General features: G+C 38.9%; 10 protein-coding genes, 1 non-coding gene and 1 pseudogene across 39 annotated transcripts; 1 reads left to right on the plus strand and 11 right to left on the minus strand.

Annotated features, from left to right (window-relative positions):
• Window positions 1-25,245: 25,245 nt before the first annotated feature.
• On the minus strand, window positions 25,246-597,337 carry ATP2B2 (ATPase plasma membrane Ca2+ transporting 2). 20 transcript variants are annotated; one of them, XM_067463577.1, is made up of 26 exons: window positions 597,059-597,337; window positions 436,336-436,381; window positions 432,876-432,928; window positions 363,601-363,675; window positions 225,004-225,486; window positions 147,288-147,485; window positions 135,671-135,928; window positions 133,441-133,566; window positions 117,745-117,867; window positions 115,575-115,607; window positions 112,749-112,844; window positions 103,316-103,357; window positions 100,945-101,109; window positions 99,862-100,076; window positions 95,842-96,084; window positions 82,882-83,123; window positions 81,568-81,802; window positions 72,234-72,413; window positions 69,931-70,018; window positions 65,106-65,212; window positions 63,985-64,176; window positions 55,418-55,631; window positions 49,018-49,229; window positions 48,042-48,149; window positions 45,354-45,536; window positions 25,246-28,544 (listed from the first exon to the last, which is right to left on the minus strand). In XM_067463577.1, the coding sequence occupies exons 5-26, from the start codon at window positions 225,200-225,202 to the stop codon at window positions 28,233-28,235; spliced, it is 3,771 nt and encodes a 1,256-aa protein (XP_067319678.1). In that variant the 5' UTR covers window positions 225,203-225,486; window positions 363,601-363,675; window positions 432,876-432,928; window positions 436,336-436,381; window positions 597,059-597,337; the 3' UTR covers window positions 25,246-28,232. The 20 variants fall into 20 exon arrangements, with proteins under 20 accessions (XP_067319678.1, XP_067319677.1, XP_067319681.1 ...); XM_067463576.1 differs by lacking the exon at window positions 436,336-436,381; XM_067463580.1 differs by lacking the exon at window positions 363,601-363,675.
• On the minus strand, window positions 432,908-434,760 carry LOC132765609 (protein C-mannosyl-transferase DPY19L1 pseudogene; annotated as a pseudogene).
• A 40,915-nt stretch (window positions 597,338-638,252) lies between the features above and the next one.
• IARS1 (isoleucyl-tRNA synthetase 1) lies at window positions 638,253-751,749 on the minus strand. Of its 3 annotated transcripts, XM_067463589.1 has the most exons (36): window positions 751,605-751,749; window positions 749,033-749,111; window positions 747,129-747,263; window positions 745,869-745,994; window positions 745,374-745,530; window positions 744,633-744,752; window positions 743,271-743,353; window positions 735,782-735,899; window positions 728,835-728,982; window positions 726,866-726,953; window positions 725,666-725,726; window positions 723,928-724,023; window positions 722,729-722,851; window positions 721,280-721,371; window positions 712,658-712,756; window positions 691,785-691,911; window positions 688,404-688,477; window positions 687,225-687,419; window positions 685,242-685,328; window positions 684,755-684,838; window positions 681,507-681,654; window positions 677,656-677,776; window positions 675,531-675,622; window positions 675,260-675,337; window positions 672,863-672,984; window positions 666,324-666,426; window positions 666,057-666,140; window positions 663,039-663,213; window positions 662,359-662,474; window positions 661,543-661,638; window positions 659,156-659,332; window positions 655,636-655,747; window positions 651,694-651,819; window positions 646,375-646,515; window positions 645,189-645,341; window positions 638,253-638,832 (listed from the first exon to the last, which is right to left on the minus strand). In XM_067463589.1, exons 4-36 carry the CDS (start codon window positions 745,985-745,987, stop codon window positions 638,750-638,752), a joined length of 3,798 nt encoding a protein of 1,265 aa, XP_067319690.1. In that variant the 5' UTR covers window positions 745,988-745,994; window positions 747,129-747,263; window positions 749,033-749,111; window positions 751,605-751,749; the 3' UTR covers window positions 638,253-638,749. The 3 variants fall into 3 exon arrangements, with proteins under 3 accessions (XP_067319690.1, XP_060621902.2, XP_067319689.1); XM_060765919.2 differs by lacking the exon at window positions 747,129-747,263; XM_067463588.1 differs by lacking the exons at window positions 747,129-747,263; window positions 751,605-751,749 and adding an exon at window positions 751,435-751,517.
• LOC132769578 (small nucleolar RNA SNORA84) lies at window positions 747,348-747,480 on the minus strand. The gene has a single exon (XR_009630902.1). It is a non-coding gene; the product is annotated as a small nucleolar RNA SNORA84 (small nucleolar RNA).
• A 74,480-nt stretch (window positions 751,750-826,229) lies between the features above and the next one.
• On the minus strand, window positions 826,230-847,857 carry NOL8 (nucleolar protein 8). Of its 2 annotated transcripts, XM_067463591.1 has the most exons (18): window positions 847,708-847,857; window positions 845,870-846,065; window positions 845,534-845,596; window positions 844,387-844,465; window positions 843,562-843,709; window positions 843,334-843,405; window positions 841,690-842,359; window positions 840,608-841,656; window positions 839,029-839,139; window positions 838,405-838,527; window positions 837,299-837,383; window positions 836,640-836,784; window positions 835,406-835,489; window positions 833,747-834,033; window positions 832,379-832,502; window positions 831,268-831,335; window positions 830,214-830,296; window positions 826,230-827,333 (listed from the first exon to the last, which is right to left on the minus strand). In XM_067463591.1, exons 2-18 carry the CDS (start codon window positions 846,030-846,032, stop codon window positions 827,280-827,282), a joined length of 3,408 nt encoding a protein of 1,135 aa, XP_067319692.1. In that variant the 5' UTR covers window positions 846,033-846,065; window positions 847,708-847,857; the 3' UTR covers window positions 826,230-827,279. The 2 variants fall into 2 exon arrangements, with proteins under 2 accessions (XP_067319692.1, XP_067319691.1); XM_067463590.1 differs by having other exon boundaries at window positions 840,608-842,359.
• Window positions 847,858-848,538: 681 nt separating this feature from the next.
• CENPP (centromere protein P) lies at window positions 848,539-1,027,064 on the plus strand. 2 transcript variants are annotated; one of them, XM_060765916.2, is made up of 9 exons: window positions 848,539-848,639; window positions 850,422-850,577; window positions 854,211-854,368; window positions 855,824-855,915; window positions 860,160-860,248; window positions 869,316-869,412; window positions 1,024,183-1,024,262; window positions 1,025,126-1,025,217; window positions 1,026,568-1,027,064. In XM_060765916.2, exons 2-9 carry the CDS (start codon window positions 850,441-850,443, stop codon window positions 1,026,684-1,026,686), a joined length of 864 nt encoding a protein of 287 aa, XP_060621899.2. In that variant the 5' UTR covers window positions 848,539-848,639; window positions 850,422-850,440; the 3' UTR covers window positions 1,026,687-1,027,064. The 2 variants fall into 2 exon arrangements, with proteins under 2 accessions (XP_060621899.2, XP_067319694.1); XM_067463593.1 differs by lacking the exon at window positions 848,539-848,639 and adding an exon at window positions 848,818-848,840.
• On the minus strand, window positions 871,173-883,914 carry OGN (osteoglycin). 3 transcript variants are annotated; one of them, XM_060765915.2, is made up of 7 exons: window positions 883,416-883,914; window positions 882,655-882,865; window positions 880,555-880,645; window positions 877,603-877,761; window positions 874,797-874,999; window positions 873,943-874,038; window positions 871,173-872,868 (listed from the first exon to the last, which is right to left on the minus strand). In XM_060765915.2, exons 2-7 carry the CDS (start codon window positions 882,838-882,840, stop codon window positions 872,695-872,697), a joined length of 909 nt encoding a protein of 302 aa, XP_060621898.2. In that variant the 5' UTR covers window positions 882,841-882,865; window positions 883,416-883,914; the 3' UTR covers window positions 871,173-872,694. The 3 variants fall into 3 exon arrangements, with proteins under 3 accessions (XP_060621898.2, XP_060621896.2, XP_060621897.2); XM_060765913.2 differs by having other exon boundaries at window positions 882,655-882,874; window positions 883,416-883,913; XM_060765914.2 differs by having other exon boundaries at window positions 882,655-882,898; window positions 883,416-883,913.
• On the minus strand, window positions 891,199-905,750 carry OMD (osteomodulin). 2 transcript variants are annotated; one of them, XM_060765909.2, is made up of 3 exons: window positions 905,633-905,750; window positions 893,093-894,054; window positions 891,199-891,913 (listed from the first exon to the last, which is right to left on the minus strand). In XM_060765909.2, exons 2-3 carry the CDS (start codon window positions 894,051-894,053, stop codon window positions 891,594-891,596), a joined length of 1,281 nt encoding a protein of 426 aa, XP_060621892.2. In that variant the 5' UTR covers window position 894,054; window positions 905,633-905,750; the 3' UTR covers window positions 891,199-891,593. The 2 variants fall into 2 exon arrangements, with proteins under 2 accessions (XP_060621892.2, XP_060621891.2); XM_060765908.2 differs by lacking the exon at window positions 905,633-905,750 and adding an exon at window positions 904,760-904,858.
• Window positions 926,028-946,576, minus strand: ASPN (asporin). Its single transcript, XM_060765906.2, has 8 exons — window positions 946,251-946,576; window positions 939,157-939,446; window positions 937,828-937,940; window positions 936,719-936,932; window positions 933,841-933,951; window positions 930,373-930,466; window positions 928,077-928,215; window positions 926,028-927,364 (listed from the first exon to the last, which is right to left on the minus strand). The coding sequence occupies exons 2-8, from the start codon at window positions 939,425-939,427 to the stop codon at window positions 927,167-927,169; spliced, it is 1,140 nt and encodes a 379-aa protein (XP_060621889.2). The 5' UTR covers window positions 939,428-939,446; window positions 946,251-946,576; the 3' UTR covers window positions 926,028-927,166.
• Window positions 961,874-983,129, minus strand: ECM2 (extracellular matrix protein 2). 3 transcript variants are annotated; one of them, XM_060765904.2, is made up of 11 exons: window positions 982,969-983,129; window positions 982,207-982,258; window positions 979,555-979,871; window positions 978,270-978,458; window positions 975,627-976,202; window positions 974,838-974,953; window positions 970,596-970,731; window positions 967,550-967,707; window positions 967,136-967,275; window positions 963,854-964,180; window positions 961,874-962,154 (listed from the first exon to the last, which is right to left on the minus strand). In XM_060765904.2, exons 3-11 carry the CDS (start codon window positions 979,847-979,849, stop codon window positions 961,938-961,940), a joined length of 2,154 nt encoding a protein of 717 aa, XP_060621887.2. In that variant the 5' UTR covers window positions 979,850-979,871; window positions 982,207-982,258; window positions 982,969-983,129; the 3' UTR covers window positions 961,874-961,937. The 3 variants fall into 3 exon arrangements, with proteins under 3 accessions (XP_060621887.2, XP_060621888.2, XP_067319693.1); XM_060765905.2 differs by lacking the exon at window positions 982,969-983,129 and adding an exon at window positions 982,651-982,870; XM_067463592.1 differs by lacking the exon at window positions 982,969-983,129 and having other exon boundaries at window positions 975,627-976,181; window positions 982,207-982,457.
• IPPK (inositol-pentakisphosphate 2-kinase) lies at window positions 1,026,698-1,064,736 on the minus strand. Its single transcript, XM_060765912.2, has 13 exons — window positions 1,064,525-1,064,736; window positions 1,051,010-1,051,057; window positions 1,046,157-1,046,252; window positions 1,044,448-1,044,514; window positions 1,040,654-1,040,766; window positions 1,038,542-1,038,631; window positions 1,037,960-1,038,018; window positions 1,037,476-1,037,548; window positions 1,036,134-1,036,413; window positions 1,034,828-1,034,978; window positions 1,033,285-1,033,387; window positions 1,031,283-1,031,362; window positions 1,026,698-1,030,017 (listed from the first exon to the last, which is right to left on the minus strand). Exons 1-13 carry the CDS (start codon window positions 1,064,603-1,064,605, stop codon window positions 1,029,792-1,029,794), a joined length of 1,467 nt encoding a protein of 488 aa, XP_060621895.2. The 5' UTR covers window positions 1,064,606-1,064,736; the 3' UTR covers window positions 1,026,698-1,029,791.
• A 26,127-nt stretch (window positions 1,064,737-1,090,863) lies between these two features.
• Window positions 1,090,864-1,094,754, minus strand: LOC132769206 (protein BTG1-like). The gene is made up of 2 exons (XM_060765903.2): window positions 1,094,347-1,094,754; window positions 1,090,864-1,091,531 (listed from the first exon to the last, which is right to left on the minus strand). The coding sequence occupies exons 1-2, from the start codon at window positions 1,094,462-1,094,464 to the stop codon at window positions 1,091,173-1,091,175; spliced, it is 477 nt and encodes a 158-aa protein (XP_060621886.1). The 5' UTR covers window positions 1,094,465-1,094,754; the 3' UTR covers window positions 1,090,864-1,091,172.
• Window positions 1,094,755-1,098,765: the final 4,011 nt, after the last annotated feature.

Here is a 1,098,765-nt window from a genome sequence, read left to right on the forward strand (position 1 = left end):
TGATCCACACTGTCAAGGGCTGTAGAATAGTCAATAAAACAGAAATAGATGTTTTTCTATTGACCCATAGATAAGTCAATCTAGATTTTTTTTGGGTTGATTTTTGTGCTGAAATTTCTATACTTATACATGAATATATAGGGCAATTACTCCTGAGTTATTGGGTAAGGAAACTAATCACAAAAACTATTTGTAACTAATTACTTCTCACACCTGTGCTGGACACAATGTACTATTGGTGGATGAGAACTGAGATTGCATGCAGTGTTCTCAAATAAAGCTAGTGTAATAATAGAAATGTACTGACATATATTCCCATACTACCAAGCACTGTCAACACTGATTTTTCTTGCATGGCTGATGATATCTGTAAAAAGCGAATGAGAAAAAAAGGAATTATTCTGCAAGGAAAAGATTTATGTAAAAAGGAAGTTACCTTTGCCTTGAAGAAAATTTACTTGAAGATTATACAATAGTTAGATTGTTTTTATATTTTGGTAGAAATATACTATTTTTATACTACCTCATTAGTATGGGTGCCACAATGGCAAATATTCTTCTCCTGGCATTGCAGTAATTGACAAATCATGAGACAAAGGGTAGAGTTGAGGGGTCCAGGTTGTGTCTGCCCATCACTTTGTTAATGAGATGTTTGGACAGTTCTGGGGGCATGGGTTTCAAATCCAATAAATGTGTACATCTTCCATATCTACAGAAGACCCCAAAGTCAGGGCCCTCAGTTATTTCAGCATGAAACTGCTGTAGCTACTGCTCCACATAGATTTTGTTTGAGAATAAAAATAAAAATAAAAATTTCTTTAAAAATAATTAAAGTTATTGGCTTGGAGAAGTAGCAGTCAGCCTCCCCACATAGGACTGCTCTGAATTTTTTTATTTTATTTTAGGAGTATGCTTAATGTTTAATGCTTGGGTTAGTTAAATTACTTTGAAAATACAGAGGAGAAACACAACTGTACTAAGCAACTAAAACATAACTTTCATGGTGCAGCTTCCACCTCCTTTTATAATCATTAGATTAATACAGAAATGTGCAAGGTAACTTAAAAGATAAGTATTCCAGGAGCAAGTTCAGAGCCAATCCATTTGGAGTTGTTGCAAAACATTCTACTTCCCCTACTATTCTAATTTGTTCTTCCCCTGTATTTGTTGACATTTTTAATAGAGACCATTCTTTCCAGTTGAATTAAAAACCAGAAAAAGTCTTTGTGGGGAGTGATTTCTAAGAGCTTGAAAGAACAAAATGCCTTAACAATACACTTTCAAAGGGAGAGGAACTGGCTAGTTTCTTTAGAAGAGAGGGGAAAGAGGAAAAACATAGAAGTTCATTCTGCTGCCAGTAAAGTTCAGAGACTTAAGACTACCCGGAAAATGGTGAATCCTGCCAAAATGTTAAAACTATAGAACACTACATGAATTAGTAGCTTCAGTATAGGATCAATAGGATCTTATGTGGCTCATAAGTTCACAACCAAGGGTGCCTTTCCACTGACATGGGGACCTGGCCCCTGAAACAAGACTGTGGTAACCATCAACACTGCCAATGATGTTCTGTGCCAGATGCCTTCCCCTGACTGTTCCATGGCACAGCTAACAACAGGCACTTCTGCAGCATTCAGCAAGCTGTTTGTTTACTCTCAACATAGGCAAAGGCTGTCTTACTTTTTCTTTCTGAGCGGTTCTTTGTGACAGCAATTCATGCAATGGTCTGTCCTCTTGATCAATTATAGGACGGTGTGTAAAATGTTGTTTTAGTTTTTTAAATGCACAATATTGGACAGAATTGTATTGTTCATGGCACACATAATCTAGGGGTACACAGGTGTATAATCTTTGCTGTCATCCTGCTATTGACATCCATCATAACATCACAACAACAGCATATGCCTCTTTAGAAGCATTATAGAGAGAAAAAAATCAACACCTCTAAACTATGTCCCAAATATGGCTGTTTCATGACAGCAGGGGGTAGCACTGGAGCATCCATGTAGCTGGATGAACAATTAAAACATTGTTCCAGGATTTTCAGAGGACTCATGCCCTTCTATTGTCCCCCACTCTCCACTGTCCATCAAGTGGACATACTCAGATGAGTCCTACAGAAGGTGAAATGTGTAGTTCTGTCTCATTGGAACTTTATGACCCATCTCACCATGCAATGTCTTTAGAGAATATTATAGAAACAAATATGCAGTATATTTTTGCACAATGCTCACACTAATCTCCAGTTTATTCCAAGCCTTTTAAATGCACTGGATGCCGTTTCTCTTCTAGTGGCAGCTCTTCTCCTATTTTGCCTCTTCCCAACATGCTCCAAGCACAAGGAAGCAGCTGCCTAAGAACAGGAGGGATTAGGATTGCATAAACCAATACTTATGCTCCATCTGTATGATATAGAATACTAGTTTCCGTTTCCAACATGACAGCAAAAACCACAACTGTGAAGACAGATGTCCCATTGGAAAAGTCCTGACAACACATTTGGTTATCATTGGTATGATTGAATACAGGGGGGCTTTTGTGCAGCCACCCTCTTCTTGGATTGAAATGGAGCACACAAATATTGCAACACATCTTATAATTGTGAATGAATCCCTGGGTTGCTACTCAAACTGATATTTTTATTATTATTCTAAGGACCTTATCACACAGCCTAGACAAATCTGTCACCAGTACCTTTTGTAAAATGGGAAATAATCAACTTCATTAATAATTTATTTCTCTGAGTGTGTGACTGTACATCCATCTGCAGGTTGTTCTCTGTGGCAGTGATGTGTCATTCAGGGCATGTTTTGAAGGTCTTTTCATCCCATACAATTCTTCTTTGTCGAAACTACCAGCAATGCACTTTCAGTGGTAGTCAGACAAAGACCCTGAGTAAATTCATAAATGTTTTCCACTTTTTCAATATTTTTTCCTTATATATTTATTTATTTTAAAATTCAAATGTATACTTGAGTAAGAGTGGAGAACACCACACCTTTCATAACCTTTTAGGGTTTCTTGGAAAACTATACATTTTCTTCCATGATATCAAACTTGATGAGGATATATGGCTGTGTGCCATATTTGGTTCAATTCCATCATTGGTGGAGTTCAGAATGCTCTTTGATTGTAGGTGAACTATACATCCCAGTAACTACAACTCACATATGCCAAGGTCTATTTTCCCCCAAGAGCGCCTCAAGAGCACCCCTGGGCAAAATCAACTATACTGCAAATGCTTACTTTGCATAATGGGTTGAGCCGCCACTGACCCTACCCCAACACCACTCTTTGCCATATACTCAGCAGCAGAGTTTTTTTGACAAGATTTCTTCAGTGGGGTTTTGCATTGCCTTCCTCTAAGGATGGGAGAGTATATGTTGTCCAAGGTTATCTAATGGATTTCTGTGACTGAATTTACACTCCAGTCTTCTGGAGGTTTAATTCAACATACGACACACTATACCATGCTAGCTCTAAAGATACGTACTACATGACCTTCATATTCACGGGACCAATACCTGCATTTTCATTTATCTGCATCTTATAAAATATGCACTTTCTAGATATTTGCCAGCATGATTCTATGATATGCTTCCACTAAAAGTTGACCATGAAGGTGCATTGGAGGACCTAAAAATACATCGAAAGACATCCTTCCTGGACATGTCCCAGGTCCTGCAGCATGATTCTATGGTGTGCTTCCATCAGAAGCCATTTGTTTGATATGGTTTACTATTTTCCATGATTCTTGCTAACTGTGGAAAGTCCAGAAACACATCCCCGAGGCATACAGGAATCATAACGAATATTATTTTGTCCCATGCTTAAAAGCATGTATTTAAGTGTGTATTTATAAAGAGTACAGTATGTACTTTTATATATACTACAAGATATTAATGACATTTAAGACTGACGATACAGGAAAGAGGCGCAAATTAAAACAGAGTGAAATGTGCATCCTCTTTTACAGTCCAATACAAGAATTAATGTACTAATGTGCAAGATGAATATACATATGAAAGTGCTAAGCAGTGGAAAGCTTACATTCTCCTGTTTCTTATTCAAGAAACTCGAATGCATTTCCTAAACACTTTGACTTCACTATAGAAGACTCCTAAAATAAAAAGACTTCATTCTACTAGGCACCTTATCTTAACATTCCTCTAATTCTTTCTGTCTTGACAAAAATGCTATTTTATTAGTACACTTGTTAAACATTCTAGTTTGCAGAGCTGGCTCTTCAGAGAGACTCGGGGGCAATATCACTGTGAAAAACAGCTCTTTTCAGGACAAGAAAAATTTCCAGCATTGACTGTTTATGTAGGATGGCCTCAATTTAACACGGGAAAAGGCTCTTTATTCAAGTCACTTCCAACAGAGATTTTGTGCCCCAGGGAAATCAGCGTGGATCTGGAGGACCGGAATATGCTCAGTTTCAAGCTCTGCAAAGTTACAAGTGTCTCTTTTGGAATTCTAGGCACACATTTCCATGCAAATGAGCACGAGAGTCTTGAGCAAAAGAATTAGCTCAGCCTTTAAAGAGAGGGTGATGAGGTGGGACTGGAGGAAAAAAGAAAGGAGAAGGGTTTTTATAAAACAAACCTGGCAATATAATTTTTGATAGACTTTTTTAACCTCTAAGAGACCTTTGTTGAAACAAATTGGATGATGTGTGTGTGTGGTACAACTATAAAAAGCCAAAGAATTTGTGTTTATGTTTTGATAGATAGGCACAACTGCTGGCATGTATAGCTGTGAAATGTTCCCCAACTTGCGCTTGTGTGCATGCGCACGCACATGCACACACACTTTAAAAGAAGAATTTCCCAGTGTGGAGATTTTGGAAAGTCTCCTTGCTGAGAGTCTGAACCTTCCCACGGCCGTGCCAATGGTTTTGTTTTACATTAATCTAGGTTTAAGCGACCACAAATCCCAACTTCAGCAGAGTTGTGTCATTCTTCTTGATACAATGCAAATCAAGCATTCCACACAACTGTATTTTTCAGCAGGAAATCTCAGAGAGAGTTTAAAACAAAGGAAGAAAAATTGGCCTTATTTATTCATTCACTGAGCATGCTCCCTTACCAGGGTGTACCATGTGATTTCTCATTCCCAAGGCAACAGTAAGGATGCTAAGTACACACTGTCCCCTACACCAAAGCAAGAGACATGCAGGAAGTGAGTGAAGTTTTTGTTAAAATAAAGCTACAGACCTTACATAATACCATCTTGTGTTTGTGATGACTGTTGTTTTCACAGCATTCTTATTTATAGTCTAATACAAAACACATCGTTGTTGATACATCAAAGCCCTTGAAATTGTCACAGCAAGATGTTTTTAAGTTGTATGAGCAAAGTGTTTTTTAGAATAGATAGATAGATGTATATATAAATAATATATGAATAGTATGAACTACTTCTTTATTTCTAATACTTGCATTACAATAAACACAATTTCTTAATAGAATCTCATTCTTGCAGCCTGTAAAAATCTGAGTTGTCCCCTGTCGCAAGGACAGTCTGGATTGCTGCCCAGAGGAATCACACAAAGTCCTCCCTTACCCTTTTCCCACAGTCTTACTTGACTGGGGCAGGAGGCAACGTGAAAACTGGCATCTTCTGGACTGATGAATGCAATGAAAACTAGTGTTCCCTTGTGTTGGTTCAACTGAGCCACCTTCCTTTTTGTTAAAAAAAGTTTTGTTGTTCTTCCCTGAGAGACAAACCAACAAGTGTGGTGCTGAATGATTACATCCCTACATCTTCCCTTTCCCTTTGATTCCCTTCTTTCAAAAATGCCCACAAGAGGAGATAATGCAAAGCAAACATCCATCCCTTGTTTTGACTTATCATCCAATAATGGAATTTAGTTTTAGCAGGAGCACGAAATGTAACGAGTTATGCTACTGATTAGTCCCAGCTGCAGTAAACCTATTAAATCAGTTTTTAAATGGTGAACCAACACAGAAATAACTCAACTTGATTCATTATCTCTGTTCGATTTGTGACTAAACATGGTGTTTATGCTAGTATGTGGATGGAAACCAGAATATCCTTATAAAACCACCAGGGATGCAGAAAGACATCTATAGCTACCAAGTATTCTAAATAGCTTTAGTGGAGTAAGTGCACGAACACTTTTACGAAGAACAAAAAAGCCCTGTTGTTGTCTAAGTGCAACACGTATCTACTGAATTCAGGGCTGTGTGTCCAGTCCATCCTTGATTATCCATTCTGATCTCAACAGATGTAAACATAAGAGCAAGGCTCAGGCAGGAATGGTGATGGCAGCATGAGTAGAACTCAGTCTTTTCGCAGCTCTGATCAGTGCAGCGGAAGAGTGATTACAACAGCGTGCATACAGACTGGACAATGGATTGGCCTGACTGGATTATTCCCCAATTTTGCTTAATGTGGAGAAAGATTGAGTAGGGGTTAAACATCTGGGTTCTTGCTGGAAGTTATTATGCATCATGAAGACTGCCAGTGCTGGGTTTGTGGCAAGTACAGGTTTATTAATTAATTAATTTATTTACTTTATTTGTATACCGTTCTTCTCAGCCATTAGAGCGGTTAACAACAAGCAGCGGCAAAAATTCAATGCAAACATCATACAGCCATTTAAAAAAACAATTAACACAATAATACACTAAGCAATTAACATCAATAACCATCAATAAACATCAATAAACAACTCACTAGCATCTCATAATTAAAATCATAATCCCAGCTCATCATCCATTGTTCCGGTTTCCTATAATTCGTTGTAATTCATTGCACTGCCTATTCAAACGCCTGTTCAAATAACCAGGTTTTCACTTTTTTCTGAAATGCCATTAATGAGGGAGCTGAACTGATGCCTGTGGGTAGGGCATTCCACAGCCGAGGGGCCACCACCGAGAAGGCCCTGTCCCTCGTCCCCGCCAACCGGCCAACTTGTGTAGACATGGCCTTAAATGTTAGGAAGGCCTCATCAACATAATGTCTCTATAGCTCATTCTACAAGGCTCAATGTTCATGTCTTGGTCAAAGTCAAACAATTTTGTGTACTTGTGTTATGTGTTTGAGTGAGATGATTAGTAGTTCTGCTGATTACACTGGGATGAGTTTGTTCCTGCCATTCCATGTACGCAAGTCCTCTTTTGTATTAGATGTGGTTATATGGTGGTAACTAGGTTGCAGTTAATGAAAACACACCAGAGTTCAGTGAATGTCACATGTTCACCTTGCAAAAGGTAAGGAACATAGAGCACTGAGGATGCATTTTTCAAATAGAAAATGAAACAAGAGTGCTTAAAGAGACAACTGAGAAGATTTAGCTGTCACAAAAATTACGTGGATGGCTGTTACTTTAAAGGTGGCTTAGCCCCTGGAGTCATTTTTGGTTTTGGAAAAGAACAGAAAATGGGTCACCTTCAGCTATACAGCAAAAGTCGGTGATGTTGAGATTCAGAGCTACCCCTATCTTCAAAAGAATGCTGCTACTCTAAAATAATTACAAAATATTAACCAGAGGGGGCAGAAGAAAAGCAATGATATTTTATCCTGAGCTCTACATTACTATTTGTATCTCATTTTCTATGTGAAGGGCTAACTTGTAATGTCTTGTGTAACATAAGGCCTTTTGAAAGATCTGGCACAGCTTCCTATTGGAAGGAGAGGATACAACTTCTCAATTTAATATCCCTCATCATAAGAACTGTCCTACAAGTGATTTTTAAAATTCAGATTCTATTTAACTAAGCAGACTACACTGGCAACCACTATTCCTGCACTGTTGCTCCTCAGTCACCTGACACAAAGAGAGTTTGTTCTTCTTCAAACTGGAAATTTAGAAAACTTTGGCTAAAATCTTTTTTTATTGAGAGCCGCACACTTTTGCCAGTCATCTTCTGAGGAGCAGGCACTGGCATTAGATCAGCCTGTCTTCTTTTTGTCTCTTTCTCTCTTAAGATCATCAACATTCCTTCTTTTGCCTTAAGAAAGAGGAAGATAGAGATGGTGAAAGAGAAAGGTAGAGTATGGATTTTTCAGAGAGAAAAATTAAGTGGTTCTGGTTGTTGGTGGTTCCTATGTCAGTAGAATAGTGACTCCATCTTGCACTTTACTCCAAACTTTAAAGGGATGGTGGAGAGGCCGAGCACCCTTACTAGGTCCTTTAAATTTTATATGCATAAACACCTAATTGGAATCATCACACCTTCTGATGTCTAATTCTTCAGCTGCCACTGGGCCTTGCCAGGAGGTGACCCTGCAAAGGAATGTAGTTCTTAATGAAAAAGTTAATCTATTTGTGTTTCATATAGACCTTCTGATAGCTTTCTCTTTCTGTCCTGTCCATACACACATACGCATATTACACCATTCCACTCAGTTTTCCATAAACCAATACTGCTGCCATGTCATATGTGTGGACACACACACACATACACCTTTTTCCTTTCTAATTTCTTGTGGGTTTTTTTCGGGCTATATGGCCATGTTCTAGAGGCATTTCTCCTGACGTTTCGCCTGCATCTATGGCAAGCATCCTCAGAGGTGAACCTCTGAGGATGCTTGCCATAGATGCAGGCGAAACGTCAGGAGAAATGCCTCTAGAACATGGCCATATAGCCCGAAAAAACCCACAAGAACTTAGTGATTCCAGCCATGAAAGCCTTCGACAATACATTTTTCCTTTCTGTTTCCCTCCCTTACTCCAAAATGTGAACCCAAGATGATCATTGCTATCAATATCTTTTCTTTCCCTGCTCAGATGAGACTGTTCTTTACCTTTTAAAAAGTGTACTTCTGGAGTGATCTGTACTTTCTAAGCACTAATATATATATTGGGGGCAGGGGTTGTGAACCTGTCGAAAACTGCCACAGGCCATATTAATCTTATGAGCCACAGGTTGCTCTTCTACTTTAGGAAAAGATAGATTACTGTTATCCAGACTGGCAGAAAGAAATATGTTTTTAAAAAACCTGATTAAAGACAAATGAAACAGTGAGTACTTCTAAACCCAATTATTCAAGCCATAGAGCAGCTATATTTCCAAGAAAAAGAAACTATTGAGATTTCTGGGTTGTTGTAGGTTTTTCGGGCTATATGACCATGTTCTAGAAGCATTCTCTCCTAACGTTTCACCCACATCTATGGCAAGCATTCTCAGAGGTTGTAAGGTCACAACCTCACAACCTCTGAGCAGGGGCGGCTCGTCCATTACGCGAAGTAAGCGGTCGCAGAACACTTTTTTTTGCCAGGCGCGCAGAGGCGCCTCTGTAAATGCCCCTCAACTGCCACTTGAGGAGCGCCAAGAGAGAGAGAGAGAGAGAGAGAGAGAGAGAGCCCCTCTGGCTGGAGGTATCTCTCACCTCCGCTCCCTCCTTTGTTTTTGCGCCTACCTTCAGGAAAGGTGGTCATCTCCACCTCTCTCTCTCTCTCTCTCTCTCTCTCTCGGTCCCAATGGCTGAGGAGAAAGTCAGGAGAAGAGGTGACTTTTGGTGCACACGCCGGGGTCTTCAGGCATGCCTCCGGACCCAAAGCGGGCCAGGCAAGGGAGCAAGTGCGGCAAGTGTAGTTACTGGGATGTATAGTTCACCTACAATCAAAGAGCATTCTGAACTCCACCAATGATGGAATTGAACCAAATATGGCACACAGAACTCCCACTACAAACAGAAAATATATATCAATGATTGGTTGTGGGGGGCACCAAAATACTGTTTGCTTACCGTTGAAAATTACCTAGGGCCGCCTCTGCCTCTGAGGATACTTGCCATAGATAAAGGCAAAATGTCAGGAGAGAATGCTTCTAGATCATGGCCATATAGCCTGAAAAACCTACATTAACCCAGTGATTCCAGCCATGAAAGCCTTCGACAATATGTTGAGATTTCTGTTTTCAAGAGTTGCTTTCACTGCAGACAAAAACGAACCTGTAAAGAGATCAAGTGCATCAATCCCTCCTCTTTCCAATACGAAACACATGGTTTATTTTTCTCCCTACTTCCCAGGAAATCAGAAGACTTCTATCAAGTAGATGCCTCTCTACAATCTGCCCAGCAGAGCCTGTTATTTTTAATGACCATGTACAAGACCACAGAGTAGTCCCATGAAGCAGGGGAAATTGAGGATTTTCTGTCTCTAGTTTATGTAGGAGGCTCTTCTATACCACTAGTGCTGGGAACATCTGTAGAGGGATAATACCTCTGGCTGCTTCTGCATATGAGACTGACAGAAATGTCCTGACTTCCCCTGCATCAAGTGTGTCAGGCTACAGCATAACTACATTTTGCATGGCACAGCCACACAAAGTAATGTACAGTGCCGGATTCAGTGTGGAAAATATTCTCCATTCAGATGCTTGCATAAAAAATGGAAAATGGTAGAAATTATTAATTTCTCAAAATACACAATTTTCTGCAAAGAAGTGTTATTTTCTGGAACCTTTCTTTCTGTGCAGAAAATGGATTTTTGTTTTGTCCAGAAGTAGGCTCATTAAATCAATAGGATGTAGCTACATGTTAATTCATTATTGATTCAATGGTTCTACTCTGGTTGAAACTAACTAACTAATGATTCAAGCCATTTTTGACTGCAACTTTGGAGGTCTCTACATTGTAGAATACATGCATTTGACACCACTTTAACTACCTTTACTGTTGCTCCTGCTATGGAATTATGGGAGATGTAGTTTGGTGAGGCACCAATACTCTTTGGCAGAAAAGGTTAAAAATCTCATGAAACTACATCTCCCAGGATTCCATAGCATTTAGCCATGACAGTTATAGTGGTGCTGAACTGCATTAACTCTATAGTATAGATGCACTCTAAGTGAGATATAATTTCACACCATTTGCTGTGTTACAATATTATATAATTGTATAAACTGTACAAGAGGCAGAATATCTGAAAGTTTACACCATCCAAAAGGAAGGATGGAAATCAAAGTGTAGAGAGTGCACATTCCCCGATTCCACTTTTGTCCCAAAATCTCATATTAGGAATTATATCACCTTCCCTAAATTCAAGTATAGATGAAAATTATCTTGAGTGACCAAATCTCAAACCTTAGAAAATGGGATAACGCACTTTATCTCTTGAATGTTGAGGCTGAAGACTATATGAGCAGAAGATCACTAAGTGAGCATAACATTATTTGAAGGAAGGATTTCTTCATAGTTTACTAGCTCCCAACTTGTGCAAATCAATTTGGAATCACTCAGAATAAAGCCTAGACATCTCAGTAGTTCAATTGTCATATTTCATTATGTCTTTTGCCAGAAACATGTTTTAGTCATGAAACGTAAAAGCTTTCTCGGACAGCTACAAAACTACAGAGCCTATAAAAGATTTGATTTTGATGGTCTAGGGTGACACTATGTGGTTAAGTCAAGCACTGAAATAGCAACTGCACATGCAAGTTGTAAAGGAGAAACATTTTCTTTTTGGTTAGATTATAATACCTGTTTTAAATTAATGTTCTTTTCAAATATCACAAAATCTGTTTTCTGTCTATTCATTTCATATAGTTACCACTCTCATTCACATTTGTTATCAATTTAATCATGTTGGTTCCCTGTTCATTTCAATAACGGAGATCTTAATAATATTAATAATTGTTCCCTGAATAAGAAGCATGTATGAACAACAAGGTACAGGCAGAATATTCTTGATTCAAAATGCTTGGTACCAGAAGGATTTTGTATGTTGGAGTTTTTCATATTTTGGAATACATATATTTGAATATACACATGACAAGATATCTTGGAGATGGGACCCAAGGCCAAAAATTGATTAACATTTCAGATACACCGTAGCCACATAGCCTGAAGGCAATTTAATGCACAATGTTGTTAATAGGTTTGTCAGTTAAACCAAGTTTGTGTCCATTGAACTATTAGAAAGCGAAAGTGCCACTATTTCCAAAATCCAAAATGAGGACAGTTCTGGGTTTTGAATAATTTCAGATTTTGAAATTTGGGTTAAGAGAGGCTGAATCTGTACTTTAAAATGCTAAATTAAATGAAGACTGACAAAACATCTGCACTTAATAATAACTGAAAAGGTCTTGAATTTCATAAATAGTTTTTTCTTCTTCTTTTAACCACCTTTCTGATCCACTTAAAATTTTAAGATGAAGATAATATGCAGAAGAATGTGTTTGGCCAATGGCATATTAAGATGACACTGATAATTCACGGAGGCTATGATGTTCCAAGCACATCTTCCTAACATGGCTTTGACATGATCTATGAAATCACACACTATCCCTGGTGGTTTCTCTGATATAAAGACTGATAGTCAGCATGTTTGTCATATACTAATGCTATCCTTGACTCTTTGTCCTATCACCATATAAAGACACTCAAAGCCAGCACCTGGCCAGCAGGAAGAAGATTAATTTCCCCACAGATTACATTTATGTTCCTTTCCTTCCCTCTAGACCAGGTATGGCCACTGAATCGTTGATCAGATACTGTTGCATGACAACTCCCAGCAATCCTATTAAGCATAATCAATGCTGAGGGTTGCTGGGAGCTGTCATTCAACACCACCTCTAGATCCCAACTCTATCTTGTAATGCTCCATAAACACCAGAGTTGAGATAAATCCACATATTCTTCCTCATACATCTAAATTTTAGTTATATACACTAATTTAGTCCCCTAATTAAACTGTAAATAGTATCTGTCTTATTATGGCAAAGTGCCACTGATTTAAAATGGACTTGGTGTAGTTGTTTTTACAAATCTTACAAAAACTTACAGGGCCATAAGGTCACTGGACATGTTTGCAAGGCAACCCAAATTCCCCTCGCTAGGGTAAGGACCAGAAGAAGAAGACTGTTCTTTGGTGGCAAACCTCCCTTTACTTCAGCTAGGGAATTGGATTCCCCTGTTCAATGTCCAGCTTCATAGCTCTTTCTGTCCTATTTCTGACAGTCTGAAAAACAAGACATGAATTATCATTTTAAAACAATAAAACCTCTCAACAAAAGTTTGCCCCAGGCACAGTCAGGCCATTGTATGCTAATCAAGGTGGTCAGTTGAAACATTCACACCTAGCTCCAGCAGAGAAGAGTCCTTTGTCTCATCCTGGTCATTCCACAGATATATAAACCCTTTTGCCTAGTTCCGACAGACCTCACTATCTCTGAGGATGCTTGCCATAGATGCAGGCGAAACGTCAGGAGAGAATGCCTCTAGACCATGGCCATATAGCCTGAAAAAACCTACAACAACCCAATAAAACCAGATCTTGCAACTCCATTAACCGTAAACTACAGCATCAATATTCTATAAAAGCTATAAAAAAACTCCTAAAAATATAGGAATACTAAGTGCTGAGCAGAGCAATCATTGTACAAAGATTTATTTATTTATGTATTTTATTTATTTATTATATACCCTATTTATACCCCACCTTTCTCTACCTTGAAGGAGACTTAAGGTGGCTTACATATAGGCAATTATTCAATGCCTTAGAACACATACAATTCCAACAACATTACAATTAAAATTAAATTAAAATAAATACATATGAAACATTTAAAAACATTGCATTCAATATTAAAACCATGCCATCCATAATCATAGTCCAAGTCCATTCCATAGACATTGAAGATATTCTATATCTGTTATTGCACTGCATTATTCTCTGAAGCCATGTTTTCACTTTCCTTCTGAAGACCAGGAGGGAGAGGGCTGATCTAATATCACTGGGGAGGGAGTTCCAAAGCCGAGGGGCCACCACTGAGAAGTCCCTTTCTCTTATTTCCACCGGTCGCGCCTGCAGAGAAAGCAGTACTGAAAGCAGGACCTCCCCAGATGATCTTAATCTCCAAGGTGGTTCTTAGGGGGAGCTATGTTAGGAAAGGTAAGCTGGGCTGGAGCCGTTTAGGGTTTTATAGGCTAATGCCAGCATTTTGAATTGTACTCGGTAGCAGACTGGCAGCCAGTGGAGCTGGCACAACAGGAGAGATGTCCTGTATTGCAATATGCAGCAATGTTGTGCATCATGCCCACTGTTTAATGGCCATGCTGTTTTGTTTATTTGTGCAATGGTTCCAAGGCAATCTTTTTCCTTATTGAAATGCTTTTCTCCTGGGTATACATCCAAATTCCCAACAGGGTGCTAACTGAATATATTAGACATCATCTTGTCTTATGTGAAGAACATCAGAATCACCTTTTCCTGCATGATTCTACCCAGTTCTAGGATCAAATCTGGAGACTTTCTCTGTGGCCAGTGATAACCAAAATCTGAGTCTCCCTCAGTTTCCTCAGTTACAGTTGAGTCCAAATTTCAGAATTCTTTCCTCAAGAAGCTTCTGAGCTAGTTTCTTTTAGATATTAGGTGAAAATTATTTTCCTGGACTTTTTTGATTTCTTGGTTGTCATTTTATTATAGCACTAGGATAATTCTCTTCATTAATTATTTTTATGTCCTATTATTGTTTTCACTTTTTTATTTGGATATAAAATATGGATATTAAATTATCCACTTAAGATAAGTTTCCATATGAAGTTGGGCTTAATTATAGCTTGCACAGACCATTCTTTCCTTCTGTGCATTGATAATGAACCATTACTGCAAAATATTCAGCTAAATTACCTACATTTATAGTTATGAATCCCCATGGTCCAATAGAAAAACACAATATGGGGTGGTATGGACTTATTTCTGACTCCTTCCTGTGAATCGCAATTATCCTATCTTAAGCAGCCATATGAGAGGGCCCATATTTATAATAATGGACCACAGCTTTGGCTTTCTGGGTCTGCTAGTACTGATCTTCATCATTCTGTACACCATGCGCTATGCTTTACTTTCTGGAGAATGCTGGGCTTTGATGTGTTGTTCAAAACATCTATTGTAAACCCCAGGTTAGTGAAAAGGTCTTAAATTATAAGTTTGGTTCATAATCAGTGCTCTTGTGTGAAGAATTTAAGAATGGACTTGAATTATTCATTCTTTTGCAAGAATCCTAGCAACTAATAAACAGTCTCTCATCAGCAGTGCCCTATGGACCACTAATGAATGATCTGCAGTACACAGACTTAGGAAGATTGGTTGACTATTGTGTGATTTTCTGAGAGGGAAGCTGTATGTGATCAACAAAAGTGATATAAAATGTTCAGAGTGTTTCACCAGCATTTCAATATGTAGGACAAGTGATGCTATCCTATGCAAAATGTATGACATGACTCAGCTTTCAGCTGTTAGAAAAAAGAGAATAATTAAATGCCACCTGTTACAACTACAAGTTTATCCTGAGAGGAAAAGCAATACAGAAAAGCAATACAGAGAGGGATATTGGTTCTGTAGCTTGAATTCATACATCGGTGAAAATGCTGGCAGATGTCCAGAAATCCAAAAAGATGTTGAAAGTGAAATCTGTTTAGTTTATAACGTGGTGTCAAACTGTTTCCTAAAGCACATTGTGATGATTCATTCTTCCTGTCAAATTAACAATTTGGTGCACTTGATAAGATACTTTTAAAAATGAGCAATTTATTTGGCAAATATCCATATAAAAGTATTCTCTTAAAGCAACTTAAGTTAAGCATTTCCCTCTCACAATTACATCAGTTTTCTGTCTCTTATTCTTACACTGACAAACAATGGAGACAAAACAGAGTTGGTAGCAGACCTTTAGTAACATCTTATCCTATGGATGAATTCCCTGACAGTTGTTCCCTTCCATGTGTCAAGTGAGCACAGACCTTTCAGGGCATAGAAGAGGACTGTAAGCTCAATGTGTCCCATGTAGACTTCAGAGACACTGAGCGCATCTCCACTGTGGAATTAATGCAGTTTGACAGCACTCCAATTTCAATAACTCAAAGCTATGCTATTATGGGAGTTGTAGTTGTCTGCTAAAGGGTGCTAGTGTCCCAGCAAACTACTAAAGAAATAATGCAGTTTTAGGATGCAGATTAACTGCAATCAAACTGCATTATATGGCAGTGAAAAACCAGCCTGAGCAAGCGCACATGAAAAAGAGTGGAAAGAAGATATTTCCAGAAAAGATTTTATTCTAAGCAAAGAGCTATCAGTTTGGTAAGATATCATATTCTTTTGACCTTACACATTGTTTCCAATTTTTCTTCCATGGGATTGTTTGTGACTGTGTTTTTGTGTGAGTGTCTTTGTTCTTTAGCATGTCTATCTAAATCAAGGGTCTGTGTCTGACTATACTTTGCCCTGTCCATCAATTGTGACTTCAGGCATTGCATGGTCATTTCCCCTTAAAGTGCCAATAATTTTTATTCTGGTGACCAATTACTCCCTATTGGTTAGGATCGAGTCCAGGATTATTAATTCCTTTGTTCTTTCCTCTAGCTTTTTAAATAGGAAATTATCTGCAAGGCACATCAGGAATTTGTTGTTATTTTTTACTTTGAAGATTTAGGGCACTTCCAGACTTGACAAAAATGTTCGCCAAACCAGGTTTTAAAAATCCGCTGTGGCACACATTTCTGCCCCCCCCCCCAAGAAAACTAGGCTTTCCTGGTGGGGTAACTATCAGGAGGGCACCCAGGCAGACACCCCCCCCCCCCCGACCAGCCTTAAAAATGTAATAACTTACCAGGCCACCATTCCTCAGCAATCCTCCTGGTGTGTACAAATGAGCAGCAGAATGGTGGCCAGATAGGTTGTGCTTAATTTTAAGGGTGATTGGGAGGTTGGGGGTGCCCTCTTGCTTCTCCAGGCTCATGGAGCCTGAAAAACCCAGGACTACCCAGTAGCTAGTTCACACAGGCCTGATACCCCTTTAGATCCTGGCTTTTAAGGAAGACCTGGGTCTAATGGGGTATCAAATTAATTCAGGACAAAGCAGCGTTTACGTGCTTTCTCCCAAATTAATTTGCTTTTACTGGAGGCATTGTTTGGATGCCTCCGGTAAAAGCCTGATATGCTCCACATTTTGGGGTCTGTCTGGATGGGCCCTAAGTCTCCCATCAGATATCAAGGGAAGTTTGCATTTCTGGGATTTGTTTCTCCATCAGATCTTCTTGGCCTGAGAGCAGTAAGTGGAGATCCTTTAAGGAAAGCTTTTGTCCTAAGCAACTAAATCTTATATAAGGAAGGCATCATATTCATGAGAACAACTTCTGTAGTAGTCATGAGGTTATAGAAACAGTCTCAAACAATAATCAAATATTGTTAGAAGAAAGTATCCACTGCAACTAGGTATACATACTTGAAAATCACACTCAAGGGTACCAAAACACAAGGAAACAATTGGAGCAAAAACTAGTCCACGTTACCTTATGATTAACCTTTGAGCTTAGGAAGAAAGTAGGGTTTGATTCTAACTCAGTAACGCCATGAGTGGATACAGGGCTAGAAATTGTGTAACTGGACTACAGTTTGAGTGGATTTATTCCAAAAGACTCGATTCACATTTCAGCAAACAGAAGATAAACAAAAGCTGACTCTCCACCCTCCTCCACATCTCACTGCTCCCCATTACTCACTGAAAATAGTCTCTCACAGGTCAGAGGATCCTGTGAAATGAAGTGGGCTGTGGGATACTGAGGTTGTGGGATATACCTTTCTTTGTTCTCAGCTACCAAAGGTGCTTCTACACCAGTGGTTCTCACCCTGTGGGTCCCCACATATTTTGGTCTACAACTGCCAGAAATCCCAGCCAGTTTACCAGCTATTAAGATTTCTGGGAGTTGAAGGCCAAAACATCTAGGGATCCACAGGTTGAGAACCCCTATTCTACACATTTTCCATAATGTTGATCACCTTTGTCCTCTTTCCCTGCTTAATATCACATTGCCTTTCAGCAGACCCTCAGTCTGCTAATGGAGTGTTTTCGGGGGTTTCCAAGATTAGACAGTTGAGATGAGAAGCTGAGAGGTCATCCTCCACTTTCCAGGGATATAAACTAGACATTGTTGCCTAGTTGGTGAAGATAATTATTGTTCTGGTCCTTCCTTAGATTCTTGTATGTTCAATCCAACTTTCCAGCAGAAGGGGACATGGCATAAACCATTTGGTGCAGAGAGGGACCACACTATGTATATCTGAATATAGGTGTTTATTACACTAAGTGGGACTGCTGCACTTACAAAGGACAAAGAAATTACCATATGTGCCATGGCAACTAATTGCATATAGTTATACAGGAATGAAACTGTATATGCAAACATTAATGTGCAACATCAGGAAACAGAATGGAGACTTTCAGGCATGTGGAATTCTCAGCCAAAGAGTTCAAGTACCTTGCTAAGATGCAAAACCCAGGATTCTATAACTTAGGTAGAATCACAACAATGTAATTGTGTATTGTATAAGGGCCCTGTGAGCCTGTGTGCATACTGCTTGTGTATACCAATTGTGTGCCCCATCCTATTTTGCATTCTTATTTTCAAATGGTGGTTATGTCTCCTGGAGGCAATCAGGAAAACTCTCAACCAAAAAGAAAATGGACAGATTTTAAAATTTTCTAAACAGCATCCTGTGAGCTCTCATTCTTCCAGAAAGCTTTCATAGTGATACTTCCCTGATGATCACATTTCAAATATTGCATCAGAAATCCTAATTACCTGGATTTTAAGGTCAGTGTCTAAATACCAAGATCCAGTACTAGACATCTGCCCAAGATGTACAAAAGACAAAGTAATAATATGCTTCATTAATGTAATTTTTCATGCATGACATTGATCAGAGAGTGAGCAAGAGTCTAGAAGAGCAGATAAACCTTACAATATTCAGTGGTAGAGGAGAAAACAACTTCCAACTTGAAATGAATCATCAACTGGTTTATCTGCTCTTTCAGTGAATGGATGACCAGATGTCTTCCCACTCTTCAATGATAAAACATACCTTTTGAAGATCCAAGAAGGAGCTATGATCAATAACTTCAGATTATTTTCCAGCACATGATATCATTATATTAAATCTGTCATCTTGCTTGGTAAGCAACTTCCAGGATCTAGTTGGTGTAGAACAGAAATCACACTACCCTTCCCAAACTGATGTTCAATCATGTTGTATTGTGAAACTTCATAAAACTCGAGACATAGTTTAAGTGTCATGTACAGTCAGAGACTAAAAGCCCACATGGATGTTTGTAGCATGTGAATCCTACTGAAGCTTTGCTATTACCATCCCCAGGACTTAATATGCTATTTTGATAGCTTCAGTCAACAACCATTCTATTGATGGTAGAGAGTAGGGAAAGGATCAGAGAAGCACCTGGCTATATTTGCCCATTGTCAGAAACAAACCAGGGACATTTTCTTCAAAGATCTGGTCCTTCATAAGTCTCAGCAGATTATGTAATCAATGTGCATCTAGCTATGGGAACATAGGCATTTTGTTCAGCCGTTTGCCCTAACTCCACCAACAATGGAATGGTTATTGGGGTGCTATCAGACTGACATAGTGAAAGGGGTTCTTGTCAAGGGAGAAAGGGAATACCCATTCCTGCAGTGTCCAAAAGCATTCATACACAAGTGTAAAATGGAATTATACTTGTGATGTCACTAATATGGTGCCAACCATTATCTGGAAAAATTACTTTTCGAATCACAATTTCAAGAATTCTCAAGCCTTGTCTACAGGATTCTGGACATTGCAGATTTAAAAGTAACATTTCTAGACTTGTTAACTGTGGTTCTCAACCTGTGGGTCCCCAGGTATTTTGGTCTACAACTCCCAGAAAGCCCAGCCAGTTTACCAGCTGTTAGTATTTCTGAGAGTTGAAGGCCAAAACATCTGGGGACCCACAGGTTGAGAACCACTGCTCTATAAGCTATAAATTGGAGGGACTTCAGTTGAGGGGTAAGTAAATACATTAGATCCAGTGGCATTGATGTGTTTTGTAAATATTAGAGTCAATTCAGAAGATAATTGAATAGTCATACAATGCTATTTGAGAAGATTGTCCAATAATGTACACTCTGCAAGCATATTTTGTATTTTATTTTGTTGCAAATTGCTCTTTTAATTTGATATTTCACATTGTGATTTGAATAACACAGAATAAATAAAAAATAGCATTCAATCTTCAAGCAAAAACAATTGAAAATGAGTCACACGCATCTTAGTGCATAATGAATAATAAATTAAATTCACATTTAATTGAATCAAGTTCTAAAAGCTAGTGGGAGATTGTTTCATTCTAGTGTAACTTGATTGTTCTTGCAAAGTGACAAAACAAGTTGCAAGGAAAGTGGAAAACATAAGTGTATTCGTTTAAATGCACTTGTTCTTTATACAGCTGTTTGTATGTAAAATCTTAATATGTGCTTATCCTTTCCTAGTAAAACACAATTTTCTTGTCAAGCTTACTGTACTCTTCATGAAGAAATATAGAATAACCTCACATTTGGTTTAAATTACTATATATCATACTTTGGTTCCATAGTTTCATTTTTGCTTTGATCTCCAACCTAGGCTAATGTCCTTCTGAAATTAGCCTTCCTCATTATCTCTATAGTGTTTGTCAGTAATTACCTCAAACATGAGAGCCAGTATGGTGTTATGGTTTGAGTACTCTACAATGGCTCTGAAAAAACAGAGTTCAAATCCCCATCCAGCCATGGAAATTCACTGGGCAGGGAAGTCACAACCCCAAAGGAAGGCAACGGGGAAATTCTCTTCTGAACAAAGAATGCCCTCTGATGAAGTCATTGTAAATCAACTGCATACAAATATATTATTAATAATAAATTGTAAAAGGAATGTGACTTGGTAGATAAATCAGTGACTTGACATGCAACTCTGAGAGCTAGAGATAATAAAGAACAACCCCTAAACTTTTGTGCTCTTCCACCAGGGAAAAAAGTGAAAACTGACCTGTCACCAAATTGAACAGCTCCACTTACATTAGCAAACAGATTAATGTATTAATCCATTGTTCTGGAGCAATGTAAGGAAATTCTACATGGGCAAGAAACCTTATGGCTTCAGAGATATACGGATAGCGGGGTCAGGTCATATTGAAGAACCAGCAAAGCTTGTTTTCTGCTGTGCCAGAGACTACGATTGCAGCAAAACTGCACAATAATGCAGTTTGAGACCAATTTAATTGTTATGCCTCAGTGCTATCAAAGGATGGAAGTGATAGCTTTACAAGATCTTTGGCCTGCTCTGCCAAAGAATGCTGGTGCCTCATCAAACTATAGCTCTCATGATTCCATAACATTGAGCCGTGACACAAAAACATGGTATCAAACTGCATTAATTCTAGAGTGTAGACGCAACCTAGGACAAGGCGCAATGGATTCAAACTATAGGAAAAGAGTTTCCACCTAAACATTAGGGAAAACATCCTGATAGTAAGAGCTATTCAACAGTGGGATTTGCTGCCTTGGAGTGAGGTGGAACCTCAGTCTCTGGAGATGTTTAAACATGGGCTGGATAGTCATCTGTCAGGAGTGCTTTGCATTTCCCTGCATGGCAGAGAGTTGGACTAGATGGTCCTTGTGGTCTCTTCCAACTGTATGATTCTATAATTAAGATGAGGCACTAGCACCATCAATCTTACACTGTATTCATTAGCACAGGGAATGAGGATGAATCATGCCTATGCCACCCCTCCTTCTTCCTGGTCATGTGGGTGTCACTGCTGATGTCAGAGTGAGATGCCCACAATGGCCAGCAGCTCAGAGCTCTGTGTTTATCTGGAAGCAGCAACAATGACCCAAAGGATGAGGTGACAATCAAGTGGGGCCAAAGTGGTCTCAGCCTGGCTATACTGTCAGAATGCCAATTTAATACTGTGACAGGTTTGGCCAGGTCTGGCTTGCTGCCTTTAGGGCCAATCTGAAATATTTCTGTTTTGAACTAGACCAAGATGTAGAGTGCAGTGTTGACTCACTCCAAGTCAACCCTGTCAATGATCAGCCAAGCAGAAACCTTGGTTTCGTAACGCTTTCACCAGTCAACTGTAGCAGGAAATCTTTAATTTGCTGCTTCTAAGCTATTGTCAGTGCTACTATGGCATCATAAATTAATTGATATTTCATGGTTTTCCAAGTTAATTTAAAATTATGAAAATATTATATAGTGAAATATCATCACTAATGTATATGTATTAATTTTAATCATAAGGGGATTGTAATTAATATAATAATTTAATGTATTAAAACCAAGGTTTTAAAATAAACATGGGTTCTTAATTCTAACTATGGCATTTTACAATTAGTGTATGATATATATTTATATTAACCTAACATTATACCTGATTTACATTCCATTTTGTCATTATAATTATTACAACATTCTAATAACCTTCACTTTCCCTTAGGCTCCATCTCCCTTGAGCATTCAAATGAGATAAGCAAAAGTGGTTGTTCCTGCCATAGTTTATGTCGCAATAAGTCACTTTAAATCACATGGATGCCCAGGAAAAAATAAGAGCACCATAACCTCCATTGTATAATCTACATCAGTTGGATTTTCATATGCAATGCCCAGGTACATATGTGAGCATATTTGCTTTTATGTTTGTTTTGTAAGGAGGTATCCAGTACCCCTATGTGCAACACTCCCTCTAGCCTTGCAAGGGAATTTCACAGTATAGCAAGCTTTCATATTCATGCATTCTTCATTCACAGATTCAACCATTCTTGGATTCAACTAATACTTCAAAACAGATTCCTAAAAAAGGAAATCTTATATAAAGGCACCATTTTACTACACCACTGTATACAATAGGACCTGAGTATCCTAGGATTTTGGTATCCATAGAAGGTCCTGCAACCAACCCCAATGGATACTGAGGACCTACTGTACTAATATATGACTCTGTGGCCATTTTGTGGATGCAGGAGGGACAGGGAAGTCATTTAATAGCTGGTGGAGTTGAACGTATAGTAGCCAGTAGAAAGTGAGTATAATCAAATAGCAGTTCTGGCAGAATGGGGAAACTGTCATCATCTTGGATGTTTAAGGGACGATGACTGCTCCTTTCTCCCAGCTACAGAATTGCAACTGGACATATTCAGGAATTCCCACCTACTATCTGTCTACTAAATGGCTACACTGCTGAGAAGGTGCTTTCTATGTAGAGGAGGGAGGATGAAGTATCCAGCAAAAGTACACTGAGTGATATGGAGGGGCTTTCCACACTATAATATCATTGCATTATGGTTTCATTTAAACATCCATGGCTATATACCATGGAATCCTGGGATTTACAGTTTAGGGAAGAACACTTAGAGCTTTCATCAAGAGAGAGCACTACTAGGGGTAATCCACAGGATGCAACCAAGGCAATTAAAGTCAAATCATAATACAGCAGCTATGTAGCATGAAGAGGCCTAGGATTTTATCCTCAAAATATCTTTCACTTAGGCCAAACAGTAAAGACCATAAGTACATTTAATATTTAACCTGCATCTCAAATAGTTGCCTAATATTCTCACGATTCTCTGAAATATTTGTCCACACTAAAAACTGTAAAATGGAGCAATTAAAATGAACGAATTAAAATGGGGGAGATGGCTGCATACAGCATCAATGTTCTACCACTGGCTGCATTATCCTGTTTATAAGATGGCATGGCATGCACTGTTTAGCTGACAATCTGTTAGTGTAGTTTTGTTTGTTGCAGAATTTAATTCCATACTTTACTGTCCCTAGACCTACCACTGGGCCACTGAGCTCCATTCCCACAATCCTTCTGTGCCTGGAAGAGAGTGGGACATATTAGAGTGACATCTTGTAATGCTTTCTTAGCCAGATGTGAAATGATTACATCATCTGCTGAGACCACTAGATCTCAGTGGATGATGTGCTCATTTTGCACCTAGCTACAGGGACATAGCCAAATGCTTCTGCAATTGACACTTCTGCCTGGTGGGGGGCTTCAGCAACTCTCAATTCATTCTGGAAGTAGTGTAATCTGGGGGGGGGGGGGAGTATTGCAGCCCTAAAGTAATCACTTACTGAAAAAACAGCAAATCAGCATTGGTCTCACTTACCCAAAAAGTGGTGGGAGTTTTATCCCTACCCTGCTTCAGTCAAATTTTTTAATTATAGTCTTTCTCTTTCCTATAATGGGAAAATGCAGGATAAAATTTCAATACATGGAACTGTGCTATGTCTCTTCTTGCATTCTTTTAAACCCACCTCTTAGCTGCAGAGGCCCCATGGCCATTCCCTAGCCCCTGTTCATTCAATTTTCTGCACTTTCCATTGCTCCTTTTAAGGATTATTTGCACTCATTGAGCCTGATCTCAACTATGAGCTTCATGTCAGCCATATTGTTTTTATGATGCTGTTTTTGATTGTGTTATGTTTTACTAATTTTTAATTGATTTCAACTGTGTCTCTGTTTTAATCTGTAATTCTGGGCTTGTCCCTGTATAAGCTGCCCTGAATCCCCTAGGGGAGATGGTGGTGGGGTATAAAAATAAAGATTATTATTATTACTACTATTATTATTACTACTATATATTATTATATAGTGATCTATAGAGGAAGGGGGCATTGTCGGGCTATGTTCATAGAGCCAGGTGCAGAACAGTAACATTACTTGGAACATTTTGTGCCTCGTCAGTACACTTTTAACCCCTGCAATGACTGAAAAAGTGACCTATGATGGTGTAAGCCACAAACAGGATGCTAACTAGTAGCCACAGTAAACTTCTTCCCTTGGCATAGCAAAATCATGAAGATAATTTACTTCATAGCTGGATTTGATCAGTGGGGAAATCCTCCTCACCAGTTATGTTTCAGTAAAATCCACCTAGTATACTCATCTAGATGAGAGCAGGTCATGGCTTACCAACCAGATACTCAAATACTGTTCAATGAAAAGTCCTCTCTATTAACCCACAACCACAGGCCCCTTCCTTCATAAGGAGGCCAGCTGTATCCCTTGTATCCATAACTTATCAGGAATTCTGATTCAACATATTCTTTTCTCCTATCCAAAAAATATCTGACATTTCAGGGACTGCATGATCCAGTGATTTTTAAATGTTGTGTGTTGTATCCACTGAAAGTTGAAATAAAGAAGGATGTTATATCCAGACCTTTATTGTTCATGCTGCTTTGTGAATTTATTATATTTTTCCTTTTAGTTTCCACTTGTGCTCCTGCTAGGAGATATCTATTAGACAGTAAGCAGCAAGAGTAAAACATTATCATTTTGTTTCAAACTATAAAATAATTTACATCACATATTTTACTTTTGTGTTTGTTTGTTTTTGAAACCACAAACATTCCAGCATCACACTGTAGGAATAACAATAGAAAGCATAACCTTTTGCATAGTATTAAATGAACAGAGACAGTAAGTTCTTTATTTACAATTATTGTCTAGATTTAAAAAATTCATAAAAACAGATGAATAAACATATAGGAATAATAGCCCCTAGTGGGATGGATTGCCAAATGTACTGCTGTAATTTTCCACAAATCTCATGCTTTTAGGTACAGTACATCCAGAGCAAGCATTTTATGTATTGCAGTGAATTTCAACATATAGATCATTTTGGTTTTTTGATCCATTCTTCCTGTCACAAAGAGGGCAAGCAATATAGAAAGGGAACATATACACAGCTCATAACTGAAAAGTTGTTTTAGCTCATCTTCCTTCATTTTTTTAAAAAAAGTCTTTTTATCATATACATAAAGCACGGTTTCTGTTTACAGAATCCAAAGTTTCCTATGCATCACAAATAATATATGCTCTATTTTCTTTCTCCTTCTTTTAACTATATATGTACAGAATGGAGTGTTTGTGTTTTTAAACAGTATTTTCAAGTCTGCAACTGGTACCCTAATGGTTATTTCAAAAGCAGTATTACAATGCACACACACACACAAAATGATTTTTTAAAAAGAATGTGATGAAAAACTTAAAATAAAAGGCAAATCATCCATATTAAGATGATGAAATAAGATAAAATCCAGTACCCATGGTTTTGGAGATGCTTGAGTCCGAAGCCACATGCTTTCCCCTGTATATAGACTTTATTTTCTCAATTATGCTATCCCAAGGAGAACACGGAACCACAGTGTTACACAAAAGGTAGCCAGTGTTATTTGTAGTCCAAGGCTGAACCCTCACTAACTTTCCATTAGTTTGATTCTAATCATAAGCTGCTGTGTTTGGCTCTTAGGCCAGCTCTGAGAGTTAAGAAATGGTCTGTTGAGAAGAGGGTTGTTTAAGCCTGGGAAGATGAGGTCTTCTGCCAGACGTCTGGATGAGTGTGAGTTTTGCAGAGCCAAGAGACATTAAAAGCTTCTCCCGAAAGTCCAGAAGCTGGCAATTCAAGCTGGTCAGCACTTTACCTGGCTGAATAGTCACTGTACAACCTCAGAGCGTTAGCCACTCCAAACTGTGGTTTAACCAGGAATCTCATCTTGTTGGAAGGGTTTCTGGCGTGCAATAGTTCTTCTGACTACAGAGTTGTTCTGCTTTATTAGCCAACTTTAAAACAGCAGGCAATGTGATAACAACATTTTCAAGCTCATTAAAGGGGCCTTTCGCCCAACCTTTCTAGCATAATTGATTGTATATTAATCAAAATGTCTTTTTGCACTGTACAGTTTTATGGAAAAGATCATATGCTGAAAAGTCTTGAATCAAACTTTGTATTAAATACAAAAGTCATTTTATGAAAAATCTATGATCCACAAAGTGCTTTGTGTTCAAGTAGTTGACATAATAATTATATCAACTTCTAAATTACCAGGGCTGTTACCATCTTGAAAACAAAAGTCTCCCACAATATTGCAGATGTTCTCAGTGGTCTTCCTTGTGGAAAGCAGAATAATATGGGGGAAAAACATTCTTGGATTATAGTTATGTGACTATAGGAAGACAAACTTGGTTTTAAAATAATCACACAAAGCACATTTTAGTATACACTTCATAAGTTTCATTCAGGTCTACATAGTGCATAAAATGATTTTTTTTCTTTTTCAGTGAAAGCAATAAACCATAGTGGCTCTCATCCAAAATGCCAACAGCCCATATTTGACAAGAAATAAAAGCCTAAATTCCTAATGGAACAGAATCAGCACACAATATTTCAACGCTAGCTTGATCCCTATACAAAGCCAAATAAAGCTTAGTTTTGAACTGATATTCAGAAACTCCACTGAGCTGCATTATAATCTTTTAAAAAAATGTTGAAGAAGCCACTTAAATAAGGAAATGGCCTCGTTGTTATGTATTGCATCAAAACAAAGTCAAACAATTCATTAAAAAAGAGAGAGAGCAAAAAACCTGATCATGTAAATTTGTATTTAAAACAAAGGAAGCCGTTCTGTTTCATCACTCCCTGTACAGGATCACAATGCTACATCCAGTGTGTTATAGTTTGGCTTCTTTTGTTATTTGCTAGCAATATCTACATTATTAAACTGAAAACAAAACAAAAAGAACTCTTATCAGGCAAAATCAGATCACAGTTGTAATAAAACATCCAGGGTGCCATATTGCAGAAATTTCATTCAATTGAGCAATTTGTATATTATCTCGGCAGGAAGTGCTGTCTTAATCCTAAATAGTTAAGGATATTTATTATCTACAACTCTGTAAACAAATTACATTCTTTATTTTTAGGACATAAATAAGTTAAAATAGAGCAATTTGAGCACAAAAAGGCAACATGCCAACAAAGAAATGCATATATATGTGTATATCTATAGCTATATATATGGATATATATGGATATATATATATGAATATCTATATATCTATATATAGATATGGATATATACACATATATCATTATAATATATTATTTATATATCTCTATATATAGTCTCATAAATGCTTATTTTAGGTTCCTCTGTCCAACTGGTGCAAATCTACTGTGCAAGTTAAGCTTTGCAACTTTGAAAAGGTTATTTAAATTAATCTATACAATTGAGTCCATGCCACACAAGCATTTAAAAAATTCATACAACAGTGAATTGGATAAATTGCCTCAGACAAATTCTCTGCATTTCCTGCGTATGGAATAAAAAGAAGGGAAGTTTGGAAATGGGAGTACATTCATGCAGGAGGGCATTTGTATTGTTTTTGTTTGTTTCTGCAGGAGGAAGAGGGGATTAAGAGGGGAAGATGTAAATCAGCCATTCATTCCCCCCCCCCCCCAAACCATTGCAATCGGTGAGTCACTCCCCCCCTTGTCCATTGCAAACAGCAGTTCAAACAGCTTCTCAGCCAGCATTGTTTATACGTATCTGTTTATGTATATATATATTTTTATTATTTATATCATTATTTTTGCAGTGACCTTTTCAGCTAAAGGGATGTCTCCAGGCTATGGATAGGGCTTCCTGGACTAGAAGAGGTAGCTGATTTACTTGTGTCAGTCGTAAGGTTTATTCCACTGTCAATAGCACTATTGTTCTTGTTCAGTGAGGATGGTGGACTTGGGTTTTGCTTGAGTGCAGGGTCTTCTTCTAGTTCTGCGTCATCAATGAGAGGGATATGGGGCTGGGAATCTTCTATCCTAAATTCAGGATGAGTCATAAAGTTGTGAATGGAGGTTCTAGATTCTGGTTTTTCTAAACCTTCATAGAGAGAGCTACGGAATGCCTTCACGACGCGGATCTGAGAGGAGGGAAAAGATAAGAGATGTCAGTGGTAACTGTCTTTTTTCACCAAATCACTGCCTTGTGATTTATATAATTTTTTTTGAAGAGGGGTGAAAAATGTGGTGCATGGTTACGGCAGAGCAGGCAGCTGTAGTCCATAGTCTCTGGATGCCAAATGCATAAACGGGTGGCTCAGTTTTGTGCATTTTGAATGTCTGAATCAGCTGCAATGTTAAAACCATATGAGTTTAAAGCCATCAGAACTGTGTCCAGAACTGATGGAGCGCACGGGTTAAAGAAAGCGAACATCCACTCATGTGGCACATCCCTAGTAAAAGACAAGCCATGTTAATTCCAATGCAAATGTAGAATCATGCATGTTGATAGTTTTGCAGTGAGTAAGTAAGAAAGCATTTTTGTTGTTGTTTTAAACGTCTCAAGTATATATAGAAAAAGGAACACAAAACAAATTGAACATCTCAAACGAGAAAGCACAAAACACAGACACAGTTGGATGGATAGGTATGAAAGACAAACACAGGAGCCAAATGTAAGGGGAAACAATACATACTTAAAAAAAAACTAAATGTAGCAGCCAGGAGCACAACAAAAAAGCCAAGCAGACAAAACTACTTAGGCAAAAGCATGCGATACAGGAAAAAATCACAGTTATCACATAAACACAGCTAATCAGCACACAACAACTACACTTGGAAGCCTGGATAATGTGAACATGTAATCGTTGATCCAACTTTTTATTTTTACTTCATGCATATGTGAGGTAAACACTCGAGTATAGACCCACTGTTCTAGCCATTTGCTTTAAAAGAACTTTTTAATAAACAAGTCACGCTAAAGAAATTATATAGTGGTTGCTGAGTTTCATAGAATTTAATCACAAAGCATTGGATTTCTTCATTTTAATGTCCCCCTTGTGAGAGCAATTGATAAAGTAAATTTGAAGGTGGTAAAGTTTTATGCCTCATCTGCAGTATTTGTTCAATGTCCATTTAGTTAAGTCAAGACATTTTTTTTGCCTTTTTTCACTAAACCATATGGACATGGGAGAAATCAGTCACACAACTTGATAAATACAGTGTCATGACAGCACAGCACACCAATCCACTGTGCCTGCAGTGAACTGCAAGAGCCAAAGAGCGTGTTGTTTGGGTCAGGAAAAGGACATGTGGTCCTCCATCACAGACATGGAAACGCATTTTAGATTTCTTCTCTTGCCAATGCCGAGGTTTCTATTGACTGTTACTGGTAAGAAAAGACAGCATTTCTTGACGGGAAAAAACAGAATGGCAAGGTTGTGAACTACTGAAAAATGTATTATGACTTTAAATGAATTCTAGGATTGTTGGACTTTCCATTTAACTCCTAATTACAAAGAGGCGTCTATTGATGCTAACCTGAATGTGACATCATTGACACATGCTTTAGGCAGAAATGTGACGGGCATGCCACGGGCTCTCATTTGAACTGATTGGGTTCTTCAATGGATGGAAATGGTCATGGTCTGAAACATTTATTTTAAAAACTCTGTTGCCTATTAATCCAAAGTTGCATGCATCCTTCAAAAATAATTTGAAACTGCTAGAATATACTGGTCCAAATGAAATTAGAGAAATGCTGCAGCAGAATGCTTAGATTTTGGAAATCTAAACAGAGGGTTAAATCCCAAGAGACCATGAATGGGACAGAGATAAGGCAGAAGTCATTAGTTCAATTTTGTTTTTAAAGATGGCACAAGGCAGGAGCCACAAGCAGAAATTGTCTTTTAGTAACTGGTAATTACTTTGTGGCTGATTCAATTCTTAGTAGGAGTAATATAAAGAGGAAACAGCTGTTGTCATCTCTCATCATGTAATTAATGTTACAATGGCCAGCATCTTGAGTCAAATGGTTGAAGGTGCTATGACAATGGGACAAGGCAAAGAAAGCCATTATTATTAGGAGAGAAAGTTGTTAGATGTAATCAAGTCAGGTTCCTTCCCAACAGTGCCAGCTTTCTGTGCATTTTCCTTTCTGTGCCTTTCCCTATGTCCTCCTCCAAACAGTTCACTACATCAGTGTAAAGCACCAACAGGAATCTGGTTCCAGTCTCCCAGTTTTTGATATTCCATCATCTGCCTAGGGATAGGTGATGGTTGCCTCCTGATATCACTCTGGGGTTTAGAGGGAAAACAGAGTTAAGCACAACTCCGGGCCTTTTTTTATTGCAAAGAGGAGTCTAGGCAATTGATGGATTGCCCTTGATTTGGAAAGTAAATGGGCCAATGAGGACATTTTCAAGTTATACTGCTCTTTATGACAGACTGGGGATTTCTTTGGGAAAACATTTCATGTAGCCTAAAAGAAGTACTCATACAGTGATTTTTTGGTAAAAGTTTATGATAAGAGCACTGGCGTATTCATCAAACTATTTCTCAATTTGGCCAGCAATCCCTGCCATACATTAGTAGACCATGCCTTGGAATGAAAGGGAATATCGGAAAAAGGGGAAGGGGGATGTTAGGAAAGTAAGTGTGCAGGATCACATAGACTGATTTTCACTCAATGTCTTTCTTTCATATGTAAATAAGTATTGTGATAAAGTAAACTCTAAAGAACAGGCTTCCTGTATCTCATAAAAATATAAACCATCTGTGTGAAAAAATCAGAACCTAATTATATATAGCACTATATACATAATGTAAGTATTGTATATATGCAGCATTATGCATAATTAAAGCCTACAGCACCTGGCATTTGTTGGCAGTCTCCCACCTAGGTATTAACCAGGACCAACCCTGCTTAGCCTCCAGGATCAGTGGTGATCTCATGCCTTTAGGATATTTAGACAGAAGTTGATGATAAGGTAAGGAAAGTAAATGTGTAAAATCTTATGCATCCTTTAATTTTACAATAATACCATGAGGCTGGCAATTATTAAAGTTTTAGGACTTGGAAGTTATTAATAACTTAAAAGCCCAACTGTTATCATAATGACATTCCCTTATTGGCTAAAGATGTTTAACAGCAACAGTCCACTGCATTATGTCAGCTATTTGTCCCCAGCATATAAAACAGCCCTGAATATATAGCTTCATATATTTTATTTTCCCAGTGATATTATCTCTTGTTGGGAACAGTCAAGTGAAACTAACAATAAAAAGATCATGCCCTGTTTTTCTTTTCTTTTTTTACAATTTCCCAATAAAATGTTGGAGCCCCCGGTGGCGCAGGGGTTAAACCCCTGTGCTGGCAGGACTGAAGACCGACAGGTTGCAGGATCAAATCCGGGGAGAGGCCGATGAGGTCCCTCTATCAACTCCAGCTCCTCATGTGGGGACATGAGAGAAGCCTCTCACAAGGATGATAAAAGCATCAAATCATCCAGGCGTCCCTTGGGCAACATCCTTGCAGACGGACAATTCTTTCACACCAGAAGCGACTTGCAGTTTCTCAAGTCGCTCCTGACATGACAATAAATAAATAAATAAAATAAAATGTTAAAGAATTTTCCTATCAAGGTGTAGAGACATGAGTGTTGGGGATTCCTCATCTTCGGAAGAGGAAGGGGAGCAAGAAAGTGCTCAGGATTTGGAGGGAGAAGAAGAATCATACAATGAGGGTTTGAAAGTGCCCACATTTCTAGAGAGATGAAAAGAGACAGAGCACAGATGCTGTACAGCCAGAATAGCTGCTAAAAATGCAGAACTAATTAGGAGACACCCTACCTCCTCCTGCGTAGGGAATTCAGGGCTATAAATCGGAGGCAGGATTATCAGCTTTACCTGGTAACAACCCTGATACTGCTGTTTTCACTCCTATGGAATTCTGCTTTGTGTCTGCTGCTAAGAACTTAGTTCATCATCTGTTGTCTGATGGAAGACTGGTGTTTCTTTTGAGGACCTTGTAAGAAATTTGAATTTGTGTCTGGATTAAGACTTCCTTGTTTTCTTTTGCATTTTCAATTGCATTTGCTTATTCTTTGTGTTTGCTGGAGTAAAGCATTTTTCTTTTACTTTCAATATTAAAGGCTCTTTTTGAAGGGCAATTTAGGACAATGAGTGAAATTAGGCTGGGAGAAACACACTGCATGCTTCCCAACAGGTTACAGATGTGTGGCATATGTAGTAAGGATGATGAGCATATTTGAAAATATTTTTCAAATGATTAAAAATGTGTTTCTCAAGTGTTGGAAAACTCTTAGACTGTGAAAGATAATCTTATGAACAAACTTGGCATGTTTTTCCCTATAGGAACCAACATTTTCTCCTGCAGAGAAAATGCAATCCTCTCCAAAACAAAACAAAACCAAAACAAAACTGAAAGAATGCTAAAGCCTCAAAAGCTTCACAGCTATTGAAGGCTTTTTTTTTTTTTTTGCAGTGGGAAGAAAATTAGTAAGATTACTTGTTCCTTCCCTCAAAAATGAAATGTAAAAAAGAATTGCACTCCTAATGTTTAGATACGTGTACTACTACATAGGTTCACCTTCTGGAAGCAATCTCTACATGCCAGAAGATGCTGAACAGCAAAAGAAAACTTGCATGTGAGCAGAGAGGAGGGGAAAGACGGGAAGGAAAGGGAGGTTCCACTGATATATAATCATATTTAACATATTTGCATTTATTTTTATCTTTCTGATTTTCATAACTAGTTTCTACTGAAGTTAAATTTAAAGATACATTTATCTATCAGTATTTAACTAGATCAGTGAACTGAGACTTGAAGACTGAAGTGGCAGCCTATGAGATTATTTATTTAAGTAGTCAAGATTTAATGGCTTTCTAAAGAACTGTTTCTATGCTTGCTTACTACAAGCATATGTGGGGACAATACCAAAACAGAAACAGATATCAACTACATGGTGTTAATGTAATGAACATATTTTATGAAACGGACAATGCGAAGGAATGACGAACAATGAGTTACACAGCTCCCTTTTCTTACAAGAATGAAGACAACAGGAAAAAAAAGAAACTGCTCTTAACAAAGGTTCTTGGATGGATTTGGGTACAACACATCAGGACATTTTGACATGGCTTTTGTGTTTCCACTTCTTTCTTCTCTGCTGCTGCAATGAAGAATGTTTCAGTTTTGTCCCACCCTGAAAGTGAGACTAGTTGCATCTGGCAAAGAAAGGATATAAATATAATTTTTAGATACTGCAGATTTTACCATCTTTGGAAAAAGAAGAAAAACCCCATCCTGCTAAAGTATATAGAATATCACTCCTGACACAATAATGCCATGTAAACACACAGGGCCACTTTTCAGTTGGACTACAGCAGGTAGCATATGGGCTTATACTCGAATGTTTACCTGGCTTCATATAAGCCAAGTATTTGGAGTTTGGTTCACATTCATTGTCAGGCTCAAGGTTAAAGACTCACAACCTCTTTTTATTTCACTCTCTCCTGCTGAACCCTTTTGTCCAGTGATCTCTAGCCCTCTGGGAAAACAAACACATTTAATATTCAGAAAGTAGAGAGTAGGGCACTGAGAAAGCAAATAATTCAATTCTTTTGAAAGGACAGTAAGGAGATTAGTTTATACTGTAAACACAAAGTCAATTTGCCAAGAGATGCCAACTCAGGATTAACAGTTGCTATTTTTGGTTAGAGGTATGGCGATGCAAAGGCAAGACTACAAGGGCTGAGTAAACTGATGCAGATTTCCTCTCCATTTGAAATATGCTCTGAATATTTAAAACATGGAACAGCATTTCTCTCGGACAATACACTCTCACAGTACACCCATGCGCTTATGTTGGTTATATAGACTGGCATCACCACATAAGTGCTGTTTGTACAAGTGGGGCAAATCTTGTGACTACTCTGCCAGTTTTCCAAGCCAATTCACCAAACCACAGCTAAAGCATGTGCAGTCTCCACATGGTGAATAAATTACTTTGTTTTTAACATTCTGAACATATTTCAAAAGGAGTAAAAATAAAAATGGGCCTCTCTATGTCTTTCTATGTAATAGACATTTGGAAGAATTCTGCTGCCTATAGCAGATGTGTCTGGTGTCCTATTTATAAAAGTTGCAAGCATGTCCAAATTCTACCAAATTGGGCCTCAAAAAAAAAAAAAAAGGAAAAACGAAAGAAGTAATTGCTGCCTCTCCCCCCTCCCCATATACACACATACACACACCCTGAGCTATTTGTGATAGTTGATGCAAAGTGGCCCACTAAATGGAAGATCACTAGGTGGGCAACTTTAACTAAATTTCCTTTAGTTAAAGTGCGAGAAGAGAACTACCATATATACTAAGCTGAATGAAGGTTTAGAGGCCAAAATTTTACTGTGGCCTATGGATAATTTGAGGGTCATTCCACATAGAGGGAAAAGCACCAATGTCACTTCAGGCCAGAAAGAGTACCATGGCGGAGAGGGAAGTCAGTGGTGTTTTAGATTCTCCTGGAACCCACTAAGCTCTTGCCTTTTGCCATGCTACTTGGGAAAAGAAGTGGCTTCTTTTTTTAAAAAAAGAAAGAGTTGAGGTACAGTATTCCCATTGACCCATCGATAAGTACACCCACATTTTTGTGTTGACTTTTTGACTAATATTTCTAAACTTACACATTTGCATATAGAGTATATTTAATGGAAACTAAAGGCAACCACATTGCATAGTTCCTTGTTTTTCATCAAGATTGAAAATTATTTCAGGAATGTTTATTTTAACAGGTAAGCTAGGCAGCATTCAGGTTTAGTAATAAAGGAAATATGTATCACTTAACAGTTCAGCTTCTTTGTCTTTGTATGCCAAACCATATAACCATAATGTTTTACAGAAAGTGCCATATATGATTCAAAATGTTATTTTGAAAATGTGTTATTATAATATAAACTACAGTTTTAAAATTAAAACAAAAATATCATGATTTTCAATCCACCAGAATAGGGTGATAAAGAAAATTAAATGACAGAGGAAGGAGAAATGCACAGACTTTTTTGCAATCATCTCTGGGCCCTCAAGTAAAGTTAGCCTCTCATGCCAGCTGCAGCCTAAATTTTCATCAGAGTGATATTAGTTTGGAAAGACAGAGCATGCAATTCTCTAGGTCTCGTGTCTGTTATGCTGTCTTTTACTCTGTTTTTTTAAAGTCAACTTTAAAGGACCCCTGACCAGACAGCGCCATACAAAAGATACTGCATTTTTGTCTCATAAATTTAAAGTTGCTGTCTGTATATATCAAAGAAAGCAAAATTCTCTGATAGGAACAGACTTTCACTTATGCAGGGGGACTCCTCTATCTGTCCTCCTCACTAGGGTGCCTAAAACTTTTTCTTACTCTGTTTTGAAGGGTCCCACAACCCTCTGGATCACATATTGAGACTCCATAGGGAAATATAGGCTCACAGAAAACTGTCCAGCTCCTCATTCTGCTGAGGGAAATGGCTGATCTATTAGTCAGAAAAACCGAATGTAAACCATCCATGTCAATTGTAAAATCATGTTTATATGAGATTCCTGCAACTTTTGTGTAACTATGAATAAAATTCTGTTGTTTAGCCCCATTGAGAGTAGATCCATTGAATCAATGTCTCAAAGGTAAATCCCATTGATTCAATGTTTCAGCTCTAACCAGGTTTACCAAAAGAATTCAGGACTATAAGTGAAACAGTTTTTGTCGCTCAGCTAATATAAATAACACTAAAGCACTATCTGGCAAAGCTTATCTTGCTTCAGTCCTACTCTCAATGGGATAGAATGATATACTATTTAATTATGTCACATGTAAAATGCTAAATATTATCATTTCATTGATCTTGATAGCAATTAAAATATTGCAACAGCAATATCTGATTACAGGCCTTAATGGTTTTTTGTTTTTTGGGTTTTTTTTTTGGCAGGACAATTGTATTCCTAGGTCGGAGGAACTCAGTGTTCAACCATGTGGAAAAAAGGAGTGACATCTGCTGAGGTTTTTCTTTAATTTTGGTTTTAAGAAAATTATTTCCTTTGTGAATGGTGCTGCTAGGTTTTACAATGGCTGACAGATGATACTCAGGCAAAGTACTACTCATCGGCTGCAAAAGCCACAGACACTATAGTAGTAGAGGTACTCCAGGAGAACTCTTTTCCAGTGAACCTCAGTATAAAAAACTGGCATCCACAGTTTCCTCCAGTCTGCCAACACTCTCAGTTTACTTGTTTTTTAACCTCTTCTGGTTTGGTGCCTTAGCACCACCAGTACAAGATCTGTAGACCTTTTAGTAGGAACAGAAGGTAACAGATGCAAAATTGGACCTCAGCTTCAGAGGTTGAATTTGGCTTTGGAAGTGGAGGTCTGATATAATATGTAAGATTAGATAAGCCTTCTGGAAGAACACATTCCTGATATAGACAAAGGGAATAGGCTTAAAAGATATAAAAGCCTGTAAAAACCAAAAGTTTTATCTTCTATATATAATCCAGATTGGGTGCAGAGAGGAAGAAGATCAGAACTCCTTCTCCCTTTACTGCTTTTTCTTAAAGATAACTATTAGAAATTAATGGGAGATATACTTATCTTTTTAAAGATTAGAATACAAAGCAATTTTAAAGACTCTTAATTAATTAGTATCCAGAAATGACATTAATTCTACAGCAATGTAAAACTATACCTTGCCATTCCAGAAACAGAAACTGTGCATGGAGGACCAAGATACCTTGCACTAAAATATGCCAATTCAAGTCTGAATACAAGAGACTGATCTTAACCATCAGCTCACAGGACAGAATGGGGAACAAAACTGAATAGTTTGCCAGCTAACCCACAGTGGAGAAGAGCTGAGCAAAGAGAACAAAAAGAAAATATTATCTCTGTGTATTTATTTTAATCTCTCTCTCTCTCTCTTTCTTCTCTCCAAAAATGTTTTTAAGTTTAAGATGCAGATAAGGAATGTCAGTGTTAATAACCCTGTTTGTGAAATTTGGTGATGAGCCTCACAAAGAGAGCTTCTTTTATTCCTAATTTAATATTTTAGTATTGGTATAAATACATTATGGAACTTTTCTTGTTTATTAAATAAATATATTCTTTAAATTATTTAACTATATTTGTACTTAAATGCATTAGTTCAATAGTAAATTTGGGAACTATTTAGTAACTTAGAGCATGCATGAGTTTATATATTTTTCTAAGGTTTTATTGCCGGATAGTACTAGAGACTGAATTATTATAAGAGAAGTCATCCTCAGAAAAACTATGCGACAGTTAAAACAGAGTGTGCAGATTGAGAGAAGAACTGTGAGCAGATGAACTCTTCAGAAATGTCATACAGAGGCATTACATTCTGAGAGAAATTAGTGTTCATTTCATGACTGAAGAATAGCAAGACCCTATAGACAGACTCTGCTAGTGATCATGAGGCTCTTTAAAGAAGAGTGCAGCAAAATGTTCCTATGTTGTGTCAGCATACACAGTTCACCTATGTGATTTATCTCAGGATAGCAAAAGATAGGGAAAGACTTAGTCAGTGGCTCAGTCTTGAATGACTGCTAGGTAAGTTGGCATCTCTGAACCCAGATGCATTAAGAATTCACACTCACGCCCAGCCGCCGCAGCAGGTGTGCTGGTAGGAGAGGAAAGAGCATTGGATAACGAAACGTGGCTAGGGCTAGAAATATTGGTTACATCCTGGTTCTGGCTTGTGACGGAGGATTGTCTCCTGAGAGCCCCCTGAAAGGAAGTGCCACTCTTGAAAGTATTGACTACTTCGATCTGCAATGGAGGAAAGAACGAGACAAGTTGCTTGAGGAATGGACACAGCTATGCAACTGACAGCAGGAATAATATTTACCCCCACAGCTTGCACAAATCTCCAGTTGATTTCCAAAATCAAAGGCATAAAAGCACCTTTAAAAAATTTGAACGATGGGCAGTTTTTGTACAAAGCAACTTTATGCAATCCTAGTGCTGTTGCAGCAATGTATGGCTACAAATTTCTGGTAGATAGAAAAGAACAGTCTAAACCTATCGGAATTTCCAACTACAATAGATGCATTGAGCTATTGACTCATCCGATTAATTCAATGGCAGCCTATTTTCATTACAGTATTATAGCATTATTATTTGACTTTAACTGTCATGGCTGCAGACTATGGAAACCTGGAGTTAAAACTCTGCTGAGACACTGGAGGAGCATCTAGCGTATAATTTTCCATGCCCCTTTCAAAACAGCCACTCCTATGATTAAATAGGACAGAACCATGGTAGTTACAATGGAATAGTAGCATTATAATTCTGTAGTGTGACTGGGCCAAAGATTCAGTCCTAAATAATACTATGTGCATTTTTGCCAACCTTGGATTTCAATAGATTGTCTTATTATAGCAAAAAAAATCACATACATTTCAGCTGACTACATATGAAAGTATTATCATAATATTTCTCTGCATGTGGTTCCCAACAAATGAGGGGAAAAATCAGTCCTTCCCAATCTTGCGTAATATATGGTAATACCTTAAAATAGCAATTCTATGCAAGTCTACTCTAAGGTAAGCACCACTGAATTCAATTGAATTTACTCCCAGATTAGTGTGTAAAAGATTGCATAAAATAACAGCATACTTGTTGCTTAATATATGCCATACAAATCAGTCACTGTGACAGTAATCAGTTTTCTTTTTAATGGGTTCATTTGTAAAATTAGTATACAGTTTAATCCCAAGGAAAAAAAGTCATTTTAAACATTTACCAGAAATGAAACTAATTATGAAAGCTGCATTCTTAAAATGTTTTCCAGCTATAAATACTGTAATTTAAATATGTATTTCTCTTATCAAATACATCAACATATTGTGGTGCCTAAGGTCAAAATGGCAGGCAACAAGTTAAAAATTTCAATTGAAAAAGATGACACCTCACAGGATTTCCTTATTGGCTAGGCTATGCATCAGGAAGTTTATAAATCTTCCATAAACTCACTAACATAAACTCTCTCATTCTCAGTTACCCCATCTGTGATGTGGGGGATAACAACACTGACTTACCGTACATTGCTATCAGAATTACAGTTAGATAACACATGTGACAGGTGTGGAATATGTGGTAGTTCTATCTATATGATGTGTAAGATGTGTTATAATATGGTTACATGACATTTTGCTAGAGCTTGGAAAAGTAATTCTTTTTTTGAAAAGCGCGCGGGAGGGGGGGGGGGGTGTCCCAGAATCCTTCAGCCATTATGGTCACTGACCATACTGCCTGGGATCTCATGTAAGTTGTAGTCCAACAAAGTTCCTCTTCCAAGCCCTCCACATTAGTAGGAAAGAAAATATGAGAAAAGAACATCAGAGAACTATTGCAAATTTCCAGTATATTCCTCAGATAAATTCACTACAGAAACCATTATACACTGTGCATTGTGTGAAGAGGGTTTAAAAAAAAAAGAAAAGAGGATGCATGATAAAAATGATGATAGAGGGAAGGAAGAACCATCTACTGGAGAGGATTCTTGGCTTGCAAGTGGGCTCTCCCTTTTTGCCCTTGGAAAGTATTAAATAGAAACACTATTCAAAAACACTAATAATAAAACATTATCATGGTGTGGTGAGAATCTTCACATTTTGATATTTATTTTACACAAATCTGCATGTAGTTTTGTAGCTACATGCACACACAGACACCCACAAAATGGTTCCTTATGGGTGAGAAAATTTCTGTACAGGAATCAGTATGTCTACACAGAACCAAACTCAATTTTGAAGGGAATCTCCAAAATACTGTGGAGTGTGAGAATGGTGACTGGAACCAATGGGAAGATACACAGGAATTACAGAATAACAGCATCTTGTATATACAGTGCCCGAGTTACGAACATGCAACTTACAAACAACTCCTAGTTAAGAATGGGGATGAAACAACAGGACGTGATAGAAATCTACCCATAAGAAGGGGAATTCACTCCTGAAAGGGTTGTCATGGGAGGAAATGTGTCTCCACTGAAGCTTTATCACTAATTATCACCAGTTATCACAGGGACAGAAAGAGAGGTGAAATTTTCTCAACAGGAGCACAGACAGCAAAGCAAACACCTTCCCTATGCTATCCAAAGCACTCTCTCTCTCTCTCTGTGTGTGTGTGTTTGTGCATGTATACACATATATGGCAGGAATTATATTTAAATTTTAACTGTTCCAAATTACATACAAATTCAACTTAAGAACAATTCTACAGAACCTTGTTTGCAACTTGGGGACTGCCTGTACTCATATTTAAAGAAGAGGCTGTCTTGAAAGCCTTGCTACATACATGAGACCAGATAATAATTAGCTGTCAATCTCAATTGTGGTTATCTATATTTTGCTCTATATATGTATGCTTAATTCAGGATTCCTACTCTTCAGTGCCTTGACAGACCATGCAATTCAAAAAGTACAATACTGTACCAAGGAATACATACTGGGAGATAATAGTAACTGGGAACCAAGTTTGGCTCATGGAGATTGCATTTCTAATATTATGGAAGCTTTAATTACCAGAAGAAGAAAAAATCCTAGTGCACCATTTAATACAGATTTAAACCATTCTATTGCAGAATTGTAACGCAATTTCCAATAGAGCTAGTTCAGTTTTCTGGATCTACATTGCCATATAACCAAGTTTCTGAATCCAGGTTATCTGCTTTTGAACTAGATTACACTAATCTACACTGCCAGTTCAAAACAGATAACCCAGATGCAGAAACTGGACTATATGGCAATGTAGATGGGCCCGGAGAGTCTCTATAAGCAATGACTACACATATTACAGAATGAATATTCTAAAATCAATTTAACAATTCTACTTTCTTTTAAAAAATGATACCTTCACAGTGTGCCTACATGATAAAAAAGACATTCAGATCAAAGAAAGGATAAAATTTAAGACAGATCAACATTCATTACTGATATCACAAAGATGTGACTGGCTGTTTCTTCAGAGGAGAGTAGCTAAATATATTTTTCACTTTATTGAATCATTACTGGAAAGTAGCACTGGGTTTCTTTTACACTACACAATTATGTTACTTTCACATCACTTTATCTGTCATGACCATTCTATGGAATCCTTTGATTTGTAGTTATGTGAAGTATTCATCTTTTCTTCTACAAAGTATCTCTCAAAACTGCAAATCCCAAGATTTGATAGGATGTTGGCAGCTAAAGTGGCATCAAACAGATGGAATTTCAAACAGCGAGAAAAAAAAACAATGGCAATTCTGGTGGCAGATCCTATTGAAAGTTTACCCTTTGTATAAAGCCAATGAAGACAATACTTTAAAAGGTATAATTTTGTCTTTGCTTTTAAAAGAAAAAGATGTAATGTTTTGTTTTGCTTTTTAGGTAACTGATTATTACCTATATTTCAATACTAACCCCCCATTACTCTGTATGGAAACATCTTTGAGTGACTGGAAATTTACTGAAAGTTGTTTGTGTTTGCAAGAGATGTATTTAAAAAAAATCCAACAACTGCATGAAATTCTCAGAAGACTGTCCTAATTTTCCTATGACTAGGAAGTCTTCTTTCTTTCTTTTCTTTCTTTTCTTTCTCAAAATAGGAAATAACCCTGAGGAACCTGAAGAATCTCCCAACCTCTGAGAGTCATATACTCCCCAAAACGTACACATGTTTAAGACAGTGTTTTTAAAAAACTGTTCAGGCTTGAACTGGGACCATAAAATGCAGCACACTCATCAGAACACTGCTAGCACTGAAGCACTTTTTAAAAATGCCAAAACACAGCTGACTGGAAGGTAATCAATTATTTTCCCAGGAGTAGAAACCACATAATAATTCCCATGGAACTCCTGCTTTCCAACCATTTTCATTGTTCCCATAGCACTGATTCCAAATGGATGTGGTGATGCACATCTTAGCAGACTGGGCAAGAAAAAATAATATTCCTGGGTTCATTTCCAATCTGCAATCAGCAGATACTGTGGCCACAATGCTAGCTTCGAACCAGTTCCGAGGGTGATTAGGTGCTCTACAGCAGAACCGTTTTGGTTTAATCCACTTCCTAACTTGATTTTAGTGTCTGAGTAGAACTACCCTTACTTACAAAAATAAATGAAAAGGAAAGTCTGTTAGAAAAATTAAATTAAAATAAATTAAGAGCATTCATGGAACTAGACTTGCACTTGAGAGAACATCTATATCAGTGGTTCTCAACCTGTGGGTCTCCAGATGTTTTGGCCTTCAACTCCCAGAAATCCCAAAAGCTGGTAAAGTGGTTGGGATTTCTGGAATTTGTAGGCCAAAACATCTGGGGACCAACAAGTTGAGAACCACTGATCTATATTATATTTTTATTGTGTGAGTTATATCCTGCCTTTCTCCCCACAATGGAACCTGAAGCCAACAAATTTAGGAACAAAGCAACAGATATTTACTAACAAGGGGGTGGGGGTAGAATCCAATCATTAGGCTGAACCAAAGTAGATCCAATGACTGGATATAAAAGTTCACACATAACATGGGTCTACTTCAGTTGGGATTAATTGGATTTACCCAGAGATTGTAATCATGGAGCTCTCCAGATGTTGCTGCCCTGAAAGTTCCAGCAACCCTAACCCTTTTGGTTCCAGCAATAGCTTTTATATTTATTTTACCAACTTAAAGAGGCTTCCCCAGGATCCACTGAAACATCACACAAAACCCTTTCCAGACTCATTGCAGACTGATGTCCAATGAACACAAAACACATAGGACACAAAAGGGATGGGAGTAAGTAATTACAAAAACCTACTGGTAGGGAACAGATCAATGGCTCCTATCACATTAGGGCTATATCTAAGTAGAAAGGAAACTGAAGAATTATGGTTAGCAAGAAAACATTATTATAGTTTATTTTTGTTTAATTGTTGAACAGTAACAAGAATTTTCCATGGATTATGAGGTTAAAGATATATAGAAGAACTAAAGGTTATTTCTCAATCTACAAGGGAATCTGAGAGCAGAATTTGCTCTTTGTTGTTTACACTCACCACAACCAGAAAGACATCCTGATAGAAATGTCAAGAGACAAAACTCCTCCTACAGCCACCAGGAAGAAAATAATTCACATTTAGAAGGTAGGTCAGGGCTGATAATAGCCCCCAACTGGCAAATAGTTAAAGAACCTTGTCTGTTGGAGAGTGCTCCTAGATCCAACCCTACAGAACTTCATTTAATTACTTACCCAGAGGATACTGCAAATTTACTCAGTCGTAAGCACAAACCTAAAGAGTATTTACCATACCATTTCCCTCTCCTTTCTTGCATTTGATAATATATATATATAAATTAATGATTTAAAAAACCACCAACAAAGGCCATGTAGGTTTTTTTGTGCATCAAGTACCTTTCTCGCACAAACAAAAACAAAAGGTAACAAAAAGCAAATCTTTTCCTTTTGAAAACTCCTTTGCATTTATCAGCAAAAGTATTATAGCTGGGACCCTACGCCGGTTGTGCACTATGAGTCAGAATTCATGAAGGGAACATGTGTGTGAGACAGTGCAGCAAGTGAGAGATGCAGCTGCGAAGGAGGGGGTCTACAGCTTACGTGTTCTGCCCTCCCAGAGCCCCGGCTCCTCCACTGTCAGAAAGCAGGCAGGGGAAAGCACAAGAAGAGGGGAAGGAAGGAATCTGATTCCTGCCGCTCTGTTTGCACTAGGGCATTTTAAAAACCTTCCCCAGCTGCCAGCACACTTTCCGCCCTTCGAAGAAAGCAGCCCCAGCAGCTGGGAGCAGTCCAAGTGGACTTCCCTTCATTAATTCTGACATGCGTTGTGCAATCAGTGTACAGGTTCCAGCTATGCGTAGGGTCCCACTTATCATACTTTTGCCCATTTATCTTAATAAGGTCAGTTTGCTTGTTTTTTAAAGTTAAGGCTTCTGGGACAGGTAACTGAACCTAAAAGCTTCTCTGAAAATGCAAAGCAGAGTTTTTACTATAGTCTATTTCTCTACTAATTGAACGCCCACCTTATCAAAACTCTGAACAAAACCATTCTCACCAGAAAGCATTTCACATGATAACTTCATATTTACATTAATGACAAACATCCTCAATCAGAAAGCGGGATAAATGATTATTGAAATTTACATGTCTGAATAACAATCTTGTTTGTAAAGTATATTTTGCTGTAAAATAAATTCATTCATTTTCATATTTTTCTTTCACTCACAAACATAGAGGTTGCACATTTGTATCTCTTATTTTGGTTTTAAAAAGTGAGATATTCGTAATGAATGGGAAAATTTAACATTCTGGTATTAAAATAAAGGCAACAAAGCAGCAATATCTGGAAAATATTTAATATATTCAAATAATTTCCTGAAAAGATGAAGAAAGGTGAAAGCCATTCAAGGTTGACCACTAACATTTATCTGCCTTCTACCCCACAAAATCCATTTCTTGTATTCTGAAGATATGATTTCTTATTTGATAAGATTTTTTTTCATGAAAAATGCTTTTTATTTTTTATTTTATTTATTTACAGTATTTATATACCGCCGTTTTCACTCCTGGAGGGACTCCATTCACCATTCTTTCGAGAAATAAGAATAGAACATTATTTATACGTCTGTATACATTAGAATATTGTCAATGTTGTTTCTGGGTGAATAAAACAAATCAGAAAACTAAGTATATATTTGCATATATTTCAATTTGTATATTCAATTTGCCTCACTTTTTACAATTCCACCGATTTGCTTTTGTATGATTTGGATGCTAGGTTTTCATTCTTTTTCTTTTTTAAAAAACCTTGTACTCTCAGCTCCCCACGCAAACCCAATGACCTTTGTGCATTTTTTTTCCTTTACAAAGACACACAGAAGGATTATTTTAGCACAACTTACCTGGGTTTGGATTCTATTTAGCCCTCTGAACCAGAGGATTTGTCCCCGCCGTAGTTCTCTCTCTGCATGATCAATCTCTTCTACGTCTTCATTCATCTCTTCCTCGTGCACTTCTTCTTTTAGTGTAAGCCCTCCTGCTTCCTTTAAAAATTTTAACCTACTTGTTGGGATGGTTGCAATGACCTGAAAAGATATTTCGAGCCATCATAATGACAGAACATAAAAATCTTACATATATTATGCAAAGCAAAACACAGGCCGACTGAAGACCAAGGACAACACTGACATCTGTAATCATTTGATATGGAATTCCCATAATCAAAAGTCCTTTAGCCTTGAGATGGTGAAGGCCTCTTGAGTGTATAGACTGTTATAAAAAAATCACCAAATTTTTAGAAATCAGAGTCTTCGTTAACTGACATAAAAGGCCAGAAAGATGAAAGGCTATGCCTCTCCTGATTATTGCCTTCAAAAAGCCATGAACCTCAGAGAAATATGACTCCAGGGGGTAGCCTTCTGGAAATGTTTTTCATATCATTCTTTCTTGCTGCCCCACTTGTCTGATCACAAAAGCAGTGTACTTCATTAAACAACATGAAGCCAACACGAGACAATTAAACTGTAAAAGCCACAATAAAAAGTCCTATCTTGCAGCTGTAAGGTAACATGCATTTCCCAGGTTAGCTGACAAGAGAAATTAGAAAGAAACTCCAGTTTCTGAAGCACTCCTCCTAGTCTGTTTCTAACTGAAGTCAAGCTCTCCTCCGTAACGATAACCACTTGGGCATTGCTACAGTCTTGCAGAGTATATAGATTTTGAAAATAGAAAGTGGATCTTTCAGGGCAGAAGAGCAAGTTTTATTCTTAGTTTCAAATGGAATGGGGAAAGCTTCAACAGAACTTCAATAATAAAAATATAAAAAATGTAAGCGCCTTAGAAGTTTCCTTTTAAGTGAGACTTTCAGAAGCATCAGTTTCACACTGCTTTTGAACTTGGGTTCATTTGCTTTAGTGCCATGTCTTTCTTATACATGTTCTAATTACAGGATTAATTCATCTCCTTCTTTTGGAACTTCTGTCCCTGTCAATCTTCTCTGGATGGCATTTAAGGATGAAGTTTGAATATATTAGTTGATAATACTTGAAACTGATCTTCAGAAATATTAGCTTCCCCTGCATTGCTGTAAGTTGCAATTAGTACTTTAGATATAAAGGTAATAATCTGATATTAGATCTAGTTACATATCAATATGCTTTGGGGCCTTTGGACCCAAATAAATATAAATATTTACAGCTGGCATTCAGTAAATTCTAATTCAATCAGGGACTCCTTACTGTAAGCATTAAGTGTCAGAGTTTTGTAACATTATCATTTCTGAAGTGACAATAAGTGATTATAAGAATCAGCACCATTCAAGAAACAAGCATTAAGGACTCAACCATCTGGTTATTATTGAGTAGTTTGCAAGCCAGAATGGAGTAGCTGAAGAGTAATAAAAGAAACACAAGCTTCTCTGTAGTTAGAGCATTTAAAGAGACCAGAGAGTGAATTGCAGTGTTTGGAGAGAGAGTTGTTGAGTAGGAGCATTGAAGATGTTGGTATTGCTGCCAGTTCAAGAAACAGACAGACTCAAGGATTAGCAAATAAAGAGCTACATACTATGGTGAAGGTATGAACTCACTGGGAGTCTAAAGTGTTATAAAGAAGAGCTGGAAGAAACAACTTTACCTGCAAAGTACTGGACAAATTGTCTAACATGAATTATCTTCTCCCATATTGTGAAAGACCACTGAACACTTCCAGTGGATGGCTCTTTGCAGTTGCAGTGGTGGCACAGATGAAAAAGGGATTTATGCTGCTTAGTGCCCTGGGGTAGGTCTACAAAGAGCCTCTAGCCTCATCCTATGCTCCATAGTTTCCACCAGTGCTGCTCTATTCGCTGCCTCACTTGTTTCAAACCAAAGGTTGGTGTGTCTCCATTCTGTGAAAGGGGATGCTCACAAGTATTTGTTTGTAGCATCCTATCTATTTCATTATTCTGGAGATCAGTCAGTTCTCTGACTGAATCTCTTGCTGAAATGACACCCCCTCCTGCCCCCCCCCCCCAAAAAAAAACCATTAGGAAACCAACCAGATACTTAGGGTTGACTATCTATATTGGTCTCCACCCATGTAAAGGCATAAAATAAGATTTAAGGCAGTCATCTGTCCATGGCTATAGAAAGTTCATCCACTGCTCAATCACCATTAACTCACTCCAGAGGAAACAAAGTCCACAATAATTCCAGCAACATCCATATTCAGCCCCATGTTTGTCATGATGAATACAAATTCCTGAGCCATTCTTGACAGGGCATTCTCAGCATAGATACCAAAATCACCCATTAAAACAAACTGAGGATACACCAATACTAGCCTAGTGATGAGTTAAGCAAGGGAAACAGCTGATAGACCACAAGAATTCCACAAATATGTGGGATGGGGCACCAAATGAGGGCAATAGAATCATGTAGATTATTGCAACACTATCTTCCTGGAGAAGCCCTATAGCTGCATAGAGATATTTTAGTATATGGATTTCCATGCACATTTTGAGCTAGAAAATTTTCAGGCTGATTTGACTGATTTAGGGCATATGAACAGAAATGAAATATATATATAATCAATATAAAATAAATTATGCTTACCTGACCCCATACAAGTTCACCTAATCCAATAAATACACACCACATCCACTGGTCAAGTTCCAAAGGAGAACAGCTAAAAGGTTTCCCACCAAACTGTACAATTACTATCTGCAAAGGAGCAAGAAAAGTAAAACAGTTTTAAAAAGCTATAAGATGTACTTATTAAGCAGAGATGGAAAACAAGTCTAAGAAGTCTAGTATAAACCAGGTCTAGTATAAACTAGACCAAACCAGACCAACACTACAGACTTATTATTTCATGTGATCTATGACAGGCCATTTTGGCAGTATTGCTTTTGCTATCATCAAAGCCTCCAAAATTGGGCGTTACATTGAATGTTTAAGATCTTTTTAAAAGATGGCCAAGAAATAAGAAACATTTTATTTACCAAATAAAGTCTATCCTCTTGAGATTTATTTTAACCAAGGTGACTTATTAATATCCTTTTGAATAGCACTATTTGAATATTAACAAGATATGCTTTAAATCATTAACCAATGAGAAGAATTTGATTGGGCTTGTAAACCCATGTAAGCGGCCTTGAGTCCCTTTGGGGAGATGGAGGTGGGATACAAAAATAAAATTATTATTATTATTATTATTATTATTATTATTATTATTATTAAGGGATATATTATAGCATCTCTGCTTCTTTTCATTTTCTTTCACATAAGCTAACTCTTGTAGAAGGGCAAAACTAGCAAATGAAGCTATTAAGAAACACCTAACAGAAATATCAAATGAATTGAACAGAAAGAAAGAAATTGGAGGATAATGGTAAAGGAAAGATTAAACTGAAACAATCAGAAAACAGAAAGAAATAAAGGAAAAATCAGAATGTCTCCTTAACTCATCAACAAATGAGCAATTTATTCATATGTAATATTACAAAACTTTTGGTTTTTCAAAGATTATCATTTGGAGAGGTGTGGAAAAAACTTATATTTTGCTGCGCTAACACTGTATAATGATTACCTGAACAGCAAATGTGCCCAGTACAATAGTGCAAAATATAGGATTTCTAAAGATGCCGTCAAAAACATTCCTTTCACCATGGATTTTGCGTGCGTTGATTTCATTAAACAGCTGCATCATGACAAAGGTATTGAAGATTATGGTGTAGTGTTCAGAAGGCGGAGAGTGGAGTGGAGCATTCCTGCCACTGTCAATTTCAAACATTTTTTCCCCTGATTAAACGGAGGAAACAAAAAATATAATATAAAAACAATTAGTGCACATTATGTTTTAATGCAAAGGTTTATAATGTAATTTAGATTGCTTGTCAATTTAGACTGCTGTTGGATTTGTCATTTTTAACTTATAGTAACTATGAGGTGCATCTAATAGTGTTTTCTTGGCAAGATCTCTTCAGATATGGTTTGCCATTGCCTTCCTTTCAAACTGAGAGAATTAGACTTTTGCAAGATCACTGGGACTGCCATATAATAGCATTTGAAACTGCCTTATATGGATCCTAAACTGACGATGTAATGCAGTTTCAAATGGCATTATATCACAGTGAAGATGGGTCCGAGTATGTTTCAATGGCAAAGAGGAGCTTCAAACTCTGGTCTTTCAGTGTCCTAGTCCAACATGCAAAACAGTATTCAATGAGGTCATAGTCATAATCACAACCACCACAGCAAGAAAAACTATCAATCATTAGCAGCCTAGCAGAATTCATTTATTAACACAAATATTTACATTTTCACAAGGTTTTAAAATGAATTCTAGGAAAAATGAAAAGGAACTGGGAAAGATCTACTTCAGGAAGATTCATACCCTAGCTATTCATCTAAGGAGAGAAAGAGTAGAACTTGACAGGTATGTAAAGGGGTCATAAAAGAAACATGCACAGGAGAGCATTTGGAAAAGAAAAAACAGCATTTATATATAGCAATGTTATAAATTTCTAAGCAGAAAAAGCTGCAATGGCTCATGCTAAGCAGTAAAACAGATATGGTGACCACATTTGAATCTTTGTGACATGGAAATAAGCAGGAGAATAACATTATGACAATGCAGATAGTATAGAAAAACAGAATAAGGTGATATTGTGGTCAGTGTAACAAGCAGTATAAAAATAATTTCAGTGAACAGATATCTAACAAGGCATGAAAATTAATAAACTAGAATTCCTACAAGGAATACATTTCTCTAAAGAATCATTCTGGAATGAACATTATTAAGAACACAAGTTATTTACTACTGGAGATATGTTAGCATGAACTACAGCCAATCAAGCATTTGAGGATAATTTTGAGCTAGAAAAAGAAATCACAGAAATGTAGTTAAAAGGGGAAAAGGCTGCAATATGAATGACTTCAACCACCTTCACATTTACTAGGTAAATGCATGTTCAAGTTCTGGCAACGAGGCAGACATCCCTACTCCAAGAAATGAATGTCTTGAAGAACCTGGCAGTAGAAGAAGTTGGAAAGAGGCAACTAGAGTTAAACTTGAGTGACATTCAAAATCTGATCACAGTTTAAGCTGAGAACAGTGTTAAATGCAACATTTATGAATAGACAGAAGTTATCCATAATGTGCATCTAATCTGAAAGGAGATATTTTTAGAAATGGTAGCAGTAGGAGAGGAGACAACAGGAAATGGAAGGAAAATAAGAAAAAGGTCAATTTTCTCCATAGGGTGCTTAAATGTTTTCTGAAACCATAACAATAAAAACTGAGAATTTGTGCCACAGATAAGGACTTTATAAACAAGTTCAAGATGTCACTGTGGCCAATGGGAAGAATAAAACTATAAAAATACAGACAATATTTCTTTTTAAAATAATATAGAAGTCTCATCTAAATGAGGATGAAAAAAGCAAAAAAAGCCTAGCAAAACCAATGCAATAATAAGCAAAATCAATAAATAAAAATAAAATTAGGAACACACAGAGTGGTGGACACCAAATATTTTTTTCAAACTCATCAGAAGTATTGCTATCTAACCTGAGGAATAAAGACACCAAACCCAAAAGAGGGGATAAAATAAGGGTAACTTTATTCAGAGTTACCCAGTTAATTATTTTTGGTGTTAAGCAAATCTAAATGGGAAGAATTCCCAACGAACATCTGAAAGTGAGTAGGTGGTAACAATATGGTGTTAGTGCAGGGAGCTGTAGTTATGGAGGCAGAGAGATGAAGTTCATGACTTGCAGCTTCAGCCATTAGAAAAGATTACAGTTCTGTTGGACAGAGAATAATATTCTGAATTGGGACTGAGGCACAGCAACACATTTACCCTGCCCATTTTCAGCTAAACATTCACAACCCTTCCACAAACTGATATTTCTATCATAGCAGTAAGTTGTTTTATTCTTTGTTACTGTTAGCAGCCATGATATGATAACAGCTTCAGTTTCAGGACAAAATAATTTCAAGCTTCTGCTGGATGCTTCTTTACAAATCTATATTGTCCCTGACCAACTACTACTATTTAAAGAAAATCAGAATCAGAATCATGGTGTTCAAAGATATATTTAGCATCCTCACATAAGTTCATACTAAAAACAGGAGATGTGAAACAAAATTGCAAAAGATTTATGGAATCCAAGAGCAAGTACTTCATGTAGTCACATATTTTATGGAATTTTCTACTATAGGATGTGGGCATGGTGACTGCATGGTTTGAATCCAGGTTAACTCAGGATTGCCTTCTCCCATACAATCTGCCCCGAACACTGAGGTCCTCTGGGGGATGGCTACTCCTATCAGCTGGAACCCGACTTGCGACCGTCACCCAGAGGACCTTTTCACTGGCTGTCCCAAGACTGTGGAACGACCTGCCAGAAGAGCTCTGACAGCTAAATCAGCTGTCAGAATTGAAGACACACCTTAAAACCTACCTCTTCTGGCAAGCCTATCCAGTCAGTTTTAACTTGTGAATTTACAGCTGCATTTTACCTGTATTTGTTATATGTATTTAAATAATACTTTGTTTTACTTTGCTGTTTTAACTATGTTGCACCTTGCCTTGAACTGCAAGGAGAGGCAGATAATAAATTTATATATATATATATATATATATATATATATATATATATAATTATTACGCTGTAATGGAAAATTCCATAAAATACATGACTGCATGATGAAGTACTTTCTCTTGGCTTCCATAAATCTTTTGCAACTTTGCTTCACATCTCCCGAGCAGAAACAATAGCAGTAAGCTATTGACTTCAGACTCTCTGATAAAGCCTTGACTATGACCAAACAGAAACAATATTCAACCTAATCAACATGTGATTATGTGCAAAGACTTTATAATGCAATGGTAAGAACTTCAGCTCTCAACATTATTTTCCATTGGCTAAACTGGTCAGGGCCTGCTGGGAGCTGCAGTTGAACATCTGGAGGGTATTATGTTTTCTACCTAGTATTTAGGTATTCATTGCCAAATGGACAAGATAGATTTTTTCCCTCTCATTCAGAATGGATATTCTTATATCATTTGACTCAAATGGCTTATTTCAGTGTTTTCCAGAGAAGTTTTCAAAAACCAAAGGAGCATTTAAGCACATTTGATAATCAGCCTTACAACTCAGTTTACAACTTGTGAGGTCAATTATTTTTCTTCCTAGGTACTCAGGTAACTGATGACCTAATTATAAATAGAACAGCAGAAATTTCATCCAACACTCATTTCTAGTTATCTAAATAATAGCCTCTCAGATGTCATCATGAAACCACAGCTTTTATAGCACAGACAGATACTAAAAGTCCCCAATTTACAAACAAGATAGGGTATGTAGGTTTGTTCTTATGTTGAATGTATTTGTAAATCGGAACCGGTACATTTTTAAGTGTAACTCCAGCCATATCTATCTATCTAGCTATCTTTGAATAGCATAGGGAAGGGTTTAAAATCCTGTGGGGTTTGTTTTACTGCCAGTTCCCTTGTTAAGAAGATTTCACTGCACTTTCTATCTGTGTAACAATTGGATTTTGAAAAAAAGACTTATTGTGGAAACAAGAATTGGTGATAAAGCTTCAGTGGAGACACCTTTTCTCCATGATAACTCTTCAGGAGTGAATTTCCCTTCTGAGGGGTAGATTACTTTCACCCCTCTTCTTAACTATATGTTGTTTATAAGTCAGATGTTTGCAACTCAGGAACTGTGATGTGTGTTTTCTGGACCCACCCCCCACCCCCCACCCCCCCCCCACACACAATTCTCTAAATAATGTTATCTAGTACCACATTTTTTGGTTTTAATGTTATATTCAAACACATTCAAATCTGTGGAAATTATTTTATTGGAATGTTTCAATAATGTAAAGAAAATAACATAGCATTTACTTCCTTTAGACTTAGCAAAATAGTTAAGATGAAAGAACACTACTTTAAGGGCACATACAAAAATCTAAATGACATATCTTATATAACTTTCTTTCATTGAGGCATGACTGTTGTTGCAATTTCATTCAATCAGTCTCTGGACTACATATCATTTCCATTTCAAGTGAGAAAGATCTGATTCAGTACTAGGTGGAGCATTCTATTTGACTAAAATGGACATGAGTAAATGAACACAGGTGATTTGTCTTATTTTGCCTTGACGGAATCACTTGTGGCTGATTCAGAAGCAACAGATTTTGTGAAATAGAAGCAATCTTAGCAAAGCACTCAATTGTTAGCCCATTCCACTAAACATCAGGGCTGTCAGTGCCTTTGAAGAATAACTAGATCACATCCTATATTTAGCCCATCTAACATGATTGATTGCAGTATACCAGTATGGATAAAAGTAGATGAAATTTGTATTATCTCAAATATGAGATAAGATACAGGCATGAGATGAAGATGACATAAACCTTTGGGGAAAAGGGCTTTAAATGGCTTTTCAAAGATTATGAGATACATGATACAATTATATGGTTAACATTTCCACACCATATGTGCATATTTATGTGCTTGTGTGCATGTGGATGTTGTGGAAACTTTTCCCTGGAAATTATTCTGTGATGAGAACCTTTGAGATAAATAATCAATTGGGAATAATAAATGCTTCCTCTTTCCACTTGCTATCAAAGTGGAAAGAGGAAGGAGCTTTAGGACCCTTTCTACACTGCTATATAATCCAGATTTTCACTGGGTTATGAGAGTCTACACTGCCATATAATCCAGTTCAAAGCAGATAATCTGGATTTTATATGGCAATGTAGATGGGGCTAGGTTAGGACCAACTGGTATTTCCAGTATGTGTGATTCTTTATTATTTTCAGCAGTGTTTAATTTATACGGCTCACTTCTACTTTGCTGAAAAATATATAGAAAGAATGCCATGTGGGTCCTCAATCATGATTGAGAAATGGCATGCCATGAGCATCTGAAATGCTTTGTAGTGGGAATACAGTTGTATGACAGCATATTATTAGATCATACAAGCATGGAATAGATTGGGTTGTTGTAGGTTTTTTTTGGGGCTATATGGCATTTTCTCCTGACATTTCGCCTGCATCTATGGCAAGCATCCTCAGAGGTAGTGAGGTCTGTTGGAACTAGGCAAAAGGGTTTATATATCTGTGGAATGACCAGGGTGAGACAAAGGACTATTGTCTGCTGGAGCTAGGTGTGAATGTTTCAACTGACCACCTTGATTAGCATACAATGGCCTGACTGTGCCTGGAGCAAACTTTTGTTGAGAGGTAATTAGATGTCCCTGCCTGCTTCCTCTCTGTTGTTGTGCTGTTGCAATTTTAGAGTTTTTTAATACTGGTAGCCAGATTTTGTTCATTTTCATGGTTTCCTCCTTTCTGTTGAAATTGTACACATGCTTGTGTATTTCAATGGCTTCTCTGTGTAGTCTGACATGGTGGTTGTGAGAGTGGTCCAGCATTTCTGTGTTCTCAAATAAAATGCTGTGTCCAGGTTGGTTCATCAGGTGCTCTGCTATGGCTGATTTCTCTGGTTGAAGTAGTCTGCAGTGCCTTTCATGTTCCTTGATTTGTGTTTGGGTGCTGCGTTTGGTGGTCCCTATGTAGACTTGTCCACAGCCTCATGGTACACAGTAGACTCCTGCAGAAGTGAAAGGATCCATCTTGTCCTTTGCTGAACGTAGCATTTGTTGGATTTTCTTGGTGGGTCAGTTGAAACATTCACACCTAGCTCCAGCAGACAATAGTCCTTTGTCTCACCCTGGTCATTCCACAGATATATAAACGCTTTTGCCTAGTTCCAACAGACCTCACTACCTCTGAGGATGCTTGCCATAGATGCAGGCGAAACATCAGGAAAGAATGCCTCTAGACCATATAGCCCGAAAAAACCTACAACAACCCAGTTATTCCGGCCATGAAAGCCTTCAACAGTACATGCAATAGATTGTTTTAAGTGCTGAAAAGAAAGAAAATTAATTGAGCTTACCAACGAAGAGAAGAGTAAAAATAAGAGTGAGCTGGTAGACAGCATGGCCCAGAATGTTTTTCATCATGGTGCGTGAGATAAGAGGTTTGTTTCTACCATACGGCTTCCTTAGTAAGAGGGATTCTGTGGGAGGTTCCGTAGCCAATGCAAGAGAGGCAAAGGTGTCCATAATCAGGTTGACCCATAGCATCTGTACAGCTTTTAAAGGAGAGTCCTAAAGAGAGAAATTAAACAAAAGGAAATATATCTTCATACAAGATTCATTTGTTGATTGTTCTGAAACATTCATATAAAGTATTTCCTTGTACAAGTGCTTTTCAATTCTAATTTATTTTATAAAGCCTCTGGACATCTTTTTGAGACAGATTAGAGAGAGAACAAGTCAAACTTCAATAACTAGCAGGTATCTAAATCTGCACCTCAAGCAACAAAAGCCAATTTCCCAGTAGAGACATAAACCTTATCACACTACTGCAAAAGAATGAGGGACGATTAAATGTTTCATCTGATAATATATACGAACACAATAGACCCACCACCTGCAACTATAATAATGACAGAAGTTGGAAAATCTTAAAGTAACTATCAAATCAAAGAGATAGGAGTGTTTCTGCAAATAGAAGACTGGTTTAATTTGAGAAATGAATGGAATTTCAAGACATCCATTCTGCTTTCTAAATTGTCAAGGCTTCCATGGGGTTTTTAGGTATTCATTTTCAATACTATACAAAGAACCACTAGAAGGAGCTGTTTGCTCACTGAATCAAGAACAGGTAAAGTTAGGGAGTCAAACAGTGCCTCAGTACAGATCAGTTAAAGCAAACTAATTAACATCTCAAGCGAGAAAATACATTACTATTAAATGTATTTTATTAATTTATGGTGTGGATAATGGTCATTTCTTATATCATTCCTCATTGAGAGCTATAACAACTTATGGTATTCTGATATAACAAATAGAAATCAATTTATATTTTATTTTTGTAAATAACTGGAACAACAAATTCAGTTTTCTATAATCATATAACCAGAATCATGCTACTGTTTGAAGGAAAGTTTCTTACAATGAGCTACTATTATAAATAAAATACCTTACATTGCATATTTACAAAGGAGTCAATATTCAGTTGGATGCCTGTGTGCATAGGCCTCTGAAAAACAATGATATTCACTATTCATAGAGCGCCGAAGACCAAGGACAATCTTCCTGTGGCAATGCAGAGTTTGATGTCTCAGTAATATGGCAATCACTCCAACTATGGAATTGGGCTTGTAAAAGTAGTATCTGAGCAGGGCAGGGCAAAGTGGCATGACCTGTACCCGGTCACAAGTGAGTGATGGTCCAAGGAGCAAGTGCAAGGTTTACTGTGGAGACCTGTTGCAATTTGTTGTTTGACTGTCAGTTGCAGCTGGGAGGAGGGCTGGACACATCATCCTGAAGTACCCCACTTACCAATGTTGCAGAATTCTTTCATTTGTGGCAGCTGCATGGTTTCTAAATTGGGTTTTGAAATCAGATCAGGCAATGCAGTTATGATGTTATGGCTACGCCTCTGATGCAGAGTCTCAGCCAAACATTTAAAATAGGAGCTAAAATCTAAGATAAGACTGTAGATCACTTGGAGATGTGGATATAGTCTGAAAATCCTTAATCAGTGTTTATCTAGTCACTTTACCAAGGGATTAAATAATGCATGTTGGTCTATCAAAGACACCACATGGGTGCTCCCGGGATGGTGAAAAGAAAAAGAATTCGCATTTCAAGTTATCAAATTAGGGGTTTAGCCAAATAGAATGAAATGATTCCCTAAAGTGTTTGTTCCTGAGGTCTGCTTTCCTTTCCATCTAAATCAATATTTGGAGCTTTTAAAAAATGCTCTGCTGTGTCAGTAAACCCCCCCTCCAAAAAAAAAAAAAACCAAGGGGATTATGGTTCATAATGAAAAGCAAATCTCTCTCTTTCATCCATCCTTTAAATTGCACAGGTAAAATTGGAAACCATCACTTTTGGCAGCTGCATGTTCTCACTACTTCACAGTGCCAATCACTCTATGTTGCTAAGGTGCCTCTAATAATTATCTATCATCTACTGCACTGCACGATTCAGTCAAGTGTAAAAGCTCATTCTAAACCCCAGCTTAAGCATTAAACACACATTACGTTTGGCACTTGATGGAGTGAAATTTCCACTGAGGCTCTTTCTCATTCCTGATTATTCTTTGGAATCTAACAAAAATGCACATTAGACTTGTAAAAAGAGAGAAGTCAGTTGTACTTACTTACTTACTTAGGCGATCCCTCGTAGTCTGAGGATGATGGTCCTCCAAGAGTGGTAACCTGGGGGTGGATTCGTAGGTGGCTGTGGAGCCCTATTCTTGATCTGCATCTTCTCCCACAGTGAGGGCATCGGTTTCCAGGTGGGAGCCGGTCCTGGTCGGGGTTGGCTTGACACACCTTCCTCTTGGCACGTTTCTCTTTTTCGCCCTCCATTCATGCCTCTTCAAATTCTGTAGCACTGCTGGTCACAGCTGACTGCCAACTGGAGCACTCAAGGGCCAGGACTTCCCAGTTCTCAGTGTCTATGCTAGAGTTTTTAAGGTTGACTTTGAGCCCATCTTTAAATCTCTTTTCCTGTCCTCCAACATTCCGTTTTCCATTCTTGAGTTTGGAGTAGAGCAACTGCTTTGGGAGATGGTGGTCAGGCATCCAGCCAACATGGCCAGTCCAGCGGAGTTGATGGCGGAGGACCATCGCTTCAATGCTGGTGGTCTTTGCTTCTTCCAGCACACTGACATTTGTCCGCTTGTCTTCCCAGTAGATTTGCAGGATTTTCTGAAGGCAGCGCTGATGGAATTGTTCCAGGAGCTGCATGTGACGTCTGTAGATTGCGATGAAGATGAAAAATAAGGTTGGGGCAATAACACATCCCTGTTTGACACCTGATTCCACCTTAAATGGGTCACTTTGGGAGCCACTGCTGTCCAAGACTGTTGCCATCATGTCATCATGGAGGAGACACAGGATGTTCACAAATTTGTTTGGGCACCCAGTTTTTTGGAGGGTGGTCCAGAGAGCGCTGAGATTGACTGTGTCGAATGCCTTTGCAAGGTCCATGAATGCCATGTACAGAGGTTGATTTTGTTCCCTGCATTTTTCTTGGAGCTGTCGTGCAGTGAAGATCATGTCCATGGTTCCTCTGGAGGGGCGGAAGCCATTCTGGGATTCTGGGAGGGTGTCTTCTGAGAGGGGTAGAAAGCGGCTTGCAAGGATTCTTGCAAGGATTTTCCCAGCTGAGGTTAGAAGGGAGATACCTCGATAATTTCTGCAGTCTGTTCTTTCCCCTTTTTTGAAGAGGGTGATGATGGTGACCATCCTTGAAATCTGCTGCGATTTTCTCGGTCACCCACACTTTTTCTATGAGCTGGTGGAGTTGGCGTGTCAGCTTAGGTCCACCTTCTTTAAAGATTTCAGCAGGGATTCCATCAGGTCTGCTGACTTTGTTATTTTTTGTTGGCTGATGGCATTGCTGACTTCTTCCAAACTAGGCAGTGTTGCAAGCTCATCCCTGGTTTGTTGTTGCGGGATTTGTGAGAAAACCTCTTTGGCCACATTGGAGCTGCGATTCAGGAGGCTTTGGTAGTGTTCTTTCCAACGTAGTGCAATTGATTTTTTTTGTCCTTCAAAAGTTTGGTTCCATCTGATGAGCGTAGAGGCCATGGTTTCTTGGTCCATAGATGACCTTTGTGACTTTGTGGCCACAAAGGAAAGTCAATTGTCCACTTTACACAAGAGCAGGAGCAGGGACTTTAAATATTTCCTTCATCCCTTATTAGATGGCATAATTTGGGGGGAGGGTAGCAATTGCATACACATTCACAATAAATTTATGTGGATCCTAAGGAAGTTTGGAAATAATGTCAATGCTCAAAGGCAACACTTATTATCTGCATACTAATTATGAAAGATAGTAACAAGGAGTTCAATTCTAGATTGTGTAAAAATATTGGAGGCCTTTCATATTTTATGAAGGACAGTCAAGAGCAGGTTTGGACCAAAATCATTTTTTCTTGCTCCACCGCTTCTCAGCTAGGATTGGCAGCCATCACAAGACTAGCTGGTACATGTGAGGCAGGTCTCTATAAAACCTTTTATTGATGTTCTAAGCTCTTACAAGATCTCGTACCACATCACGAATAGTAAGCAACAACCACACATGTAATCCAAGTCCTTTCCTCTATCTACCAAATGTTCAAGGGACAGTCTGTTTTGAGTGTACTTCCTACATTCTGCCTGAGACACAAAATATGTACAAAGACTGGATATGAAATGATTTGTACCAGCTTCCCCCTCCCAGAGAGTAGCTAACACCAAAATTGCAAAGGCACCAATTCAAGCATAAAATGTTGTGAAGATTTTCCTAGAGAATCAATGTTAAGTATATTGTGTAAGCACGTAACTACTAGACTGTCACTTAGCACATGGGTAGTTGCTGGATCCATTGCTGCAGAGGAGGTAAACCCACTCTAAGTTTACAGCTGATCCCTTCACAACTGTTCTGAGTTGTCTGGGAGCTTTCTTGTTGTCAAATTTCTATTAGATTATAATCTAGTCCTGGGAGAGTTCCCATATAAGAGCACAGCTGCTGCAGAAGTATCCATAAAATCTAAAGATGATTTGCTCCCCTATGGTCATGCATATATTGTCACATCTGGTACAGGAAAATGTTTATAATCACAATAGTTCTGCCATCTTTATAATTTATGAATTTCTCAATTATACATTATGCAGTTTTGGAAAAAAAACCTACATTTATCTTGGATATTGGGTGAACACCAGAATACCATAGTAATTTTGTATCATTCTGTTGTTAGAAAGTAACCTTTAGTTTTTAAGTAGTCAATGAATGAATGACATAAAATAAATGTGTGCAATATTATTTAGCAATTATTTATCAAGATCCTTCAAGAAAGTACATTTGTACTCTTAATAGTTCATCCAATTCTTTTCTGTAATGATAATGCCTCCCTGGTTTCAGAAGCACAATTTATGCATGCACACTGCTCAGTCATACACACAGAGAACACCTGAACACAGAGGAAGAGACAAGAAAGCTTCAGCATGGAACTCAGCACTTGCTAGTTTTTCACATGGGGTCTTGCAGGGGAATCTTGCTCCTTTCAGGATTCAAAAATCAACCAAAGACAACACTTTATTTAACAACACACTGGACTAGATTTCAGTATTTGAAATTAGCAATCTGGCATGAAAACAAACTTACACTGTACCAATTACAATATAGCGGTTTTAGAAAACCTACCCAGCAACTGCACACAACAGCACCTAGCACGTCACAAGAGCGCACTAGATATATTTTAGTCCAGTATTAAACCATAGCTATTAAGATCGAATGAAAAATTCCCAAGAAAACATTGTTCATGTTGAACTGTTCCTTCATATTTCAAGTTGTTGTGTAAGGGGAAAATTGCCAATATTCCCAAATCCCCAAATCTTACCAACCAGGTCCTTGGCTGAACCACTTTGGATGAAGCAAAGTCCAAACAAGTTAGGGCAAAACGGGGTTTATTCGTATTGCGCAATAGGAAGATGGACAAGCAGCATAACACACAGTATGCCGGTACAAAATTGTCCACCCCGACTTGGGACGAACATTGGACTTATATACCTTACTTGTTGACAACTTTCAAGGTTCCCTTTTTCCCTTATTTAGATATAACATTAAGCAAACATTTCTTTTAACATAAACATGCCCCTTGTGGTCAACCCTGTGGTCAGTTACCAGTGAATTTGTACCCTGTGGTCAGTTGTTGTTTTCCAGAGGCCCATGGGGTAACCGTTACCTTGTGGTCAGCCAGTTCCCAGCAACTATGGGTTAATATATACCTTTGTGATCAAGTAGTTAGCTATGCTGGAGGAAGCCTGTCTTGGTCAACCATCCTGTTTACCAAGCTCCAGGCCCCTTGCAATGTTCCTTAAGCAGCCTACATTCCTAAAGCATCCTAGAAACCCCTAAATATGGCTTATGTCCCCCTCAGTTGTTGTTGTTGTTATTTGAAACACAACAAAATGAGTCCACAGCAAACAAGATCACTCTGCTGGCTGTTGTATTGGATCATACGTCGGACACTTCCCAAGTGTCTAGGACTGTGTGATGTATCGGTAAATAATGCATGCTGATCCCAGTAAGGTGGCCTTTTGCAGCTGGCAGATGGTAGTTTTGTCTGCGCCAATTGTGTTTAAGTGCAGGCCAAGGTCTTTAGGGTGATCACCACTGGGACCACCTTGACTGGCTTGTGGCAGTCTTTGCAGTTTGATCTTTAAATCCTCATATCATGTCAGTTTTTCCAGTTGTTTCTCTTCAATCCTGCTGTCACCTGGGATTGCAACATCAACGATCCATACTTTGTTTTTTAAACACGATCATGAAGTCAGGAGTATTGTGCTCCAAAACTCTGTGTGTCTGAATTCGGAAGTCCCAGAATAGTTTGACATGTTCATTTTCTGTAACTTTTTCAGGCTTGTGATCCCACCAGTTCTTTGTCACTGGCAGATGGTATTTGTGGCAGAAGTTCCAATTAATCATCTGATCAACGGTGTTATGCCTCTGCTTGTAGTCTGTCTGTGCGATCTTCTTGCAGCAGCTGAGGATATGATCTTTTTTATTTATTTATTTATTATTATTATTATTATTATTATTATTATTATTATTATTTGAAACACAAGAAGATGAGTCCACAGCAGACACTCTGCTGGCTGTTGAATTGGATCACACGTCAGACACTTCCCAAGTGTCTAGGACTGTGTGATGTATCGGCAAATAATGCTTGCAGATCCCAGTAAGGTGGCCTTCTGCAGCTGGCAGATGGTAATTTTGTCAGTGCCAATTGTGTTTAAGTGCAGGCCAAGGTCTTTAGGCACTGCACCCAGTGTGCCGATCACCAATACTACCTTTACTGGCTTGTGCCAGAGTCTGTGCAGTTCAGTCTTTAAATCCTCATATTGTGTCAGCTTTTCCAGTTGTTTCTCTTCTTCTTCTTCTTCTTCTTCTTCTTCTTCTTCTTCTTCTTCTTATTATTATTATTATTATTATTATTATTATTACAGTAAGGTCAGAGTGTTTTCCCTGAGATTTCTAATAGTTTAATAATTTTGCACCTTTGAAATTATTCCATGATTGAGCCTACTTTTTTTCTCCAGTATTGCTTTGCATGATCTGAGGTTCCACATTAATCCTAAAGGAGAAAAATAAATGCCTAGATGACTGGACTTCCTTCCTCCTTGAGGTAGGGGAAAAAGAGCTATCTGCTAAGCTACACCCATTGGGGTATGTGTGGCTCATTTCTAAACTTAAATGATTAAGTAAAACAACATTTCAGCATGCTTTGAAACTTTTGTTCCATTTATGCTTCTGTTTGATCTTTCTATATCAGGGGCTACTTAAAATTATTGGTCCAAGAGGAATTTTACAGTGTACTATATGCCACTGTGCTTCCAGGAATTTCGTAAAACTATCTGCCAGATCTCTCTACAGATTGGAAAATTGATGTAAACTAGCCTTGGGAACAGATTTTTCCCCATCTCCAATTTTATTTTCGCATCTCTGCTTATATTTAGCTGCAGTATCAACAGCAATATCTTGGGTTTTCAGTGCTCAGAGGAATGAAGGCCCTTGAAGAACAAAATAGTTATAACCTTTGGACACCTTGAAAAATTTAGAGGAGTAATTTGGGAGGAGTTTCACCTTTGTGGCGTCTAACAGAGACAGCTTCAGGTTTCACTTGGCCATATCATGATGACAAGGTAAACTTATTCTTTACAGTATACCTAATGACTTATTCATGAGTTTGCTCAAAGAGGCTGAATTTACCTAGTGCGCGAGAGTGAAAAGGGTCCACTGTGTTCATGCTTCTATACTTAAAACATTACTTTTTGAAATCTATGATATCATTTTTGTACAGTAATTGAACAGTAATGAAAATTAGTAAATGAAAATAAATAATACATTTAAGGAAGAAGTGTTTTGAGGGATGGAGGATATTTTTAACACATTTATCCATCATGGTCCCATTAGACTTTTGATATGTTTGATATGTTTTAATCATTTGAAAGACTATTTTAATTGATATTTATATGATGTTTACAGTTTTATAATATTGTGGTTTGCTAATATTGATATTGTCTAAATCTGGCACTGAATTATTGCCATAGTTTGTAAGCCGTCCTGAGTCCCTCTTCAGGGGTGAGAAGGGCAGGGTATAAGTACAGTAAATAAATAAATAAATAAATACATACATACATACATACATACATACATACGTAAGTTAATAAATGATATGGTGAATCACAAATTGACTTACCCCAGTTGTCATGCTCATAATTTTTGTTTAGGTTAGGTTCAGATGTAAAGTCTGAATGAGACCCATATATTAGGATCTATATGAGCTTTGCCATTGCAGAAAAAAATGTATAATGATTTGCTATACCTGCTGGTAATGGAATTGTGATGACATTTATCCATTTTGTTCACACATTTATTTATTTAGCCTTACCTGGGTAATGCAAGCCCCTGTGAAAGCGACAATCACAGCCACCACATTCACTGTGAGCTGGAATTGCAGAAACTTGGAGATACTGTCATAGACATTACGCCCCCACATTACAGCTTTCACAATACTACTGAAATTGTCATCTGTCAGGATAATATCTGAGGCTTCCTTTGCCACATCAGTTCCTGCAATACCCTAAAAATGTGGAAGAAATGACAGGAATAATTTAATAGAATGAGCAGTAATGATTTGGTGAAGAAAAACACGTCCAAAATAATTTGAGATAGCTGTCAATAAATAAAAGTTTTTGAGGATCATGGTACTCACTTATGGGCTTTTTGACTTCTTTTCCTTAGCAACAGTTCACTAAGGTGGTTTGAAAACTGAATTAGAAAATGTTAATAATCTGTAATATCTAAAGTTTGTCAAGATATCAAACCATGAGTTTGATATCAAACTTCTTACATTAGTGGTATTACTCTGAAATGTATGTATAGAAATTGGATGAAGCATTTATGACCTAATTCCATTCTAATGATACAGATTGAGTATACCTTATATGAAAAGCCCAGGACCAAGAGTTTTGGATTTTTTTGGAATGCCTGTGTTTGCCTAATGAGATATTGGGACCCAAGTCTAAACAGAAAATGTATTTATATTTCATATACAGCTGAAAGTAATTTTATACACCATATTTTAATAGTTTGGTGTATGAAGCAGTTTGTGTGTATTGAACCACCCGAAAGCCAAATGCTACTATGTCAGGCAACTATGCGGGCAATTTTAGAATATTTTGGATTTCCAGATAATGATTGTTCAACCTGTAGAGCTCATACGTTTATTTCACTATCTAGAGAAGTGGAACTGATCAGTGGGTTTACTGGCTGGGGGATTCTGACAGTTGTGCTCCACAAAAGTAACTTTTCATATCTTTGTTTTCCACAAAGAAAATGACATCTTAAAAGTAAAGCTTGCATCACACCAGTAGAAGGTTGGAGAAATAATATTAACTGCATATCTGGAGTTTGGGGAATATTTCACCCCACTCTAAAATGACCTATTTTCACACCACAATACCCCTATTACAACAAATGCAATGATAAGAGAAAAGGTGCAAGATATACCATTGCAAAGCCAACATCAGCTTTCTTAAGTGCTGGTCCATCATTCGTTCCATCGCCAGTCACTGCTACCACCTGCCTCTGTTCTACCTGAGTGCTGTCAATAATACCTGAAACATACAGCAAGATATTTTAAGAAATTACATTAAACGCGTTAAAGAAAAATGAGAATTTGATGCTGTTACCTGATGATTGGATGCTATTCCTTGATTATTCACATAGACAAAAACCTCTTCATAGATAGCCATTTTTAAAGTCCTTATAATTATATACATCTGTGGTCTACTTTCAGGCTACTTCAGAGATTTGTTTAATGTAGCCTGCTTTCTGGTAATTTACAGTACCTGTTTCACAGACAAATTAACGTCACAATGCAGTTCCCTATATCAGTTTGCTACTCCTTTATCAAGCTTTCTCTCCTTCCTTCCTGTTTATCATCTCTCTCATGCATAGGTTGTAAACCACAGGGGCATAAACTACATCCCTTACAGTATATAAGAAGATACAGCAAAAGCTAAATATTCTAGAAGCCATACTTTGCTTTTGAAAGCTGCCTTTGAAGTTAATATTTGGATTTGCTATGTGCAGCACTTATATTGCTTCTATAGTGATATCTGTTCTCTTGTATGAAATCTTTCATTCTCTCTTTCCCAAAGACATTTTCATGCAAATATCTCAGTATAGTCAGTATACTGAGAAAAAGCCAGCAGAGGGCATCAAAGTGTAAGTGAGGTTAGAGTAGGAGACCTTAGTGGAGTTAGGGGGAAAAAGCAGAAGCACAATTTCTTTAAAAGGCACATATAAATACCTAAACATTGGCTGAAATCAGTTAAATTTTAATGCTTCTCAAGACCAATGTTTACATACATGACAAATTGTTAAATGACAAATCAGCTTTTGGTGCTTTCTTTGGAAAAACAAAGCTCTGTCCTTTTAGATTTTCTATGCCAGAATTAACAGATTCCGGAGGACACATCCCAATGTAATTGCATAACATGTAATACTATACACTTGTTAGGATAATGAGTCAACAGTAGCAGGCACATTAGAGCATCACTTAAGGCTATGCACAGATTAGAGACAACACAAGCATGTGAGAAAAGCTGTTCACATGCAAGGTCCTTGAGGCTAGACCATGAGGTGGTAGCTTATTGAAAGAAACAACTGAATATCCAAATAATTCAAATAAAAATATTATTTAGTTAATAAGAAGTTCCACTAAATCTAACTGCTGTTTATGTTACAATATTTATATCAAAGCTAATTTTAGGGCAGAACCAGATTGCTTGGTATCCTGATATCATTCAGGCAAATTGTAATTAATGTAAACTCAATAGCAAATATAAAATACTACTTTAAACAAATGTTTGGGACTAGGTGCCATTTTATTTAAATTTATGAATTTGCTAACTATTTGCTGGCTTTGCCAGCCCTTTCCAAGATGAAATGAGACGGAAAATCTTTCCACCTAAGGAGTCCTTGTCATGCAAAAAAGAAATGGTGTGCTAAATTTGAAAAGCTCCCTCCCCATGGCAAACTGTATTATGACTAAACATTCAATATATATAGAAGGATTCCTTTGAATACGTATGCATGTGGTTCTTTTATTTATCCAACAGCACTTCTTACGCATCAGAGATGACAACCTGATTTGCCCTTCAATCAGTTAGGATACACACACTTAGTCCAGAGAAGTTAATGTTTCAAGTAATTTTGTGCAACTTTAAAAGGACTTCAGAAATACAAAAGCTAAAATATGTTCCCAAGCAAAGTACAAAAAGAAATCTTCTTCCACTAGACTGGCTAATTGACTCTCTGCTCTGTGTCCTCACAGCAGCTCTAACTATAGTTATATAAGACATTTCAGCTGTTCTCCTGGAGTTTGTTATATAGTAGAAAAGAGAAACCAAGCATTGTCAGACACGCATTCTAGATTTTAAGAAATCTGATTTTCAGTAAACAGTGAAATGTTGAATGTTATTCAGTGATACTAAAAAAAGGATAGAATTTAATAATAATAATAATAATAATAATAATAATAATAATAATCTTTATTTCTAACCCACTCTATCAGCCCGAAGGGACTCAGGCTGGCTTTCAAAAAAGGCAGACATTCAATGTTCCATACAATATAAAATAGCATCTTAAATTAACATTTAAATAAAATTTAAAAACAGATAAAAACAACTCTCAACAAGCAAATAAACTATGGCTTCATCAAATGCATTAAGCAGTTAAATTCTGTTTAAAAATAACAGCATAAAAATCTAAAAAATATAAAATGAAAGGTGATGCTACAAGTAGGTGGATACTAGTAGGGTAATCATTCAGGTAGGGGCCATGAAATATTACGCAACTTCCTCTGAGAATAATGGATGAGGTTTTCTTAAAAGTGAGATATTGAAAGCACAATTTCAGATGGTTCCAATCAGGAGGAATATGGGTGATGTCTAAAGAAATAAGATAGAAGTCTAAATAAGTGTCATGGGAGCTAACACTTAAAAGAGGCATGTAAAAGAAATCAAAAGTGGGGGAACCATCAAATGAATAGCAAGTGTGTATGGGAAAAAATCAGGAAAAATCAGAACATTCTCAAGCTTGTTAAAAAGGTTAAAAACAATAAAAGGGCTCTTTAAAGATATGTCTGTAACAAAATGAAGAGAAAGAAATGGAGAAGGTAGCAAGATGTTTACAGGGGACAGAAAAAAGGCAGAACTACTCAACACCTTTGTCTCAGTCCTCTTGCAAAAGGAAAATAGTGGAAAAAATCTGGGGAAAATAGAGCAGATGATGCAGAAGTGGAGATGAAGAATGGAATAGGTAAAGAGGCAGTACATGGTTCCTGGCTATTCTCAATTAATTCAAGTTTTCAGAGACAAATGAATTACATTCAGTTATAACTGGAAGACTTAATCTCAGTACCATAGGCAACAGTCTTTGAGTGAATTTCTGGAGAACAGGGGAAGTCCTGGCAGACTGATGAAGGACAAATATTGTCCTCATTTTTAAAAAGAGGAAAACATTATTGCTTGGTTGACATCAATATCAGGAAAGATCATAACATAGGCAGGAATGCCATGAACACTAAATACTAACTCGTTGTTTTAAAAAATAATAAAATAAATCACTACAGATTATTTTTTATCTTTTTATGATAGTAATACAGTTCTGGTATATGAAAGGAACTCTGTAGATGTAGCATATCATGATTTCAGTAACGTCTTCTACATGTTTCTCCATCATATTCTTATATACATGTGGATCAGATGATGCTATTGTGAGGTGGATTGGAAATTGGTTAACTGGGCAAACTCAAAGGTTGATGCCCAATGCCCCCCCCCTTCTCCCAGGAAAGAAGTGACTAGTGGGGTGCCACAGGGTGTCCTATAACCAGTGCTATTCAACATCTTTGTCAATGACTTGGATGACGGAATAGAAGGCATGTTTATCAAGTCTGCAGATGACACCAAATTGGGAATGATCTCTAACACCCCAGAGGATAGCATCAGAACCCAAAATGACCTTAACAGAGAGTTGGGCCCAAACTAACAAAATGAATTTCAACAGGAAGAAATGTAGAATATTACACTAGGCTGGTTGGGAGGATGACACCTGGCTTGACAACAGTATATGAGAAGGGGGTCTAGGAGTCTAAGTATAATAAGATGAACATGTGTCAATAGTGTGATGTGGGATCTATAATAGCAATACTCCTATGTATACATCTTTGGTTAGACCTCACCTGGAATACTGTGTCCTGGGCACAATAATTCACTATAATTTTTAATCTTTCCATGGATTTTAATATGTGTATTTCACATAAAATTATAATGATGATGTTGATGATGATAATAATGATTATTATAGAAGGATACTTTCAAGCTAGAATGTGTTCAGAGGAGGGCAACCAAAATGATAAAAAGTCTAGGTATCATGTCCTATGAGGGGAAGCTTAGGAGGTGAGTATGTTTAGCCTGGAGAATAGAAGGTTAAGGGGTGAAACGACAGATATTGAAAGATGTCATATGGAGAAAGGGGTAAACTTGTTTTGTTCTGCACTAGAGACTAGGACCAAAACATTAGGAAAAACTTCCTCTCGTAGTAAGAGCTGCTACACGGTGGAATATACTACTTTGATTGTGTGTTCCTGCATGGCAGAATAGCATTGGACTGGAAAGCCTTTATGTGATTTCCAACTGTACGATTCTATGATTTCTGCCAAAATCATATACTAAAGGCACAGTAGTTATAAGACACCAAGTAGCTTAACTAGAAGAATGAATGTTCAGAGCTGATTAGAAGATTTTCTATTCCAATTATTAATAATCCTGCTAGTTGACATTCTTTAAATAGAAATGCTAGAATTAGAATAACATAATGTTAGGTTTTTTACAAACATGCATCTGTGTAGCTTTCAATAGATTGTTTTCCAGTCGGCAGCTTACTCCTCAACTTCATAAAGAAACAAGAAGCCCACACATTACACCTGTTACTGATCATGCTGAAACTATTATTATCATTAATTTATGGTGCAACATCAATGTAGGGTGCACATTACAAAGCAACATAAGCAATAAAACCGGTCATTGGTAGGGAAGGCAACAAAAGGAAAGGAGAGAGTAATACAATAAGCCTCCTTTACCTTCATAATGGATGGAGATTGGAACTAAAAGATAGAGGTTAAACCCAAGCCTTCTTGGAAAAGCTAATCTGCACTTCTTTCTAATAAAAGACACATTTTCCCAAGCAGTCATAATGACAAAAGAGATACTTAAATGAGCATACAAGAAGGGCAAGTAATGTACACATGCAGGTAAACTACATTTACCTTTGACCAAAGTGTGTTTGTCAGTGGGAGACGAACGAGCAAGAACCCGAAGTTTTGGCCAGATCTTGTCAATGCGTTCCTGTTCAATCTGAAAATAACAATGATGACAACCTTTCAGAAGCTTTTCAGTATTCCAGTATCCTGCTGAAAATGGATGGCATTAAGGTCAATGCATTTCCCTACACTATATCTTGCCTATTTTCCTGCAAGAGCTCCCCAAGATTTTCTGCTATTCTTCATTTATAGCTAAACTTTACTCCCATTGTCAGGAATTATCATCCAAGCAAGCTTGATTTTGTCATTTTCATCTGGGCAACACCATCATATTGCTTTGTCTATCTCAGGCTTTTCCATTGTTTTGGCAAATATGCTTCTGTTCTGATATATACCATCAGCACCAACCTTTCTAAGTGTCATAAACATACAGTAAGCTAACTAAATACAAATGATGGAATACAGAGTAGACAACTGCTGGCATGTTTATATGAACGCACTAAGGCTGCAATTTGGTCCATACTTACTTAACTCTATGAGACTTGCTTCCAAGTGTATTTTGAGTCTATACAACATTTAATTTGAACCTCAGATCTATCTATCTTAATTGTGCACAACAGAATTTGAATCATCATCAGATCTAAAAATAAAGACTAGAAAAACGACGGCATTAGCTTTGGTAGTTCATGAACCATAGCCATATCATTTATGGCATGACTTCAAAAGAGTCATGACAGTATGCGGCAACTAGATTTTTTAAATCTATTAATGTACTAGGGAGTCATTTTTTTTTAAAGCATTGATATTCATAGAACAAAGACAGAGTATTATTTAGGGGATTGAGCTACAGTAGACTCTCAGATTCGCACTCATAGGAATTGGTAGATGCAGGATAAATGCAGTTTCTGGTTGCTTGAGAATTACTATTAAAATAGGCCTAACTAATACTATACCACATGCTACACCATATCTCAAACTCTGTATTGACTTGCTATTAATATTGAGATATAGTCATTAATTATGGAGCCCCCGGTGGTGCAGTGGGTTAAACTGCTGAGCTGCTGAACTTGCTGATCGAAAGGCCACAGGTTCAAATCCAGGGAGCAACTTGAGCTCCCGCTATTAGCCCCAGCTTCTGCCAACCTAGCAGTTCAAAAACATGCAAATGTGAATAGATCAATAGGTACTGTTCTGACAGGAAGGTAACGGCGCTCAATTTAGTCATGCCAGCCATATGACCTTGGAGGTGTCTACAGGCAATGCCAGCTCTTTGGCTTAGAAATGGAAATAAGCACCACCCCGCAGAGTCAGACACAAATGGACTTAATGTCTGGGGAAAACCTTTACCCTACCCTTTACTATAGTCATTAAAGGCAAATAAAGACAAATATAAACTTAATGTAACCCAGCTTTTCCGTATTATAAAAACAGCTTCCTAAAAGGCAACCCGAACTCAAGAAGTACACTAATTCTAAAAACTAAATTACTATGTCACGGGGAGGACTAGTAATTAATGATAAAGATATTCCTTGTTTTGCTTGAATAAAACGGTAAGGAAGAATGATATTAATTTAAGTTTCTATATTTATCTAACCTTGAATTCATGCAGTTAAGGTTACTTTTATTTCTGTGCTTTCCCTACTGAAATACAAAATTGTTCTCCTGGATCAACGTTGTAGATAAATTTTTTACAAGACGTTTTCTGGATTTGCTTCAATTTCATCTTAAAAATCTGGTAGAATTTCTGTAAGAAATTCTACTAGAATATTTAAAAAGTCTTGTGCCCAACACAGTATTGTTATAGAATGAAATGTAACATATTTATACAAGTATGATAGTCAGATCTGTCAGTTTCTTAATTGTGGTTTGTCCATATTTTGTCAATACAGGTACTGTTGGCACATACTTCCTTCATCTCCAATATTGTGTTTAAATCATTTACTCCCACCTTTCCAGTTTCTCTGATCTGGTAAACTCTGATTGAATTCTCACTCTAAGGACTGCAAATTATAATTTGGTAATCGAAACACAAGAATAACCTGTGATTTCTATAAAACTGGATATATCTCATTAAACCAGAATGGAAATGGAGGAGAAAACAGACAAAGATAATACTTATTCATATAAAATCAAACCATAATTTGGCATTACATGTATACCAATCTAGTAAGGCAAGTGAAATGTTCAGACACAATGCCATCTCTTCCATACAGAAAACAGTGATAATGTGACACAACAGATTTCACTATCCTCATAAAATATAAATAATTATATAGATTCATTTGTGTTCTATTTTGTACATGACCTACCTCTCCCTTTTCATTTCTGATTCTCCGGTTAAACTCTTTCCCCTCAATGCAGAGGAAGTCTTCTCCGGGGTGAATGATTCCACACTTTATGGCAATGGCACGTGCTGTATTGATGTTATCCCCAGTGACCATGCGGACTGTAATTCCAGCTCGCTGGCACTTCCTTATGGCTTCTGGGACCTAAAAAAACACATTGAGATTGAATGGAAATGCAAGATGCTACAAGAAACAATCTGATTAGATTAAAATAATAGAATATCACAGTTAAAAGGGCCATCTAGTCCAAATTCTGCCATGCAAGAACATACTATCAAAGCACTTCTGACAGATGGTCATCTGAAAACCTCAAGAGAAAGAGACTCCAGCACACACTGAGGCATCCCTTCTCATTTTCAAACAGCTCTTATCATCAGGGAGTTCTTCCTAATGCTTAGCTGGAATCTTTTCCCCCCTGTAGATTCATATTAATTAATTATATATATATATATATATATATATATATATATATATATATATCAAATGCTAAAATGAATAACATGAAACCAAACATGAAGTTTCCATCTTCTTTAAGTTTATTTTGGTGCTTAATGTTACACAGGAAAGAATATACATCCGATAAAAATCTTGTTTAAATAATATTTGTACAATTCAGCATGTTACAAAGTTTCTCATGGAATACCCAGCATTCTGTTATCAGATTAATTATGTATGTGTGTATGCCTGTCATGACTTAGGCAAGAAATGCAGATTTTGTTTGCCATTGGTTTACTTTGAAATACAGACTACTGCCCTTGGTATTCCTTGGTAGTCCCTTTGCCAAGTATTCACCCAGACCTAAACCTGTTGCTTAGCTTCCCAGATCAAACTGCATTTGGTGCCTTCAGGGTACTTATGCATAAGCATCAGTCTAATTAGTCTTACTTATTTTCATGCCCATTAGAAATAATGAAATGCATAACGAATAATGTGTTTAGTTTTTAAAAGTGATTAACATCCCACTGTGATTAATTCACAATAGAACAAAATAGAATCATTGAGTACCTGATCAATAAATGTAAATGTCACAAAGTATCAAATCACCAGTTAAGCTATACTAAGTAACCAATTACTAAATCATATGAGATCAACAATTCCAATAATAATAACATTAAAAGGAAGCATCAATTGATATTTTCAATATATATTATTACTGTTTTACTATCGGTAGTTTAATCCCTTATTTCATTGGTTGGAAAAAGTGCAGCCCTCAGACCTATGTGGTCCTCGGGGTCCAAAGTATTTTGTTTTGAAAGTTTTTAATAATAATAATAAAACTTTATTTATACCCCACCACCATCTCCCCAAGGGGACTCGGAGTGGCTTACATGAGGCCTCACCCATCAATACAATATACACAATATAACACAAAAACACAATAGAAAATCAGAAAAAATAACCTAAAATACAAAACCAATGTGTATGAGCAACATAACAATATAAAATCAAGACATTACAACATTAAAAATTAAACAAATTAATATTTCTCCAAATTTACCCAAATGCATTATAAGGAGTGTAGAAGAGATTTCAACCATGTTTGGGGCTCCCTGGGTCCTCCATAGTAAAAAACCATTTTTGAAAAAAAGTTAAAGTTTTTTTTTGTCTCCAGATGCATCTATTGACTGTCTTGATGTTTTTCAAAGATGAAAAACCTCATAGACTGTTGAATTATAGTACATGTATCTTTTCCATTTATGTCTAGAACCATAAAACAGGTGATCACCCAACTTATAACACAGAACCACTATCAAGTAATGAAGTGCAATTTAGAACACACCTAATTTGTCATATTCATATTCCATTTTATCTCCATAGAGCTAAAGGTGGGTTACATTTTGTGTTCTCCGCTCTCCTCCCTTTCATAAACTACTGTGATATAGGTTAGGTAATAAGTGATGGATTGTCCCACCATGATCACTGTTTAAAGATAAGCAAGGAACTGCACTGCACCACTCCATTGCTAATACAGTACTCTGTCCCGTACAGCACAGCAAATGCACTCCTAAGTCCTTACACTTAAAAACACAATTTGATGCTGAGTTTAGTAAAGCTTATGAAGAGATCTTATGGACTACAGCTCCTAGAGAATATCCTATGGTAATGGTTGTTGGGAAAAATTGGGAGCTGCAGTCCAGGTGTGCATCTACACCATACTTGAACAAAATACAGCTCCTGGACTGCTCATAGCCTGTCAAAGGATATAAGGTGGCTTATGATGGCTGCCAGACAGAGCACACCCTGGGCAAAAATGCAGTTTACATCAATACTGCCTTTCCCGCTGGGAACCCAATGGCTGCCACCCAAATTATCTCTAATGGCCATCAGTACGGTGATCAGCAGGAATGAAACATCAAAAATGAGGTAGTAGACAGATTATCTCCTACCTGGGGCAAGACAACCAGACCGTGGCCTGGATACTGACCCTCTATCCTCAGACTGGGACCCAAAGCTGGGCCCAGACCCCATCACCTCTTCCATGGTTGTAAACAGGCACCCCCACTATTGCGCTTTGTCCAATGCTGTACTCAAAGGCTCCGAGATGCCACTGGGTAGATAGGAGATGCCATAGAGTCAAGTCGGCTAGCCGACCAGCTGTCCCTCTTCTGCCTGGCAGCTTGGGCTCCTTTGGTAAGCACATGGAGTTAACGTGTGCTGGGGAATGGACATACCGGGGCATAAGCAGCAGAGGCTCAATACTATGAAATCATGGGAATTGTAGTTTTACAAGGGTTTTAGCCTTCTCTGCCAAAGAATGCTGGTGTCTCACAAAACTACAACTCTCAGGATTCAATAACATGGCAGTTACAGTGGTGTCGAACTGCATTAATTTTATTATGCTGATACATCCTTAAAAAAGATAACTTTTCTGATGTCTGATTTAAACTCATATAATTTTCCCCCGTATGAATATAGTCAAATGGTTGGATAAAGTGGTAAACTTGAAGATTATTTTCCTAGGATAATAACTCATGGAGAATACGAAAGTTCTCAACACAACCTTTACAAATATTTCAAGACTATATGTATATTGAAGTCAAGTTCTTTCTGTAAGTAATATGTCTTCAAGCTATATGAAAATAAAAAAGAATTCTTAAGAAATTCTCTTCAATATGTAAGAATAACAGGGCTATTGAGGAACATTTAATTTCATGTAATTTATTGCAATAAACCTGTTTTCAATACAGATGACAAATTTATTGCTAGTACTATACAGTAATAACCACATTATTGGAGCACTTTTCTCTATAAATTTAGTTGCTCTTTCAGATCAATTATATGTGTAATAATCCATGTATGTAATTGAAAAGCAGCTATTAATAAAATATATCCCATGCATTAAATATATATTTCAAATTAAATATGTATTAAGGATTTCTTTGTTTTTATAGTGTGTGTGAGAGGGGGGCATTTGGAAAGATCTTTACATATACAAGTTGACATTCTATTGGTCAGCTGCAATGAAAATTGACTTGTACCTCTAACCCAGGGGTCCTCAAACTTTTTAAACAGAGGGCCAGGTCATTATCCCTCAAACTGTTGGAGGGCCGGATTATAATTTGAAAAATACATGAATGAATTCCTATGCACACTGCACATATCTTATTTGTAGTGCAAAAAACACTATAAAGTAATACAATAATTAAAATGAAAAACAATTTTAACAAATATAAACTTATTAGTATTTCAATGGGAAGTGTAGGCCTGCTTTTGGCTGATGAGATAGGATTGCTGTTGTTTTTGTGTACATTCAAGTTGTTTCAAACTTAGGTTGTCTCTGAGTGAGGGATGGTTAAATGACCTTGGAGGGCCACATCCAGCCCCCGGATCTTAGTTTGAGGACCCCTGCTCTAACCCATATAAAAGATGGGGATAACTGTAATTTTTAATTCCACTTCAATACTTAATAGCTTTTTTGCAAGGCACTAATCTACCTAGATTTCTAGTCAAAACAATCTTTGAAATGCCAGTCAGCAATTCTGGACCTGCTCCTGTGACTGCAGGTTTGCCTGACCTATATGTATTTCAAGAGGCATTCCAGGAACATGACAGAATACAAACATATAGGATGTCATTTTCAGTATGCAGTAAAAACAACTGCGGACCTGTCTACGCACTACAGGACTCACAAGTCTGCAATCCTGACTACAAAGTATGGGCAACCAGTTATTAGACATTTTAACTGAAAACGTCACAGCCCCTCTGTTTTGTCTTTCTTTGCAATGGTGATGCCATTTCTTTCAATTACTTTGAATATGAGAGAGAATTTTTGGATCTGCAGACTTAAGACCTTTGCATTGCATGATCTCAATCCAGTAGGTAAAGCAAAATACCATCATCCACTTAAGAATATTGGTAACGGATTATTCTAAAGTACAACCTCAAATTCATAGTATGTTTGTTTTTAGCACACAAAGAAGATGAAAGCTGAAATGTTTTGCTAATTTATTAAGTTATATTTGTTAATCATTGATTTATATGTATACACTAGGCCTGGCCGGTTTCGTTTCGTTAATTCGTAATTCGTTAATAATTCGTTAATTTTTCCAATTACAAAACGATAACGAACCATTCTGGAGCAATCATTAAAAAAAACGAATTTTTAAACACGTTTTGTAAATGCTTCGTATTTCGTTATTGTATTCATTTTGTTATTGTTCTGAGGTCGTTTCGTTATTATTTCCACATGTCTGGGCCAGTTTTATGGTTTAATTAGTGAAAAAAAATTATAATATCACACCAACAGTCAAGAACAGAGGGAGAGGGAAGCTTCAGAAGTTTTTGGAGGTTTTTTAGCGTATTTCGCGGTCGCGTCCGCCATTAACGAATCGATTCGTTATTGTTTCGGAAATCGATTCGTTAATTTTTTACCATTTACGAAATTTCGTAAATATTGAACTTTTTAAAAGGAAAATTTTGTAATTATTTTAAATATCGAAACAAAAAAACCCCCCAAATACCAATCGATTTTAGAAACAAATTTTTGCGTTGTTACCCAGGCCTAATATACACATGTATATATGTTTGTGCAAGTGTATTGATACATACAACTCTAAAATTAAAATGATGTATTTTGAATGGCTCTTGAAAAAACTACAACTCTCAACATTTCTTAGCCATTTTGCTATCCAGACAACTTGGGTGAAAGACAAAGATCATGCTAGACCAGGCATGGGCAAACCCAGGCCAACGGGCCAGATGCGCCCTTTGGGATCGTTATTCTGACCTCAGCTCCTGGAGCCAGCCACATATCACACCCTCTTCTTGGCAGGAAGATGAGGTAGCCTGACAAGGCTGGGCCAAGGCTGGAGGAGTGACTCCAAGGGTCCACATCTCCCAGTGGCAAGGCAGGCAGGTAGGGAAGGCAGGCTGCAGAGGAGCCAATGAAGGAGAAGGGAGTGAGAAGGAGGAGGAGACTAGGGAGGGAGGAAATGCTGCTGCCAGGCATGCCTTCACTCTCCTCCCTACACTCCTGCCTCGCATTCTCTTTCTTCCCCCCTTCTCTTCCACCTCACACACACTCTCTCACCCCCTCCTTTCTGCCTCACTCTCTCTGCTTTCTGCCTTGTGCTCTCTCTCTTCCTCCCTTCTCTTCCGCCTTGCACCTTCTTGCCTCCTTCCTGCCCACATGCCAACCACCCTCTGGCCTCCCCTCACGTCAACCACCCTCACTCCCAATACACCAACTCTTGGCCTCCCCGCCTCCAGCCCAGCCCGGCCTGCGGCCCCCTCTCTAAAAAGTTTGTTCATGCCTGTGGTAGACAGTATTTAACAGGCATCTTCACCAATTAGAAGTATGTATGAGATTTTAGAGTTAAAGGATTTCTCATAATTATTAGACTGAACTACATAAGGTTTTATCAGAATATGGCATTGTTATTGCATGGACAGATAGGGACTTACAACGGAAAATTTAATTAAATACACTGGTTATCTTTTCTGTTGGAAAAAGGTAGCATTTTATGCAACAAATGTGTCATTCCAGGACACATACCTTTATCCTCAAGTTTCATAACACTTATATAAAGAAATACTTAGTGACAATTACCCATGACATCTTTTTTTTAAAAAAAATCTTTTAATTTGTGGAGTGGAAGTAATATATTACAATAGCAAGAGAAATATCTTCTGATCTTTCCTTCAATTCAAACTGTAGTTAGTTTCTTTTAATGGAGTATATTTCATTAAAAGAAATATACTCCACTGGCAGCCTCAATGCTGCTCTTAAAAAGCAACGCTGTACATGCCCACCTAGAAGCCAGTCCCACTGCATTCAGTAGGCTGTCCTCTGAATCTTGGTAAGATGTTACAAGATTCCAGTCTCAATAGCTCCTATAGAAAATAACACTTGTGTTGCTAAAATAATGTTTTATCAAAAGGTCTTTTGTGAATTTGTAATCCAATGTAATTTTAATAAACAGTTCATAGAATATTCAATATAAACTCTGTGGGGCTTTTCTTTAAAAAAAAAGTCTTCAGTATAAATTTACACAGATTACACAGCTGTCCTTGTCCTCACAATATATTAGGGCATTTTATTTCAACACGAGACACATATTTTTGTGTCTCCTACAACATTCCTTGTTAGTGAGTTCTCTTTTTAGCATTATGTAGAATCCCAACACACACACACACACACACACACACATATAAGTTTATATAGATATAAAAGCTTCTAAACCTATGTGCCTAACAGACAACTTTTAAATTCACTTCAAACAAGAGCACAAAACATACACAAGCAGGTTGCACAAATTCTAGCAATAGGAAAAGCAGCTGTGTTAGAATGAAATATTTTACCAGTGGGTTTTGCCAAGTGATGTCAGTTATTAAAAAGAATCCCCCACCCTCATCTACCTGGAAGTGAGCTGCTCCATTCATTTTGTGACTACCACAAGATTGTTGAGAATAACAAAACTCTCAGATGGGATATAATGCAGTTTGGTATTAGTCCGTAAAGCATTACTGGTGTCAACATACAGAGCAATTCTAAAAAGTTTCATACCATTGTTATGTTTGATTGGTTCAAGAGCTTTCTGACATGCTGTAAATGTCTGCATGAATCTATATACGGGAGTCCAATATCTTTCTTTCTTTTGCAGAAGTAGAAACTGCCAGCGAGTAAAAATGTGTAGTGAATTTCACTGCAGATACTGTATCATAGAATCATAGAATCAAAGAGTTGGAAGAGACCTCTTGGGCCATCCAGTCCAACCCCCTGCCAAGAAGCAGGAATATTACATTCAAATCACCCCTGACAGATGGCCATCCAGCCTCTGTTTAAAAGTTTCCAAAGAAGGAGCCTCCACCACACTCCCGGGCAGAGAGTTCCACTGCTGAATGGCTCTCACAGTCAGGAAGTTCTTCCCTCGTGTTCAGATGGAATCTCCTCTCTTGTAGTTTGAAGCCATTGTTCCGCGTCCTAGTCTCCAAGGAAGCAGAAAACAAGCTTGCTCCCTCTTCCCTGTGGCTTCCTCTCACATATTTATACATGGCTATAGGACTGTTACTCATTCTCATGTGAAAAATTACTAAAATTCATCCAGAAACTGAGGCATAAAAATAGCAATGTATTTTGCCCCTCAAAGAAAGTTTCTATGCAATTAATTTTGTTATGAAAAAAGATGTAAAAAAACTAATTGCGATTGTTCTCAATTTGTGTAAGCTTGGAAAGCAGGGAGAAAACTTTCAGAATTACTCATTTTGGAGTGCAAGAACAAAATAAGCAAAGATTTCACTCGTTTCCTCCATCCTATCAATGTACTAAAGAAGGAGTTTTTGTCTGTGGGAAAATTTCAGTAGGTCTGTGAGCGTGAATTGGAAAAAAAAATCAAATTATGATCTTTATTTTCTCTTACCTCTAATTGAAATCTAGCATTTTCTTCATTTACGAATATATGCAATAAATTACAGTAGTATCTATTTCATATCACATAACAGTTGTTGCATATCTCAAAAATTGATTATGCACATCCATACTTTGAAATTATGGTAGTTGTTGAACCTAATGCAAGATCACACATGATAACAATCCTATAACAATGGTATGTGTACATACCATGTTAAAAATGAAATTGTGAGAAAGTTGTAAAACCTGTACTAACCAGACAGGAAGATTAAGAATCCCTGTACTAAAGGGACAAGAAACACACTGTCTAAAATATCATGGAAACTTGATAAGTAGATAAAACATTTTCTATTTTATGCCTTCACTTAGGTGCTGAGTATGGACATAGCTGTTTATTAAAGCCTCCAGGCCTAACCAATTTCACTCGAAATGCTTTGCACCTGGTTTTAATTTGATACTTGTTTTAAGATTTTAATACTTAAATATGTCTAAAGTAAATTTAAATTATTTTGTTACATTTTAATGTTATATTGATTTTAATTGTACACCCTTCCCCAAGATCTCATGATATTTAGATGAATAGAAATGTTTCAAAAAATAAATCACATGTTGTAAAAACATCTAAGAGATTTCCTTCTTAAGAGTATACTATGGTTAAAGAAAAGTAAGAAAAATAACAGCGTTTCTACTTATGGGACATTTCAAAGTACTACTTCACCTAAAGATTGAGTTCTCACAGGCAAGTGAGGCTTTCCCTTTCAATTACTAATATAAGAATTCCTTCTACTAAACTTCTTAACTTTTTCCAAAAACAAACCAACAAACCAGAAATTCTTCTAAGCCAGGCTCAGATAAGAATGTTGAACACTTGTAACACAGATCCCTGACTCATTCATCTATGAATCTCTTTCCAACATGGTCTCCTAAGTGGCCAAGAAAAACCTTACCTCCCTCATTGTTCAACATAAGAAATACCTGTATTTGCAGCTTATGGCCACTTGTGACTACTTTGGAGTTTTTGTTGATTTTTTGGGTATACTATAAAAAAGGCCTCCAAAATGTCTCATGGTTAAAAAGGAGTTGACAAATGATTAAATTTGTGGTCTTTTTCAGCTTTCTTCCTCTGTGTCTTATCTTTGAGGAAATCACTGCGGTCTATCTATTAATTCATAGTGTTAAAGGAGGAAATGGCTGCAGTATCAGATTGCAGTTTTATGGCGCATTGAGAAGGATTAAAAACACTAAAAAGTCCCCACTAAAAAGGCAAGGAAGATGCCTTTTAAGATGCGAAAACTATATCAAAATAAAATAAGCCATAGGAAGCACATTTTTGTCAAATAAAGAACATCTGAACATTTTTAGCTGATCTTTTATTTGGATATGACTTTTATTACTTGATGAACAAAGTTAAGATATGTTTTCTTTGAATCAGAGTTAAGTCTAGTATACCTCTGGTCTTACAGGATCTTCTATGCCAACCACACAGATGCAGGTCAGGTCAGATAAGATGTCATTTTCACTTTCCCAATCTGGTTCAGGTTCACTAGGGAAGTCTCGATAAGCAACACAGATGGTTCTCAAACCATCACAGGCCATGGGTTCAATCACTTTCTTTACCATCTCATCCCGATCACGTGGTCTGAAGACACGAAGCTCACCAGCTCCATTAAGAATCTTAGAACACCTGGAAGGAAAGATTTCCAAAATCAATTGAACAGCTATAAAATATACTAATGGACAAAGGATAGCAAAAAATAATATGCAGTATTTGGAATATTCAGAATTATAGTTATGGTTAATTAGCACCTTGAATTCTCCTTCTTAAGTGATAGACTTACATTTATGGACAGGATATTTAACCTCTTTTTTGGAACAATCATTATTGGGAAGCCTTGAATAAACATGAAGAAAGACTAGTATATGAAAGTTGCATCAAGCAATTGAAGCATTGATCTGGAACATGGAAGCGCTGAGTCCACATTCCAAGTAAACTCTGCAATATCACTCAAAGGGTTTTAGCAAGCCACTAATAGTATGCCAATCAGTAAATGTAGGAACAATAGTCATAGGTCTGTTTAGGGATTGGTCTGAATATGTAGTAGTTGGGATGTTTGTATCCTGGACATCCCCATATATTCAGCCACATTACAGATCACTGCTTCCAAAGAGTTTCTTTTCAGGTATGTTGTACTGTTTGTTTACCCAAACAACATACTCGAAAGTACAACAGCTAATCACCTTTATATTTCTATAAAAAATAGGCAATTGTGACTTTTCCAGATGCTGGCTTCAGAGCTTGGAAAATATGTTGTTTTGGACAAGAGCTCTCAGGATCTCCAAGCCAGTGTGGTCAATAGCACCTGGAGTCTCTGGCCCTTGCTCTAACAATGGAGAAATAACTATGCAAGACTTCTGAGAATTCATTCAACAACAGTACAATGTGTCAAAGGAAAAAAGGGGGGTGTTGGCAGGACATAACTGCTACCTGCCAGAATGTACTCCTACAAAATAATTGCACTTAAAGGAACAGAGACTGCCATGAACTCAATTTATGTTTTGCATACTTCCTATTTATTTCTAAGGAATTTACTCAGAAGAACATTATTAAATTAAATTATGTGCTGTATATTTTCTTGCTCTATATTGAAGTAGTTTCTTTGTGTGTATATGTATCTGAATGTGGTAATAGGATGTGAACCAATAGAAGCACAAGAACTGGAATCATAGATATAAAGAATTTAGGGACAAATTACAAGTACATACTTCTTTAGGACAATTTCAGAAGCTCCCTTGCTGTACATTCGGAAGCTGTCATCTGGCAATTTGGTGACAGTGCTCATTGACTTTCTCACAGAGTTAAAAGTATATACTTTGTAAAGCTTCTCTTCAGGCATCTGTTCCCGGACAGTCTGATAATTCTGCTTTAGATCCAAGACAAACCCCAGTAATCCACATTCTGTCTTGTTGCCAACCTGACGAGGTAGACCACCTTCCTTCTCGGGTGGCTAAGGAAAAAGAGGATTGAACTTCAGATGATTATTTCATCATATCCAGAAGCATACAGAGATTGCCTGACATCAGACTTCTTGATGTTGGCTAAATCCAATTATAGTCCTATCTAGAGTAAACCACTGGCATGAATGGGACTTGCTAGCCACACAATTAGGCAATCAGCCATCTGCCAACTTTATTTTGCAGCTGCAGAAGCCTGAAATACTAACTGGAACACTGGTGAAGGAAGCACTGGCCACATAATTCCCTTCCATCCTGACTTTATTCATAATTAACAAAAAGCTGTTTTCTAGATGCGGGATTAAAGAAGAGAAAAGCAGACATCTCCCCACCCCATCCTTGTGGTAAAGGCTGTTCTGCAATTGTTTTCCCTTCTACTGGGGAAAAGACAGGGAAGAGAAGGATGCCAAGGTTAAACTACAAGGGAACATCCACTTCTTTTACGATAAAGCTAATACAAAAATTATAGATTATAATAAGACTATGCTATGCCATGATACAAACATCCCATTTAAATACACAATTGCATATTACATAGAAATGGTTATGGCTAACCTATGCCCCGCCTACACTGCCAGATGTGCTTTGAACTGGATAATATGGCAGTGTAGACTAACGCTGGATCTACATTGTCATATAATCCAGATTATCAGATAATCCCATTATCTGCTTTGAACTGGAGTATTTGAGTCTACATAAAATCCAGTTCAAATCAGATAATCTTGATTTTATGTGGCAATGTAGATGGGGCCTAATATTATCCAGTTCAAAGTAGATAATCTGGATTTAATCTGGCAGTGTAGATGATATCCTAGTATAATTAAATGAGTTTAGTATAGTTGTCAGAAGGAAAGCTATGAACCAGTAGTTATCAATACAAATCCCACAGATTTGGGAAAAGCCACCATCTTTTAATCCAAATTATAAAATGGATAAGGAGGAAGAGGAGGATGAAAGTGATAATAACAAGGACTACTGATACACTATATTAGATATATTTTTACTACCTAGGCGACATTGCCAGATGAAGCCATGATTTTGTTTTTTCTCTTTACCTGACCTTCCAAATATTCTAAATTAATGTAGTTTACTCAGAGAGTTCAAATTTCTAGATAGTGTCTTAGTCTTCTGACACTAAGAGAACAATCTCACAGCCCCTGAAAGGCTTAATTTGGAGTATTTTTTCTTGTGAATCAGTGTCCATTTTATTAGACTCGTGATTTGACTACTGAGAATATCCAAATAAAAGCCAATTTAAAGGCAGTCTTAAGAAATGTGGCACAGGATGAAGTTGGTCCTGCCCAAGTACATAACCCCATCATAACAGATACGGTATTTTGAGAAAATGTAGAAGGAGAAGGCATACTTATACTTTTAGAATTTTCACTCTATTTCAACACCAAAACCCGATCTTTAGTCTAATGCTGCAAAATATCAGAACAGTGATGAGTTGCTTATGTTATTTTTCCCACTTTGAAGCCGTCTCTAACTATGATCAAAAGGCTAGGACTCTGATTACAATGCAAGATGGAGAAATGCTTACACATTTGACCAAGACTTTGGTTTCAAAACATATCTTTGAGAAGAGTTTTCCAGTTTAATAATTCAAAAGACAGAAGTAACATCGAGAGCAGAGTATTTGTAGTTGAATAATTAGCATTCTCCTCAAATTCTCAATATCCAACTATTCTTCAATTCACTCCTTATAATTTTTTTGAGTTTCACCTTACTTAGTACCTTTTCTCAAACTGCAATGCTCATCACACTTGCACATACATAAATATAGCTCTAAACAAGGAAACATGGCAGTTTTTAAGAGGTCTGCTAAACTAGTGATATGAGCTGCAGAACAACAATCTGATCACAGTGTTTATTAAACTTTAGCATATCATTTGTGAATTGACAGTGCCGCTTCCTCTCTTGTAATTATTTAGCAAAAACAATCTGTCTGCCAAGTCAGCAATCTTCTGACACTTATTTTAGACTGCTACAAGTCTTTTAACTTTCAAAATTAAAATGAACACAGACATTTTACATTTTCACAATCTATATAAATAAAAATAAAATGTTCATTTGTGAGATTAACATAACTCAAAAACCACTAGACGAATTGACACCAAATTTGGACACAACACACCTATCATGCCAACAAGTGACCATTACTCATAAAGGCACTAAAAACACAGCAGAATCAACTTAAAAAACAAAAAAGCAAAAAGACACTACAGCACATGCACAAAAACAAAACACACAATAGCATATACACACTCTCTTCTGGGCTACAGCTCCCAGCATCCCCTAGAACAGGCCCTTTAGGGGAAGAGGAGGATGATCCAAATGCACTGCTTCCAAGCTGCAAGCTTTCTTCTCCTTGGATTTCTTTGAGAGCATCCCAATCTCTGAATATTTCCAATTTTGTATTCCTGGACTGCAACTCCCAGTAATCCTCCAGATAGTTAGATTAGATAGAGATAGAGAGGGAGGTAGATAGATAGATAGATCGATCAGGAGGACTGCTGGGACTTGCAGTCCAAGAATAGGGAGAGCAGGAAGAAAGGGTAGAAAGAGGAAGTGAAAGAAAAGTTGGGGGGATGAAAGGGAAGAAGAAGAGAAGGAAGGAAGGAGAGAAAGAAAGAAAAAAGGGAAGGACAGAAAGAGGGAGAGAAGGGAGGAGGGGAAAAAAGAATAAAAAGAGGGAGGGAAGGCTGGCCACAGCAACGTGTGGCAGGTACAGCTAGTCTCTATATAAGGTGGGATACCACATCCATTAGATTGCTTGGTTATTTATTACTGTAATATACTTATTTTGGTGATATATAATTGTTTATGCAATATATCATAGCAGAAACTAATGATATACAAGTGTTTCCCTCTCAGTTTCCACACTCCCAGAATGTTTTATTCACTAATGTCTGCATAAATTCCAGATTAATTTATATGTATGTATATGTATATATAGAGGGGGGGGGAGAACTACATGCAACAAAAGACTTTAAAATTTGATACATCTCACCACGATGGAGAAAAACTGTCAGTGGGCAACATAAAAACCCAAAGTGGCGATGTTACAATGACTATATAAAGGACATTTGAATACTAACTCCATCAATCTACCTGAAAAAGCATATTTTGATCCACTAATTTTACCTTTTCTTCCCCATCTTTTTATTCAAGACCCTTGCTCTTTCTCTTCTTAGCATTTTATTCTTTGAAATGGACTAGACAGCTCCTCAAAGAGAGGTTGATCATTTTATAATAGGACCCATGGCTATACTCTCGGTCTTGAATTACAAGTTTGTACTGCATGGTTTTTAAATAATTGTTTTAATGTTTAATGTTAAGTGTATTTTTAGTTTCTTGTTTTAATATATATGTTTATTTTTCTGTATGTATATTCTACGGCATTGAATTGTTGCCTTCATGTGAGGCTGCCGTAAGTCCCCTTTGGGGTGAGAAGGGCGGTATACAAATGAAATAAATAAATAGAAAGAATGGATATATCTGCAAGACTTATTGTAATCAATTCAATTGTGTTTCTGAATTTGTTGCTATTATCTGCCATCAGGACAACTTGAACTTATGGCAACCCAATGAATGATCTTCAAGAAGCTCAAGTCCTGCACCCGAAAGATGCGGTTCCTTTATAGAATCAACACAACTGTAAAATATCTTCATCTTTTCAAACTGCCTTCCACTCTTCCCAACATTATCATTTTTTTCCAATGGATCATTATATGTCTGAAGTTTGATAATCTAGTTTAGTCATTTGGTTTCCATAGAAAGTTTGGGCTTGATTTGCTCTAGGACACATGATTTTGTTTTCTGACAGCCCATAATATTCCCTGTAGTCTGCTTCTGAGGGCACCATATTTCAAATGAATTGGTTTTCTTCCTGTTGACTTTCATTGACCATAACTGCTTGCTTTCATTGCCATAGCAGTGCAACAAAGATGGATCTGATATTACTGGTGTGGTGTAACCCCCTCTCCCCCAGTTTTAGTATGAACTTTAACAAGAACCAAAAAAGATACTGAGTTCTAGGTTCTTGTGGGTTTTTTCGGGCTATAGAGCCATGTTCTAGAGGCATTTCTCCTAAATGAATGAGTTCTGTATCGGTTTAAGCTGGTACTGGACCACCGCTACTAGTGAGACGTAGATGCATCAGATGGGCTAAGCTAAACCAAGGTAAATCAGAAAATTCTGTTGCATTTCTCAGAACCTGCCTCCACTTTCCCTGCGAAGGCATGTGCATGAACAATCTCTATAAATAAATTGATGCAGGCAAAAGAGACAAACTAGGAGGAAACCAGAGTTTTCCTTCTCATATGTTCTCTAAAGTGCAAATAAACAAAAATATGGATTGGGGTGTCTGCATGGAAAAGGGTATTAAACTATCTTAAACAAAATATCTGGTTTTCTTCCAAAATAAAAGTGTATACCTGTGCTAGTTTGGCTGAATCAGAATCAGATTTGCGATGTATGGACATCTGCTTTTTGCTGTACCTGTTATTGCATTAAATTTCTCTTCAAGATTTTGCTCTTTCTTTGGTGTATATCTATGAGGCTGCTAAAGCTCAACAGAGATGTTAAATACAATTTCACGTTGAACAAAATATGCAGTTTGTTCCTCCAAAAACAATGTTTTAGAAGCAGATTGTGGTTTTTGACATGATTTAAATTTAATTTTAACTGGTCATGTACTAGGAATTTTGATCATGACTGTGATAAGATTTTAAAATTTTCCCAGTTCATGTATAAAAATAACAGCAACAGAAAAAGCCAACATGCAACAATTTCTTGCTTTTAAGGCCTGACCATTAAAATGAAAAGGAAATAATATAATTAGCTTTCCATCATTTTCTTTTGAAAATCAAGTCAACATACTTCCTCATTTCTGGTAAAGGCTATTACATTAATGAAAGGCCTTTGCTAAGGGAGCTGAAGGCACGCTTAGCACATTTACTGTTACTCCACAGATATAAGTAGTTCTAATAGTTAATGAGTTTAAATTTAGTATATACATCCAAGTCTGTCTAGCCATATGATGTGAATCATGTGAATTAAGCTGCTGATTATAGCTGAAAACCATGCAGCATGAAAGAGAAATTGTCTGCTGCCAAACACATGGTTTCTGAAGAATAATGTTTTTGAAAGGCCTGAATTTCAAAAACTGATTCATATAATTTGGCATCAGGCATCTTATCTTTTTATATTCTATGACTATCTAAGAACTCTTAAGAAATGCATGCAAATAGTTTAAATTGATGTTTCTTAAACTAGTGATAATCTCTGTTGAGATGTTTTAGATGTAGCCTAGAAAAGTAACTTTTCTGAATTCTGGAGAGGCCCATATAGCTTAACCTAATCATTATCAATTTAAAGTAGCCAGTGAGGACACTGAAATCATTCAACATTTCCATACCATTAACCAGAATGGCAACTGCAGTCAAGAAACCAGAAGACTATGACAGTTATGAGCTTATTAAGATCTGGATGTACTGAGATTTATCACTGAATATTAAAATTAGAGTTGTCCATGCTCTAACATTTCATGTTAATATGTATGGTTGTGAAAGCTGGAGAAGAAAAGTGCTAAAAGAATGAAATGTCGTGCTGGAGAAAAGTTGCACAGATATTGTAAACTGGTAAAAAGACAAAATGATGTTAGATAAAATCAAGCCTGAACTTTTCCTAGAAGCCATGACGACCTAAACTGAGGCTGTCACACTTATTAGGATATATTAGGAGAAGACAGGACTTGCTAGAAAATACAAAAATGTTTAGTAAGATAGAAAACAGTAGGAAAAAAAGGAAGGCCACATTATGGATGGATAGACTCAATCCAGGAAGCCATAGACCTTAGCAATGATGTTGAGGAGAGTATGACAAAGAGGCCTCAATTTCACAGTGTTGTTATAACTCAAAGTTGAATTAGCAACAGTTAACAATAACAACAAAGTCTTGTTCTTTCACAAGAAATGCATAGAAATGATAGTTCATATGTTCTTGAGTTGTGAGCCACAGATCTTTTGCAGATTCATGGATCATTTTACAGGTTTCAGTAGTTTGCAAACTGAGAACATTTCCCCCTTCAGTTTCATTCCTGTTACACTGAAATCATATCGGAAGGAGGGGAGGTTGCATATTTTTTTATATATATTCTCAAGGGGGAATGTGAATAAAAAACATTCAAGATCAAGAACCACTGTCTATAGTCTAGTTGGAGGAAGCATAGCTTGAACCTACTGGTCTAACTGATTTTGAAACTAGATGACAACTCCTCAAACAAACTGCAAACTGCATATAAAAATCCATTTGTGCCATCTATTGGTTATTTTATTTATTTTACTTAATGTATATATCCCACCTTTCCCCTTGCAAGGGATCTATCCCAATTCTAATAAAACCCTTGGCAAAATATAGAAAGAATATAACCATAATTCTCCTCCATAATCTCCAAGGTATAAAATCATGTATATTGCTTTTTAAAGCAATATTAGGTCTCATTAAAAAATAAGCCTATTTTTATAATCACATCACGATATTCCTTGAAAACTCATCTATTTTTATAATCACCCGAATAAGTCAGCATCATAGAAAACTTACTGTGAAAGAAACAATGGATCAAGATTACTGACATGTCATTTTACTTGCTTCCCTGAAATAAGCAACTGTCAATATAGCATTGCCTTCACTACAAAGGCAAATGATTATACAACCACCCACATACATTCATCATCAAAACAACTAGGTAGGTTCATGAATTTTAGATAATATAGTTTTTCAGAAATAACACAATACATACAAAATGCAAAATCAGAACTATGATTGCTTTCCATAAATGGAATCAATTTAATAGCTGCAAACACAAAAATATTTTTCTATTGACAAATACTACAACTGAATTTGAAAGCACCTGACCAATGCCTTCTGATTACATTTTCAGGAGACAGAACTATTCTTTGTAAGCCATTAGTCAATTTGCTAGTATGCAAATTGTTGGCTCTCATAGAGTGTTTTTTGTCATTTACAAAAGCCATACTTCATCATTTCCAAACTACTAATCAGTATGGATACAAAGAATATTTTCTGCTAATCATTTTCTGGCTGGAAAATGGGTTTTCCTGCAGTTGGAGAAGTGGGTCAGGAAGAATAAAACAGTGGCAAGAATTTTCCCCTGTACTTGCTATCTTGCAGTGTCCCACAAAATTATACTGTATAGAAAAGATGCAATAATTTTCTGTGTGAACATTATGGAGGCTGTCTTTAATAGAAATGTTTATTAGCAAAACTCCACCTGCATTGTCATTTTCAGATAGGCTACTTTGTGTAAAACTGCTGGCTTCTAACATAAAACTGGGATTTCTAGAAATGGTGGTGGTGCATGAAACCTTTATCACACATTTTTAAACTCCTCTCCCCCCTGTATTTTTTTCAAAAAAAAAAGGTTACTGGCTGTTAGACTGAACTTTGGAATGAAGAGGCCTGAAACATTTTTCTTTGGAAACACACTAAATAGGGTAAACCTCTTCTTTTGGTGCTTCAATCTGGAATCAATTGTATAATACTTGATTTAATCATTAATGAGAATGCAGAGTGCAGTCAAGAAATCAGAAGAAGACTAGGGCCTGGAAAAGCAGATATGAAAGAAATAGACAAGATCCTGAAATGCATCACTAGGTGGCTGTGCGAACCACAGCAGGTGGCACCAACCCTAGAGACACTATTTCTGCAATGAGTTGCAAATATTCCATGGTTGAAGCAAGCAAAGTACCTAGGCTGCTTCAACCAGGAAGAGGAAGAGAAGGAAGGAGACCCTTCCAGAGCCATCAAATTGCAAAGAACAGCAGCTCTGTGCCTCCTGTCTGGACTCCCTCAGTGGCAAGAATTATGAGCTTTTCAACAATCTGGTGACATTCTTGTCTCCTGCCCCTTTATGCAAAGCCCCCTTACTCATAGCCAAAGAGTTGAAACGTCTCCCCTGCCACTTGCACATTCATCCTTCACTCACATGCCTCTTGGGAATCACATTTCCACACAGCCAGGGTGGAAAGAAGCAGCCAAGAATAGAGTCAATGACGGATAACCATAGTTACCCTCGACACTGTAGTTGGTGACCACCATTCCCAATCAGAGGCCCCTTAGAAAGTCAACTTTTGTTGTTACCTCATTGTGGGCAGTTTTCATCATCTCTACCAGGCCCGTAGCCAGGATTTCGATTCGGGGGGGGGGGGGGGGGGGGCTGAGTTTGTTTCGGGTGGGGGGGCTGAGTCTGAGTGAAAGAGGGTCTACCCTAGCAAACCTTTTGTATTGTTACCCCAATACCCCCATGCATATGGGATATATTGAGTATGGTGATCAGATCATGCTATGAATAAACATAACAGTTTAAATAATGCACCAGTAAGGCCTTTTCGTGAACCACCATGAGAATTTCAGGGTGGGGGCTGAAGTCCCCCAAGGCTTTCTCCCCCCCCCCCCCCGGCTACATGCCTGATCTCTACTAGGATTGAAGGATTGCCTGAGTTCAAACTTGGGTGGGCTTCTGCACTTTTAATGGTTTTTTAGAAAAGGAAATTTCAGCTGGTGTTGCTTGTTTTCTGGTTGAGTGAGACCTTAACTAGTTGCATTGGAAGTAATACCTGCTGAAATTCCCTCTTTCACAGAACCATTCTAAATATACTGTAATAGCTCTCTCAAATTTCTATCCTGGCAATCTGATCTAAGACATTTTCCTCCTTAAAACAAAGAACATAGAGTGTCAGAATGAAAACTAGAGAGGGCCCCTGTAGCTTTAATGAATGGGTAAAAGAGAGAATTTCAGCTTGTCTTGCTGATCATGCAATTAGGTAACAAGGAACACTTACAAATACACTATCCAGTTTTCACGCTAGTGCTTACTGTAACTCACAAGTAAGCCTAATTCTTATTTCCTTGTTCACATTTCTATTCAAATAAAAATGTTTTCTAATCTATTACTGTGTTGTTGTTGTCACCCTTCAAGTCAATTCCACCTTATGATGACACTCTCATAGGTTTTTCTCGGCAAGACTTATCCAGAGGTGCAATCCACACCAGGTGACATCAAGCCTAGTGATGCCATTGCTGAAATGTAAAGATATATAATTGAACCCTAACGTTAGGGTATCATGCTATCATATTTCTCATTTTTTGTATGGTTGTGAAAGCCGGACAGTGAAAAAAGTGGATAGAAAGAGAATAAACTAATTTGAGATGTTGTGCTGCAGAAGAGTTCTGCCAAATCATAAACTGCTAAAAACTCAAACAAGAGGATCCTAGAGCTAATCAAGCCAAAATTACTAAACTGAGGTTGACCCATACCAAGAGAAAGCACAACTTGTTATAAAAGACATAGTACTTGGTAAAGTTCATTAAAGATTTCCCCTGACCCACTTCCTGTGGACTGAGAGCAATGAAACTTGTCCTAGTTCTTAATCCTTCTCTCCATAGGTGCCACCTAGGGACACACACTTCTCCCATCTTTTTTAATCAACTGTAAACACCTTGCTTGTAGAAGTCGACAGGTTGCTCCTAAAAGCCACGCTGTGACTTTGGAAATCAGAGTCACATCATCTGAAAAATACTTGCTCTTCAAAAATAACATCATTGTTGGAAAGAGGTGGAAGCCCGATGATGCGAAGTTGGGTGAATAAGGGGAATGCAGTCAAATTTCAAAGCCACAGGAGCATGCTTCCATTTGGGCAACATGTGAGTTGTGAACTTGTGCACTGGCTTGCAGAAGACAGACACCTTTGGTGAGCATGCCACCTCTATCTCTTGGTTTAGATGACCTCCCACAATTTCTGAAGCAGTGAAGCATAGTATGCCCCGGTGATCATGGTCATCTTTGCTAGGAAATCCATCAATACTATTCCACGCTGGTCCCAAAATATTGTGAGCATGACCTTGTCTGCATAGAGTTGGGCATGTGCTTTCTTTACAGGTGGTGAGTCATGATGCTTCCCATTGCATCAACTGGACTTTAGTCTCAGGATCATTGTGATGGACCCAGCTTTCATCCTGTGTCACCAGTCTATTGAAAAAGTCCTCCTGGTTTCCATGATACATCAATAATAGAGCCTAAGAGCATTTGACTCGTTCCTGCTTCTGGAAAGGTGCGAACAGCCGGGGTACCCAGTGAGCGGATATCATATGCATGTGGTTTTTTCCATGGACCCCACACTAATCTTGACATTTTGGGCTAGGCAGCAAGTGGTCGTGTGGTGATTTTCCAAAATGGCGAGCTCCACTTGATGGGTGGTGTGTTCAGCAATAGCAGAGTGGTGTCGCCTTGGAATTGGAGCTGTTTGCACTAAAATCCAATCACATTTGAATTGGCAATGTATCATATGATGGGGAATCATCACCATAAACCTTTTTCATCTTATCAAACATCTCCTTTGGTGTGCGGCTTTTCAAATAAAGGAACTTGAGGACTGCTCAGTATTCCACTGGGTCAATTATCAAACCTCACACCACTTCAGCACCTGGAAAATCAAGACTGTTACCAGTTCTGGGTTATCAATTGGGACATAACCCATAGAGACCTATATCATTACACATGTGCAGGACACTTGATGATAGAGGGACTTGGAGGTCTATCATTCACAAAGTCACCATAAGTCAAAGTCACAGTTAACAACAACAACAACAACAACAACAACTGTGTAATTTTGCTGCTTGGACTACTTAGTTGTAATATTATTCAGTTGATTATTTGTATGTTTTTATTATTGTGGGCCATCTCAATCTTAGATGAGACTTCTTAATTATCTTTGCTAATAGTATTTGTTCCGAAGAAAAAGCATAGGTGCAGAGATAGTTGTTGGCCCCACTGCTTAAAGAGCAAAGAATTCATACAGGTTTTTATAAGCTTGGGAGCTATCTAACATGATGAAACTATTTTAGGAGTCAGAACCTTGGACAGCACTCTTAAAACTGGAGCACTTCACATAAAACTTAGTATAGATTTACTGGACACACTGGACAACTTCCACATTGGAGATAGTGGCATCCATCATCTTTAGATGTCTTTCAGAAAATACATCATCTTATTCTATTTTAGTAAGTGTGCAATCTTCTGATCACTCTGCATGAAACCAGGCAGTTCACAAAACATTCTTAATTTGGATTTCTAAATTTAGCATTTTTCATCCACTGAAGACTAAATAGATATGAATCTACAGATAATTAATGTATAATACTTCACATACTCCTAAGGTATTATTTACTGCACTAGAGTGAATGTGGATGCATTTTGCAAGCACTTTTCACCCCACCCCAATATTCTTTCAATGATTTCTCATATCTTCTTCTGAAAGGATACGAAATTCTGCCCAGAGAAGAGGGAGAGAGTCTAGTTGCTCATTCTCATAAATATTTTGTTTCAATTAGTCATGCATATGTACAGGCAATCAAAGAACGTTGCACTCCTCGTATCTGGGTTGATCATCCTCTTCCACTGAGTGCATAGCTTCAGGGGGCATGCACAGAAAGCAATGAGCGAGGAAGAGACACCTGCCCAGGCAGTCAGATCATACAAACCAACCCTGGCAATCAATGTGGTGACAGATGTCACAGCCAGATCCCTCTCACATATAGAATGAGAGCTGGGTATCCATTTGTGAGAAAAATGTAATCCAGAAAGGGAGAATCATATTACTAGGAGCCACTAGTAGGCAGGCTATCCACCTCCAAACCTTTTGGGAGCCTGAAATAACATTTTTTACTCCCAGCACATCAAAAGGAGAGACCTGCAAACTTGCAGGTATGAAAATATGACTAGGATGACTTTTAGGAACTTCAGAAAGGGTTGAATATGGTTTACCAATATCTACCAATAATTAGCCTTAATTTACACAATTTTATTGAAATTAAAATAAGATAATTCATACGAAATACATAAATGCTCTGCAAAAATGCTAATAAAAGTATTTACTGAGTGATCCCTGATAGATTAACATCATACAGCAACTGATCAGGAGCACAAATAAAATAAAATAAAATGGTCAACCTTTTTACTAATTGCAATTCCATTTTAAGGAAAAAATCTCTATGGTAAAAGTAGCATCATAATCCCATATATGCACAATGAGACCAAAGGGGGAAGAATACTTTTTCTTGGCCCCAAGAATAAAGGGTGACTTGAATCACCAAACAGAATATCCAGAAAGTAGTAAATTAAGCAGATTTCACCTTACATGCATACATTTCATGTTTGTGAAAAAAAAATGTCTTGAAAATTGTGTCCTGTGTAAATATTAAAAATTTTGTATAAAAATGCTTTTTACTTTTTGCACATAATGGACATTTCTGTTCAGATTTTGATGCCAGTGGAGCTTTTTGTACAAAATGTGTAATATCATTACAAAACGTTTCAAAACGTTCATAATTTAGCACAGTATTGAAAAACTCATTTTCAATTATTCATTTATGCATACAAGGAAAAATATGATATGATTTGCAGTGGTAATGAAAAGTAAGTGCTGGGTAGTAGGTATAGGATTTCAATGCAAGTTAGGAAATATAGAGCATAATAACAGTTTCTTATTTTTAAAAATCAAGCCACGTTTACTATGTGAAGCCGCTTGAAAAATAATTGCAATATTAATATATATTAATATTATGTCCCAAAACTGTTGCAGATTTCTTTTTCTGTGTCTTAACTGTCTGAAGGAAAAGCCTACTTACCAGAACATTTGTAGTATAAGCACTGTTGATGGCAATTGCATGAACCAGCAAATCCAGAGTTTTGGCTGCAATGGAATCTGGGTCAGGGATCTCTTTGTAATGGACATCTCCAATATAGGCTTGTACTACTGTCATCCGGTTGGTTGTTAGTGTCCCTGTTTTATCAGAGCAGATGGCTGTAGCATTACCCATAGTCTCACACGCATCTAAATGACGGACCAGATTGTTATCTTTCATCATTTTCTAAAGAAAAAAAAATATGTGTAAGAGCTTATTTTGGTAAATAGATTGAAAATCCTTTATGCTAATAAAAGGCATCATCATTTTTAAAAGTGGGACATATGCCGTAATCTTTCTTCAAATTATATTTTCCCTTGTAACACACACACACACACACACACACACAACGAATATCAAACATACAGAATGCATTTCTAGAAGTTTGTGTGATTTAGAGATTAATGTGAATAAAATGTAAACCAAATACTTTATGCATGTCTTTAGAGGGAACATGTGGTAATGATTTATATGTTAAATTATAATTTTGAACTACAGTCTTCAGAAATTGGTATTAAAACAAATATAGATCAGAAAACAGATTTTGGCTGAAGGAAAATGACACAAAGCAATTAAAAATAATCACCTACGATTTAAGAACAATTATAGGGATGGAAAAATATTCAAAAAATATAGAGAAATTGTGGAAAGCCTGTTTTTGAAATATCCAAAAACACTGATAAGAAGAATTCTAAACTTATCCGAATAGCACTGTTTGGGATGTATTCTGCATAAAATTCACATTCAGTTGTTTTTAATGGAAAATAATACCTATCCAGAAATCTTTGTGTGTGTGTGCGCGCGCGCACAGAAAAAAAACTGTATCTTGTGCAGAAAATATTGTAACAGGACCATCTCTGCACAAAATTAATACATGAATGATTTGGATGAAAAATAATATCTTCTGCACAGGAAACAGCCTTTTGTGAAAAAATAATATTTCTGTACAGATTATTATACGTGTCATATTCTGTGTATAATTTTTTTTAGACAAAACAGTCATTGATGAATTTTGAACAGAATACATCAGAAATTATGAACCAGCTTAAAAACTGCACTTTTAAAACTTTTTTTACACCAAGAAGAAAATCCTAAAATTTATCAGTGCTTTCTTTGAGAATAAAAATAATGAGAAATTACAACCCTATATATTTAATAGAAGCAAAGTTGTGCCGTCGCGCCTGGGGGTCTTAGAGAAAGAGGCATGGACGTGACATCTTTCCTCAGGGGATTGCTTCTTGTCCTCCTTTAGGGAAACTGGAACTCCCAAGGACCAGAACACAACAGGTAACTCAAAATGGTGTTTATTGTTGACAGTGAGTTCTCTTTCTTAGGCACAAACTTGATGTTTCAACAGGGAAAAATACTTTACAAACGTTAAAGTCCAGGGTCCTAGGAGTTATAAGCTGAGAAGCTTTTCCTGTTCCCTCTCTCTCAATGGCTGTGAATGCCGGAGCAAACCACAACCCCAGTTCAATGGCCTATGTTGAAGGACAAGACCTTCCTATGGTGCCAAAAAACCGGAATGAAGGCGCCTGAGATCTTCACAATGTCGTTCAGGGGATTTGAACAGGGGTAAAAACTCAGGGGTAAAAAACCTAAGAGTTGGTGGTAAAAAATGTCTTGACCAGGGGCTTTGGGCCAAGCTTTGCACATGTCCATCCAATGAGTCTTTTTCTGAGGTAAAAAAGGTGAGAGAGATACCGTTCCTTTCTTCCTTGGAAGGGGCGGAGCCTAAACAAATGAACTGGGGAAACAAGCCAATTGGTGCACAACAACAATAAATTGACAGCTATAATAAGCAATGAAATTTAACTATACATATACAAGGTAGACGGGAATAAAATGACAGTTTAAATCCTGCAACTAACAGTACTACATATATGTGGTGCCACATGCGCCGTCACAAAAGTGCACTGAAAACACCTGGGCTTAATTACAAGTAAACAGAGCTTTTATACAAAATATAAAATATATACTGCATCAGTTTAAACCTTGATGTAGAATTTACCCTTTAATTTGGACTTTTCTTCTGATTTTTAAATGACAAAGAGAAATGAAAAATGACTTTTTTCCTATATTAAATCAAGTCTATAAAACTAAAAAAAATCAAAATAACAGACTAGAGGAGTACTGGCCAGTCAGTAGGGGTTTAAATAGAGAACAATATGGAAATTATAAACCAATCATGTTTTAAATGCAGTGCATAGCTACATGGTCTATATTAGCTAGGATCTGGATTAATATGCAAATTATCAGTAGGATATATCTTCATTGTCAGATGCTGGAAGTAACCAAACAAACAGTGCTTGCAGATGATAAATTTATGTGATTTCTCATATGCATATGCAACTAAATGAAAAACAAAGAACACAATGAAAAGGTATGAGATGCTGTAGAATAATAAACAGTCAATACATATTCTACATTTCCTCAGAAAAATAGCAGAAACGAAATGCATTCGTACCATCTGAAGGAAATCTCAGAAGTAATAAAGATAATTTAAGGAATATCAAGAGAACTGCAACAGATAAATTCTGCATGCAGATCCCAGGGTCCCATGGGCAGTATTAGTAAACTGAGTTCCAGTTGAAAAGATGTATTACACAAATGCTCTGACTTATTTAATTTAATATTGCCATATATAAAACATTGTGTCGGGATCTCGGCTTCTCTCTCTCTCTCTCTCTCTCAATTTAAAACACTGTAGAGGTTAAATATAACTCAAGATGATTTAAAAGTATTTTAAACAAATTCACTATTCAGAACTAAGTGAATAATGTTTAATGTTTTATCGGGGGGGGGGGGGGTGTTCAATATTGATATTTTATACTGTTTTTTATCAATGGCATTGAATTGTTGCTAACACTATGAACTGCCCTGAGTCCCCTTCAGGGTTGAAAAGGACGGTATACAAATACCGAAAATAAATAAATAAATGGTTTCTCTTAGTGGAAGCAGGAAATCAAGCAGGGAGAAAGGAGCTGACTTGGCATTCATTTATCTTTGTTTGTTTTGATAATGAATGACACATGGAGCTGGGCAAAGAAGGGCTTAGAAGGAGAAATACAACAAGCAAGAGTTTATAACAAGTAATGAGGGATCCTGATGGAAAGGTAGACCATAAATATCATGACACTTCACCAAAATAATATTGGCCTTGATCAAGAGACCTACAACACAGGAGAATTCCAGCAACTGGCAAACTATGTCTCTGTAAAACTCCTGTCCTTATTGTTCAAAATATTCCTTCATTCTTTGCATTGTTTTTCAATCACACAACTGTGTAATTTCTAAAAGGGCAGCAAAAATCACTATTTTATTTATTATTTACTTTATTTCTACCACAATTTCTCCCTATGGAGACATAAGGCAGTATTTATTTATCTCCCCGCTTTGTGAGATGTATGAAGCCTAATTCCAGATGCAACTTTTCATCTTGCTCCAGGATGACTTGGAACTGGAGTCCCAGCCACTACATCTGGACCTCTTCTTCTCAGTGTTGTTATTGTTATTAATGTCCCATTTTTTCTCTCTCAAGGGAGATTGTTATGCTAAGCAGTGTCCCAGTGAGCTAGGTCAGCTCAAAAAAGAACAACTGACTCAACAGTAACTAAGGAGCTTCATGAGATGTGAATCCAGTTCTCATACGCCAGGTCCAACCCTTCTCCACTCTAACACACTGGTGTTCTATAAAGACTTAGTTCAGTAATATTATGTTTGTATTGTTACATTATTATTAATACTATCAACACTATGATAAAGCTGCTAGTTTCCTTAGGAATCATTACACAACTATTTCCATTCACTTCTTAAATTATGTTACTGTGCAGTCTTATCTGCTTTGCAAATCAAAGCACATGTGTGTGTGTGTGTATTTTTTTAAAAATTCTAATAACCAATGAAAATATTTGTGCATCAATGCTTTTTACTCCTCAGATTGGTTTTGACATTGTTACGTACCTTGACAGAATAAGCCAGAGAAATAGTAACTGCAAGTGGAAGTCCTTCTGGGACAGCAACTACTAGCACAGTAACACCAATTATGAAGAACTTGACAAAATACTGAACATAGACTGGAGTGCATTCAGGCAACCATGGCTTCTTGCTGATTACAAAGTTCTCAATAGTGAAGTATAATACTAAAATAATGACAGTGATGGCTGACATTACCAAACCTGAAAAAGAGAAATAAAAATGTATATTTTATTATAAATTTAAGATTTTTTCAAAAATCTTAGGACACAAAAACAAAAGTTTTAGTGTAAAATTGTTGTTTGAAAAAACACTTCTAAAACACTGTGTTTCAGCATCTTAACTATCTTAAACCCATATTCCAAAGTATTGAGCTCAACGGCTCAATGGCACTTACTCCTGGACAGTGAATCAATGATTGAAACTTTCCTGTATTATTGTAATGCATTTCTGATCCTTATATTCAGGAAATGTGATTCAGAGTCACATGCACATAAACACACACACACACTGCATATTAAGAATGCTCAGGAGAATATGGAAATCTGAAATGATGTGAGACTAAGCTACAATAATTTTTGTATAAGCAATTTCGATAGCCATAGAAAGTCTCTGTTCATGACAGACTTCCTGTCAGTTGCAAAATGATTTTAAAGAAATGTGCCTCTTATAAAGGTTATCAATGCATATAATACGTGTGTGTGTGTGTGTGTGTGTGTGTGTGTGTGTGTATATATATATATACATACATATACACACATACACACACACACACACACACACAATGCAATCAGTGTAGATGGGGTATTAGAAAAATATAGAACATAGTATTTTGGTAACTTATTAAAATTAAAACACACCCATCCTGTTGGCAACTGATCTCTGAGCTAATTCCAGTTGGCAGTTTCTGCTAGTGAGAAATTACACTTGTTAAGTCACACTTGAATCAATGGGTATACTTCATGAGAATTAAAATATTGGGTTTAGTGCTTATGCTGCCAGTAAAATTTATTGCCAACAAGAACTCTCCAACACATTCCTCATTACAATCCCATGAAATGTGCATCATACCTGCTTTGCCTATCTGGACTGCCAATTTAGTCAGTTTCCCCTGGAGGACAGACTTTTCTTTCTTATGCATGTTAGCCTTCCTCTTATCTTTATCATCTCCTTCACCACCTTCTGCGCTTTTCAGTGGCTGCATCTCCATTGCAGCAGCACCATCCTGCTGTTTGGCTAGAAGGAAGGGGAGAAATTAAAGTATTTAAGAATGTCAGTATTACTTCTAACTTTAAATTAGAAATGAAGACCTTTGGAGTTAGATCTCTGCATTTTATGAAGATCGTGTATTCCTTAGAATACAGTCAACAAAGAGGATTATTTTTATGGACTCATAAGCCTCAAAAAATTTTCAGTCTCATCTTATTTTTTGTATAGGAGTTTAAATACAATATACAGAGAGGTATTTTTTCTTCTCCATCTCCAGGATATAAGACAGTAAGGATACAGTAAATATAGGCATTTGGCTTTGGCTTTCTATGAATAGAAACAAATAAAGAAAACCTTTATCATTGGTATTTTGCCCTTAAATTCTTAAAATGTAAGAATGTCTTAACACAGGCCCACTTAACAAAATGAGGAAGGCACTGACTCCTGCACAGCATGTATAGCAAAATATAGACTACCGGTATTTGAGAAAGCAATGGCTGTTTTAAAAGTCATTTTAAAGCAGTAACTGGATAGGTACTTAAAATTATAGCACTTGTACTGAGAAACTGGTTCAGCAGTACCAGCAGGAATTTGGATAATATAGTTTCTGAGATATTTTCCCACTATAGGAAGAGGATCCAATCCTAGTAAACATTCATGAACTGAGGGAAAATCTTCTCCTCATTTAAGTCACTTACATTCATCAATTCACCAATGCAAGAATATTTGAGTTATCATCTGACTTCTGTTCTTAAGATAATCATCTCTTTTTGGCATATCAATTCCCCCTGACCCCAGTGTTTGTAACTGACTCATGCAAGATGAGGTAATACTTCCATCATATGTTGAAGTGGACTGTGTATGCCTCAATACAATTTTTTAATGTTTAAGATGTCATAAGAACATGTAAGTGTTGGAAAATAATGCACTTGCACTACAAGCTATGATACTATTTTTACCCCAATTAATGGAAGAGTTGATGTATTTTAAAATTATATCATAAGAGCTTCCCTGGTTTCATTCATCTTTCCTATATATTTCTTTTGTTGTTGTTGTTGGATAATAAAAATGCTCTAAGGCAAAGTGCATTGTAAACTTTCCTTGTAAAATCTCACTCAAAAGGGATGGAAGATGTGTAATAGCCGAGCTGATGTTATTCTGATGTTTCCAGTGCCCAGTGTTTATCAGTCAAACACTGTGCTTCTGATTCCCCAACAGGAGGAGGAAGAAGACATAGTTATTGATTATAAACAATGTTCAAATTCCAAGTAAGACTGAAAGTGAAGTTATTTTTTTCTAATGCAACTGAGTCTTTCAGATAATCACAAGCCTAATTATATAGCCCTAATGATATATATGTATACAAAATCATATTCAGTTTTGTATATTGCTTGTATTCTCTCTGTAAAGGAAAAATCATATCAAAAGATTGCTCTTAGATCAGTGAAGTAAGCCAATATTAAATAGTAGGAAATTGTTCATTAAAGAAAGTAACCCCATCTAGATGTATCATTTACACAGGAAATACATATAAAAGGTAGACATGTTTTACTTTAAGAACTAATTCTCAAGTATTATATAGCAATGTATCCATGTGGGGAAGAACCTTGGTACAATGCTTTCAAGATTTTTTCTGTAACCCCAGATACCCAACAGACTGCAAAATTAAGTTTTCAACAATGCATTAGTAGCACTGTTTCTTGATGACATTATTAGGATTTTCTGCTGCACAAGCATTGCATAATAACAACCAGAGTATCATTTCACAGCAGAGTATATAACAGGAATAGGAGCAGGCACACCTAACACCTGCATCTGGTAAAAAATTACTATTCTTTTTACCTGAGGCAACACCTGTCTAAGACTTTCTAAGTCTTCCAGCACAACTCTAGTGAACTTCTGCTGGAAGCTTATAAGATTGCACTTGTGGACCTAGGGATTCCTAGAAAGGTGCTCTCATTAAAAATCTTTAAGTTCCTCCAGCATGTCTGGAGAAGTTGATTACAGAGTCACACTGGAGGACAAGCTATACGAGAAAGCAAAAATCATAGGTTTCTTGTATCACTTGGTGCTCTGGATTGGATAGCTTATTTCCCGTGTTTCCTTGGCTACAAGAATTTAAAGCATATTCAGTGATGCTATTTTCAAACTACACACTTCCCCATGTTCCTATTAATATACTTGCTGAACAAAATACATTTTTGTAATTTTCCTTAATATGAAGTAAGGTTACCTTTATTCTGGTTGTTTTCCATATTTCCGTCCTGCATTTTGCCTATATTGTAAAAATGGTAACAAACAACAAGAAACAGGCAGTAAACCATCAGTACATACAGACAAAACATGACAAGGAGGAATTTAAATTAAAAAGCACTGACAAAAGTTATGAGCATGTTTCAAAGAAAGTTTTGGTGCAAACTGTTGATGGATTTATATGCATGATCACATTTCCAGGGGAAAAATTACAACAGTTTATTATTTTACCATTGATGCTTCCTCCATAGCACAGTACAAACAATAAAATGGTATAAGAATTTCCAGGAAAGATTATTTGTATAATACTTTCAACATGGACCCTAGCCAATGCTTTTCAGTTTATTTTGGGCATACTTTCTAGGTGGATTTACCTACTACAGGATCCTTTACATTTTCAATCTTCTGAAACATTATGAAGTTCACTACCTGTTTACACAAACCACTGACCAAACATGCCTGAACTATGTGTAAAAAAAAGTCAGCCAAATTTTGGGCACTGAATGCAAACTCGGGTAAAGTATCATGCAAGATTCAGGGAATTACTGCTTACAGCTGATAAAAAACAAAACTGAGAAAGGCATTGCCCCAACATACATGGGCATCTGCCTCAGTTCTTTTTGATCACAGTACAGCTGTTTGACCACAGTCCACAGCCATTACTCATGGAGAAAAGAGTTTCCCTGTGTGACAAAGAACTGAATAAAAAAACATTTTCAGTGGAGGTAACTTCAACTTCCCTCTTCCCAAAGGCCTTGCTATGTGTTTTTTTTATGTTTCAAGTGTCTACTTTCACTGATGGCCGAACCAGAAGTGCTATGATTCCTGTCTGAAACTACTAGTGGTATTATTGATTGGGAACGTGGGACCTATTAGTTAAATTTTCATCCACCTCGGCAGGAGAAAAAGATGCCATTAAAAACAAGCCATAATGATGGGATGAAGCTGTCGATTTCATTCTTCCAATACAAATAAAATTCGCCTCAAATTACAAGTTTTTTTAAAAAAAAAGTTTTTCATAGTATTTTCTTAAGCAGGAAATATTCAGAGGTGGTTTTACCAGTTTCTCTTTCTGAAATATGGCCTACAACACCTAATTGTTGTAGCTTAGCAAGCATCAGAGGATTTTGCTAACAGTGGCTCAGAGGTTGAGGGAGATGATGGGTTTCAAAGTGGGTTTCAAAGTGAGGAGTGTTTGAGTGAATGGAAAGAATTATAGACAGATAAAGCTGATGTTTTAGATTCCTGTGCTCATTCCCAGGAAAAGTAAAAATTCTCTTGAGAAAAGATGTTGGACAGATGGGGAGTTTTCCCAGGAAACTAGATTGGGCGTGAGAACACAAGGAGTGAAAAAGAAACAAACTAGATATTCCCAAAGAGTCTGAGATAAGTTCTTGAAGTCCAGGTGTCTTTGGCATGATCTCATGGGTGCCTGGATGGGCTTAAATTAAGTGGTTTGGCTTCAAGTCTCTCAAAGGAGACAATGTTGCCATAGGAGATGGCTCTCCTGTCTCTGCTCTCAAGTTCATGATTCAAGTATTCTCAAGTTTCCTGGTCTGGTTCATGCCTTTGTTTCCTTGTAAGGTTTACCTTGGAAAAGTTCCCGTTTTCATGTTCATGGATTTATGTTTGAAGTACTGCTGTGGATTTTTGTTCTCATGATTTTATGCTCTTTTTCATTTTTGTATTATTGCTATTTTGTGTTTTCTATTCTACTGACCCTTTTGGAATTGTCCTTCTTTCTCTTTTTATCTGCTTTCTTTAATAAACATTTTAGATAGAATTTCTGGATTCTGGTGTGCTGCTGGGTGAAAAGGTGCTTCAGTGCTAGAGCACAACACTAGTATTTATAGTCACTCTCTCAAGCAAGTCCTAAACAAAGACAACCCTGCTAAGCTTCCAAGATGATATGGGCTCTGATATCTTTAGAAACTTAGGGCATTAAAATGCAATAAAAATAGCTCTTACTTAGTAGTTTTGATAAAGAAGCCATTGCCCCCTGCTTCGTGAATAACACTTTATTAAATTGATGTTATTTTTTAAATTAAAATGAACCTAAAATAGGGGCAAAATACTCAAAAATCCCCACTAATATTTTAGAAATAATGGGTAAAATTTCTTATTAACTAACAAGTTGTCAACAGTTCTTAAGTTAGTTTGGAAAAATAACATAGTAATATTTGACTAACCTCTACATAAGGTGTTATGAAGAACATCATTACTTATAATGCATTATTTCCAAATTCAATATATTCCATTTTAAAACTTCATTTGAAATCATTTTAGAGACTGAATGCCCAAATGGGGGGAGGGAGCAGCGGGGGTCGAGCGGGGAGTGGGGCAGGGAAGTGGGTAGGTGAGCAGGGGGGATGATGAGTGAGGGGTAGTGAGCCCGGGGAAAGGGGGGCATGCCAGAAGAGAAAAGCATTGCATATCATAGGTTTGCCACCACTGATATATACCCATGTGCAAGTCAGATTAATGCATAAGTTAAGGGAAGGTTTGGGGACCAAAATTACGAATTTTGATATGACCCAGGGATATGTCAAGGGCCATTCCATGGAGAGGGGAAAGCACCAGTGCAATGTCAGGGGGGCAGCTGTCCCTGGCTGCTGCCACCATTTCCTCACCCAGGCATTGAAAAAGGACATACATGGTACAACAGTAGAGAGAGTAGATAAGTTGGGGCTTTCTTTTAGGCTCTCCTGGAACAGACAACATTCTTGTCTATCACCACTCTAATCAGAGAAGGGATGGAGTTAAAGTACAGTAGTCACATCAACTCATGAATAAGTCAGTCTGGATGTTTTGGGTTGTGTGGGGTTGTTGTTGTTTTTTTTTTTTGACAAATGTTGCTACAGTATATAGGATAACTAGCTTAATTTTGCATAAGCTATAAATCAGCACACCCAATCTGCAGAAAATGTCATTAGTGGCAGCTCATGCAAGATTATGTTAAGGAATAGTTGCTTTACTTTAAATATATCACATCAACACTTGCAAAAATGCATTTCTCCTAATTTTCCCTATGTACTTTCTGTGTGTCCTTTGTTTCACTGAAGAAATGAATTGCAAAGCTTAGCAAAGTGAATATTCAGGGGACATCTACACTGACCACTTAGAAACAATCCAGTAGAACTAAATGGAACTGGCTGCAACTATCCTGACAACCATTCCGTGCTCCCTGGAATCAGGCAGGAAGATGTAGGATAGCAGTCCCCTCCCATTCCCGACTCCTATGTCATGGCTATCCCCAGCCAGTGAGCCCCAAGAGTCCAGTAAATTGGGTTGTCTCAGCTGGGGCCAGCTGTGATATGAGGACATTTTGAGTTGCTGGGCAGTGGGGGTTCCCCACCAATTCTGAGGTGGTTGAGAGAGTCCGTATTGAGCTTGCTTTGTGCATCTGTGCAGAACTGCCCTAAGTTTTCATTGACACTAGTTTGAATTAGTGCAGTTAGCTAAATTCTGACTAAAATGCAAACTGAATGAATAGAATTTCAACTCTACCCTATTTTATTTGGATGCAAACTACCTTGTGGTTACTCATTCACAAAGTCACTACCTTGTGTAAGCTTCTTTGAGTCTCTTTGTGGAGAGAAAATGTGGGATATAAATAATAACAATAATAATAATTGTAGTTGCACATTCATAAATTCCTTTGTCCACACTCTGCAAAGCAGAGTGAGTATGTTGCCTAATTATCCATTTGCTGTGAATGAAAATTCATACCCAAATATTTTCCTAAATGATAAGACATTCTATAGTCCTGTTGTTGAAAATCAAGACACTATTCAGAGTGTAATAAATTGACATCTATTCAGATCATGATAAATTAACATCTACTAGCAGAATGATGACACACATGATATAGTTATGATTTTGCCTTATACTGTAAAAATGGACAAGGATTTAAGCTGAAAGTTATTGGTGAAGTTTATTTCAGTCTGAATGTCCAATAATCAAATGATTTCTATTAGATTACCTAAATCTATAAGGTCTCTGATTACGAAGATTATCAATGACTAAATTAAATAAACAATGAATTTTGATTTTAAAATGCAGAGGAACATGACCACAATTAAAATCCTTAACAATATTCAGTTCTTGTAATCACATTGTCAGACAACGTAACATTTGAAAGAGATAAAATGCCATACAAATAAAATAGTGATAGTAATCAATCCAATCTGGTGATTTCCCACACAATATGCATACAGTTTCTCCACCTATTCAAGTAGTCATTCCACATTATTTCAACAGAGGAAACAGCTATAAATGCACATGTTTTTCAGATACCTACCTTCTTCCTCCATTGAAATGAATGTGTCAGCATACAACATGCATAAAGCTCTAAGCGTATAGATAGGGTTCGGGATCAGAAAACAAGTATGTACTCATTTATTCTGCATTTTTGAGACTGGCACTTTTAAAATAGATATAAATGTTTCAAATAATTACAATAAGAGCAGCAATCTTTACAAAAGACTTCATTTCTAATCTGTTATCACAAAAAATATTTTCCAATATTAAATTCGGAGAAGGTAAACTTTCTAAAACACAAGGTCTACTTGAAAAAAAATGTATTTTTGTAAATAACCTTTTTAAAAAAATGATTATTTAAAATTATATTCTATTCATTCAATTTTATCTGTTTATCCAATCTTTTTATTTAGAACTCTAATGAACATGTGCCAAGGTAACAAGTTTTTATGAGAAATTTAAAGAGGAAAAGGGAAATAAGGAAATAAAGATGATTCATTCCTTTAAGAACTATAAGGACTTCCAGTTCTGCAGGTAAGGTGGGTCACCATAATCTAGTGACTATGATTCTGGAGAAACAGCAATGTTATCACAACAAAATCTGATACAACTTGTGAGCATGTAACAGAAACAAATCAGGGATTTTGGGGAGGAGGAAAGCATGTAATGTTATTACATTTTGGGTCATTTTCAGTCATATCTCTATTTTAAAGCAAAGCTTCTGTTCAACCTGAAACTGGATAGCTATAGGTTGACTCTATGCAGTGTTTTCATATGCTGAAATTTACTACTGTAACTAGCAACATAATTCATGACATGAGTTTCTCTTGGTCTGGCCTAGGACAGAGATGCTTGTTTCCTTGCATGCTTACTTAGCTGATGTAAAGGGGGCAGTTTCACTAGCTGTTATCAATGTACAGGAAAGGATGAGCACGTTTTGTGTACCATAAGCAGTTGTTTATATGAAGTGTGAATGGAATGCACATTTTGCTGATACATAAAATGAATGCATCATCATATAAACAGACGATTTCAATAAAATATTGTTCTGTGTTTTGTTACAAATTGATCTAGGATAAAACTGTCTTCTGAAAGCATAGAAAGTCACAATGCTTTCATTCAGTTTTTGCAAAGTGATACAATATCTGCGATGGATTCATAATACCAGCAATTGAGGCATAAATCAGGCTAATCCACTTCAATCTGGAAAAACCTGATTATCCAGGTTTGTTCCAAGTTTAAAAGATATCTGCAAAAGTCTGGATATCTACTGAAAAATCTGGACCTTTCCAGGTATGGAGGTAATGGGGACTGTCTCCAGGGGTTGCACATGCAACAGGCAGTTTCCATAACCATTCCACCTCCCTAGACTCAGGCAGCCTCCCCTTCCTGCTCCCTGTTTTGCCCTTAAAAACAACATCAAAAAAATCCTCCATAGGAGCCATAGGCCTGCTACACCTTCCTGGGGAATGGAAAATGAAACTAAAGAGATCCAAAGTTCTTTAGTTTAATTTTTCAGATGGGCTGAGAGTTGGAAAAGAATATGGACTAAATGTTTTAAAAAGAATATTAAGTTTTGATTTGAATGTTTCTGTTGATGACATTTGACTCCAACAAATTTATCTATAATGTATAAGTGGGCCAATAAATCTATGCTAGAAATGTGAACTACATCAAAGTACATTTTACTAAATGTGGACCTTTGATATAGCTAAGAAATATTGGGGCTTTGATGCAAGGATGCAAAATATATTTGAAACCAAAATGAATCATGAATAGGAATTACTTTTGTTGGGATTGATGAACGAACGAATTAATCTTGAAACTGATGCATTATATGATCTTAGAGTGAGAAGAAATAGAAAAATACAAACTTGCCAATAAAAGAAAATTGGGTTTTCAAGATGTTTGAGATAGCAGAGGGATAGATCTAACTGAATAAAACAGAAATCATTGGACAACTTTATTAAGGACTGTGAGCCCTTAACTTTAACAAAGAAGGAAAATATGAAAATGCATGGCATTTGTGGATTAGACTATACTTGTTTTACTTGTTAGATAGAAGTTAGAACTGTTTAGAAGACAGTAATAAGAAGATAACTATTCTTTAAGTAGATGTGTTTGGCTGGAGGATGGAAAGTCAATTTTAAATGTTTTCTCTGTAATGTGAAGGTGATAAAGAGTCATATGGATGTTTGGCAGCAAGTAGAGAGTGATTTTATTCAGTAGTATTAATTGAGTATTTAGATTTGTTTGTCATATTTCTATTTTGATTTCTTTAAAGGCTTCAGGTCTAAACAAATATGGGTTTATCCCATATTGATTCATCTAGATTGACCTGCGATTTTAATTCATGGTAGGTACTCTCAAATTTTGTGTGGAAGCAGGATAACTGGTGTTGTTTGTTTTGGTGGAGAGAGGCTCTTTTTTGAGCCTTGTATCTAAAGGCTATACTTCAGAATTCCTGTACTTGTTGAACATCCTTCCCAGTTGATCACTCTGTGCCCATTTCTTATTTTTGCAGGCAGTTTATAGATCTTTTGGGTGGCAACTGCTTTTGCACCTCAGAACCACTAAATTGGTGAGCAAGTTATTTCTGGGAGTATTTTGTTCTTCTGGGCTGGAGTGGTCTTTCTTTGCATTTCAAAGCGCTCTACTTGGTAACATTTTGCCATGGCTGAAGAAAATGTCTTTCTCTTTGCAGTTTTAATGGAATTAATTGAGAACCAAAAGGACTCCCTTGACCTGTCCCTATGTTATGGGAATAAAGGAAAATTATAAAAAGGAATAAAGGCCTTTCTTTTTCTCCTGCTCCCCTTCCCAGCTTCCACCACTTTCCTTCCACTACTAAAATTAAATAGTTCACTGTGCAACCTTTGCAAGACAGCTGCCAATCTTCCTCCCACCTCCCCATCAATCTTCTCTCCCTCTTCTTGCTTCTGGGACCGTCTTCACAGTTAACTATTAAACTGTCATTTTAAAATACTTTCACAGTTCCCTGAGGAGTGAGTGTGAACTGTGATAATATTAAGAGTGTGATCTTGCAAATTTCTAAAGACTTTGATTCCAATATGATTCACAAGTAAATGGGACTGGGGTGTATCCAGAACCAGAAAAAAGATTATATGAATTCCTATTCACTAGAATCCAAGGAAGTGTGAAACTGGCTATAATATATTTAGACTTATTTTCATCACATAGCACTCCTTGCCTCATGATAAATGGACTTCAGAAGTGATGACAGCTTTAAAAAAGCATAGTTTTGATATGATTCAACAATCCTCTGCTCAATTAAAAATGCATTGGTCGGGTAAAATCTGAATGAGCACACATTTAAGTACAATTGCTGATCCTGTTTTAAACTGAATCCATTTTGGTTAGTACTGATTCAATGGCATTATTCTAGTTGGGACTAGCAAATAGGCTGAAAATAACATTCTAAGCCCTGGTCTCAGTTTATTCCTCTTCCTATGAAGTTCAAGTCTCTTTATCCTTGTGCTCTTTTTGTGTCTTTAGAAACCTTACACTCTCAAAGGTCACGGCTGAAACAAGAGTTCAATACATTTCCTGGCCCCAGGATCTGGCAAGAATAGACTGAATATGTGATTTATTTCCTTTCAGCCTAAGAGCACTTGTACAGAGCACTCTAATATGACCAAATTGCATCCAAAGGATACAAAAGTAAGCACTGCAGATTAACAGGGAAAGCGGTGTTGCTACAGGGGAGCAAAATGAGGGCATTGCCCCCAAAAAGAATTAAACCACCCAATTACACTTTCTTTCAGTCCACAAATTTGTAGCATTGCATTAACGTTATGTGAATATTTAGAAAAACTGTTTAGGCAGCTGAAGAAAGGGAATAAGCACAGTTACCAAGGAAAGTATCCTGTAAGTATCCTGGGTGTTAAATGTCTTTGATGTCTCACTCTCTGCAATGCTAGAAATTTGAGGACTGAAATTTCATGAAAGTGCAAAATTACTGTGTGGGGCAATCTACACTCCAGGATAACAGGGTCTCTTGAGTATAATTTCTAGGATTCTCTAGGAGTTTGGGCCTACAACTCCCAGAAATCCCAGCCAGTTTACCAGTTGGTAAGATTTCTGGGAGTTGAAGACCAAAACATCCGGGGACCCACAGGTTGAGAACCACTGCAAGAATTCATAAAACACATTCTACTTTCTTTTTTAAAAAAATTAAAGAATGCAAAACATACATTACTATGAATCACGTGAACAGACATTGTATAATATTTATGCTTTTGTTTCTATTAATGGGAAAATAAATAATACGGCAGATGCTAAAAGCACGCACACATACACATGAAAATATTGTAATAGTTAAGAAAGGTAAGTATTCTTTCAAAACTGAAACTGAAACTCACCCAATCATACTTGCTATTGCTTTATCTTTTTAATGAAGCAGTTTAACATATGGACATGCTAAGAAATGAAGTCAAAAAGCTAGCCAAAACCACATTTGAAAATTCAGAACTGAAGTTATACATGTAAAAGAAAAACAACATATGAAACCATATCCAAGCACATGCACAGGAGCACACAGCGATGTTTGGTTCTCTAGTATCATCACCTAAATGCTTAGCTCAGTGCTGAGTCAAAAGTTTGTGGGAAGCACAATAAAGCACTACAATGCTACTGGTTGTGTTCAAGCCAGATTCCTGACCCCAGCAGGATTGTTTTCCCAAAAACTACATTGAGACTATGAATGCTTATGAGAGTGCCACATTGAAAAAACAGGACAAAAAACATAATCCAACATCATGCTCTCTTTTCAAATATGTACTGAAAAAAACACACAGGAAGACCAGTTTGACACTGAAAACCTTGTGGGAGGGGAAAACAGGTTTGAGATATGTTAGTATGTTGTTTGAAATCATTTGGGTCAGCATTAAAAGGTTCCTTAATTCCTACTTTTTTCTCGCCTCATTGTTGCTTCAGTGAGAAACAAAGATTTGGCTGGCTAGTACAAAAAATGGGATTTGTGGCATCTCTTATAAGCTGCAGTACAATAGGAGCTCTCACATGGTAATCACATGCACATACAACATCTGTGCAGTTCAGAATAGAAAGAGGGAAGCTTATATAGTTAGGAGAGAAATCCGTCAAATAAAACAAGCTAGGTGTTCTTAACGTACCATTGACTAAGCTGGTATTTGCATTATCAGTGGCATTTGCACCTGCTGCCCCATCTGTAGTTGAAGGAGGATGGAAGGAGGTATGGGAAGAATCTACTGAGCAATAATGAATAAAAGAAAAAAAAGAGTAAATCATAATAATATGAACAAATTCACATGACAGAAACAAGAACATTTATGGACTAATGTGGCTTCATTTTTCTTTCTTCTCCAAAACAGGTTTGTTTTAAAGTATGCAACATAATGTTTTTAAAAAATGAATGTCATTACAAGAATGTTACAAAAGTGGGGAACAAAAACTCATATGTGGAATATTACAAAAAATAACGTGAAAGACATTTAACAGAGTTAACACAGTTGGTGAAATCTGACTTTACATAGTATTTCAATTTCTTCCTCTCCACTTGCCTTCTTTCTTTTTAAAATGATTTTAAATGAAACTTATGGGAAAAGTATTTAAATACCTGCATTTAAATTACTGCATCGAGAATTAATCCACTTTATACATGCATCTAAAAGGTACCCTATTTAAAATGCTTCATTCCTTAAAAACAAAACACTAAATCACATATTTCACAGTGTTGTCCTTTACATGCCTAATCAGAACCAAGCTCTACTGAGTTCAGTGGGACTTACTCCCAAGCAGGCATCTACCATATTATGTATAACAGTGATTTAGGGAAACCCAACAGTACATCAACTAGCTATATTTGACACTCTTTCTATAGTCAGTTCAAGTTTGATCAAATATGTTTGTTATCAGTACTCTTCTTCTTCTTCTTTCCTTTAGTATTAGTTGAAGATAGAAAAATAAAATAAAATCAATCACAGTTCTATGGTATCAAAAGTTTGCTTTATAAAGAAGGGATAGGTCAGGCAAGATGTTCCTTCACAGCAGAAGAAAGTGAAAGTTTAATAAAGATTTTGTATAGATTGAGATGTTGAAGAGCCAGAGCTGAGTGAACAATCCACAGTGAATGTCTGATCTGAAATAACGTTGCTTTTTTTTCTTTGAGTTTTTAAAATTAACTTTTGGGCCTTCAAACACTTTTGGTTCTGAAAGGTATACATATTTCTGGGAAAAAATGATTTTGGTTTCTTTTTAGTGACACACAAATCATGTCAAGAATCGGCATCTGGTCCAAGTGAGTTAGTAATATTTGTGATTATAGTGGGTACCAATGCAGTAGTGGGCAACATGTATCATCTCCTCAAACCTATGAAATGAGATCTCCTTTCCCCAGATCATAGCTAATGTCTGGAATTTGCTGCAATTGGTGAACACTGGATTCAACATTTTTTAAAAGAACTAGACTTTGGGTACATGTATACTGACAATATACTGTGGAATGAACCTGGGTCAGCTCCATGGCAGCCAAATGAAGCTAATCCGGGTTACTGCAAGACAAGGCCACCTCAACACAGCCTTGTCCTGTGTTAATCAAAATGGGGGGGGGGGGGGGGGATCCAAATTCTGGCCCAGGATTCAAAGTCCCTCTAACCTGAGAAGTTCGGCTGGGTCCACTGCAGAACCAGATACAACTGTGCTCACTGCCACCCTTTGATTCTTGTGCTCAGGCAGCTGAGGGACACAGGATGACACTTACAGTCCACTCCCATCTTCCATGTCCCAGTGCTCTCTGGCTGCAACATAGAACCTATCTGTTGGCCATTGTCTGTAGTGACTAGGAGCAAGGGGTGACTGGAGAAGAGGGGGAGAGGAGAAGGCATTTCTCCTCTCCCTTCTTTCTTGTCTCCTCGTCACCCTGGCTGATGACACTGCAGGCAACAAGGGACTGGGAGGACCCATGTCATAACCATAGACCACTGCAACATGGACACTGGGAGAAGACATTAATGGTTGTTCTTCAATGACACTGAACTGGGCTTAGCATTGCTGGACAGCAGGAACCGCTCCCAACTTTGCAGTGGCCGGGGGAGGGACTATCTGACCTCTCTTGGGGTTTATCCAGCATACACCATGCTGAATCAGCCTTGGCATAGAGGGTCAGTGTAGATAAGTGCTTCCCAACCTTTTTTTACCACTTTGACCAGGGACCACTTTTCAACGTTAGTACCAAAAGGGTCACAAATTGTTTTTTGGTCAACTTGAGATTTGGTTTGGTTATCTGGGATACTGATTCAGAAAATTACATTGGATAGACCACATCAGCTCTCGTTTCTGATATAGAACATATGTCATCCAGTACTCTCCATCTGCTCGCTCACAGAAAACCATATTTAATAAGCCTCTGCACTATAAGAGGGTTTTGCGAGACCAGCCACTCTTGTTACAACGGTGAAGTAACGGTGAGGCCGTGGACCATATTTTAGTTCTTGCAGACCACTGGTGGTCCATGGATCCCAAGTTGGGAACAACTGGTATAGATCCACTCCTATTCATCGAGGAGAAATCTCTCAATACCTACTAATTGCAGTGTCTCTTGATATTGCCTATGCCAGTCCAGCACCCACTCACCAAAGGCCTGACTGCATCTTCTTAAAGTTTGAGTATTTAAGCTGGGCTGGTTTGAACCTTGTGTTCAATAAAAGTTAAAATGAATGATTGTGGTCTGTGCTTTGTACCCACAGTTTAAATGGATAAAGAATTTGCAGAGATGTAATCAGAAAACAATTAGATAAAAAGAAGGATAATGTAGTCCAAATTGAGATCCCCATTTCAATTACAACCAAATAGCAGATATAAGTTTTCTTGACCATTCACTCAGATCTTTCTCTTTTTGATTTGTAGCACCATCAGCAGGACAGCCCCTTTACAAAAAAAAGCCCATATTCTCCTTTGGGATGGAAGGTTTCTTACTCTACCTGAAACTGGATGTCCATCTTCCTGTTTCACACCTGCATGATGATTTTTACAGAATGTTAATGAGGGAGAAAGGCATATGCTATAGAAAACTGAAATGCAAACACATGTGATTGGTAGGCTTTCAAAAGCTTCAAGCATACATACAATTAATGTATGATGTTTGTGCTTAAAAATAGGGACATAGTTTAAGGAGCACTGTTGCTGCAGACCACAGACTGTTTCAAAGGGGTTCATGCTGGGACTATGCCCAAGTCCTGTTTAAACAAATAGCGAGAGGACAGGAACAGTGCTTGGAAGATTGCAACTCCATGCAGCCTGAGGCTTACTTGAATGATTGGAGAATGAATTTTGAAAGCATTTCATTAGACGTTTTAGTGGATGTATAATGAAAGCTATATGACAGACATGAATCTTTCCCCACACCTATCCCTTTGTTGACAATGTAAATTAGCGGGTAGTCTTTTTTTTAAAAAAAGATTAGAAAAAATACAATACAGGGTAAAAAAGAACTGCACACTATTCCAAGAAGAAAACAACTGATAATTAGACGGGATGTTATCACTTAAAGAAAAAAAGTATACACATTTATATAGTGATACACAAGATAAAACGATGTAGTGTGGACTTTTATTTTAAATGTTGATTCTTTAAAATGTGTTAACTATTTATTTATTGACTGATTTGTCTATTATGTTTGTATGATGCCTTTCTTCCAGGATGGGACCAAAGACATCTTCCAAATAATTAAACATATTCACAATAGAATTTTTTAAAACTTATGTTTTTTTTTAAAAAAAACTTTAACGTACTTGGTTACCTGTGCTACACTTGTCACATTAATATAACATATAGCAAGACATAATTTACTTAGAGAAAATGGACACAACAATCTGAATACACCTAGGATGGAATACAAAATCACACAAGTGGAAGTGGATTTGCTCAATGAGAACTTCTCCTCCTTCTCTCCTTTGCGCTACCAAATCCTAATCACAATACATGCCATCTTAACTGGATTTCAGACTGCAATATCAGCATAAGGACACTAGAATTATGGGACAAATTGGTAAAAATCTGAGAAAGTATAATTTTATCTGTTTTATTTTAAACAAAAGATTTGTTGACTATACTAATGTATGATTCGATAAAACAAAATTTCTCAATTGTACAACATTAGCATAGTCCAGCAATAACACTGAATCAGCTGAACAATAAAAACAACAAAAATACTTCAAGATAAACCCATGATGAATTTCTATATACCCTTGTAGTCTTAGCAGTTACCCCTAGCTTTAGCTTTCATGAAGATGAAATGATAAAAATAGCTGCCTGCCTCTGGAAACATAGCAGTAATATCTGCATCACTTTCCACAAAACATAAACAACATCGTTTCCAGTGGTAGTCTATTAAGGGAAGCTCCCAGGTAGCCTGCCTCCAGGTATTCTATTAGATCCAAATATTCTGCTTCATTGATTAAACTGCCTTCCTCTCATGGCTGAAATCATTTTATTTGAGTGCACCTACTGCTCCCAGTGCGTCTACACATTTGAATAAATTCACCTTAACTATCAAACTATTGAGCAGAGTTCAGATAGGTGGCTTGGAACCATTTAATTACAAAAAAATTAATCAGTGTCATTTGCATACTGTATAGAGTAGAAGGAGAAACCATGTTATAGAAGTATAAAATAAAATAAATCTAAATATATGTATACAGGGGACAATTATACGCAAATATATTTTATAGTTACAAATTAAGAGCTTATTTTCATTTTTATGACAATTTAATGAAGTCAGGAATGTATTGGAACAAGAATGTATTTCATTTATACTAGAACAATGAATTTAATATGCAAAAAATTTAATTTGTTATGAATTTTGAATAATGAACATTTGAATTTCTTATGAAAGCATAAATACACAATGATGTTCATCTGAAGTGTACACAATACAGCTGATTTAGGACCGCTTTCTTACCTTTCACTTCTCTAACTTGACAAAGGTTTTGCATCTCTCAAAATGCCAGATGTACTTCTAACCCATGGAACTTATTAAGGTCTTCAGAAGCCAGGACTCATAATCAGGTGTGACTACATCAGTATAAATTCAAGTAAATACAGACATCTCTTAGGAAAAAGCTAAGAGATAGGATGACATGAAATGTGTACCTTTTTTATCCTTCTTTTCTTCTTCTTCACCAGCGCCTAGCAGGGTAAAGATGATGCCTGTCTGAGAGTTAACTCCTACTGCCGTGACAACCATCCTTCCAGAACCCTCCATGACATGGGTACCTGAAAAGATTTGTAAAGGTAGATGTGAATTGACTGTCCTTTACAAGACCACACTTTTAAACAATACTATTTGTTAAAAATAAAACCTGTGGCCCGTGATGAAATTGAAGACCACTCTCCAATTGGAAAATAAGTACACTTTTAAGAATATTGAACTTTCCTTTGGGTTGTAGCCACATCTCTCATATCAAGAATAGTGGCAACAATCCCTCTGCTTCATTATTTGCAACATGGAGGTGGCAATTGCAGAGTTCATTGTATACAGTGTTCAATGCAATGGGGCAGAACAGTCTTCAATGCAAGCCCTGCTCATTTCTACTTTGAAAGCCTTCGACCATGTTTAGACTCTCTAATAATATATATGATTGTTGATTGTTTATTGTCTGCTCATATGTTTTGTTTTGCACTTGTATTTTGCATGTCACACCTTGAGTGTTTTGTGAGCCACCATGAGCCCCTCTGTGAGATGGTGGTGGGATATAAATAAAAGATGATGGTAATATAATGATGATTATGCAAAATACATGGCAGATCATATGCAGTCTAGGGAAGGACTTCCACTTGAGCAGGACCACCTGAACTTCACCAATTTTTCATATCTTCTTGAGCCCCCCCCCCCCCAACAACAACCACCACCACCACAGTGTTTTTGAGAGTTGTGGTCCTCCCTGTAATAAAAGAGAATATTCTGGAACAAAATATTGTAACAGTAAAGAATGAAAATAAGGCACCATCACTAGACATAACTCTACATTTAAAAAAATAAATTCAATAACATTCACATTTAGAATTGTGTTGATTGATGCTTGTCACCAAAAAGACCACTTTTATGGATGTGAATTGTCCTCCCCAACCCCTCAACCAGTGTCTTGCATGGCTGCTTTCATGCTGCCATGCATTTCTTTAATATTGTATTTTTGCAGTCTCAACCAATAAAGGATCTTACAGAAAGTAAAAAATATGCACCATAAGAAATCAAACCTGGTTCAAGTAATGTCATTCTAAAGAGCAGACAAAGAACCATTTATTTATTTATAAAAACATTTGATCCTGCTTCTCTACAAAACTAAACAAAGACACCTTTCAGTAATAAACCAAACCTAAATATAATTAAAACAATTAATGCAAGGCATCACACATATATAGAAAGGTTGATTGTTGCCTTTCATCCAGATTGGTATTCAGGATGGTTCACAAAAAGGCTAAAACGTGAAACGTTAAAAAGATGATGGTAAAAAAAACATTGAAGGCAAATTGTTGTTGTGTGTCTTCAACTCATTTCCGACTTATGATGATCTTAAAGGGAACTTATCATGAAGTTCCCTTTGCCAAGATTTATTCAAATGAATTTGTCTTTGCATCACTCTGAACTTGAGAGAATGGGATTTACCCAAAGTCACCCAGTGGGTTTCCATAGCCAAGTATAGGTTATAAATAAAACTGCTCATATTATAATGACATCCTAGAAATCTGTGATGCAGCCATATACGTCTTGTGGGAACAAGGGAGAGAGCCTTCTCCTCAGTGGCTCCCGACTTTGGAACTCTTTACTTGGAGAGATCAGGAAAGTCCCTTTACTAGAAATGTTTAAAAAGAACCTTAAAACCTGACTTTTCCGCTGCGCCTTTGATGATTAGGTGCACACCACGACATTTTGCACCCCCCAACATTTTTGCTACTGGAGCTCGCGCCCCCAAATGGGATGTTTAGCCTCACAACTCTATGTATTTTATTAAACCCCGTAATTGTCCTGCTCCTATTTTCTCTCATTTCAGTTTAATTGTTTTTATCCTGTATATGCGGCCCACCCATTGTTATCGTTATCATGATTATGTTTATTAGAATGTTATTTTATGACTACGTTTTTTAAAATGTAATTTTGATGATGTTGTTGTTATTTGTTGTTTATGTTTTGATTTTATTACTGTAATATGTTGTTCGGGCTTGGCCTCATGTAAGCCACTCTGAGTCCCCACAGGGGAGATAGTGGTGGGGTATAAATAAAGATTATTATTATTATTATTATTATTATTATTATTATTATTATTATTAAACGGTGTCGTTGATGGACGATGAAAAGCAGCAGCTCCCCTGGCAGCCAGAAAAAAGTTAAATAGCCTCGGTGTATTTGTCTGTTAAATGTTGTTTGTCAAACTGGCATTGAATGTTTGCCATATATGTGTTTACTGTAATCCGCCCTGAGTCCCCTGCTGGGTGAGAAGGGCGGAATATAAGAACTGTAAATAAATAAATAAATAAATAAATAAAATACTGGATGTATGGGGGAGAGAGGGTACTGACAGCTGTCTTCTCTGTTTTTGTCTGATCTTCAATGCTTCCAAGTGCCACAGCCTACGTAATTCAGCAGAATTTTGTGATCCTGTTTTAAATCGGGGTCACAAGGAAAGGTTAGGGGTCGCAAAATCAGGTTTACCAATCTCTTTAGACGTTTATTTAATAAGAGCTAACTATTTGGATTGTCTTGCCTGTGTTCTGTAATTTCCTTGCATTCCCCGGCCCTCTTATTTTAATTAATGCTAAGAGCAAGCAATATTATGTCTCTATACTGAACTCTTTTCTCAAAAGATATTGAGATGTTTTCTGATATTATCTCCTGCCTTTAAGCATCCAAGTGTAATTTCAGATATAGTATAGTATTTAAACAATACTAAAGTGGAACATACATTTTTAATGCATTCATTAATATTGCATTGTGCCTATGACGACAATTTCTTTTACTTCTGTTTTTTGCAAAGCAACTTCATTGCACCAAGACGTGTGAAACAGAGGGATAGCTCACATAAAACACTTAAAGGCTAAGGGGAACTGTGTTTCCAACTGGAATTTCTGAAGGGGCATGCAAAACACCCTAGAAGATTTGAACTTCATCACCACCTTTGAAGACATATAAATTGTGTTCTTCGTTTCACTGAAGGATATGACCAAATCTCTTCCCTTATATTTCTAAATATGTGTGATTCTTGTGCATATTCAGGAAATATGAACTGGACTGTTCTCACTGTGAAATGGTACCTAACCTTTTGCAAGAAGGGTTTCTTTTGCTACTTATTAGTAATATCATAAATGTGTGTTCCATTTTACAAATGAAACTCAACAGTTAAAAACAATATGACTATGAGGTTTTTAGGAGAACCACTGTAGTGCAGTACTTTGAGTGATTTGAGTGTTGGACTGTGACTATGAAAACTACTCTGCCATAGAAACCCACTGGGTGATATTGGGCAAGTCACACTGTCTCAGACTCAAAGGAAAGCAAAGGCAACACTCCCACTGAACAAATCCAAGTCAAAAGCAGCCCTTTGAATTGTATCCAAAATCAAATGGAATGTGTCCAAGGCATGTACCTCTATGTCTAGAATGAAGATCATTGCTGAAACATACTAACATTTGAATAATGATATTGGTGTGTATTGCTTTGTTGCTTTGATGGGATATTCTGAGAAAGGGGGAGTGTTTGGCCATTTGTAGAAATTTTATTAATAACAAAAGTTAAAAGTAATCATCCCTCACACAAATTTATATCATAAATTCTCTAAAAAGATTGGTATTATGGAATTATTTTAGAATTAATTTCTTCTTACTGTTTAGTGTGGTATCCTTTTGAGCCATTTCTAATTTATGGTAATTGTAAGATGACTTTCTATAGGCCACATTTGTTCACTGGAGGTTTGCATTGTCTCCTGAGGGTGAGAGGGTGGGACTTGACCAAGGTCACCCAGTGGAGTTTCCATGTGCGGATTTATTTCCCAGAGTCCTAATCCAACACTCAAACCACTACACCACTAACAGCAATACATTAGCTGGCATGCTAATGTTCCAAACGTTTTGGAATGAGCAGTTCTTTCATCCTGTGGATGCTTCACTAAGGCGTTCTAAAATGAAACTATACCACAGTCTACACTGTATCATCAAAAGGGCCAATGGAAAAACTGGGGTGCCTTCCACACAGCCATATAACCCAGAATATGAAGACAGATAATTCACAATATCTGCTTTGAACTGGGTTATCTGAATCCACACTGCCATATAGTCCAAATCAATGTGGATTTTATACATCTGTGTGGAAGGGGCCTATATTAAGAAATATTTTCTCCTCTACATAGCATGAAGAAGAGGGAATGAAGGGGTTTGATCCTTGGTTGATATGGAATAGACTTCCTTGCACTATTTCTCCACATTTAGCTCACATTCACAATGATCCACAAATGAAAAGCAAACACCATAACCTCTAAAGTAAAACTTGTTAATATAGAAACCATGAGTGTAAATATATAGAAGGGAAAACATCATCTTATGGTCACAATAAGATTAAAGTAAAGAGAAATATGTGGCATAACCAGTGCAGCTAAACTCTTTCCCTGAAAAGTGAGTGCAAATGGAAGGCAAACATTATCTGCATGCTCAGTGAAATCGAAAGAGCATGGGGCCTTTCAGGTTGGAAGCTTGCTCTTATGCTCTTTCTGTTTAATAAGAAACGCATACTGGAACATTTACTGCCAGAGAACCAAAAGTGAATCTGACTTGTTTTTTCTCCAGGCAGTAACTGACCTGATTCCTTAATATAGCCACTTTATTTATTTATTTGTTTGTTTAGAGAACTAATAAAGCATAGTGACCAGACAACTAACATCTCTTGATTTTAGGATTCTCAAGTCCATACTCCCCCATTCTTCGCTATGCACAGCTTTCTCTCAGCTACTTTTCTTCCAGCCAGGACTCTTAAATACAATGATCTCTTCAAACATAACTACTTATAATCTACATTTTTATTCAGGTCCATGGCAGATCCAGAAGAGGGTTCAGAGAAGGTTGTGAGGTTCCACAGTTCTGAGGGAACTCTTGCCAAAGTACCTTCTTCCCACTATGGTGATTTCATGAATGTGAATTTATTTGGTGGCTATTGCAGCAGATGAACATTTAAATTTCCCAAAATGGTACACAATAATTCAGTTCCAGGGACCTGGAGCAGCCATTTGCTCCAGTGAGTTCCACCAGGATACTGGGATCTTGGCAGCCTGTTCAAAACTGTTGGTGCCAGATTTGGGCTAAGCTGTTGGAGAGCATATCAATAGAAGAATACTTGACTCTATGTGTTAGAATATATAAAATCTCCTCTTCAGACACTAACATTTCCAGTTAAAAGTGACCACTGAAAATAATATGAAAGACCCCTGTTGAGAACTTATGTTTGGTTAGATAAATGGTCCAAGATCTAACACAGTATAAGGTTTCAAGGCATGCTTATTTGATTTATTAATTTAATTTAATATAATATGCATGCCGCCTTTCTCCCATAGTGGAACCCAGAGTGGGATCTAACATATTATTTAATAATTCACTATAATATAAATTATCTATTTTAATAGTTTATATGACCCCACCCTTCAATCCTTCTGTTCCAACCTGAAAACATGGATGTTCAGACAGGCCTTTGACCTTGAGTAGGCTGTATGGGCCCATATGAAGCTGACACTTGGCACCTTGTGAATTGACGGCAGTTTATCCACTATTGTTTTAAAATTGTATTATTTTGATTTTATGCTACATGTGTTTACGGGGGTTGTTGTTATAATTTCATGAGACTTGTTTTATACTTTTGTACCATTTTTAACTGTTGTATGTTATATGTGCACCTGGAGTGCCTTGTGAGCCACCCTTCGGGAAGATGGTGGCAGGATATAAATAAAGATGATGATGATTATTATTATTATGATTATTAATATTTAGATTTTTAAATAGATGCATATGTTTTGCTATGGCTGATAACTTGTAAAGAAACTTCAGGATGGGGGTGCATTGTATACAGTTCATTGATAGTCAGTGTTCATTCATCACTCATGTTACTTTTTTAATACTACTTTAAATATTCAGTGGCAAACATCAGTTTGAATTGTGTATATTGTATGTCATTTCCAAGCTAAATATAGAGAAGAGTAGCTGCTAATTTTAGGATCAGGTGTAGCTTTTCATCTACATTAGTTTCCAAGTAATAAATGTTTAAAACATAAAGGAAACATGGCCTAAATCCAACTGCTAGTCCAAACCAGAGTAGACCCACTAAATCAATGGGCACTGTCTTAAGTGTTGGTTTCCAATTAAGCAAATGATTCAATTTGTCTATTACTATAGGGATTAGTTATTGGGTTTATTACAGGTTGATTAGTCCTTGTTCAAAACGCTTGATACCAGAAAGGTTTTGAATTTCTGGGTTTGTTTTGTTTATGTTTTTGTTTTTGTGGGGGGGTTTTTGCAAATTTTGGAGATAACTTGGAGATGGGTCCCAAGTCTACACATATACATACATAGTCTGAAAGTAATTTTACACACAATATATATATTTAATAATTTGGCACATGAAACAATGTTTTTGAATATCAGAAAGCAAATTTATCACCATCTTAGCTATCTATGTAGAAAATTTTGGCATGTTTCAGATTTTAGGATAAGGAATACTCATTCAACTTGTACTCTGTGTTTGTGTCAGATGTAGGGCTGCCAAACTTCAAAGCTTGCCACTGACTCTCTGGTAATGGTGGGCCATCTCCAGGCAAGAGAATAGGGTCTGTTTAACTATTCAACTAAAAAAGCAGAATAGCAGATTGCTATAATTCGCAAATCGTACCTGCTTTGTTGAAATTTGCAAATAGTCCAGGAGGTGTGTGCATTTCCTCCATCCTTCCTAGCCATTGTGGTGCCAAATCCACCCCCTTTTGTATATCCACCTTTTAGATTGAAGCAAGCAGGCTAAATTAAATTTATTTATCCCACCTCCCCAAATAAGAGAAGAATAATTCCCTTGTTTCACCTTGATCTAGAAATAGCGCCTTTACTTTCTGTCATTTTCTCTTTCTTTCTATGTGTGTATGCATTTAAATGACAAGTTGTAAGCAACCGTTACTTTTTGGCCTGTTGTTTAGATCAGGTTACCCCATTTTTTATAATGTCTCCATTGTCTAATGTATTGTCTCCATTGTCTGCCCATTCCTTCTAGGGTTCAGTACAAGTTTCTTGTTTTCATGCTAAAACTGTATACAACTTAACTCCCCTCAATCTTTCAGCCCTTATTTGTTTGTTCAAGATTTACCTTCTAGGAATCCCAGGCTTCCCAACCAACCAAGGGGTTTTTTTTCTTGGCTCAGCTTTGTCCTTTTCCACTCACTGCTCTATACTTTTGAAACTGCCTTCCTGCTTTTAGCCTTGTAATTTGTAAACCTTAAAAACTTAAAAACTTCCTTGTTTTCCAAAGCTTTGGGAATTTTAGTTTAGTATTGGTCATTTTGCTTTATATTACATTGTGTGTGGGTGTGTGTGTGTGTTTTATATGGATAATTTGTTTTACAAATGTCTTATATAATTTTATATTTTATTATCTCACCATTTTGAATATTGTATACCTTTGGACGGCCCCACTGTTTGGGGCTGTTTTACTTGTAATAAATAATAATAATAATAATAATAATAATAATAATAATAAACTTTATTTATACCCCGCTACCATCTCCCCAAGGGACTCGGTGTGGCTTGCATAAGGCCGAGCCCACAATACATCAGCAAAAAACAACAACAGCAGTAATACAAAACAATATGATAAAACTCATAAACAAAAAATAGGCAGTAAACATCGACAATAACACAATAACATTTAAAAAGCAATGACTGGGCCAAATGTAATAGTTTAAATTTTAAAAATAATGTTGGACAAGACCAGGTGAAATATAAGTAGGATAGAATTTCGGAAAAGAATGGGGTGTACAGACAGTCCTAGATCACTAATAAGGTGCAATTAGGGGCATATTGCTGGGAGAATATTTCCTTATTCTGGGAAGGCACACTGTAAAACTCCACGTATTTTGAAGGTGCTATATAATTTAATGTATATGTTATTTATTTATTTGCCACATTTCTACCCTGCCTTTCTCAACCCCAGATGGGACTCAAGGTGGCTGATAATGTATATCACTTAATTATATCATCAGAAGCCATTCCAGTGATATAGAGCCCTTCCACACAGCCCTATATCCCAGAATATCAAAGCAGAAAATCCCACATTATCTGAATGTGGATTCAGATAACCCAGTTCAAAGCAGATATTGTAGGATTTTCTACGTTGATATTCTGGGATACAGGGCTGTGTGGAAGGGCCTTCAGACATGATTTTGTATTAATGGCTCCTTGTAAATAATAAAACTTTGAAATTATGGGGGGAAATCTTTGCAAAGATTTTTTTTTTGCTGGGTGTCTAAATGACTTATCCTTATGTACAAAAGAAAAAGTGGAATGGGGTGCTTAAAATAGGTAATAATAATAATAATAATAATAATAATAATAATAATTCTTAGTCGCCTCTCCTCAAATCATAGAATCATAGAGTTGGAAGAGACCTCATGGGCCATCCAGTCCAACCCCCTGCCAAGAAGCAGGAAAATTGCATTCAAAGCACCCCCTACAGATGGCCACCCAGCCTCTGTTTAAAAGCTTCCAAAGAAGGAGCCTCCACCACACATACTGCTCTTGAGCCAGGCGTCCCCCATTCTGTATCTTTGCATTTCATTTTTTATTCCTAAGTGGGGTATCTTGCATTTGTCACTGTTGAACATCATTTTGTTACGTTTGGCCCATCTTTCTAATCTGTTAAGATTATTTTGAATTCTGCTTCTGTCTTCTGCTCCTGTCTTCAAGGTGGGTTACAGCACAGTCAAACGCACAAACATTGCAAAGATTCTAAAAACTCACATATTAAAATGTAGTTCTATAAAAGATACATATTAAAATGTATTTCAATAAAATGCATACTGAATATACAGGACAGAGATTAAAACACAGGATTCGAGTTTAAAATTCATGATTAAAACTGGTTGGGTACATCAGGTATGTAGCTTACCTGATGTAATAATAATTTATTTATAATATTATGATGTTTTATATTGTTCTAATAAATATTGGGGAGGGTGGAAACAATGGTAGATAAAGAGGGGCAGGATCTGTAATGCTACTTATTCAAGAGTAAGATTATTTAAGACCAATTATCACTGAACCCTTTAAAAGTCAACAATGTAAGTTTTTTAAAAGTATTTGAACATACATTTTTACCAGCAGCTGGCTTACTGGACCATCTATATTGTTCTGTAACTATTCTTAGCAAATGCAAGAATAAATAAAAGCTTGCTTTTCAACCCCATGCATGAGTCAGAAATAGCCAATATTAGGCAGAAGCCCAACAAAGCATTTATCCAGCCTACAGTATTGTGCCAAAAAGCATATAACTGTAAGAATCAAGAAAGAGGAGCCGAGGATAGTATTCCTAATATTTCTGTCTTTTACATTACAAAATTATGTTGTAATAAGTACTTAAAATGTTTCAATATCTGTAAAACTATGGTAATGGTTCCAAATCAAGAAAAATCTAATTAGAATAAGTGAAAAACAACTTCACTTCTCCCACAGAGGAAATATTCCAGGAGTGCAGTTCCATCCACAGGAAATCAGAATCAAAACCAAATTAACCACAGCCTTTTCAGTAGCGGCCAACTTAAATATCCCCTAAATACTTGCCAGGATGTGACACAACTCCACCATGTTTCTGGAACTTTATTATTTTCTGAGAAAGGAAAAATGCAAGACTACTCTACCAAAACTGGTTTATATGCAATTATCTAGTACTTGTATCTATGCCCTCATATATTTGCAGAGATGATGGTGGTAGTGTTGGTGATAAGATTGTTTTCATCTACAAGATTAAGTGTATTTGTTATTGGATAACTTATAATGGAAAAGTTGACATAATGCAAATAAAGGCCACAAAGCCGACAAGTGCTGAAGCATGCACAGCTGTTTTGTCTATTTTAAAAAATGAACATCCAAAATGATGGTGTTGTGGTTTCACTCAAGCCTAGAGTTGGAAGAAACCACAGGGGCCATCCAGTCCAACACCCTCCTGCCATGCAGGAAAACAGACTCACTATATGACTCCCAGCAGTATCCACATTTTGCTTTGCGTGTTATACAAACTATGCGTAGATGAAAATGCTTCATAGGAACAAAGGCAGTAAGATATGGAATGGCTTTTCTATCTGATATTACAAAACACCTTCTTCTAAAAACTGTTTTTGCATCTCTCTCCAATTTGTGAGCCACTATGACAAAACTGTTATTATTTCCAAAAACGAAAGAACCAACTGCAGCCAACCAGCACAAATTTGTTGTTCAGCAGTGCCTGGAATACCAAAAAGCAAAAATTGTCAGGCCCCCCACATCACATCTCCTAAGAATTATTAGCATACATTTTAGTTGGTCCAGCAAATGCATCACCACCGGATGAATTTCAGATATTATTCTTCTGTTTAGCTCCACATGAGCTGTTCTGATTAACAGCATTTGCCCACTATCTACAGATCTTTCGAACTTCCATTTTTGAATTTCTTGAAATGCTACTAGTGACACCCAGGGCTTCCTACATGAAATGCTACATGTTCTGTCACTGATTATGGCAATAGAGCACATGTGGAGAGCCAGTGACTTGAAACGCCAGATCGTGAAGTAGAACAGACCAGGCTCCTACTGTTTTTCCTCACTAAAAACTCAAACGGAAAAGAATGAGCTGGAAACATTAAAACCCTGATACATTTAGCTGGTCCCATTTGGCAATCCAAAATATGTTGCAGCCAAAACATTGCTTCTAATGAGAATACAATCACCACAAACATGAGTGAGTAGTGTGGAATCACAGATGGGAAGCAGTAATCAATCAGGAGAAGCAAATGTGATCGTAACACTGGAAGCCAAAGCTGTACTGGAATTCAAGAACACTCCGGTTCAAAACTGAGGGCATTCCTAAGAAAGAACAGTCTGGAGCAGTTATGTTAGGTATATTCAGCTTCAAGAGCTTAATAAAGCTTAAAGAAGGTATTGAGAAGTATAATTCCTAGGGAGATCCCCAAACTTCAGGATAGCCATGCAGGGCCTCTGAGGATCTCCATTAACATCTTTTCACACTTAAAAGTACACTTACGTTTTGGATAGGGATTTTCAGTATGCAACAGGAATTTAAGAATTAAAACAGGACAAACCCATACTTTCCAACATTTAACGGAGGAAAGCTGGGAGATATATGTTCAGGCAAGCTCTGAATGTAGTCAAGATGGCAAAAGTCATTAATAAAACACAGAACCTAAGAGAGATTGCAACAGTTTGCTTTTGTCTGAGCCTACTGGGAAGAGCAAGATCCTGCTACCTCCTCTCTTCTCAGGCACCTTCTACACTGTCATATAAAATCCAGATTATCTGCTTTGAACTGAGTTATATGGCAGTATAGACCTATGCAATCCAGTTCAAAGCAGATAATATGGATTATCTGCTTTAGAAATAATATGGCAGTGTAGAAGGGACCTTCATTTACTGAGTGCATACTGTACTTTGAACTCAGTTTTCTGCTATTGAAGTAAGCTGAAGAGAAAGTGAGTGTAAGAGAAGGAAACTAGACATTTTAAAAGTAGATGAAAAGTAGGATGACAGAGGATTAATCTCAACTATCCTTACCAAATTGGGACAGTTAATAGTGCATGTAAGTCACATGCAACTGCAAGTCAGGCCCCTTCCACACTGCCAGATAATCCACGTTACCAAAGCTGAAAATCCGCGTTATCTGATTTGAACTGGATTATTTCAGTCTGCACTGCCATATAATCCAGTTCAAAGCAGATAATGTGGATTTTATACAGCTGTATAGAAGGGTCCTCAGAGAGTGAGGGAGCCAGGATTTTCAACAGCAGTCGAGTTCACTTAATTTGTCCTGTTTGATGATTTTCTAATACTCTCTATGCCAGGGCTTCTTAAATCTTTTCCACTCACAATCACATTCTGCTCAAGAAATTTTTCATGACCCCTTTCTGCATGGTCATTTTTAAGCAAACCCTGATATAAAGGTCTATAAAATAGGTATAAAAATCAAACATTTACTGGTAATAAATCAGTATTTGCAAGACTTGTCAAAACAGGTGAATTTTCCTTTTTATGAAGTACAACTGAAGCGATTTCTGAAGAGTAAACCCTGCATGTTGTTGCTAACAGATTTGTCTACATGTCTAGGTGCCATTCAGAAACCTTTTACTTTTGCACTTTTTGTTACCCCAATATTGAGATTAAGGGGACTCCATTTGGGGTTGGGACCCACAGTTTAAGAAGCAGTGCTCTATGCTAACAAATGAATCTTTAGTATAGTGCAAAAACACCAAACTTTATGGTTAGGCGTAACAATCTGCTAGGATTTCTCTTCTCTTTATCAATGATGCAAACTTCTGAAAAGGCCACACCAAGGCCAGATGAGGGCCCTTGATCAGTTTCCAAATTAGGAACCCCTTTATGCATGCATGTGGACAACACAACGCTTTAGGTATCATGAGAAACAACAACACATCTGGGTTTTTGTAGGTTTTTTTGGGCTGTATGGCCATGGTCTAGAGGCATTCTCTCCTGACGTTTCGCCTACATCTATGGCAAGCATCCTCAGAGGTACCTCCGAGGATGCTTGCCATAGATGCAGGCGAAACGTCAGGAGAGTATGCCTCTAGACCATGGCCATACAGCCCGAAAAAACCTACAAAAACCCAGTGATTCCGGCCATGAAAACCTTTGACAATACAACAACCCATCTTTTCCACTGCATGAACCCATTTTTAAGCATTTTTGATGAAACTGACAGCCTGATCCTATGCATTTTTGCTCAGTTATCCAAGTAACCTTCGAAATATTAATGGCAATAGAAACATTAAGTGGTTCATCAAAGTAATTACACTCGACTGCTCTACCAACGATGTGCTTCCAGTAAATAGCATTCTGCAAGACATGTTGGCTCAGCATTCAGTGTTTTAGAGTCCACTCATAGCTGGGAGTTTTGCTTAGGAGTTTGTTTTCATCCTGTGATTAGTAAACAGTGACTACTTTCAAAGCACATCACAGAAGATGTCAATCTAAGAGGCATTTGGAGTTAATTTTTTGCAATATTTTGATATCACTATCTGGATGTAAATTACATCTTGGCAAACTGGATTTTGCACAAAACCCATTATTTGTGAGAAATACAACTTTTTTTGCAGAATACATTTTATTTATTATTTATTTATTTCACGCATTTCTACCCCACCCTTCTCAACCCCCGAGGGGGGACTCAGGGCAGCTTACAAAGGCACAATTCGATGCCAGCATAAACATAACAATGGATAAAACATGTAAACAGCAATTATAACAATTAAGACAGTCAGTTTATACATCAAAATCAATAAAAACAATAAAAACAATCTAATGCGCAGCGTTCGCCATCTCAGAGTCCATAAATTCATTCCACATTGTCAAGTACTATCGATTCTGGTCGTCATTGTCCTTATCTATTTTACGAAAAACAAAAACTATTTTTTTTAAAAAGACTCAACTTTTTAGTCCGAGACAGGTAAAAAGAAAGCTTGCAGCCACTAACAGTTTTTTTCAATAAGAGTGTCCAGTAAGGTCAAGCCACCTTTTCTCATCAAGGAAAAAAAAAGCTGTCATGGAGGTATTGTAGGAATCTGGGATTTGTAGAGTGGTCAAGCAGCAGAGCTCTCTGGTTTACAATATCTCACAAAACAAAAAAATCCTTAGAGATCGGAGCTACAATCATTAAAGTCATATAAAGTGCTTTAGAAAACATATTAATCAAGGACGACATGTCTACCTTCCAAGTGATACCTAGAAAGCTTTAGAAATTATAAAAAGTAATCACAAACCTCCTGGCCAGGAGCATATTACAATGGCAGCAGGATATGTAAAACATCCACTGACCCAATAGTTTCTGGGGCTTTTCTAGAGCTAAGAAGCCAGTTTGAGTGGAGTCACATTGGGTCAGAAGGACCCTCAGATAATATTCCTGGGAAAACATCTTTAAAAGTATACTAATTTTGTTGCCAATCTATACTTTATAATGTTACTGCAAACAAGACTATTGGGAAATAAAATCCATAGAATTTAATGGGTATTCCTCCTATATATATATATATATAAAAATATATAAAAATAATTTTAGCCAGGCAGAAAAACCCTACCTTACACTGTCAAATGAGAGGAGGCAGGAGCAGGACCACTGATTGAGTAATGAATGCGATGCCTATCCTGCCATTTCCCTACCTGGTTAAGGAGATAATGCTTCCCACTGAATGAACTGGAAGGGAATTAATTACAGCCCTAGGGCCAACCTAAGCACATGAGTACATGACGAAATGAAAGTGTTGTGTTTCCAAACCCACTCTATTCTACCACACTCCACTGGAAGAAAAACATAGGACAGAAAACTCCCTGCAGAAAGGTCAGGGGACCTCTAACAGCCAAAGTGTTATCCTGCCAGGATACCTCCATTTCTACTTGCAGAGCTGAATTATCACTGCTGGGAGGATTGCTCATTTGCTCAATAGCATAAAGTAATTTAATGTTTACAAGGGCAATTGTCTCATTTCCTATTTCAGCTCAGAAAATTTTGAGGAAAATACAATATCTGAATGAAGAAAAAATGCTCTGTTGTATATTTGGGAATCTGCAAAATATTCAATGAATTCACATGATTGATGCCCTTCTTGACTGAAAGTTTCTTACACCTATGAACTGACTATATCCAGGAGTGGATCCTGACATTTATAATACAGAAGTTAGTTAATTAAACATATCTACACCGATTTGATGATTGAAAATGAGATACAGTCTCTCACTTTGTTAAATACTCAAGCAACCGTATGATACAGGGCCCTTTCAGACAGACCTCAATCCTGAGAAGAATTGGGATATTTTATCCCAGTTCCTCCTGGGATTGAGGCCCACATCCACCTTAATACTGGTCTTTCCTGGGAGGGGAGGCTACATTCCCTCCCAAGTTAACCCTCCTCCCCTTTCCAAATTCCTAGTGCATTATTTTCACATGCCAGGAGCATTCGCTCTAGGGGACCAAGCATGCAGCCAGATAAGTGGAGATCACAGAAGCAGTCTGGGGAATCAATCCCAATAGGACCCACACCAGGAAAGATCTGAACATTGCATTAAGATTCAGATCTTTCCAGGCGTTTTATTTTCCAGAATAAACTAGGAAATCCCAGTTTATATTGTAACCCAAGGCAGGTCCCACATTTTGTGCCTGCCTGGAAAGGACCATAGCTATTTCAGCTGAAATATATCTAACGGCCACAAAATGATAGGAATAAAAAAGGAAAAATAGGAATAATAATTATCAAAAGTCATGGTACTTAGTGCACTCAGATGTGGATCAAAGGACACAATACACAACTAATTGAAGGGAAACTCTTTGGAGAATAAAATATTTAAAATGAAGATTTAATAGAAGACTTTGCAAATGTGGGATTGGATCAACAAAGCAAAACACTCACTGAAAGTAACATTAAAAAATTCAGTCAGTTTGCCAATCAAGAAATAACTAAACTGCATAATTTTGAATATATAGATGGAAAATCCTGGGATGGGTGGATAAAAAGAATACTTCCCAATCCTTAATTAACAGAAGCTAATTTAAAATTCAAAACTCACCTGACAGAAGCATTGGATCTTTCTCAACAGATTTGCGAACTTGATCTGACTCTCCAGTTAAAGAGCTTTCATCAATCTTAAGGTCGTTTCCTTGAATAAGCACCCCATCAGCAGGTAAGAGGTCACCTATTATTCAAAACAAGTTAAGGAGGAAAAATAAGATTTGGACATATGATGCCTGAATTTTCAAACACATCCTCCAATATATTTCAATAATTAAAGTTGACACTTTTTCTCCCTTAGGAAGCTCTTCCTAATTTTCACCAGACATCACTATAGTACTAATTGCTACCTGTTCACATATTACACTAAATGTAATATGTGAACTGTGGCGCAGCTGCCTGAGTGTCAGCTGCATTAAGATCACTTCTGACAGAAAGGTCATGAGTTCGAAGCCAGTCCGGGTCGGAGTGAGCTTCCAACCAATTGTGTAGCTTGTTGTCGACCTTTGCAGCCCAAGACAGTTGCATCTGTCAAGTAGGAAAATTAGGTACCACCTATGTGTAGGGAGGCTAATTTAACTAATTTACAAGGACATAAAAAAGACTCCAGCAAAGCACTCCAGCAAAAACATGCTGGGAATGCGGAAGTACTTCATCAGAGTTGCTGATGGACGATGAAAGCGACAGCTCCCCTGGCAGATAGAAAAGTGGAATGTTAAATAGCCTCTGACTGTCTGTCTATATCTGTTGTGTGTCTTTAGCACTGAATGTCTGCCATATATGTGTACATTGTAATCCGCCCTGAGTCCCCTGTGGGGTGAGAAGGGTGGAATAGAAATACTGTAAGTAAGTAAGTAAGTAAGTAAGTAAATACAAAATCTGGCTGTTCAGATGAAAAAATGTACCATGTGAACAGATTCTTAGTAACTTATTCACCCGTTATTTCTCCATGGCAGTATTTCTCAAACTGTGCTCCTCCAGGTCTTTTGGACTTCAGGTCCCAGAAATCACAGACAGTTTACCAGCTGTTAGGAATTGTGGGAGCTGAAGTCCAAAAACATCTGGAGGAGCACAGTTTGAGAACCCCTGCACTATGGGGTCAGTAATGCTTCATCACACATATTTTGCATCACCTTTCTTTGTACGCCATTACAAAAGGGATTGTCCATCTGCTAAAGAAATCTAGTTATGACTGCTCCAATTATTTCATATTTATGTCCCTCAAAAGGCAACATATGCTCCCTATATATGATTCTATTCCAGCGATTTTAACCACAGACAGGGATTACAATTGTATGCCCTGCTATAGATGTGGAGACACCAGGGGCTCTCCCACACAGCCCTATATCTCAAAATATCAAGACAGAGAATTCCACATTATCTGAGTGTGGACTCAGATAACCCAATTCAAAGCAGATGTTGTGGGATTTTCTGCCTTGATATTCTGGGATATAGGGCTGTGTGGAAGGGCCCCCGATAACCCAATGAATTTCCTGCAGATCTATAGGTTGCATTCATGTCTACAGAGGAAGCCAATGCAATATGGTCAGAGAGAGGAAGAGGTGATGAAACTCTCTCAGTTGGAGATGGAGAAAATATTCTTGTTGGGGAACTCAGTGCTTTTTTAACATTCAATTTATTAGCAACATAAGAATAGCCCCTTCCTCCCAGCAACCCTTAATGTCGGCCCCTCTACACTGCCATATAATCAATTTCAAAGCAGATAATCTGGATTTTAAATGACAGTGTAAATGGGTCCATAGTATATAAACTGACTTTACAGATGTTTTGCAGTTTTCCAGAACAGGCTTCAGAGCTGTATGTAAGACAAAAAAGGAAACCAACCCCTTCACAATACCACTGAAGCACCATCTACACTGCAAAATAAAATCCAGATTATCTGCTTTGAAGTAGATTACATAGCAATGTAGACTCAGGTTGGATCTACACCGCCATATAATCTAGATTATCAAATCAAATAATCCATATTATCTGCTTTGAACTGGATTGTACAAGTCTATACTGCCATACAATCCCATGCAAAGCAGATAATCAGGATTGTATACGACAGTGAGGAACCAGCCTGAGGCCTTTTCTACACTGCCATACAAAATCCAGATGATCTGCTTTGAACTAGATTATATGGCAGTGTAGACTCAGATAATAATGTGGATTATCTGCCTCGATATTCTGGATTATATGGAAGTGTAGAAGGACCCTGAGAGAACCCACATGACAAAATTATAGATTTTGGCTGTATTTTGCAGAAGGTATATATGAAGGTTTACCATATTTGATCTGTGCAATGTCTCCAACTACTAGCTCTGCTACTGGGATCTGAATTACTTGTGAACCTCGGATGACAGTAAACTTCTGTTCTTGCTCAATACGACTTTGAAGCCCACGGAATTGCTTCTCTTTGCTCCAGTCATTAAAGGCAGTGACCAGTACCACACAAATGACAGAGAGGAGAATGGCAGCGCCTTCAATCCAGCCAGCCTCCGCTTCACCCTCATCTTCTGCTCCTCCTGATGCAGTTGCGCAGGCTTGAGAGACAGCAAAATAGAGCAAGAAAGAGATTGGATTTTTTAATAAAATAAATGCCCACGTTTTTATCATACTTTGAATTTTTAAATGCAATATTAATAATATATCAAATGCAACCTAGATACAAGAGAATCAAGTATTATGCATGAAAAACAAAGAAGCTTTGTGACTCTGTTTTTTTCCTCCCCTGGAATTTATAAACAGTTACCACTTCAGAATGGATTAGATGTACAAATGATGAACACAACTGCACCACATACTTGTACAAGTTGGACAAGTGCCCCAGAAGGATACAGAAAAATAAAAAACAGTAAACTAATTAATAATTAAAGATGGACTCTTCCAATGCATACATATTATGGCATGCCTGTATTATGTAAATTAGGGGATGGTGAAACACAGAGGCCCCTTCCACACAGCTGAATAAAATCCCACATTTTCTGCTTTGAACTGGAATAAATGGCAGTATGGACTCAGATAACCCAGTTTAAAGCAGATATTGTGGAATTTTCTGCCTTGCTAGTCTGGGTTACATGGCTGTGTGGAAGGGCCCAAAATGCTCTGAGCCTGGACTATTCCTGATCTGCTCCCCAAGACCTCCAAGCCACAAACATTTTCCTCATTGAATGTGAGCAAGGACCTTCATTCCTAAATCCTTTGAAATTTATTCCAAAAAGCTAGTAAACTGCCTAAAACTGGTTCTACACTGCTCTATAGCCAAGGATCTGATCCCAGATGATATGCTAATCCCAAATTCTGATAGTGTAGACTCATATAATTGAATTCAAAGCAGATAATCTGGGATCAGATTCGGGGATATAAGGCAGTGTAGATCTAATCTATGACATGTTTTCCCCTCCAGAGATTGCTGCAATGAAAGGGGGTGATCTCTATAAGGAATACCTTATTTAATTGAAAGTTATAATTTCCAATTGAATTTAACACAGGGTGAAAGGAAATTCGAACAATTAATTAAGCATTTGCAATTTCCTTAAATAAATAACATTGACATATAATATGTATTATTATTTATTAAAATCTCTGTCTTTGTGTGTGCACGTGCCTTCAAGTCACCTGTCAATTTATTGCAACACCATGGATTTCATAGGATTTTCTTAGGCAAGGAATACTCAGAGGTGGTTTTATCAGTTCCTTCCTCTGAAATATAACCTACAGCACTGGTATTCACTGATGTTATCCCACCCAAGCACTAATCAGATCTGACCCTGCTTAGATTCCAAGATCAGATGGGAACTACTGCCAGTAGACGTACCTTCCACTATGTCATGGGATCTCAGGATAGCATACAATAAAATCACTTTAACAACATTTGAAACAATTGAAATTATTTAAATTGATTAAAAGCATATTAAGTCAACAAGTTAGTATAAAACTAATGAGATTAGTCTTTTTAAAGTCATATGCAAATTTTGATTGGATCTGTTAAACCTCAAAGGCCTTGATAAAAACTTTTGGTTTTACTTGGCACTTTATATCAGTGTTGGTGGAGATCTGGCCCCTAAAGATATCCCATAATCATGGTCACTGGTGAGTGACAGAATACCTTCCTTTTTTGGAAAGAGCATACAGGGGAAGAGCTCTCTTTTATTGGGATCCCGGGCCATTCAGAATTTGAATATTACCAAGAACACTTTGAATTCAAACTAGAATTGGTAGCCAGGGCAATTCCTTTCAAACTGATGTTATGCAATTTCTATATGACTTTGTGGTCAAGAGTCTAGCGGTTGCATTTTGCACTCATTTAGGTTCCAGGTCATCTTCAAAGACAGACCACACTGTTGTTATTAACACATTAACTTCTACAGCTAAATTTCCCTTGTTTAGAAAAGGCTGTAGGCGGAGAAACAGTCAAAGGTGACACCAAGCACTCAAACTCATGGAGTCCACCTGTAGGTGGATTTAGTGATAACTGCATGCACTGCAAAGCTCCCCAAAAGAACCCCTAAAAAGTTTCTGAAACTTACATGGATGCCATTATATTCCTCCTTGTGCCAGAAGAACATGAAGAAATGATGTGCCCGGAGACCAGGGGGGGAGGGGTGAGAAGGAAGATGGGGCTGGGGGGGGGGGGGGAGTGAGACTACCCAGAAGTGAGTCCTCACAGGTCCAATACCCCATTAGACTGAGCATTTCAGGAAGTCCTGGATCTAATGGGTTATTTAATTAATTTGGAATAATTTGGTTATTCCAAATTAATTTGTTTTTATTGGGGGCATCATTTGAATGGCCCTGATAAAAACCCAGACAGGTCCCATATTTTGAGCCTGTTTGGATGGGCCCTCGGGCCCCTTCTACACTACAATATAGTGTAGAAGGATTATATGGCAGTGTAGAATCATATAATCCAATTCAAAGCACATAATGTGGATTATCTGATTTGATAATCTGGATTATATGGCAGTGTAGAAGGGACCTCAGTTTCAGTTAACTGGCCCACAATTAATCCATTAAATAGCATCCAGGCATAGCATTCTGATAGGACCCAAACAACTAACAACCTCACCCACCAGCTTCAGAAATATGCTGAACAACACAATCCCACAAGGCTATACTCTAGAAAAGGGGTTGGAAATAACACAGTAGTTAATGATATCAAAACCTGTCAAGCAATCTAGCAGGAGCAGCAAGATACCACTTCTGTCGTTTGTTCAGAGAAGGTCATCAAAATCAGACAACCAAGCTGTTTTTGGTACCAGGCTTTGTCTTGAAACCAGACTGAAATGAGTCCAGACAGTGTTTCCCCCAGTGTCCACCAATCACATGCTGGAGCACTGTGTCCCCAATGGGGACATTACCAATGGGAGTGGAATTCCCACACACCTGTGGGTTCAGGAGGCCCTCTTTAAGGTAGGATATACTACAGCTGTCCCTCTGACATTATGAGATATTGACTTCTCCCTGGATTTACCAGATTATTGCATCTCCTCCGTCCTCCTTTAAAAAACATTCATGAGGACAGATGACAAATCCAAGCATTTCTTCAATATTTTGAAAAGCAGGATGGTAAGAAAGCTCCATATGAATGCATTAAATAATATATTTTGGCTCATTTGCATGTAGTAGTCATAGTTACAAGTAACTTAATAATATTGATTACATTGTTGAGTGAATTAAATTGTTGTGACCATTTAAATCAAACTTCTTTAGTAACACTTGTAGCATTAGCAAAGAATTGTCTCCTACAATTGAACTGTATTTAAAATAGCATGTAATCTACTTACTTATGAATTTATGAATAGCATCAAACAAATCAGCCACCACAGTAAATTTATTTATTGATGTCTTTTAAAAGGAAGCTATTATATGTATATCACACATGAATGCTTACTGAAAGTGGAAAAAGTATGTATAATTAATTTTTTAATTAAAGTAACTGATGGCATTTGAGGAATAAATCAATTTAATTTAACTGCTATTTTGGCACTAGGTGAATCATTCTGGCTGATGTAAAACTATCTATAGGATGTTATTATATTGTATCAACATCGAATAGTTGGAAGTCGTCCTGAGTCCCTCTTCAGAGGTTGAGAAGGACAGAGTATAAATGTGCTAAATAAATATATAAAATGCTGTGTAGTCAGCCCTCCATATTGGCTAGGTTTTGGGGCACTCACAAAAGTGAAAAACCACAAATGTAAAAAATTGTCATTATTTTGTTTAAGAGAGTAACACCCTAGGAATAGCTAGGTTCTCCAGAATGACTCCATGGTCAATTTCTATAGGGACTGATTATAGAGTTGCACTGGAGGACTAAAGATTCCTAGGAAGGCGTTTTCTCTAGGAATTTCTACGTTCTCTAGCATTACTCTAGGATCTGGTGAAATTGACTATAGGGTTGCACTGGAAGATTGCATGAGAAAATATTTTAATCAAATCCGAGAATGAGCAAATTTCCAAAAAGTCAAAGCCACAAATGTGGAGGGTCAACTGTAATTCCATTTCTACCCAGCAGAAGGAAAAATTTTAAAGTCTCATTGTGACATGCAAAAATGAAATCGATGATCATTGCAGGTTTACTGCAAGAATCAATTTTACAGTTTGAAATTGAAAGCATTTTTCCACATATTAAATATTCTGGTTTATGCACTGTACTATTTACCGTATATTCCGGCAGGTAAGACAACTGGGCGTATAAGACGACCCCCAATTTTTCCAGTTAAAATATAGAGTTTGGGATATATTCGCCGTATAAGACTATCCCTCTTCCAACACACACCAAATAAAAATTTAAAAAGCATCAGATTTGATTTCAATGTGGTAATTTTCCTACTACTGTACCTCCTTCTCTGCCTCTTAGATCTCGCACATGCGCACCTGCACCACTTCACTGCAGTCTTCAGGAGCGAGATCTGAGAGGCAGAGGAGGAGATATGGTAATAGGATACAAGGATGGGCCAGACAGGTAGAAGAGGTGTGTTTGTCTGGGCCCAGAACCACACTATCTCTTTTTTCCATAGCCCGGTTACCCCAAAAGCCTGCAGCTTGCTCCGACCTTCACTTACACCTTCCCGGTGAGGCACCCCTTCACCTCACCATCAGGACTGCATTAAGTCCACAAATCCTGATGAATGGATTTTCTTCTACCGTACTTGTATAGCGTCACCCTTCATACTTTCATACAGTTGCTGCATATGGCAGGGACACAGCCATTGCCATTTTTGAGCTTCCCCCATCATATGCAGCAACCACAGATTCTCCAATCCGATTGGAAGTTTCAGCACCTGCTCTATAAGATGACTCCCATGTATAAAACTACTCCTGCGTATAAGACTACTCCCATGTATAAGACAACCCCACGTATAAGACAACCCCTGACTTTAGAGAAGATTTTCTTGGGTTAAAAAGTAGTCTTTACACCATAATATATGGTACATGTTAACATTTTGTGCCTTCAAATAGATTCCAGCTTATGGTGACCCTATTACAAGGTTTTATCTGCAAGATTTGTCCAGACGAGGTGTGCTATGGCCTTCTGCTTAGGCTGACAGATGTGACTTGCTCAAGGTCACCCAGTGGGCTTCCACTACGAAGTGTGGATCTCCTGGACTCTTACCTAGCATGCAAATGACAATGCCACACTAACGCTTAACAACAATAAATGTACATTAGCTTTAAGCACATGAAAGAAATGTTGAGTTCCAACTGTTCTGAGTTTTTCCCATTTGGACAATTGCCATGAAAGGGAGGCAAAGGAGTACACTTTTCTTTGCCAGCTCCCTCTGCTTTAACCTTATCCGTGCTTGTGTGTCTAAGAATAACTGCTGGCACAATTGTCTCCCAAACTACGCCCCTTCATGATGTTTCAGGTATCACTGAAAAAACAAAATGAATACTATTTGATTTCAACAAAGCTAAAAAGGAATGAGAAATGTCACTGTAATGGGAGTCAGAAATACTCTGAAAGCATGCAGTGCCATCCTATTATTATTCTATTTTAACAAAAGAAGCCACATCCAGAATGCACAAGGAAGTTGAAGTATACAGTACACCACTTTGGTCCAGTCTATACTTCAAGAGCTCAACCTACATGCCAGCGGTAACAGTAGCATCAAACACAGAAACTCTGGGAAGTGGAGGCAGAGGCATTAAGGCTGCCTTATTACCAAATTTCTCATTCAAGCTCTGGCATGAAACTGAATGGAAATCCAGATCGCACCTGCTCAGCCCTAATAAGAAAAAAAAAGCAATTAAACCTGTTGGCTTTTGATGTCTCACATCTTCCACACACAGCCACCACACAGAAATTCTCATTACTGGATTCAAACCATAGAGATAGTGACATCAAAGCAGCTCCAGTGGCACTATTGTCCTAATTTTGGCAGTGTCACGTCAGGGACCCATTACAGCATTCTCATGAGTCACAGCAGAGAAAATCCTGCTTTCAGATTTCACATTTTCTAGGACTTCAATAAATGCTATTCTTGTCCATTCAACTGTGATCAATGGAATTTACTCTTACATATCTGGGGCTCTATTTTGGGGGCTCCTGACTGCAAGTATAGAAGTTGAAGTATGTGGATATAGGTGGGCAGTGATCACTGACTACTATCCATACAGAAACTGCAGGGGCTGTAATTCAGTGTTAGGTAGATGACTTCATGACTTCCATATCCGAAATACATTTAAAAGTGTTCACGTAGCAGGGCTGAGCACTTCTGAGTCTTCAGAGAACTACTGTTTGGCAGAGACAACTTCATCTCCAAATATAATTTTTATTTCTTCCTCTACCACTCTCTACTATTCTGCACACCAAACACATCATAATATAGCTAAGATGCAAATAACCAACAGATTCAGTATGATCTGTTCTATGCATAGGTCAACTGTAATGTGTTTTTATCTGTATTCTAAAAAATATTACTGAATTTTGCAATGGTAACCCATAAATATTAATAATATCAAAATTCCATTAAAGTTTAAAATAGTTTTGACACTTCAATTAATTTATCTCATATTTAAACACATACCATATGCCTATCATCTATTCACTACTGCAAAAATGCAGAGTGGTTGAAAAAGTGAATCCTCCTTCCCATGTGCCAAAATGGACCGCATAATTTGAACCCCAGGAGATCTCTAATATTAGACAGAGTAAGTGGGATGGCTCAAGCAGTAGATTTGGGAAGGAGGAAGGAGAATAGTATTGAGGCTGTAGTAGAGGACCGAACTGTTACCTGTGGCATGTAATTTATCCTGTGTCCCAGATTTAGGCTGGGTGAGGGGACAGGATCAGTGGCAGGATGGTGGTAGGGAACAGGGATCTTATCTATGGCATGCCATATACCCTTCAGCAAAGGAAACTGTTCAATAAAGAAATGAAGATCAACTGCCAATCTGACTTCCTTCTTTACATGGAATGGCCGAAGGCACCATCTTAACCTTCACCTATTCAACAAAACTTCTTGGGATGGCCCTGGACAGGTTGGACAGGTTATTCTAATGCAATGTAGAGCTTCTTTGAGCCAATTTGCTTTCCATCTGTTCTGTCAGATTACCAAGATATGTGGGAATGACAACCTTTTCTCCTCAAACAGTTCAGAAAACCATATCAAAGAATTTGTAATGTAAAACAATTTTACAAAAAACATCAAAAGTCAGGTTGAGGGTTATTACTCATTTATGGTACAATTCTATACAGATATCCTCATATGTAATTCTCGCTGAATGGGACTGGCATACATATGTAAGGATAAACATATACTTTTGGAGGACAGTCTTTTATGGTGATGCATAATGCCATACAAAACCCAACAGGAGTGTGGCACAGCTAATAAGTAGCCAGCTACATTAAATCACTACTGACTGAGAGGTCATGAGTCCAAAGCCAGCCCAAGTCTAAGTGAGCTCCCAACCATTAATAGTCTACCTTGCTGATGACCTATGCAGCATGAAAGACAGTTGAATCTGTCAAGTAGGAAATGTAGGTACTGCTTGAGGCGGGGAGGCTAATTTAACTAATTTACGATGCCATAAAAAACCTTCCAGCATTGTGCATAAGAATGAGGAAGTACTCCATCAAGGACTCGGTTTCACAAGTGGATGGTGAAGCGACAGCTTCCCCTGTGGCCAGAACTGAGCATACCCTCACGAAGCCGGAAAGCTGGAATGTTGCCTCTGTGTCTGTCTAAATATGTTAAATGTCTATGGCACTGAATGTTTGCCATGTATATGTGCATTGTAATCTGCCCTGAGTCCCTTGTGGGGTGAGAAGGGCGGAATATAAATACTGTAAATAAATAAATAAATAAATAAATATTAAGAATAAATTTATCTTTCATTCTGTCTATCCTTAGTGTTTAGGGTTACTATCTAGTTCCAAATAGTTGTAGAAAAAAATCAGAGTAAAAATCTAGGCAAGTATAAAAAAAGCACGTGTCATCTAAAGTAATGCATTTTTCTCAATATACGTATGACATAAAATGTGGCAAAACAAACACTTAAAATATATTTCAGTAGGTTAATTTATTAGGGTGGTAGGAAAGGCTCTTATAGTTCTCATGCTAAATGTTGTTTCTTCACAGTTCCCAAGCTGTCAACTGCAAAGTGCAACAGTTTCCCATGGGAAATAAAATATCATAACCCAGCAAAAAGGCAAAAAAGAGAGAAAAGAATGAATTTCCAGCACTCAACTGTTATGAGAGCAAATATTCTAAGTTTCCCTTTTAATACCAAGGGTTTAAAAATAGGAGAAAAGTTTATTTGCAACTACTGAGACCTGCTGAATATCACCGCCTGTTACTCTGCAGCTGTTCATTTGCTTAAGAAAATTAATTCTGAATCATTTCTCACTTAAAGTTACATATTTCCTAAAGTTAGATTCTATATATTATTGGGAGCGGGCTAGTAATGCTTCTGAAAAACTCATCCTTCTTGATGGGAGAGGAGACAACAAAATTTTATAAATATGTGTACTTTATGTATCAAACATCAATTTATCACATACATGGAAGAGAGAATATAGTGAGAAGGGCTTTCAAAATACAACCCGTATTAAAATACGAAGCAATGACAGATATATATATACACACACACATACATACACACATACACATACACACACATATATATACCCCCAATAAGGAGTTTCTGTCAGTTCACTCTCCATATATGATGAAGATAGGTGGAGATCGATGTTTGTTATCACAAACATCAACACACTGGGTTAAATCTATATTGTATGGGCAGGTATAACATAATTTCTGGTAACATATCTCTCTCTATAACTCAAACTGATCTGGGGATCCGTTAACTCTCTAGAACGGATTTTGGGGACATGTGAAGGAATAGAAATCCATTCCAAATGTACTTTTTTCATATCAGGAGCGACTTGCGGAATCGCTTCTGGTGTGAGAGAATTGGCCATCTGCAAGGACGTTGCCCAGGTTATGCCCGGATGTTTTACCATCCTATGGAAGGCTTCTCTCATGTCCCCAAATGAGAAGCTGGAGCTGACAGATAGGAGCTTGCCTCATTCGGACCGCCAACCTTTCAATCAGCAGTCCTGCCAGCACATGGGTTTAACCCATTGCACCACCAGGGGCTCCTATTCCAAAGGTATGAATAAACATGATAGGATTAAGACACATTTTTTCAGTTCAACAAATTATTTGGGATAATACCCAATGCTTTCAAGGAATCAGAGCTCAGAAGTCCTTATTCAAAAATCTATGCTGCTGAAGAGCAGCCCCAGAAATAGCACGGGGCCATCTCAAAACATTTCTGGAATCGAAATGGCCAGCTGGACTCACAGCACACTGATACTGCTATTCCTCTAGCCAAAAGCAGCTCCCTGGCAGAGCCTCACTAGTAACATCATTTCTGGTGAGATTACAAAAGGGTGCCCAGCTGAGTGATCACTAAAAGTCATGCCACCAGTAAGGCTTTGCTGGGCAGCTGCTTCTAGTTACCAACAGAGTTGCGTGTCTTTTTTTGACCTGGGGATCCTGATTTGCCAATCCAGCTCTTCATGTGTCAAAAACACCTGGTTCACTCTGGAGTTTCCTGGAAGCTACAGAGTGACCTGCAGTTCTCTTTGTGCTAGACTAATGGCTGGCAGCAATGCTGTGGAACCAGCCATACGTCATATGGACTGCTTGCAGAAGGTTCAAAATGAGTTTGTTTTATTTGGCCCATGTAGACACTGTCCTGGAAAATATCACCATCTTTAAATAAAAAGAGACCATATGATTTTAAGATACTAATTGTGTGTAGAATAAGGCATCCAGTTAAGGGAACGGTAACAGCAAAGTCCAGTGCTTTCTCTGACATATCTAAGGATTGCTTCCATACAATTGAGTAGAGTCTGGAGTAATTTGAGTTCTTGGTTTATGGGATGTGTTTCTATGTGCATTTTGTTTTCCTCTGGCCTAAGAATCAAAATTTGCATTCTGATCCACCTGTGTGATGAATACTGACTGAAGAACAGGAGTCACCAGAGCCTAGAAGATGACTTAAGCTTAAAACCTATTGGAAGGGGGAATTACCATATAAAAGCTGGACAATGCATCCATATCCAGTGCTGCCTGGCCCTGTGACTTTTGTAGTATGGCTCAAAATATTGTGCAACTGATAACAGCACTCACAGAAACTGGCCCTAATGTTATGAGGAGAACCCATCTACCTTCCTTGTAAATGTACTGTGCTTTCTAAGTGTGAACGCTGTATGTGGACTCTTCAGGGTGAGCACTAAAACAGAGAGGAAATCATCTCAATTCTTCTTCTCTCTATCATAAGGGATTGTCCTATCAAATTTCATTGTGTTTGTGTGTATATGTTCTTGGATTGTTCTAGAATAAATATATAAGAAGAAAAAAACTACAGCAACTCTCTAAACACCCTACTTGTGGGTGTACCAAAATAAAAATAAACTCTGGAACAGAAATCAAAGTTTGCTAAGATGTATTAATGATGTGGTGGTGACATTTCAATAGTAAATGTTTGTATGTTAAGATCATCACGTGCATGAGAGTTGGAAGAACTGGCAAGGCCTATCTAATCCAACCTTTTGCCATGTAGGAATACACAATACAGCTCTTCTAAAAATTGCCACTCAACCTCCGCTTCAAGATCTACACAGATGGAGTCCACCCCCTCTTCATCTCACCAAGGCAATGTATTCCAGTGCCAACAGATCTTAACGTCACTACATTCTTCCTAATATTTAGCTGTTATTTCTTTTCTCATAATTTTAATCCACTGCTTTCTACTCTAGTATCTGGAGTAGAAAACAAACTCATAGAATCATAGAGGTAGAAAAGACCACAAGGGCCATCCAGTCCAACCTGATGCTGTGAAGGAAAATACAAGAAAATATCCTCCATCTTCTACATTTTAAAGATAATTAAAACATGGTATTACTTCCATCTCCACTTCCAAAATTGTTCCTCATAAAGCTTGGTTTCCAGATCTTTGATAATCCTGACTGCTCTTCTCTGCACAATATCCTTAATGTCCTTGAAATTCTTTCATTCCCCATCATTAGCTATGATGGATAGGAATGCTGGGAGTTGCAGTCCAACAAAATTGGACACCCCCCCCCCCAATTTCTTACTCCAGCTTTTCATATCCAGTTTCAGTACACACCAACACAAAAACATTAGGCAGAAAGCTCTTTGAGATGTTTTAAATATGTGGCTTTAACATTATAACTTAAAATTAGGAGAGATGATAAAGCATTAAGAGATAAATCAAGTCATACACACTAGAATAATTTTTTCATATGAAATATTCAGGGGAGAGGGAGACAAAAAGGAGTGGAGAGAATTTAGAATACAAGACATGATTTTCTAAGAAATTTAAATATGTGGCATTAGAATTAGTATTAAAAAGTAATATTACCTTCATTTCCCTCTCCAGGTGGATGATAAAATGAGAGTCCAAGAGATATGATGGCTGCAATTTCCAAGATGATAAGAGTCACATCCTGTAATGCTTCCCAGACTAACTGTATGAAAGTTTTTGGCTTCTTCGGAGGTATAAAGTTTTTCCCAAAAATTAGCTTTCTTTTATCTAAGTCAGCAGCAGTGCCAGGCAATCCTGAAAATAAATGAAACAGAAATAGTTTAAGGGTGACACTCCAGTTAGCTAACAATCAGATCAACTTCGTTTTCTAACATAGCACTTATAACACATTTGTAAAGACGTGCCAATGCCACCAAAAAAATGTAAGGACGCTGTTAATCCCACTAAATGTGAGGAAGTATTAATTCTCCTAATGCCACCATTAACTGTAAGGAAGTTCCGAGACTGCTAGATTAAACTGCCACCATTATATATAGAGACGCTGGTATTAAAGTCTCTGTTTATCCCTATTTGCGTTGTGAGGTAACTTTGGTAGAGTGGAATGCACCAAACGTAAAATCAATGGAGGAGGCAGGTTTAAAATAACAAAGAGAACAAGTTTATTGTTAACAAAGCGTAATTGTTGCAATATTGAGATGTTGAACTTGGCACATGCTTGATGGTTACAATATGGCTTGGTTGAGATACATTCAGGCTTCTGATGTTACAATCTTATAAACTCCTTCTTCAGTGAAGTGCTTTATTATTTCAGTGTTCCCTGTTGTGAATATTCACACTGTTTGTCCTATACCGGATCAAACCACTGATCTCCAGTCTTTCACTACTGGCGATCCTAAAACCCCCTCCGTTAGATTCTTTTTAACTCAAGCAATCTAACGAGGTTTCACCTTCAGCTCCCTTGCTGAAGAAATATTCACAAATACTAAGAACTAACTGAATTTACACTGCTTCACAACACAGAGCCCTAACTGACTCTGCTCCTCTTCTCAGGGTCTCATCCTCCTGACTGACTATTAACTGTCACTTTCAAACCTTTTTCTCCTTAAGCTCCGCCCACCTCCTCTTCTGCCTTGTCACCATGGCAACCTATCTCTCACAGCTAGGCCATGGCAACCCATGTAAAACATAAATACAGTTTAAACACAGTATAATAAACACTTTATAATAAACATTTCTCTACACATTAAACTCCCAATTGTTATTATTTTCATTTGGCAAGATCAGGCTCAGCTAATATATGACAAAGACATATTTTTGTTTAGATATTTTTTGTGTGAATATATTTCCTTGACAACTATTTGTTCAATGGTGCTGCAAAATTGAAAAAAATCTTGCTAAAATATAAAGGGTATTGATGGGGGAAATGCAATAATATTAATAAATAATTTGAAGCATATATTATATATTTAATGTCCACATTTTTTTTTATTTCGTGCCAGGGCAGCCAGTCAATTATATTACATTTCTAACAGAACAAAGCAAACAAACAGACATAATACAAATTTTGTGAGTTTGGTAGTTGATTAAATGTCCTTTGACCAGTAGCTGGCCACTTGGAGTGCTTCTGGTGTTGCTGCAAGAAGGTCCTCCATTGTGCATGTGGCAGGGCTCAGGTTGCATTGCAGCAGGTGGTCAGTGGTTTGCTCCTCTCCACATTCGCATGTCGAGGATTCCACTTTGTAGCCCCATTTCTGAAGGTTGGCTCTGCATCTCGTGGTGCCAGAGCGCAGTCTGTTCAGCACCTTCCAAGTCGCCCAGTCCTCTGTGTGCCCAGGGGGGAGTCTCTCATTTGGTATCAGCCATTGGTTGAGGTTCTGGGTTTGAGCCTGCCACTTTTGGACTCTCACTTGCTGAGGTGTTCCAGCGAGTGTCTCTGTAGATCTTAGAAAACTATGTCTAGATTTAAGTCGTTGACGTGCTGGCTGATACCCAAACAGGGGATGAGCTGGAGATGTCTCAGCCTTGGTCCTTTCACTATTGGCTGCTACTTCCTGGCAGATATCAGGTGGTGCAATACCGGCTAAGCAGTGTAATTTCTCCAGTGGTGTAGGGCGCAGACACCCCGTGATAATGCGGCATGTCTCATTAAGAGCCATACCCACGGTTTTAGTGTGGTGAGATGTGTTCCACACTGGGTATGCATACTCAGCAGCAGAGTAGCACAGCGCAAGGGTAGATGTCTTCACTGTATCTGGTTGTGATCCCCAGGTTGCCCACATAACATACTAGGAAACAAAAGTGATTAAGTTATGAGTAACAAAATGATTAACTGAGCATGTTACTGACATGAAGAGAATTCAAAACACCATGGATTATAAATTGCTTCCAATAACAAATCAAATGTTGCTGCCAGTAATGCCTTTATACTAAGAGAGAGCTTTTCCAGTTGGGTAAGTCTTGGCTTTTACCAGTTCATCCCACCTACTGGAGCCCACAATACCATGCTGCTACAAAAGGGTCGCTCAGTTCCCAGGAGTCATATGAGGCACTACATGGTTGGTGTGAACTGGTGAAAAAGCAAATCAAAGGACTTTCCAGTATTGTGGAGGTTTCATTCCCTTATTTATTATTAAGGATTTCTGTATCACCTTCTAAACATGTGATATGGCATGTAATATCCAGTTCTCATCTACCAGTCCTATCAATTATGTCAGTAATATTATCTCATGTGGAAATAACGTTTTGTGTCTGAAGGTGAACTGAATCTGTCCCAGAATAATTACCTTTGGTTTGAGTGATCCAAAGATCACACAGTGGACAAATTCCCAATATCAGGAAAAGACCAGTCTCCAAATCATCAGTTGAACCTTTATTCGCCCTCTTATTGTGAAGGGCACTAGACACAGAAAATCCTGTTAATGTGCATGTTCTTCAGATACAAGCTTCTCCTCTGTAGATTCTTACTATGTCACACTACAGTTCTCAGAATAACATATGGCATGGGCAGAGTAACAAGGGCTTTCTGGCAGATCTAATTTTTTTTAAAAAGTTTTAAAACTTCCCCCAGAATGCCCCAAACTTTTTGGCCACTAGCCATATTGTCTGGGGTATTCGGGGAAATCTAATCCAAACAACTCACTTTTCCTGTCTTCTAGACTATCGCAAACACTAAGTCACTAATTATGCTAGCTAGGCTACTCTGAAAGTTGTAGTTTAAAATCCTATATTTTAAATCTCTGTGTGTATTTGAGTCTTTAAGAAGACGTGATGGATCTAACAGGATTTTCTTAGGCAAGTAATACACAGAGGTGGTTTTGCCAGTTCCATTCTCTAAAATATGGCCTAGAGAACCTGGCATTCATCGGTGTTCTCCCATCCAAGTGCTAACAAGGGGTGCTGCTATTTAGCTTCCAAGATCAAACAGGATTTGGTTCCATTGGATAGAATAATAGAATAATAGAGTTGGAAGAGACCACATGGGCCATCTAGTCCAAACCCCTGCCACGCACGAAAAGGACAATCAAAGGACTTCTGACAGATGACTCTCCATTCTCTGTTTAAAAGCCTCCAAGGAAGGAGCTTCCACCACACACTGAAGCATAAAATTCCACTGTTGAACAGTTCTTACAGTCAGAAAGTTCTTCCTAATGCTCAGATGGAATTCCTTTTCTGTAATTTCAAATCATTGCTCTGAGTCCTAGTTTCCGGATCAGCAGAACACAAGCCTGCTCCCCCTGTCTTATGACATCCTTTCATTTATTTATACATAGCTATCATGTCTCCTTTCAGCCTTCTCTTCTGCAGGCTAAACACCCTCAGATCTTTAAGATGCTCCTCATAGGGCATGGTCTCCAGACCTTTTCTCATTTTAGTTACCCTCCTCTGGATACCCTCCAGCTTGTCAATATCCTCCAGCTTGTCAAGGGTAGCCAAGGGGATTGGCTACTCTTGATCTCATCCTAACAAATGCGGAGGACCTGATCGATGCGGTCGAAGTAGTAGGGTACTTAGGGGCAAGTGACCATGTGCTCCTGCAATTTGAGGTACAAAGGAAGGCCGAAACTAAGACAAGTCAAACCCGCATTTTGGACTTTAGGAGAGCTGATTTCCAAAAAATGAAGGAAACGCTGAGCAGCACTCTGTGGACACAGATACTAAAAGACAAGGGAGTTACGGATAGATGGGAATTTCTCAAGAGTGAAATACTCAAGGCGCAATTGCAAACCGTGCCAACAAAGAGAAAAATAGGACAAGTGCAAAGAAGCCAGAATGGATGTCCAAAGAACTTCTAACTGTGCTAAGACACAAAAGAGACATGCACAAGAAGTGGAAAAAGGGAGAAATCACCAAAGAAGAATTCAAACAAATAGCCAACACCTGTAGGGAAAAGGTCCGCAAGGCTAAAACAAAAAACGAGCTCAGACTTGCCAGGGACATTAAAAACAATAAAAAGGGCTTCTATTCTTATGTCAGTAGAAAAATGAAAAACAAGGAGGCGATAGGACCTCTTCAAGGAGAAGTTGGGGCAATGCTGACAGGGGATAGGGAAAAGGCAGAACGACTTAATGCCTTCCTTGCCTCGGTCTTCTCACAAAAAGAGAGTCTTCAACCTCAGCAAGATGGAGTGGATGAGGGATTGGAGGACATCCAACCCCAAATTGGGAAAGAAGTCGTCCAGGAATACCTGGCCGCTCTTAATGAGTTCAAGTCCCCAGGGCCAGATCAACTACACCCCAGAGTATTGAAGGAACTAGCGGAAGTCATTTCGGAACCATTAGCAACCATCTTTGAGAGTTCTTGGAGAACGGGAGAAGTTCCAGCAGATTGGAGGAGGGCCAATGTGGTCCCAATCTTCAAGAAGGGAAAAAAGGATGACCCAAACAACTACCGTCCGGTCAGCCTCACGTCAATACCGGGCAAGATTCTGGAAAAGATTGTTAAGGAAGCGGTCTGCAAACACTTAGAAACAAATGCAGTCATCGCTAATAGTCAACATGGATTTATCAAAAACAAGTCATGCCAGACTAATCTGATCTCTTTCTTCGATAGAGCTACAAGCTGGGTAGATGTGGGGAATGCCGTGGATGTAGCGTACCTGGATTTCAGTAAGGCCTTCGACAAGGTCCCCCATGACCTTCTGGCAAGGAAACTAGTCCAGTGTGGGTTAGGCAAAACTACGGTGAGGTGGATCTGTAATTGGTTAAGTGGACGAACACAGAGAGTGCTCACTAATGCTTCCTCTTCATCTTGGAAAGAAGTGACAAGTGGAGTGCCGCAGGGTTCCGTCCTGGGCCCGGTCCTGTTCAACATCTTTATTAATGACTTAGATGAAGGGCTAGAAGGCATGATCATCAAGTTTGCAGACGACACCAAATTGGGAGGGATAGCCAATAGTCCAGAGGACAGGAGCAGAATTCAAAACGATCTTGACAGATTAGAGAGATGGGCCAAAACTAACAAAATGAAGTTCAACAGTGACAAATGCAAGATACTCCACTTTGGCAGAAAAAATGAAATGCAAAGATACAGAATGGGGGACAATGCCTGGCTCGAGAGCAGTATGTGTGAAAAAGATCTTGGAGTCCTCGTGGACAGCAAGTTAAACATGAGCCAACAATGTGATGTGGCGGCAAAAAAAGCCAATGGGATTTTGACCTGCATCAATAGGAGCATAGTGTTTAGATCTAAGGAAGTAATGCTACCCCTCTATTCTGCTTTGGTTAGACCACATCTGGAATATTGTGTCCAATTCTGGGCACCACAATTCAAGAGAGATATTGACAAGCTGGAATGTGTCCAGAGGAGGGCGACTAAAATGATCAAGGGTCTGGAGAACAAGCCCTATGAGGAGCGGCTTAGGGAACTGGGCATGTTTAGCCTGAAGAAGAGAAGGCTGAGAGGAGATATGATAGCCATGTATAAATATGTGAGAGGAAGCCACAGGGAGGAGGGAGCAAGCTTGTTTTCTGCTTCCTTGGAGACTAGGACGCGGAACAATGGCTTCAAACTACAAGAGAGGAGATTCCATCTGAACATTAAGAAGAACTTCCTGACTGTGAGAGCCGTTCAGCAGTGGAACTCTCTGCCCCGGAGTGTGGTGGAGGCTCCTTCTTTGGAAGCTTTTAAGCAGAGGCTGGATGGCCATTTGTCAGGGGTGATTTGAATGCAATATTCCTGCTTCTTGGCAGGGGGTTGGACTGGATGGCCCATGAGGTCTCTTCTAACTCTTTGATTCTATGATTCTATGATTCTATCTCTGTTGAACTGTGGTACCCAGAATTGAACACAGTATTCCAGGTGAGGTCTCACCAAAGCAGAATAGAGGAGCAACATGACTTCCCTTGATCTAGACCAGTGGTTCTCAATCCAGGGGTCCCCAGATGTTTTGGCCTTCAACTCCCAGAAATCCTAACAGCTGGTAAACTGACTGGGATTTCTGGAAGTTGTAGACCAAAACGCCTGGGGGCCCACAGATTGAGAACCACTAATCTAGACATTTTGATGTAGCCCAAAAACCCATTTGCTTTTTTAGCTGTTGCATCACACTATTGGCTCATGTTCAACTTGTTGTCGACAAAGATTCCAAGATCTTTCTCACATAGATGTTGTGTGCCAAGTGTCACCTATTCCGTATCTTTGCATTTCATTTTTCTGCCTAAGTGTAGTATCTTACATTTGTCTTGTTGAAATTTATTTTGTAAGTTTTGGCCCATTTAAGGTCATTTTGAATTCTAATCCTGTCCTCTAGAGCATTAGCTATCCCTCCTAATTTGGTGTCATCTTCAAACTTGATAAACATGCCCTGTAAACCTTCATCCAAGTCATTAATAAAGATGTTGAACAATACTGGGCCCAGGACCAAACCCTGCAGCACTCCACTAATCACTTCTTTCCAGGATGAAAAGGAGCCATTGTTGAGCACTCTTTGAGTTCAGTCACTTAATAAATTTATTAATAAATTTATTAACAATACTGTTAACTGGCCCACAGATTACTAGTTTGTTTACAAGAAGATCATGGGGGACCTTGTCAAAGGCCTTACTAAAATAAAGATATGCTACGTCCACAGCCTTCCCTGCATCTACCAAGCTTGTAACTCTATCAAAAATAGAGATAAGATTAGTCTGGCATGACTTGTTTTGAGAAATCCATGTTGACTTTTCGTAATCACAGCATTCCTTTCTAAGTGTTTGCAGACTGCTTCCTTAGGCCCCTTCTATACCGCCAAGTAATCCATGTTATCAAAGCAGAAAATCCAGATTATCTGATTTGAACTAGATTATCTAAGTTTACACTGCCATATAATTCAGTTCAAAGCAGATCATATAGATTATATACAGCTGTATAGAAGGGGTCTTTATGATCTGATCCAGAATCTTTCCTGGTATTGATGTCAGGCTGACTGGATAGTAATTATTTTGGTCCTCTCTTTTCCCTTCTTGAAGATTTGCCCTCCTCCAGTCTGTAGGGACTTCTGTTCTCCAATAATTCTCAAAGATTTTTGCGGTTCTGAAATTACATCTGCTAGTTCCTTCAATACTCTTGGATGTAGTTCATCTGGTCCTGGTATTTAGGCTCTACATTTTTAAAAAACCCTGTCCATATGCTTCTTAAATTCTTTTGTTGGTGATGATGAGGAAGGCAAGTTCACCATTTAAAATATTATATGCCTCTTCTGTTATTTTTTCTCATGCTTCCTCCAACATATATTCACAAAGCATTATGGCCATTGAATGAGTAATGGAAGAAGAGGGACCAAGAGACAGTCAGAATGGAGCTTTACATTCTTAGGTTACACAACACTGAACGTATTTGTAGAATATCTATTCATCCCACACTAGGAATAAAAAGATTTGCTTATTCCTGACCAGAATTTTCATGGGGCTTAACACTAATGCAACTACAATTTTTCTGATGTTTTGTAATCCAATGTATCTCGTGCACTGAAGAATAAAGAGTTTCAAAAGTTACAAACATTTGAGTTCATTCTTCTAATATTTTTGCACATTTGATTTTTTTTTTTGTTTTCAAAGAAACATTTATACAAACTTTTTTTTTTACCTAGAAAAATATAAAATGTTTTTTGTACAAGCTGATTCTTTTGAGGGGTGGCGGGCTCCAAAGGTTTAAAATAAATTTTGCTTGAGCAGACAACCTTCTCAACATTAGATCTTTATGTGCCAAAATAGGTTTTTTTCATCAATCAGAAAAATGTGTGAGTATTCTTCATAACCCTAATCCAAACAGATGCATGTTCCTCTAACACAAGACTGTGCTGACATGTGTACTACTTAGTCACACTACAAAATCCTATGTAATACTTAAACCAATCCCCACAAGACCATCTGTATGGTGTTAACACCCCATTTAGTTACTTAAAGGGTGGCACAATGAAGATTCATCACATTCAACAGGGAAGTAGCATACTGCAGCTATTAAGACTAGGAGGAGGGAACATTCAGGTTCTCAACCTTCTCTTCTCCAAGCTAATTATACCCAAGCCCCTCCCAGGTCTTGTCTTCCAAACCTTTGATCATTTTGAATGCCCTTCTCTGGACATGTTCCAGCCTGTCAATATCCTTCTTGAATTGTGGTGCCCATTAACAGGACATGGTGCTCCAGGTGAGGTCTGACCAAAGCATAATATGACTTCCCTCAATCTTGACACTATACTTCTATTGATGCAGCCAATAATCACTTCGACTTTTTTTATCTGCCACATCACACTGACAGGATTGCCGAATAACAATAATACTATAATTTTTACAATTGCCTAAATGTTATCAGATGTCCACAATGCAACACGCATTACAGAATATTTACTTCTGTTACTTAATACTTTAAAAGATGGATACTTAGTACAATGAAACATGCCTATAGGAAAAAAAATTACATGGGGGATTGTTAACATCTGAATAATTTTATCTTGTAATCTATTTTGAAATTATGGGGGAAGATGATATATTAAGATTACTTTGAACAATTGAAACTGCGCCCTATAGCCTTGCATAGTATATTATCTTCACTCCTTTGTGAGCCAGAGGCTTCATTGGAGCAATACATTTCAAACCCTCCTGCACTCCCTCTTCTCCTTAGCACAGAAACAAAAGACATAACATAATTAATTATTCTGTCACTTCCTCTGGCTACTGAACAATTTATTGCACAGCTCATTTTTTTTTAAAAAAAAGTAGACTAGGCCCTGATAGTATATGGAAAAGTTATTATAAACAACTTCACAGCAACAGATTGAAGTGACACTAACAAGATGACTTCACATAGTGTTATACTGTATACTTTAGGAGAAACTACTCCCCAAAATGAAAAAAAAAACATTTACAGTGCAACTGCTGGTAAGAGCAGTATGTCTAAAACTGTTTATGAAAATTATTTGAAAATGATGCATATGGATCTTGTTTTCCAAAAGTGAAACTGAAGTAAGATTATTTTTTTAAAGTGCATCTTCAATTATTAATGTTAACTTAAAGCTACTGCACTGCAAAGCATGAACAAACATGTAACTTATTCTATAACAATAAAAAGTCAACACACTGTAGTGGATTAAAACTAAATTAGAAACCAAACAATCCAGTAGTTATGTATGAAGGTAAATTATAATTAATAGCTTTATATGCAGGGAGGAGATAGAAAACAGGGTGTGGAATTGGTGCCCTCTTAAGGTACCTTTGGCTCCCCTGGTGGCACTTGGGTTAAACTGCTGAGCTGCTGAACTTGCTAGACTTAATGTCAGGAGAAACCTTTACCTTAAAGTACTCTTACTTAGGAATGGTCTGAATCTAGTAATCTTTTCTAGTAATTCAAACACAGTTCCTTAAAATATAGCCTTAAGCAATTCATAACTAGAATGGGTATATCTATGTTTTCAAGAGGATCTCTGAACTCAAATGAAAAAGTAGAGGTGTCTTTTGATGATAGTACTAAACCATGTATTTTGCCTTAACTCAAATATCTCCCAAACAAATAGAATTTGACCTGCAATTCTTTGAATCCTAACTATGACTATAAAAATTGGAGAAAGAGGATTAGAGAGGTCAGTGCTTAACTATCAGATGTAAAAGATGGTAAGGTTTCTCTCCCAGTTTTCCATGGACTAGCACCACATTTTTTTCCATTGACTACAATTGCTTCTTTTTTCCTCAAAAACTCTCAGAGGACTGGCAGCTGTTGCTCTGCAAATTGGGACTGGTCCATAGGCCACCACTTCGAGTACCACTATTGACTGTAAATCTGATACTGTTACATATATGTCATTATTTCACATATTGTAGGCCTCCTTCCTTTACAACCCATACATTCTTTCACACTTTTCCACATAATATATCTTCCATCTGGAGCTTTTTTGTTTGTCTGTTTGAAGGGTGTGGGTAGAGATTTTTGCTGCTACATAAAAAAACAAAATTCCTACACAATTAACTAGTATTTATTACAGCATTATATATGTAGAGAAATACAGAACACTGTACATGGCACTGTACACTGTTTTGTACATTGCCTTGTGAAATAGGACAGTGTCTCAACCACAGATGACTAAACCAGAAAAAAATCACAAAAAGAAAGATAAAGAATATTAAAGAGAGAGAACAATTTAGTCGATATGATTAACATAGGAATAGGAATATGTGCAGGACTAAACAGGATGTCACAACTTATAACCAAGAAAGCAAACATGCAACACTGCCAAAAATATTATAACAAAAGTAGCAGGAAAATGGCAGACACTATCTCAGAGTGTAGTATAACAAAGAACATGAATACAAAATGAATGATGTTTACAACAATAAATCTGTATAAACCTATAGAGCAGCATTTCTCAACCTGGGGGTTGAGACCCTTGAGGAGGATCATGAGGGGGTTTCAGAGAGGTTGCCAAAGCCCATCAGAAAACATATTATTTATGATGGTCTTAGGAACTTTTTTGGAAGAGAAGGCTGAAGATCTCTCCGCCTACCCCTCTTTTCCTTTTTGGAAACAGACTGTGAATCCTCCCACCAAAAGCTCTCCTCCGCTGTGATTGGCCAGCCTCTCAAACAAGGGGAGGGCTGTTTCTGAGACTCCAAGCAGCATGTTTGGCACATGGCACCTGTAGTGCGCATGTGCAGACAAGTTTCTTCAAGGCACAGGGGTTTTGTGTGGGAAGGTTGGCCCAATTCTCTTGTTGGTGAGGTTCAGAATGCTCTTTGATGGTAGAACTATAAATCCCAGCAACTACAACTCCCAAGTGGTAACATCCATTTTCCCCCAACTCTACCAGTGTTCACATTTCACATATTGTGTATTCGTGCCACGTTCGGTCCAAATCTATCATTGTTTGAGTCCAAAGTTCTCTCTGGGTGTAAGTAAACTACAATTCCAAAACTCACTGTCAATGCCGATTCAACCCTTCCAGTATTTTCTGTTGATCACGGGAGTTCTGTGTGCCAAGTTTGTTTCAATTCCATTGTTGCTGGAGTTCAGAATGCTCTTTGATTGTAGGCTAATGATAAATCCCAGCAACTATAACTCCCAAATAACAAAATCAACCCTCCCCTCAACCCCACCACTATTCAGATTTGGCCATATGGGTATTTGTGCCAAATTTTGTCCAGTGAATGAAAATATATCCTGCATATCAGATATTTACATTACGATTCATAACAGTAGCAAAATGACAGTTATAAAGTAGCAACAAAAATAATTTTATGGTTGGGGTTCATGAGAACATGAGGAAAGAACATTAGGAAAGTTGAGAAACACTGCTATAGAGTCAAATCTAAGTCTTCCAGGAATAAACAAACTACAACTGTGCATAAAACAGAGTAGTTGCTGTGAAAATAGTTGCTCCAAAGACTGACAAAAATTGAGCAGACTGTTAAAAGTGGACAAGCTTTCTGTGGCTTCTTCTAAATCCTGCAGTCTTAGGACTTCTATAACTGGAAAATTTCTATTGAACAAGATGCTGTATGAAACGTAGTTTGTATTGGCTGCAAACATTATTTTCATTTAATTTGCGATTTAATTCTGTAATAGTCTTTACCTCTGTTTTTGTGAAGGTCTTTTGCACTGAAACATGAGAAAGCAAAAGTGTTGCTATCTCAGCCGCCCATGTGAGCAATTTTTCAGTATTTCAGATTTCCAGATAAGGGATGCTACTATGTAAAATCCTGTGCTTATGCTAAACAGAATTCAAAAGGGTTTCTGTCTACAAAAAGTATTTATAAGATTGTTACTTGTAGCTGTTCCTACTAGGACTTACTTCAGCAGGGAAGTTATCCAAGGAGTTATCCAAGGTGCTGAACCCTGTCCAAAGTACCTTCAATAGATGCTTTAAGGTTGAAGCTAAAACCCAGAGCTTTCATTGCCTTACAAACATGGGAGTCATTCTGCATTTGGAAATCAAGGTTCTCATCAAGGGATATCTTTTGACCATGACTTTTATTTACTGATAGATTAGATGCAAGCATTCATTATGAGAGTATTGTGCAGACTCATATACGTCCATGAATCATAGGGAGAGAGGCGGGTAATAAATTTGTTATTGTTGTTAGAAACACAAACAAATGGAAGCGATTATCATCATCTAGTAATGCATTTAGGCTTCTATGAATTGGTCCAGGGGGGTGAATATCTGGATGATCAAGGACTGAGACTAACACATTTATTTAGAAATTCAGAAAAACAAAGTAAGTATGCAGCTTCACTTTATTTGTTTAGATGTTAGAATTCTTGATTTTTGAACATTCATGAAGCTTGTACTTGAGAAGCAATAGAAACCAATGCACAGTTAAAGGATCAAGTTGATGCCATAATTTATCTCTAGGGACAGAATCAGAGGCATATGTGAGATCTCTAAAGGCTGAAAACAAAGGCATTTTATGTGTTGTTGAAGGCTTTCATGGCCAGAATCACTTGGTTGCTGTGAGTTTTCAATCAAGGTGGCTAATTACAACATTCACACTTGCCTCAAGCATACAAGGGTTCTTTCTCGCACCTGAACATTCCACAGATGTATAAACCCCACTTGTCCAGTTTCCAACAGACCTCACAACCTTTGAGAATGCCTGCCACAGATGTGAGTGAAACGTCAGGAGAAAATGCTTCTGGAAGATGGCCATAACGCCTGGAAAACTCACAGCAATCCAAAGGCATTTTATCTTTTCAGGCATAGTAGTCTGTTTTTAAACCTTCCTGTTTTATCATCTAGGATGTTCAACTTCCAACCAAGTTTCACATTTTTGGAAGAGATGTCTATCATAAAACTTGATCCATTATGTTCAATAATTGAAAAGTAGTTCACTGGGCTATACTTACCTTTAAAAATAAATGGAATAAAGATAGCTGTTCCACAGCCAGGTGGGATGCAAGTTTTTGGATCTTAATTGCCAGAATTGGTGGCCAACTATCAATTTTTCTTTTAATTATCTCTACAGAAATGTAATCCTAACCTGCTGCCTTGCCTGATATTTTTTACCATATCATTCATCTCAGAGTTTGAAATGTTCTGAGTGAAAAGTTTATATTTTCTCTTTTTGACACTATGTAGAAATGGGAGGATATCAGTCCAAACATGATGAGTGGAAGACAGAGAAGAATGTCACAAGATGCCAGAAAAAGAAAATATCCTTGTTGGTGAATTCCTGTCATTTTACTCATTCAATCATCTTTCTACCCCTTAAACTAAATTTTATATATTTTTTTAAAATACAGAATTAGACTGTAAAAGAATCCCATTACCAACACCACCGGTACTGTCCAACTCTGGGAGTAAGATGTTTGCTGAGGAAGAAGAAGAAGAAGCAGAAGAATCAGCAGTAGCAGCAAAGCAAGGTTTTGAACAAATTAAAGTATGATAAGATCAGCAAAAATGGCTGGGGTGAAATGGCACCTTATTGATTGTGGCAACAGTATAATATGTATGATCAAAAGCTGTTCAGCTTTTTAGACTCGTGCTTACAGAATTTTGAGCGCAAAAAAGCATTTGTCCAAAATATAGAAGGTAGAAAAAGCGAAACACCAAAAACAAAGAGACTGATCAACGCGTATGCAAGACACAGTTCTTTTGGGTGCCAACATTCATCCCTTCAGGACCAATTATATATCCCATGTGATCATACAGCTTTTAATCAATTCTATCTTGCTATTTTAACTTGTTATGGCTTGGATCCAAAAGCCAATTAAATTGATGGGACTGGCACTTCGCCTGGCTCAGCTTTATTACTGAGGCGGCAATTCTGAGCAATCTTAGTAGGAGAAAAGCCCCATGGTATACAAAGCAACCGACTTCCCAGTAAACATGCACCAGCACTGCATTTCTTTAGAAGCATGTCAAGATCATGTGTCAACTACATCCTTGCTTCTCCTAAGACAACTGGGTTTTTTAACCTACCATTGATGTTGGAGACTGCAAATAACTCTTTTTTTTTTTTAGAAACTATACATTTTAAAACTATAGCATAATATTGGCAGGGTTGCTATGCTCCAATATGTTTGTATCACAGCTCCCAAAATTCTGAAAGCCCTAGGAATTATAGTAAAAAAGCAACTTTTCAACCTCTGTGTCTTTCCTACCTTACTTATCTATTCTCTCCCTAGGTTTTAGTTTCTATCAGATTAATCTGCCATTATTATCTCATTCCTTCTCTTTTTTTCTCCATATATTTTACCATTCTCCCTTTCTCTTGCTTTTTTTTAAAAAAAACAATATTTACACTGATGTTAAAAGGTACATTCAAACAACTTATTTTAAAAATGTAAAGGTTAGCTGCAATGCAGCATTCTGTTTAGCAGTGTTCCTGAGCTGAAGGATACAGTGACAGGGCCTCTTAACCTGAACTGCCATTATTCATTTACAGTCTCAGTGTCACTGAAGGATAAACATTTTTTATTAATGCGGCCCTCTAAGCCTTACTCTGCATCGTGCACAAGGAGGAGGAGGCCAATATCTGAATAAAAGTTTCTTCCTGCAGAAACATTTATAGGACATGGCTGATATGCCCTTGATTTAGCACTGATCAACAGTATTCCTATCTGCAAGCCTTCCTGGTTCTGCTCAGGATGCAAATTGCTTGGTGTTCTCCAATCTGACCCTTTGGCTGGATTGCATTGAAAATCCTCGTGCCCCCTTGAGCTATTCTGGTCCCTGGAAGAGTCTAGTGCAGCACTCAAATAGATGAGATGCCTGTATACATGTGGCGAAGTGCAGGGCTGCATACATAATCACTACTATTAATAAAGCTACAGTGTCTTCATATTTTAATTAATTCTCACATCTGCTGTGCTCTGCTTCATTTGGTAAGCCAGAACAGTTCTGCTAAAGCTACAGGGAGTACCAGGTTCTCAGCTGTAGGTGTCCAGGTGTTTAAAAGCTATGAGCAAACGCATGTCTGACATTCACACTTCATGCGTTTACTGTGGCAATGCGTGGAGCTACCCTGTGAAGAAGTCAAGGAGGGACAAGACGACAGGAAACCAGATACTAATTTCACCATATAGTCTATATTGTGCCTTGTGATATTATTAACAGCATCTTCTTCACATTTAATGAGATATAATCAGATATTCCTGACTGGACAGCTACTGATAGAAGTACCGTTTTTATTTTTCTATTTTTTTCTCTTCTTCTATTATGGAATCTTTATTGAAAGACCATATTCAATGGTGATAAGGATTTTATTAGAGTGAAAACATGTTTCAAGACAGAAAGGATTGGGTTTGGAAGAACTGGCTATGGAGATGGTAGTGTTTTAGAGTGAGAGATCTTTACATGCCTCTCCTTACTGCTTTCTAGAGGGGAAAAAGAATAAAGTTGTGCAGAAGTCTTGAGGGGGATGGAAAAACAAATGAACATTGCCTTGCCTGCCCCTTCATTGGATTGTCAGCCTTTCCATAAATAGACAGTACTTTATAAAAAAAATAAAAAGAAACAGCTACTCTGGCCGAAAGCCAAAGAATTCAGCCAGAAGCTTGCATTATATTATAAAAGTGTTGGGGAGGGGGGAAGAGGACTCTCACAGACAGACTTGAAAAGAGAATGGATAAAGCTAAGTCTATTTTATTTCCCTGTACCACTTTTGAGGACAAAATTCCTCAGTGCTGAAACAGGATATTTTTTAAAACGGTCCATGAGCTTCCTCGAGTCATACATTCATCTTACATCCTCTTATGTCCTTGGTTTGTCCTTGACAGGGATCTTTACACCAGTGACTCACATATTTCCAGCATTAATTTGGCTGTCATAAAACTAAGCAGAGCAACACAGAATTAATCATACAGGGAACTCTCTGCATGCCAGGGACAGCCGGAGGAATCCTACAATAATTAAAACATTACAAAAAGGAAAGGGTTGCAGCATGAAACCATCCTGCATTCAAGACTTTCAATATATTTTCCTCCAATATTCATCAATCTCCAAATGAGTTGAAGCACCAAAAGTCAAGAAAAGTATGTTTTTTATTCAATGTGGAGAATTACCTTGCTTTCCCTAGTAAGTACATCCAGTGGTACTTACAAGGGACAGCCACCAAATTGGTCTGCACTTTTTTTAACTCACTTACCTCAACCTCACAAAAGTTTTCAAGCTTCCTATTACTTTGCCTTTGTTTTCAGTTTTATAAGCATTGGATCATTTAAGTCTGAGAGCTTCCTAGATATAGTGCTGTTTCTTTGTAGATATATTATACTAAGACTTAAAAGTGCAGTAGACTTTGGGCCCTTCAATACAACCCAGAATATCAAGATAGATAATCCACAATATCTACTTTGAACTGGGTTATCTGCAGGGCCATAGCCAGAAAAAGTTTTTGGGGAGGGTTGAAAATTTGGGGGGGGGGTTGTAAATTTCGGGGGGGGGGAGGTTGAAACCTGCCTCCTAGCTCACGCTGAAGCAAAGAGCACAGCAGAGGGAAGAGCAGCCCTCCATAGCCTGCAGCTCCTCCCCTGTCAACCACTTCCACCAAGTCTGGCCTCCTTAATGAGAGCATTCAACCCCCCCCCCCAACTTGGTTGCTTCGCTACATTGGCTATTGCTGCAAATAATGACAGTGTGAATAAATTGTCAATATTTGCTTGAGATAGTGCTTGCAGTTCTGGAGGGACTCTTAATTTTTTGCGTCTCATAGACTTAGCATGGGGATTTGGTTAACCAGTTAAAATTCACGAGTAAACCAGGTTTTTTTTAACCTGAGCATTCAACCCCCCCCCCCCCAAATTTACAACCTCCTGGTTATCTGAGTTGACACTGCCATATAATCCAGTTCAATTTGGGTTTTATGCAGCTGTGTGGAAGGGGCCTAAGGATCTAGCCACGCAACAAAAATATGATAGTTTGTCACCATATTAACTAGCATGATTCCATGCTATGGAACTCTGGGAATTTTAAGTTTGTTAGATATGTACTGTCAAATACCTCTAGTGCCACATCAAGCTACAAACCCCAGAATTCCATAACATGGAGCTATGGCAATTACAGTAGTATCAAAATATTATAATTCTGCAGTATGGATGGTCTCTGCTCAGAAGCAAGTCCCACTGAGTTCTGTAGGATATATATCTAGGCATATGTGTACAGGGTTGCAGTCCTTTTTCAAATCACAAGACAGGACTGATACTAAACTATACTAAAAAACCAAAATGCCCACATCTAGTGCAACCTTCCAGGTTGTTTTGTATTTAAGCAAGGATTTAAGCAAGATTATATCCACAAGCTTCCTCCCCACAAGCTTCCTTTCAGTGGAAGAATGGTTTTGCTACAGACCAGTTAAACTGTGGAAGGGGGGCGTTCATGGAACATGGTTTCACCAACAATGTTATAGTTTATAAGAATAAATTAAACATCTGTACTTTATTTTTGAGATCGTTTCCATGGTGAGTTCTAAATGATGTTTTAGCTATAGCTAAACTGGGATGGACAGAACATACACTGAAATCTACAGGTGATTAGAAGATCAGGAAAACGTTTTGACTTAAAACTGCAACAATAGCAGCAACAGGAAAACAACCCTTCTCAATTACATTGCTTGTTTAAATCAAGGTGAAGTTTATAGTTTTAGCCATCTTTATCTCAACAAACTACAAACCCCAGGATTCCCAGCATTGAGCCATAGCAGCTAAAGTGGTATCAAACTGCATTAATTCTAGTGCCTTGTTACCCATAGCTGGAGAAGATCTGTTATATCCATGGGAATTGGATAATGAACTCTTCTTGAATTATCATGGATTCATAGGTCTACTGTATTTGGGATTAATACTGGATTTAGTTCAATACCAGTGGGGGGTGTAATGCATAAAATGGCTTTTACTCTCTCAGGTTATATACCAGGGGTCCCCAAACTAAGGCCCATGGTCCAGATGTAACCCAAGGTCTGAAATGACTTGAAGGCACACAACAACAACAATCCTAATTAACTTTACTATCTCATCTGCCAAAAGCAAATCCACACTTCCCATTAAAATATTGGTAGGTTTATGTTTGTTAAAATTGTTCATTTTAAACAATGTATTGTTTTTTCATGCTTTTTTGCACTACAAATAAGATATGTGCAGTGTGCATAGGAATTCATTTTTTCAAATGAAGTCCAGTCCTGCAACAGTCTGAGGGACCATAAACCAGCCCTCAGCTTAAAAAGTTTGGTGACCCCTGCCATATACCTATTTTTGGCTTGAATGAGTTCATGCTTTAATAATACCACAGGTAAGCATATCTACTAACCAAGGATGAGCTAAGCGTGACCCTAAAAATGCTTATGTGGCCCTCAGTACTTCCAAAAAAGGAAGAACACCCCAAATTGCTGCTCTTGGGACCCTCCAGATACAACTCCCATTTATTTTTGAAATAGGTTTAAAGGCCTCCCTATACGATTTGACCACAATTAATACCCAATTTTAGCTACTTCAGCTTGTGTTGGGTTTTCAGTAGTACATTCAGCCCACTTTGGGAACCAGGACATAAAAGTGTACTGTGGACCTGCTGCAGTTGTCAATTCTCTTGTAAATGTACCTTGAAATGATTTTTTTAAAGGAAATTTAAAGCCATTTTGTAGAATATTGCACACCATTCTTCTTAAATTCATACTACAAAGGAAAGTTGCAAAATCAGCAGCCTACCTTACATAACATGCTATTACATATATTAAAGTAAGATGGCTTTCAGTTCACTCCGCTTACATCCAAATAACTTCATGTCACTGCAAATGTAATATTCCTAATTGTTTCCAAATTCCACAATTCATGGTGATCGGAGGCATTTGTTATTCTTATAGTTTTATCTCTATCAGGTGCTAAATCTCATTCCATCTGCAAGATATTTCAGATTTGAGAAGAGTACAATGAAATAATTAATCTTGCTAGAATGAAAAAGGATCCTCTAATCAGGTCCAGTATGGTCCACTCCTTGTTGTCCTTCTGTTGGCAGACAAACGTTTTTATTCAGCCCAAACGTTTTACAGAATGGGCTATGTGCTGCATTGCTTTAGCTGAACTGGTTTAAGGAATATGTATACACACACACACACACAATTGTATTCCTTTACTTAAATGTGAATTGTTTTATAACAAAAAAATAGTTCTATTTTAATATGTAGTTTGTGTGTGCTTTTAAGTTGATGCAATGCCTAATACATTTTATGTCAACGTTAGATGTTTTATATAGATTTTAATGGTTTTAATTCATAGCTATTTGTTATTAATTTAGATATGTTATGTATTGGTTTTTATATGTATGTTTTGGCATTGAATTTTTGCCATTTATTATATTGTATGCCACTTTGAGTCGCCCCAGGAGTGAGAAAAGCAGTAAAGAAATACAATAAATAAATAAATAAATAAATAAATAAAAATATTTTTTAAATTATGAGCTGCTTTTGGTGCCAATTGAAGGGAAGCAGAATATAAATAAGTATTATCATCATCCAATATTTTGTTTACAACAGCCAGTTGGAAGCATGCAAGGACATTTCTCTATGGCATAATCGTAGTCAGGAAAATCCACGGAACTAGTCGGAACAGAGATATGGTGGGAATTAAGAATGAAGTGAAGAAAAACATGTTATCAGAATAGGGCATTGGGGAAGATGCCCTGGACTACATTCTGAAAAATTAGTAGTAGGGGTCAACACAACAGGGTTATTTTTCCACATTTTGAAGCAAGTAATACCAGTTAATAGTTAAAGACCTCTACACCCTACACCATTTAAGTTCAGATTAATATTCCATAGCTACAACACTGTGTACTGCCTCCCTTTGAGAAGCTTCTGTTCATTTCATAAGGCCTGAATTCCAATTAGAGGTGGCCCATTGAATCAGTAGGCTTTAACTACATGTCAAATCACTATTAAATAATTGATTCAATGTTTCTAATTGAGTTGAGGCTAACCATATATTGAAACCAATAATTATTTTTTTATCATTCACCTTCTTCCATTATTGTTTTTTCCTACATTCTTTTGGTCTTTCTTTCTCCTCCTCCCAATCTAATTTGCACCAAAACAAAAGGTCCTGCCCTGTTCCACTCTTCATATCACACTGCCCTGCTGGCTTCTTCTCTCCAGTGACTCATTCATTTCTGTCCTTAGTAACTTTGATTCTTCTTGACCAAAACAAAGGTAAATGGTCTGTGTTTTGGGTAAAAGATGATCAAAGATATAAGAGCTGTATCTTTGTATCTTTGAAAGTAGAATAAAGAAATCTTATATAAGAGATGTTGGGGTTTTGGCTTGTTTATACCAATATGCATGCATGGATCATCTATGTTTGATAATAACAACTTTGGCATTCTAGGCAGAGATGAAACTGGTACAGAGGGCTGCATAAAAATATTAATTCATTTGGTTCTGTGTCTCTTAATAATGGTGTCTCTTGCCAGAATTTTATGGTTTAAATTTTCTCTAAGATATATATACACACACACATACACATACACACAAACCCTATTCACTGGTCTTATCATTCATGTCCAAAGACAAAACTCCATACAGTTTCAGTGAAGAGGTGAGGTTCCATCAAGGAAATTCCTCAACAGAAATGTCTTTGATATACTGGCAACAAGCTCTTCAAGAGCCATCAAATACTCTAGTAAAAAACCAAGTAATGAGCCAAACTCTTAAAGCAGTGAATGGGAAAACATGTTGCTGGAGAAGAAGCACACTGTGATGCATGAACAACAACATAACTTTTTAGCACCTTTTATGTACTGCTTGTTGGATAATACAAAGATCAATCATAATTATGAATTAATGCTTTTGCTATGCCTACGCCCCATTGCTTCAACTTATACACATCCTATAAATATCAAGCCAGGGTTCTTGGTTGTCAAAATCTTAGTGTTTCAAAAGTTCAAAATTTCAGAGGGAAAAAAGCAGAATAAATGCTGTCAATGAATTATAAATATTCAATTATGTGTCTGTTTGTGACAGCTGGAGAAAGAGTGAGGCATTTTGCTCAACGTTCCATGGGTCTCTCCATAAAACTAAGAAAACAGTTTCTTAATCTCATCTGGGAATCTTCAGAATGGTCTTCTCATGAGAATTTTATATAACCAATGATATGGCTTTTTTCTCTTTCAAAAGGATATTTTCCCTGGACCACTATGAATATTGCATTCATTCATGCATTGAGTGGAATTTTTTGTTTCTGTAAAATAAATAGAAATATTATCAGGAAGGAAGTAATAAAATAATCCTAATGGTTTAAAGAAGAAAATGTGAAACAATTAATTTGATAAATTAAGGTCTATTAGACAACCTATTTTATTATTTTGTGTTTCACTGTATTCTCATTTGTAACAAGGCATTGAATGCTTGCCTGTAATTGTTTCTATGTTGTAATCCACTTTGAGTCCTCTGGGGAAGAAGGGCAGAATATCTTTAAAAGTGTTATTATTACTACCACCACCACTACTACTCTGTCAGTTCAAGATGCACTTCTCTCTATGACTGTTTGGATTTCATATGCAAAGATAAACCACATTGTATGTTCTTATGATTACTCTCCTTGTTAGCTGCTCTGTTCAACACTGTTTCCTCTAATATGGAAATATTCTAGGTATTCACTTTGTTTCTGATGCATTGTGAAAAGCTTTCTATCATTCATGGTACTGCAAAAGCAAACAGCAGCAACAGAACCGTAGGGTACATGTTGACATAGACTGAGTGTTTCAGGCCATAATAAAGGCTGAAACAGCTTATTTCCAAAGGCTGCTGCCATTAAAGCAAAAGGCATCCTTCCTACTATCAACAGCTTAATATGTTCAGGCAGTTGTAATTTCATCCATCCAAAGGAAACCATAGAAGATACAATGTGCTCATAATGCAAAGATATATCTGTGACTATTTCAGGTGCCAAGGATAGAGTTCATTTCCATTCTAGGGGAAATTTCACACACACCTAAGCGGCCTGGCTCAAGCTGACCTGTTCCTCTGTCCAACCCTGCAATTTCCAAAGCCATTCATCACCGTTTATGGGAATTGCTAACTGTATATCTTCTGAGTAAGTCATAAAAATCAAAACCGCATTCCTGTTGGAAGGATTCTGAAATTACTGAAGAACAACATGTGGGTTAGTGGCTTGTTCTCTGATTTAAGGACATTGCTGGCACAAGAATACAGGATCCTGAGCTTTACAGAAGAAAGATAAAGTCAGAACTTCACAATCTGGGGCAAACTTTAGAGAAGGAATATTGCAGAATAATTGGAATAAAGAGTGTTTTGATTCATGATTCTATGTTCTCATGAAAACTGCCGTGCTTGATTTTAGGATAAATCATGAACTATTTCATCTTCATCACAGGTTTTTAACCTTCTGTACAAGATTTCCAGGGGATGATGAAAGGATCCCGCTTTAACAAGACAAATGGCACCCCTCCAAATTTGGATCCAACCCAGAATATTTAGATAAACAAACCAGAACTCACAACCTCTGAGGATGCTTGTGAAACATCAGGAGAGAATGCCTCTAGAACATGGCCATATAGCCCCAAAAAACCTACAACAACCCAAACCACACTTGATTAACAAACTGCACAATTATGTAACAAAAATAGGGCAAGTATGAGCAAAGTACAGCCTGTCAGTGACATGCACTTCTTCTGTCCAGAAGAGGATGTTTTAATTTGAGGGGGCTGGTTTTCTTATTCTTTTTTTTGTTTTGCCTGAAAAAATGCACAAAAGCTGCCAACCCTCATGAAAATGTAATGACTTTCTTCTTACAGTGCCCAAGAGACCCCACAATCTCTCCACGAATAAAAATAATGGGCTGAAAGTCAGCCAAAATAAAGTATGTCATTAGGGGAGTAATGAAATACACTAGTACAACCTGCTTTTTTGGGGGGGGGGGTTGCCTCTGTCTCCCGGAACTTAACCCATTCCTGCAATAAAACTACAGATATGTAGAAACCAAATCAAACATTTATGGTAATGTCTCATGGTCTCCAGCTAGACTATCTCAACATGACTTAACCAGATACTGCTCCAGACCTTTCAACATCAGTCTAAAATGGGAAGCCCTTTGAATTCAGTGTCCCTGGGACTGCTATATTGGTTTCAGTGTCCCTGGGACTGCTATATTCCTCCATCCCTTTGAACCAGTTGACCACGAGAAGTACACTGGGATAAAGATATTTTATTCTCCGGGTGCTTACTAGGGTAGCTAGAATATGTTATTCTCCAGGTGCTTGCTAGGGTAGCCTATGTCCTCACTGAGAACCCAGTGAGGACAACAAAAAATCAAGAAATATGGAAAATCAAGAATCAGCACTACGTATGTTTTTAATCTGAATTATTGTACTTATATGTTTTAACTGTTTATATTTTTAATTTTTTTATCATTTGATGTTATATTTACTGCTGTGTGTATGATGCAACATTGAATTTTTGCCATAATCTGTAAGCTGCTCTGAGTCCCCTTCGGGATAAGAAAAGCAGGGTATAAATACAATAAGTAAATAAACAAACAGGTTAGTATTTATGAAGTTCTTCACAGAGAACACAAATAATAGTTTTTTACCCAAAAGGAATGACAGTATGAAAACAGGAACCAGAAAAAAGAATGGGATAAATTAAAAAATGAGCAAGGAAACTATGTGATTACATCAATTATATAATCTCTGGTCTATTACAATGTAGAGACAAGGATAAGGATCAAAGGTTTCCTGGAAAAAAGTGAGCTCACGGGAGGAATGTCACATGGAGGAGTTCTGGGAGACACATCCAGGCATGAAAGGTAGTGATAGAATCAAACAAGTTATTTCAATGAGAAAAATATTTTTTCTTTAGAGTTGGGTGGAGCTGAATGAGTAAAAGTCATAGAAAGGCATGTGTCACAATATACACACAGGAGAATGAAGAACAACAACATTTTGGAGAATGCTTAAAGTATGCACTTGATATATATAGAAACTTTTGGATGATAGGAAGAGAGAGTCTTTTAGTGGCTGCTACCAGGCTAGATACCTCCCTTTTACAAGATGCCTGATTACCTTCTTATATAGGTGGGCATTTGATTGATTAAAGAAAATGATAAAAGAGTATTGTTAGTGGCATGGTATATTGTAATAGTTTTTGTATGTTCAATTGTTTTTAATTTTCTGTTTTAATAGCATTGTTTGTAGTATATATATTCATGTATAAGTTTACCCGTCTGAACATATCTCCTCTCTTGAACCACCTCAGAGATTAAGATTGTTGGGGGAGGCCCTGCTCTCAGTCCCACCCCCCTCGCAAGCATGACTTGTGGGGATGAGAGAGAGGAACTTCACAGTGGTGGCCCCTTGGCTATGGAACTCCCTCCCCAGTGACATTAGATAAGCCCCCTCCCTCCTAGAAAAGTAAAAAAGTAAAAACTTGGCTGTGGGATCAGACTTTCGGAGAACAGTGCAGTGCAATAACAGATTTGGAATATGTGCATCGACTATGGAACAGCTTGTATTACGATTATGGATGACAGGATTTTAATATGGAATGGAATATTTTAAAATATCTAATATGTGTTAATTTTAATTGCATTTTTAATTTTTAATGTTAATATTTTGGAATTGTATGTGATTTAAGGCATTGAATAATTGCCTCTGTTGTAAGCCGCCTTGAGTCCCCCTTGGGGTAGACAAAGGTGGGGTATAAATAGGGTAAATAAAATAAAATAAAATGACTTCATGTATAACTTGATGGCAGGTTTGGGGGAAAATATGGATGTTGTTTAATTCATGGATTCAGAAGAGAGAAGAAGGGGCTAGTGCTGCCTCTCTCTTCTTTCCCTCCCCCATCTCACCCCACCATTCAAAAAGGTCAGAAGTGGTACCAGAAGATAGCATTTATCCTAGAGTTATGACTATGTTGAACTCTGTGGTTTTGTACTGAGGTGGCATTGGAGGCTGTGTGGTGGTTGTGGTGTGGAGGAATGGGTGTGTTGTCTGTGATGTGTGCTGGGGAAGGCATTTAATTTCATTGTGAAATAGTGCAATGACGATAAAGCTATTCTATTTTATTAAATACAGTAGAGAGGGTAGAGGGGGTCAGTGCTTCTTTTGGGTTCTTCCTCTACATACTAAGCTCTCACCTTTCACCACTCTACTAAGAAAAAATGATTATTCCTTTTTTAAAAAAAACAAGTAAGAGTTACAGTAGAGTGCTCACATTAACCCATGGATAAGCCAGGGTCTTTTTTTTTGTGGGGGGGGGGGGGCGGAGAGGGTTATATTTTGACTAAAATGTCTACACTTTTTTTAAAATTACATAATGTACATTTTGGCCAAGTTCTAAATTTTCTAAGCCTCCTTGGGCCATCTGGTGAGAGAGAAAAGGAGAATGCAAACTGGGGGGGGAAAACAATAACAGAGAGAATGGATTCAATATGTAGAGTCAATATAGTCAGAACACAGTTATGTGTCAACTATATTAGGATCAGAGAGAGCTAGGTTCAAATTACGACTCACCTATGAAATCCACTGGGTCATGGTATCACCTTCTAACTCACCTTACCGGGAGGGGGGCGGAGTGCAGGAATAGGAGAAGTGGAGAAAAAACTTCAGTTTTGTTTACCAAGGTAAGAGCACTTGTGCTGAAGGGCAAGATAAAATTGTATAGTGAAGGAATGATTGAAAGAAGGGGATTTACACCCATGTTTCACCAGCCACTGAAGCCCTATCACAAGCTAAGAAAATAGTCTGAAGTTAGTATTATTTTACAGAATGGGAATTTAAGGTGGAAAACATGGGTTTCTGGAACAATCTCTAAAGTGCTACAATGGCTAAGAGTCCAGTTCTGGTTTCTAACACAAATCTTTCTCTGCCATGAATACAGGGATTAAAACCAATTTTATCCTACAAAATTGTGATTTTTCAAAATCCCATCTTGTTTTAAAGATTTGATTCCTCCTGGGAGAAATATCTTATGCAATATTTAATATGAGAAATAAAATGCTGAAGAGGCATTGAGCTTAATTATTTAGCTTCTAACATACACCCTGCTTTTAAAAATTCAGCCTCTCACTGCAGATCTAAAAGACTTCTCTATAAATAAGTCATCATCTGTGAAGCCATAACATTTAAAAAAATAGACCTTGTGTTTTAGCAGGGCACAGGATGTACAGTTCTATCAGCTTCAAAAATATGAAACAAATTTTGAGTAATGTAGGGTTTATTAAAATAGATGTATAAAATAAAAATTATATTCTCTAGCAGGATTGCATGGCATTTTTCTGTAATAAGGATCAATAATAATCAGAAGCAAATTACACATATATGCAGTCTATCAAATGTACCTGTCCCATTAATATAAATATGAAAGTGTGGAAAGTGATGAAATAAACCATAAAATAGCTCAGACTAATTTGGTTGAGTTTAGAATATACTACTGCAGAGTAGATCTTTTAAAACACAAATGACCTCAATGAATGGAATCAATATATTGCTACAGTGAGCCTCAATTTCAGTGAATTTGCCCTTTTGGACATTCGCTTTACATTACATTTTGGATACCCTGCTAGAACATTACCTACATAGATCAGCTCACTCCATAAAATCGCGTTCATTCAATATGTTACACTTACTTGTCCCAAAATGTTTCCAGGACACAGGGAAGGAGTCCTTCATTTTCTGTTCAAAGTAGATATTGTGTATTATCTGCCTTGATATTATGGGTTATATGGTTGTGTGAGAGGCCACTTTGAAGATATAATTTTTTCTTAAGAGGTTGTCTCTAAGTTTTTAAAAAAACAGGAAGTGATCCAGAAGCCAACTTTAAAGTCACTTCCCATTGGAAAAGAAAGGCTTCACCTGGGCCTTAATCAGCCCAGAGAGAGGCAAAAACATGGCCCAATGTCCCAAGTGGCTCATTAAAACCATGTTTCCAGAATGGGAGATCTAGATCCATCCAGTGTTTGTAATGGTCTTTGGAATGGCATCTTAACTTGAAGGCTGGCAAAAGAAAAGTATGTACAGTCAATCCTCAACTTTCACTGGGATTTTGGGTACAGGGGAAACTGTGAATGCCTCATATGTGAATATTTCACATTCTTTTGCTCACTCATGGGGTCAGGAACGGAGAAGGGGATGTGGCAGGGAAGCAAGTGAAAAAAATGTGCACAAGTTTCCTCTCTCACTTACTCGAGTAGGAAGAGTATGGGATGGGGAAGCAGCAGGAGGAAGAGTGTACATGGTCCCTGGCTCACTCACTTGTGTGAGAGGGAGAAAATGGATGGGATAAGGGGAGAGGGGGAGTGGTATGCAAGTTTCCAGGATAGACAGAAAGAGAGGGGTAGAGAAGGAAAAAGAGAGCAAGGACAGGTAGATAGACATGATGCGTGTGGAGATGGGAGGAAAGCAAGGATGGTGGAAAGGGGCAGCGGAAGCCAGGGTGGATCGTGGCTTAACAAGTATTATAAGACTTACCTCACATATACCTGCCATATTATAAGACTTACCTCACATATACCTGTTTCATCCTCCCCTTTCCAAATCTTTCTCCTTCCTCCATCCCAGAGACTCGTGCACCATTTACCCTCCCATTGCTCCCGTCCCACTCCCTTCTCCTCTCCTGCCTAAGTGAATGAGCGGGAAAACATGTGTGGGCCATGCCCAGCCACTCCACCAGTTTGATTTTTCTCCATATTTGACCACAGCTCAAGATGAACACCAGTGTTATTAAAGCAGTAGCAAATAACCAGTGTATAATCAATTTGTAAGTGCGGAGGGCTGACAAAATTTGCATCATCGCATTCATTATTAAGGAATGTTGAAACTGCATATGTTTTTGTTTGTTTTACTGAATTTTGTTAAGTTAAACTTCTTTCAATAAAGAAATGAAGAATAAAAAAGAAATAGCCATCACCTCCAAAATAGAACTCAGATAGCTTTTTCCTCTAAAATTTCACTTGGCTTATTTCCTCACATTCAATGAAGTCAACCCTTGGTTAAGGAGACTGGAATCTTGGAGTTGTCTTTGAAAACTCAGTACTCATTGTGTATCTGTGTGAGCTCTTCTAGGAAATTATTATGTGCCTTCAAGTATAATCAAAGTTACAGAAACTATCATAGAGCTTCCTTGTCAAGAGTCATTCAGATTTCATTTGCCTTTGCCTATAAGGTTGTCAAAGCTGATAAAAGAAAAGATCTGACACAAAGAGGACCAACCAATTTAAAACAAGGTGCTGGGGAGATAGCATGCATTGTTCATGTAACCAACAAGTGGGTCCCAGAGCAAATCAACACTGAATTCTCTCTAGAAGTCAAGGTGACCCAATTGGCATCATTGTACTTTGGCTATATCACAACACAATATGACACATTAAAAAATAAGCCAAAGTTTGTTAAAGCAGAAGGTAACAGAAAAAGAGGAAGGCAGCATCACAATCGGACTGGTTCAACCAAGGAAGCCACAGCTGTTGTAGGACTTCATCAGGTCAATTTATAACAGATTGTCTTACATGTCTCCCATTCATAGGGTTACTATAAATTGAGGATGACCAGATGGCAGTTAATCACAAGAATCAGACAACATGGCTTGTCTAAATTATCTAGTAAGTTGCCATAGACAAGTAGGGATTTCAACCTTGATCTCCTGCAGTCCTACTCTAACACTCAAATCAGTACATCACCCTGACTTATTCTATAAACAAATGCAAAGCAAATAAATTACAAATTATCACAGATGGTAACACAAAATATTCCATATGGAAACTCATTTTCAGACCTAAAACATCTGTGACAGTGAAACTAACAGCTTGATTTTTTATATGTATATTACATGATTACTCAAGTAATATACATACACCAACAACTCACTGGAACTTTCAGCAAAAAGGGACTCTGGTGGAATGTGTACAAAATAGTGTTTGGGGAAGATTATTCTTGGTGAATATATTCTCAGAGACACAGAGTAACAAGTTTTGAAAGATCTTAAAACTCATATACATATCAACCACAAAATCAACTCCAATTGACACTATTTATATGTCTGCTCAGAAATGGAAATAAAAAGTAGCACAGCAAAAGGAATGTATTTATTCATTTAATTTACATCTCATCTTTCTCCAATAATGGAACTCCAAGTGGCTAACAAGATATTTAAAACAATACAAAATAAAACTAATAAAAGTCCTTTTAAAAAAGCATAATTATAGGTTATTTTAAAGCAATTAAACAAAAGCAATTAAACAAAACATGAAAATTCAGTAAAAGGCCATATACAAACCTTCGAAACACCACTGCACAGCATGACAAGCCCAACTTTAGTCCGTTTGTAAAAACCTGATGATGCAAAAATGTTTGACCTGCCAGTGGATGGAGAACACATACTGGCCCATGCTGGCCTCTCTAAGCAGTGAGCTCCAGAGTCTGGAAGCTACCAGGAAGGCTCTCTCTCTTTTCCCTATCAAATGAGCCTGGGAAGGTTTTGGGCCAGAGAAAAAGGCCTGTCTAGGTGATTGTAGAAAGGGGTTCAAAGGGAGATATGGTCCTTCAAATAACCAAACCATATAGGGCGCACTTTGAACCATTCCCAGAAATTAAAGGGCTGTTGTAGTAAAAGAGCTGTTGTAGCAAAGGAGATGTGTGCTCCCGACAGCCAACCCATCCACAATATGGTTGCAGCTCTTTGAGACCTTACTACTTTTTGAAGGCAGTCTCATGTAGAGTACATTACAATAATCCAAAATGGACTGGGTTACTCAGGAGAAATTATAGACAACATAACAAATCCAGACAGTATCAAAAATAAAAAAAATTGCAAGTAATAATGATCATAATCCACATAGCCATATAGAATCATTCCCTTATGATTACATTTATCTGTTCTACTAGTATCCAATGTTGAAGAAAACCAAATCAAGTCACTTTAAGCTTGTAAATTTAAAACTGCACTACTCACATAGAACACACACAAATTTACCTGTAGGCTATATTTCACAGGAAAGAGCAGGCAAAACTACCTCTAATTTTAACTTGCTTCAGAAAACTCCATATCATTCATGAGGGGTTTTTTATATCCAAACGTGGATTATAGGCACATATATACAAAAACACAGAAGAAAATCTTAATTTTATTTATCTTTACCTATTTTAGTCTTGCCTTTAGAAATGAATTTTTTCCACTGTTCACTCCCTGCGATAAAATTTGCAATTACATTAAGGAAACTGTCATTGAACATTTTTGACTCACTGGGAGATCCACATTTTATTTACGAAACAACATATATCTGCTGCGTATACTTTGCTGTGTGCATGTGTAGTTTTTGCTCTTTCTGGAACCAAATATCCACAAGGACAATCAAGCCCATAAAGTCTCAAAGAGCACATTAAAAGTTCTTCTACAAAAGAGACTGCTAAACATGGGGTAGGTGGGATTGATAATAAACATTCAAATCAAAAGTCCATTGTAAGATATAGTTGTGCTAATGACTGACAAAACTCCTCTAAAGGCAACTATTTGCTAAAAACACAATGATCATTTCTAGCATTTTTCTGCCAAGACTCACAGCAGTCACAGATGAATTGAGCTGTTTGGAGGATTCATCGGTGCAATACAGCTGCTTTCCCAGTAAGAGGAAAGCATCAACCTCCTGGGGAGTCTTAATTAAATAAAAGGCAATTTTCCAAAGTGGGAGGAGGACTGCTAAGTCACCAGCCTTACCATTTGCATGCATTAACTTCCTTTACTATTCCATTATCATTGCAGATAAAAAAATATCTTTATTTTTAAAGAAGTAATAGATTAAATTGCTTAGTTTTTGACAGCAGGTGTTTACAAATTGGTATTCAGAAACTGTAATCCTGAAATAAATCAATTGTTCAAAAACAGGGACCATTTAGCTTCTTTTCATTGTCATTTTGTTTTGCTTTCTTACACTATCAAAGGTCACCATTACATCAGGTGGAATCTTTTTCTACCAAAGATAACAGTGCTACTTATTTTTACATAATCATTTATCCTAGTACTTCAGAGGTGGAATCAAGAATTCCTGTTCTTGCCAGATCTTGCTACTTCTCTTAGTATGGTACCATGTAAGAAAGGAAATGGGGATACCTGGGTTTGAATCACAACTCTGCCACAAAGCTCACAGGGTTAACTTGGGCAATCCCCATCTCTCAATCTAAGCTTGAAAAGTGGAGCATGATACCATGGATATTAAAATGAGCTCTTTTGATGAAGGGTCAGATAAATATTTATTTACTTATTTTATTTTGTACATTTGTACCCTGTCCTTCTCACCCCTGGGGCGGGGGGGGGGGGGGACTCAGGGTGGCTTTACAATAAGCACTCATTCAAGTGCTGACCACAGTCATAGACACATTTAAAACAGATCATTAAAATACATTACATTAAAAACATTTGATTAAAATCATGCAACCAGGTCTTTAGTTTCTTTCTTAAAGACAGGAGGGAGGGGGCCAGTCTGATGTCACTGGGAAGGAAGTTCCACAACCAAGGGGCCACCACAGAGAAGGCCCCGTCTTTCGTCCCCACCAGTCATGTTTGCGATGGTGCTAGGATTGAGAGCAGGGCTTCTCCAGTTGATCTTAAATTTTGTGATGGTTCATAAAGATAGATAGATTCAGACAGGTTGAGGTGTGCCTAAAATTACAATTGTGGAAGTGTCAATTTTTCACCACTCATATGGCTATCTACTCTTCTTGACTTTAGGCAACATCTTTCCTCCTGCCTTTATCCCACAGTGATCATCATTAAAACTGAATCTGTCACCTCGCCACCATACCCACAAATCTTCCATAGAAAGTGGTGAGCACAGGAAGTGTTTGCTTGTAATCCTGCTCACTTGCTACTGTCCAAGCACAAGACAGAAATGATTGCAAGTGATCCAAATGAAGGCCTTATCATCTGGGGTCATATCCTCTTTTACAGAGAGCCATTCAACACCCCCTTCTGCTATGAAGATGCAATCTAATTTTGGCTGTGAAAATAGTGAAAATTATTTTCAAAGCAAGCCCTAATGCATCGTGTTTTCCAGCCTGAAACTGACTCAGAATCATAGGACAAAATAGACAAGGAAGAGGCATTTTCAGTAAGTCATTGTCTTCTAGCTCTCAGACCTTCCCAGTGGGAAGAAGCCACTTTGCACAACTCTTCTCACTTGGAAAACAAATTCTCACTGTAACATAGGAACCGAGGGCAGAAACAATCCTGTGGGGTGAGGAAACAGCATTTAGAAGGCTTCAAAGGGCCTCTGTATCACAGTGAGGCAATAGCTCTCCCTTGTTTAAGTTAGAAGAATGGTCCAAACAGACCTTTCAACACTGCTCTGTCCAGGGTTCTGACAGATTTTGCCTTATCTACATTGCCAGACATTTGGTTCATCTACAACATGCAGCTTGACACCATTTAACTGACATGGTCAATGCTGTGGAATCCTGGGAGTTGGAAGCTTACAAAATCTAAAGCCTTTGCCAGAGTGCTGGTGCCTCACTCAACTACACTTCCCAGGATTCAATAGTATTGTGTAATGACAACTAAAGTGGCATCCAATTGCATTAATTCTTCAGTGTAGATGCACCCATTATCTTGTCTCAACTGCAGTTGCCTTTCCCAACTAAGGCTTGACAGACATAGCTTCTGGTCCTACAGCAGTAGAAACTTAATTTTTATCAGCTGAAAGGAAGTTTTTGTGATTGACTGAGAGAAACATCTAAAGACCTACTCTAATCAAAAAAAGTGCAAGGTATTACCAGAAATCTTATTACAATAATCAAAACATTTTAGTCAATAACACTGCATGTTCTAAGTCCAGATGAATTCCGCAAGTAGCATTATTTATGTTACCAAAAGAACAATATTCTCACACAAGAGCAGCACCTGACACAAGACTAGGATTTCAGAACTGCAAAAATAGTTAGAATAAAGTTGCTTATAGAAATTAATGCCTATGTGTATCATTTCAATGTAATTGGAATGAATATCAGCATGAACCAATGATGTCTATTCAACAAACTTTTAATTTACAAGATCACTATCATTTTCCTGCATCTCCTAGTTCTCATGAGCTATACTTTAATAATAATAATAATAATAATAATAATAATAATAATAATAATTGACAAAATCACAATCCATCAACTGCAAAAGGCCACCTTACTTGGATCTGTGTGCATCATTCGAAAATACATCACACAGTCCTAGATGCTTGGGAAGTGTTCGACTTGTGATTTTGTGATACAAAATCCAGCATATATATCTTGTTTGCTGTGACATACTGTCTTTTTGTGTCAGTATAATAATAATAATAATAATAATAATAATAATAATAATGTTATTTATATCCTGCCCTATCTCCCCGGTGGGAGATTACATTCTTAATGTTCAGACATGATAAGTAGCGTTGAATTCACACTGTGGTCCATTAATATGTGACACAGCATTGTTTCTAGCAAAAAAAAAACCCACAACATTAGGATTTTACTATATTAATCAGAAATAATTGTTTTATAAATGAATAATGAGTTCAGTCTTTGGGGTGTTCAGTTACACATTTTGCTGTGTCAATACACTTTTTCGCTGAAGTATACAAAGTATAACTGTAAACAAATTCAAGAGGAAAACAAGTTAAGAACACCATTTTGTTTGAAATATTGAGACCATTTAGCCATACTTTCAAAATGAGGCATGTGGGGGAAAGAAAATAGTAGACTCGTGATCCAATTCCATATTAAATCTGATGTCATATTTAGAGAAATATAACCAAATGGGAAAACAGCTTCTAAGCTTAGGATGATTGCCACCCGAACCACTCTATTAACAAAATTGCTCTGTAAAAGGTTTTTTAAGACATTGAATAGGCTGATGTCTTCCAGAAAAACATTACAAGATGATTTATGATAGTTTGAAAATACAAATAAACCAAATATAGATAAATCAGAAGAGCAGGTACATCCCAACTAAGGATTAATTACAATTTTAAAAGAACTTTAAATAAACCAATTCCTGAGTATATTTCCAGCCACACATAGAAAGATAGTACAGCTAAATGCTAACATGCTTCTCTTACATAATCAACAAAAATATTCTAACTGTGGAACACATACATAGCAATACTAACCTTCAGCCAACCTGGTGTTATAATAATAAAGATATTTTTAATGTGTACTCAAATAACAAACTACAGACTGTATAATTGTACTTTTCAAACTACTATAGACTATCAAACAATAGGTATGCTATTAAAGGAGTTAGTAACAGTCATTGAAAGGTGAACTTTAAGAACATTGCTGTGTGTGTGCAACTGTAGGAATAAAAATTGACGAGCAAACAAAACATCAAAAATGTGAAGAGCACTTCCACCTTGTCTAGGTAATTCAAGCTTATGAATTGTCAATAGGAAAAGTGAGCGTGGCTGACTTTCAAAAGTAAGCTCTCAGTCTATCTTATGTCTTCTGCTGCTTTTTAAAATAATTTTCTGAATGGGGCAAAAGTTAAATACATGATCCAGGTTACTCAATGCCTTATTCTCTTTCAGGTAACACTTTAAAATACTGCACCTGTGTTTATTGAGCGGACTGCTAGAAGGGGGAACTCAAATGACTCAACATTCCTGCATACTGCTTTCACAGATTGAGAGAACTGTTTCTCTTCTTTTGCAATGGCTCATTCTATGACGAGATTCCAACATGTTGTGGTATAAGCCACAGGTATACCACTCAGATATCAGATCGGCCCCCTCCCTGCTGGTGTTTCAGAGGAAAGTGAAGACCTGGTTGTTCGAACAAGCATTTGACTAAACAGTGTAATTGAACACAGGAATGGAATAAAGGATGATGAGACTGGATTCTGATTTTACTGTTGAGGCGCTAATGATTGTTATTCTGATGTTTAATTATTTATGTACAATTGTTTTTAATTCCCCTATACTTGTCTCGTGATGTTTTGTATCGATGTTGTTCATCGCTTTGAGTCGCCTGAGGGCTGAGAAAAGCAGTATATAAATAAAGTAAATAAATAAATTCCCCAGTCACAAAAGTAACTCAAAATCCACAGAAAAGGCTCAAACATGAAGCTGTCTCAAACATCATATCATGAAATCCTCCAGTTTCTTCAGTGGAGATGTAAGCAACTGAAAGCATACGTTGTAATCCTTCCCCGAAAGATCCATCAGCAGAGTGAGTTTTATAAAGTTACTTCATTTCTGCACAGCAGATTATGGAAACCACTTGCCGTATAACAAGCCAAATGCACTGAGGTCTAGTGAAGCCATTTAATATATCCTTCACCTCGCATGAACTCCAGTGCCTCAGAATGAAAGAAAAATGCCATAAAGTGCAATACTCAGGTAAGATGAGCATACAGAACAATGGAAGAGCACTCCAGCTTCCATTGGTGTGTATGACACACAATTACCACACTCTCTGCCTTCCCGTTGACATAAAGGAAAGTGCCCACAGTATGTAGGCCAAGGCTGTCTTCCCATCCTATATACAGGTTGGTTAATTATTGAAGACTTCCTTTTCTCCAGGCATCCCTTTCAAACTCTAACATCGCGCAGATCTGATAGCAGTCATCTCAGCCCCCTCAGGTACACTCATCTATAATTTATCATTCAGAATTTCAATTGACTGCAGATTTGCACTGACAATAAGGAACATTTATCAACTACCTCCCCTTTAACAAAAGTAGTGGGCATAAAATGGACCTTATTATTTTATATGGTCCAGTACCCCCCCCCCCCCTCACCCACCCACTTCAAAAACCCAAACCCCTAGCCCTTTCAGTTTAGCACACTGTACGCTTCAGGTCCAATCTATCTTTGAGGCTGCATCTTCTTCTATGAACCGATGTGAGCCTTGAGATCTGCCGGGGAGGCCCTTCTCTCAGTCCCATCACAGGCATAGTTGGTGGAGATGAGAGAAATTGCCTTCTCAGTGGTGGCTCCCCAGCTCTGGAATGCCCTCCCTAGAGATATTAGGTTAGCCCTAACTCTCCAAATCTTCCGATTGAGCATAAAAACATGATTTTTAAATGGGCCTTTGACATGGAATAGTCTACTATGGTGATATGTGATATGTGATGACCATTTGTTACTTCAGCACTTTCGTTCATTACATGAAGAAGCCCAGTGACCCGCAGGTAGTACTGTGTTTTATACATTTTAAATTTTAATTTTATCATTTGATGTTGTCCATTGCTTTGTATTCAGTGAATTTGTGTATTGTTTTTATGCTATGTAATTTTATTTTATATGTGGCACCTTGGAGTGCTTTTGTGAGCCACTCCAAGTCCCTTCAAGGAGATGGTGGTGGAGTTATTATTATTATTATTATTATTATTATTATTATTAGGTTCCAAATGGACAACTGCATCCTTACAAGAGACTCTATTTAGGGAATGTGAATAGAGTATAGTGTGATTAATTTTACCTTTGTTGTGACTTTAGAGATGCATGGCTATTATGGCAAGTTCTAGATTTATCTCTTTACAGGAATGGATGCATGAAATCTTTGCAACTGCAACTATCATGCAGCTGAAGTTACCATTTCACGTTGCAACTGAGAAGAGCAGTAAGTACAATCTGTAGCACGTAAAAAAATCACTTTAAAATTATGTCGAACGACACCCACCACACATAAATATTTGTCTGAAAATGGGCAGGTATTATCTTTGTCCAAAGGACTGTTATGCATGTCAATTTATTCAAATAATAACCAGTAGGAAAAAAAGTACCTCTACTTTTTTAAAACTGTGTTGTAATCAGTGGGAGGCAAAACTTGAGATTTTTCAAAAAATTGACTTGCCATTTAGGCACACTGTTCATTTTTCAAAGTACAGTATTGAGACTTGAATAAATCTTGTGGTTGCCACACATTCTATGAAACTAAGCACTATTTTAAGTGATCCAAAATTCTGTGGAAGGAAAATCCCAACTTCCCATTGGCATAAATCTCTGGTAAGCTGGTAAATTTGTAAATTAAAGAGATCTTATTTTATTCGCATATCTTCAGGGAGCTGTGTGTTTAGCAACAGGAATGCTTCTGGGGCTTGTAAATTCAGCAGCAGAAATGCCTCTCCCACATTTTTTGTGCATGCTGAAAGCAGTGCTCATTTGTCTCTTTCCTCTTTTCAGCATCCAAGTGGCTAGATTCAGCAGAAAAAGCATCAGTATTAGCTAAAGAACTCAGGGAGCAGATCTTCAAAGACGAAATAGTCATAGCTCAAACCTGTCTAAAATTCACACTTGACTTATAATATTAATCCCATTTATTCGGAAAGGAATTTTGGGAACACTGGAGGAGGTGTGTATGGCTTCTTTTTTGTTTTTGTTTGACTTTAATGATTTGGTGGCAGTGAATATTCACTGACAGTGCAGCAAAGAGAAGAAGATGCTGGCCTGTACACATTCCTATTCAAAATCATTTCTCATTCCATAAAACTGATGCTGGCACTAAAGAAATCCACTATATGGCACAGGAGTTAGGAAACAAAGTTCTTTCGCCTAAGACTGCCTCAAAATATTGAGATATTGACAAGCTGGAATGTGTCCAGAGGAGGGCGACTAAAATGATCAAGGGTCTGGAGAACAAGCCCTATGAGGAGCGGCTTAGGGAACTGGGCATGTTTAGCCTGAAGAAGAGAAGTCTGAGAGGAGATATGATAGCCATGTATAAATATGTGAGAGGAAGCCACAGGGAGGAGGGAGCAAGCTTGTTTTCTGCTTCCTTGGAGACTAGGACACGGAACAATGGCTTCAAACTACAAGAGAGGAGATTCCATCTGAACATGAGGAAGAACTTCCTGACTGTGAGAGCCGTTCAGCAGTGGAACTCTCTGCCCCGGAGTGTGGTGGAGGCTCCTTCTTTGGAAGCTTTTAAACAGAGGCTGGATGGCCATTTGTCAGGGGTGATTTGAATGCAATATTCCTGCTTCTTGGCAGGGGGTTGGACTGGATGGCCCATGAGGTCTCTTCCAACTCTTTGATTCTATGATTCTATGATTCTATGATTCTATGAAAAGTGGTATATTTACCATAGAACAATCTATGCACAACTCTATCAGGAATCCAATAACAGATGGAAAGAAGTTTGCTTGTGAAAGAAGAAGTCTTCTCTTAGAATTGTGTATGTATGAAGAGGAGGAGGATTTTCTTTTTGCAGGAAAGTGGCCATCGGTTTGGAGTACTTTGGTAGGGGGTTGGACAGGAGGGCCCTTGTGTTCTATTCCAACTCACTACTATGACTTGTACAAATTTGTCAGCGATTGTTTGAATGAATTCTCTCTCATCCCATTCTTTCAACTGCTTTTAAAATGTTCCAGTTTCTTTCTCCCCCGCCCACTTTCCTCCTTTGTCCTCAACTTACTTCAGTTGCTGAAAATTGAATTCAAAGTGCAAAAGTAGTTTGCAATCAACAGGGGAAAGGAGGAGATACAATTTTGACCTTCCAGAATACTCAACCAAAGCAAATTGGAACTGCCTTTCCTAGCTTGTATGTTTTTCCCCATTAATAATGCTGATATCACTTTGCTACACATCCCAGTTTTCATCTGTGAAGTGTTGGAGGATATATCAACCCTACTAAGTTCCTAATCTATCTCCTTTCTGAATATATGCAGTATGATTTTGCAGCTGAATACAACAATGATGGGAACAAATTTGTGAACCCTAATAATAATTACAGCACTTTAATATTTTATCATGACAGCCTTAGCAAAACAAAATACCTTTTTTAAAAATCTATGCAGTTGTGTTTATATTAATGAGCCAATGCCTTGGGAAATAAAATGACATAAAATTAGGAAAATAATGAATATGAAAGAATCATTGTATGCACAAAAGTAAGGAATCCCCTGGTTCAATTAGTTAAGTTAAATGGAAGAATTAGAACAGAGTTCTCAAATAATTGGGCAGATGTGCAAGGGTCAATTCAGGAGAAATTACTATTATTTATTTATTTACACCACTTACCTTCCACCCTTCTCACCCTGAAGGGGACTCAGGGCAGTTCACAGAACACATACACAGCAAACATTAAATGTCATTAAACAGACAGGACAGACAACAGGTAGAGTTATTATGCCAGCAATTTTCACAACTTCGGCATCTTGGAGGTTGTGCTCAATTTCAGCCACAGGGGGGTGCTGTTGCACCATCCTGTATGACAAAAAGCCTTTATCACAGACTTCCTCCTTCCTTTGATTGCTTGTATGCTTCTGGTATTTCTTTTATGGTGCCGTAAAATACCTCCCTGCTTAAGTGGTGCCTAATTTCTCTTCTCACAGCTCACAGCTCACAGCTGTTTTCAAACTGCTTAGGTGGACAGTTAGCTGGGTTGAAGGTCAGGTGCTCACCCTGACCAGGGCTTCAAATTGTCAAGCTTCTGATTGATAAGACTTATTGCTGCTAGTGATTAACCGGCTGTGCTAAAGCCTGGCCCTGTTTGTTCTTTGTCTAAAATTGCTGTAGCAGGATGCATAATAAGCTGTTTATGCAAGGAATCACTTCCCATTTACCCCCATAGATGTTTCAGAATATAATTCCTTGCTTTTCTGATCATTGACCATGCTAGTCAGAACTTATGGGAGTTATGGTTCAAAACTTCTCAAATATATCAAGTTGGACAATATTAGAGCAGGCACAGAACTAAATATGTAAGGTCTAGCCAAATCCATTCAAACAAGCCATGAGACTGGAATCATCACAAGGTTTTTAAAAACAATCTTGGGGAGTTGTTTTTGTTTTCATTTAGAAAACCTATTTTCCCACAACCCAATTTAGTGATTTGCGCATTGGACTACAACTGGTTTGAACACTGAACCGCTCAAACATGGAAACCATTACATGACCTTGGACAAGGATTATTCTCTCAGCTTCAGAGGAAGGTATAAAAAATTCCCACTGAACAAATCTTGCCAAGAAAACACTATGCTAGGTTCAGTTTAGGATAACTATAATTTAGAAATTTTCTGAAGTCACACAGCAAATGGATAAAGCTGTTTGATCTTTTTCTGGAACTTGTCACCCCACACTTGTTTATGACAAGGCCAGGCAATTTATATGGGTGAAAATCCTACTACAAATATTTGTGCTTGTTATAATGCTTCTTTAAAACCTCTGAGAAGGTTTTCTAAGTAGGAATGTTGCTCATGTGCACAAAGAAGCGATCTTTTGCTTTTACTCCTCCCACTCCACTTTCCAAAAGATCACTAATGTCGAGGTTCTGTATAAGTAGTTAAATATTTCAGCTGCTGCTTAATAATTTTTAAAAGGGTACAGATACTGTACTCCAGGGTGTCAAAATCATTTTCACTTTGAGGTGTAAAATCATTTTCACTTTGTATTCAAAGGACCATTTGTAATTGTAAGACTGTATAATTGTAACTATTCTTTAAATAATCTGGAATACCATATCACACACCACTCCATCCATTGATCAGATGCTATTGAACGGCAAGCCCCATTGCTTTTGATTATCTGCCATGCCGACTTGGGGGGAGGGGGAGGAGTTATAAGAATTGCAACTCAACAGCACTTGCGGCTCTGAGATTGGGGAAAGGTTAAAGGACAAATAAAAGTCAAACATATCCACATGCTTCGCATCTAAATTCAAATCCCACTCTCCCAACTAAACAGAACAAACTGCAGCCTTCTAGATATTACTGTATCACAACTCCTATTAGTGGAAACCATGATGTCTAATGATGAGGAATACTGGAATTGTAGTCCAGGATCTGGAGGACCACTCTTTACCAATTATTGGAACAAAGCTAACTGATTGGCAATTACAATTTTTTCAGACATTTTGTGACTCCAACTCCTATTAACATAGACAATAGCAGGGGATAATAGGGCCTCAGGTACAATTAGAAGGGCTGCAATATGCTCAAACCTGCAAATCCTTTGCTGAAAAGGGGGCCTTAGGTGGAAAGGTGGACATGCGGGTGAGTGTAGCCTCACTCAACCACTTACCTTCTCCCCTTTCAGCTACAGCACTTCATTCAGCTAAGTCCAAAAGCACTGGATTGAAAAGAGCCGGTATTGTCACTCTCTTCAACACAGTGCTTTCAGACTCAATAACATGAAGCACTGTAGCTGAAGAAGTGTGGATGAGGGTGAGTGAATGAAGCAGAAAATTTGGGCCAATGAATCACAGCTACGACTAGTAAGTGATAAAGGCAAGAATATCTGTTTAAGGGCCAAAAAGGAGGCACAACTAATGCATGGTGACATACAGCATTAAAATATTATATCAAATTATAGGTTATAAGGTGTACATGAAACATAAATGAGTTTGTGTAAAAGACCTGGAAATAAAGCCCGATTGCTCATTGGAGGGAAAGACACTAGAGACAAAGTTGAAGTACTTTGGCCACATCATGAGGAGACAGCAAAGTCTAGAGAAGACAATTATGCTGGGGAAAGTGGAAGGTAAAAGGAAGAGGGACCAACCAAGGGCAAGATGGATGGTTGGCATCCTTGAAGTGACTGGACTGACCTTGAAGGAGCTGGGGGTGGTGACGGCCGACAGGGAGCTCTGGCGTGGGCTGGTCCATGAGGTCACGAAGAGTTGGAGCCGACTGAACGAATGAACAACAAAAGACCTGGGTCCCAACTTCAATATGTCTCATAATGTATATATATGGAAATGCAGGTATTCCCAACTCCAAAATAAAAAATACAAATAAGGGACACCCAACCTGTAATGCCATAATATGAAAAAGAACATCAATTTCCCAAAGATTTGGGATCTCAATCACACCATCACTCTATCCCATCATTCCTCCTTTTCCCATCCACATTCAGATGTCCCTATAGCAATAACCCACTTAATCTATGCAGATCTTTCCAGCCACCATCAGAGCTGTCCTGAAGCAAAAGCAAATTCAGAATCACAGACAAAGTGCTCCAAGTACTTCTGGTTTTCATGCTCTTAAAACAAGATTGATTTGTTTTCAGTCCTTCATTTCCTTTGACCTTCATAAATGAAAACTCTGCATTCTAACTTTTATACCAATTTCAAGGATAAGAACTTTGATGGTGTACATTCCTTAATGCTTATGTGAATGTCCTTTTCTGGAAAGCAGGAGCAACTTATGTTTCATGTCAGTGTGCTGTATTTTGATAATCCAGTGAAATTCTAACAGGCTTTTATGTGTTGAAGAAGACATTGAGAAACTGAAAATTGTGACTTACTATACTTTTATTCTTCATAGATAACTTTTTTTGGAGTTGCATATTGGAAATTGATTCACCTTGTAGCCAATCTGGTTGCTTTGATATTGCCTGAGTGATTCTTGCATTGTTATTCAAAATGTTTGTATTGTCATATCTGGCTACATCATAAAAGAAATGTTCTTGCAGAGGACATCATAATAGTATGATATTGTTCCATCTATTCAAGCCTTCAAAAATATAATAGCTGAAATTTTTATATGTTTGACTGTGCTTCTCACTTTCTTTTCTCTTTGGCTATCTAGTCCTGAAAATAGGAGTATTTTTTTTTCAGTTAGTTTAGGAGAAATTGCATATTACAGAAACTCCTATGTGTTTAGGGTCACCTGCAGTCTGAGTTGTTAAAGAAGTAGCAAATTATCTCAAAGTATGTGACAGCCAACCTTTCACAGGAAGAGACCAAACCTAGAAGGCTTTGGAATGAGACAGCCACAAACGCCTGCATTTAATGACCTAAGAATAAAAGAAATAAAGTATGAGTTTCTGCCATCACAATTTTAGACCATATCCTCTTCCTTCTTTTCTTCTCTGCACAGTTGCCAGCTGAGATCTTTGTGCATTTACTTCCTTCTCCACCTCTATTCTCTGGAACTCCAGCAGTTACAGAAATGAAAAAAGATGAATGGAACTATAGTCAGGGGAACTAAGTGGTTCATTTCTTTAATGCATGTTGATGCTTGTATGGCAGAACTGAACATGAAACGTATTGGTAGAAATTGAAAGGCAGTTTACAACATGATTAAAAATAAAATATAGTTACAAACCAATAACTCATGACATTAAAGGGGAATGAAAAATAGTTACATATGATATAGTATTTTTTAAAAATAACTGTTTTAATATATCATAAGGGGGGGGGGTAGTAGACAACACACACACACACATTAATAGTCTTATACAACAGTCAGTTGTGGTCAAAAGCCTGCCACAAGTAAAAGGGTTTTGCTTCTTGATGTACTCATAGGCTGAAAAAAGCAAACTGCTGTAATCTTCCCTAGCTTTTATGTTTTTCCCATTAATAACCCTTGCCATCTTGATCACACTCTGATCTTGTTTAGCTGCATTTGTCCCAGCTTTCTTCTCTGAAATGCTGAAGGATACATGAATGTTACTCTCCAAACCACTACCTTTTTGGTGTGGTGGAATTGCCTAATACTAGCACTAAATTATGGTGAAGTGCTAATACTTATTGCATATTCTTTTTCAAGCTTCTCTATTTCTTTTTCTAGATTCCTTACCTTTCTTCTTACCTTTTTTGATATTAATTCTCTCTTTTATGCATAACCCTCTCACCACCGCTTTCATTGTGTTCCATAGCACTTTTTTGGATATGTCTCTTTCATTAAATCCCCAAATTTCTTGCCATTCTGATTTCACTGATTTTTGGTATTCAATCTCCACCTCCTCATTTTATCATAAGCACATTTCAAGGCAATCTCAATTGACACCAGGGCATGATCTAAAATCTTGATAATTCCAATATCAGCATTTAACAATTTACTTAACATGTTTTTAGAAACAAAAATATAACTTGTTCTTGTATAAACTTTATGTACAGCTGAGTTGTATGTATATATTTTTTTTCATTTCCCTTTTCCAGTTTCCACATATCCTTTAATTGCCATGTATTCATCACTCCAATGAAGTCCGTTGTTTCAATATTTCTAATTTTTGTCATTTGCGTAGGTTTATCTTTTCTTTATCCATATAACAATTACAATCCCCTTCAAATATTACATATTGTTGGTGATAGTTCTCTATCTGACCTAGTACTTTTTCATAAAAAACTTACTGTTTTACATTTGGTACATATACATTTACTAATACATATCTATCCTCCCCTATTTCAACATACATTATTATATATCTACCTTCCTTATCTTTCAATACCTTGTTTACTACAAAGTTAAATTTCTTTGCAATTATTATAGCTACACCTCTTGGTTTTGACAACCCAAAAGATCTTTCATAGTTTCTTATCCAACTCAATTTTAATTCATTCGAACCTCATTTATTCTGGTGTGTTTCCTGTATAAAGATAACACCATTCTGCTGCATCATTCTTCAGTAGGGTTTCAATCCTCCTTCTTTTAATTACTGTTCCTAAACCTCTGTTGTTCAGTGTTGATATTTTTAATTTATTGGACATAATTTCCATTTCCATTAAAAAACTTTTTTGTGGCTTGATACATTGTGAACCCTTGTCCCTTGTAATCACCTCCCTCTCGTTCCCCACTCCCCTCCACTTCCCCTCCTCCCCATATCCCCCCCTTCCTCCATTTCCATTCGTTTATTATGCTGAGCTCCTTCAATAGTTGAAGTCCTTCCTCCAAAAAAATCAATTCTGTACCTCTTGCTTCTCCATTGGAATTTGAGAAAAGTTGGGTATCCCCAGGTATACAGTATTCCAGCCTTCATGAACTGAATAGTAATTGGCTTCATTGAATATCTCCTGTTTTTAGTTTCAGGGCAGTAATCATTGAATATTTCTAGCTTTGCTTCTTCCATCTTCAAATTTTGATGAAAATACTGAGGAAGAATCCAGAAATCTTTTTTGGAAAAGTTATGAACTTGAATTATTATGTTCCTAGGTGTTATTTTATTTCTTCCAGCCAGAAGACGATGAACTCATTCTAGATCCATTTCCATCCAGTTTAACATTGGTGTAACTTTTTGCAACCACTTCAAAATTTCAGTTTTCAAATCTTCTTTCCTGTTCCCTTCTGGAATTTTTTTAATTATAACAATATTACTTTCTGGTTATCTTGCATATACACAAACTTTTTTTCCATATATGAAAGTTTGTTGTCACTTTGCTGAATTTGTTGTTTGAGTGCTTTTTGTTCTTGTTTGTTCTTTTCAACTTCTGATTTAATTGTTTGTATCTCTCCATATATTTTTTGTAGAGTTCTTTGTATAGTCTGAAATTTGGCATCTGAGATTTTCCTTTCTGCATCCAGTTGCTCCTTCATTTCTTTAGCGTTGGCCTGGATCTCCAGTTTCATAGCTTGAATATCATTCTTTCTCTCTTGTTTCCTTATCTCTCTTTTTCAAACATCAAATTCAATTCCCTTGTTTTCTTATTGCCCTATTCTTTAATTAGTTCTGTTATTTTGCTTAGCAACTGGTTATTATCCATTTCTTTCTTTTCAATACTTCCTTCAACTCCTGTAATTAAGGACGGTAGCAATATGGAAGTAGATGTAGTAGAAGGGGGCATACACTGTAGTTGATGTAGCTGTCTGCCCTTGGTTGCAGGAGGACCTCGTTTTCACTGGGGTCTCTGGGGTCACCCTTTCTAACCTTGCAAATGCTCTATCTGATGGTTTTGTTCGTACCCAGAGGGGATTCCTGCTTGGGGGGCTTTCCTGCTCCTTTTCTTGTTTTTGTTCCTTCTAATTCAAACACCAGTCAAATTCACCCCATCCAATTGTTTATAGAGTTTATAAAGCCTTAATTAACTGGTTTTACTCCACTCTGCATAGCCCAAAAGAAAGTCTTGATTATGCTTATGTTTTTCCTGTGATTCAAGGGAGTTCTTACTCCCACTTGAATTCAAATTCCCCCCTTTTCTGTAACTTTTTTGTAAATTTTTTTGTAAATTTTTGTAACTCAAAAATTACAACAGCAAAACAACAGAGAGTAAACAATCAGGCACATCAAATCACCTCTCAATCAAAAGAATCCCTCAGGCACTTGTAAGCCATTAAATGCTAATCAAGGTGGTCAGTTGAAACATTCACACCTAGCTCCAGCAGACAAAAGTCCTTTGTCCCACCCTGGTCATTCTACAGATATATAAACCCGTTTCCCTACTTCCAACAGACCTCACTATCTCTGAGGATGCTTGCCATAGATGCAGGCGAAATGTCAGGAGAGAATGCCTCTAGACCATGGCCATATAGCCCGAAAAAACCTACAACAACCCAGTGATTCCGGCCATGAAAGCCTTCGACAATACATTCCCCCTTTGTAGTTTTGCAGTTTTGCAGGGCAGCCTTCACTCCTACTCTGCTTATCACAATTCTCTCCGCTTGCTTCTTCAAAGGAAGGACCTAGTGACCTACTGCCTTTTATAGTCTGTTATAACAATCCAATTTCAATTAGAGTTATTACTTAAACTCTTTTTTGTAATTATCTGGACATTTATCAACTTGTTTGAGCTGCTGATATTGTTTATCAGCTATGTTTGTATGCTCAGTAATGGCGAATTCTCATTCACTTTCGTTTTCAACCCTCCGACAGCATTCATAAATCATAAGCTTATCTTTACCTTTTGAAGATTTGTTTGTTGCTCATTAGTTCCTCCATCACTTCCCCCTTCTTTCCAACCCAAGAAAGTTATATTCAATTCATTTTCACTGCTTATTTGTATTTTTGCTCTCAAGCTGCCACGGGATGCCTCTTTACCCAGCCATGAATGACTCCGCCCCCCTGCCCGGCTTAACTCCATTGTAGCAAAGGCAATACAGAAATCCTCCCATGTTGCCACCACTGTGGCATATGCCACTTGATTTCTCCTTTTGCCACAGAGCCTGGGCGGAAGTAAAAGTACAGTGTGTAATTGTTCTTCTCGATGGTGGCGCCCCGGCTTTGGAACTCCCTCCCACAGGAGATTAGAACTGCTCCCTCCCTCCTGACGTTCAGGAAGCTAACAAAGACTTGGCTATGGAATGCGGCCTTTGATAACTGAGTCAACTTTGGTCCACATGGAAGGAGAATGAATAACTGTGAATTATGACCAGGAATGCTTTGACGACGTGGCTATATAAGTGTGATGATGACGATGTTGTATTGTAATATGTTTTTAATTGTGTAATGATGATGCATTGTGTGGTTTGTATTTTTGTATATGAACACATGTTGTGAACCGGATCTGAGTCCCTCTTATAGGTGAGAAGATCAGTATAGAAAACTTTTAAATAAATAAATAAATAAATAAATAAATAAAGGGCTTCAGGGTGAAGAGGAAAAGTAAGTGATGCACAATGGGCAAATATTGCCTTTGCTACAATGGAGTTAAGTCAGCCAGGGGGGCGGAGTCATTCATGGCTGGGTACGTCAGATGACAGTAGTAGAGCTACTTTGATACAGCAGAGACAACTATGAGTAGCACAATGTCTAATGTTGATATGAAATAAAGTGGAAGCTGCACTTGGGAGAAAAAAATCACCAGGAACAGATGGCCTACCAATAGAGCTGCTTCGATACGCAGACAGAATCTACTCTAGTTCTAATTAAAACCTGTCAACAGATATGATAGCTAATGGAAAACACCAAAGAATTTCAAAAGAAAATCAAGCTGTGCTTAAAAGATTAAGGCAAAGTCTTTAATTGTGTAAAAGTAAAATATGGATCATTCTTTAAAAAATGAGTATGCCACCACATTTGATTGTTCTAGTGCATAACCTGTTCCCAGGACAAGAGGTTGCTGTTAGCACAGGATATAAAAATGCATGGTATACAATTGCAAGTGGACCAAGCAAGTCTGCGTTTTTATCACCCAATTTGTTTAACTTACATGCTGAACATATTATATCTAAAGCTGGATTAGACTCAGACAAAAAGGAGTGGGGGCTTGGAGGTGTAAACATATGCAGAAAATACCAAAGATTTGAAACAATTACTGAAAAAAGTCAAGCAAGAAAGTGTAAAATCAAGTTTACAACTGAATATTAAAAAAGCAAAAGTAGTGATCACAGGTCAAGACCTTCTTCTGCCAACATGCATTTAGGGAAGGGGAAGGGTCAGTCTCTGGGGAGGTTGGGTGAATTTGAGGTGGATGGCCTTTAAGTTTTAAAGGCCATTTTTGTGTAATTACTGTATTTTAATTCTGTTTTTACTCAGTATTTGTTTTTTAACATTTGTATTGCTCTCTTAAAACTTGTCTAGTTTAGATTGTTAGCCACCTTGCGTTTCCATGGGGGACAAAGGTGGGGTAAAAATAAAGATAATGATAATAATAGTAATAGTAATAAATCACAGTCCAGGACGCTTGGGAAGTGTTCAACTTGTGATTTTGTGAAACAAAATCGAGCATATAAGTCTTGTTTGCTGTGATACACTGTGGTGTTATGGTCAATAATAATAATAATAATAATAATAATAATAACAATAATAATTTACATAACTTTAAAGTAGTCAGTAAAGACGGTCCACCCCAAGAGACTTATGGATCCGGATGGAGTCTCTTGGGTATTTTCCTGTCACTTTGGCAGGTGATGCTGTCAAAGCTCTGGCTGACCTCTGGAATGAGGAAATGGCCAGGGTGGTGGACACGATCACTCAGGAAGTCCCCTCTCACAGAGCAGCTAAACCAGCCCTTTGGTTTTCTAAAGAATTGGCAGCGATGAAGCGAGTGAGACAGAGATTAGAGCGATGTTGGTGGAGAACTCAAAGCAAATCTGACCGAGCATGGGCTAGAGTGTATTTGAAAGCCTACTCCGCAGCATTGGAGGCAGCAGAGAAATTGTTTCTTGGTACTACCATTGCATCTGAAAGGAACCATCCAGCTGAGCTGTATTGAGGATCAGAAGGCTGTTACATACTGGTCCTCAAGGAGAAATCCCTGACCATTTAGCAGCTCACTGTGATGAAGTCATTCAGATCAGTTCTGAACTGGATGCTGTTATTGATACAGTTCCAATAGACGTAAATTTGGCTCTTGCTTGTCCAGTCTTTTGCATACCTTTGCAACCTGAGGATGTGGACAGGATCCTTGGAGAGGTGAGATCTACCACATGTATTCTAGATCCATGTCCTTCCTGGCTGATCAAACAGGCCAGAGGGGACTGACAGAGTGAATGAAAGTGTTGGTCAATGCTTCCTTGGAACAAGGCATGGTTCCAACTTGCCTAAGGAGGTAGTTGTGATGCCTTTATTTTTTTTAAAAAAAGCCATCTCTGAACCCTCTATAATGGATAATTATCGGTCAGAGTCCAACCTGCCCTTTCTGAGCAAGTTTTGGAACATGTGGTAACTTCCCACTCCAGGGATTTCCCAACTCCAGGGATTTCTGAATGATGTTATTATTATTATTTCGGTTGCTTCTACTCCACCCTTCTCACCCCGGAGGGGACTCAGGGCGGCTTACAAAAGCAAGGCACAATTCAATGCCCACATCACATAACAGCAATAAGACAAATAACGTCAGTTAACAGAAAACAGCAATTCTAGCAATAACATCAATTGACAGAAAACAATAATTATTGTAAGGCAAAACCAACCATAAAACCAGTAAAAGCAATAAAACCAATACAAACCATTTCTCCTCATTTACGGTCAGCGTTTTGCAATCTCATAGTTCAAATTCCAATTCCACAATTGTCAGTCCTTTCAGTCCTATCCATCTGGTTGTCCATATCTAGTTGTCAGATTGCCCAAAGGCCTGGTCCCACAACCAAGTCTTTACCTTCCTCCTGAAGGAAAGGAGGGATGTTGAAGCCCTAATTTCCCCCGGGAGTGAGTTCCACAGGTGAGAGGCCACCACTGAGAAGGCCCTGCTCCTCGGCCCCACCAGCCTCACTTGTGATTGCGGTGGGGTCGAGAGCAGGGCCTCCCCAGATGATCTCAAATTCCGGGGTGGGACGTAGAGGGAGATACGTTCGGACAGATACACTGGACTGGAATCGTAAAGGGTTTTGATACAGATTATCTAGATCCATTTCAATCTGGTTTCAGGGCTGGCTATGGAACAGAGACAGCTTTGGTCACCTTGTTGGATGACCTACATAGAGAGTTAGACAGAGAGAGTGTGTTCCTGTTGGTTCTCCTGGAGCTCTCAGTGGCTTTTGATACCATATTACAATGGCTTTGTTCCTTCCTGGAGGGCTGTACCCAGAAAGTGGTGCTAGGGGACACCTGTTCAAACCCCTGGCCATTGTTCTGTGGCATTCCTCAGGGTTCCATTTTGTCTCCCATGCTGTTTAACATATACATGAAACTGCTGTGAGAGGTTATTCCGAGTTTTAGAGTTCGGTGTCACCTATACGCAGATGATGCCCAACACTACTATTCCTTTCCACCTAAAGCCAAGGAAGCTGTCCTGATCCTAAACCAGCAACTGATTGGATGAGGGAAAACAAATTGAAACTTAATCCAGACAAGACAGAAGTGCTCCTGGTCAGTTGGAAGGCAAATCAAGGAATAGGGATCCAGCCTGTGCTGGATGGGGTCACACTCCCCCTGAAGACACAGGTCCACAGTTTGGGGGTCCTCCTGGACTCGACTCTGAACCTGGAGGTCCAGGTGTCAGAGGTGGCCAAGGGGGCATTTGCACAATTAAAACCTGTGTGCCAACTGTGCCTGTTCCTTGAGAAGCTAGATCTGGTCACAGTGGTACATGCTTTAGTTAAATCACATCTGCATTATTATAGCGTGCTCTACATGGGGCTGCCTCTGAAGAGTGTGTGGAAACTTCAGATGGTCCAAAGAGCTGCAGCCAGAAGAGATAAGGAACTATTTTTAAACAAGCAATGCATGGAAGTAGAAGAAGACAACAGAATAGGAAGGACAAGAGACCTCTTCCAGAAAATTAGAAACACTGGAGGTAAATTTCAGGCAAATATTAATATGATCAAAATCAAAGATGGCAAGGACCTAACAGAAGCTGAAGAGATCAAGACAAGGTGGTAAGAATATACAAAAGATCTATATAGGAAATATATCGATAATAAAGATAAAGATAATGATATCGAGGATAGCTTTGACAGTGTGGTGAGTGAATTAGAACCAGACATCCTGATAAGTGAGGTAGAATGGACCTTAAGAAGCATTGCTATTAACAAGGCAGCAGGAGACAACAAGATCCCAGCTGAACTGTTTAAAATATTGAAAGATTGTGCTGTCAAGGTGATGCATGACATATACCAGCAAATATGGAAAACACAAGAATGGCCATCAGAATGGGAAAAAAATCAACTTACATCCCCATACCAAAAAGGGAAATACTAAAGAATGCTCAAACTTTCATACAGTGGCACTTATTTCACATGCCAGTAAGGTAATGCTCAAGATCCTGCAAAGTAGACTCCAGCAATACATGGAGAGAGAGTTGTCAGAAGTTCAAGCTGAGTTTAGAAAAGGAACATGACAACAAATCGCCAAAATCCACTGGATAATGGAGGAACTATTTCTGTTTTATTGACTATTCTAAAATCTTTGGCTATGTGAATCATAATAAATTGTGGCAAGTTCTTGGTGGTGGGGGGATACCAAGTCTGTCTCCTGAGCAATCTGTATAACGGCCAAGTAGCAATGGTAAGAACAGACCATTGAACAACAGACTGGTTCAAGATTGGGAGTACGACAGGACTGTATACTCTCCCCTGACTTATTCAACTTGTATGCAGAATGCATTATGCGATGTGCAGGGCTTGATGAATCCAAGGCTGGAGTTAAAATTGCTGGAAGAAACATTAATAATCTTAAATGTGCAGATGATACATTTTGAATCCTGAAAGTGAGGAGGAGCTGAGGAGCCTTCTAAAGAATAAAGTGCAAAAACTGGGTTGTAGTTAAACGTGAAAAAATTACCTAGACTGATTGATAACTGGCAAATAGAGGGAGAAAAAGACTTTGTATTTCTAGGTGTGAAGATTACTGCAGATACTAACTGAAGCCAGGAAACCAGAAGACATTTACTTCTTGGGAGGAGAGCAATGTCCAATCTCAATAAAATAGTTAAGAGTAGAGACATCACACTGGAAACCATGATCCACATAATTAAAGCAGTGGTATGAGAAGACAGGACACCTTGTAGAAGATAATGATGCGGAGGAAAATGGAAGGAAAAAGGAAGAGGGGCCAACCAAGGGCGAGATGGATCGATGTTATCCTTGAAATAACTGATTCGACTTTGAAGGAGCTTGGGGTGGCAATGGCCTACAGGAAGCTCTGGCATGGGCTGGTCCATGAGGTCATGAAGAGTCAGAAGCAACTGAATGAATAAACAACAAAAATTATTCAGCCAGGGAGACAGAGTTGAGTTTAGCACAGCCACTGAAATAACTGGAACTAAAACATACTGAATTCTTGTTAATTTCTTTAAAACCTAATATGATCTTGTTGCACAGGACTTGGTAAAATAACTGATTTTACAGAATCTATCAATGTTTCAATAAAACATAGAGGTCAATTTTGATTTTAGAATCCAAAATTACCTTAACAGATGCAAGGGATGGCAAAAGCTAACAAAATTAATTTCAAAATAGAGAAATGTACAGGCTTGAAAACAATACATATGAAAGGGATCTTGAAGTCTCAGTACACCACAACAGTGTGATGCTTTAAAAGCCAATGCAATTCTAGGTTGCATCAACAGGAGGACAGCATCTAGACTGAGGAAAGCAATAGTACCAATCTACTCATGATAGCCATGTTTAAATATCTGAAAGGATATCACAGTGAGAAAGGGAGAGGATTGTTTTCTGCTGCTCTAGAGACTGGGACAGGGGTCCTCAAAATTTTTAAACAGAGCACCAGGTCACTATCCCTCAAACTGTTGAAGGGCCGGATTATAATTTGAAAAAAAAAAAGAATGAATTCCTATGCACACTGCACATATCTTATTTGTAGTGCAAAAAACACTTTAAAACAATATAATAATTAAAATGACGAACAATTTTAGCAAATATAAACTTATTAGTAATTCAATGGGAAGTGTGGGCCTGCTTTTGGATGATGAGATAGGATTGTTGTTGTTGTTATGTGCTTTCAAGTCGTTTCAGACTTAGGTTGACCCTGAGCGATGGCCAGGTAAATGATCTTGGAGGGCTGTATCCGCCCCCCAGGCCTTGGATTGAGGACCCCTGGACTAGATCATGAAGCAATAGATTAAAACCACAGGAAAAGAGATTCCAGTAAACATTAGGAAAAACTTCCTAATGGTAAAACCTGTTCATCAGTGGAATATGCTGCCTCCTCACAGTCTGATGGAGCCCTGTTCTCTGGGGGGTTTTAAGCAGAGGCTGGATGGTCATCTGTTGGGGCTGCTTTGATTGTGAGTTCCTGCATGGCAGGGGGTTGAACTAGATTGTCCCTTAGGGCCTCTTCCAACTCTATGATTCTATGAACCTGAAATTAGTGAACCTGAAAGGGTTCTAAACAAGCATTTTTATTTGAATAGTAAAATAAAGAGACAAAATAATTTACTCTTCAATTTGGACTGATTTTCCTTCCAATGCATCTGGCAAGAGTGAGACAAGTACATGGAATCAAAATGAAAACCTAAATCAAAACATTAGTTCCATACCTTGTATGCAAAAATCATTACTTGCCAAAGAAATTGTATTTGTCAAGATCTGAGGATGACAGCAATGTATTAGTAATTGCTCTGCAGCACAGTGACAGATGGGTTGGGTTTTCTGTTGTATTTGACAAAAAAAGCTGGGATTTTTTTTTTTTTAGATTCTAGGCATTGTACCAAGTCACTAATAAATACAGCAATTGGCCCAAACTCCCAGCTTCAGTAACAGAAAGTTATGAGTTTCACTATTGTAAGGAAAATCCTGAAAGCCTCTGGAATAAAATGAACAGTTTAGCTATAAACAACTACAAACGACTACATAATGAAATTGTAACTCCAGTGACAGAAATCATATCCTTTTCCTGTTAAAATTTCTGTAAAGAAAATGGTATTTCTAACAACCTTTTTTCCCATTTCAGTTTTTGCTAATTAAGATATCACTTCAAAAAGTGGAAGCAACTTATATAATAACAGACCTATAAAAAACTCAAAAAACCACAAAGTGAGAAAAACATTTCACATAATGAAAAAAAACAGTATTTATTGGGACTGAAATTCTATTTGAAATGATATCCTAATGATGTTAGGAGTTGTAGAAATTCAGTTTCTACAGTACAAGTGTCAGACCCTATGTGACTTCTCTTGCACAAAATACTTCTAGCATCATTGCTCAAGCCATTTCATGATCCATTATGGTTTCATTGGACTACATAGTCAAATGTATTAGAAAAAAGCCTGGAAAATACATCTTTGGAGTGTCAAGAAACCTTTACAAGAAGAATACGAAAATGACAGGAATCCTGACAGTTTGAGTCTTATTCCATGCAAAATCTGCATGCAGTTGTTTTACACATAAAACAGCATCTTGTGCATGGGAAATATTTCCCGTGCAGAAAACCTGAATTTGCAAGACCTGAATTCCCTACCAAAGAGTGTTGGTTCCTCACTTAACTACACTTCCCATGATTCCTTAGCACTGCAATGGCAATTAAAGGGGTTTCAAACTGCAATAATTCTACACTGTAAATGCAACCATGGGATCTTGCATTCATAGGGTCACCATAACTCAATACTGACTTCATGGTAATTAACAACTTCAAATTAATACATTAGCAAATTTTGGAGGGGGGGGGAGGGAAGGGTCTCATAACAAATGCTAGGTGAAGCATCCCAATTCACCTGGCTTTGCCGAGAGGGAAGAGGGACAGCAGGGAGAATCCGTCACCCCACGCACAGCTCCCTCTTGGTGACACTTTCCCCATCAAATGAGGAAGTGTTGCTTTCCCAGCAACACTTCCTCATTTGATTCCTCATTTCCCACGAGGCGTGCTAGCTCCACTGGACACCTAACAACCCAATGTATGTCCTTCACTCAAAAAATGATTTTGTCATTTGGAAGTTGTAGTTGCTAAGATTTATAGTTCACCTACAATCAAAGAGCACTCTGAACCCACCAACGATGGAATTGAAACAAATGGGGGAAGCTTCCCATGTCATGGGGAAAGTGTCACAGAATCATAGAGTTGGAAGAGACCTCATGAGCCATCCAGTCCAACCCCCTGCCAAACAGCAGGAAAATCACATTAAAAGCACCCCTGACAGATGGCCATCCAGCCTCTGTTTAAAAGCCTTCAAAGAAGGAGCCTCCATCACACTCCAGGGCAGAGAGTTCCACTGCTGAACAGCTCTCACAGTCAGGAAGTTCTTTCTCATGTTCAGGTGGGATCTCCTTTCCTGTAGTTTGAAGCCATTGTTCCACGTCCTAGTCTCCAGGGCAGCAGAAAACAAGCTCCCTCCCTCCTCCCTATGACTTCCTCTCACATATTTATACATGGCTATCATGTCTCCTCTCATGTCCAACAATGCTTTCACCCCGGTTGGGGCGGGGCCTCTCCCGAAAGTCACACAATATTGTGTGGTGGCCAGCATGCGCTTGCATCAATTAGACAGGTCAAAAGCATCATAAGATGCTAAATTCTCCTTATCAGATGAGCTCCTTAGACTCTGAGAATGGTTGATTCATTAAGGCTGAAGCAGGCAGAAGATAATTAGGATAATAATAATAATAATAATAATAATAATAATAATACTTTATTTATACCCCACTACCATCTCCCCAGGGGACTTGGTGCGGCTTACATGAGGTCGAGCCCAAAATACAACAATACCAGCAGTAACAATAACAATACAAGCAATTTAAAAACAACAAAGCAATAAAGCAATAACATAAGCATTATCAATAGGACAACACACTTTAAAATCCATGGGTAGGCCAAATGTAATTAAATTTAAAAAAATTAAAAAAAATAATGCTGGACATGGGCGAAAATGATGGGGTGGTTTGTGGGAACATACGAGCAGACCTAAAACAATATAAAGTGCTTTGGAGGACAAAGTGCTATGGGATCTTTATTCTGGGAAGGAACACTGAAACAACCACATCTTCAAGCTCCTCTTAAAGACTGCTAAAGTTGGGGCATGCCTGATGTCCTTAGAGAGGGAGGATCTACTGGTAGAACTGGCAAAAGTAAATTGCAGGAATTTTGCATGGATTTTTTTTCTAGTGGTGATTTAATAATGTAGATTTAATAACAAAAATGTATTTTGTTTCACACACGCTTCATGCTAGTTGCTTATATCTTCACCAGCCACTAAGTACAAAAACTGCCTTTGCACAGATCTATGTGCATTTGTATGATCCACACCAGAATCCATGACTAACCACTTCATCACACAAGGTCTTTTAAGCATGTCCCCACCAGCCAGCTACATTGTGTGATGGGCAGGGGTCCCACTCACAACTGGAGTCGAAGTGGCTTAGGAACTTTCTCTCCAAACATGGGAGAAAGAGGAAATTTTGGAGAGTAATGCCTCTCCATAAAGCAGGGGTCCTCAAACTTTTTAAACAGGGGGCCAGATTACTGTCCCTCAGACCATTGGAGGGCCGGACTATAGTTTTAAAAAAAAACAATGACCAAATTCCTATGCACACTGCACATGTCTTATTTTGCTACTGTTATGAATCGTAATGTAAATATCTGATATGCATGATGTTTTTTTTACAATCTGAACATAAAGCATAGTGATTAATCACAAAAACATAAATGTAGGAAATAAATCTATATAAATAAAAATGTTCGTTCGTGGGATTAACAGAACTCAAAATCCACTGGACACCTAACAACCCAATGTATGTCCTTCACTCAAAAAATGATTTTGTCATTTGGAAGTTGTAGTTGCTAGGATTTATAGTTCACCTACAATCAAAGAGCACTCTGAACCCCACCAACGATGGAATTGAACCAAATTTGGCAAACAGTTCTCCCATGACCAACAGGAAATACTGGAAGGGTTTGGTGGGCAGTGTCCTTTGGTTTTGGAGTTGTAGTTCACCTACATCCAAAGATCACTGTGCACTCAAACAATAATGGATTTGGACCAAACTCTCGATGAATTTACACTGTGTTAGTTGCATTTCAAGCAAATCTATACGTGATACGTTTTTTACATTCAATATTAATTATCATTAGTGCCAGGATAGTTAACTTTGAAGCCAAAAAAGTTATTTTAAAGAAACAAAGTTAGAAAAAGCACACCCATATGGCTCTTAAGTGACTGCAGTCTTCCCACCACGTCGAGCCCCCCTTTGAGCAGCTCCCCATTCTGAAGGCAAGGAGGTTGTCTGCGATTGGCAGAGGCAGCGCTGGGTGGGCGTGGCCAAGCAATGCCAGCTTTCCTAGCCCAGAGGCCCCACCCGGGAGGCTTCTCCCTCCCACACGGGAGGGAAGGAAGGAAAGAAGGAAGAAGGGAAGGAAGGGGGGAGGAAAGGAAAGGAGGGAGGGAAAGGGAGAAGAAAGGGGAAGGGGAGAGAAAGGGGGAAGGGGAAGGAAGGAAGGAGGGAGAAGCCTGGCCCGGCGCGCCCCCGCCTGAAGCCGCTCCAGAGGGAGAGAGAGAAAAACGCCGCTGATGCAAGCGGTGAGGGACTTTGCGCCAGACCAGGCCGCACAGGCCAGATAAATGCCCTCGGTGGGCCGAATATGGCCCGCGGGCCTTAGTTTGGGGACCCCTGTCATAGAGGAACCATCATAGCCAGGATCTGACGAGGTAATTTGTCTGCTGGCTCCGACAGCTGTTTCACATGCACATTACTACTCTCCAGGCAAAGCTGCTTTGATGCAGATTTCACTTCCTAAGTCATTGTCTAACCATCACATCATTTGATGATCTATGAAATAATGAGCCAAAGCAACAATTTGGTTTTAAACAAGGGACCTTTTATTTGACCTAAAAGCCCATTTGATCACGTAAGTTATACCTAAGTACTGTACAATGAGAATTGGGGGAAGAACCTGATGTGTGTCTGGATGAGGGTCAGATATTTATCTGTGACCACCTCCTCAGCCTGAACCTGAAGAGTAATATGATGCTATTCTCTGGCGGGTGAACCTCAGGTCCTCCTTCTCATGCCACTGGACATTAAAAGAGTGAGGAAACCCCCAGGTTATCCCAAGTGAGCTCTTTCACAGCCTTCCAAGTTGCCAGACCTAAAGAGGCCATTCAGAAATGTCAGCCTTGACCAAAAGAGTGCCAATGTGTATATTCTCCCCACTTATATTCTACCCACAAACCTTATCCTTGACATAGCTTTAGGTCAATTCACAAAGTCTCCCAAATGTAATATTGGGTAGAGGGGAATATTAATAAGAGTCAAATGCTGTCTGGCTTCAGAGCCTTATCTGTGTTAGTTTGGAATATTAGTATGCAAAAGGATTTTCTAGTCTTCACTCCATCCATCTAAAGAAGTCTATGAAATATTATTGCTACCAACATCATTCTCTCATCTAGTCTCTAAGGTGCTACAAGTTCCCTTAACATCCCCATTATTTATCAGTCAAATACTTTGTCCTTGTCTTTCACAAAATTTCAGTGATCAAACCAACTGAATATCAGATTATAGGCCAAATTAAGTTTATATCCAAGAATTTAAAACCTCTAGAAAATACAAATCTTGTGTATGGGTCACACCAATTTCATTCAATTTCTTCTGAGGTTGCAAGAAGCATGAAACAAGACCTTTGATTTGAGAGTGAATGCTTCAATAAACAGAATAAATCACACAGGTCTTAAACGTTCATTCTCCGGTCATAACTCATGCCCAGTGCTCAAAGATCATCACCGCTGTCAAAAAACTTGCCCAGGGAGTTCTATTTTCCAAGGAAAGAACTGAATAATAATACAGCAACACTTTCCATCTCTTTGATCAGCATATTATTTATTTATTTACTTTGCTTATATACCGCAATTCTCAGCCCAGGGGCGACTCACTGCGGTGTACAACATAGAAAACAAGGTGCAAAATACAAGACATAGTGTAAAATAATCCACAATTCATCGTTATCAAAAACATCCTCATCAAAACATCATCATTACTACAAAAGCCATTCCGTGTCGTCTCATCGTCAAACCCACAATCCAGTATCATTTTCCGTTGTTCCATTCCTATGGTCAAATTACCAATCATTGCACTTCTTGTTCAAACGCTTTCTTAAACAGCCAGGTCTTTAATTTCCTGCGGAATATCATCAGGGAGGGAGCTAGCCTGATGTCCACGGGAAGGGTGTTCCACAGCCGAGAAGCCACCACCGAGAAGGCCCTATCTCTCGTCCCCGCCAGCCGTACCTGTGAAGCAGGTGGGATCGAGAGCAGAGCCTCCCCGGAAGATCTCAAAGTCCTCGTGGGTTCATAGGTCGAGAGGCGGTCAGTTAGGTATCTTGGGCCGGAACCGTTTAGGGCTTTATAGGCCAATGCCAGCACCTTGAATTGAGCCCGGTAGCAGATTGGCAGCCAGTGGAGCTGGTACAGCAGGGGGGTTGTATACTCCCTGCATCCCGCTCCTGTTAGTATCATGGCTGCCGCCCGTTGGACCAGTTGGAGCTTCCGGGCCGTCTTCAAAGGCAACCCCACGTGAGAGCATTGCAGTAGTCTAAACGGGATGTAACCAGAGCGTGGACTACCGTGGCCAAGTCACGGTACTATGATAAGATGCATCTTATGTCATCTCTGGTTTCAACTGTGGGAGCTCTTAATCTTGGAAACCAAGCATGGCCACACCAGGTTAGTATTTGGATGGGAGACCACCAATGAATAGGAGATGTTGTGGGCTACATTTCAGAGGAAGGCATCAGTAAAATGACCTCTGAGTATTCCTTGTTAAGAAAGCCCTAGAAAATTGATAGAGTTGTCTTAACTTGAAGGCACTAAGCTGCTAAGCATGGAAATACTTTTTAAAGAGGCAACAGTAAAAGAAAATGCAAAAAGACATTGGTGTTACTATATACAGCAAAAATAAACAAATTTGTCTTTTCAATATATTTGAGTTCTTAAGTCATATCAGCATTAATAGCAACAGAAAACAGTACCTCTACAAAACTGGGACAGTATGAAGAACTGCTGGCATCTCATGACAAAACATGCCACAAACCGATGTCACTGTTGAATAGGATTAACATCAGGAATTAAAAATAACGTCTATGTTTGGCATGGGGCGGGGGAGACATAAATTTGCCCTTAAGAGGCCTCTATACTTTGCTGATGTTAAAATAGTTGTCCACACTAGGAAAAGTTATTATAAATCACGTCAGACATTCGCTGACATGGCTTCGTACAAATTATGTTGAAGATTTGAGTCCAAGTGAAGAAGCTGTGTGTTTCATAAGATGATTGTTTAATGGTTGCCTGCTATAGATGTTTTTTAAAAGGTCCTTAATCCATCTTGTAATATTAACTGTAATTTGTGTGAGTGGAAGCTGCTGAAAGGCAAATATATGAATGCTTTGTAACCAAGCAGGTCACTTTAATGCTACATAAGACATTATGCATCTTTTTTTAAAAGTTTCTATCATCTGCTGTTTCACAAGCAAACAGGATATTCAAACACATGATGGGAGGGGAAAGTATTTATAGTCCATTCAAGTCAAAACCCAAACAAACAAAAAATGTAATAATTAATTTTTCTGTATATTAAACAGGCCCGTTGAAGTGAATAGAACGACACCACTAAAATCTCCCATATATGCCATTTTTTTTTCAATTGTAAGACATCATCAGTTGTAAGACACACCCTAATTTCTGTACCAACACCACCAACAAAAATACATATTGTACATCTGTGACTCTAAGGCCGCTTCTACACTGCCATATAAAATCCAGACATCAAAGCAAATAATACACATTATCAGCTATGAACTGGATTATATGAGTCTACATTGCATATAATCCAGTTCAAAACAGATAATCTTGATTTTATATGGCAGTGTAGAAGGGACTGTAGACACACCTCATTTTTAAGAGATGTTTTTATAGGAAAAAGTTCATCTTAGAATTTAAGAAATAAGAGTGTTTGTTTCTTTATGATTGCTAATTCAATTACATTAATGAGCACACTTATGTCAACAGTCCAGTTATTAAATGGTGATCAGATGGAATTCCTGGTGCATATATAGTTCTTGACAGTCACGCATCATGCTGACTGGATTGACAGCTTAAACTGCATTGCTTTCATTGGTGTTTCTTTTGTTTATTAATATGTTACCTTTCTCCCAGAAGGGAGAAAGTTTACATTGGGCTGCTGTGAGTTTTCCAGCCTGCATGGCCATGTTCCAAAAGCATTCTCTCCTAACGTTTTGCCCACATCTAAGGCAGGCATCCTCAGAGGTTGTGAAGTTTGTTAGAAACGAGGCAAGTGAGGTTTATATACAGTTTAAATTTGCATTCATACAGTCTTTTATTGCCAACATTATTGGAAACAGATGGAAAAGAGACATAGACTGTGGTGAGAGAGATGGAATTTTAATAGACTGCAGCAACACTGCCTTTACCCTAGGCCTTCACTACTGTAATACAGGAAGCCCCTGTAAACTAAGCTGGGAGAAGTTAACTGGATGAACATACCAATCTGGTTTGTATTTCAGAGACTGGGCTGGATGAAGCAGAGGCTAGCCCCTGCTTCATCCAGCCCAGTCTCTGAAATACAAACCAGATTGGTATGTTCATCCAGTCCTGGATCAATAATGTTTTTCCATTCACCAACCTGACACTGAGTAGTAGCATTTCCATCCCAGTAAGGTACTGCTCTGGAATAGCCAACACTCTGTGGCTTTCCTTTCTACCAAAATAATAGGGCTGTCTCCCCAATCCATATATCCCACTGCCCATTATTGTCATTACAGCTGCTTACAAAGAACACATTGGCCTTGACAAAAGACTTAATTTTTTTTCAATTCACAAAGCTTTCTTGGAGTACCTGAAGTTCCCTTCTGATTCAGAAACTGCAATCTGTTCTACAAAGTCAAATGTTCTTTTGGTAAAACAGAACGATTCATATTTTGGGATGTATTTTTCCTTGCCAAATCTAACAAGGACAGTTCTAAATTGAGTTCTTTGAAAAAGGAAAGCAATACATAACTATATCTAACTGACCCCATCAACCCCTTTCCTATTATTTATCTACCTTTACTTATAAGTCATGCCACAGCAAATTCTCAAGGTTATCTAAAGCTAAATAAAAGACAGCAAAACACCTAGCAATCAAAATACAATACAGCACCGAAAACCAAGGTTCCATCTACACGGCCATACAAAATCCACATTATTTGCTTTGAAATGAATTATATTGCAGTGTAGACTAATATGATTCAGTTCAAGGCAGATAATCTGGACTGTCTACTTTGATAATCTGGATAATATGGCAATGTAGATCCTGCCCAAATTGCAGAAAATAACAGCTTTAAGCCAAATTGTAAAAGATTTGGCAGGTGCCAGTTGCAGCTGTGGCTTTCAAGTCAGTAAAGTAGTGAATCCACTCTGGGTTTTATTTGAAGCTGATCCAAGATTCCCAAGAAACTGAGGGCCCTTCCAGATAGGTCCTATATCTCAGGATCCGATACCAGGCTTTCTGCTTTCAACTGGATTATATGAGTCCGCACTGCCAGATAATCTGGGATAGACAGAAAACCTGGGATCAGATCCTGGGATATAGGGGCTGTCTTGAAGGGCCCCGAGTCCCCTTCTACGCTGCCATATAATCCAGATTATCAAATTAGATAATCCACATGTTCTGCTTTAAACTGGATTATATGAATCTACACTGTTTTATAATCGACTTCAAAGCTAATAATCTGGATTTTGTATGGGAGTGTAGAAGGGGCCTGAGTCTTGTTCCCCGCACAGATTCAGATCCTTTGATGAAATGAAAGCCACCAGTTACAGAGCTGGTGTCATAGTGACAGAAGAGGAGGTGCCAGGTAATGCTTTTTGGAGATGGAAAGGCTCCACAGGCAAATTGCCCATTTTTTTATTTGAGTAAGAGTGCATCAGTGCACTTTAGAAGCCCATTGAAATGAATTCCTTTGCAGTACAGAATGCACATGTATTGCGTATATTAAAAAAAAATCCATTTAATTCAACAGCCTTAATCTATTACAATTATAGTCTTAGTACAAGGAATTAATTTGTGCATGTTCAGTTCCTCCTTTCAAAATATTTTTTCTTCTAAGAATTTAAAAAAACCTTTTGTCTGATTTTGTTCATCAATTTCAAATGTACATAATGAAACAAAAAGAGCAGTTAGTTAAAATATGAAGGAATGTACTAACTGTTGTGACGTACTCTGGTTTCCATATACACCTTTGGTTATAACAATGACGTACAGTCACCTTGTCCTCTAGTTCATTGTTTTATTAACCTTCTGAGTTTGCAAGTTCTGTCTGTGCAAACAAAGGTTTTTGTTCAGAGCTGGTCTGCTCTTTTTGTTTCATTTGTTTCATTATGTATCCTTTGTTGGAGTTAGGAAAAATGGAATAAGGGTTTTCATCAAGAGATCGGAAATGAGAGGCACAGGTATCATTTGGATTGTATGAAGCAGTGTTCTTATGTTGTTTCCATGTACAGGTAGAAATGTGAGGTACAAAAAGAAAGAGGAGAGAAGAGATGCTTTACTGGGTGCAAATAATGCTTATTTATGCAGTATCACTGCAATGTTTCTAGTAAACTGTACATATCAGTTAGTTAAAATATGAAGGAATGCTCTGTAGGTATGTCATACTGCAAAAAGGGTTACAAGTTAAATTCTCCTTCTCATATAGGGCCCCTTCTACACTGCCATATAAAATTCAGATTATATGGAGGTGTAGACTCATATAATCCAGTTCAAATCAGAGAATGTTCAGGGCTCTTCCACACAGCCATATAACCCAGAATATCAAGGAAGGTAATCCACAATATCTGCTTTGAACTGGTTTGACGAATATCTGAGTTCACACAGCCATATAATCCAGTTCAATGTGGATTTTATATATCTGAGTGGAAAAAGTCTGAGTCAGCAAATATATTGTGACTTCCTAATGAAAGTAATACTGAATAAATAAGCATTATTTGCACCCAGTAAAGCATCTCTTCTCTCCTCTTTCTTTTTGTACCTCACATTTCTACCTGTACATGGAAACAACATAAGAACACTGCTTCATACAATCCAAATGATACCTGTGCCTCTCATTTCCGATCTCTTGATGAAAACCCTTATTCCATTTTTCCTAACTCCAACAAAGGATATCTGCAACCTAACTGTGATATCTATGTCAGGTTGCAATAATATCCATACTATAAGTTGGCTGTAAGATACTACCAATTTTTTGGAGGATGGTCCAGAGAGCGCTGCAATTTACTGTGTCGAATGCCTTTGCAAGGTCAATGAATGCCATGTACAGAAGTTGATTTTGTTCCCTGCATTTTTCTTGGAGCTGTCATGCAGTGAAGATCATGTCCACTGTTCCTCTGGAGGGGAGGAAGCCGTTCTGGGATTCTGGGAGGGTGTCTTCTGAGAGGGGTAGAAGGCAGCTTACAAGGATTCTTGCGAGGATTTTCCCAGCTGAGGTTAGAAGGGAGATACCTCGATAGTTTCCACAGTCTGTTCTTTCCCCTTTTTTGAAGAGGGTGATGATGGTGGCATCCTTGAAATCTGCTGGGATTTTCTTGGTCACCCACACTGGTACACTGGCTTTGTTATTTTTTTTTGTTGTCTGATGGCATTGCTGACTTCTTCCAAGCTAGGCAGTGCTGCAAGCTCATCCCTGGTTTGTTGTTGCGGGATTTGTGAGAGAACCTCTTCGGTCACATTGGAGCTGCAGTTCAGGAGGCTTTGGTAGTGTTCTTTCCGACATAGTGCAATTGAGTTTTGGTCCTTCAGGAGTTTGGTTTCATCTGATGAGCATAGAGGCTGTATGCCATAGTTTCTTGGTCCATAGATGACCTTTGTGGCTTTGAAAAATCCCTGAGCATCATGGGTATATGCCAGGTGTTGGATTTCTTCAGCCTTCTTTGTCCACCAGATGTTCTTGAGTTCTCTTGTCCTTCTATGGACCTCAGCTTTTGCACTGGCGTAGATCTTTTTCTTAGCAGCACAGTTGATGTCTCTCTGTCATGTTTGGAAGTCTTTCCTTTTCTTGTCAATTAGCTGTTGGATCTCATTGTCATTTTCGTCAAACCAATCTTGATGTTTCTTGGTTTGATATCCAATAGTTTCTTCGCAGGCTTGGATGATGGAGGTCTTTTTTGTTCCAATGTTCCTCAACATATTCGGGGTGTTCTGTGGGTAGATGGTATTTGAGTGCTGTTTGGAGAAGGGCTCATCTGGAGGGCTCCTGAAGGGCTTGGGTGTTCATTTTGAGCCTTGTCTTTCTTCCTTGGAGTCTGCGCTTGGGGGCGATCTTGATAGCCATCATGGATTGGATTAGCCTGTGGTCTGTCCAGCAGTCATCTGCACCTGTCATGGCTCTTCTGAGGAGCACGTCACGGCGGTCTCTGGCACGTGTTATTACGTAGTCTAAGAAGTGCCAATGCTTTGACAGGGGGTGCTTCCATGATGTCTTGAGCTTGTTTTTCTGGCTCACCCCCTTCTCCGTGTGGGGTGAGCAGCGTGGATCCTAAAAAGGGCTGCTCAGTCATGGATACAGCTGCCGAACTACTCAACTGCCTCGGACCTTGAGGTAGAACGACTGAGTCCGTATCCACCGGCCATGTGCCAGTCTGTGACTAGACAGTCCTGCCCCCATCACCACTCACTGATCACCATGGGACTTTTGTTGGTTTGTTTTTATTTTCTTTGGAAGGTGCCTGTGCATGAGTTTTTTTAATGTGTCAGTGCACAACTGATCAACACACAGTCTGCAAAGAGTGAGGTTCCACTGGTGGTGTAGTTTAACACAATGGCCATGGCTTCTCAATCTGTTGCAGCCTTCTTTTGCCTTCACAGCCATTGTAACATATACCATGTTATCCTCCGCCTGCTCCGCCGTTGAAGTCTTTGGGTCTTCGGACTGTGCTTGGTCTGGAACCTCCCTGGTGGCCACTCCTGGGAGTGCACGACTCCAGTCATTGTGCCCGCAGGTTCATTGGAACACACAATGAACCTGCAGGAACCTCACCACGACAAGGTGACAGTCCATCGGCAGTCCCTAGCCTTGTAAGGTTACACCAGTAGAGCACAAGCTCAGGCTGAGCCTACCAAACTGGTGAAGGTGCTTCCAGAAATCATTTAAACCAGCTTCGGAGCGGGTCAAGTAAACCTGCTCCAAAGTGGATTTAAGTCCTCACAGCAAAAAAAAATTGGGTGTCTGCGTGCATGGGGGCACCAAGAGACCTCTCCAAAAAAAGTCATAAAAATAAGAGTAAACAAGAGATGACTTGCTGGCACATGTTGGTACACACATACACAAGAAGTGACAGGCATACTGGGCTACTGCACTGTGCTTTAGAAATTAGTTTAGAGATGGTTTGAAACTTCAGCTGAAGCAGAATGTGACTGCTCCAGTATCATGACACCTATACTGCATTGGTTATGTTTGAGGCAAGTGTTTACCCATGTGAACAAATTAAAGTGCTGGGTTTATCAATTAAACCTTTAGTTTTGGATCAAGTTACCTTCAGGGCTACCTACATGCATATCTGTAGCTGCCTTTCTGTTGAAATCAACAACTAAAGCAATAATTTGCATGTTTTGGGGGGGAGGGAATAAAGAGTGGGAGCCCAAATTTTCTTAAATGTGGATCTATTCTGAATATATCTGGCTTAAACATAACATAACAGATATTTGGGGTGACCTATTGAGATAAAAGTGGGATATAAACGGAATTAAATTAATGAAGTGCTTGGATTGTGCTTTTCCTGCATGGCAGGGGATTGGACTGGAGAGCCCTTGTGATCTCTTCCAACTCTTATCATTCTATGATCCTAGGATTCCAAATATGTAGACAAATCCTAAAGATTCATTTGCTTTTCTGGCTTTCTCAGGATAGCTTTTAGAGGCTGTCAAATTAAAGTATTTCAATGTTTTTTAGTTTTGTATTAACTTTTCTTGCTTCCTGTTATTTTTAGTTGCTTATTTACTCTTATTAACAATGAATTTTGTTTGGAAGTTTTACCACATGTCTATTCATTTTCATTTCTATGCAATATAGAAGCTGCTTTGGGAGAATAAAGGCTATAAATATTTACACCTGAAAAAACAAACATGTAAACATGAAAAGCAGCAGAGAAGCCATAAACACTCACATCAATAAGATCTACTTTCCTTTTTAATGGAATTTGAATCATATTCTGACTTGCTAATAGATTTCTGTGCCACCAGGGAACTCTGGTGAATTTTTCAAGATATTTGTTTTCAGGGACCACTTAGGATAATATCTTGAAAAATTACAGCCACACCTTTCAGACGTACTGTCTTGAAACGTCAGCATAACAATGAGCAATAACTTGTCTAATTAGTTCCTCAAATATTTGGACACCACAGAAAGTGTGAATTAAGCCTCTTTGGAACTGCAGTCTGACCTTCTTTAATCGGTTCATTTTCATTAATAAGTTGCACCAAAGCAAAAGCATTCAAAGCACTCTGTTTTCTTTGAAATAAACTCATTTTCACTTGGTACACTGAAAGAGAAATATCAGCTACCCAATATTTTTAAACAACAACGGATGGAGATTATTTCATCTCATGTAGGAACTCTATTCACACAACTGCAAACTGGATCATTAAGACAAGTAATGGATGTCTTGTTTTCACATTATGAGTTAGCAAGTTAAAGTAATTTTACCAAAAGAAACCAACCAGACTGTTTACATTTAAAAAATTAAACCCTTACCCTTTGTGTGTGTGTGAGAGAGAGTGTGTGTGTGTGTGAGGAGCGACTTGAGAAACTGCAAGTCACTGGAGTGAGACTATTGGCCATCTGCAAGAATGCTGCCCAGGGGATGCCCGGATGTTTTTAATGTTTTACCATCCATGAGGAAGGCTTCTCTCATGCCCCTGCATGGGGAGTTGGAGCTCAATCCTCTCTCCCTGGATTTGAACCGCTGACCTGTCAGTCAGCAGTCTGCCAGTACAAGGGTTTAACCCATTGCACCATTGGGGGCTCCACCCATACCCTTGAAGAGCTGGAAATGACTTTTAAAAGCCTATATATAATAATGTTTTAAATTGATTTTAACCTAATGTTTCTACCTACTCTGAAATATCATGTTGTATTGTGTTTTTGTATGTGTTGGCATCAAATTGTTGCCATTATAAGCCGCCCTGAGTCCCCCCTCAGGGGTTTAGAAGGATGGGATATAAATGTTTGAAATGAGTAAATATATGGCTCAGACTCAGGTTTTTAATGTGTCATGGACTGACACTATATTTGTCCCCATTAGTTATAGCTGGGGTTTTTGTATGTTTTTTCCCCCTGGAAAATCACTATGGAGCCAGTAGACCAACCATTAACTACTTCCTTGACTAAAACAGACATAAAGAATTATATTCCATATAAAACTGTTCAGACTTCAAGATTTCCAGGATTTGCCATTCTCTTAAAACTCTTAAACATTCCCATAGCAGCAACAACAACAACAAAAGCCATAAAGATGGATGTTCCCTCATTCTGAAATCTTTTCTAGAGAAAATATAGTAATATCTTCTATGGTGTTGTTCTGGTGAAGACTTTTTAGTTTCAGTAGATGTTTGGGAACTGACTCCATTGCATTGCCCATATTTGGGCTTTTTAACATATATAGCATTTAACTATTCTATTGATAGATATTATACACACAGAGAGAGAGATCAATGGCCACCACTAAAACAAACAATGAGGGTAATTAAAAAAATTAAAACAGAGTTTTAAAAGCAATGTTAAATATAAACATTAAATAAGTATTAAAGATTTGTATTACCGTGATAAAAACTAACATACAATGGTACTACCTTTTAAAACTGAGACAACATCCTGTGCCTGTAAGCTTCAGCTGCTGCACAAAAACTAGCTATTTTGGCTATAATCGCAAGTTAATTATAGTTCAAGTTTTGCATGTTTTAATAATGTGAATTTACATCTGCATCTATGTTAATTTTTCTGGGCCACCTTGAGTCTGAGGACCGAGATAGAGGTGGAAGGATGATGATGAATCAGCTCCTTCCTGTCCCTATCCCTTGAATACCCAAAAAAATGTGTATTATGACTGTTTAGATGCAGCAGTCCCGTTTGGCAACTCATAACTTGTATTCATTGTTAGACAGAGATATTTAGGAAGGAGAAATGAAAAGCCAAAAGCAGAAGCTGAGAACCCATTTACGTTTACCATTTAAAGCAGTTTGAAGTTAGCTTCAACCTTTGACAGCCAGGCAAAAAACTCCCACAAAAGACAGCCCTTAATGCACATCAGTGTTTGTATAATCACATTTTGTATAATCACCATCCAGGCCTCAGAGTGGTTCCAAGATTTCTTATGTAATGAAACCATTTTCTTCAATACTGGTTTGAAACTACATAAAATCGAAAGTGTGAATGGTCGCTGAGATTGCTCTGCAGCTCTGAGCCACAGTATACTTGGCCTGTCAGATCTGCATGTTCCTCACACATATATTGAACTAGCTGAGGATCTGACCATCCCCTCCACTTGCTCTTCAACACTGCAATGGCATTTCTGGTGAGAGCCAGGAATGGAGTGGCACTGTCCCTACTACTACTCTGGTTCTCAAAGCAATCTGCAAGGGGTTTTTCATGGCACAGTGATGCCCAACCTAACTCATGTCTGGTTTCTCAACCATTTTATTCATATTTTATATATGGGACTTGAACGTTCTCAGTATATATTGGGAACAATATCTTCAGGAAATGGAAGACTGATTGCATAGGTTTCAAACGCATATATAAGATAGTAGATGAAGATAAAGAATTTGTCATCTGTACTTATCCCAAAAGGTTCGACACTGACATTCAACACGGAAATTTAGATACTGCATAACAAAAGCATTAGATTGCCTCATATATTTTTAAAAAACACTACTGCATTATGATCAATCCAATAATGTCCACATGCATTACCGAAACCTGGTTGGACAAGCTGGGGTGTGTAAATCTCACTCAGCTGTGCCCACCGGGCTTCAGAGTGCATCAGCAAGCCAGGCTGGGGGGGGGGGCGGGGAGGAGGGGTTGCAGTTGTCTATCGGCATTACATCGCCGTGGTCAGATGCTCTGTTCCGCAAGCATCTGGGTTTGAGTGTGTCCACCTGAGGGTGGGGAATCGTGATAGCGTGGGGTTTCTGCTGGTGTACCGCCCAGCCCGCGAACCAGTAGTTTCCCTGACTGAGCTAGCAGAGGTGGTCTCCAATTCGGCCTTGGTCTCCCAGCGCCTGATTGTGCTGGGAGACTTCAACATTCATGCTGAGACCCCCTTGACTGGTGCAGCTCAGGATTTCATGGCCGCCATGACGACCATGGGGCTATCACAAATTATATCTGGCCCTACCCATCAGGTTGGACACACACTCGACCTAGTTTTTGTGGCGGACAGTGGAATGATCAAAGTGGAAGAACAAAACATCCTTCATGTGTCATGGTCTGATCACTATCTGGTCAGTTTTAGGCTCTCTGTGACCCTAAACCTCCGCAGGGGTGGAGGACAAATTAAGATGGTCTGCCCCAGGAGACTGATGGATCCGGAGGGATTCCTGAGGAATCTTGGGGTTTTTCCTGCCATGGAGCCTGGCGATCCTGTCGACGCCTTGGTCGATCTCTACAATAGGGAAATGACTAGAGCGATAGATACGATTGCTCCCGAACGCCCCATCACGTTGCGTCATGACAAGCCATCTCCCTGGTTCACTGGGGAGCTGACTGTGATGAAGCATGCGAGGAAGGGGCTAGAGCACACTTGGAGATCTTGGGACGTGTCTGATCGAGCACGGGTTACAGCCTCTCTTTGGGCGTATACCGTGGCTATACAGGTAGCCAAGGAGTACTATACGACTACCCGTATAGCGTCTGCAGCAAATAGATCATTGGAGTTGTTCCGGGTCGTTGGGGAGCTCCTTCAGCCACGTGTGGCAGAGGAGGTTTTTGACGACCCGGCAACTCGGTGTTGCGACTTCGCACACCATTTTGCAGACAAAGTCGCTCAGATACGCCTTGAGCTCAACTCCAATTTCATCGCAGTACGAGAGGAGGTGTTTGAGGCATCTGCTTGTCCAATTTTGTGGGATTCTTTTAGGTTTGTTCCTCCTGAGACCTTGGAGGAGGTCCTTGGGGCTGTGAGGGCAACCACTTCGGCTCTGGACCCTTGCCCATCTTGGCTAATTACATCGGCCAGGGAATGGTTGGTTGACTGGTTTGGGTTGATCATCAATGCATCATTGGAGCAGGGGTTTTTTCCATCTCTCCTGAAACAAGCTGTGGTTTGTCCACTCCTTAAAAAGGTTTCCCTTGACTCCTCAGTGCTGAACAATTTCAGACCGATCTCCAACCTTCCTTTCTTGGGTAAGGTGCTGGAGCGCGTGGTTGCCTCCCAGCTCCAGGGCTTTTTACATGACATCAACTACCTAGATCAGTCACAGTCTGGTTTCAGGCCTGGTCACGGCACTGACCAGCCTTGGTCGCCTTAGTGGATGACCTCCGTAGAGAACTGGACAGGGGGAGTGTGACTCTGTTGGTTCTCTTGGACATCTCAGCGGCTTTCGATACCATCGATCATGGTATCCTTCTGGGACGACTCTCTGGGATGGGTCTCGGGGGCACGGTTCTGTTGTGGCTCCGGTCCTTCCTGGAGGGTCGATCCCAGATGGTGAAGCTGGGAGACGCCTGCTCGGACCCCTGGCCGTTGACCTGTGGGGTCCCGCAAGGCTCTATTCTGTCACCCATGATTTTTAACATCTACATGAAACCGCTGGGAGAGGACATCCGGAGTTTTGGAGCTAGGTGCCACCTCTATGCGGATGACACACAGCTCTACTACTCCTTTCCACCTAATTCCAAGGAGGCCTCTCGGGTGCTGGACGAGTGCCTGGCCGCTGTGTCTATCTGGATGAGGAGGAACAAGCTGAAGATCAATCCCGACAAGACAGAGGTCCTTCTGGTCGATCGTAAACCTGACCGGGGTATAGGGTGGCAACCTGTGCTGGACGGGGTTACACTCCCCCTGAAGTCACAGGTCCGCAGTTTGGGAGTCCTCTTGGATTCATCGCTTACGCTTGAGGCTCAGGCATCGGCGGTGTCTGGGAGGGCTTTCGCACAACTGAGACTCGTGCGCCAACTGCGACCATACCTCACGAAGGCGGATCTGGCCGGAGTGGTCCATGCCTTGGTCACCTCCAGATTGGACTACTGCAATGCGCTCTACGTGGGGCTGCCCTTGAAGACGGCTCGGAAGTTCCAACTGGTCCAACGATCAGCAGCCAGGATGCTAACTGGGGCCCCTTACAGAGAGAGGTCAACCCTCCTGTTTAAGGACTCCACTGGCTGCCGTTTATATTCCGAGCCCAATTTAAGGTGCAGGTGCTTATTTATTTATTTATTTATTTATTTCGAGGTTTTATATACCGACCCTCTCACCTTCAAAGAGGGATTCGGACCGGTTCACAACATGTGTTAACATACAAAGAATATACAATAACAACACAATGCCACTTCATTACACAATTAAAATATCAGCACCATACACATTAAAACATTATCATCACAGTTAAAAGAGCCAAATCGTCCAACACCATCACAATCCCATTCATCATCATCCTTTCATGTTGGCAAAGAATTAAATCAGTTGTCAAATGTCGCGTTCCACAACCAGGTCTTTGTTAATTTCCTGAACATCATGAGGGAGGGGGCAATTCTGATCTCTAATGGCAGGGAGTTCCAAAGTCGAGGGGCCACCATCGAGAAGGCCCTATCCCTCGTCCCCACCAGCCATGCTTGTGCAGGTGGTGGGACCGAGAGCAGGGCCCCTCCAGACGATCTTAGTGGTCTTGATGGTTCGTAGGGGAGAATACGTTCGGAGAGGTAAACAGGGCCGGAGTCGTTTACCTACAAAGCCCTGAACGGTTTGGGACCAGCCTACCTGCGTGACCGCATTTCCATCTACGAACCCACATGTTCACTTCGGTCATCTGGAGAGGCCCTGCTCGTGATCCCAACTGCGTCGCAAGCGCGCTTGGTGGGGACGCGGGACAGGGCCTTTTCTGTGGTGGCCCCCAACTCTGGAAGACCTTAGACAGGCCCCTACATTGGCTGTCTTCAGAAAGAACCTGAAGACCTGGCTTTTCCAATGCGCCTTCCCAGATTAGGAAATCTCCACTACCAAGTCCCATAAGCACTTTACCAGAACCAATGATTGCTGCACATCGCACATCGCACTTGTCCTAGAAGCCTTATATACACCTCCTGTCACATCTTGTACCCTTTACTCTGGCCTGGCCCAGTTTTATTGTGTTTTAGTATATTGTGCCGTTGTTCACTTTGCTTTATTCTGTTTTAATTGTTTGATTTGCTTAGATTGTATTGTTATGTTGTGTGTTGAGGCCTCGGCCTGTGTAAGCCGTATCGAATCCTTTGGGAGATGCTAGCGGGGTACAAATAAAGTTTAATAATAATAATAATAATAATAATAATAATCAGTTATTTATTACCATGAGTAACATTCTTCCTGATTTCAAATGGGAATAATTTTTAATGAATTAGACACTAGTGCTAAATTTTACATGAATATTAAATGAACACATAATATCTTTCTTCAGTCTGATACAATCTCTTACACTCATTCTATCAAAATGGGATACTTTCGTATTTTTAAATATTTGTGCCCTGGATATTCAGGGGGTTGTGTTCTTCTTCTATAGAAGTGTATGTGCACAGTTGTTCTGGGAGGAGTGAACATCATTCAACATTCTGCAATGGAATGTCCTATTGAATGTCATTCAGTATTCTCTTAATTGCCATTAGGGTGCATGAAGGAGGAAGGCTATTTTCAAAGTGTCATTACAGACTGCAAGACTTAAGTTTCACGGAAGCTTAGAAAACCTTGTGCAAATGGCAATTGTTCTCCAGCACTATTTCAAAATCTGTACTGAGACAGCATGTACTAAAACAACCAAGTGTATATTTGTTACTACAATAGAATTAGGGAGTATTGGTGTTGTCTTTTTTGAAGGTCACTAATAAGCTACAACCTCTAGGACAGTGGTTCTCAATCTGTGGGTCCCCAGATGTTTTGGCCTCCAACTACCAGAAATCCTAACAGCTGGTAAACTGGCTGGGATTTCTGGGAGTTGCAGGCCAAAACACCTGGGGACCCACAGGTTGAGAACCACAGCTCTAGAGGAATATGGCTAAAAATAGCAAGACAGTTTTCTTATGAAGCTGCTCTTTGGCAAATGAATATATTCCAGACCACTTCCTAAGTCTAAATGTAGCACAAGTATAAATTAGACAGGAGAACAAATCTTTCCATTAAACTAACAAGCATCAATCAACCAACCAACCAAAATTTATTATACAGTCACAGATCAAAATACAATAGATTAATAATAGCAAATAACCTATACACTAGCTATTTTAGTCAAAAATCAATCCCAAAATCTATGGGACAATATAAGTCCTATACCTTCACTCTGATCAAAAAAGGAACTATTTGAATGGAATGGCCAAAGTAAAGGGCTTAGTCCATCTTGAAATAACCTAAAAGAAGCACCAATCTCTTCTACTTTCTCCGTTGAGGCACCACTTCTGGACTTTTGAATGTCTGAGTAGTAAAATGGCAGTCATCAGTGTCTCCAGAGGTGACATCAGTGTTTTCCCCTCTCCACAGAATGATCCTTGACTTATCCATAGGTCATATCAAAATCCATAATTTTGGCCCCCAAACCTGTCCTTGAGTTATACATAAGGTCAGTTTATACATTAGTATAAGAAAAGCTAGCACAGTGTAAAATAGCCTGAGGTAAACCTATATTCCCTTCTGTTCCCAGAAATATTCCCCATTCCATTCACAGTTAAAACATACTTTCAAATTGTTCATACACTGAGTTTTCTAGATCCTGATTTCATTCCTGGGTCAACAGTCCATCAGCAATTATTTGCTTATTATTCCCTTCCTGTAGTATTGAGCTTTCACCATCATTCATTATGTACCTAAAGGAATAAATTTTTTTTTATGACTTGAGCATATTTATTGTGTTTTCACAGATAATATTTCTTCATTCATTATGTGAAACTACCTGTAAAGGTTCCTATTCTGTATCTAGGAATAATTAACATTTTCATTCCATGTGTGCATCTTATCTAACATTTTAAATGCCAAGCAAATACTTCTGTAGGTATACCTCTGCTATCTACAATGTTGGAATACACCATCCTTGAGGCTAATTTGAAATTCCATCAGTAATTCTCAATGCCCCAATAATTCATGGCATTTGTGGAATTTGGAAGTCTTACCTTAAGTACAGATTACTTTTGAACTACTTTGTATAACAGACTGTAGGGAACTGAATAGCCTGTTCGGCTAAGCGGGATTATATTTCTTCCTCATTGCCTCTTCCGTAAATAATGCAATACAGAATTCTTCTCAGGCTGCACTATAGCTCTGCTCTCAGCTGCTATAATATTATGTAACTGAGAATTTGAACTATACAACACACTTATCCCAGGAGTTTCAGCTTACCTCAGAAGATATTGTTATGGCTGGATATTGTTATAGCACCGTTTTAAATATAATATATAATTCTCTCAATGGGCATGCTAAATATTTTTCATGACACAATACTTGATTTCTTATTTCCATAGCATAAAGTGTACACTATTTCTGCTACTGCATGGTTGTTTTTCCCTGTCTTCAACATCTGTAGAAGGGAAATGTGTCATCCTCCATTTGTGACAGTAATACCTATCATCTCTTATTTTTGTCCTTTTACAGGTTAGACTTTATGGGAAGTAGAGTCTAATGGCATCACTAGTTTGCACAGTTCAGTAGAAAAACAGTAATAGGGTACTTTACAACAAAGAGGCCATAACTGCTTACAATAATAATATGTATTGTATGTCACTAAACACGGTAATATCAGGTTGGATCCAGATTGGGCATTCTACACATGGCCAAAATCCTGTCAGGGCGGGGGGGGGGGGGGGCAGGATACAACAGTTGCCAATTCCTCCATCTCAAAACAGCCCATTGCACTGAGTCTGTCATGTGGCACCTTCTTCTGCAGCAAATTTTCCAAGAGTCAAGAGGCTTCTCGAAGGCAAAGGCATCATCAAAGATTGCTTCCTTGCCCTCTTTCCCCAGTGTGATGTCAAATCCAACTCAAAATATTTCAGTTATAAAAACAGATCTTTCTTTAATTCAGACCCCAAAGCTTGATTGTTTCATAATGCAATGTTGGTCTGATGTTCAGAATGAAGTACGTGATATTTCAGAAATCTATGTCGCTCCAAAAATACTTCAGAAGTTACATAGCCTAGCTCACAAAGCAAAAAGTTTTGATCTATTGCCCATTTTTCTCATGCTAGTTTTGTATTGCCATTTTATACATATTTATATGACAGAAATTTCAACTAAAACTGGGACAAGACTTCCTATCTCTAAATTTTGCCAAGGCAACTGATGTCCACCAGTGTAACAGTACAAAATATAATGCCAACTATGCAGGGACATCTGTGCAATGATTATTCTGCATTTTTTGATTTCACTGTTCAAGCCATTCACCAAATTACAATGTCATTTGCCAGATGACCATTTGGCCCTCAAAAATCAAGCATTACTACAACAGCCAAATTCAATCCTCAATTACCAATCTGGGAATCCAACAGCATTTTAGTTTTTAAAGCAGTAGTTTAATCAGCAGAATGACTGCTTTCTGAGTCTTGGGCTATTTGGGATAGAAGGCAAATATGCACAAATTTTGATCTTCTGCTAATTACTCAATAAATGCTGCCTATTAAAACATTTTGGACACATCTAAAATGACTTTCCATATTGAAAAAAACAAAATGGCAGAACTCATATTAAATGTTTGCCTCTAAAATAAAACTTGTATTGCTCATAATTAATTAAGTGGAATATAACAAATAAAGTGTCCAAAGGGTTTTTGTGAGAACAGCTGGCTGTGTGGCTATCCGGGACACTAGGACATAAACTATAGTTGTGTTTCAAATATCCAAAGCAGATTCAGCTGTGCAGACAGAGGGGGTGGACATAAATGTAAAATAATATTGTTAGAGAACAAAGTGTACCACATATTTGGATCTGCTTAGCAATATTGTAAGTATGGCCCAGAACACAATTAAGCCAAATATTTAAGGAATTATTCTTATGCATTCTTCTGCAACTATAGCTGAATCAGAAATCAAATTAACTTGTTTGGTATTTTTATACTCCCACTTTGCACAAGCATTAACAGCTAACTATTTTTGTGTCTCTCTGATGCAGTGTCTTTGGGTTTCTTCCATGTGTTCTGTGGTATTTTCTTCTACTGGATGTACCACCATCGTGGTCAAAACCTCAATAGGGACACTTTGCTTTATAATGAAAGAAGAACCTTTATTTCAAACTCCATGGGGAAAATAGAACATTCCTTACCTTCTATTGGCGTCGTCTTCAAGTGTCTGCATAGGCCCTCAGTGTCCCCATATGTCTCTGTAATTTTTACTACTGCTTCTGTTCCTCGAAGTTCCATAAGACAGCGCAGCTCCTCAAGCGTGCACCCAAATTCTCCTGCATGGTTGGCCTCATTTCTTTGGTTCTTTGAATAAAAATCGCTATTTGTCATGTCACCCATTGTTGCTGGTAGTATTGCTCCGTTCTGTGTGCAATGTACAACTGGAAATTTTGCAAGGATGGAAATTCAAATCCCAGACAAAATAATGGAAGGGATCCACTTTATGCTTCCAGTAATAACAGGTGAGAAAGCAAAGACCGTTGGATGTGTCTCTCCGGCCAGGTGATAGATAGTCCACGCGATGGCTGTTTTCAAGGTTGCAAGCCAGTTCCACCCCATTCACTGCTTCCCATTATGCTGCATCCAGTCTGTTGTCATCTACATGGTCATCTCTTCCTTCAGACCTTAGAAAACAAATGCAAAACATGAATAAGAAGATTAAGTGAGATGAGCCGAAATTGATTCCATCACACCATTCTTAAGGGGGGCTCGAATGCCGAAGGCCTAATGCAGAGGGGTTGACAATATCCGCTGATGCTGCTGCTGCAAGATTATTGTCCTAGCTGGCTCCACAGATTGCCCACCGGCTAGCTGTGTCACCCACAAAGCTCTTTCCAGCTCCACTAGCAATTGCAGCAGTCCTTACTTTAATCAAGTCCCAAGAGCACCAGCTAAATGAGATGGCTCATGAATATTAATTAGTAAACCATTAGCCCAACAACCTAGATGTGTCTCTGGTAGAAGCTCTTGTTCAGACCATTCTATCAATCTTTCATCTGCCAAGAAAACACACACACAAACACACACTGTAAAAACTATATGAAGTAATAAAAATTAACTGGTTATTGCTATTTATGCTTTTGTCCATTAGAGATAGAGAAAAACATTTTTGAGTGCAAAAAATGAAATTGAAAAAGGTCATTTTTTTCATTTCAGTCAGGAGTGCATTTGAGTAAACTAAACTTTGCCGTTTTAACAGCTTGTGAAGATAAACACAAACACAAGAATAAAGATGAAAACACCTGAGTGCTTTAGGCTAACCAGCAAGTCCACTGTGTCATATGAACAGGAAACGTTGCTCTCCTTCAGCACCACCTGTTATCTGACTCACCCGCACACTTGATACCCTTAGCAGGAGAGCTGAATATTTCTTTGCAAATGCCAAACAGGCAAACCTAACTACCTTTATGGGACTTTAATGTGAGATATTCAGACATGCACACAGATGATCAGTGGGAAGAAGCAATTACTTAACATATTAAAAAATGTTCTTTCCCAGGAAGGTGCTAATGAACTCTGCACAGCTATGCTGAAGCCATCTATTATACTTTGCCACTCAAGAGTTTAACTGAGATTAAAGGGTTTTGTTTTGCATAAAAAAGGTTTCTGCCAGTACATAGCTTAAAAACCCATAAACCTTTGCAAAGGGTTTTGTCATTTGAAACAATATAAACAGACCTTTTCATATATATATATATATATATATATATATATATTCTGGATAATGGTAGGTAAGCTATGTTCTGCTAAATATTACTACGTTTTTATAAAATGTATCCAAGGATGTGAGAAACACACAAGAGAATTTCTATAAAGGATGATGACTTTCCAGACCCAAAACAGCTATTTTTCCAGGGAAAGTCTCTGAAAATAAATTTGATGTCCATTGTTTGATAGAATTTATTGATGACCATTTTTTCCTCTACTGGTTCCACAAAAACAAGTATTAATTGTTAATTATATTTACTTTCACATTTCTGTTCACACATTCACTTGTAGGATGGGAGTAGAGATAGATGGGGATGGAGGATTCAACTGAATAAGGGACAGCCATGACAAAGGTATCCTGCATTTTTGGAACTTTCAAGGCAGCTCTGCAGGACTGCTGATCTGATTGGAAATGTATGAGGAATGATTTTCCCCTTCTTCTTGCCATTTGTCCATACCTTGGAAACTCCTAATTCTAGGCAGACTTATACAATAATTTCAACCTTGAAGAGAACATTGGAGTGGGGGGGGGGGGGGGGGAGTTAATATGTCCTCCAGTGAAACTGATTTCCCAATAATATGAGCAGTTCCCTGGGTAGAAGAGAGAACTCTTTCCTTTGGATATTCTATCTCTACTTTGGCTTTTTTTTAAAGTAGAAGTTTACTAAATGAAATGGCAGGAAATTCTAAGCAGAAAAAGTTCAACTTCATGATAATATGAATCATTCTAACATCTAACAAAATTCAAAATACTTTTTGTACATTTATGAGCTCTGATGCATTGCCTATTTTTCACAAGGCTGCCTCCAGTTTCAGGAAAATATTAGACCTGACAGAGGCACATGTTTCATATTACTCCAGAATGGAGTTGCAACCTTAGAGCCTTCATTAGTACTTTACGTCAGCTACGACAGGAAGCATCATCTTATACAGTAGCATCTAAGCAACCCTAGTAGCTGCTTTATATCAGATCAGGTTGTTTTGTTTTTCAGTAAGCTTGCTAGTGGCATCTATACAAAAAGGAGCACAGCTACTTTGGGGAACCTTGGAGTAACCTTGGGTAGACATGGAGGACATCATTTTTGACATGTCAAATAAAGGACGTAAATCCACCAGTGTTTCTCACAGAACCTTTCTCTATAATGAAGTGACATAATGTTGTATTTAGAAAGATTTCCTTTGGTTCACATGTCCATCACTCTGTATAATATTTGTTCCAGCTCTTGTAAATACTGCCATGTCATTTTGTCAGCCAACATTAGGCAATGATGTTATTTTCTCACATACAATTAAATAATTTGCCTGTTTAATATTTCATTTGACCTTCAATTAAATATTAACCAACAAAAAAGACAGCTCTTCTACCTGCAGAATGGCATACCTCTTATTATGCTTATGCCATGGTCAGGATTCACTTAATAGCATATCCCCCAGGGAAATAACATATATTTTGCTTTGAGAAGGCAGACTGTAAAATGCAGAAAGCTCAGAGCATGACTAGCATTATCCACTGATAATGCTGCCTTATAAATCCATGGAACAAGATATGCAATTTTCATTCGATCCCAAAATCTCTTTTATGAAAAGTCCAGGAATGCTGCCAAGGCGGCTAGCAGTTTGCTGTGACTGAAATGAACACTACTCTCACGTTCTTGCTCGGCGATTAGGGCAACTGCTTCATAAAGGGAGGGGAAGCTAAAACAAGACATCCACATACAGCAAGGCTCCACAATTGGAACAGTTAAGTTTGGGAAGAGAGATTTAAATAATAATAATAATAATAATAATAATAATATCTGTACACATTTCAAAATTGCTATTGTGCTGCCATAAGTAGTCAAGTTAAGCTGATGTGGGAAAGTTTCATTTGACTAATTAAGTTCGTCTTTGAATTTCTATGGTAGCATCTGATACATTTACTGGCCAAAGCTGAATGAGCCAATAAATTATTCTGTGAGGTTGAAAATACTCGGCTTCAGGCTTAGTTTTTTGTTTATCTGGTTGAAACAAACAGTTTCTCATTTTGCACGATGAAATGCTGCTAATACAGCACAGGCTGAGTTCAGAGCCTCATTATTCAAAATCCTTTCTCTGGAGGGAAAAGAGACATAGAACAATATTTCGGGGCCTATGGGATCTCTAGAGAGGCCACTATTTACTTGCCTACCTTCCTAATAACTTGCTCTGTGAAGTAATGGAACCTCAGACTGGATAGGCACCTTCTTCAGAGTGCCACAGCAAGCATGTCTTCTACTGCAACATTCTCAACAGCAGAAATGTGGACAGTGTTTTTCTGTGAACCACCATCCACCAAGGACCTCATTTGGAGGGCCCCACAGAGCAAGGCCTGGGTAGATGTTTGCTCCAGGGAGGAACGTCAACTACCTTCCTTCTACATAATATGTTACATGTTACAGCAGGAGATCAGCTGATGGAGAGTTCTCAAATGTGGCTACCCACCCAGCATCACACTTTGAGTGTGCTCAGAGAATGGTATTGGATAGGTAAAAACAGTAACCAGAACGCCTTGGGCATATAATTTATCATATGTTCCCACCCACTGGCCAAAATGGGGAGTGGGACTGATCCTATCTATGAAGCTAATTGATATGGGGATGTGTTAGAACGCTTTTAGACCAGGGATCTCAACCATTGGTTTGCCAGATGTTTGGGACTTTATCTCCAGAATACCTCACCATGGGCTATGCTAGTGTTTCTGGAAAATGAAATTCAAAGCAACTAGAGGAGTAAAAGTTGACAACCACTGCATGAATTGAAGCAGCTCCTAGAATAAAGCTCATGATAACATTTCTCTTTCCATTTAAAAATGTTTATAAATTGCCTCCAGCCTCTAGCACAAGTGTAGCCTGAAAGAAAGAAAAGAAATCAGAGCTCTTATGTAATTTCTAGCTCTGACATAAGGATTAGTCAGCACTGCCTTCACACAGCACTGCAATTCATAGCTCCAACTGCTTATAAATATGTGAGCATATATAGCACTGAAGGATCACTAGCAAAATTCCCCTGATCCACATTGTTAGGGGGGAAAAACAAGGATTCCTGCTTCTTACATTATTTCTGTACCCAATTTAGAAGTGTGCAGTTTGGCAAAGGAATCTGTTGTTATTTATTTTCGCAGCATAAAGCAAATGACCTCTGATCTCAACCTAAATCTGAAAGTACTGTTTTAGTACAGCAAATAATAATTTCTTTGTTTTGCTTTAAATTACTCTGTCACAGCTTCCTTCCTACTTAGAAAGAAGATGATGCACTTTATAAGACAAAGGAATGTCAATAAATAGAAAAATAAGTAGTTCTGCTTTGCTAATGTTGAAATCTCAGTATTCATTTGTTTTGAAATAAGCAGGCGGGATCAGAGTGGATTTGTGTGTTTGTTATGTGATTCAAATAATAATATTACAGGGAATAGAACAAATGGCTTAATTTTTCAAAATATGTCATTACAAATTTTACAGCTTTAGTTATCAAAGGGGCTACATTTTGAAATGAAAAATGGGTGAAGGATGCATTAAAATGACAATAAACTGAATATTTTTAGTAATGGGCTAAATCCAACATTAGTCCTACTTCGAGCAGATCCATTGAAATGAATGGCTGATTAGCCATAACAAACACACCTTGCTGTGTCATCTTGCTAGCACTAGCACTAGAGTTAGCCCCAAAAAATTCTACAAAACCTTCCTCTGAACTTTCAATGAGGTTCTTTCCCTTGGAAAGCAAAACTCTGAACCTTTCACATTTCTCATGTTGCTGATTTCAAAGCCAGTTTGCAGCTGCTGATATAAACATAAACATAGAATTGCAAGAGACCTATGCAATTCAGTTCAATCCCTTGCTACGCAGGAATTCACAGTCAAAGCACTCCCAACAAATGGCTATCCCGCCTCTGATTAGTATTTCCAGGGAAGGAAACTCAACCAGATTCTATGGCGGCATACAGTGTTACCTCGCTACTTCGTGGTTCACTTAATGCAGACTCACTGTTTCGTGGTTTTCAAAAATATATAATCAAAATTTAAGTAGCGAGGGAACACTGTAGCAAGGAGGGAAGAAGTCCCGCCCCCTCACCCTCTTTACCTAAGTGGCTCTTCTTTCCTCCTCGCCATCTTTACCTTCCTTTTCCTCCTCCTCATCGCCACCTGGGCCTCTTGCCGCTGCTTGAGGAGGCGGCGGAATCAGTGCGGGGCCCAAGCCATGGCAAGAGGCCCAGGTGGCAATGAGGAGGAGGAAGGAAGAGGAAGGTAAAGAGGGCAAGGAGGGAAGGGGAGGGGGCATCCCTACTTTGCAGAATTTCACTTATTGCAAGTAGTCCTGGAACGTAACCCCTGCAATAAGTGAGGGACCACTGTATTTCATTGTCAAACAGCTCTGACACTGGGACGTTCTTCCTAATGTTTAGGCAGAATCTCTTTTCATGCAGTTTGAATACATTGTTCTGTGTCCTAGTTTCTAGAGTGCAGAAAACAAGCCCCCGCCACTTTCTCAATATGATATCCTTTCAAAGATTTAAACATAGCTATGATGTCCCCTCTCAACCTTCTCTTCATCAAGCTAAACATGCCTGGCTCTTTAAGCCACTTCTCATAGTGCTTAACTTTCAGACTTTTTACCACATTAGTCATCCTTCTCCAGGCCCATATATCCTTTATTTAATTGTGGTGCCCAGAACTGGACATAGGGTACCAGGTGAGGCTTGATCAAAGCAAAATAGTGTGGGGCTATTACTTGCCTTGACCTCAACACTATACTCCTATAGATGCAGCCTAGAATCACACTGCCTTTTTTAGCTGCCATAAGTTCAGCTTGCGCTCTGCTTCTAGCTCCTATTCACATGTACTGTTGTCAAGCCGCGTGTCACCTATCCTATATTCATGTATTTCATTACTTTTGCCTAAGTCAATACCTTACACTTCTACCAACTGACACTCATTTTGTTAATTTTGGCCCAGCTCTCTCATCCATTACGATCATTTTGTATTTTTATCCTGTTTTATAGAGAAATGGAAGAAAACTTAAAATTACTGATTGCTTCCTTAAAGAAACAGTAAAATATTACATCACTGCTGCCACCTTCGGCTTGGTGAATCAAGATGATTATCTGCTTGATGCAAAATGTTGTGATCCGTCGTACAGCTGTTAGATTCAGTTATGTACACTGTGCATTTATAATGTTCTAAATGTATAGTATAATGCATATTGGCCAATTAATGCATCGTGTAAAGAAGCAGGAGCTGGGGGTCATGAAGCTCCACATGCAAGACAGGCTTTCTGTAGTGATGCCAGTATCTAAACATCCTATAACCAGGTAAGGACATTCTCTGGCCACATGGACAAAAGAGGAGAACACCAGAAACCACTGGGATAATATGGGAAACTAATACTTTATTCCCTGAGGAATTTATTTCAAAATGTACAGAATATTCTACATTTATTTTCAAAAAAATATCCTGTCCATATAAATTATGTTTTCTACTGTGATTTCTCTGCCTTCAAAAGTGTACATATTTTCATGCTAAATGTTTTAAAACAAAGGAAAAAAAAGAAATCCACATTGTTCTGCTTTCTCTACTTTTATTTTCATCATGATAAAAAAAATGCCATAAAAATTACAGTAGCTGCTTCTGTTTATCTCTTTCTCAAGCTGACCTGGTCTTTAATATAAAAGCAAACTAAGAGAGAATGATTTTCTCTTTCTGTTTACCTTTATCATCAAGCAGAATCCAATATATTGTTTCAACAGAAGCACTGAGATTAATATAACCAACTGCCCATTTCAAAGTGTAGAAAAGATTTCCTAGTGCACACACATGGATTTAGAATGACCAGACAGTTTGGATAAAAAGGGAAGCAAACTAGGGATGATGCAGAAGCAACAATCGTCGATGGCCAACAGCCTTTTACTATTCCAAACACCACACTGCTGAAATAAAGAGGCATAAATCAAAGCCAGTCTTTTAAATTCTATTAATCAGAAATTGAAAGCAATTTCCTGGGGCTTCTTCAAGGTAATGGTTTTCCAAATACTGATTAGAAAAATAATACTCCATAAAAATTCCAAAGAGCTCAGAATGTATATAAATTACCAAATAATCATTAAAATACAGATCCATCCAGATGGCTGAGTAAATCTATGAGTGTCTTACACTGCATTGGCAAGGGTTTGTAAGGCACTCAGCTGCCAAGCCTTGAAAGCTGCCAACATGCTAATTTGCATGCGATTGAAAGGGAGGGTCTGAGCTGGTAGAATGTTAAAATGAAGAGTAAATATGTCCCCCTCCCAGTGTCTTAAAGAATGTGAGCAACATGGCCAGAGTATCTTTGAATCAAGAGGGACCACTGTCAGCTTTACCAAAGCACATAGAGATGTTATTTATGCAATCATGGAGAGATTATGCCATTTTCAGAACACTGAGATGAACTTTCTAGCTACAAAGGAAAGTGTTTCTGCATGAATGCCCACTAAAAATATTTCCAACAAGTTATCAAGATTGCATATATACTTCCTTCATCATCTATCAAATATTCCATGTATTTGTGATGGTGACAATTTACATTGCCCATTTTAGACTCTTAGTATACCTTAGTTAATCAAGTAGATGTGTTCCTGGGCATTCCTTCTTTAGCAGAAACTTTGGAGCCAGAGGTAAAAATAATATGGAAAGAATATGAATAGCTTCCTATGCCAGCCAAAAAAGAGCAGCTTGAACATGTTTTTAGTAGGCTTTTTATTCAGAACTAAAGATATGAACATGTGGAATGAAGCAGCCCAGTCAAATAAGCACTGCATGAGTAAACCGAAACATTTGGCTCTACTGGAGACTACTTCAAAGTTTTTCTCCAAATGCATAATAGGATCATTTTTTTGGTGGGCAAGCTTATATCAAGGATTTTTTTAAATATGCTGGTGAAGTGATTTGCTATTCCCTTTTTTCTCTGTTTTGCTATTCATACATGTTCAGTAAGGGATTCCAAAAAAGGCAACTCTTGCTTACCTTGCCCATTGTAAGGAGACAGACAAGGCTACTGTTAAATTGGGTAGAGTTCGTTCGAAAATCTCCATGGATACCCAAATTTGTGGATGTTCAAGTCCAGTTATATATAATGGCATATTAAAATTGTACCCCTTATATAAAATGGTGAAATCATGGTTTGCTTTTTGGACTTCTTAAAAATATGTTCAAGTGATCAAATATTGCAGAAAATACATCGTTGTGTCCACCAGAAGGCAGAGTTGACATCAAAGAAAACCTTCACTGTGTTTTAGATAGGCAGAGCTAGTTTGGATGCAAGATGACTTCCTGAAGTCAGATTTGGTGATTTGAAAGTGGTTTCAACATACTTCAAGGATTGTTGAGGAAAGTCACACACCTAGCTGCAGAAGCTGATCCTGCTATTGTTACAAGAGATAACAGAGGCGCCTAGAATACTATCAAGATAGGTTGGGTGTGATTTATTTCAATTATCCAAGTATCCTGATTTAGATAAGGCTCTTGGAAAAGTTTAGCTAACCACCTGGATATAGCGTTCCCTCAATCTAGACACTATATTCCCTTTGATGCAACCCAAAATCCCATTGGCTTTTTAAGCTGCTGCATCACACTCTTGGCTCATGTTCACCTTGTCTCCTGCCGTTTCACCTGCATCTATGGCAAGCATCCTCAGAGGTTGTGAGGTCAGAGGTTGTGTTACTGTCATTTTTGAATTCTGCCCTCTAAACCTTCATCTAAGTCATTAATAAAGATGTTGAACAGTACTGGGCCCAAGACCAAACTCTACAACACTCAACTAGTCACTTCTTTCCAGGATGAAGAGGAACCATCGGTGAGCACCCTTTGGGTTTGGTCGTTTAACCAATTATAGATCCACCTAACAGTAGCACTGCCTAGCCCACATTTGACCTGGTTGAAGGCCTGACTGAAATCAAAATATGCTACATTCACACCATTCCCTGCATCTACAAACTTGTAACTATCAAAAAAGATTAGTCTGGCATGACTTGTTTCTGAGAAATCCATGCTGACTTTTAGTAATCACTGCATTTCTTTCTAAGTGATTGCAGACTGCTCCTTAATGATCTGCTCCAGAATCTTTCCTGGTATTGATGTCAGACTGACTGGACAGTAAATGGTTGGGTCATCTTTTTTCCCTTCTTGAAGATAGATACAACATTTGCCCTCCCCCAATCTGTTGGGACTTCTCCTGTTCTCCAAGAATCCTCAAAGATTATTGCCAATGGTTCTGAAATTACTTCTGCTAGTTCCTTCGATACTCTTGGATGTAGTTCATCTGGCCCTGGAGACTTGAATTTATTTAGAGTAGCCAGGTATTCCTGGACTACTTTTTTTACCTATTTTGGGTTGCACTTCCCCTATTACCTCATCCATACCACATTGCTCAGACTGAAGACCAATCTACTTTTGGGAGAAGACCGAGAAAAAGGAGGTGTTGAGAAACTCTGCCTTTCCCCTATCACATTAGCATTTCAACATCTTCACACAGAGGCCTACCATTTCCTTTTTCTTCCTTTCTCTACTGATATTTCTCTACTTCCTTTCTCTACTGGGAAAGAAGTCGTCCAGGAATACCTGGCCGCTCTTAATGAGTTCAAGTCCCCAGGGCCAGATCAACTACACCCCAGAGTATTGAAGGAACTAGCGGAAGTCATTTCGGAACCATTGGCAACCATCTTTGAGAGTTCTTGGAGAATGGGAGAAGTTCCAGCAGATTGGAGGAGGGCCAATGTGGTCCCAATCTTCAAGAAGGGAAAAAAGGATGACCAAAACAACTACCGTCCGGTCAGCCTCACGTCGATACCGGGCAAGATTCTGGAAAAGATTGTTAAGGAAGCGGTCTGCAAACACTTAGAAACAAATGGAGTCATCGCTAATAGTCAACATGGATTTATCAAAAACAAGTCATGCCAGACTAATCTGATCTCTTTCTTCGATAGAGCTACAAGCTGGGTAGATGCGGGGAATGCCGTGGATGTAGCGTACCTGGATTTCAGTAAGGCCTTCGACAAGGTCCCCCATGACCTTCTGGCAAGGAAACTAGTCCAATATGGGCTAGGCAAAACTACGGTGAGGTGGATCTGTAATTGGTTAAGTGGACGAACACAGAGAGTGCTCACTAATGCTTCCTCTTCATCTTGGAAAGAAGTGACAAGTGGAGTGCCGCAGGGTTCCGTCCTGGGCCCGGTCCTGTTCAACATCTTTATTAATGACTTAGATGAAGGGCTAGAAGGCATGATCATCAAGTTTGCAGACGACACCAAATTGGGAGGGATAGCCAATAGTCCAGAGGACAGGAGCAGAATTCAAAACGATCTTGACAGATTAGAGAGATGGGCCAAAACTAACAAAATGAAGTTCAACAGTGACAAATGCAAGATACTCCACTTTGGCAGAAAAAATGAAATGCAAAGATACAGAATGGGGGACAATGCCTGGCTCGAGAGCAGTACGTGTGAAAAAGATCTTGGAGTCCTCGTGGACAACAAGTTAAACATGAGCCAACAATGTGATGTGGCGGCAAAAAAAAGCCAATGGGATTTTGGCCTGCATCAATAGGAGCATAGTGTCTAGATCTAAGGAAGTAATGCTACCCCTCTATTCTGCTTTGGTTAGACCACATCTGGAATATTGTGTCCAATTCTGGGCACCACAATTCAAGAGAGATATTGACAACTGGAATGTGTCCAGAGGAGGGCGACTAAAATGATCAAGGGTCTGGAGAACAAGCCCTATGAGGAGCGGCTTAGGGAACTGGGCATGTTTAGCCTGAAGAAGAGAAGGCTGAGAGGAGATATGATAGCCATGTATAAATATGTGAGAGGAAGCCACAGGGAGGAGGGAGCAAGCTTGTTTTCTGCTTCCTTGGAGACTAGGACGCGGAACAATGGCTTCAAACTACAAGAGAGGAGATTCCATCTGAACATTAGGAAGAACTTCCTGACTGTGAGAGCCGTTCAGCAATGGAACTCTCTGCCCCGGAGTGTGGTGGAGGCTCCTTCTTTGGAAGCTTTTAAACAGAGGCTGGATGGCCATTTGTCAGGGGTGATTTGAATGCAATATTCCTGCTTCTTGGCAGGGGGTTGGACTGGATGGCCCATGAGGTCTCTTCCAACTCTTTGATTCTATGATTCTATGATATAACCAAAGATCCCTCTTTTATTGTTTCAAATCTGTCTGACAAACCTGAGCTCATTTTGCACTTTAGCCTTACAAACCTTTTACCTATATATGTTGGCAATTTGCTTGAATTCCTCCCAGATTTCTCATTATGGAGAAGTAAACATTCTGGGCATTTTTGTGGGTGTCTCTTTTAAATCTTAACTCAGTTAAAAGTTCTTTGAATATCCATTCTGGTTGCTTTATACTTCTCTTATTTCTTTCTCCTTGTTGGTGCTGTTTACAATTTTGCCTTCAGTATCTAATTTTTACCTTCACTCAAACAAATACAATTCCCTCATTCATAATTGCCTTCACCCATCATCAGTAATATCAATGGGATAACTAAATTGGATTGGCTAATTGGCATTGTATTGTCTTCCCAGTCAGTAAACCTTCATTGTGGAGAATCACCCACTTTAATAATCCAAGAAGAATATGATAGCGGGGCCGGGTTGGGGGGGGGGGGGGGGAGGTGGAAGTTAGGACAGCTGCTAGCAAGAAAGAATGATTAAAATGATTCCCAGATTATATGAATTTCAGGAGAAATTCCATGTAGCAGAACTGAAATTACTTAATGATTGGTACAAGAATCCCTCCATACATTCCAATACTAGCCATGGGTGCCTGAAGCCATGGACAGTGCTAAATTCTATATTTTCATATTGTATTTGAATACTTAATCACTACCACAGAATTAAATGGGGCTATGAAACAAGACGAGCAGCCCCTCACTCACCTGCTGCCCCAATGTTTGAAATAAATAATACATTCCAGTGTGATATAGTTATGGAAGGAAGCAGAATAAGGATATTCCACTCACATAATATTTTTGCCCACCCAAATGCATTTTTCCTTCACTCTCTAAATTTCTAGCATTGTAGAAAGTAAAACAGTTGAAAATTATCCACACCTAGAGATCTTTTACATTTGGTCTATTTGCATTCCCTTTGTAACTTTTTGGGCTACTTTTCTTTGAATGAGTATTCTGTGGCAAGAGGGACCCATTCAGTATCAAACTGTGTGTCCATATGTAGGTAAATTCTCCTGATTCAATGATAAATTGTAGTCAGGACTAAAAGAATTTAGGCCTAGATTTTCAATGTTCAACTGAAGTTTTAAGTTATGGCAAGACTATAAATTTGGGGACTGAAGAAAGATTTAATTTGGGGGGGGGGGGATACTGTTCGTCTTTGGAGCAATATCCTCATTTTCCCTTCCCCTTATAGCTACATTCCTGCTTTATTTACAGAAGTACCATAATTTTCTTATCTGATAATACTACAGTCATGGTACACAACAGTGTTGTATTAACTATTTGTTAGTTGGATTATACCATCTAACTCATTAGTAATCTTTACTGTAATTAAGAGTCAGTATGATCATGACTTGAATATTGGTCTAGAACTAAGGGAGACGAGGATTCATGGAAACTCACTGGGTCATCTTGGACACGTCATTCCCACTCTCAGCTGCAGGGGAAAGCAATAGCAAACCTCCTTTGAAGAAATCCTGCTGAGAATACTTCATAACCAGGTCAGCATAAGTCAAAATGACCTAAAGGCCCATAACAACACAATAAATGTATTGCCATTATTTAATATAACACCTTTTACATAACATCAGGAGACTAACCAATAATGAATGAGTACCATATATGTCCCTCCACAAACAGGCGTGTTCCTCACTACACAGAACATCTTTCCCTAATTTAATGCAGGAGAATTTAAATCCAAATTTATTTCTCTTTATATGAATTGTAGTCTCCTGAGCAAGGTCTTCCATAAAGTTTCAAGGTGTCTGTTTGCACAATCACTTGCACAAAGCAATGTCACATAATGTCTTTTGCCAGCCACTATATAATCGTTTACAGAACAATGCCACTGTCAGGATTTTTTTCCTGCTTGTCTATTTGACAATGCCAGCCAATGAATAAGAGTAGACTTTGTACCATACTATTTTTAACGCACTGAGTATTTGAGGACAGAATATTTCTTGCAAAATACATTCTTGGAAATGCTTGGGGAGGTGTACCTGGATGGAAAAATATGTATGTTATTCCTTCATGGTCCAGTAGGCTATGGCTATGGGAAATAAAATGAAGACGGTGCCTTATCTAGGTTCTAGAACATGCATGGGCAAACTTCAGCCCACCAGGTGTTTAGGACTTCAACTCCCACAATTCCTAACAGCCTACGGGCTGTTAAAGTCCAAAAAACCTGGAGGGTGGAAGTTTGTCCATGCCTGTTCTAGAAGCTTTTCATTCTAGCCTTGAAATTTAACCATTTTGGCTATCTGTTTTTTAAGCTGAGAGATGAGCAATGGGACCTTCATCCTCATCCACCTTCAACTCTCTGCATAGTCTCTTGATGAAATTCTAAATCTCTGTTGCAAAGAATAAAATGGTCCTTTTGATTTTAAATGCTGTGAAATAATCCAGTATGTAATGCTAATAAGGTTGGTTTTCATTCAAAACTCCCCCTGCCTCCATTAAAACTTTGTTACTGCCAAATGCCAATGTACTAAAAGCTGTAGGGCTAAACATTCCTTTTGAAACAGAAAAATGGTATCTAGGAAAATGCTCGCTGTAAGTGTTCTTTCACAGCTGTACTTTGCACAAGACTGGATTTTTCCCTTGTTTGATATAGGATAAAACAATAACTCCAGCAAGCAGGATGACTGGACTTGGTGTGTGTCTGTGTGGGAATCAGTATTCCACTAAACTGGTTCATTCCCTTCTGTAAGAGATACTTGGCAACTGCAGCCAACAATTTGCATGATGAGCAAACACTTTACTGGTAGTGCTAATAATAGCTAGATTATTATGAAATGTGCTGTCACTGCATAACACACAATGCCATGCCCAAAAATAACAAACCATCAATGTTACAATACCAAAACCATTCACTGCCTTGTGCTCACAGTATGCATTTCTGGTGTGCAATGAGTATCAAAATTCTCTTCAAACATTATCCAGATACATAGCATTTAGCCACAGATGCGGGAATTTGCTTTTCTTTGATTGAAGTCCAAAAACTAAATCACGAAGGAAAACCTGTTTGGCACACCACATACTGACATGGCATTCATAACAAGAGCTAGCCGTATAAAGTCAAAAAGAAAGCCCAAATATTCATAAGATTGTATGACAAATACAGATGTAATGAGTTTCTAGCTAATTAGAAAACTCAAATTGCATGTAAAATCATGGCAATACCAAAAGCCAAAGTTAAATACTCTAAAGTTCCAGAAATGTATGAATGTAATACTTTAATAACACCAAAAAGCAGTTAACTTTGGTTAGATTTTGGTCCATCCTTATTTTTTTAACATGACAGAAAAGAAAAGGTTATTATATTATATGCTCATCACATATATGAAATGTGCTACATACATATTTAATTCAAATGTTAGTCTATTTTCCCCCTTTCAAATCATCTGTGATTTTAACATGAGCAAGAAAGGCAGGTGCTTCAAGATTTTCTAGCACTTCCATGCTTAGAAATAAGTACAATTTTGAAACATACAGAACATTGCTTGATAAAGTAAAGCACATCTGTTCAGAGGTAAACCTCAATGAGATTTATGGAATTTATTTCCAATTAAATATATATTGAACTGTAGCTTGAAAGTTTCAGGCCTAATAATTTTAAGTTGTTATTTCCACATGAAACACGTGAAAACATTACATAGTAATGTAATTCTTCACTACCTTTTCTCTTGAAGATAACAATGATTTCTTTGCAATGTGAAATGTGACAAAGGGAGCATCTACACTGTAGAAGTAATGCAGATTGACACCACTTTATCTACCATGGCTCAATCCTATGTAATCATTGAAGTTATAGTTTGGTGAGCATCCAGCATCCTTTAACAGGAAAGCCTAGAGATCTTGTAACAGTACAACTTCAATCAATCCACGGCACTGAGCCATGGTGGTTAAAGGAGTATCAAACTTCATTAATTTTACACTGTAGATGTACTCAAAGGTCTTCAAAAACACATTGGTTTTGAAGGCTATTCGTAATTTAGAACTTATTCTGCACAAAATTTGTATATGGTTATTTTGCACAGAAAAATAAACATTTTCAACATTGAAACAGCTTTTTTTCTGAATGGAAAACACTTCAATGTACAAATTTCAACTCCTGAGCAGTAAAATCTGTTTTCTGTGCAGTAAATGCTTTAATTGGGAATTTATTCTGCATAACATTTGCACAAGATTGATTTGCATAAAAAACAGCATTTCTGCACAGAAAACTGCATTTCTGTGCAGAAATTAATGCACATTTCTACACTGAAATACAGTAGAGTCTAGCTTATCCAACCTTTGTTCATCCAACACTCTATTATCCAATGCAGTCTGCCTCCTGCTTGGATCCACAGCTGTTTCAACACATTGCAATGTTTTGGTGCTGACTTAGTAAATACGGTAATTACTACATAACGTTACCATGTACTGAACTGCTTTTTCTGTTGATTTGTTGTAAAACATGTTTTGGTGCTTAATTTGTAAAATCATAACATAATTTGACATCTAATAGGCTTTTCCTTAATCCCTCTTTATTATCCAACATTTTCGCTTATCCAACATTTTGTTAGCCCATTTATGTTGGATAAGCTAGACTCTACTGTATTTTTATACAAAAAAGAATGCTCAACAGAAGTTTACAACCATGAACTATGTTGTCTGGAAGTGTGGTGGAGTCTCTTTCTCTGGAGGATTTTAAATAGAGGCTGGATGGCCATCTGTCTTTAATGTTTTAATTAATGTTTTCCCTGCATGGATGGGGGTTGGACTAGATGAACCTTGGGGCTTCTTCCAGCTATATGATTTTATGAAATACTGATTTGGGTACAAAACAACCATGTGTGAATTTTGTGCAGAAGAAGTCCCAAATGGAGAATATTCTTTCTTCTCATCACCATTTCTCCACATTCAAAAACATGCTTTTTCATCATTTTTGAATGTGTTTGAATATTTTTTCCATCTTTATCAAGTTGTAAAAATCAAACAGACCTAGTTCACTGCATATTTTTGGATTATAAATTCCAGCAGCACAACCCAACATAACCACAAATATTGGAAACTACAACAACATAAAGAGGGTGGTGTTATTTCCATTCCTGTATCAGGCTCCATCTACAATGTTATATCATGCAATTTGAAACTATATTATATAAGTATAAACTTGCCATATAATGCAGTGTAGATGAGGACTAATATGGGAATGGAAAAATGGCACTATCTAAATAAATATGTTAATACTGAGAGTTGCTCACAACCAGTTACCATCAGTTAGATTCACAATATTGGCTGTACTCCAAAAAGCTGTGTACACAGTTGTGAGGATCAAAGTATCCAACAATATGCCATATAATTTAACACCATTGGATATGACTAGAAGGAGAAAATGTTAATGGATTACTTCCAACACATGCAGAGGAATGGATCTTGGTCAATGTTTTATTTATAAGAGTAGATGGAAGCTTTATGGAGCAGAGATCTATAGAGGAGGAATAGCATCATAGGAAACTATGGGCCCTTCCACACAGCTGTATAAAATCCACATTGAACTAGATTTTATGGCAGTGTGAACTCAGGTATTCCAGTTCAAAGCAGATATTGTGGGTTATCTGCCTTGATATTCTGGGTTATATGGCTGTGTTGAAGGACCCCACATTTGGCTCAATAGGGGCTGCATTTGGGACACTGGCTATACATTTCCCATCCCTACATTAAATGCTTGAAGTAGTCAATATGTTGAAGATTTAGTCTAATAACTATAACTACAATGTGGTACACTGAAATGCAACACAACATGAATGTAAAAATACTCAAATTACACTAGGGTTTGGGCACCTGATATTTATGCCCATATCTATGTTTGTTTTACTGGTGTGTGGACAAGTGCTGGAGAGAGAGATGATGATGATGATGATGATGATGATGATGGTGATGATGAGAGATTGAGATTAGAGGGAACAATAAAAATATTAAGATTGCCATCAAATACTCTTTTAAGTAAGTGTTATATAACTCAATGGGATTAACTGTCAAAGGCAACTATATAGGACTATCCAGAAACACTTGGTTGCTTTGCCTGTTAACAATGTGAAATATTTAAATTTTAAAAACTCTCAACTCTTTGGCATGTTTTAGAAATCAGTCTGCATTGAGTATTTCATAATTGGAAATTCTTTAATTTTTTTCAGTTGATTAATCAACCAATATATTAGTTCGGTGGCAGAGAATTATCTGCTTATTTTTTAAAAAATCAGCATCCAGCCCAAGTAAATGCTCTTGCCCATTTAGTTTTATAGCAACAAATTGCACACTAAATGTTTAAACAAGGCTTTACTTCTGGTAAATGTCTTGTTCTTTCTACTCAGATTAAATCTTTAAGATTTTAAATATGATTAAGTAATTGCTATGTCTTGTTAGAAAATTACTACTGTCTTCTTGTTTAGTGGTGCGATTTACTACAGTGGTATTGTGTCATAATCCTCAACATTACTGAAGAGTCAATTCATGCTTAGGTTTGCCCATGCAGCCCATTCATTCATTTTATTGCCTCACTGCAAATATCCCTTATCTGGTAGCAATGCCAGAGTCTAGGGATACATCTTTAAAATTGATGCAGTTTGACAACACTTCAATTGCAATGTCTCAGTGCTACTGAATCTTGGGAATTGTAGTTAGGGGAGATACCATCATTCTTTGGCAAAAAAGACTTTTATCTTTACAGAGACAGTCTGCCCTCCACTTTATTAAAGGCCAGAATATCTAAGGCTATTTGGTGTGACACACAATTATGTAAAGGTCATTTTGAAAACTATTGTGAAACTAGTTAAACTAGGGACCCTACAGAAACAGACAGAGTAATGAATCAGTAACCTCTAAAACCAGATGTCTATAGCAAATCATACTTTCATGCTTATTTCACTGAGCTGCCTAATCATAAGGAAGTCTATTTGCAAGTAAGTCATATTCAATAGCCATTATTCCCAAGAAGCTGACTTTTTTTTGCATGTTCAGAAAGGTGGAAGAGATAAACTGTACCATAAGTAATATGGTACAGTTTATTTAGGCATTGAATGTTTGCCATTGTTATGTTGGAATCCTCCCTGAATCCCCTCAGGGAGATAGTGTGAAATACAAATAAAGTTATTATTATTATTATTAGTAGTAGTAGTAGTAGTAGTAGTATCATCATCATCATCATCATGCAGCAGTGGTGATGTGAACAAATCAGAGAAGTGGGAGGCCTCCACGAGTGTTGGCAAAATGTTGCAGAATTGATTCAGCAGCATTTGTGAGAATAATAACAGGGAGAAAATAATTTAATGTATTTCACCATGTAATAGTAAAAAAAATCCTTTTTGGCCAAAAAAAGAGTGTGTGGTGCGACTATTATGTGGTGAAAAAAATCCAGCTATATGGCTTCACTTGACCAGCAGATGAATGAAGCCCTGTAGCTGGAAAGGGAGCAGGTGCACAAGTGGGAGAAGCCTCACTCACCTGTGTGCTTGCTCCCTTCAAACAATGAAGCTTCATTCAGCTGCCAGCCGAATGAATTCTTGCAACTGGATTTTTTAATCACATAATAATTACACCCATTTTTTCTCAAAAAGGGAAAAAAGTACAATAATTTGTGTGCTCTCTATTATTATTCCCACAATATCCCTGAATAAATTCTGCCAAGTGACTGAAGTCCTATAGTTCCAAGGGGCCATGTGCATGGACACGTCACACCATTCACTCACTTGCCTGGGCAAAATGCCAATTTTATCACCTCAAAAATGGGGGGGGGTGACTCTTACACGGTGGTGACTATTATTTAAAAAAATCCAGGTACTCGTACTCTTTTGAGAGTGAGATAAAAAGTGATATACTTGGACAAACTTGCCAGAATGCATTTGTTTAGATGGAAACTCTTCTTTAACTGTAAAGTACAGAAATTCTATATTTGCATCTATCATATGTATACTATATATAACAATCTGTCTCATCCCAGAGGTGATGACAAAAGAATACATCCCCATTAGAACCACTGAGTGGGAACATATTAGACCACACTTAACAAATATCACCGGCTCCCAATTTTAAGTTTTGAACACAATTTGAAGGGTTAATGTTTAACTTTAAAACTATAAAAAATTGCTATTGTGGTATTTAAAAGAATACCTGCTCTCATAATAATCTGCTTACGTGTTGCTCTGAACTTCAAAGTTCATAACACTACACAGTAATTTGTTTGCAGTGGCACTTCTGATGCTAATATCGTTAACCTTTTAAAGCCAGAGAAAGGGTTTAATATTTTTGCCTTTTAAATATATTTTATGTTGATACAAAGACTACCAATCTGAAAACTGGAGAGAGCTCCTGTACCTTTAAAGGCTGTGTGGAAGATGATATTTCTGCAGGTGCTGCTTGTCCTAAGAAAAAGGAACCGCTGCTGGAACTCTTCTTCTACATCCATTACAGCAACAGAAGGCACCTCCAATTTCAGTCTGGGAACAGTGGCTGGTACTGCTTTTAACATGGCATTATAGTTTATGTATTTTATCTTGGTTTTCTATAAATTCTTTGGATGCCACTGGGGTGTGATGTTAGAGCACGTGTCAAATGCAAGTCCCATGAGCCAAATCCATCCCACGATGTAATGTTGCCTGCAAGACTTTCAATGCCAGGACAACATGTATACAGTCTTGCAATTACAAACAGCACATAAGGCTGATGTGGCCCTCAGTAAAAATGGGTTAGACACCCCTGGTTTAGAAGATGCTAGTTTCTGAACTGCCCTATTGGATGGCACTTTGTCATGAGTCACTGTTTGGAAAAGTTACTGATTTGAACTCCAAATCTCAGAATCTTCAAACCAGCTTAACCTATTATGCCTGATAGATTCTGGCAACTGAAGTACAATCACAGGAAGAAAATCTAGCTTTGGGCATACCTCACTGTAAATATCCCTAAGTATACAGATTTTGTTCTGCAGCCCAAGTTATTATTGCTGATCCTCATTTTGCTTCCAGTGAGAGTGTAACAAGAGAGAAAGGACCTGATGGTGGATAGTATCCTTTTCACTTTTTCTCCCATACAAAGAACATTTTTAAAGACAGTTAAATATACTTTTTAAAGGTACTACTGTATTATAATGTCTTACATATTAAGTGTCAATTATCTTGATTTTATTTTGAAACACTTGTATTTGAATATAAATAAATATCAAGTATCTTGGAGATGGGACCCAAGTTTAAATATGAAAGTCATTCATGTTTTATATACACTTCATACAATGGTTGAAAGGTAATTTTATACAAACTTTTAATAATTTTGGGCATGGAACATGAAAAAGCAAAGGTGTTACCATATCAGCCATTGGGGGGGGGCGTATTTTGGATTTGGGAGTGTTTTGAATGTTGGAATTTTGGGTAAAGGATGCTCAGCATGTATTACGATATTCCTTTCACCACTCCCTCTTTGTGGAAGAACATTTGTTTAATCTGTCACTACAGCCTGGGAATGCCCTTAATGATCTCAGCATATTCTGCAATTACACATTCTGAAGCAAACATATGAGAACCAAAAGAGTTTCAATAAAGCAGGAACACAGATTCTTTACGGATGGGGATCATGTGACCCTTCAGATGTATCTGAACTGCAGCTCTCATCAAGCTTAGCCGTAAGAGCCCATGATGATGAATGCTAGATGTTACAGTCCCTCAATATCTGGAGAGCCACATAATCCGTCATACATGAATCAAATCCTGTTCTGCAAAAACTAATAGAAGGTAGAGTAATTAAGTCTCGAATTATGTATTCCTATTTAGTAACTTGCAGGAAGTCTGAAATGACACTTATTTGATGTGTAGCATCACATTATGACTTCAGTCTGAATTAAGGCAACCAATCTATACAGGGTGAGCCAAAAGTCACAAAGGCAGCAGATGTTTTAAGGACGTTTTGGGGGAAAATTGAAAAGATTTTACATATAATGTAATGTAATTGTATCTTCTATATACTGCACATGATGCTATGGTATTCTATATTAAAAGTAAACAATAAAGAGGTGATTAAATACTGAAACCCCTATGTGGAATCTGGTGTGCTGTATTACTAATTGAAAGAGGTTTCCGACTTTCATAATTATATTTCTACTTATTTGCTCTATAGGCTCTTTCTACAACAGAAAATGGTATACAAATTAAAAGAAACATTATGTAATCCCATATAATATTATTAGTAAAGAAAAGGAAGTCAAAACTTAACAATATCAGTTAGCCATAACACAATGCTAAATTTGCTTATAAAGCACATTAATCAAACCATATTGTGTCCTTCTGTTTGAAGAATCTCTGTTTAATCCCAACAGCCTTAAAAACTGGCCCCTGGATCTGCCAAAGATACTCATTTCAGGTCTAAAAAGTGATAAGAAAAGATACAATTTTCACTCCTAAGAACTGGTTGCTACTAATGGGTGAGTAAATGTATTTAAATGACTGTTCCCTAGCTATCATAAAAATTATGGAACACCTTTAAAACAGATAGCTGGGAATGAAAAACACCACAGACATGAGTAGCCATTGAACAGTACCGCTACCAACCCACAGAAGCGGTACCGATTCATCTACTCACATTTTTATGTTTTTGAATTGCTGGGTCGGCAGAAGCTGAGCCTAACAGAGAGAGCTCACCCTGCTCCCCGGATTCGAACAACCAACCTTTCGGTCAGCAAGTTCAGCAGCTCAGTGGTTTAACCTACTGTGCCACCAGGGGGCCCTAAAGAGGTACCAATATTTGTTGTTGCCTTCAAGTCAACTCAGACTTACAGTTGTGTCATTCAGCCAGGATGGATCAGTTCATTCAAGTTGACTGTTAAAATTTATTAGGCTCACTGAAGACCCTTTTGTGAGGACAGCAAATAAAAAGTTTTGCTGAACCCTGACCCTCCTCCAACAGGCACGTGCTTTTATTCATTCCCATCTATCCTCATTAATAACAGCAACAGGTGGAACCCACTGCCAAGGAAGGCCAAGGAAGCTCACATCAGGGAAGGAAAAGCAGGGAAGGAAAAAGAAAAAAGGGGGGGGGGGAAATAAGGGGAAAAGACAGGGGGAAGAGAAAGGGTTATCTGGAAAGTCCCCAGCCCTGACCCTTCTCCTCTGCTGCATGCAAACATACATCTACACACATTTTTTCCAGTTTCAACTATCCTTGTGGTCTTTTTATTTAATTGTGAGGCAGCAACAAGTGATTTTTGACAATAATGTAAAACAAAAACACATGCTTATTGTATTATCATTATTATTCTTCACATTTTGTAAGTGAAATGATGAAACATTCCAGAATTGAAATGTTGGTTAAGACTCTGGCAAAAAAAGTTGCTGATCATTTTGACTGACACTACTGCTGCCTTATGACAACCCCATCCTAGATTTTCCTTTGCAAGCCTTTTTCAGAAGAGGTTCACCATTGCTGCCTCTGGCTAAGAGAGTGTGACTTGCCCAAGGTCACTCCGTGGGTTTCTATGGCCAAGCAGGAATTCAAACTCTGCTGGTTCTTAATAATAATATTACTTGTTAGTCAGTGTGTATAAAGAAATGGAAATACAAGTTTCAATGACACTATTTGTTATCAATATCCTATCAAGAAACAGTAAAATTACCTTTGTGACTAAAGCAGGAGTGTAGTTACAAAAGGAAAAACAAAATGGGGGTGTCACCCCCAATACCCCTTCCCCCCAAAAGTTCCTTCAGTGCCCAAATTTCTCAAGTCACTTCCACATGCTGATTCTTGTTGAGGATATACTGCAGAATTTTGTGCAGGTTAGTTTTCACAACTGTTTTGAAGTCCATATTGTCTTGAATAAATATTAAAAGAGGTGCATAGAAACAATTGTCCACTGAAAACTCACTTGGCAGAATGCTATGAAAGACAGCTATGAATTTCAAGATTCATAGCAGGTTAACATTCATTTATGTTTCCACTGTAGTTTCAAACTATTCTCCATGTGGAGAGAAAAAGTGTGGTATAAATAAACATATAATTATTATTTATTTATTTATTTATTTATTTCGAGGTTTTATATACCGACCCAAAAGATGTCTTTTAGGATGTTCCCAGACTGTGCAATATAATTTATTACATTTCTAATTCCTCCTTTCAGCTTGGTACAAAAATTGCTAAATCACCTACTATCAAATATGTGAGATAAGCAGAAGGATGGAATAGCAACATTTTGCTTAATTTCTATCCTCAGCCATTATACAAAAACTTCTACAGACTTTCTAATGATGAAAGATAGCTGTTTTCTCCCTGAGAGTGACCAAATGAAGTATTTCTCAATAGCATTGTTTTGCTATTTTTCAAAGTAAAATCAGTTATCTCCTTGCAGAGGTGTTCATACACACATAGTACCACTTACAAACCAAACCAAGATGTAATTGTCATTCCCTTATTTAGTTGGCACTCTTCCTGGTCTTGTTATTCGACATCATAGTTTCCTTAAATGTGCCATCAACATGTGCTTTCCTCATGTAACTATGAAATCCCTATGACTGAACACTTCAGGAACCAAAAAGTGATAAAATGATGACTGAACGGACAGATAAATTGTGGAAATAGATGAAGCAGATAAACAATATGCAAGGTTACTTAGATTGCCATAAAAAGCATCTTACCTTAGAATGCACTCTCCAAAAGCAATGATACTTTCTGTGTTATGATGAGGCACACCTTACTTATTTAGAGAGGGAGTGTTTGATCTCCACCCTCTCTTTAGCTTTTTAACTGTTCACTAACCTCAAAACAAAGGATAGGCAGTGGAGCAGTTTTGCACAAAGAACAAAAGCATTTCTGGATTTAATGTGCACAATAGTAAATGCATTGGTTAGGATGGGCTGTGTTCCTTCACTCTAATAAATAAACCACAGAGATGAATAGCAGTCCTAGGTTGCCAGTTACATAAATTTCAAAAACCCCTTTTGCAGCATCCAAGATATTCTATCTTGCAGGATCCTATGAGGAAGCAATGGACAATCCTGCGCTCTACAGGAAGCTGACAGTTGTGACTGTTGACCTCTATGAATTCAGACTACACAGTTCAAAAGATCCACTTCTAATTCTGAAGAGTATCATGAAGCAGAAAGCAAGTTAGGAAGATTTAGCAGATGCTACTTTAAGCATCACAAAGCAGTCTATATCCTCCTTAGGAAAAGTGCGACTGATTCCATCCTTTCATCCTGATCCCATATAGCAGGAGAGTCCCGTCAGCCAATAAACTGTTTTTAAGCTCCTTAAATCTGAAGGGTGGTGGGGAGGGAATCACTTCACCGAAGAGTGGGAGGGAACAAAGGAAGGCCAGCTGATTTAAAACATCAGAAACTGCCTCACACTGGATCACACCAATGGCCATTAGGCTACTCAACATGGACTAGCAGCACTTCTCAGGGTTTCTAACAGAAGTTTTTCCCAGGTATAACAGACTGAAGCAAGGACCTTCCACATGTATAATTGGATTTTGAAAAATTTGGCTTGCTATGGAGACAAGGACTGGCGATAAAGCTCCAGTAAGACACCTTTTCCCCATAATAACTATTTCAGGAGTGAATTTCTGTTCCAAAGGGTAAATTTATCTCACTTCCTGTTGTTTCACCCCCATTCTTAATTGAGTCATTTGTAAGTTAGATGTTTGTAACTCAAGAACTGGCCGGATATGTACAAGGATGGTGGAGGGTGGCAAACTGGATAAAGAAAATATTAAATTGCACTACATACTACCATTGCTGCAAGAGTATTTTTATTCTTGTTAACTGTTGTCAAGTCAATTTGGACTTACTACAACCCTATAAAAGAGACCTTTAAGTTGCCCTATTTCCAACAGCCCTGTGCAGGCCTTGCAGATATATAGCTGTGACTTCCTTGATAACATCTATTGATTTATAATGTATTTCTCCCCCCCCCCCCCCACTGCCTTCAAACTTATAAAGCATATTTGACTTTTCTAGTGAGTGACATCTTCTCATGATACGTCCAAAATACAACAGTCCTTCACTATTTGACCATCTTAGCTTCTAAGGTAGCTTCAGGTTGATTTGATCTCAGATCCTTTTATTCATCCATGACTTCTTGCATAACTCCTTGCAAACAGTTCTTGTTCATCTCCCAAGAACAGATAGCTTCTGTGGCTTGTCGAGTCAACTCATACTTGCTCATTACAAGTGAATTTCTTCTGTTGCTATCCCCTGACACATGCCTGCTAACACTTTTTCCCTCCCTCCAGCTGGTTCTACACTGCCAAATAAAGCAATTTGAATGGCATTATACAGGTCTGCATTGACCATATAATGCCATTCAAACTAACTTATTTGATAGTATAGATCCAGCCTTACACTAGGATTCATCTGAGGGGAATAGTTTGATGTGCAGGGCCTTTTTAGAAAAAGAAGGGGGAAAGGGGAGCAACACCCAAGAAAGTCTCAAACTGATACTTTATTGACTGAATCCTTGAAAGTATTGCTAACTTAGTGAACATTTTTATGGGATCTAAGAAGATAGAAAAGTCTCTGAATGTGACTCAAAACAACAACAAACCTCACAATCAATAAATGCAATGGCAATATAAGCCAGGCATCCCACTGGAAATAATATTCACACCAGGAAAAAGTGAAGTGATGCCACTAGCAATCCCAAAAAAAGTCTTGTGGACTTTACTGGGTCCTGTAGGAATTGTACATGTCTATTGCATCTTTGTAGTTTAGGCATTTTAAATGCATGCAGATATAATAGAGATGCCTTTGCTTGTCCCCACCAATCTGATTTCTTGCAAAAATGTTCAGGTAAGAAGGGTGTCACGTTGCCAGGGCTCTACCTTGTTTAGGTAGATGAATCAAAAACCCTAGTTTTATCAAACAGTTTAATTAAAACAGCACTTACTTGCTGGCTGTTTTAACAGACCAAAATATAAAACAAAAAGATAGCACTCAGCTATAGAATAAACAAAAAAGGATAGCAAAAATAACTTCGTAGTCAAAAGGGTCCAGTCCAGTGTCAAACGCCAAGAGTTCAATAACAGAGTCCAGGGATCAAGAGTCTATACCATAGTCAAAAGCCAGTCCAAAGGTTCAAGGTTCCAAGATTACAGGAAACAGGTCAAAATATCGAAAATCCAACAGACCTGGGGGGGGGGGGGAAACCAGCAGGATCCACCACCAAAATGCAACAGATACTTTTCTCCCAAAGATAAGTCTCAAAGTTAGCTCCTTAAATCCAGTAACACCCAGCTGCAACCCATCTCCTGCACACCTCTACCCCTAATTGCTTTTACCTGTAAATTCTTACTTACAAATCACCAAACCCTCTAGAACTATACTCACATTAACCCTTCCATCACCAACCACCATCAACTGCAGACCATATGACAAAGGGTTTCAATTGTGTATCTTAAATATGTTGATATGCAGTGTTCTCCCAGGGCACACAACAGAAAAATGCCACAGAACAGCAGAAGGAATGGAATGTGTTTAGTGCTGCATGGCACATTGATACTTGTGCAATGGAAATAATGGCCCAGCCCTTCCTTCTCTGCAGCAACCTGCAAGAGGAAAAGCCTTCCCTTTTCACAGAACCTCGGGGAAAGTGAAAGATGTGGGAGGCTGAAGTGAGAGAGGGCGGGTATCAAAGAAGTTGGCTGCAACCAGCTTTCTGCCTGACTGGAAAGACTTTTGGATTGCATATGAGAGCTACAAGAGAAGGAAGAGATTTTGCAGGAGTATCATCCTTGGATTTATGCTACAATATTATGAAATATTGGTTTCATGATGATTGAGGCTTGCAACTTTTGTAAGCTGCCTAGAGCTCCATATAGGAAAAAGCGGGCCATAAATAAATATAATAGCAATATATTTTCCTTGAGTTTATTAGTCAACCTCTTGTATCCTAGAAAATGAAAAAAGTGCAGTAACAAATTATGGAAAGGGGTGGAGGAGAATAGAAACAAAACTTTGTTTCATCTGATAGCTTTGACTTTAGATAAACTTCGGGGAGAAAATGTTTCCAAAACCCTGTGATAGATTTACCTTGGGGTTGCTATTAATGGGAAATAAGTTGAAGGCCCATAACAACAAATATAATTTGTCTTCCTAATAATTCAAAAACGATATTGTGGTCTTCAGTATAAGGTAACTTTAAAATAATTATTTGCAAAATCAAATGGGTGTATGCTTTACAGGAACCTAGAGATTGCAACTCTGACAGTGGGGTGAGGAAAACGTCTGCCTTTGTAGCTCTTGCCTGAGGATATTTCTAAACAATTATGTACTTGTATTTATGTTGTCAAAACCTTTAAAAACCTACTTAACCAATCCAAAACAGCACTAAAAAAAAGAATAAGCAACAAATTGCTGGCCCAAATACTTATCTCAGGCTGGATCTTCTTCTTCTAAAAGGTCCTGCCCTTCATTATATTGGCCTACAATGAACATATAATGCAGTTTGAACTGCAATACATGGAAGTGTAGATCCAGCCTAGATCCTGGGGAATGATTGATGCATCAGATTTCAGGCAGGAAGAAGGGTCAAATGAGAGTTAGACATTATAATAGTCAAGGACACTGATCCCAGATTCAATACCAGCAATGTTTGTGAGATTTAGATACCCAAAATACAAATGCACTATTCTGTATGTCTGGCCAGAAGTGCAAAGGAGGCACTCTGAAATATGGGAAAGCTAAAGAAAGCAAATGAAAATAAAGGGGGGGGGGGGAACAATCGTCCAGTTTTTAAAATTCTGCAGTCTGACTCACACAACACATTAAGTACACAGAAAAGAAAAAAGACCCAAAAATCAGTATAAAGTCTGTCAATCAGAAGTGATGATAAAGAAAATCATTAAGACAGATCATATGACTCCAGTCTAAAGTTTCAAAGTCAGTGACTTTTGGATATAATTCCCTGTTTTGCAATAGAAAGATAAACAATTAAAATGTGAAGTTAATTGATTTGTTTGTGGTTGTTTTGTTCCATTAGAACATTGCTTCTCAAGCTACATGATACATTGGCCCAGACATATTTTCTCCAATGCTTCACATGTCATATTGCCTGTGAGCTACCCTGAATCTTGTTTTAGTTTTTGTGTGATGCCTATGGTCCTATGTTGAATGAATGGCAGCATATAAATACAATGAATGAATTCCTGGAAATTCCCACTGGGCAAAGATGTAATGGTTCATAGATCAGTACCACTCACAGGCCATCACTTTGAGTAGCAATGCTTTCCAATAAAATGTTCCAGCCACTGACTAGATAATGTCATTACATAGATGAACCAAAAGATTGCAAAATGTGTAGTGTTATGTAAAACAAACATTGCAGAAAGGTAGGCCAAAGGAGAATCAGAAAATACCTGATATAGTCCATAATGTACTTTTAGTACTGGCTGAATCTCCCTTGTCTACCATCCATAAACCAAAATAAAAGTAAAAAATATTTTGCTGCCAGCCACCTACCTTTTGGGGAAAGAGAATTGGGCACTTTTCTAGTACCTGCTAAGTTTTTCCTCAGGTGTCCTAATGGATTAAAGAGAAGAAGGGGAAGGGAGTGGATGCAAGTCCCTCTAGAAAGCAGACTCCACCATAAGTGATCCATTATGCCTGGCTGAAAGTGATGCATGGTGTGGCAGGTGATCTGCAAAGAGCCACAAGGATGAGTGCAGTGTGACCCCATTGGCCATTGCCTGCATCCAACCCAGACAGAACAGGCAGCAGAGGATTTTCCCCTCCTTTCCCACCTACTTTACTAAAAGGTAACCATTACTAGCCCAGAAAAAGTGCTAACAGCTGGAGAAGTATCTGGGACATCTGTTTTTTACAGGGGTCTTATATAAGTGAAGTCCTGTCCCCTTCCCCTCTTCTCTTTCCCTCATCAGGCCTCCTTGAGGAAGAACTCAGTGGGACCTGGACATGGGACTAGTCCGCTTTCCCCCATCCCTTATGTATAGTCAAATACAAATATTCCAAAATACCAAAAAAAATGAAATCTGAAAAACATCTGGTTCCAAGGATCTCAGATAAAGCAAACTCAAGTTGTAATGGGAACAATGCATTCTCAGAAATAAAATAGAAACACGTTATCTCAAAGAACATGAGGTTTCAGATATGTCATGGGATTGTAGTAAGTAGAAGAAAGGATTACATGTTTGTGTCTCTGCCCAAAAAAGTGCTTGTGCTATAGCTATGTGGTGCAATATTCTTGGCTTCTTGTCATCAGAATGATGTGGGAATGCCAGAAACATGTTTGGACAAGAAAATTGTTCACAGAGTTCACAGAGGAATGTATTCAGGTGGTTGGCTCACCAATTCATTGAGACCAAGCTATATGTAATTAACTCAATTTCCCCAAGAAGATGATTGTATATTTGTCTATGTGGCAGCCTCCGATCATTTTGAACTGTAAGCTTCATAATTCCCACAACTGAGCTGATGAAAATCATAACCCAAAAAAATAGGGCCAGTGAGGAATCATAATTCAAAACATCTAGAATGTAAAAAAGCAACATGTCTGTAGCAAGAACACATGGAAGAATTATTGATATTAAATTCCTTCCCAAGAAGTTATATTTATATGCAACATCCCTACACTCTAGAATCCCCAAAATCACTACTCACAATTATATTTAAGTATAGATCAGTAAGCAGATTTTTATCTAAAAAGAGCTAGAAAATATAATGAATTTTAGCATATGAAGAAAATCTAGCAACATTCTGACTCTAAACTAACCCTATATATATCTGGGGTTTTAATAAGGTAAAAGTGAATGGTTTGCAAAACACATACAGACACAAATTTCTTCTTTGTTGGAGATAGATAAGGGAAGATATTTCAAAAGGTGATGTCTTTGGAGAAAAAATGATGACACACTACAATATTTCTCAGCAGGATATTGGAATGCCTTATGGAGCATTGGTACACTGAAGGGGGGAAGAGAGGAAAGAATGAAAAATGAGTCAAAGAGGCAAAATAGATGGGAGAACAAAACTGAATATTAGATCACAAAAGCATCAAACTCTGAAAGGTGATTTTTTTTAATAAACTCTTCTTACCAGTTAGTTGTTCAAAGTACTTGAAGTACAATTCTAACAGACTGGATAACAATTAGGTCTGTGGAAATCAATACTCAATACTTGTGCCAAATCCTAGCTTTTAGTTTACTACCAACAGGCCATTATTATTATTATTATTATTATTATTATTATTATTATTATTATTTATTAAACTTTATTTGTACCCCACTAGCATCTCCCAAAGGACTCGATACAGCTTACAAAGGCCAAGACCTCAATACACAACATAAGAAATACACCTAAAGCAAATTAAAACAATTAAAGCAATATTAAAACAACAAAACAACAAGCTATAAACAATACACCAAAACACAATAAAACTGGGCCGGGCCAGAGTAAAGGGTACAGGATTAAAAGTGCTGATGTGACAGGTGATATGTAAGGATTATAGGGCAAGTGCAGTGTGCAGTGTGTGGCAATCTTAATTCTAATAAAGTGCTTCTGGGACTTGGTATTGGAGATTTCCTATTCGGGGAAGGCACATCGGAACAGCCAGATCTTCAAATTCTTTCTGAAGACTGCCAATGTAGGGGCCTGTATAAGATCTTTGGGGAGGGTGTTCCAGAGTCGGGGGGCCACCACGGAAAAGGCCCTGTCTCGTGTTCCCACCAAACGCGCTTGCGATGCAGGCGGGATCGCGAGCAGGGCCTCTCCAGATGAACGAAGTGAACGCGTGGGTTCGTAGACGGAGATGCGGTCACGCAGGTAGGCTGGCCAGATCAGCCTTCACGAGGTACGGTCGCAGTTGGCACACGAGTCTTAATTGTGCAAAAGCCCTCCCAGACACCGCCGACGCCTGAGCCTCAAGCGTAAGCGATGAGTCCAAGAGGACTCCCAAACTGCGGACCTGTGGTTTCAGGGGGAGTGTAACCCCGTCCAACACATGTTGCCACCCTATACCCCGGTCAGGTTTACGATCAACCAGGAGGACCTCTGTCTTGTCGGGATTGATCTTCAGCTTGTTCCTCCTCATCCAGATAGACATAGCGGCCAGGCACTCGTCCAGCACCTGAGAGGCCTCCTTGGAATTGGGTGGAAATGAGTAGTAGAGTTGTGTGTCATCTGCATAGAGGTGGCACCTAACTCCAAAACTCCAGATGACCTCTCCCAGCAGTTTCATGTAGATGTTAAAAAGCATGGGAGACAGAATAGAGCCTTGCGAGACCCCACAGGTCAAAGGCCAGGGGTCCGAGCAGGCGTCTCCCAGCTTCACCATCTGGGATCGACCCTCCAGAAAGGATCGGAGCCACGACAAAACCCATCCCAGAGAGTCGGCCCAATATGTTGGCCAACATATTGTTTCTTGTGTATTATTAAAAGCATTTATACCTTTTCCATTGGATCCAAGTGCCCCCAAAAGCTTATAAAACACTTATTTAATGGTAAGAAATGCTAGAAATGGGACAAAGCACCTTTCCTAGGGAATTCCAGAGTCCACCTGCCATGGTATCAGAGTGCTCTAGCTACACACTGGCTCCCCTGTTTCCATCTCTTCCCTTTATAGCAGAGCTGTCTACTTTAATGTCTCTAAAATGACACAACATGCTAGATCAGACTGGAACTCATCTGGTCCAATGTCCTGTTCACACACTGGTCAGTAAGTTGCCTCTGGAAACCTTACATGCCAATCACTGAACTCCCCAACAACTGATACACAAACTAATACTTTTCCATCTGGCACTGGATGCAATATAGCTACATCCTAACTTATCATCCCTTGATGAAAACGTTCCCTTTATATTTATCTAGTCCCCTTTAAATCCATACAATTTGCCAGTTTTAACTGCCCCAGAGTGAATGCCACAATCAGACAGTGCATTGTGACCATGTTCATATAAGAGTTGTCAGTAGAGACACTCACTAACACAAATTGGTCTTTTTTCTTGATGCATAACCATCCACAAACATTCAGTGCCCCTATTTTTTATAAGTGAAAGAAGATATAGTGAAAATAATTCCAAGTATTTGAGGACATACATACAAAAAAGATGAAACATATCATTCCTTGTAGAGAACAGTCATTTATTTGAAGAAATGTCCAGCCTGATATAAAGAACCATAAAAAGAGAGAGCTGGGGTCATGAAGTTACTACCAAAATACTCTTGGATAACAAACTGAGGAAGTGCATGGATCAAGCACAGACAACTGCTTAATCCAGAGTATTATTTTATTTATTTATTTGTCTTATCAGGACAACCAGTCAAATTATATTACATTTCTAACAGAATAAAGAAAACAGACAAAATACAAAACTTGTGAGTTTGGTAGTTGATTAAATGTCCTTTGACCAGCATCTGGCCACTTGGAGTGCTTCTGGTGTTGCTGCAAGAAGGTCCTCCATTGTGCATGTGGCTGGGCTCAGGTTGCATTGCAGCAGGTGGTCAGTGGTTTGCTCCTCTCCACACTCGCATGTCGAGGATTCCACCTTGTAGCCCCACTTCTGAAGGTTGGCTCTGCATCTCGTGGTGCCAGAGCACAGTCTGTTCAGAGCCTTCCAAGTCGCCCAGTCCTCTGTGTGCCCAGGGGGGAGTCTCTCATTTGGTATCAGCCATTGGTTGAGGTTCTGGGTTTGAGCCTGCCACTTTTGGACTCTCGCTTGCTGAGGTGTTCCAGCGAGTGCCTCTGTAGATCTTAGAAAACTATTTCTAGATTTAAGTCGTTGAAATGCTGGCTGATACCCAAAAAGGGGATGAGCTAGAGATGTCTCTGCCTTGGTCCTTTCACTATTGGCTGCTACTTCCCGGTGGATGTCAGGTGGTGCAATACCGGCTAAGCAGTGTAATTTCTCCAGTGGTGTAAAGCGCAGACACCCCGTGATAATGTGGCATGTCTCATTAAGAGCCACATCCACTGTTTTAGTGTGGTGATATGTGTTCCACACTGGGCATGCATACTCAGCAGCAGAGTAGCACAGCGCAAGGGCAGATGTCTTCACTGTATCTGGTTGTGATCCCCAGGTTGTGCCAGTCAGCTTTCATATGATATTGTTTCTAGCACCCACTTTTTGCTTGATGTTCAGGCAGTGCTTCTTGTAGGTAAGAGCACGGTCCAGAGTGACTCCCAGGTATTTGGGTGCGCTGCAATGCTCCAGTGGGATTCCTTCCCAGGTGATCTTCAAAGCTCGGGATGCTTCTCTGTTCTTGAGATGAAAGGCACATGTCTGTGTTTTGGATGGGTTGGGGATCAGCTGGTTTCCCCTGTAATAGGCAGTAAGAGCACCTAGAGCTTCAGATAGCTTCTGTTCAACCATCTCAAAGCTCCCTGCTTGAGCAGTAGTAAAGAAGTGGGAGTAAAGAAGTGGGATTAAAAGTAAAGTCCAGAGTAAAGAAGTGGGATTAAAAGTCCCAGTACTTCAAGAAGAGTCTACACATGGAGCTATCAGTACTGGAAAATGGTCCCACGGTGTCCAGAAAGCTTTAGTTAATGCGGCTAGAAGGGAACCACAAAAAGTATAGTGGGACATCTACAGGAAATTTGCTTTTAATTTTTTTTTATGACTCCCTGAGAAGGGCTGCAGCTCAGAAGCATTTTGCCAAAGATGTTGTGCTGTTGCAGATATAACAGAGTGTGTACAAGCAGAAATGGATATATGTCTTCAAATAAAGTTTAAAATAATCTACAAATTTGATATGAAGGCCTGTTCCACAACTGAAAATGTGTTTCTCTGATCCCAATTTCCATTTTGAACAATATTTTCCACCTAATCTGAAATTGCAATTTGGAATTCAAGTTAAAACAACAAGTGGGAAGTCCTATGGAATAAAGTAAAATTCCAGGGCATGGGAGGTGAGGGTCAGTGTATATATGGAATAGGCAAAAAGCTATTTAGGATCCTGACCTTCACAAAGGAAGGATGCTTCCAATCAAGCTTTTTAATTACATTAAAAGTTGTTGCTAAAAACAATATTTCTCAACAACAGAAATTAAGTTTTAATGGAAGAACAGTGTATTTATCACTGCTACGGTATGAAAGAGCCTCTTACAGGGAAACAAAGTACAAAATCCCATTTTAATATCTCCATCTGTGCAATTTAACACTTTTAGCAATCATATTAAATACAATCACTCTCCCTATAAACATTACTACAGCTGAAACTGGGGCAATATTTTTCTCATAACAGTTATGTTTTAAGAGATTCTCAGAGGAAGGAAGAAAAACACATTTTATACATTATAATTAATTAGTAATCCAAAATTAACACAGTTGCTAATTGTATACATGAATTGAAGATGGCTTTTATGATTTAAAAATAGACCCTCAATCTTAAATGTTAATGTGATAGAAAACAAGTTGCTCTGGAAGATTAAAATTTTCAGCATGTGTGTATATTGATGTGTGTGCAATCTAAAGAACAAGAACATTTACTTATTAGGAAGACCTTCATTATAAACAAAGATGGATAATATTATTTTAAAAATTATTTTTAAAATATGGATATTATATGATAAAAATATAATTATCAGTCAACGACAAAGAATTCTCACTAAAAACCCAAATGATCAATTGCACAATAATACTTCTAATCTATTTTTTGCACAAAAACAAATACCATATATTCTGGTGTATAAGACTACTTTTAAACCCAAGAAAATCTTCTCAAAAGTCAGGGGTTGTCTTATATGCGGGAGTTGTCTTATACACGGGAGCAGTCTTATACACGGGAGTAGTCTTATACACGGGAGTAGTCTTATACACTGGAGTAGTCGCATACGCCGTAGTCATCTTATAGAGTGGGTGCTGAAACTTCCTATCTGGATTGGAGAATCTGTGGTTGCCGCATATGGTGGGGGAAGCTCAAAAATGGCAATGGCCATGTCCCTGCCGTATGCAGCGACTGTATGAAAGCATTAAGGGTGACGCTGTATAAGTACGGTAGAAGAAAATCCTTTCACCAGGATTTGTGGACTTAATGCGGTCCCGATGGTAAGGTGAAGGGGCACCTCACAGAGTGTAAGTAAAGGGCAGAGCAAGCTGCAAGCTTCCGGGGCACCCGGGGTATGAAAAAAAGAGATAGAGTGGCTCTGGGCCCAGACAAGCACACCTCTTTTACCTGTCTGGCCCGCTCTTGTATCTTATTACCATACCTCCTCCTCTGCCTCTCAGACCTCGCTCCTGAAGACTGCAATGAAGTGGTGCAGGTGTGCATGTGCAAGATCTGAGAGGCAGAGAAGGAGGTACAGTAATCGGAAAATTACCATATTGAAATGATATCTGATGCTTTTTAAATTTTTATTTGGTGTGCATTAGAAGAGGGGTAGTCTTATACAGCGAATATATCCCAAACTCTATATTTTACCCGGAAAAGTTGGTGGTCTTCTTATACACCCAGACGTCTTATATGCCAGAATATATGGTAATCCACATCCATGAGTTCTGTATTCACGGATTCAATCAACCACAGTATGAAAACATTCTGTCAGAAATCCTAAGGCTCTCTCCTGCATTTGCCTTATTTATCACTTTTATAAGGGATGCTCTTTTAATACACCATTGTATATAATGAGACTTGACCATCCATGGACATTGTAATCCATGGGGGAGAGTGTGGGACTTGAACCATATTCCTGTGGCCCATTGTACTTTTTTTGGAAAACAATTGGTAAGGTATGGGAGTTAACATAAAATCTGATATGCTCCTACCAGGCAATATAAAACCTAGTATATATTACAAAATGCCATAACATACGAGATACAAACATTAGAAGAACTGATGTACAAGAGCACCCATAAATCTAGTACACATACATGTGCGCACAGGATTGTAACATCACTGTTATGGTCATATATCTATCTTAGCAAACTGAAAGTCATCTTAGGATTTTTGAAGATATTTCATCTATTTCTTCTGCCAAGTATTCCTGTCTTGTTTGGCATAAGTCTGCCCACGCAAAACAGGTGAATGTAGCATTGAACGAAGCATGCAGAATAATCACAGGATAGCTAGCATTGCCTCCTCCTCCTCCCCCCCCCCCCCCAATGTGCGATTGGGAGTTGCTGCTAAATGTGAGAGAAATAAGGTTGAACACTGTGAAAGCCATCCACTACATGGCTACCAGCCTCCTCCCAGCAGACTCAAATCAAGGAAAAGCTTTATGAGAACTACCACTCCTCTTGGTTTCCCCCCAACAACAGCAAGGGTATCTGGGCAGCTAAACCAGGAAATCCCAACTGGATGACCCCCCACGAGGGTCTTCCTCCAGGGGCAAATCAAGAATGGGCAACCTGGAAGTCCCTAAATAGACTCAGAAGCGTGGTGGTCAGATCAAAAGACAACCTGGCAAAATGGCACTACCTAAAAGAATCCCAAACCTTGTGTGACTGCGGAGCAGAACAGACAACTCCACATCTGTATGCTTGTCCACTGTGTCCTGCCTCAAGTACAGAGAAGAAATTGTTGGAGGCTATAGACAATGCCATTGCTGTTGCCCGTTTTTGGTCAAAAGGTATTTAGCCACCTGCGCACCTTCTATTTTTATCAGTTTTATACTAATTTATGCAATGCTTTTGATATGAAATAAATAAAATCTATTTCTTCTCTGTGTCTTGCATCAGATTGTTCTTCACATTAATGTGCAGACACGTCATACAATTATCTCCTGCATCTTAATATATATTGTTCTCATAGTAAGAAAGTGCCAATTGAAGCTCTCTTTTTCTGCACAATAAGTATCTGGCAATAGTTCAACAGTAACTACTTGCTCTTTCACATTCTGGAGAACCACTCACTGGTAAGAAGAACTACTTTTTCTGTTACTGACAGCTGCTGTAAATGGCTGTTCCTAGGCACTGTAACATGTAAAAACAAAATGCATGAATAAAATCTGAAATATGTTTCTGTTTCAGCCCTACGACAATCTAGAAGCCACAGCTTGAAGAGCTCAAAATGTAAGAGACTCACCAAGATAAGCAATTCATTAGGCTGATCACAGAAAATTCAACAGAACAAACACCCCAAGCAACACACAAGCACCTTTCTAAGAAAAAAAAACATACCTATTAATTTAGACAAAAAACGTACATGCACATGTTCAATATGTCATGGAAAATAATCAAGAAAAAGGTTAAGTGTAACCAGTGAATACATGCTGAGGCCAATCAAAGCCAAAATGGCATTGTGACCTACAAAAGTACGCAAAGTGCCAAGCCAATTCAAATGCAAGTTGCCTGTAGTTCTGAACAATGAAGGCTCATTGCTCAAGAAAACAGCAAGCTAACTTGGAAAAGGAGCAATCAAGCCATGTTTCACTTTAAAAGAAAAGAAAATTCTTTTCACCAGCTTGTAATTTTTATACAATAAATGCACAACCATTAGGCATTCCATTTGGGAAAGCCAGGCTAGTGACGTCACTGCCATTCATACCCGGTTTGATCTGTTACTTTGATCAGCTTGCAATGCTTGGCTCTAATATCTGAATAAAGTGTTATTTCCTTTAGAAGTCTGTCTCCCAAATGTTAAAGGAGACACAGTACGTCCAAGTGTTGTCTGCGTCTTGGGGCACATATATAATTTGGGAGATGTTCAACCTCATCCTCAGTTAAACTGTAGTTTGAAAAGTGAGCCAACTTTGAACAGATGTCTACAAATTTGCAAGATATTTCTTAGATTACGTTTTTAACTCTTAATGTATTGTTTTTAAATGTTTTAATGGATTTAATGTACTTTTAAATTCTATTTCAGTATTTATGTAAGTGTACATTGTGTTTTATGGCATCAAATTGTTGCCTGTTGTAAAGCAACCTTGAGTCCCCACTGGAGCGAGAAAGGCAGGATAGAAATGTCATAAATGAATAAATAAATATATAAAGCACATAGAGAAAGCGACACTGCCAAAGGTTTCATTGCTGTTTATCTCACTGATAAATAATGCATATCATGAATCTTGATTGCAGTATTTTGGCTAATATGAATCAGCAGGAAATTTTAGTGGATAACAGAAAGCCCTAGAGTCAGATATTCTGAATGAGATCCTGATTTTAAAGAAGCATTATACTCCTTTAGATAACATCTAGCTCAAGCTAGATGGAATGTAGCAGTTTCCTCACCGGAACCCCTAGGAATCTTTTCATTTTTCATTTTGTTTATTTTATTAAAAAACCAACAAACAGTGAATCCTGATCCAGATGGAAACCACAGAATGAAGAAATGAATGGGGAAAATAAAATGTGGTAGACAAACAGTCCCTAAACCAATCAGAGGCCACTTCGACTGCTTTTGTACCCAAGAGAAATATATTTAGATGTCCATTCATTACATTACAGTAGTACCTGACATGACACTAGGAAACTAAGTTATGGATCTGTATGATTCCATTTCAGATCCTGCCCTTGGAATATACTAGGTATACAGGTCTTCTCCTTTCTCTGTCCTAAATGTGTAATACGGAAATAATACTGGTTTATTTTGCTGAGTTTCTGTGAAGTCACCTTATAAGCTTCTTATGTGTTGAACTGGAACTCCCACTATGCCCAAAACTTCCCATCTGTTTGGAATGATGATCTGCAGTATAATACATCTGGGGGACATCAAGTTGGGAAAGGCTGAACAAAGATCACAAAATCACGTATTCATAGCATTTTGAATATTCTGCAGAACCATAGCAATACTATTATGGTAGCTGCTGCTGCTGTTCTTGAATTCATCACTGAAGGTAAAAAAGAAAAGGGAACTTTGTCATCAGTACAATTGTGGTGGGCCTAATTGTGTCAGACTTCAGGAATAATATTAGAAGGGAATAAATGTGCTGGGGGGGGGAGATGAGCAGTAGTAGAAGCAGGAGATTGTGGGATGCAGGTACCTTTTTGGAAAGGTGAGAAGCTATAAGCCTTCAAAGTCTGGTTTGGTGGAGAATAACTATAGATCTCTATAAGTCTTGGGCCCCAAAGGAAGTTTTTAAAGAGCTTTTTAAGCAAAGGGCCAGTTCACAGTCCCTCAAACTGTTGGGGGGGGGTATAGTCTGAAAAAACATGAACAAATTCTTATGCTCACTGCACATATCTTATTTGTAGTGCAAAAAATAAAATAAAGAAAAATACACTATTTAAAATTAAGAATAACATAAACCCACAAGTATTTCAATGGTACGTGCAGGCCTGCTTTTGGATGATGAAATAGTCAAGTTACTTAGAATTGTTGTCATTGTGTGCCTTCAAGTCGTTTCAGACTTAGGACGACCCTAAGTCTAAAGTTTAGGGCAGAGGGTGGGGAAATGACCTTGGAGGGCCACATCCGAACCATAGACCTTAGTTTGGGGACCTCTGCGTTAGAGTCTTGGAATACAGTAAATGGGAACTTGTAGCTCTTCAGGTGTTTTGAAATTGACTTCCTGGAAGCCACAGCCTGCATTCCCAACAGTAAGAGTCTGTGGGTGTTGTGGTCCAAAATGTTAGAAGGTCAAAAGGTCCCCACCCTTCTGATGGGGGGGGGGCTTCCAAATGATGCTTTTATGTTATAAATGTGCAACATTTAGGGAAAAGGGAGGAGTAGACAATGTTGTCTTCCATTTGGAACCCTTCCTAGGTAATAGCAGAACACTTTCTAAGCTTTTCTTAGAAATCAAGGAATATAAACAAGGAAAATACAAGGAACAGACAAGGAATACAAGGAATAAACAAGGAATGTGTAATTTACTTTCCCAGACAAAATAAAATAGAAGATTTAAATCAAAGAGAAATGTAGGAGAAGAGACAGGGGAGTTAGACATATTTGTGGATTGGTATCCCTAATTTAATAAATTTAGTTAAAGGGAAGAAAAGGAACTTTTACTTTTTTCTCACAAAGATGTTATTTTATTACCATTGAAGCCAATTTGATAGTGGCAAAATAACATTTATTATATATTTTTCTTCTATATTTATTTTATATATAAAACATCTATTTTATTAGCTTGTTTGCTTTATTTTATTGTTTGTTTTATTAATGTATCAGTTTATATTACCTTTAAACATTTCATATGTAAAACAAATATTTTTATGAATATTGCAAATAAACATTTACAAATATATAGGTTTATATTTCAAAACATTTTATATGCAAAACAAATATTGAAAAATACTTTGTATGCAAGAAAAAATTTTTGAAAGTACTGGTAGCTTGGATTGGTCAAACCTTTTTTCACTGTGCCATGCACTTAGCAAAAATGATGCACCAGGAGGTGTAGAAGGGGGAGGAGGTCATTTTAGCATGCCAGGAGAGCTCTCCTGAGGGGCCTGTGCTGCTGACATAATCCTCAGATAAGTTGAGGGGAATGGGGGGCTTGAAAGGGAGGGGATGGGTGGCATCCTGCTCCTTTGGGCTCTTTGAGACGCTGTGGGGATTGACCCTTAGAATGACCCATACTAATAGAAGGAACTGAAGATATATATTCCAATCAGAGTTTTTATCTAATCTAAATAAACTGAAGGATATAAAAAAGGCTTTCAGGGTGCATCATCAGTTTTCCAAATCATCTTATGTTTCTCCTAGATGTCTGAGAAAGACTGGGAGGAGGAGGAGGGCGAGGAGGTGCAACACAGAAGCTGTGTGAATGTCTACAAGACTCTCCTATTGAATTAATTATTCTTTCCAGGAAGCTCTTTTTGTTATAATCAAAGTAAGGAATATTATATACTGAGACTTCGACTATTGTCTACACCACTGCCAACTTGTTGGAAGTAGCGGGCCAAATTTCATTTGGCAGATTGAACTACCAATATATAATGAAAAACTGGCAACAACAGGTGACAAAAAATGTTCAACACACCTCCTTTTGGAGTGAGAAAAGAAGTACTCTTATTTGGATGCTACTCATAAACAAGTTCATATGAACTAGGAGTATTCCAGAAATAAGAATGGGGTAATCATGGTAAAATCCATGCCAAGTCACAGGTACAAACTAGATTCTAACAAGACCCATGGGGATTCTGCCATACTTTGAAGCTATGGTGCAAATAAATCACTCAATGTTTAGCACACATTTATAGTGTGACTACAAACAAATGCTTATGACACCCAGAAAGCATAACAATAATTGAATGTGACAATTTCAAATCACGTTTCATATACACAGCCAGCCATATACTCTGCATAAACATTTAAGTACACCTGCTATAAGCAAGCCTTGCAGGTGTGCTTAAAGTCATTGGTCCCACTCCAGGTATAACTGCCTTCTATTAAGGTCCAGTTAAAGTAGATCAAAGTTTCTCAACTGGTGCTCCTCCAGATGTTTTGGACTTCAGCTCTCACAATTTCTAACAACTGGTAAGCTGGCTGGAATTTCTAGGACATGAAGTCCAAAACACCAGGAGAACTACAGTTTGAGAAAGTAGATGGGTGTTGAAATCTCAATATGCAGACTGGGCAGGTGTGGAACATCATTTTGAAAAGTGTCTCCATATTGAAACAACAAATTGTTTTTAAACAACAGAACAGAAGCTTGATGTCAACCCTGCAAAAGACTCCTCAAATTGATCTGAATTAGTTCTTCTTGCAAAGTATTGGCACCATCTATGTCAGTGTAGACCCCACTTAACTTCAGTTCTATATTACAGTGTAGACAAGGCCCAAATCTATGAATGCCCATCATCTGACAAAAGGCAGGTAACATTTGAGGAAGCGCTTAGTCAATTGTGCTCTTTAAGAAACTGTTCTGATTTTTTAATCCAATGACAGATTTATCAAAATGAATAAATAAACATAAACAAATTTAGTGGTGAGTTGGGTATATTACTTAAACACAAAAATCTTTCACTGCATAACAACACGGGTAGCAAAGGAATAATAACAATCTATCTGGATGTGGGGTGAGGAGTGAATTTAAGGAATCCGAAGTACAACTTTAGTCGTATCCATTGGCTCACCTTCAGCCATATCCATTAGTAGGCAAGGTAATATATGCTTGCATACCAGTGAACAAAAACACATTTGTCACACAACAGTCTGTGTTGTTTTGTACAGAAATCACCATATTTTCTGTGCAGAAAACAGGATTTTCTGCATAGGAAATAAATTTCAACACATAAACATTCATTCTTGAACTAAAAAGATTCCTTCCTGCACAGAAAGCATTGATTTCTGCACAAAACAACGAGATGGCTTTTTTTTCACAGAATAAGACCTTCTTACAGCAAGAAGAAAATTGTTGAAAATATTCATTGCTATCTTTGAGAAGAAACTTTGTGAAAAATTACATCCCTAGTAATGGATTGGAAACACTCCCAAATTGGTCACATGACCTGGCACAAGTGGATCTGAATCCATTGCTCACTTTATTGACTTTATTTGAATGATGAGGTTTACAGGCTTTGTTTGATTTTAAGCATAAAATGGATAAAAAGAAAGCATTTGCTGTCTTCAAGATAAAACTATCAGGTAGAGTTATATTACTGACCATAGCTATTGAGGTAATAGCTTTTGGGACAGAAGAGAAGCTTGCTTCTATAGCTGTGAGAACTTCACATGCTAGATGTGCTCTGACATCTATAGAGTTGTAAGACTTGGTTTTATTTAGTTTTTAAAAACACTAAAAATAAAAGAGACAGAAAAAAAACAGAATCTTCCCAGAGATAAGATTGCAAAGTGTATATTTGCCATGTCTGGAAATCAGAATTAATAGAGATTACTCCAACCTCTTTTTGAAAACAAGACACCCTGTGTTGAAAAAATACTATTTAAATGCCTGTCCTTTTTCAGCAGTGTAATCATACTTAGTTTCAATTTAGACTTCAGTGCTATCCCAAATTATTTCTTTTTCCATGGAAGCAGGAATATATATTCATCTTTGCTTTGAATGTGTTTTTAAAACTTTATTGAAACTGAAAACAGGTTTTTTTCTTCTGTTGATGTCATTAACTTTGTTTTGTGCTGTCAATCTTGATACGGTTAGGAATTACATTTGTGAAATTCAAGGAAGCACTGCTAAAGGCCAACTTTATGCAGAAACCTACTTAAAATACAATAACAGACACATACACCCTCTATTTAGCAAACCACGTCACTGACAATCATTAGAATGACTTTAATTGAGACATATGTTGCATTATAGTATATATGAGATTACATATTTTTTTAATATTAGCATTTTATACAAATTGATGTTTCAAAATAATATACAGTACCTTTCCCAACACAGTGTCCTGTAGATATGCTGGACTATAATCCCCTGGGAATTAAAAAAATGGAGCAATATATCTGGACAATATGCATTATAGGAGTCTACACTGGCCATATAATACAGTTCCAAGTTACATTATACATCAGTATAGGCGGGGACTTAATTTAAAGGGCACAATTTGTTATACAGAGAACAGTCATGGAGTGGAGGAAATCCTAAGCATTTATGTGTTTACTTTGAACTACTCACCCAGTTTAAACAATATTAAACCTCAACATACAAGCTGCTTAAAATCAGACTGTACAAGTATAGTGGAAAATAATGTATAATATTACAACATCTAAGGCAGTAAAATCCTTCAGAAAATCTTTCACAGTTAATTTCACTGTATATGACTTTTTCTATCAAAACTTCAAAATGTAAAAATAGTCAATGCTTACATCAGAACATATGCTGATCTGTTTTGCAAGGAAGGAAGTACTGTTATGTATGGTGTTTTCCTAACGATTGCAGAAGGACAGAGCTTTTGTACTAGATTAAAAGGGAACTGGTGGAGAAAGATCTCATACCTGCCCAATGAGGACTAAGAATACCTTTGATAACCGAATATGGTATAATACATTGGAAAAGAGCAATCAGGAGAAAAACATAGAATGGACATGAGGTGTAATGGAAGCGGGGCTGGGGGGGGGGGGGAGAGACTGGAATGCCTGACAGGGGCACTCCACAGCGTGGCATTTTATTGCAGATTCCACTATTACTTCTAAAAGCATTTGCTGCAGAGGAAACAATGGTGTCACCATTTCCCTCAATTGCACCATATAATTCTAGAAATAGTGACAAATAAGAGGAGGTGCAATAAAGATGTACAGAATTATGCATGCTATCAGGAAAATTGGTAGATTTTCTTCTCCCTTTGGAGCACTGAGTCTCTTGTTGAACTGTGAGAGATTCAGGCCATATCAAAGGAAAAACCATATAGCACAAAGGAGTTCTGAGGCCTAGCAACTTGGATGTTTAAAAAAATATTGGATATATTCATAGAGAACAAAGCTATAAATGGCTATTGTTCATGGGCCAGTACCTCCTTTCAGGACTCTCCAATATCAGGTGCATGTGTGTCTTTATGTTCCCAGAGAGCTTGAGGCTAAGGAAGAAGGATGTTGTCCTCTTACCATGCTGATGAGCTTTCCATGGATGGCTCGTTTACTTTCCATGGACAGCTGGTTGGCCACTGTGTGAACAGAATCACAGATCAGAAAGGCCTTCAATCTGATCATCGATGTTCTTAATCATCTGATTGACCATCACGGCAAGCAGGATACTGAATAAGATGGACTCCCCAGTGTGATCTAGTGCAACTATTGTGTTTTCTACTAGGCTGCTTCTCCATGGCATCCTAGTCTGGACTCTGCAGGAGTTACTAATAAATGAGGAGCAATACAATCACAGCTGTTTGTAGTAGCTGCTAGTAGATGATGATGATGATGATGATGATGATGATGATGATTTACTTTATTTATACCCCACCTTTCTCCCCAAGGGGACTAAGGCGGCTAACAGCCACACACTGTGTACAATTTAAACCAAAGCAAATACAAAAATTAAAAAAACAATTAAACAGTTCTCTGTGTGTTAGGTTTAAAATACAGTTAAAATACAATAAATACAATTAAAATGCATTTTAAAACACATAATCCATGTGCTCCTCCCCCCAAATCTTACCCACAGCCTCCCCAGCAACATGCCCCTTATCCTTCTCCAAATGCCTGCTTGCAGAAAAAAGTCTTGACCTGCTTGCAGATGAGAGATACAAACCCTGCTTCACTTTCAAAATAGGCTGCAGTCAATTTACTAACAGTTTCCCCAAATTTGTAAGAATATAATGTAATAAAAATTATTTGAGTCAGTGTGTGTATGCACACATGCACATGTATACACATTCAGACTACAGTTGGATTATATAGCAAATCATGGGATCAAAGCTATTAACTTTTAAAGGAGGTTGTGTTACCAATAATCTTTTATCCTTATTCCCACAGTTTCTTGCTTCTGCCCTGAGATAAACTTTCTGTACCACTTAAAGTAACAGAATAGATGAACAATAGAAAACATTCTTAGCTCTCCTTAAAAAACAAGGAAACAGTTAAAAAGATATTGAAACCTATGAGTGCACAATTCTTTCCGAGTGAAACAAAAAACGCAAGTGAAATTACAGATACACCTTAGAAAGATAGGTAGTGGTGTCGTGTAACTTTTATGTAGACTTCAAAATATTTTTCATGTAATTCAACTGTATTTTCAGATCATTTCTAACTAGATAGACCATTTTAATTGTCTCTATCATTTCACATGCAGCACATTCCTAAGTACATCTACTCAGAAGTCTTAAGATCTATTACCTTGTTCTCAAGTAAATGCATACAGGATTGTACCAGACTTTTCTAATAGCTTTATCTATTTTTCTAAGTTAATAATCTGTGATATTTATTATTATGCTCATTATCATCACCATTATCATCATCGTTGTCATCATCCTGCAGGATGCTTTTAAAGCACTCAGCAATGTAATGAATAAATCAATTACATATATTTTCAAGTGTATCTAGATTACCTGCTTAAGAGACCAATCATCTTTTCAAAAATGATCTTTTCAAAAACTGGACAAAATAGTATATAATGCACGTAATTCCATGCATTTAACTACTTTGTTCTTTTTTCCTCAAATAACACCATTAAAATATTTTTGTGATATCAGACCCATTCTCAGGCAACTCTTTCTTTCTTCTGGGAACATCAGTGGCTTATCTGAATGAACACTCCAATCTGTCAAAATGAAATTCTGACACATACAAGGCTATTTGCTAGCTACCCGACTTGCCTGTTAACCTTTCAGCGGCACAGAGTCTTACAGCTGGTCCAATATTTGAGTGCCCATTCATCATTTAAGATTGGAGAAAGGATTTCTGTCTCAAAGAAATCTTATGGGAAAGGTCACTGAAGAAAAAGCATCAACTATGATTCATAGCTTCTTGCTAAATCACTTCTTACTTATCAGTCCTATAGAACAAGGCTACCAGGCTGGAATGGAGTGAGGATAGAAGGCTGTCAAAGAGCACTATAGAGCTATTACTGCTTTTGGGCCTGTCCAAAAAAAAAACCTAGATGCACTTGTGCAGAAAAAAATCATTGTTGTGGAAGACATATTAGCCATCTAAATCTTTCCATTTCCATTTCCATGTTCAATAAGGAAGAATCCTATATTGAGCAGATTAGCAAATTATCCAACTCTGAGCACTAAACACTGCCCAAATGACAAACCGCTGTAGTAAGCTGCTTCAGCAACACAGTCGCAACTCGGAGAACTGAGACATAAGATTTCATGGGACAGAGGCCATTTGGCCAGAGACATGACAAAGTCACCTCTGTGTATGGGTATGTGCATAACCTTACGGTAGAGAGAAGAAAGGTCTTTTCAAATTAAAACAAAAAGTCATACAATGCAAGAGATAAGAGTACTGTGTCACATTACCATAACAGCTCCAGCGAAATAAGAAGCCAGTCAAATGAATGCAAGATTCGATCAGCATGAATGTAACCAATGCCTTGTTTAACTGGTGTAATGAGTAGGCATGGAGCTGTCCAAAAGAAGCAATTATTCACAAGTCCTAGCAATAGTTTAGAAATTCTGTACTTATACTGTAGCAGAACACAGTCCTGATGTTTGGGAACAAGGAAAATGCACACTTCCCAAACATACCAGTTTTGGAGGGATATCCTCTCAACACCTTTTCAGCCCTTGTGATTCTAGGTAGATGGTTGTTGGTGGTAGAGAGGCTACAGAGTTGCTGATATTCACACAGAGTGGGATTCATTATGTCTACAGGCAGTAGCCATAGCCAGTAATAGTAGATTTATTTTGTTGCAATCTGTGTTAATTTCCTTCAGGTAAATAAAGGAGAGCCAATGCAAAGGTAACAAAGTCCCATCTATTAGGGCCGAGCCTTAGAAAGTACCTCAAGACTGCTGAAGCCCAGATAATTTTACACAAGTGCACACATGTGCGAAGCTATGAATCATTCTAACCAGTTGTAATCCATCTTTCAACTTGCTAAATTATTTTTCAACCTTTTAAAATCATTTCACTGCGTTGCATTGTTGTGAGTTGCTCAAGTTTATTTCATTGTAAACCACTCTGAGATTTTCAGATATACTATTTAAATATACTATTACAATAAGTAAATAAGAATTGTGCTCCAGCACAATCAAAAACAAGACAGGGATTTTAAAGTCCACAATAGTGAAGAAAAGTTCCAATCCCTTCAGGAATACTACTGTCTCTTTCTGCCTATAAAAGAAGCCCCAAGGGCGGACATGGTGGACATGTCTGATTATAAGGAAGTAAAAACAACTTGAATTGATCCAATCAAAAGTTTGTCTAGGTCACAGAGACCAACCAAAGGCAGGAAGATTTTCCCATGCCTGTTCTCCAGCCATAGGCATTCAAAGGCACCTATCTTCTATCCCACCCACCCCCCACCCCCCAAATAAGCTTGTCATTTTACTATTTTAAATTTATTCCACCTCATATTTATGTCATTTTGCCATTTAAAAAATATGGACAGTGTTTTTGCACAAGTAATATCAATGCTATGAAAGAGTTTCTTAAAGGTCCCTTTATCCTCATATTCATTTAGGAATGAATCCTCCCTGCAAAATGTCATCTCCCCATAAGACTTCTTTATTTTCAATGTCATTGTTTTTTGCCTTAATTTCTCCAACAGTAACACTGGAAATAAAATTCCAAAAAAAGATGGAAAGGCAATATTATCTTTTTCTTTTTCGGAATGAAGGACAGCAGAAAAGTAATTTGTGATCATTGAAAAAGTTCAATTGGCAAATGTTCTTGAAAAATCATAAAACATAAAACTATTAATAAAAATATCAACTGAAAAATAAGTTATTTCAACATTAAAATAGTTCTAGTTTTATGTCATTTTTAAAAAATTGTTATTGTTATAGCTCTAAAATATATAGTTAAGCAGAGTCAACCCTAGTTACTACTTGAATGGGCAACTGCCAACAAAAATTAGGTGCTGGGGGTTATATTTCAGAGGAAGGAACTGTCAAAACTGCATCTGAGTATTTCCTTGCCTAAGAAAACCCTATGAAATATATACACGGGGTCACCATAAGTTGACAGGTAGCTTGAAGGCACACATACACACACATTTTACTTTTTACACTAAATATGACTCCATATGGCTGGGAGGAATTTCCCTTTGAGAAAAAAATTATCTGTCTCATGTTTGAATGTCGATCCTTGAATCTAAATACCTACAAGCCAGCTATCATATAACTGTGGGCAGCAGTGCATCTACAAAGATGGTAATAACCCTTGGCCAAGGGCATACTCCTTCAAATAAATTGTTACCAAACACCTTTAGAATTAGAATCTCCACACCAATCCTTTGAACCAGGCCTTGAAACTAATTGATAACAAGTCTGCTTGATGCAATACTAGAACAACGTGTTCAAAACAACTAATATCAGCAATCAGCATTGCCGCTATCTTCTACTCTAACTGAATTTTTTGGATTATCTTCAAAGGTTGCCAGTTACAATACAGTATTCAGCTGGGAGGATACCAGTGTATGCTAAACTATCTCTGTCCAGGATATATTTGGCCTTTGCCTCATAGCTGGATCTGTGATACAGACACACACAAATATAATTCTGATCTATCTGAGGAATATAATCAACCTAGGTAAGATATGCGGAACTGTTGAGAACCTTTTGACTTATCTGGACTTAGCTTCAGGTTTTTGTCCCCATCCCATCCATTGCCGATCAGTGCATTTCATATATGTGAAGTTGGGTTTTGCTAGATACACTGGACCACAATGGTAATTTGATAGCCCATCCAGAAAATACATTTCCACAATCATATTGAGTTTTTAATACTCTGAACAATCTTTGTCAAATTTGGAATATTCTGAAATATTCAGAATAGTCAGAATATTCAGTGGATGCTTCATATTCACTGTGTTTTGGTTCCAGGAGCAACCCCCCTCCCCTTCAAATATCAAAATCTGTGGATTCCTAAGTCCCCTTGTATCAAATGGAAAACTTATATAAAATAGATAACTGAAGATTTCCTTTTTGGATTTTAAAAAAATATTTTCAGGCCATGGATGGTGGAATCCAAGGGTGCAGAATCTGTGGATAAAGAGGACCATGACAAATTTAGTATTCACATTTTTCAGTTATAGTTGTAGGGCATTTAAATACATTAAGAAGAAGCAATGCCAATACAGATAATTTGGGAACATCATCTATATCCTTTTACAGATACACTGAAGTTAATGAACTACATGTATTGATGAGCAAGATTTCTCTTAACAGAAAATTTGGTACCTAAAACAGATAGAAGACAGAAATAATAAAGACAGGTTACTACAGAAGAGCACTTCAAAAGTTTCAGGAAACTTTTTATTCAAAACAAGCAATATGTGATCAGATCTGGTAAGCTTTGCATAGCTACACTTTCTGAACCTCCAAAAGACCACTTGAAAGATTCTTCCACAATGTCCTTGTGGAAATATTTTCATTCATCAGCCTCTACTTTTCCAATGATTTCCACTATGGTGGGGTTTTTTTTAACCATGCTGGGTGGGGGTAGCTGCTGAGGCAGGTCCAACTGCCTTCTTCCTTTCCCTCTGTTTTTCTTTTCACATCTGTTTATCTTGAGGGTTGCAGAAAGACACATTCAGCTATAAAAGGATCAGTTACAGTAAAATTCCCAGGAAATATTTACTGCATTCTTTATTGAAGAGGCACTGCTGCAATCCAGCACAGAAGGTCTGTGTTTCTCCAACCCTCCTTCATCATCCTCCTAATGCCAATATTAAAAAAAATCAGCTTGACAGAGGACCAGAAATAAAAGGAGTATTGAGCAAGCATAAAAAGACAAAGCAGCTTCTTTGTCAAGAGCTTTGCTAAATGAAGCATATATGCATGTATTGTCGGAATTGTGTACTCATTCCTCCTCTCCCCTTACTTATCAAGAAGATAACCTGTACAGCTATCCCACGACTACTAAGTTTTCTCAGGTGCCTTTGCTAAGGGACTTTGTCGAAAGCTCATTGAAAGTTCAAGCACACAGTGTCTAGTGGATCTCTCCTATTCACCACAAGGATGCAAAATATGTATCAGTCCAAGGTCATGCATTAATATGCTGCTGTCTTCAACTAGGCTACGTCCTCAGCATGAATCCAGCAGAGAACAAAATTGCTCACTGTAACCTGCAAGCAGTCTTTGCATGTTCACAGGCTGGGTAATAAAGACAAATGAGCAGGGTGATCTAAAGGTACACACCTGTGCAGGCAGACATTATTGCTGGTTGTTCAAATGAAAGGATGTACAGGGAAGAAAATTAGTTCAGTTTTATAGCATTACAACCCCAGTAAAGTTTTAACATCACAGCAATGCATGTAGAGCAAAAACAAAAAAATGCAGTCTACTGTTGTCTTCTAAAGACTAAATCCTAAAGACCTGCATGTCCAAGACAATAATGTACTAGTTATTATTGTGAAAGGACAATAACATAAAATGTGCTTAAAAGATGCTCACGGGATCTAATGTGTATAGGTTTCACAGCTAGAGTGGCATCACACACCCAAGAAAAGAGTGCCTGCTATGCTATTTATACAAAGTGAATACGTCAGTGTTAGAACTGAAGTCACAAAAGGACTAGAGCCAAAGTCTATCATGGAAAGATGGATTTTCGTACCTTCCAATGCACACACCCTGACACATATTCTCAGTTTGTAAAGAACGTATACTCAATGCTTTACAGTGAAAAGAAAAAATAATTATCACTCAATGTGTTCTTTTCCTTTTGAGTAACATACCTGTCAATACCATGTCACTAAAAAGCAGATGCTGCTTTTTAAAAAATACAGTACTGCAAAACACATAATTAGAACTTAAGTATGCTGTGCGATACTAAGAACACAGAGATCTGTGTGATGAATTTTGAAGATAATGCACTACTCATCTCTGACAGATAAATAAAGGAATTAGAACAGCTCAACTATTGAGCAGTTCATGGTAGGGAACTACCCTTCGAAAGCTTTCCTCATAAATCACTTGAACACCTCTCTTGTATTACCGTAAATCATCTAATAGCACATTACACAATTAAATGGACATGCTGGGAAAAATCAAGTACAGTGGGTCCTCCAGATCTGTGGGGTTCAGTTCCAGGACCCACAGAGGATGGCAAAAAATGCAGATGAACACACCTCATATCATTACATGGCAACAATATGCACGCATGTGCATCATTGTGACTGTATTCACTTTGTCACTATTTTAGATATGGGCCATGATAATCTGTTGTTGATTGAAATTGCAAATTGGAAGCCCACAGATCAGGAGAGCCCAGTGTGATGACTTCAGGACAAAGGTGACTGTGGACTAAAAAAGAGTTGCTAAACAAGATCATGTGAACGTCCAGGATGCTGGGAGCCAAAGAGTTGTGGGATTTATATATTCATTGGAATCAACCTGCCAAATCTTGGTAACATTAGCCACCTTAACTATGAATGCCTTACCAAATTCATTTATCATTTTATCCTTACAGTAATCTGTTGCAAAAGGCACAATACCAGAGCTAAACACATCTATGTCTCAGTGTATATATATGTATTCTAGGTCGAACCTGCCAGCTTCAGGGCACAGAAAAGTTAGCTGAAAAGGCCTGTCTAGTCAAATCCAGTAGCTAGCATGTATTTTGAAAGAATGTGACTGCATTCTTATCACCACCAGATGTGCTGTATTGCTAAGTCAATTGAACACAACCTAATACCACTAACTATTTCTCATAGAGTAATATCCAATAGTCAGAAAACAATGAATTATATAACATTTTGTACTGAGGGAGAAGGTCACTTTTGGGGCACAGTGAGATATCTTCTACAACCTGCTAGCTAGAACACAGTGAAAAACATCTCTCTCAAAGAAACTGTAGTCAGCAAAATGATGCAATATTTTGTGACAGTGATATTCAGATCCATTCAAAGACCACAGATGGCAAAAGCAGTTCAACCTAGCAAAAGGACCAGTATAAATCTAGCCAGCTAACATCACTCTTTCAGACAGACAGACAGACACACACACACACCCCACCCAAATTCCACCTCCTTTCTTCTTTGAAGTTCTAGCCTAGGTTAGGGCACATTTTTAAACTAGTGCTCTCCATGCAGAGTCCAAATGAAGAGAGCATCAGTCCCAACTTCTCCATAGAAAGGACCAACAGGACCAAGTAGAGTTATCTCTATCACCATAAGAAAGCTATATTTGGGGAAATATTTGGCCGGCACATTGCAGCTTGACTATCTGCTCCCTCTTCCTTGAGGGTGGAAAATGGATTAAAGAAAGTCGCATATTGTCTTTTCCTTCTTAATTCCTCTTTCTCTCCCTGCTCCCATTCCTCTTAGTAACACCAAAACCTCTCAACCTTGGACTGAAATGTCTGAAATGGGCTGCACTGCTCATTATCAACTCATTAGCCTCCTTACATGTTTCATGTAATTCCATAATTAGTTTTACCTGTTATCAAAGAACTGAAACCAGCTAATGAAAGATTAACTGCCATTGCTTTCTCTTTCTACTCCATTCTGTTCTACTTCAGATTTGTGCTGAATATGATGAACCAGAAAATACTCTAGCGGAATCTGTACATTTGGGGCTATTGCGTAATATTAGAGAGGATATTTTATTCGTTTTTTTAAAAAAAAACATGATTGTAAAAAAAAATAAAAGAACCCTCGTTTCATTGCAGTACTTCTAATCTAGGCCAAAAGAGCTTTTAAAAAGTATAGCACTAATTTGCATTGGGTGGTTAATAGCAACTATGTCAACATTATTGCCTTGATGACTTTGTTATTGCTTTTTTAATCCTCCTTATGTGGTTGGAACGTCCTTGTGCTGCATACGCACATTTAAGCACACTTGTTGAAAATTGGAACTATTAAATATTTAAGAAATATCTGAGGGGAGAAATAAAAACAAGAGCAGTCAGGACTTTGCTAAACAATCCTAGCTTGCTTGTTACCTTGTATCTCACCTTGTTAGCAGAGGGCTTTTTTTTCTGTACGATTTCATTCTGGAATTGCATTTGAAACACTTTATCTTTTCAGCAGGAATGGTCAATTACACATTTTACTTAGAGCTGCAATTAATATTTCTCCCTGTAGAAATCCCCCACTGGAGATTCCCGCTGCACATGATCAAAAGTTTCAGAATATTCTTGTGAGCAGATCTCCAGCCTTACACCTGAACTCTTAATGGTCTAAAGCAGGGGTCCTCAAACTAAGGCCCGGGGGCCGGATGCGGCCCTCCAAGGTCATTTACCCGGCCCTCGCTCAGAGTCAACCTAAGTCTGAAATTATTTGAAAGCACACAACAACATCAACAATCCTATCTCATCAGCCAAAAGCAGGCCCACATTTCCCATTGAAATACTAATAAGTTTATATTTATTAGCATTGTTCCTCATTTTAATTATTGTATTGTTTTTAAGTGTTTTTTACACTACAAATACGATATGTGCAGTGTGCATAGGAATTCATTCATGGTTTTTTTTTCCCCAATTTATAATCTGGCCCTCCAACAGTTTGAGGGACTGTGACCTGGCCCTCTGTTTAAAAAGTTTGTGGACCCCTGGTCTAAAGAGACCTCAACATTGCCAAAAAGATTCAACAACCTCCCATGATTGCTGCTCTTGTGACTTACATCGAAGAGGAAGATCTGAGGCAAAACTATATGAGGCAAAGCACATATTTGGTGAGGAAAATACATGCTTTGGTATATTTCTCTTGGAAACAGGAAGGCTGAGAGAAGGGGACATGATATCCATTTGAAAGGATGTCACACTGAGGAAGGGGCAAGCTTGTCAAAGGCTTTCATGACTGGAATCACTGGGTTGTTGTAGGTTTTTCAGTCTGTATGACCATGTTCTAGAAGCATTCTCTCCTGATGTTTTGTAGATGATTTGCCTACATCTGTGGCAAGCATCCTCAGAGGTTGTGAGGTTTAGAACATCCTGAAAAATCTACAACAACCCAGGTGCAAGCTTGTTTTCTGTTGCTCTGGAGACCAGGACACAGAGCAATGGAATCCAATTACAAGAAAATAGATTCCACCTAAACATTAGGAAGAATGTCCTGACAGTAAGAGCTGTTGAACAGTAGACCTTTGCATTTCAGCTGAACCTTGATCTGTTTCTGCTGGCTGAATTTCAGGAGACCCCTGGATCTGTTTTTGCATGCCTCCCAAAAATGGACAGGTACCTGAATAGCTGTTTTCAATCTGCAGTCAAAAAATGTAGCTAGATCCTGACCATTGGCAGCAATGGGGGGGGGGGGGCTCCTAGGCTACCCTTCCCATCATTTTTAGTCCTAGCAGGATGAAAATTACCACACTTGGAGAACACATCTACCGCTGTTAGCCCACCAAGTTTCATAACTTGGTGGGTTATCATCTTATTTTTAGGATTTTTTTTCTTTGTAGAAATAAAATCTCCTTTTAAAAATCCACAAAAAGTATCCCACCACCCAGCTGGCTCTGCCCTGTAACTGGAACAGCAGCAGGACACCATTCCTTCCTGCCAAATATCAAAGATGTACTTTCACATCACACAGTCCAGTGCCCCACTATTACACTTTCTTCTTTACTACTTGCAACAGCCAAAGGATTGTTACTAATACTTATTATTATTATTATTATTATTATTATTATTATTATTACTTGAAATTCAGAAGGCAAAGAGAACTGGAAATATAAACAAAGATTTTGTTTGCAAAAGAATGAAATTATAGGTAGGTAGGTAACTAGGTAGTAGTTTTCTAAGAATAAGGTTTTTCTGTTTGTATGCTGGAATTAATAATAATAATAATAATAATAATAATAATAATAATAATAATAATAATAGCTTCTTTTTTCTCCTCCCCTCCTCGCCTTCAAAAATACTTTTAAAAGATAATAATAATATAAATCTGTTTAAAGTATTTTCTGAAGGGAAGGAGAAAAGAAGCTAAAGGGTGACTCTAGGCTCTCAGTCTCCCAAATATTTTTAAAGAAAAGCACACCAAGAGCAAAGAGATTATATTTCTTTCTCCCATCCCCACATGTGTGCGCATACCCCACCCACCTGTCCCACACTTTCCCACTAAATAAAAGAAATCAAGAAAATGAGGGGAAAATAAAGGAAAATCAAATAGATTCAATGCTGCCTTGAGTCCCCCAATGGGGTGAGAAATATGGGGTATAAATAAAGCAAATAAATAAATAAATCCCATGCAAGCACACAGCAGCCTCTTCATATGCTGTGTGATGATGAATAGGAGAGAAGAAGCTGTGACCAGCTTCTGCATGGCCCATATAGCCTTAAAAAAACATGATGGCTGAATCCTTATTGTTATGGCCAGCTGAACAAGTCAAACAAGCCAGATTGGCCGAAAGGAACCGACCAAACCGAATCAGTGCACAAGTCTATTCAACAGTGGAATATGCTGCTGATGGTGCCTTGGTAGCTGATGGAATCTTATTCTCTGGAGCAGGCCCGTAGCCAGGATTTCGTTTCGGGGGGGGCTAAAAAATTTTCAGGGGGGGTTTCGGGGGGGCTGAGTTTCGGGGGGGGCTGAGTCTGAGTGAAAGAGGGTCTAGCCTAGCAAACCTTTTGTATCATTACCCCAATACCCCCATGCATATGGGATATATTGAGTATGGTGATCAGATCATGATATGAATAAACATAACAGTTTAAATAATGCACCAATAAGGCCTTTTCGCGAACCCCCATGAAAATTTCGGGGGGGGCTGAAGCCCCCCGAGCCCCCCCCCCCCCCTGGCTACATGCCTGCTCTGGAGGCTATTAAGCAGAGGCTTGATGGTCATCACTTAGGAGCACTTTGATTGTGTTTTGGCCCTTGTGTCTCTTCCAACTCTACGATTATAGGATAACATTGAATAAAAAGTACTTAGTGATTATTACTATACAATATTTATTTAACTGCATCTTTCATCAATGAAGTAATCAAAAGATCCCTATATCTACATGTGACTCCATTTCACATGGGTGAAATGCTTTATTTAGTCCTTTTCTATACATATAAAGAAAGCCCTTGATTTCTTTTTCTTATCAAATGAGAAAACAAAGGGACACAAATTGAAGTCTTCCCCTTATAAAATGGGGACCAAAGTGTAAACATACCAAGTGAAAAAGCCCCACTGAAATCAATAGGGCTCATTTTATTGATTTTAATGTATGGACTGACTGTCTTAATTGTTATAATTGCTGTTTACATGTTTTATCCATTGTTATGTTTATGTTGGCATCGAATTGTGCCTTTTGTAAACCGCCCTGAGTCCCCCCTCAGAGGTTGAGAAGGGTGGGGTAGAAATGCGCAAAATAATAATAATAATGTCTATGCAATATCTTTAGGGCCTAATATCAGGAACCTGATTCACAAGAGATTCTAAAAAAAGTATGCATCTAATTTTAACAAACACTCTCCCTGCAAAGTACATTCTAATTTGCTGTCTCTTTAATACACAGGTTTTAATCATTCATGATACTTCTAGGCATTTGTATAAGTTTGTGAACTCCTTACTACTCATAAGCAACACTAATGGAGTAAATTAAGCAACTCATCAAAATATACAGAATAAATAACTGGTGCTCAAAATGCTAAACTAACAATTCAGGGGCTACCTCCAAATGTAACCCTATTAGTAGGCACTATTTGCTTTTCAATTAATCAGTTTATGCACTGCCAGTAAAAGTCAATTTCTTTTTGCATATAATTTGATAGTGTGAAATACTTATTTAAACATGAAAATAAAGGACCTATTTGCATATTACCCCCTTTCACTAGTTTGATTCATGAGAAACAGAAAGGAGAGGGAGAAGAGGGGGCAATGCATCTGTCTCAATATCTCTTTGTTGTTCTATTCATATGTAGAGTCACCGTACCATCAAGCATCTAGCTGTAAGCTGGCTGGGATTTCTGGGAGTTGAAGTCCCAAACACCAGGAGGGCTGCAGTTTGCCCATGCCTGAACAGGTTCCCAGTACCCCAGTAGGCCACCATTTTCATGATGGCTCCTCGCTGGAGAACTTGGTTTGGGAGCCACTATTTAAATTTTTCCAAGTTCCTCTCTACATAGCATCATTGGAGAACATTGTGAGAAATGACTTTCCCAACATCATGACTGGTGCATCTCCTTGCACAACAGCCCATTCATGAAGAAAAGGCCATTAAAAGGATCCTTCTAACCTTTATTTATGTAGACCTTTCTCCCAGGAAAGAATAAATTGAATAAATTATAGTTAAGGCTTAAGACCCAGATATCTGCTATAAAATCATGTATTAATATGTGCATTAGCTTCACCACAATTTATGCTAACTAAATTTGATATTTTCACCCTAAATACTTAGCATCTTAAGATTACTTCCTTAATCTTTTTTAAATGGAAGTGTTACAACTGCACTTGAAAATTATGCTCAAATATGTCAGCACTCAAATATGATTCAGCTCAATGCACCAAAGCTTTGAACAACGGTTATAGCTACAAATTTTACTTCTACAAAACGAAGAAACAACACTGAATATGATGTTTGTGGTACAATGGTGAAGCAATGCAAGTGATGGACATAATTCCGATCTCTTTGGAAAACAAGCTGGGTAATTATTAAAAGGGGCAACAGCCAGACTATTTTCATTGATAAGTAGCTGACCTATTATAAGGCTCTGAAAATTAGTTGGATTCCACCATTCAGTGGGATCATCTTTTCAATAACTGGAATCTCAGAGAAAAAGCTTTAATAAGAATTTTAACACCAAATGCCATTAATTTCATTGACATTTGATCAGAAAATAGAGATTAAGTTCTAGAGAGTTCTGTGCCCAAGCACTTCCATTCAAAGTACCTGTTCACGGTACTTTTTGTTGTTGTTGACTTTAGTATCTCATAATGAAGTTGGGAAATCCTGAAGGTTCTATGGATATAAGTAGAATGTTACCAGGTTTTTTGGAAAATTTCTTGATGAATGAAGTGCCATTACTCCTCATGTGACACATTGAATAACAATCAGAGCTTTAGTACTTTGGAATAAAAACATATTTGTGTGCAATGAAACTAGTTCAAAAGGGGGGCAATGTGTATATTAACAATGGTACCCAAAACTAGGAACAGACCCGTAAATTTTGCAGATGCATTAATTTTATCAACTGAAGTTTACTATGAGGTGCAGTTAATCTGCAAAACTTGTATCAGCATTGTTTTTCATGTCTATATGAAAAGTGGTAGCCAAAAACTAGGAACAGGCCAGTACAGTTTTCACATGCACTGATTTATCAGTCATAGCTTACTATGTAGTGTAGATAATCTGTAAAACATGTATCATTTGTGTTGCAGTATTGTTTTTAATGTATATTTATATATTTAATATGTTGGGGGTTTTTAGAAGAAGAAGGAAGCTATATGAGAAAGTTCTCCTGTCTTCAATGGAGGCTCATACACTTTGATGAATTAAAGCAGCTGGAACCCATTAGGAATCTAGCCAGCCAAGAAGTAAAGAAGAAAAACTGGTGAGAATGAGAGCAATAAAGGCTAACACAGAGGAGCTATTAAAGACTTTTGAAAGCAGTACCTACAGTCAGAAGTGTGGAATTCTCTTCAGGATATGGTTTGGATGAGTGCTTTCCCTCCTGAAAAATCATTACCTCGTTACGGTAATTGAAATTCTAGATATCTGAATGTAGCAAACAGCACTTTCATCTTTTCTCTTGACTTAGCATACAATTAAAAGAAAGGAGTTACCCATTCTCCTACTTTCCTAGCACCACAGAAACTAACATACTTTAGAATATTGACTTTTCTCATCTCTGAAACAGACTGGCAGATTGCATACTGCAAAGTAAGACTCTAGTTACAAGTTCTGTTTTGTTACTCATTGTCGAAGACCCTGGTTTAGGAGTCACAATGGGTTGTGCTGCAACCAAAGATGGTCAGATCAGTGACAACTTCAGTGATTTTATTTTGGGGTATTTTTAGTAATTAAGAAAAAGGCAATGTAGAGTCAGAGAAAAAGGAAAGGAAAAAGGCAGAGAGAGGAAAAGGAGAGGGAATATGGCTGTGTACAGTATTTAAATATGTAGGAACTGTGTTTGAAAAAGTTGAAGAATGTTGGTCTAGAAATAAATTCTGAAAGCCCAATCATATATGATTTATACGATATAATGCCAGGAAACAAATATTCATAAAGACATGCAAAGTGTGATGAACCTATTGAGAATGAAGACTTGCAGCTATGGGGCAACAGTACAGACTTATTCAGCATCGCGAATCAATATTACTGCTTTAAACCATGATCTGCTACAGTGATATGGATAAGGTTGATTAGCTTGGATCTCTTCCTTTACTTTAAGGTTCAGTGGGAAGGGTCTATGTTTTCACTTGCCTTGCTAGGTTAATGAAGGTACCTGAGCATAGACAATGAAACAAAACACCAAACTCATTTATGAACAGTGAAATTTGCAGTGTGTGTATCAAGCACCAGAGATATTTGTGTGTGTTCTAATGACTGACAAACTCTCCTGGCCAAGAGGAATCCATCTCAAGTTTGATAATTCCTGGACAATATCTTGGTGGAAGGAGCAGCCACAGAAGTCTTAGCTGTGACCTCACCTGTAGATACAGCCTGGGTTTGTATAGGTTTCCTCAGATGGAGATTAAATTAGATCACAAGAGAGGAAACTGCAGCCAAAAGCTGACTCCAGCCTTTTGGGTTTTACAAAATGGCATCACTTTTCTATGATACCATTGCTTGCTGGTTTTCCAGTTGCTATACTTTTTTTTCTTTCCAAAAGATTGAAATGCTTTCCTGAAAGCCGAGTAGCTAGCATCAAGAACTTTAAGATGAAGTAATTTGATATTTTTCATCCCACTCTTTTGTTTAGACACAAACCACTGTGATGTAATTCCAGGCGGACTTCCTTGAAGCTAAATTCAAAAGAAGTTTCCCATATTTGAATGAGATGCTGTGTTATATAGGTGGTTTATATATAGCAGATTGCTTCATCTAACCTAGCAAACCCATGCAAACTTGGTTTGTGAGTCAAAGACTGGAAATGCTCAGTTAATTTCCTGTCCTCTAGAAATGAGACATTAGGGATAATAGTAACCATCACTCTACTGCATTAATCTATCACGATTCTGAAAATTTTATAAAGAAGACTTTTACCATATAGGAAGTGAGAAGTGGCAGACATCCATACTTATTTATGATAAAGAAAAGGCACAAGAGATCATATTGAAACATTGTGTTGACTATTGGAAGACCAAAAAATTTCAAAAGAAAATCATGTTGTATTTTATAGATTCCAGAAAATCATTGTCTGTTATTATGGATCACTAAAAGAAACAGAAGTTCCACAATATTTTATTGTCCTGGTGCATAGCTATATTCTGGACAAGATGACACAATTGTTAGGGTAAAATGTGGGAAAACAGATTGGATTCCAAATGGCAAGGTCAGTCAAATCTGTATTTTATCACCCTAACTCGGATTCCCTCCCTCTCTAAATCCATAAGAACCTTCAATAGCTCACTGTGATATCTGCAATAACTATTTCGCAGATAAAATCTCTGGCATAAGAGCTGACTTAGTCACTGTCATTGGAGCAAAAGCCACTCTGTGAGTAGAGTTATACTGGATCAGTTTTAATTGGTGAGCCCTGTGAATGTGGACAAGCAGCTGGGACAAGTAAGGACAAATAAGGAGAACAACCTTCTTTCATAATCCTTGTTCCTCTTGGCTACATGGTCATCCAAAGAGGAGATATGATTTGACCTTAAATACATCATATTATTCATGCATCTCTCAGGGAGGTGACTTTCCATCCCATTTAAAAGAAGCAGTAGTTTTACCACGGCTAAAAAAGCTCTCCCTAGATCCCCTGGGCCTTAATAACTGCAAACCAATCTCCAATCTTCCTTTTTTGGGCAAAGTGATTGAGAAGGTAGGTGCTCTTCATCTCCAGTCAGTCTTGGATGACACACACCTCCTTGGCCCATTTCAAACTGGCTTCAGAGCAGGATATGAAGTTGAGACTGCTATGGTCGCTTTAATGGATAATCTCTATCTTAACACTGACAAGGGATAGCCAATACTCCAGAGGACAGGAGCAGAATTCAAAACGATCTTGACAGATTAGAGAGATGGGCCAAAACTAACAAAATGAAGTTCAACAGTGACAAATGCAAGATACTCCACTTTGGCAGAAAAAATGAAATGCAAAGATACAGAATGGGGGACGCCTGGCTCGAGAGCAGTACGTGTGAAAAAGATCTTGGAGTCCTCGTGGACAACAAGTTAAACATGAGCCAACAATGTGATGTGGCGGCAAAAAAAGCCAATGGGATTTTGGCCTGCATCAATAGGAGCATAGTGTCTAGATCTAAGGAAGTAATGCTACCCCTCTATTCTGCTTTAGTTAGACCACATCTGGAATATTGTGTCCAATTCTAGGCACCACAATTCAAGAGAGATATTGACAAGCTGGAATGTGTCCAGAGGAGGGCGACTAAAATGATCAAGGGTCTGGAGAACAAGCCCTATGAGGAGCGGCTTGGGGAACTGGGCATGTTTAGCCTGAAGAAGAGAAGGCTGAGAGGAGATATGATAGCCATGTATAAATATGTGAGAGGAAGCCACAGGGAGGAAGGAGCAAGCTTGTTTTCTGCTTCCTTGGAGACTAGGACGCGGAACAATGGCTTCAAACTACAAGAGAGGAGATCCCATCTGAACATTAGGAAGAACTTCCTGACTGTGAGAGCCGTTCAGCAGTGGAACTCTCTGCCCCGGAGTGTGGTGGAGGCTCCTTCTTTGGAAGCTTTTAAGCAGAGGCTGGATGGCCATCTGTCAGGGGTGATTTGAATGCAATATTCCTGCTTCTTGGCAGGGGGTTGGACTGGATGGCCCATGAGGTCTCTTCCAACTCTTTGATTCTATGATTCTATGATTCTATGATTCTAAGGGGAGTGTGTCCCTCTTAGTGCTTCTAGATCACTCGGCCTAAATGCCTGTGGGGTGGGAATCAAAGGCACTGTGTTGCAATTGGTCCAGTCATCCTCACAGTTGATTGGGAATAGCTGCTCTTCAAAAAGGGAGTCGTTATATGGCATCCCACAGGGTGCCATTCTATTCCCAATACATTTTAACATTTACATGAAACCGCTGCAGGCATGAGGCAGGGTGTTAGCAGTACACTGATGACATCCTTAGCCTTCAGCTAAGGATACGTCGACTCTTCTCAGTAAAAAGCCTAGCAGAGGCAATGGGCTGGATGAGGAAAAACAAATTGAAACTGAGTTCAGTCAAGACAGAAATCCTTGCCCTCAAGGATCCTAACCTAGGGATGGAAGTGTGCCAGTGGCTTCTGGATGTGGTTACATTCTCCCTGAAAGACTGGAAGTGTTCCTGAATCCATCTCTCCAAATGTCAGCTCAGGTGGATGCAACAGTAAGGAGTGCTTACTATCAGCTTTGGCTAATACTCCAACTCTACCCCTTTCTAGAATCAGAGGATCTAAGGATGGTAGTGCATGTACTGGGAACCTCAAGGTTAGACTTCTGCAATGCACTTTACACTGGGCTACCTTTGTATAAAGTTTAGAAACTCCAATTAATTCAAAATATGGCAGCCAGATTAATTACAGAAACATCCAGGAGTGAGCATATTACACCTATAGTACAGTCACTCTACTGGCTGCCAATTAGTTTCCGAGCAAAGTTCTGGGTTTTGACCTTTGAAGCCCTACATGGTTTGGGTCCAGGTTACCTACAGGATCACCTTCCCCTGGACAATCTATCCTGGATGCTTATGTTTTCTGGGGGGCATCTACTCTTTTTTTTAAAAAAAAAAATGGTTTATGGGGCATACAGAAAACAAAACCGACATCAAAACCAAAATAAGTAAAAAACAAAAAAGAAAGAGAAAAAAAACAGAAAAAAGAAAAAAAGATATACAAAAGAGTATGCAAGTTTACAGAATGGTATACAGTCAGCGCTCATTAAACATATAAAAAATCAGCTTTGACTGTACAGTTATAATACATTAACATTTATTGTCCCTCTAACCCCACACCCGTGAACCCAACCCCCGTGACCACTCCATATAGATCACATAACTAACCCACAACTACCCACGTGTCTTCTTTCACTGAATCCCCTTTTTGGCAATCTTCAAATCTACTTTTGTCTTCTTTTCAAGATATCCAATTGCCAACCGCCATTTTTTTAAAAAAAATCTTCATTATTTCCACCTCTACTGCTGTTTGTCAGTTTGGCCATTTGGGTATAATCTACTAATTTATCTGGGGGACATCTACTCTACCTGACTGGCAACCATCAACCAAAGGTCCTTTTCAGTGGTCACCCCAAAACTGTGGAATGTCCTGCTGTAAGGGCTTTCAGCAGGCCTACCCAATCAATTTATAACTATGAATTTAAAATTCATGTCTTGTCTTTACTGGATTTGAATCTTTGTTCTGTGTATTTTAATATATGTATTTCATAGAAATATATTTTAATATATTTATTCTACATAATGTTTTATGATGAAGTGTTTTAACTATGTTGTGTCCCACCTCAAGCTGTGAGGTGAGTAAGAAATAAAATTATTATTATTATTATTATTATTATTATTATTATTATTATTTAGGATTTGATTGAGAGAAAGGGAGTATGAAAACTGGAAAAAGAAATACTAATAATTTAAAATATGCACATGTTATCAAATTATTAGATAAAAGATGGAAAAGTAGAAAAAGAAGACCATATTACTGGATTGACTCAGTCAAGGAAACCACACCACTGTATTTGCAAGACCAGAGCAAGGCTGTTAATTCCAGGGTCTCTTGGTGGCCTCTCATTCACAGGGCCACCTTAAGTTGAAGCTGAATTGATGAATTAGTAGTGTTGCCAAAAGTAGAAGTGTGATCGTGTTATCTTTTAAAGGCCATAGACTAAAGTGAGAACGTTTGTGTAGAAGTGTTTTAGTTGTAGTGGGTATGCAGTTATGTGGTTTTGGTAGTTTTCTACATCTAAACATTAATTTATGTAGGAGTTTTCTTATATAAAAGCTATATATTTTTAAAAGAATGAACTTTCCAAGCTTCATTTCGTGCAGAAATATGACAATTGATTCAGAAGTAAAGCATTCAGATCATGTTGCACTCATCATGTTGTGCTAACTGCACCAACTGCTTTCTGTGATCAGTCCTGATTATTCACTTCTGAATCAATTCAAATGATCACCCATAGAAGTGCAAAGTGACATACAGAGACTTTTCCACCTTATAGCATGAAAGACAGAGAAAGCAGTATTGCACATAATAGATTTTGAACAAGATCTTTTTTATAATTTGGCACTATAATCTATGCTGGAAAAATGTTTGTAGTTCGGGTTACTGTGAGTTTTCCAAGCTGTATGGCCATGTTCCAGACCCCTCAACTTCTGAGGATGCCTGCCATAGATGTGGGCAAAACATCAGGAGAAAATGCTTCTGGAACATGGCCATACAACCCAGAAAACCCAAAGTAACACAACGATTCTTACCATGAAAGCCTTCGACAACACGTCTGTAGTTCCATTATGTAAACACTTGTTCTTAACTCCATCCATCACACAATTTAGAAATTTATAGCTTTGTCCCAGTGCAAAGCATACATGTTAGAAATGAATGCACATAGCATTCCTGCATGGCAGAGCATCATAAATAACATGTAGGTGCCAATTATCTGTGATCCTGAACATAAACAGCCACTTGTCCAGTAGTTTATTGTAAGTATTGAATCCAAGTGTCCAGCCAAATAAGTTTACATAACTGAAAGAGAGTAAAATATTGTTTCTATATCCATAGCAATGATATCTCCCTTACAATTAATAGCCACTATGGCAATGCATGGAATCTAATCAGAATAGCTGCAGATCATATGGTTCCCCTGTTCCAGTTATTGTGAGTGGGCACCCAAGAAAGCCTTGTGGTCTTTGTGGGCAAGTAACCTAGTCACTTTAATGAATTTGTCCCTGAATAGCATTTAATCATTTCAGGAAACCTTGTTTTGGAACACATTATGGCTCATTAAAACAAATTGAAGAAAGCTCATTGCAGAATAATATCGTTCAATGTCCCATTTATCTAAGTAAAAGACAACTAGAGACCTTATTTTAATGAAGATTCTCATGAGTGTACAAAAATGAAGATTCACCTGATCATGATTGCTTGACTGATCAGCTTTTTTATCTGAAAGAAAATCTAAGTACATTCCACCTTCAGAATCATTTATTTTAAGTAACAGTTCTAATAAGCCTAAACTATCCTATATCAATTTCAATGAATATTTATATGTCAGTGTGGGGGAGTATAATAACACTGTATTACAAAACAATTTATAATATTTGGTATAATAAAATCAGACTTTATGAAGACCATTGACATTGATTTGTGAAATTTACACATTGGGGGTGGGAAGCCACTTTCTGAATTACATACAAAATAAAACCCAACAGATCAGCAATTAGAATTAAACATTTCTCCATGCTCCAGGTACCACAACTCAACACAAAGTTTAAGATACGTGACTGACCACTGAAATCCTTGGCAAGCTGAAGTGTCCTGCTTCACCTGGCTTCAGGAGAAAAAGAGAGGGACAGCGGGGTGAATCTGTCACCCCGCACAGAGGTCCCTCTCGGCTACGCTTTCCCCATCACATGGGGGAAGTGTTACACTTCTATGGAGGACCTGTGATTTGCTGTTGGGGAAACCTCCAGTTGGGGGAAGGGCCTCTGTCAGAAGTCATCGTGTGATTACCAACATGGGGATCTATCCAGAAGACTGGGCAAAAGTGTCATAGGACATTTTTTAGGTGAGTGTGATGAGGTCATAAGTCTGTTTTAGGTTATAGACCACATTAGGAAAAAGAAGAAAATTGTGCTATAATGTGATGGATATTCTCTCTGAATTCCTCTCAGAGTTAACAAACCTGGACTTCTACAATTCATTTTGGCCCAACGACCTTTAAACCAGCGTATTTTATATTATGTATTTGTTTGTTTTAACATACAATATAGCATACAAAAATAAAATAAAACAAAACAGGGAAAGGGTAACTCTGTGTGTGTGTATCAATACACGCATATATATCTAAGATTAAAGCTAAACTAGCTCAAACTCAGTACTAGCACTAGACTATAACAATGCCGACAAACTTATTAGGGCATTTAAACCTAGCCAAAACATCAAAAACTGGAGCAGTGGATTAAACTGCTGAGCTACTGAACTTGCTGACCAAAAGGTCACCAGTTCAAATGTGAGGAGCGGGGTGAGCTCCTGCTGTTAGTCCCAGCTTCTGGCAACCTAGCACTTCAAAAACATGTAAATGTGAGTAGATTGATAGGTACCGCTCAGGCGGGAAGGTAACAGTACTCCATGCAGTCATGCCAAAAACCTTTACCTTAAAACATCAAAGTGCTCTGATATCCCCCCACCCAACCACCACAGATCAGATAGACCTACTCAGCCAATCTGGACTAGCATTTACTTTTTCCCAGAGATCAGCCCCATATTTGTGTCCACTGGATACAATTGTTCATGGAAACTTGTCAGTGACCAGCAGCCAATGGCCAGGGAACCAGAACTGGTCCACTTTGAATAGCAATAGTTTAAACCACTCCTTGGTTTAAATATTTCTAAGAGGATAAGCCTTTAAAAATTGGTTTAGATTTAGGCATGGTCTGTTTCTCCCATAAATGACTTAGATGAATGACTCACGGGGAAAGATGTAAAATGAAATAATAACCAATATTTACTGAATAATACAAAGTTAAAACATTAAGCATGGACCTTACCCTACACTTATTTCCAAGTAACTAATATCAGTGTAACAAGTTGTCCTGAACTCTTGCCTCTGCACTTCACTACCACCTCCATCTTCTTATATCACTGAAACAGCCAAACCTTTTATTTTGTATTATTTCCCCCATCACACTACCCTTCACAGCGTTCTGTGGGCTCGATTGGCTGGTTCTACAAATGTAACCAAAGTATATGGTGCAACACCCACACATGGAATACTATTCATATTGCCAATCAACCCCTCTTAAGAAGAGTATCATAGTGCTTGGTAAAGGTTCATAAAAACATGCCAAATTATCCCTTGGGGGAAAGCTAATATTTTGAGAGGAGTTGTGGGCATAGGATTCAAGGATTCTAAGGCATGGTTAAAACATGGGATGGTACACAGTCACCAGGTAATAACTAAGAATTACACTGGTGATGCCACATGGACCTTCACAGCGATTTCCTATTTCCTGTAAAGTGAAGGACCTCAAAAAAGAAAGCAGTGATTTTTTTTCTTCTGCCCTGTTTGCAAGAAACACACCAAGAGGAGGAGGAATCATACCCAGGAACCTCTGACAGAACTATGAAAGGAGAAAGAAGTAATGAAATCCAGGAGCTCATGTTATGAAATATGAGCCCCGAAAGCAATGTAAAAAGCTATAGCCATAATAAATATGGTTCAGGTTTAAGAACTGCTTTTACATGCATCATGATAGTATCTATTAGAGTGATTAAAATTATTTCTGAATTTTGTATTAGGGGTTTCCTTCACATTAACAAAAATAGAACATCACACATTTTCCTTCAAAACTTATATTTCAAAAGAAATATTGACAACTGGTTTTATAGTTCTCTGAGCTGGAAACAATAAAAACAAATTCCAGTAAATCCTATACATTCTTGTTAGTCTTGATGAGCAAGCTATATTTAGCTTAAACATTTAACCAGTGTCAAAATGTGCATGCAGTATTTGGTTTTAACAGAATATTTCTAGAATAAGAAAATTCAGCACAGACATAAATATAGCACAGTTTTTTAAAAGTATACAAAATTGCCTTCGGCAATATTTATTCTCATTATTAAAAGACAGAACATAAAACATTCTGTTTCACTGAAACTGTTAACATTAAAGCTTCAAACACTGAAAATGTGTGCTACTATCAGTCATCAATAGGGATATTTTTAGAACACACAGAATCAATCATTATAATTCTAGCAGAGGAAAGAGACGAAGGAGACATGCAGCATGAAATGAAAGGCAGTAAAGGCCTTTCAAGTAAAGATAATGGCACAAGCTCCTAGGCCTGACTCCTGCCATTCTAAAAGGTGATGCATTTTCCTGACAATTTTGAGGATTCAATATCCATAAATAATTTGGAATCCTCTAATGCTGGAAATGTAGCTTTCTAATTCCAAATACTGCAGGAAATGTACGTGCCAAAATAGGAAAATAATGAGTTTTTTGTTCCAAATGTAACTAAATGCCTAAGAAAGCCAAAATATTCTCATCTACACTCAATGAATTCCACAAATACAAATAAAGACTGCCAAAACAGGCCTAAGTTGTCAGAACAGGTCTTAGATTGCGTTCTGAGTAACTCATATTGATTCTGTTATTATGATGCCCAGCATTACAGCAATAGTATCTAAAGTTAGAACTATTAAAAGATAAGATGAGGTGGACAAAGTAGCCATGTTTGAAAAATGCACTGAATTATTTATGATGGTGAAAACCCAATGTGATTGGAATTAGCATCACAGAACTTACTCTAACAGCAGGAAGGGACACAAAATGTTTTTAGTTTCATGAGAGCTGCCAGAGAGGTACCCTATTGGCCAGTCACATTTAACCCCACTATGGGACAAAGTCAACCCCCCCACACACACACACACACACACACAGAGACATTCTTTTTTCCTCTTCTTGCTTATTCTCTTCAGCCAGCATTGCTTATAAAGTTAATTGCAATTTCCCTTGTTTTGCAAAACCACCAGGACTCACCTATAATCTATGATTTGCCATACTTGTACCCCGCCCTTCTCTACCCTGACAGGGGGACTCAAGGTGGCTTACAATGACACAACGCCATGCGTCAACATAATCACCTAAACATTTCAAAAATTGCAACATACTAAACAGAATTAAAACAGATTTTAAAAGTTAAAAACTTAAAAAACACAGCATCCAAGTTCATGGTCTGAGTCCACTCCAAGGTCAATTGCACAAGGAGAACATCACACATTCAATTCAAAAATACTGCACAGCCTTAGTTTCCAAAGGCCTGCTCACAGAGGCCTAAAGGCTAATAGGGAGGGAGCTGCTCTGATATCACTAGGGAGGGAGTTCCACAACCGAGGGACCACCACTGAGAGGAACCTGTCTCTCATCCCCACCAGCCACACTTGTGAGGCCAGCAGGACCGAGAGCAGGGCCTCCCCAGAAGATCTTAAACTACATGCTGATTCGTAGGGGACAATATGTTCAGACAAGTAGCCTGAGCCAGAACCATTTAGAGCTTTATAGGCTAAAGCTAGCACTTTGAAATGTGTGGCCATTGAATAATGTGACCATTGCCTTAGAAATACATGCAACATCATATGAAGCACCTTCAGCATTACTAGCCACTACTGACATGTTGGACCCTTGACAATTCATGTCACACATCTCAGAAAAGATATTGCCAAGTGAAGTACATTCAATCAATTTCTAGCCATGTAGGCTATCCCAAATGGAGCCTCCATATTTCAGGGCCAATATCTCATAGGACCTCCAAATTTTTGAGGGAAGTTGCTTCACCATATCTTGATTGTGAGCTTCCAGAAACAGCTGCCTGGCTATTGTTGCATCTGAATTCTTCCACATAGCTTGGAAGAATTACCTGTTGGAGTATAGAAGCCATGGGCAAACCTTGGCCCTCCAGGTATTTTGGACTTCAACTCTCAGAATTCCTATAGCTACCAAAATACTTCAGCTGACAGTGAGAAATTCCAGATGTAGTCCATGATATATTATGTTTTCATTCTCTATATATATGAATACACAGATCTGCTATAGTTTAGCACAATAGATGTATGTTAAGTGTGGGTCAAAATATGCATTACATTAATTACTAAGTATTTCACACTTTCTATTATGTTTCTTTAAAATAAGCAGCCCAATGCTATATTAAATTAGTTTATTTCTTTTTCTAGTCACTTCACTAGCAAGGCATAGAAAGAAAGAACCTCCTACCAGTGTTGTTGATCATGATCATGTTCTTCCTTTGGAAATAAGAAAAAGGGAAACATCTTCTGAGTTTGACCCTCTGTTGCAGATTTGGAAGAAATGTGCCAGGGGAGAGGGAGCTAGTCCATCATGCAACCTTAGCGATTATCCTATGATATAGGACCTTTGTAAATAGCACAACAGGTATCTTGAACTTCATGACTATCCTTCACTTTTGCAGTCAATAATGTTTGTCACATTATATAAATAAACATATGTGAATAAATAAGGCAACACAGCAATCCCTCCACATTTGCATGCTTGACTTTTGTGGATGTGATCATTGAGGGGTTTGATTCTAAAGTTCTCTCTATGAATGTCTAGGTCCTCCTGTGCAACTTCTTCTGGCAGGTGACCATATAGCCACACTGGAGGATCCAAAGATTCCTAGTGAGAACATCTCTCTGGGAATGTCTAGGTCCTCCAGTGCAACATCTTCTGAAAGTTGACCATGGAGTCACACTGGAGGATCTAGATTCCTAGAGAGAGCATCTTCCAATAAGATTCTATTGTCATCTTCTAGCAGTTTTTCAACAGACTTATGCCAGAGAACCTAAAGATTCTTAGAGAGGGGTTCTCTCAGGTAAACAAAATAGCATTTTTTTTTCATTTTTGCTTTTTACTTTCATGGTGAATATGGAGGGCTGACTGTGATTTATTTGCTCAGTATTTCACAAGGCAGAGAGGGCTGACACATACAGAAATAGTAATAACAAAAATATGATGGGATAGCCTTGAGAGTTGCACCTCTGCCCAATTCATCAAGGAGAATTATGTCAACGGATCCGTTTACTGTTTGCCACTAAAGCCAATCCATCCATTAGCTAAACTTGGGCATACCATTCAAGTGGAGTAGATTGTTAATTATTGGTTAATTTATTCCAGTCATTTCCCCTGCCACTGCAACTTTTGTAAAAGAAGCTTCAAAGCGGGTGAACTTTAATTCTAGAGCAGTAAAACAATACAACACATAATAAACCCAATGTTAGAATACGATAGGCAACACAAACACACAAGCACAAGCCGTTCCTCTGGGTTTTCTGCCCTGGGCAACAAAATGACTTGGCCCATCTGCGTGTCATTTTGTTCAAGATGCACTTCATTTTGTGTGTTTAAGAAAGCACTGGTGAAGAGTGGTACATAACAAGTTTATTTCGGCAGGAATAGAAAACATCCTTCGAGGGAGAACATTAATTGATATCATTCTTTGTTCATAGTCACCTATATGCTTTTTTTCTCCTTCCCACTGATTATTTCTATAAAGGAAAAGCATCACATTTAACCCAGCAGTAGAGGGAGAGGGAAAGGGACAAACTGCCAACCTGCGTACAAAACAAAGAGGAAATACAGCAAGCAACAAAAGTCATGTATCCCCTTCATGAAATAAAAACCGTTTCCCAATCCAATAGTATAAAATATTTTATTGTAATTTATTTTATTAATTATTGAAAGCATTTTAAAACAAGCATTGCCTTTCTCAAAATAACTGAAACTAGTGTATTTTTATCCTTACTGGATCCTGGTAGTTTGTAAGAGCGACTGGACCAAACTCAACCACTGAGCGTCATTGCTGAGCAGGAATTGGGAAGTGTTTCCTCAGGTCTGAATTAATACAATCTTCTGGAAGCCAATGGACCACCAGACCCACATGACAACAGTGGTAATGTCCAAGAGAAACTCAGGATGATTAAGAAACATAACTCACTGATTCCATAACGGGCCCCTTTTTAAAATCCTACCTAATTGTAGATTACTTTTGGGAGCCCTGGTAGTTTAGTCAGATGACTGATGTTGGTGAGGTCAATGGGTTTTTTTTCTCTCAAACAGGGACCCAAGTTGGCTTACAAAAATTAAAACTAATACTGAGAAATATACATAAAAATCCCATTAAAACATACAAAAGTGTATTGTTAAAATGTAATTAAATTATCCACAGAATTAAAATCTTTTAAACAAATGCATTGAAAAGATTATTTTAAAGCCTTTTGGAATAGAAAAGTGTTGCTGGCAATCAGAAGGGCAGCCAAGAGAGCAAAATTCCAGCCTCCAAAAATAGGGAGTTTCAAAGTCCAGGAATAGCCACCGACAAACGCTTCCTATTAGATATGCTTTCTAAGGGGGGTATCACATTGTTGAATGAGTGTGGTTTGACACCACTTTAAGTACCATAGCTCAATGCTATGGAATTCTGGGAGTTGTGGTTTCCTGAGGCACCAGGCCACTTTGGCAGAGAAGACTAAAGATTTTGTACATGGCATTGAACCATGGCAAGTACAGTGGTATCAAATTGCATTAATTCTAGAGTGTAGATGTACCTTATGAGAAGAACCTCCTCAGCCTGAGTATACACTTCTCCTAAGATATAAAGTAGTCACTGTGTCATCTAAAGCAAGGAGTGCAATGACTTTCCAGTTGGCAATAGAAATTTATAAGGAAATTCATCATAATCTGACCCAACTAGAGACAAAGCTGTTCTGTTCTGAGACTCCAACCCTCACTCAGCAGTTATCTGTTTGTACAGCCTTGGGCAAGGCAGAGTCTACCCCACCCCCATTTCACTATCAGTAAGTTGAAAAACAATACACACATAATAGCAGATCAATGTAAGCACAAATAAAAATTGCACAGCATGCTACGCAGTATTAAGTGGCATGCAAATGCAAATGTAATTTGTTGCCATAGTTCCCAATGCTAGATAAGGAGTAAAATGTAGAATTATGTTGCCCAATTAATGTTTCTCTTTGAATTCAGTGAAAGAAAGGACCATTTTCTCTTATTCAGAGGCTGCCAGTTGGCCTCCTCCTCCCACCCAAAAGTGAGTTGTACCTTACGTCTTCTTATTGCACCAGCCATCACTTTTGGAAGCTTAGGTGTCAACCCACAACACTTTCCAAAGCAAAACACAATATCTTCCATTTACTTGAAGAGGTTAATTACAATTTTGCTTCTTCCAATTCTTAGTTGACATATTCCATCACCATTTAATACTAAATGCTAAATTATTTCCTACCTCTGGCTGATACACGTGTATTAAATTGCAAACATAGGCTAACAATGTGGTCCTTTCCTACAGAATCCTGCAATGTATAGTTTGCCAAGGTACCTAAAAGTCTCTAGCACAGTCTGCTAACTGCAGTGTCAGAAATCTATTGCAAAGACCCTTAAGTGCGACATGAAACTACAAGTCCCAGATTTTTCATACCAGAGAACCATGGCAGTTAAAGTAGTGTCACAAGACTATAACTGTATAGTGTTGGTATGCCCCAATGCTTATGTTTTTGTCATGTGACAGGCATACCTCAATTCGCAAAGCTTATGACAGTGAAGCACTTTTTCACAAAGACTGTTATTTGCCTATACCCTTTCCTCCTCATCCTCTGCCTAGCCGTATTTTTAGCAGCATCACCTCTAGGAAAGAGAGTTAGAGAACCACAGGCCTCGAGAATCAGGTTGCAGTAATACTTCTGCAGCAAATAACAGGATTCCCTTCTATCTAATCCTGTTGCAGCTGTATTTGCCTACACTACAGAAACAGTGTGAACAACAGCTGCTGCCAGAATTTTGCATGAACAGCAAAACAGAGACAATATCTCACTTTTTTAAAAGCATCTACAGGTTGGCCACCAAAGTGAAAATCATAAAACTAGAGACTAGTGAAAGAAAAAGTAGTCTCTGGATGCATTTTGGATGAAGAAGCCATCAAACAGTCTAAATTAAATATGTTGAACCGCTCTTCTTTTTTTGTGGCTCAGGAACTTTTCCCGTTTTTTTCCACGTTAGTTCTATCTCCAGCACCACATTTTCGGTTAAAGAAGAAATGCCCCAGAAACATATACTTCACTAACTGCATTCAGTAGAATCTTGCACAAGGTTACTCGAAAGAAGCCCAATCAGTGCTTACTGTACCTATTTCAATTTGGACTTTTAAACTACTAGCTTCTTATAAAAATATATTTTTAAAAAATATTTTAAAATGTAAAATGTAATTAAATCTAATGAAAAATGGTCTCAGATGTCTGAAAGCAAAACTATACAGATATGAAGCATGTATATACATTTTGCCTCCTCGGGCGTAACCTTCCCACTTCACCTGTCTCCTTCCCATAATGGTTTCTTGATCTGATGAAGAAATCTCATAAATTAGACATCATAGCATAATGTGATCTATGCAAATGTAATGCACTTCCTTTAAACAGGTCTAAGTGGGGACTGCAATTCTGAGGCCTGAACTGGCCAAGAATAAAATTTATGATGACTATGACCTTTGTGATACTAATTCTGCCTTTCTGCCACATCCTATGCCTATTTTCCCGATATGTTGCTTCAAATGTGCACTTATGACCGTAATGAGTAGCCTCTTATTCATTCCATGTTTGTATTTTTTTTAAAAAAAATTACTCATTGTGACTGCAGAACCCATGTTTTGCACATGTCTTAAAATGTTTAGCCCAGTACAACCACTACAACCGCAGAACATTTCCCTATCTATGCAGTATACAGAAAAATGTAATGCTATAGTATACTTTCTCATGCAAGAAATATGCTTGATCATATATCCTTAGAATACAATTCACCAATCCTTCAAATATGTACAGTGTGTTATAGTCTTGAATTTAGTGCTAAAAATACTTCATTTTACACCAAATCAAATATTTTTGCAATATATTGCACATTTTAGGTTGGTGAGGAGAACCGAGAGCTTAGCAGATGCAGCTTAGCCACACTTCTCCTCAGCCCAGCCAACAAGTCCAAACATCGGGAATGATGACAACTGTAGTTCAGTTGCATTTGAAGAACCATGGATCCCCCACTTCTGCAGTACAATTAGCATTTCTTCTATATGGTACCTTATGAGACATCCCAAACAAACCTGAACCAATGTTTATAAAACACCTGGCATTTACATGAAGGTTTGAGACATTCAAAGCATTTTGCATATATCATCTCAATATACTTTACAACAGTCCTGTAGGGATGGTACATTCATCATATCCAACCTGCAGATAAGGAGGTGAGGCTGAAAGACTGGTGGCTTGCTAAGGCCACCTAGTGAACTCAAAGCAGAACTGAGTCTGAAATTGGGGACTTTTTTCTATCGCATCCTTAGACACTATGCTACACCTGAAGGAGCACTATACAGCTTGCAGCACACTATGCAGCACCAGTATGCTATCTGCACACAAGGATACTGATGTGCCCACCTTTAAAATATTTAAATATTTGCATAACTTGCAGCTACACAACATCTAAAGACAGGTGACAATCCTTACCATGCACACACAAAATCATGCATACACAAAATAATGTTCTATTAGACTCAGCCATATCCCAGATAAAATATGTGCAGGACCAAGTTGCAAAGTATTGCTATCTTGGGGTCTAAAAAAGAAATAATAATAATACAATTGCCAAAGATGCTGCAAGAAACTTTGCAATGGAAGTCTAAATTCACAAATAACACTGAAGTTGTGCATTTTCTCTTCAAAGTGAAGTCCCTTCCATTCTATGGGAATATCCTTTTACATAAATATAAATAGACTTAGAATATTGCAACTTAAACCCTTAACAAAGATAGTCAAGAAGCGGTTATACTGAACGCAGTTAAACTTACTCCCTCGCCCTTAGTTTTCTGAAGTTTTTGCTTCAGATCCCCCCCCCCCAACAAAGATTTATTTATTTATTTATTTAAAGTGAACCTAGGCATTTTCAGCCAGGCTTTCCTTTTCAAGGGCTTGGCAAACATGCTCTGGCAATTAACATATTTCCCTGTTCATAAAATGGGAATTTGAGAAGCCCATAAGTCTGTTGCCTAAGAAGGTATTCCTTGCCAGTTAAAGATAAAAGCAGAGATTATGCAACTTTCACTGCAAGGGACTTCTGTAGGGTTAATCGCTTGCCACATCATCTCAGCACTGCTAGGTATGGGCAGATGGATTCAGATTTAGTAAGCTATATGACTGTCCAATTTAACTACATGCATAAATATCAGGTCCTGGGGTTTTACTGCAATGTAATGAGCCTTAGATCAAGGTTGGAATGCACTTGCAAGGTCATGTCTCCTTAATAACATCCCATCAGACTGCAAAATAATTATAGCACTAGTATGAAGACAAAGGAGACGCTTGGAATTCTGAACATAAGGACAAATCTGATGGAGACGAAGAAAATGCTTGATCAGCTTTTGGTAAAGAACACAGCATAATAAGTGGTCGTGACTAAAGAGAGGTGGGGAGGGGGAGTGGGTAAAATAGATCTAACACAATTTAGCTTGCTCGGCCTTTTAGCATATATGATTTCCAGGTTTGTATTACAGAAAGCTGCAAATGAGGTCAGGGTGATAGGGAAATTGCTTAATATTTTTTTCTAGACGCACGTTAAAACTTATGAGGGGAAAAAACGCATGTAAAATCATTTTCCTGCAAGCATTTGAAAAAGCATAGCCTGTGACTTCATATCATGTGTGAACATTCTCATGGACAGCTAATAGAAACCCCTCAAATACTGCATCAATAAACACACATGGAGCCTTTTTATGTACATAAGTGACAGAAGACGCCAACCATTTTCCTTTGGGAGGGCTGAGGGTCTCTTCTGTGGAAATGTAAGTATATTTAACTGTGATGTGCTGGGTCAAAATCAATTCTCCACAGGGATACAGGCACAAAGAAAATAGAATGATGCTGCATGACTATGTATCACCTCCCTTGAACCCTTCGCTTCTTGTGCTATTTGCAACCCTCCGTTCCTTTTTCCCAGCACCTCCAGGCAAATAGGCAACCTGTTTTTTTCAGGTAGCCATTCAGACCCAAAATGAAAGAAAGGCAAGGTGAACAAAGTGAGCAATGAAACACAACCAAAAGCCTGCTGGGGACCCAAGTCTTGCAGTTATTTGTAGAATAGGTAGGAGAGTGAACAATCACCCATATGGATGACCTTGTTCCAAATGGAAAAACTGCTCCTGGAAACCTCCTGCCACAGAACAATCTGTACATATTCTACAGCAGATCTATACATTCTCAGCTTGCAATAAACAGGAGGGTTCAATTCTTACATCATGCACCATCCCTATCTTTTTCCACTTATTCACAAATAAATTTGCATCCAGAAGGAAAGGCATGAGATCTGTATATAAGCATCCCATTTAACATCCTAATTCACTATAATGCTGACTTTAGCTTTTAATGTCATAAGTGTGGATGTGTAATTGAAAGGTCAAATTAATTGAAGACCTTACTGCACTAAAGTCTTTTAAATTCATGCCAACACCTACTCTACTGGAGGGAATTCCCAGTTTTCTTGCAAAGCAGGATGTTTCTGCAGTTGTTGTAGGTTTTTCAGGCTATATGGCCATGTTCTAGAAGCATTATCTCCTGACGATTCTCCTGCATCAATGGCAAGCATCCTCAGAGGCTGTGAGGTCTGTTGGAAACTAGGAAAAGCCTTTGACAATACATAGGATGTTTCTAGTTTCTTTTCTTTTCATGTCAAAAACTTCACTACTTATTTACCGGAATTGACAATGTGCTCAACAGTCCCACCTCAGTTAATAATCTTATTAAGTAATAAATAGGGATGTGAGTTGTAAATGCAACCGGTCAAGTTTGCTCAGGACGACCAAAAGTCAGTAAATCAAAGCGTAGGGAAAAGGCTTGAGTGCTGCCTGGTACAAACCAGATGGATGATGGGTCACTTCTTAAACCAGAGATCAGATGCCTCTGATCTCTCTGTACAAAAAGGGGAGGGAATTCCTGCACTGTTATGATGTTTGTCAGAGCAAGACACTGTGCATGAAACAGGCACAGATTCATCATGCGCTCTCTGCATGCATGCCATTTGGGGAAATTCTTCGGAAGTGTTTCAGGCATCTAAGGGGACAGTTTTATTTGAGATGCATCATGCCTCCCCTACAAAAAAAAAATGCTCAGAGCACCTTCCTAACTCAGCTGCACATTCTCACTTGCAGGGATGCGATCATTTTGTAGGTCAGGCTTGCCCTGAGTTGGAAACTACAAAGTAAATACCCTCCTGTTACAGACACACTGCTGCAATATTGGTGGTTTTTTGAAAGTTAGGACTGATAAACTCTCGATGCATGTTTGCAGATTGTCACACTTCTCCTCTGAAAAAAAAGCCAAGCTAACCCTAATCTGACAATACGGCAATAAATAGAATATCTCGTGCATTTTCTTTAGGTGGAATCTCTTCCTTTTAAAAGGGGGGGGGGGGTGGGCACTGCAAAACAGGTACAACGCTGCAAATGGGGTCCATCTCTATGTGTGTACCATTGGTTTGCTTTTCTGGCTGCAGCAGTTTTGTATGAGGAGGAAGAAGAAGCAGCATCGCTTCTTCCTCCTAACACAAAATATGATGCCAAAGTTGAAGGAAAAGCTCGTGCATCCTTCTGCTTTCCCAAACGAACCCCACACCGTCCACCCCTCCCTCCCTCCCAAAGTACCAAACAATCTCAAAATAGACAAAATAAATCAACTCAGAAGGGGTTGGGGGAAGGGAAAGGGAGAGAGACTGTAAAGCCATGGAGCTCCCCAGCCAGCATGCCTGGGGATGGGCTGTGCCTCTACTTACTTGGCTCAGGGAGCATCCCCCAAATGTCCCCCAGTGAGTGCAAGGGCAGGCGTTGGAATCAGTGCTGGGCATCTGTCAGGGCGGGCGGGCTCAGGCGAGGAGCTACATTACAACCAGAGTCCCTCTGCAGACTGTACCATCCCGGCCGAGCAGGTGGGGGGGAGGCGCCGGGCTCTCCGCGAGGGCATCTTGCGGGAAGGAACAGAGAGCAGAGAAGGGAGGAAGGCAGGGAGGAAGGCAAGCAAGCAAGCAAGGAAGGAAGAGGAGAGCCGCAATCTTCTCCCTTCTCCTCCTCCTCCTCCTCCTCCTCCTCCGCCGCCTGCCCGGGGACGGTGGAGGGCTTTGCGTCGCAGACAGCCGGCGGAGGAGGGCCAGCAACGCGGCGGAGGGGGCACGGAAAGGAGGCTGTGTGCTTTCCCTCTCACTCCCTCCCCTTCCCCTTCCCCTTCCTCCTCCTCCTCCTCTTCCTCCTCCTCCTCCTCCTCGCCAGGAGAATGGACTGAACCACCATGTTGTTGTTTGTGGATCTAATGCTTCCCTTGGGAGAATGACAAAAACGGAAGATGGCAAAGTACCAGGGAAATGCCACTTATGGGAGAAACCTTCAAGGACAAGGACTGTCAAGTCCTATCACGATCAGAGGGGGGAGGGAAGGGGGGAGGGAGGGAAGGAAGAAGGGAGGATGAGGGGAGAAAGAGGGAAGGAGAGAAAGGACGAGGAGGAAGGCGCGCGTGTGCGAGAGGGAGACACCGCCGGTGCCCAGCTCGGCATCCTCTCTCCAGAAGGGAGAGCTGCCACAAAGATGCAAAGAGGATGGGTGTCAGCCTGCTCTGCTCCTGCTGCTGCCGTGTTTGGGGCTCAGAAGGTGTACCCAGTGTTTGCATTTCAGTGCCAACTTCCTTCGACTAAAAAGAGTTTCCCCTCCAAAAGTAATGTTTTAGAACTAAATAGAAATAAGTTGGGTATGGGTATACTATTGTCATAATAATCATAATCATAATCACAATCATCGAACTACAAAGACTCTGGCACAAGGTGGTCCCAGTGGTGATTGGCACACTGGGTGCAGTGCCTAAAGACCTTGGCCTGCACTTAAACACAATCGGTGCTGACAAAATTACCATCTGCCAGCTGCAGAAGGCTACCTTACTGGGATCTGCACGCATTATTTGCTGATACATCACACAGTCCTAGACACTTGGGAAGTGTCCGACGTGTAATCCAATTCAACAGCCAGTAGAGTGTCTGCTGTGAACTCATCTTGTTGTGTTTCAAATAATAATAACTTTACTTATACCCCGCCACCATCTCCCCAAGGAGACTCGGGCCAAGCCCAACAATACTATAATATTGTCGGGCCAAGTCCAACAATACTATGGTACAACGGGCTGCAGCCAGGTTACTAACCGGTGCCTCTTACAGGAAGCAGTCAACCCTCCTGTTTAAGGAGCTCCACTGGCTGCCATTCATTTTCTGGTCCCAATTCAAGGTGCGGGTTCTTACCTACAAAGCCCTGAACAGTTTGGGACCCGCCTACCTGCATGACCGCATTTCCGTGTACCAACCCACAAGATCTCTTCAATCATCTGGAGAGGCCTTTCTCGTGCTCCCACCTCCTTCACAGGCGCGATTGGTGGGGACAAGGGAGAGGGCCTTCTTGGTAGTGGCCCCTTGACTCTGGATTTCACTCCCTAAGGACATCAGACATGCCCCAACATTGGCAGTCTTTAGGAGGAGTCTGAAAACGTGGTTGTTCCAGTGTGCCTTCCCAGAATAAAGAAAACTCTTAGCAATATGTCCTCAAATGCACTTTAATATTGATTTAGGGTTGTCTGCGTGCTCTCATCTTTCCTTAAAAACCCTATCCTAGTTTACCCTACCTTATTCATGCCCAGCATTTTAAATTTTAACTATTACATTTGGCCCGGCCATAGGTTTTTAAATGCTGTATGTTATTGTTATTGTTATTGTTTATTGCTTATTGTGTATTTTTTGTTTTTGAGTTTTATTTTAACTGTTCTGTATTGATTATTTGTTATCACTTTTGTTCATTGATGTGCTGTGGGCTTGGCTTCATGTAAGCCGCACCGAGTCCCTTGGGGAGATGGTAGCAGGGTACAAATAAAGTTTTATTATTATTATTATTATATAATATATAATACTATAATAAATAATATAGTATATTGTATATACATATAATATTTATAATGTTATAATGTAATATTTATTTATTTATTATTTTATTTATTTATTTATTTATTTCGAGGTTTTATATACCGACCCTCTCTTCAAAGAGGGATTCGGACCAGTTCACAACATGTGTTAACATACAAAGAATATACAATAACAACACAATGCCACTTCATTACACGATTAAAATATCAGCACCATACACATTAAAACATTATCATCACAGTTAAAAGAGCCAAATCATCCAACACCATCACAATCCCATTCATCATCCTCCTTTCATGTGGGCAAAGAATTAATACAATTTAATACTAGTAATATTAATACAATATTATAATTATAATTATATATTTACATCACATGTAATATTACTAATAATATTACAATATAATGGTATAGTGCAATATAGTAATATATAATACTGATATTGTACTATGCTAATAATATAATATATAGTATGAAAATATATCTTGTAAGCTGCTCTGAGTCCCTTTCGGGGTGAGATGGCGGCATATAAATGCCTTAAATGAATAAATAATACAATACATCACTAAATCAACACAGGAACAAAATAAAGGAAAAAATACAATAAAAAATCATTATAAATAACATATCAGCAATAAAACAAAACATTTAAGAACACAAGGATCCAACACTGTGGGCAGGGCCAAATCTAATAGATTAAAAATTTAAAACACTGGGTGTGAACAGCAGTAAAATGAATCTAAACAAGGGTTTTTAGAGTAAAGTAGGGTTGAGTGCCTCAACAAGTAGAATAAAGTGCTTCAGAGGACATTTTGCAGATAATTGGTCAGAACAGTGAATTAATGTTCTTTTATTCAGGGAAGGCACAATGGAACAACCATTTTTAAGCTCCTCCTAAAGACTGCCAATGTGGGGGCTTGCCTAATATCCTTGGGGAACGAGTTCCAGAGTTGAGCGGCCACCACAGAAAAAGCCCTCTCCCTCATCCCCACCAATCGCACCTGCGAAGGGGGTGGGAGCAAGAGCAGGGCCTCTTGGGACGATCGAAGAGATCACGTGAGTTCGTAGACAGAAATGCGATCACACAGGTAGGCAGGTCCCAAACCATTCAAGGCTTTGTAGGTAAGAACCTGCACCTTGAATTGGAACCAGAAAATGAACGGCAGCCAGTGGAACTTCTTAAACAGGGGGGTTGACCTCTCCCTGTAATTCGCTCCAGTTAGTAGTCTGGCAATCCTCCCCATAAATTAAACTAAAATGATCTAAATGCGTAGAATCATAGAGTTGGAAGAGAGCTCATGGGCCATCCAGTCCAACCCCCTGCCAAGAAGCAGGGAAATCACATTCAAAGCACCCCCAACAGATGGTCACCCAGCCTCTGTTTAAAAGCCTCAAAAGAAGGAGCCTCCACCACACCAAGAGTTCCACTGCTGAACAGCTCTCACAGTTAGGAAATTCTTCCTAGAGTTCAGGTGGAATCTCCTTTCCTGCAGTTTGAAGCCATTGTTCCACGTCTTCACGGCAGCAGAAAACAAGCTTGCTCCCTCCTCCCTATGACTTTCCCTCACATATTTATACATGGCTATCATGTCTCCTCTCAGCCTTCTCTTCTGCAGGCTAAACATGCCCCGATTTTTAAGCCACTCCTCATAGGGCTTGCTCTCCAGACCCTTGATCATTTTATTCGCCCTCCTCTGGATACAGTCCAGCTTATCAATATCTCTCCTCAATTGTGGTGCCCAGAACTGGACACAATATTCCAGGTGTTGTCTAACCAACATTAAATGATCTAAACCAGGGGTCCTCAAACGTTTTAGGCAGAGGGCCAGTTCATATTCTCTCAGACGGCTGGGGGTTGGACTGGATGGCCCATGAGGTCTCTTCCAACTCTATGACTCTATGAAATGAAAGAAGGTAGCTGGAAGATTCAGACTACCAGGTTATCATACCCAGCAAAAAAAAACGGAGCCCTAGTTTTTATGTGCAGGACTCATTTTTATTTTACTTTATGTGAGACATAGTCCTTTTTGAGGATTCAGGGAGAGGGGAAAATGTGATATCCTTTTTTCAAAACCTGCAGATATTAGTAGAGATAAATAGTAATAATTATAATAATAATAATAATAATTCATTTATAGACCACCTTCTCTCCCCGAGGGAACTCAGAGCAGGTCTTTCTCTTGCTGGATAATACTTTTATCCACTTGTTTCATGAAGATGTTTCAACAGATATCTGAAATGACCAGACCTCTAGAGCTTAACTGGGGCAAAATGAATGAATCATGAAGTAGCATTTTTCCTCCTTAGCCATACAGCATGATAGAAAAGTATACACATGTTTCGGTTTTCAGGGACTGATGTCATAGGCACATCCTAAAATTGCTGACATTGGCATATTATTTAAAAAATCAGATACTTTTATACTTCCTGGCAGTCTTGGGTTTCTGGGGTAGAGAAGCAATAATGCATGCAGATTCTGAGAGAGAGAGAGAAGTGGGGGAAGCCTGTGCCTTTAAGCGTGTGAAATATTACTATAATCCGGGGCGAAAGCTTTTGGAGAGTCTGGTGACAGCAGTGCTTCGTGACTGGGCTGCGTCTTGGACGGCGCCGGCAATTGCAAGCAAGCACACCTCCCTGAACACTAATAGGAGTAGCGGTACGGATGCTCTGTCATCCTTGCTTACTTGCTGCTCAGAATATCAATTCAGCCAGTTAAACCAAAGTCTGCACTGCAGTGCACCAAAATGGAAGCTTTTTAAAAAAAATAATAATAAAAAGCCTACCGTCTCTGATGAAGGAACATCACACCTTTGTCAATCAGTGAGGAAAAGGAGGCCACTCTGTAAATACAGGTGCATGTAACGAGAAATGAACGCCACATTTATAAATAGAAAACTCAAGGGATTCACGTCTGTTGTGACCTCATATGCAGTGACATTAGGTTACATTCAAACTGTGTCATGCTTGGCTTTCCCTGCTAGGAAAGCCCTCGCATATTGGGTGGTTGAGAGGGCTCTGCCTGCAGGTTAATATCTTCGAGCCTGAAAGGAAATACTCGGAAATAAAGTTTGGAAGGTGGAAGGATGCCCTAAAAGTAGGTTAAAGAAAGGACTGACATTTCTAGCTCTCACTTGGACTGCAAAGCAAGGTGCACCCACACACTTATTTACAATTGTATTCATTTATTCATTGAGTTGATATCCAACCTTTCTCCTAAAATGGGATTCAAGGTACATTTGCAATTATTTGTAAAGATCCAACTTTTCTAAACACTGATTTAGAAAAGTTGAAAAGAAATTAAAAAACAAGATTGTTGAAAGCATGATTAAAACCAGTTATTTATTTATTGTGTCAGAAGTGAATTGAGAATACAGTTATAATGTACATATACAGTATTTAAAAAAAAACAAAGTTAAGAACTTGCCATTATATTAATTTTCTTTTAACCAGAAGCTGGCCACTTCAAGTGCCTCTGGTCTCACTGTAAGAACATCCCCCATTGTTCATGTGGCAGGGCTCAGGTTGCATTGTAGTAGACTGTCTGTAGTTTGCTCTTTTTCACACTCACATGTCACAGACTCCACTTTGTAGCCCCATTTCTTGAGGTTGGTTCTGCATCTCCTGATGTCAGAGCACAGTCTGTTCAGCGCCTTCCAAGTCACTCAGTCTTCTGTGTGCCCAGGAGGGAGTTCCTCATCCAGTATCAGCCACTGATTGAGGTTCTGGGTTTTAACCTGCCACTTTTGGACTCTTGCTTGCTGAGGTGTTCCTGCGAGTATCTCTGTAGATCTTAGAAAGCGATTTCTTGATTTAAGACATTAGCGTGCTGGCTGATATCTGAACAGAGGATGGGCTGGAGATGTCAGTGCCTTGGTTCTTTCATTACTGGCTGCTACTTCCCGACAGGTGTCAGGTGGTACAATGCCGGCTAAACAGTATAATTTCTCTAGTGGTGTAGGGAAATTTAAATATATCTGAAGTATGAGTCAGCTCCACTATTGAACAGCATCAGAGTCTCATCTGTACCCCTTAAACTTTACTGGGAGTGATTATTTTGCCTCCTGGACACTCTAAAATGATAATAAATGAGAGGTATTAAATGATATCATTATTTTCTTTTTAAAATACATGGTAGAAATGATTTATTTGTTTGAAACCTTTGCCAATCTTGAGGGAGGGAGGGCAACATGGTCTCTTTATGGAACTGTTTTGAACTAGTTCACCAGAACATAACTAGGGAAAGTGCATACTGTGTGAGAATTGCATTAAGTCTTGGATGTATATAATGAAGTGCGAAAGGAAAGACAGTTTTTGTAGCATTTGAATTAATTACTGAAGAAACATTCTGGGATGACTGTTCCTGCATGAATATTCCCAATGCTCATTTAGAGTAAGGCCTCCACTACCCTGTACCAGCTAATGTGATGATCAAGCTATTAACCTTGTTGTTCATATCATCAGTTTTGGGGGGGGGGGGGGTATGGCATCTCCCAGCGCTATGTGCAACTGGCACAGTGTTATTACCTTCATTGTTATGCTGTGAGTCATCACGTTGTCACCTGGGCAACAGGGGCCAGCTAACGTTACCAAACACAATCCCATCCGAGGCAGAGCTGCTGGAGTAAGAATCCAGCATATTTTGTTCTAAAACTGAACCATAGACTACTAACCCAAGGTTCATGGCTGTTGGTTCTGCTGCAGTGATATTCTCAGGTTCCCTTTGTGGCTTCCTTTAAGATTCTGAACTTTGAAATTCCTTGAGATTTTTTTTCTCAGGCTGGAGGAAGGGAGAGACTTCTATAGAAAACCAAAATAAACTGCACTGTCTGTCAGGCTGCAACCAAAGATGCAGCACTCATAACAAGCAGGGGGGTTGTATTTGCTGCAGGAGTGAAAGCCCATGGAAATCTCATTGAAAAGGCAGCTTGGAGGAATTGCATCCAGGACAGACACTGAGATTTCTCTCAAACCAAGTAAACTACACTCACATTGGAACTGAAGTCCCACTTCTTTCATAGACTGACAAGTATCTATCAATAAAAAGACTGTTTTGGGGGATATGACCTGGACTGAATGCATAGTGGCACGGAAAACTGAATCTCTGGTGGGCAACAATCTTCCCCAATGCCCACTTTAGGTGTCAGACTTTTCACAGCATTCGGCTGCCACGTCCAATTCCCCCACATCCTATTCTCCTTTCTCTCCATGCTTTCTGAAACAGCTTGGTAGCACCGTGGTTTGAGATGGCAGACACTTCCTCTTGCTTGAGTGCTCCCATTTCTGTTTCTTAAATTTATTCTCCTGGCCCAGTTCAGGGAACATGGGGAACTGTTTGGGGTGCCAGAAAATTGGAAAAAGTAAGAGAAGCTCATATGCCCATGCCTCCATCTCACTCTATTTTATTCCCACAGACAACCAAAGGGTGGAACAAGGAAGAACTGTGTGGGTCATTTTGTTCTTGCATTCCCTGTCTTAAAAGGACATTTCATACAATATAGTTATGGTGCTATGATTCCACTTTAACTGTCATGGTTCCATTCCTCGTGATGTAATGATTTGAGCATTGGACTACAACTCTGGAGACAAGAGTTTGGATCCCACTCTGCTATGAAAATCTATTGGTTGACCTTGGGCTAATCACACCTTTCCAGACAAAGGCAAAAGCAACTCCTCTGAACAAATCTTGCCATGAAACCTCCATGACTTAGGTCAGAAATGAATTGAAGACAAAAAAACAAATTAATACTTTTTGGCCAGAGAGTTCTAGTGTCTCACCAAACTACAAACCCCCAAATTCCATAGGATGCAGCCATGCCAGTTAAGGTAAACTCATATTATTAGCATGGACTGTGAAAAGTTTCTTTTGTTTCAAATACCTTTCCTTCAGTCATCACACGTCAGTTCTAGAAGCATAATGAAAAAGTAGGTTGACACGGGATGGCTAAGCATCCCACCAACTAGACCCAACATGGTAGCCAGCATTGCCAGAAGCAAAAATACACATATATAGATGCTACTGTAGTGAATCTAGTGCTTCCCTTCCTCTCTCAGCATTGTTATTAAAATTGTAGGACAAGTCTTGTACATACTCTCATTGGAGGGGGGCTGTTCATCCCCATATGCTCCTCTTATCTATAATTCATTAACTCTACTTGACCTTATCTAATATTCCAGAGCTGCATTTGCCTAATTTCACAAATGTAACAGAGTTGTTCAGAGAAAGATAGGTCAGAGAGCTCATTCTCACCCAAACTATCATCTACAAGAATTCTCCACATATTTCATCTTTCTCTGTATTTTATATATGGTTGTGTATGGAAGTACATAATGAAGGAATCATTTGGCAGGTAGGTAAATCTGCACTTGTTCAATACCAATATGGGAAATGACCTGGATACCTACACAGGCTGGGTATTAAGAGAAAAGAGCTAGAATAGAACAATGTCCACCAAGCTGACTAGAGACTATAAGCAGCTTGGTTGTTTATTCGCATTCATTAGTTATTAATCCCTCATGAAATCAAACCATTGGACTGCATAAAATAAGCAGAAAGAACTTTCTTGTATAAAGTTTAACATGAGAATGCTCACCCCTTGAACACACATATACATACACACAACAGCGAAAACAGAGGTGGCCCTCGGAAATTTTCAACGGTAAGTAAACAGTATTTTGCCCCCCCCCCCCAACCAATCACTGATATATATTTTCTGTTCATCATGGGAGTTCTGTGTGCCATATTTGGTTCAATTCCATCATTGGTGGAGTTCAGAATGCTCTTTGATTGTAGGTGAACTATACATCCGAGTAACTACAACTCGCATATGTCAAGGTCTATTTTCCGTCAAGAGCGCCTCACGAGCGCCCCTGGGCAAAATTAACTATACTGCAAATGCTTACTTTGCATAATGGGTTGAGCCGCCCCAGAGTGAGAACAAAGAGCAAGGAGCATTTATATTTTCATGTACAGTCGCAAGATCACTAATGAACATGTAATACAATAACCTTGTTAAAGCTCTATATTATTAATCTTTTCTCAGTATAATCTGAAACTAGAGGCAACATCTCTGGTCTAAATGGGCTGGACCTCTGACCTAATAACATACTATTCTTGTGTTCACAGGGTGGACATGGTGTTTTATTGAGCCATTAAAAGAACTAGAGTGCAGCAAAACCTTGACTATTTGCACAGTCTTCAGTGATCTATGCATTGTTTAAAATATAAAGATAGAATGCACATGCATACACAGAAAAATCCTGAACTTAATTGTCCTGTTCACCTATTCAAAAATAATACACAGCAAAACGTAGAGAAAATATATTTAGAAACACTAAAATAAATATTGGACGCATACCCATATTTGTATTCATTTATATACTCTTTTATCCTGAAAATAATAGAATTATAAGTATCCTCTGGCTTCATTTGTAAAGTTAATAAGTAAATTAGGCCTACTACCATGCCACATTTTCAAAGTGCTTCACATATGATAGCTAAACAATAATTGCAAGAATACTGCAAAGTACATCACTATTATCATCCCGTTTTCCAGATTAAAAGATGGAACTGAGAGACTATATCTTACTTTGAATAACATCTGTCAGTAGTGTGTGACAGAGCTGGGCACTGAACTATGGGAAGTTGCAATCATGGGGTGCCTTGATACTGTAGAATTAGTGCAGTTTGTTACCACTTTAATTGCCAGGACTCAATGCTATGGGACCATGGGAATTATAGTTTGGTCAGTCACCAGAACTCTTTGTCACAGAAGGCCAAAGCCCTTGTAACACTCCCATGATCAAACAATGGCAGTTAAAAGTGGTGTCAAACTGCATTAATTCTGCAGTGTAGATGCACCACTAGTCACTATGCAATACCAAGAGCCAGCCTGGTGTAGCAGTTTTGAGTGTTGGATTGCAACTCTGGAGACCATGTTACCCATTTGAGATCTATCTCAACCTCAGAAGAAGGCAAATGCAACCCCCCTCCGAACAAATCTTCCCCCAAAAAGTGCTGTGATATGATTGCCATAAGTCAGAAATGTCTTGAAAGCATACAAACACTGCACCAAGTGAACATTAGCTTGTACCATAGTCCTGTTTTATCTGGGGTTTGTTGTCATGTAAATATGTGAATTTAGATTAATATGCCCTTGGATAACAATCAGACAATTAGGATTTCCCGTACAAGTTTAGAATTGATTCAAATAATGAAATGGGAATACATTATTCATCCAGGTTTGGACTGGCTTTCTGAAGGGCCTGGAACTCAACTTGGAAAGCCACTGTGGGCAAATATTTGCATTTAAAGAGAAACTTCATTTCATTTGTCATTTGATTTCAGAGCCAGTAACCCAAGAAGACAATAGTTAGTGATTATCCTCATAAGTAAATTGCAAAAGCAGAGTGTGAAGAGAAGGAGAATCAGGACCACAGCAGGTGCAAAAGAGTTAAAGTTCATCTTATCCTCAATGGTATGACTCTGATCCAGATCAGGTTCATTTCACTTATTCCTGCATAAGAAGAAAGAACTGATGCAGCTGCATGCTATGTATTAAAAAGCAATGTATAGTGTGGAATACAATGAAAGGTGGTGCATATCATGTTGGTGCCCCCAATATTAGCAGCATTGGGCATCCAATCCATACATGAACTGCCATGTCCTTTACCCAATCATCTTGTTCTTCCCACCAGGTTCAGTGACAAAGCAGTCTCTGTCTACATCTATGTACACATATCTCATTGACTTCTCTCTCTTTCATTCTTATTTTCTCTCACACACTCCTTTCCATCTTACTTTAAAGATGTATAAACTTTACAAACATATATTTGTCTGCTTTGTTTACCTATAATGACACTTCAGAAACAGTGTATAAAATGTTTATTCCAAGCCATGAATGTAACTGTCTGAAAGTATTTCCAGTTCATTCATACTCTCAAGCAGTGCTCTTCACACCTCTCTTCTTTTCCAAATGTCTTTCTCTTAAACGTCCTTGGGTCCTTTGTTTGGACTCCTGCATTAGTTCTCGGACACTGTCTGATGATTTATTTTCCTGGCATATCGAAGAATTTCTTCTTTTCATCTGGCATGGAGTAACAATGGCTTTGTGATTACATCTGTACGTTCTTTTACTGCCCTTGGATGTAGTTCATCTGGCCCTGGAGACTTCAATTCATTGAAAATAGCTAGATATTCCCATACTACCTCTTTATCCATTCTGCACTGCAGTCTTCTTCCTGTATCATTTGTTCTATTTCCACCAGCACTGTTTTCCTTTGGGGAGAATATGGAGGTGTTAAGAAGATGACAAGTAGTTCCATCTTCCTCTTTATAAGGTTACTCTACTGTTATTTGTTCTTCCTCTTACTCCAAACATAGCCAAACCCATACCACTTTTATTACTGACAAGCCTGAAATCCAGCTGAGATTTAGCTTTTCTGATTTTCTTCCCCTTCTTCCTTGCCTTGTATGCATCCTTTTTTACACACCAGTTTGCCTGAAAGTTCTTTATATATTTCTCCTGTTTATTTAAAGACATCTCCCATTTTCCTTTCTCATTGGAATAGTTTGCAACTGTGCCTTCAATATGTTCGTTTTAAGAAATTCCCATCCATCACGAACTGCCTCTTATTTAAGCATTTATGACCTTGGGATTTTACCCAGTATTCCTTCAAGTCCCAGAACTGTTTCAAAGCATCCTGTCATTATTCATTTTTCCTACTTGCAGATATAACTTTTACAAAATTATGCCAACACAAAATGCATTTCATTAAAGTAACAACCAAGTGAAGCAGGAATCAATCTTGCTATCATGAAAACAGCAAATAATAAATTAATGTAACAAAAATGAGTAAATTTAAAAATCAATTGACATGCCAAGTAAGACCATATGGAGTGTATCTATAAGGTCTCCAATCCCATTCATCTCTTCATTTGACTATTTTGCAACCAAAAGCTACAAAGATACATTGAAGAGTTAGAATTACACTCAAAATATTCTCAAGATAAAATGAAAAAATATGTATATCTACCAAACTTGAGGTATAGAGTCAGGTGTGGGGTACAGTCAGAACGAGGGCAAATTTTACCATTCATCTATTCAGTTATCCCTAAATATTGTGCACTTGAAAGTCTTCTTTACATGGCAATGAAGCCTTCAGTTCTCTAGCAGGCCTATTCAGGAAGTGATACTTCTTTAGTTATTGAGGTCCCAAGCTTTGAATATTACTACAAACCCTGAGTATTGAGACCAGAATCATAGGCAGCCATACTTATTTATGAAGGACCCATCTCCTCGCCTCATATTTATTTATGAAGGAACACTCCACTCACATCTATAACTTTTAAAGAACTGCTGTTGAGGTATCTTTTGTTTTTTCCATGTCTACCAACAAAGGCTATGTTCCATGCATCTGATGTTGAAATAGGATGTTGTCCATGAAAGCTTACATCAAATAAAATATCTTAGTCTTTAAAGTCTATAAACCTCTTTGCCATTTTCATTTTTAATGCAGTCAATATCTGCAATGTATTAGCTTTCCAAGTAGAAAGTATATCAGGAAATAAAGAGGGCATCTTATATGCTATACTGAAGCATTTTAATGTTACCCACACCATTTTTACAGGACCTTAAGTGCTATGATATAAATGTAGCATATGCATTCATAGATTATATTTAGTAGTAGATAGATTGTCATTAGGCAGAATTCCCTTCACTTTACCACTAACCCAGCTCCGGTATTTCATACTGTCAGTTATTAGTGGCATGCTGCTCTTCACATTGGTTGCTATCCAGAAGAAAATGTTTGTAACAGATTAAATGTACAATGGAATCCAGGGATTCTTCACATGATGGGCTTCATCTTCATTGAAGAAGATACTCCCACCAACCCAATTTATGTAGGCTGGATGCAAGGTCATGTCATGTTTTGGCACAAGGGACTGCTTTAAGCATTCAAGGTGTTTATTTATATATTATTACCTATACTTGGAATTTTCGTGTAATTTAAAAAAAAATTGATTACACTTATTGATCAGTTGCCTTTATATTATACCACTTTTTTTTCTTTTTTTTCTGGGTAGTTTGTTCTACAATTGTAATATATGGTTTTATATTTTATTGTTCCTTTCTTCTGCTCTGGGTTTTAATACAAACTCTAAAGGAATTCTTAAGGCACTGGACTTTGCCCTCAATATAATATTCTGGGAACAAGGTTCAGCACCTTGGAGAGAGCTCCTTTACAATCAGAAAGAACAATCCCATTTACATGGAAGCCACCGACCAACACTGCATGTATATCTTGGATTTTAATTAATGAGTTCCAGGCAGTGTGGTTGGTTGGTTTGCTGCTCACTTAATCTTCATTAAAACTCTTGAGAGATACATCAGAAAATGTTGAACTTTATTTGCCCTCGCAACCCAGAACTACATACTTTCATATTTTTCAGTGTATGTGTAGGGTGTGTGTGTGTGTAAATGAGATCTAGGAAAACATGTCACAGACCACATGCCTGAAATGGGATGGGCTTGCACAATATGCTTCATTGGGTCCAGTTCAGTCATTGAGCTAACAAAAGTTTGCACAGCTTGTTCCTTCAGATTAAATTCTTAGACAAGTTTTTTATTGAGAAACAATTTCCTTTCTCTAAATAAATTAGTATTTAAAGTAGCAGATTCTGACAAAATAAGTTAGGGTTCAAACTATCAGTGGCTTTAATATGGCCACCATGCTGTATATACTGATTTCCATATTTAAGAACACAAAATATACAGCTAAATATGGTTACACATAGTGTCTTGTTTCTACTGTTATGTGAAACGCATGATCAATAAATTCATTGTGAAGAAATAATCTTATGATGTTCAAACATACTGTACAACCCCTGTATCTGAAGGGGTTACAGCCCAACACACACACACTATGGATACAAGAAACAGTGGATAATAGCGAACTCAATATTTTTACTATACTTGGCTCAGAAGCAAACCATAAAACCATGCTGAAGGACCTAGAGAGTCCCACAAATACTCCAGGGGAAAATACTTTTTGGAGCATGGATACTGAATGCATAAATAAGCAAAGAAGACACTATACTGGAGACACTAAAGGATCAGTATGGAAATTTCAACTTATCCTTATCCTTCCTTATCTTTCTGAATCTTCCATCTGATATTGCTGCTTACCATCTTAATAATGTATTTTTTCCCTCTGCTTAGAATCCAAAATATTCTACTTAAGTTTTCAAAAGCTAATATAAATCTAAGAACATATTAATTGAACATATTAATTGCCCTATTTGGTCTGTCCAAGAGTCCAGCAATCTAATAAATAATTTGGTTAGAAATATATATGCAATTGGCTGATTCGGTTGCACCCAAAACTATGGGCATGACAGAATCTGAAACTAGTGCCAACTTCTACCTATCCATTTGTTGAATGAGATTCTGCTGTTCCATTACTAGAAGTAGCAACATGGAGACAATACCCCTTGTAGTACAGTGATGCTTGGCTATCTGCTATAGCAATAACAAACACCGGAGAAGTATAGTGAGGAGGAACATTTATCAATATCACTATCACCACTGGCAGAGTCAAAATAACCAGAATTTTTATAGATAGGTGCATGTAAGATACTACAAATTCACTTGGATGGGGGACCACTAAGAAACAGCAGGTGATGTGGACTATATTTCAGAGGAAGCAATTAGCAAAACAACCTCTTTGCATTCCTTGCCTAAGAAAATCCTTTCAAATTCATGGGGCCACCATAAATCAAAAGGTGATCTGAACATACACACACACACACATAAACAAGGACATAGAGGAAAGCAGTGTGGGGTAAGATTTTTGTTCAGCTCCAAACTTGATCAGAATCCAGAAGATTATAATGATTGGTTCATGTGACATTGGTTCTGCGACAAGATTTCAGATGAATACAAATCATAAATTTGAAAGATTCAAGAATTTGACTAAATTGGGGAAGCCATTTGATATTTGAAATCTTAGATTTGTGTTGTTGGCAGTGCACAGGATCCCAACAACACTATGCTGTTGTAACAGAGATGTTAGCAAACCATTTGTGTAGTAAACCATAAGTACTGGCTATCACATATTATTCTAAGAAGAAGTACTTTTGTGGAACTATTCAGAAGCTAATGCCTTTCAGTTTTATCTAGGTATTATGAAAGTACTGTGTTCATGCTGTTTGAAAATGAATATTACATAATTGGATGATGTTAAGCTTCTTTTAGTTAGTCATTTGATTTTTGTAACTAGCATAACAGTTTATCTTTTGGGAGATGGCAGCTGACCCATGGCTGAGCTTGGAACACATTCTACTGTGAAGGTGACTTGCAGATTTACAAAATTGCCATAAAAATTGCTTGTTATATTGTTCTATGCCGGTATACACCTCAATTAGAATGTACTTGCAAACATCGCAATATTATCATTTTCTTCTCTGGTTCAGGATAATGTATATTTTAGAATTCAAACTGTCTCTATCTTCAGGGAAAATAAAGAGTATGGGGGGTTAGGAGATATGAGCTGGGCAATGTAACTTAGAAATGGAAATTTGGAATAAAAATAAAGGCAAATGTAACAAAGCATTACAAAATTACTAGGGCTGGGCGGTTTCGTTTCGTTAATTCGTAATTCGTTAAAAAATTCGTTAATTTTTCAATTACAAAACGATAACAAACCAGTCTGGAGCAATTTTTTTAAAAAACGAATTTTTAAATCGTTTCGTAAATGTTTTGTATTTCGTTATTGTATTAGTTTTGTTATCGTTTTGAGGTCGTTTCGTTATTATTTCCGCATGTCTGGGGCAAGTTTTATAGTTGTTTTTGGTTTTCTAAGGGTTTTTATAGTTGTTTTTGGTTTAATTAAGCTTCAGAAGTTCCCCCTGTCCCATTTGGAGGTTTTTTAGCATATTGCGCGGTCGCGTCCGCCATTAACGAATCGATTCGTTATTGTTTCGGAAATCGATTCGTTATTGTTTTGTAATTTTTTTCACATTTACAAAATTTCGTAAATATCGAACTTTTTTAAAGGAAAATTTTGTAATTATTTTAAATAACGAAACGCAAAACCCCCCAAAAAACGAATCGATTTTAGAAACAAATTTTTCCGTTGTTACCCAGGCCTAAAAATTACTTAAGGACTCTTAAGTTTCATTTTGGTTTCCCCTTTCCACATGATTTTTATTTTTAAAAAGTTCATCTAATCCATTTGACCTTTTCTTCAGATTATTCATAATGTTAAAGAGTTTGAAACAATCAAGACTTCATGGACTATACTTTGACGGAGAACCACAACAAAATAATAACACAAAGAAGCAGAATGATTCAATGTTATTTTTAATAGAACTAAATTCTACGTCTCTGCCTAATTATTATAAGTATGGACTTATAATATGGGCTTTCCTAAGAAACAATGCACTCTCCTGTCCAAGTATTGCATACATCAATCTTAGTGAGGTTTGGTGACCCTCAGCCTCATGCAAGTATATGTTTCATGAATAAAATAACTCCTAAAGAAAGCTTTACTTTCATCTTGTAACAATAATTTCAGGTCCACAAATATATGCTACATAGAATGCAGCAGGACCTAGTTCCCATAAACGGGGAAGCCTATAGTATTTTATAAACTTATGAGTGTTCTGTCCTTTCATTGTTTTAATTCTGTGCACTTCAAAAGTATTAAAACTAGGTCAATCACTGTATATCCTGCAAGATAATTTTGTACATCCCATAGAGGATTGTTAGAGAGCTGAACATTTAGACTCCCTCCTGGAGTCTTTCTAAAATAGGATGACCCACAAACAAGAAAGCACTTTTGGAAAACTCATGTTTTCTATACATTATAGACTATGATATATGGAAGATAGAAAGGAGCAACTAAAAGAAATACAAGGAAGTGGCAAGGTAAAAGCTCTCATATTTGCTCTGGCCTTCTTGCTGCGATAAATATAGTTCCACGAGAGTGTCCAGAATACTCCATAGTTTGGTTATGAGATCTGCTTTTGTTTGATGCACCTGAAGAAGTACAAAAGACATCCCAAAAAGTTCACCCAATCACTTGGACACTCTTGAGTGATCTGCCTCTATCTAAATTAGATTGATCAAGAAAATCCAGCTTATTCATGCCTTCTTGAGTGGAGGTGGTTTTTTGCTATCCCTAAATCAGAGACCTTTGAACACAAATGAACAACTTCAGTAATGTGTCAACATGCCATAATCCATCTATATCAGGCATGGACCAATTTTGTCCCTCCCGGTGTTTTGGACTTCAACTTCCACAATTCCTAACAGCCACAATTTTTAACAATCTAGTTTGTCCATGACTGATCTATGTGCCAACATAGACAATGCTCAAAGAATGAATCACTGCAGACATAGAAAATCTGTCTTGGAACTCATCTGAACAGAGTCTTTAGATTAGATGCCCCCAAAGTCCATATCATAATGGTATCTTTATTAGGACAGCAAACAGGGCCTGGAATTCACTCTTTTAAGAGAGAAAAAGTGATGTATAAAACAACAATAACAAGAATAGCAACTTTTGAAACTGACAATATACTTCATTACAGCAAAATATATCAAATGAAGGAAAGTAATAGTGACAGAGGCACACTGTCTACATAATGTTTTGAGTTATTATAGAGAAAGGGTTCGTAGACTTTATGATTAGGTCATATTCATAGTGGTCATGAGATGACTGGACAATAAAAGAAGGCTTCTAAGGACAACGTGTCAAACTGTGCTCCCCCAAATATAAAAGCACAAAACACTTGCTATAAAAAGTGGCTAGTTGGTGCTGCTCAACTACATTTGGGAGCAGAATGCAACACAGAGAAACTGCATCCCTGTTGATTTTCCTGATCACTAGTTTTTCCTTTTTCAGCCATGGATCTCTCAAAACTTTTCTATGGTTTAGTGCAAGGGACATTGCAATATGGGGAGTCAATTAATTTCAGAAAATAGTACTGATGGAATTTCTAGTTGATTTTTAGTGAATGCAGATTGCTTAACTATCTGTTCTAGAATCTTTCCAGATATTGATTTCAATAACTAAACAATAATTGTTTGGATCCTCTCCCCCCGCCCCTTTTTGAAGATGGGGTCAACATTTGCCTTCCTCCAGTCTGCTGGAAGTTCGTATTTTCCAGGAGTTCTCAAAAATAATTGTCAGTGGTTCTGAAATTACTTCTACCACTTCTTTCAATACCCTTAGATGTAATTTATCTGGCCCTGGAGAACTTGAATTCATTTAGATTCGCCAGATATTCCTGTGCTGCTTCTTTATCTATTATACACTGCATTTCCCCTACTGTAACATCTGCTTCTATCTTTTGGGGAAAATCTGAGTTAAAGAAGGTTTTTAATAGTTCTGCTTTTTTATGCCCTGTTAGCATTTTGTCATCACCTGTACACAGTAGCCATTTTCATGTTCTTCCTTTTGCTATGGACATAACAAAAAAAAATCATTTTTAAAAAAAATATTGTTAACGTGATGAAATAGAGGACATGCTTATCAAATTTGCAGCTGACACCAAATTGGTAGGGATAGCTTTGAGTCCCTTTTAAGAGGGAAACAGTGTGATATAAAAAATAAATAAAATACCCAGAGGACAGGATCAGGATGCAAAATGGCCTTAACAAATTAAAGAGTTAGGCTAAAGCTAACAAAATAAATGCTAACATGGGAAAATTTATTTATTTATTTATTTATTTTATTTACTTTACTTGTATACCGCAGTTTCTCAGCCCAACAGGCGACTCAACGCGGTTTACAAAAAGGATAAGAATCAATCAACGATATACAATTTAAAACCATAAAAGCATAATATACAATATTGACACAACAATAGACAACACAATGCATCTCATAACTAGAGTCGTGATCCAATCTGTCGTCCAAATTTCCATTCCTGTAATCAGTACTTTATGGTACTTCAATTAGGCCCATTCTACACTGCCATATAAAATCCAGATTATCTGCTTTGAACTTGATTATATGGTAGTGTAGAGTCATATAAACCATCAGATAATGTGGATTATCTGATTGGATAATCTGGAATATATGGCAGTGTAGAAGGAGCTCAGTCAAAAATAATTAAATGCATAGATACAGGATGAGTGACACCTGGCTTGAAACCAGTACGTGTGAAAGGGATTGTTGGGGTTCAGCCTGATCCTGATCTGTGTGAACCGGATTCTCTGATAGTTTTTCCAACTGAGCAAGCTCTCCCTGACCCTGACAGTGTGGAATCTGTTGTTGATGCAGAGGTCAGCGGGGATGAAAATGAAACTCAACAGCTGGAGGAAAATGTTTTGGAAGTTAGTCGTGATATCTCTCCACCTGGGGTTTGTAATGAGGACCGAAGAGAACAGATAGTTAGAGACAGAAATGTTTCCCAGTTTCTACGAAGGTCACATCGTTTACAGGAGAGACAGGCCCAGACTTCAAAGTTAAGGGGCATTTCAAAGAATAGCTTCTTTGGTTTAAGAGGCCTCCTGCCGGGTGCCTCTTTAGATCAAGCAACGTTTGGGACTGGGGGTGTGCCTTGGCAGAATTCCTGTGTGCTGTGGAATCCTTCAAGATGGTATCTTACTTGTTGTACATCTTAAAATCTGTATGAAACCTCTGAATGAGATTGTCTAAGATTTTTGGGTAGTAAAATGTCACCAGTTTTCTAATAACACAGTGCTCTGTTTTTCATAATCCTCTCAACTGAGTGAGGCTCTGCAGGTGCTGGTTGTTTCCTGGTCAGTAGTTCGTGGTGGTTCATAACCTGATGCTTGATCTAAGCACTGTAGACTGACGTGTAGGAAGTTGCTGCATAAGGTTGTACTGTTCTGCATGAGATTGTACTCCCCCAGAAGGAGCAGATATATAGTTTGGGTTCAGTCTAACATCCCATGCTATTAACTAGAGTGGTTTAAAATAATATCTTCTGTGAGCTGCGGTAGAGTCAAAAGAATGAGACATGAATACTCAGGTGGGATGACTGAAATAATTTGGAGATGTGGTCCTCTCAATTATCTAGAAGCTACAGCCAATACAAAATCCAGCAGGTGGAATTCTAATGAATGATGAAGTAACATTACATAAATTATATTTTGATTGTCTAATGCTTATTCAAAGTGCTAGTGCTTACCTCTAAAGCTGTAAATGACACATGCTGACTGGGACACTTTGCTATAAGAGTCTCACTTAGAAGGATAATTTAGTCTTTGCCCTTTAGAGAAAGTTGTTATATCTGGTTGTTTTACTGTTGCTTAATGTTTTTATGATTTATTTTTGTTTTATTACTTAATGTATGTTTCACCCTAATTTATTACAAACTATTTTGTAGACTTTATAGGAGTAGGAAGTAAAACTGCAAAATGTTGGTTGCTAATAATTTGTTGCAAAATGTGAAAACATTTCATTATCAATTGATAATGAACATTATAATAACAGTGTTTTAAAATTTGTCTTTAAGAAAACAACCCCCTTTCCCTTCCTGAATAGGCTGTATATCACTTGTGATATGCTGTTGATATCAAACATGAAACACGAACACATGTGGAAAAATTGTTCTGCAGACTTATAAATATATCACCCCTTCTCTTGATTTTTTTTTTATATCCTTCTTAGATAATTTTCTGGAACACTTTATCTGTTCAATGCCTGCCATTGTTTTTGAGATAATATCACTGATAATGCATCACTTGAGGAGATGCAACCAAGCTTTGCACTTAAAGCTGAACTGAGAGCAAAGATTTATACTGCCCTCATTAATCTGTCATGCAATCACCTCAATTTTCAGGCAGCACTCATGTTTCAGATTAGGCCCATTCAAGTTTTAAGTACAATACAATCACAGCTGTTGTCCATTTGTTGCACATAACCAACATGTCTTCCTTTGGCTAGAAATAATACATTCTCCCAGTCTTGTAGGCATCAGAAAAAGTTCCCATCTACAACTCTACAGTAATACAAGAGTATATTAACTGCTCTTATGGGGTATTTGTTAAAGTGCTCTGATGAGTCACAGCACTACAGAACTCCTGAGAATACCTTATAGCTATTGTAATGTGTAGGCCTATATGCAGCTCTCTTTTCATAAATATAGAGAGCTGTCTTTTAAAAATGCTGAGTACTTTCTGTAAAACCGAACAAAGGTATGGAAACAACGGTGATGGCCTTTAGTTGAAAGCCTTGTGCAGATATTTCATATTGACTACTGTGATGTATCATAAATACATACATAAATGTATACATAAATTCCTTGAAGACAACAGATCCCACCTGATTTTGGGAGTTAAGCAAGGCCAGCACTGGTTCGTCCTTGAATGGGAGACTGCAAAGAAATCCCAGGTTCTGTAAGTATATTGGAGGGGAAGGAACTGACAAAATGCTCTCTGAGGATTCCTTGCCTAAGAAAACCCTTGGAAATTGGTGGGGTTGTCATAAGTCGACAGGCAGCTTGAAGGCACATACACCTACACATGTGACATAACTATCTGGGAATTTGGTTTGATGGGGCCATGTTCCAAACACTTCACAGAAATGGCAAATTATGGGGAAATGTTTTAAGAATGCAAGACAGCTTGTCTTGCAATAGTTTTCTGACAAGCAGTTTCAGGTGACAGGAACAAAAGGGAAAGGGCAATCTTTTTTTGAAACAGGACAGTTTCAAAAGACTCTGGGTGGTGGAGCAGATGTATGAAGAAGATCTTAAGCAGGATAACAACAGAGAAATTTTGAAAGGGCAGTTATCGAGGGTTACATAAGCTTTGGGAAAATCGAGGGAAATACAATGATAACATTTAGTGATGTCAGGGCACAGAGTAATAATTTTGGCATAATTTTGGGGAGGCTGGGGCGGGTCCTACAACAGGCAGAGTGAGGCAATTGCCTCATGCTGACAATACCATATTTCATAAAATGATCGCAAAAGCTATTTAAACACGTTTGTGATTACTTAAGTACAAGAAGAGATGCTTGTGGGGTTTTCTGCCAAAATGCGTCCAAATAACTTGGCTGGCTTCAAGTTCTATGTATTTGATATTGGGGAAGAGGTTGCATTTGTTGCTCCCATCCAAACAGCAAATGTCCTAGGCCAGTTCAGTGGATGGATATAATGGAACCCAGGAGAGATATCAGAAGTCTGTTTCCCAATTGCACATATAGGTGAGCATCATGTTTACAAGTCTCAAAAAGCACTGTGCTCACATAATCTATCCCTCAATTTAGATATTGATAGTTCCCTCGAGGGCATTAAAAGGGCATAATGTGACGGTTACCTATACAGCAAAACATTACGTTTATGGCACTAATGTTTGGGGATCCTTCCTCATAACTCAAAGTGTTGCTCTTAGTATGTCAAGGTAAAACCAATGTGAACTACAGAAAATCAACCTTCTTACTGTACTTGTCATCAGAATGAATAATGACTTTAGCCATGTTAAGGCAGCCCATTCAGCCAATACTTAGCACTTAAGTCCCATTGTTTTCAATGTTTCCCAAAACAGTAAGATTTCTAATTCTGTTGCCAGTTTGTAGTGTTATTGCCAGATACGTAATCCTTTAAAATCTCAAAGTAGTTAGCTTCAGTTCAGATTCCCTCCTGTATTCAGCTATATTGCTGTTATTCTGTGTCTTCAAGTAATCTCCAATTTATGGCAACCCTAATGGGCTTTCTTGGCAAGGAGTTTTCTTGAATTTTTCCTGGCAAAATTTGTCTAGAGAAGGTTTGCCATAATGTTTCTCATTCAGCTATTTACTATAATATAACTCTAATGGTCAGCGTACGACATCCTTCATACAGTCCAGATTTAGCACCGTCTGACTTCCATGTGTTCCCGATAATGAAAGAAGATCTGCGGGGACATCATTATGCTTCTGATGAAGACCTTGAGAGAATTGTGAGATGTTGGTTGCAGAAACAGTGTCGACTTCTTCCATGATGGCTCCAGAAAACTTGTACATTGTTGGCAGAAATGTATCCAATTGTCTGGTGATTATATGGAAAAGTGTATAGTGGTAGTTAAAGAGCACATTCTAAGGATTATTTCTGCGTTTGATTTATTAAAATATTCCTATCCAAACCCAAATAACGAAGGTGGAGGCATTACTTTTCATTCAACCTTCGTATTTTGGATGGTTTGAAATACCAGTCTTTGCATATACCTAATGAGTTATCTTAGGGGAAAATACATAGCATAAATTTTATTTCTGATGAGCACATCCCAGATCCTCAGTCTCTCTCTTCTTTCTGCCAGCCAATAACTTATGCCTTTGAGGCAGAGGCTGCAGCACTCCTGCTCATTTTGCTCCCATATTCTCAGTCCCTCTCTTGTTGCACATCTCGTACACAATACAAGTAGCAAACAAACAAGATGAGAGTCTGGAGAGAGAGACTGGGGATCTGAGAGATGAAGAAGAAAGAATGCCTCAACCACTGCCTCAAAGACAGAGATAGGTGGCCTGTGGCAAAAAAAGAGATTAAGGATATGAGAGGAGGGACCTTTTCACACGGGGCATTTTTGCCCCATTTTGCTGCTGTTATGCATGGTATGGTCAACGCATGGCAGGCCCTGCTCACATTCCTCCCAAAGTGGAGTAGAAGTGCCAAAAGGTGCTTCCTCCACCACTACGGGGAGGAAAGCGTTGTTTAGGTAGCTCCAAAAGAGCTACCTGCACTTTCCTCCCCTTTTTCCTATGTTGATGGCAGAAAGGGCGGCGGGGCAATGCACATTGCCGCCCCTTCTGCCACCTAATGGAGGAAGGGAAAGAGTGCCAACACATCTTTCCCATCCCCACCATATGATGAGGGGAAGAGGGAGGCCACGCGAGGCACCACGAGCTACCCTGTGCACCTTCTCTTTAAGAGGCTACCATCAGGACAGGATACATAGACATGAAATGTTTTCTAATTGATGGCAAAGGGATCAGATAAGGCTGCATTTAATTGTCTGTTTAACTTGTCCAGTGAATGTATCATACACAAGACTGGATTAGACTCTGAAGGAGGAGATGTGGATGTTGGAGGGATGAACATGTGGAAGATATGCAAATGACACCATGCTATTAGCAGAAAGCTGGTCAGGAAGTTCTTATTAATGTTCAGATGAAATCTCCTTTCCAGTAATTTGAACCCATTGCTCCAAGTCCTAGTCTCCAGAGCAGCAGAAAATAAGACTGCTCTCTCTTCCTTATGACAGCCTTTCAAATATTTAAACATGGAAATCTCAACCTTCTCTTCTGCAGGCAAAACATACTCAGTTCTTTAAGCTGCTCCTTAGTGACTTGGGGGTCTCTCATTCTTATAGTAGTCATAAGTCAAAGTTGAGTTGATGGTAGGTAACAACTACAAAGCATCTTTTGTTTTTTTAAAAACAAAAATAAGCAAACAATGAGATTCTATGTTTAACATAATTGTCTAAGCAAAATAGTAGACAACGAATCTACTAATCTTAGGATTCCTATGGAAAATATAGGGAAGTCACAGAGAGATTACAATATTTAACTCCTTTTTTGTTTTTAATATACAATATCATGGCATCTTATACAGCATATACAGAAAAATAAAATTATACTACATTATGTTATATGTAAACCTTTTCAGTTTTTCTTTCAAAAAGTTCTTTTAAAATATCAGACATCCTTGTGATTTTTGGTCTACTTACGGGTGCCTTCAAAAGCAAAGAAAGCTGAAAGACAAAGTCTATGTTCCTGGACAGACAATCAATTTAACAGATTATTTGGTATTTCCTTGTTTACTCACTAAATGAATGTTTCAAATAAAAATGGTGCCAGTAGTATTGTAATCAGTTGGGGGAATAATTCAAATGTCAATATTGTCATTGTTGTCAGATACAGAGTCTAGGATCTCACTAACATGAGAGTCTGTATCACTACTACTGGTGTCATAGCTGATCTTTTAAACAGGTACAGAGTATCTGCACGGCTGCAAACAGTATCTTAGGAACAGACATTTTAGTAGCTGCGGCCTAGTATACCACATCAATATGCAACATTTATCTGTCTCCAAGAGGTGGAGAAATGCTGTGGAAAAATAGCTGAACTGGTTGCAAGGCATAAAGGAGGGTAGAAGTCCAGCTGGAAGATGCTCAATGAAGGACGTCTCATACAGACATACATGACATTTTCCATAAAAGAGCTTAAGCTTGTTAGTCTATCCATGGTCAATTATCTCTTTATAAATAAAATCCTTATCACATTATTTTGCCCTTCTTCATCCTTTAAATAAGGTTTTACATATTATCAAGCTGAACATAAAAGGAGTCAGACTGGATCAAACCATATGTCTATTTAGTCCTTCAGAATTCTAAGCAAATACTTCCAGCAAGCTCAGAAACAGGATATGAACGTAAAAGTGCTTTCCTCTCTGGGTGCTTCTACGCAGTTATTTAATCCAGGGTGTGGATTTAAGGGACTTGGTTCCCTGCAGAGTGTTTACACAGGTATTTCACGACTTGGCTGGGAGCTGGGATGGTGGCCACAAAGATCAGCTGATTATGGTTCAGTCTGATCCAAGATATATTTTTCCTACCTTGACCAGCAGAATGGGCTGATAAAAAGCAGTCTGGCTAATGAGGATCAGAGCTAGATAAAGCCAGGACAATGCAAGAAAATAAAAGTGAGTATTCTCATGGGAACACTGTGGTTCCCTCTCAGGGAAGAGATGTTTGTTTACCTTCCAGCTGAGCTGTTCATGTGGTTGCCTCCCCAAATGCTTCAGGGCTAGCCTTATCCTCATAAGTGATATGCATTTTGTTTTTAAGTTACTGCTCTGTATGGGATATATACTTATCAGCTTCAGTAGATTTTATGGCTTAAACCAGAATTTCTGGTGATATTTTTTTAACACGCTATTTCTGGCTGGATGTACATTGCCGCATGCCTTGGGTGTGAACTTTGCGGACACCCCAAGCTAGCTTCAAACTAGTTTTTAGTGCCTGTATAGAAGGGCCCTATGTAAGTTCCCCAGCAACTGGTATAAAGAAACATAGTGCCCCTCTGATCCTGGAAATAATATATCGGCATTACAACAAGTAGAAGTTCATAGCCTTCTCTTCTATGAATTTATACAATCCTTTTTAGAAACTGTATATTTTGGCATTTATTACTACATTTTATAGCAAATTTCAAAGGTTAACTATGTGCTCTGTGAGGTATTTCTTCATATTGATCCCAAAGCTCCCATCTGCTGGTTGACCCCAGCAGACCCTTATTATGAGAGGGGGCAAAAAATGCCCTCCAGTGAAGTATTGCCTATCATGATCAGTACCTCGTATGGCTGGTTTTAAAAACACATGGGCAGACACTGGTTGGCATGGTGTTCTCAATTCCTTTGCATATTGGCAGTGTGAAGCAAACCAACTATTTAGCACTTCTAGTAATATTACAAGATACAGTCAGCCCTCTGCATCCACATATTCTGTGTCCCAAATTGAACAATTTGTGTCTTGAAAATATTCCTTCCCACAAAAACCTCCAAAAATTGATTTTGCCATTTCATATAAGGGATGACATTTTAACGGGACTTGAGCATCCATGGATTTTTATATCCATGGCTTCTCAAATCCTGGAACCAACCTCCAGTGGAAGTTGAGGGTCCAGTGTGCATTCCTTTAGAGCGGGGGTCCTCAAACTAAGGCCCGGGGGCCGGATGGAGCCCTCCAAGGTCATTTACCCGGCCCTCGCTCAGGGTCAACCTAAGTCTGAAACTTTTTTTTAATTATCTTTATTCAATTTTTTAATACATATAATTAAAAGAAATCACTATAGTTAAAAGTAAGATAATATAAGCAGGACAGGTCAGAGGTTAGAGGTTTAGAAAAGTAGAGTAGGGGGTATGGAGACTGGGATAGGGGAGATGGGATTTGGATAGGGGGTGTAGGTATAGAGGTGAGAAGTCGGAAAGGAAAGTGCAGAAGTGTTTTAAAAAGTATGAGACAAAGAGCGAGGTTCCCCTCTTCCTTCGGTCTATCTTCCTGGTGTCTTTGGCGGGGATTTTCCTTTTCATTCATAGAATCATAGAATCATAGAATCATAGAATCAAAGAGTTGGAAGAGACCTCATGGGCCATCCAGTCCAACCCCCTGCCAAGAAGCAGGAATATTGCATTCAAATCACCCCTGACAAATGGCCATCCAGCCTCTGCTTAAAAGCTTCCAAAGAAGGAGCCTCCACCACACTCCGGGGCAGAGAGTTCCACTGCTGAACGGCTCTCACAGTCAGGAAGTTCTTCCTAATGTTCAGATGGAATCTCCTCTCTTGTAGTTTGAAGCCATTGTTCCGCGTCCTAGTCTCCAAGGAAGCAGAAAACAAGCTTGCTCCCTCCTCCCTGTGGCTTCCTCTCACATATTTATACATGGCTATCATATCTCCTCTCAGCCTTCTCTTCTTCAGGCTAAACATGCCCAGTTTCCTAAGCCGCTCCTCATAGGGCTTGTTCTCCAGACCCTTGATCATTTTAGTCGCCCTCCTCTGGACACATTCCAGCTTGTCAATATCGCTCTTGAATTGTGGTGCCCAGAATTGGACACAGTATTCCAGATGTGGTCTAACCAAAGCAGAATAGAGTGGTAGCATTACTTCCTTGGATCTAGACACTATGCTCCTATTGATGCAGGCCAAAATCCCATTGGCTTTTTTTGCCGCCACATCACATTGTTGGCTCATGTTTAACTTGTTGTCCACGAGGACTCCAAGATCTTTTTCACACGTACTGCTCTCGAGCCAGGCGTCCCCCATTCTGTATCCTTGCATTTCATTTTTTCTGCCAAAGTGGAGTATCTTGCATTTGTCACTGTTGAACTTCATTTTGTTAGTTTTGGCCCATCTCTCTAATCTGTCAAGATCGTTTTGAATTCTGCTCCTGTCCTCTGGACTATTGGCTATCCCTCCCAATTTGGTGTCATCTGCAAACTTGATGATCATGCCTTCTAGCCCTTCATCTAAGTCATTAATAAAGATGTTGAACAGGACCGGGCCCAGGACGGAACCCTGTGGCACTCCACTTGTCACTTCTTTCCAAGATGAAGAGGAAGCATTAGTGAGCACTCTCTGTGTTCGTCCACTTAACCAATTACAGATCCACCTCACCGTAGTTTTGCCTAGCCCACATTGGACTAGTTTCCTTGCCAGAAGGTCATGGGGGACCTTGTCGAAGGCCTTACTGAAATCCAGGTACGCTACATCCACGGCATTCCCCGCATCTACCCAGCTTGTAGCTCTATCGAAGAAAGAGATCAGATTAGTCTGGCATGACTTGTTTTTGATAAATCCATGCTGACTATTAGCGATGACTGCATTTGTTTCTAAGTCTTTGCAGACCGCTTCCTTAACAATCTTTTCCAGAATCTTGCCCGGTATCGACGTGAGGCTGACCGGACGGTAGTTGTTTGGGTCGTCCTTTTTTCCCTTCTTGAAGATTGGGACCACATTGGCCCTCCTCCAATCTGCTGGAACTTCTCCCGTTCTCCAAGAACTCTCAAAGATGGTTGCCAATGGTTCCGAAATGACTTCCGCTAGTTCCTTCAGTACTCTTGGGTGTAGTTGATCTGGCCCTGGGGACTTGAACTCATTAAGAGCTGCCAGGTATTCCTGGACAACTTCTTTCCCAATTTGGGGACTTCTTTCCCAATTTGGGGGAAAGAAGTCCCCCAAATTTCCTTCCTTCTCCATCTTCTCTTTCTCTTCTTTTATTTCTCCCTTGGTCTGTGGAATTTTCTTTCCTCCCGACTTTGGTTCTAGGCCATTTCTGGTTAAAGTATTCTTCTATCGTTGTCCAATCCGTTTCATTTTCTATTTGTCCTTTATGTTTCTGAATTAAATAGCTTAGTCTGTCCTAAGTCTGAAACTTAGGGGGTTTTTTTTCAAACTATAACCCAGCCCTCCAACAGTTTGAGGAACTGTGACCTGGCCCTCTGTTTAAAAAGTTTGTGGACCCCTGCTTTAGAGTAATCTCCATCTCTGATTATACAGAGCTGCCTGGGAAATACATTGCTCTCTTCCAGCAAAGTAGATTGTGGCTACACAGTCCGCCCTGAGTCCTTTTGGGGAAAGGAAGTGGGATATAAATAAAGCATTATTATTATTATTATTATTATTATTATTATTATTATTTTATTACACAGCAGAGGTGGGAAAGGGGCTCAAAGACGTCTGCATTCCCAAATGGAACCAAATTTCATTGCTCTGCTTTTATTAGTTTTCTTGTGCTTGGCAGCAGCAAAACCCATATTAATACTATGCGTGTTCTTCTTCACATGAAGGAAACATATATAGTGGCTTAGGCTGGATCTACACTGCCATATAATCCACTATCTGATCCCAGGTTATCTACTTTGAACTGGATTATATGAGTCTATGCTGCCATATAATCCATAATCCGTCTCATACCAGAAGCAACTTGCAGTTTCTGAAGTCACTCCTAACACACACACACACACACACACACACACACACACAAAAACAGTTCAAAGAAGAGGGTTAGAAAGAGTACAGGATTTCATGTCACGTCGGAGATATATTGATAGTAAAATAATATAGATAATACAGTCAGAGTTAATTAGATAGTTATAGAGTTATTTAGATAAAGATTAGATATAGATAGTGACACTGTGGCATAGATGATTTAGTACAGAATCACATCTAATATCTGTTTAGTAAACTAATGGCAGTCACATTCTGGATTAAGCTGCAGGAGATCATAGGATTTCCTTTCCATAAAGACTTACAATGGCAACCAAAGGAAAGGAAATTCAGTTTGTTTAAATAAACATTACTTTACTTTAAAGAAAAAGAAGATAATCTGGGATTAGGTCCTGGATTATATGGCAGTGTAGAAGGGGCCTCACACAACACCACTTCTCCCTTCTTCACCCTTGCGTGTCTTTAAAACTTCTTTGTCTATTAAAAAAAACATTGGTTTTCAAAGCTAGCAGCAATATTTGTGCATCTTTGGGATGGTCTAATATAGGGATAATCACAATGTGCTTGGAGTTCTTTTAAGTTTTTCATGCCTGTGCTTCCTTCGTCCCATTCATACTGCACAGTTATAACACTATGGTTTCACTTAAACTACCATGGCTGAATCCCACTGAATCTTGGGGCTTGAGGTTTAGTGAGGCACTAGAGTCTCGGGATTCTAAATGTCCTTCCCTAAACTTCAAATCCCACCACTCCACAAGAAGAAGTTATGGCAGTTAAAGTGGAATCATATACTATAATTGTATCGTGTGAAAATCCCCTTAATATAACCTTAGATTTGAACTTGTCATTTAAAACTGAGTCCTTGAAAAGTGAACCATTCCATCATTCCTTCTTACGCCATACTTTTTCAACGTATTTGTTAACAGACAGAAGTACAAAGGAAATATTTCCCATTTTTCTTTCTTGAACTCTTATGTACACTTATAGCAGCCCCATGAATTTCATAGAGATTTCTTACACAGGGAATCCTCAGAGGAGGTTTAGCCAGTTCCTTTTTCTAAAATATAGCCTACGGCACCTGATATTCATTGGCAGCTTCACATTCAAATACTAACCAGAGCTGACCCTGCTTTGTTGCCAAGATCAGACAGAATCTGGTGCCATTAGAGTATTTAGGCCCTTATGAATTCGTCCAGGACCCTTATAAAGGGTATTGCAATTCAGAATAAAAACGACCACTGCTGCTATGGTTGTGGTCCCTGAACCTGCAGTTACTGGAGCAGGAAAATCTTGGTGCCCTAAGACTTGATAGCAGTCCTCAGTTAATGAGGTGCTAAAGAGGTTATTAGACAGGGAGCTAGTAAAACATCTGTTTCTGTCTTTTTACAGATGTTGGGTAGACACCAATCTAGACACTGGAAAAGGGCACATCTTCTCTTGGCAAGAAGATCAAACGTGTAACATCCCTTTCCTTCCTTCCCTCTCCCCCCGCTCCCCTCTCAATTTATGAATTGCAATCCATAGAAATGAAATGAAACTTTTGGATGTAAAGATGCCACAAGACTGACTTACTTCCTTTTTATTCTGAAACAGACTACAACACAAACGCCTTTCTTATGTAACCTGTAGTCTTTATCTTCCTTTTTTGTATGCGTTGCAGAAATACATTACACATTAAAGCAATATGAAACAAAATGCTTTCTTTTGTAATTTATGTACTCCCTTTCATTCTTTAAAATTTAGAAAGCTAGGAATAGAATGGATGCAGCATACCTTTAATAGTCCTGGAGATACATAAAAAAATTAATCTGGGACATTGAGTTGGTTTCCTGACAGCAGTTACAGGGTTGCACATCTCATTTTAGGAGCCCCTGGTGGCGTAGCAAATTGAACCGCTGAGCTGCTGAAATTGCTGACTGAAAGTTTGATGGTTTAAATCCGGAGAGAGGGGTGAGCTCCCGCTGTTAGGCCCAGCTTCCGCTAATCTAGCAGTTTGAAAACATGCAAATGTGAGTAGATCAATAGGTACCACTTTTGTGGGAAGGTAACGACACTCAATGCAGTCATGGCAGCCACATGACCTTGGAGACATTTAAGGACAATGCTGGCTCTTTGTCCTAGAAATGGAGATGAGCACCATCCCCCAGAGATGGATACAACTAGACTTAATGTCAGGGGAAACCTTTACCTTTACATCTCATTTTATTCATTGGGACCATTCACTGGGAAAAAGCTACATCATTTTAAATGTACTTTTCAAACAGCCCAGTATCTAAAGACAGAAATGCCTAAACACCTCAGAAGGGTATTTACCAGAACTAGATTTGAACAGCTGGATACAATGGTCAAACAAGGTTTAACCAAGTTCCATAAAATGAAGGATTTTTTTTTCTGTGGAGTGTCAGAGGTAGAAGATATCACACATGTACTGTTTAGTTGTAACTTATAAGAAAGAGAGAAACCAATACCCCGGGTCATACATTATACAAAAGACACACTGAGACTTATATTAAACCTGCATTTTTATTGGCAGGCCAGAATGCTAAAATAACATACAAAACAGCCCTTTTTTTATCTAAAGCAACTCAGTTGAGGACTACATAGTTGGAGTCGATCAGTGTAAATTGTAGGGGTGATGCAGATATTTGATCTGGATCAGGATCTTGACCCCTTCTTAACAGCTTGTTTATTTTAACTTTGGTTGTAATGCAGGTTGTATGCTGTATGTGTATGAGCTAAATGTGTTTGTCAAATGTTTGGTACTGCCGATGGGCTAATAAATAAACCATATGTTCCTTGGGGTTTTTTTTCCCTTCTGAAGAAAGCGGGGTGGGGGAAGGAGATAAAAACAAAGGTTTTAAAAAAGGGTATCCTTGGGTGACAATCTTAAAGTATTTCTTTTTCTTTGTCCCCCCCACTGAATTTGGATATAGAACCATGGTTCTTAACAGGTCATGAATCCCTCCTGGAATTTGATGAAAACTATGGATGCCCTTACTGCAAAATTGGATTAAAAAATGTCAAAGTAAGAGGAAAGAAATAAATGAGACAATCTCCTCTTCCCTTTCTCTTCCTCTCCCTTCTTTGAACCTTGCTCATTAGCCCCTGAAACTCATGGAACTTTATACTTAAGAAACCCTGATGTCGATCGGCAACTAACTGATGATAATCAGGAGTTAAGTACTGTAATAAATGAGAGGTTCAGTACTAGCATATCAGTGGGAGTATATTTGAATAAGTGTTGGGTGAAATCAATATTTAATTCTTATTCCAGACTAACAGTATCTGACACAGTTGCTTCAGTGGTTATCTCATTAAACAGATCTAAGCATTGATGGGAATTCAGAAAAGCTGATAAAGATAACAGAATGTATAATGTGACCGCACAATCAACATAAAAGTGCAAAAAGTACTAAAATGGCAGCTCCATAACAGAAGGAAAAAAAATAAAAGTGGCTTCAGAAACATATAAACAATCACATGGAGGTAAATAACATGAGGGTGAGTGTTAACTAATATAAAAAAATTCCAATTAACCCCATCAAATTTGGGACATTTCCCCATTGGGCAGCATATTTAATATCTACTTGGATTAACAACATTACACTTCATCTTCAAAAGTTTTTTCTAGAGTCTGCCCACCTACATCATTTCCCCCCAAAGACAGAAAGAGAAAGTTCTCTTTTTTTAGAATGCCTTCCTAACATTAAAATAAGTGAATCCAGAAGTCTGGTAAACCTGTACATATAACCCATAAATCAGACAGAAGAAAATGACAAATTTATTTATTTCTTTATTTACACCATTTCTACCCCGCCCTTCTCACCCCCGAGGGGGGACTCAGGGCAGCTAACACAGGCAACAATTCAATGCCAACAGTATCAATAACAACGATATAAACCAACAATATAAAATCCTATTACAGATGACATTCATACAATTTTGGCTCAATACTGAAACTATTTTTCATGAAAATTCACAAAAGAGGTTTGAATATTAAATAGCAGCTGTTCATACAACTTACCAACGAAGACATGAGATTCTCATCTGACATTTTGAAATGTGTCTTCTTTTGAACTCCACATTTAATGTATTACCAATGTTCTCATGAATGTATGTAACTGATATTGCTTACTTAAAGCAAAGAATGCTGCTGGCGCTTCCTCGTGACCTATTGGAACCTATGTCTATTTGCGGTGAGATTACTGTGAGGTACAAAGCATGCCTAGTTGGTTTCCCTTGATCAATCCTAGGCATAGGATTTGTAGTAGGTAACTGGTAAAGTAGGTTTTTTTGCCAAACATAACAAAACAATTGTGTGCCTCTGCTTCTTTGTCATCTATCAGCATACATTTTCAAAAAGAAAAGAAAATTCCTCTGTGAAATCACATATAATTTATTAGCTAGACTGAAAAGTTTGTTGTCTCATTAACTGTTATGCAACAGTAAAAATGATCAATCTGTACATTGTGCATGCCTTTGCAAATGAATTTGATAAACTCGTGAAGCATATAGAGTTAGAAAAATTCTTTTGACTGTTTCTTTTTTTCATAATGCCTAAAATTCATCCCATACCAAGGGCCTCATCTACATTCCCATATAATGCAGTATAGACTCATATAATGCAGTTTAATTGCACTGAACTGCATTATATGAGTGTACTCTGACTATATAATGCAGTTTGAAACAACATTATATAACCACATGGATAGGACCTAAGACAACAATAATGAGAACACTGAAATCAGAAGTAGATATATAGTAGTTCTTTCATAGCTAACAGTTAAGCTGGGGAGTAGGTATGCTGCCAACAGGGTGGCTTTAAAATAAATTGAACAGGTAAATCCACACTCACTATATGATCAGAATGATGGAAGAGGTGGGTTTTTTGTCTGATCCCACCTGGTTCTTATATTCCTAAAGAATCTTTCTCTTAGGCTGCAATAGGGATAGATTGCATGTTTATCCCCCTTCCTCATAACAGGAATGAATCACAACATTTTGTACAAAACAGGATTTTATCTTTCAGAAAATTATCCTCACAGTAGCCATTCCTGCTGTTTTGATTTTGAGAACTCCCCTTCTTTTTCTTTAGAGACTAAATATCTGTAGTTTTTTTATAGGATGCAGGCTGATAGGAATATGAAGGGAATTGTTCCACCAAATATCTATCAATGCAAATATCATGCAGAGGTAAAAGGGATCTTTACATGCATTTACTCAGAGGTAAGCCCAGCCATGCTGATTTCAAGCAGACTCATTGAACTCAGTGCAATCAAACTCATTGAACTCGGTGTGGATCAATCCAAATTGACAAGCAGAGGCTTGCATACAATACATCTTATATCACGCACACTGGGAGACTTGGCTTCTGTAATCCTGTCTAGATTCACCATTAAAACTTTTCAATTATCTGATTTAATTTGATTGTTTCTGATTTTGTAATTTCTTGTTGAATTCCTTGAAATCTAAGAAAGGTCTAGTATAAGCTGGTCATGGGCTATTTGGGAAAGATAGAAAGCACTTGCTCATCTTTCGGTCAGTTTTATAACCTGGTGAAGACTTACAAATAACCAGCTGAATCAGAGTACAAATCTGGCCACTACTTAAAAGCACATAAATAATTTCAAACAGGTCATCCCTCTCCCTGTCCTCCCAATTCTTCACTTTAGGCATATTATACCCCAAGATTTCCACTTGCTCCTAGACCCACTTGGCTCCTATGGCAGAAAGAAAGGACATGTTTGTCTGTTCATCTCATTTCTCTTTTTTACTAGAATCCGAGAGTGTATTCTAGGTGCCTGTGAAGAACTAGTGAAGAAAAAGAAGTTACAAATAATATTTCTCATAGATTTAATCACATTAGCATTATAAAGCAGGATTGTGATTGGTACAATATTTGTGCCTTTTTGGGTTTCTGGAAACTTGCCATGGGCCGGCAGCTCGTTTCTCACAGAGTAGCACCAGCATACAAATACTAGTTTGAGCAGCCTTGCCTTAGACTACAGTCTTAAGTTATTTACATAGCTTTGTCTGCCTACTCAAGTGTAAGACATGTTGTATTCCCACTGGATACAATAGTCTTAAATGTGAGTAGGCAGACATACATAGGATTGCAATTATGTATGTTCATTGTGCTAGATACATAAATAAAGAATAATAACAGTTCCTCTATCTTAAAAAATTTGCCTCTCTGTACCATTTGTGGAGAACATTTTAAATAATGTTTATATTTAATTCTGTTTTAATGTTTGTATATGTGTAATGGTTTTATGTTAAGCTGCTTTGAGTCCCCTTTGGGAGAGATGTAGTGGGATATAAATAAATATAATAAATAAATAATAAATAAACATAACACGTGGGATTGTGATATTGTGTCCTTGCCCCGTCATTGGGTTTCCTCTAGGCATATGGCTGCCTCACATAGGAACAGAATATTACAACTAATCTGAACTGGAATTGCTCTTTCATTTGCAGTATTTCCAGCCATTTAGATTTCATTTTTTTCTACATGCTAACTTCTAAATTCATTAAATGTAGTTATTCTACTTTAACATCATCATCCATTCTTTCTATTGAATCATATTCTTGTGTTTGCAAAGTTTCCCCATGAGGGTTTGTTTGCCATTCCACCTTTCTTTGACATGACAGCAGTTGTCTTGTATGACTCAAAAAACAGAGTAATCTTTCTATGGACACACCCTTCTTGGCATCACCTCTGACAAACCATTTCAGTCTCAGAGAACTGTTGTAAGGGACTCCAGAGGCAGACTGATTTCAAGGGCATGATGCACTTGCTTCAAAGCAATGGCCATTAAAACAGTGGTATACGAACAAGCCAACCCACTAACCATCAGCTGCTGGACCCTGGTGAGTTCCCTGGACAGAATGAAGCCAATGGGCACAAACAATGTACTGATTCCTGACACAATAGGAAATGGCATTATGGCATCCAGAAAGGTTTGACTAATGCAGATTGAAGGGAACTGCAAAAGGTATGAGACAGTCACCAGAAGTTTTATTTTTCTTACTGACTCTCCAATATGCACTGCACCTCATAAACATTGATGTGGATATAACAAAGTACACGCCGGTAGATTTCCTGTCATTGTCTCTGCACCCTCCTGGGTATAGGAGCCCCCGGTGGCAGAATGGGTTAAATCCTTGTGCTGACAGGACTGAAGATCAATAAGTCGGAAGTTCTAATCCAGGGAGAGTACAGATGAGCTCCCTCTGTCAGCTCCAACTCTCCATGCTGGGACATGAGAGAAGCCTCTTACAAGGATGGTAAAACATCAAAACATTTGGGTGTCCCCTGGGTAATGTCCTTGCAGACGGCCAATTCTCTTGCACCAGAAGCGACTTGCAGTTTCTCAAGTCGCTCCTGACACACACAAAAAAAAACCCTCCTGGTGCCTTTAAGTTTGCCCTCTCGAACCCCGTTTACCTTTAGGCTTGCCATGCTGGTGCCCACTGTGTAAATTCAAGCTCTGTTTATTTTCAAAATATGATAACAAAGGAATGGTTGGAGAGAGTTCTCATGGGAATTGCTTTCCTTTCATGCTTCCATTTGGTTTCATCTGTTTACATCCCTCATCGGCTGTTTCAAGATTATAAAATAATGATAAGGGCTGGAGCAGTCTACACCAGAGTATTGTAAGGAACTCCTGTGGGTTTTTTTTTTTTTTAGTCTAGGGATATACAGTACTCCATAGCAGTACATTTTTTGCCTGATCACAGATTTTAAGCAAACCTTTTTATCATGTATTTTTCATGCCATCCATGTGCATTTTTGATATAACTGCCCCCAATCCCACATCAGATAACATTGGGTGCGCTGTTTTAAACTTTAGAAAAGAAGTAATAATAATTGGCTTTCTTCTATTTGAAATTATGCTGGCACTATCAGCATTTGAATGCATGTGCTTGAAATAGGTTCCTAGAATAGATCTTCAGTATAATTTGTTTTGTCCCAAATTCCCTTCTTTTAACTACAAAGCTTAGTGTTCTTAAGGGTTTTGTTTTATTTTAATTTTAGAATATTGTAGCTTATGGCCAAACAACTACTGCTACTACAAAGCTTAATATAATCTGTCTCTAGGAAACAGTTCTGTAGGTGGCAGTGGAAGAGTATCTTACAGGATGAATTTAGTACCACTCATTTCTCCCCCCGGACTTGACATTTAACTGCGTTTCTCTGAGTGTATTATTTGATACTGGTATCATTTTAAAAAGGTCTGATAATAATATGCAGATTCTTTTTATCTTTCCTTTACTTGCTATGCTGTCAAGAATCACGCAGTGTCCCCCCCCCCCCCCCCCCGTCCCCCCGATGCTGTTGGACTGCAAGTGCCAGCAGTCCTAGCCAGCATAATGTTGAGGAACTCTAGGAGCCACAGTCAACACTCTCTGAAAGTCCTCAAGATTTCCACCCCTTTTTTTTTTAATTGTCCCTAGGTTTGGTCAGATGTACGAGCAGTTCCAAAATATGTGATATGCTGTGGCTTTCCATGTTCTTCCTGGCTTCTTGCAGCCAAACATATGAGAAGAAGCATGGTTTTTGACTAGAAACACACAGGTGATCTTGGGAATTTTACACCATTCCATAGGATTAGGTAACTATAAAGAGTTATCATAAAAGCAATCTACATAGAAAATAAATATTAATAGGTGGAAAGGTATGAAGTTTTGAAGCTCATGTGAAACTGAACCTCGGTTCTTCAGAACTAAGCTAAAACTTTTAAAGCTAAAATTAAACAATCATGACTGGTAGGTTTTTTATTTCTTGCCTTGAATATGATAGGCGACTTCCAATGTTGCCTATCATTTTCTGTTCTCTGGAGAGTTTTTCTACAGGAAAAACTCCCCCAGAGAACTGAAAATGATAGACAGGAAAAACTCACAAGGGAGAAAATAAATGTTCATAAGAACATATGTGAACAACATTATATAACAGCAGTTCAACTAATTGTAGTTTTTATATACTGGATGTTTGCAGAAACGTCTTAGTCCAGAACTAAGGGAGCAAAAATGTCAGTTTTATGAACAATATAATTAATCAGTAAAGCCACTTGTATCTGAAAAATACTTGAAGAGAAATAAGAAAAATGCAGCTGTTATTTTCAGGATAAATAGAAGCATGACTTTATTTTAGATGTTTTATAGCATGGAATTTCACATTTATAATCTAATGTTAAATTAATGTAAATGGTTAAAAGTAAAAAATGATTACTAAGGGTTGGCAATTGTCACAGCTTAACAGTATGAATCAGGACTCATTTCTCCAATTAAAACCTTCCTGGTTACATTTGCTTATTTCATTAATTTATTTTATATCCATGGTCTTCCATACATCTAAGTGGATATTTTTACTCTGTGCTATACTTGTCTAATGTCTTCACCTGCATATGTAAAATTCAAAACTACTAAAAGGAGCCAATATGTGAATGCAGCCCCTAACTCCAGTCTCACAACCTCTTAAAATGCCTGCCCTAGATGCAGGCAAAACGTCAGGAGAGAATGCTTCTAGAACATGGCCATACAGCTCGAAAAAACTACAACAACCCACTAATCCATTATATTTCTGCTCCAGACTGGCCCCACACCAACCAACCAGTGTAGATGAGCTCTAAGAAGGGCAATAGGAAGAAAGAGAAGGTGACCTAAAAAAGTGACAGATTTGGGGGGGGGGGGAAATAACAGGGGGAAAGCTCCTTAATACACACACTATACAAGATGCACCTTTGTCCATCTGCTTGCAAGAAGCGGCAAGATGGCTGAAGATCAATTAAAAACACACACAACTATCAAAGATGGGAGCTATCATTTTCTTTTTGAAGTTTTGTAGAACTGGATTAGATCTGATCAGGTCTGTAGCCGGGGGGGGGGGGGGTAGGGTTCAACCCCCCCTCCCCGAAATTTGTCAGGTAAAAAAAACCTGGTTTACTCATGATTTTTTAAAAAGAAATTTTGTTAAATTTTATATAGAATACAATGAAAGAGTGAGAACAATAAAGTATAGGAAAGTGAAGAAGAAAAAAGAAAGGGAAAGACCAATAAAGTAAAAAGTAAAAAGGACATCCTAAATAAAACCCAAAAAAAAGATAAATAAACTACAAAAATACATCCACACACACACACACACAAAGGTGACTTCCGTTCCATCTTCTTGGATAAATTATTCTTATTATTCAAAAATATTAAAAAAAATTATTAAAGATAATAAAACTGTCTCTCTTGTTTTTTATTTTCGCAGATAGTCATGAAGATTGTTCCAATTTGTTCTTTTTATTATCATGCTTGTATTTTTCTTCAACAAAAAAGTCAGTTCGTCCATGTCCTTTATTTCTCTGATTTTTTCCACCCAATCCTGTACAGGTGGTACTGAACCTTGCTTCCACTCTCTAGCAAAAACAATTTTAGCGGCGGTCGTAGTATATGTAAAAAGTTTGTCCTCTTGTTCCATCAATTGTAAATCTAAATCTGTAAAGCCTAACAAGTAATACTCTGGTTTTCTTGTAAAAGTTCTTTTTAAGATCTTTTGCGTCTCATCATGAATTACCCTCCAAAACTTTACTGCTTCTTTACAAGTCCACCACATATGGTAGAAGGGGCCCACTTGTTCTGAACATTTCCAGCACTTATCAGAAACTGTTTTATACATTTTAGCAAGTTGTTTCGGTGTAGAATACCATCTGTGGAACATTTTTATCCAATTTTCTTTTAAGTCCATTGCATATGTATATTTTAATTTTTTGTTCCACATCTATTCCCACTCCCTCATTTGAATTGGTCTTCTTAAATTTTGAGCCCATTTTATCATACAGTTTTTAACCTGTTCTTTTTCAGTCAGCCAGGTAAGTAATATATTATAAATATTTGATATTACTTTCTTTTCAAATTTTCAAATTTTATCCCACGCTGTTTCCTCCCAGGAAAATCCAAATTTTTTATCTTGATTGTAATATTCTTTAATTTGCATATTATGTAACCAAGTAATATTAGAAAAAAAAATTGTTTTAGTTCCTCATAAGACTTAATATTGTTCATAGCCTTATTTAACAAATCTTTGTAGGTTGGCCATTTTCTCCATCCTAAAAGTCTTCGCTGGTTTGCTTCCATGGGAGAGATCCATAAAGGTGTTTTAGAAAAAAAATGTCTTTTATATTTTTGCCATACCCTTAATAGGGATGCTCTCACAAAATGGTTACCAAAACTCTTTTCTTTCTTTTCCCTTTCGTACCATAAATAAGCATGCCATCCTACTCTTAGATCATTTCCTTCTATATTTAAAAAATCTTCTTTATTCAACAATATCCAATCTTTTATCCATATCAACGCACATGCGTCATGATATGCTTTAAAATCCGGGAGGCCCAAACCTCCTCTATTCTTCTTATCAATCAAATTATCATAATTTATTCTTGGTCTTCCTCCAGCCCATATAAATTTCAGTATTTCTTTTTTCCATTTTATAAAAAGTGTTTGACTTCTGATTATTGGGAGGTTTTGAAAAAGGAACATCAATTTCGGTAAAACATCCATCTTAATCAAAGATATACGGCCTAAAAGTGACAACTTCAGATATTTCCACTTTTGTTTATTCATGAATTTTAACTGGTTAACCAAATCCCCATGCTAAGTCTATGAGATGCAAAAAATTAAGAGTCCCTCCAGAACTGCAAGCACTATCTCAAGCAAATATTGACAATTTATTCACACAGTCATTACTTGCAGCAATAGCCGATGTAGCGAAGCAACCAAGTGGGGGGGGGGGGTGTTGAATGCTCTCATTAAGGAGGCCAGACTTGGTGGAGATGATTGACAGGGGCGGAGCTGCAGGATATTGAAGGCCGCTCTGCCCCCTGCTGTGCTCTTTGCTCCAGTGTAAGCTAGGAGGCAGGTTTCAACCCCCCCCCCCCCCCGAAATTTTCAACCCTCCCCGAAATTTTTTTCTGGCTACGGCCCTTGATCTGATGCATGGAGCTCCTAGATATGAAACATATACTGTTTTATATCTCTTGAATATACATTGTTGCATAAAAAGGAAGACACGTCTCTGATACAAGCACAACAGCACCACAGGTAGGCTATGTTCAGTCATTTCTTCTACCATAATTTTTGAAGGATCAAATTAAGCCTCAGTCATGATGTTCAGAAGAAAACACTATAAGCTTTGTCAACACAGACTTAAGAAAAGGGGAAAGTGGCTGGTGCATATACCCAGCAGGCTCATGTGTCGCATTGATTTTATTTTCATTTCAGAAATATGTCAAGATAGATTGACAGGAAAAGGCCTTTTCTGTTTAGAATCACACATCTCCTGCAAGATAGCATGCTGTTTCCCTGAGGCTTTTGGCATAATAGCAAGGTGAACAGTTCTTCAGTGATGAGGCTCAAAAGAGAGTAACTGACACCTAACTGTGGCGTGAAAATGGCAATCATTCCTCATTTGGAAGAACACTGCAGTCAGGAAAGGAAACCAGGGGCTAAAATGCATGCAAATACCGAAAAAGGTAACATACGGAAGCTGATGGTGCTACTGTACTGCTTTAGTCCATTCAATTAATTAGCCATCAAATGGAAAGCTTGGTGATTTCGATGGGCAATTTAATAAAATGAAATTACCTTCCTTCCACACTGTAAGCTGCCCTTCTTAAAGGTTCTGAGAGTAGTTGTTGGCCATAAACATTGTGATATGCTTCAAAGCCACAGCTCTCACTGTGAGTCAAGCCCTGGCATCTGGCAAGCCTAGCTTTAATTTACACTGCAGAGATTAGGCAAGTCTAGCACATAATTTCTCAGTGCAGTGCTTTCATAGAACAGTGTTAGGTAGCTCATTTTAGCCAGCTTCACAGCTACCAGATGCAGCATCAATCTATTATTGTGTGGAAAACAGAATACTGCAGTGGGACTGGTAAGAAGCCATTGTTCCAAATGTTATGAAACCAGCAACATAGAAAATAAGTGAGGTGGCCATTTTGGCAAGACAACTGAGTAAAGTACCTGGGAAATGACTTTTCTTCTACTCAGATCAAAATTGCAGTAGTACAGATCTGTTGTGATATTGAACTATACCAGCAGCTGCTGTCTCTTGGCTCCAGTATGAGCTGCAATGACTTGCATCAACGCTAAGGCCCAAACTGTTACATGACATACTGTTACAGATACAGTTCCCTCAAAAGATTAAAGGAGGTTAATCTTTGTTTTCTTTTTTTGCCTCTGACCGTTCTTTCATCCTACTGGTTTCCAGTGCACACCAACCCCTGCTTTTGTCCATGGGAAAGAAAAGGAAGGGTGGATAAGATGGACCTCCCTCAGGAGATTGGTAGAGTACAGGTAGATTCCTGGGGAAAGCAAAGTTTGAGTATATCTTAAACAGCTCTCCTTTCTCCTGCACCTCTCTTTTTCAGCTTCTACTGCAGGTCACTGTGTGTATAGCTACACTTGCAAGCAAATAAAAGCACAGGTGTGGCTAGGAGAAGAAATATCAAGGAAAACATAATGTGACTGAGCATCACACATAATTTGGACTTGAGTAGTGATACAGTTGCCCATGGTTTGACATGCATGGATCGTAAGACGATTCTTTGGACTCTCTGTGGTCTTCAAATCACAAGTGAAATTCTGGTTTCTTCCAGAATGTTCTTTAAATGTTCAGACTGTTTCAAGGCAAGTCATTTCCCCAACATGTCAAATTATTGAAAAACCAAGTTTTTTTGAGGACTAGCATTTGTGTGTGTTTGTGTGTGAAGAACTAACCATTATTTTCCTAACCTGCTAGAGGACAGCACTATATTAGTACCCATTAACTACAATTGCTTCTTTTCTGGAAACTTTCTAGAGACCGGCAGTTGATGGTTTGCAGACTAGCACTATTCCACAGATTACAACTTTTGGTGGGACAGATATAAGGTAGAGATGACTGGAAATCAGACTGCCACTTCTAGGATATTTTATCCTTTATCCTAAAACTGAAGGTAGGAACTATTTTTCTCTCAGCTCTAAGTAGGATGGGTGGTTTTTAGCAAATTAGTTTTGGGGCTCCCAGGAAACTACCCTATGGTACTTCTGATTTTCAAAGCCTTTTACAATCATAATTATATTTCATCTCACCAGTAATCCTGTGGCTATATCTCTTATGAGCACCATACTTTGAATTGTGTCCGGTAGCAGACTAGCAGCCAGTGGAGCTGGCGCAGCAGAGGAGTTGTATGCTCCCTGAGCGTCGCTCCTGCTAATAATCTGGCTACCATCCGTTGGACCAATTGAAGCTTCCGGACAGTCTTCAAAGGCAACCCCATGTCTGTGTTACTGAAAGACAAGTTCTAATTTTGAATGTTGTGTAGTTTACATTAAATCATTCCCTTCCTGATTTCCTGACTATTATTAGGTGTTGAGGGTGCACATTATCCCCCATATTTGGAAGCAGAAAGAGGCTTTTTCCACTTTAAGTAACTTGAAAGGAATATGTAATTCTGACATGGTGATAAGTTTCTAAAAAACAAAAATAATTCTAATTCACTTAATACTGTGCATTTAGCACCATACCAACTTTTAACAACAGAATAAAAAGTTTGAAGCTTGTAGATGTTGAGAAAGACCATCCAGGAGGAACATGAGGTTTTGAAATTATGTCTCATGTGGTCAAAAGTAAAAAGGAAGTCCTCTCTCCTTCTGTCTTTTTCCCACACAGACAAATAGAACTTGAGCTAATCCAATCTTTCGCTGTGTCAAACATACACCCACACATTTTTTTCTCTCTCTCTTTCTCACACATACACAACTAGAACTCATCCAATGTTAAGGAAGGCAAGAGGCAAGACAACCTAGAAAAAACATGAACTTTCTAAAATTATGTACAGAGTGGTAAAGTGTGAAGAAGAATGTATCACCTGCTCTGTGCCTGCCTCTCAAATAAACAACTGTTCAAGAAAATCCAGTGTTAAAACTAGCTCAAGATAATACTTGTTTTCACCATACATAATTCAGACAGTTCTCATCTCCCCAAAACCACAGATATGACTGATCACCATTAATAATAATAATAGTAGTAGTAGTAGTAGTAGTAATAAATTTATTTGTAACACACCTATCTCCCTGAACGGATTCAAGATGGTTTCCAGACAAAAGCTGGCCATCAAATTAGCTCACTTCCATCATACCATAAAGTTCTGTTGGAAGACCTAGAGATTCCTAGGGAGGTATCCTCTCTAGAAACGTGCTAGGTCCTGTGGAAGTATACTACTGAATTGCCTGGACAACCTGGAAAATGCCTAGAGAGACCATTTTCCCATGAACATGAACAAGTGAGATCACAAATATGGGATCTGCAGTTACAGGGTTCTTGCTAAATCTCTGATTATATAGTATGAGCTATTTTCTGTCAGCAGTGAAACACATCTCTGGACAAAGTGGGGTGGGTGGGGAGAGTCATAAAATATATTATGGTTCAGATTACCAGAGTATCTATGATCCTGCTCCTGAGCTGATCTAAAACATAAGAGATTGTCTTTCATTAGAGACCAGGAACCATCTAGTTCACCTAATAATTATGTAGTTTGCTTTCAAATCCTATACAAAAGTCAAATGCAAAAGTCTTACTCTAGTCAAGTACAAAGGACTATGCTGTCTTTCATGGAGCTCATTATGTCAGCATAAATGAAATTTGAAAATCAACATGTAGTAGGATTTGATTTGTTGAAATCCAGTACAGCAAAGCAGATCAAATAAGATTATTTTTATCATTGTTTTAATAAATGTACTGTTCCATAAATATATAGAATGAGAATATATTCTATGAAAAGCATACGTTTAAATGTCTTTCCTTAAATTTTACTGAGAGCTCATTTTTGCAAACACATTAAAGATGAACTCTAATTACATTTGAAATCTCATTTCTGTTCCCATACAGTTTATGATACCCACTAAAAATAAAAATTAGCATAATATTAATAGATGACTGAAATGCATTGGTAATTATTAAATAAGTAGTCTTATCCCAAATGATGCACTCATTTGTTTAATGATTATAATAAAATTGTTAGCCCAGACTTTATAAAAGTGTCTTCTGTTTTACACTGATAAGATACAGACCATCATCTAGATGTGTAAAATATAGATTTAATTTTTTTTATTCTTGCTTTCAAGAACTGATGCTGGCTATAGAATTTATGAGGAACTTATGGGTGATATAAAAAGCATTTTAAGTTTAATTAAACAAAGCCTTTAACATAAAAATGCTACGAACTGCCATGTATACAGATAAAAACAAACTCTACCAAGAGTAAAAAATCCAACAAATTCCTCACTTGCCTTGCAGACAATTTTATTGTACAGAAGATGGAAGAAGCAACAAGAGGATCAGCTATTCTGGACTTGATTCTAGCTGACACGAAAGACCTGGTCAATGGACTGGAAGTGCTGGGATTCTTAGGTGGAAGTGACCATGTTCTCCTGGTGTTTGTAATATAGAGGAAAGGGCAAACTAAGAAAAGATAGACATGCATTCTAGATTGTAGAAAAGTTGATTTCATGAAATTTAGGGAAATACTAAGAGTAATACTATGGATGGGAATGTTAAAAGAGAAGGGAGTTAATGACGGATGGGAGTTTCTTATATGTGAGATACGGAACACACAATTGCAAACAATGCCAACAAGGAGAAAAAATAGCAGTAGTTTACAGAAATCTGAATGGATATCCAAAGAACTTTCAATTGAGATAAGATTTTAAAAGGACATGTAGATCAAGAAAGGTAAAGGATAGGGGGTCGCTAAAGATGAATGCAAACAAATAACCAACATCTGTAGGGAAAATGTTTGAAAGGCTAAAATGAGCTCAGGCTTGCCAGAGATTAAAAACAATAAAAAGGGATGTTTTGGTTATGTCTATAGAAAAAGGGAAAACAAGGAAACAAGAGGGCCTGTGCATACAGAAGATGGTGAAATGCTAATAAGAAGTGGGGAAAAGGCAGAACTCCTCAACATCTTCTTTGCCTTAGTCTTCTCTCAAAAGGAGATTGGTGTTCAACCTGAGCAAGATGGAGTGGATGAGGAATTAGGGATAGTACAATCAAAATAGGCAAAGAAGTAGTCAAGGACTATCTGGCTATTCTAAATGGATCCAAGCATCAACGGCCAGATGAGTTGTTTATTTATTTTATTTATTTCCGATATTTCTATCCCATCCTTCTCTACCCCCGAAGGGGGACTCAGGATGGCTTACATACTGGCAACAATTCAATGCCACCAACATACAACCAATATGACAAACAATTTAAAACAATAAATAAAACATTGAGTTAAAAACAGTTTAAAGCAATTGTTATCAAACCATTGTGACATTGAAGGTATTGAAGGAACTAGCAAAAGTAATTTCAGAACCACTGGCAATCAACTTTAGGAGTTATTAGAAAACAAGAAAAGTCCCAGCAGACTGAAAGAGGGCAAATGTTGTCCCTATTTTCAAGAAGTGGGGGGAAAGAGGACCCAAAATGGCATTTGATTAAGGTTCTGATGTCAGCATGTCAACAAAATTCTCAATAAATAAAACCCATTTATCCTACCTTTTGACTATCCAAATGTTGACTGTGCATTGTCAATCAATTAATAAAAACACTATTCAGTCAATAAAAAAGTTTTCTGAAACATTAAATACATATTTGAGTGTAATCTTTTTGAAACCACAAGATCCAGACTTGTAAAACTACAACTTCCATGATTCCATATCCTTGAGCCATGACAGTTAAAAGGGGTGCCAAACTTCATTAATTCTATACTGTAGATTCACCCTTAGACATACCTAAAGTAGGCCCTTTGGAATGAAGAGGTCTAGACTCAAGACTAACCCATACCTTTGATTTTAATATCTCTGTTCTAAGAACTTAAACTTGTGTCCAACCCACTAAGGTACCATAGTCATTTACTTAATGGCATTTAGTTATATTAAAGAAAATAGTAAAGAAAATAATATATATGATCTATTTTTATTTTCCCATGTGGGTACACATAAGAAATTGAAATGTTATCCCAAAGACAGAGGGCCCTAGAACAGTGGTTCTCAACATGTCGGTCCCCAAGTGTTTTGTCCTACAACTCCCAGAGATCCCAGCCAGTTTACCAGCTGTTAGGATTTCTGGGAGTTGAAGGCCAAAACAACTGGGGACCCACAGGTTGAGAACCACTGCCCTAGACTAAAAACCTAAAAGTAACCAAGTTAAAAAAAGGAGGTGATTAAACAATATTTAGCCAAAGTGTAGGCAGAATCAGGTTAACAGTTGAAAAGCATATGTTCAAAAGGTATGCTTAAAACCTGATTCTGCTAAAAAATGTGTACTTTTGCATTACTGTATATTCCCTTCCGTCATGAAAAACACGTGCTTTCCTTCCTGTCCCACTGTGTGGACTGCTCCAGTGCATGTGCACTTTTTTAAAGCCTGAAGCAACTTACGAATAATTAAGAAATCTGCTTGTGTTTACATTAAGATATTGGCATGTGCACGCATGAAGTCCACTCCATAATAGAGTGCATATTTTTGTTTTAAAAAGTTCCACCTGATGTTTCTCACCCATCCTCCATCTTGATCTGCATCAAAGGAAGATATGAGGATGGCAGGGGGGGCATTTCCCAGGACTGATAAGTCTGTGTGTAAACTTGCTGTCATATCCAGGGATTTTTAAACCAAGTTTTAAAACACGAATTTTGGCGCTGTCTGGAAGCGCCCTAAAAAGAACCTGTTCTACACCAGCAAGAGCTTTCAAAGAGTGTGCAAAAATAAGCCTTGAGCGATAATCAGAAGGGACTGGCTCTTTCAGGGACAATTGAAGGTGATCTCCAACAAGAGGAACATTTGCTGGCCAGACAAGAAAGGACTGCTCTCTCAAAAGGAACCAAAAGTGATGTGAGAGCTCATTTTGAATGTTTCAGCACGTAAAGGGATAAGCAATTGCAATCCTATCAGTCTTGCTGTAATAAAACACATAGGACTAATTATGGATCTCTTTTGTGGACAAAGTTAATTTGATAATTATCACATATCTTCCACATTCACGAAAGGCCGAACTGCACATTTTCACGAGCTGGGCCCAGAGTCTTCCTGCCTTCCATAACTGGAAGGACTCTTGACTTCTGAAGTTTTGAACCAAGAGCTGCTGAAGACTACCTCCTTTCACCTTGCAGGATCTCAACACCACATTACATATCATTTCCCAGTAGATATTCTTGGTCAAAGAAGACTATAGGAGGATGCAGAATTGAGGGGAAAATAACTTCCTGCCTTCCTCTCACATATTTATCAGTTTTGCAAGGTCTGTTTCATTTGAGTTTGGATCCATACGAATGATTTGAAAAGACAGTTGATTATGTAATGAAAATAATCCCAAACTTTCTTTGACAATAAAAATAGCCTAAAATCACCCAGTAGGTGTATTTGCATAACTAAGATTATGGTCAGATCAAGGACTGACTTTATATTCACTGGATCTCTATCTTTTGTTATGAATAATTCATTATCAATGCAGTGTTAGTATACATTTCTTATTTAGTACAATCCTCTGTATGTTTACTGTACACTAGGTGTCATTGGATTCAATTCAATTTAAAACTAAATAGCTATGCATAGAACTGCAACATAAGACTATAGCACTTACCTGGGAGTGTATCTACTTTGTAAAATTAACACAGTGCGACACCATTTTAATTACTATGTTATGGTATCACATGTCGATGTTATGGAATCACAAATAGTGTCAACTGCATTAATTCTACAATGTAGATGTACCCTTGAAGTAAACTCCATTAAATTAAATCAAGTTTTCTTCTCAACTGACACACATTTGTCACTGATATGTCACTGATTCCAAATCTGAGCCCCTGACAGTGTCCACCTTTTCTGACCTTAAATGTCTCCCTTTTAGAACTACACAGAAAGCAAAGTACTGCTAGATAAAGAATCAGAATACCATCCTCTGAGTTAAAGGTGGAGTCTTTGTCTTTGAAGTACTACAACAACCAATAGATTTCTGTTTCTCTAACTCTATATTTGGTTACCTATGTGTATTTAGGATGCACTTAAAAAAACGTAATTTCAGAAATTCTTTATTTTTAGAAGTGAGGTTCAGGAACTGAACCCACAGTTACATCCTTAGATCTTCTACAGTTAATCAGTCTTGATATGAAAATGAGAGAAAAATGCAAAAAAAAAATGCATGGTAACAGACCCTAAAGAACAAAACAAAATCAATGCGGGGAAAAACAGCAGAAAATTGTAATAGTACAATCATAGGGACAACCAGTTAATATGTTTTTAACCATTTATCCATATTCAAAAATATTATGCCAGGAGTGTAGAAAAAAGTGATATCTTGCCCATTTTAGCTGCATCCTTTCTTTGAACTTTCATAACAAGTCTGTTTCTCAAGTACATGGTATCGTTCTGGCAACGGGGACTCTAAATAGCCTTGCTATTCATCCTCTATATTTTTTTAAAAAAAAATGAGAATTTTCTCTTGTGAAAAAGAGTTACTGCTTAAAGTTTACACCAATAATTTAAAGTAAAACTATACTCTAGAAAAGATGGAAGTCTCCCACATGTTTATTTTCTCCTCTTCTACCTTCTGTGTTCCTGGAATATTTACACAAACAACATTATTAATTTTGTATGAAAACAATATAACTTCAAAATGATTTATTCTATTTATATCTTTATATTCTATTCATATTTATATATTTTTAAAATATACACTGCCTCCTTGAGATTCCATACCAATACTCTACAACCTTGGCAGCCAACAACAACAAAGCCAGTCACAAAATTCAATGTAAGATAGCAATCTCCAAATTAAAGGAACTTTATATTAAACACAAAAAAATGCCTGTACGTGCTCCTTCACATTCTTTGACAACACTTTAAATGCAAAGCATAGAAAATAATGTCACATTGTGCATTTAATTGGATTCCAGTTTCATGTATCGATATGCTCTCTATGTTACCTAGTTTCTGAACAAGTTTTGAGTCAATTCTAATTACTGGTTATACATTCTGACTTCATGTATAAGTCAAGGGCAGGTTTGGGGGCCAAAATTATGGATTGTTATGTAATTCATGGATAAGACAGGGATAATTCCTCAGAGAGGAGTTGGCACCAAGGCCGCCTAAGAGGGCCAGTTTCCCCTGACCATCACTCAGGCATTCAAAAAGGACAGAGTTAGTGCAGTGGCGAGCAGCACTCTGTTTGAGTCCTACCAGGATGGACTAAGCTCTCACTTTTTGTCACTCTATTCAGAGAAGATAGTTCCTTTTTAAAAATAAGAGCCAAGTTCTAATACTTACATTGATTCATGGATAAACTGACCCAGTTTAAGGGGGTGTGATTTTTTAAATTAAATTTTCTAGACTTCTACACATATAGAGCTGCATGATCAGAAGTAGCACGCTTACAAATTTCATTCCCCTTTTATGTTCCATTTCTCTTGCAGAAGAGATCATTTATTGTATTTAAATAGTTTGAACAACTATTTAAAGGTTAAGCAACTGTTTTTGAGAATGGTACACAATACACAAAGGCATTAAGAAGACGACGCCTCTGTATCAGTATCATTTCTGTGTCCTTTACATCTGGCATATTCTTGGAAATATATGTGGAAATGTATATGACAGAAATAGGAGCAGCAACACCTTTTCCTTAAATCAAATTAGCATTGAACACAGCAAAATCATCAACGCTCTTGGCAAACTCAATCAGGTCAGGTAAACTGGAGCTACCCTTGCAGATGGGTGTGATTCCAAGGTAGCTTCCAGATGCTCTGGGACAATTCTTTTTTTTTTTCTGCAGCTAATTACCTATTAATCAGTGTCTATTTTCCCCATCAATTAGCAGATTCAGTACAGCTCAAGGGAAAAGAAGAAATTTCTATAATTGTTACATGATAGGATAGCCCAGATTACAAAAGGAGGGGGCAGCTCCCATCTCATCCATGCAAAGGTCTCCCAGGCCATATATGGCCTAACTTCAATCCTAAAAATGTTTCTTGTAGCTGCTGTTGTTGCCCCTCCTCCTCCTCCTCCTCCTCTTTTCCTTTTTCTTCCTCCTCCTCCTCCTTCTTCTGACAGCTCTACTATAATATCAATGCATTCCACCTCCATTACACTCCTTAAGATAGCAATATAATTGGTTGATTAGAAAGAAAAGGAGAGATGTAATAAGGAAAAGCTGGCTACAGCTGATGAAGGCAACTAAAATTAACGATTCCTCGCTTTTCTGGGGCATTAGAATCATAGAATCAAAGAGTTGGAAGAGACCTCATGGGCCATCCAGTCCAACCCCCTGCCAAGAAGCAGGAATACTGCATTCAAATCACCCCTGACAGATGGCCATCCAGCCTCTGCTTAAAAGCTTCCAAAGAAGGAGCCTCCACCACACTCCGGGGCAGAGAGTTCCACTGCTGAACAGCTCTCACAGTCAGGAAGTTCTTCCTCATATTCAGATGGAATCTCCTCTCTTGTTGTTTGAAGCCATTGTTCCGCGTCCTAGTCTCCAAGGAAGCAGAAAACAAGCTTGCTCCCTCCTCTCTGTGGCTTCCTCTCACATATTTATACATGGCTATCATATCTCCTCTCAGCCTTCTCTTCTTCAGGCTAAACATGCCCAGTTCCCTAAGCCGCTCCTCGTAGGGCTTGTTCTCCAGACCCTTGATCATTTTAGTCGCCCTCCTCTGGACACATTCCAGCTTGTCAATATCTCTCTTGAATTGTGGTGCCCAGAATTGGACACAATATTCCAGGTGTGGTCTAACCAAGGCGGAATAGAGGGGTAGCATTACTTCCTTAGATCTAGACACTAGACACAACACTGTATTAGATGTTGTTCAAACAGGAATCTCCAGAATGTCCTGTCTTGTTTCTGCTGATTTGTGGGTTGCCCACTTCCATGTGCTTTATTCTGCTGACTCTGACCATAGCATCAATTTAGATAGAGATGTGTCAGTACTCCCTCCTTCAGCCACATAATCGGAAATTAGAATGTTGATAGCACAATTAAAGCAAAAGGTAAGGTTTTATTTGAGTTGCTAAATTCCAATATAGACTGTTGGATTCCAATGCTGGCAGTACTTTCTCCTCGATTTATTGACCAGTCTGAACAGATCCTTAGTGACTGGAGCCTGGCCATAATTATTCCAAAATATAAAAGGGTTAAAAGTCTGCTCCTTTTACCTATTGTCGTATCAGGACAGAGAGTAAACTGTATGCCAGGCATCTCTGCTGGAAATTTTGGGACTAGCTTGAACAAGAATGTAGGGCTTCTTAGCAGAAGAGTCCAAAGGTCGGTTGCCTCCTTCCTTAGATTTTCTTCTACAGGGGAAGTTAGCATATTTTATCTTTAATAAAAGTATTCTAGAGCAAAGTTCTCTATGGTTCCCATCTGTGTATTGATAAGGACTTTTCACCGCTGGAAGTAGTACATGCCATTTTTTTCATATAATCTCAATATTCCTAAATATTACAGAGCTTCACTCTGTCCCATTTTTACATCCCACCATTTGCTCTGCAGCACACAGGCATGGTTAAAACAGTATATCATGTTCTACTATGTTGCCTGTATTAAGAGGGCATTCATTTGTAGTAGATAGACCCAATTTCAAAAGTGGCCTGATCATTTTTACTGCTCAAATTCTTCCAAATCATTTATTCTGAAAGTTGCAGAGTTTTCTGATTTATCACTTTTTCACTGCATGCCACTACTTCAAATGCTAATGCATCTATATTAATGGTTCGCAATCTATGGGTCCCCAAATATGTTGGCCTTCAACACCCAGAAATCCTATCAGCTGGTAAACTGGCTGGGATTTCTGGGGGTTGTAGGCCAAAATGCCTGGAGACCCACAGGATGAGAACCACTGCTCTAAGTCCTCTACCATGACCAGTGGAAGATAACCATAAAGTTGACCATAGAATCATACTAGCAGATCTAGAAATTCCTAGTTGATAACATTTTACATCAAATCCATGAATAAACAATTCTACAAAAGTCAAAATCACAAAATCACAATTCTATAAATTTATACTAAATTTGGTTAGTCTGCCCCTGGTTGACCCAGTTTGGACCAAACCCTAGAAATGCAAGTTCAACAGTGACAAATGCAAGATACTCCACTTTGGCAGGAAAAACGAAATGCAAAGATACAGAATGGGGGATGCCTGGCTCGAGAGCAGTACGTGTGAAAAAGATCTTGGAGTCCTCGTGGACAACAAGTTAAACATCAGCCAACAATGTGATGTGGCGGCAAAAAAAGCCAATGGGATTTTGGCCTGCATCAATAGGAGCATAGTGTCTAGATCTGAGGAAGTAATGCTAACCCTCTATTCTGCTTTGGTTAGACCACACCTGGAATATTGTGTCCAATTCTGGGCACCACAATTCAAGAGAGATATTGACAAGCTGGAATGTGTCCAGAGGAGGGCGACTAAAATGATCAAGGGTCTGGAGAACAAGCCCTGTGAGGAGCGGCTTAGGGAACTGGGCATGTTTAGCCTGAAGAAGAGAAGAGGAGATATGATAGCCATGTATAAATATGTGAGAGGAAGCCACAGAGAGGAGGGAGCAAGCTTGTTTTCTGCTTCCTTGGAGACTAGGATGCGGAACAATGGCTTCAAACTACAAGAGAGGAGATTCCATCTGAACATGAGGAAGAACTTCCTGACTGTTCAGCAGTGGAACTCTCTGCCCCGGAGTGTGGTGGAGGCTCCTTCTTTGGAAGCTTTTTTTTTTTTTTTTTTAATTATAATTTTTATTAAGAGTTTTTCCATAATTACAAATCAATCATGACTTTCATAACATAACACATGTAGGTTGCAGTAAGGATATTAATCAAGACATCAATCCCCCAACGTTTCTCCTTTAGCGTACCCAGCCATAAAAGCCTTTATACCCTTCATATTAACTTAATTGTCCGTTATAGATATATCAGTCTCCACCAAAATCCAACTATGACCTACAAAGAAAAAGGACAGGGTAGGGACAGAGGGGGTGGAAAAGGGAGTGGGGAGGGTAGTGAGGGAATAATCGGATGTGAACAGTAACTTGGACAATTCATACACTCTTTAGACAATTCATACACTCTTTGGACTTCCCAAAGTCCTGGGGGTAATTGCATCCTTGTATATTCTTGTCAAATATTTCCTAGTCTTAATTGCAGCCGTCAACATACAGAAAATCTCATATAATTAACTTCCTCTTTTCTTTAAGAAAAAATCTAAGTGGATACCAGTCTACACTTTTCTTTGTATTTACATTATAAATCAAATTCGATAATGAATCTAACTCCATAAAATCCTTTGTCTTATATAACCATGCCTCTATTGTTGGCACTTCCCTCGCTTTCCATTTGTTCGCTATTACAGTTCTTGCCGCTGCAGCCAGATGAAATAACAACCTCTCTTTATTTTTCTCCATCTTGAAATCCAGTAGATGCAGGAGGTAATATTCCGCCTTCAACTCGAACTGTATTTGCAAAATCCCTTGTATATTTCGGTGGACCTCCTTCCAGAAGATTTTAACCTTTTTACAGTCCCACCAACAGTGTATAAATGTGCCTATCTTAGTACCACATTTCCAACATAGATTACTTGCCCCATGTTGGAATTTTGCTATCCTTGTCGGTGTTAGGTACCACCTTGTAAACATCTTATACCAGCTTTCTTTAATAATTACTGTTTTGGTGAGTGTAAGTTTATCTTTCCAAATATCTTCCCAATCTTTCAAAAGAATAGTGTGTTTCAGGTCTAACGCCCAAGAAATCATATTTTCTTTAATAAGTTCTTTTTCTGTTCCCCATTCTAACAGTTTTTGGTAGAGGATTTTAATCACCTTCCTCTCCTTCACCATTACCTTGTCCCAGATGGAGTCGGTTGAGGCGAAACCTATTTTGTCCTCCTCCCTGAAGGTGTCCGACACCTGATGGTAATGGAACCAGGAGAAATTTGGATCTAATGACTTCAATTCTTCTATTGATTTCAATCTATATTTATTTCCAACCTTTGTTAAAAGGACCTTGTATGTATGCCAGCTATCTTTTGGTAACTCCCTTTTTTGAAAGGCCTCGATGGGGGAGATCCAGAGGGGTGTTTTGTCATAAAATCTCGCTTTGTACTTCTCCCAAACCTTCAATAACGCAGCCCGGATGGTATGGCTTGTAAAGTTCTTCTCTATCCTGGCCTTCCCATGCCATAAGTAGGCATGCCAGCCCCTTCGTAAGTCTGCGCCCTCTAAGTTTAGAAGTTTTTTCTTTTTAAGGGTTGCCCACTCTTTAACCCATGTCAATGCTGAGGCTTCAAAATAAAATTGAAAGTCCGGGAGCGACAAACCTCCCCTCTCCCTCGCATCAATCATTGTTGTGTATTTAATTCTGGCGTTTTTTCCTTGCCAAATGAATTTCTGCAAATCTCTTTTCCAGATTCGGAAGTAATGATTTGTTCTAAGTATCGGGAGCATTTGAAATAAAAAAACCATCTTTGGTAAAATATTCATTTTTATCAGAGCCACTCTCCCCATGATACTTAGTTTAAGTTGTTTCCATTTTTCTAAATTTTTGGAGATCTCTTTCCAAACCTGGTCGTAATTGTTCTTAATCAACTGTATATTACTTGCTGTTATCGTTATTCCAAGGTATTTAACTTTCCCGGCTAGACTGAAATTTGTGATCCTCTCCAATTCTAATTTCTTAATTTTACTAATGTTTTTTGTTAATAATTTGGTCTTTTGTCTGTTTATCTTTAGCCCTGCCACCCTTCCGTATTCCTGGATCACCTCTATCCAGTTAGTGATGCTTTCCACTGGATTAGATATTATACAGACAATATCGTCCGCGTATGCTTTGGTTTTGAACTCATCTTTCCTAATTTTCACCCCCTTTAAATTCTCATCTCTCCTTATTCCCTCCAAAAGGATCTCCAAGGACCATATAAATAAAAGGGGTGAGAGGGGACAACCCTGTCTGGTGCCCCTCTCAATTTGGATATTGTCTGTAAGGTGGCCATTTACTCTAATCCTAGCTCGTTGACTCGTATATATCGCCTTCAATGTGTTGATGAATTGGAAGCCCATGTCTCTCTCCATGGCTAGATGCATCATAAAGTCCCAATTCACTCGATCGAAGGCCTTCTCTGCGTCGACAAATAAAAGACCTAGTTCTCTTTGGTGATTGGCTTCATGAAACTCTATAATATCTAAGATGGTTCTTATATTCTCCCCCATTTGTCTTCCCGGGAGAAACCCATTTTGGTCTTCCTTGATTATCTCATTCAAATAGATCTTTAGTCTATTGGCCATTGTGTGTGCGAATATTTTATAATCAACGTTCAATAACGCTATTGGCCTATAATTTTTGACGTTATCTTCTTCTGAACCTATTTTATGAATTAGGGAGATAGTCGTCTCTTTCCAGGAATCCGGAATTCTTGCCTCTTTTAATATGTTATTAAATAGTGGCTTTAAATATGGTAGCAACTCATCTTTAAATAGTTTATAATATAATGATGTAATTCCATCCGGTCCTGGCGATTTTTCTAGGGAGAGGTCACTTATTGCTCTAATTATCTCACTCTCCTGTAACTCTTTGTTCAACAATTCTCTTTGTTGTTCAGTGAGCTTCTCCAACTTATATTTCGACAAGTATTTGACTATATCCTCTTGGGGTATATTTTCTTTCTTATAGAGTTCCTGATAAAAGTCCTTAAATTGTCTACTAATCCCTTCCTCATCTGTGTAGAATGTCCCATCCTTAGTTATCTTCATGATGTGTTGAGATTGTCTCTTTTCCCTAAGGGATTTAGCTAGGAGTTTGCCCGGTTTATTTGCTTGTGCATAATATTTAGCCCTCATGTATTTCAAATTCTTGGCTATATATTCGAGTTGGTACGAATCCCTTTGTTTTCTCAACATCTCCAACTCTATCCTGATTTTTTTATTTCCTGGTTTCTTTTTAAGTAGGCTCTCCTTTTCATCAATACTCTTCAGCAATTCAGTTAATTCCTCATTTCTCTTTTTATTACGTATGATTCCTTGCTGGATTAGGTAGCCTCTTATTACCGCCTTCCCGGCATCCCATACCACCTCTTCCTTAACTTCACTGTTGGCATTGAGTTCAAAGTATTCCTTAATTTTGTTTCTGCACCTTTCTATATCTTCTTCTTTTTTAAGCAAGAATTCATTTAATCTCCAAAATCGTTGTTGTTTCTCGCTAAACACCTTTAGGATTATGGGACAGTGATCAGAGTTGCCCCTGGGCAGTATATTTATTTTTTCTATCTTGGTTGTGAGAGTCTTGGACATCCACACCATGTCAATTCTAGACCAGGTAGAGTGGCGGGCTGAATAAAATGTGAAATCTCTTCCTAGAGGGTTTTTAAATCTCCACGCGTCATACAAATGCCAGTCCTTTTTTAATTTTAGAAATCCTTCCGGGAGTCTTCTTTGGAAGCTTTTAAACAGAGGCTGGATGGCCATCTGTCAGGGGTGATTTGAATGCAGTATTCCTGCTTCTTGGCAGGGGGTTGGACTGGATGGCCCATGAGGTCTCTTCCAACTCTTTGATTCTATGATTCTAAGTCTGATCCAAAAATAACCAGTCCCTTTCTTTGGCCTTCCATTGGCTATGTTGACTAAGACTTCTGGGAGTTGGAGCTCAAGAACATCTGGAGAGTTACACAGTTCACACACACACACAAACACATTAAAATTCCAGTTGTGAAGCATGCAAATAACATCAACAATATATATCAGGCCCTAGAGCCATCAGCACACAGTGACTGAAATCCTGTTAGTGACGTATGCTGGTGAAAAAGTCAGTTACATGGGCATCAGTCACTCTTCTATCATGATCAGCTGTAAATGTTGTTTCAATTAGATAAAGCTGCCCTGATGGGCCCTGAGCAGACTGTGAACCAACAGGGCCACATTGTGATAGGACTGGCTTTGTGCTTCTGTCCCCCCAGTCATCAAAGTGCCTGAAGTCCCTCCTCTTTTGCTGTCTCCTGCTCTACCAACATAGTTATATCAGCAAATACAATATTGCTTGCTATGTTAATAATGCTGCACATAGATAGCAATGTTCCAGTTCATTAGGAATATATATAAATGTTTTCATATGTTATCACAGGCAAAAACAAATACCTTTTTCATTCTTCTTCCTGCTGCAACAAACACTGCATCGTTTTGAAAGATGTCTTGCACTTTGAGACTTAGTCCCTGCAAAAAACCAAATTAATGCAGATTTTGGATGCTCATTTTTAAAGAAAACCAAAACATAATAATCTGCACAAAACAGTATTGTTGGCACAAAAATAACAAGTTTCTTACATAAAAATACATTTTTGTGAAAAAAATACTTTCTGTGCAAAAAAAAAACACTATTTTCTGCACATAAACCCAACTTCTAAACTATTTCAGATATTTCTTATTAGTGTTTTAAGAAATCTGTTATCCAATCATCCTTCATGTCTGCTCTTTTAGAATGTGAATATATCTAGCCAAAACTGGATTTCTTCTCATCACTTCAGGGAAGTACAATTCTACTTTTTTACTGGTGATACTCATGTCATAGTCGAAAGCAATCAGTATTCACTGATCAGACACTGACTTTTTCACATGGGCAGTACCCTGCAGAAGAAGGCAATTCCCTATTAGGAAGGTATATTTCCTCTCTGCTCTTTTATACTCCCCATCTAAATTTCAACAACGATTAGTGAGCATTTTCTCCTAAATTAGTAAACAGCAATTTGTAGCATAAAATACACATCTAAATTCCATTCTCTTGAATAATCCTAACTCATTAACAAGAAATGTACCCACAGTTTCAACTTTTTATTTTAATTGGCTTGTAAGAAATCTAAGCCATGCCAAATTTTATTTACTCTTGCCAAAATATTGTATGCTGAAGCTAAAACAAACAGCTCTAAATTACATATTTAATGACTCAGTTTGTTCCAGTGAATACTCCTGCCATTTACATATTGTCTTTTTTATTTAAAAAAAAGGTATTACTGTAGATTTAAAATGAAATAATAATAGAAATTTCATTGCCAAAGCATACCACAAGGGGGCAAGATTGTAAAAACAAAGATTAAAAATATTAAAAGCATATTCAAGTAGTACCATTCCCATGTTCTTAGCCTTGCATCCAATAAAAGATAGCAGATATGTGTCTATGGTGGTATAGAGAAGCTGTCACACTAGCATGCCAGCATAAACGCTACACCAGAAGTACAAGAAAGAAAGAAAAAAAAACTACTGGAATTTGGTCTTTGATGGCAAATGTGTTCTTCCCAGCACAATCCATAATCACTGTTATGTTAACAATGTCAATCTGTATGATTTTAAAATATATTTTGCATATTGAACAAGCCAACGGAGCTTGGAAATCTTACATAAAGGGTTTTGTAAATTTTGATTAGCTAATAAAGATAGCAATCTTTTGTAGATTTTGTATTTTGTTTATTTTACTCTATGGTAAACATGGCTATCCATGAATATGTCTCCTTCACTCAACAAGCTATATGAATATCCCTCATTTTGGAGAATACAGTATGTATGTGCACCATGCAGAAAATGAACCCCAAATAAGCTGTGAAGTTGTACCAGTAATAATGGGTCATAAAGATGTTGTTATAGCTGAAGCACAAAATCCCAACTGTGCCTACTACTTCTTTTCCATTCTTTTTTCCATTCTTTTCCATTGTAGCCATTACAATAAAATAATTGGACACCCCTTTTCCCTTCCAGGGAGTCTTCCATACAACCATAAAACTCTTCCATATGACCTTAAAACCTTATCAAGAATGATGCTTCTAGGTTAGCAGAATACACTTTTCATAATACCTATATTATTGGGTGAAATTCTAACTGATGCAAATCATCAAACCTGTAACTAAAACTATTCACTTTACAAACACTTCATAGAACTAGGGCAACAAGTATTTACTACAAAGGATTAGCAAATATATCAAAGGCTCTAGCAACAGTTTAGCATTTGATAACAAGCCCTTTTTGGCTTACCAACTGAATAGACCCATTATTAGTGTGCCAGCTGAAATCTGGTCTTCTAATGCAAAGTTATTTGCAAGGGAGGGGGGAAACCCGAATTACATAGAGTATTAATAGCAGTCACCAAAAGAACATTGCAAGATTCAGTGAATAAGAACACTGGCTTTTCCCTCTGTGACTTCTGAAATAGCATGCAAACTTGATGGAATAAAAATAGAAAATGTTCTCTCAAATTAACTGAAGCCACCCAACTGAATGTTTAGTTCCCGAAGCCTTTAAAAATAATGTATTTGTCCTTCTGTAGCTTACCCTGAACTGATGCCAGTCTGAAAAATGAGAGTTTTCTGTCTTAACAACATCTAATGCTTAAGAGTGTTTTCTAAAGCACTTAACCTAGCAGGGAACAAGCATTGTGGTATGGTTTAGTTGCTCCTATTTCTTAGTCGCTTGGAGGGAAAAAAAGATATGATGGCAAAATTCTAAGGATACCAAATCACACACCACAAACAAGGCACAGCAAGCAAGTTTTAATTCTTAAGACTGAAGAGGAACTTAGAAGAAGACTCTTTCTATATTATACAGCACAAAAGCATATCTCCTCCAAGGAATCTTATGGCTCCTACAGAGACATAAATTAATGGGAATCTATGTGCTCAACCCTCTAAGTTTTGGCCAGGGAAGAAATAGCAACCCCATGTAACTAGTAGACTACAAAGTTTACAGTTAGAACTGGCATAAGTACCGGAATGAAAGCCTGCTGTTCTTTTGGCCAGACAGCATTTCCTGCTCTTGCACATCAGAGAAAAAGAAAGCCCTGAATGACAAAATAGTGATGTACGATTGAACCACAATAATTTCACCATATCTCTCAACAAAGAATTAGAATCATAGAATCATAGAATAAAAGAGTTGGAAGAGACCTCATGGGCCATCCAGCCCAACCCCCTGCCAAGAAGCAGGAATATTGCATTCAAATCACCCCTGACAAATGGCCATCCAGCCTCTGCTTAAAAGCTTCCAAAGAAGGAGCCTCCACCACACTCCGGGGCAGAGAGTTCCACTGCTGAACGGCTCTCACAGTCAGGAAGTTCTTCCTCATGTTCAGATGGAATCTCCTCTCTTGTAGTTTGAAGCCATTGTTCCGCATCCTAGTCTCCAAGGAAGCAGAAAACAAGCTTGCTCCCTCCTCTCTGTGGCTTCCTCTCACATATTTATACATGGCTATCATATCTCCTCTTCTCTTCTTCAGGCTAAACATGCCCAGTTCCCTAAGCCGCTCCTCACAGGGCTTGTTCTCCAGACCCTTGATCATTTTAGTCGCCCTCCTCTGGACACATTCCAGCTTGTCAATATCTCTCTTGAATTGTGGTGCCCAGAATTGGACACAATATTCCAGATGTGGTCTAACCAAAGCAGAATAGAGGGGTAGCATTATTTCCTTAGATCTAGACACTATGCTCCTATTGATGCAGGCCAAAATCCCATTGGCTTTTTTTGCCGCCACATCACATTGTTGGCTCATGTTTAACTTGTTGTCCACGAGGACTCCAAGATCTTTTTCACACATACTGCTCTCGAGCCAGGCATTGTCCCCCATTCTGTATCTTTGCATTTCATTTTTTCTGCCAAAGTGGAGTATCTTGCATTTGTCACTGTTGAACTTCATTTTGTTAGTTTTGGCCCATCTCTCTAATCTGTCAAGATCGTTTTGAATTCTGCTCCTGTCCTCTGGACTATTGGCTATCCCTCCCAATTTGGTGTCGTCTGCAAACTTGATGATCATGCCTTCTAGCCCTTCATCTAAGTCGTTAAAAAAGATGTTGAACAGGACCGGGCCCAGGACAGAACCCTGCAGCACTCCACTCGTCACTTCTTTCCAGGATGAAGAGGAAGAATTGGAGAGCACCCTCTGGGTTCGTCTATTTAACCAATTACAGATCCACCTCACCGTAGTTTTGCCTAGCCCACATTGGACTAGTTTGTTTGCCAGAAGGTCATGGGGGACCTTTTCGAAGGCCTTACTGAAATCCAGGTACGCTACATCCATGGCATTCCCCACATCTATCCAGCTTGTAACTCTATCAAAAAAAAGATTAGTCTGGCATAACTTGTTTTTGATAAATCCATGTTGACTATTAGCGATGACTGCATTTGTTTCTAAGTGTTTGCAGACCGCTTCCTTAACAATCTTTTCCAGAATCTTGCCCGGTATCGACGTGAGGCTGACCGGAGGGTAGTTGTTTGGGTCATCCTTTTTTCCCTTCTTGAAGATTGGGACCACATTCGCCCTCCTCCAATCTGCTGGAACTTCTCCCGTTCTCCAAGAACTCTCAAAGATGGTTGCCAATGGTTCCGAAATGACTTCCGCTAGTTCCTTCAATACTCTGGGGTGTAGTTGATCTGGCCCTGGGGACTTGAACTCATTAAGAGCGGCCAGGTATTCCTGGATGACTTCTTTCCCAATTTGGGCTTGGATGTCCTCCAATCCCTCATCCACTCCATCTTGCTGAGGTTGAAGACTCTCTTTCTGTGAGAAGACCGAGGCAAAGAAGGCATTAAGTAGTTCTGCCTTTTCTCTATCCCCTGTCAGCATTGCCCCATCTTCTCCTCGAAGAGGTCCTATCGCCTCCTTGTTTTTCCTTTTTCTACTGACATAAGAATAGAAGCCCTTTTTATTGTTTTTAATGTCCCTGGCAAGTCTGAGCTCATTTTTTGCTTTAGCCTTGCGGACCTTTTCCCTACAGGTGTTGGCTATTTGTTTGAATTCTTCTTTGGTGATTTCTCCCTTATTCCACTTCTTGTGCATGTCTCTTTTGTGTCTTAGCACAGTTAGAAGTTCTTTGGACATCCATTCTGGCTTCTTTGCACTTGTCCTATTTTTTCTCTTTGTTGGCACGGTTTGCAATTGCGTCTTGAGTATTTCACTCTTGAGAAATTCCCATCAATCCGTAACTCCCTTGTCTTTTAGTATCTGTGTCCACGGAATGCTGCTCAGCGTTTCCTTCATTTTTTGGAAATCAGCTCTCCTAAAGTTCAAAATGCGGGTTTGACTTGTCTTAGTTTCGGCCTTTCTTTGTACCTCAAATTGCAGGAGCACATGGTCACTTGCCCCTAAGGATCCTACCTCATGTTGATTCATGTAGGAACCAATGATACTGCAAGGCATACGTTTCAAAAGATCACAAATGATTTTCGAGCTCTAGGAGCAATGCTAAAAGAATGTAATGTACAGGTGGTCTTTTCATCCCTCCTCCCTGTTGTAAGACACGGACCCACAAGAGCCAGAAAAATAGTACAGGTCAATGACTGGCTTAGAAAATGGTGTCAGGAGGAACGCTTTGGCTTCCTCGATCATGGCCTGCTATTCCAGGAGGATGGCCTACTGGCAAGGGATGGGGTGCATCTCACACAAGTAGGAAAACACTTTTTTGCTCACAGACTCGCAAACCTCATTAGACGCACTTTAAACTAGGTCCACCGGGGGAGGGGGACAACAGCCTTGCGAACACTACTTTACCCATAATGTCTGGGAATCGCCAGAAGGCTAAACGGAGGGCTGCACAAACACAACAAGGACCACGTACCAAAAGCACAATAATACCAATTAAACAGCTCAAGGGAAGATCCCAGGGGCTCACATGTCTTTACACTAATGCACAGAGCATGGGAAATAAACAAGACGAACTCCAACTTCTAGCACAACACCACAAATATGATATCATAGCCATCACTGAAACCTGGTGGGATGACTCCTATCGCTGGAATGTAGATATCGAGGGGTATAACCTCTTTCACAGAAACCGAACAAAGGGGAGAGGAGGCGGAGTAGCCTTATATGTCAAAAACTCTTATGCTGCAGAAGAAATTCAAGACAGCAATCTGGGAAACCAGCTTGAAATCATCTGGATAAGAATCAAGGGAACTGGGACTCAAAAAGATGTCGTTGTAGGCGTCTACTACAGACCCCCAAGCCAGGAGGAAGATCTTGATGAAGTCTTCTGCCAACAGTTGACCAAACAGGCACAGAAAAGAGATGTAGTAGTCATGGGCGATTTCAACTATCCCGATATTTGCTGGAAAACAAACTCGGCCAAGAGTACAAGGTCCAACAAATTCCTCGCTTGCCTTGCAGACAATTTCATGGTCCAGAAGGTAGAAGAGGCAACAAGGGGATTGGCTACTCTTGATCTCATCCTAACAAATGCGGAGGACCTGATCGATGCGGTCAAAGTGGTAGGATCCTTAGGGGCAAGTGACCATGTGCTCCTGCAATTTGAGGTACAAAGGAAGGCCGAAACTAAGACAAGTCAAACCCGCATTTTGGACTTTAGGAGAGCTGATTTCCAAAAAATGAAGGAAACGCTGAGCAGCATTCAGTGGACACAGATACTAAAAGACAAGGGAGCTACGGATGGATGGGAATTTCTCAAGAGTGAAATACTCAAGGCGCAATTGCAAACCGTGCCAACAAAGAGAAAAAATAGGACAAGTGCAAAGAAGCCAGAATGGATGTCCAAAGAACTTCTAACTGTGCTAAGACACAAAAGAGACATGCACAAGAAGTGGAAAAAGGGAGAAATCACCAAAGAAGAATTCAAACAAATAGCCAACACCTGTAGGGAAAAGGTCCGCAAGGCTAAAGCAAAAAACGAGCTCAGACTTGCCAGGGACATTAAAAACAATAAAAAGGGCTTCTATTCTTATGTCAGTAGAAAAAGGAAAAACAAGGAGGCGATAGGACCTCTTCGAGGAGAAGATGGGGCAATGCTGACAGGGGATAGGGAAAAGGCAGAACTACTTAATGCCTTCTTTGCCTCGGTCTTCTCACAAAAAGAGAGTCTTCAACCTCAGCAAGATGGAGTGGATGAGGGATTGGAGGACATCCAACCCCAAATTGGGAAAGAAGTCGTCCAGGAATACCTGGCCGCTCTTAATGAGTTCAAGTCCCCAGGGCCAGATCAACTACACCCCAGAGTATTGAAGGAACTAGCGGAAGTCATTTCGGAACCATTGGCAACCATCTTTGAGAGTTCTTGGAGAACGGGAGAAGTTCCAGCAGATTGGAGGAGGGCCAATGTGGTCCCAATCTTCAAGAAGGGAAAAAAGGACGACCCAAACAACTACCGTCCGGTCAGCCTCACGTCGATACCGGGCAAGATTCTGGAAAAGATTGTTAAGGAAGTGGTCTGCAAACACTTAGAAACAAATGCAGTCATCGCTAATAGTCAACATGGATTTATCAAAAACAAGTCATGCCAGACTAATCTGATCTCTTTCTTCGATAGAGCTACAAGCTGGGTAGATGCGGGGAATGCCGTGGATGTAGCGTACCTGGATTTCAGTAAGGCCTTCGACAAGGTCCCCCATGACCTTCTGGCAAGGAAACTAGTCCAATGTGGGCTAGGCAAAACTACGGTGAGGTGGATCTGTAATTGGTTAAGTGGACGAACACAGAGAGTGCTCACTAATGCTTCCTCTTCATCTTGGAAAGAAGTTACGAGCGGAGTGCCGCAGGGTTCCGTCCTGGGCCCGGTCCTGTTCAACATCTTTATTAATGACTTAGATGAAGGGCTAAAAGGCATGATCATCAAGTTTGCAGACGACACCAAATTGGGAGGGATAGCCAATAGTCCAGAGGACAGGAGCAGAATTCAAAACGATCTTGACAGATTAGAGAGATGGGCCAAAACTAACAAAATGAAGTTCAACAGTGACAAATGCAAGATACTCCACTTTGGCAGAAAAAATGAAATGCAAAGATACAGAATGGGGGACGCCTGGCTCGAGAGCAGTACGTGTGAAAAAGATCTTGGAGTCCTCATGGACAACAAGTTAAACATGAGCCAACAATGTGATGTGGCGGCAAAAAAAGCCAATGGGATTTTGGCCTGCATCAATAGAAGCATAGTGTCTAGATCTAAGGAAGTAATGCTACCCCTCTATTCTGCTTTGGTTAGACCACATCTGGAATATTGTGTCCAATTCTGGGCACCACAATTCAAGAGAGATGTTGACAAGCTGGAAAGTGTCCAGAGGAGGGCGACTAAAATGATCAAGGGTCTGGAGAACAAGCCCTATGAGGAGCGGCTTAGGGAACTGGGCATGTTTAGCCTGAAGAAGAGAAGGCTGAGAGGAGATATGATAGCCATGTATAAATATGTGAGAGGAAGCCACAGGGAGGAGGGAGCAAGCTTGTTTTCTGCTTCCTTGGAGACTAGGACGCGGAACAATGGCTTCAAACTACAAGAGAGGAGATTCCATCTGAACATTAGGAAGAACTTCCTGACTGTGAGAGCCGTTCAGCAGTGGAACTCTCTGCCCCGGAGTGTGGTGGAGGCTCCTTCTTTGGAAGCTTTTAAGCAGAGGCTGGATGGCCATTTGTCAGGGGTGATTTGAATGCAATATTCCTGCTTCTTGGCAGGGGGTTGGACTGGATGGCCCATGAGGTCTCTTCCAACTCTATGATTCTATGATTCTATGATTCTATGACTTCGACCGCATCGATCAGGTCCTCCGCATTTGTTAGGATGAGATCAAGAGTAGCCAATCCCCTTGTTGCCTCTTCTACCTTCTGGACCATGAAATTGTCTGCAAGGCAAGCGAGGAATTTGTTGGACCTTGTACTCTTGGTCGAGTTTGTTTTCCAGCAAATATCGGGATAGTTGAAATCGCCCATGACTACTACATCTCTTTTCTGTGCCTGTTTGGTCAACTGTTGGCAGAAGACTTCATCAAGTTCTTCCTCCTGGCTTGGGGGTCTGTAGTAGACGCCTACAACAACATCCTTTTGAGTCCCAGTTCCCTTGATTCTTATCCAGATGATTTCAAGCTGGTTTCCCAGATTGCTGTCTTGAATCTCTTCTGCAGTATAAGAGTTTTTGACATATAAGGCTACTCCGCCTCCTCTCCCCTTTGTTCGGTTTCTGTGAAAGAGGTTATACCCCTCGATATCTACATTCCAGCGATAGGAGTCATCCCACCAGGTTTCAGTGATGGCTATGATATCATATTTGTGGTGTTGTGCTAAAAGTTGGAGTTCGTCTTGTTTATTTCCCATGCTCTGTGCATTAGTGTAAAGACATGTGAGCCCCTGGGATCTTCCCTTGAGCTGTTTAATTGGGATTATTGTGCTTTTGGTACTTGATCCTTGTTGTGTTTGTGCAACCCTCCGTTTAGCCTTCTGGCGATTCCCAGACATTATGGGTAAAGTAGTGTTCGCAAGGCTGTTGTCCCCCTCCCCCGGCGGACCTAGTTTAAAGTGCGTCTAATGAGGTTTGCGAGTCTGTGAACAAAAAGGTGTTTTCCTACTTGTGTGAGATGCACCCCATCCCTTGCCAGTAGGCCATCCTCCTGGAAAAGCAGGCCATGGTTGAGGAAGCCAAAGCGTTCCTCCTGACACCATTTTCTAAGCCAGTCATTGACCTGTACTATTTTTCTGGCTCTTGTGGGTCCGTGTCTTACAACAGGGAGGAGGGATGAAAAGACCACCTGTACATTACATTCTTTTAGCTTTGCTCCTAGAGCTCGAAAATCATTTGTGATCTTTTGAAACGTATGCCTATTATTGTCACCTGCTTTGTTTCTTTGCATTCTACTTTTTTCTGTATTTATATTTTCCTGTTCACAAATGCTATGAGTTGTCCCATTTAAATGTTTGCACAGTTAACAGAAAATATGTGGAAGCAGCATATGGAATGATCTGGAATGTGCAAATCCCTTTTAGGTTTCTAACCACCTCATCAGATGGGGCTTTTCCCCCATTGTACTATGGTTCACCTCCCTTTAGGTGAACCCCTGGTTCACCTAAAGCCCTTCTCACAATGTAAAGGAACTTACAGCCAGGCTCCATGCCAAAAAGGGGGAGGTGAAGCAGCACCCATTTCCACTGCAGCAGCACAGGTACCTTTCCCATGGACTGCTACCTGAACTCCTGGACTGCTACCTGAACTCTTAAAGAAACTGTGAAAGTTCTGAAGAAATGCGTGCCTCACTTTGATGTAAATGTATTTATTTATTTATTTTAAACATTCATATTCCGCCCTTCACACCCCAAAGGTGACTCAGGGTGGAGAACAGCATATATACAGCAAACATTCAATACCGGCACAAAATTCATTATATGCATACATAAACATTAAAAACATTTATCTCGCATTAAAATACACCGTTTAAACATATATTTTGACATTGACAATGGTGGTCCTTTTGCAGAGGGAGGAGCATTCAAGAGTATGAAAAAGAGCCCAGGCATTTTACACTACCTGCAAACATTCTATCACGATGGGTAAGGTGGAGTGCATGAACAGAGATATGACTATTATGTTAATTAATGAAAATACTGTGCAAAGAGAAGCTTTAAAGAAAAGCTGAATTATAAATATGGTCTGGCCAGGTTTTAAAAAGGCAGTTCAGCTTTGCTCCTGGTGTCACAATAGTACCAAAGAGAGTAATTGTTGAGTGCAAAAGTATATTCAAGCAGTTAGTCTTTATTACTGCATAAACTCAAAACACCTATAAATCCCATCCCTTCTAGAATTTCATAGCGGCAGAATTTTGAATCTGTATTCAGAATGATTTCCTATAGACTAACATTATTAATAACAATAATATTATATTTATTTATAGCCTTTTTATCTCCACAAGGAAACTAAAAGTGGCTTTTTACATACTTTTGATCTATTCAGATGCCACTTTTACCATATCAATCTTGATCTAACCCACACCCACCACCGAGATAAGATTTTATTACCTTATGTTTGGGGAAGAAAAGAAAGCCAGATTAAAAAGTCAACACAACACTCCCCCTATGATTAATTTGGTCCTGACACTTAGTAAATCTGAAGCCCGGTGCCTCTGCTTTGCTGAGATGTGTTAGGGAATTCTTGGAAAGGTCATGACACATCAGGATAGGTGGGATCATGGGATCTATAACTGTGACATGCTAAATTATGGCCTTTTTCACCATCTGTGCACAGGAGATTGATATTTTATCTTTTTGTAGATTAACAGATGGACTGAAAATGAACTTGTTACTCCTGCAACTTATTTTCAAAAGGATGCAAAAACAATTATGAGTTTCATTTGGTCAATGAGCAATTTTTATGAGAACTAGATGCAAGATGATCTAAAAATGCCATAGTGAAGGGGAATTCCAGGCAGCTAAATTTCCCTACCACACCTTCCAATATCACAGTTTAGAGCCTCATGCCTAAATGCAACACAGAGAGTCGGGGAAACTTGCCAAAATGGAAGGTAGATGCTTTTGAGCCATGGTGTTGGAAGAAAGTTCTGAGAGTGCCTTGGGCTGCGAGAAGATCCAACCAGTCCATCCTCCAGGAAATAAAGCCCGACTGCTCATTGGAGGGAAGGATACTAGAGACAAAGTTGAAGTACAGGGTTAGTCAAAATGCATAGGCCAATAAGCCATTCAATTGAATGGCCTATTGGCCTATGCATTTTGACTAACCCTGTACTTTGGCCACATCATGAGGAGACAGCAAAGCCTAGAGAAGACAATTATGCTGGGGAAAGTGGAAGGTAAAAAGAAGAGGGGCCGACCAAGGGCAAGATGGATGGATGGCATATTATTTTCCAATAATATTTGGTTCTGATTTTTCCTATTTTTGCATTTCATTCATTTGTGATTTTAAACATGTTCTTTTGGTACATGATCAATTTTTTCCTGGACAACAGTCCTTAAGTTTCTTGCTGTTCTGCCTGTTACTGGAACATAAACTATTATTATTATTATTATTATTATTATTATTATTATTATTATTATTATTAAGGTTGGGCCTCCTTTTTCCAAAAATCCAAAATCTTAAAACTTTTAAAACTGGAATTGATTTCCACCAGCTATCTGATTGCAACTTTAAGGAGGTGGCTATAGTGTCCTGCTTGTTCATCCCTCAGGTTTTCTCTCTCTCTCTCTGTTTCCACCTGCTTCTGTCTTCAAGATGGCCATTGTAGCAATCCTGTTCATGCATTTTTCAGATTCTCAACCTCTCTCTTTTTGCTGGCAGCTACCCACATCCACCTTTGAGATGGCAGTGGCACCTCATTTGTCTCTCAGATCCCAAGTCTCTCTTCAATCTTATATCTCATATAAAACAAGTAGCAAATGAGCAAGACGTGAAGCTGGGGGGAGACTAAGGATCTTAGAGATGAATACCCTGCAACTACTGCCTCAAAGGCAGGGGTGTGTGAGGGGTGGCAAAATGAGAGAAACTAAGGATTTGAGAAACAAATTAGATCACCTCAAAAGCAGAAGCAGGTTGCTGGTGGCAAAAAGAACAGACTGAGAATACTTCTATATACAAATATAAGTATTCCAAAAATTTAAAAAGCAAAATATAGAACACGTTTGGTCCCAGGCATCTTGGATAAGGACATCTAAGCCAGGGCAAAACATTTTCCTCTAAGTCTTACTGATATGCTTACATCAGACTTTGCTTACAACCCTGATGCTTTAGGAGTGGTTTACTCTTGCTTTCTTCTGCACAGTACTACCAAAATATAACTATGGTCATGGTCACCATCTCAGAGAGATTCTCCACTGCTCAGTGACACATTTAGTATGACTCCTTAGGGAAAGCCATTCTGACTTGGGAGAACATACGAACAACAGTGCTAGCATCAACATTGCCTCTTGTTGCACAGGAGCACTCAATCCCACCATCATGAAAAGGCAAATTCTATTGTTAGAATACAGTATACTAATGTACATATGTGCATACAAACAATTTGCAATCAGTTATCCCTAATGCAATTGTATTTGTTGTTTTCAATAAGGCACACATTTTGTCAGCATGTTTTGACTGAGAAACTGTGGTAAAGAAGATAAAAAGCATCATTATTGAATAAATAGATGATGTTGAGAATTAACTCAAATAGTTCCTGAACTATGAAGTAGATACATATATATTACAATTTTGTATAGAACTAGTTTCGCATTACTAATTGACTGTTCTTCAGTGTCTTACTTCCAATGCAAACTTAATCAGGTTTGCTCAGATTAGGACTGCCAAATCTCAAGGCCTAGACACACTTTTTCAGAAATCATTGTAAGAATAAAGACTTTTAAGCTGACAGCAGTGCCTCTAAATGGTTTGTTGTAGGTTTTTCGCACTATATGGCCATGTTCTAGAAGCATTCTCTCCTGACATTTCACCTGCATCTATGGCAGGTATCTTCAGAGGTTGTGATCTCACAACCTCTGAGGATGCCTGCCATCGATAGACACGAAACATCAGGAGAGAATGCTTCTAGAACATGGCCATATATCCCGAAAAACCTACAACCACCCAGTGAAGTACAACAACCCATGAAAGCCTTCGACAATACAGTGTCTCTATATGTATTCTTTTTTTTGAATGGCAAAACTTTGTGCAATTACGGTCAATGCTTAATGTATTATGTACAATGACACTACCAGCTCTTGCTGGCTGTGATACCATCAGGATCTACTCACTGTGAATTAACAAGAGATTGTCTCTAGGTTTCAGATTTTCAAGTCTCAGTGCCTTGGATAAAACTGAGCAGAGAATCCTTAGACATTACCCCCATTATGTTCGAGGGAGCTAATTCTCTAATACGTATATCCAGGATTGCACTCTTAAATAATTCACTTATTTCAAATCAATTAGTAGATTGAAGTTACAGATATGACTAGCATATTTCTGTGGCACTCATTAATATTTCTGGTTAGGTAGTCTGAAACAAGGGATACAAATACCTTATGCGGCACCATGTTTTGCTGATTTTTGGAAGAACATTAAGATAGTTGGGGGTAGATGATAGATGTCATATATGAATTGAGATATGAATTGAGGGATATGGCTGGGTATTTCATACCATCCTTTCTCCAGTCCTTAATCCTAAAATATGAACTCTAGCAAGATATGATTCCACAACCCAACCAAAAAATGTCTTGGTGTCTTGGTTTTTAGATCTGTTCTTGGGATTATTTGATAGGTCTAGCATTTGAGGAACCACAATGTATGTTGGCCAGTGATTCATCTAGGCCAGTAGTGGTGAACCTATGACACATGTGGCAGAAGGTGCACATAATGCACTCTCTCTGACATGCAAACCATCACTGATCCTCCATTCACTTGCTCACCCACCTCCCTCCTACTCGCTCACTCACCCACTTGCCCACGCTCCTTGCTCACTCACTCACCCACTCGCTTGCCATTCTACCACCTTCTGCTTGCCTGCCATCTTGCTTCCCACTCCTGTGCACCAGCCTCACCCCTCCATCCCCCCCACTCTCTTCCCCCGATTCCACCACTCCCCCCTGTTTGGACACTGTCTCTAAAAGGTTTGCCCTTATCAATCTAGGCTTTCTTAGGAAAGCTTATTAGACTTCCATTGCCTAACTGTTCACTATAAAAAACAATGTTCACATTTTAGGACTATATTTATTTATTTATTTTTGCTTCAGGGTAATATTAAAAAGTTAGATACTCAGCATAGCTGCCAAACCATTATGTGTATGAACACCAGAAGAGTATGCTTCAGGCTTCAGGTAGGTTAAAGTGAAGGGAAAAAATCTCATTGAGTTGAAGTGCCATTTTAATTTTTTTTTTCATTCAATGGCCTCGAAACTGTACACTATTTTCTTTCTGAAATCTCCTGTGTCAGATGAAAGCCAACTGAAGTTTGAAATCATGAATATTTCCAATATACAGTGAAACATACTACAAAGAAGGGTTATATGTAACAGAAGAAAGATGTTTCATTCTTTAACAGATCCCCAGAATGCTCATCCTTAATCAGTTTCACTAATCAGTAAGGTTTACACTTCTACTTCAGAGTATCCCTGGCTTTGCTTATCCTGATTTTAAGCCCACAATGTGTGGTGCTGTGTGCCTTCACAATGTATGTCACAACACCACACTGTCAAACTGCCTTCAAATGGCACAAAGTAGTTAGTGCAGAGGTACCCAAAGAAGCAAACATTTTTGATCTGGATTGAGCTTCCAGTAAAAATTGTGCTCACATTTTTGTAGTTTAATTGTTATGGGTCAGTTTATGAGCTTATTTCCATTTTAATGATCTTCCCTAGAGGGTGTGTATAATCTGTTTTATTTCATTTCATAAATGGTCTATAGAACTTACACCTTCTTTACTTTTGCCCTAAGTGCTACATTACTCTAAAGATGTTCTAAATTATAATAGGAATTACTGCTTGCAATAATAGTTCATTTACACACATACTGTACAGAGAAATAACACACATCCCCAATCAATATGTGAAACAACTTGAAAGGCATTTTTGGCTCTATGTTTTCATAGTTCTTTTTCTTACAACTACAAGATACTAGTTACACTTGCTCTTCATAGCTGTTGTTAATGGTAGAAATTGTGATGCTATTTAACAATCGGAACATCAGCAAAGACCTTTCTCGTGGTCATTTTTCTCTGATAATAATAATAATAATAATAATAATAATAATAATAATAACAATAATAGATATCAGAAGAGCTGCAAGACCGAGAACAAGCCATGAGAGTAAAAACAAAGTTGGGATATCTGCTAGCTTAGTAGAACTTTTAATATTCTGGAACTAGATGTTATTAGACAAACAAGTTGCTCTACTTTAATATTATAAATCAAAGATGATGATGAGAATTAACTCAAAATAAGAATGCATGAATCAGGGCTCAGAAGACAAGAAGGTGCTTAATCATTCTGCTTCTTGTTGATTCCCCTTTACAACAGGAAAATGGAAATAACTTTGACCTTCATTCGAGGCAGAGAAATGTTTTGCGCTAGCAGTATGGTTCAGTGCTAGCACATTTTGTAGTGTGGCATTTGCTCTAGATACAAAATTTGAGCAAAAGTGAACAAGGATGATAAAAACTAGGGAATGCCTGCTGTCAAGAAGTCTATCATAAGAATTAACACAAGCTTTTTAACCAATAAACTGAACACAATCTTGATTAATTTTATAATTAAAAAAACAAGTCAATTTTTGAGATTTTTCTTATACAGCATGCCAGTTTTCAAGTAGCAAAATGCCCATTTAATTTTAATGTTTCTCCCATCAAAATGGGCTCTCTTACATTTCAGACAACTTTACTTGGCTATTTGAGCAAAACCTGAAGGCTTCAATGTTTTTGCTCTCTAGTTCTGTTTGAAATTCTTTGGGGGTTTTTAGTCTGAAGATGTTTTTCCCTCTTTACTGCTTTACTCATGTCTGCTTATGCCGTCTATTTATAGGAAACTGCAGGTACTTGTTTTTCTTTTTTCTGGTTCCTTAGTTGCTTCTGCCTTTTAATCTGATAATTCTTAATCAATCTGTAGTACTGTATCTTCTCGCCCTTCTCTTTGTATCTTTCTATTTGGTAATTTGCTTTGTGAATATTAAGAGTTGTTTGGATTTGGTTATTTTATCTTTGAGGTCCTTAATTCTGATTTCAAGTTTACAAAGCCCTTTAAAAAATTCCATCAACATTTGTAAAGTTGCAATGGAAGGATATAGAAAGACTACTGGAATGGCCCCAAGAACATATTTTCTCTTTTAAACTGGCCAAAGGATATTTGCTATTTCCAAACTGATAACACTGAAATACAAAATGACCCAAAAGTTGTTGAAAGTAGTGGCTCGACAAAGATTAAGAGAAATAGTACAACAGAAATATTTAAATGTTTACCTGCCAGAAATACATTCAATTTGTTACTTATGCATTGCAAGGTGTTTGGAGAGCATAATTATTCTGATTACTGCCATGGTTATTGGCATAAAATATAATTGGGGATAGGGAGAGTTCAGAACAAGAAAATGCATTGCTTTCTAACATCTTTCTAATAATATATTACATTATGTTCATATACTTCTTGTAGTAGATCAGCCAGAGGATGACGGTTTAACTGATGATTTAAAGAGGATGGTGAACTTTCCCATGGCACAAAGAGATGAGTCTTCAAGGCTGGGAAATTCAATCTGCAAAATCATGGTTCTCTCTGTGAGAAAACTAGCTCGGAAAGTGCAGAGTCTCAAGGGCATTCAGGGGAGTCAGAAGTAGCAACAGTAGATAAGGAATCGAGTGAAGGGCTGAGTAATAATGAGGGCTCCCAGGAGAAACCACCTGTAGTTATGGAGATCAACAAAGGGCTTCATTTACAGATCAGAGCAGAAAATAGATTGTGTCATTCAGAAAGATTATGTGGGAAAGTTGTGGAGAAAAACCATGGGAAATGGAATGGTTTCATGGGTGTCTATTAAACAGAAAGTTGTTTACCTTCAGGTCAGTTCGGGCAATGTAGAATTAGAGTGAGAAGCTAGGCCTGAGTTCTCCGGTTCTTGGTTCAAGTCAAGCCTTGGTTTTGGATTTAAGTATCCTGGAAGTTTTCTATGTTCCTGTTCCTGTATTCCTGTTCAAGTTTTACTAGTTATACCTCCTTGCTTGTGGACTTATGCTGTAGTTGTGATTTCTGGCTGTTCCTGGACTGTGTTACCTTTGGATCTTTATGGGACATTTGGATTACTGTTTGGTTATCACCTATTGCTAAGACTTTTTGGATTATATATCTTCCTTTCTTATTCTTGATTTTTATATACCTTTTATTTGTTTTTACAATAAACTGTTTTCATATACTCTGGATTCTTGCATGGTGTGGTGGTCATAGGTGTTCCAGGCTTGGAGTGCAACACTTCCCTAGTTCATTTGAGTTGCATATGGATCTTTCCCCCGTAAGAGTCTCCAAAAGTCAGTATTTGAAGTAACAAACTGAAGTAAAGTTCATGCCACTAATTTCTTCACAACTGAATTTAAGTAAATATTTTTATGTATGCCAATTGGTGACCAAAGTTACAGAATATAGCTTTATTGGAGCAATACTCCCAAAGATTAACATAACATTTTGATACTTCTGAATAAAAGTTGTGTCAATTAGATCAGTCCTGTGTACAAGATTAAATACATTGAAAAAGCATTATGTGCTAATTATTTTCAGGAGTAAGATAAAACACAAGAATTGTAACATGCCAAATACTTTTTTCTCCAGAGTGATAGCTTGCCCTTTAGCTCTGATTGTACTACAGGTTTTTACATTTTCTTTTTTTTTAAAAAAAACTTGATTATTCCCTTGCTCATAATGCATCTGAGAAATCAATATGCTTTCTCGTGTTATCAGAATTCTATCTCCAGTTCCTATATATTCAAAAATTAAACATTATTTCTTCTAGTGCACACATTAGCATATAGATTCAACTTTAAATATTTTAGCAGCACCAAGCATGCTGCTAATAACATTTAAATGCCTAAATGGCTAGGAATTTGATGCTTAAAAGAACACTTTCTCTTTATAATCCTGCCCAAGAATTGTGGTCCCAATTCATATTGCCCTTCTTTGCATCTCACTATTGGGGCCAATATGAATTGGGAAGACTTGGAAGAGGGCCTTATCAGGAGTGGTAACCAAATTGTACAATAATCTTCTACTGGAGATCCAACCTACAACTTTTTTAAAGCCATATATATGTGGCTTTAAATGTATATATGGCTTTAAATTGTTGTTTTAAAAAGAGGTTGAATTGTTCCTATTTTTAATGTGTTTTATGTTGTTCAAGTTATTTATGCTTTTAATCTGGAAGTGTTTAAATGTTTTTATATTTATAGTACCTCTACTATATACTTTATTATATTTTTATTTAAAGTATATAAGCAAGGTACTAACAGAAGATAACAGCAATTGTGAAACATATAATTTCATTGGGTTGTACTGTACTACATTATACACATAATATAAACACAACTTTTATGATTAAATTTCCTACATTTTAAACTGTTGTGCCTCTCTGCTATAGGGTATTTTGTGTAGCTTTTAAAGATATTAATCATATCAAGAAAGAATATGCAAAGATAGGGAGCTTTCCTTCATGCTACCTGTAGGTTATTTTGCCATGCGCCCACCTACAGGGATTGCATTTTTCAGCTCTTTTATCTTGTAATGCTTGAATTTTTCCCAGCTTCTTTTGCTTTTGGCTGTTAAGAAATTTTTTAAATAGTACTGGAATGGATTAAGTAGAACTGGATTCAAAACAGTAAAGGGAGAGAGGTATCCATGTGTTCACAAATAATGAGTAGCATCTTTGACACCTTAAAGATTAACGAGTTTTATTTGGCACACATTCTCATGGCCTTCGGCCTCTTAATTATTTGGAAGTTAAACTGGCCAGTCTACAATTCATCCACAAAACATCATACAGAGGCACTGGCAATTTCCAATAGCTGCTTGGCCTTGGCAACAAGAGCACTATTTGATCTTCTGCAGATCCCTGCTCTAGGGAAAGCTCACAGAGAAGCCTCCTGCTGTTACAGACTGGCTTAGCTTGGGAAATTCCCGATCTAAGTAAGATGAAAGTGATATCAACACTATGTATCCTGAGGATTTTTGGAAGTCATTTTATCAGAAATGGGATTAAAATAAAAGTATTTTCAATCAATGGTGGAACTGGAAAGAATTCTGTTATAATATGTTAGCCATTAGACTTCCCAGATGACATCCAACATCTTTGGATGGCTGGAGAAAGAGAGGACAGTGCAGTAGCTGTCATCACTATTGGCCAAGAATTTTAGAAGGCCTGTGCCAAGTGGAAATGAAAGTTCCCACAAGCAAATTGGATCTTATTGTGAGCTTGGAAAGAAAGAAAATCATAACTACATAAGAGATGGAAAATTATATCTGAAAGAGATATAATCAGTGGTAATTTTAATGTTTAAATTTGAGACACAGGGGGTCTATTGTATATTTAAGTGAATAGAAAAGTTTCCAGTAATTTTAATGGAGGTTAGTTGTACTCCCAGATTAATTAATAAAGAAAATTCAGATGGGGAGGGAAGACAAAATGATAGCTGTTGAGGATTCCAACTTCAGACTGTGAGCATGTGTGTTTGCATCACAATGAACATAATTAAATTTAGTATTTTTATAAGTTACGCTTAAGGCAACATGAAGCAGCTCATCATCACACTATATTCTCCATCAGCACTTACAACATCAATATCTCAGGATTATTGGATGGAAATGCCTTCAGGTTTAATGCATATTCCAGCTGTCAAAAGCAATTTCTCTGCTCAGTGAACTAGCGCTCTTGATTATTATTTGTTTTATTATTGTTTACTATTCTATATTGATGCTAATACAGATAGCAAGCTGAGACTAGTATGAGTTAGAAAATGATTCTTGACTAGAAATATTGTAGTATAATCTTATAGGAAAAATATATACTGGTGGCGTATGGCAGGACTAAGTAACATTGAAAAGGGGCACCTGGCATATTACCAGCCCAAAACCTTTTGCTACCCAAGATGGAACACCACATGCACACACTTACTGTGGTCAAGAAGCAAACAATACAAATCTAGCCAGATTATTTTGGGACATAAACCAAAAAGTCCAACCCTAGCAGTAAAACATACTAATAAAGAAGCATGGCAATAACCACGTTCCTATTTTTTCATTACTCTCAAAACAATTGCTTCACAGGGTTGCCAGAGTGAAAATCAGAGAGGGCTTCTGTATCCTTAATGGTTGTGTAAAAGAGAGAGTTTCAATAGGCATTGCCTGCTACCCAGATGCACAACAAGCAACACTTGCTGGTATTCTTTCTTATATTCATGATACAGGATCTCCCTTGGGGAGAGAGGAATACAAATAAAGTTGTTGTTGTTGTTGTTGTTATTATTATTGTTGTTATTATTATTATTATTATTAGTTTACTGACACAAAAACACAGTATGTCACAGCAAGCAAGATCTATATGCTGGATTTCGTATCACAAAATCACAAGTCGAACACTTCCCAAGCTTCTAGGACTGTGTTATGTATTTTTGAATGATGCACGCAGATCCAAGTAAGGTGGCCTTTTGCAGTTGACAGGTCATGATTTTGTAAATTTTATGGTTTCCAAATGCTGGCTGAGATCTTTTGGCACAGCACCCAGTGTGCCGATGACCACTGGGAACACCTGTACTGGTTTATGCCAGAGCCTTTGCAGTGCGATTTTGAGGTCCTGATAATGGCTGAGTTTTTTCTGTTGTTTTTCCTCAATGTGGTTGTCATCTGGTATGGTGACATCAATAATCCAAACATTTTCTTTTTCACAATCGTGATGTCTGGTGTATTGCGTTCTAAAACTTTGTCAGTCTGGATTTGAAAGTCCCACAGTATTTTTGCGTGTTCATTTTCCACCACCTTTGCAGGTTCTTTATCTCACCAATTCTTTACTGCTGGCAGGTGGTACTTGTGACATAAGTTCCAGTGAATCATTTGGGCCACAGAGTAGTGCCTTTGCTTATAGTCCGTCTATGCAATTTTCTTTCAACAGCTGAGGATATAGTCTAAACCACTTTTTGGTCTATACCAGAGGTTCTAAAAGTGTGCTCCATGGACCATATACTGATGAAACCATGAACCATATCCTCATCAACAGCTGAGGATATGGTCCATGGTTTCATCAGCTTCCTTGCACAGTCTGCATTTTGGGTCATCAGCTGATTTTTCGATCCTGGCCTTAATTGCATTTGTTCTGATGGCTTGCTCCTGGGCTGCAAGAATCAGGCCTTCTGTCTCCTTCTTCAATGTTCCATTTGTGAGCCATAACCAGGTCTTCTCCCTGTCAACTTCTTCTTCTTCTTCTTCTTATTATTATTATTATTATTATCTCTCCAGTTTTCAATCTGTAAACTGTACTTTATTCTACCTAATGGTTTAGTCAGCATTGTTGTGAGGGGAGGGGCTTGCATTTATGTTCGGGGGGGGGGGGGGGAATAGATGGCATGACACAGAAACTCTTCCGGACTGTCTATACTACAATTTCTCAATTTTTTTTCAGCTGCAGAACCCTTTTTGAAACAAAGGTTTCTCATGGAGCCCAATGAAATGTTTATATATTACGTATTATATCATATATCGTGTGTGTGTGTGTATCAATCAGACATGGCAATTGTTTTGACTAACATAAACTTAACAGAATTTCAGTGGATGACCCCAGGGGCCATCCAGTCCAACCCTCTTCTGCCATGCAGGAAAAGCACAATCAAAGCACCCCCAACAAATGGTCACCCAGTCTTTTTTATAATAATAATAATAATAATAATAATAATAATAATAATAGCAGAAATCCCAAGGGCCATCCAGTTCAACTCCCTGCTGCCATGCAGGAAAAGCACAATGAAAGCAGCCCCTAAGCAGTGGGAGAGAAATAGTGTTTTGGAAGCAAGGAAGGTGAGGGGAGAAGTATTTGCAAAGGACAATGAGAACAGCTAGGGGGAAAGGCTTTTGGAGGCAAGGAAATTAGGAAAATGGCTTTGGGGTGAGGGTAACAAGGAAGAAAGGACTTTTGGGGTGAGGGGAGCAAGGAAAGGGGGCTTTGGAGCTGAGGGAGGCAGGACCCTCTCAGTATGCTTTGTGGAGCCCCAAGGGCTTCATGGAGCTCACTTTTAGAACCTCTAGTCTAGACCAAAAAGTGAATTCTTGTAATACAGCTCCTTGACATTTGTTGTGTTTTTCTGTTATTGCTTCTGCAACCACTTATTCCATTCTTTCAGAGAGCTGTTTTAGTGATTTCTTGGATCTGTTGTACTGTTCTTCCAAAGATTTTTAAAAGCCAGATAATGGGCTGCTGAGATCATCCTATGGGTTTGAAGTACACATGTTCTCTTCTCTGATTATTGAATTAAAAATAGAATATAGATTTCTATTGCAAAAGTTCATTCATATATTATCACTTCATAATACAGTCAGCATTCCACATTTGTGGGTTTAATTAAAATGTTCTCTCTAGGGATCTATAGGCCCTCTGGTCAACAATTCTCTGACCAACCTTAAGTAAAATAAATATTAGGGTTTTTCATTCACAGTTTTTCACTTGTGGGGATCCTGTGTCCCTGACCTCAGAAAATGTGGAGGAATGACTGTGAAAGGAGGAGAGGGGAAAGGGGAAGGATATTCTGATATGTTTCCTTTTGTTATGATAAGTTTAATATTAACCCAGTTTATTCTGAAATGTTGGAAATTTAAAAATGTTTTTGAGAACATAAATTAAATGGGCAGTGTGATCCCGCAGTCCTAATGTACACATAAATGGCTGCTATGTTGGCAGAACTGGCACTATATTGTCTATATCCTTTGCCTAAGAAGATATACATAAATTGATAATAGAAAAGAAGTAGGAAAATGATAGATATCTCTGAATTGAACATGAAACACTACCAGGCCCACATGCTGTCCAAAATGCATCGGCACCCCAGGTTGGTCAGCTCCAGTGATCTGGCCAGCAGTAGCTCCATGACTATAAATGATCAGATATCTCTACAGAGAGCCATCTACTCAGGTGCATCTGAACTGTATCAAATGATGGATGGAAAAGCCCATTTTTCCTACTGATGGTTTTAAAACGTCGACTATGTATAACTAGTTGCAATTGCTAATATTTGTCCTTCTTGGATAGATTGTTGCATAGAAATTTAGTATGAATATCTCAAGCATTTCATTCCTATACAGTATGAGAAATACAGGAGCAGACAAAACATCAATTTTCAGCTTTGTCCCCCAGCTCAAAACTAGATAATAGAAAAGAGAAAATCACGTTCTTGGTTGGAAAAGTTCCATTCTTATTTGTGAAAAATAATCTGTTGAGCAGAGCAGAAGAATAAGAAATAGAGCAGCTGCCTTGGCGAGATACACAAAATTCCAGCTTGTAGTGGCTGATTTAGTTGCAAATGCTTTGCTGCAAACACCCAAAATCATATAGAAATGTGTATTAAGATGTGTATGACATAGTACTACAGAAGCGCTTTATATTCAGTGCAATATTAAGCTAAAGTTATCCTCTTTGTTGTTTCTAATTATTTTCATAAGACATTTCTCTGAATGACCCTGAAAAACAGGGGGAGGCAGTAGGGGGACTTAAGCCCTCCTAAAACTAGGCTGAAGGAGACTGAGTACACACACACAATCGGGAAAACTGAACCACTGAAATGTCTACATAGTTGAGCTTTCTCAGGCATTATCAATTAGAAATGTACCAAATGATTAAGCTCAAGCTATTGTGGTTGAGCCCTGCTTTTGCACACTTGGGCCTCATCACAAAGGTCAGGTGATGTGCCCTGCTTCGCCTGACACCACACCAAAAGGAAAAGGACAGGGCGAATCTGTCACCCTGCATGCAGCTCCCTCTTGGCAACACTTTACCCATCACACAAGGGAATTGTTGCCTGTGCTGACTCCAATGAATGAGGCTGTAAGTGTGCACAAGGAGGGCTCAACAGCAATAGCTGCATTAATATTTCTTGGAGCCAGCACAACACAGGAAGCCTCCATGTTCTGGGGGAAGCCTCTGGCAACACTTTCACCCAGGCCTCCATCGAAGTCACACAACATCATGTGATGGCCGATATGGGGCTCCGCCCAGAAACTGAGGTGAAAGCACCCTAGGAAGCTAAATCTCTCCCCCCCCCCCCCAATCTGATTATAACCTTAATTTAGGAGTAAGCTACACGGAACATCTAAGCATACTTAATGGCCAAGATTCTATATCAACAATTTATTTGAGCTACCTCTCTGAATTTTTTCCATTTTTAAGACAGTATACTGGTAACACAGGATGGCCTTTTCCATTTCTGTGGTGTCCTCATAAAAACCCTTTGAGGTGGATCCAATTGTGAGAAAGGTCTATAAAGGCCAAAGGTCAATATAGGACTTTTCCTGGCTCATGCATGACTTGAATCTGGATCTCTCAAATCACAGTCCAATACTCCAACCACTACGTACCTTTATTATATTTCTTAATTTCAGTTAGCATTTTAGAAATACATTTTAATAGACAATGAAAGTCAAGGAAACAAATAAATATACCTGTGAATGGATTAAACAATGATCACTAAACAATTACTATTGGGGTAAGTAGCCACTAGCATTAAACAAACAGTATAGCTCCAGCTGTATCATCTCTAAGCCCGGGTTTCTGTTACAGTAAAAGATTTGAAGTCCAGTTGTTTAGTCTCTGGATCTGAAATTATGGCGTGAAATTGTCAAAAGGGATGTGGCAAGTCGAATCTAGAGCAGATCTCTGCCATTTCATTTGGATGTTGGTGTTTATTCTGTAGCACTGTGATTAAGGCATTTGTTAAAAATGTAATACAAATGTCTGGTTGTTCCTGACACGATAAATAAATAACTAATTCAATTTCATCTTTAGCTTAAAATACATTTGTGTGGAGATTGCATCTCTATGTCTTTCAGGCAGTATGTAAAATGTTTGTCTACATAGAATACATATACAAATACTGTTTTTCAGCCTCACTTTCATATCAGAATCACTTTTAGTAGCATTTACAAAAGTACAGAGTGGCTCTTGAGAGACTGAAAGAAATAGAAGTGAAACTAGTCAATGGGCATGTGAGACATGAAAGGCAGAAGTTGATGTTCAGTCAGACCTGAAAATATAAGGATAATTATAACACTGGAGAGAGACTGCTGCCAGGAATGAAAAAGATGCGTCAGCAGAAAGGTTGATACTCCGAGACACTCAATTACATCTGTAAGCTTAGAAACATTACTTCTTTGAACTAGAAATCCAGAAGGGATTGCCAGAGATTGCAGAGGGTAGTCCAAAAACGAAAGTTTCAAGCTGTGTCTGATAATAATGAGTTACAACTCCTAAAAACAGAGGTAACTGTAACCTTCCAGCTGTTGTTGGACTGCAAATCCCAATGTCCTTTGCCATTCATTATGCTGGATATGGATGCTGGGAGTTGTAGGCCAACAATGTCTGGAAGATCAGGCTTTGCTCAAACTTGATCTGATTTTTTTTTAAAAAAATTATCTGCTCAAGTAGATAGTTGAGACCTTTCACTTTCGGGTGAATAATGATGACTAGACTTCAACCTAGCTGTAGGTTTTTCAGAGAATAATTCAGAAGAGACTGCCTCTTGCATCAGATCAGTTGTCACCTAAGTGGTGTGTAGATAATTGGAAATACATTGGACAGGCCTGGCATCTTGAATGTCTCCCAGGAATCCTGCTCCCTTCAAGTTGTATAAAAGTGATGCTGACAATGAAGGAGCATACAAACAATAAAAAGAATTTCAAAAACATAAAATGACAAAACATAAAAATCAAAGATAAAAAGAGCATAACCTCAATTTAATTAAGGATTCCCAGGGTAGAGTTTTTGTTTAGCACTAGCATTAGGTATGTACCAGGAATTCTCACTACAACACATTTGATAACTATGGTGTCATATTTGGGAAGGTATTCTTTCATCTATTTACCCTCTCTTCCTCTCTGTGACAACCCTTTAATGCTAATTATAGGAGGAAACCTCTTAGGAGATTATTCAGAATGATGTATGTATCCATTAATATATCCTCAGTACTTATATACAGTGGGCCCGCCATATTTGCAAGATCGTGATCTGTGGATTCATCCCTCCATGGATTAAAATGTACACAATATTATGCTGCCTGCTTCTGCCTTCAAGGCAACAGTGGGTTGCTGGCAGGGCTTACTGCTGACTCTGCTGCTGCCTGCTGCCATTTTAAACAGGGATTTATGAAGCAAGCAGAGATGCTGTGAACATGAGACAAGGCTTATAAAAATGGTGAGGGCGGCAGCAGAGGTGATAGCAAGCTCTGGCTTTCAGACACACCATATTCTTTGGGCTGTGCCACCTCCAGGGAGCTCACCAGCTGCCCACTTCTACCCTGTGCCCTGAAAGCAGAAGCAGACAAGTGATGTGCTCTCCTGAGGTGGGGGACCTCAACAATGCATGCCTTACTGGGGACTTCAATATGCATTTTGTTGAGTATCTATGGCAGGTCCTGGAACCAATCCTCCATGGACACCAAAGGCCTACTATATTTTTATCAACATTTTCTTCACTGGATGCAAAGATGATCTTAGCAAATGGGCAAACTGATATGTAGACAGGTATCCTGGTATTTAAGCTGCATATGGCTCTGAAAGTATATATGGATGCATATATAATTTGGAACATTTTATATCCTTCCTCTCAGGCAAAAAAAGTTTCCAGAATGGCTTAAAATAGTTAAATTGTAAAAGTATAAACACTTATCACTTTGAATTGTGACCAGAAACAGTCTTGAAGGCAATCAAGCTGTAGAGGTACAATCATGGTACCCAGTCCAGATCTCAAGTTAGCAGTTGTGTTCTGCACTGTTTTGACAGTACAGTTCGAGTATACTTCATCCAAAATTGTTGGAATATTTGCATATATGTATATAATGAGCTATCTTGGAGATGAGATCCAAATTTAAACACAAAATTCATTTATGTTTCATATAAATCTTATGCACGTAGTATGAAGGTAATTTTGTACATAATGTTTTTAATCATTTTGTACATGAAAAAAAGTCTGTGTACGCTGAAACATTAGAAAACAAAGGTATCAACCTCTCAATTACCCATGTGGACAATTTTGGTATATTTTGTATTCCAGAATTCTGGAGAAGGGATGTTCCACCTGGATTCAGAGACAGCCTCATGGACAAGATTTCACAGCAACCTAATCCAGAGGAGAGAGAAGTTTGGTGACTGTTTTCTGTCTCCTTTTGGACCTTTAATCCTTTCAGTATCAGGCACAATGTCACATTATGTGATGAAGCTGAAATATCATTTAATGTTAATTGAAATAGATTTGATATGGGAATTGTATAACATTTTTATAACTATACCAATGACAGAATTAAATGTAGTCATTTAAAATTATATTGTTTCATATTTCCTTTTACAATAGATTTGGTATGGCTTTTCTTGTAATGATGCTTATCCTAATTAAACCAACTGATTTAATTTTGTGATGATTTTAAAGTTATAGAACTTAGAACCAAATTAATTTTTGCTGCATAATAAGAAAAAAATTCCTATCCCACAGGCTTTGTAATTTGAATGTGACTCATTGAATTTACATTTCTGTGGAGGAATATTAAGAGTGTATGCACTTGCATATTATTATGGAACATGGTATTATGCTCTCGCTAAGTTACTACTTTGAGAACAAAATGTACTACTCTTTTTGCTTCATGCTGAGAGCATGAAACAAATACAATAGTGAATATTTCGTATTAGTCTCATACAGAAAAGTAGCATCACTTAGGAAAAAAGTTTTAAATATATAGCATGAGTTTAAGCAAATCACACTTTTCCAATCTCACAAAAAGGCCAGGATAAATCTCCCTCCCCCCCCCCCCCTCCAACAAATCTGCAACAGGGTTGCCATAAGTCAGAAACAGTGTAAAAGCACACAACAATAACAAATTCAAAAAGAAGATAATCTCAGCATTTCACATTCCCAGTGCTTCTCAACCTGGGGTCCCCAGATGTTTTTGGCTTACAACTCCCAGAAATCCCAGCCAGTTTACCAGCTGTTAGGATTTCTGGGAGTTGAAGGCCAAAAACATCTGGGGACCCCAGGTTAAGAACCACTGCATTAAATAGTAATAGCTTCTTTGTGTGTTGACATTTAGGTAAGAGATAATATCAGCTAGGATACTACAGAAGAGCCAGTTGACCAAATGATTTGCTCTTGTTCGCAAATATTTATCTTGCAATTCAATTCCATTTCATACAGTCCCTCTTTCTCATTGTTCTTAGGAACTAAAAACTGACAAATATGTTTCACATTCCCTCACACACTTGGATTTTGCAAATTTTAGGAAATTCAGCACACAAAAAAAGAACCTAAATGAAATAATTTCCCTCCCTTGGCAGGATGGGGAAATTCTTTGGTTTAACTTTTTCCCACTTTCAAATTTTGTGAGCTTTGTAGAATTCTGATTTTGAGGTGAAATTTTCATCCACCCCTAGTGGGAACTTGCTACTACCTTTCTTCTTATTGCCAGTGAACAATAAGGAGTACATTGCCTATCAGACTGGCTGATAGCATCAGGCAGAATGTATTTTATTGGTAGAGTTGATTTGATTTTTCAATGAAAGCTTTACCCATTCCAGCCTTATTAAATGCTCTTGAGATCTCTTTATCGTACCACCTTTTCCCGTATTTTGAGAGCAATGGGGGCTACCTTAGTAAAAGTTTCCCCCTGACATGAAATCCAGTCATGTCCAACTCTGGGGTGTGGTGCTCATCTCTATTTCTAAGCTGAAAAACCAGCGTTGTCCATAGACACCTCCAAGGTCACGTGGCTGGCATGATTGCATGGAGCACTGTTACTTTCCTGCCGGAACGGTACCTATTGATCTTCTCACATTTGCATGTTTTCGAACTGCTAGTTTGGCAGAAGCTGGGGCTGACAGCAGAAGCTCACATTGCTCCCCAGATTCGAACCTGTGACCTTTCGGTCAACAAGCTCAGCAGCTCAGTACTTTAACCCACTGTGCCACCGGGGGCTCCTAATGTAGTTTATTGGTAGAGTTGATTTGATTTTTCAATGAAAGCTTTACCCATTCCGGCCTTATTAAATGGTCTTGAGATCTCTTTATCGTCCCACCTTTTCCCCTATTTTGAGAACAATGAGGGGTACCTTACAATACTGAAATAGGAATAAATGAGGTGAAGAAATGACAAAGATAGGCTGAACCTTGATTGTAAATCTGTATATATAAAATTCCATGTTATTTTTGACCACCAGTGAAGAATTCAATTACAAAAAGTCCTGTGCTGCAGATCCATCAACGGCAGAAGGGAAATCCTACCCTTCGTAGTCAGAGCAACAAAAATGTGGTGATGGAAGTAGAAGACGTCTCAGTCGTGAGTCTTAGCAGCCAGCTAGCAAATGCATGCATGCACACTAGAAACTGCAGCATACACTTGCAAAGTTGTGTTTAGACATTCCTTCTTAGCATTAGAGCAATATGCCTTGGTATCATTTAGGGAGTGCAGGATATGCTTTGTACTCTTCCACTCTCTCCACCTCCACCTCCTCAAAATACCTTCATTATTGCCTCCTGGCACTCAACCATTGATTTGTCCTTGCCTTCATTATCCTCTGCAGTGACCCACATTGTTGCTGCCTGGCTTCTATCTCTCAATCCCTGTTTCTCTAAAAGTAGCCTTCAGTTCCATTCTGGACACATTATGAAGAAGGAGGGACAATTTATGTCTAAATATGTTACAGGGAATATGGTATATCATTCCAAGTAATTAAAATGGAAAAGAGAACAGCAATTTATCATATTAGATTTAGTGCTGGCATTTAAAAGGGCAAAAATCAACTTCATTTTGTTTGTTTATTAACCTGCATTTTACAGCTAAAGATTTTAAATGATTTAATTAATTCTTTCCCTCGTGCTCTTTTTCTGACTCAGACAGGCCATTATAGTTTCCAGGTTGCTTAACATTCACAGAAAAATAATGCAGTCTGTCACAGAACAAGGAGAAATGCTGAAGAGGTTTAAAAAAAAAAGGATAATATCCTTACTCAATACTCCATTGCATTTAAATAAAACTCACACGGGGAATTTAACTATCACAGCAACCTTGGAACAGCAAATGCAGAGGTTTCAGCAAATCTGTGCCCTATAGGGTACAGTCCCTGAAACTGGTGCTCATTACACAACAATAGATGCATGCAGATCTGAGGTGGTCTAGGAACTGCCCCAGTTCACTCCCCACCATTCATTACCTGCACAAACAATTGGGCATGCCATTGTCCCTCTGTCTCCTTTTTCCTGCACAAGAAGTCTATGACTGAGCTGGAAACATTAGTCTTTTGAGAGTTTGGAAGGAAATAAATAATTTTACTTCATAAAAAGAGCCCACTAAAAGCTACAATATTGGTGAAGCTGTTATTTTTATTCTATATTGATTTTTGCAGATTATTGTTTATGAACAATAATAATAATAATAATAATAATAATAATAATAATAATAACAACAACAACACTTTATTTGTACCCCGCTACCATCTCCCCAAGGGACTCGGTGCAGCTTACATGAGGCCAAGCCCAAACACAACAATACAAGCAATAACAACAACAAAACAAGCAATTAAAATAAAAACATGGACAACAAAATAATGCAACATTAACAATAAACCACATGGTTAAAAACTATGAGAAGGCCAAATGTAGAATTAAAATTGAAAATAATGCTGGAACATGGGCGGAAAAATGATGGGGCGTTTGTGGAAAACATACAAGCAGACCGAAAAAATGTAAAGTGCTTTGGAGGACAAAGTGCTATGGGATCATTATTCTGGTAAGGCACACTGGAACAACCACATCTTCAAGCTCTTCCTAAAGACTGCCAGAGTTGGGGCCTGTCTGATATCCTTAGGAAGTGAGTTCCAGAGTTGAGGGGCCACCACCGAAAAGGTCCTCTCTCTCGTCCCCACCAATCGCACCTGCAATGCAGGTGGCATCGCGAACAGGGCCTCTCCAGATGATCGAAGAGATTGTGTGGGTTCATATACTGAGATGCGGTCACGCAGGTAGGCGGGTCCCAAACCGTTCAGGGCTTTGTAGGTAAGAATGTCCTATATTTCTTTTTTCAGGCTGTCTCAAGGCCCATACCACCCCATATGAGCCTGCCCAAGATTCCTCCAGATTCAATGAGTAACACATTTGGGGGGTCTGGTGAGGTTGTAGATACTACTTTGGAACCATATACCAAAACCCTTGTCCTCCCCAAATCTATTTACCACGTTATCACAACAGGGCTTTAAAGCGGACAGCACCGCATTTCCGCTACCTGCAGAATTCTGGGAAATGTAGTTTGGGAAGGTGGGGACCTCTGTAATGAGAATTCAAAAGGCCCCACCCTAAACTTCATTTTCCAGAATTCTGCGGGTGACAGAAATGCAGGGCTGCCCACTTTGTAGCCCTGGTGTGATAACATGGTTAGAAGAAGAATACATTTACTCCCTCTGTAATCTTACAATGTGTTTATTATCTTTTACAAAGTTCCAGGCCTTTGGAAAATTAAGTTTTCCTCACCCTCACCTACTTCTGAGTAAATATAGGGAGGGCATGAGATTAAATAAATGAACCCTTTGGCTCCAATCTAATAGCTTCAACCATACCAAATGTTCTTTTCTTTTCCTCTTGACTTTTCTCACTCTGCTTTTCACCCCTGTTTCTACAAAGGGTCACACCCTTTGAGTAGTCTGGTAACACTGGAGCTAGAAATAAAAGATAAAGACAGCTCAATTCATGACCTCCTGCCCCTCTCTGTCTTTCTCTCTTTTTTGAAAAAAATCAGACTTAAGTACCACTAAATTAAATGAGTCAATGGAGAGATACAACTCAGTGAAAAAGGTTAACTGAACACATTTTTGCTCTGGAAAATAACATTTCTAATAATTAGATAATTAATGATGATTCAATTAATTTAGCAGCTGTCAAATTGGAAATGAAATGGGAATCAATTTTCTCTGACTGGTGTAAGAAACAATATTTGCATTATTATTATTATTATTATTATTATTATTATTATTATTGTATTGTCAAAGGCTTTCATGGCTGGAATCACTAGGTTCTTGTGGGTTTTTTCAGGCTATAGGGCCATGTTCTAGAGGCATTTCTCTAGAACATGCCTCTAGAACATGGCCCTATAGCCCAAAAAAACCCACAAGAACTTATTATTATTATTATTATTATTATTATTATTATTATTATTATTTGAAACACAAAAAGATGAGTCCACAGCAGACAAGATCACTCTGCTGGCTGTTGTATTGGATCACACGTCACACACTTCCCAAGTGTCTAGGACTGTGTGATGTATCGGCAAATAATGCATACAGATCCCAATAAGGTTGCCTTCTGCAGCTGGCAAATGGTAATTTTGTTAGCACCAATTGTGTTTAAGTGCAGGCCAAGGACTTTAGGCACTGCACACAGTGTGCCAAACACCACTGGGACCACGTTTACTGGCTAATAATAATACACTTTATACACTTTATTTATTTATACACTTGTGCCAGAGTCTTTGCAGTTCGATCTTTAAATCCTCATATAATGTCAGCTTTTCCAGTTGTTTTTTTAAAATATATATATATATTATTTTGAAGTATATGCGTTCATTCCCCATTCATTCTAAAGCCTATGATGTTTTTAGCAAGTCATCTCTATAATCTGCCAGTCTTTTCCTGCCCACTTTATCCTTGCACCTCAGCAGTTATTAGCCTTCTTTATATATTTGTCAAAACTGGACAGCACAACATTTCTCCTGTGTCATCACTTGGCATGACTTCAGTCACTGGCAGAAAGCCAAGGCAACAAGATGTATCCCTCTGTGGATAATGAGGGATACCTCTGGTCAGCTGGAGTAATCTATTCTTAAGGCTGAAGTATTTGTTCCACTGAATCCATTTTTGTATTTAATATAACAGGAAGAGTTATCATGAAGTTATCAAGATTAGAGCTACAGTGGATCAGGAAGAGAGGTTAACCCAGGCATACTCATTCCGCCAACCTGATGAAAATTGTTCTCATACTACTCAAATTGTGGGTTCCATTGGGTGGAAAGGTCACACTGGCAGCAACAGGAGATTGCGTATGTATAGAAATAGCAGCTTCGGGGGCCTAAAGTTTGAAATTTTCATTGGAATGTCAAGCTCCCCTTCCCTAATGGGGAAGGGCCATATGTCATTGGCAGTTCACATACTTTCTACCTTGAGATTCCCATGCTCAATCTCATCCTTCTCCAGAAAAGACTAGGAAAGAAGGACTAATGCAGACAACACTAAGATAGCTGATAAATCAATATCAAGTGGTCTTGAGAGCACTACTCAGTCACTATGGTAGAGTTACTTACTGGTGTATAATGTTTAATACCTTATACTATTTAACATAAAATATAGTTTGGACCATAACAGTATGTCCAAATAAACAGAAGCATTTCAAGAATTGCTAACAAAAATGGCTGATAAGCCAGTCACCAGTTTCATCCAGGGCATTTTCCAAGTTTTATGGACTTACGGTTCATTTCCAAATAATGGATTCTCCCAAATCTCTGTTCCCGGAAAAGATTTTCATGAATGGCCTGCAGCAATGCAGGAGTCATCCTTAATCCTTAATTCTTACTATTTGGTTTTTCCTCATGTCTAGTATTTTGTATATTGTTTTCACAGTAAACTGTTTTGCATATTGGCTTAAATGGGATGATGTCATTTTCTTAATATTTATGGTAAAATGAAACACAATTGAATAAAATGGTAGGAAACAGGCATTAGTTTGCTAATTAAATAATATATGTGAATTGTTAACTGAATGAATGTGAGTGGTCCCATTTTCATTGGTGAATATATTTTATGGAAGGCAAAAACATTAGAATCATAGAATCATAGAGTTGGAAGAGACCTCGTGGGCCGTCCAGTCCAACCCCCTGCCAAGAAGCAGAAATATTGCATTCAAATCACCCCTGAGAGATGGCCATCCAGCCTCTGTTTAAAAGCTTCCAAAGAAGGACCCTCCACCACACTCCGGGGCAGAGAGTTCAACTGCTGAATGGCTCTTACAGTCAGGAAGTTCTTCCTAATGTTCAGATGGAATCTTCTTTCTTGTAGTTTGAAGCCATTGTTCCATGTCCTAGTCTCCAGGACAGCAGAAAACAAGCTTGCTCCCTCCTCCCTGTGGCTTCCTCTCACATATTTATGCATGGCAATCATATCTCCTCTCATCCTTCTCTTCTTCAGGCTAAACATGCCCAACTCCTTTAACCGCTCCTCATAGGGCTTGTTCTCCAAACCCTTGATCATTTTAGTCACCCTCCTCTGGACACATTCCAGCTTGTCAATATCTCTCTTCAATTGTGGTGCCCCAAATTGGACACAATATTCCAGGTGTGATCTAACAAAGGCAGAATAGAGAGGTAGCATGACTTCCCTGGATCTAGACACTATGCTCCTATTGATGCAGGCCAAAATCCCATTGGCTTTTTTTTTTTTTTTTTTGCCACCACATCACATTGTTGTCTCGTGTTTAACTTGTCCACGAGGACTTCAAGATCTTTTTCACACATACTGCTCTCGAGCCAGGCGTCCCCCATTCTGTATCTTTGCAATTCGTTTTTCCTGCCAACATGGAGTATCTTGTATTTGTCCCTGTTGAACTTCATTTTGTTAGTTTTGGCCCATCTCTCTAATCTGTCAAGATTATTTTGTATCCTGCTCCTGTCCTCTGGAGTATTGGCTATCTCTCCCAATTTGGTGTCGTCTGCAAACTTGATGATCATGCCTTCTAACCCTTCATCTAACACATTAATAAAGATGTTGAACAGGACCAGGCCAAGGCTGGAACCCTGCAACAAAAATCTAAAGCAAATCATTCCATTTCTTTTAGATCATGTTTTTATCACTTGTAAGATAGAAGTCAACTGTAATTCCCAAGGTCATTCTTCTATATAGGAATAGTCTTTAACAGTCCCTTAATCCTTAATATTTCAAGGAGGTTTTTTTTCCTAAATGGTCTGAATAATTGATTCATGAAAATCCTCAGAATACCATCATACCCCATTCCTCTTCATATACAAGAAAGGGTTTATTTATGTGCTCAGTAAAGAATGTACTATTTGTTCAGTCTTTCATTTGTTCGCAAAGATGGTGAAATTGCTTGGTCAAGAAAGTGGGAAATAAAATAAGATTTCTATTATCTGTCCCTCAGTCAACAACAGATGAAATCTAGGGTTGAGGGACCTACAGTTGATTTTAGGAAGGCAAAGTGGGCATTCTCACAATCTTGCTGCAAATCACATCTTATGGTGGTTCCTATGGAGCGCTTTTATTTTTGCCCAGCTCACTGACTGCATTCACTGAATCACTGTTCTTAGAATGTTATAAAAGCAGCCTGTAAGCTTCATATGAAACACAAATCCATTTGCCAAAGAGAGAGTTTTATCAGTCACAATTGCTTTAAAAGGAAAAAAAGAAAACAAAAGAGAACACAGATTTGTGTAAAACGTACAAATTGGGGAATAATTTCTGTAATTTAAACAAAAATACAATACATCTCATCAAAGCATTTATTACTGCATTAGGTGACCTGCTCAGTCAGCTACCCAGGGCCCCTATTCTTCTTCCTTTTATCCATCTGTATTTATGCTTTTCTGGACAGCATTTCAGCCATAGGAATACTCATTTTTTTATGTATGAGTTGGAAGAGATCTTGTGGGCCATCCAGCCCAACCCCCTGCCAAGAAGCAGGAAAATTACACTCAAAGCACCCCTGACCGATGGCCATCCACCCTCTGTTTAAAAGCCTCTGAAGAAGGAGTCTCTACCACACTCTGGAGTAGAGAGTTCCACTGCTGAACAGCTCTCACAGTTAGGAAGTTCTTCCTCGTGTTCAGGTGGAATTTCCTTTCTTGTAGTTTGAAGTCATTGTTTCACGTCCTAGTCTCCTGGGCAGTAGAAAACAAGCTTGCTCCCTACTTCCTATGATTCCCCTCACATATTTATACATAGTTATCATGTCTCCTCTCAGCCTTCTCTTCTGCAGGCTAAACATGCCCAGCTCTTTAAAGTGCTCCTAATAGGGGTTTTTCTCCAGACCCTTGATCATTTTAGTTGCCTTCTTCTGGACACATTCCAGCTTGTCAACACCTCCCTCAAATTGTGCTGCCCAGAATTGGGCACAGTATTCCAAGTGTGGTCTCACTAAGGCAGAATAGAGGGGTAGCATGACTTCCTTGGATCTAGACACTATACTTCTTTTTATGCAGGCCAAATCTCATTGGCTGGAAGTGTTTATGTATTTAATCTCTTCCAAAACTGGGATATAAGGTAACTCGCACCAATATATATAATTAATTTTAAAAAACAGATTTAAAAATTAACACATTAAATTATAATATTACATGCATAATCAAATGTTATAATATTTAAACACAAGAAAACATGCTTAAAGCACGTCAATATAGCAAAGAACCTGCTACCAAAACCGCTCCTTCCTCAGCTAGTAAAAGCCCAGTTGAATAATAAGGTATTTTTATTCCAGATCATTCTAATGACCTGCCAGAAGAGATCTGACAGTTAAATGATCTGTCAGAATTTAAACCACGTTTGAAAACCTATCTCTTCCAGCAAGCCTATCAATACAGTTTATACCAGTAATTTTAAACTCACGTCTTGTGTTCTCTATATTCTGTATATTTGTTCTGTATATTTCAATATATGTATTTTGAAGAAATACATTTTAATATGTGTATTTTATAGGGTTTATGTTTATATAATGTTATATAATGTTTATGTTTATATAATGTTTTCGCTATGTTGTAACCCACCTCAAGCCACGAGAAGAGGTAGGTAAGAAATAAAATACATTATTATTGTTGTGATTGTGATTATTATTTGCCTGCCATGGGAATGGAGAGCAGCCTTGTCTCCCTTGGAAGATCTGCTGCCTGAAACTGCTACTGAGAAAACCCTTGGTGGAAGGACACTTTATGGCACCATAACATTCTCTCAAGCTGGATGAAGGTCCCTGTCCTTGCTTATATTTCAAACTCCAATTTTCAGCTACAGTTGTTCCCTTCCAAGACAGCACTTGCCCCAGTTAGAGAGCAGGGGCATGGAAGGGTCCCCTGTTCTGTTCCTGGCGGTGGCACCTCTATATCCACTCCCTATCAGGATGTCAAAAGCCATGATGGGAGGGGATAGCTGTGGCTGAAAGTTGGAGTTTGAAAGGTAGGAAAGGACAGGTACCTTCATCCAGCTTAACAGAATTTTATGGTGACATAAAGTGTCCTTCCACCTGACATGGATGAGCTTGACAGTTTAATGGCACCTTGTTCTGAGCCACAATCTTTCCAGGAATAAAAGCATGGTAATCTTAAACTATATACCCAGCAATCCAATTTAGGGCATAAAGTAGGGGACAAAGGCACCTTAAACTGACATGGTCATTGGGTCATGTCCAACTCAGTTGGTAGGAACAAGAGAAAGGGCCTTCTCAGTGGCTGCCCCTCACCTCTGAAGCTCCCTGCCCAGGGAAGCCAAAATGGCACTGTACACTATTGTAGCTTCAACTATCCATTGTGCTAGCAGTTTAGTGCTAGCCTTCTTTGCACTTGCACAAAAAAGGCTGGAGTGGCAAGGGAAGAAGTAGTTTCCAGTTCTGCAGCTATTTCTCCAGTGCCTTGCTTACAACACAATGGGATCTATAGGGCTGGCAACCTTCTCTTGCTATTGCCATTGCTATTCTTTTTCCTCTCCCTTTTTCATGACTCATTACAATCTCCAATTATAATTACAATGATACATTGACTTAAGAGTTTGATTCACTCAGTGATTGAGCTCTTAACTGAAATCACTGTTATCTCAAATCAGATTTCTCCATTGAATGCACTGAAATGCTATTAATCCATTCCAGGCTTATTTGTGAGCGACAGCATCGTACAGCAATGCACCAAATCAGTGGGACCACCAATCCCAAACACACAGCACCGACCAATAATATGCCAACTGTTCCCAACAATAAGGCCTCAGGAAGTTCGATTTAAACGAAGATACAACTTCAGAAAGGCAGATTGGACTAAATTCTCAGACATGTTAGACGACATGATCACATCGGTCGCGCCAGTCCCTGAGGAATACGAACATTTTATTGAAATAGTGAAAACCTGCTCACGGGCCTCCATACCGAGAGGCTGCAGAACCCACTACCTCCAGGGCATTACTCCTGAAACAGTTGCCTTGTTGGAAAACTATTACAGGCTCCACAACGAAGACCCATTCAGTGAGCAGACCCTTCAGGCAGCGCAGAGCATTGTGTCCTCCATCTCTGAAGCCAAGAAAGAACAGTGGATCAAGTTGATCACAGAGGTCGACATGGGCAGGAGCAGCCAGAAGGCGTGGAGGCTGCTGAGACGGCTGAGCAACGATCCCTCACAAACTAATACCCATGCCAACATAAAGGCAGATCAGATAGCACACCAACTCTTGAAGAATGGGAAACCCAACCTTGCCACCAAAGTAGGAAAGAAACCAATAGCCAGACAACCAGAGATTGAGAACAACAACCTCCATGAACCCTTTACATCTACTGAATTGGACATGGCTCTCAACAAATGTAAGAATGGCAAAGCAGCTGGCTTGGATGATCTACGGATGGAACAAATCAAGAACTTTGGTCCAAAAGCAAGGCGCTGGCTGCTGGAGCTGATGAACAACTGCACTGCATCCTGTCAGATCCCCAAAATCTGGAGGAAAGCAAGAGTCATCGCCATCTTGAAGCCAGGCAAAGACCGTAATGACCCAAAAAGCTACAGACCAATCTCCCTGTTGTGCCACCTCTACAAAGTTCTGGAGAGACTTATTTTGCATAGAATTATGGAAAATATAGACCCCTGTCTGATCCCACAGCAAGCTGGCTTCAGAAAAGGCAAAAGCTGCACATCGCAAGTGCTGAACCTGACCCAGCACATAGAAGATGGCTTTGAAAGGCAGCAGATCACAGGAGCTGTCTTCATAGACTTGTCAGCAGCCTATGATACTGTGAACCACCGCCTCCTCCTGAGAAAAATGTATAATATCACAAAGGACTACCACCTCACCCGCCTGATAGGAAACCTGCTACAAAACAGGAGCTTTTTTGTTGAGTCCCAGGGCCAGAGAAGCAGATGGCGGAAACAGAAGAACGGCCTGCCTCAGGGGAGCGTGCTTGCTCCATCCATGTTCAACATCTACACAAATGACCAGCCACTGCCAGAAGGGACAGAGAGTTTCATCTATGCTGACGATCGTGCCATTACTGCTCAAGCAGGGAGCTTTGAGATGGTAGAACAGAAGCTCTCCGAAGCTCTAGGTGCTCTTACTGCCTATTACAGGGAAAACCATCTGATCCCTAATCCATCTAAAACACAGACATGCGCCTTTCACCTTAAGAACAGACAAGCATCCCGAGCTCTGAGGATTACCTGGGAAGGAATCCCACTGGAGCATTGCAGCGCACCCAAATACCTGGGAGTCACTTTGGACCATGCTCTGACCTACAAGAAGCACTGCCTGAACATCAAACAAAAAGTGGGCGCTAGAAACAACATCATACGAAAGCTGACTGGCACAACCTGGGGATCACAACCAGACACAGTGAAGACATCTGCCCTTGCGCTATGCTACTCTGCTGCTGAGTATGCATGCCCAGTGTGGAACACATCTCATCACACTAAAACAGTGGATGTGGCTCTTAATGAGACATGCCGCATTATCACGGGGTGTCTGCGACCCACACCACTGGAGAAATTACACTGCTTAGCCGGTATTGCACCACCTGACATCCGCCGGGAAGTAGCAGCCAATAGTGAAAGGACCAAGGCAGAGACATCTCCAGCTCATCCCCTGTTTGGGTATCAGCCAGCACGTCAACGACTTAAATCAAGACATAGTTTTCTTAGAACTACAGAGACACTCGCTGGAACACCCCAGCAAGCGAGAGTCCAAAAGTGGCAGGCCCAAACCCAGCACCTCAATTCATGGGTGATACCAGATGAGAGACTCCCCCCTGGGCACTCAGAAGACTGGGCGACTTGGAAGGCGCTGAACAGATTGCGCTCTGGCACCACGAGATGCAGAGCCAATCTTAAGAAATGGGGCTACAGGGTGGAATCCTCGGCATGCGAGTGCGGAGAAGAACAAACCACTGACCACCTGCTGCAATGCACCCTGAGCCCTGCCACATGCACGATGGAGGACCTTCTTGCGGCAACCCCAGAGGCACTCCAAGTGGCCAGATACTGGTCAAAGGACATTTAACCAAATACCAAATTTACAAAATCTGTGTGGTTTTTTTTTCTTTTTCATTTTAATCTCTGTGTTTGTTTTGCTCTGTTAGAATTGTAAAACAGTGGTTGCTGATGACACGATAAATAAATAGGCTTCCAACACCCCCCCCCCCTTTATACAGTTTTAAAGTAAGAAAATGTGCTTTGTAAATAACAAATAATGTATAAATGCACATGTGTAAATCAACTTTTAAATGGTAGAAGCACAGAGTTGTGACAAGGAAGCACATTAGAGACAATAAAATATTTGTTGGCCAGTGTAACAGCAAGGCAAAACTTGCACATTCACATGGAACATTTAAAAAAGATCAATGTTAAAATGGTAGAAGCACAAAGGTGTGGCAAGAAAGCATAAAGCACAAAGTGAGGAAGCATCATTTTCTTGATACCGTACTTATTCCAGCCTCCCTCCCTCTCTTGTTCTCTGTTCCTCTCTCTCTTCATGAAGCCAAACGTACCAGGAATAAACATCACACAAAATCAACTAACCCAAAGTTCCTCAAAGCGGACAAGAGCAAAGCAGACAGCAATCTCCCAAAGTGGACAAAATCATGATGCATGAATCGTGGAGGCTGTTCTCTTGAAGCCCTACAGCTCTGTACTCTCACGCTAGCACTCCCTCTGACACTAGCACAAACTCAAAATCCTGTTTTTATATCAAAGCAAAACCCAGGCTGAATGACAACTCTTAACTCAAAATGTTCTTAAGTTGGGACACTCTTAAGTAGAGGTTCCACTGTAACTGGATTAAGTAGAATTTTCCATCACTAGAGCAGACTCTACATATGGAAGATTTAATTCAGGTGATTGATGAAAGGAAAGGCAGAGTCTACCATCTTTATGGAGTCACTATTGCTTGACTTCCAGAAAGTTTTTCATGAAGGTAACTCAAGGCTAGAGACTTATCTCAGGGTTTGCAAAACTTGCTCAAAGAGATAATAGTCTTAGCTCCCATCTTTATTACATAATTAATAGGAAAGGGTGATCAGTGACCTGACTTAGAAATTCTCTACAGCTTATTGATGGATAAAGCTCACTATTTATAAATCAATGACATATAGTATGGTTTAGGAAGGTTCTTAGCTCAATAGAAGGGAATTTGCTTTCATGCAAAATAAAATCCATGGCATATTCACATTGGAATAGCAGGCACATAAAACTCTGAAGTGAATAACAGAAAGGTGACACAAGCCTAGATAATGCAAGGATCTGACTGGCTATATGGCCCCTTCCTGTGTTTAAAAGCATTTTCCCAAAGCACAGGTTGTCAGCATGCTACTGATATTCAGATATTGTTGTGCATTTGTATACTGTCCATTCTCCTTGGAATAGACAGTTACATGATTTTTTCTTCTCCCACTTTTTGTCTTCACAATAATGCTGTGAAGTGAGCTAGCCTGAGTACGTAGTGACTTTCCCAAAGAAAGTATGTGTCTAAGTCCACCAGATTGAGGAAGAATGAGTCAGGATGAAAATAGAAGGATGAGGTTTATTGGGATCACACTTAGATAGAGGTGGAAGTGTGTTTTCAATTTTCTTTCCCGAAATAATTTCCCTCCCACATACGGCAAGGGGAAAATTGTGATTACCTCCTTAAAACCAGAATTTAATCTTCTTACTGAAGATAAACAGTAAATGCTAAAGTCTACCCACCTGTATAAGCTAAATAAGCACAAATGTCAAAGGCTTATGAAATAATAGAATTTACTTGTTATAACACTTAGCTAGGCTTTCATTAGAGTGACATGAAATATATTTACTCTTGTTAGCCAATGCAAGTAGCTTCTATAAACAACAAATCTATGCATGCATCAGTGACCTAATCTTTCTCTTGCAGCTTTATTTATTAAAGGTATTCTAATTTTAAAACTGCATATATATTGTGATGTTTGAGTGATATTAAACTATTGTAACAGCAGTAAAGCAAATTACCAGTTAGCTTTCAAATATCTGTTGAGTGGCCCGTACAATATGATAACATGCATTGTATTTGGCATTGTATTATGCTGTGAACAGTACATTGCAATTCAGCTGACAAACAGAAGAGAAAAAAAGTATTGAATGCAAATTTCATAATCAGAGAACAAATGCAAATACAAGATATAAAAGACAGATGAAAAAGTGAATGGATATTATGGAAAATTGGCTTCATTGCTTCCAATAGCAATTATTACTGTGATAATGAACAGCTTGAGACAGATACATAAAGACTCTCTTCTACTGATCTCAAGTGTTTCAAGCTATGACCTTTCAAACTGAAGCCACTGGTTTCCTTTACTCCACATAACTAACACTTGTGTAGAATAAGGCCAACATACTATTCCCTGGATGCAGAAATATTAGAGTGTCCAAGATACTTCAATTTCATTACATCCTTTGCCTCCATCATGTCACTTCAGGGATATATTACAACTGAGATGAAGGACATATTAGAGTAGTGCAGAATGTATCTAAGGCATGGCTAGAAAAAAGTATCTGTTCAACATCTGATACATTAGCTTTAACTTTGCAGATGCATTCCTGGCCATCATGGATCAGGGAGAATCTACAAGGTCATCCAAACTTCAAGCTCCCCATCTGTGGAGCTCCCCATGCGGGGACATGAGAGAAGCCTCCCACAGAATGGTAAAACATCAAACATCTGGGCATCCTCTGGGCAACATCCTTGCAGACAGCCAATTCTCTCACATTAGAAGCAACTTGCAGTTTCTCAAGTCACTTCTGACACAAAAAGAAATTCCGAACTTCAAACCATAATTGTAAGAGGAAATACAATCTTATCCAACACAGGTTAAATGCCCATATCCTGTTTTGCATTTCAACTAGTAAGCACTTAAAAAACATACTAATGAACAGTCATACAGTCATAAGTCATGCAATATATGCTATTTTGGAATTCAAGTACGGAATTCATATTAAATACTCTGAATTTCCTCATAGCCCCTGTCAACTGACATCAACACCAGAGTACAATTCTGAACACCTAATTCGTACAAACATTCATTTTGAGCTGTAGTGCACGGTCATGAGACATTTATCAAAAGCAGCAACAGGCAAACCCCTCCAGTTCAATTCAGAACTGGCTTTGTGTGTGTGTGTGTGTGTGTGTGAGAGAGAGAGAGAGAGAGAGAGAGAGTTCAGAAAAATTAATTTGTTTTCCAAGAGTTCTCTCCCCAAAGATTGGATTTTTGATTTGGATGAGGAAAAAGCAAACACACATTTGAAAGAAACAATCAGGAGAACTGACCCAATGCCATCGCTGAACCAGAACTGTCATTTTAGTTTTGTTTTATTTAATTTGTGTTTTCACCCAAAACTATCTTCATTTTTCTGGGAGTTTTTAACAGGGCATACTTCAGGTTCAAGAAATACACGAAATTAGGAATAAATAAGCTGTATGTTTCATTCCTAAAAGTATTGTATATATTGATGTATGTCTAGAAATTTTCGTCAAAAATCAATCTCAAAACCTGAATTGACTTATTCATAGATCAATTTAAGTGCTCAATCTTAACTACACTGATATCTTCAGTTAAGAGTTTAATTCGTTCAGTGATTGAGCTCTTCTCACAAAGCAAATTTCCCATTGAAATGCACTGAAATGCTATTAATTCGTCTTGCTCCCCATTATACAAATAACGTATTTGTATAATGTACATTGTATGAATAATGTACTCATTCCAGCCTCCCTCCCTCTCTTGCTCTCAGTCCTTCTCTGTCTTCAAGAAGCCAAACATACCAGGAATAAAAACCACACAAAATCAATTAATCCAAAGTTTCTCAAAGCAAACAAGAGCAAAGCAGAAAGCAATCTCCCATAGTGGACAAGAGCCTGAAACATGGAGGCATGAGGCGTGGAGGCTGCTCCCTTGAAGTCCTAAAGCCCCATATTCTACACTAGCACTCCCTCTGGCGCTTGCAATTCCTCTGGTGCTAGCATTCCCTCTGATGCCAACTCTTGACTCAAAATGTATGTCAAAGTGAAACCTGGGCCGAATGGCAACTCTTAACTCAAAATGCTCTGAAGTTCGGGTGCTCTTAAGTCGAGATGCCACAGTATAATCAAAAAGGGAACCTTCACCTCCTCTGACTGGAAAAAGGTGATAGCTTTGTCCATCCTGGAAGAATCTAAGCACCAATCCCCTCTACTCCTTTGCTGTAGTGCCTTCTGGGCTTTTTGAATGGCCAGGTGGGAAAATGACAGTGCCAGCATTTTTGAACTTTCTCTCAAAGGAGCATTAAGCGAATGGTGTGTTTTGGGACTTCTTTCAAGTAAGTTCTCCTCTTAAGCCACTCTATTCAAAGGGAATAGTTCCTTTTCAATAAGAGTTAATATTTTATCAAAAAAAGGAAATAACCCTTTTACTGAGTACAGTGATGAAAGGTCTTTTTGAATCCTTATACAGGAAAATGCTGGCAGTGGTAGTCAGCAGTGAATAGTCCTTTGAAGCATTCCTGTTTTTTTCCCCTCTGCAGAATGTCCCTCAACTTATCCACAGGTAATATCAAAATCCATTATTTGGGTCCCAAAACCTGCCCTCAAGTTATACACAAAGTTAACCTACACATGAGTATATAGACGTGAATGAACAAAAGCTTAGGCACAGGCTACAACTTTGATTACAGGTAACATATAGATAGTTCCATCACATGAGTTCTCCCCTTCCCATAACTGCCAATTCAAATTCCCCCCAGTAAAAAGTTCCCCCAAGCCACTGGATAAGATTGGGCCACTGAGAACTGTGAGAGAAGGGAGAAATTGGCAAATGTCTCTTATCTCTACTTCACAAGCTAGATTTATTTACAAGGCAACTTGATTCCTCTGCTTGAAGTAAATCTAGTGGCTTTAGTAACATTTGCAATGTTACTTATAAAGTCCACATAACAGATTGGAGAATAACTTGATCTGATCACTTTTTTGTTAACTTTTACAATTAACTAGGAATATCCTTGAAGTCTGATTAGAGAAATCAATTCTGGAAAAACATTTATAGGAAGCTTAAAAACTGTTCAAGGGGGAAAGTAACATGTTCAACTTGCAAAAAACTGAAATTTCTGCTCTTGGTTTTATCAATACCAATTTGAGAAATATGCTGTTTTCAGAGAGTGCATTTGGATTGATTATATTACTAATAGTGTTTGTTCCAAATCAGAAAGTGCATTCAAATACTTCAACAGAAAATTATTGATTTCTCAACAGTATTTCACCTTCAAGCAAGCCCAAATAGCCTGATTTCAAACCAAATGCTCTTGTGACAGCTAGACTTAGAGATATCAATTTCAGAGTCTGTGAAAGCTAAACAGCAACCTGTTCCTATTTTAGCAACACCATTCAGTGCAAGCATCTGCTAAGCCAAACAATTACCTCAAGGCAACAAACCTCAATCACAAAGGTGATTTCCCAATATTAATCTACTTTTCAGTCCAGTCATATGCATAATCTTAAATAATTTTATTGGGAGCAATCATATGCACAGCATTAAATGATTACTTAGGCAGAAAATCCAACAAATATGTATATATATTTACACAGCGGCAGTCAATTGTTGCAGCAATTCAATCAGACTTTGAAATAGTACCCTATCAAACAGACATGCAGTTGTAAGAGAAATTGTTGTTTAGATAAATTATGCATTTATACAATACATTTATCTTGCTGAAAATGGAGACTTATTTTTTGAAGTGAAGAAACAATAGCAATAGTTCTTTGGTGCTTATTCAGTTGTGTTGTACTTTCAGTACTTTGGCATATATTTTTAAAAGCCCATTATATTTTAATCATCTCCCATCATTGCCCTTGCACATTTCTACAGCGAATGGGCAGATAGCAAAGTTAGTTGTCAATTTGTAACCAGTAAAATTCCGGGCAAAAGACAGATGAAGAACTAATGGGGCTTCAGAATGAAGATACCAGGAGTGTATGCAGAAGTTTTTGAGTTGTCCAAGGCTAGCGACATTGATTACTTTCATCTCCTCCACTCGAAGGCTAAAGAACTTTTCCAGCTACAATGCATAGCACCATTTCTTACAGCATATAAAGTAGAAGAGGCAGACGGAGAGGGCAGGTGGTCTGAATTATGCAGATTTTCTGCATGGAACAAAATATTTAGTCATTGGCTGGTACCTAACTCATGTTGCTATTTGTGTCTTAAGTTGCAGCAGACCTTTGCTGTCAATCATCATGATTCATCCCTCATTTTAGTTGTAAATAGGATGTTTATCTAGGTTGAAGCCTCAGAATTTGGAACAACCTCCCAACAGAAGTGACTCCAGCCTGAAGCTGTCCAAAGTGAAGTAAATTGTTCCCAAAACTTCATATTTGCTTAAGAGGTTTAAAAGATCATTTTATAAACTCCGTTTCATACACTTTTAAGTCCAAGCAGATGAACTCTCTATAAATGCAAAATGCCAAATAGAGAAAAAGAAAGCAGCCTAAGGTTGTGGTTTTGTGGATGCCGTCTTTCAACAAGAACTTACAAACAACTAGTTACAAATAACTTGTTAATGTACAGAACTAGTTGCTTTTTCTTAAAACTGAAGTGTAAGGATATCTTATAGTCAAAACTTCATGATAGATAACTTAATGTGGCTTGTGGTGTAACTGTACTTGGAGGAATGATATCGCAAAGTTCAAGTATTAGCTTGTGTTGTTTCTTATACTGCATTCTTATGCTCTGTTTTAGATGTTGAGATTTTAATGAGGACAGGAGGAAAATATTTTGGACTGTAGGTGAGAAGTTTGTAGCTTCTGATTTTTGTTGTTGGGTGCCTTCATGACATGTCCATATTATGGTGCCTTTATGATGATATTCTCTTGACAAGATTTATTCAGAAGGGATTTTCCATTGCCTTACTCTGAAGTTGAGCCTTGTGCAAAGTCACACAGTGGAGTTGAAATCTGTTTACCAGAGTTCTAGTACAACACTACACCATATAGGCCCTCCTGATTTTTAAAGAAACAAAAATAGATAGTTAAATTATTTTAGAAGCTGTTTACAATTTTAAAAATCAATCTTTAGAGATGATTTCATTCCCTCCTCCACCAGTTCCCTTCTTGCTACATTCCTTATTGTGTAGACTTGCACACTGGCTTTACTAATTATTCTATCTTTAAACAGAGTTCCTGTGCTCAAGCTTACTTATATTCATCTCCAATGTCAGTATCTTTGCTCCTTAAGTTGGACTTTATACAGATCCTAAATTTACTCCTTTAGTCCCCCATTATCAGGCAGCTGGGTTTTCCTGTCATTTCAGTGTTATTAGTGTTTCTATATCTGTTGGTGTTTGTCTGGAGTCTTGTGTTTACAAACATGTGAATGCTTTAGTATGCTATCACCAAACCATCATTTTTGTATATTCCAAAATTACGCTATATCCCTTCTACCCATTTCATCAAACTTTGGCAAAATTCATGTTGCTCCAAGCTAGTTCCTGGATTGAAACACCGGAAGTGATCACTTGTCCATGGATGCTCTTCCTTTCTGACAAATGCCCATCTCTACCTTTGTCAGAGAGACCACTTTGGGTCATTCCCTTCCAATTCTGCATCTCCTGAGAAGAAAGAGGACATTGATCTGCACCCTTCTTTTTTTTTTTCCTGGCTCCTCTCCTTCCTCCCAATCTCACAAGCTAGTCATAGCACAATTTTGAAAGCCAAGATTACTATGATGGAGAAAGGAAAGAAAAACAAAGTGTTGATGTTTTGAAATTTCGGTATTTTAATGATTACATTGATTTTTTTAAAAAAAATTACCATGACAGGCTCATGAAGCAGGATTTTGAGAGAGAAATGTCAATGCTTGGCAGCAGACCACCCATAGGAATGCCCCCTCCTCCATGTCACTGAAGTGATTTAACACGGGCAGATTTGACAGATCAGATTCCACCCCACATGTTTTTCCCTGTTTTCTCCAGTTGTATAGTGATTCCTGAACTCAGAATACAATCTCTGCCTGTTTACACACACACGTTTCCAGAGACTTCAGAAACAGTTCCTTGATGAAACATATAGAATCATAGAATCAAAGAGTTGGAAGAGACCTCATGGGCCATCCAGTCCAACCCCCTGCCAAGAAGCAGGAATATTGCATTCAAAGCACCCCTGACAGATGGCCATCCAGCCTCTGTTTAAAAGCTTCCAAAGAAGGAGCCTCCACCACACTCCGGGGCAGAGAGTTCCACTGCTGAACGGCTCTCACAGTCAGGAAGTTCTTCCTTATGTTCAGATGGAATCTCCTCTCTTGTAGTTTGAACATGATGGATGCTTCATCTCATGGACTACATTATACATCGTTTCCTTTCTGTATTATAAGTATTTTGAAAAGGGGAGGGGGCTGCATGGGAGAATGTCCTTAATGCTGCTGTTATCATCATGGGATTTTCATGATGGACAGGTAATATAGAAATCAACCGATGACAGGAGCATATATGTTGCACACAATATTCATACAAACAAGTAGGGAATACCATTTAAAGGCCTCCTGCCACAAGAGGAGGCCCTAGGTAATTTTCAACAGTAAGCAAGCAGTATTCTGGCGCCCCCCCCCCCCCCCCAACCAATCATTGATATATATTTTCTGTTCGTCATGGGAGTTCTGTGTGCCATATTTGGTTCAATTCCATCATTGGTGGAGTTCAGAATGCTCTTTGATTTTAGGTGAACTATACAAGCCAGTAACTACAACTCGCATATGTCAAGGTCTATTTTTCCCCAAGAGCACCCTTGGGCAAAATCAACTATACTGCGAATGTGTACTTTGCGTAATGGGTTAAGCCGCCCCTGCCTGCCACATTAAAACCCAGCACCTATTTATCTGAAATTTAACAGACTTCATTCCCACTAGGAACTGCCATGCTTGTAAATCTCATCCAGTTCTGACAAAACATTTTTTAAGCAATTAGATATTTACTGACTTCTGAATCTTGAAAAATGAAACATGCTCATGTTGCTGTTTTAGAAAACCAAGTAAAATTTTCATTTTGAGTCCTAACTAAAACATGATGCCCCTCCAAGGTCCTGAATCAGCACAGCCAACTATACCATGTCCATGGCTTTTTTTTTCTGTGAATACTCACAAGAAACCCATTTTTTTCTCTTGTTAGCTTCTATTTCCTCAGTTTCTCCATTCATGTACTCATCTCATTATTTCATGACAAAAATACGTTATTGTAAAACTTGTTTAAAACTGTATCTGGGTGTAAAACTAATTGCACTGTCATCCGATCTTTACTGGTACAGTGAGTGGAATGAGAGAAATTGGGAAATTAGATATCAAGGTGTTTGTTAGTATAACTAGCAACCCCCAAAGTTTCTGTTCAAATCAATAAATGTGAAATAATAACAATAGTAATGATAACAACAGCAATAACAATAATATCTTGCCTTTCTCTTGATTGAGACACAATAACATTTATCGTATTTGGAAAATTAGATACCAAGCTGTTTGTTAGTATTACCAGCAACCACTGAGAAGTTTCTGCTCAAATAAACAAAGGTGAAATAATAATAATAATAATCATCATCATCATCATCATCATCTTGACTTTGAGTAGGACATTATGAAGAAATGAGGTCTGAATGATCAGGAAGATAAACATGTAGATCTTTAAAAATAGAAACAAGAAGCATATACTGGATCATAAGAGAGAGATGCAGCCAATGAAGAGACATCAAAAGTGGACTGGAATTATCAGAATGGTGAGCTAGTATCTTTAGATACTGAAGATTATTATCACCAATAGTAACTCTGTTTTCAGATCTCTTTCAGCCATACTAATCTCTTTGAGCCATACTAGTCAAGCAAAAGCTAGAGCTCTACACCAGCAAACTATTCTCAGCAAAGTTGTTTCTAAATTTATCTGTCCAAGGGTCAAGCTGATGAGATTTTGGTTGCTGCTGCTTTTATTTAAAAGAAAACGATTAAATACTTCTTTAAAGAAAACTCAAAGGAAACATAATTGTCTTTTCCCTCTTGCCTGCAGTGCTTGACTGTTTCATAGACAAACTAGAGAAATGGACACTTAAGCAACTGGGGGTCAATTCACAGGTTTTCCATCTGTTCACTTGCCCTTCCCTTTTCCCAATGCTTTTCTACTGTTTTTGGGGCTGTTAAGGTTTCTTCATGCTGTGAGAATGGAAGGGACCATATGGCCCTAACTGTCTGATTTAACATTTTGACAAGCTGCCATTTTGGGAATAAAATCTGTATTAATTCTGCAATGCTCTAGTAACTCTTTCAGCATATTTTCAGACATGGTGCTAAAATTCTCAGGAAATATCAGAACATTGCATGCAGAAAACACTTCTGTGAAGTTCCTTCCTATTTAGCCTAAATCCCTACCTTTTTTCTTTAAAAAAAATTATTTCAAAAAGATAATACACCAACCATATATATTGCAGAAATATACACATACACAAACACATACACATACGTAGACAACCTGCCACCCACAGTACAGTTACCCCTCAACCCACCCCCAGTGCTACCCACCACCTTGGCTTCCGTCACTGGTCCCCACAGGATTTATGCACATCTTGTTTAACCCTCTATACTTCTAATTCAATAAATTCCTCTTGTTTTTATTTCTTTAGCTCTCCTGTCAAATATGCTAAGGCCAGCTTCCAGTTTCTTTCAAATATTTCATGATTTTCATATTTCAAATTGTTAGAAATCTTAGCCATCTGTGCATAATCCCACAATTTATCCTTCCAATCTCTGATGCTTAATGTTTTCTCCCCTTTCCAATCTTTGGCAATTGTAATGCATGCAGCCGCAAAGCTGTGCAAACAAATTTCTCTCTCTGGTTGTTCTAATCTATCTCTGAATATCCCTAATAGGCACATCCCTGGGTTGTTGTTGTTTTTTTTTACATTGTTGTGAATCATTTTATTTGTTTCTTTTATTATTCTTTTCCAATAGACCTGCACCAGTTCACAAGACCACCATACATGAAAAAGTCCCTTTCTTTCTTTTGCACCTCCAACAGGATCCTGTTTGTGAATTGTCCATTTTGGCTAGGAGGGCTGGGGTTATGTAGCATCTGTAGAACATTTTATATACATTGTCTCTAATTGAAGCTGCCACTGTAAAATTAAGTCCATTGTTCCACAGGTTTTCCCAGATGTCAAAATCTATGCTTCTCCCTAAATCTTTTGCCCATGAGATCATAGAGGATTTAACCTGATTATCTTCCAAATTGTAGTGTAGGATATATTTGTATAGTCCGGCTATTAAGCCTTTTCCCCCTTTGTCTAATATAGTTTCCAGATCTGATTTTTTTTAAGCAAATCCCCTCTTCTCGTCTTTTTTTAATCTTTCGTATAATTGATGATATCGAAACCAGTCTTTAATACCCAGTTCGTCTTTCCCCCTCAGTGCCCATTGACCATTGAACCTGATAAGTAGTTCCCCATACGTTCTGACATTGTCCTTACAGGTGGGTCTCCCAATGGCTTCTATTGGCCTCAGCCATAGGGGTGTTTTTGGTTCCATCCCTAACTTGTATCTTTTCCAAGCATCTGTTAGGCTTCCTCTAATTATATGTTTATTAAACGCCTTATTTAATCTCTCTCCTTCAAACCAAAGGTATGCATGCCATCCATATTTGATTCCATGTCCTTCTAAATTTAGTAGATTTATGTTCTGGAATTGTATCCAATCTCTGAGCCAGCTCATGCAGGCGACTTCATAGTAGGTTTTTAAATCTGGTAAATTTAGTCCCCGTCCCCCTCTTTTTGGTATCAATTAAATTTTTATAAGCAATCCTGGCTTTTTTCCCTGCCCAAATGAAATTCATGATATCCCTCTTCCACAAATTAAAGATTTTAGTCCCTTTAATAATAGGTATGTTTTGAAAAAAGAAAAGCATTTTGGGGAGTATCATCATCTTAATAATTGCAATCCTGCCCAGCCATGTTATTGGTAGCTTCTGCCAATTATTCAAATTTCCTTTGATCTCCGACCACATCTTCACATAATTATTTTGAAACAAGTCGATGTTTTTGCTTGTGATTGTTATTCCCAAATATTTTATCTTCGGGACTACTTTACAGTTAGCCGCTTCCTCTAGTTTGCTAGTAATTTTGATGTCTATATGTTTTGTAATAAATTTGGATTTGTCTTTATTTATTTTAAAACCCAAAACCTCTTCATACAATTTAATTACCTCTAATAATTTTGGAACGCTCTGCATTGGATTAGATAGAATACAAACCATATCATCTGTATATGTTCTGATTTTGATTTCCTGGCCTCTTACTTTGAACCCTTCAATTTCGGTGTCCTCTCTAATTCTTATACTCAAAATTTCCAATCTCAGAATGAATAGTAATGGCGAAAGTGGGCAGTCTTGTCTGGTCCCTTTCTGTATGTCTATAGCTTTTGTCAGCTGTCCAATTATTTTTATCTTAGCAGGTTGCTTAGAATATATTGCCCCCACTGCTTTTCTAAAACGATGGCCCATCCCATATAATTCCAAGACCTTCTCCAAATAAACCTAGCTGACCTGGCCGAAAGCTTTTTCCGCATCCAAAAAAACCAGTGATAAATCTTTATTGGGGTCACTCTCTGCTACCTCCAATACATTCAGAATTGTCCTGACATTTTGGCTCAGTTGTCTATTAGGTAGAAATCCCACTTGGTCCTTATGAATGATCTTTGCTAATATCTGTTTGAATCTGTTTGCCAAGATTGTGGGGAATAATTTATAGTCACAATTTAGAAGTGAGATGGGTCTGTAATTTTTAATTTGGTCCAAATCTTTATCTGATTTTGGGATTAGTACAATTGTGGATTCTTTCCAAGAATCTGGAATCTCACCTTTTTCCAAAACTTTATTCATTACAGACACCAGTAATGGTGTCAGCTCTTCTTTAAACTTTTATAGTAAAGTGGGGAAAGACAATCTAAATCCCTACCTTGAGTTTTCTTTAGATCCCACCAGAGTAGCCAGAGGATGCTTTTGGGCCATCCACTATTTTCTTAAAATAAAGGAAGTCTACATTCATAAAGGTAATAATAAATCATCTTCTATAGAAATACACAATTTTTGACTATCCTGGATCAATTTTGTCCAATTCCTAGAATTGTGTTAACAGCTAAACTTGTGTGTGTGCACATGAGTCATCTGTCAGTTTGTGCTGACTCCTTCAATTTCACAGGGGTTTTTTAGACAAGGAATACTCAAAAGAGTGTTGGTTTGTTTTTGTTTGTTTGTTTTTTGCCAGATCCTTCCCCTGAAATATAACCAACAATACTTTGTGTTCATTGGTGGTCTTCCATCCAAGTACTAACTAGGGCTTAATTTATACAAAGCCTTAATGTAGCTGTATACAATATTTAATAATTGTATGCAAAAAAACAAAGTTTGTGTGCACTGAACCATCAGAAAACAAAGATTTCTGTATGTCAGCTACTCACATGGATCATTTGGATTTTAAAATATTTTGGAATTCTAGAAAAGGGAATTACTATAAATATATATAAAATTTGAAAATGGGATAAAATACTACCTTACTGCAGGGTTTTTTTTAAGGAGTACTCTTGCATGGGTTGTTGGCATCTTTTTGATCAATTGTTTTGTGCTTGGCATGTACAGGGGGTGCTGTGTTTTATGTAATTTAGCAGGTTTTTAATTTTTTTATTTTAACTATTTAATTATATTTTAATGTTTGCATGTTTTGGGATTTAATCTACATATTGTGTAATTTTACATGTTAGCCACTTTGGATCTCCTTTAGGAGAGAAGAAGCACAATATAAATACTACTACTACTATTAATGATGATAGCTAGAGAAGGGGAAGATACCCCAGTTCTGTGTAGATTTTTTTTCACAAATTTCTAGAAATATAACCTCCTCTCCAACTGGAGGCAAGAAATCTCACAAGAGCTAGAAAGCCCTCATGTCGCCAATTTGATAACTAATTGTTCCGGACATGATTACTAGAGGCACACAAATGGGGCAAAAATGTAATTCAAAGCTCAAGCAAATGAAGATGCATCCCACTAGCAACTGTCTGCCAACAATACCTTGTTATGAGAGGCATCTTACTTCAAATGTTGGAAGAAACATATAGCTATAATTACTTGCAGCCATTAACAGCCTTATCTTCCATGATGATATGTGCATGCCATAATTTAGGTAATAAAGTGTGCTCTTATTTTGTATGTGTATCATTTTGGGAAGAACAATCTATAATTAATATTCAAATAAACACATTCTGTAGCAGTAATACAGTTCCTGCAGGATCAGGAGCTACAATGTCACCTATCTGCATCAATAAAATATGTTCACTCTAGAAAATTTCTAGGTTCCCCAGGAAAACTCTGGCTACTTACAGCAGAAGTCTTTCATTTCAATATGCTTTGCAATCTATCCATGGTTTCAAGTTTCCACAGTAAGTTCAAAGATGTATCTCATGGATACAGAGGTTGCACTGTATGTAAATGAGGGCCCCTTTGTTCAGGTGGGTTTTTTCTATTTTCACACAACTAGATAACATTTGTTCTGAATTTCAATGTTCTACAGACTAATCAGTTATTGCTCAACATTTTGCTTATTAGATTCCAGCATGCTGCCATTCACACAGCTATGATGTGTTACATTTTCTGTCTTTTTACAGAATTTTGTTGATGGTTTCCAACATAAAACTCATTCATGAACATTTTCGCTCACATCCCATGATTTCTCCAAATATACAGTATCAGCAACAAACTACTCTTATAATTCATCTCTTCTCCAGCATTTTTCATTACCTATCTATTTTGTCTTGTTGAAACTGAGTTCCCAAGACCAACTTAAAATGCAATCCTTGTAGGTTTGTACAAGTTGAACATTTTGGAACTTTCTTCCACATGAATTTTAATTTAAGGAATGTGCTGACTTAAATCTTTGTTCCAACTTACCATAATGATGCCATAGAAATGACTTAATAGATCCTGCCATAAATCCTTTCTGACTTCTTACCTTATCTAGCAGAGTTTTATATCCAGTAAATGATCTCACATCATAAATCTAAGAATCTAAAAACTGTATTACTTGCTCCATCAAGAACTTGGAAAAGTTAATTTTTAGACTAGTCCCCTAAGAATCTCCCAGAGTGCCTAGCCCTGGTAAATTGTATGTATCCTACCAGGGAGATGACTTCGAATACATACAAGCAAGATGCAAGACAGCCATTTGCAGATTGGGAAGGAAAATAAACACATTACCAAAAAAGAAAGGACTAAAAGGGGAAGTGAATTTTATAAAACAGGCATTGGCAAACTCCAGCCCTCCGATAGGCTGTTAGGAATTGTAGGAACTGAAGTCCAAAACACCTGGAAGGCCTACGTTGTCCATGCCTGGAATAAAATATACATATGCTCATTTATACACATAGCTATAAATATAATAACTTTGGATGAATTACTATCTTTTAGGCAAGAAACATCTCACCCCAGTGAGGAAGACTTTAACCAAGTTAACATCCTGGTTCTTCACCTACAACTAGTCCATGACTTGGAGGGCCTCCATTTGGAGTCCTCCAAATGGATGTGCACTTCAAACAGAGAAGAGCCAAACTTAATTAGATCAGTCTTTTCTCTTCTCAAAGTAGACAACCAGAAACCCAAAACAGGACATGACACAACAGCTCCTTCTTGCATTTTGCAGCACTGTTTTTCAGCTTCTCTGATGTTGGAGATAATATGTTTTATGGCCTAGTCACAATATATAATCACTTTTAGAAGTAGCCTTGGGGGCACAAACCCTTCATACCTACTCTTTATATTTAAGTAATGCTAAAAGCATGATAGTCTTTTGAGCATAGGAAAATCTAAAGGGATCCTGCCAATGAAGTGAATAGAAGTCAATAGAAGTTTATGCTAGACATTTCTTTCTCTAGGCAATCTCAAAGGTAGTATAGGGTACATTTGTATCCTTTTATATTTAAAACAACATGAAGAAACAAATGTCTTCCTACTGGTCACCTAAGACTAAGGAAATATAGATGCAGTGATTAGGTGTAGTCCCTCTCTTTGGCCCCTTTGTCTAAAGGGTAGATGTGAAAGACATCCATTTGTGTAAACAAGACCTTGGAACAGATCCTGTTGTCATTTGTACAAATGCCTATTCTCTAAGGCAGGAATATCTTGTAAATGCTACCCTCTGTGATGCCACAAGCAGCGCAGCATTGTCTAAATACAGAGGCCCTGTAGCTGAGAATCCATGCAGTGTACTACAGAAATATAGTTGTAGCTGGGCAAGAGGATCAGCTGGGCAATAGTCCAAGAATTGCAACAATACATATCATACATTAGTCACATGTTGATTCAGTTTCTCTACTAAAGGTTGAACATTCCATATCTGGAATTCCAAAACTTGAAATATTCCAAAATCTGAAATGGTCCACAAGGGTGGTTGAAATGGTGACACTGTTGCTTTCTGACGGTCAGTGCACACAAACTTTGCTTCATAGTCAACATTCGTTAAAATAATGTATAAAATGCCCTTCAGCTATCTGTATGAGATGCATATCTATATAAATAAAATGGTAATGTTCGTTTGTGGGATTAACAGAACTCAGAAACCACTGGACAAATTGATACCAAAGTTGAACACAAGACACCAACTAAAGCAATCTATAAAAAACCAAAAATTAACCAGAAAGAACATGTGTTAAAGGAACACCCTCCCCTGCCCTTCCCTCCTGCATGAGGGAAAAAATGCCAACAGCTGAGAGAGAGGTAACTTGAGAGAGGTAGGGAAAGGTGGCCGATATATCCCTCTTGCTACCCCCTGCCTCTCTCTTCCCACAGGATTCAGAGGGAGGGAGGGAGGGAGGGAGGGAGGGAGGGAGGGAGGGAGGGAGGGAGAGAGAGAGAAGACACCCTCCTCCAGATCCACCCCCTCCCTTTCCTTTCCTTTCTTTCCATTCCTTTCCTTTCCTGCTGTCGGCAGCATGGAGGTGCCTCCACTGCAAACTCACATGGGAGGGATTCTCTCTCTCTGTGTGTGTGCCCAGAATGCTCACCCATACTGAGTTATGGGAAGGAATTCTGGGAAATGAAGTCCAATATTCAAAGAAAGGACAAAAAAGCACACTCTGTGGGTTAGAAAAGGCTGTCCAGGAAGGCACAAGCAAAACACTCCCAAAAGATGACCATCCCTTTTTACTTTATAGCAACCCTGGGCTATAATATCTACAATAATATCTATAAATGTATCTATGTGTGTGTGTGTGTCTATGATATCTATATGTCTATAACAATAATATCTACATGTCTATAATAATATCTGTATGTTTGTAATAATAATGTCTATATGCCTATAATAATATGTATAAGTCTGTAATAATATCTATACATCTGTTGCCCGTTTTTGCTTGAAAGATGTTTAGCCCTGTGCTCGTTCTATTTTTTATCAGTTTTATACTAATTCATGCAATGCTTTGAGTCCCCCCAGGGACTCAAATACTATATAAATATAGTATATAAATACTATAAATGATAATAATAAAATTTTGATATGAAATAAAAAATAACATCTATAATAATAATACCTATATACCTTTAATAATAATATTTGTTCCTATAATAATAATATCTATATGCCTATAATAATACCTATATGTCTATAACAACAGCAACAATAATACCTATATAATATCTTTGAACTGGGTTATATGGCAGTGTGGACTCAGGTAACCCAGGGCCCTTCCACACATCCTTATAACCCTTTGACCTTGAGGAGACTGAAAAGGGGCCTATATTAGGTTGACACTTTGCCACTTCAGTGGTGTATTGATAGCTTAGAAACCAGCTCTTTCTCTTTTCTTTCTTTCCCGTTTCTCCACAATGGGCCACAGCAACACGTGGCCAGGTACAGCTAGTGAAACATTAAAAAATTCATGTTAGGACTTGTGTCCCATCTTCAAATTCTCTCATTATGGCTATATGTATGTGCAAATGCAGGTATTTCAAAATTTGGAGGGAAATCCAAAGCTTTTTTGGTCCCATGTATTTCAGATAATTGATACTCAATTTGTACGTCGTTTTGCTATGGGATTCATTTCTATAAAATCTTCTAACTGGAAAACAGTTTAAAGCCATACATATAGTTAAAGATAAACCCAACAAAATAATATGCAGCACATTTAATTTTTAGCCAAGCCATTAAATGACAAGCCCTTTGTAGTTATTATATTATCAAGTAGATGTATGCTTTATTGCTTTCCTAAGTAAGATTCATAAATTGGAATCTGTTCTTCAACACTGCGTCTAATTGAAATTTCATTACAACAAATTATAAATAAGGGAAATGACTTGAGATAATTGGAATCTCCATATCCCATAACTCATAATTCAGAAGGTGAATTATAACACCTGGCTGAGCTTTAAAAACAACAAATCTTAGGAAGAAAATGAAATGTTAAAACACCTATTCATAATTTTATTTCCTTTCCGTCTTGTCTGGTTTGCACAGTGGTTGCAGTTGTGTTGTCAGAGAATGGAATACCCAGTTTAATAAAACCTTGTCATGTATCATAACAACCTAGGTTTTCACATTATTAGTAAGAGAGCTGTGGGATTTTTGAGAGCACACATCACCAGATGTTGCCTTTTAGAAAGAAAATGACACACACATTTGCATCAGATTGTATTGGAGACCTTTAAACAAACCTAATAATTAAATGCAATCCAAATAGTAATAAAATAATAATTATATGCACCAGTATTCCTATATAGAGAACATACACCTAATTTTTGGAAGATCCTACAATTCTTGGAGATTCTTATTTACTGGATATTAATTCATCTCACTGATTAATGCCAGCTATAAGCAGAGGAGGGTAAGGGTTCTTTCTGTTTTATGCGCAATTAAATCATTTTCAAACTTATTTGTAAACCTTAAAGTGAACCTATCAAGGGGTCTTCTTGGCAAGTTTTGTTCAGAACAGCTTGCTCATTGCTTTCCTCTAAGGCTGGAGAGCATGACTTGTCCATGCTTATATAGTGGGTTTCCATTACTTGAGTGGGGAGTGTATTTATTTATTTATTTACAGTATTTGTACACTGCTTTTCTCACCCCGAGGGGGACTCAAAGCGGTTTACACATAAGTAACGGCAAAAATTCAATGCCAGTACAAACAATTACAATTATACACTACAATTAGACATAAATCAAATTAAAAAATACACCCATGAGCAATAAAACGATCATTAAAACAATAAAACAGTCTCGCCGTTCCAGTCATTATCTTTCCAAAATGCTGCATACATTTACTTCTACTGCCTGAAGGCCTGGTCCCAAAACCATGATTTTAATTTTTTTCTAAAAGGAGGGAAGGAGTGGATTTTACCTCATTTGGCAGTGTGTTCCATAGGCAGGGACCACAGCCGAGAAGGCCCTATCTCTCGTCCCCGCCAGGCGCATCTGTGCTGTTGACGGAAGTGAGAGCAGGGCCTCCCCGGATGATCTTAAATTACGAGATGGGACATAAGGGTGGATGCATTCGGACAAGTAAGCTGGGCCAGAACCATATAGAGCTTTATAGGTCAAAATCAGCACTTTGAATTGGGCTCGGAGATGGACTGGAAGCCAGTAGCATAGCAGGGGGGTGGTATGCTCCCTGTATGCCGCCCCAGTTAGTAATCTGGCTGCCGCCTGTTGAACTAGCTGAAGTTTCCGAACCATCTTCAAAGGCAGCTCCACATAGAGTGTGTTGCAGTAATCTATTCGGGGTGTAAGCAGAGCATGGACCACTGTGGCCAGATCAGACTTCCCAAGGCACGGGCACAGCTGGTGCACGAGTTTTAACTGTGCAAAAGCTCCCCTGGCCACCACCGAAACCTGGGGTTCCAGGCTCAGTGATGAATCCAGGATCACTCCCAAGCTGCAAACCTGTGTCTTCAGGGAGAGTGTAACCCCATCCAACACAGGCTGTAACCCTATGCCCTGTTCGGCCTTTCAGCTGACCAGGAGGACCTCTGTCTTGTCTGGATTAAATTTCAATTTGTTAGCCCTCATCCAGTCTGACACAGTGACCAAGCACCGGTTCAAGGTCTGGACACCCTCCTTAGTAACAGGTGAAAAGGAGTGACAGATTTGGATGCCATCTGCGTACAGATAATACCTTACTCTGAAACTCCGGATGATCTCCCCCAGCAGCTTCATGTAGATGTTAAATAACATCGGGGACAGCACTGAACCCTGAGGGACTCCACAAGACAATGGTTGTGGAGCCGAACAGGTGTCACCCAGTAACACCTTCTGAGACCGACCCTCCAGGAAGGATTGAAGCCACTGCAGAGCAGTACTTCCAAGTCCCATTTCTGCGAAGCATTCCAGAAGAATACTGTGGTCAATGGTATCGAAGGCCGCTGAGAGGTCCAGCAGAACCAACAGAGACACACTCCCCCTGTCGAGCTCCCGGCGAAGATCATCTACTAAGGCGACCAAGGCTGTTTCAGTGCCATGTCCCAGCCTAAAACCAGACTGTGCCAGATCTAGATAATCAGTGTCTACCAAGAACCCCTGGAGTTGCAAAGCCACCACATGTTCCATGACTTTGTCCAAGTAGAGAAGATTGGAAACTGACAGATAGTTTACAAATTGAGTGGGGTCCAGTGATGGTTTTTTCAACAGCGGTTTTATAACAGACAGTTTTAGGCTGGCTGGAATCTTGCCCTCCTGTAAGGAGGCATTAACCACTACCTTAACCCACTCTACCAAACCCCCTCTGGCTTCTTTGATTAGCCAGGATGCGCAGGGGTCTAGGATGCATGTGAAAGGCCTCGCTTCTCCAAGGATCTTGTCCACATTCTCGAGCTGAACCAATTGAAAAGAATCCATTAAAACCGGACAAGCAGGTGCTCGTGTTACATCCTCAGAGACTGCTGTTAACGTGGCGTCAAAGTCGGAACGGATCAGTGCAACTTTGTCCGCAAAGAACCGAGCAAATGCTTCACAGCAATCTGCCGAGTTGTCAGGGAACTCGCTCTGAGGCAGATTTAATAGTCCTCTGACAACTCTAAACAGCTCAGCCGGACGGTTCTTAGAAGACACAATATTGGCTGCAAGGAATGTTTTTTGTGCAGCCTTTATTGCCGTGTCATAGCTCCTTAAAAAGGAAACTAGACGTTCTTGGACTGACCCGCTACGCTTCCGTTGCCACGCGTTCTCTAGCCACCTCTTCTTTCGCTTCATCACTGTCAGTTCCTCAGTGAGCCAAGGAGCTAGTTGAGCTCGGTTACTCGAGAGGAGGCGTTCTGGAGCGATTGTGTCTATAGCCCTGGTCATCTCCCTGTCCCAGAGAGAGATCAGAGCCTCGACAGGGTCACTTACCGAGGAGGCGGGAAAATCCCCAAGAGCCATCAGAAAACCATTTGGATCCATAAGTCTCCTGGGGTGGACCATTTTAATGGGTCCACCACCCCTGCGGAGGTAGGTAGGCGCAATAATCTAAACCTAATCAGGTGGTGGTCAGTCCATGGCAATGGAGTGATGGTCAGCCCCTCCACCCCACCACTTTCTTCCCATCCCTGGCAGAAGACCAGATCCAGCATGTGTCCAGCACTTTGGGTGGGACCAAATACCAATTGGGGCAGGCCCATGGTTGCCATGGCTGACATGAAGTCCTGAGATGCTCCTGACAGAGTGGTCTTGGCATGGACATTGAAGTCCCCCAGCACAATGAGCCATTGGGACTCCAAGGCCAGGTCTGAGACCACTCCAGCTAGCTCTGGTAAGGAGACTGTAGTGCACCAGGGTGGTCAGTACACCAAAAGAATCCCTATCCTGTCCCAGTCACCGACTCTCAGGCCGACACACTCAAATATGGTAGACTGTGGGATGGGGCACCTGGTCAGGGGGATGGTATCCTTATAGACAATTGCAACACCCCCTCCCCCCCTCCAGATCTTGACTGGTGCTGAACGAAGTAACCTGGTGGACAAAGCTGGGCGAGATTAACCCCCCCAGCCTCATCCAACCAGGTCTCCATTATACAAGCCAGGTCAGCATGTTCTTCAAGGATTAGATCCTGAATAATAGATGTTTTTCTGTTCACTGACCTGGCATTGAACAGCACCACTCGCAACCTGGAGGGACCGCCATCCTGGGTACTCTGTTCTGCCAAAACTCAACAGTCCAACCACTACTCCACACTGGCTCATCTTTATACAATTCCTCCAACTTAGGACAGAGCCACACTGCCACTATAAAGTCAGTCCAAGGTAAAAGTTGTCCAAATTAAATTCTACCCTGCCTAGGTAATGAAAGGTTTGAGTTTAGAACAGCTCAGATAGTCAACTAGATCTGGCCATCTTCACTGGGCAGGATTGTATTCTAATACTTTAAATCTCTTAGGTATTCTTAACATTGTAATAATCTTTTGATGTAAAACTTTGTAAAACTGTTGAAAGAAAGAAATATGCTGCCTTTCAAAATATATGCTTATTGGTAAATATGCAAAGCAAATTGCTCACAGCATGCAGTAAGATTGGTTAAAATTTAGTGTTCTATCACATATCAGTTATGCCAAGAACCAAAAAGAAGTAGGAAGTTATTTACATGTATGCTAAATTACATACCATATTTTTATGTTATTCAAGATGTACACATCTTTTTGCTTCAGAATACAATTTGACATTTTTACCTTGTGAGTATCTATGGTTGAAATTTCTTAAAAACCTAAAGTTATTGAGCACACTCTTCCAAAAGGCATGTCTTTATTGTGCTTCAGCTACTGGAATTTCCCTGACATGAGTCAGTTCTGTTTACATGTGTCCTTCGTGTCATTATTTGTGAAATGTAGTGAGGAGGAGAAAGCATGCAACTATTGTAATCTTATTGTGCAGAAATCCAGTTCTCTGGTACAGAATTGCCTTTGAGGAAAAAGCATTTTCTTTGCCAAGTATCTAATACTTCTTCGTATTTTAAATTCTTCTTTCTTTAAAAACTATTACAGACAAATTGGCAAGATAAAATGAATTATCCCTTCAGCCACATACTGAGTAATAGTAGTTTATTTGGTTCTTCATTTCAATTCTGGAAACAAAGACATACAAGAATTACCCTGGCAGCATTATAGTTCATTACTTGGCTCATCTCATAGCAATATACATAAGAATGCCATATTTTGTTCCTGAAAAAAAAAAGATTGCGGATAAAATGAATTCTTCAAGATTGACCTGCTATAGCACCCTTGCCATTTAATAAAGTCTTGCATGAATTTCGGGTTTCAGAATGCATAGACCTTCCGTTTAGAACAAAGTTCTGTAAAACAAGGAGGTTCTTCCATTAAAATAAGATCTATGGGTTGACATTTAACTCTCATGAAGAACCTGTGATTAGGATTCTTCTCTATCATTGTCAATTCTCATTTCTGCTATCTCTGGGCTAAAGCTAATGTGAATGCTGCCTAGAGTAAGCTTGGAATCAAAGCGACAGCAATGCTGGTATAAAATGATTAATTATCAAGAAATCTAGGGAGCATGTTTTCTGCTTTTTTGCATATTTGTTTCTTTGATTTATGTATTCAGAACTCCTTCCTTCCTTCCTTCCTTCCTTCCTTCCTTCCTTCCTTCTTTCCTTCCTTCCTTTCCTTTTCTTCCAAAAGTTATTTAGTCTTTTGTCTCCCTTTGTCTGGGAAGGGAGCATTCATGATGCCCCTGCCTTTGCATGGCGTATATATACACAGCGGATCTTCTACTGACATTTAAGTACTCTTCTTTTGTCTTTCTCCTTTCTTGTTCCCAGATGGACATCCTGAAACAATAAATTTATGTTTCCATTTTTAAAAAAATATTCCAAAAAAAAACATCCTGGGTATTTCCTATCACAAATTCATAATACAACCGTCCGGCTGAGCTGTTTAGAGTTGTCAGAGGACTATTAAATAATGCACTACAGTTGACATAAATATCAAATATTCCTATAGTGTGGAATCACTGAAATCAATGGGATTAAATTTAGTTATAGCTAACAGGCCTCATTCATTTAACCCTCTTTGTCTGCTCCTGTTTTCATTTATTTCCTTCTTTCTGAGCCCTCTTTTGCTCCAGCTAGACTCAGGATATCCACTGGCTGTCTTCTAATGACTGATTGCTTCTCTCTTCTTGTTCCACTTGAAATGTTTCCAGTCACAGCATCATCGTATTAAAGACGACTACAAATCCTCATGTAGCTTCCCTAATTCTCTGAGATAGCATTTTCAGTCACCTGAGTTAGCCCCAACTCCAGCTGCTGATGAAAATTGTGTGACTGGGTGCTGTGATCTTGCTGGAAAGTGCATGAAGGAATTTCACTATATAAGTCTATTAATTACCCTGTGAGTTTTCAATGACTGGGTAAACTTAAAGTGAACCCGAGAAGAAGATTACAAGATCATGGCTGGGACTAAAGCCTTGGCCTTTACCCCCCCCCCCCTTATTCTTTCAGTCAGGAAAAACTGTTTACTGTCTACAGACCTCAGAGAAAGAGGTCAGTGACTAGCGTGCACAGCGCTGCTATTTTTGACTGGCATTTTGGCACAAATTCATTACACTGCTAAAGGTGAAACACTGGCAAAAGGTAACAGCAATAATGTTTATAGTGTTCTTTTCACCAAAGGGCCAAACATCAACATACTCAATCAAGGACAATAAAACATAACACTACAAATATAAATTAAATTAAATTCCCAATACTCCTCCAATCACTTTGTATCACACCAAAACCCAGGCACAACTCAGCAGTTTAATCCAGTGATTGAAGAGAAAGGTTTGTAACCCCTTATGAAAATGGCTGAGAGCCTCCTCCAGGCAGAGGTCCAAAGGAAAATGTTCTACAGATTTGACAGGACTGTGTGGATCTGTGGAACAGATAATAATCCTTAGCCTGTAGATCTTAGATTCCTCGATGGTACGTGCTAGCCAAGCTTGGAGAGATTACAATACACAGCCTTAAATACAAGAATCAAAAGTCTGAAGTGGCCCTGGCCAGCTCGTAGCCAGTGAAGAAGACATATGACTACTTAGTATTTTAAAACAATCCAGATTTTACTGTTCTGGATTAAAACCAGACAAAGAAGAGAGAAGGAAGGCAAATTTGCCAGTGGATTACTAATACTCCAAGGATGCCATAACCAAGGCTTGGACAAGCAGTTTCAATGGGGGGGGGGGGGGGAGATCTACAGATCTTAAGGATGTTCAAAATATGAAAAATACACGACTTTGCTGTTACTCAGAGACAAATGGTCTTTCAGAATAATTTTGAAGTCCTGGCAACTTAAACAAGAACCGTTATGTAATCTTGTTATCAGAGTGGAAGATATAAATAAAGAACTAATAGGAAGTCAGACTCAAACACCAAGATCTCTCTTTTAGCCACATTCAGTTTAAGACAGCAATTGGTTATCCACAAAAAACATTCAACACACAAAGGCATAAACTGATTTCAAATTCTGGAAAATGGCAAAAGTATGATACCTGGGATCCTACGCTGGCTGCACAATGTGTGTCTGAATTAATGAGGGTAATACATGTGCAAAACAGCATAGTAAGTGAGAGACACAGCTGCGTCAAAGTCGTGAGAACATTGTTACCTAGAAAGGGGGAGAGGAAACATTTCTATCCCGTTTACCATCTTCGTAAGCCATTGTCTTTAATTTAACAGTAAATAACTCTAACATTACTTCACTTGCCTTAAGCATTATGCTTGGCTGTTTGTTGCCTGCCCCTCTATTCCCCCCCTTTCTGACCTGCATTGCTCACATCTTCCCTTCCTTAATTCTGACCCGTGTTGTGCAAGTAGCGTAGTGTAGGATCCCAGCTATCATACTTTTGCCCTGGAAAATCTTAGTGTCAGTGGCATAAATGTGAAAATCCAATTATGAAACCAGAAATCCAGGAGGAAGGGTATAAGAGGACCCAAAACTGATCTTGAGCACCCCTACAGTTACAGGGAAAACTTTTGACATAGATCACCAAAATGAAACAGAAGGTAAAATCAAACATAAATATATAAACCAGTGTTCCCTGTTCTTTTCAATAATGATAACCATTGTTCAAAATGTCAAAGGCTGCAAAAGGATCTAATAGGATCAACATAGATGTTTCACACTATAATAAGACAGGGCCATTTCTATATGAAATGCTGATTGAAATGGGTCATGGAGATCATTTGTAGTCAAATGAGGCATCAATTGGGAAAGGGCAGTTTTCTCCAGGAGTTTTAGAAAGAAATGAGAGAAGAGACAAAGAACTATAATTAGGAGAAAGTAGAGGATCCGGGGAATACACAAGGAGCCAGGAATACATTGAAGCAATCAGATTTATGTAAGTGTTGAGTGCTGATTCAGCAACTGATTTAATAGGTCTACTCAAGTTAAAGTTATCAATTAGACCCAGGCCCAAGAGTTTACAGATTCAATTTTCCATTTAAATCTTTATAAAGATTATATACTGTAGTAAACCTTGATTAACCTGGTGGAAAATTCAGTTTCTATAGAAGTGTGAACCATTCAATCATTTTTACTGTTCAGAGATGCGAGATAGGGCCTAAATACCCTGAAGATCATATCTGATCTTGGAAAATTAGAGGTGTCAGCCCTGGTTAGTGCGTGAATGGGAGACTGCCAATAAATACCAGGCGCTTTAGAAAGAAATAGGCAAATCACCTCTGAGTATTGTTTGCCCAAGAAAACTCAATGAAATTAATAACCATAGGTTGATGGAGATGTGAGACAGCTTTATACATTTCAAGAATTCATCCCAATGCTTTCAATATAAATTGTGTGGTTGTTGTGTGCCTTTAAGTAGTTTCCCACTTATGGCTACCCTAAGATGAACCGACCAGTGATTTATTGGCAAGATTTGTTCAGAGGAGGTTTATATTTACCTCCCTTAGAGGTGAGAGAGTGTAACTTGGCCAAAGTCAGCAAGTGGATTTCCATGGCACAATGGAAATTCATATTGTGGTCTCAAGAGTCACAGTTCAATGCTCAAACCACTATGCTGGCTCTCATTCAGTATAAATACCATCTGTCAAATCACTGAAAGGGGTTTTAGTGTTTAGTCTAACCTGTGTGAGAGAGCATGAGTGTGAAAGAGTGTATAAGTCTGTGTTTGCCTTCAAATCATCTTATAATTTTTGCCAACCTCGTGAATTTCATAGAGTCATCTTAGGCAAGGAATGCTTAGAGGTGGTTTTGCAAATTCTTTCCTCTGAAATATAGGGCATGGGACCTAATATTAATACAGCTTTCACCCCTCCGGATCAGGGCAAGCTAGTTTTACATACACAAAAAATGCCAATCCAATCTCTTTTGCTGCTCCAAGCATAGATCAAACGATATGACTCATCCTTACTAAGGCGAACACTTCAAAGACCAACTGCCCCATTCAGAAACCAAATTCTGATGTCATCTGTTCCAGCCTCATTGTACTACCCAATCAGGTTACATCACCATACTATATGGTAGAACCATATCTGCAGAACATGAGGCAGAGGAGGAATAAAATGGACACACACATCTATTATCATATACAGAGACCCTAGGGAAAATTAAATGGGAAGGACAACAATTAGAGCACAGATGGTGGAAGACTCGACTTTTATGTGACAAGACACAGTATAGAGGGCATCTTAGCTCATATAAGGTGGCAATAGGTACAGTGAATAAAACTTTCTTCTCTGTACTCATTGCATCTACAGATTCACCTCCAGCTAAGCTGTTCAGAGTGGTGGGAGATCTAACTCAGGTACCCGCCCCTCCGAACCAGTTGTTAAAACCTTCAGTAGCCCACTGTGATGCTTTTAAGGAACATTTTGCAGATAAAATCTCTTGCATAAGAGTTGACAGATGCTGTCATTGCAGCAGAGGTCAACAACGAGGTGCCCAGATCCTCTGGGCCTTAATAACTACAGACCAGCCTCCAACCTTCCTTTTTTGGACAAGGTGATTGAGGTGATACATTTTATAGAAGTATGTTTTGGTGTGTATCTTTTGTAGAAATAAATTTTAATATGTGTATTTATAGAATCTTTGCAGTGTTTTAATGATGCTGTAACCCGCCTCGAGCCACAAGGAGAGGTGGGTAAGGAATAAAATTATTATTACAATTATTATCATCATAAACACTCTTTGCCCTTCTTATGTGTCAGCATGAATGGAGAGGTGGAAACAACTCAAAAGGTTTACCAAAAGCCTTTGTGTTTAGGAACCGTACCTATGGCAGAATAATTAATGTATCCCACTGTATCATGGCAACTAAGATCCATATATTAATCTTGTGTATTCAAACACATATGTTATAATGGTACTAGAACTATAATATCATAATGCCGTTTACTTAAAGAATATGTGGTGCCATAAAACTTGATAAATCAAACTTTAGAAAACAGCAACATAAAATAAGTAAAACAAGTTGAATGATACCACCATAAAACAATAAATCAGTGCAAAGTAAAGGAATGCCCTAGATACAAGTCTTTCCTTGGTGACAAAATATGTCAAAGTTGATACCAAGTGTATCCCTTGGTTGAATGGATGAAATCAGCATGTGCCATGACTCCAAAAAGCCAGGATGCTTTTACTTGAAATAATTAAGGTGGGACGGAGCAATCTCAAATATTTTCCAAATGGTTTAATGGATAAATAAAACTGAATTTAATGAATGCAAGTGATTTCATCAGAATCATGAAACAAGTTTAAATAGGTGAGAACTTACCATGAACTTATAACTGAAAGGTTGACTGAAATTCATACAGGGATGTTCAGGTTCTAAAGGGGAAAAATAAAATAGTTGCTGTCTTTGAAAACAAGAGATTGCTAATAATATAATATAATATAATATAATATAATATAATATAATATAATATAATATAAGAAGTACAAATTTAACAGCAAGGAAATATGGAGAGGCTATGGGTTATCAAATACCATAAACCCACAAGATCCTATCTGATCTTTGAAACTAAACAGTGACAGGTCTGGTCAATGCTTGGATGGCAGATCACTCAAAATACCAGGTTTTGTAGGGTTCAGAGAAAGAAACTTCTGAAACCACCTGAGTGTTCCTTGCCTAATAAAATCCCAAGAAATTCATGGGGTCACCATAAGTCAACAGATGGCTTGAATTGCCACACACACACATGCACACACATCTTTTAGAAACATGAAAGAAACTTGAAGTATCAGAAGACAAATCAGAAGTACCACAACTAGTTCTGGAGTGGGAATGTAATTTTTGTACAATAATAACAACAACAACAACAACACTTTATTTATAACCCACTCGCTCTCTCCCTGAAGGGACCCAGGGCGATTTACAAAAGATAACAAAATGGTAAACATTCAATGCCCAAAAACAAATAGATAATCAAAGCAAAACATAAAATAACATAAACTCAATCCAACTTGTAATCTAACTTCTAATACTTTGTATACATTATGGTCAAATACTGTCCTGAAGTATGGTCTGGAATTCTTGCCCACAATATTGCATAAGGGAACTTTTTCAATGCTGGAGAAATCTTCTATATTCCAAATTTCTGGCATGCTGCAGCCAGGCTTAGGTCTCTTTAAGCACTAGGATTCTTCTAAAATGTAGTAATTCACCCCCATCTTTACCAATTCCCTTTTAACGTCTTTTGCTGGTTTTCAACTATATATGGAAGAAACTATCTTTGTTTTTGTCCGTAAACCTGCATCTTCATAATTTATTTATTTATTTATTTATTTGCTTCACTTTTATACCGCATTTTTCAGCCCTTGACAGGCGACTCAATGCGGTTTACAGTGCAATTTTTAAAACACAGCAATACAACAACAGGGACGATGACGTCGACCCACAACAGTTAACATCAGACAAGACAAATCAACAAACAACATATATAACGCCTCCGTTAAAGTCAGAACCATTCTCATAGTCATTGTGCCGTTCCTATGTTCAATTACCGTCTTCCTTAATTAGTTGCATTGCCTAGCCAAACGCTTGTTCGAAAAGCCAGGTCTTGACCATTCTCCGAAACGCTAGCAACGAAGGTGCCTGTCTGATGTCTGCTGGCAAGGCATTCCATAGCCGAGGGGCCACCACTGAGAAGGCCCTGTCTCTCGTCCCCGCCAAGCGCACCTGTGACGCAGGCGGGATCGAGAGCAGGGCCTCCCCAGACGATCTTAATGTTCTAGTCGGTTCATAGGTGATTCATAATGAGGGTGATTCACAATAGGTTGAAGAGTAGACAGTTTTACACTTGCCATTGTAGGCATTACACCAGCAAAAACAGCATCTTGTTTAGTGTTTGCTTTTATCCATAACAACAGTTGTTCCTGAGGTAGGTTGCTAAATTCTCCCACAATGCTCCATTGTTTCTGAAGGTTTGCTATTCCTTCATATGCCATCATTGCTAAAATTGCCAGAACAAGTGTTCTAGGCTGGATCCTGGAAAACATACACCCAAACAGTTACTTTGAACATATCAAGGATACCATGATGCATATATGTGGTGTTAGAAACAACTTCAATCTCATAATTAAAATAGCAAGAATAGTAAAAAAAAAAATTGCAGTGCACGGTATACTATCTCTCCATGATTAAAAAGATCCTCATTTGTTTCAGACTGTCTTCTGAAACAGAATGCACTGAAATATCTTTGCAACAATTACTAAAAAAATACAATATACAATACAATATTTTTATTGTTTCAACTTTACAATTTTTTGCTTACACTTAGTTTCCATCAGTGCTCATATTTATACACACTTCATTTCCATGTAACATTGTGTTTACCCACACACTCTCTTTTTATACATCTTTCTCTTTTAAAAAGGAAAAATTAAAATAGGGGAGAAAAAAAGGGGGAAAGACAGGTGACATCCGGTCTATCCCAATCTAGTCACAAAGAAAGCTAATACCACATGCTTCACTCTCTAGACCTCTCTTTGCTCTTTTCTCATATTACAACATCAACCAAAAAATCCTTACATTTATTCTTCAAAACTCAGAATTGGCAAGCCCTTCTCTTCCTCATACAAAAAGTGAATAACAGGTTTCGGGGTCTTTAAAAAAAATTTCAATGTCCCTTCTTTTTGTGAACATGTTAATTTGTCAATTTCAGCCAAGTCCATCATTTTTATTATCTATTCCTTCATTGTTGGTATTGTTGTACTCTTCCATTTATGTGCATAGAGTAGTCTGGCTGCTGTGGCCATATATTACTATAGTCCAGTGGTTCTCAACCTGTGGGTCCCCAGGTCTTTTGGCCTACAACTCCAAGAAATCCCAGTCAGTTTACCAGCTGTTAGGACTTCTGGGAGTTGAAAGCCAAAACATCTGGGGACCCACAGGTTGAGAACCACTGCTATAGTCTATCCTGGTTATTTTTATCAATCAGATCAAGCAAAAAAGTCTCTGGTTTTAGTTGGATGCTCTGGAGTTAGAATGTTATTTAATAGTGTACAGCAGGGGTCCTCAAACTAAGGCCCAGGGGCCGATTACGGCCCTCCAAGGTCATTTACCCAGCCCTCGCTCAGGGTCAATCTAAGTCTGAAATGACTTGAAAGCACACAACAACAACAACAACAACAATCCTATATCATTAGCCAAAAGCAGGCCCGCACTTCACATTGAAATACTATATTTGTTCAAATTGTTTGTTAAAATTTATTTAAATTGTTCATTTTAATTATTTTTTAATTATTGTATTGTTTTTCAGTGTTTTGTTTTGTTTTTGGTTTTTTTTGCACTACAAATAAGATATGTGCAGTGTGCATAGGGATTCATTCATGGTTGTGTTTTTTTTTTTCAAATTATAATCCGGCCCTCCAACAGTTTGAGGGACCGTGACCTGGCCCTCTGTTTAAAAAGTTTGTGGACCCCTGGTGTACAGTCTTCAATTTTCTGCCTTAGGGCATGCCTACATGGGCACTAAAAGCCAGGCTCACGCTAGCTGTCCCCACTATGTCTAGTTGTTTGTTTTTTTTAACATAATGTTTTTATTAAGTGTAAAAGAATGTAAAAGAAAACAGAAAAAAACGAACTCCACTGAAGGTTAAAGTAAACAAAAAGAGTGTTTTTGTCATGTCCATAGCAAAAAAGAAGAACAAGGAAATGTTGGGGCCACTGCATGGAGAAGATGGCAAAATATTAACAGGAAACAAAGAAAAGACAGCAACACTCAACAACAAACCTTTTTTTTGCTTTGTTCTTCTCGCAAAATGAAAACAGTGCTTCACCTGGCGGAAAGGGAACAGATAGTGCACTATGTGAAAAACAGTACAGAATAGGTAAAGAGGTAGCAAGCAATATCTAACTACTCTAAATAAATTTAAGTCATTTATTTTAGTGGGATTTATTGTTATTATGTTTCATATTGCAATTTTCTATTTAAGGTTACTTGTTTTATTTTTATAAATAGTTTAGAGAAAAATATACAAGTTTTGTAGTTCTCTAGATAACTAGCTAATACAATGGACTTCACATATATTGTCAAGTTGAAGCCACCAAAACAGCTGAACAAGAATTTATGAAAATGTTCAAGAATATCCAAGAAGTTCTGTGGTTTATACAGTGACATGGCTGTCGCTGTTTTTAAAAGAACTAAGAACATCTGTTAATTAGCTAATAAAGTATAATTTCTTTGTGCTACCACTTATAGCCAAAGGATAGAAAATAGATGCTCAGTTTCTGTTATTATAATGCTTTTTAAATGCCACAATATCTTGCTTTAATAATTGGTCTGATCTGCATAAAATCAATAAATAACCAGTATAATCATCCTATTTCCAAGGTATAGAGAAATTATTATAATTTCAATTTAATAACATATTCCTTCAAAGTGTCTAATTAAAGTGGTCTTAGCCCCACATGTTTGTGTTTATATCTTCAAGGAAATGTTAGTATTATTACAATTGTTGTGCTTCAATTGTTAGCCTATCTCATTCCAATTTTATTGCAGTCATCCAGAATGCCTTTCAGCACCTAACAGAATTTGGCAGTAAGCATGAATAATTATGTGCACATTGGTGATCTGACTACTTGCTAGAGAAAACAAAAGTTATTGATTTTATTTCAGAGGGCTTTGATGGCACTAAAGATTTATATAATTCCCAGTAAAGTTATGAAATAATACCTAAAGGATGAACCATGAATAACTTGATTTTGGTCCCATTTCAAAGTAACAACAGCGTGTTGCAATATGACAGTGAGTTGCTGTATAGACAAATGCTCAGCATATTTATCACCTTATTATGGGAGCAAAAATAATAATCAATGACTAGAATTTAAGAGCAGCAGAGGAATGATTATACCAAAGTGGAAAACTGCCAAATGAAATACTTTCTACTTCTGTTTATTTGATTGCTTCCAAGGAATGTTTGGAATGACTTAAAACAAAACATTAAAGCAGATGTTGAAGGTACTGAAATAGTAAAAGATTACCAATACCTTTGCTCAGCCACTAAACAAAACAGACTACAGTCAAAAAATTATCACACCAGACAAAAAAAAATCCACTTGAGATCCTGCAGAATTCTGGGGTTTGTAGTTTAGGGATGAGCCTTATTTTGAGTAATGTGAAGAAGTGGTTATTAGGTAGTAGAATTAATGCAGTTTGACACCACTTTAAGTGCCATAGCTCAAGGCTATGGAATCATAGGAACTGTACATAAGATCTACTGGACTCATAGTAACGATACAAAGTTTTATCAAGCCTTTTTGTTTGGTTTGGTATTGTGATATGGCCTATGTGCTAATTAATAACATTTACTACTACTACTACGACGACTACTACTACTACGAATTCTTGAAATTAAAACCTGTATCTATTAAGATATGATCCATCAAGAACAATGCATTATTCCTTTTACAATATATTTAATGTGTAAATTGTATATATTACAATTGCAAGGATTGGGAGTCATTACTAGTTACTGCTATCTCCAGTATCTTTATCTGAATTCTGTCTGATAGGCTAAACACACCACTAATATGAGCTACTGCAAGTTTTATTTTATGGCTTCCACATTAAAGCCCACTTATTTATTATAAAAAAAACTGATTTATTATTATAAAACTTGTAATACTCACTAACCAATTTTGGGGGATTAGCTTGTTGTGGGCATGGTGAAACTTCTATCTCATTACAATATGGGCACACATGAGCACATCTTCAAAATAAAATAAAATAAAAAGTTACATCAAAAACAAGTATAGTTTTCAAAATAAGGTTCATCAGAGACTGTAAAAAATATCTCTTGTGTCTGCACCAGACCTGGCAAAAAAACATTTACTGTATATACTGGAGAATTTCAGGGTTTCTGGTTGTGCATACAAAAGAAAAACCCCTTCACATTCTTCATAGGCATTCTTGTACTGCACAAACTAGGAAAAATACTCTTGGAATCTTGGAATTAAATGAAGACTTTTGGAATTAAAGGAATCTTAGACCCAGCAGGAATACTTCTGTCCCAGTCAACTGAAATAATGAGCAAAAGTTTAATTAGAATTGGAAATAATAACATGTGTAACTAACAATGTGGTTTGTGACAATGATATTTTAAAAGAATACTAATTTTTAATTTCCAGGTTTAAATAACTTGGATTTACTAAATTTGTATTACAAGATAGGGCAACATGAGAAACTGCATTTGTTTTGTTCATAGAAAGCACTGGATTGCACAACAGTAAAAAAAAAATGTCCAATCTAATGATGAAGTCAGTTACTGCTTGCCAGGTATTTTAGTGGTGGATGTGGAGAGACATCTATATTTCAAAAGGAGAAAGTGGGGGGCTTTTTTCCATGCACAGCAGGGACAGCTTTCTATCAAGTTGTGATTGATAAATTGAGAGAGATCAGAGGAATGTTACATTTTGTTTCAAAGTCCACAAGAGAGGAGACTGAGATATAAAAGGAAGGTGATAAATCAGTTGTCACAAGATTTGGATGTGGTCAAACAGCAAAATATATTGCCAGAAGGAGGGAAGGAAGATGAAATAGACATGCAATGTGGAAACCAGATAAGGAATCTAAAATCATACTACTGGGGATAAATAGGGAGATCCAAAGATTTTATAACCTCGAGATTAAATGAAGAGTACAATAAGTAGATGGGCAAAGAGAAGCCTGTTTTATCACTGAGAACACTGGAATTATGAAAAAATATGAGTGAGAATACTGCTGATGCAATGGAAGAACTCAGGGATGAGAGTGGGGTAAAATATGGGCATCCTATCAGGTAAAAGGGGCAAAGGTTGTGGGAAATAATATTTAAATAATGTTTTTAAATGTGAGCCATTGGCCTCAATTCATATTTTGCCACAGGAGAGAAGAGTGAATAAAAATTAAGGTATAACTTAGAATCATAGAGTCATAGAATCATAGAGTTGGAAGAGACCTCGTGGGCCATCCAGTCCAACTCCCTGCCAGGAAGCAGGAAAATATTAAAATGGGCTTCATCACATGGTTTTGATGCATGATTGGTTTTTTTCTCACTTGGATTCTGAAGATGAAACCTTAATGTTAGATTGAAAAGGAAAAATGATATTACAAAGTGTGTGAATGTTTATGTTGAGGTTACATTACGGGAATAATTGGAACTATATAACAAAAATAATGAATTTCAGCCATACAAAGGATATCAAAATTATGGTATAGAATAATGCAAAAGAGATGTATTAAATTGTTCATTTTAATGCTTAAATATCAAATTAAGAATTATATGAGCATCGAAGAATGAGGGATTGTTTTCATTCCAATAGAAGTATAGTCAGCCCTACATATTTGACCTGCAATGTTGATTCTTTGCAAGCTTGTACCACTGAGCTCAAATGTTGGGACTAGCTTTGAACATTCCCATGGTAGGTGGAGGGGAATATGAAGGTCACCACCTGTCCCCCAATGGCTCATGAAGATGGGGCTGTATGTGAGGGGAGGGCTGTTCATATCCCCACAGATCCTTGCTACTTTTCTCATCCTTGTGTGGCATGTGTCTGTTTTGCCCTATTTTCTCTGGTAACCCATTCCAATGCCAGAAATACAGCTTAATGGTGTAACATTAGAAAATGTTGACCATTTCCGCTACCTTGGCAGCCACCTCTCCACAAAAGTCAACATTGACATTGAAATACAACACCGCCTGAGCTCTGTGAGTGCAGCATTTTTCTGAATGAAGCACAGAGTGTTTAAGGATCAGGACATCTGTAGGGATACCAAGGTGCTTGTTTATAAAGCTATTGTCCTCCCAACCCTCCTATACACCTGCGAGACATGGACTATCTACAGACGTCACATGCACCTCCTAGAACAATTCCAGCAGCGTTGCCTCTGGAAAATCCTGCAAATCTCTTGGGAAGACAAGTGGACAAATGTCAGCGTGCTGGAAGAAGCAAAGACCACCAGCACTGAAGCGATGGTACTCCACCATCAACTCTGCTGGACCAGCCAAGTTGTCCGGAATCCCAACCACGATCTCCCAAAGCAGTTTCTCTAATCTGAGTACAAGAATGGAAAACGGAATGTTGGTGGGCAGGAAAAGAGATTTAAAGATGGGCTCAAAGCCAACCTTAAAACTCTGGTATAGATACTGAGAACTGGGAAGCCCTGCCCTTGAGCACTCTAGCTGGAGGTCAGCTGTGACCAGCAGTGCTGTAAAATTTGAAGAGGCACTAATGGAGGGTGAAAGAGAGAAATGTGCCAAGAGGAATGTGCATCAAGCCAACCCCGACCGGGACTGCCTTCTACCTGGAAACCAATGCCCTCACTGCAGGAGAACATGCAGATCAAGTCTAGGGCTCCACAATCAGCTATGGACCCACCACCAGTACACTGATCTTGGAAGACAATCCTACTCAGACAACAAGGGATTGCCTAATTAAGTAAGTAAGTCAGTTTTGCCCTATTTCCTCTGGTACAGTAAGATCTGGATTCATAGCTTAAGATCTGTACAATAAGATCTGAATTCATAGTACAAGACCAGAATCCTTCTAGCCAGGGTATTCAAAGGTACTTTAAATATCTAGAGCAAAAGTGCACAAAATATATGTATACATAATCTGTCACTTCAGCTCGATTCACTTTCATTTAGTTTCATGAATCACCCCTATTCAGTATGTGGGGGCCAATTACTAATTATGTGATTTTATGTATTCCCTCAAATTAATATTGCATTTCGTAACACAGTTAATTCCCCTGAATTAATTTCCCTCATTCCTCATATTTTGCAAAACAATCAACTTGCTTTCACTGCTGCAGACTGCCTTGAGCCCTGAACTATAAGACAAACCAGAAGAAGAAAAGAAGAGATTTCCTCTAGGTCTTCATCTTCAAAAAAAGAAGGCAAAAATAAGTAGTAGCAAATGAAGCCCTACACATTTCTTTCTTCCTAGTTAAGGAGTAAGATTGATCATACACACAGAGCGAGACACAAAACTGAGCACACCCAGGCAAGCCCATAGTTATTTACTTTTCTCTTGAGAACAAGAAGATTATAAAGGACTGCGCTGGCAGCTATGGTTGCAATTGCCTACAATCCTGATTTGAATCCTTTGCTCAGAATGAGTGGCACTGAAATTAGCTAACTGGATGTCACATTTATGGAAGGAGGGAACCAGACTAAGCCCATGAGTCACCCTCTGTCCAGCTAAAACTCATCTTGTAAAGTGCTGCTGTATGGAGGCATTGTATGGGATGGCAGAATGTAGGTGAAATTGAAAGTGAAAACTATCTTGTGGTAGCAAAGACAAATGATCAATCGCTACAGTATGATCAGTTTGGCTTAATCATATTCCAGGCTTGGCTCTTGGCTATCACACTATGGAATGTACACAAAGTGTTGCCACTGAGAAAAGCACCAGCCAGACTCAATCTCACTAGCTGAAGTAGAGTTGTGTCAAATGTCTGGGCAACAGTGTTTTTACTAGAGTTGGTGCAGTCAAATGCAGAAATTCATTATGTCATTCCCAATGACCTCTTCGAACACAACATTATTGTAACTAAAATAACAGAATATTTGACAAAATTGGTAACTTTAAAAACATCACCACCAGCAGCTCATGCAGATGAACAAACTAATAATAATAATAATAATAATAATAATAATAATAATGCCATTTCAAGTGTAATTATAATTGGGTAATAACATAGTACTGTCTGAAGCGCATGCACATTAGAAAGCTCAAGAAAGAAATTAGCATCAACTAAGTATAGTGACAAACTGGGCTTACAAAAATGTGGTAATATCTAACTATAGGGATATATTTAAAACAATATATTTCTGCTGATACACTGCACAAAAATGTATAGAGACTGTCATTTTTTTTGCCCTCCTGTGATAGTGCCACCTGGTGTAGTTTGCACCCCCTGCACCCCTCTAGTGATGCCACTGTTAGGCAACCCCTCATAGGATCTGGGGCACAGAATACAACATCATCAAATCAGGCACATATCTCAGTGCTCCTCTAGCCACACTTTACCCTCTGACCTGGTTAGTCCTGGAATATGACTAGACTCCTCAATGGCAAGTGGGGATTTATGGAATTGCACAATAAGAAATGTTCAGATAGTATATTATAGAGAAGTTGGGGTATCTCCATGAAACTATGAAAACTCAGACCTTGGGGCAGTCATATAGTCTTGTGGCCTTCTCCCCAGTGTATAAAAGTTATTAAAATAAATAAATAGGCATGTTGTGCCTTATCCCTTTACTCACTTCCTACTCCACTTAATTGTATTAGTGACTTTTCATCTTAATTAACAAGACTTTCAAATTTTTAGGAGAGGCTTCGCTGCTTTTTTAGTGCTTTATAGTTCTAATGGCTAATATTTACTTGTCATTATAAAATATTTCACTCTTCTAATGAAAACATTTAGGATTTCAGTGTTGATAATTATAGCACTAGAAAAACTCACAGCTGCTGTGTTACTGCAGTATGTCAAAAAGGCTGTCAGTCGAGGCCTCTTGGAGACTATGGTGCATCTACTGTCATCTTTCATCAGGTGATGAATTTGAAAAGCTGTAAGTGCCAAGTTTCCTCATTCTACTACATGAGTCAAGGGGATTGTTAGGAAAAACAGTTCTCTCTAAGAGGACGTATATCCAGAAATATGAGCTGGCACTGTTCAACCAAAGAGAAAGTAAGCAAAATGTTGGTGAGCAATAGTCTGAATAGATCGCCTTAAGGCAAAGTTCAGTGTAGAAAAAAAGAAACTCCTGTGCTTGAGGTAATGAGGGGGTATGTGTTCAAAATGCTCCATAAACTCTGTGAATCAGAATGGCTCAAGCAACAAATCAAATGCACATCTTAATAATCCACTACACACACAGAGAGAACATTACTGGGCTGATTACAGCAAGCCTCCCTTTTTCTCTCCACAAAAACTGGTTAAGATGTATAACATTTCTTTGCCAGGTTCACTTTTAAAATGTGCTACCAACTTTTAAAATATATATATAAAGATCAGTTGTTTTTTAAGTAGCTACCAATGACCATGAGAACTGTGATCATTAATTATAAAGGTACAGTGAGTTGCTGGAGGTGACAGAGTATAAATATGCTGCAGCAAACAAAATGAAGGATGGAGCTGAAGTGATGAATTGAACGGATGTTCATCTGTAAGGCTGCAGATTTTTCAGCTAATAAGAATGGGTAGCTTTTACATGTTTTTGATTTAGTTATATTGTCCCTTAAATTTGCCTTTGCATACATTTCCCATTTTTCCAGAAAAACAATTATTCTAAGTGAGCATTTGTACATTGTAGGAAAACAATGAAGGGTTTTGTGACTCTTGTTTTAGAATGTTATTATGTCTTGTGGCACCTTAAACGGGAACAAGTTTTTTTTCAGATCAGGTTCTATGAATTTAAGTCCATATGTCTCCTTTTTCCTTAACTAAGTGGACTACAGTGGTTCACTAACATTAATGCCAAATGAATACTGTATCCAATTCTGGCCACCACAATTCAAGAGAATTATTGACAAGCTGGAACATGTCCAGAGGAAGGTAATTAAAATGATCGAAGGTCTGGAGACCATGCCCTATGTAGAGCGGCTTAAAAGGCTGAAGATATTTAGCCTGCAGAAGAAAGAGATGAGAGGAGATGTGATAGCCACGCTTAAATATTTGAAATAATGTCATAAGGAAGAGGGAGCAGGACACAGATAGTCACTCATTTATTATTTATTTATTTTATTTACTTTATTTGTATACCGCTGTTCTCAGCCCTTAGGCGACTCACAGCGGTTAACAACAAGAACAGCAAAAATTCAATGCTATCAACCCACGGTATAAAAAACAGTTAACATCATAATATATTATAGAAAAGTATACAATTAACAACAATATACAATTAACACCAATAGCCATTCACTAGCGTCTCATCACTAAAAACATGATCCAGATCCGTTATCCATTGTTCCATTCCTATGTTCATTACATTCATTGCACTGACTATTCGAACGCCTGCTCAAACAACCAGGTTTTCACTTTTTTGCAGAATACCATTAGTGATGGAGCTAGTCTAATGTCCGTGGGAAGGGCATTCCACAGCCGCAGGGCCACCACCGAGAAGGCCCTATCTCTCGTCCCCAGCCGTGCCTGTGAGGCTTTAAAGGCCAACGCCAGCACTTTGAATTGAGCCCGGTAGCAAATTCGTAGCCAGTGGAGTTGGCGCAGCAGGGGGGTTGTATGCTCCCTGCGCTCCGCTCCCGTTAGAATCATGGCTGCCGAGCGTTGGACTAGTTGAAGCTTTCGAGCCATCTTCAAAGGCAACCCCACGTAGAGAGCGTTGCAGTACTCTAAACTGGATGTAACCAGAGCGTGGACTACCGTGGCCAAGTCAGACTTCTCAAGGTACGGGCGCAGCTGGCGCACAAGTTTTAGCTGTGCAAATGCTCCCCTGGTCACCTCCGAAACCTGGGGTTCCAGGCTCAACGATGAGTCCAGGGTCACACCCAAGCTGCGAACCTGCGTCTTCAGGGGGAGTGCGACCCCATCCAACACAGGCTGTAACCCTATGCCCTGTTCGGCCTTGCAACTGACCAGGAGTACCTCTGTCTTGTCTGGATTCAAATTCAATTTGTTTGCCCTCATCCAGACCGTCACAGCGGCCAAGCACTGGTTCAGGACCTGGACAGCCTCCTTAGTAGCAGGTGGAAGGGAGTGACAGAGTTGGACATCATCCGCGTACAGATGACACCGTGCCCCGAAACTCCGGATGATCTCCCCCAGCGGCTTCATGTAGATGTTAAACAACATGGGAGTCAATATTGAGCCCTGTGGAACCCCACAAGACAAAGGTTGTGGTGTTGAACAGGTGTCTCCCAGTAACACCTTCTGAGATCGACCCTCTAGGAATGACCGGAGCCACTGCAGAACAGTACCTTAAAGACCCATCCCCTCGAGGCGTCTAGGATTGAGTGCGTGTCACCCAGACCATGGCCAAGTGAGTTCTTCAGTGTCATAGTCCAATACTCAAACCACTACATCACATTGGTTCATAACACTTTATGAAAGAGTATAACAGAAAATGCCATCCCATATAGCAGTATAACAGAAAACATGCAAAATGGTCTACAAATACAATCTGAAATTGTGTTCTAGCCAATCTAAGCACTCACATAAATGGAATTGGTATTCCAGTCCTTGTATTTCTTCAACCCCAGGAGAGCCTACTCTGATTTGCAAGGGTATTCATGGCATTAACTGCAACCTGATAGAAGCTATTGACTGTGTAAATTGTAATTTTTGTGGTAGCACAGTGCTTAAAAGCCGCTAGCTGAAGGAAAGTCTGCTGACCGGAGGATCAACAATTCAAAGTTGCAAGTCGGGATGAGCTCTCGACTGTCAATCCTATCTTCTGTTAACCTAGCAGTTCAAAAGCATGCAATGCAAGTAGCTCAATAGATACCGCCTTGGTGGGAAGGTAAAAGGGCACTCCATGCAGACAAGCAGACATGCCAGCAAAAAGATCGCAGAAAGTCTATGGACAACAGGCTCCTTCAGCACGGAAAATAGAACAACAGCGCCTCCCCATGGCCAGAAGTTGAACATCACCTCCAGGTGCCAGAAATGGAAAAAGGGGAAGACCTTTACCTTATCTGTGTATTATATGTTGTTGTGTAAAAAGACATCAGCTGTTTGCCTTATACATACTGTAATCTGCTCTGAGTCCCTCTGGGGAGATAAAGCGGAATATAAATAAAGTGTATTATTATAATTTGATGCATTCTTTACAACCTTTTGTACCCAATGCATATCTTGAGCTCCCTCAGCAACAGCTAAAAACCTCTTAAATTTCTTATGCTTCCCCTATACAAACTCTAGACTGATACCAATTTACTGGAGTGTATTGTTGCATGTAGGGCTTTTAATTATTTTCAATTGCTTTGTGAATAGGTTAATTTTCTCATTTTCATTTTAATGTGAACACCCTTAAATAGATGTGTGGGAGATAAATTTGTTGAATAAATAACTAAAGGATGAATCATAGATCTATATCAGCAATATGCACGGATCACTCTCTTCAGTAAAAACTTAGCGAAATTTTGTCCTCTTGAAAAACTGTAATGGTTGTTGAAGGCAGAATAACTGTCTGGAAATTTTCCTCATATATATATTTTGTAACATTCTGTTGGTTTGAATAGTTCTGTGGGATTCAGATGCTGGTATGATCAAATGCTACTCAACCAACTCACTAATATTTTCAATTTCAGCAAACTAAACACCACTGAAATTCTGGTGTTTATAAGATATCAAAAGATCCCAGTTAGTGATGGAATCCTGACACTTTGGCTTGATGGTCTTCAAAACTCTAGGTTTGCTAAAATTAAATTTAAAAATCTCCCCATATTTCCAGTTTGTTTATAATGGTTTTAAGAAAAAGAACTTAAGTTTCAGAATTATTAAATTGAATTTTTACTGAAGTAATGAGGTACTAAAAAGTCTTTTAGCATTCAATTGAATTAATTTGCTGATAAAATGAGTAGTATTTAATGGCAGATGGGATAGACACAATTTAGATATATGTAATTTTCCTTTTCAGTGCTAGTACTATCCTAGCAGTAAATACTGCCACCAAGAGAATTTGCTGCATAGTCTTGGCAAGCTCCTTTCTATGTCTGCACTGCTGATATATTTTTGTTAAAGCAAACAAGGTGTTGTTAAAAGTCCAAATAAAAGTTAGGTGGAAGTTAAAACATGAAAAAGCTACCTATTTAGTTTCTTGCAGACTAAACATAACAATATGTAATATTCTTAAATTAAATCTTAGTTGTTTGTTTCCATGATCATTTCCAGATCACTCAGCAGAACTATTGTATTACTGAAGAGAGATATGTGGTCTTTCAGATAACGTTGAATTGCAGTTCCCATCATCCTTAATTATTGTGTTTGATGGGGGACATAGTCAAGCAATATGAGTACCCAAGGTTGGTGGCCACTGATCTAGAGGGCCACACATTACCCATTCCTGCTTTACTTTACAGAATAGCTAGAAAATATAGACATAAAGGATGAAAAAGTAGAAAGAAAACCTATCATTATCTTTACCTTTTTTTTTCTTGCTTCTCTAGTGAGACATACCTTTTGATAACTGCTTGGAGAACATGAAATATTACAACAAAAGCTGAGCAAACACATTAATAGAAAATAGAGAACAATAAAAAAGCCATTGCTCCATTTCTTCAGGTAAGTGTAGCAATTTAGTTGATGCATCCAACTAGAAAACAATTTTGATGTTCTACATTTTTGAGAATTGTAGAACATGAATTACTGAAGTTTTTTCAGTCACTAGGGGATAAAGGAAATAACAATTCAAGAACACTATACATTATTAATGAATTGTTAAATTATGTTGATCAGAGGAAATCATTCTGTGTTGATGAATGTTTAGAATAAGGATGGGATTCACATTGTCTTGCAGATGCCCTGGAGCTGCCAGTATGCCTCAGCATTAGTATACACTCATGTGATATTGGATTTCACCCCAAAGGAACGGGCTTGAATGGGAAAAGGGCATTAAAAGTTCAGTAAGAAGGTTTTTTCGGGCTGTATGGCCATGGTCTAGAGGCATTCCTTCTGGACATTTCACCTGCATCGTCAGGAGAGAATGCCTCTAGACCTGCATTCGTCAGGAGAGAATGCCTCTAGACCATGGCCATATAGCCCGAAAAAAACCTATAACAACCCAGTGATTCCAGCCATGAAAACCTTCGACAGTTCAGTAAGAATATTTTAAGCAGAGTGAAGAAACAGAATGCTGGACTTACACAATTTTATTTTAAAGCTGGGTATGTGTGCTCCACATGCAGCCCTTAAGTCCTTTTGTTGTTCCTAATGGCCCAGTTGGTTTTTCAAAAAAATCAAATTCTCCCCAAAATGCTGTAAAACTGGGGAATGTGAGGAGCAATTAGGACAAGAAATATATTATTTCAGGAGGTTTGCCTTGGGTGTGTGCCATGGCAATGCAGCCACCAAAACTGACACAATTTGTCCACCACTGCTCTAGAATGAAATAATAATAATAATGCTGATCTATAGTAGCAGCCCCTTTATGCTAGTGATTTATTTTGCAGAACACTGATCCATTTGTTTTAGTAAGTACAAATTTCTGACACGGAGGTGTGATCTGGCTCTGACCACAGCATTGCCCTTTGCTGTTAAAATTCTATCAATTGTAATGGAACATCGTACACTTGAACAGGAGTCCAGAGCACTCAAGATCTCAGTATCTCACAGGCATATTGACACTCAAACATATTGTGATTAAATGTGCACTATATATTGTAATACTGCCTCATGCACTGCAGTGTGCCTCCAAACAGCATTTATAAGAGAGAGAAAGCAGGGGGCAGGGGAGACATCACCTAATGAATTCTTACAAGGTAATCTTTTCTAAGACTTCCAGTGAAAGAAGTACAGCATATTCCTATAAGCATTTTATTTCTTTTTGATCACTGGACAAAACACATTTTGGTGCCTCAAACATTAGTCCTGTTTCTGAATATATTTGACCTGCTCTTTCCAAAAATGGCACCAGTTTCCCCTATCAGCTGTAGTTGTTGAGATATAGAACACATGCCATATATCAATCTTCATCTGCTTGTCCATAGAAAATCATGATAACCATATCTAATGCTGGTGCAGTCTATCCAATACAATTTTTTGAATCAGTGCCCTAAATAACCTCAGGAACAGGCCTAAAAACCAAGGCATCAAGAAAACTTTTTTTTTGTCGGGCTGTGTTATCAAATATTACAATTTGAGATTATAATTTTTTCAGTGTTTGGCATCAGATTCCAGTGCCCCTTGAAATTGGTTTTTTAGACATATTTCTTCTAGCCACTGAAATCTTTACTCTCAACAAATGCCACTGAACGAAACTGCTGTATAGAATATAATGTTCCAATTCCGATCACTCTCTTTCAAACTTTATTAGTACCTGACATTTTTATCTTTTTCATGCTATTTAGAAGAAATATTTGTTTTTACAAATCCTTGGGTTGGATTTTGGATTCTTGTTTTAACAGGCATGCTTTTAATCAATTGTTAATTGTTTAATTACTGTTTTTTTAATATTTTAATGCATTGCTGATTGCTGATTGTTTTTATGATGTTCAACATCCTATTATGCTTTTGTGAGGCTGCCCTGAGTCCCACCTCGGGGGTGAGAAGGGTGGGGTAGAAATATAACAAATAATAAATAAATACATTATATCTTCCCAGTAAATGCTATTTTACAGAAAGATTGTAGATGGGGGGGGGGGATACCCATAGTTGAATGCACACTTGCATTGACCCTAGATACTCTGTTAATAAACAGGAGGGCTCGCTTTCTGTTTGTTGAAAGCTTTCATCCATCTAGCGCAAGATACTGGCAGCAGAAGTAGAAGAAAATTCTCATTCTCCCCTCTAGCATACTAGATATTCAGCCCCCAGGAAAGATTGGGGAGGAGTACAAGGGTCATCTTCAAGAGTTCACCTGCTCTGAAAGACCAGAGTGTGAATTCCTGCTGAAGGCACACAGAAACAAAAAACACTAGAGGCTTAAAAGAGAAATGGGGGGGGGGGTATGTAAATGTTCTTTGTTTCTCCTCCATCAGCGGTACTATTCTATTACTGGAACTCTGTTCTTATAAGACACCACCACTGCTAGAAGACAATTCAGAATCTAAATCACTGCTTCTGATTCAAGAGACCGGGTTAACCACCAGCTGCAGTAAATCTTGACCACCGAAAAGTTGGCAGTTTGAAGCCTGGGTCAGGGTGAGCCCAGCTTCTGCTTATCTAGCAGTTTTGAAAACAGCAATGGGAGTAGATAAATAGGTACCGCTTTAAGCAGGGAGGTATTTAAGGCACTCATAAGGAAATGCCAGAAAAATGCTGGTGATTCAATCAAGGAGGAAGTTTATGAACAAAGCTCTTCTGCAGGGAAAGTGGAACAGCAGCGCGCATGTACACATACCGCTGGATGGAACCGAGCACAGCCTCCAAGATGCCGACAATAGTAAAGCCTATATATACCTCTATGTACAATTGTCTGTATTGTCAATGTATAATGGCATTGGATGTTTGCCATATATGTGTTCTGTGATCTGCTCTGAGTCCCCTTCAGAGTGAGAAAAGTGGAATATAAATATTGTAAATAAATAAATGTTATTTTCACATTCCTTGTTATGAGTCCCATTGAACTAAATGGAACTAAAGTTCCATTTATCTATTACTGTACTTCCAGACCTATATAACTATACTATCAACAAGCCTTTATTGCACCTACATTCTACTAAAATGAATGGAACAAGTTAACTGGGGTTATCTGAAGTCCTACCAATTTCAACAAAATACTGGTGGCTAACTTCCTTTGTAATATGGTTATTATATTGACTGCATTGTCAGAGCTTTTCACCAGTTCACCTACATCACAGTATACAGCTTTAAATTAGTATTGACTTTGTCTTCAAGTATAAATGCTGAAGCATCAGTTTCCCCTGTTCCCATCTGTAAAAGTTTCTGGAAACTATAGTGAGGAGTGTGGCTACAGGAGAGGCAAAATTAAAGCATTGCCCCTTCATAAGAATTTTTCTCCCCCTATACATTTTTCCATAGTCCCCGAATTTCCAGCAGTATAGTAACATAGCATTTAGTTTGAAAAGAGAAATCCAAAGAAAAAGGCAGGCAGTGTCCAAAAGAATGCAAACAATTTACAGTGTCTCATTTTCTGCAGTGCTAAAAAAAATGGCAAGAAAAATTCCATTTGGGTGGGACAGAATTCTTATTTAGGATTAAGGTCCTTATTTGCCCCTCCCTATAGTTACACCAGCAGAGCCAGTGTGATATAGTGGTTTGAGGATTGGACTTGGACACCAGGAGACCAGGGGTCAAATCCCTATTGAACACAGAAACCCATTGGCAAGTCAAACAGTCTCCAACATAGAGGAAGACAAAATCTTACCCCAAAAAATCCTAAATAAGATCACTATAAATTGGATCAATTTGAAGATACATTACATTCGCAGTATTTGCACCCTGAAGTCTGTGAAAATATATTTTGTCACTCTCACCCCAATCAACAGTGTTTTCCTGGCTCCCAATTTTAACAAGCCCTAGAAATAAATATTCTGGCAGATGTTATGATAAGGCTAAATTTGAAATTGGAAAAATAATCTGTGACTTCTTTGTAATTTGGGAAGTAAATCTGTGACTTCATTTGAGTGCTTCACATCCAATTGTTCAGGTTTTAACTGTTTTTTTCCATTCAGCTGCTGTCACATTAGCCAAAGAAAATCTAACTTTAGAGTCCTTTGTTGCCTACAGTTTGGCAAGCTAAAAACCACCCAAGGGTAGAATCAACTCAGTGAAATATGCACCTTTTACAGACAAACAGGGCAATAAATTGCACATTGAACGATGTATGCATGAACTTATGTCAGCAGTTCTCAAATGGTATGTCAGGACCTGAGAATGAATCACAGGTCTCTTGTGGGTGGGTTGCCAGGCTACCAATTGTGGGTGTTGGGAACACTGTGACATCAGGTGCTAAAGAGGATAACTTCCAAGTTATGAAGTGGAATTAACAGAAAAACAAAACCCCACTGGTGAGTCCCATGTGAAACAGATTTGGCAATGTATGAAACCAACGGCATAAAAAACTGAAATCAAAGGAAAATGCATCTTTCTAAATCTGTATTACGTATGGTCTTATAATATATTGTGCTGTCTTTTTACCCCTGATATTACTTAATGGACCAGGAATCAGATGTCAAATAGGAATGTCTTATTGCTCCAATCTTATTTTCCATCTTCATCACTATGATACTGCACCTTGTTGATGGGAAGCTTCCTACCGGTGTGGCAAACTATTTAACCTCCACAGACTGAAAGCCAAAACCAAGGTCAAAACAACATCTGCTGATGATAATGTAGTCTTTGCTCATTCAGAAGACGACCTACAAGCCACTCTAAACACCTTTGCAGATGCATGACCATTGAGAAAACGAAAGTACTCTATCATCAGACATCAACCAATATCTCTGCAATACCAGAAATATAGCTTAATGGTGTAATGTTAGAAAATTTGGATCATTTCCACTATCTTGGCAGCCACCTCTCCACAAAAGTCAACATCAACACTGAAATACACCATCTGAGCTCTGCGAATGCAGCATTTTTTTAACGAGGCAGAGGGTTTTTTTAAAGATTGGGACATTCATAGGGGTACCAAGACGCTTTCTTTATAAAGCTATTGTCCTCCCAACCCTGTAATATGCCTGTGAAGTGTGGATCATCTACATATGTCACTCTTAACTTCTGGAAAGATTCCATCAGCATTGCCTCCAAAAAAAATCCTACAAATCTCTTGGACGACAGGTAAACAAATGTCAGCATGCTGGAAGAAACAAAGACCAGTAGCACTGAAGTGATGATCCTCAGGCCTGTAGCGAGGGGGTGGTTTTAGGGGTTCAACTCCCCCCCCCCCGAAATGTTTCAGATTTTTAAAAAAAACCTGCTTTACTCATGAATTTTAACTGGTTAACCAAACCCCCATGCTAAGTCTATGAGATGCAAAAAATTAAGAGTCCCTCCAGAACTGTAAGCACTATCTCAAGCAAATATTGACAATTTATTCACACTGTAATTACTTGCAGCAATAGCCGATGTAGTGAAGCAACCAAGTTGGGGGGGGGGGTGTTGAATGCTCTCATTAAGGAGGCCAGACTTGATGGAGGTGGTTGACAGGGGCGGAGCTGCAGGCTATTGAAGGTTGCTCTGCCCCCTGCTGTGCTCTTTGCTTCAGTGTGAGCTAGGAGGCAGGTTTCAACCCCCCCCCCTCTGAAATTTTCAACCCTCCCCGAAATTTTAAATCCCCCGCCGAAATTGTCAACCCTCCCCGAAATGTTTTTCTGGCTACGGACCTGATGATCCTTCATCATCAAAATTACTGCACTAGCCACATTGTCTGTGTTGTACCTCAGAATAGATTCACCTTGCTTACTCAGACAAAACCAGCCAATCTTGAGAAGTAAAAGAGTTTATTGAAAACAATCAAAGTAAAAGCAGTAAAAGATTCAGTGGTTACAAAATAATAAGTCCAATATGTTCCTTGGAAGCTTAAGCAGAAGACATGAAGCAAAACCAGAAGCCCCAAACCAGGAAGCAGCTTAAGGTTACACGAAACAGGCTGTTGCTAAATCCTTAGCCCCGAACTGGGCTACTGCAAGCCATATTGCAACGTTGAACTAACACAGGATCTCTGTCCAGGCAGATTACTTATACGTTTCACAGCAAAACAGCAAACATCAAACAAGCCTTAACGAGCAGTTTTCCCACAGATGAGGTCAACCCTTCTCTGCCAGCCGTGCACTCCTTCTCACCACCTGGCCTGCGCGGCCTTGCCGGCCTTGCATCCCACCGACTGTCTGACCTTGCTTCCCAGCAACTGCCTTATCACTCACATTCCGATCTTGTGAAGACATTGAAGACACAGACCTGTCTCTAAATTCATGGGAAGAAAGCTGAGAGCCCACATCTGCACTATTCTCAATCCCATCTGCACTCCCATTCCCATCACATTGGTGCTGAACCACAACACTATCCCCCCCCCTAGGGCCCCCCCGAGGGCCCCCCACCGGCCCGGGCTTGGCCGGGTAGGCCCGGTGAAAACGGGACACTAGGAGAGGAGCATGAACATCCCGAGCATCCACCCAACAGCGCTCCTCAGGCCCATAGCCCACCCAGTCCACCAAGTACTGTAACTTGCGGTGATGACGACGAGAGTCTAAAATGTCCGCTACTTCGAACTCCTCCTCGCCATCGCGTAGAATCGGGGGGGGCGGAGGAGCCCCGCCAGCATCCAGCCGGACTTCCGTGGCGGGTCGCAGCAAAGATCGATGGAAAACTGGATGAATCCGCATGCCGTGCGGAAGTTTTAGTTTAAAGGTCACAGGATTTAACTGTTCCACCACTGGGTATGGTCCCACAAACCGTGCGTCCAGCTTCCGAGAGGGGCGTTGGATAGGCAGATGTTTAGTGGACAGCCAAACACGATCTCCCACTTGAATCGGTGGACCTGATTGACGATGGGTATCTGCCATCCGTTTGTAATCCTCTTTTGCCTGTTCAAGCTGAGTCTTTAAGATCTCTTGAATCGCTGAGAGCTCCTGCAGCCAAGTGGTAGCAGCAGGGACCTCCCCAGGCCCAATCACGGAGGGAAAGAACCGGGGGTGGTATCCATAGTTAGCAAAGAACGGGGCCTCTTTAGTCGACCCGTGAGTAGCATTGTTGTAGGCAAACTCGGCTACAGCAAGAAGCGAGGCCCAATTGTCCTGTTGATAATTGACAAAACATCTCAAGTATTGTTCAAGGGTGGCGTTGGTCTTCTCGGTCTGGCCATCAGACTGTGGATGATGCGCCGACGACATCCGACTCGCGATGTCTAACTGTCGTTGTATCTCCTTCCAGAAGTGCGAAGTAAATTGAGCCCCACGGTCGGTCACCAAGCTCTTTGGAAGTCCATGAAGACGGAAAATGTGGCTTAAGAATAAATCGGCAGTTTCTTTGGCAGTAGGCACTCCCCCACAGGGAATGAAATGTCCCATCTTGGTAAACAGATCCACCACCACCAGAATGGTAGTGAAACCTTGGGATTCCGGTAAATCCGTGATGAAATCGGCCGACACAATTTCCCAGGGCCGACTCGGAGTAGGCAGAGGTTGTAGCAAACCAGCCGGTTTGCCAGTAGGATTCTTGGCGCGGTGACAAACAGGACAGCCGTTGACATATTTCTCGACCTCTCGCCGGATCTTGGGCCACCAAAAGTCCCTCAGTATTAGCTGTAGTGTTTTAAAAATCCCAAAATGTCCCGCCGGCTTGGTATCATGGCATAGTTTTAAGATTTCCTCCCGCTCGGGGCCAAGCGGCACATAGACCTGTGAACGATGACACAGCATCCCATCTATTTCTTGAAATGGGAACTTTAATCCGGCCTCCAGTTGTTCTTGCACCCACAAGTCCTCTTGCTGCCGTGCCCGGATTCTTTCAGCCAAAGTCGAAGGGGGCCTCGTTGTGTTGGTAAATGCAAAGTTTTCTGGCCGCAAAATACAGGACTCTGAGGAGTCTTCTTGGCCCCGAGTATATTCCGGCTTGCGCGACAAAGCATCTGCTTGTTTGTTTTGGGCCGCCGGCACGTAGCAAATTCGGAAGTTGAATCTCTCAAAAAACAATGCCCAACGCTGCTGTCGTTGGTTTAACTTCCGGGACGTACGGAGATATTCTAGATTGCGGTGATCCGTATGAACTTCCACTGGTTGGGGAGCACCCTCTAGCCAATGTCTCCAAGTCTCAAACGCGGACTTGATGGCTAGGAGCTCTTTTTCCCAAATGGTGTAGTTTCTTTCTGGAGCAGTCAACTGTCGAGAAAAATATGCACAGGGCTGGAGATGATCCCCCGCAGGTTGTAGCAACACTGCCCCGACCGCCACATCCGACGCGTCGGCCTGCACCACAAACAGCTTAGTAGGATCCGGATGTTGCAGGATAGGCTGGGAAGTGAAAAGTTCTTTGAGCCGCTGAAACCCTCTTTCAGCCGCCTCAGTCCATAGGAACGGCCGTTTACCTCTCAGGCATTGAGTAATAGGGTCCGCCCAGCGGGCAAAGTCGGGGATGAATTTGCGGTAATAATTGGCGAACCCCATGAATCTTTGGATGTCCTTTTTGCCCCCAGGGGATTTCCATTCCAACACGGCGGAGACTTTAGTGGGGTCCATGGAGATTCCCTCCGCCGAGATGCGGTGTCCCAGGAAGTCTACTTCCTCTAGGTCGAAAGCGCACTTCTCCAGCTTCGCGTACAGTCCATGATCCCTCAGGCGCTGAAGCACCGCACGCACCTGTTGAGTGTGGTCACGGGGATTCGTCGAGTAAATCAGGAAGTCGTCCAGGTAAATGACTAGAAAACGGTCTAAAAAATCGCGGAAGACGTCGTTGACGAAGTGCTGGAACGTGGCTGGAGCGTTGCAGAGTCCGAAACCCATAACTCTGTATTCAAAGCTCCCGAAACGGGTCTGGAAGGCTGTCTTCCACTCGTCCCCTTCCCGGATACGCACCAAGTTATAAGCCCCCCTTAGGTCCAATTTGGTGAAAATCCGAGCTCCTCGCAACCGGTTGAGCAACTCCGGGATGAGGGGAAGCGGATAGCGGTTCTTGATCGTAATGTTGTTCAATGCTCGATAGTCATTACAAAGTCTCAGCTCCCCTGACTTCTTCTTGACGAACAAAACTGGGGAGCCGGCCGGCGACTGCGAAGGACGAATGAACCCCTTACGTAGGTTGGTATCCAAAAACTCCCGGAGAGCTGCCAGCTCCGGTTCCGAGAGAGAATACAACCGCCCACGCGGAATCGGGGCGCCCGGAATCAAGTCAATAGCGCAGTCGTACGGACGGTGGGGGGGAAGTCTCTCCGCCTCCTTTTCGCTGAAAACATCCCAGAAATCTTGATATTTGGCGGGCAGCTGGCCCGTAGCCTGTGCGGCAACCTCTGCGAGCCGACACTTCCGCTCCCCGCCGCAATGGTCTTTACAAAAGGCCGAAGTGAATCGTAACTGTTTCTGGGACCACCAAATGGTCGGGTTGTGCTTGGCCAGCCATGGGATTCCCAGCACCACAGCGTGTGGAAGGTCCGTGACCAAAAAGGAGACCTCTTCCATATGGTCCCCGACCTTCATCTGTACGGGCGCCGTATAGCGAGCGACCGGCCCGGCTTTCAGCGAGCGCCCATCAAAGTTTTGTACATCCCGGGGAGGCTGAAGGTCTAAGCATTGTAATCCAAGGTGTTCCACAAACCGACTGTCCATGAAATTGTTAGTGGCCCCACAGTCGACCAAGGCGTGCACCGCTGTGGGAGTCTTTTGAGCCACACAAAACGAAACCAACAGAAAGAACAGCATCCCAGTGGCGGGCTCTGGAAACGGGATGGAGACCGAGTCAGCGAGCCCAGCTAAACTCGGTCGTTGCCTTCCCCCGCCGGCTGTTCGGCCCACTGCTCACCCGAACTCTGGGCCGGGGGCGCCACGGCCTCCGCTGAACCAGAGGCCCCCGCCAGGCGAGGGGTCATCTTCTTCTTTACGGGGCACTCCCGAGAGAAATGTCCACTGCCCCCACAATACCAACACAGGTTCAGCCGTTGTCTCCGCGCCTTTTCCGCCGCATCGATTTTGGGGCGCATGGAACCCAACTGCATGGGCTCCTCTGCGTCAAGCACATGAGCTGGCGGCGGTCCCAAGCGACGTGGTATCCCTGCATCGGCCCCCCTTCGACCAACTGGCCGAGAGCCGGCGAGGATATGGCGTTGGGTAGTCATAGTCCCATCTACCCGGATACACAGGGACATCAACTCCTCCAAATCGGCTGGGACAGCGGAACGGGCCACCTCCAACTGCATCTCCTGGGTGAGCCCCGCCTTGAAAGCACTCATGTAGGCGGCATCATTCCAGGCAAGCTCCCGCTGCAAAACACGAAATTCTGAAATGTATTCGGCCAAATGTCCTTCTTTCTGCTTGAGCGCTCGCAACTTACGATCCGCCATCTCCCGGTGCACTTGGCCTCCCCATACTTTGTGCAGTTCATCCATAAAAGCCTTGGCGGTGTTGCACACAGGGGAAGCAGCCTCACGTAACGCGGTGGCCCAGGAGAGGGCCGGGCCCTCCAACAGACTGTAGGCAAAGCCCACCTTGGCGGCTTCATCTGGAAACTCCGCTGTCCGCACTGTGAGATAGGCATCACACTGCCCCAGGAAGTCCTTGACCCGTTGGCTGTCTCCAGAGAACTTGTTAGGCAACGCCATGGGAGTCCTTAGCGGTTGAACCGGAGGGTTGGCTGCTGCTTGCCCTTGCATCGTTGCTATCTGCTGCTGAAGGGTCACCAGCTGTTGTTGCATCGCTTGAGCTTCAGCGGGATTCATAGTGGCTGGGAGAAGCAAGGACTTTGTTGGTGGTTAGTTCAAACTGTTGTACCTCAGAATAGATTCACCTTGCTTACTCAGACAAAACCAGCCAATCTTGAGAAGTAAAAGAGTTTATTGAAAACAATCAAAGTAAAAGCAGTAAAAGATTCAGTGGTTACAAAATAATAAGTCCAATATGTTCCTTGGAAGCTTAAGCAGAAGACATGAAGCAAAACCAGAAGCCCCAAACCAGGAAGCAGCTTAAGGTTACACGAAACAGGCTGTTGCTAAATCCTTAGCCCCGAACTGGGCTACTGCAAGCCATATTGCAACGTTGAACTAACACAGGATCTCTGTCCAGGCAGATTACTTATACGTTTCACAGCAAAACAGCAAACATCAAACAAGCCTTAACGAGCAGTTTTCCCACAGATGAGGTCAACCCTTCTCTGCCAGCCGTGCACTCCTTCTCACCACCTGGCCTGCGCGGCCTTGCCGGCCTTGCATCCCACCGACTGTCTGACCTTGCTTCCCAGCAACTGCCTTATCACTCACATTCCGATCTTGTGAAGACATTGAAGACACAGACCTGTCTCTAAATTCATGGGAAGAAAGCTGAGAGCCCACATCTGCACTATTCTCAATCCCATCTGCACTCCCATTCCCATCACATTGGTGCTGAACCACAACAGTCTGAATGCCCAATCACTGTCTCCCAAAGCAATTACTTTACTCTCAACTAAAGAATGGAAAACAGAATGTTGGACAGCAAAAGAGATTTAAAGATGCGCTTAATGGCAACCTTAAAAACTGTCGCATAGACACCGAGAACTGGAAGCCCTGGCCCTCGAGCATTCTAACTGGGGGTCAACTGTTATCAATTGTGCTGTGGAATTCAAAAAGGAACAAATGGAGGATGAAAGGGAGAAATGTTTCAAAAAGAAGATGCATAAAGTCAACCCTTGTTGGGACCACCTTCCATCTGGAAACCGATGCCCTCACGGCAAAAGAACATGCCAATCAGAATAGATCTCTACAGTCACCTACAGATCCACTGCCAAGATCCTACATTTGAAAGGAAATCATATTCAGGCATGAGTGATAGCCTATGATGATGATGACCTCATGGCTATATAAAAAAAACACATTCCCACACCCTTAAGGCCAATTTGATCATGGTATACTATACAATTTTGTATGCATATAATTGATAGATGCAACTGAACGCTCTTCCCATGGACATTAGATCAGCCCCTTCGTCAATGGTGTTTCGAAGAAAACTAAAAACCTGGCTGTTCGAACAGGCGTTCGGTTAAACAATGCAATGTACACGATGAATATAGGAAACGGAATTATGGAAGACGAATTGGATCACGATTCTAGTTACGAGACGTTAATGTGTTGTTATTGATGTGTCATTTTGTATATTATGCTGTTAATGGTTTTTAAATTTTGTATGCTGTTGGATTGACTTTTGCTCTTGTTGTAAACCGCGTTGAGTCGCCTACAAGGCTGAGAAATTGCGGTATACAAGCAAAGTAAATAAATAAATAAACGTAGTATATTGTTATTTATACCCCGCTTTATTTCCTCAAAGGGGATTCAAAGCTGCTTAACATAAAATCATCATCATAACTATTTAAAATATACAAATATATGAACCTTAAAACAGGAATAATTATAAACAGTATTTTAAAATTCCCAGTTAAAAACCATTAAGACACAGAGCTGTGCTAAGCGCTTTGGGGGTCCCTCTATGTGTGGATATTGTAATATTGATCACAGTTGAAATTATTTCAAATTAGCATATAATATAAAATAGAGAGTGTGAGTTATGCATTGTAACAACATGAGGCATTCCCTGGCAGTTACCATGAAGTGGGCAAAATATTCCAGTAACAGCCTTTGAAAAATGACTATTTCAAGATGCATTACATTCCAGAAGAAAGTCCAGCAGAATTACTGTTATTTATTTTGTCAGCAAAGTGAATTTTAAAAGTTCAACACAATAGCTCACTTAATAGCATATTATATCAACCTCCTACAACCTTATTTTACAGAGACGTTGCATAAGATACTTTTTTTGTATTTATAACATAACAAGACCTTGTATACAAAGAAAGTTCTTATAAAACACAGGCCCAACGCTATTTGTCCGCCGACCCCCGAAATAACGAAGCCACACAAATAACTGGATTAAAATATGGGCAACTTTATTAAATATTACCTGTTAAATTTGACTGGTCCTAAATTTATGTATAAATTGAACTTGGTGGCAATGCCGAGGTGGCGTCCCTATCTGACCTACCCATCGGCTAACTGGGGTGAAAACTTGTTTCCTTGTAAACCAAATCCGTATAACTATGTAAGGAAGTGTATCGGGGAAGCCTCATTCAAGATAACTAAACCCAGACTTCCCTGTAAACTTAGGCCATACGTCTTCACCTCACCTGATGAAAGCCATCTCAGGTGAGTGTTTAGTCAATAGCCTATGACCCCTGAAGGGTATATATCAAATATTTATGTTTCTTTATCTGTTATCTGCCACGGATTGGGGACAGATGTCAATTTTGTCCCCATCCCCCACCAAGTCCTCTAAAGCCGCTCTCAGACCAGCCTGTAAGTTGGCCAGAAATATATCATTTCCCTTAAGAGATGGATACCATCCGCCTGGAACAATTGAGTGTTGTCGAGTGTGATGCCCGGTTGGTGAACATAGGACCCATTACCTCAGTTTAGTTGAACCCGGATAGCTCTATTGACCCGTTTTTGGGCCTTTTCTAGCTTGTGAACATCGCCACCACCGGGCCAATTTAGGCGTGGAACCACTGCAGACCAAAGGATATAAGTCTGAGGCCAAGCCTCCCATATTCTCAAGAAATCATTTTGTGCCTGTAAATATAAAGCTCTGCCCTTAAGAAGGCCAAGATCATTGCCTCCGAGGTGGATCAACAACACATCAGGTACAGGACCACCACTGGCCCTAAACAACAAAGGGATTAAAGCATCCCATCTGAGACCTCTTTTGCCTCTCCATTCAACAGAAGCAAAGGCAGCCAGGCCCAGATGCTGGTCATAGGGACCCCGTCGGGCGTGGCGCTCAGCCCAGTAGATATAGCTGTGGCCACATATCAACACCCGTCTTCTATGGACCAGCAAAGTTCCATCTGGAAAGACAAAAAACTGTTATTATAAAGCAATGGGGCGGACGTATCCCTTGTAGGCGTCCGACCTCCACCTCCCCAAGCTTTTAATCCTATCCTGGTCTAAACCCAAACCGGCCGCCGTGGAGGTGGCTCTTATACGGAAGGAATGAGTTGCAAACTTAAGGTGTCCCAGCCCCAACAATTTAAGAGCTTTTGCAGTTATGGCCCAGAACTGATATTTGGTAAGCGGGCTCCGGTCTTGGTATAAACAAGTAGACCGGAGAGTTGCCCCGAGCAGTTATGAACTGAGCAATGGCCTTAGTGCAACCACCCAAACCTCCAGCCCAGCCCTTATGCTCTGCTGCTGGGAAAGCCCTGCCAATAAATGCAAGGGCAGAAACTGCCCAAATTATAGGTTGAATCCATGAGTCAAAGGCATAGGAATAGGAACCCTACTATCTGAAAAAGGGGAGGGGAAAGAGCAAGGAGGGAAAGGCCTAATTCCCCATTAGGAACCTGCCTTCTACCTCATGTTGAAGCAAAGAGCACAGCAGAGGGTCGTAGCAGCCTTAAATGGCCTGCAGCTCTGCCCCTGTCAACCGCACCCACCAAGTCTGATCTCCTTCATGAGGGCCTTCAAATCCCCCCCCCCCCCACGTGTCATAGGCTTTAACTGCCAGTTATGGGGGGGGATTTATAATCCTGCATACCTCCTGCCACATCAGCACTTTTAATCTTGTACCAGGAGCCCCCGGTGGCGCAGTGGGTTAAAGCACTGTGCCGGCAGGACTAAAGACCGACAGGTCGCAGGTTCAAAGCCGGGGAGAGGTGGATGAGCTCCCTCTATTAGCTCCAGCTCCTCATGCGGAGACATAAGAGAAGCCTCCCACAAGGATGATAAAACATCAAAAATCATTCAGGCGTCCCCTGGGCAACGTCTTTGCAGATGGCCAATTCTCTCATAACAGGAGCAGTTGTCCTGACACGACAAAAAAAAATAATCTTGTACCCATCACTCTGGTCCGGCCCAGTTTTATAGTGTCTTGATGTATTGTTTTATTGTTGTTGTTTATACTGCTTAGCTGTTTTAATTTGCTTTATGTATTGTATTGTTGTATTGTGTTTTGAGGCCTTGGTCTATGTAAGCCGCATCGAGTCCTTCGGGAGATGCTAGCAGGGTACAAATAAAGTTATAATAATCATAATTATAATTATAATTTGGGGGGGGGTTGAACCCATAACCCCCACCCCCACCCCTCGGCTACAGCCCTGGCTCCCAGCTATATTATTAAAAGTATGGTATGTCTAATTGAAAATGTCCCCAGTTTTCTGAATTGGGTGACAAAGGTTGGGTTAAACCTCTGATAATAAACATAACAGATGAATGATATTCTATCTTACCATGCTAACCTACATGAAAGAAAGTGAACAAAGAGCAATATTATAATACATTACTGGGAAAATGGATTTGTTTAAAAAACGATGGATGATCGGCCTTTATAAGAAGCATGTAACGGTCCTTTCTCTGTTACTATTGAAATGTGACAAATGGTTTGTGTCCTTGGCACTTACCGCATCAAGTCAGCAAGTCCTACATTAAATAGCACTTATCAAAACTATATAAACAACACTGTTGTGATTATATACTAAATGGAAATTATGCTCCTTAAACTTATAGTTTCTGAGCTATTTAAAAAGCAATATTCCCATAATTATGGTTGGAGAGTTATCATCGCAAGAAATGATGCACTTAGTTTCACCAAACACTTTCCTTTTTCAATAAACAGCAAACCAAAAGCCAGTTGTATTTCATTGCATAAGATCAACATATTCATTCTGAAAACAAGTGCTCAATATAAGAAATGCATGTTGATAATAAGAAAATGTGAACAGTTAGAACTTGCCATTTTCCTCTATATTGAAATGTGATTTGGATTTTTTAATAGGAAAAATATATATTCTGTATAAGAACACTCTTTTTTCTTTGCATTTCCTTGCTAATGCAGCTAAACAACAGCTAAGGTAATATTTAACTTCATAACAGGAAATTAATTTAGGTATATGAATAAATATTGTAGTCAACATTTAAAAGCTGCATGGCAGAGTACCATACCACAAACAAGCAACATGGTCTGATTTACTGGTTTATGTCTATCCATTTGGAAAATAATATCAGTTTCATTTTTTTCTGCCAGAAAATCTAGCTAATTTTATATTTTAATAATAATCAAGAAGTAGTTCCAGTCTTTCAGGCCATAAAGACAAGAACTTTTAAATCCAGATCATTTTACTAGGGCTGAATAAAAAATTAGAATTTTTTAAAAAAGAATCTTTAAGATAACATGATGAACACACAGTTAAATTATATCTTGACAGTTTTGGAAGGACAAAAAAAAAAGACATATGTGCTGAAAAATGTGCACGTGCATATGTTTGTGTGCCTCTACCACACTGTTCCCAACTTTTGATTAGTTAAAATAAATTTCCAAATTTGGCCTGAGCCAAAATGGTAGCAGTAGAGATTTGCAAAAATCTTCCACTCATTAAAAGATTTCAAGCGTACCATGGGATCAGTTGGCTTAGTGAGGGAGGTCTGAAACCCAAAACAAAAATGTCCAGCAATTCAGAATGAAGCCAGGGAACCCTGTCTTAACTCTCACTTGGTTCCATGACACTGTCAGAAAATCTTTCTAGTATGGGACTGATGTTTCCAACTTGGTCTGATATGGCTTTATGATACTACATCATGGCTAAGTCTGATTGGTTGTATGATTGTGGTGTCTCCCAGAGTACAAAAACATCCAAACGCATGTATGCATGCATACTTTAAAGGCACGTTTCTGTACTAATGTCATATTTTAGAGTAGAGAAGGCAGGAGCAGATAGGGGCTCCCTTGGCATCCAGTTGTAAAAATATAATCTCTGATGATAAGATACATAGAAGTTCTTCAATAGTATAAGCTGGTCTGGAACAAACATGGCAGCCAAAAGAGGTAAAAACGTGAACTTTGTTCATTTACATAAAAATTTCCCCATCCCTTTCTTTTATAATTATATGTTAATTTCTCTCTCATCTGGGTTTTCCCAGTTAGGCATGTGCTGTGTGGCTTAGAACAACATATCTATTTTTATACTAAATGAAGTAATGATGCTTTGAATATAACCAATCACAAAGCTTTTATGTAAATAGCAAGAATCTAATACTACAAAATGTTGTTCAAGTTCACATGTTTTGGCTAAAGTGAATTTTAGAGAATCACTTCCCAGTTTGAGCCCTTTCTGCAGAAAGTCCAATAAAAGCTGTGATTATTTCCCTATGTTTGGAGTTTTTTTCTGAGCACAGTGTGAGAAGTAACAGTTGCATGATGTTGTCGCAATATATGTGATTTAAAATTAGTTAATATTGTTTAGTAAGTAGGCCATTTGAAAAGCCACAGCACAGCAAACTGTGAGAAAGATAATTTGTAAATGGGTGCTAAATAGTACATGGCGGGGGGGGGGGGGGGTCAGAGTCTTTCCCAGAAATGTCTTTATCGTAGTTACCATTGTGATCTTCCGACAATATAATTAATATTTTTGGGATTCCATTTGAATCACTGGAGATTACAAACATTTACATTTGACTGAATGGCACTCGGTGAAAATGTTTATGGTATTAGAATTATATTCATTTAAATGCTAATGATAGTTTAGCAAAACTAGCATGTTGTAGTGATTTAAAGCACTGGACTATGAATCTAGAGACCAGGGTTCAAACTCCTACTCAGCTACAGAAAACTCAGCCCCCTTCTACACTGCCATATACAATCCAGATTATCTGATTTGAACTGGATAACATGGTAGACTCAGATAATCTAGTTCAAAGCAGATACAGTGGTTTGACAATCTGGATTATATGGCACTGTAGAGGGGGCCTTACTCTCAGCCTCAGAGAAAGGAAGTTTTGCTAATGCTGGATCTACACTGCCCTATATCCTAGGATCTGATCTCAGATTATTTGTTTATCCCATCTTATCTGGCAGTGTAGATGCATATGATCCAGTTCAAAATGGATAATCTGGGATCATATCCTGGGATATAGAGCAGTGTAGATTCCGCCCAAGAAACCCCCATGACAGATGAATCTTAGGGTTGTCATAACTCAGAAAGGCACACACCAATGACAATGTTTAGCAATCAATGTGCACACCATTTGCCCACAAATAATGGACTGAACTTGTTTTCACAATGTATTTAGTTTAAGAAATGTGATGGCAATAAAGATTTTGAAGTCAAAGAACTCTACTGAGGCTACAAGAGAAATTTATTTCCAGTTTTAGAGTAAATAGAAGAAGAAAATGCAGTATATTCTGTACACTGGAGCAGTTACTTTTGATTTGTCAGCAATGCTGTAAATATACAGTAAATCCACTGATATGAAAGCTCTAATACTATCATTAGGTATTTTTATTAGAACAAATATCCTTTTTTCTAATGGTGAAAAGAGAAATGCTGGTAGTTTCTTCGTGTAAATATTGTGTGAAATAGAATAGTTTCTATTAAAACACAACTCACCCCTTAATTATCATAAATATTGTGAATTTGATGAAATCACTGAAACCTCCTGAGACACCTTTATAGCTAAAAGAACAGGCTATAAAAATTGGATTCAGAAACAAGTGTATGAAGGATGGCTTTAGACAGATTTTTCTGAAACTACATTACAGTTGGCAGCTGACTGCTCTCAGCCTTAACAATGCACTTAAGTGCAATGTTGATACACAAATAGCATATGCCTAAGACAGAACATATTGCTTAATTAGTAAGACTTTGAGCTGTTCTGTGCTCATTCTGGAGGCCTTAGGCAAAATAAAAATGCCCTTTTCAGTTCTAATAGACCTATATATGCACCTGCATTTCAGTGTGCAGAACAAGAAAGCATGGAAAGGCATCCACATAATCAAAAAAACTTACCTCTAAATTTTTCCCAAGGAGGAGATATAGTCATCCCTTTACTTCTTGGGGGTTAAAGGCACAGCTCCCCCATGAAAGTGGAAAAACTATGAATACTTCTGGTGCGGTGGGGGGGGGGGGGGTGGAGTACCTCTGTTGTGGTCTCCAGAGAAGGGAAGAAATACAGTCATCCCTTCATTTTTATGGTGGTTGAGGTGCAGCTCCCCCACAAAAGTGGGGAAAATGTGCATACCTCTAGGGGTAGAGGGGATAATGGGGTGACACTGCTGAGGGCTCCAGGCTGGGGGAGGATGATCCAATCCCACATCACTTACCTGAGTAATCTTATCTCTTTTTTCAATAGAGTTACAAGCTTGGCAGATGCAGGGAATTATGTGTATATCACATATCTTGATTTCAGTGAGTTCTTCAACAAGGTCCCCCTTGACCCTCTTGCAAACAAACTAGTCAAATGTAGGCTAGGCAATGCTACTATTAGGTGGATCTGTAATTGTTAAGCAAACAAACCCAAATGGCTCCTCTTCATCCTGGAAAGAAGTGAGTAGTGGGGTGCCACAAGGTTTAGTCTTAGGCCCAGTGATATTCAATATTTTATTAATGACTTGGATGAAGATTTAGAGGGCATGCTTATCAGGTTTGAAGATGACACCAAACTGGGATAGCTAATGCCCCAGAAGACAGGATCAGAAGCCAAAATGACCTTAAAAGATTAGAGAGCTGTGCCAAAACTAACAAAATGAATTTGAGTGGTAGAAGGTTATTATAAGCACAAAAATTGTATGAGACATGAGATACACCATGAACAACTTTGATACAAGATGGTGCTGAGTCAATTGCATGAAAAATGGAATTTGCGATAAAAAAACATTCAGGCAACACGTCAAATATAGGGGTTATGGATATCAAAATAGTCAAAAGAGTTGTTGAAAGGTGGGTCATTGAAAAGCAGAGGATACATGTACATCTTGTACAATTGAACTTTTTCCCCATACTCCTTGGATATTCTTGGTACACGTCTGTCTCCTTGCTGGTGAAAAAATTAAAACATCTGTTCATGCTTTTAGTATTAATACCACGAAAACATCTGCTCACCACTACTAAAAGGCTCCAGAAAAGACAAATAAACTAGAGATCACTACTGTTTCCATATCAACTCTGGCAACACTATTATGTGAGCTAATTGGGAGATGTAAAACCATTAGGGATTTAACTTGGGTACTACATGATACTACATGCCAGCAATGCCCTTCATTTCTCTACACAGCAGAAATAAATGAAATGAAATCACAATATTCAGGGTAACATTTCAGTCTGCCTGAAGACTCTGCTGCATAGTTGAAAACCAGAGTTCTCCAACAAAGACATTTCAGATGGAATTCCAGCATGGAATAGCTGGGCTGGAACTAATAACCAAACTGAATCTATTCATTTAGGCACTAATAAGGACAATGGTTTCCTTTCTCAATATAGGTGTTAATTGGCAGTGCTAAGATTATTCTCTTGACACCGACTAATGCAGTTGCAAATTATCACTGTGCCCAGTTTATACATACTTATGCTTCAATTGAATCTTAGTAGTCTTCGCTTTTTCCATTTCATTGCCATCTACCTCCATCATTCAGATATACAGTTGAGTGAACTTGATATATGTTACAGTTGTATTTTACAGAGAATACAAGCATAACAATTATTCTTTTTTACAACTGTAACTATTATTAAATTTAAATTTATTACAATGTATTTTTATAAAAATGAAAACAATATGTAGAATTAATGTGAAAATAATATTTATAAATTATTATGATATAACACATATGATGATAAATATATGATATTATCATTTATGTATATAGTGCCATCATTGTACATGGTGCTTTGCAAGTAAAAGAAATGCAAACTTGGCCCTGTCCTCAACCTTACAATCTAATTAAAATATAACACGAAAAGAAAAGGGGGTGTAGTAAGGGAGGCTGTCCAAGAGGTATTGTTGTTCATTCGTTCAGTCGTTTCCAACTCTTTGTGACCTCGTGGACCAGCCCACACCATAGCTCCCTGTCGGCCGTCACCACCCCCAGCTCCGTCAAGGTCAATCCAGTCACTTCAAGGATGCCATCCATCCATCTTGCCCTCGGTCGGCCCCTCTTCCTTTTTTCAACAGATAGTGTCTTTTTATCTCTCTTGTCTCTTATTCTCTCCTTCCAAGGCTGGAACAGTAGCAGTTTGGATGGATGGAGGACCTTTCATCTACTTCTGGGCCTAGACATGATGGAGCTTGTGCCTGCCTCATTCTCTCCCTTCAAGGCTGTAGCAGTCAGTTGGGATAAAAGGAGAAACTTTCATCTACTTTTGTATCTGGGACAAATTCACTATTTAGCAAGTTTAACCTATGGTCCAAATAGGGATGGTGGAATAGGGCACTTCTCCGTTTCAAATTATGAATCACCAGTGCCTCTTTGAGTCCTCTTCAGGAGAGATAAAGTGGGATATAAATAATAATAATATTCACAAGCATGTGGACAATTTCAACAGAAAGGAGGAAACCATGAAAATGAACAAAACCTGGCTACCAGTATTTAAAAAACCCTCTAAAATTACAACAGCAAAACAACAGAGAGGAAACATTCAGGCACATCTAATCACCTCCCAACAAAAGACTGCCCCAGGCACTGCCAGGCCATCAAATGCTAATCAAGGTGGTCAGTTGAAACATTCACACCTAGCTCCAACAGACAAGAGTTCTTTGCCCCACCCTGGTCATTCCACAGATATATAAACCCATCTTCCTAGTTCCAACAGACCTCACTACCTCTTAGGATGCTTGCCATAGATGCAGGTGAAACGTCAGGAGAAAATGCCTCTAGAACATGGCCATATAGCCCGAAAAAACCTACAACAACCCAATAATAATAATGTCAGAATTTGATATTTTTTCTATTAGATATTGAATATACTAAGAAGCAGTATTATCATTCTTTATATCTGTGAGTTTTTTCAACTACTGCTCTATCATTTAGTGAAATGACAACTCAGATGCTGAGGAGGATATATCACTGCACCGTTCAAGTTGGCAAGACAAATGAGCAGAATTGCAACATTGAGCTATGACTCATTAGGCTGGGGCACAAAGCATCACACAAACAACTCTGCAGCTGTATTGTAGAGTATGAAGAGGAAAATGAGCTTCAAGTCCACTTCCACTTATGGCAACCTTATCAAAGAAGGTTTGCCATTGCTTCCTCTAAGAGTGAATGGGTTTGAATTCCCAAAGTCATACAGTGTGTTTACATGGCTAATGACAGATTCAAATCCTGGCTTCCCAAAGAATTGGTCCAATACACAAATAAATATTCCAGAGCATTTCAAAAAGAGAACTGGATATTGTCCCCACTGTTGTCCCCTTATTTCAGCCATGTTCTCAGGGGACACGGAAAGAGCCTCTTTGAAGACTGAGTAAACATAATCGGGCATCCCCTTGGCAACGTTTCTTGTAAACGGTCAATCTTTCCAACTCGAAAGCATTGCTTTACAACATTCTATACAATGCTTTTGACATGAAATAAATAACCATGTTCTGAGCTCAGAATAAATTCATAATCCAGCATCCATCAAAGTGCTGCTAAGGTGGAGGATAGATATGTGACTACAATGTTATACAACTGGAGGGATATGTGTCTTAACAGTATAACCAAGCTAGATTTTTATTGTTCCCGAACTAGCACAAATATGATAAGAAAATCAGAAACAGCTTTGATACATTGCAAATTAAAACACAACTTTTTTTCAAGAAGATGAAAACTGTAGGCATACATTTTCTATTCCTGTCTTATCAGATCCCACTAAGTTGTCAAAGGTATAACAGTCCAAGACAGCAATTATTGTTTCCAGTCATTTCCACCTCCTAATAAAATAATCTGTAGCTTCAAATCTATTTTATCAGCCCGAGAGTTGTTGTAACTTAACTTTCCACCTCCACTCATTACTGTTGACTGACAAAATGACAGCAAAAAAGCAAATGAGAAATAGCTCTAGTTCTGTTTTGATACGTACAGTGCACACAGACTTGAAAATTAGGTATCCATGTATTTGTGTACAGAAAATAGAAGTTTAAATGCCACAAAAGCTTATAAGGACAATTAATTTGAAGTAATACAATTATTTATATTCAGTCAGTCCATAACACCACTGGAAGGCATATTTGCGTAAGAGAAGGTTCTCCCTTTTCCTTCATATGCCACATCTCACATTGTTCTGGGGAATCCCTAACCATAAGGAGACTGAAATAAGAAGGATCTTAATTGTATTAAAGGAAAGAACAAATTCATGACTTAAGAAGTTAGGAAGCATGTTATCATTATAAATAAAATACACATCTCAATACTATAACACTAACTATTCCCAAATAAAAGAAAAATGCCTCATTGTTTTGAATAGATGACAATTAAATCACAGGAAATGCATTGGAAGGTACAAATGACCTCAATATACTTCTCCTATTTACCAAAGAAAAAAAAGCAAAAACCACAAGCATGCCCTGAGTGCAAACAGACTGGATAAGGAGGTAGGGCACAGTCAGCTACATTGGGTTCTGATATACCTGGCTTGTGTTGGAACTCACTTTTGTTTGGAAAAAAGGTAGACATGACAGGGAAGGAAATTCTTTCACTGAATTGTCCAATTGAAGCTAATTAACGACCTCATCAGATGGACTACTTTGCTCATCATATGCCACTTGTACATACCAGGCACAAGGAAAGTTTGGTCCTCAATTTGCATGTGTACCTCAACAAATATTTCCTATCCCTCCAAACCCAACTGGTCTCTCAATATCACTGGATCCTTCACCAAATACTCCAGTTTCCAGGAATGGGCTATTACTTAATTTAACACAAGTACCCCCAATTAAAAAAATCCAATGTGCTACCGAAAAACCTAGAAATTTTAGTCAAGTGCTATGGTCCATTGTGTTTGTACAGTAAAAACTATCCCCAATCCCACTACAGTTGTCCACCACTGATATATATGTTTGAATGGAAATGCAATTCTTCACTAATTTCATTCCCAAAGGAGGCAACAAATAATTGTAGACATTTTTCCTCTTGTTGCTGCAAAAGAAAAAATGATTTTTAAAACTGCATGGTTCTCAAAGATTATAGTTTGGGATTTATCCTATGCAAAATTTGCACTTTTTGGTATAGGAATCTGCATTTTCCACTGCACGTGACAAATTAATTTATGTGCATTAAAATGCTGTATTAAAAAAGTATGAATTTTGCACAGAGGATTTTCCAAATCATGAAACACTGTCAACATTGTAAGGTATCTAGAATTTCTGGTCAGCATCACAGAAGTTTCATGACATGGTTACCTCATTAGTTCAGGTTCAAGTTATTTGAAATAAAACTGGTTTACTGAGGCCATGTTACTGCATACCACTAGAATATCTCCAAAATGCAATAGTCATCTGTATTCACACTTGAGTTAAATGGATTTATCAGTGTGCACACGGGTTTCAGTGGCTTAAAAGGTGCAACAAATTTCCCCATCAATTTTAATTCATTTTAAGCATGAAGCTGTAAGATGTAGCTACAATAACAGTAAACAAAAGTATTGCCTGCCCAAGAATTAAGGTTTATTAGAAAGGCCCTCTGTTGTTTCCTATCCAGTTCTCTAGTACTGGGGTTTCTCAGGGGACTGGAATGGATTTGAATCCAGTGGGATCAAAAATTGCCCAACCCAGATCTATCCTCATTCTGTTCCATTGGGGAGACTGCCACTTATAAGAAGAGCACAGGGGTAGATTTATAACATCAGGTTTCTTCTTTGAAGGCTTTTAAACAAAGGCTGGATGGCCATCTGTCGGTGTGCTTTGAACGTGATTTTCCTGCTTCTTGGCAGGGGGTTGGACTGGATGGCCCACAAGGTCTCTTTCAACTCTATGATTCTATTATTCTATCAGCCATAATTGAGTATTCTGGGATGGATGCATAACCTTTATTTCCACCTTCTCATAGTGGGTGTACAGATGTGCCCTATATTACCATTTCCACCTGCTAAGGAGTCTGGGGAAAGAGGTGCCCTTATAGATATTAATGTGAGTCTTGAAAATGTATTGTATCAATATGACATATAGCTGGGATACAAAGAACCTTGTGGTATTACAGGCCCAACAGAGTGGATTGGGTATTTTTGCTTCAGTTTCTTGAAATTACTTGGGGAAACTGTTCCTGAAACTTGAATGTAGCCTGTGATGTTGGATATGAAATGGCTGTCTATTTTTAAAAGACAAAATTTCACTGAGGATGTCCACCTCCAGCCCTTCAACGTGTTCTTTAAATTGCAACCTATGTCCACTCCATGCTACAACAATTTGATGGAGACCAAATCTTTGGCAGCTCTGTGAAGTGTCTGGATCCTAGGGACTATGAGAGCATATGCTCCCACGGCTTTCATGCTACTAACTTTAGCAGCTTGCTGCAAAACCTGCTCTCTATACTAAAACTAAAATATCTTATCTGATATATTGTCAAAACAATTTACAGCAGAAGCCGGTCTCTGTAGCATCCTGGGATGACCTCTTAGTTCTAAATAAAGAAGATGACCTCACAAGTTGCTGGGTCAAGCTGCCCAACATTGGAAATGCTAACTTGCTGCAGAAAATGAAATGTAATTTTGGCAGGAGGGCAACATCTAGCCTTGGGCAAGACTCCACACTTTCCTCTGACAGGGCGTATTTTAGTAAATGTCTTGGCATTCAAAGCAATATCTGTGTGGGAAACATTTAACTATTTTTCCTAATCTCTAACTAGTGTCTACAATGCTTAACCTTCCTAACATATTTGGACTATTATCACAAAAGCCTGGGCTTTTCTAAATTTCTTAGTAATTTGTGTTCCATGGCACTTTCCGATTTTATTGCTGCAACAGACAGCAGTAACATTACTACTACAGGTTACCACATCTGTTACCCAGATAACTTCAGTAAATAATTATGGCATAACCAGAGAGCATGGTGGAGAGAAATCATTATTAGACCTATGGTTAATCTTATTTGAAAGGTATGAAATCCACATTTAATGCCACCCAAAAATATTTCCCCCTTTTCCTCCAATGTGCTATTATTAGAACTTTGTGAATATAGCATTACATGGAACATCAGATATGCAGGTGTTGGTTGCAGACATTTGGGAGCCTTTGGCACTCTGGCAACTCGTCCTAAAGAAAATAAAGGCCCTGTAACTTAGTAAGTCCAAGCTCTCAAGATCTCTTTTACACATTAGTTTATTATCTTAATATTAAAGCAGCTCTTTATAGTTCTTTTTTATTTGGGATTTAATGTGAAACATCTTCAAAAAAATTAAGGAAATGCCCATAAAAATATCAATAATTACCTAACAAATGGATTGAGAACAAAAAACTAACTACAAATACTTTTTTATCTTGTTCATGAGATGTTTACAAATATTGAAAACAGAGGGATAAGTAGCAAAACAGTTTGGTGTTCTTCATTGTTAAAGCGTCCCCTTTCTTTTTCACTAAGATCTAAATAGAACGAAACTTTTCTCATGGCCTTTGATGTAAGGTTGGAAATCTCCCACAGACAACTTCTCACAAAGTATTTGCTACTATATGCACAGTCAACCGCTAGCTAAATGTTCCCTAACTTTCCAGAAACTATTTAAGTGTGCTTCTTGTTCACTGTTTCTGGAAACTATAGTTAAACAGAGGCAGAAATAAAGTGCAAAGTAGGACAACCAGATTCATACTGGAGAAGATGTGATACTTCCAAGAAGTTTATCAGAGGACCCTAGTCACTTATACCCAGTTTAACTAGCATTTCATGTATATGGGGACACACCAGCTGGGACTGCTGTCTTTACAGCTGAATAAATAAATAAATAAATTTGCCCATTTGTCATACAGTAGTAAGAATACAAAGCAAGTCAGACTATACTAACTGCATTTTACCTTATGTGTGTGCTTTTACCTTTTTTACCTCCTGCTCACTGGAGGGAAAGATACTAGAGACAAAGTTGAAGTACTTTGGCCACATCATGAGGAGACAGGAAAGCCTAGAGAAGACAGTTATGCTGGGGAAAGTGGAAGGCAAAAGGAAGAGGGGCCGACCAAGGGCAAGATGGATGGATGGCATCCTTGAAGTGACTGGACTGACCTTGAGGGAGCTGGGGGTGGTAACGGCCGACAGGGAGCTCTGGCGTAGGCTGGTCCATGAGGTCACGAAGAGTCGGAGACGACTGAACGAATGAACATCAAAGTGGTAATGATAAAGAGAGAACAGCATGGTGCAGTGGTTTGAGCACTGGCCAAGAAACTGGGAGATCAGGATTCAAATTCCTGCTCAGCCAAAAAAAACCCCATGAAATTTGCCAAGAAAACTCAATGACAGGGCTACTTTAGGGTCACCAAAAAAGATAAATGACTTGAAACTGCACAATAACAACCATGATAAAAGAGCAAATTTGCCCTCTAAACCTGGTTTTCTTTTTTGAAAGAAACAAAAGATGTTCACTCCCGAAAGGTGAAATTAATTTTCTAGGCAGAATTAGTTCAACTATTAATATTCATATGACTTTTAACTTAGATGACATTGTACTGGGTGGTGTAGTTGCTTGCAATTAAGGGGCACTTATGAAACTAATTTGGGCCTGCTGTCTTGGGAACTATGCAATGTCCCAAACTTCTTTACTTAAATACTTAAGCTTTGATAGGGCCAATCCAGACATTAAAATAAAATCTGCAGTGAAGGGCCAAGCTTGGGCACTACTAATATTAACATGGAAATGTGTTTGACTTCAGTCATCTGAAGGATGGATATATTTCTGAATAAGCTATAGACAGCAACTATTTTGCTTATTATTTATTTTGATACTTAGATAATGTCACCCAGCTGCTCTTTCTCTTATTGCTACAGGTTTTACTCTACAGAGCCTTGCTGGTTCCGAAGGGCTAGAATCCATCTCTTTTCAGCAAGAAGGGGGATGCTTGTGCTGGACCAACAAACACAATAAGTGCTTTGCAGGGTGAGTCAAAGTACTCTAGAGGCAATGGAAAAGCATGTTAATTTAACACACTTCCTTAAAAGGGAGCAAATGACATTTGGAATATTACAGCATTTTAGAATCCACAAAGTGGCATACATATGCCCGAGGAATACATATAACCCACCAAGTGTTTGAGAAAACTTTGCTGGAATGCTCTTTACAAAATTATTTATTTTTATCTTATATTTATTTTTTCCTTTTAAAGGCAAATTCATTCTACCCCAATTGGATGGCAAGGTAGAGATAACAGTTTTTGTCTCCTATATCACTAGTGTGGCATTCCATACCTTTCAATATTTGACAGATAAACACTCGGACATGTGTGGCTAAGCAATCTCAAAAGGTGATCAAGAATTAAAAAATATTAATTGGGGAAAAATACATACCAGTGGAGGCTGCAGCAGTTAACTTTCTCCTGAATGTACAGGGAAGGGCCAAACTCTGTTCTCCTCTCTCCTTCCTCTTCACTGAGTTAAGGTAAAGGTTTTTCCCTGACATTAAATCTAGTCATGTCCAACTCTGGAGGGTAGTGCTCATCTCCATTTCTAAGCCAAAGAGCCGGCATTGTCCATAGACACCTTCAAGGTCATGTGGCTGGCATGACTGCATGGTGCACCGTTACCTTCCTGCAGAAGCAGTACCTATTGATCTGCTCACATTTGCATGTTTTGAAACTGCTAGGTTGGCAGAAGCTGGGACTAAGAATGGGAGCTCAGTCCGCTCCCTGGATTCGAACCCCTGACCTTTCGGTCAGCAAGTTCAGCAACTCAGCAGTTTAACCCACTGAGTTAACTGAGTGCAAACTAGTTCTCTGCTTTGGACTCAATTGTTAGCTGTAGGAGTAAGCTGAAGACAAATAGAGAAAGTAGGAGAAAGAGAAAGAAACTGAGGCTTGTTAAAAGTAGCTGAAAACGCGAGAAGGCAAAGGATTAGTGGGACTGTCTCTGCCAAATTATGGCAGCTGGAGTGTATAGTATTATATTTATTTACTCTGTTTTCTTCTCTATGCCCCAAGGATCCTCCATGATAGCAGACATTCTTTAAATTGCTACAAATGCATAGAACCAGAGTCTTTTTTTAAAGGCATAACATATAGGGATACTCCATACAGGGATAACAAAAATGCTGATGTTCTCATAACAATCAATTTTGCTATGTTACATCTTGATCAACTCTAAGGGTACTAGAAATAATGCAGTCTGACACCACTTTAAATATCATAGCTCTGGAATCCCAGGATTTCTAGTTTGGTGAGGCACTAGCACTTTGGCAGAGAATGTTAATGGCCTTATAAAACAATTCCCATGATTGCACAGCACTGAGCCATTGAAGTTAATATGGTGTTAAAATGCATTATTTCTACAGTGTAGATGCACCTTAAAGTTCAGTTATCTTTGATCAGAAACTGAAACAGGCAGTAAGAAAATCCAGCCTGACTACAAATCCATATCCCTTCATGTGAATGGTTATTCTTATGCGCTCCTAACAGTGCATGCTTATTACCGCAGCGTATGTTACAATTAACAATGCTATGAAAGAAGAATGCTACAGTTAGTTGACAGTTCACTATAGCATTCTAAAATTGCATTTCTTCTCATTGTAATTATTCCTGCTTTTGGCTTTTTCTTTTCTGCAGAAAAGTCCTGATTCTGATATAGGCTGACATCAATTAAACTCATAACACGTCTGATTCTTTTGAAATTTATACTCAGAGCTATAATAAAATGTGGATCTTTCAAAATGTGTAGAGAAGATGAAAATGTAAATAAAGAACAACACTCAGAAAACAGGGGAAATCCAGACAAGAAACAATCAGGGCCAGCTAACAACTCCCAACAAAGGATTTCCCCAGACAGGAAGCAGCCAGGCTTTGAAGCTGCAAGGCTATTCAATGCTAATTGAGCTGGCTAATTGCAACATTTGCACTTGTCTCAAACAGAGTTCTTTCTCCCACCCTGGACATTCCACAGATCTCTAACACCCACTTGCCCTCACAACCTCAGAGGATGCCTGCCATAGATGAAAATGTAAATAAAGAACAACAAGCCAACATCATCCTCTCATGTTTTATATTGTTGCCATATTGGAAGTACATATGCCTATGACAGTCGCGCTGAATTTAACACCAATTTACTAGAAAGGCAAAATCTGAAACAAAACAAAATTCAGCACTTGCATCAAATTAGAGTTCCCAAGATTAATTATAGGAAAGCCAAAACACAGAAACAGATGGTTTAGGCCACAGGTGTACCATAGTATGCATTCTGTACATGACTGCATTTTGTTTGGTTTCCAAATGTACCATCCTTTGGAAAAAAAATAATTAAAAACATACTATGTTGATGCTATTTAATATAATAATCTTGGTCCATGGATTTCTTACAAATTTCATATTAAAATGATAATAATTAATTTTTAATATACCTCAATTGAACATTTGGGATTCCTAAAGTCAGATTAAAAAAAAAGAGAAACCTGCCTGTGAGAAAAAACCCGAAGCAATCGGCTGTTCCATAATTGGCAATAATTTAAACATTGGGGATTCACAAAACAAAATTTCCAATGGGATTTTCCTAATGAAGAATAAAAATACTGATTTGAAAGGTTAGAGAACATACTTTCTCCAGAGAGAAGGCTAAATAAAAAGTGTAATCCTTCCACACCACAAAATCAGAAAACAATGACCTAGAAATGAACTTGAAAATGTTATTACCCATTTCCTATCAGAAAAAAAGGTTTAGTCTAGAGGGAGAAAGAAGAATGTGAAGCTTGTGGGCTTTAAATGGGAAAAGATAACACACTGCCACTTGAACAAAGCACTGCTAAGACATAGGAGAGATCATGCAGTAACTCACAGTGGGATATTTATGAATGCAGCACCTCAGGCAAAGGACAGTTTTTCAGTGGCTCAGACTTTAAAATGTTCCCTCTATGTGACATGGAACTCGGAAATAAATGCATGCACGAATATGTAGACATTATTCAGGCAGGAAAGGGCTTTAGTTTCTTCTCTCTTTTTTTCCCTCTTTCCTCCTCCTCATATACATACACACACTTTCTTCCTTCTCTTCTACTTTTTTCAATGACTGATGCCTATTTCTCTATCAGGTTTGAAGAGGTATGATCCAATGGCATACTGGTATTATTTATTATTTATTTATTTACGATATTTCTATCCCGCCTTTATCAAGCCTGAAGGCAACTCAAGGCGGCTTACAAATTGGCAGCAATTTGATGCCAGAACAATCCACAATATACATAATCGAAACAGTTAAAATGGCATTAAAAATCAGTATAAAACCAATACAAACACACAATAATGTCTTCCTGTTACTCTCAGTTTCCAATAGCATCATCTATTGTTGATCTCACTTTGCAATAGCATTGCTCAAAGAGCCAGGTTTTTACTTTTGTTTGGAAGGTCAGGAGGGAGGGGACCGATCTATTCCAAGGGGCCACCACTGAGAAGGTCCTGTCCCGCATCCCTGCCAAATGTGCCTATGAAGAAGGTGGGATCGAGAGCAGGAGCTCTCCAGACAATCTTAAATTCCTAAATGGTTCATAGGGAGAGATACTTTCAGACAGGTAAGCTGGGCCAGAATTGTTTAGGGCTTTATAGGCTAAAGCCAGCACTTTTAATTGTGCCTAGTAGCAAATTGGCAGCCAGTGGAGTTGGCGTAACAGAGGAGTTGTGAGTTCCCTGAGCGCTGCTCCAGTAAGCAACCTGGCTGCTGCCTGCTGGAAAGCAAGTCACTCTGAGAAGACTGTGGCCCCATCTACACTGACCATTTAATGCAGTTTCATACCACTATCCATGGTGCATATGATTGTATTGAAAATCCTGGAACCAATTTGAGGCCCAGAAAGTGATGGCACAAACCATAGAGCACTGATACACATTAATGCCCCTTTCAGAATGCTAACTGGAGCGGCTCTCAGGGAGCATACAACCCCCTTGTTGCGCCAGCTCCATTGGCTGCCAGTTTGCTATCGGGCACAATTCAAAGTGCTGGTTCTAGCCTATAAAACCCTAAACGTTTCTGGCCCAACTTACCTGTCCGAACGTATCTCCCCTTATGAACCATCTAGGACCTTGTGATCGTCCGGACAGGCTCTGCTTTCGGCCCCACCCTCGTCCCAGGTACGTTTGGCAGGGACGAGAGACTGGGCCTTCTCAGCGGTGGCCCCCCGGCTATGGAACACCCTCCCCAGAGAGATTAGATCTGCTCCCTCCCTTTTAACGTTTCGGAAGCAACTCAAAACGTCGCTGTTTGAGCAAGCGTTCACAAACACAGAGTAACGGATACAGATAACTGATATAGGAACTGATGACTGAAGATGGAACTGGACAATGCTTGAAAATAAGGAGACGCTAGTGATGTTGTTTTTATTGTTGTGTGATTTATGTAATTTTAATGTTTTAAATTGTATTATGATACTATGTATACTGTTTTGTTGGAAACCGCATTGAGTCGCCGATAGGCTGAGAAAGGCAGTATACAAATACAGTAAATAAATAAATAAATAAATTTCACACAACTGTATAAAATCCTGCATTATCTTCTTTGAACTGGGTTATATGGCAGTGTGGACTCAGATAACCCAGTTCAAAGCAGATATTGTGGATTATCTGTCTTGATATTCTGGGTTATATGGCTGTATGGAAGGACCCTATGGGCTTTACTTCACTCCCTTTTTGGGGAGTTTGGTGGCTGGCCATCACAGTTTGCAAACTGATTTAAATGGTCAGTGTAGATGTGGCCTGTGTCTTAATCTATCTGATGTGGGGGACCAAGTGGCTTTTTCTCCAATATTTCAGGGACCAGCAATATATTTGGCTAAAATTCATTCTTGCTGTACACTGGTAGCCAAGGGCTTGCAGATCAACATCAGTACATGATCCACAGCTTTCAATAGAACTGCCATGCAGCTCAATCTTGAATGCAACAGCCTTACCTAGAAATAAATAGCACAATGTCTTGGTCAAATATAAGAGCTGATATATGTATACATGCCTGCTCAGGAGTAAGTCCCCTTGTATTCAGTGGTGCCTATTTAGAGATGAAGTGATACAATATTGTAGTCTTAAGGCTACAAATCTTAGAACACTTTTGGAGAAGTAATTCTAACACCACATTTTGAAACAATTTTGCTCATCCTCCCAAAAGATATTTAATATACAGAGATGAATGCCATTCAGCAAACGGTCTGAGCATGTAAATTCGTTGTGCAGTAAGTGCAAATCCATTATACTAGAGAATAACTCTAGATGATACTTTATTAAGAAAGTGATAAAATAATGCCAAAGAAAAAGTCTTCATTTGAAAAATATCCCAACATAGGCAGAATTTCTCAATTAAGAATAATAAAATCTCATTGCTCTTTCAGTGTATAACACCCAACGGCTGATAAACATTTTGGATCTTTCCATCCTTTTAAATTCCATAACAGATGAGGAAAAAACCATGGCTGAAACATCTATTGCGATTTTAAAAACTTTTATTTCCATCTTGACTCTTTAAAAGACTCCTAAAAGCATTTAATGTTACACTATTCATCTTGAAGTCTATGGTAAATGTTGCCATAATTATAACTTTCCTTTAAAGCCTTTAAGATTGCTCTCTTGAGCTCTGAAAAGATTAGGCTTGCATTAAAAATAACTCCTCATTTTGCTTTTATATATAAGCATTTTATTACAAATATATTTAACTAATTTTCATAACCAAATTGGATACATTGCACTTTCTTTTGATGCTGTGGGTTTTTCCACCCCAGTACCTTTAAGTGAAGCGTAATTATACTCCCCCCATGCATATCATAAGTCACTCATCTTCCTGACAGCCTCAAATAATCTATTTAAACTTCACACAAATTATACAGTTAATATGTACCTCCGTTTAGAACCTACATACAAGATTTTGAGATGGCAGAAGATTTTGAAGCTAAATTTGCCATCATCTCATATGCAAGAAAAAAGTACATCAGCTCAAGTAGTTTTCTTCCTTTTCTTTTTTAGATTTCAAGCACATTTCTTTCTATAGGAGAGAAAATTCTATACTTTGAACGTTCCAACTCCCTCTTTAGTCTCGCGTATAAAAATAATTCCCAGAATGTTTAAGGCTCTTTGTAAATAAGAAATGAATGCAAGCAGGAAAAAGGCAAAAATCACTGAGCTTTCTTTCAAAGGAAAATAGAAGGGCTCAGCTCCACCCAGCCTTTGATGTGCTTCCAACAAAGCTTTGCAAAGGCAAAAGGAGCAGAGTTTGGTTCCACCTTGCTTCATGAATGGCTGCCTATAATGTTTGTCTCAGAGTATGCAGATATGAGAGCAATCCATTCAGTGTTCCAACCAAATGCACTGTTTGCAACAATATAACACTCACATTTGTTAAGCTCAACGGGAAATCTATTCTTGCCAAGGTAACTGATGGGTCCCCTAATGCGATCCTCTATTCTGTACAGTACAAGTTACTGTTCTGAAGGCAACATGAGCAGAAAGGAGTCAGTGTTGGAAAAGGTCAGAAATACACACACACACACCCATGAGATAATGGACCAGACTTTCTCAAGCCACACCAGAGCTATACCATTTTAGTCTTCTGATAGCCTTGAAGTATTACATACATATATCTTAGAATAGAGTACATTCAAATACAGTAAATAAATATTATAATCCAAATAAACATAATCAGTGGGAGGAGGGTCACCATAAAATCAAGGAAATTTGTCCTAAATCAAGAGGGGAGAGTTAAAATTCTAATGAAATCAATACTTTAGTTGTAACTAGCTTATGCTTTGTTAATATCAATGGAAAATAAGAACAATGAACTTTCTATGAATCCAACCCAGTGTGTCTGTACATATATACTTCAGAGGAGATATCCCATTTATTCTTACCCTACAGAAGGGACAATCTCAGGGCACATCTGCAGTGACCCTTTAATTCAGTTTCAAACCAGTATTGAAGAAAGTGGTTTCACTTTACTGATGAGTTCCATGCAAGAAAAGCACAAAGGCCATTCAGTCTTTGTTGGAAGAAGAAGAAGAAGAAGAAGAAGAAGAAGAAGAAGAAGAAGAAGAAGAAGAAGGAGAAGAAGGAGAAGAAGGAGAAGAAGAAGACGACACAGGGATCATCCAGTTCACCTCCCTTCTGCCATGCAGGAAAAGCACAACCAAAGCATCCCCTGAATGGTGGGAGGGAAATAGAGTTTTGGAAGTTAGGGAGGTGGGGGAAGGCTTTTGGCAGCAAGAGAAGTGAGGAAAAAAGGGTTTTGGCAGCAAGGAGTCAAATGAAAAAGGCTTTTTTTTTTTGCTTGTGAGGGAGGCAGGGAGGAGGAGAAACAGGAAAGGGGAGGAAAAGCTTGGATAAGAGGAAAGGAGGTAACCGTGGTATGCTTTGTGGAGCCCCAAGGGCTCTGCGGAGCATACATTGAAAACCACTGATCTATAGTTTTGGGGTTTTTTAGTATAATTAAATGGTACAAGAAGGGATGAGCATCATTTTGTGCAGCCCTAAGAATCTGTAACAGAAGGCCCTTCCGCACATTGTCCTCACATTACTTCATCCCATATAGACAGATGAAAAAGGTTTGTTTTTGCCCTGTAACTACTATTACATACCATATACACTTATGTATACGTCAACCTCATATATAGGTTGAGGGCAGTTTTGGGGGCCAAAATTATGGATTTTGATATGGTTCATGGATAACTTAAGGATCATTCTATGGAGAGAGAAAGGCCCAGTGCAGTCTCAGGGGATCAGTTGCCCCTGGATGCTGCCACCACCATTTTCCCACCCATAAATTCATAAAGGCCTTTCGACAGTCTACTCAGGGGAGGGATGGCTCCTTTTTTGATAAAAGTTACAGTACAGTGTTAACACTTATTAAAAAAATAAGAGCCACTCCCTTCTCTAAGTAGAACGCAAGAGCTTAGTTAATTCCAGAAGAACCTAAAAGAAGCACCAACCAGCTGTATTCTCTTGAGCCACCAGTGCTGCCTTCATTTTCCCACCTGGGTATTCAGAAAAGTCAGTGTGGAGAGTAAAGTCTGTCAATGTTTTTTAGGTTCTCTTGGGTTGGTCTAAGCAATTACTTTTCACCACTCTACTCAGAGAACGGGATAGTTCTCTTTTTGGTAAGAGTTAAAGTACAGAATTTACTTACACTGATCCACAAATAAGTTGACCCAGGTGTTCTGTGTAGATTTTTAGACTGAAATTTCTAAACTTATATATAAATACATCTCTCAACATTCTCAGCTTTGTTGTTTTTAATTACAAAATCCAGCCTCCGAGTCTACAAGTTTGTCATAAATTTTGTAACTTTTTAGTCGCTCTGGAAGGATGTCTTTGATTTTTAAAAACATTCTAATGGGCTATTATGGCTAAAAAAAACTATGTTAATATATTTCAGTGTTATTTTTCTGGTCTATTACATTATGATATAAGGAAGAATCTTTCAAAGTTACATTATTTTTAAAGTTCACTTTCAATAAGCAAAATGGCTAGGTAAATTGACTGATCTTGGATCAATACAGAACATCTGAAAATTCTGACAAGTGCTGTCCTAATGCAGTTTCTTTCACCTTGAGCCAGTCACTGACAGTCTGCTAAAAAATAATCTGTAAGACTATTCACTTCATTAAAAATCAGTTGCAAATGTTTTCTTGCAAAACATAGCCCTAAATCCTATTGGTCTGTCCCAATGAAAGTAGACTTATTCAAGGAATTCTTCAATAGGGAGTCAACACTAATTCCACTGGTTCATTGGCTCAACTGTAACATAAATGGGTCATTCATATTCTTTTCCAAAAGAAGATCTGATGATGTTTTCAGGTACAGAATTTCACAGGGAATTATGAGAATATTTTGCAGAAGATATATGAATCACCACACATTTTGAGAATAAAACAACAAAATAAGATTACTGTATTGCAATAGCTCAAGTGGTACCCTGTATTGTGCCAGTAGGAAATATCTGATACTAATGAACACAAGGTTCTTGTGCACCAGAAGCTGTCAAGGAATGTGAAATAATCCACATTTGGGTGATGTAACAAACAGGAAATAGGAGGGATAGAAGGCACTTTGAGTTACTTATCATCTGTCAGGCCTAGCACAAATTAAATCTAAACTCTGGCGCTGCAAATAAATGTAGTACAGTCAAGCAGAAAAAATATCTGCATTAAACTGCTTAATGGAGGGGAAAGACAAAATAAAACAAAATTAGAAAAATCTCCTATCACATTAAATTCCATAAGGCATTGTTCATGACATTGAAAAAGAGAAAACATCAAGTACAAGTACAGTTGCCCCTCCACATTTTCAGTCCCCAGCTATAGATTCTGCAGGGAGCCATCCTAAACTAGCAATTGTGATCCCTACCCCGAAAGATATGATCTACGTTCTGGCCGATGCATTTGAGCCCTGGGAGTTGTTACTTTGGGTGAATGAAGGCCAAGTGTTTCAAACCCCAGTTACTGAGTTTTGCTGCCTCTGTCAGTTCCCAATTCTTCCCTCCTCCATGTACCTGCTTCAGGTCTTGTTCCTGTACTTTCTCTTTCAATGTCTGCCAACACCGCCTTCTTGCCCTTCAGCATGCCACTCACTCTGTCTCTTTTGTCTTTCAGTGTCTATCCCTTTTCACCATAGTTTCTTACACCTCTGGTTTTTTTCTTCAGTTTAAATTATGTCAATAAGAATTCTAGACTGAGTTTACGCTCCAACTACAAAAGCAGAAAAAATGAGAAATTGTAAGATTGTATGCTGCCATCCAGAAGAAATTGATCACACAGGTCTTATTGTTAATCACAAGCAACTGCAATACACAAGTAGGAAAAAAGAGCAGAATAAAAAAATTGGGATCATTTGATCTAGGATTAAAAATTGAAACAGAAGTGACTGACTGAATTCAGTGAGACCAACAGTTTATTCCTCACAAAAATATTCTTCAAGCAATTAGAGAGGCAACTCTTTACAGAGATATCACCTGATAACCTATATAGAAATCAAACAGACAATGCAATTGGAAGCAGAGGATGGAAAAGCTCTATTATCTCTGCAAAGGCAAGACCAGGAGCAGACCATGGCACAGACCATGAACTAATATCACAAATTAGGGTAACACTATGGAAGAATGTGAAAATAATCATCATGCCAAAATACAATCTAAAGACCATCCCCATAGAAAATATAGATAAAAACACAGTGATACACAAAAGTACTACATCAAAGAGATGCAAGGATAAAATATTTATTCAAAGAAGAACTAGTTCAACATGAACCTACGGATTTGAATGTGAAGTGGAAGTTGCCCTCAGAACACATGGGGAAAATAATTGCCAGGAACAGGTGGCATGAAAATAGAACTGCTTTAAGCTACAGAGAGAATTTATTCTAATTCTAACTAAAATCTATTGAGAAATATGGTAAACAAAACGCTGGCCCACAGATTGGAGATGTGCATTGTAACCCCCAAGAAAAGGGACAATAAGGATTATAGTAACCTCAGGACTATTGTATTAATTTCCCATGCAAGCAAAGTGGTTTCAAAATTCATGAACAAAAACCATAACCATATATCGCATGAGAAATGTCGGGGGAAAGGCACCAACAGATCATAATTCAAAACATGAAACCATTGGGCGAGGTCATCCGGAGTTTTGGAGTTTGGTGCCATCTCTATGCAGATGACACACAACTCTATTATTCTTTTCCACCAAATTCCAAGGAAGCCTGCCAGATCCTTGACCAGTGTCTGGCCGCTGTGATGGGCTGGATGAGGGCTAACTGAAGCTTAATCCTGACAAGACAGAGGTCCTCCAGGTCAGTCGTGTGGACTATTGGAGTATAGGGTGGCAACCTGTGATCAACGGGGTTACACTCCCTCTGAGGACACAGGTCCCCAGCTTGGGGGGCCCTTCTGGATTCCACCCTGACGCTTGATGCTCAGGTGTCAGTGGTGGCCAGTAGGACTTTGTGCAATTAAAGCTTGTGTGCCAGCTGTGCTCATACCCCACTCTACATGGGGCTTAGTTTGAAGACGTCTCAGAAACTCCAGTTGGTTCAAAGATCGGTGGCCAGATTACTAACTAAAGCTAGTTACAGGGAGCGTTCAACTCCCCTGTTCAAACAGCTCCACTGGCTACCAATAAGTTTCCCAATTCAAGGATCCAATTCAAAGTTCAGGTTATCACCTAAAAAGCCCTAAATGGTTCAGGACCTGCCTATCTTCGTAATTGCATCTTCCCGTATGAACCAGTACATACCCTAAGATCATCCGGGGAGGATCTTCTCTCACTCCCGCCTCCGTCTCAAGCATGGTTGGTGGGGACGAGGGAGAGGACCTTCTTAGTGGTGCCCCCCCAGCTCTGGAACTCTCTACCTAGGGAGATCAGACTGGCATCTACCCTGTCCATTTTCCTAAAAACTTGGATGTTCTGCTGTGCCTTTGACTAGGCAGCTTTTCAGATAATTGGCCTTACCAAAGCTCCTGCACTTGAGTACAGCCCTCTGCCCTGTAATCCTGACATTTTAATGCCTAAGGACCTTACTGGCCTGGCCTGCCTTATTGAATTTTGCACTTTCCCTTAGCTCTATCTAGGACTCAGCACCTATTGTTGTTCAGCCATGATATTGCTTTTATGATGTTTGCTCTGTTACTGTGATATGTTTTTACCTTGATGTGTTGTTTTTGATTTTATTTTATTGTACTATGTTTTAATCTCTGTTTTTCAGGCTTGTCCTTTCGTAAGCCACCCTGAGTCCCTTCAGGGAGATGGAGGTGGGGTATAAAAATAAAGTTGTTGTTGTTATTGTTATTGTTGTTGTTGTTGTTGTTGTTGTTATGTTGGATAATGGGGAACATCAAAAAATTCAGAAATCAGTCTGTGCTTTACAAATTATAGCAAAGTCTTTGATTGTGATTGTAATTGATGATTTTTGTTTGCTTGCTTTCAGTTTTCAAAGTAAATAAACTCCAAGGAAACCACCCTTCTACCAGCACAATAAATCAATGTAAACAAAAAGTGAAGATTGAGAACTTCCTCAACTTAAAGGCAAGGGTTTTCTTTACTTCTCATCCTAAATCTTACAAAATCTTTTTAGAAGATTTATGAATAAGCTTTTCAATTAACAACAAACCTTTATTGTTTGTCCTGCTCTGGAGAAGAAGATCAATCCATGAGCTTAAAAACATTAAGATGAAATACTCAGAATTATAAATATTGTAACCTAAAATCAAACGGCAGTGTGAGGGGAAAAAGAAGTCCACATTCCAAGCAGGGATAAGATCTAAGCCAATCTCATTAAGACTGAAATTAACCCCTCACAGTATTTTGTTCCTGGGGTTTATGAATAACACTGAAAGATGTCACAACTACAGATTTTGCAAATGTTATTCGAACTTAAAAAAGAGATGATTCAAACTGAAATTAGCATTAAGCAGGCCCCAAGGGTATAATAATATAATCTAAGCAGATCCTAGCCATCACAAAACAAATCACAAATCACACAACCAGAACAAGGGAAGGGGAAAGAAGACATAGCACATCAAACCTGATGAAGTATTGACACCAAGGGAAGAAAGGGTAATAAAAATTAAAACAACAAAGCAAAAGTATTGAAATGAAAAGAACAAGCAGACTCTCATAAACCGACTGTGGATGAAATGTGACTGAACTAGGGAAATTGATACACTTATCTTCAGAATGAGGAGAGAAAAATCACATAAAAATTCAGGAAAAACTATGTTTAAGCCTTCAAGCTCCATACAAACAGATAAACAAGCCCTACATGAATTGTATGAGGATCCATGCTGAGGGGAGAAACATTATCCTGGTGTAAAAGATAATATTGAAAATGGATGGAGGTAAACAAACTGAGAACTCTGGCCTGATTCCAAAGCACTGAGCCTTGGGAATTAAAGTGGCGTCAAACTGCATTCATGTAGATGCACCTTCCGTTTCATCAAGACTTTTCTTTTGGCTGTTCTCAGTCAATTGCCAATGCATTTCAGGACAGCTCATAGTGAAAGCAACTATATTGCAAACTACAGGGTGCTCCATGAGCTCATATTTGATTGTCTGTTCAATCCACAGGATACAAAACATTAACATTAATTATGCTTAGCTGGAAATATTTTTCACCTGTTGTAGCAAAAGATGTTTCAGAAAAACTCAGCACTATAAAGTCACCTGAGAGTAAGTGAAGGCTGTTGTGTCAAGACATACACAAACTACTTTAGCTCAAACCCTGAGCTATAAAGCAATTTAGAATTCCATCTGTCAATTTTGAATCTGATCAAGAACATTTCTCTATTAATTGTTCAGCATTTCTAGGTAAAACGTAAGGGTTGTCCCCTGACATTAAGTCCAGTTGTGTCCGAATCTGGGGGTTGATGCTCATCTCCATTTCTAAGCCAAAGAGCCAGCGTTGTCTGTAGACACCTCCAAGGTCATGTGGCCAGCATGACTGCAAGGAGCGCCATTATATATCTAATAATACTTAAATATACTTGCAATTACAGGTATTTTATTACCTAGAAAGTGATCACATCACTCTATAGTTTGTTTGGACTCAGGGCGGATTACAGTGTACACATATATGGCAAACATTCAATGCCAATTTTTGGCATATAAACATATACAGACATACACAGAGGCTATTTAACGTTTTCTGGCCGCCAGGGGAGCTGTCGCTTTCATTGTCCATCTGCGACGCTGATGAAGCACTTCCGGATTCCCCGCATGCTTCCCCGCTGGAATGCTTTGCTGGAGTCTTCTTTATGGCCTCATAAATCAGTTAATTTAGCCTCCCCACACTTTTAAGGTGGTACCTAATTTTCCTGCTTGACAGATGCAACTGTCTTTCGGGTTGCAAAGGCTACACACAATTGGTTGGAAACCCACTCCAACCCGGGCTGGCTTCGAACTCATGACCTTTTGGTCAGAGTGATCTTAATGCGGCTGACACTCAGCCAGCTGCGCCACAATCCCGGTGCTAATTCATGGGGTCAGTGGGATATAGTGGTTGGATGTTGGACTATGACACAGCCATGGAAACCCACTTACTAGCCTTGGACAAGTTAGGCTCCCTGTGCCTAAGAAGGCAATGGCAAACATTTTGTGAATAAATCTTGCCAATAAAAGTTCTAGGATAGGGACACCATAAGTTGACAATGACTAGAAAGCATAAATTAACCACAATCCAACTACAAAAGAAATGAAACAAATGCACAAAGGTTATTGTTGTTGTGTGCCTTTAAGTCATGTTTTACTTATTGCAACCCAACCTACCATGGAATATTTTTGCCAAGATTTGTTCAAAGTGTTTTGCTATTGTCCTCTGATGCCAAGAGAGTGTGACTTATCCAAAATCACCCAGTGGATTTTCTTGGTCAAATGAGGATTCAAAACATGGTTTCCCAGCATCCTTCTACATTGCCATTTAATCCAGACTGTCAAAGTAGATAATCCAAAATATCTGCTTTGAACTTGATTATATGAGTCTAGACTGCCATCTAATCCAGTTCAAAGCAGACAACCTGAAAGTGTAGACGGGGCCCTAGTTTAACACTTATGACCTCATCAAATGGGGGTTACTTCAGTAGCATATGCCATTTCAGCCCTAGTTGACCCACAGAGCCCACTGGCCCGCATCTCTGGAAATCAATGTCCTCATTGTGGAAGAACATGCAGATCAAGAATAGGTCTCTACAGTCACCTACAGACCCACCGCCAAGTCCCTACACTGATTTTATTTATTTATTTATTTATTTACTTTATTTCTATACCGCTTTTCTCAGCCCGTAGGCGACTCAAAGCAGTTTACACAGTACAAATCACAAAACAATATCAAAGGCAATTAAAACACATTATACATAACAGTCAATATCAACAAATAATCATTATCATAACGCCTCAGCACCAAATCAGAACCATTCTCATAATCCTTGTTCCAAGTTCCTATGTTCGATTGCACCGTATTTCTATAATCAATTGCACTGATTTAGCCAAATGCTTGTTCGAAGAGCCAGGTCTTCACCTTCCTCCGGAACGTCAACAATGACGGGGCCTGTCTGATGTCTACAGGTAGGGCATTCCACAGCCGAGGGGCCACCACCGAGAAGGCCCTGTCTCTCGTCCCCGCCAGGCACGCCTGTGATGCAGGCGGGATCAAGAGTAGGGCCTCCCCAGACGATCTTAATGTCCTAGTCGGTTCATAGGTGGAGATGCGTTCGGAGAGGTAAGTAGGGCCGGAACCGTTTAGGGCTTTATAGGCTAAAGCCAGCACTTTGAATTGTGCCCGGTAGCAAATTGGCAGCCAGTGGAGCTGGCGCAACAGAGGAGTGGTATGCTCCCTGAGTGCCGCTCCTATTAGCAACCTGGATGCCAAGCGCTGGACCATTTGAAGCTTCCGAGCAGTCTTCAAAGGTAACCCCACGTAGAGAGCGTTGCAGTAGTCTAGACAGGATGTAACCAGAGCGTGGACCACCGTGGCCAAGTCAGACTTCCCAAGGTACGGGCACAGCTGGCGCACAAGTTTTAATTGTGCAAAAGCTCCCCTGATCACCGTACAGAACTTGGAAGGCAATCGTACTTGGCCACTAGTGATAGCCTATGATGATGACAAAATGAACTATCTGAAATGCATTGCATATAGTCGGTCACATATTGTCTGGTATGGTTTGGCATGTTTGTATTATTTATTTATTTTTGAGTGTAAATAGAAGGAGTATAGATAACCTCTCATTCCATTTCTTTACACTCAGATGCACCAGTCTCTTTATTCTTTACAGCAGAACAATCACCATCAACACTTCTAACACCTACCCATAGCTCATTCTGTCAAAATTTAACGAAGTGATAATACTTCTACCGTCTGCTATTAACAGAGAACTCTTTCAGCATTTGGTAGCAATAAATCCTGTTTCCACTGTAAAGGTCTGCTAGAGGACATCAAAACTTCTACAAATTGGGTTCCATATTTAACACTGAAAAGCAATGTGCAGAATTATCTAAAATCAATTTATAATTAAAACCACTGTTCATTCCTGTTTGAACAGTAAATTGTAATTAAGACAGGATCACCATGCTACAGCCATTCTTAAAATGAAAGCAATGTATGACAATCAGCAGCTCTTTCAGATCTCTATCTCACATTAAATGGGAAAGTTTAAAATAAATAGCAATGGGAGTAGCTCTATATTACGTGTATAAAACTTCGCATAAATCACTGGCTTCAATTTCCCTTATTCATTGTGCTACAACCAGAAATGTAAGCCTTTAATCTTCATTTTGCATTTGATCTTTTAAGATTAGATACTAAACTAATCAATTTGGGTAGTGTGAGCTCATTTTCAGTGGAGAGGAACATCACTGGGCCCTGCAACGGATAATATCCCAGAGTCCCTGATCCTATTGCTCTTCCATGTTATAATGCACAGTATTTAACACAAATGAAGAAAGAGAGATATAAGCTCAACCATGACATCTTATTCAAGGTTTACTACAATATAGAGACTGCACTGCATAGAACTGTTACTAACACTTCAGAAAATGAAGAAAGCTTTGTATGAGTGGGAAGAGGAGGAGGAGGAAGAAGAAGAAATGGAGGGAAGGGGAGGAAGGAGACGGGACTTTATTTAGATCCCCCATTTTTTTCCTGCAAATCAAATTGTATTGATTCAGCAGGCAGAAAGAGGAGAGGACAGAACTTGCCCTTCCTAGTAGGTAAAAGCAAACTGCTATATTCCCTTCTAACTGTGGTCATTCGCTGTTGTGACTCAGCTGGAACCACAGACACAGACTGATAGTGACTCTGACGAGGATGATGGGATTCAGGTTCACAATCAGGTTCAAAATGTTCCTGTTGTAGACAATGAGGAACAGGGTGTGTAAGTTCAGTTTCCCACAGGAGGGAATGATGTTTTAGATACAAATTGACTCAGAAAAGGAGGACAGTAGGCCAGGGTAACAACGGAAAAATTTGTTTCTAAAATCGATTCTTTTTTGGGGGGGTTTGCGTTTCGTTATTTAAAATAATTACAAAATTTTCCTTTTAAAAAGTTCGATATTTACAAAATTTCGTAAATGTGAAAAAAATTACAAAACATTAACAAATCGATTTCCGAAACAATAACGAATCGATTCGTTAATGGCGGACGCGACCGCGAAATACGCTAAAAAACCTCCAAAAACTTCTGAAGCTTCCCTCTCCCTCTGTTGTTGACTGTTGGTGTGATATTATAATTTTTTTTCACTAATTAAACAAAAAACAACCATAAAACTTGCCCCAGATATGCGGAAATAATAATGAAACAACCTCAAAACAATAACGAAACGAATACAATAACGAAATATGAAGCATTTACAAAACATATTTAAAAATTCGGTTTTTTTTAAAAATTGCTCCAGAATGGTTCGTTATCGTTTTGTAATTAAAAAAATTAACGAATTATTAACGAATTACGAATTAACGAAACGAAACCGCCCAGCCCTAGAGGACAGTTCTCAGCCTGATAGTAGGCAGGAAGGCAATCAGGCTGACACTAACAAGCAGCCTGATCTTGATGAAACAGGGATCTTAGATCGGGCTGACCGTTTGGAATTCAGAGTTCGAAGGAGTGTTAGAATAGCCAACAAGAATGAGGTCAGAGGCCAAAGAAATGCTTTCATGTATTGCAAAGGGTATTAAGCAGTGTGTTTGAAAACAAACTTTTGTCAGAGCAACTTCTCGCTCAACCAAGCAACTTGTGCTCGTTTTCCTGTGTCCAAGGTCTTGGGATTTTGTCATGTTGTCATGGGACTTTGTTTCGTTGGTGCCATTTGGAATTCTTCTTTATAGTGCTATGTTTTATTGCTCTTTGGAACACTACTTGCTTTTTAAACTTTTCATCTTTTACTTTTTAATAAACTACAAAGACTTCTGTCTGTGTGCAGTTCTGGAGATTTCAGCAAGATGAATCTATTCTGAGATGTGACATCCGCATTAATAACTTTTGGCATTTTGATCTCAGTCTGCTCTTTCTTGGTCACATGTGTCCCAGTTTTCATCCATGAAATTCTGGAAGGAATGTGTTCTGGTACAGGGCAGAGGTGGGATTTGTAGTTAAAGACAGGGAATAGGTGATTAATCGTTAATGATTAATTTAGTGGTTAACATTATTTAATTAATATCCAGTATTGTATCCAAGGTATTGGGGCATCACAAAATTAAACCGATTTATTCATTTAATTTACATCTCATAGGAGACCCAAGGAGATTCACTATGCAGGTGAAAAGAAAATACATCATATAGTTCAAATGCATTATATAGTCCATAAGTTAAACCATCACTAAATAAACAATCTTATAAATTATAAATTATAAATCTTATAATTTTTACACCATTTGAGCGCATGCTCCTATATATATTAAAGGTAAATGCTAGCATCAAAAATTATTCTGTCACAGCCAAAGACCTAAGTAGAGAGCAGTTTGGCCTGCTGGTGGAAGGAAATTGGAGAGAGGCCCAACCAAGCCCCCCATGGAAGAGAATTTCATAATCTTGCTGCTGAATTTGACCTACTGGAGTTTTTAGGCATATTCAAAGGCAATCCATGCAGAATGCATTAAAGTAATCCAAACAGGAGATGATCAAGGCATGTGTTTCCATGGCCAAAAAACATCCACAAGAATGGGCACAACACATTCCTGGTCACCATCCAAACCTCCAGACTCAGAAGAGCTGTGTTCAAGGGCACCCCCAAGCTACAAATCTAAGATTTCAGTTGGAAGATAACCCAAACCAGGCTGAATCTTATTCCCTAATCTGACTTGAATTGATCTGGAATGACTAAATCTTGTCTGGATTAATTTTTAATATGTTTGCCTTCATCCACTTTATTGCTGGTAGCAGATCGTGTTTTAGTCCCAAAATAGCTTCCTAAGAGTAAGATGGAAAGAAGAATTTTTTTTATTGTTGTTTATCCGTTTAGTCGCTTTTGACTCTTTGTGACCTCATGGACCAGCCCACGCCAGAGCTCCCTTCGGCTGTCACCACCCCCAGCTTCTTCAAGGTCAAGCCAGCCACTTCAAGGTTTCCATCCATCCATCTTGCCCTTGGCCGGCCCCTCTTCCTTTTTCCTTCCATTTTCCCCAGCATAATTGTCTTCTCTAAGCTTTCCTGTCTTCTCATTATGTTGGCAAAGTACTTCATCTTTGCCTCTAACATCCTTCCCTCCAATGAGTAGTTGGACTTTATTTCCTGAAGTATGGACTGGTTGATCTTCTGACGGTCCAAGGTACTCTCAGAACTTTTCTCCAACACCACAGTTCAAAAGCATGTATCTTCCTTCACTCAGCCTTCCCTATTGTCCAGCCGTCACATCCGTAGGTTACTATGGGGAATACCATTGCTTTAACTATGCGGACATTTATATGCCAACCTTCTCACCCCGAAGGGGAGTCAGAGCGGCTCACAAGATATATTTACATACAATATATTATATTATTAACATAGTACAATATCAGTATTATATTTTACTATATTTTACTATACCATTATATTGTAATATTATTAGTAATATTACATGTAATATAAAATATATAATTATAATATTGTGTTATTATCAGTAGTATTATTTTGTATTACATTATAATATTCTAAATAAGTGTATATATTATATTATATTATATTATATTATATTATTGGTAATGCACAGGAGACAAGATGGAACTGTCTTCTGCCCCCTCTCTCTTCACTCTGGCCAGAGCAGCAGTTAGTTTACAGCCATTGGTTTATGAATGACCAAACTCCAGACAACTTATCCCACTGGTTTCATGTCCATTTGAATAAGCACGAGGAACAAAACTGAGCCCTGAGTGTCACCTTAGGCCAACAGCTAGATTACCAAAAAGGCATTCCCTAGCACCACCTTCTAAGTGTATCCCTCCAGGAAGAACAATGTGAGCCTCTGTAGAACAGTGTCCCACATTCTACCTGAGTGATGTAACTTAGAAGGATACGATGGTTGAGGCCTGCCACCTTCCTGCCCCAACCCTCCAATCTTGGGTTGGACTTAAAAATCAAAGAATTCTAGATCAAGAATTCAAAACTGTAGCTGATATGTTGCCACTGCAGGTGGAGTTGCACATACGTTTGTCAAGATTGATAGACTCCATAAATAATGTTGGGAAGAAGAATATAAGATAAATTAAAATAATCAGTAGTCATATTAGTAGAACAAATTCCTGCTGGGAGAAAGATTGGAACAAGCCCATCCCAGAGTTATTATCATATTTTAAATAACACAACATTCAAGTATAAATAATAATATCTAGGATATATCAGCTTTGACATTACTACTTAATAAAGTTGGAAGAGACGTAGAATGATGAAGGTAATACATGCTTACATTTACTATGAAAAATAAATATTGTTAAAATTAATGCTTTTTTATATATCATCCAAATTTCCTACATTTTCTGGCATGAAGCAATGAAATACATCAGTGTTTTTCTATATACAGTACTTAAAACAGTTGTTGAGATACTACTGTTGATCATTGTTGTCATTTATTTATTTATGTAGTACTATCAGTGTACATGGTGCTTTACAAGAAAAAGAACAAGAAAAAAAACTGTTACCTGCCCTTGGGTTTATGATTTAAAGAAACACAAGGGAAGGGGGGTGGGAGTCATAAACCCTGCAGAAACAACACATTGGAGTGGGACACAGGCTTTGAATTCCAGTAGGCAACCATGGTGAACTAGTTTATTATCTTATATGTTGTCCTTGTACGCTTTGAAGTTGTGTTAAATGTAGGGTAATTCTAAGCCAAATATTTCTTGGCAAAATTTGTTCAGAGGAGGCTTGCCATTGCCTTTTTCTAAGCATTGCCCAAAGTCACCCAGTAGTTCTCCATATCTGAGTGGGGAATCCTAGTTTTCTCAAGTCTGAGTCAACATTCAAACATTTACATCATGTTGGTTATCATATTATCTGATATAACTCTATTTTCCATGAAAGACTTCTAGGTTGCCAACACTAAGAAAAGTCTCAGTATTAGGTTTGCATGAGTGAGTGTTATCATATGACGAAATGACTGACAAATACTGTGAGACACAGGATGAACGAAAATATAATGCATATGTGATAAAAAGCCATGCCAGCTAAGGACAGTGGATACTTTGCTTTGGTGTAGGCAGAGAGAACAAGATTTGAGAAACTCTGGTGCAGAGGACAATGAGATTGCAAGGTATTGAATCCAAATATCTGTTTGTAGAAGAACACAGGTGAACTTATCTTTTCCAGACCTTTTCTCCCTGCCACCCTCTAAAGCCGGAGTCCTCAAACATTTTAAGCCAAGGGCAAGTTCACAGTCCCTCAGACTGTTGGGGGCCCAGACTATAGTTTGAAAAAACATATTCCTATGCACACATCTTATTGACAGTGCAAAAAACTGTCTGATGAGATAGTCAAGTAAATTAGGACTGTTGGTGATGTATGCCTTCAAGTAATTTCTGGCATAAGGGGACCTTAAGGCTAAGTTTAGGGTGAGGGCTGAGTAAATGACATTGGATGGCCACATCTGGTACTTGAGCCTTAGTTTGGGAATCCCTGATTAAAGCCAACTTCCCATTGAGAACTGGTGATCCTACTGGAAGAATGTGCTGTGGCATGAGGGATGAAGGTGCAAATGCAGAAAATTGGATGCCTTACTCACAAAAGATATATTTGCCTGGTATTCAAGTGGATATCTGAATCCAACTCAAAATAACTTTACAATTAAGAGATGGTTACACTTCTGTATTCAGCAAGGTTAATTTCCCTTTACATTTGCAAATTTATTGTTCAAAGATAGTTTCTCTGCAACAAATACTATCAACTAAATCTGGTAGCTCAAGAAATTCTATTCAGTAGCCCAATACTGTTCAATGTACCTGTCATTTTTTGCAGAATTATTGTACAAACTTGTCTAGCAAGGGGAATAAACATTATGCAATCATAATTATTTTCTGTAGAAGACTGGTATGCCTACGCAGCTCACTGCAGAATAGATGTATAAATCACCGATTTATTTATTTTTTACAATGTACTGTTGATAATAGACTCTTTCACGGGAAGAATGCTGTTTGTTTTCTTCAGGAAAATGTTTCTGTAAGACATACTAAAGGCCCACATAATATTGCCACGTTGACAGTTGAGTATAGATGATACACCGATTTACACTGAGGCTGCATCAGCCAAGACATCATCCCACACGAGAATACTTCCAAGTCTTTAGCTTGAATCTAGTTTGAAAACTGATTTTAATGCAATTTGCAGAACTCTCACATACTAAATAATAACTTTTGCACAAGAGACGTTGCATATAAACTTTCTACGGCTATTACACATTGATGAAAACTTTCTATCACCTTTGTTGTTTCTGTTCTTCAAGTCATCTCTGCCTTATGGCAACCTTAAGGCAAACCTAGCTGGACAAGTTGACAAGCTGGAATGTGTCCAGAGGAGGGCAACTAAAATGATCAAGGATCTAGAGAACAAGCCCTATGAGGAAAGGCTTAAAGAGCTGGGCATGATTAGCCTGAAGAATAGAAGGCTGAGAGGAGACATAATGAGGGCCCCTTTCCTCACACAATAGTCAAACCCTTGATTCACTCGCTTGTGCGTGGGTAAGTGAATCAAGGATGTGACTGGGTGGGTGAAGCACCACCCACCTACACAGCTGCCTTATCAAAGGGACTTGATTTCAGATGGGATGCATACTCTTTGCCTACTCTTTAAGCTCTACTGTAATAATATAATGCTATGAATCTGTGTAACAGAGTTCCAGGCTTTTTGCTTTGTAGGCCTGCACTAAACATTTAAAACATATCTCCAGTTGTTTGGGGCCTGCTGTTTTCCTAGTCAAGCCATTAGTTTGTAGAGAGGCCAGAATGAAGAGTTAGTCTAACTTTGAAGCATTTCAAAATACAGCACCAAGAGCATAGTATTCCTGTCTTCTTTTTGTGCTCCCTCTTGCCATTGGATCTGCCTGGGCGACTTACCATTCAAGTGGTTCAATGTGATAGGATATTGTCAATATACTATCTCTACCTAATGACACCTTCCTACCTCTAATTTCTGCTCAGTCTCGTAATTTCTGCACAGATGCCTTTGCTCAGGAAAGATTACTGGCTGCCACCCAAGAGCAGTGAGTCATGTTCTCTTCTTCCTGTGTCTTTTCCTGCCCACGCATAAAAGCTTCCACTGATATCACAGTTTGGAGAGACATTATCCTCTGCTCCACATATATTATGATGTCCGTTGATCCAGCCGCCATTCTCTGTGATTGCTCGAATGTCAGGTTTGCATACGAAGCCAATTCAGACCACCAGGCAAATAGTATGGCATGACAGAGGCTTGAAATGTGTTTACTTTCATACTCCAGAATAAGTGCTCCTTTGTAGCTCCTAAACTATATGTAGCATTCATCATCTAACAATGCCGAGTGCTTTTATTTTGGGGCGGCAACAAGCAACTCTGAGGTCTCAATCAGAATATGAGCCCAGACTGGATCAGAACTCTCCAATTATTTTCTCACGCTTTTCTGTCCAAAAGTATATTTCTTACCACCAGCAACAATGAGTAGCTGGAAGGGTAAAATTTGAACAGCAAATTGGTATGGAATTCTGATTCAGATTAGTAGAGTGTTCAGTTTCAGCATACTCGCTTAAATACATGACAGGCATCGTAGATAATTTGGTCTCATGTCTTGTGTCCTGAAAGGTTTTTTTAACATTTTTGGTAAGAATTAATGGACATCTATACTTGAAAGAGGAGGAATTCTGCAGCTAATTCTGAATGAATAAAAAATGCGGATCAGCATGTATTACTAGTTATTTTTTCTTTTCTTTTTTCATGTCAGGAGTGACTTGAGAAACTGCAAATCGCTTCTGGTGTGAGAGAATTGGCCGTTTGCAAGGACATTGCCCAGGGGGCGCCCAGATGTTTTGATATTTTCCCATATTTGTGGGAGGCTTCTTTCATATCCCCGCATGGAGCACTGGAGCTGACAGAGGAAGCTCATTCGCACTCCCCCCGGATTCAAACCTCTGACCTGTCAGTCTTAAGTCCTGCCAGCATAAGGGTTTAGCCCATTGCATCAGCGGGGGTCTAATGAATTTTTCATTATTTCAGGTATTTTCAAAAATGTTAAACGATTTTGACATACAGAAGATAAGAACAGGCTCTATATTTATGTTATAATACATATCAACTAGTTACAATTATTGCTACATGAATGCATTTGAATATACATATTTGGGGAATTCAAGGTCCAAGAAGGCATTGGATTAATAAGAATTGTTGTAATGAACACTGGTTTTAGGGTGGGGGTTCTTTTTTCTTCGTTCTCTTTTGGAAAGTTTGTATTCCTGCTTAGACTATTTCCTGGATTTCTTAGTGGCTATCCTACTGGAAGGTCTCTTAGGGCCCTTCCACACAGCCATATAACCTAGAATATCAATGCAGATAATCCACAATATCGGCTTTGAACTGAATTATCTGAGTCCACACAACCATACAATCCAGTTTAATGTGGAATTATACAGCTGTGGGGAAGGGGCCTTAGACTGGAGTAGAAGCTAACAGCCCTTCCACACAGCCATATAACTCATAATATCAAGGCAGAAAATCTCACAATAACTGCTTTGAACAGGGTTATCTGAGTCCACACTGCCATATATTCCAGTTCAAAGCAGAAAATGTAAGATTTTACTCAGCTGTGTGGAAGGGGCCTAAGACACACACACTTCTGGTAAGACACATGGTCATATGGCAATATATACTTACAAATAAATACATATACAAATGAAAATCTGCCAGTTTTATTTTTGATGTCCTTCTCAGAATCACACAAACTTTCCAATCAAGTTCCAGCTTCAGTATTAGCTTGCAAGTTTCCGAATGTAGCAATAAAGTAGCTTACAATGAGGGTTTTATAGCACAAAGATGGAGCTCCCCAACAGATATCAAAGAATGGGGCAGTTCATAAGGGAGAATGTTATCCTTCAAAGAGTCTTATAGAGCTTTACAGGTGCTCAAATTATGCTCAAATTTGGACCAGCAGTCAACATAGCTGTTGCAACAAGGGAGTTGTGTGCTTCCTGTAGCTAGCTCCAGTTAGCAATCTAGCTACTACTCTTTGGACCAGTTGAAGTTTCTGAACACTTTTCTAAGGTATAGTGCATTACTCCCAAAAGGATGTAACTAAAATATGTGTTGCCATAGCCAATGCCAATGTCTCCAGGAAAAAGCACAGCTAAAGTACAAGCTTTAACTGGACAAATTAATTTCTGACTACGGTTGAAATCTGCATCTTCAAATGAAAATTCATCTATAACAGGCTTAATGTCTACAGAAACTTTTCCTGTTTGTTATCACCAGGTTTTGCAAGATACCAATCAATTCATCTGTGCTAAGGTTTTTGCTATGTCAGCTATTGGCTACAGTTCTCTTTTCTTCTTCAAGGTGACTATGATTCCGAAAATGTTTCTACTGAAGGCCAAACACTTCAGACTGTCTGCCAGAGAACCTGGAAATGCTGAGTTTGATATTAAAACATCCTGGTTCTCAAGTCTAGAAGGAATTGTTGTTGTTGTTGTGTGCTATCAGGTACTTTCTGATGTATGGCAAATCTAAGGCAAACCTATCACAGGAAATATCTGTTCAAAGAGGGCTTGACTTTTTCTTTCTTGAATTAATTTATCGTCAGAAACCTCTATTTCATGGGAGATGTGTGATCATAGATAGCAAATACATACTGAAATGAGCAAGACTGATATCACACCTCTAGAATCATAGAATCATAGAGCTGGAGGAGATCTCATGGGCCATCCAGTCCAATCCCCTGCCAAGAAGCAGGAAAATCACATTCAAAGCACCCCTGACAGATGGCCATCTCTCTTCATTCACACAATTACGCAAATTTACCAATCCGTGGTCCTGCAGTAGTACTTCCACATACCCTCATAATCCTAAATTTCTGTTACTCCATAAACATGTTTTAGTCATTTCACAGTTTTAGCAACAAAAAACCTGCAAATAGCTCAGGGATAGTAAAGGGGTGGAAGGGGTTAGAGAGGAGGAGAATTCCTCCCCCTAACGTCACTTTGCTGTCAGCATACCGGCACAGAAGTAGAACAAACCCATTGCACAAGGTAGGTGATGCAAATGTATCAGGACTGCAAGATATTGGCAGGTTTTGCCCATCACTACTAAGGAATGGATTAATTGCTGGAAGAGGCATACTAGGAGCAGGATGCACATGGCATCATGCAGTAGGTGACAATGCAGCTTCAATGCAACTTTGCCTCCTTATGCAATTATATCAATGTGACTTGCCCAGGTAGGTTTCCATGACAGAATGGGGAATCAAATCAGATCTGTAGTCTAACATACTACCACAATAGCTCTACCACTCCATTTATATTTCAAATCAGACTTATAATTATATGACGTATAAGAAACATCTGTCTTCATGTTAGATTGTTCCTCATAATAACAATTATATTCACTGAACAGTCAAAATGGCAAAAGCGAGGATGGACTGATATGCCCACGGCTACCTTGGCTGGCTGTGTTTCAACTCAAGTCGATGTTTCTTCCATCATGTGGCATTGTAAATTCGTTCTCCTCATGTATATTCAATAATGACAATGTCTTTCACATTTAACTGATGTCTGAATTCCTTTCACATTCCAGGAGGTCGAATTAAAGTCAGTCATTTATACAAATCACACAGAAAGCACAGAGAGTTTGACTGAATTTTAATGAAAATGAAAGGTTGTGTAGGCAGGAGTAGCTGAAAGATTTTGCTATTTTTTTCTCCTTTTTTGAACACAGAAATCAGCACACTATGTACCCTTCCACTCCCACCCAGAATCTAAATGTGTTTTTCACATAAAGGAAGAAGGGCTATGGGATAAGATTTCTTTCTCTTTTACTTCAAGGCCAAGGCAACGAATGGTTTTAATGAGGCTGGATCACACCCATTATTCACATTCACCATTCATAGTATAAGCATTTCAGAAGTATGACACACAGTATATTACTATCACTGTACTTTCAAAACAATGCAATCAGAAAAACAAAATTTCATTCAGGATCTAAATGTAACAGAAAAACCATAACGGTCACAAAAGTTTGGGGCTGGCAAAGAGTTAGCAAAAAGCAATACAAAAACAAACAAACAGAAACTCAAAATAAATGGTAGAGTTAATAGAAACCAAATAGAGGAACACAACTCAAAAAAGAAAAAATATTCCATGAAAACGGAAGATAAAAAAATACAGCACATTTACAACAGGAAACTTTCTTAGAAAAGGAGACAGATCCAATGGATTTAGTGCCACATATGTAGCATCATACTTCAGATTTCCAAATTAATTAATCTAGAATTATTATAATGCCAAAGGTCAAATTCCCAAGTACAAAGAGCTAACCTATATGCTACTTAAAAGTTAGAGATGGTAGCTACATTTTTTATTTAAAATGCAAACATGTAAAAAAAACTTCCTGACTGTAAGAGCTTTTTAGCAGCGGAACTCTCTGTGTGAGAGTGTAGTGGAAGGAGCTTTTAAACAGAGGCTGGATGGCCATCTGTCAGGGGTAAAGGGATGGTGCTTTTCCTGCATGGACTAGATGGCCCACGTGACTTCTTCCAACTCTATCATTCTATGAGTCTATTATTCCATCCAGTTTGGGACTCCAATAACTGGGGAGAGGGATTTAACCATTTCCCATGCTCTACATTCTGTTGCCCCACACATTTTAGTTAGATCAGGTGTCTTATGCCTGAAATTCACATTGTAAAAAATGGAACCATTTTGCTCTTATTTTTGCATCCTAAAAGAAAAAAATTGGTAGCCAGTAGTAATGTCTCATTTAACCTCACACATATTAGAAGCCCCAGTTAGGTTCAAATGGCAAGAATATACCTTTCTTGAGAGTGATTTCACAGCTGTGAATGTTAAGGGTTTGGTATATTCAAGACAAAGGTAAGCTATTTCAAGTCTTATTGTCCTCAGTGGAAGATCTCAACATGAGTTTCAATCTTATCCTTTGAATAATGAAAGGGCAGAATTAAATTCAATTCTGTTTCTCAATAAGGGCCATAATACTGCCTCCTTTAACATTAATGAAGCAAGAAGCATTCTTAGAGAATCATCAATTAGGTCAGGGATCCCACAAATCAGCCCTGGTCTAATCATCTTTATTACCCAGGAAAAAGAGCTAGAAAAAAGGCATAACTGGGCACATATCTCTGAGAGTGTTGTCCACAATCTTGTGTTTAACTCACTAAGATGCTATCTGTTGAAACTTGTTAGGAGAAAGCTGTGACATCTCCAGAATAAGTACTCCTTCTTTGGAAGCTTTTAAGCAGAGGCTGGATGGCCATCTGTCGGGGTGATTTGAATGCAATATTCCTGCTTCTTGGCAGGGGGGTTGGACTGGATGGCCTATGAGGTCTCTTCCAACTCTTTGATTCTATGATTCTATGATTCTACTGACTCAACTAGAGGTTACTGGGTTCAGTGTAGTAAAAAATAGTTGTGCAAGGAATTTTACATGCTCAGAAACCCTAAGTGTGGTTCCTATGTTTCAAGCTATGCTCAATAAATGTGATTTACAAACAGGTTTTTAGGCAGAGAGATGCCTTTAGCCATATTCTGGACAAGAATCCAGGTAAAGGGAATGTTCTCTTTTTTTGGACTAAGATTTTCCTATGAAATCCCATCCTCCCTTTCTGACCAGGAAGGAATGGTTTAATTATTGCATTCAAGAGAGGAATTAGTGTTTAAATATCTTGTTAACTCCTAATAAATATAGATTGTAACATCTATAGTTGCAAAACTTGGCTTTTTTTTTTTTGAGCAAGCATGTTCAAATGCAATGTAACAGATATAGGAAAATAGAAAAACTGGACGATGTGACTGGACAATGCTTTTAACAACGAAACCCTAATGATACATGTTTTTTTTTAATTTTTTATTACAACATATAAAGACAATAAAAGACAGTACAAAATTCATTTCATTCATTCAGCAATACTATAACATTCAAAACGTATACTAAGCCATTCTAACTAACTATCTAGCATAGATCCCCTATTACATGACACATACTACACATATATTAAAAGCAAGTGGCTTGTTGCCACAGTTTGACCTCCTTCTCTCTCTACTACAGCATTTCAGTATAGAATTTCTACCTTTTGTATTCTTACATTATTCTTACATTTTTACATTAATCTTGCATACAATCTTCGTACTATGGAGCCCTGTCTTTTCTTACTATGACTTCTTACTTAACAATATATAAATATTTATTCACACATATATGGATAGTTCTATGCATTTCTGAAACAGTTTCTTTAAATTACTTTACTATGTATATTGATATTTCTAGATTGTTTCTAATGCTCGTAACTTCCTATCTGGGTACTGTGTCTTGTTTTTAAGCTGTTAACAGTTTTTTTTTTTTTTCTCTAAGCCATTCTCTGACCGGGAGCCAGTTCGTTGGAGATACAGGCATGTTGCGTGAAGCTGCCAGGATATATGTTAGATGGTCTACATTCATTATATCTAACACTTTCTCTATCCACTCTTCTTCCGTTGGTATTTGCTTTTGTCTCCAGACCCTGGCCAGTAGTAAACGGGCTGCTGTTATTAAGTGGGTGAACAGTTTTTCTATCTCCTTATTTCCCATCCCTCCCGTTAGGCCTAATAAGAAACATTCCGGTCTAAAAGGGATATTCTTCTTTAATATTTTCTGACATTTCTCGTGAATTAGTTTCCAGAAGTTGTTTACTTTCCCACAGGACCACCACATATGTCGGTAGGTCCCCTTCTGTTCCCCACACTTCCAGCACGTGTAGCACATCTGCTTGGAGAACTTCGCAATCTTGGCTGGGGTTAGATACCACTGATGAGTCATCTTCACCCAGTGTTCTTTCAGGTGGTAGGAATAGGAGTAGTTTGTTTTACTGTTCCATACTAAACTCCACTCATCCAAGGTGATGGATCGTCCTATTAACCTAGCCCAGTTAATCATATATTCTTTGACACGTTCTTCCTCCATGGACCATTCTAATAATATCTTGTATGTTTTTGTGATATATTTTTTAGGGGAATCCAGGAGCCTATCCCAAGCTGTTGAGTTTTCCATAAAACCTAGTTGACTGTCTTTTCTAAAATATTCTTTCAGTTGCCAATGTTGTAACCAGGTGATGTTTGTGTACTGTATTTTTAATTCATCTAGGGTCTTGAATCTAATTTCCTTTCTTTCTCTATGTAGCAGATCTTTATATGTAGGCCATGAGCCCCACCCCAACTCCCTTCTTTGATGAGCCTCAAGGGGGGAGACCCAGAGTGGTGTCTTGGGATACATTCTATCTTTATACTGGTCCCAGACTTTTAATAGGGCTGATCGGATAAAGTGGTTACGAAAATTCTTTTCCACTTTTGCTTTATTGAGCCATAAATAGGCGTGCCACCCGGTTCTCAAATCGTGGCCTTCTAAGATTAGTAATTTTTTGTTTTTTAGCAAAATCCAATCTTTAATCCACTCCATACAACAAGCTTCGAAATATAATTTTAAGTTTGGCAACCCCAATCCTCCTCTTCTTCTATCATCCGTCAGGTTTGTCAGGTTTATTCTAGGTTTCTTATTGTTCCACACAAATCTTGAGATATCTTTGTGCCAGTCCGTAAAAAATTGCTTCTTTCTAATTATAGGGAGATTTTGAAACAGATGTAACATCTTTGGGAGAATATTGGATTTTACTACTGAAATTCTACCCAATAATGATAGTTTCATGTGTTGCCAATCTTTCAGGTCTTTCTTTATTTCCCTCCATTTCACTTCATAATTGTTTTTTAATAGTTGAGAGTTTTTTGCTGTTATAAAGATGCCTAGGTACTTGATTTTAGATGTTATATGTAAGCCTGAAAGTTCCATGAGCTTCTCCTTTCTTTCTTTGGGGATGTTTTTAGTGAGTATATTAGATTTTAGTTTATTAATTCTAAATCCTGAGACTTCGCCAAATTTTTCTATCTTATCGATCCACTTTTTGATGTTATTTAGGGGATCTTGTATAGTGCAGATCAGATCGTCGGCGAATGCTCTAATTTTAAAGGACTCTTTTTGTATGGTTACTCCCTTCAGTGTGTCGTCCTCCCTAATCTCATTTAGAAGAATTTCGAGTGCCAAAATGAAGATTAGTGGCGACAAGGGGCAGCCCTGTCTCGTGCCTTTCTCAATGTCGAGGTTTTCTGAGTCCAGTCCGTTCACTTTTATCTTGGCTTTCTGGTCTGCATAGATGGCTTCTATAGCATTCATGAAGTTGTATCCGACATCCATTTCTCTAAATATTGATTTAAAGAAGGACCAGTTAAGGTTGTCGAAAGCCTTCTCTGCGTCGACAGATAGGATTGCCAGTTCCTTTTGAGGATGGGCTTCATGGTATTCTATGATGTCTAAGATGTTTCTAACGTTGTCTTTCATTTTCCTATTTGGTAGGAATCCTGTCTGTTCCTCTTTTATCCATGAAGTTAGGAACCCTTTCAGTCTATCCGCTAAGATTGTCGTGAATATTTTATAATCACTGTTTAGAAGTGAAATTGGTCTAAAGTTTTTTACGCTAAGAGGGTCCGTACCCTCTTTGTGAATCATGGCTATGTTGGCCTCCTTCCAGGAGTCGGGCATATTTCCAGTTTGTAGGATTTCATTCATGACTGATCTCAGGTTTGGTATAATGATTTCTTTTAGTTTTTTATAGTATAGCATTGACATCCCGTCTGGTCCTGGCGTTTTCCTGGTGTCCAATCTCTTGATCGCTCTCTCCACCTCTTCTATTGTGATATTTTTATTTAGGGTCTCTCTCTGGGATTCTGTCAACCTCTCTATGTTTTGTTTCCCCAGAAATTCATTGATCTTCTCTCTCAGTTCTTGTGGGTTTTTTCGGGCTATATGGCCATGTTCTAGAGGCATTTCTCCTGACGTTTCGCCTGCATCTATGGCAAGCATCCTCAGAGGTCTTCTCTCTACTTATCGGGTCTTTCTTATATAAGGTCTTATAGAATTTATAAAACTGGGCTATTATTTCCTCGTTTTTGGCAAAAGTCTTGTCTCCTACCATAATTTGGGTGATATTTTGTGCGCATTTTTTCTTTTTGATTCTTCTCGAAAGCCATCTCCCCACTTTATTTGCATTTTGGAAGAAGTCTTGTCTTACAAATAACAGGTTTCTTGCCATTTGGTCTAGTTCTAAGTGTTCTTTTTGTTTATTCAGCAGCTTTAATTCTAATTTGATTTTCTCATTTTTTGGGTGTTTTTTAAATTGTTTCTCGACCTCTTCTATTCTATCGTTTATCTCTTTCTCCTTTTGCTGTTTTTGTTTAAATTTTCTATTGCTTTGTTGAATGAATATACCTCTCATGTAGGCCTTACTGGCATCCCAAATGGTATTTTTTGATATGTTACCTGTATTGTTTAGTTTGAAAAATTCTGTCAGGATCTCCATGTTTCTCTTAATATCTTCCTCGGCTCTCAATAGATTTTCATTTAGTCTCCAATTTTTTCTTTTCCTTTTTTGATTTATGACAATTTCTATGGGGCAGTGGTCTGAGTGTTGTCTCGGTAGGATTTGTATTTTACTAATTTTCCCTATCAGTGTCTTTGTGGCCCAGGCCATATCTATTCTAGACCATCTTTTATGTCTATCGGAATAGAATGTATAGTCCCTTGTATTCTTATTGTGAGTTCTCCAGATGTCCTGAAGCCCAAGATCGGTTTGTATTTTTAGGAAGGAGTCTGGGAGTTTCCCTCCTCTATCTTTCTTCATTCCTTTTTCTCTTATGCTTTTATCTAGGTTAGGATCCAAGACGCCATTGAAGTCCCCCAATAAAACCAGGTCATCATATTCCTGTTCCATTAAAAGGTTCTTAAGTTTATTAACAAATTTATTTTTCGCCCCATTTGGGGCATATATGTTACAGAACAATCCTTTCCACCCCACTTTTTCCACAATCACCCCTATCATTCTACCCTCTGTGTCTTTAAAAACTTGTCTTGCTGGTATTGATTCTTTTACATATAACACGACACCTCTTTTTTTCTCAGCTGCTGATGAGTAGAATGTCTGTAACCCTTTTTGGGTGAGATGTGCCACATGTTTTTGGGAGATGTGTGTCTCCTGGAGTGATATTAGGTCGTAATTCCCCTTTTTGATGTAGTTAAAGATCCTCCTTCTCTTGTTGGCGGAGTTCAGGCCATTGATGTTGTTAGATATACATTTAAGGCTCCACTCCATCTCTGTTTTCAATTCTGTTGTCGTCTTTAACTCTTGCCTCCTTAGCGTCCGGCTCCCACCCCGTCGGCTCTTCTCCCTGCGGTGTACCTCCCGGTGATGTTAGTCTGGCTCGCTTAACTCCTTGTTTTTGTCCTGTTTCTCTTTTTAGCCTCTTATAGAAGTCTTGTGCTTTCTCTTCTGACGTTAACTAAAACCGTTCTCCTTTGTATGTGACCATTATCCCCTTCGTTCTCTCCCAACGAAATCTTATATTTAGTTGTTTTAGTTCTTCAGTCAGGAATAAATATTTTTTCCTTTTTTGTAGGGTGGTTTGGGGGATCTCCTTCATTATGGCAATTCTTCTTCCTTTATAGGATATATGGCTCTGGTTGTTACTTCTAAGGATTCCATCTCTGGTGATCTTTTTATTGAGGTGTACTATGACGTCACGTTCCACCTTGTTTTTCTTAGCGAAGTTGGTAGAAATACGGTACACTCGATCAATCTGGTTTTCTAGTTCTTCCTTTGGTCGGCCTATCAGATCTGCTGTTAGTTCAACCACAATGTTTCTTATGTCTTCTTTTGGGTCCTCTATTATATTTCTATATCTGAGTTGAAATTCTAGTTCGTTGGCTTCCATTTTTTCTTGCTGTCTTTCCAATCTCGAGCTTCTTTCTGTCAGTTCGTCTAATCTTTTCTCGTGGTGTTCTTGTTTGTGTAACATTTCTTGTTTTTCTGTCTTCATTTCTTTCATTTCTTGTTTAAACGTTTGTATTTCTTTTTTCATTGTGTTCAATTCTTCTGTCATTTCTTTTCGCATTTTCTGAAGTTCCCCTTGATGTGCGTCTTGTTTTTCCGACAGTTTTTTTAAGTTCTCCTGATGTGTATCTTGTTTCGCTGAGATTTCTTTTACTTCTTTTAGAATTTCTCTCAAGATTGATTCCTCTATGATCACATTCTTTTTATTTGTACCGGTTATTGGTGTGGTTTGTTTCTTTTCTGCTTCTTTTTCCTTGTCACCTTTATCTCCTTTTTCTCCTTTAACTTTTGGAGTGGACATTATTGCTTTTAATTTTACTCTTATTCCCGTTCTTCCTCTGTCTTATTTCTACTAGCAGGTGATTGTTCAGAAGATGATTTGTAGAGTTGTAATAATTGTAGTGTTATAAAGTTCTCCTAGGATGTCTTCTTCTTCTTTGTTCTTTTTTGTTCCTTCCTGGCTTCCCTCCCCTCTATCGAATGGCTTTAGTGATTTTTTTTATTTTTTTTATTTTTTATTTATTTCCCCTTTTATTTTTTATTTATTTATTTATTTATTTTTTATTTATTTCTAAGAGGTATTACTATAGATCTTTTGTACTTACTCTTTATCCTGATCTCTTTACTCAATTTCTCTCCACGGGGTTGTAGGGTTTCCTTTTTTTTTTTCCCTTGCTCTTTACTTCCTTTCTTGTTCCCCTTACTTTCTTGTTTTCCTCTTCTTTTTATTTCTTCGTTTCTTATTCCCCTTGTTCCGGCTCGCCTCCCTTCTCGCGTGTCAAATCTCGTTGCCAGATCTCGCGGTTTTCCGCGATTACGCCGCGCTACGCGAGTTCTCGCGTCCTCTCGCGGTAGTCAGTCTCCGCGCTTCCCAATCCCAGCTCCACAGGTGTGCGCGCGCCGGGAGGAGCTCGATACAGCTGGCCGTCGACCCAGGGTAGGATTGGTTTACTTAAGTCTTTCAATTGTCTTTGCTTTAATTGTTTTAATTACTTTAATTACTTTAATTGCTTTGGTTTGGGCCGGAGCGGAGCCGGGACAGAGCTTGATGGGAGCTTTATAGTCTCCAGATGATATTTATTGGGCAGTTCAAATCTAATCTGTTCTTTTGTTTGCGCCCAGATCTCAGCGTTTTCCGTCTCCTCTTTGGTCGGGCTTCGCAGTATATTTATCTTACTTTTACACTAAGTATTTGTTAAGTAACCGATTAAAAAGCCAGACGAGTAGGAGGGGGAGAGAAGGGGGGGGAGGGTTTGAGCCTTTCAAGGGGGGTCTTCGGGAGAGTTTCCTTTTCCCTTCCGTCTCTAGCGCTCCAAACGCTTCAGGAAAAAACTCTACAAACGCCAACCTCTAGCATCTAATATATAAATTGCATATATTGCATATATTGCACAAGACATTCCTAAAACCTCTCCGCGGTGGTTAAGCTTCTTTCCAACACCAACATCAACATCAACATGTATTGCACAGGGAGCTCCCAAGCCTCTCCGAGGCGGTTAAGTTTCTTTTCTTTTCCCACATCAACAGTATCGATGGTATCCCATAAGAATAACAATGATGAAATAGTAATAATAGTAAATAGTTATAATAAAATAGTCCCTTCAGTAATAGCTTCAGTAGCAGTAGTTTCTTCAGTAGTAGTAGTTTCTTGCACAGCGCTACTTGCTATTTGCACAACTTGCACAGCACTGCGCTAGATAGGGTATCATACACCTCCATCGTTCGTCATTTCTTAATATTTCTTTGAAATGCTGAGGTAAAGAGAGCAGTTACTCACGGCTCTTTGTTGTATAATTCTTCTTAATAGAGGCGTGGATGGCGGCAAAGTGCCGGAGCCCACTTTGTCAGCCGGCCGGCTAGCGTTTCGGCGACCGCTACCCTGCGGGGGCCACTGCCAGGTCTATCTGCCCCCCTTCCTTGAGGGGAAGGGGGAATTCAGACCGTCGGCTGGCACCCCTATGGGTTCGCGTCCTTCCCAGTCTCCATCCGCTGGTCAGGGGGAGCCTTGGGCTCTCCACATCACCCGAAAAGACGCTGAGGCTTGAGGAGCTCTCAACACCACCGTCTTGCCGCCATGGCTCCACACCGGAAGTCCCCTAATGATACATGTTTTTATTGATTTTGCTTCGTTTTATATTTAAATTAATGCTTTTAATTGCGTTTTATGGTTTTGATGCAGACTGTAAACAGCCCTGAGTCGCCTGCGGGCTGAGAGGGACACTATATAAATATAATAAATATAATAAATAAATAAATAAATAAATAAATAGTTCTACAAGTTCTTTAGTGTTCTCAGCCAAAGATGGTTGATGCCTCACAAACTACAACTCCTTGTATTCCATGTTATGGCATTGAACCATGGCAATCAAAGTGGTATTAAACTGTATTAATTCTACAGTGTACATGCACCTCCTAAATAGAGTTATTGGGAGAGGTTTTCCCCCAAATCGTTAAACCCAGGGATTTTTCCTATCATTTTAGTTCAGGCAATCATTCCACAAGAACACACAAAGACACTTCTGTCTCTTTTGGCTTAGGGATAGGGAGCTAACTGTTTACTCGTGCACAGTAGATAAATGTAAATTTATAGTGTCACCTGCACAACTGGTTGGACAATTGTGGGTTCCAGTGCAACTATGCTATGTATATTTATCCTATACTAAAAGTATATAGGATTCAGACCAAATAAATACAGATGAATACTACTTTTTCTGCCACATAAATATACATGATTGACTGTCATCAAAAGCCAGTATGATGTAGTGATTTGAACCCCTACTCAACCATGGAAACCCACTAGATGACCTTAGAAAAGTCATGGAGGAAGGCAACACACCTCTTCTGAGCAAATCTTGCCAAGAAAATCTCATAATAGATTCACCTTTAGGTCAGCTTAAGTCTGAAACCACTTGAAGGCACACAACAACAATCACCACCACCTCCATTAGGAATCAGGTTATTGGCAGGGCACAACAAATTCCTTGTTTCTAGCACAATACAAAGTGCTGGTTCTTATCTACAGTAACACTACACAACTTAGATCCAGGCATCTGAAAGATCTTCCCCCATGAACCTACTCAAACTCTAAAATCCTTATGAGAGACCCATTGGCCAGATTTGATTGGGATGCAAGAGATGAGCAATAAAAACATTCTCCCTGAGGAGGCTGGAATGGCTTTCTCCTTGTTGCCTTGTTGTCTTTGTGTACTATTTGTTTTCTTAAAAGGTCTTTAACACTATACTTCACTAATTTTCAATTATTTTTGACTGCTTCCATTTAATATAATTTAAGCTGTTTTTCACCTTATAGATAGTTTAGATTTTAACAATCCTTCAATTAAAATAATCTGCATTGTAATTATTTTAATTTGTTGAGCTACCTTGAGTTCCATTCTGGGACAAACAGCAGGGTAGCAAGTTAATAAATGGAAGATCGTGATTAAAATTATCAGTCATGTCACATTAGAAACAGAAGTTATTTTTCTGCAGATTCAAAGGAAATATGCTCTTGCCGGGGACTACAGCAGAGGCATCCTTTTGCTTTCATGTTCTGTTTTTGGACTTCCCAGGAGCATCCAGATGACCATTGTTCGCAATACAATACAGAAGTAGTCAAGCCTTTGGTCTGGTCCTGTATGATTTTCTTTACATTGAATTTCACAACACTTTGTGAAATAATTGCCTATGTACAAGCATCATAATGAATTTTAAAAATACCTATTAACACATAGACACACATGGGCACTTTTTGAAATATTTTCTCATAATACACATTTTAGTCTGCACCAGCAGCAGCACTAATAATGGCAAGCAATCTTTTGGGACCTTAAAGATTTATTGTAGCGTAAGCTTTCATGTCCTAGAATCCACTGACAATGTAGGTCTGGCACATTAATGTTTCTGTCACAGATCCATCGGATAGTCTTAAAGGTGCCTCAAGACTCTGCTGCTTTCACTCGTAATGCAATTGCTTATCTACGTTACACATATCCCATTCCCCCCAACACAATTCCCATAATGAAGCTAGACAGTATTGCTTCAAGGCATCATTAAAAATCAAGTAATGTACTTTTCCCTCATCTAGTTTTGCTATGTATTGGTCAGATAAATGCAGTTTTAAAGTTAGAATCCTTATTAACTGTAGACTGAATAAGGAATAACAACATTATTATGAGCTACTAAACTAGGAGTGGGCATCTTCAGTGCATTTTCTGTCCTTGGGATACCCCAAAGCCTCATGGAAGGGCAGCAATGCCCAAAATAAAAGGAAGGATAGAAAAGCTAAGCTAAGTCTATTTCTGAAGTCCTTTCAAATACACATTTAGAGCACTGAGATGACAATTTACTGTTCTGATTCCACCTATGGAATCTTGAGATTTGCAATTTAGGAGGCATCATTGACAGTCTTCGGCCAGAGAGCTCTAGTACTTCACCAGACTACAAGGCTCGGTATTCCATAAGATGCAGCCATGGCAGATAACGTGATAATGCCACAATTCTGTGAAAGAACCTCATTCGTTTTGAACAACTGACTTAAAAAATATATTAGAAACAAGAGACGGGACAGTCTTGGGGACTGTAGGTTACTCCTGACCAAAGGTTTCTCACCATGCGGGGCTCTTTCACGCTGTACAATTATAGCACTATGATTCCACTAACTGCCAGGTCAAGGTCCTATAAAATCTTGGGGTTTGAAGTATTGGGAGAAACACAGTTCTCTCTAGAGATCTGCTCTGATGCCTCACTACAAATGACAAATGCCAGGACCCTGTAGAATGTTCCCATGGAAGTTTAAGTAAAGTCATAGTGCTATAGTATATGAAGCTAAAGGGATCTAATACAGCAAATAAGCATAGCAGCTATGCATTTTAAGGTCATCTTACTTGGTTCTTACTCTCTGTTAAGAACTAATGCTTATCATAGTTCTGGGCACCACAATTCAAGGAGGATATTGACAAGCTAGAATGTGTCAAGAGCAGGGTGACTAAAATTATAAAAGGTTTGGAAAACAAGCGCTATGAGGAACAGGTTAGGGAACTGGTTATGTTTAGCCTGGGGAAAAGAAGGCTGAGAAGGGACATGTGTGTGTGTGTCAGGAGTGATTCGAGAAACTGCAAGTCACTTCTGGTGTGAGAGAATTGACCATCTGCAAGGACGTTGCCCAGAGGACACACAGATGTTTGATGTTTTACCATGCTTGTGGGAGGCTTCTCTCCTGTCTCCACTTGGGGAGCTGGAGCTGACAGAGGGAGCTCAACCCACTCTCCCCAGATTTGAACCACTGACCTGTCGGTCAGCAGTCCTGCTGGCACAAGGGTTTAACCCATTGCACTATCGGGGGCTCCAGAGGACATCATGGCTATGTTTAAATATTTGAATGGATGCCACATTGAGAAGGGGAGATGCTTATATTCTGATGCTCTAGAGCAAGGGTTCTCAAACTTTTTAAACAGAGGGCCAGGTCATAGTCTCTCAAACTGTTGGAGGGCCAGATTATAATTTGGGGGGAAAATGAATGAATTCCTATGCACACAGCACATATCTTATTTGTAGTGCAAAAAACATTTTAAAACAATACAATAATTAGAATGAAGACAAATTTTAGCAAATATAAAGTTATTAGTATTTCAGTGGGAAGTGTGGGTCTGCTTTTGGCTGACGATATAGGATTGTTGTTGTTGTTCTGTGCTTTCAAGTTGTTTCAGACTTAGGTTGACCCTGAATGAGGACCGGGTAAATGACCTTGGAGGGCCGTATGTGGCCCCCGGGCCTTAGTTTGAGCTCTAGAGACTAGGACATAATGGATTCAAATTGCAGGAAAAGATATTCCTCCTAAACATTAGGAAGAACTTCCTGATGGTAAGAGCTGTTTGGCAGTGGAATAGGATGCCTGAAGTATGTTGGAGTCTCATTTTCTGGAGGCTGGATCGCCATCTGTCAGGGGTGCTTTGATTCTGTGTTCCTGCATGGCAGGGGATTTGACAGGATGGTCCTTGTGGTCTTTTTCAACTCTTTGATTCTATATGGATCCACAAAATATTCATTACAATGACTCAAAAAGTATTGTTGTCATCAATGGCTATTGACTTTGAGATTTAGATTGCAAAGGTTTTATATTTTCCTATGGTAAATGTTCCTGCCATGTTTAGAATTTTTAGAAAATATTTGATCTATCAGACATATTGCCAAAATGTATCTCTCCAACAGCAGACAGTTCACAATGAGAATGAAAGTAGCATTCTCACTAATGGCTGGAAATCTCAGTAGATTGAGAACTAGAGCTTGTGATACTTCTTTTTTTTTTTCAGAAGAAAGGAGCATCGGCTGGGAAAGAACTCTAGAAGTAAATGCATTTCATTGTACTAGAGTAAGGAGCCAGCACTGCATTGTCTGGAACTCTTTCTTTGTACTTTCCTACTATAGGATAAAGAAAAAGGATCTGAAGCTATAGTGTAGTCTTGTTAAGCACACAGCAGACTCATAGTTCAGCCCTCACTCCCACTTCACTAGTGTAAATACAAGGGGATAATAGGCAGCATTCCCAACTACACAGGGAGACTTTATCTGCAGACACAGTATAAAGGGCTATTTGACAACCTTGTGTGTATATCAAAATCTTTCTGAAAATAGTTGGAGTTATTCCCCATGCACTGTAACTTTAGGACAACTGAAATGTGTTGCCAGCTGCATAAGCTCTTAATTAATTTCCATGGATGTACTCATAGAAGTGGGAGCCTGTGTGTGTGGTGTAGTGGTTTGAGCCTTGAATTATGACTCCAGAGACCAGAGTTTGACAACTTGCTTGGCCATGGAAATCCACTGGGTGATCTTGGGTGAGTTGAACACTCTCAACCCAAAAAATCCCCATGATAGGTTCACCTTAGGATCACCATAAGTCAGGCATTAAGGCACACAACAACATCAACACCCATGGTATTTCCATACTACCTGGATAGCCAGGTTTTGTCTGAATCCTACGCATTATGTTTGAATGATCATATGGTCAAAATTACAAATTTTCACTTTTAAAGAAGTACATTTTAGCCCTTGCAGGAGCCTAGATATGGCAGGAAAGATAGAGGCATAAACATCAAGCGAGCAACAAAGTGTGTGGTGAGAAAGAAAGAAGTTATAGGAAAATGAGTAACAAAGTATAAGAAGCTTCTTGGGACTCACCATAAGAACACAAGGTGAGATGCGGGAATAGAAGAAATGGGAGAATAAATGATACACAAAGTGAAACAAGAGGCAAGAGGGAGTGCCCTGCAAGAACACAAGGTTAGGCAAGAGAGAGAAAAGGGGGTGAGTGACGAGAAATCGAGGAGAAAGGAGGAAAGGGAGAGTCAGAGTTGCAGTGGGAGAGTGGAAGGAGCAAAAGAGATAGGCCCAATAAGATTCAAGATGGAGAGGGAGATGTGGTTAGAAAAAGAGACGCAGGAGCTTACTAAGAATTTTCAAATGTTTGACATGTCTCTTCAGATTTGGGGAAATAGGTCCAAACAATTATGAAGAAAAGTAGAAGTATTTTTAGATGGGCTAATACCATGTTTATTTGACTTACATACATCGTAGCCAGTTTCACTGCATGGGTGATTAGATTAATAGGCTTGGAACTAATTTGAGGTCAGGAACCTGGCCTCAAACTGCTCTGTGGGATTTTTCCCCCTATTACCAGGCGAGATGCACACCAGTGCTCCAGAGGCATTGGTATTTTTTTTTTGGGGGGGGGGGGCAGTGACAGAAGTAGAAATAATCAATTACCCCTCCCAGGGAGTTAACACCCTTGGGTCATTTTGGCAGCCCATTGTTCCAAATCCTACAAAGCCCTTCAACAAGGGCGGGTGTTTACAATGTGCTCTGGGATCCGGGATATATTGGAATCTGCTGCAGTCCATTCAAAGGCTTAACTCTGACTTGCTTGATTCTTTCTCTAATGGGCTGTATATCCTTTACCCTGTGCTGCCACGCTCATTGACGGTATGCATTTACCTCTACAATTCAAACTCAATCATGAAAACAAAGCAGCAGCTACATAGATAATGCTGTTGATATCGTTTCTATCTAGAAGTACAAGAGTGTTGTGAAGAAGGGAATGCACCTGCCACTCATTTTGATTTTCGTTCTAACAAAAAATAATACCTTCTAAAGTTTCCATCAGGGTAGCTCTGTTGGTCTTTTCAAGCAAAATACTATAAATTCTTATCTACCCAACAGTATTTACCCTTAAGGATTAGCAACCTTTATTTGTGTGTGTGTGCATGAGCTTTTGCAAATGGTTAAGAGAGTTGCCTCGCTTGGCAGATATTTATAAATATATTTTGATGTGAGGGAAGAAGAAATGTAAATGTAAAAATACACTCATGTCTTAACTGCCATTGACAAACAATAAGAGTCCATTGCTGTATTTGCAGAATTCGCAGATACCATGAAATAGAAATAAACAAAGAAATGATAGTTTTTTCAGAATTTAATATTGTTTCTACCTAAACTCACATACTGAACACTTTTTTAGTCATGCTGAAGAACAGATGTTGCTGATTGTCTTTTAACAGTGCGTATATGTAATGGCATTGCATAGACATTCCTTTTCTTGGTTGCTGTGAGTTTTCTGGGCTGTATGGCCATGTTCCAGAAGTATTCTCTCCTGACATTTCATCCACATATGACAGGTATCCTCAGAGGTTGTGAGGTCTGTTGGAAACTAGGAAAATTGGGTTTATCCAATAGATCTCACTAACTCTGAGGATGCCTGCCATAAATTTGGATGAAACGTCAGGAGAGAATGCTTCTGGAATATGGCCATATAGCCTGGAAAACTCACAGCAACCCAGTGATTCCAGCCATGAAAGTCTTCTTTGCCATACAGGTTGGACCAATTTGGTGATTTAGTTAATGATGTAAAGATTTTGTAAATGTAGAGTGCAGTAAGAATTACATTTGTTCTGCAAAGAAGAGTTTGCACTCATTTGTACTTACTCACTTCTTCATCAGTATTTTGATCTGTCTCTTCTTTTATGAGATTGCACGCTAATGCAGTGACCTTTTCCAGTTCTACAGAGCTTGATTGGCTCAAGGGCCACTTCCACAATGTGCAATTTTAAAAAAAATCTAATTAGGGAGTAAAATTACTTGATACAAGTTACCAAGTGAAACCATTATTTCCATATGTATCATAGATTAAGTTAAACATAAATAAGTAAAACAAAATAGACAGAAACATATTACTAAAATAATAAGAATGATGAGATTATGGAAAATACATTGTTTTCCCCTGCTGCTGCACTTGCTGCCACTGACATAGGAAACAGGAATAATTAATGGACTTGGTCGCTTCTCTCCAGGGATGAAAATAATCAATCTGTGGAAAGGGAAGGCCTTTATCTAGTACAGATTTAGTTTACTGTTGAGGCAGATGGGAAAATGTTTGAGAGATCCTTTTCTTGGCATCTAGCCAGAACAGCTTATCTGCTCCTACAGTTGAATTTTCAGCAAAGTCAAGAGTTGATATATAAGACACTAAGGATGATACTAATGATCCTGTTCTCCTTCTTATATAAAGTCAAAGTTATTCTTCCTTAGCAAGTTGTTCTTCCTCTGAGCTCTAACAACTGAAAAGATAATTGTACAGCAAAGCAGGAAAAAAGTGCAAGAAAAGTTAATTAAGATTATTAGCACAACAAAAAAAAGCTATATTTGCAGTTTCATTGATTCGTCAATTAAAGCAATTTTTAAAATAGCAAGCAATTTCATTATGCAAACATGCACTGATTTTTCTGATTAATATCTTCTACACTACTATATAATCTTAGAAAATTATGTTATTTTTTCTCTGTATAATATACACAGCTAACATAAGATGGCACTAATGGTTATAACCTCGCAGCCAGTTATATAGTTTAATTTACTGGAATAATTATAGTTTCCATCATTACCATTGTATTTTGAAATTCACATTATGGAGGGTTTTTTAAAACAAAAATACGCTCCAAAGAACATTCAGAATGCTGTGCAGAAATTGACCCGTCGCAGAGTATAATGGTGTATAATTCTTTATATATAGATATAATTGTTATTAATATTTTGATTTGCATGTAGACATGGTAAGTTGTGTCACTCACATGAGACCCTCAAGGCTGATTCATCTGTGTCCGCCAAAGGACAAAATGCTCACCCAAAAGAACTTTTTTTTTCCAAATCAGATCTGTTCTACAATAGGGTACGGACCTCAAGATTCCTCCCCATACGCCTTATGTGAGCCAAAAATCAATTTTAAAAACTGAAGGAGGATTCAACTGACAGTATAGCTGGCTTTTCTGCATGAGGAAAGATACCATCTTGTCCTTCGTTCAGGCTGAAGAAAAAAAATACCCAGCCAGCTCTGGTGTTGAACAGATGCAGTAGGGAGAGATGGCAGCATTAATTTAATCCTTCCCTAATGCCCTTAGTGTAGTCTCACTCCAGGGTGATATTCCAGGGACACAGGGCAGGGATTAAAATGCCCTGTAATCAGTCTGCAATCTCAGTACCATGCAATATGGAAGGGAATTTCTTAAAGGGGCCTACCTAGTTGACTAAAGCTGTCTGCAATGGGGCCAGTGAGCCCTTTAAGAGTTTTTCTTCTTGTCACTCAGTGCTGAGAGGAGCTTAGGGACCTTTGAGAGAGATTAAACAGATGGCTCCCTTGGCTACTGCAGTTGCTTGGAATTGTTCCCAGTGCCAAGGAAAAACATGTTCCTCCCATCCTTTCCCATCATCTGAGCTAGAGTCACTACATCAGGGGGTACTGAGGGGATTAAAATAGCAACTTCTTCACTAAAATTATAGCATTGGAAGAGACCGCAGTACAAAGGGGACACCATGATTTCAATCTAATGGTGTCATTTTACTAATGTGTTTCCACCATCAGAATCACATTGCATCTTCTCAGCCCCTTGTATTCCCTAAACGTTTTAGAGGGCAAGAGAGGGAAGAGCTCCTGTTGTGTTAGTGAATCCATACTAACAAAATGCTGGTTGCTTATTTATTTATTTACCATATTTATATACCACCCCTCTCAACCCAGAAGCAACTCGGGGCGGTTATTGATTCAGTCGTTATGACTCTTCATGGACCAGCCCACACCAGAGTTCCCTGTCAGCTGTTGCCACCTCCACCTCCACCTCCTGGATTCAACCCTATATGGTTGTAGTGTCGGGGTGCTTTGATTGTGCATTTCCTGCATTAGTGGGGGGGGGGGGTGGAATATAAACAAAGGTAAGGATGGGTATGTTCTCAGAGTTCAGTGGAGATTATTTTTGCACAAGTCTAAGTAATATTTTATATTTACCTTTTTTAAAAATAGATTTTACTGACAAATTAATTATGCAGAACTAAAACAACATAATCAAGAAAACAAAAAGAGATGTATGAATACCAAGACTATCATGTAACTCTTGCATATACAAGTCTAGTTCAAATGCTGTTTGTTGGTCCCAGCTTAGAGATCACAGGGATGACAAAAAGCATTGTATTTTGAGTTTTTTTGTACTTCAGCAATGTAATTAATCTCACCCAGAGACATCTCTCAGATTCCTTAGAACAGAAGCAATAGAAGAGCTTTCACCTTTCTTTTCACTGTCTCAGCTCAATGACACGTAATCCATAAGTACTTAGCACCGCTTTGAAATCCTGAGATTTACAGTCATCCAGATAGTTCACATAACTTGAAGCCCTTTTGGTAATTTATATGGACCTCAAGGCTTTCTGTGTTTCCTCCTTATAAGCCTGGAATGCCTGAGTTTATAGAGAGTGCTGGAGAGATAATTGAACCTGTAAAGTAACATAAGATTTAAGATGTAAAGCTGAAAAGATAAATATGGCAAAATCTAGGAGACTACCTTCCATAATTTTTCCATACCAAAATAAAAAGCTTGCAATAGATGTTTACCAGTGCAGAAAGCTTGGTTTGAGGAAAACATCTTTGTATTTTCAAAGATCTACCTTGGCACTTCCACAGTGATCAATCTGTGTGATTGTGTGAGGCAAGAGGCTATGCTGATGGCAGCATTGCTGCTGGTAGGATCTCTTTAGAGCCCGACTTTTGCTATAGATTCATATTAACTGTGCCAAGCAGGTACTGGGCAGCAACAGTAGTGGGGGAGATGACACTGGGAGAGGATCTCTCAGAAACAACGGCCGTGGCACCATAAAGAACTCTAAAAGGAGTAAGTATTACCCAGAGGGAGACAATGTTAGATCACTCCTGAACATGTTTGACCTTGGAAATCCCACAATAAGGTGATACAAAATAAAACAAAAGATGATGCCAGACTGTGAGAGTCTCTGTTCAAAAGACATTCATGTAGACTTAATGGGCAAAAGACATTCTCTGGATGTCTTCAAAAAGAGGCTGGACCGCTACACACACTGGGGATGCTTTAGCTGGAGTCCTGTGTGGTCTAGATCAGTGGTTCTCAACCTGTGGGTCCCCAAATGTTTTGGCCTTCAACTCCCAGAAATCCTAACAGCTGGAAAACTGGGTAGGATTTCTGGGAGTTGTAGGCCAAAGCACCTGGGGACCCACAGGTTAAGAACCACTGGACTAGACCACAACTAGAGTCCATCTAGAGTCCAACTCTAGGACTCTATGACATAGGACTTTATCACACGAACCCAGTACTCCACTACAATCATATTATCTATAATAAAACCGCTGTTGAAAAAACCATCACTGGACCCCACTTAATTCGTCAACTATCGGCCAGTTTCCAATCTCCCCTTCTTGGGCAAAGTCTTGGAACGTGTGGTGGCTTCACAACTCCCAGTATTCTTGGAAGACACGGATTATCTGGATTCGGCACAGTCTGGCTTTAGGCCGGGACACGGAACTGAAACAGTCTTGGTCGGCTTAGTGGATGATCTTCGCCGGGAGCTAGACAGGGGGAGTGTGTCCCTGTTAGTTCTGCTGGACCTCTCAGCGGCCTTCAATACCGTCGACCATGGTATCCTTTTGAGACGCCTCATGGGAATGGGCCTTGGAGGTACTGTCCTGCAGTGGCTCCGGTCCTTCCTAGAGGGTCGATCTCAGAAGGTGTTGTTAGGGGACACCTGTTCTGCCCCACAACCATTGTCTTGTGGGGTACCACAGGGATCAATGCTGTTGTTTAACATCTACATGAAGCCACTGGGGGAGATCATCCGGAGTTTCGGGGTACGATGTCATCTGTACGCAGATGATGTCCAACTCTGTCACTCCTTCCCACATGCTACTAAGGAGGCTGTTCAGGTCCTGAACCGGTGCTTGGTCGTCGTAACGGTCTGGATGAGGGCGAATAAATTGAAATTGAATCCAGACAAGACAGAGGTACTCCTGGTCAGTCATAAGGCCGAATAGGGCATAGGGTTACAGCCTGTGTTGGACGGGGTCACACTCCCCCTGAAGACGCAGGTTCGCAGCTTGGGTGTGATCTTGGACCCGTCGCTGAGCCTGGAACCCCAGGTTTCAGCAGTGACCAGGGGAGCATTCTGCTTAGACTACTGCAACGCTCTCTACGTGGGGTTGCCTTTGAAGACTGCTCGGAAGCTTCAAATGGTCCAGCACTTGGCAGCCAGGTTGCTAACAGGAGCGGCACTCAGGGAGCATACAACTCCTCTGTTGCGCCAGCTCCACTGGCTGCCAGTTTGCTACCAGGCACAATTCAAAGTGCTGGCGTTAGCCTATAAAGCCCTAAACGGTTCTGGCCCTACTTACCTCTCCGAACGCATCTCCTCCTATGAACCGACCAGGACATTAAGATCGTCTGGGGAGGCCCTGCTCTCGGTCCCGCCTGCATTGCAGGCGCGCCTGGCGGGGACAAGAGACAGGGCCTTCTCAGTAGTGGCCCCTTGGCTGTGGAATGCCCTACCTGCAGACATCAGATCAGCCCCCTCGCTGTTGGCATTTCGGAGGAAGGTGAAGACCTGGCTATTCGAACAAGCGTTTGACTAAACAGTGAAATTGAACATAGGAATACGGAACAATGGATAATGAGCGTGGATTCTGATTTTATTGTTGAGGCGTTATGATTGTTAATTGTTGATGTTATAATCTGTTTTAATTGCATTATACTGTTTTGTGATATTTTGCATTGTTGTGTAAACCGCTTTGAGTCGCCTAAGGGCTGAGAAAAGCGGTATAGAAATAAAGTAAATAAATAAATCTTTAATAGTAGATACGTAGTACTTTGAAAACCCTTTATATTGCACCTCACTCCATTAGGACAATTGCACAAATTTGTGGTCCCACCATTGTATTTCTGCACACTCAATAACTTCATGTTCACATACTATTGCTATTAATTAGTTTTATTGGGACTATTTTTATTTTTATGCATTAGTATAAATCCAGCATTTAAATACCAAAAAGATAAATATAAAATAAAATCTTATATAATGTGATCTAATTCAGAGGTTTGCTGCCCCACAGTATACCTGGTAAAGAAGTTATAGACATTTGTAGGACTGCAATAACAAGGAAGGGGGGTCTGTATTGGAACATAATAAAATTTTCACTCTGTTCTGCACTCTTCACAAGTAGCAATATGCAAGGCTAACCTTCTACCTCTTTCTGTAACATAATGCATTATAGTGTCTATTTAATTTATTATAACTAATTTTTATCCCGAATTGATTACTTCTAAGAGCAAGATGTACTGCCTTTGATCACAGAATCAAAGTATTTAAGAATAACTAATCATGGTCTATCTGGTCAAACAATAACAATTACATAGTCAGTTTCCAATCAAGCTGATTTAAATGGCATGTTGTTATTTGAGGCTGACAAGGGATCACATCTAATTGACAAGAGAGAAATGCCTGCCCCATGACTCACAATTTTGTGTTACTTCCTTGTCATTCTGTTATTGTAATATTTGTCTATCATTTTATGCTCATTATATTTGGCTATGATTTTCAATATTTTATATATTAAAAACCAACTTTAAATGCTTGCAATAGTGACAATTGTTTGGGAGATTTTATTTGCACAAGTGGTCAAATCTCTCTTGCTGTCCACACATACACTGAAAAGGAAGAGGAGAGAGGAAGAGGCACTCCACATTTTAACTCTGCCTTTCTTTGACACCAAATGATGGAGAGGATAGTTTGCAGAGCACAAAAGTAGGAGCCATGGCTCTTGCAGGCTGCAGGACATGCAGGTTTTTTCAGAATAATTCCACAAGATCTTTCAGATCAAGGTATGTATGAAGTTCTGAATTCAGAGCAGCAATGTCCATGAGAGCAAGGCAGCAAACTCACTGTTTCTGGTGATCTGCCACTGACCTTCAACTAATGGTAGGCCTTACTCTGCAAATGATCACTAGCAGTAACTCTATGAGATGCTGGGAAATGAAACAGAACATTAGATTTGAAAGTCATACACATTTGAAAGGAAGATGGAAAAGCAGAAATTTAGTCTCAAACATGACCAAAAGAATTATATGAATACTGATTCATTAAAAGGATTTTTAAAATACAGTTCAACAGTTTTAAATGCTAAGATATTTCTTTATAAAACAAAAGAAATAGACCACAGCATGTCTTTTGATATATGTGTTTTAATTATTTAATTATATTATGTCTTATCTGTGTACTTTAACTATGTTGTACCTGCCTCAAGGCTTGAGGACATGTGAGGAACAAATAAAATTATTATTATTATTATTATTATTATTATTTTGTGATGATTCAGACATGATTTTTTTTCTAATGTTTATTTTTTAATTCTTAGATGCTGTTTATTACTCGGTATCCTATTTTTATTTATCTAGTTTGTTAAAGTATTTGCATTCCACAAGAGTACTACTAATAATTAATTTATATATATAAACATTTACTTATTACTTTTTAGCTCACCAGAACCCTAAGTCAAGGTACAACAAATAAAAACTAGTTAAAATATATATGCTGAAACATGAAAAGGTCCTTCACTAAAGATTTAATACTCATCAGGCAAACTCATATGGGAGCAGGCAGCCTTTCAAGATATCTTACGCCTTGTCATGTAGCGTGTGTCAAAATCGGTACCTTGGACTGAGATTTAGATGTTAATTGGCAGCCAATGTAGTTAGTATAAAACCAACTATAGCTGTATGGAAGGACCCTAACGCAGACTGAAAGAAGTTTCAGCAACCCAGAAGTGGAAGCAATTAATCCATTGAGTTATTTTATTTATTGAGTGTGAATTTGGAAGATGTTAACTTCTGAGAAATTATTCATGACTTTTAAATTTGATGCATCAGACAAATGAAGCTTTATAGCAAATGGATTTATTCTCAACACATTTACATCTTGAAATAGGAGCACAATATGTATATAGTAGGAGATATATGTTTCAGTTCTCTCTCACACACACACACACAGATCTATATCTATACTTATATCTATATTTATGAGGCTTAGGACCCTTCCACACAGTCCTATATCCCAGAATATCAAGGCAGGAAATTCCACATTATCTGAGTGTGGACTCAAATAACCCAATTCAAAGCAGATATTATGGGATTTTCTGCCTTGATATTCTGGGATATAGGGCTGCGTGGAAGGGTCCTAAGAGCCTGTAGACTGGTATATGTAATCCTTGGACCTATCAGGTACATATTCATACAATCCAAACTGAAGTAATTATCTTTTAAATTTTAGAAAGCTATTTTTATAATACAGTAAAACTGTACAACTATTGTCGAAGGCTTTCATGGCCGGAATCACTGGGTTGTTGTAGGTTTTTTCAGGCTATATGACCATGTTCTAGAGGCATTCTCTCCTGACTTTTTGCCTGCATCTATGGCAAGAATCCTCAGAGATAGTGAGGACCTCACAACATGCAGGCGAAACGTCAGGAGAGAATGCCTCTAGAACATGGCCATATAGCCCAAAAAACCTACAACAACCCAGTAGAATCATAGAATCAAAGAGTTGGAAGAGACCTCAAGGGCCATCCAGTCCAACCTGCTGCCAAGAAGCAGGAATATTGCATTCAAATCACCCCTGACAGATGGCTATCCAGCCTCTGTTTAAAAGCTTCCAAAGAAGGAGCCTCCACCACACTTCGGGGCAGAGAGTTCCACTGCTGAACAGCTATCACAGTCAGGAAGTTCTTCCTTGTGTTCAGATGGAATCTCCTCTCTTCTAGTTTGAAGCCATTGTTCCGCGTCCTAGTCTCCAAGGAAGCAGAAAACAAGCTTGCTCCCTCCTCCCTGTGGCTTCCTCTCACATATTTATACATGACTATCATATCTCCTCTCAGCCTTCTCTTCTTCAGGCTAAACATGCCCAGGTCCTTAAGCCGCTCCTCATAGGGCTTAGTCACCCTCCTCTGGACACATTCCAGCCTGTCAATATCTCTCTTGAATTGTGGTGCCCAGAATTGGACACAATATTCCAGGTGTGGTCTAACCAAAGCGGAATAGAGGGGTAGCATTACTTCCCTAGATCACATTGTTGGCTCATGTTTAACTTGTTGTCCACGAGGACTCCAAGATCTTTTTCACACGTACTGCTCTCAAGCCAGGCGTCCCCCATTTTGTATCTTTGCATTTTGTTTTTCCTGCCAAAGTGGAGTATCTTGCATTTGTCACTGTTGAACTTCATTTTGTTAGTTTTGGCCCATCTCTCTAATCTGTCAAGATCGTTTTGAATCCTGCTCCTGTCCTCTGGAGTATTAACTATCCCTCCCAATTTGGTGTCATCTGCAAACTTGATGATCCTACCTTCTAGCCCTTCATCTAAGTCATTAATAAAGATGTTGAACAGGACCGGGCCCAGGACGGAACCCTGCGGCACTCCACTTGTCACTTCTTTCCAAGATGAAGAGGAAGCATTGGTGAGCACCCTCTGGGTTCGTCCATTTAACCAATTACAGATCCACCTCACCGTAGTTTTGCCTAGCCCACATTGGACTAGTTTCCTTGCCAGAAGGTCATGGGGGACCTTGTCGAAGGCCTTACTGAAATCCAGGTACGCCACATCCACGGCATTCCCTGCATCTATCCAGCTTGTAACTCTATCGAAAAAAGAGATCAGATTAGTCTGGCATGACTTGTTTTTGATAAATCCATGTTGACTGTTAGTGATGACCGCATTTGTTTCTAAGCGTTTGCAGACCACTTCCTTAACAATCTTTTCCAGTACAACTATTACATTAAAATAAGTTTTTCTTTACTTGTCTTTATTTGCTTTTAATTACTCCAATATCAATATCAAGTCAATACAGAGTTTATGGTATAGTACAGTATAGGGTATAGTATTAGTTAGACATATTTTTAGTAGTAATTCTCAAGCAACCATTTATCCAGCATCTACCAATGTCCATCAGTGCAAGTTAACTATGTGTGATTCTACACAGACACTATAATGCTGTTTGAGGCCATTTTGAGGTTGGGCTGTCCACAAAGCATACACTCCCCACTGCAACAGCCCATTAAAACAACTCACCAGAAAGTCCAAGACATGCCAGCTTATGTGCTGCTGCTGATATTCAATACAAAACTCAAAACCAGGACATACCCTGATCATCTGCACACATCAGTGCATCTCAGCAAACTGGTTAAGAAAAACAAACCATTTTTTTTCAGTGGCTGTCTAGTCGTGGATACTGAGATTTCTGGGTCCAGTTCCATTCCAAAATCTATGACCACCATCCCAGCCTCGAATTGGTTTCTGGGGTGCATATGTAGGCACTGCACAGCAAAATCAGTTTTGTTTTAATACACTTCCAAAGTGGATTATATTACTGGCATAGAACTGCCTAGAGAGTCTCCTATATTCAGGCTCTGCTCAAGAAGCTTGTAACATCTGCCATCTGTTCCTGTGATAATGCCTCCTTCTCTTGTTGCATCTAGAGTTAAAGCTTGCAAGTATTTTCAATAATTAAAGATATTGTTTATAAAATGGAGAGGGAGCTTATTTCCTGCTTAAATTTCAATGAAAGGGATGCAAATTTTAGTCAGTGAAGGAGGGTTCAGTCTTCCAGATCTTCTCACATATCCTCAGGCATACTTGATATCTAGCATTTATTTTTGGTCTTCTATGCTTAAAGTTAGTAGTACACTAAAATCTTTGTTCCTGGTACCTTTATTTAAATGAGCATCACATGGCTCTTATATTATTAAAAATGAAGTACTTTGCCAACTATTTCAGATGTTAGAACATGGGCAATTATTGTCTCATCAACTACAGAACCACATGTTCATTCTAAACTGACCTTATGAGAGTATCTGGATTTGAATACTGGTGAAAAAAATGGAATACATGGACAGATAATGGGATTGTTATCTTTAATCAAATACTTGGTGGGGGTGATGAGCTTCTACCCATCTCAACTCTCCAAGAGCAATTTAATTCAACATGCATTTATCCACAACTGATTCCACTGTCAATATCCATGTGTGAAAAGGACTGTGAACATTCAGACAGAATACCCTCTTAAGCAGTAGTGTCACAAAGAGCTGTTTGTCATTCTCACATAGATTCTTCTGCGTGGTACTGTGAAATCCACACCTGTGGTATTTCCCTGCGTCCACGCAGCTGACTCGGATCTTTCTTGAAAGCTTTTCCTAATTAGGGACTCCAGCCCCGCCCATCTACTCCTAATAAAGCCAGGCAGCGGGGCTTGGAGCCTTAATTCCTTTTGTCCGCGAAAGCAGCAACAACTCGGTGTTCTCTCCTAAAACAACTATTGGTTTGACTCAAGGACTCCAGTTTGACTACTCTAACAGACAGCAATTCCATCACGCCATGGTGGCCCCGCCAGCCATGGTTTGTCATTCTGCTCCAACTTGCAGGCAGCTGTTACATTCAGTTGCCACTCAGACCAGACTTGCTGGCTATGAGCAACAGCCCTGTCCCGTACTCCCAGGTCACTCAGTTCCGGTTGACGGCGTGGCAGCTCCAGCCTCAGCCCTCTCTCAACCAGTAAAGGGCATTTTGGACCTTGCCCTGAGCCCTGCCACTAAACATTGTTACATTTGTAAGTGGTGTCATTTTTGCATTTTTTCACAAAAGCAAGGGGTTCAGCCTCTGTCTGCTTCCACTTCCCTCCTGGATTTTTTGATCTCTCTGTCAGATTCAGGACTCTCATTATCATTCTTGAAGGTCAATCTGGCAAATATAGATTCGTTTAGAAGCGAGCATTCTCTTCCCTCTCCTTTATCCGATCCTTTTGTAAAGAGATTTCTGCAAGGCTTTAGGAATTTCTGGCCCCAAGTAGGCCTGTGCCCCCCTTGGAGGTTGGAGGTTGTTCTTTTCGCCCTTACAAAACCACCGTTTGAGCCAATGGTCACTTCTGACATGTTCCATCTATCATGGAAAACGGCATTTTTAGTGCCTATTACTTTTGCTTGTCGCGCTAGCGAGCTTATGGCTCTTGAGTCGATAGTCCTTACCTGAAATTTCATAAGGATGTCATGCTGGGCACAGACATTTCCTTCTTACCTAAGGCAGCATCATAGTTTCATATGTCTCAGGACACTGTCCTTCCAACCTTATTTCCAAATCCTTCTACTCCCCTGGAGCAGTCTTTGCACCTTCTTGATGTGCGGAGGGCTCTTGCTTTTTATGTCCACCACACAGCTCCATTACGGAAGTCCCTACGACTTTTTGTTAAGTACCGTAGGGATACTGTGGGCCTTCCTGTTTCTACCCAGAGGTGGTGGCCTGGATAGTTGCAGCTATCCGGCTAGTTTGCGAAATGGCAGGACTGGACTTACCTGTTCAGATCCATGCTCATTCCACTAGAGCATTGGCACCCTCCATGGTTTTTTTTGCACAGTGTGCCTCTGCATGATATCTGTCGAGTGGCCATATGGTCAACACCGCATACTTTTGTCTCCCATTATAAATTGGATTTAGCTGCCAAGAAGGAGACGGCTTTTGGGAGAGCAGTACTTTTTTCTGCACTAGCATGACACCCGCCATCCGTGGGACTGCTCGCTAGTCTACCACAGGTGTGGATTTCACAGTACCACGCAGAAGAAAGTAAGGTTGCTTACCTGTAATCATGTTTCTTCTAGTGGTAACTGTGAAATTCACACAACCCGCCCATCCTCCCCACATTCTGTCATGCCTTTTATCTCCGACTGTCTTTCGCGGTACGGAATTAAGGCTCCAAGCCCCGCTGCCTGGCTTTATTAGGAGTAGATGGGCGGGGCTGGAGTCCCTAATTAGGAAAAGCTTTCAAGAAAGATCCGAGTCAGCTGCGTGGACGCAGGGAAATACCACAGGTGTGAATTTCACAGTTACCACTAGAAGAAACATGATTACAGGTAAGCAACCTTACTTTTTCAGGAATTTGGGAGCAGTGCTTCTTACAGAATTGATTCGATTCAATCACTTCTGAGTGCTTCCCTGCATGAACAACTTCCCTCAGATCCTTAAATGAACAACATTTTGATTAAGTTCCAGTCAAAACCTTAACTACCCTATTCCAAAACATGGTTTCTTCTTCCACTGACATTCTTTGGTAAATCTGCTAATACAGTTTGGATCGTTTTCATTTGCATAACCAAGTTTCAGCTAAGCTCCAACTTTTAAATAGATGTCCTGATATTCCCTTCTGGAATCTTTCATGACTGTGTCCTTTACATTTAGCAGAGCAAACCATCCCATTTCCACAACTGTGTCTGAAGGCAGCAATGAAGTCCTTCTGTTTGAATTCACTGCTTTTTTACCAAACATTTATTGCTGTAGATGAGAATCCGCCTTTAGCCGTCCAAACCCTACTGTCATCCTGCATTTCTCATGCTCAGGTAGCCTGAAAACATAGGGTGGCTTCCAGAGACAACATGGGACCCACCTGTTCCCCATCAGTTGCCCTGACATCAACAGGAAGGGTTGAGGAGGGGGATTTCCTCCTCCTGCCCTCCCTTGGTCTCTGATCATGTTGGCTGATGTCAAGGCAAATAACATGAAATAGATTGGTCCCATGTCACAGCCAGAGACCACCGTAACACAGAGGGCAGGGGGAAAGGGACAGTTACAGTGGCTATCCAGGTGTACTGAACAACATTCAGCCCTGGTGGGCAGTGGGGATTCTCTGCCACCTCCACAGCAGCTAGTGTCCCTGTGGGCACACCTTTCGGGGCCAAACCAGAGTCCAGCACACCAGATCAACTCCTTAATAAGTTTCTGTGTAGAATGTACACTTTGTCCATAAACTCAGTAACTGCAGATTGAGTTCAAAGTTTAAATAATTTGCATTTAGTCTCCTCAACAGGAGGGAGAGTGGAGTTCAGGCAAAAGTGAACTGCGGCGGCCAGTACCGTAGCCAGGATTTTTATTCGGGGGGGGGGGGGCTGAGTCTGAGTGAGAGAGGATCTACCCTGGGCACCACAATTCAAGAGAGATATTGACAAGCTGGAATGTGTCCAGAGGAGAGCGACTAAAATGATAAAAGGTCTGGAGAACAAGCTCTATGAGGAGTGGCTTAAGGAGCTGGGCATGTTTAGCCTGAAGAAGGGAAGGCTGAGAGGGGATATGATAGCCGTGTATAAATATGTGAAAGGAAGTCACAGGGAGGAGGGAGCAAGCTTGTTTTCTGCTTCCCTGGAGACTAGGACACGGAACAATGGCTTCAAACTACAAGAGAGGAGATTCCATCTGAACATGAGGAAGAACTTCCTGACTGTGAGAGCCGTTCAGCAGTGGAACTCTCTGCCCCGGAGTGTGGTGGAGGCTCCTTCTTTGGAGGCTTTTAAGCAGAGGCTGGATGGCCATCTGTCAGGGGTGATTTGAATGCAATATTCCTGCTTCTTGGCAGGGGGTTGGACTGGATGGCCCATGAGGTCTCTTCCAACTCTTTGATTCTATGATTCTATGAAACCTTTTGTATCATTATCCTAATACATGCATATGGGATATATTGAGCATGGTAATCAGATCATGATATGAATAAACATAACAGTTTCAATAATGTACCAGTAAGGCCTTCTCGCGGACCACCCTGAGAATTTGGGGGGGGGGGATGAAGCCCCTCAAGCCCCCCCCCCCCCCCCCGGCTATGGGCCTGTCAGCGGCCTCTCCTAGTAGATGTGTTCTTTCTCATTAGTAACTCTTCCATATTGATCACACTGTAATGTTGCTTGGCCATATCTCCCAGTTATCATCAGTGAATTTTGGGAAGTTTGTATGTAGCCCTCAGGCTATGAGTTCTGACTGCTGAAAGGGATGAAAGAGATACCAACACATAAATGTTGAAAGGGGAGAAAGGATCATGTAGCCATCAGAGGCAATGATTATGGAGATAAATAGTTAGGGCTTTCTAGGTGTTCCCTTCTTATCTTGTCTGATTTGTCTCTTCTTTGCCTGTAGATTAACATTCTCCAAAATGTTTTTAATTAATATTTTTAATTAGGAGACGCAAATGGCTTATGTTTTTATTACTTTTGTTTGGTTTTATACTATGTATTAATGTTTTAAATATTTTATAATGTTCTTGGGCATCGAATCGTTGCCTCTGTAAACTCTCTGAGTCACCTGAGGGCTGAGAAAGGTGGTATACAAATATAGTAAGTAAATAAATAAAATAAAACATGTCCTTCTTCTATCTGAGTCCCAGGCAAGTAGCTGAGAGCATCCCAATTAATTTTGTAGATTCTCTAGAATCCTTGTTCATCCCTGATATCCTATTCATGAAGAAAGTCCAGATTTTATGTTATGTTATGTTATGTTATGTTATTTATTTGCAGTATTTATATTCCACCCTTCTCACCTCAAAGGGTGAGACCACAGAACAAACATATTCAGCAAACATTCAAAGCCATTTTATATAAAAATAAGACAGACAATTATACATAGATAGAGGTATATATCGGTTTTTCTCATCTTCGGTATCTTGGAGACTTTGTGCTCAGTTATGGACCTGGGGGCGGGTGGAGAGTACTGTTGCTCCATCTCCCTGCTGAAGACCTTTTGTTCATAAGTAAGTAAGACTACCGCCGGAGAACCAAGAGAACTGCTTCAAATCAGACTAGATTAAACTATGATAAATCAAGTAAAGGGTGAGCCCAGAAAAAAAGGCTGCTGCACATGAAATACAGCCTAATTTTAATATATTTCTAATGTAAAAAACAGCCATTGCATTTATTAATTAGCACTGCATATTACAATCATTCATGTTCCCTCAAGACAGCAATTGTATGAATAGCAAAATCATTAAATACATTTAAGCTTTCTACTTAAAACCATTTTAATCCATCAGTTTCATTTATTAGAAGCAGAGACCTGTCAATGAATTGCCCATCTATTTTTTCATAAAAAGAGCTATACATCATTTCTAGCTTTGTTTTGTATTTTGATCAGCCATCTGAAGTTCTTTGAAGGTTGCATTGTCCTGAAGGTTTTATAATTTATGGTTAAAGTGCCCTGTGCACAATCTCTCTGGCTCAGCAAGCACAGCAAATGTATTGTTAGCTGTAGTGAATGCACAACTACAGAAAAGTTCACACACGTAGCCTTTATTGGTATATAACAACAAAATCACAACACAGGTATATACAACAAGAGGTAGTCACAGATAAAAAGAAAACACACTCAAAATTACTAATCTCAAGGATAAAATTTGCTGAGTCTGACCAAAGAAGGCAACAGGGTTGTTTAGAAGACATGGAATTTTATTGCACCCTTGCCATTGAGAACAATGTGAAAAAAATGGAAGTTAAAAATCTCACTGGTTTTCCCAGTAAACCTTAGAGATGAAAGATGTTCACACATTATATGCAGACCAATAACGGATCCCAATAGGTGTGATGTCCAAGAATAAGAGCACACCTGACAGGGAATACTGATTCACAACCTATTTGTTCAGCTATTTATTAAACTTGTATTGTTGTTGTAGTAGCTTTAAGTACCACTAAAATCGTCAACTGTCCCACTGTCTACCATCACAAATGCATAGGTGTTACAAATTGGAGGCAACAGCCATATTTGCAAGAAACAAAAGTATTGATTCAAATTTAATATCTTTTTAATGATTCATATACTACATATTCATCCACAGGTTGCTTAGTCAGGAAATTCCATCCTACAATTCTCAGCAATGGATGTGAATGTCATCATCTTATCAAGGGCAAGAGCTTAAAAGCAATTGCCTTTGTGGTTCATGTCGTTTTATAATGATCAATGAATGTTTCAGCAGCCATTTAATTGAAAATAAGCCTCCAAGATTAAACAACTTGTATATTGTACCAACAAAGGAGCCTTGTCAGCAAAAAAAAAAAAAGCTAGCCTTGGGATGTTCAGAATTTTATTTCATATTTTGAAATGGAGAAGAACTTCCCACAGAACGTACAACCAACTTTTATGAGATAGATACATTCATGTTAAGAAGCAAGTAATTAGGATTGTTGCTGACTTCTCTATGCCAAAAGTAACAATGAAATGCCATATTTACTATAGTGCAGGCGGAACTGAGTGCTATACCCCTGTCTGCAAAGGATACTTCATTACCAGCAATAATTCCTGCCTTTGTATACTCTGGGAATACAACAGGCATCCTTGATTCTCAATAAATGAATCAGCAATAAATTTGTTAGTCTTTAAGGTGCCACAAGACGCTAGGTTGTTTAAGCAGTGGTAGATTAACACAGAATCATTTAAAATATTCTGCAACTTCTAGCTCCAGCAGCCATTGCTCACATACTAGTCTTGGCTGAAAAATAATTTGAGATACAATAGCTTGTATTCTAAACACACACAGAGTGAATGGGGAACAAAAGAGAAAGAGGGAGGGGGGAGGGAAGGAGGGGGATATTCTGTGTATGTTATTCTGTATCAATGATTGGCAACTGTGACCCCTCCTGATAGAATACGAGTGCTCGGAAAATATTGGAGTGTCATGTTCTTCTGCCACTTTATATTCCACATCGATCATCCCTGCCCTCCTTGCCCTATTGCACCTTCTGTCATCGTAGTGTCAAATGAACACAAAATAACAACTAGCAACACAAGAGCAAGGAAATCTTAAACAGGTTTTCATTCATCATAACTTCCAAGCTTCTTCGCTCATTTTGCAGTTTTCTTGCCTAGGGACATCTGTACAGCATATTCTATTTCCCTAGGCATTGCCATAAACAAGCAAACAAAAGCAACTAATAAAACTTCCAAGGAGGAGAAATAAATATAAATACAATAGACTCTCAGGGCCCTTCCACACAGCCCTATATTCCAGAATATCTAGGCAGAAAATCCCACAATATCTGCTTTGAACTGGGCTCTCTGAGTTCACACTCAAATAATGTTGGATTTCCTGGCTTGATATTCTGGGATATAGGGCTGTGTGGAAAGGCCTCCAGTTAACCAAAACTCTCAAGCAACCAGCAAAAAATAGTATAAATAATGCTTTACATTTTAAAACTCTATTTTATAATAGTAGGTCTTATACTTCTCAGGGCCCTTCCACACAGCCCCATATCCCAGAATATCAAGGCAGAAAATCCCACAATATCTGCTTTGAATTGAATTATCTGAGTCTACACTCAGATAATGTGGGGTTTTCTGCCTTGATATTCTGGGATATAGGGCTGTGTGGAAGGGCCCTCAGATGTAACTCTTTTGCAGGCAAAAAGAGTTGCTATTGTATGGTTATTATTTTGTTGTGCTTTTTCTGCATGGCAGAAGGACGTTGGACTGGATGGCCCCCAGGGTCTTCCACTGAAATCCTGTTAAGTTTATGTTGATTAAAATTATTTTTCATTTTAAATATTGCATCGAAGGATTTCATGGCTGGAATCACTGGGTTGTTGTAGGTTTTTCGGGCTGTATGTCCATGTTGTAGAAACATGACCATTCAGCCTGAAAAACCTACAACAACCCAAATATTGCATTGTGCTTGTTTGCCTGCTTGCTTGCTTGCTTGCTTGCTTGCTTGCTTTCTCTCTCTCTCTCTCTCTCTCTTTGTTTCTTTCTTTCTTTTTTTCCCACAATGCATCAAAAAGTTTTCCCATGCCTGATATACAGTATATACATTATATTATATATAATATAATAAATAAACGTTTCTTGGGGCTCCACTGAAATGTTTGCTTCAAAAAGGGCTTTGGGAATCCCTGGATTAAACCATGGAAAGCCTGTTTTGTAGCATTGTGATTCATTTTCCTGATGTGTTAGCTTCTTGTAGAGGAAAACACAGGTGGTGCTATAAAGTTTATGATAGCAGCCATGCACACCATTGAGGGTTATCGGACAATTAGAGTGTGCGAAGAGAATCAGGAAAAGCATTGAGGGCATCCGCGGACAGTAAAAGGATATCTTCCAAACAGTTGGGGTCCATTCACACTACACCATTATAGTACTATTATTCCACTTTAACTGCCAAGGTTCCATCCTATAGAATCCAAAGAATGGCACTTGATGAGAGGCATTTAGAATTCTCAGCCCACAGAAAACTACAAATTCCATGATTCTATGAGATGGAACCACGGCAATAAAAGTGAAACAACAGCACTATAATTGTGTAGTGTGAATGGGCCTCAGGTCTACTCAAGAGAAAATAACCAAGCACAAAACCTAGCACAGTTCTTCAAAAAATAGTTCTACAATGTCCTACTAGGCCAAGATACCACAACTACCAAAAATGGTTGATGACTTTCCTGAAACACATCAGGGCTTCATTCATAATAAACAGCTCCAAAAGAGCTTTGTCTAGTTTATTAGACTTTATGATGCCTCTTGTGTTTTGTATTACTGCAGTTTTCTTCCCTGTTCACAGGTTTCTAAATGTCAGTGAATAGTGATGATAAGCATCTCACACACATCATGAAAATTGCAGCCATGTTTGAAAGTGTGCACTGCTGTTAGCATCTTGTTTTCAACATGCATGCATACATCCTTTCTGAGGTGCTTGCAGGGTTGGTATTCTCTCCCTTTTTCTGCAATACCCAAGCTTCCTAAGCAGCTTCTGAAGTCCCCTGCATAACCATTGTCTGCTTCGTGGGGAGCAGGCAAGATCCCAGCAACATTTTCCTGCAGTCAGGCATGAAATGATCTTCAGATATCTTCATGCTGCTGTGATCACATCTAACTATGTAAGATCCTCTAGAGCTGCACCAAATTACAACTTGCATGATTCCATGGGGTGGGAATATGGAAGTGTAGCATAGTAGGTCTGCATGTGGACCTATGCTAGAATTAGCCATATAGCATGCCCCAACTTACTGACCAGATCTGAAGGCTCTCCCCCACTCCTCAGCATGGCATGTAGGCAAAATTGCAGAAGCATCTGGCTATGGAAATCTAACTATGGAAACACTGAACAGCTTCCTCTGCACCCAATCCTAAAAACTCATATGGCATTTTTGGTGATGTAAACACTTCATATGTAGAACATTGCCAACATTTGGGATAGCATATACTGTAGCTTGTTGCACAACCCTGCTAATTGTCATCTGATTGTTAATTGCAGGCAGCACTGAGACTCAGATGATAACAACTAAAAACCATCTCTCATCTTTACCTACTTCCAATATTTGCCTTATAGGCAATCACTGATAACCTTATCAGATGAAGGCAGAGAAGTGTCTTCTCCTTTCTTCTCTGCACTGCCAGCACTGAGTCCCCAGAGCCCATCACATGACACAGGATTACTTCCAGTGGTATTCAGTGGGGTTCTGTGTCAGCAGTGTTGCAGCAGTAGAGGGAAACAGAGCCCAGAGGAGTTGACTCCTCATACCAAAAAAAAGGCAAAGGAGCCAAAAAGCAGGAAACAGTGGGGAAACATTGTGTACAGCCCACTCCTCATACAAAAAAGGCAGAAGGACCAAAGAGGAAGCGGGAAACAACAGGGAAATGTCACGAGAAGAGATGGCACATACCCAAATGGTAGGGAGTACAGGCAGACAGTTCCCTACACTGTCCCATGATTTCCCCCACTGTCCCCTGCTTTACAAAGGGCCATCTGATGAGGTGCTGAAATGTCATTCAGACACGTCCACACACAAACTTAAGACATACACACACAGCACTGCTGTTGTTGCAACATCCCTGAAAACATCATTATCAGAGAATATTAGATTAAATGTCCATTTGTGGTCCAAGATATTTTTAAATGTTTTGAATATGCAGAAAGACATAAATCAATAATATTTACTTTTCAGCAATACAACTTATTGCTCCTGTGGACACCGTTCAAGCAAGGAAGTTATATTTCACAATGAGGAACAGTTAAATGACTATACTTTTCCCCTTCTAAAATATATAACCTTTTTTCAAGGTTAAATGTTTCAGATATATGACCATAAAACCATTATATGCTTGATCATAAGATCAGGCTCAACTGCATATTTCTTATGGAATAAAAATACTTTCCCTCAGTCATTCTTCAAATCATATATGCATGCAGTTTTCATAACCTAAAAAGACAGTCAGAACTGAAGTAGCAAAATATTAAAATTAGACTTGAAAATATTACAAGGTCAAGTAAAACACAAGAAAAAATTGTTTGAATTAGTAGAACAAAATCCAATTAAATAAATCCTTCAGCTATAGAAATAATGTTGACTCAGCATTCAGGACATGTAGCATATTTCAAGGGGAAAGGCTTAGATTTTTTTTTGTAAGGTCATAAACCCATAATGGTAGAATTTTATTTTTAATGCATGTGGCATTCTTGGCTTTAATTATTCTAATTATTATGGTATCATAATTGGTAATTACCCAATGACAAAAGATAGTCTTGATAGCCCTGAGCTCTGCAAAAAAAAAGGTTTTGTATTCTTTGTTGCAATACAGTCAGTGCTCCACATTTGCTAAGGTTAGGGGCACAGGACCCCGTAAAAGTTAAAAAACACACACACACAAATAAATAAATCATTTTTTAAAGGGAAGAGAACAGCTCTTTGGAGATTTCTAGGTTTTCTATCATGACTTTATAGTCATCTTCTGCTGGAAGCTGACCACAGAATCTCATTGAAGGATTTAGAGATTCCTAGAGAAGTGTTCTCTGTAGAAATCTCTAGGTCCCCCAGTATGACTGAAGGAAGTTGGCCACTGGAGGACCTAAATCAGTGGTTCTCAACTTGGGGTCCCCAGATGTTTTTGGCCCACAACTCCTAGAAATCCCAGCCAGTTTACCAGCAGTTAGGATTTCTGCATGTTGAAGGCCAAAACCATCTGGGGAACCACTGACCTAAAGACTCTGAGACAGAATTTTTCCTATCTAATACATGAATAATCAAATTTGCAAAAGTCAAAACTGCAAATGTGGAGAGATGACTTTTAATCTCATGACACAGCAAAGGACGTAATGGCTAGAGATACACTCTAAATGTGCTTAGTGCACAAAGTACAGTTTGTGTAAAATGATCTTATCCTGGGCATATTCAGATTTAAAACTATTTAAAACTATTTCAGGAATTCCTTCAGGAGTTCAAAGGATATCCAAAGTAAGGTCACTTTCAGTGGCAAGAGAATGCAGCCAATTTACCTTGCTCAGCAAAACTCACTGTCTAAGTCTTTCAAAGCTTCAGATAACTGTTAATTTACTCCTTCAAGAAATTATTCCTGGGCATAACGCTGAAGTAGCATAGCAGCGGTTCTTTCTCACAGATGTAAAGGGGAGCCTAGGGATTCATTTTGCAGCAGTGTAAAGTGGCACCACAGGGTTTTTTTAATACTGATAGACAAGTGCTCTCAGTCTCAATAACAGATTATGATTTGCTTTTGGGGGCAAAAAACAATTACCCCTGAATGCTGGGGTTCTAGTTCAGTGAAAATTCACTTCTGAAAGGGGATATAAACACATTACCATCAATATGGCATTCCTGTTTCTTGTTTGATCTGCTTCTTATCAATAATAATAATTTTAAAAACCTGAGCTATATGAATACATTTATTGTTATAGAGGTGAAAATGTGCCAACAATGACAGTTCTCCATTGCTGATTTTGTGGTTCATATGTAAGGTGAGAATAAATGCTAGGCTTTTCTAAGGGTCATTTCCCATACATGTATTTCTAAATTTGATAATTTCACTTAAGCTCTATTAATACTTTCAAAATTCTTCTTGAACCAGAAGAAAATAAAACATTTACAAGGTATCTTTTCACCTCTGTGAATTTTTAATTACAGAAGAATTGAACACGTTCCTGAAAGTATCACCTCATAAATGATCACTCCCAGCTACAAAGACTCTCAGATAACACCTCTGTTAAAATTTCATGGAGTAACCAGCTTTCACTGACATCTGAAAACTTTTATGTTTAAACATAATTGAGACATCTTGGCATATCGCTACAACTCCAGCCTGAAACGATTCAGCAGTTTAGAAGAGCACATAAAATTTGAGTCTATTGAGATCTGAGAGCAAATCTGAACATGCCAGGAGATGACATGACTCATTAGAAAAGACAATAACACTCAATAATAGGCCTGGGTAACAACGGAAAAATTTGTTTCTAAACTCGTTTCGTTTTTAGGGGGTCCATTGCATTTCGTTTTTTAAAGAATTCCGAATTTTTCTTTTAAAAATTTCGTTATTTTGAAATTTTGTAAATTCGGAATTGATTCGTTAATGGCAGACGCAATTGCGCAATACGCTAAAAAAACCTCCAAATGGGACAGGGGGAACTTCTGAAGCTTCCCTCTCCCTCTGTTGTTGACTGTTGGTGTGATAATTTATTTTTTTATCACTGATAAAACAAACAACAACTATAAAACTTGCACCAGACATACGGAAATAATAACAAAACAATTTCGAAACGATTTCGAAACTATTTCGAACCAATTACGAAACAATTATGAAATAAATTGAAAAATTCGTTTCGATTTTTAGTTGCTCCTGCATGGCTCAATATCGGATCGTAAGCTAATTTAAATACGAATCAATAACGAATTACGAAATTAACGAACGAAACCGCCCAGCCCTACTCAATAAGGTTGGAGGCCATAGGAAAGAGGAAGGAAACTTTACAGACACTACATGTTCAGGTAGAGGACTTGGACATACACGCAATAGAACAACGGAATGCTAATAACTCCTCAAACAAGTCTTCTCTCAACTCACAAAAATAATCAGCCTGAACCCAACATATACAAGCTCTCTAGAATATGATAGAACAATAGAACCTAATGAGCATACAAGCAATACAGCAGAGATTTTCCATACCTTGGCTCAGTCATTAATCCAAATGAATATTGCAGTCAAGAAATCAGAAGAATTGAAAGGACCTAGACAAGAACCTCCAGAGATACCAGTAAATATCAAACTCAGATTTATCAAAGTCCCAGTTGTTACGCGGTGCAACATAATTCCCACTCAACAATAGATAACGGGTCTCCTGTGAGTGCACCTTACAAAAACAAGAAAACTATGCAGAAATTGCACAACAAGCTATGCAACTAATTGGTAGAAATGGTCAACCAAATTAAACTCATCCAAATAATTCTTGGTTCATTTCTCTAGGAAATAATAGTTTTACAATGGTATGATATAGATGCTAGATGATTCCATGGATGATGGTTGGATTCCGGGATGTTTTGGACTTTTTTGCAAACTGATTTTATGCCTGACTGTTGCACCTCAGCAGGAGTTCACCTTGCTCACAGCACTTACCAAGAAACCAAACGTGGTAATAAACGGTTTATTGATAAAAATACATATAAAAAGGGCCAAAGGCACCTTAAATAAATAGAAAGATAAAAATCTTTTAATAAAGGAAGCAAGTCCCAAAGGCAATACGTAAATCCAGAAAACAATAGCTGAAACAAGAACATTAATCCAGGAAACAAGGAGAAAACATGGGCATGAATCCAAAGGTAAGTCCATAAAACAAGGAGCAACCTTGATCGCGAATCTTGGGTCTTGAACTAAAGCATGAACTAGGAATGAGACAGAAGTTCCTCACTCCAGTAGAGACACTGCTTGATCTAAAAGCTTTCTCACTAATTTAAGGACTGCAAAACATGAACACATTCCTTTGACTTTGAGAGGCCTGCTTCTGCCTCTCTCATGGGTTTTCCTGCATCTGAATCTCTGTTCACTCAGAAGCAGCCTGGTATCTCTGTCTAAGCCAGCTGCTTCCTTGGATGAGCTAAAGTTATTGTCCCTTTCCTGCCTGCTGAATTCCAAAGCACTTTCACACTTTGTCTCAGCAACAGCATCTTGCTCCAAAACCCTCACCGTTCCCTCAGCTACAGAACCATCTTGCTCTAATGGCCCCTGTGTTTGCTCACCTACATAACCACTAGGCCCTAACCCCCCAAATGCCTTGTCTTCATCTGGCTGAACCACAACACTGACTAGTTCCAAAACATGAGTTGTGTTGGTTTCAATAGGTCAGAAGAACTTACGGAAAGCTAGCACACTGGCCACATCTGCTCAGCAAGAAATTCCATTATGTTCAATGAGACAGTGAAGAACTGCATTATTAGAGAAGGGCTGTAGCTCAGATGTGAGTATGAGCACATCTTTTGTATGCAGAAGTTCAAAATCCAGTCCCTTGTATCTCCAGCTAGAACGGTTGAGTAACAGGTGATGTGAAATATCTGTTTCTTCCTGGATAGTTTCTGCTCCTCACAATTTCTGCTCTTTGCATCATTGGATCAGTGGTAGACAGCAATTTCATATATTCCTAAGTGCATTGGTAAAATCAGTACTATTTAATCAAATTTCGATCTACTCAACTAGACACTGTGGTAGCAACTCAAAATTTGATGTATTCATTTTTAATCTGATTTAGTATTATTTAGATTTTTTTTCCTTTTCTCCTGCTTAAGACAGACAGTCCCCACATTTGAACAAGATGGGTTCTGTAGGTTTGTTCTTAAGTTGAATTTGTTTGTAAATTAGAACAGAGTCCAATTATACACACACACACACACACACATACACATAAATATAAGCTTTCTATAAGATTTCAGGGTTTGTTTTGTTCTCTGTACCCCAGTTCAGAAGATTTTACCTCACTTTCTGTCCCTGTGATAATTGGATTTTGAAAAATGTGGCTTGTTGTGGAAACAAGGATTGGTGAGAAAGCTTCGTGATAACTCTTTCAGGAGTGAATTTCCCTTCTGGGGGGTAGAATTCTCTCACTTCCTGTCATCTCGCCCCCACTCTTAACTATGAGTTGTGTGTAAGTCAGATGTTTCCAACTCTGGGACTTTAGTGAAGAATGAAAATATTGCCTGGAGGCACATGCATTTACCTACATACTGTGAGAATATTGGGTCTTTGAACCATAATTATGATTGATGATGAACTTACATACTATTTATATAGTAATCACTTTTTAGTTAAAATTAGATTTTAGCTTTATTTCTAAAATATTAAATAACACACATTTCCTCTGAAAAAAACAATTTGACTTTTAAGCTTATACAAACAATATGGTGAAAATATCATGACATTATTTTCATCCAGTTATAAACCCTTATGTATACGCTGGATATGAAGCTACATTGGTAAACCAAGGTATTTTCTATTATCTGGGAAATAAAAAAGTTGTGTGGTATAAACAATGTTAGTTGATAATCTTTCCTAAAGTGGTTGATCACATGTAAATATCATCCTAAGCATTTAATGTTCTTGACAAACATTCAGGATCACTCTTGTTTTGAAATTTGTCTATCAATACACATTTTTTAAAATTCCATCAAGATGCATCTTTTGATTACAAGTATACTGTATCAGTTATATAAAACTGCATTAGTTGTGAAGGTGCAGAGGTTTTAAAGGTGAATGTTGAACCCTCCAAATGAAAGAGCAATCATCAATCAGTTCCCATATCTCATTGGAACAGTATACCACTGCAGTGCATCAAAAATCATGGACTTCCTGATGCAGCAACATTGCAGATGAAATAGTGGCAACTGAGGAGGAAGGCTGGGCTGGTGATACAACTATTTGACTTGTTTTAAAGTGTATTACTAGGTATCACTATATATGTCAGGTATGACTGAGGTAGCTAGAAAGACCATTAGTAATTTACCTAATTTGGTAATTTTTATATATTTCCATAATTTCATCAGTATTTTTCACATTAAAGCACAGCTTTAACTGGTTTCTTGAACTATTAACTTGACATCTCCTATGTAACACTGAAGCCATTGCTTCTAACTAGTGAAATTCTCCACACCTCTTTTAACTCTGCTATGAGTAAGTGAATCTGTGTACTTTGTCAGAAAAGAAAGCATTGCTTTGCAGACACTTTGAAAGGGTAGCATTTAATAAGGAAATTTAGATTCAATGGTGCACTGCAGGCAGAGTAACAGCAAATGTTTATAATGAGGGAGGAAAAATAATATCAGTACACAAGGACAGAATTTAGAAGTCTGTGTTATGCAAACTCTAGAGTGAATTGTTCTTTGTCTCCTTACATAGACTTTCTCAATAATACTACAATATAATGTCCCATTAGGCAAATAGTATATATATAAGGAAGTTTGGTCCAAAAGAGGAAATGCATTTGCTGTATCATGGTGCCTTCCTCTAATGAGTTCATTTGCAAGACAAATGAATTCTGCATTTCCAGAAACATCCCTTAAACACTTGGAGGCTTTACCCTATATGCAGATGAATAACACCCACTAAAGTCTGTGCTCATGAGGGTTTCATTTCATTTTTGTTGGCATGTGCTATAAACACGAGATAAGAACTTTAGCTTTTCCTTAATGGAATTTCATTCTCTCCATATCAATCAAAAGCAGCAGATTAGAAAACAGTGTATGATAAGAAGTCAGTGAATGTGTTATCCTTATTTCTAGAAAGGTTTAAACTATGGTAAAATTAAGAATAGCAGTTAGATTACCTTTTATTATGATCAGATATTAAAAATATCAGCAATAACTGTTCCAGACATGCAAATGAATTTGGGCTACTGCAACATGCTCTATGTGGTGCTGTCCTTGAAAAATATTCACAAGTAATAAATAGTGAGGAATATTGTGACTATTCTATTTTCAGATGTGTATCATAGAGATTTACATAATTGCATTAGCTTCCAGTCTGCTTCCCTGCTCTGGTTTCGATCTACAAGGTGGCTTTGGGCTAGGACATCTAAAAGACTGCCTCCTCCCCATCTGAGCTTCCCTAATAGTTGAGATCCTCAACAGAAGCCACGTTGCATGTCCCATCATCTTGATAGCCTTGGTGAGTTGCACAAGAAAAAGCAAGGTGAAAAATAACCATTTTAAGAACATTGAAGGGAAGGTTGACAGCAAGAAGACATGTAATTACTTGCAGGAGCAGGGGGAGGAAATTACTGAGCCCCTCAGGATTTTTTGTGAAGCGCCAAGGCCCCCATAGAGCACACTTTGAGCACCACTACCCTAAAGGATCCAGATCATTTCTGATCTTGGAAAGTAAGCAGAGTCAGCTTTGTTTAGTACTTGGAAGGGAGACTGCCAAGAAATACCAAATGTTATAGGTGGTATTTCATAAGAAGGAACTGGCAAAACCACCTCTGGGTGTTCCTTGCCTAAAAAAACTGTATGAGATGCATGGGGTCACAATAAATCAAAACACGCTTGAAAGGACATACACACACTTAAGAATATGAACAACTCAGGTTTCCTCAAAATTTCTCAGAATCAAAGGAAATAAACATGATGGCAAGCAATTTCAAAATACAACATCTCGCAAGTACTATTGACTCAAATACTCCTTCAGGAATACATTTGGAAATAACCTATCTGATACTGAGTTTTATTTTAGATCTAAGAAAGAAACAAACAAAAACATGTTATTTGAATTATTTAATTTATTTGAATTATTTAATTTATATTCCCAATATCATACCCAAAACAGCATATAATAAGTTAAGGCAATATACCTAAAACAGTATATGATGCAACATTTGTAAAAACATTTGAAGACAGAGTGATCTTGAATTTCTTTAATGATTGATTAATAGTCAAGGTGTACATTCGTGCTAAATGAATGCTATGGGGGAAAACTAATTTGAAAAATGCAAATCAAACTTTTTACATCAAAAAATGAGGTTACTATAGGCTATATGCATAACATCAACAAACAAAATGATACCAATATTTTGTTGTCGTTTTCAGCATTACATTCCATGCAACATGAACCAACACATTCAACCACCCAAAAGAAATGCCATTAGGAAAAACTTCCTGGCAAGAAGAGTGTAACAGATTGGCCTACCTTAAAGGGTTGATGTAAAAGGCAGAAACCAGGCTCAGCTTGCTAAAGCTAAGGAGAGCTGAGGGGAAGAGCTAACAGGCAGCCTCATAGCCAGGAGTGCAGTCTGATTGACTTATGAAATTGGAGGGGAAAGCTCAGCAACTGGAGATGGGTGGAGCCAGAAGGGGAGAGAAGAAGCTGAGGCAGCCATTTTAGATCAGTTAGGGGTTTGGTGGGGAAGAAGACAGGAGTTTGAAGGGGGAAGGAAGGAATAGAGTTGGGAACTGTTAGTTATATGAGGAACATAGTTAATAGGCCTCTATAGTGATTAGAGTGCTGTGGAAGGAGGGGAGATTCAAAGGATTTAAAAGATCCTGTTTGGATTTCTGTGTGTGTTTAAGAAACTCAAGATAAAAGTACCATCCTCTGTAAGAAATAAAGCCTGACAAGTTATTTGAAACTATTATGCATTTTGACTGTTCAAAATAAACAACATATTCCTGTTTCATTTTCACTGAAGTCTTCATGTGGCTTTTTGAACATTCCAGCTGAAGGAGGTGGCCTGTTAAAATAATAAATTGGTGACAGCAAAAGAAACTTTTAATAAATAATTGGCGGTAAGAAAGGCAAAATATAAAATACAGTAGTAGCTTCCCACTGTCTGGCCTTGTGTGTGTGAGGGTGTGTGTGCTCTGATCCCCTTACAGTCTTGCCTTGGGCCAGACCTTGTCATTTGTCCTTTGACCTCCATCTTGTGTGTGGTGTGCCTGTTGCAGGTTCTGCCTTCTGTTATCTTTATTATTACAAAGAGCTATTTGAAAGTGAAATAGATTGCCTCAGAGGGGTGTAAAATCTTCTCCTTGGGAAGTCTAGAAAATGGATGTACTTTAGCTGTGTATTTCTGCAAGGAGATTGAACGAGATGTTCCACGTGGTCCCTTCCAACTCTATGATTCTATGGAACTATGATTCTTTCTCACAGGTTATTTCATTTCCGGTGCTTCTTAGAAATATTCAACATATCTTTGTTTCGGTACACAGGCTTTCACAAGTGAATGTTTTGACTAATTCTGCTGAACAGAGGATAAGTTAACTGCATTGTCACAGGATTTGAAATCACCACTTTCACTGATATCATTTCAAATCCTTCTTTTCAGTAAAGGCAGCTCACACTTTATACTTCTGGTCAACAACTACTGCGTGATCAAGTGATGAAAAATCAGTCAGTAGTCATAAATAGTATTATTATGTTTATTTATACCCCACCTTTTCCTCTCCACAAAGGATACTCAAAGCGGCTTGGAGGCTGCTAAGCAATATGAATTGTCCCTAAAATATGGAAGGTAGAGACATTTCCAGTAGCAGCTTCCCTCTTTCAATGTCACCTGAAAACTACCAAAAACACTACGAGAAAAAAGTTTCTCCCTTCATCCCTTTCTCTTTCTCCCCCTCCCCCCCCCCCTCTTGATACCATAAAGCAAGAGTTTCAAAAGCTTCCATACTTTTATGGTACTTTCATTCATCCTACTAACGGTATTGCCTAATTGTGTGTTTCTATTTCTCATAGAAAAGACACAGTTCCTCTTGTGTTTTTTTTTTTCAAAGGTTGAAGATCATTCACAGAAGAAGAAAAAGATGGACTTTGATTGCTGCAGACTAAATTAAACTGTAATACCCCCTGGTGGATAATGCTAAGAATAGCAAAACCAAAATCATCATACACACACATGGACACATACGGTCCATGAAAAATTGCTTCACTGGTATAGATTCCTATTAAATTTCCAGTCTTCAACTATCAATAATCATTATTAATTATATCTATACTTCTGAAAAAAGTCCCCATGCATGTGGTTTTTTTTGTTAAGGTTGCTGAATGTAAAAAGAGGAGAAGGCTGCTTATGCTTTAATGCAGAAGAAGGAATTCCAGCAGGTAAATTATAAGCTACACCATCTGAAATGCCCTCTCCTGCACAATTATTAAAGGTACAACAGCTGTTTATGATGCTGGTTTTTAATTGTAGTTTCTTAATTGACCTCCATCCAATTAAATTGATTGGCAAGAGATACAGGACCAACCCAAAAAAAGTACATCACTCAAAATATTGTTATCACTGCAAAGAAACCACCTGGCTAAGCTGACCTCCCACATAACACGTATTTAATTAAGGAGTTTGTTGTTAAATTTTTGGGTAATGGCCATGATGTTACATGGATTCAAAGGGGAAATAATCAAATTCCCTGAGGTAGGTTTGTTCGGCTTAGTTAATTTTATACCATCTGAATACAAAGTGTTAAGAGCAGCAGTAGGAAGCCACTTCCACATTCATGTCTTGCCTTGGAGCTTATCGGAAATGTGGCTGACAGAAGGCTGGGGATGAATTAATGCATTGCATGGATTGCCCTGGTCTTCAGCTGGGAAGGTTTCCAGAGAAACTTCCAGCACATCAATAAAAACACAAAGACAATTCTTATCTTTCTGTTTACTATCCAAAAGGCAGGAATCAAAAGGAAAAGAATCCTTGGGCAACAGTTCCAGAAATTATACATCTCTTGTGCAGATATAAAGCGGGTAACTGACTCACAAATTATTGCTTGTCTTACCACAACCAGAAGGAATGGAAATGTTTCAATGAGTGCACTACACTGTAAAATCAATGCAGTTTGGCATCACTTTAACTGTCATGGCTCAATTTTATGGAATCCTGGGGTTTGTAATTTAGCAAGGAACTAACATTATTTTGGAAAGAAGGCTAATGATCTTGCTAAACTAAAACTCCCAGAATTCCATAACACTGAACCATGGCAATTTAAGTGGCTTTAAACTGCATTAAGTGGAAATACAGAAGAGGAAAAACTGAAAAATTTACCAATTTCTTAATTCAGGGTGCATTTCCACTGCAGAATGAATGCAGTTTGACACGGCTAAATGCTCTAGAATAATGAGAGTTGTAATTTTACAAGATCTTTAACCTTCTCTGTCCAAGAGGGCTGGTGCCTCACTAAAATAACTTCCTTTGAGCCATGGCAGTTACAATGTGTTAAACTGCATTAATTCTGCAATGTATACGCAGCCTCAGTTCCCCACAGTTCCCCACCCCCTTTTTTTGGAGTTACAGTTTAGGGTTTTTTTTTTTATTCCTCACATAATAATCGCGCCCAGGTACTCTCATTGGCTCAATGGCTATTTTGCTTTTTGTTGGTTGTATGGAAAAGTTGCTGCTTTCATTTTTAATGTAGTAATTTCAGATCCTATGCACATTCCCTATTTAAATATTTAAAGACACTGGATTTTTAAAAGGTTTTTCTAAACAGTGGAATCCTTTTTCATATTTTTAAAGAGCTGGAATATTTTGAAAAGCTATTTTAAACTCAATACAAGAAAGGCTATATATAATTCAAATGAAAAGCAAAGAACTTTTTATCTTCATCTATTTTTAGAAAGCAAAATTTCAACTAGTTGTCATCATCATTCATGGCAAAAACAAATGAAAACAAAACAGCATGCTTCTTTTGCGTCTGAGGCAGAAAAAAACCTATGTTATCAAGTAGGACTCCAACCACTGTCCTGTGAAGAAATCTGATCATGGAAGCAAAAGATATAGCTACTGGTGAAGGGGGGTTAAAGGCCATCTTTTAATGTCTGCCTCTGGTCTCAAGCTATAAAAATAACATTTTGCTAACAAGAACTTCATGTTTCTTCTGAAATGTGACTTATTGCATCTCAGAGAGTAGTCTATAGACCACTTCTGAAATTTAGCAAACCTATCTCTCTAAGATGCTTGAATGGAGACTGCCTAGGAGTTACATCTAAATTGCAATGAACTAATTGGTGTCAATGAGACATCTAGAGAGAGGATGCAACACAGGAGTATGTAACTCGTCTGAGACCTTTAGCTTTTGTAGAATGAAAGCAGTAGCTAGGACCATCAACTGTTCTGCAATCTCTTGAGCTGAAAATGAACAGCAATGTTTGGCATAAACTTGAGAATATTTTTTTTAATTGGCACTCTAAAAACTGAGAATATATATTGATTGCTTATTCTTGTGATATGAGCCAAATTCGGCCTATTTACTGGTACTATAATGACCAGCCAAAATTTATACATATTTTATAACTACACCTGCATGGCAGCCTGTCTTCAGGGTTGGCAGTGTACACTCTAATTCCTTGGTTCATTACCCAATAATTTTTGGCACAATTAATATACTTAACAATTTGTTTTCTTCACAGTATCTACATATGTTAAATAAAATAATAAGTTAAATACAGTCAGTCCTCCACATTCACTCTGGTTAGGTGTATAGGACCCCTGCAAAAGTGGGGAAAGGTGAACAAGAAAACAAGATATTTTTGTTGGAGGAAACACTTCTCTAGGAATCTCTAGGTCCTTCAGTGGACACTAAACATAAGACTCATGATGAGGCATCTATAAATGCTTAGAGAAGATTCTCTCTAGAAATTTTTCAATCCTCCAGCATAACAGCGTAAGTTAACCAATAGAGTTGTAATGGTAGACCTATGGATGACTAGACAGAACATGTGAATAAAATCCATGAATAATCAAATCCACAAGAATGATACCCACAAATGGAGAGAGCTGACTATATATAGGTGTGATATGTGGTGTAAACCCCCCCAATAACAAAGTTTGGAAAAATTCGTTGTGTTGCTGTAATTGCACAGGTGGCATGAAAATAAGCAGAATTTTCAATGAGAGAATTTTAATTCAATATTACTACTTAGTATCATTTACAATTTTTCACAGAGCTTGGAGGACATACAGGGCGAGGCAGCATAACTTCCTTTTTTAAAATGCGCACCATTCAGTCGTTGAAGACGTAGCGGAGCGCTAGTGGTCTCGTTCGAGAGGCGGAAATATAAAGTTTTGTTCTGACACAGTTCAGTCGCCATCATGCGTTGGAACAGTGAGAAGCATGCTTTTGCTGTTGAGACCTACTTTTCAAGCAGATTTGGAGTGGCCAGCCCACTCTCCAGATTTGGCCCTTTGTGATTTTTTTCTATGGGGTTTTTTGAAATCCCGTGTTTATGTGAACCGTTCAAGGACCCTACAAGATTTGAAGACCAACATCAAGGAAGAAATCGCCAACATAACGCCTGCTATGTTGGCAAGAGTCATGACAAACGCCAGAAATCGGTTTACTCAGTGTATGGAGAATGGGGGACATCACCTACCTAATTTGATCTTCAAAACTACGTAAAACAAAACTTTAGATATGCGCCTACATTATTAAAAAAATAAAAATTTCTGATTCATACAATGAGTTTTATTAAGTTTTGAAAAAATGAAGTTATGCTGCCTCACCCTGTACTTCTTTGAACAACAATTCCTAGAGCCCCTTGGTTATAATTGGAGTTGTAACATAGACCCTCAAACAGTGGACAATAGGGAATCAAACCCCTTGTGATGAGGATAGGTGGGCCTGAAACCTCCATATTCCATGCACACATACACAAATGAGCAGGGAAATTGAACCAGACTCTTGGGTTTTTAAGTGCCATCAAGTACTATATATTAAATGACCAAGTAAATGCATGCAAAAAATGTAAGCTGGCTATTGTAGCTGAACCCCCTTAGACATACCCAAAGCTATATGAAATCTGTTTTATACAAACTCTTGATAGTTAAAAATCACTGACAGGAGAATTTACCTTCCCTATTTGTGGCCTCAAGGACTTTTGGCCTTATATGATGGCTGGACTGAAGAATCCAGATCATAGCAGAAGAAAGAATGTACTCCCACTTACTCCCACTTAAAACATCTGAGGATGCCTGCCATAGATGCAAGCAAAACATCAGGAGAGAATGCTTCTGGAATATAGCCATATAGCCCGAAAAACCTACAAGAACCCAGATTTTATTGTGTTTAATATAGACAGGAGACTGCATTATATGTAATGCTTAAGCCTTTAGTTCCTGAAAAATTATTCTGTAGTCCTAATGGTAGCCTGATTTATCACCACAGACACAATATTTAACTTGGACATATTCCTAAAAGCACCAGGAGAAGCACAACACCAGACTGACGAAATGGAGTAGCAATTCCCAGCTTTTGCTACATTTCCTTCTGATTTTCTGCAATTTGAGGTACAAAGGAAGGACGAAACTAAGACAAGTCAAACCCGCATTTTGGACTTTAGGAGAGCTGATTTCCGAAAAATGTTGGACACAGATACTAAAAGACAAGGGAGTTACGGATAGATGGGAGTTTTTCAAAAGTGAAATACTCAAGGCAAAATTGCAAGCAGTGCCAACAAAGAGAAAAAATAGGACAAGTGCAAAGAAGCCAGAATGGATGTCCAAAGAATTTCTAACTGTGCTAAGATGCGAAAGAGACATGCATAAGAAAAAGGGAGAAATCACCAAAAAAGAATTCAAACAAATAGCCAACTCCTGTAGGGACAAAACGAGTTCAGGCTTGCCAGGGACATTAAAAACAATAAAAAGGGCTTCTTTTCTTACGTCAGTAGAAAAAGGAGGAACAAGGAGGCGATAGGGCCTCTTTGAGGAGAAGATGGGCAATGCTGACAGGGGATAGGGAAAATGCAGAACTACTTAATGCCTTCTTTGCCTCGGTCTTCTCACAAAAAGAAAGTCATCTTCCACCTCAGCAAGATGGAGTGGATGAGGGATTAGAGGACATCCAACCCCAAATTGGGAAACAAGTTGTCCAGGAATACCTGGCCACTCTAAATGAGTTCAAGTCCCCAGGGCCATATCAACTACACCCAAGAGTATTGAAGGAACTAGCAGAAGTCATTTCAGAACCATTGGCAATCATTTTTTAGAGTTCTTCAAGAACGGGAGAAGTTTCAGCAGATTGGAGGAGGGCCAATGTGGTCCCAATCTTCAAGAAGGGAAAAAAGGATGACCCAAACAATTACTGTCCCGTCAGCCTCACGTCGATATCAGGCAAGATTCTGGAAAAGATTGTTAAGAAAGTGGTCTGCAAACACTTAGAAACAAACGCGGCCATCGCTAATAGTCAACATGGATTTATCAAGAACAAGTAATGCCAAACTAATATGATCTCTTTTTTCAGTAGAGTTACAAGCTGGGTAGATGCGGGGAATGCCGTGGATGTAGAGTACCTGGATTTCAATAAGGCCTTTGACAAGGTCCCCCATGACCTTCTGGCAAACAAACTAGTCCAATGTGGGCTAGGCAAAACTATAGTTAGGTGGATCTCTAATTGGTTGAATGGACGAACCCAGAGGGTGCTCACCAATGCTTCCTCTTCATCCTGGAAAGAAGTGACAAGTGGAGTGCCGCAGGGTTCTGTCCTGGGCCCGGTCCTGTTCAACATCTTTATTAATGACTTAGATGAAGGGTTAGAAGACATAATCATCAAGTTTGCAGATGACACCAAATTGGGAGGGATAGCCAATACTCCAGAGGACAGGAACAGGATTCAAACGATCTTAACAGATTAGAGAGATGGGCCAAAACTAACAAAATGAAGTTCAACGGGGACAAATGCAAGACACTCCACTTAGGCAAGAAAAAAAAGGAAATGCAAAGATACAGAATGGGAGACAATGCCTGGCTCGAGAGCAGTACGTGTGAAAAAGATCTTGGAGTCCTCATGGACAACAAGTTAAACATGAGCCAACATTGTGATGTGGCAGCAAAAAAAGCCAATGGGATTTTGGCTTGCATCAATAGGAGCATAGTGTCTAGATCTAGGGAAGTAATGCTACCCCTCTATTCCACCTTGGCTAGACCACACCTGGAATATTGTGTCCAATTCTGGGCACCACAATTCAAGAGAGATATTGACAAGCTGGAATGTGTCCAGAGGAGGACGACTAAAATGATCAAGGGTCTGGAGAACAAGCCCTATGAGAAGCGGCTTAAGGAGCTGGGCATGTTTAGCCTGAAGAAGAGAAGGCTGAGAGGAGATACGATAACCATGTATGTGAGAGGAAGCCACAGGGAGGAGGGAGCAAGCTTGTTTTCTGCTTCCCTGGAGACTAGGACACGGAACAATGGCTTAAAACTTCAAGAAAGGAGATTCCATCTGAACATGAGGAACTTCCTGACTGTGAGAGCTGTTCAGCAGTGGAACTCTCTACCCCAAAGTGTGGTGGAGGCTCCTTCTTTGGAAGCTTTTAAACAGAGGCTGGATGGTCATCTGTCAGGGGTGATTTGAATGCAATATTCCTGCTTCTTGGCAGGGGGTTGGACTGGCTGGCCCATGAGGTCTCTTCCAACTCTATGATTCTATGATTCTATGATTTTATTTTGCCACTCCATATATGTTTTGTTTATCCCAGGATGTTTTCTATCTTTTCCTGCTACAATCAGAGAATTTTGTATCAATTCGCCAGGTTCGTTTATTTTAGCCAAATATAAAATTGGAAAGAACATGAACAAAATCTGGAACTTTTCAATCAATCTGGATGCACTCTATGACAGGACCAAGAGGGTTGCAGAAAAGATCCAAATGACGCTTGCATTAAGTTGGGACTCAAACATAGATATACTTCCTTTTTTGGATTCCTGTGGGATTTTATTTTTACTTTTAGTTTACATATGGGTTCCTTCTCCCAGAAAGAAAGGAAGTCTACCTTTTGCTGCTCATTCCCTACAACATTCTTCCCAAGGCTTTATTTCTATGTACAGTCTATTTTTAGAACATTTTTATTTTTCTCTTTAGCTTTAAGATTTCCTTCAAAATCCGAAATTATTTTGTTGTCTTTTTGTCCTACATTTTATCTGATGTAGGAACATAAGAAAAGCCATGCTAGCCACATCCGCCACACCCACTGCATTTTCAAAGTCAAGTGGAAAAACATCAGTATATCTGGACAGTGAATTCCACACTTTAACTATGCTTTCTGTAAATATTCTGTATATTTCTTTCTGAATCTCCTACCAGTTTCAGTGGATGACTTTGAGCTCTAGGATTATGAGACATGCACAGTTTTATCCCTTGAGCATTTCTGTTACCCTGTTCTACACATTTTCCATTTCTTAGTGTGGTGACCAGAACCGTACATAGTATTCCAGTTATGGTCTTATAGATTTTTATAAAAACAATATGTTGTTGACATTATGATTTCCGATTCCTTTTCTAATTAGGCCAATTTGAATTTTTTTTTGCAGCAGCCACACAGTGAGTTGTTAAAGAGATATAAATCATGACCTCTTATATCATATCAGTGTATATGTGAAGTTTTGATATATATTTTTTGCCCTAATCACGATCATTTTTAAGGAATTTTCATTTGCCATTTTAGAGCTTATCCTCACAGATTAGAGAGATGTTTCTAGGGCTCTTTATAATCTCTTTTTGTTCCCACAACCCTAAATAATTTACGATAATCAACAAATGTTATCTACTCATAATGTACCCCTAACTTCAAACGTTACAGCATGAAAGTCTCATGCTTATTTCAGAGTGCAGTACAACCCCCTTCTCTATGGACTCAGTATCCTAAGTTTCACTTATCCGTGCTCCAAAATGTAATTCCCTCCCAAATTATTTTTGACCTTCTATTGTATTCAATGATATCCATTGTTTGTGTATAGACTGTATTATGTGTTCACGATTCTTAATCTTTTAATATATCTTCACAGTTTCTACTTTTAAAGTGACACGGTGGAAAGATGAATGTATCAGAAGATGTTGCAGTAGGCATGGGCAAAACCCAGGCCCACGGGCCAGACACGGCCCATTAGGCTTTTCACCCCAGTCCCCATCTGCTTCAGCCTCCCCTTCAGTATGCAGACACAGTAGTCCGCCACGTCCCCAGACTGAGAGAAGGGCTGAGGCAGAGACATGCCTCTGCTGAGTGCTCCCTGGAGTGCACTCAGCAGCGGCATGCTTGTCTCTCTCCTATGGGCCCAAGGAAGGTGGGCCACTGCCTTCCCAGAGCTCAGAGAAGAGCTGGGGAGAGAAACATGGTGCTGCCAAGTGTGTTTGACAGCGATGTGTTCCTTTCCTTCCTCTGGGCCCAAGAAAAGCAGGCCGTTGCCTTGCCGGGACCCAGAGAAGAGCTGGGATGGGAAACATGCCACTGCTACTTTACAGCATCATGTTTGTCTCCCTCTTCTGGGCCTGGAGAAGGCAGACCACTGCCTTTCTGAGGCCCATAAGAGCCAGGGAGACACACGTGCTTCTCCAAAGGCCCTGTCCTGCATTTTCGCCCTGGCTCCACCTCTTCCAGCCCCGACCTCGCCCCTTCCAGCCACAGCCCCTCCCTTTCCAGCCCCAGCCCCACCCCTTCCAGCCCACAACCCCACCCCTTCTTGCCCCACCCACACTCCCTCCCAGCACAGCCCTTGCAGCCGGGCTCACAAGGCGGCCCAGGGCAAAAAAGTTTGCCCATGCCTGTGTTATAGGCAACTTTGCATTCATTTAACAGGGTCTGACATATTTTTGTTTTGCTCATCATATTAATTGGATTTGTTTATATTTACTCAATTTGTAGCATTTTATTCATTCTTTTGCCATTATTTTCATTACACTCAGATTGTTTCCTGCTTCAGTTGGTGGTGGTAATAGTTGATATTTTAATGCAAAAAGGCAAAATTAATGAGGATTGATCTGACAATGTTGAGCTGTTCTCATCTTAGAAATAGTTCTAAGCCCCCTAAGTTATAGCCCCAAAAAATCACTTTTCCAAGCTGATTCTTTTTATTTCATGAAAAATAATTATCACACATTGGGCTGGAGATAAGATTATTAGGCCAAAAACCATTTTATACAATGCAAAATCTTTCTTTTACCCTTGAATAGTTTTTAGCATAAGAGACAACATGCAGCACTTCATAGTATAATTATCCAGTGAATAACTTTTAATAATAAGCAGAGATGGATAATATCCAAATGTTACCCTTTGTTTTATATTCAAGAGGCATAATATATTTTATATAGCACATGCTAACATAGACCACTTTCCTATGCTTTTTTGAAAATGAGAAGCCTAGTTCATAATATTGGAAATTTATTTCAAATTCTTGTTTTATTGTTAAGCCTTTCAAATCATGCCTTAATATTGATGTGAATTACTGCTAATCGAATGTTTCTCAAAGGCTTTATATTAAATGGTGACAAATTCATCTTTTGCAATGTTCATATAAGAAAGCAAGGTAGGATTACTGGAATCCAACACTCAAATATAATCCCCGCCCCTAAAATACAAGAAAGTCTATAATTTGGAATATAACTTGTAGTTTAATACCCTCTACTAAAAACGAATGTGTTTAAGCCTTATTTCATATTAAGAAATCCCTGTGTGTTGATCTTGTCCACTTGTACATCAACTACCTGTAATCATCTTAACTGAAATCCCTTGCTGAAAACATATTGAATCTACTGCATGAACATTGTGAAAACTACAGATAAACAAGGTGAAAAACACAACAATAACTGCAAGGAAACAAATTAAATAGAAACGTGAAAAGGAACATGGAGCTGTTATGGAAAAGATTAACAGTGCAAGTTCTTCTACCGGATTCAGATGAAATGGAGTTAGTTAGAGATACTAGGAAACAGAAAGTCATGTTCATCCTTAGGGCACTTCTACATGGACACTATAAACCAGGGGTCCTCAAACTTTTTAAACAGAGGGCCAGGTCACAGTCCCTCAAACTGTTGGAGGGCCGGATTATAATTTGAAAAAAAATAAATGAATGAATTCCTGTGCAAACTGCACACATCTTATTTGTAGTGCAAAAAACACTTCAAAACAGTACAATAATTAAAATGAAGAACAATTTTAACAATTATAAACTTATTAGTATTTCAATGGGAAGTGTGGACCTGCTTTTGGCTGAGATAGGATTGTTGTTGTTGTTGTTGTTGTGTGCTTTCAAGTCATTTCAGACTTAGGTTGACCCTGAGCGAGGGCCGGGTAAATGACCTTGAAGGGCCGTATCCGGCCCCCGGGCCTTAGTTTGAGGACCCCTGCTATAAACCATCTTGGAACTGCTTTCAGAAGGACTGGTGTTGCTCAGTGGGTAATTAAATTGACAGGTCTGAAACCAGCTTGAGGCCAAGAAGGTAATTACATTAACTATGAAATCTGATCTCAAACCATTTTGTAGCCTTCCCTTTCCCAGAGTGATACATATCAGTGCACCAGAGGCATTCAGGATGGCAGTAGTAAAGGTAAAGGTTTCCCCTCGGCATTAAGTCTAGTCAGATCCAACTCTGGGGGGTGGTGCTCATATCCATTTCTAAGCCGAAGAGCCAGTGAGGTTTATAGATGCCTCCTAGGTCATGTGGTCAGCATGACTGCATAGAGCACTGTTACCTTCCCATCAATGCGGCACCTATTGATCTACTCACATTTTCATGTTTTTGAACTGCTAGGTTGGCGGAAGCTGGGCTAACAGGAGGAGCTCACCCAGGCCCACAGATTCGAACCGCCGACCTTTTGTCCGCAAGTTCTGCAGCTTAGTGGTTTAACCCACTGCACCACTGTGGCCCCTACGGGGTGATGGTAACCAATTCCCTCTCCCATGAGGTTGATTAGCACCCTGCTGCCCAGCCATGCCCTTGTGGTATTTCTTGGCAACCCCCATTCTGGATTCTTTACTGCGCTTCAGCAGGGGGAGAGTGTCAACAATGCGCTCCACATTTTGTATAGATGTGGGATATACTTGGATCAACTACAGTGTGTTATATGGCATGCATATGTCTTTGAATGTGCTGCTTTCTGTTTAATCCGTGCTGGAGCACACATTGGCAGTATGCATTCTGTAGCTCCCGCAGTGTCAAATTACCTTCAAGCTGCATTATGTGGTAAGTATTAATATAATCAATTGCAGCCGAGGTTTCAATAATAGTCCAGCACTATCTACCCCAGTTGCCACTTAGTACTTCCACCCTCATTGGGTTTTGTTTTTTTTAAAAAAAAAATGAAATGCCTTGTTACAAAAAGCCCCAAGCAGCATGTGTGCATTTATAGTTTTACTAATTTCTCATGCACACATTGAGTCTGATCCACCCACCAGACCAGCTCCACTCTAGAGGTTTCCCTGAGTAGGTTCCCCTAACTGCAATAAAAGGTCCATTCCTTGCCCCCCACCCCACCCGACCCTCAAAATTTCATCAGATCTTTTCCCCCATCAGATTCAATTATGTTACAGCTAGAAATCATTTCTCCATTTGGGAAGTGTTGCAATTTAAGGCCCAATACAGGGAAGAAGTAGACACATAGGTGACAACTACCAGAGTTTTTACATTATATCATTTCTTAAGTGACAACAAGTGTAAGGATCAGGGCCAACAAGCATTAAGAGTCAAACCACCTGGCTAGCACTGAGTAATCTACAGCCAGGGAGGAGTAGTTGTAAGTGTGCTAAAGAAGCACAAGCTTCCATGGTGTTGAGAGTTGGGTGCTATTGGAGATGAAGCTGCAAAGAGACTGAGGGATTGGTGAAAAAAACCAGAGAGCCTTTTGCCAAGAAGAAGGTATGAACTGAGAGGGTCAGGAAGAAGGGCTGGAGAAGAGACAAGATCTTCTGCTATACATATGTAAATATTTTTCTACTGACAAGACAAGTTGTATTTGTCTGCTCCTTAACTGGAGGGCGAGTACCTTTACTATAAAAGATTATTTTGTTGCTACACATAGAACCCCAAAAAATTTGCTGCGACAACTGGCAAACTGTATACAGCATTGAATGTTTGCCACTTCCTTGTTTTTGGAATCTGTCCTTAGTCCCTCTGGGGAGAGAGGGTGGGTTAAAATAAAATTTTATATTATATTATTATTATTATTATTATTATTATTATTATTATTACTACTACTACTACTACTCCTATTATGTTGTCAGACCTCTTACTTCTTCTGACCAGGCAGGAGGAGGCCAGACTTCATTGCTTTATTCCAGTTCATTAAATACATTCAAGTTATTACATTGTTTCTTTCAAAAGTCCAAACATCTATTTTTCATGTCTTAGCAATAATATTTACAAGATGGAAAGGAACAACAGGTTAAAATACAGCAACAAAAGAAGTAACATGGTTAAAAACAGTTTTAGCCCAGTTTATCTGTCTAAACATCTCTCCCTCTATGAACCATTTCGGAGGATAAGTTCTTCTGTGGAGGCCCTGCTCTCGCTCCCACCTCCTTTGCAGGTGCAGTTGGTGGAGATGAGAGACAGGGCCTTCTCAGTGGTGGCCCCTCAGCTGTGGAACTCCCTACCCAGTGAAATCAGGTCAACCTCCTCCCTTCTGAGCTTCAGAAAGAAATTGAAGACATGGCTCTGGGACCAAGCCTTTGTACAGTAATGTAGTGCAAAAAGTGAAGATGGAATATGTGCAATCACGACTGGAACAACTCCTTGACTATGACTTCAGATTGTGTGGTTTTTAATAATTGGTTTTAATGTTTATATGCTTTTTAATTTTATGTTCTTAATGTATATGTTTATTTTATTATATGTCTGTTTTATGTGGCATTAAGTTGTTGCCTATTGCAAGGCTGCTCTGAGTCCCCTTCGGGGTGAGAGGGCAGGGTATAAATATAGTAAATAAATAAACACTAATTAAAATATGCACAGTTGGCCTTCTACATATGTGTGTTTAACTTTTGCAAATGAATTTGATGACCTCCAGTGTCACTACAGAGTCACCTTGAAGGACCTAGAGATTCCTAGAGAGGTGTTCCCTCAGATTTCTTTTTAAAAAAAGGAATAGAGGGGTTTTTAATTAGCATTTTTCCACTTTTGTGGTGGAGAGCTGACACTAATTAGTTTAAAAAGCATAATATCAATTTTTAAAAACATCCATATTAAAAACAGTCAATCCATAACTCATCACTTCAGTGAGATGAGGAGGAATTTCTTCTTAAAAGTACAATCACATTTCTTTAGTTGAAACCTACTTATCCTTACACTTCCTTTAGAAGTATACATCTAGTACCTCCTATATTACCACAGAAACTGGGTTTTAGATATATAACTCCATCCAGAGGAGACTACCTGTCTTCAGAAGCATATGAACAATAAAAAGATGAGTTAAAACATGTTCAAGCATTTTTATTCTTCAGAAAGAGAGGAGCGGTTTTTGGTGTCTTGAAGATAAACTGGGTAAATATTTAAAGCTACGGATGACAGATTCATAGGGAAGTACAGTGTTTTGGGAAGAAAAGACTCCAAAGAAAGGCTTTCAAGCAAAGGTCAAAAAAAGAAGAGGGAAAACATATTTATTTAATAGATCTTTCAACCCACCATGGAATTCAAAACAGTGCACGTGTGAGTTCCTAGACATTAAGAATAATGTTCCCATGAAATAAAGTCTAAAACCAGGACTATACATCTCTGAAACGTTCTGTAATTTCTAGCAGTGCCTTTATTTTTAGCTCTTAAAGAAAACCAATTAACATTATAATTATATAGCTGAAAGTTTAAGAGGTAGGAGCAATTGAATTAAAGCAGCGTAGAGTTATGTTTGTATCTTGTGCTGTGTAGTACTATTATATGTAGGAATCCAATCAGTACATTATAAGATTCAATTTTTTTAACTGGCTGTGTTCTATCCCCCGAGCTAATTCCCAGCAAGAACAGAATTGGAAACTCACAATGAAAGGTGTAACAGTAAACAAAAAGATAATTTAATTGTATGGAATATCAGTACCCTAACTCCTCCCAGGGTCTGACTAACAAGTGATTACTTCAAGGAACTGATGGAAGCTTGGAACTTAACTGGGTTTCTCTTGATGTGTTCTGAAGACATCCTTTTTCTAGCTTCTAATCTGTGTCCTTTGCTTGGCATTTGACTTCTGTTAACATCTCCTGTTAAGTCTCTTTTCTTCTTTAAACTGCACAATTGGTTCTTTGCTAGTCCAAGCTTGTTTCTCCAAGTCTTAAACTGAATTTCTTCAACCTTTGGTTTCTTAAACTTTGACTGGGTTTCTTTAACATTTGACTTTGTTTCCTAAACCTTAAACATGGAAGATATTGCAGCCTCTAGGCCCCTTGGCACCTTTAGACTGACTGACTGTAAAGAGGTTGATATGGAAAACTGCAATACCTTGGGGGGGGGGGGAGTTCTTAAAGTGACAGGGAGTAATTAAGGTTTCCTCCCACAGAAAACTATACAAGGAACCAGGCCCGTAGCCAGAATTTTGATTCGGGAGAGGCTGAGTTTGATTCGGGGGGGGGGGGGCTGAGTCTGAGTGAAAGAGGGTCTACCCTAGCAAACCTTTTGTATTGTTGCCCCAATACCCCCATGCATACGGGATATATTGAGCATGGTGATCAGATCATGATATGAATAAACATAACAGTTTAAATAATGTACCAGTAAGGCCTTGAAGCCCCTCAAGCTCCCCCCCTGGCTACATGCCTGCAAGGAACTAAACCCATTCTAACAAAGGTCTCATCTAGACTGCCAGATAAAATCTGGATTATCTGCCAGATAGATGTACTAGTCAAGAATGTGTATTGTACTATCAGCTTAGACCAGGGGTCCTCAAACTAAGGCCTGAGAGCCGGATACAGCCCTCCAAGATCATTTACCTGGCCCTCGCTCAGGGTCAACCGAAGTCTGAAATGAACTGAAAGCACACAACAGCGACAATCCTATCTCATCAACCAAAAGCAGGCCCATACTTCTCATTGAAATACTAATAAGTTTATATTTGTTAAAATTGTTTCCAGTTTAATTACTCTATTGCTTTTAAGTAATTTTTGCACTACAAATAAGATAAGTGCAGTGTGCATAGGAATTCATTCATGCTTTTTTCAAATTATAATCTGGCCCTCCAACAGTTTGAGGGACTTTGACCTGGCCCTCTGTTTAAAAAGTTTGAGGACCCCTGGCTTAGACAATTACACCAGCTGTATGGCTTGACTTCTGTAATGTTCTGTACATTGGGCTACCTCTGTACCAAGTTTGGAAACTTTAACTGGTTCAAAACAAGTTAGCCAGATTGATTACTAACATATCTGTGGATGATCATATTACATCAATGTAAACGTCACTGCACTAAGCTTCAGTTAGCGTTGACTGTTCACAAAAAGTTGATGGTTACCTTTAAAGCTCTGCATGATTTGATTCCATGTTGCCTGCAACCTCTCTCTTCCAGCAGATCTAAGCAGCTAATATTTAAATTATAAATTTTGAAGTATATATTAACTGTTTAAATGTATATTGGTTTTATATATTCTTTCAACAGATGCTATTCAGCCTAATTTGATGTTGTCCCATCTCTCATTGCTTAGGAAGAGAAAAACCATATAAACTATAACAGCTAATATGCTTACTGTATATACTCGATTATAAGCCTAATTTTTCAGCCCCTTTTTCAGGCTGAAAAAGTCCTCCTCAGCTTATACTCAAGTCAATGTTATTTATTATTTTACTCTGTTATAAGTATTATGTTTGTTAAATTTATTATTTTACTCTATTTATTACTGTTATTATTACATTTCCATTATTTTACTTTATTATTATTTTATTTATTTATTTGCTACATTTTTATACTGCCCCTCTAAGCCCACAGGCGACTCGAGGTGGTTATTATTATTACATTTATTATTTTACTCTATTATTATTGGAAGGATACATAAGCACATTTACATTGAAGGAGGTTAGAATAATGGTTTAATCACAGTTGGACAGTCCTATCTTAAATTATAGTTTTATGTAAATATTCAAAAACATTTAACCTACTGATGCCTCAATTAATGTAAATTCATTTGTATCTATTTTTATTTTGAAATTTACCAGTAGCTATTGCATTTTTCACCCTTGGTTTATACTTGAGTCAATACATTTTTCCCAGTTTTTTGTGGTAAAATTAGGTGCCTCGACTTATATTCTGGTCATCTTATACTCAAGTATATACAGTACCTGGAAGTGTTCACAGTCTCAAAAGACAAAATGAGACAATTAAACTGCTTTGTGATTATTATATATTTTCAGTGACTTTTCATTTTATTCCCAAATGACCCTTACCAGCACCTTTTTTTTCTTTTCTTTTTTAAAATGAAAATTTCTGGAATTCTTCCTTTACTGTATTGTGTGCTTCATATATTTATGACTTTTATGACACTGCATATTTTAATGGAAATGACCGTGCATTCTAATAATGAAAGGAAGGGAATAAATCAACTCAACTTATGCCATGTTTCCATTTGAAGCTTTCTCCGCCCGCTCCAAAATGATTACATTTTATGAACCACAAAATGCCAAACAAACTGAACCTCTTAGCTATAAAAATCACGGCACTTTTTCCCCCTTAAAGATTTGTTGCCAACAACAACTAAGCATCACATGAATGAAAGTCTGAATATTTCACTCATGTGATTCTGTTTCTATGCAGGCTAAACCTCTCTTTTCTATTTTGCATGACTCCACAAGCTTTCTTGAGATTTAAGAGCTAATCCTATTTCACCAAAACATTTTTGTTTGCTTCAAATCCAAACTGAGGTTCTCCCCCTTCTTTTTTTATAAACTTATTGGCAAGTAGTACTTTTTAAATTCTTTCATTCAGTGTGAGGAGTGATGCTGAAAAATATATGTACATTGGGAGTTTTTCGTACAAGGGATGATTTCCTGATAATCGTAAGCCTTGGTAACAAACATTTCTCAGTCTGGGTTGTTGTAAGTTTCTTGGGCTGTATGGCCATGTTCCAGAAGCATTCTCTCCTGATGTTTCACCTGCATCTATGGCAGGCATCCTCAGAGATTGTGAGGTCTGTGGTTGTGACCTCTGAGGATGCCTCCCATAGATGCAGGCCAAACATAAGGAGAGGATGCTTCTGGAACATGGCCATACAACCCGAAAAACTTATAACAACCCAGTGATTCTGGTCATGAAGACCTTCGACAATACATTTCTCAGTCTGTTGTGGCATACAAATTTTAAGACAATGTAAAATAATACCATGAATTTGTAGGATTTTTTTCTAAGAAGAAAAAATACCAGTATTTTATTTTTCACAGTTATATAAATCAAGCCCATAGTCATTATTTCTGGAATCTGTTTTTAATAGAATGCTAAGGTCTGCCTTTATGAGAGCAGGTGCCAAAGACTAACTGGGGATATACTGTATGTGAATCGGATGGAGTATATGAGATTAAATGATGGTGCCAATCATCTACTTTATCCTAAAGGCTATATATGACCTGCAGAAACATACATCTAAGTTTCTGATTGGTGAATCTATGCCTAATTTACAATGGGAGAAATTCTAATTTATTGCTATCTAGAAATGTTAGCTGATCTACTTTAAATACCAAGGGACCCCTACCCTGCTCAAGTTATACTTGACAATTTAATACCCTATAGTTGTTGTTCCTTTTGCTTAGATAGGGGTCTCCAAAGAATTAATCATGTTGTGATAAATACAAAACATCTAATGTTATTTATAAAATAAGCATATATATTTTCAGCCCATAATTTTCATTAACATTAACCACCAAGAACTAAAGAGTCATCATATGTCACCAATTTATGCTTAAGGAAAATAAAATTGTATCAAGATCCAGGCCTATAGCCGGGGGGGGGGGGGTTTAGGGGTTCAAACCCTCCACGAAATTTTTCAGGTTAAAAAAAACCCTGGTTTACTCATGAATTTTAACTGGTTAACCAAATCCCCATGCTAAGTCTATGAGATTGCACCTGCAGAAAAACCATCAAATGCACTGGAAGCATATCTTATCTTGTCCGTGATGGACAGTTTTTTCCGAATGTGAAGAAACTTCTTCAGATTTCTGCAACATTGCCAGTGTCAAGAACTACAAATGAAAGGTCGTTTTCAGCCCTTAAACATTTGAAAACATACACAAGAAGCACAATGAGGCAAGAAAGACTGACTGGACTTGCTCTCTTGAGTGTCCACCGAAGTTTATCAGTAGAGCGTGATTTCTGTCAAAGTGTATTGACACAGTTTTCAAGTGTTTCTAACTAACGTTGTGGTATTCTTTTGTAACTATAAATTATCAATTAGCAATCATTTTCCGTTATTTTAAGACTTGAAACTTTAACTAAAATAGAAATTTGATTTAATGAAGTCTATATAAAATATACTTGAAACCATATAATTTAAAGTATGTTATGTTATGGCACAATGAAACATGCCTGTTACCCTTTGTAGTCTTTTACCTAGGTCATTGCTATCTTAAATGCTGGTTATAAATTTTAATCCTTGTTTTATCAGTTTTATCTGCTGTTAATTCCACCTACATTGTGTGTTTTAATCCGTTTTGGCTATTTTTGGCCTTACTAACCTTGCATACCTTGTATCTTCTTCCTTTTACAGAGCAATAAGGGTCTTTGGACTGTATCAAAAATGTTGCTGTTGTGTTATCGAACTACTCTTCATGATTTGCTAAAAAAAGTTTCAACCCTCCCCGAATTTTTTTTCTGGCTATGGTCCTGTCAAGATCTATAATATTGCATTAAAAAAGCCTTGTGGAATATATTTCTAGCACTATATTTCTCCAAGCAAATGTTCAGCAATGTATAGTATCAGCTGTGTAATATCATGTGCTTCCACCCAGATTCAGTTATCAACATACCAAGACAGTGATCTTTACATAAATAACTAAGACTGCAAAACCCATGTATATTTAAGAGTGCCTTTAAAATTCCTGGTTTAGTGTACAAAGAATTATCTTATAAGACTAAACAATTTTTTTTCACAAACAAAGGAATATTTGGGTTGTTGTAGGTTTTTCCGGCTGTATGGCCATGTTCTAGAAGCATTCTCTCCTGACATTTTGCCTGCATCTATGGCAAACATCCTCAGAGGTTGTGAGGTCTGTTGGATATGAGGAAAATGGGGTTTATATATCTGTGGAAGGTCTAGGGTGGGAGAAAGAACTCTTGTCTGTTGGAGTGTGAATGTTTCAATTGGCCACCATGATTAGCAAAGGAAGATTACTGCTTCTAATAGTGAATTCAAATACTGAATGAAAACAAAACTGTAGTCAAAAAGGGCCCATTACCACTATGCATGGGGTGGGGGGGGGGGGTAGCTAGTTTTTGAAAATGCAAAAATATTTAGGGAGAAAAAAAAAACTAAACAGGGAAGGAAACCACAAACAGCACAATGCAGAACAGCCAAATGAGAATAACCACAGAATGCTAGGTGTTGGGTGGGAGGTAGAAACGTAGAGATGAAATTAATATGACAGGCTGGAACCTTCCACACTGTTTTCCCTAAAACTCCCAGTTCTTGTAATCTATTTAAACAGAAAGGCCTAACTTTTTAAGTATTGTAACTTTTTTTCTAGGTCATGTTCTATGTTAATACAGATTCACTGAAATTATTACTGGAGAATGAACTATAACGAAAATGTGTAGCAGTCTTTTGCACCATCTTTCCAGGTTACAGGAACAGTTGCCATCAGCATGTATTAGTATCAAGCCACTTCTGACACAATAAAAAGTATAAATTCATTCCTTACAGATAGCTCTACAATTTCTGCTTAACAATCTCCAGTAAGGGAAATCTAGTCTACTATGTTGTTGTGAGCTTTCCAGGCTCTATGGCCATGTTCAGAATCATTCTCTTCTGACGTTTCACACATATCTATGACAGATGGTTGTGAAGTCTGTTAGAAACTAGGTAAGTGAGGTTTATAGATTTGTGGAATGTCCAGGGTGGGAGAAAGAACTCTTGTCTGCTTGAGGCAAGTGTGAATGTTGCAATTGGCCACCTTGATTAGCAGTTAATGGCCTTGTCCACGAGTAGTTATTGGCCTAGTAGCTTCAAAGCCTGGCTGGTTGTTGCCTGGGGGGATCCTTTGCTGGGATGTGTCAGCCGCCCTGATTGATTCTTGTCTGAAATCCCCCCTTTTTTAGTGTTGCTCTTTATTTACTGTAATGATTTTAGAGGTTTTTTTTAATACTGGCAGCCAGATTTTGTTCATTTTCATGGTTTCCTCCTTTCTGTTGAAATTGACCACATGCTTGTGAATTTCAATGGCTTCTCTGTGTAGTCTGACATGGTGGTTGTGTTCTCAAACAATGTGCTCTTTCCAGGTTGGTGCATCAGGTGTTCCGCAATAGCTGACTTCTCTGGTTGAAGTAGTCTACAGTGCCTTTCATGTTCCTTGATTCGTGTTTGGGCAATGCTGTGTTTGGTGGTCCTATGTAGACTTGTCCACAGCTGCATGGTATATGGTAGACTCCTGCAGAGGTGAGAGAATCCCTCTTGTCCTTTGCTGGACTAGCATTTATTGGATTTTCTTAGTGGGGTTGTACCTCCTTTGTATGTTGTGTTTCTTCATCAGCTTCCCTATGCCGTCAGTGGTTCCCTTTATGTATGGTAAGAACACTTTTCCTCTGGGTGGATCTTTGTCTTTACTCTCATGGCTTGCTCTCCGTGTTACAGCTCTTCTGATGTCTGTGGTGGAGTATCCATTCGCCTGAAAAATCCAGTTTAGATGGTTCAGTTCATCTTGGAGGAAGTGGGGTTTGCAGATACTTTTTGCATGGTCTGTCAGGACTTTAATTGTGCTCCTTTTTTGACTTGGGTGGTGGTTGGAGTTTTTATGTAGGTCTCTATCCATATATGTAGGTTTTCTGTAAGCTGTGTCCTTCATTTTCTTTATAGCACATTTTGCTATAGTTTTTCAATGAATATCTCATCGGGTCTTAACCAATTCAACATAGGTTGTGTCATCCACAAAAACGAAGTATCTGGAGTATAACAACTACTGCACAATTAATCAGGAAATAACACTTTCAAACCAGGAGCAGAAAGATTTTCAAATTTTGTTACAGCTGAGATATAGGGATTAAAAATGAATCAATCATGAATAACAATTTCAAATACAAAAGTTTTAAAAGTCTTAAACCATCAATCAAATAGATGATTTCAATAGAGTAGATAACACTTTACTTTCAAAAGAGATGTTTAAAAATGCGTAACTGAACTACCTTTTGGTGTCCAATAGTAGGGTTGGATAGGTTTGCTCGGATGTGGCATAATTCAGGGGAAAAAATCAGATGTTTTTGCCTTCCGAAGGGACTTCCGCCACATTTCCGCAAGGCTGGAGTCCCCTATAGTTTCGACTTGCCTTCCGTGATTGATTTCAGGGCCGGAACTATGATGAAGCATTTTTAATGCAATTACGCCTGCTGGGAGGCAAAGCCTCCCAACCAATCAGGGGTTACGTTTTGGGGAGGGGAGGGGTTTGCAGCGTCTGGCAGCCATTGCTGTATATAAACCCAAGGACATGGCTGGAAGTTCTCATTGGCAGCCAGGGAAGGGAGAGGGGGGGTTGGACTGTTGCTCCTGCTGCTGCTTGTTGCTGTTGGGTGTGGGGTGGAAGAAAGGGTTTGAAGCCAGAGGAAAGGAGTTTTGGAAAAATAGAAGAAGGCAAGGGAGAAGGGAAGATTTTGAGAGTGGAAGGGTTTGGAGCCAGAGAAGACAGAGAAAGAATGAGAAGTTTGTTTGGGACGTGGGGAGAGGGTAAAATTAATAAAGTCATTTTTGGAAACTTCTTTTTTTGCTCACATGTCCTAACATGTTGAAATTTGGTATGCTAACAGAGGAGGATGTGTTGTAGCAGTATATCAAGTGTAAAAATGAGAGAGGGAGAAGGCTCTGGAGCTTATCCAGTGCCAGTGGTGTTTTCTGCATATTGTGCAATCGCATCCTCCATTAACAAAGCGATTCTGAAGTTTCAGAAGTTTTGAAAAGTTCAGCCTTTTTTAAAAAAAAACTTCAGAAGTGACTTTAGAATCAAATCACCTACATCAAAAACGGGTTTTGAACTCTCTTTTTTTTATCAATAGCACTGACTGAGAAATCTTCAGAACATTTTAGCAACCAGAAAATAGCTGTCCTTTCAGAAGGAAACAGTACATAAAATGAGATCTGGAAAGAAAAAGAAAAGCAATTCCCATTAAAAGCATAATCTTATGCAAGTTTATATAGAAGTAAATTTCACTACCTTCTGTAGATCTTACTTTCCAGTAAATCAGTTTAGGATTGTACCCTAAATAGCTAATTCCTTCTTTAATAGAAGGCAATTCTCCAGGATAATTTTCTGTGGAATATAATTGAACATATCTGGTGAAATTGTCTGGTTTAATTATAGCCCTAAGCAATTCACATAAAGTCAGTCAATGAAAAAATATTGCTGGGGGAATCTTTTATATCGGGGACAAAGCAAAAGACTTTACCTTTTAACAGCTAAAAACATAGAAAAATGACTATGCTGTGATTTAAAATCACAGAGTTAGAACAGTGGTCCCAAAAACTGGTCTCCAAATGTTCTAGGCTAAGGCACTCAGAATTCCTGACTGTTCACCAAGCTAGAAAGAACTTCTGAGACTTTAAGTCCAATATGTCTGAAAGAACAAAGTTTGGTTAGAAGGTGCTTTCATGGACATCTAATCCAATCTAGCTCTGGCAATGATCCAGCTTGTTTAAATAACTCTAACAAGGAGAATCCACCATATTTTGAGGCACTTTCTACCATGATTTATTATTTTATTGTTTCATTTACACATCACTTTTCTCCAAGAATGTGACTCAAGGTAGCTTGCATGTTAAGACAGTACAAATTAAAAACTATTAAAATCAGTATAAAACTATAACAGTTGTGTTAAAAGTTAAAAATCTGTAGCGTTAGAACAACCATATCAAGACATGAGAGACAGACTTCTTGGTAGCAGCTCCTAGTTTATTAAACTGCTTTCTAGTGGAATATCAGTTTGCATCCTCTGTGTTTGCTTTTATGTTTAAACAGGTCTTCACTCTCTAATGGCCAGGGTAGAGGAACAGGTGTACTGTTTTTAATAAGTACCTCATTCCTTTTAAATTGTTTTTAAGTTGAGATATTTAAAGTACTAATATTCATTTGTATTTGGTTACATTTATGTAATTCACATTTCATAACGAAAACATTGCATGTTTTATTTAAGCCGTAGTTAAACTTAGTGCTTTCTTTAGCATTCCTTTCAGTTTTATGCCAAATGGATGAGCAATCTGTGTTTTGTTCCAAAGGCAGTCCCCGAGTTACAAACATCTGACTTACAAATGATTCACAGTTAAGAATGGAGGTGAAACAATGAAGTGAAAGAAATCTACCCCTCGGAAGGGAGATTCACTCCTGGAAGAGTTTTCATGGAAAAAAGGGGTTTCAATTGAAGCTTTATCACCAATCTTTGTTTCCACAACAAGCCAATTTTTTCAAAATCCAGCTATCACAGGGACAGAAAGTGAGGTGAAATCTTCTGAACAGGGGCACCGACAGCAAAACACACACCACAGGAGTGTTAACTCTTCCCTGTACCATCCAAATCCCTAAGTGTAAAGATATTTCACTGAATGCTAAAATTAGAATGATCCATGTCGCCTATTTCTATATATGGTTGTGAAAGAGGTTAAAAAGTCTGGATAGGTTGGGTCGGGCACTATCTGATAAAATCTTATAGGAAGAAAATAAACTCATTTGAGATGTGGTGTGGGAGGAGAGTGCTATAGATATTGTAACCTGCTGAAAAAGCAAAGAGATTCTAGAAAAAAATCCTACCTGAACTCTCCCTGGAAGTCAAGATGTCTAAAATGAGGATGTCATACTTGGCCATATTATGACAAGACAGGACTCTCTAGAAAGGACAATAAAACTTGGTAAAGTGGAGAGTCTCCTTAAGGAAGAAAACTGCATTTCAGTTGAATCAGAGAAGCAATGGTTCTGAATCTGCCAGATCTGAGTAGGGTTGTTGTGGTTGGGTAACTTTGAAATTTCTCATTCATGGGGTCAAAATGAACTTGAAGTCAAAGTGAACTTGAAGGCAGTTAACAACAAATGATATGAGATAGATTGGACACATCTCACCGTCACCTTTTCTCTAGGGAGGACCACCTGCTGTTATTTTCAGAGCCTAATAAAGGCCTACTCTACCCAACCAATGCAGACTTTTTAACCTCTTGAAGGCACTATTGTCCTATTAGCTTATGGAGTAGTCTTGATTCTGATTGGTTTTTCCACCTTCATATTCTTGTGGTCCTTTTTTCTTATAAGATTGCAATACTTTGTTTTAGCATTTACATATAAAATGTAGGGCTTTTTGTTGTACTTATGCACTATATTGTCTTTGCATTTGTGATCACTGAAGTTTATCTTTTTATTTTCATTCACAAGTTGTGCTGGCATTGTTCATTGGCACTGAAGGTATACAAAGGTATACAATACATTTTTTTAGAGAGAAAGAAAGAACAAACAAAGTAGTGACAGAGGAAGTACAAGTAACTATTGTTGCTGTAGGTAAAACCAAAGCATACAACATACAACACTTTCTTTCATGTAGCATAGGATACTACACCATGTTTGCTATGAAATCACAGGACACAACATTTATTTCAGTATTCTTAAGAAATGTGGTACAAGCAAATACCTAGTTCTTGGGGTAGGTTCATAAATTATTGTTGCAGTTTGAAAATAATTCATCCTGCAAACCTAGTTCATTGCAGCCTCACGATACAAACTGGACCAATGTGTATTCCAAACAAGGCTAAATCACTAGAAAAAGTTGTTTATTTTTAACACATTCGTTTTATTGAGGTGACACATACACATACCAGTAGCATTGGAATAAAACATAAAATCAATGATAAAGCACCTAAAACATGAACATTAAAACCACCTGCATGCTGGGGAATCATTCTTCACTCCTTGTAGCCTAATTTACTGATGTATTGGAGAATGCTTCACATTGCTGCACATAAGATAAAGATTGGAAATTACCGAGAACTTGGAAAGAGTGACACAAAAGTAATTGATAACATTGCAACTTTCAGATGAACTGTATGAGCTGTCCATCATGTCCATCATGTGTTGAGTTCAAGCCCTGTGAACATAAATTATGCCATCCTTTATTTCTTTTCAAATATACGAGAAAATACAGGGATACCCCAGTTAACAATTATTTTAAAAGTGAATGGCATAGAAAAAATATGGACATGTTTCAGTAAAAAAATATCAAAAATTAAAAATTTACAAATGTAAGATTAAATGCTTCTGCAAATGTGTTTAGAGTGTTTTGTAGGTCTTCTTCTGAATGCACACAGACTATGTTATCATCAGCCCAATCACTGTTTCCCAAAGCAATTACTATAATCCCAACTCAAGAACGAGAAACATAATGATGGTGGACAGGAAAAGAAATGTAAAGATGGCTTAAAGCCAACCTTAAAAACTGTGGCAAAGACACCGCGAACTGGGAAGCCCTGGCCCTTGAGTGCTGTAACTGGAGGTCAGCTGTGACCAGCAGTGCTACAGAATTTGAAGAGGCATGAATGGAGGGCAAGAGGAAGAAACGTGGCAAGAGAAAGATGCGTCAAGCCAACCCTGACCGGAACCACCTTCTATCTGGATACTGATATCCTCACTGTGACAGAACCTGCAGATCAAGAATAGGGCTCCACAGCCACCTATGGACCCACCACCAAGATACTACATTTGGAGGACCATCATCCTCATACAATGAGGGATCACCTAAGTAAGTGTAGACTGACACATATGGCTGCAATATGATCAAGTAGCATAGGATCTCATTAGTTCCCAAAAATCCAAAGAAGTGGGGCGGGGGGGGGGGGGGGCGGACTGGAAGGGGTTGTGTCTCTACTTCTAGTTTTTGAACATGTTTATTGAATTTTAGAGAGAAAACAGTTTACTGAATAAATAACATGTAATTAGTTGGACAGAGCATCTTAGAAAAATAAATGTTCAACCATCCAAATACTTCAAGCAACCAAAAGACTCACAACCATATGGTTAAAAAATGTAATGGATGTAAAAAACACATTGTTCCAAAGGTTTTTATGTGCTTTTGGAGTTGAGATGATATCTGAGGTTACTAAAAATAATAATAAACTGAAAATAAGTATCATAAAAATGATCTGTAAAGAGAAACTGTGTCCTATAAAAATGCCAGTTGTATCTTACTCCTCTACTCTGGTACATCAACCTTTCCATTACCATGTCATAGTTGAAGAGGTTTTTAAAAAAAAGTTTTACTGATTGTCTGGGGATTATTTGTTGTTACCCCTCAACGTTTGTCCTTAGATTACATCCCCTCCTCTCCTGTACGGAGACCCTTCTCGACACCACTCCTGAAGAGTTTCTCTCTCACAAATAATCTGCTCCACCCCTATCTCACCCTGTGTTTTTAACTCTAGTATTTTATTCTGTACATGTGGCCCACTCACTATTACTGTGTTATGAATGATTTTATTTTAATTTTATATTGTTTGCTGTATTTTTATGCTTTATGTTATTTATCATTGTTTGTGTTTTGATTTCATTTATTGTATTGTGTTGCTGGGCATGGCCTCATGTGAGCTGCCCCGAGTCCCCATTGGGGAGATGGTGACAAGGTATAAATAAAGATTATTATTATTATTATTATTATTGTTGTTTAGTTTTTACAAACTCTTATTCAGACTTAATCTGAATTGTATAGTTCCAAAATGAACTAGAAGCCCCCAAAATAATTTACCATGAAACATATTTCTGGCACATTTAGGAGGCATGATAATACATTTTATGGTCAGGGAAATCCAATACCTTTTTCCCCCCTCAAATTATTAAACTGGGATCCTTATTATTTACACTGTTATAGCACTGTTTACCACTAAAACTACCATGGGAACATCCTGTGGAATTCTGTAGTTAGTCCCAAAACTCACAAGCAGAAGGAAAATAGTCACTAGAAGGGTTTTGCAAAATCTTGTTCACACTATTTGCAAGAGTCCGTGTGATATTAAAATAGTTCTCATACTTCTTGAATGAAATTGTGCGAGCTCTTTCACAGTTAAAAGATTAATGTTGTTGCATTGTTATTCTATAGTACCCTAGCAGAAATAGTAAAGCAGCAAGTTGCGAGCAGGAGACATTTTCTCTATATAGAATAGTATATTTAGTATATTTATTACCTACAAAGCCCTAAATAGTTTAGCTCCTGCCTATCTTCATGACTGCATCCCCCACCCACCCCATGAACCAATGCAGGCTCTAAGATCTGCTGGGGAGGACTTCCTCTCTGTTCTGCCACCATCACTAGTGCAGTTGGTGGGTATGAAGGAGAAGGAGAATTGTGGGAGTTGAAGTCCAAAACACCTGGAGGGCCCAAGTTTGCCCATACCTGGTCTAACATTCTCCAAAGACACCCTGTGTAGAGTGTTACAGTAATGCATACTGGATGTAATTGTTGTAGTGCAGCTTGTGACTGTGTCTGATGTTCATGATGGTAATGGGGTTGAAGGTGTTTCTGGGCCTGGGTCTGTTGGTACTGGAATGAGGGTTTTTCAAGGCCTGAGTTAAGCCCAGGCAAGAGGCCCGAGGTGTCTCATGAATGGAGTGTTTCTCCTGCAGCTTCACAAGGTCACATTCCTGGGAGATGCCCTCAACAGGCTTTCTCTTGAGAAACAACTGTCTTCTGAGGATGATTTGTCAGGTGCAAAATATAATGAGAGTGAAGATAGAAAGCCAAACTTTTCTAAACAGAGATAAAGTTATCCAGCACAATGAAGGTCAGTTCATCTCCAAGAAAAGAGAGATAAGAAATCCTTATCTGCAAATGCTTTCCTTTCAGTTCTGGAGTCAGGAAATGCTTTATATTGATATTGGAATCAACATTGGAGTTTCATGACAGTCTTGTTTCCAAGTGTTCCTAGTTTCATGTTCTAAGTTTTTGCCAGGCTGCTGATCTGTGCGTTGGATTTTCATGCTGCCTTGTTATATGAATTTTATACATTTTGATCTTGTGTTTTATCTTTGTGCTGTGTAGCTCACGGACTATCTTTTATATTTGGACTATACTGTTTTTATCATTTTTAATGCTTTGCTTACATAAATTCTTCAATAAACTGCTTGCTGATTATACCAAGGTGGTGTGGTATTTGCCGCCTTCAAAGGATTGTCCTTGGTTTTTAACAATGAGAGCCACTTCACAAATTAAATAATTGACCATTAATGTCAAAGCTGTGAAATAAATAAACAAACTCAATGATTTCTACCCATCATGATTAAAATGCTTAATCCATGCCTGGATCACAGCCAATGTGGGGACACGTTATTGACTATACCTGAGTCATATTATAATTGAGGACAGTAAAGAGATTATATCATTTTGTAGATGTAATTATAAAATATGACTTAATCAATTACCTATATTTATTTTGAATAGATTAATAAATGTTAATGCACTTCATATATTTTACAATGTAGAAGAATTTTTGTTTGGACATACAAATTTAAAATGTATACATTGACATTTTTAATTTGTGTGTGTGTGTGTCAGGAGCGACTTGAGAAACTGCAAGTCACTTCTGGTGGGAGAGAATTGGCCGTCTCTCCAGGGGACACCAGAATGTTTGATGTTTTGCCATCCTTGTGGGAGGCTTCTCTCATGTCCCTGCATGGGGAGCTAGAGCTGACAAAGGGAGCTCAACCCACTCTCCCTGGATTCAAACCGCTGACCTGTCAATCAGCAGTCCTACCGGCACAAGGGTTTAACTCATTGCACCACCAGGGGCTCCTAACATTTTTAATTAAGAGAATAGAAAGGTAGAGGAGGAAGAGGAGGGGTCAATAATGTTAACACAGCTTGTGTTGGGCGGACTCCAGTTAGGACTAAGCTCTAAATAATACCAAAAAGGTAATTCTGAAAGTCAGGCTGTGCTTATTAACTGATGGGAGTTCGTTGTGCCATCCATCTCATCAAACTAATGCCATTCACTTCATAATTAAGGCCTGCTATCAAAATTGCAATATGTCAAAGTTATGCTGCATTTCCATTAAACTTATATCCAGGAGGCATCCAGACAGAGATTGGGTTTTTTCCCTCCAATACAGGCAGCAAACAAAATGTACTGCTTAATAAAGCACACAGAAGAAAGTTACTAAAAATAACTTTGGGAAATTAGGAAGTGAATATCTAAAACTGTGATGTCTAAATAAATGTATTGGTAAAAAGTCTCATAGCTGTGAAAATAGAAAGCATTACTTAGGAATACTAACCAAAAGGTACTGGCTTATTTAGACCTATTATGCTCTCCTGTACTCATAATTCCTACTTTCCATCTTGGACAATATGGGTCTATTTTTTAAAATGGATGTTGTAAACATAATATTTGCAAGAGAATCAATCCGCATCTCATTCTCTGTTTCTCCCATTTTCTCTCTCTCTCATTCTCGGGGATCTTGAGAGTTCAATGCATCCACAAAAAGAATTGAAGCGGGACTTTTATCTGTTACTCCCTAAATCAGCAAATAGATCTCAAAGCACTTCAGTTTCAGAACCGTACATTGCATAGCTCAACTCATAGAAGTAAAATAGTCCAACAGATAAAACTCCCAATCTAAATGATGAAGGGCCTCACATCCTCTTCCCCATAGAGCAAGAGCCTGTTTTTTTCTTTCATGCTGTCAACCAAAACACACCCTTCTGCTAGTTTTCCTGCTATCAGAGGAAAGACATCTGGTGAAGAGCAAGGATATGTTTCTGAATATATTGGAAAGAAGCAAGATTTATGGTGCAGTCCTACACTCCTGAAAGTTAAATGCCATTGAACTCAATGTGGCTTAGTTTGGAATAAACATGTGTAGACTTGTGCTACCAGTTAAACATGTGTAGAATTGGTTATATCAGATTGTGCTACCAGTTAATACCTTTCTGGCTCAAGTAACATCTGTGTGGAATACTAGATATGTCTGATGGTGTTTGCAAATTAGGCTTAAATGGATGGCATTTGTTTTCCTTGTAGATATTTCTTGTTTGATATCTGCTTTGTTGTGCCTTGCTTTGTCTTTGGCTACTTGACATTGTCACTGTATCTACTATAGTTTGGACTGCCTGGTTTTATGGTAGTCCAAACTATGACAGACCTGACATAGAGGTTGGCCATGTCAGGACTGTCTGTTGATATCTTGCTCTTTTGAAATGGCCTTTGGACTGGGCTGACATTAGTATTGCAACTTCACCCATATGTTCAGGACACATTTATTTTATGAGGAACTCTGATTCGAAAAGTAATAATTTTCATTTTATGGAAGTTATGGGCAAATAGAATTGCCACTTTATATTCAGATTTTGAAAGAGCAGTTTAAAGGTAAAGGTAAAGGTTTCCCTTGACATTAAGTCTACTCGTATCCGACTCTGAGGGGTGGTGCTCATCTCCATTTCTAAGACGAAGAGCCAGCATTTTCCGTAGACGCCGCCAAGGTCATATGGCCGGCATGACTGCATGGAGCACCATTACCTTAGGTTCTAAGATACCGAGTTTCACTTTTCAATATGCATGTCAAACTTTTCCTGGTTTAATTATTATACTACTAACCAATGCAGGTAAAAGAAATTCACATTAGAAAAATAAGCTAAAGGTATAAAATTATGCAGCAAGCTGATTATGCTACTACATTCATCATGATATCACAACAATACATATGTGATGGCAAGCTGTTTTCTTACTAGAGTCCTGAACAAAACTCAGGAAACACTAGTATAGATAGTCAAAAGATCTATAAACTGACCCGAATGCAAACTGTCCCATCAAAATGACTGCTGAAATGTAGAGCTAAACCGAAATCTTTTTGCTAAACATGCCTCAAGACCAGCAAGCCAATTTGGGTCACAGTGAGGAGAGTATGGATTTAATACATACTCCCATCGTGTTTTCCCAAATGAAAAATCACTCCCTTTCTAAATTGCTGTTTCTGCTGCTACAGAAAAGTTATGGGGTCATGTCTTTTGCTAGTGTCAGAAGTATAAAGACATATATTATTGCTGAGTGCCTTCAAGTTATTTCTGTCTTAAGGTGGTTGTAAAATGGATCTATCAGAGGGTTTTCTTGGAAGATTTTTGAGAGAGGACTTGCTATTGTCTTCCTCTGAGGCACAGAGAGTGTCACCCAGTTGGTCTCCATAAACAAGTGATATTTGAACCCTGGTCTCCCAGAATCTGTGTCCAACATTCAAACCACTGCACCGATTTTAATTCTGGTGATTTTAATTTGGCAAGCGGGTTCTTAATGTATATTTCAAATTATTCTAATTTTGTGGATGTATTTATTATGTGTTTTATATTATGTTTGGCAAATGTCTTTGGAAAATGAGTTAATAGGAAGTTACTGGTGTTTTATGCTTTTAATGCTTTTTACAGGGTTTTTATAATGTGTGTTAATTGTTATAAATTTTGTCTCAATTTTGTTTGTTTATTGCGGCATCGAATCATGCCAGTGTAAGCTGCCTTGACTCGCCTTCGGGCTGAGAAAGGCAGCATAAAAATGCAGTAAATGAATAAATAAATAAATAAATTGTTGCCTGTTTGGAAGCCATTTTGAGGCCCTCTGCAGAGGTCGAGAAGGACAGGGTATAATGTTTTGAATAAATAAATAAATAAGTTACAGAATCCTAGAATCGCAGAGTTGGAAGAGATTACAAGGGTCATCCAGTCCAACCCCATCCTGCCATGCAACAACACACAAAGTACTCCCAACAGATGACCATGCATCCTCTGCTTAAAAACCTCCAGAGAAGGAGACTCCGCCACACTCCCAGGCAGCATATTCTACTCTAGAACAACTCTTTTCCTGCAATTGGAATCCATTTCTCCATGTCCTAGTTTCCATGGCAGAAGAAAACAAGCCTGCCCCTTCCTCGCTGTGACATCCTTTCAAATATTTAAACATGGATATCAAGTTCTCTCTCAACCATTCTCCAAGCTAAACAGATCTCTAAGCCATTCCTCATTGGCTTGGCTTCCAAACCTTTGACCATTTTGGTTGCTCTTCTCTTCTCTGGACTCGTTCCAGCTTGTCAATATCATTTGTGAATTATGGTGTCCAGACCTAGACACAGTGTTATTCCAGGTGAGATCTGACCAAAGCAGAATAGAGTGGGACTATGACTTCGCTCAAATGTATGCCTTCTGTATTTCAGAAACTTTTGTCATGGGATGTGCTCATGGTTAATCTATGATGGTGTTCCACTGACATGTTAAAACATGGCTTTATACTATAGAGAGGCTTCCTTCTGGATAATGAAACCATCCTTTTCAGCAAAATTCTGATATATAAACTCCACAGATATATAAAATTCCACAGATATATAAACCCATTTTCCTAGTTCCAACAGAGCTCACTACCTCTGAGGATGCTTGCCATAGATGCAGGTGAAACGTCAGGAGAGAATGCCTCTAGAACATGGGCATATAGCCCGAAAAAACCTACAACAACCCAAAATTCTGATGCTTAGTCCCAAATAAAACTGGCCTATTGAATAAGTTGTGGTTTGATGAATCAACACATAGGCAAATCTAATAGTTTCAATGGACCTAGTTTGGATTAACAGTCAGAAAACACTAGCCCAAATAGACAGAGACTTTCACAGTTTGATTTTTTTAAATCTCTACTTTCTGGCATAGAGGTGTTTTAATTTTCATTTCTGCAGATCGTTTCACCATAACTGTTTATCTTTGAAATCATTTTAAGGGAGAAGACAATATAGAAGGTTTTTGAAAGATAAAACTTAATAATTAGTTGGTTGTTGGTCTGAAAAGCAAATTAAATTGTCTGTATATTGGTCAGGCTGAAGACCAACGATGATTTCAAGCAAAGATATCAAGGCTGGTGGCCTGAAGGGCAACGGAAATTCTACCAATGACTAAAAGGAGGTGGCTAGGTCAGTTGAACAGAAAAGGAAGCCATAAAAATGCAGAAAAGAAACACAGGAGCCATCAGCCTTCCCGGCATGGCTTTTATTGCATCATCACCTTGCCTCCATCACTGAGTTTTATGGGGTTTTGCATCCTACTCATATGCGAAGTTGCTGTATTTTCCCCAACATTTCTTTCATCTTTTTACTTATCTTTCATCTTTTTACATTAAGGGGAGTGAGATAGAATAGCTGCCTAGTGTCTCCTAATTGCTAGTGTGAGACACTCACCATGTGGAAATGCTTTAAGTGGCTCAGGTAAAGACTCCCAGGACAGAAGCAGCAGCTTTGCAGGGCTGAATGGGTCCTATTGATGGGTCCCTTTGTGTTACATGAAACCTTCTAGGCTTGAAATTGAGACAGGCCAGCAATTCCTTTTGCTTTCAAGCTTTTATATCAGTGAAAAGACTGAACTGCCTAAACAAAATTGCCACTTTAAGAAGCAAAACTGCCTTTTCTGTTTCTTGGAATGTCTTCTCTTTTTCGCAAGGAAGCAGCCAGTATTTTCAAAGAATGCGGCTCTACACTGACCATTTATCCCAGATTGGCCCTGACATGATACAGATCAGGGCTTCTTAAACTTTTCCTATTTGGGACCCCTTTTTTGGTATAAAAATCAATATTTACCAATAATAACTCAGTATTTGCATGGCTTGCTAAGCCAACTTATTTCTCTTTTGTGGAGTACAGCTGAGGCATTTTCTGCAAAGTCCACTGGAAACACTGCATGTTGTTGCTAACAGATTTGTGTAAGTGAAACCTTTCACTGTTGCCAAATTTCCCATGACACTAACACATAGCTAAGGAAATCCCATTTTGGGCCTGGACCAGGCATGTAGCCAGGGGGGGGGCTCGGGGGGCTTCAGCCCCCCCCCCAAAATTTTCATGGTGGTTCGCGAAAAGGCCTTATTGGTGCATTATTTAAACTGTTATGTTTATTCATATCATGATCTGATCACCATACTCAATATATCCCATATGCATGAGGGTATTGGGGTAATGATACAAAAGGTTTGCTAGGCTAGACCCTCTTTCACTCAGACTCACCCCCCCCCCGAAACTCAGCCCCCCCGAAACCCCCCCTGAAAAAAATTCAGCCCCCCCCCCCGAAACGAAATCCTGGCTACGGGCCTGGCCTGGACCCACAGTTTAAGAAACAGTGCTGCAGATCAGGGCTTCTTCAACTTTTCTTTTGGCCCAAGAAATTTTTATGTGACGCCAGGTATATAAAAAAGGTATAATAACTAAACATTTACTGATAACAGATCAGCTTTTTCAAGGCTTGCTATACAAGCTGGTTTTTCTCTTTACAGCTGAAGCATCTTCTGCAGAGTCCACTGTAAACACTGAACAACAGATTCATGCAAATATCTAAAACAGCGACTAGGTTATGTTCAAAAAACTTCTACAGGACCCCAAACATGGATCCATTTGGGGTCAGGACCCACAGTATAAGAAGCTCTGGTGTAGATCAGTACAACCGCCCCACCCCAGCCACAATGGAGATGGAAGAGAGCCTTGACCATCCAGCAGCACCAAACCTAGTTCGGTGTCCCTTACTGTCCCCCTTCATTCTCGTTGTCACAGCAGCCTATATGTATGACAGGGGTCACGTCAGTCACTAGTCACAAGGAGTTAGATCACCTAGAATGCCAGAGCATCATGGGAGATGAAATCACCCCTTCCCTAATCATCACTTTGCCCCAACTAATGCACCTTAGGTAGCAAATAACCTAGACGAATCAGTTGTACTCACTGACCACTGCAATGATGAAAACAGGGTGGGTAGTGAGTCACAAGGAGTTATATCACCTAGGATGCCAGAGGATCATGGGAGATGAAATCACCCCTTCCCTAATCATCTCTTTGTCCCAACTAATGCACCCTAGGTAGCAAATAACCTAGACGAATCAGTTGTAACCACTGACCACTGCAACAATGAAAACAGAGTGGGTAGTGAGTGCTATCCCACATCCCTGGACCAGCCATGTAGGTTGCTCAACCGCTTACATGGATCCAAGTTGAAGTTTGTTCTGGATTCCTGAGGAGGATTCAGAGCAACTGGCGATTTTGATTAATGTGGTTCAAATTCATGGTAAGCAGCTTTGGTCAACTGCTTGGTAACTCAAATCAGCTACGTGCACCATGCAATTGCCACGGAGATGATTCACCCATCCTTCATGGTAAATGGTTAAAAGGAGGGCAGGAGACTTTGGCTCCTCCAGAGTGGAAGGTGCAGCCTACACACCAACTCTCATTGGTGGCAGCTACACTGCAGAGCCCCTCCCTATCCTCAGTCTACTGGCAAGTGATAGCTCACACCTGACTTATGATACCACAACTGATAAAATCTATGTTCCTCTGGAGTTTTATGAAACTGATCAGTAGCCTAATACCATCATCAGATAAGACTCTTCCTCCGCTCACCCCAAGGACCCCATATCACATTTACCATCCCCCAAGAAGACCCAGGATGTTGTTTTTTTTATCCTCCCCATTTTGTATTCAATCTGTACCTAAATAACTTTGTGTCTGATGCAATGGGGGGAGCAGGGAGGGTATAAACGCTATGGAGAGAGAGTTGGGGGGGGGGGGGAAGAGAAGGGGTCTACATTGTTAATTGCAGCAATAATATATTTCACACTTATGTCTATACTTGATGTTTTTATAGTTTTAATTGTTATTTTCTATAGTTATATGTTATTGATTTGGATATGTGATGTTTTTGTATATATGTGAGACTCTGAATTTGCCATTTATTATGTTGTAAATGGCTTTGAGTCCCCCCAGGGGTGAGAAAAGCGGTATAGATAGGCAGTAAATAAATAAATAAATAAATGGTTAGTATAGGTGTGCCCAAAGATAGGGAAGTGACTCAGGGTGAATCAACACTGTGGAATTAATGCAGTTTGATGTCACTTTAACTGCTGTGTTGAGCCATGGCAGTTGCTATAGACTCATGAGAGTTGTCATTTTACAAAATCTTTGGCTTTCTCTGCCAAAGTGATGGTGTTTCAACAAACCACAAATCCCAGGATTCTGTAACATTGAGCCATGGCAATTAAAGTGGTGCCAGATTGCATTCCTTCTACATCAGTCAACCTGTAGTGGAGCAGACGGACTTTTGTTGAGACTGGACAAGCAAATGTTTTGTTGGGACATGTCAAGCATATCTGAACATGGAATGGAGGACATAAACCTAAGGCACATACAAGCTATTAAGTAGGCCCATATATGAAAAGCTGTCTCGATGGCATCAGCCATTGAGAATATACAGTATTCTCATCTACACAACCCTGCTTCTCCAGCAGTACAAACTTTTTTGGGTTCCATTTCTTTGTTGTGCAAAACTACAGCCTGGATGCTGGGGTATAATTTCATAGGAAGATGTTTTTCAGAACTGATTATGCTCTTTTCCATGATTAAATCAAATGTCTTCAACAACGAAGGCAAAGAGAAGCACTTTGGTCCTTACAAGGAAAAATATAACAAAGACCTAATTTGGCTTTATTATTCAGTATTCAGGTCCTTAAAAAAAAACTGAGGAACAGGTACAGTTCTGTAACATTTATTCTGGTGTTGCTTTGATCTTCATGTCACAGAGCTTTACTAGAATATTAGACTGCAGTATGTCAGTACTTGTTCTCTCCTAACTTTGTTTCAGAACATGGTTATCCTTTAAAAGGTGGCTCTGAACTGTAGGAAATGGGGCTATAAAGACAGCTACACACAGCATTAATGGTAAAATAGAACAGACAGAAGTCATTTTGGAAATTGGATTGTCAAGGATGTACTGCTTCTGAATTATAATTCAGAAATAAGATCAGCATCCACAGTCAGAATGCATTTATCTTATTTCTGCCTTATTTGAGTCAATAAAAGATTTGCCATTGAAGATTTGCCAAGTTTAAATTGGTTTTTGATTGAATGGGAGGAGATGACACTTAATAATCAATTAAAGGGAAGTTCTTTAACTATGGGAAGTTTCTCCAGAGAACATAGGAAACTGCCTTTTATCATTTGTGTCTTTCTAGCCTACTTCTGTCTATGCTGATAGGCAGTAGCTCAACAGAGCTTAAAAGAGGGTTTCCTCCACCTTTACCTAAATATGATGTTCTATGGGTGCATTGATACTGTAGAATTAATGCTGTCATTATAACTGCTATGACTCATTGCTTTGGAATCATGGAGGTTAGTTGTAGTTTGATGAGGCACCAGTATTTAGCTGACAAGGCTAAAGACCTTGTAAAACTACAACTCCCATGATTCCATAACATTGGGCCATAGCCGTTAAAGTAGCATTAATGTGCTTTAATTCTACAGTGTAGATGAAACTTATGGTTGGTCTACTGCTTTTCCTCTCTCTCATTCCCTCTCTTTTTTTAACTTGACCATTCAAATATCCTGTGGCATCCATCTCTCCACCCTTATGCAAGCATTAACTAGACTGAACTGTATACCGAAACCCAGTCTTTTCTCAGTAAATATAAGAGATATGATACTTAACACTCAAAAATGGCAAAGAATATTTGTTTTGTCTAAGAAAAACATGCCAGGAGAATGTCAAGGAACCTCAAATGAAATTGTGGTTTATGGTTCAACTAAGAGTTTATATGTTAATTGTTGTTGTGCCTAACATATTTTGTGACAACTGATATACTATTTTGTAGTATCGTTTCCCTGCAGTGTTTATACATTCATTGAATTTCAAAATGTGTCCTTCTATTAAATACTTTCAATGATGAGACTAATTAAGAAAACAATATGGAAAAGTACAAGTTGTAGGATGGAGACCAAATGCACTAAGTAAACTGACAAGAAGAGAATTAACTTCACAGTCAGTGCTGTCTTTTAAAGATTAAGGGAAAATAACTCTTTAACAATCTACATAAAACTGAGAAGAATGTATTACCTTCAGTGAGGTTTATGGATTAATATTACCTATCAGGGCAAAAAGAATGGATGGTATGTTTTTCATTTAGGGCTGAACCAAATCCCTAACAAGACCCCTTTTTGACAAAACAAGATGGCATACTAATCATTCTACTGAAGCCATTGAGTAATTATGAACTGGAATATACTTTCTGTGCAGATAATGCTATTTCCTTCACAAAAATGTAGTTCTCTGAACACACTAAAACTATGCATGAATTTTGCACAGAATAAGTCCCCAACTACAACATTTTCTACACAGATTTTTTTTCTGCAGAGAAAATGCTGCTTTCTGGTTTTTCAATTTTTAATGAAATTTTTTATTGTTTTGAATTTATAAGCTGCCATGAGATAGAAATATTTTAATTAATAAAGATAATCAAAGAATCAGACATGACTTCTGTAAACAATAAGACCGTGAATGGTCTTCAAAAATTACTGTTTTCAACAACTTTCTTACAGTAGGAACAAAACTGTTAAAATTACTCATTGCTTTCTTGAAAAATGAAATGAGCAGAAAATTACATCCCTATTGCTCCTGGCTGGGTTTCACCTGGATAATAGGCATGCCATCTGGTGCTTGTTTGGACCATAATTTGGCCGAGATTCCATGTTTTTGTTTTATTTTATTTATTTTTTAAAAAATAGCAAATCTGTGGTCCTCAGGGAGTGGCATTAAGGTGCAAAGTGTGCATTCACTCTTCTCTCCAATTGTTCTGCGAGAAAAAAAGCTTGTCCTTATTGACCAATTCTTTCTCATTGTTCCAGATCAGTGTTACAACTTTGGAGAAAAGACTGGCTTTGGCAAAAAGCGTAGCTCAAGTCTACTTTTCCATTCCTTGCAAAGACTGCACAGAAAGCAATGGAGCCACTGCAATAAAAAGGAGAAGAGGTGCAAGAAGGTAGGGTAAAATGATTAGTGTGTTTCATGATTAGTTCATTAGATTCTGTTGTGTTTCTTGATGTATCTATATTATGCCTTTTTATTATATTCTGGGGGAGAGGTCAAATTTCATTTCAGGAAAGACATTTAGGCTTTGCCCAATGCTTCACAGGGAAAAAGACATTCCCATTATTTCAAACTTCTGTCCATCCCATCTTACCTCTCTATCAGGGAGTCTGCTCTAGTTGGGAGTAATGGTGGATTACACTGGGACATAGACAGTGTACATTTTCTTGTGATGTCTGCAGAAGGAGGCAGGATGTATCTCTTTGTACATCAAACAACCACCCACCCACCATGATCACAACACCAGTTTGAAATCTGACCGCCAACCAATATGACAGCTGTTTCATAAGTACTATGGCTATTCATTTTGTGTTATACTAGATTTTATATTTCATAGGAAATATTGTCAAAGAGAGGGACTCAACATATAATACATTTTATACTTAAAGGTTTATCCTATTTAGATCTCCACTGGCTAAGGAGCATACAATGTCCAATCACTTGTTTCCTAAGCTTAGCAACCATATAACAATTAGAAATGGTATGTCAACCATTCCACAATGCTGTGTAATTTGTCAAATTGCCATCACAAACAATGACGCAGATGGCAAAAGCCAGTGACAGCCTCATAGCAGCATCCTTGTGACAAATGTAAGGAATTGTAGTACATACAATTTGAAGTATGGATAACCAGAATTCATTTATAATTTGAGAATCAATCCAGTCATGTAGGACATATAGTTCCCTGCATATGGACATTCTTCATCAAGACAAGAAATAAATCGCAAGAATATAAACACAGAAGGTGGAAGGCTAGAAAGTATTAAATACGTACTTATGGTGCTTTTCATGACTGCCAAAATCTGATGCTAAAAATACTAACATTTTGTAGTAGATGGCACAAATATCATGCAAATTGGTCTTTCACAATTTTCAAGTTTATCTAGCATCCCATGTTGTGTCCCTGACCACACGCAGAGATGCGACACGAATTCTAAAAACAGAGGCCAAGAAATTCTCATGGGAACCCTATGATTACGCATTTTTAGCAAGAGAACTAAGCATTTCCCTTAATATTGAAAATAGCCTTTTAGAATGTCCTAAATCAGGACCTCTGGGTAGCAATTTCATATGCAAACTGCATATATCCTTTGAGCACAAACACTATAAAGAACTACTATACAATTTACCCACATCTTGGTCCAGTTCACCAAAGATCTAACAGAAAATTGCTGAATTATAATACATTCTAATATGACAGATAAGTCAATGCCCATCTAAGATTTGTTTATGTCACTACCTTTATTTAACAATAAATAAAATAGCTTACAAATTAAAATAAATACAATATAGTCAAAGCATACAAAAGATCAAAAGTAGAAATAAACTAAGAGCAGTATTCGACAGTGGAATATGCTGTTTTGGAGGCTGATGGACTCTCCTTCTCTTGAGATTTTTAAAATGAGGCTGGATGACCATCTGTCAGGTGTGCTTTGATTGTGTGTTTCTGCATAGCAAAAGGTTGGACTAGATGGCCCTTATAGTTTCTTCCAAATCTACAATTCATCATCAGAAACTATAGACAATGCTAAACACAATGATACTCTTCGGAAAGAGTAAACAGTCATAAGATATATTGTCGAAGGCTTTCATGGCCGGAATCACTGGGTTGTTGTAGGTTTTTCCGGGCCATATAGCCCGGAAAAACCTACAACAACCCAGTTATAAGATACAGCAGCACAAGAGTTTGTGTTTATTCCCTTGAGTAATTCATCTGGAAACTAGGATCTGCCCTTTATTCTTTGATTTCTATTTCTTATCTATACGTTTTTTATCTATTGATGGCTAGTAAAATGTTTCTCATCAGACACCATGGCTCAGTCCTTTGTGGTTTGTGTCTCTCCAAGAGTCCACAAACTCTGTGCTTCTATCATGCAGTTGTTTCCCAGATTTTGAGCCCCTTACTCTATTATTAAAGGTCAACATACCTTTTCCAGTAAGAATGAGTCACCCTTTTACCACTCACTAAAGTTCCTGAGAACTTTTCTGAAATTGAATTTGATCTAAAGTGATTGGATATTTTACCTTTCCTTCCTCCCTGTGTACACCAACTTATAGGGCTGGTCACTCTATATCTCTTTTATATGGGGGTGGGCAAGAAAAATACTTCAGAGATGGTTACGAATATGAAATCCTTATCAGAAGAGTTGCATAACAGTGCATTCTACCATAGCTGCAGTGTTGCAGCTATGAAATGTCTATTTATTTACAGTAGACCGCTGTTCCCACCCCTAGGGGGACTCAAATTCAATGCCTTACATACATAAACCAAATCATAAATCAAACAGCATATGACTAAGCATAAAATATAATAGAACAAATTCATCATAAGATAATAGGACATTTAAACCCGAAGTATAAAAATTAAAAACACCTAAGAATACCATTAAAATCACATGATCCAAGCTCATAGACAGGGCCATTCCAGATGTTGATTACACATATTTCATATTTACTTCTTGTACTGTGTTACTTTACTAGCCAAAAGCTTGGTTCCATAACCATGTCTTTGTTCTCTTTCTAAAGGCCAGGAGGGAGGGTGCTGATCTAGTCTCACTGGGGAGTGAGTTCCAGAGTTGAGGAGCCAACACTGAGAAGGCCCTGTCTCTTGTCCCCACCAACCACACTTGCGAAGCAGGTGGGACCAAGAGCAGGGCCTCCCAAGAAGATCTTAACCTTTATGATGGTTCATAGAGGGAGATACATTCGGAGATACATTAAGCTTGGCCGGAACCATTTAGGGCTCTGTAGGCTAAAGCCAGCACTTTTAATTGTGCTCGGTAGCAGACTGTCAGCCAGTAGAGCTGATGTAAAAGGGGAGTTGTGTGCTCCCTGTATGCTGTTCCGGTGAGAAATCTGGCTGCCGCCTGTTGGACCATTTGAAGCTTCTAAACAGTCTTCAAAGGCAACCTCGTGTAGAGCGTGCTACAGTAATCTGTTCTCAATGTGAGTGTGGACTACCGTGGCCAAATCTGACTTCCCAAGGTATGAGCGCAACTGGCATAGCTTGCTTTGATTTCAGCAATCAGAAACACTGTCTCATCCTATATGTCAAGTGAATAAGGACACACTAAAGAAAAACTTTTAGAACAACACATAAATACATTATTTCTAGTTTCGCCTTACCACCTATTCCCAAATATAGGCAATACAGTTGTATTATGCATTTCTTGTGCCTGTTAATGGTGGAGAATGCTATCTGACACTAATAGTAGGCCTACTTGACGCTGCTGTGACAGCCAACAGCAATGTCAGTGCAATTCCATAGCACTGTTTTCCAAACTCATTGTCAAAAACCTAAATATTTATTTGTCAACATCATAGAGTTGGGTCTAAGGTATTGCTCAAAGTCTACAGGGAGAATAAGTTGATCTAGAATCAAAAGGCATATGATTCATGCTGGTAATTAGACACACTACAGAATAAAATCTTATTTGCAATCTAAAAATAAATATGAGTGAAGTCTGAATAAGAAATAGCATTTGGCTGTTCAGATAAAATATTAAAACAACATCCTGAACATCAGCAATGAAGAAAACAACTGCTTTAAATAAGAAAACTTAACAACAACACCAACAACAACAAAGTAGTAACAAATTGTACTTTAATGTGAATTAAATGGAAGTTTAAAAAAACTTTTAAAATGCAGCTGAACAATGTTTCTGTTCATCAAAACACCATATACAAAAATAATTTTCACCTTAACCCATTACTTAATATAAAGGCACTCCATTCCAGGAAACACACTGGTCTAAATCCAGCACAATGGGACTTTCTTCCTCCCCCTCTGCAGTCCTTCGGGTGCCAGAAGCCTACTCCAAAGGGCTTGCCAACCCAGAGCAACTTTTCAGGATGCACTGATGGTTACAGAACGGAAGGGAGGGCCTCACTCACTTTTGCTAAACATAGGTGCAAAATTCAATACTACCCTTATAAAGACTACAGTTATAAGAGGTTTAACTAATTGAGGTTGGATCAATTTTTGACATGCTTTTAAATGGAATTGCTCACAAAAGCCTGAGAAGGAACTATCTTAAATGGCAGTGTAATAAGAAGGGGAACTCCCTGAAAATCAAGGAGGAGCTTTCTGCAGATCCCATGTCTGGTCCAGTCAAAAAGGTCATCTGGCAAATTTAGTTGGGAAACACAGATATTTCTTAATCCACATTTTTCTGAAATATTACACTGCAACATGGGAGGAGGAGCTGAAATTACAGGAATCAGTTCTAACAGTATATGACTGCTGCCCTGTAGTCACAATCAACATATGTACGCCTCTAATATGCAGTGGTCAACAATGTATAGTTCTGACAAGGGTGACTTCCAGTCGGGGGAAAAGTGGGAGATTAAACAAACTAATAAACAAACCAGCACTTGATAGCTGGTGCATATATAACAGAACTGATACAGTGAGAAGCTGCGAGTTTCCTGGAGTGTATGGCCATGTTCCAGAAGCACTCTCTCCTGACATTTCACCCACATCTATGGCAGGCATCCTCAGAGGTTGTGAGGTCTGTTGGAAACTAGGCAAGTGGGGTTTTATATCTGTGGAATGTCCAGGGTGGGAGAAAGAACTCTTGTCTGCTTGAGGCAAGTATGAATGTTGCAATTGGACACCTTAATTAGCATTTAATGGCCTTGTCCACAAGCATATGGACAATTTCAATAGAAAGGAGAAAACCATGTACAAAATCTGGCTACCAGTATTAAACTCTGAAATCAGGATAGTAAACAAAGAGCAACATTAAAAAAACAGGGAAATTCCAGACAAGAAACAGACAAGAATCAATCAGGGCCAGCTAACACGTCCCAACGAAGGATCCTTCAGGCAACAACCAGCCAGGCTTTGAAGCTACAAGGCCATTAAATGCTAATCAAGCTATATATAAACCTCACTTGCCTAATTTCTAACAGACCCCTCAATGTCTGAGGATGTCTTCCATAGATGTGGGTGAAATGTCATGAGAGAATGCTTCTGGAACATAGCCATACAGCCCGGAAAATTCACAGCAACTCAGTGATTCTATCCATGAAAGCCTTCGACAACACATAGAACTGATACACATTGCACTTAAATGTGTGTGTGAGAGAGTGTATTAATTTGAGTCATGTAGATTTAGAATTTACCTGTTTTGGTAAAATTGGGAGGGATGTGGATGGAGTGTTTATGATTATCCTATCCAAAAACTGGTAGGATTTTTCCCTGCCACCCATTCCAGTTTTGAAAATCTATATTGGTGGACTAGAATGAATATGTGTCAATGTTGAGTGAAGAGATATCCCCTTTAACCACACAGTTTCATGACTGGTGCAACATTTTATAAATTGGCTTGTTTTCCCATCTTTCCTCAGTGGTTCACAGATTTGATAATATCAACTATTGATTATTCTTCAGTGTTTTTTTTAAGTAATTGTATTGAGTATTGTGGCCTTTTAAACCTTGAATGTATGTGTTAGTATGTTTGAGACTATTTTAGTTCACTCTAATCATTCTAAAGTCACACCAGTAAAGCTACTGTAAAAAAAAAGAGCAGAAGGAATTGCAAGGTATTTATAATAAGCCTTGACTTTAATGTGCAGAATGAACACGGGAGGGATTTCCCCACTTTATTTAGTGGGGCAGTAAACACATGGGATTAAACATTAAAACAGAGAGAGTAATATTAACCTGAGTAAAGAAAAAATGTTTTTAATGTTATATAATACTTTAGAAACCAATGCCAACAATACTACTAATATAGAACATAAACATTTATGACTTTTTATTATGTCAGAAGCGAACTGAGAATATACTGCATGTTGCTTCTGGTGTGAAAGAATCGGCCATCTACAGAGACATTGCCCAGGGGATGGCAGGATGTGTTACCATCCTGTGGAAGGCTTCTCTCACGGCCCCGCATGGGAAGCTGGGGCTGACAGATGGGAGCTCACCTCATCTCGCAGATTCGAACCACCGACCTTCAGAACTTCAGGTCAGCACTTTAGCCAGCAGAAGGTTTTAACCCACTGTGCCACTGCGGCTCCCATTTAACATTTAAGACTGTGCAAAAACTATAAAACTTAAACAAAACAAAACCACAGGATACAAGAGCGAAAGGCTGCAGCACTGCTTGATGGAGATAAATATAACTGGCATCTCCACATCATAGGCAACAAAACAAGCGTGGCCAGACATCATCATCTGCATTGCTGTGTTTTAGAACAGACTTAAGAAATTGGTAAACTCCTCCACGTTTCCCAAGCGATAAGCTGATTTTATAAATTAAGCCTCTGTTTGAGCTCTGGGAAAGGAGAACCAAAAGTCTGTAGGCAAGCATCATATCCTCTCATCATCCTCAACACAACCAGACAGGCATCCTGCCTTCAAAAGAGATGGTGAAGAAAAGAACTGGTGCCAGATACTTCTGCATACATTCTCCTTTCCATTCAGCCCAGATAAGTTACGGCAGGTTTCACATACACATGTACTTGGTTGTTGTGAGTTTTCTGGGCTGTATAGCCATGTTCCAGAAGCATTCTCTCCTGACATTTCGCCTGCATCTATGGCAGGCATCCTCAGAGGTTATGAGGTCTTGTTTGTGAATGATTCTGAAATGAACACCAGGCTTGAAAAAGAACAAAGTCAAGATATTTATAGGTTTTTTTTATAGGGTATTTTAATAGAATTAGAAAAGTAACATATGGGATTGATGCAATCATTTCAGAAATCATATTTTATGCAGCTATTTATAAATCATTTTATGACCTCACAACCTCTGAGGATGCCTGTCATAGACGTGGGCACAACGTCAAGAGAGAATGCTTCTGGAACAGGGTCATACAGCCTGGAAAACTGACAGCAACCCAATGATTTTATGACTGTGATCCTAAGATTTCCTACCTGTGAGTAAGATTCGTTAAGTTCCGCAGGATCTGTTTTGAGGACTCTGACAAGGGCAGTCAGTGGTCCTGTCATATGGGTATGGTATCTAAAATTAATTCATTTCCTTCTCAAATAAACATTCCACACATTTCATGAATATTTCTGTAAAAGGCTGCAGCTCTGAAAGTTCAGCATCAGAAAATATATCAGTAGAAAAATATGCATCTACCTTTTTGTGTGTGTCAGGAATGACTTGAGAAACTGCAAGTCGCTTCTGGTGTGAGAGAATTGTCCATCTGCAAGGACATTGCCCAAGGGATTCCTGGATGTTTTGATGTTTTACCACCCTTGTGGGAGGCTTCTCTCATGTCTACACATGGAGAGCTGGAGCTGACAGAGGGAGCTCATCCATGCTCTCCCTGGATTTGAACCTGCGACCTGTCAATCTTCAGTCCTGCTGGCACAAAGGTTTAACCCATTGCACCACTGGGGGTTCCTGCGCATCTACTGATATAAGGCAATTCTATAGATCACAAATCATCCTGTCCCAAGAGAAATATAATTTGCACAAGCATTAAAGGATGCTCCTTTATAAATTTAACAGTTACTTATACTCTGGGCCTGGGGCGAGAAAAAGGGAATGAGATGGAAGTTTGAAAAGCATTAAGAAAGTAACTATGTCAGGCATGCGCAAACTTGGGCCATTCAGGTGTTTTGGACTTCAAGTCCCATAATTCCTAACAGCATCAAGCCCCTTCTTTTTTCCTTAAGCAGCTGAGGGGTGAGAGGATAAGACCTGAGGCTGTGAGGAATTGTGGGAGTTGAAGCCCCAAACACCTGGAGGGCCCAAGTTTGCCCATGCCTTTATATGAGATCATGATAGTACATTTTCACAACAGCCCTATGAGGTAGTTTGGAAAAAGTAACTTATCAAGGGGCAGCTGATGAGCCGGGATTTGAACCCAAACCACTCTGCTCCAAGGCTATCCTGATAGATTGCCCTCGTTTTCCATAATGTAAGGATGAGTTATGCTGTTTTGAAGCATCTATCCGTTGATGCTTTTACATTATTTTGTGGACTGTGTACAATTGTGTCAAGAGAGAGAGAAAGGCAGAGAACATCATGTTTCTGCGACAAAGTTTTACTTTGTTTCATGCTGTTGCGAGCTTCCCATGTTTGTGCCCTTGGTTTTCTCTGTGCCTTTGAAAAAGGGTGGCCTGCAAAACTGTTTTCAAACAGCACTTCTAAATTATTTTACCCTAATGCTACTTAATCAGCTACTAAGGGTTAACCTTTCCGAAATGCCTTCCTTTGCCAGGCTCAGCAGCTGCCTTAAAGTTATAACTATCCAAAGCATGCTCCAGAGTGAAGGGAAGAGATGTGAGGAGACTGGGTGGAAGTTCTCTCAAGTGGCATCTTGCCACTAATAGCAATATATATATACTGAAGGGAGGCAATGCCAGTGTCTCTATCCAAGACATTTCCAAAAGAGAGTTTCCCCCTGATGCAGAATGAAACAAGACATCGTACTTCTTCCAGCTCAAGGCATGGGAGTCCCCGGTGGCACAATGGGTTAAACCCTTGTGCCTGCATGGCGGAAGGCTGACAGGTCAGAGGTTCAAATCTGGGGACAGCGCGGGTGAGCTCCTTCTGTCAGCTCCAGCTCCCCATGTGGGGACATGATAGAAGCCTCTCACAAGGATGGTCAAACATCAAAACATCTGGGCTTCCCCTGGGCAACGTCCTTGCAGAAGTCCAATTCTCTCACACCAAACAGGTCAGAAATTTGAATCCAGGGAGAAGGTGGATGAGCTCACTCTGTCAGCTCCAGCTCCCCATGCATGAGAGAAGCCTGCCACAAGGATGGTCAAACATCAAAACATCCTGCCCTCCCCTGGGCAACGTTCTTGCAGACAGCCAATTCTCTCACACCAAACAGGTCTGAGGTTTGAATCCAGGGAGAGCATGTATGAGCTCCCTCTGTCAGCTCCAGCTTCCCATGTGGGTACATGAGAGAAGCCTTCCACAAGGATGGTAAAACATCAAAACATCCGGATGTCCCCTGGGCAACATCCTTGCATACTAGAAGCGACTTACAGTTTCTCAAGTCGCTCCTGACACGAGAAAAAAAAATAAAGCTGAAGGCATTTCATTTCTCCCAGTGCAACATGTTCTGAGGCACTAAGATGCACTTTTGGTGGCATGCATTTAACCATTTTTTCTGGACTCCAGTGCAGCCCACAGGTCACCATTATCATCCATGGGTTTGGGGACCACAAAAGGACTAGGGAAATGTATTTTTGGCAGCCCCCTCCCCTCCTTTCCCACCTCTTTCTCTCTCTTGATGTTCCCCTATCTTGGTGCCTTTTCCTTGCCTGCCCAGCCTTTGCCCTTGACCCCAAAGCAAGCCCAAGGCCAGCCCCAGGGCCTCTCAAGAGCAGCAAGCACCTCAAGGTCACCTTAGGACCCGAAAGGACACCACCGACCGCAGCTTCGGGGAGGAACCTGCGGCAAAAGGCGCCGAGTTGGGAGCCACCTGCAGCCGGGGAAGGAAGCGTCCTATCCTGGAGATCACGCACACAGGACACTACCCAGAGACACACAGCCAGACGCCCCGCGGAAAGAAGGAAAGGGAGGCTAAGGGGCTACTGCTGCTGCTGCTGCTGCCCTTCTTCCCTTCTCGCCCTTACCTGAGCCGGAGGGAGAGAGAGAGAAAGAGAGGGAGCGCGCCTGCTGGGAGCCAATGAGCGGCGGAGGCAGGAAGGAGGCTCAGGCAGGAGGGATGCTCCTCTGCTCTGCTCTGCTCTGCTCTGCCTGCTGCTGCTGTTGCTGCTTCTCTGCCGCCTGCTGCTGCTGCTGCTGCTGCTGCAGCTGTGGGTCACTCGCCTCGGAGGAGGAGGAGGAGGAGGAGGCAGGAGCAGCGCCCGCCGGGGATCCCACCAGCGCCGCTTGTTCCCCCCGCAGCCGCGCCACGCTCTCCCCCTGCTGCTCCTCGCCTCTTCCTGCGCTCTGGAGGCATTCCCCCGCAAGCCTCGCACCCAGGAGGAGCAAGGGGGAAGGCTTGCTCTTTTTGGAGAGGGCAGGTTAAGAGAGAGGGAGAAGAGGGGACCCGGCCCCGCCGCCCCGCAATGCCCTGGAGGCAGCCCTCAACTCAAGGGGAACACTCAGTCATCCACACTGACTGCAGACCGTTTCAACACCACTTGGAACTGCCAAGGCTCAGGGCTATAGAGTTGAGAGAGGCACCAGGGCTCCTTGCCAGAGAAGAGCACTATAGCAATGAGGATTCCATAGCACTGAGCCAGGGCTGAATGGATTTGACAGGGTAGGACAGGCATGGGCCAACTTGAGCCCTCCAGGTGTTTTGGACCTCAACTGCCACCATTTCTAGCAGCCTCAGACTCCTTCCTTCCAGGTGTTTTGGACTTCAAGGCTAACCATTCCTAGAAGACTCAGGTCCCTCCTTTTCCCCCTCAGCTGCTTAAGCTTGGTCTCTCTAGGTCAGTGGTTCTCAACCTTCCAAATACCATGACCCAGGCATGTAGCCGGGGGGGGGGGGGGGGCTTGAGGGGCTTAACCCCCCCCCCCCCCCGAAATTCTCATGGTGGTTCGCGAAAAGGCCTTACTGGTGCATTATTTAAACTGTTATGTTTATTCATATCATGATCTGATCACCATACTCAATATATCCCATATGCATGGGGGTATTGGGGTAATGATACAAAAGGTTGGCTAGGGTAGACCCTCTTTCACTCAGACTCAGCCCCCCCCCCAAAACTCAGCCCCCACGAAACCCCCCCTGAAAAAAATTCAGCCCCCCCCCCCCGAAACGAAATCCTGGCTACAGGCCTGCCATGACCCCTAAATGGAGTTCCTCATGTGGTGGTGACCCCCCCCCCCAACCATAACATTATTTTTGTTGCTACTTCATAACTGGAATTTTGCTACTGTTATGAATCATCGTGTAAATATCTGACATGCAGGAAATATTTTCATTCACTGGACAAAATTTGACACAAATACCCGATTCACCCAAATTTGAATACTTGTGGGGTTGGGGGGGGGGAGCTGATTTTGTTACTTGGGAGCTGGGATTTATAGTTCAACTACAAGCAAAGAATATTCTGAACCAATGATGGAATTAAACCAATCTTGGTGTACAGAACTTCCATGAGCAAGAGAAAATACTGGAAGGGTTTGATGGGCATTGGTCTTGAGTTTGGGAGTTGTAGTTCACCTACATCCAAGAGCACTGTGGGTTGAAGCAAGGATGGATCTGTACCAAACTTGGCGCGAATACTCAATACACTGAAATGTGAACACTGGTAGAGTTTGGGGAAAACAGACCTTGACATTTGGGAGTTGTAGTTGCTCGGATTTGTAGTTGACCTACAATCAAAGAGCATTCTGAATCCCACCAATGATAGAACCAGGCCAAACTTTCCACAAAGAACCCCCAACAGAATAAATAAATATATTGTGTTTTCTAATGGTCTTTGGCTACCCGTGTGAGACCCCCTTGCAACCCCCCCCCCCCCAGGGATCCCGACTCCCAGGTTGAGAAATGCTGCTCTAGGTGTTTTGGACTTCAACTCTTACAATTCCTAGCAGCCTCAGGTCCTTCCTTTTCCCCCCTCAGCCACTTAAGCAGCTGAGAGGGGAAAGGAATGGGCATGAGGCTATTAAGAATGGTGGGAGTTGAAGTCCAAAACATCTGGAGGGCTCAAGTTGGCCCATGCCTGGGTTGAGCCCAAGGCTACAAGGGTCACTCTTTGTCAAGGAAACCAATGCTTGCTTCCAAACAGGCAGAGTACACTCAGCAGGCCTCTAGATTTCTGACCAGCTGTTAGTGGCAGATGTAAATACAGTAGAGTCTCGCTTATCCAACCTTCGCTTATCCAGCATTCTGTATTATCCAATGCAGTCTACCTCCTGCCTAGATTCACAGCTGCTTCAATATATTACAATATTTTGGTGCTAAATTCATAAATACAATAATTACTATATGATGTTACCATGTACTGAATAGGCTTTTCCCTAATCCCTCCTTAGTATCCAACATTTTCACTCATGTTGGATAAGCAAGACTCTCCGATATAATACATGCCCAGTTGCCTGAGTTACAAATATCCAGCTTACAAATGACTCATATTTAAGAACAGGAAGTGAGAGAAATCTACCCCTCAGAAGAGAAATTCATTCCAGGAAGAGTTCTCATCCTGGGAAAAAGGTGTCTCCGCTGAAGCTTTATCACCAATCCTTGTTTCTACAACAAGCCAGATTTTTCATAGTCCAGTTCTCACAGGGACAGAAAATACAATAATAAATAATAAATACTGTATTTATAGACTGCCCTCTCTGCTCGAGGGGACTCAGAGCAGTTTACATACAAAAAGGCAAACATTCAATGCCATGATCAAATTCAAACACATCAAAAATAATACAAAATGATACAAAATGACATCAATAAACTTATAACAAAAGCAAATAATGAAAATTAAGATAATAAAAATGAATACAAAAACTTAAAGCATAATTACACAAATAAAATATAATTAAAAACAAAATAAAGTGAGGATAAATCTTCTGAACAGGGGCACAGACAGGAAAACAAGCACAACAACTATCCAAAGATTCTCAATCTCAAATCTCTCTCTCTCTCTCTCTCTCGATATTTATATATACAAATTCAGTTTAACAACAAATGTACAGAACCTATTTGTTTGTAACTTGGAGACTGCCTGTATATTAAAGGAAGCAAGATTGCATGATGTGATGGTAGGAACGCTTGCTTAGTCATGAAACCCTCTGGGTGAGTTTGAAAGGCTATGGCAAAGGAACCTTGCCAAGAAAATTCTGTGACAACAATGCCTTGGGGTCACCATAAGTTGGAAATGACTTGAAGGCACACTGCCACAAAATATTAAAGCAACAAGTTCCTCTGAAGAAACCTTCCCAAGTAAACATAGGGCCGCTTTTAGTTGGAAATCACCAAATACTGTAGGAGCCCCCAGTGGCACAATGGGTTAAACTGCTGAGCTGCTAAACCTGTTGATGGAAGGTTGCAGGTTCGAATCCGGGGAGCGGCATGAGCTTCTGTTTTCAGCCCAAGCTTCTGCCAACCTAGCAGTTCAAAAACATGCAAATGTGAGTAGATTGATAGGTACCGCTCCATGCAGTCATGCTGGCCATATGAACTTGGAGGTGTCTACGGACAACGCTGGTGCTTCGGCTTAGAAATGGAAATGAGCACCACACCCCAGAGTCAGACACGACTGGACTTAATATCAGGGGAAAACCTTCGCCTCTACCTAAGCTTGCATATCCGTACTATTTAGACACCTTGTATGCCAGGTGACTTGAAGCCATTCACAAATTCATATGTTGTTTCTTCCTTCTGCCCTCAGTGACGTGAGATGCTGGTAACAGTGGTGCAAGCAAGACCTGGCCATAGCATCTTTTCAGAATAAACTTTACAACTATTTGGAAGGAGTAGGACAGGCCGTAAACTCCTGCAATGTTACTCTTAATATTTATGCAGCCCCAGCTGTGTATTGAGCCTGACACAGGACCACAGGCATCCGCCCGCCCACATAAATCAGATAAAATGGGAAAGTAAGAGGAAGCTTTCTGGCTCCCTTCCATGCTGGAAATCAGTGAGGGATGACTATTCCCAAGCACCGCAGTATCGGCCCAAATTATCTATTCTCTCTCTCAGTGTGAAGGCTGGACGAGTGAGACAGCCAGAGAAGGTCTAGCAAAACCCAGGTTCATTAAGTGACCTTGGGTTACTTTGCTCTCTCTGGATGCGGAGATGAAGCATTTATCCTGCAATTACCTTGTCTTGTTCACGGAATATTATCTTGGCAGCAAGGAGACAGAGAATGCTGGATTTCATTTGAAAAATTTAACCTCTTGTGTTTTCCTACTGCTTGTACCATCACTTTGCAGATCCACTTCTTGGATTAGTCAGAGAAGCTTCCATGTCAGTGGGAAGGGTGAATCCACTCTGGGTTTTAGTCTGAACTTTCAAGGACTACCCAAAGAGCTGGACCCAAGCCCTGAAATGTGTTGTATCAGGGCTGTCCCTGATGACAGACAACCCAGAAGCTTCAGGTAACACAACACATGACTGCCAGAATGTTAACAAGTGGGGCCAGATTGGATTATATATTTTACCTTGACTCTGAAGGGCATCCTCCAGTTGCTGATTTGCTTCAAATAACACAACAAAGTGCTGGTTGTGACATTTTAATCTCTAAATGGCTTGAGACCCAAATGCATGAAGGAGTGCCCCCTCATTATATCAGCCTGCCTGTCTTTTAAGACCTCCTTGGAGGCTGTTCTCAAAGGACCTGCTAGAGGTTGCATGCCATTAAAAGAGAATTAGATCATTATGCACGTTGGTCCTGTGTATTATGGCACCCTACTTGTGGAACATTTGCCTCACAGGTTCGCAACTGGTGCAGACTTTGCTATTCTTCTAAAATCAGCTGAAAGTGCTTTTTTGTTTCCTCAGGCAGAACCAGCATCTGTCTTGCTGATATTACCTTGTAAAATTGTTTTATGTTTATATTTAAGAAATGAAACATTTATAAAACCAACATTGTGTCTGTTCCAATCTTCTGGTGAGCAGTTTGGTCCTGCCTTTATACCAACCCATATCAATTGGATATTTACTTGATTTAAAATATTTAATAGTAATAGTTTGTTTTGCTATTGTGTCTTCAAGTCATTTCCAACTTAGATGAACTTATCACAGTGTTTATTTGTTTAGAAGAGATTTATTATGGCCTTCCTTTTAAGATTTATTTTTTTCATGACAGGAGTGACTTGAGATACTGCAAGATGCTTCTGGTGTGAGAGAATTAGCCGTCTGTGAGGATGTTACCCAGGGGGTGCCAGGATGTTTGATGTTTTACCATCCTTCTGGGAGGCTTTTCTCATGTCCGGCATGGGGATGTGAGAGTGTGACTTGCTCAAAATTGCCCAGTAGATTTCCATGGCTGAGCAAGGATTCAAACCATGTTTCCCCAGAGTTCTAGCCTCTACCACACTGGCACTAATAAACTAGTAGTAGCACCCAGTTCATGTTGATGTGTACCAAAACTATTAAAGGATTTGGAAGTGCTTCCCTTCCTAGTGTAATGACCTTTAACCTATCCACGGTACCTATTAAAATCCATCATTTTGGTCAAAAAACCTGCCCTCGGTTTATACATGAAGTTGACTTATACATGAGTAAATATCAGGCATTGCAAACTAAGGCCCGGGGACCAGATGTGGCCACCTGGGTCCTCCTCATTTTCCATGTTCTCTTGGCATTAGGATGTGGTGGCCTGCCACATCTTTATGCAAAAAGGATAAGGGAGGAAGGCATGCAGCAGCTGAGAGCCATCTGGAGCACTCTCAGCCACTGCGTGTCTCGCCCTCCTCCCTGAAAATTGCCAAGAGGATAGCCTGAAGACCAGGGAGGTGGATCAGGGCAGTCATCACATGTCTCATTTTCCTCCCAGCATAAGGATGGTGCAAGCAGCCACACCCTTATGCCAGGAGGACAACCTGTGGATGATTCGGGCCCTGCCCCACCCCCTCCCAGCTTCCCCCTCCCTCCTGGCCAGGCCCACAATGTAGCCCCAAGGCAAAAAGGTTTGCCCATTAATGGTATATATTGTAAATTAAACAGAAAAGGCAACCCGCTTACCTATTGGAAAAGGTTTATTTTCTCTGTGCTCTTTCCAAACAATAGCCTCTTGTCCTGAATATGGGTTGTGCATCAGGACTCTATTAGATAATGAGTTTAGGACCACTCATATGTTGCACATGTATTTGGTGGGATATACTCCCAGAAAGACACACATAGTGTGTAATGAGAATGAATTTGAGAGATTTATTTATAGGAATGAGTGCAGGCTGTCTGCATACAAAGTCCCAATATGCATGATAAGGAATAACTTTTAAATAGATATGGACACCAGTACACTAAAGAAGATAGATTGAACTCTGGTGATCACAAAATTCAATGTGGCTATCTATAACAATGTTTTCTTCTTGCATGTGTTAAATGCTATATGTATTATAAAGTTTGGGATCCTGAATTTGTATGAAAATAGCAGGCTTTGGTCCATATAACTACAAAGCAAATAATGATAATCAGGGTAATCTTGAGAAGTAGAAGATGGGGGAAAGACTTGAAGCTACCAAATTGCTCTTTTCACCATTTCTATGGATTAAGGAAACAGTTAATCCCATTGGCAGCCCTGGAGGGGAGATGCTAGGTATGGCAGAGAAAAAGGCAAAATGTCATATAGAAGCTCAAGCAAGGCACAAGTTAGATTTCCTAAAGCAAATGCATAGCATCTTCCTTCTATTACTTTCAATACTTTTTCTTTGAAGGAAAACCTATTAACACAGTCAGTGTTCAAGTACACATTTCCAATATAATACAATTTACATATGTTAATTGCCTTCCCTTCATGTGACTACTGATGTCTACTAAGAAGCATGATGAGTTATGGGGGAAATGGGAATCTGCCCTGCTTGTTTCCCACTAAAACAGGATAACCTTTCATTGTTTTACTGTATCTCTCACAACAGATATCTGTGCAAGTCTGTTTTTAAACAAGTGAATTGCTGTGTCCAGATCTCTAGACAAGAAATTAGTGTATATACAGTAAGGCAAGGCCCCATGAGAACAATAGGAGCCCCCAGTGGCACAATGGGTTAAACCCTTGTGCTGGCAGGACTGAAGACCGAAAGGTCGGAGGTTCAAATCCGGGGAGAGTACGGATGAGCTCCCCTCTGTCAGCCCCAGCTCCCCATGTGGGGACATGAGAGAAGCCCCCCGCAAGGATGGTCAAACATCAAACATTTGGGCATCCCCTGGGCAACGTCCTTGCAGACAGCCAATTCTCTCACACCAGAAGCAACTTGTAGTTTCTCAAGTCACTCCTGACACACACACACACAAAAATTTTATGTAGTTTGTATTTGTTGTATAGTCATATGTTGTTGATACTGGCCTCTGTAACTGTCTTTTTATGTGTACTGTACACCGCCATGAGTCGCCCGTAAGGGCTGAGAATGGCGGTCAATAAGTGCATCTAATAAATAAATAAATAATAATAAAATGGGAATACTTCTGCTGAATCCCACTGCTTCCACCACAATTATTGATACCCAGAATTGCATTTCAAATGGCTGAAAACCCATCTGGAACAGAGCTTTGCTAACATGGAGGGAAGAACAAAATCTCAGTTTGTCTGAGATGAAGTACACTGTTAGATATTTACCAATAGGTCTTTAATTAGTTAAGACTAAATTCCACAAACCACAGAGAAGAGTGGTTAAGTATGTTGTGCTTACATTAATCTTGGCCAAGGTCAGGTTTACTAGGTCTAGGAAACTAATTTCTGTTTACTATAAATATATTGTATCTGAGTGCAGACCAAACTTTGATCCCACTTATCTAGCAGGTAGTGTATAATTAGTCGTTCTGCACAATATCCATAAAATATGCTAACAAATTGACTTCAGAAATTGGTTCTTAGTGCACACAAATAGTTGCTCTTGGTGTGTTATTTTTTGTTTGCCTTGCCGAAGAAAATGAACAGAAGTTCTGGAAACAAATGACCTTCACCGAGAAAGGAAACATGTTGCATGGCTGTTAGGTTATGTACTTATACAGGGATCCTGGCCGACTAATATTTCACAGAACTCCCTCCCCATCTGCATCACCTCTGATTCAGCAGCAAGGCAAGGCGAAAGGTACAGCTGGAGCCAACTAGCACTGCAGCAAGTGTGTATATATATACACGCACGCCTTATATGCTGCTAGATGTCCTTGAAACAGCATCAGTTCAACTTACACCTGTAAGACAGACTTCGTCAACCATCTGGTGTAACCGAGGCATCACACAGTATTTTCAATGGCAACTTCTTGATGACCTTGCTAAAGCGATGATCCCCAGAAAGAGAGATAAGACGGACTAAAAATTACTGATTGATTTCTCTCTAAAATAAATCTGGCACCTCCTTGGCAAGCAGCCTCATGCTGAGACAATTTGTTAAGCCCGACATAAAAGTTGATGATCTTGCACCAAAAAAGCACTGATTCAGGGACTGTGGAAGGGGGGAAAGGTTACATAGGAGTGCCAGGCCAGGTGGGAAAGTCCAGAAAATTATTTCAGTAGAAAATGGTGATTTGCAACACAAAGTAGTGAAATGAATGAGTGATTGGCAACACAGACAACTGGCACAAAACAGCCTAGTACTCAGAAAAAAGGCTGCCGTTTTTATGTGTAAGTAATAAACTGAATGCCGATTCTTTGTTTTCTTCAACCACATTTATATACACAGAAGAACATGGAGATTGGATTTTTATGTTTTACAAAACTGACTCACAACTCTAGAGAAGGGGAAAAATAACTCATGCAGAATTGATGAGTATGTACCAGAAAGTTCATAAACAAAAGCCTCCGGCCTTTTGACTATACAACAATATGTTTCCAGCAACAGTGTGTTTTATATACTTTTTTTTGCAAAATAGTTTCACATTAATGTGTTGTCAAAGGCTTTCATGGCTGGGATCACTGGGTTCCTCTGAGTTTTCTGGGCAGTATGGCCATTTTCCAGAAGCATTCTCTCCTGGTGTTTTGCCCACGTCTATGGCAGGCATCCTCAGAGGTTGAGAGGTCTGTTGTAAACTAAGTGAGGTTTGTATATCTGTAGAATGTCCAGGGAAGGGGAAAGAGCTCTTGTCTGCTTGAGGCAAGTGTGGCTATTGCAACTGGCCATCTTGATTAGCATTCAATGGCCTTGCAACTTCAAAGCTGCCGGGGGAATCCTTTTTTTGGAAGTGTTTCACATTACATTGGGCCCTGGAGTTTGGTCCCAGGACCCTCCCCCTCCCCCCCCCCCCCCCCCCCACACACACACGCCGCAGATACCAAAATCTATGGATGCTTGAGTCCATTATATGCAATGGCATTGTAAAATGGTATTCCTTATATAAAATCACCAAACTCAAGGTTGGTTTTTTGTCATTCTATTTTGGGAGCGGTATTTTGAAGCAATAGATGATTGAATCCATAGATAAAGGATCCATGGAAATGGAAGGCTGACGATACCTATTAAAATACGGAGCAGCAAAAATATATATTGTTTTTACTTGAAGAGGCTAGAAAACCTAAAATGATAGATAGATGATAGATAGAGATAGATAGATAGATAGATAGATAGATACAGATAGATTAATTAATCAGTGCAGAAGTTATAATAAGTTGTGAATATATATTTTAGAATATATAGGGGAATGCAGAAATCAGCTGAGCAGGCAGGATAAGCAATACTATGGAGAGTAAATAGAAAGATAATGAAAGATGTGTCATGTGTTGGCATACTTTTGATGCCGCTACATCCTTTGTGCCTTGAAATGTGCTATCTTCAAGTGGCATGCTGTGCAGTACCCACAAAATTTGGCTCAGATTCTATTGCAGCAATTCAGACATCATGCCATTTCACTTTAGACCGCTTTGGAGATGATTCTACTCAGGTATGAATATAGTAAATAAATATGAATCATAACCTTACTTCAGAAAACTGAAAGCTTTCCAACTCTCCTTGATTTTCAATGGAAAAATCAACAAAGAACTATAATTTGTTTTTCATTTGAGTTCATTTGGAACTTGCAGGAACAAGAGCATTGGATTTTCAAAAACAAAATAATAATATTTCATGGAAGTAGCTTTTATATTTTGATTTTTTACAAGGCGATGCCAATATCTCTTTTATATTTTGGCAGAATTAAATAGAATTTGCAATTATATATATATATCCCTTCTAGAGCAATAAAACCCATTGAAGCATAGATAAGCATAAGGGAGATTGTGCAAACCAGTAATCTGAGAGAGTATATGGTACTTTAAAACCATATTCTCTCATACAAATATACACATATACACATAGATGAATATGCACATTACAGTTAGTATCCTGCTGGTGAATGTCATCAATCATTCAATCAATTGTTAAATTATGAGTCATCACATAGATTCATCTAATGGGTTCAATAGATGTACTCTAGTCAGGACTAAAATAAGATTTAGACCTATATACTTTAGGGAGTGCTTGTTAGGAAAAGACCCAAAGTACTCCAGAAGAACAGCTTATTCTACAACAGAATTTTTTTTAGATGAAAGAATAACTACAAAAATTCAACTGTAAAGTGGGAAACTGGAAAACCTTGGGCATAATGACTTGATTACAGTTTTTCAAATGGTGCAAATGAGGGGCTACATATGGATGTATGCATGTGTGTAGAGGAGGGGGATTGGATCCCAGAGCAGTGAATCCCAAATTCAGACCTCCAGTTTTTTTTTACTTTAACTCCCAGAAACCTCAGCTGCTTTGGCCAATGATCAGGGATCTTGGGAGCTTAGGTCCAAAAACCCCTCAAAGACCAGAATTTGGGAAAATCTGACCTATATTTATTTATTTACTATATTTCTACCCTGCCCTTCTCACCCTGAAGGGAGCTCAGAGTGGCTTAAAATAGGCAACAGGTACACATACAATACAATAAAATAAACATACATTACAAACCAAAAAGTTTAAAGCATCTCAACATTAAAACCAATTATTAAAACCAGGCAATTCAAAACGTAGTCTGAAGCCATTTCAGTCATAATTGCACTATGGTGTACTCTTATTGCACTGAAAAGTTACTGTCCAAAAGCCTGGTTGCACAGCCACATTTTTTTTTCTGAAGTTTGGGGGGAGGGAGCTGATCTAATTTCACTGGTGAGGGAGTTTCACAGCTGAGGAGCCACCACTGAGAAGGACCTGTCTCTTGTCTCCACCAACCACACCTCCAAAGGAGATGGAACCAAGAGTAGGGCCTCCCCAGGGCCTACTAACCTCTGGAATAGTTCATAGAGGGAGATACATTCACATAGGTAGGCTGGGCCGGAACTGTTTAAGGCAGTGGTTCTCCACATGTGGGTCCCCAGATATTTTGACCTTCAACTCCCAGAAATCCTAACAGCTGGTAAACTGACTGAGATTTCAGGGAGTTGTAGGCCAAAACACCTGGAGATCCACAGGTTGAGAACCACTGGTTTAGAGCTTTATAGGCTAAAGCCAACATTTTGAATTGTGCTCAATAGTAAAGTTGGCAGCCAGTGGAGCTGACTTAACAGGGGGGTTGTATGCTCCCTATACACCGCTCCAGTGAGAAATCTGACTGCCACCCATTGGACCACTTGAAGCTTCCGAACAGTCTTCAAAGCCAACCCCACATACAACACATTGCAACAATCTATTCAGGATGTAACAAGAATGTGGGCCACTGTACCTGGCTTCTCAAGGTACAGGCACAACTGGTGAACAAATTTTAATTGTGGAAATGCTCCCCTGGCCACCGCCAAAACCAGGCTCAGTGATGAATCCAGGAGAACTCCCAAGAGGCATGTATGTAAAACAGGTAGTGAGAGAGAGAATGAATACCAGTTAGGAAGAGATGAATTGATCAGATTTGGCTGATGTACTGATCTGTACAGCCACTCCCTCAGTATAGAGGTCACCTTCAATCCACAGAACCAGATCCAGGGAGGGATCTAAATGGATCTAAATGGAGACCAAGGGCTTGGAACCACAGGGCCAGCCTGGATAGGGATTCATCGCAGCACAAACTTAAAGAGCAGCATATAGGAAAACAAACACATGCTCAATATAAATAAACAACCAAAGTCTGGTCATAAGGGAAAATGCATAAGACAGGATTCTAAATAACTATCTGTCGTTTACCAACTCTCCACCATGTTCTCTTTTAAACGTATGAATGAATAAAGTTGCTGTAATCAGATATGGCAAGCTTCTCTAGCTCAAATATTTTATTCATTCTTTCATTCATTCAAGTATTTTTACCTCATCCTCTATCCATATGCTTCAGGATGGCATACAATAAAACAATCTCAATAATTCTTTCAAAACATACAAATAGTTAAAATAATTTTAAAAGCTAACAAAAGTTTAAACAATTAACAAATTAAAATACAATTGTGAACAGCAAACACACACACGTGAATTATACACACATACATATCTTATTTTAGTAGACCTGTTATACAAATGGCACCAACAAATGGAAGCCAGATGATGTGCCAAGAGACCCAGTATGTTCATAGAAAACAGTAATCCAAGTGAAGGAAAAGTGTGCACGGTATTCCTAATATCACTGTCACACGAGAGAATCTCAGAAGCACAATGTATTCCGATCCAAGCTTTATTTATCCCAGCAAAAAGAGAGACAGGATGCTCAGAGAAACTACTCTTAAGTATTTATGTTGCAACTGCAAAAATAATGTAAATAATGCAAAAATAATGTATTTTCATAATTCCAATAGTTTCTCCCCTTTTCCTCTTTTGTGCAAATAAAATGTGCTTCCATCTGAATTCACACAAATGACCAACTCATGTCTCAGCACCCCATAAGTTACATCAGTATTGATTTGATGACAGTCATGTACTGTCTTAAATGAATAAATACACAATGTGCTTCAGATTTAAAGTATTATTTACCTTTCCCCTAATAACACTTTAAATCTATATAGCACATTATTTTCTTGTGATCTTTACAACAATGTTCATTTGGATGGACAGAGGCTTCACATAAACAGCTGCTTAATTTCTTCTTTTTCCCTTCCTGCGGCAGCCTCCGATGTCCCATCATGAGCCATTCCAAAGAGTCTCCTGACTCTCATCTGTGGCTTTGGGGTAGAAAGAGCTACACACACAGGGATGAATTGGGGAGTTCTGTTGTGTGAGAAAAATCCCGCTTGCCTATCTTAATAAATGGGATCTGACCCATTTATTCCCCCCCCCCCCCTCCCTCTTTGAAAAGTGTTTCTGAACACACTCAAAGATCATTTTGGTGAAACACAGTTTGGCATTGTAGATTTAACCTTGATGAAGACCTCCCTGTCCAAGAAAAAAAAGGGGGGGGGGAGAGATTAGTAGGTGGCAGAGTACCTCTTATTTCATACAAGATTGCAAGGAAAGGAACCATTCCAATAGTACTGCGCCAAGGGACTGTAAGAAAATGCTAGTAGGGTACTCCAGAAGAATTTAAATCATACTGAAGCTAAGATATTATGTCAAATAAATAGCCCCCTAACATAATATTGGCAGTTATTTCTTTCAATCTCTGATCAGGAGGTTTTTCCTACAAAAGTCACATTCTTGTAATGCAAAATCTTATCCTTCCCATTTCTGTCTAGTGTATTATTATTACCATTTGGCACATCATTAACTTTGAGATGGATTAGGTGTTGCTGTGGTTTGTTTATTTATTTATTTGAAACATTTATATTCTGCCCATCTCACCCCACAGGGGTCTTGGGGCGGAGCACAACATATATATGGCAAACATTCAATGCCAGGACATAAAAGCATAAACACACACAAACATTAAAATCACTTATATCCCCTTTAAAATCAGTTGCTTAACAATCATCTCAGGACACCATTCTATTATTGTCTCCTTGCATTGCCCCAAAGGCTTGGTCCCACAGCCAGGCCTTCACCATCCTTCTGAAGAACAGGAGGAAGGGGGCTGATCTAATATTGCCAGAAGGGAGTTCCATAACGGGGGGGAGGGGGGGATTACTAAGAAGGCCCTCTCACCTCTGCCAAACGAGCTTGTGACGGCAGGACCAAGAGCAGAGCCTCCCCAGAAGATCTTAGTCTTCATAAAGGGAGATGCCTTCAGACAGGTAAAATGGGCCGGGGCTGCTTAGGTTTTTATAAGCCAAATCCAGCACTTTGAAATGTACCCAGTCACAAACAAGCAACCAGTGGAGCTGATGTAACATGGGAATTGTGTGCTCTCTGTATGCCACCCCGGTTATTAACCTGGCAGCCTCTCATTGGACTATTTGAAGCTTCCAAACAGTCTTCAAAGGCAACACCACATAGAGTGTGTTGCAGTAGTCTATCCTGGATGTAATGAGAGAGTGGACCACCGTGGCCAGGTCTAACTTCCCAAGGTATGGGTGCAACTGGCACACAAGTATTAATTGTGCCACCAACATTTAGCAAACGAGTTCATAGACATTCACGCCCTTCAGTGGGCTTCACTATGCTACCAAGTGGCTGCTTTGTCAGCAATAACACTCTTTTTCCTTCGTAACTGATTATAAAGTGGTTGGATGGAATTTGCCAAAAATGTTTTACTTTCCAGGATTAAATCTATTTGACTGCCATGCTGAAGGATGCTTTGCTCTCAAGTTTTTGAAACTAGTGTTAGGGTATCTTTCAACTCAAAGAGCTAGCTGGGTAATGTTGTTCTTTTTATTTTGAATGCAACTTAGGCCCCTTCCACACAGCTGAATAAAATCCCACATTTTCTGCTTTGAACTGGAATATATGGCAGTGTGGACTCAGATAATCCAAGTAAGCAGAAGCTGGGCTAAAGGTCAGGCGCTCACCCTGACCTGGATTTCGAACTTTCAACCTTCCATTTGGCAAGATGTATTGCAGGTTGGTGATTAACCTGCTGTGCTAAAGTCCAGCCCTAGAATCACAATGGAGGACCAAGCAATGAATTCAGAGTGTACTCTATGGTATGCTTCCAACAGAAGCTGTTTTTTCAATAGGTTTCACTATTATCCACAATTTCTGTAGACTCAGGCACATATTTCCCATGGATACCGAGGTGGGGGAGAGGGGGTCATAATATATGCTCAGATTCTGATTTGTTAGAGCACTCCTTCAGGTTTTCTTCTCTCCTCCAGGTAATAGCTAAATGCTATGGAAGGTTTTCAGCAGGAGATCAGCAAATCATTGCTGGTGACATGTAAAGGAGTTGACCTGACTCTCCCATGAAGCATTTGCTATATTGCAGCATCCCTTTTCTTTATGTTTTGGAATATATGTTCTAAGCTCCTGAATTTTAATTTGGGATAATTTAAAAAGAAAATACTGTCCAGAATTTCTACACAGGCTTTTTTTCCAAAGGAAAAAGAAAAAAGAAAATGCTCTTTCAGCAAACCGAGGAATATGTGACAAGTCTGGTGAACCAGGTAGGGAATGTGTAGGTGGAGAAACACATCCAAAAAATCTGTGAGATGGAAATAAACAGCTGAGCTGGACTTGATTGTACATTCTGTTATGTACAATCTGAACAAAACTCCAGCTGGGTCACAATCTTGCCCAATACCATATTGGGGGAAAGGTTGATTTATTGCGCAGAAGATGTTTATCAGCCACAGGACAAAGCAACACAAATATCAACTGCTCTGTTAAACTTTTTCAAAGGCCACCTATCCACCACACTGTAATAATTTACATGAACAGGGATTAACACAGAGTTCTTCTGGAAGTTACTCCATAATTATTGCAAAGCTCTGTAGTTATCAATGTGTCAGAATATATGTACTTGGTGTAGATTTTCATTTTAATTATAACTGCGGTGGGATGTGAATTTTAAAATCCGGATTGCTCACTGCTCACGCAAGATACATTTACTGACTTCTCAGCAGTAGGCATGTATTTCAGAACAATGCTTCATTCACTCTCTAAAAGTTCCAGAGAATATATCTCTAAAAAAGAAACAGGTGAATTTGACATTCATAAAAGAGAGACAAAACAGAAGGGAACTATAACAGCCTATTGTGCAAAACATTTCATATTCTTCTTAAGCCTTCAAAAAATCCAAAGGTAAGCAGTGCTTTGACTAAGAATTACTGAACTTTTAAAAATATACCTCACTTCGCAAGAAACCTGATAAACTGGATTATATCTTCTCAAAGGAAATAAAAAGTTACAATCACAACACATTTGCCAATGCATGACAATTTCATACAAAATAACAGGTAACAACCTTTCCTTTAACTACAAAAGCAACATCACTTTTTTGAAAATTAAATATTGCAAGATTAAATGGCTCTGTTGTCTCTGATAATGAAGTTATAGACCAGTGATGTAGTTCTTGTGGCAGAATGAAAATCACGCATAGTTCACATCTTTACCAATCCACATATTGTCTTGCTAGATCAAAGATATGCCATGCAGATGATTAGTAAAGAATAAGGTGTTTACTCTTTGATATGCAGAGCAACATATATACAGTCACGTGAACAGTTGCATTGACTCACACAATGTCCTTTGAGAGAGATTCAAATGCTCCTTAGGTGTCCATGTGAAGGATCTTCTTCCAGAAGCCCAGAAGTAGAAATTCAAACTGTTTTGGCAAGCTTCCTGCACAGAAAACCTAAACATGTAACTGTTGCCAAAACTCCCAGGCTCAGCTAGCATCTCAGGCATGGCCCAACTAGCTTCATGCTTTAGACCCGTTGCAAACTCTGTTCCTGCGAGAGAAAACCTTGCTAGCATGTCCCTGACGTCACGAGACTCCGCCTCTCTCCCCGCCCCTTTCTCTGCCCCTTTCTCCATGCGAGCGTGGTTTTTCCTTTGCTAGGGCAGCATTGCCCGCATTTTCTCTCAGTTGGCAGAATTCAACTGAGAGAAAATGCGGGCAATGCTGCCCTAGCAAAAGAAAAACCACGCTCGCAAAGAGAAAGGGCGGAGAAAGGGGCGGGGAGAGAGGCGCAGGCTCATGACGTCAGGGACTTGCTAGCAAGGTTTTCTCCAGCAGGAACCTAGTTTGCGACGGGCCTTACATTTTTCAGTTAACACACCCACCAACTGATTTTTTACATGCTCCAACACTTCTTTATTGCAGTGACAGAGGAATTACTCATACCTTGCTACCACCTTCAGAATACACACACACACACTGAGGAAATCGGTAGCATTGGTGCTACTTCTTCAACACAGAATATGTGTGCTTCAGATGTGGAAGTATACAGCAATAGAAAGAGTGCTGGAAGACACATGACAAATGAAACCCATAAATCAAACACATGCGGTACCTTGGGTCGGTTGTCATCTTACAGTCGAGCTTCTCTTACTGTTCATTGGGGGGGGGGGGAATTAAATGGAATAACCCAAAGAAGGTTGGTGGTGGGACTATCCTGGAGAAAGGAAAACATAGATGTATTTTTAAAAAGCAGGATAAACATGGAAAAGAAACCTAACCTAGTATTCTGTCTCCTTACAATCTTCTGGAAAGTATCATAGATCCATTTATAGTACAGATCTATCACTGTCAAGTTACAATCCTAACTGGTATGCTCAGTCCATCTCTTATCGGCTCCCAAGTAAGTATATGAAATTACTTCAAAAATAACTCTGTTTATAGTAAACTTCACATTAAGAAACTATGATCAGCTCTCAGGCTTGTAAAAGAAGAACAAACTGACAAACTGAAAACTATTTAGAGGAAGGCAACTAAAGATAGTAAAATTTCTGGAAACCAAGACTTATGGAAGTGGGTATATTTAGATTGGGAGAAAAGAGGAATAGAGGTGACATAACCATCTTTAAATATTTGAATGAATGTCACAAAGAAGATGTGGTTTGGTTTCTGCTGCCATTTCACAACAACAAATGGATTTAAAGCACAAGAAAATAGATCCCACCTAAAATTAGGAATAATGTATCCTTAGCAAATGTTATTTGACAGTGGAATAGGCTGCTACAGAGAGTGCTGGAGTCTCCCTCTTCGGAGCAGTAGAAGTTAAAAGACTATCTTTCAAGTGTGTTTTAGTTGTGTATTAATGCATGATAGAGACAGAATATGGCCACTGGAGTATCTACAATTTTATGACCAAGCTAAGATGTAAAAGAACACAAATGTCCCCATCTTCAAGGTAGATGGTACCATATGAAGACATCTTTTAAAGAAAATAGCTGGCATAAACGTTTTAGATGTCTAACAAATACAATCTGCATTTTTTTAAAAACGGAATTATTGTAGAAAACGGTCCATTGTGTGCAAAAGAGACTCACCAGGATTCTGTTAGAGCAGGCATCCTCAAACTACACCCTCCACTTGTTTGGGCCTCCAACTCCCAGAAGCCCTAGCAAGCTTGTTCAATTGTCAGGAACTCTGGGAGTTGAAGGCTCAAACAAGTGGAGGGCCACAGTTTGAGGATCCCTGTGTTAGAGACATAAACAAATGTAACTCAAGGTTATATATCCATATACCTTGCTTTTGACAAACTCTCTACAGACTCACAAAGAAAACCCAACAAATGTTACGTTCAGCAATAGACAAGAGGGATCCTCTCACCTTTACAGGAGTCTACCATATACATGCAGCTGTGAGCAAGTCTACTTAGAGACCACCAAACACAGCATTGCCAAACCTGAATCAAGGAACATGAAAGGCACTGCAGACTACTTCAACCTGAGAAGTCAGTCATAGCAGAGCACCTGATGAACCAACCTGGACACAGAATATTATTTGAGAATACAGACATGCTGGACCACTCTACAACTAACATGTCAGACGGCACAGAGAAGCCATTGAAATCCACAAGCATGTAAACAATTTCAACAGAAAGGAGGAAACCATGAAAATGAACAAAACCTGGCTACCAGTATTTTTTAAAAAGCTTTAAAATCAGAATAGTAAAGAAAGAACAACGCTCAAAAACAGGGGAATTCCAGATAAGAAACAATGAGGGACAGCTAATCACCTCCCAACAAAGGATTTCCCCAGGCAGGAAGCAGCCAAGCCTTGAAGCTGCAAGGCTTTTCAATGTTAATCAAGGTGATCAATTGCAGCATTCTCACTTGCCTGAAACAGATAAGAGTTCTTTCTCCCACCCTGCACATTCCACATATATATAAAGTCCACTTTCCTTGTTTCCAACAAACCTCACAACTTCTGAGGATGCCTGCCATAGATGTGGGTGAAACCTCAGGAGATAATGCTTCTGGAACATGGCCATACAGCCCAGAAAATTCACAGCAACCTAGAAAGGAGTATTCATAAAGTCCTTGCATTCTGTACAAACCTCTGCTGCAGCCTCTGTCAAGCCTTTTGGGCTACTGATAGAGCTTTCAAATAGCAGGAGAACAGAGTAGGGCAAGCAATAGGGGCTGCATCCCATCTTTGCTAGTCAGAGGGGAAAGAAAGAAAGAAGACATTAACCAGCTTTTGCAGAACACCTCTTTTCAGTTTTCTGTTTGCAAGTAACCTTTTTTTCCAAAAATTTTCAGAACGATGAAAAGGCATTAGAAAAAATGGGATATTGCTCATTATCTCACCCAGCAGGGCAAAACATTGGAAATTATTTGTTATTCCATGTGAAAATGAAATAAGCAAGGATTTACATCTCTAATGCATCATGTGTTATTTATTTACTTCATACTGTGTAAAGTTATGTGGTGCTTTACAGAGAATGAGAAATAAGTCTTTGGCTTACCTCAATGGATTTATAATACAGAAAACAGACATCTGGGAGATAATAGAAGAAGGGATGGTGGTTTTGTATTTCATATATGAAGAGTGAGACTAAAAATGGCTTACCATTTACATTTACATACCAAGATATATCATCACAGCATCATTTTTCCCTACCGAATGACAAAATGTAATGTTTCTGCTTATTTGTACATTCAATGCAAAAGGCAATATATTAATTAAATAAATAAAATCCTCTTTTTCTTTCAAATCGTAAGAATAAGTATATTTGAATCTTTGATCCCAAGCTTTTTCCCATTGTTTTAATTCAATTTGGAAGAAAGTTGGCTTAAAATGCTATATAAATAAAATCTCCAAATGTTATATAGATAAAATCTCCAAATGTTATAAAAACAAATGTTGGAAATGTGAACAACAGAATGGAACCTTTTTTCATACCTGGTGGACCTGCCCAAAAGTGGAATAATTTTGAAAAGAGATAAATGAAGCCATACAAAAGATTTTAAAAATAAAAATTTGAAGAGAGCCTGAATATTTTAATTAGGCATGCTAGATATAGAAAAAGATAAAAATAAAGAGATTCTGTTTAATTTTTTGGTTACTGCAGCCAGAATAGTAAATGCCAGGAACAGGAGACTAAAAGAAATACCGAAAAAAGAAGATTGGCTGAATAAAGTATTAGAGATTATGAACATGCACAGACTTACCTATTGGCTATATCTAATCAAGGTTTACCTAAGAAATAAACTGATTGAGACCTAGTAAAAGACTACTTTAAACAGATGAAAATAAATCTTATTTGCTGAAAAGAATCAATCTTAAGGAAAAAAGAAGATGGAGGGGAAGCAGAACAATTACCATGCAATATTTTTTCTAAATAAACTCAACAACCATCAAAAGTAAGAAGGAAGTCAACAAACATTTTTTCCTTTTTTTCTTTTTTCTTGCTTCTCTTTTTTTCCCTCTTTCCTACTTCTATACACAAAAATGTTCTCCCACTTTTTAAAATTTCTTTGTTTGATAAAACTTTAATAAAAATATTTCCAAAAAAATAAAAATTGCTTACTGCATTGTATATGTGTGTATTGTTTTGCAGTTTTCTTTAACCTCTTTGTTGTGGTAGGGGCTGCAGTCCATGTGATCAGGTCTGGGCATGTTCAGGACTCAGACTCCATTTTAGATCTCAGTTTGCTTTGGGAAGCCTGTAGAGAAGTATGCTTCAGATTTCAATGCAGAAACAGTTTATTTTGGACTTCAGTAGGAACAGTATGCTTAGAGACTCCGTTGGACTTTCAGACTTGACAGAGACTCTGTTAGACTCTCAGAACAGAGAGATGTTTTGGACTATGGACAATTGATTATAAGGAAGAAGCCTTGTGTTACTTAGACAGCGAAACTACTTCAAATCTACTTGTAAGTGGATTGATATGCAGAGTAACTGTATGCTAAATACATGAAGTTTATGAGTAAACCAATTATGTTACTTTTAAAGAAGTCTGCTTATTTTTGTCTCTAGTGAACATGATTTATAAAGGCAAATATATTTTAAGGAAGAGTAGATGTTTTTGGGCAACTACAAAGAATACTTCTGAAACTCTGCTGTGTGTATGTGTGTGTATGCTGGTGAATGCAATTTTCCAAGAAGGGTTATGGCTCTAAAAGGTCATGCTTTTTACTAAGAGGTTTGGTCATCCCTCTCCAAAGATCATAAAATCTCCAAAAGTTTCTGGAGATTTCCATTTTCCAAAAGGTTATGTGACCAGTGGTTTTCCAAAATGATTTGTATTTTCCTGCATGGCAGGGGGTTGAACTGGATGGTCCTTGGAGTCTCTTCCAACTCTATGATTTTATGATTCTGTGATGCTTCAGGACTTCAGTGAGAACATCTATGCATTTCTGCCTCATTTACATGTACACAAAGTTCTTTGAACATATAGATAATTTCACTAGATCAGAGTAACCTCTACTGGGGTTCACAGAATTACAGTGTTGGAAGAAACTACAAGGGCCATAAGAGTTCCTGATGCTAAAAAGAAGAAGGCGATGGAAAGAAAAATGAGCACAGCAAGCAACACACTTGTAATTTCTCTTGTGCAAGACAAATTCAGATCCTACTTTAAAAGCTTATTAATTGCTTTGTCAGAACACTTGATAAGATAAAGGAGGCTGCCCTACAACATCTCAATGGGGTTATACAAATGAGAAATGGCAGGTGATCTATAATCTCTTCTTTGAATGGGATTAAAAAAATAAATAAACATAAAGCAGTGACCATATATAACCAAAACTGTCAAGTCTCAGAAGACAATTCTACATTCCCATCACAACTCCCATATTTATCCTCAGGAAAGTCCCACAGACTTCACACATTAAATCTAAACCAATTTAACTTGCAAAAAGGGGGGTGGGGTGTCAGTTTGTTGTTCTAACCCATTGTTTCTCAAGCTGGGATCGCCAAAGACCATCAGAAAACACAGTATTTTCTGTTGGTCATGGGGGTTCTGTGTGGGAAGTTTGGCCCAATTCTATTATTGGTGGGGCTCAGAATGCTCTTTATTTGTAGGTGAACAATAAATCCCAGCAACAACAACTTCCAAATGTCAATGTCTACTTTCTCCAAATTCCACCAGTATTCACGTTTGGGCATATTGAATATTCGTGCCAAGTTTGGTTCAAATCCATCATGGTTTGAGTCCACTGTGCTCTCTGGATGCAGGTGAACTACAACTCCAAAACTCAAGGTCAATGCCCACCAAACCCTTCCAGTATTTGCTGTTGGTCATAGGAATTCTGTGAGACAAGTTTGGTTCAGTTCCATCGTTGAGGTAGCAATGAAAATAATTTTATTGTTTGGGGTCACCACAACATGAGGAACTGTATTAAGGGGTCACGGCATTAGAAAGGTTGAGAACCACTGTTCTAACCAGATGTCTAGCCCTGAGTCTCCAGTTCTTAGAGGTGATTTCCTGGTGGGTTATGAGAATAGAAATTCTCTCATTTTGATGGCTTCAGTTCCTGGCAAGGGGATAGAGCAATTCTCCAACTCAGTTAGTAGAGAAGCATCACATTGCAATTCCCAGGTATTAATTGACTTCTTGTTGAAACTTGCAAAGACGCTACAGAGATCAGCTTTTCCTTCTCTTCAGGTTGTAGTGGGCCAGGGCTCACCCTCTGCTCTGCAGCTACACTTCTAGCTAGAAACAAAAAGTCTATATAAATGTCCCTTTTCTTACTTCCTTAAGGCCCCTGCCATACTGCTCCTATATTTCAGAATCTGCTCCCAGATTATCTTTTTATCCCAGATTATCTGGCAGTGGAGACTCATATAATCCAGTTTAAATACAATAATCTGGGATCAGATCCTGAGATATAGGGCAGTGTAGAAGGGACCTAAGTATGTGAGAAGGAATAACCTAATTTCATCTTGGTCTGTCAACACTCTTTTCAGCTAAGATTTCTCTAATTTCCAATCAGGAAAATATATGCATGTGTGTATGTATGTGTGTAAGCAACTATAGTTAGTATTTAATGAACAAGATATCACCAGGGGCCATCCCTAGGTATCTGATTTTAAAAGCGAGTTATCTTAATTAAAAAAAATGTCACTCTCCAAAATCATGTTATTGTTTAAAATTTATATTACAAAATGTATTGCTGACCATCAGAAATACTTATTTTTCATGTCAGGAGCAACTTGAGAAACTGCAAGTTGTTTCTGGTGTGAGAGAATTGGCCATCTGCGAGGACGTTGCCCAGGATGTTTTTGATGTTTTACCATCCTTGTGGGAGGCTTCTCTCATGTCCCCGCATGGGGAGCTGGAGGTGACAGAGGGAGCTCATCCACACTCTCCCCGGATTTGAACCTGCGACCTTTCAGTCTTCAGTCCTGCTGGCACAAGGGTTTAACCCACTGTGCCATCAGAGGCTCCTATTAGAAAGGCATTATTTTACTGAACCTTAGTGTAGCAACAACACAAGTTGTTCCTGTGGGTACTTTTCCTATGTATTACAGTACTTTTCTATGCTATCCTCAACTTGATTTTTTGGCTAATCTTAAAAAAAAAAACACTCTTCTGTATACATCACAGACTGACATTCTCTTACACATATACACCTAAACCGAACAAAGGGCTAAGTGACCATTCTTAATTGTATAAGACTGGTTGTGTTGACATTATTTTTTTCTTTAAAACAACAATTACGAATTGCTCTAATAGAACTTTTAAGAGCTTCTTCTGTAAAGAATGGGTGGTGAGAGGAAAGAAAGCTGGTAGCTAAAAATCTTGTTATGTTCTGATTAATAGAAGAGATGTACTTCGTGGCTGGACTGAAAATAGCATTAAGTATTTAAGCTGTAAATTAACACGTTAATGTTTTCCAATGTTGACTTGATGAGTAACACAAGTCATTCCTTGGCCTCAGAACTCTGTCCTGATGTAATTAGTTTCTTATACCAGCCACTCCATCATTTGGGTCACAAATGTTCATAGACATGCCAAAGACTTTGGAAAGTGACCAAACTGGGCTGTACCCAAGTCAAACAACACTGCGTCACATTCCAATCATTATATATAATCCTTATAGCCATTTACAGAACCGCAGTTTACATGACCACAAAGGGAAGCAATAAAATTCACCATATTGGATGGTCAAAATGGAATCACAGCAAAATAATTTATTTTGAAAAAGGGAGAGATGAGAGATAATTCTTCCATATTTTACTCATAGAAGAGAGCCAGCATGGTGTAGCAGTCTGAGTGTTTGGAGACCATGGCTCAAGTGGCATCTACACTGCCCTATATCCCAAGATCTGATCCCAGATTATCTGCTTTGAATTGAATTACATTAGTCTACACTGCCAGATAATCTGGGATAAGATCCTGGGACACAGGGCAGGGTCGATCCAGCCTAAATTTCCTGCTCATTCACAGAAACCCGCTGGCGGAGTCACACACACCCAGCCCCAGAAATCCCTATAACACAGTTACCTAAGGGTCACTATAAATCAGAAGAAACAATAATAAAGAATGGGGAGGTTGTGAAAAATCTGAGGCCTTTTTTACTAACAAATACCCATGGTCAATTTTATCTACCCTGCTTTTATTAACAGAATTTTTAAAAACCCTAAATATAGATGTATCGCAATGTTGAATCTGGCAACCGATATCAAGTTCTGTATCGTTGATGAGTCATGGGATACCCAAAGTCCTGGATATATCTGAATACAACACCAGCATGACTGTCTAGATTAGGTTATACAAGAATATCGGCAAGGATAGTAAATAAAAATACCAGAATAAAGATTGGCCGGGACACACTCATTTCTTGTATGGGCTTAAGCACCTTTTGGTCTTCACTCAACATATTATAGACTATTCAGCTTCAGTCTATATGTTTTATATTTGGAAAATGAACCAAAAAATCAGAACAGTCTAGGGAGGAGCTTCATGAAGGTGAGCTGCTGAAGAAATGAAACTGCCTGCCATAGCAATTGCCATTTGATCCTCAGCATTATGCAGTTGGTGAAAGAAAAAGTAGCAGTGAACAATGGAGAGATTTCTTCCCATGACAATTACCTTCTGCAGTGCTGGTCATCAAAAGCAACTTGAGAGGAAGAGAAATACCAACACTGTAACATTACCTAGTTATGCGAAATTGCATCATACTGCAGAGAAGAAAATGGAAGGAGCACCCCAAGTTCCTCTATGCTATCCTTTCATCAGTCAGAAACTTATATTGGTCCAAACAAAGCATTGCTCTCTATCATCTTGTTCTCAATCAGATAATTGACATTCTTATGGCTGTATCATAGTAGCCTCCACCATTACGCAAATGAAAGCCAGGACACATGTGTCCAAGCACACTAGAGTGTGGTCAAAAAGCTGTGGCTAGGCAACAAAAGAGCTAAAGTTATTAAGGAGGATAAACAAATTGTATAATTTAAATAATAATAACAATAATAATAATAATAACACTTTATTTATATTCTGCCCTTCTCACCCCGAAGGGGACTCAGGGCAGATCACAGTACACATACACAGCAAACATTCAATGCTGTTTGTATAGAAAGTAAACAGACAGACAGAACAGAAAGAGGTGTGTTGTTTCGATGCCATGGATGGTTGGGCTCAAGTCCACAGAAGGTGCTGTCACTCAATCCTCTATGACGAAGAGATGTCAGGACTTCCTCATTCCAGCATTTTCTGATCTTCTTATCTTTATGGCATTGTAAAATACCTCCGCCACTTTTAGCGGTACCTAATTTCTCTATAGTTGCTGATAATTTACCAGCTGTGCTAAACCTCTGGAATTTGGAATTTATATACTGAATTTAAGAAAGTCTGAAAAATGGGAAGGAGAACAGTATTTGTAATTGTGCAATATTACTAACAGTAAAAATATTGTAAATACATTACACTAAAATCCAAATACTTTCAGCACACCTGCTCAAAATTAAGGTGTCTCTTAGATCCACTCTACGAATTCTGTGTTTTTAGCCACCCGCTTTGCCCAACGCGCATTATAAATCAGGTCAAATACCTCTTTCTCCATAACATAACACTCATGTGGTTTTCCTCCTTCAACCCCACCCACCCCCCATAAAATGAACTATTCTTCTCTGTCTAGGCCCCATTTCTGAGTCCACCCAGATAATGGAACAGTACTGGAAATATATAGCTGGGGGAATGCATACATTCCAGTGACTTTATAGAATATCTGAGATTATATATTTACCTAAGATTAAGTTATCTGCTCTGTTGCAGCTTATTTCTGAGTTGACATGGATATGATTGCATTGTTATTGTTGCTCTGTGGGGGGGGGGGGGGGAGAAAAAACACTTACCTCACAGTAAACAGATAGTAAAATCTCATGGGGAGATTCAACCTCTTCAAGATGCAATTCTTCCTGTGGCACTGTGCATGGCACACACAGACGATTAATAAATCAAAAGTAAATTAAGAGAAACAGAATGAAGAAGGGGGAAAGTGAGTAAAACTGCTTCTCTGCAGTATTGATCCTTTTTTAGGAAATTAAAGATGAGAATTCATATGTCTGTGAAACAGAGAGACTGAGAGATCTCCTTCAATAATTCGTAATGGATCTCATCAAGGAAAGCCCTCTTAACTGGCAGGACTCTCATTTAGGTTTTCTCTCCTGTTTTTAACATGCTGGAGTCATGCACAAAAGGATGTTCTCACAGCAGTTTGTTTTTGCCTAAGGACCTCTTCACACGTGCTGCCGGAATTGCCAAGTATCACCGCGGATTGTGGTGCCCACCCAGGGGGCGTGGGGACCTGTCACCCCATGCCCTGCACCGTCCCAGCTTCCACTCATCACACAGGGGGAAACCTCAGTAAGCTGACTGGGTTCAGGCTTTAAACATTAAGGGAGACCCAGCTGTTTCTCCCTTCACTTTCCCTTCTTTCTTTGGCTGCTTTTCTCCCCTGGCTTTCCAAGGACCTCTTCGCATGTGCCAAATTTCAGCCTATGTGAATGAGGTTCCTAGACGAAATGTCATTAGTGCGCTAAATCCAAGAAACCAGCGTGGAACTTTTTCTACCCCCAGCATAACTGAGAGCAAATTGTATCTCTGTTCAGCTCCAGAGGGAGGAAAGGAGCAGAAAGGGGAGCGGGTCTTCCTTGCCTCCTTCATCTGTGCTGAAAGGAAGCACAGAGTAGGAGGCGGGGGGAGGGGGCGGGTAAGGGAGGGAAAACAGCCTGGGTTTCATGTTTCCAGAGGCAGTGACTTCTGCAGCACCTGCTCAGGGCGCTGTGGGTTCATCTTGCCTTATTCTCTGCTCTGTCCCGGCTTCCCCTCATCACATGGGGTAAAGTCTCAATAAGCCACCTCAACCCATCTTTCCATATAGAAATATAGGAAGCCTTCTGTCGTGCACGTGTCGTGTACGGCCGGCAATTTTTTGGCAGGGGTGACAGGTTTTTTGGACTTTATTATTATTTATTATATTATTATTATTTCTCCACGGAACCACCCTGGAAGTACTTTTACTGTGCATGATGGGAGCCATCAGTCTCCATGGCAAAAGTGCAAAAAAACCTCATTGCCACCGCCAAATTTCAGCTCATGTGAAGAGGTTCTAAGCCTACTGGAAAGGAGAAATGAACATAGCCTATTTTCCTCTCCTTTCTGATGAGTTAACTGAGTGCAAACTACTTTTGCAACATTTAAATTAAGAAAAAAAGGATAAAGAGGGAAAGATTTTTTTTAATAGCTGAAAAAGTGGGAAAGCATATGACTAACCAGAGCTATCCTTTCCAAGCCAGGAAATAGTCCAGCACTTAAACCACTACACCACACTGGTTCTGTCTCTAGTATTTACTTATCCTCTGTGTCTTTGGGGCTGCAAATGATGTAAAAGGGGCATGCTTTCTCTATCTATAGGCTATCACTTGTGGCCAAGTAAGATTGTCTTCCAAAGGTAGAGTCTGGGTGATGGGTCTGTAACCAAAGATGAGTTACACAGCAACTCTATAAATTTAAAAATAAAGAAGAGGATATGTTTTTGTTGTTATGATATGTCTTAGAAATAAGCAGAACTCACTGAAGATAGTTACAAAATCATGGCAGGAATTTCCAAACAAAAAAATATTCCAGCTTAACAAAAACATATTATATACACACACACTACAACAAATATTGCACCCTTCTGACATTTTTGTGCTGACAGGAGCAGCCTAGGATGGCTTATATTTTTTTGGAGAGTAAAATAAAAATCTTACATTAGCCCATAAGAATCTTTCTGCATTCCCCATGGAAGCCAAAGGGACACCAATGAATCTGTATTACAAGCTGAATTATTTATGCCTTGTTTCATTCTAGTGCATAATAATTAATATTTGTATGAATATTTAGGTATGCTCATGTCACTGGGTGTAAATCATTTTGAAATATTACTGTATTATCAAGTTAACTTTTTTGACATTGTGAAATACTTTAGGTTGAGTTTAGCACAGAACTGGAGTGTATTCATAATGAAGGTGTTGGTGCTTGCTTTGAGAACTAGACCAGACAAAAACAACTGAGCCTTTCTTGTTAAAATAGTTAAAGGCTTATTTTAACAAGGAATGGAAGTTCCTCCTCCATGTGCTTTTACAGCAGCCACTATTTTTCTATGGCTTTGTGATCTACGTTGTCCAATGGCAGAACTCTTGCAGGATATACAAGAAGAGAAAAAAATATCTGGGAATATGCAAGTCATGATTATAGTAACGTCATCATCACTCATCATTCTCTGTGTATGTGTGCACAAGGGTTTAACCTACTGTGCAATCGGGGGCTCGTATCAGAAAGACATTATTTTACTGAACCTCAGTGTAGCAACAAAAACAATAAAACAATCTGTAGCGTTAAACCGTTCAATAAAAGACAACAAAACAGCTGTAAAACAGCACACCATTAAAAGGCCATTGCAATAAAGCCAGACAAAACAAGAACATTCTCACTTGCAAGCAGGAGACCCAAAAGGGACTTCTGAAACCTGTGAGCAGCTACAGAAAAGGCCTTCTCCTGTGTTCCCACCAAATGTGCCTGGGAAAGTAGTGTGACAAAGAGAAGGGCCTCTCCTGAACGTCCTAGATCTCAAACAAGCTTATATAGGGAGACACAGTCCTTCAAATTGCTTAAATTCAAGCTGCATCAAATGTATCACACTATATTTCATAGTCTGTCTGTAAATGGATATTCCTAGGGAGACATTTCACAAAATGGAAGATAACAACATATTAGAGCAGAGGTGTAATAAATCATGGGTCCATATTTTGGTATCCTGTATGTTCAAATCAGCTCAATTTACAAGGGATTCATGATGATGATTTTGATATCAGAATGAAGAGTCCAAAGTCCAGTGGCCTTTCAAGAAGAAAAAGAAGCATGCAGTACCATTATCCCCCATGTTTTCCCATGACGATAGGCTCAATTTGTATGTATTTGCTGCCTGGCCAAAAATACTGCTGCAAGTTGCAGTAGAAAAATAATAAGTGAAAATAATAAAAGAAGAGAGAGTTTGTGGCAGTTGTGCTTGCAGGATGAAAGAGTGGTAGCAAGCAAAGGTTGGAGCATGTCTAGACACCTCTCCTTCCAAAAGGTTGAATACAGAGTTCATATCCCTAATGTTCCCTGGGTGATTCCAAAACTATTGACACATGTATATACAGAAAGAAACTTAAGATGAGGACCACTTTCCCTTACAATTCTATGTTAGGTTGGATAACTGTATCAGAAATTATTCAGTTTCTTGAGGGCTACAACCATACTGAAAACCTATGTTTTGTAGCACTTTCAGTGTTGCTCTAGGACTTCTAGAGACCAGTGTTTATAATCCTTGCTCAGCCACAGAATCCCTGTAAGTGACCTTGGACAAGTCAAACTATCTCAGTTGCAGTGAAAAAAATGGCACTGTCTCTGAAAAAAAGTCTTGCCAAAAACACAATGGCTTCAGCGTTTGACTACAACTGTGGAGACCATAGTTTGATTCTCCAACTCAGCCATGGAAACTCACTGGGTTTATTTGTTTGTTTGTTTGTTTGTTTGTTTATCGTGTCAGGAACGAACCAAAACATTGTATTGCATTAGAAAACAAACAAACAAAACACAAAGTTTGCAAACTTGGTATTCTATTAAATGTTCTTTGACCAGTAGCTGGCCACTTGGAGTGCCTCTGGTGTTGCAATAAGAAGGTCCTCCATTGTGCATGTGGCAGGGCTCAGGTTGCATTGCAGTAGATGGTCTGTGGTTTGCTCTTCTCCACACTCGCATGTCGTGGATTCCATGGAATCGAATCCACGAAACTCACTGGGTAACCTTAAATGAGTCACACACACTCAGCTACAATAATCTGTGATAGGGTTGCCATAAGGCAGAAATGATTTGAAGGCACACAAAAACAGCAACAACGGCAACCCATGGTATGGACACCTTTGGGTCACCAGCCATCAGAAGCAACTTTAAGATACACACACTACCACAACAACCAACTAGGTTTAGAAGACATGTGAGATATCTGAGTGCCAGAAAAGGTAGGACAAGATCTATGGATCACTGTCAAGTTGCAGCTCTGCCCTTCCAGCAAATGCAGCCGTGTCTCTGCCTCTTCCTACTCTCTGGCACAGGTACACATCCAAGCTCATGGCTCTAAGGCCATGCTTCTCCCCATTTACCCTTGCTATGTCATTCATCCAAGCACAACAGCCAAACTTATTTTATTAGGGCTTGCCTTTTCTCAGGGCCCAGAGCTCTTCATTAGAAGCAAAGGGCTTGTTCAGCAGAGTTCGTCTCTTCCAGCCTGCTGGATACAGTTTATGTTTCAATGAGATGAGAAGGATGGGATGCTGTATTATTGCATGAATTAGAAAAGGAACAGGAAAGGTCACAGGATGGCTGCCAGGAACAACGACTAGAAGTGCTTACAACAACAAGGACAGGCCCAGAGCTTGATTATTTTCTTCAACAACCTCTCCAGGCTGGAGGAAAGGGAGACAGCACACAACTGGAAAACAGCAGAAACAATGGCAGAAGAGAAGTGGTCAGAATTCTTGGGGAGAAGGTAATTGATCCTAAGTAATCTCTGAATGCTTAAAAAATCTACTTTGAGTCCTAATTTAGGTGAACCTGTGGAGGTGAACCTGCAAAAAATAATTTACAAAAATAGAGTAAAGTCAAGGGGAAAGGGGGGGCTTAGACACCTCGTGGGAGAAGATCACTTAGAAAATAATTACATTTTTCCTGGTGGGAAAAGAAAAACCCAAATGGAAAAGCAGACATTTTAAAATAACATAGAAACTATTAGTTCTTCTAACACCTTAACAGCTGTGAGAATGTGACTTTCTGGAAATGTCAGTTCAAAATAAAATAGGATGTACATTTAGAAGGATTAAAGGTTTATCTCTGTAGCTAGAGTTTATGTCTGAGGTATTTGACTATAAGAATCTATATATGAGATTAATTTGGAGTGGCGGTATATGCTCTTTTCCTTACAAGTGGTAATTTCTTTCTCATTGAAACTGAGGAGTTAGCACACTAAAGCAAAGTCCCTATTCCTCCTTGGTCAAGAACCAGAATGTTAACACTGAATTCCATTATCATAAAATCATAGAGTTGGAAGAGACTACAAGGGCCTTCCTGTCCTATCTCTGCCAAGAAGGATTATTCTATTAATCCACTCCCAACAGATGATAATTCAGACTTTTTTTCAAAAACTTCCAGAGAAAGTAAATCCAACACAGTTCAGCATATTCCACTATCCAAGAGCTCTTACCATCAGGACTATCTTCCTAATTATTCAGGTGGAATTTCATTTCCAATGGATTGAATCCTTTGCTACATGCTCTAGTCCCCGGAGCAGTAAAACAAGCCTGCTCCATCTTCAGTATGATATCTGATGGACTGTGGGAAAACAGGGCTCAACAGAGGCACCAATTTGCCTGTTTTCAGTTCCCTAGACTCAAGAGGGGAGGAAAAACAGCTGCTGGCCTCAGTTAGAGCCTCTACAGCAGGGTGGGACAAGAGTGCATTGGCACCAATTAGCTAGGAAAGGAGGAACTGGAAGTGCTGTAGGTGGCTCCTTTGGAGGTGAGTTAGAGGCAAATGAAACGCTCTCGGCAAAGACTTGTGCAACAGTTGTGTGAGGCCTTTCTAAGCCCAATTGCTGCATACAAAAAGGTGTAAGCCAAGAAGGTGTAAGCCTAGAGGAGCTCTCACTCAAATGGGAAAAGCAGACAAGTTAACAAAGAGAGGACTTGGGGTGGCTGATGTGACATACTCCTTTGTGTTTTGACAAATACCTTCTCTTTATTGGGTTGTTTTAGTATAAAGACGTTTCTCCCTATGTGAGAGCTGTGGATGTGACTGAGTGGTCATTCAAGTTGGGTGAGTTGATGTATTCCTTTCCATGGAAGTTATAACCTGTTCTTGAACCGCATGTTCTTCCGCAGTGAGGACATTGATATCCAGGTGGAAGGCGGTCCCAGTCAGGGTTGGCTTGACATATCTTCCTCTTGGCATGTTTCCGTTCGACCTCCATTTGTGCCTCTTCGAATTCCACAGCACTATTGGTCACAGCTGTCCTCCAGTTAGAGCACTCAAGGGCCAGGGCTTCCCAGTTGTCAGTGTTTATTCCACAGTGTTTAAGGTTGGCTTTAAGCCTATCTTTAGATCTCTTTTCCTGTCCACCAACCTTCCATTTTCTGTTCTTCAGTTGGGAGTATAACAACTGCTTTGGGAGACAGTGATCAGACATTTGGATAATGTGGCCAGTCCAGCAGAGTTGATGGTGGAGGATCATCACTTCAGTGCTGGTGGTCTTTGCTTCTTCCAGTATGCTGACATTTATTTGCCTGTCTTCCCAAGAGATTTGCAGAATTTGTTTTTTGAGGCAGTGATGATGGATTCGTTCCAGGAGATGAATGTAATGTCTGTAAGAACTGTCCACATTTGGCAGACGTATAACAGGGTTGGGAGGGCAATAATTTTATAAACAAGCATCTTGGTCTCACTACAAATGTCCTGATACTCAAACATTCTTTGCTTCATTCGGAAAAATGTTACACTTGCAGAGTTCAGATGTTGTATTTCAGCGTCAATGTTGACTTTTGTGGACAGGTGGCTGCCAAGGTAGTGGAAATAGTCAACATTTTCTAAGATTACACCATTAAGCCTGTATTTCTGGCATTGCAGAGGGATTGGCTGGTGCCTGCTGGTAGAGCACTTTGGTTTTCTTGATGTTCAGTGAGAGGCCAAACTTATTGTATGCATCTGCAAAGGTGTTTAGAAGGGGCTTCTTCTGAATGAGCATAGATTATATTACCATCCGCATATTGAAGTTCTATAACAAATGTTGTGACCTTGGTTTTGGCTTTCAGTCTGCTTGCCATCTGACTGATAAATGATTTCCTCACTGGTAGGATGCTTCCCATCAACAAGGTGCAGTATCATAGTAATGAAGACAGAATAAGGTTGGGGCAATAACTCACCCCTGTCTGACGCCTGATTCTACCTTAAACTGGTCACTTTGGGGGCCACTACTATCCAAGACTAGTGCCATCATGGAGGAGCTGCAGGATGTTCACAAATTTGTCAGGGCATCCTGCTTCCCAGAGAGCACACGTGTATTGTGAACAGTGTGAATTGACTACACCAGGACAAGCATTTGATTATGAAGTTTACCAATTTCGTATGTGGTAATTCTTTTCACTGGCATAGCAAAATGCAATTGCCTTGGAATAACTTCCAAGAAGAATAGTGACTTGAAAGGAAGAAACTGTCATTTGACAGAAAGAGGAGCAGCAAAAGAACTATAGAGCCCTCTCTAGATGATCTCTTTGTTTTCAACATTCTGCAAATGGAGAGGTAAAGATTCTGGTTACAACCCCAGTAAAATCATTTGCACCTTGCCCTTGATCACATAATGCTTGAGTCAAAAGCCACTCATGTTGCTTTGGATGGACTGGCAGCTAAAAAACCACTCAGGGCAAAGGAGGGAAGTGAACTCCTTTGCCATTGTGCTTTTCAGTACTGGAGCACCACAGCCGGCAGAATGCCTTCTTAACTGCTTTTTGTTCATAGGCTGCACCTGAAAGCTGTGGAGGCGTGAGTCAGCTCATTTAACCCAGGGAGCCTCTCTCTTCAGGCAAAGCTCAGATTGTTAGCTGAAGATGGTTCTTCTTGAAAAGAAAAGCAAGCCTTTCGCTTCCTTGAAAGATGATCCCTTGAAACAAGAGCCTCTCAGCCTGGCAGAGTTCTCAATTAGCATACCAACTGAAATGAGAAGCAGTTCTCAAGCTCCAGCTGAAGGCTGGCAACAATTGCCTCCCACACACACATCATCTGAATACAAAATGTGCTGCACAAAAGCCACAACATTTAGATCAGGGGTGGGGTGGCAAAGGTGGGTTATGTCGGCCGCATAGAGTTTCTTGACGTTTTGAGGTTCCTGATCCCTTCTAAATTGTCATCTTAATATGCTAAAAATAGGCAAACATAAAAAAGGGGGGACTCTGGTCTATGATTTTACTTTCCCCCATCCCATTTTATATTGAAGTGAAAAGGAAACAACTTTTATGTGTGAATGTTTTTTTCAAAATCCTTTTTTCCCATCCATCCACCTACTGAATGAGGTTAAAAATAAAGACGCATACACAAGGAAGATGCAGAAAACAATATACATATTCCTTACATGGCAAGATATTGAGAAAAATATATGCATTGGAGAGCACTAATAAGAAAAGGTTTGAGCTATATCGCAGTCCAGCAGTCTCATCACCAAATAATGGGTATAAACTCAATAACAAAGAAAAGTCAGCCCAAGCTCCCAGCTTGTCCAAGACTTGAAGAATAACCAGCGTAGCATTCCAATAACAATGACTTCCATACTCTGCCAATACAATACTTATGGAGCTCAACACAGTGTGTGGGTTTAATATTTACCCAACAGCTTTGTGGCTGAATAAGGAAACATACAATATCTTTGGATTTCAAGCTGCAGTCAACATCCTACTCAAAGATATAAGCAGAAATGTGATGTTGCTGGGGTGCGGACGGCAAAAAAGCAGTTTAAATCTGATCAAGAACTACAGAAAACTATGAATAGGAGCCAAGGAGGGACAAGGCTAAAAAATGGCAGTCAGCAATTCTCAGAAGTTGGCTAAAGACCAGCCAATAAACAGGTGGTCATTGGCAATAAAAATTCCCAAAGGAGGAGCCAAAAACTTCCAATAAGCAGCATGTTTTGAGCTTCCTTTCCCTGCTCTACCTTTCCTCTGTCATGTCCTTGTTGCTTTTATTTGCATTTGTGCTACTCACAGCTGTCACTCTCACAGAATAAAAGATCTCAGGACAGACTGCAGGTGACAAAGAGGAATAAATATGGCAATGTCTCAAACAAAGATATTATCCTCCATATTATGTCAAAAAAAAACTGCCATCCAATGGCACAACATAACAAGGAGGAGGTACTCTATCTTTGTACTTAAGGTTTGGTTTAATTATAGTGTTGCTGTTCCATGAATTGTTCTGGACAATTCCAAAACACTGGTGAAAGACTTGGGAGGTCCAATCTCTACATGATACTGTGAAGGACGGTTGTTGCTTGTGCCATTATTCCTTCCCCATCCCACATTTAAGTTGTCTCTGAAAGAAGGCACAGAATATTATTCCTCTCCATTTTCCATGTTAAATGGAAAATGTTTCCATGAACAGGAAAGTTTTTCCCCAATACAGTAGTAGTTCAGGATCTGTGATAGTTTATCCGCCTTCTGGATGTATTACAATAAGGAGGGCAGATTGGCTCCATTGTTCCCTCACTTTAGGCAAGTTGTAATGACTACTTTGGCTGAAGAGGAGTCCTGAGGGCTTTCCAAAAAAGATTGCCTATGGTAATGGAATCAGATTGACTCCAGTTGGTAATGCATTTGTTCTGCTTTCTTGATGTTTTAAGCATGGTGGTTTTTTACTCTTTTCTTCCAAAGTTGTAAAGTACCTTGTGCTTGAGATGTAGCTGCTCAGAGCAGTACAGTAGTGGATTAATGGTAAGCTGAAGCTTGGTGAAGTCCAGGGAGATACCCTGGAGTCACTTCCCATGGCAGCAGACACACAAATGGTGGGCAGACAGGTAGGTGGCCCCTTTGCCATTGGTTATCAGGTTGGGGGCTTTAGTATTTGTGAATGTTGGTATCCATGTGGGGTCCTGGGACCAATTCTCTGCAAATACTAATGGTCAACTAAACAAAGAATACAATTTGCAAACGTTTCAATGTTACACTATCATGCTTCTGCAACAAAACCTGTTGCAGAATCTAATTCAGGAGGCGTACACTTAGCTTCAGTGTTGCTTATAACAGTAGAAAAATATTGTGTTTCTCAATCAAAGCTACATATTAAAAGAGGCTATGGGTACAGAGAATAAAGGAAAACAGATGTTTTAGTTTTCATTTATTGAACACACCAGCTGCTTATCTTGGGTAAGATCTAGGAAGCCAATTTTGGATGCACTTTATACTGAATATAAATTGGAAGATGGTCGAATTTGGTCCATTTAAGGTATTCCATTCTGCAGAATAGAGCCTATTTTTGGCAGGCATCACCATCATATGTACTTTGACTCAGGAAAATATTTTTTAACAGATCATCTTTGTCTGTTGTTAATGCTACCATTCCAGCACAGCATTATTACTCTGAAACCATTCTCTGTTCTGTTCTCCTTAACAGCATAGGTACTGCTAATGTACTTATTAAAAATGCAGGGTTTAATGGTTCCCTTCTTGGAGATCATTGTGAAAGTAGATCCCACATCTCATTAGTAAGATTTTTACCTAGGGTTCATCTATTTGAGCAATATTATTGCCTGCTATAGAATGACAGCCTTGTATCATAAGCAATATAATCCTAAACAAATTATATGTAAGAAGAGGTTTTTTTTTGCATAAAATAACATTTTCTATCACTAACACATAAAACTTCAAAATGTAATCAATTTATAAACTATATTATCCACAACAGGTGCCTCTCTATTGCCTTCAGAACAATAATAAGTCATTATAGCTCTGTATGTATATATGTGTTACAAAATCCACACAATAGATCACAATCACTGCACTTGGTAGGTTACCTAGCGGGATGAAAATGGAGACAACAGTAAGATTTTGGACCCAACCTTTCAACTACTGTCCATTCTGTGCTTCTCAAACACATACTTTAGATTTCTGGATTTATTACTTGATTAGGCTGATACCCTGAGCACTTTCATGAATATTTCAGATTAATTAGCCGCCATTGGCTTTTATTGTAAACAATTCTTCTTTTGGTTAATTTTGCAAGAATGAAGGGGTAATTTCAGAGGCTACCAATTTTCACTTAGCTCAAAAGCTAAATAATCGAAGTCAACCTGGTCAACACTGGGTTGCATTTATTTGTGCTGTATCAGTATGTGGAAAGGAGGAAAGCGAAAGGAAACAGTGATAAAGGGAGATATGCCCAGTTAAATGCGCAATTCCAGAGGTTAGCCAGAAGAGATAAGGAACTATTTTTAAATAAGCAATGCATGGAAGTGGAAGAAGACAACAGAATAGGAAGGACAAGAGACCTCTTCCAGAAAATTAGAAACATTGGAGGTAAATTTCAGGCAAAAATTGGTATGATAAGAAACAAAGATGGCAGGGACCTAACAGAAGCTGAAGAGATCAAGAGACTATACAGAAGATCTGTATAGGAAGGATAATAATATCGAGGATAATTTTGATGGTGTGGTGAATGAATTAGAACTAGACATCCTGAGGAGTGAGGTTGAATGGGCCTTAAGAAGCATTGCTAACAATAAGGCAGCAGGAGACGACGGGATCCCAGCTGAACTGTTTAAAATCTTAAAAGATGATGCTGTCAAGGTGATGCATGCCATATGCCAGCAAATATGGAAAACACAAGAATGGCCATCAGACTGGAAAAAATCAACTTATATCCCCATACCAAAAAAGGGAAACTTCCGTACAGTGGCCCTCATTTCTCATGCCAGTAAGGTAATGCTCAAGATCCTGCAAGGAAGACTCCAGCAATACATGGAGCGAGAGTTGCCAGACGTTCAAGCTGAGTTTAGAAAAGGCAGAGGAACGAGAAACCAGATTGCCAATATCCGCTGGATAATGGAGAAAGGCAGGGAGTTTCAGAAAAACATCTATTTCTGCTTCATTGACTATTCTAAAGCCTTTGACTGTGTGGATCATAATAAATTGTGGCAAATTCTTGGTGGGATGGGCATACCAAGCCACCTTGTCTCTCTCCTGAGGAATCTGTACAAGGACCAAGTAGCAACAGTCAGAACTGACCACAGAACAACAGACTGGTTCAAGATTGGGAAAGGCGTATGGCAAGGCTGCATACTCTCACCCAATCTTTTTAACTTGTATGCAGAACACACCATGCAATGTGCGGGGCTTGAGGAATGCAAAGCTGGGGTGAAAATTGCTGGAAGAAACATTAACAACCTCAGATATGCACCACTCTGATGGCCGAAAGCGAGGAGGAGCTGAGGAGCCTTCTAATCAAGGTGAAAGAAGAAAGCGCAAAAGCTGGGTTGCAGCTAAACGTCAAAAAAACCCCAAGATTATGGCAACAAGAATGATTGACAACTGGGAAATAGAGGGAGAAAATGTGGAGGCCGTGACAGACTTTGTATTTCTAGGTGCAAAGATTACTGCAGGTGCAGACTGTGGCCAGGAAATCAGAAGACGCTTACTTCTTGGGAGAAGAGCAATGTCCAGTCTCGATAAAATAGTAAAGAGTAGAGACATCAGACAGCAAAGCCTAGAGAAGACAATTATGCTGGGGAAAGTGGAAGGTAAAAGGAAGAGGGGCCGACCAAGGGCAAGATGGATGGATGGCATCCTTGAAGTGACTGGACTTACTTTGAAGGAGCTGGGGGTGGTGACGGCCGACAGGAAGCTCTGGCGTGGGCTGGTCCGTGAGGTCACGAAGAGTCGGAGACGACTGAACGAATGAACAACATCAGTATGTGGAGAAAGAAAGACATGATCTTCAAATTTTGGTAAAACCAAGAAATCATACAAAATCAAGCCCAAACTGGTACTCTTATATACATCTGAGAAGTTGGAGGTGGAGCCCCCGGTGGCGCAGTGGGTTAAACCCCTGTGCTGGCAGGACTGAAGACCGACAGGTCGCAGGTTCGAATCCCGGGAGAGGGGGATGAGCTTCTTCTATCGGCTCCAGCTCTTCATGCGGGGACAAGAGAGAAGCTTCCCACAAGGATGACAAAACATCAGAAATCATCCGGGCGTCCCCTGGGCAACGTCCTTGCAGACGGCCAATTATCTCACAACAGGAGCGGTTGCTCCTGACACGACAAAAAAAAAAAAAAGTGGAGGTTCCATGTTGTTTTTATTCTGTATTTTCATTTATATGTTTTTAAACTTAGCAAGTCAAATACAGTAAAAAAAAACAGCATTTATATGAATCCAATTGTTAGTGAACATAGGTTTATCATATTAAAACAAATTCCTAATTTTGCTATATTATCTCCCCCTAGGTTTTTCTAGGCTTCTGAAAAATAAGCATTGGTTGGTACCTTTGAAGACTCCTGAATCTGTAAAGAAATTACTTTTTGTTTTCACTCTTCAGTCAACTTGGTCTTGTCAGGACCCCACCTTCCATCCTTTTACTAGCCTTCCATTTATATTGTATCCTGCAATTGTTTTCCAGGATCTGAAAATCTCATGTCTGCTTTCCACTCATAAAAGCTGTATGAAGTCCCTATGAAGTGGGTATCAATGGTTTTCATCAAAGAGAAGTAGTAGTGCTGTTGTAAAAACACTTGTACAGACTCGTGGGTTATATTTGAGAGCTTCTCAAATACAGCATGTCAAAAAGTATGAACATGAAAATAAATCTACAATTGGTCAGTAAAGATCAGTGAGTAGCATTTTTGTTTTGTTTATTTCAATTAATTAAGTGCAGTTTTATATAGTATATGAGGACTGATGCCATACATTGCAGCTGTGTGTCATCCAGAACTTCTAAAGATGGCCACCTCCAAATAAGGTGACTTTCCATGCTATCTATACTCAACAACAGGTTTCACAATTAAAGGTGCTACATTTTAGCTGCTGCCTATCTCAAAGGATAAAGCTAGAGAAAGGCAGCAGCTGAAAAAGAGGGGAGGAAATATTAAGATTGGTGAAATTCATAATCACAGTAATGTGTAGAGCTATCATGACATACTGGTTTCAGCACTGGACTATAACTCTGTTGACCATGGCTAGAAACTCCAAACATAGAAACCTTGGCCAGTTGGTTCAGAACACCAAAGTCAAGGTTAATATGTGATATAAGGCATTCAGATCCTATTACCCTTACATTTTAGATGTAGTTATAATTTGGTTGCCATCTGATTCAAACTGCTGTTTAGGTTTTAAAGCCCTAATCAGTCTAGAAGGAAACATTTTAAGGTTATCTTCTTTTTGTATCTTCATGTGCTTTGTTCCACAACAGGTGCCCCATTGACTATCATTCAAGAAAGGTAGACGGGGGCATGAGCCACGTAATAGCACCTAAATAAAAGTCTTCCTCTTCCACAAGTGACCATACAGACTGCCAGTTCTTTAGAAGATACATTCAGGCTGCTTGCAAAAAAAAAAACCTTGGTGAGAGCAAAATAAGAATTCTGTTGTAAAATTGCTGGCTCTTTGTTGTTGTTGTTTTGCTTTTCTCTTTGCTTCTTGTTCTTTTCTGTTTTCATTTTGAATTGTTTTTTTAAAAAAGCAGATTTTAAAAAGTTTCAAACCTAACTTGCTGATTTAAGCATTTGGAGTGGGATATAAGCATTTACATCCACAATGGACATGGTAGAGAATATTTGGATTTAGGACCTACATGTACTACATTCTTCATACAAAGTTTCTAGGCTGATCAGTAATAGCTAACAAGCATGGGTATATCCCTAGTTTTTACAGTTCTCCAGCAGTCACCACTTTTTCAGTTGAGGAAGGTATCTAAGTGTTTCCTAAAAGTTACCATGAAATCAATAAAACATTCTTTTAGATAAAGCATTTTATTGATCAAAATTATAGACATTAAAGACTTAACACATACTTCATGAATCAGTGATGCTGAACAATCAAGTTACTCTTGTTTAATCAGGTTTAAAGTCAACATAACATGGTATGACTGATGCAGTAGCAGCAACATTAGAAAAACTAAAGATGGTCTTCTCCACAACGAACAAGCAAAGAACAGCAATACTGAGGTACTCATCTCATTTTCTCTTTCAGGCGACTAACTGCATAGATCCTTCCTGTCACTGGGTATTACTCTGCATAGCTTTTACAACATCTTATAATGAAAATTCACTGTATTTAAACCTAAAGCAGCATATTACACATGCACTGATAGAAACACGTTCCGTGTCATTCTGCTGTCATTCAAACCATGCTACAGAAATTGGGGATTCTTCAGGAAAGTATCCCAATTGCAAATCAGATATCTCGTCCAAAAAGTCTAAATTGCAGCACTGGGGAAAATGGATTCACTTAACATTCAGCAGTTGTTGGTGTGACATTAACGTATACCGTCTTCATATTTAAGCTCTTCATGGAGGTTTCCTTTGTAATCTCTGAAAGAGCAGAGAAAATGGAACATTGATAGCAATAATAGCAGGCTTAACATTCCTACATTCAAACAAAATAAATAATTACTCCATCTATTAAGCCACCCTAAGACCCATATTTTTGAGGAAAGGCAGAGTATAAATCAAATAATAAGGATTAAGCAGTATGATAAATAACATTCAAATTCTATTCAAGTAATTCCATTGCATCTGGAAGCTTAAAAATTAAGTTTAGGATGGAGTACAGGCTAGCCTAGTATTAAGGAAGTCAAATTCAGTTGGGGCAACATATGCTTTAGTTTGTCAAGATTTACTTAATCCATGATGCTCTACATTGGCCTGAGGAATCTTTAGAAAATTCAGCTGCTCCAAATTGGAATGAAAGGAAAAACTGGATGTGTGCACCATATCCTGCAATGTAATGCAGTGGTTGCCAATTTGTTTATGGACAAAAGTAGAAGTTTTGTTATCATCTTTCGAAGCCCTGAATGCCTTGGCTCTAGGACAGTTGAGGCATGCCTTCCTCCCATTCCCTGGAATAAGAGGGATACACTTCATGGTCACAAAGGACAAAGCCTTTTCACTGCCTGCACCAGCACTGAGAACCATCTTGCTCTTGTAATGTACAAGAAGCCCACTTGACCAACTGCCCTTCACCACTGAAGACCTCTTTTCCCCCGTTTCTACCCTGCCACGTACCTGATAATTTATTTGAGGCAGGGGTGGGCAACTTGCACCCCTCTAGATGTGACTGGACTGCAATTTCAAACAAGCCTTACCATTGGCTATACTAGACAGTTATAAGGAAAATGCAATTCAGCATCTGAAGGTCATGTAGTATTCACCCTGATCAAAACAATGTTTCAGCCATGGTACCTGGTTTGTTTTTTAAAAAAAAATTGTGAAGAGCAGCAAGAGTATTTGGAAGGGAGGCCACAGCAACAAATTCCATGGTATTCTGCCATGGAAACACACTGGGTGAGCTTGGTCAAGTTGCACACTCTCAGCTCAAAGGAAAGCAAAGGCAAACTCCCTCTGACCAAACCTTGCCAAAAAATCCTGTGACAGCTTCACCTTAAAGTTGCCATAAATGCAATATGTTTTGAAGGAACACATCAATACAATAAGATGACTGGATCTCAAGAAGCTCATGTGAAGAACTGGACTGGTATCTACAAAACCTAATGCAAAAATAAATCGGTATCAAAGGTACCGCTACTGTCTCTTTCCATTACCTCCTTTTTTCCACTGCTGGCAGCTGGGCTGGCTTTTATAGAAGGTATGCTTATGATGTAAATGATTGGTTGGAAAAACCACAAAGTCAAGGGGGGTGGTATTGAAGAGATTATTAAAAACAAGCAACTGGCACCACAGGAAATTTGATATGTTTCCAGCCCTTCCTTAAAAGGCTGCAGGTCACTGAAAATCCAATTCTCTTATATATTTCATCTTCTTTCCCACCCTCCCATTTATTTTGATTTGAACAGAAGACACTGGTGCCAAAGAACCATGGTAAGGATCCAGATAAACTTTTGGAAAATGTTTGTAGCTGTAAAATATGCACTTTGATCAATGTAACCACACACGGCCTTGCAGCTCTAGGTATCTATATAAATATGGGAAGAGATATCCATGCACAAGCATGAGAGACTTTAAACATTTCTAAAGAGAATAGTATCTGAAAGTCAAATATTAAACTATAGGTTTGTAGATGGCACCTGTAATTTAACTGACTGGGTGCATTAATGAAAAATATACAGAAAAAGTATTAAGATGTAAGCTGCATAATTCAGTATCCAAATCAATTTTTTTTAAAAAAAAAGCATTTCAGGTGTCTCATTTACTCCATTGTTCCTTTGTTTCCTCACACCTAAAGTCAGTTGGGCTATGTTTACTCAAGACAATTGGTAGAGCTTGTACAAATGTTTTGCCCACCTCCTCTGCATTGCAGTTAACCCTGCTTAAATCAACCTCATGCTATGAACCTTCCTCTCTCAATCACAAACATGTATACAAACACACACAGAGAGAGGAAATGGGAAATATATAAAGTGAAAGGTTAATCATAACCTTTCCTCGTGCTATGTAAAGTACTGATGCAAAACAACTTGCAAGAGCAGACTTTTACTGCAGCATGACCACAGACAGAATAACCTGCTCTTCTGTAAAATTATCTTACAGCCAGAAACCATTCCCAGAAGGTTATCTAGAGCCTTACCATCATCCTCTGACATCAATGTCTACTATTCAGATTTCATTATGAAAATAAACAGAGTGATGGGGATAATATGGGATAGTAACACAATACAGAGCAATGCTGAACCTTTTTCTCAGAGGCATTCGTGCTCGGTGGGGTTTGTTACCTGGTAAGTATATTTAAGACTGCTACCTTAATTTTACATCAGCCCACTGATTTTGCTGAACAACAAAAAGCTGACAGATGGAACTAAGTCATTCAAAGAGAGGCCATATTAAATTCCGTTGCTGAATCTCTGCTCAGTTTTGCATTCCAAACTAGAATCCCTAACAACAGCAGGAACTATGATAAAAAGCTCCACAGTATGCCACGTTAACTGAATCACTTCTCCTCCCAAACAGATTTACATGGAGCTTTCATATTTTGCAATTTGTGTTGCAACAGATACTTAAAAGACCAGCTCACACAAAAGAGGCTGGCTGTCAGTGAGTGAATGTAAAGCTACTGCAAATAAATACACAGAATCCGCTTTTAAACAAATGCATTCGAAGATTGTGGTTAGCAGTAGGACAGTATGTTAAGAAAAGCCTGCAGAAAAGCAATCACCGTAATATGTGTGCAATTGATTCATAAAACAAATCTGAGCATCCCAACATTTACTTCACTGTGCTTTAATGAGGTCTGTCACCTTGGGTAGGCGCAGCATATAATACAGGTAAATTACATCATTTTGCTCCTTCTGTTATCACAAGAACAACACAGAAAGGTATCTGCTGTGAAAAGCAATTAGAAACAATATGCCACAAAAAGATCAGATCCATGTGGGAAGGCTAGGAAAACACCGTCATGATGACTTTAAGAGTAGCAAAGTTTTTTTTAAAAAATATTCCCATGATTTTTGGGGGGGGGGGGTTCCTAGAGAAAGTGATGCAGGTGCTAGGCAAAGGACAACCTGCTCCTCAACCCATTCCTTTATTGCTCAGAAGCTGGATTGCTACCTCTTCATTTGGCGCTGGAGGACAGTGGAATCGGTGTACTTCCCCCTTCTTCAGATTCACTTCTTGGGAGACAGTAAATGTCATTGTCCCCTTTCCATTACTTTGATAGTCCCCTTGCAAGGGTGAGAAGAATTCAGGCTCCACTAAGTACAGTTTTTTAACAGGCAAAATTGATAATCTATTAAGCTAGACTCATGTTCAGAGCATTAAACCCTGAAAATGGAAATTTACACAATACAACTACAACATTACTGATGTGGGCATTTAGCTCTTGATAACTTTGGTATTGTGGGCCTTCAAGTTGATAGATTTGACATTAAGTATGAGAGGTTCAACACTAAGGCGAAACTATCATAGTGCTCTGATGCTTCAAGTGTGTGCCTTGCCCAAGGTCACCCACAATGTGGATTCCATGGCCGAGAAGGGATTAGTATCCTGGTCTCCAGAGTCATTGTCCAATACTCAAAACTCTACACCACGCTGGCTCTGTCACATTAACATACAGTTAATATAGAAGGTACTATATAGAAGGTACTCGGGAGGTGAGAAGGGTGGGGTATAAATATAGGAAATAAATAAATATTTTCCTTGTTTTTGATATGTACCAAATATCTGTTTTTGATAGGCTACTCCTGACTTCATGCAAAGTTCAGCACCACCCTCTCAGCTAATCTCTCTGTGCAACAGAAGACTCAAAGCAGGTCAGATTTGGTCTATCATGCCTGGCAGAAACTATCAGACTTCATTCCGTTCCGTTCCCTGTGATGTACAGAATCCTCAAAGGGCTTTCACCTTGCCTGACATCCAGGAAAGGAGAACTAATCTCTCACTTCCTTCGACAGCTAAGAAAATGCTGACACACCACAACTGCCAGCTATAGACTGATGCTTGCTTCCCGGGATCATTTTTATGAACCTGTGATCAAAATGCTCTGCCATTCTATTTCAATCATGAAACCTTAAATATTTTCTTTCTCACTATCTTGGTAAAGAACACATTATCATTCAATGCAAAAAAAATCCTACCAATCATGGGAATATTTTAAAAAATCCCTGCTACTCTTAAGGTCATCATGGTCCCTAACTAACCACTTCCCAATTTAATGCTCAGTTTTATCCCTAATATTGAGTCAAACTGTCCCGAATCAACAGTTTTTTGAGTCTATTGGTTTTCCAGCAGTTCAAACAATGACAATTAAGGCTTCTAAATTTTTAAACATATTAACAAGGGAGGAAAGTGTGCTTTGTCTAATATTTATGATTGATTGATGTGGATTGATCTAAGTGAAATGTTAAACCTGAGAACTGAAATAATGTAAGACAAAAGGTTTCTGAAGCAATATATAATAAAAAGAGATGATCTTTTTTCTGAATGAGGTATATTTCAAGAAGTCAATATGCAAGATGTCTTACATCTTATTTCTCATTCATTTCACCGCCCTGAGTGCCCCCTAGGGGGTTGAGAAGGGCGGGGTAAAAATACCCTAAATAAATAAATGATGTTAGGCCATGTACATTGAAAGTTTGCTGAAATAAACTTTTTCCTGCCCTGTAATATTTACAAGGTTGAAAATAAACCTTCATTCTAACAATAAAATGCAATATTAAATTCTTCTGAGGCAGTACATTAATTCAAGTCATCAAGGCCATTTCATCTCCCATTCATATGTGCTGTATTTTGTTCTTTATATCCTTTACCAGTGGCTTATGTTTAACAAAACAAATGCCTCAATTACAAAGGTATTATATGTTGAAAAGTACTTTGGCTACAGTGCTCTCTTTGAAAAAAATCTCCATAACATTTCTATTGTAGCTACATTGCGACATGTCTTCCCTTAAGACAGTGGTTCTCAACCTGCGAGTCCCCAGATGTTTTGGCCTACAACTCCTAGAAATCCCAACCAGTTTTCCAGCTGTTGGGATTTCTGTGAGTTGAAGGCCAAAACATCTGGGGACCACAAGTTGAGAACCACTGCCTCAAGAGATCAGCTAATAGGCCAAGTGAATATTAGGCCAATCTCAGCAAAAACTGCAGTGTTCACAACACAGGTGGAGGTATTGACATGACAGAGTGTTTCGCCAGATATTAATTGGTAACTAGTATATCAGTGGAAGGGAGTCCTATCCAGAGGCTGCCAACCCTGTCAGTCAGTCATAATTCCTTGGATCCTCTTTCTTTTCTTCGTTTTTCCTTCTAAAAGCAATGTACACCTTAAAATCTTAACTGTAATTCAACATACCAACAGTGATCCAATTATACTATAGATACAGCATGTAGCTATGTCAGCTTTTTCTCCCCACTCAAAAGCAAGTCTGGACAATGTCTCTGGATCATGAACCTTTTCTTAGGTGGGACACAGTTTAATCTTTCGCTTCTCACTATGGCACACTGTATTTCATGGTTCTGTACTTCCAAAGTTGGGATTTGAAAAGCAGAATGGATGGAGGCTTTTGGAGGTTTTTCCTCTTTCCAAAATGTGCCCTCTCCCAAATCTGGATCAGGACCACAACAGGAGACAAAGGGCTGAAGCCACTTTATTCACATGCCCCTAAGCCAGAACAGGTTCCCTGGTCTTCCTTTCATACAAGAAGGAAAGAAGAACCATGGAACTTGCATACTTCATGTTAAATACTGCGATCAAGATACCTCATTGGAAAACGTGTTAATTATGTGTTAAGTATGTCCAAACACACTGAAATTCCCTTTTTTCTGCTGTGTTTCCCCCCAACATAGCAATTTCCGGGTTGGTGGCTAAGAGGTATCCCGCTACATTCCTATAGCTGTACACACTGCAGTCCTCAAGGATCTCCAAAAGTTTCCTGAGAAGTTTCAAAGAATGTCTGTCACTTGTGCAATAAGAAAATAACTGGATGACTCTCTGCCAATCCCTCAGTTCTCCAGCAGTCAGGAAATTGCCATGTTGGGTGTGAGACTGCAAGGAAGAAAGGTGGATAAGAGAAATTTGAAGCAATACACTCAATACAGAATTCCTACTTCTACAAAAGCAAAAAATATGACATATGTCCGATTTAACTATAAGGTACAGCCTTCATTTTATTAAAAATTACAACATTGTAATATATCAATCCTGAAGAAAAACTAAAGAAAATTACACAGCATAAAGCATGATTGCCCTGCATTGCAAAATGACCACTCACTATGCTTACCATTTGTCAGCCCTTCATCCATAAACAATTTTAGTCGTCTACTTCTGAGTCCAAACATTTTTCCTGCTTCATGCAGAAGCCCTTGATATGTTAGCCCATTCTGTCCAACAGGATTTTCCATTAGAAGAGTTCCCACCACTCCATTCAGACACTCTGGTGAAAACACATTTTAAGCATTTTAACAGTAACAAACATAGTATTCCTTACGTCCTACAAGGGTAAAATTCTTCACCCAGTCTTCAACACCCTGCACCTGAATTATACATTCCTAGGAATAATTATTTTTTTTATTTTTTTATTTGCTGCATTTGTTGACCGCCGTTCTCAGCCCTAGGGCGACTCACGGCGGTGTACAACATATAAAAGACAATTTACAATAAAGCAATAACGAAAAATCAACATATCACTAATACACAATAATATAATTACACTAAATAATCCACTCCGTCTCATCGTAGAATCATAACCAATCTCGTAATCCATATTCCGTTCCAGTTGTCATTACCAATTAATGTAGCACTCAGTTAAATGCCTTCTCAAATAGCCATGTCTTTAGGCTCTTACTTCTCTCGAGAGAGACTTATTTTTTAGTTCTAAGCATGTGAAAGGGATGTTGCCATTATTATCAAAATAACATAGTGGTAAGATCCAGGTACCTCCGATAAGCAATGTTTTTGGCACACCCAGAATATTTGAAGAAGAACTGCTGTTATTGCCAAATGTGGTACAAAAAAGTATAAGTGTTCTGGGCAGATATGTGAAAAAATTGAATTCATAAACAGCTCATGACTACAGCAAGTTTGATTACAAACTTGATCTCATTTACTCATATTCTGTACGAAATTCTTTTACTTTTTTCCTCCCTGTTCCTACCAATATCATCTCAATACTTTAGTATAGCTTTCTCTCCAAGATTCAACTTTTCCTTGAATAAAATCCACACAAGGGAAATGGCTCCACAGTATGTCCTTTGTGGGACCACAATCACAGTGACAGAAGGAAAAGAAGAGAGCAGAGTCTGAATGAACCTGCTTAGTAATTTGATGGAGAGTCGTACCTAGCTCACAACCAACTGAAGCCGAGAAACAAGACCAGGGACAGATATGATTTCCAACTAGGCCCAAGACTTAAATTTCAATGCATAACCCGATTCATTGCAATGGAATAAATATCTTACATAAAGTACCTTGTGGTTTTGCATTTACTAGTTGTAAATTGATATAGGGACAGAGAGAGCCATCAGGGCTGTTCACGTCTGGTGCTAACCCCGCCGTTACATGAAGCATCTTCCCACTGAGACTCAGCAAGTCTGTTTGGTTTTTCAGCTCTGAAAAGAAAAGAAAAAAAATCAAGCTGCTACAGGCAAGCTATGATGCAGTACCTCCTCCAGTGTCAACTGATACTGCCTGCTGTTTACATGAAATGGGCTTTCCTTTTTAGGATGCAGTTCCAAGGCACTTACATTTAAAGCTGGAAACATATGCCATGAGCAGTTGAACCATGCAATATTCATCTACTGTGAATGCATTCACTTCTCCATATACAGTATGAAGTGTGGAAGATTTCAGACCAAATATTTCCCTGCTTGGTACACATTACCTCCACACTCTGATCCTCCTATACTCAAATAGGGCCCAAAAATCATGGTAGGAAGATGCTATTATTAGTTATCACTCATGACAGCTACACACTATTTTCATCTGCTGAGACCTGTACATTCCAGATGATAGGGCACAACTTTGCAAGGGAATTACTTCTCCCAAACCCAAATTGTGCAAATACTATGGGCATTTGTTTGGCCCCTTTAGCAAACATGATGCTGAACCAGGTGGGTCTTTGGTATGATCCACTATGACTTCATGATGATGATGATGAATATGATGATGAATTTATTACACGCCTCTCCTTGCGGCTTGAGGCACGGTACAACATCATTAAATCAAGAGACAAAACTCAATTTAAAGATACACAGAGTTAAAATACAAATTAAAATCCACTTATGAAATGCAGATTAAAATTCAAAATTTAAAAATTGACCAGTTAAGCCTGCGAAGAGATGAGTCTTCAATTGTGTCTTAAATTCCGACAGCTGGTCTAACTGTCAAAGCTCTTCCAGCAGGTTGTTTCACAGTCTTGAGGCAACTGATACAAAGGTCCTCTGGATGACTGTCGCCAGTCAGATTCTGGCAGACTAGATTAGCCTCCTGCCCTTCAAGGACCTAAGTGTTCGAGGCAGATTGTACAGGAGAAGGTGATTCCATAGGTAAACTGGACCCAAACAATGGTGGGCTATAAAGATCAAAGCCAGCACTTTGCGTGGAAACTAATAGGCAGCCAGAGGAGTGACTTTAGTATAGGTGTAATATGCTCACTCCTGGATATTCCTGTAACCAATCTGCTGTGTTTTGAACTAATTGAAAGTTACAACCTTGGTACAGAGATAATCCAATGTAAAGCAAATTGCAGAAGTCCAATCTTGAGGCTACCAGTGTGTGCACTATCATCTTCAGGTCCTCAGATTCTAGGAAGGGATGCAACTGGTGTATCAGCCAAAGCTGGTAGTAAGCACTCCTGACCATCACATCAACTTGGACTGACATTTGGAGAGAGGGATCCAGGAGCACTCCCAAGCTGAAAACAGTCTCTCAGGGGAAATGTAACCCCATCCAGTACTGTTTGACACACCTCCATCCCTAGGTTAGGACTCTTAATGGCAAGTACCTCTGTTTTGTCTAGATTCAGTTTCAATTTGCTTTTCCTCATCCAGTCCATTACCTCCTTCAGGCATCCACTCAAAGAAAATTAGGCTGTTTTTGAAAGCATATGTGGGTGTCATAGCATGCTGATAGCACCCCTCCTCATGCCTGCAAATGATCTCTCCCAGCAGTTTCATGTAAATGTTAAAAAGCATTGGGGATAGAATCATGCCCTGTGAGATGTCATATAACAGTTCCTTTTTTGAGGAGCAGTTATCCCCAAGCACCACCATTTGGAACCTGCCTGAGAGGAATGACCAGATCCACTGCACTCAAACCCTCCAGGTGTTCCAGAGGAATATCATGGTCGATGGTATCAAAAGCTGCTGAGCAATTTAAAAGCACCAACAGGAACACACACCTCTTGTCAACGTTAAGATGGAGATAATCTGCCAGGGTACCATAGTAGTCCCAACTCCATATCCTGCTCTGAAGACTGTTTGAAATGAGTCAAGGATATGTGTGTCATCCAAGACTGTCTGGAGCTGTGAGCAACTGCATTCTCAACTATTTTTTCCCAAAAAAAGGAAGGCTAGTCATTGGTCTGCAGTTATTAAGGTCCAGGGGATCAAGGGAGGGGTTTTTTCAGCAGTGGTCTAACTACTGCTTCTTGTAAAGAGGGGGGGGGGGGAAATCCCCTTCCCTAAGAGATGCATTGATAATTTGTTATATTTGAGATCTAATTGCATCTCCTTCCTGAACGACCAGCCAAGGAAGACAGGTTAACAAGGTGACGCTTTTCACATGGCTCGAGCCCACTGGCATAATATCTGTGCATTTACAAATGATGCTGGTGTCCCTTCGGAGAGAGAGAGAACAAGACATCTCCCAAACTATGTGAATAATCAAGATATTCCCCATTTTGCATGACTGCCTGCCTTCCTCTTTTACATATCTTTCTCCAAACTAAAACTAGATACAGCTAAATTTCTAAGTAATTACTTGCTGTCCATCACCAATATATTTTTTTACTTATGGCAATCCTAAGACAGATATAACGAATCAAACCGCCATGCCACCAAATTATAACGAACCATAGGGAAAAGTAGGGAACTCTATTTAAGAATAAAAGTCCCAACGCTGCTTCACTAAAATTATAATGACCACACAGCAGTCTACCAAATTATAACAATGACACCACTCCAAATTAGCTCATCAAAAATATAGAGGGAGAATAGTTGTTGGACCAACTGTCTATTTCACTGTTAGGAACTGGGAACCACTGGAACTGAGACTTAAAAATGATTCTTTAAAAGGTTTCCACTGCCACCATATTACTAAAGGACAGGCTGAGGTACTATTGAGTTGTTGCTCAGTGACACATTCTATGTCACTATAGGTTTCAGTGAGGCTGGTAAAAGGCTGACTTGAATAACCCTTTTACCACAAAGGTATTCACACTGAGGCTGGTATAAGTTGGTAAAAATAACAAGAACTTTATTTGAACAAACTTGGATAATTCAGGTACAAATGCTTGATGGTTTCAGTAAAAATCTGGCAGACAAAGCTTGTGGTTACGTTTGAGAAGAGATCTTAAAAACTTCTGGGTTTCAAGTCTTAAAAGTTAGAGCACAGAAAATTACTTCAGGAAATGAATCTCTGAAATTAACTCCCACAAAAATCCCCTTTAAGAATCTAGACAAAAACCTGACCTAGCCTTCCTTAAGGAAAAGAACAGACCACTGACAGGGTTCTGCTCCCCACAGTATTCTAGCTATACTTCTCTATAGCTACCCTGAATACTAAACCAAAGACTGCCCCAAAGTTCTTCTCCAAAACTCCAAACCGCTTTTGCTAACATCCTTTCCAAGCTCCAACTCTCAACTCCCACCTGGCAATCTCAGAACTCAAGCCTCAGTTTAAAAGTCACTTTTTTTCCTTCAGATCACCTAGGCTCCGCCCCCATCTTTTCAACCAATCCTAGTGGTCTAACTTTACCTCCAAGACTAGAACATGCCCCCTTATGGCAAACCTAACCTAAGATGGCATCTCCCTATCTCCCTTCTCCAAAATGGATGCCGTGGCTTCGCCAGGCCCACTCTCCTAGGCCTAAGCTAGCCTGCCAAGGTAAGGGATTCATTACAACAGACCTATTGCAGGGCTTTGTTGGTCAGATTTGTTCAGAAGCCATTTGCCACAGCACTCCTTTGACACTGAGGGTATGATCTGCACAAAGACTTTCCATGGCTTAACTGGAATTTGAATCCTGGCCTCCCAGAGTCCTATTCCAATAATCAAAGTAGTGCACAACACTGGTTCTCCGAGTTATGAAACAACAGAGAAGTGAAAAACCATTATATAAACTCTCATACTAAAATCAAGCACTGAATTAAAACAATTTAAACACATTTTAAATGTAACAAAAATGGGGAAAAGTATAACACACCTCATTAGCTGTTTCCAAAAAATAGTTTGGGACCAAAACCCTGTTTGTATGTGCCCACAAGTTGCTTGCCAACTTATGGTGACTCCATGAATTTCACTGGATTTTCTTAGGCAAGGAATCCTCAAATGCAGTTTTGCCTGTTCCTTCTTGTGAAATATAATCTATAGGGCATGGAATTCATTGACAGTCTCCCACAAAAGTATTGCCTTTTTATGTATACAGAAACAATGTAAAGCAGCTTCCTATATTTTTATGGAATTACAATATGCAAAAATTCACTTATATGGTTACATTAAAAAACTTGGGAGTACAAATATTTTGTGTCTTTATATGTTGAGGTCATGGAAAACTTTATGAGCAGACACATAATTTAGAAAATTAACTCAGTGGACATCACAAAGGGTGATATAGCTGAAGCCTTTTATTAAAAGAAAAATTATGCCAAATATATTCCCTTGATATTAATATTAATAAAAGTTTAACATCCATTAAACACCGTGGTTCTTAATTGTGCATGCATAAGCTAAAGCTACCAGATTTTACACATGAAATCTGATGAAGAAATGGGCAATCCAAGGCATACAGTATCTTTGTCAAATTTGGGGGAGAAAGACAGCCAGATGTTGCTCTCAATCTGAATAAGCTTTGCCTGTCATCACTGAAACCTAACTGGATGCAATATGGCCTCTAGAAAGAACAATCTGAAACAGATCAAACACTGCTAAAGCTTCATCTAACTTAGACTGAAATATGTCTGCCATAGCCCTTTGCGTGAAATATGCCTTTTCTCTATCAATCACCAAAGTATCATCTTACATCAGTGGTTCCCAACTTTTTATGGACAGGGACCACTTTGACCAGGGATCATCCTCTAATATTAGTACCAAAAGGGTTACAAAGTAGGTTTTGCAGTGGGTTGAAAGAGGGGCTGGAAAGTAGTTCCCAGGCTTTCCTTCCATTCCAAAACAAAGTTATCAGGTAGTTCATCACTTTCATTGAAATACAAACCATGAGATCTTCAGCATTCCATAATAATAACAACGCGTTTTTAAAATGACATATTGGTTTAAGCTTACAAACAGCAAGATTTTTTCACTGTATGAGTACTGTAGATACTAGCCTATAACTTGTTTCCCTGGGTCTAAACAGGCAGAAAGTCTTCTAATTTAAATGATCAAATTTACACATCATATTTTGGTTTGATTTTTACCAATTAATTTTTTTATCATGATATTAATGAAAACAGGTTGAAGACAAATAATATTTTCAAGAAAAAAGGTCACATGTTTTTTAAAATCATAATGATATTTTCTCTGTAACATATTAATACATTGTATTATCACAAGAGTGTGTTGTTACTCACCTGTTTTTCCACTGAAAACTGCCAGCTTTGAATTTCCAAGTCCAAAAATGCATGACATGGTACTCATAAACTTGGTAAAATCTAATTTATTATCTCCTTTAGGATTTTCTAGTAAAACCATCCCACCTGGGTAGGGAAATACAGAGAAGAAGAAAATGTTTTTATGATAAGTTACAAAAACTGTGACATCTATTCTGTGAACACACATACAAGACAAATTATCTTAAGGCAGGGGTCCCCAAACTTTTTCAACAGGGGGCCAGATTACTGTCCCTCAGACCGTTGGAGGGCCGGACCATCGTGCGGGCCGGGCAAGGGAGGCGGCACAGTGCAACTTACCTACCTCACGCTGCCCATCATGAAAGCCTGGCCTCGCGCAAATTATTATTATTATTATTATTATTATTAACTTTATTTGTACCCCGCTAGCATCTCCCGCAGGACTCGATGCGGCTTACACAGGCCAGAGCCTCAAGACAATACAATAGAACACAACACAGTAATAAACAAGCAAATCAAAACAATTAAGCAAAAAGCAAAATAACAACAATAACTACATCAAGACACAATTAAAACTGGTTCGGCCAAATCCCCTCGCCACTTGCAAGGCCCAATCCCCTCACTTGCCTCATGCTGCCAGTCAGGCCTGGCAAGCAATGCAAATGGCGAGGACTTCATGCGAGAACAGGAAGTGCAGTGTAGCCTCCCTTGCCTCAGATAACCCAGTTGAAAGCTGATATGGTGGGATTTTCTGCCTTGATATTCTGGGATATAGAGATGTGTGGACCCGGGTGCTCTTCCACACAGCTGTTTAACCCAGAATATCAAGGCAGAAAATCCCACAATATCTACTTTGAACTGGAATATATGGCAGTGTGGACTCAGATAACCCAGTTCAAAGCAGATCTGGTGGGATTTTCTGCCTTGGTATTCTGGGATATAGAAATGTGTGGTCCTGGGTGCCCTTCCACACAGCTGTATAACCCAGAATATTAAGGCAGAAAATCCCACCATATCTGCTTTGAACTGGAATATATGGCAGTGTGGACTCAGATAACCCAGCTCAAAGCAGATATGGTGGGATTTTCTGCCTTGGTATACTGGGATATAGATAGAGATGTGGGGACCTGGATGCCCTTCCACACAGCCATATAACCCAGAATATCAAGGCAGAAAATCCCACAATATCTGCTTTGAACTGGAATATATGGCAGTGTGGACTCAGATAACCCAGCTCAAAGCAGATATGGTGGGGTTTTCTGCCATGGTATACTGGGATATAGATAGAGATGTGGGGACCTGGATGCCCTTCCACACAGCCATATAACCCAGAATATCAAGGCAGAAAATCCCGCAATATCTGCTTTGAACTGGAATATATGGCAGTGTGGACTCAGATAACCCAGCTCAAAGCAGATATGGTGGGATTTTCTGCCTTGGTATACTGGGATATAGATAGAGATGTGGGGACCTGGATGCCCTTCCACACAGCCATATAACCCAGAATATCAAGGCAAAAAATCCCACAATATCTGCTTTGAACTGGAATATATGGCAGTGTGGACTCAGATAACCCAGCTCAAAGCAGATATGTTGGGATTTTCTGCCTTGGTATTCTGGGATATAGAAATGTGGGGACCTGGATGCCCTTCCACACAGCCATATAACCCAGAATATCAAGGCAGAAAATCCCACCATATCTGCTTTGAACTGGAATATATGGCAGTGTGGACTCAGATAACCCAGCTCAAAGCAGATATGGTGGGATTTTCTGCCTTGGTATACTGGGATATAGATAGAGATGTGGGGACCTGGATGCCCTTCCACACAGCCATATAACCCAGAATATCAAGGCAGAAAATCCCACAATATCTGCTTTGAACTGGAATATATGGCAGTGTGGACTCAGATAACCCAGCTCAAAGCAGATATGGTGGGATTTTCTGCCTTAGTATACTGGGATATAGATAGAGATGTGGGGACCTGGATGCCCTTCCACACAGCCATATAACCCAGAATATCAAGGTAGAAAATCCCACAATATCTACTTTGAACTGGAATATATGGCAGTGTGGACTCAGATAACCCAGTTCAAAGCAGATATGTTGGGATTTTCTGCCTTGGTATTCTGGGATATAGAGATGTGTGGATCTGGGTGCCCTTCCACACAGCCATATAACCCAGAATATCAAGGCAGAAAATCCCACAATATCTACTTTGAACTGGAATATATGGCAGTGTGGACTCAGATAACCCAGTTCAAAGCAGATATGGTGGGATTTTCTGCCTTGGTATACTGGGATATAGATAGAGATGTGGGGACCTGGATGCCCTTCCACACAGCCATATAACCCAGAATATCAAGGCAGAAAATCCCACCATATCTGCTTTGAACTGGAATATATGGCAGTGTGGACTCAGATAACCCAGTTCAAAGCAGATATGATGGGATTTTCTGCCTTAATATTCAGAGATATAGAGATCTATGGAAGGGCACCCAGATCCTCACATCTCAGGCAGAAAATCCCACCATATCTGCTTTGAACTGGGTTATCTGAGTCCACACTGCCATATATTCCAGTTCAAAGCAGATATGGTGGGATTTTCTGCCTTAATATTCAGGGATATAGGGATGTATGGAAGGGCACCCAGCTCCACACATCTCTATATGTGGATCTGGGTGCCCTTCCATACATCTCTATATCCCTGAATATTAAGGCAGAATATCCCACCATATCTGCTTTGAACTGGAATATATGGCAGTGGGGGCTCAGATAAAACCAAGACAAGAACCCACCTCAGAATTCCTCGACGGACCTTTCCTGCCTTCCTTTCTCTTCCTCCTATGTCCCAGGAGCCTGGGCTGGTTCTGCTACGGAGAACCAGTGTGTTTTGCAGAAGGGGATGGAAGGGAGAGGGAAAGGGAAGCGGCCTTTCTGGCGGGGGGGGGGAGGGGCGGGGGGGGGGAGCAGCGCCCGAGAAGGAAGGCCTGCCAGGCCTCGGCCTCCGTTTCAATTCTCCTCCCGGGAAGAGGCGAGCCAGGCTGCTCTCGCTCCACAAGACAAACTAAAGGTGTGCTTGTTTGGAAAGGCGCTTCTCCAGAGCCCTTCCATACAGCCCTCTCGCTGCCTGTCGGGCTGGCAAGGGAAGCTGCAACTCGTGGGCTGTTCTTGCGCGATGCCCTCCCCTTGCCTGGCTTGCACGAGGGGCAGCGTGATGCAGGTAATTTGCATCGCCGCTTCCATTGCTTGCCAGGGCCGACGGGCGGCGCGAGGCAGCGAGGGGCTTTGCGTGAGGCCAGGCCAGGCGGCGCGGGCCGGATAGATGCCCTCGGCGGGCCGCATATGGCCCGCGGGCCTTAGTTTGGGGACCCCTGTCTTAAGGGCATAGTTATCTTAATCTTGTCCAGGAACAAATATCTTCACTACAATCACATTTATCAAAATAAAAATACAATTCCCTTTAGAATTGATAACAAATAATTACACACCATGACCCAAAGGTGGAATTTAAACTATTTTTTTTCAAAATAATAGGAAATGGATTTGTAAAAGGAGAAAAGAGCTCATGAGGAGGATGTTGGTGCAGACTATGGTTGGAACAGAACTTGTATCTGAAAAACAAAGGGCTTGGCCACTACTTTTTCATGGTTCCCCATTTCTGGGATTCTGCCAGATGCCCACTTTTGCCTGGTAAAGTCTTCCTGTAAGCAAGTTTTTGGGGAAACCTACAGATTTCAGAGCTTTCCCACTTTTGCAAGGTCTTGCACCCCAAAACCTGCAAATATGGAGTGTCAACTGTGGTATGAAAAACTGTAGTGAATACACTGAGAAATTCCCCAGCATATAGTAAACAAATTCCCCAGTATATAGTAAACAGTCTTCCTTCTAAAGATTACAGTGGTTAAAAGTCAATTCAAAAAGCAGTTTAATATATTCTTACCTTGTTCTTTACCATTAACACAGATGTTCAGATTGACATAAGCACATGCTGGCTCAATGCGATGATTCAAAGTGCCTTTGGCTAGTGTAATTTCCAGTTCTGATCCCTTCAACTGAACAAACAACAGTTACATTTTCTTACATGTTTTTTCCAAGAGGAGGCATGCAAAACCTCTAAACTACTAAAATTTGAACTATCTGTCAATAATTACAATGACAATGGTTGCAAACTAACACTATTTCAAAGTAAATAATGTAGAGGACATGTAGAGGATATTAGCAGAAACCCTGGGCTAAGAAATAAGCACTCAACACAGCAAAATAGAGCATAGAAATGGATTTAAGCTACACATGCAGATAAGATGATGTACTATATGTCAGGGTCTACTAGACGTGACTACTAGGAGGCAATTTTAATGGTTATTAACCACCAGGAAACTGGCAAATTTCAAGGCTCAATTAACATTACTGTTCAACATGGATTCAAGGACACACACACTAAATGCTACAATGTATTTTTGCTCCTGTTGTGAATGCAGTTAGACAATTATTATAATTAAACCATCAGAAACACAAAGACTAATTTTACTATTTATCTATTCTTTAAAATGCAAACACCAACATTGGTACTGTGCATTTATGACTATGCTTATATTGTGACTAACAAAAAGAAAATGTCCTCATCCTTAAATTTCTTAATTACTTTCTCCAACCCAAGGCTCAGATTATCCTCATGGCCAATGTGGGATAGACTACAGGAGAATGGTGAACATGGCTCAGTATGTCTTTCTTGATACTCAAAGTTCCTTTGATTTATGTCTCTATTTGGTGAGTACATCAAGATAAGGATTATTGCAGACCAAATATGGATGTAAATCAATGCCATCTTCTCTAACTTTGTTATACTCTTTATTTTTGACATGTTACTTTCTTTTCGAGTGGGTAACCATTATTCAAGGTTTTCATGCTTGGACATCCATAAATAAGAAACAGATGCCTTGATAAAAAGAAAACTTGCCAAGATTTATCCATCCCATTTTGATCAAAAAGCTGTGCTGCAGAATGTAGTGTGTTTCTGGGTGTCCTAGAATTTCAAACATGTGTACTGAACACCAAGCATTAATTTGCAATCGCCATCAAACCACATGTAACTCAGGAATATCACCCATATCTTGTGAACTGACTTCAACCGAACTGTATTTGCAAATAAACAAACAAATTTATTCTTCTATTTAACAAATATTTGAGAATTTATTGATCATTAAATGATAGTGTGATTTTCTCCTGAATGTTTAAGTTCCAATTAATCGTGATCTTATTAGTGGATTGTCCTATGTATTTTTCTGTCACCTTATGTACCTTAAAGGGAATAGATGCCTTCATTGCAAGGCAAACACCACTCCACAAAAGATTACTGCTCAAAGGCAAGGCAGAGGACAACCTTTTTGTTTTGAGCTGTGCCACTGAGATAAAACCACACTTCATTCTATATGCAGGTCATTAAAATGCATTTGGCACATGGTCAGAAGTTATAGACTGAATCCTGTATCTGAGCCAGCAACAAACTGCCTTAACTTCTGAGACAACTGTGGAGTAGAAATATCGCTACAGTGTGGGAAAGGTTATTTACAAACAGTTGGGCTGTGAAGAATGTTTCTAATCTGAGATCAGAAACAAAATGGCAAATGCAGTCCAAAATAAATAAATGGAAAGTGGAACTCAAATTCCTAATTTCACAACTTTCTGGGTTGCACCAGTGCTAGTGGGTGATAAGGTTGCCAGATGACCTAAAGAACCGGTCTCCTATCCTCTCAGTGTAGAATATAGTAGATCCTGAGAAAGCCTCTTCATCACAACCTTGAAAGGAAAAGGAAGCCCTGATCTTTATTGCATCTGGCAACCCTACTTACATAGTGATAGTTCAATAGTGGGGAAAAGAGCCCTGTTTATGGCAACTGCGAATTCTTTGCAAGGCTTTATTGGGAATTAAAACTACCATTTAAATATGTGTATAGTAACCACATTTGGTTCCTGCATAAACTTTAGATGGTCACTACCAAAAATGACTAATTGTTGAGTAGGGAAAATCGAATCCAAATGACCAGGGTCTAGAATTACTATGTTATTACCAAAGCTTACAATATACGCGCTTCTCAAATTCAGGAAAAGAAGACAAATTATGGAGTTGGAAAAATTTGATCGAATTTTGCAAAATTATGGCTATTGTAGAGCAGGGGTGTCAAACTCGTTTCCATTGAGGGCCGTATCAGTCTTATGGTTGCCTTCAAAGAGCTGTTAAATCCATGAACATAGAAAATAAATAAAGTTGTTGTTGTTGTTACATAGTGGTCAGTGTGATCTTTAGTTTTTACCCAATTTGGGTCTCCAGGTGTTACTGAGCAACCACTCCAATCCTTTTTGATTATCTGCCATGCGGACTGGGGATTGCAACCCAATAGCACTTGTGGCTCTGAAATTGGGGAAAGTTCAAATGACATTTTAAAGTCAGATATCATATTCACAAGCCTTGTCCCTAAACTGAAACCCTACTATCCTGAAGCTGAAGGAAGGGAAGTCTGAAAATAATGAAAGGAAGTCTTTATATATGACACTGTTAAGCTATAGAAGGTGTTGCTACAAGGTGAGCTGATGGAACACAAATACATATGGTTTCATAGGAAGAGCTCACCCATGCTGGCTACCTAAAAGTGGAATATTATGGCTACATGCTTCCTCTAGGATCAAGGGCAGTATGCTTTAAACACCAGATAAAGAGAAAATGCAGCCTTCTATGGGAAACAAGATGCACACCCAGCTAACAGTCAGTCAGAATCAAACAAGGCTTTTCTGATAAATTACACATCATTCTGAACAGCCAAAAACAACATGAGTTCATAAAGCAACAACATCAAGGTGAAGGCAGATAAGATTCTTGTAATACATTGGACTTGTGAATCATTTAGGGATTTGGAGCAAGATCTGTGTAATGTGGGACCCTGGGTGAAAAAAAACCTACAATATATTTTTCCTTAGACACAAAGAGTTTAGAAAGCACTTATTTCCCAGGCCCATTTCGGTTCAGGTACATACTGTATAAAAAGTGAGCACCTTAAAATTAAGGGGGACCATTAAAATCTGTTTTAAACTAGCATCTTCAGTATCAAAAAGAATTATAGGAGTCTGGGTATTTCATACAAAGAACATAAGAAATGAACAAGATCTGTCTTTATCCTTTCACCAGGTTCAATCTGAAAATAATGAAAGGAGTAGTAGTTGAAATAAATAACCTAAAACCTACCAAAAAGAGGAACCCTAATACTGGTTCTGGAAAATAAGGCAAACTAATTTTGGAAGAACTTTGGATTATTTCCGTGACTTCTTGAACTTAAAACATGTTACACAATATGAACATTTGAAATGGATATAGTAAGTGTGCTGCAATAAACATTTAATGTGAGCAATGCATTATTCAGATAATGGGTGAGGTGAATGTGCTCCAAAGGGTTTGTATTTGTTCTTACCTGGGTTTTTTCTTGAATAAGCACTTCTTTGGAGGTAGGCACCGGGTATGGCTTCAAGGCAGCCTTTATTGTTGCATAAATGAAATCTGTATGTTCCTTAATAACAGTTTCAAGATAATCACCTTCTGGATGTGCACGGTAATATACTGTAATCTCATCGGTAGGAACAAGATTGCGCTGTAATAAAATCAGCAACACCAACGGTCTCAAACACTGCCTATTACCAGTTTTTGCAACATAGTAAAATCTATTTCAGCTATTTATAGAACCAAGATGTTTAAAATCAAGCACAATTGTTTTTTTAAAAAACAAGAAAGAAGAAAAGGTTATACTTCCACAACTAATGACAAGTTCATTTTTCTTTGTGACAGTGATGCTTTGGAAAACAAATGTTAAAATATGCTGCATAACCAAACAAAAATAAACGGTTCATAACGTGAAATTAGCTTTCATAAGAAAAAAGCGTCCACTAAACGAAAACAATTGACAAATAAGGATTTTCAGATTTAAAAGATTAACAAAATTAAAACAATTCTGTTCTGCATATGTCTGTAATTACATTCAATTGAGCACTGAAAGTTATTTATAGATATTATCATAACTGTAATGGGGAAAGTCACCTTCACACACAATTACCTATGTCATGCTCAATATTTTCCTCTTTTCTATTCTCCTTTTATAGCCATCTGTTCTCTATCCACCTTCTATGCACTCCCACCCTCAAAACACAAAGAAGGTTTCCTTCAGTACTCTCCTATTGTGCTTAAAGTATTGATTTCTCCTGTTCCTTCACAGCCATGCTGCTATTGTGATCTGGCTAATGATTTTGTTTCTTGAAATATTCTAGCTGATCTGGCAAGGGCTATAGATGAGTTTACATGGAAAGAAACAAAACAAAAATCCATTATCATAGAGTAAGACAAACTGGAGGCTCCTGTGGTTTAAGAATGTATTCCCAGAGTAATGCTCTGCCTGCATTCAAGTTCGTGGTTGGTCTTTCCTGTTAATAATTACTGTTCTGGAGGTAACTCAAACTAACCTGCACAGCGGGACTACAAAAACGTACCAGAAAATATATGGTTTCATTTTAACAACTTCCACAAAACCTGCCACAGACAACACATCATGCATGCAGCCTCCCTCCCTCCCTCCCTTAGTGTCAAGCTCAAACCCCACCATCGACTTTATTGATATGGCAAGAATTTTTTTTCCCTTGGTAATAATAGATGCATAGAAGTCCATTTTTTTGTTTCTAACAGAAAAAAAAAGAGCCAAACAGTGATGGTCTTGCAAACACGATAGCTTTGAACCTTCCTTCTAGATGAAAAGAGTACTCACAAAAAATTTTCACAAATTATTTTGATTGAAAAGGGTTGACAGTAAAATATACAGTTTATAAGGTTAAGAATGATTCTAGAAAGCCCTTGACCATTTTTGCTAAAATTGTGGAAACAACTGTAGCAGGGGTAGTGTATATAGTGGGTTTAGGCAAATATTTAACAGGACCTTGGGTCAATCCTTCACATCAAGAAAACAACTCCTATATAAATTTTAAATAAAAATATGAGGAACATCATCAGTTGTATAAAATGCACAGTACCATTAATTGTGAATAGCTTAGGTGCATTTAAGTGGTAAATGAGGAAACGTTGCAACATTTCCTCCAGGGATTAGTATCCAAGAACATCAATGGTATTCATGGATGAGGGTAGTTTTAGATCAATTATTAACAACTGAAAAATCAATTATTTTGGAATTTAGATGCCAACATCTGTTGCTGTGATGGAAGAGGAAGACATGCTTCAAGCAATAGTCACTATGCTATTATTAAATTAAGAACAAATTATGGCAGGAAGCAAACATTGGAAAGGCTAAGATTGAAGATCTTGTATGTGTTCTAAGATGGTAATGACTTTGCATGTCTGAAACAGCAGTTCCTGAAACAGATTAATAATAATAATAATTTAAAAACCTTTATTTGTACTCCGCCACCATCTCCCTGAAGGGACTTGGGACGGTTAACAAGGCACTCAAGGTGCCACACATAAAATAGAATTATATATCATCAAAACAATACACAATTTGGCTGAATACAACAATGAAGGATATAGATCGATAATTTTTTTTAATTAAATTTCTAAAACACAGTTATACCTGAGGGACACTAGGTTTCTTCAAATCCAGGAATCTAATGTTTAAATATATTGGGGTGATGATGTGTGTTAAAAACTCACTGAGCCTGCTCAAAGCTTTGGATGTTCTTCAATTTATAGACAAATCTTTCATGTGCAAAATTGTTTGAAGTGACAACAATGACATCAATCTAACTGCACAGACAATGGAGTGATGAGAAGAAGGGAACTATTTTATTTTCTAGATCAGCTAACCTTCTTTCGAAGTTTTTGGATGCGATTTATTACTTCACGTGCAACACCCTCATCAACCATAGCCTGATCTGGTGTAACATCCAGGAGAACCAAGACCTGAAAATAAAAAGTGGATGTTCTATAACAAATTAACAAATCAAATCAGTATTATACACATTATTGTGAATTACAAGTGATTTTTTAAAAAATGCACAGCTAATTATTTTTGTCTGTATGAACTGTTGCAATATGCTGAATACAGGCACATAACAATATATGTTACCTTATTATACAACAGTAAACAAAATGGAGCATACAGGGAAAGGTCCAAGCTTTATCTGCTTCATTTATCCTGCTGATGGCAGTGATCCATCAAATGGAGAGGAACTAAATACAGACTAAATATCTAAGTGCAGTACCCTAAGACCAGGAAAAATCATGCTTGTGTTCTCTGAAATTGGAGCGAACACTTATTTGTGAAGAATTTAACATAGAAACACCTACTCCCCAGCTGTGGCACTGCTGATAAGATAGAGGACCATTTCTCAGTTCAAGGTCTTCTGCACCGTTGTTATAGAACGGTTTGTGACCAGACTCATGTTTTCAGTCAACATGCAAAATAGAAATAAGTTGCTCCAACTTAAATATGTCATACAGCCAGTTTAAATCTTTGGTGTGAGACTTTGCAATGCTCTGGTGACCACTTCTTGCTTTCTCAGGCAAAATTTCCAAAAATTGATTCTATGTTACAAATTACAAGGTAAAGCTCCATACAAAAAGATACTAACTATGTGAATGCATGTGTCTCCTACCACCACTGGTTACTACATTCAGTACCTGAGAATCAGAATGTGCTTCAAACTGAGCGGCAGATCTTCCCACAGCCTGGTCAAACATGTACATCAGACGGAGATCTTCTTCATGAAGTTCATGGCCATTCACAACAATGGTGCCTAATTGATTTAAATCATAAATGTGTGTATTTTATATTAAAGAATGATGTCCCAAACTCCAAACACTTTGTAATTAATCTACATTCAAATGTTCTCTCTCTCTTTCACTTAGAATACCAAGCTCTTTCACTAATTTTGTGTTTTTCCAATGACATTTGCATTGTTTATTAACCATGCTGTCCAAGGGCCCTGTGGTCTTGTAGGACATCTTATTTTCATTAAAGGACATCCAATTAAAGTACAGAAACTATAAAGATATTTTTAATGTTATCTTGCTGATTAAGCAATTCTTTCAACACTTCCTGGTTTCATAAAACTGATTTATCTCTTTGCAATTATTTTCCAGTATGTTTATGGACTCCAAAAATCTTTGACAGTGTACTAACTATAGGAATAAGCTTTTACGTATTTTGTGATTAGTTTTTAGGCTGTAAAATATATCCAAGTAGCTAAGTGGATTGGGTTGCACAACTGAATAAGCAAGCTTGTTCACATCAGTTTCCACGATCAATCCCATCACACTTATCTGATATAATACAATACATGAACTGTATGGTTACCAACCTGTCTTCTGGAATACTTCCAGCTGTTCACTTGTCAGTTCTTTGATATCTGCCATTACAGATTTAAAGGCTCCCTTCAGACGCTTCCCAAGCACCATGTGATCTGGTTCTGCTCTTAGAAGGATTCCATACTTATCTTTATCAGTCGAAAATGTCACCTGACGAACATTAAGTTCCTGCACATTTAACAAAAAAAAAGAGGTAAGAAAAAGGAAACAGTCAAGATTAACAATCAGCAACAAATCTCATATCGTTTTCCATGGAGAATAGCACAATGCAAGGTAGAACTTAATGAGCAAAAAAGACCAATTATCTACTACAATAATTTGTATATACTAAACACAACATTAAGTGAGTCAAGCTGCAGTATTTAAAACACTTCACTCTCCTGAATACTTAGTCTGAACATATACTAAACCCCATTTAATTAATTATCTCCAATTAAAGTAATATCTACATTTCCTCCCTCATTCCCAACTGCATTTCCGTGATGTACATCCAAAAATCTTAGCTGTACTTCACCTAAGAGTCACACACTCCACAAGTGTGGGATTATTCCCATTCAGCTTTGTCCTTCGCATCTTCTCTTTGGATTATTCTTAGATTAGGTCTTCCCTTTGCCACTCAGACAATTTCCTGTCCTATTTAGAATAATGCCACTGTATAAAAGTGCCAGGAATAGTTAACAATTATATATAACAAAATAATTGCTCCTGTTTTAATTACAGACGACAGGAAATTACTTGCAACTGTGCATAGTATTATAGTAATATCTGCTTCTTTTATGTATTGTTTTATCTGAAAGCTCTTCTAGGACACTTCTACTCTAACACTATTGCTCTATGGAAATCTGAGAGACCTTTTGTCTGGCCAAAGAAATGTACACACATTATTATGAGGAGATCCGTGGCTTTTATGAGGCACTGAGCTATAAGAACTTGAAACGTGAAACCACACATGGGGTCACTCTGTCTGGCAAGCCACGTTCTAATCTCTAAAATAGATAAAGGTTTCAATTGGCTCAGTTTGCAAAACGGAAGGATCAGTATATAATCAGCACTTTGAACCAACGCTTAGCTAAAGGCAATTGACTAACACAGACCAATCGAAAAGCTTTACATGTTTTCGCCCATCTCATTTATTTCTTAGATAGCACAGACCACAATACGGCTCTCTTTTTTCCATTTACATTTTAATCAATTGTGAAAGCAAAAATGGACTTGAAAGGCATGTCAACAGACAAGCATCCAAGCTTTCCACGACAAATTAATCGTACACCTTGAATTCCAACTAGCCGCATTCCAAAGGGAAGCACTACATAAAAGTCTAACCATTTCATTCAGCTCCCCATAAGACTCCCACTTCAGGTAAAGCCACAATACCCTAAGAACAAAAATTTCCCATTAATTTATTTGGCTCACAATTTATCTTTTGAACTTGAGAAAGCAGAATGAGCAGATTTGAAAGGTCAGAGAGATGATCTGACAAAGGGAACTGTAACATATGCAGGTAAAATGCTGCTTTGAGTTGCAGAAGGTAGTATATTAAATAGAACACCATAAGACAAATCATTTACACTTTTTGGCATTATTCACAGTCATAAATAACTCTATATTATAATATAGTTAGTATAAACATTTCATTATTTTTCCTGGCTACTTAGCTCATTTTTTCTTGCTTGCTCTCATCTTTCAAATGTGAGCAATAGCAGTAGTATACTCCCTCAATATTTCAATGCCTACTCAGTTGTTATGTATAGGCAGATTTTGCTCATCTCAACAGTTCCTTAGCAAGGAATGTTTGATGTCTGAGATCATAAAGGACATCAAATGTTGCAGAGAACACCAGCTTGCTGTAGACATATATGGAGTCTGCTGTTGACAGGCTGCATTTGAACTTTTAAAAATAACATTTTAAGCTGAGACACACATTTATTGTACCATATGCTTAGCCCAGTGAATTTCCTGTAAAAATAGTGATGAACCATGAAAAAAGAATTACAAACTTTTAAACATTTGTAATTCACTTTTCCGCCAAAACTAGAATTATATTCATTAAAATAGCATTATATTAAAGTTAAATAGTACTAGAGTTTTCAAGTCACTCTGTGATAATGGTATGCACTATAAAAAGAATATACAGAAGCAAGAACTAAACAGTTCTCTTTTCCCATTTGAACAATGAGAGGGGATCCAACTTTTTTTTGTTTGTTTTGTTTGGCGATTCCTTATATGGCTTTCACTCAGGTTCCAACTATCATTTTTGTATCTAGAAATTGCCCCAAAAAGATCCTGCAGAATATAGATATTATAAGGATTCACAAGTACTGACAGCCCTAAATAGCATAGAAAATGGCACAGAGAATACAGCCTGGTTCACCTGTTTGAGGTTTTACTAGGAAGTGAGTCTTTGTGCATTCAAGGAAAATTGTTGTTATTTGCTGTCAAGCCAGATTCAGCTCATGCAACCCTATGAATGAGAAGCCTTCAAGGGATCTACTTTCCTTGCCTCTCCCTACTGCTGCTGCCCAGTAGATTCCCCTTAACACATTAATGTGTTTCCGCACCATTCCATCATCACAGAAAGGTAGTACCATGGTGTACATGAAGACTCCTATAAAAATGTGCCGAGGAATAGGTTGAATGTGTTGTGCAACTGACTCCTATAACAAAATTTCATTTCTAGCTGTAATTTATCCCACATTCAACTGGATTGTGAGAGATCTAACATGGAAGAATTTTGTTTAGGCAGTGGAATCTTAACTGGAATTTCCTCTAATCTCAGAATGCACTGAACAGACACTGCACGCATCCAGACCATGAATGGGCCTGCTTCCCACACTTGGTGCAATATGGCTGCAGCACTTTGTGGGAGCTGAAGAATTTCAACAGTATCATGTCCATCTGCTGTGTTCTGTCATTATGTGCTCTCCTGCTTCCTGACTTGACAAGTTTACAAAATATAAATATAAATACAAGAGCTTTCAATATCAGCAGTGCCTTCTGCTGTTCCATCTTACCTCAAGTATATACTTTTCCAATGATCTGATATCTTCCAGGGCCTGAGGATCCTGATGGATAACCACCACCTCTTTCAATGGATACTGAAATTAAATTCAGTGACATCAGTTGTGAAAAAGAAAACAAAGGTCCACAGCAAAATACATACACTACTTCCTTCTAATATGCTTTTGGGGATTTATTGATTTATTTATGCTTTTCTCTGACAAAGCCATTAAGTGTTTATGGGATATTGATGTAAAATATATTTTTTTTAAAAATCGTACCTTTACTGGAATGGTTTTCCTATCTCTGATTACCCGCCCAAGCTCAATAACAGATTGCATCCGGGAAACAGCACTTTCAATGTTTTTGTCAATTAAATCTTCCCTAGATGGAAAAGGAAAAGAAGTACTCACCAAACAGCGTATATTGAAGAAAGCATTTATAGAATCATAATCTATTTTTTCAAACCTTTTCAAAAAGAGAGATGAAAGGTCCTCAAATACAGCAATTTTATCTGTATTTAAAATTAAAATTAGAAGAAAATCAGCTACTTGTGCTCATGTGAGTCATGTGGCTCTGAAGGCAGAATACACATCTAGCTGTTGAGCCATGAATTTATTAGACAGTCTAATAACGGTATGTTATTCATCAATAAGCTGATCGATATCTTAAAGGTTTGTGTGTATGGGGGAGGGGGATAATCTCTATTACTGTATTGTAGGTAGGAAAGCTATTTTGTTTTCCTATGTAACATTTTAACGCTGTTCTAATCTCCTTTGAGCGAGTTGATTGATGTTGTCCCTTGGCTACCATTACACCGCTGATTTAGTTGTTAATTACTGCATCTGTTTCAAAATTTTGTTGTTAGGTGCTTTGGAAATTGTATGCCTGACCTGTATGCTGCTGAACAAGCCTTCTCGGGGTGTTCAATAATGGGTATTCCATTAAAAGTGACCATTCCCAGGGTTCTAGGGGAGGCAGCCATGGCAGCTAAAATGCAATCAGGCTGCTGTATTTGTGCAGTGCAAGGGGGCCTTTAATGACCATGGCATCATCACATTTCTCTGGGCAATTTCTGTGGGAAGGGAGAGAGTATTGAAATCAATATTCATGCCACAAATGCTAAAAACAACCCAGAACAAACAGAGAAAAGAGAGGAAACCCCTTAATCAGTTGGATGAAAGCTAAGAGGTTCCTGATGATGTTACTCTTGTGTTTACTTCTGGGCAATAGAAGAACCCCCAGTGGCGCAATGGGTTAAACCAGTGTTTCCCAACCTTCCTAATGCTGTGACCACTGAATACAGTTCCTCATGTTGTGATGACCTCCAACCATAAAATTATTTTTGTTGCTACTTCATAACTGTCATTTTGTTACTGTTATGAATCGTAATGTAAATATCTGATATGCAGAGTGTATTTTCATTCACTGGACCAAATTTGGCACAAATACCCGATACACCCAAATGTGAATACTGGTTGGGTTGGAGAAGGATTTATTTTGTCATTTGGGAGTTGTAGTTGCTGGGATTTATAGTTCACCTACAATCAAAGAGCATTCTGAACTCCACCAATGATGGAATTGAACCAAACATGGCTCACAGAACTCCGATGACCAACAGAAAATACTGGAAGGGTTTGGTGGGCATTGACCTTGAGTTTTGGAGTTGTAGTTCACCTACATCCAGAGAGCACTGTGGACTCAAACAATGATAGATCTGGACCAAACTTGGCATAATTACCCAATATGCCCAAATGTGAACACTAGTGGGGTTTGGGGGAAATAGACCTTGACATTTGGGAGTTGTAGTTGCTAGGATTTATAGTTTACCTACAATTAAAGAGTACTCTGAACCCCACCAATGACAGAATTGGGCCAAACTTCCCACACAGAACCCCCATGCCTTGAAGGGTCTCGCTAGCATGATCCTCCCTCTAACCTCACATTCGCCCGCACATTATCACCACGCTGTCATACTCCGAACATGCGTGCTCTCCCCTCCCCACTTGGAGTCTCAGAAACATCCCTCCCCTTGTCTGAGAGGCCGGCCAGGAAGGCTTTTGATGGGAAGATTTGCCATCTGTTTCCAAAAAGGAAGAGAAGGAAAGGCCGAGAGATCTTCAGTCTTCTCTGCCAAAGAGGTGCCTAAGACCATAAAAAATATGTGTTTTCTGATGGTCTTTGGCATCAGAAAACACATATTACCCCCTCGCAATCCCCCCCCCAGGGGTCCCGACTCCCAGGTTGAGAAACGCTGGGTTAAACCCTTGTGCCGGCATGACTAAAGACCGAGACACTGAAGATTCAAATCCGGAGAGAGAGCGAAAGAACTCCCTCTATCTGCTTCAGCTCCCCATGTGGGGACATGAGAGAAGCCTCCCACAAGGATGGAAAAACATCAAAACATCTGGACGTTCCCTGGGCAACGTCCTTGCAAACAGTCAATTCTCTTACACCAGAAGCAACTTGCTTCACAGGATGTAGCATTTTCTCAAGTTTTTCTGACACGAAAAAAATAGAGGAAATATCCCAGAATGTATTAATTGTTCTTCAGCACTATCCAGAGAATGGGATCCCAACTCAACTGCTTGGGAGTACTGCTTGGGTACTTGGGAGATGAAGGTCTGTCTCATTATTTAAATAGAGTCAATAAAGGAAGCCAATTTACACTACTGTTTAAACTAATTTGCTTTCTTAGCCATCTTTGACACTACTAATTGCAGAGAACAACGAAACACCTGGGATTCAAGAAATTAAGTTACAACCCTATAAATAACTAAAGATCTTTTTTAATATGTCCTTTACACAATACCAGTCCAAGGGCATCTAAAATGACAATGTATATTCTATGTTGCAGGCAAAACAACACTTTTAAAGTGCAAAAATCCATAGTAGAAACACAAATTATTTTCATTTAAATGAATTAGACAAATTATCAGATTATGCTCTCTTAATAAGCAATAAACAAAAGTCAAATCCCACTACAAGCGCTCAACATTAATCCCATCCTTCTTGTCAATCACAAGTTAAACTTCACATATTTTTCCTAAACAGATGAAATGCAATAATGTTGGATCATCAAAATGCCAATATCTAAACACTATGTCCTCCTCTAGACTAAAAGAGGACCAGATGTATTGATTCACAGCAACTGTGTTATCATTTACTCACTGCTCCCTTATAAAACACACCCATATCTTTCTTTTCAAACAGGCTTTATCAAGACGGCTTTTCTTAGGCAATGGCCAGTTCTGTTCAGACAACAAGTCAGCATCAGGACTGAATTTGGTTCTTGCATGTTTTAGACCAGGCCTCCCACAGTCCCTTACAGTAGTTAATGACTCTGCTGGTGAGTGCTTCTGGGAGCTCAAAACATTAATGGATCGGACCAGTGGATGGCCCTTTTGTGCTTTATATATACACACGTGAAGAGATGCAAGACTTCAATCCTGGAAACCAGGTTGAGAGCATCTGGATAAGAATCAAGGGAACAAGGAGTGGAAAAGATGTAGTTGTTGGCGTCAACTACAGACCTCCAAGTCAGGTGGAAGAACTGGATGAAGCCTCCATTGACTAGATGACCAAATATGCAGAAAGAAGACACATAGTAGTAATAGGGGGATTTCACCTACTCTGATAGTTGTTGGAAAACAAACTTTGCCAAGAGTACAAAGTCTAACAAATTACTCGCTTGCCTTTAAGACAATTTTATTATTCAGAAGGTAGAAGAGGCAACAAGGAGATCTGCTATTCTAGATCTGATCCTAATGAACACTTATGTGAAACTAAGAGAAGTCAAAAACGCATTCTAGACATTAGGATTGCTGACTTCAGGAAATTTAAGGAAATACTGAGAGTGATTCCATGGATAGGAATACTAAAATTTCTTAAAAGTGAGATATTGAAGGCACAATTGCAAACAGTGCCAGCAATAAAACAACCAGAATGGATGTCCAAAGAACTTTTAACTGAGCTAAGACTTAAAAGAGACATTCACAAGAAAGAGAAATTCAAACAAATAACCAGCATATGTAGGGAAAAGGTTCATAAGGCTAAGGCACAAAATGAATTCAAGCTTGCTAGAGAGATTAAAACCAATAAAAAAGGTTATTTGATTATGTCCGTAGAAAAAGGAAGAAAGGGGAAACGGGAGGGCCTCTGCACGGAGAAGGTGGTGAAATGCTAACAGGGGATAGGGAAAAGGCACAGCTGCTCAACACCTTGTTTGCCTTCGTCTTCTCCCAAAAGGAGATTGGTGTTCAATCTGAGCAATACAGAGTGGGTGAGGTAATTGGGGAAATGCCACCCAAAATAAGTAAAAAAGTAGTACAGAAATACCTGGCTAATCTAAATGAATTCAAGTCTCCAGGTCCAGATGAACTACATCCAAGAGTATTGAAGGAACTAACAGAAGTCATTTCAGAACCAATGACAATAATCTTTGAGAATTCTTGGAGACCAGGAGAAGTCCCAGCAGACTGGAGGAGGGCAAATGTCCTGATCTTCAAGAAGGGAAAAAAGAGGACCCAAACAATTACCATCCAGTCAGCCTGACATCAATACCAGGAAAGATTCTGGAGCAGATCATTAAGGAAGCAGGCTGTAATCACTTAGAAAGGAATGTTGTGATTACTAAAGGTCAACATGGATTTCTCAAAAACAAGTCATGCCAGACTAATCTTACCACTTTTTTTCAATAGAGTTACAAGTTTGATAGATACATAGTAGCATTACCTAGCCCACATTTGACTACTTTGCTTGCAAGAAGGTCATGGGGGACTTTGTCGAAGGCCTTGCTGAAATAAGATATGCTACATTCACAGGATGTAGCATATCTTATTTTAGCAAGGCCTTCGACAAAGTCCCCCATGACCTTCTTGCAAGCAAAGTAGTCAAATGTGGGCTAGGTAATGCTACTATTAGATGAATCTGTAATTGGTTAAGTAACTGAACCCAAAAAGTGCTCACCAATAGTTCATCTTCATTCTGGAAAGAAGTGACTAGTGGAGTGCCGCAGGGTTGGGTCCAGAACTCACAACATCTTTATTAATGACTTAGATGACGGTTTAGAGGGCATGCTTATCAAGTTTGCAAATTACACCAAATTAGGAGGACAGAATTAGAATTCAAAATGACCTTAACATATTAGAGAGCTGGGACAAAAATAGCAAAACTAATTTCAACGAGCAGAAAAAATGAATGCATAGATACAGGATGGGTGATGCTTGGCTCAACAACAGTCCATGTGGGAAAGATCTTGGAGTCTTTGTGGACAACAAGTTGAACATGAGCCAACAGTGTGATGCAGCAGCTTTAAAAGCCAATCAGATTTTGGGCTGCATCAAAAGGAGCATAGTGTCTAGATCAAGGGAAGTAATGTTGCCTTTCTATTCTGCTAATGTGTCCAATTCTGGGCACTACAGTTCAAAAGAGATATTGACAAACTGGAAGGAGGGCAACTAAAATGATCAAAGGTCTAGAGATCAAGCCCTATGAGGATCATCTTAAAGAGCTGGGTATGTTTAGCCCGCAGAAGAGAAAGTTGAGAGGAGACATATCCATGCGTAAATATTTCAAAAGCTGTTATAAGGAAGAGGGAGCAGGATTGTTTTCTGCTGCCTTTGAAACTAGGGCTCGGAGCAATGGGTTCAAATTACAGGAAAGGAGATTCCACCTGAACATTAGGAAGAACTTCCTGACCATACGAGTGTTGAACAGTGGAACTCTCTTCATCAGAGTGTAATGGAAACTCCTTCCTTGGAAACTTTTAAACAGAGGCTGGATGGCCATCTGTCAGGGATGCTTTGTTTGTGCCTTTCCTGCATAGCAGGGAGTTGGACTAGATGGCCCATGTGGTCTTTTCCAACTCTGATTCTATTATTCCATGTTGATGAATTTTCCTTTCTGGTGTAACCCGGACATGAACTGGACTTAACTCTCATTGAACAGTACCACAGCTTTCACCCGTTTTGGGAACAACTGGCTGTATGAACTGGCTTCAACAAAAATACAAAAGGGGACTTCAGGGTCATTTAAGGGGAGACCAATCAATTCCCCAAGCAGTACTGGTTTCTGTCCCCATCCACACCCCCAACAACATCTTGTTGTTGTGTGTTTTCAAATCATTTCTGACTTATGAGCACGTAAAATGTGTTTTGTAGGGCTGAAAGTGACTTTGTTTGTGAATTTCAATGACCAAGCAGGGAATCAAACACTCATCTTCCAGTCACAGTTCAAACCACTACATCACACTTCCTCTGTTATAAGACTTGTTAGATAAAATGTCTGCTGCTAGTTGATAGAGCTCGGAAGGAAGCTACACATACACATAACTGAAAGAAAAATTATGAAGTCTGCATTTAGCAAGACACTGCTGTTGCCTTTGAGAACAGCAGCAGAATCTGCTCGATAATCCTCAAAATTTGTCAACCGTGTGCATGCTATCAGAGATCTGTATTTCCACATTCTGCCATATAAAGCTGAGTTTAAGCTCTAACTGATACAAGTATGGTCATTTTTAACCCATGTACAAATTCCACAGTAATCATTACTCTTCTGTTTGAGCCATAGGCAAAATATTTTCACCATTTATCCTTATAAATTGGAATGAAAATGACAAATATAACTGTCCTAATACAAATTCTGACAAATCCAATGGAGCATTACTGTTGCTCTTGCCTAAGCTCCTACAACAATGATGTAATTCAAGTAAATAAAAATACCTCAAAGTTTTGGCAATTCATTGGTAACAAATACACCTATCCACCCTACTGCAAAATGCCAAAAGTTGTCAAACATTGCAGTGAAGAGAATTACTCACCTAACTTGAGGAAGCATGAGGTAGTGAATGCTGTCTGTGTTCTTCTCCTGAATACAAGCTGGATCAATAAGTGTCTTCAAATTCTGGTACATCAATTCAGTGATAAATGGAGTATAAGGTGCCTGAAATAACAATAATTTGGTTACCTAGTTACTTTGATGCATGCTTCACATTGTCAGCTAATTAAACATTATATTATTTATTTGGGCAAGCCCATATTTTCCCTATTACTGGAAATACAGTTCCTAGAAATCTAGTTTTATCCCCCATTTTCTTTCCAATGTGTGATATATTTATTTGACATTAACATAATGTTCCATTCCAACTGCCAAGTTTAATCAGAACGTTGTTTCCAGTCAAACAACTTCTTCTGTGGAATTAAACTAATCATACTGCAAGATTTAGTGCCATCTGATGTCTACCCAGTTTCCCCGAAAATAAGACATTCCCCTGAAAATAAGACCTAGCAGAGGTTTATGTGAATTGCTAAATATAAGGCCTCCCTGAAAGTTGTTGTTGTTGTTTATACGTTTAGTCGTGTCTGACTCTTCGTGACCTCATGGACCAGCCCACACCAGAGCTCCCTGTCAGCCATCACCACCTCCAGCTCCTTCAGAGTTAAGCCAGTCACTTCAAGGATGCCATCCATCCATCTTGCCCTTGGTCGGCCCCTTTTCCTTTTTCCTTCCATTTTCCCCAGTATCATTGTCTTCTCTAAGCTTTCCTGTCTTCTCATGGTGTGGCCAAAGTACCTCATCTTTGCCTTTAATATCCTTCCCTCTAATCGGGCTTTATTTCCTGAAGTTTGGACTGGTTGGATCTTCTCGCGGTCCATGGAACTCTCAGAATTTTCCTCCAACACCACAGTTTAAAAGCATCTATCTTCCTTCACTCAGCCTTCCTTATGGTCCAGTTCTCACATCCATAGGTTACTACAGGGAATACCATTGCTTTAACTATGCGGATCTTCGTTGCCAGTGTGATGTCTCTACTCTTCACTATCTTATCGAGATTGGTCATTGCTCCCCTCCCAAGAAGTAAACATCTTCTAATTTCCTGGCTGCAGTCTGCGTCTGCAGTAATCTTTGCACCTAGAAATACAAAGTCTGTCACTGCCTCCCCTGAAAGTAAGACCTAGCAATGTACAAGTGGTCCAGGAACTGCTGTAGGAGATGGTTAGTTTCCAGACAGTGTGTGGGAACCAGGTATTGTACAGCCCTTACTTTTTGTGGCCCTGCGTGTGAGGGCCAGGATATTTATTATATACTGACAACTACTGTGCAGTATATAATAAATGTTCATTTTTTGTTCAACAATAAATGTGAATTCTTCTTCATGAAAAATAAGACATCCCCTGAAAATAAGACCTAGTGCATCTTTGGAAGAAAAAATTAATATAAGACATTGTCTTATTTTTAGGAAAACAGGGTTTATATGTGCAGGGGACCCTGATTAAAGGTTTTTTTTCCAAAATCTCAATCTCTTTGCAAATAAGCCAGGAACACAGTTGAGGGTTCATTTCAGAGACCTGAAGTGTGTTCTGCTAAATAGCAGGAAATAAAGATCGACTATAGATCTGTCTGATCAGTGCCATGGCAAACATGCCTCCTATTGCATTGAAAGGAAGCACTCAAGCAGAAATAACTCTATTGTTTCTACTGAGGAGTTGCATATTAACCAATCTGAATACTTTACCAGTTCAATTTTTTTTCTCCTCACATTTTCTAGGAGCTCTGGGTTTCTCATTCTGAGCAGCACAAAAACTGGACAACTGGAAACCAGACTAGCCATAGAAACCCCAAATATGTCCATTTTCCTGGTTCCTCTCAAAATGGCAAGTAGTAGTGATGTTGTGTCATTTCCAACGGGATGCTTTTGGGATTAGTGAAATGCTCAATGTGTATTTTATCTATTTTCACATGTTTGGGAAATGTTCTGTGCCATTTCCATGCAAAAAGTGGCCCCGAAACTGCACTTTAGGTGGGCTTCGGGGACTGTCATAATGGTTTCAAGGGCCATAGCTGGTTTCATGGGCTACAATTTTGCACACAATACTTCCCCCATTAGATGGTCCATGAATAGTGTGACAACCCAAATATTATTACATCCCTAGGGCTAAAAGCAGAGGGATACAACAATCAGAATGGGAGAAGAGCACAAAAGGATAAGCAAATGCCTCTCAAAAATCAATCCATTACACACTCCCAAAAATCAGAGAGTTTTCAATATGTTTTCTGCCCTCTTCTATACTCCTTCACAATAACAGCATGCACACCCCAACCTGTTTACTGGACTGCAAGCCGAGTATTAGTTTCACAATACTATTTCAAGCACCAAACCTTTTTTGTACATAAGTTTATATGAGAATGTACATATGGGACTACAGTCGATTCTTACCATAAGTTTGCACATGGAGAAAAGAACGCTGAATAAGGTTTCTAAGGCCATAATGCAGTCATCTATGCCATTTTCACCCTATTCGATAAATAATCAAACAAATACAAGAGATCAGACAATGTAACATTCATTTGCTTACAGAATTAAAGGTACGGCTTTACCCTCAAGCACAAAAACAAGATGGTATTGTGTTTTAAATTACATATGGTTTAACACAAGAGCAAGCTATTTCTACTTCATGGGAATAACGCTAGAAGAATCCAAAACCTACCTTTAATCTCCTGCGATTCATTCTGACATACCAGTTGGTGAGAATGTCTACAAACTTAACTAGACGAGGAACTACTGTATATAGCCTATAAGCTGAAAAAAAGGGGAAAACACAACACACTGTTAAAATTCTCTTAAACTTTTGTCTTAAGTCTATTTTTCTTAATCAAAAATGATTTTGGGTAGATGTTTCTACAATACCTTCACAACATCTTGCAGGTAGGTAAATGTAGGTGCATGCTGCTACACAGTAAGATCAAATTTAATTATTAATCATTTTTATTGCTACTCAAACAGAGTTTATACTTTAAAGTTTTGTTAAGAGTAGAACACTGGGACTAATCATGGTTGACACCACTGCATGTGAAATGCTATATCTTGTTTAAGGACAACAAGGTTAGGAAAAAAGATACATGTATTGAAGAGATGAGCATGCAGAATCTTCTTTGTGGCCTTTGGTGAATCTAGGGTATATATATTAAAATTCCAGCTGTTTTGTGGCCTCAAAATCAACGCAACCCTCCTTGACTCAAATCTTCCCCACACATCTCCCCAATACAGTTGAAAAATGACCAAAAATGAAATTGGAAATGATGTCATGTTATTTATTTATTATTTTCAACATTTCTACCCTGCCCTTCTCAACCCCCGAGGGGGGACTCAGAAAAGCTACTTCTCATCTCAGATGTACAGTGTGACTTCAAGTGCAAGAGAGTGCAAGAGAGTGAACAAAATGTGCCCCACCACAGTTGCCCACCTCTGGCTTACAGGAATAATTTGGTAAAGCTTGACCTGATCTGTTCAAGAGACCCAAAGTCTGTACAAACATCTTCAAATAACAGATCAGCAGAAACCCTAACCATAATATCTTTCGACAAGTAATGATGGAACTATGTATTGTCGAAGGCTTTCATGGCCGGAATCACTCAGTTCTTGTGGGTTTTTTCGGGCTATATGGCCATGTTCTAGAGGCATAATGCCTCTAGAACATGGCCATATAGCCCGAAAAAACCCACAAGAACTGAATGATGGAACTATTCTCAGAGTACTTTAGGAAACTACTCCTTGAGCTATAGTTGGTCCTTGGTATCCATTGGTGTTTGATTTTAGGACTCACCAAAACCAAAATCCATGGATGCTCAAGTTCTATTAGTTATTTTATTTATTTATTTATTTACAGTTCTTATATTCCGCTCTTCTCACCCCACAGGGGACTCAGGGCGGATTACAGTAAACACATATATGGCAAACATTCAATGCCAGTTTGACAAACAACATTTAACAGACAAATACACCAAGGCTATTTAACTTTTTTCTGGCCACCAGGGGAGCTGCTGCTTTTCATCGTCCATCAACGACACCGCTGAAGTTCTTCCGCATTCCACATTCCCCGGAGTCTTTTTTCTTTATGGCCTCATAAATTAGTTAAATTTAGCCTCCCACACAAGGTGGTACCTTATTTTCCTACTTGACAGATGCAACTGTCTTTCGCATTGCAAAGGTCGACAACGGGCTACACAATGGCTGGACACCCACTCCAGCCCGGGCTGGCTTCGAACTCATGACCTTTTGGTCAGAGTGATCTTAATGCAGCTGACACTCAGCCAGCTGCGCCACAATCCCGGTGCTTATATAAATCTTACCTCTTATATAAATCAATATTTGATTTTGTTTCAGGAGGCAGGGCGGGAGAGGGATTGGAATATTTTGAAGCCATGTAGATACAGAATTTGTGAATGTGGAATACCAAATGTTTTTTTTAAAAAATATTGCTACAGAAGAGGTTTCAGACCTTAGAGAATTAGAAAAATAAGTTTTTAAAACTATGACAACTGTGAAAGCTAAGCTCTCCTTTGATAGGAGCCAACTTCATTAGCACTGTTAAGATCAGACAAATGGTTCATACCATTGTCCCACTCATAAACACAGCTATAGCATTTTATGGTCCCCTGGACTTACATATATTCAAGAGATAGTATATAGGAGGAGGACACATACATTGGTATTCAGGTGAATCTGTGAGGCAGTAAAGAAAATTTGAAAATTTTGAGCCCAAATGAACATTGCTTGAATTAGAGTTTGAGAATGTGTACTAATACAAAGCTAAGAAATACATAAACACAAACCTGCCATTTCAACTTTGAAGAACTGAATCAGTGACTGCGTAAAGGAAAGGATCCATTTATCCATAATGTTGTTGCTTTCCTTAACTGTGTTCTCATTGTAAAGGAATTCCTTTCCGTCTTCCTATGAATATGAGTAGAAAAAGATATTGCAGTATTATAATTCAGCTATGAAAAAAGGACTCCCTGCTTAATTATTTAAGTTAAGACAGTAAGTGTAAACATGGAACCTATTCAAAGAAACTGATTTGGTTTACTGCAGACAGCCCTGTCTTGGACTGTGTTAGAGTCTAAATTAAAACTCTACAAGGGACTCCAGAGCTAGTAAAAAAACATTAATCACAGGTTATTTTATTACTACTGAGATTTATATCCCAATTTATTGTATATACTCATTTGTAACTGCTGTTAAAGAAAAGGAACAATCTCTGGTGAAAGACCTTTTGGAATGCTTAAGAATGAAACTGGCCACATCAGTAGCCAGGTGCTGCTGGCCCCAAGTCAGTAGTGGCACTTTCCTCTCTCCATAAAATGACCTTTGAATTATCCATATCAATGTGCATAATTTTGGCCCCAAAATCTGGCCCTGATGTATACGTGTGTATACAATCAACTCTCCAAATGTGCTTGTGTTAGCAATACAGAATACCCATAAAAGAGGAAAAACAGCAAATAAAGAAAACATTTTTTCAGAATCTCCAGGTCCTCCAGCAAAACTCAACTTCTGCCAACAGGACTTAAGAGATTCCTTGAAATAACATTTTAATTAAATCCATGAATAATCATATCTGCAAAGCTCAAACTTGCCAATGTGGAAGGAGGACTGTATATGGAACTCCCCAAAATGGGATGCACACATGCATACATATTATGTGCACAAACAAGATAGAATTAATTGCAGAGTTCTGTTTCTATGACAAAAACATCTGAAATGAATGTTATTCTAACAAATGCTCAATTTTGTCATACTATCCTGTGAGATCAGCAGCTTTCAGTATGTACCATCCATTCAAACTACTTGACAAGAGAGGTAATATCTCTATCTTGTGATAGCTTCAATTCCTTTCATACAATTCAATAGTTTGCAAAGTCAGAAATAGCTGCTTTCAAGGTTTAAAGACTTCTCCATTTGGACTTTGCTTCCATTAGCCGGCTACAAAGCACTTCACTTCAGTCCTATCATACTTACTAACATTACATAAATAGTTTAGTGGGATGCAGTTTCAATGCAGGCTTAAAAGGCTAATTGAAACAGAGATTTTCACCAGGTCACTTGGACTGACTGCCTACTGCACAAGCAAGAATAGCACTGAACACTTTGTCTCAAGCAACATCCAGCTGACAGAACACACACCCCTTTAAAAAAAAACTGAGATTCGATTCTACAACTGGGAAGGGCCGCTTTTACTGATACAATTGCCAAAATGCCATGACAGAGTTATGGAAGTATGTCTTGCTCAGTGTTTAAGCTCTCATGTGATCTATATGCTGGCACTAACATTTAATTTGGTTATTTTTTTGAAAGCTAGAAAAATGAAAAAATATTAGGGTAAATGAAGAACAATATTATGAACATTGTCTAGGGACCCTCTGAAATAGCTGATTAATTATGAGGCTCAAAAGCTCTCCTTCCGGAGGTGACTGCTAAAAATGTAAATCAATTTTCATTACTATTTATTGAAGTCTTCAACATATGTGCCTTCAACACAGTCTCCAAAGTGATTTTAGAAGCTCTAGTATGACGAGAGGTGAGTAATTACAAGGTCTTTATTACCAATTTCCCATTCCAAGTAGAGTGTGCATTTGCTAATTGTTTGAAAAGTAATCTTTTTAGCAACATCTACTAAAGAATCAGTAACACTGACTAATAAGAAGTGTTTTTCGATTTTTCCTCACTGTCCAGTTTGGAGTAGTCCATGAGATTGCTAAACAAATAAGCTGCTGTCACTGATTTGACATTTTATGATTAAGCATGTTGTAAAGCTATCAAGTGAAAAGGGTTTTTTTTTCTTTCACCAAAATTACGCTAATCAAACACTGTCTTAACAATTCATTTCATATTTGTTAGCCTTCTTATATGAAATTATATTTCATAGTAAGTCCAGAGACAGAGTTATTAAACTGTCACTGAATGAAATACAATGTTTATCCCTCGCTTGGGATTAGAAACTTCAGTATACTTCTTTTTAAAAAAGCATAACCTTCTAGAAAACTGAGCCTTAATTTGTAAAAAAAAAAAAAAAAGCTGAGGTACAAAGAAGACACAAATGTTCAGAAAATTTTCCATATCATTTTCTATTAATGTAGAAAATACCACAAAGGAAAATCTCAAGTGGTCAGTTGTGTCATAGATCTGGACTTCTTAATTTTTTTTCACTGACTACCCATTTTTGCCCAATAAATCTTTTCATAGCTCCTTTTGCCCAAGAATTTTTACACAACCTGATTAAATAGGTTCATAAAATAGGTAGAAATATCAAACATTTACTGAAAACAGGATCACAAGGTCTGCTAAACAAGCTGATTTTCGTTTTTATAAAGTACAAGTGAAGCATTTTCTGCAGTCTGCTGTAAATACTACACATTATTGCTAACTGATTCATGTAAATGTCTAGGTAGCCTTCAAAATTCTTTTACTGTTGCTAATTTTTCATGTCCTCAACACTGAGCTAATGGGAACCCCATTTGGGGTGAGGACCCACAGTTTTAAAAGCAGTATCATAAATGGCCTACCACTTCCAAAGCCCTATTCTTGGGATGGGTACTAAGGATGCATTGTATTTTTCAGGCAATTTCTATAATAGGAATTATTTTTAAGTAAATAGGGAAGAAAATATCTCCACTGTCATAGATATGAATCTAAATCCAGGGTTTTGTTTGAGAAACAAAGTATTAAAAATATGATCTGTAATGAGACATGGTGAACAGCAACCATCTTGGAGAACATAGGGCATCTGGACCCCTGGATACCCTTTTCAGTAAAGAGAAAAATGCACCATGGCTCAGATAATAAAAATGAGGAAATGATAAACCCCAAATCCATTTAATTTTAAAACTGCACCTATTTGATATGAGTGATATCAGACCCATCTTCTACTAAAGGGGCAAGCTACAGTTGATATTGCTTTCATATTCAATTTCAATAAAAGAAACTCTTTAGAAGACCATATTTATTTATTTATTTATTTATTTTGCATATTTGTCTCCTGTCCTTCTCACCCCCGGAGGGGGACTCAGGGTAGCTTCACAACAAGTATTCCTTCAATGCCAACAACAGTAATAAATGATAAAGGCAATTAAAACATAAAATTACTAACATATGATTTAAATCACGAAGGTTTGAAATCATAGTCCAGGTCAGTCCATTGTCATTCACACAAATTGGGTCTCATTCTAAATTGCTGCCTCTACTATTTGAACACTTGATCCCATAACCAGGTTTTGAGTTTCATTCCAAAGGACAAGAGGGAGGAGGCCAATCTAATGTCACTGGGTAGAGAGTTCCACAGCTGAAGGGCCACCACTGAGAAGGCCCTGTCTCTCATCTCCACTAGTCACGCTTGCGAGGATGATTGGACAGAGAGCAGGGCCTCTCCCGTTGATCTTAGATTTCACAATGGTTCATAGCAGGAGATATGTTCAGACAGGTAAGCTGGGCCAGAACTGTTCAGGGTTTTATAGGCTAAAGCCAGCACTTTTAATTGTGCTCGATAGCAGATTGGCAACTAGTGGAGCTGGCGTAGCAGAGGGGCTGTATGCTCTGTATGGTTGTATTAGAGCCCAATAACCACAAAACAATAAAGATCAGGGGAAAAGGAGACTATTTTTCTTGGCAGTGTATCAAAGCTTCCTACCTTGAGTTGCAAAATGACAACATTCTGGACCAGAAAGCGATATGCATTGTACCAGGGCAGGAAGACATCCTTCAGCACATCTCTCACCCCTTCTTCCTTAAACCTCAAGTTTTCTGCTCTTACTACTGGAGAATTTATAAGGTATAGCCTGCAGCAGTACACACAAAGAGAACAGTGTCATGAAAACTTGTTCTGCCTTTTAGGAATGTTCACCAGGCCGCTTTAATATACATTAGTATCAAGTCTCTCAGAAAAGAAATCATATTGCAGCTCCAACATTTTGTTCAATATGAGGAAGAACTTTAGAAGTTGCTAAGACACAACTTACGCCCACAAAAAAAGATTGTTTTCAACAGAAGTATTTTAAAATATAAATTATTCTATTGAGCACCAATACAGAACACAGTTCTGTTTAAATGTGAAATAAATTATATATTATTGGTAGTTTGCCAGTCAATTCTTTGTCCCTCAGGCTGCCAGTATGTAAAAAAACTTTAACCTGTTCAGTAACCATTCAATCTAGCTGGAGACTTTTCCTTTACTTTCCTCCTAGAACCATATTCTCAAGGTAATTTCAAACACTATCCACTTGAAATAATGATTTCATTTTTCCTATGATAAGATGACTTTTGGACCAACAGCAAACTCTATCTACATAACATGCATATGGAAGAAAATCCTGTTGTGTTTCAACCCAACTCAGTTCGTATCCCGGAGTTCATTGGGGCCTGTTCCTAAGAAAGCACACATGAAAGTATAGCACTAACTAAGAACTTTGATTAAAACCAACTGGAATCAGAAAATACAATATTTATTTATTTATTTATTTATTTATTTGCCATATTTATATCCTGCTCTTCTCACCCCAAAGGAGACTCAAAGTGGCACACATAAAGGCACAATTCAATGCCATACAATATATTTTCAGCAAATAATACATATACATATGCATTAAAACAACTACTAAAACATTTCAACATTAAAAATATTAAAGCCACGTAATCCAATATCATAATCCAAGGCTGTCCCAGTTATCCCTACACCATTCCATGTTCACTTATTGCACTGATAGACTATCCAAAAGCTTGGTCCCTGAAGAAAACGCAAGATGGTCTGTTGGTTGTTTATGTATGTCACAGAATCAATATGCCACTTAGATGTTCATCATTCATAATAAAAACAGGATGTAAATTTTAAAAGTCATCTGAGAAATCTGTATGAAATTACCACAGTGAGGTAATCCTAAGAATCTATCAGTTTAATTTCCATCCTAAAACCAAACACTGGATATATTTTCAAGCACTTAGTAGACCACTCCACACAGAGTCAATATGCCAAAGGCCATCCCAATCATCTATTAAAAACAGCACCGCAGAGGGAAGCAGTTATCTACTGCACTGTTTGTTGCTGTTTTAAGCTTGACTCTTCCATGCCACAAAATGAATTGTAGGCAAATGTGTTTTATTTTGTTTTTTGTACTAAACAAGGGCCAGGTAATCCCTGTCATGTACGTGAGGCACCAGAAGTATAGTCTGAACAATTTCACTGGGAACCTTCATTAGCAAGGATTCATTTAACCTATTGACTCTGACACACTTTGATCCCAGTGTACTTTCTAGCATCTGGTGCTGTGCAAAAATGTCCTGAATATAACTTGGCATCATGTAGGGCTGAAGAAGCGTGTTATAATAAGAGTCAATACAACCTATACCAAGGCAATGTTTTAAGATTCAATATTATAATTTTAACTCTACTAATAGGATTTTTTTTTGTCGTGTCAGGAGCAATTTGAGAAACTGCAAGTCACTTCTGTTGTGAGAGAATTGGCCGTCTGCAAGGACGTTACCCAGGGGACGCCCGGATGTTTTTGATGGTTTATCATCCTTGTGGGAGGCTTTTCTCATATCTCCGCATGAGGAGTTGGAGCTGATAGAGGGAGCTCATCTGTGCTCTCCCCAGATTCGAACCTGCAACCTGTCGGTCTTCAGTCCTGCCGGCACAGGGGTTTAACCCCCTGTGCCACCGGGGGCTCCTACTAATAGGATAATTTTAGCTTTAAAAAAACAAGGGAGAGGAGCAAATCTAATGGTTGGAGACATTGGTGTTGTGTGCCTTCAGGTCATTTGTAGATTATTGGTGATCCTAAGGCCATCATTGAGTTTTCTTGCAAAAGTTGTTCATAGGGGATTTGCTCTTGACTTCTTCTGAAGCTAAAAGAATGTAACTTGCCCAAAGTCATCCAGTGTGTCTCCATGGGCAAGAAGAATTTGAACAGCTTCTAGAGTCCTACTCCAACATGCAAATCACTATACCAGACTGACTCTCATAGCGTTTTACAAATGGTGATTCAGGAGACCACCAATAAATTCACTCAATACATGATGTTCCTATCATTTTCTAGAGCAATTTCCTTAATCAGCTTAAGTTTGCAGCTGCTTAAATGTCCTGCATTTACCAATAAGCACAGGAGGATATTTTTGTAGTACTTAATCAAAATTTGCATAAGAAGAAAAAAAGCTTTTTCCACGAAGCTAAATTAGCTCAGTGGAGAAAAGGGACAACACTCACAAGTCAGTCAGAATTAGCTTATTCTATAAACAGAGTACATCAAATGCTTGACATCAAGTATTTCATGAGTTCAGAAAACTAAACTGGAGCTTTCTCCTTAAATAAATCTAATGCTTTGTATAGTGTGTGTGTCACTGTATCCATAAATAAGCCACTGCTATACACATATCAGGCAGACAGCAGGCAAAACAGTTTTTATCTTAATTAAAAAAAATAAAAACAATAATGAATACTCTTGAGAGTTTGAGATTTTCATTTCTGTTAATAAAAAAGAGATTAGAAAAAGAAATACACTGAAATATGTGACGGTCTACCCCACAAGCCATATATTTAAATTTCAGTTTTTTCAAAGGAAATCTATGCTTCTGAGGCAGCTGCAATATGCTAAATTAGATCTTTGGTGAACTCAGGAAATATAAGGTGATAATAACTGGCAATACCCTATTTTCTTTTTTGTTTAAAACATACAGTGACACTCCCTAATTCATCTAGGGTTGCTAAATACTTTAAAGCAAAGTGGTCATTACTTCTTAAAGTCAACATCCTTTCAAGGTTGTCAAAGTACTCTGAGATAAATCAAAGCAAGCTGCAAATCCCACCCTTTGGCTGGATGTACTTTTTTAAGGAGAAGACCCAGAAATATTTACAGAATAAGGAAGAAAAAACCAACAGGTTCCTACCTCAATGCATCAGCTCCATAAGAGTTTACAATGTTGGTTGGATCTGGGTAATTCTTCTTTCGTTTGCTCATCTTTTGCCCATCACTAGAAGAGATTAAACACAGGATTGACAAAACATGCCTTGCTGGCAGAGCTCTGAGTTAATCCAGCCATTGTTGGGAAATCAAAGCACCTTTTTCTGAGAAAATACATTATTCTTTGAAAAGCAAGGGACTTGTACAATAAATTAATTACAAAATACAGATGGAGAATAACCATTTCTTTTGTGACCCAAACTTAACATTTCAGATCTTTAATTATGATTTACTATAGCATCATACCTTATTCTAGTCACAACCAAAGATATTTAAACAAGTATGTTTTCTAAAGGGAGTAAAATAATGGTGTGTCACCAGTAGCTGAATATTCAGTTACAAGTGGAGCATTCAACATCTCAGAATTAGAAATCTCACAAAGAGCATAATATTAATATTATCATCATACTTGCCTGGCAAGAACTAAGCCATTTACAATTACATTCTTGAAAGGAGGCTTCCCAAAAAGAGCTGAGGACAACACAAGTAAAGTGTAAAACCTGAAAAACAAAATAAAAGCAGTAGATTCTAGAGGCTGGTTGATTCCATATTTACCTTCCATATTTCAACCAAACTGAGTGGATGCTTTCCAATACCTTTTAAAACATGAATATTAAGTGATTAATATTAATCAAGGTATTCACTATGCAAGGTACTATTATTATTCAAGATCTTGTGGGAAAACATGAACTTAAATTAATAACTGAGTATGCAGTAAGAATCTCAAAGTATCTATAGATCCTCTTTCACATGTACTCCTGTTGTGAAGTTTTATTCTTTTCACTCACAAATGAATTATAAATGAAATTTATAAATGAAAATTCACTACATCAAGAGAACATTCCCAGTTATTATTAATTATTATGTATGAATGTGAAAGTTTGAAAGTGAATCATGCTGACAGGAAGAAATCACTGAAATGTGATGCTGGAGGGCAGTTCTACAGACATCATGGACTGCCCAAAGATTCTTAAATGGATCTAAGAGCAAATTACGCCTGAACTCTTACTAGCATCCAAAATGAAAACTGTTATACTTTGAATACGTTATGAGGTGACACAGCTCATTAGAAAAATACTAATGCTCAGTAATGTGTAAGGCAGCAGGAAAAGGAGGAGACCGTATTATTGGTAGATTGAGTGAAAGCCATTGCCTTGAGTTTGTTGGGTCAGAGCAAGAATAATAATGACCATTGGTGACTTGAGGGGAAAGGGTACATAAGGAAACTTGCCCAAGGGCTATATGCAAGTTATTCCTAGCTGTTTTGGGGGCTATTTCAATATGCCTCATTTTTAAAGTGGCATTAAATACTATTTATTGATTGTTGTTTCATCAGACATTGAATATGCAATTAATAGCATCACCTAGCCTATATCCTAAAGCAGGAAAGTAAACCAAAAAGTTATTTCCTTGTATAAATTTCACAATTTATACTTTATCAAGTGTGGATTAGCTGAAAACTCAACAATCTTCTGCCAAAAAGCAGAGCTATATATCAGATCACTGATCTTCAACTGTTTTCTTTTGCAATTGAATTTTTATACCAGTGGTTTCCAACCTGCGGTCGGTGGACCACCAGTGGTCCCCAAGAACTAAATATGGACAGTGGCCTCACCATTACTACACTGTTGCAACGAGAGCGACTGGTCTCGCAAAACCCTCTTATAGTGCCGAGGCAACAGAGATGTTGGGAGGAGAGCTGACTACCCTTGAAAGGTGTGACAACAAACCTCCTGACTGCTGCTTCTCCTCCTCTTCCCTCCCCGAGCAGTGCCATTCCGTGTGGCACATGGAGGTGGGGGCGCCTTTGTATCTTCGTTTTTAGACCTGTTCCTGGAGTTATCTGGAGTGCTGATTCAGAAAATTACATTATATAGACAACATCAGATTATTAAATGTGGTTTACTGTGGGTGAGCAGATGGCAACTACCGGATGGCATATGTTCTGTATCAGAAACTAAGGCTGATGTGGTCAATCCAATGCAATTTTCTGAATCAGCACCCCAAATAACTAAACCAAATCTAAAGTTGACCAAAAAGTTATTTGTAACCCTTTTGATTCTAATGTTGGAGACTGGTCCTGGTCAAAGTGCTCCCTGGTCAAAAAAAGGTTGGAAACCACTGTTCTATACTAAAGCAAAATTAGACCCAATTACTTGCCTATTAGATCAAGCAGAGGAACTATATGAAGGCAAAATGAATTTACACAAAATTTTCAGTAATTCTAACACTTGAATACTCAAATTTAGGGCTCTGAACCTTTATTAGTTGAGTAAGTAAGATAGGAAATACAATTAGTGGAGAAATAATATTAAAAGCATTGTTTTAAGGTCATTCAGGATGATAAATGTATCACACTTGTCGAAATCTTGGATTAGTTAATAAAAAAAAATTACCATCCCCTTGTTTGGTCAATGCCCTCAGCAATGAAGTCAGCAGGAAAAGCATCTTCAAATTCTTTCTTGTTTTCAAATGGATAATGGACTTGTGCATAAGGCATGCTTCCACTTTCAAACCAGCAGTCAAAAACCTCCGAAACACGACGTAATGCACCTTTGCCGCAGCGTGAAGGGATGGTTATGTTATCAACGCTAAGGAGAGAAATACAACAGTTTAGATGTGGTACCTTCCATTCCTCAAGCAGAAAATTAGTCCAATAACCCCATTACAAATATAATTGACAATTCCAGACAATCTGAATCCAGAAACGTTTGCAAGCTTTCACAGAAACTAATAAAGGATGAAAACCAACAGTCAACACTAGAAACACTCTTAGATTCTCATGTCTAACTGAAGTCAGTCCAGAATCTGAGTCTGTCAGACATGAAAAACTCATTTTGGATATTCTACCAACAAGCTGTTACTACCTAACAGTGATTTGGTTGAAAAAAGGTTTTCTAATATTTTAAAAAATCCTTTTCAACCTTCAGAATCACTGGCTAATTTAAAAAGAGGCAGAGGGCAGACTCAGCAGGCAACATGGCAAACCCTTGTCAGCTAGTATGACAGTAGGTTAATTAAATGATAGGTGCTGCTCTCTAAAATGGCATTTACTGTCACCACTACTCTTTCCCTAACAGAAGTTAGAGGAGTTTGTATTTGTTTCATAAAATTTAGCAGAACACAAGGTTTGTACAGGAATGCCTTCGTACAAAATGCCTGTATCTTGAATAACCCAGTGTAATTTATTCAATTATCTACATTCCCCATTATAAACCTATATACTGTGTAATATCAGCATCAACCATGTAACAGACTGGAATTCTCCCTCTGCCTGTCTGTCTCTCTCACACACACAAACAGAGGCATCATCTACACTGCTATATAATACAATCTGAAACTGTGTTATATGGTCAATGTAGATGGGGCCACATAATATATCTACAAAGATTCTCATTTTTTCAATATTCTTCAATTAAAGGTGCATTTTTACAAAGGATTCAGCATGGACACGTGGCCCCCAGTAGTAACTGTCCTGGGCCCTCTCAGGGAGATAGGTGCAGGATATAAATGAAGTTTTATTATTTATTATATTATTTTAGTAATCCCAACAGACTTTTGACACAGCCACTAACCTTTCTCTATGGAGATCTGTTGCTTTCACTCCTGACAATTCTTCCAGTTCTGCTACCGATCCAATGCAGACCACCTGTTGAGAGTTCAGTTCAGTTAATGAAGTAGATATATTCCTAGATTTTATTCTTTAGCAGAAATCTGATACCAGAGGCAGAAATAAACATGAAAAAGCAGGAACAGTTTCCTGAACTACAAAGAAGAAGAGTAGTTCAAGGCATTTCAGAAAAAAATGTCTCGAAACTAACAATCTGCACATGTGAAGTGCATAAATAAGCAAAAATAGTTATTTATGCAAGGAGAGCACATGAAATCTTCCACGAAAAGACATCTGGGAATATGTTTTCTTTGACCATTCTCCATTCTCCCTATGAATTCCATTTTCTATTCTTTTTTAACCTGCTGGGGGATTTTGATATAATCTGTAGATATGCCAGGGTCATTCCATGGAGAGGGAAAAGCACCAATTCTGCCCTGGCCCCCGTCCCCATTTTCAACACCCAGAAATTTAAAAAGGCAGACTTATTTTTTCTGTTTTGCTGTTCATACATGTGTATTAAGGGGTTTTAGAGGCAGCTGATGTTTACTTTGCTTATTACAGGCAGTAGGCTGTTAGGAATTGTGGGAGCTGAAGTCCAAAACACCTGGAGGGCCAAAGTTTGCCCATGCCTGCAGTAGAGTCTCATTTGTACAACTTAAATTTGCCTGCATTGTTTATCACAGGCAGGCTGTTACAATACAACACCAAATACTTGTGTTTATCCAGTTCTCCCTCACCAATAAAAATAAATGAAGTGGTCCCAATGCTGAGGTTCTTTACAGAGAAAAACAGAGGGAGGAAAAACTCTGGAGCATAAAAAAATTGTAAACAGAAACTTTGTTTACATCAGTACGTGTGTATAGTATTATTAAGGTAAAGGTTTCCCTTTGACATTAAGTCTAGTCATATCCAACTCTGGAGGGTGGTGCTCAACTCCATTTCTAAACCGAAGAGCCAACGTTGTCCGTAGATGCCTCTAAGGTCATGTGGTCGGCATGACTGCATGGAGCACCGTTACCTTCCCACAGAAGCAGTACCTATTGATCTACTCACATTTGCATGTTTTCGAACTGTTAGGTTGACAGAAGGTAGAGCTAACAGCGGGAGCTCACCACACTCCTCACTGCCAACCTTTCAGTCAGCAAGTTCAACAGCTCAGCAGTTTAACCCACTACATCACCAGGAGCTCCTAGTATTATTAGTATTAATATTTATATTCTGCTTCCTCTCTCCCAAAGTAGACTCATAAGCAGCTAACACTAAAATCATATAATATGTAAATTAAAACATAAAAGTATACAAAGATTAAAATAGAATTAAACACAGGACTTTTAAAAAAAATTAAATTAAAACCAATAAAACCACTTAAAAACCTGTTAAACTACATACAATACAGCACTCCCAGCTCAATCTTAAAAACTTTCTTTAAAAGCCTGCCTGAAAAGAAAGGTTTTAACCTTAAAATTCATTTACTATTTTAATTATAAAGTTAATTAAAACCTACTATGCCAAAGTATCAATTGCGTTTTTAGTATGTTATAAAGTTGTGTTTATTTCTAAATATGGGATTAAAGGTATTTTAAGAAACTCAACTAAAACATTCAGGGGAGATGATGGTTGTATTTTAATACACAGCTATCTAGCAAATAAAACTGTCTCCCAGAGGTATATGAAACGAGACACATCTCAGAGCCATACCCACTGTGTCCAGAAACGCAATAAATTTCTTGCCCCTCTGAGAAGTGTCCAACTAACTAGAACATCATTATCAATTTTCCATCTAACCCATGTTCTTCAAACTTAAATCATGTTAAACTCTGTTTTCCCTATTAGCTGCACATACCTCACGACTGACACTAAAAAAAGAGTAAGTATTTGGGAGACTGAAGGTTCAATTTAAATTTATGATGCAGTATCATTCAGACTATTATATATGGGAAGTTTGATTGATCAAGTTACAAGTGACTAAAATTAAGGCAATAGCATTTACACATTAAGCAGGTCTTAAGGTTATAGATTTTTTTTTCGCAACATTTCCTGCATCTTGCCAAGCCAACTACCAAGACTTATGGAATAAACCCCAGTGGCTGAGAGGGAAAAGGAAAGGGCATGAGGTTGTTGGGAATCGTGGGAGTTGAAGTCCAAAACTGAAGTTTGCCCATGCCTGTTATACATCCATGTATAAGTCTAGAAAGTTTGGTCAACTTATCCATGAGTCAATGCAAGTACAGTAACTTAACTCTTATTAGAAAGGAACCATTCCCTTATTTAAATAGTCTGGTGAATGTCAAAAGCTTAATCTGTTCTGGGAGAACCTTTTAAAAAGTGTTGCCCCCCTCTCTAAGTTGCTGTGCCCCTTCAAGCCTTTTTGAATGTCTGGGTGGGGAAAATGGTGGTGGTGGCCAGGAATCACCCCCAACATATCCATGGGTTATATCAAAATTCATTATTTTGGCCACAGAATCTGCCCACGACTTATTGAGTCCAATTTATACATGAGTATTTAACTAACAAAAAAGAATATCATTCTATAAGAATTCATCTCATTATTACAAAGGGCAATGACAAGGTTTACAGTAAATCCCAAGCTTAGGATATTCCATCTTCCCTGTTGCTCATTGTTTGAAAGGTGGAGACGTGAAAATAGATGAAGCAGCAATGGGCAAAGGGTGGCTCCTTGCCCCCTTCTGGTTGGTTCTGTCTTTTCCTTTGGGTGAGAACTGTTTTTTGAAAGATTATTAAAAGGTGAGAGATCGAAGTGCCTTTCAGAAACTAAAGCTGAACAATGGTAAAATCAGTGCCATGAGAGCGAGGATTGCCTATGTGAGAAGGAAATTGCTAAGATAAGATGAGGAATTGTTTTTGTGCTGTCCGAACTGTGGAATCCGCGAAGCATTTAAAGTTTTAAACCAGGTGAAGAAGCATGCTGTAAAAATGTGAATCTGATCTATAATTGAGGACTTGAGAACACACTGCAACATTTTGCTGCAATTTGCCACTTGTAATGATTCTATATTTCTAGCTCAATGAGGACACCATAATTCAATTGTTAATCAGCTGCTAACCTTCAGTACCTCCTGGTCAAATCTTTAAACTTTTAGCCTGCCAAATATGCTCAGTTTTAGCAGTTTCTTTGTCATTGGCGTTTTAGCAAAAAAACAGAAACAGCATTTTTAGCAACAGCAGAGGAAAGTATGTAATGTCATTCTATATGCCAAAGCTGTAAAAGAATCGTACTGTTTGTCTTTCTATCTCATTTGTAATGTGTTACATTCTATGCACAGAACGGAAAATTAACTCTAATAAAGCAATCTTCACTCAACCAAGTCTTGTTCTTACACACCTCTTCGAAGTCATCACTGACCCACAATGGGATGGGTGTCCCCCAGTATCGGTTGCGTGAAATAGCCCAGTCACGTGCATCTCTCAACCAGTTTCCAAAACGTTTCTCTTTCACGAAGTCAGGAACCCTAATTGTTGGAAACAGGATCAACCAAAGAAAAATAATGTATATGTGCATGTGTGAAAAGGAGAGTGGAAACAGCACTTACAGTTCTTACACCACCCCCAGTTCCCCAAGCGAAAAGAACTGTGGTTTGTTCAAGAAAAGAAGCCAAACTCTGAGATCATGGTTTCAATCTGGTTGTTCTCACAAATCAAACCTTGATTTAAACAAGTCACCATTCCAGAATTAGACTTTTCAGATAAGATTTTTTTTGTTTTTACTTTAAAGAAGATTAGAAATAAAGGCTTTTAACAACATAAGAATATATTCTGGGTAGAATTATTTCTCCTGAAGGAACAGGCATATACTCGGAAGCACCCTAAGATTTATCCCTGTCACTGGAAGCAAAGATGTGACTCAGCGCTTTGCATCAGCTGTTGTAGCTCAGCAGCAGTCGCAGCTGCCAGGGGCTGATAGGTTCACTGACGACTTAAGAGTCAGACAGGATTGTGGGCTTTCCTGGGATTTATTCTGATACAGGCCAAGAAAGTGAAACCGTTTCAGAAAGAAATACAAGCACAGATGCAGGGCATGAGAATATAATTGCCTTTGAATCTCAAGGCCAGTCAAAGGAGTTGGAATCATCCTTCTAGATAAGGAGTCTAGTGAAGACAAATTGATGAAAAACTCTCATGCAAAAGCACCTGGTGATACTGACCTAAGCAAGTAAGCACACTTGCAGATTAGAGCAGATAGCAGCTTCGTAGATCAACACGGCTTCGTGGGAAGCAGAAATTCCAGAGCAAACGGAATGCTTTCATGTCTGTTTATTAGGAGGCTCACGAGCACTCTGATTTCAGTTCAGGCAACATGGCTTTCAAGGACAGCTAGGCCTGGATTCTCTAGTTCTTGTTTCAAGTCTTGGTTTTGAATTTAAGTATTCTGGGAGTTCTCCATGTTCTTGTTTTGTATTCTTGTTCAAGTTTTGCTTATAGATTTGAGCTGCCTTTGTATTTTGGGACTATCTTTGGACTGTATTGCTTTCCTTATCCCTGCTTTTAACTATATACCCTTTGTGTGTTTTTTGCAATAAACTGTTTGCTTTTACTTGGGACTCTTATGTGGTGCTATGGTCATAGGTGGCTTCAGGTCTGTGGTGCGACATCAGCTTTGAATGGTACACCAACTATGGCAATTCCTGGACAGAGATAATCTGGTTACCGTATTTTATACACTAGTGACCTCTGTCAAGACTACATGGGGCTGACATTGAAGAAGACTCAGAAGCTGCAGCTAATGCAAAATGCAACAGGACAGATGCTGACTGGAAGAACTTAAGGACAGTCTATAATGCAAGCCTGAAATTGCTGTATTAGCTGCCAATATACTTCCGGCCTGAATTCAAAAAAAAAAAAAAAAAAAAGGAAGGAGAAGGGAAAAAGAAAACTGGAATCACATTTAAGACTGGGGTTTTTTTGTTGTTGTTTTTTACAGTACATGCAGTACCAAGTGAAATTAAGTCTGTCTTTGAATATAGTACCAAGTGGCATTAATATTGCTCCCAGAGTAGATATAGGAACAATGTTAGCATCTGGGTTTGTAGCAGGGACTATGTTACCATCAATGTTATTTATCCTGTTGTGTGTATTTTAAGATTTGGAAGCTGTCTGTATGCCAATTAAGGCCTGCTTCCAGAACTGGTTATAGATCACTGATTATGCATTTGAATAGTCTCAGCTGGAGACTTTCGGTGGCAACAAGGGGTTTATGTAATTTTATGGTTTTGATCTGCATTGTATTAATCTTGCCTCGTTAATTTGTTTTTACCGCTTCCTTAGATGGGTATTATAATGTGAGAAATGCATATTGTAAATCCAAGAGTTTTCAATCTTTCTTGTAGATCTGAACTGAATCAGCTGTATTGGAGGACTTTGTTATAAACAACATATTTAGTAGTGTATTGTGGGTGGACACCAAGGTAATGTAAGCATGTGTATTGGTCACTTTTCAATGGTATGTGATGCTTAGGAGTCCATTGTACAGTGGTGTCAAAAAAAATGAATTTGTTGTATGAATTGTTCCAGACTCAGCTTGATGGTAGAATGGAAGTTGAGTGTACATCAAATACTGCTGTATGTAATTTACAACAATTTTAATCTTTTACATCTGTTATAAGTTAATTAATTATATTTAATATGTTTTAATATATTAAAATTAATTTATTGCTTTAAACTGCTTTAATTTTACTTGTAAATTTCCCTGAGATGATTTTGATATATGGCAGGGTGGTAATCCTTTTTATAAATAAATACAAGACATTCATAACAAAAGTGAGGCTGGAGCCAGACAACCACTTATCTATCCCCAAATACTGTTCAAATTGCAGCCAACCAGTTACTATGGGAGCCCACAAGCAGGACATGTGTGCAGTAGCACACTCCTGAACTCCTGCTCTTTTACACCTAGGAAAATGTGCGGAGAGGCAAATATCCAAGATCTACTATTGTTCAGTGGTTCATCCAGTTAGCACAGAGGATGAAATCATTAAGCCTTTCAGATGTTGTTGGACTACAAATCCTGGTATTCCTGATCACAAGGGTTTATGCTAGTTGGGGTGCTTGTAACTACATCTAGAAACCTGCATGATTCCCACCCCAGGCATAGTAGGAACCACAGCGTTCTGTGATGTTCAATCAGGCCATTATTGCCATCCAAGATAATTTTGAGCACAATACAAAGTCATGCTAAAGCAACTAAGAAGATTGACGCTGTAAACCTACCAAACATCTCATTTATTCCAATCTATAACTCATTTCTGTGCTAGAGACAGGAAACAGAAAAGGGGAAGGAAAAGAAAGCATTTCCATTTTTTAACACCAAAGGCAAGGACACATAGGACCCAGAAGCCTCCTCAGAATACTTCCGCTCAGCTGCAGTTACACAATAGATTCCAAATTCTCACACAACTACCACCTGACCAAGAAACACAACATATTGGGGAAGACCAGAATGGCTTAGATACTGATCAGTGGCTCATCCTTGATCAGTGTGCGGGGGATAGCCCTGACTGGGACAACACTTCACAACATTCACACTTGCACAATCCTGCAGGTGTACCATCCCCAACCATAGACCAGGAGCAACAGGAACACATACAGGAGAACCATAGGCTCTTGGACGAATCTCAATGGATTGTCCTTGACGAATGCACCGGGGATGTCGAGGAGGAGGACAACACTTTTCACCTACACAATTCACACCTACAGGATCACGTTTCTGGAGACCAACACACTACATTGCACAAAAGGGTCCCTGTCATTCCTGAAAGTAAACAGGTCTTGGTAGTAGGCGACTCCCTCCTTAGAGGAATGGAAGCTGTCATTTCCAGACCGGATGGGATGGCTCGAGAAATATGTTGCCTACCGGGGGCAAAAATACACCATATCACTCAGAGGCTCACCAGGCTCCTCAAGCCCTATCACCATCCTCCCCTCATGTTGATTCATGTAGGAACCAATGATACTGCTAGGCATACGTTTCAAAAGATCACAAATGATTTTCGAGCTCTAGGAGCAAAGCTAAAAGAATGTAATGTACAGGTGGTCTTTTCATCCCTCCTCCCTGTTGTAAGACACGGACCCACAAGAGCCAGAAAAATAGTACAGGTCAATGACTGGCTTAGAAAATGGTGTCAGGAGGAACGCTTTGGCTTCCTCGACCATGGCCTGCTTTTCCAGGAGGATGGCCTACTGGCAAGGGATGGGGTGCATCTCACACAAATAGGAAAACACCTTTTTGCTCACAGACTCGCAAACCTCATTAGACGCACTTTAAACTAGGTCGACCGGGGGAGGGGGACAACAGCCTTGCGAACACTACTTTACCCATAATGTCTGGGAATTGCCAGAAGGCTAAACGGAGGGCTGCACAAACACAACAAGGACCAAGTACCAAAAGCACAATAATCCCAATTAAACAGCTCAAGGGAAGATCCCAGGGGCTCACATGTCTTTACACTAATGCACAGAGCATGGGAAATAAACAAGACGAACTCCAACTTTTAGCACAACATTTATTATTTATTTATTTCTGTCACTTTTACCCCGCCCTTCTCACCCCCTAGGGGGGACTCAGGGCGGCTTACAGAGAAAGGCACAATTCGATGCCTTATCACATATACATACATATATAAAAACAATTAAGCAATTACAAATTAAATTAAATCATCAATACATAGTAACACCATAACACAATAGTAGGCTAATCCTGAGCTCAGAGTTCGGGTTCCGTAAATCCTCTTGTCCAGTTCCAGCTCGTCATCAAATCTTTCTTTAACTGCCTGAGTGTCCAAACGCCTGGTCCCACATCCAGGTCTTCAGCCTCTTCCTAAATGAGAGAAGGGACGTTGCCGATCTAATCTCCCCGGGGAGCGAGTTCCACAGGCGGGGGGCCACCACCGAGAAGGCCCTGCTCCCCGTCCCCGCCAATCTCACTTGTGAAAGAGGCGGGGTCGCGAGCAGGGCCTCCCCAGAGGATCTTAGGTTCCGAGGTGGGACGTAGAGGGAGATCCGTTCGGATAGATACACTGGGCCGGAACCGTTTAGGGTTTTATAGGTCAAAACCAGCACTTTGAATTGTGCTCGGAATTGGATCGGCAGCCAGTGGAGCTGACACAACAGGGGGGTGGTGTGCTCCCTGTATGTCGCCCCAGTGAGCAATCTGGCTGCCTCACGCTGGATCAGTTGGAGTTTCCGAGCAGTCTTCAAAGGCAGCCCCACGTAGAGTGCGTTGCAGTAATCCAATCGGGATGTAACAAGAGCGTGGACCACCGTGGCCAAGTCCGACTTCCCAAGGTACGGGCGCAGCTGGCGCACAAGTTTTAGTTGTGCAAAAGCTCTCCCGGCCACCGCCAAGACCTGGGGTTCCAGGCTCAGCGGTGAGTCCAGGATCACTCCCAAGCTGCGAACCTGCGTCTTCAGGGGGAGTGTAACCCCATCTAACACAGGCTGTAACCCTATACCCTGTTCGGCCTTCCGACTGACCAGTAGGACCTCTGTCTTGTCTGGATTCAATTTCAATTTGTTAGCTCTCATCCAGTCCGACACAGCAGCCAAGCACCGGTTCAAGGTCTGGACAGCCTCCTTGGTGACAGGTGGAAAGGAGTGACAGATTTGGACATCATCTGCATAGAGATAACATCTTAGTCCGAAACTCCGAATGATCTCCCCCAGCGGCTTCATGTAGATGTTAAATAACATCGGGGACAGAATAGAACCCTGTGGGACTCCACACAACAACGGTTGTGGGGCCGAACAGGTGTCACCCAGTAACACCTTCTGGGATCGACCCTCAAGGAAGGATCGGAGCCACTGCAGAGCAGTGCCTCCGAGCCCCATATCCATGAGGCGCCCCAGAAGGATACCGTGATCGACGGTATCGAAGGCCGCTGAGAGGTCCAGCAGAACTAACAGGGACACACTCCCCCTGTCTAGCTCCCTGCGCAGATCATCTACCAAGGCGACCAAGGCTGTCTCAGTTCCATGTCCCGGCCTGAAGCCAGACTGTGCCGGATCTAGATAATCAGTGTCTACCAGAAACCCCTGGAGTTGTGCTGCCACCACACGTTCCATGACTTTGCCCAAGTAGGGGAGATTGGAAACTGGCCGATAGTTGTCAAATTGAGTGGGATCCAGTGATGGTTTCTTCAACAGCGGTTTTATAACAGCCTGTTTTAGACTCGCTGGAAATTTTCCTTCCTGTAAGGAGGTGTTAACCATCAGCTTCACCCACTCTGCCAAACCCCCTCTGGCTTCTTTTATTAGCCAGGATGGGCAGGGGTCTAGGATGCATGTGGTGGGTCGCACCTCTCCAAGGATCCTGTCCACATCCTCAAGCTGAACCAGTTGAAACGAATCCAACAAAGCTGGACAAGCAGATGTTCTCGTTACATCCCCAGAGACTGCCGTTAATATGACGTCAAAGCCTGACCGAATCCGCTCAATTTTATCCGTGAAGAATCGAGCAAATGCTTCACAGCGAGCCACCGAGTTGTCTGGGGTCTCGCATTTCGGCGGGTTTAACAGGCCCCTGACAACTCGGAAGAGCTCCGCTGGACGATTCTTCGCGGATGCAATATTGGCTGTGATAGATGTTTTTTGAGCTGCCGCTATTGCCACACCGTAGGACCTTAAAAAGGCATTCAGGTGTGTTTGGGCAAATATGATATCATAGGGATCACTGAAACCTGGTGGGATGACTCCTATCGCTGGAATGTAGATATCGAGGGGTATAACCTCTTTCACAGAAACCGAACAAAGGGGAGAGGAGGCGGAGTAGCCTTATATGTCAAAAACTCTTATGCTGCAGAAGAGATTCAAGACAGCAATCTGGGAAACCAGCTTGAAATCATCTGGATAAGAATCAAGGGAACTGGGACTCAAAAAGATGTCGTTGTAGGCGTCTACTACAGACCCCCAAGCCAGGAGGAAGAACTTGATGAAGTCTTCTGCCAACAGTTGACCAAACAGGCACAGAAAAGAGATGTAGTAGTCATGGGCGATTTCAACTATCCCGATATTTGCTGGAAAACAAACTCGGCCAAGAGTACAAGGTCCAACAAATTCCTCGCTTGCCTTGCAGACAATTTCATGGTCCAGAAGGTAGAAGAGGCAACAAGGGGATTGGCTACTCTTGATCTCATCCTAACAAATGCGGAGGACCTGATCGATGCGGTCGAAGTGGAAGGATCCTTAGGGGCAAGTGACCATGTGCTCCTGCAATTTGAGGTACAAAGGAAGGCCGAAACTAAGACAAGTCAAACCCGCATTTTGGACTTTAGGAGAGCTGATTTCCAAAAAATGAAGGAAACGCTGAGCAGCATTCCGTGGACACAGATACTAAAAGACAAGGGAGTTACGGATGGATGGGAATTTCTCAAGAGTGAAATACTCAAGACGCAATTGCAAACCGTGCCAACAAAGAGAAAAAATAGGACAAGTGCAAAGAAGCCAGAATGGATGTCCAAAGAACTTCTAACTGTGCTAAGACACAAAAGAGACATGCACAAGAAGTGGAAAAAGGGAGAAATCACCAAAGAAGAATTCAAACAAATAGCCAACATCTGTAGGGAAAAGGTCCGCAAGGCTAAAGCACAAAATGAGCTCAGGCTTGCCAGGGACATTAAAAACAATAAAAAGGGCTTCTATTCTTATGTCAGTAGAAAAAGGAAAAACAAGGAGGTGATAGGACCTCTTCGCGGAGAAGATGGGGCAATGCTGACAGGGGATAGGGAAAAGGCAGAACTACTTAATGCCTTCTTTGCCTCGGTCTTCTCACAAAAAGAGAGTCTTCAACCTCAGCAAGATGGAGTGGATGAGGGATTGGAGGACGTCCAACCCCAAATTGGGAAAGAAGTCGTCCAGGAATACCTGGCCGCTCTTAATGAGTTCAAGTCCCCAGGGCCAGATCAACTACACCCCAGAGTATTGAAGGAACTAGCGGAAGTCATTTCGGAACCATTGGCAACCATCTTTGAGAGTTCTTGGAGAACGGGAGAAGTTCCAGCAGATTGGAGGAGGGCCAATGTGGTCCCAATCTTCAAGAAGGGAAAAAAGGATGACCCAAACAACTACCGTCCGGTCAGCCTCACGTCGATACCGGGCAAGATTTTGGAAAAGATTGTTAAGGAAGCGGTCTGCAAACACTTAGAAACAAATGCAGTCATCGCTAATAGTCAACATGGATTTATCAAAAACAAGTCATGCCAGACTAATCTGATCTCTTTCTTCGATAGAGTTACAAGCTGGGTAGATGCGGGGAATGCCGTGGATGTAGCGTACCTGGATTTCAGTAAGGCCTTCGACAAGGTCCCCCATGACCTTCTGGCAAGGAAACTAGTCCAATGTGGGCTAGGCAAAACTACGGTGAGGTGGATCTGTAATTGGTTAAGTGGACGAACACAGAGAGTGCTCACTAATGCTTCCTCCTCACCTTGGAAAGAAGTGACAAGTGGAGTGCCGCAGGGTTCCGTCCTGGGCCCGGTCCTGTTCAACATCTTTATTAATGACTTAGATGAAGGGCTAGAAGGCAGGATCATCAAGTTTGCAGACGACACCAAATTGGGAGGGATAGCCAATAGTCCAGAGGACAGGAGCAGAATTCAAAACGATCTTGACAGATTAGAGAGATGGGCCAAAACTAACAAAATGAAGTTCAACAGTGACAAATGCAAGATACTCCACTTTGGCAGAAAAAATGAAATGCAAAGATACAGAATGGGGGACGCCTGGCTCGAGAGCAGTACGTGTGAAAAAGATCTTGGAGTCCTCGTGGACAACAAGTTAAACATGAGCCAACAATGTGATGTGGCGGCAAAAAAAGCCAATGGGATTTTGGCATGCATCAATAGGAGCATAGTGTCTAGATCTAAGGAAGTAATGCTACCCCTCTATTCTGCTTTAGTTAGACCACATCTGGAATATTGTGTCCAATTCTGGGCACCACAATTCAAGAGAGATATTGACAAGCTGGAATGTGTCCAGAGGAGGGCGACTAAAATGATCAAGGGTCTGGAGAACAAGCCCTATGAGGAGCGGCTTGGGGAACTGGGCATGTTTAGCCTGAAGAAGAGAAGGCTGAGAGGAGATATGATAGCCATGTATAAATATGTGAGAGGAAGCCACAGGGAGGAGGGAGCAAGCTTGTTTTCTGCTTCCTTGGAGACTAGGACGCGGAACAATGGCTTCAAACTACAAGAGAGGAGATTCCATCTGAACATTAGGAAGAACTTCCTGACAGTGAGAGCCGTTCAGCAGTGGAACTCTCTGCCCCGGAGTGTGGTGGAGGCTCCTTCTTTGGAAGCTTTTAATCAGAGGCTGGATGGCCATCTGTCAGGGGTGATTTGAATGCAATATTCCTGCTTCTTGGCAGGGGGTTGGACTGGATGGCCCATGAGGTCTCTTCCAACTCTTTGATTCTATGATTCTATGATTCTTACATAAGCACTGCTCAGCTGAAACAGAGGAGCAAGCAACCCATCGTTTTTGAGACAGTTCAGCTTTTGCTCAGCTGAAAACCTAATGCAACTATTACAGATGTTCTGGCAATGTTAAAGAGCGTTTGGTCACAGTTCAATTTCTGACAACTTAAACATTGATGTCTTGTTTTGTCGCTATTTATCTCATGGTCTAAAAATGCTCTCTCTTTGTTCATGTAACATTTTTATTCAACAAGGAAAACACATTATTTTTGTTCACAGCAATTAAAAGATCTTTTAAGACTTTATAAATATATTAAATTATCTTTCATCTGCCTCAACAAGAAAAGCAAGATCTCTGAATAAAAATGAAAGGGCAAGCCTATAAACACAGCTATAACCAAGTCAGATCAGCAAAGGTGCTACTGAAGGTGACATCATCGTTCTAAAAATTATAATAAATAGGCTTGTAAGATGCATCTTGAATCCTGAGTAAGAGTCAGAACTAGGAAGATTAGGTTTAAAATCTTGGTGACCAGGGGAGCATTTGCACAATTAAAACTCGTGCGCCAGCTGCGACCGTACCTTGGGAAGTCTGACTTGGCCACGGTAGTCCACGCTCTGGTTACATCCCGCTTAGACTACTGCAACGCTCTCTACGTGGGGTTGCCCTTGAAGACTGCTCGGAAGCTTCAAATTGTCCAACGTTCGGCAGCCAGGTTGCTAACAGGAGCGGCACTCAGGGAGCACACCACTCCTCTGTTGCGCCAGCTCCACTGGCTGCCAATCTGCTACCGGGCACAATTCAAGGTGCTGGCTTTAGCCTATAAAGCCCTAAACGGTTCTGGCCCTACTTACCTCTCCGAACGCATCTTCTCCTATAAACCGACTAGGACATTAAGATCGTCTGGGGTGGCCCTGCTCTCGGTCCCGCCCGCATCGCAGGCGCGGTTGGCGGAGACGAGAGACAGGGCCTTCTCGGTGGTGGCCCCTCGGCTGTGGAACGCCCTACCTGTGGACATCCAACAGGCCCCCTCACTGCTGGCATTCCGGAGGAAGGTCAAGACTTGGCTTTACGAACAAGCGTTTGGCTAAATAGTGCAATGAAATACAGTAAGATGGTACAACTGAACATAGGAATTGGTATAAAGGATTATGATTACGGATTCTGATTCTGATTTGTTTGCTGAGGCACACGTCTATGATAATGATTGTTTTTGACTTGATATGTTGTATAGTGTATTTTTAATTGCCTTTTTGATGTTGTTGTGTTGATCTTTACTATGTAAACCGCCTTGAGTCGCCATTTCGGCTGAGAAAGGCGGTATAGAAGTAAAGCAAATAAATAAATAAATAAATAATAAAAAATTAAAATGTAGGGTTTAGTACAAGTGAAAAATTCTATTAATTAATTAATTAATTAATTAATTAATGAAATTGACTGTCTGAAACCCAACTGTTAATCCCAACAAGGTTAAGATTTCTTAACTGTTGTTACCCACTGAATTAAAGACAACTTGGCAAATCACTTGTGTAAATTCAATTCTAGTAATACTAACAACTGGATTTAGGCATAACTTTATAGGGAAGCCATTGGATTTACAGAGGACGTCATGTTTATCTGTTATCACTGCCCAATAGTGATCCTTTTTGGTACTGGCCCTTCGCAGTCCAACATGGAAATTCTACTAATTTGCCCCAGTGCAATGGTTTTCATGCAAAAACTGTACCAGCCTACGAACCCAAGGTTCTGTACTATGCAAAATCTTTTGTCCACCTTTCCAGACTAATCATAACTCCTCTCTAAAAAAAAAAAGGTCAGAAGCTCATCCTTCCCTGCCCTGAAAGATGGAATTTCAATGTACATACTGTATAGCAAATAATAAAAAGATAACTCACACAGAAACCCTGCAGCAACAAGACAATTGCCCAAAGCTCACCTCTACTGAGAGGAGGAACAGCTAAGCCTCTCAAAAAAGGGTTACAACACAATCGGAGAACAACTTAGAAGTTTGGAATCTGGAAACACAGTCCATTCTAAAAAAACAGGTGCAGGGATTTTGGTTGATGTTACTGGCATGCAATTCATAGCAGCCCGACCTAGCATTCCTGAAGATGATGAATGCTGGGATTTGTTCTACTACAACTTCTAGGGAGGCCCACGTTTTGCACCCTAACCTAAAAATATGTAACTGCTTTGAGAAAGTGCACGTATTTGAGAAGGAAAAACTGAATGTCGGCAACATCATGATTTCTCTTTCAACTCTCTATCCTTTTCCAAAGGTTCATAACTCAAAACAATATTAAATAGCAGAAATTTCTTGAATAAAGCCACTCAGAATAGAAACTCATTACAGAGTTCACTGCATACATTAGGACTTCAATAGACAGCTCCCCCCTTTAAAACATCAAGCTATTTTTAGTTTATAGAGAGTGTATATAATGATAAGCCAAACTCCTAGCATAAAAAATGGTCAAATAATTTAGGAAATCCCTGAAGTTTAGCTTTGTGATAGCATTAGTTTTCATGGTTTAAAAGAATGTAATTGCCTTTAAAAGTTTTAGTTTGGACCTATTATAGTTATATTCTTTCCATTGACCCTAGAAGACCCTTTCTAACCACAAATGGAAAACTGAATTAAGATAAAAGAGCATCTGAACAATTCACTAATGTGAAAAATGAACTTTGCAACCTTCCGTTTGATACAATAGCTTTCCACTTCAAGATACTAGTAGACTGAGCAGCAGCTTAAAGAAGACAAACGGCATTTGTTCACGGTTTAAATAGCTAACAAGAGATCCAAAACACAACCATTATATATTATCTTGAGTACATGCTTATATATAGTTTTCATCTAATTCAAAAACTGAGCAGCTACAAAATGTTATCAAGGGACCCAATTATGGAATAAGCATACTAGGAAACAAAACCATGACCATTGGGGTACAGGAAGAAGAAAGACAGAACCTCTAAGGGCACATCTACATGAACACTTAACCCCAAAGAGGCAGAGAGCTAATCAGCTCTGTGGCATCTATAGGATGCACAGAGCTGATTCCAATTAATGCGACCTTGAACTATATTATAAAAAGTTGTAGTTTGCTCCAGGATTTCCTCAAAATCTCAGAGCAGACTTGGGGTCATGGAAACAGTTGGGCAGGTCCAATATGGAACCAGATACAACTGCTTACGTGGCCATCCTGCATTTCCCAGGCTCAAGGAGTCCAGGATAGTATTTACCACCCCCTCTTGTTCTCGTCATAGTGCAAAACACTAGTCACATAATGGTTCGTAGCCATGGCCCATCATCTAGAGGAAGCCAGCACAACTTGCAGCCCTCCAGTTATTTTGGCCTCCAAATCCCAGAAGCCCTAGCCAGCTTGTCCAATGGCCAGGGATTCTGGGAGTTGGAGGCCAAAACAGCTGGATGGCTGCAGGTTGTGTTGGCCTACCCTAGAGTGACATCAGCAAGAGCACAAGGGTAACTAGAGAAGGGAAGGGGAAAGGAAGGGATGATTCAGGTGGTTAGGAGTGCATTTAGTGGCCCTCCAAAGATTCCTGGGAGCCAATCTAGACTCCCAACCTCCAACCTTTGCCCATCTGTTTTGGGGGATTTATGGTCAACAAAGGAAGCATGAGGTTCCACAAATATGGACGGTGATTCATTCAAACTCTATTTTTCCCACCGCTGCTGTAAGATAATACAATTCCCTTCAAAACAAGTAGAACATCACTCAAAAGGTGGCTAAATTTAGCTTCTGGTTATTGTCTATTTAATGACTCCACCCATTACCCTTGGCAATCTAGTTAGATACTGCCCAAGCAACATTAAGCCCAGTTTGCATCCCTGAATAAGCTAGTATCCAGAAGTCCCTTTCCCCAGCTCAAAGAGGCAAATGTCTGCTCCCCTAGCTATTTCGTGACCAGGGGAAAAGTCTGGGTGCCCAGGCGACATTTAGGACTACAGAACAGATGATCTCCAGCAAACTTGTTGGAGAGAGAGGCAGTAGGCATCAAATTGAGCCCATCTTTAAAAACCTTCAAAACTGTGGCATAGACACCAAGAACTGGGAAGCCCTGGCCCTTAAGCGCTCTAGCTGGAGGTAAGTTGTGACCAGCAGTGCTATAGAATTTGGAGGGCAAAAAAGAGAAATGTGCCAAGAGGAAGGTGCATCAAGCCAACCCCAACCGGGACCACTTTCGACCTGGAAACCGATGTCCTCACTGCAGGAGAACATGAAGGTCAAGAATAGGGCTCCACAGTCACCTACGTACCCACTACCAGGACCCCAAACTTGGAGGATGATCTTACTCGGACAACGAGGGATCACCTAAGTAAGCAAGGCATCCAATGTTTTCTCTCAGTTGCAGAACAGTTGCTGTTTTTGGGACTTTTGCAACCTCCTCAGTCACTAAACGTCCAAGAAACATACACCTATTTTGAAGCAGATTTGTACCACTCGAAGCCATGTAATCAGGCTGAACTACACTCCACCACACATCATGTATTATTGCAACCTTTTGTTTCTATCTAGGTAATATTCCCTCATATGAGCGTGTGTAACCTGTCTCTGAGTTTTGATGAAATTACACTACTACTAAGCAATCTAAGCAATCTAGAAGTTCCTCACAAAGGCCACTCAGAAACCAAGTTTATTTGCTTGGTTCCTACATCTCTGTGTTCCTTGACAAGCATTCAGATCTCTTAGCTATGTACAGACATGGACATATGATCTAGTTCTACCCTAAACTGGAGGCGCAACAAAAATTCTCAACCCCCTACTTTTCTGGCAATCACAAGCACAATCATGACTCATCACAATTCTGGGAAATCTCAAGCCTCGGACTATTTGTAGATCTACTGTCAAAGAAACAACAAGAACTGTTCACTGGTGTTTCCCTCTTGGAGGAAATACTGCCTTGTATCGTTAATGTTAAAATAAGCAGAGCAAGTCTGCTTTTTCTCCTGTTTTATGTATATGAAGAATGGTATCTGGCAAACCTTCCTGGGATAACCCACTGGATTTTGTACACAGCCCATTCCATCATTAGCATTTATAGTTTCACAGTTTACCACCCAGTGGATGACTAATTGGCTAAATATTCAATTAATGACTAGAGTTTTAGACTAAAAACCGCTATGAGTCGCCTTAGGGCTGAGAATGGCGGTATACAAATGAAGCAAATAAATAAATAAATAAATAAATGATTTGGATTACCAAGAATAAAAGAGTGAGGTATTATCAGATAATATGCATCTTCTAAGTATTGTGACTTTCTGCAATTTTGCTGTTGTGGTTCTGTGCATGAAAATTTCATTTTGATATTTTATCAGACCATCTAAAGATATTCACAAGACACCTATTGCCACTGGAACCATAATTGTTTTCTTTTTCCAGCGATGGTGAATCTCAGTTTGGAGAATGGATTTTTTAAATCTTTCCCTGTCCTTGTTTTCAATACTGCTGCTGCTACTACTACAGTTGTCATGGCCAGCTCTGATAGTGAGGTTGAGGAGGAGGAGCTGTTTGAAGGATCAGCATCCAAGTTGGAGTCTAGAAGTGCCCAGCTGCTTCCTCAGCCAAGCCTGGAAGAAGAGCCTTTGGCAAAAGAGACCACTTCTGGACAAGTACATCTGGGCAGGCAAATGAAGTTTTAAGTGTTCCGGTTCCTTTAGACTCAAGTCGCAGGCCCACCCAATTAGCTCAAAAATAAGCCATCAATAGGCAACACCTAAAAATCTGGCATAAAAGGTTAACAGGAGCTTGATTTTGTTGCTGACAGCAACGTCAGTGTTTGGAGCTGTGGCCTCAAACAGTTGGTGATCTTGGAATTCGTGAACTTTGAAGTATCTCTTAGGCTTTGGCATTTGTATTTTGGATTGACCTTCAACTTTATTATCTGTGGAAATCGGCTTTTGGATCTTGGAACAAACTACTGGCTCACCTTGTGTTCATTCCCTTCAATGTAAGTCTCTTTGGCTGGATTCTTCAGTTTGAACTTGGGCTGCTTTGCTGTTTAAACTAACTACCTGTTTGAAAGCTGGAGCTTAGCTTCACAACAATTGACCTTTCACATTTGCAGATTTACCTTTTGCAGAACTAATTAATATGTTTCCTGTAGAAATCTCATGGTCCTCTGGTGAGACTCCAGCAGAAGCTGACTAGAGAGCTGTGCTGAAGAACCTAAAGAATTATTCCGTCAGGTTAACAAAAATATTTGCCTACATAAAACAATGTAGTCTTTACCCCAAAAGTCTCCTTCAAATATCTTTGGTTTGTTAACCATGTCTTCACTATTGTCACTGTGCTGAAAAAAATAGCTCTCCACTTTGGCATTTAGTTTGATTTTAAGGTGGTATAATACATTGTTCAATTTCAATTGCATAATTATTGAGACAAGGTCAACAATTTAAATTGGATTGACAAACTGAGATACACAAAGAAAATTCAGTAAAGGCTATCAAAGGAGGCAGAATATTACAAAGGGATGTTTTATGTTGCAAGCCGCCTAGAGTCCGCACGCAGAGAAAGGCAGGGTACAAATATTCTAAATAAATAAATAAAAGGCTTTAATTTTGTCAAGTGGAGAAACAGGGGAGATACCTTCCTGACTGGGATGGACAAAAGAAGATAATTATACAATAGAGGGGATTGAGAATAAAGAGGGAACAAAGAAAATGCCAGAGTTCTAGGGAAAGAGCTGCTCCAGCTAGAGCCCTCAGAGATCTGTTAACAAAGTCAGTACAATTCTGCTTGAACAGTGGATCTGGATAAACAGAGACACAGCAATCACTGTTCATTTCTTGTTTTATTACCTACTGTTTGTTCACAAGAATATGTGTCTCCATTTATATTTCAAACAAGTTCTATAGAAAAACCTAGCATCCAAGACAGCGATTTAAATTTGTTGCACTGGTGGAAAAAGTTTATGTATTGATCATGACTTAAATATCTCAACTACTCCCAGTACCTTCACCATCATCACCACAAAAGCCCTACCCGAAAGTCAGGGGCTCTGATACATATGTTGCTTAAGGACCTTTCCAGACAAGCCCTATATCCCAGGATCTGATTCCAGGTATTCTATTTATCCCAGATTATGTGGCAGTGCAGACTCCTATAATCCAGTTTAAAACAGAAAACCTGGGAGCCGATTCTAGGATATAGGGCCTGACTGGAAAGGCCCTATGGCATGGGAGTATTGAGGAGAAAAGAGGACTGCTAAACTTTAGGTGCGGGCACTTTCTCTGAGCAGAACACAAGTTCATGCAAAGTGGTCCCAACTCCTGACACTATGACTCGACTAGTTAACATCTTCTTCCAAACCTCAGAAGCTTTATTAGGACTCTAAAAGCTGCTGGGGAAGAGGGGTAGGAAAGCCGTAATCAACACTTTCCTGTTAAAGAATTATTTGTGATTTAACCAGATAAGGAATCAGAATAATATAATTGTTGCTGTTGTAGGAAGCAGCAGCAGAGGGAATGAGGCTACCAAGGACTTTGGAAGTTTTTTAACAGAGGCTGGATGGCCATCTGTTGGGAGTGCTTTGATTGTGGATTCCTGTAATGGCAGGGAATTGGACTGGATAGCCCTGGTAATGTCTTCCAGCTGTATGATTATATGATAACTAGAGCATGTTTTATATAACTAACAGCATTCCAAGATGAAAGCAAAAAAATTAGAAAAGGCAATGTGTCCTTTAGGAATTTTTTAAATCTCCTAAGTAATTGCCATTATTATACATTCTTAACAGTAACCAAACAAAAAGTGATATATGTAGGCAGAAAAGGAGTTATTTGTATTCACTATACAAACTTTGCAAGTTGCATTGCCCTGCAGGGACACATAAAGAAAATTAATGTGCACCTCTGCTTTCACATCCCAATGGGGATTAAAAGGAAAACTAGGCATGGCTGTTTATTCTGTATTGCTAGATGGTAGTCTATACTGCCATCTAGCTTGCCTTGACTTGCTTACAAGAAAGTAACATGAAGAAAAAGAATTCAGATTCTAGAAGCCATAAAATATTTTGGTTGGCGATATTATTGGATTGCTGCTAAGCTAGATACTTTAAGTGGTTCACATTTAAAACTAAAGATTATGTAAGTTCCCTATTATGTACGCACAGAACTATTTGAAAGGGATGAAGCTATGCATATTTGAGAAATCCATAATCTGAAAGATTCCAAAAACTTCTAGCAAAATATTTTGGGTTGGTTTTTGTGTGTGTGTGAGGATAGCAGGGTAGCAGGAGGTGTAGCATTTCAAGGTCTTCTGGAATTGCATATGTTAAGTGTTTCATTTGGTCTGAACAAGTGAAGCAAATGTAATCTGTTACCTTTCATCCTATGCCCTATTTGAAGGTCCTCCGTTCATTCCAACTGCCACTACCCTGGCCTCAGAAGTAAAGATGATGTAGTCATGGATGAAAGGCCTCTCCTCCATCACAATTACCACCGCCCTGGCGCCCAAGGAATTTAGAAGAGGAAGTCACAGCTCCATCATGCCCAGATTAAAGCAGATGAAAGATCTTTCCCTCCATCTCAACTGCCAATGCCCTGGCCTTGAAGGGAGAGAAGAAGCAGGCACAGCTCCCCCACACTTGGATCTAAAAGCAGATCCCACCATCCAGGCCCCTAGCCAGAATTTTGATTCGGGGGGGGGGGGGGGCTGAGTTTGATTCAGGGGGGCTGAGTCTGAGTGAGAGAGGATCTACCCTAGCAAACCTTTTGTATCGTTATCCCAATACCTCCATGCATATGGGATATATTGAGCATGGTGATCAGATCACGATATGAATAAACACAAATGTTTAAATAATGTATCAGTAAGGCCTTCTTGCAGACCACCCTGAGAATTTGGGGGGGGGCTGAAGCCCCCCCAGCCCCCCAGCCCCCCGACTACATGCTTGCCACCATCCAAACTGTCTTAGCCGTGGAGGGAGAAAAGAGTTGGCAGAATCTGTTGGGCACTGCCATCCTCTTTCTTTTAGTGTCATGTCTTAGATTGTAGGGAACTGTTTTATTGTTCTTTTATTTAGAAAGTGTCATGTACGCTGATGGTGCTATATAATAAACCATCATGATCACTAATCTTTCCATACCCAAAGGAGCCTCTTGATTTTAGGTAGTAAATTACTACAGGGGATCTTATGATTGTCCTCTAGAGGTACAGTCTTGGTGGTGAGTCCTTAAATGACTGCAGAGACCTACCCCGAGTCTTTCACAATGAGGACACAAATTTCCAGGTGGAAGGAGGTCCCAACAAAGGTTTGCTTTATGCACCTTCTTCTTGGCATGTTTCTCCCTTTCACCCACTTCAAAATCCACAGCACGTTTATCCCTTTTGCCCTCTTCAAAATCCATAGCACTGTTGGTAACAGTTGGCCTACAGTTAGGACGCTTGAGGACCAGGGCTTCCCAGTTCACATTTATATTCCACATTTTGTCAGGTTAACTTTAAGCCCATATTTAAATCTCTTTTGCTGTCAACCGACATTTCCCATTCTTAAGTGAAGAATAAAGTAACTGCTCTTGGAGACAGTGATTGGGCATTCGAACAACGTGGCCACTCCAGCAAAGTTGATGGCAGAGCATCATTGCTTCAGTGCTGGTGGCATTGCTTCTTTCAGAATGCTGACATTTGTCTGCCTGTCTTCCCAAGAGATTTGTAGGATTTTTCAGAGGCAATGCTTATGGAATTGTTCCAGAAGTCAGGACTGTTGTTCGTAGACGACAATACTTGTTTTACAGGCATACAATAGAATTGGAAGGACATCAGCTTTATAAACAATCATCTTGGTATCTCAACAAATGCCTCACTCCTCAAACAGAGTAAATACATTTAAAAAGAAGAAACTAAAATGAAGATGTAATTGTTAGCATAGTTACTCTCATCACCATTTGTTTACTCAATATTTGAAGAATAGCAGGTAATTTGTCAAAATTAAGAAAAACCGTTACAAGGTCTTTAAATATGCCAGCTCAAAATATATTAGTATTAAGTTCTCTCATTAAAAACTAATTAGAAATTCAATCAGGTTATGAAATTTGTCAAACCATATTTAATCTAGTTCATCAGAAGAAACCCCTATAAAGAGTACAGAGCATTCCTAAGAGACACCTAGTCCTAGCAGTCAGCAATAATGCTGAAGGTAGTTCAGCAGCATGACACATTTCAAATGTCCCTGCTACAAAAAAAAACCCATCCTCTCAACCAGCAACTCTTGTGGTTGTTATTCTAGTGCACCTTTATGTCATTTCTGGTTTACGACCACCAAAAGACAAATCTGTCACCCGGTTTTCTTGGCAAGTTTTTTTAGAGAGCTCCTTCTCTGAGCCTGAGAGAATGTGACTTGCCCAAGACCACCGAGTGGGTTTCCATGGACAAGCAGAGATCTGAACTCTGTACTCATGGTGTCCTGGTCAAACCACTATAGTTTGAATGCTAGAAATCCCACAACAGCTCTGACCAAAACATGAAAAGGGACCCCTGGATTGTATTATTATACCAATGTACAGGCAGTCCTCAAGTTACAAACAAGATAGGTTCTGTAGGTTTGCTCTTAAGCTGAATTTATATGTAAGTCAAAACAGGTACATTTTAAGTGTGATTTGGACAGCATGGGCAAGGGTTAACACCCCTGGGGTGTTTGTTTTGCTGTCTGTGCCCCTGTTCAGAAGATTTCACCTCACTTTCTATCCCTGTGAGAATTGGATTTGGAAAATAATGGCTTATTATGGAAAAAAGATAGGTTAGAAAGCTTCAGTGGATACCTTTTCCCCAAAATTCTCCCAGGAGTGCATTCTCTCCCTGTTGTCTCACGCCTGTTTTTAACTATGAGGTATTTGTAAGTCATATGTCTGCAACTCTGAGACTGCCTATATACATATCTCTGTAGCCATTTTAAGAAAAGTATTGCTGACCCTCTGCCAAAGAAACAGATAAATTGTGATTTGTAAAAAACATGTGCAGAAGGTTATTCCAACATAGAAAAAATATCAAAGACTCTTTTACTGAATTATTCCAGGTCAGGAATTCATGTGCATAGACTTCAAATATAAACCAAGCAAGTAGGAGAAGGGGCAGATATGCAAACAGACCTCCATGGAAACCAGTTTTCTGAAGTTTTTATTTTCACAGTCGTATTACAGAATTTGATGCAACCAAAATTTCTGGCACTGGCCCTCAAAGAAAAGGAAAAACTATCCCTTACTTGGGCAAAGACTCCTTTCATTCTAAAGCAACGGACAATGAAGAATTTAAAAGGAGACATAAAGTGAAATTACTGTCAAAGGTATAGAGTGGTGTGTAGACCAGTGGTTCTCAACCTGTGGGTCCCCAGGTGTTTCGGCCTACAACACCCAGAAATCTCAGCCAGTTAGGATTTCTGGAAGTTGAAAGCCAAAGCCCACAGGAAGGAAATGCACTGATTCTCTCTTCACTCAGAAAGCATTGCTACTGTTCAGAATATTCTAACAAAACCAAAACGATTTCCCTCTGATGTCATCCTTACTCTCCAAATCCATCTCAATTTCTTCAACAGAATACCCCGACTTTCCTAACTTCATTATAAGAGAGCACTTCATTTTCAGGGAAAGTACAGGCCAGCACGCTGAGCCATCTGGGGAGCCTAATGCCTACTAAGGCAAGCTTTGCCCTTCTGAATGTCAGCATGAACTTGCAGCTAGATATTTGTTACATTTATTATTAAAGCAAAGGAAGCACAGCAGCTTAAGGCTATTGGCTTCAAGCTATAGAATTAAGTAAAAAAAAAAAAAAAAGAGTAGCTTACCAATAGCATTGGGCATTATTTTCCAATAGCTTCTCCACCATGTGCTCCACACGAACAAACCAGCTTGGCACAGCTTTGTATATTAGAGGAGTATCCGACCTAAAAGCAATTATATAAGGACAATTAGACAGGTACTTTAGCTATCCTACAATGTTTGAAGCACCAACTTTGATCAGAACTGCACTCCTCTGAAAATTAATGGTGAAACTCTTGCTGATTTTAAGTAGAGTATGACTGTACTCCTTGCCTCCGGAGTAAAAGTGAGCTTGGTAACTAATTTATTATTTATCATATCAATTTCTATGCCACTTACTACATCTAATGATATCTCAAAGGAGGGATTTCTAATACAGAATTCCAGCATACCATTAGCTAAATTTTTAATCCAGATCTATAAAGCGGTTACTCTTCATAATAATGAAACAACTTTTCAAACTGAAAAAGGATATGAAATAAACAAAGTTTACAAATTAACTAGCACCATTGCCAAACATTCATGCAATGTACTGTATATAATCCAGCCTATAGACTATCTCATGAAACCAAGCGCATTCTTCCATATATGATTTGGGGTGATCAGTGCTTGTCTTTTTGGGTCTATTGACTGATTAACATATCAAATAAATGTGAGCCAAATTTCTCTAGAGTTATTTGTGTCTGTGTCTTCATTCAGTTTCTGATTCTTTTGTATTAATGTCCCATATTCCTGCATGCCATGAGGTTCAATGAATTTCCTGATTTCCACTGATGCTCTATTAACTGTCTAGCAGCTAAAAGTAAAAATATCATTAAGTCCTTATGTGAACAACCTTTGATATTATTCACTGGTGTTGAATAATATATTTCATCATTGCTTTTAAAATAAAATATGAACATCTAAGATTTCTTTTTCTATCTCAGGAGTAAGAGCAGTGGTAAATGCCGATAGCATTTCCCAATCACTTGCATTGTGACATCCTTTAAAATATTAAAGGCTCATCCAATCTATGTATTTTACTGGAAACATGGAGAAAAATGGAACTATTGCTACCTTAACCTAATTCTTACTACTATATTTTTTACTGCTAACCTAACCTAATTCTTACTACTGCTTCTCCAATTTGTCCTTATTTTTCATGGGTCCAGTTTCATTCACATCACTATTTAATGACACCAACATTATGTTAGACCACGGCAAAACAAGTTTTGTTTTTGCTTAATAGAAAATAATATCCACTCAGGAATGAGAACCAAGTTCCTTTAACTTAGCATTTCTCAAACTGGGGATTGGGAGTTCTGGGAGGGGGTTTCAAGGGGGTGTTAGAGGACCATCAGGAAACCATCAGGAAACACAGAATGTTCTATTAGTCACGGGGGTTCTGTGTGGCAAGTTTGGCCCAACTGTATCGTTGGTGGGATTCAAGGGTCTCTTTGATTGTAGGTGAACTATAAATCCTAACAACTCCCAAATGTCAAGTCTATATTCCCCAAGCTCCATCAGTATTCACGTTTGGGCATACTGAGTATTTGTGCCAAGTTTGGTCCAGATCCATCATTGTTTCATTCCACAGTGCTCTCTGGATGTAGGTGAACTACAACTCCAAAATTCAAGGTCAATGACCACCAAGCCCTTCCAGTATTTTCTGTTGGTTATGGGATTTCTGTGTGCCAAAATTGGTTCAATTCCAACATTGGTGGAGTTCAGAATGCTCTTTGATTTTAGGCTAACTATAAATCCCAGCAACTACAACTCCCAAATGACAAAATCACACACACACACATCCCGCCCAACTCCACCAGTATTCAAATTTGGGCGTATCTGGTATTTATGCCAAATTTGGTTCAGTGAATGAAAATACATCCTGCATATTAGATTCATAGCATTACGATTCATAGCAGTAGCAAAATGACAGTTATGAAGTAGCAACTAAAATAATTTTATGGTTGGGGGTCACCACAACATGAGGAACTGTATGAAGGGGTTGTGGCATTAGGATGGTTGAGAACCACTTCTTTAACCGATCAAGATTTTCACTACTTATAGAATCACAGAATCATAGTTGGAAGAGACCTCATGGGCCATCCAGTCAAACCCCTGGCCAAGAAGCAGGAAAATCACATTCAAAACACCCTCGACAGATGGCCATCCGGCCTCTGTTTAAAAGCCTCCAAAGAAGGAGTCTCACTCCGGGGCAGAGACTTCCACTGCTGAACAGCTATCACAGTGAAGAAGTTCTTCCTAATGTTCAGGTGAAATCTTTCCAGTAGTTTGTTCCACGTTTGTTCCACGTCCTAGTCTCCAGGGCAGCAGAAAACAAGCTTGCTCCCTTTTCCCTATGACTTCCCCTCACATGGCCATCATGTCTACTCTCAGCCTTCTCTTCTGCAAGCTAAACATGCCCCACACTTTAAGCTGCTCCTCATAGGGCTTCTTCAAATAAGGGAACTACTTCTGAAAGTGGGTGTTGGTGAGAATTATATATGTAAACCATAATTTAATCCACAGGAATTGGAAAGTCTTATTTTTAAAAAGCATCTGCCAAACAGGATAAAAGCAAAATTACTGAATCATACACCAAATTCACCACTGAAAACATTTTCCATAAGTCCTATTTGTGCTCCTCAAAATGCCTATTTGAATGCTTACTTCTCCCATAAAAATACTAAATTGAAATGTTTATTAATGCACGAGAAAACTCAAGTTTTCACCATCAGCTTCAAATATTAAACATAAGCAGTGGATTGTGTCTGCTAAAGAATTCCCAAATGCAATATATTAAGAAGTAATGGAATTGTTACTAAACTCCGAAGACTTAAAATTACTGGAGGCTATAATGCATAGGGGTTTTTCCCCCTAAAATGTAGAAATAAAATGCATTTTACAGAATAGCTGAACAATAAAAACAGCTTGCTGTAGAAATACTATACAACTTATCTCACAAAATAAAAATTTACCAGCACCCTTCTAATTCTGTCTGGCCTATATCATCTAAACAGAACAATAGTCAAGAAAACGAGTAGTTCTCTTTCCAGCCTTGTGAATATATTGAAAACCTAGAGGTAACAAACCACTAACTCCCTGCAAATGCTCATCAAATTAGCATGTAAATCTCAATTAAAAGTATTACCACACAATTTAAACTATACAAATATACAACATTAAAACAGAAGTAAACGTAAAAACATTACAATCCATTAAAACATATTCAAAGCTAAAAACTACAGCACCCCTGACATAAAAATCTTTTTCTTTAAAAGCCGGTCTGAATAAGAAGGTTTTAGCCTGCCTGCCGAAAGGACAGTAGGGAGGGGGCCCTTCTAGATTCTCTGGGCAGGGAGTGTCAGAGTCGAGTGGCAGCCACCGTAAAGGCCCAGTCTCTCATTCCTACCAACCGAGCTTGAAATGGAGGTGGGACGGAGAAAAGGGCCTCTGTTGAAGATCTCAGGGCCCAGGTCGGTTCGTACAAGGGAATGTGGTCAGCCAAATAGCCTGGATCTGAACCGTCTAGGGCTTTAAAGGTCATAACCAGCACTTTGAATTGTGCCTGGAAACAAACTGGCAGCCAGTGGAGCTGTTGTAACGGAGGGGGGGGGGGGTCCGCTCTCTGTAGCCAGCTCCACTTAATAACCTGGCCCCAGCTCTATGGGCCACATGAAGTTTCCAAGCACTCTTCAGAGGTAGCCCACGTAGAGCACATTATAGTAATCCAGATGGGATGTAAATAAGGCATGTACCACCATGGCCAGATCTGGCTTCTCACGGAACAGGCACAGTTGGCGCAGAAGTTTTAATTATTTTAATTGTGCAAAGGCCCTCCTGGACACTGCCGATACCTGGGCCTCCAGGTTCAGTGTAGGGTCCAGGAGGACCCCCAAACAGCGGACCTGTGTCTTCCGGGGAGTTTGAACCCATCCAGCACATGCTGGGTCCCTATTCCCTGATCTACCTTCTGACTGACCAAGAGCACCTCTGTCTTGTCTGGATTAAGCTTCAATTTGTTTGCCCTCATCCAGTCCATTACTGATGACAGAGACTGGTTTAGGGTCAGAACAACTTCTTTGGTTTTAGGTGGAAAGGAGAAGGGCTCCTCAGTGTTCTATTTTGTCCTCCTTGATGTTTAACATATACATTAAACTACTGGGAGATCTCATCTGGAGTTTTGGAGTGCAGTGCCATCTGGTTGGGTGTCACCTGCAAATGATAAGGGGACAAAATGGACCCTGAGGAACCCCAGAGGTCAATGGCCAAGGGTTTGAAAAGGAGTCCCCCATCACTATCTTCTGAGTACAGCCCTCTAGGGAGGAACAGAGCCACTGTAAAACAGTGCCTCTTTCTCATCCCAGCAAGACAACCCAGAAGGATACCATGGTGACTGGCATCAAAAGCCGCTGAGAGATCCAGGAGAACCCTGTCTAGCTCTCTGCGTAGGTCATCCACCACGGTGACTACAGCTGTCTCTGTTCCTTAAATAGGCCTGACACCAGATTGAAATGGATCTAGATTTTATCCAAATACAGAAATTCCAAAATCCAAAAAACTTCTAGTCCCAAGCATTCTGGATAAGAAATACTCAATCTATACTAAGGCATACTTAAGCCAAAATGTCTATGTGAATGTAACATAACAAAGAATTAGCTTATTATTTACCTTATACACTCAACATTCAAGAATGGCTGGTAGCTAAGTAACTCAATTGGATCCAATGCAGTATAAGCAAAAATATGCAAGGGAAATATTCTCCATCTTCCTCATTGAAGGGAATTCTCAGGAAAGCTAGGTACTAAGCTTTGGCTACCAAAGCTTTGGCTACCAACTAAGAGGGCATGGGAAATAAACAAGATGAACTCCAACTTCTAGCACTACACCACAAATATGATATCATAGCCATCACTGAAACCTGGTGGGATGACTCCTATCGCTGGAATGTAGATATCGAGGGGTATAACCTCTTTCACAGAAACCGAACAAAGGGGAGAGGAGGCGGAGTAGCCTTATATGTCAAAAACTCTTATGCGGCAGAAGAAATTCAAGACAGCAATCTGGGAAACCAGCTTGAAATCATCTGGATAAGAATCAAGGGAACTGGGACTCAAAAAGATGTCGTTGTAGGCATCTACTACAGACCCCCAAGCCAGGAGGAAGATCTTGATGAAGTCTTCTGCCAACAGTTGACCAAACAGGCACAGAAAAGAGATGTAGTAGTCATGGGCGATTTCAACTATCCCGATATTTGCTGGAAAACAAACTCGGCCAAGAGTACAAGGTCCAACAAATTCCTCGCTTGCCTTGCAGACAATTTCATGGTCCAAAAGGTAGAAGAGGCAACAAGGGGATTGGCTACTCTTGATCTCATCCTAACAAATGCGGAGGACCTGATCGATGCGATCGAAGTGGTAGGATCCTTAGGGGCAAGTGACCATGTGCTCCTGCAATTTGAGGTACAAAGGAAGGCCGAAACTAAGACAAGTCAAACCCGCATTTTGGACTTTAGGAGAGCTGACTTCCAAAAAATGAAGGAAACGCTGAGCAGCATTCAGTGGACACAGATACTAAAAGACAAGGGAGCTACGGATGGATGGGAATTTCTCAAGAGTGAAATACTCAAGGCGCAATTGCAAACCGTGCCAACAAAAAGAAAAAATAGGACAAGTGCAAAGAAGCCAGAATGGATGTCCAAAGAACTTCTAACTGTGCTAAGACACAAAAGAGACATGCAAAAGAAGTGGAAAAAGGGAGAAATCACCAAAGAAGAATTCAAACAAATAGCCAACACCTGTAGGGAAAAGGTCCGCAAAGCTAAAGCAAAAAACGAGCTCAGACTTGCCAGGGACATTAAAAACAATAAAAAGGGCTTCTATTCTTATGTCAGTAGAAAAAGGAAAAACAAGGAGGCGATAGGACCTCTTCGAGGAGAAGATGGGGCAATGCTGACAGGGGACAGGGAAAAGGCAGAACTACTTAATGCCTTCTTTGCCTCGGTCTTCTCACAAAAAGAGAGTCTTCAACCTCAGCAAGATGGAGTGGATGAGGGATTGGAGGACATCCAACCCCAAATTGGGAAAGAAGTCGTCCAGGAATACCTGGCCGCTCTTAATGAGTTCAAGTCCCCAGGGCCAGATCAACTACACCCAAGAGTACTGAAGGAACTAGCGGAAGTCATTTCGGAACCATTGGCAACCATCTTTGAGAGTTCTTGGAGAACGGGAGAAGTTCCAGCAGATTGGAGGAGGGCCAATGTGGTCCCAATCTTCAAGAAGGGAAAAAAGGATGACCCAAACAACTACCGTCCGGTCAGCCTCACGTCGATACCGGGCAAGATTCTGGAAAAGATTGTTAAGGAAGCGGTCTGCAAACACTTAGAAACAAATGCAGTCATCGCTAATAGTCAACATGGATTTATCAAAAACAAGTCATGCCAGACTAATCTGATCTCTTTCTTCGATAGAGCTACAAGCTGGGTAGAAGCGGGGAATGCCGTGGATGTGGCGTACCTGGATTTCAGTAAGGCCTTCGACAAGGTCCCCCATGACCTTCTGGCAAGGAAACTAGTCCAATGTGGGCTAGGCAAAACTACGGTGAGGTGGATCTGTAATTGGTTAAGTGGACGAACACAGAGAGTGCTCACTAATGCTTCCTCTTCATCTTGGAAAGAAGTGACAAGTGGAGTGCCGCAGGGTTCCGTCCTGGGCCCGGTCCTGTTCAACATCTTTATTAATGACTTAGATGAAGGGCTAGAAGGCATGATCATCAAGTTTGCAGACGACACCAAATTGGGAGGGATAGCCAATAGTCCAGAGGACAGGAGCAGAATTCAAAAAGATCTTGACAGGTTAGAGAGATGGGCCAAAACTAACAAAATGAAGTTCAACAGTGACAAATGCAAGATACTCCACTTTGGCAGAAAAAATGAAATGCAAAGATACAGAATGGGGGACGCCTGGCTCGAGAGCAGTACGTGTGAAAAAGATCTTGGAGTCCTCGTTGACAACAAGTTAAACATGAGCCAACAATGTGATGTGGCGGCAAAAAAAGCCAATGGGATTTTGGCCTGCATCAATAGGAGCATAGTGTCTAGATCTAAGGAAGTAATGCTACCCCTCTATTCTGCTTTGGTTAGACCACATCTGGAATATTGTGTCCAATTCTGGGCACCACAACTCAAGAGAGATATTGACAAGCTGGAATGTGTCCAGAGGAGGGCGACTAAAATGATCAAGGGTCTGGAGAACAAGCCCTATGAGGAACGGCTTAGGGAACTGGGCATGTTTAGCCTGAAGAAGAGAAGGCTGAGAGGAGATATGATAGCCATGTATAAATATGTGAGAGGAAGCCACAGGGAGGAGGGAGCAAGCTTGTTTTCTGCTTCCTTGGAGACTAGGACGCGGAACAATGGCTTCAAACTACAAGAGAGGAGATTCCATCTGAACATTAGGAAGAACTTCCTGACTGTGAGAGCCGTTCAGCAGTGGAACTCTCTGCCCCGGAGTGTGGTGGAGGCTCCTTCTTTGGAAGCTTTTAAGCAGAGGCTGGATGGCCATTTGTCAGGGGTGATTTGAATGCAATATTCCTGCTTCTTGGCAGGGGGTTGGACTGGATGGCCCATGAGGTCTCTTCCAACTCTTTGATTCTATGATTCTATGATTCTAGGGAGCAGAAGTGGTACGAAGTATAAGATGAGCCTGCACAAAGTGAATTCTGCTTATTTCATTGCCCAAGGCACATTGCTGATGGCGCAACAGGTTAAACTGCTTAGATGCAGAACTTGCTGACCTAAAGGTCGGTTCAAATTCAGGAAGCAGGGTGAGTTCCCGCTATTAGCCCCAGCTTCTGCCAACTTAGCAGTTCGAAAACATGCCAATGAGAGTAGATCAATAGGTATTACATCTGTGGGAAGGTAACAACACTCCATGCAGTCATTCCGGCCACGTGACCTAGGAGGCGTCTATGGACAAAACTGGCTCTTCAGCTTAGAAATGGAGATGAGCACCACACCACCCCCCGAATCAGACGCTACTAGACTTAATGTCAAAGGGAAACCTTTAACTTTACTAAGGCACTTACACTAACCTGACTGACCAACTTCGTGGAGGTAGCATTATGTCATTTCAATTTACATTATTCTCCCTAAAACAAGATGGAAACCATTCAGGGAAGATTGTCTATAAAGAAGCAATAATGGAGACAGGTACGCCTCACCTCCTCACTCTGCCACTACCTTTACTGACTCCTAAGGCTGTGCCTGATTGGCTGAGGTTGCTGTCAATGAAACCAGCTGTGCCTTGGCTGACAATCTAGAACTTTACTTCTTAATACGTTACTGGTTATATAGATGCTGTCAGAAAGCCACTGTTCCTCTGGCACTATTCGAAAGGTACCTTGGGTTGCCCTCCCTCTATAGCCCCAAGACTTCAGCCCTAGCAATGATATTACACGAGTGGTGGTGCTGGGCAGAAAGTTGTAGCTGAAAGGAAAATCAGGGGAAAGTGGCAAAGGAAATGATTTCATCTCAAAAGCCCACCTAGGAGTACAAGGTTGCTGATTTTATTTTCTGAATAAGTATAATTTAAATACAACATCACCGTGAGAACAATTTATCAGCAATCTGACTTTTAAACATGTATTGAATTACTTCTTCTCCATACCTCCAGCAAAAAGGGTAGTTGTGCTTGAAAGTGCTGGTATGAACTAGTCTTCCTTGCTCTTTTAGGAACCTGATGATGTTCTTATCTGCATCCTAAGGAAAGCAAAATATGTTTTAACATGCAGCTTTTAAGATCATAGCCTGATATTCAAAAGGTCTAAGATTCACAAAGTATCTCAGATCCATCACAAAGACATTATAGCAAGTAATCTCTATTACTGAAATGTAATGCTATATAATATATATGTCAGAGCAACACGGGTCATTTTACAGCTGTGATCCAGGGTTCATGCAGACACAGAGAACTACAGTTTTATTTCACCTTAACCAATACAAGACAAGTGATAATAATAATATTATAATATATTTATTTGACCAGTCGTATGACCATTTCAAAATACAACACAAATAAAAGACAAGGCAAAAAAGTGGAGAGGATAATCAGACAAGTGGTTCTCAACCTATTGTTGAGAGATCTGCTAGTTAAAAACTGATCACTAGAAGCTAAGACCTGGGTCCATACAGGACAGTGCTTTTTTTTACCTCTCTCTTTTTGGCTTCATGCTTTTGGGAGAGTGGGTTTTGGGATGCCGGGGGGGGGGGGGGGGGTTGGAGATTACACATTCTGCCTTGCTTTGTAATGTGAGTCAAAGTGTTTTAGACACAAAGTTACAACATGCCCATCCACCTGCCTTAAATGAGAAGGCATGCTTTTTTTTGCCAAAGTTATCTAAGCCATTTGGGGGAAAAAAACAATGAAGCTTCATTTTCAAATATATTCAAAAACAAAGGTAATGGTAGAACAAGAATAGAATAAAACCATCAAACAAATGCAAAATGGAAAAACGAATTCTAATAATTACAGTTCTCTACATCATAAGTAAGATCCCCCCCCCCCCAAAAAAAAAAAAATATTGGTCACTCTGTCGGAGAGGCACATTTGGATGCTGACTTCTTGAAAACTACCCAGAATGAAGCCAACTTCAATTAAGCCAAAAGAAAGCAGGGTGGAATTCCTTTTTTCAATATGGACCTAACCAGCTCCATTTCCATGCCAACAGTATAGGCTGCTATGCCAAAAATGTCCTTTGCTATGATTTTGCTCTGGGCATAACACACTTCTGATCTTCTTCAGGGAAACTGATTAGCAATCACTTTAATCTGCCTGTGATGATATCATTGTAAAGAAGCTGTAAAATTAATTTTATGTTCTGAAATGGCAATCAGCAAGAAAGCTAAAAGTGTATAAAGAGGCCAGACATTTCTAACTGAGATCCTCCATGTTTGTGGGAAGAGAAGGAACTTAAAAAATGGCACTCAGTGTGGAAACATCAACAGTGAATTCGCCAAAGCTGAAAGCAACTGAGCACCTGTTGGGTAGCGGAAATCAAAAACCTACATTTCAATTTTCTCACTATTATTTCAAGAACATTTTCTAATAGTAACCTACCTTCACATATTGTCCAGCAAAGTCAGCTACGTCTGCTGTGAAACAGCCTGAGGCATCAACAGGACAAACTGGCACAGAATCTTTCTGGATAATATTAAAATCCATGCAAACTCTGTAGTCATCCTATAAGAGAGATTTTAAAAAAATGCTACCTAAGAACAGCAGAATGGGAAAGGCTGAGTGCCCATCTTCTGATTCCTATACAGCATTCTGGAGTTCAAAATGTTACCAAAACCTTCAGTGCTCTATTTATGAAAATTTGCCACCAATAAATTACCCTTTCAAGATCTGAAGTGCTTTACAGCTTTGAAAGAAATAAAATGATTCATTATTACTTGTTATGAAGCTAGGTTGCAAATGTTTCTTTTCAGATTGAAGGGTAATTCAGATGTGTTCATTACATTATGGCTGTGATATCAGCCATATCAGATGTATAAGTGTGAACATCCAATATAAGCCCAAATGAGAAACTTCATATCATTGCATGTTACCAAAAGATACACCTATCTTTTCAAAAAGGCCACAAACCATTGTGAATCAAATATAAAGCAACCAAGGATGTTGTTTGATACATGGACTCTTGTTTTCCAAGAATTTGCTCCAATAGTTGCAGTATTTTATGTTCAGAAATGGGTTATGAGATAATGGTGCTTAGGGCTGTCCCTTATAGGGACAGTAACATAGCTCAACTGTATTTATATACTGCTCTATCTCCCCTAGGGGACTCAGGGTGGTTTCCATGTAAACAAAATACACAAAAAACATACAGTGTAAGCAAAACATATCAACACACACATATATATATTTTAAAGACCAATCCCACACGATTCTTTTGTGCAAATAAGCTGTCAGGGGCCAAAATTTCAGAAAGGGCCTAGGCAGTGTAATAGGGCTGGGCTGGGGCTAGTGCAAAAAAAAAAATGGGGGCCAGGGGAATGGGTAAAGTGCAATGACCAGGTCTCAGCAGTGGCCATAATGGGGCCTGGAGCTGCTTGTTTCCAGAGCCTGTTAGAGATCTGTGAAAGGTATTAGGAATGAATATGGAAAATATAAAAATGTAATTTTTGACATACAGATATTTGTGCAATACAACTCTTAATATTTTCTTTAATAAAAAATAATTTGGAATGTCAGCTGAAATAGTTAAGATACAACAGAAGCACACTCTGTACAAAAGCATATAAACATTTTCAACTTACAGCACCAAAGTAAGGAGCCTGGTGTACAACTCCTGTACCTTCTTCTTCTTTCACATAGTTGTCAGTCACTACAGTAAAAGCACCATTTTCTTTGCACTGGAACAGAGAAGTTTTTAAGAGGAAAAGTCATTCAGAGAAATTCAGAGAGCATCATTTAGTGTTAATGCCATGACATAGAAAAAAGACGGCCCACAGGTGGCTTAGTGGGTTAAACCGCTGAGCTGCTGAACTCGTTGACAAAAAGGTTCGAATCCAGGGAGTGGGGTAAGCTCCCACTGTTAGCCCAGCTCCTGCCAACCTAGCAGTTCAAAAACATGCAAATGTGAGAAAATCAATAAGTACTGCTTCTGTGGGAAGGTAATGGCACTCCATGCAGTCATGCTGGCCACATGACATTGAAGATGTCTATGGACAACACTGGCTCTCTGGGCTAAGAAATAGAGATGAGCACCAATCCCCAGAGTTGGACACAACTAGACTTAATGTCAAGGGGAAACCTTTACCTTTACAAAAAAAAAATTATACACAAAATACATTGCTGTGAATGTGAGCCAAAGAAACAGTAATACTGTTTGAGATTAGCAGTTACAGTAGTGAACAAAAACTTCTGTCTGAAGACTAGTCTGACAATTCAACCTTACATATTCTGGAGCATGCCTGCACAACCTGTGGCCCTCCACCTGTTTGGGCCTCCTACTCCCAGAGGCCCTAGCTAGCTTGTCCAATGGTCAGGAATTCTGGGAGCTGAAGTCCAAAACACCTGGAGGGCCAGAGTCAAGGAACAGTGAGCGGGCCTACTCTAGTCAAGGAACAATGCACATAAAAAGTAGGCATTTTCTAACTTTGCTGGAATGGAAGAACACATGTAGCAGAAATGGGATAGCCATACATACGATTGAGTGTCCAGAATCCTTTTTTTACAAAAGTACAAAAGATTCCTGAAAATGTTATTTGAATTGCAAATGATAAAATACTTTTCCTCAGAACACAATTGTCTATGAAGAAAAAGGCCTACAATTGTTGAAGTGAGAAGCCTTCACATAGCGTTTTCCATAAAGAAAGCAAAACATACAAAGCATCCCTTAATGCATTTTAAAATGCAATGTAATGTATGTCTATTCAGTCTGACTCCTATTGAGTTCAAGTTAGTCAGCATGTGATTGTATCTTCAAATTTAATCTACATGGACCTAACAGGTAAGGCAAATGACTGTACTTAAAACAAATTATATCTATCAATTCACACATTCAATTTGAAAAAAATAATTAAACAGATTATAAAATTGGATGTTTAGTGAAACATTGCATACACACATAAAACATTGTAAATTGAAATGTTTTATTTGGAAATTATATTACATCATCATTATTATAAAAATAACCTGGATGCACATCTGTCTTTGGATTACTACATATAAAATTACATTAAATCTTCAGCAGGACAAATCTGAATAGAAGCAAGACAATTATAAGAATCCCAATATTGCATTGCTTGCTCTGTTGACAAAAATAAATAATATGACAAAGAGGTCCTGATTACTGTGACTGAGAAACTGGAAGTGAATCATAAGATTACAAGTTCCTCACCATATGTATCTTCACGAGTTCTTTGCAGATCAAAGCTAGTGATTTACATTCCTTTCACTCACTTCATACCGCCAACATGAAAACAATTTTTTTCTGAAATATACAATATGAGTATGCTCTAGATAACGAATTAAAATTATAATATTGTTTACCTTGATAAAATACTTGAAAAGAGGTTTATATTTCTTCCCTTTAAGTTGAACACCAGGAAACCTAAAGCAAATTTTATCAATATAGCAATAATTAATATGTTTTATTTACTTTCAATATTTATACATTGCTTTTCTGCCAGAAGAGTACCCAAAGTAGCATGCCATGTAATAAACCTCACAATAAAACAGACATTAAAATATACATAATAATACATAAAAGGCTGCATACATACTGAAGTAGATGCAAGCCATCAGGAACTGTATTTTACAACTCTATAAAAGGTCTCAGAAGCACAGCTGGCCCAGAGAATCCCTGGACTCTATATTGGCAAATTCAAAATAGGCAATGCAATGTATGACGAATGAGATGTGACGCTGGAGAGGCACTGAGAATGTGTGAAATGGTGGGAATCCAAGTGTAATGTTTGGCAGGAATTTATGCCACCATTTCTAAAGATCCTCAGTCCCTCTCCAGCCTCGCATCTTGTCCAGTCACAATTTCATATAATGGAATTTGATCAGGATTTTGTTAATTGCAAGGAGTCCTGGAACCAAGCCCCATGGATAGGGAGAGCCAACTGTATGAGCATGCTAAACCTTCAAACCAAAATTTATTAAATTTCTGCTATATCTTAAGAAAACTGCCTGAATTTCTTTGGGAAAGCTCTCTGTCCAGTATCTGGGCAATCCTGGATTAGACTGGTGGGTTTGGACTGAAATATCAGGCCTAACATATCTCCCAAATGAAATACTGAGCTGGAATGACTCCTGAAACTGAGCAGGAAGGCAAACAGACAACAAACAATAACTTTGGAACCACCAAGTCCCAGCACTGCTTTCAGTCCAATCTACTCAAGATAAAGTTTGTTCCAAGCATCGGTATTTTATAGAACTTCAGATGTATGCAGATAACAACAAAGTACACATGAACAATATCTAATATCTACATCCTTATCTGAAGTCTGTGTGACCAGTACAGAATTGATTCAGAAGTGAAATTAAGCATTTCCAACCCCAGATACCACAGAATTACACTTGAGGACCTAGAAAATGCCTAGAAAGGATATATTTTGTTGAATATGGATAAATGAAACCATGGATACCAGTCCCATAGATACAGGGTTGTACTGTGCTTACATGCAGGCAAACTTTTTAATGGTCTGCCTAGTCATTACAAGTCCCTGGCAGTGTTCTACTCACCGTTCAAGTATTGTATATTCACTTTCAGACTTGTAGAGGGACACCAGTCTAGCTTCCATCAAAATGAAAAATCTACCTGTGTTTTTTTCTGAAGGGAAATAATCAAAAGTGAATATTCTAGTGCTGGACACATACAGAAATAAATCTGGACTAAGAGTATTAATGCAATAATTAGAATTGCCCACATATTTAAATTAAGAATCAATCAATTCTTCTAACTTGAGACTATCAGGACAGCACAAATGGATAGACGTGCTTTTTTGGTTGAAGAAATCAATCTAAATTCTGTATCAGCAGAGATTCCTAAGCTGAATACTGACATTACACAACACTAATGAAAGAAGCTTAACCATGACAGAACAAGATGTTCAAACCAACAACATTGTGACTAGTGGTTAGCTGGCTAATCAGAATTACAACCTATGATTTCAATCAGGCCTACAAGTCATGACATCTGACTTGACAAACCATAATTATGGCTGTCACTACACATCTGAAGGCCACCAGATACACGAATGCTGAGTTAATGAAATATGAAAGTAGGTGAGCAACTATCACAGGTAGCTCTCTTCATAATTTCCAATTCTGCTTTGCTCAAAGCTGAGCTCTTGTTTGCTGGATCTTTGAATGACAGAGCTTTCAAATAGGTTGTTATAAATCAGGCTAAAATATTAGTAAGTTCCAGCAGATCAGATTGTCCAGTGTCCATCTCAAAACAGATGTCAGCTCCTTCTAGAGCTGCTAGTGTGGGAAATCCTCCAAGAACAGCATGGGAGTGAAGTGGGTCACTCAATCCATCGACCACTGTTTTCAACTTGCACCAGGAAGTCTTAGGTGTTGACCTCCATGAATGACAAAACTGTCAAGCCATTCCACAGTGATCTGACAATACAGGATTCTGAGCTCATATTTAAAGACGTGCAGCACTAAATGCTCAGAAAAAATTACCAAACAAAAATCAAACAAGATGATTGACTGAAACCAAACACACATTTGTTTTTACAATGAGCATCAGCAGAACTGTGTCAATAAAATTAAAAAGACCTCCAACATCAGAATTTTTCAGGAGTGTTTGAGGTATGAAGAATACAGGTAATAGGGATGGATAAGGCCAAAGTCTATTTATGACTTTGTGCTCATTAGTGACATGCAAACTACAACTGACAATGCTTTTCTGGAGATTTCTTGAATTACCATCCAACACATCAGGAGAGCATAAGATTGTGGAAGGCTGCTGTAAGTATAATAGTGATACAATAAGGGCACTGAGTACTAAAATAGTCTTAATTAATGGGTCCAAGAGCATAGCCTGATCTGTTTCCAGGGGGTTTCCCCAGACACAGATAAGATGCCAGCAATTGTTTATTCTCAGTGAGTCCAGGCAATTTTCCTTCTCATGGACATTTTCACGTGTCAGAAACAAAATGTGCTCAGTAAGAAATTATTCCTCCCTTGTTGCCCTTGTAGTTATCCTCAGGGGTCTCATGGGTGGCCCTCCAAATGGAAAGGATTATGTCTGTAGTGGGAGAAGATGAGCTCAGCCTGCAGCACAGGGCTTAGCAGACAATGTACTGAGAGACAGATATTCCCTTATAAGGCCATTTCCTCATCATCCGTTTAGCATGAGAAGGTAGCTTGAATCATCATGGGTAGGTAAATCAAAGGGCAAGCCAATTAGATATATCATAATAACTTAAACAAATGCTACAGGAGTTTGAAGGAAAGCACTTTATGTAACCATTGTACTCTCTACATTACACTGCTTTTCTGAGATTTATTATGACAACAGCATCAAGTCACTTTCAGATTCTGGTTTCTCTTCAGATCATATAAATCTTTCACCTTTTAAAAAATGAAGATAGAACAACCATGGCAAGGAGACCTGGGGAACCAAGGATTACTTACTTCCATGTCATTTGCACAACTAGAAGAAAACATTAGTGATGTTACATCATCTTTTTTCACTTGCCTTTCACCTTCACATACTGCAAATCTGGGTTAACACAGAGGGCCAGATTGCTGGGCAGAGTCCAGGGGGTTGTTGTCCAAGCAACCAGAGATATGCTTTCATCTTCTTCTAGTGGGAAGGTAACAATGACCGAAGGGTCTTGAACATCCTTAAATGAAGAATTAGAAGAGATGAAAAGAAAAAGAAAAATATTTACTTTATGCATCAGTGAACAAGTACTGAAAACAAAGATAGTGTTATGATCAATTATATTCTCATTCCTTCTGACTGCAAAGTAGTAGTATATCAACAACAACATAGTAGATAAAATATAAACACATGTTTTTTAAACACGATCATCTTCACAAACTTCTGGATTAAATAAACAGATATCCCGAAAGTAAACTAAAGATCTGTTTGTTAGCAGTATAGATAACCAAAGGTTTAAACACCACATGGGAAGCAAAGCATAATATTTCCTTATTGTTGACCATGGTTAGGTTACAACTACTGTGGCTATCGGGAAATGCTAAAATCACTGTATGCTCTGGTTTCAAATGAAGTCCAAAAGACAGGTCAGATAAAAGACACTCCTCATAGATACAGAGCAATCAATGTGTTATGTGGTTGTAAATATGTTTTAGGTTCACAGTCGATAGGACTCCTACCACTGTCATGTCTTCACCTAAACATTTAGATTTCATTTTTTGCCTGTACACAGAAATTAACTTTTTTGTTGCAAATTTCTTGATACCTCTACATAGGACCAGGAAATGTACAGTTCAATATCATCAGAATACTCATAGCAGCTAACATTAAATCCCTTATAGTACTCACTCAAAGGTTTTGTATCAATATTAAACAGCATGGGGAATAAGATGAAATCCTGAAGCATCCCATGCATAATAGTAAACAAGATGACTAGTTGTCCTCCAATGCCATACACTGTCATCAACCCTAATGACAGGAACAGAACCACTGTGCTGCTTACTCCCATCCCACAGATCAGGTCCAGAAACTCCCACTGAACTCAGCAATACCTGAACTGAAACCAGACTGAAATGGATCCAGATATTCTGTTTCTGCCAAGAAAGCCTGTCGTTGCTCAAATGACTAAAGATTATTTCTAAGTGTTTAGAATGGAAATTTTGACCATTAGAAAATCTAAATGAAGGACCCTTTGGAACCATATGATGTGACTTTTTTCCATAGTATACGCATTATGGCAGAATTTTTGAGATGACAACATTAAGCTCTGAAAAGGTATTCTGTATAGTTGTTAAAAACTATTTTGAATGAATTTAAGGAACTAGCGGAAGTCATTTCGGAACCATTGGCAACCATCTTTGAGAGTTCTTGGAGAACGGGAGAAGTTCCAGCAGATTGGAGGAGGGCCAATGTGGTCCCAATCTTCAAGAAGGGAAAAAAGGATGACCCAAACAACTACCGTCCGGTCAGCCTCACGTCGATACCGGGCAAGATTCTGGAAAAGATTGTTAAGGAAGCGGTCTGCAAACACTTAGAAACAAATGCAGTCATCGCTAATAGTCAACATGGATTTATCAAAAACAAGTCATGCCAGACTAATCTGATCTCTTTCTTCGATAGAGCTACAAGCTGGGTAGATGCGGGGAATGCCGTGGATGTGGCGTACCTGGATTTCAGTAAGGCCTTCGACAAGGTCCCCCATGACCTTCTGGCAAGGAAACTAGTCCAATGTGGGCTAGGCAAAACTACGGTGAGGTGGATCTGTAATTGGTTAAGTGGACGAACACAGAGAGTGCTCACTAATGCTTCCTCTTCATCTTGGAAAGAAGTGACGAGCGGAGTGCCGCAGGGTTCCGTCCTGGGCCCGGTCCTGTTCAACATCTTTATTAATGACTTAGATGAAGGGCTAGAAGGCATGATCATCAAGTTTGCAGACGACACCAAATTGGGAGGGATAGCCAATAGTCCAGAGGACAGGAGCAGGATTCAAAACGATCTTGACAGATTAGAGAGATGGGCCAAAACTAACAAAATGAAGTTCAACAGTGACAAATGCAAGATACTCCACTTTGGCAGAAAAAATGAAATGCAAAGATACAGAATGGGGGACGCCTGGCTCGAGAGCAGTACGTGTGAAAAAGATCTTGGAGTCCTCGTGGACAACAAGTTAAACATGAGCCAACAATGTGATGTGGCGGCAAAAAAAGCCAATGGGATTTTGGCCTGCATCAATAGGAGCATAGTGTCTAGATATAAGGAAGTAATGCTACCCCTCTATTCTGCTTTGGTTAGACCACATCTGGAATATTGTGTCCAATTCTGGGCACCACAATTCAAGAGAGATATTGACAAGCTGGAATGTGTCCAGAGGAGGGCGACTAAAATGATCAAGGGTCTGGAGAACAAGCCCTATGAGGAGCGGCTTAGGGAACTGGGCATGTTTAGCCTGAAGAAGAGAAGGCTGAGAGGAGATATGATAGCCATGTATAAATATGTGAGAGGAAGCCACAGGGAGGAGGGAGCAAGCTTGTTTTCTGCTTCCTTGGAGACTAGGACGCGGAACAATGGCTTCAAACTACAAGAGAGGAGATTCCATCTGAACATTAGGAAGAACTTCCTGACTGTGAGAGCTGTTCAGCAGTGGAACTCTCTGCCCTGGAGTGTGGTGGAGGCTCCTTCTTTGGAGGCTTTTAAGCAGAGGCTGGATGGCCATTTGTCAGGGGTGATTTGAATGCAATATTCCTGCTTCTTGGCAGGGGGTTGGACTGGATGGCCCATGAGGTCTCTTCCAACTCTTTGATTCTATGATTCTATGATTCTATGATTCTAATACTAATTGACATTGTTCTGTAAAAAGCTGACAAAAGTAATTGATGGATTTATAGAAAAATAAAACCTTCAGAGCAATGAATTCAAAGTTAAATACAGTGGAAATACGTATCTATTAAAAATGCATGTATTGCCTAAGAAATTTACCAGTATGGAGTAGCAGGATGGGTTCTGACCCTATCTCTTTAATTTATCTGCAGAACATGCCATATAGAAAGAAGGATTGCACTCAAATGAAATGGGCATGAAAACTGAAGGAAGGAACATCATTAATTTAAGATCTGCAAGTAATACCATATTATGTGCAAAAAAATAGCAAACATTTGGAACTACTGATGAAAATTAAGGAAGAAAACGAAAAGCTGTATTTGTTGCCCATTAAGACAATAAAACTAATGACCTCAGGTGGTTTATGTAACTTCAAAAGGGGTAATAAAAACATTAGTATAATTAAAGATCTGTTACGGTATATCGTAGCACTATCATTACTCAAACTGAAGATGGTATTCAACATATTATAAGAAAACTAAGAAAAGGTAGCCATAAAGGCAAAGGATAAAGTCCTCAGGACTTTACACAAACCAGTAAATACCAAAGTCAAAACTGCCCAAGCCAAAGTATTACTTATTTCTATATATGGATGCAAAAACTGGGCAGTGAAAAGGGGCAGCCAGAAAGAAAAGGATTCATCTAAAAAATTGTGCTGAATGAGAATTCTACAAATATCATGGAACAAATGCATGTGGCTTAGAGCAAATGAAGCCTAATCTCACTAGGAGGCCATTAAGCTTCATTCATTCCACGAGACTACATGGCTCAATGGAAAAGACAATAATGCCTGGTAAAGTAGAAGCCGGTATGAAAAGATGGCCATTACTTAAACTCTGTTTTGGGAGAAAGGTAGGGTAAAAATTGAAACAAGCTAGCTAGCAAGCAATAAGACTCAATCAAGGAAGTTCAAGCACTCAGCGTGAAAGACCTGAGTAGGGCACATTTCCCTGGGGCTCTTGGGGGTCTTTCATTCACCCAAATCATCATAAGCTGACGTTGAATTGTGGGCAAGAAACAAGAACCTATCTTAGAGAAATGCTAACAAGAATTGTGATATAAAACTGGTTTGTTGAACTGAAAATGTAAATAGTATGGATGAGTAACTATGGTAAATAAGTTATATTTAATTGTCTTCCTGGTTGATTCTTCAATAAATAAAAGGGATGGGTATCTGCAGATATTGTTGGACTGCAAATACCAGCATTCCTCACCATCTCTGATGAGAGATGCAGTCCAGTGTCATCTGGAAGGCTATATGATTCGCACCCTGCATAAGGATTTGCAGAATTTATATTAGAGCTAAGGATTATTGCAGAGGACATTCATATGACAAGCATGAAGCTCAGTCACCAGCCAAGATGCTAACAAGCCTTTCCAGTTATTATATAACTGTTAGCCATTCTATTCCATTCTAAGTAATGCTGTATGCTACCACCCACCTTCACGGTTTGCTGAAGTACTAAATATATTTGGAAAAATTGCACTGAACATTTATTGACATTTTACAGGATGAACAACCCTTTGCCTGTAGAATATTGCTGAGCTATTTTTCTCTTCGCCTTGCCTTCTAAAATAAGCTGACTTTGAGGAAAACAAGCTTTGTGCTAGAACAAGATAAGGGCCATTTGTGCACGCTATGTTCTGACTAACAGGCATTTTAGAAGATCCTGGGAAGCTTAAGGACATTACTCTTTTTTATGGCTGGATAACCTGCTTTGCTATATCATGAGTTCACATACAGAATGTAAGCTGCTGCTTTTTTAAAAAAGAAAAAAGGGATCCTAATGTTTACTTTTCCTCTTTGAAAGTTAACTGAAGTCTATTTTCAAATTTCTGCATCTACGACAGCATACACTTCAGACAGCTGAAACAGTCCAGAGCACTACACAAGAAAACTGGTGACCATGGAGCACATTTAGTTCAATAAAATGCAAAAATGAGACCTCCGTTCCCACAATGATTCTCCAAACCCATGTAATATATTACTCTGTATACAAAAAAGTATATCAGAGACTACATTTATGTAGTCTCTCATATGTAATTTGTATATAGATTTCTCGTATTTTATTTGTATATTATTATTAATATTATTATTATTAAACTTTATTTGTACCCCACTAGCATCTCCCGAAGGATTCGATGCGGCTTACACAGGCCGAGGCCTCAACACACAACATAACAATACAATCTAAGCAAATCAAACAATTAAAAACAGAATAAAGCAAAGTAAACAACAGACACAATACACTAAAACACAATAAAACTGGGCTGGGCCAGAGGGTGGGTACAAAGATTAAAAGTGCTGATGTGACAGGAGGTGTATAAAGGGCTTCTAGGGCAAGTGCGATGTGCAGCAATCATTGGTTCTGATAAAGTGCTTATGGGACTTGGTAGTGGGGATTTCCTAATCTGGGAAGGCGCATCGGAAAAGCCAGGTCTTCAAGTTCTTTCTGAAGACAGCCAATGTAGGGGCCTGTCCAAGGTCTTTGGGGAGGGTGTTCCAGAGTTGGGGGGGCACCACGGAAAAGGCCCTGTCCCGCGTCCCCACCAAGCGCGCTTGCGACGCCGGTGGGATCACGAGCAGGGCCTCTCCAGATGACCGAAGTGAACATGTGGGTTCATAAATGGAAATGCGGTCACGCAGGTAGGCTGGTCCCAAACCGTTCAGGGCTTTGTAGGTAAGCACCTGCACCTTAAATTGGGCTCGGAATATAAACAGCAGCCAGTGCAGCTCCTTGAACAGGAGGGTTGACCTCTCTCTGTAAGGGGCCCCAGTTAGCATCCTGGCTGCTGATCGTTGAACCAGTTGGAGCTTCCGAGCCGTCTTCAAGGGCAGCCCCACGTAGAGCGCATTGCAGTAATCCAATCTGGAGGTGACCAAGGCATGGACCACTCCGGCCAGATCCGCCTTCGCGAAGTACGAAGTGCACTCTAGCCCCCTCCTCGCATGCTTCATCACAGCCAGCTCCCCGGTGAACCAGGGAGACAGCTTGTCACAACGCAACGTGATGGGGCGTTCGGGGGCGATCGTATCTATCGCCCTGGTCATTTCCCTATTATAGAGATCGACCAAGGCGTCGACAGGATCGCCAGGCTCCATGACAGGAAAAACCCCAAGATTCCTCAGGAATCCCTCCGGATCCATCAGTCTCCTGGGGCGAACCATCTTAATTTGTCCTCCACCCCTGCGGAGGTTTAGGGTCGCAGGGAGTCTAAAACTGACCAGATAGTGATCAGACCATGACATAGGAAGGATGTTTTGTTCTTCCACTCTGATCATTCCACTGTCCGCCACAAAAACTAGGTCGAGTGTGTGTCCAGCCTAATGGGTGGGGCCAGATATAATTTGTGATAGCCCCATGGTCGTCATGGCGGCCATGAAATCCTGAGCTGCACCAGTTAAGGGGGTCTCAGCATGAATGTTGAAGTCTCCCAGCACAATCAGGCGCTGGGAGACCAAGGCCGAATTGGAGACCACCTCTGCTAGCTGAGTCAGGGAAACTACTGGGTCGCAGGGTGGCCGGTACACCAGCAGAAACCCCACGCTATCATGCTATGCTTCCATTTCTAGGCTCAGAACTGTTTACAATGTTTAAAACATCAGAACCACATCTCTAAAATGCTTTAAATGAATCACAATTTTAAAAACTGTTCAAAATTTGAATACGAACAGGTTCACATTTTAACCAGCTACACAGCCAGGATGTCAGTGATTTACCCATTAAAAGCTACCATAAAGAATGTATTTAAACTTTATGCTACCTGCTTGAAAATCTATAAGGGGACAGCCATCAAGAACAAATTATGCATATAAAATCATTCAATGGACATGGGATTTTCAAGGATAGCTCTCTGAAAACAGCCCAGAGACTTCAATTGGTCCACACCAGGATTGCAATGATTTCCATCTGGTAAAGGAGAAAGGATGGTATTGCCTAGTGGTTTGTGAGCTGCACTGGTTTCCATATTATTACTGTTCCCAATGTTCTTAGACATGTATTGCTGACCCTGTACTCCATCCTCGCAATCTATGTAACATTTCCAAAATCATGTGCAGTACAATAACAAACCAAAGATATTTAATAGACCAGGTTATATACCTTATAATTCTGATGGGACTCAAAGTTAGAAAGGGGTGTGTTACACGCAGTTGAAAAAGGCATGACTTTAACTCCTCGGTATACCAATCCTTTGTCATACAGCTGTTTGAAAACCCACCTGAAACAAAACAAAACAAAAATACAATTTGAGCAGTCAAACAAAATAGGGCAGTTTTACTGAAATCTGAATGGTGTGACAGGCAAAAAAGTAATTAACCACATGTAAAAAAAAAACCCCTCGTATATCAATGCTCCCAAGTAGTTTCTTTCTGCTGGGTTTATTGCCAATATTTTCTTAACACTTCATCTTGATTGCATTATTTTATCTTACTCAGTGCATGGTACAGGCCCTAATACAGACATAGACTATTCATTGTTAAAGAACACAATACAGCTGATAAGGAAAAATCATGCCAATTTCTATAACGTCTGAAGAAATTCTAATCATCATTTATTATGAATACTCAAGTGCTTGGAAAGAGTCTTCCCTACATTTCTTACCTCAGAAAGCTCCCTAACCAAGTTGAAAGCTGTCTCAAAATAACTAGTGTATTGAGCCACTGTCACACCAAAGCCTGGAGATAATTCACCATTCATCCTGCCAGTCTGTATAGCTCAATATGCATTTATTGAGCTATAGTGACTGTGATTTGACAGCCAATAGTAAATTATGTACATCTGCTGATCTGTACAGACTACATCAAGAGGAAACTTTTACTTCTCCATCACCTCTGTATCCTCTGAAGGCCTTATCTATCATTTTGGAGCACCTCCAAATAATTTCATAACTTGCTTGGTACATTCCAAACTACTATTGCTGCCTCCCCATCCAACCTTAACTCTGACTCCTTAACTTCCACCTTTACTCTTTGCCACAGATTTTTCTCATATCCTTCTTCCTTAGAATTGCTTTTTCTAAGCAAAAACATAAATATGGAAGTAGCTTGCTATCATTTCTACAATTTTTTGTTACAATGTTGCCCTAAATAGCTAGCTAGAATGAATTAATAAGATGTTATCTGAGCATTCATTACTCAGTATTAAAATGTCTAAGGTCAGACCGGGAAGGAAACCAAGGTGCAGTTGCCTCCCAATTTAGACAGCAAAGATAAGGAAAGGATTTTCACAAAGATCACACCAGAAGAAAAGGTTATTCCCTGCTCCATACCTGCTGCTGTTATATTAATTAGCAGCACACACATTCGAACTCCATGCTTGTTAAACATGAATTTAACAAGCAACAAGGCTGGATGAGCATATAACACCATGTAATCCTTGGTAGGAGATCAGTGATAATCACCATGTTTGCAGGTAGCTGATTTCTACATCTTAAGCATTATAATTGGTATGGTCCTTCGCAAATGCATGACATATGAGGTTACTTTATTCACTAGTTATTTTCCAAATAGGACAAAATCAAGAGGGGAAGATACTCAAATACCATGAAGATACAGATTTAAATATAACGCAAGACCCATAGGTTCAACTACCATATGAGTGAGGTTGTTAAGTCAAAGCCTGGTTAACTCTTCCCTCTTGTGGAAACATTTTCAAGTGCAGGGAATAAAATTTTGTTCTTGCAAACACTTTTACATTTCACAATATTGGGAGAACAAAAAGTTATCTCTTACCATTTTAAAATACTTGCTTATTGAGAAAGTAATTGTAAATACAGGTAGTTTCCCAGTTAAAAACATCCAACTTGCAAACAACTCATAGTTAAGAACAGGGGTGAGACAACAGGAAGTGAGAGAAATCTACCCCTAGGAAGGGAAATTAACTCCTGGAAGAGTTACATGGGAAAAAAGGTGTCTGCACTGAAGTTTTGCCCTCCAATCCTTGTTTCCAGAACAAGGCACATTTTTCAAAATCACACGGTCAGAACTCTGTGATACGGTTCAGGTCCAGGCTATTTGTCCAATCCCATCTCCTTATACAGACTATCTTGTGGATTGCGATCAGCAGAGGAGGTCCTGCTCTCAGTCCCACCCGTCACAAGCATGGCTGGTGGGAACAAAGGAGGGGGCCTTCTCAGTAATCACTCCCAGTCTCTGGAATTCCCTCCCTAAAGAAATAAAATTAGCCCCCACTCCTTCAAAAAACTTCTAAAGACGCACTTATGCACCTTAGCGTATGGAGAGGAGGAGGACTAGTGCATCCAAAATTAACTCCATTGGAACGCTGGCTAACCTATTTGTATCTTATGGCTGTTACAGTACATTTTAAAGAACAACTATGATAGGCACTTTCTGTGTGCCTTACTGTTGGATTTTTCAGGTTATGTCCTTTTAATGTTTTAATTATGTTATTAGTGTAATTATGTTTTTATTTGATCGTTTGTATTCTGTTCTCAGTTTAATGTCAAATGCCCTTCTTTGTTATAAGTTTAATGTGGTTATTTTGTATTATTTTGTATTATTGTGTTTTGAATTGGATTATGGCATTCAATGTTTGCTTTTTTTGTCTGTAAACCACCCTGAGTCCCCCTTGTGGAGAGAGAGTGCAGTTTATAAAGTTTTATTTTTATTTATTTATCTTTTTTAAAATTATACATAATTATCATACTTTTTTTCCTTTTTCATTCCCTTCTCCCACACCCACCCTTCCCCCTTCCCTGTTGACAACTTAATCATTTTGCTTCCCGTTACATGACTGGAAAGAAGGCTCATGTAAATAAAGTTTTATTATTATATTATGTGCTAGTTAAATCTATATGGCTGGAGTTGCACTTTAAAAATGTACCTGTTCCGGCTTACAATCTAATTCAACTTAAGAACAACCTACAGAACCTATATTGTTTGTAACTTGGGGACTGCCTGTACATGTCAATAAATAACTGCACACATCTCAAAATACAGCAGTTCCTTATGTTTTGTCTATGCTGCTGAAATGAAAATAGGAATTGCTGCACTAAATCCAAAGGTAGGCAGGCCTATGTTAGAGATTTTTTTTCCTCATGCCTACTACCCTTTTCTGTAAACTTTCTCTGAGAGATATGCCAGCATATGTTTAGGGTGGATGATGTGGCAGAAGAGAACAGGAAATCACTACCTTCCAAGAGATGAAAGCAACTGCTGTCAACTCAAGTATCCCACTGTATCTTGCCCATTTTGCACCCCTGTGTGTGGTGCAACACCTTCAGAAAGGATATACACCAGAGAACAGCACAAGGAAATGATTTTAACATTTCTCTTTCTTAAAGTGATAAAGGTTAGAAATATAACTCCAATTACTTTATATATTCATGTATAAATCTGAAAGTTTTAGTAAAAAATCAACTGATAAACCTGGTTCAACTTATTAATGAGTCAAGGTAAGAACTGTAGCTTAATTCTTATTTTTAAAAGGAACCACTTCTGGGTAGAGTGGATAAAATCAAGAGCTTAATCTGTCCCTGGAGAGCCTAAAAGAATGCCTGGGCAGTAAATTGGCAACACTAAATGAAATATCTATAAATAGCGCAAGCCCCAAATATTGCTGGAATAAATCATGAATTTGAACACAAAAAGCACTCTAAAAACTCAATTTCGAAGCAATGCATAAAAGAAGGCGAAGCTATGCATAAAACTGGTAGCACAATCTTTGTGTAGTCAAATTTTAATAGAAGCAAGGAATATAAGGGCATTAGTCAAATAATACTAGGTCAAAAAAGTATCCTTTGCTTCATTTGTCAAAACTATTATCACCTTGGGACAGGCATGGTGGTTCGCGAAAAGGCCTTACTGGTGCATTATTTAAACTGTTATGTTTATTCATATCATGATCTGATCACCATACTCAATATATCCCACCATATGCATGGGGGTATTGGGGTAATGATACAAAAGGTTTGCTAGGGTAGACCCTCTTTCACTCAGACTCACCCCCCCCCCCAAACTCAGCCTCCCCCCCGAAATCCCCCCCTGAAAAAATCTCAGCCCCCCCCCCCCCCCCCCCGACTCGAAATCCTGGCTACGGGCCTGCCTTGGGATACAGTAAAGTGAGCATTTGAAAAAGCAATTGGGGGAGGGAAAGATCATCAAAGGAGGACAGTACATGGCAGAGGTATGGAAGGAAACAAGATATTTGTGAAGAATATAGAGGTATACGCCATTTTGAAACACAAAGAAATGGTTCAGAGGACAGACAAGAAATGAGATGGCAACAAGCCAAGGTGTGGATATAGAAGTAAGATTTTTAGTACTGTGTAAATACTGGTCAGGCTGTGGTAGATAGCTTATGGGGGAGTTCCAGTATGATGCAGAAACACAAAAACTGCAAAAAGACTTATTCAACACGAAGTGTGCAAAACACAAGAGCAAAGATAAAAGTTATATGCTGATAATGAAATTGGGACCATAATGATATCTTCCGCCAAAGCAAAGATTTGTAGCTATGAAGAAAATACAATCTCAATGTTCAGAAGAAGTCCACATCCAAGTAATGAAAGTGATCTACAGGGGAGGGACATTCCTTTCAAAATCTACTTCTAAGTCTAAACTTCCAAAATCATCTCAGTGACCATAAATTGAAACAGTACTATATGTGACCTAGCATGTTACATATTTAGGTGTAGCCTTAGAATCAGGTGGGAATGTACAGATGTAGAGTGGTATTTAGATACTGCAATGGGCTGAATCAGGAACCCATAAACAGAAGCTAAATCCTAAAATGATGGAAGCGTTGTGAATATGCTTTTCCTAGCCTCAGAGTCTGGATATGCACTGGATGTGTCTGCTTCTTTCTAAAGGAACAAGTACATAGCTTGATAACAACGTTTGTATTTATCTTTGTCGGAGGTTCAAATCGGGGGAGAGTGCGGATGAGCTCCCTCTGTCAACTCCGGCTCCCCATGTGGGGACATGAGAGAAGCCTCCCACAAGAATTTTAAAACATCAAAACATCCGGGCGTCCCCTGGGCAATGTCCTTGCAGACAGCCAATTCTCTCACACCAGAAGCAACTTTCTCAATTTGCTCCTGACATGAAAAGAAGTCATGAAGAAAATATATCTATGTTTCTTTTAAAGGAATCACACTACCCTGTTAACCTTCAAAGCCCTAAGTGGCTGGGACCTCGAAACTCTTATCATTAAGATCAGCTGGTCCAACTCTTTTTTGTATTTGTATTTTTTGTATTTCTGGTTTGAGAAACATACACTAGTTGGGAAATCAGCCTAGTTATTGAGTACACTCTCTTTGATTGATTGAGCTAATGTTGGCCTCAAGTTAAAATATGGGTATTCAGCCAAGCATTTAGGGCCTTATGGCTTAATCTTTAGTCTAATACATTACAGCCTTTATTTTGATTGTGTTGACATGTTTTAATTAACGACTTCAATTAACTGTTTCAAACTAGATCCCTGACTTTACCATACCCTGAGATCTTCAAATACAAAGCAAGATAGAAATATTTTAAGCACAAAATATATTTGTTAAAGAGATAATGCTCATATTGCTATGTTCAGAGGAGAGATATTTAAAATCAATGGTTAAAGTGTCCTAATAAAAAGTCATCAAAGAATTTAACACATTCGCTGAAAAATGTAAAACTACAGATACTGAAAGCAACTCAAGGTAGTCTTTCTATTTGTGCAACATCTTCTTCATTCAAAATTCATCCTGTTCATGAAATACAGAGCTCTGCTAGGTTGAAGGCCATCATGTGTGAAAGCTGCTGTGCATAAAGCTACTGTGTGAAGCTCCTGTGTAACTTCTGTGTTAGAAGAGGCTGTGTGAGAGCGAAGCTGTTTATTTGCATGAAAAGGAAGCCCAGTGTAGAAGTAAAGAAAGAAGTATAAATATGATTTGTGTAAACCTTGTTTTGTAAATAGTACAACCATATTATTTTGCTCTAAAGAAAATATATAACTTTGGTCTGTGTGTTTTTGTTCTTTTTATCATTTTGGGCTACTGGTGCTGGGTCACACTGCGGCTAACAAGTTACTCTGCTGTGCATTTATGAGGAGGGTCTTTTGTTAATAAACCGAATCTCCCAACACTTTTTTAACAAGCATAACTACCATGGATAGTACAACAATTAAGTATGGGATTTCATGCAAAACATCATGTTCTTTATACAAATTGTGAATTACTAGACACTCTAAGCTCAGTAGGGTTGGATATGTACGCTTTATGGGGAAATGTAAAATACAGGAAAATTGTCAACCAACTTTTTTCAACTGGAAAAAGATCAAATCACTTTACTCCAACTGAAATCACTTTACTCCAACAGAAATCCATGTTCTTTAGCTGGTAATTACTATGACAATTACATCAATTTACTGTATCTGTGTCATGTAACATTTCAAACAAAGAAAAATACCGGCAGGGTTTTTTTTGTTGTTGTTTTTTTGCACAATCCATACAAACAAAATAAAGTCCCAGTGTGTTTGCTGGTAATCACATCATAAGAGAACAGCTGAACGGATTTCTGCCAATATGGGAAGAAGGGTTAAAATGGTGGGATAGTCTGATTCAACATATAAGCTATGCTGTATACACAATATTAGGGGTATCCAGGAGGGAGTAATATTATTTTCATTCATATAAGGCGTGTTTAGTAGCCAACTGGAAGAGGAATGTGCTCTCTCAATAGCAACTGACACTGCTGCACAATATGGGGATATCTCAGCACTGAAAAATATATGTAACCATCTACCAAAGTAGTTTAAATGTATCTACCATTAACTTATTCTTCCATACAATAATGAGTACTACAGCTAACAAGAGCATGAGAGCATCTCTTGTGAGTCAAACAAATTATGCATCTATTCCATTATCCTATATGGTAGTGGTTCTCCACCTGTGGGTCCCCAGATGTTTTGGCCTTCAACTCCCAGAAATCCTAACAGCTGGTAAACTGGCTGGGATATCTGGGAGTTGTAGGCCAAAACACCTGGGGACCAACAGGTTGAGAACCACTGCTATATGGCACAACAGTGAATCAGATGCCAAGGGGGAAACCCATGACTAGTACATGAAATAACCCTTTCCTATTTATTATTATTATTATTATTTCTTTATATCCTGCCCCCTCTACCCAAGAGGACTCAGAGTGGCTTACAACAGGAACGTAATATAAATAAAAGTAGGCACACAACAATTAGACAAATCATAATACATAGGAAAGAAAAATAACAATAGACATGTTGAGTATAAGTCTAAAATCACTCATAAGTATAAAACTAAGGGAAAATTTACACTCCAATAATAGTATTCAGACACATTCTATATTACACTGCTGTTAGGATTAGCAAGTATACCGTTAACATGACTAGTAGACACTGACATTTCACAAAAAGCCCTCAGTATATGGCAGGCATTGCACTTTTTCAGAAATAAGAGTGAACAGGAGAGATCAAGCAGATTCTGGGACTATGTAGTTAGGGAAATTTATAAAATAAAATTTCTACGAACCTTTATATCATATTGATATCATATTGGTATCATATTTCAAGAGAAACCACAAAAAAGACATACTCTGATACCAGCAAGTCGAAAGACACTTACCACACAGTCTCCATGAATTCTGGATACAGAGTTTTATAATCATTGTCAAAGTCAATCCACCGTCCAAGTCTTGTAACACTGGTCTGCAAAGAAATTAAACGAGACCTAAGCAACAGCTAGGCAATGCTGAAGGTTTTGCTAGCACAAAGAAGGAAAATCAGGCTCTACTCTGGCAGCCACAAATAAAAAAGACAGTGCTCTTCCCTTAATAGCCTGCTCTGATTTAATGTTATTGGACTTGGCAAAATATGGAATTTGTGTGTTGTAAATGATTTGCATAATCACTTTATCTCTCACAACCCAATGTCTTAACATTCCTCAATAGCTATTCCAAGTCTTTGCCTTTTCTGCTGGTATCATCTGTGAATCTTAAATTGTGCATGTTCCCTCCTCCAAATTTCACACCTCCTTCAACTGAGTGCAATCAAAGCTTACCTACAATATACTAATCAAACAAATTAACAGATAGGATGATAAAATGCCGCTTTCTCTGAGGACCTTCCCAACTGGAAAATGTTTTTCTCCATTTTTGTTCTTACATTGGTCTCTTATGTTAAGTATAGGTTTTTGCATCAGATCAATGAAATGTTGTGACACACTCGTTTCTTTTAAAGAAAACTATGTTCTAATCAATCACATGCTTTGCTGCAATCTAAACAAAACACACTGATTTTCTTCTGAAATTCTTTAATGTGTTCCTTTTATAAAGAATGTTTACAAATTATCCCTAGAACCTCTTCTTTTCTAAACTCGCTCTATATCTTTGGTTGTCACATGTAAACCATCACTTTGCTTGCACTGATATCTTGTTATAAAAACAGAGCCTTGGTACTCTACTAATACAGTCTCACTAATCCAACATAAATGGGCCAGTAGAATGTTGGACAAGCGAAAATGATGGATAATAAAGAGGGATTAAAGAAAAGCCTATTAAACATCAAATTACGTTATGATTTTACAAATCAGGCACCAAAACATCATATTTTACAACAAATCGACAGAAAAGCAAAAAATGGTAACGTTATGTAGTAATTACTGTATTTACAAATTTAGCACCAAAATATCACAAAGCTGTGGATCCAGACTGCGTTGGATAATAAAGAACGTTGAATGAGCAAAGGTTGGGGAACTATCATCATTCTAAGACATTCTTTGCCCGTCTATGTTGATTTTTAACAGCTGGGACCCAAAGAACCATGTAGTTAATTCCATAAGATGAATTTCTATCAGCAGCTTTCCACGACCTTTTTGGATCCCAGTTGTGTGTGTGTGTGTGTGTGTTAGAGGAGAAGAAAAGTACATACTAGGTAATGGAAATATTGTTCGAGATGCTGGGATTTTAAAAAAATGTATTTTACTCACTTTCCATTCTTGTGAATACCTCATCACAATCCCTCGACAATTGTTGTTATATTCTGCAATTCCCATTTTTGCAACATCTTCTGGGCCTTTAATGCCTAAGGCTTTGTCAATTTCATATTCCTAAAAAATCCCAAAAACAATTGTTTAAAGGTGAGCGCAAACATTCCACAGATATATAAACCCCACTTGCCTTGTTTCCAACAGACCTCACAACCTCTGAGGATGCCTGCCATAGATGTGGGCCAAACATCAGGAGAGAATACTTCTGGAACATGGCCATGCACCCCAGAAAACTCACACCAACCCACTGATCACAGTTTGTAAAGGTTATTACTATAATGTCCAGAATGAACTAAGCCATGAGATGTATCCAAGAGCAAAACAGAAATTACTGAAAGAACATATCCTCTTTTCCGACCTGGACACATCTCAGATGTGCTCCAACAGAACAGGGAATCTGCCAGAGTGTATCTGGGAGAGCGCAGAGAGAAAGAAGGCAAAGGAAAATTCTGACATATGGATAATACTGGATGAAGCCCACAATTAGTTAGTTAGGGCCACTAATATCTGATAAATTGGAAGTAGGCCATTCACCATAAAGTTCAGTTGATTGTTATTTTATAAAAGAGATTCACATGGAGTTTTCTGTAAGCATAGAAGAACACCAGGAATCAATGGACAACCAAGAAAACAAACAACTATATACCAAGAAAATACAAGAAAAAAAAACATGCAGCATACCACAGGCAAGCCGTGACAATCCCAGCCAAATCTTCTATCCACATGAAATCCACTCTGGTGAGCAAATCTAGTTACTATGTCTTTAATGGTTCCTGCAAGTATGTGTCCATAATGTGGAAGCCCTGTGGCAAATGGAGGTCCATCATAGAATGTAAACCTATGAAAACAGATAAAGAGTAAACACTGCACATTTAGAAACAAAAATCTCTCAAGGAGAAAAAAGAAACAAATATTGTAATACATTTTTCTTAATTTTATACTTAAGTGAAACAAATAATAAATAATGTCATAATTATAGAATGGATGGTTGTATTTGTTTTTTAAATAAAACATATAATTTTATCGGATATCTTTCCACTGTGTTTTGTTTTCCATTAATTGAGGGTCAAAATATCAGAATTTACAGCATCTCAAACTTTGAAGGTATGAATAAAAGCTACATATTGCCAATTTATAGGTATGTCAAAGAACAAAACTAGGTATACATATTCCTACCTTGGCCTATTTTTGGATTGTTTCAAGCATTCTTGAAAACAATTAAGCTTGTTCCATATCTGCAATATTTTCTCTTCCTCTTGTGGAAAGCTTATGTTTTCTGCAACTTGTTGGACCATCTTTTCCCTGTGTGAAACAAGACAGGACACAAAATTACGGCCATACTTTGCCCCAAAAGTGCATAAGCTATATAAAAGTACATTTTGTGGCACATGTCAATCCACTGATGGAAATTAGTATGAGTCAGCAGTCAAGGATTCCAGTTGCTACAACCTAAGAAGTACCATGGTGGACCATATATAATGGTGCTATTTTCTTCAAAATACTTTTCTCCACCAGCACCATGTCTGTAGTTTCTAGAGAGCTGCTTACATCACATTTGTATGTATCCTTCCCTGGAAACAATACGAACTATATTCAATACTCATGTGCTCAGTTTCCCGTGCTACATGCTCCTTATGTTTACATCTGTAGTTCCATTTAGCAAAATGCTGGCTTTAGCCTATAAAGCCCTAAACCAGTGGTTCTCAACTTGTGGGTCCCCAGATGTTTTGGCCGACAATTCCCAGAAATCCCAGCTTGTTTACCAGCTATTTGAATCTCTGGGATTTGAAGACCAAAACATCTGGGGACACACAAGCTGAGAACCACTGCCAAAATGGTTCTGGCCCAGCTTTCCTGTCCAAACGTATCTCTCTCTATGAACTATCTCGGAGGTTAAGATCTTCTGGGGAGAACCTGCTCTCGATCCCACCTCCTTCACAGGCACAACCGGTGGGGACAAGAGACAGGGCTTTCTTAGTGGTGGCCCCTTGGCTATGAAACTCCCTCCCCAGTGAAATTAGATCAACGCCCTCCCTCTTGGCCTTCAGAAGGAAAGTGAAAAAATGGGTGTGGGACCAAGCCTTTGGACAGTAACTCTCTGTGCAATAAGTGACTATGGAATAGTGCAATTGATGACTGGAATGGCTCCTGGACTATGCCTTTCTATTGTGTGATTTTAATTAATTAGTTTTAAGATTAAGCTGTTTTTAACTTTATGGGTTTAATATATATGTTTTGTTTTAATTTATGTAGGAATATATGACATTGAATTTGGCTTTTCATGTGAGCCGTTCTGAGTCCCCTTCTGGGTGAGAAGGACAGGGTACAAATGCAGTAAATAACTAATAAATAAAAATAATAAAATAATAGCCACCTGTGGTAAACAAAAGAAATTGGGGGGGGGGGGTTGAGAGAATAATATCTGTACATGTATACCAGAGAAGTTAAAGCAAAGGAAAATGAATGCAATGTTTTCAGTGTTGCCTTCACTTAGAACTGGTCTGTTGCATTTACTTTTCCTGGTCTATTCTTTCATTTCTGCATGATAAATATTAGGTCAGTTTAAGATCTCTAAAAAAAAGAAGAAGAAGAAACACTAAATCAAAACTGAGCATTCTTACCACCAGAAAAAGTACTGTGCATGTAATAATAGTAAAGTGTCACAATGACCGGGCTATGGAGGCTGCTAACAAGTCAGACTCCATGCGTAAGTCAAAGCATTACTTTTGGCCCATTTCTACTAACTGAACCACTGTACTGAGAGAACAGCATCCAGTAACCACAGGGCCAGTACATAAGCTACAACCTTCCTTAATGCACTGCAACACCAGGAAGTAATGGCTACCTCAGAGGATATTTCAGAGAACTTTACAATTCACTCCTATACAGGTTTGCTAAAAATAATATCTTCTTGAACCTGCAGAAATCTGCTCAAGTTTTGGTTAAGGTTATACTTAGAAAGCCATGCTCAGAAGCATAAAAACCAGAAAAGGCGCTTCTCTATTGTGGCTGCCCAACTGTACAATGCATTCCCCAGGGAAGCCTGAAGACTTTTCAGTCACAAGACTTGGATGTCAATTGATGGGAGGGTTTGCATTGTGTCTTCCTGTCTGGCAGGAGGGGGTTGGACTGGATGGCCATTGGGATCCCTTCCAACTCAAGGGTTCCATCATCATCATCATCATCATCATCATCATCATTATCAAGCAGAGCTGGATGGCCACCTGTTGGGAGGGTTTGCATTGTGTCTTCCTCCCTGGCAGGAGTGAGTAGGGTTGGAATGGATGGCCATTGGAGTCCCGTCCAACTCTAGGGTTCAATTATTGTTGCTGTTGGGGAAAGGACGTTGGGCCCAGTCCTGGTCTCACTCTAGGTAAGGTAGAACTTTATAGCACTTTATTACAGTCCATGGAACCACAACTGTTAAATAAGTAAATAATAAACATGCAGGAGTTTACAGATCCCTCTATGTAAGCTAAAGGTTTTCCCCTGACGTTAAGTCCAGTTGTGTCCGACTCTGGGGGTTGGTGCTCATCTCCATTTCTAAGCTGAAGAGCCAGCTACTGCTCTGATAGTCTTGGATTTGAAATCAAATCTGATGTGTGTGTGTGTTTTTAAATTTTATTTGGTGTGTGTTGGAAGAGGGGTAGTCTTATACAGCAAGTATATCCCAAACTCTATATTTTAACTGGAAAAGTTGGGGGTCGTCTTATATGCCCAGCCATCTTATATGCCAGAAAATACAGTAAATGTTACTGCAATTAAAAATATTTTATTGCTGGAGTTTTATTCATATTTGTAAATGTCACTCCAACTATATTGTTATTTATGTTTTTAACTGTAAACTAATCTGGAATGTTCAAACTGAATAAGATTTAATAGTCAATAAAATAAATTTTCAAAAGCCTGTCTTATCCTGATTTATTAATAGCCTACCATTCAGTAGAGAAAACACTGAAACAGGGAAAATGGGAGAGATCACAATAAAATCAAAGGTAGGATTTAATTTTTTAAAATTCCCTTTCACATATCTAATTGTTGGCTAGATAATTGCCATCACAAGGACTAGAAATTCTTCTGAAAGTACATTTTAATTATATGATACGAAGAACTACCTGATTATGCACTTTGTTTGATGTAAAAGAAAAATCCAGCACTAAATAAACACGATACTAAATTGTCTCTTTTTCATTCTTACAATCTGCTTATGAATCTGTTTAAAGGTGCACAAGAATTGCTTGCTTTTTGTTTGAATATGCGACCACCCAAAATTTGCTGTACTGTAGTCATATACAAAATTTAGGGTACCAAATTTGATGAATAAATGTAATACTACTCACGAATTTTAAGAGAAAAGAGCATCCAGTGCGAATGACCTTGGTATTAAACTTACTGCCAACAGGAAAGCAGGCCTCCACCCTGAAAGAAACAAAGATGCTGTCAAGAAGCATTTTAACAGTTGTGAAGCTAAATAAACTAAAGCAGTGCAAAAGTACACCAATAAACATGTAACTGAAATCAATTGTTCCAGGCCGTAGTCACCCAATCTGACTGTGCTTTTCAAAATAATCTCTAGGTTGGGAGGGCATGCCTTGTATAGCCCTGAAAACCACAATCAGTGTCACATAGAGAGACAGAGACCACAACATATACACACACATGATGTGGACCCTTGGTTCTCAACCTATGGGTCTGCAGATGTTTTTGCTTTCAACTCCCTGAAATCCTAACAGCTGGTAAACTGGTTGGGATTTACATACATACGCGCACACACACATACATACATACGTACATACATATAGGCAGTCTCAGAGTTACAAACATCCGACTTACATCTGACTCACAATTAAGAAAGGGAATGAGACACCAGGAAGTGAGATGAAACTATTCCTCAGAAGGGAAATTCACTCCTGGAAGAGTCGTCATGGTGAAAAGTGTCTCCACTGAAGCTTTCTCACCAATCCTTGTTTCCACAACAGACCACACTTTCCAAAATCCAATTCTTACAGGGATAGAAAGTGAAATCTTCCAAACAGGGACACGGACAGCAAAAGAAACACCACAGGAGTGTTAAACCCTCCCTGTGCTATGCAAAGCTAAAGAATGTAGATATTTGGTTGGAGCTACACTTAAAAAAATATATACCCGTTCTGACTTACATACAAATTCAACTTAAGAGCAAACCTACAGAACTTATCTAGTTTGTAACTTGGGGACTGCTTGTATACACACACACATATATGTATATGCTGTGCAGAAATGGCTCTTGGACAGCAATGGCTCTCAAAGTGACCCATTTAAGGAGGAATCAGGTGTCAAACAGGGATGTGTTATTGCCCCAACCTTATTTTCCATCTTCATTGCTATGATACTTCATCTTGTTGACGGGAAGCTTCCCACCGAAGTGGAAATCATCTATCAGACAGGTGACAAGCTATTTAACCTCAGCAGACTGAACGCTAAAACCAAGGTTACAACAACATCTATTATAGAACTCCAATATACTGATGACAACATCATCTGTGTGCATTCAAAAGAAGACCTACAAGCCACTCTAAACACCTTTGCAGGAGCATACAAGAAGCTCGGCCTGTCATTAAACATCCAGCAGTCACCAGCCAATCCCTCTCCAATGCCAGAAACACAGCTTAATGGTGTAACACTAGAAAATGTTGACCATTTCCGCTACCTTGGCAGCCACCTCCCCACAAAAGTCAACACTGATACTGAAATACAACACCACCTGGGCTCTGTGAGTGCAGAGAGTGTTTGAGGACCAGGACATCCGTAGGGATACCAAGGTGCTTGTTTATAAAGCTATTGTCCTCCCAACCCTACTGTATGCCTGTGAAACATGGACAGACTACAGACGTCACATGCAACTCCTGGAACGATTCCATCAGCGCTGCCTCCGGAAAATCCTGCAAATCTCTTGGGAAGACAAGCGGACAAATGTCAGCATGCTGGAAGAAGCAAAGACCACCAGCATTGAAGCGATGGTCCTCCGCCATCAACTCTGCTGGACTGGCCACGTTGTCCGAATGCCTGACCACAGTCTCCCAAAGCAGTTGCTCTACTCCGAACTCAAGAACAGAAAACAGAATGCTGGAGGACAGAAAAAGATATTTAAAGACGAGCTCAATGCCAACCTTAAAAACCCTGGCATAGACACTGAGAATTGGGAAGCCCTGGCCCTTGAGCGCTCTAGCTGGAGGTCAGCTGTGACCAGCAGTGCTGTTGAATTTGAAGAGGCACTAATGGAGGGTGAAAGAGAGAAACATGCCAAGAGGAAAGCGCATCAAGCCAACCCTGACCAGGACCGCCTTCCACCTGGAAACCAATGCCCTCACTGTGGGAGAAGATGCAGATCAAGAGTAGGGCTCCACGGCCACTGATCTTGGAAGACAATCCTACTCGGATGAGAGATCACTTAAGTAAAGTAAGTATATGCTGTACACATATAGGTATACACACATATGTGGAAGCATGCCTTCAGGTCTCCTGTCAACCCCATATGGTTTTCTTAGGCAAGGATTTGTGAGTCCCCTATTCTGAAATATACAGCATACAGCACAGGTATGGACCAATTTGGGCTGAGCGGCTGAGCGGCCCCTCAGCCGCTTAAGCGGCTGAGGGGGGAAAGGAAAGGGCCTGAGGCTGTTAGGAATGCTGGGAGTTGGAGTCCAAAACACCTGGAGGGCTCAAGTTGGCCTATACCTGCAATAGCACCTGATTTTCCCACCTTAGCCTGCTTAACTCAGAGGCAGGACCTTTGGGCCTCCATTTAGGCCTCGGAGGAAGAAACGGAGGCCTTTCCAGACCTCTGCCCACCTTCCTCCGGCTGTGGGAGAGAGAGAGGGCTGCAAGGCCTGCGGAGGAGGAGGAGGAGGAGAGGCCGCTTTCCTGCCTTACCCGCCGAAGAGGCCCAGCAGCAGGCGAGGCAGGCGCAGCAGCAGCAGCCGGGCGGCGAGGTCTGATGCAACGCGGAGCAAGAGGCAGCATGACAGGAAGTTTCGGAGGAGGAAAGACAAGAGGAGGGGAGGAAGGAAAGAGAGAGAGAGGCCGCCACGCCCCCTTCCTCGGAGTCTGCGCAGTAGGCGCCCTCCCAGGAGAAGGAACCAAGGAAGGAGGAAGAGGCCTCCATCTCCAACAAGGCATCCCTTCCACGCCTCCATCTAATGACAGAAAACAGGAGGCAGGGGCGCCTGGTGGCAAAGCAAACCCCCCACTAGAATTAAGCAATTAAGGTATTTATTACTGTCGATTCCTTCTAGCCCTCAGTTTCCTTGTTTTATTAAATATACAAAAAACCAAGGGCACTGAGGGCAAAAAGGAATCGACAGTAATTTATATCTTTATCGCCTAATACTATAGATATATGCATATATTTAAAATATATTTAAAATATAGTGTGTGTGTGTATGTATATGTGTATACTCTGCTGGGCCGGCCACGTTGTCCGGATACCTGACCACCGTCTCCCAAAGCAGTTTCTCTACTCCGAACATAAGAACGGAAAACGGAATGTTGGTGGACAGGAAAAGAGATTTAAAGATGGGCTCAAAGCCAACCTTAAAATCTCTGGCATAGACACTGAGAACTGGGAAGCCCTGGCCCTTGACCGCTCCTGCTGGAGGTCAGCTGTGACCAGCAGTGCTGCAGAATTCGAGGAGGCACGAGTGGAGGGTGAAAGAGAAACATGCCAGGAGGAAGGCGTGTCAAGCCAACCCCGACTGGGACGCCTTCCACCTTGAAACCAATGCCTTCACTGTGGGAGAAGATGCGGGTCATGAATAGGGCTCCACAGCCACCTACGAATCCACAAGGAAATCCATCATGGAAGACCATCTTGCACGTCCAAAGAGGGATCGCCTAAGAAGAAGAAGAATATATATATATATATATATATATATATGCTAGCCAGCCCCTGCCACACGTTGCTATGGCCCAGACTGTGTATATATGTTTTGTGTATGTGTATATATGTGCATTTGTGTATATATCTGTGTGTGTGGGTTTGCACATACATTTGTAATGTTTTTTATTTATTTTTTATTTTTTAATCTCTTCTGCTTTGTTTTTCAGTGTTTTTATGAGTGAGGGTCGCTCATTGGCTTGATAGATGGATTGTGTCCAAATTTAGTATCAATTTGTCCGGTGTATTGTCGAAGGTTTTCATGACCGGAATCACTGGGTTGTTGTATATACACAAACACACTAGCCATCCCCTGCCACGCATTGCTGTGGTCCAGTCTGTGTATACATGTTTTGTGTGTGTATATATGTGTGTTTGTGTATATGTGTATATATGTGGTTTTGCGCATGCATTGTAATATAGTTTTTAATTTTTCGCTTTTTAAGTCTCTTCCGCTGTGTTTTTCAGTGTTTTTATGAATGATGGTCACTTGTTGCCAATAGGTGTATTGTGTTCAAATTTGGTGTCAATTCGTCCAGTGGTTTTTGAGTTATGTTAATCCCACAACGAACATTACATTCTTATTTATATAGATACTTTCCTGTGATGAAGGAATCTACAGTAATACCTTTATCACCTAAATCTATGGATCCATCTACACTGTAGAATGAATGCAGTTTAACACAACTTTCCCTGCAATGGCTCAATGCTGTAAGATCCTGGGATTTGTAGTTTGGTGAGGAAGCTCCACTATTGGTCAGAGAAGGCTAAAGGCCTTGGGAAACTCTAACTCCCACAATTCCTTAGCATTGAACCTAGGCAGTTTAATAGACTGCTTTCATTCTACAGAATAGATGCACCCAAGCTGGCATTGTTTCCAAGAGAATATAATTTTAAAAAAAAGAATGGAAAGGGAGGGGAAGAAGGAATCTAAGATAACATCTGCAATATCTTGTTGTTGTTATTCATTCATTCATTCAGTCACTCCAGCCCACGCCAGAGCTCCCTGTCAGCCGTCACCAACTCCTACTCCTTCAAGGTCAAGCCAGTCACTTCAAGGATACCATCCATCTTATCTTGCCCTTGGTTGGCCCCTCTTCCTTTTTCCTTCCATTTTCCCCAGCATAATTGTCTTCTCTAAGCTTCCTGTCTTCTCATTATGTGTCCAATATATCTAAATCTATATAGATTGAAAATGAGGGCAACACTTCCTTTATCAGAAAGGTAATCTTTAACATGGATTTCAATTCCCTTCTGTGGGTGGACTTCAACTCCCAGGCTCCTTCATCCAATAGGACTGCTGGCCACGTTGACAGAAGGGAGGGACAAAGGAAGGAAGGAAGGTGTGGCCTTCCAGGAGCTGTAGTCCCAAAAAAGTAACTTTTCCAGGTCCCTTTGGAGCTGACGTTTTTGCTCTGGGCACATTAGCATAATCTCGCAGGAAGGCAATGGTGAGCCGGGCTGAGAGCGTCTTTCGGGATGGAAGAAGAGATCTTAAAGGGGCAGTGGGTGCAGGAAAGGAGTGACATGGTGCATCTGCACTGTAGAATCAATGCAGTTCGGCACCACTGAAACTGTCATGGTTCAGTCCAATGGAATCCTGGGAGCTGTGCACTTTTGGGCAGAGAAAGCTAAAGACCTTGTAAAACTACAATTGCAATTCCATATCATTGAGCCAGGGCTGTTTAAGTGGTATCAAACTGCATTCATTCTTCTGCGTAGATGCACCTCTGGAAACCTCCAAGGCTTTCTCTGACTCCTAATTCCTCTAGGTGAGGCATGGGCAAACTTGAGCCCTCTGGGTGTTTTGAACTCTAACTTCCACAATTGCTAACAGCCTCAAGCCCTTTCCTTTTCCTTCTCAGCCGCTGCTGGAGACAGATTGACCTAGCTATTTTTCATTTTATATGCTGTTTTCTTTTTTGAGGCAGTCCTTTTATTTGAATCTTTGACATGATAGAGACATGTATTATCATGCTCTCTGAGCATTTTTTCTAACTAAACATTAGTCACCTAGGTTTCAACTAGAAATGAAGAGAAGGATTACTCTTTTGAGCTAAGAAGTCCGTCAGAGAAAGGTGTTTTCTAGCTCATTGTCATTTTCTTAGCATCCATTCGCTGCATTTATCTCGCACAAACTACCGAAATCTGAAAGTCTTATTAATGCCTCATTCATTTGCCAGAACTGTACATCACTCTCCTGCTCCGACAACAGATTAGTGCCATTGTTTCTGCTCCCAAAAAGAAGCCAGGAGATGCCATTCCTTTTTCATTGCAGCATGACTGAATATTGTATAACAGATAGATCTGATATATATTAGGTGTTACAAATAAATTAGTATTGGAGCAAATCAAGCCTGAATTCTCCCTAGAAGCCAAGATTACTCAAATGAGACTGTCTTTCTTTGGCCATTTTGTAAGAAGATAATAATGATAATAACAACAACACTTTATTTATATTCTGCCCTTCTTCCCAGGATGACTCAGTGTGGATTAGAGCATGGAAACAAACACAGGCAAACTTTCAGTGCTGTGTTACAATGATATACAATGAAAGACAAAAACACATATAAAGGCAAAGGCTTCTCCTTTCATTTCCAGATCTGGAGTTGGTGCTCATCCCTGGCTCTGGGGGAGGTGCTCATCTCCATTTCCAAGCCAAGGAGCCTGTGTTGTCCATAGACACCTCCTGGTCATGTGGCTGGCATGACAACATGGAGCGTATTTTTGCCTTTCCCGTTGAGGCAGTACCCATTGATCTATTCACATTTGCATGTTTTCAAACTGCTAGGTTGGCAGGAGCAAGGGCTAATAGCAACAGCTCACCCCATCCCACAGAGCCGAACTGCCAACCTTCAGGTCAGCAGTTCAGCAGAACAAGCGTTTAACCCATTGCACCACCGTGGCCCCACTAAGACTCACTAGAAAATACAATAATGCTTGGTAAGGAAGAAGGAAGTAAGAAAAGAGGGAGAGCACATTACATATGGATAGATTCAATCAGCCCTCAATCTGCATGACCTAAGTAGGATTGCTCATTCATAGGTTCACTATAAGCCAAAGTCAAGTGATGGCAGTTAACAACAGCAGGATAACAAGCAGTACATGATGGACAGCTAGTAATAGTTTGAGTTCTAGATCTCAAGAAACCAGTGTTTGAATTCTTACTCAGCCATGAAAACCCACTAGGGGACACACACTCAGCCTCAGAGCAGGGGCAGCAGCAAACCCCTTCTGAGTATGTATTTGCCAAGAAAACCCCACGAAATGGTTGCTTTAAGTCAGAAATGAAGATGCACAGCTTAAAAGAGGGAAGAGGACTCAAATGGCATAAGGAAGAGGGAGCAAGCTTGTTTTGTTGTTGTTGTTGTCCTGGAAATTAGGACTCAGAGTATTGGATTCAAATTACAGTAGAGGAGATTCTGCCTGAACATTGGGAAGAACTTCCTGCCTGTAAGAGCTATTCAGCAGTGGAACTCTCTGTCTCAGAGTGTGGTAGAAACTCCTTCTTTTGAGGCTTTTAAACAAAGGCTGGATGGCCATCTTGTCAAGGGTACTTTAATTATGTTTTTTCCTGCATGGTAGGGGCTTGGGCTAGATGGCCCATGCAGCCTCTTCCAACGCTTATGATTCTATGCAATTTCACAGCCAAATCAGCATGTCCTGCAACATCAATATAGCATGATTCCTGGCTGGATGATTGCATCTTCCTTGATGAGCCAGTCTGTATGTTGAGAAACTCTGCAGAAACCCTTATCACCACATTTCTAAGTGGATTTTCGCGGAACACATGAAAGTATTTTTTCTGTGACTCCTAGATATTATAACTCTCTCCCTTGGATGGGGGATGGGAACAAGGAATACATCTACACTGTTAAAGTAATGCAGTTTGACACCACTTTCACTGCCGTGGCTCAATGCTAAGGAATCACTGGGTGTGTAGTTTTATGAGATATTTAATCTTCTCTGTCAAAGAGTGCTGGTGCTTCATCATAATACAACTGCCATAATACCAAATCATTGATTCATGGCAATTAACATAGTGTCAAAATGCAATTCTTCTACAATGTAGGTTGCCTTTAACCCACGGATTGTGGGGATGGAATATATAAACTATTATTATGATTATTATTATTATTATTATTATTATTGACAATAATACAACATGATGATGTGTGTTTGTGTGCATGCTCAATTTCAGGCCATTCATCAATTTATAGTGACCTCATGAGTTTCATTGGGTTTTCTTTGGTATACACACATATGTGGAATCATAATACTGGACTGAAAAAGAGGCTGCATTGCAGGACTGCTACAAGCCACACTATCAGCTTTAACTGTATTCATGCCATCCTAAATATGTGGGGAAATGATAGTAGATAGGGTTTTTGAGAACGACTTCTTCTGTCTCATTTTCACTAATCCACCTGTACCAGAAAATGTGGGTTAAGTTACAGGATTGTAATATTTCTAAACCACCAAGCATTCCTTTTTTTCCAAAGGTTATATGTAATGTGAAAAATAATCAGGAAGTTCTATCTCCTGGCAACAAAATTATTTAGTCAAGCTTCTTTTGATTTTGCTGTCAATCAAAGCCTGGAGGTAGTGGGATGTTGTTGTGAGGGTTTTCTTGAGAGTTTCCTGCATCTCCTGCTTCCTGAAACCAAGGAGATGATTCATTTCTCTGTTTCCATACTGGTGGATTCCTACTCTTACTAAAAAAAAATGGGAAAGTGAAGCAAGTTGTCATTGAAGCGTGATTTCTAAAACAATGCAACCAAACTGGAATGTAAATTATGTTGCATCTCTGAAATTGCCCATCATTATTAGTGTGCATCTACACTGCAGGATTAATGAAATTTTATACCCTGGTGGGCAGTGGATTAAAGTGCTGAACTGCTGAACTTGTTGACCAAAAGCTCATCAGTTCGAATCCAAGGAGCGGCATGAGTTCCCAGTGTTAACCCCAGCTTCTGCCAATCTAGCAATTCGAAAACATGCAAATGTGAGTAGATCAATAGGTACCACTCTGGCGAGAAGGTAATGGCGCTCCATGCAGTCATGCTGGCCACATGACCTTGGAGGTGTCTACAGACAACGCTGGCTCTTTCGCTTAGAAATGGAGATGAGCACCAACCCCTAGACTTAATGTCAGGGGAAAACCTTTTCCTTTACTATGCCACTTTAACTACCCTAGATCAATGCTATAGAATCATGGGAGTTGTAGTTTGGTGGGGTACCAGCACTCTTGAGATGAGAAGGTGAAGACCTTGAAAATTATAACTCCCATTAGTCAAGGCTCTTCTGGAAGCTTGGACCAGTTCTTAAACACGCTTCTGGAATGAGCTTCATGTATTCCAAGTAGACTGCAACGTACTTAGTCCTAATCTTTTTTTATACTGATTTTAAACCACTTCATTGCATGTGTTGCAATAGCAGATTTCCAGATTAGTTTAGTGTTTACACCTATATTTTATTTTTCTGGTTATTTAATATTTAATGTTTATTTTACTTAAGTGATATTTGTCTTTACTGTTCTAATGTAGCACAAATCCTATGTAAAATCATACTATGCATTTTTGACATTAATATTGAAATCTGAAATATATACAGAAAGTCTTTACTTTGTGTATAAGTGACTTTAATGTTTGTATATTTTTATGGTTTTATGCCCCGGCATTGAATGTTTGCCGTATATATGTTGTGCTCCGCCCTGAGTCCCCTGCGGGGTAAGAAGGGCAGAATATAAATGTTTAAAATAAATGAGTTCATAGCAGTGAGCTATGGCAGTTAAACTGGTATCAAACTGAAATAATTCCACAGTGGAGATGCACCCCTAGAGACCAGGCAAAAAGCGTCTTTTTTTAAAAAAAAAGCACTATATTGCTTCATTGACTCTTTGAACTATATTGTAATTAAGTTGGACCAGGATTGATCATAACTATATATAACCTGTGTTTAGTGTCAGCATTTAATCCTAAAACAGGCAAAGTGTGTAATTGATCTCCCTTCATCTTTCCCCTGCAAGAGTCATTATTGATGGTCCAGAATAATTTTTGTCCCTATACATCTGGACTACATCAGGATTCCGTAGCATTGAGCCACAGCAATTCAAGTGGGGTTGAAGTGCATTAATTCAACAGTGTAGTTGCACCTTCAGTCTCCTGATTATTTCATTTTTTAAAAAACAGTATGTTTCACTTTCTGAATAGAATTTGATATCATATTACAGCTTTTGTTCAAATAATCTAAAAAATGAATGCTGGGTGAAATCACAAATACAGAATAAAATAATAGTTCGAGGCATAGCTTTGTGGGAAGTCTGTACATTTCTTTTACTATGCCAGCATTTCGTTTCATCTGTACTGTTTCTAATAGTTTCTACAAGACAGCTGATTCAAACCTGTAAGCATTTCAAAGCTTCACATTGTGTGTGCTTTCCAATGTGCCCTTTACATCAATTGCATCTTTAGTGCAACAGACGTTTCATTTGCGTTGAAGACCAGTAGAGGGTACTATTTCTTCATCATAGACAAGTTAGATTCCTCTTCTCTATTTGCTTTAGAAAGTTGTGCTAGTGTTACCCTGGTTCTAGATCCAGTTGTAAAATTCTATTACAATTAGTATTTTCTACCTGTTAGTAAAAATTCTCCCTTTTCTGGATGCCATCCAGTTTAAAGGTTTCAAGGTAGCTGTGTTAATCTTTTGTAGCACTAAAAGGAGGAAGTGGGGGAGGAAAAAAGAAATTTTGTTTTAGCACGAGTTTTTGTAGATATTAACCAATTTCTTTGGTTGCAGGACCCATTGATATTAAGGTCTCAGGAGTAAAGCATATTTATACAGTTGTAGGGATGATAAGAGTGTAATATTATTTATTTTATTTATTTATTTATTTAAAAGTTTTCTATACCAATCTTCTCACCTCCAGGAGGGACTCAGATCCGGTTCACTCAGATCCGGATGCAGAAAGAGGGAAATCATGTTACTTGTCCTAAATTTTCAAAGGACTGGGCAAGTTGATCACACGTCTTTCAGATCTTTACAGTGATCTGTTAGTGCTGATGTGTGAAAGTAATAAATCTGATTGCAAAAAGCCATTTTTCCTGAGTTCAAAACTCCCTCTGAGAAAATTCTTTTTGTTTCAAGCACAGTGTCGAGGGCTCTAGTGTTAATATATGTAGTGTGTCATAAAGCCACTGCCTTTGTTCATACTTCGATTAATTAATTGGAATTTGTGCTTATATAATCGAGCTATTTCTCTATCTCATTTTCATTTGTAATTTTCCTGTTCAGGGACTGTAATGTATATGTCAATTTCTGTGCTTTTCCTGCATGGCAGGGGGTTGGACTTGATGGCCCATGTGGTCTCTTCCAACTCTATTATTCTATGACTCTATTGTATGTCCAGGAAGTTTGAAATATTATGCGACTGTGTGTTATGTATTGCCATTTTTTGTCATCACCATCATCATCAACCATTTTTTATATCATGCCATCAATGATATGTGATGCTTCAAAATAAAACAAGCAAAAACAATTGGTCCTGCCAGAAATATACAAGCTAAAATATATTTATGCACACACAGAGAGAAGGAGGAATAATAAGACACAAAACTTTACAATACAGTTGCAAAATAAATCATCCAGATAAAATGCAAAAAAAAAAAACACCATTATATAGATTTGTGTCAGTTAATGGCCTTGCACAGAAACTGTCCCATTTGTCCAGTGTGGAGGGACATTGCTAGCTTAGGGTGGCATATATCTCTTTGGAAGTAGAGCAAGTAAATGCACTTCTGATGTTGTGAGGGATATTATTGATCCTTGTAATATTGCTCCCAGAGTAGAAGTGGGTCCAGAAAAGTCCACCCAAAAACCTCTCCGCTATTGATAATACCTTTGCAATATGGCCACATACAAAGCAATTACTTCAGAAATTCCATCAATATTTCAACAGTTTCCACCATACCTGAGCCTAGAGCAACCCATACAATAAACTAACTTTCTTGATACTGCTTTGCAATTACAACATGGACCTCTAAGCATCACATTCCATCAAAAGCCACTGATCAATACATTCTTACATGCCTCCAATTTCCACTCAGAATACACTATGAACTCTATTGTTGGCAGCCAAGCCCACCAATGCAGCCATACCTGCTCAGACAAGAGACTCAAAATTCTTGGATTTACAGCAAATATTTCTCAAACTACACTATCCACCTAGGACAATAAAGGAACAAATCAACAAGGCAAGATTAATACTCAGGAACCATCTATTGCAAGACAAACAAAAACCACAAAATGATAACACACCCTGTAACAGAAAAGCTAATTATAATGGAGGGTTTTTTTTGTCTAAGTTTATTAGTGTTGATATTATGGCAAGGGAAGTCAGGAGCTGGTTACATTTGATTGGTTGTTGTGTTACCATGAATACATAGCTTTTGCAGTAGAAATGTATCCATTTTAGAGTGGCTAGCAAGAAACGGGACGGAGCTAAATAAAAAACGGAACATTTTAAAAAGTAGAGGAGTCTCTAGCCAGGATAGAGGGAAGAGGGTCAATATTTAAGTTTGTAGCTTCCACTGTTATACTGAAGTAAAGAAAAAGCTAATATAAGTCTAAATTCTCAGTTAGGTAAAACTGAAAGACAGTGATTTCTTTGGGACTAAGTTTTCAGTCAAACTATTAATGGAAGAGAGTGACTAAAAGTCATAAACTAGCCAACCAGGAGGCTGAGAAGAAATATATTTTGAAGGAGAAGAAATTGGCTTAACAGAGTACAAACAAATAAACTGTTTTGAAAGTTATGTAATAACAACTTTTATGTATTTAAAGGAGTGAAAGACAGTTGTAATAATATCCAAGTGGAACTGAAGTAAAGTACTTTGTAACAGATAAGATTATGTGCAAAAGAATTCATAAATAAACATTTCTTTGTTTCCACATATATATTAAAGTATCATGTCAAGTTACAGGACTAAAGTTACATGGCTGGAAATCAGTTGGAGATTACATTGATGTAGCCTGTGAAGAGAAGTTGGAAGCTACATATTGACCCCAGGTTTGGGTTACACATTGAAGAAATATACACAGACAATTAAAAGTTGCATCCTATAACAAACACATATAAAGAAAGGCAACACAGAGACAGAGATAGTTTGTTTCAGGTGTGAATACAAGTCACTGATTTTGTGAGGTGCGATTCCTCACTCTCCTTGTATCACCTCACGTGCACATACATATATGTTCAATGTGGGCAGAGGTGGGATATCCAAGGTCTTGGTATACAGCCCCTGGGGAATGCCCGCCCAGTCTCGTCGCACACCCTTTGTCACTTACAACCCCCAGCTGAAAACACACGAAGGCATCATCAACAAGTTACAAACAATTTGGAGAGTAACACAGCTATCCCACAAGCTCTGGGAGGCAGGCCTTTATTGGCAAACAGTCAACCTCCAAATCTTAAAGAACTACTCACTTACAGCAGGGTACATAATATTGTTAATAATACAGGGACAATACCCTGCCACAAATCCAGCTAGATCCTATCCCATTCCCACAATTCTATAAAGATGTTTTATATCTGAAGCCTTAATATCATTCAATGCTGCACCTGAAAAAATAGGTTTATAGCTACAAAAAGCTCATGCAGAAATAAAAGCTGGTTACTCTTAAATGTGCAATCACATTTTATTTCCCTCCTCTCTCTAGTTTATAGGTTGGTTGGTTGGTTAGTTGGTTCAATTCTGAAGTCTGGAGAAAATGTATAAAGCTGAGAATGAGCTACTTAGCTCCTATTTCTCTAAAAATGGTTAACAGAACCATAGGATGCATTTGTGGTTCTGGCCCATGAAATACCCACAAAGTTGATGCACATGCGTAGGTTTAATAAAAGAGGCATATGGAGATGGTTTGAGGAGGGGGGCAAACTAAGTGGTTTTTGCATTTGCATGACCAAGGACCAATTCATTATTCCAAAGTTGTTGCTCACCATGCATCTCTCTCTTTCCACAAGCACCAAGATGTCAAGCACTGCTGAAAGTAAACATAGCAATTATTAGATGGAACATCTATTTCCTGGAATGGTGGCTGGAAACTATAACAGGAATGAGTGAAGTGCAGCCCTGCACAGTTCATCACGTGGACCTTTTCAGGAAGGGCCTTTTAGTCCTGAAAGGAAGATGTCTGGGTTTTTTTAATACACTTTTTAACATAGTATGAATTTTCCATACTTTCCTTTTTCTAGCAAAAAAGGGTAGAAATTGCCTCACTTAGATGTTCCCAAGAGCATGATTTTGCTTTTAATGTATTGACGCAGGTGTGGTTTACTGTTTAATGTTTTAAGAAACATATTTAAAATAATTTTGGCCATTTGCAGTTTTTTGGTAATTCGCAAGCCCCAGAAGTGCTCCATTGGACCCCAAACACCCCACAGTTGCCCTCCGCTGTTGCAAGAATAGTTTCAAGAACCACTACATCTGTGGAGGTTTTGGTACACATACATTCCTTAAGAAAGTCAAACTGTGTTGTACAAACCCTTGTCTTGCATGCAACTAGCCCTAAGGCAGCGAACAGAAAATCCAGATTCCCTGAATTCCTAAAGCGAGCTTTCCTGTGCCCTCTGTGGAGATATCAAAAATGGTAAGTGGAAAAGTTCGACACTATACTTACACAGTTTACTAAGTCCTATATGTCAGGCAAGGAAAGTATTGTCAAAATAATTACAGTCAGCCCTACAGTTCGGGTTAGACATGTGGGTTCCCCATAAAAGTATAATAAACACAAATTTTAAAACCAGCATTTTTAAAACTGAGATAAACCTCTCAAAGGCTCTTTCCACATAACTGTATAAAATCCACATTGAACTGGATTATATGACAGCATGGACTCAGATACCCCAGTTCAAAACAGATATTGTGGATTGTCTGCTTTGATTTTCTGGGTTATGTGGCTGTGTGGAAAGGCCCTAGGAATCTCTAGGTCCTTCGGTGAAAGTTGACCATAGAATCACACTGGATGACCTAGAGATTCTTAAAGAAAACATTTTAATTAATATTGTTAATGATGAAATCTACAGAGATCTAACCCTCAACTGTGGAGAGCCCGCTGTACTGATTTTCATTTCATTTTTAAAAGGGGCTCAAGTTAATCTACAGCTACAACACAGAAATGAAGATCAGCTCTTCCAAGAGCAGAAGCATAGAAACAAAGACTGGCTGCTCTGGGAAAACATCCAATTGTGCTAAAGTGCACTTTTATTTATTACTTCACTTGAGTTTTGTTTGCTTTTGTTTTGTTTTCCAAGAAAGTAATTAAAAACAATGTTCAAAATGGACCCCTTTTGTAAATTAAACCCTGTATTTTTTTTCTCACTCTCAATGGGACTGTTATTTGTTCCCTGAATGAAAGGAGGTAACTTAAAAGTGAGAGTAATTTGTTTGAAGTTTACAAGAGTAGACATCAATGCATGCGCAGAATGTGGAGAAGTAATGAAGATGAGGCTAAAGTCTTCCCTCCTAATCACACTCAAGTGTTTGTTCTTTTGCTTTTGCTAAGCCTTTGTCAATGTATCTAAACATCAGATACCTTCTAATATTAACAAATACAGAGACTTTGAGGAATTGATATGTAATGTCTGTGTTAACACCTTTATCAGCTGCCTTACAAAGTCCATTCAAATACACACAGGAAGCAATTGACTTTTTGCTCTTACACCACTTTCCACGTGACAAAATCACATGTAGTCAGTGCTGGTTTGGAGCCAAGGTTCAGCCCTGAGATACTTTTTCTCAGCCAGAGCTAAGTCTTGGAATGTGTCTGCAAGTTATCATAGAAAGTTTGGGTTTGAATATGCGCCTTTTCCCTCACAATTACAGATTGGTGATTCGGGGGGGGGGGGGGGGAGAGAGAGATAGTAAGGACAGCAAGCATGTGGCACTCCAGATATTATTTCACTGTTGGACACAGCAGTCCCAGCCAACCAATGATGAGGAGTGTTGTGTGTTACAGTTAAACATCTGGAGGGCTACACAGTTCTCACCTTTGAGATATAGCTAGGCGTATCAGGTGCCAGGTGCCACTACCTTGGCAGCCACCTCTCCACAAAAGTAAACATTGGCACTGAAATACAACACCACTTGAGCTCTGCAAGTGCAGCATTTTTCCGAATTAAGTACAGATTGTTTGAGGACCGGGACATCCATAGGGATACCAAGGTGCTTGCTTATAAAGCTATTATACTCCTAGAAATGCTATACACCTGCGAGACGTGGGCTATCTACAGACATCACATGCAACTCCTAGAACAATTCCATCAGCGTTGCCTCCAAAAAAATCCGGCAAATCTCTTGAGAAGACAAGTGGACAAATGTCAGCATGCTGGAAGAAGCAAAGACCATCAGCAATGAAGCGATGGTCTTCCGCCATCAACTCCGCTGGACCAGCCACGTTGTCCAATTGCCTGGCCACAGTCTCCCGAAGCAGTAGCTCTACTCTGAACTCAAGAATGGAAAATGGAATGTTGGTGGGCAGGAAAAGAGATTTAAAGATTGGACTCAAAGCCAACCTTAAAAACTCTGGCATAGACACTGAGAACTGGGAAGCCCTGGCCCTTGAGCACTCCAGCTGGAGGTCAGCTGTGGCCAGCAGTGCTGTAGAATTTGAAGAGGCACAAATGGAAGGCGAAAAAGTGAAACATACCATGAGGAAGGCGTGTCAAGTAACCCTAACTGGGACCGCCTTCCACCTGGAAACCAATGCCCTCACTGCAGGAGAACATAAAGATCAAGAATAGGGCTCCACCGTCACCTACGTACCCACTGCCAGTACACCGATCTTGGAAGACAATCCTACTTGGACAACGAGGGATCACCTAAGTAAGTCAGTCAGTCAGTCAGTCAGTAAGCATATCAGGTGACTTCTCTACATTTAGTTTACTAGTGCCAGATTGTGTTGTCAAATATATCAGGTGAGATTAAACATACGTTCTATTTATACATTAGCTCACGCATGACATGAATGTATGCTACAGTTGTCAAGATTCATATAGACTAGTCTTGAAGAACTACATTTGGCTCCACTGGTGGAATCAGAACAAATATCTATATTGGAATTGGTCTTGAATAATTAATAAGGTAGCGACTTTATATAAGGGAACAGAGCAGGGTATGACTTCTATGGGGCAGGAAATTCCACAATATCTGCTTTGAACTAGGTTAAGTGAGTCCACACACAAATAATGTGAGATTTCCTGCCTTGATAATCTGGGATATAGGGCTGTGTAGAAGGACCCTAAGGGTATTTCTAGTGGAAAAGATGTATGAGACTGCAAAATACCTGGGGCAAAGGTGCAACCTCCAGAAAGATAATCTAAACATGCATTTGAAGCAACACTGGAATGGCTGGAAAACAAGAACCTGAATGACTTACAGGGTTCATCCATACTGTAGAATTGATGCGCTTTAATAGTCATGGTTCAATGTGATGAAGAGCCCTTCCACACAGCCCTATATCCCAGAATATCGAGGCTGAAAATCCCACATTATATAAGTGTGGACTCAGATAACCCAGTTCAAAGCAGATAATGTGGGATTTTCTGCCTTGGTATTCTGGGATATAGGGTTGTGTGGAAGGGCCCGAAATCATGGGAGCTGTAGTTTGAAAAAGTTTTTAGCCTTTTCTTACTGGTACCTCACCAAACTATAGTTCCCATGGTTTTCAGTTGTAGGTACTGCTAAAGGTGTTTCTACCAAGTACAGTGGGTTCAAATCTGGGACATGAAAAAAACTTTGGCAATCATATTCCATACTACTAAATGACAGCAATGTGAATGCATGTCACTGTCATTTAATGATATGAGGCACAACAATCTGTATTCACTGCAAATCACAGATCTGGAACCCAAAAATTCAGGGGCCCACTGAATGGACCCATGAGGGCTTTATCGGCCCCTTTCTATACTGCCATGTAATCCAGATTATCAAAGTAGATAATCCACATTATCTGCTTTGAACTGGATTATATGAGGGCCCTTCCAGGCAGGCCCTATATCCCAGGATCTGATCAAAGTTTTTCTGTTTATCCCAGATTATCTGGCAGTGTGGGCTCATATAATCCAGTTTAGAGCAGAAAACCCTTCTACGCTGCCGTGTAATTCAAAATATCAAGGCAGATAATCCACATTATCTGCTTTGAACTAGATTATCTGAGGGCCCTTCCACACAGCCCTATATCCCAGAATATCAAGGCAGGAAATCCCACATTATCTGCGTGTTGACTCAGATAACCCAGTTCAAAGCAGATATTGTGGGATTTTCTGCCTTGATATTCTGGGATATAGGACCGTGTCGGAGGGCCCTAGATCTACACTGCCATATAATCAAGTTCAAAGCATATAATCTGGATTTTATATGGCAGTGCAGAAGGGGCCTCACTGGCTGTTCCTAGGCTCTTGAATTCTCTTCTCGGAGAAGCCAGACTGACATCTTCCTCCCCTATCTTTCCATAAGCAGATAAAAACATTTTTGATAGGCCTTTGGGAGCTGATTGTACAAGACCCAATCTTTAGAATAATCGAATCATAGAGTTGGAAGAGACCTCATGGGCCATCCAATCCAATCCTGCCAAGAAGCAGGTAAACCGCATTCAAAGCACCCCCTAAAGAGCCTGCCACATTTTCTGTTTTGTTGTTGTTGTTGTTGTTTTTAATGCATTTTAATTTGACTTGATATTTTAATAACTTTTAAACTGGTGCATTTTGTGGATTTTTAACTAGTTAAATATCTTGTAAGCAACTTTAAAACTCAAACTGGGAAAAAGGCAGGATACAAAAAAAGAATAGGAAGAGGAGATTATACATTGTAATGTAATGAAGAGGTGGCAAGTTTTATTGAAGGTATCAATTTTGTGGCAAATATCTCACACACTGAATTCAAGCCAGATAAAGATCCTGAAGTCCCTGGTGTTAATAGAACGATTATGCTACTAAATCAATATGTGGAGTGTATTAAAAAAAACAGGTTGGGCCAGTCCAGTCCATATTACATTAAGGAGGGCCAAACTGGATTAATTAGTAATTGCCAAATCATTGGATCGATTTAGTAGGCCCCTTCCACACTGCCCCTATATCCCAGGATCTGTTCCTAGACTATCTTCATATCTCAGATTATCTGGCAGTGTAGACTCATATAATCCAATTTACAGCAGACAATCTGGGATCAGATCCTGGGATATAGGGCAGTGTAGAAGGAGACTTAAAAATGTAGTGCATCGCTGTGAAAAAAAAATTGAGAACACATTCCTTTGTCAATATAAAGACACTGGAGAAGCCCAAATGGTCCTTTCTAGTTAAGGTTTGTAAAAAAATGTATTGTTATTCGTTGTTAATTGCTGTCAAGTTGACTTCAGTTATGACAGTCATATAAATGACAGACCTTTAAGTTACCCTGTTAACAAACATCTTGTTTAGGTCTTACAGACTCAGACCCTTTTCTACACTGCCATATAATCCAGATTATCAAAGCAGATGATCCACATTATCTGCTTTGAATTAGATTATATGAATCTACACTGCCATATAATCCAGTTCAAAGTAGACAATCTGGATTTTATATGGCAGTGTAGATGGGTCCCTAGTCTATACATCAATAATGCCAATTTCATCTTTCCCTCCTGTAACATAAAGCACTTGTTATCTTCCTGTAACAAGAGCGGGGGGGGGGGGGGGGGGGGAATGTTATAATGCATTAAAATTAAATATTCAAAAGCTAAACATAACACAAAAAAACAACCCTAATCCGGAAGAGAACAAGAGATGGATAGGTAGATATTTTAAAACTCAAGGGCATATGGTTCTTTTGATTTCCATGAGCTGATTTCCAAAGTCTAAAAAAGCATAGCTAGGGATTGATGTCCTATGTAAAAATCAGTCAAATTACTACTTTGGAAGCAAGGGCAATTATGCAATCCCTAAATCACCGAGGAAGAGGCCATAAACCAATTACATATAAATACCTTTAAGTACAGAAAAAGGACATACACAGGGACCAGGCAATTTTAGTGGAGGACAAGCACAGCATGTTAATAATACAGGGAGCCAGCTTTCTTTCAAGTGATTTGATTGTGTGAGCTGTCATGCTGAATTTAATCAGCTCTAAATTTGCAAGACCTGAGCAGGTTCTCTCAAAAATGTCTTGAATATTATGGGGCTGTAATAACTTGGTGGTACATAGCAGCACTAAACACTATGAGCACTGCATTGTGCTACAAAAGGCATCCTTCCCCTGCCCAGCCTCTACAACAGACATGGGCAAACTTTAGCCCTCCAGGTGTTTTGGACTCCAACTCCTATAATTCCTAACAGCCTACCAGCTGCTAGGAATTGTGGGAGTTGAAGTCCAAAAAACCTGGAGGACTAAAGTTTGCCCATGCCTGCTCCGGAACAAAGCAGGAGAAAACAGCATTCAAATCCTGTGTTATTTCCTCTCCACTATTTAGTGAAATGGCCACACTCCTGTGACCCTAAAGAAGATAGAGCAGTCATTCGGCAAACTCGGGCCCTCCAGGTGTTTTGGACTTCAACTCCCACCATTCCTAACAGCCTCAGGCCCCTTCCTTTTCCCGCTCAGCCACTAAAGTGGCTGAAGGGGAAAAGGAAAAGGCCTGAGGCTGTTAGGAATTATAGGCGTTGAAGTCCAAAACACTTGGAAGGCCCAAGTTTCCCCATGTCTGTGAGTACATCTACAATCGAGAAGCAATGCACCACTGGAACTGCCTTGACACAATGCTGTGGGATCATGGGATTTGGTCAAAAGATTTTTAGCCGCTTATGCTCCTTCTATTGTTATCAGTTTTATACTAATTTATGCACTCCTTTGATACGAAATAAATAAATGGGATTTGCAGTTTGGTGATACACTGGCCTTTTGTGGGCAGAGAATGCCAAAGACCTTGCAAAACTACAACTCACACAATCCCTTAGCACTGAGCCATGGCTGCTGAAAAGTGGTGTCAAACTGCATTCATTCTACATTTTCAAAGAAATGAAAATGAGGGCTTTTATCGTTCTTGAAGCCACTCTCCTTGGAAAAGACAGTGGATGTTTTTCTGAAGAATGCCATGAAAAGGGGGAGAGTGAGGAGGGCCTTCATTGGGCAAAGCAGAGGAGAAAGGGGCGGGATCCTGGAGACCCAGGCGGAGACAGTTGGCTTGTTTACCTAAAAGGGAGGAAAGGGGTGAGGCAAAAAGAAGGAGAAGAAAAGGGGGGAGGGAGTGCAAAGAGTTCCACGTGATGGCTGTAAACAAGGGGAAGAAGCTCACTCTTCTTAATAGTAATAGTTATTATTTTGTGTCAAAAGCACTGAATAAATAAAGACGTATAAAAACTGATCAAATAAAGGGAGCACAAGCAGATAATTTTAGATCAATGACTGCATTGTCTGTCGCTTTAAACAGTTCTATCTCTGTGCATGAGACAGGGCATTGTGGACAAGCATACAGATGCTGAGTTTGTTCTGCTCCACAGTCGCACAATGTGGGGAATCCTTCTAGGTCAGTGGTTTTCAAACTGTGCGTTTTGGCCTTCAACTCCCAGAAATCCCAGCTAGTTTACCAGCGGTTAAGGATTTTTGAGAGTTGAAGGCCAAAGCATCTGGGGACCCACAGGTTGAGAACCACTGTTCCAGGTAGTGTCATTTTGCCAGGTTGTCTTTTCATCTCCCAACACCACTTCTGGGGGCCCTTCCACACAGCCCTATATCCCAGAATATCAAGGTAGAAAATTCCCCAATATCTGCTTTGAACTGGGTTATCTGAGTCCACTCTCTGATAATGTGGGATTTTCTGCCTTGATATTCTGGGATATAGGACTGTGCGGAAGGGCCCTGAATCTGTTTAGGGACTTACACATAGCCCATTCTTGGTTTGCCCCTGGAGGAAGGCCATCCAATTGGGATTTCCAGGTTTAGCTGCCCAGAGGGATACTCTTGCTGTTGCTGGGGGAACATGAAGAGGAGTTGGGATTTCCAGTTGGGGTTTCCTGGTTTAAATGTATTGCCAAATGCTTTCATGGCCGGAATCACTGGGTTGCTGTGAATTTTCCAGGCTGTATGGCCATGTTCCTGAAGCATTCTCTTCAGACAAGAAACAATCAGGACCAGCTAATCATCTCCCAACAAAGTATTCTCCCAGACAGGAAGCAGTCAGGCTTTGAAGCTGCAAGGCCATTCAATGCTAATCAAGATGGCCAACTGCAACATTCACACCTGCCTCTAACAGACAAGAGTTCTTTCTCCCACCCTAGACATTCCACAGATATAGAAACCTCCCTTGCCTAGTTTCCAACAGACCGCACAAACCTCTGAGGATGCCTTCCATAGATGTGGGCAAGCCATCAGGAGAGAATGCTTCTGGAACATGGCCATACAGCCAGGAAAACTCACAGCAACCCAGTTTCCTGGTTTTGCTGTCTAGAGGGATATTCTTGCTGTTGCTGGTGGAACATTAAGAGGAGTGGTGATTCTCATAAAACCTTTCCTTGATTTGAGTCTACTGGGAGGGGACTAACAGCCATAAAGTGGCTGCCTTTTACAGCAATAATAATAATAATAATAATAATAATAATAATAATAATAATATAAACTTGGGAAGTGTCCAACGTGTGATCCAATACAACAGCCAGCATAGTGATCTTGTTTGCTGTGTACTAATCTTCTTGTGTTTCAAATAATAATAATAATAATAATAATAATAATAATAAGTTACAGAAAATGAACACGTCAAGCTACTCTGGGAGCTACTCTGGGACTTCTGAATTCAGATTGACAGAGTTTTGGAGCACAACACTCCTGACCTCACTATCGTGTTAAAAAACCAAGTTTGGATCGTCAATGTTGCAATCCCAGGAGACAGCAGGATTGAAGAGAAACAATGGGAAAAGCCGACATGATATGAGATCGAACTGCGAAGACTCTGGCACAAGCCAGTCAAGGTGGTCCCAGCGGTGATCGGCACACTGGGTGCAGTGCCTAAAGACCTTGGCCTGCACTTAAACACAATCGGTGCTGACAAAATTACCATCTGCCAGCCACAAAAGGCCACCCTACTGGGATCTGCACACATTATTCACCGATACATCACACAGTCCTAAACACTTGGGAATTGTCTGACGTGTGGTCCAATATAACAGGGGCCCTCAAACTTTTTAAATAGAGGGCCAGGTCACAGTCTCTCAAACTGTTGGAGGGCCGAATTATAATTTGAAAAAAAAAACATGAATTCCTATGCACACTGCACATATATTATTTGTAGTGCAAAAAACACTTAAAACAATACAATAATTAAAATGAAGAACAGTTTTAACGAATATAAACTTATTAGTATTTCAATGGGAAGAAGTGTGGCCCTGCTTTTGGCTGATGAGAAAGGATTGTTGTTGTTGTTGTTGTGGGCTTTCAAGTCGTTTCAGGCTTAGGTTGGCCCTGAGCGAGGGTAGGGTAAATTACCTTGGAGGGCCACATCCAGCCCTCGGGCCTTAATTTGGGGACCCCTGCAATACAACAACCAGCATAGTGATCTTGTTTGCTGTGGACTCATCTTGTTATGTTTCAAATAATAATAATAATAATAATAGTAATAATAGGTTGCTCATTATTTCTACTGGCTCCTTCACAAACAGCAGGAGATAAAATCATAGCTAGCAGTGACAGGCTGTTGGGCCAAACCTTCCCTTTGGGGAAGCGGAGGAAGCCAGGCCTTGGAGGACTCTTTCCGGAGGCCACGCCCCCTCCTTCTCTGCCAGGTACAACATTCCGCTCCGAGCCGTTGAAACCCACTCCTTTGCGCCTTTTCCGTGAGCTACGCACTTTACGGAAGACCTCTCGAAGAGGGGAGCAGGCGCAAGCGCGGTCTGTGCATAGAGGCGGCCGCGAAAATGACGTGGACCAAACCAATATTTTGTTGTTATATTATCGCACCGTGAGGAAAACGAAAGAGCACGTAAAGCAAACAACGCATTTATTTATTTTTTCCAGTCAGTACAATCCAGGGCGTTTGCGCTTCCCTTCAGTATCAGAAGCAGTTGATTTGTGCGGAAGGACGCACCCCTCCTTTACTTCCGCTAATGGACCCTTCCAAGCGTTATATATATAAAGGGGCGAGGCGGAGCGCTCGCCGTTCAGAAGTGGAGGGGAGTGCGAAGAGAGTGGTTGTGTCTTGCTGGGAGTGTAGCCTCCGAGTGACGTTTCAGCCCCTAATCCCGGCCACCCCTTCCCTACGTTGGTTCAGGCAGAAGCCTCGCTCTCCGCAGCCAGTTTCAAAGCGAGTTGGAGGACTTTAGCGAGGGAGGCAGGCGGGAGAGCGCCCGGGAACCGCAGGCAGCCTGAAGGGGGTCAAGCTGCCCGCCGCCCCCCGCCTCCTCTCGGGCCCCGCGGGGGCGATGCGCGGCAAAAAGGCGCTGGTGAAGAAAAAAGCCCCGCGGATTGTGAAGAGGTAGGGCGGACGGGGCCGGGACGAGCAGGAAACCCCATGGACCTTGCCTGGCAAGGCTTGGAGTGCAGTTGAGAGAGAGAGAGAGGGGCGAGAAGAGAAGCACAGAAAGTGTTAAGAGGAGGAGGAGCAGAGTGGAAGGGAGAAAAAGGGCCAGGAAAGACCAGGCGCCGACTTAACACGAGAACGGTGCAGGAAGAGGCGAAAAGGGCACTGCCTTGGACAGACTGGAGTTGACTTAAAAGGAGGTCAACAGCCAGGAAAGGCTTGGGAGCTGTCCTAAAGGAAGAAGAAAAGGACAGCCACCTGGAAAGAAGAGTAAAAGGGCCCTGCCTTGGCAAGACTTGAGTTAACTTAAAAGGAGGACAACAGCCAGGAAAGACTTGGGAGCTGTCATAAAAGAAGAAGAAAAGGACCGCCACCTGGAAGGGCCCTGCCTTGGAAAGACTTGAGCTGACTTAAAAGGAGGACAACAGCCAGGAAAGACTTGGGAGGCCTCATAAAAGAAGAAGAAAAGGACAACCACCTGAAGAGAGGGGACATTGTTATACCTGACTCCTCTCCCCAGAGGAGGAGAATGTGAGGACGGGGCCCTTGCGATGCTAAGGAGGCAAGACCTGCTCATGTGTGGAAAGGGGCGCCTGGGTGGCTGGGAGCCCCCGCTGCCCGGCCATGGGGCGTACCCCCACCAGGGGCACCCGCTGAAAGGGAGGCAGACTCTTTTCCCTCCTCATCACGAGAGGTCATTCTGTGGGGGCCGATCCGGTTGGCACCCCCGGAGGCGAGGCCGTCACCCTGGCTTTCCCCGCCCGTTGGGCCGCCCCCCGCCTTGGCCACCCTCCCACCTGGACCGAGGCCGGTCATGGAACCGCTGCACCCGGCCATCCCGTGCCCGGGTGCTTCTCTCCCTGCGGCCAGTCAACCTGATGGGCCAGCGGGCACCGGGCATGAGGGCCCCCCGCAACACCAACCAGTTCCTGATGCAGGAGAAGTACCAGCTGATGCACCTGCGCTCCGATTCTGTGGGCACTGAGAGCGGGGGTTCGGACTGCGAGATGGACCCCCTGGACATGGACTCCTACCTGGGTGTCCTGGAGAATGCCCGGGGAGCCCTCCTGGATGGGTTGCCCCCGCCGCCTGCCCCCACCTCAGGGCACCCCACACCCCCCAGCTTGGACGCCTCTGGGGACAACAGCCTTCCCTATTTCCCCTCCGAGGATGATGTCATCGAGAGCGAGATCTTCATGGAGAGAGACTTCCATGAGTTCTGCAGCAGCATCGCCTGAAAGGCTGTTGGGCTTTTGTCATTCGTTTTTTTGGAATTGTATGTCTGTTGCTGAACTCCCTTCACCTTCTTTTGGCCAAATCACACTCTCTCAGGGTGCATCTGCACTGTAGAATTGATGCAATTTGACACCACTTTGACCACCATAGCTCAATGCTATGGCATCATGGGAGATGTAGCCTTACAACCTGTCATTTCCCAGATGTTTTGGCCTTCAACTCCCAGAAATCCTGACCGCTTGTAAACCCACTGGGATTTTAGGGAGTTGTAGGCCAAAACACCTATAAAGAGTGCTAGTGCCACAGCTCCCAAGATTACCTAGCATTGAGTGATGGCTATTAAAGAGATGTCAAAGTGTAATAATTCTGCAGTGCAGATGCACCCTCAGAGGAAGGCCAAGGAAATCTCTCTCTGAGTAAGTTTTTGCCAAGAAAGTCCCATGACAAGGCTGTCAGGAGTCAGAAATGAATAGGCACACAAGCAAATGTGCCTCTGGATATTTATTTTTGAAATATATCCACCTGGATTTGTCGTATCATCCAAAATCCAGGCAGGGAGGGAGGTTCTTGCTCACCAGGGAGTAGGGGAGAAAAGGTGTCCATCTGTATCATCTAGCTGTGTGGTTTGGGTTATTCAGGTGCACCTGTGGTCCAAACAGATGTTGTGGCATTGTCCACAGGGACTTCTTTCCCTGCCTTGAAACCCATTGGATCCCTGCTCAGTTTCCTTTGCCCCCCTCCCCCCCCCCCATCTAAAAGAACTGATGCAGTGGCCCTTGGTATTGACTTGGGTTTGGCCCCAAGACACCCCTCCCCCCAGATTACTTACATTTGTGGGTGCATGACACCCATTATATACAATGGCATTGTGAAATGACAAAATAAAGGTTTGGAATTTGATTTTTTTTAAAACTGAATGCCATGATTATTGAATCTATGGATTAAGAATCCATGGATCAAACCTCCAGGTTTCATACATTGTCGGTGACCTTTAGAACATGGTTTAATTCTGGGATAAATTGCGTTTATATAATTTTTATATATGTGTTTGAACCAATCTGATTTTGTGTTTAAAAAATACATTTCCAACTAAATTTTGAGTGGGGTGCTGAGCAGAGGGAGGGGATAAAGCTACGTTATCCAAGCCCAGACAATGTTTTATCTGTCTACTTCCTACATAAGTTGAATCCATTTTATGTTTTGTGTACACTTGGAGCAGCTATTTGCCTCTGGTTTGCATTCAAAGTGCAAACTTTACTGTGGTCCCATTGACATTTGTGTATTTTTGTTTAAGGTGACACAATTAGGACTGCTGCAGCTACACTTCACTTACCTTTAACTCCCAGTTATTGGGGGGTAAGAGGGAGCGATGAAAGGAAGAGGCTCTGTATTGGGGCGCTTTAAAGACACTTCCCTGCAACCCCTTTTGCATTTTTGTCAAATGGGGCCAGGCCATTTAATATGCAAAATGCCATAATTATGATTGTAAATACAGTAATGTTTTTAAAATAATAAAAGTAAATCAGCTGTGTGTGTTTTCCTATGTGTACAGGATTCATTTTCTTTCTCTTGAGAAGGAAAAAAAAATCCATGACTGGGAGGTGAAAAGGGAGTTGTAGATAATTCGGGGGAATGGAAGGAACATGAACCAGACCTGTAGAGGGATTTTTAAAATGGGGGTGGGGGCTGTAATAAAGGGTGGGATAAAACATAAAACACCAGTAGCTCCTTAAAATACAAGAAAACAGAACTAGTAGCACAATCTGGTGGTGGTATACTATGTGTGTACTTGGGAGTAAATGGTGGCAAAGGTATAGAGAGCCTCCAAAAAGACAAAATAATCCTGATACATTTTTGCCAATGTACAAATTGTTAGTGTTGGGAGCCATTGCTGAAAGAATACTATGAAGGTACACGAATAACAACATAATGAATTTGGCTGTTAAGACTGTTGCCTAAATTGGATGAAAATAGACAGGTTTGGAGAATAAGAGGAATTGTGGCTGCCTCTTTAAGAACATGAGCAAAATAATCTCTTTGATATAAGCTCAGGGTGGGGGGAGGCACAATATGATTTGGAATAGGAAATATTCTCATGCAGCCATTTTTTAAACCATGGCTTGTGCAAAGCACTGGTAAAATGGAGGGGACAAAAATAGGCTGGCACTCTACGATCCTGCTTTGAACACTAGAGGGAGAAAGGAAATCTCTGAGCTGAACTTCTGTAGCCTTTTGCACATACGTGCATTGAAATGTACTAGAGAATGCTCTGATGTGTTGTGCAGAAATAAATATCCTGGATACAGCAGAAGGCCAGTCCTGCAGGCTGCGCCGAACTAAGGGAAACTCGCTGTGTGTGAACTACCTTCTTTATTTAAATAAATGCAAACTTTAGTGCAGAAAGAGAAATATCAAAGGAACAACTACAGTTACTTGTTTTATATCTCTCTCCCTCCTTTCTTTGTGACCAACATGACATTCACTGGGGAAACTGGAATGCAAAACAAGAAATGCCACTCGCCATTTGCCAAAATATGCAAGAAAAGGTGTTTGCCAGTTCTGGAAGTTGGGAGCAAGAAAAAAAGAAATGGAAAATGTAAAACACCTCTATAAATGTTACTGAAGACTGACACACCTGTCTGCACATACATACACATACACTTGGTCTAGAGGCTTTCTAAGCGTGCCCTTTTGGCATTGCATGGTTTCCTGTGCATCACCAGCAAGGCAAGCCAAGACACTTGACAAGCAGCAGGAGCAACAAGGAGGCAACAGGAGAGCCATTGATTCGCAACCCTGGGTTTATGCAACCTGCTTCTTGTAGGATAATCCTAAACCAAATAGCATATGACATGATACCATGTATCAAGTGTGTCTTTAATTATTCTCTACATGTGTCACAATCTTGCCAGTGTATATTTAGTTCTGTTTTGCTTGTATCTCCTAAAAATGCAGATACTTAAAGTGTGTGAACAAAAAATAGTGTATTTACACTGTAGAATGAATGGAGTTTGACACCACTTTAACTACCATGGAGTGGGGCAGTGGGTTAAAGCGCTGAGATGCTGAACTTGCAGATCGAAAGGTTACAGGTTTGAATCCAGGGAGCGTCATGAGCTCCCGCTCTTAGCCCCAGCTTCTGCCAATCCAGCAGTTCGAAAACATGCAAATGTGAGTAGATCAATAGGCACCGCTCCAGCAGGAAGGTAACGGTGCTCCATGCCAGCCACATGACCTTGGAGGTGTTTATGGACAACGCCGACTCTTTGGCTTAGAAATGGAGATGAGCACCAACCCTCAGAGTCAGACACGACTGGACTTAATGTCAGGGGAAAACCTTTACCTAACTGCCATTGCTCAATACTGTGGATTCCTGGGAGATATAGTTTGGTGAGACACCAGCACTCCAGCAGAAAAAAAGAACTATCAAGAACTGTAAAACTATAGCTGCTTTGAGTCACCTTTTTAAAGAGAAAAAGCAGGATATAAATAAATCTCCATCTCCTCCTCCTCCTCTAACTCCATAGCAATGAGCCATGGCAATTAAAGTGGTACCAAACTGCATTAATGCTGTGGTGTACATACACCCAGAAGGTGAGAAAGAAAGACTGTTTTAGGTGTGTGCCCTCAAAGGACATTGAAAACAGTTTGTCTCATGCTCACACGTGACTGAGTTTGATCCTCTTTTCCAGAATATTTAAGATTTGCATGTTTTCATGAAGGCAAAGTCCAGGAGATAAGAAGGAAGATACAAAATAGGATAAGGAGCATTATAAGCATATCCTCAATTTTATGTTGCTCATGTAGAGTGCGCAGACACACACACTCAAGGTTTTGCAAAATACTAACAGTTCCTGTTTTTTTGTAACCCTGGAGACTATATGTTGGAAAGATATTACAGGAAACATTGTGGTATCCCCTCTACTGCCAACAATCACCCAGTTCATTGTCATGTACTTGTTGCTAGATTTTTCCTCATTCCCTTTTTTTTGGGGCGGGGGGCGGGCGGGGGGGAGAGATAGTAATATAGATGTGGATAAGCCCCAGCCCTCTAGTCCAGTGGTTCTCAACCTTCCTAATGTGGCGACCAGTGAATACAGTTCTTCTTGTTGTGGTGACCCCCAACCATAAAATTATTTTCGTCACTACTTCATAACTGTAATTTTGCTGCTGTTATGAATCTTAATGTAAATATCTGATATGCAGGATGTATTTTCATTCACTGGACCAAATCTGGCACAAATACCAGATACACCCAAATTTGAATGCTGGTGTGGTTGAGAGGGGGATTGATTTTGTCATTTGAGAGTTGTAGTTGCTGGGATTTATAGTTCACCTACAATCAGAGAGCATTCTGAACTCCACCAATGATAGTATTGGGCCAAACTTCCCACACAGAACCCCCATGACCAAGAGAAACTACTGGAAGGGTTTGGTGGGCATTGACCTTGAGTTTTGGAGTTGTAGTTCACCTACATCCAGAGAGCACTATGGACTCAAACAATGATAGAACTGGATCAATCTTGGCACGAATACTCAGTATGCTCAAATGGGAACACAGGTGGAGTTTTGGGAAAATAGACCTTGACATTTGGGAGTTGGAGTTGCTGGGATTTAGAATTCGCCTACAATCAAAGAGCACTCTGAAGCCAGCAAACAATGGATCTGCACCAAACTTGGCAGACTACCTATATGACCGACATTGAATACTGGTGCAGTTGATGGGGGGCTGTTTTTGAATTCTGGGGGTTGTAGTTCACCAACACCAAAAAGGAAGAGAAAGATAGGCAGAGAGATCTTCAGCCTTCTCTGCTAAAAGAATTCCCAAGACCATCAGAAATATGTGTTTTCTTACGATCTTTGATTACCCTTCTGAAACCCCAATCGCGACCTCCCCAGGGGTCCTGACCTCCAGTTGAGAAACACTGCTCTATTCCCTAATGAACCTGCTACACAAAAAGGTGTATTGCTTCTTCTGGAAGTCTTTCACACTGCATAGTTATAACACTATGGCCCTTTCCACACATCTGAGTATAATCCCACATTATTTGCTTTGAACTGGAATATAAGGCAGTGTGGACTCACATAACCCAGTTCAAAGTAGATATTGTGGGATTTTCTGCCTTGAAATTCTGGGTTATATGGCTGTGTGGAAGGACCCTCAGAGTCCAATTTAACTGCAATGGCATCATTCTCTGGAATCCTGAGGTTTGCTTTTAGGAAAGAGACATCTAAATGATAGCAGGTAAATATACAACATTGTATTTTAGATGGAATTTGGTTGAACTGGATAAGTATTGTGCAAGTTTGCCTTTTTGCATAATATCTTCACAGAGAGTACACAGCACAAGATTTATGTGTGTCGTTATGCTGTTTCATTGAGCCCTAAATGAATGCTTTAAAGACCCACAGAAGTGCAAATTAAATGATAGGTTTAAATAAATGACTGCCACTTCCTTATTTGAACCCCATACAATCTTTCATATTTTGGAAATCTTACCTGATGTACAGAATTTGAAAATTTTACTACTGCTCCTAACAATGCAGATGGGAGATTCTGACATTTGTAAAAAAAAAAATATTAAAAAAGGAACATTCTCAAATGTTGGTGGTGTATTACTTTAAACATTTAGATAGTAGTCTGGGAAACTTTGTGTGGGCAGGAATTTGCCATCTGCTTGCTCATACCTGCCATGATTATTACTATTATTTCTTAAGAGCTGCTTGCAAACTTGCTCTAAAGTACAGTGGTGTGAAGGGAAATTAATACAGCAGCTAGTTTACATGAGTTGCAATCAGATAAAACCGATTTTGCACTTTGATACACTTGCCATATTGTGTTAAAGTAGCCTTGGTAGAATTATATAGTAGAAAAAAATTAAAGAATATCAATTTATTTGAGATGTGATATTGAATAAGAATACCATGCATTTCTAAAAAGACAAAATAAATGGGTCCTAGAACAAATTACGTAGGCCTGAATATTCACTAGAAGCCAAGATGACTAAACTGAGGCTGGCATTCTTTGGAGATTTTGTTTATTTATTGTGTCAGAAGCCACTTGAGAAACTGCAAGTCGCTTCTAATGTGAGAGAATTGGCTGTCTGCAGAGATGTTGCCCAGGGGATGCCCAATGTGTTACCATCCTGTGGGAGGCTTCTCTCATGTCCCCGCATGGGAAGCTGAAGCTGACAGATGGGAGCTCATGCTGTATCATGGATTTGAACTACCAACCTCCATGTCAGCAGTTCAGCCAACACAAGGGTTTAACCTATTGCGCCACCAGGGCTCCTTTCTTTGGAGATGACTTACTAGAAGAAGAAAAAACAAAAGTGCTGGGAAAAATGGAGGCCAGTAATCCACAAAGATGTAACCATTCACTGCTCCTTAAAGTAAGTTGATCTGACATACAAATATGAATTACTTTTAGTTCCCCCATACTTCAATGTCTTACATATTGCTTTCTTACCAGAATTGCTTGGTGACATGGTTGACTCAACCAATTAATCAAACTAGAGTTACTAATCAAAATTGAGATTGTGGTCAAGAAACCAGAAGGCTTTGACTTTGAAAGCCAGCGATGAAGGAACTAGATGAGAACCTCAAAGATAAAAATATATCATAAAATACCCAAATCAAAATTATACATGCCTTAGCATTTCTAATTACTTTGTATGGTTGTGAAAGATGAACACTGAAGAAAGTTGAAAGGAGAAGACGTAACTCATGTGAAATGTGCTGTGGATACCATGGACCAACAAAAAGGCAAAGTCCAAGAGAAAACCAAGTCTGAGCTCCTGACAGAAGCTGAAATTACTAAAATGATGCTTCAAGTCACACAATGTCTAGAGGAGCAAACATTTCCCACCTCTATCTTGTAGTTAAAACAAAACACATTGTGTATTTTGATGAGATGGGGAGAGATTCCATTTGTCACCTCCAGCTTCCCATGCAAGGACATGAGAGAAGCCTCCTCCCACAGGATGGTAACACATCCGGGCATCCCCTGGGCAATGTCTCTGCAGATCGCCAATTTTCTCACACCAGAAGTGTTGCAGTTTATTCCCAAGCCACTTCTGACACAATAAAATTACTATTAATGCGACTTTCATTCCAGTGAAACCTACTTTGAAAAATGTCTTTTAAGGAAACACTGTGAAATCAATAATCCAAAATATATATATTGAAATAGCTTGGTTTCTTTTTTAAATTAAAAATTGAACATTCAACTTTGGCATAACGATCATCACAAAGGCAAGAAACATTTATCTTCAACAAGAGGTTATCAAAATCTTGTGTATTTTTTTCTTTTCTTTTCTTCCTTTGAAGTAGCAATGGTCAGGAATAGAAAGCTGTACTCTCGTGTCCAAAAGTAATGATCTGCACATAGCATAACACTTTGCTCATTTAGGACAGACCCCTTCACTCATCTATATTTAGAGGCCCATGACTTTGCAGTAAGTGGGCACATCGCTAAGCTCAATGCACCATGAGTCTATTTTTTTCTCCTAACAGAGATCTTTATACCAGATGTAATCTATGCTGAAAGAGTCACCATATCCTGCTTTTCCGCTTTTGCTCTGACAAAAATGAGAGGAAGGCCAGTGTCCACATGGCCGGGGGGGGGGGGACAGGACGGGGGGGACCCAAGCACACTTAACGCAGATCAGGCCCTGTCAGTCTTCACAATGTAAGGGGACTTCCAATAAGTATCCAGAGATTTTGCCCTTAACTTGGTTTTGCTTTGCACTAAGCAAAGTAGGGGTATACTCTGGAGTCTGCAGGAAAGTGAGTATCCATGAGCTTTGAAGCCATCTGAACAGCTGGATTGGATCTGTTTTGGTCCAATCTATAGTCCACAAACACTGTCAACATCATTCTTTCCCTTGCATTGCCATGGAGCACCTGCATGAGAAGGAAGAAGGAAAAAGGAGGAAGGAAGAAACCATTTGGTGAAGCAGAATGGTGAGATATTAACAATGGATAAAATGAAGGGGTTTTTTTTCCATATAGCACACTATTCCCAATTGTGGAATTTGCTATCACAAAAAGCAGTGGCAGCCAGCACTGTCGTGCATAATTTTGATTCTTTACATATAATATAAGGGATATCATGTCAGAGATGTTAGAAATTAATTGAAAAATACTCACAATAATCCAGATTTTACTGGTTATAAACCTACCCATAAGTGACTGCATTTTAAAAACATAATTTTAAGAGAGAGTTGCCAAATTCTCATAATATATATGAGATATCTAGGTCCAATGAAACTGGGACCTTCTTCCCTTCCCAAGTGGACAGAATCCAGCAAATGTAAATGGTTCTGTTAGAGCTGTTGTGTTTACTACATCGGCTATTGCTGCAAGTAATGACAGTGTGAATAAATTGTCAATATTTGCTTGAGATAGTGCTTGCAGTTATGGAGGGACTCTTGGAAGTTTTTGTATCTCATAGACTTAGCATGGGGATTTGGTTAACCAGTTAAAATTCACGAGTAAACCAGGTTTTTTAAAAAATCTGAAACATTTCGGGGGGGCGGGGTTGAACCCCTAACCCCCCCCCCCCTCGCTACAGGCCTGCAAGAAGGGCTTCCTTATGTTCAGATAGAACCTTTTCTCTTATGGTCTAAACTCAGAAGCAGCAAGAAAAAAAGTTTGCTTCGTCTTACACATGACAGGAAAGGGACCGAAAGCAAGTGCTATCTGTACAGCTGATCTGTCTACCCTACCTCCTTTTCTACATCCTTCCTCATACACAAAATAGGCAAGTTAGAAACAGAGTACTCACTTAATAGAATGTTTTCCATCCATTATGGACTCCAGTCCATCCCATGGCTTACCTATATCTTCCATGGTATTTGAAATCAAACAAATTAACTCACAGGATGATGGTGTCTTCTAGGGTTAATGTGTAGTCCTTACATCCTCCTTTTAGTCCACCTATCTATCTATCTATACATATAATAAAGGTGAAAGTTTGTATGTGGAGGGCAAAAGTGTGGCGGTGCGACGGGAGGAGTATGTGCCAGCGTTTTGATTGGCCAGCCTGAAAGTTCCAACATTCTGATTGGCTGCCGCAGTGGTGCTATTTGCATATGGTCTCTGATTGGCCAGCTTCAATAGGAGCCCCTGGTGGAGAAAAGAGTTCATGGCAGAAACGAGGACATGAGAAGGAAATTTGCATATGTTCTCTGATTGGCCAGCCTCAATTCCAAGATTCCGAGATGGCAAAGAGAGGAAAGGAAAAGGCCAGAGGGGGCTGAGTCAGACAATTACCAATACAGACCAGATTTGGCACACAAAGCCCCCATGACCCACTCGACATCCTACTGCAGTTTGGAGGAGGATGAACCATGGATGATGGGACTTGCGGTACCACCACTCACATTCTGAGACCGCTGTTAACCTCATCCAATGACTGATCAGGACCAAACTTGGCACATAGACCTCTCATGACCCACTTTACGTCCTGGTGTGGTTTGGCCGGGGATGGACCATGGATTATGGGACTTGCAGTACCTTTGCTCAATTCTTGAGACCACTGCAACCCTCATCCAATTACCGATAAAGACCAAACTTGGCACACTGAGTCTCCATGACCCACTCTACATCCTGGTGCGGCTTGGAGGAGGATGCACCATGGACGATGGGACTTGCAATACCTGCACTCCCTTCCTAAAACCATTATAACTGCCAGCAATGATGGATCAGGACCACAATTTACACAGAGAGCCCGCATAACCCACTCTACATCCTGGTGCGGTTTGGAAGAATTTGACAATGGATGATGGGACTTGCAGTCACTTCACTCACTTCCTGAGACCACTGAGACCCTTGCCAATGACTGATGAAGATCAAACTTGGCACAGAGAGTCCCCATGACCCTCTCTACATCCTGGTGTACTTTCGAAGAGGACAGACAATGGATGATAGGACTTCAAGTACCTCCACTCTCTTCCCAATACTGCTGCAACCCTCATCTAATGTCCGAACAAAACCAAACTTGGCACACAGAGCCCCCATGACCCACTCTACATCCTACTGTGGTTTGGAGTAGGGCATACCATGGATGATGGGACTTGAAGTACCCCTACTCGCTTTCCGAGACTGCTGCGACCCTCAACAATGACTGAACAACACCAAACTTGGCACATAGACCTCTCATGACCCACTTTACGCCATGGTGTTGTTTGACAGTGGATCGAGCATGGATTATGGGACTTGCAGTATCTTCGCTCAATTCCTGAGACCACTGCAACCATCATCCAATTTCCAATAAGGAGCAAACTTGGCACACCGGGTCTCCATGATGCACTCTACATCCTGGTGCGGTTTGGAGGATGATGCACCATGGATGATGGGACTTGCAGTTCCTTCACTCACTTAGTGAAACTACTGAGACCCTCATCCAATGACTGATAAAGACCAAACTTGGCACACAGAACCCCCATGGCCAACTCAACATTCTGGTGAGGGTTGGGGGAGAACAGACTATGAATGATGGGACTTCAAGTACCTCCACTCCCTTCCGAAGATTGCTACAACCCTCTTCTAATGACCAATCAAGACCAAACTTGGCATACAGAACCGCCATTACCCACTTTCTCTAATAACCCGGGCAGCGCCGGGTCCCCAAGCTAGTATCCTATAAAATCAGCTACCAATACACTTTGCATTGCAAGAACTGTGGCCCTATTGTGCTAATAACAGCACACTTTCTTTCACAATGAAAACCTGTGGGATCTGTATCTTGTGGTACTGCAAGGATTTATGAAGGAAGTACTCAAATGCCATATAGCCATTCCAGTTGGGAGTAGTAGTAGTGATGTGGGAGAGTGTAGCAGTTGAAGGTCTGTAACTGGAAATGATCATTTTTAGGCTATGGGTATCAGATGTGTATGAAGCAAAAAAAAATTGTTTAGACTTGATTCTCATCTCCAAAATATCTCAGTATGTGTATGTAAATGCAGGTATTCTAAAAGCTACTCTATGATTCTAAAGCTGAAATTCAAAACACACCTAGTTCCAAGTCTCTTAATGAATGTTCATACTGTTTTTAATTGATTAACTACATATATAGTGTTTTCTGTGTTTAGAGAGATTTTTTAAAGGAATTCTTTGCAGTCTTCAGATATTTTGTGTTGAGATAATTAAATATTTTTTTCCAATTCAAATGCAATATCTAATGCCAAATTCACATACAACATCAGAATACAAAGGAAATTGGAAGGAAATTGGGTATAACAAGTGTGGCTGGAAAGAGACTGTGAGACTCTTTAATGAGCAAACATATTGTAGGATAAAATAAATTGAAAATAAGAAGTATGTTCATTGTGTTTTGCTTGTGCATAAATGCTACTTTCCACATATCTGCTACTGTAATGAGAAACTATTAAACTGACTAACTATGGTTAATGAAGACTAAACAATTCAATAAATAGAATAGAAAACTTACCTTTATGTCATAAACATTTGCAACAATTCGTAAAGCATCACAGAGGCACCACTTTGCAACAGCCACGGCAAAGGCCATTTTTTCTTGTGTCAATTCTATTCTTTCCGCACTTTTAAAAGAAAATCATAATGATTATCGCCTTGAATATTTAGCAGAAAAAGGTTTATCAGAAATTGAGGCCAATGTGATAGTTAGAATCGAGAGCACTTGATATTAACAATCAGCTTTTGTTTGATGTGTTGTCAAAGGCTTTCATGGCCAGAATCACTGGGTTGCTGTGAGTTTTCTGGGCTGTATGGTCTTGTTCCAGAAGCATTCTCTCCTGACATTTCACCCACATCAATGGCAGGCATACTCAGAGCATACTCACAACGTCTGAGGATGCCTGCCATAGATGTGGGTGAAACATCAGGGGAGAGTGCTTCTGGAACATGGCCATACAGCCTAGAAAACTTACAGCAATTAGCTTTTGTTTAATAATTCTTCCATAAAATTCTAGATGCACCAGGAAGATACAAGCTAGTATGTTTATTATATAGGTTCATATTGACATAGCCATGATAAAACAGCTCTTCGTGAATCACATCGTTCAAGTTTGAAAAGAACTAATGAAACTACCCATGGATGAAGATTTAATAAGACCCCTTTACAAGTACACACAGACATATACAGCACACATAGAGAGAGATTTCTGCTGCCATGCCAGACTTGGTGGCCCTGGGCAGCAATCCCAGAGAGTTCCAATATAGCTCCTGGCTCTTAGAAGGTGTTTACCCCAGGCATAGACAATGTAAGAATTGTTGGTGCCACAACTTTTTTCCATGGCAGCCCAACCCTTCCTAAAAGGATTGTGCAATGCTGTAGCAATACTGCTGTGAGATGGAGCAATGCTGGCATGGGACAGGATTGCTGTGTGGTTTCCTTTGATTCTGAGTAGGTAGTGAGAGAAAGAGCAGTCTTGTGTTGGTACCATCATCCACATCATAACATTTTCAAATGAAAATAATCCTTTCACTTTCATCTGTATTATCAAGACATCGTCTTTGTTGAAATTTTGATGATAGGAAAAAATGCATTTAAATTTCAATTTATTGCTTAAATATATGGAAAGGCAAGTAAAACTATTTAGTAAGTGACCAAATCCAAAAGGGATGTCTCTTGCTAGAAAGTAACCAAGTCACTAGATACCTGTGTTATCACTGTGCTTTAATAAATTATATATCTGTGGAAGGACATGCAAAAACACTGATCTAGTAGGTAGCTGAAACAAGCTACCACTGAAAAAAAAAGAGTAGCCAATTATCAATAAACAGAATTGAATATTTATGAAAATATGTGCTTATATTGACCTCCGAGAAAATGCTATTTAATACATTCAGCTTTTAGTTTGCCATCTTCTTCACACCTACTTAGGAGACTTATTTTACTCATAAAGATTTTCTTCTGAATAGACATACATAGGATTGCACTGTCAAGTGTACTTTTATTTTGTTTCAACAAATATTCTCAGATCTCTTTCAGGCTGCAAGTCAGAGAGACTATGCTAAGGTAACCGCACTGCTGCTATGGCAAGAACCAGCATGTTTTCCACCTGGCCAATATCCATATGCTGGTAGTACCAGCAGTGTTTCTGTACCAGAAGAAAAGTGCACACAAATAGCAAGGAAATATATATATTTCCTGGCTACTTGTATGCACTTATCTATATAAGCTCCAGCTGTTTGAATTGGCCTGTTTACTCATTGCCAGAATTGGAAACTGTCCTCAATTTTGAAATGGTGAGCAGGCTAGTAGTGCAACCTAACACATACGAAGAGCTAAAGGAGCCTTGTCACCTACTTGTATTCTAAAATTGCTACAAATGCATCCAGATACACCTTTCACTTCAGATAATAATCTATACATATAATAAAGGTGAAAGTTTGTATGTGGAGGGCAAAAGTGTGGCGGTGCGACGGGAGGAGTATGTGCCAGCGTTTTGATTGGCCAGCCTGAAAGTTCCAACATTCTGATTGGCTGCCGCAGTGGTGCTATTTGCATATGGTCTCTGATTGGCCAGCTTCAATAGGAGCCCCTGGTGGAGAAAAGAGTTCATGGCAGAAACGAGGACATGAGAAGGAAATTTGCATATGGTCTCTGATTGGCCAGCCTCAATTCCAAGATTCCGAGATGGCAAAGAGAGGAAAGGAAAAGGCCAGAGGGGGCTGGGTCAGACAATTACCAATACAGACCAGATTTGGCACACAAAGCCCCCATGACCCACTCGACATCCTACTGCAGTTTGGAGGAGGATGAACCATGGATGATGGGACTTGAAGTACCACCACTCACATTCTGAGACCACTGTTAACCTCATCCAATGACTGATCAGGACCAAACTTGGCACATAGACCTCTCATGACCGACTTTACGTCCTGGTGTGGTTTGGCCAGGGATGGACCATGGATTATGGGACTGGCAGTACCTTTGCTCAATTCTTGAGACCACTGCAACCCTCATCCAATTACCTATAAAGACCAAACTTGGCACACTGAGTCTCCATGACCCACTCTACATCCTGGTGCGGCTTGGAGGAGGATGCACCATGGACGATGGGACTTGCAATACCTGCACTCCCTTCCTAAAACCATTATAACTGCCAACAATGATGGATCAGGACCACAATTTACACAGAGAGCCCGCATAACCCACTCTACATCCTGGTGCGGTTTGGAAGAATTTGACAATGGATGATGGGACTTGCAGTCACTTCACTCACTTCCTGAGACCACTGAGACCCTTGCCAATGACTGATGAAGATCAAACTTGGCACAGAGAGTCCCCATGACCCTCTCTACATCCTGGTGTACTTTCGAGGAGGACAGACAATGGATGATAGGACTTCAAGTACCTCCACTCTCTTCCCAAGACTGCTGCAACCCTCATCTAATGTCCGAACAAAACCAAACTTGGCACACAGAGCCCCCATGACCCACTCTACATCCTACTGCGGTTTGGAGTAGGGCATACCATGGATGATGGGACTTGAAGTACCCCTACTCGCTTTCCGAGACTGCTGCGACCCTCAACAATGACTGAACAACACCAAACTTGGCACATAGACCTCTCATGCCCCACTTTACGCCATGGTGTGGTTTGACTGTGGATCGAGCATGGATTATGGGACTTGCAGTATCTTCGCTCAATTCCTGAGACCACTGCAACCATCATCCAATTTCCAATAAGGAGCAAACTTGGCACACCGGGTCTCCATGATGCACTCTACATCCTGGTGCGGTTTGGAGGATGATGCACCATGGATGATGGGACTTGCAGTTCCTTCACTCACTTAGTGAAACTACTGAGACCCTCATCCAATGATTGATAAAGACCAAACTTGGCACACAGAACCCCCATGGCCAACTCAACATTCTGGTGAGGGTTGGGGGAGAACAGACTATGAATGATGGGACTTCAAGTACCTCCACTCCCTTCCGAAGATTGCTACAACCCTCTTCTAATGACCAATCAAGACCAAACTTGGCATACAGAACCGCCATTACCCACTTTCTCTAATAACCCGGGCAGCGCCGGGTCCCCAAGCTAGTAATATAATAATAATAAAAAGGAAGAGGGGCTGACCAAGGGCAAGATGGATGGATGGCATCCTTGAAGGAGCTGGGGGTGGTGACGGCCGACAGGGAGCTCTGGCGTGGGCAGGTCCATGAGGTCACGAAGAGTTGGAGACGACTGAACGAATGAACAACAACAATAAAAAAACTGTATTTGTACCCCGCTACCATCTCCCCAAGCGACTTGGTGCGGCTTACATGAGGCCGAGCCCACAATACATCAGTAAAAACAATAACAACAATAATACAAAACAATAAAATAAAACTCATAAACAAAAAATCAGTATACAATGACAGTAATAAAACACAGATTTATTCATCACTCCAGTTGTTTTGCTATAATCTGTCAAAGTACTAAGGCTATTATACTTCCTTTACATTTGGTGTGTGTTTGTGTGTGCCTTCAAGACATCTGTCCATCTATAACAACCCCACAAATTTCATAGTTTTTTAGGCAAGGAATACCCAGAAGTAGCTTTCTTTGAAATACAGCTCATAGTGCCTGGTTTTCATTTATACCCATTGGAAACATCCCATCTAAGAACTAAGGAGCCTGCTTGGCTTCCAAGATCAGACAGGATCTGATATATTTAGCGAGGTGTGACAAATTCTAGTGTATGACTATATTTTATGATGAATCCATAATCAAAATTGTCGAGAATTTGGGAGAAATTTTGGACAGAAATGGGCAGTATATTTTCATAGAGAGGAAAGTTCAGAACTAGAGTTATGGCACCAGTATTTATCTGGGTTACTGGGTTCACTAGTCCTTATAAAAAGGACACTTCCTTGTTTGCCTCCCAGCAGAAAGTTGCATAGGCACCATGCTTTGGTTATTGTAGGAATAGTTCTCCCTCTTGCATCTGCATGGTGTTCATATGGTGACACTTGTTCTGATTACATCCCATTTGGATTCCTGTAGTACACAATACCCTAGAGACACCAGATCCCATCTGATCTTGGAAGCTAAGCAGCATTAGTTAGTGCTGGTGTTGTACTAGAATGGGAGAGTGCTAACAAATACCAGGTACTGCAAGCTACATATCAGAGGAAGGAACTGCCAATACCACCTCAGAAAGGAAGACCGCCTTACAAATGGATGAACAATCAAGGCAGCCATAGCTCTGAGACTGCACAACCTGAGCAGGGCTGTTGATGACAGGGGGACTTTGAGGCCTCTGATTCATGGGGTCATCATAATAGTTTACTTGATGTCAGTTAACATTTGTGACTAGAATCATAAATGTTAGGGACATCCTGGTTATGATCTGGGATGATTTGACATTAGAGTTCTAAAGCACATGTCTGCATTTTCCTATATCCCAGTTTAATCCTACAGAATTCTGAGAAATGTAGCTTAGGGAAGCCAAGGATCTCTTTGGCTGAAAATGCCAAAGATTATGTCCTAAACTACATTTCTCAAAATTCTACAGAAGCAAACCGGTCCATTAGGAAATGGGGACCTGCTCTTGAGAACAGTAATGTGACATCATCGTGGAAACAGTGCAGCATGGTGTCCAAAGCCAGAGTTATATCCTATTGAGATAAAACAAGTCAGGATTTATAAACCAGCAACTCCCAGTTTAAAGCTGGTTTGTAATCCCTGTTTGTTTGTATTCATTTCTTTATGTGAATATTAGGAAAAGCTCTTGTTCTGTGGGTTGGTTATCTCCCATGATGAGAGATACAAAGAAGGAATGAGTGGACTGTTTGCGACAGCACTTTGCTTGTTTACAATGAAATTCATTAAACCAGAATTTCTAGTTTATCATCACATGGGACTGCAGTTATTACCTACTATGATATGAATGTTTCATAAGCGCAGAGTCCCAAAAATAGCATAGGGCCATGATATCCACAACAGAACTCTTTGCATCAAAACTGCTTTGTAACTGAATGCTTTAACAGGCACTTTATCTCATCCTTTAGTGATATTCACCCCATTGCTTGTTCCCACCTGAAATCCCCCACAAGGCACACTACCCTATTCATCCATCTCACCCAGGTTTTTATATTTTTATATTTTATTCTATCTCTTGTAACTTGGCCCAGCCTGCTGTGCTCATTTTTGTTTTCTCATTTCATCTCCTGTATTTGATTTTGTATTAAGTTGTTTTGTTTTTATTTCATTTGATATTATTATTTGTTGTATGTATTTTATTTTGATTTGTTGTAATTGCTCAGGTTTGGCCTCATGTTAGCCGCCCTGAGTCCCCATTGGGGAGATGGTGGTGGGGTATAAATAAATTATTATTATTATTATTATTATTATTATTATTATTATTATTATGTCTTCTGGGTAACCATAACAATAATAAGATACCATTGTAAGTTGCACTTCCTGCACCCTCCATTTCACTGAGTGTTGTTCTAGCCCCTTTTCAACTGCAAGTCCTTCCCTCTGTGTCATTCTGAGTCTAGCATATCTCTGTGATTGTGAAGCTGGTGAACCAAAGATGGCACTGAAAACTCCCTGCCATTTACAAACAAAAACAGTTTCAACAAGGTCAAGGAAAATGTAGCCTTCTAGATATTCTTGGACTGAAACTTTCATCATCCCTAGGCAGCATAGCCAATATAATAGTGAGGCATGTTGGGAGTTGCAGTTAAGAAACAGGGGCTCACTACCTCTGAGGATGCTTGCCATAGATGCAGGCAAAACGTCAGGAGAAATGCCTCTAGAACATGGCTCTATAGCCCGAAAAAACCCACAAGAACCTAGTGATTCCAGCCATGAAAGCCTTCGACAATACATTGCTCTTTGATTGTAGGTGAACTATACATCCCAGTAACTACAACTCGCATATGTCAAGGTCTATTTTCCCCCAAGAGCGCCTCAAGAGCGCCCCTGGGCAAAATCAACTATACTGCAAATGCTTACTTTGCGTAATGGGTTGAGCCACCCCTGTTCCAGTCACTCAAATGATCTACCCCTATTACTATTGCCCATTCTTCTCTCTTTATTGCTAACTGTTGCCGCATTTCCAAAACTCTAAAGGACTTTTTCTTTGTTGTGCATCTGCTACAGGGACATTGTTAGACAGCTCTTCCCTTTTGGGTGTGGCACCAGAGAAGTGGCTTCTGTGGCAAAAAGGCCATTGTGTGAAGGATGGTGGTTACTTCCTTCCACAATGACCATGAAAAGAAATATGCAGGCGTAATTTGACATTATGCGTGTGTGTTTCCTCCAACAGGCTTGCAGTCTTCCCTTTGCCTTAAAATGTACATTGAGACTGATCTCTTCCCAAAAGATACAACAAATTTTAATACATATTGGTTTTACATGTTCTTTTAACTGATGTGACATGTTGTCTTACTTGTGGTGTTCTTTAATCCACAAGGAGAAGTCGGTAAGAAATAATAATAATAATAATAATAATAATTATTATTATTATTATTATTATTTTAAAATTGGCCACATTGTCCGAATGCCCAATCACTATCTCCCAAAGCAGTTACTACACTCCCAACTCAAGAATGGAAAACAAAATATTGGTGGACAGGAAAAGAGATTTAAAGATGGGCTTAACATTAATCTTTAAAACTGTGGTATAGACATCAAGAACTGGGAAGCCCTTGAGTGCTCTAACTGAAGGTCAGCTATGACCAGCAGTGCTGTGAAATCTGAAGAGGCAAGGATGGAGGGCAAAAAGGAAAAACATGCCAAGAGGAAAGTGCGTCATGCTAACCCTGACTGGAACAGCCTTCCACCAGGAAACTGATGCCCTCACTCAGGCATGTAGCCGGGGGGGGGGGGGGGGGGCTCAGGGGGCTTCAGTTCCCCCCTGAAATTCTTATGGTGGTTCGTGAAAAGGCCTTCCTGGTGCATTATTTAAAGTGTTATGTTTATTCATATCATGATCTGATCACCATACTCAATATATCCCATATGCATGGGGGTATTGGAGTAACGATACAAAAGGTTTGCTAGGGTAGACCCTCTTTCACTCAGACTTACCCCCCCCCCCCCCCGAAACAAACTCAGCCCCCCCTCAAATCGAAATCCTGGCTACGGGCCTGCCCTCACTGTAGAAGAACATGTGGATCAAGAATAGGGCTCCACAGTCACCTACAAATTCAATGCCAAGACACTACACTTGGAAGGCCACCATACTCAGACAACAAGGGATCGCCTAAATAAGTAAGCAAGTAAGTAATAATAAATGTTGGTCACACATACTTCCATAGGAAGTCCATTCATATACACAAGATTCAGATCTCTGACTTTGAAGAAAGACTACATTTTTTAGTTTAATTGATAGATTCCTCTTATAATGATTCTGAATATTCTTCTTGGGATGACAGTGGACATTTCATAAAAAAGACTAGACAAGCAAAAGTTTTAAACTATATATAGAAAAATCCAGAGACTAGACAGCTATCTGCTGGGATTGCTCTTGTGTTCCTTCACTGAGCAGGAGGCTGGACTGGAGATCCGGGAGTCAAATCTGCAATCATAACAGGCAGATCACCCAGCACTTGGAATGCAGTTTGGTATTGTGATGTGCCTCCAGCCTTAGTGTGAACCTATCATGAGATTTTCTTGGCATGATTTGTTCAGAGGGAGTTTCTCATTGCTTTCCTCTGAGGCTGAGACAGTATGACTTGCCTAAGGTCACCAAGTGGGTTTCCATGCCTGAGAGGCCATATCAAATGCTGTAATGTGGGAGAATGGTTTGTTTGTTGTAAGTACAACTGGTGCCCACTCACACCAAAAATATGGGATGAGCTCCTTGGCTTCTAAATATAGCACTTCTTGTACAATACAGGATGCCTGGAAAACCTAAAACACACACACTCATTCAAGATCTCAGTTTCCTCAGAATATGTGTAGATTTAGTTCTTGCCAAATGTCACTACTAACACAATTTATTTATTTATTAACCATATTTATATACCGCCTTTCTCAGCCCGAAGGTGACTCAGGGCGCTTTCTGGCTGCTACAATAATTTTTTTTATGGATTTGTGATGCATTTATTTATTTATTTATTTACCATATTTACAACCCGCTCTTCTCAATGTGGCTTACACATAGGCAACTATTCAATGTCTTAAAAACTTACAATTAAAATAAACATTTAAATTAAGATTAAAATCAACACACATTAAAACAGTTAAAAGCATTACAATCATTACTAAAACTATGCCATTCACAATCGTAATCTGGGGTCATTGCAATAGTCATTGCACATATTCTATATCTTTCTATTGCACTTCTCCGAAGGCTTGATCCCAAAGCCATGTTTTCACTCTCTTTCTGAAGGCCAGGAGGGAGTGATCCAGTATCACTGGGGAGGGAGTTCCACAGCCAGGGGGCCACCACTGAGAAGGCCCTGTCTCTTGTCCCCACTAGTCATGCCTGTGAAGGAGGCGGGACTGACAGCAGGGAATCCCCTGACAATCTTAATCTCCGAGATGGTTCATAGGGGGAGATGTGTTCAGACAGATAAATAAAAAACTGTGCAGCAGAAGTACTGTAGTTCTTTTTGTTGGAGCATGCAAGAAATCAATTAGTGTGTGTATGTGTCAACTGTAAAATAAGATGAACTAAGCTGATAGGTTGAGCTTTGTGCATAGACATAGCTGAGCCTGGAATTTTTGGTTACTGTTACATTTGTGTTCAGACTCGAGCTATGCAGGTGCTTGGAGAGAAGTTGAGGAGACAAGCAGAGAGAAATAGCAAGAAACAGAGTTTGGAGTGCACTCTCACTTCATGAGCTGCTGGAGGAGTTTATCCACAATGAGAAAGAAATACCTTTTTAAATCCCTCATAAAAGGACATTATGTGAGTTGATGCAACTGATCACATTGTACATACATTGTTCTGTATTACACAGAGTAAACTACTTGTTCTTTATTGTTCATCTGCGTGACATATATTCTTTCTCTGGTAAGGCAATGTATGGGCTGATCAAACATGAACTACAAGTGGTTATATTACACCACAATTTTTAACTGCAGCTAAACAGTCTTTAGTGTAATTTGAACCAAAGGAGGGATAGGCAATCTGCGCCCCTCCGGATTTTATTTGACTGCAAAGATTTCATTAGCAAGGACTGGTAAGACTTTGAGTCTCCTTTGCAGAGAGAGTAAGCAGAGTATTAATAAACCTCATCACCATCATCATTAGACTTATAGCCCAACATACGAAGCGTGAGACACTTTTTAGTTCTAAAACCTTTTGTGCTGATAGTATATTTTGTCACATAATTGCAACACTCCTATTTTTCATGCAGGAAAATGCTGTGAGTTATTATTAAAAAATTTCTAGTAGATTACGAACAGATTGAGTTATGAAGAATTAACATACCTTCAGCTGTGTGGCTCTGTAAATTAATGTTACTATTCTGAGAAGAGTTAGCTCAGCATTTGAATATTTGGGCATCCCAGTTTAACATTGCTGACCTGGCAATACATTGTGCAAAAGAAAGGATAGTGAACACCAGTACAATGAAAGAGCAAATTACTGCCTTCACTTGAAGTATTAAAAGCACTGAAGAGAAATGCCAAGACAGGTGCAAGTGATATTTCTTCTACTGCAAATGGCAACAAAAAAGTGTGAGCTAACAAAGAATTCAGCTGGGTCTGAAGAATTCTCAAATGCCTACTAGGTGAATGTCATTCTAAAGGTGCGATACAAGCAGTGTTCAAAAGATAGTTGAATGCCAAAATCCATGTAAGGACTTTGAGTCAAACAAAGAAAAGAGAATGTCTGAACTGTGTTGTACTCAAGCAGCAGGCGCTCATTTTTCTCTTGTGGCCAGATGTCTTGCTTTAAACAAAAGCCAACAGACCTGTGAGGAAGGAGATCTTTTAACATGGAAACCCAAACTTTGGGCAAAAATAGTAGGCAATGCTTTTGTGTTTAGCAACTTGCTGTCTTAGGGGATAATTACGTCCAAAAAGGAACATTCTTGTTATTCTTGGTCTGTAGGCATTTTCTAGGTTCTCCTTCTCCTACCTTTTTAAAGACATTTTCTAGTGAAACTTGCAAATTAAAAATAGTGTTGAAATAGAGATGATGGGTGATTGACTCCTTTATGACTGAGATGGTGCCCAGGAAAATGGCTGAAGGAGATTTCTTGGGTCATGAGGTGCTGATGAAAAGCCACCATGAGGTTTTGACCGATGGCATACTTCTCCAAAAAGCATTTTATATGAAGACATAAAACACATACATTAAAAGGGTACATAATAGGGATCCGTGAATACCGGGGGCTCCCACTGAGAGAACCAGGGTACCTACGGAGGTGGGGGTTGGTGAAGAGGTTCAGGAAGACAAAGGGGTAGTTAATGTGCAGGAAAGGTAGAGAATAAGCCTTGCTCCAAGGGCCATCGGGTCATGAGGGCCATGTGGCTCTGTGGCCATTGGGGCCGACTGTGGGAAGCAAAAGCAGGAGAAATAAACTCAGGGAGACGGGAGAGGCTACACTGAAGCAAATATAGCAGATAATGCACGAGGGTGCATATTTATTTAGGGTTAGAGACAATATAATTAAAGTTGGGGAAAGATTGTTGCAAAGAGTATCCTGGGCACTGGTAGCTGCTGCTGGGGCTTCTCCATACTTCCGAATGTCTGCAAGCCAATCTATGGAACTCCAGGTTCCCGCTACCTGAGGAACTCTCCGCTGTGGTACTGAGTTCACTAATTCTGATCCGGGGGCGAGGTTTGAGGTTCGACAACAGTGTTAGAAAACACCCTTCTGTCTGAAGCTAAAGGTCCATCTTTCCAACGCCCCTTTTCCAACTAGTAGGCCACAAAATAAAATAAAAGGCTATTTCAGGCTTTAAATGGACATTCCCTACAATCCTAATGGAAACATAAGATACTTAGTGATTTGGCAAGGGATGTTAGCACACAAACACACTACAAATGCACATTAAACACATGGACACACCTCTATTAACCCAATCTTGCTGCAGTTTGCTGCAACAGGCTTTGATGTTGCCGCCATCCCTGCAGTACTGAGCTACACTATCTGGAATGAGGAGCAGGATTAATGGCACCACTATCACCACCCCTTGCCCTAGCAATGCTATTCAGATTGCTGGGATGGGGAGGAGGTTAAGCTTTGTCTTTTGATGGGCATCACTTGTATCCTGCAACTGACCAGTTTGCCTCCCCCTGCCCCCCAAAAAAGAATTCTCCCTAGCTACTGATGGGTAAAACTATATATTACTTTTGAATACTTTTGAAAGCTTTACAACAGGCATTTGTCCTTGATGCCTCCTGACATTATAGTCCCAGGCATCTTTCCATAATTTAACGACAGATTCCTTCCAAATTATCACACTTAACCTTCATTTTGGCCCCTTCCACATAGCTGAATAAAATCCCACATTATCTCCTTTGAACTGGAATATATGGCAGTGTGGTCTCAGATAACCCAGTTCAAACCAGATATTGTGGGATTTTCTGTCTTGATATTCTGGGTTACAGGGCTGTGTTTTACAAGAGACATGTTGAGCTTCCCAGAACCTTGTCATGCTGAGAACAGCATCAGCTGCAAACACAGAACTGCTTCCTTCCTTTCCTATGTGGCTGGCTGATGGGGTTCAGTGCTCTTTTCTTCCAGTGTACAAACAGAAAGCCTCTGCCTGCTTGTTTGAGATCCAGAGGGAGAGCAGGAAAATTCCCACCAGAATTCTTGCCAGCCTCTTTTGGTTCGTTTGCTCTTACAAGGCCCATCCTGAGACAAGGCCCCACCCCATCATTCTCCCCATGTGCTGGAGTTTTATTCTGGCTTATTCCATCTTGGAGCGATACACAATGGAAGAGATTGTCTCTGTGTTCCTGTCCTCATACCTGCCTACAAGCATAGAACTCAATCTCCAGAATCATCTGCCGCCATTGTAGTCAGTGGCATCTGGTGGTTTCCATGTCAGTGACTCCACTCTGGGTTTTACTTTCAACTTTAAAAGAACTACCCAAGGCGGTGAATCTGTTGGGCATCAAGGGTAAGTATTTTAGAAACTCTTTTAATGTTTGTATTCAGGACTATTGATTGCCTCAGTGGCATGAAAGCCAACATCTGCTACTACCACTGTCCCAAGATCTGTCTTCTGGACTACACTCAATTTTTCCATTAATCTAGCAGCTCCTATTTACTTACTTACTTACCTATTTATATTCTGCCCTTCTCTCAGAGTGGTCTCCTAGGAATACACAGCTTAGACAAGCTTTTCTTTTGGGCCACAGTTGCTGAACATTTTCCCCTATCAACCTGGCTAAGATATTCTCAGAATCATAGCTTTAAAAAAGTAACAGTTTCCATTTCTAGTGTTCTAATATAAACTATATGCAGAATTGCAATTTATTCTTCAGGCTTGGAGGATGGGATCTATTGTTTTTTGTGTGAATGTACATCCCACTGTGGTCCAGACACATTAAAGGATGTGGTGCAGCTGCATGAGCACGTAAAGGTGCATCACTTAAAAATTTGAATATATCATTTATTTTGTTTAAAATTGTTTTATTTTGTAATATTTTTAAACCCAGTACAATTTTAACTTATGTATTTATTTATTGTGCTGTCTTTTTAAAACTTCTGTTTATGATTATTTGTTATATATTATGTCTCATCTTTTTGGTTTTTGTTTTTGTATGTATTGTGTTTTGATCCTGTTGTGAGCTGCTCCAGGTCTCCTTGTGTAGAGGGGGCGAAATATAAATAAAGTTTATATTATTATTATTATTATTATTATTATTATTATCTGACACAAAAACACAGTATGACACAGCAAACAAGATCTATATGTTGGATTTCGTACCACAAAATCACGAGCCAAACACTTCCCAAGCATCTAGGACTGTGTGATGCATTTTTGAATGATGATGATGATGATTGATTGATTAATTAATTAATTTTGCATTCAAGTGCTCCTTTAAAAAAAATTACTACATGTAGAGCACCCCTTATCTGGAATTCTGAAACCCAAAATACTCCAAAATCAGAATTGTTCACATGGGTGGTTGAGAGTGACACCTTTGCTTTCTGGCTGGGACACTTCTAGTCTCTGCCTGCTGCCTTCAGTGCATTTCACTCTCAAATGCTTGCCAGAATCAAACCCTTGTTGCAATCTTGTTGCAATTTGTCACAAGATTATATATGACCAGGGCAACAAGAGCCAACGTGGTGTTGTGCTTTAACTGGTGGGCCATGACTCTGGAGGTAAGGGTTCAAATCCCTTGGCCGTGGAAACCTAGTGGGTGACCTTGACCAAGGCACACTTTCTCAACGGCACAGAAAACCCCCTCTGAACAAATTTTGCCAAGAAAACCCTCGGATAGGTTTACCTTAGGGGCATCATAAGCCAGAAATTACTTGAAAGCACACAACAATGACAAGAAACAGCCAGTGGGTGTTTCTCTGGGAACAAAAATCCCCCCTCGCTTTTATTGCTGCTCCCTGTAGCTGCTCTGGGTTGCACCAGTGTTTTCCTAGAGCCAAAATCTCTCTCAAAAATAGGGTGTGACAATTAGATCTTTCCCATATAATCTGGAACAGTTGTGGGCGGGGTAGTCGATAAAACCAAGTGAATTCACTAAGCCTGTACCAACAGATCCACTGACCTTTCCAAGTTGTGACAGAAGGAGAGGCTTTGGGAAATGGCAGGCTAGCACTCCCACATTATTTCAAATAGGAAAAAAGAGAAGGCGAAGGAGGAGCTGTTGTACCACATAAACATTTATCTTTGAACATATGTTACCTTCTTTCTACAGCAGCTATTCTTCATTCATTCCAACAGCAGCTGATATGTTGCCTGTCCAGGCAAAGACAGCTGCTGATAGAAGAGACAACAAATTACTTATTGAAAAGACAACTATCTCTTCAGCAGAAGAGAATGTGGTAAGGGCATAATTTGAAAGTGGGGAGGGGGCTGCCTAAATCTTATGTACACATGAATGTCTTGCCATTTGTTGTGATTCAAAATGACCTCCGTACAGTGACATTAACATGTGTGCCGATCATGAGCTGAGCTGTGGAGAAGAATGATAAGCCAGTAGAATTGTGTCAATCTGGACAGAACACCTAGCTTTTGGGGATGTGGATGAAAAGTGTCAGTCATGCGGCAGTAGGAGGAAATGTATTTATTTATTTATTTACAGTATTTATATCTCGCCCTTCTCACCCCAAAGGAGACTAAGAGCGGCTTTACAGAACACACATATGGCAAACATTCAATTCCGATTATACAATAACAGGACAAGCAACACAACAGAGGCAAATGCAGTTTTTCCCATCTGATTTCTGGCATCTGAGAGGCTGTGCTTGACTCCAGCCGGGGGGGGGGGGGGGGGTGCCCTGTTGCTCCAGCTTCCATGCCTAGGAGCTTTCCTCTGATTGATGTCCTTAAGGGCGCCTTTATTACCTCCCCACTAAAAGGGATACCTATTTTATCTGCCCACATTTATGCTTTTGATCTGCTAGTCGGGAAGGTGAGCTGAGGCCTGGGCTCATACTGTTGATCGACAGGATTTTTCTGAAGCACAGCGGTTTAACCTGCTATGCTACGCCCAGCTATGCTAAGCACATTGTCTTTCAATGTGATTGAAAGGCAATCACATTTTGCTTCTGACAGTCAGTCTGTCATAGCAATGCTCTTGCAAAAAAATGCTGAAAAATTAATCTTTGGAGAACACCCCAAAACACAAAGCAAGCAACTTCAGACTATCCAGCTGTGGTTGGGCAATAGCAATAATGAAGGATTATTGGGATTATATTATCAAAGGCTTTCGTAGCTGGAATCACTGGGGTGTTGTGTGGTTTCCGGGCTGTATGGCCGTATTCTAGCAGCATCTTCTCATATTTCACCTGCATCTGTGACTGGCATCCTCTGAAGATGCCAGCCATAGCTGCAGGCAAAACGTCAGGAGAAAATGTTGCTAGAACACGGCCATGCAGCCGGGAAATCACACCACACTACATTATTGGGATTGTTATTATTAAAAAGTGGCTCTCAACCTGTGGGTCCCCAGATGTTTTGGCCTTCGACTCCCAGAAATCCTAACAGCTGATAAACTGGCTGGGATTTCTGGAGTTGTAGACCAAAACACTTGGGGACCCACAGGTTGAGAACCATTGCTATAAAAGCATCCGGAAAGCCATAAGTGCCTTCCTCCGCCTTAAAACACTCTCTTTGTTATTTGTTTTCTAATATGCAATGAATTTTTCTTGTTGTTGTTTCAATTTGTTACCTAATTGGTTCTCAGCTTTTGGTCTTCCAGTGTTTTGAACTTCAGCGCCCATAATCTATTACAAAAAATAATAATAAGAAGAATATCATTGGCCTTGCCAGTGTGAAGGCTTGTGGGAATTGAAGAATAAAAGAGCCCAAGGATCAAAGGCTGAGAATCCCTGTCCTCAAAGTGTAGTCAGCACTTAAAACTGTTCAAAATTCGTGTAAATTTAAGAAGTCACACTAAGCACTCCCTATCCAGGCAAACCTTGTAGACTATACATGAGCCTTTCTTGGGGATGGGTGGGTTTGCATTTAATTGAATATCCAATTAAAAATGCCTAAACATCATTCCAGAAGTCGTAGTTGTTGTTGTTGTTGTCATCATCATCATCATCATCATTTCTAGATCGCCCTCTCTCCCCAGAGGGACTCAGGATGGTTTACACTCAAAAAAGGCAATCATCCAATGCCTCCAAATGGGTACAAACAAATCAAAATAATACAGCATAATGGATAGTAACAACAATAAAGTTACTACAAATGAACTGAGCATCAAAATAAAAATAAAACAGAAACAATTCACTAAGACATAAAAAACTGAAACATGAGTAAACATTATAACATACACCCTAAAAGCAAATTAAGAAACATTACATTAAAAATGGCTGACACCTACATGAAATGGGAATTTGGAGAAAGTAGTACCGAAATACACATTGTGAAAACAACTACCATCACTCATTGTGAAAACCATTACCTAAACTGCTGCTATGGCCTGCCAGTCCTCACTTCATGAGACCTAAAGCTAGGGCTCAAAAGCTCAATTCTCCCACTGGGTTAAACATGTCAGTGCCCCTCACCAATTACATTTTGGATGGAACTACATTTTTCCAGCTACCCTTTCTTACTCATAACTGATCCAATTGCTTCCTTTACCAATTAATGAAGATATGTATTGACGAGGGATGCAACTGCACTGTGAAATTAATGCAGTTTGGTACAACTTTAACTGCCATGATTCAGTGTCATGGAATCATGGAAACTGTAGTTTTACAAGGTTTTTAGCTTTCTATGCCCAAGAGTGCTGTACCTCACCAAACTACAGCTCCCAGGATTCCATAGGATGGAAGTGATGCCAAACTGCATTGATAGAAGCACCCAAGGAAACACCTGGCCATTGCTGGACTTCCTTTTCCTCAAGAGAAGATAACCAGTCCCTCTGGACAATTGGTGTATGAAACATATTGGACACAAGATTTTGGCTGAATGGGTGTGTGCTTACAATTGAGATGACTAAGAGTAAAGAAGGGAAATTAGTGCCTCAGATATTTCCACTTGGCCTTTCAAAAAAAAATCAGGAAGGACTGCTACTGAACAGGACAAGTTTAGACTCTGGCTGCAGGATGTAATTATAACAAAACATCCAGCAGGCAAATATATATGTTTACTCTCTGCAGGACTGTGTCGCTCTCTGGGGCTTTCAACATAATTTTAAACCAATAGCAATTTGCTCTCTCCTTCAAGGTTTTAATATTTGCTGAATGCATTTGCTAGAAAAGAATGGCTTTATATATTCAGGCTGCCCTTAGTGGGAGGGAAAACCTTGAAACCACAAAGCTTTTGTGCCAAACTGTATAACGTCCTCTTGCTTTTCCTTGTTTCTAAAGCAACCGACAAATGTGGCTCATGTATTTATCAGATCAAACTTCTTTTGAAAAAGGAAAAGGAAAAAAAATGCTTGATCGTTACTTTAAAAAACCCACCAACAACCAGGAAAAGAGACCAAGGGGAGGCTATTTTCATCAAAGACTGTACTCGACTAATATCACCAAGGACCCCATACCACCAGCTGTTTGTAGCTCAGCAGTATTCCTCAAACCAGGGGGAGAGTTTATGTATTTAAAATCCACACTGCCTTTCCTGAATGACAGGATGACAGTGTGGGAGAGCTGCAAGTTGCATCCTGAAGGCTCCAACATGTTCCTGTTGCTTCCTTTGTATGGGGTCGTCTTTTAAAAGAAATTGAAAGGCATGCAATAAACCTTCTGCCAATATTCCACTGATTTGGCAAACCAGCCCTTGAATCTAGCACTAAACTCCAGTCTAAGGGGCATCAACAGACAACATGACCCCATGTGCTGTGCTTTTACTTCAACAAGTTGTTATGCTACCAAAAAAAACAACAACATGCCACCTGTTTTTTAAACTTCAGGAGTCAGCTTTTAGAATCTTTTTGTGCCAAAGTCAGGCATATGGTCTTATTGTCCACTCAGATGAAAACAGGGCATTATGGCCAAGCAATATCCAAGTGTAATCAATGATAAAGAGTGTGTAAAAGAGTTAGAGATCCTGATTAAGGAGCAAAGGTACCAATGACTTTGAAAAACAGACTGTAGGCTTTATCATAGGAACTCTTAGATAAGAAAGTCACTCTAATCTAGCTTCAGTCTAGGGAATAGCTGAGAGATGACCAATGGTAAGAGAAGAGATGGGAAAACATCCCTAAGAGTATCAGTTTAAATCACAGAGTGGGGAGGATAAGTAGACAAGAAGGGAGGCCACTTTGGGTTACTCAAAGTATCAAACCCTATTGCTGTTGCCTTCTCTGAGGCAAACTGCATTCATTGCTCAGTATTGTTGTGCTTTTAACACTCAAGATGACAAAATACTATTAATGAGGGGAAAGCACACATGTCTTTTGGAAGCACAAGATTTGGTCCCTTCCTCTCTCCACACTGAGAGCCAATCCAGACAGTACCTTTTTCCCAGGAGCTTCCGCAGCAAACAGGAGGGTGGCCAGACACCGTTCCCTGTAAACACAGAAGCAATCTCTTCAAAAGGCAAAAAACATGAGATTTACAGGTGCGGGAATATCGCAGTTTTGAGCCAGATATTCGGATATTTGCATGTCTGTATGACCCTACGATCGGAAATCACAGAATTTTTTAATCTGCGTTTGTTCCCAGGTTTTAGACGCTTGTTCCTGATTGGTTCATTCCTAGAAAGAAGGTGACACTTTAGTAGAAGGCAAAAACTTTGCTTGTGTGCCAGAAACTTTATGAAACATGTGGAGGGCACAGTTTCTCTGGCCTGCACATAGAATGGAACTTTTGTAGCGATCCGCATATCTGCATCTCATGGGTTTTTGGTGGAAATCCCGCAGCAGCCATCTTGGGAGCCTCAGAATCTTGGAACAAAGCATCAAGTATGGACAACGGAGGCAGAAATCCAACAGATCTGTATGTGGACCTCTCCTGAAGTCCCGGGATTTTTTGCCCCTTACTAAAATCCATTATTTAGTGCTGTCTGGACACGCCTAGAGAGAATTAAGTGAAAACAACTTTTAAAAATCAGTTTGCAATAAGTAGAGTAACTTGAGGACAAAGGAGGAAAGTTGGAGGAAAAGAGAAGCTGAGACATCTTACAAGTAGCTTAAAAGTGGGGTGACAGGATTAAATAGGACTGTCCCTGTTAAATTGGGACAGCGGAGGATATGTTATGTGTCCGCTTTGGTGGAAGGGCCTAGTGGAAACCAGAGAGATGACAGATAGGGTGCCTTGGTAGTACTAAGGCACCCTATCTTTGACCTTGCAAAGAAAACTTTCAGAGTCCAAATCAACACCATAATTCCCAGTCCCAGCCAGGCAGCTCTATGTTTGGATAAACAACAGTTTTCAGAGAGTTTATACAGTCAGCTTCATACATAACACATTACAGAGTCTCTTCTGGAAGTCATCAGACCAGATTTTGGAGGAGAGACAGGTGAGGAGTACTGCCTGTTTCATTGTGAATGAGCAATGTTTGATGTGATGTTATAATCTTTTCAGTATTTACATGTGTTTTCCTCCAGGCAATTTGCTTTATTAATATGCAGGAAAGATGCCTATAATTAAGCTGGTCAAGTCAGTCTTGTAACTGGTTTGTGTGTTTCATCATCATCATCATCAAGTTCATAACATATATATCATCTGCATCTGTTGTTTTTCTGTGCCTTGACGTTGACTCCTATTTATGGCTTTCTTTCCTCATAGGGCCTTCTTGGAAGGTTAAATTCAGAGGGGGGTTGCTATTATCTTTCTCTTCCTCTAATATATCTCTTTACTGACTTAACTATAGAGAACTCATTAAACTAATACATTTATTCAAAGTGCCTGTTATCATAGTAAAGCAGTATATTTAATAAAGCAAACAAGCGAGTGCTTTACAAAAATGCTTCACACAAAAATTCCTGCTTCTGAAGGCAAGCATATTATCCTGGTATACCTTTTACTCTGCAGCCAGGTCCTACAGCTTGTGCTGGCAGTTTAATGTTTAACTTTTCAAGGAACTGAACTCCTTGCATTCCTTTCATACAAAGTGCTCATAGAACATTGGACTAGATAAACAAGAATTGCTACAGTGCTTGGGATTGGGGAGGGGCATACATTTATTAGCTTTTTCAAGTATGTGCACTTTTAGCACAAAGAACACGGGTATCATTTGGCTAGATTTGTCTGCTGCTGTAGCAGAGAAATACAATTTTCTCTACAGAAATGCAAAGCCTTAAACTTGGAAGTTGTATACAACCTGGAAGCCGTATTCTTTTGTTTGAAGGCAGGATGATTATTAAGTTAGTTCCAGTGTAATCTATTCAGAGACTATGATGATGATGGTTTATATTGATGGCAATGACAACAGCAGCAGTGGGCTCTTATAACATATTTTTAAACTCACTGATCAAGGAGCTCCATCTGAAGATCTGTATATGGTCTTACATTGGAGAAAGTATGGTGAGAACCAAGGCTGAAACATATGGCTTGACTTTTTTTATATTAAAAAAACTTTTTTATATATTAAAAAAGTTCTTACTTTTTTAATATATGGGTTGAAATTTAATATGTGTGTTCATTTGGATGACCATCTCTTCCTCTCTAAAAGCTATAAAAACACACCAGGCTCTCGGACTTCCTAGTGCCCATGTAACCATGTGGATGTTAGTGGAATGTGACTTGTGTCCAGTCCAAGTCACATCACCCATGAGTAGTTCTCCTGAATCACTCTTTCCTCCATAAACTTGAAATTTTTAACCGTGGCTCAGCAGTGTGTTTGAGAGATGGCTTAAGACATTATGCAGCCCAAGTTGAAGGAGCAATTTTTTCTTCTATCCACTGACGATTTAAGATGTACAGTAGTCAAAGCTAAATGTAAAAATATAAGTATAACCTGTTAAATAAATTATTATTACCATATTGCTGCATTTTATTTATGTTTATTTGTTATATATATTTTAATAGTGTTCTTTTTATCTCATTGTTTTCACCATGGTATATGCCACCTTGAGCTGCTAGGAGATGTAAGCAATAAATGCATAATATATATTGGGGTGCAGCGGGTTAAACTGCTGAGCTGCTGAACTTGCTGACTAAAAGGTTAAGAATTAGAATCTGGGGAGTGGGATAAGCTCCCACTGTTAGCCCCAGCTTCTGCCAACCTAGCAGTTCAAAAACATGCAAATGTGAGTAGATCAATAAGTACTGCTTCTGCGGGAAGGAAACAGTGCTCCATGCAGTCATGCTGGCCACATGACCTTGGAGATGTCACTAGCATGATCCCACCTTCCTAGGTGAGTAGCTTGCCAGTCACCCATATGTGCAATTTCACAGACACCATAAATAATAATAATAAGAAGAAGTTGCTTGCCTGTACCTGTGTTTCTTCGAGTGGTGATCTGCTAAATTTGCACATCCCTGCCCATCCCCCCTGCTGTTATCATGCCTCTTCTCCTTAGCTTTTCTCCTAACAGCTGAGGAACTGAGGCTCAGTCCTGCCCACAGCTACTTATACTATATGGGGAGAGTGGGCGTGGCTACTGCAAAAATGTGCCATTTTTGAGATCTAGAAGGTTCCAAATTGCACCGCACATGCGCAGACAAACCCATATTTGCAATTTCACAGACACCACAAGAAGAATATCCCCAGCTCTCACAACTGAAACCTTCTATTATCTCTAGAACTACCTCAAAGTTGATAACAAAATCTAGGAAGAACTGATATGTAACAGGTCTCTGGCATCAGGTGTGATTTTGACCTTAGCCAAGAACTTCTAATTTACTTTTCACACTTGGTATCATTTCTCTTACTTTCCTCCACTTCTGATTGGATTTCCTGCAATATCCATCCTCCTAATCCATTACTTCAGTGCATTGTTGCAATTTGTGAGGTGATCCCTTTTCTTGCTGTCCGATTTCCTCCTTTCCAGGCTCTCATTTGTCAGTCTCCCAGTAGATAATTGGACAGAGATTCCACCTCTTCTGTATGCTGAACAGCACCTACCAGAACACTGATTGCAATGTCTACCGAGTACTTTATAAATTATGCCATTTTGTGTACTCTGGTTAGATGTATATCCTAATGATCTAGGACCTATGCTGTGATATATTGGAGTAAAAATACGTATCGGTGTGTGAAACAGCTTATGGAAAAAAATAAGCCTTATAACAATGCTTCCCAAACTCTGTCATACCCAATACTAGTCCTGATTCTGTCCGCTTCTAGCTTTGGTCTTGCTCTGGCTCCACATATTCCTGATATGAAACATCCAGAAAACTATTGCTCAGGAAATGTGGCATTCATCATAAAATTGTTGGACTCTGACCTCTGCTGTTACACACCTATAAATATAGGCTAAATTTAACTGTTAACACCAAGAAGAGCAAAATCCTTGAATGTTTTGAATTTATATAGGAGAAAAGATTTTTCCCTTCATTTTCCTTTTGTTGGACTTCAACTACCAACAGACTTTGCCACTTTGCCCAATGATCAGAGAATCTGGGCACAGAGACAAACCTACAATCACCATACCATTTTGATGTTTTTATTTTATGTATATTTCTAGTTAATTAGAATGACCTAATAAGGAAAACAATCAAATAATGACAAGTCTGCACACTTCAAGGCTCTGTAGGTGCATCCATCAAAAGGAAAGAGAAATGGAATGGATGGATCAATATGATAATTTTGGATAATGCACTGAAACTTTTCCCAACCTCCTAACAACATTACAGCAGTTGCCAAGTTACAAACATCCGACTTACAGGCGATTCATAGTTAAGAATGGGGGTGGGACAACAGGAAGTGAGAGAAATCTACCCCTAAAAAGGGAAATTCACTCTTGAAAGAGTTATCATGGGGAAGCTTTATCACCAATCCTTGTTTCCACAGCAAACCACATTTTTCAAAATCAAATTACCACAGGGACACAAAGTGAGGTGAAATTTTATGAACAGGACCACAGACAGCAAAACAAGCATCACAGGAGTGTTAACCCTTCCCTATACTGTCCAAAGATACATATGAAATTACACTTAAAATGTATCTGTTCTGACTTACATACAAATTCAACTTAACAACAAACATACAGGATCATAGAATCATAGAGTTGGAAGAGACCTCATGGGCCATCCAGTCCAACCCCCTGCCAAGAAGCAGGAAAACCATGTTTAAAGCACCCCCAACAGATGGCCAGAACATTGTTTTTAAACTATGTTTCAACTTCCAGGATCTCTAAAGGTTTCAAGACAAGGCTGGACCAGGACTGTTATTCTTAATGAGCTTTGTAAATAAAAATTACGATTACTAGTATGATTTACTGCACATTAAGCAGTGTGACAATATATCATAACATATTGTAACACTAGAATAACATGTTATTTTTATTGTTCTATATTGTTTTTATATATTTATAGTATACTAATAGCAACATTGCTAACATTTTAAATTACGGTATAACAGTTATGAAATTATAATTGATCTGGCAAGCACTCCCTCATTGTCACTTTTCATATCTGCAGCTTTTCTTCCTCCCTTCCCCATTTCTACCTGGGCCTGATAATAGTATGTTTGTCTCCAAGGTCTTGACACAGCTGAGGTCGTGGTCACTGGCAACTGATGAGGTTGCCAATGTTATGTACCTGATAAGGCTGCCCCAAGATACAGGAAAAAATTGTATCCCTTCCAGAATTTCACATTACTGGGGCTTGCAATTTTTTCCAATATTGTTGCTGTTTTTAATGTATTTTGGGGAGCTGGATTTAAAAACCACAATAAAAAAAGTTGTACCAAACATAGCTCTTCCACAAAATCAATGTTACCAGGAAAATGGTCAGCCATAATAGATGACTGTTGGCAAGTTTGTTTGATTGTTCCTGCAGGGGACACAAATATTGCACACCTACAGATATGTACCAAAAACACAATGGAAAAATATTAGGGCCAGTAGCATATTTAATATATTTTGTTTCCTTTGGAACTCAATAGTTATTTCATAACTAGAGTGTCTGAAGACTAGTCACATTTTAAACCGTTTGTGTCTTCCTTATCTGGAAACAGACTCTGGATGGCTGTGTGTTGCAAGGCTTTGCTTCCTGTATGGCAGGAGGTTGGACTGGATGGCCCTTCTGATCTTTTCAAACTCCATCTTTTTACAAAAACGGAATCCAATATCCTGAAAAAGCTGAAACTTTTAGCTGCCACCTACCCACTTGTGATTTTGGGGAGGGGGGCTGGTCAGGTGTCCAGTGCGATTGGATGGGCCATCACCTGTATCCAGCTCAGAAAGAATGCAAAAGACTGGGTGGGGAATATTTTTCTCCTCCTCCTCCATCTACTCTGCTAAAAGGGCTGGAAGTGTGTTGACAGCCACTGACATGACTAGAACACCTTTTTGCAAGGGCCTTCTCTTCTTTCCTGCCCCCAGTCCAGTTTCTGGCATTGGTGGAGTGGGGAACTTTGAAGGAGACCTGAGGGATATGAGACTACCAGGCATGGACCAACTTTGACACTCCAGGTGTTTTGAAATTCAACTCCCACAATTCCTAACAGCCCACTTGAGAGATATGAGACTGCCAGGCCTGGGCAAACTTGGGCCCTCCAGGTGTTTTGGACTCCAACTCCCACAATTCCTAACAGCCAGTAGTCCAAAACACCTGGAGAGCCCAAGTTTGCCCAGGCCTGGTCTAAATCCTTTTTCCAGCTATTCATATGCACATGTGAATATAGGTATTTCAAAATTTGGAAAAAAAATACTGCAAAATCTTAAAAGCTTTCTGTTCCCAAGCATTTTGTATAAGAGAATCCTCCTGTACAACAATATCACATCACACTGCTATTTTTGTGCCTTTTGGATTGTGTTGTATTTTCCTGCACAGCCAATGCAACTACTCCTCAAAATACAAAATTCCCTCGGTTTCTCCTTTATTAATAAATTGCTGAAAAGGAAATGCTGTAACACCTGTTTAAGAAAACAACAACCCTGAGCAGGGGAAGCCTTTGGCTGCACCTTCCTTCCTCTCTTTTCTTCTCCAAACACAGCAAGACAAGTTCAGGCCGCAGACTGACACCAGCAACGAGTTCCACCCTGATAGGCTGGAGCGGCCAATGGCTCTGGTTATGTGGAAGGAAGGGGTCATGTTGCAGGCAGCCCAGAGCCAGGCCCTGGGAGTGAAAAACACAAGTCGCATTGGATGCGGGAAGGGAGGAGTGTGGTCTTTGGGCCAATGACAACCGAGAGGGCAGGAAACAACTATCCCTATACACAGAATTGCTGGCTCTTTCTCCTCCCTCGTGCAGTGATTGGAAGCCAAGAAACCTTGTTGCTATACGCTCATATTTAAATCAAAATTCCTAGGACTGGGTGGTGGTTTTATGTGAAGTGGGAGGAGATGGAGGAAAAAAAAACATAGGAGGTGGAAGGAAGGCTTGGCTCTTTGCTAGAGCCCTGGCTGGCCACTAGACACATCTTACATCTTAACTGTGTAGAAATGCTGCAAGTACAGTTATTTTACAGGCATATTTTAACAGGAAGCAAACAACAAACTGTCCTCGCTCAACTCCCCAACACTCTTTGAATATAGAATACAGAGAATAATTTAAAAATGTGTTTTATATGTTAGTAAGGAAAAGAAATTGCTTGTAACATATGTATGTATGCTCCTTCAAGTCTCCTGTCAACTTATGCCAACTGTATTAATTTCACAGGGTTTTCTTAAGCAGGGAACCCTTAGAAGTGGTTTTGCCACTTCATTCCTCTCAAATATAGTGCAAAGCCCCCAGTATTTATTGGCAGTCTCCCATCCATAGGTAAATGTAAAGGTAAAGGTTTCCCATGACATTAAGTCTAGTCATGTCTGACTCTGGAGGTTGGTGCTTATCTCCATTTCTAAGCCAAAGAGCCAGTGTTGTCCATAGATGCCTCCAAGGTCATGTGGCCAGCATGACTTCATGAAGCACCATTACCTTCTTGCCAAAGCGGTAACTATTGATCTACTCACATTTGCATGTTTGTGAACTAGTAGGTTGGGAGAAATGGGAGCTAACAGTCGAAGCTCACCCGCTTCCCGAACTCCAACCGCCAACCTTTTGGTCAGCAGTTCAGCAGCTCACTGGTTTAACCCACTGCACCATAGGGGGCCCATTACCCATCCATAGAATCCTCCCATCTATAGGATGCTTAAAATAAACCTGTGACATAAAATGCACATTTTCTGGTTCCTCAGACTTGCAAACACAAAACACTCACAATTTAGTTATTTAATATAATGCCTAATACTGGATCAAGGTAGCTTGCAGCACATTAAAATAACATATAGCTAAAAATATAAACAATGGCTAAAGACACAAATCTATTAAAAGCAGAACATTTAAACAGTTCAAAACACATTTAAAGTATAATAAAAAGATAATAGCATAGGATACCACATGAAAGGCCAAAGGTCAGCCTATATAAAAGGCTCATTATGATCTTTGCCTAGATCTCTCCAGTGCTGGGTGGTAGCCGCAAGGATGTTTTTTTCTTAGGGAGATGGTAGCAGGGTATAAATAAAGTTGTATTATTATTATTATTATTATTATTATTATTCTAGAATTAATTACTTTTGTTTGATTTATATGCAGTCTGTATTGCAAGGAACTCAAGGATCCAGGAAAGTCATGCTACCCCTCTATTCTGCCCTACTGTGTCCAATTCTGGGCACTCCAATTGAAGGGTGATGTTGACAAGCTGGAATGTGTCCAGAAGAGGGAGACTAAAATAATCAAGGGTCTTGAGAACAAGCCCTATGAGGAGCAGCTGAAAGAGCTGGGCATATTTAGCCTGCAGAAGAGAAGGCTGAGTGGAGGCATGATGAGGGCCATGTATAAATATGTGAGGAGTCATAGGGAGGAGGGAGCAGGCTTGTTTATATATTTTAGCAGGAACAATGGCTTCAAACTACAGGAAAGAAGATTCCACCTGAAAATTAGGAAAAACTCTTGCCTGTGAGAGCTGTTCCACAGTGGAACTCTGTCCCAGAGGGTGGTGAAGGCTCCTTCTTCGGAGGCTTTTAAACAGAGACTGGATGGCCATCTCTTGGGGGTGCTTTGAATGCAATTTTCCTGCTTCTTGGCAGGGGTTTGGACTGGATGGCTCACGGGGGGGGGGGGGGTCCCCTGGCAAATTTTCAGGATAGAACTGTTGCTAAATGTACTGGTGCACCACATCAGGTAACTAGGGATATGTTGGTGTACTTACTCCTCCTCCACGTTTCCATTGTCACAGAATTTAGGCTAAGAGATAGTAATTGATCCACCATCACCTAGCTGTAGTCAAATCTTCCCAAGCTTTCTAGAGCAGTATTTCTCAAACTCTGCTCCTCCAGGTGTTTTGGACTTCAGCTCCCAGAAATCTCAGATACTTTACTGGCTGTTCAGAATTGTGGGAGCTCAAGTCCAAAACATCTGGAAGAGCACAGTTTGAGAAACTCTGTTCTAGAGGCACTTGTTTTACAGGACACTGGACCAGATCAGTGAACTGATCTAATACACACAGTATTATACTGATCTGTTAAGTTGTGATAATTTCTAATTCACAGCTAGCAGCAAATAATTATGTCCCAAAGGTAAGTCATTTCAATATACTATATATTGGGTATGGGCAAACTTCGGCCCTCCAGGTGTTTTGGACTGTTAGGAATTGTGGAAGTTGAAGTCCAATACACCTGGAGGCCTGAAGTTTGCCCATGCCTAACAGATAGGGAAGTACACTTGAAGAGATTCAGCTTCCACAGAAAACAAAGGCCCAGCATGTAGAAAATCTTTTAAAGTTAATTTTGATTTAGCCTTTGGACTCACTTTGAAAGGCACAGTGAGCCACTTGTTAGGAAAAAAGTGCCATATAAGCAATAAAACAGAGAATTGAACTGTTTTCCTTATTATACTCCATACTGTGAAATTCTCTTCTTCCTTAAACCTACTTCTTTCTTGGCCTTTCTCTATTTCCGGACAAAATCCTTCAAAGCTCATATGTTTATTTTCCTCTTTATTGTGTGTTTTGTCATCAGTGTAAACTTAACATGAGTCAAATCTGGCCCTGAGGCAGCAAGCCACCCCCAAGGGTGTTTCCAAACCCCTTGACCTCTCAGTTTTTTTCAAACCATACCTTTTCTGGTCATTAAAAAAGCAAATAACCTCCAGAAGTTACCATTTATTTTTTAGTCATGAAGATAGTCCTTGCATTGGCATTATTATTTAAATAATTATCAGTTACTGTTTACAAGGGCCTTCTTCTGTCCAATTCTTTATTTTTCTAGTTTTGTTTTGGGGCTTTTGCTGAGGGTCGTTTTGGCAGTCTTTGTGCTCTGGGGGCAGAAATTGTTCTCCCAACAGTTGCTCACCAGTGTTGCAAATCCAAACAGCTTGTGCAAACCATAATATTTCAAAGACAACATTACAAAACAAAGACAAGGCTGGACAAGGAAGCCGAGTTTGAATATTTCCTGTTTGAGACGGTGATAAATTTACAACTGTAACATTCACCCTGAGAAAGGATTTGTCTCAATAGTTGTGCGTACAATTCCTGAAAGATCAGTTAAGCTGACATATTGGCGATCAGAAGGCTATAAGTAATTTCTGTGAATACACAATTGTACTATGACATTTGCAAAATTGTACTATTACACAACATATTGCTATATGTTGTGTAATAGTGTAGGTATGTGTGTGTGTGTGTGTGTGTATATATTGTTGGCTTTTTGAATTTACTGGGTATTCTCTTCCTCACCGGCTCTGTCCTTAGAAAGCAACATGGAAAGAAAGAAAAAAATTAGGTAGCTGGAGAAGTGCGACATGGTTGTTCAATTGACTCAGTGTAGCCCTAAGCACAATTTTCTGATTATCCGGCTCCCTTAAAATTCTATGCAGCAAGAATTGAAAATAGCAATGCTGTCAGTTTTGCAAACATAGAGCTCCAAGGAGGAACTTTTCTAAAGCATCTGGGATAGCTCCTCATACTTGAGCAATCTTTGCAGACATTAAAAAAAATCCATAACAATAAAAGACTGCCTGAAGGGTATTGAGTTATGACAGTAAAAATGCCTATGGTGTGTTGTATGAGTCTAACATTGCAGTATTACCACTTCTTTTTTTTAAAATGCTATTTTAGTACAGTTGGTACTTGTCGGCTGTTTCCGTCTGGCAGCCAAGCCTGCAAGTGCTTTTGCTGAAAGGAGCTCAAGGCCGCCATCTGGAGGTGGGAATAAGCATAACTCCCCTGGCATGGATCTTCTACACACTGTAGAATTAATGTAGTTTGACACTATTTTAACTGCCACAGCTCAATGGGTACTGTTCTGTTATCTGAGCGAAAGCCACTAGAGGGTGCTAGAGAAAGAAGGCTAGTCCATTATATGGGGGTGGAGGGTGGCTTGAAGGAGGAAAACCATTTCCCCCCCATTTTCCTGTTGTTCCCCCCACCCCTGTCCCCATTATGGAAACAGCCCTTGTTTATGATATGGGAAGAGGTGAGGGGAAATAACCAGCAAAAACAGGAGTATTGGTCTTTCTCCTTCAACTCCCCCTCCTTGTAAAATGGACCATCCTTCTCTCTCTAGCGCCCTCTAGTGGCACCTGCCTGGATAATGAAACAATACGGTTCAATGATATGGAATCCTGGGATTTGTAGTTTGGTGAGGCACCAGCACTCTTCGACAGAGCAAAATAATAATAATAATAATAATAATAATAATAATCTTTATTTATATACTGCTCTATCTCCCTGAGGGGACTCAGAGCGGTTCCCAGGTAAAAAACACAGAACATACAAAGTAAAAACAACATAACCACAAGATTAACAAAACAAAATATGCATAAAAATTGTCACCTTAACACACACATATTAAAAGTAATCCTGCCTGTTCAAGGCAATTAAAAAAAATTAAAAAGGCTGGGCCAAGTTTTGTGCAAGCCCAAAAATTCTATGGGGCCTGGGAATTAAACAAATTAAATACATTGCCATTATGTACACTGCTCTGAGTCCCCTGCAAGGGTGAGAAGAGCAGGATAGAATTATAGTAAACAAATAACTAAATAAATAACTGAAGACTTTATAAAACTACAACTCCTACAAATGCCATAGCATTTAGCCATGGTAGCTAAAGGGGAGTCAAACTGCATTAATTCTACAATGTAGATGCAGCTTGAGCCTCTAAAAATGTAATCCTTAGAGAAGATACATGAGGGTATTTGGAGTTATGACTCAGATACCACAGAAAATCCTATGAATTAGAAAGACAAGCAAAACTTACAAAGACAACAAAATGTATAATACAAGGAATAAGGCAGAGAAGGCTGACAAGACTGACAAGACAGAGAAAACGGAAAAGACAAAAAAGGAACAGAAAGAAACAAAAGGTACAGGAAGAAGAGCATCCATTCTAGAGGAACAGAACTTGAAGGATCTTTTAGAAAAAATGACAGAAAAAGTAATGAAAGAAATTCAAACAGTACAAGAGAAACAAGACCTGGCGCAAAAAGTATCAAAAGAACAAATGACTGAGTTGAAGAGAGAAATTAAAGAGGAGATAGGAGGAGTAAAGAAAGAATTAACCCTAATGCAGCAAGAGCTAAAGGAATTGAAAATGGAAAAAAAAGAGATTAAAAAAACGCAAGAGGGCATACAAGAAAAAATGAAGAACTTAGAGCAAAAGGCGGCGAGACTTGAAGAAAGATGTGAAAGAATTGGAATTTCAACTAAGACTGAGAAATATTGATGAAGACCCAAAGGAGAACATAAGGGACAAAGTGATAGAAATTCTAGCGGAACTAATAGAATATACAGACCAAGAAATGCAAGATCAAACAGATAGAGTGTACAGGGTAAACTCCAGCTTCGCAATGAGGAACAGAGTTGCGAGAGACGTGGTGGTACACTTTGCCAAAAAATCAACAAGGGATGAAATTTTGAAAATAAACAATAGAAGAACAGTCTACTATAAAGGGAAGAAAATTATTATACTGAAGGAATTTCCAAATGCGATAATTGCAAGAAGGAGAAAGTATAATTTCTTAACAGAGGAGTTAAAAAACTACAAGATAAGGTACAGATGGGAAAGAGAAGAGGGACTAATGGCCACGTATAGAGAACAAAGGTATTGGATTAAAAACGTAGAAAGAGCTAAGGAGTTCCTGGAGAAGATAAGAAGAGAAGAGACAGAGAGAGAAAGAGTTTTAAAGAGAGAAAAAATGAAGAAAAGAGACAGAGAGGAGAGAGCAGGAGAAAGAGACAACGAGAAAGAAAATCCAAAAAAGAAAGGAGAAAATGGAAACAAGGAGGATAACAGTGACCAGAATAGACTGGAAGGAAAGGAGGACAGAGAAGGAGATCAAACAGGAGGAGGTGCACAAGGAGGAGAGATAGAGGAAGAGACTGAGGAAGAGAAGGAAGGAGAGGAGATAGAGGAGGAGAGGAAGGAAGAAAAAGAAGAGGAAGGAGAAGACACAGCAGATCAAGACAAATAAAGATGTATGAATTAAAAATATATTCAAATAATATTAATGGTATTAATGCCCCAGGGAAAAAAAAAATCTTCAATAGATTGAAAAAGAAAAAGTTTCATATTGTGGCTTTACAAGAAACCCACATAAAGCAAGAACATATACTTCAATTAGAAAATAAGGGACTAGGACAAACATTTATATCAGCTGCTCAAGAAAAGAAAAAGGGGGTGGTGACATATATAGACAGTAACATTCCAGCGGAACTCGCTTTCAAAGATGAGGAGGGAAGGATGGTGGGAGTTAACATTAAAATTAAAAACCAAAAAATACTAATTTGCAATATTTATGCCCCCAACGAATCAAAGATAAAATTTACAGAAAAGCTCAAAAAAAGTATAGAGGACCAAACATATGACCAATTAATAATACTGGGAGATTTCAACGGGGTCACTGATAGAGACCTAGATAGAAGTAAACAAAATTATATAACAAAAAAAAGTAAAGATAAAGGGAACTTACCAAAAATATTGACGAAATGGCTAGAAAAATTAAAATTAAAGGACATATGGAGATTCAAAAACGGGAATAAAAAGGACTATACATATTACTCGGCCAGATTCCAAAACTGGTCGCGAATAGATATGGCATGGGCGTCACCACAAATTTTAGGGGATGTGACTAGTATACAAATTACACCCAGATTGGATTCGGACCATTGTCCCATTGAAATAAAAATCAAACTGGCAGAGAAAACAAGGAGATGGAGATTAGATGAAAATTTAATTAAAAAAGAAGAAGATATAGAGAAAAACAGAAAGATTTTAAGGGAATACTTCGAGATAAATGACAATTCGGAGACAAATATATTGACTTTATGGGAAGCAAGCAAAGTAGTGTTAAGGGGAAACTTTATACAACAAAAAGCAATAAAAAATAAACAAAAATACCAGAAAATTGAGGAAATTATGAGTGAAGTAAGGAAGGAAGAGGAAAACCTAAAAAAGAACCCAAAGAAGAAAGAAATAATAAGAAAATTAGAATATCTGCGCAAACAACTAGATTATCTAGAATTAGAGGAGAGAGAAAAACAGCTGAAGTATGTAAAACAAGACTTCTTTCTAAACGCGAACAAATCAGGAAAGTGGTTAGCCAACAAATTAAGAAAAAAAAAAAGAAAAAACGCACATGGCTAAGTTAAAAAACGGTGACATAGTATACACACAGGAAGAGGAAATAAGAAAACAATTCTTTGATTTTTACAAAAAAACTATATCAAGATGAAAAAATAGATCAGGAAAAGATCCACCAATACTTAGGAAAACAGAAAATACCAAAAATAACAGATGAACAAAGGGAAATATTGAATAGAGAAATTTCGGAAGAAGAAGTAAGGACAGCAATAAGAAATTTAAAACCCAACAAAGCCCCAGGCCCTGATGGTTTATCTGCGGGTTACTACAAAACATTCCATCAAGAACTAACACCCTATTTAAAGGAAATAATGAATAATATAAGAATAAATAAAGAAATACCCAACTCATGGAAAGAAGCGAACATAACAGTAATTCAGAAAGAGAATTCCAATCCAGAAGAAGTAAAAAATTATAGGCCTATATCCTTGTTAAACGTAGATTATAAAATTTTTAGCAACATCTTAGCGGAGAGACTGAAGAAGGTCCTTGCCATATATATAGATGAAGATCAGGCGGGTTTCTTACCCAATAGACATCAAAAAGAGAATGTTAGGACAATAATAGATTTAATTGAGTACTATGAAACCAATCATCAAAAAAAAGTAATGTTCATGGCAGTAGACGCTGAAAAAGCGTTTGATAACGTCAATTGGAATTTTTTTAAAAGCTTAATCAAGGAATTGGACATGGGATATTATTTTCAAAATGCGGTAGAGGCGATATATGAGAATCAAGAGGCAAAAGTTATAGTAAATGGACAGGAAACTGAAAAAATAAAGATAGAAAAAGGAACAAGACAGGGGTGCCCCCTTTCCCCTTTAATATTTATTTTAACATTGGAAGTCTTATTAAGAAAAATAAGAGAGGAAAAAAATTTGGCAGGAGCAAAAATTCAGGGACAAGAATATAAATACAAAGCCTTCGCGGACGATATAATTTGTATTATAGAAAATCCAAAAACAAAATTAGACCAATGGTTAGGAGAAATAAAAAACTTTGGGGAAGTGGCAGGATTCAAAATTAACCTGGAAAAAACGAAAGCAATAACAAAAAACATAGATAAGAAAGAACAAGAAGAAATAGGGAGAAAATGGAATGTACAAATAGTAACTAAATTAAAATATTTAGGAATCAACTTAACAGCGAAGAACTTACATTTACTACAAAACAATTACCTAAATAAGTGGAAGGAAATAAAAAAAGACATGGAAAATTGGAAAAACAAGAATTTGTCATTATTGGGAAGGATAGCAACAATCAAAATGAAGATATTGCCGAAAATGATATTTATCTTTCAAAATTTGCCAATAATAAGAAATATGAAATTATTCAAAGATTGGAACAGAGATATAAAGAAATTTATTTGGAATAACAAAAAACCAAGAATCCACTACAATAACTTAACAGAACAGAAGGATAAAGGAGGGTTAGCAGCGCCAGACTTGAAACTATACTATGAATCAAGTGCACTGGTCTGGGCTAGAGATTGGGTAATGCTAAAAAAGAAAAAATTATTGACATTAGAAGGAGCAGATCTAAGGGGAGGGTGGCATCTCTACATTTGGTACAAGGGGAGGGAAAAGGAAAAAAACTTCGGAAATCACTTTGTGAGGTCCGCAATCCTGAAAGTATGGGAAAAATACAAAAAGAAATTTTATACAAAGACACCATTATGGGTATCACCATTGGAGGCGACTCAAAGGAGATGTATGGGTTGGAACGATTGGCCGAAATATAAAGAAATTTTGAAAAACTATCAGGGAGAATTAATATTAAAGGAACAACAGGAATTAATTACCATAGAGAAAAAAATATCATGGTTACAATACTGGCAAATCAAAGAGAAGTATAAATTGGATAAAGAAATAGGGTTTTCAAAGGGTAAAGACTTTTGGGACAAAATATTAGAAACAGAAAGGAAACTAATAACAAAAATATATAAACAACTCTTAGAATGGCAATTAGAATCTAAAGAGGATAAAAATTACATGAAAAGATGGAACGAAAATCTAAGAAGAAACATTAGACAAACAGAGTGGAAGGAAATCTGGAGGAAAAGGCTAAAATATACATACGCCACCGATCTTAGGGAAAATTGGATTAAAATGTCACTAAGATGGTATCTAACTCCAAAAAAGCTAGGGAAAATATATAACAACACAAGTTCGACCTGTTGGAAATGCAAGAAGAAAGAAGGTTCCTACTTTCATATGTGGTGGACCTGTGAAAAAGCGAAAGACTATTGGAAGAAGATACAAAAAGAAATACAAAATATCTTAAAAATAAAATTACCAATGAAACCAGAGTTGTTCCTACTGGGTATGTACGATAACAATTTAGAAAAAAATAAAGATAAAGTACTATTTCTAGCTTTAACGGCTGCAAGGATGTGTTATGCAAAAAAATGGAGGCAAACAGAAATACCAGAAGAAGATGATTGGAGAATAAAAATGTTGGACATTAGTAATTTGGACAGACTTACTTTTCTACTACTGAAAAACAAGGAAACTGGAAGAAAAGAAACAGACTGGAAAGACGTCATCGAATACTTAAGGGGAAAGAAGAAAGAGACAATGATATAGAGGAGAAAGGAGAAATCTAGGATGGAAACCAAAGAAGAGGGGAAAGAAATTTAGAAGAGAAGAAAAAAGGACTATTTTTTTTTCTTTCTCTTACTTTTAGCTTATACTTTAGGATAAGATTAAACAAGATGAACAGAAGTTTTTCGGAAGATACCAGGAGGTCGAGATACTCCTACCTTTGGGCTTCTTATTTTAATTCTTTTTTTTTCTCTTTTTTTTTCTTCTTTATTTTTATTTTTATTTTTTTTGCCCCCCCCCACCCACTTTCTCTAGTTCCTCCCCACCCTGACACTTAACCCCTCTTCCCCCCTATATATATACGTATTTATATATATATATATATATATGTATATATTCTTCTCACCTCTTTTTCTTTCTTTCTTTTATCCTTTTTACCTATAAGCATAACTGTATGTTAAAACCTCAATAAAGATTTTTTTTTTTAAAAAAAGAAAATCCTATGAATTCCATAGGGTCACCGTAAATCAACAGGTGACTTGAAGACACACACGCAAACACCAATGATATGGTGATGTCATGCAGCTTTACTTCCCCTTGTCATCAAAGTCAGGGTTGTGCAAGTGCTGGGTGAATGTCAGGATGCTGTGATTGACTTGATAAGGGGAAATAAACTGGAAATGAATGACAACGATATCAAGGCTTTATGGATTAGTGGTTCCCAGATTTGGAAGTTGGGTAAGCAACCTGTTCTGAACAAATCATCAAGAAGCAGATGTGGTGTTGTTAATTGCTGCCAAGTTGCCCTATGAACAAGTGATTTCCAAAGGTCTTTCAAAGTCAGGATTGTGGCTTCCTTCATTGAGTCTATCCACCTGAAATGCTGTCTTTCTCTTTTTCAATAGCATTCCCATTTTGCTGACAATGTCTTGTTTAATGAATCATGTACTTTTAATTTAATAATGTTAGTTTCTAGGAAAAGAAGTTCAATCTTGATTGGTCTGATTAAAATACAGTGTTTTGCTTTAATTGCCATGACCAATGTGTGACAGCTTCCATTTGGTCATTTTGATTTGCATGATTTGCTCTAGGACCATTTTCTTTGTCTTTTTGGCTTTTTATATCACCCATAGAACTGACATCTATCACCGCACTTCAAATAGTTTTTCTTCTTTACAGCTAGTAAATGTAAAGGCTTTCCCCTGACATTAAGTCCAGTTTCGTCCGACTCTGGGGTGTGGTACACATCTTCATTTCTAAGCTGAAGAACCAGCATTGTCCATAGACACCTCCAAGGTCATGTGGCCAGCATGACTACATGGAGCGTCATTACCTTCCCGCCGGAGTGGTACCTATTGATCTACTCACATTTGCATGTTTTTGAACTGCTAGGTTGGCAGAAGCTAAGGCTGACAGCTACCAAAAGCATATGTATGTAACTCAGACATACTACCACATCAAGCTTTGCCACTGGACAAAGTGGGCTCTGGATTTATGCCTTTTTACTAGAACCTTTGGAGTCCAACTGATTTTATCCAAATCTGCTCATGCATGGTGGTTTTATATCTTTGAATAGCCTTGTATTAACTTGCTAAATGATTTAATATGCTTTCTTGCCAAATGATTTAATACATTTTCCTTCTTTTTAAATTATAATTTTTATATAAAAAATAAAAGATGGAGCTCAATACTACGTTTATGCAAATCAGTTGGAGGGCGGTCCATTTTTGGTTTCCAAATTTTGATGGGTCCTGAGTTCCGTTTTTGGGAGCCTCCCAAAATTGGCTAATGGAAAAATCTGTTTTTGACTAGGTAGCCAAAAGATCCAGGAAGATCTGGCCCCTTGGAAGGAACTGGGGACTTACGAGGCTCCTCTTTATATTCCTGGGACCCTTCCCTATCTTCCTTTCAAGGGAGTCTGGGTTTGAAGAACGGGGTTAAAAAAGCTTGCATAAGACACATCACAGCATTCTTCTATTCTGATTGGCCCAACAGGCAGGGCTCACAGGGAAACCACATGCAAGCAGCACGCAGCAGCCTCTTCGTGCGCTGTGTGGTGCCAAATAGGGTGGGGATGAGTCGTGATCGACTACCGTGTGGCCCAGTTATGGACGAAAAAACATGATGGCTAAGCCCTTACCATTATGGCCATCCGAACAAGAAGAACAAGCCAGATCTGCTGAAGGGAACTGACCAGACTGAATTTGTACACAAGCCTATTCAATCCAGTGCTGAGTACTAGTAAAAGATAAACTTTTAAAATATATTTTAAAAGTTGTCATCTCTTTTTTAAAGAAAAGATATCTGAGAAATGATTATGGAACACGAATAGCTGGAAAATATTGCACTATATGCAACAACACTTACAAATGTATGTCTATTTCAATAAATAAATAAATATTTTAAAAAGGCATCCCAGGAGCTTCCAATTGCTTTCTTTTATCTCCCAGACAAGCAATTTGGTTCTTTTAATTTCCACTCTTTGCATTGCTGCATTTTCTTCTATATCATGATAATGGAAGTGTGCAAAGAAAGCAAAATATCTAAGGTTGTCAAATCTTACAGACATCTAAATTCAGCTCTGCAATCAAGGAAAGCAACAGGCTTTGCACAACCTACAATCAGGTAAACTAGCTTACCTAGAAGCATAGATGCAAAGATATGGTGAACACATGCCATATTATTTATAACTGAAGAAGGTGGAAAATGTTTATATAAAATATCAAAGTCTTCTTTCACAGCTTTTGCAATATCAACTGCCAATCAGTATATCATAAAAAAGCAGTTATCCCTTTATAACCAAGAAGCACAATGGGTTATATGGCAACTGTTACCCTCATGCTGAACCTTCCTTTTATGGTGGAAGTCAATAACAACACAGAACAGGCTCCTTTGAACAATTCATCTCTTTAGACTATTTTATCTTACCCAATAGCCACTGTCATTAAAAATGATTTTTTAAAAAAGCTTTTCAAATGATTAGGTCAAATATGCTACCTTAAGACAATTCCTTTACAGCATAGTATGAGTCGTATCTTGCCTTAAAACATTGTGATTTATGAAATCAGGAATAAGTAAGCTGTGCGCTCCAACCAGGAAGTAAAGGCAGTGTGATTTAGTCAAGACACAGTTCACCGTTATGTTTGGTACTTTAACTATCAGGAGGGACCGAATGCCTTCTAACTTTACAGTTCTGCGATTACAATGAAAACAGGATACATGTTATTCATAAATAGATACAACTTCCCAAAATATCAAGTTCTTAGATAGGCAGGTGAAATAAAAGTGGTTTCATTGACCACAGCAAATAAGATAGAGCTGCTGTCCATTACTTAGGTGATCCCTCATTGTCCCAATAAGATTGTCTTCCAAGATTGGTGTACTGGTCGTGGGTCCGTAGGTGACTGTGGAGTCCTATTCTTGACCTGCATGTCCTCCCGCAGTAAGGGCATTGGTTTCCAGGTGGAAGGCGGTCCTGGGTCAGGGTTGGTTGGCTTGATGCGCCTTCCTCTTGGCACGTTTCTCTCTTTTGCCCTCCATTTGTGCCTCTTCAATTTCTACAGCACTGCTGGTCACCGCTGACCTCCAGCTGGAGCGCTCAAGGGTTCCCAGTTCTCGGTGTCAATGCCACGGTTTTTAAGGCTGGCTTTGAGCCCATCTTTAAATCTCTTTTCCTGTCCTCCAACTTTCCATTTTCCGTTCTTGAGTTCGGAGTAGAGCAACTGCTTTGGGAGATGGTGTTCGGGCATTCAGACAACGTGGCCGGTCCAGTGGAGTTGATGGCAGAGGACCATCACTTCAATACTGGTGGTCTTTGCTTCTTCCAGCATGCTGGAATTTGTCCATCTGTCTTCTCAAGAGATTTGCAGAATTTTTCAGAGGCAACGCTGATGGAATCTGCTGTTCATAAATAAGGTCTAATTCTTCTCACCTCCTTATGCACTATCATTTGTTTCAATGTGGAAAGCATTTCATCCAGATTTTATGAAGTTAATTTTTTTTATATCTGCGACATGACACAAAATAAGCGAAGGAAGCTTGAAGCTTGTTCTAGCCTACAACAGTGTCAAATATATCCTGCCTCTCTCAATGTGCCCTTTCCCTTGAACGAGCATTTTTTTTCAAGTTGTCAGAGGAGAATTCACTGTTCAGCAAGAGTTATGTTGGAAATCATTTATAAATAATTTAACCACATATAATTTGCACAGTAGTCATACTGGATTTATTCTGAAATATTTTCTTGTTTCTAGTGAAGACATAAATATAGTATGTGTTGCCGAAGGCTTTAATGGCCGGAATCACTGGGTTGCTATGATTTTTTTGGGCTGCACGGCCATGTTCCCAGCAGCATTTTCTCCTGAACCTCTGAAGATGCCAGCTACAGACACTGGCAAAATGTCAGGAGAAAATTCTGCTGGAACATAGCCAAGCAGCCCAAAAAACTCACAGCACGCCAAAAATAATCTGTAAATGAAACAGTAGCACAATTTGCTGGTTCAAGAACATTAAACAAGCTTTATTTTCTGAGGACTTTGCCTCAAACACTGCTGTGTTTTCAAGCATACTTATTTTGACTACTTTTCCTTTCTATTCACAGCAAATCTACACATTTCCAGTGTATATACAGAACAACTTTAAGGGCTCCTATCTTCCTGTCCAACTCACTTTCTTCAACTCAATATTTAACTCAAACTATTTTTCTAATGGCGAAGAAGTTATTCCTTATACTGACAGCATTCAACCACATCAAAGGACACAAAAAATTACAGGTAAGCTGTGTTTCTGCTATAGATGTGGGCGAAACATCAGGAGAGAATGCTTCTGGAACATGGCCATACAGCCTGAGAATCTGATTCTGGCCATGAAAGCCTTTCACAACACAACACATGTTTCTTTTACATGCAAGCAGTATTTGAATTTTCTCTGGTGTTCATTACCTTTTGCTATGGTCTTTCAAAACTTATGTCAGTAACAGATATTTGGGATCGGAAACCTAGTTTATAATGGTTATTCTTCAACACATATATTGAGCAAATTATCAATTATAGAGATATGTGCTATCATTGGCCAAACATTCTTCAATAAATGTACAAATTTGATATTTTTTATTTATTTTGGATTTTTTTGCTTGAAAAAATGTTAGTTTTCTTTTACAAAAACAAATTAAATCTGCTTTGTCAAAATGATCATCTCAATAATCACATCATGAGAATGAAGAAGTTATGCTCCCTTGCTTCCAATCCGCCTTGCAAGAAACTTGCATAAAATTGACCCAGATACCATTCATGTCAAGGGAAAAGTTTACATTTATGAGGTTTTGGATCACAAGCAAATATCCCCGTCCTAAAAATGTTTGTCACAAGGAAGTCACACTGAGTTTGGCAGAACTTACTTCCTTTGAAGTCACAGAAGTAGAAAAATAATGTTTGTTCTTTGTACCCAGTTTATCAAGACACAAAATATGTATGTAATGTAAACATAAAACCCCACAAAACAATAAACCAAGATTAAAGGCAAGATTAAACACAAGATTAAAATACAATTATTTACATACATAATTCACTCTTTTTACTTCACTACTGCAGTGGCACTTGTTCTGTATTAATTTAATATATAACAGTGCATCGTTATCTGGGTTGTATTGTGCGCACTTCTTCGCCATCTGGCTCTTGCCCTAAAAACAGCTATCAGTTTAACTAAATTTTATTTATGGTATGAGGTGCCCACAATAAATGATGGTATAAAAATCATACATGTGTTACTAGGAATCTTCTCCTTTTCCCAGATGTGCGTGCCCATAAAGGGCTTAAATACATCACTCTTTAAAAAAACAGGGTGATAAAAAGAGTGCAAATGTCCACTCGAAAGAATCTTGTTGAAATGCTATGCTGGATGTGTTTATTGACTTGCAGCTATATAAAAAGAGGTCTTTTCTTCAAGGCAGAAATGTGTAATTTTCAAAATATTCAATAAAAATATCCATATTATGCAATACACATGGAAACAAAGCTACTATTTCAAAGTTGTGAATTCTCAGTGCCAAAATCTTCCACCAACTCCTCTTCTTAGTCTGCCATTAGATACAAACATGTCAATAGTTTGGATCACCGCTGCTTAGCAGAATCACCATATTCACCGTTTTACTTTGACTTTCCGTCTTGCATCTTTATGTTTCTTTCGACAGTCCTGGAAATATTGCAAGTTTAACAGTCACCAAAAGTTTTCAATTTTAAGTTACTATTTTGAACAGTTTCAGCTTTATCAACTAGCCAAATGTATATCCGGTAGAAAGAGATAGTTATTTGACAAGTACAAATGGGAATCATGTAAGCTAGTTTGACCGTTGTCAGAGAACCAATGGCCAAACACTGAACAGATGGCCTTCCTCTGCATTGAGGCCTTTTGTTGTGACTGGGCGTCAAGATGGTTTTGTAGCCGAGTCAATATTGCCAGATGGATGCCAGACAGGGAATGATACGGCCCACACATTACTTTTTGACAGAAATAACAAACTATAGTGTTTTCAGTAGGTAAGTATTTAAGCCTGTTCCCAGTAACTGTTTAAGTCCATGGTAGACACAGTTAAGATATCTTCTGGCAGCTTGCACCTTCCTTTGGAAAGCAACCACCACAAGGATTCATACAAAGTTCCACTTTAAAAATTACCAGGGGTGCAAAGCATGTGCTACGCCTTGTGTCAAGCATGCCTCATCTGCAGAACCATTCAAAATGTCGATCCAACCAATACAAGTTTCTGTGCAGAGCTTAAAAGCTACTCATGAAAAATATCTATATGGTCTGGATCTTCCAGGCTACTCGAGTAACACCTTCTCTCAAATGATCATGTCTATCCATTCAGATCTACAAGTCCAGTTTTGTGTTTCATTTGCTCCAGACAAGTTGCCTTATAGCAACCCCATGTATTTGAAAGGGTTTTCTTAGGCAAGGAATAGTGAGAGATGGGCTTTACTGGTTCCTAACTCAAAAACATGGTCTACAGCACCTGGTATTCACTGGTGATTTCCCATCCAAGTAATAACAAGGCCTGGCCTTGTTTAGATCCCAAGATCAGATGGGATCTGGTGCCCCGGGGTTTTTATCTACAATTGTATGAAGAGGTCTCCCTGATTCAGAATTATGCAACTTCTTGCAAAGGAGTTTGGATGGTCACCAATGTTTACAGTTTTGTCAAGCCACAGGAATAAATGAATTATACTATGTAACACAATTTTTGTTGTTGGGTTATAAATGTCATTTCCTAATTGGTTCTATCATTAAAAATGGGAAAAGTTTATTAAACTGCAAAAACTTTGTTTTTGCGGTCTGCACAAGAGGTTAAAAGTGGCATATGATAGGTTAAAAATGGCAGCCACAAAAACAAAATTTCTGGAGTTGTAACAACTACTTTCAAAGTAAGTATCTCACAATTAAACCAGAAATAACACTTTCAAACCAGGAACAGATTTTTTTTCAAATTTTGTTATTGTTTAAGTATCTAAAGAGCCACCCCCTATAGATGCCTTGTTTTTAGGCATCTATATTCTATTCTATCTGTAGGGATAACTAAAGAACCAATGGGAAAGTTATCCTTACAGTATTCAAAGAACAGATAATAATAAAAAAACAAACAGCTACTCTTTCATTTCTTGTGCTAGAAATAAGATGCCCTCTCCATTTTCAGATCTTCATATTATTACAATTTTATAGTATGTATATTTTATAAGGACTCTTCAGAATTAAAAACAAAGAAATATATAATGGATTAAAAGGGGAAAAATGTAGACAAAATAGGGGATTTGATAAAGGTTGGAATGAAGAAGGAAATGATGATGGAAGAATTTAGAGAAATAAAACTGATATGGTTCCATTGCAAACAATTAGAACAATGGTCCAAAAATTGGGTAAAAAATAATAAAAATGGAAGTAAGCTTAATCAATTCAAACAAATAATACAAAATGGAAGGGATATAGAGGAACATAAAATTTAAAAGAAATAACTAGTAAAATATATAAGATAATAATTGAAATAAACGAAGGAAAAATACAGGATAACACCTTCAAGGAGATCTGGGAAGAAGATTTAGGGATGAAAATAAATGAAATGGCGTGGTTACAATTATGGAGACAAAGACATTTGAAAAATTTATCAATATGGGTTAAAGAAAATTACTATAGTTAATATGGAAATTGTATCTGACACCAATAAGAATAGCAAATATAAATTAAAAACTTCAAAAAATTGTTGGAGAGGATGCCAAGAATCAGGAACATATATACATATGTGGTGGCAATGTAATACGTAAACAATTTTTGTGGAAAAGTATTTAGAGAAATAGAGGATATAATGAACATTAAAATAGAAAGAAGTCCTAGTATAGCTTTATTATCAATATATAATAAACAGCCGAAAAAAGAGGATAGAGATGCAATAACAAACTTATTAACAATAGCAAGACTACTTATAGCAAAGAATTGGAAAAGAGAAGTAAATATACAAATAAAGGAGTGGTATAAGGAAGTATGGAAATTGGCAATACATGATAAACTGACATGTAAATTAAAAGTTAAAAGAGGGATGTGAAAACAAAGTGATTTTGATTATGTATTTATGGAAACAGGAATCAAAAAGAAAGACAGAAAGTTATCACCACAAGAGGAAATGAAATTTTGGACAGATGACATATAAAAGCATTAGCTTGGGCAGAGGAGAACACGGTGGTAGGAATAGAAAATATGTATAAGCATGAAAATAACAGTAGATGCCAATAGTGAATGTATGGTAGATTGTATTGAATATTATGTGCCTGGCATAAAACAATCAATGTATAACAAATGTATTGAATTATGATAAAATAAATAAAAATATTTTTTTAAACCCAAATAAATAAAAGGGGAGGGAGAACATTCAATTTATCTCACTATATAGATAAACACAACTATGGTAAGCTGCACATTTTAACACATGCAAATAAAATGCCCTACATAAAAAAGATTTTGAAGGATTAGGAATCTTCAAGAGTATCTAGAATACTTCTGGATCAATGGATAATGTTTTTATTTACATACCTCGAGTAACATTTGACGTCTGCTTTCCCAATTATCTCTGTCTTCATCGAGGTCTAAGGATTTACAAAAGAGCTTGGGGCCTTCTAGAAAAGGGATGAAGAAAAAAGCATTTCATATTCTTAACCTCAGTGATTTTGTGAGTATGAAAGAAAGAGGTTATCACCACAAGCCAAAGATTCCCAACTCCTGTCTTTGGTGATATGGGCTTTCCTATTTATGTTTACAGACCCAGAGCTGCTGTAGTCCATCCTATTACGTCACAGCACTGCCTGCTACATTAATGATTAATCAATCACACTATCCGAAAAAGACATCAATTTTCTAAAATGTCCAGAGAGAATCACAAGCTATTGCCTGCCATATGGTGCTCCCAATATTGTGGCTGTTCTTCTAAAAATCACTGTTTGACAGCAGAGGAATATATTAACACCAAGGGAGGAAAGATCACAGCTCATCACTATCCAAACTCTTTCTATAGGAAGGGCCTGAAATAGCAACTACTACCCCAGATAAAACATGATTTTAAAATTATAAATTTGAGTTTTAGTGATAATTACCTTGGCAACTGTGATATTTATAGTGCTTCCTGACAGGCGCATGAAGTGCTGTTTTATAATATTTTGACCACCTTACAGAAGCTCAAACCATGTGCACAGAAAAGAGGTCCGAGAGAAAAGTATCAAACACCTAATTGGAAATTTATTTTATTTATTTACTTTGTTTTAGACCCCATTCTCTCTTTCTCTCTCATTGAGGGACTCAGAGCGGCTAACACTTGGCAACAATTCGATGCCTTTTGAACCTAGGACAATACAAACTCAAAATACATATAAATCAAACACAGAGAAAATTTAACACTTCATATAAAACAACAGTACATGATAAAAACAGTATTAAAAACCAGTGTGAGAACACCACACTTGAATTGGCTATTAACATTTAATTCAATTGAAATGAATTGGTGACTAACATTCAAGGAGAAAACCTGACGATTCAATATTGTACATTTGATTTTTGTACATCCAACATTAAACAGAATATTTCTCGTTTTTACCTTTTAATCTATCGTCATCTTGGGAGAAAAAGAAAAATCTGATGTTTGATTGAAGTCGAGTGGGGGGCCTGAAAAACAAGCAAACCTCTTTTTTTTAAGTACAAAAAACTAATATTGAAAAACAATTATATACATTTAAATTAATAATTCAGCCTAGATGAATTTAATGCAGATATTTTTGAGCAGGTGACTTCTATTAGAGTTACAGAACTGAAGGAATGTTTTTGAAAAACAGCTATTAATAGCAACAAAAGTCTCAAATTTTTAAATGACAAACTTGTTTTCAAGGTCAAAAAGCATTACGTAATACTGATAATAATTTATATTCCAAGACTGAGGAATGACCTGCCAGAAGAGATTTGACAGCTAGATCAGCTGTCAGAATTTAAGGCACAATTGAAGACTCATCTCTTCTTGGCAGGCCTACCTGGTCAATTAGGAGCCCCCAGTGGCACAAAGGGTAAAACCCTTGTGCCGGCAGGACTGAAGACCAACAGGTCGGTGGTTTGATTCCAGAGAACACGGATGAGCTCCTTCTGTCAGCTCCAGCTCCCCATGCAGAGACATGAGAGAAGCCTTCCACAAGGATGGTAAAACATTAAAAAACATCTGAGCATCCCCTGGGCAACGTCTTTGCAGACAGCCAATTGTCTCACACCAGAAGTGACTTGAAGTTTCTCAAGATGCTCCTGACGAAAAAAAACCTGGTCAATATTAAATTGTGAATTTTAATCTACAGGGAGAGCCAGGTTGTTGTTGCTGCTGTTATTATTATTATTATTTTGAGCAGCATTTCCAAAATGGACACTTAGGGCTTTTTCTAAAATAGTAAAGGACTAAGACTATTGGGATTTCCTTCCAAGAATCCCTGACAAAGGATGTGAAATTGATTTAAACTGGGTAAGATGAGGGTCAAATGGGCAAAAATTGATCAAGGTCCTTTGGTGTTTACTGCATGTTACTGCAAGGTTATAGCTTGTTTTCTCCAATAATTTAGATACAGTGACTGATTTGAAAAGGAACCTATAAAGAATTGTGTAGTATTTGTGATCTCAATAAGCCACACACCCTATGGATTATTTGTAAATGTGCCTATCTACATATAATTTACCTCTCTTTAACATCATCATTTTGAACTATTTCTGGTTCATCATCTTCTGAACTGCTGTCCTGAAAACGTGGATCTTCTTGCCAGGCAACCTTTGTAGGCTTTATTGTTTCAATTGCATAGGGTTCTGAAAAATAACACAAATAAAAAACATACACTTTTGTTTAGCAAAATTTATCCTCTGCTTTCGGGACAGAAGAGAGTATTTATAGAGAAAGAAGCCCTATACACACACACACATTCTCAACATAGAAATGATCAGTTTATGTATTAGATCATCCATTCTCTGCATAACATAGAAATCACAGCCAAAATTCAATTCCTAAGATAAATGTTGACACACAGCACTTATTCCCTGAAAGTATGCTTAATTGAATATATAGCCTATCCCACTTAGTGGAGCTAAACAACATGCTAATAACACTACCTAACTGGGAGCTATAAAGCATAGTTTTAATTAAAAAAATCTGATACATCTTCTAGAATATGTTTAGGTGAGGTCTTTGTCTTGAGGAGTTGACAAATTACAAATCTTTGTTTTGAGGAAATGGCAATTACAGCTATTGAGAATTCTCTTCTAAGCACATTCTTGGTGATTATTTGGATCCTTATTACACTGTTATAGTGCTATATTCCACATTAATTGACAAAGCAACATCCTATTAAATTCTGGGGTTTGTAGTTTGGTGAGGCACTAGAGCTCTCTGGCTGAAACTTCTAAATGCCCCCACAAATCCCAGAATTATGTAGAAGGTTGATACGGCAGTTAAAATGGAATATAGCACTATAACAGTGTAGTATAATAAAGACTGTAGTGCAAAGATAACCCACTTGCAATGATTATATACATTAAAGATAATGTTCCCAAGTTAGTTAGTCTTAAATGTCATAATGTAATGTCAAAAGATGATACAAATTTGCTAGGCCTAGGCAGGCAAGAACTAAGACTGAGCCAAAAACTGAACAGGGGCCATGTTCAGGAATTGTTAGAGTTAGTATAATGGGATGCTAATGATGATTTATCTGTCAAAAGCTGAACAGGGGCCATGTTCAGGTATAGTTAGAGTTAGTATAATGGAATGCTAATGAGGATCTATCTGCATCAAAAAAGCAGGTGACAATGCTTAGAACCAAGTCAAGCCTTTGCAAAGATTTCCAATCTCTAGTCTTCCATGTGTTTTGGACTTCATCTCCCAGAAGCCTCAGTTGCCTTAGCTAATGATCAGGGATTCTTAAGTCCAAAACATCTGGAAATCCAGTTTGGGAAACACTGTGTTATCAAGGAAATGCAACCACAGAGCAATTACCAAATTTCAAAACAGTGACTGTATGAAAGTGCATTCTGCCTACATGTCTAAACTACACTGGTACCTTCGTTCACAGGTGATCTGTTTTCTTCAGCACCAAAAAAGGAAAATGTGAAGCTACTACTTCCTTCAGGTGCATTGTTTCCAGCAGTGAAATTGAATGTCTCTGTATCAGCCAGAGGTGTTTCCTCCACATCTTCACGCTTGTCCCATGATATTTCTTCTTTCCTCTCTTCTTGTTTTGTAGACCCAAAGACTTCTTTCAGATCAACAGCAACTTCATAGAATATTTCTTTGGACACCTCAGGTAGCTTCTGAGCTTCTTCTCTCTTCTTCTTCTTCTTTGCTTTACTGCAAGCACCAATTATGAATGCATTTTTATCTTATCTTTTACATTTTACAGACCAAACACATTTCTGGTGATGGACTACGCTCTCTGTGTTGTGCTGAAGGAAGGGAGTTAATGTCCCAAGCTGCCCCCCATTTGACTCAATTGAAATAGGTGAGGTGTGGGGGTTGCCTAAACATTGAGTGAGGACACAACATGCCTGTTCTGCTTGTGCAATATACCAATTCCTTATCTGGATGCATCTCCACCACTTCCCTGTGCCAAACCCCATTCAATTCAAAATGATCACTGAATCCACTGTGCTATAGTTTTGGGTGGGAGGACTCTATGGGCTGCCTAGAGACACAAAGAATTGTGCTTTTTCGAGCTCTCTTCTTTCAGCACAAAGCTAGAGCTCACTTAATATTTACTTCAGGTTGTGTATATGACACCAGGAGTGAAACAGGAATGTAGCGTTGCTTCAGGGTATGTATAACAAAACTACTTTGCATTTTAACACTGTAAATTTTTTGCACCAAGAGAAAGGTCAAGGAGACATTTAGACTGCTTGAGCTTAGCATTTGATGACTAACAGTTGCCTGTTTGTCATTCTCCCATTGGGAGGCCGGCTTAACGCAGCCTCTGAAACCACAATTTGGTTAACTTTCATTTTCTCTAAATTAAAGCAAACATTTTTCTCCACCTCCATTACTTAGCTAACAAGATAACCAAGAGAATGGTGCTCAAGATAGTTAGTTACACAGGGCTCCACTGATGTTGGTGTAGTTATGCCAGAGATAGAATTCATGACAGAGGTAACAATAAGGAATAAAAGGTGGCTTGACATGTGATTGGGAAGATAAAGAAGTCAACACTGGAAAGAAGATATCCTCAGTTTGAGCGACTTATTCAAAGAATGCTCTGTGCTGGTCATGGATTGTATTAAAGTCTTGATAATGATACATATTTAAAGAATGCTTAATTTTGGCATGAGTGGTCACACACAGTAAGGGCAATTTTCCCATCTTGTCCTCCTAAATTGTTTTGGCTTTAAGGATTTCCCCCACCTCAAAAGTCAGGTATCCATGGAATAGGTAGGCTTCAAGCCAACTGCATCCTCCTCCCACTGCTCTCATTCATGCTGCTGCTCTTCAATTTACACAAGGTAGAGATTTGTTAAACCCAGTGTGTAAAGGTCAATTCCTCTTGCAATTTGTCACAACAGGACTCTGGCTAGTTACTACTGCACACAGATGATCAAGATGGTAAACCAGGCATGGGCAACCTTCGGCCCTCCAGATGTTTTGGCCGTCAACTCCCATAATTCCTAACAGCCCATGCCTGTGGTAAACTAACCAAGCAAATAATAGATCAAGGTAAGGACAGAATAATCACCTCTCTTTTTCAGGAGTTTTTGGCTTTTTTTCAAATACTGTATGGTCTTCCCTTGTGGGGTCATAGCGTAGGGCATTCATATCTCTAAAAAAAGAAATAAAAGTGATTAAGAACAGTAATCTATAAAATGAAAATGGGACAGGATTCCTCCAACAGTGCCCAGATTTCATTTTATATGCATTGATTTCACTCTATATGCACATATTTGACTGCAGACAGAAAGGATACAGACCAATACTGTATTTCTTTGATTCTAAGACACACTTTTCCCCCTATATAAACATCTCCCAAAATAGTGCATCATAGAATCATAGAGTTGGAAGAGACCTCACGGGCCATCCAGTCCAACCCCCTGCCAAGAAGCAGGCAAACTGCATTCAGTTCATCCCCAACAGATGACCATCCAGCCTCTCTTCAAAAGCCTCCAAAGAAGGAGCCACCACCACACTCCAGGGCAGAGAGTTCCACTGCTGAACAGCTCTCACAGTCAGGAAGTTCTTCCTAATGTTCAGATGGAATCTCCTTTCTTGTAGTTTGATGCATCTTAGAATTGCACATGCATTTTATCTGTTTTTGGTGGTGGCGGCTGAACTGAAATCAGGATGCATCTTACAATTGAAGAAATACAGGTACTGGCTTTCCCGGTAGTCCTACTAGTTTAAGGCATGTTAATTTCCAGGAAGGTGGGTGCAGATTTATAGTCTTATCTAACAACACTGCAACTTCTTCCTTCACATTTAGTTACAGTAAGATGCAAACATAGTTATTGTCTGTCATCTTCAGTAAAGTTTTCAAATCTAAAAATATTATACCAACTAAAGAATGTATTGCTTAATACTAACCAATATTTACTTAATGAAAAACTACTAGACAGCCAAAATAAATCTACAAATCTATACATAAAGATGGTGCCATGGGCAAGAACAATTTTTTACCTGTTGACTTGACAACTATGAAGACCTGGCTGTAAATATGGAGTTGGAAAAACTGGCTCTACAATTTTCTACATTTTTCAATGCTTCTCTTTGTTAAAACAAAAACAAAAAACCACAATATTCATATAGAAAACTAACTTTTTAGATTATTAGCTTTCTACTTGCAAATAATTTGTACCACACGGAATACAACAAAATCATATTTCCTACCAGTATAAAAAAGCATAATGAATGCTAATTTTAAAACCCTACATGCAAAAAACTAGGCCATAGTTTTCCTCTTAAAGGAATGTACATACTTGAATTTCTTGGCATTTGAAGTCAGCTTGCTAGGTTTGGGAGCCTCCACATCAATATGCAGAAGATTTTTTAAGATCTCAAGATTCTTCTTTTTTTCTACTGCAAGCCCTTCTTCTTCATCTACTTTCACAATCTTGGATTCATCTACCAGATCAAAGATAAACAACAGTTAAAAGAAAAGATTACAAGCATTACAGAATGACACTTTGTTCAGATAAATATCATGTCAAACCATAGTTTGTTTTATCCCTGAATATGTGTCAGTCCATAAACCACAAAGGTTGCAATTCAGGATATCAAATGATTTGAAAGTAGTTTTATTTACTTAGTTTATTATGTCTTTCTCCCAACGAGAAAATCCAGAACAATTTACAATACATTAAAATATGATACAGGACTATGAGAAACCTGATCATAACTACTTTATTATTTTATTTAATGTTCTATTAAAACATCAATAATATAGAACACTATAAAATCATGTAAGATATGTAACAACAAACATGCAGTTCCACCCAATTAAAGGGCTGTTCTGCAAAACCAACAAAAAGTGATTGATCTTAATAATAATTAGTTGAAGCTAGACAGGTCCAGAAAGGATTGTTTGAAGTTTGGCTTGTTTAGACCAAACATGGTGAACATTAGGAAAATAACTAACCTTCTTGCTCACTATCACTCTCAAGAAAGCGAGCATCCATTCGAAATCTCTCATCTGTGCCAAACCGTGACTGTAGATGCATAAGCTACAGCAATAAAATAGAAAAGATAGTTCAGTGGTTCAGATGAGATATTATTTTTAACTTGCATAACAATCATGTGGTAACAATTATATTCTAGTTACATATACCTACACACAAACTGCCAACATGACAAGAAACATTTATGTAACAGGGGTTCTAGATGAAAAGAACAGAAATGACATGTTTTTTTTGCACAGAGCACCTACTCAATTAAACAGGGCTTGCCAAAAGTAGGAACACCAGTAAGGAAGTTGGGGGAGTCAGGGAAGGAAAACTTAGACTTGGGCTTTGGATTGATAGTTTTAGTAGGAATGCAGCAGGCGAAGAAGAGTTAATGGACAGGAAAACAAATAATACAAATAATTTTCACATTTTTTATCATGTCAGAAGTGACTGCAACTCGCTTCTGGTGTGAGAGAATTGGCCATCTGCAGATACGTTGCCCAGGGGATGCCTGGATGTGTTACCATTCTGTGGGAGGCTTCTCTCATGTCCTTGTATGGGAAGCTTCACAAATAAATACTGGGATTTATTTATTTATTCACAAATAAATACTGGGATGATTGACCATTACCTATTATGAAATACATATGGAAAAACATATTTGAAACAATTTCTGAGTACATTTAATGATAAGGTTTAATGACGTGGCTGTGTAAGTGTGATGATGACAATGTTGTATTGTAATATGTTTTTAATTGTGTAATGATAATACATTGTGTGGTTTGTATTTTTGTATATGAACACATGTTGTGAACCAGATCTGAGTCCCTCTTGGAGGTGAGAAGATCAGTATAGAAAACTTTTAAATAAATAAATAAGGTTTAGGAAAAGGAATATAAAAGAAAATGTAGGTCTAAACCCACTTGTTAGTCTTGACAAAGTGAATTTACTGCATCAACAAAATTTGATGTTAAATTCTCACCGACTTACCAAGCTTCTATTGATTCAATGAACTTGCTCTACTTGGGACTGACAGATGACTTAAGTCCATAACAGCAACACATTAAGTCGATTAACTAACCTTCTCACCAGCTTTACCCTCAAACTGAGGTTTGATTTCGAACCTGTCTCCATCTTCATCTGATGCATCTGATTCATCTTCACTGCTCTCAAACAACTTTCCAGAGGTCTTGGTGGTGAATTCCTTAGATATAGCAGCAAATACACATAGGAATTTAGTCAGTTAAAGCAATTCAGTCCAGTTTTAAAGCAATCAATTCAAATGTTTTACCAAGCACACTGTTTTCATCCTGGCATTCATAACCAACTTTGCAATTCCTATCTAGGATAGCTGTGAGTTTGATAAGACAGTAACAACAATGACATTTGTAAGAATATCCCAGAAAATGGAGGATTTTTTCTTTTGTCTTTTTCTGTTGTCTTTTAGTAGCTTGTGTTTTTTTACATGACTTCTCCTTAACTGTTAATTTTGTTAAAAATTTCCTCTTTCCTTTGTTATATTTGCCCCGCTTGTGCATCTTTGAAAATTTAGTATCTTAAGTTTATAAAAGTTAGTACTAGTCTTTCTTCTGTCTTTCAAGTTTTTTTTTAAAAGGCAGACAAATATATGGGATTTTACTTTGCACAGTAGGCTGGACAGAACACGTGATCAAGACTGTAGGGCAACATCTTGGAATGTACTCACTTTCCCCACATTTCTTGAAGATCCTTCTTTACTATCTTCTTGTACATCAGCTTCATTTTCACTATCTGAATCAAATACTATGTGTTTCTTTTTATTTGTTGACTGGATTTCCTGCAAAATTAGATAATAGTTAAAAATATCAAATGACAACACCCATTGGGGAAACAAAACACAACTTTGTAAATAAGCATATACCAAAATCTACGTGTTGCTTCCAACTAGAGTAGAGCCACTGAATCAATTGGTCACCATTGAGGTAAATTCCCTAGATTCAATAGGTCTTCTCTAATAATTGTTTCTTGCCAAAGAATCTTCTGGTATTTTAAAGATTTGTTAATTTATTGTGGCATTGATTTTCATGGATCAGATTCCAAATCATTTTGAACAAATGATTGTATCAGGAGAGGCAGAAACAAGGAATGAAATCAGATAGGAATGAAAGTAAAATATGATACTATGGGTAACTTTGTAAAAGGAAAAAAGCTACATTGCCCATTAACAAGGCAATGCAGGTGATAACACAAACATCATTGCATTCATAACCTCCTCAAAGTGTATAATCAATATACAACTGGGATTTAAACAACATTTACTGATCAGTCATAAAATTGCGGTTTAGGATCAAACTTTTGGAATATGACAAAGAGGATTGCCTGGACATATTCCCAACTCAGCTATAATCCTGTGGCCAATGCTATACATATGTAGTTAAGAGCTAGTGCCACTGAATTTTTAAAAGGCTCATCTTAAAGTAGACATGCATAGAACTGTTTAGGAAAGAAATCCCTATTTATGAAGCTAAGCGTACAATATTATGCATGCTTAGCTCCATCAGACAAAAGTCCCATTGTATCTGATGGAGCTAAGTACTTAGGAAATATATTTAGGATTGTAACCTCAAGTCAAAGGAGCCCCCAGTGGCACAGCGAATTAAATCTCTGAGCTGCTGAACTGGCTGACCAAAACGTCAGCAGTTTGAATCCGGGGAGCAGTGTGAGCTCCCACTTTAGGGCCAGCTTCTGCCAACCTAGCAGTCTGAAAACATGCAAATGTAAGTAGATACCATGCAAATGTAAGTAGGTACCACTCCGACGGGAAGGTAATGGCACTCCATGTAGTCATGCCAGCCACATGATCTTGAAGGTGTCTATGGACAATGCCAACTCTTCGGCTTAAAAATGGAGATGAGCACCACCCCCCCAGAGTAGGACACGACTAGACTTAATGTCAAGGGGAAACATTTACCTTTTGCCTGAAGTATGCACAGAAATCCAACATGAGCAGAATGAGCCCCAACAAATACAGTGTGATTTGTTTCCCACTGTTTGAGGATTGCACTGTTGGCTCTCTTGCTGCTTCTCAACTTGTATTACTGTTGTTGTTATTCTGACTCCCTCCCCTCTCTGAAATTCAGTGTTTCATGATGACCTGCAGGAATTACTAAATAATTCACTTGCTAAAGATATTTATATATTGCTCTCTGAAACATGTTTGATGCTGGCGATATTTTACCTAGAGAGAGCTTTTACCAACACAATCAGTACAAAAAAACATCTATAAGTATACAAAGTAAAACTACCAGATTGGTTAGAGCTCCTTGAATCAGTTTCTTCTGCATCTCCCATTCCTTTTTCCTCTCCTGGAGTGCCGTCAATCTTTTTGCGTTATCCTGCAGACGTTTCTCTGTTTCACCCAGCTTGCTTGTACCTTTGGTAGAATCTAGAAATATTTCTTCGCTTTTGTTTAAGTTGTTATCCAGTGCAAGACAGGAACCTTTAATTCTATCATCTTTAATTCTTTCCTCTGAAGCAGCTTTCAGGCTTCCTAAGTCTTCACTCTCAGATGCAGATGTCCCATCACTACTTTCTGTCTCACTGTTGGCTGCACTAGATGTGCTCTTGTCAGGACTGACCCCAGAGATTACCTGACGGTTTATCTGTTTAGAGTCAGTTTTTTTAAAAGAGACCGATTTGCCATTTAGCTTTTCACCCAAAGACTTTGAAATACTTTGGAGAGTTTCCACATCATGAGGGCCAGAAGCTTCCCTAGCTTTGCTTTCATGTATCTCTAACTTGCCCTTTGTCAGCTCCCCACTTAGTGACCCTATCCCCCTAAAAGGCTGAACTTTCACACTGGCCTTTTTCTTTTTTCGATTATCTTCATCCGAATTCTCTTCTTCTAATAAGGCAGAAACAATGTCTTCAGGACAAATACACTGTTTTGGAGTGGAAGTGGATGTCTTTGGAACACTTCTGATGCTCTTATTTTGAAAAATGTTGGTTTTGCATTGATTGGCACTTTGGTTACTTTCAGCATCTTCCTCTGTACCCTCCGAATGTTCCGCAGCTAATCTTCCTAACTCTTCTAATGTAAGATCTAGTCGATAACAGTTCTGAGTCATGGTTTCATAATCGTCACTCCCTTCAGACCCACTTGTGTAAAGATGCGAAGAACTGCCATCATCCTCTGAGGTGCATTGACTGGAGATGCTGTTCTTTTCGGGATCTGCCTTGGAATCTGACATTTTTCCAAGCACAGATCTTTCCCCTGCTTTTGACTTGTCCGATATTAATGTCTTTGAGCAAAAAGATTCAGAACCTGTAGCATGTATCAATATACCACCTTTAGGTTCTTTACCCTTTCCCTTTTTCACCACCTTAGGTGTCTTTGGAGTTCCATTCTTCTCCTTTTTGTTTGGCATTTTATTCACTGCTATAATTTCATCTGTGTCATCAGAGTCATAATCAGATTTGTTTTCAGCAGTCTTCATTGCTACAGTGCATGCATTCTTAGAATCACATGTTCTCTGTAAAGACCAATGAGTGGCGTATTTCAACTCAAAGTTGTCTCCGACAATTTCCATGTTATCTTCGGGTTCAACATCAGTGTTTATATTGTGTACCTCCCTTTCACTTGCTATTATGGCTCTGATTTCTTCTTCAGAATCAATATCACTTTCAAATAGACTATTCGTATTCCTATGAGGTGTCAAGCCAGTTGTAGGCTTTTGACTCTTGGTTTGTTCTTTGCTTTGCTTTCTGACATTTGATGTGTGGTTCTGAACTAGTTTTGTTGGAACTCTGGATGTTGCTTCTGATGAAAACTGACAGGATGAGTTCAATGATGTGTTATTTAAACTGTCACTATTCTGTACTCTCATTTTCTTCTTAGGTGGCTTATTAGTTACAGGAAACTGCCCTTGCCGTTTTTTACTGATGCTTTCATCTCCTTCCTCCAAATGCCAAGTGAGTTGAGAAATAGGAACTGTTTCACAGTGGTCTTGATCCAGTTTTTTTAGATTGTGGCAATATTTGGAAGGGTCATATTTGATTATGTTATTACTTCAATTAAGGAAAAATCAACCACTCTTCTTTTTGTCAGAATTCAGAAATATTAAAGAACAAGAGAGATATTATTAGAAAATAAGAGAATTCCACATCTAGTATCTTATAATTTACATGTAGCACCTTGTTGCATTCTAAAAGGGAAATAGCTACATTATGTAGTAAATTAAGATTCGGATAGCAATGCAATCATGGTGTTAGTTATCCACATAGTACAGCAAAACCAACATATAGCACATTTCCTGTAATGCTATAAGGCTTGGTTTTTGCTAAGTACACAAAGATCATCCTATTTTATGATGTGGCTTAAGTTGATAGAAAGGATATTCCATGTTTGTATAAACAGAGGAAATAGATGTATACACAGACAGACAGGGTGAATCTACAATTCCAAATTGATTTAATTTGACACTACTTTAACTGGTATGGTTCAGTGCAATGGAATCCTGGAAGTTTTGCAAATGTTTATTCTTCTCTGCCAAAAATTGCTGGTGCCTCACCAAACCACAATTCCCAGGATTCTATAACACTGAGCCCTTGGAGTTTAGGTGGTGCCAAACTGCATTATTTGGACAGTATAGATGCACCCAGAGAGACAGCCACATTGCCATTTATTGCTAGAATTCAGGAAACCAATTCCTTGTTAACATGGTCTCAAAAAGTCAATTTCCCAAGTGCTTGTGAACACAAATACGAAAAACTACATATGTATTATATTGAAAATAATGCATAAAGCGAAAGAATATTTCAATGAAACTATTTAGATGAGAAAATTTTTGAGATGATGTATTTGTCGTAATCTCATAAGTCTTCATTTTTATAAACTAAACTCAGTTGCCTGGTCCCATGTTAATTATTTCATTCTAGAATGTCAATGGTACAGTACAGTTGTAATTTCACACTGAAGGTAGTTTTAAGAGCTAGGTATGCATAATATTATTTAACAACTTGTAGAAAAGGATATTTTCTTTTTGTGTTGATTTTTCAGATGAAGGATAGGTAAGACTCTCCCAAATTTGCTAACAACCCAGTCCTGTTAAAGCAAAAACAGAGATTACCATAGCTCTGGAAAACACAATGCAACAACATAAACAAAACAGTATAGCAGATTTGAATTAATAACTTTTCCTGGTATGAATTTGATTCTGGAATCATGTTAGATCATTTCTTTCCCATAAATTCTCCATACCTTATGGTTTGGTACTTCTGTTCCTGGTACTGCTTTCACGCTGAAATCTACAACTCCAGATTTCTTCATGGATTCTAGTACATTTACCATGGAGTTTTTAGATGGCTTTTCTTTCTTTTCATTTGCTTCTTGGCGCTCCCGTGCTAATCTGCAAAACAGCAAATAATTGAAAATTAACAGTTTTAATTGAACAAAAACCCTTGTTATTTGCAGTCTGACTCTCCTGACTTTAGATACTGTAAACATCTTACAATAAGGGTGGGCAGAAGATCTGAATCAACTGCTTGATTTCTGTAATAGTGCAACAAGGCCTTCTTAACCTCAGTTGCTAACAACAGCAATACTGTTAAGGATAAAGTTATCCATATCTCTGAAATAAATAAATCCCATGGATTTCTGCATGGGAAAGCTAAGTAATCACTGCAAATAAAAAAGGAGATTTTGCTCCTTAATTCTATGTGTATGTTCCCTCTTCTCCTTCTTTTTACCTTGTTCTAGCTTGAAGTGCAAGTAAAAAAAAATTGATCATACATGCTTGAACTCTGCCTATTCCTGTTTTATCATGTTTACATCTTGCAAATCTTGGCCCTCCCCACAAATTAATTATCACAAAACAGTGTACTTCCTCTGTCATCACATCAGCATCCACTGGAAAATATATTTCTATATGTATATGTATATGTACACACACACACACACACATATTCAAATTGTTACTTCATTTGCAAAGATTTCAAGATTGTTTATTTGCATGCTTTAAAAAAAAATCAAATGGAGCATCTAGTAGCTTTCCCAAAAAGCTGTTTAAAACATCCCAATAATTACCTGTGCAAAAAGCTCTCTTTGGCTATTTCTATTTGTAGTGTTCCTCCCTTCCACTTTGTCTTATTTAGCACAGATATACCTTCAAAACAAAATTGTAAATAGAAACAGAATTGTTAACTTATAAATTGCTTAAATCATTATTCAGAACAACTTCAAAAGTATTTCAGGTTATCAAGAGAACAACAAGAGTGGGTTGGTCTAAATATGTGGTTCCCAACCTGTGGTCCAAGGACCACCAGTGGTCTGCAAGAATTAAAATATGGCCCACGGTCTCACCGTTCCTACACCTTCACAATGAGAGGGACTGGTCTTGCAAAACACTTTTATAGTGCCAAGGCTTATTAAATATGGTTTTCTGTGGGTGAGCAGATGGCAACTACTGGACGGCATGTTCTGTATCAGAAACTAGAGCTAATGGGGTCTATCTAATGCAATTTTCTGAATCAGTACCCCAAATAACCAAACTGAATCTAATGTTCACCAAAAACTGATTCATAACCCTTTTGATACTAATGTTGGAGAGTGGAGCTTGGTCAAAGTGGTCCCTGGTTAAAAAAAGGTTGGGAACCACTGGTCTAAATTTAAGAACTGGGCTGCTTAAATTTGAAGTTTGGGTTCAAAAACTAGTTCAGTCATGCTGTCAACTATGGAGAAAGTGAATGGAAAAGAAAAAAAAAAAAAGGCTTGTTTAGAATTCAAATAAAGCCCAGTCAAAGGATTTTTTTAAAAGACAGAGAAAATTTGAGAACTTTTGGAAAATTGACATTGACAGAAAGAATATGTTAAGTCAGACATTCCAAAAGAGTAGATTTCTGTAAGTGAAATGATACACAGATAAGAGGAATATGAAAAGTCATTTTGTTAAAGGGTTTATGTCCAGGTTCTTCAACAGCAATTGAAGGATCATGATACTGTTCTATCATTAGCCAAAGGAAACACCGGTAATTAGAATTTTTGAAGTGATTTGCCCTGAAATCAAGCTTTACAACATAGATTAGAAATGGCCAAACAGAGTTATCTTTATGTTAAAGCTATTATAACCTTTAGTCATCTTTGGGTTTATCAACAGATTTCAACCTCTCTAGTTTCATTATTTTAATAATAGATCTGGATACAGAAAAAGGACACCAGTGGTCATCATACTTACATTTTTTAAGTTCTTTTTCTGAAATCGTGATGTTGATATATGCAAATGTTTTTGTAGGGTTTCCTGTTCAAGAAAAATAAACTGGTTACTCCAAGAAAATAGAGTTTAAAAAATCATTGTAAAAAACAAGGTTATAAAATTGATACTTAACTATAATTCTATGCCTACTCACTCATAAATAAATCTCAGGATGATCAATGAGTCTGACTCTTATATAGTATTGGAAGCTGTTATGATGATGATAATGATTTATACCCTGCTTTTTCTCTCTACAAATGAGACTCAAAGTACTGCAAACCAAGTGTGACTGCTCTTGTAGATATTTGGAGATATTACCTTGTTCATCTTTTCGGGTCAGAATTTCCGTCTCTGTAACATTTCCAAACTTTCCAAATCTCTCCTGCAGCTCAACTTCTGAAACTGTATGGCCAAGTCCTCCAACATACAGTCGCTTCACGTTTGGGCTCTGCTCCATGTTCAAAATCTCAGCAAGTGTCATGGTCAACCATGGTTCCTTTTAATCACAGCTTTCCTGTAAAATAAGTTGCTCAGTAGCAAAATTATTCAAAATATTTGAAGCTGAATGAAATTTAACCAACCAGTTATAAGATAGTCAATAAATGTAAAGGTAACTTTGTCTCGTTCATATATTCTTCTTTTAAAAACACTACTTTCATGTTATCGGAATGAGTCACTAATCCTCATGAGTGCAAATAATTTTTTTGAGATCAAATAACAAACAATACTAAAGGGTATGGAATACTCAAGAACTACAGAAAAGACAAATAACAAAGAAACATTATAGGGGGAAAACCCAAAACAATCAAAGCTTTCCACAACTATGGATGTATCTACACCAGGTATGGCCAACTTGGGCTTAAGCGTCTGAGAGGGAAAAGGAAAGGGGGTGATAGTATGATAGCTGGGTCCGGAAGCTCCGATAATTATGGAGATGCCACGAAGGCGGCTGTGAATAAGGGAAGAGAAGGGGCGGACTGAGAGCGGGGAGAGCGAAGGATGGATAAAAAGGAGGGGACGCTTAGGGTAAGGATTAGGGTTTGGGTTAGTGTAAGGGTTACGGTTAGGGTACGGTTTAGGGTTAGGGTAAGGTTTATGGTTTGGTTTAGTGTAAGGGTAAGGGTAAGGTTTAGGGTTTGGGTTAGGATAACGGTTTGGATAAGGGTTTAGGTTAGGGTCAGGTTTATGGTTTGGTTTAGTGTAAGGATAAGGGTAAGGTTTAGAGTTTGGGTTAGGATAACGGTTTGGGTAAGGGTTTAGGTTAGGGTTAGGGTAAGGTTTAGGGTTTGGGTTAGTGTAAGGGTTACGGTTAGGGTAAGGGTTAGGGTACAGTTTAGGGTTAGGGTAAGGTTTATGGTTTGGGTTAGTGTAAGGGTTACGGTTAGGGTAAGGGTATGGTTTAGGGTTAGGGTAAGGTTTAGGGTCCGGGTTAGTGTAAGGGTTACGGTTAGGGTAAGGGTTAGGGTACGGTTTAGGGTTAGGGTAAGGTTTATGGTTTGGGTTAGTGTAAGGGTTAGGGTAAGGTTTAGGGTTTGGGTTAGGATAACAGCTTGGGTAAGGGTTTGGGTTAGGGTAAGGGTTTAGGCTTCGGCTTACAGTATGGTTCAGGGTTAGGGTAAAGGTTAGGGTTTCACCATTAAAGAACTCTTACATTCCTTCTATATTATCTGTCTCTGGCCTAGCTTACATTAGCTAAGTCTCTCCTGCACAAACAGCTCTCCTGAAGGAGCAATGTGACATCTCTGTAACGCTCAGGGCTTCCGGACCCAGCTATCATACTATTAACGGAAAGGGCCTGAGGCTGTTAGGAATTGTGGGAGTTAAAGTCCAAAACACCTGGAGGGCCCATGCCTTATCTACACTGTGCAATTAATGCAGTTTGACCCCACTTCAAACTGCCTTGGCTGAACGCTATACGCATGAGGGTTGTAGCTTTCCAAGGCCTTTTCTGCGCAAGTGAGCTGAGGCCTCACCAAACTACAGCTCCCAGGATTCCACTGCATTGAGCCATGGCAGTAAAAGAGGTGTCAAACTGCATTCCTGCTACCGTGTAGACGCTCCCCCAGATTTCCTGAAGTCTTTGGCATGCTGGATGGGTCTTGTTACTTTATAACAGGGCCGGGATCAGACACGCGAGAGGCAAGGAGTGTCCTTACTGGGAAATGGGTCGCCTGTCGCTCTCAGAACAGCAGCTGCCTCGAAGACTCCTTCTACATTCACGAAAGCGTGGACTTGGTCCGGCACAGCGCCGTTCCCTCCCGGAACTCTTGCTCCTGCACGAAGGTTCCGCGCAATTAAGGAACCGCCCCCTTGTGGCAGAAGGAGGGAAAGAGCAGAAAGCGGGAGGCAGATTCTGGGCATGCGTCAGTAATGCCCCGCTGCAGGAGAGGAAAAGAGACCTTTCTAACACCTTAGGCCTGGTTTTGACACAAAATGTAAAAATGTCCGGAAGTTTAATATGCAAAGTCCTCTCTATTAATTCCTATCTCTATGTTGCAGCGGAGGCCACCGTTCAGTTACTATACTGGAGAATTGGCGGACTGAGCCATCTGAGGCGAGGAAGAGAGAAAGCAAAAAGATTCGGAAGTTTAATATATAAACTCCTCTCTATTAATTCCTATCTCTATGTTGTAGCAGAGGCCACTGTTCAGTTAGTGCTTCTCAACCTTGGGTCCCCAGATGTTTTGGGCCTACAACTCCCAGAAATCTCAGCCAGTTTACCAGCTGTTAGGATTTCTGGGAATTGTAGGCCAAAAACATTGACGGACTGAACCATCTGAGGCGAGGGAAGGGGGGGAGTCGGAGATAGGGAGACAGACGATGTTTTGGTTTTCCCCTTCCACGAGAGCCTCTCTGTTCGCGGCAAGGTGACACCACATGAAAAAAGAGTTTAATGGATGCTAAATAATATTTGTTTCACGAGGGCTGCGATGCCTCTCTTTTCCTTACACCCCCGCAGAAGGTTCATAATAGTAGCGCCGGGGGCGGGCTTTCTTTGGCGGGAGATTCAGAGAAGGAGGGAGGCTATTCTGGGCCGTTTTCTTCCCACAGAGAGAGGTGTGTTGAGCGGCTATCTCCTGCTAATAAAGTAAGCAGCGTTGGCAAGAGTGCCTCTGAGCATGTGCCGTACTCAGTTGCCTCAGCTTCTTTTCCTGTGGTATTGAACAACAACAGCCAGCAGGGCTTTGCCAATTTCAGTTTGTTGGAAGAGGGAATTTGAGTAAGACATTGAATTTCAAGCCCTTTCCAGATAGAAGACTGAGTGATAAAGGGGTAACCTAGTGATCTAGTGAGCATCTAAACATTTTGTACTTGATTGAGATAAACCTCATGGTTTCTACAGTGCTTTTCTTTGATTGTAGTGTCGCTTCTGTCTAACTAAAGTGAATGAATTACTATTATTATTAATATTATTATTAGCAGAATCTACATTTATTTAGATTAGCATCTTTGTTAAGAAATAGGGGAGTACAATAATAATAATAATAATAATAATAATAATCTGTATAAATAAAAATGTAATGTTCATTTGTGGGATTAACATAACTCATAAACCACTGGACGAATTGACACCAAATTTGGACAGCATACACCTAACAACCCAATGTATGTCCTTCCCTCAAAAAAATTGATTTTGTCATTTGGGAGTTGTAGTTGCTGGGATTTATAGTTCACCTACAATCAAAGAGCATGATAGAATTGAACCAACCAGGGCATACAGGACTCCCATGACCAATAGAAAACCTGAGAAGGGTTTGGTGAGCATTGACCTTGAGTTTGGGAGTTGTAGTTCACTTACATCCAGAGAGCACTGTGGACTCAAATAATGATGGATCTGGACCAAACTTGGCACAAGCACTCAATACGCCCAATATGAACATAGATGAAGTTTGGGGGAATATACCTTGACATTTGGGACTTGTAGTCACTGGGATTCACAGTTCACCTACAATCAAAGAGCATTCTGAACCCCACAAAGGACAGAATCAGGGCAAACTTCCCACACAGAACCCCCATGAGCAACAGAAAATACTTAAGGCCATCCAACCCAACTCCCTTCATCAGGGCAAGAAAACATAATCAAAGTCCTCCTGACAAACAGCCATCCAGCCACAGATATAGATAGATATGATATGATTCACACACACACAGATATAGTATCATAGATTTGAAAGGGACACTTAAAGAAGGACAATGGTATCTTGCATGTTCCAGGGTGGGCAAACCAGACACTCTCCACATCAACACTGACAAACAGCAAGAAATACTGTTTACCCACAAGCAAAAAGAAATTACATATATTAGAACCAACACTTTCTCATTACTTTATTTTCCAGATCACCAGACTGGACCACAGCAACGCATGGCAGGGGATGGCTAGTAATAATAATAATAATAATAATAATAATAATAATAATAAAACTTTATTTATACCCCACCAACATCTCCCCAAGGGGACTCGGGGCAGCTTACATGAGGTCAAGCCCAACAACACATCAGTAAAAACAAAAAACAGCAAGCAAATAAAACAGCACAATTAATATAACTCACATATAAACAATAACACAGAGAATTTAAAACCTTATGGCCAGGCCAGAAGTAATACATTAAAAATTTTAAAATAAACACTGGGCATGAACAGAGGTAGGATGTATCTAAGCAGGAGGGTTTTAAAAGATAACGTAGGGAGTGTACAGTTAAAGTTACATTAGGTCAATTTGTGTGCATGCTGAAATGTTTGACATGAAAACACCAGGTATTCTTGTTTTACATAAATTAAACGTAAGATTGTCACAATTAAAGTTCAAATTAAAAGTCATCATTGGAAAAATGTTATTTAATTTTTTATCTTTGCTTTCTTTTTTTCAAGGAATTCTGGTGTTTGAGAAATGAATAACAATGATGCTCAGGCTTATAAAGATGAAATCCAATCTTTGGAGGAAGAAATTAAAATGTTAACAGAAGAATATGAATGCTGTCAACATGCGTCAATGGCTTATTCTGATGGGGACATAATTAAAGTAATGTATGTAATTCCAGGAGTTTTTTGTTGCTTGGATGTTGTCCTTCAAAGGTTGTGGTTAGACTTGCTGGAGCCAATGAGTTGACTTGGTTGAGTATACACATGTTTATGTAGGGAGTCAATATATATCAGTATCTGTTGTAGTCACCAGCATCCACAAGTTACTGAGATGTCACATCTTAAGAGTACAGGTTTGGTAACCCCAATGCAATCAACTTCCCATCTCCCATTTAATGGATTTTTTTTTGTTGTGGCCTTCGAGTAGCTTTTAAGTTAAGGTGACCCTAAGGGGAACTATCACAGGGTTTCTTTGCAGGATTTCTATAGCGGGAACTTGTCATTGCTTTCTTTTAAGGGTCCTTCCATGCAGCCATATAGCCCAGAATATCAAAGTAGAAAATCCCACAATATCTGCTTTGAACTGTGTTATCTGAGTCCACACTGACTTATTTGTTGTTGTTCATTCATTCAGTCGTCTCTGACTCTTCGTGACCTCATGGACCAGCCCACGCCAGAGCTCCCTGTCGGCCGTCACCACCCCCAGCTCCTTCAAGGTCAGTCCAGTCACTTCAAGGATGCCATCCATCCATCTTGCCCTTGGTCGGCCCCTCTTCCTTTTTCCTTCTACTTTCCCCAGCATAATTGTCTTCTCTAGGCTTTGCTGTCTCCTCATGATGTGGCCAAAGTACTTCAACTTTGTCTCTAGTATCCTTCCCTACAGTGAGCAGTCGGACTTTATTTCCTGGAGGATGGTCTGGTTGGATCTTCTCGCAGTCCAAGGCACTCTCAGAACTTTCCTCCAACACCACAGTTCAAAAGCATCGATCTTCCTTCGCTCAGCCTTCCCTAAGGTCCAGCTCTCACATCCATAGGTTACTACAGGGAATACCATGGCTTTGACTAGGTAGATCTTTGTTGCCAGTCTGATGTCTCTACTCTTTACTATTTTATCGAGATTGGACATTGCTCTCCTCCCAAGAAGTAAGCGTCTTCTGATGTCCTGGCCACAGTCTGCATCTGCAGTAATCTTTGCACCTAGAAATACAAAGTCTGTCACGGCCTCCACAATTTCTCCCTCTATTTTCCAGTTGTCAATCATTCTTGCTGCCATAATCTTGGTTTTTTTGATGTTTAGCTGCAACCCGGCTTTTGCGCTTTCTTCTTTATTTATTATTTATTTATTTACTTTATTTGTATACCGCCGTTTCTCAGCCTAGCCAGCGACTCAACGCGGTTTACAACACCTTGATTAGAAGGCTCCTCAGATCCTCCTCGCTTTCGGCCATCAGTGTGGTGTCATCTGCATATCTGAGGTTGTTAATGTTTCTTCCAGCAATTTTCACCCCAGTTTTGCATTCATCAAGCCCCACACATCGCATGATGTGTTCTGCATACACGTTAAAAAGGTTGAGTGAGAGTATGCAGCCTTTCCCAATCTTGAACCAGTCTGTTGTTCCGTGGTCAGTTCTTACTGTTGCTACTTGGTCCTTGTACAGATTCCTCAGTAGAGAGACAAGGTGGCTTGGTATGCCCATCCCACCAAGAACTTGCCACAATTTATTATGATCTACACAGTCAAAGGCTTTAGAATAGTCAATGAAGCAGAAGTAGATGTTTTTCTGAAACTCCCTGCCTTTCTCCATTATCCAGCGGATATTGGCAATCTGGTCTCTCGTTCCTCTGCCTTTTCTAAACCCAGCTTGAACATCTGGCAACTCTCGCTCCATGTATTGCTGGAGTCTTCCTTGCAGGATCTTGAGCATTACCTTACTGGCATGAGAAATAAGGGCCATTGTACGGAAGTTGGAGCAGTCTTTTGCATTTCCCTTTTTTGGTATGGGGATATAAGTTGATTTTTTCCAGTCTGATGGCCATTCTTGTGTTTTCCATATTTGCTGGCATATGGCATGCATCACCTTGACAGCATCATCTTTTAAGATTTTAAACAGTTCAGCTGGGATCCCGTCATCTCCTGCTGCCTTGTTAGCAATGCTTCTCAAGGCCCATTCAACCTCACTCCTCAGGATGTCTGGTTCTAATTCATTCACCACACCGTCAAAACTATCCTTGATATTATTATCCTTCCTATACAGATCTTCTGTATAGTTTTGCCACCTTCTCTTGATCTGACTTATATTCCAGTTCAAAGCAGATAATGTGGGATTCTATTCAGCTGTGTGGAAGGGGCCTAAGAGTGAGAGAGTGCAATTTGCCTAAAATCAGCTTGAGTTTCCATGGTTTGCAGTGGTTCTCAACCTGTGGGTCCCCAGATGTTTTGGCCTTCAACTCCCAGAAATCCTAACAGCTGGTAAACGGCCTGGGATTTCTGGGAGTTGTAGGCTAAAACACCTGGGGACCCACAGGTTGAGAACCACTAGTTTAGTGAATTTGAGTCATTGTTAAGTCCAAATCCAACCACTAAACTCCTGATGATCTTCATATATGGCATAGTTCCTGTCTCTCAAATCTATAAACAAATTGTTTTATTGGAAGTCAGAGTATACAATTGTTGGGAAGCTGATGTTTTGGAACAGAAAGTATCTTATTGCAACAAATATATTTTAAAGAGCTTTTAAAAAAGAATTTTATACTTTTTTGGTTGTGATTAAAACTGTTTATACATTTGATTTGTGGCTGAAAAATAAGAAATTGTTCATACTGGCCTAGTTCAGTTACAACAATCTCTGTCGAATCAACTGCACCAACCAACTTTGTGTCTTCATGTCCCTTCACTCTGACATGCAGTCATAGCTTCAGCATGTATATCTTTATTGTTTAAACCAGACTTCTATGAAATTCTAGCTGTAAAGCTATTGCAGCCCAAGGTTCTCAGCGAGCAAGGATGAGACAACAAAATATGAAACTAGAACCCCATATTCACTGAACCATATGCAGTTGCAAGTTGGTATTGAAGAAAGTAGTTTTGCTGTGCAAATATATAGGAAAACTACACAGATGCATGTTTTGCCCACTTTTGTGGGAGTTTGTTGTTTGGCTGCTGCAGTTTGAACTAACTTTGAACTGCATTAAATGATCAGGGTAGATCTGCCCTAGGATGCCCTGATTTACTGTATGCTTTTCAAATTGTTTCTTGACTACAGCATTGCAGAAAACTGGCATAGCAGGCTTGCGTAATGGTGCCAGAAGTCAGGTACTTAAGGTGTGAAGGAGAGTCTGACAAAAGGGTGTCTGTGCTTACAGCTCATCCTTAGCCCAATAAATCATGGACAGTAAAATTGTTCTTAATAACCAACAAAATGACTTTGATTTATGATTACCGGATGAATGAGATGCTTCCAAGAAACTATATCATCATACTATTGTCTCTCACTTTACCTGTCATTCTTGTCTTTTGTAATGAGTTAGGTTGTCTCATGATATTGCCAAAATATTACAGCCCCAATATGCCCATTTTGCCTTTTGAGCAAAGTAATTTAATCAAAACAGAAGAAGTCTGACAATTTTGATGTCTTTATCTACTTTAAAGTTATGTATATCACCTGTGGTCATCTTAAGGTTCAACTGTAATCTTTCTTTTGTTTGTTGTTCCTTGACTAGTTCCTTTGCTAATATGTTAGAGATGGAAATAGATTTTTCATGTTCTTCGTGACATCTGATGGAGTTAATCTGTTGCAGGAAATCATTTAAAAGAACATCTCAAGAAGAACTAAGGCAATATCAATCTTCTCCGGATTTGAAAACTCAGAATGGGTTGTTAGAAGCTGACCTCTCCTTCATAATGAAACTTACAGGCATTTGTTTCACACATTATACCAGGAAGCCTGTGGAGAAAAGTAAGCATATCTTTGGTTGGGTCATACCAAAGATTTATTTCATCTACCATTCTGTATTTACAACATCTTGATGGATGTTATTGAAAGGCTTGCAAACCTGACATGAGAGGAAGGTTTATCTTTGGCCACTGGCACTTTGTGTCATAAAGACAACATACAGTGGGCCTTCATGTCTTGTCTCTGCTGCAGCCACAAGAAGCTTTTGTTTCCACTTTAGATCAACTACACTTTGCTGTGCTGTCAAGAACTAGACAAATTCTGGATAAACCTTACTATGGTATATATAAATAATTCATCTTATGATAGTAGTGTATGAAATTGATTTCTTTTGTTCAGCCATAGGTTTGGTTAATAGTAATTTAGGTATTACATGGCACACTCGGGTGTGATTAAAACTCCAGCTGATTTTCCAGCGGAGGGAAGGGAATGGAGAATTAAAAAAAATTAAATACAGTAATGTTCCATAGCAACTAGTGCAGTTGATCAGTGTTGTTATCTTGCATTACTTTGTCTATTTTTAAATCTAAAAGCTACTATAGATATTTTTTCTAAATAAGGGAATTAATTCCAGGCATTGGTTACACATTGCATAAAGAAATGCTCCCTTTTGTTTATCTTAAGCCTAAATTCAGTGCTTTTAAAATACATTTCAATTTGCTACAGTTTTAAAATTCTATCTGTTCATCTTACTTTGTGTCATCGTTGAAAAAGCACCACCTTTAAAAAAATCACAATGCTTCATAGATTATTTCAGGAAATCAGTGGAGGAAAGCAAGCATATATCTTGCAGGATCATCATACCAATAAGATTTATCCAGGTTTCAATTGTTATTTTTTTATACCTCCAATAATCTGAAATTTTCAGTTTGAAATGAGTTAATCAGAACTACAGACTTATTTGATGTGGGAATATAGAACTATGTTCTTAGATAATTAGTGACTTGATGATAGTTTCAGAATAGTATGTTAGGGCCCATCCAGACAGGCCCATATTTCGGGGCTTGTCTGGGTTTTTACCAGGGGTGTCCAAATGATGGCCTCTAGGGACTCAGTACTGGGTAGTCCCAGGATTGCCCAGGGATAAGTGCCCATTTGCCAACCCAAAGGTCTGGGATGGCACCCAACCCCTCCCTCCAATTCCTGGGAAATGAGGGATTTTCCTCTCCCCCCCCCCCCAATCCCCTGGCACATCATTTACTCACATCAGAAGGATGCAAGGAGGACTATAATGGTACCCACTTAAGTTTTTTTAAAGGTTTTAAGGGTTGTTTGGGGGGGCTTTGGGGTGGCATCTAGATACCCCCTCAGGGAAAGCCCAGGCTTAAGTGCTATCTGGAAGCACCATTAGATAAGGTTAGCTTTTAAAAAATACTCCATGCGTGTTTTCTTTCTGATTAACACAGAGTAGTGGATAGCTCTACTTAAAATTTCATTTTATGTTGCCTTGCATTGCAGATGGAACTAAAGCTACACATAAGTATCAATTATCAGGAAACTGTCAGTCAGTGCCCTTTCAAATGGAATTTCAACTTTTAGAAGACAATGAGGTAATTGTTGAAATTAAGTACTATTTATTAGTAAATATCATGCAAACTATTTTATTTTTTGTTTTTCTTCAAAAGCCATTTGTACCTGTCATTAGAGTCATTTTGATAGTTACATTAATATTTTTCCCCAGAAGACTGAAACATATTTAGAGGTTTCTTTGTCAGGAAAACAAATGTTTCTTGATCATTACACGTGTGTGAATGTATATTATGAACCAAACATTTTAGTTTAACTATTTCACTTTACTCTTCAAATACAGAAGATCCCAGATCCTAAATAAATAAATACCCAGAGGTTAATATTTAAGAATAAAAGTTAAAAACATGAAAAATCAAATACTAAATTCACATTAAATGGAAATTGTTGAAGGAAAAAAAGCCTAAGTGGAGTGAATCTGGCAGAATGCAAATATAAATAATATAACTTTGATCAAACCATCCTGAAGTATTTATTCTGTTTACTCATTTAGAGAAACTTGGAATATGATTTCTTTTGATGCAGTCTTATACCAAGTGCTGTATCATGTATTTCAGAGTACTTGAGAAACCACCTCTGCATAGATACAGAATGGGTGACGCCTGGCTCGAGAGCAGTACGTGTGAAAAAGATCTTGGAGTCCTCGTGGACAACAAGTTAAACATGAGCCAACAATGTGATGTGGCGGCAAAAAAAGCCAATGGGATTTTGGCCTGCATCAATAGGAGCATAGTGTCTAGATCTAAGGAAGTAATGCTACCCCTCTATTCTGCTTTGGTTAGACCACATCTGGAATATTGTGTCCAATTCTGGGCACCACAATTCAAGAGAGATATTGACAAGCTGGAATGTGTCCAGAGGAGGGCGACTAAAATGATCAAGGGTCTGGAGAACAAGCCCTATGAGGAGCGGCTTAGGGAACTGGGCATGTTTAGCCTGAAGAAGAGAAGGCTGAGAGGAGATATGATAGCCATGTATAAATATGTGAGAGGAAGCCACAGGGAGGAGGGAGCAAGCTTGTTTTCTGCTTCCTTGGAGACTAGGACGCGGAACAATGGCTTCAAACTACAAGAGAGGAGATTCCATCTGAACATTAGGAAGAACTTCCTGACTGTGAGAGCCGTTCAGCAGTGGAACTCTCTGTGTGGTGGAGGCTCCTTCTTTGGAAGCTTTTAAGCAGAGGCTGGATGGCCATTTGTCAGGGGTGATTTGAATGCAATATTCCTGCTTCTTGGCAGGGGGTTGGACTGGATGGCCCATGAGGTCTCTTCCAACTCTTTGATTCTATGATTCTATGATTCTTTGACTAAGAAAATCCTATAAAATTTGTGGGGTTGCCATAAGTTGAGAAGTAACTTGAAGGCATGTGTAAACACACACATGCATAAATACTGTACTTAGAAGTAAATCCAGCTGAGTTAAATGGGAATTATTCCCAGATAAATGTATGTGTTTATAGCTGATACTGAGAAAAGACTGAGCTAGAGGAAAGTAAGTAAAAAGCCACTAGATGGCAGTATTTGTTTATCTTTTTATTTCTTTTTTTAAAAAAAAATTAAAATAACCATACAACAGCAACTGTATTCTTGAATAAGGATACTTTGTGTTTTTTTCCTCTGTACAATACTTTCATTTTAACTAGGAATCTATAGTGATTCTTTTGCTGATTTATTTATTTATTGCATTTCTATACCACCCTGGGGGGAACTCAGAACAGTGTACAACAGGGGTCCTCAAACTTTTTAATCAGAGGGCCAGGTCACAGTCCCTCAAACTGTTGGAGAGCTGGATTGTAATTTGAAAAAAATATGAATGAATTCCTATGCACACTACGCATATCTTATTGTAGTGCAAAAAACACTTAAAAACAATACAATAATTAAAATGAAGAACAATTTTAACAAATATAAATTTATTAGTATTTCAATGGGAAGTGTGGGCCTGCTTTTGGCTGATGAGATAGGGTTGTTGTTGTGTGCTTTCAACTAGTTTCAGACTTAGGTTGACCCTGAGTGAGGGCCGGGTAAATGACCTTGGAGGGTTGTATCCGGCCCCCGGGCCTTAGTTTGAGTACCCCTGGTGTGCAACATGGCAAAATGGCTAAAAATCAATGCCAAACATACGTATAAAAGCAATACATAACATAACTAAATCAATAACATATAAATATGAATGAAAACTATTAGAAAACTATACAAAGAAACTTCGTAACATGAACATAAAACATATTAAACATTGCACCAGTCCCATGGTTATCATTTAGCTGTTTCAATAATACTATCACTCGCTGAACATCTGCTTGCATAGCCAGGTTTTAAGTTTTTTTCTGAACACCAGGAGGGAGGGGGCCGACCTAAGTTCACTGGGAAGGGAGTTCCACAGCCGAGGAGCCACCACCAAGAAGGCCCTGACTCTTGTCCCCACCAATCGCACCTGCGAAGGCGGCGAGACCAAGAGCAGGACCTTTCTGGCCGATCTTAGTGCTCAAACTGGTTCATAAAGGGAAATACTGATTTTCTGTATGTGTTTAAATATGGCCTATTTAGGGATCCTTAGTGTAGAAATCCTTGCTACACTAAGTGCTTATCTATACGTCTATTGCTGATATCGTAGAGGAAGAGACAATACAATAAGGGTGAACAGACTGTAATAAAATGTTATTGCAGTTGTGTGAATGCTACATTGATGTGCCTATTTTGTAATACTATCAACATGGAATAAACATGGCTTAAAAATTTTTTAACCATATTTATTCAAGTGTAACTTTCATCGTTTTTAGCTAAATTATGTCGCCAAAATTAGGATGCACATTAGATTCAATTGGGTATTGGAGTTGCCTTTAAGCTGATTGTCTCCCTCCCTTCAGCCAAGAAAAGGCATTATTAATTTCTTAACCCCTCCGGTGCCTCCTCCTTGCTACATTACTTAGCAGTAACTGCCAAACTCTCTTTTAGGAGAGTCCAATTTAAAATATTTTCAAGTAATGTAATCGGGAGACAAATAAGCTATGAATCACTGTAGCTAAGTTTCCTAAGGAGTTCTGTAAAGAGGATTTACAGCTAGTACATTAGCTATAGCTGGATAAAATAATCCTTGCAAATGCAATTGTGGCTTTAAAAATTGTGAGCTGCTTTAAAAATAGAAATTTCAAAATTATCATTCCTCAGCAGCTGGGGAACTGGAACTTCTTTCAAACACAAGATGGCACCATTATATAACTATTAAATGTTATATTCAATAGATTAAGTTCACTTACAACATTGCACTTTTGTATGAAAACAAAAAAGCCACTTTTTAAAACCATAGAGTACACTTTTTTAGTAATATCTGTGTTCTCTAGTGTGACTCTGTGATTAACTTCCCTCGGCCTTTCCTAGGGAGACCATATTAATCAAATACACAAAAGTTAAACCCGGAAATGTGGAGGGCTGACTATAATTACATTCTAGTCCTGAGCCATTCACACTGTCTCTTCTGTGTATTCCAGACATAGTTTAAAGCAGGTTTTGTGAAGATTACATAACAGTAGAAACATACAACTGTAAAGCAGAAGTAAAGCAGAATACTTCACTCTTAGCCTGTTTTATGTCAGCAGCAGTACTATGCCTCCAGAACTTTTGTGAAATTTTCCTTGGTGCAGAAGAGAGTTGAAAGTAATGCAGAGTTCCCCATGGCATACAGGGCCCAGGGATTACTAAGTGTTTGGAGGGAAGGATTGATGCATGAACTTAGTATGTGTGCATTATCTCAGCACTTCTACATTTTAAGAATGAATTGGTTCAGCTTTGCGCCAATGACCTGATAGCTGGTATCTCATTGTCTTTTCTTTCTCCTTCCTGAATCCTGTGAAATATTTGGAGTATTCCTTTCCATGTGACTAAATTGTCCTGACGGTTATGGTGATTCAGTGTTGCTTGAATGATGATGTACTCAGCAACAGATCGTATAACTTGAGCAACAATAATTAATCCTATAGGGCTATGACAAGGAACGAAGGTCCTGCATATAAATTGGCCTTGTAAAGATCTCAGGTCAAAGGAAGGTGGATATCTAATTACATTTTGCAAGAAGTGCTTTGTTTTTTTTTTCTCTCTCTCTCTATATATATATATTTGCTAATTGAATAGTTGTTTGGTAACATGCAGATCTCAGCCCTCACTTGCAGTTTGACACTTTATGGTGGTTTATTATTCATTGGTTATTTGACCAATTTCTATATAACTATTTTTACTTCCAAATTGTCTAATTATATTATGTCTTTTTTCAGAATAAGAAAAACATTTCAGCCACTGTTACAGACCTTAACATTGTAATCAAATCTGAGGAATATTCCAATTTAAGTAAATTTGTATCCAGGTAAGATTTTTTTTATTAACATGTGGGGATAACATATGCACTATTTGCTGCCAGATAAAATTTTATGATTACCAGTAGATCAACTGTATTATCAAATTAATGCTCTCTGAGAATAAAATGTGAATTGCTAATGTCCTTTTTAGCTTTTTTATGCATATATTCAGAAATAGTTTCAGAAATATTTTCAGTCATTAATTTTTAAGAGGTAGCATCATCCCATGTACTACTTTGTTACTAGAACTATAGTTATTACAACTATAATTTATAATGCTGGATACCTTGATCATAGTATTGGCTGGTTTTATATATCTAGTTTTAGAGGGCAAAATTTTAAACTGGCTATTTATGTTTATACTATTGTGCTATTTTGTTTTTATTAAGGGAAATGTGATTATTGTCTGTGTTATATCATTTATTGTATTTATTTGTTCTGCTGCAAGCTGCCCCGAGTGCCTTCGGGGAGATATAATAAAGCTTGTTGTTGTTGTTGTTGTTGTTGTTGTTGTACACAAGTGATATAGTAATGAAAGTGCTGGATGTCATTTTATTGGGCAGGTGCAATCAGTTACATTTTCCATAAAATGTTGCATGCCTTGCTAGTCACCCATTATTTATCATTGTCAGTAACTATTCCTATTTCCCAAGATCCTCTCCTAAGGATAGAGTCTCATTCGTGTCTTCATTATGCAATCTAAAAAGCATCCTTTTTGGCTTTATTTTAATCCATATATTTTCTGATTTTAGCCAAAGCACAGTAAAGAAAAAAACCCAACACTTGTCTTTCTTCTCTTTCAAGCCCTAGGTTTGTGAGAGGAATGGCATTGCATCTTTGATTTCATATTGTTTTTTGAAAAAGTCCTTTGTGCCTCTCAACCTAGGGCCCTTCTACACTGCCCTATATCCTGGAATATCAAGGCAGAAAATCCCACATTATCTCTGTGTGGACTCAGATAACTCAATTCAAAGCAGATATTGTGGGCTTTTCCTTTTTGATATTCTAGCTGTGTGGAAGGGCTCTCAGACTTTTGATGGAAGAGGTTTGTTTTCATCCACAATGAAGTGATACATGGCCATACCGTTTTATATCTTATGAAAGATTGGGAAATCATAGTTGGAGAGCTTCTGTGCGGCTGTTGAAAACTCATTGCCCAGCTGTGCCTATTTGCCCTTTGATGCGCTCTCAGACTAAAATTTAGCATTGTGTTATTATACTTCTGGTATTTAAAAAGAACATCCCCCTTCTTTTCCTGCCACATCCCTCTCTAGAACCTATACCAGGAAAGAATTGTTTCCAAGTTTTGTCTGTCACTCAGGGCAGATTTTTTTTAGAGAAACCACCATCTTCCTAGAGTGCATCTAGACTGTATTGTAGACAGTTTGATACCATTTCAACTGCCATGAATCAACGCTTTGGAAATACGAGAGTTGTAGTTTTACAACATCTTTAGCCTTCTCTACATAAGAGTCCTGTCACCTCACCAAACTACAACTCTCAGAATGCCATGGCATAGGGGTCATGGCGGTAAAAGTGGTGTCAAACTGCCTTAATTCTACAGTGTAGGCACACTCCTTGTGGTCTAGAAAATAGAACTGTTTCCATCAATAGAATGATATAATTAGATAGTGGTAAGGGTTTTAATGTGCAGTTTCCTTGCTGCATTTATTAAATTTTACCAGGGCTTTGTAGGTAATTGTTGAATGGCATTTTATTGAGTGCATAAAATTAATCAAAGGTTTCCCAAATCTATGGCAGGCCTGATTAGCCAGCTTTTGGTGTGTTGCCAACTATGTACAGATGCAATTCTTCCACATTATTCCATTACTGCTGCCATCTTTTTTCTTACTATAGAAAATACCTAAAGGAGGGCAGGGCAAAATATCTATGCAACATTTTTCCCTTGTTTTAGCAGAATTAGGAGAGCTAGGACATCCTAAGTGACTAGAATACATCAAGACAAGTAATCAAGGATTTCACATTTAAATAAAGGCTTACTCTGTCTTCTGACAAAGAAAAACACCAATTTTACTTTTGTGTTTGGCTGTAATCTCTTAGTCCTGCTTTCATCTATAATGTGCCACTTTCCGTTCTACATTATTCTATACTTTGCTACCAGTAGCTTAGTGGTTTACTATTTGCCAAAATAAAAACTTCTGCCAATGCAACCATGCACATTTGAAGTAGTCTCTTCCATCCCAGTTCTTTTTATAGATAGCATTTTTGTCAGTGATCCAAATAATTAGAGGAAACATGGTCCACAGTGGCTTTTTTCTTGTAAAAAAGCTTTATTATAGCCTTCCTTCAACACAAAGAGCACTGACTGTAAGTAGAGACACTGCAAAGTATGGCCGTTATTGTAGATTTTATTGAATAGTATACTGCAAGATGGTTCAGCTGTATAGTTGAACTAACGTGGCAACTTTAAAAAAAATAATTTTTGTGTATGTCTTTAACAATACCGGTTGTCGGGCAGTTTAGAGTGGCTGTGGATAGCGAGATCCAAGCTACTGTGGGTTTAGCCTGGTGAGAAGAAGAAGTTAATATTCCAGAATAAATCTCACCAAGTTGAAGCAGAAGCCACCGAGGTTTTATTTCTATTCCAGCTGACGGCTGGATGATGGCTAGATTAATTTGCTGAAGAAACCGTCATGTTTTTAGGCAGAAAAATACAGAATATATAATTTGCCATTCATATTTCCCTGCGCTCATCCCCTGAGCTGGCCTCGCTGTGATTGCCTGTGATTTTGTTCTGAGCAAAGGTACTGGGTGTGCAATAGAAAAATAGTGCCACCCAACTGAAATGCAACTTAGCCCTTTTATAGTATAGGTTCTTAAACTTTCTAAAACATGTGCGGGCAAACCTTTTCCCCATTCACACTTATCTCTTCTTTGGCCTTCTCTGGTGCCTCTTATGCACAACAATTACCCCCTTTCTTCCCTCCTTCCTGCACTCCCCCTCCCTTTTCTTCAGGTCCTAAAGTTCTTTCATTGAACTTTCTCCTACTTTTATGTCCTGCTGTGCTGCTATTTTGACTAGCAAAGAATTTCATTCTTTCTTCCAAGTCCTCCAATTCCTCCTCCTCTGTGCTTTCAATGCCTTTAGGTTTCTATTGTGTTACTGATGTTCATTGTAATGATTTTTTTACCTGTGTTAAATGTTTTTAATGTTTAAATTATTTTTGTACTGTTGTGGGCATTGAATTGTGCCGTTTTGTAAACCGCCATGAGTCGCCCTCGGGCTGAGAATGGCGGTATAGAAGCATAGTAAATAAATAAATAAATTTCTCAGTAAAATTTCATCCTCTTCAATATTGAGAGACAGAAAATTACTGTACATACTCATGTATAAGTAAACCTCAAGTATAAATTGAGGGTGATTTTGGAGGCCAAAATTGTTGACTTTGATGTGATAAGCGAAGGGTCATTCTGCAGAAAATGGAAAGCACCAATGCCACCTCAGGGGTCAGATGCTCCTGGATGTCACTGCCATTTTCCCCACCCAGGCTTTCAAGAAGGCCAGAAGCCTTCTTTAGGTTCTTCAGAGATGGACTAAGTCTTTGCCATTCTACTCAGAGAAGGGAAAGTTCTTTTTTATATATATAAGTGATAAGGTACATTACTCACATTTACTCATGGATAAGTCAATCCAGATTTTTGATAGTTGATATTTTGTTTTTGTTTTCTCCATATAATTTTTATTGCAAAATGTATGAGGAATAGGCAAGGGGGTTGATTTTTGACCAAAATTTCTAGACTTATAAATATATATATGGAGTACTGAAATAAACTCACGGAAGTGCGATTCTTTGTGTGCCTTTGCAAAAGAAGGGCAGCATTGAGAGGTTTTGTTCTTTACCCCATCCTCTGTGGTTTTCTATATATTTGTATATTAAGGTATTTATACACTAGAGTAGAGCTTTGGATTGTTGAAATAAAAATTGTCCTCCTGGAAAGACATTTCCCACTCCATTCAAAACAAGTCAAAGATAAATCAAATATTAGCTGGCTACCAGTATTTACAAACTCTAAAATCAGGACAGTAAATAAAGAGCAACACTTAAAAAATGGGGGAATTCCAGACAATAATCAATCAGGGCCAGCTAACATCTCCCAACAAAAGATCCCCCTGGCAGCAATCAGCCAGGCTTTGAAACCACAAGGCCATTCAATGCTAATCAATGTGGCCAACTTCAACATTCACAGTTGCCTCAAGCAGACAAGAGTTCTTTCTCCCACCCTGGACATTCCACAGATATGTAAACTACACTTGCATAGTTTCCAACTGACCTCACAACCTCTGAGGATGCCTGCCATAGATGTGGGCGAAACGTCAGGAGAGAATGCTTCTGGAACATGGCCATACAGCCTGGAAAACTCACAGCAACCCAAATGTTAGCTTTTCGTCCTGACACACATACATACAAATGAGACTGCTCTGGTTTTTATTTAAGTGCCTCACACTTTGGAGCTGTGCTTGGCTGCAAAGGTGGCTATTTTACAATAAAATAAATAACCCTGAAATCCACGCAGAACACAGCTGTCCAACATCTTTCCAACATGTAGGTGCCAGATTCCCTGTCAGGGTTTCTTTCTATTTAAGAATGTGATATTTTTTACAGCCAAATTGACTTTTTCTCTGTTAACTCATGCCCTCCTTTGTTAAAGATATACAGTAGTATCACAGAATCTGAGTTAATGGGCCACTTTAGGTGACCATATCTCTGTTTAATAAGCCAAGATATGAACAAGAATTTCCCCCAAACACTTGTAGCCCTTTGTTCCTCTCTGATCTATAACAAATCATGCCAGAACATCTCAAATTAACCCTCATTTTCTGCTTCACCTGGACCAAGAAATCGTGGCTACCAAACAATCCAGAATATTCAATCCTGGTTTGAATTGATTAATATTTCGGTCTGTTCCAAAGCTGATAACCATAAGATATATATGTTGAGCAGAGATTTAACGTGTTTTTTCTGTGTTTTCATTAAATATTTGGAAGGTCTTGTGGCTTTTCCTTTACTATAGGAGGCCTGCACATATATATGTGTGTATATATGGAGAAAGCTTTCTCATAAATATCCAGTGGGTGTTTGGGTGGTATGAAGTGGCACATGGTTTCACTAATACATAATGCTAACTTGTGTGGCAGCACATGCCTTTCCATGTTTAGCCTGAACTCATGGGAGTTGTATAATCTATGTTATTTCCCAGTTCAAATGTGGAAATAGCAAGGATCTAGAGGACAAGCCCTGTGAGGAGCAGCTTAAAGAGCTGGGCATGTTTAGCCTGCAGAAGATAAGGCTGAGAGGAAACATGATAGCCATGTATAAATATTTGAGGGGAAAGCATAGGGAGCAGGCTTGTTTTCTGCTGCCCAGGCAACTAGGACACAGAGCAATGGCTTTAAACTATGGGAAAGGAGATTCCATCTGAACATTAGGAAGAACCTCCTAACTGTGAGAGCTGTTCAGCAGTGGAACTCTCTGCCCTGGAGTGTAGTAGAGGCTCCTTCTTTGGAGACTTTTAAGCAGTGGCTGGATGGCCAACTGTAGGGGGGCTTTGAATGCGATTTTCCTGCTTCTTGGCAGGGGATTGGACTGGATGGCCTGCCAGGTCTCTTCCAACTCCATGATTCTATTTGTTTTAATGCAAAGAAAAGGCCCTGATTCACAGTACCCCACTTTGATCAGCTCAGGCATATGCAGACAATGTAGATGTGCCCTGGGAAGAATGTGGAATCCTTTTCTAAGTATTTACTACTTCATCACACTAGAGAACAAATCAACTTAAAATCTGGTTAATGCCTCCTGCAGATTTCTGCAGTTTGTAGTTTAGTGAGGCTGTTAAAGGCTCTTCCCTAAACTAAAAACACCAGAATCCTGCAGGAGGCAGAAACTGGATTTTGAGTTGATGAAGTAGTATAAGAGAAACTAAAGTAGTTTGACAACGACGGGCAAAATTTCTGATTGTAAAATGTCTTCTGTACTTCTGTTTCACATGTGCTTATACTTCTCATACGTGCGCAACTAATTGTGGTAGAGGAGATGTTAAAAATTTTTGTAAGTTAAATATTAATGGCACAAATCAAAATGTTGAGTGGTGTAGTGCTTTATTCGTTTTATCCATCTTTAGTGCAAAAATGCAAACTTGCAACAGAGGGAGTTACTATTTTTACTGCTTTTGGCAGTACATATGGAAATATCCCCACACTGGAATATACTAAACAATTTGCCCATGCGTTCTTGTTTGGGCAGAGTCCGGTCAAAAGCACTGGCCAAGAAACTCACCTACAACTTAAAGCGAGTGAAAGGATTGAAGAGGGAAGAAGATTTTGAACACATGTGGTTTAATTGTATGTGGCAACAAGAAGCCCCTCCATGAGGGCCTCTGTCCACCCTCAGGAGATTCTGGAGGAATCCTTTTTGAATGGGAGCATGCAGTATTTTGCTACAGTTGCATGTAGTTAAATGGCACTGGGTTTGTTTCTTTTCGTTCATTGTTTCATTGTTAAATGAAAGTGATTACTTTTTGTAATGTACTAGCTATCCCCTGCCACGCGTTGCTGTGGCCCAGTCTGTTGATCTGGAAAATAAAATAAAGAGAAAATGTTGATGTCTAATATATGTAATTTCTTTATGCTTGTGGGTAAACAGTATTTCTTGCTGTTTCTTTGTCAGTGTTGATGTGGAGAGTGTCTGGTTTGCCCACCCTGGAACATGCAAGATATCATTGTCCTTCTTTAAGGGTCCCTTTCAAGTTATGATGCTATATCTGTGTGTGTACGAATTATATTTATCTATCTATCTATATCTATAGCTAGATGGCTATTTGTCAGGAGGGCTTTGATTACGTTTTCTTGCTCTGATGAAGGGAGTTGGATTGGATGGCCTTAAGTATTTTCTGTTGGTCGTGGGTGTTCTGTGTGGGAAGTTTGCCCCGATTCTGTCGTTCGTGGGGTTCAGAATGCTCTTTGATTGTAGGTGAACTGTGAATCCCAGTGACTACAACTCCCAAATGTCAAGGTCTATTTCCCCCAAACTCCATCTATGTTCATATTTGGGTGTATTGAGTGCTTGTGCCAAGTTTGATCTAGATCCATCCTTGTTTGAGTCCACAGTGCTCTCTGGATGTAGGTGAACTCCCAAACTCAAGGTCAATGCCCACCAAACGCTTCCAGTGTTTTCTGTTGGCCATGGGAGTTCTGTGTGTCAAGTTTGGTTCAATTCCATCATTGATGGAGTTCAGAATGCTCTTTGATTATAGGTGAACTATAAATCCCAGCAACTACAACTCCCAAATGACAAAATCATAATTTTTGGAGTGATGGTCACTCCTTGTGTTTTGAGACGTTTTGTTGCCAAATTTGGTGTGATTTTGTTCATTGGTTCTTTTGTTTTAAAGGTACTCATTACGCACAGAGCATTTTAATATATATAGATACCAGAGAAGAATCTAGTAAAGCCATTCTATCCCATTTTTAGATGACTTTATTAGTAAATCTAGTTAATAGTCTTTCTTTTTCTGGGTTCTTAAACTTTTTGTAACAAAATGCCTCAAGAGCTCTTTTTTCTTTGTGCATATGTAAAGTACATATGGAATTCTCTTGCTATATGTGCACACAATCCCATCAGCTCTCTCAAAGATGGTCATTTTAGCAAGCTCCAGCTGCAGCTGTAGCAAGCAGTTGGAAGCAAAGGGGAAAAAATGACATAATATCTGTTGGCTTTTTTCATTTCTCATGGCTTTGCCAGCAGTTTCCACAATGTGCAGGCATTCTTGTAGACTGGGAAAATGATGTCAAAAAATATAGGAGATTTGTTGAATGTTAGTTCGGAAGGCAAAGCATTATAAATTTGGGTTGTTATGAGTTTTCTGGGCTGTATGGCCATGTTACTGAAGCATTCTGGAACATGGCCATGCAGCCCAGAAAACACAACAACCCAGTAATTCTGGCCATGAACATCTTAGACAATACATTATAAATTTCCCAGAGGATTTAAATTCTGAAGATCTCGTATATCTTATGAAAGAAAAATGTTAGCTCTGAACAATATCTGTAAGCAGTGAGAGACAAAAAAAGAAATCTTTGCTCATCATTTTAGCTGCAATGACAGGTCTCTCTCTCTCCCTTTTCACATTTTAACTTGTTCCCTGCTCTCCCAATCCCAATTTTGACTTTAGTATTAGATATTAGAATTATCTTGCTTATATAGTAGGTATTGATAGTTTCCTTTCTTAAACCAGATGCCTCCCTTCGTCACTTTTTCTTCTTCATATCTATTATAGATCCAATGAACCAGCATTGTCTTTTTGACCCCACCCCTCCCAGTTTTATTGCATAGATCCTAATTCAGCATATTTTGGACTCCCACTGCCATACCCATCACCCTTGACTTCTCATTTTAAATGTCATGGCATTTAAATCCCCCCCCCCCCCAAAATTATCTCATAATTGTGCCTCTCAAATAGCTTGTAAGGATTGTGGATTTTTTTCAATACAAAAAATAATAATGATGAGCCAAGTAGAACAATTGTTGGTAATAATTTTATTTTTAAGCATTTATTTATTAAATTTATATCCTACTTGTCTCCTTAGATGGTTCATGAGGATATACAATCCTGTGCAGGTGGGGGAGATTTTTAGATTGGACTGTAAAGCAGGCATAGGAAAACTTTTCCTAACAGCCTATAGGGAGTTGAAGTTCAAAACACCTGGAGGCCACAGTTTGCCCATGCTTGCTTTATAGTGTATATTTTAGTTTTTGTACTAACATAGCTAGGCGTGTTCTTAATATATATTCAAGTTGTCTAAGGTATTGGGTATTATTTTAAGACACAAAATAATGAAAGATTGAGGTACTGTATATTGTTTCTGACAAATAAGTCTGCATTTTATTACTCACATATATGATATGATATATAAAGTATAGCCTGATGAATAGATTTGAACCGCTTTAGCCAAACTGTTTGCACCAGATATCCTACAATATTAGTCTAGAATTTTTTTCCATGAATCTATAGGTAATAATATATTGTTTTATTTTCATGCATTATGTTACATTTTAGGATAGAAGAGAGTGGGAATCTGTTGCTGTTCTTCAAGACTCTTTGGTCTTTCTCTGAATGGTATGAACACCGGACACACACATTCACTCATTTCAAGGTACTATTTTGAATTTTTAAAAAATGTTTCTGGGATACCAGATATGAATAAATGGCTATACATTGGTAACTTTAAGGCTAATTAGAAACACTTATAAATGGGCCATGGACCATTTATTAACATTTATTCTTGTAACATTTTCTGTGGTTCATGGATGCCAGTGATTCAGAATAATAATAACACTTCATGATTCTCTTAGCTAGAAATGGAAGCTTTCACTTTCTTTCAAAAAATGTGCAAAGAATAAACTTAAATATCATTATTCTGAGCAGTCCTTTGTTTTAAAGACCACACTGTACCTTTAAAGTAGAAAGAAACCTTGTTTTACTTTACCCAATATAACAAATAGTTTCAATGACTTTTGTTTTACTCTGAGTTGTATGCTTTATGTGTATGTGTTAAATGTGTTTATCAAGTGTTTTGATTGGCCAATGGGCAAATCAATAAAAAGTACTACTAAATAGTTACAATGGAAAGATGATTTGTGATAATCTCCAACTTATTCAACTATTTTCATACTACCACATGATTAGAGAAAATGTGTTTCCTTGTTTCAAACTGGAGTTGTTCTTTTCTGATCTTGGAGAGTTTTACATTATTACCCAGACCTCTTTAGAGCAGGCATAGGCAAACTTTTCCTGTATGCTGCAAGAAAAGGTCTGAAGAAAATAATTCTATAACTTCCAGCATCAATTTTATTTTTATACAAATATTGTAGTAAATATATGTGATGTGTATTCCAAGTGTGACTTTGAATTTGAGCTGATGGGGATTGTGCCAATTGCTTTACTACAATGGGCTTCCAATTCACGAATTCCCTCCATTTTTGGACTCATATTCCCAAACCATTTTTAATCCCAGTCAAGTATTGCCTAGCAGTAATATTAGCAATAGGCTAATCACTTTCCCACTGAAGCTGAGTATTTTAAAACAAAAATTAGTAGTAGGTCAAAGTCCTCAGTTTAAGTGGCAACCGCAGTTAAACCTAAGTGTGGTTAATATTGCTGCCAGCATAATACTATGGCACATTTTGAGTTCAGGAATTCAAGTTATGTTTGATGTGTGCAGTGTCAAGTGCTGTGTGCAGTTCTCCTTTTTATTCTCCGGTGATTAATTATGGATGACCACTAGCAATCTCTATGAGAGTTTTAGCATATCTGTCTTAATGATTCAATAGAAATCATATGGAATCTATAATCTCAGTCTGATGAAACACAATGAAGGAAGGAGAGATCTATAAAATATGTTGCTGATGGTCAGTGGAGTTGGGAAGAGTTTTCACAGCAGAAATTAAGAAAATGGTATAGAAGCCCCAGTGGCGCAGCAGGCTAAGCTGCTCAGCTGCTGAACTTGCTGACTGAAAGGTTGGTGGTTTGAATCTGGGGAGCAGGATGAGCTCCTGCTGTTAGGCCCAGCTTCTGCCAACCTAGCAATTCAAAAACATGCAAGTGTGAGTAGATCAATAGGTACTGCTCCGGCGGGAAGGTAATGGCACTCCATGCAGTCATGCCAGCCACATGACCTTGGAGCATCTATGGATAATGCCGACTCTTTGGCTTAGAAATGGAGGTGAGCACCACCCCCCAGAGTTGGACACGACCAGACTTAATGTCAAGGGGAAACCTTTACCTTTTTATAGAAGAGTTGTTGGCCTTTTCTTTATCCAACCGTTGCTGTGAACTTGTGTAAGAACACAATGTAAGGAGCAAGGCTTTTAGTCAGCCATGTAGGACAAAATGTTTACAAAGGAGCAGACAGGCGTAATCTACTTTTTCTTTATGGTGATTTTTTTAATTAAACACATAAGAGTTCTAGACATAGAAAACACGTGCAAACTAAAATCAAATAGAAATCTCTAAATGTTTCACATCATATAGATTCACCATGTAACTGAGGTCTGATACACAATACTGTTAAAATAACATGGGTACAGCAGAGTTTGATAGCTGTAAAATATTGCTCAATGCCAGTGGATAATGAAATCAGAAAATAATATATCTATCATAACCAAAAATGCTCAAAGAATAAGAGTAAGTGCAAATCAGAATTTAATGATACAGGTTCTTCTGAGGAAGCCTCCAGCTGAAACCCCCTCATCTTCTAAATTCACAATGTGGCTATTGGTATTTACTGATTCTGCATTTTGATATCTAACAGTTTGCAGAAGTTTCCTAAGCATTTGTATATAAAAATTCCTAATTACAATTATAAATTTGTTTCTAGTGGTTTGCTATTATCTTAGCATTATAGAGTTTGCAAAAGAACCAATGGAGTAATATGTCTGATCTGTTTAAGAAAAACTAAGAAAGATTCTAGACTTTCTTACGTTGCTTAATATCGTTATAGTATCCTGTAGTTTTTAATTATTTAAGCTAAGACTTCCTCACAGTAAGACAAGCTGATTATTTCTGAACTCTTTTAATCACTATAATCCACTTTTATTCTATCCCTTTAATGTATTCAAAAATATTAGGTTGAAATATAATACTTTGCATGTATTGTGTAGCTTTATACCAGTAGTAAAGTACCAAATCAAAATTAAACACAATACACTTTGGTTGCCTATATGTCCAGCTTTATATTTGTTTGCAAGATACTTGAAGCAGGATGGATAACCATTTAAGCCCTTAAAACTGAGAGGATAATCTCTCTTCACATAAGAGAAGAATTTGCATAGGCCTCCCTGGTCCCTATATGATGTAGTATTATTTTACTGTATTTCTATGTGTATGATTCCAACTCCACTGCCACAGCCCCTTTCACAGCATATAATCTCATGCCTAGTATAACTGTGCCTTCCAGGGCTATAGGAGCACAGTTTTGTCCATCCTTTCAACAATCACAGAAGTGTCACATTGTAGAATTACGGTGTGAAATGCTACTTTACTTTAGTTAGAAAGCCTTATTCTCCTCCTGCAGATCCTGTCCCATTTCTTCCATAGTGTGCGCAATTTGCTTCCTGCAACTTGACAAATTACATTGATTCCCTTTCATTCTTGAAATAGACAAAAGTTATCTTTATTCATTGAAAAATGGAGTGCCTCCTTTTGAATAACAATACCTTACTGGTTTTATGTTTGAGTGAAAAAAAAGCTCAGGCTTAGTAAATCAGAATGGCTTATTAATGCACTTTCACCAAGTGAAGGTGTAACTAAATACATTAAACTGCTAAAAGTTTTGTATATATGTGGAAAGATATTAACGTGGAAAGACATACTTAAACAGTGATACAATGGTAATATTTACCTCCTTGCTTTCACACTTTTTCTGTTTTGTTAGCAATTAAAAGTATGTACCTATAGGCAACATTCTCAAGCACATAAAAGCATCGGGGTACTTTCCCAAGATGACTGGGTTGCCTTCCATTCTTATTTCATCCATGCGCTGACGAACGTAGCGGGTTTGATTATTCCCTTTGCAGAAGGTTTCAGCTGTGATAGTAGTTATGTTGTTGTACTACAAAAAGCAAATGTGAAAGATATGAATACTCAATGCATATAAACAGATTGTTTGCTCACTTTTTGTTGAAATATTAATTAAATTTTTGGTATAGTACTAAAAGAATTTTTTACTGTAAATGCATATAGGATATGCTTTTTACAGACTCCTCTTACTAATATCTGACTCTTCAGTTGCTCTACCTAAAGATCTATATAACACTCTCCTAGAAGGACACGGACTTCTAAAATACTACTATCAGGAATTTCTTCATCAACCTGTTTTTTTTTTCATAAGCTGTAATTTACCAGGCACAAACATTTCTTACTTACCATGTTTCCCATATTTCCTTTATGTGAGTCTGCTTTACGCAGCATTTCTTTATTTTATTATGTTTTCCCCACAACAGAGCAATAAATAAACATAAGTGTAATTCGGTGACATTGTTATTTGGGCATTTTATTTATTTATTATTTATTTATTACTTGCACTTATTAACCGCTGCTCTCAGCCCTAGGGCGACTCGTGGCGGTGAACAACAACATAGAAAAGACAGTTTACAATAATCAGGACAGTACACAACATTCTACTACTACATAACATATACTTATACTAAAATCCGCTTCGTCATATCATGGGGTCATAATCAGTCTCATAGTCGTGGTCCATTCCGGTCATCATTTCCAATGATATAGCACTCAGTTGAAGGCCAACTCGAAAAGCCATGTTTTCAGGCTCTTACGAAAGGCCATAAGGGAGGGCGCCTGTCTAACTTCAGCAGGGAGGGCGTTCCACAGCCGGGGGGCTTAACTGAAATCTTCCAGGTGGGGGACAGAATTACATGCTGTTGTTAAATATATGCACCAGTTTTCCTCTATGACCCTTTATATAGCTATGATGTGAAGCACTATGGTAATCTTAAATGTGCTTTCATCATGTCCATTTTCACTTTAAATGGGCAGTCTTGCTTGATGCCAAGGTAACTATAACAGTGAATTAATAAACAGCCTTTTTTAACCCGCAAAGAAATATCTTAAAAGCAATTATTTGCAGTGTTCATCTTTGTACAATAGCAACAAAATATTTTGAGACCTGAAGATGCAGAATACGTAGGCTCTCTGGCAAGTTAGCAGGAACAGCCTCCAGTGCATTATGTGCTAAGTAAAGATATGACAGATTGTTCAGCTTCTGTAAGATGAGAGAGAAGAGAAAGAAAGGCTGATTAATTATCACACCAGCCTTTGACCAAGATTGAAATACATTTAATATTGCAATAGTGTAGGATCTATTCATAGGCATAATTCAGCTCAGTCGCTTAAAGATATATGTAAAGCTTTGTAGTTAGAGCCTCTGTTAAGAATATTTTAAAAGAAATCAGGACTTATTGATAAACCACCACAAAATGTTTTCCTTCAGCACTTGATCACATTGGGTAACACCAATCTGCTGGGTGCTTAAATATATTTGCATTAAAAAGAAATGTCTCAAAATTCTACTCTCCTGGAGTCTCCATGGTTTTGTTTAGTGTGATGTCTGAGTTTTGTTTGATTCTTCATCAACAAAGACAGATGCCAGAGAAGTCAGAATACCTGGTTTGAACATACTTAATTTAGCAGATAAACACTGCCTTTTGTTCTATGTCTTTTATGCAAATTTGGTGTATTAAGGCAACTACTCTGTGAATGTTCTGATTTCTTTTTGTTTTAAATATAAAGCAAAGTTATTTGCAAGTGAGGCCCCTTCCACACAGCTGAATAAAATCTCACATCTGCTTTGAAGTGGGATATATGACAGTGTGGATTCAGATACCCAATTCTGATATTGTGGATTATTCTGCCTTGATATTCTGGGTTATTTGGCTGTGTGGAAGGGCCGTAATTCTCACTGAAATCATTAGCATCGATTCTGAGGATTTAATTTTATAGTATTGTAATGATGTCTGTTACCTTGAAGGTATTTGCTTTAATTCCTCTGCTCTTAATTTTGTTGTTGTTTGCATTCAGTGAAGTTAGTTTGGGAGGCAAAACTGGAAGCTTGACAATCGCATTGTCTGCAAGCGAAAGTTCTTCTAATAATAGAAGCTTTGCAAAGGCCCCATCTTCAATTTCTTGAATTCTGTTTCCAGTCAAATCAATTCTTCTCAGGCTGGCTTTAAAGGAAATAATATTATATTGAACTTCATTGGTCTTTGCAGGAATCTGACTGCCAAATGCCATTGAAAGTGATGCTGCAGAATGAGCTGGACTTGAGCAGTACTCAATTCCAGATGTAGTTGTGACAGCATCTCAGCAATGTTCCACATTTCTAGCAGCAACACTGACTTTCAATATAAAACTCTTAAAGGCTATAATTTCACAAAACTATATAGAACAGTGGTTCCCAACCTTTTTTGACCAGGCACCACTTGATCAGGGACCACTTTGACCAGGGACCACTCTCCATCAGTAGTACCAAAAGGGTTACGAATCAGTTTTTGGTCAACTTTATATTCGGTTTGGTTATTTGGAATGTTGAATCAGAAAATTGCATTGGATAAACCAGATCAGCTCTAGTTTCTGATACAGAACATATGCCATCCAGTAGTCACCATCTGCTCGCCCATAGAAAACCATATTTAATAAGCCTCGACATTACAAGAGGGTTTCGCGAGACCAGTCACTCTCATTGCAATGGTGTAGTAATTGTGAGACCATGAACCATATTTTAATTCTTGTGGACTACAGGTTGGGAACCACTGATATAGAACAAGCTCTGGTTCTGGAACAGAACTTTTTAATACCAAGGTCCAAGCTTGACAGATATCTGCACCTAATTACAGGCTACTATAAACTTGTGGGGAGTGAGTTTCATGGTTTTCTTCTTAGTTGTATATATACATAACATAGAGCTTCCCTAAGCGCACTTGTGTTTTTTGCTGGTCTGATTTAGACTACAGTCCTGTCAAAATTCAACCGTATGAATTCTTATGTGTGAATAACAACAACATGCAAGAAAAGGTTGGCATGTATTTCACTCTTTAAGGGGTATGCTCATATTGATGATGTGAGAGAGAGCCTTCTCAGTGGCTGTCCCCCGTATCTGGAAATCTCTGCCCCTTCCCTGCTATCTTTCCACCGGAAGCCTAAACACATTGTATCAAGAGTGGGCTAGAGGGTGCTGCAATGTTTTAGACTGTACAATTTAATAGCTATTTGTCTATCTGTCCATCCATCCATCCGTCCATCCATCTAGAGTGGTATTTTGACTCAATTGCACTAATTAAATTTAATGTTAACATTTACTTTTAGTATGTTTTAATTATATTGCATTTTAAGTTGTGAACTTCCTTGAGTTTTTGTCTTGGGGGGAAAATAGAGTATAATATCTTCCTCCCCTTCCTCCTCCTCCTTGTCTGCCTTCTGAACATTATTCATAGGTAATGCCATGCTGTTTATTGGGGCAGAAAGCACCACTGTTGAATCAACTGCCTGGTTATATTTTCATCAATATACAAGTGAATGCACTATTAATTCTGAAGGATTTCTTGGGTTTTTCTGTATATATGCATTTAACACAACATCCTATCCTAAGGGAGGCAGAAACAGAGGGTGATCAGTATTGTTGGTTGTAGGATATAGTTATATAAAAAATTAATTTTTTTAAAAATTGCTCATATCAACAGAATTTACAAACAGGTATTTGTTTTTAATAAAGAAAGATACCCATAATTAGAATCTACATAGCTCTTTTTGAGAGTGTTTTTATAATTTGATCTCTAGTACAGATTAGGTGTCCCTTATCCAAACCTCTAAAGTATGATATATGCCTCAAAATAATCCACCTGGATGGCTAAAACTGTGACCACTTTGTTTTCTGATCTTTCAGAGCATACCAACTTAGTTTCATAAACAAAATTATTAAAATATTATGTATAAAATTACGTTTAGGCTATGTATATAAAATGTGTAAGGAACACAAAAGAGTTTAGAGTTTAGACTTGGATCCCATGTCCAAAATATTGCATTATGTATATCCAAATATTCCCAAATCTGAAAGAAATGGAAACCCAAAGCACTTTTTGTCCCAAGCATTTCAGACAGGCTATTCAACCTGTACAGACTGGTAATGTTGGATTAGTACTCTAGGAGAGCATGGTTTGAATCCATGCTCTGCCATGGAAACCCACACTATTATCTTTGTATAAGAGGAAAGCAATGGCAAAGAAATTTTGCCAAAAGAGCCCAATGATAAAATCACATAAGTCAGAATCAACTTCAAGACATAAGATAACAAATTACCAAAACAGGTAATGGCAATTAAGTTTCTCAGAATAAGGTATAATTTATCTTCTGTAAGAGTATATAGTACTAAAAATGTATGTACTCAAATGATGCTAATGTGTACTTGAGTCACGTTTGGGCTGAGAAAGGTGGTATACAAATACCGCTAATGTGTACTTGAGATGCCTTGAGTTGCCTTCGGGCTGAGAAAAGCGGTATACAAATACCACAAATAAATAAATAAATAAATAAATAAATAATACAGATATATAAACCCCTTTGCCTAGTTCCAACAGACCTCACTACCTCTGAGGATGCTTGCCATAGATGCAGGCGAAACGTCAGGAGAGAATGCCTCTAGACCATGGCCATATAGCCCGAAAAAACCTACAACAACCCAGTGATTCCGGCCATGAAAGCCTTCGACAATACTTTTAAACTTTACCAAAGCCCTATTTTCTAATTAATGAATATAATTTTAACATATACTTACGAATATCAGCAAAGTCAGAGACTTTCACTTTCTTTATTTTGTTGAACCGTGCATAAAGGTAACCTGTTTCCTTTGGTAGAGCTGGGATGCTTTCAGTTTCTGTTTCTTCACAGTATACTGAACCACTTAAGCAAACACACAGCAGACAAGTAGCCAAATCTGAAAGCATTAAAATTGTTTTCTATTTAAGTAGAAAATTGAAAGGTTATGTAAATAAATAGAAGGCGGGAATACTCAGTCCTAGTAACAATGGATGAGAAACTAGTGGTTCCAACTATTGTGGAACCAGAAATGGTACCACAATGGGTCCCTGAAGGATATCTAAATATGCTGCTAATACTGGATCATCATACGCACTTCTTAGAGCTCTATAAATTCTACAGCATCAGTGCATTCAGCATGAGCTTTTGGATTAACAAAGAGATGCTAGACCAGTGTTCTCAACCTGTGGGTCCCCAGGTGTTTTGGCGTACAACTCTCAGAAATCCCAGTCAGTTTACCAGCTGTTAGGATTTCTGGGAGTTGAAGGCCAAAACATCCAGGGACCCACAGGTTGAGAACCACAGCACTAGACCAAGCTGAAGTCCTGCCCCTTTAAAGTTTCTTATTTTCTAGAAAGGGCTAAAATCTGATAGGGTGTTTTTGGATTGAAAATAAAAACCTTTAGCTGGGTTTCCTTCTTGTTGTTTGCTTGGAACAGCATCTAGTCTATCTTGGTGCTACTTCAGGTCCTGGTTCAGACACAAATGTGATGGGAAATGTTTCTAGACTATGGTTTCCATTACTTCTCACTAGTTTATGCTGACTTAGGGCTGGTGGGAGTTCCAGGCCAACAATATGTTGAAGATTAAACTATTCCCATCTCTGCTCTAAATATGGTAACTGTGTTATCTGTTCAAATATCTACTGTCAGAGAAGATTATATGTACAACCTAAATTTGGAAGGTCCCATTTTAAACCTACTAGGTAACACTGGCTAGTTTGGCTTCATCTGCTCTTTTAAGTTTGTAGGCTACCAAAATGTAGAAACGAAGTAGAGCTGGGTTTAGAAAAAGGCAGAAGAACAAGAGACCAAATTGCCAATATCCGCTGGATAATGGAGAAAGGCAGGGAGTTTCAGAAAAGCATCTATTTCTGTTTCATTGACTATTCCAAAGCCTTGGACTGTGCGGATAATAATAAATTGTGGCAAGTTCTTGGTGGTATGGGCATACCAAATCACCGTGTCTCTCTCCCAAGGAATCTGTATAAGGACCAAGTAGCAACAGTAAGAACTGACCATGGAACAACAGACTAGTTCGAGTTTGGGAAAGGTCTACGACAGGGTTGTATACTCTCACCCAACGTATTCAACTTTTATGCAGAACACATCGTGCGATGTGTGAGGCTTGATGAATGCAAGGCTGGGGTAAAAATTGCTGGAAGAAAAATTAACAACTTTAGATATGCAGATGATACCACTTTGATGGCCGAAAGCGAGGAGGAGCCTTCTAATCAAGGTGGAAGAAGAAAGTGCAAAAGCTGGGTTGCAGCTAAACATCAAAAAAACCAAAATTATGGCAACAAGAATGATTGATGACTGGCAAATAGAGGGAGAAAACGTGGAGGCAGTGACAGACTTTGTATTTCTAGGTGCAAAGATTACTGCAGACACAGACTGCAGCCAGGAAATCAGAAGATACTTACTTCTTGGTGGGAGAGCAATGTCCAATCTCGATAAAATAGTGAAGAGTAGAGACATCTCACTGGCAACAAAAATCCGCATAGTAAAAGCAATTGTATTCCCCATAGTCACCTACGGATGTGAGAGCTGGACCATAGGGAAGGCTGAGCGAAGGAAGATAGATGCTTTTGAACTTTGGTGCTGGAGGAAAGTTCTGAGAGTGCCTTGGACTGCCAGAAGATCTAACCAGTCCATACTTCAGGAAATAAAGCCCGACTGCTCATTGGAGGAAAGGGTATTAGAGACAAGGATGGAGTATTTTGGCCACATAATGAGAAAACAGGAAAGCTGAGAGAAGACAAATATGCTGGGGAAAATGAAAGGAAAAAGGAAGATGGCCGACCAAAGGCAAGATGGATGGATGGCATCCTTAAAGTGACTAGCTTGACCTTGAAGGAGCTGGGGTGGTGACGGCTGACAGGGAGCTCTGGCATGGGCTGGTCCATGAGGTCACGAAGAGTCAGAAGCAACTGAACAAATTAACAACAACAAAATAGAGTTGAGACTCATTCACACTTGTAAGGGAGACCATCAATCAATAACAGTTGCTGTATGTTGCATCCTCCACAGAGGGAGGTTAGGGGAAAACCTATATAAATCTTTCCAAGAAAATGCAATGACAGGGTTACTATTAATTGGAATTGCCTTGCAGATACATAACAGGAAATGAACATTAATATCCAACTTTGCCATTATAAACATTTCTTCTTTTTGCCTTACCCACACCTTTATCATGGACTCATAGAATGAAAGAATCTAAGAGTTGGAAGACACTTCACATGGCTATCATGTCCCCTCTCAACCTTCATCTAACACCAAAACCTGACTACAAGAGGGATGGAAAGGTATAGCTCCGCCTTCTTCCTCATGCAGCCCAGGTATTATTTCTAACTGAAAAACTGAACTCAATAATAATAATAATAATAATAATAATAATAATAATAATTTTATATTCTATCGTATCTTGATATTCTTGATATTCAGAATCTTGAAGGGTGAACTTGAAGGCTTTAAATACTTACATAAGTTAGCAGTCCTTTCCCTGGTGAGATGTACTGAGTATAGTTGAGAGTAGGAGATGAGGAAGACAGGTTTACAACCTGTCCACTTAGACAATATTATTATTTGTTCCAGACAAGCAAAAATAATTGAATAACAGTGTACATATACATATTGTTTTATAACTTGAGGATACTTTTGTTACATAATTTATTATGATAAATACGTACCTGTAAAATTTGTTGAGCTCTCTCCTGTTCCATCTTCATCTCCTTGCATTTGTAGTACATCTTCATTGAAAACAACTATATCATTGTTTTCCTTTTACATGTGAAGTTATAAAAACACATACGGTAACAGCAGATTAATATTCAGTAAAAGTGGTACTAAAACTTTTACAAGCCAATAAAGGCACATTGTCTGAAAAATTTCTTGGAGTGTTTGAAACAGCATGTGAAAATATTTTATAAGCTATCAGAAGTGCTTACTGAATGATGTAAGCCCTCGTGGGCCATTTGACCCTGACAACCGATAAATATTAAATGGAAGCTATTACAAAATAACAAATTTGTTTCCCCAGATTAATACAAATTTTTCTGATTTTTCAGATTAATTTGCTGTGATGTTTACATTGAGGAATTGTAGTCTGTACTTTTCTTGTAACAAGGATCAAACCATAGTTTGCCATCCTGATTTTTTTTAGGAAGGAGTAAACCACATTTAGGAAGTTGTGGCCATGTGGAAATGACTGTTGGTGCTTAAGCAGCTTAACACATAAATACTTGTATTTTTCCCCCTGCCAACAGCATTTTAGCTGAGGCGGTTAGTGGGATGAAAGATATTTTGTTTTATAATAGTAACTATCCTATTATATAAATGATGTTTAAAATATGGTGAACTGCAGATCATTGTCTTATTAAATCAAATCTACCAGTACAAAACAGAGTTGTTCATGATTTGAGAAAAGTTGCACTTTGCACCAAACAGCTACTCCCAAGGAAATAATAATTAAGAACTTCATGCATTAAATACATATTTTTAATAATTACATTACTGTAATTACAGTGGTACATTTAAAAATACTGCTGGAAATATATATCATTTTCTCACATGCTATATATTCTTATTACAGAGAGCTCAAAGTTTGAGGGCTTGAATGTTGTTTTGTTGTTTGTGATTGAATATGACCTGCCTCAACCTCACAATTGTGAAACGTATTATTTCTTTCTGATATTGGCTCTGTATGTTGTTATGAGGTGTGGATGCATCTTAGATTTTCTTTGTGTTTGTCTGTTTTACATTCTAAGCAGTAGCATTCTAAATATTAGTGACCAGGGAATTATACTTCATGATATAATATAGTGTTAATTCTAATAATTAATAAAGTAGGGTACTGACAAGACTCATTGTTTGTATAGTTCTTTGCCTTAGTCTGAATATTTGAAACAGTTCATTACAGTAGTACTTTTTATCACATAAATAATTCTAGAGTGCTATTTTATAGAGAAATCTTAGGGTCGAGAAATGTTATAGGTGCACTGACCTCCCATTTATGTAGAACGAGGTGGAAAGGAATTAAAAAGGCTCATGCATTGGTCTGATCTTTGCCTGCTCTATGAAATCCACGTCTCCTCCCTTTCCACAGCCACACCCCCAGGACACTGCCTCTCTTCCCCCATCTGAGGTTCAATTTCCAATCTAAGGGGAGGGGCCACTGTCATGTTTAATCAAAGACTGGGAGGTCTAGGAATGTGTGGAGATCCACTATTTGGCCCTTTGCAGAGATTCCCAGATCCATAGTATAACTTATTTTTATCATAATTGCCTATGCAAAATCGTTTTGGCTTACAAATCGGGTGTGGTGGGGTGCTCCTATTGTTTGGCAAGATCACAAAATAAGTTCATGATGACAGATTTCCAAGATTTGTCAGTACATGCTTGATCAAAGGAAAGCACTGTCCTTTTCTCTCTGCAAGCTCAGAATGAACACTATGATAATACAGCACATCCTTGGATAATTAAAGTGTGTGCAAATAATTTAGGAATGTAATAGTAATTGATAATGATGATATGCTAATCCAAATATATAATCTGTGACCCAGATGGCACTTCATATTATACCTTCCTATGAGCTCAAAGACTTTTGTATTATGATATAGGACCCAAACACCTCAAATTTTATAATTATTTCCAGTTTGAATGACTTTAGATATTTTTTATTTTTTTAAACTTTTTCTATTTTTACTCATTGAACATACACACATGCATAAATGGCTAATACAGGCATTTGCATAATGAAAAAAAAGGTAAAATAAGAACGTATAAACTACCTTATATTTTACTGCATCCTGTGGCTTTTCTTCATAATCTTCCTTAAATAATATGTCTTCATAACCTTGCTTGAATACTGTATCTTCATAAAATGGAGCTATATTTTGTTGTGGTGGTGGTGGTGCTAGCTTCACCAAAGGCATAAAAAAATAGAAGAGGAGACAAAACTTCTGCAAAGTCTTCATTTCACCAGATCAGGGATGTATTGAGCTGAAAATACTAAGGAAAATGATTTCTTTGTGACTGGAAATTTAAAAAAAAGCAAACTGTCAAAACAATATTTAAAGCCTAGAAAACTAGTTGGCAAAGCGCTTCTAATGCTCAAGGAACATGGAAATATTATTTAACTCCTTGTGTTCTTTTTTTAAGTGCTGCTAAAGTTTTAAAAAACTGGTAATGTACAATGTGCTAAAAAAATCAAGAACAATATGCTATTGTTTTTAAATATTGCTTTTTCTTTGAGTTTCACTGCCAGTTAGAAATAGCTTCAAAAGATAGTTTGAGATCTAGCAAGTACAGTGAAGAAATAGTTAAAATGGAAAAGGGCTGAGCCCAGCCTGGAGTGAAAAGATTATTTTTCATTGTCTTCAAAACTATTTTGTTTCGCAAAATAGGCTTTGAAATATATAACACAGAAGAAAAAACACATATGATGGAATAAAAACACAAAATTACATAATATATGATCAAAGAACTATATAATCAAAATGCCTTTACATTTGCCATGTATTAAGGTAATTTCTTTTAAAATATCACCTACCTTTTTGCTGACTGAGCTTTCTTTTTTGGCTGTGTTCAGTTTTCCTTTCTGTGCATTAATTCCAAATGGTCAGGAAAAAGTGATGGAATATTTTCAACAGAATGAAATGATAGTGCTACAATAATGATCAATCTTTATACACTTTCTGTGGAGTAAAGGAGGCTTTGTCAGCCTGCAGTTTAGTGTAAAAAATAATCCAAAATGATAAATCAACGAATATATTTGAAAGAGATCCAGCTTAATATGTTCATCTAGTTGCTATTATCGTTTTAAAAATATAGTGAACCAGCTGCAGTTTCTTGCCATAAAGGCTTAAGCAAAGTCATGTGCTTTTCATTTAGTTTTGCGTTTAATGGGAAACAAAGAAACTGACTTCCGTTTCAGATGAAACAGTACATTCCACTTTTTGTGCAGTAAATGATTGTGACTCAAGATACACACAGAAGAAACCCAAGGTTTCCATTTGCAGCATAATTAATTGAACATGAATTGATGGACACTTTTCTCATTGATCATGCAGAGTTCTTTTATCAGCACTGTTAGGGTTAAGTTTTGGAGGGCTGACTAACATTCCAGCCTGAACAGCTCATTATAGAAAATCCTGAGATGCATATTTATTGAAAGTGCAACTTGTGACAGAAGGAGGTTTGCATATGTAGAGTTTTAATTATTAAAATATTGTAGAACTTTATGGCCCGAACAAAAGCATATTTCCAGTATTGCATACCAGTTTAGCGTTCTCTTTGTCTTATGCGTAGGTAGTGAAGATGAAAAGGGTCTACTTGCATAAACAATGAGCATTGTTGGAAGAATACAGCTGTTTAGATGACTTATGATTGTCTGACATGGTTATTTTTAGCTACGCCATCAAACAAAAGATGTATCAGCTAAAAATATTGAAGTGTATAGAATTTCTTTAAAGCTCAAAGTAATCATGTAGTAGAATGTTTATTGCCCTCAAAATGCCAGAGTGTAGAAAACAGCTGTTTGCTCTGGAACTCCTTCTCAGTTGGTGTCAGTTACTTTGGCTTGGGATATCTGCTAGTGTACAATCTGTGCTTATAGTTTTGAAACCTGATATACCTTGAACACAACAGTTTTCCTTGACTGCACTGTAGAGATAGAGAATAACTGGTTTAATGTGCAATATTATAATAGCTAAATCACATACACAAATGTTTCTGAACTATTGATATAGTGTTTGGGTTGTGAAATTAATGCCATATTTACTCAAGTGTAATGCGCCATCAAATTTAATTAACACCTCAATTTTGTAGATGCACATTACAAAAAATGGATTTGCGCTTGAATGTAATGCGCAGAACAACGCAGGCATAGCACATCAGGGAGGCCGGTAGTCATTTGGGAAGTCATGTCTCTCTATCAAGCCAAGACTGGCAAACTCCTCAACCTCACAATGGCCTCATTGAAGACCTCATTAATGAGGCCAGTTGGCCAGGTGGGTTTATGTCTGTGAGTCTAATGTGCCATTGCATGTAATGTGCATTTCACTTTTGGCAATGTAATCTAGCCAAAAAAGGTGAGCATTAGATTTGAGTCAATATGATACATGAAAAGGCATTTTTAGTTCTCAGGAAGCGGCTTGTTTCAATCCTTTGCCTTATCTTTTCTTTCCATTCATTGGTTAATTCTGAGGGGTTCTCTCCATTTCAAAAATGCTGTTCCTATCATTCAACATAACATATGGGAAGCAGAAAATAAGCAGGATGGTTTTATTTAGAGCAGTGCTCACACAATGGTTATTTGTGAATCCCTCCTGTTACTGCAGAGCTTTTAATAACCTAGTCCGCTGAACACAGGTATTGTGTATACCAAGTACTACTTAACTGTGGAAATCCATGGACTGGTGTTCATCCACAAATCATTAGTTTCCAGTCTGCAGCATGTTTCCAGGAAATAAGCACAGTTATAACGGATGGGAAAAAAACATGGTACTGATATGGAAGGTGGCAGCATGATGGAGGTCAATGGTACCAATCCCTGACATAATAATAATAATAATAATAATAATAATAATAATAATAATAGTTTGATTCTGTAGCCCAGTTGTTGATGGATGTCCAGAATCAGCAGCATCCACTGCGGTCCTTTTTATCCTGGGTGTCGACCGAGCCAGTATAGACTTTGTTTTGGTTTGTTTCTCCATAATGCAAATTGATTAGGTGCTCTTAGTTCCACTCCTCAGCTTGAGACCTCTTTGACTTGGTTGAACCTGCTGGTAGTTAGACTACTGCCAGCACAGCTCTCAGCATCCTTGGAGCAGTTAAGCACCCAACCATGACAAGGTGGCAGTCCTAGACGCTTGGGAAGTGTTCAACTTGTGATTTTGTGATATGAAATCCAGCATATAGATCTCGTTTGCTGTGACATACTGTGTTTTTGTGTCAATGATAATAATATATTTATTTATACCCTGGGGGGGGGGGGAGATAAATTTATTTATTTATTATTTATTTATTATTTGCACTTGTTAACCGCCACTCTCAGCCCGGAGGCGACTCGTGGCGGTGTACAGAACATAGAACATAAAGACAACAGTTACAGTAAATCGGGATCATAACACACATCTTACTAACACACAGCAATTAAACTAAAAATCCGCTTCGTCTTGTTTGGGTCATAATCAGTCTCATCGTCATAGTCCATTCCGGTGGTCATTCCAAACATAGCACTTAATTAAAGGCCTTTTCGAAGAGCCAGGTTTTCAGGCCCTTACGGAAGGCCATGAGGGAGGGCGCCTGTCTAATTTCAACAGGGAGGGAGTTCCAGAGCCGGGGGGCTACCACCGAGAAGGCCCGTTCTCTAGTCCCCGCCAAACGTGCCTGTGAGGCAGGCGGGACCGAGAGAAGGGCCTCCCCGGATGATCTCAAGGTCCTCGTGCGCTGGTAGGCCAAGATGCGGTACTCAAGGTATTTTGGGCCGGAACCGTTTAGGGCTTTGTAGGTTAGCACCAGCACCTTGAATTGGGCCCGGTAGCTGATCGGCAGCCAGTGGAGCTGGGACAGCAAGGGCGTTGTATGCTCCCTGCGTCCCGCTCCGGTTAACAACATGGCTGCCGCGCGCTGGACTAGCTGGATAAAGCATATTGTGGGAATAATTGCCTGTGGCCTGTATCAGAAACTCTACTGTGTGTGTTTTTTGTGTGTGTGTGTGTGTGTCGTGTCAGAAGAAAAGAGAGAAGGAAGGATGGAAGCAAAGAGCAAAGGAAGGGAGGAAGGTAAGAGGTAGAGAAAGAAGAAAGGAGAGAAAGAAAGTAAAGAAAAGGTTGGTGGGAGGAAAGAGAGAAGGAAAGAAAAAAGGAAGGAACAGAGGAAAGAGGGAGGGAAGGAAGGAGAGAGAAAAAGGGAGGGAAGGTTGACCACAGCAATGCTAACAAACCAGTGAGTTTCCATAACTCATAACCCCCCCCCCCCAAAAAAAAAGTGGAAAGGACTTAAAACCCCCAAAAAGATAAATGACGAAAAGATAAATGGCATACAGAAAAAAGGGAAGTGGGAGGGAAGGAAGGAAGGGGAAAAGAAAGAAGGAAGGAAAGAAAGAGAAAAGGAAGCATGGAAGTAAAGAGCGAAGGAAGGAAGGAGAGGTAGAGAAGGAAGAAAGGAGAGAAAGGAAAAGAAGAGGGATGGAAAGAAATGGGTAGAGAGAGAAGGAAGGAGAGAAGGAAAGAAAAGGAAGGAAAAAGGGAGCGAAGGAAGACGAGAAAGAAAGAGAAAGAGGGAAGGAAGGAAAGACAAAAGGAAGGATAGAAGCACAAAGCAAAGGAAGGAAGGAAAGAGGCAGAGAAGGGAGAAAGAGAAGGAAAAGAAAAAGGGAGGAAGGAAAAAGGTAGAGAAGGAAGGAAGGAGAGAAGGAAAGAAGAAAAGGGAAGGAGGGAAAGAAGGAGAGTAAGAGGGAGGGAAGGTTGGCCACAGCAACGTGTGGTGGGTACAGCTAGTGTACAATAAAAGCACTGAAATTCATAACAAATACTAATCTCAAATGTGAACTAAGATGTTTTTGGCAGCGGTTGTTGGTGTTGCGTGATATGTTGGCATGCTCAGTGCACATGCTGTGTGTTCAGAACCAAGGCTGCGGTGAAATCACACGATGTAACATGGGGGTGGGCAATGCTAGAAGCACCTCGGATTCATTATGAGCTTGATTGTGAATTTAGTTTCTCTAGTTGCATGTTCAGAAACTTTTTACTGTTGTCAATCAGTTACGCAAGCCCATATGGAGTGACGAACCATGGTTTAAGAAGTTTAATGCTGTGATATGATGGATTTTAGTTCAGAGCAAGGCTTACAACATAGAGTATAGGCTTTAAAATCTTAGGGCAAGGAATGTGTCGAACGGAATTCACATTCTAATATACTCATCCTAATATACTGTTTTCTCCTGAATTAAAATATCACACGTTTCTTACAAAATCTCATTTGTATAGACTTCCTGGCTTGTGTTCATACTACAGCAGAAAATCATCCTGGAATACGTTGACTAGGAGTACATTTACACTGTAGAATCAATGTGATTTGACACCACTTTAATTGCCAGGACTCAATGCTATGGAATCATGGGAATTCTAGTTTGGTGAGGCACCAACACTTTTTAGCAGAGAAAGATCTTGTATAACTACTATTCCCATGATTCAATAGCATTGAATCCTTCCAGTCAAAAGTGTAAAACCCTATTGATTCTACAGTGAAGATGGCACCCTAAAGTGACTTCTTTTAGTTATTCTTAATTACCATGTGTTGTCAACTCTTTCAGAGACCACTAGATACCTCACATGGTCCTCTAAAAATCTTGCTTTGTTTTGCTGGTGAACTACATTGTAACATCTGGCACATCTCTTAGATCTCTGTGCCTGCCTCCCTAAAATTGCTTTGATGTATATCCTGGCCTTGGATTTGAATTTGCCAACTGTTATTAGAGTCTTACTTTTTGATGTGTAGATCTAAAACATTTAAAAATGCTGGAACATGTGCCCATTAAAATAAAAAAGTGGCTGAAACATAGGTAAAGGTTTTCCGCTGACATTAACTCCAGTCATTTTCGACTCTGGGGTTTGGTGCTCATCTCCATTTCTAAGCCAAAGAGCCGGCGTTGTCCGTAGACACCTCCAAGGTCATGTGGCCAACATGACTGCATGGAGTGTCATTACCTTCCCACCGGAGCGGTACCTATTGATCAACTCACATTTGCATGTATTTGAACTGCTAGATTGGCAGAAGCTAAGGCTGACAGCGGGAGCTCAAGCTGCTTCCTGGATTCGAACCTGTGACCTTTCGTTCAACAAGTTCAGCAGCTCAGCGGTTTAACCCACTGCGCTACCGGTTGCTGAAACATATTGAAATGTTTTTCTTTTTTGTTCTGTAAGACCTTATGCTATTTTTCCATGTTGTTTCTCCCTCTTCTGTTCAAGAAGCAATGCCCTGCAACATATTTACTTTGATACCTGTATTTTACACATATTTTGAACTTCCAAACAGTATCTCTGATACGTTAACCCCCTCCCCTTAGATACACATTTGTTTTTACATATGAAAGCTCACATGTTCACACATGTATACATGGGATATACATGAGCATTAATATGTGTAACTGAACAAGGATGAACTGAAAGTGTTCCTTATTGCTGCTTTACACATGTCCCTGCTTCTAAGGAGACACAGAATATGAGATGGAAGGAAGAAATTAAGGGAGGTATCTTCATACTTCACAGTTCACAGGGGTGTGGGATTTGTCTTGTGTAAGCACTGCTTTGGATTTGTGTCATAGTATTTGAGATGTAGAAGTGAAATGTTGTCCAATTAGCGTAGACACATATTTTAACAGTGTGATGTTATTTCCTTTGGCATTAGTAAATTGGATTTTGGCACTGAACAGGAATGCCTTTCTTTTCAAATATAGAAACTGCAACTTGTGACTGGTTAAGGTTCTGTTTCGGGCAAACTGTGCCCTAACGTCAGGTCTGGGGCCTTACACTGGAGATGGAAAGAGACCCACATTTCTAAAGGAGATACTTTTTAGCTGCAAATGGAAATTTTTTTTTTTTAATTGCTGAGTTGCTTTTATTTCTATGGCTACAGGAGCTTTGGACTAATGTTTTGGTCTACATAGACACTATGTTCTAAATACATTCTTAGTGCCATCACTTTTATTCCACTGCATGGATTTTAAACATCCTTGCCAAACAAAGAAACCAATGGGCTTTAAAAAGGTGGTAATGTGAATTTTGCATAATTTAGTTTGCATCTTCAAAATGTGTGCTTTGGAGGTATTATATTCACCACAACTATCCCTGCATCCTCTCTTCTCCATAATAAGCAATTATTAGTATTATGGAGGATGCACCACTCTTACTTTAAAAGTAATTTCTTCTTTTTCTTTACGGTCTTTACAGCTCACACAAGAAGCCTTTCAGACTTGAGTAGCGTTTGGCAAGCATTCTATTCCCTGCAGTTGGGAAAAACTGGAGCAATCACTGTAATAATAGGATCAGTCTTCTACTATGCCTCTAACTCTTGCTGCTTTCCTAATATTCTTATTTTCGTGTTGCTTTTTGTTTGATATTTTCTGTCTTTTATCAGTATGTGAACAGTCCTAGGTTTTTCTGGGACTGGGTAATGAGTGTTGTGTTACAGGCAGCAGGACCATTCCCTAACTGGATTGAGATAGACTCTTGGATTTTTGTGTTCCTCCTAAGTAGCCATTCCTCCTGACAGTTGAGAGGGAGATCAATTGCTCATTTCCTCACTGAATTGTTTTCATTCACACCCAACCTTTTACCTAACCAACAAAGCATGCAGTGTTTAGAAAAGCAGAATAATTTACCAATAGTTTCAAGACAGAGAAAAATTAAGTTCAGCCTTTTCAATTCATCAGTATTTATTATGTCCGGATTTATTATAAAGATAAGCAATCTGCTACAAGAAATCAACTATATGTCTGAATTAGATGGTACATTTATCTGCAAATGCCTCTATCTAGCTTTCTAAACTAATACAAAAATATTAAATTGTTAAAACTTTTTGTTTAATATATGGCTTTTACTTACAAGCATTAGTGTTACACAATTAGTTCTAAAGTGAAAATACTAAGTAAATAATGAAATTACGCCATGCCTATTCCTTTATTGATCTGTTTGTTAAGATATTGTTATAAATTACAGAGTATTAAGTTATGAAATGAAGATAATGTAGTTATTAAATCCATTAGATACCCTATAGAAAATGTGTAGTGATAGGAAATCTTTATGGCTAGCTTTAAATGTGACTTCTATAGATTAATTTCTATCAGTCGACTTCCCCAAATGACTATACCTACAGTTTGCTCTTCTGAGCTGGTGGACATACAGTTTAATAGCTTAATATTTATGAAGTGACAAAGTGCAGAATCTGGAAGAAGCTGTTATTGTCATGAATTTTAATTTGTATCTGGTTGTCATAGATACATAGTGTATTTGTACATTACAACATGGTCACATACCTGCCAACATGAAAATACTAATGTTTTCCTTAAAATTGAGTGTATGTGTGTTGCTTCAAGTGGCCTGTCGACTCATAGTGAACCCATTAATTTCTTATTTTTTCTAAACAAGGAGATGGTTTTGCCAGTTCTTTCCTCCAAAATACAGCTTACATCACCCATTTTCCATAGCAGTCTCCCATCCAAACCCTAACCAGGACTGACCCTGCTTAGTGCCTTTGACTGTATCTATAACCAGCATGATAGAACTTGTATACCCAACTGAAAAACAACTTGCAGTCATAACTAAGTATACTTTTCCGCATTACAGACATATTTTTTTATTTCTTTTCCTTTTTTTCTTCTTGGTTCCTTGATATTTGCATTAGATATGCATTATACATGCAGAGTTGTCACAATGTTTATTTATATCCTTGAAAATTTTCTAATTGTACAGGCATGATGTTTAGAATCTTTCACAACCTTGATGTTCAAATTGTGTAAATTTGGTGTTAACAATAGCTAGTACTTGCTTCACTTACTTCAGATGGCTAAGAAATGCCATATAGTTCTGTGTTTCCTAAGTGACTCCATTTGCTTTTAAAATAGGCATTCTCCTCAATTATATGGAAATGTTTATAATTAGTATAGAATGGATGGTGAATCATATGAGAAAACAGCATTCATTATGATTGCATCTACAATGATTTAATACAAGTAAGCATCAAAGTAGTCGTCATCCTCCCTTTCTCTAATATCGTTCTCATGACCTTGATCTTCATGGCCATCTTCTGCTTCTTCATACTCTTCTGGTGTGAGGTATCTTCGAAACACTGGTGTTCTTAGTTGTGTTCGTTGATTGGTACTGAGTTTTTGTTCACCATAGTATATACTTCGTATGTGTGGAAAGCAGAAGAAGGCGTATGTGCTTAGAGGAGCAGTGAGCTTGTTTTGGTCCACTCGTATATAGGTTAAGTGACTGAAGTTCAGTGGATCAAGAGAAGGACACATTAAGGTAATATTCATAACTGTAATAAAATAATAATAATGATGATGTGTTAAAAGGTGGACGTATTCATGCCACAGTTTGCAAAACATTCTTTAATCAGCTGGATTCAAGGCCAATCGTGCTATTACTGTTTCAATAGGAGCTGAAGTCATTTTTGTTTTTTGTAGCTAGGTAGATATAGCTACTAGTTGTAATAGTTCACTACTAAATGTTATTCAGACACATTAGCACTTGTTAAGAGTCATAATAGAACAGCCCTTCACATTAAGAATGCTACGTTTACATTCTGTACCCAGTTTTGTAGGATTAAGTCCCATTAAAATCAATGTGACCCATTTTTTAATGTTTCTATGTTTTTATTAACCTTTTTACTTTGGGCTTATTTTAAAAATGGCTGTGTGGAATTTAGAAATATTGTAGGAACTCTTCTGTTTGATGTAAGATGATGTAAGATGAAGGCAAGTTTAAGATTGCACTGTCTAAGCCAGTGGTTCTCAACCTGTGGGTCCCCAGATGTTTTGGCCTTCAACTCCCAGAAATCCTAGCAGCTGGTGAATTGGCTGGGATTTCTGGGAGTTGTAGGCCAAAACACCTGCGGACACACAGGTTGAGAACCACTGGTCTAAGCAGTGGTTCTCAACCTGTGGGTCCCCAGGTGTTTTGGCCTACAACTCCCAGAAATCCCAGTTAGTTTACCAGCTGTTGAGATTCCTGGGAGTTGACATCTGGGGACCTACAAGTTGAGAACCATTAGTCTAAAGTAAACTGAGCTTTGGGTGAGAACCTGAACTGAAAAGCAGCTGTCAGGAGTGCTGATCTGCTATTCTGACCCTCCTATCTGCAAGATAAGAGATTATGTTTCATTCAGACATTTTACCAAACTATAGTTCAAACAATTAACTGTGATTTGGCGTGGAGCTATACATAGCAATTTAACTATCTTACATTTTAGATGGTTAATTAAACTACTAATTACATTTTCATGTGGTTTTAAGCAACACTTCTGAATAAAGAAGCATATTTTGATTTCAACTGATTTTTCTATGAAATGTAAAAAGATGTCTACCTCATATTAAATTTAAAAGCATTTTAAAAGATTGCTTATAATGCATTTAATTCCCTAATAGCCTTACTGTTTGAAGATCAGTAATAACTAGTATATTACAGATGAATATATATATATTTTAAATTAACAAACCTTCTATTTCATTATCTTCTATGTACAAGTGCTGCAGGCTTCTTGGAATATAGAAGACTTGCTTCAGTTTATTGTGTCCAAGGTTGAGTTCCACAAGACCAGGAATGTTAAAAGCATTGTGGGGAACCTCTTGCAGATTGTTGTATGACATTCTAAGAGCAAGAAGTTTGGGAAGTCTCTGGAAATAGTTATTTGGAATCACAGAAATTGAATTGTTTTCAAGTGAAAGATACATGAGTGAAGATGGTAGTTCTGGAGGCATTGATTGTAATCTGTTGCTACAGAGGTTGAGTTGCATTAGATTCTTAGTATTTGAAAACTGTATTCCTTTGAATTGTGAATCCTCAAGGTAGTTGCTGCAGAGGTCAATCATGGTGAGATTTACTAAATCTTCTATAGCTTTGCGGTGCAAACTGGAAATTTGATTGAAGCCCAAGATCAAGCGTTCTAAGCTTCTGGGTAGTGGGTATGGAACTTCTTCTAACAGATTGTATTGTAAGTGGAGTTGAGCTAAGTTTGAGAGTTTGCCAAAGACGCCTGTGTCAATCATATGAGACTTAATTTTGTTATGGCTGAGGTCAATTTCTTTCAAGGCAGTAGCATTAACAAATGATTCCAAATGTACTGCTTCAATATCATTATATTGCAGATAAACTTGTTGGATGTGGGAGGGTATGCTTGGTATTTTCTGAAGTTTACGATGATCACAGTACATTGCTATTGGGAAATTAGGAGGACAAAAGCATTCTTTGGCACATTCGTTTGGTGTGTTAAAATAAGGGAAGGCATTTTCTATCCCAGGATTATGGTGGAAAATGGGTGGATATTCATGATCTATTTCATTTTCGTAGTCATCTTCAAAGTCATCAAATTCATATTGGCAGACTACTGTGACTCCAAATAAAAAAGGAATAATTAATAGTAGACTTAGGAACCCCATGTCCAACTTCAGATATGGCATCCTGTAGAAAGAGGAAAACGGTATGATGTTAATAATAATAAACAAGGCCATAGACAGGAAATACCAGTACTTGTGCAATTGGCAGGATGTTACCCTTTTTTTACTTTGTTTTGTCTAATAGCTAGTGTACAGTTTTGGAACTACATCTGTCTTAGACTTAGGGCCAAAATCAGATCATTTGTGTATACAGCCTGAATCACTACATTTAAAACAGAAGACACCAGCTGTCTCCTAATAATGTAACCATTTGTAGCTCTTCTGGATAATAGAGAACTCCAGTGATTTGTATTGGTTCTAACCCTAAATCTTGCATAGATAATGTAAAGCTTCCACAATGAAACATTTCACAGGGCACTCAGATTTCATGGAGTAGGTTTATTTTTAATATGTATAATTTAAGTTAAAGCTGCTGCCTTGCCTATTCAGAAAACTTCTTTCAGGTTACTTGTTTCCTAGAGGGGACAATAAGCACAAGCATATGACTGTCAGTATCCTGGGATATACATTGAAAACTATTTGCCTCAACATGTGAAATGTATTTGCAAAAGAAGAATTCCTGAATTTTGCTAATGGAAGCAGTCTAATGGAGGTTTATAAAGCATTTTTGTCCTTAACTAGTTCTGCATTTTTTTCTTTTGAAACTCAGTTTTTAAAGGTTTCTGTGAGTTTAATCTTTAAGGATGTATGCACATTAATTCACATAGGCATTTACTTTGTAAAATGCAAGAAGCTTCTAAACAGATAATTTCCAAAAGCTAAAATAAGAATGGAGGAAATTGCACTACACTATATTTTGTGGTGTCCAGTGGGAAGGAAGAAAAATTGAACTGTTCTGCCACAAAGGAAAGTTAGGTCCCTTTGGCCATATAAACACAGTTGACATGACCCATCTCTATGAAAGAGTTTCCCAAAAGATGTCACAAAGATTTAATGTACCATACTTTGGTTTCAGAGAATAAAGGCTTAAGAGGAAAGATCTGTCACAAATACATAGACATGAAAGAAGTTGCTTCTTTTTCCACTTCAAGGAACAAAATTCTCACCCGATAGACTATTCATGGTTCAGTTTCGGTAATGGAAAGAAAAGCTTCTATTTGATTGAGATTAAAACCTCATGCTTGTCTGGGGAAACAAGGAGGCACCAGCAGAAAGCTCAAAGATTAGACATTTCAGGCCTGTAATAGAAGAGCTCGGGGAATCTGATTCAACATTTGTTTTAGGTTGTATTCATTCCCTACTACCAGTGACCTACGAGCTATAATGAAAAGAAGCAACTTTCACAATTATTAAAAATATAAGACTACTAAAATAACATCAGGTAAGAAAATGGGCATATAAGAAAATCTTACAGTTGTTCTTAAGATATAAGGGGTTATATACTGTCCATGGTTAAATCTGAGGGTGGCAAAAAGAAGTACATTAGGTTGAGAAGTGGTTGCAAAGCAAAGGAAAACAAAACAATGGATGGCCAGACATGGAACTGAAAAGTACAGTTAACATAGTCATTATAGAAAGTCTTCCCTTATTTCATTCTTCTTTTTTCATTCTCTTCTCACTATGGTTTCCCTTAAAATGTATTGAGTAACAAGAGTTTAGGAAACTATTAAAGAACTATGCACACATAGCATTAATAAACCATATGCTGATAAATACTGTGTAAGAAGGACCAACTTTTTCATCATTTGGGCTTATGAGAACTGAAGCCCAACAACATCTGGAACACCATAAGTTCCCTCTATGGACCTTGTAATAATTAGCCAAATTGCATGTGGGTGTGTTGCAGTTTACAGTTGGGTTACAATACAATTAACTGTTTTTACCTAAGGAAACCTATGCTTTTTTCTTCAGTGCCAGCAACGGATCCTGCATGACATGCAGTTTTGGAAATTTGGACACTTAAAGAAAAGCACAAGTACACCCAAATTAGCAAAGTTATCCATATACTCATATATAGGTTTAAAAATTCTATTCAATCAACCCAAAAAACCTGGGTTGACCTATCCACAGATCAATGTGAATACTGTGTCTTAACTCTTATCAAAAAGGGGAACTATCCTCTTCTGTGAGAAGAGTGGGAAAAGGTAAGAGCGTCGTGCATCCTAGGAGAACCTACCTTCTGTAGCAGGTGTGTCATTTTCACTGAGGGCCAGATCAGCTTTATGGTTGCCTTCAAAGCGCTGTTAGTAATTGTAAGAATGTATACATGTAACTAAGTTATCCTGGCATTGAAAGCCTCAGGTGCCACATAAAATGACATGACTGGGTGGATTTAGCCCCCAGGCCTTGTGTTTGACACATATGCCCTATTTTTCTCTCTTCCATGGCACTGTCTAGCCTTTTTGAATGTGTGGTTGGGGAAACTAAAGGCAGCTAGGGTTAGCTGACTTTTTCTTCCCTGCCAAATGACCCTGGATTTATCCATGACCCAAAAACCTGCCCTTGATTTATACACGAAGCCAACTTATACACAAGTATATTTGATAGGTGCTTTCCTGGGTACAAGTTTTTAAACATACAATTTGATATTAGACCTGGAAACAACATGGGAAGAACAGGATAGGTTTTAACATGTTTCAACCAAACTTTTATTCAAAGATGAACAAAATCTGAAAAGAAACAACCAGTTGCATAACTAAACAAAATGTTTTTGAACCCTCTACAGACAAATTGGCATATTTCACAAGCCACCATTTTTCATATCATTTCCATTTTGTAAGCCAAATGAATAAGCCTGTATCATGTATCATGTTGGGGTGGCTGCTGAGACAGCTGTATGCTCTCCTGTTTTATCTCTGTTTTGTTCTCCATGTGCAAGCGATTATGCTTGGTAGGATGGCAGACAGGGATAAAATCAGATCAGCTAAATAAAATTCTGCCCTTTCCCAGATCAAACTATGTTCAAATTGTAGAACAAAAAAAAAATCCACCTAAATATTGGGAAGAACTTGCTGAACAAAAGAGTTCTTCGACACTTGAATATGCTGCTTCAGAGTGTGGTAGAGTCTCCTTTTCTGTAGGTTTTTAAGCCTAAGTCTCCAGGGCAAATTGAATGGGAGACAGCGATCTTGTAGGTAATCTGCACCTAAACCACATAGGGCTTTACAGGTCAAAGCTTTGCTCGGAAACTAATTGGCAGCCAGTGAAGTGACTTTAGGATATGTGTAATATGCTCACTCCTTGGTGTTCCCATAATCAATCTGGCTTCCATATTTTGAACCAGCTAGGGTTTCTGAACTTGGTACACAGATAGCCCAATGTAAAGCAGATTGCAGAAGTCCAATCTTGAGGTTACCAGCACGTACACTACCATCTTTAGGCCCTTCAAATCTAGGAAGGGGTGCAGCTGACATATCAGCCAAAGCTGATGGTAAGCACCCCTGACTGTCGCATCTACCTAGGCTGACATTTGGAGAGATGGGTCCAGGAGCATCCCAAGCTGCAAACATAGTCTTTCAGGGGGACTGTAACCCCAACCAGGATTGATTGACATTCCTCCAGCCTCAAATTAGGACCCTTGATGGCAAGCACCTCCGTTTCATTTTTTTTCTCATCCAGCTGATTGCCTTCTCCAGGTGTGATTTTGCTAATGTGTTTTAATGTTTATATTGCTTTTACTTTTTGTTTTAATGTATATGTTTATTTTATTGTTTGCTGATATGGCATCAAATTGCTTCCAATTATAAGGCTGCTCTGAGTCCCCTTTGGGGTGTGAAGGACAGGATATAAATACAGTAAATCATTCATTCATTCATTCAGAGGAGACACAGCTGAGGCTGTTTTTGAAGGCATGGAGAAATATATTTGGGTATCATCAGCATACTGATAACACCCCATGCTTATGAATGCTTTCTCCAAAGTGCATTGCAGAAGTCCATGTAAATATTAAAAAACATTGGGGATAGAATGGAAAGGATGACCCTTGGCATCACTTCCAACTCTATGATTCTATGATTTCATTTTTATTGCAAATCATAGAATCATAGAATCAAAGAGTTGGAAGAGACCTCATGGGCCATCCAGTCCAACCCCCTGCCAAGAAGCAGGAATATTGCATTCAAATCACCCCTGACAAATGGCCATCCAGCCTCTGCTTAAAAGCTTCCAAAGAAGGAGCCTCCACCACACTCCAGGGCAGAGAGTTCCACTGCTGAACGGCTCTCACAGTCAGGAAGTTCTTCCTAATGTTCAGATGGAATCTCTTCTCTTGTAGTTTGAAGCCATTGTTCCGCGTCCTAGTCTCCAAGGAAGCAGAAAACAAGCTTGCTTCCTTCTCCCTGTGGCTTCCTCTCACATATTTATACATGGCTATCATATCTCCTCTCAGCCTTCTCTTCTTCAGGTTAAACATGCCCAGTTCCCTAAGCCGCTCCTCATAGGGCTTGTTCTCCAGACCCTTGATCATTTTAGTCGCCCTCCTCTGGACACTTTCCAGCTTGTCAATATCTCTCTTGAATTGTGGTGCCCAGAATTGGACACAATATTCCAGATGTGGTCTAACCAAAGCAGAATAGAGGGGCAGCATTACTTCCTTAGATCTAGACACTATGCTCCTATTGATGCAGGCCAAAATCCCATTGGCTTTTTTTGCCGCCACATCACATTGTTGGCTCATGTTTAACTTGTTGTCCACGAGGACTCCAAGATCTTTTTCACACGTACTGCTCTCGAGCCATTCTGTATCTTTGCATTTCATTTTTTCTGCCAAAGTGGAGTATCTTGCATTTGTCACTGTTGAACTTCATTTTGTTAGTTTTGGCCCATCTCTCTAATCTGTCAAGATCGTTTTGAATTCTGCTCCTGTCCTCTGGACTATTGGCTATCCCTCCCAATTTGGTGTCGTCTGCAAACTTGATGATCATGCCTTCTAGCCCTTCATCTAAGTCATTAATAAAGATGTTGAACAGGACCGGGCCCAGGACGGAACCCTGCGGCACTCCACTTGTCACTTCTTTCCAAGATGAAGAGGAAGCATTAGTGAGCACTCTCTGTGTTCGTCCACTTAACCAATTACAGATCCACCTCACCGTAGTTTTACCTAGCCCACATTGGACTAGTTTCCTTGACAGAAGGTCATGGGGGACCTTGTTGAAGACCTTACTGAAATCCAGGTACGCTACATCCACGGCATCCCCCGCATCTACCCTGCTTGTAGCTCTATCGAAGAAAGAGATCAGATTAGTCTGGCATGACTTGTTTTTGATAAATCCATGTTGACTATTAGCGATGACTGCATTTGTTTCTAAGTGTTTGCAGACCGCTTCCTTAACAATCTTTTCCAGAATCTTGCCCGATATCGACGTGAGGCTGACCGGACGGTAGTTGTTTGGGTCATCCTTTTTTCCCTTCTTGAAGATTGGGACCACATTGGCCCTCCTCCAATCTGCTGGAACTTCTCCTGTTCTCCAAGAACTCTCAAAGATGGTTGCCAATGGTTCCGAAATGACTTCCGCTAGTTCCTTCAATACTCTGGGATGTAGTTGATCTGGCCCTGGGGACTTGAACTCATTAAGAGCGGCCAGGTATTCCTGGAAGACTTCTTTGGTACTTCAAGTGAACAATGTGTTTCTCCAGCCCTCTTCACCTTCTTCTCCATGCCAATGCCTAAAAAATTGCCAGATGGGATGAGGACAAAAAGGGGATAAGCATATATAAAATTCATTGTAAAAAGGAACTTCACTGAGAGAGGCATCCCTGACTGAAATATTCCTTGTAGTTCATACAGCATGGTATTTTAATTAAATATTGCACTGAGTCTGGCCTAACCTTTCGGTATGTCCAAAGGAACTTTTTGATAGTGATGTAAATCTCCTTCCATTGACTCTTTCCAAAACCAGTCAAGTGGAGCAGTGTAAATATTTGTCAGTTTCTACCCTGCATGAGAAGACAACCCTGTACAATTTTAACCCTCAGGATGCTGCAGTTTCACAATTCTAGTTCCTCTGGCATACCTTTTTAAAAATAAAGCAGGATAAAAAGTTTCAACCTCTGTTCATTATAAATAAACAAGCCATTAAGTGATTGTGGATATGGATCTAGAGACACCCCCATGTTGCCTCTGGTTATTTAGGATGCCTTTTGAGAAGACTGGAGGGTACTGTAGGGAGTGAAGGATATGCTCTTAGTGGTTGTTGAACGTAGAACTATCTACCTGGGTGGTTTGTCCTCCAATGCTTATTCTCCTGCTGAAGTCAGCCCTCTGATTTGTCCACAAAGGAGCCTTGCTTTATGCTTCAAGGTTGAGAATTTTTCTTCTGTTGTATCCACTTCTAGCTGAGGAGAATTCCAGTATGAGTTACCTGGAATTGTTTTGCCCTTCCCATCCTTACTTGTAGATGCCCCAGCTTTTCACTCAGAACCCAGCAAGTTAGTGACTGTGAGTCTTGCTCTGTGTGAAGAGTTTCCTTCTGAAGCTGCTAGAAGTGGATAGGAAGAATGTCCTAGGTTTTCTCCAACACATTATTCATAGTGGCTTCCATCTTGGTTCAGGGAAAGGACATCAAAAAATAACTCTGCTTTCCCTGGCAGATGAGGTTCTCCTTAAATGATTAGACCCAGAGGATGCTCCCATGCTTGTCACAAGCAAACCTGTTCTTTCATGGATTCTTCTCTCTACTCTCCAATACATGCAGGATTGACTATTTTTCTTCTAACTGGAATTGGTAGGAGGAAAGGGGTTCACCAGGCACTGCGACTACACTAATGAGAGGTTATTAACCCATACAAGTCCAGCCAGAGAGGCACTCATAGGAAGTTCTCAGCTTCCCTCCATCCATCTGAGCTGGAGGGCTTTACCCTGAGAACAGAAAGCAGTATCTGAAATAACTGACATGAGGGTTTTTTTACAACTGAAGATGTGGGTCCATATCTGGGAGAACTGCATGACTATAAAAACTTGACTCCTCAAATAGATATAGGCAACGTGTACAGAACAAGTGCTAGATTTCCTGAAATGCCTACCAGACCTGAAGAGTTGCTGCCATGATTCTTGTTCATGGAGAAAATAGAGGCAGAATGGGCAGCACTAGAGATGGCCAAGTCCTGCTCAGCTTGTGCAATAACTGACAAACTAAAATTCTTTTCTCTCTTTGACAATGTTTTAGGAGGTTAATACCATTTCTCATTAAAGGTACAAAAACTGGCAAATAGTTTATTTATTTATTTACAGTATTTGTATATCACTTTTCTCACCCCGAGGGGGACTCAAAGCAGTTTACACATAAGTAATGGCAAAATTCAATGCCAGTACAAACAATTACAATTATACACCACAATTAGACATAAATCAAGTTAAAAACAGTGCATCCACAAGCAATAAAATAATCATTAAAACAATAAAACAGTCTCGTCCGTCAAATCGCTGTTCCAGTCATTGTCTTTCTGAAATGCTGCATACATTTACTTCTACTGCCCGAAGGCCTGGTTCCAAAACCTTGATTTTAATTTTTTTTTTCTAAAAGTCAGGAGGGAGCAGATCGTACCTCATTTGGGAGTGTGTTCCATAGGCGGGGGGCCACAGCCGAGAAGGCCCTGCTCCTCGTCAACACCAGAGGCATCTGTGCTGTTGATGGGAGTGAGAGCAGGGCCTCCCCGGATGATCTTAGATTATGAGGTGGGACGTAAGGGTGAATGCGTTCGGACAAGTAAGCTGGGCCAGAACCGGATAGAGCAGTGGTTCTCAACGTGGGGTCCCCAGATGTTTTTGGCCTTCAACTCCCAGAAATCCTAACAGTTAGTAAACTAGCTAGGATTTCTGGGAGTTGTAGGCCAAAAACATCTGGGGACCCCAGGTTGAGAACCACTGGTATAGAGCTTTATAGGTCAAAATCAGCACTTTGAATTGGGCTTGGAGATGGACCGGCAGCCACTGGAGCTGGCACAGCAGGGGGGGTGGTATGCTCCCTGTATGCCGCCCCAGTTAGTAATCTGGCTGCTGCCCGTTGAACTAGCTGAAGTTTCAGAACCATCTTCAAAGGCAGCCACACGTAGAGCGCATTGCAGTAATCTATTAGGGATGTAACCAGAGCATAGACCACCGTGGCCAGATCAGATTTCCCAAGGTACGGGCACAGCTGGTGCACAAGTTTTAGCTGTGCAAAAGTTCCCCTGGCCACCGGCAAAACCTGGGGTTCCAGGCTCATTGATGAATCCAGGATCAGCCCCAAGCTGTGAACCTGCATCTTCAGGGGGAGTGTAACCCCATCCAACACAGGCTGTAACCCTATGCCCTGTTTGGCCTTTTGATTGACCACGAGGACCTCTGTCTTGTCAATTTCAATTTGTTAGCCCTCATCCAGTCTGACACAGCAGCCAAGCACTGGTTCAAAGTCTGGACAGCCTCCTTAGTAACAGGTGGGAAGGAGTGACAGATTTGGACATGATCTGCGTACAGATAACACCTTACTCTGAAACTCCGGATGATCTCTCCCAGCAGCTTCATGTAGATGTTAAATAACATTGGAGACAAAACTGAACCCTAAGGGACTCCACAAGACAACGGTTGTGCAGTCAAACAGGTGTCACCCAGTAACACCTTCTGAGACCGGCCCTCCAGAAAGGACTGGAGCCACTGAAGAACAGTACCTCCAAGTCCCATTTCTGTGAGGCGTCCCAGAAGAATACCGTGGTCAACGGTATCGAAGGCCGCTGAGAGGTCCAGCAGAACCAACAGGGACACACTCCCCCCTTCAAGCTCCCGGCGAAGATCATCTACTAAGGCGACCAAGGCTGTTTCAGTGCTATGTCCCGGCCTAAAATCAGACTGTGCTGGATCTAGATAATCAGTGTCTACCAAGAACCCCTGGAGTTGCGAGGTCACCACACGTTCCATGGCTTTGCCCAAGTAGGGAAGATTGGAGGCTGGCCGATAATTGACTAATTGAGTGGGGTCCAGTGATGGTTTTTTCAACAGCGGTTTTATAACAGCCTGTTTTAGGCTGGCTGGAAACTTGGCCTCCTGTAAGGAGGCATTAACCACCACCTTAACCCACTCTGCCAAACACCCTCTGGCTTCTTTGATCAGCCAGGATGGGCAGGAGTCTAGGATGCATGTGGTAGGCCTCGCTTCTCCAAGGATCTTGTCCACATCCTCGTGCTGAACCAATTGAAAAGAATCCATTAAAACCGAACAAGCAGGTGCTTGTGTTACATCCTCAGAGACAGCTGTTAACGTGGCGTCGAAGTCGGAACGGATCAGTGCAACTTTGTTCGCAAAAAAATGAGCAAATGCTTCACAGTGATCTGCCGAGTTGTCAGGGATCTCTGAGGCGGATTTAATAGTCCTCTGACAACTCTAAACAGTTCAGCCGGACGATTCTTAGCGGACGCAATATTGGCTGCAAGGAATGTTTTTTGTGCAACCTTTAATGCCGCGTCATAGCTCCTTAAGAAGGAAACTAGACATGCTTGGCCTGACCCGCTACGTTTCCGCCGCCACATGCGCTCTAGCCACCTCTTCTTTCGCTTCATCGCTGCCAGCTCCTCAGTGAACCAAGTAACTGGTTTAGCTTAGTTACTCGAGACGAGGCGTTCTGGAGTGATCGTGTCTATAACCCTGGTCATCAAATTGTTCTTCAGATTCCTTCTTATTGGATATTGACCATGAGATATGAGCTTGGTCCTTTCAGTATTATTTCCTGAGGTATTAATATTTGAATTTTTCAGCAGCATTAGTAATCTATTGTCTTTTTCTCATCCTTTAATTTCAGCACAATTCAAAGCTTTTATTTATCTAAATAACTAATTATATTAGACTGATTATTTTAGATATTTCCATAAGCCAGTAATTTGATAGGTATGAAGCAAATGATACTGCAGTTCTTTGCACATTTAGCTGGAAACAATTGGCCTTCAGCTCAATAGGACTTATTTTGAAATGAATGTGAGTTGAATAGTCCTGTGTTCTTATTGTTATTTCTTTTGTTTTTCTATTAAACAAAACTGTTAGAGTATCCTAAACAATAATCGTTCTCATATGCTTCCATTGTGAAGTTAATATCAATTACAGCAGAAAGTGCTGCTTTAATAATTGAGTAAAGCGTAATTCTTACAACGTTCCTGGGGAGACATTGTATGAAAAGAAAACAGATCAAGAAATAATACCATTTTGTAGTTATACAACTAGTATAAAATAATAAAAGATAATCAGTTCCCCTAACGCAGAAGAGTGAAATGAGACCAAAGTTGGACTCAAAAATATTTAAATACGTTGTTATTTATTTTTCATTGCCAACCATCACAAAGCCTGTTTTCTTGTCTAAATGTCAACAATGAGTCCAAGATGTGTTGCAGTCTCTTCACATTGCTAAATGTTAAGACCTTGTGTTTTGAAAGATCAAAATAAGAAAGCAGATGCAAAAAATAATCTAGAGATAGTGTTATATCTGAAAACATTATATATCTTCATTTAATCTGTTTCGAGTAAATGTCTATTATATTTTCCCAAATTAGAAGTCTAAGTAAGTAATATTGAAATTGTTCCATAATCTTCTTGTTGAGATCACTGCAGAAAACTGATATCCAAATAAACCATATTAATATTATGAAAAGCATAAAACCCACAAGAAGCAGTTCTACTGGGAAATATGAGGGATCCTTTTCTTCCTGGCAACCTTTTTCTGCATAGCTATTTCCCCCTTTCTTTTCCTCTGAACTTTAATTCCTCCCTCCGCTTCCAAAATAATATTAAGAAAATGAGATTAAATGCTTACATTTCTGTATGGCTATTTAGAGCAAGAGGACAAAGCTACTGCTTCTTTCTTCTCTAGCTTGGCTTCTAGAAAGACTGTCCACCCACAGCCTCCCTTGTGTCAAACTGCAGTTTCCTCACGCTTCATTAGCTCACTCTGTCTGGACATATCTTTTGCGTTTTTATTCCTTTAGGTTTCTATCTAGAACTTTTGAGTTTGAACTCTTTTTTGATGAAGCACTAGGAATTTATGGCTTATATATAAAGGAAAAATATTTTTGAATCATTAAATCAAATTGCTGATTTCAAAATAAGAGACTCTAATGGCTTGATCTCATCTTCTCTTAGTGGTAATAACACTCTAAAACACTATATTGTACTAGTTCAGCCTAACAGAGTCATATAGTTCTGCTATTTCTACCTTACCAAGTTATCACAGTATTGTACCAGCACAGCTGGAATAGAACTTCCCATTAGGAAAAATTACACTTCCCTCCCCTCGATTCTTTTCTGGGTCTGTTTGTTCCTGAGTTAATTGGTACAAGGGCTTCCTTAGAACTGGCAAAAAAACTGTGCCATGTCAAAGTGGACTAACAATAGAGTCTGTATTCTCTTACTGGGGTAGTATAGTTAATGTAGGATTAGGCTGCAAATATCTTGACAATTTTTATAACTTGGTTTTAGTTGTGTCTTCTTTTAAAAAAATCACCTATGCAAAATTATTGGAATCTTTTTAGTGATTTGCCACACAACTTTCTGAATTCACCAGTAATTTAACTAATACAAATATTTTTGTTGTGACTATATTCAAAATCAGACTTCATACATCTGTGTCATAATCTGAAGCACAGTATATATAAATGAGAGTAAATAAAATGGTTAAATAGTTTCTTACCTGAAAAGCAGCAATTTTTGACCAATAAGTACGCTACAAGCTCTAGACCATATCAGGTAGTGATGCTCTTAAAATCCAGAATGCCACTATAAAGACTGTTTACTTCTGACTTTAAGCACTTGATGAAATATAATTTGCTGTGAAAGCTTCCGGAGAAGTTTGAGGTAGTTCTTGTTGCACAGAATAGTTTCTTGAAATAAGGGGATAGCTTTAGCTTGGTAAAATTTTGTGGCTTAACTCTCTAATTTTTGGTTTGAGGTGTGGTAGGAATTTCCTTCACATAAAGGGGTGGTTGAAGATTATTTTTAACATCATCCATCAAACTCTGTTTGTTTTACTGTCAGTGCCAGTTCTTATATTACTTTAATTTGTTTATTGTCTGAAAATCCATTAAAAGTGTTTTACCATGTAGTCCTAGATTTTTTTACCACAGTGTTTACATTATTAAACATCTGTCAATCTAATTATAAACTGAATTTTAAAGCTTATACATGTAAATTTTAACATAACTCTATTTCTTATCATTTCGGGTCACTGCATATGTATGGATGACTCAAGCTGAATATGTGAATTGGATGAATGTAAACACACTTGCCACAATTTAATAGCGCATGGTATTAAATGCAGCTACAATGTAATCCTGTGTATACTTCTTTAAAAGTAAGTGCCATTATGTCATTATGTTCAGTGAGGTTTTGTTTGTTCTGTGTCATCAAGTCATCTTCAACTTATCCAGTTCTATACTTGATAGATTTCCAAGATATCCTATTATAATCTGGCATGGTTTTTTTTTTTTTTGGCAAATATAGGCATATGGTTTACTTTATTGAATCAATCCATTTTAATGTGGTCTTCCTTTTTTCTTAGTGCTTTTAGCTTTCCTAGTGTTATCATCTTTTCCAGAGAGTCATTATGAAGCTAGACTCATTTTAGTCATGTTGACTTCTAGTGAGAGCTTAATTTGATCCAGTTATTATTTGGCAGTCCATCATATCTGTAAAACCCGCCTTCTGCAGTTTTTATTTGGATTGATGGCTGAAAAATTATACAGAAAATGTTTACAATTTTCAATACCTCCCTTATCAGCTTTACAGTCATTAAAATCTTTTGTTGCCTTTATTTTTGTATTAAAGCCCAGCTGTAACGCTGCTTTGACACTTTTTTCCATAATTTTGCTCGGTAGCTGTTCCAAGTCTTTTGCCTTCTTTTCTGACACTCTTGTCAATGGGAAATGATATTGTTTTTATTCTGTCCTAACAGTGGTCTTTTGTCTACACCTGCTCATTGAATACTACATGAATGCATAGACATATCCTGTTGTAGCCTCTCACCATTTCACCGTTCACCTTTTTAAACTAGATCAATTGATACTGTAATGCCACATAGTATCCATTGTTTAAATTCTAAATGTGGCCCACCATTGAAACACATAATGCTCTGGAAACTTTCACGGGGAGATCTTTTGGGTGTTGGTTCTCATTTGTGTTGTTTTTGTTTGCAGTTTTCTGTAATTTAAACCATGATTTATTGTCCCTCAGGGAAAAAAAACTGCTATTTTTTATGTTTTTATTCTTTAATAAAAACAAAATAAGATAGTCCTGATCTACATCAATCCCATATCTGTTGTATCAAATGATTAACAATAGGGTCACATTTCAGCTAAATATTGGATCTATGAGCAAATGGTGAGAAATTGAAAAAAATTCATTATCTATAGAACCCAATTTGAATCAAAAGAAACAATATGGAGATGATCAATTTGTTAGATAGTGGAAAGTGACAGCATAATTTAGAAAATAGTTTAAGAACTCATTCTAGCTTCATCTAACAAAGCTGGAATTGTCTTTTCTCAATGCAGAGTTTTGACTGTTTCCCCACTAAATGAAACAAGTACTTCCCAGCTAACCTTCACTGTCAACATGGCTCTAGAGAAAATATCTTCCTAAACAACCTGCCAACATTGGAGAGAGTCTAACTACAACTGATCCAAACACACAGAGTAAGAGACCATTAATGACCCTTCTGGCTTAGTTTCCACATTAATTGCTATACAAATTGGATACAGTTTATCACAGCAGGCTCTTATCTCTTGATAAACTGTCCAACATGGTCAGGATTAAATGGCCTGCAAACCCCTGGAACATCTCCCATGGAAGATATGGAGCAGATGGAACATTGGTGGTGAAGGGGGGAAACACTTTCTACTGCTACTAGAGCAATGGATTAGATCTTCAAATGGGCTCCATGTGTTTGCCTGGATACAGCTGTGATTTCCATCTTTTGCAATCTGTACTCATCTTTTCTTACACTTTATTTGCAGCTGCTCTGTAAACAAGGAAGAATGTGTAGGAGAGGAATTACCAGCTCTATGCTAAAAATCAATTCTAATTTCTCCCAAAGGAGAGACCTTTTTAAACATTCCCCACCCTTACTAACTGCATTCTCTCTTCAATAGATCACGTATATTACTCACCCATTATTTGGTTTATAGCTAGGATACCTACAGCCATTTTATTATGCATTGCTATATAACATAATATCCCTTCTCTTGGGGAATGGAATTTTCCACCCTGTTTAAAAGAAGTAATCGTTAGACTACTGCTGATCCCACCTCGAGCCACAGGGAGAAGCTAGTAATAAATGCATTATTGTTATTGTTATTATTATTATTTGCTGTTTATTCATTCAGTCGCTTCTGACTCTTCGTGACCTCATGGACAAGCCCATGCCAGAGCTTCCTGTTGGCCGTGGCCACCCCCAGCTCCTTCAAAGTCAAGCCAGTCACTTCAAGGATAACATCCATCCATCTTGCCCTTGATCGGCCACTTTTCCTTTTTCCTTCTTTTCCCCCCAGCATCATTGTCTCTTAATATCCTTCCCTCCAGTGAGCAGTGACTGGTTTGATCTTCTTGTGGTCCAGGGCACTCTCAGAATTTTCCTCCAGCACCATAGTTCAAAAGTGTTTATTTTCCTTTGCTCAACCTTCCTTATAATCCAGCTCTCACATCCATAGGTTACTAGGGGGAATAACATTGCTTTAACTATGCGGATCTTCATTGCCAGTATGATGTCTCCACTCTTCACTATTTTATCCAGATTGGTCATTGCTCTCCTCCCAAGAAGTAAACGTCTTCTGACTTCCTGGCTACAGCCTGTGTCTGCAGTAATCTTTGTGCCTAGAAATACAAAGTCTGTCACTGCCTCTACTTTTTCTCTCTGTATTTCCCAGTTATCAATCAGTCTGGTTGCCATAATCTTGGTTTTTTTAATGTTTAACTGCAAAAATTGCACTTTCTTCTTTCACCTTGATTAGAAGTCTTCTCAGCTCTTCCTTGCTTTTGGCCATCAAAGTGGTATCATTTGCATATCTAAGATTGTTAATATTTCTTCCAGAAATTTTAACTTCAGCCTTGGATTTGTCAAGCCTTACTACTACTGTAAATCGAATACAGTGTGTATGTGTGCCTGAGTACATTCAAGGTGGTTATTGGCTTGTGGTGACAGCATTTATTTCATAGTTTTTTTCTTAGGCAGAAAATACTCAAATGTGAGTTAGTCAGTTCCTTTCTCTGAAATACAGCCTTGGCAGTTCTCCATCCAAATATTAACCTGATTTGCTTCCAAGATCAGGCAGGATTTTGCCTCTAGGGTATTCAGACCTTAGTAGTACTTCTCTCCATAAATTGTGGGGGCTAACTAAACTTGAGGTCTCTGTGATCATTAGGAAAGATCTAGAGAAGAGGTCCCCAAACTAAGGCCCGCAGGCCAGATGCAGCCCTCCAGGGTCATTTACCAGCCACCTGCCCTAAACTTTAGACTTAGAGTTGGTCTAAGTCTGAAACGACTTGAAGACGCACAACAATAATATCCTAATTAACTTGACTATCTCATCAGCCAAAAGTAGACCCACACTTCCCATTGAAATACTAAGTTTATGTTGGTTAAAATTGTTCTTTGTTTTAAAATTGTATTTTTGCACTATAAATAAGATATGTGCAGTGTGCATAGGAATTTGTTAATTTTGTTCAAACTATAGTCCAGCCCCCCAATAGTCTGAGGCCCTCAGCTTAAGGTTTGAGAACCCTTGGTCTAGACCAGTGGTTCTCAACCTGGGGTCCCCAGATGTTTTTGGCCTACAACTCCCAGAAATCTCAGCCAGTTTACCAGCTGTTAGGATTTCTGGGAGTTGAAGGCCAAAAACATCTGGAAACCACAGGTTGAGAACCACTAGTCTAGACTAAGGGTGTGGAGAAACTCTCTGGGGATGTAGTCTGACTCTGGGCAGAGTAGTGAACCAGTCTCATCTAAAAGAAGAAAAAATATAGAATAATAATAGTAATAGTAATAGTAATAAACTTTATTTATAGACTGCCCTATCTCCCCAAAGGGACTCAGGGTGGTTTCCATGAATATGGCAACCATTCAATGACAAAAAGTAAACCATACAAAGAATGTTCATCAATTGAAAGATGAACTGAAAGGTTTAAAAGGTATGGTGTGCATCTTAGAGTGTCTAAAGGCAAGAAGGTAAGCACAGGAAAATAGTGGTTAGTTAGGGATAACTTACCGTAGTTATGATACTTTGTGGGGTAAATTAGCTATGGAGGACAGTTCTAAAGGTGCTGGGCTGAATCATTTTGTCAGGAACAGAAGATCCTATGTGAGTACTATAAACCGTGTTTTCATTCTGTATACAATAGAAGTGGGAAACATCAATTTATTTGAAATCTAGTTTTTTTATCCGATCTGGTTTGATTTTTTTCACAGTAAATAAAACAAATAAATCTAACCACATTTGGTTGAAACATGTTTCTTAATAGCCTATGAAAGTGAACTAGCAAATTCCATCTTGTAAATAAGTATACTTACGTACAAGTTGGCTTTACAAGGTCAGGTTTTGGAACCAACATTATGGATTTTGATATGACTTGTGGATAAATCAAGGGCTATTCTGCAGAGAGGGAAAGCACCAGTGCTGCTTCAGAGGGCCTAACTAATATATACCCACAAGTACAACAGTATGTATAGGTCAATAATCAATAAACAGGTATGAAATATAAACTTACATTGAATAAACAATTTACAGTTATAATGTTGATGTTCCATACATCAGAATAAATATCAAACTAAACATAAATTTGCTGCTTGTGAAATCAGTCAGTTGAACTGAAGAGTCTATAGAGCACATGACCGGTTTTGACTTTTTTAGTCTTCGTCAGGCAACTCTGTCTAAGAATATTGTAATACATTAACTTGAAAGGACCAAGGCAGTGACATCTCCAGCCCACCCCCTGTTTGGGTATCAGCCAGCACGTCAATGACTTAAATCAATAAATAGTTTTCTAAGATCTACAGAGACATTCGCTGGAACACCTCAGCAAGCAAGAGTCCAAAGTGGCAGGCTAAAACCCAGAACCTCAATCAATGGCTGATACCAAATGAGAGACTCCCCCCTGGGCACACAGAAGACTGGGCGACTTGGAAGGCGCCGAACAGACTGCGCTCTGGCACCACGAGATGCAGAGCCAACCTTAAGAAATGGGGCTACAAAGTGGAATCCATGACATGCGAGTGTGGAGAAGTGCAAACCACAGACCGCCTGCTGCAATGCAACCTGAGCCCTGCTTCATGTACAGTGGAGGACCTTTTTGCGGCAACACCAGAGGCACTCCAAGTGGCCAGCTACTGGTCAAAGGACATTTAATTAACTATCAAACTTGTAAACTTTGTGTTTTGTTTGTTTGTTAAAAAAATGAAATACAACTGTCTGGTTTGCACCTGACACAATAAATAAATACTTGAGTGTATAACATTTTCATATAAATACAGTTATAAATTGAGTATACGTACTTACAATTGTACATTCCCGTGACAAACACTTTACATTTCTCTCTCAAGTAGTATTCTTATATCTTTCAATTTATATCAATGGTGGGTACTAAAAAGGAACAAACAGTGGCTATAACAAAATCAAAAATTCTTGAGATTACAATTTCAAAAGTTTGCAAAAGTTTGCATGCTTCAGAGGGCCTGCCATCTCTGCCCAGAAATTGAATTTATTAGAACACAAACCCATGTACACACTCCAGGGTTAAAAACCTTTGTGGCTGCAAGGAGGCAAAACACATTTTATCGTTCTCAAGCAAACCTTTTGTACTAAGTAGCAGACAAAGACAGGAAAGTTCTGGAATATGCCACTGTGCATGTGTATATTTACTACTTGCACAGCAAAGAATAAGTCTGAGACAACCTGTTTATCCCTTCATGAACCAGCCAAAACCAGTTCAGGTTGACCTGGTGACAATATAGCCCCATCATATTTTGTAAGCAGAGGTAACGAAAGGGACAAGGTGCAGGATAAATGTAAGTAGGCATTCAAAATGGAAATACTTCGGCTCAGAGCTAAAGGTTCACAAAATGTTAAGTCTTGCAACAGTAGTTAGTTCTTGATATCTCAGCGGCTCTCTGGATATCCCTGAAGCTCAGCATAACTTGGGCCTGCCTGTAGATGTGAGTGTGCTATCATGTGGAAGGAATGTGATGGAAACATTTATAATCTGGATCATTTTAATGAGTTTTCTGCAAGAATATGGACACACCTAAGCTGACTAAGTCTCAGGTTTTGTTCCTATTTTTTCCCACCCAGAGAACCTTTTGATTGGCCATCCCAAGATTGTGGAATGACGTGCCAGAAGAGCTCTGGCAGTTAAACCAGCTGTCAAAATTTAAGACACAACTTCAGGCCTATCCTGGCAGGCCTACCAAGTCCATTTTAAATTGTGAATTTTAACCTGCATTTTATATGTGTGTATTTCTTATATGTATTTGAATATTGCTTTGTTTTACTGCACTGTTTTTACTGTGTTGTACCCGACCTTGAGCTGCAAGGAGAGGTGGGTAATAAATACTACTGCTGCTGCTTCTTCTTCCTCTCCTCCTCCTCCGTACAGGTTTTGCTTATCCTAGAATGTTTTCTGTCAGTTCTTGGTACTACCACAGACTTTTTATACCAGCTATTTCAACCCACTATAAAAGCACAAAGAATAGGGACAAAATCTGGAACTTTTCAGCCTGCTTGGATGTGTCCTTTGCTGATTATTTGATGTGTTTTAAAAAACAAGAGGAAAGCATTTTGAACCATATATGGTCAAGTATATAGTCTAAGAAAGAACAATTAATTTATAGAACATATCCACCTACTCCGTGAGGGGTGAAAATAAAATAAATTTAAACAGATATTGTTCTACAAAATATGAATCCAACACCAGTATTGAACCAAAAAATAATGAAGTAATATAGCTTTATAGAATAACACTGAGCAACTATGCACTGCATATTTTTGCAGGAAACATTTACCATGCTCTTTTTTGATACAATATTTTCCAGAAACTACTAATGCATCTGTCATGTTACATTGGAGCTTGCTTTGGGTAATGTACCTGAAATAAGAGCTTGCCTTCTAGAATAAGTGTAATTTTAATTATGTGGGATCATGTAAAATTCAAGAAAGTAGAGACTACTCTTTGATCCTCCTCAGAAGCCTTATAGTGATAACTCTTAAACTTCATTTGTACTTTTTTCGTGTCAGGAAAAAAATCCTGCTTCTTGGCAGGGGGTTGGACTGGATGGCCCATGAGGTCTCTTCCAACTCTTTGATTCTATGATTCTAGGAGCGACTTGAGAAACTGCAAGTCTGATGTGAGAGTATTGGCCGTCTGCAAGGACGTGGCCCAGGGGACACCCAGATGTTTTGTTGTTTTACCATCCTTGTGGGTGGCTTCTTTCATGTCCCCACATGGGGAGCTGGAGCTGACAGAGGGGGCTCATCTGCACTCTCCCTGGAGTCGAACCTCCAACCTGTCTGTCTTCAGTCCTGCTGGCAGAAGGGTTTTATACATTGTGCCACCATGGGCTCCTTCATTTGTACTGAATCGTCCTCATTTTGTAAAATAACTGCAGTATGTCTGACTCCTGGAAGCATATGCTGTTGAGATAATTTTTATGGGACACATTTCAAGATTTGTGCTAACTGAATAATTTTGTCAGCTTCGTCTATATAGAAGTTTGCTAGTTCTCCACTGTTTATTTAGACTTTTCCCCTATTAATATGAATATTATACTTTTAAAATGGATATAGTACAAGCAATGTTAGATGACTAAACATTGTAAGGTAAATGTTACAAGCGTCTTCCCAGATAGTTTGAGGCAGTGGAATGTGATACGTGGCATTTGGAGCTGAAGCCAGTTGTTCGCTTACTGTAGAACACTTCCATATGTTTCCTGTTAGCAGCTTTGTTCTCAAAACTAGAGTCTTTCCAGAAACAAATAGAAAGCAGATTCCTCAGTTTTACTAAATACAAATGAATGCAAAAAGTATTCCCAGTGTCTTTCTGTTGTGTAACTTTATTTTGTAAAATATATACAATAATAGTTTAGAAAAGCCAAAGTACAGAATGATCTGCTTCTTTTGTGCTGTAGCCCTCTGTTTATTTGGGAGCAATATGATATGTATTCTAAACATAATGGAAAACTATCTGCATTTGCTGATATGTATGCAGCATTTGCAGACATATCAGCAAATTGCATTATTAAAGTAAGAGAAATTTTGAAAAATCAAATAACACTTTCCTGCATTAATTGTAGATTTGAATCACAATTGTAAATTTGTCTGTTCAGATTTCAGATGAGTTTAGTGAGACTGCCTCCATCATTAGTCCGGATAGTTAGGAAAGGATTGCAGCCCTAAATAAGATCAACTGCTGGGATATAGCCCTGCGCCTGTTAGTCAGTAATTCCCAAGCTTTTTCTCAGATTGTTTGATGAATCATCGAAGTTTTCCTAAACATGCTCATTTAGTTACAGTAGTATGCTTTGGCTTTTGTCTCCTGCTGGGTAAAAGAGTAACAAGACTTATTCTACTGCTGTTAAAGAGCATTTATAGACGACTTCTATAACAGGAGTTTTAGTCATGATGCAATGGTATGAATTAAATTAAAGTGCTTGCCATCAGTTTTAGTATGACTACATTTGGCTGCATATCTTTGAATATACTGCTGTAGTGCCTTTGGACTCTTGCTAGCATATTTGCCAGATTTTTAGGAAATTACAATGCCACTGTTGGAATTAGGTAGCCAAAAATCTTTTGTTATGTCAAAACTGATAGCTAGTTTTGCACCAAGATTCTATATCGTTATGTACTGTACATAATATTGTATGTTCAGCACATGAACCTTTCTCCCGCAACATACTCTGGTGCTTTAAAAAACATGTTTTGAAGAATTTTCTAGGCTTATAGAGGATGTTTTGTGATCCTTAAAGAGCTATAGAATGGAAGGGGAAAATGGTGTTGCATCCACTTATGCTAGATTTTACTCTTTCATGACCACGGATCTGCTCTTGGATATTATAGTCTTCTGCACTAGAATTGCCAAATGTATACTAAGTTGCAAGAGCTAATTGTGCAAAGGAAATACACACAGAAACCCAGTTTATGAAATATGGCAAGTAAAACACCTTGTGACTTAAGATGTAAATCAATACATAATGATCTTTATCAAAAGTACATTTCTGATGTAGCTTTCTGTGGTATGTAGCACTTTTATAGGCATTTTATAAAAAAATTGTGGGCATTACAATGGTTTTAATAATTTCTGTGCAGGCTTGGAATCTGGAATATGGCTGAAAGAAGCAATATTAAGCCATTATACTGCAATGTAAACTGCTATCACTTCAATCTAGTCCAAAAGACTGGGAAGGCATCACAGGACATCCCTGGGTTTCAAGCCAATTTTAGGTAAAACTCTACAATCTTTGTTGTTATAATACCAGGGAGAAAACCAGTAGTCAACTCATGGGGACAAGAGACAGCTCCTTCTCAGTGTTGGCCCCTCATCTGTGGAACTCCCTCCCTAACAAAATTAGATCAGTGCCCCCCTGCTTGGTCTTCAGAAAGAAAGTAGACATGCATGTGGGACCAAGCCTTTGGGCAGTAAGCAGTGCAATAAACAAACAGGATTATATACAACTGACATTTGGAAAGGCTTCGGACTTTTTACCTTAGGCGATCCCTCGCTTTCCGAGAATGATTGTCTTCCAATATTCTTGTGGGTCCGTATGTGGCTGTGGAGCCCTATTCTTGCTCTGCATCTTCTTCCGCAGTAAGGGCATTGGTTTCCAGGTGGAAGGCGGTCCCGGTCGGGGTTGGCTTGACGCGCCTTCCTCTTGGCACGTTTCTCTTTTTCACCCTCCACTCGTGCCTCCTCGAATTCTGCAGCACTGCTGGTCACAGCTGACCTCTAGCTGGAGCGGTCAAGGGCCAGGGCTTCCCAGTTCTCAGTGTCTATGCCAGAGTTTTTAAGGTTGGCATTGAGCCCATCTTTAAATTTCTTTTCCTGTCCTCCAACATTCCGTTTTCCGTTCTTGAATTCGGAGTAGAGCAGCTGCTTTGGGAGACGGTGGTTGGGCATCCGGACAACATGGCCGTCCAGCAGAGTTGGTGGCGGAGGACCATCGCTTCAATGCTGGTGGTCTTTGCTTCTTCCAGCACACTGACGTTTGTCTGCTTGTCTTCCCAAGAGATTTGCAGGATTTTCCGGAGGCAGCGCTGATGGAATCGTTCCAGGAGTTGCATGTGACATCTGTAGACAGTCCACGTCTCACAGGCATAGAGCAGGGTTGGGAGGACAATAGCTTTATAAACAAGCACCTTGGTATCCCTACGGATGTCCCGGTCCTCAAACACTCTCTGCTTCATTCGGAAAAATGCTGCGCTTGCAGAGCTCAGGCGGTGTTGTATTTCGGTGTCGATGTTGACTTTGGTGGAGAGGTGGCTGCCAAGGTAGCGGAAATGATCAACATTTTCTAATGTTACACCATTAAGCTGTATCACTGGCATTGGAGAGGGGTTGTCTGGTGCCTGCTGGAAAAGCACCTTGGTTTTTTCAATGTTCAATGACAGGCCGAGCTTCTCGTATGCTTCTGCAAAGGTGTTTAGAGTGGCTTGTAGATCTTCTTCTGAATGCACACAGACCACGTTGTCATCAGCATACTGGAGTTCCATAACAGATGTTGTTGTAACCTTGGTTTTGGCTTTTAGTCTGCTGAGGTTGAATAGTTTGCCATCTGTCCGATAGATGATTTCCACTCCAGTGGGAAGCTTCCCATCAACAAGGTGAAGTATCATAGCGATGAAGATGGAGAATAGAGTTGGGGCAATAACACATCCCTGTTTGACACCCGATTCTACCTTAAATGGGTCACTTTGGGAGCCACTGCTGTCCAAAACTGTTGCCATCATGTCATCATGGAGGAGCCGCAGGATGTTCACAAATTTGTTTGGGCACCCGATTTTTTGGAGGATAGTCCAGAGAGCGCTGCGATTCACTGTGTCGAATGCCTTTGCAAGGTCGATGAATGCCATGTACAGAGGTTGATTTTGTTCCCTGCATTTTTCTTGGAGCTGTCGTGCAGTGAAGATCATGTCCACGGTTCCTCTGGAGGGGCGGAAGCCATTCTGGGATTCTGGGAGGGTGTCTTCTGAGAGGGGCAGAAGGCGGTTTGCAAGGATTCTTGCGAGGATTTTCCCAGCGGAGGTTAGAAGGGAGATACCTCGATAGTTTCCGCAGTCTGTTCTTTCCCCTTTTTTGAAGAGGGTGATGATGGTGGCATCCTTGAAGTCTGCTGGGATTTTCTCGGTCACCCACACTTTTTCTATGAGCTGGTGGAGTTGGTGTGTCAGCTCAGATCCTCCCTCTTTAAAGATTTCAGCAGGGATCCCATCTGGTCCGCTGGCTTTGTTATTCTTTTGTTGGCTGATGGCATTGCTGACTTCTTCCAGACTAGGCAGTGCTGCAAGCTCATCCCTGGTTTGTTGTTGCGGGATTTGTGAGAGGACCTCTTCGGCCACATTGGAGCTGCGGTTCAGGAGGCTTTGGTAGTGTTCTTTCCAACGTAGTGCAATTGAGTTTTGGTCCTTCAGGAGTTTGGTTCCATCTGATGAGCGTAGAGGCTGTATGCCATGGTTTCTTGGTCCATAGATGACCTTTGTGGCTTTGAAGAATCCCTGAACATCATGGGTATCTGACAGGTGTTGGATTTCTTCAGCCTTCTTTGTCCACCAGATGTTCTTGAGTTCTCTTGTCCTTCTTTGGACTTCAGCTTTTGCACTGGCGTAGATCTTTTTCTTAGCAGCACAGTTGATGTCTCTCTGCCATGTTTGGAAGGCTTTCCTTTTCTTGTCAATTAGCTGTTGGATCTCGATGTCATTTTCGTCAAACCAATCTTGATGTTTCTTGGTTTGATATCCAATAGTTTCTTCGCAGGCTGTGATGATGGAGGTCTTCAGTTTGTTCCAATGTTCCTCAACATTTTTGGGGTGTTCTGTGGGTAGATGGTTCTTGAGTGCTGTTTGGAGATGGGCTCGTCTGGAGGGCTCCTGAAGGGCTTGGGTGTTCATTTTGCGCCTTGTCTTTCTTCCTTGGAGCCTGCGCTTGGGGGCAATCTTGAGAGCCATCGTTGATTGGATTAGCCTGTGGTCAGTCCAGCAGTCATCAGCACCTGTCATGGCTCTTGTGAGGAGCACCTCACGGCGGTCTCTGGCGCGTGTGATTACATAGTCTAAGAGGTGCCAATGCTTTGACCGGGGGTGCTTCCATGATGTCTTGAACTTGTTTTTCTGGCGGAAGAGCGTGTTGGTGATGACAAGGTTGTGTTCCGCACATTTGGTGAGAAGCAGGATGCCGTTTGAGTTGCTGTTTCCAACCCCGTCTTTTCCGATGGTCCCTGGCCACAGGTCGAAGTCTCGCCCGACTCTTGCATTGAAGTCACCCAGAAGGATGATTTTGTCCTCCTTAGGTATCCCCGATAGGACGGTGTTCAGCTGACAGTAGAATTTCTCCTTGATGTCTTCATCATCATCTAGTGTTGGTGCATAGGCACTTATGATGGTTGCCCGTTGGTTTTTGGCAAGATCAATTCGGAGGGTTGAGAGTCGTTCGTTAATGCCAGTGGGTGCTTCGGTCAGATGTTTCACCAGATCATTCCTGATAGCAAAGCCAACTCCGTGCAGTCTTTGGTCTTCTTCGGGCAGTCCCTTCCAGAAGAAGGTGTAGCCTCCTTTTTCTTCCTTTAGCTGTCCCTCTCCTGCTCTCTGGGTCTCTTGAAGGGCTGCTATGTCGATGTTAAAGCGTCCCAGCTCCCTTGCAATGATGGCAGTTCTGCGTTCAGGACGTTCGCTGTCACTGTTGTCCATCAGTGTCCGTACATTCCATGTACCGAAGTTCATATTTCTTTTTTGGCCGCAGGGTGGTGACCCCACTGGACGCGGCAGTCCAGTCAGGGATGAGAGAGGCAGACTATGTTTAGGGCACCTTTTCTAGCCCCCTCCCCATGTGGGGTGAGCAGAGTGGGTCCTCAATAGGGCTGCTCAGTCGCGGATACAGCTGCCGAGCTACTCAACTGCCTCGGACCTTGAGGTAGAATGACTGAGTCTGTACCCACCGCCCATGTGCCAGTCTGTGACTAGAGGCTTCCAGATTTCACAGTCCTGTCCCCGTCGCCACTCGCTGATCGCCATGGGACTTTGGTTGCTTGGTTTTTATTTTCTTTGGAAGACGCCTGTGCGTGAGTTTTTTTAATGTGTGGAGGTCAGTGCACAACTGATCAGCACACAGTCTTCACAGAGTGAGGTTCCACTGGTGATGTAGTTTAACACAATGACCGTGGCTTCTCAGTCTGTTGCAGCCTTCTTCCGCCTTCGCAGCCATTGTAACATGTGCCATGTTATCCTCCGCCTGCTCCGCCGTTGAGGTCTTTGGGTCTTCGGACTGTGCTTGGTCTGGAACTTCCCCCTCGGCCACTCCTGGGAGTGCACGACTCCAGTTGTTGTGCCTACAGGTTCATCGGAACACGCAAGCCCCACACCACGACAAGGTGACAGTCCATCGAGGGGGCTTCGGACTATGGTTTCTGGGTTATGTGATTTTAATGTTTATATTAATATGTTTTAATTCCATGTTTTAAATGTCTAAATGTTGTTTACGATTTTCTGTTTAATATGGTTTAATAGTTTCATTTATAGTTATATGTTGCTGTTGCTTTTATGCTAGGTTTTTATATGTATGTTAGGCATTACATTTTGCCGTGAATGTGTTGGAAACCTCTTTAAGTCCCCCCCTTCCCCCAAGGGGTGAGAAAAATAGTATATAAATGAAGTAAATAAATAAAAATAAATAAATAGTATTCAGGAGTAATCACAATTAGGTTAGGTATTGAATTGAAAACCATAGACATCTCCTGATAATTCTCATGCACAAAAGGAGTCATAATTATTTACATAAGGGTGGAAAAATATAATATACCAAAAATCAGTTTGGGAATACAAACGCCAGGCAGAAAATGAATGTTTACTAGTCTAACACAACTTGTATTGAACACCTGGACCTGACAAAAGCAGTTTCTCAGAACAAAAGGATAAGCTAGGATCAAATCATGGGGATGTGAGGCTGAGAAATAAACCCATTCTTACAGCAAACCCCCACAATAATTCAGATGGGCTTAATTAACCAATTGGAAGTCAGAAAGGCCCAACTTTTCTAGCATCTTGGCATATCTTCTGGTTCCCACCAGAGCTCCGATGAGGTCATACTTTGTCTAATGAACAGACCTTTAAATAACATTGAACAACTTACAACAAGAAATAGCACAAGTGCCTAGATAACACTATGGTGTTATAAAATGGATTCCCCAGAAATATTTTTTTCTGTTTTAATAACTGCCTTTCAAGATCTTTAGGTAGAAACTAAATTTATTGTTGATTTAATGCACAATAGGGACACCTGGAGCACTGTATGTTCCCACTCCAAGCAGGAAACCTGTATACGTTTCACACACGCCTAAAAGTCTCTATGGAAGTCTTTGGATATTTTTAACATATATAGAACATCCATATTCAGTTCAAGGTTGAAGACAAGAAGTACATGTGGTGCCTTTCCGTATGGAGATATGTGTACATGGATGCTTGCACACATTTAATTGCAAATTTGGGTGTGTGTTCAGTTACCATTCAAGAGTCGCATAGCACTGTCCGAAATGTACACTATGCAATCCCAGTGCAGGATTGTGGTCCTGATGCCTTGACTTGTTCATTCCTGTTTGACTTGTCATCGAGACATCCAGTGTCCTGGCAAGAAGGGTAAATAATTAAACCTATAAGTTGGCTCATATCATGAACTACATACATCATTCATCACAGTAAAATGAAGAGATCTTTGGCTGATAGATTAAGCAATAAGATGCTCTGCTTTTTTTAAAGCTTCCAAATGTCACTTTGTTAGCATGTGAAAAACTACATTCTTAGTCAACTCCATGTCATATACTAACTAAATGCACATATCTTCATTGTGTACAAACCAAGTTTTGTTACCTACCGTATGTGTTAGGATTTCAAAAGCAGCAAAATAATTTTAATGTCAGAACTGTTAGTAGAGGCAATTTTGTGTGTGTGTGTGTCAGGAGCAACTTGAGAAGCTGCAAGTCGCTTCTGGTGTGAGAGAATTGCCCATCAGCAAGGACATTGCCCAGGGGATGCCCGGATGTTTTGATGTTTTACCATCCTTGTGGGAGGCTTGAGCTAACAGAGAGAGTTCATCCACGCTCTCCCCGGATTTGGACCTACGACCTGTCAGTCTTCTGTCCTGCCGGCACAAGGGTTTAACCCATTGCACCACCAGGAGCTCTTAGTATAGGCAATAACAAGCAACAAATTAATAGTAATAGCAATTAATAAGCAATAAAAACCTCAAGCTGAGAAGATACTTATTCAGAGTTGGAACATGATTTAGGAAAGACTATGAATATGATTTAGTAATGTACATGCACCTCATTTTTTTAAAAGTTGGAAACAATCTACATGATCTTCATTTCTGAGAAAAGGTTTTATGGAAACCTAATTGATGTATTTCATGTTTTAAAAGATGTCGGAAGATACTGGCATTATACTGCCATCTTTTGGTGTGACTCAGTAACTAAGAAGGAAATGTGTAAGAATGTCATTCATAAGTATACTTTAAGCAATCTTCTTCATAACTGTATATGACCCATTTTCTGTAGAAATAATTGATAAGCCACCAGCAATGCCAGATAAACACCTTTTTTCTGTGCCTTTCCTCCTTCAGAGTTTCTCCACGTGCCATCAAATTGCTTGGAGCAGGGTTCAAGGAAAGTGGGAAGTTTGTTTTCCACCAGTAGTGGGTTGTAGTCTTAAATGTATTCGAAATTTGGTTTTCAGCTTAATTCTGCTGCCCAGTCTGCCTTAAAGTGAATCACAGCCTTTCTTTTTGCTTGCCAGTTCATGTAAGACCCTATCATTTATTAAGTGCACAGTAGCATTAGACCTTTAAAAACATGGGAAAATAAAGGTAATTTTAAAATTGTCAAAATACAGCACTGAGACATGGAGCGCACAAACATTATAAACCAGGCAAGGGCAAACTTTTTAACATGGAGGCCGCATGGTGGGCTGGAGTGGGGTGGACGGACCGGGAAGGAGGAGATTGTCCCCAAGTCCCCTCCCTGACCTTTCCTCCCCTTCCTCTTCTCTTTCGGAGGCAGAAAGTGAGCCAGGAAATGTTTGGATCCCAAAAGGGTTGGCCTTGGTCAGCATGAGATGGTGGATGGGAGAGAAAAAGTGTATCCATTAGGCCTCATATTGCTTACTCATATAGAATCCTAGAGCTGAAAGAAACCCCCAAGGGCCATCCATTCCGACTTCAGCATCTCCCCAAACCCCTGTGGATTACCTTTTTTTTCTGGCCAAACTAAAGACAGGGCCCTTGCAATTTATTGTAAAAGGGAATTGGCACTTCTGAAGAGTTTCAACAGAGATAATTATCTCTTTAAATTGATTGCATGAGCCCTCTGTATTATTTTAAAAATTAAAAAAATCATGCCTACCCCTTTTCAAACCAGAAGTAGATCTCTAGCTTGTGTGTGTGTGTGTGTGTATGCACAGACTGTATTTGCAGTCTGCGCATTTCCAGAGAGTTACAGGGGTAGAAAACTGGCTCGCACACCACTGAAATTACCTACCCAGAATTAAAAGTGTAAAGTCAATCTATCAAAACATGTTTAAGGTCCATCAAATCAGTGCATTGCTTCTAGTTGGGGGACTAAATTTAACTTGTTGTGGCTTATTTTTCAGTTAGGTGGTGCTGTTACACAAGAATTAGATCTAGAAGAGCGTAGTTTTTATTTTATGATGGATAATCATGACATAATCTGCTCAGAATGCCAGATATTTGGGAGGATAACAGATTATTCACAATTCCAAATATTCATTGAGTTTTCCACCAAAAGGAAATGTAAAAAAAGATAGAGGTCAAAGATACATTCTTATCACCATGTCACTTTGAGAAATTTTCCAGTCATAGGATACTTCAGCCTCTTTTCAAGCATGAAGAGGCACCAAGCTCATCACATGAGTTAAACTACTTCTGGCCATCATGCAATAGCCCTCTGGTTGAAAAGAGGCAGAAGTATCTTGAAAGGAGGAAACTCCAGCAATTGACCTCATCACATTGAGAAATTTCTCCCTCGTAGGACATTTCAGTCTCTTTTCAAGCATGGAGAGACATAGAGTTCAGTGCATGTTACAGGGTTGAAAAGAGGCAGAAATGTCCTGAAATGAGGGAACTCTGAACATGGGCCAGCAATTGTGTTCATAACTCATATCTCTTATCATGCTTTACTCCCATGTTTACAACTGAAAGACAGGTGGGATGGGAATAATCAAAGTTTCCCATCCTTTTTCATTGCCCAGCTGTCAGCAGTCTATTCTATAGGGTTTGATGCAGAACAATATGATTCCATGGAAAACAATGGTTTTAATCAGGATCACTGTCACTTGTATCCTATGGGGTTTGGGACAGAACAATTTTATCCCATGGAAAGAAGTGGTTTTAATCTGGTGTCAGTCTCCTTTAATATAAGGGGCCTTGGGCAGGGCAAAGGCTGTCTTGGTTTTCAGATATTCTTGTTTCTCTTGATTAAAGTAATACTGGCCTTGTGATTAATGTAAGATTAATGTATTCTCAGCTCTTAAGTTTCCACTTGTGAGTGTGTTGAGGAGGCAGAACTTGAAACGGGACTGCTGATGATATAAGAGGGGCAGTTCTCTACTCTTAAAGGGGCAGTCACCCATGCTTTCCCTTCTCAATGTGATGAGGTTGTTAGATAGTGCTAAGATAGTACATACACATTGTACCTATCATTTCTTTGTATTTGCATGCTCCCTTCTCTTCTGAATACATGATGTGTGTAGCCATAGCAAAGAAAGGGACAGGGAGCTATAAACTGGGCAGGGGCATGCTGAGGGTGCAGGAAAATTCTGCTTTAAAAAAAAAATAAAGCTCCAATCTCTCTCCCAGAGTAGGATACTGAATACGTGAATACATGTGGTCCTTATCTTTTCAGCACATAAGAGGAATGAAGGCAGTTGGCATGAAGAAGAGGTCCTTCAAAAATGGTTGCTTTAAGGGAGTGGTTCTTAAGCTGTGGTTTGCCAGTAGGTTGTGATGTCCTCATAGAGGGGTTGTGAAGACCTGACAAAATGTTATGAGACTTTACAGCGAAAAACAGAAAGGAGGAAATATCAGACCTTGACTGTATAGAAAACTTTATATGAGAAGAAGGAGATGGCAAAGAGAAAGGGATTATCTTGTGCATGTTTAAAAGTCTCTCTACCACTTTGTCATTTGCAGCTGTGTTACCATAAAACAGCTGCAGTTATCTGTGCAAAGGAGGCATGCATAACATTGCTCTAGAAACAGGTTCTGTGGTTGACAAGGTCTAGTGGGCTGCTGAAGGGGATCCATCACTAGGATGAGTGGTGCCAACAAGGCCATCAACAAACGGGATGAGGAAAGTCCCAGTATGGAGGCCACTGTGGATGCCAATATGCAGAGGGAGAGGGGGTCGGAGATTGCCAGCAGAATGTCCCTAAGAAGGGCTCCAAGTGCTAATAGGGTAATCTCTCAGTGCATTGATGTCCCCAAAATCAACTTGAGTGACCTACAGGGGCACATTGTTGCCTGATGCCTCTGCATTGCTGCCAGGCTCAAGCCATTGCCAGCTTACTTGGGTAATGCTAATAGTTGAAGTTTGTGTAGGAGGCAGATTCTTGGTCACCTCTATTCTATCTCTTTTTGGCCTGTTTTATATCTTAATATCTTTCTCAGTCCAGTCAGCTGACAGCTCTTATCCAGCCAGTAAAGAGGTGGTCACTATATAGTAGGCTCATGTACTACACAATGGATCTGTATTAAGTTCCGCTGCATAATACAATTTCCACATAATCTGAAGCCCCATTTTTCTTTCCTGAACTGAATGATGTCTTGGGATTCTGACCAGAGCATATCCTGAAATTGCAATGGAAGACTTAGCAAATGCCTAGAGAGAATACCTCCAGAACTTGCAGAAGTTGACCTTAGAGTCACACTGGAGGCATAGAGAGAACACTTCTCTAGGCATTTTCTACATCCTCCAGATCAATTATATGACATTCTGCTTGCCTTAGCTAGTACCCTTTGACATGGCAGCTGTTCATACTCGCTTATCTTCTTTATAGTTAGGCTGCTGTTATACACAGAGCCAGTGTTTTCCATGCATTCAACAACACACAAAGCTTTTTGCTTTCTATTTAATACACTATTCCAGCTTCAGTGTCAAATTTCTCAAACTTTAGCCCAAATTAGTGTCCACTGTGCTTTGCACTTTGCAACATTATTGAATAGTTGGTGTATGAGATATCAGACTGCCCTAGTCTGTAATAGAAAGAAGAGAGATAGTAACTTTATCCACAGTTATCAAGTTCTTGGAATGTTGAAAAAAAATGAAGCCAATTGCCCAACCCTTGTCATTCCCATTTAGAACTATATTCTTTATTCTCAAGTGTATAGAGCTACAACGTTAGTCGCTGAAAGGGAGAGTGATGGGAGGTGATGTTCCTTCCGTTTTCCCATTCTGGTATTGACTTTCTTTGTTCCAGAGCAGTGTTCTCAACCTGTGGGTCCCTGGGTGTTTTGGCCTACAACTCCCAGAAATCCCAGTCAGTTTAGTAGCTATTAGGATTTCTGGGAGTTGAAGGCCAAAACATCTGGGGACCCACAGGTTGAGGACCACTGTTCCAGAGAATCTGTCCATCCTCTGAATTAAAATGTCAGGAGTTCAAGGGGCAGGAGGAGAAGAAAACAAAATGCTTCTTCTCCCTGTTTTCTGTGTGTGGAAGTAGCCTCTGAATGAAACTCCGCTATAAGAGTGCTCTCACAGATAGAAAATAAGTCTATGTGGCTATGTTTGCATATGTAACTAAAACTGGAGAACAACAGAATGACAATAGGCAAAGTTTTCAGTCATTTATTTTTAATAAGCCATAATTTATAGCTTTTGGTTCTCTTAACTTACAGTTAAATAAAACATGTGCATTAAATATATAGTTGCCTTTTTATACATTACTACCATTTACTCACTGAACTATGAAATAATACTTTTTGCATTATAGGTAGGTTAGATTCCTCAGAGTTACAGTACCCAAGCAATAATATGGAAATCATGTGATGTTCTAGATCAAGATAAGATGGTCACAGTTCAGTGGCTATAATAATTGCGCACAGTTCTGTGCATTTAGCGACCTCTTCCTCTATGAACAGGGTAATTGTGCACATGTTCAGAATCCCTTTGCAATACAGCACAAAGCTCATATGATCACAGGTGTTTGCACTGTGTCCCAGTTTATTGTTTGAAGTAGATTATTTTTACAGTATACATAAAAACAGTATATTTATACTGGCCCTGAAAAGAATGTAATCATACTTTCTATAAAGGCAACAACAAACTACTATAAGAGATGTACATGGTTAACATTTTTCCCATATGTACTTTTGTTATTTAAAAAAAACATACAATTTTAGAAGTAAAGTTCATGAATAAACACTTAAGGCATTGAGGCTACTAAGTGTACATTATCAGTCGTGCCTTTCACTTTACAACAATTATTTAAATATTATCTAATCTGAGTTGTGTACTAGATTGTCAAATGAATAATACAGTACCTTTTAAAGTTTCTTCTTAGCCAGTTTAATTTACTTTTGTTAACTTAAATGTTTACAATTGCTTCCTTGAAATCTGATAAATATTTATACAGGAAGCATTTGCACATAAAAGTTGAATCAGAATAATAATATGCATTTCGATTTTTTAAAAGCCAGTCAACACAGATAGCTTGGGCAACAACAATAGGAAACGATTAATGATAGTTTCTAGTTTTGTGTTTTGGAAGGCTTTTATTCTAAAACGTTTGCTTAATAACATGATTTGTACATTTAAAAGAATAAATCAGAAGAGCTTTATTTAAAGGTTTTGAAATAATTGTAGGTATTTTCTAAAGTTATTGGATGATATAAAATTGTGCCTCTTCAGAATTCAAGTTTTCTAAAGCTGGATTTAACTTTTCTGTTTCAATTATATTCTGGATATGGAATCTTATTTTCCATAGTTTCCAATCTGCACACTGTTTCTATTTAATATACAGCGAAAAGTTCCTGGTAGGATATCCCAGTATTTTACAGGATTGTTGAATAAGCTAATGCCACTGTATAATGTCTTCTTCAGTCTTCCTCCTGTTGGACAGAAATCATTCACTCCCACTTTGGAAATACTGTTTGAATGAAGGAAGGCTACCTGTAGGAGGGCAAAAGAAAAACAAAACAAACAAAATTTGTGTACAGTACACAAAAACAATGGCACAGATGTTGCTTTCTCCTTGAAAATTTGAAAAAGGTGCAGACTAACCCAGATAAATGTGGGTAGAAATAAAGATATGGAACTTTTGAAGCTAATATATAGAGTATAATTTCATAGCAAACTGGTTGCCAAGTCACAAATATAATGATGACACTGATGCAGATGTATTACTGACGATAGTATTGAAATGAAAGCCAAATGTGTGTGTGGGCAGAGGGATGACTGTGAGAGACAGAGGAAATGAGGAAAACTTTGCAAACCTCACCATTGGTAGGGAATCAGACAGTATAATACCAATACTGGGTATGTTCTGAGTCGTGTTTTTTCTTACTAGTGCTATTTTTGCATATACGTCTCCAAGCATGCATATTTTATGTTATACTATATTCTGAGAAGGTTGTAAAATTAGTGCATTATTATTATACCCCCATATTATAACTATAATAATTGCTAGAAAAATTCTATGTATTGTGCAATAACAAGTTATATCTGTTCTATAGGACTTGAGCTCCCAGAATTCCTAACCACTGGAAAAGCTGCCTAGGGCTTCTGGGAGACTACTAAACACCTGGAGGGTTGTTTGTGCTGGCTTCTATACAAAAACAAGGCTAAGAGAAAACAAGATTTTAAAAGCTAAGTTGTGTATTACCTGCAGATACTTCAGGTTTGGAAGATCAGAAGGCACTTTCTTCAGTTTGTTCTTTTCTAGATGTATTTCTCGTATATTTGGTATACTAGAAAAGCTTCCATTTTCAACTTCTTTAATTTTGTTGTTTCCCAGTCCCAATCTAGAGATAAATTAATAAATTGCTATTAAAGTAGGTGACACAAGGTGTTTTATGATAACACCTGGTACCAAATTAACATAAAGAGGGTTCTATAAATAGCTCACTGGTTGCTTAATATAAGTGGGCCCTGGAACATTTTTCGACTTACAGAATTTGAAGTATTCTCTTTAACTGTATTCTGTCCCCAACAGAAAACTATTGAAGATACAATTTCATCCTTTCTTCCACACAGCATCTATCAGACTTTCCCCTAGTATTATTTCTTGTTATAACAGAATTCAATTTTACCATGAGTAGCAGCAGTTGAAGGTAGTACATCCTGCTTCTTTGTGCCTCTTGTGATACAGTTATGAAACTTGTGCTTATGTACTTCAGAGTAATATGCACAATCTTAGACATAAAGCCAATGCCAAGTAATGGTCATTTTATATATAGCTATCAGAAGAGTAATATAAAGAATTAAAAGTATGCCATTTATAACTAATATTGGTCCCTCCAAATGTGTTTAGCTTGATAGCTCCTCTTTTGTTTACATTACGAGTGTTCAAAACACTCTAATATGATTATATTGCATGTTGGAATTATTGTTGGTTCTTCAGCCATAGCTATCATTGCAAAAGTTGCATTTAGAAATGTATTCCAAATACTCAAGCTGTTTTTTAAAAAAATGCTGTTTCATTAATATTGGCCACAGTTATCACATCCACATTGAATCTTTCAATACTCCCTTCACTGACTCAACAGAAGAACTGCTAGAAAATGTACAGTTAGCCTTCCCCCACATACCCTCAATATTCTGCTTAATGTCAATTGCAGACAGTTGAAAAGTATTTCTTGTGTCAAAAGAAAATCTGTAATGTACTATAAAATGATTCTACATATAATTTGCAAAGGACTGCAAAACACTTCATTTGCTTATGATTTACATAATTGTCTTTCCTATTACCTCACATAATGCCTTCAGATTTATCACATAGCCTATTTCTGGTTCTACGCATCCATTACCAAAGCAGCTGGAATTATTTTCCATAACAAACAAAATCAGTAATAATTTCAGTGAAAAGTGAGGATTCAAACTGAATTGAGTGAGTTTCTGGATGTAGTAATACATCCAGAAACTCACTGTTTCTGGATGAATTGATGCAACAAAGATGTAGGGCGGGAGGGCAGAAACTTTGCAACAAGCACATCACACACAAGATGGAGGCCAAAGGACAAAACGACAAAGCTTGGCCCAAGGCGTGGCCGTGAGAAGATCTGAGTGCACATACCCTCACACACCCAAAGCCAGAAAGTGGGAAGCCACCACTGTATATTATATTTTGCCTTTACTGCCTCCAATTATTTATTAAAGGTTGCTTTTGCTGCCACCAATATATTATTTCATAGGTCACCTCCTTCAATTGTATGTTTAAAAAACCATGCAAAGACTTTGGCTGGAATAAAACAGGAATATCTTGCTTATTTTGAACAGTTAATATGCATAATGGTTTTAAATAACTGATCAGGCTTTACTTCTTACAGAGGATGGTACTTGTATCTTGGGTTTCTTAAACAAAGTTCCACACGCAGACATCCAAACAGGATTGTGTAAACCTTTTGAATCTCCCTTCAGCACTCTAAACACTATAGGGGCCTATTAAACTATGATCCTTAAAGAGGTATCTATCATATAACAAACAGTTCCTAATTCTCTTCCTCCCTTCCTTCCTTCTTCAAAACTCCTAACCCTACTTTTTCCACACCAAACTCCTAACTGTCTTCTTCCATCCCAAACTTCTAACTGACTCTAAAATGACTACTTTGTCTTCTTCTCTTTGCCTTTGGCTCCACCCATCTCCAGTTATTAAGCTTCTCCCTCCATTTTCATCAGCCAATCAGACTGATAGCTCCTCCCCTCAGCTTTCCATAGGTTTAGCAAGGTGGGCCAGTTTTCTGTCTTTAAGGTAGGCCAGTCCATTACAATTGGCATATTGTAGAAATAAACCTCATTGGATCATGGAACAATGACAGAAGGGAAACTTTTGTCTTAGGTAGGTATTTTTTGTCTTTTTTGTCTTAGGTAGTATTATGAGCTAATACTATTACCATCACTGCACCATTTTTTAAAATTAAGAAAATCTGAAGTGTTTCTATTATAAATTTCCCATATTTTACCTTTGAAGGTTTTTATAGCGAATAAAATCTTCAAGCTCAACTGCAGAAATTTTGTTGTCATCTAAGTGGAGTTCCAGTAGGCTAGATGGCAGCCCTATTAAGAAGATTATAAAAAGCAAGGTTATAAAACTAGACACGTGTTTTCAACAGTTCTTACACTACTAAATGTTAGAATTATATCAGAGACTGGCAATCTGCATCAGGCAGACTTTAAACTAGGTTGTGTAGGAGAGGGTGACATTATGCTTGGGAACTGAAAGTACTAGGCGTAACTGAAACCTCTTTTTTTAGTCCTTGTTCCCTTAATTCTTATCCAGATGCGCTCAACCTGGTTTCAGGACTGAAGTGTTGCATCTCTTCACATGTGTAAATATTTTTTTAAGTTTTAGAGTTCTACTACAGACCTCCAAGCCAGATGGAAGAACTGGATGAAGCGTTCCTTGACCAGATGACAAAACATAAAGAAAGAAGAGATATAGTAATAATGGGGGGATTTCAACTGCTCTAGAATTTGTTGGAATACAAACTTTGCCAAGAGTACAAAGTCCAACAAATTCATCACTTGTCTCCCTTCTTTGAAGCTTTTAAACAGAGGCTGGATGACCATCTGTTGAGTGCTCTTTGTCCTTTTCCTGCATGGCAGGGGATTGGACTAGATGGCCCATGTAGTTTCTTCCAACTTTATTCTATGATTTTATGTTTCTATGATTCTATAGTATGCAGAAGATCTGCTTACACACACAGCACCAATGGCTTCAAACATGAATGTTATATTTGTAACACGGATCGCCGATCACCTGGGCATTTTGTGCTTATCTCAGATAAGAACTAAATTATAGAGATGCCACTTCTGCCAGTAAATTTCACCATAGCAGTTCTGCATGTTCAGGCCCCATCAAATAGTAAGTTACTCCATTGGCCTGTGTAGCTCTGTAGTTTCATTTTATATATCCTTTAGATTTTAATTTTTCAACTAGTTCTTCCTAAAATCTGCAAAAGCAAGGAAATTGTATGGAATTTCTCAGCAATTGGTGTGCAATTTCTTTCTTTTTTTCTAATAAAAATATGCAAGAATCATTACCATATGTAGGATTTTTCCAAACGATGAAGCAGTTAGTTTATGATTGTTAGGGATATTTTGCCAGTATGAGCTATGGAAAATTGTAAGTATGTTCTTGTGCCCTTTTTGATGCTGATTTGCAGAATAATTTCCAAGTTAAATCTAAGGGAACACCATTATCTCAGAATAGTTGGCAACTGTGCTCAGCGAATAACCCAAAAGTTGTTTCTGTGGTGTGCTTGAAAATGGAAGGCATTGAAATCTCAAGTCTTCGTGTTTATTATTTTCATTTATCTGCTTTCTGTACTGTACCATGACCTCAAGCATGCCTTTGGTTTTCATTGCGGCTTAGGAAAATTAAATCTTCACAGCTATTAGTCCTGGCAACATCAGGATGAAAACACCAAAGAATGTCCTTAGCATTCCAGTTCTGCTTATATTTTTCTAGCGTGGGTAGTAGTGTGCCTTGCTGGTCATAAATTGGTAAATTAGGCAAGAGTATTTTATCACCAAAATCCAATGTAGTATATCTGTATCACTAGAATTGGGAGCAGGGGCTTTGTTCTTCCCACTGCACTCCTCGTGGACCCCAAAATGTACTTTGCAGAGATGGAATAACCTCTGGTTAGGGCTGAAGGCTCTAGAAAGGAGAGGTTGGAAGTGTTCAAGATTGGGTTTAGACCAAATGTGAGTTGTTGCATTTAATATGAAAGACAACTTGTATTCTAAAGCTTACGATCGTTATTTAAATGCATCTACTACCATTTTCTCTTGGATTCATAAAGAACCATATCAATTGCATGTTTTTTTAGGAAAGTTTGTTAAGATGTTAGCACTCAAAAATCACATTCACTTTATGGATGAAGTCCAAAAGAGTTAGAAATGCTTAAGCCTACTAAAGTTCATGTTCATATTATCCTAATATGGGATGAATCTGAGTTAGCAAGTTTTGGTCCCCACATTGCTGACAGTAGGTCCCTGGAGTTCCTCTGTGCTAAACCAATGTCTGACTGCTTTAATGGTCTGGAATAGGAGGAACAGCTTAGACAAGAACAGAGATGTTTCTTCTTAGTCAAAACATGGAATCTGGGAATAGGCATTCAGTCTGTGTTAGATGAGCTTACACTATCCCTGAAAATGCAACTTTGCAGTCTGGGGTTATTCCTGGATTCAGCTCTGAGCCCAAGGGCCTAGGTTTCAGCACAGTTAAAGCTAGTGCGCCGACTGCGCATCTTCCTGAAGACGTTGGATTTGACTATGGTGGTATATGCCTTGGTTACACCCTGTTCCAATTGCTGTAATACACAGGGCTGCCTTTGAATAGTGCTCAGAAACTCCAGTAGGTCCAATGAGCTGGTAACTGGGACTTGCTACAGGGAGCACATAGCTTATTTGGTACAACACTGGCTTCCAGTCTGTTTCTTGGCATAATTCAAAGTGCTAGCTTTGGCCTCTAAAGCTCTATACTTGTTAGGACCAGCTTACTTAAAGAAGCCTATCTCCCTTTATTAGATCATTAGAGCTCTAGGATCATCCGGAAAGACTCTTGTCTCCATCCCAAAAACTTTCCAGGTTTGTTTGGTGGAAACAAAGTAAAGGAGCTTTCTGGTGGCTACTCCCAGATTTTGGAACTCTTTCCCTAGAGAAGCCAGAATGGCCCTGTTCTTGTTCTCCTTTTGTTGACAAGTCAAAACATTTTTTGCTAGCAGGCTTTACAAAGTGACTAGAGTTAGGCTTTTAAGTTAGGCTATACGGTACTATTTTAAAGTTTGCTTATAGTTTGTGTACAATATTTTAACGCCTTTTACTATTATAAATATGAACTTTTGACTTTATGAATTGCTTTATTATTTTTGAATCTTATATTTATACTTTTATTCATGCTTTTATATTGTTTTAATGTGAACTCTTTTATGTTGTCAACAACTTTGAATCCCTTTTTTAAAAAAAAGATAAAGCTTTGAGTCCCCTTTGGGAGAGATAAAGCGAAGTATAAATATATATAATGGTGATGGTATAAATGAATAAGATAAATACATAAATCTGTTTCCCCTTATTACTGTCTGCCCATCTGCTAGTGTATTTTTGCCAGTTTATGGTTGAACATTAGTATGGTCACTGACTTGTGTACCTGAATTACAAACTATTAATGTTTGCATTAAATGTGTGTTTGTTATTTCACAAGTAGATCACATTGATTTTGGGACCTTATCACACTAGAGAAACAATCCACTTTAAATCTGGTTTCTGCCTCCTGCACAATTCTGGGGTTTGTAGTTTAGAGAGGAGCTTTTAACAGCCTAGTGTGATGAAGTACTTGAATTCATCAACATAATGTCCATAATGAAAAGCGGTATGATAACAAATATTTAAAACATTTTATTTTTAAACATAAAAAGATACTATACCTTTAGGAATAGATGTTAATTTAGCTTCAGCAATTCTTATGTGATATGCTGTCACACCTTCAAAAGCTCCAGGTTCTATTCCTTCGTTATCAAGAGGATTTGCACTCATCTCTGCCAAAGTAAAGTATTTTATAATAGTTATGGTTCACATGCCTGCAGTTTTTAAGGCTTCTTCTTTCACATGGTAGGATATGTGCAGCATTAATAAAAGAAATTGTCTTTTAAAAATGTACAATGATTTTACTTTTTGGAAGCACTATTTTCTACATACTTCTAGATAGAAGAAAATGGTCCACATCTTGGGCCCCCTATACTGGCAATTTAATGCATTTGAAACTAGTATCCTACTTGCAGCAGCTAGACAACAAACCCTCAAAAAAGTGCGTGAAAGAAAGCCCTGTATTTGCATCAGCATTCTGGTTTATGACATCACCATCTGGGCCTCAAACTGGTTCCAGGATTTTCTGTATAACCATCTGCACAGCAAAACCACATTCTTCAATGCTAGTTTAAAACTGCATTAAATGGTCTGTGTAGATGGGGCCTAAGACAGTTTTAATGACAAAAGTTGAGTTCCAGTATCATTTGTATAATAATTAGGGCCTTTTAAAAGTTCATTTCATTTTTAAGTCATAGCCCAAATACCAAAATTCAAAACATAGATACATCAAAGTTTCTAAAACGTCAGGGAACACTTACTTTTAGTTGCATGCAGTTATTTCAAAGGCTTCAACCAGCCTTTCAAAAAACAAACAGTTCCCTAAGACTGAAAGAATTAATTTGCCCAAGATGTAATGAGGCTTCTACGTAATTTAAAGGGCTCTAATAGGAGACTAACAAAAGGCTTTTTTGTTGTTTGGTAAGATTGTGCAGTGCACTTGTGAGGAAGGGGTATGCTAGGCCTATCCTAAATAATTGAAAATAACATAGTGAGAAGAGGGAAATGTTTTCATCTCCACTGAGACTCTCCTCATGAGCCAGAATCCTGTTTTCCCCCATAGTCTGATCTTTCTGGACAGCTTCCAATGGGTGGGTGTGTATTATTTATCTTCTGATTCTGCTTATTCTTCGCAGAAGTCCCTTTCCATCATATAATCTGTGCTTGTGTATAGATACAAGAACTTTTTAGATAGCTGAAAGTTTGGAGTCATTTCATTATTAATATACATATCCCAGAGTCTTTCCAGGGACTTCTTTGTCCACAACAATGGAAAAAATTGGGGTAATTCCAATCTAGCTATGAAAGGATAAATGGAAGCAGTTTTGTGCTAACATTGATGCATAATGTTTGAGAATTTTCTACTGGTTTCCACAGAAAAGAATCACAGATTCCCCACATCTAAACTAGACAAGTCGTGCATAATTTATTTTAAAAGCTGAACCTCTATGCTAAGTTTTTGTTAAAGAATGTTTGGCTTATTGAGTAAGGCCTGATCTGAACAAATTAATACTTTCCTGATGGAGTTGACTCATCTCTGCTTTCAGCTTGTTGGTGAAAATTGCTTATAAAAGAATGAAAAGTGGGAAAGCACTGTTTTGTTTTGAAAACTATAGTTGTGAACTATACATGGATTTTTGCATTTTAATAAAATAATATGGCCAGAATAACCTATGTTAAGCTATAACCTTATATACTCATGTAAGGGCAGGTTTGTGGACCAAATTATGGGTTTTGACATGGCCCATGGATAAGGTCATTCTATAGGAGGCCCTGCTCTCGATCCCGTCTGCTTCGCAAGCACGCTTGGCAGGGACGAGAGACAGGGCCTTCTCTGTGGTGGCCCCTCAGCTGTGGAACTCCCTGCCTAGGGATATTAGATCAGCCCCCTCCCTCCTGACCTTTCGTAAGAGAGTGAAAACCTGGCTCTTCGAGCAGGCATTCGGAACCCCGGAATAGATAAGTCAAGCTTGAGATGGAGAATGACCCAGGAACGGCCAAGACGATGAAATGGACGAGGATTGGAATGAGAGGATATAGCTCTTTTTAAATTGTTATTGCACTGTCTTTTTTGTCTAAATGCACTTAATTGTTTTTGCTTTTGTATTGTATTTATGGCATCGAATTGTGCCGATATGTAGACCGCCCTGAGTCGCCTGCAGGCTGATATGGGCGGGATATAAGTGATGTAAATAAATAAATAAATATAGAGAGGAGAAAGTACCAATGGTGCTCAGGGATTCAAAAAGGCCAGAAACTGCACTACAGTGGAGAGAGTAGAGGAAATCAGTGCTTATTTTTGGTTCTCCCAGGATGGAGTAAGATCTTATCTATTCAGAGAACAGTGTGGATCCCTTTCTTTCTAAGAGTTAAGGTAAAATGGTCACACTGATTTATGGATAAGTCTAACCAGATATTTTGGGCTGATTTTTTGACTAAAATATCTAGACTTACACATGAGCATACAGGATACTTATTGGCTTGTGCCCATCTGTGTTGGTTAATAGACTACCTTAACTTCTGTCCAAGCTAGGAGGGCTTTGAACTGAAGGATACAGTTATGTCGCATGCTCTGTATAATAGAACAAGAAGGTTTTCGTAACAAAGCTGATGAATGCCCATTTTATTATAGATTAGTATTCAACTTTGGCTTAGGTTTCTTTGATCTTTAATTGTAAACATAGTTTATGGTCTAGTGTTAGAGACACTGCCAAATAATTTGTACTTTTTCAATTACATAATCATTGGCTTTTTCCAGATCTGAATTGCTCCACCATTTAGCTGCTTACTATCTTGGAATCTCTGCCTAGGTTGCTTGGCAGATAGCTATAAAATTACTTCCTCTTCATCAAGGGCTTATTTAAGTCTTAATTTCCATTGCATTGCTAATGGGTGAAATACAGTTTTTATACAGCAACTTTACATACATACCACACTTACCCAAAACATGTAAAGACTTCATTCCTTTAAAGGCTTCCTTGTGTATTTTTTTAACCTTATTATCATGAATTCTTATCTCAGCTAAGCTTTTTGGTAGATTGGCTGGAATTTCGGTTAAATGATTATGAGATAAGTAGAGGCGCCGCAACTTCTTTGTTGATTGAAAGGCTTTGGGGTGGATCTTGGTTATCTTGTTGTTGTTCAGTGCAAGTGCCTAGTGATAATAAGATGAGATAAAAATAGAACACGTATTTTTAAGATCTTTGGTCAGGAGAAGAATATTCTTTTTTTAAAGAAAGGAAGCACTTGCATAAATATATAATTGTGTGTGTGTGTGTGTGTGTGTGAGAGAGAGAGAGAGAGAGAGAGAGAGAGAGAGAGAATCATTTTAGAATTCCAAGAATACTTTTATGCCCAATTTTGGAACAGATATATTCTTAAAATCACCTGGGACTGAACAGAATTATTGATGCTAGATATGAGAAAGGACTTGAATTCCAACATTTTTGGCCCATTTCCTTTGCCTAAATGAGTGATCAGTATTGTGTAAATCCAATTCTTATTTAGATCTTTTCTCAGTTTAATGCAGTCAGTATTCAGTCTAAGAAATTTAAACAGAGCTTTCTTCACTTGATAATTCATTTGTTTTGATCATATCTCTTTCTGTCTCACTCTTGCTTTCCCACACACATTTATATCCTGTCATTCCTACAGAAGACTCAAGGCTTTATAATCATGTGAAGTTTTCAAAAAAGTATATTCATATATTTCATTCTTGGAAAGGATTTTTAAGAATATGAATAGGTCAGTATCTGCTGGCGGCTCCCATATCAGTTGCAGTCTCTGATTTAACCCTAACTTTAATGGAGCAATCCCAGGTGCTGATGGGATTGAACACCTTAAATACCTCCATTGATATTTATGTGCTAACCAATGGACATGGAAGCAAACAAATTTAATTAAATGTGATTGTGTAATATAAATTTCCCTCATACTTCAGTTCTGTCTCTTTCTGCTGTAAACGTATTACAGCAGTATATCTGAAGTGTGATATATTGTTATAGTCTTTCATTGAAAGGAATGTGATGAATGTTAGAAAACAAACTTACATATAATGATGTGAGTCCTTTGAGATCATTTTCTTTGACTTCTTTTATTTTGTTGTTTTGAAGGTCTATCATGCGAGTGTCATATGGAATATTCTTTGGTATTGAAGTCAGACCTAATTATAAAGAATTAAATATAAAATTGAAAATGTGCATCTCTTAACAACAAATCATATCTGACTGCCAGAGTTCATGTTCCAATTTTGGCAAGAGTTCATGTTCCAAAGGGGGAAAAATCCAATCTTTTAATTTCTCAAAAATATATCAACTGGAAAAATTGACTCTCAGTTGTTCATGCCAGAGCTCTGTTTTTTAAAAATATTCGTTTTCTTCTATGTGCACCAAAGGATATTCTATTTTTCAGAAGATGAAACTGATTTGTCTGTTTTTGCAGAGCAAGAAATCTAATACAAAGATAATATAAAGTTTAAGAACCCCAAAGACGTTTGTGCATGTACATATTCAACTATTGTGTTCCATGTCAGTTGGGTAGTGAACACACAGCAGGGTTTACTTTGAATTCAAATGAAGCCAACCTCAAAATAGATTATGTGCCTCAGATAGCTTTTTAAAGCTATATTTCAATGCCAGAGCAGATTCATAGTCTGGCAGATATTGGAGCCACCAAGGACAACTGGTGTCTGATGCAAATGCATGAGATTTTCTGTTTAAAAGAATATGACAAAATTCACTACTATTTCCATATTTCACATCCATGATGAAAAGAATTAAGTGTTTAAAAATACAAAGGGAAAATGAAGTAAAAATGATAGCTATTCATGTGCCTAGTTCTTACAAGGGGTAAAAGGCAAACCAGACTATTGCGCTCACTGAGTTGATCTCACATATCATTTTCTCAAAATTTGAAATAATTTAGAATTCAGAAATCTAGATTTTAATTGATTTTTTACAATCAATTTCAATAAAATAGCATGAGATTTTATAAAAAATATATGAACACATAAATAGCTAAGTGTTCACATGTACACACATATGTGTGTGTATACATACACACATGCAGTTGGAGTAGATTGTGTGTGTTTATGTTCTTATGAATGTAATGTTCACATGCAATGGAGAGCTTCATTATAGAATCTTCTATCCCTTGACAAGAGTAGTGTTTGTTTTTTGTGGTACTTCAGGTATTAACTTAATGAACTGATTGAGACTGATTTGCAAATGAACGTCTGGAACTCAAAAATTGCTAGGCAAAACTCATAGCATTGCCAAATAGTTTCATAAGTGTACTACATAATCTCAGAAATAAGCATGTGATCCCTGTATTTGAACAAACATGGTCATTGATAATATAGTGTACATTATTGGTCTTACCCAAATCAGAGCAGTGGACAACTCTGGAGTAGCACTGACATCCAAAAGGACACACTGGAAATAAGTCGAAAGGTATTATGGAAGGTCCAGTTGGAAAAAGAGAATTATCATCATCCTTGTCATCATCCTTGTCATCGTCATCATCGTCGTCGTCATCATCAAGGTCTTCCATATCCATTAGCATTACATTCTTAAAATTGAAGTATGAAGGACTTATGAAAGGCTTTGCAGAACATAAAGCCAACAGAAGGAAAAGCACACATTCTTTCATGTCTTCAGGGTACAGAGTCCTAAAACAAAATGCAAATTTTGTAAATGCATACTAGAAACTATCTGGCATTTAAATAGCTTAAAATTAGGCATGTTGCTGTATATGAATGTGTTGGATGTTGATATTAACTTATTTATGGAGATCTGGTTTGTTTGTTAGAAATGATTGGTTTACACTTTTTCTTAATGCCAATGGGAGACTCATACAGCCTTCGGCATGCACATTAGAGACTGAGAGAACAAAGTTGGAAGCTTAAGCTTTTGCAAACACTCTTCCTCAGATGCCTATGAACAGATCTTTATAGGCAGTGTGTTTTAATAGCCATAGAAATGCAAACCTTGTGGGTATGGTAATGAAATGACAAGTTCTATATTAAAAATGGTCATTGATGGACCAAGATGTTGCTTAAATCCAAGATGTCTAGATGATCATATGAATGAATGGTAAAGGCAGATATTGGCATGTTTTGTGGGAACTGAAAGGAGATGTAATAAATTGGTCAAGGAATCTGTCATGACGCTGGGGTCTAGTGTTCGAATATGTGTAGTATACCAGGAAACCATTGTTTCTGTTCAGCCCTGTTCCAGGGTTTATGGGTAAATCCCAATTCTGCTGCTTCCCTTTCCAATCTTTTTAATAGTTTTTTTTTGGTTCAACAACTGTTCTTAGATCAGAAATTGAGTTCCAAGGAAGATGGAAGCGTTCTGCAGTTGGTTCTTCTGTCCTTCCATTTATCACCTGATGTAGAGACAGGCCTATTTTCCCAATGTAGAGAGTAATACAATAACTGCCCTTCAGCAGTTATTGTATTGTAAATCCCAACTGTCCAAGTCCTCAGAACAAATGGGGACAAAAGGTATGAAAGAAAGGTATGAAAGAAGAGCAAGACGGCCAATGACAACATCATCACAACAACTGAGAAGACTAGTGGTCGCGGCAATAACTGAGAGGCGCTCCTTTTCCCCCAACAACTGAATTTGCATCCACATCTTCTGCTGACTGATGCACAACATAAATGTACTACTCCTCAGAGATCAACTGCAACAAGCCTGTGATGAGCTTGATTCTCTTCCATTAGCGTGGGAGAGGACTTAGAGAAATTATAGCCATGTTTGCAGATCACATGGAATCACTCAGAACAGACTGCTTCTATAATGCCTAGCTATCAAGAGCTGAATATTTGGAGATAGTCACCACTCTGGACAGCTACTAAAGACATCAATCCCAGTTAACTATGCTGAAGGGACTCTTTATTCAGCCAGTGACCTGAGCATGCAAGATGACTTATAATTACTTTCTTATTTCCAGGAACAATAGGTGGACACTGGGGTCATGAAAAATTGAGTGACTTTTAGCTTTCTTCCAAAAAAAATTTAAGAGGATACATATTGCATTGGGAAATCATAGCAATCTAAATTAAATGTAAAACACACTAAATAGATCTTGCTATATCTGAGGTAAGAGCATCTAAACTCTCGATCCTTTTGCATAATAAATGAACCGGGGTTACACTCCCCCTGAAGTCAGAGGTCCGCAGTTTGGGTGAGCTCTTGGATTCATCATGCTTGAGGCTCAGGCGTCGGCAGTGGCCGGGAGGGCTTTTGCACAATTGAGACTCGTGCACCAACTGCGACCATACCTCGTAAAGGCTGATCTGGCCAGGGTGGTCCATGCCTTGGTCACCTCTAGATTGGACTACTGTAATACGCTCTACGTGGGGCTGCTCTTGAAAACGGCTCGGAAATTCCAACTGGTCCAACGGGCGGTGGCCAGGTTGTTAACTGGTGCTCCTTACAGAGAGAGGTCAATCCTCCTGTTTAAGGAGCTCCATTGGCTGCCGTTCATTTTCCGGTCCCAATTCAAGGTGCAGGTGCTCACCTACAAAGCCCTAAACGGTTTGGGACCCGCCTACCTGCGTGACCGCATCTCCATATATGAACCCACACGATCCCTCCCGTTCATCTGGAGAGGCCCTGCTCACGATCCCACCTGCGTCGCAAGCGCGTTTGGTGGGGACGAGGGACAGGGCCTTCTCTGTGGTAGCTCCCCGACTCTGGAACTCTCTCCCCAAGGACATCAGACAAGCCCCAACATTGGCAGTCTTTAGGAAGAGCTTGAAGACCTGGCTGTTCCAGTGTGCCTTTCCAGAATAGGAAACTCCCAGCATCATGTCCCAAACGCATTTTATTAGAGATTTAAGATTGTCTGCACATTGCACCTACCCCTAAAACCCTTACATTTCACCTGTCATGTCCAGCACTTTTAATTTTATTCATTACATTTGGCCCGGCCTTTAGTTTTAAATGTGTCATGATGTTAGTGTTTTAATGTTTTACTGCTATTGCTTTAATGTTTATTGTTTTGCTTTATGAGTTTTATTGTTGTATTTCTTATGCTGTTGTTTTATTGAGGGCCTTGGCCTTTGTAAGCTGCATCGAGTCCTTCGGGAGATGATACCAGGGTATAAATAAAGTTAATAATAATAATAATAATAATAATAATAATAACCTGTCATTATGAGTCCCATAAAGGAATGGCAAAACCTTAAGTCCTTCAGATTGTGTTGTACTTAAACTCTAGTAAACCCCCATTGCATGGGAGTTTTAGTTTTACATGGGCTTTAGTCTTTTCTTCCAAATAGTGCTGGTGCCTTACCAAACTACAACCCCCATGATTTCATCGCATTGAGTAATGCAGTTAAGAAGATGTCAAACAATATTAATTTTGCAGTGTAGATGCATCTTTAGAAACCCATTCCACATCTTTCTTAAAGAGCCCAATAAAGGCCACAGCTCCTCCACCATGCTTTCCAAATGACCTCTTGTTATTATTTTTTTCTTTGTCCAAAACTACACACAATACATAACATAGCCGCTTTGAGTCCCCTTTGGGGATATAAAGTGGGATATAAATAAATACAATAATAATATAATATTAATAATAACAGATATATAAACCTCACTTTACTGATTTCCAACAAACCTCACAAGCTCTCAGGATGCCTGCCATAGATGTGGGCGAAGCATCAGGAGAGAATGCTTCTGGAACATGGCCTGGAAAACTCACAGCAACCCAATAATAACGTAATTGCTAATTTGTTGGCACTCTTCTGGAAGTTTACCTAGAATACCCTATAGAGCTACAGGTTAAAGCAAATCCTAGTGAAAGAGTTCCAAAGTGTTCTATATAGCACCCATAAGATATAATGTCATCAGTAGTTCTGAGGAGCTCTCTGGGGTGCTTGCAAGCTTTAGAAATGACAGAAAGATTGCAAGATTCGTTTCCAGAGAAGGCAGCTTACAATGAGTCTCATGGAAAATTCTATTAGATGAGAGTCTTGCAGCAGTAGATACCTGTTTATTTCACCCTCTTTTTTGAATTTTCATGTGCATTTGTGTATGCAGATTTTCCTTATATTTTAGCATTTTTACACATTCTGAATTATGAAGTCCACTTCAACATATGGCAATCCCATGAACGGCAGATCTCCAAGTCTTCAGCAATCCTGCTCAAGTCTTGTACACTCATCTGTGGCTTCCTTGTTTGAGTCTTATCTATCCGGAATGCAGTCTTCCTCTTTTTCTAATGCTTTCTGTGTTAAGTGATACCGAGTCCTTATCTAACCTGAAGCTGCATTTCTACTCCCTCCTTCAATGAAGAAACTTTTGAGCTATTCTGCAAGGCTCTAAGTACTTTAGCAAAAGATCTTCCAGAATGTTTAAAACAAATACTTTAGTGTGTTTAATTTCCTCTTTAATTCCTTTCAACAGTTAAAAAATTAAGAAGTGTGAACAGCTAAAGAAACATGCTTGTCACTGCAGTGGCCTGACTGTCTGAAAAGGCATGTAGACTTTTGTTTTAACTTAAATGGCACTCTTTTGGCCTGTTGCCTAGGCAGTCCATTTAACTATTCCAGTGTCTACAGAATTAACTGAGCGGAGAAGACTTATTTCTCACTCCTTTCATATATTTTATGGTTGAAGACACCACCCTGTAATCAAAGAGCAGCGAAGCCATGTCCATTTCACTCTCCTGACCAAGATTTTGTGAAAGGAGGCACTTACAGTTAGCTTGCTGAGAAATGTATACTTAATCCAGCTATATAATCTTAACTACAGTGGTTTTACCCATATAATGCATAAAATGGGAACCTGTCTGTACCTGAAAGATAAGTTATTCTTCCTTTGTTGCTAGTTATACCTTGTAGACTCTATTATTGTCGTTTATTTTTCTCCCTAAGGCAATGATGTCTTTCCATCAGCCCTACTAGTATTTTACAGGTAATATTAATGCAAATATCATGACTCTCTGATGAGTGAACCACATGCAAGCACATTGTTTTTTTAGGGAAATTATTTCAGTTTCTCAAGTATATTCTGTTTCCCAACCTAGAATTGTAGTCTACTATAAGAGTCTCTATCTGATAAACTCTGATCTTTGTTTCATTAAAACTGTCAAATATTCTAAGACATCAACACTTTGTTTTAAATCATATCATCAGTAAGTTGAATCATATTGAAACTTATATAATTTCGTAACTTTTCTAACAAGGAATAATCTCCACTGTGCAGAGATTCTGCACATTATTAAAATGTGCTGTTGACATAGTGACTTAACAGTGGCTTTATTAAGCCCACTAGTTCTATGGAAAACGCTTCAGAAAAACCTAACTTTGGAAGAATGGATCTGTTGTTTTAATTAATTGTTTTAATGTTTTAATGTACTTGTTGATTATTTATATTATGATAGCATCTTACAGTGCTTGTGTGAGGCTGCCCTGAGTCCCCCCTCGGGGGGAGATGGGCAGGGTAAAAGTGTATGTAATAAATAATAAATAAATTTTAGTGTATGCTGCCAACTTGATTAGAATTTCTATAATGCCAACTTCTGTAATTTACTTTACAGAAGAGAGTTAAATTGAGAATTGAGATTCTGGGGATAGTGACCTCAAGTATATTGAAACATAAAGCAGAGCCCTAAAAGCCCCTTCTGATTAATCTTTGACAAAAAATGCTTATATATAATATAATCTTGCTTCAAAACCCACAACACAAATATCTATGTAATTCATTGGAGCATACTTAAGGCAGCCTAAATGATTTTCACAAAAAGGAAAAATCATAAACCAAATCATAAATTATGGCAAGGTACAACACTGTCCTTTTAAAAATTCTAGAGTGTTTCATTGTTTTCACACTGATGCTCTTTTAAGGCATTCTGAACATGTTGCCTATTTAGATTGTACAGTAGAGACTCACTTATCCAACATAAACGGGCCAGCAGAACATTGGTTAAGCAAAAATGTTTGATAATAAGGAGGGACTAAGGAAAAACCTATTAAATGTCAAATTATGCTGCACATTTTACAAATTAAGCACCAAACATCATGTTTTACAACAAATCAACAGAAAAAGCAGTTCAATACAGAATAACATTATGTAGTAATTGTTGTATTTACGAATTTAGCACCAAACATCACAATGTATTGAAACAGCTGTGGATCCGGGAGGGAGGCAGACTGTGTTGGATGAGCAAAGCTTGGATAAACAAGACTCTGCTGTATGTATATCTGCAATAATATCATACATTTACTTAAGGTCCATATGCTAACTGCAAAGGGTTGAATCCAACCGATAGAGATTTTCATCCTGGAGAGCACTCCCATGTGATTCACTTCCACATGTGCCCTGCTGTCTGCTCCAGAAGGTTGGCAGACCTTCCAAAATCTATGGAAGTTGGCATTGGGAGCTTCAGGAAGAGGAAGAAATTGTGCAAAATAATGGGCTTTTCTATTAGTGAAGCCCCCTGCTGGCTACACGGCTCTCCTGCAAACAGAGAAACTCCTTCCGTTTCTGGAAGGGGACCATGGTTACATACTACAACATACAGAGAGAGAGAAAATCATGATATAACCAACACTGAAGTGCTTTCACAAATAAAGCATCACAAGAGCTTCTGTTTATTGCCAGTCTGAAGCAGTAGGCAGCCAACCTGGTTTATGAAGAATTTGATTTGGCCACCAACGAGCTACTGATTTCCTTCTGGAAAAGCATGGGAAATCCTTATGTTTGTTAGGAACCCCAGGTGACTACCCTGAACTGAATCCATAGAAAGAAATAAGAATCTTAAACAACGCATTAGTTCAGCACCTGCCATTCATACTCAAATCTTTAAGTCTTTTTTGTGCTTGCATCCTTTGAGAAAATAATAAAACCTTCCAAGACACAGAGGAGAATAGACTTACAGAAATAGTAATTTATAACATTGCAGATTTAAACATGCTTTAAATGCAGAGTGATGTTTTGTTTTGGAGAAGAAATAGTTGATTTCCTCTGATCAAAACACCAGAGATGATGTACTTTTAACTGAGCCCATGCTTTTATGAACTTCTGCTGGTCAATGAACTGTTTTCCTTTATCTTTATTAAACCTGGTTTTACTTTGCATGGTAGCAATTAAACCTGTTAGGGTTATCAATATCTGAAAACTGGATTAAACAAAAAATAACCAAGTTTTCAGTAATATGCAGCCTACTGGAAGTAACTGCTATAGTATTTGGTATGGCTTACTTAATAGTAGTCATGCATAGGATTGTAGCACAAGCATCCAAAAACAGGACAGGTTTTTTTTCCTCATAGAAAAAAAACCCATCTTACATATTTGTATTTCCTTTGTTGTCCACAATATAAAACATTAATGACATTGCCAATATATTCTCCTAATATTTACTTTAAAACATTGTAGTTAATTAGATTATGTTATCAATGACAAAAGCATTCTGCTAAATTAGAATGGTGGTTATAAAAAGTTTTTAAAAACCATACCTTTCAAGACTGTCAAGTCCTTTTAAAAGAATATTCCACCTGAGAAAAGTATTCCAGTTCTTTGCTATACCGAACTCAGGTTCAAGTCTGTATAAAATGAACAGTAAATAGTAAAATGGTTTCTAAAAATTACTTTAAAGTTCCTGTTGCTCCTGGCAGTCTGGGTGCTACTTGAATAAACTGCTTCTGTGGATTAGTCTATCTGAGTACTGAAGAATGATGTTAAGAAACTTGTTACTGCTCATGTGTTTTTCATCACTCCTTGTATCTCAGCCAAAACTTCTAGCTTAGCTCTAGACGTCTAAGCAAAAGATGTGGTTAAATCTGAAGCCTAATAGTGAATGGCACAAAGCCAGAACAAGCCCCATATGGTTCATTCAAGTCCATTTCTGATATGAAATGACACACTTATTTAAACAATTCTGCAGTTTGCCGTTTCTTACATAAATGCAGAAACATGCCCCCATTTAAGAAAAGCAACCTAATAATAGACAAATAGAAATGCTGCTTAAAGGACTAGCTGTCGGGTTACAGGGGATTATGTAAATTCACAAACAAGGTTTCAATATGATCTCACATTATTTTTTTTAAAAGAACTACTGTTTTGGCTTTTAAATTGTCCATAAAGATGCAGTTAATTATTAGTTATATCACACTTCCAACTTGCATTGAGTTAAAGGCATGTACAAAGAAGATCCCCATGTCTCACCTGGGCAAAGAAAGAATAAGATTGTGGCATTTGTGTGCACATTTCTGGCCAGCATCAAAAAGTTGGAATATCCAGCTGAAAAAAAGGGCTTGAAAAGTTGAAAACATTTTTCTACCATGAACCATTAGATTTATTGAAAAAAAAGTGCTGGTCATGATCCTATTAATTGGTTTCTTGGTTTTGCATGTTGCAAGAAATTTTCATTTTATATTTCTAGAATGCCAAAAACACTCATACCACATGGCAAAAATCTGAGCAATCTCCAAAAGGAAATTGTAATATAGTAGAGTGGGAAAGGGGAGGTCTTCTGTTGAAATAATTCCACTCAGGATGCCCCAGGACATGGATACACTTTTCTGTAAATCTGGTTCAAGGCTATAGGATATTAAAACAGAGGTAGGATAATGTAGACATGGAGAGAAGGAAACAAAGGGGAAAAGCATATTACACACTTTAATACTGTGGACACGATAGAACATTTTTCTGCCAGTAAGGATGCTCGAGATTGCGTTTGGTCCACTTTTGAGAAAGGAGGCACATCCTGATCCATGCCTCCTAGGCTCTATTATCCTTTGGTTCTTGAATTTATCCTAATTTTGCAGTGCTGTAAATGAATTCCTAAAATGGATATAAAATGCTTACAGGTCTAGAATTTCACACTGAGAGAAAATACGTTAAAGTACACATTTAAATTCATATCATTCTTATTATATTTATTTATACTCTGCTTTATCTCTCTCGAAGGAGACTCAAAGTGGCTTACGTTAGAAGTATTGCCATACAATTTAAAATATACGAATATGCAAACATTAAAACAGAATTGAAAATAACAGTATTAAAAATTCACAATTACAATCCATTAAAATATATTCAAAGCTAAAATCACATTTTATGTCAATGGGAATAAGAAACTTAAAAATGAACACATGTAAAATTAACTGAAGGTTCAGTCTTGGTATGTTTTGGACTGCAAGACTTTATCATGGGGAAAAGGTGTATCCACTGAAGCTTTCTCACCAATCCTTGTTTCTATAACAACCTAAAATTTTCAAAATCTGGTAGGGACAGAAAGTGAAGTGAAATCATTTGAACAAGAGCACAGATGACAAAACAAAGGTTACAGGGATGTTAACCCTTCCCTTACAAACAAATTAAACTTAAGAACAAACCCACAGAATCAATCTTGTTTGTAACCCAGGGACTTCATCTTTAGGTATTTTACGCTGCCTTTCATAAAGAAATAGAATTTTACTTTGTTCTGGCAACACACTTATAGAAAGCGTTTTAACTTTTTTTTAAAAAAAACCCTATTACTTTGAGACAGTTGAATTGCAATACCATTAAAAAACAATGGGTACAAGAAAACAAATCAGACAACCAAAATATTTTTCAAGATTTGAGTATTAGTACTTTTTCATGGAAAACGCAATGCAGAAGAGCACAGTCGTTGTGACTTGCAATGATGGACAAATTTCCTTGTTTGTTTGTTTGTTTGTTTGTTTGTGTAATACATTTATATTCCGCCCTTCTCATGCCAAAAGGGACTCAGGGCGGAGCACAGCATATAAACAGCAAACATTCAATGCCGGGACACAGATTCACATACAATACATAAACATTAAAAACATTTATCAAAAAATTAAAATACACCATTTAAAACCATCCTAGTCACCCACGTCAAATCATTTACCTGGTTATCTTTCCTATTGCCACTTTATTGCCCTGTCCCGAAATCTTGGTCCCACAGCCAAGTTTTTACCAACCTTCTAAAGGACAGGATACAGGGAGCCGACCTGATCTCACCAGGAAGGGAGTTCCATAGCTGGGGAGCAATCACCGAGAAGGTCCTGTCTCTCGTCCTCACCAATCGTGTCCGTGACAATGGTGGGACGGAAAGCAGGGCCTCCCCGGAGGATTTTAACCTCTGCAATGGTTCATAGGAGGAGATGCGTTCGGACAGGTAATTTGGGCAGGGGCCATTTAGGGCTTTATTAGCAACTGCTTACAGATTGGACTCTAGATTTTAAAAAAAGATATTATTGAAATTCAGCATAAAAACCAGAATAAATTTAATTGATCTAAATCAGCCCATACAAATTACACAACTTTAACATATTTGACAATATGGCCCAGTTTGTTATGTTGCCATCTTCACAAACCATGGTGTATGGGGGTCTAGAACAACCTCATTCAAAATCCTCGTTAGTTATTAACATGTACCGGTTTTGGGTTCAATTTCCATTTTGAATGGAATAGGAGGAACTAATTGAACTAAGCTAAGATCACTAGGACAGTATAACTAGTACTGTTGTGCATCTTTAAACCTCTTGAATATGTTTTCATTCATTTTATTTAAACACCCTAATATCTTAATTCCGTTTCTAAAGGGATACTTCTGTATGAACACATTTTTCACTGGCTTCTGTTGTAATAGAGTTTTTGACTGTCCTATGATCTGAAAGTACACATTCTCTGTTTTGAGTAGCTTGGTTTGACTTTAATTCACCCACATTTCTTTCCAATAACAGATATATTGGTGAACTACTTAATTAGGGGGGGGGGGGGTTGACAAAGAAGAATAAATTTTATTTATGTAAATACAAAACCACAAATGCTCAATAGAAACTTTGTTGGGTTTTGTTCATAAATAAATTCAGATATACTTTTTTAGAAGATCTGACTCATACGTTATTACCTTTTCATCTCTGTACGTACCATAAATTCTACACTTATTTAAATGTCAAAATAATAAAGTATTATTGTTGCATGGAAATATTTTTGTTTTAGAACATCAGAGTAAGAGCTGTAAATTCAATCATAAAATATTTGCCTCCTCAAAATCTTACATCCAGATGATATATACAGATATTTTACATGTTATAAAAGCAAGCTTTAATGCTCTGGGTTGTCTGGTGTACCCTTATGAGAAATCTGGATATAATTCAAGGCGTTCTGGAGGCAACCTGTAGTTCCATAGTACAATTTAGAAGAATTTTGTGATACACCATTATATGATCCTACCCAAGCATCTGTTTGCATGTAGGATTGGAGTTTAGATAGTTGTCATGTTTCAAAGAGGAAACGTTTGCCATAATAAGCAAAAATCATCTTGTGGCAAGGCTGCTAGTCTGTCCCTTTCCCTATTCCTCACATCTTCACAGTGCAACCCCAGTGGCCATTGCTTCGTACAGCATCACTACTGCCTTGCTGAACCAGATCCAGAATTAATTTGGTCCAGGATTCTGTCCACATCAATTGGTATTTACATACTTCTGGCATTCTCACAATATTTATAGCTATGGTACTGATGATTATAACTATTTTGATGTTGTTTGCCTCAATATCAGAGATGTAGCTCAGTCCAACCTCCTGCCATGAAGAAATAAACAGTTCCTGATTGTAGATGTTTTAAGTTAGCTGTTATGATTGGTAGTTTTGTGTAGCTACACTTCATGATTTAAGTACATGAAAATATATGAGGTGTCTTCAGAACAAACTTCACATCTAGGGTGTCTGCCTTGGGGACACTCTCAGAAGTCATAAAATAAACTTTAAATTGGCTTTAAAGAGCTATGTAACCAATAGTTACCACTAAATTTGTGATCAAACTGTGTGGCCCATGCAAAAAGACAACATTGGACTATCCAGATCCTGACTGTATTCTGCTGGCATGTATGCTCTTGGGCATAATCATGTCTCTTTTACAGTTTCTTACCCTGAGGCAATGAATTCTTAGCTGTGAGAGAAATGTTTTAATAGGGAAAATGTGATGTAATTCTAAGTATTATTCAAATACACAGAGGGAAATCATGTCACTTAAGAAAGGAATGCTCTGACGCTTGCAATACCATTTAATCATCTTATGGTGGAATGTGGTTTCAAATAAGTGCTACATTATTATTGTCTTCCGGCAAAGTTTCCATTCATTGTGTTTAGAATGTAAAGCAAAAAGTAAATATTCTGACATTGAAGGTCTCTCTGTAAGCTTGCTGTATATGGAGTGGTAGTTAACAGCACTTCTTACATTTTCTCATGAAAGTATATTCAAGTTTGTCATTTGCAAATCAAAAGTGTTCCAAATGTGACCTCAAACAATAGTAGAGTGCTATCCCAATGCAGTGATGCACATTCTGAATTCAGTAAAGCCAGTAAAGCTCCTAGCCCAGGCATGGGAAAACTTTTTTGTCTTGGGGTCACATTGTGGACCTGGTCAGGGTCAGGCCAGGAGGAAGGGGAGCCAGGAACACGCTGGGTGGGACAAACCTGGGAGGGGAGGGTCTGAGAGAGAACGGAGCCAGGAGGGGACAGGGCAGGGCCTGGATCATCCTCAAGTTGTCCTCCCAGCATAAGGACAGGGCTGCTCACCCTATCCTTATACTGGGAAGAAGGCGGGACACACAGAGACTGCTCTGCCAACCCCCGATCCCCCTCCCCATCCTCCTCCCCCTTGCTCTGGGCTGTCCTCTTTGCATTATGCGGGAGGAGGGCAAGACAGGTGGTGAGTGCTCCAGAGGGCTCTCAGCCACAGTGTGCTTTCTTCTAGCAGTCCTCCCAACATAAAGATGTGGCCACTCACATTGTCGTTATGCCAGGAGAAGGTTGACTACGTGCCTTCCTCCCCATCTTTCAAATCAAATCAAAACATTTATTTCGGTCATTGACCAGCACAGGAAATAGTGTCACGTTTCCTTACAAACCTGGCATGTTTGGTACATTAAAAATATAAATACAACTACTAAAAACACAATATGGGCGAGGGAGCAGAAGGGGAAACAGGGTAAAAACATACAATGCCCAGATCCATCACCAAATTGTAGATTCAGGGAAGACGATTACTGGACACACAGTTGACTTTTGGAACTAGTCATTCCCTGGCGGATTTTGTATGCTGCTGCACAAAACTTTGCGAACCTCCCCATCTTTTTAGCATAAGGACATGGCAGGTTGCTGTGCCCTTCTGCCAAGAGGATAAGGAAAATGAGGAGGGCCTGAGGTAAGGAGCCAGGGGGCCAAATTCGGCCCCCAGACCTTAGTTTGCGCATGCCTGACTTAGCCCCTCAAAACTATAGGGAGAAAAGGTTCCCCATTGTTGCTGACACTCACAACCATTTTAATTTTCCCACACTTCCTCTGGGATCCTAAGGCAGCATCTCTGTCAGGACACCCAGGAGAGAAGGAGGACTCTTAGCCTTCCTTGATTTAATGTTCTGATCTGGTGACCCCCTGCCTCATTGTGAAGCGAACAGGGAGTCCTCTTAGTGGCATAGACTGTTAGCTTGTGTCCAGTTCTAGAACTGCACAGAATTGATGCTATGACTGCACAAAATTTTGAATAGCAAACCATTATATTCGACCTTCAGAAAGTCAATAGATTTGACTAATAAGAAAAATATCCAAACTAAACTTTTAGGAAGAACCTTCTCACATTAAGAGTTTTTCTTATAATAGAGTGGAGTACCTTAGACAGTGATGGGCTCTCCTTCATTCAGTATTTTGAAACAGAGGATAGATAGCCACTTCCCAGATGCTGTTGCAGTACATCCCTGTACTCCACTTGGGGTCCTTTTCTGCTCTTTGAGTCCATGGTGAAATAATGACTTGCACCAGAACCAAAAAGGTCTAGAATTGTCTATAAAATTCATGTGATAGACTTGGGATCAGAGTTTTAATATGACTTCACAATGTTTTTACAAAAATAAAACTTATTTGAGATTGAACCACATTGGCCAGATAATCAACAAAGGCAGATGGTTCCCTATAACAGTAATTCAGTGTATAGGCCAAGGAAATTATGAAAGTATGAAAGGGAAAGTTAGAATATGGGCCTGTTTTGACAGGGATTAATATTTTGATAAACGGCCTATAAAGGATGTTCAGGAAGGCCAGGGTGTTTCGTCCATGTCTGCATCATGTGGCAGCCTCTAGTAATGGTGGATTCATTTGATGTTTACTAAAAGTTTATACTTTCTGCTCATGGTTATGCCTTCACTACCATATTCATAGTTTATTTTGTCATGACCTATCTCATCCACTTCTCCAAAGCATCACGTATTGTGGGTATTTGAAAATATTTTGGGGCAGCATTCCTGTAATGTAAAAGAGGTCACTTAGTTATATTTTATGCTTGCGTAGCTTGGAAAATAAACCCCCTGATGCTTTACAAGAACTAAAACGCAGAGGTTAACAATTATATGGTTCTTTGAAAGAAAGGTTATGTTACTTCCATTATAGTTTCCTTTTTGCTGGCCAGCACAAAGGCTAAGCCACTGAGAATATTGGCCACTAACCATAGATATTACATACATGAACGAAGAAAATAATACTCTTTGAACTCCAGTATCTTGCTGAAGTTATGAAGTTTATTGTAAAAGACAGTTATTTAGGATGTAGCATAATCCTGCTTACATTATAGACCACCTAATCACCTCCTATGAAATGAAATGTAGAATATAATTTGGCTAGGAGATGTGTAATTTATATATTGTAATTTACTAAAAATACAGTCTTCTGCATTTGTTCCCTCACCAGAATTGCAAATATTTATGCTCATGTGGGGATGTACCAAATATAATTATAGGTGTAGTCAATCCAATGCAGAATACAATATGCAAGGAAGCAAAACATTGAGTGCAATTTCTGGCATTTAATGTGTATTCTTAATCTAGTCATTCTTTGATTCTATTTTTAAAATTTGAACAAGCTTGGGAAAGCCGATTTTTAAAATGACAGTGGCCCCTTCTACATTGTCCTGTACCCCAGAATTTGATCCCAGATTATCTAGCAGTGTAGACTTGTACACTCCAGTTCAAACTCAATAATCACAGATCAGATCCTGGAATATAGGGTAGTCTAGATCCAGCCAGTGGAAGACTATCAAAGTAAGAAAGAAGTAAGAAGTTCTGCATAGAAAAATCCCTCTTATGAATTTCCACCAAATTTTCAAATATATAGGAGAGGCTTGCCAGATTATTTTAGCATACAAACAGGCTCATTTAGAAACCTTTAGGTAATCTGGTCTGGGGCTAGACTAGCAACTAGTACATACAGCTAGGTATAGCTAGGTGGTAACATGATCTTGAAATATAGGAGTGATTAAAATTGCATCAGCAACATTCTTAATTAACAGACACTTCTGAACAGTTTTCAGTGGAAACTAATCCCACACCTGGGATACCACAATTTAAGGGAAATGTTGACAAGCTGGAATGTGTCCAGAGGAGGGCAACTAGAATGATTAAGGATCTGGAGAACAAATCCTTTGAGGAGTGGCTTAAATAGCTGGGCATGTATAGCCTGAAGAAGAGAAGGCTGAGAGGAGACATGATGGCCATGTATACATATGTGAGGGGAAGTCTTAGGGAGGAGGGGGCAAGCTTGTTTTCTGCTGCCCTGGAGACTAGAATGTGGAACAATGGCTTGAAACTTCAGGAAAGCAGATTCCACCTGGACATTAGGAAGAACTTTCTAACTGTGAGAGCTGTTCAGTAGTGGAACTCTCTGCCCTGGAGTGTAGGAAAGGCTCCTTCTTTGGAGGCTTTTAAGCAGAGGCTGGATGGCCATCAGTCGGGGGTGCTTTGAATGTGATTTTCCTGCTTCTTGGCAGGGGATTGGACTGGATGGCCCATGAGGTCTCATCCAGCTCTATGATTCTATGATTCATTGTATGATATACTAACAAGAAGAGCAAATCGGAATTAAGTAGTGCATATATGACTTTAGTCAAGTCTGAGTCTTCTGACACAACAAGTGACCCTGAGCAGGCATCCTTCTAACAAGCAGTAGCTATATTTTGTTTGGATTACGCTTTTTACCCACTTTTACCCTATCACTCACTGCTGTCAATGGCTGAGCATACAGCTCAGATAGGAACGAATAACTAATGATTGTGGGTCATTTTATGATTCTTTTGTGTTAGTCATAGTGAACATGGTTTGATGATTATTTGTATTTCTTCTTTCTCCTAGTGAATATGATTCAGTAAATTGAAATACAGAAGAAAGCTGTAAATTGAAATACACTAACAGTTACAAATACATGACACATTAATTAAAACAAGTATTTAAAAAAACAACTATAGAAGCAAACATTGAAGTGAAACAAGAGCCAGAGATTAGATTAAATCCTTTTTTTCAATCACCTGGTCTGACTAGCATAGACCTGTCTGAATAAAGCATTCCTTGTTTACTGGCAATAGGAAGACTTGGGTGTTGCCAGCCTAGCCTTCCAAGGAAGGGACTTCTGCAATCTGAGAGCCAGAACTAAGGAATCCTCTTGCATTGCATTCTTAGTTTTTACATTTTTGAGACAGGTCTTATGTATCTTTAAATATATATTGCAGTCTCATAGCTGTTTAAATGAGTTTGGATAACCTAAGCACAAAACCTAAGGACTAGTTGTATAATTCCAAAATTAGGACAGTGGTTTGTGTTATATTTGCATGATGGGCCTTCTGAATGCATGCTTTATTCTGTCTTATATTTGCCTATGTCATAAACCATAACAACAAATTACCAGTGTGCACTTGCACTTTTCAAAAAGAGAAAGTTGTGGATGGCATCACTTACAGGTAGAGAATTCCCAAATAGTGGCTGATTTTTATTGGTTTTACTTTTGTTTACATATTCTAATTTAAAGGCATGATTGTTTGGCTTTCCTTTAGAGTGACTAATTACCTTTACAAACCACTTAAAAGAGTTGTCAAGTGTACAAATTGTATTAGAAATTATGCACTGTGAATTTTAATGTGTCTCTTAGTCTGTCCTGAATTTTCTTTTCCTTGGCTATCTCTTGGTTATTATGTTTTAACAGAGGAAGAAAAAACCCTTTTTGTCCACAGTTTTCCATAATTTTATAAAACTTGATTGTTTTGTTCTCTTAGACCTCCAAACTAAAATGCTTCCTACATTGTAGCAGATGTGTTCAGCCCTTGTATCATTTTCATTTTTTCCTACACTTTCTTTCACTCTTAGGGAAAGGTAAGAGCCATGTGTCCTGCAGGCTATATACAGCACATTGGGATTCGAGTACCGGCCTTTGGACATCCTAATGCCTCTAGAACTCATTGTTTTTTGCTGGAAAAAGCATTTTTATAGGATAAAAAATAGGCTAAAATGCAAATAAAATTCGCATTTTGCCATTTGTTGCTGCACCATTCTGAAACAACAAAAAGAGATCCACTCCCTCTAAAATACCAGTAGCGCTCATGTTGACTGGTAGTGATACATCACATCGTGTTGTCTAAAATTGCAGCTGTGACATATAGATGCTCTGTAGGGCACCAAAACAGGATAGTGCCTGCCCTGCAATAAGGTATCAAGATACAATAACAAGAATTCTTGTTCTATAGGTTTGTTCTTAAGTTGAATTTGTAAGTAAGTTGGAACAGATACTTTTTTAAGTGTAACTCCAGCCAAATATCTGTCTGTCTGTCTGTCTGTCTGTCTGTCTGTCTGTCTGTCTATCTATCTATCTATCTATCTATCTATCTATCTATCTATCTATCTATGCTTTGGATAGTATAGGGAAGGTGTTTGTTTTGCTGTCTGTGCCCCAGTTCAGAAGATTTTACTTCCCATTCTTCCCCTGTGACAATTGGATCTTTATAAAAAAAATGGCTTGTTGTGGAATCAAGGATTGATAATGAAGCTTCACTGGAGACACCTTTTTCCCCATGGTAACTTGTCCAGGAATGAATTTCCCTTACAAGAGGTAGCGTTCTCTCACTTCCTGTTGTCTTACTTCTGTTCTTAACTAAGAGCCATTTGTAAGTCGGATGTTTGTAACTTGGGGACTGCCTGGCAAAATTTCTAAGAAGAACAGGAGTGACCGCTACAGGCAGAAAGGAATAAAAAACCACTTGAGCTGCATAGATCTAGGAAACAGAGGTGAAAACAAGTTGGCAGGCAGGCACTACAGCATAGGGTTTCCTGTGTCCTTAGCTACTTCTTCATTTCCAACAAATACTGCCTTTCAAAACTTGGTCAATTTTCCTTAATTATCCATCATGAATATATCTTTTCCTGATTAGTCATAGCTAGTTCAAACTCCCTCTTTGTATACATGTAGATAGAACTGCCAATGCTGTTGCTGTTTTAGCCACAACATTCTCATGTTAATCCCTATATAAAACCGTATTTCTTATGTTATTTCTAACTGTTGGAAACATTCTATAGCAGCTCTGTATAAGCTACTTTGGTTTTTGCTGTTCTAAACAATTTGATGGCTTCTGCAGTCTTGGCTTACTTTTTCCTCCCTCATGATTTCTGATGATGTTTTTAAAAAATTACAAAATATAGTCCCAAAATAGATCATTAGAAAATCTTCTTGTTTCATTTTTTTATTGCAAGAACTATCTGTTTATTTGTCATTTCTGCTCTTTTTTTAACCATCTATAAAGCCATTCACAACTGAATTACTAGAGGCACAAACAGATAGTTGCCTGCCACGTTCTGGCGACTATTAGATGGTTAAAAAAAACATTTTTGGGTCTTCTTTCACCACATAATAGTCAATTTGAAGGAGCAGCCATGCGCTTGGTTGATGGTTCACTCGCCCGTATGCTGGAAGCCTCAAAGGAAGCACCTGTGTGGGTGGGTGATGCTTCACTTGCCCCCAGGGATGGGGGCACCTTCAAAGGGGATGCTGCACAGGTAAGTGGAGCATCACCCACTTGCATGGCTGTGTCTTTAAAGGGGTAGCTATGAAGGTGGGTGATGGTTTATCCACTTGCATGGCTGCTCCCTGTCAAAAAGGAAAGAAAACAGGCATGGGAGAGTGAATTCATTCCCTCCCCACCTTCCTTCGTTCCCTTCTGGTACTGTGGGGCTTGACTGGGCTGAGAGATCAGTCAAGTCCCACAGTGCCAAAAGGGCAGTCACAACCTTAAGTTCACTCAACCAGGTGAATGAACTGAGGATGCGATTATTATGCAGGGAAAGGCAAAAGTCCCATTTTGCCTTCCCAAAAAGGGGGATTATTATGTGATGGTGGCTATTATGCAATGAAATGCGGTAGTTTGTTTCTTTTAAATGTTTAGTCAGGAATTCCCATCTTATAAACATGATCCATTGCTTTTAGTCCTACTCTGTGAAGAAGACAAACACCAAGTAACAACTTTTCAGTTCTTTGAAGATAGCTGTTATATGACCTCCTTTTCTCCTCTTTCTTCATTCTCTGTTCACTGCACTTCATTTGCCTGATTTTTGGCAACCCTTTTTTTGGCAACCTTCGGGCCATTCATTTCAAGAAGACCTTTGTATTGGGGTGGAGGGGGGGAGTTGTCTCATATTCAGCACACCACTGACTATGAGGGCTTCTCCAGATCCAAGCCACAGTATGATGACTTCTACAGACTTTGCTAATGTTCCACTCACTTCAGACAAATTATGCATGTTCCAATAGAGAATCTTGGGAGACCCCACATCTTTCATCCCTCAATTGCAAGAATTGCACCCTTCTGCTTCTGGTTTTTCTGTAGTTATTAAGTATTTGCTGTTGAATTAATTGTTATGGATTTATGGAACAAGAGCTCTGCTGTGCTTTACTACTTAACCTTTTTTAACAAAATGCGCAACTTAAACTTTACTAGTGTGAAAACACATGCAGCTATACAGATGTTTATTACACTTTCCATGAATGCAAGTTGGCTGGCTACACTCTCTATCCAGCAGCTAATCAATGCAGGCTATTATATAATATCTGATGCATCCTATATTTACAGGTCATTTTGCCAGGGTGTGATCCAAGTACTAATTGAAAAAAATGCAAAATATAAAAGATTAAACTAAAACTTTGATAACATCACAACATTACAATTGTACAATGATCATACATACATAGTAATACATATTTAATTGTCTTTTAGATCTTGTTATCAAATCCATATTTTTAATCATATTCACATTGCTTTTAGCACAAAACATCTAGTATTTAATCTGATGAGATAAATGTGATAATCATCCAGGCATTTCTTGTGGAAATTACATATTAACAAATAGTGAATCATATTTGTGTCTCTTCTGACTCATCATTACACATGACTACACCCGTTTCACTATGTTTTGTGCTTGTAAATATCAATGTTCTATTGATGTATATAGCATTTTGATACATGGAGCACCAACAGCATAAAAGTCTTCTTTGATATGTTGTTGTTATTGTTCATTCGTTCAGTCATTTCCTACTCTTCGTGACCCCATGGACCAGCCCACGCCAGAGCTCCCTGTCGGCCATCACCACCCCCAGCTCCTTCAATCCAGTTACTTCAAGGATGCCATTCATCTATCTTGCCCTTGGTTTGCCCCTCTTCCTTTTTTCTTCCATTTTCCCCAGCATCATTGTCTTCTCTAAGCTTTCCTGTCTCCTCATTATGTGTCTAAAGTACTTCATTTTTGCCTCTACTATCCCTCCCTCCAATGAGCAATGGGCTTTATTTCCTGAAGTTTGGACTGGTTGGATCTTCTGGTAGTCCAAGGCACTCTCTTCTTTGATGTATCATATTTAAAATTAAACATAATGGACATACCAATTTCTGTGACACGTACATTGACTAAATTGTCTATTCCATGATCTCCTTATTGGCTCCCAAAAATAAAATGTGTAGTGTACCTTCTGTTGGCCTCTGCCTATGATCCAGGACAATAAAGATAGATGGAGACTTCACACCTAAGCAATTTAGCAACAGTGAAGTCATATAGACTAAGTCTTAGTTATGTCTTTCCACACTCAATTTAATTATTCTCTTATCACATTGCTATACAATTTCAAACTGCCTATTTTAAGAGGAAGCAGCCTGTGTCCACAAATCCTATAGTTGGACAGTAGTAAGAGTACTAAAAAGAATTGAGATGAAAGAAAGCCCATAAGGCAGGGCCAAAAATTTATTTCATGATCTCTAATTTAATATTTTTTATGTTTCCTCTGTACTGGTAAACAAAACGGATACCACAATGTTAGCAATATATTTAGAAACTGCTTTCATCCTATATTTGACTAGTACTACCTCATAAGCCATTGGTGTTTCCACTGCTTGACTGTCAAAATATGTTGTGCTAGTATTGCAAAAGAAGAACTGAATCTTCTTCGAAGTCACAGTTCTTGTAAATCAAATACTGTGTGCAAGGAGAGCATATGAGGAAAAGAGGGCACACACTCTAATGTATCCTGAATTAAGCATTAATATTTGCCATTAAACTGTGCCATTGTTAAAGTAAGCAAGATCTTGAGTTCATGGCCAGTTGGTATGTATTAAATCCGGATGCTATGTTTTAGATGTTTTGTTTGTAGCAGAAGGTCAGGTACCATGGAGCCTGTCAAAGTATTCCAGCTGCAAAATGAGCCAGACAGCCTATTTGACTGTCTGGCGCATTTTGCCACCAAAATGATTGTCTGGCCAATTTTGCCACCAAAATGTCATTTGGTGATGCTTAAATAAAAATTCTAGGTGATTCACCAACATTCCTTGCCATTTAATCTCCCTCGACTTCTGACTGCTCTTTGAATGGTAAGGCCCTATTATGGGAGGGAGGGAGACTACATGATATACAGTTTATCAGAGGATTCTGGAGCTACTTGTAGTTCTTCCTCAGCAACAACCACCATAGCAAGGCTCATGAAGATAGAACAAACATATTTGGTAGAACATTACATCAATCAAAGCCTTTTTAGAACATGCACATATAATTATTTCAACAGAAGCTTCCATAGTTTGAATTGGAGTGTTTACATGGGAACAACTGTGTCATCTTTTGGCTGCTTTCCGTTGTCTTGGGAATCTGGAATGTGGATTACAGGGAAAAGCCATTTTGTTCCTAGATCTGAGTAATGTAATTCATTCTTCCTATCGCCTGAGTTAACGCATGTTGGTTAGAAGATTGATTTTCTGGTTTAGCTTGTTTCCATTGAAATTGCTACAGGAAGCATCATTATCATGTTCATTTATTTATTTCCACCTTTCCCTCCAGAACTGGTATTCATGGTGGCTTTAAAAAGTTAAAACCGGTACAATAAAAGCGGATATAAGTAAAAACATACAGTTTTATAGGAATTAAGTTAAACTATCTGTAGAATTTAAAACGATTTCAATTATATCAATTAAAAGTCGAGAAATGAAAACAGTATTGCACAGAATTAAAAGCTCATTCTTTCTAAATTATTCTCAAATCTTGTTGGAATAACAACAAAAAAATCTCTACTTGCTGATAGAAGAACAACAAATAATAAAACTCTTAGGAATGGAGTTCCATAACACTGGAGACCATATTCTCAGTTTCCACCAGATGTGCTCATGAGAGTGTTGGGCTAGAGAAGGGCTTCCCCCAAAGATCTCTCTGGACAGGCTCATGTGGGGAATACCTTCCTTCAAATAGCCTGGACCTAGGCCATATAGGGCTTTATAGGTCATAACCAGCATTTTGAGTTGTGCCATGGAACAAACCAATAACCAGTGAAGCTGATGTCACAAGGGAGTCATGAACTCCCTGTAATTACCCCTACTCAGCCATCTGGTTGCAGATTTGAGAGCCAGCTCACATTTCTGAGCACTTTTCAAAAGCAGCTTCATTTAGAGCAATGTTGCAATAATCCTGATGGGATGTAACTAACGTATGTGTTACCATTGGCAGATGAGGCATCTCCAGGACCAGCCACAGCTGCTGGATTCATCTTGATCAAATTAAGTCTTTAAAATTAATCAGAATACCAATAAAATCCACTTTTATTGTGCTTCCTTATAACATTGATATTGACAAATGAATATTCATGTAAGCAATTTGTGTGACTGAATGAGATCAAAGATACTACTCTTATATTTCTGGTATTTAAACTATGTCACTTTCCTGAAAGCATTCCTACACTTAACACTTCACCCTTCATTAACAATAAATAATATCGAGTAATAATGATGTTCACTCATTGATGATGAGTTAATATAAGTATTTTATTTACATATAAAATCTGTTTTGTGATTGAAAACAGCTCCTTTATTTGATTTTCTGAGGTTTCAGAACGACACTGGAGTATGATCTAACACATGAAAAAGCATATGGAGAAAGGTCTCTGGTATTTATATAATTATATTCAAGGTGAAGATGTTCCAGTTGTGAATCTTCATAGTCATGATCTTCTTCACTGTCAGCTTTTTCCTCATCATCCTCATTATCCCTTCTAATTCTACAGATGCGCTCTGTGGGGACTGCTCTGTAAAAATCATATAGGACACAGTGAAACATTTGTAAAAAGTACTGAAAATAATATCATTAAAATACGTATGTGTTTTAAATCAGAGATAGATGGCAGATGGACTCACACTTGCGAGATGAGGTTTTTCACCACACATCAGGGCCCACTAGCTAGTCTCAGACGCAAAATAACAGCATAAAAATAAATAAATAAACTCCAATGAATTCAGTGAGCTTTATTCTCACATCACTGTAGATAATACTGCAGCCATTATTAGCAAACTAGATTTAGAACCCAACTCCATGCAAGTTGGTTCTGAAACAAATACGGCTGATTCTGCAGCATATCACCATACTAATGAAGGAATTAAATCGACTTGTACATATCTTGTATAGAGATACTTCAAGACTACTTTTGTCACCATATGACACAAATAAGAGGGAACACACATTAGAAATGGTCAGAGATTTAAATGTGTAAACTTGGGAAGCTAACAGATCTTACCATTGCCATTGGAATTAAGGTGCTAAATCTGGGTTCAAACTACTTGCTCTTTCAGATTTATCATATCCTTTTGGTCATGTTTGTAGGAGGGGAAAGCCTTCTTAGAATAGAAAAAGACCCATCTAGTGCAGAATGTGGTTTGGAGCAGTGCAAAGCTTGAGGAGGGGATGTTATTGATTTTCCACAACACTTGCCCATATTATTTAGATATTTTCTTTAAACAAGGATCTTGGAATCATGCCAAACAGCTGTTTATGAAAGCTTCATGAACCCACCTAATAATTTCTTTTAATAAGGAACTCGAAAAACTAGAGGCAGATATATGAAACTTTATATAATATGAAACTGACAGGGAAATTCAAGTGTGTTGGATGCATGCTGTGAGATTATAGTGTGAAAGAAAGAGAAAAAGTCACATTTCCTGCTTTCCATACCACTACTACCTTGCTATATAGTTATATTATAAAGTCCTCAGACTGGTTTTGGCATACTTCTAGTACTGTATAGCACAACAGGGGAAGAAATGAGATACTCTATGTGTGTATGTGTGCACATGGAGAAATATTAGTCAAAAATCACCCCCCACCCCAAAACTGGATCAACTTATCTACAGATCAGTGTAACTACTGTATCTTAACTCTTTTAAAAAATGAAATCATCTCCTTTTCTGAGTACAGTTGTGAAAGTCAAGATCTTAACTCATCCCAGGAGAACCTAAAAGCAACACCAACCTCTTTTCTTTGGTGATGTGGGCACAATGCAACATTGTGTTGCAGAACTAACACAACAGTTAATCTACTTGACTATAAATTCTAATATTATGAAAGGGAGATGGTGATCGCTTTAGATTTCCTAGCTGTATACCAAAATTTCCGTTAAAAATTAAGTCAGTATCCAGCAAACATTGATATACTATGGGCCCTTGGACTCCATTGGGATTTGGGTCCAGGACACCACCATGTGGATACCAAAATCTGTGGATGTTCAAGTCCCATTATAGATAACGGCGTAGAAAAATGGTTTCCCTTATATAAAATAGCAAAATAAGGGTTTGTTTTTTTGATTTAATTTTTTTGAGTCATCATGAATGGTTGAATCCATGGATTCAGACTCCCTGGATATGGAAGGCCAACAGTATAGTGAAGTGTTTAGAGAAGAAAGCGATTAATCCACCCAGTTTTATACAATATTTATAGTTAGCCATTTTTATTACCTTATTTTGTTGTTGTTGAGCCTGAGAAAATTTAGTGATCTCATTTCTGCAATTCCAAGTGGCACAGACTTCAACTGGTTGTGATCTAAAAACACTTCTCTGAGAGAAAGATATGCCCCATAGAATGACACAGGGTCAATCCCATCATCATCAAGTTTGTTAAATGAAAGGTAAAGGTACTCCAGACCAGGCCTCATGTGTCCAAATACAAATCCTGGGATTCTGTCAATTTGGTTCCCTATAAGTACAAGGTGCACTAATGATTTTGGCAGATAGGAGGGAACATGGTACAACTTATTGTAAGAAAGGTCAATGGATTCCAGGTTCCTAAAATAAAGAAAAGGGCAAGATGCACAAAGGTAAGATTACATGATTCATGCAAAACAACATATTCTAAAGCAAATGTCAAGCAACACTGAAGCACATGGTCATCTGTCAGAAAAGAATAAGTTTTATCTTTTGTTCCAACAACATTTGGGACATAGTTTTGTATTTCTTGATAGGAGAGCGTATCCAGCTAGTTGAAAGCATGAATTTTAAACTCATGTCCTGTGTTTTGGTATCTGTCCTGTGTGATTAATGTATATTTTATAGAAATGCTTTGATACAGAACTTCATTTTTATATGTATGTTTGTAGAATTTGTATAGTATTTGTGCGTTTTTACTGTGCTTTGACCCTCCCACCCTTCCATTTGTTTAGTCGCTCTGACTCTTCATAACCTCATGGACCAGCCCACACCAGTGCTCCCTGTAGCCATCACCACCCCAGCTTCTTCAAGATGTTGTCTGGTACACTCATAGTACTTAAACTGCAGCATGTACTCTGTTTCTTTTTCCCATCTGCTAAAAACTAAAATAAGAGTTCTGATATGCAGCATTTTAGATGTAAAGACCTACTAGCTCTTTACCGCCATAAGGAGGAATGGTGAAGACATTTGGTTGCACAGAAATACTTTTTCATGCCATAAGCAAATGGAATTTTGAAGCCTTTCAACTGATACTGCTCTGGACTAATTAACAAAAGAATAGAGGCTGTAGGACAAAAAGTATCAGCAAACCATTTGTCCTTAATAAACATCTCATTTTTCCATTAAAAAATAACTTATTTTCCTACCACCTACACTTTTCCCATAGCTATTGCCCAAATATTTTACATAACTGTCAGTTTCTAGGAGCTGACAAATTCTTCAGAAAAAGAGTAAGAACCTTGATCATATTCATCAGTCCAAATGTTTTTTTTAATTCCCCGCATCCATTTAGTTAGGGCATCTGAACTAAAGTAGTATTAAACCACATCCTCTTCCCACTCATCAGATTTTTAATTACTTTATTTTTCATGACTTGGATTACTTGAACTATCATAAATCCCAAATGTTAGAAATCTTTCACTTTAAAAGAGATACCGTCAGCCCTCAACAACTGGCGGATTTAACTTTTGCAGATGTAATTATTCAATTATTTTCTTAATAAGTACACTCTAGGAATATCTAGGTGTTCTAGAAGTTGACCATGGAGTCACTCTAGAGTTTCCTAGAGAGGTGCTCTTTCAATTAAAATGGTATGTTTATTTGTGCATTTAAAAAATCTTCAAAGGTTCTGCACCTCTAAACCCTGCAAAAGTGAAGTATGACTCACATACTTCTATCACTCATGATTATAACAATGTGTGGGTTCTTACGTTTTCTCTCTATTTTGAAGGTAAAAGATGTGCACAATTCATGATATAACTAGATGCCTTATTTCAATATTTTTTGGTGTATATTTCAGTATCTTTCAGTATTCAGTTAATTTACTGGAATATTGTGTAACTTGTACATAAATTATTCTAGTAACATTCTAATCCAAGTATTTAGGATTATGATGATCCCTTTGACAGGTGTTTTTTGCTGTTTGTTGTTGTATGCCTTTGGACTTCTAGCTGTTGTTCTGATTAAACATCAGTGTGATGATAAATGGAAGAATCTCAAAATAGTCATGTTAGGCTAGTATATGAGAGTCAATATTTATCCATGTTGCCAGCAGAAAACCAAAAGAGTTCATTTGCCGTGTTGCCATCACAACTACCCACCTCTATCATATTATTGCTCAAATTATACAGCCCAACAAGATTTTTTTTTCTTGGTGTCTTGGTTTCTAGGCCTGTTCCTGGCGTTTTTTGTGGCACTGATTCAGAAAACTGCCTTGGATAGACTGCATCAGCTCTAGTTTCTTAGATATGGTTATCATGTTTTTCTGTGAACAAGCAAACGGGGACTGGTAGGTAGCACATGTTCTGTATCTCAAAAACGACAGTTGATATGAGAAAACTGGTGCCATTTTTTGAATCAGCAGGTCAAATATACCCACAAACAGATCTAACATTTAAGCACCAAAATGTGCCTTGGTCGGTTTTCTCTCAAAGGCACTTTGTGCTGGACTCCTATCAATGGAAGGGTTTTATGTCTTTGTTGCTTTCTTCAGAAGTACAGCAGAAAATGTATCAGCATGAATCCCATACTGTAGTTTTCTGGCATGTGGGTGGGATTTTTTCCTCAACTTTGCCACTGCAGAAGGAAAAAAAAGCCCTCATCCGTTCAATTTTTTAATATGCTTGCTATACATTTTCTTACTTCCCACTTCTTGTCTTGTAATGGGAAAGGGGCAGTTGGCAACATGGATACTTATATTGATGTTGTCTTTCTCTCAACCATGAATAAAATACAGGTTGAGAATCCCTTATCCAGAGTACCAAAAAACTTCAAAACCTGACATTGTCCTCATCTCATGGGTGGCTGAGATAGGGATACATTTGCTTTCTTGTGATTCAGTGTGCATAACTTTTATTTCATGTACAACATTATTACAAATTATTGTGTATAAAATTATCTTAAGATTATGTGTCTCTATGTGTCTATGAAACATACATGAATTTTGTTTTTAGACTTGGTTCGTATCTCCAAAATATCTCACTATGCATATATATGCAAACAGAGGTATTCTAAAATGGGGGGGGGGGGCAACGATGACCTTGCATTGAGACATTTGGCAGGGGCAGAAGTGCTACAAATAACTCTTGCTGTTCTCTTCTGTAAAATCCTGCACAAAGTGGAAAGAGCACACTCTCTCCTACCCATGTTCTCTGTCCTATACTTGTTGAGTAAGACAGTCAGCAAATAATGGTGTCTAATATACCAAAATACATTGCTTGGAACCTTTGTGTTCTATACAGTACAGTTTTAAAAAATTCTGTCATAAAATACCCAAAAAATGCAATATAAGAGAAGCAAATTGGTCACACTTACTCATGATTGATCCATGCCAAAGGGGCTATTCTGCCTTCTTCTAATTTGTTGTGCCTTAGAACAATTGTATTTAGATTTTTAGTGTGGTTAAAGCATATGTCTGTGATTTCTTCTATTTCATTATTTTCAAGATATAATTCCTGTTAAACACATGGCAAGAAAAGGAAAAAAACAAGGGAAAATGTTATTAGTACATTTTTAAAATGCTTTCAAGTGAAATGCCAAAGGAAGTCAGTGTTCTCCATGTTCCCTTGTAAAAATACTTAACTGAAAAGAAAAAAAAGCAGAAATCCACCTAAAAATAGTTAAGTATAACATAGTATTCTTGAACTCACTGGTCTTTACCAATGAATAAAGTTACATTGAAGCATACAAAAAAGGAGAAAGAAACATTCACTTAAAAACAATATTTACCTCAATGGAATGGGGAAGCCCCTGTGGAATAATCCGAAATTTATTTCGTGCAAGGCGCAAATATGATAAGCTCTTCAAAGGCTGGAAAGCTAAAGGACTGACATTTGCTTCACTAAGTTTGTTTCCTTCTAATTCCAGGGTCACCAGCTTTTTTAAACCTTCAGGAAATAAAGTAATTGTAAAAAAATCATTATATTAAAATATCATTTTAAAATACTACTTATTGTCTTCACTTAAGAATGATGACTTGTCTCATCTCATTCAGTGACGTTCATAGCTAGTGATGACCATAAGACTGGTTTTCAATATTCTCATTCAGTGCATTCCCAAAATATTTGAAGGAGCATTATATTAATATTATATTAATGTTCTTTAACAAGAGCAGAATTTGCTTAAGATTTGGTTGCATACAGTTTGTATCCAGTGCTAGCTAGTTTATGGGTTCATAAAACAAAGCTGTGGCTATAATAAGTTGTTCATTAATATTTGCTATGGTATTTTATTGTATCACACTATTTAAAAAATGGACACAACAGCCTGACATCAAGCTTCTGCAGATACATAGGCTGATGATAAAATCTAGGATCCAAGTACAGTGAGGAAAAATAAGCATTTTATAGTCAGAAGGCTGACTCCATAAGGAAAAAGTAAACCTCGATTTAATTATTCCAGTTATATCCAATTTTTCTCCTAAAAAAACTTGAGACATTTAACACGTTTTAAAAATAATTATAAATAAAAGCACAGTAAATTAAAATGTGATATGAAATATTAACAATATTATTAAACATTTTGGACAGTGATCTTCCAATTTCTAAAGCCCAGGTAGATCACAGATAAGAAGAAGAACCTGGGTTTCAGGTTTGTGCTGGTTATAATAAATAATAGTTGGATGTGACAGCAGGTTCAGAGTATATTGCAAGAGTGCTCAAATTTGGAAGCATTCAACCAACTTACTGTGCCACAGGAAGTCTAAGTGAACGAATGCTACTATGCGCTGGCTCCTGGAAGTGTGTCATATTCTAAAAGAGACTTTTCACTTCCTGGTTGCTCTGGGAGTGTGATTCAAAGTCCCTGTGCACTTTGATTTAAGGCTATTTTCCTATGCCTGCAGGCAACAAGTGCCAGGATAAACAGGCAGTGGTATGGAGAATCAATTTTCGATAAATCAAGGCAGCCCTTGTTGTACACACAGGTATTCAAGGATGTTTCCTAAGGCTAAAGGGAAGTGTGGAGCAAGGTTTCAGCTGTTCTAGAATTCGTCATGAGAAGCCAGCAGTCATGATAAACAACAGCTTTTCATTATCAAGAGGTGTTTTTCTTGTTATTATGGCATCCCATAAATCATGGAGATATCTTCTCCATTTCTCTCAACTGCAGTTGAAGTAGGGCTTCCACTGCAAAACTTTTTCATCAGTTGCATTAGCAACTACCTATTTGTATTGAGGCAAGAGCTTTCTCTATCTAACTCACCTTCATCCTGTATTTTAGACTCTATGGGATGAGTTATGACATCTGTTTATAGCCATTATTTCTACTGGACCACAACATTTGGAATGAGGGGTGTCTCTCAAAAAGATTCATGTTACCTCCACAATGTTGTGCTGTAATCAAGTTGCATTATGCCTCTAACAATCTTTTCTTACCATTTTTGTGCATTCCAGTTTCAATCAATATAATGTTCATAGAAATCAAAGTGTTACAATTGCTGGGTTTGTGAGCAAATGACCACAAAGCATTTTTGGTTATGGGTAAACTCCCAACATTTTCATTCTAGAATGAGTCACTAAATAATAAATATTTTCCAGAGTACTCTTGGGAAACTATTTTGAATCATAAGTCATGCCACTATTTTAAACTATTTTAGTTGAGGTCCCCAGCACCAGTTATTTATACAGAACTAGCCATCCACAAAGGAAGACATCTAAGCTTTCAGTAGCTAACATGGGTTATAAGCATTCATGAGTTTTTTTTAATAAACAACCACTGAAGATGCATAATCTCTTTTGTTCTGGAGCTTGAAAGCAGCACTGAGCTATCCTCTGGTCTGTGGACGCTTAAAAGAACACTTTGGGAATTTACGTAATTTGCTGGGTTAAGCAACATTTATCTAAAAGTGAAGGGATTTTAGATCAGCAATGGGGAAACTTTGACTAGATGTTTTGGCCATGAAACGCAAGGCTGCTGGGAGTTGTAGGTGAAAACATCTGGATGACTAGAAATTTCCTACTATTGGAAGCCAATTTTCCCATTATCAGGAGTATTGTGAGCTTGCTTTGCATTCCAAACAATTATAAAAATAAGGAAGGAATGTTTAGTTTGTATCACTTTTGAGCCAGGTAAGTTGAAAGTGCAAATTGTATTTCGAAGTAACTAGAGGATTTAGAGCAGGCATCCTCAAACTGCGGCCCTCCAGCTGTTTGGGCCTTCAACTCCCAGAATTCCTGACAATTGAAAAAGCTTGTTAGGGCATCTGGGAGTTGAAGGGACGCAGGATGCCTGATCTAGAGGGGTATTACTACATTTGTAGCAGCCAGGATGTGAAAGCATGCTCTAGGAAGCTTGCTTTGAAAAAAATCCAAGCTGCATCTACCTCCTCACTCATCTGAATATATTCAAATTATTCATAATAAGAATACTATCATTAATTTAACCGGTTTGTGTATGAACTGGTTAAAGCCAGTTTGTACAGAACTGACTCTAAGAGATGCAGTTGACTAGTTTTTATTTACTCCCATTCTAGTGGATGCATTTCTGCTAGTATTTCCGTAATTGTGCTTGTGAGAAATTTTGCTTACACAACATGGTTTTCGACATAGCTCTTAACATGGAGAGTTCTGTAATGTATGAGCTTTCCTTAAGTGTAAGAATGCTTTTAAGCAATTGTAGTTGGTATAAGATATTCTTATTGGTAGAATCGTATATGGGAAAATAGACATTCTTCATAATTATAAGGAACTTCTTCACCTCTAATATCAGCTTTTCCTTAACATTAATCTGAAAAGTCTTGTTACCTGAATTATCTGAATTGTTTGTTGACAAATACCTTGAAAGCTATTTTCATCAATTGCATGTAGTTGATTTTCATTTATTTTAAGTTCTTCTAAAGTTGATGGCAAACCAGCTGGAACATGAACTAGTGCATTTCCATCCATATATAAACGCTGTAGATTCTTCAGGATCTGAAGCACCAGAAAAAGCCAGTTACAAAATATGAGAATTCAAATTGCCAGCATATACCCACGTAACATTCCTCAGTGTGTGTTTTCCAGCACTCTTTGTTTTGTGTTAACATTTCCTTCATGATTTTTATAAATGGTCTACATTGACTAAAATGTCTTCAGGTAGAAATAGAGGAGGAAAAGCATTATATGCCAAAGACAAATTGACTTGTAAAGAAATCCCCAAGAGTTATCAGAATGGACAATCTGTGAGAGCATTTAGATAAAAATAAATGGGAAAAGAAATAAAACCAATATTGTGTAAGGGTTTATTGCAAATTGTTGTTGATGTTTTTCAGAAAAAATCTCAGAAATCTCAAAGAATTAATAGTTATATGGGATTTCAGTTAAGCTGATATCTCCCAGGAGACTAACTCTGGTAAGAATCAGCAAATTCCTGATGTGCTTTATGGATAATTTCCTCTTTCAAAAAAATACTGGAAGGAACCAGGGGGATCAACTATCCTAGACTTGATCCTAACCAATAGAGAGTAGTTGGCCAATGGAATCAAAGTCAGGGGAGTGTCCATGTCATGCTAGAACTCACAATTGTGGAACTTGGCACATAAGAGCATAGTCAAATACGAACCTTGGATTTCAGGGAAGCTTATTTTAACAAACTCAAGAAAATATTGAGTGGGATTTCATGACTAGAGATACAAACATCCAAGTTACAAATGACTCAGTTACAAATGGGAGTGAGACAACAAGAAGTGAGATAATCTATCCCCAGGAAGGGAAATACCCTCCTGAAAGAGTTATCGTGGGGAAAAGGTGTTCCAACTGAAGCTTTATCGCCAATCCTTGTTTCCACAATAAGCCGTAATGTGGTGGCAAAAAAAGCCAATGGGATTTTGGCCTGCATCAATAGGAGTATAGTGTCTAGATCTAGGGAAGTCATGCTACCTTTCTATTCTGCCTTGGTTAGACCACATCTGGAATATTGTGCCCAGTTCTGGGCACCACAATTGAAGAGAGATATTGACAAGCTGAAATGTGTCCAGAGGAGGGCGACTAAAATGATCAAGGGTCTGGAAGACAAACCCTATAAGGAGCAGCTTAAAGAGCTGGGCATGTTTAGACTGAAGAAGAGAAGGCTGAGAGGAGACGTGATAGCCATGTATAAGTTTGTGAGAGGAAGTCATAGGGAGGAGGGAGCAAGCTTGTTTTCTGCTGTCCTGGAGACTAGGACGCAGAACAGTGGCTTCCAACTACAAGAAAGGAGATTCCATCTGAACATTAGGAAGAACTTCCTGACTGTGAGAGCCATTCAACAGTGGAACTCTCTGCCACAGAGTGTGGTGGAGGCTCCTTCTTTGGAAGCTTTTAAACAGAGACTTGGATGGCCATCTGTCAGGGGTGCTTTGAATGCAATATTCCTGCTTCTTGGCAGGGGGTTGGACTTGATGGCCCATGAGGTCTCTTCCAACTCTATGATTCTGAGCCAATTTTTTCAAAATCCGCTTATCACTGGGAGAGAAAGTGAGGTGAAATCTTCTGAAAAAAAGACAGCAAAACAAACGTCACAAGGGTGTTAATCCTTCCCTCTGGTGGTGCAGCAGGTTAAACCGCTGAGCTGCTGAACTTGCTAACCAACTTGCACCTAGCAGTTTGGAAACATGAAAATGTGTGTAAATCAATAGGTACCACTTCTGCAGGAAGGTAAAAGTGCTTCATGCAGTCATGTCAGCCACATGACCTAGGAGGTGTCTACAGACAATGCGGCTCTTCAGCTTAGAAATTGACATGAGCACCACCCCCAGAGTCAGCGACAACTGGACTTAATGTAATGGGAAACCTTTCTCTTTCCCTATGCCATCCAAAGCTAAATAAATATATATGTTTGGCTGGAGTTACACTTTAAAATGTACCTGTTCTGACTTACATACAAATTCAACTTAAGAACAAACCTACAGAGCCTATCTTGTTTGTAACTTGGGGACTGCCTGTACTAAAGAAAAGAAACACCCAGAAAGCATGGGATTTCTTGAAAGAGGAGCTGCAAAAAATACAGTTGCAAATAATCCCATGGAAAATGGGAAACATATTAAAAGGCAATGCGGCTGCATGGCAAACTCAAGAATTGGAAATAAAAAAGCATATGTAAAGAATAGAAGGAAGGATGAATCACCAAGGAGAGACCAGATGTGTAGCCCAAGCTGGCAGGAATAGTATAAAGGCTAAAACTCAGCAACAGACTGTTGCCGGACAAGCAACAAAAGGAGGGTTTTCAGGTACATTAAAAGAAAGAGAATGACTAAGTAAACAGTTGGGGTGCTACACAATAAGGATAGTGAAATGTTTACAGATTATCATGGAAATGCAGATCTATTCAATACCTATTTTTCTTCACACATACACCCTCCAAAAAAAAAAGAGAGAGAGAGAGAGAACTGATAAGAGATCCAGCTCAAATTATCTCTCTCTTCCGAAAGAGCAAAAAAGAAGATTCAGGGAAATGTAGGCCAGTCAGTATAATCTCAATACCAGCAAAAATATTAAAACAGATTATAAAGGAGTCTTTGTGAGCATTTAGATGACAATGCAGTGATTAGTAGAAGTCAACATGAGTTTGTCAAAAACAAATTGGGTCTCTCTCTCTCTCTCTCTCTCTCTCTGTGTGTGTGTGTGTGTATATAGATAGATAGATAAGATAGTGGGGAGAGAAGTAGAATGAAGTTTATTGGAATTTCTTCAAAACATTTTATGATTTCCTGGAATGATATTTTGATTAGCAAACTGATTAAATGTAAAATAATTGGGGAACCCATCAGATGGATCCATAATTGGTTGTAAAACTATTCTCAGAGAGCCATCATCAATGGCTATGCTTCAGACTAGAGGGAAGTTTTGAGAGGAGTACAGCAGGATTCTGTCCTGGGACCATTGGTCTTCAGTATTTTTATCAATGACTCAGATCAGTGGTTCTCAACCTGTGGGTCCCCAGTGTTTAGACATACAACTCCCAGAAACCCCAGCCAGTTTACCAGCTGTTAGGATTTCTGTGAGTTGAAGGCCAAAACATCTGCAGACCCACAGGTTGAGAACCACTGACTTAGATGATGGATTAGATGGAGCTTGGGTGCATCTACACTGTAGAATGAGTGTAGTTTGACACCACTTTAACTGCCAGGCTGAATGCTATGGAATCCTGGGAGGGGAACCTCCCAGCACTCTGGCAGAAAAGGCTAAAGACCCTGTAAAACTAGAACTTCCCTGATTTCAAAACATTGAGCCATGTCAGTTAAAGTGCTGTCTAACTGCATTGAGTCTATAGTGTATAGTCCTCACCAAGTAAGCAGATGAAACTAAACTGGGAGGAGTAGATAACACACTGGAAGATTGTACTAGAATTGAAGATATGGCTGTCTCTAATTAAATGAAATTCAACAGAGACAAATACAAATTCTACATTTAAGGCACAAAAGTCACATGTACTTTTGTGCATATGATGCATCATAGTGGCACTCTAACACTCAAACCAATATATATCTGGCTCCTTTGAAGGAAAATATAGTGGATATAGTTACGCTCCAGAATGTTCCAGAAGTTCGGATGGTCTCTCCAGCAATATCTAGAGCAGTGGTTCCCAATCTGTAGGTCCCCAGGTGTTTTGCCCTACAACTCCCAGAAATCCCAGCCAGTTTACCAGCTGTTAGAATTTCTGGGAGTTGAAGGCCAAAACATCTGGAGACCCACAGGTTGAGAACTACGGATCTAGAGGGTCCACTCCACCACAAATTTGGGCTACTGCTATTGAAATGTCCTTTACATTCTCTATATACTGTACTATGAATACAGTTCTGCATCAAATTAGATACATATATTTTATAGTCACCCCCACATTTATGTCATGAAACAGTGCTGTACTATCTAGCATATGCAGAAATAATGTATAAAAAGGATACTATTGCCTATATTCCCATACTGATCTGCATTGTTATGAATCATTAAAATGACATTAATTGAAAATAATGTTAAATCCTACACTATTCTGTAGGATCTATTGCAATGTTACACTGCTTATAGTGCTGGGATACTGCTCATTACAACTTTAATTTCCTTACTTTAAATGCATGTGGCTCTATGCCAGATGACGTGATATTATTTTTACGAAGGTCAATCCTTTCCAAATTAGGAATCCCATTGAAAGCTGCAGCAGGAATTGTTGTGATATTATTTCCTAGGGAAAAAAACATATTGTCAATAAAAATATTTTTAAATCATTTCTATTTGTTTATAATTTCCCCATTTATAATTCTTAACTATGATTTAATCACACAAATTAGCAGTTGTAAAAGAGAAATGCAAGGAGCTTTCAATCTAATTCCTTGCAAATGAAGTATCAATTTGGCTCTTAAATTTCCAGCAAAAGCAGGAACTTAATATAAAGGAAGGGGCAATACCAAAATGGCATCATATTAACTCATTCCTTCTCATAATTTTTATAGACCAATGCAAATAGCAATACTAACATAATACCAAGAACAAACTGTTCAGATCAACAGAAGTCCGCTTCTGTAGATATTTTATAAAAGTTCTCCTCAGAGTGCATTTTCAAATTTCTCAGTTGTTGAGTTTCTTAGGGGAATATGAAAAAGATAGCCTTTCCTGTAATGGCATCACAAACTTGGAGTGCCTTTCCAAAAGATGGATGCTAACCAATGAATACGTTTGTTGGTTTGCCAAGGCATTTTACATGCCTCTGCTGTCTTCATAATTTTTCTGCCTCTGAATTGTTCCACTTGTTGGGGTTTTAAAATCATAATTGTGTTTGCATTGGCATTATAAACAATACTTGGATGAGAAGAGCAGGTTAAAATATTTAAAATATTTTATTTGAAGACATTTCTTACCCACAAGTTCTATGCTTGTAATCTCTGCATCCATGATGGGTGGTATTTGTGTAAGTTTGGCATTAATGCAGCTTACTGTGTTGTCCAGGACAGAACATCCAGTTGGCAAAGGAGGCATTTCAGTTGAAGGTACAGGAATTGGGAAACGAGGGGGCATTCTAAATACATCACCACGCAAAATATCTTCTTCTTCTATTTCCTCCTCCTGCTCCTCACTTCTTTCGCTCTCTTGGATTTCATTTTGTTCTTCCTCTTTTTTGAGTTCCTTTTCAATCCTTAACTCTTCTTCTTCATATGCTTTCCTTTTTTCTTCCTCTGCTCTCAAATTCTCCTCTTTTTCCATTTGAACGTTTGTGTCTCCCTGTTTTCTTCTCTGTTTGTGGCTTTTTATTCTTTTCCTTTTGATAGTTCCTTTCTTTTTTATATTCATTTCTGTTTTTTCAAGTACTTCCCCCTCTTTTTCATTCCTTTGAACTTGTGTCCGTCGATCATGCTGGACTGGATCACCATGGTCACTGGGTTTTGGAGAGTCACCCGAAAATTCAGATGCATCACCTAGTGGAATAGTACTTGATCCTGAATGTAAGGAAGCCATGGTGATGAAGACAATTGACAGCAATATTAAGATATAAACTATAATTCAGATTTTACTAGTAAGTGTCAATAAATAGAATAATCACAATTATGTAATAGAAAATAATATTTCCAAATGATGCATATAAAATTATAAGGTTTTTCCAAATAATGTTTAGTGGTGTCATTGATAGTGAACATAGTCCCGAATCCTATAGTTCTGAATCTCAAGCAAAATATATCCATTATATCTGTTGTTGAATTGTGAGTTAACAGCTAAATAATTCTCATTGATGAAATGATTGTAGTATAATTAAGAGTTACCAATAGGCTTCATTTTGTGGGTATGTGTATGCATATCTACACAAATGCAGTCAGCCTTTCACATTCACTAGGGTTTGGGACACAAGATCACAGTGAAAATGTAAAACCACAAAGAAATTGTTATATTTTGCCTGAGAGAATACCTCTCTAGCAGTTTCTTTCAGCATGACTCTATGGTCAATTTCAACTTTAGTTTTCAAATTGAAGGACTAAGGGATTCTTAGAGAAGTGTTCTCACGAGAAATCTCTAGGTCCTCCAAATGACTGAAGGAAGTTGATAGTAGAGTCATCTCACCTAGACTAGAGATTCCAGTTTTAATCAAATCCATGAATAGTCCCCTGAGGGGTGAGAAGAGCAGGATAAAAATGAAGCAAATAAGTAAATAAATAAATATAATTAAATCTGCAAATGTGGAAAGACTATATAAGATTCTGTGTTGATTTTATTGGATCAGGTCAATTTTGTTTTCTAACATCCTGTGATCAGTTATTGCTCTGGTTACTTTCCATTATGTAATTATTTATGAAGTTAAGCTTCTAAACCAGTGGTTCTCAACCTGGGGTCTCCAGATGTTTTTGGCCTTCAACTCCCAGAAATCCTAACAGCTGGTAAACTGGCTGGGATTTCTGGGAGTTGTAGGCCAAAACACCTGGGGACCCTCATGTTGAGAACCGCTGTTCTAAACTAAGTTTTTTCCAGAATGTTTCCATAAATATATCATTTTGAAATATATTTATTTGACAGAAAGTTTTTGTGACTTGGAATTGCAGTAACGTGACATTTGCCAGATAGCATACTTCATTGTGATTTAATAAGATTAAATCACAATGTAGTATAACAACTATATGCAAGAAAGAGACAATCCTTTTGCTCACGTTAAGTGACAGTTTAACATACATACTATTGATTCTCAGGATTATAGATTTATGGAATTCCCCTCTTGAAGCAATATAGTGTGCCCCTCACCCCCAATGTGGTTGAGATTTGGACAACAACTGAGGAAAGTATGACCCATATGGACATACAAAGTGTTTGCTCCATCTCCAGATGCTATTTAACTGAACTATTTTACAGCCACTCATTATCAAAGTTCCCTGACTGATGAGATTTTTGACATGTTAGATATAGTGCATGTAAAAATAGAAAGTTTAAGAATGAATCTCATCACGGAGAGTCACTTCATTTTGTTTGGTGAAATAAATAAGGCAGCAGAGAGCCATTACTTAGAAGTGGCGTCCTTAAATAGCCCTAGCCAGTTAGCCAATAATGAAGAATGCTAGAAGTTGAAGTGCAGCAACACTCTTCCTCCTTATTCATGGCACCTCCCTTGATGTCAGAACTGGGCACCTGCAACAACCAGGAGATTACACAAAGCTCTTTGACCAGTTGGGAGTGGCAACAGGAGCTACACAGGCACGATCCACCCCATTTTGCCTACATTGATGAGCAAAGAGGAAAATATGATGGTGGCGGTATTCTATGTGAGAGTGGACCAGTGCAAATTGGATCTGAACCAGCTGACTCCACTGCCTCAAAGCCATGGGATTTCCAGAATTTCAAACAAACTCTGGAGCATCACCCAAATTCACCCAATATAATCCAGAAGAGAAGGAACATCATGAAGACAACCATGTACCAATTCAGGTTGAGTCCGGGTTTTCATGCCTGTGTATTTGGTTTTTGCATGAATTACATTATCCATTGTAAAATATATTTCAGGTATATAAGAAATTAATATACTGTACCAATGTTTGTACACACAGGGCAACACTCTCCTTCGGGTATCTTAGGGTTCTCACATGTCAGAGGATGACACAAAGTTTCATCACACAACACCTTCCCTTTTGAGCAGAGGCATGTAATGCAAGGTTTAGGAGACCACACAGCATTCTCATACATAATCATTCCATTTGCAAAACAGCGTCCTTGTTTTCCTAATGAAAGAAACCCAGGACAAGATCATTACTAAAAATGTGTAACAATGGTAATACTGGTGGTACAGTTTTGCACATCGCCAACCTCATAGAAAACTCTGTATGAGCCCTTGTTTTGCATGAACAAAGGCTTCTCACCTATTTCAGTGTCAAGTATAACTGTACCAACATATTGGAGATGGTACACATCAATATCCAATATGAAAAAGCCAGCATAGTGTAATAACTGAAAGGCTAAACCAGGAGACTCTGATCCAAATCTTCATTCGCGCCATGAAATTTACTAGCTGACCTTGGACCAGTCCTATTTCTCTACCAGAGAAAGCTTGCTAGGGAAATATGGGCATTAATGAAATAAAAAATAAGGAAATAAATAATGTGCAGTCAGCATGATATGAATGAGGAGGCAAGTATTGCCCTGGAAACTGCCCATTTTGAAAGTCAGTATTGTCGAAAGAGGGTAGCATGGTACTGCTTTTCGAGTGTTGGATTAGGTCTCTGCGAGACCAAGATTCATATCCCTTGCTACATAGGGAAATTTTACATGACCTTCTATACTAATTTATGCTGCTTGACAAGGTTGGATTTTAGCCATGTTTTTAGGGAAATGTTACTTGTGATCGTTGAAGATCAGAAAAACTAATTACACCTTCGGTTAGAATATACTACAAAAAGTGAACACCCAATGAAACCATGAAGCAAAATTTGTTTCGTTGAGCTTTTGCAGGTCTCCATCATCTATGCTTTTTTTTTTAATGCTCTTGTCTCCTTTTAGACTGGGTGTCTATTGGTATTTATATTGTGGCTTGCATTTTCATCCTGATTATAGGATGCTTTGAAGATAATAATCAAAACATTAAGTAGTTACAGAACCTATGATATGCTTCACTACGTGGACAGTCAGGTTCTCAGTTTGAAGAACATTTTACAAATTGTTACCTCAGTGTTTCTGTAGACACGAACATTGGATCAATTGCTAACTTTCTGACACTTCTCAGTACTGCAAAAAATGATAATTAGTTCATGTGTTTGGAAGACAATCCATTTCGCAAGGATGGCTAGCTAGGAAAACAAAAAGTATATTTTCTGAGCTTACCTGGCAAAATGTTGTAACTGGATTCTTGTCCATCCAAACCAATAAGGGAATCAATTACTCCTGTAATGTCACCATCATTATCAATAAGTGGGATGATTGGTACTGGAGTAGTAGGAATTGGACGTATTACTTGAGGCTTCTTGTTTAGTCTACGATATATCGTGGAACCCTTTCTTAATCCTCTATAGCGCATTCTCCTCCTTGCTCTCCTAGGCATTCCATTGTTGTCATTCTGAGCAAGAGCAATACCCAAAGAAATAAGCAAAAGAATATAAAATAGCACTGCTTTTTGCATTTTCACCTTCTGAGGCTGTGTCCTGTAGCAAAATGTGGAAGGGAAAAATTGAGATTTGTCACTCAGGCAAATGTGGAATAAAGTAAATGTGGAATAAAGTATTGCATAAAATAGCAGGGTTAGATGAAATTCATTATCCTTGTTAAAATACATTGGTCTCAGTTTTTGGCAAAAACAGTAAATGCTTACTTCTTTTGGGACATCACATAGACCATTTTATGGCTTGTCTATAGAAATACAAATCCAGGACTCGCCTTGAATCCAGCACTGGTAGTCTACGCCAGGGCTTTTTAAACTTTTCCCCTTTCTACCTGAGAATTTTTTACATGACCCCAGGTATACACACAGGAGGTAGAGAAGATCGGGGTATAAAAGTTTTAAATAAATAAATAAGAACTTCAAACATTTACTGATAACAAGTCAGCATTTGCAAGACTTGCTAAATAAACTGATGTTCCTTTTTAGGAAGTACAGTTGAAGCATCTTCTGCAGAGACCACTGTAAACACTGCACAACAGATATGTGTAAATGTCTAAAATAGCCACTAGGTGACATTCACAATGTTTTTATTGTTGATGAATTTTTCAAAATCCCAACATTGGGGTGACTGCTGGTTTTAGTCATGGATCTATGGACCGTAATAAAATATTGTTGAATCCCAACATTGAGCTAAAAGCGTCCCATTTGGGGTTGAGACCACAGTTTATGAATGAACAGTCTACACAACACATGGCAACTTCTAGTGAGTTTTCTAGGTTTTCCACCCTTAAGCCTGACTTTGCGCCATTTTAAGCATTTAAAGCAAAACATGCTGATAAACACAGCACTCTGAATTTTAATAATCATGAGTTACAACTTTTGCAATAGTTTCAGCACTTTATCCCAGTACATTTAATTTTTTTTGCCTGCACATCTTAGCCATCCACCTCTGACAATGTTCTAATGTAATGTCCAAATTTGATAGATGAAGTTCTGGATCTTGCCACTAGGGAAAATATTGGAGGTCTTTTACAGCTTTGAAATTAAGAGTGAGATGACGCTTTGCCTCTCAGGATTTATCCATATTGTGTTGCCTGTACCAGGGCTTCTTAAACTTTTTCCACTCATGACCCCTTTCCACCTGAGCATTTTTTATGTGACCCTGGGTATATAGGTATATAAAATAAGTATAAAATCATACATTTATGGATAACAAATCAGAATTTGCAAGGCTTGCTAAACAGGCTGATTTTCCTTTTTATGGCGTACAACTGAAGCATTTTCATGAGAATCCATTATTCTCACATATTTTTGTAAATGGATGGCATTCAGAAACCTTTTATTTTTGCAATTTTTGTGACCCCAGCATTGAGCTAAGGAGACCCCATTTGGGGTTGAGACCCACAGTTTAAGAAACCCTCATCTACAGTACCTGAATAGACAGTACCTGAACAAGATAAGAACTGGAACTTATAAGGCTCTTGTAGCCTGAGAAATATTGCATTCACCACTTTGAACCCCAAATGAAATCTAAGACTCACAGTAACAATTCCTCGTTATGCTATTGGGTATTAAATCATATCTGAGTCACAGGGAGGAATGTCATCTCCTGAGTCATACCTTACTTTCTGCCCAGAATAAAGGGCTAGGATGAGCAAGAGTGACTGGTTGCCTGCTGAGAGTGAGATTTGTCCCTCTTCTTTATCCAGGAAGTAACCTCTGACCTACCCTACATTGCACAAATATCCCCCACACCTGCGTGTATACATACGTCAAATGCAATATTTGTGACAATAGCATACTGTCCCAGGTACAGAATACTGCATTGGGGTGCTTGCTATTTTTATAGTTCCAATTTTCCAGAAAGTCATTGGAAATGGGTAAGCATTCAGATTATCTTTAATTTGAATTGCTTTGTCTGTTATTTAGTATTTCCCTGTTAAAATCAATATTCCTATTCTAATAGACTACTTTACAAAGAATAAAAATCACTTCTTCACAGTGTGTTTATGTATGGGAACCTGATTTTTTAACAGTATTCAATGGTCTTTATTTATTTCATATCTTGAGAATGTCACAGAAGTAAATTTAGCTACATAGTAGTTATGTACAGCATGAAACTATTCTGATTAAAAATCCTGCTTCCCAATACATTTTGTCACCATCACTAATTTGTTGCTTCTGCTATTCACAGTAATGAAAAATCAACCATACATTTAGCATTATTAGCATAATAATTTCTGCAAATACATTTTACATATAGTCTCTAATATATAGAACTATCATATGTTAAAGTTATCACCACAATTGAGTTTGTTCAATAGGTAAACACAAGAATATATTAAGCAGTAAGTTAAAAAGTAAATGTAATATGTTACCTGGTAATCTAATCTAACAGTAGATTCTGCTTTGATGTCATTTAATGTCCAGCTGCAAAAGAGAGAAATGTATGCAGGAGAATTATGCTGGTATGTGCTAGAAGATTTGTTAAGTCTGAAATAGTTCCTTTCCCTGGGGATAAGGCGCTGTAGGCGCTCTTCGGTCCTGTGTGTAGCGATTCTGCTAATACAGCTATTGAGAATATTCAAACTTCACTCAGGAAAACTAGAAAGCAGCACAATGCTTTAGGTCCTTGGGCTGTCAAGGCACAGCTGGATGCTTTCTTTACACAATACGCTTACATAAGTAAAAGAAAACAGGAATGTTTTAATAAAAACTTGGGAATTATTTGCAGTCAACTTAATCTTCATTTTCTTATAAACATTTCCCATATATTTAGTATAAATTCACTGTAGGTTTACTCTATGTTAAAGGTTACATACCTAGCTAAGCTTTCAGAAAAGGAATCCCAAAGTCATTATTTCCTTTCTTATTGACCAAGTCTGTCTGGTAACACTTTATTTATCCTGATTCTCTCTCTATGCTGTAGGCTCCATGCAGGATTTAATAGCCTTTGTCTTTTTGAAGTGAAGGATTTAGTCGCAAATGAAATCTGTGCAGTTCGAATACAAAAGGACTGCAGCATTTCAGTTTGTCTTCTTGCACATTAAAGTGTAACAAGGACTTGAAATATGACACTCAGGCATAGCTCTGCAGAAAATATTCTGGCTTGGTTAACAAAAAAGGAGAGTATACATTACCCACAAGTTGTCTTTGTGCCAGAGGGGTGAAGTCTTTCATTCCCTGGCTTATGTTTCCATTGAGTGTCACAGTTTCATCATTCTATGGATCTGCTAAGTTTCACAGAAATGCTATATATAACAGAAAAAAGCTTTTGAGAACTCTCTTGTGTGAAGTCACGCTGTTCAACTTGCTATAATAAATGCTTAGAACTTGAAAGGCAGTGACATAGCAGGAAAAACATATTGCCCCATAACTTTATGTAATTTATGCTTCACTTTTCTTCTGTTTTATACAATCATTTATCCTTCATTCTAATTCTGCATTTGCTTGCTGCACATCCAAGGGTTAAATGAAGTTTATTTAGCCAAGTAAATGTCAACAAATGAAAAGATCCTTATTCTCCTATGATTAAACATAATTAAATACATTAAAGCAGCAAATGTGAATTATATCTTAAAAGGAGCATAACCTTTGTAATGAGAAGGAGAAATCCATACATCTCTATACAAAGTTTCATATATGTATAATATCTTTATGGTTCTCTGCACACGATAACTTTTATACATATGAATATCATTGATGTGTTACAAATATTCCCAGGCTGGCTGAAGGAGCAATCTACACAAGTGGGTTATTCCTTCATACAAGTGATCAAAGCAAGAGACTCAAAATTCCAATTAAGTGTATTTAGTCTCCACTCTGTTTTGGTTCAGTTTTTCTGCCTCATCAGTTGGTGGGAACATGGGGGAGGCCCTTTTTGATGGCTACTCCCAAGCTGTGGAACTCCCTCCCAGGAGAGACCATGAGGGCCCCAACCCTGCTGGCCTTCCGCAAGCAGGCCAATACCCTTTTCTGCCCACAGGCATTCGGGGAAGAATAAGAGGCATGTTGCTGGGGACGTGTGGGTGGGATTTGGGGGGGGGGGGGTTGTTAGTTTGAAAGTCTATTTAAGTGTATTTATTATGTTTAAACTTTTAACCTAAATCTACACTGTTTTATTTGATTGTTTATTTTAAAAAAGGTATTGATCTAAGTGTGGGATTGTTAACTGCCTTGAGTCCCCATGGGGAGAAAGGCGAGGCATAAAAAAGTAAATAATTTAAGAGGATAGACTAATGATATTTAAAGTCTATTAGAACTAACAAATATATATAACCAACTGATCAGGCAGAAAAACCGAACCAATAGAGCATTTCAATGCATTTCAATGGAAAAATTCTCTTTAAGATAAGAGTGTTTTGAGTTAAGAGCTCAGTCATGGAACAAATTAAACTTTTAACTCAAGGTATCACTTTACAAATATTTATTTTGATAGCTGGAGATGTCAGTTGAGAAGGACATGATGCTCATGTGATGACTTGCCCTAAAAGTCTATGATACACCTTTCTTCCAGAACTGATATTACAAAAAGTTCTTAAGAAAATAAGGTAGCAGAGAACTTAAGTTGTATGGGAGGCCATACTGACCTTGCAGACCATGGCTTCCTCTTCTGACAAGTATGACAATGGACAAACCAATTTGCTATCCAAATCCTCAATGGTTACCGCTGACTGGAGATGAAGCAGAGAGGCCTGTTGCATCAAGGAGTAAACAAACAAAATGGCATCAAGGAGACAATCAACTCAGTGCATTTATGATACCACATAAATGGAAAGCTTTCCAGAAATGGTGTTCTGATAATTCAGTAACACCTTGCAATACACAAGTGAATACTTAAATGAAAGATGGTTAACAGTAGAAGGAAAGACTTGTTCAGCACGCCAGCATGTAAAGGGGTTTCATGTGCACATGGGTCCATTTTACTGCATAAACTACATTTCATGTTTAAAACATACCCTTACCTGTTTTTATCCACCATTATACCCAAGTTCATTGTCATAGTTTACTTTTCTCTTCATCCTCACATTTCATACATACATCAGTTTCCCAAAGAACATTAGACAGAAATGCAAGATAAAACTGATAGCAACTCCATTAACTGGTTTAATGACTGTGAAGTAAAGAGCTTCCCAATAATTTGATTGTCTATTATGACCATAATACTACTCAACATGACATTCACCCAGCAAATGCCTGCATTTAGTGAAAATATTATGTTACTCTTATATAAATAAAAGGGGTTACACTGTGTTCCTAGGTCCAGGAAAATGTGTCCTTTAGCTAAACCAGTTTGGCATTTCAGGTATTCTTGTAAATATGTTTACGCTTGCTATAGGGTAACATGAGTCTCCTTGTAGAGAGAAAAAGTGGAGTATAAATAAACCTAATCATCCTCATAATAATCATCATCATGTTTTCAGAGCTGTTCAATTGAGGTCTACTTTTAGACTTCAGTATGTAGTGAACATGAGATTATTATTTCCATCCATCCTACTATTTATTCTACTCATTTTATAGTAATTGCCAAATGGGAAATGTGTTCAAAATGATCTACTGTTTAATGTTGAAGAGGTTTTTTAATATTTTGAACAAAAATAATATTTTTTATTTCTGGGCGTAGGAAAGAAGGAGCTTCTAAGAGTACTTTCAGCTACTGAACAATCTTATGTCCAGCCCTGAAACAGTATAGTGGAGGAATGTGACGAGTCCCTGAGACCAATCCCCATCCTGTCTCAAGGCCAATCACAACTATTTTACTCAAATAACTGAGGTGGGGGAGAAATTGTGTGAATCCACATGGCCTCCTATCTCACAGAAAGCAATTTGCAAGGAGAGGGGAAGTGCCCTTGCCATTTATCCAAACAGCAATTTCTGTGCCTGTTATAAAATCAATATAAATGCTTTGTTTCCATACCACCACCATTGTCTAGGCCACCTATTGTTCTTATCTTGAGCCAAGTAAACTTACCTATTTTATTGCTGTTATGTGCTCCCATGTCATTTCCAACAAAAATAACTCCTCAACATTTGGAGGCTAACAGATGTTTTCTAGTTTTTCTGGAGTATTCATAGGCCTGCATGCCATGCTAATGCTTGGGAAACACAGTCTCACAGTTGAAATCATACTTCTAATGAGACAGATGTGTCCAGATATTAACAGTTTCTGAAATTGTATTTCATTCCTTTCCCCCCAGATCATAATAGGAAGCAGAAGCATCTGTTGCCAATACTAAGTGGGCTAGTAAGAATTATCATTAACGGATGAATGCTAATTCAGCCAGAAATTAGAACAAGATGGTTTTATATATACATGCATGTGTGTACACATACAAACATACAGGGTTTAAATGCAACAGGAAAAGAAGTTTCTTGTTGCAAAATAATCCATTCCTCTTTAGAGGGACTACAAACCCCAAGCAATAGAAGTTTGTAAGAGTCAGCAAAATGCACAAATAAGAAGTGGCTTGGCACAGGAAACTACATATGAAACCTAGAGGAGATACATTCTTTTGTTTAATGAGTGGTCTCTAAGCCTTTATAACAAAATATATAGAAGAGTTGTAGGGCGGCGGTGGGCAAATACTCTGTGATATTAGAAACAGATGTTCTGAATGCAAATGTACAGAAGACATGAATGTGACTCCCAAAGCCTTGAAGATGCAAAGCTGTTTCTATGTAAAATACATTTAGGACTGTATATATTAAAATATTTTCAAAACTCATTAAATAAACAGTCTAATTAAAAATAATTTTAAACCCTATTTAATATTATATAATATATTAATATATTTCATATTTCATATAGCATTAAAATTTGCACACAGACACAGCAAACAATGCACACAGATCACAATGCACACAGACACTGCAAACATTCAATGCCGTTTTTAGACATACAAGACAGACAGACAGATAGATAGAGGTATTTTGGCATTTCCAACTTCAGTGTCTGGAGGTTATACTTGATTCTAGCCACAGGGGGTACTGTCGCTTCATCCACCATGATGTTGAGACATTTTGATCGTATTTCCTCCTTGTTCTTTGATCGCTGGCATTTTTTTGGTGTTGTTAAGCAGTGCCTAATTTCTCTACTCACAGCTCAGCTGTTTTCAAACTGCTTCAGTGGACAGTAAGCTAGGCTTAACAGTCAGGTACTCAACCCAACTCGGGCTTCAAACTTGCCACCTTCTGGTTGGCAGTGATGTTTAATACTGTTTTAATACCTATATTTTTGTATATTTTAAGTTGTATTGCAATGCTTTTAGTTGAGAGCCACTTTGAATGATCATATGGAGAGAAGAAGTGGGGTATAAATAAAAATAAACATAACAACAACAATAATGTAAACCCCACAGTTGCCTCAGTAGTTGTATTTGTAGATTAGGATGATCTCTGAGAAATAAAAAAAAATGAATAGATGAAATGATCAATTTAGTTGGTCCAGTAATAATATTTTTCACTTTGATTATGTGTTCCAAAGCTCTGAGGTAATGCCACATGGGTTCTGGCTCCAAAGTCTTTAGGGTTGGTGTAATGCCAAACCTTACTGCATTAAGAAATGTTTGTCCTGCGGATATGCTGGTTTTTTACTCTTCATTTTTTTGTAACCTCATCCTCAGTTAAAGTTCTTGTTCCATCCAAGGTTTTCATGAATAAACTTACTCTGGACAAGAAGAAAGCATTGGAGAAAGGTAGCAAATTTCAACATGTTTGTTACTTCCAAATAATATCAACACTGGACTATGAAGTTATGTGTAAGGGGCAAGAATGAGGAAACTTTTCAACACTGACATAATATCATATATTCTCCTGTACTGTGACTGGAGTAGGAAATTATTCAGAGATTTCCCCCTAGAATCAGAATAATAGCGTTAGTAGAGACTACATGGGCCATCTAGTCCAATCCCCAGCCATGCAGGAAAAACACATTCAAAGTATCCTTGACAGATGACCACCCAGCCTCTGTTTAAAAACCTCTCAAGAAGGAGCCTTCCTCCCTTGTTTGGTTGCAGCCACACATCTGTTATATGTAGTTCTGCTAAACGTAGTTTTGCATCAGGCCCAGGCTTGAGTCTCAAAGCTTTAAAAACATATATTTATATTTCTTCTGTTTGTGATTTTGAATTGTTAGTTCTGGTTCTAAAAGTGCAAACAACTAGTCAGTCATGCATGTCAACCCTGCTTTTTTAGATATGCCTCATACTTTAATGTTGGCACAAATGCAGTCATAAGATCACTCCAGCAATGCACTTACATAGGAATATTCTATATCCACTACTATGTTGTGAAGAAGGAGAGGTAAAATATCCAATTCTTCTACTGGATAAGGAGGGATCAAAGAAAAGAGAACCATTTATGCCAAGCATCCACTTAAGTTCTTCCTTCACTATTGTAAAAAATAATGTATTATAGTAGTATATTCATTTTGTAATTATAATATATCATAACAAGTGAGAAAAGTGGGAAGAAGAATTTGGGAACACATTTAAGAATACCTGATCTATTTTACCATGAGCTGTCGTGAATATTAACCCAGCTTTTCGGATGCCTTTATAGTGTGATATTAAGCCACGAGTTTTTAAGCATAGTCACACAGTGTGGGAGTGAGATAGAGTGTAATAGGTTACAAAAAGATGTAAATTTTGACCCTTACTTTTGGTGCCATGTCCAGACTGAGATTTTTTTAAGTCATGATTTACCACACAGACTTAGCCATTTGGAACAAGATACTTTCCATAGTCTCCAAAGAACACCAAGAAGCCATGGAGTAGGATTATGTGGTTGGTTTTTTTAAAAAGTAACAATAATGACATTTCTTTGAGTAGTGGACATGCTTCAACTGGACACAGTATATCAGACAACATTCATCCAAGTCAAATTTCCTTCAGAATTCCCCAGTTTGCAGATGTTGTATGTATCTTTTGTATTGCATCTGTCTTTTTGATGTTTCTCAAATGTTTTAAACATCTGAACTCATGCTGTCTATAATCTTCCAACTCCAAAGCACTCTGTGAGTGTGCCAAAATTCTCGTGCACAATTGTTTGAAGCCTCTTACATCCTCTCCTAAAATTATGTGTTTGGTGTTATTTATTCAAAACTAGTTTTAGATGATGGATTACCTTCTTAACATAGGTAATTTTAATTGGAACAGAGCTGCCACTTTCTGTAAGCTTTTTTTCCACAGAAGCTAAAGATGATGGAATAATAGGAAGGCAGCAAGGTTAGCAATCCAATGAAAGTCAATAAAAACCTTTGACAGAGGTCATTCAATGCCTGGAGCCCAGCCCTTAGTTTGCGGGAAGAGAGTGGTTTCTTTCTGCATCAGGAGCCATTTCTTCTCTGCAACTTTTCCCTTTCTCTTTAAAATCTTGAATTGAACTGAGGACTTCTCTCATCAGCTAGTGGAACAATTCCACAGTAGAAGGCTCTCTGGAGTATTGGTCATAACCTGTACCATTGCTTCTTCAGCTGTGGGTCCTAACCCCAAATCCCCTTAGTTCAATGTTGGAGTATTAAAAAAATTGACAACAATAAAAGGCTTCTGATTGCCACCTATTTACACAAATCTGTTAACAACAACTTAAAGTGTTTCAGTGAACCTTGCAGAAAATGCTTCAGATGTACTTCATAAAAAGAAAAATCACCCTTAAAATGCTGGTTTTATCAGTAAATGTTTGAATTGATACATTTTTATATATGTAAACATTTCTCACGTAAACATTTCTCAGGTGGAAAGAGCTCATGAGCGGAAAAGGTTTAGGAAGCCCTGACCTATACGATCTATCTCCTGACTTAAACTAACATATGACATGGCCATTTTGGCCTGTGTTGTTTTGCTGGCAGTCGCTGACAAAAGGGAAGGCTTTCAGGGTGCCCCACATGTCCTTTCTCCTTCTCCCATTATACAGAGGGGACGGAACATGGCACACTGTACCCATCAATTGGGAGAAAGGATGGCAAAGCATGACAACACACGTTGCCTGTTATCCTTTCCCCCATCATACGGTGAAAAGTGTATTTCCTCCCATTCTGCGCTTCCCCTCCACTTTGAGAGAAATGTGGGCAGGGCCTGCCATGCGTCGTGTGCTGGCACACAGCAGGGCTCATCCTTACCAAAATAAAAACAGCAAAAAGGGGCTAAAGTGTCCCATGTGAAAAGGTCCTTAATCCTTCTCTTCTAAAAGTACCATCTTTTATGTATTTTACTAAATTATAACTGCCTGAACTCCTTATGATGGTATTTAAAATGGTATGAAAGTAATGTAATTGTATAGTACAGATAAAACTTTTAGAGACATATAGATCAATTTAATGACATTTATCCATGACTAACTTTATCATTATCCCAGATATAAAGTTTGGATCAAACTCAGTGGTAGTCAATGTTTAGCCAGCAACTCTTTCCACAAAATCCTGAAGAGTGTTCACATTGTAAGTGGACCTCAATAGACTGAATCTTATACATGTTTTTATGTACCTGAACACATGCAATAAAGGTTCAGTTGGACTGTTAAACATCATAGTTCAAATTTATTTAGCTGTGGCTGACAGCATATTGAGTACAAAAAGACTGAGTGTGTCCATCTGGCACTTAAATTTGGATGCCAAGCAAGGAACGAGGTCAAGTCTAGGTCAAAAAGTCCTGTCTTTTAAAGAACAGATACAATGAATATTCATTCTCCAGGTCAAACAAGGAGGAAACATAGGCTTCCTGACAGAAAGGAAGAAAGTAAGTTAAGTAATGGAAAAGACTTGTTGTATTTGCATTTTTGCCCTTTTCCTAAGGAACTCTGAGTTACATATATGTGGTTTCCAGGCCATTTCCCCTCCAGACCATGAATTACTTAACTCCGGAGATGAAACTAACAGGCCTTTCTCTAGGACTGGCTATCCTTAATGATATTCTAAGATAACTCTTGGTTTAGTTACTTGACCCTCCAGTAGACAAAATGCTAAGACTATGCTTATAATCCCTCTTCAAATTGTTTCTTGCTTTTCATTTTCAACATTGTTGCATTTCTAGCTTTTTTTCATAAACTACTAAAAACTTCCACTTTCTGGCAGTACTATAATATGTTGTAAGTAAGTAACATGTTGTAAGTACTTCTTCACATCATTCAACTATTCTACCAGATAGCTAGATGAAGAGATGATTATTTTGCCAACAAGTCTTAAAAACAGAAGAAACTCCAATATTGGACATCTGTCATCCTTTGTACACACCCAGCCTCAAAACATATGCTACTTCTGAATTCACACACAAAAGAAAGGCTAATTTAAAGGGAAAGGAAAATGACTCATTTTAATATACTCTCCATCCATTTTAATAGACCACATCAGGAGGAAATGTACTTTAGAACTGCAATCTCTTTCAGACAGCTTTGTATTCATGTTCTGACATCATCGTCCTTGGTAGTAAGAACACCAAGCCAACAGTTCATATTGTATTCTCATTGACTGGTGCTTAGGTCAAAAATACCTTTCTTGCTTATTGGCTTTAAATAATATTATATAAATATAAATGAGATCAGAAGTAGGCCGTTGTTATAACTTTCCGAAATTAAATCTTGCTGTGTTTTATAAGCTCTGTGTGTACATTCAGATACTTTTCAAATGGCAGTGACATGGGGCAGATGAAGTTCCATTCTTCCTAGTATGAACACAAGGAGATCACATTGGAGCGTTCCGTTTCTTTGTTCAGGAGCAAACCCTTCCATCTGTACAGACAGACTGGCAGCTGTCAGATGCGACAATAGGGTTTCCACAGACATAAGATTGTCATCATTCTATCCGTGGGGTACCTGAGCCAATAACATATAGCTTCTAACTGGGACAAAGTGGAAATCTCCCTCAACCTGCATTCTCAGGCAGATGTACATTGTACAGAGACAGATGCACCCTCAATATCAAGATTACAAACTATTTAGGACTTTAGGTATCATCACTAATTCCTTGAACTCAGATGAAAAGCTTACTGGCAACCATTGCCATTTCTTTTCAGATCAGTGTATCATGTTTTCTACATCCTTTTCCTGGCAGCAATGTAGCAAGAGCAAACAGATATAGAGAATGCTGCAGTAGTATAGAAGAGACTGCCCATGGTTATAGTTGGTGCACTTTGTTTTGCCAAAGCTAAATAAATTTGATTAAATTTATTAGTAAAGTGTCTGGTCTTTCAAAGAAAGCTAAGTGCACATGGGTCAGTTGACTTTTCTGATTCATAGACCTGGGAACCACCAATCCATGGGGTTTCTTCAATTGTCTAAATATTATTTATCCTCTCCTTTCCGACTGAGGCACAGTTATAGAATGTATTGCATAGTGATTTGAGGGCTCCTGGTCTCATAAAAAGAGAGTTAGCAGTATCCATCATGTTACTTTGCCTGGAAGGACAGAGGTGGAATTGCTTTGCAAGACTGTAACGCTCTGCCTCGGAGTGTTGTGGAAGCTCCTTCCTTGGAGGCTTTTAAACAGAAGCCTGATGGCCATCTGTCAGTGATACTTTGATTGTGCTTTCCCTGCATGGCAAGGGATTGGACTGGATGGCAATGTGGTCTCTTCCAACTCTGTTATTCTATGTTTTGGTAAAATATCTGGAGCCAACCATGACTTGACTCCAAATCAATTGTGACAATGATAGCACTAGGAAAACTGGAATATTCTAGACTCTCTGGATCCCATTTGTCTGTGTGATGTTACAAAGAGTCACTTAGAGGTCTCTCTATTCATAACAGTGTGGTTAGGATTGAAAAAGCTTGGAATTACTTTAATTACTATGAAAATTAGCCCATTCCCTCTCCCTTATAATTTCTTTTCTTTTCATATATGTATTTACTGTAAAGCCACATAATAGTGCTGTTCATTGTTCTTGGCTTTTGACTTGTGGGAAAATGTCTTGCACATTACTGGTGCACCTCAGATTCTGCTTATGCCTAGAATATTCTTTTAAGTTTTGAGCTTTGTACAGATTTGTGCAATTTCTCTGTTATAATCTCACCATAATCACTCTCTGTTTCAACTCTCTGTTTCAGTTTTGAACTTCCTCAGAAATTTAAGTTGCAACTGTTATATTTATTAATCTGCTCTCGGTAAAGATACTTTTGACAACTGCGCATATAGAGGTTTGGTGTGTGGTGTGCTTTGTTTTGTTTTACATAAGCTGCTCACACTATTATAGAGTCCTTTTCCAATTAAATGTTGCTTACCCTTTAAGCAACACAATCTGTCTCAGTGAAAATGTCAAAGAAGACTGTAGTTGCATATATGCTTCCCAGCAGTGTTCACTTGTAGCTTTACTTGATTGTGGTAATTTCAACCTTGCAAATAACATCAGGAGTTAGAAAGCTATAGACCCCAGAACAGGAGGCAAGTCCCCTCAAACATAGGCTGATCCTACTTGAAAGGTTCTGTCAAAATTGGACCACCAAGACACTTATGTAGTTCAGCCCCCTCAAAATTGTCAACTGGAAGTATTCTATATGATCCTTATTTTGCTATTGCTTTGATGATGCTCAGATAGCTACCAGCATCATCTGAATAATAGTGGGGTAGTTCTGTCTCAAGGGATTCAGACAGAAGCCATCAATCGCAATGTCCAGGCTGAGCCTGGTGCTCACTTATGCCCATCATGCAAGCCATGTGATCTGCCAGTGTATTTAGCATGAAACATACTAAAAGCTATATCAAAACAGAACGGGGAACACATATGGTTGCACTACATATTGGAAACATATGTATTCAGTATACATTGGTTAATCAAGTACAGGCTGTTCTCTCAAGTGACAGAAGTGTGACTTACAAACAACTCAAATGGGAGTGCGACAACAGCAAATGAGAGAACTCTGTCCCTCAAAAGGGAAATTCACTCCTGAAAGAGTTATCATGAGGAAAAAGGGTCTCCCCTGAAGCTTTCCCACCAATCCTTGTTTCCACAGCAAGCCATTTCATTTTTAAAAGGTACCTGTTCTGACTTACATACAAATTCATCTTAAGAACAAACATACACAATCTATCTTGTTCGTAAGTTGGGGATTGCCTGTAGTTGGGTTCCTGGGAGCTACAGTTTTACTGAAAATCCGGTACCAGAAGCAGAAACAATATGAAAGCAATAGAGATAGATTCCCACACTACAAAAACATGTTTCAGAAAACATTTTATCCAAAACTAACGATATGTACATGTGAAATTAAAAGACCAGATTGGGTAAAATTTCCCTAAGTAAACAAAAACATTTTGAACTTCCTAGAGACCTTTTGAAGGTTTCTTCTAAACACATCCAAGAATGAATTTTTCTTTCGCCAACCTAACTCCAAAAGTCTGTGATTCCCTAGATTTCCTTCACCACCTCTCAGTGCTGGTGTTATTAAGAATCTTTCTGACGGACAGAGAAGGAGGGGGAAAGAGAGGTTGGGCAAATGTTTAAAAAAAAGTTTATAAAAAGGAGTGCCAGAAACTTTGTGAACTCTTGGAGAATTTTTTCCTGTCTCTTTGTCATTGGAATACCTTTTTTGTTTGTTTGTTTGTTTGTCTTAGCCAAAAGAACATCCTGAAAATGTCCTGTACAATCATTAGCAAATCATGATACATTGAAACAAAAATAGCATACTCTGCAAGTTGGCCCTATTCATGAGAAATTGTTTTTTTTTCCATTGAGAAGACTCATGGAAGCCAAAACCACCCCCGCAGAACACGAGAAGTATATTTTATTGTATTATCTGAGTTTATTTTACTTTTATCCCACGTTTTGTTTTCTGACTCTAAATGTCTAGGTAAGCCACACTTGTGTCTGTACATTCAAGCATTTCTTTAGACATGCAATGCAATATGGTTCTCATTGTGATGATAAAATAGCCTACAGCTTTCATAAAGCAAGTTGGTTTATCCTCATGCATGACAGTTTTTTTTTAAAAAAAACCAACTAATGACAGTCATAGAATCATAGAATCAAAGAGTTGGAAGAGACCTCATGGGCCATCCAGTCCACCCCCCTGCCAAGAAGCAGGAATGTTGCATTCAAATCACCCCTGACAGATGGCCATCCAGCCTCTGCTTAAAAGCTTCCAAAGAAGGAGCCTCCACCACACTCCGGGGCAGAGAGTTCCACTGCTGAACGGCTCTCACAGTCAGGAAGGTCTTCCTTGTGTTCAGATGGAATCTCCTCTCTTGTAATTTGAAACCATTGTTCCTCGTCCTAATCTCCAAGGAAGCAGAAAACAAGCTTGCTCCCTCCTCCCTGTGGCTTCCTCTCACATATTTATACATGGCTATCATATCTCCTCTCAGCTTTCTCTTCTTCAGGCTAAACATGCCCAGCTCCTTAAGCTGTCTTTAAATCTGAGCTCTTGAATGATACAAACCTTGCCAGTCTGTACAGCAAACCGTCCAATCATCAATTGCTCATTGGAGGCAGGGCCATACAAATCAAAACTCTTCATTTTACAAGAAATTTAACAAATCCAGCCCCGGTTATGTTAAATACAAAATATTAACTTGTTTTTCCATTCTTCATTCCACTTTTTATAGGTTTGGACATTTCTTATAAGTTTTCACAAACGATTGAAAGGAGAAGAGATAAGGAATAGTTGAATCCCCTTTCATTGGATGGGGAAATATGGATGGGTGGAAAAAAGCAATTGAGTTTGTGTTCTTATGTGAAATATCTCAAAATACCAATTTTCTTGTAAAGCTAAAGTACTGAATGAAATCATAGTGTCAATTGACTAACATCACATCTGTTCAGAAAAGAGAGAATACTTCCCCACCCATTGGCCTCCAACTATTTCTGATCATCTGACTTACCAATAGCACCATTTATTTGTTATCTTGGAATTTGTGCCATGCTTACATGCTCCCTGCTCTCTTTTCAAAATAAGTTTCCTTCCAAGAGAAATGAAGTAATTGTCCAAAGGAGAATAAACTACCCTTTAAACATTGTACCTTCTTTGGTCCTCAGTAGCATTTTTAAGTGGTGAGCTGTTGGAAAAAGAAGGACAGCATGATGATCCTTGTCAATATATGCTGTTTATTTATTGTGTAGCTTTTATCAAAATCAGTTGTAGGTCTCAGCAACTGTTGGACCTGCATTTTCACCTAATAACTTGAAAATACAAGAGCACAAATGTGAAAAAGCCTCGTCTTTTCTACTGCCCGCTACCTTTCCAAAACATCTTTGTCTTTTCTAATGAGTGACATCTTGTCGTGACATGTCTTCTGGGTAGAATTCAAGCTTGATTTGCTCTTCAACCCATTTATTTGTTTTTTGGGTCCACAATATATATAGAACTCTTCTCGAGCCCCACAACTGTTCCCAAATACAAAATGTCATGCCATGCAAACATGTTCCTCTGTCTAGGCTAAAAGGTGCTGCTCTCACCAGTCATGTCTGGCTTCTCTGGCCACTGTACCTTCCCTGAGCCAAAGGAGGGGGAAATGGGGGGAAGGGGGCTCAAAGCATCAAATCTGTGCTTTGTACATGGCAAGAGTACACAACTGTGACACATCAGGTATGAAGAAAGCCGTTCTTAGAGGTTGCAGTTAAATCTGAATACAGAGACAAAAATGAAAAATTCAAGATAGTGAAAGACAATATTGATTCAGGATCCAAGAATGAATGCTGGCTTCCACTATTTGGGATTTTTAAAAATATGAAAATATATTTTTCATTAAAAATGGATGATTTATAAGTGGGAAAATGCAGTGAATTTTGTTAAAGAAGAGCTTTGGTTTGAAATTAGTTGACACTCTTCAATAAATATTAGCTGTTTTGAGAAAAAAGAGCCACAGCCCTACGTTACTCCACTACCTATGGATTGAAAGTGTTCAGATGTCTCTTGCTTATTTTCTTGCTTGCTTATTCCTTAATCTCCAATAGCAAGGGACAGGCTATATTTACTCAATGGTAAACAAAACAAAAAATCTTTCTATGTGCACAGTTGTCTTTCTTCATTGTTTCATTCATGCCACGTATTTGGTACAGAAGAAAGACTTCTTAGAATTAAGCCTTCCTTGTGTTAATGTTGCTGTCTTTGTGCTGGATTACACAATCTGAGTCACCCCAGTGGCTTGTGGCCTTGATTCATAGATCATCAAAAGTTCCATGAAGACCAGTCTATCTTGTATTTCTTTCCAATTTCCATAAACAGTAAGATCAACCAAGCACAAATTTATTTTATGCCGTTTTGTTGTATTTTAGCAATGTGTTGTCATGGCTAGACTCTATTTTGTTTCACCTCCATTATAGTTTAAAACAATAACTAAAATACTTTGGTTCGAAACAGTAACGAAAATATGCTATACTTACACACATGAAGGTACTATTTGTATGCAAATAAAGGCTTCCTTGAACTATACAATGCAGCCCATTTGTACATAAAGAATCCTAATTACAATTCTTTATTCATGCTATTTAGATCAAGTTATGAAAATGACATATATTATGTTTCAAAATTAGTGTGGTTTCTAAAGCAATAATGAATCTGTTTATGCTGGACAGGATGCATTTCGCTTGCTGTGAATCATTTCTTGGTTGTATTTCATCTACAAACAAGATGTTCTCTACTGACTTAGCAAGGGAAAGTGGACTGTGATTGTACAGACATTTATTTAAAAGTTTTCAAATAGTGTTCCATGGTTCAAGTGAAATAAACAGAAAACAGCTGGATTAGAGTACTGCTTAGGCAGGCATCACTTTATCCATTTTCTCTCTGAATTTAGATGACTCAGTTTTCTAAATGAATAAAAAATTTCAAGGAAGAATTTGTGTGATTTTTCAAAGAGCATATTGTCCAATTGGCCCTAGATATCTTAAAAGCATCAGATCCCATCCGATCTTGGAAACTCTACAGGTACAGGTCTGGTTATAGTAGATAGAAGGTGGCCAATGAATACTAGGTGCTGTAGGATATATTTCAGAGGAACTGGTGAAACAGTCTGTAAGTATTCCTTGCCTAAAACATTTATGAATTTCATGGTGTTACCGTAGGTCAGCAAGTAACTTGAAGGCACATATATACACGTTCATTTTGTTTACATAATATTTTTGTTTATCAATTTTAAAATCCTACCACTTTATCTTTTATATTTTGTCTGACCGCAAATGCATCTTGAAATAAGTCAAATTCAGATTCCTTTCAGAATCTTATGCAAAGAAACTGCTGGAAAGAGTTCTGTTCACAAAACCATTTTCTCTTTCCCTTTCATCCCTTTCCCTAATCTGCTTTGGAAGATCCCTTAACCCTTTGAAGAAAATTTGACGGATGTTACACGGGATTGATCTGCCATTATTGTCTGCTTTGCTTATTGAAGAACATTGCAGAACATCATACTATGGAGAAAACCCATAACAAAGGAAGGGCCTCAAACAAGGGCTCTGCGCTGAGTAAGGAAACCAACTTACACCAGAAACCCTTTTATAACAGTAGAGATTGTAAAGATTTTTACAAGAGAAAGCTGTTATAAAGGACATCATGAAAAGGGTTTAATCACAGTCAGAACTGTAAGAAAATGGATCACTGTATGGTGCTTGTATTTAGCATGCCAGCTAGTCAGTTGCACTCTCTTTTAGGATATATTATTCAATCTTGCTAAACTTTCCATGCCTATTAGGCATCCTTAGAGGTCAATAGGAGAGACTTCTAAAATAATGTGAAACTTGGATTCCCTCCCTCATCTAGGGGGCATGAGGGAAGTGGTCTGGGCAGTAAAGAGGTGTTGGAAAAGGCCATGGAGACCAAGACCGAGAGAGGCCTTACCTTTGCCTCAGCCTCTCTCTCTTCACACAATGCCCTTCTTTCCAAGCCCATATTCTTTCCCTCGCTTCCTCCACGTACGCTTGGAGCAGAGGAGAGAAAGCTCCCGCTACATATGCTTGCAGGGGAATGAAAAGGGAAGCGCAGAACTACTCAGTATGCTCCCCAAGGAGCACACTTTAAGAACCAATGTTCTAATGTTTCTTCCATAATTTCAATAGATTAAATATCATTTTTAAATCTTAGGGTAAGCATCTAGCAAAGGTTGCTGTTCTGATGTGAAAAGTGGAAGTTTTCATATTTTGCAGCTCCCACACCATGTTCAATTCTGTTTCAGTTATCAGCGTTGGGTGAGAGCTTCCCAGAGAAGCGGAGGTCCACAAGCTTCATTTTAGTCACAGAACAGACACAAAGGTCAAACTATTTAGGGACCATTCACTGTAAGGAAAGATGTAAGTAAGCACTTGCTTAATTTTCTGTTGCTTGCCTCTTGGATTCCCAACCAATAATTCCAGTATATTTCAACAGATATACATTTTTAAAATGAATTTCTGCCTCTGTGATTTAAACACCATTATAGCACTATCTTATATTCAGAGGCAACTCCCTTTAGTTTGGGGGGCTGAGAGTCAATAAGACAACATAAGTCTGCACATCATTGTGCATAAAGAAAAGCTTGACTGGACCTAGCTGAAGGCCTGTTTCCCATAATAAGCAACCAGATGGCCATGGAAATTGCAGAAGTAGGACATAAAGTTAACTTTGGAAAAAATAATATTATTTTTGGTTCAGACTACTTTTGAGTAAATCTCTATAGGATTGTATAGAATAGGTCTGTGTGTGAGAGCAGTTTTGGAAAACTTAAAATATTTTTACCATTTCAAGTTTCACCTCTCTTGTAGCTCCATAGGAAGCAGCTGTTGAAAATATTTTTCTTGGGAGAATTTTCTATTACTGAAACAGTAATACAGGTTGAGTCATCCCTTCTAACCTTTGCTTACAAATTCTTTCAAATGAACAGGTTGCTCTGATATATTTCATTCCCGGATAGTGATCTTGTAGCACCCTCTCAAAAGAGAAATTATTTCTGTCTTTTTTGTATAAATGACTTCTGTTCTCACATTCACTCCTGTGTTGACAAGAAATTATTTACAAATATTGAGACAAATTATTCTTGAAGTGTGAGTTAATTAGGTACATTTTGAAAACATAAGTCAATATGCTTTTGGTTTAATGCCAGATATCAGGTAAAGCACTTTATTTATATTTTAGTCTTATCAACTGATAAATTAGAAATACACAAAATTAGATCACATAGGCATGTAAATGTAAGTTAAGTGTGATGAAACAAAAGCATTAATGTGTCATTATAAGAAAAGATTTGTTTTTCTTACATAAACTAAAAAATAATTACAAAATTCTAACAGATGCTTCTCACAAATTAGATGTTCATGGCTTTTTTATTTTTATCTGAACAAGGACCTCAGAAAACTTCATATGACTTGCCCTCAGCTTTGTTCACTAAGCTTCTCAGATATTCGCATTTCCTCTTTCATAACAAGTTTTCAAACCCAGGCTCTCTATATTTGAAGTCTTTGTGACAAAATATTGTATGTTCTAAGAGCAAAATTGAACTTGGCTTTTTTTTTAATAAGAGAGAAAAGAACATGAGGGCAACAGTGCTTGCAGATGGAACAGATGTTTCTAAAATTCATTCAGGTTTCATTCTCAATTTTTCTCTTTTCTTCCCCATTTTCAATGGCTTGGTTTGACTTAATTTTCTCCACTTTTATGCTAGGAGTGGAAAAGAGTAAACTCTAGAAAAGCTTAAGCAACTGAGGGGGGAAAGGAAGGGGGCTGAAGCTGTTAGGAATTGTGGGAGTTGAAGTCCAAAACACCTGGAGGACCACAGTTCACCCATATTTGGTTTAGTGCCTGTGGAAAGAATCCGACCAGAAAATTCTAGAGCTGCGGAGAGCTTGGTGGGACCCCATTCCTTCCCACACACACACACCTACCTAGTGTACGCTGCCAAGCTAATGTCTCTTCCATCCACCATTAGAGCAACCTCACTTTCAAAACAATCGCCAGATTTTACTGGTTGTTTTAATCTTTTTTTGAGATAAAAGTGAAAATATTCCCAATCCTAACCAGTAACTGCACATCCAAAGAAAGACTAGCAGTCTACGAGTTATCAAACTGACAAAAGAACAATGGACACTGCCACTATATTTTCTATATAAGACAAAAGTCAGCATGCTCACTCTGAGTAAATTCAGTCTAAAAAAAAAACAGATTGCAAAGTGTAAAGCAGAGTTTGTGATGCGTGTACAAAAGATAATTTCCCCACAATAATGCATGATCTTTCTGTTTCTACCAGGTATCTAACACCCTACTAAAATTAATCTCAGTAATACCCATAGCATTAGTTCACAGGAGTGCCTTGCATACCTTTGTATGATAATTATCTCTAGTGCATACAAAGAAAAACACTGTTTCATTCCTTTCCTCTGTATTTTAAAAAGCAGATACATAAAATGGAGTGTCTGTGATATCAGGTTGCCAAATGAATAATCTCATTTTTAAAAGAAAAGGAGGGAGCTCTGGGATTCATTTGTTTGCTTTCATTTGCTTGAGGAAGAAAAGAAGTAATGAAACTTTCATATCACAGAAAATGGATTGCATTCCTGAGAATCTTCTAAGTTCTTAAACATATTTTATTTCTTGATAGCAATAATGTTAGTGTTACATTGCACTTTTTAGCTATCTGGTGCATAAAGGAATGAACTGAAACAAAAATAAAACACCCTTTGAGTTAATTTACTCTACTCTTTCAAAAGAAAATATGATAGCATTGCATTACATATGATATTCAGAAGTGCAGTGAGATTTGTCTGAAGTTAGAGACGGCAAACATACGTTGGATTCTCTCCAACATTAGGGAACATTAATACTTAAATAGGCAACTCAGTTGTCCTTAAACATTATGTACCAGCAGTAAAAAGCTCACCCAGTAAATACTTACATTGTCTTTTGCAATATAATGCTGATCATCCAGAATTAGTAAGTAGATAGAACACAAAAGCAGAAGTGGCCAGCGGACTTCTTTTAAACTATGCATGCCTACCTCAATCAAGCAACAGCAACCCTGATTTAGGCCTCTACTTCTCAAAGGGTATCAATATTGGAATGAAGTGGAGAGTCAAAAGCCGTGACATGGGGTTTATCTAAACAGGCCACTTAATCCATGGCAGTAATCTTGGACCTGGAAACAGCCACATTGTTTACAGCACATCATGGGGTGATGTCCAGGCAGACCAAGACCAGCTCTGCTGGACCATCCCTCTATTGTCCCTGTCACCTTCCCCACTGTCAGATGAACACCAAGCTTCTTGAGAGCTCCTGGTCATTACCAAAGGTGTCTTGTGGGCAGGAAAGGAGGAGCTGTTCACTACCCCTTCTCCCTGGTTGCTCTGGCACCTTTGTTGTTGTCAGCATTAGACACCCGCAGTGACCACTGATGTGCTCATGCCCAGCTTATGGGCTTTACATGCATGATGCCGGTGTGAACAGCATAGATAAAGGGATGATGTGAGTTGCCTGTGTGAACAGCAGACTGGCCCAAATTACATTCAGCCATCTTGTCCACACTGGGTTTGCTCCAGAGTTTTAGCTAAACTCTGGATCATCCTCCAACTTCCCTTCATGTGGAGTTTAATCAACTTAACCATGATAAGAACCAGAAGTTGTTGAATGTGATATGAAGACAACTGTGAGTGGCTTCACAGAGAGTGCAGGCACATATGCTCATGTAGATGAGCCCCTAGTCTCGTTTGTACATATGTAAAAGCCCCAAGGCTCCCTGTCTTGTAGTTTAAGCTCTCTGTTAATATCTAAATTAATGCATTTTAGTCTCTTCTACTTACAATACAAAAATATGAATAAGCTGAAATCTTTATATGGATATAAATAGAAATTCATAGAAGTTTGTGAACAGAAGAGGAGGAAAGAACTAATGGCAGTATATCAAGGATAACTTCTTAGAAAAGGTTTAAAAGACTGTTAGGATTAATTGCTTTATGATCTCACAATTAAGGTTTTATACAACTGGCTCCCATGCTTTAGGCATATCTTAGAGGCCTTAGGTTGCCCTGTTCTTTAGGCTAAATATAGCCTGTTCCTTTAGGCTTCTCTCGTGTGTCTTTCCTTTTTCCCTTGGCATAGCATTAGTCTGAATTATTTTCCATCTGCCAGTTTTTTCTAAAGTGGTGAATGTATTACTATAAAAATAAAATAAAAATAGAGTAATGTTCTTTGCCCTAAAGTCTTAAATTTCAATGCTTGTTGTAGTATGAAGGTTTTAAGTAAATCTTTCATGACATGTCTGCCACTTTTAATTGTAGACTGTAGTCTCTTGTTTGTTTGTTTTATTTCCTTAATACAGTTTGATTGAGCCTTCAAAAGGTTTTATATATCAAGATGATGAATAGTATTCTCTACACCCTCAACATACTGAAAGACTACACTAGGAAACTAGAAGAGAAGAAAGAATACTGTTCCATATCTCAAAGTTATTTGCTCCATACAATACAATACCGCTCTGAGTCGCCTTCGGGCTGAAATGGGCGGGATAGAAATAATGTAAATAAATAATAAATACAATCTCTTTGGAGAATTTCCCTACCCCTAACTGTCCTTTGTAATAAATATATACACTCTTAACAGAGTCCTAAAATATATATTATATTATTAGACATCATATCAGATTGGGAAGGGGCAGTTTACTACTGTGACAGATATAAGTAGCATCTGTCTGGCGTTGGCTATGTATGTTGTTGTTCATTCGTTCAGTCGTCTCCGACTCTTCGTGACCTCATGGACCAGCCTACGCCAGAGCTCCCTGTCGGCCGTTACCACCCCCAGCTCCCTCAAGGTCAGTCCAGTCACTTCAAGGATGCCATCCATCCATCTTGCCCTTGGTCGGCCCCTCTTCCTTTTGCCTTCCACTTTCCCCAGCATAATTGTCTTCTCTAGGCTTTCCTGTCTCCTCATGATGTGGCCAAAGTACTTCAACTTTGTCTCTAGTATCTTTCCCTCCAGTGAGCAGGAGGGCTTTATTTCCTGGAGGATGGACTGGTTGGATCTTCTCGCAGTCCAAGGCACTCTCAGCACTTTCCTCCAACACCACAGCTCAAAAGCATCGATCTTCCTTCGCTCAGCCTTCCCCAAGGTCCAGCTCTCACATCCGTAGGTTACTACAGGGAATACCATGGCTTCGACTAGGCGGATCTTTGTTGTTAGTCTGATGTCTCTACTCTTCACTATTTTATCGAGACTGGACATTGCTCTCCTCCCAAGAAGTAAGCGTCTTCTGATTTCCTGGCCACAGTCTGCATCTGCAGTAATCTTTGCCCCTAGAAATACAAAGTCTGTCACGGCCTCCACGGTTTCTCCCTCTATTTTTCAGCTGTCAATCATTCTTGTTGCCATAATCTTGGTTTTTTTGACGTTTAGCTGCAACCCGGCTTTTGCGCTTTCTTCTTTCACCTTGATTAGAAGGCTCCTCAGCTCCTCCTCGCTTTCGGCCATCAGAGTGGTGTCATCTGCATATCTGAGGTTGTTAATGTTTCTTCCAGCAATTTTCACCCCAGCCTTGCATTCATCAAGCCCCGCACATCGCATGATGTGTTCTGCATACAAGTTAAAAAGGTTGGGTGAGAGGATGCAGCCTTGCCGTACGCCTTTCCCAATCTTGAACCAGTCTGTTGTTCCGTGGTCAGTTCTGACTGTTGCTACTTGGTCCTTGTACAGATTCCTCAGGAGAGAGACAAGGTAGCTTGGGATGCCCATCCCACTAAGAACTTGCCACAATTTATTATGATCCACACAGTCAAAGGCTTTAGAATAGTCAATGAAGCAAAAGTAGATGTTTTTCTGAAACTCCCTGCCTTTCTCCATTATCCAGCGGATATTGGCAATCTGGTCTCTCGTTCCTCTGCCTTTTCTGAACCCAGCTTGAACATCTGGCAACTCTCGCTCCATGTATTGCTGGAGTCTTCCTTGCAGGATCTTGAGCATTACCTTACTGGCATGAGAAATAAGGGCCACTGTACGGAAGTTGGAGCAGTCTTTCGCATTTCCCTTTTTTGGTATGGGGATATAAGTTGATTTTTTCCAGTCTGATGGCCATTCTTGTGTTTTCCATATTTGCTGGCAAATGGCATGCATCACCTTGACAGCATCATCTTTTAAGATTTTAAACAGTTCAGCTGGGATCCCGTCGTCTCCTGCTGCCTTGTTGTTAGCAATGCTTCTTAAGGCCCATTCAACCTCACTCCTCAGGATGTCTGGTTCTAATTCATTCACCACACCGTCAAAACTATCCTCAATATTGTTATCCTTCCTATACAGATATGTATAATACCATATTATTAGGAAGAAGTGATCTCACTTTCTTTGTGTTTTCCAAGCTCTAAGTAAAACTCATTCAGTACTTACATTCCTTGTTTGTTTTGCCAGGCCTTCCCTAACTTAGTTTGAACACATTTCCATTTTTTCACAGTGATGATATGAGATTGGGCAATAGTGCAATGAATCCACAAGAGTGCATTGACATAATGCATTCCATAATACATTCCAAACAAGTTTTATCTCACTTTGAGGAATGTTTTGCCAGCGTTTCGAGAGGACCAAACTAGTTATATTATTTTAAGCCTAAATAGGTGCATGTCTTATTATACTGTGGAACAACATCAGTCAGATGTTTCATATCAACCCCTCATGAATAACCCAAAGAGAAATTGTATTGATGTTACCATTGCAGAATGAGAGATAATATAAAATCTCTTGGGACTAGTGGTTTTCAACTTGATCATAAATTACCTAAATTACATGGGAACAGTGGAATAGTTCGATGTTTTCACAAAATCACATAGTGTAAACAAAAATGTATTGTGAAGAGCTGCAAAATGATCTCAGCAGGGTATATTACTTAGAAAAAATATGAATGAAGGAAAACATGATAGAAGTGTGCAACATTAAGCATGGACTTGGTGCTAGAACTGAGTCCTGTTGATTGAACTTGTACAGTGAAAGATTCCAGACAAATAATAAGGAATCATTCTTCATACAAATCATTTTTTAAATAAGCTTAACTAGAAGATTTTATGGCAGCAGAGAATGTGAATGGTTTCAAAATGAAATGCACATATTTATGGAGAATAGGGCTACCAGTTGCTATTGGGTCCAGTGTCATTATTCTTGTCTTGCCCTTATCAGAGTTAGTATGACTCTGTATAACATAGAAGAGTGTTCACGTGTGATATGCTTATGTCCTGCTTATGGGCTTCCCCCACACAATGCATGTGTGAACAGATTGTTGGGGTAAAGGTAAAGGTTTCCCCTGACATTAAGTCTAATTGTATCCTACTCTGGGGGTGGTACTTGTCTTCATTTCTAAGTCAAAAGAGCCAGCGTTGCCCGTAGACACCTCCAAGGTCATGTGGCCAGCATGACTGCATGGGCCATCATTACCTTCCCGCCAAGGTACCTATTGATCTACTCACATTTCATGTTTTCAAACTTCAAGGTTGGCAGAAGCTGGGCGTAACAGTTGGAGCTCACCCTGCTCCCTGGATTCGAACCGCCAACCTTTCAGTCAGCAAGTTTGGCAGCTCGGCGGTTTAACCCACTTCACTACCAAAGGGCCATTGCTGGGCTAGATAGATACGATACAGCATGATTCTTCTTACATTCTTGTGTATTTTACATCAAAAAATTTTCCCCAGGCTTTTGTCATAGTCGAACTACGGTAACCCAACTTTGCCTTCAATGTCAACCATGGATAATTTATAATGATGACTGTTTAATGAAGGCAAAGGGTTGTAATGGTTTCTTTCACTTAAGGAAAAACCTGTCAGTTTATTAAAACCCTGATTTCACATTCCATGGAATCATTTACACTAGCAAAGTGTAATTGAAGTCATGCGCTTATGTAATAAAACAATAGCCGTTCCAGCTGTATTCCACACACAGCAGAAGAAAAATCTTTGTTTACAATAAAGAACATAGATGAGAAACTTTGAGGTGAGGAAGAAATGTTTAAAAGACTAGAGGCCTGTCTGTGTCAGAACCACACAGAGATTTGAGCAAGATAAGGACCAGATGGTAAAGAGACAGGGCAGTCTCTAGGAAAAGTAACTGTGACTAATTGAAAGTTCAAAGCTTCAAATACTAAATACTAATATTGATTACATACATCTTCATAAACTTGCACATGTTTGTTTCTTAACACTTTCACTGTCTGTTCATATTAGCTGTGGCTGATCATGCTAAGCACAGTGAACCCACCACCACAACATATACAAAGACCCACATATCAGGGATCAGCCCAAGGCCCAGGTTCCCAATCCATGAATGCATGAAGTGGGGGACAAAGCTGGGATGAATGACAGGAACCCAAGGGTTAGAAATGTGGGGACAGCCTGGGAAGTGAATCTGTCACAAGGACCCAATACCTGAATTGGAACTAACACCTCAAGACAGCCTTGCAAGAAAATGCCAGTGCAGACAAGCAAGAATGAATGCTCTCGCATTTTGCAAAAAAAAAAAAAAAAAGCCAGGACCAATATCAGAGTGTCATCAAGATGGCAAAAGTTATTAATAAGGAAAGACAGTCTAGGCGAGGTTGCATTAGTTCTTTTGCCTGAACCTGCAGGGAAGGGTAAGATGCCCCTTCTCTCCCCTCTCTCCTGCTGAGTTAGCGGAGAACAAACTACTTCCTTCACTTTGCTCTTGGTTTGCAGCAAAGGAGGAAAGAGAGAGGAGGTAGGATAAACTGGGACCTTTTAAAAGCAGTGACAAAGTGGCTTGGCAGACAATTAATCAAGGCTGTCCCTTCCAAATCAGGATGGTTGAAAGGTATGTGACTGCTCCAAAGCTACTGAACTTCCATGAAAAACTACGTTGGTGCCTTGTTTGCTGTCCTGTGCGAAAGCAAATGATTTTTTAAAAATTCAGACTTTGGGCTATTAATCGTTTGCTACAGAAGGATATTTTAATTGGTCAGGGTTACTTTTCATTGATTCCAATGCTTTTAAACTAATGTAGATATAAAAAAATATTAATTTCATTTTTTAAAATTATTTTGGAAGGAGCCAAGCCTTACATTGTTTTAGTTTATGTTGTGAGGAATTTTGGACCTGCTATCAAAAAATACGACAGAATAGAAATGAAATAAATGAAGCCTTCATCCTGTGAAGGCCTAAATGCCCTAAAGACGCCAGCTCCTGCCTGATCTTGGAAGCTGGACAAGGTAAGCCCTGAATAGTACTTGGATGGGAGACCATCAACAAATACTGTCAGCTATGTTTTGGAGCAAGGAATTGGCAAAACCAATTGTAATTGCAATTTGAGGGCACATTGGCACACAGTATTGCCTGTGTAGCCTTCCTTCGTTTTCACAGCTTGTAAATAGTAACTTATAGTTCTTCATGTGGTCAAAGTGAATTACTGATGAAAATGAACCAAGATATAGAACAGAGATTGAGGTGGGGGTTTGTGCCTGCAGTCTACAATACAGCACTCATTATTTCTAAAGTGGATTTTCATAATTCTACTTATTCTGCCAGAGTTGTTGTTCATTCGTTCAGTTGTCTCCGACTCTTCGTGACCTCATGGACCAGTCCACGCCAGAGCTCCCTGTCAGCCGTCACCACCCCCAGCTCCTTCAAGGTCAGTCCAGTCACTTCAAGGATGCCATCCATCCATCTTTCCCTTGGTCGGCCCCTCTTCCTTTTGCCTTCCACTTTCCCCAGCATAATTGTCTTCTCTAGGCTTTGCTGTCTCCTCATGATGTGGCCAAAGTACTTCAACTTTGTCTCTAGTATCCTTCCCTCCAGTGAGCAGCCGGGCTTTATTTCCTGGAGGATGGACTGGTTGGATCTTCTCGCAGTCCAAGGCACTCTCAGAACTTTCCTCCAACACCACAGCTCAAAAGCATCGATCTTCCTTCGCTCAGCCTTCCCTAAGGTCCAGCTCTCACATCCGTAGGTGACTACAGGGAATACCATGGCTTTGACTAGGCGGATCTTTGTTGCCAGTCTGATTTCTCTACTCTTTACTATTTTACCAAGACTGGACATTGCTCTCCTCCCAAGAAGTAAGCGTCTTCTGATTTCCTGGCCACAGTCTGCATCTGCAGTAATCTTTGCGCCTAGAAATACAAAGTCTGTCACGGCCTCCATGTTTTCTCCATCTATTTCCCAGTTGTCAATCATTCTTGTTGCCATAATCTTGGGTTTTTTTATGTTTAGCTGCAACCCAGCTTTTGCACTTTCTTCTTTCACCTTGATTAGAAGGCTCCTCAGCTCCTCGCTTTCGGCCATCAGAGTGGTGTCATCTGCATATCTGAGGTTGTTAATGTTTCTTCCAGCAATTTTCACCCCAGCTTTGCATTCATCAAGCCCCGCACATCGCATGATGTGTTCTGCATACAAGTTAAAAAGGTTGGGTGAGAGTATGCAGCCTTGCCGTACGCCTTTCCCAATCTTGAACCAGTCTGTTGTTCCGTGGTCATTTCTTACTGTTGCTACTTGGTCCTTGTACAGATTCCTCAGGAGAGAGATAAGGTGGCTTGGTATGCCCATCCCACCAAGAACTTGCCACAATTTATTATGATCCACACAGTCAAAGGCTTTAGAATAGTCAGTGAAGCAAAAATAGATGTTTTTCTGAAACTCCCTGCCTTTCTCCATTATCCAGCGGATATTGGCAATCTGGTCTCTCGTTCCTCTGCCTTTTCTAAATCCAGCTTGAACATCTGGCAACTCTCGCTCCATGTATTGCTGGAGTCTTCCTTGCAGGATCTTGAGCATTACCTTACTGGCATGAGAAATAAGGGCCACTGTATGGAAGTTGGAGCAGTCTTTCGCATTTCCCTTTTTTGGTATGGGGATATAAGTTGATTTTTTCCAGTCTGATGGTATAATAAAATTAAAGGATATCTGGGCAGGGGGGAACAAAGAATCCCACCGCTGCCACCAGTATAATAGAAATTAAAGGCTGACCCTATGTTAAATATGTCAATGACCGATGTTATTGGTAGTATTAGCCGCCGCCACCTCAGAATTATTGGCCTGAGGAACCAAAGGTGTGAATGTGTTGTAGATAAGGTGTGTTTGAGCTCTTAATTCTTCTATTGCTTCTCCACTGGATGACTGGACTTTAAAATGGGTTTGACAGACTTGATTCTGAGGAGATTGATAGACTGAGGCATACACCAGTTAAAAGTGAACTGAGAAAGAGTTTATTGAACTTGGAACAAATATCACCTCATAGCATGAGGGGTACAGAAGCGTAATTCAGTTGGAGAGACTTAGTTACTTAAACAAGTAGTTCCACTGACAGTAAAGCTTTTATCAACTGTGAGATTCCTTAAACACACTGCTCTATCTTTAGAAACAGTAACACTTGGAGCACAGATCCCTATCTGTCTCTCCCACAGGGCAAATAAGCACTCTTATACTTTTCCTCGGTATAAACAGACAAGTCTCTCTGTTACTGATCCTACTAATACAGTAACCCTAGCCCTTGTCTGTCTGCTTATTCCCTATTCTAAAGGCTCACTTAAAACTTTCTTTCCCTGTCAGATTCCTACTGTAACTTCCTATCTTAACATTTCATCCTTCTGTGTCTGATGTCAAGACACTTCTCTCTCTCTGTCAAAAGCTGACAGCTTATTTCCCTCTCTCAACCGACTCCTCCCCCAATTGCTATACCCAATCAGGAGTTGGCTTGGCTCCTCCTCCTGTCTCTGCCTGCCTTCCAAGATGACAGCTACTGTCATGCAGGCTTTGGCCTTGTCGTCTTAAAGGTAGATTTCACCACAGATGGCCATTCTTGTGTTTTCCATATTTGCTGGCATATGGCATGCATCACCTTGACAGCATCCTTTTTTAAGATTTTAAACAGTTCAGCTGGGATCCCGTCGTCTCCTGCTGCCTTGTTGTTAGCAATGCTTCTTAAGGCCCATTCAACCTCACTCCTCAGGATGTCTCGTTCTAATTCATTCACCACACCGTCAAAGCTATCCTCGATATTATTATCCTTCCTATACAGATCTTCTGTATAGTCTCGCCACCTTCTCTTGATCTCTTCAGCTTCTGTCCCTGCCATCTTTGTTTCTTATCATACCAATTTTTGCCTGAAATTTACCTCCAATGTTTCTAATTTTCTGGAAGAGGTCTCTTGTCCTTCCTATTCTGTTTTCTGCCAGAGTACGATTCCCAAGTGTTTTTAACTGAATGTCTTTCATCATTCCTTTCCCTCTGTGTGAAGAGAAGGAGGTAATTTAAGTGAGTAAAAATGGCACCTTTGTTCATCATCAAACATCAAACAAAGCTATGGAAAATGCAACAGAAAGTTCTTAGGGCCAAAGTAAAATCATAGCATATATATGTCATAAGGGCCAATCTGGCTATGGGGAGGATGAGCAGGAGAGAAAAAGAAGAGCAACTTCTTTTGCCAGTCATAACACATTTCCCATATATTTTATTTATTTATTTATTTACAGCTTTTATATTCCGCCCTTCTCACCCCGCAGGGGAATCAGGGCGGATTACAGTGTACACATATATGGCAAACATTCAATGCCAATTTTGACGTACAGACATATACAGACTTACACAGAGGCTATTTAACTTTTTCTGGCCGCCAGGGGAGCTGTCGCTTTCATTGTCCATCTGCGACGCTGATGAAGTACCTCCGCATTCCTCGGATGCTTCCCCGCTGGAGTGCTTCTTTATGGCTTCATAAATTAGTTAATTTTAGCCTCCCCACACTTCTAAGGTGGTACCTTATTTTCCTACTTGACAGATGCAACTGTCTTTCGGGTTGCAAAGGTCAACAACAGGCTACACAATGGTTGGAAACCCACTCCAACCTGGGCTGGCTTCGAACTCATGACCTTTTGGTCAGAGTGATCTTAATGCAGCTGACACTCAGCCAGCTGCGCCACAATCCCCCAGCTGTGCCACAATGATCCGCTTTAAGAAAAGGGGGAGATCAATTTAACAATTGGACATAGTGAAAATCCAAGGGCGTATATATGTTATTCTAAGCTTACATTTCCCACACCAAACAAGTGTATACAGTGGGTTGGATCCAACAATAGCCTTCCACAGATGGAATTGCTTGTCCCATCCATGGGAGGTCTTGATTCAGGAGAGTGTTTCCATGGATTAAATGTGGGAGAGAACACTGTCTTTGCCAGTTCCCCCCTTATGGTTCTTGCCAAGTCTGAAGTGAACATTTGGAACATTTTTCTCAACATGGAGGTGGTAGCGTGAGGGAGAAAGAAAATTATATATATATATATCCCTCTTTTTTTTGCATCATCATGAATTCTAAGAAGAATTCAACTTGGGGGGCTTCCCAACAGCAGAACAGAATTGGTAGATCCCATCCAATGTAAAAAAAAAAAAAATCTTCAGAAGTGTCAGTGTAACCCGCACATGCCTGTGGCTGTAAATCTTATTTATTTTATTCTCAAGCCCAAAATAAAGAATTTCAAAAGCTCTTTCCTTGCAGAAAGGGATCGGGATTGTTCTTATGAAATTTCCAATAATTTTTTTGCATTTCATGAAAAATTTGCAAACTAAAATTACTTCTTTTCCCCGACAAACAATATATTGTTCACCAAAGAATATTTTGAGTGAGCCAAATGATTGTGAGGTGATTCTGCCTTATGAGCTGGTAAAACTATATAGAAATGATTACTTTATACGACATGGCCAATTGGACAATGTAATTTTTTTTAATCCTGGTAAAAAAAAATCATTTCTCCACCACCCCCTTCCACTTGCTGAAATTATAAATAGTTTTCAGCATTCTTCAATCTTAGAATCATAGAGTTGGAAGAGACCTTGGGGGCCATGCAGTCCAACCCCTGCCAAGAAGTGAGAAAATCATATTCAAAGCACCCCGACAGATGGCCATCCAGCCTCTGTTTAAAAGCCTCCAAAGAAGGAGCTTCCACCACACTCTGGGGCAGAGAGTTCCACTGCTGAACAGCTCTCACAGTCAGGAAATTCTTCCTAATGTTCAGGTGGAATCTCCTTTCCTGTAGTTTGACACCGTTGTTCTGCCTCCTAGTCTCCAGGGCAGCAGAAAACAAAGTTGCTCTCTCCTCCCTATGACTTCCCCTTCCATATTTATGCATGGATATCATGTCTCCTCCCAGCCTCTTCTCCTTCTTCTTCTGTTTATTTATACCCCATTTTATCTCTCCCAAAGGAGACTCAAAGCAGCTTGCAATTAAAAGTATGACCACATAATTTAAAATATATAAATATATAAATATGCAAACATTAAACAGAATTAAACATAACACTTTTAAAATTTAGTTAAAATTCATTAAAACATATTCAGAGCTAAAAAGCATAGCACTCCCTGATTTGCATAAAAAGAATATTTATAAGTCTAATTTACACCCATACAAACACGGCACAAGTAAGGAGAACTAGTTCTTAGGACTTCTTTGGGATGGCATCTCGTATTCTTTTAGTTCCCTGCCCAGAATGTCCATTAACAGATTTTTCAGAGCTTTCAGAATGACTTAAAACATTCTGGAAGCCTTTTAGATTGTCAGTCTAATTGGAACTGCAGATTTAGCTTTTTAAGAGCTTCCCTTTCATTTTGTCTGTTGTATTTCAACATTTTCACCTTCAGTTTCGTAAATCATTACGAGAAAATTTTGAGCTGAGCACTCTGCTGAAAATGCCTACATAAAGTCATACAAAAAGTATTTTTAAAAACTCGTAAGTGGCCCTGATCACACTTTGTATCTACTGATTTGAAAAACAATAAAACAAACCAGCAAAAGCCCAAATTATTATGAAGACATTTTGAGGTAGTAAACAATATATGGTAAATGATTGGCTTTGACTTAAAGATCTGGGGGGAAAGACTGGAAAGATTCCAGATTCCATTTTTAACACTAGAAATGTTATTATACTATGCACTAGATCTATAACATTGCCCACAATTCTACTATGTTTTGTCTGTTCCTACAGCTACATGGCATTATGGTATTTATACTAATACAATGAATAGTGATTTAATTCTTTTAAAAAGCAGAACTGGGCAGTATTGCGGTCATACTATATACCTTGCTGTCCTGTCAATCAAAGGTGCTATATTGCACCATCATTTATCATTCTTCTCCTATTGTCTTTTGGTAAATCATAGTTACCCTTAAGGAATATGTTGATCTAGTGCAGTGGTTCCCAACCCTTGGTCCTCCCAGAAATCCCAGTCATCTTACCAGCTGTTAGGAATTGTGGGAACTGAAGTCCAAAACACCTAGAGGACCAAAGGTTGGGAACCACTGATCTAGTGGAAAACAGATCTAATATATGAAACAAGATCCTAATTACTGACTATAAGAACATTAAAGGTGGGACAGTCCATTAAAAACAAGCATAATTAATTTTTTTCACTTTAGCTTTTAATTTGTTCCAGTAGATACCAAAGGGTAACCTTCTAAGTGAAACAAGGAGAAGGCTCTGTACCTATTTCCTGTCACTATTAAGCAGGGTTACCAACTACCAACATGAATCAGAAACCTTTATAAAAGTTATGGATGTGTAGTCTAGAGTGGATAATCATATTCACAAACTCCATGTAGCCCCTAGTCTAGTGGTTCCTAATCCCTGCTTACAGGGAAGCAGCCATTGTAATTGTTGGGTCTCTCTTCCCCTGTCAGTCAGGAAACAGCTGCACAACACTTCCACCCTCCTCAAGCTATTCATCTCCAGCATGAGAGGGAATTGCCACATGAACCCTTCTCCCTCTTCCAGGAGCAATTGGAAATAGCAGTCAAGTGCTTCCCAAACAACAGGGAGGCAGACTCTTGTCAATCACAGCAGCTGCTGCATGGCAAAGAGAGATTGGGACGAGATTAATTGGTAGCATTGTAACTACAGTGCTCACACATAAATCCTATAGAGGATTCCAAACAGTGTCCTTAAAAGCTGAGGAAACAGCAGTTTTAAAATATTGGGTGCTTTGATTCCATACTTTTGGTTTCTATTAAAGAAAGTGTCCGTAACTACATAGAGTTGTTTTTATAGCTTGTAAAATTCTTAACAGTGGTGGTAGAGTGTCTGCATTTAATATTTTCCATGTGCTGTGTACCAAACAGTCCTCGACTCCATTCTATGTAAAGTTGCTGACTATGTTAATTGCATTTAAAATATAAGATTAATGAGTCTTTATTTACATTCTTTATTCAGATGGTTTTAATTTAAAAGCCCTTGAGGTTTGAGCCTTAATCTATCACTTTTTCCAGTAACAAAAACACCCAAACCCTGCGAGTGCTATTTCTTTCCTACTTCATATTGCTGGTTCAGTAGCTCCATTTGTGAAGATATGTGAAATAGGAAGTTGTGGCACACACTTTACATAGTCAGATTTCAGATTTGTTTACTTTGACTCTAATGTTTAATGACTAGGCAGCAATATTTGCATTTCAGATGATAACAAAGCAATGTTTTCATTACAGGATGCTATATTATAAGAGGGCGTAACCCAAAGCATCCCATCTTCTTTCATTGCACGACTTTTCAGGAATTGAGTCATTTAGCATTTCATATCAGTATTTAAGTTTTGCTGTGAATTTCTGGTGACATGCTTTTTAAAGCCTGAAAGTAATTACAAATATCTATAAAACTAGTTACAAATATCTAGTTATATACAGGTAATGTTTCAAATTCTGCAGCATTGCTGGTCACAGCTGACCTCCAGCTAGAGCACTCAAGGACCAGGTCTTCCCAATTCTCGGTGTCTATTCCACAGTTTTAAGGTTGGCTTTGAGCCCATCTTTAAATCTCTTTTCCTGTCCTCCAACATTCCTTTTTCCGTTCTTGAGTTCGGAGTAGAGCAACTGCTTTGGGAGATGGTGGTCAGGCATTCGGACAATGTGGCCGGTCCAGCTGAGTTGATGGCGGAATACCATCAATTCAATGCTGGTGGTCTTTGCTTCTTCCAGCATGCTGAGTTTTGTCCACCTGTCTTCCCAAGAGTCTTGCAGGATTTTTCAGAGGCAATGCTGATGGAATTGTTCCAGGAGTTGCATGTGACGTCTGTAGATAATCCACGTTTCGCAGGGAGGACAATAGCTTTATAAACAAGCACCTTGGTATCCCTATGGATGTCCTGGTCCTCTAACACTGTCTGTTTCATTCATTAAAATGTTGCACTTGCAGAGCTCAGGCGGTGTTGTATTTCAGTGTTAATGTTGACTTTTTTGGAGAGGCAGCTGCCAACAAGGTAACGGAAATGATCAACATTTTCTAACATTGCACCACTCTAAACATTACAGCACTCAAAGTAGCTGTGCTTAATAAAAGGTTTTAACTCCACATCCATCCATCCCTAGGAGTCAAGGCAAGGCAGCATTGTTCCAGAGACTGTATTTGACTTCAGATTTTCTAATCACTTATTTTGGCCATAAGCTGTTTCTCTGTACTTAATTTGATCCTGTTCCAACAAAAATCAGCTCTGTACTGTTTTTTTACTCTGTGGTCTCTGCCCCTAAGGCAGTCTGTGGTGATGTGATACCAGAATTTGCTGCACTGAATCAATTCTAATTTGTCTTCTATAGTTCATTTGCTGGTTTGCAATCTCTAAATGGCACATATCACATTCACTAAATTGTATTAGGATGCTAAAGATGATTTTCAAGACAATGTGCTGTGAAAGTAGAATACGATCATCCAGTAGTTGTTTTCCAAAGTGCATAACTGTTGTATTTTATATAACCCACGTGTGAGGGGGAAAGCACTACCAAATAAAAAGTGTTTTAGATGGCAAATTCAGACCAAAGTGGATATGTTCTTGCTCCCTTCAAGTTGGTTTTGGCAGATACCATGGCTGACTGTTCACTGCTTCTGAGGGACTTGGAAAACAATCCCAGACATGGCAATTACTTAATGTTTCTAAGATCTGAGAAACATCCATTTCAGCTCTCAACTTGCCACAATATAAGCAGCCCCTGGAAAAATGAGACATTTTCAAATGAAGCTGAGTGCAGCTCCAACCAAACATACTTTCCATTTCCTCAGTGCTTCCAGTAACAATATGGTGTCTATTCTGGGGTGTCTGACATGCCCTTTTTTCTAGGCCAGCCAAGCGGTAGGATGAATTCATTGCTTTGCCCTTCTTTGCTGCTTTTCTGTCATCTCAGAAATCTGGTTGTGTTTCCCCATTCATTTAAAAAGTAATTGGAACTTTACAAATATTGGCATCAAAATGAGACAAACATATTTTCATTGCAGCATTGATAGTGCTGGTGTTTTTTAAGCACCACTTCCCAATTCTCTTCTGTTTGGCATGATTACAAATTAATTAAATGGAAAAACCCCTTTTGCCAAAGAAATGTGTTTGAAAGGGATTAGCCAAAAGGATCTTCTTTACTTGGAAATAAATTTGTTCAACAGAGGCCTGCATGCCTTGAGAAACACATGACAGCACAGTGAGGGGTCAAAACTGGAATGCTGTCTCTTCTGCATCTCCCCTTTGGCAACTCAAATTGGGCTTAGTGAGTGAATAGTAGGTGATAGTTCACCAAGTGACCGTTTAGTACACTAATGTAAGCAATGATTAGGCCAGCCATCTGTCCTATAAGGCTTTTCAAGAGCATACAGGTACATGCCTTCCTGAGCAAGTACATAGATACCATGATCATTTGCATTACCACCTGTCAAACTATATGAAGTGGGTGAACTTTATATAAAGCCTGTAACTAACAAGTCTTCATTTTAGGATTTCAAACATCCTATGTAATAGAACAGCTTTTGGTTGCCCCCATTCTCCTTAAATTACTCCATTCAAGTTGCCATTTTTTTATTTTTATAGAAAAAGCTTCATAGTCTTAAGAGTTTTTCTTTAAGAATATAGGAGGAATTATGCTGGATCCAACAAAAGTCCTATCTAGTCTGCTTTTGTGTTGACATAGTAACCCACAAGAGGTTTCTGGAAAATCTATAATCAGGACCACCATCAGCATCCGGTTCAGGTCTTGCAGACTCAGAGACTCAGAGATGTGGCCTCCTTTGATTAAATCTGTCCCTTTGTAATGCGGCCCTCCTCTTTTTCCATTGTCTTTTCTAGTGAGATGTTTTTTGATGATGTGGCCAAAGTACAAATATCTCAATTTAGTCATCTTGGCTTAACCTTGATTTCCTCTAAGACCCATTTATTTGTCTTGTTAGCAGTCCATAGTATTTTAACAGGACCATGAGTTGATTTTCTTCCCATCACCTTTCTTCACTATCCAACATTCACAATCAAACATAGAAATTGGAAATATGATCTTTCCTTTGAACTTTGTTCCTTGACTTTATTTAGTAGCCATTCCAACTCTGATATTTTTTGCTAGTAGTTTAGTGGTATCTGCATTGTCTTAAATTGTTGGTGTTCCTTCCTCCAATTTTCACACCTAAGAGCCTAATCCTACTTTATGCATGATATTCTCAGCATACAAGCTAACAGGTAGGGTAGCCACCAATAACTTTACCCTTGTTGGATTTATCAAAAACCTTTTTAGTGCTGTCCAAGTTGCTGGATTCCATAGTTTAACTGCCCACTTCATTTTGTCTGTCCTGAATCTCCCACTTCAGCACCAGTTGATGTCATCTCAGAATATTTTCTCCAGAAATTGCAAAATGTTCATATTCCATTGTTTTTTAGATAAGGTGTTTTTTGGGTCATTGAGGAAATTCATAGTCATACTCATAATGAGTGAAAACAACAGAAAGAGATAGTTCTGTAGTATAATGGAGTCTCAACAGCAGGCTAGTTGCAATACGGAGGGAAGAAATGGAGGAGTCACAACAATATACTTTTTCTACAGACCATTTTGTGCTCCAGTCTATATGTTCCTTTGTTCCCTGACTATTTTGATCTTTTGAAAAGGACAGAAGAAACTAAGTACAAGCACAAAAGATTGTGAATAAATGATTATTGCTCAAATTTTGTAACACTCTCTTATTGGTTGGAAAATGCACATCCAAGAGGAAGGACTTGATAAGTGGTTTTCTCCAACTATGCTGTTGCAGTGTCTGAGACGTGCCCTTGCAGGAGCTTTCCTCCAATGTGGAAAGAAGGATTCTTCCAGGTATAGGTCTCCAGCAACAAGGACGATCTGGACTGAATAGATTTCTCCCTTATATGCCAAGTTTAAAAGCATATACGAGTATATATAGTTTTTGTCTAGCAGTAGGATCCAACTTCAAATGTGCAGAACAATTATGAAAAATGCTTAACACGGCATCTGGGTTTATTTGTATGCTAAACTGAAACATGTGTTTTGTATTACTGGAAATCTTTTCCCTTGGTCTGTCCAATGTGAACGGAAGATCTTTCTTGAAGTCTCCCTAAGGTATGAAAACATTCAAAGATGAATGATAGGTTTGCACCATGATTATGCAAGTTTTTTCATTCCCATCAAGAAATACCAATACGATACTTTAAATTAAAAAAAAACAGGACTCCTGAGAGGTCCAGTGCATCCCATCATATATATCCAGGTCTCTGTGAAGAAAAGTCTTTTGAAGATATTATACTCTTGAAGATATTATTGAAAAACCCATTTCCTCAGTCTAAGAAAAATACTGCACATTTTTGGAAAATTGTGGATTGCATCTGAAATTCTCTTAAAATGAATTTTGATTTCTTTTTAGTTGGGTATGCTTTATAGGATTTGACTAAATGTCCCAAAGGCATCAACTCTCATCTGATCATAGAAGCTAAACAGGATCAATCCTGGTTAGTGCTTAGATGGGAGAACACCAATGAATAACAGGGCTGCAGTCTATAAGTATTTCACAGAAAAACTGGCAAAATCACTTCTGAGGATTTGTTGCCTAAAGAAAGCTGTTGGATCAACAAAAGTCAATCGACAGGTTGAATGCAAATACACACACATGGTTTATCAGATTGTGAGCAATTGACCCACATCTGAATTGTAAAACAAAGGGGAACACTCCTTCCTTGCTTGCTTGCTTCCTTTCCCACAGTTGATTCCATGCTAGAGTAAAACTTATTCTGGGAACATAAGCAATGTGTGCTTTCAAATTGTCTATCAATTTATAGTGTCCCCATGAATATAACAAGCAGTGAATTTCTAGATGCTGAAAACTGTAACTGTCTTTTTATGTGTACTGTACACCGCCATGAGTCGCCCGTAAGGGCTGAGAATGGCGGTCAATAAGTGCATCTAATTAATAAATAAATAAATAAATAAAACTCAATAAATTGTTTGCCTTCCCCTGAACATAATGTTGGTATTCCGTGGTGATCTCATTTTCAAGAACTAACCAGCCTTAACTTGCTTAGTTTTTGTGATCAGGCAGGATCTGGTGCCTCCGGGGTGTTTAGAATGCTAGCAGAGCACCTCAGAAACCAGTAAGTGGCTGTGGTATCTCTTCTATTTGCCTTCTTTTAATAGCATGGTCACTACTCATTGGAGTTGTTCAGTGATGATTCATTGGATTTCCATCCATATTTTTACAACTTTCAATTAATGTAGTGGTTCTCAACTTGTGGGTCCCCAGGTGTTTTAGTCTACAACTTCCAGAAGTCCCAGCCAGTTACCAGCTGTTAGGATTTCTGGAGTTGAAGGCCAAAACATCTGGGGACTCACAAGTTCGGAACTACTGAATTAAGGTCTGTGGCTGTTATTTGTGTGCACAATGGGATCTCTCAGAAAATTCTTTTGAGTTTTGTTTTATATATTTTCTTTGAGGAAATCCTTTGAGAAATCTACTCCAAGCAAAGCCCTGAATCCCTTTGGGGAGCTAGAGCAGAATATATTATATTATAAAGCAAAAACAGCCTGAATTTCAAAAACTGTTGCTCACTAAGAAGCAATTCTCCCTCCAAAGACCCAATCCTTATTCAGTCTCAGTCTGATGAGATTTCTGGTTAGATTAGCCTCCACTCTGTACACTTGCCATAAAGACTTGAAAACTTGGATGTTCCAATGTGTCTTTGAATAGCAGTTTAGCTCCTGATCAGGTCTGTTCAGCCCTAACCTATTGTTTTGGTTTTTTCCAGCACCTTACTTCCAGCCCCAGCCCTATTGTTCTGCGTTTTTTCACAAGCCTTGCCCTGCCATCTTGAATCTCAACATGCCCACTTTTTCCAGTTACTGGGGTTGATGTTGATTGATATGTTTTATATTTTTACTTTCCTGGCTCTAATTGTTTTAATTACATTGTTTATTTTTATGTTTTTAATTACATAAGTTTGAATTCCTTGTTTAGGCTGGGCTTGGTCCCCACACAAGCTGTCCAGAGTCCCTTTGGGGAGATGGTGGCGGGATATAAGAATAAAGATATTATTATTATTATTATTATTATTATTATTATTATTATTATTTGAAACACAACAAGATGAGTCCACAGCAAACAAAATCATTCTGCCGGCTGTTGTATTGGATCACACGTCGGACACTTCCCAAGTGTCTAGGGCCATGTGATGTATCAGTGAATAATGCATGCAGATCCTAGTAGGGTAGCCTTTTGCAGCTGACAGATGGTAATTTTGTCAGCACCGATTGTGTTTAAGTGCAAGCCAAGGTCTTTAGGCATTGCACCCAGTGTGCCGATTACCACTGGGACCACCTTTACTGGCTTGTGCCGGAGTCTTTGAAGTTCGATCTTTAAATTTCCTTGTATCATGTCAGCTTTTCTGGTTGTTTCTCTTCAATCCTGCTGTTGCCTGGGATTGCAACATATTATGCCACCCTACTACAGATTTTTCTTGACAAGATGTATTTAGAGGTTTGCCATTGCCTTTTATGGGCATGTCATACTTTCTAAGTGCTTACAGATTGTCTCTTTAATGATCTGCTCCAGAAGTTTTCCTGCTATTGATCTCAAGCTGGGTAGGTGGTAATTGTTTGGGCCCTCTTTCCTCCCCTTTTTGAAGATGGGGAACTCCTCCAAAAATTCTCAAAGATTCTGCCAGGAGGGGAGTTACAAGAAATTGAATGAAAAGATAAATGACAATAATGGCAGTTGTGTCAAAATCATGACCAAGGAGTGATTGTGAATATAAAACAGTTACTTAAATTTGCTCACCTGTAACTGTTTTGTGTTCACAATCTCTATTACTCAAGATTTTGACACCATTCCCACAATGATAACTCCCCACCACAACCAGCCAATTATGAGGGGTTGAAAGAGAAACCCAGTGGAAATATGTTGTCTAAACTCTATTGAAATGTTATAGGATTGTGATAAGATTGTGGTTTGCAATATAAAATGAGAAGACCCAAATGTTAAGGAGATTGAGGCCCATTCCGCTAGTGATTGAAACACACTTGAATGGCATTTCCATCACATTTGTGGAAGCTAGACCAGGAGAAGTTACTTAGTTAAGTGTACATAACCAAGGAGCTGATTCAGCATTCTGGCCATGTTACATTTTTTTCTTGGCAGAGTACATCCATGTGCTTTGCATTAGCTGTTTAAAAAAAAATAGAAAAGCTTATGAAATATGAAAACAGTTTCACTTAAATCACTGTTCCCATATCAAAGCATTAAGAGGTGAAAACCTATTGAGGGTGTTTCTTTGAAATGCACAGGAGACACATTATTCTGCACAATTCCAGCTCCATCTGGAGTACAGAAATGGCTACCACATGGCCCTACGTATTCTTGTGGCTTGGAGATGCCAAGCGAAAGAAACAGATGCTGTTGAAGAATTCTGACCCAACAAAGAAAAAAGGGAGAGTGTTGCTGGTGGAGTCCATATGAGCAAGAGATGCAACAGACCTTATGCCATAGCAACAAGAGATTTCTTCCCACTATAAAAAAAACAGATACTGGGGATTGGCATGGCATCCTACTGGAGTGAGAGGAATATAGAAGCTGTTGATCTGATTGTAGTGGAGTAAGAGCCCATTACGAACTCTTGACCTCAGGCAACTGACATTGATAATGGGAAACTATCATTTGTGCATCTTGCAGACTTGTAGATAGGGGACTTGTGGGGAAATGTAATATTCCTTGCGTGCGTGCCTGTCAACGTATGACTACCACAGGAGTTTCATAGGATTTTCCTAGGCAAGGGACATTTGGAGGTAATTTTGTCAGTTCCTTTGTCTAAAACACAACTTACTGCACCTGGTATTCATTGGCCATCTCCCAGCCAAGCATTAACCAGGGCTGACCCTGCTTAGCTTCCAAGATTAGACAGGAGCGGGTGCCTTCATTCCCTATAGATCCCAAAAGTACTCTGACAACTACTGTCAATTTTAGGGTGATTCCTAAAATTGCTATATGCCTTTCTTTGTGGCAAGGCATATAGCACTGATCATGGACAGAGAGATGTCTTTGAATTTGACAACTCTGGATATATTTTATTTAACATGCCTTCTGTAGTGATACTTGTGAAGGACTTTCTTCCTTTTCATACATAATATTGCTAGGACAAAATTTGTTAGTAATTTAAAGCATAATATTGAAACTGTTTTGTTGTACTTGATGGTTTTGCACTGAATGTGGATTCGAGTTCCTCTCTTCTTGTCTGTTATCTTTTTTATGCTAACCCTTCTTTTTCTCCCTGTGGGACCAAATATGATTCTAATCATAGATTAAAACAAATTGCAACAAAAACACTATGAGTATAATTTCAAAAGTTTACATTTTATTCTAATGAAATAACTTTCATTTAAACTTGTTGGATTGGTGTAGATTCCCAGCATACTAGACCTTTTTCTGGGAAAGATGAAAACTGAATCAGTTAAGGCTCAGTCTCCTTTAGCAGGATCAACAAGTGAATGTGCTGTTGGTCTCTCTGACAATAGTTTCAGCAAAATGATACAAATCAATATTCATGGAAAACCTGGATTCCCAAAAAAGAGTTTCAAGTGAAAGGGCAATGAACCTGCCAATATCTTGAGATCTTCAGCAAGGCCCTTCTCTCTATTCCATGAACCTTGATGAGAAGGAACCTGCTGTATTGTCTGGTTTTGTTGCTATTGCTGTCCTTAGTGGGTATATGTTTAAATGTCTTCCAGCTGTATTTACAGTTCATATATTTTTAAATTTTTGTGTGTATTAATGAGATAGAACTTTAATTTGTTTAACTTTGTAAGCTGCCTGGAGTCCAAGAGCGGAGGTAAAAAAAATAGAATCATTATCTGACAATATAGTAATACATTAACATACATAACACCTCCCAACAAAGGATTCCCTCAGGCAGGAAGCAGCCAGGCTTTGAAGCTGCAAGGCTATTCAATGCTAATCAAGCTGGCCAATTGCAGCATTCACACTTGCCTCAAATACACAAGAGTTTTTTCCCACCCTGAACATTCCACAGGTATATAAGCCTCACTTGCCTAGTTTCCAACAAAGCTCACAAACCTCTGAGGATGCCTGCCACAGATTTAAGTGAAACATCAGGAGAAAATGCTTCTGGAGCATGGCCATACAGCCTGGAAAACTCACAGCAACCCAGTAACATACATTTATTTAATCTGACATGTATATTACTTTGGAGACAGAACCAAATATTGTTCTTTTTGTTTTTGGCAGAGCAAGTATCCCGAAGTTGTTGTACTTCCTGAAGGATCATCTGGCAATTACATGCTCCTAAGAAACAAGCAGCTTCCTGGGTAAAAGCATTTTTGTGATGTATTTTGATATCTGCATGTCCTGAAATTTTCTCTTTTGTGGGATACTATTGAGTATATGTAGGCTAGGAATACTATTGTTTTTTTGTAGACTACACTGGCAGCAAAGCTGGTGATACAGAAGTCTTGTAAAGCAATAAGTGATGCAATTCCCCCATTTGTATGTTTCCCAGGGGTTCAGGAAGGAGGCTTTACTGCTCAAAGCAAATGTGTTTTCTTGATCTAATTCAGTTGGCTTGCCAAATTCAGGTCCTCTTGGGTAGAGCACAGCTCAGGCCACATTCTTTCCAAAGGCATTATATAGACACTCTACAGTTCAGAACAGATGCCATGTTTTCCTTCTACCTTGGTTCTCTTTAGACAACATTGTCTCCAGCAAACTTTTTTCCTCAAGGAATAAGAAGGCAGAATATGCCAGTGGTTAGAGTAGGTATTTATGCTAGAAGTCTGGATGTTTGAGACTCTTTGTCTCTTCCCTTTAGTTAATCAAAAACTTTGCAATATCCTGGCTATTCCAGTAACTTGCATAGCCTTATCCTTAGGTGAACTGCAGTTGATATAATAGTCTGGTCCTGTATTGTTTTGTCAGATATCACTGATTTTTTTAAATGCTTACTTAACCCTTTTAATTGCTGAATGTCAGGAAGCTATTTCAGGCACACGCATTCAGAACAGCTGGGGGATGTGCTTGTGTGAGAGGACTGTATGTGTACATACATATTGATTCAATAGCGCTGAGACAAGAGTCTAGGATAAAATCATTGCTGCAGCCAACTTCATGGCACTTGCCTCAGACAGAATGCTGCATTAGCTCTTCAATATGTGATATTCTTTGCCTTCTATAGGCTTGAACTAATGATTGTTTGGAAGATACGTGTAGATGAAGAAGGAAATCTTACACCAGCTTTGGATCTCCTACACAAAATACCAGTGTCAGGTATGCTTATGTATTGAGCACGTTCACACAAGTATGATAAGCCACAATTTATGTAAATCGTGGCTTGTTGTCCTTGCAGATCTCATAGCAGATGGCCTCACTAACTATGACTTGTCTTCCACATTCCCAACCCTGGTATCTTATCTCAGAGGCCTGTGCAATACTGCTGGCTCAAACTCTGTGCACCACAACTTTGTATTGGATTGTTCCCTAAAAGAACAGAGGCTTCTTCACCCCTCATTGTGCCTTGGGAAAATAAAGCCGAACTGCTATAAAGTCATAGCAGAACTGGCTCTTACAAGGTTTTCGATCCTTTTGCTTAAAAATATTTCCATCAGTCACAATTCTTTTTCATTAAGTGAAACTTTTGGAGCGGTCCTCTTATTTACTTGTATTTATTACTCTTATTTACATTTACTTCCCACTCTAGCAGGTGAAAGAGATCCCATAAACCTCCCAGCTACTGTATATAATGGGTGGTTGTGGGGGGACTTCGGTTTCTTGTTTACCACTCTAGAATCACAAAGTGTCCCCCTCTCTGTCCCAAAAAACAACTAAAAGGGAATTAATTGCAGAATTAAGCTCAAAGCCTGACTTTTGGAGACAGACCAGAGTAGCTGGTGATGGTACCATGTGGACATTATATTTGTAATGCTCATTTGCCTTAATGATAGAGTTGGAAATTGTTTGACAGAGAATCCTGCACAGGGAGATGTATGTAGATTATGTAGCTCCATCTCCATAGCTGTCTCCTGGTGCTACCCAAAAAATCTCATTTTGTAAGCGTTGTAGGCCTTCCAATCCAGGTATTTTTGTGTTGTCGGTGGTGACATGTCCACTTGTCTTCCTGAAGGTCAGTGGATCCCAACCTGTGTGTCCCCAGATGTTTTGGCCAACAACTACCAGAAATCCCAGCCAGTTTACCAGCTGGGAGTTGAAGGCCAAACATCTGGAGATCCACAGGTTGAGAACCACTGCTATAGGTGGACACATCTGCAGATCTCTGGGAGTCCTTGTATTCAGATTACATTCTTGTCCTGCTATGGGAATTAGCTATATGTGCCATCTCTCACCCCTCCAACATGTAAATGGCCATGTTGTTGGAGAGGTAAGACATGACACATACAGCTGGGGGGAATTTTGTGTTTTCAGCATGGCGTGGACCTGACGTTATGTTTTAATTCACAAACAAGAGGGCAAGCAGGATATCTCTGAATATCTAAAATTTCTAAATTCACCACTGGACTTCATTACCAGCCAAAATCTGAGGCTACTATACTATTAGCTTTGCTACACAATTCCTATTTGAAGTGAATCGGACTGAACTCCCTGCTTTTTCTCTTCTTGCAGTTGAGAAGGTGAACAGGTTTGCCTTAGATGCGCCAAGCAGCTTCAGGAGCCTCTTGCATGTCCTTGGGATCAAAGATGCCATAGAAACACTTATCACAGCATTTTGCAATGGCAAATGAGGAAGAAGACGTTATGTTATGCATCCGTAGCTTTAATGAATATAAACATTAAATTATTTTCCATTTACAAACTATATCCATAAAACATGCTATCTGTACAATTATGGCACATATATATAAATTGTCAGACAAATAAATACAGCCATTTAAATACAAAATGCTAAATAATAAGGTACAAGTTGAGTGAATTTCATTTAAAAACTGACTTCCTCACAGTCAAAGTGGTTTTATCCCTCTGTAGCATTTCTTAGGAGTTCTTCAGATCAACCAGATCAATTCAAGTTTGCAAAAAGTGGCAGTTTTTGTTCACAGTTGTATATGCAAATGGTTTCAATGGTACCCAGAAGTGTAATGAAATAAAGTTTAAGATACAAAATATCCCAACAGTAGCACAACTACTACTTCTTCCACAACCAGTGACTGAAGGCAAAACCAGATCTATTACACTTTCCTCATAAAACTGAATTGTGGAATTTTAATTTGCAGTGGATCAAAACAAAGTACATACAAGTGTACAAATGTATACAAAAAACAGGAAGAAAGGGCAATGACCTAATTAAAAACTTAATCCAGGCGTTGGTTTTTGTATGTATTTCCTTTCCAGATTTAGATCTGTAGGAATTAGGTTTTTTCTAACTACACTTCTAGGACATAGTATCTGCATCAAAACTCTCAACATATAGGTAAAAATACCTATATTCTCCCACTGTTGACACAAAAGTTGATTTGAAGTGTACCAGAACACCAAGTTTGTAGCTGTTTTACAAAGGTGGGTCCTAACTCCCAAACCAAGTATTTTAGGTCATTTTTAAATTCCTTTGTGTCCATAGATACAGATGATGTAGAACTTGACTTAATCCAGTGGTTCTCAACCTGTGGGTCCCCAGGTGTTTGGGCCTACAACTCCCAGAAATCCCAGCCAGTTTACCAGCTGTAAGGATTTCTCGGAGTTGAAGGCCAAAACATCTGGGGACCCACAGGTTGAGAACCACTGACTTAATCAGAAGCATGCCAACTCAGAAATGCTCCTTAATGCCGTTGTTTGTTCCATTGCCTTGTATTGCTTACGGAGCAATGGAACTGGCAGTTCTTCCTGCCAAAGCTTCAGTCTTTGAGGAAAATACCAACCCTGAACACCACCACCGCAGCACCACAGCAACTTTCACATTTGCTTGCTTATTTAAATACAAATGTGATCAATCAGTAGGCATACCAGGTTTATGAAATTCTGTAAATTGAAATCTGTAATTCTGTAAACTACCAAGAATAATCAAGTCTTATTTCAGAGACCGATGCTTGGACTACCTGACACCCTGTGACATTGAACCTTCCCCATGGCCACACATAACAATGCAGGACAGATGCCACCAAACTGTTTTAGAATACGAACGGGGCAGAAGCATAATTAGATTCCCATAAAATTAGAATTTGGTTGTAACTGACGTAAGAATAAATATTAAAGTAATATATCTTCATAATCTTACAATTAGAGTTACTATAGCACAGACATGGGCCGACGTCAGCTCTCCAGGTGTTTTGGACTTCAACTCTCACCATTCCTAACAGAATTGTGGGAGTTGAAATCCAAAACACCTGGAGGGCTGACGTTGGCCCATGCCTGCTGTAGCAGCTAAGTTAGAGTGGCAAGAGAATGACTGTGTAAACCAGGCCTCTTCCTCCTGCAGCCAGATGGGGAGCCTGCCGTCTGGGGGAGAAACTCAGCTCTGGATCCATGCACGCCATTTCTGAATGAAGCAGCTTTAAGCTGAAGCACCTCCACCTAACATCTGAGGCCTTCCCCTGCTTCTACGGTATGAGGCTCATGTGAAGGATATCTTGCCACCAGGCAGCCCACAGGACCATTTCTGCAATAAGAATTACGTATCCCCAGAGTTTCAAATCCAGAGACATCATTGTGCTGCCTGCCGAAGCAGAGAGACATTCCTACAGCTCCACAAGTTAAACCCACTGACGTGGTACATGATAATGAAAAAAAATGTTGTGCCAAACCTAAGGCATATTTTTTCTGCTATTGTCCTATTTTTGTATACAAGGCATGGCAAAGGGTAGTAACAAACCACACACAGGCACTTCTAAGGAAAATGCCCCTTGCTGAAGATAATACCAAGATAAATGAGAGGCAAGTTTCTAATTCAGAGAGTTCAAGTTGGAAAACCTCAATCGCTATTATGTTTGCAAGCCTTATAAAGCAAAACTACCTGAAGGGGAATTAACCAAAATATGAATAGAAAAATAAAACCTACCCATCAGGAAAATGTAAAGCAAGTAATTTCAGATTGAGAAGCTGCCTCCAGTTAAGCTTTCAAATAGATTGCTTACATAGGAAAGTATCCCAATATCAGCGAGGCACAATGGATATCTTTTCTATGAAACCTACACGTTACTGAAAAACAGCTGAGCATAATGGCGCTAGCACTTGATTGTTAGAAAGGGTTTGTCTGAGACTGAATTAGGCCACAGGCTTCTTTTTAAGCAGTTCCTATTTTAAGAAAAAACAATATATTTTGATAGCTTTAATAATCAGTAATTGACAGAAGGCGTTTTTTCTCTATAGTCTTAAATCAGTGTTTTAAATGTTTACTTGCATTTCTCTAACCAATTTGAAGAGCAACACCAAAGTGTAGTCTTTTCACGAGATGATGAAAACTAGGTTTCTGTTCACACTGAAGCTGCTACACAAGCAGTACTTTATCAATGAAAGGTTTTTAATGTGAGCTAGTCCACGTTTTACCCTTCATTGGCAAGAATTCACATTGTTCACAGAATTACATCTCTTTGCAGACCTTGTAGCGAATGCTGCTTCCGACACTGAAAAGGCTTCAATGCAAGCACTTCTTTTTAAAAATTTATAGAGCAACCACTTGATTCAAACTTAACCACTTTCACAGCAACCCCTTTGCTCTTGGCCGTAGGCTCAATGCACACACTAGTTTTACAATAAGCTCATTCTGTCAAGGTGGTCTCAGTGGCAAATCCATGTCTCTGAAAGGCATATAAATGTAAAGCACAACTGAAAGGAAAAAAAGAAGAAAACAACATAACTTAATTCTCCCCCTTCCCTGTGTTCAATAAATATCTAGCCAGTTACATCTTGTGGAGGACAAGTGTGCAGTCTTCATTTCCTTTCAAAAGACTGGACATCACTGAGTCATCTTTGGCCTGTGTGTTCTTCAAATAGTAGTTGACGATCTTCTCGTCCAGTTTGTACTGATGCTGAATGCTTTCGTAGGGCTTAAGGTCTAAGTCCAGAACTGACAGTGAAAACGTGAATCTTGATTTTGAGGTGAGAAGCACTGGCCTCTGCTCCGAACTGTAATGCGAGTAAGAACAGAAGTGATTATTTCTTGCCCCCAGACCCAGACATCAGTGGGGTTTGGGCAACCCTCTATTACATATTTTAAAAGCCCAGCCATTACCGAATCACAGCAAACTAGAGCTGACGCTGCACTTCTCAAGTAGCTGTGGTTTTAAGCTTTTTCCAGTACAAAATGTGGTGAAAAAGGAATTTAGGAGATCATGTTCCTACAAGTTTCCTCTATTTTTGCCAAGCCTCCCTAAATTATTAAACCACCCAAACTGCCATGTAAATGAACTACATTGAGAGTTTGGTCATCTGTTTAAGTAATGTTACTCAAAGTAACATGTTTCATCAAATTTCATGCCATAATTTAGAAAACAGGAACATCACTTAAGTCAAGATGCTAAACTGAATACAGATACAAAGCAACATGTTACTTTTATGTAACTTTCTATCAGCTTTACAAATTACAACTCTAGCATCATGTCATCTATTCCACTGCCTCACTGGAATGCCTCTGCAACTGCGGCTCAAAATGGCAACATTAGTGACAAATCCCTGGGAGATATAGTGGCCATTTGATTGTGACCCTCAAAAAAGGAAGATTTACACATTCTATTATGTCTGACAGAGCAAAATTAATCATCAAAAAGGAAACTAATTCTTGAATAGGAGGTGATGTTTTCTCCCTGATAGGAAATATGTGAACATTTCTCAAAGAATCTCTAGTTTACATGTTCTTTCAGCTGTTTCAGATTACTAAACTCAGCATTTATTTCAGTTTGATTTAAAAACACTTCACAGTGACATTTTTGAATGGTAAATGGATAAAAGTTCTTTCTATTCCATTTTTTAAAAGGAGAGAGAGAAAGAGGTGATGTCCCTCCACTTAATGGAACTGTGGCTGAATAGAGTTTTGGGTGCAAAGTTCACTGAAACACATTACACTATTTTTATGGTGTAGGACTTTCTTCCTATTCATTACATCTTATTTCTGGCTCTGGTTCCAAAGATAACATTTACCATTAAAAGAGCTCAAATAATATATTTAGGTTTATTGTACATATCATTTGAGAAATTCTTGGGTTGCAATTTCACAAAGCAGAAAAAAATGGACTACAAATCCAAGCAGTTGGTATCAGAGGAAGAATATACTGCATCTGATTAATACACTGATTTTTATTCTTATTCATCTAAGTATAAACTGTCTAGTAAATATGAAACAGTGATATTGCTCTTTCTGTATAAAAATGTGTTAAAGGTCTGGAGAATCATACCATTCATCCTGTTGACAAGGTGAAAGGGCAACCATGATGGAGCAGTCCTTCGCCGTCATTGCAACTCTGTACTGCTGAACCTGTAACAAAATCAACACATGGTTCATCTAACGCACGAGGCTGTAAAGCTGCCTCAGGTCATTCACAAAGATAAATCAGCCTCTGATTATTGCCATCCAGTAGTAAGATTTGACCCTGTGCAAAAATATAATGTGGAAATACTACAGAGTAAACACATGTAAAGGCTTTCAGGGCTCAGCATTTCCATTATCACAACACTTTTGTTATTCAGTGACCATTCATATACTGCTACTGACTACTTTCTCTCTCTTTCTATATGTATTTGTGTGTGAAGGAAGCTCTATATCAGGCATGATAGATAGATAGTATAATTTAATATTCATTATATTGAGGTTGGAAAAGTTAGGATTTGCAAAGACATCAAGAAAAAAGAATTATATGAAAATGTGTAAGTGGGTCTGTACATTAGATTGAAAAGTTAAAAAATGATTGAGAAGATACTGAGTTGTCCTCGAAGTAATGTTTTACTGTAGCATAGTCCCAAAAGAATAGGAAAAAAATGCTAGTGGAACTTATGAAGAAGATAAGGAGGATAACGTAATTGATGATCCGAGCAGAGGCCAGAAGGGGTAATTGATAACAGATGGTGACATGCATCAATTTTTGTTATATGCCTTCATGTTCTTTTTTGCGCTATAGAAACCCTAAGGCCAATTATGGAGTTTTCTTGGCAGGATTTGTTTGCTTTTGCCATCCTCTGAGCCTGAGAGAGTGTTGCCTGGTGGGTTTTCATGGCCGAAAGAAGATTCAAACTCTGGTCTCCAGAGCCATTTGTCAAGAGCTCAAAGACCACTATAGCATGCTTGCCAGGTAACTACGCCAACATTAACAATTCACAGGCCAATATGAATTTAACTTATAAACTGTCATGTCCTTGTAGTGATGGGACCAGAGGATTATCTTTCCTTTCACTGTTTCCTGAATTTTATCTGACCTCTTGTATATCTTCTGGAATGCTAATATGATTTTTTTCCAGGCATCCTCACAACCTCTGAGGATGCCTGCCATAGATGCAGGCAAAATGTCAGGAGAGAATGCTTCTGGAACATGGACATACAGCCCGAAAAAACTATAACAACCCACTGATAGAAAACATTTTTAGCTATGCAGGACTTTCTTTAACAAAACTCTCTTTTCTTAATATGGCAATCCCCTAAGCCTCCATAAAACATCAGTCTAGCTATATAGCAGCATAGAAGTAGTCAATATTTTATTATCAACATCATCATTACAATACAAACTACAGAATCTGTTGTGTGTGATACCAGTCCCTTTCTCAACCAACAGATTGCTGCTTGAACAAGCATGTCCCACCTAGGCCTCTAAAAGATGCCTGAGCTAACTATCATACAGGGAGAGATGCCTCGTAGAGGAATGAGTCTACATCTACCACACATTTTGCTTGCAGAGAGTTGAAAGTTTGTTCACCAGCATCCATAATCTAAAAAATCAGCAGATTATGAGAGGTCTGTTCTGGTTCTCAGCAGCTTCCATATATTGCTTCCTATGAGCTCAATTTGATTTTATTTAATTGGAACATTCATTGTCCATTTTAGTTCTCAAATTGGGTCTTGCTATTATTAATAAAGTGCAAATAAATATAATTAAACCCGCACAAACCAAGCTCTGTTATTTGATGCAGTTGTTGCATGCTTGCATCTCTTCTTTTTCCCTCCTACAGTACAACCGCCCCAAGCCACTTTCGTGAGAGGGGTCGGGATATAAATAAAGATGATGATGATGATTGTTGTTATTATTATTATTATAGCTGGAAGAAGTAGTCCATCTAGAAAAGTAGAAAATCTAAAATGTGGAACTTTCTGCTCCACACTAGACCCTAGCCTTACATGCCCTTCAGCAAGATCTTAATTATTTCAAATTTACAAAGCTTCCTGGTTTAGTTTTTATTAAAGACAGATACCTTTGTCAAAGCATAGCCTACTGTTCCATCATCTTCAGTTGAGAGGTCTAGTAGCTTCTCATAAAATGATTCATTATATGGCCCATCGGTTTGTAGCATATTCCTAAGAAAAAACAATATCTTTAATAAAAAAAATAAAGAAAACAAATCAAGTACACTCATGCATTATGAAACAATTCTGACAAATTTGTTTGTTTCCAGGTCTTTGCATCTTGCTGTTCGATGAACATTTATTTTTTACAACTAAGACTACTCTCCCCTCTAGTGGGAATAGTGTAAAATTGCAATCAGCAATTCATCCAAAATAGAACTCTTGCTTTTGATACTTAAAAGGACAACTGGGGTTTTCTACAAAAGAAAGCAGAATGCTCTTGTTTACAATTCCAGTCACCCAACCATTGCATTTACTCTGTTCTATTTGTTCCTTCCCCAACCAGCCAGTCGCACTTCCATGTTCACTGAGCACATTCATTCCTCACTCAGCTATTTTGAAGGTTTGCCCTCAAGATTCTGGGGTCTGACGTTTTGATTATATAAATGATGGGTTCCAAGAATTATATATCCACTGATGGTCTAAAAAGAATTCTTCACAGCAACATCTTGCTACTTACTATACGATATAGACATAAACAAACAGAATCTAAGCATTAGTGATGTGACCTATCAAAATACAGCAAATCTCACTGGATTAAGTTTCATTTTGTTTGTCCTCATCCAGTCCATTACTGATGAAAGACACCAGTTTAGGGTCAGGGCACTTTCCTTGGCTTTAGATTAGAAGAAGTAGTAGAGTTGGGTGTCATCTGCATATAGGTGGCACCACACTCCAAAGCCTCTCCCAGAAGTTTCATGTATATGTTAACTTAAATAGCATGGGGGACAAAACAGAATTTTGAGGATTACCACAATACAATGGCCAGGAGTTTGAACAGGAGTCTGCCAGCACCACCTTCTGAGTGTGGCCCTCCAGGAAGGATCAGAGCCACTGTAAAACAGTGCCTCCCAGTGAAACAACCCAGGAGGATACCATGATTGATGGCATCAAAAGGTCCAGGAGAACCAAGAGGAACACACTCCCCCTACCTAGCTCTCTGCGGAAGTCATCTACCAAGGCAACCAAAGCTGTCTCTGTTCCATAGCCAGGCCTGAAACCAAATTAAAATGGGTCATACCGGGCCTGGGCAAACGTTGGCGCTCCAGGTGTTTTGGACTTGAAGTCCAACCATTCCAAACAGCCGGTAGGTAGTCTGTTAGGAATTGTGGGTGTTGAAGTCTAAAACACCTGAGGCACCAAAATTGCCCATGCCTAATCTAGACAATCAACCTCATCCAGGAATCCTTGGTGTTGAGAAGCTGCCATACGCTTCAATATCTTGCCCCCAAACAGAAAGGTGGGATACTGGCTGATATCTGTCCATTATAGATGGGGATTCAATACTGCCTTTTTAATACTGGGCTGAAGTAATGCTTCAGGATACTCAATACAGCTCCATTGAAGAGTTATCAGCCCCACACTCTCTGAAAACAGATGATGCAATGTTACCTTTCACTGGGAAACTCTTCCAAGTATTGCTCTACTCTGTTGTACAAGGGATAAACACCTTCAATATCCAGCATATCCAGCATCTGAGCCTGAAGCGTTTTGTAGAGGAGACAGTCCCTTGGCAAGCCAGAAGTCTCCATCTTATTTTTACCTAAAAGGAAAATATAATTTCAAGCCTGTTCTTACAAAACACATGAACATCTCTGATAAAAAATAACGAAAGAATTACTATTTGAATTCCTCTTTCCATAATCATACATCTCAATACAGTAATAGAGTTAAATGAAGACGGACTGTAAGTCAATGTTCAACTCTAGTCTGAAAGGTGGGACAAAAAGTGATGTGAAAACTTTCAGTGTTCCCTATACTAGAGGAAGATCTATGGTGATTACTCCAATCTGAGAAGCATAATTTACACTGCTTTAGAATAAAGAAACAAAATAATCCAATCACATAAACTAAAATTAATCCTAATCTGTTTTGTCAGTTGCAAACTGTGTAGTCCCTAAAACCTACTCAATAATTTTCTTTTTTCAAACTAGTCTCAAAGGTGCTACTGGATTCCTATAGGCCCTATTATTTTAGCAGGCTTTGGCTATTTTAGCTGCCCCAGGTGGTGCAATGGATTAAACCGCTGAACTTGCTGACTACAATGTTGAAGGTCTGAATCCGGGAAGTAACAGTGGGGTGAGGTCCCACTATTAGTCCCAGCTGCTGCCAACCTAGCAATTCAAAAACATGCAAATGTGAGTAGATCAATAAGTACCACTTCTACAGGAAGATAACGGACTCCATGCAGTCATGCCAGGCACATGACCTAGGAGTTGTCTACGGACAAGGCCGGCTTTTTGGCTTAGAAATGGAGATGGGGACCACCCCCCGGAGTCGGACACGGCTAGAATTGATGTCAAGGGGAAACTTAGACATATATGATTTATCACATACTGTTATTCCAGCAGCATAAGAAATTTTTGTTATTTTATTGATTTAATAATATGCACTTATGCACCTGTAAATGTAAGATTTGCACAATATCTGCATGATGAACAATGTAAAAAAGGTAATAATGAGGTTATAAAGCATAAAGCCTTTTTTAATGAGTAAAAGCAAGTGTAAGGTCATAGCATGGCCATTTTTTTTTCACTACAGTTTGCGGGTTTCACATTTATGGATTTGAGCAGAGGCCGGAACAATGTTGGGATAGTTTGCAACCCACTGTTGCCTCCAAATACATTCACAAACAGCCATTTATATCACATTATACTTGATTTCTAAGGAAAGCAGAGCAAGGCCTGAAGGTTCTTACCATTCCTTACTAGCTCTTTACTGAAAGCACTGGCTTCACAGTAGCTCCTTCCTTGTGACGAGGGGACAATCTTCATGTCGCCTGCTTTGCAGAGGTCTGTACTACTCAGCAAAGCCAGGGTGATGACGTGGATCAACTCCTTCAGGACAGTCCTTGTACAATGTGGCCCACTGACCAGGCCGTTGGCGGGGAAGAAGAAAGGCTTCAGGTGGTGAGCAAGTTCATTCAGGTCTGACAGAGAGTCCTCATTATCTTTACAACCATAAATTAATTCACCATTCTATAACCACAAGAAGATAAAAAAATAATTCTATTAATATTCTATTTCAATTCACTGCTTGAGTACCAGACATTGCATTTTCTTATGGCTTACAGTGTAAGGAAGGCTGATTTACATGGAGAAATCTAAGCATCGCATCCTGCTCAGCCACCTAAATGCTGAGCTTTGGTTTTGATTAACATATAACATGCTTATTTTCTATTACTGTAGATCAGGCATGGGCAAACTTTGGTCCTCCAAGTGTTTTGAACTTCAACTCCCACAATTCCTAACATCGGGTGTTCAAACACCTGGAGGGCTGAAGTTTGCCCATGTCAGCTGTAAATCCTTTGTAAAATCATAAGCTTCTTATGAAGATGTTCTTCTAATTAATTGTATTAAAAGATTTATTACAAATAATGTGTTTTATACATCTGCATAAAGCCCCTTTGTTAAACTACAATAAAATAGTCTAGAAAAATCTCATATTTATATTTTTTTTTCCCCAAGAAAATTAGCATTCTAAAGGACATACAAGGGGTTCGGCTCTCTTTCATAGTAAGCAATATTTTAAGAAACACTGAAAAGAAAAATACACTATGTAACAAAATTTGAACAAAAAACCTGTTCCTGGTTTGAAAATGTTATGTCCTGTTTAACTGTGCCGTATTTACTTTGAAAGTAGTTGCAATACTCCAGAAACTTCATTTTGTGGCCACAAACTATGTTAAATTGATTGAGACTCAGTGAGATTCACTGAAAAAACTATAGCAACATGTGTTGCAGAATGTCCCACAAAAAACTATCATTTTTGCAGTTTAATAAACTTTTTTCATGTTGCAGTAGAACCAATTAGGAAACGACATTTATAAACCAGGAATAAAAATTGGGTTACATAGTGCAATTTGTTGGTCCCATGATTACAAGGACTTGACAATTTATAAGCTAAATTAACATTGATCTTTGAATTAAGTGTCGGATGTATTCAAGTTTGTGTGACTGGCAGATGACAAAGTCAACTGCATGGCTGAACAGAAATATGTATGTGGTGAGACAAAAAAGATAACTTTGAATACAACTCACCTTAAATATTTTTAAGTTATTCTGTGACTCCTGTAGTAGGCTTCCCAAGGCAAAGTGCATTCGCTGTTTATTTCTGAAAAAGAAAACAATACTTGAATATTTAAATTTGAAAAATATCACTACATTAATACTAATACATTCTATTCCTTTGGATCTACTCATATCCAAATCTATGTCCCTAATTTCCATCCCCAAGATCACTTCTTTACAAACCCATTAATGAAGCCATCCCAGCCGGTCATAACTGTTCTTTTAACTGCATACTTTTAATTCATTTTCATACTGTGTGGCAGACCCATCATATGCAACTAAACTTTCTAAAAGAGGGAACATTTTCAAGGTAAAAACAGCAGAGTGTCAAATAGGATCTATAACAGCTTTCACTAGAATATCCTTCAATAATGGTATTATATATAGTGCTAAACTGTGGAAATAAAAGTTAAATATAAGATGTGCAAAAGATTGTTTTTAAATGGATTCTTACCCTGAGAAGAGATCTAGAGGACAATATTTACTGAGCCGTTTCCACTTTCCTTTTGCTACCTATTAACAGAATAATTATAAATGAGTTCAAGGGAAAGTCCCACCACACACCCATTTATTTCTAGAACAAGTCTGTTACTAGTTCAAGTGATTTCCAGAATTTTTATGGACATCAAGCATATAATCTAAGATTATGACTAAATATAGTTTATAGCCATGTAAGGTCCCCTCTTAAGACCACTCTCCTTGGGAACAGATTGTAACAGATGACTGACCCCTTGAAACAAAACCACTGCAAAGTTCTATTTTATTGTAATGAGTTACAGAAAGAAACTAATCAATATAATTTACCAAACAAAATGTTCAGTTAAAGGATTTTCCATAAAGTAAAGCGGATTCTAATGAAATGTGCTCTTTATAACATTATAAGCAAGTGTTGTCTCCTTAAAGCAAGCAACAGGCACAATTCTACAAGTTTTTAATTGATCAGTTGCTTTTTGAATTGTAGCCAAGATGAAACATTAATTCTACCCTGGTGCACAACAAACAAAATACACACATCATACAGTTGACAGGACATTACCTTTAGATGCTGATGCATGCAATACCGACACACTTTGTATTTTATCTCTTGGGAAACATGGCTTGAAAAAGGGAGAAACCCACATTTGGGCTGTAGGAAAAAGTAAGTAAAGAAATGCATAAAGATGTCTTATATACTTAATATAATACATATAACTCTCACACACCAGGAGGTTATTTATTTGAAAAAAAAGTCCAGGTTTAGCAAGTGGCTGACACTTAGGGCCCTTCCACACTGCCCTTTATCCCACAATCTGATCCAAGATTATCAGTTTATCCTAGGTTATCTTGCAGTGGGGACTCAGATATTCCAGTTTACAACTCCTCTGTTTTGCGTCAGCTCCACTGGCTGCCGATATGCTACCGAGCCCAATTTAAAGGGCTAGTCTTGACCTATAAAGCCCTAAACTGTTCTGGTCCAACTTATCTGTCCAAATGAATCTCCTCTTATGAGCCTACTAGAACTTTAAGATCATCTGGGGAGGCCCTGTTCTCAGTCCCAACTTCTTCGCAAGGGCCTTCTCAGTGGCATCTCCTCGGCTGTGGAACTCCCTCCCCAGTGACTCCAGGCAGGCTCCATCCCTTCTGGCTTTCAAAAAAAAGGTACCTGGCTTTGCACACAAGCGTTCAAAGAATAAGTTACTATGGGTTTAGATACAGTCTGAACTAAGGATTATGAGCAAGGATCTCAGATGAATGGAATTATGCACTTTATATGTTTTTAATTTGTATACTGTATGTGTTTTATTGATTAACTGTTAATTGTTTTAACTGTGGAGACACGTTTTACTGTTTATTTTAAACAAATGTTTTAATATGTAATGTTTTAATTACCATTTTAACTGCTTCTGATATTTGTGAATCTGTTTGATCGCATCAAATGGTTGCCTGTTGTAAGCCGCCCTGAGTCCCCCCTCAGGGGTGAGAAGAATGGGATACAAATATGCGAAATAAATAAATAAATAAATAAATATTGTTGGTTTTTGCTGGCACTGAATTCTTGCCAGAGCTGTAAGCCACCTTGAGTCCCCTTGGGTGAGAAAGACGAATGAAGTAAATAAATAAAGCAAATCATCTGGGATCAGATCCTGGGATAAAGGACCATGTGGAAGGGCCCTTTGAGACATGAACTACAACTACGCAAGTGACAATACCACATAATGCCACACATTTTCAGTCTAATTCTGTGAGACTCCAGTGCTTCAACCTTTGCATGACAGTTCAGGACATAAGCCTAACATATTTGGTTTTCGTGCAAAATCTTCTGCTACCACCACTGATATGCGCATAAATAATAGACTTCCTTCTATTGTTGCTTTGGGATTATTATAGTAAACTCACCTTATACATCTCATTGATATAGCACAAGTTAAACTAATGTAATAAATCTAATATCTGATTATTTTAGTTGCTCAATACCAGGTTTGGAGAGTGAACAGAAATGTACAAATATGAGGAATTAGCAGAATTCAGGGGACTCTCCCTTATAAACTCAAAATCACTATTTGCAGACCTGATGCTTCCTGGTTCTTTTGTTTTTAATCACAGCAGCGAGGCATGTGGGCATGCTAAGCACTATGTTCTGGTTTTGCTCTGACCATCTGCACTGATAATATGAGAGCCAAAATCTTTATTAGAGTAAGAAACAAGGGCAATTAGAATTTTCTCTTACACATAGTTTTGAAAAAGGGTAGATACAACACACAGGAGAGAACAGTCCAATTATGGAATCTAATGATTTGCAAACTGAAGTCAGTGCGGCATAGTGGGATGACTGATCCCACAGCTCTGGAGACCAGGGTTCAAATCCCTGCTCAGCCACAGAAATCCACCAGGGGACCTCGGGCAAGACACATTCTCTCCACCTCAGAGGAAAACAATGGCAAACCCCCTCTGAACTAGTCTTGCCAAGAAATCCCAATGAGAGAACCATCTTAGAGTCTCCGTAAGTCAGAAATAAGTTGAAGGCATGGGCAACAACAAATACTTTCCTATTTTTGTTTTAACCCAGCTCTGTTTATTCGGTAAACGAGATCAGAGTCACAGAACAGCTACAATGCCAATACATTAATGTGTACACTTAAAACATTCTAAAAGTTCCTAGCAAACCTACCTTAATCTCTATACAGAGTATTGGACGATGTTCAACAAAATGTAGCCTAGTGAGGTTAGGAAGGCACATAGCATAACCACTAAGGGCATCCATGTCTTTATCACAACGAGACTCTGCAAGGAAATAAAAGGAAAAATAATTACTCTCATTCATGCTGACATTGCAATATCATGGACCAATTCCCACTCTCGAAAGGTTAAGATGTGATCAAAAAGTTAAAGTCACCTTGGGTCCCATTGGGGAAGAAAAATGAGATTTAAATTAAAAGATGATTCTGTGCTATCTTTATTATATTGAAACAGTTTCACCAAAAATCGCAGACTTTCTTACAATCTATATTCAATGATAAAATGCAAGAGCAAAGAGAGCACTAATGGAAACCCACACTATATCATTCCAACTGTATAAAATTATTGATCTTTGCGATGTCAGTAGGGTCAAGAGCAGGGTCTCTCCAGATAAAATCTTTAAAATGTGGTGGGTCTTAGAATGGCGGGTGCTTTTTTAATATGTATAAATAAGGCTTTTTTCGGTTGATGTTACTGAAATTTGTGTATGGCCTACAATCAATGGCATTGTAATCTTGATGAAATACCGTATTGAATTACAAATCAACTCATTCCATAAATCTGCTCTAGTTGGGACTAATAGTAGGATTCAGGCCATGACGACGTTTCACATTAAGACTGGGAATTCACTCGCCCAGCTATTATGTGTACCTCAGGACTCTGGTAAGCCATTGTAAAGTTCTTATATAATAAGGATTCCTAAAACCAATGAAAATAACAAGATACTAACTCTAGTTCAGAAAACCAACACTCTCAAAGGCCTATTCTTTGTGCAAATGATATAAAGTGTCACTTCTGCAAGAAAGTAATGCAACTGTTTCCATTTGATCTTGCTCATTTTTCCTAGAAAAAATGGTTTAAGAGAAAGAAAGCTGTCTCTTAAACCAACACCACACTATTGTACTAATCGGTATCAAAAATGTTTTGGAGTGAGATAAATCTTACCCAATCACATCTTCTTCAAAATCAAAATTATGTCAGTATACACTGCATATGGCAACAGCGTTTGGTTTACACCTACAGCTCCAGTAGTATACTCAAGAATCCTGAAGTGCAGATCTACTCCTTTAAATATTTCATGGGCATATGCACAAGTTGCAGCTACTTTGGCAAAGACAGTGAATGATATAAGAGCCAAGCTGTTTTAGCTCTGCACTGTTTGTATAATTGGGTACCTAGAATACAGCCTGTTAATTACAATGACAAGTCATATTCTGTGCCACAATTCCAAAAATGGGTTATGTGCATGAAAGGACTGCCTAAAAGTTCATAGGGCAGCCCAAAGAGTATAGCAAGTCCCCTCATCTCAGCCATCCAACTGAAATTAAAACAACCGCATAAAGACCTAGGGCTCTTCACATAGCCATATAACCCAAAATATCAAGGCAGATAATCCACAATATATGCTTTGAATTGGGCTATCTGAGTCCACAGTGCCGTACAATTCAGTTCAATGTGGATTTTATACAGCTGGGTGGAAGGGACCCTAACCACAATAAACAGCACCAAGATTTTCAGACTGTTAGAACTTATGTCGGTCTTTTTGGCCCACCAAAGCTAACAGAATTCACAAACTTCTCACTGGTCTATCCTGGTCAGAATGTATCCTGGCAGTTCTCAGCTATTTAAACTATTTATTACAAACATTTTCTACAAATATATCTAAATCACCACAGAGAAAGCTCCTTAATGTTTAGGCTAATGATATTCAATATTCAAAATAAAAACATGAACCTATCAAACAGAGAGTTTCTTAATAAGGAATCTCAAGAGCAATTCCTTTTTATTAACTAAGAAGTGGTTGCAACTTGACTGATCTTCCTTTAACCTGAACAGTAAACCTACATGTTCTCTGCTCAATATGCAGCATACTTTGCCTAACCGACTTCAGAGGAATTGTTGTGAAGTTGCAAATGCTGCTCCAGTTTCTTTGGAGGGAGGAAGGAAGGGTGGAATACAAATGCAGAAACACTATTGTGTTGAACACACATAAAACCACTATGTTATTCACTATTCAAGACTGATAACTTTGTTGTGCCTTTTCTGAAGACATCACATAAAAAGCCATAAAGAAGGCCCAGCTAAAGATTTTCTGTACAGAATGTTTTATTACATTTTAGCTTTTGTGTTACAAATCCTTACCGAACAAACATGACATGATTTATTGCAACAATGTGCCAAGTATACCAGCATCTTCACACTAACCTTTTATTTTTAAAAACTGCCTTCTTGCGAATTGGCTCTGAAATAGTTCCCTGAAAAATCCTACCTTTTAAGTTTACCATGGGTCCTGAAGCACAATAAGTTCAATTACACAGTGAGGTGGATAAACAGAAGGATGGCATGGTCTGTGCAGAAGACCTAGTACCACTAATCAGTTTCACAGCACAAGGGCATCCACACCATGATGCAGAAAAGAATCAACTTAACAGAAGTGAAATCTAGAAACAAATGTATCTGTGCCAGGAACCTTTTTCAATACTTGGTTTAAGAAAAGTAAAGCATTTACTCAAAAAGATTTATAAATACAAATTAGGTTCCATTAATCACATGAACTATAATTATGCTAGTACTGAGTGACATGACATTCATATATTAAGTTATGTTTTCCTTCTTCAGAAAAGCCTGGGGCTTCCTATTAATTTGCATCCAAAAACAAACAGAGCCAGTTTTAGTCACTGAACAACAGGCCATTGTACGGCTCCTTTTTAAACCCTTAACGAGGTCAAGTTTAAATTAGGACAAATTTATTTTGAAAAAAGTATATTCTCTACCATCTTGATGTTTAATAACTTTCCAGAAATACTACCTTGAACTATTAACCAACAATCTCCACTGCATAAGAGAATTAAGAGGAATAACTACTACTCTTCTTCAAAAAATATAAAGAATCACAGCCACATTTTGTACCTAAGAAAAATTGAACCCCATGCATTTTCATAATCAAATAGAATAATTATAGGTGGGAAGGTAATATATACAACTTGGAAAGCAGATGACCTACAGACAATAAACACTCCTTTGAAAAGCTTCTGTATGTATAGATGGGTGTATTTATCTTTATTAGTGCATTTGTTTGAGCTTCTTAAACAATGAGGAATACATTTAGAAACATAACCTATCTTTCCGATTGTGTAATTGTACTGTAATGGAAATTAGTTTTGCTCACTCAGAAAACAAGAGGAGAATTCAGTGGACAGAGCTTATATGCAACCGACTACCAGTATCCTGGATGCATAAAGAGATATGCAAATGAAAGCCGAGAGTTTAGGCATTTGCAAAATAAATAAATAAGTAGGAGAGTACGGAGCCAAGACCTAGAGTCCTGTTTAATAACACAGCCCTATTTTGCAGGCAGTGCATGGCATGTGTTCTTCTTCTTCCAAGAAAGAGAGAAACAGTCAGCACTGCAAACTCCAGATAAAGCACCATGCTGGAGACATGTTGTACAGCAATTTCTTTCATATATCAAGGTGTAGGGTTCTATGACCAGTCTTTAAAATTACAGGAAGAAAAACTCTCTTTTCTGTTCGAGCAATGAGTAAATGAGTTATTAAATGAGTAAATGAGTTCGAGCAATGAGTTATTATGCCTGTGCACTTGGGACAAAAATGTAGCCTCTCCGTGGTGATTTTCAACAGTGTCCTAAAGAAGGTGGCTGTCCCTCTCCCCCCCCCCCCCCAAACTAGCTTATCAAAGTTGACATACCCTTAATTTAGTTCTTACCTGGTCGCTCTGACTGGATCTTTAAACAAAGTTGTTTCACAAAGTCCAAAGATAGCTGTACAACCTCCTAAAAATACAAAATAAACAGCTACATATAGACTCAGCAATGTACTATTTTCAATGAAGTCAAAGATCTTTGATTAGAAATAAAGCTGCTATGAAGACCTACATGAGTGAAAACATGGGATAAATGTGTAAAACTGACTGAAAAATGAGACTGACACAACAATGAACGGGGGGGGGGGAGAGAGAGGGGGGGGGGAGAGAGAGACAATGGATGGACACAACTTTTGGATGATCTTCTAAATTCTTCCACAAAAAGTCATTAAGCATTTTATGAAATGTTTGTGACACTCTGTATTATGCCACATTTTCAGTGATCTGATCCAATTATTTTATTTAACTCCACTTCCTATTTTCAGAAACCATACGCCTTATGCAACTGAATATGAAATTGAAAAAACATGTTTATCCTTAAGTTTATCAGTCTAGAGCAGGCAGCACCATGAATCATGAAATTCAACTTTTTGTATCAAGAACAAGATTAGAAAAGAAGGCTCCCATATACCTGTTCTTGTTCTTAAGCAAAATTGTGAATGTTTTCCAGTAAAGGAGATGGCCTTCTTAGGCAACGGTGAACACATCTTAAGACATTTTGAATTATTGCTGAACATTTGTGCAAGCTTTCAGCAATTCTTTCCTGTTTAGATTTACATGATGACAACTGATAAAGATCTCAGGAGCTCAAATGATTTTTTTCATTTTCTTTACACATGAACTGTAAAATATCTAAAATAGAACCAGAATAGTTTTGTGGTATTTAAATCCAAAGACCCTGCCTTCTACATTAGACACAAATGATCTGAGATCTTTTCTATTTATCAAATCATGTTCTTCGCATCCATCTTCCATCCATCCATGTACAGTATGTACATATGTCAAGTCAGAGAAGTAACCAGAATATTCTCTTTCACATAATAGTTACTTTTATATAAGAGATAACATCAGGTTAGTCTGTCCCTTTAGTTTCTCTTTTGAATTCAGTGCTTCCTGGTCCATAATGTTCTCACACACTTGTTTTCGTAAGTATTCAATTTTGACTGCATGTTAGCAGTGCCTACATCTTAATAGGTTCTTCCTCACCTCCCACCCAATTCTGTTAACAACACACTTTAAAACCCACACAAGAACAGTGTGTTTTAATAAACTGCTTATGGTTTACTATCTCCTTCTACACTTTTCCTCTCAACTGAAGAATAATCTGTAATAAATTCATTGTTTCAACTTCTAATAACACCACATTCAGTTTAAGGGTAGGGAAACTTTTACTCTCCTGCTACTACTCTATAGCTCTGTACTGCAAATCCAAACACAGATTATAATGGAAACTTCACACGCCACATGTGTGTATCCTGAAGACAAGTTAGGTAACGCTTGTTCCGAAATTGCTCCATATGTCTATCCTGAAGACAAGTTAGGTAACACTTGCTCCGAAATCCAAATCACCCCATTTGTCTATAATTTTTCTCAAACTCTGCTTCTCCAGATGTTTTGGACTTCAGCTCCCACAATTCCTAACAGCTGGTAAGATGGCTGGGATTTTTTGGAGCTGAAGTCCAAAACACCTGGAGGAGCTGAGTTTTAGAAACACTGGTCTAGAGAATTTTACAAAAATGTGATGTATATCCAAAATAAAACAAAAGAGTTACCCCATGATGGATGTATTTTTCTCCAAAAAACTGCTTCATTATGTGTTTGCCAAAGTAAACTATATTCTGAAGATGGTGAAAGATTTCTTCAGGTGTCTGAAAAGAAAATTATAAATTGTTTGTAGAACAGAGATAGGGCGGAATATAAAGTTTTATTATTATTATTATTACAGCCCCTAGCAGATAACTGTCAAACCCAACTGCTTTGCAAACACAGAGTTGTCAACCACTGCAAAAGAAGTTTACTTAAAATGCACAAAGTCCACAAACACCTCAATAAACCTTCAAGGAAAACATAAAACCAAACAATAGTACCTATTAGCAAATGAGACTATTTGCATTACTACTCATGTCTTTAGTGCAAAGGTTCTCAAACTTTTTCAGCTGTGGAGCCCTTTTTGAGACAAAAGTTTATCGTGGAACTTCAAGAAATGTTTATATATTACATTATATATAATGTATATAGACCAGGCATGGGCAAAATTTTAGATGCATTGTGATTTAACATTCGACAGATGAGCTGGGCCAGTGGCAAATGAATTGAGAGTGTTTGTGTGAACTAACTGGGGAAAAAAACATGCAAACAGCACATATCTCATTTGTAATGCAAAAAGGGGGGGGGGGATACGATATTTTAAATGAAGAACAATTTTAACCAACATAAACTAAACAGGAGACTTTAGGAGGCTGCACTGCTCATTTTACCCACTTCTGCGAAAAGATGATAAAGAAGGGCTGAAAATTATCTATGAGGGCACAAAACATGATGAAAATGCCCTTATGCCCTTTAATGATTATTTGAAGCAAAAACCTTTCTGATATTTATTTACAAAAGTCACCCAGTTGCCTATCTTTGCTTTAAGTTACATGGCAGAATGATTTGGATTAGAGGGCATGGCTATTTTCACCATGTTTTGTTCCTCATAGATAGCTTTTGACTCCACAGAAGCCTTCATTGAAACAACAGAAAGCGAGAATTCACTTTGTGTTTTTTAAAAAGCTTTCCCATGGTCTAAATGGCTTATAGTGTGGTTTAAATGATCTGTAGACCTTTAGAAGTTAATTGGAAGCATTTTAAAGCAAAATAGAATAAAATTAGACCTCTAATAGGTCATGAGGACACAAAAAAGACCATGGGCCCCACACACACACATTAAAACATTATCAAAAAAGCAAACACAAAACATTCAAGCACAAAATGTTTTTAAAAATAAGTCTCCATATACCAAAAAGGAAAAAAAAAACTAGCTGAAAATACAGATTTTAATACAGAGGCAACTTATGCAGTCAACAAAAGAAAGTTATGATTGTAGTGTAGCTTTTTAGATTGCAAGCCCAGTGCCAGTGGTGCCTTAACTAGCCAGAAGGCTAAATTCACATTCCCTCAAACATGTCTGATTAAAACAAGAAATCATCATTTCAAATAGGCATGCTGTATATTAAGCATAACATTTTAGGGCCTGGGATCAGTAATTTAAAAATCCAACATATCATTTCAATTGGTCACAAGACTGATGAAAAGTTAAATAGCAGCCCACATATGGTGCATAGCTAATGTGTAGTATTAAATTGTAATCTAGAATTGTATGCTTCATTTTGTAAAGCAACTCAGTCTGAAGGTAATTTTCCATGACGTTACACACACTGTCCTTTGTATGTAGATACACTTCAAGTGTGGCCTACATGTTTAAGAACTGTACTAGGATTCCAGGTCATTAGGGTCTGAAGTGCCCTTCAGCCATGTAAATCCACTAAGTGATCTTTGGTAAGTCACACTTACCAAAGATCCACTAAGTGATCTTTGGTAAGTTACTTTCCTCAGTCTCAGAGGAAAGTAATGGCAAATCATTTTGCCTTAGGAAATTGAAAATTGAAAACAAACAGCTACAGCTTGAACTGAAAGGCCAAGATAACATTATTTGAAACTACTAGAAGAAACCAAAGGAAATAACCTACATATGCTAATTGTTACAAGTAAAAGACTGGCTTTTACCTCAGTCTGTTTTCTACTGATCACAGACTGTATCCGAAATACAAGCAGGCAAAACAACAACAAAAGAGAAATATCTCACTTCATAAATTGAAGTACATAGCCCAAAATTCAATTGTTGATTCCAATTTGATCCAATTTGGAATTTGACTTACCAAATTCTGACAAATTTTACTATTAAACCTATTGGTTTAAGTAGTCACTAAATGGCTTTCTTGGTGATTGTTTGGGCAAGTTAACCTTCCCACTTCCATTATTCTTTAATAGAAAGAGAATCCTTTCCAGAACATCAGAGAAGCTGCCACCTGCATTTCCCATGAATGCTTAATGGACTGAATATTATATTCTAATATATTCTTAGGAAATGGTGGTGGGCAGTAACAGGGTGATACTTTGAAGTACACCATGCCATAAAATAAGGGGAAAGGAAAAAAACTACTGCTCCTGCCTAGTAAATTGAGAAGGATATGCAAAAAAAGAGAAAAAGAGCAGAAGCAAAGAAGCAAAGACAAAAAGATCCAAGAGGCCTAAGGAAGATATGCACTCCTGCATGCATACACACACGCACGCACTCCTGCATGCATACACGCACGCACGCATGCACACACACTTCAGGGAAACAATAGAATGTCTTTGCATCAGTGGTTGGTGATCTGGGATGATAGAGAAAAAGAGGTAGGAATGGTAGGTGAAGGAATGAAAGGAAGATTTTGCCTACTGGGGAATCAGCCCTACCAGAAGATAATTTGTACTTTGAAATGGGCCCATACGTTAGCAGCCATTTTGGGATGGTGGAGAGTGATGGCCCTCAAATTTCCAAATGTGCCTATAGTCTAAAAGGTTTGAAGCATCTTTCTGGTACTTCTAATACATTGTTTTATTAAGTCACAAGCTTGGAATGTATGCCAGTATTATCCCCTTACTGTCGGCAGTGGAAGCAGAACTGAGGCTGAGATAATAGTGACTTGGACAATGAAAAATAGCACCAGAACTCAACAGGCTCATGTTTAGTTTTCAGGGCAACTGGACATATCTTGAAGTGTGACAATTTAATTGTCTGTGAATTATAATAAATAAAAATGCAAGGAACTACCAAGAAATTGCAGTTTAGACCAATTTAAATTAGTTCTAGATTTTTATATTAAATCATACTTTCATTCAGTCTGATGTGATTGATCTAATTACAATTTATATGTTGCACTTTCCCTCTAAAAATCTCTGAGCAAAATAAACATGTATTATTCACCTATAGGTTCCATATTGTAACACTCTTCTGCGATAGCCAACAATTCAAAGAACATTCAAAATTCTATAAACTCAGCAAATGACTTGTATTTGTACTGGGCCTTTAAATTGGCATAACTAATTTGCTACCAATATCCACACCATATTTTTACAAGAGTCTAGAAACAAGTAATCATTGTTACAACCATTAGCAAAGACTTATTAACTATTTATTGGCAGGTTTAGCCCCTTTTGACTGATGACATCACCAAATGGCTATGAAAGAAGATTATAAACTAAATATGCTATTTATTCACTGTGTGTTCTTCAAAAGGCATATTAAAATATGCAAGGATTTAGAATGGGCTATACTTTTAGGGAAAGGCACAGTAAAATATCTTAAGATAAGAATGTTTAATGAGCCTTATCTGAAGTTATCATCATACCTCTGGGCCATTGAACTGCAAACTTTGACCAATAGTAGTACAATTCAACAACTTAGATAGACTCAGAAATCCAAATGCCTCTCCAGTTAATATTAGGGGTAAAATATACAAAGCAGTAGCTTTTGAAAAATCTGCTGCCATACAAACTATACACATAGTAGAGTCTCGCTTATCCAACCTTTGCTCATCCAATGTTCTGTGTTATCCAACACAGTCTGCCTCCTGCCCGGATCCACAGCTATTTCAATGCATTGTGATGTTTTGGTACTAAATTGTTACTGTGTACTGAATTGCTTTTTCTGTCAATTTGTTGTAAAACATGATATTTTGGTGCTTAATTTGTAAAATCATAATGCAGTCTGACGTTTAATAGTCTTTCCCTTAATTCCTCCTTATTACCCAACATTTTCGCTTATCCAACATTCTGCCGGCCTGTTTATGTTGGATAAATGAGACTCTACTGTAAATGCTTGTTCAATGCTTCCATGAAAAAAAATCTATCTCAAGACCTATCAGTTTTAATCACGAATTTTAAACTCACGGCTTGTGTTTTAATCCTTGTTCTGTGTATTTTAATATGAATTTTAGAGAAATACGTTTTAATATGTATCTTTCATAAAAATACATTTTAAGATGTGTATTTAAAGAATTTTTACAATGATTATGTGTTTTAACTATGTTGCAACCTGTCTCGAGCTATGAGGAGAGGCGAGTAAGAAGTAAATTATTGTTGTTGCTGTTGTTGTTATAAAATTTCAATAATAAGTTAAAATATTTCATGTCCGTAATCAACACATTGAAACTATAACAAAAAAGACAACACAAATTACACTTCAACTATCTTAGTACTTATAACTATATTACTAACCTTACATGATTATCTAAATAACTTCAATAATTTGTTCTTATCTGTTTTCCTGAAAGTTGTTCTAAAATGTGCTGCACCAGTTCTTCCAGATCAACCAAAAATACAGGACACCAAAGTATCACATGCAGCAAGTACTCACTGGATTTGTGATCACAAAGGTGAAAAATAAAATTTTATGAGAAAGTGCTTCATTACTACAACCTCCTAATTTAGCATGCTTTACAGCACCCATGGTTATTAAGAAGCCACATTCATTGCAGTATAACTGTGGATCTTTGTCCACATAAAAAAAAAAAAGGAAACAAGCAAGGTTTATTTGTCTCACCTTATTTCGGTTTGGAAGAAACTTCAAAAAGCGTAGCACCACACAACGCTGAAATACAAGAAAATGTGCACTTATTAGTAGTTTGCAATTTGATCCGCCTAGGCTGCTAGCAAAAAAAAAAATGAACCTGACAAAACTTTTTTCTCTTTTTGAAAATTTAAAATCTTTTGTTCACAAACACACATATAGATATACATACATTTTATTTATTTGCATTTATTTACAGTATTTCTATACCACCTTTCTCACCCCTAGGGTGAGAACCTATCCCTTTTAGTTGCCTTACTACTTTGAAGAATAAATAGATAAATGATAGTTAATTGATATGTCAGCAGGCAACATGAAGGCAAATACACAAACACACATTTCACAAGTCTTCTTTCAATGGAAGGGGGCAATAAGAAGACTTGGCTTGAAGGCAGCCAACCATGGTATAGGGAGACTATGATGTGGGACTGTGGGGAAACAGAATGTAACAAAATCCTATGAGATTCAGATACGGTCTGAAATTGATTTTGGAGTTCAAGAAGTGAGAACTATCTATAGTTTTGTGCAGATATAAAAATGAATATTATAGATTGTTTCTACTGTATTTGATAAATCTATTCTTCTTGATGTTTAAAACTGATTCTGGCTTTCTATCAAGCCTCAACTGGTGTCAGGCCACACATACCAAAACTGAAGAAACAATACAACAACCCATCCACAAATCCATATTTAAGGGATCACCCTGAGGCCTAGCAATCCAATCCAGCAGGAGAATAATTGGGGGAACAACGATATGGCGAGTGGTAGGGTCTTTAGGAGTTTTTTCCTCAAATCCAAAATCTTGTATCTATCGGTTCAAAATCTGTAGTGTCACCTTCAACCCTGTTAGTGACAGTTCAATGACTGAATCTCACAGAGCTATACCTGTGCCTTTTGATATATTCTACTTTCCCACAGCCCTCACTTTCAAGCCAAGTCCATCTAGTATCTTCTTCAGCCTGGGTGAAAGTATCTGTCACATCTGCTTCTCAGTGTGAACCAAATCTTATTCTCTCATTAAGCAAAGCTCATAATGTTTTTCGAATAGGGAAAAAGACCCATTGTTGTAGCAAATTTGGGTGGAATCCAGCAAGAAAAGAAGTCATTAACTGGAGACAGAGAATGAATGAACAGTGTTCAGGCCAAGCAACACTGTTGAATCATTCCTGCCATTTGCCAAGAGCCATGAGAGTATCAGGAACCACCTGTACAAACAGCAAAATCTGATATGGCCTATGAGCTCTGCCCTTTGCTCACAACTACCTGCTGAAAGAGGGGGAAAAAACCTGTCAGCACTGATTGATGCCACTGCAAGGTACACAAAATATGGTCCCAGACAATCATTGCTTCTGACTGGTAACCATGGGTGCACACGCAGGTTTTCACTTGAAGGAGAGTTAATAAATACAAAGTCATCTCTTGGCACCTTCAAATTAATTTGAAAGATTACCTACCTCTTAAATTGTGCATTTCTGGTTTATCTTGAGTTCCTTGCCTGTATATATGCAACACTTCCCCAAAAACTACAGGAAGCAAACATTTCCTGACTTTTTTTTTTTTTTGCAATATAGTTACACATACATATTGTGGCACTGATTATGCCAAGTTAGAAGCCAAATCCACATTTTAAAAAAATAAATTTGTAACACTAAATTTATTTTTCTTAGTAAATGGGATGTTTCAAGAACCAAACTTAAATCCAAGTAGAGATTTTTCAGAGCTGTGTGTATTGTTATAGAGGTATTGTTTTTTAAAAAACTGCATGATTGGGTTTATCCTGGCTAACATGTCTATCCATTTTGTTCTGCTTTTGAACTCACTGGCTTTTTTCAGGTGAAATTGATGCTGAGAGTGCAATACAAAGCATGACTATTTTCTCACGAATTATAGGGCTAATTGTGTTCCTGTAGATGAAGAGATATGGGCCTGTATCCAAACATGTCTCCTGCTAGTACAAGGCGATTATGCTATTAGTTGTATACTTTTAGAGTAAGCACAATGATGGTAGTTTTGTTGTGTAAGCAACAATGTAATCCAGCATAAATGCTCTAAAAAGGATTTTTATTTAGCTAGTACTACACTGGATTGAGGCTCTGTATATTTATCACTGCTGAACAACTCTGAAAAAACAATTTTCCCCACTGAGGTTTACAAAAAAAAACAAACATACTTGTCTAATAAAGATTGTACTTTAATTTACAAAAGGGGGGTTCAGGCAGTGAGTGATAAGGCAATGAAGTCCTCTATCCAACTTGTTTTTGTTGCGCGAACAAAGAGAAGTTCGCAGCTAGGGCCTGTGGCTTCACAAATGACATAAATAGCCTACATCCCTAAAGAAGTTACTTTACTACTGCTAATGGAGTTTAAATTATACTGACCTATGCCTTAGTCCATACATGGTCAAGAAAGGAGGTGCCCTCTGTCTGCACTGAGATCAGAACAGAACAACAGCAAAGGAGTAAAGGTAGTTGTCTAAGAATCGCCAGAAATTTTTTCCCCTTATAATGTAGGAGCATCATTCTGAAATACTTCAAATAACTTGTTCAATGATTAACCATTTCATCAGAAAGTCTTGATACAGGATAAAATCAATGAGGATGTTGAATGTTTTTAAAAGACTAGAAATGTGTGCAGTATTTCCAAAAAATATTTTTGTGCCAAATATAGTTTTAAGTCTAAAGGGGTTTTTAAAGATAGGACACTTTCTCAATGCCTTATTTAATATAATAAATTATATTCCATTCAAATTCTAACTTAACATTATGAGTAGTGTTCTCCAACACACATTTATAATCTGCACTTGGTATCATTGTCTCTGCAGATATAGTTAGTGGTTTCAATGATAAATGATTGGTTGTCCACATCCAGACACCAAAAGATGCTACAAATATTGTCATAATGTATCCAAGATTAACTGCACTATTGAAAGTGTTTATCAGGACCTATCAATTGATCCAAAGCCACTGTTTGATATAGGCTTATACGCAAGTATATAAAGTAATGCATACTGTGTCTAACTCAGTGGTTCCCAACCTTTGGGCCTCCAGATGTTTGGAGGCCAAAATACCAGCCAGCTTACCAGCTGTTAGGAACTGTGGGAGCTGAAGTCCAAAACATCTGGAAGCCCAAAGGTTGGAACTACTGGTCTAACTCCAGCCAACAAAATGTCAATTTCATACTTATCTGCTTTTCTATAATTGTTTGTGTCTTTGCTCAATCTTGCTATAATTGTAGTTTTGCCCGCAACCAACTTACTTTTTCCCCTTACTCCTTAAATATTTTCTTAAGGAACAAGGTGATTAAAGCTAACCTCCAAAATTATTATATGCTAAAGAAGATATAGAGTTTCTTGAAATTTTAGGAAAGAAGGCTTATGAGATGATCTACATAAACATTGGTTTACCAAAACCACACCTAATACCTGACATAATCTAAACTAATTGGGAAACAAATTCTTAGCCAACACTACTGTGCACCCTCATGTATAAGTCCAAACGCTTAAGTTAAAAATTGTCCCCAAAAATCTGTGTCAACTTATCTATGGGTCAATGTAAGTAGTTTACCTCAACTCTCACCAAAAAATAAACCATCCTCTTCTCTGAATAGAGTGGCAAAAAGCAAGAGCTCAATATATTCTGGAAGAACCCCAAAGAAGCTGTGACTCCCTCTACGTTCTCCAGTGCAATGCCACTTCTGGCCTATTTGAATCCCTGGGTGGGAAAGTGGAAGCAGCCAGAGGCAACTGTATCTTAAAGTGGTACCGGCCTTTTCCTCTCTCAGTGGAATGGAATTTACACTAAAATACAAAATTCAGCACAAAACATGCCTTCAGCTTATACAGGACTTACACTTGAATACATATGGTAATGTTGATATCTTTACTAGGATTAAATTTATTTAATATATTCTTGCAAGAATGTGGGAGAAATTAGCTAGAACTGCGTTTATCTTGACTGGTAGGGATAGTGAAAACAAATAAACATGGAGAGAAGTCTGTCTTTACATGGCATCCTGTGAATGGCCCTTCCAGATCCTGTTCTCCACCTTTACATTTAGAAAATTGGCACCCTAGAGTTTAAAGCAGGTTAAGCTGCTTTATGTTTGCTCAGTTTATTGAGCTACACAGTGCAATTCCCACCCAACCTTTTGTGTATGATCTGTGGCGCTCATCTGGGACATTGTTAAACTCTTGGTTTGCAGTGTTGATTGATGTAAAGTGAAACCTGTTGCTAAAATATGAAACTTGATGCTGTAGGTGCCAAATACTAGATTTTCAATTTAAATTAATCTTATTTCTAATTATCCAGCATGTTGAGAATATGCTAATTAATATATGACATTTTATGTCAGCCTAGTACATCTTCAGTCATAATGGAGCATGAATGAATCTCTATGCCTTCAAGATCAGTTGAACTGCAACATGTCTCAGGTTGTGGCATACATTATGTCCTAAGATCTAGCTGTGAGGGAAGAGGGGAATGAAGAGACATCTGCCCTGAAAACAAAGTTTCCTTTCTGTTTCTACACTGCCATATAAAATCCATAATTATCTTATTTGAATTGGAATGCAGACTCATATAATTCAGTTCAAAGTAGATAATGTGGATTATCTACTTTGATAACCTGGATTATATGGCAGTGTAGAAGGGGCCTAAGAAATACAATTTGTACACCCAAAGAAAAGGGGACCAAAAATGACCAAGGAAATGCAAGTGTAGCACAGATAAAGAGTTCTAAATGTTAATGATTTTCAATAGCTCTGTAATGCTAGAAATTGCTGGTGTAAAGGAAACTTTCATTCAGAAAGCAGAAATTTTGGTATGGGGAGCAATACCTTCATCCCCCACCCTCGACTGTATTGTTTGGAGTAAGATGAATGTAAACATGGCTGATTGATGCATGCTAGCAGGCTCATAAAGTCTCCCTGTCGCAGCTACGCTCAGTTTACCAGCAATCCCTTACAATTTGTTGATCTTCCTTTAGGTAAGTCTTGTTAACATTCACAGAAAGTACTTGGAAGCACCACATAAGTCTTCACAAAAATGTCACAGAATGGCTATTTCAACAGCATGATTAATATGGGTACAATGAACAATTGGTGTTTACTTCTAGTTAAATAACGGGATAAAACACAAGTGGCTCATGTGTTAACTAACAAATTTGTTTTTCATTTGCCAGTCAAAGGGATTAGTCTTGCAAAGGCATTCTTGTATTCCTGTTAGGAGAATGACATCTTGGAATAGGAGACAGAGTCTTTCATTCATTAAGAAATACACATCCTTGAAAGCTCAGGCTAAAATTCAATCAGTCTAATAGGTGTTCCTAGATTCTTTCCTCACTCCCTTTGTTTCCCTTTTATTCTGAAAAAGATTAAACAATACCAAACTTTCATCTACATCTTATTTTGAACTAGACAGAGTATAAATGGAATATTTTCCCATCTTAAAAATAGTGTGCCCATCACATTGCCATCCCACCATCTGACTAGACGTTACATGAATGTCAATCTCCTGCTTCTTTAACAGGTAGACCAATATACCCAATATCAAGTCAACAACAGCATTATCCAATATCAGCTAAGGTTATTAAGGTTGTGTCAAGTGATGAGTGACAAAGACCTAAACTTTCATTTCTCATATATCCTACAACAGAGCAGATCCTTATCTGTGTATTCTACCCAGAAGGTTCTATTTAAATGTGGTGTCTGACTTGGAAAGATAACACAAATTAAAAACCATCTAAATCCATGCAAGGGTGTAATATTGAGATATAAAGCACAATTCCTGTCTCTTTTGCAGCATCATAATTCTGCTCAGAAAATATGGGTTGTATACTTGATTTGAAGGCTCCTAGTGTTGTTTTGTGTGTCAGAAAAAGCAAACAAGTTAAAATACCTGAAAGCCAAATTAGGAGGGCTTTCTACAAGATAGGTTTGCATGAAGCAGAAAGTCAAATTGTGCATTTCTGAATCCAGAGAGCCAGAATGGTGTAGGGTGAGTGTTGGAATGTAACACTCAAACTAACTACATCAAATCCCTGCTCAGCCACTGGGTAATCTTGGGAAAGCCCTATGGGAAGGCAAAAGCAAACCCCTTCTGAACCAATCTTGCCACAAAAACCCTACGATGGGCCTTAGAGTCATCATAAGTTGTAATCAACTTAAAGATACCCAACCATCACCTGAATTCTTCCCTGCAAATAAATCATGGCTTGTTGTTAACTTTTAATAATGAAAAGCATGGCTTGTTCAACTCCACAGCTTGGTTAAAGAATGTCTTTAACTTTTCCCTCCTTTTTTCCCTGAGTTGCCCATCACAAAATAGAAACTGACAAAAGAGGCAGAAGGAAGAGTAGAAATGGAGAAAATAGCTGAGGCTTGTTTCATATGAAGGACATTTTATGATTATGGCTATTCAAGGTATGCAAACATTACTATCATTTTTATACTTACTAGGGATGCTAAAGGATAGGGAAATCACAATGCATTTAAAAGGACTGACACACACACACACACACACACACACACTTTTTATTACATTTTACAAATGATGACACACATGCTTTTGCTTTCAACATAAACTTTAGCATTTTTAAAAGGATGCTTACTTGGTTCAAACTGTGTGTAATAAGAAATGATGGGTATCAGAACATCTAAGAGACAAGATGCTTATATCTCTTTGCTGTAGGCATGCACAACATTTGTCCAGGATTCCAAAACATAAATACTCCAGCAAACACTTATGTAGCACAAGTTAACAGAGAACTTGCACTTTCCAGTAAACATTTGTGCATTACAGGTTAAAAAATCCAAAATTGGATTGTGTCACAGATATACGAAGTTAATTATATGAGTGTTGATGGATGAAATTGTAAGTTCCTGAAGGTAAAAGTAATTCCTTGCACAGGACCTTTGATAAACAGTATTCCCCAAAGTCTGGTTTTGGACTTCAGGTCCCAGGATCCTATATCATTGGCCAAGGTAGTTGAGGCTTCTGAGCGTTAAAGCCCAAAATACCTGGAAAGCTAGAGTTTGGGAATCACTGATCTAGGAAATTACCCCTTTCTCCAAAACTGCTAAGTTCTATCATAGGGCTGTGGAGTGGGAGGCAAGAACGTCCAAATGTCTAACATGTCAAAACTTCTGGAGATTTTCTATACTTAATGTTTTCTATTTTAGGAAACAATTATTTTGTAAAATTTATTAGCAACAATGAATAAATGCTAGCATAACAGGTAATTGTTATGTCTTTCAGGTGACTGGCTCTAATAAGAATGTGCACATACACATATGTTTAATCTAAAAAGGAGAAGGAACAAAACACAATCTAATATTAAGTTATGAATTTAATCTGATATGAAATCATAGCACATTGATTGATATTAGCCTTTTATAGAATCATATAATAATAGAGTTGGAAGAGACCACATGGGCCATCAATTCAACCCCCTGCCATGCAGGAAAAATGCAATCAAAGTGCTACAAGGCAAATGGACATGGAACTGCATGGTCTAGCAAACTATATCCAATGAAGCAAAGGAGAGTTCAGAGCACTTCTGAATTCTAAGACCTTGTAAACTCTCATCATTTAAAAGGTTTCTGATGGATGTCAGTTAATGAATTCAATTCTCCTATTCAGCTGCCAACTTTTTTAGTGGCAGGTCAGTAGGAGAACCTGCAAAAGTCAAATATTTGTTGGAATATTTAAAAATTCTCTCCAAGTAACTAGAAGTCAAATAAACATAAATCAGATTACAGGCAGTACCCAAGTTACAAACATCTGACTTACAAACAACTCACAGTTACAAACTAGGCTGAGACAACAGGAAATGAGAGAAATCTACCCTTGAGAAGGGGAAAAGGTGTTTCCACTGAAGCTTTCTCACCAATCCTTGTTTTCACAAGAAGTCCAATTTTTCAAAATCCAGTTAACACAGGGACATAAAGTGAGGTGAAATTTTCTGAACAGGGGCACAGATAGCAAAACAAACACCACGGGGTTGTTAACTCTTTCATGTGCTATCCAAAGCGCTCGCTCTCTCTGTCTGTCTGTCTATATATATATACACACACACCCTACCTACCTGCTCTGACTTACAAACAAAGTTAACTTAAGAACAAACCTACAGAACCTATCTTGCTTGTAACTTAGGGACAACCTGTATTGCCTATTTAGGTCCTAGATTTTAGAGCATTAGAAAAATTTCCAAAACCACTTCAATTCACAATTGTCCCAAAACCCACATCGCTTTATGGCATATATGCAATAATGTGCCATGTTATATAACATTTGCACATTCTCCTTCCCTGAAAAGCTCCAGGTGGTACTAAGAAGCTAAGGGTGATATTCATGCTCTTTTCATTTTACCTTCGCAATAATCTTGTAAAATAATCCATGGTAGGTTGTGAAAAGGGCTGGTCAAAGTCACACCCAGCAAACTTTATAGCTGAACAGAGATTCAATGTATATTCTTTTGTCAGAATACAGCATTGTTAGTGCCTACACAACATCAAATCTTATATTCTTTGGAAGATTTGTAATTTGATATTAAAATTTATTTCTTTGAAACAGTGACAAAATTACTATGAATAACAACAGGATTCTTGGGGAAAAAAGCTGACATGCACTATAATTGATTTTTTCTTATCACTATGCAATGATAGTGTTATGACTAGGACATAACAAGCATAACTGCCCTAAAACCATGACTTGAACTCTTTTTGTGATCTGCTTTAAAACCACTTGCTCTTAACACTCTCCCTTTCTCTGCACCCACTCTTTCCAGCAGCCAAGGAAGTTACCCAGTACTATCCTTGACAGCAGTGGCAGAGACCAAAATAAAGTGATACTTCCAATGACAAAATGAAGTCATTGGAGTTATCTACTTATTTTAGTAGAGACATACGATTGTAATCTATATTTCACACAGAGAACATGTTTCACTCCGCCTTTCTGTGCATTGGAAGTATTTTTGAAATTTAACATTTTCAAAATTCAAAGGTTTACTCTCCTGCCAGATTTCAGATTTTCTTCCCCATTGATAATACTTTATTAATCTCATTTTGCACTTCAAATGCAAAACTGGATGTCAAAGAAATCTTTCTGATAGAAATCAGTTTGTTTATAGTTACTTGAAAAAGTCAGTATCTGGCATCCTGCTGTTTAGTTCCGACTACAATATTCCAATTAATTCAATGTTGAATGGCGAGGGATATAAGAAAATCTAACCTATTTATAGTTATTCTATAAAGTATCCAGCATCCTGCTGAATAGACTACAGAATTCCCATTAATTCATTGTTGAATGGAGAGCAAGATTTATTAAATCTGACTGATTCAATAATAATAATAATAAATTGTATTTCTTACCCACCTTGCCTCAAGGCTTGAGGCGAGGTATAACAATAGTTAAAATATACAGATAAAAACATTTAAAAATCCAAATAAAATGCATTTATTAAAAATAAAATTAATATTATTCATCAAATAATAAATGGCCACTTTAAAATTCATAGTTTAAAATGTGCTCAAAGAATGAAGAGCCAGCAAGGTGTAGTGGTTTGAGCGTTGGAATATGCTTATAGAGACCATGGTTCAAATCCGCAAATGCCCATGGAAATTTACTGTATGCCCTTGGGTGAGTACCAATCTTCCAGCCTCAGGAAATCCTGTGCTGGGGTCATCTACGCTCCTTGAAGGCACACAAACAACACATATAATGATTCAGGACAGAATGTGGTCAATCTAGTAGGGTTGAAACACACCTGCTGGAGGTGCTGTGAGTGTGATATGGGGGGGGGGGCATGCCATTAAAATGTATTTTAATGTTTTTTTGTTCCACAGCACAACTTTTTTATTTTTCATAGTCACACTTGAAAGCATTTACTCGGATTTTGATGGTATAGTGTCATGCCTGTTATTCACCGCCATAAGTCCCTATATTGGGAGAAAAGTGAAATAAAAATAAATTTCAGGAAAAGAGAGTCCACTACTTGAACATTAGGAAGAACTTCCTGTCTGTAAGAACGATTCGGCAATGGAACTCTCTGCCTCAGAGTGTGGTGGAGTCTCCTACTCAGGAAGCTTTAAAACAGAAGACTGGGTGGACATCTGTTGGGGGGTGCTTTGATTGTGTGCTTCTGCATGGCAGAATGGGGTGGGACTGGATGGCCCTTGGGGTCTATTCCAATGCTAAATAAAGTTCTAAATAAAGGAAATAGATTAGAATACTGTAATACGCTCTACGTAGGGCTGCCCAAGAAGAGCATTTGGAAGCTTCAACTGATTCAAAGATCAGCTGCTAGACTGCTTACAGAAGCTGGGTTTAGGGATGAACTACCCCCCGTTAAAAAAACTGCACTGGCTATCAGTCTGTTTCCGGGCACAATTCAAGGTGCTGGCTTTAGTTTAAAAAGTCTTAAACCAGTGGTTCTCAGCCTGTGGGTCCCCAGGTGTTCTGGCCTACAACTCCCAGAAATCCCAGCCAGTTTACCAGCTGTTACGATTTCTGGGAGTTGAAGGCCAAAACATCGGGGGACCCACAGGTGGAGAACCACTGCCCGAAACGGTTCGGGCCCAGCCTATTTAGGGGACCGCATCTCCTTCTACAAACCCACATGAGCTCTGAGGTCATCAGGATAGGACCTACTCTCGGTGGTGGTCCTGCGGCTCTGAAATTCTTCTTAAAGAGGTTAGAATGGCTACCTCCTTGCTTTAATTTTGGAACTGAAGGAGAAAATTAGTATTGTAAACACCAGTTTCATGTGTGCAATGTGCAACTACAGCCTAACACAGGCAAGGGCAAACTTGGGCCCTCCAGGTGTTTTGGACTTCAACTCCCACAATTCCTAACAGCCTCCAAAACACCTGGAGGGCCCAAGTTTGCCCATGCCTGGCCTGAAGGAATGGCTATTTGATAGGGTTTAACACTATTGGATGTTTAAACTGTGTCTTAGTAGTTTATTTATTATGTCTATCACAGTTTTTATCATTGATATGTTGTGTTTTAAGGATTATGTTAATTTTTATGGTATATAATGTTTTAAGCCCCCATTCGTACTCAAATTAAATAAATAATCAATCTATACACATAATAAAAGTGAAAAAATAAAAGTGAAAATATGTATGTGTGCATGTGGTGCCCACTTCCACAGTCAGTCTCCCACTTCCACAAACAGCTATAACCCACAGTGCTGAGGAACCACCAAAAGTCCTCCTTCCAATGACATTTCAGGTTCTAGCGAGTGCCATGAACATGTAGCCCACCCCTGCCAATGTCTTCCCCAAACACCATACTGCCCACCACCCAAGGAATGCTTTCATTCAGGGACAATTTCATCCTAGATTTTATGTGTTTCCACCGCCACAGACACCCCAGTGTTTCTTACTCTCTCCATTGGTGTGGAATTTGTATGATCCCATCCACTGCCTCTCCCTTAACCCTTTCCTACTCTTTTCAACTCTGCCTGTACAACAAACTAATCAGCAACTAAACCAGTGGTTCTCAACCCAGCAGTGGGCCACACGAAAGAAAACCTGGTCCACCAACCTTCTTCCTCTTCATTTATTCATTTATTTTATTTCTACTCCTTTCCGCAGAGCAAACCAGCCCCACCCTTTTAGATACTAATGTTGGAGACTAACTTGGTCACTGGTCAAAGTGATCCCCAGTCAAGTGGGCCCTGGTCAAAAAAAGGTTGGGAACCACTGAACTAAACATACCGTTTAGGAGTTTGGGGGATTTACTCAACATGATGGGAGTCTTACTTCACCCTACACCAAGTCATAATATTGTGACCCCCACTGACAATGGACCTGGACCACATTTGGCAAACTGAATCTCCCATAACCAAAGAAAAATACTGGAGAGGTCTTGGGGGGGGGGGGGAGGGGGGTTTCACCTTGATATATAGACATTGTAGGTTCTAGGATTCATAGTTCACCCACAATCAAAAAGCACTCAGGACCCCACCAGGATGACCCTGGACCTAACTTGGCACACAAAAACCCCCATGACCAACAAAAAACATTGGAGAGGTTTGGGAGGAATTCACCTTGATTTATATTGTATATTGATTATATATTGTATATTGTAAGCCGCTCTGAGTCCCCTTCGGGGTGAGAAGGGCGGCATATAAGCGCCGTAAATAAAATAAATAAATTGATTGATAGCCATTGTAGGTACTGGGATTTATAGTTCACAATCAAAAAGCACTCTGGACCCCACCAGGATAGCCCTGGACCTAACTTGGCACAGAGAAACCACACGACAAACAAAAAATACTGGAGAGTAGGGTGTTGTAGGTTTTTTCGGGCTATATGGCCATGTTCTAGAGGCATTCTCTCCTGACGTTTTGTCTGCATTTATGGAAAGCATCCTCAGAGGTAGTGAGGATGCTTGCCATAGATGCAGGCAAAACGTCAGGAGAGAATGCCTCTAGAACATGGCCATATAGCCCAAAAAACCACACAACCACCCAGTCATTCCAGCCATGAAAGCCTTCGACAATACTGGAGAGGTTTGGGGGGAACTAACCTTGACTGATAAACGTTGTAGGTACTGGGATTTATAGTTCACAATCAAAAAGCACTCTGGGCCCCACCAGAGTACTGTGTGGACCTAACTTGGCAAACAGAACCCCCAAGACCAACAAAAAATACTGGAGAGATTTGGGAGGAATTCACCTTGACTGACAGAAGTTGTAGGTACTGGGATTTATAGTTGACCTACAATCAAAAAGCACTCTGGACCCCACCATGGCCATGGACCTAACTTGGCACACAGAAACCCCATGACCAACAAAAAATACTGGAGAAGTTTGGGGGAAACCGACTTTCATTAATGGAAGATAGTTCACTGACATCCAGAGACACTGTGACCACCACTGGTGATGGATCTGGACCAAACTTGTCACACAGGACCCCCATGACCAACTGAACCGACTGGAGAAGGATTTGAGGGGACTGACGCACCACAGTGGGCGTTGTAGTTTATCCTGCAGCCAGAGATCACACTGAACCCCACCAATGATGCATCTAGATTAGATATTGGCCAACTTGGGCCTTCCTCCAGGTGTTTTGGACTTCAACTCCCACCATTCCTAACAGCCTCGGGCCCTGAGGGCCCGAGGCTGTTAGGAATGGTGGGAGTTGAAGTCCAAAACACCTGGAGGAAGGCCCAAGTTGGCCCATACCTGATCTAGAGCAAACTTGACAAACTTAACTACTAATGGAGTTTCAGAGGGTTAACCTGGCATGATGTAAGTTGTAGTTCACCCACAAACATTTTGTAAAATTAACGTTGTCCCAAACTATGAGTAATTCAAGAACTCAAAAGGGGGGGGGGGCATTGAAATAGGCCATGTTCCCTCCCTGAAGGAGACAGGAAAAGCCAGAAGAGGAAAAGGGGGGCGACTTCTTTCTCCCTCGGCCTTTCCCTGACAGAATGGCGGCTCCTTTTCCCCTCGGCGCGGCCCACCCTTGTTCCTGACCTGTCTGTGGGAGACGACGAGGCTCTTGTTGCCCTCCCCGTGGTAGCGCCATTCATTCTCGTCCATCTTCTCCGCTTCCATTCCCCAGCCCGAGGCCCTTCTTCTCCTTCTCCTTCCGCTCAGAGCCAGCCCGCACGGCTCGCGCCTCTCTCCTCTTCTTCGCCTCCCTCTCTCGGATGGGGTGCGCGCGCAGCCTGGACTTGGCGCGCGGGCGGAGGCCGGCAAGCACGCGCGCTCGCCGCTCCCACGTTTGGGTACTTTTCCGAATCTTATACACATATATACACACTCCCTCCCTTCTCTCTGGGCAGAAAAAGGAAGTTCCGCCTTCCGCCAAAGGAATATACGTGACGCAAGGAGGCGGGACTTCCGTTATGAGCCATCTTTAGTATGGGTACCGTAGCTTCGGCAGCCATTTTTTTTTCGCCCCATCGCTAGGATAGAATCTGGGAGGCGAAGGGACGCGAAGGGACGGGACGGGACTTCCGCAATAAGCCATCTTTAGTGCGGGCAGGTAGGCGTCGGCGGCCATCTTTCCTTATGACCGTAAGGTGTGGGAAACACCGTGCCTGTTCTCGGAAGGACGGAAAGGCTTCACTGAGCATGCGCAAGTGGCTTGAGAAAGTGGCCTTTCTGCTGAGCTCAATGAGGGAAAGGAGCAGCAAATCCGGTTTGTGAGTCGGCGTTGTTACCTGGAAGCGTGGGTTTCGCTTGCCTCCCCTGAAATAACGTCACGCGTGGCCATCTATACGTATCCACGCCTCACCTATCTTCTATCTATATAAATAAAAATGCAATGTTCGTTTGTGGGATTAACATAACTCAAAAACTACTGGACGAATGGACACCAAATTTTGACACAAGACACCTAACAACCCAATGTATGTCCTTCACTCAAAAAAATTGAGTTTGTCATTTGAGAGTTGTTGCTGGGATTTATAGTTCACTTACAATCAAAGTGCATTCTGAACCCCACCAACGATGGAACTGAACCAAATTTGGCACACAGATCTCCCATGACCAACAGAAAATACTGGAAGGGTTTGGTTTTGGAGTTGTAGTTCACCTACATCCAGAGATCACTGTGGACTAAAACAATGATGGATCTGGACCAAAACTCTACACGAATACTCAATATGCCCAAATATGAACACTGGTGGAGTTCGGGGAAAATTGAATCATGACATTCAGGAGTTGTAGTTGCTGGGATTTATAGTTCACCTATAATCACAGAGCATTCTGAACCCCACCAACGATAGAATTGGGCCAAACCTCCCACAAACCCCCATGTGGGCCACAGCAACGCATGGCAGGGGATGGCTAGTAATCTATATAAATCAAAATGTAATGTTTGTTTGTGGGATTAACATAACTCAAAAACCACTGGACGAATTGACACCAAATTTGGACACAAGACACCTCTCAGGCCAACGAGTGACCATCACTCATAAAAACACTGAAAAACGCAACAGAAGAGACTTTAAAAGCCCAAAAATTAAAAAAATACATTACAATGCATGTGCCAAACCACAACCGCACCGGGATTGTGGCGCAGCTGGCTGAGTGTCAGCTGCATTAAGATCACTCTGACCAAAAGGTCATGAGTTCGAAGCCAGCCCGGGCTGGAGTGGGTGTCCAGCCATTGTGTAGCCCGTTGTCGACCTTTGCAACCCGAAAGACAGTTGCATCTGTCAAGTAGGAAAATAAGGGACCACCTTGTGTGGGAGGCTAAATTTAACTAATTTATGAGGCCATAAAGAAAGAAGACTCCGGGGAATGTGGAATGCGGAAGAACTTCATCGGTGTCGTTGATGGACGATGAAAAGCAGCAGCTCCCCTGGCGGCCAGAAAAAAAAAAGTTAAATAGCCTTTGTCTGTCAAATGTTGTTTGTCAAACTGGCATTGAATGTTTGCCATATATGTGTTTACTGTAATCCGCCCTGAGTCCCCTGCGGGGTGAGAAGGGCGGAATATAAGAACTGTAAATAAATAAATAAATAAATAAATAAATAAAATATACACAAACATATACTCACACATATACACACATATATGTACACACAAAACACATATACACAGACTGAGCCACAGCAACGTGTGGCAGGGGACAACTAGTCTATATAAATAAAAATGAAACATTTTTTCACAAACAAAAATATTTAAAATATTGTGCATAAAATGACCTTCAGCCATATAACTCAGAATATCAAGGCAGGTAATTCACAATATCTGCTTTGAACTGAGTTATCTGAGACTACACTGCCATATAATCCAGCCCAATGTGGATTTTATACAGCTGTGTGGAAGGGGCCTGAGACATCAGTGAATTCCTGGTCAGACTTGAGTCCCTTCTTCAAGATTTCTCACTATTTTATACAAATATATCAAAATCTGGAAAACAAAATCTGAAATACAAAACACATTTGGTCCCAAATGTTCCAGATAAGGAATACTCAGGCAGGATCTATTCCATATACTATGATCAGTTTCTGAATGTAGATTAACTGCTTTAAACTAGGGGCCGGGCTTTAGCACGGCAGTAAATCTTGCCAATTGAAAGGTTGACAGTTGGAAGCCTGGGTCAGGGTGAGCACCTGGCCTTTAGCCCAGCTTCTACCTACCTAGCAGTTCAAAAGCAAATATGAGTAGATAAATAGGTACAACTTTAAAGTGGGGAGGGATTTAAGGCAGCCATAAGGAAATACCAGAAAAATGATGGCAATTCTATCAAAGAGGAAGTTTACAAACAAAGCTGGGAAGATGAAGCGACAGCACCCCACTCCCCATGGCTAGAAGTGAGCACAAGTCTCCAAGATACTGAAGATGGGAAAGCCTATATATATCTCTATCTGTGTACAATAGTCTGTCTTGTTAGTGTATATCAGCATTGAATGTTTGCCATACATGTGTTCTGTGATCCGCCCCGAGTCCCTTTTGGGATGAGAAGGACGGAATATAAGTACTGCAAATAAATAAATAAATAATAGTCTGCACTTCCATATAATCTAGTTCAAAGCAGTTAAATCTGCATTCTGAAAATGGATTATATAGCAGTATAGATGGGGCCACAGCCTGTATAGGTGTTCTGCTCACATCCAGGAATAGTAAAACACATCAGAACAGTACATATGAGGTTATGTCTTTTCCCTCTGAATCCCTTCCTCTGCACTAGAACTGGATGCTTAGTTATGAAGGGATGAGGAACGGTAAATTGATTGCTTCAGAGAGGTTGGAGATATGTGCTGGTTCAAATCAATGCACATGTCAGGGCTCAAACCAAAAGGAATTATAGCTTTCGGAGAGCAGTTGTTGGAAGGGGTTTGGGCTGCTGTTGGCTTGGCCCTGCTTGAGGGGATGTTTATCTTAAGGGAAGGTCTCCTCTCCATTTTACCTTGGTAGTCCATCCTTGAGAAAACGATGAATCCCGTTAGTTGCAGTACCATGTTCGAAAACATACATATGGGGAATAAGAATCTACTTTTAGTTTGAAGGCTGAATACAATTTCAGTGAAGTTCCAAAAGGAGTGGGAGAAAACACAAAAGGGTGGGACCAAAATACTATCAGATTTCATCATAAAGCTGTTATTCATTGTAACTAAGTCTTAGCTAAGATATTTCAAAGATGTTTTAGAATGGGGAAAACACCATATAAAAAACAGGAAGCATGAAGCAATGGCCTCATGGGGAAAGGGCTGTGGAACCATCTATGGAATCATGTTGGGACTCTAGGAGGGCTGGATACAGCCTGAGAGTCTCCATTATGGAGTTGTATAGATAATCTGAGCATAAATGTTATCTTGAAATGCCAAATTCCAGAGTTTAACCATGCAGTATTCATGTCAAAGATTAACTTGGTAACCCTGGGATCTAGTGCCATAAGAGGAAGAGAGCTCAGTTACTTCACATTAGTGGCACCTAATTAGTTCCAGCTAAATTTAATTGTGCGAGTGTAATGGTGCTACACTGGTCTCTACCTGAGAAAACAAATTATCCTGGCCCAGAGCCTACTAAGTGATAAGAATGCAGTCTTGATACAGGTCCTTCATGTGGAAGAATTAGTCTGAATTCCTTCCAGCCAAAAACTTAATTGAAATCCTTGGGCTTCAGCTCAAATACTATTGACACAGCGATTTTCCTTCCAGATCCTTCAGTAACTAAACTTGTTCAAGCTTGGACCTTGGGCGAAAATGAGTTCAAGTATTTTATTTACTCTGAGGTGAAATGTTACCCAACTCTCATCCTTTTCTTAAAACTAAACATTCACACATGCTGTGACTCACTTCCTTGGAGGGAAAATAATGTTGAAACAGTTAAGAGATGAATGCATCTGAATTCTTGAGAATTTTACCATTTCTAAACCAGCCAGTGAAGGCCGGCACATACTGGTTGGTTTTTCCGATTACAAGCAAGCAAAATTGAAGGTTTTATCCATATTTTGTTGATTACTGGAGGACCTTGTACTCTGGCTTGTCTCTCCCTCAAACAAGCCATGGTTTGTACTATTTTTTCTTCTCTGGTTTGTCATGAGTGATAACCCAAAGGAACGGGTCTTGTTTCATTTGCATGTAACAATAAAACACAAACACATTTCTGGGAGGTTCATTATTCGTTTAGTTATTCACATTTAAAGCTGGGATGATTGGGAAATATGCAATAGCATTCTCCTTATATAAGAAACAGCAGAGTGTCATCAAATTTTTTTGACTTGAAGTAGTCTGAGTTTGGTAGTTGTTTAATACATTATCTATATGGAGATGCAAGAATAGTGTGACATAAATTGTGTACTAAGCTGTTCATTTTGTTAAAGAAAATATATATTATTACATTTAAAGGTGAAGATTTTTTTTAACGCTGTAGTTCAGTGACTCTATATATGCTCATTTCAGGTTACAGTCCAGTGAAGACATGCAGAAATTCCAACAAAACTCACTCACTTTTTGTATGTATAGAATTGCACCATCAGTCAAGTGGAATCAATACAATTCTTTTGCTGCCTTAATTCTCCATTATGAAGTTGTATAGTTGATTATGTTACTGCAGATTGACTGGATTTATACAATTTTTTTAATATATATATATATATATATATTTAACAGGCTCTGCAACAATAATATTTGTACCAACAAATTATGAGATGTTCAGCAGGAACTCTGAATTTGAAGACTGCAATCCTATATGTCAGCCAGGAAATGCTGCTTAATATTTTAGTATATATTTTTCCTATTAGCCAGGAAACCACAAAATTCAATAGAGGATTATTGTGATGACATATAAATATCCAGTGTATTATTTTGTCTTCATTTGAGGGACTAGAATTGAAAGAAGTCAGTGGTTCTTAAGTTATAAGCCATTTTATTATTTTAGCATCATATGGGGGTTTTAATCTTTATTGATTAACATTTTGTTAGCATGTGTACAGTGGTTTTATTTATTTCATGTCAAAAGTATTGCATAAATAAGTATAAAACTGATAAAAATAGAGGGAACACAAGTGGTTAAATAAATTTTGACCAAAAACGGGCAACAGCGACCAAATTGTCTGTAGTTTTAAACAATTCTTCCTCTCCACATGAGGCAGGGCATTGTGGACAAGCATACGTATGCAGAGTTGTTTGCTCTGATCCACAGTCGCACAAGGTGGAGGATTCTTCTAGGTAGTACAATTTTGTCAGGTTGTCTTTGGATCTTCCAACTCCAGTTCTGAATCTGTTCAGGGACTTCTTGCTTTGCCCCTGGAGGAAGACCCTCGTGAGAGGCCATCCAGTTGGAATTTCCTTGTTTAGCTGGCCAGAAGGATACCCTTGCTGTTGCTGGAGGAGCATTAAGAGGAGTGGTTGTTCTCATGAAACCTTTCCTTGATTTGAGTCTACTGAGAGGAGACTGATAGCCATGCAGTGGATGGCTTTCATAGTGTTCAACCTTATTTCTTTCACAACTAGCACCAACTTCCCATCACACATCAGGGGGTGCAATGCCAGCTAGCTTGTAGAGTTTATCAACAGATGTAGATTTAAGACATCCTATGATTATTCTGCATATTTCATTCAGTGGTATATTCACCTGCTTCCCATGGACAGACTTCTATCAAACAGGGCAGCATACTCAGCAGTTGAGTAAAACAAGGCCAGGGCTGATGTTCTTATTAATTTTGGGTCTGGTGGTAATAGTATATTATATGTTTATGGCAGATATGTACTTAACATAAGCAGTCCACCAAATAACAAGGAAAGGGAACAAAAGCAGAAACAGAAAAGCCCTAATGAGCAACCTGACTGCAGCTCTTTGCACCAGCTGAAGTTTCCGAGCACTCTTCAGAGGCAGCCCCACGTAGAGCGCATTACAGTAACCCAGATTGTGCAAAGGTCCTCCTGGCCACCACAGATACCTAGGCCTCCAGGTTCAGCACTGAGTCCAGGAGGAACCCCAAACTGCGGACCTAGATCTTAATGGGGAGTGTGACTCCATCCAGCACAGGCTGGATCCCTATTCCCTGGTCTGCCTTCAAACCGACCAGGAGCACCTCTGTCTTGTCTGGATTAAGTTTCAATTTGTTTGCCCTCATCCAGTCCATTACTGATGACATACACTGGTCTAGGGTCAGAACAGCTTCCTTGGCATTAGGCGGAAAGGAGTAGTAGAGTTGGGTGTCATCTGCATATAGGTGGCACTGAACTCCAAAACTTCAGATAACCTCTCCCAGGAGTTTCATGTATATATCGAACAGATTGGGGGACAAAACAGAACCCTGTGGAACCTCACAGGACAAAGGCCAGGGGTTCAAACAGGAGTCCCCCAGCACCACCTTCTGGATACGGCCCTCCAGGAAGGAAATGAGCCTCTGTAAAACAGTGCCTTCCAGTCCCATCACAGCAAGATGGCCCAGAAGGATACCATGATCGATGGTATTGAAAGCCACTGAAAGGTCCAGGAGAACCAACAGGAACACACTTCCCCTGTCTAGCTTTCTGCAGAGGTCATCCACCAAGGCAACCAAGGTGTCTCTGTTCTAAAGCCAGACCTGAAACTAGATTGAAATTGATCTAGATCATCTGTCTCATCCAGAAATCCCTGGAGTTGAGAGGCTACCACATGCTCCAAGACCTTACTCAGAAAGGGTAAGAGGGGGATAGACACTGCCTGATAATTACCCATTATAGAGGGGTTCAGGGATGGCTTTTTAGATATACATAGGTCCCACAACTGCCTCCTTTAGGCAAGCTGGAGCTTTGCCTTGTTCTAACCACCACCGTCACCCACTCTGCCAGTCCCCCTCTGGCTTGTTTTAGTATTGAGCTCAGTGACCTTTTATATGTCTTGACATTAAATTAAACTATTTGTACTAAATCCTTTTATCTAAATGGTTTCTGTAGCATACTTAGCCAAGTCATCATTCCACATTGTTTCTTGCAAGAAGAATGTGCCATAGGTTACATCAAGGAGAGTAAACAGAATCCAACCCAAGGTCTTGAGCTTCATAGGCATGAAGACCATTAAGCCTTAAAGATGAGTTTTTGAGAAATAGGAATTTTCAGTTCTGGTAATCAAGAAACCAAAAAATAAAAATAAAATATTACTCAATCTCCACTGTTGAAAAAAAAATGGCATAAGCACTTAATTTGCAACAAAAGAGCTGCAGAGTGCAAGTCAACAAAATGTGTAATGTGGTTTCCATATGATCTATATAATATTATATGACTAAAGATTATCTAATCCCAAGTTATAACTTAAGTGTCTTTGTAATAAAGGATGGTAAAATGCTTATCAACTGAAGTCTATTACTTTTATGTTTGTCTTTCATCCCTATAACCTTTTCATGTGACCTATAAAAAAAAACCTTGATTCTCCATCCTGCCATAAAAGAATGAGACATTGTATCAGTCAGTATGACATTTTCAGTTCATACGTAGAGAAAGTCAGCACACCTCACTGAACAAGAAAATGACCGACTATGCCGACCTTATCCATTGTGATTTTTTTGGCTTATATTTGCCTCACCAAACAGTACTCTCACAGCCCATGGTTGCACCAAACCCAGATTTTCAAACAGAGTTTGGAAATCTTACTTTTGGCTATGTGGCCTGAGAGGTTTTTGGAGTTGTAATGTTAAGAGTAACCTTTCCAAGTTTTCTGCAGTCAAATTTAAAGAAGGATTGAAAATGTAGTTTGAAATATCATCAAATGGTATATCTGAGGATGTTAAACAATATTCTCCTTTTGATTGCTTAAATTTAGTTAGTTATTTATTTAAAACATTTATATTCCGCCCTTCTCACCCTGAAGGAAACTCAGTGCGGAGCACAACATATGTACGGCAAACATTCAATGCTGAAACATAAAATAAACTATAAATATACATAAACACTAAAATCAATTATCTGTATTTTAAAAACACTTGTTTAAAACCATCTCAGATCAGCCATACTGCACCCTATTGTTGTCTTATTGCACTGTCCAAAAGGCTTGGTCCCACAGCCAAGTTTTTACCATCTTTCCAAAGGACAGGAGGGAGGTAGCTGATCTAATTTCGCCAGGGAAGGAGTTTCATAGCCAAGGGGCAACACTGAGAAGGCCCTCTCTCTCACCCTCGCCAATCCCCCTTTTGACAATGGCGGGACCGAGAGCAGGGCCTCCCGGAAGATCTTAATCTCCGCAATGGAGTTATATGCTCCCTGTATGCCGTCCCAGTTACTAACCTGGCTGCCTCTCGTTGGACTATATGAAGCTTCTGAACAGTCTTCAAAGGCAATCCCACATAGAGCATGTTGCAGTAGTTTATCCTAGATATAATGAGAGCATGGACCACCATAGCCAGGCCTGGTTTCCCAAGATATGGGCGCAACTTGCACACAAGTTTTAATTGGGTGAAAGCCCCCCCCAGCCACCACTGCGAACCAAGCTGCAAACCTGCGTCTTCAAGGGGAGTGTAACAGGCTATAACCCTATACCCTTTTCAGCCTTGCAACTGACCAAGAGTACGTCTGTCTTGTCTGGATTCAACTTCAATTTGTTCACCCTCATCCATACCATCACCATGGCCAGGCACTAGTCCATGACCTGGACTGCCTCCTTAGCATCTGGTGAAAAAGAATAGTAGAGTTGGATGTCATCTATGTACAGATGGCACCCACTCTAAAACTCTGGATGATCTCACCCAACAGCTTAATTAAAGCATGTAGACGTTCGTACACTACACTGGAGTTTAATTTTGCCACTTCCAAAGCATTTTTCAACCAGCTGAATCATCCTGTTACATGTATACTTGCATCTGTACAAGTTCTACCATTAACATTTCCTCAGTGCCGATTTGCCTCCATTGTTCAATAAAGTCCTCAAAGTACAAATGGATTTGAACAATATAGGGGAATAAAAATAAAATTGCTGTGTTACAGGTACTGGAAACTAACAGCTGTGAGTTTGCTATCAAACCAATTATTTGCTAGACAGGTTAAGCATCCCTTACCCAGAATTTCAAAATTTGAAATAATCCAAAATTGTCCATGGTTTGGTGCGCAGAAACTTTGTTTCATGCACAACATTATTTGAGATACTGTATAAAATTATCTTCAAACTTACATAGAATGCCATTTGCATCCAGCTCCCAGTTTGCCGAGCTCCCCACAATTAAACCATTCCTCTCTATAGATGGGCAAAACTTAATAGTTGCCAACGCTACAACATTTCCTTCACCTTTTGTTGTTGTTGTTGTTTATACCCTGCTTTTCCCCTCCACAAAGGAGACATGCCTACCTTGTGCAATGAGGCCATTGGCTTTAAAAAGTGTTGGAACATGAAACTGCTTAAAATAAGAATTATAAGGAAGTGTGGGAAGGTGCAGTAACAAGGGTATGTGGAAGTACAGGCATGAGATCATGAATTGTCAAATTGGTGCATTTGTGTGAGTGGAGAGAAGTGCATTATCAAGGGTGTTCATGCTGATATCTAGCCACTAGTGGTGACTACAGGGCTACAGTGGAATACTGGCTTCATGTGATAAAACCTATAGCAAGTGTAAATAGTATTAAAATCCTGACATCTCATATGGAAATTAGTTGGTATGAAAGATCTGTCCTTTTTCTCACATTCTTCATTTCTTACTCTTCTTGGATGCTGTTCTCTAACGTCCACTTTCCTTATCCTCCCACATTGAAATGGTTGATGACTCATATTATATCATGTGCTAAAATCTGCTGGAGTGACCTTTTGTACTGAGTTTCTTTGCTCTATTCTTGCCCACAATATAGTCATCTCTCATATCTTCTGTTCACTTCCTTACTGGCTTCCTTTAACATATATTTTCCTGCATAAAGCAAGTTCAGATTGTAAAAACATTAAACAAAATTCATTTGACTGTTATAATTACATCATATCAATTTCGACACTTTTCTGCTCTACTCTGTCCATCTAGACCAGTGGTTCTCAGCCTGTGGGTCCCCAGGTGTTTTGGCCTACAACTCCCAGAAATCCAAGCCAATTTACCAGCTGTTAGGATTTCTGGGCGTTGAAGGTCAAAACATCTGGGGACCCCCAAGTTGAGAACCACTGGTCTAGACATTATGTCTAGGGGTGCAGCTACACTGTAAAATTAATGTAGTTATACACTACTTTAACTGCCATGTCTCAATACTATGGTATCATGGGAGTTGTAGTTTGGCAAGGTCTTTAGCCTTCTCTGCCAAAGAGTGCTGGTGCATTACAAAATCAAACCACAGGATGACATAGCATTGAGCCATGGCAGTTAAAGTGTCATAAAACTACATTATTTCTACATGTGTCCAAGGAGTTGTTCTCTCACATCTCCTCTCACTACCCAGTTTGGTTTCAGTGCTTCTCTGCTGCATCACCTTTCCCCACCTGGTTTACACTCGTTGACCTTCTTGTCTATCTCGGAACAATCATAAAGTAGGCTCCCCATGTAGAATGTCACCGTCAAGAGTGGAGCAGCAGAAAACTAGTGTGCACCTTTTTCTATATGATATGCTTTCAGGTATTTTAAATTGGCTATCTTGCCACTTTTCAGTGTTCCCTTCTGCAGGTGAAATATACCCAAATCCCTAAGGACTTCATCACATACAACCCCCCCCCACCCCCAGTTTCCACTTACTTCTAAAACAATTAATAGACAAAGCAACATGGATAGTTGTTTACTGTTGTTGTTTGTTTATTGTTTATATTATTTTCTGTATCTGTGAATTGTTGTAAGCTGCCAGAATCCCTTTGGCAAGAAGGGGCGGGGTATAAATAAATAAAGTAGTAGTAGTAGTACTAGTAGTGGAGCCCCCGGTGGCACAGTGGTTTAATGCGCTGAGCTGCTGAACTTGCTAACCAAAAGGTCACAGGTTCGAATTTGGGGAGTGGCGTGAGCTCCCACTATTAGCCCTAGCTTCTGCCAACCTAGCAGTTTGAAAACATGCAAATGTGAGTAGATCAATAGGTACCACTCCGGTGGGAAGGTAATGGCGCTCCATGCAATCATGCCGGCCACATGACCTTGGAGGTGTCTACGGACAACACCGGCTCTTCGGCTTAGAAATTGAGATGAGCACCAACCCCCAGAGTCGGACATGACTGGACTTAATGTCAGGGGAAAACCTTTACCTTTACCTTAATAGTAGTATCCCATCATACAACGCGAGGTGACTTCCGCCTCTTACCCGTGCTGCTTTGTCTGTGAGCTGGCTCTGAAGTGTAGGGAAATGAGGAGAATTGGAGTCGGTTAGAACGCGTCTTTTGAGCTCCCAGTATGCATGGGGACTGGAGAAAGCTGGGGGAAACACATGGGATCTGTCAGATTTGCCTGTTTTGAATCACTTCAGTGACATGGAGCAATGGCTGCTCCTATGGGCACTCTCCTACTGAGCATTGTCATTTCTCTCTCAAAATCTTGCTTCATAAGCCTGGCATTATTCTTTTTCATTAATTTAATCATTAGAAATTTCAAGATATCACCACCCTAAGTCTTTCTCCATAAGGCTTCATAAGTTTTAGTTTGTCAATATCCTTTTTGAATTGTGTGGACCAGAACTCAACACAGTCCTATTCCAGGTAAGTTCTGACGAAAGCAGAATAGAGCGGTATTACTAGTTCTCTCGATGTGAACACCGTGCTCCTATTCAAGCACCTGAAAATTGCTTTGTCTTTTTGGGCTCTGCGTCACACTGTTGCATTTTGGCTTGAGAATGATCCTGTTTGGGTCAGACTTGATATTTACACTCTGGATGACAGCATCAACATTTTTGGCACGTTTGGGTCTGACGGGCAAATTTTTTTAATTTCTGCATAGTGTCTGTTTTTACATTGAATGTCGTGTAAAATTTAATTGTAAGTGCTATAAAAGTTTTGTTTTATTCAAAGTACCAGTAATATAACAGCACATGTACCAACTTGTGAACGTCATGTAAAGCGTGTGGAAATAACGATTCTCTAAAAGGCTGGAAATACTTGCGAAAGGGCTTGTCCAAGATACAGATTTAATATAAAACAGCTCCACCTAGTGGCTTCTTTATCATATCAGAAGCAAACTGAGGGTAAATTTGTAATGTATTTTAAAAACACAAATTTTTAAAAACTTGGCATTATATTAAATGTCTGTTGACCAGTAGCTGGCTACATGGAGTGGAGAATTATGCAAATCTTCGGGTAAGCTTTGTCCAAAAGTCTTTGGGGTTTTACATTTTTAAGAGTTAGAAAAGCTTGTAGGAAAACTCAGCCGTATTCAGCCATAGCTTTGAGACTTTCTTTTCTAAGGCCTGCTACTTGCAAAAATTCCAAGATGTTTCTACGTATCCTTTGGAAGTTAATCCTTTCCTAGTGAATATATGGGCATTTGCCTTTAAAAAACAACAACATGTGTTTAAGATTAATGGTTTTATTTTTGAAAATTCCAGTAATTCAATATATCCTTCGAGTTTTCAAATTTCAGAGGAGGCATTTGTTAATTGTTATAAATAAAGATTAAGAACAGCAACGTTCCCACTTAATTGGAAAACATTTTGATAGTTAATGTGATTGTATCTACAGTTTATATTTTATCAAGGATATATTCATATCTGTGTCTTGTTTGACCATTCTACAGCTGAGAACATCAGACTAGGACTTTTTTAAAAATTTATTTATCATGTCAGAAGCTAATTGGGAATGCAGTTATAATATATAGAAAAACCACAAGCAAAGTTAAAAACTTGGCATTATACTAAATTTTCTTTGACCAGAAACTGGCCACTTGGTGTGTCTCTGGTGTTGCTGCAAGAAGGTCCTCCATTGTGCATGTGGCAGGGCTCAGACCGCATTGTAGTAGGTGGTCTGTGGTTTGCTCTTCTCCACACTTGCATGTTGTGGATTCCACTTTGTAGCCCCATTTCTTAAGGTTGGTTCTACATCTCATGGTGCCAGTCTATTCAGTGCTTTCCAAGTAGCTCAGCCTCCTTCTGTGTACCCAGCAGGGAGTCTCTCATCCAGTTTCAGCCACTGATTGAAGTTCTGGGTTTTAGCCTGCCACTTTTGGACTCTTGCTTGCTGAGGTGTTCCTGTGAGTATCTTTCTTCCTCTTAGGAAGCTGTTTCTTGATTTAAGTCATTGGCATGCTAGCTGATATCCGAACAGAGGATGGGCCGGAGATGTCAATGCCTTGGTTCTTTCATTGCTGGCTGCTACTTCCCAGCATCTACAAAGTCGTTGCCCAGGAAACACACAGATATGTTACTATCCTGAGGTGAGACTTCTCTCATGTACCCCACTAGGACTTGTGAAACACATCTTCAGTTCCCCACTGAGCTCAAGAACTTTAAATCAATCTCTTTTATTGTGTTGCCTTCCCTGCAAGGTCTTTCTGAGAATTCAGTAAAGGGCAGCGTTGTGTGTTGTCTTGATCCCATCCATGGAAAGGGAAAACATGAATGTATCTAGGAAAACTACATGTGTCTAGTGAATTTGCATTAGCAATGGGGTTGTCGTTACAACGGAGGAAGGCTGGGCACACACACCACACACACATACAGAGAGTGAGAGAATCATAGTCGAAAGAAACCCCAAGGGCCATCCAGTCCAAAAAAGTGGGTTATCCCACCCACAATTGAAGGGGTTCGTATCCTCTGAATCAATCATTCAGGTCACTTTTTTTTTTACCAAGTCTGCATCTCCCAACATCCTTACCTCTTTACTACACAGCCTGGGAATGTTGGGAGTTGCACCCCAACAAAAAGAGTAGACCCTTGACTTTCAACCACCCAGATCTAGGGCTGATGGGACTTCAAGAGCAGACAGATCTGGGGCAGATGGGAATTGTACCCACCAGATCTGGGGGAATGAGAATTACAGCTGGCCAGATCTGGACCTGTTGAGAATTCCAGCCTGACAAGGTCTTGGGCTGATGGGAGTTGCACCTCATTAGCTGTACAATTTGAATGTGTGAGGAGGGGAAGGACTAGCGTGTCCTTTGACTCAAGCAGGAAAAGGTATTTTGTTGGCTCTAGAAAGGATGTACTGACTACATCATAACAGTATTATTATTACTACCTGCCTCTCCTCATTGATTAGGATGAGGGAACAACAACAAAGATGTAACGTAATATTACACATAACATTTGTTAAAATAAAGAATTTTTCCTTACTCTCAGAATAGTGGCAAGATTTCCCACACAAAGTATGCAATCAGCAACAAAGAGAGCTTGTTGCCAACAAACAAGCACCCATTAGAAAAACGTTATAAAGATTTACAGGCATTGGGTGCATCTACATTTGCCCAGGAACAAAATCTGGAATTTTTAATTCAGGCTGGATACACACATAGATATCTTGCTTTCTTATTATTTCCTCTTACGGCTCTTTCCACAGCTGTATAAAATCCACATTGAACTGGATTATATGGCAGTGTGGACTCGGATATTCCAGTTCAAAGCAGATATTGTGGATTATCTGCCTTAATATTCTGGATTAAATGGCTGTGTGGAAGGGCCCCAAGAGATATATTCCAAAACACATACATCAGGGGCATCTTAGGCTGAATCTACACTGCCATATAATCCATCTTGAAGCCGGTAATCTGGATTCAGAAATTTATTATATGGCACTGTATATTGGGCTTTAGATCACTGCTTCTTAAACTGTGAGTACAGACCCCAAATAGGGTCCCCTTAGCTCAGTGTTGAGGTCACCAAACATTGGCAACCAGAAAGCATTTACACAAATCAGTTAGCAACAAAGTGCAATGTTTACAGTAGACTCTGCAGAAAATGCTTCATCTGTACACAAAGATCAGTTTGTTTAAGCAAGTCTTATAATTACTGCTTTATTTTCAATAAATGTTTGATTGTTATACCTATTATATATTGTATACCTATATACCCAGGGTCACATAAATATTTTTCAAGGGTTCATGAGTGGAAAATGTTTAAAAGAAGCCCTCTATTAGAATCATTATTTTATTATTTGGCATTGTATATCTTTTAAATGTGTTGTGCACCACCCAGAGCCAGGACATAACATGGTGTCATGAAGAAATCAACACAGCTACGGGGACTCTGGCACTGTCATATAATGCAGTCAGTGTAGAGGTATGGCAGTTCAGTTCAGCTAAACCACATTATATGAATCTAAATGGCCATATAATATGGTTTCAGACTGCATTATTTGACAGTATGGCTAGAGCATCTGTCTTCCTTGGTCATTTTAGAATTGCATAACTAATTTCAGTAGGGTCAGGGGCACTGTATAAATCAGAATCCGTTCCCAAGGAATGCTTTGACACCTCACAACTATAGGATTCTGCTTTAGCTGTTTTGGCTCTATCTTAGGGGATCTAATGAGGAATGGGTCCTTAGAATTCAAATCCCGAGAGCTCCTCTAATGCCTCACCAGACTGTAAGTTCCATGATTCCATGTGGTGCAGCCAGGGCCGTAGCCAGAAAGAAATTTGGGGAGGGGTTGAAAATTTGGGGGGGGGGGGTTGAAAATTTCACGGGGGGGGGGGGTTGAAACCTGTCTCCTAGCTCACGCTGAAGCAAAGAGCACAGCAGGGGGAAGAGCTCCGCCCCTGTCAACCACCTCCATCAAGTCTGGCCTCCTTAATGAGAGCATTCAACACCCCCCAACAGCCCCAAATGGACAAATGAATCAATTTATGTAGATTATTTGAGACACTTATACTTGCCCAGATTTTTCACATTGTAGCCTGAATGTCTGCCACAAAATTATAAATATGATATCACTAATATTTTTGCCATGACTGCAAAACAGTCTAAACAGTTTAAAGAGTATATAGGAGGGAAATCGCGTGGACAAAAATAAAGTCTTGTTCCAGAAAACAAATAATAATAATAATGGCTATATGGGATATTCATGGTTAATTTTTTTGCATCTCATATTTTAAAACTAATGCAAATGAACACATAGTCCAAATACATACTTCGCTTTATGAGCCTCCCCTAAGAGAAGAAAGAGGTTTTTGGCAGAATGAGGTACTTCATTTTATTCCAGTGACACATCGCAGATGAATCAGAGAATTGCTCTCTTCATAGAGAGCAATTTCAATGGAAGTCACTATCAGCTTCCAAGAAAATCAAAATGTTATCTTTTCCATTTGTTAAAACAGGTGACGAGAACTAACGCCTTGATTTACCACCTTCTTTTAAAATGCTATTGATGAAAAAAGATGCCTGTGTGTCAGCAATCAAGAGTGATTCGGAAAGCAGTGATTGCTAAATGCTGCAAGCTCTTGCTGTGACATAATTCCCATTGACCTTTCGTTGTTTATTATTGTGTTTCTCTTCATGCTGATTTTGAAATGCTTTAATTTTCGTGTGCTGCCTAGAATGAAATCTTAAATACTTTGGTAGGAATTATCCCCAGAATAGAAATAGCAAGAAAGCAGCTATTATTGTTGAGCTTTTTCCACCTTTTGATAAAATCTTTATGATTAAATTGAAGACAAGATTTTATTTCAACTTGTTTTTTTTAAATGTTCAGTCATATCTTGTATGTGCCAACTGTTCTTTTGATGGCTAGCTGTGTGTTCTGTGGCAACCTACACAACTATATTCAAGTGAATATACTGTATCAGCAAATCAGTCTAGTGAAAAAAAGGTTTGAGTACATTAAAAATATCTGACATGTTCCCCAGATCCTTCGTTACACTCTATGAGTTGATTTATATGTTTTTGAAATGAATTTATTTCTGCTCACTCCATTTTGGACAATATAGGAAATGTCAATTTTCACATTTGCTACACATGAATATGTATGTCAAACAAACTAGTCAAATGTGGGCTAGGCAAAACCATGGTTAGGTGGATCTGTAATTGGTTAAGAGAATGACTCCAGGTGGAGTTCACCATGCTTCCTCTTCATCCTGGAAAGAAATGATGAGTGGAGTGCTGCTCGGCTCCATCCTGGGCTGGGTCCTGTTCAACATCTTTATTGATGACTTAAATGAAGGGTTTGAAGGCATCAAGTTTGCAGATGACACCAAATTGGGAGGGATAGCCAATACACCAGAAGATAGGAGCAGAATTCAAAACGATCTTCACAGATTAGAGAGATGATTGGCCAAAACTAACAACAAAAGTTCAACAGCGACAAATGCAAGATACTCCACTTAGGCAGAAAAATTAAATGCAAAGATACAGAATGGAGGATGCCTGGCTCGACGGCAGCATAGTTTCTAAATCCAGGGAAATCATGCTACTCCTCTATTCTGCCTTGGTCAGAAAACACCTGGAATCACACTGTGTCCAATTCTGGGTGCCTAAGTGGGTGCCTTATTTTAAAGGAGATGTTGTCAAGCTGGAATGTGTCCAGAGAAGGGCAACTAAAATGATCAAGGGTCTGGAGAACAAGCCCTATGAGGAGAGCTGGGCATATTCAGCTTGCTGAAGAGAAGGCTGAGAGGAGACATGATGAGGGCCATGTGAGAAGAAGTCATAGAGAGGAGGGAGGAGGGAGCAGGCTTGTTTTCTGCTGCCCTGGAGACTAGGACACGGAACAATGGCTTCACACTACAAGAAAGAAGATTCCACCTGAACATGAGGAAGAACTTCCTGACTGTGAGAGCTGTTCAGCAGTGGAACTCTCTGCCCCGGAGTGTGGTGGATGCTCCTTCTTTGGAGGCTTTTAAGCAGAGGCTGGATGGCCATCTGTCAGGGGTGCTGTGAATGCAATTTTCCTGCTTCTTGGCAGTGGGTTGGACTGGATGGCCCATGAGGTATCTTCCAACTCTATGATTCATCTCCTTGAGCTTAAATTCTTTCATAGTACAGCATTTTTCAAATATCAAAAACCATTATATTTAGTGCTTATTGAATACAAGTCTAACAAAGATAGTTGAACTATACAGAATAAAGTTTTGGTCATGTTATTTGTGAAAATGAGTTATCCCTTCCCTCTGTTGAAATGTGTTCCTATTGAGTTCTAACAAGAAACTGCAGAAGTTAAAAGAATAAGTTGATTTCTAAAAAGAAAAATGTGAGTTAACATATGCAAGAAAGAACATATGGGCACAAAACAGGCCATTGCTTATAGTTCTTAAAACGAATAACAATTTTAACCAACATATACTTATCAGTATTTCAATGGGAAGTGTGAGCCTGCATTTGGCTGATGAGATAGTCAAGTTAGTTAGGATTGTTGTTGTTGTGTGTCTTCAAGTCATTTCAGACGTAGGGCGACCGTAAGCCTAAAGTTTAGGGCGGGGTCTGGGTAAACGACCTTGGAGGGCCGCATCTGGCCCACAGCCTAGTTTGGGGGGCCCTGATCTAGGAAGGGAAATTCAATTATACAAACGGCAAACTGCATGTGCAATGTGAGCAGTCACCCATTTCATAATCAAATTTTGAAAATAATCAAGGGGAAGTTGAAAGACTGAAAAGAGGGTCAGTTGTATAAGAACTTTTATTTAGGACATCAGGCTAGTGAAGTTCAATAAAGACGGGTTCAATATAGTTAGTCTAGTAATGGGCAAAGTGTGTGTGATTATCTGGAATAGAGCAATCACTGAGCACAGCGTCTGTAGAAAGGAATTGGGCTCACTGCTGTTTCAGTAATGTGTCATCAGCCCAGGGACAGATGCGATTGAATTAGAGGAAAGCGCATCAAAAGAAAAATGGAAAGTCACAACCTATTAGACTCTGTGAGTTACAAAAGGCAGCTCTTTTCTTAGAACACATTGTAGTAGTGTTGTCGACACTCATAAATTCAGGCCAGTTATAAATGTTATGAAAAATGTTGCCCTGAAAAGTATGCCAGCCTTAACAAAACCAAGAATTATGTTCTTGGCTGTAGTGCACATATTTATCTCAAAGGTTTTACAGTCTGCATTCCACATTTGCTGGAACTAGGGGTGCAAGACCCCCACATAAGTGGAAAATACAAATTTAAATTTTTTTTTTAACCTGAGGAAACACCTTTGTAGGAATCTCTGGATCTCCAGCATGAGAACCCTAGAGATTTTGCCGGATGCCTTCTTTACGAACTGGAAGTTGGCCATTGAATTGCATTGGAGTACCAAAAGGTTCATAAAAGGTGTTCTCCTTAGGGATTTGTAAATCCTCCAGTGTGACTTTGTGGTTAATATCCAGCAGAAGTGAACCATAAAGTTGTGCTCGAGAACCTAGAGATTCCTAATTTTTTTTTCCATATCAGGAGTGACTTGAGAAACTGCAAGTCACTTCTGGTGTGAGAAAATTGGCCGTCTGCAAAGACATTGCACAGGGGATGCCCGGATGTTTTGATGTTTTACCATCCTTGTGGGAGTCTTCTCTCATTTCCCCGCATGGGGAGCTGGAGCTGGCAGAAGGAGCACATCTGCACTCCTCCCAGATTCAAACCTCCGACCTGACGGTCTTCAGTACTGCTGGCACAAGAATTTATCCCATCGCACCACCGGGGGATCCAAGATTCCTAATGGAAACATTTTAATCAAAACCATGAATAATCAGTCCAGAACTGATACAAAGATATTTTTTCCTTTTTGTTTTAACTGCATTGGACAATCAACTCACTCTTGCATTATGACATGCCAAAGCAATTGTTATATGAATTGCAGGTGTTGTGGTAATCACTATTGTTTTTGCATTTAAATCCCCCGATCTCCCTGTTAATATTCTCCCTTTGTATCCAATACCACTAACTTAGGAAATCTGAAGAAATAAATTGTGATTTATGAAAGCTTATACTGTAAGACATTTGTTAGTTTTTAAGATGCTACAAGGCTGTCATTTAAGGACTGACCTATTTATGTTTTTGCCAGTTTTAGCGTGACAGCATTGGAAGTTGAGTTGTTTACAGTTACAAAGATATGTAAGTTAATAATACAGAACTACATTTCACATGCCATAAATATATCACTTAAATTGTGTTAGGTGATGATAATTTGGAAAGCAAGAGCTGTATCTTCCCTGTAACACACGACTGTTTCACCAGTTTTGGATGGGAAGGGGCAGGAAAGAAGGCAGGAAGGAAAGATTTTTCAATTTTCAATAATTACATTTATTTTAAAAAACAACCATTCAGTGTGTTTGTATGCTGCCATACTGCAGCATTTAATTCAATTTCAGTGTTGTCTTTTGTTCTTCCAGGTTCTGTTTTCCCCTGCAAATAGAATGCTGAATTGGCATAATTTCACCCATGTAATAGAATACCCACCGTGACATAATCCATGTAGAGTGCCAGAAAAAAGTCTGAAAAGGCAAAATGCTTTAGTTTTTTCTAGAATGGGCTAAGCCTGTAATCCTTACCTAATAATCATATTTACTCAAGTCTAATGTGCAAGCAAATCTAAAGCACACCTCCGTTTTCAAAACTCTGCACCCAAAAAAGTATTTGTTGGCATATGTAATGTGTAGCAGCAAAAAGTGAATTCTTTGTAATTTGGCCAAAAAAATGTGTACTTTACAGATGCTGCCTGCTTAGAATTCCTTCTGGAAAAGCAAAAGTGTTAGAACACCATCCCAAGGAAAAGAAATCTTGGGGTGCATCTATGCTGTAGAAAGAATCCACTTTAACTGCCCTGTCTCAATGCTACGGGGTCATGGGGTCTGTAGTTTGGGATAAGGGGGCTGCCAAAGAATGCAGATTCCTCACCAAACTACAACCAGTATTGCCTAGAATTGAGCCTTGGCCATTAAATTAGATGGCAACCCTCAGATAGGAGATCCAGATGCTCCTTTAGTAGCTTCCCGTTTTGCTTTGGCTCAGCACTAAGATTACCACAGAACATTAATCTAATGTGCACCCCAATTCTGGCAAGGCAATTTAGCCAAAAAAGGTCAGCATTAGATTCAAGAAAATACAGTAATTCTTACACCTGGCCAACAGGAAGCCCTTTTGACTCGCTGAGGTTTTTCCTCGAAAAAAGGTTCGGAACTGGTTTAGAAATGATTTAGTAAGGTGTCTGTGGTGAGATGTTCAAATGGGGAACAAAGTGTATCAAACACAAAAGGAAACAGAAACAAACAGCCCATGATCTTCCCAGGCAGCAAAAAATTAACGTTTATGTGTAGAAAAGGTACATAATCAGTATTCTAATTATTAAATATATGCTGTTTGATTGTTTGATACTGTTGCTGTTGACTGTGATTTATGGCGCCTCTATCATAGTTTTCTTGGCAAGAAGAAGTTTAGCATTGCTTCCCCTGAGGTTGAGAGTGTGACTTGCCCAAAATCAGCCTCCGTGTTGGGAGTACAGATTCAAGCCCTGGGCCCATAGTTCAGCACAGAAGCCAATACACCATGCTGTTTCTTTGGAAACTTGTAGATACTGCTAGTATTGCAATTACTGTATATTAGTTGTTATAGAACAAGGGTCCCCAAACTAAGGCCCGCGGATGTCACTTTTCAATGTCATTTACCCGATCCCCGCCCTAAACTTGAGACTTAAGGTTGCCCTTACTCTGAAATGACTTAAAGGCACACAACAACAATCCTAATTAACTTGATTCTCATCAGCCAAAAGCAGGCCCCCACTTCCCATTGAAATACTGGTAAGTTTAAGTTGGTTAAAATTGTTCTTCATCTTAAATATTGTATTGTTCTTTGAAATATGATATGTGCAGTCTCTATAGGAATTTGTTCATGTTTTTTTTCAAAATACAGTCCAGCCCCCCAACAGTCTCAGAAACCATGAACCAGCCCTATGCTCAAAAAGTTTGAGGATAACAACATGGATGTAGTATTGTCCTGATATCTTGCTTGTGGGTTTTGCAAAAAAAAAAAAAAAAAAACACAAAAAACTGGTTGGCTATCAAAGAAAACCAAATGCTGTGTTATAGAAGTCTTTGGTCTGATTCAAAGGGACTAGCATCTTTGAAACTGAAAGGCATTTCTACTTCATCAGTGTATTTCATGATTCTTTCAATACATCTTACTTGTTAAATTTATTTTCAAATTGGTTATAGTTTTCAGCCCAAAGATTCCTTATTCAGGGCAAAAAATACATTAAAATAATGTGCAATATATTTTCCGTAATAAAATCACATTAATGAGAACAGAAACACGTGCATCCATAAGAGTCTGTGGCACCTTGAAGACCAACAGGTTTAATGTGTTTGTGGTTTTCATGGAACTCCATTTCTATTACATGGAAATGGAGTTCATTTCATCAGAAACAATGATTCCTAATGTTTTGTGGAATACAGATTCATCGGCTAGATCCAAATGAGGTCTGAAGAAGTGCAGGGTGATCCCACTAACACTCCAGTAGAGTCAGTGCCGTCCACACATTGTAACACCACAACCCATACATCTTGTTCCAATGAGACCAAATTTATTTCTGAGGTGTTATATAGATACAAAATGGCTAAAGCGCAGGTAGCAATGACAGCAATAGTCATCAACACAGACATCCCAAAGTCTCTGAGCCTTGAAACAACAACACAAAGAATCACAGCACTTGATTTAAGCTGAGTTCAGCAAACAGAAGCATCAAGCAATTTCTATAGCTGCTTTTGAAGGTGTTAGGAATACAAGAGCAAAACTAATAACACATGGACAAAGCCTACCCCATGACTAAAAAATCCACCCCCTAACTTAATATATCATTTGATTTCTCAAGTGGCTTTGTGTTACAGGACTCTTATTGGACAGACCTTACATGGAGCTCCAGCAACTGTACTGTGATCTAATAAGAATGGAAGAGTATTTTATATATTTTTTTAATCTTTATTGATCACACGTCTTTACTGATTAATCCTTGGTAATGTTGACTCTACGCTAAAGAGCTTCTTTGCATTCAAAATACTTTCCCCCCAATAACATGGCACAGCAAAAATACAAAAGGCTGCTGTGATTAGTAGAATGGTCAACACTAGAAAGCAAAAGATTTTATATTCGTTTCTCAGCAGAACCATAACTTTCCATTATGTGCAAAAGGTAACTCTTCAACTCATTTTTCAATAATGGTAGTGTTTTGCTTCTAACCAGGGGTGTCCCCCCTCTTCTAATATTAATGGCTGGTCTACTTCTCACATTTGTATTTTATTATTTTATCCACTTTTTAATTTTAAAAAGTTTAATACAAGCTGCTTCTCATTTGGGATGTAGTCTTTACACTGTATTGTAGAGACTAACTGTTTGGTTTTCCCATTTCTTTATCACAATTAACACCTTCCTTATTGAGTTATTACTGAAAAACAGATTAAATGCCATGGTTTAAAAATACACAAAACCTTCAAAATGAATAATCTCTGTACATATTAAACAAAATGGAGTTGGCCTATTGAACTATTATTACCCATGTCTTTGCTTCTTGAAAATGTGTGCTTTTTCTATTACATGGAAATGGAAATAATTAGTAGTTTCTCCATAACAAAAAAAACCCCAAAACAAATAGCAACCAATCCATGTTTACTAAAAAATAAATATAACTGTTCAGTAAGACACACACGCATCTTATTCAAGCATACCTATGCATAGTATTGAAGCATGATGGATGGCTGATACAAGCAATATTCTGAAGAGAACTTCAGAATATTTCACCAGATAATAAAGGTTTATGCTGATACAGTAATCTGGAAGAACCAGATTACTGTATCAGCATAAACCTTTTATTATCTGGTCAAATATTACCATGGATATCCAAGGCAATATGAATCAAGGTTTGCTATTTTATCTAAACTCTGTTTTAGAAATTAATGGAATCTAAAGTTTTATTTTCTCATAAAATAAATGGAGCTACCCAGAACTTGATATTAGCAAGGAAGTGGAAGTCCTATTTGGCATATTTTTTTTCTCTTATCAGACTTCTACATTCATAGAAGCTGTTTTAGCCATTGGTAACAAGGAATTCCAAGGAGGCGAGTGCTCTTCTACAGACAGCCCAGAAACGAAGCCGGCAGAATGATGCAGCAGTCACTTCATTTGCACCAGCCCATTTGGTAGGACATGGTGAAATCTAGTGCACTGAGAAACTAAGGACTTGCTTGAGGAGACTGCCTTCCTCCACCTCTATAATGCAGGCTATTAGCCTCTTAGAAGGCAGGTAGCCTCTTCAGGTTTGCTTCTATTTTCCATGCATGTTATTGGCATTACAACCAAACACATTTGAAAACCATTTGTTGCAAAAATGTTTGTGAACAGCTGAAATGATTCAGCTGCAAATAATCCTTCTTTAAAAATCAAAGTTTAAAAAACAGATGTTTTCTGCAAAAAGAAGGAATATTCTCTTTAACAAGCAAAGAAGATACAATAATCTCCACCATCTGCTTTATCTACAAAAGAACAGTGTTTTAGTTCTCTTTTTGAAAATTCATTTCATCTGGGTGTCCAAACAGACAGGGAATTGTGGGGGTTTTAGTATGGGACTACCAATTCAATTAATACTTCTTTTGTAAAAGGAATGCTAGAATCTAGATTTCATTTGTCTTTCATATTCTCTGCTCACATTACCAGTCAAATATAACATAAATATAAAAGAAAAGCAATAGTTTAGGTATCACCAGATTTCATTATATTCTTAACATAGATCTGGCTTTCTAACTCACATCAATGATTATGTATAAAGATATTACTGTAGGAGTAATTTAAGAAAATTGTTTCCTATAATCAGAACTTTTCTCATATTAAACCTCCCAAAATATTTGATATGTAAGAATCTATTTCTTTTTTGAAAGCTGACTTCAGGGCTCACCATGGTGCTTGTTTCACACTACAAATATAGTATATCCTAAAATATCAGTGGAAGATTTCCAAGTTACAGCTCATTCACCCAATATTTATTGACAAGTCTCAAGTTAGTAATTTATATATTTAAAATAGCTATGTTGCCAAGTCTCGAAAAATTTATTGCAGATGAAGTTACATTGAATTCATGTGGTTTAAACATCCGAAGTGGTGGTTTGTGTCAACTAACAGAATGTTTATCAGACTTACCTTTTAAAAATAAGTTATCAAGAGCACCATTCAAAAGCAGACTACATCAATGATATTTTGAAATGGTTAGATGCTAAACTTCCTCCCACCCCCTTTCCAGCCACTTTGAATTTGCCCAGACTTGCCCCTTCCCTCTTACCTTTCACCATATTAGTGTAACAAAGAGCAAGGCTTGTTGGTTCCTTGCCAAATGTACAAAGAATCCACAATGTCCTCTTTCATTAAATACAGAATTTCACTTGGCATCATCAGGCCTGAAATACACCTAAGGCAGTTGTTTGATCCTAAAGCACTTAGTGGATATGAAACATTGTTTGGAAACAAAAAATAAATAAAACTATTTACTGTTGAAAAGCAAACATTTGCATTAGAAACAGAAGGAGTTTGTAGAATCTGTTATTTCAAATATTTTTTAAAATAGGAAACCATGTCACATGAAAATAATTCCCAGTGAAATTAATGGAATATAATTATACCCAATTAGGTTGTTTGGCCTCAGGACTTTCCAGCTTTAATAAAATGTTCTGAAAGCTGAAGTTTTCCCAGTGACAAATTATATAAGCAATTACATGTTTCTTTCAACCAGTATATTTTTTTAATCCTGCATTGATCAATGTAACATATTAAAATGTTGGTTGTTGTTTTTTCGGAGCAAGAAGAATAAGCTATGAACAGTTGGTTTTTTTTTTAAGTTTTACTTCCCAGACATTTGTTTCCATGCTTGACAGCTGTTTGGGAAGAAAGAAACCTGGCCTGGATATTTAGATTGGACACATCATATTTGTTCTATGCAGCTGTGTTTATGACCCCGGAGCAGCCTGTACTGCCAAGTCTCTGGAGAGGTTTAAAAATTCCAGTTGGTCAGCGTGTCTAATTCCCACCCACTCGCCTTCCTTCTCTATACCCACCAGCAAATTATTGCTCAATATGTGTGTTGGGGGTGGGGAAGCTACTGTGAACTAAAAGGCATTATTAAAATAAAAAGATTTAAGTTAATTCCTTTTTTTATTACAAATAGCCAAGGTTTCTGTTTCCAAAATAGAAATCTGTAAAACAATCGTCTTGACTGTACAATTTCATTTACAGTATACAATCCAGAAAAAAGTACACAGTTAAAGAACTTTTGTTTTTATACACTAGCCCTTGGCCACAAAACAAAGGATTTGGCAGTACTACTACAACTTTAATGACTATGGGGTGAAAATCGGCATATCAATTACATCATCTAACTTCATTATCAAAGTGGGATACATACATACATCATTGTACAGGGCCTGTGAATTGTGTTTTTTTTTTTAACTGGACACGGTCATCATGTTGTAGCTCTTGGAAGGGCTGGCTCGCCCAATTCTCCACTCTTCTTTACAACTGCTCCTGCTCTCCAGGGCTATAGTGTTCTTCGCTCCCGGTTGTTGCTGTGGGCCTTCATAGAGGACACAGATGGACCCATCCTCCCCGATGCGATAGGACACTTCAAAGGGGTCGACCCAAAGAGTTAATTCACTGGGCAGGAGTTGGAAAAGTCTCTCATGGCTGAGTCCGATCATGCACGCCGCTTTGCCTATCAAGGGGTCCATCTTGTGATTGATGCGGATGCAGCGGTACCCTGAGCCTTTGGAGGGCATCAGGGGAAACCAGTGGTGCTTATAATGGTCTGCAAAGGGGAACAAAAGGAAGGGAGGGAGGGGGAGAAAGGAGTCATTACGGACTGCATGGAACACACACTATGGCATGCCCATGACAGCCACATTTAAATACTTGAAGATGGAGCAGGCTTGTTCATTGCTGCTCTGGAGACTATGACATAGAACAATTGGTTGAAATTCCAGGAAAAGAAATTCCACATAAACACCAGAAAGGATTCCTGATGGTATCCTGTTCAGCAGTGGTCTCAGAGTGGTGAAGTCTCCTTCTGTGGCCATCAATTGGGAGGGGGTGGGTTATGTGTTCATGCATGGTAGACTGGGGTTTGACTGGATGGCCCTTGAGGTCTATTCCAGCTGCAGAACCCTATGATTCTAAATAATAATAAAGGTAAAGGTTTCCCCTTGAAAATTAAGCCTAGTTGAGTCCAACTCTAGGGGGTGGTGCTCATCTCCATTTCTAAGTTGAAGAGCCGGCATTGTCTGTAGACACCTCTTTGGTCATGTGGCCGGAGTGGCAGTTAACTTCCCGCCAAAGCAGTACCTACTGATCTCACATTTGCATGTTTTCGAACTGCTAGGTTGGCAGAAGTTGGGGCTAATAACAGTTCACCCCGTTCCACGGATTTAAACTGCCGATCTTCCGATCAGCAAGTTTGGCAGGTTAGCAGTTTAACCTGCTACGCCAACACGACTCCAAAATAATAATAATAATAATAATAATTATTATTATTATTATTATTATTACCCGCCTCTTCTGATGACTTGAGGAGAGGTACAACAAAGTCAAAAACATATGAATATAAAATATGTACATAAATTACATATATAAAAACATAAACTATAAAGAACTTGTACCAAATGCAGATGCAGAATTGACATATAGTAGCAATGGAGTATAAATCAAAACTCATGATTGAAAATTGACTGGGTTGACCTGGTGGAAGGGATGACACTTCAATGGTGTTTTAAATTCCGACACCTTGTTCAGCTATAAGAGCTCACCAGTTGGGTTCTGGTTGGTGGGAGTAAGCATGCACCAGGGGACCTAAGTAGCCTAAGGGGCGGATCGTGCAGGTGAAGGCAATCTTCTTGGTAACCTGGACGCAAACCACGTAGGGCTTTAAAGATCAAAACCACCATTTTGTGCTTTGCCCATAAATTAATTGGCAGTCAGTGTGTGACTTGAATATGGGTGAAATATGCTCACTCCTAGGTGTTCCTATACCCAATCTGGCTGCCATGTTTTGAACTAATTGGAGTTTCTGAACTTGGTGCATTTGTGCCCAATGTAAAGCACATTGCAGAAGTCCCACCTTGAGCTTATCATGTGGATTACCATCTTTAAATCCTCAAATTCTGTAACACACAACTGACCAAAGGAAAGGAGGAGGATTAAGGAAAACATTAGAGAAACTGAGGCAAGTTGAGGGAGAGAGAGCAGAAAATCCATGGATGCTCGAGTCCCATTATACACAATCTCATAGTAAAATGGTGTCCCTGATGTAAAGTGGCCAAAATCAAAGTCTGCCTTTTGGAATTGGGGGTGAGGGATACTTTCAAGTCATGGAGGATCTGTGGTTACAGAATCTGTGGAAAACCAAGAACTATAAAGGAGTCCTTAGGATCTCCCCAAACCCTCCCCTCTATAATGGGGAGTTCTTTTAATTCCCCTCAAGGCTCTTTCATCAAGCTGGGCTGAGAGGCAAACCAGAGGCAGAAAAGGGGTCTAGGAGAGAAACAACAAGGGGGCAGAAAGATCTTGGGAAGGAATTTCTTTGGAGGTGCCCCTCCAGGGAGTGCCTGAGGCAGCAAAGGGACATGAGGGCTCCCTTCCTCTCACCCTCCCCCCACCTTTTCTTCCTTTCCCATCCTTCTCCTCTTCCTCCCTTTTCTCCCATCCTTCTATTTTTCGTCCTCCCTCACTTACCTCCCTCCCTCATTTCCTTCCATTTGTTACTTTTCTTCCCCCTTTATTCCTTCTTTTTTCCTCCCTCCCCCTTCTCCTTACTTCTCTCCCTTACTTCCTCCCTCACCCCTTTTCTTTCTTACTTTCTCCCATTTTCCCTCCTCTCTTCCTCCCTCCTTTCCTTAATTCATTGTTCTTCCCTTTTTACTTTCCCCCTCCCTTTCTCTTTCCCTCTCTTCCTTACTCCTTCTTTGTTACTTCTCCTTTGCTTTCCCCTCCCCTTGCCTTCCTTTCTCTTTTCCTCCTGCTTTCCTTCCTTATTTTTTCCTTTCATCCTTTTTTCCACCCTGCCTGCTTTCCTTTCCTTCCTTCTTTTCCTAGTTTTCTTCGTCCGTCTTTTCCTCTCTTTCTTCCCGTTTTCGTTCCTCCTTCTCCATTTTCCTTTCTCTTTTCTTCCCCCTTTCCTCCCTCTTTTCCTTCCTTCCTTTCCCCCACCTTCCTTCCTTCTTTCCTCCCTCTTTTCCTTCCTTTCTCCTTTCCCCCTTTTCTTTCTTCTTTCCTCCCTCTTTTCCTTCCTTCCTTTACTCCTTTCCCCCTCCTTTCTTTTCTCTTTTCCTCCCTTTCCCGTCCCCTTTCCTTCCTTCCTTTCCCTCTCCTTTCCGCCCCCTTCCTTCCTTTTCCCCTTTCTTCCTTTTCCCTTCCTCCTTCCCCTTCCTTTCTTCAGCCTTTCCCTTCCTTTCTTCCCCCCTTTCCCTTTCCCCCCTTTCTTCCCTTTTCCTCCCTCTTTTCCTTCCCCCTTCCCGTCTCCTTTCTTCCCCCTTTTCTCCCCCCCCCGTTTCTTCCTTTTCCCTTCCTTCCCCCCTCATTTTCCTTCTTTCCTTCCTTCTTTCCTTCCTTCCTTCCCTCCCTCCCTTCACCTCGCAGCGCCTCCTGGAGGGACTCGCTGAAGCAGCGCAGCTCCTCGTCGTCGATGCCGCCGGGCGTCCGGAGGAGGCGGGTGATGAAGCCCGCCGCCGTGGAGATCTCCGTCTTCATGGCCAGGGCTGCTGCTGCTGCTGCTCTTCCTCCTCCCCGCGGCTGGGCCTCGAGCGCGCCGGAGAGAGAGAGCGAGAGCGGGAGAGCGGGAGGCGCAGAGGGCGGCGAGGGGCCGTGTCGCGGGGGCGGAGGGTGGGCGGCGGGGGGAGAGCCGCTGGAGCGCTGGGGAGTCCCTTCCGCGGCCGGCCGAGCCGCTGTTCCTTCTCCTCGGCTCCGCTCCGCCTCCTCCCGCCGCCGAGACCAAGTAAACAGATCCAGGCAGAACCAGACAAGAGGCGGCCGTTCCCCCGCCCCGCCCACCGCCACCACAGCAGCAGCAGCAGCCAGCGGGGCGGGGCGGGGCCAGCGCCAGCCAATGACGCCGCGCCCTGCCGCCGCTGCATCATAGAAACAAGGCGTTCCGTCTCGAGGACGCCAGGACGGCTCTCCCGATTGGGCCAGAAGTGACACCCGCCTTTCTCATTGGTTAGAAGGAAGTGTGTATGTGAAGGGGGGGAGGGGGAGGAAGGTTGAAAATGTCGGTTGATGGAAAGTCTGCCTCTTCCTCGCCCCAGCCCTCCCGCGCGCGCCTGCCTGCCTGCCTGCCTCTAACAGTGCTGAAGAAAAGTTAGGGAGAGGGCGGGGCTTCTGGGTTTGCTAACCAATGAGAGGAAAGGACTCGGAGACGGGTGGGGCAAGAAAGGCTAGTGCGCCAGTCAGTCAGTTTATTTATTTGGTTGCTGCGGCGGTTGGCGGGGGAGAGGGAGGGGTTGCCTAGGAGAGGGGAAGGAGCCAATGGGAGTTCGGGGAGGGGGCGTGGCTTAGTCGCCCTGCGAGGGAAATGTTTACTATCTGGCGGTGACGTAGACGTCGCGCGGGCGGGGCTGCAGCCCCCAGGGAGGGAGACAATGGGGAGAAATCTAATCTTAGGCCTTGCAGGCAACACGGGCCTCTCTCTTGTTTTCTATTATGATTCATATTAGCATTCGGTGCCTTTACCCCAGATATGGGCACTCTTCGACCCTCCAGGTGTTTTGGACTTCCAACTCCCACAATTCCTAATAGCCTACTACAGTTCCCAGAAGCCCCCAGCCTATAAACTCGAGAGCAGTACATGTGAAAAAGATCTTCAAGTCTTCGTGGACAACAAGTTAAACATGAGCCAACAATGTGATGCGGCGGCAAAAAAAGCCAATGGGATTTTGGCCTGCATCAAGAGGAGTATAGTGTCTAGATCCAGGCCTTGTGCCTTGATCAGACCACATCTGGAATATTGTGTCCAATTGAAGAGAGATATTGACAAGCTGGAATGTGTCCAGAGGAGGACGACTAAGATGATCAAGGGTCTGGAGAACAAGGCCTATGAGGAGCGGCTTGTTCAGCCTGAAGAAGAGAAGGCTGAGAGAAGACATGATAGCCATGTATAAATATGTGAGAGGAAGTCATAGGGAGAATGGAGCAAGCTTGTTTTCTGCTTCCCTGGAGACTAGGACAGGGAACAATGGCTTCAAACTACAAGAAAGGAGATTCCACCTAAACATTAGGAAAAGCTTCCTGACTGTGAGAGCTGTTCAGCAGTGGAACTCTCTGCCCCGGAGTGTGGTGGAGGCTCCTTCTTTAGAAGCTTTTAAACAGAGGCTGGATGGCCATCCCGAGAGATGGCCATCCAGCCTCTGTTTAAAAGCTTCTAAAGAAGGAGCCTCCACCACACTCTGGGGCAGAGAGTTCCATTGCATTCAAAGCACCCGAGAGGGTGCTTTGAATGCAATCTTTCTGCTTCTTGGCAGGGGATTGGACTGGATGGCCCATGAGGTCTCTTTCAACTCTGTGATTCTGTGATTGCATTGTGCTTTAGTAGTTAAAAGTGGTCAAGCTGCATTAATTATATAATGTAGATGCACCCTCAATTATTATCTGTGGGTCCTAACTGCTGGAACATTTTACATGACCATCCCTATTCATTTCCTCACACATCCCTGTTATTGTGAGGAAACGAGTTGTGCAGTGGCCAAAGATGACATTAGCAATGCCCAAAACATTTTCTGCTCTCTGTTCAAATTCTTTGTCCTCTTGTAAGGGAATTATATTATCATGTATAAGTAATAATGCTAATTTTGGTGTAAAATCAATCTCTATTTTTATTATTGCTCATATTTCTCTCGCTTCGGCAGCATATAGTAGCATGGCACTTGCGCAAGAAGCCTTCTTTTCTCCAAGCTATACATACCCAGATCCCTCAGCCCCTTCTTGTTCAATTGCTGAAGTCCAGATGCAGGGATGGGCCTGTTTCCCCTGTGCTTATTTCTAGAATTTTTTTTAAGGGCAGCATTTGGAACGACATCATTTGCAGTACTGCATAATTAAAGGGGAGCCCCTGGTGGTGCAGCGGGATAAATTGCTGAGCTGCTGAACTTGCTGACAGAAAGGTCGGCAGTTCAAATCCAGAGAGCGGGTGAGCTCCTGCTGCTAGGCCCAGCTTCAGCCAACCTAGCAGTTCAAAAACATGCAAATGTGAATAGATCTATAGGTACTCCTTCTGCGGGAAGGTAACAGCACTCCATCCAGTCATGCCAGCCACATTACCTTGGAGGCATTTACAGACAACACCAGCTCTTCAGCTTAGAAATTAGTACTAAAAATTAGTACTAAATCAACCTGAAATTGCCTGATTATGTGACATCACCAGACTGCTGATGTATTTCCAGCTGCTGATTGCTGGAGCCCATGACAATTGTCAGCATATGTTACAGTATTTATTTTCTAACCAATCTACAACGTGAGCTGGTATGTACTGAGAGACAATTGGCTTCTGTATCTTCTGTATCAACAGACATTTCCCAAAGAAATAAAATGTAGGTTGTGTCATAGCATACATGATTGAAAGGTCTATTGTTTTTGATAGAAATGTGTCCCAATATACTGTATTAAACATAATCCCCAAAGCATCGGTGCCAGAAACTTATTGTAATTTGTGTACACATTAATACTAAATTATTACATGTTGACAGGGCTATGGAATATGTCGTCCTCCAGATGTTGAACTGCAACTTCTGTTAATTCTAGTTAGTGTTGCAAGTGGTGAGGGGTGATAGAAATTCAGAATCTGGAAGATTCCTTGTTAAAGGTTCTCTTACTTATTTATGAGATGTATGATAGAATGCAAGCCAATTTTGACCCAGATCTTTCTATCTGCTGCTCTTTTCAGAAAAAAGGAAACTGAATTAATGTACTCATGACAGTTATATTGAGTTACTAATGGAAAAAGGGAGCCTGCAGAGGATCTCCAGCTTGGGATGGCTAAAAATAGCATTACTGGAAGTAGAAAAAGTATTGATGTTCTAAACAGACTGGGTCATTGTGTCAGTTTAACTGATGAGACAGAGCTAGTATTTTCAGCAGCAAGCAAGTGCATACAATTCTTGAAAGAATGAAATGATTTCTGAGCCCACAAAAGTCACTTTTAACAATTATGGCCAGTATGAGATCATTGGCCATACTGCTCATTCATCTTAATGGTATAAAGAGAAATTCAACCCTTAGAAATTAATCAGTATCTAGATTCATTGTGTACTTTGGGCGATGTCACTGGCACTTTAGATTAAAGTATCTGATTTGGGAAAGAATTGGAATGCATTATCATTATCCTGGGAATTTGTGAAATCTAGTAAATAGTTTAGAATATTTGCTGTAGATAAAGAAGCTTGGATCCAAACTACTCTGTGTATAAATGGAAGGAATGTCCAATCAATCAGGCAAGGAAATTGATTGGTTCATTTTCATCCATTTGTCCCTCTCCCCATCTGCCACTCTCTGATGTAAAGGATTAATTTTTACTCAGGAGCAGTTTTCTGCACAAAAAACAGGCAGCAAGAGAAAGACAAGAAAGTGAAGATATATACATAGAAACCTATAAGGTCTTTTAGATCTTGATTAAAATTGCATGAGCAATAACAGAGGAGAAAGGCAAGATCTACATAATGGTGTCTATAACAGGTTAGATGAAGTATGACCTTGGGATACAGCTTGTAAGTGTGGATATAAGAGTGGATGCACCTTTTAAGGTTGTTTTTTAGCTGTTTAGCCCTCCAGACTTCTTGTACCATCCTTGAAAAAGAATTGCAGTTCAGCTTTTAAATACTGTAGATTGCACGAAGCCCGATGCAGTTGTGCATTAAAAGTTAAATTAAAACATTAAAAAGGTTTACAGGTATCCCCTACCATAAGCATGTATGCCCATGCGGTATGGAGAGAGTAGAAACTACCAGGCATGCCCTTTTAGAATGTCACATCTATTAGGATACTTTATCTGTTTTTATTACTCC

Source organism: Anolis sagrei, chromosome 2 (assembly GCF_037176765.1).
Source record: "Anolis sagrei isolate rAnoSag1 chromosome 2, rAnoSag1.mat, whole genome shotgun sequence".
Taxonomy (NCBI): Eukaryota; Metazoa; Chordata; class Lepidosauria; order Squamata; family Dactyloidae; genus Anolis; species Anolis sagrei.

Coding starts and splice junctions, on each gene's coding strand:
- OGN (XM_060765915.2), bottom strand. CDS start 882,840: ATGAAGACTTTGCAGAAGTTTTGTCTCCTCTTCTATTTTTTTATGCCT. Junction 875,000..877,602: donor CTCTGACTTTGCTGATATTC/GTAAGTATATGT, acceptor TTTCCTTTAAAG/CCAGCCTGAGAAGAATTGAT. Junction 874,039..874,796: donor TTAAAGCAAATACCTTCAAG/GTAACAGACATC, acceptor CTCATCTTACAG/AAGCTGAACAATCTGTCATA.
- OMD (XM_060765908.2), bottom strand. Junction 891,914..893,092: donor AGAAGATAATGAAATAGAAG/GTTTGTTAATTT, acceptor ATTTTATTACAG/TTATGAATATTACCTTAATG.
- IPPK (XM_060765912.2), bottom strand. CDS start 1,064,605: ATGGAAGCGGAGAAGATGGACGAGAATGAATGGCGCTACCACGGGGAG. Junction 1,046,253..1,051,009: donor TTCTTCCAAACCGAAATAAG/GTGAGACAAATA, acceptor TTTTCTTTTCAG/ACACCTGAAGAAATCTTTCA. Junction 1,031,363..1,033,284: donor TAGGCTATGCTTTGACAAAG/GTATCTGTCTTT, acceptor ATTTTGTTACAG/GTTCAGCAGTACAGAGTTGC.
- CENPP (XM_060765916.2), top strand. CDS start 850,441: ATGAATAACAATGATGCTCAGGCTTATAAAGATGAAATCCAATCTTTG. Junction 855,916..860,159: donor AACTTTTAGAAGACAATGAG/GTAATTGTTGAA, acceptor GTCTTTTTTCAG/AATAAGAAAAACATTTCAGC. Junction 1,024,263..1,025,125: donor AGAAACAAGCAGCTTCCTGG/GTAAAAGCATTT, acceptor TGCCTTCTATAG/GCTTGAACTAATGATTGTTT.
- ASPN (XM_060765906.2), bottom strand. CDS start 939,427: ATGAAAGAATGTGTGCTTTTCCTTCTGTTGGCTTTATGTTCTGCAAAG. Junction 928,216..930,372: donor CGCTATAAAAACCTTCAAAG/GTAAAATATGGG, acceptor ATTTATCTCTAG/ATTGGGACTGGGAAACAACA. Junction 927,365..928,076: donor CAAACCTGAAGTATCTGCAG/GTAATACACAAC, acceptor GCCCTCCTACAG/GTAGCCTTCCTTCATTCAAA.
- ATP2B2 (XM_067463583.1), bottom strand. CDS start 225,202: ATGGGTGACATGACAAATAGCGATTTTTATTCAAAGAACCAAAGAAAT. Junction 115,608..117,744: donor AGAAAAGAAGGATAAAAAAG/GTACACATTTCA, acceptor ATCATCATGCAG/GTGTGAAACAGGAAGATGGA. Junction 64,177..65,105: donor CTGATGTTGGCTTTGCAATG/GTATATCTTGCA, acceptor CCACATTTTTAG/GGTATTGCAGGAACTGATGT.
- LOC132769206 (XM_060765903.2), bottom strand. CDS start 1,094,464: ATGAAGACGGAGATCTCCACGGCGGCGGGCTTCATCACCCGCCTCCTC. Junction 1,091,532..1,094,346: donor CCTCCAGGAGGCGCTGCGAG/GTGAAGGGAGGG, acceptor TCCCCTTTGCAG/ACCATTATAAGCACCACTGG.
- ECM2 (XM_060765904.2), bottom strand. CDS start 979,849: ATGCAAAAAGCAGTGCTATTTTATATTCTTTTGCTTATTTCTTTGGGT. Junction 967,708..970,595: donor TGATGAAAATAGCTTTCAAG/GTATTTGTCAAC, acceptor TATTTCCTGAAG/GTTTAAAAAAGCTGGTGACC. Junction 967,276..967,549: donor GGCTTCCCCATTCCATTGAG/GTAAATATTGTT, acceptor TGTGTTTAACAG/GAATTATATCTTGAAAATAA.
- IARS1 (XM_060765919.2), bottom strand. CDS start 745,987: ATGGTCCAACAAGTTGCAGAAAACATAAGCTTTCCACAAGAGGAAGAG. Junction 728,983..735,781: donor AGTCCCATCAGAATTATAAG/GTATATAACCTG, acceptor TCTTCATTTAAG/GATGTTCAAGACCCTTCGGT. Junction 687,420..688,403: donor ACAGATCTCCATAGAGAAAG/GTTAGTGGCTGT, acceptor TTCTCTCCTTAG/CGTTGATAACATAACCATCC.
- NOL8 (XM_067463590.1), bottom strand. CDS start 846,032: ATGACACTTGCTGAGATTTTGAACATGGAGCAGAGCCCAAACGTGAAG. Junction 844,466..845,533: donor AGAAAAAGAACTTAAAAAAT/GTAAGTATGATG, acceptor TTTGTTTTGAAG/GTATATCTGTGCTAAATAAG. Junction 835,490..836,639: donor TCAAATGCCAAGAAATTCAA/GTATGTACATTC, acceptor TTCTTTTTTTAG/AGATATGAATGCCCTACGCT.